Source organism: Cydia pomonella, chromosome 1, assembly GCF_033807575.1.
Source record: "Cydia pomonella isolate Wapato2018A chromosome 1, ilCydPomo1, whole genome shotgun sequence".
NCBI lineage: Eukaryota > Metazoa > Arthropoda > Insecta > Lepidoptera > Tortricidae > Cydia > Cydia pomonella.
In genome coordinates, this window is record NC_084703.1 from 48,461,528 (window position 1) to 49,614,960 (window position 1,153,433).

The window sequence follows — 1,153,433 nt, forward strand, 5'->3', positions numbered from 1 at the left end:
ACCGTATTTTGAATATAGCACTAAAATAGTATAAGAATGTAATTGATTTCAGTAATATAATTACTACCACAATGGTATCTAGTTGGCATCATGTGCGAGTGAGACACAGGGCTACATCTCAAGTGGACCGTTTTCTCTAGTCTGGTACAAACACCTTTCTGTCTCTGTGATAAGGTTCAATTTGGTATGGCAAAAAAAGTCATTGCGCTCTCTACTTTACGTAAACCTTCATGGTAGGTCGGCTTTTCATCCGGCAGCGGGTACGGCGGGTACAACCAATCAGTGGCTTTTGCAGATATCGCTTTCGTGTTTTAACGAATCACCTTATTCGACTAATCTTGTTTACGCACTCTGGTTTAAAAGTTTAAAGACGCCTTTAGGCGGTTTGTTTCGTACTTTTATTTTTATATACATTGTAATCATTCTTTATCATTCTATATAGGACCCCGAAACGAACACTTGTTTTACGTATGAAGTATCATTCATTGCATGGCAGTGTGTGCGGAATAACGTTATTTAAAGATGTTACGTGAAGATCTGGAAATAGCACTAATGCCAGCAGGCTGTGCAATAGCTTTTCCTAAAAGATATGAAAGGCACAACAAAGTTTTGGAGAACGAACACAATTCAGATATTACACTAGGTATCGATGCACTACAAGCCTGCTCTTCAGGTTGGGATGTCGCTCTCAACGGACTGCCTAAGAGTAAGGTAAGCACTGAGCCAGAATCTCTTCCGTCATTGCGGTGTAGAAAACGTAACAAAAGGCCCAGTTTAGTACTGGAGAATGGTGACGAGGATCCATATAAGAAAAAGAAATATGATGATTCTGTCACTTCTGTGGAATTTAATCAGGACTCCCGGGTATTCAGAAACAGCGGAATGAAAAAGATTAAGAAAAATAAACTGGCAAAACATGATGAAATGGGTGACTTCATCATGGGTACTGCCAGGGAAAAAGGGACATTGAAGCGAAAGGCAGAAAAATGTAGCCCACATGAAGAACTCATGGACAAGGCTGATGTTCAAAATGATGATAAGAAAGTCAACAGTCCATCTAAAAAGCGTCGCTTAAGGAGGTCCAGAAAGAATAAAGAGAAGAAATCCCGTAAGGAAAGATCCTTGGAAGATGAGTTGATGTCTGAGTTGAAAAACTTTCACATCGGATCAAATCCAAACGTTTTATCTGAGGCACTCCCGGCTGCTCCAAAAAATCTAAAGCGAAAGCACACAGATGTGAATAAGAACACTTTTAACTTAAAAAAGCTGGTTAAGTGGACAAAGAGGCGCTGGAACAAGGATCAGAAGGGCGCAACGCTAGCTAGCAGCCTGGACTCCTCGGTTGAGGTCCACAACATGCCAGCGATCATGAGTTCAGTGTTCCAGGAGCTGCTTTTCAAAGTATTTGAGAAGTACGGGCAGATCACACGCATTGGGTAAGTTTTTTCAATGACTATGAGAAGTATACAACATGTTTTTTTTTCCGTTAACTTCAGGGTATGGGTAAGTATGTTTAAGGAAGGAAACTAAATGGCATAGTTAATATTCAGTTAGACAAGATCTGGAAAGATCGAGGTATATTAAAACAGATGAAGATTAGACTTGTGTGTTCTCTGGTGTTTCCAATCTTTCTCTATGGTTATGGACTAAACGAGCAGATTTGATCAAGCATATGATGAGATGTGGTGTTGGCGCCGGCTTTTACGGATACCTTGGACAGCTATCCATACTAATAACGCAATCCGTTTTAGACAACAGAGTGGTGTCAGTGGTCACTGCCACGCTTGCCGCGCCACGTTACGTTTATCCCGTCCGTGGCCTATCCAATGATATTAAATAACTATAGATAGCATAATCTATTCTATCATAAAATTCAAAAATTCAAATTCAAAATTCAAAAATTTATTCTGCAAGTAGCCCAAGTAGGCCTCAAGGGCTCTTTTACAAGTCAATACAACATTTATAGTAACATCATATAGTGACATGAAAAATACATAACAACATTTATAAATACAACAGCCAATACCCGGGTAAACATTACATTATAATAATCTTAAAATAAATAATTACTACAATACAATAGAGATGTATAGTCTCTATGGTTAAAAACACATTAAATCTGGAGATGTAAAAGGTCCCCAATGTCAGAGTACTAATACTAATAAAATTTGGAGGTGTAAAGTCTCTCCAAGTGTAAAAATAAAATGTATACTAAATAAATAAACCGCGTCTGGACTGTTAAACTAGCAGTCTCATAAACTAATGCTACAGAATACATAACTAGTATGTACCAAGTCAAATATATTATACAGTATGACAGAGACGTATAGTCTCCACGGTTAATATATCAAGTTTGGAGATGTATAAGGTACAATACATACAATCAGTACTCTTACACAATTGAGTAGAAAAGTGCAAGCCTTTGAAGAGCAGAGGCGAGTGGAACTCGACGCGAAGCGTGGCGAGTTAAAGGTCCGACCACTTGCGGTCATAAACTACAATTTTGTGAGGGGTGCTGACTTGTGAGTGTGGTACATTTACTGCGAAAATAGGCTGTCAGCTACCTGAGAGCTCATGATCGTCGCTCTCACTAGCCAGTACAAAATCAGTCGTTGAGGCCGAAACCGGCCAGGACGGGATGATGATGATAATACCACGATGATACTCATACATAAGGAGCACGAAAAATACTTCCATGTTTATTTCTATACCTATGAAGAAAGCCGTTATTTTTGATTAATTTTTACATTCCATTCATCTCATACTCATTGTTAAAGACAAGCTTGTCTCTTTCGGTGAGCGGAAGCTATTAGCACGTGCATAATTCTCGCTTGCCCAGGTGCGTATAAAGGCAACTTGAACAATTTGTCACAAAGTGCTTCAATTCGGAAGCCTATAACCTATCTTGAGTTATTAATCATTGGGCCTATCACGCTGCAGCCTATCATGAACTCATCCTACCCAGTAGATTAAAAATGAAAAGTCATCCAAAATAGTCGCGGTTTTTTATAAGCATTTATTTTTGCCATAGGCCTGCTAAAATTCACCACTCTACGGAAAGCGACTGCACCTTCAGCACCACCATCTACTTTGAGATGGAATCTGCGGCTATTAAGGTAAGATTTTTTATTACAATCGGCTTAGCTGGTTCAGGAATGGTACAGATTATAAAATAAAATAGCCTTTATTTACAGAACAAAGAACACTTGCACATTATCAAAATTCAAAAATTTATTCTGCAAGTAGGCCTCAAGGGCTCTTTTACAAGTCAATACAAAATTATAGTAACATCATATAGTGACATGAAAACAACATTTATAAATAGAACTGCCAATACCTGGGTAAACATTACATTGTAATAATCTTAAAATAAATTTTATTTATTTAATCGTATGGCTACAATACTGGTCGCTTACTAACAAAATATTTGTGGAAATATAGATAGTAATTAAGAGCTATCATTTAAGATCTAGCTTCTTCACCCAACGGGCTGCGTTCACATCAGGGAATCTCCAGTGGTCTCCATCCAATCTCTTAAAATAAATAATTACTACAATACAATAGAGATGTATAGTCTCTATGGTTAGAAATACATTAAATCTGGAGATCTAAAAGGTCCCCAATGTCAGAGTATTAATACTAATAAGATTTGGAGGTGTAAAGTCTCTCCAAGTCTCAAAATAAAATTTATACTAAATAAATAAATCGCGTCTGGACTGTTAAACTAGCAGTCTCATAAACGAATGCTACAGAATACATAACTAGTATGTACCAAGTCAAGAATATTATACAATCTATCTCTCTATTATCTCCCCTTCTTCCTCGCGTTGTCCCGGCATTTTGCCACGGCTCATGGGAGCCTGGGGTCCGCTTGACAACTAATCCCAAGATTTGGCGTAGGCACTAATTTTTACGAAAGCGACTGCCATCTGCCCTTCCAACCCAGAGGGTAAACTAGGCCTTGTTGGGATTAGTCCGGTTTCCTCACGATGTTTCCTTCACCGAAAAGCGGCTGGTAAATATCAAATGATATTTCGTACATAAGTTCCGAAAAACTCATTGGTACGAGCCGGGGTTTGAACCCGCGACCTCCGGATTGCAAGTCGCACCCTCTTACCGCTAGGCCACCAGCGCTCCCTATTATCTCCCATCTTTTGTATTCTTTGTCTGCTTGCCCTTCGGCAAAGGCCTCCTCCAACCTTCTCCACTCTCTGCGTTCTATTGCCACTCTGCTCCAGGTACGGCCAGCTACCTGCGCGATGTCATCATCCCATCTCATTAGAGGTCTCTTCGCCCCTCTCTCTCCCTCTCTTGGGTACCATTGGGTGACTCGCTATTCTTATGCTAAAACACCCAACTATAATACGGCTGTAACCTTTAACAGGCTCTCCAAGAAGACCACACGCTTTTCGGCGGCTCCGAGATCCGAGTGCTCCGCCCTCCCACCGCCGGCTGTTGCAACGACGTGCCCGTGAATTACCACCAGTTCTGTGTCCCAGAGCCAGAGTGCCGCGGCAGTACGGGTGAGGCTTTTCATGTTATACTTCTACGTCGACATTTATTCAGCAAATAGGCCACAAAGGCACTTTTTGTTTTTTTTTCTTTATCGGGGAAAAAAACAGATACAGGCCAGTAATATACACGGATAAGATTCTAAAATAATAAATTTAGCCTACATCCTAACACAATTCCCACTGGGAGTTCAGACAATAATTTTACGACAGCGTTATAATCGGAACTTAAAACAGACATCCTTACTTATACTAACACTAAACAATTACAATATTTATCACATCCTATGTACATAAAAACAAAAATAGGATTATCACTTTTACACTTCAACATGGAATTTGCGTTCAAAAAAAAAAGGACACCAACAATTATTATATACTTAACTGAAAATATCAATGCAAACTAAAGTATTATTATTATTTAGAGATGTATAAAGTCTCTTAATGTCGAATTAGAAAAAAACTAAACTTAAAAAAAAACACATATAACTAAAATTATTTAGAAGTGTAAATGTCTCTAAGTGTCATACATTTCCATGTTCAGTCGCCATCAGATATATCGGAGCGGCCTAGGTGCTCCCAAATATCTGAACACGCCTCATTTGTCAAGGCGCTAGCGTGTGTGTTCAGATATTTTTGAGCACCTCGCCCGCTCCGATATATACTGTCGCACAATACACACGCAAAAAATTTGTCCCATAAGGGTCAACGCGAAATTGTAGTTTTTATATTGAATTGTTGAACGTTTTCGCAACGGCATAATGCTTTAAAAAAATCACACGGAAGACTAGATATATTCGTGATTATTTTTTATAGACATACTTAACCGTTTAACGTTTCGGTTGGTGTCAGCCCTTGCAAATATAGTGCTGTTTCCGTGTGATGTTTTTAAGTTATTTGTCCTTGATTAAAGCGACCAAAAAATCAATATAGAAACCGCAATTTTGCGTTAAGCCCGTGCTCCCGAGCGGTAACATATATATTAATATACCGCAAGATACCGACCGATACCTTATAGTATAGCTAAGCACCACACACGCCATGATTTGTATGTAGCGTAGACAGGCGGGAATACAATCGCAAAACATAAGAATACCGCAATTTTGCGTTAAGCCCGTCACAGACGGGGCGATAATATATATTAATATACCGACAGACAGTAGCTAAGCACCACACATGCCAACGATACCAATATCCACCGTGTTTTTATTGAATTCCGTTAACTTCGGGGTATTGGTAAGTACGTTTAAGGAAACTACATGACATAGTTATTTTCCAAAAAAAATCTTTTCAATATTTTTTTTTAATATATTTTTGTTATAAAAAGTAATTAAATGTTGCATATAGCGTTGTTGTAACACGGGCATTACATTTATCTCAATCAAACAATTGAAAACTGTGACATGTCAATGTCATTTCGAACATCGATCGTCCGAGATAGTACTTATGTTTAGTAGCAAATGTATAAACTCATACAAAACACTAATCAATATGTGAACGGGCCCTAAGGTAAGTGTACACACTCGTAAGGGCTTTATCAGATAAAAATGAAATATTGATTATCTCCAAAATGGAGTTAATTAGAATACCGGTGTCTTTGAGAAAGTTACTTAATTTAAGCTCAGGAATGCACCCTTGAAATTAACGCAAATAAAAAAAAAACACGGTGTATGTATATCACTGTTTGTCTAGCACCCACATTGTGAGAAAGAGGAAATATACCAAAATATATCGTAATATACCGAGCTATACACCGTGTTTTTTTTTAATGTCCGTTAATTTCAAGGGTGCATTCTAGAGCTTAAATTAAGTAACATTTTCAAAGACACCGGTATTCTAATTAACTCCATTTAGGAGATAATCAATAATACGTTTTTATCTTACAAGGTCATTAGGAGCGTATACACTTGCCTTAGGGCCTGTTTACATATTTATTAGTGTTCACTTGTTCAGGATGAGTGTATACATTTGCTAATAAACATAAGTACTATCTCATGTCATCTCATTGATATGTCACAGTTTTCAATTGTATGTACATATGTATATACTTTATTGTACATAGAAGTAAAAACACGAAAAACACAGTTACAGAGTAAATTAAATACAACAAAGGCGAACTTATCCCTGTATGGGATCTCTTCCAGTTAACCTTTGAGGAAATTAGTAGAACAGAAGTAACGGTGAATGAATTACAAACACAAACAAAAGTGTACAATTAATTGAAATTAATGCAATGCACGTTTTGAATACACATTGATACAATCAATTGTTCAATTGTTTGGTTGAATTAAATGTAATGCCCTATACAACAACGCTATATGGAATATTTAAAAACTTTTTATAATAATAGATAAAATTAAAAAAAATTTTTTTTTGAAAATTTATTATGTCATTTATAGGGCCTTTAGTTTGCTTATTTTTTACCCATACCTAAACCCATAATTAAACGTACTTACCCATACCCCGGAGTTAACGGAATTAAATAAAAACACGGTGTATATGGCAATGTATCTTAAGATGTCTTGCTATAAGATATCGTATAGCTTCGTGTGTGGACTCTGTCAAATGGTACGTAAAATATATCGTAAGATACCTTGCTATAAGATATCGTATAGCTTCGTGTGTGGACTCTGTCAAATGGTACGTAAAATATATCGTAAGATATCTTGCTATAAGATATTGTATAGCTTCGTGTGTGGGCTCTGTCAAATGGTACGTAAAATATATCGTAATATACCTTGCTATAAGATATCGTATAGCTTCGTGAGTGGACTCTGTCAAATGGTACGTAACATATATCGTAAGATACCTTGCTATGAGATATCGTATAGCTTCGTGTGTGGACTCTGTCAAATGGTACGTAACATATATCGTAAGATACCTTGCTATGAGATATCGTATAGCTTCGTGTGTGGACTCTGTCAAATGGTACGTAAAATATATCGTAATATACCTTGCTATAAGATATCGTATAGCTTCGTGTGTGGACTCTGTCAAATGGTACGTAAAATATATCGTAAGATACCTTGCTATGAGATATCGTATAGCTTCGTGTGTGGACTCTGTCAAATGGTACGTAACATATATCGTAAGATACCTTGCTATAAGATATCTTTTGGTGTATTATCGCTTCGTCTGTCACGGGCATATTTGTTTTTAAAATCTGTATAGGCCCAGTAATATCAACCCGGCAGGTACGCAAGCTGATAATTCTAGCTATTTATAGCTATAAAAGCTTCATTCCAGTATTGATTTTACACGACCCCGTATTTCTAGGAATTTTAAATGAGACGAAGTGGGTTGATCTCGTGTGCGTCATCAGCAATAGCGTTGCATAGGCGGGCAAAAATATACCTTCATTCTCGATAGATCCAACCAGTAGATCCAAGATGGCTCTAGTGAGAATTTTTTTATTCGTTAGATCCAACTTCGGGCCGATGTTATATCAGTATAATATATTTATTTATTTATATAAACATTATTGCACAAAATATATACAACAATGTACAAATGGCGGACTTATTGCCAAATGGTATTTTCTACTAGTCAACCAAGGGTCAAACAGAGGTACCTAGAATTAGTGCAAAGAAAGAAATATATTGAATGAAAAAAAAGCAAACCATACTTATAAACTACATAAATAAATAATAACAATATATAAACTAACACATATTTATGAAATACATACTATAAATATAATAATGATGGATATTATTCGAACTCTTGTTTTAGCAAATGCTTACGTAACATCCGCTTAAAAAAAACTTACTTGGAGCTTGTCTGATGTTTAGAGCGAATGAATTTCAATGACTAGCCTGCAGTGGCGGGGTAAGACCAAAATTTTATGCGGGCAAGGTACATTTTGCGAGGCCCTCTGGTGGCACTGGCATTTTTACCCTACCCAGATATAGGTACTTATTTGAGGCGCGAGGCCCCTTGTACCGCGAGGCCGTAGGCGGGGGCCCACGTCGCCCACGCCTAAGGCCGCCTCTGCTAGCCTGGACAGCGAAAGAGTTAGTCATAAAAACACATACACTTAGGAGCAAAATTGTCCCTATAGTAGCATCTTAGTAGAATGTGGAGAAGTTGATGTCGATCAAGGGGAGGGGCACATGGTTAATACATAAAACTGCTCCTTGAAATTTCGAATCGAAAAGTAGAAACAACTACATTTTAATATTTTCCAATATTTTTATTTCGTCCTATGGAAACTCCACATAAGGAAACATATATAATTAATAAATTCTGCCACTATAAAATCATCATGAAATTGTTTTAATGGCGCATATTTTTGAAGTTCCTTTTAGGTGACTTATAGTTCGGTGCAAAAGTGTACCATTAAAAACAGCCATAGAAAGTGTCTGTTAGTTCAATGTTAAAGACGACTGTTATTCTGCCTTAACTAGAAAACTATGTTCACGATTTAAACATCATTTTAGAGTTTCTATTTGGAGTTTTCATAGGAGGAACTAGAAATATTGGAAAAAATAAAAATGTGTTTTCTTTCTACTTTTCGATTCGAAATCACAAAATAACCGTAAATGCCAAGTACATCACATGGTAGGCCGAGTTTTAGAAAATTCCAAGGAGTACTGTTATGTATTAACCATGTGCCCCTCCCCTTGATCGACATCAACTTTTCCACATTTTACTAATATGCTACTATTGGGATAGTTTTGCTCCTAAGTGTATTTAACTTTATACACGTCCATATTTAGATCTATACTATAACAAACGTGTGATAATTTATATATAATTGTAAATATAATAATATTTACAATTATATATAAATATAATTATAAATATATTATTATTGAGCTTACTGTGGGACTTAGTCAATTTGTGTAATAATGTCCTATAATATTTATTTATTTATTTATAATCGTATAGCTATTTGATCCTGACTGTACAATGGTCGCAAACAAGCATGTTCATTCATACTAACTTGAAGACAAAAGTAGACTTAGGCCCCATTTTCTTCTCTAGATATTAACATTTTAGCATACATATACCATACCTAGTTGGTTACTAAGTTCTGTTACTCGATTTGCAACCTCTTTATTTCCGTTAAAACAAATGCTACCGTGTTAATAAAAAATGTCATAATGTGGGGGATTTGTGAGCTATAATTATATACCACACATAACGCTTATCTCGTCGTATCTATAGTGAATTGGGGCCTAAAAGAGAATTGTATCGCAGTAATTGCGTTGCACAAATGTGGGCACCCGCCAAACATGATTTTGAAGTTGCTTGAAAACCTAAAAATCTACAAACAATTTGTTTATCGCACAATTAATAGATACAATAGTACTCAGAGCTTCGATGACCGCAAGAGGTCTGGAAGACCACGCAACGTTCGGACCCCAGCTCTAATAAAGGCAGTGAAGGCGAGAATTGCAAGAAACCCCGTCCGGAAGGAAAAGTTGTTGGCAATACCTGTTGGGTAGATAAAGATTATTGCAGTAACAGAATTTAGTAACCAACTAGGTACTACCACAGCTGCACAGCTATGCCCCTTCGTTTTTTTGTACGTTGTAATATATTATTATATGAGATAAAAAAATCTGTGAAATTTTATTTTTCCTAACTTTTATAATAATAATATATATCGATTCCGGTGGAACGAAGCGGCATAGCTATGATCAATATACATCAAAATGAGAGAGGAAAATGGGGAAAACTTTTGTATGGAGAAGCGATCGTCCCCTTTCCTCTTAATAGATCTTTTAAAATTTATACCTAACACGATGCTTATTTTGCGCGGCAGATGGATAAAGGTAAGATTATATTAATTATATTTTGTTATTTAGATTGTAGTGTGCGAGCTACCCTTACACTCACACTACCCCCCCCCCCCCCCTAAAGTCACAAATGATAGTCAAAGACTGACAGTACCACTTTACTGACGAAACCCTCCCAACAAAATGGCAATACACCGTGACGTCACGATGGAACGTCACTATTGCTTTGATGCCGTTTCGATGAATGGAAAACAAATAAATTGCAATTATGTACGTGAAATAGTGCTTTGATGTGTATTGGGAGCGTGCACGATGGCAGCGCCGCTTAGCGTTCGCAACTATTTTTTTTTATACTACGTCGGTGGCAAACAAGCATACGGCCCGCCTGATGGTAAGCAGCCTCCGTAGCCTATGTACGCCTGCAACTCCAGAGGAGTTACATGCGCGTTGCCGACCCTAAACCCGCCCCCCCTCATTGAGCTCTGGCAACCTTACTCACCGGCAGGAACACAACACTATGAGTAGGGTCTAGTGTTATTTGGCTGCTGTTTTCTGTAAGGTGGAGGTACTTCTCCAGTTGGGCTCTGCTCTAGATCTGGAATGACATCCACTGGCTGTGCCCTACCACACAAAGCGAGATGTCATTCACAATGCCCATACCTCTCTTTTGGACGTAGTTTAAGGACGTACCCGGGTCCAAAGCTACTGGCGAGCTGTCCAATAATGAGCTCAACACAATAAAGATTATTCCTTAAAAATGTTTACTATAATACGTTAGCAATGTGCGGAATCTTTTCGTTTTTAATGTTAAACACACTTGACTTTTGCTTTACTGAAAATAGTCATAATTATCTGTGTATTTTATATTATTCGGTTAATTTTCTTCGTCGTTGTTTCGTTACAAATCTAATGAAAAAAATATGTTTAATTATGTTTTGATAGCCAACTTCGTCAACGTAGCCATCCTCTTCCTGGGGATATGTATGATGCTTTCAAGTATAAAAGTTTTGCCCTTCTTCACAGGTTTTAATCAACTCATTTTATGTTAAAACATATGTTCTTTCGCTTATCACGTTTGTTGTGACAGACGACAGACAACTCTGCGTGCCAAAAGTATGTTTCCGACGGGCTTTCAGTAATTGTCATTATAACTAATATTACAATTACCTAATGTTGGTACACTGTATTAGCCATACTATTTTATTAACATCCAAGCAAAACTCTGCGTTGATATAGACTAGATAAAATGTTTAGCCGTTACGTTGGTAAGCCTGGAATAATACTATATGATATAAAAGCCTAATTATAATATATAATAGTAACCCAAACATATTGGTGTGTAATTTTTTTATTTTCTTTGTATTAATTATGGAAAATTCCCAATATAAAGAGGGGGCAAAATTTCAAAGTCTAGATACTGGGTCAAGTGGGGTATCATTTGAAAGAGCTTAAATTGAACATTACAAAACAATTTTTTATCTTTTTTTCATAGTGAAAAAAAAATTGACTTATGAAGGAAAATGTGAAAAAAAAATCCATTCCCCCTCCCCTATCTCCGAACTTTACGTATGAAAAATTATGATTTTTTTACAAAATAATAACTTTATTATAAAGATTACAGGAAAAATTATCCCAGAAAAACCAACATACATACAGATCGTTTCAACAATTCGCGCTGTACACAATTATACTAATAATAGTATACTTCTGGTCAAAAGTCTTTCATGAGAAAATTGAAAGTTTGTACGGAACCCTCGGTGCGCGAGGTAAACGAACTCGCACTTGACCGGTGTTTTTTATTTCCGTTAATTTCAAGGGTGCATTCTTGAGCTTAAATTAAGTAACTTTCTCAAAGACACTGGTATTCTAATTAATCCCATTTCGGAGATAGTCAATAGTTTATTTTTATCTTATAAGGCCCTCACGTGTTTATACACTTGCCTTAAGGCCTGTTTACAAATTGATTAGTGTTTAGTACACACAGTGTGTACATTTGCTACTAAACGTAAATACTATCTCGGACGATTGATGTTCGAAATGACAATGATATGTCACAGGTTTCAATTGTTTCGTTGAATTAAATGTAATGCCCGTGTTACAACAACGCTATATGCAACATTTAATTACTTTTTAAAATAATATAAATAATAAATAAATAAATATTATAGGACATTATTACACAAATTGACTAAGTCCCACAGTAAGCTCAATAAGGCTTGTGTTGAAGGTACTTAGACAACGATATATATAATATATAAATATTTATAAATACTTAAATACATAGAAAACACCCATGACTCAGGAACAAATATCCATGCTCATCACACGAATAAATGCCCTTACCAGGATTTGAACCCGGGACCATCAGCTTCGTAGGCAGGATCACTACCCACTAGGCCAAACCGGTCGTCAAATATAAAAATAAATACTTTTTTTTGTAAATTAACTATACCATTTAGTTTCCTTAAGCGTATTTACCCATACCCCGGAGTTAACGGAATTCAATAAAAACACTGTGTATAAATAAATGTTTATATTTAAATAAAATAAAATTAACTATTTCACAACACCAACTGGTAAAGGCCCTCTTGATTGTCCAAAAACGAATAATCAGTTGCAGATTTTGAGTTGTCTCCTTATGTATACAGTGGGTCCCTAGCCATTGGACAAAGCCGAAATGTACATATGCATTAGGGTATTTACAACCAGTGTACAAAGTATCATAACAGCCGGTGTAGCGGTTTCGAAGAAATTAACAAATTACCATATTTATTTTGGAGCAGCCTGTATGTGTTAGTAGCTCCTAAGGTATATAAGAATAGTATGGAACCTTCTTCAACCTTTTTGATTATTATTTTTATTTACGACACTAATAAGCTTCTGACTTGAAAAATGTCATCATTATCAAATATTACGAACAAATTGTCAAAAACACTGCCAAAGATTAACACAGTGTGTTTCTTTTTGTTGTCGATTATTGCAAATAACTTTTGTTCCAAAAATGTATTTTTTTTATCTTTTGTTCTAATTAAAAAAATATTAACGTCAGAGCATTCCTGAGAAGTAACCCTACGTGGGATTGCAGGGTTTGTCCCATTGGCTAAGGTCACCCAGTATGGTCGAATTGACTATTGTTTACGACTATGTGTTTACGTTGGAAAGTGAGATTCAAAAATCCAAAGCAAATAAGACATTTGAACGCCGATTATTTAATACTGAATCTATTTATTTATTTTATACTGACATATCTTATTATAATTTTAATTTTATTTATGATGATAATATTGACATTAATTCTAAATTTGACAAATTATTTAATATATTGACATATTATATAGATTTGCATTTCCCTGTTAAACAGTTAAGGCCCAAAAAGAAATTACCTGTTCCGTGGGCAACTGACGAGCTGTTTGGATATATGCAAAAACACCGCGACCTTCACGAGATACGACGTCAATATCCTAACAACCCGATCATATCGGACTGCATAGATCATTACTCGAAACTCATCAAGTCAGAGACGCTCCGTGCGCGTCAAAATCACATTGAAACCAGACTGGCAGAAACCGTAAATCCTTCAAAAGAATTGTGGAGGATCATAAATGAGGAGATAGGTAAAAAATCAAACTCCCAGAAGGTCTGCATTAAAAAACAAAATGATAATGCGTATATGTCTCATGAAGAGGTTCCGAATGCATTCAACTCACACTTTTTGAACATCGCTAAAAAACATGCAATAAACAGTGATGAAGAACTGTCCAAACAGTACGTCAGTAGGCACTTGGGCAGCGCTGATATACCGTCATTCACATTTCCTGTTGTTACTCGTGAGCTTTTGGATAAAACTATAAAGTCAATGTTAAAGACCAGTACGACTGTAGATGTATATGACATATCTTTAAATATCATAATAAGTATATGGCCTATTCTATCTGACATATTAATAGTTTTAGTTAATGACATGTTTAAAATTGGAATATATCCGAATGTCCTTAAAAATACACGCGTATGCCCGGTGTATAAAGGAAAGGGTGATAAGAGTGATGTAAACAATTACAGGCCCATAACTATAGTACTTACCGTCTCAAAACTTGTGGAGTCCATTTTATCATCTTCCCTGATGACCTACTTAGAACAGAACGCTTTACTCACCGACAACCAGTACGCCTACAGACAAAAACGCTCCACTACTACGGCAGCACACAGAATCGTTGACTGCATTTTGACTGGTCTAGATGACAGGTACAAGATGGCCGCCATACTGTGCGATTTGTCTAAGGCTTTTGACATCATTAGCCATAATTTGCTATTAAATAAATTAAGCCTCTATGGCATAAATGGTTCAGCACACAAATTGTTTGCATCATTCTTGACTGACCGTCAACAAGTAGTGAAAATGTTACTTAGTGGCAAAAAATACGTTTCAGACACTGGTTATGTTGATTTGGGCATTCCTCAGGGGTCAGCAGCCGGTAATACACTGTTTTTATTATTTGTGAATGACCTACCCTCTGCCATCACAAATGGGCTATCTGTGTTATTTGCAGACGACACAACCGTTGTCCTGAGGGCAAAAACACATGCGCAGTTGGCCGAGGGAATACATGAGGCTTGTGACCAATTACAAACATGGTTTTCATCGAATGGCCTACTGTTAAATATAACGAAATCCAATGTGATGATATTCTCGGGTCGCAGCACCACAGTGCCTCCATGTATTAGTAACGGTCCAATGCCACTATGTAATGAAACAAAATTTCTGGGTTTCATGCTTGACTCGAATCTTAACTGGAAGTGCCATGTCGATCTGCTTTGTAACAGGTTGAGTAGTTCTATCTTTGCATTAAAAAAATTACAACCTCTGATATCAAGGAAGTCACTTAAAGCCGTATATTTCTCGCACTTTCACTCCTTGATGTCATACGGTACACTGCTTTGGGGAAATTCCACAGATGCAAAGAGAGTATTAATTCTCCAAAAACGTGCGATCCGTTTACTAGCTGGAGTTAAACCAATGCACCATTGTAAGGAACTTTTTAAAAATAATGGTATAATGACGCATTATTCGTTATACATGTTTCAAGTTCTGATGTTCGTGAGAAAAAACTTCTCTATGTTCAAACGTGTCGAAGTCATGGGCAAACAAATCAGATCGACGGGAAGACTGCGAACAGTGCCGCGTCGCATGGCACTTTCATGTAAGAATCCGCGAGTAATAGGCCCAACTTATTACGAACGTCTACCCGCCGAATTAAGAACTGAAATATCTGACGAAGCATTTGAACGTCAATTGAGGAATTTTTTATTGGAAAACCCATTATATTCAGTGAATGAATACATGGAATTAAAATTATAATAACTGTTTAACATTATAGTTTATGTAAAATTGATTTAAGATGACATTTGTTCTAGAATATTATTATTACTGCTCTTAGTTTTAATGACGATCATTATGTGATATCTACTAAATATTTAGTTTGACATGTATTCCATTATTTCTTTTTAGTTTTCCTGTTTCTTTTGTTTCGTAGTTTTTAATTTGACGGTAATTTCGAATTTGTTTTTTTTTTTTTTTTTTTTTTTTATAATTATTATTGACGTTTTATAATTATATGTTTGCATGCCAAATCATTGACGATCATAATGTAAATTCATATAGATTAACATAAGAATAATTTATACTGTAATTTATCATTATGAAAATAAATAAATCTAAATCTAAATCTATTAAATGATGAGTGTGAATTATAATTCTTATATGAAATACCGCGAGCGACATTTTATTCCACAATTTAGCTGTGCGAGGCAGAAGTTTCTGGAGAAACGAACGAAGAAAAGGTATAACATAATGGACTACAGCTTACATAAACAATGGAACGGAAAAATATCTAAAAATAGAAATGAGAAAATAACAATAGACGGGGCAAACAAGAATTAAGCACTTATTTTATAATCTTATACTAAATAGAAACAAAGAAAGCGAAGTGGGTGTGTCTGGGGGTGTATACCCCATTTCATTTACCATGGCGGGATCCTTGAAATTGCACAAAGAGAACCAATTGTCAATTGTATTACGAGCTATGCTCTTCAAAGCCTTTAGACGACCGGTCTGGCCTCGTGGGTAATGACCCTGCCTATGAAGCCGATGGTCCCGGGTTCAAATCCTGGTAAGGGCATTTATTCGTGTGATGAGCATGGATATTTGTTCCTGAGGCATGGGTGTTTTCTATGTATTTAAGTATTTATAATTATTTATATATTATATATAACGTTGTCTAAGTACCCTCGACACAAGCCATATTGAGCTTACTGTGGGACTTAGTCAATTTGTGTAATAATGTCCTATAATATTTATTATAGCTTTTCGGTGAAGGATAACATCGTGAGGAAACCTGCATACATCTGCGAAGAAATTCAAAGGTGTATGTGAAGTCCCCAATTGGGCTAGCGTGGGGACTATAGCCCGAGCCCTCTCGCACATGAGAGGAGGCCTGTGCCCAGCAGTGGGACGTTTATAGGCTGAATTATATTATTATTATATAATATTTATTTATTTATATATATTTAAAGCCAGTGTGTGGTCAAGTAATAACACAAAAAGATCAAGACAAGATAGTTACATGTAAGACACGACGCCACAAAAAACGTTTGACATGCATGTCTTGTTGTCACAAACAACAATACAAATGTTTACGCCTAATGACCGTCTCGTCGTTTTATTTTTATTTTATTTTTCTTTTCCTTTTGTACAGTCAGCATCAATAGTTGCGGATGAAACAACGCGTCAAAAGTATCTGATATTCCGTTATAACTTTTCCAAATATAGATAAATCTCTAAAATTTACGTTCAACAGTCTTTTACCGTCTTAATTATTCTACATATAGAAGCATCACTTTTTATTAGCTTTTACAGAATGGTAGATACTTTTGAAACCTTGTTTGATCCGCTACTTTTGATGCTGACTGTATAATATTTGTATGATTTGATATGACATATATATTTTTTATCAAATTTCTATAAAGAAAGGTAGCTACTGTATGTAATTGCATGACTTCTATAGTAATCTAAATTGTATTTTTTTTCTTATTTAATGCATGTTAATTAAAAGATGTGTCCCGCCGAGTTTCTTGCCGGTCCTTATTGGGATACCCTTCTCCAATTGAGGGGGGATTTAAATCTTCTCGGGTCAGAGGTGTAGGGTTAGAGCCGGTGTAGCTTTATTTGACGTTCATAAGCGCATTGTAATATGCCTACTTGAATAATAAAATATCTTTTACAGTACATATGGGGCTACTTTATAGCACTAGTGCGAGAAGTAGTATATTATGTTACTGTGTCGAACATTTAAAGGGCCATATGTACTGTAAAACGTTGTACGATACATGTGCGAATAGGTAATTCGCAACTCGTGTCGATTTAAAACACTCCCTTCGGTCGTGTTTTAATTTATCGCCACTCGTTTCGAATTTCCTATTTTTCGCACTTGTATCGTAATGTACTATATCAAGTGTAATCCTGCCATGGTAAGTGAAATGGGGTATAAGTACGTGTAGGTGTAGGATTGTTATGCTTATTTATTTATTTGCTCTCAGAAAGTTCTGGATATTCCTGTAACAAGGCTTAGAGCCTTTAAATTTAATTGTTGCCTGAGTATTTTACCAAAGGATTTTTTTTTTTCATAATTTGTTGAAGAAAGGGACCGAATTGTTTTGCGTACGGCCATGGTTATACAATATGGGCAATAAAAAATTATGTTCAAACTTTTTACATTAATATCGTGTTGTTGAAAATGTTCATTGAACAAATATTATATAATATTTTTCAACGGACAAGCTAGTAAAAGCTCTAGAGATTCTTCGGAAACTGGTGAGAAAATTGCAGTGTATAATATTGAGTGGCAAATTAATTTGATGCAAATTTCGAGTTGTTTCCTCATGTTCGATGGTGGAATTTACATTTAGTGATGATTTTGAATTATACAAAATTTTAGTGTTTCACTTTTTGAACCATGAAACCCTCGCAGCGCTCAAGATTCCATGTTTCGAACCACTCTCTACGCTCGCGGTTTCCCCTATTAGGTTCGAAAGAGTGATCATAACTAGAAATAACAGAACAAAATCCCAAACCTAAAAAAAGTGTATAGTGTATAGTCATGATATTAAATATCAACACGAAAAAAAGTGCCAAAAGTATGAATACACGACCTTATTGCCTATACCTACATTAAAGTAGTGTGTACATATTTTTGGCACCTTGACTGTACAAGTTTTAAATATTATCTAAAATGACCTAGCAACGCCCGGCCCCATTTTTCCACTGTGCGTTGCGCACTGAAATCAGATTGTTATCCTGTTGGACACGGCCTTCAGTGCATCGATCAATAATGCATAAATACTGTAAATTCTAGGATTTGTTACCGGTCCGCGTACCGCGAACGTATTCAAATACTTATATCTTCTTCTCTATCGCTCGTGCTTAATGCGAATGACAAGGACGCGTGATTTTTGAATTTCGATTCCCGGTGGCTCAGACATGCGCCGATTGAGCTTTCCGTCGGGACGCGGGTGACAGTTTCTTTCGTGACATTCATAATGCAACAAGTTTCCCAAGTTGCCGGTATCCATTTAAACCACTTGCTACTTATCAACGTGCGGGGAATAACCGTCAAACTTTGAATCTGGAACCGCGCTTAGATTGAGGCGTTTTTCTGAGGTCAGTTTTTCTTTCAATTTTACGCCTACGTAGGTACTTAATCGATTTTATTGTATTAATTAGTTTACATTTTGAAATAAATACAGAGTGTTTATTTAGTCAACTGCAATAATTTACGGGGTGAATGTACTGAGCAATTTTTACTATGGGGCAAACCCAGGTACGTGAAAAAAAAATTGGCTGTTTCGTGCATTTTGAATGCTTTGAAAAGTTGCTCAGTATATAAGCTCGTAAATTATTGCAGTTGACTAAATACACACCCTGTAAACCAATTTTGTTCGTAGTATAAGGAGGCAAATTTAAAATAAAATCGGCCAAGAGCATGTCGGGCCATGCTCAGTATAGGGTTTCGTAGTTACCATTCTGTAAGAACAGGCCAATGGGGGGGGGGGGGGGGGGGCTATTAATTAGTACATAATTGTCATGTATTTACATTAGAAACATAATCCTAATACCTTCGCAGCGCTTTGTACGTCTTTTTAACCGATTTAAAGATTTCAAAAGGAGGAGGTTCTCAATTCGGTTTTTTTTTAAATGTTTGTTACTTCATAACTCCGTCATTTCTGAACCGATTTTGATTTTTTATTTTTATTGAATTTATATATATACAGATTGGTTCCGTTTTTGTTAAACTCACTTCTGATGATGGGATCTATGAGGAATCGAGGGAACTCTTCAAATGTGAAACGCATACATATAGTGATTTGTGTATTTTCATCAACAAATCAAGCATTTACACTTAAAAAAGTGGCAAGTTTATTGTAGAAAATTTTATTTTAACTGTTTATGTATAATTTTTTATACATACCTTTCGCCTGATCTATTATATGGCGCTATTTTTTGATATTTAACAAATTGAACACATATCAGTGAAAGAATAAGGATCAAAGTCGAATGGCGTTCTAAGTTTTAACCATGTGTAAAAAGATGGCAGTAAATTTATTTTCTATTTCAAATTATCTTTGTTATAACAGAAGAATGGTTATAAAAAAAAGGTAAACAAAATCTACCCTCAAATGGCTCCTTAAGGCAGCTGCGGGTAGATGAAAACATTACATGATCAAATAATGTAGGTTTAAAGTCAGGTCGTTCAATGACAGATCCAGGCGGTTTTGTATTTGGTTGGTTAACCAATAAATATTAAAACTACCCGAAAATGTACAAATTGTTTGTTTACCTTTTTTTAAATACCTAAAGATACAGACTATAGTCAGTCTAAGTATAATTTTCTTCCGCAGCGACTCAGACGATTGTCGGGCAGGGCGGGCCGCCGGCCACGCAGTGCGCTGGGGCCGAGTCCGAGTTGCCCGCGATCGCCGAAGTCAACTGCGAACCTTCACCGGTCAGTAAGTTACGAAAAAGAAACATAACAGCTGGAAAACCTTGAATCCAACGCACCTCCAGGTTTTTAATTTAATATTTAAGTATCCGTAAGATGTGTGCCATTTTGCTTAGGGTCGTCTTTGGTGTTAGGAATACCGATGTCGAATTTTTTATTTTCCTTCGTGTTGTAGTTGTTAGAAAAATGATTAGGTTTAAAGGGATTTTCAATGCCAGACTCATTCAAGACGATTCTTAGGCTTTAGTTTTTTACCTACCTCATTAATTTTAAGTGTGTAGTAATTTTGTGAGTGTATGCATTGATGTGTACGCATATTAACTGAGATCATAATGCTATCTCCTTAACCCTTGTTAAGACCAACCAAGAGTGAAAGAGATGGCATTATGACCTGATCGGCCAGATAGTTTTGCAGATAGTATAGGCAACCTATTTGCAACGTGTCAATGTGAAAATTATCTATCATTTATTTCTTATCACAAATAAATAAGTAACCGATGAGGGTAGTTACTCTTTATAACTTATCTTAGAACATTTTTAAATTATACACGTTGTAACACGTGGAACCCGAAAGATATTAACATGGTATTAAGTAACGACTAACTTACATCTATTTTTTCTAGAATTTTCTTAGTTTCAGAGTCCAATTAAAAACATCTTTTTATTGTTACTTAGTGCAAAATGCCGGTTGTAGATGCAATTATGGGGCGTAGTCTAAATAACCTTAGTGATAGATGTCAAAAAGTAACAAGTTACACTTGCAAAAACTAGGTTTTACGAAAAAAGAAATAAAACTTCATTTTAAGTGTCAATTTTACCAATAACATTAACTTTTTATATACAAATATATTCAATAAATTGAAATAAAACATTTTTTAAGCGTTTTACACTTACTATTATTTTATTCCTATGGCCTCAGAAATGCGTGGTTAAATTATTTCGGGTTTCTCGTGTTACACCATGTATGTATGTGCATTTAATAGAGCATGGAAAGGGATTATTACTGGACTGTAATAATAATATGTATATGTTTACGTTTATTTTTGTTATTACGCATGATACACATTAATAATAAAAATGTTATGCACCGTTGGATTTAAGGGTAATGGAAACTAGAGAATAAAAGATTGAAAATGTGATGTGATGCTAGTTATGATGAGATGCAAATGAACAATAATGAGGTTCTATAAACCAATGTGACGTTCCACGGGAAAAGGTACCTTATTGCGGTCGGCGCTAAGCTGTCATTCACGACGCTCATTTACTGCGTATAAGTAATGTAAGTATTGGAGCCTTTACTCGTGGGACGTCACAAATGTCTATGGTAGGTTCTATTGATATTGTATTAAATGTTAATTGTATTAATGTAAGTATATCGTATGGGTGTTCTCTGTGCCATATTCTGATCTTAACGATCTATAGATGTTGTGTGGTGTGAATTTTTTGAGATGATTTTTGCTGCTTTGTATTATTTGGAACGGAAAACGTTTAAAAAGCAATTCTATCATCATATTTATATGGTTCAAATTCATGTAATAGCTTATTCCTTACCAGAGCCCGTACATTTCATGCCGTTGACAGAAAAATGACGTCACGCCACATAGAGTATGATTCCAATTAGTATTTTCGTAATAATTAATCATTTGTCAACCTCTTTAGGTAACTGATACATATACTTGACAATCAGTATAGAAACGTCTAACTGACTTTCATTTTATTGTCACACAAATAAATAATAGATTATTAATTTATGAAATAATTCATATTTTAAGTTTTTAACAGCGTAACAAGCTTTTATTCCCCTTCGGCCGCGTACGCAACCAGAGCTTCGTAACCAGATGCGATCGAAAACTATTTCTGCCTTGTACGAAACCGGTTGCGATCAAAAACTAATTTCGTCTTACCCGTAACCAGTTACGATCGAACACTTCTCGTTCTTATACGAAACCAATGTCTGGGCCATCTAGCTATAGGTTTCTTTTTCAAATATTTTGTCATGATACTCATGATAATTTCTTATCCTGAATATCAGTGCTCCATGTCTCTTAAGCCAGTGTCTTTTAAGGAACAATGTTACATTGTATTTGCCAACAAAGTATTTGAATATTATCAACTGGTACATTTTTGTTCTGATTTTTGACTGATGATATAACGTGTACAGTACTTATACTGTATAACAAGGTGTATAAATATAATCTTAGCTGACTTTATCAACGGTCGAAAGGTTTCGTACAACAAAGAAAAGTTTTCGATCGTAACTGATAACTAGTAAGACGGAATTAGTTTTTGATCGCAACCGGTTTCGTACAAAGCAGAAATAGTTTTCGATCGCATCTGGTTACGAAGCTCTGGTTGCGTACGCGGCCGAAGGGTTTTATTCACGTAACAAGTATTTATTATGATACCCATCAATAATTAAGTTATCTAAATTTGTAGTAACTCCCTGTATGTTAAATCACGTCATTTTTGCGTCAACGGCATGAAAAGTACGGGCCCCGTTCCTGACATACCAGCGACAGGCAACCGATCGTCCTACATTACCAAACTCGTTATCTCAAAATGAGCTGTTACACAAATTTGAACTATTAGACTATCACGATAGATTCTTTTTAAACGGCATTCTTGCTGCACGCACCGAAGACGGCTCTGCATAAGAGAAACAAAGCCTTTGTTTAACACATTAGGGCCCGAGCCGGAGAAATCATCTCAGAAAATTCATACTATAATTGGGCCTTTTTATTTGAAGTGGTACACTACACTATCTTTGAGATTTTTATTTCCACTCCGTTACCATTTTTCATAGATTTTGTATGACGGTAACGGAATGGACGAAATGACAAAAGGTATGGAAAATTTGTGACACTTATTTTCTCCTATTACGATCGAAAAACCTGTTGATTCTGAGTAGTAGTAACGTCAAAATAAAATGGCCTATTTTCAAATTTTCGTACAAATACTGGTCTCAAACTATTAGTTTTTTGTGCAAGTTTGAAAAAACGGAATAGCAAGAACTTGCGTACAATTTACGATACAATACCGACTACTAAGGTAAATTGCATTCAAAAGTTAGATCCGATACCGCAATGTAATGAAAATTGCATGCAAGTTCTTGCTAATCTAAACCTCGCTTTACAACAGAGACTTCCTTTATATCAATCAATGATTAAATATGGCGGAATGACGTCCGTAGACTGTGAACGAACATTTCCGACTCATAAATGGGTCCTAAATTATGGTTATGTTTTCAAAATGTCCGTATAATTATTATTTTATTTATTTAAGTGTATGGGAATCTAAATTACTAAGTTTAAGTATAAAATTTTGGAAATCACTATCCCCCTTATTCATGAACGTGTACTAAAGTTACGATGCCGCTGATCATCGTTGGTCCCTTTCCGACGTATTGGTATGATGGAAAGGGACAAACGATTAACAGCGGCATCGTTACTTTAGTATACGTTTACGAATAAGGGGGTATATGTCTACGTTTAAGACTTGGTCCAAAGGGAACAGGGTTCTAAATTCAATATATACTACTGTTGATGTATTCTCCCTAGATTATAATCAATTATTCGAAATATCAAGACTATGTTATATTATATGGTAACTGGTTCTATAGCTACGTAGTAGACAGTTAAGATTGTCTTAAATTTATACAAAAAAAAAACTTATTTACCAGGTTATTATTTAGTAACAATTGAAGTCTGATTATATTACAAAGCCGTGTACCAGGGTTTGACTACAGGTTTTTTATTATTTTATTTTGCCAGAATGATAATTTATACCCTGGCAAACCCACTTTGTCAGTAGAAAAAGGTGCAATAATTCAAATTGTCTATGGGAGAACAACCATTCCCGCCTACATTTTTAATCATTTCAAATCATTCATTTTTAGTTCAAAGTCTGAACATCGGCTAAGTTTAAGCTTAAGTTCCTACATTCTCAATAGTCAATTGTTTATTACTCTTTATACATGTTTAGCACGTTTGCAAATGGTGAAGAGCACATGAAACGGACGACGAAAGATCGAATTTACGTATTTTACGCAAAGCGAACAAATTGGTGCAATGGAAATGTATCCTTCCTCGTCTGTGATTAACTTTATATATGTCTACAAATAACCAAAAATATAGAAACTATATGTGATAATTATGATTGAATTAAGACATTAGCTTTAAACAAGTAGCTATTATCTATAGGGTCAAGGCGGGAATATTGGCTCAATGCAAACAGTGGCTCAGTCGCCCAAATATCGCCATACACTGTCATAGCACCCTTACGTGTTGGAATAACCATTGTTCATCCATCTGAATTTGTTCGAGTACTGAAATTTTCTACTGTGGGAAGCAAATGGGTGAATCAACTTTTTTTGTTTTGTTATCCTGTCCCGTTGTCCAAGGGACAACAGTGGCCCATTATTTATAGTCTTAAAGACGAATACGGGACTTAATCGCGTAAACTTACGTTTATTATATGGTCTGACGTTTCGAACGTGACGTTACGCTCGTGGTCACAGGCAGACTGGCGAGGAATTCTATCAACATCTTGCTGCGCGGGTTTTGCGAACTACCCGCACTTGATCTTATTAAGTCCGGTATTCGTTTTAAAACTATGAACGAAAATCGTGTTTAAATCGATATATAGCAAATAGTCTGTCTCATGTTGAAATTAGGTTGAGTGAGCCACTGTACCTATTTTTTCTGAGTCACTGTACCCTCCTTGACCCTACTTTAGTGAGATGCTACGTCGTATTTGATAATTAGTCTGGCTAACTTACTGGCTCTAGAAAAAACGTAAGAATTAAAAAAAAAACGTGTGAAAGTTTACATTCTATTTTATTAATTTTTCGCCTTTTCTTAGTGGCAAATGATGGCCAGACTAGCATCTCACATCCATCGAGCTTGCCAAAATTATTTGCCATACTATTATTATTATAATTATGGATGTTAACATAAGACTTAAGATGTGTAGTACTTCTGTGTTAATCAGATTAGAAGAAATAATATAAATCTCAGAAAAAAAACGATGTTAAATAGATATGTTGTTGTAGTGATGTTCTCTATACCTCGTCTTTAAAGCATGTTATATGAAATGTTATTTTATATATTGTTTAAATTTTGTTATACATTTTTAAAATGGGTATCTATTATATTTAAAGATTAATAATTCCTCTATTTTATATGATAGAAGAATTTTATATTTACTTTTTTTGTTTTTGTTTAATACCAAACAGGGCATGCATTTAAAAATAAATGGAATATTGATGTAAACCCACTGTTATTTAATTTATTTACTTGCCTAACTTCTAGTTCCCCAATATTCGTACTAATGGGAACAATACTAGATTGTTAACCGAGGGATGAAATGCACTCATTTCTCAATAGTCCAAGACTGAAATGGTGCCTTTCAACCAAGTTAAACAATCATTTTTCATTTCAAATACGAGGAAAGTAAAACATGACTAAATACATACTTTTATAGAATTGCTCAAGAATACATTACGATACAAGTGCGAAAAATAGGGAATTCGAAACGAGTGGCGATAAATTAAAACACGACCGAAAGGAGTGTTTTAAATCGACACGATTTGGGAATTACTTATTGGCACATGTATCGTACAACGATTTACAGTACATATGGCCCTTGAAATGTTCGATACAGTAACGTAATGTGCTAATTTTCGCACTAGTTCGGTAAAGTAGCACCATATGTACTGTAAATCTTTTTATTTATAATTTAGGTTGAGCTTTTTAGAACGATAATGACCAACTTCCAGAGCAGCATGTGAAATGATAAAGGGTTACGAAAATATCCCCACTAGTTACCACAAAGTTCTTACGAGTGGTAGCAACTGGGATTTTTTGTCACTTATCCCCAGTAGTAACTACTGAGAAAAATACAATCACCAAAATTTATAATTTTCGATACTTACAAAAATACCTACATAAAGTACGTAATTATACTTCGTATCCAAATCCAAGACAACAAATATAATTTACTAGCAGCAGTACACGTTATCGTGCAGTCCAAGTCACACATTTTAGAGATTATAGTATTTAAAAAACAAGTTCGCGCTGTCCCTCTCACTCGCTACGCTGCGTTCCTGCTTCGACATCGCTCCTCCAGTACTCATTACATGTTTTTGTGTTAGTCCGAGTCACACGTATTTTCGCCAAAATAGTGTTCCTCTAAATATGTGTACCTAATTGTGTTTCGATTAATGTTTATTGTGCGCTGAATAAGAAGTATAGAATCAAAACATTATTTGAACTGCCGACCGCCGTACCCTCGAACGAAAAATTGATGTTTATTCAGCTCGGCAAGTCTAGTCTCGTTTGCCATACTTGGCATGGCAGTTAAACTTTCAATTTGAAATTGTAGGTATATTCGTTTAGCGTAATAAACTTATTACCTAAGAAATCAAGTAAGTAATTTTTACGTTCATACGAAATCACTTACTACAACTACCTTCTTTTTTGAATAAATAAATTACGGAAAAAATAAGTATGGGGCTACAAATAGATTACAATTTGAACTTTAAATAATTGTAATACGTACTATTATAGTATTATTTACTAATATAATATTATTTAGATTTCATTTTATGATTGCATAAAATGCAATGTTCACTCACAATTTTTTTTTTACGAGATTCTTTCGCGTACAGATTTAAATATAAAAACCATATCTGAATAAAGTTAATATATACTTGGTAATCGTTTCACGAAAGCGGCTTTTACCATGTCCGATCTACCCTACCATACAATAAAACAGATAACAATGGTAATCCTTGCCGATTGGTAATAAGTGCCTATGAATGATAACAAAACGCGTCTTTATGCAAATGTACATACACAGTACCAACAAGTTTTATGAGCGTCTTATGAGGATACCTATAGGTATAAATATACAGGAGTAATTTCAATCAATACACAATCTATAAGACATTGGAAGACTATTTAGTCTGACTGACAGTTTAAAGTGTTTAATGCCATTAATCGACGTATACAAACGGGACGTGCTATGCGTGCTCCGATACCGTGCGCCCCATGCCCCATATGAGGGCCATAGTGAATCTATCGTATGGATCATGACGGATTAGGTAGTAGGCTTTAATCGGACATCGCGGTATCGTCGAGTCTTGGGTCCAATCGATGTGGTCGCCTCCTAAATTTGATCATCAGTTAGTTACCCGCTTTGTTATTATTAGACAGCTTTGATTAACATAATATAATATAATTTTAAAATGTAATATATTATGGAAAGATATACTTGATTTGTGTAATATTGTGGATTCCGTCTAATAATAATTCTCCTTTCCGTGAGTACTTAGAAGCTTAGGTTTACTGTGCAACAAGATATTCATCAAACAGAAAATCGGTATTAACTGTGTTGATTAAAGTTTTAATGTAATTTTATTATGCACATTAATTAATAGTTCAAAATTAAAACACATATTAATTATAAATATTTTCTTATAAATGAGATGTCGACATGGTACTATATTTGCCCCACTTTAATAGTGAAGAGGCTATCATTACTCCACAACCATTGTGTCGAGGGCTCCGCTTTCACAGCGTCGGAGCTATATTTGCCCCACTTTAATAGTGATGAGGCTATCATTACTCCACAACCATTGTGTCGAGGGCTCCGCTTTAACAGCGTCGAAGCTATATTTGCCCCACTTTAATAGTGAAGAGGCTATCATTTCTCCACAATCATTGTGTCGAGGGCTCCGCTTTAACAGCGTTGAAGCTATATTTGCCCCACTTTAATAGTGATGAGGCTATCATTACTCCACAACCATTGTGTCGAGGGCTCCGCTTTAACAGCGTCGAAGCTATATTTGCCCCACTTTAATAGTGATGAGGCTATCATTACTCCACAATCACTGTGTCGAGGGCTCCGCTTTAACAGCGTTGAAGCTATATTTGCCCCACTTTAATAGTGATGAGGCTATCATTACTCCACAACCATTGTGTCGAGTGCTCCGCTTTCACAGCGTCGAAGCTATATTTGCCCCACTTTAATAGTGAAGAGGCTATCATTACTCCACAGTCATTGTGTCGAGGGCTCCGCTTTCACAGCGTTGAATCCATATTTGCCCCACTTTAATAGTGAAGAGGCTATCATTACTCCACAACCATTGTGTCGAGTGCTCCGCTTTCACAGCGTCGAAGCTATATTTGCCCCACTTTAATAGTGAAGAGGCTATCATTACTCCACAGTCATTGTGTCGAGGGCTCCGCTTTCACAGCGTTGAAGCCATATTTGCCCCACTTTAATAGTGAGGAGGCTATCATTACTCCACAATCATTGTGTCGAGGGCTCTGCTGTCGTAGTGTTGAGGCTAAGTTTGCCCCACGTCATAGTGAGGATGCTATCATTACTCCACAATAATTGTGTCAAGGGGTCCGCTGTCGCAGCTGTCGCAGTGACGAAGATATATGCCGCGCTTTAAGTTATATGTACTATACAATTCCACAATAATCGTATCGAGGCCTCCATTTCCGCAGCGTCGAGGCTATATGTGCTTCATTTTAAGTGTCGAGGTTATAATGCTTCGGTCATTTGGTTCTTCGGTTGCTTTGCTCCTTTTGGTCGCTTCGCTCTTCGGTCGCTTCGCACTTCGGTCGCTACGCTCTTCGGTCACTTCGCTCTTCGGTCTACAGTCGGTCATTATACATATCTCAAAATGATATCGTCAAAGATATATAACGTTGCTCTACTATAACAGTGTTGATGCCAATGTAATGATTGAAGACTTTAATAGTATTGGAAGTAGCTTTACGCATGTGGACTAAAGAGCAAAAATATTTAAGGTTGAGCTAAAGTTTACAGGACTTGTAAAAATAATGAAATATAAAGGAGGTTCTTGTTACGCTGAGGTAATTTAATAGGTGTTAATGCGGCCTAAAATACCTTAAACAAAATGTACGCAATGTCATTGCCCTTACAGACAAAGAAATGCTGTATGTAAACAACATATAGGAAAAAAAAAAAAACTGTAAACCCTTTAACCCAAATTTATGATTCGTACTCATATCACGCTGTTATATACTCCTAATAACTTCAAACGTCAGCTTTGATATGCTGTCAAGAATATACCATATCAACGAGCCTAATGTAATAAATCCGGTACAATTTACTTACGGATTCTCAGCTCCAAACTTCAGGGGAACATCGCCGCATCAAACAAGAGGTGAACCGCCGTTGATGCACTATCCCGCGACGCGAAATAAGTGCTGTAAATTGTGCAACCATGCAACTAGAGTTATGCTGCCACGTGTTGCAGTCGCTTGCGCTAAGTAGCTAGATTAATAATCGCAATAAAGGGTTGAAATCCCTTAACAATAACATTATTATTGTCTGAAATGTAAATGCTCGGGTTGTCATATTGTCTTGCTGTAAAAGAAAGCTTAAATAGTTTTCATTTTTCGTCGCAATGCACACTGTACAGTTTTATTGTAGGTAACGTTAAAAAATGTTACTCCTTAAAATGAATTACAAGTTACAAGTCATGCCAGATATTTTGTTCACAAATATATCATAACTCAACACATAATCTACCTAAGTTCCTTGCCACTTGTTAGCGTAGTAGCCATCATCGTTCAGATACGCATAAGCAGATGAGATTAACTATTTATAGTTTGTCAAAGGGCTATCTCATTTCAAACATAGACAGAGGGAGTCATACTATCTTTGTCTTACACTAGTACTAGCATCCAAAAGAAAAGGATGAGTATAGTTTTTATTGTTCTTATTTACTGACAAATTGGTTTGACCAACTATAGTTATAAATAATATCATATTACTATTTCTTGATCTGTGGTAATAACTAAAATTAGTCCATCTATATTTTCAAAGTGATAAGTTTCAAATACTTAATACCTACAGGATACTCTACTAGTAATTGTCCAGACTTAGTTTTAAAGTACTTACATATAGCCTTGATATTTATGGTAGCTTTACAATGAAGAAAATTCTCCTTTATCTACCTCACTCAAAGGCTATTTACCGAGGAAAGTATTGATTGCTGTATTCAAAATTAACTTTAAAGTGTCGTAACATAAAATTAGATTATATTTTAGGGTCAGTAACGCGCATGTAATATACCTCTGCAGTAGCGGGCATTCATAGGCTACGGTGATTGTTTACCATCAAGCAGGCCGTATGCTTGTTTGTCTCCGTTGTAATTACATCCAGAGAATGGTTGGTAAATTCTAAATTATACAAAATGGTTTGTTTATATGGTTACAGACAGAAAATGCCCATCTAAAACTTATTTAGAGCCAACTAAAGCTTGAAAACACATTTACACTTAATGGCGTCCTGGCTTGTAAATGACATAAAAATAGTTGTACCTTGTGAATATTAAGATATATACAACTTTATCAATATACTACAGTGAAATCAAAGAAAGTTTTATACTTTTTTAATATTAACGAAATGAAATACCAATAGCAATTTCACTCCTTAATTTTATTATGCTATACATACATTTTACATTTATACTATGTGGATACATAAATAATTATTTAAATTGGATATAAATTAATAACTTCTAGGTGGTACGTTGTTCTCTTTAGTCAAAATCAATAATATCAGTATGTTCGTAACATACTAATTTGATATCGATATTTTATTTTATTTTCGCATTCAGGATTTGAATTTAAATACAAAGCTCTGAACATCTGCTAGTAAATTATATTTGTTGTCTTGGATTTGGATACGAAGTATAATTAATAATCAAACGAACTTACCCGTGAAGTTTGATTACAATTATGCGAGTATCCAAATCCAAGACAACAAAGACCCGCCCCCCATCCCCAAAAATGAAAATAAAATAGTCTCTGTTAATAACACAAAAATAACTCTGAAATAATGAGTACTGGAGGAGCGATGTCGAAGCAGGAACGCAGCGTAGCGAGTGAGAGGGACAGCGCGAACTTGTTTTTTAAATACTATAATCTCTAAAATGTGTGACTTGGACTGCACGATAACGTGTACTGCTGCTAGTAAATTATATTTGTTGTCTTGGATTTGGATACTCGCATAATTGTAATCAAACTTCACGGGTAAGTTCGTTTGATTATTAATTATAGTGGGAATTCCATCGTGAACCGATTCAGTAAAATGCTCTAAAACTAAAAAGCTGCCAAGGCTTTCTCTGCCTAAACACCTTGACAGACGAGATTACAATTCCAAAATACGGGTCCCACGGATGTTGCTTACATAATGCCAATGTGTTTCGACAGGAATTAGCCTTGGCAGACTTATATATTCCTGAAATGAGGGTCATACGTACCGCCTGGAATTGGTTTCATGGTGGTATCAGATAGGTATATTTAGGGGTACCGATGCGATAGTGACCAGGTTTTCAGCAAATCTCGTCTGTCAAGGTGTTTCGGCAGGAAAAGCCTTGGCAAACTTATATATTCCTGAAATGAGGGTCATACTCGTACCTACTACCTACCGTCTGGAACTGGTTTCGTGGTGGTATCAGATGGGAATATTTAGGGGTACCGATGGTCACCTTTGAGAGCGTCTGCCAAGAACTTCCTGCAAAAAAACTACTGACAGATTTCGCTTTTCTGTATCTACCAGTAAATTTCTAACTGCTGCCATAACTGTTATTTCGGTATCAGGTGGGTTAAATCAAAATCAGCCCCCTTTTTCGCACCGGAAGTGGCCTTTTTTGTACTTTCGCCAAGTTTCGTGACATACTATCAAATTCGCACTTGGCATCGCATGGGAATCCATTATGAATTTCATCGCGGTTTCAGGTCTGTACGAAAGTTTGCAGTGGGTTCTTCTACCATAAGCATACCATAAACCATAACATGTCAATCAATTCGTGTTGTGGCTCCACCAAGGTTGATGATTCTGCCAATGTCAATGTTTTTGTAAAATCTAACCCTTAAGAGGCTGTCAATACCTAAAGCGCGCACACTGTCTATTTGTATCGGAGTAAATGAGATAGCACTGTCGCATGTTACTGGGCCTGGGCAAGGGAATAATAAGAAAATTATTTAAATAAAAAAAAGTGGATTATTAGTGTAATATTTTACACAATAGCGGTTTAGATATAAATGTTTTGAAATTGTGATTTTAATTGCAGACCCATAAGTCAAAACAATAAAGACATAAAACCGTTTAATTGTGATTTTAAGACCAAGCTTTGCAATTATTTTCTATCGAGCCGATTTCGTTCAATCATGTATCGAATCGAGTACAACCACGGTCTTTGAAATATAATTAATATGAACATATATTTTTCTTACTTGACTAAAACAAATAGTCTTTCTTAAAAAACTGTTTAAATAACATCAATTTCAAGGACATTGGGTGTTGACAGCCCCTTAACATCATGACATTACGATTCAAGGCACGCGTCGTCGTGCTTGTCACGATCTATATCACAACCTTATTTTAAGTGTCACAACATGATAGTCTATAATATATCAATTATTGGCTGGTACTCTTAGAGCAACACCGGGAAGGGAGACTACATTCATACTATTTCCCCTCTGCCGAAGCATAGGTAAAGCACGACCAGAAATATATGATCATTGTCAAGAGGGCGCTGTTATTCTCATGTATAGGGAGCGTGCATGAACTATAGGAGGCAGCACAGGAGCCGTCAGATTTTTGGCGCGAGGCGTAAATGTGATGTTTTTTGTTCCGATGTAGCCCACAAGACGGCAGAACCTACTATGCACAAGAAAACACTTGACGTGTAAATGTGCCTGTTTATGGTTCCGATTCAGACCACAAGATGGCAGACCCTCCAACGCGCACGGTCCCTATAGGGTGACAGTACAGTTTATTCTGAAAAATTTAGTTCCAATGAAATTCCGCAATATGGCGCGTGATCATATATTACTGGTCAGAGGGCCTACCGCGAACCACGTTCGACGTGTTGCCTCCCTGTCACGCTTACGTACGAATTTACAAGTGCGACACAGAGGCAACACGTCGAACGTGGTTCGCGGTAGGCCCTCAGAGGCTTACAACTGTGCCTAAGGCGGTGCATGTTGTGACTCGTCCGTACACAAAAATAGATCGAGGTGTACAAGATTTGTCTTTGACGTTTGTCATCTTCTATGTATTTGTGTCGTCATTACAGAGGGGCTACCGCGAACCACATTCGACGTGTTGCCTCCCTGTCACACTTACGTACGAATTTATGAGTGCGACAGATTGGATTTTGTATGTAGTGAGTGAGAAGTGCGACTGTGTGCACGTTGCCTGCCGCAAAAAATGGCAGAACGATTTGTTCGGTAAGATATCGCTTAGGCTCATCCCTTCCGACGTGGCGGAAGCCGGTGTTGCCCGAAGCTGGGGTATAACCGCGAAAATCGAAGTTCGTCAATTGCGGGATTTTTTCTCTAATACTCTAATTACGTCTTAGTGAGAGTAAAAGAGAAAGATCCCCGCAATTTGCGAATTTCGGTGTTCGCGGTATGCCCCCTGTATTTGTTAAGCTTGTCTTCTGATACGATGGTGATATTGGTGATGTATGCAAATGAGACAAATCATTGATTGAATAGATTTATTAACCTACAACTTTATATTAATAATCTAACTATCTACAACAGAAGCAAGGATGCTTAAACAGCTAAATGAGTTGATGTTAGGTGGTATAAAATGAAAAAAGCTGTAGACCAAGCTAAGTTGGCAGCGATTTTAATACCCCGACTGTGCAATTCTTATTTTCAACGTCAAACTTATATGACATTATGACGTTTTACAAAAACAACACTTACGCAGTCTGTGCTATCAAAATCGCTGCCAACTTAGCTTGGTCTAACTATTCGTTCCTGTTCCTACTAATTTTATAGTCTAAAAACTCCACGTAATGTGATACATTGGTTTAAATTTGATTTTTTATTCATGCTGTTCTAGATTAGTCTCCAATGTAGTCCAACTTTTTTAATTTTTTCATTGTTGACGATTGAACAATAAAGTAATAAGTGAAATTATGTTTCTGTTTGACTTCTTTTTCAACCCTTTGTTGGTAACAACCCCCTTGGCACAAAACATATTACACAACCGCCCTTGTAATGAAACCCCACTTTCTGTTTGTAACCTGTATTGTTTTTTATTTTTTATTAACCTTTTAAAATTCACATAATAGCCGCGGTAAAAAGTGCACAAAAAGTCAGTCACATAAACGACTGGCCTTACGGGCAATAAGAATGGGGCCAGAGGGCGTACCGCGAACCAGGTTCGACGTGTTACCTCTCTGTCGCACTTGTAAATTCGCACATAAGTGTGACAGGGAGGCAACACGTCGAACGTGGTTCGCGGTAGGCCCTCAGTACAGCGGTGTCACGCACACGAATTCGAGCCAATCGTGCAGTCTAACGCCGCAATGCGATTGGTTGACTAGCTCGCATCACGCGCGCTATTGGTCGCAACTAGTTGCGCTAGACTGCACGATTGGCTCGAATTCGTGAGTGACACCACTGTACTGGCACCATTCTTTGTGCCCCGTCCTTAGATACTTATACCTGTCAATAGTTAAAGCTACGTTATGTATAACTTACATTGCGAATAATAATAGGTTGAAGTCCTTAACAAGTACCTTATAGAGGCTTCACTAACTGTGATCTTAGTGATATGATATTATCGTGGTATAAACTGATTCTAGTATAAGTTGCATATGATGAAGAAATTATCATCAGCAGACCCCGCAAGTCCCGCAACGGAGCTGGCTAAACCGTGGCACATGACAGTTGTATGTCAGGGTTGGCGATTATGATGAACAATTGAGCTAAAATTTAATTGTGTAGGATTTTTAAAATTTAACGAGAACCTTATTGGAACTCTTCTCATATAAACCCGATTTAATTTGCTGTCTAAGAAAATAAATTAACATGGCAATTTCACTATTAAATAAGTTTCAATTTAAAGTGTTTCTCATTTTGTATATGAAACTCCATGGTCGCCCCAATACCGCCTTTTCATACAAACATAGTTCTCATTTTACTCTCTGCATATTCACATTATTAAAAATATTTGGACACAGTTTGTTGTATATGAAACACAACTATGCCCCTATGTTAGATTTTTCAAATCTTAAATTATTATAAAAGTTAGAATTCAAAAATTTGCATTAAACCTGTTTTTCGCTCCTATTTACACAAGTAAAAAAATCAAACATAGCTATGGACATCAAAATATAGAAAAACATTTTCCAGAGGAAAATGGGGACTACGTTTGTATGGCGAAGCAGCCGTGGACTATCCTCTATAACTGCCACAGATTTGCCGGCTCGGCTCGGTTGCGGGATATGGTCAGAAAATAAAAAAATAAACAGAAGGTCCGTTCTCGCCGTTCTTGAAAATACGTACCTAAACTTGCCCGACTCACTAGGGTTGCTTCTGTATTAATATCGAATTTTAAAAAGGAGTAGGTAATATAAGTTTACAGACATACATACATCGATTCGTTTACACATACATCTTATCATGTTTACATTCCTTAGAGACTGCATTTTGACGTACATGACAGTAGGTACCTACGTAGCGGCGGGGACGTTAAGTGAGCAACGCGCGCACAGTCCGACTAAGCTCTGCCCGAGAGTGCCCGAGAACGCCTGTAAATGTAACGTCTGTGTGCGTAAATGTAACGTCTGTGTGCGTAAATGTCACGTCTGTGTGCCTGCGGCGAAAATGCCACTTTGTACTGAGCGGACTCTCTGCTCCGGCGCGCGCCGCCGCTATTTACTTTGTGGTATGGTTATCTCTATCAGCTTTACACCAATGCATCATTGCTATGCCTGATACTAAAGTATGTAGCTATAAACTTTCTTCCATCTAAACCTTAATGTGTGTCTCCTGTATTTCTTTGGACTTGTGGGTGCCATCGCAGAATGGCCGGTTCTTCGTCTGCTTGCAGTTGCATAGCCAGTAGTCTTTTGTCTTCTCAACTGTGAACCTTATTGGTCTGGAATAGAGAATGTTTTTGTGATTACTTGATAATATAAAAGGTCGAATTTAAACTGTTGTGAGACATACTAACATTACGGTTTACGGGTTACGCAACATGTTTCGGAGATCCTAGGGCTCCTTTCTCACACTAACAGTGCAAGCAGCGTTCATGACGGCCGTCGCCGCGTGGCACGCTGAGAGAACTGGTTGCGCTGTCGTAGTAGATGGGCATAGTGGTGTGTGGTTTGGGTTTAGGACACCTAACACTTGTAGCGACAAACACCACACTACTATGCCCACCTACTATGACAGTGCAAGCTAGTGCTTGAGGAAGGAGACCTCTCTCCGAAAGATGTCGCGCGAGTGACTAAAAACACATGAGTGTAATGTAAACCGTAAAATTAGTTTAACATAAATGATAATTTATTTATAAAATGAAATTATATTCTGCAAACCTAGTGGTTCGAAATCCAGGTTATATAATGCTCATTGTCTCAAAATATTAATGGTTATGGCAACTCGGCTGGATAAAGGGTATATTTCAAACAGCATTTTTTTACAATGCATAAAAAGGTCAGTGAAATACAGATGTAATTCTTTACTTCATTCTACTTTTACCATAGTTTTTACTTCAGTTTATTTGTGGTGCGCATGCTGCATCGACCGCTGGACACCATCTCAAACGCAGATTTCAGGCCGAAGGGTGACCTACCAAATCCTATCCCGGATCAGACAATGCAACGGATCCAAACAGTTACGTCATTGCCCAAATCAGTGTTGATTTATGTATTTTCATGTGTTTTGTAGTTTCGCAGTGCATTGTTAGTAATATTGGAATGCTAGTAAATAATTTGATATTTTGCCAGGTTAAGCTGTGTGACATGAATATACACTCTACAAAGTGGAACTACATATTAAACCGGGATAATTCTACTGATCTGTAATATAGGGCTAGTTTGACTTTTGTGAATCAGAATTTGGTTATTTGAGAATACCTTTGTGTGATCTTCAGATACACGTCCTTGTGGGTGCCGTCGCACAGCGGCTGCGACTTGGAGCGCCCGCAAAGGCACCAGTGGTACGTCTTGCCCTCTTGCAGCGTAAGCTTAAATGGCTTTCTATCGTAAACAATGCCATTACTTTTCTGCGCCGAAGCCGAATACACTTCGGTCAATGGGTTGTTAGGGATCTCAGGCTTGGGTGCCTTTGTGACATAATAAGCCTAAAATGAACATTAAATTAGGTTATGAAAAGCCAAAAATATAACCTACTTATTTCTTTACAATTCGGACTCACTTTGCAGGCTTGCGTGTACAACCTTAAAGGCAGTTTTCTGAAAATCATTCTGTATGGTATTAGATATTAAATTAGGGTGCCAATAACATTCACTAGCTACTTTCGCCAAATCTAGAGATCTACGACGTACTTTTTCGACTTTAACCGAGTTGATTTTTTTATGAATGAACTGATTAATAGGTTATATGACCGTTTGACAGCAAATGACAGGAATTCAGAAGATTGACAGCGAATTTTTCATTGCACGCAGTACAGATAAATATTTTAACTTAAAAAAAATCATTAAAAAATAAGGAAATAATATCGTCGTTTGATTTGTAGGTAGAAAAAGTAGAAACGTTGGCATTATTTCAATATTTCCCGTCACACCAAACGTCAATCAGTGGGCCTATCGCGAACCACGTTCGACGTGTTGCCTCCCTGTCACACTTACGTACGAACTAACAAGTGGGACAGTGTGGAAATCGTCGAACGTGATTCGCGATAGGCCTTCAGTTTTCTAAGTTTTCTTATTCATCAATCTGTCATGTTAGGGTATTTATACTACATATTAATAAATCTACGCACGTTTCAAATTTGTTTCCTTGTTCTACTGTAACGTAATATTAGTTACTCTTTTCATTAAAATAAATTCTTCTAAATCAAAGCAGGGTACTACGTTCCCATATACTTACTTTTTGAATAGACCTCAATGTATTTAATTCCACACTATTACAACACTCCCTGTATATTAATGATTCATCTCCATATATATTTAAATCATTGTATTCATTTATTTCACGTCATAACATTAAACTTTAAATTATTTTAACTAACCTTTTCCTGATCCTGTTCCGAAATTCCGTCCTACCCGTTTTAATGTAATCCTTTAATTCCGTTTCCCCATTTTACTCGTCTGGCTGAATGCACCAGGAGCGCGAAGACATTAAAAAAAAAATGTAGAGTCAAAAGTAGACTGTAGAGAGAGAAAAGAAATAGTAGAGTAGAAAGCCACCGCGGCTTAGCCATCGCCGTCGCGACGGCTATTAATGATTTTAATTTATTTAGTTTAAGTTTATGCTTTTTATTTACATGAACCTTAGTTTTTATTTTTAACTGCCTACGTAATAAGTTACAGCAGTTACCGTATTATGTCTAGAATTAGGGTAATCGAAGCCAAAGTGAAAAAAGAAATTTTGCATTCAGCCAAAAATATAAATGGACCAGACACAACCTGCGAAAAAGATGACGTGGAGAGTAAGCAATTTTTGTGTTTTCTAGAAGTTAAACCACGTCGCGACCTAGATTCGATGCATCTAAATTCATCGGAATACGTTCATGTAAATTTTTGTTTTTTGAGGTTATATGGCTTTTTGTTTTTGTGTTGGTTCTGAGTTGCTTCGCAGCGTCGAATGTTTGTTTTGTGGATTGCCAGGCGGTAGACAGGCGCGCGAGTGCTCGGCCACAGTAGTTTATATGAATACCGTGTGGGTAGATGTGATTTTTGTTCTATTTTCCGCTTTGATGTACTACTGCTGGTCTTTTCTTGGTCTGAGGAGCTCCCCGCCCTCTGAGCGTCCGGAAGAGCCGCCTCCAATGTCGTGCACCGTAATGCGCCCGCCGAAACCTAACCAGTCCAGTAACTATAACATTTATCTTATTATATGTGTGACTGGTGTTCTAACCTCAAAGCAATGCCACTTCTTTTTAGATTTCGTAGCAAAAACTCAGATAAAATGTATTTGTTTTAAATTTTGCATAGCATCCAATATTTATAAGTAATTTTATATGAGTGCCTCTTTTTTGCTAGCTATTTAAATTCAATGAGTGACATGTGTATACTTGTGAAGCAACAGTTTATTACTATACTAATTTTAAAACTAGCGCTAGCTAGGACACTGTCTACGGATCTGAGCCAGTTATAACGAGATTTTTGAATAACAACATAATCTACTAGTACTGAATTTGTCTTCTGATGTTTATGATAAGCAAACAACACATAATTTCTAGTCAAATTGACTTATTCTGGTGGCGACCATCTATCAGGTATGACCGTCTACAAGCTCTTTTGTTGCTTCTAACTCTTGCATGTGTACCCATACTCCATTTGCAGGAGGTTGGTCGAGCAGAAGGAGCGAAGCTCTTCCTTTCCGGCTGTCTGAGCTAATTACGTATACACCTGGCCTTGCCTTAGAGGATTTAACAACTGGATTCGCCTTTAAGAGCTTATCCCTCTGTCAAAAACCTCTGCCAATGGTCATATGTATTGTATGGACTAACATTGTTAGCTATGTACAAATAGCCATAAATTTGACGTGCCCCTCCCCCGCGAAAATCGGCAGACAAATTGTAATAAATGCAATTGTATCCTCCTACGACAGTCTTCTCAAACAAATATTTTATATGCCAATCTTGCCTACATTGACCTTAAACTTTTTTTATGCTAAATTAGAGTTAGGGCTCATTTAGACGGCGCGCGAACGTGCATGTGATTTGAGTTGCATTATGAACTATTCAGGTTACATCCAATTTGCTGACCAATCAAATACAGCAATGTAATGAAACTTGCATGTTCTTGCGCAATCGAAATGATTCTTTAGGTATTTTATTTGTATGTCGGTGCTGGTTTACTGTCAATAATTTGCTAACTGCTGCGTTGTATTCCCATCTGTTCCCACCAGGGACAGTTTTATTCCCACAGCCTTGATTGTGTATTATTCAATCAAGAGTTTTGATACTTGACTGGTTATGGTAATCTGATATAGGATTTCTTTTAGTTTTTAATATTTAATAAGCACACAGGCAGTTATGACAACTGATATGGCCTGTATCCAGTAACCACAATGATAGTTATCATATAATAGTAGATAATATGCTTGTCTAATTTATTTTCGGTGGTTAAGATTTTGTGCTGAAACCATGTCTTCTGGGAGTTTATTCCAAGCCCTCACTACTCAGTTGCTCAGAAAGTGTTTGTAAGGGATACTGTGAGACCTATGCGTTTCTAGCTTTAAGTGATGACCTCTCGGATGATTGTTGTTGCGCTTGAACATCTCTTGATAATCCTTGGCCAGATAGTATTTTGTACAGCTCTATTAGGTCTCCACGTTCTCTGGATTGTAAGGTGAATTAATTAAGTGTGATTAACTTCATAATCATAGCCCAGGGAAGGAAATAGGGCAGTTTTTTATTATCATCATCATTATCAGTCTACCAAAACGAAGTTGCGGACAGAAGCTAGTGTGAAGCGGAGAGGAGGCTTTATTATATGCATTAATTTATGTACATTCAAGATACAAAATATCGACAAGGCCAGGTGCCAAAAATATGTACACACTACTTTAATGTATGGGCGATAAGGTCGTGTATACATATTTTAGGAACTTTGTCCGTGTCGATATTTAATACCTTGACTGTACTTATATGGGCATATGTACAGTCATCATCAATAGTAGCGGATGAAACAACGCGCCAAAAGTATCTGATATTCCAGATAACTTTTCCAAATATAGATAAATCTCTCAAGTTTACGTTCAAAAGTATATTATTTATAGTCTTAATTGTTCTACATATAGAACTATCACTTTTTGTGAAGCTGTTTCAGAATGATAGATACTTTTGAAACCTTGTTTGATCCGCTACTTTTGATGCTGACTGTACTTTGACATACATCTAAGGACGAGCCTTTCTAGAGTTGTGCCCTCTCGGTCTTTAAAAAGAGCGCTCCGATCTCGGTCAATCGGTCAAACGAACTAGTTCGCTCCTTTAGTTCCTTTAGTTCAGGAGCAAATCTCGAGATCTGAATGAGGATGACTAGGTATGTGTCTTGCTCTCGCTCGCAAATAAACAGAGTGAGAGCGTGAGAGACCGACTTTCTTGACCTTGACTCATTCCGATCATTCGCTCCCGACCGATTTGTTACTAGGTACCGACGTACCGACTACTGAACTAAAGGACCGAGACCGATTAAGAGCGCTTAAGATGAACTAGTTCCTTTCGGTCCGTGGTGGGATTTCATTCCTTTTAGTTCTTCGGTCCTGACCGACTCAAGCCTAAGCCTTTCGAGTCAATCGTGCAGTCTTAACGCCACGACGCGATTGGTTGATGAGTTCGCATCACGCGCGCAATTGGTCGCAACTAGTTGCGTTAGACTGCACGATTGGCTGGAATTCGTGAGTGACACCGCTGAACTAACTTAGCACCGTTCTTAGTGCCCATAGTGTCCGTCCATAGATATATGTCGGAACTTGGAACTTGTTTTATTTTGATATCGAAGTAGGCCATGAAACGTGTAAAAAATCATGTTACATTAAACATGAATGCTTGGCGAAAGTGCATGAATTTTAAAATCAGTTCAGGGGGCCTACTTAAGGTGACAATCATACATCGACAAACCCAAAACGAAAGAAACGTAGTCGGACTCGCGCACGAGGGGTTCCGTACCATTACGTAAAAAACGGCAAAAGAATCACATTTGTTGTATCGGAGTCGCACTTTAATATTTATTTTATTCTGTTTTTAGTATTTGCTGTTATAGCAGCAACAGAAAGACATCATCTCCGAAAATTTGAAATCCATGATAGCTATGGTCCCGTAACATAATAGGGTCCCGTTTTTACCCTTTGGGTACGGGACCCTAAAAATGTGTTGGGGTGACAGATGCTTAAAAGAGTTACGTGACTATTTACATTATTTAATTTTTAAGTGGGGTTATCTATCAACGATTGTGATCTTGGCTAGACCTCCTAGTAACACAAGTGACGCTCGCGCATATACTATCCTTCCTTTTCCCCCTTTTCTGATTAATACAGTTGGAAAGAGAAGGATTGAGTTAAGGTTATCCTTACTTGGCTTTTCTTTAATTACGGTAGCTCCTTATACATGTGTTTTTTTTACAAGCTATCTTACTTTTATCTATCTTGCAATGTACCTAAAAGTATGTATGTAACTATGTATGTTTGTAGGGGTCAAATTTTGCATGATAAATTTGACCCACTTCCCAAATCCCACTGTCAAATTAGATTTGTGATTCATCTCAAAATACAATGGTATTTGAAAAAAAAAAATGTTCAGCTAAATGAAAATTGGGCAAATTAAATATTATAGAAAAAAAAACAGTTTGCGATAGGTGACCATTCCACAATCAATAACACTTGTACAGTTGTTATCAGATATATTGGTGTGGCCTAGGTTATTACCAGCAGATATATCTAAACACGCCTCTATTGTCAAGGCGTTAGTGTGTGTTCAGATATTTTTGAGCACCTCAGCCGCTCTGATATATCTGGTGACGCCTGTATCAATTTCTTAGGCGCTCATCCTTCAAGTCTTTATCTACAGAGGATCAGGTGACGGCGCTGCTGGCGAAAATACCCATTCTGGCGAAGACCTTCGATATCCACCGGAAGATCGGCGAGGGCACCTTCAGCTCGGTCTACCTTGGCTCCATAAAGCAGGATGCGAGCGTGGCCGATGGAGACAAGAGGTTGGTCCTCCTTAGACTGCTATACGTTGGCTAAAATATTGGCGAAGGCCTTCGAGATCCACCGGAAGATCGGCGAGGGCACCTTCAGCTCGGTCTACCTTGGCTCCATAAAGCAGGATGCGAGCGTGGCCGATGGAGATAAGAGGTTGGTCCTCCTTAGACTGCTATATGTTGGCTAAAATATTGGCGAAGGCCTTCGAGATCCACCGGAAGATCGACGAGGGCACCTTCAGCTCGGTCTACCTTGGCTCCATGAGGCAGGATGCGAGCGTAGCCGATGGAGGCAAGAGGTTAGTCCTCCTTAGACTGCTATACGTTGGCTAAAATATTGGCGAAGGCCTTCGAGATCCACCGGAAGATCGGCGAGGGCACCTTCAGCTCGGTCTACCTTGGCTCCATAAAGCAGGATGCGAGCGTGGCCGATGGAGACAAGAGGTTGGTCCTCCTTAGACTCAAGACTGCTATACGTTGGCTAAAATATTGGCGAAGGCCTTCGAGATCCACCGGAAGATCGGCGAGGGCACCTTCAGCTCTGTCTACCTTGGCTCCATGAGGCAGGATGCGAGCGTAGCCGATGGAGGCAAGAGGTTAGTCCTCCTTAGACTGCTATACATTGGCTAAAATACTGAGTGCTGTGAGTTACAGCTATGGGAGAAGAAGAAAGCAACTCCATCTATAGCAAGACATTAACGTATTATATATCTTCTTCTTCCTCCTGCCCTTATCCCACGTTATGTGGGGTCGGCACAACATGTTCTTCTCTTCCATTCTCCTCTATCTTTCGTCACCTCAGCACACTCCTTTCTTTCTCATATTGTCTTTCACATTTAACATATTGTATATAGGATATATATTCTGATTTTTGTTTTTTACATCCGAAATTTAATAATTTTAATATTGACATATTCATGAGATATTTAATGACATCTAATGCATTAGAAGTAAGATATTGTACGCCAAATAAATAAATAAATATTATAGGACATTATTACACAAATTGACTAAGTCCCACAGTAAGCTCAATAAGGCTTGTGTTGAGGGTACTTAGACAACGATATATATAATATGTAAATATTTATAAATACTTAAATACATAGAAAACACCCATGACTCAGGAACACATCCATGCTCATCACACGAATAAATGTCCTTACCAGGATTTGAACCCGGGACCATCGGCTTCATAGGCAGGGTCACTACCCACTAGGCCAGAACGGTCGTCAACATACTGTCTGATTGTGACGCACTTTATGTAACAGCATCATTTCTTTCGTTCTCGTACAATAAATTATTTGTATTTGTATTCACAAATAAATGTCCTTACCCCTTACCAGGATTTGAACCCGGACCTCCTACTTCGTAGACTAGACTAGGAAGCCTAAACAAAAAATAAATGATTGATTATTATTTTAGATGGTTCGCCATCAAACATCTAGTGCCGACCACGCATCCCACAAGGGTGGCGCATGAGCTGCGCTGTCTAAGGGACATCGGGTAAGTGCATACAGTTATTATTTTATTATCCATTATTAGTTTATAACCGACGTAAAGGTTATTTTCGATTGTCAGCTTTTGCGAACTGACTGGCCGATATCGTCCGGCGGACTGGTAATCAGTGGGTCTATTAAGGGATAAATTGCGTGATAATAACTATCCTGTCTCTTACGGGCTCAATCTGTGATACCAACTTTCATCTAAACTGGTTCAACTTTAACGGTTTAAGAGTGAAGACGTAACCGACAGACAAAGTTTCATCCATTTATGATATGAGTAGGGAACTAGGAAAGTATTCTAGGGATTTTTCAATAAACCCTTTGTTTAATTTAACAAAATTAAAATTTTGTCTGTGACATATACTCGTATAGCTAAAAATGTTCAAAAATACCTCAGCTATCACCCCTTTTATATAAAACTATAAAACACTGTGATTTATTTATTTATTCATACTTTATTGCATGATAATTTATTTATTGTAATATGCCTACTTGAATAATAAACTATCTTTATCTGTGATATTAAATTGTACAAATGGCGGACTTAATGCCTTAAGGCATTTCTCTACCACTCAACCAATAATAGTGTAATAATTACAAACAGTGGAAAATTTTCTGTATATTGAATTAATTTCAAAAAAGCCTAGCGTATTCCCGTAGTAATTTATAGCGTATTTCACACTTTGTTCACATAATATGTGAACAAAGCGATAACCTTAGGAGAGTCCTATTAGTTCAGTATTATTTCACTACCTCTGAGTTCCTATAATTGGCTTCCTGTATCCTCTTTAATGTTTATGTTAACGTCACAGCCGTTGGATCAAAACATTACTGGGACCACAAAGAACAAGCCGCCTCGTGAGGAAATTGCCGCGCGAAGCAGCTCGGTCTGTGTTGACGTGCCTCGTCCGCATTGCTTTGGACGAGGCACGTCTCCAACGACCGAGCTGCTTCGCGCGGCGATTTCCTCGCGAGGCGGCTCACTGTGTGGACGCGCCTATTCGAGTGATTGTTTCAGCGGTAAGAACAATGTGATCGGAGTGGAGCTGTGCCTTCGAAACCTGGATCACGTCGTCTTCATTATGCCCTACATACCGCATCAGAAGTTTTCGGTGAGTATAGCGTGGGAATAGCACAGAATAAATAATACGAGTAGTACTATAGTGGTTCGATTTGAAGCTGGCCCGAAGCGGCTAATCTTTCTATTGTCTATTGTTAACTAAAACCGCGCGTGCCACTACCTGCAAAAAAAGGGTTATATACAGTGCAGGGCAGGGCCATGCCTTTGACGCAAAAATGACGTAATTTAACATACAGAGTTTTTTTTAACATAACAAATAGATAACTTACCTATTGACGCGTAGAAAATAAATATTTTTTACGTAAAATGCATCGTTGAAAATGATAAATATGTATATCATGTATTATTTAGTTCAGTAACAATAAAATGAAAGTCAGTTAGACGTTTTCTGTACTGATGGTCAGGGTAACAAATTATTAATTATTATGAAAAGACCTTGACATGTACGGGCCCTTCTTATATATAAATGTATGAAAAAATAAGTATTTTTTGTAACAGGAATACGTTGGCGATATGGAGGCCGACGAGCTGCGACAATACATGCGCGCACTCTTAACCGCACTGCGACACGTGCACACGTTCGGCGTCATACATCGAGACGTGAAGCCGAGCAACTTCCTATACGACCGCGAGCGGCGGCGGTGAGTGGCACTGTGTTCTATAGACGCGCGCAGTCTTACCCGCATTATGACACGTGCGTCATACACGGGGCGTGGAGCCGAGCAACTGCCTGTACGTCCACGAGCGGCGGCGGTGAGTGTCACTCTGTTCTATAGACACGCGCACTCTTACCCGTACACATGTTCGTCATACATGGGGCGTGGAGCTGAGCAATTTTCTGTACGACGGCTAGCGGCGGCGGTGAGTGTCACTACTTGTATACACGCGCGCACTCTTACCCGCGCTACGACATGTCCGTCATACACGGGGCGTGGCGCCGAGCAACTTCCTGTACAACCTCAAGCTGCGGCGGTGAGTGCCACTCTGTTCTATAGATGCGCGCACTCTTACCCGCACACATGTTTGTCATACATGGGGCGTGGAGCACAGAAACTTCCTGTACGACCACGAGCGGCGGCGGTGAGTGTCACTGTGTTCTATACACGCGCCCACTCTTACTCGCGCTACGACATATCCGTCATACCCGGGTCGTGGAGCCGAGCAACTTTCTGTACGACGGCAAGCGGCGGCGGTGAGTGTCACTACTTGTATACACGCGCACACTCTTACCCGCACTCAGACACCTCCGTTATACACGGGACGTACACAATATTAGATCTTTTATAGAATTGCTTTTGGAATAACTGCCGTAGGAAACGTATTTACTTTTTCGATATTCTCCCTATCACTTAGGTCGATTCACGAAAGCTGACGCAAATGAACGAAATTGTATGACTGATGTTTTATTCGTTTATTTGTTACACACACATAGATATTTCAATTCACTCGCCCATTCCATTTGCGCCAGCTTTTGTGATACGACCTTTACGCTGTGATATCGTTAGCGCGATCTATCTCGGACGTGGCGCCATCTCTGACCAGCTCCCTGTACTACGTGTGTATGTGATGCAGCTACGCGCTGGTGGACTTCGGCCTGGCGCAGCACACGGCGGTGCCCGCGCAGCCGCCGCTCGCGCAGCCGCCGCCCGCGCATCAACACCTGAAGCGGACGCGGGACGACGTCAGTACATTATACTCATACTCATTTACTCATAAAGTCAATTTATATGTCAAAATAAAATTACTACTAAATTAAAGTTTAAATCTAGCTTATTAATTAAAATAAACAACAAAGCCAGTTTACATGTCTTAAATAAAAAATAGAATTACAGTTATAATTAATTAAAATTGAGATCACAAATTAGAATCCCTTATACATTAAAATAAAATTAACAATTGAGATCATTATCATTGTCTGAATTAACATCATATTTTTTTTTTTTTTATTATTTATTTAGAAACTATAATTCTATCCGTAAGGAACTGTCCGAAACCGATTGGGCATGTTTATTAAATATGGATGTTGAGGAATCGGTTTCTTATTTTTATTCTGTTTTAAAAAGACTTATTTTAAGTTATATTCCTCATAAATGTGTTAACTCGAATAATGGGTACCCGCCTTGGTTTTCTTGTGCACTTATCAAGCTTCGTAAACAAAAATTATCAGTACATAAACGGTGGAAAAGGTATAGAAATCCCCTTGATAGGGCGGAGTTCGTACTCTTAAGATCCAGGGAGCATAAGATGGCTACTGAGTGTTATAAAACATATATTTCACTAACTGAAGATAAAATATATAGTAATCCATCATATTTTTGGTCTTTTATGAAATCTAAATTTCCAACTAATCATGTACCCGATCAAATGTCATACCTAAACGATACATCCAACGATGGTCTTACTATAAGTAATTACTTCAATGACTTTTTCAACTCGGTTTTTGTGCCTGATCTTTCTGTCGCTCCTGCCTGTCTACCTGTACCTGAGGACTCACTTATAGATCTTAGTTGCATTGATGTTACAGAGGATTGTGTTTATGGATTTTTGAAGAGAGTAAACGCTGGGAAGGGTAGTGGTACCGACATGATCCATCCTTATTTCATTATTATGTGTGCCCAAGAGTTAGCTGCACCCCTAACTCTAATTTATAAAAAATCATTGTCAGGTGGTTATTTCCCTGTGGTATGGAAAAGAGCCCTGATTACGCCTATTTATAAGAGCGGGGATGCTCACCTGGTTACAAACTATAGGCCAATTAGTAAATTAAATATTTTCGCAAAAATTTTAGAAAAAATAGTTTATAACAAAATTACAGCTGCTTTTTGTCATCATATCGCGCCCAGTCAACATGGTTTTTGCCAAGGTAGAAGTGTTGACACGAATCTACTTACCTTTTCTGATTTTATTATTAATAGGTTAGCCTCTGGGGGCCAGGTGGATGCCGTGTATACCGATTTTTCGAAGTGTTTCGATAAAATTAACCATAATAATTTGATCAAGAAACTTCTCGACCTCGGTATACACGGTGACCTCCTGAGGTGGATTAAATCTTACCTCTCTAATCGTAGTCAAGCTGTGGCCTTGAAAGGGTACACATCTCGTTTTCTCCCCATCCCCTCTGGAGTACCTCAGGGGTCACACCTTGGTCCTTTATTTTTTATCCTGTATATAAATGATATGGCGGCTTGCTTCCGTAGCTCTGAACACCTTATATATGCTGATGACACAAAGATTTATAAAGCCGTGTCTTCGGAGGCAGACTGCCTATTATTGCAAAAAGATTTAGATAATTTTATCCTATATTGCTCTAATAATCATTTGTTTTTAAACACAGAAAAATGTTTTGTTATCAGCTTTAATCGGAAACACAACCCGATAATTTATAATTATAATTTGTCTGGTAATAACATAGCACGAGTATCTTCCATTAAGGACTTAGGTATCACTATGGACTCGCAACTAAACTATAATGAGCATATTGATAATTTATGTAAACGTGCATATAAAAGGTTAGGAATGATTCTTCGTGTAGGACAGCCCTTCAAACGGCCAAATACTTATAAATTATTATTTTATTCTTTAGTTAGGAGTATCCTCGAATTCGGGAGTGTAATTTGGACACCACAATACCAAGTCCATATTGACCGTTTGGAGAGAATTCAAAACATTTTCTTAAAATCTCTAAGTTATAGAACAGGTACTTATTTTGTAAATTCAACGTTGGCGGCGAAACATTTTGGTGTACCTTCTCTTTTTAACCGTAGGATATACTTAGACGTTATGTTTTTGTTTAAAATTCTAAAAAATATTATTAATTGTCCTAATCTACTAAGATTAGTTCCTTTCAGTTGTCCGCATCACCCCTTACGCCCTTAATGCAAATTTTTGAATCTGATAGAAAAAATAACTGATATCTGTACTTATATATTAAAACAACTTACTTTTAACTATATCTTTTAGACTAGCCAACGAATTTTGAAAACAATCTACTTCGAATAGATTTTGATTATAGTAACTAGGAACTCGTCTGAAAAAGGTATGCCTGGAATAGTTTTTGACCGAAAAACGAATATGAAACAGCGACCGAGGGCGTAAGGGGTGATGCGGACAACTGAAAGGAACTAATCTTAGTAGATTAGGACAATTAATAATATTTTTTAGAATTTTAAACAAAAACATAACGTCTAAGTATATCCTACGGTTAAAAAGAGAAGGTACACCAAAATGTTTCGCCGCCAACGTTGAATTTACAAAATAAGTACCTGTTCTATAACTTAAAGATTTTAAGAAAATGTTTTGAATTCTCTCCAAACGGTCAATATGGACTTGGTATTGTGGTGTCCAAATTACACTCCCGAATTCGAGGATACTCCTAACTAAAGAATAAAATAATAATTTATAAGTATTTGGCCGTTTGAAGGCCTGTCCTACAAAATCCTGTCCTAAAATTAAAACTAAGCCTATTTATATGTCAAAATTAAATTAGAATTACAGTTATACATATTAGAGATGCCACGAATAATGGTTTTAAACCGAATATTCGGCCTCATTCTCGGCCAAAGCGCCGAATATTCGGCCTAAGGGCTCATTTAGACGGTGCGCGAACTCGCATGCGATTTTACTTACATAGCGAACTATTGAGGTTACATACAATTCAGCCGGCCGATCAATTACCGCAATGTAATGAAACTTGCATGCAAGTTCTCGAATCGTCTAAATAAGCCTTAATTCTCGGCCAAAGCGCCGAATATTTGGTAAAATACGTGAACTATTTTAAGTCACATTATGAAAACTGGTCTACAAAAACAATGTTTGCTAAGATTTTTCATCGCCATTAATTCATCGCTAACAAACTGTTTTACGGTTTGGCGAAACTTAACTATAGGAACTTTGTGCATTGTTTTGTAAAATAAATAAAAAATAGTGTTGCAACACCTGTGTTGTTGGTGGGTAATTAGTAAGGTCCGACCGAGAATGCTTTTTTGTCTTGGCCGAGAATGATACCGAGATCTCGCCTCGATTTTTGGCCGACTACGCCCCGTAAGGGCACCATTCGCCATCAAAAAGATGTTTTGCACTAAGTTACAATAAGATGTTTTTTTTTATTGGTAATTACTCTGAAACTAGGCGAAATCCAGAAAAGTTTATACGACGTTTTAGTCTCTAAATGTGATCAGGAATATACTGACCTGCAGCGAATGTGGTCGCACATTCGCTGCTAAGATTGGCTACGTCAGTCACCTGAGAGCGCAGAAAGCAGTTGCTGTGGCCGAAAACGGCTAGGAGACGATGATGATGAGCTTATCTTAATGTTTTTATCTTCTTCTTCTTCAGTCGGTCCCTCAATGCTGAGGATCGTGACATCATGTCCTTCTGTTGAAGACCAGATTCCTCCATTAGCTTCTATTCCTCGCCAAGCGCATGGTCTCGTGCAGTTGTTTTTATAGAATAGAATAGTTTATTCATTATAAAAACACAATATAAATTTGTACCTCAAACTGAAACTTATACGTATTTTAAATAATTATCGTCAAACATTCTAACTTTTACATTAAATATTACAAAAAAATGTACATTCTTTCATTTGATTTATATTGTTTTTCATTTATTATATCAACGTTAAATTCAGAGTAGTCATTAGTGAGGTATTCTTTAACGCTATACAGTAGCAGCGTTTTCAGGCGTTTACGGAAAGAATTCTCACTTTCAATATTCTTCATATGGTAAGGTAGTTTATTGTAAAGTTCACAGCCCATTGCATTCGGTATTGTATCAAGAGATCGTTTGGTATGGCGAGGGTTGCATTGAGACCGTATCTTGAATTCGTGGATGTTCTTTTTCATATACATGATTACCTCCATTATGTAAACTGAGATAGATGTTAAAACACTACCGTAAAACCACCCAACTATAGTCCAATACTGCAACTATGGTCCACAAGTTCAAAAGGAAATTGAGTATCTATACCAATGTTCCTTGTGGTTTACTCCTAGTTTTACCTTCCATTTATAAACATACTTTGCCTTAGAACTACAAAAATATAGTAAAAAACACACCTGAACGAGAAAAATTGAGTTTATTTGTGGACCATAGTTGGAAGCTTTGGACTATAGTTGGGTGGTTTTACGGTACATTTTTTAAAGTGTTGTTTACAATAATCTCTAAACTTTGCACCAACAAGTACTCTGATTGTTCGTTATTGCATCTTCAGGATGCGTTCACTATCAGAAGAGCTCCCCCACAGAATTATTCCATATGATATTATTGAGTGAACGTAAGCATAGTACCTAGGTCTCTTTTAAGCTATCATCCGATACCAAAGTTTTCAACTGTCGCAATGCATAAACACCCTTTGCCATTTTATTATACACCATTTCTATGTGTTTATTCCACTTTAGTTCAGAGTCTAATTGAAAACCCCGTAATTTAACTTCATTTACTGTCTGCAGGAGTCTATTTTTTCCTAGAGTAACTTTAATTGATGATGTTGGTCTTCTGGGCTGGAATACCATTACGTTCGTTTTATCGGAGTTCAGCTTTAGGCCATTTGCAGTAAACCAATCTTCACACAGATATATGGCTTTAGCGATCTTAATTTCTAGTTGTTCAAATGTTTCAGCACTCACTATGATCGATGTGTCATCAGCATATAACATCATCTTACCATCAATATTCAAAGCTGATAAATCATAGACGAATATGAGGAATAGCGTATTTCCCAATGCGGATCCCTGTGGTACGCAAATCGCAATATCCTTAGCGGAAGATCTTCTTCGCATTCCATTTATTTTTAGTTCAACTGACTGTTCTATTTGATAAGAAGGATTTAATTAATTCTCTGCGGTGATCCCTGACACCGTATATTTCCAACTTTTTTAGAATTAATGCGTGGTCTACGGTGTCGAAGGCCTTTGTCAAACCGAGAAATATCCCTGCAACTTTCAGTTTACTATCCGAGCACATAGAAACGTGTTTTGTAAATTCATGTGTCGCAGTCGTGGTTGTTTGGCCTTGTCGGTAAGCGAATTCCTATAGCTCTTTACTATTTAATCGCTGGATGGACATGCTGGTACCATGGTGGTGGTAATATACACATGGTTGACTCTGACGTTGCTTGCAGGACTCCGTCCTGCCGGGCGCCAAGCGCATGGCGCTGGACCTGTGCGTGCGGCGCGCGGCCCACTCGCCCGCACCCGCACCCGCACCCGCTCCCGTACTCGCGCCCACGCACGGCTGCGCGTGCGCCGGCGCGGGCGGCGTGTGCGGCGAGTGCGCCGTGTGGACGCCGCCGCGCGCCAACCGCGCCGGCACGCAGGGCTTCCGACCGCCCGAGGTACTATACAGCCATGTATATATTTATTCACCACACCAACTGGTAAAGGCCCTCTTGATTGTTCAGGAACTAATGAGAAAATTGCGTTTTATCCACATGTGGGGCAAAGTAATCAGATGCAAATTTTGAATCATTTCCTTATGTTAGCTGGTAGTAGAATTGACTTTTAAATGATGATTTTGGATGATAAATATTTAATTACGTTCATTTGGATTTGATTTGTTTTTTTTTTAAATGGTATTTCATAGTTATTATTTTCCTCGCGTTGGTGTGGTGAAAAATGTGTGTTTCACTCGAAGGCTAAGTTTGTTTAACCCTCGTGCCTTGAAACCCTCTCAATGCTCAAGATTCCACTTCTCGAACCACTCGCTACGCTTGTGGTTCAATTTTGGAATCTTTCGCTTGCTCGGGTATCAATATTAGCACGAGCGGTTAAACAACAACTTTGCCCCCCTTGTAAAACAAATAACTATTTCACCACACCAACTGGTAAAGGCTCTCTTGATTGTTTAAAGACTTAACGATAAAGTTGCGTTTTATCCACATGGGGGCAAATTATACAGATACAAATGTTGAATTCCTTACTTATGTTCGTTTAAAGATTCCGTATTCTCATAAGCAGGGCCCGTACCTTACATGCCGTTGACAGAAAAATGACGTCACGCTACATAGAGTATGATTCCAATTAGTATTTTCGTAATAATTAATCATTTATCAACCTCTTTAGGTAAGTTATACATATACTTGACAATCAGTACAGAAACGTCTAACTGACTTTCATCTTATTGTCACTCAAATAAATAATAGATTATTAATTTATTAAATAATAAATATTTTTTTATTTTTAACAGCGTAACAAGCTTTTATTCTCGTAACAAGTATTTATTTTGATACCCGTCAATAAGTAAGTTATCTAATTTTGTAGTATTGTAAAACAACTCCCTGTATGTTAAATTACGTCATTTTTGCGTCAACGGCATGAAAAGTACGGGCCTTGCTCATAAGAATTTGTACAATTCACTTGAAATGAGAACTTAAATATATACATTAGCTTTTCACGTGATAGCTGGTAGAATTGAATTTTGAATGATTAATTTATTACGAATGCGCGTCAGACGTTTGCCGCGCGCCAGTGTAGACGTGTTTGTTTATGGTGCGCGTGGTAAAAAAATAATAGCAATGAACCAATAGCGAAGCCGGATAGAGATACGCGGCCAGCAACCCCGTTTTTTTCTGAGATATGTATAGTGCTTTTCTCAAACTTGCAATTAAAACAAAAATTCTAGTTAATTTGTTTCGTGGCGACCTACTCGGCTCGCCACTCTACCAGCGGTGCCTTGCGTGTAGTCCGCGCGCATGCGCGATGCGCCGTCGCCGTTGCTTAGCAACGAATATGCACAACAACGGTGATTTGCTGTGCATAATCGTTGCTAAGCAACGGTATCGTACCTATATTTGTTGAATGCCAAGATGTTGTGTCACAATGTGACGTTAAAAAACAAAAGTAGGTTGCTTTACAGTCCTAGGTGTGTAAGGCTGTATGAAATTCCTTTACATATCATCTTCACTCATCGCACCTGATATGTAGTATTTCCGGACCTGATTTGACGTAAGTCATGTCATCATTTCATAGCAAGTTTGAGAAGAAGTAAATTTCAAATCAGATTTCAACAGGATGTTAAGAGGCTGTCAATACCTAAAGCGCGCACACTGTCTATTTGTATCGGAGTAAATGAGATAGCACTGTCGCATGTTACTGGGCCTGGGCAAGGGAATAATAAGAAAAATATTTAAATAAAAAAAAGTGGATTATTAGTGTAATATTTTACTCAACAGCGGTTTAGATATAAATGTTTTGGAATTGTGATTTTAATTGCAGACCCATAAGTCAAAACAATAAAGACATAGAACCGTTTAATTGTGATTTTTAGACCAATCTTTGCAATTATTTTCTATCGAGCCGATTTCGTTCAATCATGTATCCAACATCGAGTACAACCACGGTCTTTGAAATATAGTTTTAAATATATTTTTCTTACTTGACTAAAACAAATAGTCTTTCTTAAAAAACTGTTTAAGTAATCATCAATTTCAAGGACATTGGGTGTTGACAGCCTCTTAACCTCTTGAACGCCAGACAGCGAAGGAATTTGCCGTGCCCCGGACGCAGGCGATCACGATTATTTAAACGAAATTGAACTTTACGGAGTCGCGCGTTAGTCCCTATTGCATTGGCGAAACTGTCGGCTGTAGGCGTCCTTGGCAAGTATTTCAGATGTCGGCCATAGCCGCAGGGATCGGAAACCGGTATTTTTTGTATGGGAACGAAAACGGTATTTTTTCGTTCTTTGTTAATTACTTCATTTCTAATTAGGCAATCTAATAATACGAAGTCGTTATCTGAAAACACAACTGAGTCCTACATTTAGAGTATAAAATAAACCGAAATATATGGTTATTGCGATCTCTTCTTCCTCCTGCCCTTATCCCACGTTATGTGGGGTCGGCACAACATGTTCTTCTCTTCCATTCTCCTCTATCTTTCGTCACCTCAGCACTCACTCCTTTCTTTCTCATATCCTCTTTCACACAATCCATCCATCGTTTTTTGGGTCTACCATCCGCTCTCCGTCCATCAATATTCATTCCTAACATTCTTTTTCCTATATGGCATTCATCCCTCCTCATTAAATGCCCATACCACGCTAACCTACCACTCCTTATCTTCTCCACTACCGGTGCTACTTTCAAACTTCCCCTTATATACTCATTCTTAATTCGATCCTTTCTCGTCACTCCACACATCCATCTCAACATTCTCATTTCCGCTGCGTGCACTCTTCTTTCATCCGTCACTTTCCTCGCCCAGCATTCTGATCCATACATTACAACAGGTCTCACGATCGTCCTGTAGATTTTCCCCTTAAGTTTAAGGGGCATTCGTGGATCGCAAGTTGTTCCAGAGACCTGTCGCCATTTCATCCATCCCGCATTTATTCTATTTTTCACGTCACGGTCGATGTTGCCGTCACTTTGGATCAATGACCCAAGGTACCGGAAATCGGAGCAGACTGGTAGGGTTCCGATCCCTGCATAGCCGACGGTGGCGGTCTAAAGGTTAAGTGACGAGACGCTCGCAGGTGTTCTTCAAGTACCCGTACCAGAGCACGGCGGTGGACATGTGGGCGGCGGGCGTCATCCTGGCCAGCGCCCTGTCCGGCCGGTACCCCTTCTTCCGCGCCACCGACGACCTGACCGCCCTGGCGGAGATCACGGAGCTGCTGGGCACAGAGGCGCTGCAGCGGACCGCAAGGGCGCTAGGTAACTAAAATCACTATGCTTAAGTTTTTCTATGTACATTCAAATTTATTTAATTTATTATTATTCCAGGGCCCGTACTTTTCATGCCGTTGACGCAAAAATGACGTAATTTAACATACAGGGAGTTGTTTTACAATACTACAAATTTAGATAACTTACTTATTGACGGGTATCAAAATAAATACTTGTTACAAGAATAAAAGCTTGGAAGAGATCGCTGTTTAGCGATAAGTCCGCCTGTTGTTACCTACATATTTATACCTTTACATACTTTGTACCATATTTTTTTTGTAGTGTGCAATAAAGCATTTTATTATTATTATTAAAAGCTGTTAAAAATAAAAAAAATATGTATTATTTAAAAAATTAATAATCTATTATTTATTTGTGTGACAATGCAACATTTAATAAGAATAAATTGATGTCAAATAAACAGTCACCAAAAATGATTTCTCATTAATAAAATATATCTAAATAATATATCTCACTCCTCATGCTTTGAAGACACGCTAAACGGTTACAAGAATATAGACAACGTGTGAACCGGAGCATAACTCTGCGGAGACCGCAGCCCGGGCCACTTTGTTGCGGCTTCTGCGGGCCCGAGCCAATATGACATCTGTCAATTCGTAAAAATGTTTATTTATAATTTATATGAAAATTGTGTGTGATATACCGATTCAAGAAACATTTGCAAAGTGCTACTTAACTTCTTCTTTCTTCTACTGAATTAGTGTCAGCAAAAGTGTTCGCTGAAGTCGTGTTACTACGTGACTCTCCCGTATTTGTTTTAATATTCTATTAATTTCTCGTTTCGTAAGTAGTTTTAGTTTATTTAAGCATCTATTCGTTTGTAATTCTACGTACGGGTTTAGCTCTTTGTTTTGATACTTAGTTTTTTTTGATATGTTTTCTTTCTAATCTATGTCATCTCAACCCTGTTTTAACCCGCCGGAGTTGCTGTGTTGCCCCATTTGTGGAGATAATAAGCAATATAAAGGTCGGCGGGGGCTGGCGATCCATACAGCTTATAAGCATGGCACCCGTATGGCTGTCGAACCTCCACTGCCCAGCGCTTCTCAACCTGCGCCATCATCGCCAGCCCGGGGCTACACATCATCTTCACAAACAGGCGAAATACCTCTAGCGAATAGGCTAGGGTTTTTAAAAACGAATGTTCCAGTTATAAAGAGAATACCCCGCGGTGCGCGCTTGTGTGTTGCACGCTGCCTCACTGAGTGCGTAGCCAAGGTTGTTGACGAGAATTCTACCCAAGCATGGGAGCGTCTTCTTACCTTCTCTTACATAGTCCTGCACGCAGACAAATCCAGCAAAGCCTCACTTACCTCTCAAATTAAAAATAATACATCATTTACCTCTTATCCACCAGCTACCTACCAATCTCGTGAAAATTATACTAGAACTCTTCATAATTCACTTAATAACAAAATAAGATCAATCGAAAACAAATTTTCGGAAGGAGACGTGAGTGGAGCTGCCCGTCTTTTATTCTCCCGCGACGACATAGCTGCGCACTCTGCTGAGAACTACGCCGCCTTGACTGAAAAACACCCTGCCCCTGCCGCCTCCTCGACGCTGCCAGTTCCGCCCGCCTCAGACGAACCAACGATACATGTATGCGAAGACGCAGTGTTGCAAGCCATAGCCTCGTTTCCTAACGGATCTGCTGGTGGAATAGATGGTTTGTGTCCACAGCACCTAAAGGACCTGACTACGAAGTCTGTAGGCGAAGCGAGATCAGATCTGTTAAAGAAACTTACAGCTTTAATAAACCTAATGTTATCGGGTCGCGTACACCCTGAGATAGTCCCTCTGTTGTACGGTGCTAATCTTGTGGCCCTAGCAAAGAAAGATGGCGGGATTCGTCCAATCGCCGTGGGATGCACTTTAAGAAGATTGGCCTCAAAGCTCTGCTGCAGTAAAATCAACAAACAGCTGACAAACGTCTTTAAACCGCGGCAGCTAGGTTTTGGCATCAAGGGCGGCTGCGAGGCAGCAGTGCACGCTGCGCGCACGTTTTTGAATCGTCCGGATTATGAAGTTTTTGTAAAATTAGATGTTAAAAATGCCTTTAATTCGATTGACCGCGGTGCTCTGTTAGCAGAAGTGAAAAAAGAATTGCCAATCCTTAATAATTATTTATGGCAATGCTACGGAGCACCATCTAAATTATTCTTTGGAGACAAAACTATTTTATCGAGCATGGGCTGTCAACAAGGAGACCCGCTTGGGCCCGCCATTTTCAGTTTAGTCATTCATCCAATTATCACTAAACTAAATTCAAAATTCAACCTCTGGTATTTAGATGACGGATCCCTTGGCGGCGATGCCCTAAACGTTTTACAGGATATTCAATATATCATAAACCAATTTTCCAAAATTGGACTATCTTTAAACTTCACCAAATGTGAGATATTTATGCCAGATCACCTTCCATCCGAAAAAAAAATCGATATTTTAACAAAATTTAATGGGGTCCTGCCAAATATTTCTGTTCACTCTAAATCATCCCTCACTCTTTTAGGCTCCCCAGTTTTCGATGAATCTGTTAACCCTATAATTAACTGCAAACTAAATTTATTCAATAGTACTTCTGATCTTCTGTTTAAAATAAATCCCCATATAGCGTTTTTCATCATTCGTTTCTGTCTGTTCACCCCAAAATTTATGTATTTACTCCGTAGTTGCTCAATTTGGAAATTCCCATCAATCCTTTCATCAATTGACTCCTCCCTTCAGGAAACTTTATCAAAAATTCTAAACATTCATTTTGAAATTAGACCCTGGATCCAAGCGGTTCTCCCAATAAGATTTGGGGGACTAGGTGTTCGCACATCCTCTAGCGTGGCTCTACCTGCTTTCCTGTCCTCTGTGTATGGTTCGCTGTCTCTCGTCGGTATTATTTTAAACCGCTCTACGATACCTGTCGATGAGATAGCGAACCTGAAGGAGGCCAGGGAGGCCTGGTGTGAGTCGTGCCCGGGAGCTGACATCCCAGTTGCCCGTCATTGTCAGCGGGATTGGGACTCTCCACGCTTAAAGTTAGTCCATGCCTCACTTCTCGAAGACAGCCCAGACGATTATGAACGTGCGCGCATCCTGGCGGTTTCGGCCCCCGAGTCGGGACACTGGTTGAATGCTTACCCTGCTAAACAGATCGGCACTGTTCTGGACCCAAATAGCTTAAGAATAGCAATATGCTTGAGGTTAGGGTCCAGAATATGTGTACCTCACACGTGCACCTGCGGCAAAAATGTGGACCAGCTGGGCCGCCATGGCCTCTCTTGCTTAAGAAGCGCCGGTCGAATATATCGCCACGGTACTATAAACGATTTGATCCGTCGCGCGCTTGCCACCGTGTCTGTGCCTGCGGTTTTAGAACCCGTGGGCATGGCGAGAGACGACGGCAAGCGTCCCGACGGAGCTACCTTAGTGCCGTGGAAACTAGGAAGGGCCCTGGTGTGGGACGCAACGTGTGTCGACACCTTTGCACAGTCCCACATTGGATCAACCCGCATTCAGGCCGGCGCTGCGGCTGACCAGGCCCAGATCCTCAAGCGACGCAAATACTCAGCCTTACTCAACGACTATGAGTTTGCGGCGCTCGCGGTTGAGACTTTGGGTCCCTGGTCAGCCGACATGAAAGCATTCATGAGGGCATTGTCGGCGCGGCTGGTCGACACAACAGGGGACCCCAGGACTGGCGCGTACCTCTCTCAACGCATCTCCCTTGCGATACAGAGAGGTAACGCCGCCAGTGTCATGGGGTCTATGCCGCAGGCCGACTTATTGGACGGGGTGTTCTCTATGTAATTGGGTTTATTATTATTTTGTAGGTAAGTATATTTTTATTTTTCCTTTGTTATTTTTAGGTTTAACTAGTTTTCATTTCATAATAGTATTATTTAATTTAGTTAGTTTTATTTAATTTTATTGCAATAAATAAACTGATTTACATTTAATTACTTTTTAATATTTAAAAAAATTTTTTTTTGGAAAATTAACTGTCATGTAGTTTCCTTAAACGTACTTACCAATACCCCGAAGTTCTTCTCTTCTTCCTCGCGTTGTCCCGGCATTTTGCCACGGCTCATAGGAGCCTGGGGTCCGCTTGACAACTAATCCCAAGATTTGGCGTAGGCACTAGTTTTTACGAAAGCGACTGCCATCTGACCTTCCAACCCAGAGGATAAACTAGGCCTTGTTGGGATTAGTCCGGTTTCCTCACGATGTTTTCCTTCACCGAAAAGCGACTGGTAAATATCAAATGATATTTCGTACATAAGTTCCGAAAAACTCATTGGTACGAGCCGGGGTTTGAACCCGCGACCTCCGGATTGCAAGTCGCACGCATTGCAAGACCGAATACCCCGAAGTTAACGGAATTCAATAAAAACACGGTGTATATTACATAGCTTAAAAAAATCGCACTTTTCTATTAAAATATAAGCTTGTTTCTATACTTTTGGCCCGGAGTGTATATAAGTATTTATATCAACATACGTATATATTTTTTGACGACCGGTTTGGCCTAGTGGGTAGTGACCCTGCCTACGAAGCTGATGGTCCCGGGTTCAAATCCTGGTAAGGGCATTTATTCGTGTAATGAGTACGGATATTTGTTCCTGAGTCATGGGTGTTTTCTATGTATTTATAAATATTTATATATTATATATATCGTTGTCTAAGTACCCTCAACACAAGCCTTATTGAGCTTACTGTGGGACTTAGTCAATTTGTGTAATAATGTCCTATAATATTTATTTATTTATTTATTTATTTATATATGGTCGCCTAGTTCCCATAGTACAAGTTCGGGCCAAGGTTTAAGATCTGTCCCAAATTTTTATTTTTATACCATAAAATTCGAATTTCAACTTCTCTTTTTAAAAGTACAGTCAGCGAGAAAAGCTTGTACCAAAGATATATTTTTCTACAAAATCTAATATCATATCTATTTTTTTTTCAATTGTACATCGAAATTTAAAATTAGGAAACTAGTCTATAACGAAATCAATGTGTAGCTATTAGTTAAGTTGCACATATGTTTATTTTAAGGCTGTTTTCTCAATAAATAAATAAAAAGCTGTCGTAGGCTGCCGCCTGGTGACGTCGACGCACCGCCACGGGCTCTGCCTGCGCAAGCTGTCGGCGCGGCTGCGCGGCGCGCGGCCCGGGCCCGGGCCCGCCGCGCCCGCCTGCGCCAAGTGCAGGCGGCGCAACGCGGGCTGCGTCTGCCGAGACGACACGCCGGTAACACTACTCACACTACTAAGATACTTTTTTTTTTATACAGGAGGCAAACGAGCAGACGGAGACGGGTAAGGGCTTGTGCACAAATCACGCGACGTTTTTTCGGCAATTTTTTTGACTCTCCAACGTGGTATGATGGAAAGGGACAAACGATTATTAGCGGCTTGTCAACTTTAGTAGACGTTTATGTTTTTTTTTTTCTATTATTATTTAGGGATTTACAATCAATATTAATATTATAGTCTTAAATCTACTTAAATAGTGTAACACAAATAAATAAACTTGTTTGGCCTCAACTGATGTAGGCTCAGCCAAAATAAACTGGAATTCACCCATATCTAACCTATATTTATTAGGAGAACAAACAAACAAAAGTAAAATGTACATAAGGTTCTATTAAAACTAATTACACGTAAAACATTCATTTTCCTCCACGACAGTCCTCACCGAGATACACAGTCCAGTTCAGTTTACTTATTCTAATTACGATATGCATATCTTATACCTTTAAACGAGCAATTCTTGTATATATATAAATATATATATTTCCGGGATCTCGGAAACGGCTCTAACGATTTTGCTGAAATTTGGTATATGGGGGTTTTTGGGGGTAAACAATCGATCTAGATTAGTCTTATGTTTGGGAAAACGCGTGTTTTCGAGTTTTCGTGAGTTTTTCTTTCGACGCAGAATATGGTCGCTAATTTCGTGTTGCCGGCCACTGTCCGTCTGGTCCAGCGGGTTAAGACGCGGACTGCTAATCGAGTGTTACGGGTTCGAATCTCGCCCGGTGACTAACTCTTGTTTTTTTTTTTTTATATGTTCAAGTTTATGTATAATTTTTTAATTTTTATTGTTTTAGACAAGTTTAATTTAGTAAAAAAATGTAGTTAAGATTATCACCTATACACCACCATATTACAATAAATAGTTATAACCGATCGCCCAGGTACTCTATTTTCTATTGGCACAAACTATTGCATGTTAGTAAACGAAAATGTTGGTACCAGGCGTACACGCACGACCCGCTGCGGTCCGTGTGCGGGTTCCCCGACGCAGCGTTTGCGTTGGCGGCGCGGCTGCTGGAGCCCGACCCGCGCGCGCGCATCACCGCCGCCGAGGCGCTGCGGCACCCCTTCCTGGCGGAGCCCCTATAGCCAGCCCGGTGAGTATTAAATTTCATTTAATTTATTCAACATTAAAAGTCATGTGCATTACAGAAGATGTTAGTTGGATGTAATCAGTACATGACACCCGGATAGGGCGCATAATGTTAGTACTTGTGAGGTACCTAATTACCTACTTATACACCGTGTTTTTTTTTGATTTGCGTTAATTTCGAGGGTGCATTCCTGAGCTGGAATTAAGTAACTTTCTCAAAGACACCGATATTCTAATTAACTCCATTTCGGAGATAATCAATCATTAATTTTTATCTTATAAGGCCCTTACGAGCGTGTATGCCTTAGGGCCTGTTTACATATTGATTAGTGTTTAGTGCGAGTTCATACATTTGCTACTAAACGTAAGTAATATCTCGGACGATCGACGTTCGAAATGACATTGATATGTCACAGTTTTCAATTGTTTGGTTGAGTTAAATGTAATGCCCGTGTTACAACAACGCTATATGCAACATTGTTACTTTTTATAAAAATAGTAAAAAAAAAAAAAAAATTTTTGAAATTCCGCAATATTGCGCGTGATCATATATTACTGTTCAGGCATCAATTATATTTTAATAGAATATAATATATCACCTTTGTGTGTTTTTGTATGAACGTGTATAGAGTAAACAATATAGGTTAGTTTGTAGATTGCATATTTTACTAGTCATTTTATAAAAATATATGATGAATACTGCAATGAAATACTGTGAATTACAATAGGAGACTTAGCATATTACTAGAAAGCTATATTAAAAAAAAATAAGTTGACCATACATCAAAATAAGAACCCTCTATGAAAAAAAAGTTATACCGTAAAAACATGGTGATATATTATTGGCCGGTACTGTATTCCGAAATACACCTTCACGCATTACAATAAGGCTCGCTTTTCCTTGTTACAGATACGTCGGCAAACCCGGTAGCCCGACGAGGACGTCCATAGGAAAATAATATAAAGGTGAAATAGATTAGTTAGTTAATAATATATAAGGTATTCTTTGATATGGCAAAGTATGGGAAAGCCACCTTACATTGAATGTGTATGTATTGACATTTTCCTGATTTTAAAATCCCGCCCATGATGCCGGCGTGCGCGATAGAGATAGTAATAGGTGTGAGAGTCAGGATGGCGGGTGTACCTAAATAAAAATAAACAAAAAGCATACCATATTTTTGTATCAAATTTTTTATTAAATTTAGTACCTCATTTAAAAAGAATTACCTCCAGGTTATTACCAAACAACAGTACTATTAGTACATTTCACTCATTAGTACTTTACTTATTCCTGACGTTATATACATGATTGAAAAAGGGTTTTCTTAGGAAGAATCTCTCGACACGGGGCCTGGCTTTTTTAAAGATATGATTTACTGAGTTAATTAAACTAACCAAATTAAACGTATATTAATTCCTGACGTTAAAAATAATTATACCAAAGCATTTTTCCTTAAAAATGAAATCGGTAAGGTGTAGCAATGTGAAAAGTTAAACTTGAAAACCACAAATATAATGCCTCAATTTATTTTTAAATCTATAATTGATGAAGATACAAAATTGGTACACAAATATGTTTTTTATAGAATTTACCAATAATAGCGGGATCATTGCGTATGAATGAATGAATGAAATACTTTATTGCGATAAAATACACCCGCCGTTCTCACTGTCAGAATGGCGGGTGTATTGTTTTTCGGTAATAACTGGAAGTACCGAGAGGTACTATTTTTAAGTAAGTAAATATTCTTTATTGTGCACCATACATTTAAAAATAGTCAGGAAATGAAAAAACACGTAAAAGTTAGGTAACAACAGGCGGTCTTATCGCTAAGAAGCGATCTCTTCCAGACAACCTTTGGGTAGCAGGAAACTATGGACTTACAACATTGAACGGGTAGTGCCGATATACATATAATATATCATCATATATCATATATATATCTTCATATTTTTATGAAGGATATATGCTTTTTATTTATTTTTATTTAGATACACCCACCATCCTTACTCTCACGAACCGGCGGGTCACTGTACGAAATTCATCTTCGTATATTATACAACATTAATTCAAAAAAATTATCCCACTATTGTATAGTGGTACTGACCCCCTGCCCAAAAGTTAAAAAAGTTGAACCATCTAAATAAGATGTAAAAAGCTTAGCTGGGTCCAATTATGTGGGGTGTCGTTTTTGCGACATTGACCTCATTAAGTATATATTATAAGTCCCTAAGAAAAAGACGTGACCGATAAGGCGATACACACACTGCCATGGGTGAGCTGAGCGACAAAATCGCCCCGCGCTGACGCGTCCTCAATGTGTTTCAGTGTTTAGTTCATACATTTGTTACTTGCTACTTGTCTTTGTGGCAAATGTATGTATTCGCAATAAACATTAATCATAGTGTAAACAGGCCCCAATGTGAAGGCTAGCCACGGTTACACTTCAGCCTGCCTTTGACCTTAGGGGTCATCCATAATAGTACATTACGATACAAGTGCAAAAAATAGGAAATTCGAAACGAGTGGCGATAACTTAAAACACGACCGAAGGGAGTGTTTTAAATCGACACGAGTTGCGAATTACCTATTCGCACATGTATTGTACAACGTTTTACAGTACATATGGCCCTTTAAATGTTCGATACAGTAACGTAATATGCTAATTTTCACACTAGTGCGGTAAAGTAGCACCATATGTACTGTAAATTACATTACACGAATGCTGTTTTTTTTTTAACTATTTATTCAGCTGAACTAATACAAAACTTTTCTTAGTGTTTTTCGGAATAAAATATTTTTTTTCTGTAAATTATGTTAACGTAATTAATTTCATCGTGTTTGAAAACTACACAACTACATGTAAGAGGACCTTTAGCTTAAGTGTTTTTCTAACACTTGCACACTTTGATACCTTGTCGCTCCGCTTGCCTAGATAGACCGGCGGTGTCAGTGTGTGTACAACCTATCTAGTGTTATTTTATGTTCATTAAAAGATGGCTGTTTTTGTAATAATGTAATTATTTATTTTCAAAAATAAGATTATGTATGTACAAAGGTGTCCTTATATATATTTAATAGCATATTCATTAATAATTACGTATTGATTAATTCCCTCAAAAAGTAGGCCTTGTACCTGCATGAGAAGTATTGAAATTGAAAAAAAATACGATTAAAATTTAAATTATATACTGCAACTGATTTTTAAGACAATGCGACGTTCCACGGGTAAAGTTACTTGGCGCTCGGCACTAACGCGTTATCGACGACGCTCCAATACTGATGCGGTTCTACGCCAGGTACCTTCACCGGGGGAACGTCACATATTAACACGACCAAAATAACAGAACGCTTACGCATGCACTTTAGTTATTAGGTTTAGTTCATGTGTCGTTCTCATATAAAAGGGGCCTTTGCGGCAGGCAGGCAGAATAAAAAAAAAAAACAGACAAGTGCTAGTCGGACTTGGAAATTTGACTTTTAACTTAGAAGCTTGATTTACACAGCTTCAAGGGACTTTAGACCTAATATATGGTTTTAATTTCAACTCAATACTTCCACGCGTTTCTCTAGTAGTCTAGAATTTTTTTTTTTAATCCCTCGATAAAGAGCGGTAATCGGAACTATGGGAGTAAAACTTTAACAAAACTGCGGACATAAAATACTGCATACAGCACTAAAAATATTATATTATTATTATTATTTAAACTTTATTGCACAAGTACAAGTATGACGTACAATAGGCGGACTTAATGCCTTGAGGCATTCTCTACCAGTCAACCACTGGGCCAAACAGAAATTTGCTAAGGTGGGTGCAGTGTGAAAAAAATATTCCAAAATTAAATACTAAGTCTAATACTACTAAGCCAGTATACAAACTAATAGGTAATATATATAATACTTTTATAAACTACACAAATTATCATTATAAATTCATATATAAATTAATATAATAATAATTAATATTCATGTCTATAGGGATAGGAATAGTATAGTACTTACAGCCATAAAAATATTTACATTCATAGATATTCGAATATGTTTAAGGCTATAAGCACTCTTTTTACGTCCGCTTGATAAGTTTTGTTAAAGTTTTACTCCCATAGTTCCGATCACTGATAGAGTCTTGACAGAGAGACAAGTAATACTGCTAGGGTTCCGTTTTTTCCTTTTTTGGGTAGGGAACCCTAAAATGCCGCCTGTGACGGTCCATTTTCCATATGAGAACGTCACATGATTACTATAAGTAGAATTTTAGTTGTATTTGTTGGTTAGTTTTAACCATGGTTTAACGTAGATCTCAAGCGGTGTCACCCGCGCTACTTGACAGTGTTTTTGACACCAACCGACGTTCAGATCTATCTTGAACAAGGTTTGAGATTCCAAATGGTTCTTGATTATTCATAATTCTGACATTTTTGATTGAAATATTTTTGACGAAAGCTTGAACTCTGAATCAATATATTATTATTATATACTTGTTTTTTGTTAAAATTAAGTTAAGTTTGTTAGAAGTGGCCAATGACTATAGCAGTCACCCTATCTGGGGCGCGCACGGCCGTCCGCTCAGTGCTCAGCGAACTGACTACATCTTTAGAAAATATCAACCCAATTGACGCAACAAGGAAACATTAACCCCCTTATTCGTAACATGTACTAAAGTTACGATGCCGCTAGTAATCGTTTGTCCCTTTCCATCATACCAATACGTCGGAAAGGGACAAACGATGATCAGCGGCATCGTAACTTTAGTACACGTTTATGAATAAGGGGGTTAATGATGTAGTTTTAGCAAGTATTTTTTATACTTAAGTATAAAAATAGTTATATCGCTAAAATACAATACGTAAACGAGATTTAGATAGAGTGAAACCATGATAAATTGGCTTCGATTTTGATAGCGCAGACAGTGCAAGTGTTATTCTAAACGTCTATAAAATTATGACGTTTACTTAACTAAGGTCCTGGCAGAATATCAGCGATGTGGCTTGCCGCGTCATCATGCTGAGCCAGCGCCTATTCTCTGCCACGACACATGGTTTTGCATTCAAGAATTGTAAACTAGTTTTAAGAATAATTCTAAGCTGCATGTTCTTCTTATTGTCTATACCTACCTACCATGTATGTTGTGGAAACGAATAAAGTTTTTATCTATCTATCTATCTATCTAACACTTGCACAGGCTATCAAAATCGCTGCCAAGCTTGGCCGGACTCTAGGTCCTTGTCGTCAATCAGGCGCGATATGTAATGTGATGAACAGACATACGGCGGGAAATTTGCCATTAACTATATGGATTGTTGTCCCTACCGGGAAACATACTTTGTACAGTCAGCGTCAAATACTTTGTAGCAACCAAAGTAGCCAAATAGTTCGGTACACCATATATTTAGTATGGTGTACCGAACTATTTGGCCACTTTGAGTGCTACGAAGTATTTGACGCTGACTGTACCATCACGTGGGGCTTACCGATATCAAACAGAATTTGAAATAAAGGTGGAAGAGGTATTGTCAAAGAAAACTTTGTAGCCACAGTAAATTTACTGCCATATTTCGACATGATTAAAACTTTTAGAATGCCATTTGACTTTGATTCTTATTCTATCACTGATATGTGTTAAATTTGTTAAAAATCAAAAAGTGGCGCCATCTTATCGGACATAACCAAAGGTTGTGGCGCCATCGCTCGAAACGTTGCCGCCAGACCTTTGGCCTTTGATCTATTAGATGGCACCACTTTTTGATATTTAACAAATTTAACACATATCAGTGAAAGAATAAGGATCAAAGTCAAATGTCGTCAAGTTTTAATCACGTGTCGAAAGATGGCGGTAAATTTACTGTTGCTAAGTTTTCTTTGACAATCCGCCTCTATTTCAAATTCTCATTGCCGATATATTATGATAACCAACATCAATAAAGTGCCTTTAAAAAGAGTACACCAAATATCTTTACATATACTATACATATACTTTTTGTCGGCAAACAGGCCTATTCTAACGTACACTGGTATGAGAGAATGACATTTACTGATGTCACTCAGTTATCATCGCTCGTATTTTCTATGCATATACCTATTGGTGCGAGCGAGACGCACAATAACATGATTCAAATACCATTCTCTTGCAGTGTACATTCGAATTGGCCGGAAATATTAATCTTCACCAGGTAACTTACGATTTATAGGTACTGTTTCAGACTTCAAGATGAATACCGATATTTTATAACCGCTTTTATTACAGAGGGATTTAGGCGAAAATAAATAATTAAATTAAGTGATTCTGAGAGTAAAAGTACAAAACAATGTATAATAATTATTATGTATGTCGCCCTAATATGTTTGACATGAAATTTAGAAATATAAATTAACAGGACTTGAAATGATTACCTGAACAAAGGTTAAATAAAAAAACACAGCATAATATTCAGGTAAACCTTATTAAAAACGAATACTAGTTGAATTATAAAACGAATGAAAATTAGATAAAATGATCGCTCAATCGTAAAATCATGCATATACTCGCAATATTAGAAATTTAGTTTGGGTACATTTCTATTATGTATCTATAGTTAATGGCCCGTACGAATATTTTTTTCCCTCAAACCCCGAGCTGTTAAACAAGAGGTATTGTTTACTACTGTACTATACATATATGGGCCATTAAGTAATTTTGTAAATATACGTAAATAGACAAGTCTCGTTCCAATGTTCGACACCCTCATAATGAAGTTTCCGTTACGGTGCTGTGTCGAGCACTGGAACTATTTCGTTCTGGTCATGGTGCTAACCAGGCTTCCTAAACTTATAAGATCAATATATTCCTGTGATTCTAAATAATAAACAAAAAGAGACGCGGTCGAACGATAGAAAGAGCACGTTGTATGTTATTTTTAGAACCTCTTTTAAGGTCTCTTTCTATCGTATAGCCGCGTTTCTTATGACAGACCTGAGTGAGGTGCCTTATGTTTTGTTCAGCCGAAATGTTGTTACCGTTTTGTAATCAATTAAAGGAATGTTTTGATTTCAATGTGCAGTTTTATTTTTAATCTATTATTTATTTTTACCTGGCCATCGATCGTTACCGGTGTTGCAGCTTCGTCTGCCTGGAATGATGATTGATTCGTCTTTAGACTATCCTATGTCCGTTTCCGGGGCTTAAATTAAGTTCATGCCAATTATATCTTAATCGGTTCAGTTATGAAGACATTTGACATATATCTAAGGACTGGCCTTACGGACAAAAGCCACCTACCATTTATGACGTATTAAAAAAAACTACTTACTAGATCTCGTCCAAACCATAGAGAAATAAGAAGTAATAGAGTGATCACTACATACATCAGTTTTGTTTGCCGCGATATCTATTGTCGAGTAGCAGTACTGAGAGTTCCGCTACTCCATGCTAGATGTCGACTGCGTATATATTAAGCATTTTGGTACCAAAACTGATGTATGGAGTGAGCACTCTATTACTTCTTATTTCTCTATGTTCAAACCAAATTTCGGTGGAAGATTGCATGGTACACATATTTTTTTTTATTTTATCATTCTCTTATTTTAGAGGTTACTGGAGGGGGGGGGGGGGGGGGGACGACACACAATTTACCACTTTGGAAGTGTCTCTCGCGCAAACTATTTAGTATATTAGAAACCTCAATATCATTTTTGAAGACCTATCCATAGTTACCACACACGTATGGGTTTGATGATTAAAAAAAAATTTAGTTTCAGTTTGGGGAACCGTCAAGATTTAATGTTTTTTTTTTATATTTTTGTGTGAAACTCTTAATGCGGTTCACATAATACATCTACTTACCAAGTTTCAACAGTATAGTTCTTATACACTCGCGTGCAAAAGTATTGCATCACTTTGCATTTTTTCAACTGCACCCAATATCTTTGTAATTCTAGAGCCGATTCTGAAAATTTTGGTGTCAACTGAAAGCTTATAATCTAACGCATTACAAAATTGGGAAATTAAATGAAATTTCAAATCTAAAGACTGAAAAAAATCAGAAACTGAAAGTAGCGACATAATGGTCGAGAAATAAATTTAGGACAGTTAAGAATAAAAGTCATTTCCTGGTGTTGCCACCCCTAGCCCTCCTCACACAAATCAAGCGGTTTTCATAGACCTAATTAATTTTCTAATGAAATCTTGTGGAATAGCGTCCCACTCCTCCAGCAAGGCTCCCTTCAGCTCCTCAACATTGGCCGGGGCAGGATCCCGCTTCCGAATCCTCCTTTTCAGGTAGTCCCACACGTGTTCAATGGGGTTAAGGTCCGGGCTCATCGCTGGCCAGTCCATGGTGTCGATGCCCACTTCGAGAAGGTAGGCTGCGGTGGCCCTAGCGGTATGACACGGGGCATTATCCTGCATTAGGATGAACCCCTCATCAAAAATACCGGCATAAGGAACAACATGTTCCTCCAGGAAGTCAGTAATGTATTTTGCAGCGGTCAATCCACCGCCACGGCCCCCGCCAGGCACGAAAACCAGCTCTGTTCGCGCGTCGTAGGAAACGCCGCCCCAGAACATCACGGATCCACCGCCATAGGCGACACTTTCGGAGAAGCAACATTGGGCGAACCGTTCTTCTGGCCTTCTGTAGACTCTTCCTCTTCGGTCACATCCATTCAAACATATTCTGCACTCGTCCGAGAAGAGAACTGGGGTCCATTGCTCAATGGTCCAGTCCATATGATTTTCTGCAAACTCTCTTCGGGCTGTACGGTGTCGCGCCAGCAATCTGGGCCCCGTTGCAGGCCTCCTGGGTGTCAAGTTCGCTATCTTGAGTCTTCTCCTTATTGTCCACTCACTGGCAGCCACTCCTCGTATCTCACGCAGACGTTGCTGGATGGCAACGCTTGTCAGGTGTCGATCTCGGAGAGATGTTGTGACACTGAAGCGGTCGGCCCTCTCTGATGTACACTTTTTGCGGCCGCTTCTTGGTCTTGAAGTAAAGGATCCAGTCCGTTGGAACCTCTGGTAAACTCTGCAAACTGTAGATTAACTTAATTCAGCGTGGCAGCTACTGAACGTTGGCTACGCCCCTCTTGCAGGAGCTGGACGACTTGGCGGACTTCAGCTTCAGTGGTTTCCATTTTTTACAGGTCTTCTTCACGGGAAAATATGCGGAGATGTGTACCGGTCAACTTTTGATAAGTGACTGATAACAACCCCTCCCCTACCCCCCGTTTTATAGGGGTCAAGGGTAGCGCAACTCGTGCGCGTGATAACGCGAAACCGCTCACAAATCGGGAAAATGCCGATAATTTGAAAAATACTCGGCCGTTTTCCATGTTTTTTAACTTTTCGTAAAGCTAAAACTTCAAGGGACATGATCCCATTAAAATAATTAATCGAAAATAACCGGTTTACAAAATTATTGGGTATAGTTGAAAAAATGCAAAGTGATGCAATACTTTTGCACGCGAGTGTAGTTTCGGAAAAAAGTGGCTGTGACGGACGGACAGACAGTTTTTTGCCATTTGGCTACGGAACCCTAAAAATGCTTCATACAATAATTTATTTTCTTCCCCAGTTGAATTTGTTATGGTTTTGAACTGGTTTTAATAATAAAAAAATATTAATAACAAAACGGTTTATTTTCCTTCTCTTCAATAAAAAAAAACATAATATTCAGTACCAATCATCATTTTATCAAAGGGTGTATATAGCCGGGTAAGCATCTGCCGTTAGCGAAAAAAAAATCCTTTTACTGGATTATTAACCCCCTATATATGTAGTGCTTTAACCAAAAATTAAGCCTTAAATGATTCTGGATTTAATAAAAAAAGCAAGAAAAAAATAATAATATTTTATTACAGCCGAAGTACTAATCCGATTTCTTTGTAATTTGTGTATGTTGTACATACAATTAATCATTTTCTGAAAAAAAAAAATTATCTCTTAAAAATAGTAAAACATTAAAATAAAAAAATTCAGAAAATTAAAAAAAATACGTGCGAGTTTGCGACAGTTATCAAATTTACATATTTCATGTAGAATTTAATGTTTAAATATATTTTTTTCAAAAATTAAAATTGCAAAAACATATGTTAAATTAAATTATTATTATTATTAATTAAATTGTATTATTAAATTCTAAATCAAATATATAAATTTGATAACTGTCGCAATCTCGCACGTAATATTTTAATTTTTCTGAAAAATTTCAACTCAATTTTTTACTATTTTTTCAAGAGATAATTCAATATATATTTTTTCAGAAAACGACCTTAATTGTATATACAACATACCCAAATTACAAAGAAATCGGATTATATAGATAATCGTATTTTGGCTGTAATAAACTAAAAATGCAACGAATATTCGGCCACAATTACACTATTCGGCCGAATACCGAATAGTATGTTAACACGTAGATAACCGTAAACGAGAGGTGAAAAAGTAACAAACTACAAGTAATCAATTATTAAAATCAGTATAATCCTTCAGACTACCTTTATATTCATAGATAGAACAAAAACATGAGAAAAATAATACAATATAATTCGGCGGCCGAATATTTGGCTATTCGGCCGATGGCTCCGCCGGATATTCGTTATTCGGCCAAGCCACTATTCGCTGCATCTCTAATTAAAACCAGAATCATTTAAGGTTTAATTTTTGGTTCAAGCACAACATATATATATATGGGTTAATAATCCAGTAAAAGGAAATTAAATTTTTCGTTAAGGGCAGTTTGGCTATGCTTACCCGGCTATACTCTTTACCTTGCCATGGTAAAACTACATGTTTGTATTGTTTTACAACTTTTCTGTGTGTCATCATATTAATACCTTTAATATTAAAGAAACTGGTAGAAACTATCTACCAGTTTTTGGTTACAAAATAAAGATATTAATATGACGACAGACAGAAAAGTTGTAAAATAATACAAAAAAGTAGTTTTTACCATTATTATTATTATTATTAAAGCCTTTATTATACGAACTGTTGGCAGTCTATTTAACAATTCCTTATTATATTAACAATTCCTATGAACATGTTCGTAAGGTCTTTTGACCTAGGCCTCTTCCGAATCGCCTTTTTCTATTATATTTAGGTATTTGTCCAGCATTTTCTTCCATTTTTGTCTATCTATTGCCATTTCTTTCCAGTTTTTTCCTACTGTTTCTATGAGGTCTTTTTCCCATCTTGTTTTTGGTTTGCCCTTTTTTCTTTTGCCAACTTTTGGATTCCAATTCGTAGCTATTTTTGTCCATCTGTTATTTTTCATTCTGGCTATGTGCCCTGCCCAATTGTATTTTTGCTTTAAAATATGTACTGCCGCGTCTCTAAATTTAGTTCGCCTTCTTATCTCTATGTTTCTAACTCTGTTAGTTAATTTTATGTTAAGGACACTTCTCTCTATTGACCGTTGACATACTTGAATTTGTTTGATGAGATCTCCTGTGAGTGACCATGTTTGACTGCCATATGTAAGACAGGGTAGTATGCATGAATCAAAGGCTAGTTTTTTGAGTTTCATTGGTATTTTATTCTTGAATATATCCTTCATAGACCAATATTTCTTCCATGTCTGTCCAATTCTTCTTGCTATTTCTTTATTTGTGAAAGATACTTGTTTGTTAGTTTTTACCATGGCAAAGTAAATTTATAGGAATTTATACCAATCTATTAATAAATATATAAAAAAATAAGAATCAGGCACAAGCGTGGTCTTTACACCTACACAACCTGTACACGAGTGCTGTGTTTCTCATCTGAACCAGTTTGGATGGCTATATCTTTCTTCTTTTTGCGCGACGGTGCAAAAAGAAGAAAGATACAAGCACGAAGAAAGATAGATAGAAGCACGTGAATCTGGTCTTCTTTTTTTCGAATGGCAAATCTTTATTTTTGGCTTCCGCGGACGACACGGACACATAATTCTAGCATGATCAACACATGTTGTCTTCTACACTTGTTTCGTTTTCTTCTTCCATAGAAGCGGTGATTTCCTTTCCATCTTCAAGTTTATTTGCACCTGCAAATATACAACATAAAGTCAAACCATGTTAGAAGAAAATAACTTATGCTGGGTCCTTACGTATAATAATACTTAAGAATAAAATAACACTTATCTATCATACATTTATAAGCGTTACATAAAATGTCTCCACACAGCTTTACAGGAGGACAGGAAGAGATCATTATTAGAAATAAACAGTTTTAAAATGTTGTCTAGTAGTTCATGTTTTTATAATAGAATCAACACATGAGAGGGTTGTTGTTGAGATTCAAGATGGCGAAGACGTCTCGAGAATAGCCAGATCCACACAGAGCAAGCATACGCGCGCGGCAATTTCCTCACGCACAAAATGGGCAGTGCAGATGTGCCTCGGCCGACGCGGCGCGTGCGTGCATGTAGTTTATAGTGTAACAATAGCTTATTATGCAGTGAACTATCGTGGAAGTGTGCTGTTAATGAAAAACTAATCTTGAAACGCGTTTAACCATGATTTAATCAACACCCGGCAATCCATCGTGGCTTTTAGTGAAGTCCAGCTATCTCTTAACTAAAAGCAACTACCGATCAATGTCATGCTCTACAAACACACTTAAAACTTACAACGTAACTTGACATTGGCAAAATCATAGATTTGATGGAAACCATATTTTAAAAGAAGGAGAAGAACACATGAGAGAATCATGTGTTGATTTTTATTTGATGGGGATGCGGTAGTTGACTATTTATTTAGCGTGTTGACTAAGGCCCCTGACTAAAGTATAAGAACAACGAAGAAATTGTCTTGATTATTATTATGAATATGGCGATACACACGTAGTACATAAGTAAAAAAGTATCAAAATGATTTTAGGGTTGTTGCATCAGTGTGTCTCTCTTCATAGATCCATATAATAACTTCAATAAATTTTCCCAGTGTGAATTGTATGTGTAATCAGTAAATACGACTTCATTTCTTTTAAAGACTATGGCTTCAGTCCAGTGGGACTATTTCGCCAATATCAAGGTATTGGGAGCTTTGTACGGTTAATACAAGACAGTGTACGGTGATTTTATTATCTTCATTTTCTGCTCCTTTTATACTACTACTGGCCTTAGCGTCTATTTCAGACGATCTATGGTGCAATGTCTAGAGACATTACACCGCCTGGGACGGAGTTAAGGAAAACGCAGGGATGCCCAGCACCTGCGCCACCCTCTCGACGTCACTGGCCGGACCCACAGGAAAGGCAAGCCAATACGTGTGGAGCTTATCTAGGAGAAGGAAAACTCCAAAATCAAACCCGGGACGGAGTCCCCGTTAGGCGTGAGTAGGGTCCTTTTATAATTCGTCAGTATCAAGGTATTATGTGCTTCAGATTTCAGATACGACTAAAATTGTACGGTTAGTACAAGTAGTGTAAGGTGATTAATCAGCATTTGTAAAGCGATAGCCGGACTTTACAAGTAGCACGTGGACTGCCGGCCGTTCACTCCAAAATGGTGTTTGAACGCGTTTCAAGATTAATTCTTCATTGACTGCACACTACCACATTAGTTTACTGTATAATAACTATAATAAGCTATCGATATTACACTTTAAACAATATCATTGAGCAAAAAACAAAGTAATTAATCACGAGGCGCGACCATCAAAATGGCGCTCGAACCGGAAGACCAGTACTTAAATGCGAACCAAGTTTTAAAGTTCTTGACCTAAAGATAATCTTTTGATCACACTTACTTGTCATAGCTTCAAATGATTGATAATGCAGGACTTGTTTGATGTTTCTCTGTGCCCGGACATACCGGACATATTACCGCCGCCAGACCCTCGTGTTTCTCTAATCTCCACAAGCTCCAAATCTTTAATGCAAAGAGCATAATCACTATCAATCAATTTTTCGTGTTATGGCTCCATCAAGGTGTTGATGATTCTGCCAATGTCGACTTGTCGAGGTTGGATAAGACACGGCTAGTATATGAATCTTATCATATTACGGTCATAGGTCACTACGTTTTCTTTTTTTTTTCTTTTTTCTTTTTTTTTTTTTTTAATATGGCTTACTGTTGATTGCCAGTGTCATGTCGATTTATTTCTGATAAACTTATTTCGGGGGCGCGAATTTTTATCAGACATAAGGTTGCTAATCCAAATGAGAATGTAGGAACGACAGTAAATTTAGATGTAAAGAAAAATCAAAACATTAGTACAATATATAAGTAACTAGGAATAAATGAGCCAATTGAAATTAAATCTTTAATTTGTTAAGATTACAGAAAGAGACTAGGGCCACCAAAGTGTCCCTATCCTTAATTTGCAACAACTCGAAAATGTGAGTAGGAAAAGAAACTTTTAAACTTAAGAGATCCGCATAAAAATCATCATGTTTATATAAAGGACAAGCAAAGAAAATGTGATTTAAGTCACCTTCGTCTACTCCACATTCACACAGAGAGGAGTCTCGAACATGGATTTTTTTTTAAGTGGGCGGGAGTGCAGCAATGGCCCAGTCTCATTCTTATAACTGTGGAGCAGAACTGTTTTTGAATAAAAATCTTGGAGAACCAAGGTTTTCTGGGAACGTCAGGTTGTACGAGGTAATAAGGCTTGGTTCGGAACCGATTGGCGGCAGCCCAATTGGACGACCAAACCTGGAAGAGCCACCTAGCCGCCAGAGGGACTAAATCAAAACAATAGTTCCTAAAAGGAGTCTTATCACCACATACCACAGCTTCCTTAGCAACCCGATCGACTCGTTCGTTCCCTGCGACCCCTGAGTGACCTGGAACCCAGATCAAGGCAACCTCAAACCCCCTTTTTTTACAAATTAAAAGGTTCTCCTTAATTTGGAAAATAATAGGGTTGTGGAATTTGGTCGAAAAAGGGTTAGATAGAAGAGCTTGTAGGCAGCTACGAGAATCCGAGAAGATGATAGTCTTCCTAAGTTTGAAAAGAAGAATAAACTTTACACTTTCCAAAATGCCAATACACTCTCCAGTATATACAGACGTTTCAGGAGGGCATTTAATTTTTTGCACTATGTCATATTGAGAATGGAAAACACCTACTCCCACACAACCAGATGGCGACAATTTAGACGCATCACAGTATATGGAGTTCCAGTCATGCCATTCACGCGAAAGAATCTGACGTAGGTACTCATCTGCATGAGGATCATTATGACAAATATCAAAATTTAAAATAACACGAGGTTGATAAATTATAACAGCGTAGTTAAATTCATATAAAGGAAGGCGTCGAGAATGGAAAACTGGATCTTTGAGAGATTGAAATTTTCTAAGGCTATTCACAAGACAGGGTTGGTCAAGACGATTCAAGGCAGACGATGCTTTAAGTTCATATAAACGGTGAATGATTGGATGGTATGAAAATTGTAGCGATCGGAAAAAATAACTATCCGCTAGGAATTGGCGGCGCAAAACAAGAGGAGGTTCGACACACTCTACCTGCATGGCCACGATTGGACTAGACCTCATTGCACCTAAGATAATTCGTAACGCTTTAGATTGGATTAAATCAAGTTTTTTCAGTCCAGATTTATTCCCTGGAACCAATAGATGAGAGCCATAATCTAATATGCTTCGTACTGTAGCATTATAAATTAATCTAAGGGAAGTAGGATGAGCACCCCACCAAACTCCCGCAAGGCACCTGAGAGTGTTAAGCCCACGTTCACATTTTTTAACTAAATACTCAAAGTGTAAGTCTCCGTTCAGTTTAGAATCAAGAATAATCCCTAAGAATTTATAGGAGGCACGAAAAGGAATACTAGATAAGTTGATGGATACATTCAAGTTAGGTAAAGCTTTTTTACGAGTAAAAACGACAGCACAACATTTAGAAGGGGAGAGAGACAAACCATTATTAGAAAGCCAGTTATTTAAAGACTGGAGGGAGTTGTTGATAGACGCACATGCAGAAACCAGGTTTTTATTTGTGGAGTAAATTAAGAGATCATCTGCATATTGAAGAATTTGGCAGCCAGAAACAGACCCTTCCAAATCGTGTGTATATAAATTGTAAAGTAAGGGGCTCAGGACAGATCCCTGAGGTAATCCGCGCCATACTAGTCTTGATGGGTTAATGAGAGGGTCTTTACCCCGGAAAGAAATTTGTCTTTCTGAAAGGAGGTTACCCATAAGACAGGCCAACCTCACCGGAATTCTCAGACTACGGAATTTTTCTCGGAGAATGGGGAGTTGAACATTGTCGTAAGCAGCCTCGACGTCCAGGAATACAGCAAGAACCGAGGCACGATTTGAAAAGGCTAGCCTTATATCAGTAGTGAAAATGGCCAGGCTATCAATTGTACTTTTTCCCTTTCGAAACCCATATTGGGATTTTCCTAAAAGTTCATGACTTTCAAGAAACCATTCCAATCTATTCTTGATGAGATGCTCTAAAATCTTGGTTAGAACAGAGGATAAGGCTATAGGTCGGTACGATTGTGGGTCATTAGGGTCCTTTCCCGGCTTAAGAATGGGCATTACCAGTTGAGATTTCCAGGACCGAGGCGGCCGGCCCGAAAGCAAAATAAAGTTTAATAGGCTAAGGAAATATTTAAGGAATCTATCACCAGCTTTAGAAATAAAAGAATAGGGGATTCCATCATGCCCTGGGGCGGAGTCTTTTACCGCTCCCAGCACATTCTTGAGCTCCAGGAGAGAGAACAATTGATCTAAGGGATCAGATGAATGATTATCTAGCAAGCCTATAGGGGAGTCCAGAACTCCTGGAACATATGGAGGAGCGATTTTAGCTAGAAAGGATTCAGCCCATTGTAAAGAATTAGGGTGAGGACATTTACAAGGGTTATAAGATCTTCTAAATTTTCTAATATTATTCCAGACAATTGAATTAGGAGTAGAGGGACTTAGAGACGAACAGAAACATTTCCACCCTTCAGACTTCTTATTGTTAAGCAAGGTTTTGGTATCCGCCATAATTTTTCCCAGGGCTTCGAAATTCTCAGATGACATATTTGCGGCATACTCCCGCTCTGCCTTCTTTCTAACCTTGACAGCTTTAGTGCAATCATTATCCCACCAAGGGGGAGAAGCCAGCTTGCCCACAACTGTATTTTTAAGAGGGAAGGTCTTATCAGCAGAAATCTTAATAGCTGCAACTAGAGCATCAGAGCACACCTCTAAAGAAAGTGGAGTAATAGGAGGAAGATGTAACGTTTCGTAATCCAAAAAATTTCTGTATCTATCCCAATCTGCGCCGTTGATATTATAAACTAATAAGGGACAGCTTATTGTAGGCCTTTTACAGGAAACAAAAGGAAGGCCAAGTAAAATTGGGAAGTGATCGCTTCCATAAGTGCTGTCCAGGACTTCCCAGGTAATTCGAGATGCAAGAGAAGGAGAGCAAAGGGATAAATCCACTGCACTAGCTGATTGATTCGGTAGAGAGCGCCGGGTGGGAGTACCTGAGTTTAGTAGACATAAGTTGCATTTGTCCAATATATCTAATAGAAACTGTTCTCCTAGAGCATCATCATTTTTCTCACAACCCCACAAGACATGGTGGATATTAAAATCCCCGAGTACAATAATAGGCTGGGGGAGTGGTTCTATTAACTTTCTAAGTGATTTAAGAATGTTAGAAGAAGGATCAGGAATATAAAGAGATAAAAAGGTAATGCCTTCTACACGAGCACAAGTTGCGTGAAATTTAGGGCTATTATTAGGTAAAGGAATAGGTAAGAAGGAGATATGGTCTCTTATGAAAAGGGCACACCCAGCACGTCCATCAGCCCGACAGTCCAATATAGAACAGTAACTGGGAATTTTGAAGTTAGAACTTTCCTTTAGCCATATCTCTGATATGGCTAAAATAGATGGATTGTGTTTATTGATAAGGTGGAGTAACTCTTGTTTTTTATTGGTTACACTGCGACTATTCCACTGTAGAATTACTTGATCCATTATGACTTAGCAAAGATGAAATAAAAGGCGCTATGTGGGAAAGCAAAGAAGGGTTAGCCAAAGGGCTGGCGGGGGAAAACATTTTAACAAATCCTGAAATCAATTTTATTATTTCTGAAACTATGAATTGTTCATTAGGTGAATGCTGATTAAGGAAGACTGGTCTGGATTCAACTACCGGGTCCCTTGTTAAAGCCTCATGAGCTCTTTTATCATACCCTTTTTCGAGGAGAGGGGGAGTGCGAGGTTGACGGAAAATAGTTTTTTTATAAGAATGTGGTTGAGAAGAGGAAGAGCAAGAAGACACTACATTGGCATAAGATTTATGGGTGACTTTAGCGTGACGATTTAAGGCCTCAATGTACGAAATATTCTCTACCCCCATGGTTTTTTTTAATATTAATCTGCCGAGTATATTCGGGGCAAGATTTGCTGTTGGCTGTGTGACCTGCCCCTAATCCCTGAGGGCAAACACAGCAGAACGGTTGGGGTTCACCATCGCCATTACAATTGCCTCCCTGATGAGCGCCACCGCAACGGAAGCATCTAGGAAGAGATCTGCATTTTTCTTTGGTATGTCCATATCGACAGCAGTTGAAGCATTGAATAGTTGGAAGTTGATACTGCTCAACCAATAAGGAGTTCAAACATAAAAATACCCTCTTAGGTAGGGTTTGGCCGTCAAAAGTGATAATTACCGTTTCTGATGGAAGCCATGAATGTGAGCCGTCTTGATTCGTTTTTTTAAAATTGAGGCGTCTAATTTTGATAGGGACAGGGCCTCCTGAGTTTAAGGGAGCCTTGAGGTTGTCGAGAATCTCCTCAGGAGACCAGTCGGCAGGAATACCTCGAACCAGTCCCAGCCTTGTGACATTAAAAGTAGGCACAAATGCCTTGTAGTTATTGTGAGTTAGGGTGGTAGATTCCAGAAACAGGTTGGCATCTTCAGCGGAGTGGAAACTGATCGACACTCGATTTCGCCCGATTCTTTTTACTGACCCCTCGACAATATTGGGGAATTCTCGTTTACGGTTTTGTAAGAACCGCCCGAAGGCCACAGGGTGGAGAGTTACTCCTGAATCTAGAGCCGTTTCAATTTTTTGGACGTAAACCAAAAAGGGACCCTGATCATTGGTTGTATATTTTATGCGCCCAATGGGCGTAAGGGGAGAAGAAGGAGTCTGAGAGGGAGTATTATTTTCCTGTGGGTCTATTAGATGAGCCGGTGGAGTTGCGGCATGAGACTGGGCTAACGCGTGACTGGGCGATTGCTGACCTGGCGGGATTTGACTTTCCTCCGAACTGCAATGAGGCTGACTAGAATCCATATTTGAGACGTCCGACCATCTGTCGGGAGGGCTGGAGGACCTGGATCGGGCCCCCCTTACCTTTATTCGGCATTTTTTCGTTGCGTTCCTTCAATTCCTTACGTTTCTCCCTTTCACGCCGATATATTTGATCCATTACGGGAATGGAAGACTTAGAAGAATGCGTATTTTCGAATTTCTCATGGTGGGCTAAACTAAACGTTAAAGAGCTTCTAAGTTTTCCATCTCCCGGACGGTTCAAAGTAACGTCCTCGTTCATGAGGAGTCACTAAGGTTGCCATGGGCAACCCCCTACAAACTAAAAAAAAAAAAATCACTACTATTTACGTGATTATTATTACTTCTTACCACAATAATTGGATTAGCAACGTAAATTTAGTTAAGTTTTGAGATAATTTTACCAGTTGCAAATGGAGTTGACGCCAAAAACCTAAAATATTTTAAAAATTTTCGACCATCCGCCATCGACACTCAACTGACCTCATTCAACCTACGTTTTCTTTAATGGATTTCTCTCATTCTCTCATAGACATACAATATTTCTCTGAACTACATAGACATACAATATAACCTGAACTATGATTCAACAATGTTGCCATGCGCAAAAATCATCATCATCAGTCCAGACGAGAACAAGTTTTCGTCAATCTGATTAAATTGTCCGATAAATGAGACGAAGTTTTATTAAAATGACAGAGAAGTGCCTGCAATCTGCGAACTTAGATTTTCGCGTTTAGGTACAGTACAGCCCTGGTGGTGTGGAAGTGATCTACCGATTATGACCAATATTATTGATGAAGCGCCAATTACATCCACACTTCGATATTTTCACGAAATCAGTCCCGATTTCGGGCCAGATAAGCGTTTTCTTTTCACGGAATATCAGCTCATCGTTAACAATATTTGAAATGTAAAAAATACTTTTCTTTAATTGCCAAAAATGTTTGCAAATGAACCATATTTTTACATTTCAAATATTATTTTTTAATTAAGTTTCATTTCTCCACTACCGAAAGGTTGTCTGGAAGAGATCGCTCTGTAGCGATAAGGCCGCCTGTTGTTTACCTCTATCTTCATGTATTATATGTGTTTACATGTACATTAATTGTATTGTATTGATAAGTCCGTGATTGTATATTGTAAACGATGTGCTTATATTTGATGAAACGGAAAAATATTATTTCTCGGGCCCGAAATCGGGTCTGATATCAGGCCTGATAAGGTGTGGACGTAGTTGGCACTTGATATAAACTTCACTTCCCGATTTCGGGCCCGAAATCAGTTCCGATTTCGGGCCTGATAATCGTTTTCGTTTCAAGGAATATTAGCACATCGTTAACGATATTTGAAATGTAAAAATACTTTGGTCTCTAATTGCGAAAATTGATCAATGTTTCACATTGACGTATTAAAAGAAGAGAACGCCTAATGCGAAAGAAATATGTCAATATATATATATATGGAGCAAACTGACATTAGGCAATGCGCTCTGGTAAATGCCAGTGTTGACCGTAATTGTTAATTCCAATTAACCATTAACCAATTGCATTAACCATTAATTCCGCAATTAGTCAATTGCATTAAGCATTAATTGAATTAAGGTTAATTAGAATTAAATTTTTGATATGTTAATTAAAGTTAAATTAATTACAATTACTCTCAATTGCATTAACGTTTAATGGAATACAATAATTTCGTAAATCATTAATGTTACTATTATTTGAAAGCATTCAATGAATTATAAGATCGTGATTTTTTTAAATGAAACTCATCAAAATGACCCTGAACCCTGGCAGTACGTAGTGGAGCTCAGATTTGGAGCAACATAGACACACGCCGATTTTGGTTACCCGACACGTCTTGAAGAGCAATTGGGAGAGCAGTACCCAAGATAGAGCTGATGATGAACCCTGGCAGTACCTTGGAACTCAGGTTTGGTGCAACATACGCACACGCTGTTTTGGTCATCCGACTCGTCCTGATGAGCACTTGGAAGAGCAGTACCCGTACATACATAGGTACATTGCAAGTTAATAAAAAGCTTGTAATATTCGGGTTGGGTTCTCACAGTTTACGGGGGATACAATTAATAAAATAACCATATACATATAACCAAAGAAAATGGCGTTTTATTTAAGCCGAGGCAATGTCAGGGCGCGACAAAAAGTCGACAAAAATTTCAAATAACACCTACTTACGAATACTATACATTTAAGAATAAAAATACTTAGTTCGAAACCGGACTTTGTACAGTAGTAAAATCAATATACAAACGGTAGACGAACGGACGACACAAACAATATTATAATAATTAATAACATTTAATAATCAAAATAATTATTACACAAAACTGACCTGTAACAACTCCGGTTTCGTTTAAAAACTGCCAAACGAAAATTAAATATAATTTACATTAATTATATGGCATTTACAGCTAAATAATAAATATGTAGGATTGTACATCAAGGGGAAGCGAGACAGGCGCGACGTAGAGACCGCTCTCTTCGAACAACATCGAAATACAAAGTTTCGTCTATTCGCCTCTTTATCGCTCGGATACGCGATAGTGAAAGAGGCAAATAGACGAACGGATAAACGAAGTAAATCGCCGGTAGTCCTATAGTTATGCAATTTGCGGTGTGATAATGCCATTATTAATATCAGATGTCTATGAAATATGACCTTGACTGGCCGATATTACTACCAAGACCAAGATAACTCTGCTGCGATTTTTATCAAGGCTAGGAACTGGTTTTAGAAATACCGGTAAATACCGGTTTATTTTAGTTTTACTCCGAACTTTCATAACACGAACATTTTAACAATGTTATTGTAACCTAAATAAACTGGTTCTTTCGACGGCCGGCCTGGGCGGCTACCGGGAAAATTGAAATTCGTCAATTGCGGCCATTTTTCTCTGTCACTCTAATTACGTTTTAGTGAGAGTAAAAGAGAAAGATCCCCGCAATTTGCGAATTTCGGTTTTCGCGGTAGGCCCCCTGGTGGTGAGCCGCGTAAACAAAGACACCGACATAGGAAGAAATCGGTTTTTATTATTCTAAACCGGTTGAACTGACAAGAACTTTATGGAAATGTTCTCCTTAAAACCGGTTTAATAATAACGGTTTCACAAACGGAACCGAAATTAAAAGGTTTTGCGTCAAGTACATGACGGTTTGGAAATATAACCGGTTTCCGAGCCTTGATTTTTATAGCACACACGTGTATCTATTATTTAAACGTCATAATTTCAATAGAAGTTTCTGGGCTATAAAAATCGCTGCAGAGTTATCTTGGTCTCCAGTAACGTGTTTAACAATATTAGGAACACAAAAAAAGTGTGAATGAAAAATAAATAACACAAATCGGTTGTAACATACAAGGTTACTATATCCTAAAGAGTTGCTTCTACGCCGTGTCTTTAGTTTGATACAATAGTATACAGTGCACACAACCTCTGTTCTCTCTGTCATCATTTCAATCTCAGCGTAAATACATTCAGCGGGCACCATATTTCGTTCCAGATAAAATTACACTCCAAAGGATTACAGAACTAGAAATTACAAACCTTTTCTCTGTAGTTGTACGACAAACAACTTCAATGATACGTGAACGAATACAAATTAAAGTAACTTGTAGAAAGTGTTAGTAATGAGACCAGGGCTATAACCGCGAACATCGGAGTTCGTCAACTGCGGGCATTTTTCTCTGTCACTCCAATTACGTCTTAGTGAGAGTAAAAGAGAAAGATCCCCGCAATTTGCGAATTTTGGTTTGACGCGGTAGGCCCCCAGCACCTTTCGCGTCGAATGATGATTCTATGACTTTTAATTGGAGTTATGACGTACAATATTTGTAGACATATTTCGGAAGTTCTGTACATTAATTTATTTAGGAATGTAACCTTTGAGTAATAAAAATACGGTAAAAACATATTTCTACATTTTTTTTTAATTTGCTCAAGAAAATTTCGTGTATACGAAGAAATTGTTATAGGAACTATCATTCGACGCGATATATGACGATCGACATAAGATTTTCAAATTTTTTTTTTCACCAATTTAGGGGATTAAGACAAACTTTCAATGAACGCTACTTTAACCCCCTTGGGGAATTGGTTTCTAAGAACGCCGAAATCACTTTTCTTATTTCCTAGATAGAATACCTGACCTGATAGAAGACGCCAATCTAAATTTAAATAATATTGGAAATGATCACATGACCCTTCATATAGTTTAGCATTAGACAGAAGGCAAGCGATTATGACGTGTCTTTTATTGGAAAACACTTTTAAGAAATAAGTCACGGCAAATATGTGACAATTACAAATAACATTTACATTATTTTGCTTTCAAAAGCAATAATTACTAATAAAAAAGCGTTTTTCTATAAAAAGACATGTCAAGATTGTTTACCTTTTTCCTAATGTTAAAAATAAAAACCAATTATAGTATCTGTCATCACATTTATCTTTTCAATCGGCGTTTCTCGATGTACTTGTCACACCCTTATATATTTACAGCAACAATACATGCAAGATGCGTAAAATCTATGACAATTTCGTGCTTCGAATTTGACAGGTAAACGTATGGCGCAGCCATCTGTTTTGGATGCCAAACTAAGGGGCACGTATTTTCCTTATACTGCACTCTATTACAATAAATTCTCTTTGATTTACAGTAAGGTTTACTGATTGTCGGTTAACTGTATGGAGTAAGAACATATTTAAGATAGTGGACTCTTCTCCATTCATACGTAGTGCCCATTTTCCTCATTAATCTTTTCGCCGCCACGTCAAAAATCGCACGTATACAAACCTCACCGAAACAACGACTTGATATAAAGTGGCGTGCGGGGCAGGTCAAGTACCGACTTAATATCAAGTCAATGGCGGCGAAAAGGTTAAAAACTAAAAACATCAAAATTAATAACTAAAAAAAATGTCCTTTGTTTGATTTTTTTATATACATGAAATTGCTGTTGCTAATATACATGAAATGGCGTAAATTATATTGTAAATGGCGAATAACAAGAGACCAAATTGGGAACTACATTTTGAAGAGCGGTCACGTGACTTCATCCCTTTTCCTCTTAACGAAATGATGAAACTCAAATACCGACTTTATAACGACGAACCTAATGTCATTTCACTTAAAAAACTATTTCAAAATTAAACTCTATAATTCAGACTGTAAGGTTATAATTTCACTGTCAATATCCCTACGCCCCTGCGAGCGTGTTATGGTCGCACTTATAGCGTCGAAGTAAGAACGTGAGAGATATCAGCGCTCAATCTTGTCTCTATCGAAGCGATAAGCGTGACCATTATATGCCCCTGTATTTGTATGGATCCCGCTATAATACACAATCTCGTATTAAATACTGTATCGCTTACATACAATAATACGCTTATAGATACGCGAATATAATGACAATAAATAGACAACTAGCCGATTGTTTCTCACAGCTCTTAATTGTATAGAAAATAGGAAAAATGCGGGTAGATGTAACATGGAAATAAAAATTTACCTCATTTTAACAAAAATCTATTTTTTTATAATTATTTTAAATAAGTTAATTCAAGATTAAACGCCCTATTGGCAAGTAGTTTGTTTAAAAATATATAGTATTATTTTTCATACAACATTATATATTTCTAATACGTTATTGCGTAAGGCAGGCCTGGTTTTGCAAAATTACAATTTAAGTTTGTGCGAGCGAGACAGCGCTATGCATATAGCTATCCTGCTCGCACACCGGATGACAAGTCAAATTGTAACTAGCTTCACAAATGGAGCCCTAAAAGTTAGGGGTTGTTAAAAATACAGGGGGGTGGGTTAAATCTACCTGCCTTTTTCAAGTCTGCCAGGCAAGTGCGCTGCTAGCTCGTAGATTACCTCCCGTAGATGGATTTTGCATTTAGACTCACCGCATAAAGTCACTCTTAGGGTGCGTTTCCACCGGAGGTTTTGGTTTGTTAAGAGTTAAGAACCAATATAATCGGCAATTTTCCATTAGTTCTTAACAAATACATCGCTACGCATCCTCGCACATCTATGGTAGAAACGCAGCCTCAACCATAGATTAATCAACTTCTTATAAAAGTTCGGATTTAAACCGAAATAAACTGGTATTTACCGCTATTTTTAAAATCGGTTCCGAGCATTGGCAAGAATATTTATTTACATTTAATACAATAAAAAAATTACATCATCCTTTAATAAACAACGTTTCGAAAAGATTTCCGGAGCGTTTTTAAATTTTATATATGTCATTAATATACGTGTTACACCAGCCACTGAAAGTAAAAGTTGCTCAGTATGATCTATACAACGTGTACCCACTCCATTTTCAGTGACTGGTGTAACACGTTGTATATCGGGGTTGTCGGGCTTTCCCACAGTTGAGGGGATATAATACAATCCATGAAATAAACGTACGACATAAGTCATAAGTGCTTGTGCGGTGAGAGCACAGATGTGAACAATCCTTAACCATCGTATTCTACATTTTGTACTGAGTCTGACTGAAATAGCACAACACGTACGTGCGTTTCCGTGAAAATACGACGGTAAAGGATTATCCACTACATGTAGTCTAATGCCACATCTACTAGGTAATCTACGGTTCAGCCGATACATAGCTACGGGACTAGGGTTGTTGCCGATTTCAGTAACACCCGATTAGTTACACACATTTCCTCGTTCGTATATACATTATAATCAAAATAATTGGATCTACTATTAAAAAGTTCACGGACGTGACACTCAAATCAATCATAAAATTGGTTATTTGATCTCGTAAAGTGAGCACTAACCCCATTATTCATAAACGTCTACTAAAGTTGCCAAGCCGCTGATAATCGTTTGTCCCTTTCCATCATATCAATACGTCGGAAAGGGACAAACGATTATTAGCGGCTTGTCAACTTTAGTAGACGTTTATGAATAAGGGGGCAAATAGATAGCCACGGCCAGGGTTAGAAGTTATCCAGATACTTATAGTCTTTAATAATTATCGCGATAAATATCGGATAATTATCACAGGAATGGATTTTGCTATATTTGAAGCAACTATCCACGTTCCAATTCACGCGCGATTTGTTTTTAAACATACCACATTTTATAAATTTCAGATTATTATCAAACCGATAATTATCAGTCATAACAATCACGATAATTATCATTTCGAACTGTGGTGACGGCCAAAGTGACCAAATATATCGAGACGCGCTCCTATTTCTATGGTAAGGACGCTGAGCACTGAGAATTTCGTCTGTATTGCACATAATACAATGTATTTTTGTCCCGCCGATGATGCCGGCGGTCAATGCCAGTAAATATAGACAGCAACCAGCAAAAACACATTCGGTCAGAGTGTTTAAACTGCAAAAGCGAGCCATACGCGTATTGGCAGGTGTGAACTCGAGGCACTCGTGCAAAGACCTTTTTAAAGACCGCTTTATACTCAGCAAGTAATAATTTTTGACATTATTTATATTTTCGACATAGATGGGTAATTGTTTTTTATTATTTATTTTTTCAATATTTAATTAATTATTATTATCTTGTACAGAGATGAGAGAAATAAATTAATCTATCTATCTATCAGCAATATTACGCGCGTGCGACAGACAGAATGGCGTGTCAATGTACGAAATTCTTCGTGTTTAGCACGCGGTGGCGGTGAACTCTTCGCTTGGCGTTTTGAAAGGAAGACCATATGGGGGTGGTGCCTTGATGTGGAAAAAAGGTGTTTTCTCGGCGGTAAAGGTGATACAGTGTAGTAGTGTACGGTTGGCTGCGATCAGTGTAAACGCAGGAGGGCGCTCGGTTCTAATATTCTCTGTGTATATGCCGACGGATGACATAACCAATTTACCCGAGTTTACGGAATGCCTTAGTGAGGTGTGCGCAATCATTGAAACTCAAAGTGCTGATTGTGTTTTTGTACTTGGCGATTTCAATGCCCATCCGGGGGAACTTTTCTTTAATGAGATGTGTGACTTTTGTGTGGAACACTCCTGGCGATGTGCTGACATTGAGTGGCTAGGCAGTGGTTCGGGGACATATACTTTCATAAGCGACGCTAATGGAAGTAGTAGGTGGCTGGACCACTGTTTGGTCGCTGAGTCAGCTTGGTTGACCGTCGTGGATGTAGAAGTTAAATATGATACCTATTGGTCGGATCACTTTCCAGTTATTTATAAATGTAATGTTAATTGTAATAAATAAAAATCGAATATTTCCAATAATAATTTTCAGGGAGCTTTTGGTCTCCCACGGTGAAGCGAAGAGGCAACCAGGGCCGGCCTGTTTGATCTGCCGGCTGGCCCGAGGAGGACGCTCCAAGTGGACTTGATAAGCCCGCTTGTGACGCGTTGGAGGTGGACCGTCGAGGAAGAGGAGTGTCGGTATTGCGATGAGCCGTTCTCCCTATCCTCGACGGCCGAGGTGGGATCGCAGGGGAAGAGGCGTGATGGTATCACGATGCGCCACTCTCCCTATCCCCTGCGACCTTGGCGGGGCCGTTCCGCTGTAGCGGCGTTGGTGGGGCTGCAGAGGAAGAGGAGTGTCGGTGTTACGGTGTGCCGTTCTCCATGTCCTCTGCAGCCGAGTTGTGGTTTGCGGCAGAACCATGGACTTCATCTGCCGCCGGGCGCTGGGGAGTTTTCTGGCGCCCGTGGCCTCCTTGTGGCGGGCTCGGGGGGGTCCGCTACACTGCAGGACGGAGGCCGAGGAGGAAGGCGCGTCGAACCATCTGGCGCGCCTCGCGTGAAGGGCTTTCGGGCATTCGCGAAGGAGCCGCTCGCGGGCAGCTGCCGCCGGTGGGGTCGCGGATGAGTACGCAAGCATTCCTGTAACCCCACCAATAAGGCGGCGAGGTGGCATATGGGGGGTTTTTAGTGGGTATACCGTGGGCCTCATTAGCCTAGACGGGAGTCCCACATAACCACACGGGTCACCCCCCGCACCCGGGTGGTATGCGGAATGCATTTTCCCCCATAGAAAAAAAAATAGATGAAATGATCGCTAGGCTCAGCAGCACGGGTATCGGATGTTCAATTGGCGGCACCATTGTTAACAACATCAGTTATGCAGATGATATGGTGCTGCTGTCTGGCGATCAGCGCTCTTGTCAAACTGTTAAAGATCTGTGAGGAGTATGCGGTGACCCATGGCCTGATGTACAACACTAAATAGAGCGAATTACTGGTTTTTAAGGCAGACAAAAAAGAGTATACGTCAGTTCCTGCCGTTTATTTGTGTGGTAAATGCTGTCACGTAGGTTCGCACGGTGTGACGGGGATGTCAAAAAGACCCTTTTTAAGGCTTTTTGTCAGTCCTTTTACGCGCCTTCTTTCTGTTCAATACAATGACGGATTCCGCATGCTGATGGGACTGCCACGTTACTGTAGCGCCTCGGGGATGTTTGCGGGGGCTAGAGTGGTCGCGTTCAGTGCGATAATCCGCAAACATACCGCCTCCCTCATGCGCCGGGTATGTGACAGTTCCAACAGCCTGCTTCAGCTCCTCCCTGGAAATCCGTCAGGTACATTTTGGAGGCACTGGAATGACGTACATATGAGTTCTAGAGCCACAGTGTACAATATTATGTAAAGTGCGTAATTGTTTAGACAGAAATAGTTTTTGTCAGTCCTTTTACGCACATTCTTTCTGGTCAATACAATAACGGATTCCGCATGCTGATAGGACTGCCACGTTACTGTAGCGCCTCGGGGATGTTTGCGGAGGCTACAGTGGTCGCGTTCAGTGCGATAATCCGAAAACGTACCGCCTCCCTCATGCGCCGGGTATGTGACAGTTCCAACAGCCTGCTTCAGCTCCTCCCTGGAAATCCGTCAGGTACATTTTGGAGGCACTGGAATGACGTACATATGAGTTCTAGCGGTACAGTGTACAATATTATATAAAGTGTGTAATTGTTTAGACAGAAATAGTTTTTGTCAGTCCTTTTACGCACATTCTTTCTGGTCAATACGATAACGGATTCCGCATGCTGATAGGACTGCCACGTTACTGTAGCGCCTCGGGGATGTTTGCGGAGGCTACAGTGGTCGCGTTCAGTGCGATAATCCGCAAACGTACCGCCTCCCTCATGCGCCGGGTATGTGACAGTTCCAACAGCCTGCTTCAGCTTCTCCCTGGAAATCCGTCAGGTACATTTTGGAGGCACTGGAATGACGTACATATGAGTTCTAGCGGTACAGTGTACAATATTATGTAAAGTGCGTAATTGTTTAGACAGAAATAGTTTTTGTCAGTCCTTTTACGCACATTCTTTCTGGTCAATACGATAACGGATTCCGCATGCTGATAGGACTGCCACGTTACTGTAGCGCTTCGGGGATGTTTGCGGAGGCTAGAGTGGTCGCGTTCAGTGCGATAATCCACAAACGTACCGCCTCCCTCATGCGCCGGGTATGTGACAGTTCCAACAGCCTGCTTCAGCTCCTCCCTGGAAATTCGTCAGGTACATTTTGGAGGCACTGGAATGACGTACATATGAGTTCTAGAGCCACAGTGTACAATATTATGTAAAGTGCGTAATTGTTTAGACAGAAATAGTTTTTGTCAGTCCTTTTACGCACATTCTTTCTGGTCAATACAATAACGGATTCCGCATGCTGATAGGACTGCCACGTTACTGTAGCGCCTCGGGGATGTTTGCGGAGGCTACAGTGGTCGCGTTCAGTGCGATAATCCGAAAACGTACCGCCTCCCTCATGCGCCGGGTATGTGACAGTTCCAACAGCCTGCTTCAGCTCCTCCCTGGAAATCCGTCAGGTACATTTTGGAGGCACTGGAATGACGTACATATGAGTTCTAGAGCCACAGTGTACAATATTATGTAAAGTGCGTAATTGTTTAGACAGAAATAGTTTTTGTCAGTCCTTTTACGCACATTCTTTCTGGTCAATACGATAACGGATTCCGCATGCTGATAGGACTGCCACGTTACTGTAGCGCCTCGGGGATGTTTGCGGAGGCTAGAGTGGTCGCGTTCAGTGCGATAATCCGCAAACGTACCGCCTCCCTCATGCGCCGGGTATGTGACAGTTCAAACAGCCTGCTTCAGCTCCTCCCTGGAAATCCGTCAGGTACATTTTGGAGGCACTGGAATGACGTACATATGAGTTCTAGCGGTACAGTGTACAATATTATGTAAAGTGTGTAATTGTTTAGACAGAAATAGTTTTTGTCAGTCCTTTTACGCACATTCTTTCTGGTCAATACGATAACGGATTCCGCATGCTGATAGGACTGCCACGTTACTGTAGCGCCTCGGGGATGTTTGCGGAGGCTACAGTGGTCGCGTTCAGTGCGATAATCCGCAAACGTACCGCCTCCCTCATGCGCCGGGTATGTGACAGTTCCAACAGCCTGCTTCAGCTTCTCCCTGGAAATCCGTCAGGTACATTTTGGAGGCACTGGAATGACGTACATATGAGTTCTAGCGGTACAGTGTACAATATTATGTAAAGTGCGTAATTGTTTAGACAGAAATAGTTTTTGTCAGTCCTTTTACGCACATTCTTTCTGGTCAATACGATAACGGATTCCGCATGCTGATAGGACTGCCACGTTACTGTAGCGCTTCGGGGATGTTTGCGGAGGCTAGAGTGGTCGCGTTCAGTGCGATAATCCACAAACGTACCGCCTCCCTCATGCGCCGGGTATGTGACAGTTCCAACAGCCTGCTTCAGCTCCTCCCTGGAAATCCGTCAGGTACATTTTGGAGGCACTGGAATGACGTACATATGAGTTCTAGAGCCACAGTGTACAATATTATGTAAAGTGCGTAATTGTTTAGACAGAAATAGTTTTTGTCAGTCCTTTTACGCACATTCTTTCTGGTCAATACGATAACGGATTCCGCATGCTGATAGGACTGCCACGTTACTGTAGCGCCTCGGGGATGTTTGCGGAGGCTACAGTGGTCGCGTTCAGTGCGATAATCCGAAAACGTACCGCCTCCCTCATGCGCCGGGTATGTGACAGTTCCAACAGCCTGCTTCAGCTCCTCCCTGGAAATCCGTCAGGTACATTTTGGAGGCACTGGAATGACGTACATATGAGTTCTAGCGGTACAGTGTACAATATTATGTAAAGTGTGTAATTGTTTAGACAGAAATAGTTTTTGTCAGTCCTTTTACGCACATTCTTTCTGGTCAATACGATAACGGATTCCGCATGCTGATAGGACTGCCACGTTACTGTAGCGCCTCGGGGATGTTTGCGGAGGCTACAGTGGTCGCGTTCAGTGCGATAATCCGCAAACGTACCGCCTCCCTCATGCGCCGGGTATGTGACAGTTCCAACAGCCTGCTTCAGCTTCTCCCTGGAAATCCGTCAGGTACATTTTGGAGGCACTGGAATGACGTACATATGAGTTCTAGCGGTACAGTGTACAATATTATGTAAAGTGCGTAATTGTTTAGACAGAAATAGTTTTTGTCAGTCCTTTTACGCACATTCTTTCTGGTCAATACGATAACGGATTCCGCATGCTGATAGGACTGCCACGTTACTGTAGCGCTTCGGGGATGTTTGCGGAGGCTAGAGTGGTCGCGTTCAGTGCGATAATCCACAAACGTACCGCCTCCCTCATGCGCCGGGTATGTGACAGTTCCAACAGCCTGCTTCAGCTCCTCCCTGGAAATCCGTCAGGTACATTTTGGAGGCACTGGAATGACGTACATATGAGTTCTAGAGCCACAGTGTACAATATTATGTAAAGTGCGTAATTGTTTAGACAGAAATAGTTTTTGTCAGTCCTTTTACGCACATTCTTTCTGGTCAATACAATAACGGATTCCGCATGCTGATAGGACTGCCACGTTACTGTAGCGCCTCGGGGATGTTTGCGGAGGCTACAGTGGTCGCGTTCAGTGCGATAATCCGAAAACGTACCGCCTCCCTCATGCGCCGGGTATGTGACAGTTCCAACAGCCTGCTTCAGCTCCTCCCTGGAAATCCGTCAGGTACATTTTGGAGGCACTGGAATGACGTACATATGAGTTCTAGCGGTACAGTGTACAATATTATGTAAAGTGTGTAATTGTTTAGACAGAAATAGTTTTTGTCAGTCCTTTTACGCACATTCTTTCTGGTCAATACGATAACGGATTCCGCATGCTGATAGGACTGCCACGTTACTGTAGCGCCTCGGGGATGTTTGCGGAGGCTAGAGTGGTCGCGTTCAGTGCGATAATCCGCAAACGTACCGCCTCCCTCATGCGCCGGGTATGTGACAGTTCAAACAGCCTGCTTCAGCTCCTCCCTGGAAATCCGTCAGGTACATTTTGGAGGCACTGGAATGACGTACATATGAGTTCTAGCGGTACAGTGTACAATATTATGTAAAGTGTGTAATTGTTTAGACAGAAATAGTTTTTGTCAGTCCTTTTACGCACATTCTTTCTGGTCAATACGATAACGGATTCCGCATGCTGATAGGACTGCCACGTTACTGTAGCGCCTCGGGGATGTTTGCGGAGGCTACAGTGGTCGCGTTCAGTGCGATAATCCGCAAACGTACCGCCTCCCTCATGCGCCGGGTATGTGACAGTTCCAACAGCCTGCTTCAGCTTCTCCCTGGAAATCCGTCAGGTACATTTTGGAGGCACTGGAATGACGTACATATGAGTTCTAGCGGTACAGTGTACAATATTATGTAAAGTGCGTAATTGTTTAGACAGAAATAGTTTTTGTCAGTCCTTTTACGCACATTCTTTCTGGTCAATACGATAACGGATTCCGCATGCTGATAGGACTGCCACGTTACTGTAGCGCCTCGGGGATGTTTGCGGGGGCTAGAGTGGTCGCGTTCAGTGCGATAATCGGCAAACGTACCGCCTCCCTCATGCGCCGGGTATGTGACAGTTCTAACAGCCTGCTTCAGCTCCTCCCTGGAAATCCGTCAGGTACATTTTGGAGGCACTAGAATGACGTACATATGAGTTCTAGAGCCACAGTGTACAATATTATGTAAAGTGCGTAATTGTTTAGACAGAAATAGTTTTTGTCAGTCCTTTTACGCACATTCTTTCTGGTCAATACGATAACGGATTCCGCATGCTGATAGGACTGCCACGTTACTGTAGCGCCTCGGGGATGTTTGCGGAGGCTACAGTGGTCGCGTTCAGTGCGATAATCCGCAAACGTACCGCCTCCCTCATGCGCCGGGTATGTGACAGTTCCAACAGCCTGCTTCAGCTTCTCCCTGGAAATCCGTCAGGTACATTTTGGAGGCACTGGAATGACGTACATATGAGTTCTAGCGGCACAGTGTACCTACAATATTATGTAAAGTGTGTAATTGTTTAGACAGAAATAGTAATTGTAATTTTAATGTTATGTATTGTAATTTTAATCTATTATGTTATGTATTTCTTTTTTTGACATAGTGTGTAATTTTATTGTATTGTATTTTTTATTTCATTTTTTTTTTTTTGAATATGTTATCATTTTCTGTGATTATTTATGGGCATTAGTCTAAAATATTTTTTTGAATTGAATTGAATTAGCGTTCCTACTTTAATAAAGGCATGTTCCGACATATTTGGCTACGTCGACCGTCACTATTTATTTGACTCTGACTGTACTCAGGGTCAATAAACTTTTTAGTGATGTTATGGTATTTAAACCATGATTTTTTGTGGTAGTTACCTTTTTCCAAAATGGGTCATCTATTACGCATGTTATAGTCAGACCAAGACAAGTCTGCAACAAATTTGATAGCACACGGTGCAAGTGTTATTTATACGTCATAAATAGAAATTTGACGTTTAAAATAACACTTGCACTGCGTGTGCTATTAAAATCGTTGCAGACTTGTCTTGGTCTGACTCTATATTCTGTATCTTGAGGTATTTAAAAAATAGTAAACAAAGAGCCATTTGAGGGTAGATGAAAATATTACATGATCAAATAATGTAGGTTAAAGTCAGGCCGTTCAGTCACAGATCCAGGCGATTTTGAATTTGGTTGGTTAAATAATAAATGTTAGAATTACCCGAAAATTTACAAATTATTTGTTTACTTTTATTTAAATACCTAAAGATACAGAGTATGGTAACGGAGACAGCATTTGTTCTAACAAACTGCTATTATTCTTCCCTGGACATCTGGACAGCATAACGACACAAAAAGTTCCATCCATAATGGTAGTTTTGGTATGGGTAACTGCCGACCCAACTTGTATATCCTCCCGTGGCTAAATAACATTTATTTTAAATAAAATCACTAACGTCTCAAAATTGGAAGCATTTGTCGAAATGATTGATCTAAAGACAACCCTTAAAAAATGCAATACAGAGACATCGAGGAACAACATATATATATTACAGTCGGTTTCACATAGATTAGAGTGATTATCAAATTCATTGTAGATAATGTCCTTCAGAATATGTCATTAACAATAAGGTACAGTCGCCATCAGATATATCGGAGCGGCCGAGGCGCTCACAAATATCGGAACAGGCCTGTATTGTCAAGGCGGGAGTGCGTGTTCAGATATGTTTGAGAACCTCGGCCGCTCTGATATATCTGATGGCGACTACTTAAGTGTCGCTGCTCTTCACATTAGGACTGTTACACATTGTGTTTTACACATTGATTGGTATTTGCTTATAGCCACAGAATAAGTAAAAGTACTACCGTACAGAAAATAAACTTCCTACAAAACCGAAGTTTGACGCCGATTCAAGGACGGATTCGACGAATACGAACATTTAGGGTTGTCAAAATTCAAGTCATAGATCTTATCTGTGGTCGTGCACGTCAAGTTGTGCCAACCCTAATAATTGTTCGGAGCAATGCCGAGCCGAGCGGAGTCGAGAATGCCCGAAAGGGACTATTCCCCCCCCCCCCCCCCCCCCCACCCCTCATGGTATAGTGGCAATGTATGAACATAGAATAAATACTAACCCCCTTATTCATAAACGTCTACTAAAGTTGCCAAGCCGCTAATAATCGTTTGTCCGTTTCCATGATACCAATACGTCGAAAAGGGACAAACGATTAATAGAGGCTTGTCAACTTTAGTAGACGTTTATGAATAAGGGGTTTAATGTGTAAAACAGCCCTTGCTTGACCTTACCTATTTTTCTATACTACTGAACATGGGTGTCGCCAAGGAGGGGGCAGAGAGAACAAAACTTCAAACTTTATTTATATGCATCTGTTTCAATATAATTTTATACAAATCTCACGTATTTTTTAAATTAAATATTGTTTTTTTCGGCTATTACGCAAGTATCACTAGGGGGTCATCCCTTAATTACGTAACACGAATTTCTAGGTTATTATGACCAGCGAACGAAAAAAACATAGAAGACTAACGTCAAACAAAATATCAGCGTAAAAGTGGCCCCACTATTAAAACATGGAATACTAATAACGGACCAATTGCAACTCGTCAAAGTTCAGGTCTTGTTTTCTTCGACGAAACTTCATTTGACCATGATTAGTCCATTTAAAACACCCGAACTACGATTGGTCTATTATAAAATGAGGCGCTGTGATTGGCTGCAGCGTTGTCACTTGAAAATACATGTCAATGGAAACCAACTCTAGGTAGACGGTTTCATGCAATATAGACTAGTTTTAAATGCAATATTTTTGTATGATAATTTATTATTTTATTTTAATAGTACATTAATATAGAGGACGGGAAACGAAGGGTTGCAGGCCAAGTACATATAGACGACCGAGGGTAGCGAGGTCGGATAGGGATACGCGGCCGGCAACCCCGTTTCTCGCCGAGATTTGTATAGTGCGTTTCTCAAACTTGCAATAAAATAATTAAAAAAATATATATGATGATGATTGCGTGGGGTATTGAAGGGGAACAAAAATGTAATTATTTTGGCGCTACGACGCACGCCATTACGCGTTTTTTCTTTTCTTTTTCTTTCTTGTTTTTCTTTTTTGTGTTTTTTTTTATTACTACTTTAGGGTTATTGAAAGGGGAACGAAAATTTGATTATTTTTACGATACGACGCACGGTTTAGGAGATACAGCCCCATAAAGATTTCGGCATAACTGACAAAAAAAAACTTTATGCGGCTGTATCTCCTAAGCCGTGCGTCGTAGCGCAAAAATAATAAAATTTTTGTTCCCCTTTGAATCCCCGAAGTAGAGAAGATTCTTATAGGTTTTTATGGTTGAATGCCAAGACATAATTTGACATTTAAAAACAAAAGAAGGTTGCCTTACAGGCAGGTATGTAAGGCTGTATGAAATTCCTTTACATATCATCTTCACTCATCGCATCTGATATTGTAACGTTATACGTTACATGAAAGTACTATTATTTAAATAAACTACATAAATAAATGAAAATACCACTTAAAACTAATTTTACAAACTAATGTTTTCAATTTTAAACATAAAAATGCAACAAGTATTCGTCGGCGCCGTTTTAGCGCTCTTCGAAAGATTTCGTAAGCAACATTTTAGCGCTCACGGTAACGAGTTCTTTTGTTTGTCGAATATACTTATGGGGAGTTGCATTAGCGGATCGCTCCCACCATTCCCGAACTGCACTCGAGATAGAACACACGTCACACGGATCATCGGTCTCTGATACGTACCTAATTTTGGAAAATGTAACCGATTTGTTATAATTAATATTCGTGTTGTCATCTCTTAACGTTCCTCAAAGTGTTTAGCGTCGTAAATACGTTAAATGTTATAACGCGAGTGTGAATAAACCCCAAATTGGGTAAGTGGTCAATTTATTGACGCAAATGTAGTTCTACTTGCTAAATGGGAGAATAAACTTTTTAGCGTCACTCGTTGCCATGGTTACGATTAGTTGTCCAGGGGACAAAAGTTCATTGAAATACTGATTTTATGGTACTTAAATGTATTAAACTTGCGTTTTTGTGGTCGTTATAACCAATGTCCATAATGGGCCCCCTACTAAGCATGTTAATAGAACGGCATACAACGTCTCTTCAAACAAACTGTGCCACTGTTGTCCCTTGGACAACGGGACAGGATAACAAAACAAAAAAAGTTATTAAGATAATTCTAGTGTTTTTACTTTGCATCATCAAATCATTTCACGTTCAATTCATTAGTTTAAATATGATTTTGCCCGATCATGCTGCTGTAACCTTTTCAGAACAGTGTATGTGACACTGCTGAAATGCTCTACCGTCTATCAATAGTTTTGCACTTATCGCCTAACCTAATGTCTCCCGAAATCATTACAGACTTCAAATCAAATGGGTTTGGCGACAGGCGCGGAAGAGGCGGGCGGGGAGGCCGCGGGGGACGCGGTGGGCGGGGCGGCCGCGGCGGCGGCGGCAGCTGGGAGTCCCACGACCGAGACAATGAAGATAATAATGGTGGCAAGTTCTAAATTTCAGTGTCTGCCATAAACTGTGATTGTTGAAATTCATTCTTCTCAATTTCTGTCGATTTTACATATTATGTTTTTCTCGGTTATGGCCAAGGCCTAATTTTAAAGTCATAAATTACATACGAGGTACTTCCCCAGTTGGGCTCTGCTCTAGATCTGGAATGACATCCGCTGTGCTGTGCCCTACCACACAAAGCGAGATGACATTCACAATGCCCATACCTCTCTTTTGGAAAACGTTCGGGCTGCTATTTTGGGTGGAGGATCCACCGCAGCCACACCTACCACCAAAGCTACTCTCGCCAGTAGAAGGGCGAGCACTTCATCAAGCCCCGGCAGCCGAGTACAGTCGTCCACAGTTGCGGCGCCCGCGTACACCACCGACGGCACAACCCAGGCGAGAGTACCTAACCGCAAAATGCGATAGGATCTTTGTGTGAATTTATAAAACCAAACCTGCGACCCATTTTTGTTAAGTGGCCCCCGCGTATTCCGGATCGTTGTTTTTTAATTTTTTAATTTTAAATTAAATGTTTTTTATTTTGCACGAATCTAGTCTACTCATTTCTCCCTTTTAGTTAGTAAACTAGATAGTAACCGTGACAATATGTAGTATTTCCGGACCTAATTTGAAGTAAGTCATGGTAACATTTCATTACAAGTTTGAGAAAAGGCATTATTATTTGTTCGTTTATCGCACGTGTTTAAAGACTTTAAAGGCAATTAAGCCTTCGAACCAATTAATACATTGTGTCGTTCATCTTATACCTACGACGTTTAGTTAGGTGGCACAGAAATATGTCAGATGTAAATTAATGTAAATTTGATAGGTCAAAATTGGAAAAATACAGCTGGCATTTGGGATTTTGGGTTTTGCTCTGATCAAGATGAAAACCGATATTTGAGGATCCGAGAGGCAATTTATTATGAATTTGAGATCAAAATTTAGAAAAAAATGCCGCGGGTTGAATTTTAGAATTTTTCATCCGGTCAAGGTGAAAATCGATATCTGAGGATCCGAGCGGCCCTTCATTATGATTCTGAACTCATATTTGGTAAAAGCGCCCTCCATCTTAAATGAAGCGCCCTCCATCTTGAATGAAACGCCCGACATCTTGAATATCTCTATTATTGCTCTTATCATGATCATCATTCACCAATTCATCATATAAAAGCAAACACGGATAAGATGTTTTGGCGTAAGATGGCGTTTTTCCAAATTTGACCTCAAAATCATAATGAAGGGTCGCTCGGATCCTTAGATAACGATTTTCATCTCGATCAGAGCCAACATGCAGAAATCCAAGATGGCGGGCGTTTGTTTCATTTTTGACCTCATATTAATTATCAAGGTCCTCTAGGCTCCTCAGATATCGATTTTCATCTTGATCAGAGCAAACATGCAGAAATTCGTATTGATCACGTCGTCATAGAAACAATTTGTATGGGAAAACATCATTATTGTTTTTACTATTTTCCTCGCATTCTTTCCATATTTTTTCACCGTTCAAACCGTCCCTGGACCTAGAAATATTACAATACCAAATATAGCCAAATTGGCTCAGCCGTCCGAAAAGTTATAAATAGCAGCGAGATACCGGGACAAAGTAAGAAAGTACACATAAAAAACCTCCACCTACAGCGGAGATTCGAATTTACTATCACAAATTTAAATTATTAAAACAACAACCTGAACAAATTAAAAATGAAAGTTTCTTAATATCAATGGTTGTTTAAAATGCATAACATCATCCCCATATAAAGCCGGTTGTGATCAAGAGAAATCAAAATAATATGATCCTAGCTAAACTATACGTGAAAAGTAGTCCCATATTGTTTCCAGTGTTTGTTGGAACGACTAGCACATCATTTATCCGCACAATAAGGCATATTTCTTTTGTTAAAGATATAATTTGAATACTTACTATGACTGTGACAACGGGCTGCCATTTGCGAACTAAATAGCTCCGCGGCACAAAGTTGACGCCCCGCCCGCTTCGGCACAATGTGTGTGGGGTCATTTTGCAGAGCTAGTTCTTCATCTATGTTTATTATCAATCGCTGATTATGACCCCTCCCCTCTCCTTGTCACACTTGGTCAAGTTTGGCACCCCCACATTTTTCTCAATTTTGTTTTCAACGAAATCAGCTAATCGAATCAGGTATTATTAACATTTTATCACAACATTTTTAATACAATAATTATTAGATTATTAATTTTATAACCCGAAACTGTTAAGGAAGGGAAATTAAACGAATAAAACCGATTATCGTTCCTCAACATAATATTTACCAGTAAGAAAAAATATTAAATAAAAAGTGACACCAAAAACTTTTGTGGCTCCCTCCCCCTTGTCCCCTCCCTACCCCTAAACGTGTGATGTAATTAATGGACGACCCCTAGCTAGATTGAGTCTTTTTTTGCCGCGAAAATTCCGGGTTTTGACTATAATAGTCTAAAACAGTATGACATTTATCTGGTCCGGACTTAATCATACAACGAATCGGGTAATAACCCGTTTGATATTAAGGAAGTGTTCGTAACAGTCAACTTCGCGTATTCGTCAAACACAATGTCTTATAATAGAAGCTAGTAAATCACCTGTTTAACCTTTTGACCGCCAAAGACGTCATATGACGCGCGCGGCTACAGCCCAATATCAACCTTCATGCGTACCGACAAGGTTCACGATTACGCGCCGCGTACGATAGGCGTGGCGTTCAAAAGGTTAATATTTAACCTATTTAGCCCCAACGGATTGTTTAGAACAATAACGAGTCTTAGGAGTATTATTTGCGTTTATCTGCTTTTTTTTTATCTTAACAGTTTTCAATTTAGGATAATGAGAGTATGCCATTTTTTTTTTAAATATTCTAGGTTATGTAGCGCCACCTATTTAAGGCTTTTTTGTCGGACACTTTTTGGTACATACTATGGATGAGGTCTTGGTGGTTCAAATGGCAGAGCGCTGGAGTATCGATTCAGATGCCATGAGTTCAAGTCTCACCCAAGACAGTAATTTTTACGCTTTTAAATTTATTCTAAGCTTAATAGCATCGTTCGCAGACGTTTCTGCTGGTTAAAAATTAGTTTTAAACTTTCCGTACGAATTTGTGTAGCATTATTTTCATGCCATTTATGGATATTTGATCAAATGTCCAAGCAACTTGAAGAAAAACATTTGTTTTATGGAAGGTAGAGGTAAGGAAGGAAATCTCCATGTACCAAAAAGTGTCCGACAAAAAGCCTTAAATAGGTGGCGCTACAATACCTAGAATATTCGAAAAAAAAAAAATGGCATACTCTGTCAGTTGTGTTTTTAATCCTTTAAGTCCGTATAGAAATTCAAATTCACTTCTAAATTCATATCTTTTAAGCCGTTTTTTGGCTCCTAGGGGTTAACGCTTGGCGCTAAATGGTTAAACATGTATAGACATAAAAAAACGAATGATAATTATATACGATACCCGAATAAAATTAGTAAAATTGAACACAAGCCGTATGGAAGTGATATCTATTGCGTAGGAAGTGTCGAGGTCGGCCGAGTGTCCCCGTGGGAGTCTGTTGCGAGTTGTCGGGTGTGGTCGGGTGTCGGGTGTCGGGCGTCGGGTCAGACCCGCGGCGGGCCGAGACCCACGTCGGCGTACACTCAGGCCGTAGGCTACCTGTCGAGAGATATAAAAAAAATATTACAACACTCATAGCTTTATTCATGTACCTGGTTTACCATAGAGCAAGGACGAAAATTAACCATAGTTTCGACGCAAAAGTTTGGTAACTCCTGAATAATATTTTTGAAGTGAAAACTTCTTTAGCGGCGCTGTGTACTTTTTGTGATGGGGAAAAAATGTTAAAATCGCGTCAGGGGTCACGTGACCGTCCGATTGAAAATTCGTAAGACGGACACGTGACGTCATGGTGACGTGAAAATTGAATGTCATCGAAGCCTGGTTACTTGTGAAAAATCGTATCTAATTCAAGTGTGACATTTTATTTTCTTCATAATCAAAGTGCTGTCATAACGGTTAAAGAGGTTTAATCTTTGTTAATTGTATTGTATTGTATCTTTGTGTTGTTGGGTGTCCATGATTGTAGATACTCAAATTTTTCCTTACCAAAAAGTTAAATAACAGAAAAGAAGCGTGATTGTTTTAGTCACTATGATGGTGTACGATTTATTAACATTTACTGATTGTGTAGGCTGTAGTCCTGCTCACGTCTCATGAATTACTCGGTATATGTTATATATTACATAACACTAAAATTCGCATTTCCAAATATCTTCCACACTCAAATTTATTTACGTAGGTATAATAGAGAATTATCTCTCTTTATAAAACTGCTACTCGATTTCTCCAAAATATCAAAAATGCACAACGTTAATATTCAAGTTTTCACTTCTGCCGGCACTCCCGGAGTGCAACCCGTTTTTTTTTTACTTAGTGTCTCACGTCGCTAGCAGCCGTGCGATCCGGGCTTAGTAGTCGTTCCTCCTAGTCAAAGATTCTCGAAAACGGATCGAAACATGTCGAGTCGTGTTTATTCGACTCGTAAGTGAGAAATTCATTTAAAATAATTTAAATACGTTTGAGTGTCACGGGAAATTATAATTGGAATTATCAATTATCATCGATATGCAACGAAGGGAATTAGGAATTAATGTGGAGATATAGAGACGAAGGATGTATGAGGAAACCGTGAAAAACCACATCCAGTCCATACCGCTGTGTCGTCATGTCATCGTTCAATTGCTTTTCCACGTGAAAAAGGTGGAAAAGGAAAAAATAAAGCAAGTGAACGATGACATGACGACAGAGCGGTATGGAAGCAAAACAAATTACTTGAGTGAGCGAGTCGTAGGCGTTGGCATATTATTGTATCGATTAACGTATTAATTTTACTAATAAGTTTTGTTTCTTTGTTCAGTATATAATATAATAAGTATTAATATTTAAAAATATTAGTGGTAACACGTTGTAAAAAAAAAAAAAAAAAATCTAGTGCTAACCACCAATTATCTGTTAACCTGTTGCTACCGGTGGGAACCTATAATTGGCTCTTGTTATTTATATATAACTATTGTGCAATTTATAGCTGTTGGTTCTCCGAACAATAAATAAATAAATAAATAAAAGGCATGGTGTGCCGACGCCAAGTGAATGGTGATTATTAATATTATGATCCAGCGAAAACCCTGCACGGGGCGGCGTTTTGCTTAATCCTTCGTGTCTAAGCACCGATCAGTGCGAATGAGTTTAAATCCATTGTTTAAGTCCCTTGGACGCAACGTTGAAAGAGCTGTTTGCTCGCCACCGATACCACTAATAATCCCTTGAGTATGATTCTAAGCTGCGCCAAGTGGTTCCGCTGTCTTATGTGTGCACGTTCATGTAAAATGTAAAATTTGTAGCACAAGTCCGCGACAGTCTGCGTTGTTTATATTGTGTTTCCAATAGGCGTTCACCCGCTTCATGCGCGGGGCAAGCGAAGGCAGTAGGCACTAAAAAGTAGAAAGGCTCAAGTATGTTTAATGTTTAACTTTTTGACCGCCAAAGACGTCATATGACGCGCGCGGCTACAGCCCAATCTCAACCTTTATGCGTACCGACAAGGTTCACGATTACGCGCCGCGTGCGATAGGCGTGGCGCGTAGATCAGTTGCACCAACCGAAGCTGTTGGACTGACTAACGTCCCGCAGCAGAGAACTATGAAAGTTCCCATACAATAAGATTTAGCTAAGGGGCTCCCTAGCGCCAATGACCTTCGGTCTGAATCCCTTCGTTTTCTAATGTTTTTTGTAGCTTATCATATTAACAGCAACGGCTTTAATAAAAACAATATTAGTAACCCATATTTACTTCAACTATCACTGTCTTCGAGATATTTGGCATCAAAGTTGAACAATTTTAGGCCAAAAAACTAATCTTCTGGCCATAACTTTTGTGTTAATTAGTTTAAAATTCAAACTTCTGACCAGTTTTTAGAGACGTCAAAGATGAACCCAAATGTGTAGATTTCGTACACATCGTACATGTAAAATCCTTCACAGCAATCGTGTAACTAAATAAGTGTTTTTGAACGCCACGCCTATCGTACGCGGCGCGTAATCGTGAACTTTGTCGGTACGCATCAAGGTTGATATTGGGCTGTAGGCGCGCGCGTCATATGACGTCTATGGCGGTCAAAATGAAAAATAAAAAGTGTTCATTTCTTTCAAAATCCGGCAGACCATAATGGAGATAAAAGATTGTAGAACCGATAGCCGTTTGTCTTTTAATTCTATCTATAGTGCGAATCAAAACTTGTTAAAAATCGATAAAAACCGCGGGAGTTCCTTAACGGTGACGGTTTGGTGCTACCGACCCTTAAGGGTTACTGATAAACAGTCCGCCGGTTAAAATTAAAAGTTGACAGTTCCGAAGTGACAGGCCGGTACTATCCGGCGGACTGGTAATCAGTGGGCCCCTTAGTGAGGCACTCGCCTGCGCTCGTGCGGGTGTATGACGACGCGCTGGTAGTCGGGCCGCCGCTCCGTGCGCTGCCGCGAGCCCAGCTCCGCGGTGCCGTCGCGCGCTATGAACAGCTGCAGCCCGGACGCTGGAACACACACGTATTCATATATAATATGATAGACCCGTTTAGACACGATGGTAGTTGGAGGATTCGGAAAAATGTCGAAATCGAAGAACTCATAGCCGAACCGAATAGCATCGGTGAGACCAAAGCACGTCCCCGTTGGCTGGGCCACCTCGAGAGAGTGGGTGAAGATCGTGCTGTAAAGAGGGCGTATATTTGGGCCGACCGACTGGACGCCGTCCTGTAGGTCATCCTAAGTATCGGTGGGCGGATAGAGTGCAGGTAGATCTCCGTGAGCTCGGCGTCAATGAAAACTGACGTGAAGCCGCGCAGGACCGGGTAAAATGGCGTACTCTTAATGCAATCTGATGTTTTGTTTTTTTTCGGAGTGCGAGTGAATGATGAAGAATGAAAATATCCCACAGTGTTGGATCGTTTCACCAATGAATACATTCTTCATTTTTGGTTCACTCTGTATTCAGACGTGTAAAAATGAACACAGTCTGATTTCACCTGTACTCACTCTCCGAGTCATCGACGGTGTGACGGCGACTTGGGCTCGGTAGTGGTAAGACTGACGCGTCAAGAACTTTATTGGGAAGACATAAGGTTGCTATTAGCAGTCGCTCTTTACGGAGAGTCGACGCCTTAAGGTCGGTTTATCGTTAGCTACTGGTACAAAGGATTGTGAACCTTACGGTAAGTATACAAGATCGTTACTCACTCACCGCGACGTCATGGTCCAAGCACCGGGAAGGCTGACGCGTCGTGAACCTTACTACATGAACATACGGTTGCTAACAGTACTCACCTACGGCGTGCTTGAGCTCGGTCTGCGCGAGCAGCTCGTCAACCAGCGAGTCCAGGTCACGCTGACGGATTGTGAACCATATCGGAAGGAAGTAAGGTTGCTAACAGTACTCACTCTCGGCGGACTCGTCCACGGCGTGCTCGAGGATGGTTTTCTCATCGACCAGCGAGTCCGGGTCACGATGACGGATTGTGAACCATATCGGAAGGAAGTAAGGTTGCTAACAGTACTCACTCTCCGCGGACTCGTCCACGGCGTGCTCGAGGATGGTCTTCTCGTCGACCAGCGAGTCCGGGTCATGCTGACGGGTTGTGAACCATATCGGAAGGAAGTAAGGTTGCTAACAGTACTCACTCTCCGCGGACTCGTCCACGGCGTGCTCGAGGATGGTCTTCTCGTCGACCAGCGAGTCCGGGTCACGCTGACGGGTTGTGAACCATATCGGAAGGAAGTAAGGTTGCTAACAGTACTCACTCTCCGCGGACTCGTCCACGGCGTGCTCGAGGATGGTCTTCTCGTCGACCAGCGAGTCCGGGTCACGCTGACGGGTTGTGAACCATATCGGAAGGACGTAAGGTTGCTAACAGTACTCACTCTCCGCAGACTCGTCCACGGCGTGCTTGAGATCGGTCTGCGCGAGCAGCTCGTCGATCAGCGAGTCAGGATTCACGCGCGTGTTCTCCACTCGACAGGACACCATGTGCTGGAAATAATTCACTATAATTATATATTAATAGTTTAAGCTTTTATCGCCGACTGTACTTTTATTTCCACAGACTACTAACTCACCGAGACAATTCTGTTTTATCACAGAGTTCCTGTGGCGATGGAGATCATAATATTGCATTGTCATCCGATCTACAAATGTACTTATGCAAAATTTCAGCCCAATCGAAAATCGGGAAGTGGGTCATATTTGACATCCAAGATGTGACCCACATTAACATACATAATATGTATAAAAAGTTGATTCACCCATTTAAAGTTGAATTAATAAGACATCAAATGTATATAATGAATAAAATAGAATGAAATAAAAATACAGTTGAAAAGAGAGAGCCGACCTGGTCGTCGGCCGGCGCGGCCTGCGGCTGCTGAGGCGCGCGCTTGCGGCGCGAGTACGCGGCGCGCGCGCGGTCCAGCGAGCCGCTCTCGGACGCGGACGCGGTCAGCGACCCGGACGACGGGTTCCTGTACCATTCATATGTCATGTACCTTTGTATGTGTATATAATTGGAAACATGCACGGTCGAGCGACGCCATACTTTTGGTTGGACGTGAGATTTTTCGACGATTACTTTTTACTGTCGTTACAAAAATCTAGTTAGTAAAACTAATGGAATATATTCAGGGCTATATCTCCAAAATTTTACGATTCTATAAAAAGTTATCATCGAAAAACTCGATTCACATGTCCGATGTGTATGGCGTCGTTCAGCAGTGACATGGAACGCCTAACGCTTGCTAAGCCAACATACTGTAATAAACGAGGCCTTCTGATTCCAACCCAGGATCTAAAACTTACCGGCCAACAATATATCACCTCCATGTCTTTATGGTATAACATTTTTCTTATACATATTTGTGAATGACTCCGACCTAACTATTTTAGGTAGTCTAGTACGAGTAGTATACCTTTGTGGAAGCGATCAGAAAAATTGTTTTCACGTAATGGTTTTTTCATAGATGTATGTACACTTAATTTTTTATTAGATAATTTTTAATAATATGCTGAGTCTCCTATTGTAATTCGCAGTATTTCATTGCAGTATTCATCGTATATTTGTATAAAATGACTAGTAAAATATGTAATTTACAAAATAACTTATATTGCTTACTTACACACAAAGGTGATATATTATTACTGTATATTCGACCATATACACACGATGATATAGGAGGTAAATGAAAAGAATAATCGTCTGATAGTAAGCAATCACTGTAGCCCATAGACACCAGCAACATCAGATGAATTAAAAGTTTTGCTGGCCTTACGGATGGCAGTACGCCTTTGAAAGTATGGCACTAAGGTCTCGGATGCGAAGTTGGTATTTTTTTATTTTTTTTATTTAAGGGCCGATACAGACCTACTGCAATGTGTATGGGTATAAAAAAAGCTTTTCTTCTTTCGGACAAGATATCCATATACAAAATACAAAACAACAAACAATCAAAATATTTACAATCATTTACATTACATTGCAGTTCATCTGTACCGGCCCTACGAGCTTAATTGTCCAAAAATAGGTGTAATCTTTAGAACTAGGCTTTGCAAACGTATGGCATTGAAAATATTATAATAAATATTATTTGCACTAAAAAATGTATAAGCTTACAAGATAAACTAACTTGTAAAAAATTATAATAGACACCCAATTATAAAAGTAACCAGTAATTTTGATACGTAACTTAATAATAATTTACTGTAACACACAATATCACTCCACACGACTCGTACAAACACACAAACGGACGACATTTCATTATTACGACTATGTATTAATATTAATTAGTAAAATGTTGTAACTACCAATTTAATGCATAGAAAAATTGCTGACATGCTTAAAAAATGGTATTATATATTTAATAAGGTACATTTCCGACGACCAGATAACATGAATCAATTTCATTTATAATGAAAATCCGATACTATCGGCCTCCACAATTTTCTTTAATCATTTTTTAAATATGTTACAACGGGTCACTCACGTATTTTAAGTCGAAAACGAGTCAACGGGCGCGGAGGGCTGCGGCCCGCAGTCTGCGCCGGTCCGTCCACGCAAGCTCCTGACGACACTTCTCGGTACGGAGTGAAACATTTCGAGCGTTTTCGACTTAAAATACGTGAATGACCCGTTGTAATATATTTAATATGTCTGTGTCTCACGGAAGTTTTGTTATTTAAATCTTTTTTTTTTAATTTGTTTTGTAATCGGAGGAAAAGTACCTCAAGCATTAATAATTTATTATAATAAAATTCACACCCCACTAGAAAGCTACATAGATATGTATATACAATCAACATATTATGTCCACTATACTTATTTTACAGGTTTTTTTACGTTTTAATTATATACTGTTTAGGGACCTAAAATTGGTACTAATGTCATAAATAGGTACAGTCAACCGGGGGTGAATAGGGACAAAACTTAAAATGAGATTTACCCGATAATTTCTTAATATCTATGAATCTTGAATAATACAGTTTGTGTGGGTAGATATTAGGTAATTGTTAAGTAAATCTCATTTTACGTTTTGTCCCTATTCGCCCCCGCCGTCCCTATTCGCCCCGGTTGACGGTATGTATCGGTCAGCGAATACATTGAACAATTAAGAATAATTATCCCGAAAAAAAAAAATAACTGTTTTCTTTTATAGTAGTTTATATTAGCATAATGTATTGCGTAGTTACATACACCGCTTTATCTACACGCATATCATACGCTCTGACCGCATGTTACACCCGCCATTGCGGCATTTCATCACACACTTTATAAAACGTAGGAGGTCATAACAAATTTAATTTATTTATTTTTCAACATGTCCGAAATTTTAAAATTAGTTTTAATCTATATCAACGTAATTGATTTAATTATTATGCAATAAAAACAAGAAATATATTGTAACAAAATGGTTTACCTTTATGCTGGCCGAAATTTGCGATTATTGAAGGCATCACATAGGGTACCAGTTAAACTTATAAATGTTTTTATATATATTTTTATTTATTTATAGTTTTTAGATTTTTCCCTGTACATGTAGTGTAAGACGATATTACTTGCCAAATTTCATAGTTCTAGGTCAACGAGAAGTACCCTATACGTTTTGATTCCCTTGAGAGTGTCGAAATATACGTTATTCGCAACATAAACGGCTGTATCTTTTTTTTCGTAACTTAGTTTTTTTTTCACAGCTTCAAGGGAATATAGACCTGAGTATATGGTTTTAATTTCAACTCGATATCTCTACGCGTTCCCGAGATAAAGGGTCTTGAAAGACCAACAGACGGACATCAAGGTGATACTATAAGGGTTCCGTTTTTTCCTTTTGAGGTACGGAACCCTAAAAATCGCAATAAAGACACATTATAGAGTCGCAAGCCAATTTGTTACATTCCCGTCTTCAGAAGTAATGTAACGAAACGTATGCCAGTTCACGCTTCATTTTGATGGATTTTTATTTACAAACTTTTGAGATATCACGAAGTGTCAATTTTTTTTCAACTGATATTTTTGATTAGAAATAAACTAAATTTCCAAACCCCATTTAATGCTTATCGTATAATGGCAGTAAAACTAGTAAAAGCGTGTTTATAATAAATTTAATTGTATATAAAGCGCGTTTGCAATCAATAAGCAATATTATAGAAATAAAGTTAAGAAATCATGCATAATAGAAAAGTTGAAAACCCTCAAGCGGAAGTTTTAACAAGGTGTAAAACATCTATTTTAAAATTACTGACAATATTATTGATTTATATTGTTGCTTTCATGTTTCACTGTAGGACCAATGTGTACCTTAGCTTTACCCCGAGCTTGGCACTGACATGACAATGACATTCGCTAGCGTGTACGTAACTCACTTTCTATCAAAGAGAATTTGAAATAGAAAATTGTGTAGCCACAGTTTTACTGCTATCTTTCTACACATGATTAAAACTTTTAGAACGCCATTTGGCTTTGATCCTTATTCTTTCACTGATATGTGTTAAATTTGTTAAATATCAAAGTGGCGCCATCTTAACAAATTTAACACATATCACTGAAAGAATAAGGATCAAAGTCAAATGGCGTTCTAAAAGTTTTAATCATGTCTCGAATAATGGCAGTAAATTTACTGTGGTTCCAATTTTTTCTTTGACTATCTACCTGTATTTCAAATTCTCTTTGCTTTCAATGCATCTCGCTCGTACTGGCATATTAGTGCGAGCGAGACATATAGAAAGTAAGTTAAATACGCAGACGTTAGCAAAGGTGTCAATGTAAAAGCCGATCTTGTATCTTACAAAAGAAAACATGTAAGATTAACGTCGCTATGTTTATTTATTAAAAAAAAATTGCACAAATACAAGTAAAACGTACAATAGGAGGACTTGAGGCGTTCTCTGCCAGTCATGTTATGAATTATATAAAAAACATTTCAGCAAGTCGTTTCCAATGAGCCCAAACTGATTGGCATGTCCTTTAATCTATGTATATCAACAGCTTAATGATGCCCTCACCGCAACCAAAGTTAATTAAACAAATATTTTGACTAATCCTGAGTTTTTTAAATATATTTTTCACTTGTATACAGTACAAGTGTTATATTTATATCTGATATATTTTTATAGATTATACGAAGCGGTACGAACGAAAACAATCACACTTATACAGCTATAGACTCCTGATACCCAGAAGCAATTGTTTTGTTTTTGAATTTGGAACCCTTAGTTACATAATAAAAGTTCAAAATAGATTTTGGAATATGTACAAAAATTTGGACTCAGGGTCTTAGGAGGATAATCATAAATGACATTTAAATTTATCACTGGACGCCATTTTACGAAACTGCAGTCAAACTGAACTTTTTTATAAAATTAACTAATAGGTATATTTCTTTCTTTCATTAAATTATAAAAATGAATGCGTCTACAACACTTTGTAATATTTAGTGCAACCCCATCTTAAGTAAGGACGCCGGGCACGACACATTGCGTACATTGACCCGCCTGTTATCTCTTTCGCACACATAGTCCGCGGCACGTAAGTAAAATTAATTTGGCCACAGGTTAAGTAAAAAAGTGTTAGACCCTTAATACCCTTATAATTTTTTTGCCTTACGAAATTTGAACAGGTAGGTATTTATTTAGGTAATAATGAAACAAGTATCTAATTTCAAATATATTTAAACATTTCCTACTCCCGTACTTTTATTTGTCATTTAAAGGGTCTTGCTCACATCTTTAAAACCCTACCTCATAGTTGTCAAGACAAGTCTTTAGTCTATTCCCCAAAAACGCATTTGTGCATACGCGCAGTGTCTTTTTGGCACTTTTCGATACTTTGTGTAATGACCACTTAAAGAATATTGTATGAAATACATTGTTGCCAACATTATTTTAAATGTCATCTTTGACAAATAAGTGAACCATAGACAAGTTTTTTTAAATTCATTCATTCATTTTCCCGCCCGTTTCTTGAGGTGGTTAACTGGTTATTGTGGTTGTCGAATAAATACTTAACTTATGTGTTAAATAACAGTGTGTCTTTCAAGTTAAAATGGATGAAGACAAATACTTAGTCTCTACGCCTGAAGAAATACAATCCCAAGAAGGCCCAAGAAGTCACAAATAATTTTCTGCCTTCAAAATCGGGAGAGATGAAATGAAAAATATTTGCTTAATTTACAATTTTATTTCAAAGTGCTTGTGGTCGTAGAAAAAAAATTGTATGCAAAGTTGTTTAACTGAGTCAAAAAATACTTGTGGCGTCTCTATTAACAATTTTCGGCTTCGCCTCAAATTGTTACTCAAGCCACTCGCCTTTTTTGACCTCTCTTAAACAACGGTTGCATACAATACTATAAACTTTTGCGCAAATTTTACTTACGTGCCGCGGATAATGCTACTGATGCCAATGGACAGCAATATACACGGTGTAACACGAGGAACCCGAAAGATTTTAACAACGCATTTCTGGGGCCAAAATAAGGAAAAATGTTTTATAAGTTTATGTGAATTATGCCTTTTTTGTTTTTATTTGAATGTATTTGTATCTGGCAGTTTATATTAAATTTGCAATTTTTTTTTCGTAAAACCTATTTATTAACCTATTTTTTGCAAAGTGTGTTACTTGTCACTTTTTGACATCTATCAATAAGGTTATTTATTTACTGACTACGCTCCATAATGGCATCATCGCCATCAAAAAGGCATTTTGCACCAATTAAAATATGGAAGATTTTTTATTTAATTGGTATTAACTCTGAAACTAGTCGAATCCCAGAAAAAAAAGACATTCAAGTCTTTAAATGTGATTTTTCTGTTAAAATCTTTCGGGTTCCTTGTATTACACGGTGTAGTTATGCGCGTGCGATAGAGATAGAAACAGGCGAGTCGATGTACGAAACTCTCTTGCTTGGCATGCTTAATTTAGTTTACCTGTCAAAAACATACGCCATTTTTGCGTCTTTCCCTGTAACTTCGTATATTTCGTATCATGGCGCCCTAACAGCAAAAGCAGTAACTAACTACATAATATCAACACGCACGACATCTACCACCCGCACACATAAACACAAGATTAAGGCTCCGACAGGGCTCGATCCAACTGGAAATTTATAAGGAAATATCTGAAAGACTATGATAAGCCATTACAGAAAAGTGTCTAATATATGTTTTTTAACACTTCTTATAAAGTTAAGAAGCTGATATTTGGCATGATAATTAGAAATAAAATTTATTAGTGATAACGTGGGTGGGGGGCTGGCAACATTAGTTGTACGTAAAAACAATGCGCTGATTGACTAGCACATTATTATCAAGTCCCTGTTTCGCGGTAGCAAAAATGCACTTCTGCTAGTGCTTAATTAAATATCGACTCTTTTATCGACATCCAGACGAAGCAACTATGGAATGATCGTCATTATAAATCTCTTCTTGCCCAGATGAAGCGGCGACTTATATTAAAACGGTGTTGATAAAGAAAATGAGATAATTGAACGTCAATTTGTATTCGATTCTTGATCAATTTAACGATATCTCGCCAATCAATGAAAAGTACCTATACACCGTGTTATTTTCGATTTCCGTTAATTTTAAGGATGCATCTCTGAGCTTAAATTAACTAACTTACTCAAAGACACCGGTATTCTAATTAACTCCATTTCGGAGATAATCAATAATTTATTTTTATTTTATAAGGCCCCTACGAGCGTGTACACTTGCCTTTTTTTTAATATTATAGGACATAATTACACAAATTGACTAAGTCCTACAGTAAGCTCAATAAGGCTTGTGTTGAGGGTACTTAGACAACGATATATATAATATATAAATATTTATAAATACTTAAATACATAGAAAACACCCATGACTCAGGAACAAATATCCATGCTCATCACACGAATAAATGCCCTTACCAGGATTTGAACCCGGGACCATCGGCTTCATAGGCAGGGTCACTACCCACGAGGCCAGACCGGTCGTCGTTTGAAATGTCATTGATATGTCATAATTTTCAATGATTTGGTCGAGTTGAATGTCCGTGTTACAACAACGCTATATGCAACATTATAAAAAAAAATCCAAGCCATTTAGTTTCCTTAAACGTACTTACTCATGCCCCTAAGTTAACGGAATTCAATTATCTAACTTTATAATTACGGTCATTCAAAAATTGCTTCACATGGATGTCGATAGAAGAGTCGATATTTAATTAAGCACTAGCAGAAGTGCATTTTTGCTACCGCGATAACGGGGTTTGGTTATCATTTCGCGGACGAGCAAAGAGAGCCATTGCGCATAATAACGGCGGATAACTTAACTTTAAATTCAAAGATATAAATACAGATATCTGCAATCCATTAAGGTAGCTGCCATACGGGTTTCAACCCCGACAAAATAGAGCCTTTTAGAGCGCATGATAATTCCAATTCTTTCAGTTGGATCCGAGTTGCAAACATTAATCTTACGTCATGTGCACAGGATTAAACTGCGCCAGTACGACGAGATGTGCTACCTTACACTTCACGATAAAATATCTTGTCTATTTGGTTGGTTTATTATGTAAAACGGGGTGACTTCAGGAGGTAATAGCTTATTAGGTTGCCGTAATTATTGGCCACTTTTAACAATAAGACATATTAAAATTGAACTCCGTTTTATTCGGCAGGCGTCAGGTTTTTTATCCCACAGCTATTTAGTCCATCGCTTTCACCCAATAGCCCAGTTCATGTTAGATTCAATCAACTCTCAAATAGTCCTTACACCCTGGCGGGTGCTGCCTCTGCGTGCGTCCCATGACACGGGCAAAGGCAGCATCCGCTCGGTGTACCCCTTTCATTAAAGTGTCACAAGGGGATCTACGTGTTGGCGTCGGCTCCGCGCACGCCTCCCAAAGATCCGGAACACCATTGTTCCGTGATGGGACTTATTAATATATTGTATATTGTCGGTAGCAGTGGCCAATTACTATAGCAGTCACCCGAATAATGCTATTAGCTCCTGAAATCCATAATGATATAGGAAATATAATTAATTTTGTTTTGTTTTAAAAATGAACGTATCATAATCAAATATAAAAGGCGAAAGGATGACTGCTATAGTTATTGGCTCCTCCATAGTAATTGGCCACTTTTAACAATAAGACTTATATTGCCATGTTGCTTTCTGATTTGTAGAGCCAATAACTATAACAGTCACCCTTTCTCCTTTTACATTTGATATAGTTACGTTCATTTTTAAAACATTTCCTATATCATTATAGACTTTTTTTTTTTACGGCAGAGCCTTAGGAGGTCATAACTTTTCTACCGTAAAATTCACGATACGAGTATTTATAGTCACCCCATTTTAAAAACGTATTCATCGATACGAGTAATTAAAGTCACCCCATTTTAAAAACGTATTCAGCGACACGAGTAGTTAAAGTCAACCTGTTTTAAAGATGTATTCGGTACCGTCCATATCAAATGCCATATAGTTTCGAGGCATTTCTATTTTAAATTGAAAAATTGTGATTCTTGCAGATAATGTTATAGATAAATTGTAAATATTTCATAATGGGAAGAAGCGTTTTTTTTTTTAAACAATAGTGTAAAGTAGCACACTTAATGCCACATGCCATCATGTCAAAATAATAAATTTCAAAATGGCATAGCACGTGGTTTGGTGCGGGCGAATCCTTGGGCTGTTCTTTGATCCTTCACGAATGAGTGTTTAAGCTCGATATTATACCGAAATCAAAACGAAATACCGGTGTACTTAACCGGTATTATGAAAACCGTTTTTTTAATGAATCTAACTTGAATATTTTTTTCTGTTAACTAAAATAAAAATACTTTCGTCAATATAATAGTTATTCTCAGTAACTACTTTTAATGTTTTACTTATTGATATTAAATACTAAAAAAACGCATAGTGCGACCGCGATTTTCACGCAATTTTTTTTTCTTTAAATTATTGGACAGGGTTAATTTTGTAATACAAGAACGCCCTCGTATCCGCCCCCACCGGCCGCGTGCGTGGGTACTGACAGCGCGGAGCTCGGGCGGCGCGGCAGCGAATCGCGAAGCGCCGCGCACGCGCTGCACTCGCCGTCGCCGCGTCTGGACACATACGTCTTCTTACACTTACGGCAACAGTCTTAACACATGTCGTCGCAATAAGGTTTACTTGTAAGAATTGTCAGCCTTGTGGGCGATGGTAAAGTCGCCATCAGATATATAGGAGCGGCGAAGGCACTCACAAATATCTGATATCTGAAATCTCACGCCTCTATTGTCAAGTCTTCGTGACGTGTAAAGATGAAAGATCAGAGGTGATTTTTTCGGCTTGGACCTCTGTTCAACAAAAGGCATTGTTTCTTTTATGCAGCGCGGTTCGGGCCAGTTCGGTAGCTATGGTATGCAAACCGGTTTTTAATTGTATGGGAAAACCGGTTAATACCCGAAATTTCATACAAATAAAAACCGGTTTGCATTCCCTAGAGCGACACCGTTTAAAAAGCAATTTTATCATACTAATTATATGGTTCAAATTCAAGCAACAAGTTATATCAAAATATTTTTACCTGAATGTGGGCGGTCGATCGTCCTACATTACAAAAACGTATTATATCCGAATGAGCTGTTACTTGAATTTAAACCATATAAATAGGATGATAAAATTGCTTTGAAATTGGGCTCGCACTGCACAAAAGAAACAATGCCTTTTTTTAATTTAACACATGAAGGGTCTAGCCGAAAAAATCATAGAAAATATCAACTATACAGGGTTTGCTGACGTATAACTACCAAATGATTCGTATCACAAATGCTTTTACGATTGTTATAATTATAACACAAATTTAACCTAATAAACCACATATAAACATTGTTTATATATTCCAAATACAAAGCTGACAGTCCGATTGACCAAATTCGTCGGTTCAATTCAAAATTGGTACAAAATCAGGATGAGTAGATAGGCCAATATTGTCATGTTAGTATCTGTTATATAAAGACACATCTTGTACGATGATATATTTAAAAAAAAAAACGCAGATTGAAACATGATATAATAGGCCAATATGGGAAATCAATTAACCCAAACCAAAGAGAATTTGAAATAGAGGTGGATTGTCCAAGAAAATTTTGTAGCCATAGTAAATTTACTGCCATCTTTCGACAGATGATTATGACTTTGATCCTTATTATTTCACATAGGCATAGGCTAAAGGTTGTGGCGCTATCGCCAGAAATATATCTTTGGCCTTTGATCTATTAGATTTCTTTGACAATCCACCTCTATTTCAAATGCTCTTTGGCCAAACGAAGTGATACCCTCCTTGTAGGTAAACTCAGGTCATATACACAATGACAAGAAATTCTAGATATTTACTGAGGCCCAACACATGATGCGAATATCCATACATCTATCTCCATCTACCGCATTAGTGCGTCCTTTACCTTTGTTGTTTGACATTTGACGTTTGCCGTTGATATATATAATGGATATTTTCAAGTTTACAACAGATAAATTAGACCAAAATACTTAGTTATTCAACAATAATTATATAAAGTTATGTTTTCAGATATACTTACCCATCATTTTAGCAGATGATTCATAAACATATTTAACACATTCACTGCCGGGAACCCACCTGGTGGGCGCTCGTGAACTTTGTTCAGATGCCGGACAACCCGCTGGGCGGGTTGTTTTGTACGCAGCTATAGACCACCGGTTTCTGGGGTAGTGCGCCGTTTTGTCTGACAGTGAATGTGTTAAACCAGATCACAGTCTATCAACTTGAAATTTTGGCTAGCCGCCTTTAAAACACATTAAAAATAAAATAAGTTTTTGGCAATAATTTAATTTTTGGTACAAGCTTTTATCGCTGACTGTACTTTTCTTTCCACAAGTAACTAATACTCATCGAGACACTTCTAAAAACCCCAAACACAATTAGGTTACGTTGTTTTATCACAGAGTTCCTATGGCCACCTCCTGTCTCCATCATCAGATCATCTCGATGGTACCATAATATTGCATTGTCACCCGACTTACATAAGTATGCAAATTTTCAGCTTCATCGGAAACCGGGAAGATGGTCAAATTTAACTTGCAAGATTTGATTACAAACAGACAACGGTCAGGTGAAAGTAAATAAAAGCTTGTAAAAAACATACGAGTATTTTAGAGCTCCGTGCAAAACTTTGTTGACGGAGCTCTTATGGGATTAAAATATGTTTACAAATATGTGATTGTTGTGTCAAGTCAACTTGGGTTGCCATTATACTAATAGTTTTTAGTTCAATTTTATTTCAGTTCTAGAATTTCTTGTAGCACTGTGGGTATAAAGTTAAGCTAAATAATTCATACCCTTATCAAGGCAGATTTACCCCCTTATTCATAAACGTGTACTTAAGTTACGATGCCGCTAATAATCGTTTGTCCCTTTCCGACGTATTGGTATGATGGAAAGGGACAAACAATTATTAACGGCATCGTATACGTTTATGGATACGGGAGTAAGTGTCCACACGCGTGGCACGCGTCGCTTCTAACTTGTGTTTTATCCTCCTAAGGCTCAGCCATACAAATCAAAAAACCAAAATTTGCCATTGAAATTTGACACTATTCTGTAGGAAATAGAGTTGATTTTGCGTTGTTTGACAATTGAACGAAGCAATGCGAAAGCGACTCTGTTCTAATTGAATATGGTTTAAATTTCATTAAACTGAAGAAGTACTATAGATAGGCCCTTGGGCCTTAGGAGGATATATTTCAAGGGTAAGACTCATTAGATCGTCATTTATTATCTTCTCGCCACGATAAGGGTTAGTATTAAAATAATAATTTAAGTTTTATATAATAGGTACTTCAATGAAATGACAATTTAAACTCGGTCGTGGCCAGAGCTTAGAGTTTATCATTTCATGACATCATCGATTGACCACATCAGGGAAAGGTCGAACCTGATCCAACCATATCGTGACGTGATCAATTCGAAAATTAAATCTATGATCTAGCCACGATAGGTGCACAACTGTTTAGCCAGTTTAACGCTTTAGCTTTATTGTAACTCTGTATATAACTAACAATCTATGGACAAACTGGCCTGAAAGAAAGAATTTAATTATTATTTACTGATGAAACCGGTTATACCTCGTCCCACCATACAAAACTTCCTATATTTTATTTGGCTTATGAGTGGTTTTAATTAAGATCGAAACAAAATGTACATTATAATGCACATTGGGCTTTACGAGGTTAACAGATATACCGGTACGCGGCACAATACCCGCTGCTATGCTCTTCGGAAAGACGCACGTCCTTGTCTCTCCGTCTTAATTTATGCAATTGGTATGAAAATACAAAAAATAATACGCATTCGTGAATTAAACTTCACCTACCAAAAACATACGATGTTTGTTATTAGTCCTGGTTAAAAGATTTATTCACAATAATTATTTCTTACACCGACCTTAAAAACAAACAAATCTTAAAACAGCACCCCTTCAAAAAAAAAACAAGTAAAAAAGAGACAGAATAAAAACCAAAACGCAAGAGAAAGAGAAGCAGATAGTCCCGCTCGTGCCCTCAACCTTGTTAGTACGCTCAGACGTTACAGGAATGGAGGGAGGAATGGTCTTGGTGGCCCCGTCGAGGTCTGTTAACTAACATTGTTTTTTTAATTTAAAAAAAACGCATTTAACCGATTTCCAAAACCGAAGCGACTCAATAAGTGCTCCGTGAACAAACGTACGGAGCACTAAAAATACAAAATGTCGTACTAGAGATAAATTAAATTTGAACAACACCCATATAGCTAGCCACAACCATAAGAAAGAAATATAATTATAAGTAACGCAATTTGTTTTAATTTACCATTTTTATAGTTTAATACATACTAAAATATCCTATTATACATATCCGTTTTTTGTATAAGTAAAATATATTTCGCTGTAAACCGGTTTCCTTCTTAGTTATACCGGAGTCTCGTTTTTTCAGATATAACTGCGATTAAGCAATTCATCACTGTTATATCTGCATCCGAATAAGATTAGACGTAAACTTGGGACGATAGCGGACCAACATTAAAATGATGCCTCGCCAAACGGACATACACGAACAGACAAGCGACCGGACCACCCGACCACACTCGGGATCAAAGCAAGCCACACAGGACGCACTAACCTCGGGTCCGTGTAGCTGTGTCTCAGCACCTCCCCGCGCCGGCGCTCCGAGGCGTAGTGACACCTCTGTATCACAGCAACCCTCTCTTTCGGCGTCGACGTGACAACCTTATCTATATTCTTGTTAGACAGACTCTTGAAACGATTCCGTACGTCGACGGACACCCCGTCAGTCTCCTGGTCAGATGTGATGCTGTAGAACTCGTCCTCTATACATCCTGATAGTCTGTTAGCGTCGGATATTAGTGAGCTCTTTCTGTGCGCTAAAGGTGTTAGAAATGGGAAGTTGGTGAAGAGCTCCTCGTTGCGCTTGTTTTTCTCTATCAGAGCCGGGATCGTGTTTAGAGATTTCTGCTTGAATATTTGGAAGTTCGTTAAAGGTTGGACTGCGTTGCTTATCATTGTTGCCGCGGCCTTCTTTTTCTTATCAAAGTAAGTGGGCATAGCGAAATGTTGATTATTTTCATTGGTTAGTGTCGTGTCTGGTGTTTTGTAGTCTTCTGTCGCGGGGGACTGTATGGCGTGCCTTATGACGTCCGGCGGTCCGGTGAGGGTCGTGTTGGGCGTCAGATACACGTCCGAGTTGTCGGACGAGACTGATTTCTCGAGCAGCAGCTTCGTTAGCGTTTGTGCTCGCCCTGTGTGCTTGCACAAGCGACTGCGGGTGAGGGGACGAGAGAGAAACATACAAAATATAAATTAATTAAGCTCACAATCGTCGGTTAGTTACTCGTGTCGGAGAGCGGGCACGGAGCGCTAGTGCGAGCACATTTAGCGGGGACACAGCGCACGGAATGACTTCGTGGGTTACATTTTTATATAAGGACGTTAAGCACGCTTTCCTTCTCTATCGCACGCGCCTAATTATATTGCTGTCCCGTACGCACGGCGGCATTGACCGCCGGCATCATCGGCGGGACATCAATATAATTATGCGCGTGCGATAAAGACACATTGCGTGCGATTGACAGGCGGGTCAATGTCCGAAATTCTAGCGTAGCGTATGAAACGCAATATATTCATATAAACGTATAAATCATCTTTTATCGTATATTTTTAACTTACATGTTCTCATGCTGACGACATCACATTTCGTTCGCTGTGTGTCCTCACAATTTTAGATCCTCGGCCGATATTATAAGTGTATCATTCTTCGGTTTTTGATCATATATGAGCAAAGACTGAATAACACTACACCCGTAAAAAGTTAATTAAAAGCATCGGCCACAGGATTTTTTTTAAATATTCACAATAAAAAAACATGAGTAGCAAACTAAAAATTAAAAATAATAGAAATAAAACAATGAAGAGTAAAAACAATAAAAAAAACCCACCCCAAAACAAGTACCACGCTTCACGTCCTCATATCCAGTTCCAGCCAGTTAAGAATAGAAAAAAAAATAACTTGTCTTCCCAAATTAAGCAAAACGGTTAGCATGTTTTTTATACAGCAGTTACATAAACCTGTACATAATGTAATATTTTTGCCTGATTACAATCACACGACAAATTACTTGAAACCCTTGACGCCAATACCCAATCATAAAAAAAAATGTGACTACGAGTTAGCGTACCACTTTTTTATTCAAATTAATTTTTTTTGTTACTGCCACGATTCCCACGCGTTTTTAGATCGTGTCATTCACGAAGACGCGTGCCTGACTCGTATTGCCATGTTTTTAAAGGCTACATTTGACAATCTGCGCGTCATCGTGGATGACACGAACTGTAATTACCTAACCCTTCACGAAATTAAATTATATTTTGCTGCAGAAACTTGTAAGTAAAATAAGTATTTGGCAAACATTTCATTTTTGGTACAAGCTTTTATCGCTGACTCTACTTTTCTTTCCACAGGCAACTAATACTCATCGAGCAAATTCTAAAAACCCCAAACACAATTAGGTTGCGTTGTTTTATCACAGAGTTCCTATGTCCACCTCTTGTCTCCATCATCAAATCAGCTCGATGGTACCATAATATTGCATTGTCACCCGACTTACATATGTATGCAAATTTTCAGCTCAATCGGAAACCGGGAAATGGATCAAATTTAACTTGCAAGATTTGATTACAAACAGACGACGGTCAGGTGAAACCTAAATAAATATAATACATTTATCGTCTTAAAAACCGGTTACATTATAAAACCGGTTAACTAAGACAATTAGGGCTACTTGCACCATCTCACTAACCCGGGATTAACCGGTAACCCAGTGTGAAATTGTACTGGTAACCATGGTCAATCCAGGTTTAACTGGTTAACCGCGGGTTAGTGATTGGTGCAAGTAGCCCTTAGTAAGTTTATGTGACTGCTACATAATAAAAGGCATTAAAATACACGAGTGTTTTAATGCCTAATTATGTACAGTTATATACACATTTTATCTACACACATATTATAAACTTTCTCTGATATATTCACTAACCCAAATTACAGCCAACGTTGGGGCATCGTTGCTCTCTTGGCGGAACTAGCGAAATTGTGGTGGCGTCACCGAAATATTTTTGTCACTCACTTTACACGAAAATTTTGCTGTAGTTACTTAAAAACAACATAACATATTAATTTTATACTTAAAACGAATTAAAAGATAAACTGTACGTCAAATGGCGGTAAATGAAAACTTTTTTCACGCATGTCAAGAATTAATATTTCTTTTTAATTCAGAGCCAAACTAGAGTTGGGGGCCTATTTCCGTATCATTCGATACAAACTAACATGCGAGATATGGCAAAATTGTATGCAATTAACATTGCATGCCGAACAAAAAGGCAAAATAGAGGTCAAATCGAATTACTTTTTTTTCAGAGATGTTCGAAATTTGGATGTCAGCGCCAAATAATAATAATAATATTTTTTTTGATATGAAGCAATTTGTTGATAAGAAATTTGTTGTATAAAACAGTTTATCGTAATGTTGGCCATTATTTACGGATTTTGAAGTCATCATAGAGGGTTTATGATATGAGTGTAGATAAACACTTAAATGCATCCGATACCCATTATTACCTATACCGGTATCATGCAACCGTCTCCTTAACACTTAAAATACATATCTAACTTGAATGAACGCTTACCTATGAAAAATCAACCAGATTATTCATTATTGTACGGTCTAGTTCAGAAACATCTATACAAGTCAACGTTTAAAAATATATGTACACGACCTTATTGTCAGTCTTAGGCGCTTAGCACACTGCTTCCGATTCGCTCGTCGCTCCGATGTTCGAGCGGGACAACGCTATGCGCGCATGATAGCGACATCCCGCTCGCTCGGTCGCTCGGAGCGACGTGCGAATCGAATCCATTGTGCTAGGCTAGTAGATAATAGATCGTGTCATTCAAGAAGACGCGTGCCTTGTCACGTAATTAAAGGTTAGATTTGACAATTCCGCGCGTCATCGTGGGTGACACGAACTATATTTTCGGGACGTTGGCTAGTAAAGATGTTTGTGAAGTCGACTATATTTCTACATTTCTCAAAGCATAGTGGAACAACATCAGAATCGATGTTGTATTAAGATCCGTGCAAACCTGAGGGCCTACCGCGAACACCGAAATTTGCAAATATCGGGCTTTCTCTTTTACTCCAATTAAGGCGTAGTTAGAGTGACAGAGACAATTTGCGAACTTCGGTGTTCGCGGTACGCTCTCTGACTACTTTCATTGACTTGATATGCACTGAGCACATTCGCCAGGTCTGGACGCACCTTCGTCTTTATGGCCAAGTAGGGTAATACCTCTTAATATAGTCCTAACATACAGTCAATAGCAATGAAAACGGGCACAATATATATAAAAATTACACCAACTGCACCTAGTTTCATCGCTTTGAGTGTATCTCTGTACGACAAAACTCTGCGTTTAAGTTAAGCCTGTATAAAACGGCTAAGAGATTCCGCTCACAATGAAAACCGCACTGTGCAACGACGCCATATTTGCTTGAGAATTTTCTGTTTTTAAATGACAACTTTTTATGATGTTGACAAACTGGCCAATTCGAACCACTGACATTAGCATGATATTGATATCATATCAGTTAGTTGTCATTCGTGGGGGCATCTCGCTCGCACTAATACTTGTGCGGACAAGTCTGAGCGAAATGAACGCGCGAATTGGGCGGGTCCGGACAGAGCGAGCAAACGCTTGAGGCAACTTCCTCGCGCACAAAACGGCCAGTGTAGACGTGCCTCGCCCGAGCGCGTATGCTCGCTCTGTGTGGACCCGCCTTAACAGCTAACTGATATCATTCCAACGTCATTCTAATATCAGTGAGAGTTCGAATTTGCCTACAAGAATAGTAAAATTTGGGATGGATTGAAAAGATTCCCAAAATCGGTACAGCCTAACCAGAAATATATAATCACGCGCCATACTGTGGAATTTCATTGGAACTAAATTTTTCATTCTAAACCGAACTGTCACCCTATACATGAGAACAGCGCCCTCTTGACAATGATCATATATTTCTGATCAGGCAGACAAAAATCAGAAAACTCTCATGTCCAAACACAAGTAATATCGACACGGACAATATGCCAAAAATACTCACGCCCATACATTAAGGCAGTGTATACATATTTTGGGCACTTTGTCCGTATATATATTTAATGCCCCGAGTACAGTGGTCTCGTATTCTGTACACCGCGGGCTCGCGCATACCTGTTGTGGTGGGGGCGCGCGTCCGCGGAGTCGCCCTCGGAGCTTTGTCGGGAGTGCGCGGACGCGGCGGATACGGAGCTGCCGTAACCTGACGCCTGTAACGTTACGGTATTTTTACATTACAATGGGTGAAATGGCATTGTTGACACAAGTTGTTAAATAGATATAGTCCGTTTCTTTAGCATGAGAAAGAAGGTAAGCGATTTTGACGTGTTATTTTATCATATACGATCATTTATTCGTTTCCTTTCATAGCAGTTACTGATTTTATCTACACACATATCATAAACCCTCTATGATGCCTTCAAAATACGTAAATAATGGCCAACATTACGATAAACTGTTTTGTTACAACATATTTCTTATATCTACATCAAAATCGATTTGTTTTTCAGTGATGTTCCAAATTTGAAGTCATAACCATGGTTCAAAAAAGCAATTCCTTTTGACCTCTATTCTAATATCAGTCGAGATGCCTTGTTGTTCGAAATGAAATGTTAATTGCATACAATGTCAATTCTCGCATGTTAGTTTGTATCGAATGATACGATAATAGCTCCCCGACTCCAGTTTATCTCTGAATAAAATAAAATAAAACTACGAACGCGTGACATGCGGCGTGAAAAAAGTTTTGCCGCCATTTCATACACAGTTTATAGCTAAATTAGTTTTAAGTATAATATGTTATGTTGTTTTTAAAGTAACTATAGCAAAAGTTTCGTGTAAAATGAGCGATAAAAATATTTCGGTGACGCCACCACATATCCGCGAGTTCCGCCAAGAGAGCAACGATGCCCTGTGATTTGGGTTACTGAATATATCACAGAAAGTTTATAATATGTGTGTAGATAAAATAGTGTATGTATCTGTACATAATTAGGCATTAAAACACTCGTGTGATCCTATTAAAAAACTCACTTTGTTCGTTTCTTAAACCCACACTCGTGTATATTAATGCCTTTTATTATGTAGCAGTCACATAAACTACTATTTAAAAAGAGTTTTCAATAAAGACATGTCAAGATTGTTTACCTTTTTTCTACTAAAGAAACGAACTTATATAAAATGAGCAATTTATCACAATAAATTGGAAACTTAATAAATATATGGGAATGATGAAAAAAATACAATACCTCAGTTTTAAAACAAATCATGGTACCATTCAATTCCATAGACTAAATAAAATAAAAATATCGCATAGAAACTATACACATAAATGCAATATTTCACCTGTAATATTGCAATTTCTTTATTTTCCATACATCTTCCATACAACGGCTTCTAAGCAATCGTGACGTTACATCGTGACGTCACGATGTATTGCCATTTTGTTAGGAGCGTTTTGTCGGTAAAATGATATCGTCAGACTTTAACTATCATTTGTGACTTTTGTGTTGCTTTAACTCAATGGGCCCCATATAGACATTGGATCCTCAAAACAAACCTGATCGATAGATACCATTAATAAAAAATTGACAACTAGCCTATTAATTAGTGGTGGTCGTTGATTCAACGAACCAGTTGATAAAACGTTCTTCGTTCGTCAACGAACGAAACGTTTTGTGTAACAGACTCAACTAGTTGACGACTTTAACGTACAAACGTAATCGGAATGGAACGCTAAGCTAATGGCATGGCAGTATAGTTGAAATCAACATTCCTTTTATTCATTGATTCAACTCAACCCGATTCCTTTGACGCCAGTGCGAGCGAGAAGCAAAGACGCAACAGCAAGGGCTCGAAAACGAGATGGAATTAGTCGACGTTGATTGAAAGATACTTCGTTGATCGACAATTCAACTGACTAGATTCCGTTGACGCGAATGCCTTTTTATCTTCAGTTAAAGCAAAAACCTAGTTGACGAAATCAACTAGTTTTTCAACTAGTTGACGTTTTCTAAGTTAACGTTTCGTTTCGTTGAAGCAAAAACCGTCAACGACCCACCACTACTATTAATGTCGTAATAATTACAAAGGCATATCGTGGCCGTGGCACTCAAAAACATCTGAACATGCACTGTAGCGACAATAGAGGCGTGTTCATATATTTGTGGGCACCTTTGGTCGCCCCGATAAATCTGATGCGAGCATTTAACATTTAACAATTGGAGACGCATTGTCTGTAATTTTCTGTACAAAACAGTCTGCCGACTTGCGGGCCGGGGCGCGTCAAATGTGTGACTATTTGTACGTAATGTACAAGTAGCCATGTCAGATAAACGTCAGTCTATACAATACATATGAGCATTGACCAAGGTTTTCGACAGAGGTGTTAGCTCCAGTTGTTAAATCCTCCAAGGATATAAGGTAGGTTTAAAGTCCGCTATGTCTAGGCTTTGGCTGTAAAGATTCGCCTCTGCTGTATATAATACAGGACTCTATGTCCTAGTCGGTAAGGCTCACTTTGCTGCTCGTGTCCCCGGTGATATTCGAGCAGTTCATGACGGTTAGCCCGCTCCAAGGAGTGAAAGAGATCCGACCTTTCACTCCCGCAAATTACAAAATATTAAGCACAATGACGCATGGCAACTCGCCGCCCGCGGACACTGTAAATAGGACTCTATGTTCTACACTGTAAGTGTCACTTTGCTGCTCGTGTCCGCGGTGGTATTTGAGGAGTTGCAAGGAAGGCAGTTCACTTACGACGGTTACCCCGCTCCAACGAGTAAAGAGATCCGACCTTTCACTCTCACTAATGACGAAATATTTAGCAGTGACGCATGGCAGCTCGCCGCTCGCGGACACTGTAAATAGGACTATGTTCTACGCTGTAAGACTCACTTTGCTGCTCGTGTCCCCGGAGGTGTTCGAGGAGTTGCGCGAATGTGTGTGTTGCTGGAGGCAGCTCGCGCACGACGCGGCGGTTAGCGTTCCCGTTCCTGGAATCATATGACCATAGAACGTTTACACCAATAAAATATTTTGGGTTAATCTTACACAAATAAACGTAGTCCCACAGTAAGCTCAATAAGGCTTGTGTTGTGGGTATGCGACAATATATGTAATAAATAAATAATAAATATTATAGGACATTATTACACAAATTGACTAAGTCCCACAGTAAGCTCAATAAGGCTTGTATTGTATGTACCTAGACAACGATATATATAATATATAATTATAAATACTTAAATACATAGAAAACACCCATGACTCAGAAACAAATATCCGTGTTCATCACACAAATATATGCTCTTACCAGGATTTGAACCCGGGACCATCAGCTTCATAGGCAGGGTCACTACCCACTAGGCCAGACCGGTCGTCAACGCCATATGTGAACGCCAGAACGGCCAGCAGAACGTCCCACTTTATCGCTTGCCATAAGAACGCCTTGACAGGTTATTCGTATTGTTGGTGACCCCGACTCACAGTCGGTTTGGAACCTCTCAGTCTTCGGAGAGACGTTGGCTCTCTGTGCCTGTTCTACCGTCTGTACAATGGGGAATGTTCTGAAGAACTTTTTGAATTGGTGTCACCGTCGCGTTTTTATCACCGCACCTCCCGCCAAAGAAACAAAGTTCATCCTCACTTTCTCGACACGTGGCAAACCAAGAACAAGCTGGCATCTCGCTCGTTTTTGCCCAGAACGTGCAAGTTGTGGAATGAGGTACCTTCTGAGGTGTTTCCCTTGCGCTATGACATGGGGTTCTTCAAGAAGCAGGTATTTAGGGTTCTCAAAGGTTGGCAACGCATAAGTGGCTCCTCCGATGTTGCTTATGTCCATGGGCGACGATGACCGCTTCCCATCATATTTAATTAAAAAAAAGGATACAAGGAAATCTCGTCCTGATGGCAAGCGACAATGTGGGACAATTTGGTGGCCGCTGTCACATATATAACATGTAGTTATAGATAAATACTTAAATACATAGGAAACATCCACAACTCTGAAACAAGGTTTTCCCGAGGGTATACAGTATGGGGTTCTTCAAAAAAGTAGTGTACAGGTTTTTAAAAGGTCGGCAACGCGCATGTAACACCTCTGGCGTCCATAGGCTACGGTGACTGCTTACCATCAAGCTGGCCGTATGCTTGTTTGCCACCGGCGTGGTATTAAAAAAAACATATCTGTGGTAAACACACAAACAAATGTCCTTACCAGGAATGCAACCAGAGACCTCCTGCTTCGAAGGTAGTCACTACTGGCAATACTAGCTAGGTCGTTAAGAATAAATAATCAACGAATGAAATTTATGCTTAAGGCCCCATAGCTTTGTGTTTATCTCACTGAGCATAAGCGTGAATAAGATGCATGTGCGTGCAAAGGACCGCGAATATCATGTTTTGCAATTTTAATTTGTCGATATCATAACACTAGACCCTACTCTTAGTGTTGTGTTCCTGCCGGTGAGTAAGGTTGCCAGAGCTCAACGAGGGGAGGGTGGGTTGTTAGGGTCGGCGACGCGCATGTAACTCCTCTGGAGTTGCAGGCGTACATAGGCTGCGGAGGCTGCTTACCATCAGGCGGTCCGTATGCTTGTTTGCCACCGATATAGTATAAAAAAAATTATGTTTTTGAATTTTAATTAGTTGTAAGTTTTAAAAGAAGTACTCGATGAGTTCGCTCAAAAATAAAATTGCATATTTAAAAAAAAAACATTCTTAGCTTTTGAGCATACAAATTTTAAGTGCGTTTTAGACCTAAATATGTTCGTGTTTTTTTTTTTATATTGAGCGGAAGTCAAAAAAATCAGGATCCTAATTGATGAAGTCACTACAGAAAATCCTCAAGAATGCTAATTGAATAATTAGCAACCATATTGTGATCTAAAAAAGCGGTAAGATTTTTCAAAAACTCAGCTCTCTGGACCTACGGCAACTTAACAACCAAGCCTATAAAATGATTTGATAACATTTTCATTACAATAATGTTGCTATACGGTTTAACCTCGTGGTGTAGCTGGATGGTGCCTCGTGGTGTAGCTGGATGGTCACTTATTTTACAAAAACTCTTAAATAAGGCCATAGTGGATGGTTATATTATAACATTTTGGTTGAGAAGACTGACATAGCAGGTTAGGTAGGTTTCCATATAGATTTCCGTTGATTGACCCACCTGTTTCTATCTCTATTGCACTCGTATTATTACAGTGCTGTCATGATGCCGGTTATCAGTGTCATTGTGCGAGTTTGACAGCAATATAATTATTCGCGTGCAATACAGACAGCAACAGGCGAGTCAATGTACGGAAATCTATCTGGAAAGCGTCTCTTCTTAAGACGGTCTTTTCCATGACCTTACTTAATAGTTTTTGAATGAGGTAGACTGTATGAAGGGTCCACTGAGTACCAGTTCGCCGGACGATATCGGCCTGTCAGTTACTCGCGATTGTCGGCCGATATCGTCCGGCGAACTGGTAATCAGTGGGCCATTTAAGAAATAAAAAAATCGCTCGCTTAATTTAGGTACCTATATTGTACTTAATTTATATGACATTACATAAGTATCTAAGAACGAGGCTGCAAATGATTCGAGATAAGAAATGATAACTGAAATTGAAATATAGTAAACAAATTTAAAAATATATTCGCACAGCAGTTTTTATAACAAGACATATTCTGACAAACATCTTTAAGAGAACAACGAACATACAAAAGTAATCCCCATTTTCCTCTCCGGATCTTGACATTATACAGGGTGCTCGCGAGGAACCCATATAACTTTACCACCATGTTCTTGACCATCTTTAGAAAATAAAATGTCATATAAAGTAAACTGGATTCGGCTTAGTTTGCGAGTAATTAATATTTTTTATTTAAGAAAAAATCCAGTATAATGCACCTTTAGGATAGCGACGTTGCAAGACCGCATCACATTATCTGTCTGACGTAAATTGCAGAAGCTCGTTCCTGTCACTATCATCGACATGTGTCATTGAAAATAAATACGTAGAATCTTAAAATTCTATCACTTAATCCAAAGTATGATCAATGATCATTGCTTTTGTTAAGTCCACGACTAAAACAATGGTATTAGTGAAGTATTGATAAACAAAATTACTTAACGCCCAAGAATTGATAAATTTAACCGTCTTAGTTTTATTTTGAAGTGACACGTATTTATTCATAAGAATGCATATTTCTTAATGATCGATTGATTTCTTATGATGGCAGAACAACGAAGCTAAGTTTTTGCTACTTCGGGTAAAAATTGGACACCTATTCAGTTTAAATCGTGAAAACTACACATGAAACTAAATAAACAGTTCGAAGTGTTTTTATTACCTATACCATTATTGTTTGATTCTATTAAAGAAATAAAGTAACACAAATTTTAATAAGATTATTTATTTATTACCCTACAAACAAAAAAGTATGATCACTGTCAGGAATTGCAATAGGTATAGGTACCCTTCTCATTCTACCAGCTTGTTCGTCTACGTGCACTTCGTAGAATCCGTGAATCCGTAACCACTCAACTAGATACTGCTTCAGTATTAGTACTCGCAGTATTTTCTATTACAGCATCCTTAATACGTTTTTCACTGAGCAGCACTAAAAAACCAATTTACTCTCCTTTCCACTGATTAAAAAGTCTGCCGTCTAAGTTAAACCGCACGATTTGTCCAATTATTAGGAAAATTATTATTCGTCGCACTGTTTAAATAAATGTTATAAACGTGAGACATCATATTGATATTAGAATCAATACCAACAATGTCACCCATCGTTCATGTGACTGATGTCATTATTTAAAGTACTTATAAAACACACTCGAAGGAAATTTCCAAGTGGCCAGTATGTATCATAATCCATGAAGATTGATAAAATATTACTAAAATTATTTACGTATCGACAATAATAGACTGGTAATAATTTTAATGCGTACTTAAAACATTTATTTTCACAGTGCGATATTTTTAACTTTTGGATCCATGCAATAGGTACTTAGTTCTAGTGATATGTATCTACTGACAACACTGCCAGATATTGACTTACAGATTGAAAATATGTTTACACTTTTGAACCTAAATACAAAGAAATAAGGTGAAAAATTGTAAACATATTTTTGACGTCGACTGTACAACTACGATTTAAATCGCCGGTGGTTGATCATAATATTCATAATTATCATAATCCTGCGGGCGGAAATACTAGTGTGTGGCAAGCCTTAAATAAGTAAATCATACATAGGTAAAGAGATCCGATTGCACATTATGTACATTCTGGTTTGAAATAATTTGTTTGACAAGAAATGTCTATGTGACTTACTTGCCGTTCTAGTGAAAAGAGATAGAGACAATAACAAACGTTGCCAGCTCGTCCTAAGGCATTGTGTTACTGGTGAACCAAAAATAATTTATTTAATTTGTATGAAAAGTTAAAAAAGTTAAAAATCTAATTTCGACCTATGTTTATATAATGTTTTTTAATTATTACGACCTCAGCTATATGCTGGTAAAGTTATATGGGTTCCTCGCGAGCACCCTGTATATTAATATATTATACGTCATTATTACACAAATTGACTAAGTCCCACAGTAAGCTCAAAAAGGCTTGTGTTGAGGGTACTTAGACAACGATATATATAATATATAAATATTTATAAATACTTAAATACATAGAAAACACCCATGACTCAGGAACAAATATCCATGCTCATCACACGAATAAATGCCCTTACCAGGATTTGAACCCGGGACCATCAGCTTCGTAGGCAGGGTCACTACCCACTAGGCCAAACCGGTCGTCATGGAAAATGTTTTTTATATAATCTGTTGTATATTAACCATATGCTACGTTTGACTTGTTTCGAATATATTGTTGTACGAATGTTTCATATATAGAAATGTCCATCTTCATTTAACTTTTTTGCGAGATTCTTCTGAAGCTCTGAATCTAAGTTAGGTCATGTGTATTCGAAATATTGCAAGTTCGCATGGTCTGCCAATTCATTAATTTCGCAATTTTCGCATATGTTCGCAAAGGCATTTAACTTAGACTTAGTAGTCGTCAAAGAAAAAATTGGTGTTCAAAAATCAGACTTTAGGCTTGAGATACACTTGTAAGTTTTACTTACGTAAGTAAGGACAAAGCTATTTGTTAGAATGAGATAGTAATATTCATCTCTCACTCTGTAGTATAGCTATGTCCCTACTTACGCAAGTAAAACTTACAAGTGTACCTCAGGCCTTAATGTACAATTCACATCAACTTAACCTCTTTAGTCCCGGTGTCTTTTTAAAAGGACGATTTAAAATCGAATTTCGAACTATGTATATGGGACTAAAAGGTTCCATTTTCTAAACGGCAAAAACAACTTTGGGACAAGAAGGCTAAAGGCGTGGCGCATTCTATGAGTCAAACGAATTCAATGCTCCCACAGTAAAATAGTACGTTCCATATTTAAATGGATGCGTAAACTGTGAGTCGCAAGCGCCCTCCCATTTAATTATGGAACGTAACGTAACTTCAGTACTGTACAAGTTTAAAATTCCTTTTTCTGCCCTCCGGGCAACTCAACTTTGCTCCCGCTGCGCTAAACGAAGTTGTCGCTTTACGCCTCCGTCGAGCAGAAAAATAGTATGCGCACCACGGGAGGAATCGTAGGACATTTCATCCCGCGTGCTTGCCACCTTCGCCTCGGGTGACAATTTTACACGCGGCACGCAATGTCCTACTCCCTAGGGACACAAATAACTATAACTACCTAGTAAAATCCGCACCGGTTAATCCCAATTGTGGATAGTATTTTCGAACGTAATTTGTATAGTTCGTATGTTCGAGTAAGCATCAGCATAGTTTGACTACAACGAACTTTGGAGCTTCAACACGTTCACATTAATCAGCTTAGATAAAGTAGTCAAAATACGATAAACTTATTTATTGACCAAACGAGCGCGCAGCGCGTGCGAAGTTTTCCTCTGCATGATGCATTTCTCAACCGATTCTCATGAAGTTATGTGTAGTTATATGGAGTTATATGTAGCCAGATCTATGACCTATCACAGATCCACTAACTTACAGTATGAACACACATTCTGTAAATAGAAAAAAACGAGAGACACAAAAATATAAAGGCGGTGACACTTTTTTGAACAGCTTTTGTCTTTTTTATGGTTGACTAGACTATGTACAATACAATATAAATAAAAATATGAGTCATAGTAAATTATAGAAGCTGGCGCGTCAGTACCGTCAAATGGGGTAACTGGGGACAGATGGAATAACTATAGACAATATTTTAGTCGAAAAATTGACCCCAACACGGTAAATTCTGATTCAAAGATTTTAAAAAGTACACTGCTGTCAGACACGTTCATATAATTGTGGGATGTTTCCTTAGTGTAAGGCCTGAGTGGCCGCTCGCACGGCGGGGCGTGCAGCGTGGTGTCGGGCTCGCAATTGATGTGAGCAGCGTGCACTAAGGCCGCCCCTATACGTTTGCATTTGTTCCCCCTACGTGTACTCTATACGTGCTTAACTCCAGCGTCCACTCCGGCCTTACACTGGTCTACTGTTACCCCTCCCGTCCTCAGTTACCCTTGACGGTGGACAAAACAACAGATGTACTAACCAGGATGGTCGGTGACGTCGTCCGGCTCCGGCGACGGCATCTCGCACGACGGCAGCGACGACAGCGGCAGCGAGTGGCTGCCCTCTGTGAACGAGTTCAATGACTTTGAAAATGCACAAAAACTACAAAAAGTAGTTATAGATCGTGTCATTCACGACGACGTGTGCCTTGACTCGTATTGTCATGTTATTAAGGCTTATAATTGACAAATCTGAGCGTCATCGTCGATGACACGAACTATAGAGGTGTGCGCCGATGGATAAACAATTATAAATTCAATAAAGGCTGGAGGCAGCGGCGTAATTAGCGTGATCGGATTACTGCATAAAACGGTTTCGTACCCAATATCGAGGTGCAGTCAGGGACGGGTGTTGATGTCCGATTCGATGATGGTGTGGCACCGTCGAGCCTTGAGGGCCTACCGCGAACCACGTTCGACGTGCTGCCTCCCTGTCACACTTACGTACAAATTTACAAGTGCGACAGATAGGCAACACGTCGAACGTGGTTCGCGGTAGGCCTTCTGAAATCCTTGCCAGCATGCTATAAATGAACCGTGACCTGTAAAAGAAACGTGAGGCTGCCGAAGCCGCTGCTGGGCATGCTGAACGTGCTGCCGTCCTCGGGCCCACCGGCCGCGCTCGGAGCCGGCCACGTGCTGCGTGTGACGTCACTCACCATAGTTGGACCGTTTGGTGAGGCTGCCGTAACCGCTGCTGGGCGTGCTGAACGTGCTGCCGTCCTCGGGCCCACCGGCCGCGCTCAGAGCCGGCCGCGTGCTGCGTGTGACGTCACTCACCGTAGTTGGACCGTTTGGTGAGGCTGCCGAAGCCGCTGCTGGGCGTGCTGAACGTGCTGCCGTCCTCGGGCCCACCGGCCGCGCTCGGAGCCGGCCACGTGCTGCGTGTGACGTCACTCACCATAGTTGGACCGTTTGGTGAGGCTGCCGAAACCGCTGCTGGGCGTGCTCGACGTGCAGTCCTCCTCGGGCCCGCCGGCAGCGCTCTCGGAGCCGCTGTCCGCCTTGCCGTCCACGTCCTGTTTGCGCTCGGGCCTGTACAGAAACATTCATATATTCACACATTGTGTATTTTCCCAATCTTATATCCTTACTCTATCTCTATATCACGCGCATATTTTTGTACTTCTCATTGATAAGTAAAAAATCAAATAGTCAAAATGATAATAGAACATTTTAAAAATAAATAATACATATTCTAGTTACAATAATTGCCAGTTCTACATTTTGTAAGGTAATTCAATTGAGGTTGTTTTTAATCTTTTGGGGTTGCGTAATGTACGTGAACATAAGTTATTAAAGAAAAAAACGCTGTTTCCATATTTGTGGCCTGGGGTTTATATCATACGACCACTCAAACATCTTCTTACTAACGATTATTATCCGCCCCAAAAAACCGAGAACGCTTTAAAATCGATAAATAATTACCGCCGGGTTTCAGAAGACACTCGAGTATCATTAAGGGTAGATTATCGCCTCTCCTCATTGATTTACTATCAGCGTTCATCGTTTTATCCAACAAGCTCGCATCTCATACAATGGAAAAGCGAACGTTTTCAGTGCACATAAAGTTTAAAGTCGAGATAAGGGTGGTGAGACTGGTTACTCTTAGAAGCGATTTGATCTTAATGGTGCAATTATTAGATCCCCGGCGTAACCTAGTTAGGTTAGGTGTTTTCAGCAGCGAACTAGAATAACTATAAAGTTTGACTCAAACATGACCCCACGTGTATTGTGCCGCGAGCGCGCATCCTGACAACGTCAAATATTGTTATGCTGCGCAAGATGTTTATTTTCAGCATTCAAGTACCTGTCTACTTTTCCTCGTCTCAAGAAACATGTGAGTTATCGAGTCGTCGTGCCTTTCAAGCACGCTACGATTCCACGCCTCGTGTTGCATGTGATATACTCACACTTTGAAGAGCGGGTCGCCGGAGATCATGTTCATCTTGATCCGCACCCGCAGCACGGAGTTGTCGAGCCGCCGCCGCGGGTCGTAGCCCTCGAGCAGCCGCCGGCGTGTGCTCTCGCCAGCACCGGCCAGCTCCGCCAAGTTCACGTCGCAGAAGCCGAGCTTCTGGTATGAACGTCCGCCTGGAATACGAAAGATCTTGGTTAAATATAGTTAATGGTAGTATAGATAAAGATAGTTTATTTTTAAAGTAGGCATTATGGAAGGTGGAGGTGGAGGCAAGGAATACAATCTCCATAAGCAGAACTGTTGCTAAAGTGTCCGGCTGTCAGCTATAAATAATAGCTCCAAATCTCTCCAGAATAGCGCTATATAAGCTAAGAACCTCGGCGTTATTGACAGAGTGAAGTGCGCTGTCTGATTTGATTTTTTTTAATTCAAATATTCTAGGTATTGTAGCGCCACCTATTAACGGTTTTTTGACGGACACTTTTTGGTACATGGAGATTGTTTTCCTTACCTCCACTTTCCATAGTAGGCATATTACAATGCACTTAAGAACGTCAAAAAAGCTACCCCGGCTCTAAACCTACACTTTTGCTCGAGAAGATTTAAGTCCCTCCTCAATTGGAAGAGGGTATCCCTATATGGGACCGGCAAGAAACACGGCGGGATACAACTTTTTAAAATAATTACATCTTACAATTAGCATGCATCAAAAGAACAATTTACGTAATTTACCTGAACTGAATTTAATTGATACTCAATTTTGTTAGTTTCTGGTTATCCATGTTTGTCTATCAGATATAGTCCTCGACTATGCTTTCAACATGAAAGACTTTTTCAAGTAATCTTAAAGGATCGTCAGGTAACTTGTTATAAAACTAAATGCATTGCCCAACGAATGACTTTTTTAATATGTAGTTTATTAAAATATAGCAAGTATGAAAGACCTGAATACTAGTAGATACCTTATCGTACGCCAAAGCCAGGCTCGAGTACCATATGACATTTACACGAAGGTAGATAAACATATTCCCTTATGATTTTCACAACCATTAACCTAGTTTTGCGGTTTAACTCACGTGTTTTTACCATAAACTTAGCTTAATTATAGTATGTCTCACGGCAGTCTGAATTCAATTTTCACTAACATTTCTTAAGTTTGCCATCCACTGAGCTAAATTCCTTACACGGCGCAAAGTTGAGCGGAATGTCTTTTCAAAGTTGGCAGTGGAACTCATGAATTGCGATCCGGTTGGCAGTGTTGGCAGTTTGAATGGAGACTTCGCCCATCGCGACAGTCAAATACTCGTATAACCGACTAACTTCACTAACTGGCCGTGACCGAAGCCGTGCCGTTGAATAGGAATAATTGGCGTACAGATGGACCACTACATGACAATGATGATTTGACAGGTAATAATAAATAATAAATATATAGGACATTATTATACAAATTGACTAAGTCCCACAGTAAGCTCAATGAGGCTTGTGTTGAGGGAATTTATAAATACTTAAATACACAGAAAACACCCATGACTCAGGAACAAATATCCATGCTCATCACACGAATAAATGCCTTTACCAGGATTTGAACCCGGGACCATCAGCTTCGTAGGCAGGGTCAGTACCCACTAGGCCAAACCAGTCGTCAAAACGTAAGTAGCTACTAGCGAATGATGCTTTTCCTCCCTAGTGCACTTGAGTTTGCTATGGTTGACGACATAAAGGCAAACTCTTAAAAATGAATTCGTTCCTGTGCCGACAGCTGTACTACATATATCTAGAGATTAGAGAGAAGTTTTCACTTATAAAACAGTAATAAATTCTTTAAAAAAAAAACACATACAAGTTCATCAGTCCAAAATAAAAAGAAGAAAAAGCCCATTCGTACATATCGAATAATTCACTGAACTCGTGTCTTGCGCTAGAAGTATGAATTAATTTATTGTGCTTCTACATATTATAACTTATGACTAAGAAACGAGTATCATGAAGGCTAAATAGAGTGAAAAAGTTATAAATCAGTGAGGGACGTATTCGGCCCTGTTGTCCTTTCCAGTCAGGCGAGACTACTATCCAGTAGCTGGTTCAGTTTGTTTGTAATACTTATAAAAATATGTTTTATATTTATATGTTTTATATTCATGGACATGTGCATACTCCCAGTTCTAACCTACGGGGCACAGACTTGGTCTTTGACTAAAGCTCAGAAGTCTAAACTCGGAGTTTGCCAACGAGCCATGGAGCGTAGCATATTAGGTGTCAAATTGGTGGATCGAGTCCGGAACACCACGCTGCGCTCCAAGACACAAATAATCTCTCGAATAGACTGAGTTCTGCAGCTTTTGCAGTGAGCAAGATCCGTCAGTTAACAGACGTGAAAACAGCTCGATTAGTTTACTTTAGTTACTTTCATAGCATTATGTCATATGGTATTTTACTATGGGGTAGTGCTTCAGAGATAAATACCATTTTTGTTCTGCAGAAGAGGGCTATTCGTGCAATATATAAAATGTACCATAGAGACACACTTAGAGATAAGTTTAAGGACATTAACATAATGACAGTGCACTGTCAATATATTTATGAGAATATTCTGTATGTACATAAAAACATTGCCAGTTTTAAGAAAAACTGTGAAATACATAATATTAATACTAGAAATAAGCATAAGCTCGCAGTGCCCTTCACTAGGCTCCATAAAATTAAGAAATCATTCATGGGTAATTGTGTAAGATTTTACAATAAACTTCCTAATATTATAACTGAATTGTCTGTTAGTAAATTTAAAAATTATGTAAAACGTAAGCTTATCTCTAAAGCCTATTATAGCACACAAGACTACATGAATGATGAAACACCGTGGGATTAAGTGTGATTGTAAAGAATGAATTATTTATTGTTATATTATAGACTAGTATTTTTATACAATTTTGATGTTTGACGATCTTTTTGTGAAATTCTTATTATTAAGTTTACCATATCTATAATAGTTCAATGTTTTTTTTAGAACAATAATAACTGCATCAATAAATTGCTCTGATATTTAGATTAAGATGATATTTGTAAAATTTGACGATTTAAAAGTGCTTGTTGCTAGGCCTATTTGAATAAAGAATATTTTGACTTGACTTGACTTGATGTAGCTCGGAAAGCGGCCAAGCTAAAATGGGATTGGGCTGGTCACGTCTGCCGAATGCCGAATGAGTTGTGGGGCAAAGAAACTACAGAGTGGGAGCCCGAAAACTCGAATCGGGGATCTGGCAGACCTCACCGGCGATGGCGAGATGAACTGGACTCCTTCTTAAAGGAGTGGCCAGACATAGCACTGGAAACAGATCAGTGGAGAGATTGGGGGGAGGCCTTTGCCCAGCAGTGGGACACGACAGGCTCCAAAAAAAAAAAAAATTATACGACACTTAATATCAACTTGGTCACATGGTTTGTAAATACCATCAATTGATGCGACTGATTCATCTTTCGGAGCATAAGCAATAGGCCCAGCGTACGCATATACGCATATATTGTAAGCATATATCTAACGTGGACAGCCTATTGATGGAATCTGATCCCGTTTCCACAAGTCAGGTCACGTATTTTTGAACTCCGCAGTTATTTCGATCAGTGTCATCTCGAATATAAGTCAGAGACAATCGTGAATAGTCAACCACCGAGACACTCAAGCCGAATATCACCCAATATCAATTTGGGCTCAGGAACGCTTCGGCCCCAGTTTCATTTCGTCATCTCCATAAATCGTCCGCATTGTTATGTCGTCACCCTACAATTCCTAATTCGTAACCTTCCTAACTCGTCCACTTTCTTATATCGTCAATACCCCATTTTGTCTAAATTCCTATTTTGACCATAGTGCCAACTCGTCCAATATCTGATATCGTCAATATACCATTTTTGTCTACGTTCCTATTTCGACCAAAGTGCCAACTCGTCCGCGTTCTTTTATCGACCTAGGATAAACGGTAAGGTAAAGTCTAAAGGCAGTCTTTGACGACTCCGTCGATTCTAAAACCATAGCCAGCATCCAAAAGTCCCAAGCCTAACTATTACTATGCTATGTAGTTGACGAGTTGGCACTGTGGTCTAAATAGGAATGTAGACGAGTAAGCACTATGGACGAATTAGGAGTGTTGACGAATCGGCACTGTAGTCTAATTAGGAATATAACCAAGTTACTACAGTGGCCCACGTAAGAAAGCGGGCGAGATAAGAAAGTGACGATATAGGAATGCTGGCGAATCGGAACAGTAGACCAAATGCGAATGAGAACTACTTAAGAAGTTGACGAAATGAAACTGAGGCCGAAGCGGTCCTGAGCCTCAATTTGGTCTCGGCAAATGTCACGTAACTTTTACATATGTTTTATTTATAGAAACATGTTTTAATTGCAAATATTAAATTAAAATATGTTTCTATACCTATATCGAAATATGACACAACCCTCCAAATACTACTATGTACAACATCAACACAGCACACTATGTACATTTTCAACATCGTAAAGTTCGTACGATCCAACATTGACACATTTCCCCGCAGGACGGGTAACCTAAGATGTTTAAGGAATAGGGATAGAGGCATACTCGAAACATCCAGATTCAGACTAACCAAATCTACCAAAACGACCTATGCTATGGACCCAAAAAATCTATAATGTCATTCCTGAACAAATAGCCACTACATTAAATGATAATTCATTTTATAATCAATTTAAAATATGCCTAATTGACAATGCCTTTTATGACATTGATGAAATATTGGAAATGTAGAACATACTAAAATATTATAGTTTTTAATTTGTAATTTTATTGAACACATTATGTGAATAATTTTTATATTATTATTTAGATGTTGGTATTAATTAAAATCCGCTTAATGATCATTTCACTAATTGTAATTTTGATATGTAATGTATGTGTAAATATTTATTTATTTTATTTTGATTACATGCAAATTGTGTTTTCTTTTTTAAATCAATCTAACACATTTATACTCTAAATACAAATTTTGAAAGACTAGGGGTGGGGGAGGATCTCTTACTTACACCATAGACTGCCCCCCCCCCCCCCCCCAAGAATTCAACTCGATCGCAAAATCAATGAATACGCGGTCTTATAATCATGAGAGGTAGTATTTTCGTACGATATTCTATTAATTTAATACCTTCTAAATAGCTTTCATTGCGCTGTTTGAGTCGGGGTATATACGAGTAGGTCAGGTCTTTTATGTAAGGATTGAATAGGATCCTGGTATTCTACAAATGCGATTGCTTTCTTCGGCTTATTATTGTCCCTTGTGCCATATGTGGAATTTGTTATACATTTTTTTCTGTTCACTCGGCTTTCCCGTGCAAAACTCATAAAGCCTATTACTATAGGCTCTAGAACTCCCGTGTTTGCGTTCGTGCACATATTGCACACTAACCTGTCCCATTCTAACGGTACAACACGCGGGTGTTATCTAAACTAACCTTTGCATTCCTTCGTCACGGAGACGGAGATGCGCATCGGGGCCGGCTCTAGAATTTCGGTGTTCGCATTCGCGCACATTTTGCACACAAACTGCCCTATTATACCGCGTGTCATTTTCACCAGCTCACCTTTACACTCCTTCCTCACGGAGACGCGCATCAGGACCGGCTCTAGAACACCCGTGTTCACGTTCGCGCACACTTTGCACACAAACTGCCCTATTATACCGCGTGTAATTTTCGACCAGCTCACCTTTGAACTCCTTCCGGATGGAGACCCGCATCAGGGCCGGCTCTAGAACACCCGTGTTCGCGTTGACACACAAACTGTCCGCATGTTACCTACTAACTCACCTTTACACTCCTTCCTCACGGAGACGCGCATCAGGGCCGGCTCTAGAACACCCGTGTTCGCGTTCGCGCACATTTTGCACACGAACGAGAACTGCGCGTTCCAGCGCACCGCGTGGTTGCGGACCTCCTCGCTGCAACAAAAAAATAAGTCTATTAGTCAATTATTAAATTACATTTTAGGATCACTTTGGCCTTAAAAATGCGTTTTTTTTATGGATAACAGAATCCAAACGGACTACCGATTTTTACTATCGTATTTTCACGGAAACTCACGCGGTGCCATTGTAGGTAAAATCCGTCGCACGCGTTCGCGTCAGTTAGCACTATTCACACTACCTATTTTTCGTCAACCTGTTCCCCGCTCCGTGCAACCGCGCCAGCTAGCGGATGCCCTTAAACATTTTTTACTCACAACAATATTGGAGCATCCACTTGACCGCACACGGCCTCCACCGTATCTGTTAAATGCTAAAAGATCGTAATAACACCCGATTTAAAGCGATTTATGCCTATTTAAGTAAGTCAGCAATGAGGCCTTGTGAGATTTCCCCGTCTGCAATTATCGCGCACGCTTTCCATTGACGATGATTCAATGCTGGTTTAAACGTTTATTTTTCATCACACTTGCTCGTAAACGGTGTTATTGTATGCCAGCATACTGAGATGGAATTAGGTATATTATGTCCCACAGGCGTAATAGTTTTGCTCGTGAAACCAGGGATCGGAAACCGGTATTTTTTGTATGGGAACGAAAACGGTATTTTTTCGTTCTTTGTTAATTATTTCATTTCTAATTGGGCAATCTAATATTACGAAGTCGTTATCTAAAAACACAACCGAGTCCTATATTTGGAGTATAAAATAAACCGAAATATATGTTTATTTCAAAGTTTTTCCAAAAAACCGGTTCCGATCCCTGCGTGAAACTACTGCCACTCTTAACGGTAGTTATGAAATGATTTTGAGAACCGTTGTCAATCATACAGCGCAGAGAGTGTGTTTTCCCGTACTTGTCTACCGCGGTCACCTTGGCGGTAGCTAACATTGCTGTCGTTAATTCGCGTGCGACATTTGCTTGTAAACAATTATATGACACCTGTGCATTATTCGTAGCATTTGCTACCGAGGCAGTCGCAGAGAAAGATGAGTCCCAATGCGCGGGCGAATCCATGTTAGCGGGCGAGTCCATATTCATGGCCATCTCGGCACTCGGGGGGGGCAGAGAGGGCGCAGGGAGCGCGCCGCCGCTGTGCATCGTGGACGTCGTGCCACATTGACAAACTGTGCGACCTCTGATCACTACATCACCTTGTGTCACAGCCAACGAAGGGACAGCTACCTCAGTTGTGGTTAGCGATGTCGACAGATTTTCAACGAAGTGTAACAACGAATGGTGCGAATTAGCATTACAGCTATCGCATACTTGATTCGAACGGCAATTCCCACTCTTATGTTTGTGGCTAAGGCACCTTACACACGCACCGTATTTTTTAATTGCATTGTAACGTTCACGCGGGTTCAACCTTTTAAACTCTTTGCATTGATAAAAATGATCGTGTTTTTCGTTGCACAATTCGCATGCAGCTGAGTTTTCCACAGTTGTTACAAATGACAGGGCGCTTCGCGTTCGCGATCGACTGTTTACCCTGTAGCCTTCCCGTACGCTGGGTCGTATTCGCACCTGCTAAATTAGAGGTGGAACTAGGGTCCCTGCGCCGTTCCAATATTTTGGCTTGCTCCTTAATAAAAGTAAGAAAGCTAGATTTTCTTTAAGGCTAAGTATAAGAATATAAATTATTTCTTGTCCGATATTTCCAGTTTATCGAAGGCCGCGGCAGAGGTATCAAAACAATCAACAAAGTCGTTCAACCCTTTCGCGGACGGTGAGTCCAACTGTTTAAAGTTAAATAATTCGTCCAAATAGGAAGTACCTAACAACCTTATATCTTCATATTTGTCGACCAGCGTGTCGTAAATTAATTTATAATTTTCACCACATGGAATAATTCCGGCTATTGTGGCCAACGCCTTACCCGAAAGTTGAGCACAGATAAAACACTCTTTCCGCATCCGTAAGGGCCGAATTACGATGCACCGTACTATTAAAACATTCGATAAATGCAGCGAATTTCTTTTGCTCGCCATCAAACGTCTGAAGAACAATAGGAGGGAGCTTTAAATTCGGTTTAAGATGCGCCGGCGCGGCTGCCGGCACCGGCGCCCCGTCGGACTTGCCGGGCGTCAATTGTTTTATGACATGTTGAATGTGCGAAAACATTTCCTCAAAAGCTTCCCATGTTTGGAACGACGGCACGTACTCTTCATCAGCTTGCATACGGGCAGCATTGAGCTGTTCTACCAGCTTATTAAATTCCGAACGTAGCGTATCAACGGTCGCCGATTGCGACATAAACCGTTGTTGGGACTTGGCCGTCCCGACGTGTAACGACAAGTCATAGACACCTTGTATTCTACCGAAATACGCCTGAATTTGAGCTTCTAATAATTTAATTTTAGGCCCTAATTTTTCTTCGGTATTTTTACCTGTCGGCGACATTTTGCTCCAGCACACAAAAATAGTATATAAGTAGACTATATGTATATAGTTATGGCGTGAGACGATATTCAGTTTTGATCTATAATTATTTTGAATAGGTAGGTACGCCTGTCAAAACGGATACTTAACTACGCGACTCGTCAATCTATAAGTACCTACCGACAATCAACGACAGCTGGCCGCGCAATAATTATACCGGCCAGCGGTCAATACTTTGTTTGAATGTATATATATATATACAGATTGGTCCCGTTTTTGTCAAAACTCAGTTCTGATGATGGGATCCATGAGGAATCGAGGGAACTCTTCAAATGTGAAAGGCATACATATAGTGATTTTTGTATTTTCTGTAACAAATCAAGCATTTACATTTTAAAAAGTGACATTTGATGAAGTGGAACTGCTGATGATGATCAGAATGGAACTCTTCAACGACGCATAGTACACGTTTGGCGATTTCTCCTCTTCGCTGTGTTTGTTAAGTAAATTAGATTTTAAAGACAAATTTTTGTCAGGTTCGACTCCTGACGATGGGGTCCATGAGGAATAGAGTGAACTCTTCAAATATGAAAGGCATGCATATAGTGATTTTTGTATTTTCTTTAACAAATCAAGCATTTACATTTTAAAAAGTGACATTTGATGAAGTGGAACTGCTGATGATAATCAGAATAAATAAATAAATATTATAGGACATTTTTACACAAATTGACTAAGTCCCACAGTAAGCTCAATAAGGCTTGTGTTGAGGGTACTTAGACAACGATATATATAATATATAAATATTTATAAATACTTAAATACATAGAAAACACCCATGACTCAGGAACAAATATCCATGCTCTTCACACGAATAAATGCCCTTACCAGGATTTGAACCCGGGACCATCGGCTTCGCAGGCAGGGTCACTACCCACTAGGCCAGACCGGTCGTCAAAGAATGGTACTCTTCAACGACTCATGGTACACGTTTGGCGATTTGTCCTCTTCGCTGTGTTTGTTAAGCAAATTAGATTTTCAAGACAAATTTTTGTCAAGTTCGAGTTCTGACGATAGGGTACATGAGGACTCGAGGGAACTTCTCAAATGTTAAAGGCATATATATAGTGATTAGTATTTTCATTAACAAATCAAGTATTAACATTTGTAGAAGTGACATTTGATGAAGTGGAATTGCTGATGATGAACAGAACGGAACTCTTCAATGATGCATAGTTCACGTTTGGCAATTTGTTCTCTTTGCCAAGCAGTGAGGTTTTCAAGGCACATTTTTATATTTCTATCCTATTTAGTTTTTTTAAATAATTATTTGGTGCTTTATTTCATGCATAGTTTGAAATAATTTATCTTAAATACAGTCGAATACCCTATTGCGGGTATCTTACCAGTCAACCATAGGGCAAATCTGAAATGTGTCAAGGTGAGTGCAGTGGCAAAAAAAAAACATGTTACCTCCTTTTCTACATAATTAGGCGTAGGACGCTGTCTTTTTAATTTCATTGTATGAAATCTCAAATCAACAATAATCGTTCTTTCACCGGTCTCCCTCAATGAAGTCGGTTTTTTTTTCTTAAAAATTATATAGGCATAAGTACGTCGTATAAGGCACGTATAGTACGTCCGATACTTAACTAAACAGTTTATAGGTTAGTTTGGTATGGAAAAAATATCGTAGTGTATTTAAAAACACTGAACTGATAATCCAAGGGCGAAGGACCAAATAAATGAGTGAGCCACGGGCTCTTGAAACTACTGCCACTCTTGGTCTCACGGAATTTTAATGTAGAAAAGATATTGGTGTATTATCAATTAGATTTATTAAAAAGTAATTAAATGTCGGGCACAATAAAAATAAACTAACTTATCTATTAAATAAAACTAAATTAAAACTAAAAACAGATACTAAATAAAATTAAAATATGTCTAAAAAATTTGGCCCCTTTGGCATGGTGCCCAGGATGCTGGCAGCATTTCCCCGCTGTATAGCGATGCTAATACGTTGTGAAGAGTTTTTTTTTTTCAAAAAAAAAATTTACAATGGCGGGATGTGAAAGGCGGGGCGGGTTTGCGAATACTTTCGCCGGTCACAAAAACTTGAGAAGCGACTTAGCCTTAATCTAGGGGCTTACTTGGTGGGTCCTCGTTCTTCGCTCAGGCTTGATCTGCAGAAATCGGGTCCTTTTTTGATAGGCGCACCTCGTGGCCCGCTGGATGCCAAAAACACTGTTGCTTCTCGATTTTGATCACAAATCCGACGTAGTCCATATGATTGACAACCCCGGGGCGAAATATAACACATAAAAAACACTAAATAACTAATAAGGGCGGTGCTACGGCGGCGATGCAATAATATGCTTCCAAACGTAGGAGTTTCAAGCGAAAACTGATTTTAGTAATGGCCGCGGGCGTTCACGCCGTGTTGCCCCTAGGTGGCGCTGTCGTACTCAGTTTTTAATAGGCGAGTATCGCATTGGCTCAAACAATTTTCATTATGTCCATGGGCATATATAGATAGATAGATTTTTTTTTGGTATTAAGCATGTCAGCAAGCTGTCATTTACTTAATGACATATTGTGCATAATGTTTTAAGTAAGAATTAATGAATTTCAATTTTAAAAGACTGACGTTTAAACATTATTAAATTTCGTGTTTGTTTATAATATATTAATTTTATTTATTTAATAGCCGTTTAGAGTATTTTTACACAATTTTCAATCGTGGCTGAATACCTGATAGGTTTGTGCCTTCGATGCCTAACCTGTCAAAAATGTCAATATGGCGGACGAATGTGTGAAAACTCAATGTATTTAAGGATTATTTCGATAAAATTTTTGTTCTTTCCTCACAAGTGTGATGAAAAACATTGTGTGTGCCACGGGCGGTACAAGAATTAAGAACTCGTTTTAATTAAACCCTCGTGTCCCTATCGGCCATTTTGAAATTTCTGTTTGTTAGAAAGACACAAAATGCTACAGGTTGCTGGGTTTTATGAATAAAGGGTTAGTAGAAATACATATAGTAACCGTACTACCCAAAGATGATGAATTGTGATAGAAAATAAAAAGAGAAAAAGACTATTATCATGTAAAGTGGATTTTATAATAAAATATCAGGTACAAGTGTAAAAATATGGGTGTACACATCTTACTCAAAAATATGTCCCATAGCATCATATTCCAGTGTAATAAGAGCGTAGTACCATATTTATGAGACGATTCTTTCGATACATATTTTTGCACTTGACTGTACATAAGAGATTTTGAAGGCAAATAAAGTTTTAAAGTCCCGCCGGCTTACGAACATTAAGTCCTGTAAAGGCAGAATACAGTATTACCTGAGCTGAGCTAAGTAAGGGAACACAAAGCACATGGAGCCTTTGTCAATTATTTATTATTATCTACATAAAACCAGACATTACTAGTTAATGGCCTAGTGGGTAGTGACCCTGCCTACGAAGCTGATGGTCCCGGGTTCAAATCCTGGTAAGGGCATTTATTCGTGTGATGAGCATGGATATTTGTTCCCGAGTCATGGGTGTTTTCTATGTATTTAAGTATTTATAAATATTTATATATTATATATATCGTTGTCTAAGTACCCTCAACACAAGCCTTATTGAGCTTACTGTGGGACTTATATAGTTAATTTGTGTAATAATGTCCTATAATATTTATTTAATGGAACGAAGACATCGCAATATTACCAAAGATACATTAATTGAGTAAGATGCTTTAAATAGAGGACAATTCCGTGCTTCGAATTTGACAGGTAAACGAGATGGCGCTGTACAGCTCCATACATTTTGCGGTATCTTTGGCACTATGCCCCAGGGGCCCTCTTTAAATATAGATTTTTAGTTTTTAATTAGTTTAAGTTTGTATTGTACCTATATTTACATTTTACTCTAACAATTATTTTGTTTATTGAAAACGTAATAAAAAGAATCAATAATAAATAAATATTATAGGACATTATTACACAAATTGACTAAGTCCCACAGTAAGATCAATAAGGCTTGTGTTGAGGGTACTTAGACAACGATATATATAATATATAAATATTTATAAATACATAGAAAACATCCATGACTCAGGAACAAATATCCATGCTCATCACACGAATAAATGCCCTTACCAGGATTTGAACCCGGGACCAACGGCTTCATAGGCAGGGTCACTAGCCACTAGGCCAGTCCGGTCGTCAAGAAGGTTAGGTTAGGTTAGGTAAGAATAAAGATGGAACGAAGAAATCTCAATATTACCAAAGATGCCATGATTGAGTTCGAATTTGACAAGTATACGAGATGGCGCTGTAAAGCTCCATATATTATGCGGTAACTCTGTTTGTCAAAAGTTGACGTTTGTCAATTCAGTGACCGCAAAACATGACGCAGTACAGCGCCATCTGTTTTCAGTGTCAAACTAAGGGCCACGCTTTGTTCTTAGACTTTACTACTCTATTACAATTATCTTTGATATTACTAACTAAGGTCAATTATTAAACTAGTTGATTCGTTGCCAATCCTTTATTCTGTTACATGACATTGTCTGATATTTTATAGGCTCTATTAAAAACGAACGTTACGTAGTTTGCGCCGAGAACAGCGACATCTTTGAGCTAATTTGAACAACAACCTAAATACACTCAATATTGGCATATAACATTGTTGATTGGGGATCGTGCCATTCATGAAGACGCGTGCCTTGACTCGTAACGTCATGTTATTAAAGGTTAGATTTGACAAATCTCCGCGTAATCGTGGATGAAACGAACTATATTTGTATACGTACTTCAATGTAACAGTCAGAAACTTCCTTTCTGACTTTTACATTGAAGTAGCTTCTCTCTTTCTGCTCTACCGACCTTCCCAACAACCGAAAACTCACGAAATTTCACGAAACTTGTTTGAAAAAATGCAAAGGAGAACAATAGCCGCTAAACATATGTAAGCATTATTTTATTACCTAAGGGGTCATGTACTGATTATGTCACACGAATTTCTAGGTTTTGTGACCCCTCCCCCCTCCTTGTCACACTTGGCAAACCCCTGCCACGTGTGACGTCACTTTTGTGTTTGCGGCAATGTTGTTTTCAACAATTTTATCAAAACATTTTTGATATATGCATTAATAATTTAAAACCCAAAAGTGATTGGGAAAGAAAAACAACGAATAAAATATATTACTGTTTCAAAACTTTGTACTTTGTTATTGTGTTTGTGTGTTGTACAGCGAATTTAAAAAAAATCGGTTACTGATTAAGTTAAAGTGACGACACAAAGTTTGTGACTCCCCCCTCCCCCGTGTCACATTTTCTTGACCCCCTCCCTCCCTAAACGTGTGATGTAACTTATGGGTGACCCCTAAGCTATGATAGGTCACTTTCGTTTGTCATGTGTAGGAAAGAGATGCAACTCGAACGTCCAGGCGAGTTGTTTCGTGTTATGGCATTAGAGATGAAGTCATGTAAACAGAATGTGAGCTCACACCGTTAATTGTGGCTAATGGCTGATATCAGCGCCCGGTTCGCAATGACTCCTATGACTTCACAACCTGTTAAAAAGTGTATTAAACGATGTCAAGGGACTCTCGGGCCAATTCGAACGCACATTGCTGACATCAGAATGATATTTGAATCATGTTATTTACTATTAGTGTTAGTAGTAGTAAACACTTTATTGCACAAAAAAATCATGACAGAGCACGTTGGGGGAGTATAAGAAAACCTCACGTGTATTTTTCTATGGTGAACGAAACCAAGAAACAGTATCTAGCACATACTTTTTCTCGGTTTTGTTAAACATAAATGACCAAGTCCACCAAGAACCATACCAAATATCACCAAGGGGGAGGGGGGGTCAAAAAGTAGCCGAAAAAACATCGCGTGATTTGTGCACAGGCCCTTTCCTGTTTCCGATGAAGCTGAAAATTTGCAAATAATGTAAGTCGGGTGACAATGCAATATTATGGAACCATCGAGCAGATCTGACGTTTCGAGAAAGGAGGTGGCCATTAGGAACTATGTGATAAAACAACGCAACCTAATTGTGTTTGGGGTTTCTAGAATTTTCTTGATGTGGAAACGAAAGTACAGTCAGCGATAAAAGCTCGTACGAAAAATAATTTTTTTGCCAAAAACTTATTAATCTCCATTCCATTTCCATTTATCATAGAGTTTTTATGACGGTAACGAAATGGAAGTAACGAAAAATGCACGGAAACACTGGAACACTATTCTTCTCCTATTAAGATCGAACAAAGGCTGTTGGATATCTAACTTTAAATAAAACAGTTAATTCCACGAAAAAGTTACGTGTAACCCAACACGCATGGATGTAAAGTATACATTCGCAAAAACAACTGTGTGAAACCCCATACGAACGACCTCGCCAACGAATGGTTAGGTACAATAGAATCTACCTCATAATAATCTTAGAAGCGTGCCTCGCTATACAAACAAAATTTTAATAACTATTGGAAATAATACGTAGTCGAGCGTTAAACATATCGGGAATGTGGGGGAATATCAAGAAACTGGGATAGTTAAATTCGTTCCTATGAATGTTGGAGAAGAAATCCTATATAAGTATGATTCTATGAGCCCTTCTTTCTATGAGATCTTCCGAACCCGCCATTTTGAAAGTTCAAAAACTGAATCTACAAAAAATAACTATTTAATCATAGAATATGGTCACAGAATTTCACGCGAATCGGTGTAGAGAACATCCGGACATACGAAAGCAGATTGCCCGAGTCAAAACGTAGATCTTCGCTACGCTTCGGTCAATACATTGTGTAAGATATTTTCTTTTGAAATGTGGACCTATCGTAGAATGCTTAAGATAAAATGGACCGACAAAGTTAGTAACGAAAGAGTCGTGTTATTAATGAAGAAAAAGGTGGAAGTCGTAACAACTATTAAAGAAAGGAAAGCTACATATTTCGGACAATGATATAGAAACTCAAAATATGACTTATTAAAACTAATTATTGAAGGGAAGATTGAAGGGAAACGAGGACGTGGGAGAAGGAGAATATCATGGACAAGGAACATAAGACTGGTTGGACGTGGGCAGTACAGAGAAACTAATTCGCATGACTTCAGATAGAATGGCATATAGACATAAGGTCGGGATGGAGAAGGCACTTAAAGAAGAAGAAGATATTTTATATAATGTCAATATCCAAAGAGAAAATTACGTTTGTATGGTGAAGTGGTCGTCCACTATCGCCTTAACAACAAAAAAGAGTAAGTAATAATCGAATGTTATTCGGTCTTCTTCTTCCTCGCGTTGTCCCGGCATATTGCCACGGCTCATGGGAGTCCGCTTGACAACTAATCCTAAGATTTGGCGTAGGCACTAGTTTTTACGAAAGCGACTGCCATCTGACCTTCCAACCCAGAGGGTAAACTAGGCCTGGTTGGGATTAGTCCGGTTTCCTCACGATGTTTTCCTTCACCGAAAAGCGACTGGTAAAAATCAAATGATATTTCGTACATAAGTTCCAAAAAACTCATTGGTACGAGCCCGGGTTTGAACCCGCGACCTCCGGATTGCAAGTCGCACGCTCTTACCGCTAAGCCATCAGCGCTTTTTCGATCGCTCAATCGAATGTTATTCGGTAATTATAATTAATAATTACAAGCTTAGTTACTTCTGCCGGTATGTGTGTTAGTAAACAACCGTCGCTGGCTCCCGACCAACACGGGATTCCTGCGCTGCCGCTCTAATTGTATTGCGACTATTTCAAAACACTTGTAGTTTGTAGTGGACATGTCCGGTTTCCGATCGCACTTCCCGTGTCGGGCGTGACCTTGACGGGAGTTCGTGGGAGTCAAATGGCTATTAAGACCCATTCAGGTCAGAGGGCCATTTTATTCCAGAGCGAATGGGAGGCGATCGGGCGGTAAAAAGGGCGAAACTGTTCTTTCGGGCATTGTCGGCTCCGATCGGCTCAGAAATCTCAGCATTACTCTGAGCAATTATAAGGGTTGGCACAAGTTTACGTCTCTTTGCGTGTACGACCACAGATAAGATAATGACTTGAATTTTGACAACCCTAAATAGCCGAAAGGGATAGTGCCATACATAAGAAAAGGACAGCATGATTCATCCCTGAATCGCTGTCAATCTTCTGTTTCCTCCCGTGGTGCGCATACTATTTTTCTGCTCGACGGAGGCGGAAAGCGGCAACTAGGTGTAGGTTTAGCGCAGCGGGAGCAAAGTCGGATTTCGCGAACTAGTGCTTTTTACTTTTCCACTTGTTCCAATTCATGAATACTTATTGATGAGTGTTAATGTTAGTTACTACTAACATAAAAACACATTATAACACGTATATTTTTTAATATTTAAAAACCGTTCTTAATAAGTTGTCTGACTGGAACGGAATAGCTGGCCAAATGCCTGTAATTTTTTTTTACAATCATGGCCGAAACGCCTGTCAAAGCAGAGGCGTTTTTTCTTACTGCAAGAATGTTTTAAGTTTCTAAAGGCCACATTCGATATTGTTTTCATACGATTTAAATATACGATATACAAATAATCGTAAATAACGATACTTAGGTAATAATAATATAATATTTTATATTTACAATTGTTTTAGTCTTATAGAACATGCATAAAAAAGTACTTCTTGTTTTTCTTATTTTTCCGCAACTGTATTAATTCAAAATTCAAAAATTCAAAATTCAAAATTTTATTCTGCAAGTAGGCCTCAAGGGCTCTTTTACAAGTCAATATAACATTTACAGTAACATCATATAGTGACATGAAAAATACATAACAACATTTTATAAATACAACAGCCAATACCTGGGTAAACATTACATTATAATAATCTTAAAATAAATAATTACTACAATACAATAGAGATGTATAGTCTCTATGGTTAAAAACACATTAAATCTGGAGATGTAAAAGGTCCCCAATGTCAGAGTACTAATATTAATAAAATTTGGAGGTGTAAAGTCTCTCCAAGTGTCAAAATAAAATTTATACTAAATAAATAAACCGCGTCTGGACTGTTAAACTAGCAGTCTCATAAACTAATGCTACATTCTGTACATAACTAGTATGTACCAAGTCAAGTATATTATACAATATGACAGAGACGTATAGTCTCCACGGTTAATACATTAAGTTTGGAGATGTATAAGGTCCCCACGGTCTGAGAAAAATAATAATACACAATAATAAGATTTGGAGGTGTAAAGGTTCTCCAAATGTCAAAGAATAAAAAAAATAAAAAATTGTATGAAATACATATTTCACGTCAAGAGACTGTTAAGCTAACAATCTTAAAACTAGTTCTACAGAATACATAACTACTATGTATTTAATATGTCAATGTCATCATCAAAATAACTAAAACATAACAAACATTAATACATAAGGTTGAACAGCTAGAAACAACAGCGCCATATGCCTCTCCGGGACACTGCACGCAAAACTATTACAGCTTTTGAGACTGGATACTTGGCCATGATTCCGTGTCTCCCAAGTAGTCATCTATTTTATAGTATCCCTTTTTGAGAAGTGCATTTTTGACGTATTGCTTGAATGAAGTATAGGGCAGGTTCCATGCCTCTAAGGGTACTTTGTTATAAAATGTTACACAGTTTCCCATGAACGATTTTTTTAACTTTCTGTAGACGAAACTTGGAGACTACTAACTTATGTTTATTTCGCGTATTATAACTATGGATATTAGACAGTTTCTTAAAGGACTTTATATTCTTATGCGTATACATTATCACATCTAGTATGTATTGTGAAGCTACTGTGAGAATATCTATTTCCTTGAATCGTTCTCTCAGTGAGTCACGAGAAGCCATGTTATAAATGGATCTGATTGCCCTCTTCTGAAGAACGAAGATGGTTTCTATGTCAGCTGCTTTGCCCCACACCAGTATGCCATAAGACATAATACTGTGAAAGTAACTGAAGTAAACTAGGCGAGCTGTCTCCACGTCAGTAAACTGCCTGATTCTTCTTACTGCATACGCGGCAGAGCTCAACCTTTTCGCCAGGGCAGATATGTGAGGGGCCCATTGCAGTTTACTATCTAAAGTAAGGCCCAGAAAAACCGTATTCTCGACAAGGTCCAGCGTTTCGCCATTTAATGTGATGATAGTTTCAGATTTTCTTACATTCGGCAGCGAAAATTTGACACATTTCGTCTTTTTCGCATTAAGAAGTAAGTTATTTGCTGTGAACCATTCTAGTACCTTTTCCAAAGTTTCATTGACTTGGCTATAATCGCTCAGTTTCCTGTCAACTTTGAAAATTAGTGAGGTGTCATCAGCAAATAAGACTATCTCACATTTATGTTTTACAAGGTTCGGCAGATCATTTATATATACAAGGAAGAGAAAAGGACCCCAAAATTGACCCCTGTGGAACTCCGAGCTTTACAGTCATTCCAGTAGACTCCGTTCCATTTACAACCACTTTCTGGGTTCTTTGGTTTAAGTAAGACTTAACAAGGCTTAGAGCTTCCGTTGACAGACCGTAGTGCTTCAGCTTGTGTAGAAGTGTGTCATGCTCCACGCAATCAAATGCTTTGGACAGATCGCAGAAGACACCTATAGCATCTAGCGAGTGTTCCCAGGCGTCGTATATGTGCTTGATTAGTACAGAGGCGGCATCAGTCGTCGAATTTAAAAAACGTTGTTGGATGCTAGTGCGGAAAGTATGTCATTACTTCACCAGTACCGAGATATCTTGCCACGAGCCGTATAGGCGAGTAGAAAAATAAGTCACAGCAAATACATGTATGTATCAAACAATTATAAATCATAGGCGATTATTTACATTCATTTGCTTTCTTATGTAATATAAACCAATTTTCAAAAAGATTTTTTCAATAATTTTCAATAAAAATACACGTCAAGATTGTTTACCTTTTTTTTTAATGCAAAAACTAAACGAACTAAAACTAAGTCAGAATTGGCCTCCAGCGAAAACGCAACCAATTTCACTGATAACGTTTCAAGGTGTTATTTACACTGGTAAGTCCAGCATCCGTCTCGCTTATACTCACTAAGGTATTGGGGACGCATGGACAGCCCGGTCTAAAAAGACCAGCACACGGGAACGGACGTACGTATATACGTGCACCCAACAAGAGGCCACGTAACCTGTATCAAATCGGTAAAATTCACACTGGTTATGCCCATCATTCGTCTCGTGTATGCTCAGTAAGGTATTGGGAGCACGCGGTCTAAATAGGCCAGCGCGCGGGAACGGACGTGCAACGCGCACGCGACAATAGACTACCTAACATTCCATCTGGGGCATGGTGGAGGTCTAATTTAAATAGAGGTCCTCTAATATTGTCTTTTGCCTTCTCTAGAACTTCAAGGTTGGTGCGCTTTTCTGTCCAGCTGATTTTAAGCATCCTTCGCCAACACCACATTTCAAATAAAATCATACTGGAGGGCAGAATTGAGGAAAAAGAGGAAGACCGAGAATAAAGAATGGTGCTGTAGCCACTCATATCGAGAAGTAAAAAGAATAGGCTGGAATGGAAAATGCTGCAGCGAGTGAGGGCCAAGCCCTCTTAATATTGATTGATTGACCATACCATGAACATATTAAATGGAATTATTTATTTATGACACCGGAAAATATATTTAAAACAAACAAATATTCATTTTAGAATGAGTCAAAACATTCAAACACTTAACGGCCTCGCCTAGCCTAGTCGCCAATAACCCTGCCTACGAAGCGAAGGTCCCGCGGTTTCCAATCCTGGTAAGGGCATTTATTTGTGTATTTATCACAGATGCTTGTCCCTGATTTATCGATATTTTCTATCCATTAAAGGTATTATCTTTAGCGCCGAAATGTTGAAACTTTTTGATGTTGAAACTCTAGGTCCATGGGGTCCCAGCGCGCACAAGTTTATTGCAGAAATCGCGAAGCGTCTGGTTGACGTAACTGGTGACCAAAGAGCTGTCGGCTTCCTCGCCTAACGTATCAGTATACAACGAGGAAATGCCGCCAGCATCCTTGGTACAATGCCTATTTTAGATTTAAGGTAATTACAGTCATCCTCTGTATATATCCATTATGTATATTGTTATTGTAAATAAAAAAACATTTTTATATTTATCTATCTAATATATATCGTCTTGTACCCACATCGCAAGCCTTATTGAGATTACTGTTTTATATAATTACTAACGCCCTTATTCATAAACGTGTGCTAACCGCTAACAATCGTTTGTCCCTTTCCGACGTATTGGTATGATGGAAAGGGACAAACTATTGTTACCGGCTTGTCAACTTTAAGGGGGTTTAGTATTTTCGAGATTGATGGTGACTGTTCATACTTATTCTAAAGATTCACCAACTTTGGCGATACAGCAGTTAATTACGGCTAAAAATCCCCATTATACTCATACAAAAAGATCTCATTGGCAGAGCAATAATCTCGAAGGTTCAATCATTGTTCGCCTCGCGTCATACAAATGTCGTCACATTAACCAGAGGGGCCGGTTCTACTTGATTCAGTGACAGGTAGTGACATCTAACCACTTTTTGCGAAACTTCCTGAAAATGTCTACAAACATTTTACTTGACATCTACTCCATATTAGTACATTGTGCAACGAGGGGGGTAAGTGAAATATTGCACGAGAGTATATCTATTCACGACAGCCGCAGGCTGGAGTGAATTAAAGACTCGAGTAATAATATAATTCTTATCCTTATAAGTTATAATATTCTTACCCCCGCCGGAGTTACACACAATGTTTTTCACACTCATAGAGAAAAAACTAAATATTAAGTGAAATAATTCTTAAATACGATGACATTTCAATTTCAAACAATCGTCCGCCATATTGTCATTCTTTGACAGGTGAGGCATCGAAGGCACAGACCTATCCGACGACGTTCAGCCACAATTGATAATTGTGTAAAAATATTAAAAACCACTATTAAATAAATCAAATTTAATATACTAAATTATGAACGTTAATATTTTAAAAATAAAACACTTTTATACCTATTTAATTTGTATGAATTAGTAACAAAATAACTCCCTAACACTCCCCAGAGTCCTAGCTTTTTTCACAATCCATACCTTCAGCGGGAACAATATAGGCCTTTGTCCTTCAGTACACCTGTATGAAATAAGATCTTCATCGAGCAAGTGTGATGAAAAAAAAAATTAACTGTCCTAGGGACCATCACCCGACGCGAGAGATCTGGCGATGTCACGATTAGCAACGTTCGGCGGAATCGCGCTTCTGTTCAATAGGTAATAGTTGGCATTATATTTATTTTAAAAAGGTAAATGAGTCACTTGCGTTAGCTGCTATTTTCGTTGGCAAGTCACTTTGGGGACGTTACGGACTTATGCATCATAGTGACACATGACGTAATCCAAATCTGACCAAAAATACCATCCAAGAACATTGTAAACGGGTCCAACGGGGAAATTCCTCTTGGGTGTAAGTACAAGGTGCCCGTGAGCATTGCGAGACATTTTAACTAAGCATTCCTGGTAATATTTAGAAACTAAAATGTCATATAAAATTTTCTGGATTAGGCCTAGTTTCGAGATAATTAAATGTTTTTCGAAATCATTCTTTCGCCATAAGTCGGTATAAAACACATTTCTGACTGCGGTATTGCCACTTTGAGGTCTAGTATGGACATACCTATTGATTGACATCGAAACATTAAAAAACTGTATTCGAGAGGCTAACCCCAAATAAAAAAAAAACTTTTTAGTTAATTTTAGGTTATGTCTTTATCAATAAAAATTACGTTTTATGTACAGGAGTGTTCAAAAAAAGGGGAAAAAAACAAAAATATGTTTTTTGTCGAATTTCACAAAAAGGCATATAAAATTTTTTGCTTCTCTTGCCATCAGTTGCACAGTTAAAATCACTCGCAATGCTCACGGGCACCTTGTATATGAGACGTGATAGTTTTTATACCACGTGCGAGGTAAACAAGCACACGACCCGTTATGAAAAAGGCTAACCCAAATTACCCAGGGGCATTGAATTTTGATTTATTTATCCACCATGGAAAATTCTCTTCAAGACTCGAGTAAAAAGATATCTATATAGGTAAGCTCCACCGTAGACCTCATCATGACTTACCATCAGGTGAGATCGTGGTCAAACGCCTGCCTACCCTCCCTAAAAAAAGTCCAATATGGAGGGGGCAAAATTTCAGTCAAGTTACTAGGTAAAATAGGGTAATATTAGAAAGATTTTGAGTTGTAGATTCCAAAACAATTATTTGACGAACACTATATAAGTCTTCTTCTTCTTCTTCGCGTTGTCCCGGCATTTTGCCACGGCTCATGGGAGCCTGAGGTCCGCTTGACAACTAATCCCATGATTTGGCGTAGGCACTAGTTTTTACGAAAGCGACTGCCATCTGACCTTCCAACCCAGAGGGTAAACTAGGCCTTTTTGGGATTAGTCCGGTTTCCTCACGTTGTTTTTCGTCACCGAAAAGCAACTGGTAAGTATCAAATGATGATATTTCGTACATAAGTTCCGAAAAACTCATTGGTACGAGCCGGGGGTTGAACCTGCGACCTCCGGATTGCAAGTCGCATGCTCTTACCGCTAGGCCACCAGCGCTTCTTATATAAGCAAGTACTGGAATCGACATATCGTTGGAGAATACCTAGATTCATATTACATTATAATTATGATACGTCTTCAAATTAAAGTTTGGGGGCGTAAAGTGCATTCGTGCTTGCGTGCATCATTCACTGAACATTTTACATTATTTAATTTTTAAGAAATCGAAAAATAATTAAGGATATTTTAATATTTTTACTATAGCTGAATAATTATGTATCTCTGTATGTGTATAAATGTCTAAATCTTTGCCACAGCCTACATCCATCCTACACCGTCTGATCGAATACAATGTCCGAGTATAAGGTAGGTACGAGCATCATTAGGATGGTCTTTGTTTTTGCACAAAAGCTATTAACATGAAAATTGCTTTTAAAAATATGTTCTGTTATTTTTGATGAAATAGCTATATTTAGGTTTATTATATACATATGTACGTTTATGTATGTCTATTTGTATTTCTTATATGTGTATGTTTATTCACTGTAATTGTGTGTTAATGTAGGCTTCATAACGTTTTAGAAACACCTACTTTTTCGATTAACTTCTCTCTTTCCGCTACCCAAAGGTTGTCTGGAAGAGATCGCTCTTTAGCGATAAAGCCGCCTGTTGTCTGCCTCTACACTTAATCAATTGTTTCTTTTCTTTTCTCGTATCCTTTTGTTCAGGTGTGCCAATAAAGAGTATTATATCTAACTATCTATTCTGTTCTTTAAGGCATACTCTACAGCAAATAAATCCAATCCAAGCGTTAGGTATTTTGCTTGTCAAAGCCCCTTTTGCTACATTGTTTGTCCCTCAGGACTAAGAAGTTTTTATATCCGTAATAAAAGTAAATATAATAAAGTGCGGGTTGTCTGTGAGTTGAAGGAACGAACAGGGGTGACGACCTTGACGCGACATTCGCATCGATTTGAGGTTGACGCACCGGCAGGATGTACAGAATAGCCACCTTAACTACAAGATGGAGCGTGTAAGGCCGCGGACAGGACGCAAGCGGCGCGCGGTGCGGCGACTAATCATAGTCGGTACATTTGGTCGAGCACAATGATCGACTTTGATTTGCCGCTCGCCGCGGCGCAAGCCCCTTGCGTCCAGTCACATAGAAGCTCCAATACTAATTTTATGTATACAACGTACTGAAAACTTACCTTAGAGACCTCGGTCTTATAGTTAAGAGAGACCCCACACTAGCGTCTTTTGAGCATCGACGTCTACTCAGCGCTGTGCAAAATTGGCACTGCGCGGTTGCGCCAACGTTGCGTCGAGCAGCGGCCATAGATTTGAGTAGACGCCGACGCTTGGGAGTGTAGACATCGCGTCGCTCGTCGTCCTTGAGTCGTTACTCATTATCACAGCGTACTCGCAATGGTCTTAAGTGCCATAGACATTAATGGCACTTAAGCGGCTTAAGTCCTTTATGCCAATGTCCACCGTTTTGAACATTTCCCAAAAAAAAAAACTAAACGACGGAAAAAATATATTTAACTACTGAACCTGCTTAAAGAAAATCTCGAGAATCGGTTGAAAATTGCATCCTGTAGAGGAGAACATCCGGAAAAACGGAGATCTAACGCTTCCTGCACTCGCACTCGAAGACGAAAAATGTTACATACAAGCTGACGTTTTCTTTGCCATTGTCATTAGTCAGTCAGTACTGTCAGTAACATATTAAAATTATATGATAATGCACAAAATATGCTTTTCAAATATACAAAATAGGTTAATCTTTGCAATGCAATGCGCTCGTTGGTTATGCACCGCATACATTCCTAGACTCATGAATATAAATGGGAGCGGTTGCCGCCGCTTCGCCGGCAGTGTAGCGAAGGCTTTACTGGCTTTAGTTTCATCGGCTTAAGGAAAGCCACGTTCGTGTAGATACTTACGAGGAAACTTGCCTTAAGGACACGAGGAAGTAGATTGTGTCACAAGGGAGCAAAATGGTTCATTTACGGCGTGGGCGTACATTGAAACTAGAACAAGTTCAACTTCAACTCCAACACTTATTCAGCAAATAGGCCACAAGGGCGCAATACACGTCAACGTGGAATTTCAACAATTATAAAATACAATTAACTGAAAGTACTATTATTACTTGCAGATGTATAGTCTCTTAATGTCGAATTAAAATATATAAAAAAAAAAACAGATACAAAAAAAAACTAAAATTATTTATAGGTGAAAATGTCTCTAAGTGTCAGAACTAAAAGATTATATCGGTTATCAAATTATCATTACAGATGTACATGGTCTCCAAGAGACCCAAGAGTCTAAATCCTATATAATTAAAACATCCATTATGATAGAAGAAAGATGAACCGAATGAGGTGTCTCACTGTAATTATACTCAAAAATAAAGTTACTAAATATAATAGCCCATGTTAGCTCGAACAGACCAGTCTCCACATCGCACCTGAGGCGAAGGATTCTAAAATATAATTCTTACGGTCCTCTATCAGTGACGTTGGTTTGCTCCGTAGTGAACGCGTCACCCTGCACGAATCTCTCATCCGTATGACATCGCTGACGTATCTATTTATATTGTTAATCCGTGCGTCCGTGTACACAGTGGACTTGTGTGTGCAGTGCCACGGCCAGAGCTTGAGGAACTCAGCCGTGACCATACGATTGAACGGATCCTTATAATAAAGCCCCATTTAGGCGGATCATGAATTTGCGATTTATGTATATCGGTTCGATGTGATTATCGTATCGTGACAATCACACTGAACCGATTTAGCACAAATTTGGTATAGATAGTTTAGTCCCGAGGAAAAACATAGGGCCGTTTTTAACCCAGATGTCACCCGGAGGCGTGGAAAAAGAGAGATGAAAGGATGTAAAGAAAATCAATAATTCCTTTAAAAACGGACTATTAGGCTTTTATTATTTAACTTTTTGTATGAAATAAATAATGTTTATACAGACGGCAGTTTGTTTGTATTTATTAAAAACCAGATTGGATTAAAAGAAGCTACCCAAATTACTCATTCCACGGAGACGATGTCGCGGACAAAAGCTATTGGAACATATTTTTACACAATTTGATGTTTATTTACCCTTTGTTTCCAAAAATTTTTATGGAATTTGTTATTCCTTCCCAACTCTTATAACAATTAAAAATAAATTGAACCTTGAATTTTTGAGGAAAATTGGGACTATGTATGTAGAAGCAGTTGTCCACTATCCTCTTAAAAATTTGCGTAGTAGATAAAAAAATTACGATTCTCGATGTTCAGTCCACGTTAAAGATGTCTACATTTTTGCACCTTACTTCTTTGGAATAAGGCGAAAAATGTAAACATATTTGACGTCGACTGTTCGCAATGTATATGTCTACCAAGTTGGAATAGTGCATTTCAGACCACCATACCCACACATCTCCCTAAGCGATGCGTTCAACTTCAATGTGGAATCCAACATGGAGGACGCTTTGATGGCGTCAGATCGATACGTTATTGCGCCTAGTCTGGAGTCAAGGGCATCGGGACTTTACTTGTGTCTGGACGCGTGTTTAGCGGGAATGCGTATTAACCGTAAAAAATGTAGTTGCAGGGATAATGGAAATCGTATTAAGTATACAAAAATTGCAGCTACAAAATAATGCTGTAACATAACTATAAGTATATTTGTATTATATTAGCAACTCCTGCGTGGAATGATGATGATGATTGACAAAAACTACCCTATGTCCTTCCCCGGGCCTCAAGCTATCTCCATACCAAGATTCATCTAAATCCGTCCAGCAGTTTTAGCATGAAGAGGTAACAGACAGACAGATATAAATATTAGTATGAACAGTCAGGCAAGGCGAATTTGTCAGTAGCAAAAGGCGGGAACTTTAGGGCTTAGCGTATTCTGAGCCGCAAGCGACGCAGTTCCACGCAGCGCAGGGCAGAACACCGAAACTTCCGAAAACAGAACCACCACGGTTTTGTCAGATTTTGTAGAGTATGGAACGTCGTTGCGCCGCACCGTGCGTAGCTAAAGCTCCAAAAACTAGAAATTTTTGGTGACGTAATTAACGGATGACGTGACGCCTAAGGATCGATGTCCATTATGAACATTTTATTTCGCGCCTTTTTCTACTAAATTATTTAATAAAAAAAGTACAATAGTCAGATACCGTAGTAGATAAAGTAAGCGCGTATCGCCTAGTGTGGAACGATGAGTCATGTGACGAGAAAGATATTAGGAATGAATGTGGAGGAAAAGGTGAATGGATTGTGTGAGAGATGATATGAATCGAACGCAAGTGAATGATGAGATGACGGGCGACGAAGTATGGATGAAAAACCGACCCAAGTGAATGAAGACCTGATTGTTATGTGGTCACGTGTTGTCTTGGTGGATATTTTTAGTGATTCGTCCCGCTAGATGTAGCGGATAGATTCGTGCGAGTTTAACACAGTCGAAACGTGAACGTGACTCGGGTAATCCGCGCAAGGTCGAGCGGTTCAACTCAATGCTGTCATTGTTGTCGATTTGTTTTTATAGCCATCGAATTCACATCGCACAGTCATTACTTGGATGTTAGTTTAAGCCTGAAATCAAGCAAAAACACTAGTTAGGCTGACTTTTAGGCTGCGTTCCCAGAGATTTACGTCAGATGATAAAATTTGGCAAGTTTGAAGAGAAATTTCTGGGAGAAATAAACAGAAAATCACAATACGGAACAAATATGTATGTTATTTCTAGGCTTCATATAAATGAAATAAAAAATAAAATGACTGGTAGAAATATCTTTTTACCGTATTTATATTACTTAAGTTAATGTTAAATTACTTAACGAATTAATGTGGTAAACTTCCAAAAAAATTCTACAAACATTTTACATAAAAGCTATTCCATATAAAAATGAACTGTCATAGGGACCCTAATTTTACGAATGAGATATAATAGATTAACATAGGCGTTTTTACGATATACGAGTAGATTTTCCGTACCGCTAAGCTTTATAACGTACTCCTAATCTTCTGGTACTGTTGTTTGGGCGAATCAACTTTTTGACCAACACTTTTGAGTGTCTCTTGCGTTACTCAAAATGTAACTCCAGGTTACCAAGATATCGGTCTTCTAGTGGACATAGTTTCTGTTTAAAAGGTTTAACAGTGACTGCTGCTACTGCTACATTTTTATCACTTGTCACCATGCCTGTCACGCTCTAACAAGTATGTAAGTGCGAAAGTGACAGGCATAATGACAAACGATAGAAATGCGACCGTGCTACAGCCGCTGAAACAGAAAAGCCACTATTTAAAATTGATTTAAAAATTTTTGAACAGTTTTCATCGGTCAAAAAGTTGACATGGGCCTAGGCAGGGGGACCCCTAGAGCTCAAATTTTACATACAATGTATGCCCCTTTGCGGCGTCTGCTCCCCCCCCCCCCCCCCTCTCCCAGGCCTCCGTCGATATCAACTTGCCCCTCCTAGTTCACAGGCTGGCTACGCCCTTGAAAGTTGATGTGCCCATCTACTCTGTGTCCTAATGTATCGAATGTGCGTCCAGTCTACGTCACGAGTAAGAGGATTACTGCGCTAACACCCCTAGAAGGACGGTCGTTACTCGTGCGTTTGGTGGCGTAATTTGCATAACTATTGTGCGTTCCGGAAGCGTCAGTTTTCCTTGGCCCTCTTCCGGGGATCCTGGCTGAGGCCCCATTAAATACTAACACTAGTTATTACTGATATTAGGTACTCAGCCAAGATGAAGTAACAAAATCTATACTAAAAATCTGAAATAATAATTTTTAAAGTCCCATTTAGACGGTTCAAAAACTTGCATGGAATATTCCTTATATCCTTTTTTTAATACTACGTCGGTGGCAAACAAGCATACGGCCCGCCTGATGGTAAGTAGTCTCCGTAGCCTATGTACGCCTGCAACTCCAGAGGAGTTGCATGCCCGTTGCCGACCCTAACACTCCGCACCCTCATTGAGCTCTGGCAACCTTAATAACCGGCAGGAACACAACACTATGAGTAGGGACTAGTGTTATTTGGCTGCGGTTTTCTGTAAGGTGGAGGACTTCCCCCGTTGGGCTCTGCTCTAGATTAAGCTCATTCAGATTCAGATAAAAAAAAATTACGCGAAAACTGTATAGAGGGTTGGCCGACTTGGGCGACCTGTCACCTGCCTCAGGGTTTTTTTTGCGTGTATAGGTAATGTACACCCCCTCTGGTGGTGTTGCAGGTGTCGATGGGCGACGGTAATCGCTTACCATCAGGTGATCCGTCAGCTCGTTTGCCTCCTCTATCATTTAAAAAAAATCTTCTTCTATTTTTTCCGTATCACGATACCGAGTATGCTCTTAACCTTTTGAACGCTTTCTCTCTCCAATTTAAACCTTATCTGTCAACAGTAAAATTCACTTTGACAGCATCTGCCATGACCACTTTAGTGGCTCTTGGCGTTCAAAGATCCCCACTATTTTTGTTACAACTGTCAGTTCACAACTGTCAAAATAGACTTCTTACCGACCGGAGTCAGGAGTCTATACATTTGACTGTTTAAAGTAACAATCGTTTTAACCCGTTTGGATCCGGGTACATCCTTAAACTACGTCCAAAAGAGAGGTATGGGCATTGTCAATGTCATCTCGCTTTGTGTGGTAGGGCACAGAACATCGGATGTCATTCCAGATCTAGAGCAGAGCCCAACTGGGGAACCTACCTCCACCTTACAGAAAACCGCAGCCAAATAACTCTAGACCCCACTCATATTAGTGTTGTGTTCTTGCCGGTGAGTAAGGTTGCCAAAGCTCAACGAGGATGCGGAGTGTTAGGGTCGGCAATTTTTATTTTTTTTATTTTTATTTATTTAGGATTACCAACAGATAATACATCTTACATGCTCTTAAATCTATATGACAATCAGGACTGATGCTTATCTAATTATAGGTAACCACATCTTATATAAGTGTCTTCTACCAGTGAACATGCAGTAATCTTACGGTTAAATTAATTAGTACCAGTACATTACATTAACTAATGCTATTCGTACAACTAGGATGATGGTAAATAGTTGATAACAATTATTAACTACTTATATACAAATATTTTATATAAATATTTTATTAAGTATTTTTAAGTCATCTGTGAATCTGTGGCGAATTATTTGTGATATCCAGTGAGCCAACATATTTCATCACCTTTCTTTTAAACTGTTCTGGTCTATCGTTGAATATGTCAACTCCCGCAGAGCCAGGGATATGATTGTATAATTTTGCCATTCTTAAAAGGGCAGAGTTACGACCTAAATTTGTTTTCCCAAATGGAATTCTAAACAGCTTATACAAACCAGGACGAGGTAGCTTAGCAGGAATAGTTATTTTAATTTTACTTAACAATTCTGGACAATCCAGCCCCGTACTATTAACCAATTTATAAAGGAACATTAAATCTAGCACTTTTCTCCTGTTACTTAGTGACATAAATCGAAAGAATTTCAGTCGTTTACTATATGATGTGAGTTTACGGCTTTTGGAAGAAGAATATCCTAAATGTGTTAAAAAGCGTCTCTGTACCTTCTCAATTCGATTCTTATGTACCTCGTAATAAGGTGTCCAAACCTGGGAGCAGTACTCTAGGTTACTTCTGACTAATGTATTATATAGCAATACTTTAGTACGAGCACACCTAAACTGTCCAGCGTTTCTTAATAGAAAACCTAACATACGAGACGCTTTTTTAATGATGTTTGTGTAATGGGCATTGAAATTCAATTTACTATCTATTGTTACTCCCAGGTCACGGATTGTATCAACCTTTTCAAGTTGCGTGCCTCCGATAGTGTAACAAGTGGGCACAATATTTTTATTGCGAGTAAAAGAGACGTAAAAGCATTTCTTGGCATTCAGCGTCATTTTATTCAGGGAGCACCAATTACTTAACCTATCCAAGTCGTCTTGAAGCAGACTACTATCAGTAGAATTTTTAATAGGTCTGAAAATTTTAAGGTCATCGGCGTAGAGATAAGGTTCGGAATTAACGCAACAGGTCACTATGCTGTTAATAAAAATTAAAAATAATAATGGACCTAGGTGTGATCCCTGTGGGACACCTGAGGTTGCAAAAAATTGCTTGGATTGTTCACCATTAATTGCTACATACTGCGTGCGATTGGCCAGATAGGACCCGAACCAGGACAACAGTGACCCTGAAACGCCATAATCTCCCAATTTACTTATCAAAATGGTATGATCGACTTTATCGAAAGCCTTACTGAAGTCCGTATACACAGCATCTACCTGCACACGCTTGTCTATATTTTTCGTAAGACTTTCGACAAAGGCCACCAAGTTTGAGCCAGTAGATCTACACTGCACGAATCCGTGTTGTCGATCTGTAAGTTGTTGAGCAAAGTGGGTATATAAGAAAGGATAGACCAATGATTCGAAAATTTTAGGCATAACAGATAAAATAGAAATAGGCCTGTAATTTTTTATGTCAGATTTCGAGCCATCCTTAAATATCGGGACTATTTTTGTCTCCTTCCATGTTTGAGGAAAAATGCCAGTTTCCAAAGATTTGTTAAATATAAATTTTAGCGGTTGTATCAGGCCTTCCGCACACCTAGAAATGAATATCGGTGGTAGACAATCTGGACCAGGTCCCTTATTTAGATCCAAAGCTTTAATTTTTTTTAAGATCATATTTTCATCAAAAATTATTTTGTGTAATGAATTGGTCAACACGGATTGTTCATGTATGAGGTTTGTGTTGTCAGAATTATCAACATTTGATTCGTAAATTGAAGAGAAGTTTCTCGCAAATAATTCACAGATACTTTTGCAGTCATAGGCCTGTTCGTTACCAAGTTTCATATTAGATGGTATGGATGATTTGTTTTTCCTTTTATGTTTGATGAATGACCAGAATTTTTTTGGGTTTTGCGCTATATTCATTTCAAGTTTTCTGCAGTATTGATTGTAACAGTTTAAGGTTTGATCGGTACATCGTTTCTTAAGCAAATCGAGAGAAACTTTATCTAATGGATTTTTATATTTTTTATAACGTTTTCGAATTTTTTCTTTTTCATGTAACATCCGAATTAGATTTTTTGTAAACCAGACTGGGTATTTAGTTCCTTTAGGTCTAGTTAATGGAACAAACTTTTTTATAGCGACTTGTAATGTCTGATATAGTTTATGCACCATTTCATCAACATCCTGACGTGCCTCTAACAGTAAACACCAATCAATATTGTTTAAATATTTAATTATTTCATCATAATTTGCTTTATAAAAATTTAATTTTGGACGTAATGTAGGAGAAAGGGTAATCTCAAGTTTTAAATCTAAGTACATTTCCAACGGTGGGTGAAAAGAGTCAACAATGCTCAGCGGGTTTTTACTTCGATCTAGAGAGACTGTATTTGTTGAAAACACAAGATCAAGTAACCTGTTATTGATGTTCATAACATTATTATACTGCTTTAGATCACAAAAGGCCATGAATTCAATAAGTGCTTGGTATACGTTACAAGAATTATTTACAGGTAACATAGATGTATCGGAATTGCTTGCAATCCAATCAACGGAAGACAAATTGAAATCTCCTAATATTAACGCTTCAGTAAAACCAATAACATTTGCAGAAGCCTTATCAAAGAACAGCTCCAGATCATTAAATTTTACTGGTGGGGGTTGATATACACAGCATAAGCATATTTTTGTTACACAACCTCTAGATCTGTTCTCTACAGCTATCCACAAGTCTTCTAATTGTGTTTCAAATTCATACATTCTGTAAGACACTAATTTCTTATTTACAGCAACCATAACACCTCCACCTGTTTTTTTAGCTGATGGACTATCAATATTTCGTCCACGCCTGTACACATTATATCTGTCATCGAACAACTCACCATCACTTATATTATCCTGTAGCCACGTTTCAGTGATACAAATGATATCGTATTGATTAACAGAAACATTGCATAAAAATTCTATGGTTTTAGTATTCAACCCTCTAGAATTTTGATAGTACACAGTTAAGTTATTCACGGTAAAAATAATAATTTAAAATTCATGCACTACAATTAAAAAAGTAAACAATAAACTAAAGACGCCACTTATAAGAGTCGACTAATTGAAGACAGGTCTTTCAGAACAATGGCTTGCGACGTTTCGTCTTTGCGAATAAAGATTCGCCCGCCTCGGACCCAAACAAATTTATAATTCTTATCTTTTGCTGCTTTTCTTGCCGCCTTATGCAATTCTCTATTGTACGGCGAAAGGTGCTCTGCTACATATATAGGGACCTTATCGCCACCAAGGCCAAGAAGACTAGAGTTGAGCTTGTCATCCTTGTGGGTTTTATTGAATTTGATTACTGACGCAAGTAGTCTGTCGCGAGTTATGGGACTTTTCATCTGTACTACCACTGAGCGCGGCCGCGAGCTAGCTGCATCTAATTTAGCTGTTCTAGTGCAGTGATGGATATCATCTTCCTTTATATCGCAGGACACTGTTTTTGCTAACTGCATAATAACAGTCACTAAGTTTTCAGATCGGTGTTCAGGCAAACATTGAATTTCAATGTTGCAGGCACGTGAATGTTGTTCTATTTGAGTAATGCGTTGATTTAGTTCTCTGTTTGTAGCTTGTAGGACTTCTACCTCTTTTGTCAGACGCTTGCAATGCAATGACAATAACACTATATGAGTTTATAGGCAATGCGCATGTAACTCCTCGGGGGGGGGGGGGTTCTAGGCGTTCATAGGCTACGGAGACTGCTTACCATTAGGCGGGCCGTATGCTTGTTTGCCACCGACGTAGTATAAAAAAGTTGTTAATATAAAAAGTTTTGGAACATCTTCGCCTTAAAGTTGATGGTCTGATGGTATAATTAGGTTGCGAAAGTAACTTCGACATATAGTTATTGTCCGGAATTACCTTTGGCAATATGCTTTCAAATGTTGGCTCATGCGTGGCTTGTTAGACTGCGATTGTCTTGCTTATTACTGGCTACTATTAGATAAGGTTTGCTTTCAAAAGAAACGTGTAAGTAAAGTAGAGTCAGACCAACATAAGTTGGCAGCGATTTTCATATTTAGCCTAGACGGTGCGAGTGCGAGTGTCAAGTAAACGTGGCGGTGGCTTAAATTGAATTCTCCTTTTTCTGCTGCCATGCCCTAGCGGGCGTCGGCGGCCTCCTTTGCAAAGTCTTTTCTATGCTTGGCCATTCTTGGTAGCATGGCCGCGTCCTTGATGTTTGTCCATTTTTTGATGTTGTCGAGCCAGTTCATCCTCCTTCTTCCCCTTCCCCGTTTACCCTCTATTTTTCCTTCTATTATAACTTTCAGGTGCATACACCTGCCGCGTGTGTGGACGTGGGATCCTCTCTCGCATAGGGCTATACAGCCACGAACGCAAGTGTCGTTACCAGGATGCTGCTTAAAACATCTCACACAGATGAAAAGGCCTATTATTATTATAACTTTCAACAGTTTATACTTTTCATGTCTATGTAGATGTCCAAAATATGTAATCTTTCTTCGCTTAACTGTGGCTAGTACTTCCTAGGCTATTGAATTGAAATCATTTTATTTCGAGCTATAAACTCATATAGTGTTAGTACATTAAAGTGCGGCCAAGAATTAAAACACAGCAAATACGCCAACCTCGAACAAGGTGTACGATTTTGTCCCGGTTGACGTCGAGACGGCGGGCCCTTGGTGTGCCGAGGCCAAAGCCTTTGCCAAGAGCGTAGGGCGACGGCTGAATGAAAGGGGCTGCGACCCTCGCTCTGGTTCTTCCCTGGTCCAACAGATATCACTGGCCATTCAGCGAGGCAATGCCGCCAGTATTTTTGGCACTGTTGGTTCGGGTGAAAATCAGAGCGGGGGTTTTTTTTATTATATGTATATACTAGGTAGGCCGTTGACGAAACGTGTTGTGGATGTGTTTTTTAGGATAGGTGCATAAGGGCCTACACTAGCTGACGCGGACGCCCGCCGCGTGCGCACGCACGCGGGTGATATTTGTAGGTGAAATCCGCCGCACGCGTCCGCTTCAGTTAGCGTCGCTCATACTATTTTTCGTTAACCCGCTCGTCCGCTCCGTGCACCCGCGTCAGCTAGCGTAGGCCCTAATACGTCGATGACGAAGCGTGTTGTGGATGTTTTTTGCTTGTTTACGTATGTGTATTGACTAAGGCTGCGTCGTGGATCTTGCCTTTGTCTTGAGATGATGTTAAATTGTGTTTTTAAGAAATGGTTTATGTGTAGGTAGTAAACGTCATCATTTCATACAAGTTTGACGTTTAAAATACCGTGCATCGTCTATCAAAATACCGTGCATCGTCTATCTAAATCGCTGCCAACTTATCTTTGTTTGACTTTACCTTCATGAAGGGTAAGAAGCCCCATCATTATTTTTACTTTTGTTTTTTTTTTTGAGTTCTGTTAGGCCTAGTGGGAAGTGACCCTGCGTATGAAGCTGATGGTCCTGGGTTCGAATCCCGGTAAGGGCATTTATTTGTGTGATGAGCACCGATATTTGTTCCTGAATCATGGGTGTTTTCTATGTATTTAAGTATTTATATATTATATTTATCGTCGTCTGAGTACCCACAACACAAGCCTTCTTGAGCTTACTATGGGACTTAATAGTCAATTTGTGTAAGAATGTTCAATATTGATTTATTTATTTTTTTCTTATGTTTAATATGAACTTGCAATTTGTCTATATGAAAAGTATTGTGTGTGCCACGGGCGGTACAGGAATTACGAACTCGTGTTAATTAAGCCCTCACCTACGGCTTCGAGCTTCAATTCACACTCGTTCGTAAATTCTTATTTAATACACAATGTACTATTAATAAAAAATAAAAAAAATCCTAGCCTGTTTTAGTGTCCCACTGGTGGGCAAAGGTATCCCCCCGTGATCTCCACGACTCCCGATCTAGTGCGTCTTCTGGCCAGTTCTTGAGGAAGGTATCTAGGTCGTCCCGCCATCTCCGCCTGGGCCTACCGCGTCCGCGCCCATCTTCAGGCATCCACCTGGTATGGCTGCATGCGGCAGACATGACCGGCCCAGTCCCATTTCATCCTAGCAGTCTTCTCGCCAAAGCATTCAGAAATGCAAGTTCTTGAGCGCAGTGTGGTGTTCCGGATACGATCGGCCCTCTTGACAAACCTTCAATTTGGACATCTGACACTGTGAGGGACCATGTGTACTGTGCCTAATATTTGTGTCAAATAATGACCACTCTAAATGATGGAATTAAAGTAATACTGGATATAAAACGGGGAGCAACGACCTAGCCGCTCGCCGAACCTATTCTATTAAATATTTGACGAGTTCACCATACTACGGACCAGAGCCGAGTCAGCAATAGAGACTAATAATTATGACGTGAAATATGGGACAACAAACCTTACTTATAGTTGACTTGTTGTTTTGTTGTTAACGTAGGGAAGAGCGGTGCCTCACAAGACAGGCAATTCTTTGGTTACCGGGCGCACACTCTAAATCATGGCCATGTGTATTTTAAGGACATAAAGAATTTTGTAATTTGTATTTGTAAACCGACCTTGCTCCACAGTAACCTCAAGAAGGCATGTGTTCTGGGTACTAGACGACGATATATATAATAGATAGATATAAATAGATATAGATAGATATAAATAAATACTTACATACATATAAAACATCCATAACTACAGACCAATCTCCCTTGGAACGGTAGTGGGCAAGATATTTGAGCGGTTGCTGCAGCCCAGACTGCTTCAGACGTTAAGAATAGACGACGCGCAATTTGGTTTCCGTCCCGGTCTCTCGACCGATTCCGCTATAGTAAGCCTGAAACATGCTGTGGACCATTACGTGAGTAATAATACATCGGTCTACGCATGCTTTCTCGACCTTAGCCGTGCGTTTGACCTTGTGAATTATGAAATTCTGTGGGGTAAAATGCGCGGCGCGGGTGTACCTGAAGACCTGGTACGCGTCTTCGAGTACTGGTACGGAAACCAATCCAACTGTGTGAAATGGGGCGACGCGACATCTAATAGTTACATATTAGAATGCGGGGTACGCCAGGGTGGACTTACTTCTCCGGACCTCTTCAACCTTTACGTCAATGACTTGATGGGGAGGCTGAGGGGCACTGGGATCGGTTGTCACGTGGGTGACGTCTGTGTAAACAGTCTCAGCTACGCTGACGACATGGTGCTGCTCAGCCCCTCCATCAAGGGTCTGAGAAAGCTGGTATCAGTCTGTGAAAATTATGTATGTTCTCACGGGCTGATTTACAACGTAGCTAAGACAGAACTGATGGTTTTTAGGGCTGGAAGGGGTCCGGATAACATACCGGAAGTCAAACTGAATGGAGAGAATTTGCGTATTGTGCAACGGTTCAAATATCTTGGCCATATAATGACGGATGACATGAGAGACGATAGTGACATGGAACGAGAGAGAAGGGCTCTGGCTGTCCGTGGCAACATGATAGCCCGCAGGTTTGCCAGGTGTAGCAGGGGGGTCAAATGTACATTATTTAATGCATATTGTCTCTCCTTCTACACTTGTCAGCTGTGGGTTAGGTACAGCAGGAAATCGTACAGCGCCATCCGTGTGCAGTATAATAATATATTCCGGACACTGATGGGGCTGCCGCGTTCCTGCAGTGCCTCCACCATGTTCGCAGAAGCCAGAATCCCTGACTTCTTCACGGTGGTACGCGCGCGCATTGCTTCCTTCTGGGAGGGGATGCCCCGCTCGCAAAACACCATCCTCATGTCGGTTTATCGCAACATTACCTGTAATATGTTTAGGCACTGGCTTTCCGTGCACCAAAACGGGAACAAAAAATAGCGTGATACTATTTTAATTGTTCAACTTTTAGTTTATTTTATTATTAAGTATTCTTTTGGCATTGTAATTTGTAAATGTATTCTGATATGGGTGTACAACTGTACGTGTTGCCTGAAATAAAACTTTATTTATTTATTATTTATTTATTTATTTATTATAACTCAGGAAGAAATATCAAGTGATCGACTGAAGTTCGGCTTCGGCATAAAAAATGTGAATGCGTTGAAAATTTGGAATAGCTGTAAAATTTGTCCTTATTAAATACATTACTAGTCTCTACTCCAAAAGTTACATTGAAACTGAAACTCGCTTACTAGAAAAACGCATTAACCAATGGGCCCCATACCAACTTGTGTCATTTTGGAGCTGCACAGTCCCTACACCAGAGACCAGACCCAGTGACCCCATTCCGTGGCTTCAAGCCGTCTAACACGCGACGGTGGACGTAGGGTTGCCAACTATTTTTTGGTGGAATATAGTATTTTCTAGAATAAAGCATTAAAAATATAGTACATTTCAAAAAATATAGTACTTTTAGATAAAATGCTTAACATAAGTGTAATAAACGTTTAATCATACTTACTAGCACTCTGTTAAGATTAGTTATGGTAACGATTTTAGAGCAAAAATGTAAAATTGATAGATTTAGTCGTTGATATTGTACTCCTTTTGTTACGTAATATCTAAATAACATGTATTGGTTTCTATTAGCACGTCTTCTCATCTTGCCTTTTAATAATGAGGTCGCAAGCGTGCGTGCCCGGTAATATGTGACGAGAAGGGACAGTTTTTAAAAATTCATCAAAAAACTATGGTAGTAAGTTATACAAAATGATGTATAAGAACAGTTTTAGCAAATGTTGTAGATTGTTTAAGCAATCATATATCAAAATTACGTTGAAATTAAGTCGATTTTCAGAGAAATTGTCACTTGTTTTGAAGTTAGTTCTGGAGAAAATTGATTACGTCTAACTTTCATTCAAATAACTAAATTCAAATTTATATAAAGTTGAAGTACAGGATATGTGTAATATTAAATTACCATTTTTAAGAGTCCAAACTTTACGAAATTTACAAATAAGATCAACAAAATCAGTGCTTTACGCGCGTTTACCTAAACGTCCATCAGAAAAACAATCATTACTAATTAAATGAAATCTATTTAAAAAAAATGAAAGATAACAAGACGCGGTAATAGAAACCAGTACTTGTTATTTCTAATAGTTAACAGAAGTTGTACAATTTCATCGACTAAATCTATGAATTGGACATTGTTGCAACTAAAATCGAACGGCCTCTTAACTATTCCTTTTGTGTAGACCACTCTCTGTTGTCAAAATCATCCTATTCCTAGACTCCAGCTATCATGCCATCAGTTAGTCATATATGTAAAACTGTTCACTCGTCATCTCATACGCCCAGTTATAATAAAGAGTAAAAAAAATCTTTTTAATAACATTATTTATTTAAAGTTTATATTTATATTTTTTATTGAGCTTTGTGCACTTTTTAGTAATGTCTCATTTTTAATAAAATGAGACAACGATTCAGTACATTCATACTGAATATTTATGACAATTTAATAGCTCACTTTTTATCAAATTTATGTCAGCCCTGTTGCATTCCTCACGCCATTTTGTCTTCATACTTGAAATAATTTTATTTGATTAGAATTAAATTGATAATCGATCTTGAACAAATTAGAAGGATGTCGGAAATATAGTATTTTAGCGTACTATATATTTTTTCAACAGTATATAGTACAGAGAGCCAAAATATAGTACAATACTATATAATATAGTACGGTTGGGAACCCTAGGTGGACGTGATATTGAATATTAGTTACAGTGTTGCCAGGTGTACGATAATTATCGTACATATACGATAATTTGGGCTCCGGTACGATGTAAGTTCCAAAGAGCATTGTTGTACGCAAAAGTACGATAATTTCAGCCCTTGGTCGATGCCACCCAAAAAGTCTAGTATTTGAGGCAAAAAATTATACTTTCCCTCAGAAAGGGACAAAAATTTGCACAATTTGACAAATTTTTGGTATTTGGCTCCTTGGTGTAAGTCAAAATTGTCGAATTTTCTGTAAGCAGTTTGGATCTGTACAATAATAAAACTTATTTTTCAGCAATTTAACGAAAATTGTGTTTTCGTTGATTATATGTTGGACATATAAGCTTGTTTTGCTAGCAATTTTTGGGGTACTGTCTTATTGACAGACGTACGACAATTTTTTCAACGGTTCTTCTATTATGACACTCAAATTTATTATTTTTAGAATACGATAATTCTCTTCCGCGCACTTGGCAACACTGATTAAGGTGACGTAGATTAAGGTGGTTGGCTCATGGCTGGAATCGATATTTATAAATAGTGTCCGAATGTAGTACGGTGCAATGTCCCTAGTAATAAGAGTAGTCTCATTTTTAGGGGTAGCCCAAAATAGCTTTAAGGTCGATATGGAGATAGTCATATATCAAGGAAGACACTCATATTCTATAGTAATCTAAATTGCATTTTTCCTTATTTAGTGCATGTTAATTATACGATGTAATGTTTTAATAAGATGTGTCCCGCCGAGTTTCTTGCCGTTCCATATTGGGATACCCTTCTACAATTGAGGGGGGATTTAAATGTTCTCGGGTCAGAGGTGTAGGGTTAGAGCCGGTGTAGCTTTACTTGACGTTCATAAGCGCATTGATGCCTTGAATAATAAACTATCTTTACCTTATCTCACGATGGACAGGCCCCGTACCCGGGCCGAGGCGTCCGATACGTCATTTTCTATGACGGCTGATCGGTGATCACGTGGTGCTTTCCATGGAAAACGAAGCGCCGGAAGCTCCGTCCCGGCCCCGGCCCGGTCGAGCGTGTGTCATCTTTAAAATGTATTGCTGGGAAACCCGTCATTATGGTCAAGCTCTTTCTTTCCAGGTGTGTTATCTAAGGTATATTTATACCGCAACTATTTGTAATATCATTTTGTGTAGATTTTACTAAGCTTTAATGTTGTCAGATATTTTTTTCACAGAATGCGTATATTCGGAGTAAAAGTAAAGTATCTCCAGGAAGAAAAAAGTCCAAGACAATGGCCGTTCCTCATCATGCTCGCACGTCAAATGATCTGGATTTGGAATGGGATAAACTAATTCCTAGTAGGTATATAAATGCGTAATATGTAACTCTGTCTGTCTGTCTGTCAATTCTTCGCGGTTAAAGGCGTGTGCACGCCGTATGCGTGTGCGTGCGTGACGTGCAGGTGCGCTTTGTAATATACAGATCATTATGAGAGACGACACACCTTGCGTGCACTGCTTTTACCTTTTAGTGCACGTGCACGCAGCCGGTGTGCACTCGCCTTACACCGCTGAACCGATTGTTTTTTTTTCCGTATGGCTTTTTGTATTACCTTAAAAACTCCGATTTGTTGACTGGTAGAGAATGCCTAAGGCATTAAGTCCGACATTTGTACCTTCATGTATTGTGCAATTAAGATTAATCAAATAATAAATTAAGACGAACTTTGGCGTGGAGATAGTTTGAGGCCCGGGGAAGGACATAGGGTAGTTTTATCAACCATCACTATTCCGCGCAGACGCAGTCGCGGGCAGAAGCTAAGCTCTGTATCTTTAGGTATTTAGATACAAAACCGACTGGATCTGTCACTGAACGAGCTGACTTTAACCTACATTATTTGATCATGTAATGGATTAAGGAGCCATTTGAGGGTAGATTTTGTTTACTTTTATTTAAATACCTAAAAATACAGAGATGGTACCCGTATAGAGCAACGCGCGGTTATCGTTTGCATCATCCAGGTAACGGAAGGAAGTTTCCTAACAGCCATAACGTAGCGCGCCGTCCGTCTGTTGTACTCCGATCAACGACTATTAAATATTTACATATTGCCCAGTCATCTAAATCCCAAAAAGAGTTCAACCTCGGAATGAGCGGCGTTTTAAAGGTTCTCTTAAAAACCTAAGCATACATCGTGTGCGCGTCGAAAGTTATGCAAGGTGTAATGTAAAAAAACATCGGCTTTTGCGGATATTAATGTATTTATAACTCCAATGTTGTTTACATCTAGGTAGGAATTGACGAGCATAAAATATGCGACAAGTTATGCTCCAAACATTTTTTCATACGATTATCCGTTTTTAAGATAGAGGGCGCAGAACGCACAGCGATCAGTCATCGTACTGTAAGGCAAGGTCAAGGTGTAACTAGAGACAATCGCCGATCAATTTTTTAATTAAAAAAATTAAAAAAAATTAAAAAATTGTCGATATCGATACCCAGCATTAATAAACCGCGGTATCTTTATGTACCGCACCCATTACCTCGAGGTGTGATTATTAGTGACGTTATCTATGAAAAGAGACCTTATTGTCGATGGCGCTTCCGCCGTCATAAACGATGCTCCGATACAAATACAACGCTGCGCGACGCAGTGCGGCGTAAGCGCCATCGACAATATAGGCCCCTTTTCCTAGATAATGCCACATTTAAGTATGTTACCTATCCAGTTCAGTAGACCTCCAACCAGTGTTTCCCGCAACTTACCTGTGAACAAAACAAAAGTTATTAGTAAGCGTAATAGTTATTTGTGGAACAAGAGAGTAAAGTTCGTTTTTGTTGCGAGGGACTCAAAAACACGAGATGAAAAATAACTTTGCTCTCGTGTGTCACATACAACTTTTCACCTCAGTAGTGACAACATATCAAAGGTTAAAAAAATCAGTATCAAGTAAAGTTAACCACATTTATTTACATTCATGAATGAAAGCCATCATCATTATGACGAAAGCTTCTAGAAATATTCCTGTATTCATGTACTATGTCTCACTCCCTGGAGTGACTAAAGTCGCAATTTCGTCACTCCCTAGGCTTGTTCGAGCTGCAGAGGTGAAAATTATTTCTATAATGTCAAAACCCAGGGAGAAAAATGTGGACTACATCTGTAGACCTGCATATCCAGAATACCCCGTTGACCGGGGCTCAGCGCCATACGCGGCCAACATTAATTTGCCTGAATGGGTCCGCTGGAAGCGCCGCAGGATGCACGCGTCGCGTTAATGAAAATAGATAACATTTACACATATAGTTAATGGGTATTTTCATACTTTCAATCTTTTGTTTAAAGGGGTCCACTGATTACCAGTTCGCCGGACGATATCGGCCTGTCAGTTATTCGCGAATGTCAGCTTTTGAGAATAACTGACAGGCCGATATCGTCCGGCGAACTGGTAATGAGAGGACCCCTTTAATCATGTCTTACTGTCATTCTCTTGACAAAATGTAAAGGGTTTGACATTGACCGTCAGTTTTGTAAAGATACGGAAAGACATCACAACACCCTTCTGTCTGACTGTATGTCAATATGTTCGCGATATACTCAAAGAGTACTGAACGGATTTTCATGCGGTTTTCACTTATGGATAGTGATTCTGGTTTTGTACAAATTAGTTGAAGTATGATGATGTTTGCTAATGAGCGACGTCGGAAAATGTCACGCTTTAAAAAAATAAATATATACAATTGTTGATGTTCGCCTCGCTTACATAAATTTCCACGAAACACGCTTTATACTCGTAGAAGTCGGCTGTCAGCAGCACTCAACGGCCGACAATCTAATTAGCTAAACAACATTATTGAATTAATATCGAGGCGAACATTCGTGCGCGAAGGTAACTTTAATTTCTTAAGAACTTGGGTAGATGCATTGACATATCATATACTCGTATATCTAAGGACGGGCCTTACGGGCACTAAGAATCGCGCTAGTTCAGTGGTGTCACTCTCGAATTCGTGCCAACCGTGCAGTCTAAGGGACGCAGCTATGCGGTGAAATGTGATAGAAATATCAATTACTCTAACGCATAAATGTGTCTCTTGGACTGGCCTGCGCTGGGCCATCGTGTACAGGAGCCATAACGGAACTAGTGGCGACCAATTGCGCGCGTGGTGCGAACTCATCAACCAATCGCGTTGCGGCCTTAGACTGGACGATTGGCTCGAATTCGTGTGCTGTACTGGCCCTATTCTTATTGTCCGTAAAGCCAGTCCTTAGATATATTTATGTCAATGGGTAGATGTTGAACTTGGATCTGCAGTACAGTCAAATTCGTACCATTCGTATTCAGTACCATTTCGTACCTTTTCCAGTGACAATCAAAGTATGAAGGTCGTTAGAGACGTCATACTAATGTCACTGTGACAGGTAAGAAATGGTACTTAAATTAAATTCCTTGACGGTACAAGGTCAGAAGGTTTGCAAATGCTTTAATCACAATAACTCGGAAAATAAAATTCTGTTTAAAATTTACTTAATTTAATTTAGTATTCCATCGGTAATATTACTAGCTATTTTATCGTTACCAGTATTATACAATTGATAATAAAATTAAAATTTGACATGTCTTCGTGATTTTTTTCTATGATACTAACTTTAATATTTTAATGTTTTGGTTAGGGTTATGAGCCTTTGCAAATAAAGTTTATTTTCCGTGTTTTTTCATTACATTTACCCTTGATTAAAATGAGTAAAAATTAAATATAAAAAAGTACAATTTTGTATTAGCCCCCTCTCAATGAAGGAGTAATTTCAAACATGGATGTCGCTAGTGACGTGCGACGTCATTACCGATACGAAGGACGAACGGTCATCTGTAAAAACGTCCCGCTTGGCGCGCTGTTTCTAAATCGCATACAAAATGAGAAATAACGCAAACGCGGACGTCACGTTACGCTATTGAATAAATTTACACTAAGGGTACTGTTTGCGGGATACTGCACGCATACTACAGAAGACTGGATCCTGCAGGAAACCGTACCCGCAAAAAACTGGATGTAACTGGGAGAGAGCTCTGACATACATTAAAGTTTACAAACTACTCGTAGTATAGGGACCGTGCGCGTTGGAGGGTCTGCCATCTTGTGGCCTGAATCGGAACCATAAACATGTACATTTGCACGTCACGTGTTTTCTTGTGCATAGTAAGTGCTGCCATCTTGTGGGCTACATCGGAACAATAAACATCACATTTACGCCTCGCGCCAAAAATCTGACGGCTCCTGTGCTGCCTCCTACAGTTTATGCACGCTCCCTATAATTGGTAAACAAATATAAACTGACAGGGACTGTGGCTCCTCAAAACAGCCGCAACCAGTTTCTACAAATTTCACACATTAACGTAATATTTCACTAATTATACATTTTATTTCGAATACTTGGTGCGCACCAATCAGTACGACAGAGAGGCCTGAAGATACGATTCATGATTAAAACGTTAAGAATATATTAATTAAGAGGAGGCCTCTATTTTTCTTGATATCCCTCGAAATAATAAAGTCGCCATTATAGAGTTGAAAGACCGGCGCCGCCGGAACGGCAGCCATGATGGCCGCCGGAAGCGGCCGAATCGTAACGGACGATATGAATGCCCGTTTGAATCTTTGAATAAGGAACGCTTGAACATTGGGACAGTTATGGGAGTGTGCCGTTATACTACGACTTGTTACTAGTGTTACTACGAACAAACACCACTTAGAGTCGGACCAAGATAACTCTGCATGCCATTTACAATGATAAATAGGCCAATTCAAACGTATACTGACATCAGAATGATGTTATTTAGATATCATGCGTCTCGCTCGCGCCAATAGATACATGTACGGACAAGTACGAGCGAAATGCACCCCTATATCCAAAGTCGCAGGGAGCCTAAGGTCGCCAAAGGACGTTATTCCTTTTCAGTCTCCTGGCGTTTTTTGTACCAATTAATTTCTGTATACGTGCATTAATTAGTCATTATTCTTTATCAATCCCACGCTTAACATACAGTTTGAGAACGGCGCCGACGGGGATGCGTATGAAGGCTGTATTACGATTCGATCAGGTGCTCCAGAACGGTCGGGTTTGAGGGATCTCAGTGGTGTTAGGCTACTCTTCCTATACGACATGGCGAATTGAGAGTATAGGTCGCATGCAGGATGTGGGACTTATAGCTTTTCTGTCTTCCTCGCACGCGTTGCGGAGACTAGTTGCGCGCATTTTGTCCCTCAGGTTGATATTCGCATGCCTTTTGTAGACGTCGCATTGGATGAGTAGTCTGTTTGCCGATCTACCGGCAAGCGGACTTACGACCTTGGGGCTCAGAGATCCTGGGACGACGATTATGCCGTCAGGTGTACGAAGAGATGCTGGAAGGCAGGGATAGAGCTGCCTCGGTTAATAGCGGTATTTCCGTCCGAATCTACGGCCTGGCTGTACGCCTTGCCGTCGTCGCACTTGGGGACGTTGTTAGATAACGACTCCCTAAGGATTGGATCCGCATTAAGGCGTCTGTGGGGTGATGGTGGAGGCGAACGGGCCCCATGGACTGATTTGTGCGCGGTGGTAGGTTTCCTCAACATCATGCGATTAATATCGTTCGCAGAGGGATGGTGTCGGCTAGCCTGCCGTGCGTGTAAGAACCCCAGGGTCTCAGTCTAACGGAGAACGCGGCAAGACAAAATCATGCCAAGATCTTAAACTAGGAACCCATTCACGACTTTGTCTGTCTTGCTGTTGGTCGAGTCGCCTGTGTTCCGAGGCAAAGGATTTTTTTTTGGGAGGGACCTGGGTAAACTCTTGCGGGATAGGGGTTGCGATCCTAGGTCTGGTCAGGTACGTACCAGAACCAAAACGAAAGCTCCGAATAATCAAAATAATTATATTTAATAAGTGGTCAACGGTGTTAGTCACACAAAAAGTTGCACAAATCACTAACACGCCTTCAAGACAATTCTAAATCCGTCTCTTCTTGAATATACTCCAGCGTACTACGATACAAAATGGGGGCACGAAAAAGCGTATAAAACAGTAATTAAAACGTTTACGAGGCTATCCCAGTGGGGTAATTAAATTAGTTCACGGGCTAGGGTTACCACTACCGCTATCCTGATGCATTGTTGAAAAGTTCTGAATATATAATTCGTTTTTTTTAGCATTAGAAAGAAGATAAAGGAGGCTGGCGTGTCTTTTTATTAAATACACTTTTGAAAAATAAGTCTCGGCAAATATGTAACGATTATAAATCATATACGATTATTTACATAATCTTTTCCCTTAACCCTTCCCCCCCCCCCCCTCCTTGTCCCATTTGGCAACCCCCTGCCCCCTGGTGTGATGTCATATATTTGGAAATTTCGTTTTCAACAAATGTAGCAATTCGAAGGAGGTATTATTTTTTTAATAAAAAGTATTTTGAATAATAGCAAGATTAGATATTTTTTGACCCGAAACCGATTAGGAATTAAAATTTCACGCATAAGAACAACATCATTGCAAAAACTAGTTTGTTGTCTGTATAGCAAATACAAAAAAAATCTACAGTTATAAGGTGAAGTAAAAGTTACTCCCCCTTGTCACACCATGTCACATTTTCTTGAACCTCCCCGTCAGGCGTCAACGTGTGGCGGATGGAATGGATGACCGAATTTGAAAACACTATAAATCTTCGCATATATATGCCAGTCAGTAAACCCTGTGCTAAGCGAATAGTCTGTACACAAATCCAGACATTTCCGCGTTACTATCTTATTCTTCCCAATCATCGAAAAAATCCTCATGTGTCAAGAACCATACTCCTGGCAACCCTCACTGAAGTACACAGTCTACGAGGTGCGAGTGAAACGGGGTCAACGTATTTTCTCATGTTGTGGATTACTCTTGCAATATGATTGACAGGATTGTGGCCGATCGCTTCTCAATACAAAAGTAGTTCTCATTTTCCTTTGAATATTTTCAACCTATTTAGCTAATATCGTTTACCTTCGTTTGATTTTTTCGTTTATTAATTTTATTATAAGAGGATCGAAAAACAAATTCGTTACAATTTTTAACAGAACGCATACGAAAGGCCATTCATTTCCCTGAGTTGGTTACGGCATAAATAAAGAAAAACTGATTTTTCATGATTCTTTTGCATTCGTTTTGGGGCAGCCGACATGTGACGAAACAGGGCGTGCGCTTTTTGTATAGGGAGGTGCGCCACGCGGATATTTTTGCAACTTGGAAGTTTATGAGTTACACAGATAACAGGTTTATTAGAAACAATTGAATCTCACGGGAAGTAGAATCGATTGACATCCTTCAAAAAATTAATGCATGAAGCTCATTGTCTACGTGCCTATGTGTTGATTATGTTACACATACATGGGAAGTAGTGAGGGATGCAGGCAGAGACGTAGCGTGGCCACGTTACTCGTCATGCTCCTCGTCATGCCCATCGCTCCCTATTTTTACGGGTTTTTGACGCGATTCAGAGGACCGGCAATATGAAGTTATGGAGCGGTTAATCGCGCGAGTAGGGCAGTGTGTGCCCGGAGAGGGGCGAGGAGCAAAGTGTGGCCGTAGTATTTATTACTCGTACATGCACCCCGATTAGCAAACATGAATTGTTGTATTGTACAAATCGTGTGTGACATGACCGTGACGTCACTGGTCGCGCCGGTCCGTTAATTGGCAATAAATTAACCGGCTCTAGTTAATGAGCCCGTCTGATTCCTGCACTGTGCAGGTGAAACACTACACTAGACTACCCGTTCGCTTCAATTTGGCCGTCGGCGACCGTTACGTGATTAGCATAAGGGCGGGATTCTTCACAGCTACAATGACTAATACTGTCTACAAAAAATCATTTCGGTCTTTATTTTTTATAGAAAAAAATAGAATAGAAAAACGTTTATTGCAAAACCATCTACAAACAGCACCACATTAGAAAACAAAAAAAGTAAGAAAGAAGATCTAATACACTAAACAGTTATAACTACTTGTAACTTATACTAACATGCAAAAGTTACAGTGATGATGCTGTAATAGAGGCTACAATTGGACACCACTCAGCATATGCTCTAACATATATATGCTACAGCGCTGGTCTTCCGTGGAGCCCAGGGCAAGAAGATAGCTCGGAACAGTAAAGGCAGTGTCAGACAGTGATTTAGCAAGTATTAATATTTAACACAAGTTAGAAACTAATGCACGGAAAAATTTCAAAGCGGAAGTGAGTGGGTTGGGAATATCTAAAAATATATAAAAATATAAACAGGTAAAGTCAGACATGTATTTAGTTTAATATATAGTAGAGCATATATACATAAAAAGGCAACTCGTTAAAAATAGATAAATAATTCAATTTATAACATAAAATAATTATAATCTAACTAAGGTGCATGGAACGCGAAGAACACGGCAGTTGGAAGCTGAAAAGATATTGTTTAAATTTAAGGGCCTACTAAAGCCGTGAATACCGGTTCGTAAGCCACGCCCGCTAGCTTCCTCACTCCCCGCTAGCACGCACACATGGAAGCGCTCCGCGGAGTCCGCTGCGCACGTGAAGGTGAAAGCTCCATCTAGCGTTACAAAAGTTAACTACGATTATACGCGGTCGGCCAGAAACTTAATTCTTAGAAAATAAAAAAGATGGCGTTATTACTTGCTACTAGAAAATAAAAAAAATATATTGTTGTAAATTGTAATAAATCTGAGACTACAATATAGCCAATTTTTATTGTTGATTTTTGGAAGATGTTAATAGTATAGTTAATTGTAAGTATTAACACTACCTATCTTTTTAAATTCGGTGTGATAACTAACAATGTAAGATTACATTGTTAGTTATCATATTTTATTTAGTAATATATTGTTGAGGCAGGAAATACAGGGTGCCGTTTTCCGACGACCAATTTTTCGGATGATAGTGAATCACAGTTGTCAGTGGTAACTACCTACATATAAAAAAGTAAGTAATATGGTAACAACGAAAACTACCAAAAAAAGTGAAGTAAGTATTTTTATTACGCTGAAATATGTAATATTCAACTAATAACTTTTAAACAATTACTCAAACAATCAGGGTGATTCTTAAATTGTGTCCAGAAAAATATTTTTTCATAAAAGATTTTTATTTTTCACATATTGTTACGTATTAAAAGCATTTTTTGATGCATATGGTCAAGCTTAATACCCTCAGGAAAGGTAAATAAAATGAGTACATAATCACGGTTGTCACAAAGTGTCCCTCAGTCGTGACGTTTCGGCATTTTGGCGGCCAACTCCGCTATTTTGAATTATACAATATTTTTAATATAGCCTAAGTTACTCCCATGACTACGACACATCGAATGACAGCTCATACGTTGAAATTCGTCAAACTAGCGCTGTAGAGCGTGACAAAGAATCGGATACACATCATACATCCACATACACGCGGAAACCATTTTTCTGCTTTGGCAGTTGGGCAATAATATTAAATGAACGTAGCTAATAAAATCCATTTCTAAAGAGTGACTATGCCTCTAAATTAATCAAACGAATTGAGAATGTCACGACCACGTGTCTATATGACACGAACGTGGATTCAATAGTCCGTGGCGGGGACAGAATTTTGAGGCCACTGTCGTGACAATTTGAAACATGTTCGGTATTACGTAAAAATTACCTTTGACTTTGCAAATATTAAATAATTAGCTCAATCTCGAATGTATTAGGTATATCTTATGTTACAAACAATAACGTGAAATGAGTACTGACTTTTAAAACTCAAACACGGCGGTGACGCGTTAAGGTTGACCTTTTTTTTAATGAACACAAATAAATAATTTTTGGTAAAACTTCTCCCTTCAGCCATTTGCAAATCTGACAACAACACAGTATTGCTGTTCTAAAAAAAGCGTTAAAAAGGCTGCCAGACGTAAAGGTAACTTTCTACCGAGTACTGCATGTTTATATTACCACACGCGTCGGTGACACGAAAACTGATCACAAGATGTATGTTATTAAAATTGTTATAAAGTCGTTATATATCCATACAATTTTTAAACCGTATTGTGGAATAAGTGTAAGTGTTAACATTTGATATAAAATTCTTCCAAAAACACTTTCAAAGAAAAATAAAATATCATAAAATCCGAGGAAGTCACACTACACGTTCCGTGACATTTAGAACTTCTTAATATGTTTCTAATAAATGCTCTTAGGATATTAGGTTGACATAAAACTAGAGGTAAATTACTAAGTATATTAATATTTAGTTTACTTATTTTCTTAAAAATATATGCTATTCTTACAGGTAACACAAAATTGACGTATGTATTTATGATTGTTATTTTGACTGTTTTTAATTTAAGTTAATTTGTATTGTATTTTCGATTGTTTGTGATGTAATTATGGGTCTTTCACCTGAAATAAACGATTTCATAATATCGTTCCCCTGGCTTTGGTTCACTGTGATTTTCATTCCCGTGTGTTTTGATATAAAATGTATTCTTCATGGGCATGTACAATGTTAAATCATATGTCAAGTAAATGATTATTTACTTTCATGGATTAAGTAAAAATTATCGTAATCATAACAGTTGATCAAAGACATACTTATTTCTTTTCCCCTGGTTCTCATTCCATGCCTTTGGACTGGGGTTTCAACTAAAATCAACGTTTGGTACTTCGTTCTATAGATCTTAAAAATAACATTAAGTTGCTAAGGGCGTTCTATGATTCAGTGTATTATTTTGGAACTAATTGTTCCGAATTTCATTGTCATTATGTCATTCCTTGTCATTCCCTTATCGGTTTTTTTTCATTTCCTCGTCGCTTTTACATTCTTTTTATCGATTTTATTATTCCCCTGATAGGTAATAAATTGACCAAAATGTATGCCTATTCGATTGATGGGCTTATATTGAAATTATATTTAATAATCTGATTTCAAAGAACGACCCTTCAATGCCCGCCATAAGCTAATTGGTTGGCTAATGGTTTCAAGAGCACGGACAAATAAAGTATAGACTAACATTATCAACACAGAATCGCGTTACTCTGAAATGAAAAGTTTGATCGGGATATCCATAATTGCACAACGCCGTCTATTAGGAACTACTTTAATTATCAGACAGTTAGACAAGAGGTTGAAGCACCGAACCAAGTGTAATGAACTGTTACTGCTGTTAAATGGCTATAGCAGTTGCCTAAACTTACAGGAAAGCGATTTTGAAAAGACATTGTTAGTAAGCGATTTTGCTAAGTATAAAACTTTAATCGTCTTTGTCAAGACTAAGATATGTTATTAAGGTATAAAAGTAGAGCTGTATAATTTTAAAATCTGAAAAAAAAAAAAAAATTAAAAACAGTTTTAGTTCTAAGATGTACATTATCAAAAACCATCCTGTATATGTTACCATTTTATAGTATTTTTCAAACTCGATGGGTAGGGTGACAGGTGTTATCTCTATATAATTTTTAACCTGAAAAAGGCCAAATCTCGCAAAATCGTATTGAAACGACAGCTGTCAGCGTACCCATATAAAAAAACTATAGATAGCACCACACACGAGCTGAAGAGTTACATGCGCGTTGCCGACCCTAAACTCCCCCCCCCCCCCCCTCTGAGCTCTGGCAACCTTACTCACCGGCAGGAACACAATACTATGAGTAGGGTCTAGTGTCTCATTGAATGGCAATTTTAAGAAAGGGACGATTAGGTACGTTTTTCTTATTGCTCCTTGTCAAGTAAAATCAAACAGAAAAGCATACTTTACTTTACTCTTTGCTGAAAAGTCATATTAGTCATTGACGTTTTGACAGTATCCTGTTAAATAAATTATGTGAATTATTCTTAAGGCATGCGGATTACAAATCAGAGGTCGCTGGTTCAAACCCCGGCCCGTGCAAACGAGTTTTTTTTTCTAATAAACGTGTTGAATTTTTTAGTTTTTTTTATATAATAAGTATATTTGTTTTACATAAAGATTACCTAGGCTATACAAAAATTGGTATGAATAAAATAAAATTATTCGTGTCATTAAAATATGCTTTTAATACACATATTTAAAAGAATAACTTTATTTCTGTATAAGACAGACAAGATTTACTTTTACAATAAAATAGAAAATAAGCAATATAGATATTATATAGGAACAAAAAAGAAAACAAAAAGTTACGATTAGATTCGATGGGTCTATAGATGTCTCGCATTTTTTCTTTGGTGTCTACACGACCACACAGCTACCGATACATTACAGAAGCTGTCGAAATTTCCTTACCCGTTGTAATTGTTCAAAGAGTATTAGACTTTGACGTAGCTAAGCAAACACGCACACATGCGTAACGTATAGGCCTGTAAAGATAGCTCCATTCGTAGTAGACCTCCGATTCCGTTACTAGTTAATAGAGCTACGACTCAACGTTTATTGGATATGTCGATTTTACGTAATTTGAAGCGCTGCGCGATTTGACATAGGTCTTACCTCTTTGAGGCACCACGGCCATCTAACATTACTGGCATAAAGGACGCATTTATGACTTTGACGCATGACAGAAAGAGAAACCGAACTGCGTAAAATGGGCGTTTTCTGTTGAATTCATAAAATCAAAAACGAGAATAAATCCGTTTGTATAAGATAATAAGTTAATATTTAGTTGAATGATGTTTAAGACGAGATGAAAACCTTTACTTTAAAGTGGATTATGCTGGATGAAGATGTGTTTTCTAGTTGCACTGAGGTAAACACTAAACATGTAGATGTAACTTTGGATTTATATTCTATCGAGAAAATTATAAGCCTTTTTGTTTCGACTAGTATCATACCTCTTATCATATAGTCAAGATACATATATCCGAAAATCACGCCAGTTTGTTTCCGGGGCTAGCCCCTGCCACGCTTCAAAGATCCCGTTATTTTTCGATGCAGGGCCTTAAGTTTAAAAGTGAGTAATGTTTTAGAGTTACGTATTGGAGGGGGTATGTTGTTCCAGCATTTCGTAGCAGAGTAGCGAAAACTGCCACGATTATGATTGTTTTGTATATCCGGAGCTTCGTGTTCCTGGTCATTAGCTTGGACACTAACACTTTGTGCAGGGCAGCCGCACAGCGTAGAGCGTTTTGGATCCGGACTTGTATCACGTCCTTACTCTGGTTGGTATCCGTGACTATGCAACTTATATACTTGAACCTCTCCACAACCTTTATATGAGGTATCTCCCGCTGTGAGTTCCTCCCTACGAATTCTCGCGTTTTTGTATCTCTTCATATGAAGGTACTCAGTTTTGTCGTTATTAATTCGTAGGCCAACCTTCACAGCTTCCCCTTCTAGATTCTGGACTGCTCTGCGGACATCCCCTTCACTTTCTCCTCGAAGGGCCAGGTCGTCTGCATACCCAACAAACCGGTGTCAGCTATTCAACTCCACTCGTGAAATCGAATGAATTCTTCAATTTAAAGTTCCGGGGGCATCAACAGTATTCATAGAAATATTTTTATACGTAAACACAAACAAAATCCATATTTGCTGGCGACTTCCAGCGCTGATCTTCCGATGAGACCATCAAGTAAGTAACAAGGCCAAATGGGGACTGCTCCGTAGCCCCTTGACTCAAAGTACCTGCGACACAGCAACGCAAACCATGGCACATCCACTGGCGTGCCCCGCATGCCCGTATCACCGCTCGGAGCTGGTTCTGAGGAACGTGACAGCCAGGGCTGTCAACACCGCTGCCGCACGAAAGGAAGAAGTAAGAAATAATCAGCATTATGTTCTGCTTCATAAATATCTGGTGTCGTATTAAAATATATGCTTATTTTAAGATAAAATACGTAATTTAAACTATCACCAGTACATGCGTAGTATCTTGTTTGTTTCGCGCAGTATTATTTAACGTTATAGCTAAGTAAATTAGACATTTTAAATTACACGAAGTCTTCGAGGCGTAACACAATAATCAAGTTCATAACCGAGCGTTACGAATGCAAATGTAACATAATGTATTATAACAATGTCAAGGGAAATATGTTCAAGTATATTATAAATAAAAACATAGTTTTGTAAGCATTATCCATATTATCATATAAAAGACATGTCAAAGTTACTCCAGTTAAGAGGATGCACTTCTTCATTCCAACGTAGTCCACATTTTCCTCCTTGGATATAAATATTAATATGGAAAATAATTTTACACAAGTAATTGTATATCAAGTATATGTAGCTTTGCCCCTTTGTTTCACTTTTTTTTTGTATTATAATATATTTTTTGTATTACTCTTATAATAATTAAGAATCTAAATAATACTAACAGAGAGTCATAGCTGTATTTAATTAATATTCATAGAATTGGGTAAAACTATTTTCTATGAGTAATGTTAATACCCAGAGATGAAAATTAAACTCCACAATTTTTTAATAAATACATAAATGCCAACCGATTTTTATCGTAACTAAGAACGCAGCACATGTAAAACTCCTTGACCCGCGACCCGGTTTCTGCTCACAGAATAAACACAGCACCGCGAGTTCATTTGTATTAAATAGGTTATTTTTTTAAACTGTGCAAGTGTGAACAACCCTATTCGACTTATTAGGCCCAGCGCCCACTATCGGCAAGGCACGGCACGGCTCGGTAGCTTCGGCATGCTTAAAGACGCTTTGGCAGCCGCTGGTAATAAGGCGTGTCTAAGAACGTCGAGGTAGTCTTTGGGAAGCTTCGGCGGTCCTTGGATTGCTTCGGCAGCTTTCGAGAAGCTTTGGTAGTCTTTGAGCTGCTTCGGCTCGGTAGTCTCGGCATGACTAAGGTCGCCTTGGCAGTCTTTGGATTGCTACGGCAGCCTTCGAGAAGCTTTGGTAGTCTTTGGGCTGCTCCGGCTCGGTAGCCTCGGCATGCCTAAGAACGCCTTGGCAGTCTTTGAATTGCTTCGGCAGCCTTCGAGAAGCTTTGGTAGTCTTTGGGCTGCTCCGGTTCGGTAGCCTCGGCATGCCTAAAAACGCCTTGGCAGTCTTTGAATTGCTTCGGCAGCCTTCGAGAAGCTTTGGTAGTCTTTGAGCTGCTTCGGCTCGGTAGCCTCGGCATGATTAAGGTCGCCTTGGCAGTCTTTGGATTGCTTCGGCAGCCTTCGAGAAGCTTTGGTAGTCTTTGGGCTGCTCCGGATCGGTAGCCTCGGCATGCCTAAGAACGCCTTGGCAGTGTTTGGATTGCTTCGGCAGCCTTCGAGAAGCTTTGGTAGTCTTTGGGCTGCTCCGGATCGGTAGCCTCGGCATGCCTAAGAACGCCTTGGCAGTGTTTGGATTGCTTCGGCAGCCTTCGAGAAGCTTTGGTAGTCTTTGGGCTGCTCCGGCTCGGTAGCCTCGGCAAGCCTAAGAACGCCTTGGCAGTGTTTGGATTGCTTCGGCAGCCTTCGAGAAGCTTTGGTAGTCTTTGGGCTGCTCCGGCTCGGTAGCCTCGGCAAGCCTAAGAACGCCTTGGCAGTGTTTGGATTGCTTCGGCAGCCTTCGAGAAGCTTTGGTAGTCTTTGGGCTGCTCCGGCTCGGTAGCCTCGGCATGCCTAAGAACGCCTTGGCAGTCTTCCGGTTGCTACGGCAGCGTCAGGCGTACCTAAAGACGCCGAGGCAGCCTTGGGGAAGCTTTGGTAGTATTTGAGCTGCTTTGCCAGTGCATGGCGTACCTATAAAGATGCCAAGGCAGTCTTCGAGAAGCTTCGGCAATCTACGGGAAACCGGGCAAATCTGAGAGTCATCGATTCTTCTGTATTTTGCGCATGTCACGGTTTGCGCCTATGGTCCTCAAATCTTTCGACGTACACATCCATGTCGTAACGTGGCGCTCCTCTGCCCCTTCTACTTTAGGGGAAGTCATTTAGGGCTCTCTTAGTCATGGATAGTCTTAGTCTGTTAGTCAGGATGTCTTATATTATTTATTTAAGGTCCACCGATACTAAGAACGTTGAGCAGATATAGCGCGGTTTAATCACTGTTCAGGATTAATTGCAAGTTGCAACGCATCGGTTTCAGTTGACCTATTTTGCTTGATCGGCTGCGCGGCCTTCGGTTATGGAATTAAGCAATATCCATTAATTTAAACTTTTGGATGGAGACCTAAAGACTTTGCCAGGTTTCGTGGAGGAGCTAGGGTGGTTAGAGTAGCGCTATCTCGTATTTCATGCAAAATAGTATGGTATCTTTTAACATTTTCTTCTCACCTCACATCTTCAACATTCTTTACATAAAAAACGCCCCGTCTACAATTTATTATCTTGAAGGAAAAATTCACCTCCGGCAAAACTCAAACTTTCGACCGGTTCAATCGCCTCCTTCCTTTAATATAAATAAATTTAATATCGCTCCCAGACATTTCTATTTGATAAAATTTCATCCCGTCTAATTAAAACCTCCTTAAAAATTTTGAAGTCGACTTATACTAAAGTTTGATGAAAATAGCATATTCTTTATTCCATACAGACGGCTCATACCGTGGCACTAAAATAAAAATAGGACTTAAGAACTCGTATCAAATATTGTTTGATCTCAGACTGCCGGTTCGCTTCGGACGTAATTTGTGAGACGAATGTTCGAATCTTCTGTTAGTTTTAATTGGGAAACGTCTGGGTTGGAAGTTTATTACTTTTCTTATATATACTCGTAGATCTTACCGAATGACGGTTGCCATGGGAATTGCTTATTTAAGTAAGATGTAAATTTTGTAGACTTAGGCTAAATGAAGGTCGCAGGTTCCAACTTCAGCGCTTGTATTGGTATAAAAGCCTATTTTTATTTTATTTGTATAATATTTGACTGGTTTGAAGAGCTTCTCATTCTAAACAGGATAATGCGAAATCACATTTTTTATTGTACGATTGTCTTCTTGTCTGGGTCCCTAATAGAATATTAGCTACCATGCAGACATAGCCTAACCTGTCTATGAGCAATAAAATGACATACATACATAGAGTACAAAGCATTGCGAAGGTGTACTTACATGATACTAACTAGTTTAGCCTATTCTGACAGAATGTTAAGTACGGTACCCTAGTCCCTAGCATAGCCCGACTTGCTCTTGGCCGATTTTTGCATTTTTTTTTCTAATTGTCAATAAGTAGTATAATAATCCATCACATTAAAATCGGTTTTATATTGTTATATAAGTTATGTTTCATACTTTTGGCCTGGGTTGTTTATCAGCCCTCTTCACTCTGTTCGTGCCGTTCAATAGAATTGCCTTTTTTTTTAACATTGTCATTTGTTAGCTCGCTTACCCTACAGACCGTCTTTAAATATATAAATATCTAATCTAACGCAATATATGTATTAAATTCTACGAAATACCGAACTAATATAACGTGTTGACGGATATATTCATCTAAAATATTTAAATCTCAGCTGCCGTATCCTCTTAATGCTGGATATGTTCTAGTTTGTGATTATAAAAATATAGTTATTGCTATTGTCTTTATTCTCTGGTTTTAAAATACAAATTTCTCATTACTTTAAGCCAACCCGTTATTAACATAGTTGTACGGTCACAGACTCTAATTGCTGATCCATTTAGGTAGGTATGATATGTCCAATGTAAAGTAAACCATACACGGCTCAACAATTAATGTCCGTGGCTGTACAGTCACGTCTGAAAATATCGACACGAGAAATGTGCCAAAAATATGTACACACTACCTTAATATATGGACAATAAAGTCGTGTATACATATTTTTGGCACTTTTTTAGTGTCGATATTTTCAGACGTGACCGTACCCACAGCTCCGTGCCTATCGTTTTAATACAGGACTATTTGTATTTACGAACTAAATACTACATGAACGCTGTACAAGGAACATTCGTCTTTGTCTCGTGGGGCGAGAGTTCATTTCGTAAACTCCTGCCTGTGTCAAAGGTTTGAATATCGGATTTTCTAGACAGCCGGGGATTTTCGACAAATATTCCTTTTATCCTCGGATAACATTACGTCCGATATTTCGACAGGTAAAATTTTGCTCTATTTGTGCATGTTGTAAGTACTTACTTACCTACCTAATGGCAAAGGAAATTGATGGCAATAGAGAGGTAAAGTCTAAGAAAAAAAGCGGCCAAGTGCGAGTCGGACTCGCGCATGAAGGGTTCCGTACAATTTAAGACGTATTAAAAAAAATCTTCTTACTAGATCTTGTTCAACATTTTACCACTTTGGACACACATTTTACCACTTTGGAAGTGTCTCTCGCGCAAACTATTCAGTTTAGAAAAAAATGATATTAGGAACCTAAATATCATTTTTGAAGACCTATCCATAGATAGCCCACACCGTATATGTTTGATGAAAAAAAAATTTAAATTTTTTATGACGTATTAAAAAAAACTACTCACTAGATCTCGTTCAATCCAATTTTCAGTGGAAGTTTGCATGGTAATGTATATCATATATTTTTTTTAGATTTTTCATTCTGTTATTTTAGAAGTTACAGGGGGGGGGGGGGCACACACACTTTTTTTTCACTTTGGAAGGTTCTCTCGCGCAAACTATTCAGTTTAGAAAAAAAATATATTAGAAACCTTAATATCATTTTTGAAGACCTATCCATAGATACCCCACACGTATGGGTATGATGAAAAAAGATTTTTTGAGTTTCAGTTCTAAGTATGGGGAACCCCCAAAATGTATTGTTTTTTTTTTTTCTATTTTTGTGTGAAAATCTTAATGCGGTTCATAGAATACATCCACTTACTAAGTTTGAACAGTACAGCTCTTATAGTTTCGGAAAAAAGTGGCTGTGACAGAATCGGACAGACAGACGGACATGACGAATCTATAAGGGTTCCGTTTTTTGCCATTTGGCTACGGAACCCTAAAAACGTGCCTCTTAGTATGACATCCAAAACGAATTGTCAAGGGTCAACTTTAGACAATCAGGGTTACCGCAAAATGTCTGGAGCTGTACAGCGTCATCTCGTTTACCTGTCAAATTTGAAGCACGAAATTGTCTTAGATTACACACATCTTAATTAATGATGAAAATCTATTTTTGATAATGGGAAAGCAATTTACCTTTACCCACTCGTTATAATTACGAATCACGCATTATTCTTAAGAAGACAGTGAAGGTTTATAATATGAAATATAACGTAAGGTTTAAAGCAATAAAGTTTTTTTTTAATAGCGGTGGTTGCCGTGTGGATATGACGTCTGACTTTCAATTCGGAGGCCGCGGGTTCAAATCCTGGCTCGTACCAATGAGTTTTTCAGAACTTATGTACGAAATATCATTTGATATTTACCAATAGTTTTTCGGTGAAGGAAAACATCGTGAGGAAACCTGCATACATCTGCGAAGAAATTCAAAGGTGTATGTGAAGTCCTCAATCCGCATTGGGCTAGCGTGGGGACTATAGCCCGAGCCCTCTCGCGCATGAGAGGAGGCCTGTGCCCAGCAGTGGGACGTATATAGGCAGTTTTTTTTTTATTATTGAACGGAATCTCCATACAAACGTAATCCCCATTTCGATGAGACCATCGAGTGAGAAACATCACGAAAGGTAACAGACAAGAAGGAAAAAGACATAAAATAATATAGAGTGAACAAATTGAAAAATAGATAAAAGTTAACGACTAAATTAAGTAAATATTATTTTTATATCAAGCATCGTAAACATAACACTGTATCGGTCCGGTTATTATTTTGTGATAGCAGGTACGCGAAATGTTCTGACACGTATGAAAAATCAAGTCGATTTTTCCGTAAAACCTGGCAGAGTTTTGCGAGTTATGAAAAATGGAAAACAAACTAGCGAAAAATTTATTCGGGACGTCGAGACTGGTCGATAGTTTTATTTCCACGAGCGGTAGAAACAGGTTGGATATTTCGGTGAAAAAAGAAGCTTAATATAGCTAAACTGAGGCTCGGGTCAGTGAAATGTTTTATTAACCGGAACTCTATTTTCAACTCCTGTTTGAAATATTAGTTGTAAATTGTTGAGCACTTGCGACACTTGAGACATCTAGTGTCATGTAGCAGTACTGATAGTTCCGCTACTCGATGCTAGATGTCGACTACACAAATAACAAGCGTTTTGGTAACGAAACTTATTTATGGAGTGAGTACTCATTGATTTAATTACTTATTTCTCTATGATTGAGACATACGAGTATCTGAGGGCCTACCGCGAACCACGTTCGACGTGTTGCCTCCCTGTCACACTTACGAACGAACTAACAAGTGCGACAGAGTGGCAGCACGTCGAACGTGGTTCGCGGTAGGCCCTCTGGTCCTTAATTTTTAACACGCAGAAACGTCTGCTAACGATGCTATTAAGCTTAGAATAAATTCAAAAGTGGAAAAATTACTGTCTTGGGTGAGACTTGACCCCTAGACCCATATGGTGGAAAAATTTGCTGCCTATGGATGAGGTCTTGGTGGCTCAGATGGTAGAGCGCTGGGGTATCTATCCAGAGGCCGTGAGTTCAAGTCTCACCCAAGACAGTAATTTTTCCACTTTTAAATTAATTCTAAGCTTATCCGGTCCTTGTTTAAAAAAAAAAATAACTGTATATTTTGACCTAAAAATACGACATTATCTATCTAGAAATCAGTGGCGGATCGTTCAAAGAACTCGATTCCCACCGGCTTGTCTAATTTCAGCCCGTTGAGTACTTTCACGATCGGTTTATGAAGAAAAGGAAAGCAAAATTAGCTCCGGGTTCCCTACGAATATTTGTGACGCACCGCCACTGCTAGAATTTAGATATTATTATATACTGAAATATGTGTTTGTTTAATGTATTCGAATATACAGTAACAAACATATGAATATGAGACACCTGCTCCAATTTTCCTTTATTTGTCCAAACCTTTTGTTCCCTACGCTATTATGCGAGTGTCTACCCTCAGTGCCGTCTACTAGAGACTGGAATGAAAAGCCGTATACAAAGCAATGGAAATAAATTAAAAAGGATTTTTCGTTGTTAAATTAAAAGCCTTTAGTCGCCGATTGCTAGTTTATATAGCGGGCCCGTTGTGAAATTATTTTGTTGCCTTTATTTCGGAAGTTTTGACTCAGGTCTCACGTGATCGCGGATAACTGATGTCCCAGCAAAATGTTAAAACAGGGATTTATGTAACTCCGACGAAGTCTATGAAAAAAGCGACCAAGTGCGAGTCGGACTCGCACCATTCCGGTTCCGTACCATTTATAACGTATTAAAAAAAACTACTTACTAGATCTCGTTCAAACCAATTTTCGGTGGAAGTTTGCATGGTAATGTATATCATATATTTTTTTAGTTTTATCATTTTAGAAGTTACAGGGGGGGGGGGGGACACATTTTACCACTTTGGGATTGTCTCTCGCGCAAACTATTCCGTTTAGAAAAAAATGATATTAGAAACCTTAATATCATTTTTGAAGACCTATCCATAGATACCCTACACGTATAGGTTTGATGAAAAAAAAAATTGAGTTTCAGTTCTAAGTATGGGGAGCCCCCAAAATTTCTACCAGAGATTTCACTCCTTTTAATTCCACACTCCACAAGCAGAAGCTTTATTCGCTGACTGCACTTTTCTAACACTCAAAATATCTCCACTAGAAATTTCATCTGGATCGGTTCAGCGGTTCAAGCTTGATGAGGTAACAGACAGACAGTTTCTACGAGTTTAGCATTTATAATATTAGGCATCTAGGGGCGGCTGGGTACACGTCAGGAGCACACGTTCAGCGTTCTAGGAAGAATTTGTTTACACAAACCCGACTCCTGTTCAGCTGTTCGGTACGGACACACGGACGGATCGAACGGGCAACAAAAACCGGGGTATTGTGTATTCCTATTTGTCCCCGCCCTAGGTGACCAACGCCATACATGAGGTGTAGACGAATGGGGATGATTTATATAAAAGCATCCATTCTTATCTGTGACTGATTCGTATCATACAATGTGAAAAACGGGCGTCGAGCTTGTGATAGTCAGATTAAGGAAATGTCTATAAATAATTGTCCGATTAAGTTATAGAAAAACGAAAGCATTCACTTGGACCAAATCCATATTCGTAACGATTGTTTTAACCCTACAGGCCTCCACCAACCCCTAAAATTTAAAATATCGCTTTGCTGCTCGCTAGAAAAGAAAACTTTATACAACCTTTTTCCTTCCTATCAGCTTTCGATTCCTATATGTCTCTACGACGCTCGAGTAACTACACATTTAGCTTCGACGGCTCCGGCTACGGGGTAGAACATAGGTAGGGTTGCCATAATTATTCTGAAGAGATACGGGACAATGGGGTAGTAATGGCGTTACGGGGGGAGGGGGGAGGGCGTTGCAAATACATATTCCCATAACTTTAACTCGCATATGTATAGGAACAATGTCGTTAAACAGAGATTATTGTAACCATTTCTATACGTATTCTGCAGTGGTATTAATATACGGGACATAAACGGGACGGGTAATTCGAGACGCGATATTCAAATACGGTGACAATACCGACAATATACGATGATGATGATTGATAAAACTACCCTATGTCACCAGGGTAGTTTTATCAATCATTCCACGCAGTCGCGGGAAGAACCTACTATTTGTATAAACATGAGCGGAAACTGTTAGATCCATTTTGGATCTATACACTGGATCTATCGAGAATGAAGGAGGCTTTGGAGCCGTGTGTAGCAATACGGAAGAGCCGCAAATAGTACGAAAGCGAAACAATGAACCGCACCAGAACTCAGATCGGACACACTAACAAGCAGTAATATACGGCTAAAGGGGCCCGCTGACTAACAGTCCGCTGGACGGGATCGGCCTGTCAGTTGTTCGGATATGGATAGGACATACTATTCGAAGAGGGGAAACGAATAATGCTACCATAGCTTTCGCGTGGAAACCGCCGGACGGAAGCCGTGGCTCCGGGCGTACTGTACACTCTTGGCAACGGTCCGTCGTAAGAGAGCTACGAGCGGTCGGGTTGAGCTGGAGCGAGGCCAGAAGGCGAGCTGAAGATAGGAAGGCGTGGCGCGAGCTTGTGAAGGCCCTTTGCACCTCTGGGGTGCTTTAGGACAACAATAACAACAGATGTTCGGAACTGTCCACTTTTTGTTCTAACTGACAGGCCGATACCGTCCGGCGGACTGTTAGTCAGTGGGCCCCTTTAGGACGACGTAGGACCAGTAAGTACTGGAATGTTGTATAGGGACTGTGCGCGTTGGGGGGTCTGCCATCTTGTGGACTGAATCGAAAACATAAACTGCACATTGACACATCACGCCTAAGCAAGGGCTGCCCTCCACAGTTCACGTACTTTTTCTTATGCATTGTAGGTTCTGCCATCTTGTGGGCTATATTCGAAGTTTAAACTTGACATTTACATTTCGCGCCAATAAACAGGGGGCACCTGTGCTGCCCCCTACAGTTCATGCACGTAACCTATGGGGCGACCGGGGACGTAACCTATGAACGTAACAATTTTAATTTTTACAAGCTTTTATTTAACTTGCAACGTTTCTATGTATGTATGCAAGCTAGACCTTCACTCTCACGTCTTGACAAAAGAGGCGTGTTCAGATATTTGTGTACACCTCGGCCGCTCCGATATATCTGAAGGCGATTGTAAAGGGGCCAATTGAGTAAAAGCTGATATAAAGATTGCTGACAGCGATAAGCCGACGCCAGTTCCGCGAACTCAGGGTCAGGACCATGGCGTTTGGCGCCGAGCCATGGTGGCGACCTTCCGTACGCCGCACTGCGGTCCCTTCTTAAACTTGCACCTCTCGCGTCGAATGGATGACGTTAATTAAAAAAAAATTAAAGGAATATATTTTTATCGTATTTTATTACTTACGTGACAGCTACTTCATATAAAAATGATCTATAATATGGACCATCATTCGACGCGAGAGGTATGCTGATAACATAAACCTTGTTCTACGACGACGCAATAGCTTAAAATTATAGCTGTACCGGGCCGTGAATACGGCTTTAGCAATTGACTTTTTTCTTAGTGGAAACACGTTTTCCTGTGTCATCCAACCCATTGCTATCGCTAAACGTAGTATGTGGTTGCATCAATTCGGCTTCGGCCGGCTGCACCGAGCGTCAATTATCTATCAATGCTATTGTAAACAGCGTGAGCGACGCGGCTGCCTGGCTATTGTACCAGGCAGACTTCGGATGTCCAGTATGAGTCAGGACTCTGTCAGTGGCCATAGATAATATGCCTTGACAGATATTCCGAAGCTTAAATTCAACCAGGGTGCGCTTTACTCTGGTTAGCTCGAGATCTTCACCACACTCGCTCTAACATAACGACTACTGACTGCTCAATCCGCGCGCATACTAGCCACTTACACCAAAAGCCCGCGACTAACTGGCTGTTGTAGCAGGCAGACTTCGGGCGTCCAGTATGAGTGCATCACACATAGCTAGTTTACTTTATCAAGTGAAGCTGGCCATACAACTGCACAGGCATACCCTAGTGCGTATGGCCAGCTTATACTGGTTTGCCCGATACCGACTCGCTTGAACATCATGAGTACGCTGACTGCTCAATTCGCGCGCATACCAGCCACTAACCACTAACCGTCGGCATCCTGCGGGCGAACTGGGCTATTGTGCAGCTTCTCCATATGAACAACGGCAAGCGAATTATAGATGGCTTTTGCCACATGATCAAATGTCACTTTTTGACACCAGGCGATAGAAAGAGACGGACACATTATCGCGATGTCACGAGGAAAAATACGATCGTGTGGGTTTTTTTGTATATGATCTCCAATTTAGGCGACTGGTTAAAGTGCGGAACGGCTGAGGATCTCAAAGGGTTTTATTTAACTCGCAGATGGCGCACTAAATTTTTCTCTAATTTTAAATTTATTATGCTCTAAACACAGCCCGTTTATTTCCTTCGCTTAACAAATCGTTAAACAAGTACATTTGAAACCACAAAAAAAAAACCGATAGTGTAACAGCATCAACTCGTTAAGGAACCTAAAAAATCATTAAAAATGAAAAATTGTGCAAGGAGCTTAAGCGTGATTTTAACAGCGCTATAAAATGATACCCCAATCAAAGTAGTAAGTACATCTATTTTTTTTTTATTCAGTTCCTCGCCAACTCACGATACAGCTATAGTTGTGCTTATTTGCACTTGAGCCAGGAACTAAGCAATGAAACAGTAAAAGGACACTGTTTCCACGTTCGCGTCGCCGACAAACGAGCGTCGTTGATTTATTGATCCATTAGCTGCGCGGGCGACGGTCGGCCGCACGCGATAATTGCGCGTGGAAAGTGAAACTTCACTCGAGAGACTTGACGAAACGTCAACTGTAACACTATTATTTTTAACTTTGTGAACCGCGATACAGATAAAGAATTTAATTTCACACACACACAGTCACAGTGACAATCAATACGAGAGACGTTAGGGACCTCATAATATTGTCACTGCGACAAGGTACGAATGGTACTGAAATTAAATTGCTTGACCGTACACTAAATAAGTATGGTACTTAATAAAATCAGAGGGCCTACCGCGAACCACGTTCGACGTGTTGCCTCTCCGTTGCACTTGTAAATTCGTTCGTAAGTGTGACAGGGAGGCAACAAGTCGAACGTGGTTCGCGGTAGGCCCTCAGTTCTGACAAGACTTGAATACAACGTTTTTTTGCCCGTCCACCGTCAGTTTGAGCATAAAGGCTTTAGGTTGGTACGTGTGTCCGGCTGTTCTAGAAGCAGACCAAGATAAGTTGGCAGCGATTTTGATAGCCCAGACAGTGCCAGTGTTACTTTAAACGTCAAACATCTGTGAAATTATGACGTTTACTTAACAGGTCTGACTCTACGCGTCACTAATCTCAACCGAATCGCGAATCTTGAGTAATTTTACGAGCAGGTTCGATAACTATAATATGTCGTTATTAGTTTATTCATTTTTTTTCCCCCGACGCAAAAAAGAGGCGTGTTAAATGTTTGACACCAACATCTGTCTGTGGCATCGTAGCTCTCAAACGGATTGACCGATTTCGATCCTGTTAACAAATAACAATCTGAAGATAAAAATAAACATAATACATCACACAGCGCCACCTCATTTTTTTTACGTTAAAGAGAATTTTCTAGCTGGCGGTGGCTCTTATCTAGTTATGTTTGATTTAAATCGATGCAGCAGTTTGAAAAGTATCAGCACTTTTTCAAAATGATGTGTATTTTTGGTATAAAATGGATTTCTTTGACATAATGCGTAGGGGGTTTATAATACTTTTAATTTAATAGTTATAGGTTACTGGTTACGCGGGCTTGGTTTCCGCAACACGACGTCATAAGATAGGCGCACTATTTTGCGTAGTAAGTTGTCGGAACTAGTCTTGCCAACGCAACTCAACCAAGAAGCCTAGCAGACCCTTGATTTTGCGACAGACGACTTCTGGGAGAGACTCCGGCAAACCTAGGTGTTGTGCCTAATTTGATAGTTATGGATTGTTTTCAAAATGGCGGACGTGTACTCGCGAGTTCTACAAATGTATTCAATAAACAATATAGACAGCCTCGGTGCAGTTTCACTCGTCAACTGTCGGCACCCAATCGTCACTGGTAGATGTACGCCAATTGTTGCGTCTCGTGAAACAACGGAACGTCACGACCACACAAGTCAATCTATTAGCACAAAGCTCGAACTCTCTATAACAGTCTAGAAATTTGGTATGTACAGAATTGTGTAGAATGTATGTATAGAAAAGCTCCTAACACTCATAAAATCACAAAAATTTAAAGAACAAACGAAGGGGCATAACTGCATACATTGACTACGTTCATGTGAAAATGCGGTTTCGAGCGGTTGTCTTTTTAATACTTTAGCCTCTGATCTGACGGCGTCCGTACAGACGACCTTAGACCGCAAATCCTCTACCCCACCTTGTTACGTGCAAGGAATGCCCACATTGATCAGACTGGCACGGCGCCATTTCATCTATGACGCGCGCTCACGCCCTGACGCGGGCCAGGTGACACGCTGACGTCACGACACACACTACGCTCGACCGGTCATATCTGTTGATTTTAGAATGTGAAATTTTTCGACTTTCATACTAATGTACTTGCAAATCATCGCGACCTCTGAATGAGGTAATAGGAAGCTAATTTTTGGCATATATTTATAAACAATGGAACGAGAGAAGAATTAAAGAAGAATGCAATTTTTTTTTTCATACATAGGTGGACCACCCTAACCCGCGTTCGTAGTTAAGGTGCAGTGCGGTCAACCAGTAGTTTTTAGGGTTCCGTACCCAAAGGGTAAGTCAAGCGAGACCCTATTACTGAGGCTCCGCTGTCCATCCGTCTGTCACCAGGCTGTATCTCATGAACCGCTATACAGTTGAAATTTTCACAAATAATGTATTTCTGTTGCCGATATAAGAACAAATACTAAATGTACGGAACCCTCGGTGGGCGAGTCCGACTCGCACTCGTTTGAAAAATGGTAGCGCTTTATTAGATCACAATACGGTTGCCAAAAACCGAATCATCATCATCATAAAAAAAAAATGTTTTTTTTTTTTTTTTTTAATATCTTCAAATCGAGACCTGATTAAACAAATTCCAATAACAAACCGCGTAGTGAATTGGCTCAATAAGAAAAGGTACAGAAATATCAATTACGAAAACAAAAGGTTCGTCCTTATAATAATTTATTTTGGATTCAAACCCGCTACCGTCCGTTTCATAAATAAACTACAAACTTTCCTAAAACCTGTCAAAATTATAAAATCTCCAATCAAAATCCAATCGCCATCACCGTCAAAAATAGCATATAAAAATAAATACTACACGAATCCAGCTATGATATTTTGGCGTCGCCGCTTGCTTATTATTAGACGCATATTTACGTCGCCGTGTTTACACGTCGGGCGTCACTGTCACGGACTTCGTTTCCGTCGGTGTTTATCGGGTGTCGTGCGGTGACGTAGGCGACAGCGAAAGGGGATTCTTCGTTGTACGAGTGGCATCTAATAAGTTAAGAGCAATTCCTAGCTGAGCAACTTTTCAAATCTCGAAATTTTGAAGCTATGTTTCTGTCGCGCTGCGGTGGGCGGGAGCCGGAGCTATCTAAGTGTGAGTGCGCGCACACAGACGCGAGACTCGTGCGCTCGCTCATTGCGCGCCGTTCCGTCGACATCGTCCGCGAGCCAGACGGAATTTATTCTGCGCTGCCCGACGCAAGTTGTTTTTGTTGTTACCACGTAATATTGTTTTTCATTTTTACATTATACTGTATCTATTACAACCTAATACCAAACACCCTATCACCTGTACTAAATGTATTTTACACCTATGATGACGAAATAATAAATGATTGATTGATTGATTGATATTAATTACCATATAGGTAAAAACTGCAAAAAAGAATGATGTCTCAGCTTCGGTTGTCGTCGTACAGTCAAGTGCATATGTATCGAAAGAATCGTCTCATAAATATGGTACTACGCTCTTATTACACTGGAATAAGATGCTATGGGACATATTTTTGAGTAAGATGTGTACACCCATATTTTTACACTTAACTGTACCTATCCGTATCAGTAAGTTGGGAGTGATCATGGTGTGTTGTGAAATTTTGTAAGTAGGTATAATACCTATGGTTAAACTACAATCTATTTAACTTGTAGTACGATGGGGCTAAACTTGGGCCGCCTTATTGAAGAACGTATCGCAATGACAATCTGGGTAAAGTATGTTGGGATAATGCCGGACAATTTTGGGACCAATTGAGAGGTCTCGTGAAAAAATGTTTTTTCGAGATCTCAACACGTGACAGATTCTTGAAGTACGTAGCGAATCGTTAAATAATAACCGTAGATTCGACCTGAATTTTGGTAATCTGCAATATAGAACGGTTTTAGTTTTGTACCTGTGTAAAGATGAGACATACTTTTTTTTTAGGGTAACGAGTGTTTTGCCATCAAGGGAGAACATTGGATGGTGAAAAAAAGTTGCTTCTAATGGAAAGAGAATAAGGTATCACAAAGAAATAGGTCCGGTGTCTACCCTTTTGTATCCGATCTTAACCCGGATACTAAAATTGGTAAAATTGTGGCTCTCAAACTTTGATACCTATGTCATAAGACAATTTGATAAGTAAACAATGTGCTAAGAAACCTCTTATTGTAAGGTTTACCCGAAGTAATAAAAAAAAACCACTAAAATAATAGATACGTTGCGTAGTTTTGACAATTTAAGATTTCGTGAACTGTACAGGTTTAGGGAAAGTGTAAATGTATTGTTTATTGAATGGAATGTACTGGAAGATATGAAGTACTTAAGTAGGAGGGACAAAAATCAAAATAAAAAATAATCGTGCCCAGTCATTTTTAATGAAGGTCGCCAAAAAAATAAGAATCAAACTTAGAAATAAAAAAGACTAGTAGTTCTTTAAAAAGGTCAAGGTCACTGAGAGCCCATCTTGAAGTATGGAAAATAATTAAAATTGCGATTTTGTTGGTTTAATTTTACAATATATAGTTGATATACAATCTTTTTTTTTTGATAAAATGTAAGGATCGTATGTAAAGAGTAAAGTAAATAATTAAATATATAGGAAAAGAGAGCCCTCTTGAAGCATTTTAAGGAAACTAATTTCGAAGCCCTATCTCTATTTTTTATCCGAAACTAGCAATGTATGTATGCGTGCACATCTACATATGCATCCGTATGTGTAGGTACATTATTGCGAAAAATTGCTCATTTGCTATCTATTTTACTCGATTTTGTTATAAATTTCAACATGTATCATCATCCCTATACAATATAAATACTCTTTATTGCACACCTCAATAAAAGAAAACAATACAAAAGAAAACATACACGTAAGCACAGGTAAACAACATGCGGTCTTATCGCTAAAAGGCAACCTTTGGGTTGCGGAAATTAAAAAAATTACATTGTCAGTAACCGTCGCGCTAGTAGTGGTACTGGATAAAAATAATGGTACGAAAGTGTGATCAAGAAAACAATAAATGTGATAATTAAGGTCAGTAGGTAAATTGAAGAAAATTTAAAGTTTGATAATCACTGCTGTTTTTTAAATAGGTAAAGATCTGATTGTTTCTGGTCCGATCTTTACCTGGAAGGGTCAAGATCGGATATCGGTCTACAGCAGTGCTAGGTCTGTTAACACAATTACAAAAACAAACACAGTTTCATCACAATACGCAAAATAAATTACAGAGCGAAGATCGGATAGAAGGAAGAATTCGCGAAATTTACCTTGCTCTCTGTGATTGCACATAGCACAAGCCCGACTCCCTGAGCGACGCGGGGACACTGACAGTCGAGGCGCAATGAAATGGCGTCTTACACAATGTTGCCAACATTAAAAAATAAAGCCAAATTAGGGGGAAATGAATGTCCTACGTTCTTCACCCGCATCCGGTATTTACCCAACATACCTTAATCGTTGAACCGCCGCATTTCAAAATGGCCCTTATTTTGATATCGGCTAGCCGTAATGTAATACGGCGGATTATACAATACGACTGCGATACTTATATATAAATCCCCTCGTCAATGTAATTTCATTAAATTTGCTATCTAGTGGCAAACATCAAAGTAGTTATCTTTTACTTGTGACGCACAAGTGTGAGCAATGTAAAATACTATATTTCTAAAAAAAATTGCCTACTACGTAATAAAAGAAAATGTGATTATTAAATTATAATACGAAAGGTGGTCAAATCGCAAAATGCTGTCGTTTTATTTAAAATAATGAAATAATTAGACCAGTTCCGAAAGTACCGGGAAATCCCGGTTCTTTAAAACAGTACCGGTTCTGCAATCCCTAATAAGGATGTTATGCCCATCACTATTCCTTCTGTGTACGTATATTTAGAAACTGTCTCCGCCTCCAATTCGTGCGATAAGGACAACTGCAGCTCGGACCGAAATTCACTCGCAAAAAACTCAAAAATCGAGGTTTCGCTCTCGACTGTTTCCTCCTCCAAAACGCAACTAATCATTATGAAATTTTGGAAATTGCAAGAGGAAGAAATATTCTATGCCGCTATGTTTTGATTTTTTGGATATTTTCTGTCATATTTGTATACTGTGCCTTTTTTTACAGCCAATTCAATTTAGCCGTTTTTGCGATTTTCGAGGCGCTGTATCTTTCTTCAAAATAAAATAATCCAAAAAAGCAAAACATAGCGGCACAGATATTGATGATATTGATCTTATTTGAAAAAATCACTGCTCTAGGTTAAAAATCCAGGGAGGAATCAGTCGAGAGCGTTTGTATGGAAAAATCGCAACTAGGAATTCTTCTTAATAACACAAGCGACTCGGTCTCGAACTCAAGAACCTTAAGGTGGAGCGTGCTTAAACTGTGGGCTTATAGGAGACAACCCAGGCTAAAAGTATACTAATAAGTTGTTGTCTTTAATTATTCTGCCTACCTATATTGGTAACCAAAAACTTACATTAGGCAGACCAAGAGGTTAAAAATACGCCCTAAGTATGAAAACATTCTAATATAAAAACGCGTGCGGAGGTATTTACCTACATTACCTACAATTGTATTTAACCCGCGCGAGCTAGCGGACGCTCTAAGGCCGTGGACTGGACGCACGCGGCGCGGAGAGCGGGGCGGCGGGCGGCGCGGCAAGCGTCCAAAACAGATTCATTCAAGTCTATACATTTTGATCGTGCCTCACGGAGCCGGGAGCGTCATATAACCTTTACTATTTTGTTTTATAATTGGTACAGATGTTGTGATTAATACTTCCCCATCGTATTTTCTCGGGATCGTTCGTATTTGTCATGCTACTTCAGTCAACCTCCACGTTCCACGTTCGTACATTTCCGTATAAAAACGATGGGTAAGGATTATTCACTACATCTGTATAAAAAACCATCGCATAAATCATAAATATTGTCATATAAACTTGCTACTCGTAGCATACTTTTGGCCTGGGTTGTATGTCTGGTCACGCCTGAAAATATAGATACGGACAAAGTGCTAAAAACATGTATACACTAACTTAATATATGGGCAATAAGGTAGAAGGTAGTATCGATATTTTCAGATGTGACTGTACCTAGTTCTAGTAAACAAAACGGACAAGATAACCTAATCACGAAGGAATTAACTAGTTAATTACTGGCCTGGGTCGTTAGAGATAAGGACGGGCATCGTTAACGTTAAACCCGAATGTTGGAATAAATGCTATAACAATTGTCTATGGAACGTTCGAGAAGTTTCAACATTCATTCATTTCAATTGCAAGGCTAAAGTAGGTTCATCGTTTTTTTATTTTATAATAAGAACAAGCAATTTTTGTCAATATAGAAGCGGAGCGTGAACCTCGCGACAAACGCGTAAGCGCCATGAATTTTACGGTGCTTACGACGTTCTGGTCGCGTGGTACAAGTTTCGATTGCAACAATGTCATTGTTTGGTATGAATTTTCAATCATAAGTCAATAATGGCTATAGCTAAAATGGACGCAAAATTAGAACTCATTCACACTTATAAGCTTAACAACGGGGCTCTTTCTTCTTTTCGTTATCTCTGAATTTATACTTCTACTAGGTACAATCGCCATATCGCCATAAGATATATCGGAGCTGCCGAGATGCTCAAACAGTTGACAATAGATGCGTGTTCAGATATTTGTGAGCACATTGGCCGCTCCGATATATCTGATAGCACTAAGTACAATGATTTAGTCTTTGCTGACGTCGACTTATTACCCGACTTGGTGGTTACAATTTTAGCAGTCTATATTTAACACTAAAAAGGGTCAGGCGAGAGTCGATCTTAGGTAAAAAAAAAAAAAAATTGTGACTACTTGACTAGGTACAGAGCGCGCGAGTCCGCACAAGGCCTTTTTTAATGCCCACTAGGTACTAAATACATAGTTCCGTTGGGCCTCCGCACACGTTACAAGCGTTCGCAACGACGGCTCGTTAATATTCATACAACACGGGCTTCCTGCTCGGAACCGCGTCCTCATCGGCAATTAACATAGCGACGCAAGCGACGGGGCACCCTGCGGTAACGACACGGTGACGACACGCTTGTGTTCCGCGCCTGCGCCGTATTGCCGCGGTCTGGGGGCCTAGTCAAGTTGACAATCGTATATCGACAAACGAATAGAAAAAAATGTATCGGGGTGACAGATACTACGAAGAGTCACATGACTAATGCCTTATTATACATTATTTAAGTTCGATTGGGATTTTCCATCAACTATTGTCATCTTGGCTAGGCCCCCCGAAGCTAGTTCTTGGGATTAGATTACCTAAACACAGTTAAAATAAATTATAACATTGCAAATACCGTGTTTTTTACTCCATTAACTGCGCGTAATTTAAGTTCCTAATTGACTATTTAACAATAATTTAGCCATGGGGGGTGTAACTGGGCTATTATAGTATAAAATGGTGTCAAATAAAACTCTGTTGTGCTACATAAATCATAGCATTTTACAATTAAATATGCACCTATATGGTGTGAACTAGTGATCTTTGTAAACGCTTCATAATGCCACAGGTTAATCAATAGTTACTACGTAACAGATACATCATTCCCATACAAAAGCAAAAATACCTACGCTATAATAGCCTACAAAATCTTAACAATAATACCTGCTGCTCAGGGTAAGAAGAAATGTACCATAAGTACGCCCACAAAGAGTCGAGACTGTGTTGCCCGCCGTGCGAGTCACGTGCCAACGCGTCAACATAAGAATGCGCTAGGGTTGTAAGTACCTATAATGATTATTGTAATAAAACGAATGTTGCGAATCAAACTTATTTTTTATTAGTCAATCAAATATGTTTTAGTTTTATATAATGATTTTTTTTTCCCTTCTCGGAATTCTGTTATTAAATTTTATGGTTGAAAATATCCTTAATCGAGTAAATAATTTTAATAATACGGAAAACAGGAGCAAAGCGGCGGAAAATCAACGGCTTTTAAAAGTTGTAATACGGTGTTACAAGGCCGATTCATTATGACTTGTCAAAAATATTTAAAAATACATTTTCTAACGCTTCAACAAAATTATTAAACGTTTCAGGTGGGACAAACGGTAATTTTTCATTTGTTTTTAGACTTTTACACACATCTACTGCACAATAATTACGTGGTTTCGGCATTTCGAAGCGTAAGCGCGGGAAACGTCCGGCGCAATGCGGTGCGAGCGCTCAGGCGGACGTTCGGCGGCCCTCTGTCGGTTGTATCGTCGACGATACGCCGAGCGGTAGGCATATAGCGCGTGGCCTTGAGCGAGTGACGGAGGCCTGATAATGCGGTGTCTGTGCAGTCTGTGACTTAGCCAAACCCCGAGGTTAGCGGAAAACAAAAAAAAAAAAACATTCAGTAGATATCGAACCGGTGTGTCAGATGAACCCGTGTTTCAAGGAGATAAATGCATGACATTCGACCGTCAAGGTGAACTGTGTAGTCTAGACTTATGATTTAATTCATACTTGCTTGTTATAAGTATCGCCAGGAGAGTTGAAGTGAATGATTACACACACAGCTACACAGAGTACTAATCGCAAAAACAGTAATGAATGAACGAATGTGACTTAAGAGGCTGTCAATACCTAAAGCGCGCACACTGTCTATTTGTATCGGAGTAAATGAGAAAGCACTGTCGCATTCGCATGTTACTGGGCCTGGGCAAGGGAATAATAAGAAACTTATATAAATAAAAAAAAGTGGATTATTAGTGTAATATTTTACTCATTAGCGGTTTAAATTGCAGACCCATAAGTCAAAACAATAAAGACATAGAACCGTACACAGACCCCCGAAATAAATCAAACCGCTTCGTTCCAAAACACCCTACGAGTCTTCATTCGTAATAATTAATTAATGAAATAAAAGTTTAAAATGTAATAAAAACACCATATTTTATGTATTTTATTATACAATCAAAACAATGAACTTATACAAATTGACGCAATTGTTACGCAGTAAATAATTCTACTTAACTGCTTTTAACGATCTCTACTATAGTTGACAAATGGTAGTACCCGCAATCCGGACCGGATCTTACAAAGTTTTTTTTTTACAAAAAAAAAGTTGTCGATTGAAATGTCAATTGATAATCGTATATTTCTTTCGTTTTGTTTTATTGCGGTAATTAAACTTAATTGTTAGAACACCTTCAGAAAACATGAGTGAAATATTGATGAAGACGGATTACATTTTTTTGTTTGTATTTTTAATGGCTGACTGACGTGAAAATTATTGTGTACTACTTACACGAGATCAAAGTTATTTACATCTCGTGCGCTTTTGAGTCCCTTACACGCCGAGTGAATCTATTATAGAATCTTTCGCTTGCACGGGACTCAAAACAAGCACTCGAAGAAATATCAAACTTTGCTCTCTTGTTGTACAAATAATGAAATAACTATTGTTCCCTTCTAATTTACGCCCCCTCTTCAAGGCTCAGGCAGACAGACCGAGAACTCGCATGCGAGTTTTAGTATATCTATTGCCGAATTTGCCGGCTTCTGACCACCAATTCAACCGAATGATCAGATACCGCAATTTAACGAAATTCGCTCGCTCGCAAGTCCTCGAACCGAACAAAGTCCCCGAAAACTTATAGTTTTTCTCTTACGCCATTATTGCTTGGTGCAGCTGATCAATACCTATTATCGAAAGTACTGCACCAAAGAACCCCATCTTTTTTTCATATGTTTAATATGAACTTGCAGTTTTGTCTATAGTACTAGCGAACATGGACGCAAAATTTGAACCCATTCACACAAGGTGTGGCCTGTGAAAACTTATAGGTAACGCTTACCGGCTGGAATGGTCCTGGAAATTCCCTCCATCGAGCAGCCGCACCTTCGCGAAGAGCACCGCCGACACGAACGGGACCTCGGTGAGCTCCTCGAGGCAGCACTGAACACCGAACTTGTACCGTTTCTTCTTGGTCATGAACGCCATTACTGCGTGGATCGTTTGCCGGGCGGTCACATGTGTTTACGTGCTTGGCATCGCGGAGATCTGGAGAAGAAGGGGTTGAGTTATTCAAGGTTCATATGCGATCCGAAACTGACAATGAGTTAAACTTTAAACTGGCGTTCTCATCTTAGGCCTTGTTCGCCGGTTGATGCCCTAAGTATTCTTCTGCTATGTCGAATCCTCATGTCTGAGGGTTGTGACAACCATGAGTCGCTCTATGTTGTACCGGTTTCCGTACTGTCCGATTTTTGCCTTCCATTATGGTTATATGTACATAATTACAACAGCAGTTATCTTCTACACAAAGTCAGCGTCAACAAGAATTGTTAGATGGACCGAGATTTTAGTCAACTTTAATCTTAAGCTGGTACTGCTACCAGCTTATTTACGGCCTACATCAGCATTGTATGTCAACTGGACGGTATCCTGAGACATTGAGTTGTTTTATAGCAACGTTTAGAAGCCTTAAGCAGACACACATTAAAAGACAAGAGTCAAACCTTGATTTTGATTTTTTCATTTACTTTTTATGATATGGGAGGCGAACGAGCAGACTAATCGCCTGACGGCAAACAGTTACTGTCGCCAATGGACACCCGCAACACAAGAGGGGTTGGAATGGAAGTACATTGCCGGTCTTTAAGATGGGAGTGCGCTTATAATTAAACACCTATTTCTTGAACAGAAATTGGTCATAACACATTGCGTGTTTCTTACTTAATTCGTGGCAATCGTGGCATATCGTTTAAGTCGGATGTTTCATAAATAAATTGGAATAGGTAGGAAACATAAGGCGCATATATCAGTGTCAATCTTATATTTGCCTACGGAGGAGCTATATGTAGAAGATTGTGTCCTATGCATTCTGGATTCCAAGACATGTAGGTCAAACCGCAGGCTCGCTACAAGCTATACAAACTTTCAAGGTCACGTGCTATACGTGTGCATTTCGCTCGTACTGGTACGTGCATGCATTGGCGCGGGCGAGACGCACGATAACTAAATAACATGATTCAAATGCCATTCAGTACCCCTAGTGTAAATTTATTCGATAGCGAAACGTGACGTACGCGTTTGCGTTAAGTCTCATTTTGTATGGGATTTCTGAGTTTCCATAACGTCCCGTTTGGCGCGCTATTTCTAAATCCCATACAAAATAGAACTTAACGCAGACGCGTACGTCACATCGCGCTATCGAATAAATTTACACCAGGGGTACTGATGTTAGTGTACGTAGTTTTTTCTTGGCAAGTGTGATGTAAAACATTGTGTGTAACTCCGGGGGTAAGAATATTGCAAACTCGAACCTTTAATCACCTAAAGACTAAAGTCATCTAGAGACATCGTTTTCAAAATTTCACCTATCCGCCTCGTTGCACAATGTACTATTTCATTACCTACTGGCAGACAACGTAGGTATTTTTCTCGACTGCACGAGACAAAGTAATTACATTACAATGAATTAATCCGCACTCGTATGTCTTCATGCAATTTCAGATGCATGATGCATTGCAAAGCGAACAAAGCAGTGCATCCCACACATAAAAATGTGGAGCAGAGGTTGAGTTGGGGAAATCGCAGTTGAGATCTCGAAGGGGGAATTTAAATTCACAGTTGTTCCTATTCCTGCTAGGATTTTATCGTTCGATGTTTTGCGAACCGTTTTAAATGAAATTTGGTATGAAGATTATTTAAATCACGGGGAAAGACAGCTCCAACAGAACAAAACCCAATTGGGGAAGTACGTCCACCTTACATAAAACCGCAGCCAAATAACACTAGACCCTAATCATAGTGTTGTGTTCCTGCCGGTAAGTAAGGTTACCAGAGCACAACGTGGGTGCGAAGTGTTAGTGTCGGCAACGCGCATGTAACTCCTCTGAGTTGCAGGCGTACATAGGCTACAGAGACTGCTTACCATCAGGCAGGCCATATGCTTGCTTGCCAAAAAAGGACATAAGGTAGTTTTTATCGTGAAAATCACCATTACTCGCAGACGAAGTCGCCGGCAAGATGGTTTACCATAAACACATACGCAACGACGACGTCGTAATGTTATTCGTAATGCGAACGCTTTAACGGTGACGGACGGATTGATGCAACCGACCCATAGGCTGTGACTTGTTACCAATAGAATCATTAGACCACGCTGAGCTAAATAACGTGATTCTATTAGTTCTTAACAAACCGCATCTTTTCACACCTCTGGTAGCACCGCAGCCTTACCAAGCCCTGGACTAAGCTAAATGTTACAACCACTGGTATATATCAGATAGCAAACGCGTAATAATTAATTCTTTTATAGGAATAAACCAGAGGCCCTAGCTCCAAGGTGAGAGTTCTGGCAGTGGGCCAACATTCCTAAACTCCACGTCTGTTTTCGCTGATAGGCTGATATGGGATGGTTATAGATGTCTGGTCCGTCAAGGCTGGCGGGTATCGTAACAGTAAACTATGGTGTGATAACAACAATGCGCGCTGTAGGACAAAATTTTAGCTTTAACAACATTAAATTTATAGGGACCGTGCGCGTTGGAGGGTCTGCCATCTTGTGGCCTGAATCGGAACCATAAACATGCACATGTACACGTCACGTGTTTTCTTGTGCATAGTAGGTTCTGCCATCTTGTGGGTTACATCGGAACAAAAAACATCACATTTACGCCTCGCGCCAAAAATCTGACGGCTCCAGTGCTGCCTCCTACAGTTCATGCACGCTTCCTATAGTCATCATCATTCGCTTGCCCTTATCCCATTCATTTGGGGTCGGCGCAGCATGTCTTTTTCTTCCATATCTTTCTGTCACCCGTCATCTCATCATTCACTCGCGTTCGTTTCATGTCATCTCTCACACAATCCATCCACCTTTTTCTAGGTTTTCCTCTCCCGTTCCATCCCTCCACATTCATTCGTAATACCTTTCTCGTCACATGACTTTCATTCCTATAGTACCATCAGTTTTTAGAGTTTTACATCCATTTGGTATCTGTTTTCGCCGATAAGCTGATATGGGATGGTATTAGATGACTGGTCAGTCAAGGCTGGTGGGTATCGTAACAGTAAACTGTGGTGTGTAAACAACAATGTGCGCTTCTCGAATGTTAAGAATGCTAGGACCAAATATTTGGCATTGACAAGATTTAATTGTGTCATCAGCGTAAGTTTTAGATTCATTACCTCTGATTACCAGTTCACCGGACGATATCGGCCTGTCAGTTATTCGCAAAAGCTGACAATCACAAATAACTGAAAGGCCGCGTCCGGCGAACTGGTAAGTTCAGTGGGCTCGATCAGTGGGCTCCTTAGGTATCTGATCAGACTAGTGAATGCAGTTTACCTTAGTAGTCGGTAATGTAAGGTAAATTTCATGCAAGTTCTTGCTAGTCCAAGCCTCGCTATAGGCTGATATGGGATGGTTATAGATGTCGGGTCGGGCCAGTCAGGTGAAATGTTACGCCGACGGGCAGTGAGGCGACACTCCACCTTTCTAAGTAAATAATATTATTCCGAAATTGAAGATTGACTTGTAGAGAATGCGTTAGAGCACGTATAGCATTAAATCTGCCTTTTGTGCAATAATAATAAAAATATGTTGTATAATAAATTAAATACATGAAGGAAAGAAAATAAGATCCATCTTACCGAATTAACTAGAGATTTGAGATAAATATTTCATGCGTAATTACTATTTCTATCACCCAATGTACTTCTTGAATTAGCCAAGTATTCTTCTGACCAGACCAGTTTTGTTATCACAAGCTTCATATGAAAATTATCTATAATATTATCACAAGCTTCATATGTATCTATAATATATATTGGTTGACGTAACTGGTGACCGAAGAGCTGGCGGCTTCCTCGCACAACGTATCAGTATTGCGATACAACGAGGAAATGCCGCCAGCATCCTTGGTACAATGCCTCAAGGGCCTATTATAGATATAAGCTAGTTATAGTAATCATCTGTACATATCCATTATGTATATTGTTATCTCAATAAAGTAAGTAAGTAAGTAAGTGAAATTCATGAAAGTTGCGGATCCGGGTATTCTGATATTCCTAAAAATGTACTTGTTTGTTTTAAATCTTGTAAATGTTAGTGGAATGCATCGCGCAATGAATCCAGTGGCACTATTCCAAATTGCCGACGATTATGCAACCCCCCCACCTCCCTCTAAATGGCAAGGGTCGCGCGCACGGGGCCTTGAAAGAAATTTCAAACCCGGTTTTTGGCAGTTTTCTCTTTTTACCCGACTACATCAGGAGAGTACTTAATGTTTTTTCAAATTCTATGTATGGTACAGTCACGGCTGAAAATATCGGTACGAAAAATGTGCCAAAAATATGTATACACTACCTTAATATATGGGCAATAAAATCGTGTATACACCGTCTGAGGCGTTTGAGGTCGACTCACATGAATCACAGACTGACAGAGAATCCGACACAGAGGACCTCACTTTGACATGCAAATCTGCCTCTTAATGACCTCAATAGCGTCTGATAGTGATTGATGGCTAGATGCTTTACAAATATATATATTTCCAGTATATTTGCAGAATAAGCGCAATTTCTATAAGACTGCCTACAGCGAGAAATAAGTTGCAATTTGCACAGCGCATGCACGCGCGCGTTCGAATTTACTTCATTTTAGGTAAAACTTCTTGCCGATTATTCGGCGGTCTGTGATTTTACCCTTTTTTTTTCTTTTTTTTTTATACTACGTCGGTGGCAAACAAGCATACGGCCTGCCTGATGGTAAGCAGTCTCCGTAGCCTATGTACACCTGCAACTCTAGAGGAGTTACATGCGCGTTGCCGACCCTAACCCCACCCCCCTCGTTGAGCTCTGGCAACCTTACTCACCGGCAGGAACACAATACTGAGTAGGGTCAAGTGTTATTTGGCTGCGGTTTTCTGTAAGGTGGAGGTACTTCCCCAGTTGGGCTCTGCTCTAGATCTGGAATGACATCTGCTGTGCTGTGCCCTACCACACAAGGCGAGATGACATTCACATTGCCCATACCTCTCTTTTGGACGTAGTTTAAGGACATACCCGGGTCCTCCCTATTATGGACCGGTTGCATCAAACAGTGAACGTCATCGTTGTTAGTCAAAATGTTGTATCTCAGAAGGCCTAGCCAAGGTTACAATCGTAGACAAAACACGCCAATCGCAACTTTGATAACGTATGGAAATAGTCACATGCCTTTTCGTAGCATTATTTATTTATTTATTGTTATGTTAATAATGATGAAATTGATAATTCAATGTATAAGTATAGACCGATTTTTTGTCATTTTTTTCTAGAAAGTTTCTCTAGCATTTTTATACAATTTTGGTGTTTGACGATCCTTTTGTGAAATTATTATTAAATTTGACATATCTATAATAATTCAATGTTTTTTGAGAACAATAATAACTGCATCAATAAATTGCTCTGATATTTAGATTAAGATGATATTTGTAAAATTAGACGATTTAAAAGTGCTTGTTGCCAGGCCTATTTGAATAAAGAATATATTGACTTTGACATTGTCTTAGAGATAATTTTTTTCTATTCGTTTGGCTTGGCGTTTGTCGATGTGCGATCGTCATCTTGGCTAGGCCCCCAGTTATGTATGGTCTATAAAGGATCATTCATTAATTACGTTAGCATCCCGAAAGGTTTCTTTTTTCATCTCTAAAGTGTTCGTAATTTGTCGATAATTGAACGTTTATTTTAAATTATTTAATAATAAACAGTAATCAGGCCTCTGTCTAGTATATGGACGTTATCAAAGGTTGACGCATACACGCGTACTCCATTCAGTAAAATTCGCAAAGGATGGGGGCGTACTCTTATAGGGTTGGCACTTACAAGCAAATGGATCATACACATTTTGTTGCATGCTCAATCCGTTCGCGTCTTCCCTGTGGACATCGCAAAGGGAAGAGAATCAAAAGCTAATTTTTATACAGAGCTCAACGAGGGGGGGCGGGTTTAGGGTCGGCAACGCGCATGTAACTCCTCTGGAGTTGCAGGCATACGTAGGCTACGGAGACTGCTTACCATCAGGCGGGCCGTATGCTTGTTTGCCACCTTCTTCTTCCTCGCGTTGTCCCGGCATTTTGCCACGGCTCATGGGAGCCTGGGGTCCGCTTGACAACTAATCCCATGATTTGGCGTAGGCACTAGTTTTTACGAAAGCGACTGCCATCTGACCTTCCAACCCAGAGGGGTAAACTAGGCCTTGTTGGGATTAGTCCGGTTTCCTCACGATGTTCTTCTTCACCGAAAAGCAAATGGTAAATATCAAATGATATTTCGTACGTAAGTTCCGAAAAACTCATTGGTACGAGCCAGGGTTTGAACCCGCGACCTCTGGATTGCAAGTCGCACGCTCTTACCGCTAGGCCACCAGCGCTTTGCTTGTTTGCCACCGACGTAGTATAAAATATATATATATCTACAAATATATATACAGCTACACAACACAACTATAATCATCCAGTGGCAATGTGGATGGGAGACGACTGCCAACCCTGGCAGCAGTGTGAGTCAAGCTTGAACGCCGCCATGTGGGCCATGATCAGACAATATTCATCCATGCCAGTGAAAATGAGTAAATTCATACATTAACTACCTAGTTGGTTACTAAGTTCTGTTACTCGATTTGGAACCTCTTTCTCTCTGGATTAATGGCAGGTTTTTTTTTTTTACGGAGGATAGGCAGGCGTTTGACCACGATCACACCTGATGGTAAGTGATGATGCGGTCTACGGTGGAACACGCTTACCTATGAGATACCTATTTACTCTAGCCTTGAAGAGATTCAGATTGTACTCATATGGAAACACAGACTCGGGCAGGGCATTCCACTCCTTGGCAGTTCGCATAAGGAATGTTGAAGCGAAACGCTTCGTGCGTATTTGTGGAATACCTACCATGAAGCGGTGCCGGAGTGCCGATTGTCTGGTAGTCCGATGGTGAAATGGGGACGGAGGAATAAGGTTGTGCAATTCCTCAGCACACTCTCCGAAATGTATTGAGGAGAAAGCCTGTGCCCCACCAAACCCCACACAAATCTCGACTCCCTCAAGCGGGCCATAGTTAAGACAGTGACGGAATTAGACATGATAATCGTGCGTGCCGCTATTGATGACTGGCCTCGTCGTTTGAGGGCCTGTGTCAAAGCCAGAGGAGGTAATTTTGAATGATATTGTCATATGTAATTCCTGATTTTGTGTACTTCATTTTATTATACAGTTTATTCAACTTTCGTTCGTATATTTTATGTAGATAAATATTATTGCAGTAACACAATTTAGTAACCAACTAGGTACCTATACTATCGCTATTAAGACGAGTAAAAACTAGACTTTAACTTAGTTTTGGCTTAGACAATCTTTAATAGACAATTTAAGAGCAGTCTAACATAACCTACCAGCAAACTAAGAGGAAATTACAAGCACCTTAACACTCAAAATAAAAAATATTTACAGTACATATGGGGCTACTTTATAGCACTAGTGCGAGAAGTAGCATATTACGTTACTGTGTCGAACATTAAAAGGGCCATATGTACTGTAAAACGTTGTACGATACATGTGCGAATAGGTAATTCGCAACTCGTGTCGATTTAAAACACTCCCTTCGGTCGTGTTTTAATTTATCGCCACTCGTTTCGAATTTCCTATTTTTCGCACTTGTATCGTAATGTACTATTTCCTTTCAAAACGTACGAGGTGAAATCGAATTTGAAAGATAAAGATAGTTTATTATTCAAGCAGACATATTGCAATGCGCTTATGAACGTCAAATAAAGCAACACCGGCTCTAACCCTACACCTCAATTGGAGGCGGGTATCCCAATATCCGTGGTGAATGTCATCATCGATCCCAGTGCGCCCTCATGAACGGCAAAGAGGGTGAAACGCCGGAGTGGGTTTAGTGGGTAGGGCTAAATTCTCCCCCCCTCTTCCCTGGAGAGGGGAAAGGAGTGGCGAGTCCCACACACCGTGCGTAAATGCATTCCCACCCCGTCAAAAAAAAAAAAAAAGGGTATCCCAATATGGACCGGCAAGAAAAAATCTCTAAAGCATTTTTGTTTCTTTTAAAAAATAAAAGAATATTTCCTTCGAGTCAAAACTCAGTTTTAAGGGACTTTCCCTCCAGATCCGGGGTCCATTAGTTTTTCCAACCTGTAGCTTTCCATCAGAGAAAGGTCCTTACGCTTCATGTTCATAAGGTCGGAATCGGAAGCCACATATCAGTGTGTCACAGGTGATTGTCGCCGCTACACGAGGTCAAAGTCGATAACGTTTCGCGAATAGACATAGACACCCGCGGGTGACGTAACGACGACGCCAACCAAACGGACATTGAGACGCAGACGAAGGCAAGACAATGTCAATGTTATTTAACATGTTCGTGGGGTCAACGCGCCGGGTGACGTCTGAACTGCAGGGCGTCCGGACGAGTCTCAATCCGATATTTGCCCTCAGATTCAGATTTTTATTCATAAAACATAGTATTTGTTAAAATTAGGTTGGTACATAAAACAATTTCTTTACAGAAAATTAGGCACATATGTTAAATAGGCGTTTAACAGGTACATACATATTATTTTTAATGTCTGCAAGTATTATTTTCTAAGTATTAGTTACAAAAAAAAAAACAGGTTTAGTTTAAAATTTATAATTTCGGGTCGCTACACGTCTCGACAAATTCGTCAATAGTATAGCAAGCAAGATTTGTTAATAACGTTTTTAGACGATTTGACGACTTTGCGAATCTGCAACGCGGCACGGTTAAAAAATTACTTCGACGGGTACTGGAGTGAGTGGTGTATGTGTTCAGGTTGTGCCTCAGTACCTGATCGAATACTGATATTGAATATGACCGCCAAATATCTTATATCGAAAATGGTATTTTTAATGTTTTCTTACCCAAGTATACAATTAAACCCTCAATACAAGCCTTATTGAGCTTACTGTGGGACTTAGTCAATTTGTGTAGTAATGTCCTATAATGTCCTTGGTACAATGCCTCAAGGGCCTATTTTAGATTTAAGCTAGCTATAGTAACCGTTTGTGTATATCCATTATGTATATTGTTATTGTAAATAAATAAAACACTAAACAATTTAACAACATACGAGTACGACCGGTCCGGCCTAGTGGGTAGTGACCCTGCCCATAAAGCCGATGGTCCCGGGTTTGAATTCCGGTAAGGGCATTTATTTGTGTGATTAACACAGATATTTGTTCCTGATCCTGAGTAATGAGTGTTTTCTATGTATATATATTATCTATATACGTATGTATATCGTCGTCTAGTACACATAGCTTAGCATTGCTTAGTTTGGGACTAGGTCGATCTATGTAAGATTGTCCTCAAATATTTATTTATTTATTTACATTGACATATATATCTAAGGACGGGCCTTACGGGCACTAAGAATAGCGCTAGTTCAGTGGTGTCACTCTCGAATTCGAGCCAATCGCGCAGTCTAACGCAACTAGTTGCAGCCAATCGCGCGCGTGATGCGAACTCATCAACCAATCGCGTTGCGGCGTTATACTGCACGATTAGCTCGAATTCGTGTGCGTGACACCGCTGTACTGGCCCCATTCTTATTGCCCGTAAGGCGCGTCCTTCGATATATATATTGTCAATGTTTATTTAATGCATGCATAGACTGATGTAACAACAGCAATAGCAGATAAATTCAAAATTCAAAAATGTATTCCGCAAGTAGGCCTCAAGGGCTCTTTTACAAGTCAATACAACATTTATAGTAACATCATATAGTGTCATGAAAAATACATAACAACATTAATATATACAACAGCCAATACCTGGGTAAACATTACATTATAATAATCTTAAACATTTATACATTTTCATACTTGATTACGAGTAAAAGTACAAAAGCGAACTTATCCCTCTGAGGGATCTTTTCCAGCTAACCTCAAAAAGTAAATATATCGTGTATGTCCGGCCTGTGCGAGCATATATGCCAGGGAGCCAACAGTCAAGTCGCGGGATCGCCGTGATCGTGAAGACGGGCGACAGTAGCTAATTGAACCAAGCAAGTTTTTTGCGTCGCCGCCACGGTTATTGGTGGGACACAGATCACTTACTATCAGTGTTGGCTAAAAGTTAATTTGAATTGAAAATATGGACCAATAACCATTACAATTTATTTTTTATTTATACTACGTCGGTGGCAAACAATCATACGGCCCGCCTGATGGTAAGCAGTATCCGTAGCCTGTGTACGCCTGCAACTCCAGAGGAGTTACATGCGCGTTGCCGACCCTAACTCCCGCCCGTCGTTGAGATCTGGCAACCTTACTCACCGGCAGGAACACAACACTATGAGTAAGGTCTAGTGTTATTTGGCTGCGATTTTCTGTAATGTGGAGGTACTTCCCCTGTTGGGCTCTGCTCTAGATCTGGAATGACATCCGCTGTGCTGTGCCCTACCACATATAGCGAGATGACATTCACAATGCCATACCTCTCTTGTGGACGTAGTTTAAGGACGTACCCGGGTACCAATTGAACCGTAACGGACGGTTACAGTTTACGGTTCTATTTGTAATGGTTAATTTTCAATATTTTCAATTCTAATTAACGTTCGGCCAACACTGCTTACTATGTTGTTTACAGTAGGTCAGTAGTAATTAACATTACATTAGTATGTTTTTATCACTCGGAACAATGGTGTCCCGGACATTTGGGAGTCGTGCGCGGAGTTAAGTCGAGACGTAGAGACAGTTTTACCACTATAATTAGGGTTGCCATAATTATTCGGATCTGATACGGGACAATGTCATGGGACGCACGAAGAGGCAGCACTTTCTATGGTGTAAGGACGTGGTATGAAGCTGAAAGGAAGGTCTGTCTTTTTTCTTTACTATGTATTTTTCAATTATTATAAACCTAAATTAATGTTTTTTTCCTTTCAGTTGGGTAGTAAAACTACTCGCAATGATAACAAATGGCGAGTAATTTTACAGCATTGCCCATTTCACTTTCCTATCTGCATTTTCCTCGAAGTTTCTGCTTATTTAACGTAATTACATAGAGGGTTTGGTAAGGGTAAATAAGTAACAACTGTAGGCCTAGCAAAGGAGCGGCGTTTCAGTATCTCGCCCGCGAGATAGACTACTCCTCCCTTTCTATAACTAATACTGTTAGAAAAATAAGTATAGTCTTAGTACTCTTAGCGCCACTTGCACCATCCCACTAACCCAGAGTTAAACCGTTAACCCAGTGTGAAATTGTACTGGTAACCATGGGAACTCCAGGTTAACCGGTTAACCCCGGGTTAGTGCAAATGGCGCTAAGAAGTCTATCTCGCAGGCGAGATACTACCGTGCCGCACCTGTGCTGGGCCTACTTTTGTAGTATAACAAGTGGTTGTACACAAATGGTGCCTGAGTCTTCGTGAACACATTGCGTTGTCTATGTGTGACGGTCTACGGTTCAAGAGAAAACTGCTTGGTCTGTTCAAGGTTTCTTTTTATAAGTACACTACTTGTCGGGGGACAAATCTTACACAACCTCATCACGACGAGGTTTATTTTGTTTTCAAACATTTTGAAAATCCCTCCGGCCGGGAATTGAACCCCAAAATATCTGTAAAATATTTCGGGAACATGTTTTTCTTTTATAGAGTACCGTAGCCGCAAAAGTGCATGGCCACTTTGAACGAATTCCATCCATTTTGCTGTACCTGGGGGTTTTCAGAAAAATGTGTACCACTTCCTTTTTTTCCCATTTCGAATTTTTATTATTATTATTATTTAGTTTAGAACCAATAAAAGTGTCCCCAAACTATTATACAAATTATATTGGTCTCAGTTTTTTGACGGACCAAACAAAATGGAAAACCGCGTCAGAAAACTGTTATTTTTAGGGTTTAAGATATATTTTATTAGGTGATAGTTCAAAGGTCTATGGGCCAACAGTTATCGAAAATAAAGTTTTATCATTTAGGCTGAGTCGGAGAATGAGTGGTCGAGAAATGGTTTGCAAACTTTGAAGAAAACTAAAATCATTTCAAATTAAATAAAAGCTTGTAAAAATCGGCCCCAGCAGTAGGGGAGCGCGGGGCTAGATGTAACAGTTTTTGGCAAAAGCCCTACGATTGTGAGTAAGAGGGTTGGTGAAGCATATATCTCGGCACTAATTCAAATTAGGAAATAATTTAAAATCTTTACCCATAAAAAAAGCGCTGGTGGCCCAGCGGTAATAGCGTGCGACTTGCAATCCGGAGGTCGCGGGTTCAAACCCCTGCTCGTACCAATGAGTTTTTCGGAACTTATGTACGAAATATCATTTGATATTTACCAGTCGCTTTTCGGTGAAGGAAAACATCGTGAGGAAACCGGACTAATCCCAACAAGGCCTAGTTTACCCTCTGGGTTGGAAGGTCAGATGGCAGTCGCTTTCGTAAAAACTAGTGCCTACGCCAACTCTTGGGATTAGTTGTCAAGCGGACCCCAGGCTCCCATGAGCCGTGGCAAAAATGCCGGGACAACGCGAGGAAGAAGAAGAAGATAAAATCTTTACCCATCTTTTACGCCAAACGCTTTTTACCCCATGTCCCAGTAATAGCGTTATTTATCAACAATGCGAGATGCACTTACGGCCTCAGTTTCATTTCGTCAACTTCTTAAGTAGTTCTCATTCGCATTTGGTCTACTGTTCCGATTCGCCAGCATTCCTATATCGTCACTTTCTTATCTCGCCCGCTTTCTTACGTGGGCCACTGTAGTAACTTGGTTATATTCCTAATTAGACTACAGTGCCGATTCGTCAACACTCCTAATTCGTCCATAGTGCTTACTCGTCAACATTCCTATTTAGACCACAGTGCCAACTCGTCAACTACATAGCATAGTAATAGTTAGGCTTGGGACTTTTGGATGCTCGCTATGGTTTTAGAATCGACGGAGTCGTCAAAGTCAGTCAAATATTTTTTTCGAAGTCAAAATGAAAGTGTGAAAATAAAACATAAAATAAAACACTTTGGTCGAAATAGGAACGTAGACAAAAATTGTATATTGACGATATCAGATATTGGACGAGTTGGCACTATGGTCAAAATAGGAATTTAGACAAAATGGGGTATTGACGATATAAGAAAGTGGACGAGTTAGGAAGGTTACGAATTAGGAATTGTAGGGTGACGACATAACACTGCGGACGATTTATGGAGATGACGAAATGAAACTGGGGCCGAAGCGTTCCTGAGCCAAATTTTGAAACAACACAATAATAATTTACATTAATAACACTAACTTTTGGAGGCCCGGTCTGGTTTTATAGGTAGTGGCCCTGCCTGGGTTCAAATCCCTGTAAGGTCATTTATTTGTGTGTTGAACACAGATATTTGTCCCTGAGTCATGGGTATTTTCTATGTATTTAAGTATTTGTATACATATTATATATCGTGTTTTCACAGACAAACGTCAACTTTTGACAGAGTTACCGCAAAATATATGGAGCTTTAAAGCGCCATCTCGTTTACTTGTCAAATTCGAACTCAATCAATGCATCTTTGGTAATATTGAGATTTCTTTGTTCCATCTTTATTCTTACCTAACCTAACCTAACCTTCTTGACGACCGGTCTGGCCTAGTGGCTAGTGACCCTGCCTATGAAGCCGATGGCTCCGGGTTCAAATCCTGGTAAGGGCATTTATTCGTGTGATGAGCATGGATATTTGTTCTTGAGTCATGGATGTTTTCTGTGTATTTAAGTATTTATAAATATTTATATATTATATATATCGTTGTCTAAGTACCCTCAACACAAGCCTTATTGAGCTTGCTGTGGGGCTTAGTCAATTTGTGTAAGGGTGATCTATAATTATTTATTTAACTCTAACATGTTGAGTTAAACGATCTGTATATTAAAATTGTCAACCGTCGCCTAAGGTCATATAAATAAAACCAAGGCACGTGCGCGAACCGTGTAAGCGCAAGAATAAGGATATTAGCAGTCCATTCGGACCCGAATAGGTGAGTCTAGGACGTCACGTAGCAAGGAAAATAGCCTGGCATTCTTACTGTACCCCTAGTGTAAATTTGATCGACATCATAACGTGACGAACGCGTTTGCGTTAAGTCTCATTTTGTATAGGATTTTGAGTTTCCAAAACGTCCCGCTTGGCGCGCTCTTTCTAAATCCAATACAAAATGAGACTAAACGCAAACGCGTACGTCACGTTTCGAAATCGAATTTATTTACACTAGGTGTACAGATCACCGGTGGAGCCAATGCCATAAAAAAAGTGTTACTCCTAAATTCCAAATTATAAATTATTATGGATACAGTATGTCCCTAGCTATTGGACAAAGCCGAAATGTACAGTCAACCAATTTGATTCCTAGGCTACTATAGAACCATGCCATAATGACTTCTACGACAGTGCTTATTGAGTGATGCGTGTCAAGTATCTGGTAGTTAAAGCGACAAGGTTCTATAGTGGCCTAGTATTCTAATTGGTTGACTGTATATATGCATTAGGGTATTTAGAATCAGTGTACAAAGTATCATAACAACTGGTGTAGCGGTTTCGAAGAAATTAACAAATTACCATTTTTTACTTTGGAGCAGCCTGTATGTGTTAGTAGCTCCTAAGGTAATATCCTAAAAAAATAGTATGGAACCTTCTTCGACCTTTTTGATTATCTTTTTTATTTATGACACTAATAAGCTTCTGACTTTTGAAAAATGTCATCATTATCAAATATTTCGAACAAATTGTCAAAAACACTGCCAAAGATTAACACAGTGTGTTTCTTTTTGTTGCCGATTATTGCAAATAACTTTTGCCCGATTTTTTTTATTTTATGTTTTGTTCTAATTTAAAAAATATTAACGTCAGAGCATTCCTGATCAGTAACCCTACGTGGGATTTCAGGGTTTGTCCAATGGCTAAGGTCACCCTGTATACAGAGGATTACTATAACTAGCTTAAATCTAAAATATGCTCTTGAGGCATTTGTACAGTCGCCATCAGATATATCGGAGCGGCCGAGGTGCTCAAAAATATCTGAACACGCACTCTAGACAATAGAGGCGTGTTCAGATATTTGTGAACGTCTCGGCCGCTCAGATTTATCTGATGGCGACTGTACTAAGGATGCTCTGGCGACATTCCCATGGTTGTATCGTAATAGTGATACTTTGTGCGAGGAACCCGCCAGCTCTTCACCAGTTCACGTCAACCAGAAGCTTCCCGATCTCTGCATATTAAGGGCCTACTAAAGCCGCGAATACCGGTTCGTAAGCCACGCCCGCTAGCTTCCTCACTCCCCGCTAGCACGCACACATGGAAGCGCTCCGCGGAGTTCGCGGCGCACGTGAAGGTGAAAGCTCCATCTAGCGTTACAAAAGTTAACTACGATTATACGCGGTCAGCCAGAAACTTAATTCTTAGAAAATAAAAAAGATGGCGTTATTACTTGCTACTAGAAAATAAAAAAATATATTGTTGTAAATTGTAATAAATCTGAAACTACAATATAGCCAATTTTTATTGTTGATTTTTGGAAGATGTTAATAGTATAGTTAATTGTAAGTATAATTTGTTAGTTAGTTACATTGTTAGTTATCATTATATATTTTATTTAGTAATATATTGTTAAGGCAGGAAATACAGGGTGCCGTTTTCCGACGACCAATTTTTCGGATGATAGTGAATCACAGTTGTCAGTGGTAACTACCTACATATAAAAAAGAAAAAAGTAAGTATATGTTATTATTCACTATAAGTAATATGGTAACAACGAAAACTACCAAAAAAAAGTGAAGTAAGTATTTTTATTACGCTGAAATATGTAATATTCAACTTATAACTTTTAAACAATTACTCAAACAATCAGGGTGATTCTTAAATTGTGTCCAGAAAAATATTTTTTCATAAAAGCTTTTTATTTTTCACATATTGTTACGTATAAAAAGCATTTTTTGATGCATATGGTCAAGCTTAATACCCTCAGGAAAGGTAAATATAATGAGTACATAATCACGGCTGTCACAAAGTGACCCTCAGTCGTGACGTTTCGGCATTTTGGCGGCCAACTCCACTATTTTGAATTATACAATATATTAATTAGCTCAATCTCGAATGTATTAGGTATATCTTATGTTACAAACAATAACGTGAAATGAGTACAGACTTTTAAAACTCAAACACGGCGGTGACGCGTTAAGGTTGACCTTTTTTTTTTTAATTAACACAAATAAATAATTTTCGACAACACTTCTCCCTTCAGCCATTTGCAAATATGACACCAACACAGTATTGCTGTTCTAAAAAAATAGCGTTAAAAAGGCTGCCAGACGTAAAGGTAACTTTCTACCGAGTACTGCATGTTTATGTTACCACGCGCGGCGGTGACACGAAAACTGATCACAAGATGTATGTTATTAAAATTGTTATAAAGTCGTTATATATCCATACAATTTATAAACCGTATTGTGGAATAGGTGTAAGTGTTAACATTTAATATAAAATTCTTCCAAAATCACTTTCAAAGAAAAATAAAATATCATAAAATCCGAGGAAGTCACACTACACGTTCCGTGACATTTCGAACTTCTTAATATGTTTCTAATAAATGCCCTTAGGATATTAGGTTGACATAAAACTAGAGGTAAATTACTAAGTATATTGATATTCAGTTTACTTATTTTCTTAAAAATATATGCTATTCTTACAGGTAACACAAAATTGACGTATGTATTTATGATTGTTATTTTGACTGTTTTTAATTTAAGTTAATTTGTATTGTATTTTCGTTTGTTTGTGAAGTAATTATGGGTCTTTCACCTGAAATAAACGATTTCATAATATCGTTCCCCTGGCTTTGGTTCACTGTGATTTTCATTCCCGTGTGTTTTGAAATAAAATGTATTCTTCATGGGCATGTACAATGTTAAATCATATGTCAAGTAAATGATTATTTACTTTCATGGATTAAGTAAAAATGATCGTAATCATAACAGTTGATCAAATACATACTTATTTCTTTTCCCCTGGTTCTCATTCCATGCCTTTGGACTGGGGTTTCAACTAAAATCAACGTTTGGCACTTCGTTTTATAGATCTTAAAAATAACATTAAGTTGCTAAGAGCGTTCTATGATTCAGTGTATTATTTTGGAACTAATTGTTCCGAAATTCATTATCATTATGTCATTCCTTGTCATTCCCTTATCGGTTTTTTTCATTCCCTCGTCGCTTTTACTTTCTTTTTATCGATTTTATTATTCCCCTGATATATTGAACTTATATTTAATAATCTGATTTCAAAGAACGACCCTTCAATGCCCGCCATAAGCTAATTGGTTGGCTACTTGTTTCAAGAGCATGGACAAATAAAGTATAGACTAACATTATCAACACAGAATCGCGTTCCTCTGAAATGAAAAGTTTGATCGGGATATCCATAATTGCACAACGCCGTCTATTAGGAACTACTTTAATTATCAGACAGTTAGACAAGAGGTTGAAGCACCGAACCAAGTGTAATGAAGTGATTGCCTACCGCGAAACACGTTCGGCGTGTTGCCTCCCTGTCGCACTTACGTACGAATTTACAAGTGCGACAGAGAGGCAACCCGTCGAACGTGGTTCGCGGTAGGCCCTCTGATACTGCTGTTAAATGGTGGTATCTGCTATAGCAATTGCCTAAACTTACAGGAAAGCGATTTTGTAAAGACATTGTTAGTAAGCGAAAACTAAGTATAAAACTTTAATAGTCTTTGTCAAGACTAAGATATATTAAATTATTAAGGTATAAAAGTAGAGCGGTATAATTTTAAAATATGAAAAAAAAAAGAAATTAAAAACAGTTTAAGTTCTAAGATGTACATTATCAAAAACCACCTGTATATGTTAACATTTATAGTATTTTTCAAACTCGATGGGGAGGGTGACAGGTGTTATCTCTATGTAATTTTTAACCTAAAAACGCCAAATCTCGCAAAATCGTATTGAAACGACAGCTGTCAGCGTACCCATATAAAAAAACCGGCCAAGAGCATGTCGGGCCACGCTCAGTATAGGGTTCCGTAGTTACTCTTCCGTCACAATAAGCTAAACTGGAGCTAAAAGTATAGTAAATTGTTAACCAAGGGATGAAACGGTACCTTTCACCCGAGTTAAACAAATAGGCAAATTTGCATAATCAGTACCCAATTAAAGTAAGTCTTTTTACTATGAAGGGAAAACTTTTTGCGATAACTCAAAAACAGCTAAACTGATCATGTCCGCTATAGTTTTCATTAAATGTCTTTCTAAAGCTCTACTTCCATGATTTTTGTCATATTTTTTGGACCTATGGTTCAAAAGTTAGAGGGGGGGGGGACACATTTTTTTTTTCTTTCGGAGCGATTATCTCCGAATATATTTACTTTATCAAAAAATGTTTCTTGAAAACCCCTATTAGCTTTGAAAGACCTTTCCAACGATACCCCACACTCCAGGGTTGAAGCGAAAAAAAAATTCACCTCCACTTTACGTGTAGGGGAGGTACCCTAAAAAAAATTAAATTTTTAGATTTTATTGTACGACTTTGTCGGCTTTATTGATTTATATATCCATGCCAAATTTCAGCTTTCTAGCACTAACGACCACGGAGCAAAGCCTCGGACAGACAGACAGACAGACGGACATGCCGAAACTATAAGGGTTCCTAGTTGACTACGGAACCCTAAAAACTATAGATAGCACCACACACGAGCTGAATTTTCTTTGAATGGCAATTTTAAGAAAGGGTCGATTCGGTACGTTTTTCTTATTGCTCCTTGTCAAGTAAAATCAAACTGAAAAGCATACTTACTTTACTCTTTGCTGAAAAGTCATATTAGTCATTGACGTTTTGACAGTATCCTGTTAAATAAATTATGTGAATTGTTCTTAAGGCATGCGGATTACAAATCAGAGGTTGCTGGTTCAAACCCCGGCCCGTGCAAACGAGTTTTTTTTTCTAATAAACGTGTTGATATTTTTCGTTTTTTTTTTATATAATAAGTAAGTATATTTGTTTTACATAAAGATTACCTAGGCTATACAAAAATTGGTATGAATAAAATAAAATTATTCGTGTCATTAAAATATGTTTTTAATACACATATTTAAAAGAATAACTTTATTTCTGTATAAGACCGACAAGATTTACTTTTACAATAAAATAGAAAATAAGGAATAAAGATATTATATAGGAACAAAAAAAGAAAACAAAAAATTACGATTAGATTCGATGGGTCTATAGATGTCTCGCATTTTTTCTTTGATGTCTACACGACCACACAGCTACCGATACATTACAGAAGCTGTCGAAATTTCCTTACCCGTTGTAATTGTTCAAAGAGTATTAGACTTTGACGTAGCTAGGCAAACACGCACACATGCGTAAGGTATAGGCCTGTAAAGATAGCTCCATTCGTAATAGACCTCCGATTCCGTTACTAGTTAATAGAGCTACGACTCAACGTTTATTGGATATGTCGATTTTACGTAATTTGGAGCGCTGCGCGATTTGACATAGATCTTACCTCTTTGAGGCACCACGGCCATCTAACATTACTGGCATAAAGGACGCATTTATGACTTTGACGCATGACAGAAAGAGAAGCCGAACTGCGTAAAATGGGCGTTTTCTGTTGAATTCATAAAATCAAAAACGAGAATAAATCCGTTTGTATAAAATAATAAGTTAATATTTAGTTGAATGATGTTTAAGACGAGATGAAAACCTTTACTTTAATGTGGATTATGCTGGATGAAGATGTGTTTTCTAGTTGCACTGAGGTAAACACTAAAAATGTAGATGTAACTTTGGATTTATATTCTATCGAGGAAATTTTAAGCCTTTTTGTTTCGACTAGTATCATACCTCTTATCATATAGTCAAGATACATATATCCGAAAAACACGTCTGTTTGTTTCCGGGGCTAGCCCCTGCCACGCTTCAAAGATCCCGTTATTTTTCGATGCAGGGCCTTAACTTGTGCGCGCTAGGACCCCATGGACCTAGAGTTTCAACGCCAAATGGTACAAAATGGTACTCTCTACCGAGGGTCTTAAATTTATGCTTACAAGGTCAATACGGGTTCAGAATCACGATCCCTTTCGTTTCTAATAGGCGAAAACAAGTGTAACAATTTCCATTTCAATGCCATTTTTCATACTTTGTATGACGATAACGGAATAGAAAGATCGCAAAATGTATGAAAATTGTGGGACATTTTTCTCCTATTAGAATCGGAGTACACATAACACGTAGGTAATTCCCAAATTAAAAAAAAAGTGAATTGTACAGCTTTAAACAAAATGGCTCCGATGAGGCGGTTAGTCTGCCAAAAAGAAAAAAAAAAGCTTTACTGGGATTTTTATGGTGTTAAAAAATCGTATTTATACAAGAAAATGTTATCCAAGCTTGCTGTCATTCCGTTCAACATTTTCCTCTTGAAAAACGTAGGGTCGACCTTGCCGCCCTTGCCGGCCCTCGGTTCCGGGACCGTACGGCCTTGAGTTGGTAGACGAGTTTCGGCGACGTGACTAATAGCACAACCAAATAAGATAATACTAGAGCTATTATCAGGTGATATCTACGGCTTGGTCTGGCGGAGCGAAAAAAGTCAACCTTATATTAGCTCAACAATACTACATATACATACATATTTATTTAGAAATTTTATTTCGCTCAAATGTTACTGTTTTTTTGTTTATTTCTCACTGCACCCATTTTGACGCTTTTCTGTTTTGCCGCCTGTTGTATTTTTTTATGTGTAATAAAGTTTTAAAATAAAATAACTAAATATATAGTCAAGTGCAGAAATGTGTATCGAAAGAATCGTCTCAAAAATATGGTACTACGCTCTTATTACACTGGAATGGGACATATTTTTGAGTAAGATGTGTACACCCATATTTTTACACTTGACTGTACTATGTGCAGGAAACCAATTCAAATTTACATTTTGATGTCAAAACGTTATCTAAATGTGACGTTACACAAAATAGATAGATAGATTCATGTGCACATCTGCCCGATGCAGACATCGTCCATGGCGTCTTTGGTATTCTATACGAACGTCAGTAACTCATTCGCTTGAGTGGTTGTGAACCCATTGCGAAAAATACGGGGCAGCGACGTGACGCGCCCGATCGCGAAAAAAATGTTATTCAAAATTATGCAGAGCGTCCGATTCCAAGCGCGCATCACAGTGCAATGCCACTACGGTGCAAAACACAAACGGTGGCAAATAAAGCTGGGACATTAAAAGTAAACAGCCTATATGGACACTTGCAAATCCAGCGGAGTCACAAACACGTCCCTAATTTAGTATTTGATTTACCTACGGTCGAGACAGATATCATTACAAATCTCGAGAACCAAGACGGTCAACTCGGCCGTTTCTCGACACATCACGTGTCAGTCGCCACGCCGGTTGTTTCATTGTATTAATTTACATAACAATTGCTATTTATCGTGTCACGAAACAGCTCGTAGTTTATCGACGACACTAAAGGTTGCCGCTGTGACGGAAGCGTTCATTGCGAGCGATAACTCTTAGTACTTCTAAATATTCTAGGATGCTGGTTTTTTTATAGCCTATATTGTATCCCACTGGGAATAGGCACCACTGGGTATAGGGATCACCCAAGGCAGAGGCAAGCCAAAAAGAGGATGGCGAAACGACCTGAACTCATTTTCTAGCGACTGGCGGGAGCATGCACGAAGTCGTGACGACTGGCGGAAGACAGGAGAGGCCTGTGTTCAGCAATAGGACATTACGAGTATAATAGTGTGTAGTAAGTATACAAAATTTGGCTTTCGCAATGCAAAAGGCATGTTATAAATAAGTCATTCTAAACGTAAAGGATGAATTAAACAAAAATACCGTCGTTCCACTTGTAAATTCTAACATGTGCTCGATTTTTGAAAACCGAAATCATACCCTGCAAACTATTACACAAGGTTTTCTTTTCTGAAAATTTGACGGATCACACGGCGGAATTTACCACAGCAACGACGATAAATAAATATACGTAACCGTCAAACATCCGATGCCAAAGCCTGCAGCAGACAGTATCGAAGTTTCGCAAGTAAAGTTATCGTCTGAATTTGAGTGTTTGCCAAGCGAGGTGGACGCGCACGGAACGAGTCGGGAAAATAAGTTGAAGCACAATTTTATAAACACGAACTGAAAATCTTAAGATACTCTGTATCGCTCCGCAAACTAAAGCATCGGAAGTCTTTGTTTACGATGGTACTTATATTTTATGCTATTCAAACTTAAGAACTTATATCAGTGGAATGGGTAACGATGATAGCCGGGTATACGCCTCATATGCACGCACACACAAAAAATAAGAGTTTCAAGAAATATTATTTCTTTCAAGATCTTTTTCAATCTCAATATAAGGAAACTCGAAAATGTCTTTGTCCGAAAAACAATCTTGTATTATAGACATTGGGCCAAGAACTAGTATCTCGCAATTCTAGCATAAAATACAAATTAAAGGTGTTTTAATTGAATGTGTATATCTTGACCCAAGTGGTAAAATTCTCGTCACAAGTCTTGAATTTTGAGAATTTAACATCCTTGAACCGTTAGTAACCGTGATCCAAGGTATATCAGTTGAGACATATCTGGTTCTTGTTTCAAAACAAAAGATATTTTTCTGTGCAAGACACTAAACATCACACAAGAGGCAGGGAGATGAGGATTTGAGCTTTAGCCCCCAAGGCCCACGCAGATTGACGACTGCACACTTGAAAATACTAATTGATAGTACATCCCAGTCGTATTGTAAGTCCCGAGAAACTTATTACTACTAAGAAGGTCCTTGTGACTATAGTTGCCAGTACCCCACAAGATCAACAAAAATGGTTAACAGTTTTTATGGAAATTCTACATAGTTTCATTGCGTTTCAGTGTATTTTAAAAGCAACTTCGTTATCGATACTGCACTTGACTTTATCACGGCTGTGTGCCATCGAGCGTGTGATAACAAATGCAATCGAATGGAATTGAAGTGGGTTGTTGTAAAATACCAGCAGTTTTTCTGTGTACACGTGGATTGTTTTCCTTGGAAAAGTAAGAGTATGTTACAATTGTAACTTGAGTAAATTATTTGTAGACTGATTATAACTTACATGAGAAAAAAAAACTTGATCTCATAAGCTACACTCCGAACTAAACTACATCTCATAAGCTACACACATTTCTGGAGACCAAAAACAAGACAACGACACAGTTTTTGAGGACAAAGAACAAAATAACGAAAATAATTTGACCCATTTAAGTGGTTAACGTATAGGAAACAAACGTTTTGTACGAATTCTCGCGAATTGCCTGTCTTCAGGGTTACACTTCAACAAAGGTAACATGTACAATGGGAAGCCTCATTGTCCAAGTGGTTTTGGACAGACGTCGTGCTAATTGTAAATTATTGTTTCGCGATCTTTACGCTCAATGCCGGTAACTTCGGACACGCGGAAGTCGTTTAAAACCAGAGATCTGTGATCACGGTAAGAATCGAGTAAATAACTTGGTAAAAAATTTAATTAAAGTACTATGCGGATAGTGTACACTCGGTCCAAAAGATTAAACTAGGTACTTGTTAAAGTGCCTAACTTTTCAAGTAATCTCTTTCACCAAGTTACCTTTTCCCGTTCTCATAAAGTGTATGTTTTGATTATTTTGAGTGTAGAAAAATTTTTCGAGTCTCTTGTCTTTTGACCCGTTATTTTCATAGTTCCTAGGAAACGATTTACTTTAGCTGGTAATGTTGAAGCGTTTTCAAATGGTTTATTGGAATGATACAGAGGAAATATGCGCACATTCGGCCGAATATTCGTATTCGGTAAGCTTCGTATTCGGTCTATCTCTGTTCATGTACACAGCCTCATATGAACGGTAGACTATAATACGGCCTTTGCATAGCAGCACGGTATGAGTTGTCCATAGACGGAATTGAAGTCGGGGTCATCTGCTTTAGTTGTGAATAGTTGTGAATCAGTTAAATAACCAGCATCCGCGAAAAGTGTTAAATGTGACCTATCCTCGGGGTTAGTGCAATACCGCGTAACTAACAAATGCAGTAAGGGATATGGACAGTGATTACCTTTTGTATTGTTTTTGAGCTCCCGATATTTGACCAACAAGTGTGGACGCGACCAGTGGTAACGTTGAAAGAGAACGCAGCCGACGCGCACGAATGAGGGTAGACCTAGCGCGGTCTACACAACTTTGACACCCACCTGCTATCTCCAGTTACCCGTGAACAAGCTGCATGTAACAGCGTCGAAATATCGCGCGCTCAAAAACAATACAAAAGGTCCATATCCCGGTCGATTACTAGTCAAACTAACCGTGAATCATTAATAAGGTCCGACTTCCTCGTACGTTGTTTGAATTTCGAACTCTTTCGACTTTGTTCTCTTCCGTCGTGACTCCGCTTGCAAATTTTTCTTATGGTATCTCTCCACTTCTCCCTGTCGGTTGCTTTGTGGAAAGCATTGCTTAGTGTGGTGTCCATCTGGGCGGATATTTGGTCACACCATCTCGTTGGACTTGGTCCTTCTAGGCCGTCTGCCGTCCACCTTTCCCATCACCACAAGTCTCTCCGAGGGACTGCGTAAATTACGCGGTATTGTACTATCCCCGATTCAATAAAATGCCCAACAGTTTAATGTCGAAGAGTGAATGAGTATGAAAGCGAACTATATGGGCGATGTTATGGACTCCACTTTAGATAATTCAGCTCTAGACCAGGGCATGAATACCGCAATTCTGGAATCCCGAAATACCGGAATACAGGCCCTTTTTTTACAGATATTGCAATACCGGAATTGAAGAAGATCAATAATTCGGTATATGTATCAGTGTTGTTTTTTTAGGTAGTTTTATAAATTATAAAAAAATAGAAATTACGACTAACACTGTGATTATTATGATTAAGTATTTCAACACAAATCATTTATTACATATTCTTATTCAAAATAAATATAAAAAAATACATTTCGTGTTTTTTATGAAAAGCAAATTTCAAGTACCGGGTTTAATTCCGGTATTAAGGGCCAATATCGAAATCGAATGTCAATATCGGTATTGAAAACAGTCTGATATTGGATGCCCTAGTAGTGACGCGTGTTTATAAAACTCGGTGACTATCGGCTCGTCTAATTTTCAGCCAGAACTAGTACTTACATGTATTTTAAACCCGTTCTTAGTATCGCAAAAACGAATAAGTGATATAACCGCTGTCAATGTAGCGTAATTCTCCATATTTAACATCGTCGTTGTTATAATGCTTAAAAAAACGAAGTATTAGTAACATCAACACTGACCATCGACCGACCTTATGTATTCGTAATAAGGTTTAAGATAGGTATGTCAGTTAAAAGTGTGTAACATACAGTTCCTTCAAGTCTCTTTAAGATTAGGCTTAATTTAAAAAAAAAAGTAATTTTGTTTTACCGTGTCACAATGTCACATTTCTAAATAAATTAATGTGCAAAACATCCAAAAATAGTCTCCAAACATTTTGCGCGATATCTACTCCATATAAATATGAACTGCCATAGAGACCATCATTCGACACAAGAGGTATAAGTAATTCACATTACGACGGTGCGGTATCCCTTAATTGACTTTCTCGTCGGCCTTTTAACGCGTCCTTGTACCAATTTATGTACAGTTCATGCTTGACGCACTAGAACGCTTCAGTCGATTCGCGATAACGCTCGAGTGCAGGTATTGATAACGACAAAACGACTATGAAGTACTAGCCCACGCCTAATAGGTTTTTCTGGTGCTTGTGAAATGCTTTATTATTATTTACCCAGTGGATAGCTCCACAGAAACAAGAACATCCTTTTAGATTTTGAAGTCGGTTAAAACAAGAATTTGATGGTCGAATTTGTCTACGTTTTCATACATAGTTTCATACATCGCGCGGTATTAAAAAGCGACATTTGCTTTGTCATAAGCATAACTCCTTTCATCATACACTCACAAGTCATCAAAGTCTGTATCCACAGATACCCAGGGATCAATTAATAAGTAAATTAAGCAGTTGCTTAGGACACCACGTCTAAGGAGCATCAAAATATTAGAAATCAATCGATGGATGACTCCGGAACGAACAGGACAACTGCATACAGCCAACTGCACCCATAAAACTTGGTCTAATCCAGTGGTTATATATATTAGGGTGGCTTGGAGAATCGCAATTGAAACTCCACAGTGCCGCATACAGCTCGCGAGCCGCGGTTTTACCCCAGGCTTATCCGTCTCCGATGTATGCACAATATTTCATCATAAAAAGTATATCAGCGTTCGTTTCCACAACCCCCGTGTTTACACACAAGACAATGATGTTTAGCAGTTTGCTCAAGTGCCGGCCGAACAATTGGTAATCGCATCGGCGACTATTGTCGATGGCGGCTGGCGACGCGCCGATAAACAAATAATCGGTTACTATTCGCCCGCATGTTGCTCGTCTGCTCGGTTGCAGACATTTTTAAAACTGTTGACTGTGTTAAGCGAGACATGTTAGCATTTGAAATCGACCACCATGCCTGGGAAACTTACCTGAAGACCATGATGGATAGCGCAACCGTGTTGTGGAGGGGGGAAGGCTATGCGGCCAAGCCTGGTTTAATGCGTTAGATAGCAGAAGGTGTCGCAGAAAGCAAATCGGGATTGGAGCCTCAGGTGGCATGAGCTTTCTCTGTCAAAAATGTGGGAGGTCGTGCCACTCACGCATCGGCCTCCAGAGTCACCAAACCCATTGTCTAAACAGCAATGCTTAAATCGTATGCAATAGACGCAAAGGCCTGTAATGAACCATCATCACCAGACTGTGGCAATAATATGACGTTCCTAGCAACTTTCATACTGATTGTCACTGTAACAAGGTGCGAAATGATATATAAATTAAATTCTTAAACCGAACAGTCGCCATCAGATATATCGAAGCGACCAAGATGCTCAATAATATCTTGGTAATAGATACTTAGCTCAGATATTTGTGAACACCTTAGCCGCTTCGGTACATCTGGGTGCGTAGATAAGACGCCAATCGTTCACGCTCCGTAGCGTAGCGTAGTTATCTCTCTCTATCACTCTTCCATATTAATGTGACAGAGACAGTTGCGTTTCGTTCGCTACGGAGCGTTAAAGATTGGCATCTTGTCTACGCACCCTGGTGGAGACCGCACCATCAGAAGCCACTGCCCCCGCCGTATTGCTCAAGAGAAAAGTAGACATCCGCTTCTCCATGTAAGCGTAGTCCGCATGCATTCCCTATGTTAACCTCGTTATGGAAAATATTTTTACTCGATTTTATGTATATGAACCTTTGAACTAATATTACTACGTATAGAACCGGCACAGAGACCCAGTATTTTGCGCCATGAGTTGTTTTGACAAAACATAGAAGCGGAGCATGATTCTCGCGACAAACGCGTAAGCGACATGACTTACGACGTTTTGGTCGCGTGGTACAGGTTACGATACTTACGATTGCAACAATTTCATTGTTTGCTATGACTTCTCTATAGTAATAATAACTCAATAATATGAAGCATAAAAGCTCCAATCCCATCATAATAAATAAATATTAGTAATAATAGTTTCTACGGGAAAATAAATTTGTCCCGTAGAAACGCGAATATTCTAGGTAGTTCTATACCCATCTGGATTTTTACTGTCACGATGAATGTGAAAAATGCTCAGTAAAATAATCATCGACTTGAAACGTATACAAAATGTAGGTAATATACGAAATAAAATACATTTATACAGAACAGCTCCTGGAATGTTCCAGAAGGGGCATACCCTTCATTTGACTTTGAATATTAAGGAGTAGCGAAAATAGCATCGCAAACATATTTTTTGGAATCTGGTAGTGGAGTGCTTAAGTTGTTAAATGGGTAGATAATCTAGGTAAATATTAGAATAGAATATCTGTGAAAATCTCGAATAACTTCTTTATCTACTTATATCTTTGTTTATTCTATCTCGTATTTCATTTCATTTTAAATTGAAATGGGACGAGGCCGTGTCTTCATTAGTTTTACCTTAGCTGTTCTGATCCGGTATTTTCTAGTAGTTCTAATGAACGAATACGACGTCGTATCGTGGGTATGTGTTTTGGCCCCGCGATACAACGCCGTAACGTTGCACGACGCCGCAACGTGAGACGACGTCGTATCATCGGTATGTGTGTTGGCCCCACGATACAACGCCGTAACGTTGCACGACGCCGCAACGTGAGACGAAGTCGTATCGTGGGTATGTGCTTTGGCCCCGCGATACTACGCCGTAACGTTGCACGATGCCGCAACGTGAGACGACGTCGTATGTTGGGTATGTGTTTTTGCCCGTAGTCAGAGTCTAAGAACTATTTTGTTTAACAGCGCATACACGAATTAGCAATGGGAAAACCACAATGGCTCATCTCAATAAAATGTATAGAGAGCGCGTCAGCGAACTGATCTAATAATTTCCTGTTTAAACCGAATCAGTACACTTATTGTACGAACATGATCTAAGACCGGTGTAGAATTCAATTCAAAGTAAACAGGGCAGAATTTTCTTTGTCTGACCGCTAACCGCATCGCATATTGGAACGATACCGTCATCAATATTTCTGAAATATAAAATCATGTTTCGGTCGAAGGTTTGGTTTCAGCCATAAAACTGCCGAACATTTCGGCCGCTACTAGAATGTGTTTTCAGTGGTGTCCGCCTGTCCGGGCGAAGTTTCAGTTTCGGCACGCTTCGGCTAAAAATCATGTTTCAGCCGAAGGTCCGGTTTCGGAGTAGAGTAAAACTTTACCTTCGGTTTCGGCAAAAAACTCCGGTTTCGGTCGGACACTAATGTTTTACACATTCAGTAAAGTTGGTGCGAACTTATAGAATGGTAGGTATGAATAATATGCCCATTCCTTGTCTTGTCTAATTTTCGGACAGTTCTACAAGTCCTAATTGTGCATGTTGCCATTGTTGCCTGCATGTAGAAAATAATATTAGATTACGAGTAGTGCGAGGTACTCTTTCTAAAGGGGTCCACTGATTACCAGTTCGCCGGACGATATCGGCCTGTCAGTTATTCGCAAAAGCCGACAATCGCGAATAACTGACAGGCCGGTATCGTCCGGCGAACTGGTAATCAGTGGGCCCCTTAACAACTTGTGGTCATTTTAAAATATTAAACCGGTTTTTATAACTTAATTGTACAACATAGGAAAGGATTTATATTACTTCCTTGTACATACAATAAAAGTCATTACTGAGCTGCTTTTATTACTATTAATTTAAGGACAAAATCACGATAACTATATTTTAAACAGGAAATATTAATAATGCTAAACTTAATGATATGCTAATAAGTTCTGGTATTAATCCAATAGGGAAATACACTTTGTTGAAAAAAACGCGATAAGTGACCTAGTGATAAGAAGTTATCTTTTTAATTTTTATCCAATTATGGGAAGGATTAAATATGCTTATGATTTTAGCTGTTTATGTTTAGTTCGTTTTTTTACCGACTTCAAGATTTCAAAAGGAGGTTTTCAATATATTTTTTTTTTAAATTTTATTGTACGAAATCCAAAATCAATAATAATCTTTTTTTCACCGGTCTCCTTCATTGAAGTCGGCTTTTTTTTCTTAATGGCGTGAATATCTCGTGAATATCTTTGAACACTACTTCCCGTACTATGTATAAGATAATATAAGATACTTCATTAATTCATTGGAAAATATCAAAAAATTAAGACAATCATAAAACGCTTAAATAGTACTATACTACGTATGTACTATATATAGTACGCTTAATTAATCTTGGGACGCGTTTAACTATTCTGTAGTTAACACCCGGCAGTGCACGTGGCTGTTTGTAAAGTCCAGCTACCGCTGCGGTTCCTAGCCTGGGGGTAATTGCCCCCTTAGGGGTAAAATTGGTATTTTAAAGAGGTAATAAGCTCAATTAAAGATAACAAAAATTAGACCTGTAAGAAAGAATATCGATAATTATTGGGAGGGGTAAAATCAGGTTCCCTAGTTAGTCATAGGGGGTCGCAGAACTGAAAAGATTGGAATTAGCTACCGCTTTACTGAGAGAGAGCTAATCACCGTAAAATCACCTCTAAGAACACACTTTAGATAATTGCAAAATCGTCATATAATTTTGCCCTCCCTACTTCGATACTGGCTAAATTGTCCTTAGGACAGAATACAAGCCATTTTTTTTTTTTCAAACTAATCTACAATACAATACAAATATACTTTATTGCACACCTCAATACAGAAACAGTACAAATAATACAACACATAAAGAAGAGGTAAACAACAGGCGGTCTTATCGCTAAAAAGCGATCTCTTCCAGACAACCTTTAGGTAGCGGAATTAAAAAATATATATATATATATATATATATATATGTTATGTCAGTAGGTGTGTATGTGTGGTGTTACATTATATTATCTAGAGAAAAAACTATAATTTTATTCATGTTACGGTTAATTTCCATACACTTCAATATCGCATACCATAAAAGCCGCTTAAAACAGAAGTCCTTAAAGAACCATCTTAGTACCCATTTAAAAGTAAACCTTAACGCAAAGAGACAAGGTCTATAAACGGTATATCAATTCTCTCAACACGCCAGCGGCCTTGAAGCGTAGTTGGGCGACCAGCGGCCCGACCGGTTGGCGGAGTCGATGACAGATGCACACCGAACTATAGGCTAGTAGTTTCTACTGACCTCTACGACCTGCCCAATTTACTGAGAGTCCAGTATCCTAAGGCCAGGACATACAACATAAAGAACGAAAAAATTTGAACCTATAACGTAGAAAATAGAGTTGATGTCCGCTTGGCAACGAATACCAACGCTCAACGAGGGTGGGAGGGGGTTAGGGTCGGCAACGCGCATGTAACTCCTCTGGAGTTGCAGGCGTACATAGGCTACGGATACTGCTTACCATCAGGCAGGCCGTATGCTTGTTTGCCACCGACGTAGTATAAAAAAAAAAATCGGCGTAGGCACTAGTTTTTACGAAAGCGACTGCCATCTGACCTTCCAACCCAGACGGCAACTAGGCCTTATTGGGATTAGTCCGGTTTCCTCACGGTGTGTTCCTTCACCGAAAAGCGACTGGTAAATATCGAATGATATTTCGTACATCAATTCCGAAAAACTCATTGGTACGATCCGGGTTTGAACCCGCGACCTCCGGTTTGCAAGTCGCACGCTCTTACCGCCAGGCCACCAGCGCTTCCCTTATACACATGGAGCATTAACGACCCTTTTCTAATGTTTCAAAAGGTCGGCATCGCGCATATTAGATTAAATGTGACTGTGACTGTACACAAACCAAATATTATAAAAACTCGACTGTTTTTTACAATATTTAGCCTTTACCTTTAGTAATTAGGTAAGCGAATATTCGTCCTTGATCCTCGGTCCCTAAACACAAATACCATTTAAGCCGGTGTACGCCGGGGCGATATTTTCGTCCGCCGCGGTCATGCGATCCGACTCAATTTGATCCAATTGTAAATAATTAAAATATGGCCGATTCCGTTACGAGCACTTGGGGCCCTATCACAGGCGAGGCGAGGCCAGAGAACAGCGAGTTCGCCGCGAGCGCGCAAGAACTCGCGGGGAACTCGTTGCGTACTCGCGGCGAACTCGCTCGCATATCGCTATTCGCTTACTTACGTGATAGGGCCCGTAGTGTGGATGGGTGTTAATACAATACAGAATACAACAACATTATTATACATGTTTTATAGACATAAAATAAGTTAACTGTGGACACAAATGATAAAGCGAAAAATCAAGAACCCCCTACGCTTTTATACCATTTTATGCTAATAAAAATGCCTAACATCGTTTTGAAAAAGAGCTGATAGTCTTCAAACTGCTGGATCGATTTTTATCAAACATAGCTAAGAAGCACTGCAAGGAAACTCAAGGAAAAGAACGCATCAAAATCGGTCCATCAGTTCGAGAGGTACGATGCCACAGACGGACACACAGCCAGACAGACATTGGCGTCAAACATATAACACCCCTCTTTTTACGTCGGGGGATGGATGGATGTCATTCGATACCTCCATGTAAGGGACGAAGCCGTCTAGACAGAGCAATCGTGCGGGGTGCGAGGGCCGAGGGTCGGGTCGCGCGCACCCGAGCTGCATACATCGCTATTGCTAGTAGCTCGGTACTACTTACAGGACTGCCCATATTGTAATAGCTGTCCTTTTGGGCAGTTGTGTAAGTCTGTGACAACGACAACCTCACTGTGTACATAACCAAACCTTCTTGTACGGTGTCGGCATTTAGGTACGCAAACATCAAAGACGTCGGTCCAATGTTATTTTTTACTGTCAAACTTGTCAAGGTATTTATAGATGGCGCCAACATTGGTTTGCCCTGATTCACGTTGTGTTCTACAGGATTTGGCGCGTTATATGAGCGTTAGGTAGAATGGGCGGGCGTACGGAGCGGGGTCGCTAAACTAGACGTATGTTCATACGGAGGTCAGTTTAGATGTTCTAATGGACTTGCTTTTAGCTTCTAGCTTCTTACAACTGACAGTAACATACACTCCATTAGTTGATACCCAAATGCATTACGAGATGAGGACAATCTTTGAACTTCGCGTAACTTCGCTCTGGAGCGCAAGGGGTTTACATCGTGCTTGAGTGGAAATACTTAGAAAATTTCCTGTTAGGAATTTTAGCGAACAATGGAATTTTATACAACACTGCTGGCCTTGGCCTGGGTTTCTCGGGATAACACTGTACATAAATATCGGCAGGAACTTTAATTACCGGCCTCGCATTACTAAAGGGTGGCCTCGCTTGCGCTACACACATTTCATACTCGGTCGGCAATTTTTTGCAACAGGGCTAAAGCAGAAAGCGCTCATTGCTATCACACGTCAGCTGTAGAATGTAGACCTCCATGGATGGCTAAACCATTTAGAAAAAAAAATCGATAAATTAAAATCACTGAACATGCCTACAAAATTTGACGAAAACCGGTTGAGAATTGCGACCTGTAGATAGGGTTATCAGATACAAATTTAGAATTGCCTGACAAAATTCATGACTTGTTAAGAGCAATTCCTAGCTGAGCAACTTTTCAAATCTCCAATTTTAGAAGCTATGTTTCTGTCGCACTGCGGTGGGCGTGCGTGCGATAAGGACAACTGCAGCTCGGACTAAAATTCCCACGCAAAAAACCCCAAAATCGAGGTTTCGCTCTCGACTGTTTCCTTCTCCAAAACGCAACCAATCATTATGAAATTTTCGAAACTGCAAGAGGAAGAAATAATCTATGCCGCTATAATTTTATTTTTAAAATATTTGTTGTCATATTTGTATACTGCTCCTTTTTTTGCAGCCAATTCAATTGAGCCGTTTATGCGATTTTCGAGGCGCTGTAAGTTTTTTCAAAATAAAATAATTAAATAAAGCAAAAAACAGCGCCACAGATATTGATCTTATTTGAAAAAATAATTGCTCTAGGTTTAAAATCCATGGAGGAAACAGTCGAGAGCGTTTGTATGGAAATATCGCAACTAGGAATTCCTCTTAATTTTTTCCCTGACAGGTCATATCGGTGACGGAAGGTTGTACATTATAAAAAAAAAATATGCCAATGCGGAGTACTGAAACTTGCTCGCTCGAAACAAATAACTATAAACACATAAGAATATGTTATAATGTATATAGTTGTTATCTATTTTTAAGACTATAAATTGTACGCTCGAAACGAGAAACTGTTGATACATCCTTTATATTTTACACCTTTATGTACACAGTTTACAATAAATAAATTACTTACTTACTTAATTACTTACTACTTACATAACCGACGACCGGTTTGACGACCGGTCTGGCCTCGTGGGTAGTGACCCTGCCTATGAAGCCGATGGTCCCGGGTTCAAATCCTGGTAAGGGCATTTATTCTTGTGATGAGCATGGATATTTGTTCCTGAGTCATGGGTGTTTTCTATGTATTAAAGTATTTATAAAATATTTATATATTATATATATCTTTGTCTAAGTATCCTCAACACAAGCCTTATTGAGCTTACTGTGGGACTTAGTCAATTTGTGTAATAATGTCCTATAATATTTATTTATTATAACCGAAGGACGCTGGGAATCGTAAGGTCGTTGTTTTATCGTTTTACAATAAGTGACTAGTTTTTATCGGCACGGGAAGTGATATCGCCATGACGTGGCGCTCGCAGTTATAACACGACGCTGTGGTTGTTGACAATGATTTTTATTTTTATTTTTATTTTTGGGTAGTATAGTATATAATTATATAGTACTCCATGTCGTGTCCGACAACGGGGACCTTTACATTTCCTCAGATGATCACGTATATGGCTCGCTGTTTCTTTTTACGACCGCGTCATAGAGAAATCAGAAGTAATATTGGGGAGCGACCCGCCACAGCCGAAAGGCGGAAGCTGCCACTCATACCTCCCGTTAGGGAGGTATCGAATGACATTCATCTTACAAAACAGAATGCGTCGATAACAGGTAAAGTCCGGCACCTGACTGATAGTGATAACGTCAAGGCAAATCCGGATTATTGACGGTCGTGGTCGCGAGGCCATCAAAAATTTAACTGGCTGTAAATAAACTTTATTGCAATGAGATAAAGTATATCAATGGTTAATGTGTTGGTACATAATTTTACTGCAATTGATAGCGATAAAAATTGTTTTCGATATGTGAAGTGTCCAGAAGATCATGATCAGAAAAAACCGGACTAGTGCAAGTCGGGCTCGCCCACCGAGGGTTCCGTACAAATTTAACGTGTTTTTTACAAATTTATAGATTTTATATTTTTCCCTGTACTTGTAAGACGATATTACTTGAAATATGTCATGTTATTTAGTTATCGTGCGTCTCACCCGCACATATACAAGCATGGAGATGTGCGAGCGAAATGCACGATAACTGAGTGACATCAGTTAGACGTCATTTTAATATCAGTGTACGTTCGAATTGGCTATCGCTTAGAATCCGAACCCCCCTAGATCGGATGCCCCACGATTAAGGCCACAAAAAACCCGGTCTAGACTAGAGATGCCACGAATAGTGGTTTCGGTCGAATACCGAATATTCGGCCACTCTCCCGGCCGAAGCGCCGAATATTCGGCGAGTTCGGCGACCGAACATTCGGCATAACTTGCGAACATTTTGAGTCAAACCTGTTCGCTAACAAAGCAGAATGTTTTATAAGATTTAACAATTTTTGCTTAGAACTAATGAATTTAGTTAGTTAATCAAATCAGACCCATGATAAAAAGTAAATTGTTTGACTCAAAATTCTTTTCGTTGTCTTGTTTTTTGTCCCCAAACAATGTGATGGAGTCGAGCTTTGTTATTCATGTATGTGGTGAAAATCATTCGTATTAAATTTTTCTCGTGTTAAAAATTATCTACAGCTAGAAAGGCATGCAATAGCACTCGACTTTATTTATTTATTTCATTAATGTCAAAAATACAATCGTGACCGACTGGTCAGAAACAACACAACGAAAATAATTTGGACCCAAGTACAGTCCGTTTTTAACATTAGAAAGAAGGTAAGCCATTTTGAATTCATTCATTTATTCTAAAAACAACGAACTATGTATAAAAAGTGCTCAAAAAAAGGATCTTCGTATTTAATAACTTTCTAATAACACATTTTAAATATTATTAAATAATGGTACGCGGTTATTTTTATTGCGTTTTTAGATAGGTGCATCAGCTATTCGATATTCGACCGAATAGTACGTAAAATTCGACCGAATACCGAATATTCGGAGTGGCCGATTAAGCCGAATACCGAATTTTCGTGGCATCTCTAGTCTAGACTCGAGCGAGGTCAGCGACCGGCGCGTGCGACGTCGCGACTCATCTGCGCTTGTTTGTGCGCAAAATGCTGACGAGTCCGAAAATTATGTCGGCTCTGTGGGCCTAGTCAAGATGACAATCTTATAAATAAATAAGTTCTTGGTATAAATTTAATTTTTGACTGTACTTTTCTTTCCATAGGCAACTATTACTCATCGAGACAATTCCAATAACGCCAAACACAATTAGGTTGCGTTGTTTCATCGCAGAGTTCATATGGCCATCTCCTGTCTCCATCATCAGCTCGATGGTACGATAATATTGCATTGTCACCAGCAGGGATCGGAAACCGGTATTTTTTGTATGGGAACGAAAACGGTATTTTTTCGTTCTTTGTTAATTATTTCATTTCTAATTGGGCAATCTAATAATACGAAGTCGTTATCTAAAAACACAACCAAGTCCTATATTTGGAGTATAAAATAAACCGAAATATATGTTTATTTCAAAGTTTTTCCAAAAAACCGGTTCCGATCCCTGGTCACCAGACTTACACATGTACTTACGCAAATTTTCAACTCAATCGGAAACCGGGAAGTGGGTCAAATAAAATGTAGCTTCCGAGATTTGACCCACACGAACAGACATACTGATAGGGCGTTAAGCGTTAAACGACAAGTCACGTGATCATTTTCATACAATATTTCACTTTCGAGGGTCAATCTTGGAACTTGGAAGCTAAATTTGACCCACTTCCCGATTTCCGATTGATCTAAAAAATTTGTATACATATGTAAGTCGGGTGACAATGCAATATTATGGTACTATGGAGCTGATCTGATGATGGAGACAGGAGGTGGCCGCACTATATATATATACATATATATTATTAGATGACATCGTGCATGGGTACCAACGTCCAGAAATGACACTTCCTACACAACCTAAGTTTGACAGCGATTTAGGGACGGATCATGCTGTCCCGTTCTAATGTATGGTACTATTCCTTTCGGCTTTTAAAGCTTGTCAAAATTCAAGTCTTTATATTTTCTGTGGTTGTGCATGCATATGGACGTCAAGTTGTGCCGACCCTAATAATTGCTCGGAGCAAGGCTGAGCCGAATGGAGCCGAGAATACCCGAAAGGAGGAGTACCCCACTGGTATTACCTACTTAATAAAATGTATCCAGCGCTCTCTTCACTGCCATTAATTGGACAACGGACGAGCGAAGTAACTTGCCAGAGACAGATTCGCTTATTAAACTCAAGTAGAAACGCGATGGTCATTTTATTTTAAAAACCGGACCCCTGAAGAAACTAGTTGGTGATCCTTGGGTTAAAATGTCCATGACACTCGCGGACATCTGCGCGTGCGCGCGACCGGTCGCAGTGAAAGTGTGGAAGAGATCCGCGTCTGCGACCGCCGCTTTTCCAGGAAACGCGCGTTTCTAGATCGAGTTCTGTTTGATGATGCAGGAAGGTCGCTCAGGGTCACTACCCTTGGTAGTTACCAGCGGTGGCAGCATGGTTGCATTTCTATCACTTGTCACTATGTCTGTCACTTTCGCACTTACGAGAGCGTGTTTAGCCCGCAGGTGTAGCTAAGATGACGATCGTTTGCACAGAAACGAAACGCTATCTGTCTCTATCAGTGGCGGGGAATTCCCACGGGCTTGCCTACAATGTTTATACCAGTGGTGAGGTTTCTTCATGGAGGGCCAGAAAATTTAAAAACAATCTGAGGATGGCCGGAACTGCAGAATAAATGCATTTTGATTTGAAACCGTTGTCCCGAGTCGTATACTAATTATTTCGAAGGACCGGCGGCGGGCCGGATGAAACCCTTGCGCGGGCCGGAGTTGGCCCGCGGGTCCGTACTTTGCCCACCTCTGGTCTAAATCAATATTATAGTCATCATTAAAATTAAAAATATATCCTTAACGTAAACACTAAGTAGTACCTTGCAATTGATAACAGCTTCTGGCGCTTCGTTTTCTATGGATAGCACCACGTGATCACCGATCAGCCGTCATAGAAAATGACGTGTCGGACGCCCCGGCCCGGGCCATATGACGTCAATGATAACTGCAACGGTTCAAGTTCAAGGACACATCTAGCGCACTCTTTATATCTTTGCTTATCAAAATAAGAAAAACAAGATCATATCGGGCCATGCTCAGTGTAGGGTTCCGTAGTCACTCTTCCGTCACAATAAGCGAAACTGGAGCTTAAAGTATAGTAGATTATTAACCAAGGGATGAACTGTGGATAGTACGTTTTACTATGAAGGGGAAACTTTTTGCGATAACTCAATAACAGCTAAACTGATCATCTCCGCTATAGTTTTCATTTAATGTCTTTCTTAAGCTCTACTTCCACGATTTTTTTCATATTTTTTTGACCTATGGTTCAAAAGTTAGAGGGGGGGGGGGCTTTTTTTTCTTTCGGAGCTATTATCTCCGAATATATTCACTTTATCAAAACATGTTTGTTGAAGACCCATTTTTAGGGTTCCGTAGTCAACTAGGAACCCTTATAGTTTCGCCATGTCCGTCCGTCTGTCTGTCTGTCTGTCTGTCCGAGGCTTTGCTCCGTGGTCGTTAGTGCCAGAAAGCTGAAATTTGGCATGGATATATAAATCAATAAAGCCGACAAAGTCGTAGAATAAAACCGGGTAGCGTATCGCAGTAGCGACATCTATACTGCAATAGCTGTAAATGTAATAACCCGCGGCCATGACTCTCAGATCGTTATTTTTTCTTTTTTTGCCTGCCAAAGACAATTCGCGCCGGTGCAATGTTTTTTGCTCGTTATCATTTAGGATACCAACGCTCGGTTGAACAGCCAACACTGATTGCCGGCTTTAAATGTAATATAATGTTGGTAGAATCTCAACTAAGAGAAGATCTGTTATTGAGAAAAATATCATAATATAATGTGTGTTATTTGAACCGCTATTAGAGTGGTTCGGAATTGTTGTAAAAAAAAATCATTTTTAGGTTTCCGTACCCTAATGGTAAAAACGGGACCATATTACTAAGACTCCACTGTCCGTCTGACGGTCTGTCACCAGGCTGTATCTCATAAACCGTCATATCTAGACAGTTGAAACACAGTATTCACAGATGATGTATTTCTGTTGCCGCTTTAACAAATAGATACTAACAGAATAAAATAAATATTTAAGTGGGGCTCCCATACAACAAACGTGATCTTATTACCGGTTTTTGCGTAAAGGCTTTTTCTTGTTTCTGTTCTCCGTTGTATATTAAAAAAAATCTTCTCAGAAACTCCTTAGAAACTCTTTAGAACTACATATTTGGGCACTATTTTTATATTTTTGTCGATTTTAGTCTTTTATTAGAAGATTTTGATAACGGTAGGTTTGAAGAGCTCCTTATTCTGGTCGAATACAAACATGAAATCCCATTTTGGCACAAATAAAAATATGTAAATATCCGTTGAGTCCATGGAGGATTTTGTAGAATATATGCATTGATTGTTATATTTGCGCGCTGTACAGAGGGCCTACCGCGAACCACGTTCTACGTGTTGCCTCTTTGTCGCACTTGTAATTTCGTACGTAAGTGTGACAGAGAACGTTGAACGTGTTTCGCGGTAGGCCCTCAGAATAGAACAACTACATGTATCCATTGACCAATTTTTTTCAATATCTAACAAAAATTAAAAAACGACAACAAAATAAAATCGGCGCAAATCATAGGTTTGATTGATGGTGACGTTTAACTAGTAAAATCTATTCCGGTGGGTACTTTAATATATAATTTGACGTACTGAAACTGAGTTTCTCCCACCGAAATAAGCCGATATTGAGTGCGTAGGAGTCTTTGTTCCGAATCACGTGCTATCTGTACTCGTCATTCATTGTTTTAGAGCTTTATATAACTTGTTTATTATTTATACGTTTAAAACGTTTGTTTTGTAGCTGTCGTGTACCGATTTATACAGTAGTAGGGGAATAGCTATGGTTAACATACATCAAATTATGTAAAAATATTTTCCATAATATCAATATCCAGAGAGGAAAATGGGGACTACGTTTGTAAGGAAATGCGGTCGTCCGCTATCGCCTTACGGACGGTTGCGACTACACAGACATCACTAAAAACCTCTTCTCTTATTTCTCTAAGAACACCGTTGGTACAGTCGCCATCAGATATATCGGAGCGGCCGAGGTGCCCAAAAATATCTCAACACGTACTTTAACGTCGTGACAATAGAGGCGTGTTCAGATATATGTGAGCACCTCGGCCGCTCCGTTATGTCTAATGGCGACTGTACATCAGGGATCGGAAACCGGTATTTTTTCTATGGGAACGAAAACGGTATTTTTTCGTTCTTTGTTAATTATTTCATATCTAATTGGGCAATCTAATAATACGAAGTCGTTATCTAAAAACACAACCGAGTCCCATATTTGGAGTATAAAATAAACCGAAATATATGTTTATTTCAAAGTTTTTCCAAAAAACCGGTTCCGATCCCTGCTGTACATACAGTCAAATTCGTCTGTAGGGACCTCATACTAGTGTCACTGCGACAAGGTACGAATTGGTAGTGAAATTAAATTCCTTGACCGTACCATCGTCCACAATCAGCTATTTTATAAAACTTACAGCAATGACGGTCCTGTGTAAAAAAAAACCTCGCATTTAGCAAAAAACGGTTTTTAATAAACACATGATAAGTAATAGAATAAACAATGCTAAATATTAATAATAATACAAGAATTATTCATACAATGCATCGTCTCGATCTGATATGGTGACGTCAGAGCGACTGACTCACATATGGCATGCATACATATACATGCGTAGGAAAATATAGCAAACTGTAGACTGATAACGAAGTAGGTGTGTTGATATATTATTGAGTAATACCCCGGGGAAAATGATGACAGTCCATTTTACGACATGAGATATTATACGGAAAATATTTTATGTAAAGTCCCTATTGTATGTAATAGTGAAGTATAGTTAAGTATAATCTTCGAAGCGCGGAGGCCGACATGGGGAGAATTCTCATTTTTGCATTAGAAAGAACGAGGAAAGAAAATACATTTATTTAACTCCACATTTGGAAAAAAGAACATACAGAGAAAGAAAAACATTGGACGCTAAAATAGGATCCCCACTCAGCATAATGCGGCGGCAATCCGTGGCGCTGGTTTTCAGTGGGGACCTGACTCAAAACTATGATAGTGGCGGCACACACGTCAACGCAACAGAAAACAGAAAAAAAAAACAGACAACAAGGAACCCAAATAAATATATACACTGTGGGCTGGTAAAACCCGACAGATTTTAGCCACGCATTCCTGAGGTCATGAGGAGCAAAAAATTTTATATAAGTTTTGGGAAAATTCGACAAAAAAAAATTTATTAGACAAATAAAATTTTTTTTGCTTTCTCTTCATACGACACGTTATTTATTCTTACATCTTGGCGAAAAAAACGAATTAGTTACAACGAATAACTAAAGTTTTTTTTATTTACACTGAAAATTGAGAGTTTCTTATAAAACTTTTATGTCTGCCAACAGGTATATCTAAACCAAGTCACATAGTGGCAGCGTCGCAGCCTAAAATACGTTTTTCACTAAGTTATTACAGAAACAATTTTTTACAAAAATTGACATTATCTCTAAAACAAGACCGATTTCAGGAAACTTTGTATCACATTTTAGTCTCTAAATGCGGTCAAGAATACACCTTTAAAATCTGTCGGGTTTTATCAGCCCACGGTGTATATACCACTAAAAACATTTTTGCTACTGTACATTACTAAGATTGAAATTGAAAACAATTATATTATTATAAAAATTTGATACGTAAGAAAAAAATGTAACATAACAAAAAAAAAATACTACATACAAAACAATTTTTGTATTTATATTAAATCCGTCCGTCGATAATGAAGGTTAAAAAAGTACTCAAATGCACCAACCCAAGGAATTGTACAAAACAAAGCGTTATTTTACCATCAAATTGGAAATGCTTGAGTGTGTTACTTATATTAGAAAATAGGTAAACAATGTTGACGTGTCTTTTTATTGGAAATTATTGCAAAACGCTTTTTAATAATTCTTGTATATATTTCTGTGATCTCGGAAACGGCTCTAACGATTTCGCTGAAATTTGGTATATGGGGGTATACAATCGATCTAGATTAGTCTTATGTTTGGGAAAACGCGTGTTTTCGAGTTTTCATGCGTTTTTCTTTCGACGCAGAATATGGTCGCTAATTTCGTATTGCCGGCCACTGTCCGTCTGGTCCAGCGGGTTAAGACGCGGACGCCTAGAAGCGAGTGTTACGGGTTCGAATCTCACCCGGTGACTATTTTTTTTTTTTATATGTTGTAGTTTATATATAATTTTTTAATTTTTATTGTTTTAGACAAGTTTAATTTAGTAAAAAAATGTAGTTAAGATTACCACCTATACACCACCATATTACAATAAATAGTTATAACCGAGCTTTTCGGCCAGGTACTATTACTAATGAAAGCAAAAAAAATGTAAAATCTGCTACGTATTTGGTGTCACTTATTTTTCAAAAGTGTTTTAATAAAAGACACGTGAAGATCGCGTACCTTACCTTCTTTCCAATACTAAAAAACCGGTCAAGTGCGAGTTGGTTTTACTCGCGCACCGAGGGTTCCGTACAAACTTTGTATTATCTCGTGTAGTTATAAAGACGAAAGACTTTTGAACAGAAGTACCTATAATTATGTACAGCGCCATCTATCGGCAAAATGTCTAACTAATTTGCGCGATGTAATGCACGTATGTTGGTTTTTCGAGGATATTTCTCTATCATGTGAACCGATTTCAAAATTTGATCTTTTATTTTAAAAAAGCTGTATTTAATGTAATCTCATAGAAATTTCAGGTGTAGTTCACTTTAACTAACTTTATGTAACCTACACACATAAAGTTGGTTAAAGTGCAAACTGAAATCGGAAAGGTATTTTGTTAATTTAAAAAAAAGTTACCAAAATAGAGGTCTGATTATATTTTTCCTGTAAAATCTATAAATATTATGTAAAAAATTCATAATTTTTCGTCGGTAAACTTTGGAGATAAGGGGAGGGGTTTTTTTTGCATTTTCCTTCATGAAAATATAGAAAAAAATTAATGTATAAAAAAAAATATTTTTTTGGAATGTACAATTTGAGCTCTTTCAAATGATACCCCACTTGACCTAGTCACTAGACTTTGAAATTTTGCCCCCTCTTCATGTTGGGCATTTTACATAGTTAATAAAAATTAAACAAAGAAATAATACTTTCAATGTATCTGGGTTAGCGTTGTTCATAACTATTATAAATTTCAAATCGATAGCTTAAGTGGTTCTCGAGATATTTAGCGATGTGACAGACAGACGGACGGACAGAGTCGCACCATAAGAGTTCTTTTTGTACCTTTTGGTACAGAACCCTAAAAAACGAACTATAAGTACGAGTATGTATATTATAATAAAATCGATGACTAAATAGACCTCACATCACAACAAAATATGTCTCTCATTTGTAACACATTCCACTTAGTTTTTAAAAATGTTGATATACAAATTAGGAAACAAATTAAATATGTGCCTTAAGCTGTTGCATCAAAGATTCATATGTAAATCACAAGGTTGCATAAAAAAGCAGATGTTGCAGTGCATTGAACTAATATCGTATTGCAATGCTAGTCACGATAAATATTTTACTGTATTTGATAAATATTCATATTATGTTACGAAATATGGCTTGATAGTAAACATAAACAATGACGAATTAGAATTAGGTATATGGATCGTGTCATTCATTGCAGAAGCGCTGGTGGCCTAGCGGTAAGAGCGTGCGACTTTCAATCCGGAGTTCGCGTGTTCAAACCCCGGCTCGTACCAATGAGTTTGTCGGAACTTACATACGAAATATCATTTATTATTTACCAGTCGCTTTTCGGTGAAGGGAAACATCGTGAGGAAACCGGACTAATCCCAATAAGACCTAGTTTATCCTCTGGGTTGGAAGTCAGATGGCAGTCGCTTGCGTAAAAACTAGGGACTAGTTGCGACGACTGCGACGCCAATTGTAGGGATTTGTTGCCAAGCGGACCCCAAGCTCCCATGATGGGCCGTGGCAAAAATACCGGGACAACGCGATGAAAAAGAGATCGTGTCATTCACGAAGACGCATGCCTTGACTCGTATTGCCAAGTCATTAAAGGTAAAGTTAGGTCATCGTGGATGACACGTACTCTATAGCTTTAGTTTTTAAGCTGTGCTAGTTCTATTCTATTCAATGTTATATTTATTAGAAATCACAAACTGGAGGCACCATAAAAACAAACTGCATGCTATTTGGTTGATTAGAAACCTAAGACACCCACATATCTACAGCAACTCAGACAGCCAGGTTGCTTTGCTGGCACTAGAATCCCTGGAGTCTAACTTTAAACTAGTCCAGAACTGTAAAACAAACCTAAATGCACTGGCCAACTCCAACAGGGTCATACTTAGATGGGTATTAGGGCACTCCGACACTAACGGAAACGAAGAAGCGGACGAACTTGCTAGAAAGGGCGCAGTCACAGCCCTGGTCGGCCCAGAACCGTTCTGTGAAATCACAAAACTGGATGCATATTCTCTGCTCAGCAACGTAGAAAAAACAAGACCAACCGATTAGTGGAAGTTCGTCAAAGGACAAGAACACTCGAAAGCTCTAATCGAAAGGTTCAACAGCAAACTCGCTAAGGAGCTTTTAGGGCTCAAAAGACACAAAACCTGCATGATGACTAGAATATTGACTGGCTCTGTAAGTTGAACAAACACATGTTTCAAATTGGAAAGAAACAAGATGCGACATTCAGGTTCTGCCAGGAGTCCAAGGAGACTGCAATGCACATTCTCTGTTCCTGTGGGCCACTAATGTCAAAAAGACGTACCAACTTAGGGCGGCATGTTGCAACCCTATGAGGTACAGAACATTACGGCCCAAAGAATCTGGAACTTCTTGGATTCCACGGGCATTAGTAATGAATTTTAAAGGGCCATCACAATAGATCACTGCTTGGTCGACGTGGCACTCAAAGGCCCGCAACAGCCCAATAATAATATTTGGTTGAATCTAAATTAACAATGTCCATGATATATATCCATACTAAGAAAAATATTAGTATCCTTTAATAGATAGCAATTACTTTATGAACAGTTAATTTTAATTCATTAATTAACTTATTTTTTCTCATAATGGCACTTCAAACATGCAAATGTCCTTCCCCTGGCCTGTCCCTTTCCAGTTTTTACAATGATCAGTTATTTTATCCATGTCCAAGTCCCTTAATTTTGATACATTTCTTTTTTTTTTAATTTATATTTTTTCCAATTCATGACTACTTATTGATGAGTGTTAATGTTAGTTTCCTTTATAAGTCGTAATCAGCTGGAAAGGACCCCAAGTCACGAGAAACTGCTATCATGTTGGCTCATTAGTCTTGTTTTGCAATCATAATTAATCTCTAGAGGCAGATCAAGCCACATGGCATTTGCTCAGTTTTATAAAGAAGGTACAGTTGACATCAGATATATCGTAGCGACCAAGGTGCTCACAAATATCTGGACACGAACTTTAATGCCTCAACAAGAGAGGCATGTTCAGATATTTGTGAGCATCTCGCCCGCTCTATTATATCTGATAGCAACTGTACATGATTTCACAGAAATTACGTCCCGTACATTAAATTAACTCAATTACTTATCAGCGCTGTACAAAGCTGGCAAAAAGGCACATCTTAAGTTGTGTTGAGTTGAGCACCAAAAAAACAGGCCAAATGTGAGTCGCATTTGCGCACAAAACATTTTTGTTGTAAGAGAGTCCAACTTAAATATTTGTGTATCTGTATCTTATAGCAGCAACATATAATACATCATCTGTCAAAATTTCAACTGTCTAGCTATCACGGTTCATGAGATACAGGCTGGTGACAGACAGACAGAGTGGATTCTTAGTAAGAGGGTCCCGTTTTTACCCCCAGAACCCTAAAAATGAATAACAGGTAGTGCTTAGTAAGGCTAGTCAGGTAGAAATTGGCTTAGATCATTCATTTTAGTCAATGCTACTTAGCACCCGGTTAAACCCGGAGTAACCATGGTTACCAGTTCAATTTGACACTGGGTTAACTATTTAACTGGTAAACTCCGGGTTAGTAGGATGGTGCAAGTGGCACTTAGTGATATTAATACAACCCAGAGTTACTTAATTACTATTTTGAAGCAACATATAATAAAAAAATAAACAGGATAAGGGATTGCACTTTGCATTCAAGTGTTTTCACATTTGTTGTGTAACATCAAGTATAAAGAAGCTTCAAATGTATTTCATCAGAATACCTTGTAATCTAGTTTACATTTTACTATATTATTTTACTTTCGAGATGTTACGCCTTTCTCAAACATTTCATAACTGGTGAACAAGTAATGCAATAGCAAAAGAACTATATCGATCTAATAAGTGTTGTAAAGAAAAAGGCCACCCGACGTATTTATGTCTAAAAACGTTTTCAGGGCAAGAAGCAATTGTAACTTTACAAGTTACTGTCTTTTTAAGCGTTTTGCTCAGGTTAACTTCACGTAAAACAGAACTGGTTGCAGCGTAAAGTTGCATGGTAACCGAACACAGTACGTAAACAACTCTTTCGAGGTACCTGTTTGTTGAAAGAACCAGTTGGCAATGGCATTTGCTACCACAATTCGCGTATGCGCTCAGCACGCTCACAAAAATCAACGTATATGAGCAAACACAACATAATCTGATAGCGAAGACAGGTATGCAAACTTACCACTAACAAATTTAAAGTTTCACAAGGTCCAATCACAGAAATAAAGTTGCTACACCGTTTGCACACTGAAATTCACACCACACAGTTTACTTTGGAAGTAGAGGAACTGTTATAAGTTAAAACGCGTAGTACCTTCGCGATAATTTACGGACCGAGACTGCAAGCATCACATCTGACCATCGGCCATTGATTTGCGAATGCGAGCGCAGAGGAGCGCTTGCGATCGACGTACGAACAAAACGTTACGGCGAGTCGACGAGTCCGACGACGAACTTCCGCCGTGACGCCGTCATCTTTTTCTACCACTCCATAGTAGAGTTGCAAGCAGTAAAAATATTTTTCTACCAATTAAGAATCACAAGCCCGCCACCAAAAATACGCTCTCATACAATCGAAACAACACCAGTGGGTCAACACTCCTCCTTTCGGTTTTTCTATAAGATAATGACTTGAATTTTGCCAAACCTGAGAGGAGAGGTTGAGAGGAGAGCCAAGAGAATCATTAATGATGACGATCTGACGAATGCTCGACTCCAAAGTCTGGAGCATCGTCGCAAGGTTGCCAGCTTAACGATCTTTTACAGGATACATTTCGGAGAGTGTGCCGAGGAACTGCACAACCTTATTCCTCCGTCCCCATTTCACCATCGGACTACCAGACAATCGGCACTCCGGCACCGCTTCATGGTAGGTATTCCACAAATACGCACGAAGCGTTTTGCTTCAACATTTCTTATGCGAACTGCCAAGGAGTGGAATGCCCTGCCCGAGTCTGTGTTTCCGCATGAGTACAATCTGGGTCTCTTCAAGGCTAGGGTAAATAGGTATCTCATAGGTAAGCGTGCTCCACCGTAGACTGCATCATCACTTACCATCAGGTGAGATCGTGGTCAAACGCTTGCCTATCGTTATAAAAAAAAAAAAAAAAAACCTAAATGACTGAAAGGGATAGTGCAATACATCAAAGAGGGACAGCATAATTCGTCCCTGAGTCGCTGTCATTTTGGTTTGTAATTTCTGTACGGTAGTGCTATTATTTATTCTATAGTAACACGTTCAAAGTTATATTTTTTACCTACCTTTAGCAGTATAAATGTTAATAATTACAGAGGTGTACGGCCTAACTAAAACATACAGGACAATGGCGCAACTTTTGATGTAGACTATTATTCTAAGGCGACTGACTTTCGCTGATGAAGTGATGAATCCTCACTATCGAAAGACTTTTGCTATATATTCACTTCATGTATTTTCGCCATTAAATCTACAGAAACTATTCTTGTATCAAGCAAACTCGACTGCAAGAGATAGTAGAGTTAAAGCAAGATAACTCTGCAATGTTTTTGGCGATACGTCATAATTCCATAGAGGTTTGACAGAACTTTGAGAACAAATCAAATTTTTATCAAAAAATTTGATTTTAAAGTAGTCACACATCCGTTTAAGGCCATACTCAGTATCGTGTCCGGATTAGGAAAAAGTAGAAAAAAATATTTTGACCCATAAAAATGTCCTTCAAACGGATCTCCACTATTTTTGTTATTTCCTGTATAAACTATCTGTTGGCCACGACTTCGTCCGCATGGATTTACTTGGCGAAATACAATATAAACCCATTTTAACCTTATATGTAACAGTTATGGGCTGAATTTTCAAAAGCGCAAAAATTATTTTTGGTTCTTTCTTATATTTTGTCTACCTTCTAATTTCAAGACCCTACTCAAATCCTTCCCTTTTACAAACTTTCAACCCCTTTCTTACCACATAAGGGGATGAATATTCAAAAACGCTGCGATTACTTTTCTCGTATTTAATGAAAATATCTTATTACGAAGTTTCAAGTTCCTAACTTAATATACAACAGTACAACTTTCTCAAACTGTCATCCCTTTTTCAATCTATTTAGTCTCTCTTTCAAAAATGCAAAAATATTTTTTCTTCTATCTCAATGTAATATTTTCTCACGAGGTTTCAAGTTCCTAACTTATATTATAGAATAAAACTTGAACGCCATACAAATATTCGTCCCCTTTTAAATGCAACGTGGTGTGCAAATTTAAACTTTATAGCTTTTGTGGTTTCGGCTCTGCGTTGATGAATCAGCCAGTCTTTTTTTTTTTATTATGCGTTTAAAATTTTGGGTCCAGTCCCCGCGAAGTGTACGGGCGGCTGGATCCGTAAGGTCTGTGTGATGTTTTATATCTCTAATGAATTAATTATGTGACACTGGGATGATGTTGTGTTGTTATGAAAGGTGATGGTGGTAATGAATGTTAAGATATGAAGATGGATGGTGTAGATGAGTTGTTATGTGTTGTTGAACTTTTTTAAACTGTTGATTATGGTCCTGGATAGATTGCAAAATGAGGTCAATGTACTTTCTCTGCTAATGAGGTCTGGGAGGCTGTAAGGTTGAATTTGGAGATTATGACAGATGATTTCATGATTGAATCTTGCTATGCTGAATTTTGGGCATGATCGTAGAAGGTGGTCTATTGTTTGTGGGGTGTTTCCGTCACAGGGGCAGAGATCGTCGGTGATAATTTTCATTCTTTTTAGGTATTTCTTGTGGTAGCCGTGTCCGGTGAGAATTTGGGTTAGATGGAAGGAAATGGTGGTCTTGTTCCGGAGCTCTTTGATGTGGTTAAGAGTTGGTAGCCAGTTCTTTAGGTGCATTCCGGTGGTAGAGGTGAGGTAGTCATTGCAGTGCGCTTTTTGTGTTTCAGTTTTACAGAGGTGCTTAATGTAGGAGATGGGAAAGTGGTCAAAGTCGGGTGCACGGTGGAGAGTGGCGGCGTTTTTGGCTTCCTGGTCCGCTTCCTCATTTCCAAGCAGTCCTGCATGGGCCTTGATCCAACAGAACTGTATTGTGCCTCCTTGTGTGATTTGGTGGATTTTCCGATGAATGCTGTTGACTATGCGGTTAGTGCTGTTTCTATTGGCGATTTCCTGTAATGCTGACAAGGAGTCGGAAAACACGGTGCAATGGGTTATTTGGAGGTGGATACATGTTTCGCAGGCAGTGTCTATGGCTACGCATTCGGCTTGGAATACGGAACAGAATTTATGTAGCTTTTTGCGTTTGATTGTGTGTCGGCCATCAGGGTGGTGTATTATGACTGCTGCTCCGACCCCTCCGTCATGTTTGCTCCCGTCGGTGTAGATTCGGTGCATGTCTATTGTATTGTATGGTTCGAGATCAGCCAGTCAGGACACGCATGTATATAGAAAAACTGAAATATATGTTAAAGGAAAAAATCACAACTTAAGCCACCTTTAGATACACAGTCAACAAACTGTAAAAATAATCAATTTATAAATTGGAATCCCTCCACTCAATCCAGGGAATGATACATACAAAGTACCTTTTTAATTTAGTGAAGGCCATTAATACAGGAATTAAAACTTTACTTGATGTTGAATTTCTTGAACCATTAATATGTTCTCACTACTGAGGTGAAAATTTGTATGTGTCACACGAGAGCAAAGTTATTTTACATCTCGTGTTTTTGAGTCCCTTGCTACGCTCAAGATTCTAACTTCGCGTCGCTCGTGACTCAATGAACCTTTCGCTTACTCAGGACTCAAAATCAAAACTCGCAAGAAAAACTAACTTTCCTCTCTTGTTGCACAAATAACTATTTCAATCTCACTAGTTTACCAACATAGCTGTGCAATGTACTTAATAAGATTAGTTTTAAGTATAAGTCCTTATTGTATAAGATTAAATTGGTGTGCCCTTACATTACAGGGTCTGTATTCAATGTAATATATGAGCAATAAAGATGTTATGAGTTATACCCAATTATTTATTTAAAAACTACTAAATTGGTATAATTTGTGTGATCAAGGCAACATTATTAAATTATTTTGTTTACTAGCAACACTCTTAAAAAGGCGTTTTTTAAATTGGAAACCTGAGCCACCCAAAATGTTGCTTATAATTTTATTTTTATGGTTAAACATTTCTGATCCTGAAATGTATTGTATAAAATAAGGTATTTAGATTTGATAAGTTATGAAACTTTAAATAAAATTTTACTAAATTCCACTTTGAATTACAAAAGTAATCACAAGCACTTGCCACTTGCACGTTTTGTGTATATCGAAAAACGCCTTTACCTCGTTTTGTTATGAAAATTTTACTTAATTTTTTGTAATAGTTGGTTTGGTTATAAAAATCTTAAATAATTATATGATGGACAATGGTCAAGTTTCGTGATGCAGCCGCTGCTTACAAGTTCTTGAACGGAGTGATTTGTGTCTACAAACCGCCATGTGTGCCCGTGAAACAAGTCCAACACACCATTATAACCAATCTGTGTAGAGGTTAGATTTTTAATTATGGTTTTAAATAAAACTACAGAGCCCTCATCACAATCTACGTATTAGATCTCTTAGTATTACTTGGCAGTCTTATATTTACACCTAATATCCAACTTCCAAGCCTATGGACTGTAATCCCTAGTTTGGGCTTAAAATTATTTATTATTTTTTCTTATTTGATTTACTAGCAGCTTTTGGAGCTGATGCGTATATATCGCAGCATTTATGTTTATTTTGCAGTTTTTTAAGTTTTTAAATGTGTATCGAGTCTATTTGTGATAGAATTCACCGACAGTGAACTAACAAAAGTTTCTGGAAGAGTTCCACACATTTAGTAAACATTGACATGATTACGACACATTTACGGCACGATTTGACAGATGCTAAATTTCACTGTCCACAGTAAGGTGCTAAACTTAGAATCCCTTCAGAGGACAGATACCTACTTAGCCTACTTCATGTGCCATAAAGAACTTGTAAATTTTTCATTCATTTCAAAAGTATGTAGAATAAAATTTCTTATTAAATGCATCCCTCCCCTTGGCCATATCAACTTTAGTTCTCCTAGTCAGGGCAGAGGAGATTCAAACAGGTTTCAGCTGGCTGAATGTAGTTCATCCACGTTCCAATGTCGGCTTCCATTCCTCCGCTCTGGTTTTCTATACTGCCCTGATAGCAAAAGCTAGCCACTTGCTCAATCTGGTTTCCCTTGATCAGCATTAGAGTTGAATCGGTAGTTTTCTTAAAAAACACTTTGAAAAGTTAAAGTTATGATGTTTAAAATTCCAGATTTAAATGCCCTGCCAGGCCGTCCCATCGAGCAGAGAGTAGAGATCGTAGGAGCCACCAATGAGCCGATGCTTGTAAAAATGGTCCCTAACTATGCAGATGACCCATTGGCCTGCGGGCCTAGATACACTCATGAGGACTTCAGGTGCTCCTGGGCGACGCATTTAGGGCTGTTCAGCAGTGGTGTTCTGTGTAAGTTGGTTATAACTAGATTTTTTTCTGCTAGCCTCCTAAGGCCCAAGATCCTATCTATAGTACTTCTTCAGTTCAATGCATTAAATCATACTCAAATGTAACAGTGGCTTTTCCATTGTTTCTTTCGATATTCAAACAATGTATAACCAACTCTGTTTCCTACACAATAGGTTCACATTTCAGAGAATAAAAAATGGATTTATCATATGTATGGCTAGAATAAAGATAAAAATATCTTTTTTACTTCTCATGTTCTCAAAGTTGGTGTTTAAGTCGCGGCATAAAGTTGATTTTTATGCTCTAGTGCATAAAGTCACAAATTGCCACTGCTGCAGCTAGCGGCCCGCGCATCCCCTTCTCTTCACGGCCTTATTATAGCTTAAAGAAAGAGCTCCACTTTCACTCTAGACTATAATATGCTTTTTGGTCTGTTTAAGAAAACACTGCCTATTATATTTAGTAACTTTATTTTTGAGTATAATTACAGTTAGACACCTCATTAGGTAATCATATGTTTCTTTTATCCTATTCAATGTTTTAATAGAATTTTGGCTCTTGGAGACCCTATACATCTCTAAGGATAATTTGATAAACTATATAATCTTTTCGTTCTGACGAGATATTTACACCTCTAAATAATTTTAAATTACTTTTTTGTATCTAAATGTGTTTTTTTTTATACATCTCTAATAATAATAATACTTTAGTGTGCATTGATATTTTCTGTTAATGGTATTTTATAATTTGTAGATGTGTTTTTTTTGTTTGTATGTAAATTCCATGTTGATGTGTAAAAGTGCCCTCGTGGCCTATTTGCTGAATAAATGTTGAAGCTGAAGAAGTTTTGATCTTTTCAAGTGCTCGGCATAAACGACGGCACCCGTCTCACGTACAAGCTGCACACCGCCCGGCTGACCCGGGGCTTCAAGGTCCACGGTCAGCTTGGCAAGGCCACGGACACCCACTTTTGGAACGGAAAGACGGTCGAGCGCGCCACACACGGACACGTCACCCGCGAGAAGATAGACCGGGTGGTAGCGCACATGCAGAGCGCGCATCAGGGGACTATTTATGAGTGAGTTGCAATCGTTATTTGTGCAACAAGAGAGGAAAGTTGGTTTTTCTTGCGAGTGTTGATTTTGATCTAAAAAAGCTTTGCTCTCGTGTCACATATTAAAGGTTAAAAAAATTCAAAATCAAGTATAGTTAACCACATTTATTTACATTCATGAATGATAGGCATCGTCATTATGAAGAAAGCTTCCAGAAATATTCCTGTATTCATGGCGGTCACTAAATTAAAAAGCTACTTTGTCTCACTCCCTGGAGTGACGAAAGTAGGCTTGTTCGAGCTGCTGAGGTGAAAAGGTTTAATTATCAAAAGTCGTTTTTGTACCAAAAGCGCTACTGCTCCAAATAAAAATTGAGAGCCAACAATGTTGTCTGTCATTTTTGCGGCTGCAATATTTTGAACTACTTGAAGTGTCTTAATTAAGACAAAACTGGATGACCATCCTGAAACCGTCTTTTCATACAAATGTAGGCCCTATACTGACTTTACTGAAAATACTTTGACACAATTAGATGTATATCAACCACAGTGATGCCCCAGCGTTTAATTTTTTGGAATTTAAAATTATTATAAGAGTTAAAAGCATTTAAAAATTTGTATGGCATTTGTTTTTCGCTCCTAATTCTTATAATAATAAAAAAAAATTAAACATAGGGGCACTGCTTCGAACGATATACAGTCAGCATTAAAAGTAACGGATGAAACAACGCGCCAAAAGTATCTGATATTCCGGATAACTTTTCCAGATATAGATAAATTTCTAAAATTCACGCTTAAAAGTATATCTTGTACAGTCTTTGTTGCTCTATATTAAAGACATCACTTTTTGTTAAGCTGTTACAGAATGGTAGATACTTATGAAACCTTATTTGATCCGGTACTTTTGATGCTGACTGTACATCAATTGTGTAAACATTGTTTTAATAATTTTCAATAAAGTAAAGTAAACAAGACATTTATTCCAGTAGGATTTTACAATCTCTTTTGAATCGTCAAAAGCACATTATAAATAATATATTAATTAAAAATAAATAACAGATTACAAAATAGAAAATTCAACAATTATAATTTACTACCATATAAAACGGGGACTACCTTTTTATGGAGAAGTGGTCGACCCCTTTCCTCTTAATAATGTCTGGTCCGGTTTCAAAACACCACCACGCTTTTAACTGGCATTAGGTAATCCTTATTTATATATAATCATCATCATCATCATCATTTAAGAGCATGGCTCTTGTCGGTGGAGTAGACGCCAGTTTTCGCGGTCCTCGGCCAAGTTCTTTAGGTCCCTGTAAGACACGACATTTACTTTTCCTTTTAGTTGCTGCGTGTAACTTGCTCGTGGTTTTCCTCTTCCTCTTCTACCTTCGATCTTGCCTTCCAAAATAGTTTTAAAGAAAGTGTCGTGTCTTATCAAGTGACCTATCATTTTTCCTCGTCTATTCTCTATGGTCCTCAGTAGGTTTCTCCTCTATAAGATCCATATTTTAAGAGTATTGTTACTCTGCGCTGAGCTCAGCTTCACTCCGTAACGCAAATGGCACTGCAATCGTTTATAAAAACATTGTGATTAGGCGGGTCGACACAGATCGAGCCGCCTCGTGAGGAATTTGCCGCGCGAGGCAACTCCATTGCTGGCTGCCATTAACTCGGGCAAGCCACGTCCCCATCGACCGAGCTGCTTCGGGCGGAAATTTCCTCAAGAGGCGGCTCGTTCTGTGTGAACCCGCCTATTGGATATTCCAAATCCGGGAAAAACTTAACGGACTTTTGCTTACGGGCGGTGTGTGTCATCCTGTACGTATTTATTCTTGTTTCAGGATGACAGGCCTCCACCGCGACTCTCAGACCCTATACGACTTGGCCTCGCAGGGCCCCATCAGGCCTAGCGACAGCAAGCTTCCAGTGCTATATGGTATTAAATGTGTGCACTTCAAACCACCGGACTTCACTTTAGGTACGTAAAACACACCTCTCGCGTCGAACGTCTACAGTTTCTTCAAGTTTTAGTTGAGCTTATTATTCAAAATTATTGAATAAATATGTTTTTACTGTTTTGTTATTAATTCATACATTTCTATATAAAATAAATAAATAAATATAAATAAATAAATATTATAGGACATTATCACACAAATTGACTAAGTCCCACAGTAAGCTCAATAGGGCTTGTGTTGAGGGTACTTAGACAACGATATATATAATATATAAATATTTATAAATACTTAAATAAAAAGAAATAAACACCCATGACTCAGGAACAAATATCCATGCTCATCACACGAATAAATGCCCTTACCAGGATTTGAACCCGGGACCATCAGCTTCGTAGTCAGGGTCACTACCTAGGCCAGATCGGTCGTCATATAAAATAATGGATCTATATAAAATAATGTGTTAACTCCCAAAAAACGTCTACAAACATTTCACGTGACAGCTACTCCATATAAAACAAACCGTTTTATGGACCAACATACGACGCGAGAGTTATAAAGCCTGTGTCAGATGATAGTATAGATGCTATTTTACATTTAAATAAAAACCGTCAGCCGGTTGTATCGCGGTGGAAAGACATGTAAAAAATAAGCGCATGACAAAAGATTTTTTACGTGTTTCGGTGTCTGCCATTCCTCGACCCACCAACGGAGCGGCAGCTGACGTTTATAAGGAATCATCATACATAGCTGTTCAGTAGGCGATTGGTGATGGCAATCCGTTCCTTGGTCGCGGTCTATCATGTATACTTAATCAAATAAATTGTCATAGTCCAAGATCCCAGAGCCGCCAGACCTTACTTATTTTCTCATAACTAAAATGTATGTTTTTTTTTTTTTACTAACAACTGTTTACACTAGCACAGAAGGGAAATAATACATACAAGCACTTTTAATGATATTCTAAGTGCAACAATCACTTAAAGGTAGTCATCACCATTTTCAAAACATTGTTTATTGGAATGCTAATTCAATTATTGTTTTTTTTTTTTCTTATTATTTGGGACAAAAAACAGTAACACACAGGTTTAGACACGAAAATAAAATACAAAGAATAATAAAGTGTGAGACCAACAACATCGTCCACAGATTACTAGATTACCTACTGATAACCATCGTCGCACAATGTACTATTACATACTGTTATGTGTAGTATAATCAATTTGAATATAATATATATTCCAGAAATCCAATCGGTGAACGAGTACGACAAATACTTCTGGACGCTGGTGCATGACCTGGGGGTCCAACTGAAGACTTCTGCGCATTGCACGGGCGTGCAGTGCATTAGGTGGGTACTGCGACTAGATCTAGATACAGATCTAGGTCTTACCGAACATTGATTGAGTAATTTGTGCTAAGATAAGATAAAGATAGTTTATTATTCAAGTAGGCATATTACAATGCGTTTATGAACGTTGAATACAGCTACACCGGCTCTAACCCTACACCTCTGACCCGAGAAGATTTAAATCTCCCTCAATTGGAGGAGGGTATTCCAATATGGACCGGCAAGAAACTCGGCGTGACACATCTTTTCAAAACATTACATCTTATAATTAACATGCATTATTGTATACTAAGTCTAAAACACTTTCGGGTCAAACACATTTTAGATAAAGGTCACTTCTGTGGACAACACAATTAAAGATTTTGAGTCTCAAGCACTGAAAGAATGTCTTCCCTCCCTCCTTTAAGGGTGCAGCGTAAAAATTAGCTTTAGATCCCATTTATTTTGCGATGTCTATAGGAAAGACGAGAACGAGTTTACCATACTTGCGTTACTTTCATGGGTATCCTGCCTTTTCGCCGAAAATTGTATTGTCCAATTTCACTTGCTAACCAACTTTTCGCAGACATTTCATTTGGCAGAATAACTTTTCCCAAATATTTTTTTCGCAACCATGAATATTGCGTACTAAGTTGGGTTAGGTTAGGTTGGATTATGTAAAGTTGGGAAATGAAATTCGCCATAAATGAAATTTCTGCGAAAAGTTGGTTGGCAAGTGAAATTCGACAATACAATTTTCGGTGAAAAGGCAGAGAACCCCTTTCGTGCTTTGAATTTGATAGCTAAACTAAACGAGATGGCGCTGTACGGCTTCATATATACAGTATCTATGATTGACAAAAGTTGACGGTTGACAATTCAGTGACAACAAATCATAGCGTACCGTCATCTGTTTGTTTCGGCTGTCAAACTAGGCGGCAAGATTACTTTACCTCTCTATTACTATCAAAAACTCTTTCCTATGATTAGTTCGCACTTAGAAACGTTCGTACGTATTCGCACAAGTAATATTCGTACGTATTCGCACAAGTAATATTCGTACGAGCATGCAATACGATAGGACTAACTTATTCCTATCCCTCACAGGCAAGGTAAGTTCGACTTGACCAACGCGTTGCTCCGCAAGCACTGGACGCTAGAACACATCGCCAGCAACATGGACGAGTGCAGACTACTCTTGGAGGAGTTCGTAGGCCTCGCGGCGCCGGACTCCGCGAGGCTCACGGGATAGCCTTCGGCCTCGAGAATACTTTGAGACAATGTACATATTGGATAAGCTTTAAATAGACAATAAAGATAATTATTGAGTAGATTGCTAGTTTTTTGTAAACCAATCGTACTCATTTAAAATATCATACTTTTTCTTTGTATTCTGGGAATGTTATGTCAATTTCTAATCAAAATCCACAGATCTAAAATGTTACTAACATTCTAGATCTGTGTGAAAATGAGCATTTCGACCTGGGTTCCGTCTACCCGTGACCCGAAACGCATCTGGTATAACATTTGGCAGAACTATTTTTCGACGAATGTTAAATTTGCAGCGGGCTGCTTAAGCTGTTTAGACACTTTAGACCAGCTGCGTTTTAGATCACTTGCTACTTAGACCAGTTGTGTTTTAGACCACTGGCTAATAAGACCATCTGTGCTTTAGACCAGTTCCTACTTAGACCAGCTGCTTTTTAGACCAGTTGCTACGTAGACCAGCTGCTTTTTAGACGAAACGATACTAACCCAATATCATAACCACAATTTGAGTAATTTACTTTTAAAATGTTTAACTATTATAATTTACCATTTTGTTTCTAATGAGTAGTATATATCACATCGCTTAAAAAATCACACTTTTCTATTAAAATATAAGCTTATTTCCACTTTGGCCTTGTATAAGGATCATTTACTTCAAATATTAAGTGCAGTAGTAAAGCATCATTTAAGCTAAACACTCGTTTCTACTCAACTCCGTTCCGTCGTTTTTCGTTACTTGATTGCTATGAAGGATCTTACATATATGAAATCCACATTTTTAGTTTCGTCTTTGACGTCTCTAAAAACTGGTCTGAGATTTTAATTTTAAACTAATTAACACAAAAGTTATGGCCAGAAAATCAGTTTCTTGGCCTAAAATTGTTCAACTTTGATGCCAAATATCTCGAAGACAATGAACATTGAAGTAAATATGGGATACTATATGGGCACGCACGCACGCACGCACGCACGCACGCACGCACGCACGCACGCACGCACGCACGCACGCACGCACGCACACACACACACACACACACACGCTCAACTGAATTCGCTACATTTTAGTAAGCTTAAACAATAGTATATAAAATATTTGACTTTATAGCATGACAGGTTAGATCAATTTATTTGTAAATTATTTAAATAAGTCTCTTTTCAATAATTATTGACTAAAATAATCTATAAAGTGTCTGATTGTGTTAACTATGCGCGCGTCATGCCGTTTGAATACTCGTAACTGTGTTGGCTACCTACAGGACAGGCTCTGCCTAGTGTAGGAACCATGTAGAATTTAGTCCTTGTTTATGTTATTCGAGTACCTGCTTATCTCTTATGCCTAATATTTATGCCCATTATGAATCCATGTACTGAAATAAATAAATTTGAAGACAAGTAACATTTCCTTAAAGTGCAATTTAATTTGAACCTTAAATCGGAACGCTAACGTTGAAATTCTAATGGCGCGTATGTGGTCGATAAATCGTACTATGCCTGCAACGGTATCATGGTCGTGTTTTTGTCACTTGTCATATCATGCGTCACTTTCGTACTTACGTATTTGTTAGAGCGTGACAGGTACGGTGACGAATGATAGACAGCCGTCCATCTTAGCCCTGCTGGAAAAGGGTCAAATACGTTGCTGTTGATATGATAAGCTATAAAGAACGTTAGAAAAGTAACGGATTCAGATCGAAGGTCATTGGCGCCAGGGAGCCGTTTAACACACCAAAACATCACGTGAATAAAACATACAAATGTTCAAAAAATGTTTATATTTACACTTGTTCATTATTGCACAGCGTTTGTTCTAACAAGTCCAGATACTCCACACACCGGTTTCTATAAAACGTATTGTTATATAACACAACGCTCCCGAAGAACTCGCCGACATTGGTCAGTTGCACTGGCAAAAAGTTCCACACGTCCTGCGTCCCTGTCCCACACTCCCTCCCACTCACACGCTCACTTTCGACGTCTTCTAGAATCTGCAGGCCTTCCTTACTGGACATATTGCTTAGTATAATAGCATCAGACGAAAATCCGGTCTTTTCGAAGCATTTCTTGCTTAAAACGTATAAGACGCTTATGTTGAAGTGAGTTAACGTTCCAAAGTTTGATAATATCAAAGACTCTCCGAGAGACAAGTTTCTTAGAGCGACTAGTAATATTAAAAAGCAGCGTTTCTCATAGTCATTATAGCTCTCTCCGTTCTCTAAATCCGGCAGTATGAGCTTTTCACCCATCACATCTAACGGTATAGTATCCTTCGATGTGCCTTGGATCACATTCACAAATTCTTCTTCCGCTAATATCTGCTGATACAACTTGAATATTGGAACGAATATGAATTTGGAACTGTTGACTCTCTGCAACGGCAACCCGTAAGTGAACACCGTATCAATTTCCACATCTTTATCGTAGAAGCTCTTCCATCTTATGGTTTCTTTAATAAATATGAGTAAATTTAAAATATCCGTTCGTAGGAAGCGGCTTAAACTCATACATTTCTCTTTTAAAGTCATTTTTGCATACAACTGTCTCTCTGTATAAGATCCTCTATGGTATCTAGGGTTAGTATTAACTTTATTTTCTTCATGAAGCACTCCTTTAAGAACTTCTTGCTCATAATCGAGCGGTCTCAAATCATATTGTCTTATAAACTCAGCCGCTACAACCGATCTTAGTTTCTTCACATCTATTGCAAACGGTATGCTATTCTGCATCAAATAAGCCTGTAAATTATTATTGATGACTTGACATTGGAGGCTGCTGAAGTAAAAGGCACACTCCTCGACCTGTTTAATAAAAGTCTCCGGGATGTTCTCGAGACTGAAAAGTGATTTGTCGCTGTACAAATGTGTTCCATAGGCGGACTCAAGCTTCGGTAAGTATTCCTTGAGCTGATCGCTTCCCTTGTACTGGAGACAGATGGCGTAGACCTCGGAGTTGCCCTGGCGGGAGGTGACGGGCTTGTAGATGTTGACTTGGCCGAAGAGGTGGTTGAGGAGGTAGAGCAGCCCCACGGTCGAGTGCTCGAATGTGGTGAACAGTTTGAACACGAATGTGCCTCCTGTGAAATAGAACATTACTATAGAGGCCGGGAAACGAAGGGTTGCAGGCCAAGTAGATATAGACGGCCGTGCGTAGCGAAGTCGGCTAGAGATACGCGGCCGGCAACCCCGTTTCTCGCCGAGATTTGTATAGTGCTTTTCTCAAACTTGCAATAAATAAATATTATAGGACATTATTACACAAATTGACTAAGTCCCACAGTAAGCTCAATAAGGCTTGTGTTGAGGGTACTTAGGCAACGATATATATAATATATAGATAGAAAACACCCATGACTCAGGAACAAATATCCATGTTCATCACACAAATACATGCCCTTACCAGGATTTGAACCCGGGACCATTAGCTTCGTAGGCAGGGTCACTACCCACTAGGCCAAACCGGTCGTCAAACATGGCAATGAAATAATAATAATAAAAGGATGATGATGATTGTTTCATGTCCTAATGTGATAGGTTATTCAGTGCGTGGGGTATAGGGAGCGTGCATGAACTGTAGGAGGCAGCACAGGAGCTGTCAGATTTTTGGCGCGAGGCGTAAATGTGATGTTTATTGTTCCGATGTAGCCCACAAGATGGCAGAACCTACTATGCACAAGAAAACACGTGACGTGTACATGTACATATTTATGGTTCCGATTCAGGCCACAAGATGGCAGACCCTCCAACGCGCACGGTCCCTATTGAAGGGGAACAAAAATGTGATTATTTTGGCGCTACGACGTACGCCGTTACGCTTTAACAAACACAAAAAAGAAAAAAAAATTAAAACAAGTGCGAGTCGGACTCGCCCACCGAGGGTTCCGTACTTTTTAGTATTTTCAGAAATATATCATTTGTGAATATTTCAACTATCACGGTTATGACAGACGGACGGACAGCGGAGTTTTAGTAATAGGGTCCCGTTTTACCCTTTGGGTACGGAACCCTAAAAGAGAACAAAGTGGCATAATTGTAGAATTTTGCTTAAAGGTTTTATATGGTTGAATGCCAAGACGTGTCACAATTTGACGTTTAAAAACAAACGAAGCACAGTGGATCGAAATGGCTAAAAAATCTACTCTTGATAATGCGTTGTCTGTGGTAAGGTGAGAACCAAGTGGGCATACCCGGGCTGAGAGCCTGCAGGGCGGTGACGGTCTCGCAGTAGTGCAGCGGCGACGTGGCCTCCTCCTGCGCGTCGGGCTTCTGCACGCAGTCGATGGAGCCGTCGGCCGTCGCCAGGAGCACCTGCCCACAAGCAGTACCCGTAAGCTGAGAGAATTTTGAAATACATACATACATACATGTCCGATTCTTTCTCTATTCAGGCAGCTCGCCTTTGGAATAGTCTCCCTGTCAAAATTAGACAGTGTCCGAACAGGTTTGCTTTAAAAAAATCCTTAAGTGAGCACTTTGCTGGCAGTACTGGAAAATCTTAAACTTTCTGCTTTGTAAGTTCATCTGATTTCATATATATATCAAATCAAATCAAATTCAAATATTATAGGACATTATTACACAAATTGACTAAGTCTCACAGTAAGCTCAATAAGGCTTGTGTTGAGGGTACTTAGACAACGATATATATAATATATAAATATGTATTAATAAATACTTAAATACATAGAAAACACCCATGACTCAGGAACAAATATCCATGCTCATCACACGAATAAATGCCCTTACCAGGATTTGAACCCGGGACCATCGGCTTGATAGGCAGGGTCACTACCCACTAGGCCAGACCGGTCGTCAAAATATATATATTTATGTATGTATATGTATCAATATTATTCATATATATGTATGTTTATGTTTGTGTATTTCTTATGACTGTATTGTGTTCGTAGATGTATCAATTGTATCATCTATACCTCATGTTTTTGCACCGCCTACAACTTATCTGCTTTGCCTAAAGGTTGACTGGTAGAGAATGCCTTAGGCATTAAGTTCGTCTATTGTACAGTGTGTTTTCTTATGTGCATTAAAGATTAAATAAATAAATAAATAATAAATACATATAATCACGCCTATTTCCCGAAGGGGTAGGCAGAGACCACGGATTTCCACTTGCTACGATCCTGACATACCTTCGCTTCCTTCACTTTCATGACATTCCTCATACACGCTCGTCGGTTTAGGGTGCTCTTGACCTGGCCTTTCTTCAGGATTTCCCCGATTTGATCAGAGAAAGTCCGCCGAGGTCTACCCCTTCCAGCTCCCTCTTCTACTTAATTTTGTAATATAGGTTGTATATGTAATATTGTCAAAGAAAACTTTTTAGCGACGTTAATTTACTGATCTTTCGACATATAATTAACATTTTTAGAACGCCATTTTTCTTTAATCCTTATCACGTCACTGATATGTGTTCAATTTGTTAAATATCAAAAAGTATATATAAAGCATTGCATACATATATAAGGCATTGGCTTATACATACAAAACTGCGTCGCTCTGCGCCTTCGGCTTTATGAGGAACTCAGCTTTTATTTTTTGCATAGCCTTCAAGTCTTTCCCCGTCGAAATTGAATTTCCCCTTCATGGCGCCTCGCCGGAGCAACCGAACCCAACTTATGCATGTTGTACATGGTGGCGTTGTATTGCATCTTGCTTTGATTTTCGAGAGCTGAAGTTCCCACTCAGCCATTTCGCGCGTTTTTGCGCGTCCGCGCCAATAGAAACTTTATTTTTCTAAAAAAAATTGACATCAAAAATTTCCATTTTGCCCGTCTACCATTTGGCGCCTAAGGCGGCCGCTCCACTCCTTCTACCTCTGGGCCGGGATCGTAGCTTGCTTCAGATGTGTGAAGGACAAACTGTCCAGACATAAGCTGGCCATCTCAAGAAACCAGACATAGACACGTTTTACAATATGTCGAGGAGTTTCACGATCGGCCGCCATTGACATAGACAGACTTTCATTTATTACAAATACTTTGCCCAGCTTGTTGGCATCTGCATGGCATAACCCTGCTGATGCCATGCGAGTTGAAGAGATCAGACAGGCAGACACCTTGCCTAGATTATTGGCGTCTTCGACCATAGCCCGGCTGTTGTTCCAATCCACCAGGTCCCCGGTGCTTTGCCGAAATGCCACTGCTGCAAGGTGTAGACCAGGAAGCGCTCGTCTCTGATCATGTTGCGTGGTGAGTTGAAGAAATCAGACAGACAGACACCTTGCCTAGATTATTGGCGTCTTCGACCATAGCCCGGCTGTTGTTCCAATCCATCAGGTCCCCGGTGCTTTGCCGAAATGCCAGTGCTGCAAGGTGTATACCATGAAGCGGTCATCACTGATCATGTTTCCTGGCGAGTTAAAGAAAATAGACGGACGACATACCTTGCCCAGCTTGTTGGCATCTGCGACTATAACCCCGCTGTTGCCATGCGAGTTGAAGAGAACAGACAGACAACATACCTTGCCCAGCTTATTGGCGTCTTCGACTATAGCCTGGCTGTTGTTCCAATCCATCAGGTCCCCGGTGCTGTCGGTACCAAAATGCCAGTGCTGCAAGGTGTAGACCAGGAAGCGCTCGTCTCTGATCATGTTGCGTGGCGAATTGAAGAGATCAGACAGACAGACACCTTGCCTAGATTATTGGCGTCTTCGACCATAGCCCGGCTGTTGTTCCAATCCACCAGGTCCCCGGTGCTTTGCCGAAATGCCAGTGCTGCAAGGAGTATACCAGGAAGCGGTCGTCACTGATCATGTTTCCCGGCGAGTTAAAGAAAATAGACAGACGACATAGCTTGCCCAGCTTGTTGGCATCTGCGACTATAACCCCGCTGTTGCCATGCGAGTTGAAGAGAACAGACAGACAACATACCTTGCCCAGCTTATTGGCATCTTCGACTATAGCCCGGCTGTTGTTCCAATCCATCAGGTCCCCGGTGCTGTCAGTACCAAAATACCTGCAAGGTGTATACCAGGAAGCGCTCGTCTCTGATCATTTAGCGTGGTGAGTTGAAGAAATCAGACAGACAGACACCTTGCCTAGATTATTGGCGTCTTCGACCATAGCCCGGCTGTTGTTCCAATCCATCAGGTCCCCGGTGCTTTGCCAAAATGCCAGTGCTGCAAGGTGTATACCATGAAGCGGCCGTCACTGATCATGTTTCCCGGCGAGTTAAAGAAAATAGACAGACGACATACCTTGCCCAGCTTATTGGCATCTGCGACTATAACCCCGCTGTTGCCATGCGAGTTGAAGAGAACAGACAGACAACATACCTTGCCCAGCTTATTGGCATCTTCGACTATAGCCCGGATGTTGTTCCAATCCATCAGGTCCCCGGTGCTGTCGGTACCAAAATGCCAGTGCTGCAAGGTGTAGACCAGGAAGCGCTCGTCTCTGATCATGTTGCGTGGCGAGTTGAAGAAATCAGACAGACAGACACCTTGCCTAGATTATTGGCGTCTTCGACCATAGCCCGGCTGTTGTTCCAATCCACCAGGTCCCCGGTGCTTTGCCGAAATGCCAGTGCTGCAAGGAGTATACCAGGAAGCGGTCGTCACTCATGTTTCCCGGCGAGTTAAAGAAAATAGACAGACGACATACCTTGCCCAGCTTGTTGGCATCTGCGACTATAACCCCGCTGTTGCCATGCGAGTTGAAGAGAACAGACAGACGACATACCTTGCCCAGCTTATTGGCGTCTTCGACTATAGCCCGGCTGTTAGTCCAATCCATCAGGTTGCCCGTGTTGTCGGTACCGAAGTGCCAGTGCTGCAGAGTGTGCAGCATGAAGCGGTCATCGCTGATCATGTTGCTCGGCGAGTTGCCCTCATAGTACGGGTTCAGGGTGTTAGCTAGCCATTTCCACTGCAAAAGGCCGGAAGGAATACTTGTTACTGTCCTGTGTGTTGATCGTGTCGTTACAAGTAGCTACATATGGCAATAATGTGCGTACATGACGTGTAGTCAAATAAAATGACATGTCAATAGGCGGGTCTACACAGACGTAGTGTAGATGTGCCTCAGGCAAGGCGGCACGCTCGGGCGAGGAAAACGCGCGCGCCGTCTCGGCCGAGTGTAGACGTGACACTGGCCAATCACTGGCCGTCTACAATGGTCATTTGTGCGTGCGGAAATTGCCTCGCGCGTATGCTCGCTCGGTGTGGACCCGGCTAATGACTTATTTTAAAACTTCATCCTTTAATTTTTTTTTTACACGCAGAAACAGCCAGATAAGAGTAAATTTTTTTTTTTATACTACGTCGGTGGCAAACAAGCATACGGCCCGCCTGATGGTAAGCAGTCTCCGTAGCCTATGTACGCCTGCAACTACAGAGGAGTTACATGCGCGTTGCCGACCCTAAACCTGCCCCCCCTCGTTGAGCTCTGGCAACCTTACTTACCGGCAGGAACACAACACTATGAGTAGGGTCTAGTGTTATTTGGCTGCTGTTTTCTGTAAGGTGGAGGTACTTCCCCAGTTGGGCTCTGCTCTAGATCTGGAATGACATCCACTGGCTGTGCCCTACCACACAAAGCGAGATGACATTCACAATGCCCATACCTCTCTTTTGGACGTAGTTTAAGGACGTACCCGGGTCCAAATTTAAAAGTGGAAACATTTACTGCCTTGTCTGCGTTAGGCATCGGCCTTTTAGTGATGTAAATGTTTTACTGTATTGAAAATATTTTTTCTTGCATCTTAACAAGGTTTTTAGGATTTTTGTGGTAAAATCATTTATAATTGCGAAATATATTCTTCTTGTTTACATGTGATACTGGATGATGTTCAATGCCTGTAGTTAAAGCCTCTCTTTGCCAGTAAAACGAATTAGTACAGTCAGCAATTCCATTCGCTTAGCACCTTTGAATGGAAACTTCTATGCCGTGGGGATACCTTTTCTCTGCAGCAGACTTTACCACTGAAAATCTGCAATATTGCGGAGGCCAAACAAAATGTTGTCAGTGAATATGTACCTATTTTAAACAAATGAGGAATCTTCATTGTGCTTGTACAGTAGCAAACAAGTGGTGACTATTTCTTGTGGACCTTGCAACTTCAGGGGTGTTACATGCGCGTTGATGGCCCTTTGACGACTTGTATTCGACTTGTATCTTAGTTTATGAGACTGCTAGTTTAACAGTCCAGACGCGGTTTATTTATTTAGTATAAATTTTATTTTGACACTTGGAGAGACTTTACACCTCCAAATTTTATTAGTATTAGTACTCTGACATTGGGGACCTTTTACATCTCCAGATTTAATGTGTTTTTAACCATAGAGACTATACATCTCTATTGTATTGTAGTAATTATTTATTTTAAGGTTATTATAATGTAATGTTTATCCAGGTATTGGCTGTTGTATTTATAAAATGTTGTTATGTATTTTTCATGTCACTATATGATGTTACTATAAATGTTGTATTGACTTGTAAAAGAGCCCTTGAGGCCTACTTGCAGAATAAATTTTTGAATTTTGTATTTTGAATTTGAATTTTGAATTTTGTAAATTTATAAAAGTACCCCTCACTGTAGTCTCTCAAGAATACCTTTTTCACCACTATTCCGACTTTATAATATAATCATTGAAATTATGAAAGAAATGTTTTTTTTTATTATTGAGAGCCCGTTGTGTCCCACCGCTGGTCAAAGCTCCCCCCCCCCCGGTTTTTGCCATTATTTCCATTCCTCCCGGTTTTGAGCAGTCTTTACAATCTAGCTCGTCTCGTCATCGCTGACATGGTCTGCCAAATCCCCGTTTTGAGCTGGGCTGTCACTCTGTGGTAATCTTGGCCCACATCTCACTCGGCCTACCACAGACATGGCCAGCCCAATCCCACTTCAGCTTAGCCACTTTCCGAGTTACATCGATGACTTGTGTTCTGGAGCGCAGTGTGGTGTTCGAAATACGAAAGTATTTATTATTGTTTAATAAGCAAGCAGGTAGTAATAATTATAATAGCTGTATCCACTATATCCAGCATTCTTCAGTAAATATCATTGTTATGTTGAATATAGGCACCTAAAATGACTACAAAGGACTAATCTTCCACTATATTCTGTATCTTTAGGTATTTAAATGAAAGTAAACAAACAATTTGACATTTTCGGGTACTTGTAACATTTATTGGTTAACCAACTAAATACAAAACCGCCTGGATCTGCCACTGAACGACCTGAATTTAACCTACATTATTTGATCATGTAATCTTTTCATCTACCCTCAACTGGCTTAAGGAGCCATTTGAGGGTAGATTTTGTTTACTTTTATTTAAATACATAAAGATAGAGAGAAATAAAGAAAAATGTTCAATGTTTACCTCAATTTCTTCATAATTCTGCTTCAAATAATGATTGAGTGAAGTTATGAATGCCCCCGGAGCCTCACAGAGATGCAGGGACACCATCTCGCGGGATATCACAGCTTCGGGCGGAATGATCCGGTAGGAGCACGCACACTCATAGAACTTTGTCCAAGCTTGTGTCAGGAATTCTGGGTTCACCAGGCACCTGGTAACAATAATAGGACACCCCTTATTGACTTAGCCACACATCGCGACCAAATTCGCTCAGCCCTTGATGTGATGCTCCACGGTGCCCTGCATTCGGCGACAGACAGAAATAGGTGGCGGCAAATTGTCAAAGAGAAGCTGTTCCATAGAAGTGGCCACAACCCTCAATAGGCGGGTCCACACACGACTGGCGGTGCGGCCAGCGGAGCGACGGGCGGTGACTGCTAGCTGTGTGTGCCCATTCCGCGGCCTTAGAGCTCACTTCACATACAAAATAAAATAGAGGGCCTTTGAGTGCCATGTCGGCCAGGCGGTGATCTATTGTGACAGCCCTCTAAAGTTCATTACTAATGCCTGTTGAATCCAAGAAATTCCAGATTCTTTGGGCCGTAATGTTCTGTACCTCATAGGGTTGCAATATGTGCCTCCCTAAGTGGGTACTTCTTTTTGACTTTAGTGGTCCACAAGAGAAGAAAATGTGCATTGCAGTCTCCTCTAACTCCTGGCAGAACCTGCATGTCGCAAATAGAGGGATTTGAGTAACTTAACTGAACTGGACTGTTTTACTGTGCGTTTTGAGTTACCTGATCTTCCAACACACCTCACCGGAGGGGTTCCGCCGCCGAGTATGACTGCTCCACTCCTCGATATCAAAGTCGTTCAACTGACTCTTGTGGAAATTCAGGCGGCTCTTTAGCGTCTCCAGCTCCTTCACCTTCCACGGCGGCGCCGAGAACCAAGCGTCAGCAGGCGGTAGCTTCCAATCCGAGTCGAAACGAAAACGAAACTTTTTATTGAACAAAGTATTCAGTTCCTCGTCAAATTCTTCGTTCTGATGCCGCTTGTGATGTTTATGACGCGATTGTAAGAAGCCATAGTCGTTCTTATGCATTTTTAGGCATTTGGAGCGGGCTCACTGATACTATAAAATTATAAAAAATATAAAAGTGGTTAGGTCAATACAACACATATTGATATTGACATTTTTACGATATATCAAACCATTAACCACAAAGACCCCAACTGTCAAACATGCCGCCACGCTTTTTATTGATTTTTGCTTCAACTTCCACGTGCAGAAATTCATAAGAGTAACAGAGATAAAAGTTTTTACTTTTTACAAAGAAGCTTTAAAATGCATCACCATCGTTCACCATAAAAACGAATACCCAACATTACTTACGTATTTCAGTTTACAGCTTAATTTTAAACAAACATTTTAATTTAGGTAAAGAAATGCCAATTATTTAATAATTTCAATTAATATTACATTGTTTGTACTCGTCTAAAATTAAATTATTTTCGGGCAGTGGATGAATTCATGATGGATTCTAATGGCAAAAAATATTTCATTCGAACATTCCCAAAAGATGTATTCAATTTGTCTCTGGTAGTGGTACAGGTAGTACTTTGATTTGTTTGATTGCTACGAGAATATTACAGGATTTGTCTATTTGGGAAAATAAATATAAAACTTAATGGATATGACTAAATAACTGGAAGAGACGCATTTTACTTAAAATACTACGAAAATGAAAACTACTGAAGACATTCATTTCAGAATTGACCTATTATGAATAGTATTTACTGAAGACGTTTACTGAATTGAACTTACTGAAAAGAAAAATTCCTACTTATGACAAGGCATGGCAAGGCAGTATGGCTTAGAGCTTTAGCCTGTCCAATGGACGAAGAAAAAAAAATTGACTTGACATTGACATTTCAATTTCACACGCCGTAATCCGACGAAAACGTGCGTTTGTTTTCATGATCTCATCCATATATACGCGTTAAAAATGGTGCGAAAACTAAAATTTCACGAGCAGAAATTGCTCAAGAAAGTAGATTTTATATCATGGAAAGTGGACAATAACTTGAACGAGGTGAAAGTGATGAAGAAATACTATGTTCAGAAACGAGAAGATTACACAAAGTAAGTGTGGGTTTCCAGCTTAATTATTTGATATACAGTATATAAAACGATTAAGCTGTAGGTTTTTTACCTATTTATCATTCATCACTCAGGTATAACAAGCTTTCTCGTGAAATCCGCGAGTTAGCAAACAAAATTAAGGACCTGGACGCAACGACGGAGTTTCGCACAGAGGCGAGCGCGCAGTTACTAGAGAAGCTGTACCAGATGGGGCTGATTCCGACGCGCTGGGACCTAGCGCTCGCGATCAACGTGTCCGCGAGCTCCTTCTGCCGGCGACGGCTGCCTGTCGTCATGTGTAGAAGTATGAATCATATATATTTGTTCTTTGAGAATATATTTCAGACGTTTTATGCGATGCCATAAGTGATTTCAAGCAACTTAGAAAACATTATATGATTCCATGTATTGCTATGAACTTATTCATGCTCCTCCTGCTCCTGTTCCTGCTACATTGTCTGGAAGAGATCACTTATAGCAATAAGTCCACCTTTTGCTACCTTTATTTAGTTAGGTCGTAAGTTCTGTCAGAAAGGTTTTTTTATACTGGTCAAAACTGAATATAATTAGTTTAAAATTTAGATTGCATCTTTATTTTCTACTTGTTTACTTTGGGATTGTTGTTAGACACAAATATGCGGCTGGATTGGAAAAAATTATACTTTACAAAAGGGAGTGAAAATCAGTGTCACATTAATAAAATAGGTACAATCCTTTAATTGTATGAACCAGGGATCAGAACCGGTTTTTTGGAAAAACTTTGAAATAAACATATAATTTGGTTTATTTTATACTCCAAATATAGGACTCGGTTGTGTTTTAGATAACGACTTTGTATTATTAGATTGCCCAATTAGAAATGAAATAATTAACAAAGAACGAATAAATACCGTTTTCGTTCCCATAGAAAAAATACCGGTTTCCGATCCCTGGTATGAACCTACTTAATGAGAACGTTATTTTATTACCAGCATTTAGTTCTCCGAAAAGTCTGTACTTCAGCTAATACCCTTCAAACTTAGGGTACTTTTCAGTGACATGCCAATTTTTGACTGCCATCCAATGAGTAGGTTTGGTAGGTTTAATAAAAGACAGAGTTGCAATTTTGGCAATAACAATTCACATAAATATTTTAAGAAAGATACAAGATTCAGCTTTTGTTTAATATATGAATAATAAGGGATCTATACTTATAGCTTTATTACCTTTTTGACAGAACTTATGACCTGACTAAGTATTTGCATGTTACATACTCCGTTTTGGGTGTGGGAATGATTTGGTGTATTTATCTCCTTTAACGGTCAGACGAATATCAGAAATTACGAAAAATTGAACCCTGTCATTTTGGAATGAAGTTTAAAATCATTGTTATAACCCTATAACATACTGGTCTTTTTTGCCATATAAAATCGAAGTTTGCCCGTTAAACGGTCAAAACTTTGTTGTAAAATACTTACCAAACTATGAATTAAAACTAGGTAGTAAGCTCCAAATGTTCTTTTAGAAATAATAAAATACAGTGTTAACTACCATATAACGTCACTAGTATAACATTTCACTCTCTATAACAGTGGTGAGCAAACTTTTTTGGCCAAAATGGGGGGCCAAAAACTTTAAGAAATTTAAGAGAAGGTCCAGAATTGCAGCATAACTTTACTTTAATTAAAATAATTGTGGGCCAATGCCATATACTAATGATTTCAAAGGACCGGTGGGCTGCATAAAAGCCTTTCACAGGCCAGAACTGGCGCGCGGGCCGTACTTTGCCCACCACTGCCCTATAACTTTGATGTTTTTTGCTGAAGTTGCTTTACTTTCATATGAATTTCACTCTATATAACGAAAACGTCCCTTGAGTGTCATATAGAGTTTACTTTTATTTTACCTCTTTATTAGTTTAAAACATTCCCACAGCTAAATCCCCAGGGTATGGTCATATCATAAGTCTCTTTACAAATTAGTTTTTCATTTGTAGTTCAATAAACATTTATTTACTAATTTTGATACCTAGGTAAAATGTCACAAAACCTGAAAGAGGCCACAAAGCTGATCGAGCAGGGGCATGTGCGTGTAGGCCCTGAGGTAGTGAAGGACCCCGCATTCCTGGTCAACCGGTCGCTGGAGGACTTTGTCACATGGGTTGACGGCTCGGCTATCAAGCGGCATGTTATGGAGTATAATGAAATGGTGAGTATAGTTTTAATATCTTGCTAAGTTTATAAATTTCTCAGCCTACAAAAAACGAGAAACGTAGACATCCGCATGAAAATTAAATTGACAGATGCCCTTGAATTTAGTTTAAAACAGAAGTGGAACTGGGCCGGGCACTTGTCAAGATACGAAGACAGGAGATGGACTTACCAAATAACTAAATGGCCAGGCCCAACAGGCAAAAGAAAATGGGGAAGACAAAAGAAAAGATGGGCCGATGATATAATAACCACAGCAGGAAAATGTTGGATGTATATGGCAAAGGACAGAGGAAGGTGGAAAGGAATGGAGGAGGCTTTTACCCTCAGAGGGGCCACATAACAAAGATGGAAGAAATAGTTGTAAATTAGAAATACATTGCCAAACTTGTTAAGTGGAAAAAAAGCTTTAATAATAATAAAGTTTATAAATGATGCCTGGGTATAGTGCAACTTATGTACGAAATATCGTTTGATATTTACCAGTCGCTTTTCGGTGAAGGAAAACACCGTGAGGAAACCGGACTAATCCCAATAATGCCTAGGTTACCCTCTGGGTTGGAAGGTCAGATGGCAGTCGCTTTGTGAAACTAGTGTCTACGCCAATTATGGGGATTAGTTTTAGTAGTGACGCTGCCAAGAACCAGGAGGTTCAGGGTTCAAATCCTGCTAAAGGCATTGTGTGTTCATAAACGATATTTGTTCCTAAGCTATGGATGTTTACTATGTCTTTAAACATTTATCTATCTATTATAGGGACCATGCGCGTTGGAGGGTCTGCCATCTTGTGATCTGAATCGTAACCATAAACAGGCACATTTACACGTCAAGTGTTTTCTTGTGCATAGTAGGTTCTGCCATCTCGTGGGCTACATCGGAACAATAAACATCACATTTACGCTTCACGCCAAAAATCTGACAGCTCCTGTGCTGCCTCCTACAGTTCATGCACGCTCCCTATATATATTGTCGTTTACTACCCTCAACTTAAAGGTTGATTTTGACAGAGACTGTTTTGAGACGCCTAAATTACGGCGCCAGTGTCTACCGACAGCACATCTTCAGGCCGTTTAGACAATAACTATTTTCGGCCGCCTAAATCTCGCCGCACTAGTCGTTTACATGGTGCCTTTTCAGTACCAATCATTAGCACAAATAGCACATCGCCACAGCCGAGTTTCGGCGCCATTTTACCCGAAGAAGGTACACCCTATTATCCCTAATTTACTTTACGGCACGGAGGCGTGCTAGCGACTGGCAGCACTGTTTACACGAGTACGAAAAATAGGCGCGTGTTCTATTCTGTGCCAGCGCTGGCATGCCGCGAAAAAATGGCACTGTAAGTGTTTATACGGTGCCTTTTTTTGGCGCCGTAATTTAGGCGGCTGAAAATAGTCTTCGTCTAAATCAACTTTTTTTTGTTACTAATTCATACGAATTAACTGGGTATAAATAAGTTTTACTTTTAAAATATTGACGTTTATAAGTATTTTTGTTCATATTTAAAAATATTTCATTTGATTAATTTAAAAGCCGTTTCAAGTATTTTTACACAATTTTCAATTGTGGCTGAACGGATAGGTCTGTGCCTTTGATGCCTAACCTGTCAAAGAATGACAATATGGCGGACGAATGTTTGAAATGTCACCGTATTTAATCATTATTTCGCTTAAAATTTATTTTTTTCTTCTCAAGTGTGATGATAAATATCGTGTGTAACTCCAGGGGAGAATATTGTTACTCAAGTACTATTTCACTTACCCCCCTCGTTGCACAATGTACTATTAACTCCCTGTCGGGTTTTACTTAAAGGAAAGTTTTTACCAGGACTGCTACTGGGTGTTTAGACATAATCGTGGTAGGACTTATTCAGTTATTTTGTTGCAGCGGGATGACTTCGATCTACTCTGAGGATACTACAAGCGAGGACAAGATATTCTTAGGATATAATGAATTATTACTAATATAGCTATTAGATACATGAACAATATATAGGCTGGAATTCCTTAATGGGTCAGTGAGAGTAGCTACCAGATCCCGTGCTACGCGAAAACGGTCTTAGAAGACCTTCCCTCGATTTCAAATGAATGAAGATTTTATTTTTATTTATTTACCAACTTACATTTACAGTTAAACCAGACATGCAAGTTACGGAAGATTGTCAATATAGATTTTGGCAAAAACGTACAGGTTGCGAGAAAAAGGTCATTTTGACTAACTTTTTTTTTATGTCAATAGATCCCATTCCTATGCAGGATCAAAAGCTTGTATGGGACCAAAAAAAATAAACGGCTAGAAAAACCACAAATGTAGGAAATTTTCTCATACAATTTGTTAGAGAATGAGTACTTTTATTTTTAACGAGCTATTTTTTTATGCCAATCGATTCCATTCCTATCCAGTATCAACAGTTTCCTAGGGGTCAACTTAAGGTAATGTACTAAAAAGCCACAAATGAAATAAAACTTGTTTCATACATTTACTATGGAGAAAACGTGAAGTTTTATTCACATTTTTCCTGTCCAATCAGTCCTGTTACATTTAAGGACCACAATACTGTATGAAGACATTACAGTAACAACATTCAAAATATCAAAAAATGGGGGAAAAAGTTTAAGTTGACCCCTAGGAAACTATTCATACTGGAGAGGAATATAATCGATTGGCATAAAACATAGCTTGTGAAAAATAAGTTTTCATTTCCATACAACTTGTACGGGAAAAGTTTTCCTCGATTTGTGGCTTTCCTAGCAGTTTATATTTTTTTGGTCCTATACAAGCTTTTGATCCTGGATAGGAATGGGATCGATTGGCATCAAAAAAAAGTATGTCAAAATTGACCTTTTTCTCGCATCCTGTGTTTTTCCAAAATTGTAAACGCCAATTTTCATTAATTTGAAATCGAGGGAATGCAATACCCATTATGAAATTACACCCTGTATAGATATATTTTAAGGTATTGTGTGAATGTGAATGAAAAGGTTTAGGTCATACCTTCATGGTATATGTTGACAATATTGATATCTAAGAATTTGAATTTATCAAAAATAATATAATGACGAAAAAACTATTTTCATTTCTTATACCATTTAAGTTGGCCGTTGTTGTCCTAAAAAGTGTGCAGAAAATTATACGTTTCTGGTCTAGAGCACTATGCTCTATAAGAACGTTATTTTTATAAGCAATTAAAATTTTGCTTTTAAATATATTTACAGTACATATGGTGCTACTTTACCGCACTAGTGCAAAAATAAGCATATTACGATACTGTGTCGAACATTTAAAGGGCCATATGTACTGTAAAACGTTGTACGATACATGTGCGAATAGGTAATTCGCAACTTGTGTCGATCTAAAACCCTCCCTTCGGTCGTGTTTTAATATATCGCCACTCGTTTCGAATTTCCTATTTTTCGCACTTGTATCGTAATGTACTATTGTTGTACAAATTCCATTCTGATAACTCCCCATTCCATAAATAACGATATTTTAACCTAAATCTTCATTAGAAGTACCCTCAAGAAATACGATGTACTTACTACTTTATTATACTTAGCCGTGTTTTTTTAATGCACATGTATTTTACTTTCCTCGTATCCAAAATGAAAAGTAGAGTTAACTCAGGTGAAAGAAACCATTTCAGTCTCGGACTATTGACGCTCTCACTGCTTCCGAGCCAAACTACCACGGAAAATGGTGTCTTTCACGCCTTAGTTAACAATCTACTATTAATACTTCTAATCAATAAAGTATTACTTTCGGGAAATACTATAGGATATCCTTCAGAGTTGAGATTAAATAAAATTCCGGAGAAAAACGTTTTTTTTTTTCGGGAATTTTACCAAATTTCCTTTTTTTAAGTTCTTTCCTGTTTTATTCAGAAAAATTGAACACGTCATACACAATGCCACTGATAAGTGACGACAGTGTCTTCTTCTTCACTGGCTCAGTGACCCAAACAGGATCTTGGCCTCTGACACAAGAGAGCGCCACTCTGCCCTATCCTGCGCCACGTCACGCCAGTTGGGTGTTCCGAGGGCGAACAGGTCTTTTAGGACAGGGAAAATGCCAGAAACTAACACATTAGACGTGCAACCTTCCTGTTTAAATTCCCAATTAAATTCATATGGAAAAATACAGAAGTTTTAAAAAACTTGTTTTTTTTCGGCTTAACTGAAATCTGCATTGTTTTTTTCGAAAGAAACTTGAACAAAAAAGGAGTCGTTTGGAAATAATCCCGTATATTTCCGGGTTTTCGAAGTTTTACCTCTAGCGTCCCGCAGTCCCAGTACAGTCGCCATCAGATATATCGGAACGGCCAAGGCGCTCACAAATATCTGAACACGCCTCTATTGTCACGGCGTTAGAGTGCGTGTTCAGACATTTTTGAGCACCTCGGCCGCTCCGATATATCTGATGCCGACTGTACAAATAATCTACAATTAAATTTAGATATTATTACATGAACCAGGGTTGTTTTTGATTTGTATACACGGGGTCACATGAGGAATCCAAAATATTTTAACCACGCACCGAGTCCAAAAGAAGAAAAAATGTTATACAGTCAGCATCAATAGTAGCGGATGAAACAACGCGCCAAAAGTACCTGACATCCCAGATAACTTTTCCAAATATAGATTAATTTCCAAAATTCACGTTAAAAAGTATATCTTTTACAGTCCTAGTTGTTCTATATTAAAGACATCACTTTTTGTTAAGCTGTTACAGAATGGAAGATACTTATGAAGCGTTATTTGATACGTTACTTTTGATGCTGACTGTACTTATGAGTAAGTAAATATAGACAATTTTTTTTTTTTTTTTCAAATTTTTGAATGTATTTATAAACTGACTCTTATAAAGAGATGTTCTTATGATGACCTATACCTATAACCTTAATAGAGAATGCAAATAAAAAAATTAAAAACGAAATTAGTTTTATTTAACTAAAACTTAAAATATAATATTGACCCACCTTAAGATTACGATCGCCCCTTTTCCTAAATACTCGGATTTTGTCCTACAACGGGGCGACACTCCTTTCGGCTCCCCGGCTCCGTTCGGCTCGGCATTGCTCCGAGCAATTATTAGTGTTGGCACAACTTGACGTCCCCATACGTGCACGACCACAGATAAAGTAATGACTTGAACTTAGACAACCCTAAATAGCCGAAATGGATAGTGAGATACATTAGAAAGGGACAGCATGATTCGTCCCTGAATCGCTGTCAAACTTCAGTTTTGTGTTTTAGGAAGTGTCATTTCTGTAAGGTAGTACTATTATTTATTCTGTGGTCACACTTTGCAATTTAGTACAAAACAAATACTATGTAAAGTCTGGGGGGCCTACCACAAAAATCGAAGTTCGTCAATTTGGTCCTAGTGAGAGTAAAAGAGAAAGATCCCGCAATTTACGAATTTCGGTTTTCGCGGTAGGCCCCCTGACCAGTTGGATGAAACATTTATATACCTCTATGGTTTGGGTCTACAAGCGAAATGTAGCGCATCTCTCCAGCTAGAGATAATACGCAAGGTATCTGCGCAAAAGACCCGATTCTTGTGCTTGGCTACTAAGGAAGGTAGAGACAAGGAACATAATCTCCTTAGGCAGAACTATGGAGTGTGGAATTAAGAGGAGTGGCATCTCTCATGGTAGAACTGTTGCAAAAGTGTCCAGCTGTCAGCTATAAATAATAGTTCCAAATCTCTCCAGAGTAGCGCTAGAGTAGCTAAGAACCTAGGCGTTATTGACGGAGTGAAGTGCGCTATCTATGATTTGATTTTTTTGTTCAAGTACTCTAGGTATTGTAGCGCCACCTATTTAAGGTTTTTTGATGACACTTTTTGGTACATAGAGATTTATTTCCTTACCTCTACCTTCCGTAGGCAGAACTGTTGTAAAAGTGTCCAGCTGTCAGCTATAAATAATAGTTCCAAATCTTTCAGAGTAGCTCTAGAGTAGCTAGGAACCCAGGCGTTATTGACGGAGTGAAGTGCGCTGTCTATGATTTGATTATTTTCTCAAGTATTCTAGGTATTGTAACGCCATCTATTTATGGTTTTTTGTCGGACACTTTTTGGTATATGGAGATTCTGTTCCTTGCCTCTACCTTCCATACTTTGGTTGTGCCAGTATCCATGGGCGATAGTAATCGCTTACCGTCAGGCGTTCCTGCTCCCTTGCCTCTTATTTTAAGAGGCTGTCAACACCCAATGTCCTTGAAATTGATGTTACTTAAACAGTTTTTTAAGAAAGACTATTTGTTTTAGTCAAGTAAGAAAAATATATGTTCATATTAATTATATTTCAAAGACCGTGGTTGTACTCGATACACGATTGAACGAAATCGGCTCGATAGAAAATAATTGCAAAGATCGGTCTTAAAATCACAATTAAACGGTTCTATGTCGTTATTGTTTTGACTTATGGGTCTGCAATTAAAATCACAATTTCAAAACATTTATATCTTAACCGTGGTTGAGTAAAATATTACACTAATAATCCACTTTTTTTTATTTGCGACAGTGCTATTTACTCCGATAGAAATAGACAGTGTACGCGCTTTAGGTATTGACAGCCTCTTAAAGGTTTTTCAGACATAACATAACACTTACATATGTTCACGCCGCTGAGGCACGACTAGTTACGCCTTCAGTCGTTCTTGGCGTTCAAAAAGTTAATTTGTTTTTGGAAAAAACAATTTTACCGAATCATAATACACGCAATTCAATTCAAAAAATTTATTTCAGACTAATGCCCATAAATAATCACAGAAAATAATAACATATTCAAATAATAAAAAAAATAAAAAATAAATCAAAATACAATACAATAAAATTACACACTATGTCAAAGCAAAAAAATTAAAAAGAAATACATAACATAATAGATTAAAATTACAATTACTATTTCTGTCTCAACAATTACACACTTTACATAATATTCATTCCGTCATTCCAGTGCCTCCAAAATGTACCTGACGGATTTCCAGGTAGGAGCTGAAGCAGGCTGTTGGAACTGTCACATACCCGGCGCATGAGGGAGGCGGTACGTTTGCGGATTATCGCACTGAACGCGACCACTCTAGCCTCCGCAAACATCCCCGAGGCGCTACAGTAACGTGGCTCCCATCAGCGTGTGGAATCATTTATCGTATTGACCAGAAAGAAGGACTGACAAAAACTATTTCCGTCTAAACAATTACACACTTTACATAATATTGTACACTGTGCCTCTAGAACTCATATGTACGTCATTCCAGTGCCTCCAAAATGTATCTGACGGATTTCCAGGGAGGAGCTGAAGCAGGCTGTTGGAACTGTCACATACCCGGTGCATGAGGGAGGCGGTACGTTTGCGGATTATCGCACTGAACGCGACGCTCCACTCTAGCCTCCCAGCATGCGGAATCCGTTATTGTATTGAACAGAAGGAAGGCTGCACGCGTAAAAGGACTGACAAAAAGCCTTAATAAAAACCGGCCAAGAGCATGTCGGGCCTTGCTCAGAGTAGGGTTCCGTAGTTACTCTTCCGTCATAATAAGCTAAACTGGAGCTTAAAGTATGGTAGATTGTTAACCAAGGGATGAACTGTGGGTGTACGTCTTTTTACTATGAAGGGGAAACTTTTTGCGATAACTCAAAAACAGCTAAACTGATCATATCCGCTATAGTTTTCATTTAATGTCTTTCTTAAGCTCTACTTCCACGATTTTTTTCATATTTTTTGGACCTATGGTTCAAAAGTTAGAGGGGGGGGGGACACATTTTTTTTCTTTCGGAGCGATTATCTCCGAAAATATTCACTTTATCAAAAAATGTTTGTTAAAGACCCCTATTAGTTTTGAAAGACCTTTCCAACGATACCCTACACTGTAGGGTTGAAGCAAAAAAAAAGTTGACACCCACTTTACGTGTAGGGGAGATACCATAAAAAAAAAAAAAATTTTTTGATTTTATTGTACGACTTTGACGGCTTTATTGATTTATACATCCATGCTAAATTTCAGCTTCCTAGCACTAACGGCCACGGAGCAAAGCCTCGGACAGACAGACAGACAGACGGACATGGCGAAACTATAAGGGTTCCTAGTTTACTACGGAACCCTAAAAAGGGTCTTTTTGACATCCCCGTCACACCGTGCGAACCTACGTGACAGCATGTTACATCTTACTGCCAGTGCCCAGCGCTCCCTTTCTATGTCAGCTTCATCTTGGAGGTCCTCGGTGACCCAATGCCCAAGGTACTTCGCGATACTCTATTTAGATGAGAAGGTATAGAGGGAAATGCTTAGAACACAATTTTTTACCCGGTAACCTTGTTTAGCCTTTTGAACGCCACGCCTATCGTACGCGGCGCGTAATCGTGAACCTTGTCGGTACGCATGAAGGTTGATATTGGGCTGTAGCCGCGCACGTCATATGACGTCTTTGGCGGTCAAAAGGTTAGACTAGTTAGGAGGTAAACATATCAAAAGTTCCCGGCCGTAGCCCTTGAGACGGGGGTTTGAATGTCCCATTTTTCGTTTTTTAGATTACATCTCGGAAACTGTGTCTTAGCGACATGATTACTGGATAATACGAAAGCTGATTAAATATGCTACAAGTTTGATTTAGTCGGCTTTTTCGATATCTCGAATAGTTTTTCGAGATATGAAGCGCTGGTGGCATAGCGGTAAGATCGTGCGACTTGCAATCCGGAGGTCGCGGGTTCAAACCCCGGCTCGTTTCGTTTTTTTTTCGGAACTTATGTAGGAAATATCATTTGATATTTACCAGTCGCTTTTCGGTGAAGGAAAACATCGTGAGGAAACCGGACTAATCCCAACAAGGCTTAGTTTTACCCTCTGGGTTGGAAGGTCAGATGGCAGTCGCTTTCGTAAAAACTAGTGCCTACGCCAAATCTTGGGATTAGTTGTCAAAGCGGACCCCAGGCTCCCTTGAGCCGTGGCAATATGCCGGGACAACGCTAGGTAGAAAAAAAAGAATAGTTTTCGAGATATCTCTTGAAAGTTTGGGGCTCTAAATTTTTATCTCGATATCTACATCAGTGAAGCTGCTAGGCCGTATTTGGTATCGTTTTGGAAAAAATGTGGGGTGCTGAATTCAGTTATGGTATCACATTGAGTTCCAAGTAGAGATGCAACGAATAGTGGCTTGGCCGAATACCGAATATTCGGCGGAGCCATCGGCCGAATAGCCGAATATTCGGCTAGTAGGTTAACCAAAAATTAAGTAAATTCGAACGTGCGCTGTGCAAGTTGCAACTTGTTTCTCGCTGTAGGCAGTCTTTGATAGAAATTGCGCTTAGTATTCTGCAAGCAGTGCGTACTACAGTGTAGGGTATCGTTGGAAAGGTCTTTCAAAACTAATAGGGGTCTTTAACAAACATTTTTTGATAAAGTGAATATTTTCGGAGATAATCGCTCCGAAAGAAAAAAAATGTGTCCCCCCCTCTAAAACTTTTGAACCATAGGTCCAAAAAATATGAAAAAAATCGTGGAAGTAGAGCTTAAGAAAGACATTAAATGAAAACTATAGCGGATATGATCAGTTTAGCTGTTTTAGAGTTATCGCAAAAAGTTTCCCCTTCATAGTAAAAAGACGTACACCCACAGTTCATCCCTTGGTTAATGATCTACCATACTTTAAGCTCCAGTTTAGCTTATTGTGACGGAAGAGTAACTACGGAACCCTACTATGAGCATGGCCCGACATGCTCTTGGCCGGTTTATTTACCCCTCATTTACCGTTATCTACTTGTTATCGTATTATTCGGTATTCGGCCGAATATTATGCCACTATTCGGTATTCGGCTGAATAGTGAATATGTGGCCGAATATTCGTTGCATCTCTAGTTCCAAGCATTTCCCTCTATACCCTTTTTTTGAGCATTCGTTGCCTGACCTAGAGTATAGATATAACATAGTCAGAGGACTCCAAGTATGTTATTAGCCTGGTGTTTTAGCATGCTGTCGAGAGTGACCGCTATCCTGGCCACGGCGTCCGCCTGCTTTGACGCCGCCTCTGCAAGTGCTCTTAACGCCTCCGCCTGTATTATCGTACGAAAGATAATAAATAATTAATATAAATAAATAAATATTAAAGGACTTTATTAAACAAATTGACTATAGTCTGTTCTTTTATTTCGTAGACTAAAATGACAACCACAAACGTCAAACGCTGAAATAATGTGACCAGCTTAAAACAAATAGTGCTGATCTTTGATTTCGGTTTGTGAATAACCGATAAATATTAAATTAATTTTAGATTCAAAATAAACAATTAATGAAATCTACTCACTACATGATAGGAAGTAAACAATAAATAAAATCTACTCAATACTAATCCACTCAAACATTTAAAAATTGCATTATGAGCTACGAGGTGACTGTTAATCTTACAAATCTTGCAATAAAATCGCTGTTAAATATTAGAAATATTGTATTTAGACCTGGATACAAACTTTCTAAATGTCTCAAAATGGTGTTACATGCCTATATAACTCCCAATAGTTTATTTTCGGTTAGTACCGGTTGTAGCACATCACTATTTATAAGACGTAAAAAATCAGCAACACATGGAACGTCATTTTAGTCTACGGGATAAAAATATAGACTATAAGTCCCATAGTAAGCTCAGTAAGGCTTGTATGGAGGGTACTTAGACAACGATATATATAATATATAAATACATAGAAAACACTCATGACTCAAAATATACTGAAATAGATGGCATACAAGGTGTAACAAAAATAGTGGGTTTCCGCGAAAAAATTTAAGCCTTCGTATGATCTTAGGCGACCCCATAGGATAAACAATTTCTTTTCGCGCCAATTTTTTTTCTTTTTTTCTGATCAGACCGAATATGCTCTTAAGAGGCAACAGGAGTGGCCATTTCTCCATACAAACGTACTCGACTGTTTCCTCCGTGGTCTTTGAAGCTAGATCAATGATTTTTCGACACAGATTATTATTATTAATATCCGTGTCGGACTGTTTTGCTTTTTTTTGTTATTTTTTGTTTCTTAAGGCGCTAGTGCACTTCAAATATTCGCAAAAACGGCCTAATTTACTAGGTCGCAAAGAGAAGCTTGTTATTCAAAGCTGATATCAATTAGTCTAAAAAGCAAAACAGACAGATAATTTCAACACCATTTTGATCTGAAAATTTCGTTAAGTTTGATTGAGTTTTGGAGGAGGAAACAGACGAGTACGAAACATCGTATTTGAGAATTTTTAAGCAGGATTTTTCGCCTAACCTGGCGTTCTTCTTATCGCACTAGTTTTAGGAGCTGCTTCCGTTAGCAAGATAGATTCACCTAAAATATTTTACAGTACATATGGTGCTACTTTACCGTACTAGTGCGAAAATTAGCATATTACGTTACTGTGTCGAATATTTAAAGGGCCATATGTACCGTAAAACGTTGTAAGATACATGTACGAATAGGTAATTCGCAACTCGTGTCGATTTAAAACACTCCCGTCGGTCGTGTTTTAATTTATCGCCACTCGTTTCGAATTTCCTATTTTTCGCACTTGTATCGTAATGTACTATAAATCTCAGCTCCCGTAGGTATCGTCTTAAACGGATCGCCACTATTTTTGTTACACTTTGTATAGTGTGACAAAACCTTAGAACCTAAAAGGTCGCGTACTGTGCGGTTCAAGAGGAATTTCCTCCCGCGGACGCTCCGGCTGTGGAATGAGCTCCCTTCCGAGGTTTTCCCGAGGGTCTACATTATGGGGTTCTTCAAAAAAGGAGTGTACAGGTTTTTAAAGGGTCGGCAACGCGCATTTCACAATCTTCAAATAAGCTTAACTAGCTTAAAGCTACATTTTGTAGGAAGTTTTATCTGGCGGTTAATTTATTTGGTAAGCTAACTAACACTTGGACATTTTGAAACAGGACCTTATCGGTGCAAATTACATTTTGTCAACTACACGTTGTTTATTTAGTGACCTGCAATAATTTACGGGGTGAATATATCGGACCAACCCCGAAATTGGCTGTTTCATACATTTTGGCTGTCTGACCTTAACATGTTCTATGGGAGAGTAAATTTTTTTTTCGTGGTCAGGGTCAAATTTTGGGACTGACATTCCTAAAACTGACATACTGAGCACAACTTTTACTATAAGACCGATAGGTAGAAGTTGCTTAGTATGTCAGTTTTAGGAATGTCAGAGTCCAAAAGTTGATTTAACTGGTCTAGTTAATTCTAAACTTGTCTAACCTAAAGTACGATTTCCACCGAACGGGCGGAGCCGGAGCGCATTTCACATTTGTATGGCAAGCCGGTCGGCTGCTCGCGGACGCGGACGGCTCCGTACGGATTCCATCGCTTCTGCCATATATAATGTATATGATTCCAGCCGGTCGGTGGGAATCGTACGTGTTTATTGTTCGGGTGGTTTAGACCCCTGAGGGCCTACCGCGAATCACGTTCGACGTGTTGCCTCCCTATCACACTTATGTACGAATGAAAAGAGCGACAGTGACGCAACACATCGAACGTGGTTCGCGGTAGTCCCTCTGATCTAGGATACCTGCATGGTGGCCGCCTGCGCCGCGGACGCCGCGACGCGCGCTCGGCTCTCTTCGGCCCTCGCTCGGGAGAGCTCGGCCTCGGCGCGTTTCTGTTCGACCTCGATTAGCCACTTTGGGTACAGTGCTGCAAAGGAGCACGACTATATATACCCTGTTTTTATTGAATTCCGTTAACTTCGGCGTAAGTACGTTTAAGGAAATTAAATGGCACAATTAATTAAAAAAAAAACTTCTTCCTCGCGTTGTCCCGGCATTTTGCCACGGCTCGTGGAGCCTGGGGTCCGCTTGACAACTAATCCGAAGATTTGGCGTAGGCACTAGTTTTTACGAAAGCGAGTGCCATCTGACCTTCCAACCCAGAGGGTAAACTAGGCCTTGTTGGGATTAGTCCGGTTTCCTCACGATGTTTTTCCTTCACCGAAAAGCGACTGGTAAATATGAAATGATATTTCGTACATAAGTTCCGAAAAACTTATTGGTACGAGCAGGGGTTTGAACCCGCGACCTCCGGATTGCAAGTCGCGCGCTCGTACCGCTAGGCCCCCAGCGCTTTTTTTTATATAAAAGTAATTAAATGTTGCATATAGCGTTGTTGTAACACGGGCTTTACATTTAATTAAACCAAACAATTGAAAACTGTGACATATCATTGTCATTTCGAACATCAATCGTCCGAGATAGTATTTACGTTTAGTACCAAATGTAGGTACACACTCTGCACTCGTACTAAACACTAATCAATATGTAAAGGCTCTAAAGCAAGTGCATGCACTCGTAAAGGCCTTATAAGATAAAAATTAATTAGAGTTAATGAGAATACTGGAGACTGGTGAGAGGTGTCTTTGAGATAGCGCCACTTTTTGATATTTAACATATATCAGTAAAAGAATAAAGATCAAAGTCAAATGGCGTTCTAAAAGTTATAATCATGTGTCGAAAGATGGCAGTAAGTTTACTGTGGCTACAAAGTTTTCTTTGACAATCCACCTCTATTTCAAATTCTCTTTGTTAATATTAAGGGTTTTAAAATAAGATCATTTAATTTTTTTAATTTCACAATAAAGTTAAAAATGGATTGCACTTACAGCTCATGAGGGGCTCCGCATTCTCCTCGGAGTCCTCGTAGTCCGATGGATTGTCCTCTTCGCTTTCCCGGTCTGAAAAACAATAGACCTAGCAATGTCTGGATCGCACCTAAACCTCAGTTAAATAAATAAAATAAATAAATATTATAGGACATTATTACACAAATTGACTAAGTCCCACAGTAAGCTCAATAAGGCTTGTGTTGAGGGTACTTAGACAACGATATATATGTATTTATAAATACTTAAATACATAGAAAACACCCATGACTCAGGAACAAATATCCAAGCTCATCACACAAATACATGCCCTTACCAGGATTTGAACCCGGGACCATCAGCTTCGTAGGCAGGGTCACTACCCACTATGCCAAACTGGTCGTCGTTATTCCCACTAGTTACCACCAAGTTGTTACCGGTGGTAACTACTGTGATTTTTCCCCACCTTTTACCACTAGTAAATACTGAGAAAAAAATCCTACTAGTTACCACCGACTCGGTTTTGGTCCCGAAAAAAAAAACCCAAGTTTTACCAGTGGTAACCACTGGGGAAAAAAAACCCAGGTTTTACCAGTGGTAACCACTGGGGGAAAAAACCCAGGTTTTACCAGTGGTAACCACTGGGGGAAAAAACCCAGGTTTTACCAGTGGTAACCACTGGGAAAAATGCCAGGTTTTACCAGTGGTAACCACTGGGAACAAATCCCAGGTTTTACCAGTGGTAACCACTGGGAAAAAAATCCAGTAGTTAATACCACCAAACCAAGGCTGAGACAGCTGAAGAGGCCACAGCTCCGGCTATTGACTGGGGCCATAACCGGCCACGCCCCACTAAACAAACACCTACTAACCCTACGTGTTACAGATAGCCCCCTCTGCAGAGCGTGCGTGGAGGCAGAGGAGACAGCCGCCCACGTCATTCTTGAATGCCCAGGGTTGGCAGAGTACCGGGCACAATACCTCGGTTCTCCGGGGACTCTCCCAGAAGTCGTCGTCAACATCAAGGGTCTGCTAGGCTTCTTGGTAGAGTTGGGTTGGCAAGAGTAGTGCCGATAACCCACCACGCAAAATAGGCGCGAAATAGGACGTTGAGTTGCGGAAACCAAGCCCGTGAATACCTATAACCTACCACCAAACCAAGTGGGATTTTTTTTCTCGATATTTACCAAGTAGTTACCACTGGTAACAACTTGGTGGTAACTAGTAGGAATAACCCAACCTCTCGCGTCGAATGATGTCCCTATGACAATTATTTTTTATATGGACTAGTTGTCACGTCAAAATGTTTGTACACATTTTTTTTTAATTTTGTGCAATTTATTGAGGCGTTTTCTAAAATAAATATTGGAAAACCTGATTCTTACTAATCTGGAGTTTCTTGGGCTCATTCTACACGAAATCGTTGGCATTTTCCATCCCACCATTAAAAAAAATGTCCGTTCCATTACATTTACGAGTAGGAATTTTATTTTCACTTGCATGACGTAGAGGAATCTAAAATTTCCATACAAATTTTTGGGACATTTTTTTATGCTAGTGAATCCGAGTTGAAAAAACCCAAAACACCAGGATATGTGGGAATCAGGTATTCAATATTTTTGCTAGAAAAAGTTCATTTAGTAATAAACCGCATACGGTAAAAAAATATTTCTTCAAAATTCAAAAATTTACCCTGCAAGTAGACCTCAAGGGCTCTTTTACAAGTCAATACAACATATATAGTGACATGAAAAATACAAAAAATTACCTCCGATGTTTCGAACACGGCATTGTTTTTTTAAAAGTAGACATCAACATCTATCTGCGCATTTTTTTTTAACTACATTGTTTATACTTATACTACTTACATTACATTAACTATATACTACATAAGTTAAGCGTTGTCCAACGGGCGCTAGAGAGAAAACTGGTTGGGGTCACATTGAGAGACCGTAAAACGAATGAGTGGCTGAGACAGAAGAGCAAGATCACCGATGTTGTAAAACGCGTAGCCAGACTGAAGTGGGAATGGGCCGGTCATATAGCACAAAAAACCGATTCGTGGAGCAAACGTCTACTGGAGTGGCGACCATGGGGGGAGGAACGTCCTCAAAGTAGACCCCAGATGCGTTGGGACGACGACATCAAAAGGACTGCGGGGAAGAAGTGGCTCCAGGTCGCACAGAACCGTGACGAGTGGCAAAAAATGAAGGAGGCCTACACCCAAAGGGTAGAGAAGGGCTAAAGAAGAAGCAGATTGTTTATCAACTTGTACGATTTGATATATGGCGGCAAACTTGCACATTGTCGATCCGTGTTACCATACCTGTCGAAATGTGTATCCGTGGTGAGAGGGCTATGTGCGCGTCTAGCGGCGATATTTCGATGCGGCCGTTGGATCGGTCGGCGGGGTCATCTATACTCTCGATTTTAACCTCGGCTGTCACTTTGGGTAGCTTTTGTATCTGTAAATTAAGTAGTGAGTAAAGTAGCACTCTTGGATTTTTTATGGCAAAATTGTTTTTTATTTTTATTTGGGTGAATTGAAAAAAATTGTACAGTCACGTCTGAAAATATCGGTACGGAAAATGTGCCAAAATTATGTATATACCTTAATATATGGGCAGTAAAGACGTGTATACATATTTTAGATACTTTTTTCGTATCCTAGCTCCTAGCCAGTGTGATTTTTTCCGACAACATCGTTATATTTCAACCAATTTACACAAAACCTTAACAAGTTATATACCTAAACCTTCCTCAACAATCACTCTATTGATGGATGAAAGTCGTATGAAAATCCGTACAGTAGTGAATTGACGTTTTCCCCTAGATTTGCGGCTAGGTTGAGTCGTGCACATAGTGAATAGGTATACGAATTAAATACAATAAATACAATCCAATACAATTAACATACTTAATTTCTGAAACACAATTGGATCAATTTTAATATATTTATTTAATAAATAGATATTTTAGGATATTATTACACAAATTGACTGACAAAGAAAGGTACCCAACTGTCCGGTTCCGATTTGATTTATTATTTATATATGTTATAGAGTAGTCTGAAATAACGGGCACGTATTTTTTTTACTGCCCAAACTGAACCTATTGAGAGAAGTTGTCCTCCAAAGTATTAAAAAATTACTAAATCTTATAACTTCTATAGAAAGTGATGCTTGCAAGTTAATAGCCGGGTCCACACAGCGAGCATACGTGCCTCGGCCGAGGCACGTCTACGTCGCCGGTTTGTGCGTGAGGAAATTGCCTCGCTCGCTCGCTCTGTGTGGACCCGCCTAATGGCTTGTTTGAGTATATGTTTGAGAGCAGGAAAAAATAATGAACACGTGTTTTGTTATATCTGCTTAAATTCAAGTTTGGGCCAACCGGGAGACGAACTTCTCGAAGCATGGCCCCAGGATCACGACGGCTCTCTTCTCCAGTTTGGTGAGCCTGATACCCTTGTCGGTGGAGGCGAGACGCCTTCCGTTTGTTGATTATACGTATTTTGTTCTTTAATAATACTCACCACACTCTCATCCTGATGGTCTTCCTGCGCCAACCGGGAGACTTTCTTCTCGAAGCAGGGCCCCAGGATCACGACGGCTCTCTTCTCCAGTTTGGTGAGTGGCCGGATACCCTTGTCGGTGGAGCCGAGACGCTTCCGTTTGTTTATTATCCGGACTTTGTTCTTTAGTTTGTTCTTGAAGTCGCTCCAGTACTGGAAGTATTTTTTTTTATCATGCTGACAATAAAGAGTAGTTAAGATATTTATTTTCAGCACACACAGTACATTTTCAGCTCGTAAAGGCTCTCTTTATTCTCCAAATACTGAAGAGAAAGTTGCATTTTATCCACAAGAGTGAAAATGTTTAGAAAATAATTTCGCCTGGCATTAACGTTCAAACTTTTTTTTTTTTTAATTTATTTGAATCAAAAGAAGATTACAAAAAGCCTTAAACTACTAATCTGCCAAACTGCAGTACAGTTTGTTGGCAGAAAAAAAAAACTATATCTACCCTCCATCAACTAAAACTGAACTGATCTTAAAAAACTGTGCGATTTCGAAACAGTGGACTGTAAATTTTGGGGGGATTCAATCTAAATTAAATATTACAAGAATGCAATTCTACAAAATAATGCTTTAATTGCCTTGAAATTCAGATTTTAGGCACTAACCTGAGTTTAGAGGGGTCGTGAGCTCCTCTTTCAGGCGGCGAGGGCCCCGGAGACCAGCTCGTGCACTCACCAGACCTCTAAGGTTACCTGCACGCCTGAATATACCGCAACTCCAGCGTCCCTCCGTCCGATCTCAAGGCACAAAACTTAATTTTCAACAATTTTAAGCACGATTACTCCGATTTACCGAGATAACTAACGAAAGCCAGCAAATAGGCAGCTTTTGGTGCGAAACTTATAGAGAGCGAATGTGACACGACGGTTTCCAAAAAGCGAATGTACGATAGGCTTGAGTCGGTCAGGACCGAAGAATTAAAAGGAATGAAATCCCACCACAGACCGAAAGGAACTAGTTCATCTTAAGCGCTCTTAATCGGTCGCGGTCCTTTAGTTCAGTAGTCGGTACGTCAGTACGTTATATTGTGTCTATGGTCAGTACCAAGTAACAAATCGGTCGGGAGCGAATGATCGGAATGAGTCAAGGTCAAGAAAGTCGCTCTCTCACGCTCTCGCTCTGTTTATTTGCGAGCGAGAGCAAGATATAACCTAGTAGAATAGAATAGAATAGAATATTTTTTTATTCGTAGACACAAACAAGACACATTAAATTACATGATATAACAAAAACAAAGGAAGTATAAAGTGCCACGAAATGGCCTCATCTCAGCATGTTGCTGGTGGCTTCCAGCGCTGATCTTCCGATGAGACCATCAAGTGAGAAAAATCACGAAAGGTAACAGACAAGAAGGAAAAAGACAAAATAATATAGAGTGAACAAATTGAAAAATAGATAAAAGATAACGACTAAATTAATCAATCATTCAGATTCGAGATTTGCTCCTGAACTAAAGGAACTAAAGGACCTAAAAGAGCGAACTAGATCGGAGCGCTCTTTTTAAAGAGCGAGCGGGCACAACTCTATTAAATGTACGAAATAGTGTTGCCACAACGATAGTCTTTTTTTTTTTTAATCTTAACAAACTGTTTACTTAGTAAGCTAATTTTGAGAATAAGTTAATTTGAGCTTGTAGTACGGTCACGTCTGAAAATTTTGAGACGGACAAAGTGCCACATATATGTATACAACTATACACTACCCCAATATATGGGCCATAATGTCGTGTATACATATTTTTGGCACTTCGATCGTATCAATGTTTTCAGACGTGACTGTACCTAAGAATCATCATCAAGTACACAGCCATCGGAACGCCGACACGGCCCACACTCACGCGTCGTTCCCCAATAAAACCCACCCCAGTAGCCAGCTGGCCCTCACCAGATCGCACAGTCGTCTCCAATAGGACGGCGAATGACCGTCCCACACGGTGGGGCGCAAATGGACCGTCTCCACAGTAGGGATACGGAAGAGATGTCACCCATGGAAGGATGTCGAATGAAACCCACACACGCCCGGCATTCAGTCCACCGCGGCCATCCATGACGGACGGAGCTCTCATAGGTACTACCGCGGCACCCGCGACAGTACATACTCAGGCAACCTACCACGGCCATCCGTGTGGACGCCTCGACCCAAAGGCATTATAAGTTTAACTTGTGATTAATTCATAAAATAAATATTTTCTTTCTCCTTCATTGTTGTCTCATTACATGGTACCTGCCATACGCATCACTTCCCCAACAAAGTATGTCTTTATCCTTACACACCCGACTCCACCCATCCATGGTCTTCCTCGTGCCCCGGCAGCTATTCAGGATCTGTGTGAGCTCGCTCCACAGCCTCTTGGAGACGTGGCGGGCCTCCAGCGAGCGCAGCTGGCCCGTGGCGAAGTCCACATGCTGCCCCATGAAGTCCAGCATCAGCTTCACTTGCTCATAGGCGACGTGCCGGGACGGATTGTCGGACATGCTGGAAAATTTGATTTTATTTTAATTACGTATGATTTAACCCTTTAACGGTCAAAATCAGAAAACGGAAAATAGAAGCCTGCCATTTTGAAATGAAGTTTAAAATCATTGTTATAAGGATGTCTTTTTGACATAGAAAATCGATTTTTGCCTGTTAAAGGGTATCTTAAACATTGTTCAGTTCGTAATTAAGTATATTTGATCGCTCTCAACTCAGTTAACGCAACGCTCTTGTAAAATACAGAAAAAAGTACTGGTTTGGTACTAATGGTAAACCAATTATGGCCAGTAGCGGATTTGCAGCCTTGGCCGCCCCCCCAGGCTGCTTATTAAATACTAGCTATCTTTCCGCACGCAGCAGCACTTTTATATGAGTTTAACTAAATTTTGCCAAAAAAAATTTTTTTTGGGTTTTATTATTTAAATATTTTAATGTACTGCAGAGAGAAGTTGCATACAATCAGTCTATGCAGGGGGGCGCACCTCTCTTTGTATCTGACTGTACATACAAAGTTAATTTTATGGTAAAACTGATGCTTAAAATGAATTCTTACGATTTTTTTTTGTAAAACCTAGTTTTGCCACTTTTTTACATCTATTAATAAGGATACGACTACGCCCCATAAAAGCATCATTACCATCAAAAAGGCGTTTTCCACTAAGTTACAATAAGATGTTTTTTTTAATCAGTATTAACTCTGAAACTAGGCGGAATCCAGAAAAGTTTATATGACATTTAAGTCTCTCTCTAAACGTGATCAGGAATACATAATAGTTAAAATCATTCGGTTTCCTCATGTTACACCATGTATAGACTGCCAGTACTGCCACTGGGCCTACTCGACCCTTAGGACAAATCTGCCACTGTTTATGGCAATTATGGCAAAATCTCTTTTTTTTTTATTATAGTCTTTTTGTCGTGGGAAAAGCTCTTAGGGCGTCATAAATAAATAAATGGGTAGCTTTGGGCAGAGTTGGTGAGTTAACTTATCCATACTAATATTATAAGTGCAAAAGTGTGTCTATCTCTTGTCTCTTCAAGCTTAAACTGTTCAACCGGATCTCAAACGGACACAAAGAAATAGATATGGTATAGGGATAGTTTGAGTACCGGGGAAGGAATTTTTGATCTGTTAGCTATTTCCCTTTAGGGGGTGAACAGGGAAACAAAGTTTGTATAGGAACAAAAAGCAGATGGGATAGAAAATAAGTTACCCAAATTACTAATTTTAAGCAGACAAAGTTGTGGGCAAAAACTAGTATATTTCTAAGGAAGAGCAAATCGCGCTAAGCACATGTCGACCCACAGGTATGTGCGAAGAAAGGACACGGCAAACATGTCAAGCATACAACAGAAGTACGATTTATATCGAACAGGCGGAATCGAAGCACATTTCACATTTACATGGCTGCAAGCTGGTCGGCTCCTCGCGGACGCGGACCGCTCCGGACGGACTCCATCGCGTCTACCATACATAACGTATAGGCACATTTAAAATGCGCTCCGGCGAGGCCCGACTCCAGCCGGTCGGTGGGAATCGTATATTACATGTTATGTATTGATAAAAAATATTAACGTTGCACGTATGTTAGTAGCGATACGGCAGTGATTTTGTAACGTGTGTAAGTATAATCAGCAAAGGCTGACGGTGGCTACAACCATCAAATACGATTAATATTGACGACAAAAGTTCCAATTAGAAATCGCTCTTAAAACATATTTGTTTCATACGTTAACTACATTTACAGGTATTCAACGGCAATAATACTCAATTTTCTTTGACAGAATATACTTACATTAATCGTTTACGTGCCCGTAGAGTACAATCTAATTTAATTGTAATAACTACTAAATTATAAATAAACAAATATTCATCAACATCTCCATTTTTTTTTTTTTTTTTTTTTTTTTTTTAATATGGCTTACTGTTGATTGCCAGTGTCATGTCGATTTATTTCTGATAAACTTATTTCGGGGGCGCGAATTTTTATCAGACATAAGGTTGCTAATCCAAATGAGAATGTAGGAACGACAGTAAATTTAGATGTAAAGAAAAATCAAAACATTAGTACAATATATAAGTAACTAGGAATAAATGAGCCAATTGAAATTAAATCTTTAATTTGTTAAGATTACAGAAAGAGACTAGGGCCACCAAAGTGTCCCTATCCTTAATCTGTCCTGTCCATCTCCATTTTACAGGCATAGACATGGTAGAATTTGACAGCTGGCTGAGCAGTTCAGAGGGCCTACCGCGAACCACGTTCGACGTGTTGCCTCCCTATCACACTTACGTACGAATTCACAAGTGCTACAGAGAGGCAACACGTCGAACGTGGTTCAACGGTAGGCCCTCTGGGGCCTGAAACCGAAGTTCGTAAATTGCGGGGATCTTTCTCTTTTACTCTGAATAAGACGCAATCAGAGTGAGTCTAAGTAGTTGCTAAGTAGGAACAACGAATTCAATCGATCGATCAAATGACGCAATGTATTGAAAATCGCATGCGATAATGGTATACAACTTTTCTATTATGTCGTTAAATTCGAACGCTCCCCGTGTCTACATTTTTTTCGTCATCCAAAACGTCAAAGTCAAAAATTGACAGACTAGGCTGTCAAAAGCACGCGTCCATATCGCGAATCTCAGTATTCCTATTCCACGTAATTTTAGCCCCAGAAAACTATTTTATTCGGATTTACACGCTTAAAATAAATCAGGATTCTTACAGCTTTCATTCAAACAGTATTTCAAGTCAGCGTCACCAGTAAATCGTCCAAATGGCGCGTGGGAAAGACAAAAAGAAGTAAGTGTAACACGTGTTGTTTATAATAGTCCTTAGTTTCTCCCGATATTATAAATGCCTGAGTATATTAAGGCCTTCGCATTGTTTACAGTGTAGTAAATTGAAATAGCTGATATATATTTAGTGCATTATAACGACTAGGTTCAGTATTCCGTAATTTCCGACTTGAAAATAATGTCAAAAGAAATTCGTTTATGATATTTTAACAACTATAGGATCGCTAAGGAACCATACTTTGCTCTGTAACTGAGTATAAATGGTCCGAAAAACGAAAAATGGTGGTTTTGATATGAACGGTAATGCCTAACAATGTAAACAAATCTAATTTAGACTTTAGAGGTATAGGCTTATGGTTATAATTTACTTTTGCAAGTATAACACGCTTATTTTTATATTATATATAATACGCGTGAGGAAATTGCCTCGCGCGTATGCTCGCTCTGTGTGGATCCACCTTATCAATATTAATTTTCAGATACAACAAATAATCAGATAGTTAGGTTCAGCTATTTCTTTTGATAATATTTTATTATTAGCCTACACTCCCGAATTCCTTGGTGTTACAACTACACTTTAAAACCCAAAAATGTATTAAAAGAAACAGCGAGAGAACAATTTTTCTTAATCACTAACGTCAAATCTGATTTTCTCTCATCCACCCTCATTTGACTTTTATTAATAAAAACGGGAAGTCAGTAAATGTTGCTAGTTGAATGAATGGCACCAGATTTGAATATTTTTTCATTAAACACTTGGAGTTGTATATACTGAAGACCCTAGAGTCCAACTGTCCCTAGAGAACACTGCTATTTCTAGAGATCTATTAAAAGGCACTTATCAAAGTTCCATTTGGATTTGGCAAGATTTGATTTTTATCTGGCTAGAAGATATGTATTGTATATGGAATACAGTATGTCCCACTGCTGGGCACATAGGCCTCACCTTGGAATTCATTCAGAAATCATGTCACACTTTATCACATGTAATGACACCCCAGGCAAAAAGTAGGAGAACCAATATTGTTCCATTATCATTGTTACCATTTCCTTTTTAATGAGGTATAAAAATTCATAACATCAAGATCGCAGGTTTTTATTGACATACTGAGATTGCGTGTTGGAGGTTCTGCCTTCTTGTGACATGCTTCTAATCAGGTGCTCCCTGCCCTCCACGCTAAACGCTGGCTCTGCCATCTAGTGGCTTAAATCTAAATAAGTTTTGGCAAAAAATATTTTCTGGTACAAGCTTTTATCGCTGACTGTACTTTTCTTTCCACAAACAACTCACTCATCAAGCCAATTCTAAAAACCCCATACACAATTAGGCTACGTTGTTTTATCACAGAGTTCCGTCTCCTCCTGTCTTCATCATCAGATCAGCTTGATGGTACCATAGTATAGTGTATGCAAATTTTCAGCTTCATCGGAAACCGGGAAGTGGGTCAAATTTGCCTTGCAAGATTTGACCTGTACAAACATACATAGTTACATTGCAATTTAAAAAAAGTAGAAATATGACATAATTCTTCACGCTAATGAATAGACAGCTTCTGTACTGCACTGTTCATTAACACTCCCTATAAGCTTGTTTCCATACTATTAGCCTGGGGTGTATGTCACAAAGTGGGCCAAATATGTTCACATAACTTGTAAAATGGTATTTTAATTTAATTTAATTTAAAAAAAAGAATTATCATGTCTTAAATTGACATAAGTATGTTTTTAGTACTAGATAATAAAATGAGTTTCTAGATTTGTCTTTTCTGAATACCAAATCGAATGTTCACACCATAACCCTCTATTAAGGTATGTGGTAAAATATTCTTAATTTTTTCTGTTTCTATTCCCAGACGTAAGCTGGAGAAGAAACAGGAAGGTGATGATGTGCCGAAGAAGGTGCCGCACACCCTGGAGTCTCTCCGTGAGAAGGATGAGACAATGCTGGTGCACGCGGAGGCTGAGGAACAGGAGGAGGTATGGGGCTGCAGGTTTTATAATACTGTAAAATGTCTATTTTGCTTCCCACTGGGCACATTTTACTGTATTTAATAGGGAATATTACGTGAAACTCTGCGTAGGTGGCGCCATTACCACAATCCGAGGGCCTACCGCGAAACAAGATGTACAACAACATTAAAAAAACGAAAAATCTATCCAAAATAATTTTGATTATTTGAATTGGCCTAAACTCATATAATTTTCCTTCCCTTCCTTCTTTTGGCCTCAGAAATGCGTGGTAAGTTATAAATACCATGTTTCCAGGCTCAAAAGGACATGGAGCTTGATGAGCTGTCCTCCTACTACCAGAACTCGTACGAGCCGAAGGTCCTCATCACGTACTCCGACAACCCGCACACCAAGACGCGCATCTTCGGCCGCGAGCTGGTGCGCATCATACCCAACTCCGTGTCCCGGTACAGACAGAGGTAACAACCAACATCATTGATAAGCCGGGTCCACACAGAGCGAGCATAAGCGCGAGGCAATTTCCTCGCGCACAAAACGGCCAGTGTAGACGTGCCTCGGGCGAGGAAAACGCACGCTCGCTCTGTGTGAACTATACAAAACAAGAAACTGATTCTTAATTTGGCACACTTTTTTTGCTCACTGTACTTCTTTTATATTATTTTACTTTAATAGGTACACTAAACAGATATCGTACATTATCATGAAAAACATACAATTTGCATATTATGGCTTAAAAGGCTTTCACCCAGCAGATGGGATCTGCAGTTAGCCCCAAAACAAAGTTAAAGAAATAAAAAATAAAAATAACTACAATCCGACTGTAGAACAAATAAAGCTTTAATAATAATTATGGCTTAAAAACTAGCACGAGATCCAATACAAGTGTACACAGCATGCTTTACAAGTAAGCGTAAATGTTACAATAGCTACTGTGAAATTTATCAGAGAACAAATAAGAGAGAGAGGAGAAGAAAAGGGTGTTCTCTCGTTCTAAGCATTTCTTAAATGAAGAAACGATATTAAATCATGTTTGTGTTATTCAATCGAGCTCCTTTGACTACTTACCGATTGCATGATCAGGGCGGCTACCGGGAAAATCGAAATTCGTCAATTGCGGGCATTTTTCTCTGTCACTCTAATTACGTGTTAGTGAGAGTAAAAGAGAAAGATCCCCGCAATTTGCGAATTTCGGTTTTCGCGGTAAGCCCCCAGATGAGCTCTAATGTATTATTACATTGTCATCGGAATGACGGAAGCACTCTAAACATTTTCTAAATGTCGACGTTCACTGCGACTCCTAAATAGGCGGGCCTCGCGAGGAAATTTCCTCGGCGGCAAACGCCCGGCCACGCGCGGCATGCTGGTGTAACTTATGCCTCAGCACGTCTGCCTCAGCCAATTTGCTCGGCAAGATGGCGTCACTCGGTCAGCGGTTCAAAATGGCGCCGCACGTAATGACTGCAGTGGCTTGCGTGTCTTTTATTTTGCTATTTAAAGCCATTCAAAATAAAAGATTTTGGCTGCGGCAACTATAACATAAGCAACAGCTTATATGTATAATAGAGTGGTATACATGTGTGAGGGTAAGACGTAGCTCACACTACAAACTCTTGGCTATGAACAACCATTATAACTGTACAGAAATGATATTTTCATCACACTTGCTCGAAAATGATGTTATTTTATGCAGGTGTACTTAAGGACAAAGGGCTATTAAGTTCTCGCGGGAGTTATGGAGTGTGAAAAAAAGCTATAACACCCTGTGGATGCATGGTGTGAAAAATGTATCTTAAATACAGTTGAATACCCTTTTGCGGGTATCTTACCAGTCAACCATAGGGTAGCAAATCTGAAATGTGTCAAGGTGGGTGCAGTGGCAAAAAAAAACATGTTACCTCCTTTTCTACATAATTAGGCGTAGGACGCTGCCTTTTTAATTTCATTGTATGAAATCCAAAATCAACAATAATCGTTCTTTCACCGGTCCCCCTCATTGAAGTCGTTTTTTTTTTCTTAAAAATTATTGATTAAATACTTTGTTTCAGTTACCCAAAGGTTGTCTGGAAGAGATCGCTCTTCAGCAATAAGACAACCTGTAGTCTGCTGTCCTTTAATTAATTGTTTTTTTTTAAGCTGTATCTTTTACTATGGTGTGCAAAAAGTAGTATTCTATCGTACATCTTCTAAATATGCCATTATGTCTGATTTACTATTTCTTTCTATTCCTAGGTCTTCAATAAAAAGGATAGTCCAATCAGCGATACGCGAAGACGTCACGGACGTGATCATAGTGAATGAGAATCAGAAACAGCCGAACGGATTCCTCCTCATCCACCTCCCCGACGGACCGACCGCCCACTTCAGGCTGTCCAGCTGTAAAATCACACCGGAGCTAAGGAAGGACTATAAAGAGATTACAACACATCGGCCAGAGGTGAGTCTGATCAACAGCCCAATGACTTCCTCGTCCACCTCTCCGACGGACCGACCGCCCACTTCAGGCTGTCCAGCTGTAAGATCACACCGGAGCTAAGGAAGGACTATAAAGAGATTACAACACATCGGCCAGAGGTGAGTCTGATCAACAGCCCAATGACTTCCTCGTCCACCTCTCCGACGGACCGACCGCCCACTTCAGGCTGTCCAGCTGTAAGATCACACCGGAGCTAAGGAAGGACTATAAAGAGATTACAACACATCGGCCAGAGGTGAGTCTGATCAACAGCCCAACGGGTTCCTCGTCCACCTCCCCGACGGTCCGACCGCCCACTTCAGGCTGTCCAGCTGTAAGATCACACCGGAGCTAAGGAAGGACTATAAAGAGATTACAACACATCGGCCAGAGGTGAGTCTGATCAACAGCCCAACGGGTTCCTCGTCCACCTCCCCGACGGACCGACCGCCCACTTCAGGCTGTCCAGCTGTAAGACCCCGCAGCTCAGAAAGGACTATAAGGAGATCACCACACATCGGTCAGAGGTGAGTGAATAGAGTGGAGACTCGATTATCCGAACTTAGTTTATCCAAAACCTCAAATCATCCGAAACCCTCAATCTAATAGATCAAAGGCCAAACGAATGGCAGCATCGTCTTTCGATTCGAGAGATGGCGCCATAACCTCTAGGTAGCGCCCGGTAAGATGGCGCCACTTTTTGATATGTAGCAAATTGCTTACAAGTCTTACAACCCCTCTGGTGTTGCAGGTGTCCATGGGCGGCGGTAATCGCTTACCATCAGGTGATCCGTCTGCTCGTTTGCCTCCTCTACAATAAAAAAATAATTGGACATATTTCAGTGAAAGAACGATCAAAGGCAAATGGCGTTCTAAAAGTTTTAATCATGTGTCGAAAGATGGCAGTAAAACGTGGCTACAAAATTTTCATCTTGTCTGTCGTATTTGCTTGTAGTAAACTTCATCTGTCTCTGGCAGGTGATCCTGAACAACTTCAGCACGCGGCTCGGCCTGACCGTGGGCCGCATGCTGGGCGCGCTGTTCCACCACGAGCCGCAGTTCCGTGGCCGCCGTGCCGTCACCTTTCACAACCAGCGCGACTACATATTCTTCAGGCACCACAGGTGAGGAGGAACAGTACTTTCCGGGTAAGGGGTTGCCGGCCGAGTACATATAGGTTCATACGAAATAGCCGTATTGCAGTGCAGTGTTCTGCCGCCAGAGTGCAGCACTAGCACGTATCTTAAACCATAGAGTAACTTATACATACTGTGCCTTAAACTGTTTTTGACAAGTTTTCATCAATGTCACATTTTATTGTGACATTGATGCATCAAAGCGCTTGTTTGCGCGGAAATCGAAATTTAGCTATATGCCTCTTTATCGCTCGAATATGCAAGAGTGATAGAGAGGTTAGATAAAGAATTATTCTTATCGCGGTAGTCCCTCAGATTTTGATGGATTTTGGTAGTGGCGCCCCCTACGCAGAGTTTCGCGTAATATTCCCTATTGGAGGAGTAGGCTTGCAAGGCAACCGTCTTTTGTTTCAATGCAATGCTCATTGCATGCGTGCTCATGCGTCATTCATTTTTATTTTATATTTGTTTCTAATGGTGAGATGGTTAATGGACTAAGATATCCACGGTATACGGTAAAATTTACGGACGAGCTGAAATTATACAGTATCTGAATCTCTTTTTGACTACACTAAATAAATAAAAAGCTTTTTAATTCCTAAAAAAAAATTGAATACATAGTTTTGCATGCAATAAATGGTTACTTTCACTTCACTACAAATAAATTATCACTTAAATAATTTTTCAATCCAATTAAATATTTATTATCATTTGATTCATTGTGATTATTTGTTTAAGTTTTGTGTTTATTAGTATGGTGGAGTTACCACATTGTCTTTTTAGTTTTAATTTAAGCTAATAACGGTAACCCCTTCATTTACAAATGAAGTTAAAAAACATTGTTATAGGGAGCGTGCATGAACTGTAGGAGGCAGCACAGGAGCTGTCAGATTTTTGGCGCGAGGCGTAAATGTGATGTTTTTTGTTCCGATGTAGCCCACAAGATGGCAGAACCTACTATGCACAAGAAAACACGTGACGTGTACATGTGCATGTTTATTGTTCCGATTCAGGCCACAAGATGGCAGACCCTCCAAGGCGCACGGTCCCTATAGCGTGGTCTTTAGCCGGTGTATCAATTGGTACTCGTGCAAGGATTCTAATGGCACGTTTTTCCAGGTGAAAGACCCTTCCACTCAGCACAGTGACCCCAGAGTTCAGCCCCATATTGCAACTTTTAACTTTTACGATCAACGAGCGTGATTGTATATTGTAGGCAACTTGACTTTGCCGAAGTTCATGCACAAGCTTATTCAATATATTGGTATTTAATGGTGACAGCAGAAATTTCTCTTAAAACTAGGATTCAGAATGTAAACATGATGGCTGTCATTCACTATGGCACGCGATTTTTTTTATTATTTTTTTTATTATTAAAAACTGATCGGCGATTGGCTCTAGTCACACCTGATGGAAAGTGAAGACAGGGCCTAAGATGGAGCTCACCGGTTCAGTAGTAGCCTATTCACTCTTGCTTTAAAGAGACCGAGGTCATAAATTTGAATTATTCAGTGTTGCTAACCAGCGATTTTTCAAATTTGCCGCCTTCTGCTACTGACAAGATTTACTTGACCAAGTATATTTCGGTTATGTAGTTTTATGGACTAAAACTTAGTTATTAATTCTAGGTACGAATTCACAAAAGACGGTAAGCGAGCGCGCCTCTGCGAGCTCGGGCCCCGCTTCACGCTGCGCCTCATATCGCTGCAGCAGGGCACCTTCGACTCAAAGAAGGGGGACTACGAGTGGATGATCGCCGGCCGGAGACACCAGCTCGAGACCTCCAGAAGGAGGTTCTTCCTTTAGAGTTAGATAAGTGTGTAGGTGTGAAAAGTTAAGAGGAATCAAATGGGGGAGTACAGCGGGCTTATTTTTTAATTTCGAGAGCTCGATTTCGTCACTCGAAAATCAGGAAAACGGCAAAATGCTATTTTTGAATAACTCGTTTTCAATTCTATTATAGTCTATTTTTTTATCCCGTAGACTAAAATGACATTTCATGTGTTGCTAGTTTTTTACGTCTTATAAATAGTGATGTGCTACAACCGGTACTAACCGAAAATAAACTATTGGGAGTTACTTATATAAGCATGTAACACCATTTTGAGGCATTTAGAAAGGTTGTTTCCAGGTCTATACACAATATTTCTAATACAATAAAGCGATTTTTTTGTAAGATTAACAGTCACCTCGAAGCTCATAATGCAATTTTTAAATGTTTGAGTGGATTAGTAGTGAGTAGATTTTATTTATTGTTTACTTACTATCATGTAGTGAGTAGATTTTATTTATTGTTTACTTACTATCATGTAGTGAGTAGATTTTATTTATTATTTACTTACTATCATGTAGTGAGTAGATTTTTTTTATTGTTTACTTACTATCATGTAGTGAGTAGATTTTATTTATTGTTTACTTACTAGAATTCATTAATTGTTTATTTTGAATCTAAAATTAATTTAAATTTTATCGGTTATTCACAAATCGAAATCAAAAATCAGCACTATTTGTTTTAAGCTGGTCACATTATTTCTATGTTTAGTCTACGGAATAAAAAAACAGACTCTAATAGAATTTAAATGCCTAGTATGAAGGGAGCCACACGAAATCGAGCGCTCGAAATTCAAAAATGGTCGCGGACTGGACGCAAGCGGAGCGCGGCGAGCGTCAAAACAAAGCCGTTTATACATTTGGTCGAGTGTGATGTAAGAAAGGCCTTGATTTGTTGCGCCGCTTGCGTCCAGTCGCGGCCTCACTCAGAGCGAGCCGCCTCGCAAGGATGCCTCGCCTCGGAAGGAAAGTACGATAATTAGACTTACAAAGATTTCCACGCGAAGTAGACTCTGAGTAGACGTGACATGTAACGCGACACGAATAACCTTAGCGACGGAAAGTGAAAAGAGAAAGCAGATACACAGAAATACTAAGACGAGTAAAGTACCGTAAAATGTTATTCACCAGTGGGTAATTGTGCTCAAACAGTTTTTACAGTACATATGGTACTACTTTACATCACTGGTGCGATAATTAGCACATTACGTAACTATGTGGCAAATTTAAAGTACTGTTAAATGTTGTACGATACATGTGGGAATAGGAAGTGTTACAACATGACAGTAATAATGGTGTATTCACTTTTACACTGCAACGTACGGTACCATATCCAACTGGCTATTAGGTCACTACTTCCTACCTACGTCTTCGTATGTCTTCGTATTTTTTGTTAACCTGACAATATTCTATTTGGCCTTGAGATAGTGTCCATACAAGCAGCTTACATCAGGCAATAATGTGCGTACGGTATAGTCAAATGTGCGTACGTCATGTATAGTGAAATAAAATGTCCGCACTGGTCATTTCAACGACTACCTTTGGCCGTTTATTGTTGTAGGTAATTGTTTTATTGTAATACAGTTTTTTGCGAAATATTTTCTTTTGATTTAAATCAGTGATATTCGATGGCTTTCAACGTCGGTGGTCAAAGAGAATCCATGCCAGGAAGGCCGTGGACTAGACGCACACGGCGCACTCGGCTTCGAGCGGCACGATCAAAATGTATAGACTTGAATGAATCTGTTTTGGACGACAGCGGCGGGCGCTTACCGCGCCGCTTGCGTCCAGTCCGCGCCCTAAAATAAATTAGTACCACAAAAAATCCGCAACATGGCGAAGGCCAAATAAAATCTCGTCAGGGTATACATTATTTTAAATACAATAGAACAGACTTTTGTATCAAATATTGATTGCTGTTAGGATGCCATTCTATTGGTGGTTTCAAATTGTTGTACAAGAGATGTTATGTACCTAGCTTATTTAAGGTTATTTTGAATATACGGAAATTAATGATAACAGAATTTTATTTAGATTTTATAACCCTTAAACCCGCTACATACTACAAGGATTTATACCCTACATTTTTATCATAGTACAGAGGGGCAGTAGGTTATCTTCCCACAAACGTACCGCGCGCGGCTTGTATGTGTGCGCCATAGTATCTATACGTCGCCGCACGCACACTCAAACAAAAGCCCCGACTGGCGCACTGAGAAACGGGTCGACATTTTGTTTGAGTGTGCGTGCGGCGACGCATAGATACTATGGCGCACACATACAAGCCGCGCGCGGTGCGTTTGTATAAAGATAACCTACTTCCCCACTCTTTGTACTATGGTTATACCGAACTTGTGTACGGCAATATAGAACATTTGTACAGTCGCCATCAGATATATCGGAGCGGCCGAGGTGCTCAGAAATATCTGAACACGCACTCTAACGTCTTGACTATAGAGGCGTGTTCAGATATTTGTGAGCGCCTTAGTTGCTCCGATATATCTGATGGCGACTGTACTTTGCTCCCGACTGGGTAATTGTGCTCCAACACATTAAAACTATCACAACCTCTAACCCCCTTATTCATAAACGTCTACTAAAGTTGACAAGCCGCTAATAATCGTTTGTCCCTTTCCGACGTATTGGTATGATGGAAAGGGACAAACGATTATTAGCTGCTTGTCAACTTTAAGACGTTTATGAATAAGGGGGTACGTATTACAACATGGTAGCGTGGTCTGGTTTAAATTGGCATATATAGTTCGTGTCATTCACGATGACGCGCAGATTTGTCAAATCTAACCTTTGATAACATGACAATACGAATCAAGGCACGCGTCTTCGTGAATGACACGATCTATACTGTAATCAACATACCTTCGCCCACACTGTAAACTGTCCATCGGTGGACCTTATTACAAAAGGCATAAGGTCCACCAATGGACAGCTAACGAGTGTTCAGTACCACAATTAAATATAATAATTTTATATTAAACCTATTGTAATAAACAATGGATTTAGATTCATGTGCACTGATCAGTGCTTAGACATACGAAGGATTAAATTTCGATTTTTAGAGAAAAGTAGGCAGAGACTGATTTCGGTTACGGTATAACGGTATGGTAGCGGTATAAAATTACGATACCGATACATTATACCGGTTATGCCGCGCGGCTCGATATAAAGGTATCGCTACTGTTTTAAAATAACGGTACCGGTATTTTTTCCGGTATATACCTTAGCCGTTATAGGCAAAGTAACAGTATTAAATAAAATCAATAGGGCTTACGGGCTTACACTTACATAGACAGCTTCATCCAATAGGAACCGCAAGACCCGGGCGGCTTGACAGCGACGCCTGAGCTGATAGGGTACCTTTATGTAAGCGTTTAAGGTACCTGAAAAAAAAACGGTTCCGTTATTTACCGGTAGCGAAATAAATTTATTCGGCTACATAAATGGTTCGGATTAATCCGGTATGACGTCATACCGTTATATATAGGTATCGTTATTTTTCGGTTATGCAGGCCCTGAAAGAAGGCACAATTTACGGTAGGTATTTCAGTGAAAACAAAAGGAAGGCAAAGAAGTAGGAAAAATGATAGGGCCTCCCAGGTAATTCGAGATGCAACAGGAGGAGAGCGAGATAAATCAACTGCACCAGCTAGCTGATTGATTTGGGAGAGAGCGCAGGGTGGGAGCCCCTGGTGAGCAGGCCCCTCTTTCCCACTGGGCACTCTGGGCACGTGCCCGGGGCCCCCAACCTCACGGCCCCCATTTTTTTTTAACACATTCACTGCTAGACAAAATGGCGCACTACCCCAGAAACCGGTGGTCTATAGCTGCGTACAAAACAACCCGCCCAGCGGGTTGTCCGGCATCTGAACAAAGCTCACGAGCGCCCACCAGGTGGGTAGGGATTGCAATCCGGTCCGGCGGATCCGGTAATCCGGCCGGATCCGGCACTTTTCAGGACCTACCGGATCCGGTAAAAATCACCGGATCCGGACCGGATCCGGTCAAATAAAAAAAATGCCTAAATACAGCACGCACTGTGCGGTTTAGATGAGGAAAAGGCGACGGATGAGAGGTATGAACTTGAACAGAGCATAAAACGAATGAAAAAGTTTAAATTTAGTTAAATAAAAATATATTTATTATGACGATGACTGGGAACAGAAGTTGCCTTTCATGTTGGTGGCACGATACGACGATTACATAAATACTGTAATAGAAGGAAAAATTAAACGATGGAGATGCCATGGAAGGCATTTGTAATTTATGCTAAAGAGAAGAAAAGAGTGTCATAATGTTGTGATAGGAGATTAAAAGTAAACAAATGAGCAGGATTAAGTCGGCGGTACTCAACCGACTAGAGCTGGGCTAATCAATATGTGTTACATGTGTGAATGAATATAAGATTGAAAGTTTGTATTGAAAATTAATGTATGAAATGAAATGATAACATTGATAATCTTTAGTTTACTTCGATTTTATATATATATGATAAAATAATGTTTATTTTCTATTCAAATTTGAGAGAGAATCTTTTGTATTTACAATTTCATCCAATCTTATGCAATTTCCTTAATGGTACATGCTACTCTACGTCTAGCCAATTCTATATTTGATCCATGTAACTTTTCTTAAGGAGTCCCTTTCCGCGATGGATTTCAATCCTACACTCTATTATTTTTCGCATGAGATCGTCGTGTCGTGTTCCATTCCCTATAATTTACCAATATACTTTTCTGTAAATAAAAAAAGGTAATTTTTTAAAATCATACAGACTACTACTTTCTTGGGCAAAAAATGAGGGAAAATTTATTATCATTTTGGTTAATTGTAAAATATCTTATTTTCTTACTAGAATGGATGTCAACGTTACAAAGAATTCAATCAAGGAACAGTTACGAAAACACTGTCATTTCAAGGAGTTCCAATTCCCACCCCACATCCCATTACCGGGCCTTGGAAACTAATCAAATTTATAATTGTAAACGAAAATTTGAGCACTTGTGAATGGTTATATATAATAAATGACCGATTTCATATTTGGGTTTTTAAGTGATATTGACAAGGTCACACTTTTTACTACTAAGCGTTATTTTATTGCTAAGAAGTTATTTATTAACTTCAAATTATAGATTTAGGAATAAGTATTACGCAAAAAACTAGAAAAATATGTTATTTAATTAATTTTGATATCCCTATACCAAACCGGATCCGGTCCGGCCGGATCCGGCCGGGTTATGGCCAAAATCCGGCCGGATTGAAAATCAATCCGGTTTGCAATCCCTACAGGTGGGTTCCCGGCAGTGAATGTGTTAAAGGGTCCTCGTTTTTTAGTGCTCTGGGGCCCCCTATTCCTGAGTGCCCAAGGCCCTCGTGTAAAAAGACTGCCTTGCTGGTGAGTTACTAACCTCACTGAACATATGTAGCATTTTTCCAATATCTCTAATATTTCATCTAGAGCGCCGTCCTTTTTATCACAACCCCACAAAACATGGTGAACATTAAGATTCCCAAGTACAATAAATAAATATTATAGGGACATTCTTACATAAATTGACGTCCCACGGTAAGCCAGGCTTGTGTTGTGGGTGCTCAGATAACGATATATATAATATACAAATCCTTAAATACATAGAAAACATATGGATGTTTTCCCGGTAAGGGCATTTATTTGTGTGATGAGCACAGATATTTGTTCCTGAGTCATGGGACTCAGGAACAAATATCTGCGGGCGTGGAGGGGGCTCGTGCTGGGCGACACAACCCAAATGGTCTGCCCGTTTACATACGTCGGGTGTAGCGGGGGATAATATATTTGGCTTGACACTGAATACAAACGTATCAGGAAATCGTATGGTATTTAGCCAATTACCTATTTTATTTAACCAATTATTTTTTGTTTAAACGTTCCTGTGTTTTTTGAAGGCATCTATTTTTTTTTTATTTTTTCGCTTTTGTAATAAGACGACTGTGTGGAAAATTCTCCCCGAATGTAGCCTCGCTTCAATTTTCTGGACTTTATGTCCAATAAACCATGTTCGTGTATTTTATACGTCCTATAGGCGTAAGGGGAGACGAAGGAGTTTGCGAGAGTGATTTATTTTCTTGCAAATCTAGAATAAAATGAGCCGGCGGAGTCGCGTGACCCAGCTGGGTCAGTCATTACTCATCACTGACCGCTTGACCAGGTGGAATATGTCCTCCGAACTACACTGAGGCTAATTAAAATCCACATTCGAGACGTCCCACCATCTGTCGATGGGACTGAAAGACCTAGACCGCGGGCCCCCTTCTCTTTATTGGACATCTTGTCGTTACGATCAGTTCGCGAGATTCCTTGCATTTCTGCATATAGCGACTATTTATTCGTTCCATTACGGAAGCGGAAAACTCAGAAAAGTGTGCCTTTTCAAAACCCTCATGTTGAGCTAAGCTAAGCTAACTTGAAAGGTCTGTTTTTCATCTCCTGAACCTGAAGTTGATATGGTTGCCACCAATGTTTCCTCGGGCAACCCTCTTGAAGTTAAATTTAGCGTTTACATTTTCAGAACTACATAATATTGACGGCAATAACTACAAAACCTAAAATATCTTAAAACTAACGAAATATCGACACTTTTCTGACCTCATATCGATTAAATACATTACAAAAATGGCGCGTAATCCATGAAACAAAATAAGTTACCAGCCTACAAAATGTTGTACTAGAAACTGTGTCAACAATTGGGGTCAACACGAGTCGACGCAGATTTAAAACTTCAATCGCCTATCGATACAATTAAAAAGGCGCCTTATTACCTTCACTTAAGGTGCACTTCAGCTGAACGGCACGAACTGCAGAAAATAAATCAATTATTTACAACAGCAACACGCCCCACCCTAATGAGAAAATTATTTTTGTGTGACTCTGTCTTGTGACGTCGGCGCGACTTCGGGCGGATAGAATAATAATTCCGCGCTCGTCTACAAAATGTGAATCAGTGAAGGTCGCGGAGCCCGTTGCCAATTACTTCGCTAGCTGCGTGCCACATATTGTTTACGGCTGTGCACTCGGCCGCATTTACGTAACCTATCGATCCGAGGGGGCTCGCCTCTCAGCTGTTAGCGATGTTGAATTTGTGTTCGAAGGTGAAGAGCGCGAGGCCGCTGGAGCGATGCTTCGCAAGCGTGGTGGAGCTACCGAAGCTGCAGGACTTCGGCGTGCAGAACGAGCCCGTGTTGGAGTATCGCGCCGGGAGCAAGGAGCGTGCGGCGCTGGAGGATGAATTAAAGAAGACGGCGGCCGTCACCGAAGACGTCCCCATCGTGATCGGCAACGAAAACATCAAGGATGGCGAGCCGCGCTATCAGGTGATGCCGCATAACCACGGTAAAAAGCTCGCTAAATTCTACTACGCATCAGAGAAGACTATCCAAAAGGCTATCGGGGTGAGCGTGGAGGCGCAGGCGCGATGGGACCGCACGCCGTACGAGGAGCGCGTGCGAATCTGGGAGCGCGCGTCGGAGCTTATGGCCGGCGCGCACCGCCAGCGTCTCAATGCTGCCACCATGCTCGGCCAGTCCAAGTCCGTCGTGCAGGCCGAGATCGACGCGGCCGCCGAACTCATCGACTTCTTCCGTTTCAACGTCTTCTTCCTGAAGGAAAATGCGAAATATCAACCCATCTCTGAAAATCCTAAAGTAACCAGGAACTCTATGAGGTTCCGTGGAATCGATGGGTTCATTGCTGCCATAAGCCCATTCAACTTCACGGCTATTGGTGGTAATCTCGCTTACACTCCGGCTCTAATGGGCAATGGAGTTGTCTGGAAGCCATCTGACACCGCTGTCCTTTCCAATTGGAGAATCTTCAACATCATGCGGGAAGCGGGCTTGCCTCCAGGTGTAGTTAACTTTGTGCCTGCTGATGGACCTACCTTTGGCAAGACAATTACTTCATCCCCGCATCTTGCTGGTGTCAACTTCACCGGTTCTGTGCCCACTTTCAACTGGATTTGGGGAGCGGTAGCTAAGAACTTGGACCGCTTCCGTAACTATCCCAGGCTCATCGGTGAATGTGGGGGCAAGAACTATCACTTCATTCACCCAACTGCTGATGTTAAGTCTGTTGTGACATCCACCATCCGCTCAGCCTTTGAATATTGTGGCCAGAAATGCTCCGCTTGCTCCCGGATGTATGTCCCCAGGTCTCTATATGAACCCATCAAGGCAGGCCTGTTAGAGGAGCGTGCTAAACTGAAAGTTGGAGATGTCAATGACTTCAGCATCTTTATGGGGGCAGTTATTGATGACAAGGCATTTGCTAGGATTACAGGTTACATCAAGAATGCCAAGAACAACCCCAAGAACAAGATACTGGGTGGTGGAGAGTTTGACGACAGCAAAGGTTACTTCGTACAGCCAACGATCATCGAGACGAGCGACCCACATGACAAGCTCATGGTGGAGGAGATATTCGGTCCTGTGCTCACCATGTACGTGTATGAGGATAAGGATCTCATGCAGGCACTGTCTCTCGTGGGATCCTCAACTAGGTTCGCTTTGACGGGTGCCGTGTTTGCCGCCGACCAGGACTTCCTGCATCTGGCTCTGGAGGAGCTGAAGCCGACCGCTGGTAACTTCTACATAAATGACAAATCTACAGGATCCGTGGTGGGCCAGCAGCCGTTCGGCGGCGGCCGCATGTCAGGCACGAACGACAAGGCGGGCGGACCCACTTATGTCATGCGCTGGACCTCCCCGCAGTCCATCAAGGAGACCTTCGTGCCGCTGCGGGATATTGATTACCCATACATGCGGGACTAAGCTAGCAAGCGGTTAACAACATGATACTTGAACAATAATTAGGATAAAGCTATGTAGCTATGTTCGGAGATGTTGTTTCATGCCAGTGGCGGCTACAGTACTGGCCAATCATATAGGAGATCCTATATGTCTAACAAACCTCATATATTACCCTCTTATCTCTTCCTTAATGTTATAAAAAGCTACATGGTTCCTGTTGTAATATGAAAAATATATCATTAAAAAAAAACATATTTTTGGCCGGTACTGTATCTTAGGTAATATTTGGACTTCTAAAATTACAGCATGTATAGCGATGCAACTAATAAAATGTTAAACAACTGTGCTTTTTAGCAACGTTTACAAGTTACTCTGACTTGTCCCAATAAGGCCTAGTTTCCCCTCTGAGATTGTCAGATGGAATTTCGGAATAACTAGTGCCTAAATTCTTTCAATTTACCCAGGCATATTTTAAAGTGCTAGAGAATGTCTAATACTGATATATATGCTTATAGGTTTGGCCAACAAGTTACTTTACGAGTTAAAAGAACCATATGCTCTTCACTTTGCGAGTACCATCTCCATAAAAAGAATAGTATAATGTTTTATCTGCTCTACAGCCAACACAAATTCACCAGACTACTCTAGTTGCGTCTCTATAACGGAGATCAAGTCCGCCACTGTCTCATATCATATAAGTCAAAATTACTAGCAGTAGATAAAAGTAATTGAAATTAAATAGATGTTAATATTTACCTATTAGGTATTGCACATGAAGTATTGGAAAAATGCTGTGATGTATTATTTATTTACTTATTTATGTGGTTCGCTTCACAGTCGGAGACGGACTGCCTCTTATCAGTTGCTATCTGGATGTGCGTCTGTCTGCATTTATACGGTTGATAACCGACATATTTGTAGAGAGTATTAACACTATTGTTATTACCTTTTTAAGTTTAATTTCGAAGCTTGCGTTCCTGTGTTATTTTATAATTATTATAGTCATTGATATTCCAAATAAATTGTGGAAGTTGAATGTTGTTTTTTTTGTGACCTTCAATCTATAAGTAGATAGCCTTTCGTATGCGCCTGTCAACAATTTGCGATTTATTTAGCAATCATGACATCTTCATGTTTAACATGAATTTGGTTAAATATATATGGAGCAGATCTGCTCCTAAGCATTCCAAAGGATAGAATGGACGGATGGCATTATAATCTTGGGAACCCGTGTCCTTTGAGTCTAAATTTAAAGAAACAGGTCTCGTTTTTAAGAGGCTTTGCGCTCAAAAAACTTCCCGAGTTTTAAATCCCCAGTCGAGTCTTTTATTGAGTATTTTTTAAGCGTACCTCAAAAGAAAATCGAGCCTCCGAATAAAGACTCCGTCAACATTTTATAGGTTTTATCTTTATCTAAATAACAGTCGCTACTGTATGATTTATATGAAGACAAACAAATGCATATTGAATTTTATTGTCAATAAATTGAGAGTTACATATAAGGACTCGAGTCTATACAGAAGACTTAAGGCGCAGGGTAGGGCAAGGCATTCTCCATACAAACCTTGTGCAAGTTTTATTCGTTAGTTTAGGCACTATAGCATTTAATTTCATTTTTTGCTTGTATATATTGGATATACGCAGAACTTGATGTAGAAATTTTTCTTTATTAAAAAAAAATTCAATAATTTTAAAAAATACATCTAGCCCTAACTAACAGAAAAATAAGCATATTTACCAAAAATAATAACTGTAGCGCAAACACAAACGAAGAAAAAGGCGCACAAAGTTTGTATGGAAAGAGCTTGCCCTACCCTTCGCCTTAATTAGGTATAAGAATCTGAAAAACGGATTTCTCACAAATAAGTAATGACAGATATAGACAAACTATTAATAGAGGCTTGCAGCGCGTTTGTGAATAAGAACCAGGAATTAGCACACAAATAATGGTTACAATGTTTTTGTTTTCCTTAATCAATAGAGGACTAGTTCAACATTTTCCTCAAAAGCAACCATGTAGAATCTGTGTAATGTGTAAGGACAAATTAGGTGATAGTCAGACCAACCAAAGTTGGCAGCGATTTTGATGTGATTTACACGCGATTCTCGCCATCAGATATATCGAAGCGGCCGAGGTGCTCAAAAATATCTAATAGGCACATGCATTCAGGCGTGTTCAGGTATTAGTGAGTACATTGTCCGCAGCGATATACAGGGTGTTTGTTAAGTCATCCGCAATAATTTACGAACTGAATATATGTATAGGTCATATTGAGTTACTTTTACTATGAACCAATCGCGAAAAAGAAATTTACTTTCCCATAGAAAATGTCAAGGTTAGATTAGACAGGCAAATTGTATGAAAAAACTCGAAATCTCTTGGACAGTCCTGAAATTTGGTATGTATGTAAATGAAAGGCCCCTTTTTCATGTCCACACCATTTGACATTTGGGGACCTCGAAGAATCGCAACCATTTTGAAGAATGTGCACTATCCTGTAGAAATTCGCGTTTTACTCAAAATCTACGTTCTCTATTAAAATATGGTGTAAGACAACAATAAAGCTTATTAAATTCTAGACAAAAAGGTCCCCGATATTTTTGCGGAAAAAATACATCTTGTTATAGAAAATACTCGCTGAACCTAGATTTAGTGCTTATACTAAACACTCCCATGGGACGTTCTCTTAATAGGAAACTCTGAGGAATATGAAATCCACTTTTATATACAGTGTGTCCCTAGCCATTGGTATTTAGGGTTTTTAATTTCTTCGAAACCGCTACACCGGCTGTTATGATACTTTGTACACTGGTTCTAAATACCCTAATGCATATGTACATTTCGGCTTTGTCCAATGGCTAGGGACACACTGTATACATTTGTACATGACCTAGTATATTAAGTACCTATTCTATGGTAGACAAGCATTGAACGCGAATATTCTCACCATGAATATATTACATTATTACGACAATGGAAGAGAATGCACAGTAAAAACAGCATACAGTATTCGTAGTTATTATTACATACACTTACTTATTACCTACTATAGGTTTCTTGAAAAACGTAATGCGGTACTTAAGAGGAAAGGGAACGGCGGCTTCTCCTTACAAACATAGTGCCTATTAAGTTCCTCGCTGGTCTACCCTGCCTATTGGCCGAAGCCGATGGTCCTAGGTCCAAATCCATGGCATTTATTTGTGTGATGAGCTCATGAGCATTGGTTCCGGAGTCATAATCATCTCTTTCGGCTGTGCAGTAGTCGGGTAAATAAGGGAGGGTCGCGCGCCGTGAAAAGGGGTCACGCGGCCAGTTGGCAAAGAAAACACGGGAGTTTACGTAAACATTATATAAGTATTGTTAGCATCCAAACCTAGTCCGTATTTACCATCGTTACGTCTGTACAGAGACTTAAGAGGCTCCCCGCGGTTTTCATCGATTTTTGACTAGTTTTGAGTCGTTACTCCTACATTTGCACTACAGATAGAATTATAAGACAAACGGCTATCGGTTCTTCAATCTTTTATCTCCAATATAGTCTCCATTCTAGTCTGCCGGATTTCGAAAGAAATTAATATTTTGTTTTTTAAGGTTTTTTTTTTAAACTTAAGAATAAGAATTTATTTATTGCCACATATTACAGGTTCACTATAAAACAAAAAATAAAATAAAACATTACATACCTAATAAAGAAGTAGAAAAAGAATTATAATAATTTATACATATGAATAACGCAGAAATATTGGGCAAATGGTTCCAGTCTCAGCGTGTGCTGGGCCGAGATGCCCGGCGCTGGTTTTCTCTAAAAACACTTTTTTCGTTAGGTACTAGATTGCTGTGAAGGATTTTACATGTACGTAATCTTCACATTTGGGTTTGTCTTTGACGTCTCTAAAAACTAGTCGGAGATTTTAATTTTAAACGAATTAACACCATAGGTATGGCCAGAAAACCAGGTTTTTGGCCTAAAATTGTTCAATTTTGATGCCAAATATCTCGAAGACAATGAACTTTGAAGTAAATATGGGATAAGGATGGGGATGGGGTCTGATAAGCAGACAGCAGTTTTTGTGGCAAAATAAAGTGTTTGACAAAATGAAATACTTATCGACATGTCTGCTATCGATCTTACCTTAACGTTACCTATATACCTATATTTTATGAAGTGAAGATAGCTACCGCAAAATACACAATACGTTTAATATCTTCTTTAATATATTGATCGTTTTCTATTGTTATAGCACTTTGTACTACGGTTTACGGTTTTACGACCGGTCTGGCCTAGTGGGTAGTGACCCTGCCTATGAAGCCGATGGTCCCGGGTTCAAATCCTGGTAAGGGCATTTATTCGTGTGATGAGCATGGATATTTGCTCCTGAGTCATGGGTGTTTTCTATGTATTTAAGTATTTATCAATATTTATATATTATATGTATCGTTGTCTAAGTACCCTCAACACAAGCCTTATTGAGCTTACTGTGGGACTTAGTCAATTTGTGTAATAATGTCCTATAATATTTATTTATGTTTTTATTTTTAAATACATAATAAATGTAATACTAATAAAGAAATGATGTAAAGATTTGGAATTTATTTTCATTCTTGAAATTTCTCGGTTATTAACAGCATGTAGAATTTACATCTCTTATAATTACTAATCTATGACTGACTTATCGATAACAGATTTACCGATGTTTAATTTTTTCAAACACTCGTTTTTGGCACAAAAACTTCTATATCTGATGATAAGCTACAAAAAAAAAAACATTAGAAAAAAAAACTAAGGGATTCAGATCGAAGGTCACTGGTCCCAAGGAGTCCCTTAAGTCTCTTTGTTTACGCGATTATAGAATGTACGGTTCAGGGACGTATTTACCCCAGGGTCAAGGGGCCACGGCCCGGGGCGGCAGGATGCGAAGGACGGCGTACGCCCCACGATTCCAGAAGCCAAAAAAATGCATTTGTGCTTATTATATGGTGCGGTCCAGTACGCCAAACATTAAAATACACCTGTGTGCGGGGTGGGGGAGGGGGGGGGGGGCTTATTCCTACTAGTTATACGCTATATAGTACATAATGCCTAGCCTGCTAAGGCCCAGCCATACAAATAAAAAATCCAAAATTTGTCACTGAAATTTGAAAATGATTGCAGAGAATAGAGTCGATTTTGTTATTTTTTTTAAATTAAACGATATCTAAAAATGCAACTTTATTCCGTTTGATTATGACTTAAATTTCATCGAAATTAATAAGTACTATAACAAAGAGAATTTTAAATAGAGGTATTGATCGGTCCGGACACCATATCTAGTTTAGTTTTATTTGTTATTTTTTTGAGACATTTCATTTCTATACCGTAAAATGGAACACATTAATTAGCGACAGTAGGTAGGGTACTTGTTCGAATATTTTTTGACGTTTATAAAAGCCAGTGGAAGGTAGGTAGATTTCGATGGCTGCTCATGGCCGTATACGCAAGCTCGTGCGTCGTGAAAAATAAGAAATACCTAAAAACTGTCGATTTGTGTGCTCGAAACCCTCACCGGAGCCACTACAGCATCAGCTCGCCAATGAAGAGTGTCGGTACCGACAAAGCGATTCGTCGTGCAGAGACCGGGTGAGTTGGCTTTCGAGCTATTTGCTTTCACTGGCATAGATTGTTAAATTTCTTGTTGCCTAAAACAATTTCCCTATAGGGAGCGTGCATGAACTGTAGGAGGCAGCACAGGAGCCGTCAGATTTTTGGCGCGAGGCGTAAATGTGATGTTTACTGTTCCGATGTAGCCCACAAGATGGCAGAACCTACTATGCACAAGAAAACACGTGACGTGTGAATGTACATGTTTATTGTTCCGATTCAGGCCACAAGATGGCAGATCCTCCAACACGCACGGTCCCTATTCGAGGGCGATTGTACAGGTATATTGTCAAAGAAAACTTTGTAGCCACGAAAATTTACTGCCATCTTTCGACACATGATTAAAACTTTTACAACGCCATTTGACTTCCTTATTCTTTTACCGATATGTGTTAAATTTGTACAAAGTTTTCTTTGACAATACAATTCCATTTCAAATTCCTTGGTTCTTAGGAGGCTAGCCTAGACGAATTAATCGACATTCATGCCAATATATTGAACAGTCGCCATCAGATATAACGGAGCGGCCAAGGCGCTCACAAATATCTGAACACGCCTCTATTGTCAACGCGTTAGGGTGCGTGTTCAGATATTATTGAGCTCCTAGGCCGCTCCGATATATCTGATGGCGGCTGAATCATTAATCATTATTGCAGGGATCGGAAACCGGTATTTTTTGTATGGGAACGAAAACGGTATTTTTTCGTTCTTTGTTAATTACTTCATTTCTAATTAGGCAATCTAATAATACGAAGTCGTTATCTGAAAACACAACTGAGTCCTACATTTAGAGTATAAAATAAACCGAAATATATGGTTATTTCGATGTTTTTGCAAAAAACCGGTTCCGATCCCTGTATTATATCGACTCAAAGTCGATCAATAAATTTTTATAGCTGCCTAAATACCCAGGCACAAATATCACGAAGTTTCGAATAGAATTATGCTTTTATTTAATAACATCTCTAAAATTAGCACAGTTTCCGCCAAGCGACTATTGCTCTTATATCATTGAGTTTAAGACGTCGTCAATCATCCATATCTGAAGGTGTCACCTGAAGGCCTACCGCGAACCACGTTCGACGTGTTGCCTCTCTGTCGCACTTGTAAATTCGTACGTAAGTGTGACATGGAGGCAACACGTCGAACGTGGTTCGCGGTAGGCCCTCTGAAGGTCGAACTATTCGATGCGGTCGTAAGGCCCCGTAGGTTCGCGTTCTCTCAATCAGAATAAGCGAGAGAGCGAGATGACGTGTGCGTGGTAGGGACTGCGGATATCATGTTTTTGAATTTTAATTTGTTGTAAGTTTTAACAAAAAAGTAATCAATTTCAATTCAATTTATTTTCAGAACACGTGTACGTTCCATAGCATGGTTAGTACTGGGTTAGTAACATACTCGTAAACTGAATCACTTCACATGTTTAGCTTTTTCGCTAACTAACTTTTCTAATTTTCTCGGAGAGGCTAACTTAGGTGTAGTTCAGGATAACTTACAGGAATAGTTATTTTCACCACACCAACTGGTAAAGGCCCTCTGGATTGTACAAAAACTAATGAGAGAAGTTTCATTTTATCCACATGTGGGACAAAGTAATCAGTTGCAATTCTTGAGTTGTTTCTTATATTAGCTGATAGACTACACCTACTGGTAAAGGCCCCTCTGGATTGTTCAAAAACGAATGAAAAAAGTTTCATTTTATCCACATGTGGGGCAAAGTATCAGATGCAAATTTTGAGTTGTTTAGCTGATAGTATTGACTTTTAAATGATGATTTTGAACGATTAGTCGATTATTTTTCATTTTGCAAAGAAGCATACGGCCCGCCTGATGGTATGCAGTCACCGTAGCCTATGGACCCTTTAAAAACCTGTACACTCCTTTTTTGAAGTACCCCATACTGTATACCCTCAGGAAAACCTCGGCAGGTAGCTCATTCCACAGCCGGAGCGTCCACGACAGGAAATTCATGATTTCATCTTCCGAACCACTCGCTACGCTCGTGTATTCCCATTTCTTCCCGCCCCGTTCATCGCCGCCATACACGAGGCGGGGACAAATCGGAATAATTTATATGAAAACACGTATTCCTAAATGGGAAAATAAGCCCGGCGAGGACATAAATAAGAATACATTGCTACGCTCGTGGTTCAATTTTAGAATCTTTCGCTAGCTCGGGTATCAGAAGTATCACGAGGGGCTCTTGAGTAGTTGACGGATCTGTTCTAAGGGGGTAATTGCATAAAAAATCCAAATGGGTCGAAGTCTGCAAGGACCCCCGAAATTATATGATAAGACCACTAGTGCTTGTAAAACGAATAAATATGTACAGTACCGTAAAACCACCCAACTATAGTCCAATACTGCAACTATAGTCCACAAATTCAAAAGGAAATTAAGTATCTATACCAATGTTCCTTTTGGTTTACTCCTAGTTTTACCTTCCATTTATAAACATACTTTGCCTTAGAACTACAAAAATATAGTAAAATACACACCTGAACGAGAAAAATTGAGTTTATTTGTGGACCATAGTTGGGAGCTTTGGACTATAGTTGGGTGGTTTTACGTAAAAGATTACGCAATTATGTTGGAAAGTTTTTATATTGAAATGCTTATAAAATCACACGCGCTAAAAATTATCAGCTAAAATTTCCTCGGTCCGAGTTGATAAATTTAATTTGATCGGTTGCTTATGTTGCTATGAGGCCAAATAGATATTTCGACGTATACCGGTACGTACCTCGCTCGGACGGTTATATATTAGCCGTGAGAGCCAAATATGTAAAACTTGCAATAACCTTGGCAGAACCTTCGCCTTGCGAAAGAGTGGTCCGACGATGCTGTAGTGTAGTTGAATTATATAAATAAAAGTCGGTATTTAGCATAATCTATGGTTATATTTAGAGGCGCTTATTTTCTGTTTACCAGTCTGTGTTTGTCACCGTGGTATGTACGCTGTATACAGGATCATATCATATGGTATGGTACAGCTAGACCGCAAACTAGCCTACTGTGTGGTGGTGAACTGGTGAAAATAATAGCTATTACTCGACTAGGTATCGCGCTTCGCGCTCAACGTAGATAATGTTAGTTTATGTTAGCACCTATATTATCATATATGTTTAGGTTCCAATTGCAGCTAGAACGTAGTGATTATATGCTCTTTGATTGCAGCTGCAATGAAGTGTCAGTGTCTCTGGTATAAAGACAGTTATATACTAGCGCATAAACAGATAATGCAAATTTATAGTTAGGCCAGAGACCCAGAGACGGTCTTATGGTCTAATTTCAAACATAGACAGATAGAATAATACTATCTCTGTCTTACGCTAGTAGTAGCACCTAAAAGAAAGGGATACGTATAGTTTTCCTTGTTCTTATTTACTGACAAATTTGGTTTGCCAGACTATATACTTTATAAATAGAAATATAGTCTGTCAAGCTATTTCCGTCAGTAGAAAAAATGCAAATTTTAAAAATTAAGCGCGAGGTGTTATTGTCCCATAGAAAATTAATTCTATGCCTTTTCTATAGATACATACTAACAATATAAATATCAACTAAAAAAAATATAAATTTAGAATGCGAATGACTTAGGACTTTTGATATTTTGTTGTTCTAAAACAAATTGTCTAGAAACAAAACGCAGAATCTAGAATTTTGACAGAAGCCCAGTCTAGCTAAGCTAGTGTATCCTTACCCTAAAATATTGTATATACAATACACGGCGGCGACTGCTTGCTAGTTCTAGAAAGTACAAGAAAGATATAGTTTATTTATATTTCGCCGAAGAATAACCTAAAATTTAAATCAAATTAAATTACAATGGCTAATGTGTTTGGATTAATAGTGTCTGGCCGTTTGGTAAGTAAATAATACGTTGTGCGTTCTGAAAATGCAACTGCATGTAAAACTGACATTCAAATTCTTTAAAAGTTCATTGATCTTATGCTCATTGTAGTTTTAGAGAGAATTTAATGCTTTTAATTACTTAATACTCCAATAAACAGCTAATCTTATGGAGCATTCATGAGAACAAGTGACTTATGATATTATTTATTTACATTAGTTATTTTTGTTGTCATAGTTAGGTTAGGTCCGGCGCACCGACTTAAACAAAACAAAGTGTGGAGTGACATCATTATAAACGTCGTATTTCACAGAAATGTGTCATTAACGACGACATTACCTGAATGTTTCTTAAAAAAATGCCAGTTTCATTAATTTTGTGTTATTTCTACTTAGAATCACGAGCTTTTTCAATGCTGAAGGGATAAAAAAATGTCCCAGTTTCTTCCTATTGTGTTATCATTTCCCCATATACTTTGTATGGCGGTAACAAAAAGGAAAGTTTGAAAAATGTATGGAAATTTTGTGACACAATTTTCTCTTCTTCTTACTCGCGTTGTCCCAGCATTTTGCCACGGCTCATGGGAGCCTGGGGTCCACTAGGCAACTAATCCCGAGAATTGGCGTAGGCACTAGATTTTTACGAAAGCGACTGCCATCTCACCTTCCAACCCAGAGGGTAAACTAGGCGTTATTGGGATTAGTCCGGTTTCCTCATGATGTTTTCCTTCACCGAAAAGCGACTGGTAAATATCTAATGATATCGCAAGTCCGGTCCGGACACATCCCTACAAACAAGTTTCTATTTAAGAAGGGTGTTAAACCGTCACCACTGTGTGTAGACTGTCAGAAGCCTGATGACTTGTCTCACGTATCGTTGGACTGCGACCGGAATTCGGACTTCAGAAAAAGAATTTTTGGTAGTTTAGGCTCCATGCATAATGGACAGATCAATAAAATTGTTGGTTGGCAGAGCCTTTATCAGACACGGCAATCAGTGTATACCACTTTATTGATCTCTCCCTTGCGTAGGGAACTATGAAAGCACCCTTGAGGCTGACATGTTCACCTAGAGTGTCCAAAGCCTCAATAAAAATCAGATAAGAAAAAAAAAGATTTGACGCTAACAAAATATACATGCTAACAGGGCAAGTTCAATAAAAGCTTGTAATTAGAGTTCATCTAACCTTAGTTTGCACTGACTTTATAAAACAAAGTGAGAAAGTGTCATAATACATTAATGAGGACATTGACACACTTTACCACTGCAAATGTCATGTAGAGTTAACTTGGTCCGACTCTAGTATCATATGTGGCTTTCCATCAGAGAAGGGTCATCATGCGCAATAAGGACCTTTCTATCAGAATTTCTGTTGGAATTTCAGATAAAAAAGACCTTATTGCATTTTGCCTTATTCATAAAGATGGCACCTAAATAAATTCCAGGTTCAAACTGACTTCACGCCAGTCTCAGACACGCAGTTCCTCATCACAATACCTGAGGCGGACTCCATAAACTACCTAGTTGTGTTCCTCACCGGCGTGACTCCGCTGCCTGAGGGCGCCTGCGGCATGGTCTACTGGAGCTGGCCGGACCCCTCGGCACCACCCAACTGGCAGCTGCTAGGACACATATCCAACTCCAAGCCTTCGGCTATATTTAAGATTTCAAATCTAAAGAAGTTGCATGAACTGTCTAGTAAGTATGCTGGTTTCAATAATCGGTGTTATTTCTCCCTGCTTCACGTGCCTTCTGGTATCCTGAGGGATGTGACGGCTGGGGACACTTCACCAGTGCTCTTCAAACTGCTCTATTGGGCCCGGTGACTAGCCTGTAATGTGGCTCTTGTCTCTGACGTGATTCTGTCCACCGAACGCATGACTATACATACGTCCATCCCTACGCTTCCTTGCCTATCGTCTAGCTTTTCTAGGCTATCTGGACCTCTCGTGCTCAGATGGCCGAAGAAACCAAGTACACGTTGGGTGCAAACAGTGGAGAGCCTCGTTTTAATGATATACGGCAATGGGTGGGTCCACACTGAGCGAGCTAGCATGCACTGGGCCCAAGCGGCTTGGAGAGCACTTGATAAGAGTCGTCACATCCCTCAGCCATGAGGATACCACAAAGAAAAATATAGAAATATTTTGTAACAGTTGTATACCTACTAACACTTATGGGCTTTATTTCCTTAAATAAATCGTTTTATTCTCTCTTCCTCACGTTGTTCCGGCATTTTGCCACGGCTCATGGAAGCCTGGGGTCCGCTTGGCAACTGATCCCGAGAATTGGCGTAGGCATTAGTTTTTATGTAAGCGCCTGCCATCCTTCCAACCCAGGGGGTAAACTAGGCCTTGTTGGGATTAGTCCGGTTTCCTCACGATGTTTTCTTTCACCGAAAAGCGACTGGTAAATATCAAAGGATATTTCGTACATTAGTACTGAAAGACTCATTGGTACAGCCGGGGTTTGAACCCGGAACCTCGCATGCTCTTACCGCTAGGCCTCCAGCACTCAAATAGATGGTTTTATTATTATTTTATATAGCTTAAATTTCAAGCATTTTGAAAGCCATTGCCGAGAGATGGGACAACCCTATCTTATTTTTCTGGGTGAGAAAATACACGCAGTCGAGTTTTATCACCCGGAAAATATTGTTATAGGATTATTTTTGTTTATTAATTTATTCAAAGTCATCATTGTTTACTAACCATTTTTCTACATGTGTAACTACTAACAAAAAATATGGATTTGAAAAAGTCTGAAAAAATTTTTTTTCATTAAATTTGCCATAGTAACCTTTTACGGATGTTCGTCAGGCGACAACCAGTTCGGCACCGCGTTCGGCGCGCCCAAGATCTGCCACAACGCGCAGATAGGCGTGGCCATCGAGCCAGAGGCCAACGTGTCGCTGCTGGCCTCCTCCGTTGTGAGTACTCAAACATTTATTTATTTATCGGTATTCAGTATAAAAAAATATAAAGAGGCAGTTTTAGAGTGAGATTCAAGAAAAACTTACCGAAAATCGACTTCGATGGTATGGCCACGTCATGAGGCGACCACCAGACCACATGACAAGAAAGGTACTGGAGATGAGTGAAGAAGCCTAGGGGACGCGGCAGACCCCAGACAACATGGATAGGGCTTGTCCAAAAGAAGCGCAACTAACACCCCAGACGACCCAGGACAGGTACGCCTGGCGACGCCATATAAGGAGAGCTGACCCCAAGTAAATGGGATAGAGCTAGGAAGAAGAAGATTGAGTATAAAAAAATATCGTTGGTCAAAATTGGATGAAAATAGCTCAAGATATGAGTGGAAAACTCTGGAGGAGATCTTCATCTGCGAAGACGGGGTTCTTGCTATATATTAAAATTCACTTAAAAATATTTTTAGAATTAACATTAAAAAACTATAATTGAACTTAAGACTAATTCTAAACAACAATGTTAAAATTAGCAAGAAATAAAAGGCTATTTTATATTTTTATTTTATATTCAGTATAACAACAGCCGTAACAGCTGCCCGAGTCTGTGTTTCCGTATGAGTACAATCTGAATCTCTTCAAGGCTAGGGTAAATAGGTATCTCATAGGTAAGCGTGCTCCACCGTAGACCGCATCATCACTTACCATCAGGTGTGATCGTGGTCAAACGCCTGCCTATCCTCCATAAAAAAAAAAAAAAAATATATATAACTAAATATATAAATGCTTACATAAAATAAGGCCAAATGATGATTTATTCACCAAATAGTCCACTGGGGCACTTGTACAATTGATGTCAAGTTAATTTACAAGCAATAAAAATATCATTAATTACAAAAAAACAAATCGCAAAATTCGAATCAATGATACACTAGATCATTAGGGTTCCGTAGCCAAATGGCAAAAAACTGAACCCTTATAGATTCGTCATGTCCGTCTGTCTGTCCGATTATGTCACAGCCACTTTTTTTATTTAGGAGGAAAGGGGACGACCGATTCTCCATACAAATATTCGGCCTAATACGAACATATAGAAAACTAGCCGAATACCAAATAATTACCGAATGTTTGGCCCACATCTAGACTAAATTTCACCTCAGAATAAATAATAGTACGGTCACGTCTGAAAATATCAATACAAAAAAATGCCAAAAATATGTATACACGACTTTATTGCCCATATATTAAGGTGTAAGTATACATGTTTTTGGCACTTTTTATGTATCGATATCTTCAGACGTGACTGTACTACCGTACAGGTGGGATATAAGAATACCCTAAAACTACCCAACTATAGTCCAATACTGCAACTATGGTCCACAAGTTCAAAAGGAAATTAAGTATCTATACCAATGTTCCTTTTGGTTTACTCCTAGTTTTACCTTCCATTTATAAACATACTTTGCCTTAGAACTACAAAAATATAGTAAAATACACACCTGAACGAGAAAAATTATGTTTATTTGTGGACCATAGTTGGGAGCTTTGGACTATAGTTGGGTGGTTTAACGGTATAGATTATGACCCAAACTACATATACTTAGGGAAAAAAGTTTCATTCAGCAAAGAAAATGAAGTAATAAGAAGAACAAACAACATGGAGACGATTCTGGTCACTACAGGAGGTTCTGAAGGGCAAATATGCTGAGGCGAGCCCATTTCGTGGTAAACCATTTCAATATGTTTTAATCTTATTTTTTTCGTAATATATATACTACTGTATGTAAATTAAGTTTTACCACGAAATAAATGATTTATGATAATGAAATATAGTCTACATATGAAGAAAGTTGTCATGGACACCTGTCTCTTGTCATGCCTGCTTTGTGGCTGCCAAACATGTGCATACACAAAAACAATACAACTTAGAATCATAAGAACTCCAAGAGCCATGGGAAGAAGCATTCTAAAAATAAGGAAGATACAAAAAATAAACAGTATAAAAATTAGGCAAAAGACCAGAGTAGTTGACGCTCTCACACAAGCTCTGTCCCCAAAAAGACTGGGCTGACCACATAACACGCCATACTGACAAAAGTTCACCATTGACACAACGAAATGGTGAGGATCACCAGGGGAGCGCCGTCTGGCCGGCCGCAGCAACTTTGGGCTGACGACCAACCCAGGCTGTGATCCGATCCAATAGCTTTGAACAGAAAGCAAATGGATTGAGATGGAGAAGGCCTTCACCCAAAGAAGGGTTCACCAAAAGAAATAAATGTAAACATAGAAATGCCTTATTTATTTATTAGTTTTATTACTCCCGTACAGAAATGACACTTCCTGCAAAACCGAAGTTTGACAGCGATTCAGGGACGAATCATGCTTTCCCTTTCTAATGTATGGCACTTTCCCATTCGGCTATTTAGGGTTATCAAAATTCAAGCCATTATCTGTGGTCGTGCACGTATAGGGACGTCAAGTTGTGCCAACACTAATAATCGCTCGGAGCAATGCTGAGCCCGACTAGTGCTGGTAGGAACTCTTTGAGTCTTAATTAAAGATATCGACTTGTTTTTACGAGACTCAGAGCTTAAAAAACTTCTGAGTCTTTTAAGTCCCGAGTTGAGTCTTTTTTGAGCGCTACTCAAAAGAACTCGAGTCTCCGAATAAAGACTCAGTCAAAAGAAATAGCAGTTATAGTATGATTTATGTTATTTATCCATGAATTTTACATAAAGACTATTTCAAAGTTATTTGTAAAAAAATTACAAGTTCTCCGAAAAGACTCGAGTCTCTAATAAGTTGAAAAGAACTCGAGTTTCGTCTTAATTATGAAAGTCTGAAAAACTGAGTCGAGTCTTAAAGCAGAGGACTCAAAGGACTCGAGTCTTAACCAACACTAAGCCGGACGGAGCCTGCTTTCACTGTCACATGACCCTCTGTTATTCCCCAGGCACAACAAAACTCCTACGTAACCTTCGCCCAGAAGATGCTGGAGAACCTGATCAACTTCGTGGGCTCGTTCGCCGTTACCCAGGAGCAGATGAGCCCCACCCCGGGCGTGTCATACATCCCCCTGAGCACGCTGCAGACCTGGTACCAAAACTTTGAGAGGCGGCTGCAGCAGAACCCCAACTTTTGGAAGAACTAGTCCTCCTGGTAAAGCTGCGTCCCTAGTTACTGAAATACGAATATTATGTTAACTTAGGTGAACGATACTACATAGGTCATTAGATAAGTTTTAGAATAGACAAATATGAAACAACGAGGCCTATCACATAAACTTTTTAAAACTATATTTCCATAGACAATGATTAACTGGAAAAAAAAATACTTTCTTTTTAAATTTCCTTATTAAAAAATCTTAAATATATGAAATGAAAATGTATAAAATATGCGTAAATCGCCCTTAGCCCACGCCGACGTTTTCTAAGTTAAAATCTATTTTTTAATAAGTAAATTTAAAAATAACGTAAATGTTTTACGCCGAAACATTGTCTATGGAAATATAGTTTTATAAAATATATACGACAACCTCATTGTTTCATATTTGTCTATTGCAAAACTTATCTAGGGACCTATGTATTTTTCAAACATGAAAGGTATGGTGTATTCCCATCTGTGCCCGCCCACAAGCGATACAAGATGGCACAGATGGGAATTATTTGTACGTAGCGCCTGTTCCCACCGGGCACAGATGGGAATACACCAAAGGTACGGTGACAGGTGTCATCTCAATACAATTTTGAGAGATTTGGCGTTTTGAGAGGAAAGGGGACGGCCGCTTGTCCATACAAACATTTCGCACAGTGCCTCCGCTTTCGTCTCAAGGTTATATATTGTATAATTATGTAGATGGCACCTTTCACCGTACCCTTCGTGTTTGAATAATACTATAGGCCAATTTAATTAGTTGAACAAAACTTTTTTTTCTAATTTGGGCATAGGGAGTATTACGGCAATGTTCTGCCGCCAGAGTGCAGCACTAGCGTTTACCTATATTTATACTTCGTTTGTTAGAATTAGAAAAAAGGTAAACAATCTTGACGTAATGAAAATTATTAAAAAAAAAATTTTTTGAAAATTTATTATTATTACTTATGAACGCAAAAGAATGTAAATAATTGTATATGATTTGTAATTATTTGATATGACATCTGTTTTTTATTAAAAATACACATCAAGACCTTCTTTCTAATGCTATAAAAAAGAAATTACAGGATCGAAAGAGCTCGTGAGTTTGATTAAAAATAATATTAAAAAAAAAAGTTTAGTGTACAAAATGGCCACTAAGGGCCGTTACAATTGACAGACTGGCCAACGGCAATTAGTATAGAACTACGAAATTTCCCCTACAATAAAATTGAGGGAACGTTTTTAACGATGACCGTGTGTATAGATTATATCAAAGGGAATTTGAAATAGAGGTGTATTGTCGAAGAAAACTTTGTAGCGAAATAAATTTACTGCCATCTTTCGGCACATAATTAAAACTTTTAGAACGCCATTTGACTTTGATCCTTATTCTTTCACTGATATGTGTTCAATTTGTTAAATATCAAAAAGTGGCGCCATCTTACCGGGCACTACATAAAGGTTATCGTCGGTTAAGAGTGTAATTTTCAAAAATGGATTTGGCAGGTTTATACGTCCAACGTTACGGCTATGGAAGGTAGAGGCAAGGAACAGAAACTCCTTAGGCAGAATTGTTGCAAGTGTCCAGCTGTCAGCTATAAATAATAGTTCCAAATCTCTCCAGAGTAGCGCTAGAGTAGCTAAGAACCTGGGCGTTTTTGACGGAGTGAAGTGCGCTGTCTATGATTAGATTTTTTTCTCAAGTATTCTAGGTATTGTACCGCCACCTATCTATGGTTTTTTGTCGGACACTTTTTGGTATATGGAGATTTTGTTCCTTGCCTCTACTTTCCATAGTTATGGCGCCATCGCTCGACACGATGTTGTCATACCTTTGGCCTTTGATCTATTAGATGGCGCCACTTTATGATATTTAACACATATCAGTAAAGGAATAAGGATTAAAGTCAAATGGCGTTCTAAAAGTTTCAATCATGTGTCGAAAGATGGCAGTAAATGTACTAAGGCTACAAAATTTTCTTGGACAATCCACCTCTATTTCAAATAACAAGAAATAATGTCCATATGAAATTTAACTAGGCAACCTATTTCCAATGTGTCAGTGTGAATATTATCTATCAATTATTTATTATCACAAATAAATAACAGTAGGGCTAAGATGGTCGGCTCTTTATCATTTGTCACCATGCCTGTCACGTTCTAACAAGTATGTAAGCGCAAGTGACGGGCATAGTGACAGGTGATAAATGGGACCATGCTGCCACCGCAGATGTGGCTATACGTACGGCGCCATCTGCTGAGGCTAATACTTTTGCTGCTACAATATTGGTCAAATTTACGTGTCTTAATATTTCCTCGTCTATGTTTTCATTGGTCGACTGCATTAGGTTAAGTAATAATTGTTAGAGTTAAGATTGTCATTAAAGAGAATTGATTGTAAAGTCGAAGTAAAAAACGTGCCTCTTAGTATGACATCCAAAACAGATGGCGCTATACTGCTACATGTGTTTCGCGGTCACTGAATTGTCAAACGTCAACTTTTGACAGAGTTACCGCAAAATGTATGGAGTGTGGAATTAAGAGGAGTGGCATCTCTTATGGTAGAACTGTTGCAAAAGTGTCCAGCTGTCAGCTATAAGTAATAGTTCCAAATCTCTCCAGAGTAGCGCTAGAGTAGCTAAGAACCTAGGCGCTATTGACGGAGTGAAGTGCGCTGTCTATGATTTGATTTTTTTGTTCAAGTACTCTAGGTATTGTAGCGCCACCTATTTAAGGTTTTTTGATGACACTTTTTGGTACATGGAGATTTCATTCCTTACCTCCACCTTCCTTACGCAAAATGTATGGAGCTGTACAGCGCCATCTCGTTTACCTGTCAAACTCGAAGCACGAAATTATTTTAGATTATACACATCTTAATCAATGTGTTTGTTTTAATGTATTGACGAACGCTGTAAATTGATTTTTTTAAATAATAAACAATCATATGTTAAGTACTAAATGGTTTTATAGGAAGGTTTAATAATAAACAATCATATGTTAATGGTTTAATAATAAACAATCATATGGTAAGTACTAAATGGTTTTATAGGAAGGACCAAAAATCGTTGACAAAATATAGGATTTCTTTTCTCACACGTAAGGTACAAGATGTAATTAAAAGTTAAAACTGCAATGATTTAATAGTATTACTGCAATGTTCTGCCGCCAGCACCTACCGTAAACCATAGAGTAACTTATACATACTGTGCTTTAAACTGTTTTTTATTGACATGTTTTCACAGATAATAAAATATGACATTGATGCATCAAGGCGGTTTGTTTACAAAGGGCGTGCCGGTTATCTGCCTCTTCATCGCTCGAATACGCAAGAGTGATAGAGAGGTTAGACAACGAAATTTGGATTTTCTTGTTTCGCGGTAGACCCTGTTTTTTTTTTAATACTACGTCGGTGGCAAACAAGCATACGGCCCGCCTGATGGTAAGCAGTCTCCGTAGCCTATGGGAGAATCAACTTTTTAGCGTCACTCGTTGCCATGGTTACGATTAGTTGTCCAGGGGACAAAAGTTCATTGAAATACTGATTTTATGGTACTTAAATGTATTAAACTTGCGTTTTTGTGGTCGTTATAACCAATGTCCATACTAAGCATGTTAATAGAACGGCATACAACGTCTCTTCAAACAAACTGTGCCACTGTTGTCCCTTGGACAACGGGACAGGATAACAAAACAAAAAAAGTTGATTCACCCATTGTACGCCTGCAACTCCAGAGGAGTTACAAGCGCGTTTCATCGAAGTTTCGTCGAAGAAAACAAGACCTCAACATTGACGAGTTGCAATTGGTCCGTTATGAGTACTGCGTGTTTTAATAGGGAGCGTGCATGAACTGTAGGAGGCAGCACAGGAGCCGTCAGATTTTTGGCGCGAGGCGTAAATGTGATGTTTATTGTTCCGATATAGCCCACAAGATGGCAGGACCTACTATGCACAAGAAAACACATGACGTGTAAATGTACATGTTTATGGTTCCGATTCAAGCCACAAGATGGCAGACCCTCCAACGCGCGCGGTCCCTATAGTGGGGCCACTTTTACGCTGATATTTATTTTGCGTGTGATGGATTGTGGTAGTGGCGCCCCCTACGCAGAGTTGTGCGTAATATTCCCTATTGAAAAAATAAAAACACGTATTATCTTTGCAAACCTTTTTTTTAACTATCATGTTGAGTGAAAAATCTTCGTCTTTTTTTGAGCCACCTTGTACAGTCGCCGTCAGATATACTTCTCTAGCTTCGCTGTATCAAACGGGATCTTAAAACTAAAATAAAACAAGACAGGTACAGTTTGCTACAGAAAGATAATTTATTTGTAATGAGTAGCACGGACGGTAACTACGCAGGTACAGTCGTACTATTGTCCCAACCTCTTACGATATCCGTCGCGACTGTACGGTTAAGGAATTTAATTTCAGTACCATTTCGTACCTTGCCACAGTTACAAACTAAATAATTACTACGTATAGAAGGTTCACTCTCTAACAAAACGCGTCTATAACGACAGATATGACCGCAAGGTGCGTGCAGGCGTCCTTTACGTGCGCGGCAACTACTACTGCAAGACACCTGGAGGCCTACCGCGAACCATTTCGACGTGTTGCGGTTGTTGTCTGTCGCACTTGTAAATTCGTACATAAGCGGTATTTCCGGACCGATACGACCTTCAAACCTTCAAGAAAAGAGCGTACTCCCATCTTAAAGGCCGGCAACGCACTAACAACCCCTCTGGTGTTGCAGGTGTCCATGGGCGGCGGTAATCGCTTACCATCAGGTGATCCGCCTGCTCGTTTGGCTCCTCTACCATAAACAAAAAAAAAAAAAATAAGCGTGATAGGGAGGTAACACGTCGAACGTGGTTCGCGGTAGGCCCTCTGGGCTATAACCGCGAAAATCGAAGTTCGTCAATTGCGGGCACTTTTCTCTGGCACTCTAATTACATCTTAGTGAGAGTAAAAGAGAAAGATCCCCGCAATTTGCAAATTTCGGTTTTCGCGGTAGGCCCCCTGATCTGGGCCGCATGTAGAGTCACCATCAGGGCTATAACCGCGAAAATCGAGGTTAGTCAATGGGGTTGGCCGGTCGAAGTATTAAACAGATGGCGCCATCATAGCTTGCCCTGTCAATCCCTAGAATTGTGTCAAATTCTTGTTTTTTTTTTGGAATTTTGTGACCTGGATTCCAGTACTTTAAGCCAAATCTCATAGAACAAAACTAGAGACAGGGGCAAGCTATGATGGCGCCATCTATGCAAACCTTTGACAGTTGCCAACCCCATTGCGGGCATTTTTCTCTTTCACCCTAATTACGTCTTAGTGAGAGTAAAAGGGAAGATCCCCGCAATTTGCTTATTTCGATTTTCGCGGTAGGCCCCCAGATATATCGGAGCGGCCGAGGTGCCCACAAATATCTGAACACGCCTATATTGTCAAGGCGTTAGAGTGCGTGTTCAGATATTTGTGAATACCTTGGCCGCTCCGATATATCTGATGGCGACTGTACTTGTAGCGACGCGACGAAATCGTGGAGTGAGCCGCGCCTGTCACAGTGACAACGTTATGAGGTCCGTAGCTGTCATATTTATTGTCACCGTGACAAAATACGAAATGGTACTGACATTAAATTATTTCACTGTACATTCAATGACAGTTACAATTACAGTTCGAATTACAGTCCATGCGATAATTATTGTTTACAACATTTATTATTATAAGGATGTTGACTGCAGTTATGATAAATTATTTCACATTATGCGCCAAACGAAACAGTAGAAAGTAATAACTTCTAATGAGTACACCCGTCGAGCAACACCGGGAAGGGAGTCTGCATTCGCACTATTTCCCGTCTGCCGAAGCACATGCCCAACTGGGCATAGCGCGGCGCGTGTTGAGACTCGTCCGTACACAAAGACAACTAGGTGTGCATTATTTGTCTTTGACGTGTGTCATTTTCTATGTATTTGTGTCGTTATTACAGATTGGATTTTGTATGTAGTGAGTGCGTCTGTGTGCACTTTTCTCTCCGCAAAAAATGGCAGAACGATGTGTACGGTAAGATATCGCTTGGGCTCATCCCGACGTGTCGGTAGCCGGTGTTGCTCGAAAAATACACCAGAAAGAACTACAACAAATAGGTAGATATGACAAGTGACGTCACTGGTCTGCATTTAAAAACGAAGCCGATATGCCTCGTCAGTCAACATCCTTATTGTGTAGGTATTTAGTACAGTCGACGAACAAACTCTACACACCGATAAATGTATCTACTTATTTTGGCGTCGACTACGCTACCTTTGTATATGTATGTATATAGGTACTTATTTTCTAACATAATTTCAGATTTAATAACTGGTGCTCCTGACTACGGGATAGTAAAAAGTTTGAGTTATAAATTGTAGATATAATATATATTTATATGCAGGATGGAACTTGAAAGGGACATTTTTTGCATGTTCTCTTACTACAAAAGGTATGTCCAAGATGTCCTTTGCTATAAAGTGAGGATTAATAAAAAAAAATCAAAACTAGTGTTTTTTTAAATACAGTTGATTCTTATTTAATAAAAAAAAGTCTGCACCATGCATAATATAAACGTACTTAAACATGACATGGGACAGACAATATCAAATTAAACGAGACAAGATGATAAAAACCCTCTGGTGTGGAAATACCTTAATGGATTAACATTGTGAACGTAGATTTGACTGTAAAAGTATAAAAATTGTACATAAAACAAGTTAATCATAGAATACCTAGCTTATATAAACGTTACAAAAACATATAATTCACCAAATTTCTATTCGACGAGCACACATTATATGTAATTAAGTACCTCTACCGTAGATGAATAAAAACAATAGTTTTTTTTTTGCATTAGAAAAAAGATAAACAATCTTGACGTGTTTTTTATAGAAAATTATTGAGAAACGCTTTTAAAATTAGTTTATATTATGAATGAAAGAAAAAGAATGTAAATAATCATATATGACTTATAACTTTTTACATATATGCCGCAACTTATTATTCAAAAATATTACTTGATAAAAAGACACGTCAAGATTGTTTGCCTTCTTTTTAATGCTAAAGAAATGAACACACGTAAAGTAATGCAAAATATATCAGCAGCTGTTTGACAATCCTGTTACCACAAATTGGCATCGTTCAGCTGTTAAGATGGAATCTACAATATTTTGTACTACTTGCGTCATAGTTATTAGTCGTAAAAGTCATGCATGACGAATAGAAATCTAGCTCTATTTAAACCTAAATTATATTAAACTATACTCAGGCACACAACGCAGTCAATCATAAAATACACAACACGTCTATACATTAAGCGGCTTCACACAGACCGAGCTGCCTCGCGAGGAAATTGCCGTGTGGATGTGCTTCGTCCGAGGCGCCGGCAGTGAGTGCGTTTGTTTCGACCGAGCCACGTCTACGTCTATCCAGACCGGGCTACTTCGTGAATTTCCTCGCGAGGCGGCTCGCGTGATTCCGCCTATTCACTTTAGTACCTTAAAATTAATATAATCGACATGTAAAATATCACACGAAATACATCTTTATTAAATACTGTAATTATTTTCCATTAACTTATAGTAATATCCTAACAGTTCCTATCACTCGTGATATGAGTTATAATACGGACCAGTACTCGCCAGTAGTCGAATAGGCCCTCTGATTTCAACCTATCTAACATAAAATGAGGCATTTGCGTAATAATTTCAACTATAAGTTATCATTGCCGTAAATATCTAAACATAGTGTAACAGTGCAAGCGCCATCAAAAACATCAGTACTATACAGGTGCTCGAAATATCTGAAAACGATTCTTTACTTCCCCGACAATGCTCGTGTATTCATAAGCACAGCTCGCTCCGATATCTAATGGGGACAACAGATACTGCGGGCCTACCGCGATCCACGTTCGACGGGTTGCCTTCCTGTCACACTTACGTAGGAATTTACAAGTGCGACAGAGAGGCAACACGTCGAACGTGGTTCGGCGGTAGGTCCACCGTTGGGCCGAGGCGGCCGGTAAGTTATTGTGTCAGCTAGGGACTGGTTGAAGACTTGGTTGATCAAGCTGATTTGTATAGTGTTAAGTGGGTGAATATGTAATACCAACTATAGTTCGTTTTTTTTTGCATTAAAGAGAAGGTAAGTGATGTTGATGAGTATTTTTATTGAAAAACACTTTTGAAAGGAAGTCAGAAGATAGTGGCAGAATTTCTTAATTATATATGGTTCCCTATTTGTTTGAGTTTCCATAGGAGGAAATAAAAATACTGGAAAAAATAAAAATGTGTTTTTTTCTACTTTTCGATTCGAAATTACACAATAACTGTAAATGCCAAGTACATCATATGTTAGGCGGATTTGTATAAAATTTCAAGGAGTACTGTTATATATTAACCACGTGCCCCTCCCCTTGATCGACATCAACTTATCCACATTCTACTAAGATGCTACTATTGGGACAGTTTTGCTCCTAAGTGTAAATCGTATGCGATCATTTACATTCATTTCTTAAAAGCATTTTTCAATTAAAAGACATATCTAGATTGTATACCTTTTATCTAATGCTAAAAAAACAGACTATACTACAAACTTAACGCACAACTTCTTTACCAACCGCCTGAGATAAGTGGTAGTTTGTAAACATATATTTGTCCTTGTCTGTTACTTTGACATTTGTGACCGTAAGAAAGAGACAACACTGGCTTGTAGCTGGCCACTAAATGGAATGAATGACGTCGAGCAACACGCATAACACGCATCACTTAAATTATGAATAAGAATTTCGCGGCAAACTCCGATAGTGTTCTTAAATTTAATTTAAATCTAAGCTTTCCCGCTTTTCGTCCGTTCCAATGGAATGTTTGTTTGGAATGTGCTGCACCGAGGTCGTTACGTCTTCGTGTAACACTTACTTTTTAATATTTAGCACAGACAAAGAAATATTAAAGCGATATTCAGAAAAAAATAGCAGTTAAAGTTTTTTTGCGTATATATTTACGAGAAACTAGAAATATGAATATAAAAATAACTTCTACTATTGAAATAGTATTAAATCCATATGATAACGAGGAAATATAGGTAATAGTAAAATAAAATAAACGCAAAGAAAACCGAATTAGATGGCGAGGTGAAAGGAGGAGGCGACCGAACGAGATGGTCTTATGGAACTTTCAGAAGGAGTAGCAGAGCAAGCTCTATTATTGTTTGTTTTTCTAGTAGTCTCACTTTTCATTTCTGCCTATTTCTATGTGCCACGTTAAAATAGTAGGCGCATTGCTGTTTCCCACCAAAGCTTGGTGGGCAACGATGAACCCGACTAAATTGCGTAGGTTGTTTTTGGTATGTTACCAGGAAGGTTGAAACGTGTTTTTTATTTCGTGCGCACCCAAGCGTCAACTCACGCCTCAGCGTCAGCGGATACTTGTTTTAGCTCTATTTAGTACTATTTACCGCATAATGTGCACAATCAGCTGTTAAGGTTGCGCACATAATTTTGCACAAGTCGCCTTAGTATTCCTTTGCCTATGATAACTAATCTAAGTATAAATATAACTAATCTAAGTATAAAATGATAATAATATCAATCTTTCAGAAACAGTCGCTGAGATATACTCTACTCGCAATATTAGTACATTAAGCAGCACAGATTAATATACAGATGTCTTTAAAATAAAAAACAATGATGTTGACATATGAGCTACAATAAATAAATAAAAATAAATATTATAGGGACATTCTTACACAAATTGACTAAGTCCCACGGTAAGCCAAGAAGGCTTGTGTTGTGGGTACTCAGACAACGGTATATATAATATACAAATACTTAAACACATAGAAAACAACCATGACCCAGGAACAAATATCTGTGCTCATCACACAAATAAATGCCCTTACCGGGATTCGAACCCAGGACCATCGGCTTCATAAGTAGGATAACTAATACCCACTAAGCCAGACCGGTCGTCAACACAATAATATTTAAATGTTACCTTTTTTCTAATTTTCTTAGTGTATAAAAAAAAAGTTAATGCTTCTTGCTGTTTTTTTTTGTATAGATTTTAAAGACATTCTGTATAGTACTTATAAGTAAATACCTCATTAGTCCATTTAAATAAATCTACTACAGTAATAAAGCTCTCCACACGGATGGAAATTCGTTACACTTTAGAAAATGTCCCCACCCCCTTATTCATAAACGTCTACTAAAGTTGACAAGCCGTTAATAATCGTTTGTCACTCTCCGACGTATTGGTATGATGGAAAGGGACAAACGATTATTAGCGGCTTGTCAACTTTAGTAGACGTTTATGAATAAGGGGGTAGAATATAATTTCAGTATCATTTTGTACCTTGTTAATATGAAGTCCTTAAAGACCTCATACTATATCGTCACTGCGACAAGGCACAAAATGGTACTGGCATTCAATTCCTTCGTACTTTTAGTAATACAGATGACAAGCAGTCAAAATTTATTGTCATTCATAACTTCAAGCAAAATAAAAAAACAATTTTCCTATAAAAACAACCACTATGTCACTTTTTTACCCCACGGCAAAGAAAAACACATTATTTTCGATTTTCGAATTGATTATTTTTAAAAGTATTTACTTTATTAATAAACCTTAACCAATGATGTGTCACATGTTGATATTTACTTAACATAATTTTTAATTTAATTTACATGTACGGAGACTATGTCCCCCTCATTCATAAACGTCTACTAAAATTGACCAGCCGCTAATAATCGTTTGTCACTTTCCATGCCAATACGTCGGAAAGGGACAAACGATTATTTGCGCCTTGTCAACTTTAGTAGACGTTTATGAATAAGGGGATGTATCTTTATGTATTTAAATAAAAGTAAACAAACAATTCGTACATTTTCGGGTAGTTATAACATTTATTGGTTAACCAACCGAATACAAAGCCGCCTGGATCTGTCACTGAACGACCTGAATTTAACCTACATTATTTGATCATGTAATGTTTTCATCTACCCTCAACTGGCTTAAGGAGCCATTTGAGGGTAGATTTTGTTTACTTTTATTTAAATACCTAAAGATACATAGTAGCGGCTAATAAAATATATAAATTTAATTCAAATATATCTTATAGTATTTGAGATAAAATGGTGTTATATACGAACAGAAAACGGACGTTTTAATGATCTCAGCGCCATATGATCAAGGACTGCGCGTTCATATTCATGTTAATAAATTAGGAATCATTTTCCAAGGAATCTTTAACCGAAATATGCAAAAATCCGTAGTTGGGTTACAGTTTAGAAACATTTATCTTGACATAATGGTTGTATTCAGCGTACCAATAATCGTAACACTTATATAAATATCTTATTACTTAGCTATTTTCTAGTAAAGTAAATTTTGCATAAATATTTTATCTACTCTGATGTAGTCACTACGTACATAACTGGTTATATTAAAGAATAGGGTTTTGTATCGTTACACAACGGAACAACGGTAAAAAAAAACTATTTCTAATAATAGAAACGAATGTAATCCAAAAGTGAAAGGCAATTTTGCACCACCTATGAAGTGTCAAAGTATGGGAATGTCACTACGTACGTCATATTTTCAAAAGATTTTCACGTTCAAGGTGGCGCGACCATTGAATGATTAATTTAATAAACTTAAGTAGAAACGGACCGCGTTTATAATTTTATTTTAAAAATTAGATCCCTGATATTAATTGGTGACCCCTGGTATAAGATAGGTACCTCTCGCGTTGAATGACAGTTCCTCCAAGTCTCTACTGGGCGGGTTTAATTTGAAAACAATTATTTTTCAAAGTTATTGTTTTTACCGTATATTATTAATTAGGGACCGGCCCTTAATTTGTTAACTTCCAAAAAATTCTACTATACGTGTCGCGGCCAAAGATACTTGTGACAGTTCATTTTTGTATGGTACTGTCAATGTCAAAAGATTTTGACTTCTTTTGGTACTTTAAAACATTTTTTTTTATTTAAATTTTTTATTAAGTAATAAAAATACGGTAGAGTCAGTCCAAGACAAATCTGCAACGATTTTCATAGCGCACGCAGTGTAAGTGTTGTTTTAGACGTCTATTGTGTAACTTTACATTTCCACTGTGAAACGATACAATACCCCAAAGATATAGCGCCTAACAAATACATTGTCTATAAAAGCTTACATCGATATAGAAAAGTCAATATAAAGTAAAAGATAAAAAGCGTTTTTATAGTAAGTACATTTTATTAAGTGTACAGTCAGCATTAAAAATATACGAGTGAACTAGGGCTGTGATGAAAATGAACTATTTTCACAATCCGTTTACTCAATGTATTAGATGTACAAAGTTCACGAGAAATAGGGGGTATTACGCAAAACTCTGCACAGAGGGCGCCTCTAGCACATACTGAGGGTCTACAGCGAAACACGGAAATCGTAGTTTCATTATTTGCGTCTCTATCACTCTTACCTATTCGAACGATAGAGACAGATAACGAAATTTCGATTTTCGCGTTTTAGGCCTCTGCAAACAAACCGCCTTGGTAGCTTGGTACATTAATGTCATAGTAAAAACTTGATAAAAAACATTGAAGTAGTAATAAGAATACAACTGAAACAAATAGGGGTGACTTCAAGATTTTTTTTCTTCACTTATTGAAATTACAATGCATTTCCAGAAAAACCATATCATTGCTCATATCTTGTAGATTGTTATATATTTTTTTCTGCTCACAAAATATCATATTTAATATATAAAAAATGGTTCGGGAGGAGGAACCTCAAGGCAATAGTATAAGTCTATGGTTTACAGTTTACACTATATGATAGTGCTGCTCTCTGGCAGCAATTCTCCCTATTCGTGATAATGCACGGGGTTTGACTATAATCACAATTCAAGATGAACTATTCGCTTGAATATTTTTGTTGCTGACTGTGCACTGCCCCGTCCGGGTAAGGCACCGGCGGCCGTGGCGCGCGCACTATGCTCTAAACAAAAATTTGAAACACTACGTAATACCGGCCAATGATATCAGTAATACCACCTTTAAGCTGCAGTAAGTTCAAGTCCTTCTCAGGTCAGGTCGCTGAGCACTGAGCGGACGGCCGTGCGTGCCCGGGATTGCGGAATGCGGATATCTTTGTTCGTTCGAAAATAATATTACGCATTTTTAGAAGCAAATTTCATGTTAATGCAAATACAGTTAAAAAAAGATCGTAAGTTTAGGTTTTTTTTACTTGTTGGAAGTTGTTTAATCAGATTTTGAGTCGATGAAATTACTAGAAAAAAGCTTCAAGAGTGCCATACATATTTTTTGGCAACCGTGGTCTATAAAAACGTTACGAATTTTCAAAAAATCTGTTGTCTGAATCCACTTCATCTTAAAGTTTTGTATCTAATCAATAAAAAAACCATTACTTGTTATCTCGACATTAGGGTCCGTTTCGCGACAAATGATGATCCCTATGACAGCTCATTTTTAGGGTTCCGTAGCCAAATGGCAAAAAACGGAACCCTTATAGATTCGTCATGTCCGTCTGTCTGTCCGATTATGTTTATATGGAGTAGCGTTCACTTAAAATGGTTGTAGACATACTTTGGAAGTTTAGCATATTAATTTAGAAATCTAACATGTAAATAATAAAAAAACGGTAAAACATATTCCTTCAATTATGTTTTAAATTAAGCCTAAGCAGTAGACTTGAAGGAAGCGTTATAGGGGCCATCATTCGACGCGAGAAGTATAGGAAGCTGCAGGGATAATTGACCCACTCTGAGTACAAAGTTTATGCAGGGGGGTCAACTATATCTGCAGCTGATTGTACAACACAACCAACCAAGCCTGCAGTAATTTTGAAGACTCACACATTATAACAATAGGTTAACATGATTTCGCTTTTGCGTATAATTTAGAAGAAATCGCTTAGCCACCAAGCATTTATTTACTTATATATTTAAATGTCAAACATTTCTACTTATCAACATTTTGTTATTCGTAAATATATATTTATGTAGTTAGATATATTTTTTGATAATTAAGCTCAATAAAGAGTGGACGGAGTTTCAAAGCATAGATATATGTAAATACAGTCGTCATCAGTTCTATATATCGGGTCGGCCAGTGTGAATAATACTGTAAGCATAGCATAGTTGTGAACTATTAACGAAGCAATATGAACTAGAATCTACTGAACTACCAGCATAGCGCGTCGCGCTCCTTCGGCGCCGTCACATCTTAAATTATTTTAGAATCTGTTACGCTCTTACCTTCTTAATATTAATTCAAGTATTCATCTCTGCCGTATCACACGAGTCACAAATCCATGCTGACTTATTAACTAACACAGATATATTTACAAACCCCGGTTTGACGGGAGCTAAAATACGCTGCTAATGTTTACTTCAATATCGAGTATTCTATCGACCGTATGAAGCCATTTTTGATTCGTAATCTTATTCCTTTTAAACGAGCAATTCTTGTATATTTATATATTGTGGGGATCTCGGCAACGGCTCTAAGGATTTTTATGAAATTTGCTTTATTTGGGTCGTCGTTCTGGCTAAGCCTTATCTCTGGGAAAACGCGTATTTTTTTAGTTTTTGTATGTTTTCCGTCTCCCAGATATTATAAAAGAAGAGCGTTAATTCTATATGGTACAGTCAAGTGCTAAAATATGGTTGCATACAACTTACTCAACAATATGTGCCATAGTTCTTAATTCGCCGACATCAGAGCTATGGGACATATTTTTGAGTAAGATGAGATGTTTCTATTACTTGCAAACCTCTTTCATTCTTATATATATATAATAATAATTCGGGGATCTCGAAAACGGCTCCAACGATTTCGTTGAAATATGCTATACGGGGGTTTTCGGGGGCGAAAAATCGATCTAGCTAGGTCGTATCTCTGGGAAAATACGCATTTTTGAGTTTAAATATGTTTTCCGAACAAAGCTCGGTCTCCCAGATATTGTAAATAGTCCGAAGAATTGATCAACAAATAATAATAAATAAATATTATAGGACTTTATTACACAAATTGCCTAAGTCCCACAGTAAGCTCAATAAGGCTTGTGTTGAGGGTACTTAACTACAAGGAAATAAGGAACGAATAATATTTCACAGACATAGATTGACGTTAATATGTCTCATTTTCTTTATCAACGCTATTTCAATAGAGGCGGCCATTTATTAGGGCGTGAAGAGTTTTATAATTTCGATAGTTCAAAAATTTATATAGATGTCGTTAGAAGAGTTGATATTTAATTAAGCTAGCAGAAGTCCATTTATGCTCCCGTCAAACCGGGGATTGCTTATTTATATTAACCAGAAGGAGAGTTCGCAATTCATCACATTTCGATTCACTACTAAATATAAACTAATTTGAAATAACAGTCATTCGATAAAACTTTTCTTGGACGCACACCGTTACAAATTTAGAATTTACCTTAAGTACATTCGTTTATAAAAATAGTTTAAGATGATTGTCATTGTATAAAATATGATCAGCGTTTTTAAAACTTGAGTCATAAATTTGATAATATACGAATACATCATTTTGACGCCCCAAATAGCGTGTAAATAAGTTGCACGATACACACTAAACCATAAATTCAAATATATCGTCCGAAATTGATATGGTCAATCTTATATGACTAAAAATATTAATTATATGGAATGTCAGATTCAATAAGTACAAAAAGTTTCACTAAGTCGATACTTTATGTTAACGATATAGTTTCAACACGTTTAAGGATGGTAAACTTGTCAAATTTCTTGGCTCAATGTGTGTTTGCATCTCACATTTTGCTTAATGAAAGAGTGAGACTCAATGCACATTGGACAAAGATTGGGCAGGTGGAATACCATCGTAAGGGTCGGTTGCACCAAACCGCCTTTCACCGCAATTTTTTTATTGTATGGAAAGTTTCGATAGTTCTCTGCTGTGTTGATCTGTCTGATACGTGTGGTACAACTGACCCTAAGTAGTTCATTTTATTTAACATGACGTGTGGTGCAACTGACCCTAAGTAGTTCATTTTATTAACATGACGTGTGTTGCAACTGACCCTAAGTAGTTCATTTTATTAACATGACGTGTGTTGCAACTGACCCTAAGTAGTTCATTTTATTAACATGACGTGTGTTGCAACTGACCCTAAGTAGTTCATTTTATTAACATGACGTGTGTTGCAACTGACCCTAAGTAGTTCATTTTAGTAACATGACGTGTGGTGCAGCTGACCCTAAGTAGTTCATTTTATTAACATGACGTGTGTTGCAACTGACCCTAAGTAGTTCATTTTAGTAACATGACGTGTGGTGCAACTGACCCTAAGTAGTTCATTTTATTAACATGACGTGTGTTGCAACTGACCCTAAGTAGTTCATTTTAGTTAACATGACGTGTCACAACACTGGTTCTTAACTATCATTTTAAGGGTATAAGGTCCTTTTCAACGCCAGCTTAAAGGGCCGATTTTTATTTAAATCTCTTTTTTTTTGTCGTTTCGATACAATTTGGTGGATACATAGTCCCCTATTCTGCACATAATAAGTGCAATATATGTTCAAAATAATCTTCCACTGCGTTACGAAAATGTATGGTATTTTGAAATTCGTCCCTATTTGGGATTTCGAACATATTTCACAGAAAATGAGGACCTCTTCAAACCAGCCAAACATTATCTAAATCTACGACAAACGGTCAAGAAAAAAAAATTTGCCCCTAATATAAAACGATATCAACTATTGAACATATAATTGATATATTTCTAAGTATACTATCGAAACCTTACATTGAAAGTTCTACTAAAAATAGTAAAATAAAAGCTCAAATGTACGTACAGTCAGCATCAAAAGTAGCGGATCAAATAACGCTTCATAAGTATCTACCATTCTGTAACAGCTTAACAAAAAATTATGTCTTTAATATAGAACAACTAAGACTGTAAAAAATATACTTTTGAACTGGAATTTTAGAAATTCATCTATATTTGGAAAAGTTATCCGGAATATCAGATACTTTTGGCGCGTTGTTTCATCCGCTACTTTTGATGGTGACTGTACCTCTTGCTCTGTCACATCTTTAAACACACTTTTTTTTTTCGCACCGTTTTTAGTAATTTATATCTCTATCTATAATATAATTTAAAATACAGGTATCATTTCTCATATTTAAACGGTAATGTCATTCAGATATCTGAATTATGATAAAAATCTGAAAATAGTTCGGCTATACTAATCATAGTCTCTTTAGTAATACAATTTAAGAATATGTACAAAAATCCGAACCTGATTTTGATTACCTAATATCGACAACAATACATTAAACATGCATGATTAAGTCAAATATGATATGATAGAGTAAATACTGAGTAAAGTTTGGTCAGGGGGCGATGCCGGGCCGTGGAGTACCGCCCGCAGGTACTTGGCGTGGCCGAGCGCCGCTCGGGCTCGGACCTGGAACAATTATTGACCTGAGACAACCGCTTAGGACCTCACACTGGCGTCTTTTAACCTTTTTCCTACTCCTCTACTGTTATCTGTCATTTATGCATTCATTAACACGAATATAAGAACATACATAAAAGATTTCAAGAAAAGTCTATATTGTCTATTCATCATAAAAGCTCTTGTGCTTTTATAAGCTATAACGTTACTGCGATTAATGGCTACCAACCTAACAAAACCAAAACGAATACAGTTTTAAACTAAGTGCATTGCTGCTAACTTACAAAATATTCATTGGGTTGCATAGTAAAAATAATTACTTCATAAGTCAGAAACACGCATGTGACACCCGTAATATAGCAACCCCATAGACTACGAAGACCGCTTAGCGTTGCTTGTTAGTCTCCGTAGGCTACGGTGGCCAAAATTGAGAAAAAACTGTCCAAAAAATTAATTTAGCAAGTAGCAAGTACCAGGGCCTCATGAGTTACGAGGAGGTGTCGCCGACCGGCCGGCCGCGGCCCGGGGCGGGCCGGGCGCGTAACAAGGTATGCTCGCGCGTCTTGGCTATATACTTTTGCTGTAATTTGTTTACCTAAATTAAGATTTATTTTTGTTGACTCGTAGGAAAAATATTGTATGCAACGTTGTATAAGTAGGTCAAAAAATTCTCGTGGCGTATTCCTTTACAATGTTCGCCTACGCCTTCGGCTCCGGCTCACATGGTAACTCACGCCACTCGCCTTTTTTGACCCTTCTTATACAACTGTTGCATAAAATACTATAAATGCATAGTTATGTATGCAGCGTAGACAACAAAAAACAGCCAAGTTCGAGTCGGACTCGCCCATGAAGGGTTCCGTACCATTTATGACGTGTTAAAAAAACGACTTACTAGATCTCATTCAAACCAATTTTTCGGTGGAAGTTTGCATGGTAATGTATGTCATATATTTGTTTAGTTTCATCATTCTCTTATTTTAGAAGTTACAGGGGTTGGGGGGGGGGACACATTTTACCACTTTGATAGTACATAGTAAGATTTTTCATATATCTCTTACTGAAAATTATATATTTACATAAATATGATTTGATCCATGTAAATTCTAACACTGATTCGGCAGTGAAAATCCATGTTTTCATTTTATTTTTTATTTTTCCCAGAATCAGTAAACAATGATGTACGAGTAACACATATTAATTTCAGGCAATAAGAAAAAATCATGTATTTAAGCGTCGGTGTCTCTGTGCTATAGGGAGTGTATATAAACTGTAGGGGGCAGCACAGGATGTGAACTATTTAATGTGAACGTGCCAAAAATATGTATACACGACTTTGGTGCCCATATATACATATTTATTTTATTAAATTTTTTAGTATTTGTTGTTATAGCGGCAACAGATTTTTTTTTATACTCCTTCGATGGCAAACAAGCATACGGCCCGCCTGGTGGTAAGCAGTCTCGACGAGCAGACAGCGAAGTCTTAGTATAGTCTCGTTTTACCCATTGCGTACGGAACCCTAAAAGGAGGAGGCAGACCTTTTGAATATATACCTTTAAATGAGGCGCTCCTCCGGAGGCGGTTTGAGAGCGTGGTGCATCATCTCGGCCCTGGGGTTGCAGTACTCCTGGCCCGACGGGCTGTAGGTGCCGCGCGTGGCGCGCTTGCGGCGCGCCTGCGCGCACAGCGCGCCCAGCGCCAGCGCGCCCAGCGCCGCGGCCAGCAGCGCGCAGCCCACCGCGATCAGCACTGTGGACGACGTCGAGTCGCTGCCTTCTGATTCTGATGCGACGCTCTGGAATACCAATGTCGAACTGAGGGCTAACGCGCTTAAAGCTGGCCATACACACTGGAGTATGCCGGCGCAGTTTTGCGTGTACAGTTCAACTGCACAGGTTAAGCTGTATAGTATGGAAGGTAGAGTTAAGGAACGCAATCTCCATAGGCAGAACTTATGCAAAAGTGTCCAGTGATCAGCTATAAATAATAGTTCCAAATCTCTCTAGAGTAGCGCTAGAGTAGCTAAGAACCTATGCGTTATTGACGGAGTGAAGTGCGCTGTCTATGATTTGATCCTTTTTCCTAGTATTCTAGGTATTGTAGCGCCACCTATTTAAGGTTTTTTGATGACACTTTTTGGTATATGGAGATTCCATTCCTTATCTCCACCTTCCGTAAGTAATAACTTTCCCGTCCGCTAAAACACGACAATAAGGGTTTGAATTTTTTTTTATTTGTGTTTGACCATAACGAAGAACTTCCCGTACTATTCTTGCTTCTTCTTCTTCTCGTGTCGATGGTTTCGGACTTTCAAACTGTGCGGGACCAAAAGGTAGCGACATTTATCGCCCTGTCCGTTGTATTTTTGCTACAATAAGGTGAACATTTCCGAGTAATTGAAGACACATTGAAGACAGGCGTGGGACGTACCTGCTGCGAGCAGTTCTTGCCGGCCCAGCCGTCGATGCACTGGCAGGAGTAGTCGACGACGTCGCTGCAGCGCTGCGTGCAGGCGCCGCCGTGCTCGCACGGGCCCGTGCCGTTGCCGGCCGGGTAGCACGGGTCGGCCAGGGCGCACTCGTGCCCGCATTTGCCGCGCTCGCATTGACATCTGGTCGACATTACAATACAAATACAAAATCTACAGTACATATGGTGCTACTTTACCGCACTAGTGCGAAAATTAGCATATTACGTTACTGTGTCGAACATTTAAAGGGCCATATGTACTGTAAAACGTTGTACATGTGCGAATAGGTAATTCGCAACTCGTGTCGAATTTATCGCCACTAGTTTCGAATTTCCTATTTTTCGCACTTGTATCGTAATGTACTATTATTTCATTACCAGGCATAGGTCAAATATAGGATATAACACGAGTAGGTTTCATTTACAAATATTACAATTTGAATTAGGAGTAGCCCTCACACCAGGTTAAGCCTGTGTCGTGAGGACTCTAGGAAATACCAGGAGATTTATCAATAAGAATGATGCGAAAAATACAGATAAAATAAGAGTTTACAAATATGTATTAATGAGCTTATCTAAATTAAACTACTTTTGAAAACTAACAAACAATCGCACTTATTATTTTAAACTCATGGTACAAGCTGTGCGAGCGTGAGAGTGTACGTGTGTGTGTGTGTGTGTGTGTGTATATATGTGTATATGTGTATATGTGTGTGTGTGTGTATGTGTATGTGTGTGTGTGTGTGTGTGTGTGTATGTGTGTGTGTGTATGTGTGTGTCTGTCTGTGCGTGTGTGTGCGTGTGTGTGCGTGTGTGTGTGTATGTGTGCGTGTGTGTGTGTGTGTGTATATATGTTTGTGTGCAAAAGAGATGTGGTGTTTACTGCAAAGGTTTCAATGTATCTTCTGTTGCCTGGTACGAGGGAGAGATTAACCACCCACGGGCAATGGTCTGAAATTCTTTGACTGTCATATCTTGCACATTGAAGAGTTTTGATATGTGGTTATAAATAAACGGATGGAGGAATTGTGGGGAGTCTTGTTTTGATCTTGGGACGCGGAAGATCCTTTTACTACTACTACCTAATACAACTACTGTCACGCGACAGTATCTCGTGGCGAGATAGACTACCCGTATTTTTCTAACTATACGACTATAGACATATATACTGTAAAAAACCGGGCAAGTGCGAGTCGGACTCGCGCACGAGGGGTTCCGTACCATTATTTATAAATACGGCAAAAACATTATGTTTGTTGTATGGGAGCCCAACTTAAATATTTAATTTATTCTGTTTTTAGTATTTGTTGTTATAGAAGCAACAGAAATACATCATCTGTAGAAATTTCAACTGGATAACTATCACGGTTCATGAGATACAGCCTGGTGACAGACGGACGGACGGACATCGAAGTCTCAGTAATAGGGTCCCGTTTGACCCTTTGGGTACGGGACCGTAAAAACGATAAAAATAATAATTCGGAACATCATTACAAGATTTTGTTGTTCCAGTGCCTACACAGTTAGTAATAGAGCCGAAGGTCAATGATGACTCACATGTAGGAGCCGGGGAGGTTGACGCAAGTGCCAGTGGGGCCGCAGCTCACGCTGTCCTTGTCGCACTCGTTCACGTCGGCCTCGCAGTGGAGGCCCGTCCAGGCTGCAAGACAATAATAATTCTTAATAACACTTCCAGCGACCGGCGCCATATTGCCTAAAGTATTGCTAATGTTTTACCGCAGCTAATTTTTGTTCGAAAAGTTATCATGATGCAGAGACCTAAAATTATATTTGCTTATCTCACGTTCAGGTGCCGCGGGTTCAGCAGTTTTCGAAAAAATCGTAGCGCATTTTCAGATCATAATACGTTTCAGGACGCGCTGGTGGGGTTCAAACCCCGGCCCGTACCAATGAGTGTTTCGGGACTTATGTACGTAATATCATTTGATATTTACCAGTCGCTTTTCGGTGAAGGAAAACATCGTGAGGAAACCGGACTAATCCCAACCAGGCCTTGTTTGCCCTCTGGGTTGGAAGGTCAGATGGCAGTCGCTTTCGCAAAGCTAGTGTCTACGCCAATTCTAGGGATTAAACCCGGATGTTTTAACAACTTAAACTCGATAGAAAAAAATCACGATCTAAACGCACCATTAAAATTTCGTAACTATTTTTGCACAAAAACTATTAACATGTCTCGAAACATTCGTAATGTTATTTTAGGTTGACAACTTTTTATTTTATAAGCGTACTACGTATCATTGCTGGGCAATAGTTATTTGTGCAACAAGAAAGGAAAGTTAGTTTTTCTTGCGAGTGTTGTGAAAAGTTGTATGTGTCGCTACGCTCAAGATTCTAACTTAGAATTTTGTATTCAATTATAGAATCTTTCGCTTACTCGGGACTCAAAATCACGAGATGTTAAATAACTTTGCTCTCGTGTGACACATACAACTTTTCACCTCAGTAGTGAGAGCATATTAAAGGTTTAAAAAAATCAACATCAAGTAAAGTTTTTATTACTGTATTCATGGCCTTCACTAAATTAAAAAGCTACTTTGTCTCACTCCCTGGAGTGACGAAAGTAGGCTTGTTCGAGCTGCTGAGGTGAAATAGTTATTTACGAGACAAGTGCAGAAAATAGGAAATTCGCAACGAGTTGTGATAAATTAAAATACGACCGAAGAAAGTGTTTTAAATCGACACAAGTCGCGAATTTCCTATTCGCACGTGTATCGTACAACGTTTTATAGTACATATGGCTCTTTAAAGTTTCGACATATGCACGGAAAGTGCTCATTCCCGCACGCGTGCAGGAAAGTAGCACCATATGTACTGTAAAGGTATTTTCCCCTATTCTTCTAAGAAAGGTATGGGTATTGAGTAAGAGAGGTATGGGCACTGTGAATGTCATCTCGCTTTGTGTGGTAGGGCACAGCACAGCGGATGTCATTCCAGATCTAGAGCAGAGCCCAACTGGGGAAGTACCTCCACCATACAGAAAACCGCAGCCAAATAACACTAGACCCTACTCATAGTGTTGTGTTCCTGTCGGTGAGTAAGGTTGCTAGATCTCAACGAGGGTGCGGAGTGTTAGGGTCGGCAACGCACATGTAACTCCTCTGGAGTTGCAGGCGTACATGGGCTACGGAGACTGCTTACCATCAGGTAGTTTGCCACCGACGTAGTATAAAAAAAACTTAATAGTCCCGTTCAAACCCCCTTTGTTTTCAGGAAAAAGTCTACCATTTACTGTATTCGAAAAAGTAACAACTTTCGGGTTATTTCGACTCGGAAATACGAAGACGCATGATTGATACAAATAAAAAAGTGTCCGCAGTTTTTCATACAAATTTTGTGACGGTTCATACAAAATGTATGTGAAAAAGCATCACAAAAAGGTATTTTTCCTCGCACACTATTTTTCTTTTTAATTCATAATGTTTATTGCATATCACATTACACATTATTAGGTGGAGCTTATAAATAGGTGGGTTTATATGTGACACCCCGCAAGGGCACAGCAATATACTTTAAATTAACATGCTTATTAATCAAATTTATCATTAAAAAATTCATGTACATTATAATAACATTTGCTGACTAATTCGATACCCAATAGTTGATAGTTTTTCGAAAAAAGTAAATGGTACACTTTTAACTGAAAACTTAGACTGGAACTAAATTCGCTTTAATTATAAATACCAGCTAAGAAATTAGCAATCTCCTGCTTGGTAGTCATGCGACTTAACGTCTTTTTTTTTTAGAAATGGGCTCGCCTAATGCTTACCCGAAAGTCAGCGCTGATCTTTCGGCGAGGCCGTTTGTGAGCCCCGAACGCAACTGTACGGCACGGCCTCGTAAAAACTAAACACTTTCGACAGCTACTAATTTTACAAAGATCGATCTAAAAACGCCCTTGAAATTTTAAAATTAGATTCGAACTTTGAATCTCTACAGACTCCAAGTCGCTTCTGTGACTCGAAGCGATAGAAAGCTGAGAAAGGTCTAAATTTTGACGACCTAGTGGGGGACTCTGCCTATGAGCCGATGGTCTCGGGCTCAAGTCCCGGTAAAGGCATATATTTGTGCGATGAACACAGATATTTGTTCCTGAGTCATGGGTGTTTTCTATGTATATAAGTATGTACATTGTCGCCTAGTACCCATAGTACAAGCTTTGCTTAGTTTGGGTCTCGGTCTGTGTAAGATTGTCCCAAATATTTATATTATAAGAACATTTATTTACAATAACAATATATATAATGGATATATACAGATGATTACAATAACTAGCTTATATCTAAAATAGGCCCTCGAGGCACTGTACCAAGGATGCTGGCGGCATTTCCTCGTTGTATCGCAAAACTGATACGTTGTGCGAGGAAGCCGCCAGCTCTTCGGTCACCAGTTAAATTTATAATTATATTTAATTGTAAAGATTTCTTACTATACCTATAAGACCCGCCACTAGTACAATCTGCCACATATTATTCGAATTTCATCGCGATTCAATCCCACGAGATAAGATACAGATCGTCACTACACAAACACACAGACACACACGGTTCGTTCTATTTAGTTAATATCCACGTCCTTATTTTTTCTCGAAACACCATATTTATATTTTTATAAAAAAAAAATCAATAATGTCATAAAAATTATCACTTTAACATTTCACAAAATTTATATTTAATAATTTAAAAAACAAAACACCACTCTCATTTCAAAGCAAAGTCAGGCGTGACTAAGAATTGGTCATACAAAAGTAATACTGACATAATACTGGTTCACTACTGCACAATAGAGTCCATAACAAAACAATATTATACTGTCAACAATTGTATTACACTCAATTAAATATAAATCATTATATTTTATATAACTTTGAATTTTGTTGAATTTTGCTCTGAAATTGAACGTGATTGATTCTTCTTGCTAGTGCCACTATTCTGTGCTAGTGGAATTGTAATAAATTCTGTGTAACTCGGATCGTACGCTGTTTCTCAAACTGTTTCAGGCACTAGTGATGTGCTTGAATATAGTTTCAGTATTTAATTCTTAGTAGCCGAACCCAATATTATCGGCGAAACAAAATGCCACAGACTTCGCTGGTTCGGCCATATACTGAGGATCGGTGAGGATCGGGGTGTGAAGAGAGTTTATTTGGGACGACCGACTGATCGCCGTCCAGAGGGCCCAGATACCGCAGGAGCGACAGTGTACAGGCGGATCTGTGCCAACACAAAGCCGATAACTGGCAGGAAGTGGCACAGGATCGGGACAGGCGGCGTTCTCTCGTTTTGGAGGCCAAGACCCTCTTTGGATCACCGTGCCACAATAGTTAGTTAGTTAGTTTTATTTATTCAATTCAATTCAAATATACTTTATTCATGTAGGCCTAGCAACAAGCACTTATGAATAGTAAGACAGTATTACATATAATTATCTTAAGCTAATTATCAGAGCAATTTATTAATGTTGTAAATACTATTCCATATATAATACTAATGAATATAATTCATAGATCAAATTTAATACTAAAAAAATCACAAAATATAGTCATACAAAAAAAAAATGTATAAAAAATACTAGTCTAGATTGTTTCTAGAATAAAAAAAAATGGTGTAAATTGACAGTTCCGCGGTAAAAAAATGTGTAGTATGCAAGAATTGAGAAAAATGTTTTGGTCCCTTTCTGTGAATCTGCGAAGATATCTCACAATTTTAAAGTGTCAAGTTTATGACAATTTATGTGCTTGGTATGACGTAAGTACATGGTAATGACAAATTATCATATTTACCATATAAATAATTAAGTGACAAAAACGGAAAATGGCGTTATTAATATTTTTTACAAGCCTTTATTTAACTTGCCCTGTTAGTATGTATGGGACAAATATTGCAAGTTAAATTTGACCCACTTCCCGGTTTCCGATGAAGCTGAAAATTTGCATACATATGTAAGTCGGGTGACAATGCAATACCTTACTTACCATCAGGCGGGCCGTATGCTTGTTTGTCACCGACGTAGTATAAAAAAAAATAGTTACATAGTTGAAATCGATTGAGCACATCCCTAAGGAAACCGCACGTAATCTGTTGCGTCGCACAAGCGACGCGTCAAACACGTCGTGGATATATAGCGGCACGTTAAGAGGAAAATGACTAATTAAGGATAATGATTAATGTGTCATGACGCATTGGACGTTTTGGCGTCTTGAGCGACTCCACGAAATCTATGCTAGGTATAGATTTAAAAAATTTTTTTGGAAAAAATTTTTTCTTAGCGGCTCTACTTTCTTCCCACATTAGTTTTACGTATCTGTATTTTGGTGAAATTAGGATCCCATACAATAATAATTCATTCTATATACGTCCCACTGCTGGGCACAGGCCTCCTATCATGCGCGAGAGGGCTCGGGCTATAGTCCCCACGCTAGCCCAATGCGGATTAGGGGCCTTGACATACACCTTTGAATTTCTTCGCAGATGCATGCAGGTTTCCTCATCGAAAAGCTAGTGGTAAATTTCAAATGATATTTTGTACATTCGTTCCGAAAAAACTTAGTGGTACGAGCCAGGATTTGAAGATTTGAACCCGCGACCTCCGGATTGAAAGTCGGACGTGATATAAAATCATTAAATAAATAAATATTATAGGACAGTATTACACAAATTGACTAAGTCCCACAGTAAGCTCAATGAGGCTTGTGTTGAGGGTACTTAGACAACGATATATATAATTATTTATAAATACTTAAATACATAGAAAACACCCATGACTCAGGAACAAATATCCATGCTCATCACACGAATAAATGCCCTTACCAGGGTTATCCACTCGGCCACCACCGCTTCCCATACAATTTCATGGAAATATTTAGTTTCCGTGGTGTTATAGTGTTATTAAATAGCTACAAATTATTAAAATATTATTAACCCGCCTATTTTGATTATTTTGGAACTCGTGTATTGCTCCATGAAACCACCATTTCATAAAGCGGAACTGCTGATTTGGGTTATAAAATTATACATTAATGACCAAAATATTATAAATTAAAACTGTCGTGCGACGGTTTTTTTTTGGTTAGAAATATTTCTTCGACACGTTACTAATGTTTCAAAGCTGGTTTTATCAGCGGTGACAGTTTGAGCGCCACCGGCCCGTTATCACCGTTATCAGTTATCAACACGGCAGATCGCGCGCGATAAGATCCCAACAGCTGTCCGAGCGTGGGGCGGAACCTCATAAATCCTACACCAGTGGCGTTTAGTCTATGGTTTTTTATTTATTTATCGTATATGTACATAACATTGTGACATCACTTTATTCCTCGCCAAACTGCGATCGCAGTTTGTTGGTGAAATAGCGCTCATTTAAGAGGCCGTTATAGGGACCGTGCGCGTTGGAGGGTCTGCCATCTTGTGGCCTGAATCGGAACAATAAACATGTACATTCACACGTCACGTGTTTTCTTGTGCATAGTAGGTTCTGCCATCTTGTGGGCTACATCACATTTACGCCACGCGCCAAAAATCTGACGGCTCCTGTTCATGCACGCTCCCTATCGATTTTAGTCCCAAATTTCTAATTGATAGATTTAGTCGATGACATTGTACACCTTTAGTTAACTATTAGGAATACGTATTGTTATCTTGCATTTTAATAAATCTATTTTTTTAAACATAGTCAATTAATAAGTAACGGTTTTTTTCTGATGGATGTTGAGGTAAACGCGCGTAAAGCACTGATTTTAAAGCTTTCGTAAAGTTAGGACAGCTAAAAATGGTAATTTTGTATTCCACATATCCTGCACTTCAACTTTAATAAACTGCACTTTTGTTATTATAAATTTGAAGTAGTGTAAATGAAAGACGAAATCAATTTTCTCCAGAAATTATTTCAAAACAAGAGATAATTTCTCTGAAAATCGAGTTAATTTCAACGTAATTTTTGATACTTAAACAATCTACAACATTTGCTGAAACTGTTGTTATACATCATTTTATTATTTTATTGACCACCATAATTTTTTGATGAATTAAAAAAAAAAACTGTCCCTTCTCGTCACATATTACCGGGCACGCACGCTTGCGACCTCATTATTAAAAAGCAAGATGACAAGACGTGCTAATAGAATCCAATACTTGTTATTTAGATATTACGTAACAAAAGGTGTACAATTTCAACGACTAAATCTACCAATTTTACATTTTTCTCTAAAATCGTTACCGCGCTCTTAAGGTGGACTGGATTCAGCCAGCAGTATTTGAAACATTGTAGCGTTTTTTGTCTCTTACTTCATCGATGCGAAAACTGGATAAACAAGTTTCACTCGATATAGAAATAATTTTCAATCTGTGATAAGATAATATTAGCGAGAATAGTATTTTATGCATCAGTTGTATAAGAAGGGTCAAAAAAGGCGAGTGGCGTGAGTTACAATGTGAGCCGGAGCCGAAGGCGTAGGCGAACATTGTAAAGGAATACGCCACGAGAATTTTTTGACCTACTTATACAACGTTGCATACAATATTTTTCCTACGAGTCAACAAAAATAAATCTTAATTTAGGTAAACAAATTACAGCAAAAGTATATAGCCAAGACGCGCGAGCATACCTTGTTACGCGCCCGGCCCGCCCCGGGCCGCGGCCGGCCGGTCGGCAACACCTCCTCGTAACTCATGAGGCCCTGGTACTTGCTACTTGCTAAATTAATTTTTTGGACAGTTTTTTCTCAATTTTGGCCACCGTAGCCTACGGAGACTAACAAGCAACGCTAAGCGGTCTTCGTAGTCTATGGGTGTTGCTATATTACGGGTGTCACATGCGTGTTTCTGACTTATGACGTAATTATTTTTACTATGCAACCAAATGAATATTTTGTAAGTTGGCATCAATGCACTTAGTTTAAAACTGTATTCGTTTTGGTTTTGTTAGGTTGATAGCCATTAATCGCAGTAACATTATAGCTTATAAAAGCACAAGAGCTTTTATGAGGAATAGACAATATAGACTTTTCTTGAAATCTTTTATGTATGTTCTTATATTCGTGTTAATGAATGCATAAATCACAGATAACAGTAGAGGAGTAGGAAATAGTATTTTATGCATCAGTTGTATAAGAAGGGTCAAAAAAGGCGAGTGGCGTGAGTTACAATGTGATCCGGAGCCGAAGGCGTAGGCGAACATTGTAAAGGAATACGCCACGAGAATTTTTTGACCTACTTATACAACGTTGCATACAATATTTTTCCTACGAGTCAACAAAAATAAATCTTAATTTAGGTAAACAAATTACAGCAAAAGTATATAGCCAAGACGCGCGAGCATACCTTGTTACGCGCCCGGCCCGCCCCGGGCCGCGGCCGGCCGGTCGGCGACACCTCCTCGTAACTCATGAGGCCCTGGTACTTGCTACTTACTAAATTAATTTTTTGGACAGTTTTTTCTCAATTTTGGCCACCGTAGCCTACGGAGACTAACAAGCAACGCTAAGCGGTCTTCGTAGTCTATGGGTGTTGCTATATTACGGGTGTCACATGCGTGTTTCTGACTTATGAAGTAATTATTTTTACTATGCAACCAAATGAATATTTTGTAAGTTGGCATCAATGCACTTAGTTTAAAACCGTATTCGTTTTGGTTTTGTTAGGTTGGTAGCCATTAATCGCAGTAACGTTATAGCGTATAAAAACACAAGAGCTGTTATGAGGAATAGACAATATAGACTTTTCTTGAAATCTTTTATGTATGTTCTTATATTCGTGTTAATGAATGCATAAATGACAGATAACAGTTGAGGAGTAGGAAAAATATTTTGTACTTTTACTTTTTTTATGTACTATTACTTATTATTTGACACTAACACAGGTTACTGACGAATGGCAACCTTGTTACATCATGATAAGGTTTACTTTTAATGTATCAGTTGAGGTTCAAGTCTCGGCCTCGAAAGATAAGAGAACAGGGACGCTCCGTGGGAATAAACTCGACCTACAATAAGAAGTGGCCACGAATGTAACTCGCTAATAAACTCGACCTAAAATAAGAATTGGCCACGAAGGTAACTCACCAATTAGGTGGGTGATACGGAAGTTGAAAAAAAGGACGAATTGATAACATCCTATATAAATCTTGTAAATGCCTAAAGCAACCTACCATAACCAGCATAACTTTGGGAACAAATAATAGTATTATATGCAACAGTATAAGAAGGGTCAAAAAAGGCGAGTGGCGTGAGTTACAATGAGCCGAAGGCGTAGGCGAACATTGTAAAGCAATACGCCACGAGAATGGCTACCAACCTAACAAAATCAAAACGAATGCAGTTTCAAACTAAGTGCATTGCTGCCAAATTAAAAAATGTTCATTTGGTTGCATAGTAGGAACAATTGCTTCATAAGTCAGAAACACGCATGTGACATCCGTAATATAACAACACCCATAGACTACGAAGACCGCTTAGCGTTGCTTGTTAGTCTCCATAGGCTAATGTGGCCAAAATCGAGAAAAAACTGTCCAAAAATTTAATTTAGCAAAGAGTAAGTACCAGGGCCTCATGAGTTACAAGAAGGTGTCGCCGACCGGCCGGCCGCGGCGCGTAACAAGGTATGCTCGCGTATCTTAGCTATATACTTTTGCTTTGTTTACCTAAATTAAGATTTATTTTTGTTGACTCGTAGGAAAAGTATTGTATGCAACGTATAAGTGGGTCAAAAAAGGCGAGTGGCGTGAGTTATAAACGAATACATCACGAGCTTCTTATACAACTTCGTCTACTTGTGGCCTACTTTATTCTCATTTAGATATCGTTTGTATGTCGTATAATTGACAAGCAGCTCGATTCGGGCAACCAATGTCACTTTCACGTTAGAAATATCGCAGATAGACCTGGGATCACAGCGGAATCGAAATAAACGTCAATTTTGTCATGTCGTTTAGTTATCGATCTTTTAAATATCTTTCCAAGATTTTAGTGTCTAAATGATTCTTAGAATCGGGCCGTAAGTCATGTCAACATTTTATTAAAAGTTTGAGAAAAAAAAAATTAATGGATATTATGAAGGACTCACCTAAAAAAGCGCTGGTGGCCTAGCGGTAAGAGCGTGCGACTTGCAATCCGGAGGTCGCGGATTCAAACCCCGGCTCGTACCAATGAGTTTTTCGGAACTTAAGTACGAAATATCATTTGATATTTACCAGTCGCTTTTCGGTGAAGGAAAACATCGTGAGGAAACCGGACTAATCCTAACAAGGCCTAGTTTACCCTCTGGGTTGGAAGGTCAGATGGCAGTCGCTTTCGTAAAAATTAGTGCCTACGCCAAATCTTGGGATTAGTTGTCAAGCGGACCCCAGGCTCCCATGAGCCGTGGCAAAATGCCGGGACAACGCGAGGAAGAAGAATGAAGGACTCACCTGGCGGGCACACGCACAGGAACCCGCCGCGCGTGTGGCGGCACGTGCCGCCGTGCAGGCAGCGCTGCGCGCCGCCCTCCGCGCACTCGTCCTTCTCTGTCTCGCAGTGCACGCCGGTGAACCCGGGCTCGCACGCGCACATCGGCACCTAGGCGGCGAAATTATAATAATAACTGTAATTTTTTTTTTTGAGTAAAGAATATTCTATTTATTGACAATAACAATATACATAATGGATATATACAGATGATTACTATAACTAGCTTATATCTAAAATAGGCCCTTGAGGCATTGTACCAAGGATGCTGGCGGCAAATGATTGTATTAATATAACGTATACCTTTTTGGTGTTTCATGGTCATTATTTTCCATTTTGGAATCTTTCGCTTGCTCAAGTATCAATATTAGCACGAGCGGTTAAACAATAACTTTGCCCCCTTTTGAAACAAATAACTATTTTTTAACCAATTATTAGGTTTCAAATGTTAGTTCGAAGAGGTTTTATTACACAAAACATATTTTTTTTATTTTTTTTTATTATAGGACATTATTACATTAATTGACTAAGTCCCACAGTAAGCTCAATAAGGCTTGTGTTGAGAGTACTTAGACAACGACATATATAATATATAAATATTTATAAATACTTAAATACATAGAAAACACCCATGACTCAGGAACAAATATCCATGCTCATCACACGAATACATGCCCTTACCAGGATTTGAACCCGGGACCATCAGCTTCGTAGGCAGGGCCACTGCCCACTAGGCCAAGCTGGTCGTCGTTATTAACCATGTGCCCCTCCCCTTGATCGACATCAACTTCTCCACATTCTACTAATAGGCACATCTAATGTGGAGAAGTTGATGTCGATTCGTTGGAAATCAGTTTTGCTCCTAAGTTGTGTATTATGTACTGGTGCAGTACACGCACCTCCCCGTCGGCGTCGCAGGCGCCGTGCTCGCAGGGCTGCAGCTCGCAGAAGGCGCGCTCGCAGTGCACGCCCACCCACCCGCTGGAGCACGTGCACGTGTAGTTGTTGCCTCGCGGCGCGTCTGCAACATACAAACGTGCTTACATCGTAGTATCTAATGTATGTGTAAGCTCTATCCCCCTTATTCATAAACGTGTACTAATAATAATCGTTTGTCCCTTTCCGACGTATTGGTATGATGGAAAGGGACAAACACCACGTACACGTTTATGAGTAAGGGGGTATATGTTTTGTCGTTATTTATGTATATATTATAAGTAGTTTAAGTATGTATATTTATATGTATGTTTGTATGTATGGTATGTTATTGTATAATATTTGGTTGTTGTTGTTAAAGTAGCACCGCCCATAATCTTTCTGCTTTGCCTAAAGGTTGACTGGTAGAGAATGCCGCATGGCATTTAGTCCGCCTTTTGTACTATAAGGTTTTCTTTTGAGCAATAAAGATTAAATAAATAAATATCTCGTAAAGCCCATGCAATGTACATTTGTACAGTCGCCATTTTTTTTATTGATTCGAAAAAAATTGGCAAAAAGAAGTACCCACTTAGGGCGTCGTATTGCAACCCTATGAGGTACAGAACATTACGGCCCAAAGAATCTGGAATTTCCTAATCATCAGTAATGAACTTTAAAGAGCTGTAACAATAGATCATTACCTGGTCGACGTGGCACTCAAAGGCCCACAAACCCCAATAATAATAATACCGCCGGTAACAACTCGGTGGTACCTAGTGGGAATAACCCCTATCTGTATTTAACTTGACGTCACAAGTCATCGGCATTAAAGTTTCGCTCTCTGATTATAATACTGGCACGTCCCTATATTGCATAGTGCGCCTATCTTAAACGAGCAATTCTTGTATATATATTTATATATATATTTCTGTGATCTCGGAAACGGCTCTAACGATTTCGCTGAAATTTGGTACATGGGGGTTTTTGGGGGTATAAAATCTATCTAGATTAGTCTTATATTTGGGAAAAAGCGTGTTTACGAGTTTTCATGCGTTTTTTTTTCGACGCAGAATATGGTCGCTAATTTCGTATTGCCCGCCACTGTCGGTCTGGTCCAGCGGGTTAAGACGCGGACTGCTAAACGAGTGTTACGGGTTCGAATCTCGCCCGGTGACTAACTTTTGTTTTTTTTTTATATGTTCAAGTTTATATATAATTTTTTAATTTTTATTGTTTTAGACAAGTTTAATTTAGTAAAAAAATGTAGTTAAGATTATCACCTATATACCACCATATTACAATAAATAGTTATAACCGAGCAAAGCTCACTTACTACTTACTGAGTTATATAAGTATGTACCGTACTTACTAATTAATTAACTAGGCAATAAGCTAACCCATCTGTATTTCAGGGAGTTCCATCTGTCTTGTCTGTTTTAATTTTTTGTCTTTTAATTATTTATATAAGAATTCAAGCCTTGGCGACCCTCTACATCTCTAAGGATAATTTAATATCTTTTTTTATATTTTATCTCTGACACTTAGAGACTTATACATCTCTAAAGAATTTTAGTATTTTATGTTTTTTTTTTTTTTATCATAGTTTTTTTGTGTAATTTGACATTTAGAGACAGTATACATCTCTAATAAAGTATTTATTATTTCATCGATTCCATATTTGTAATTTTTTTTATTAATTTTCATTGTTTGTAAAAATGGACATGCAAAAAGTGCCCCTGTGGCCTATTTGCTGAATAAATGTTTGATTTTGATTTCTTGCAGTTTGGCGGAAGAAAACAAAATTGTGAAAGCAGGGTTTTTTACCAGAATAAATGATTTTTTATTTGATTTAAGACGGTCGGACCAGTGGACACCCATAATGTCGCGGAGGCATCTCAGATGGAAGCTGTCTAACACAACACACGATTAGGAAACCTGTAATTTATGTTAACCTAGTTTTAGTTTACTTAAGCTGTTGGTTTTCCGAATAAAATAAAATAAAATAAAAATACCTGGCACGTCCCTGCAGACGGCGCCGTGCTGGCACGGCTGGTGCGCGCACGTGCGCTCGCGCGGCGTCTCGCAGCGGCCGCCGCGCCACTCGCTCGCGCACGTGCACACGAAGCCGCCCGGCGTGTCCGTGCACGTGCCGCCGTGCGCGCACGGCGTGGACGCGCACTCGTCAATATCTGTTTCGCAACTGTGGAATATGAAATAGAAGTCAGTGAAATTGCTGTCTGGTATTTTTTTCTGTTGGTTAAATTGTTCGTTTGCGTAATTTTATTGTCTTTTTAACCCCGTTTCACTCATGAGGGATTTCGGGAGAATGTAGTGTGCGTTCAACGCCACACTCACACTCTCTTATTACCTTATATACCGGGTGTGGTCTGTAACACGAGCAAAAAATTAAACTATATACTTTACTCCTCAAACTGACCAACATTTGTTCAGCGACTTTTAAAAACTATTTTAAATTTTAATTTTTATCATCTCTTCTTCCTCGCGTTGTCCCGGCATATTGCCGCGTCTCATGGGAGCCTGGGGTCCGCTTGACAACTAATTCCAAGATTTGGCGTAGGCACTAGTTTTTACGAAAGTCTGACCTTCCTTCCTTCTACCATCTGACCTTCCAACCCAGAGGGTAAACTAGGCCTTGTGGGGATTAGTCCGGTTTCCTCACGATACCTTCACCGAAAAGCGACTGGTAAATATCAAATGATATTTCGTACATAAGTTCCGAAAAACTCATTGGTACAAGCCGGGTTTTGAACCCGCAACCTTCGGATTGCAAGTCGCACGCTCTTACCGCTAGGCCACCAGCGCTTCCTATTTTTCATACAAATTAAATATTATCTTCAAAATTCGCAATACATTGCGTCTTAGAATAAACTTTAAAGTGTTCTAAAAATCAAAATACAAGTTATTTTTAAAAGTCGCTGAACAAATCTTGGTCAGTTTGAGGAGTATAGCCTACGGTTTAATTTTTGCTCGTGTTACAGGCCACACCCGGTATAATCTCAATGACCCCCCCCCCCCCCCCCCCCTTGTGGGGCGTGAAAGGAGAACTATCTGCTATTGAGTATACGTTTATCATAAATAACAAGTACATGCCATTATATACTAAGTTCTACGAAGGTGCTGAGTGTTAGGGTCGGTAACGCGCATGTGACTCCTCTGGAGTCGCAGGCGTCCATAGGCTACGGAGACTGTTTATCAGGCGGACCGTACGCTTGTTTGCCACCGACGTAGTATATAATACAGTGGGTAAGGCATAGTACACACACTACAAAAAAAGTACATAATTTATATTCTTGTACTCGCATCGAATGAAGGAGACCTTTTTAGATTTTAGTTCTAGAAAATGTACAAAAATGTACTTACAATTGTCCGGTAAATCCTTCAGGGCATTCGCAGGTGTAGTTGGCCACGAGATCACGACATGTTGCTCCATTCTGGCAGTTGTTATGCAAGCACTCGTTTATATCAGTCTGAAATTAATATATAAATATTATAGGACATTATTACACAAATTGACTAGGTCCCACAGTAAGCTCAATAAGGCTTGTGTTGAGGGTACTTAGACAACGATATATATAATATATAAATATTTATAAATACTTAAATATGTACATAGAAAACACCCATGACGCAGGAACAAATATCCATGCTCATCACACGAATAAATGCCCTTACCAGGTTTTGAACCCGGGACCATTGGCTTCATAGGCAGGGTCACTGCCCACTAGGCCAGACAGGTCGTCGAATATAATAATATGTGTTTCGATAAATTATACTCTAACAATTATGTAATTAAACTAAAAATATCTATTACAAATCCACCGCGCGCTCACTGACATGTCATTGAAATTAATGATGAGCAGTACACCGGATGCGTTTGCGTATCGCGCGTTGTAATATACAGATCTTTATCATACACGGCACACCGCTTGCGTGACGTGTGCGTTCACGCGACGCATGCTCTAAATATATTAAAACAGAGTTTCCCATGAGTCCTGTTGCAGGCACGTCCTCGCAGCGGCCGCCTCGGGCACAGTCCTGCTCGAGGCACAGCACGCAGCCTATGGTGGTGCCGTCCTGCTGCAGGCACAGGGTCCTGGACTCACCTCGCAGTAATCACCGGAGTAACCTGCGGGACACGCGCACGCGTACGAGGAGCGGACGTCCTCGCAGCGGCCGCCTCGAGCGCAGTCCTGCTCGAGGCACAGCACGCAGCCTATGGTGGTGCCGCCGTCGGCGGTGCCCCAGGGCCTGCCGCTTCTGTACACGACAAATACATACCTCCTTATTCATAAACGTGTACTAAAGTTACGATGCCGCTGATCATCGTTTGTCCCGACGTATTGGTATGATGGAAAGGGACAAACGATGATCAGCTGCATCGTAACTTTCGTACACGTTTATGACTAAGGGGGATACTGTTTAAACTATTTTTTATCAAGCAACCGACCAATCAACTACGGAGGCTTAACAAAAGAGTGCGAATAATGCCAATGCCTTAACAGGCACCAGCGGAGTCTCAAGTTATATTAAGAATTCCCCAGAGAAACAGATTACGCTCTCTATACTCTGTATCGTTAGGTATTTAAATAAAAGTAAACAAAATCTACCCTCAAATGGCTCCTTAAGCCAGTTGAGGGTAACATTTTCTTTTATTGGTTTTAATTCTGAAACTATAAATCCAGAAAAGTTTATATGACATTTTAGTCTCTAAATGTGATCAGGAATACACTGTTAAAATCTATTAAACAGTGTAGAAGAGATAGTTAAACTGAAATGAATTTTCGAGCTTATTCAGACCGAGCGGCCCCCACCATCCTATCAGTTAAAGAATAAGGATCAAAGTCAAATGGCGTTTTAATCATGCATCGAAAGATAGCAGTAAATTTACGTAACTTCGTCTTCTTTGACAATTTCAATTCAATTTCAATTTTAATTATTTCGTCATCACAGGTAACAGTTAGGTGACAGTAAATTAATATGAATTATGTACATCAGCCATGATGAGCCGTTTAGGCTTAAGAAATTTAAATTGCAATTATATATACAAAGCAGATACTTAATATAATAATTACAATACACCTCTATTTCAAATTCTCTTTCGCATAACGGTCAGTCAATAATGACCCTGCGCAGGAGGTCCCGTTTAACATTCATCATAGAGATCCGATATCGGTATACTCACATCAGTTCGTAGTGGGGCTGAGCGTCGATTTTGGCGGCCGCCTCGCCGACGTACAGCTCCTTGTCAGGGAAGAATGGCAACAACATGGAACCCACGTACACAGCGCCCATGCAGCCCTAAATAGTTCAGTACAGTTCAGTTCAGTTCTAATATACTTTATTCATGTAGGCCTAGCAACAAGCACTTATGAATAGTCAAGGTGCGACCAGACCGCAGCTTAAAAACCCTAAAAACGGTCACGATACGGAATCGCAGTGACGCGTCGTATGCGTACCGTTTTTGACGCATGCTCCCCACACCGCTGCTTAAAAAACGGTGGCGGTACGGAATCGCAGTGACGTGCTTCACGCGAATCTTTTTTGTTTACAAAACAGTTGCGTCTTTTACGTCACCGGTGTGGTGTCTGCCATAAGATCTCCGTGTAACATTCTTTGCGATTTTTACGCAGATCAATTTACGGTGCGTCAGCGTATTTTAAGCAGCGGTGTGGGGAGCATGCGTCAAAAACGGTACGCATACGACGCGTCACTGCGAATCCGTATCGTGACCGTTTTTTAAGCTGCGGTCTGGTCGTACCTTAAGACAGTATTAACGGCACTAATCATGGGACATTTAAGAGAAAATTTGAAGTATTTTGATATTTCACCGACACCTGTTAAATTTCTACTGCTTTACGATTTAAAAGTTGAATGTTCAATTCGTCCTTTATGTTTTCTGTGTATTTAATGAAAGCTACTGCAATTAGTTTCAATATTATTAACCAATTAAAACTGTGGTTTTTTGCTCCAGTCATGGGATATATGGCGCCATTCATTTTCAAGCTAAGAAAATATCAATGAAAAATTAAACTTAAGAGGCTGTCAACACCCAATGTCCTTGAAATTGATGTTACTTAAACAGTTTTTTAAGAAAGACTATTTGTTTTAGTAAAGTAAGAAAAATATATGTTCATATTAATTATATTTCAAAGACCGTGGTCGTACTCGATATACGATTGAACGAAATCGGCTCGATAGAAAATAATTGCAAAGATTGGTCTAAAAATCACAATTAAACGGTTTTATGTCTTTATTGTTTTGACTTATGGGTCTGCAATTAAAATCACAATATCTAAACCTTGGTCGAGTTAAATATTACACTAATAATCCACTTTTTTTTATTTAAATATTTTTCTTATTATTCCCTTGCCCAGGCCCAGTAACATGCGACAGTGCTATCTCATTTACTCCGATACAAATAGACAGTGTGCGCGCTTTAGGTATTGACAGCCTCTTAAGCAGCTCTTTGGCTCTTGTTTGTGGTAAAATGTTGCCAGCGATTACTGATGGTGAATACGTGTTTCACAGGATTTGTCTATACCATCCCATTACTGGTGCCTGTTCCATTATAGGGGTGTTTACTATATTATATATAATTATCTTAAGTTAATTATCAGAGCATTTTCTTGATGTAAATATTATTCTATAATACTTTTGAATTATAAAATATAATACAGATCAAATTGAATACTAACAATTTCACAAAATAAAAAAACAAATGTATAAAAAATACTAGTCTAGAATGTTTCTAGAATAAATTCTAAATGTCTACCAAAAAAAAAAGAAGCAGAAAGGACGCACATGCATTGGAATATCCATTTCATAATCATTATTCAAATATAATAAATAATTAATCACCCACCAGAGAGGTATGGGCACAAGAGAGGTATGGGCATTGTGAATTTCATCTCGATTAGTGTGATAGGGCACAGCACAGCGGATGTCATTCCAGATCTAGAGCAGAGCCCAACTGGGGAAGTACCTCCACCTTACAGAAAACCGCAGCCAAATAACACTAGACCCTACTCATAGTGTTGTGTTCCTGCCGGTTGCCAGAGCTCAACGAGGAGGGTCAGGGTCGACAACGCGCATGTAACTCCTCTGGAGTTGCAGGCGTACATAAGCTACGGAGACTGCTTACCATGGCTACCAGCGCTACCGTTGTATTTTTTTATTTTAAAAATTTTTTTTTTTTACTTCTGGGGCGGCTAAACTTATTGGGCCGGGCGTCAAATTTTAAAATACGCCCCTGGGAAGTCGCAAAACTGTTGGAGCTGATGAAATATTTACTATACGTTAAAACGAAAGGGGATGACCGCCCCGAAACCGCCTTTACATACAAACGTAGTCCCCGTTCTCCTCTCTCGATATTAACATTATTGAAAATATTTTTACAGTACATATGGTGCTATTTTTCCGCACTCGTGCGTAAATTAGCATATTACGTTACTGTGTCGAACATTTAAAGGACCATATGTATTGTAAAACGTTGTACGATACATGTGCGAATAGGTAATTCGCAACTCGTGTCGATTTAAAACACTCCCTTCGGTCGTGTTTTAATTTATCGCCACTCGTTTCGAATTTCCTATTTTTCGCACTTGTATCGTATGCTTTGATGTGTTTTAATGATAGCTATGCCAGACCGTTAAATTTTTTCAATATTATAAGAGTCAGGGGCATTTAATAATTTGTATGAGACTTGATTTCGCTTTGTTATATATAACTATTATACTAGACTAATTAATATATATATACAATTCTGTAAAACTATTTTCCATACTGTCTACATCCAGGGAGGAAAATGAGGACTACATTCGTATGGAGAATTGATCATCCTCTTAAACGTTTTGCCGTTAAACGTTCAAAAATTTTGCTTCCTTTATATTGATATTATAAGAATAGGTCAAACTCGCGCACCGAGGGTTCCGTACAAACTTTGAATTATCTGTGTATAGTCGTTAGATTTGTAGCTGGCCCTCAACGGCTTATAGATAAGATAAGATAAGTTTATTCATTGTCTATTGTTAACTAAAACGGCACGTGCCACTACCTGCAAACAAAATAAGAGCCCGGTCACTTTAACCGGTTATTTAATTACAACTCCTATGGTAATTGAAATAAGATTCAAAATGAACAAATGGAATAATAATTTGCGAGTTCTTGTGTGGTATACGGTTACTGAGTGTCGGCGAGTCGAACGCTACCGAACCAGCCTAAAATGTGTCCTCGATATGCGTAACAAAGGCGCGTTATCGGAGAGCACACCTACACTGGTTTTTTGAGCGTTAGACTAGCCCGCGCTCAGACACCAATTAGAATTATACGACCCTTTTTTTGCAGGTAGGTAAGCGCTGATGGCTTAGCGGTAAGAGCGTGCGACTTGCAATCCGGAGGTCGCGGGTTCAAACCCGGGCTCGTACCAATGAGTTTTTCGGAACTTATGTACGAAATATCATTTGATATTTACCAGTCGTTTTTCGGTGAAGGAAAACATCGTGAGGAAACCGGACTAATCCCAACCAGGCCTAGTTTACCCTCTGGGTTGGAAGGTCAGATGGCAGTCGCTTTCGTAAAAACTAGTGCCTACGCCAAATCTTGGGATTAGTTGTCAAGCGGACCCCAGGCTCCTATGAGCCGTGGCAATATGCCGGGACAACGCGAGGAAGAAGAGAGTGGCACGCGCCGTTTTACTCGTAGTTAACAATAGACAATGGATAAGCCGTTGAGGGCTACAAATCTAACGACTGTACTTAGGTTATACTGAAAGCTGCTGGATTCTTAAATAAATAAATGAATTATTCACGGATGCTTGCTAAACAGATAAGTGACTATGGACATACGGACCACAGATACATGCAGTCATACCTTAAAGCTTTTTCCGTCCCAATAGTGGCTATACTGTATACAGTAACAAATAATAGTACATTACGATGCAAGTGCGAAAAATAGGAAATTCAAAACGAATGATGATAAATTAAAACATGACCGAAGGGAGTGTTTTAAATCGACACGAGTTGCGAATTACCTATTCGCACATGTATCGTACAATGTTTTACAGTACATATGGCCCTTTCAATGTTCGACACAGTAACGTAATATGCTCATTTTCGTTAGTGCTATAAAGTAGCACCATATGTACTGTAAACACTTATTACAGTACATATGGTGCTACTTTCCCGCACGCGTGCGGGAATTAGCACTTTCCGTGCACATGTCGAACCTTTAAAGAGCCATATGTACTGTATAACGTACGATACGCGTGCGAATAGGTAATTCGTAACTCGTGTCGATTCAAAACACTCCCGGTCGTGTTTTAATTTATCACCACTCGTTGCGAATTTCCTATTTTCTGCACTTGTATCGTAAATAACTATTACAGTACATATGGTGCTACTTTCCCGCACGCGTGCGGGAATGTGCACTTTCCGTGCCATATGTACTGTATAACGTTGTACGATACGCGTGCGAATAGGTAATTCGCAACTCGTGTCGATTTAAAACACGACCGAAGGGAGTGTAAAGTTAAAATTGCGAATTTGAATGTAAAGTTAAAATTACGATGTACAGTCAGCGTCAAATAATTCGTAGCAGTCAAAGTGGCCAAATAGTTCGGTACACCATACTAAATATATGGTGTACCGAACTATTTGGCTACTTTGACTGCTACGAAGTATTTGACGCTGACTGTACCTACAGATACAGGTGTATTAATATGGGCCGTTAGTTTATAGTTTCTGAATATATTAAAGGGATGTTATATAAATATGTCTCATGAAAGTTTAATTTGGATTAAATTGTCTTCAATACACTATTTAATGAATAAATAACCGGCCAAGAGCATGTCGGGCCACGCTCAGTGTAGGGTTCCGTAGTTACTCTTCCGTCACAATAAGCTAAACTGGAGCTTAAAGTATAGTAAATTGTTAACCAAGGGATGAAACGGTACCTTTCACCCGAGTTAAACAAATAGGCAAATTTGCATAATCAGTACCTAATTAAAGTAAGTCTTTTTACTATGAAGGGAAAACTTTTTGCGATAACTCAAAAACAGCTAAACTGATCATGTCTGCTATAGTTTTCATTTAATGTCTTTCTTAAGCTCTACTTCCATGATTTTTTTCATATTTTTTGGACCTATGGTTCAAAAGTTAGAGGGGGGGGGACACATTTTTTTTTTCTTTCGGAGCGATTATCTCCGAATATATTCACTTTATCAAAAAATGTTTCTTGAAAACCCGTATTAGTTTTGAAAAACCTTTCCAACGATACCCCACACTCTAGGGTTGAAGCGAAAAAAAAATTTCACCCCCACTTTACGTGTAGGGGAGGTATCCTAAAAAAAATTAAATTTTTAGATTTTATTATACGACTTTGTCGGCTTTATTGATTTACATATCCATGCCAAATTTCAGCTTTCTAGCACTAACGACCACGGAGCAAAGCCTCGGACAGACAGACAGACAGACAGACAGACAGACAGACAGACAGACAGACAGACAGACAGACGGACATGGCGAAACTATAAGGGTTCCGTTTTATGCCATTTGGCTACGGAACCCTAAAAAAACAGAACGGGTTGCACTCCGGGAGTGCCGGCAGAAGTGAAAACTTGAATATTAACGTTGTGCATTTTTGATATTTTGGAACGGTTAGGGAATAATTTTGCACGAATTGCTTTAATTATCGGTATAAAAGTACTATCATTTATGTGGTAAAATACAATATTCATTTGCGCTATCGTCCACAAACATGACAATTCATATTACATTAAAAATTGAACACTTCAGAACTATTACAATTATTTAACATCGGTCTACTGGTTTCAATGACATTGTAACAGTTTTTCGATCAGGTCACGTGTCCGTCTTACGAATTTTCAATCTGACGAATCTCTCGGTCACGTGACCTGTCGCGAGTTTAACATTTTTTCCCCATCACAAAAAGTGCACAGCGCCGCTAAAGAAGTTTTCACTTCAATAAACAACTTTCGACCAACGATTAATCCGTCATACCTTGTAGCTTGCGCCATTCCAGTAAGTGCGAGGCTGGGGTAACAATTAAATCGTTTTTAACTTACGTTCCTTAGTTTAACTTCATGCGTATTACAGTATTAAATATCCTGACAAAATTTTATTCGGCCTTCACCATGTTGCGGATTTTCAGTGGTAATAATTTATTTTAATGGCAAGGAAACTCATTGACAACAGACGTTGAAAGTCATTGATAATCACTGGTGTAAACGAAAAGTAAAGATTTCGCTTTTACCACAAGAATGCCGAAAAGATGGTCAATAGACGGGTCCACACAGAGCGAGCATAGACGCGAGCGCCGCCACGGCCGAGGCACATCTACACTGGCCGTTTTGCGCGCGAGGAAATTGCCTCGCGCGTATGCTCGCTCTGTGTGGACCCGTCTAATGATGCAAGAAAAAATATTATAAATACGTTTTGACATTTTAATTGACTATACATGACGTACGCATAATTTTGATAGCAAGCTAGCCAACAAGACATTATATCAGCGCCAAATAGAATCTTGTCGTGTATGTATAACTAGTTAAAAAACTTAGCTCAATCCCCTCTGTGCAGTTATGTTTGTGATTAATGTGCAGAGACCGGAATTATTGTGGCATTTTTGAACTGACATAGGGAGTTCTCATTTATTGCCTTCCGATACACATATATCGATACAATGAAGACCGCAAAATATTTAAAAATTAAAATAGTTAGTGGATTCGACTGTAAAAGAAGTAATTTAAACATATCTGTTAAATATGGAAAAAGATAACTAAGTATTTATTTTATAAAGAAACTAATGGAATATTTGTTAGCACTAAAACTGACTATGAACGTGAATTTGAAAAAAAAAGTAATTATTACGTTTTCATTGTTTTTATTGCGCATTTTCAACTACTAAAAAGTTATCTGGATGACACCGCTCTTTGGCGATAAGACCGGTTACTTATCTCTACTTTTAATATGATGTATTTTACATTGTATCGATATAGATATATCGAATGTCGATAAATGAGCAGTCACTAATGACAATTCAAACTGCCACGATAATTCCGGTCTCTGTTAATGTGTCTTGGATGTGTTTAGTATTATAAGTTCTTTAACTTGTATTTTAACTTTGTATTTTCTGCGTATATGGACGGGTGTGTCTGAAATAAACGAATTGAATTGAATGTATAAGTACCTTAAAGTATTTGCCGGCCTCGTTGTCCGTTGTGAACCCGTCTCCCTCCGTGTACTCAAACACGTTTTGTTCCGTCGACGTTTCAACCTGACGATATAACAAAAGGGTTAATGTCTGACGAACATAAAAACAAGTATGGGTGTCACAAATATTCGCAATATTTTAAACATTCGCATCAACGTTCGCATTGGCATCAGATGAAGCGAATGCGAATGTGCGCAGGTCGTGTCCTGTCTCATCGACTCGCGTAAGTTTTCAAGTAATGCATTTTGACCAGTACACAGCATTTCTCAACACTTTATAACAAAGGTTGCATATGTTTTATGTACTAACAGATCTATTTCTAATTAGATATAAAACAACTACATATTCCCTGAAATTTGTATTCGCATTCGGACACTCGCATCTTGGACATTCGGATTCGCATTTGCGTTCGCGAATGTGGAGAATGTGATATTCGTGACATCCGTGGAGACAAGTTTTCTTAAAAGTGAAAAACACATTTTTTTTGTTGTTAAATAAAGTATAACATACCGCAGGCTGCAGCGTGTGTTCCTGCGGCGCCGAGCCGCCGAGATAGATCCGTCCGTCGGTCAGCAGCAGCTGCCAGGCCGCTTGGTCTATCGGCGACGTTGTGGTGATCTCTTCGTGCCCGGTGTTGTCTACGAATGCCGCTGAACAGAAAAAAGTTTGAATTGTTATTAAGAAGATAGTGGATGATTGCTGCTCCTTAGGAAAATATTCCCCATTTCCCTTCCATGGAAAATATTTTTACACAATTAGGCGGGTCGACACGGAGCGAGCATACGCGCGAGGCAATTTCCTCGCGCACAAAACGACCGAGGCACTGGCCGAGGCAGAGCGCACGTTTTCCTCGGGCGAACGCCACCTTGGCCGAGCCGGGACGTGTTTAAGGTGCGCGTGGTTATTTTGTTTCGTACATCAAATTGGAAAAAAATGAAAAGACCATTATTGCAAATTAATATTCTGATATGGGATGCTAAAGATCCCAACTATACTAATAGGGGAATTAGTAAATTTAATAAATAGACGGAGACTGGCGTACGAGTCTTCTATCGCTTGACTCCAATTTCTAACCTCAGAAGAGCAGATTTCCGTATCGTGATTGATATTTATAGATTTGTTGCACCCAAAATCTCCTGCAGATAGTTCGTTTTCGTTTTTTTTTGGATTGCTTTGAAAAGCAAAATAAAATATTCACGAGCCACGGCAGTGAATATGTGCAGCACCATTTTGAACAGCTGAATGAGGGACGCCATCTTGCCGAGCAAATTGGCTCAGCTGAGGCAAAAGTTACACGAGCACGCCGCGCGAGGAAATTTCCTGGAGTGGCTGTTCGCTCCGTGAGGACCCGCCTATTTATTATAACCATAGCTATCCTCCTTCGTTTGAAAAACAAATACCTACCATACAAAAATTACAGAAGCTCTTAACTAATTAAATTAAAATAATTAAAAACTCTAACAAAGTCAAACGAAAGTAAAAGTTATTTACTTTCACGATACAAGTGCGGAAAATAGGAAGAAGTCACGACTGAAGGGAGTCTTTTAAATCGACACGAGTTGCGAATTACCCATTCGCACATGTGTTATTCGTTTTGTACGTACATATACTCGCTACTTTGCTACTCGCATCTTAGTTTAGTATTACATAGTTTACTTACATATTCATTATTTAGTTTATACTTTGTAGCCATCATAGTTTTGCTTTTAGCTTCTAGGTAATCACTAAGGAAGAGCGGTGTTCCTTAACACAGATATATCTATACTTAAATAGGGACACCAACCTGTATTTTGTTAAATATGCTTGTGAGAGAATAAATCATTTTTCATTTTTTCATTTTTCATATAGCCCTTTATATTTTCGACATAGGCACGGAAAAGTTCCCGCAATAGTGCAGGAATAAGCACTTTCCGCATCATATGTATTGTAAATCATTATTTAAGATACAAATGCGGATGTGTACATGTATTTTTTTTTTTTTTTTTTTTAATACTACGTCGGCGGCAAACAAGCATACGGCCTGCCTGATGGTAAGCAGTCTCCGTAGCCTATGTACACCTGCAACTCCAGAGGAGTTACATGCGCGTTGCCGACCCTAACCCCACCCCCCTCGTTGAGTTGCAGGCGTACATAGGCTACGGAGACTGCTTACTATCAGGCGGGCCGTATACTTATTACCGACGAAGTATAAAAAAAGTAGGAAATTCGCAACGAGCGGTGATAAACTAAAACACGACTGTTGTGTTTTAAATCGACGAGAATGAAATACAACAAATAAAATAAGATAATACATACCAGTAAGCATATCTCTCGCCACAGCTATCTTGAGCATGCTCCACTGCGAGTGCGTCTGCAGGGAGCGCCGTATGGACCTGTTCCAAACGAATATTCCAAAACATTTTCTTATTTTCTCAAACGAAAATTTGAAGCAATATGTGAAACAACCTTACCTAAACCGAACATGCTTACCTAAAAGATGTCTATTCACTCTCGATTTAAAAAGATCCAAATTATAGTGGACTGGGAATAGATTTGCAGGAAGTGAATTCCACTTCTTAGCTGTTCGCATGATAAATTAAATACCATTTATTTTCAGGCAACTATGGCCTTACTACCTTACAGACTAACATACATACAATAATACAAATCTTAAAATATAAATATCAAAGCATATAATGTACCGGGTGTTTCCTGTAACAGGAGCAATAAATTAAACTGTAGGCTGTACTCCTCAAACTGACCAACATTTGTTCAGCGACTTTGAAAAATAACTTGTGTTTTGATTTTTATTACACATTGAAGTTAATTCTAAGACGCAATGTATTGCGAATTTTGTTATGTTTAAAGCGTGGCAAGCAACGTCAAACACACTGATGTCAGCGTATATTGAAAATAATATTAAATTTGTATGAAAAAGTTAAAATGTACAGATTTCATAATTTTTAAAAGTTGTTAACCAAAAGTTATATCGTTTTAGGAGTACAATATACGGTTTAATTATTTGCTCGTGTTACAGGAAACACCCGGTATAATTTATACATAGCTTTATATAATATATAAAGCTGGAAGCGTAGCGTTTAGTGCGAATCAGTGGTAACGCTCAGTTTAAAAACCGGCCAAGTGCGAGTCGGACTCGCGCACGAAGGGTTCCGTACCATTATTTATAAAAACGGCAAGAAAATTATGTTTGTTGTATGGGATGCCCCTTAAATATTTATTTTACTCTGTTATTAGTATTTGTTGTTATAGCGGCAACAGATATACATGATCTGTCGAAATTTCAACTGGCTAACTATCACGATTCATGAGATACAGCCTGGTGACAGACAGACGGACGGACGGACGGAGAAGACGGACAGCGGAGTCTCAGTAATAGGGTCCCGTTTGACCCTTTGGGTACGGAACCCTAAAAACTAGTAATTATTACGTTTTCATTGTTTTGGCGATAAGACCGGTTACTTATCTCTACTTTTAATATTTTGTATTTTACATTGTATCGATATAGATATATCGAATGTCGATAAATGAGAAGTCACTAATGACAATTCAAACTGCTACGAGAATTCCGGCCTCTGTTAATGTGACGTTTGGCCCTTTGGGTACGGAACCCTGGTAAGTAAGTAAGTAAGTAATATTTTATTTGTGAAACACAGGTTATAATACAGATGACAGTGAAATGATATAGTACTCTGTGATCTACCATATAGGTGTACAAATATTTAGTCTTATAGCTAACTTATTATCTAGATAGTTTGGAACCTATTATATTATTTGACGACCGGTCTGGCCTAGTGGGTAGTGACCCTGCCTATGAAGCCGAAGGTCCCGGGTTCAAATCCTGGTAAGGGCATTTATTCGTGTGATGAGCATGGATATTTGTTCCTGAGTCATGGGTGTTTTCTATGTATTTAAGTATTTATAAATATTTATATATTATATATATCGTTGTCTAAGTACCCTCAACACAAGCCTTATTGAGCTTACTGTGGGACTTAGTCAATTTGTAACCATGTCCTATAATATTTATTTATTATTTATTTATTTATTTACATTATAGCACATTTATTTTACATTCGGATACATTGAAATTATGTCACATAAAATAAATTAATAGAAGGGATACTTTTGGTCACGGGCAAAGTTTTTGTCAGATGAAAATTCATTGATGGTATAGTATGTTCCTTTGATGAGCTCAGTCTTTAATATGTTTTTAAACTTTTATATGTTTTTAATATGTTTTATTAAAAATTAAAAGGTATTAAAGCTTAAAGTATTACAGACCTCTTCTCCGGCCAGGCTCCACCGAGGCGCCACTCCATAGACGCCTGCTCCTTGTACACGCCGACAGTGAACCAGGCGTCTGGGCCCGTGATACTCTCCGCCCTGAAGAGGGTGCCGCCGAGTTTCGTCCTGGGGATAAAAAAAAAATAAAAAAAAAATATTATAGGACATTATTACACAAATTGACTAAGTCCCACAGTAAGCTCAATAAGGCTTGTGTTGAGGGTACTTATTAGACAACGATATATATAATATATAAATATTTATAAATACTTAAATACATAGAAAACACCCATGACTCAGGAACAAATATCCATGCTCATCACACGAATAAATGCCCTTACCAGGATTTGAACCCGGAACCATCAGCTTCGTAGGCAGGGTCACTACCCACTAGGCCAAGCCGGTCGTCAACAGCAAACATTTTTTTCTAAAACTTGAAATGTTGGCATGACTTACTTCAAATTAGGTCCGGAAATACGACATACATACCTTACATACCTTTGTCTCAATGTAATGGAATGATTTAATGAATTGACATTATTATTATTTAGCTAATTACACGCTAGTTATTATTAGAAATTAGTGTTAGTAAGACTCGCGACATTTTAAATTCGATTATTATTATTATATGTTTATTGACATCCCTGCATATATTTTTTTATATATTTTAATCCATATTATTATTATTAGTATAGTTATTTACATTGAATAACCGCTATTAAAACGAATGATTGTAATATATTTTAAATTATTTTCGGAATTGTTATACGTAGACTACTAAATTTAGATATTAGGCAATTGGTAATAATAATAATATGTTTTTTAAGGTAATTTTAAGTATTTAGTTAATAAGTTTAACTTGCAATACCCTACTCAGGGTCCATGTTGTGACAATTTAATTTAAGATAACATCTGTATGTACCATGGAATGCAATTAATAAATGAAATGAAATGACATATCTGGGGGCCTACCGCGAAAATCTAAATTCGCAAATTGCGGGGATTTTTCTCTTTTACTCTCACTAAGACGTAATTAGTGTGATGGAGACGAACTTCGATTTTCGCGGTAACAGTCCAGGTGCGATGAGTGAAGATGATATGTAAAGGAATTTCATACAGCCTTACACACCTAGGCCTGTAAGGCAACCTTCTTTTGTTTTTAAACGTCAAATTATAGCTGTGCACGTTGGCCGACCGGTGGGACTCACCGTGGCTGAAGCACTGGGTGCAGCTACATGCCCCTTTATGTAGGAATTTGTAGTAATATCTTGTCATACTAACCCTAGATTTAAGTATTTGGGAGAATCAACTTTTTAGCGTCACTCGTTGCCATGGTTACGATTAGTTGTCCAGGGGACAAAAGTTCATTGAAATACTGATTTTATGGTACTTAAATGTATTAAACTTGCGTTTTTGTGGTCGTTATAACCAATGTCCATAATGGGTCCCCTACTAAGCATGTTAATAGAACGGCATACAACGTCTCCTCAAACAAACTGTGCCACTGTTGTCCCTTGGACAACGGGACAGGAGAACAAAACAAAAAAAGTTGATTCACCCATTTGTATGTTACTAACACAATATGGACATTGTTCGAAATAAATTCTTATTGATTGATTGATTGATTGATAGCACGTCTTGGCATTCAACCTTAGAAAACCTATAAGCAAAATTCGGCCATTATGTTTTTTTTTGTCTTTTTTGTGTTTGTTAACACGGGGCTTCAAAGGGGAACGAAAATTTGATTATTTTTGCGCTACGACGCACGGTTTAGGAGATACAGCCCTATAAAGTTTTTTTTTTCAGTCATGCAGAAATCTTTAAACCGTGCGTGGTAGCGCAAAAATAATCAAATTTTCGTTCCCCTTTGGAACCGGACGCACTGAATAATCTATCACATTAAGACATGAGACAATCATCATCATCATTCTATTATTATTATTTCATTGCAAGTTTGAGGAAAGCACTATACAAATCTCGGCGAGAAACGGGGTTGCCGGCCGCTCATCCACAACCGATCTCGCTACGCTCGACCGTCTATATCTACTTGGCCTGCAACCCTTCGTTTCTCGTCCTCTGTAGTAATGTACTATTTATAACATACTCCGAAATGTATGCATTAATGTCACGAAATGAAGACATGAAGTTGCTCATTTATGGCTTCTTACATTACTCCTTGTACTAGGCCAAGAAGTAATGTAGGGAGTTAGTATGAAACGCACATTTTTGTCAGCTGTTCTAACTTTTTAAATTTGCTCAGTAAGATTAGACTGACAAAGGAAATATTACATACAGCCAACGACCACTCTCTCTGTAAGTATACTTGCGATATTAAAATGAGAAAAAAAATATGGTACTATATTTATAAGCCGTTAAACATGGTGCTCGGATACCTTTTTCAAATGTCAAGTTCAATAAATAAAAAGTGGCTGTGACATAATCTGACAGACAGACGGACATGACGAATCTATAAGGGTTCCGTTTTTTGCCATTTGGCTACGGAACCCTAAAAATTTACATTTTACTTGATTGAGAAAAGCACTATACAATCCTTGGCCTTATTCCAAGAATGCTTATTCTATTTCTAAAAATACTATTCTTTTCGTAGTCTACATCTAGCGTCAAGTTGCTGAACTCTTAGAACTGCTAGTCGACAATAGATGTAGAACCAGAGTAACCGGTAGTCTATTTTCAACTCCTACATTTACTCTAGTATTATTAGAAAATCGTTGAGCGTTAGACTTTTTGTTTGCCGCGACATCTATTGTCGAGTAGCAGTACTGAGAGTTCCGCTACTTGACGCTAGATGTAGACTACGAAAATAATAGTATTTTTGCTAACAAAACCGTTGTATGGAGTGAGCACTCTTGGTATAGAGGCGCATTTTCAAAGTAAATTTAGTTTTCTTCCTCGCGTTGTTCTGGCATTTTGCCACGACTCATGGGAGCCTGAGGTCCGCTTGACAACTAATCCCCACAACTGGCGTAAGCACTAGTTCTTACGAAAGCGACTGCCATCTCACCGTGATCTGACCTCACAACCCAGAGGGTAAGCTAGGCTGCTGATGTGCCGAAGGAAACTTTCCAAAATTGCGAAATTTTCAACGTTGGAAAGTTTCGGAAACTTCTCATTATTTTGTATGGGGATTGAAAGTTTCCGAAACATAAAAGGGCAATTTGTTATAATTCTGTGAAATTTTCAAGAAATTTCCGAGAAAGTTTCCTATTTTTTGGAAACTTTCCGCAACTTGCACATCTGTAAGCTACGCATTAGGATTAGTCCGATTTCCTCGCGATGTTTTCTTTCACCGAAAAGCGATTGATTAACTAAAAAACTAATGTATTTTTTTGCTAATTGACATGTAAAATATTATTTTTTACCAATAAATGCTATCTATCTATCTATCTATTATTATGAATAGTCAGTAAACCTGTATGTAATGTTGATGGAGGTGGGCGGCTGGACGGCTTGCAGCGAGCGCGGCCGCCGCAGACGGTAGCCCAGCGTCGTGTTCACGCCGTCGAACGTGGCGTTGGATATGCATTCATATCTGGATATATAACACAAATAAAAAATGTTGAACCATCATTCGCTTTCCCTTAACCTATTGACCGCCACAGTCGGCTCTGGCCGACATCGGAAAGTCTTGCCAAGGACGCCAACGTCGGCTACAGCCGACAGTTTCGCCAATTGAACAGGAAATTTCGCGGAAATCCATAAAGTTCAGTTTCGCTTAAATAATCGCGTGTGCCTGGCGTCCGGGGCGCGGCATATTCCTTCGCCGTCTGGCGTTCAAGAGGTTAAGGTCTTAGGACACTATTACAACTCAACAGCCACTCGACTCAAAATTAAATATTGAAATTAAAGCCTTATCTTGTATGTCCTACAGTACAATGTTTAACATTTAGGTAACTCGGGTGGTCTACGCGTCGTCTACGCTGAACCAAAAGTGAGTTGGGTTGGTGTGGAATTGATATAGTGTGCGAAGACCTATATCCCATTCATTTGGGGTGGGCGCAACATGTCTTTTTCTTCCATATCTTTCTGTCACCCGTGACCATGAGATGATCATGATTCACTCAACAAATAAACAAGACTCAACAACGACATAAACGAGAGCTCAACGAGGGGGGGCGGGTTTAGGGTCGGCAACGCGCATGTAATTCCTCTGGAGTTGCAGGCGTACATAGGCTACGGAGACTGCTTACCATCAGGCGGGCCGTATTATTGTTTGCCACCGACGTAGTATAAAAAAAAATAAAAAATAAACAATGTTGAACATAAAAACAAAATAAAAAATTCTTTTTGAAAAAACCCACGACGGTTTAAACGTAGTTGAAAAAGGATGCACAAATAAATGTTTATTGCAGCGTCCTCTGGTGAATTGTGACCGTAACAGCTATCTAAGAACATGCACCAATCAAACCCGAACCCATCACTGAAAACCGTATCAAAATCGGACTAGTAGTTTTTAAGAAAAATGGCAACATGGGTTTGCACAAACATCCTCTCACCCCAAATACATATACCGTCTCCGTCGTGGGTAAAAAGGTGAACATGCAAAAAAAACAACGGGTTGCACTCCGGGAGTGCCGGCAGGAGTGAAAACTTGAATATGAACGTTGTGCATTTTTGATATTTTGGAGAAATTGAGTAGCAGTTTTATAATAAGTTTTTGGCATAAATATTTGGTACAAGTGCGAAAAATAGGAAATTCGAAACGAGTGGCGATAAATTAACTAAAATCGACACGCGTTGCGAATGACCTATTCGCACATGTATCGTAGAACGTTTTACAGTACATATGACCCTTTACAATTTCGACATAGTTACATAATGTGCTAATTTACGCACTAGTGCGGGAAAGTAGCACCATATGTACTGTAAAACATTTTACAGTACATATGGTATATAGGTGCTACTTTACCGCACTAGTGCGCAAATTAGCATATTACGTTACTGTGTCAAACATTTAAAGGGCCATATGTACTGTAAAACGTTGTACGATACATGTGCGAATAGATAATTCGCAACTCGTGTCGATTTAAAACACTCCCTTCGGTCGTGTTTTAATTTATCGCCACTCGTTTCAAATTTCCTATTTTTCGCACTTGTATCCTAATGTACTATTACAGTACATATGGTGCTACTTTACCGCACTAGTGCGAAAATTAGCATATTACGTTACTGTGTCGAACATTTAAAGGGCCATATGTACTGTAAAACGTTGTACGACACAAGTGCGAAAAAATAGGAAATTCGAAACGAGTGGCGATAAATTAAAACACGACCGAAGGGAGTGTTTTAAATCGACACGAGTAATGTACTATTACAGTACATATGACGCTCGTTTCATAAAACAACACTTGTGTTTTAAGGCCTCTCATTATGTATCAGATGCATAAACTACTATTTCTATAATGTTCTTACCCAGATAAGAAAATGGGGACTACGTTTACACACATAGAAAAGCGGTGACGTGACTTCGTCCCCAGTCCTCTTTGACAAAGATTAGCTAAGGTGACTAGAAGCTACAATGACAGTTATTGGCGACCAGAGGGCCTACTGCGACGTTCGACGTGTTGCCTCTCTGTCGCACTTGTAGATTCGTACGTAAGTGTGACAGGGAGGCAACATGTCGAAGTTGTACTCACCCCTCGTCGAGATTGCGGCAGTGCGAGTTGAGCGGGCACGCCTGCAGCTGGCAGAACTCCACCTCGGCACACTGCTTACCCTTGTAGCCCCGCGGGCACGAGCACCTACAATGATATGATTACTAGCAACTACTGAAACTGGCGACGAATCAATAAAGCCAGGGGTTAGAAAGACTATGGGGCAAGAGAGATGCTACAAAACTGTAGGGAGAATAAACTTGGGTGTACACCTAAGGTCAAAAGTATGGAAACAAGCTTATATTTAAATAATAAATAAAAAAGTGTGATTTTTTAAGCGATGTTACATATACTACTCATTAGAAACAAAATGGTAAATATAGTAATAGAACATTTTAAAAGTAAGTAAGTTGTGTCAACATTTAAACATTATGTATATTTCAACATTTTTCAAAGGAATTAAATGGGTATAATTATGTTACTTTTTCCTAATTAATTTTTTTATGTTTTTGATAATATTTTGAAATTTAGCGAGTATTTTTATCCTTTTTTTGGTTGATTCATGTAAATTTTAGGTTACAATTATATAAAAAAAGACAGAAACATGAGATATTAATGAAAACAACCTGGATTCCATACTTTTGGCCATACATTTAGTTACAAATTCATTCTCTAGGGGGCGGAGGGGGGCGCTGCCCCCTGTGTTCCCCCTGACGACGCCCTTGGTCGTACGCGGTTGCACGGAGCGGGTGAGCGGGTTAACAAAAAATAGTATGAGCGTTGCTAACTGGCGCGGACGCGTGCAACGGATTCTATCTACAATGGCACTCGCGTGCAGCCGCCCGTTAGTTGCATCCGCCCACGCTAGCGGACGCCCATAGAGATACTTAATGATAATGATATTAAAACTTATACTTAGATTAAAAATAAAACCAGTGACTAAAAATTGTATGCTGAACGCGTCGTAGAAAACCTCGCCGGGTCGAGGCTCGCGTGAGGGACGGCGGCATACACCCGTCTCTGTCTTACGTATAGCAGTTCCACGTGACGCTGCAAGTGGCGTTGTGCAGGCACGCTCTGGAAGGACACCTCGCCGGGTGAGGCTCGCGTGAGGGACGGCGGTATACACCCGTCTCTGTCTTACGTATAGCAGTTCCACGTGACGTTGCAAGTTGCGTTGTGCAGGCACGTTCCGGACGGACACCTCGCCGGGTGAGGCTCGCGTGAGGGACGGCAGCATACACCCGTCTCTGTCTTACGTATAGCAGTTCCACGTGACGCTGCAAGTGGCGTTGTGCAGGCACGCTCTGGAAGGACACCTCGCCGGGTGAGGCTCGCGTTAGGGACGGCGGTATACACCCGTCTCTGTCTTACGTATAGCAGTTCCACGAGACGTTGCAAGTTGCGTTGTGCAGGCACGTTCCGGACGGACACCTCGCCGGGTGAGGCTCGCGTGAGGGACGGCAGCATACACCCGTCTCTGTCTTACGTATAGCAGTTCCACGTGACGCTGCAAGTGGCGTTGTGCAGGCACGCTCTAGAAGGACACCTCGCCGGGTGAGGCTCGCGTGAGGGACGGCGGTATACACCCGTCTCTGTCTTACGTATAGCAGTTCCACGTGACGTTGCAAGTTGCGTTGTGCAGGTACGTTCCGGACGGACACCTCGCCGGGTGAGGCTCGCGTGAGGGACGGCAGCATACACCCGTCTCTGTCTTACGTATAGCAGTTCCACGTGACGCTGCAAGTGACGTTGTGCGGGCACGCTCTGGAAGGACACCTCGCCGGGTGAGGCTCGCGTGAGGGACGGCGGTATACACCCGTCTCTGTCTTACGTATAGCAGTTCCACGTGACGTTGCAAGTTGCGTTGTGCAGGCACGTTCCGGACGGACACCTCGCCGGGTGAGGCTCGCGTGAGGGACGGCGGCATACACCCGTCTCTGTCTTACGTATAGCAGTTCCACGTGACGCTGCAAGTGACGTTGTGCGGGCACGCTCTGGAAGGACACCTCGCCGGGTGAGGCTCGCGTGAGGGACGGCGGTATACACCCGTCTCTGTCTTACGTATAGCAGTTCCACGTGACGTTGCAAGTTGCGTTGTGCAGGCACGTTCCGGACGGACACCTCGCCGGGTGAGGCTCGCGTGAGGGACGGCAGCATACACCCGTCTCTGTCTTACGTATAGCAGTTCCACGTGACGCTGCAAGTGGCGTTGTGCAGGCACGCTCTGGAAGGACACCTCGCCGGGTGAGGCTCGCGTTAGGGACGGCGGTATACACCCGTCTCTGTCTTACGTATAGCAGTTCCACGAGACGTTGCAAGTTGCGTTGTGCAGGCACGTTCCGGACGGACACCTCGCCGGGTGAGGCTCGCGTGAGGGACGGCAGCATACACCCGTCTCTGTCTTACGTATAGCAGTTCCACGTGACGCTGCAAGTGGCGTTGTGCAGGCACGCTCTAGAAGGACACCTCGCCGGGTGAGGCTCGCGTGAGGGACGGCGGTATACACCCGTCTCTGTCTTACGTATAGCAGTTCCACGTGACGTTGCAAGTTGCGTTGTGCAGGTACGTTCCGGACGGACACCTCGCCGGGTGAGGCTCGCGTGAGGGACGGCAGCATACACCCGTCTCTGTCTTACGTATAGCAGTTCCACGTGACGCTGCAAGTGACGTTGTGCGGGCACGCTCTGGAAGGACACCTCGCCGGGTGAGGCTCGCGTGAGGGACGGCGGTATACACCCGTCTCTGTCTTACGTATAGCAGTTCCACGTGACGTTGCAAGTTGCGTTGTGCAGGCACGTTCCGGACGGACACCTCGCCGGGTGAGGCTCGCGTGAGGGACGGCGGCATACACCCGTCTCTGTCTTACGTATAGCAGTTCCACGTGACGCTGCAAGTGACGTTGTGCAGGCACGCTCTGGAAGGACACCTCGCCGGGTGAGGCTCGCGTGAGGGACGGCGGTATACACCCGTCTCTGTCTTACGTATAGCAGTTCCACGTGACGTTGCAAGTTGCGTTGTGCAGGCACGTTCCGGACGGACACCTCGCCGGGTGAGGCTCGCGTGAGGGACGGCGGCATACACCCGTCTCTGTCTTACGTATAGCAGTTCCACGTGACGCTGCAAGTGGCGTTGTGCAGGCACGTTCCGGATGGACACCTCGCCGATCCAGGCTCGCGTGAGCGACGGCGGCATACACCTGTCTATCTTACGTGTAGTCGTTCCACGTGACGCTGCAGGTGGCGTTGTTCAGGCACGGGCTGGACGCGCAGGCGTCGTCGGACACCTCGCCGGGCAGCACGCCGGCCGGGTCGAGCGTCACGTCGCCGAAGGACAGCGGCAGGCGGAGCCCGGACACGCGGAGCGGGAAGAACTCCACTATGGTCACGTTCACGCCGTTCGAGATCTGGGGGATTTTTTTTTTGCAATTTATACTGTAAAGTCAAATTAATATTGAGCTAATTTAACGGATTAACGTATGTATTTTTAATTACTTACGCGACATGTCTAGGAAAGCCTAGGTTTAATTTTAAAACACTAACAGTGCATGTCGGTGGCAAACAAACATACCCGCCTGATGGTAAGCGGTAAACTTTCACGCGAGTGGCTAAATATACGCGAGTTATTAAAAATACAAATTCATATAATTAGGTCGACATCAATTGAATGACAATTCATTAAAAAAATAATCATTAATCAAAGTAAAATAGAATAAAACAATATATAAATAATCGAAGCAAACCAAAAACGTTAAATTAGTTTAAATTTCGAAGTGAATGTTGTCTGTGGTAGATAGATGCGTTCAGATTTAAATGCAAGTAATATAAAACTCTATTTGTAATATCTAAACGGATCTCAAAATTGTAAAATTATGATGAATACATTTGGTGACGGTTAAGGCACAAGGCAGTTGGGACAGTTTGTACAGATCCGTTTGTACTCCTCTTTTTAGGGTTCCGTACCAAAAAGGTACAAAAGGAACCCTTATGGTGCGAATCTGTCCGTCCGTCCGTCTGTCACATTGCTAAATATCTCGAGAAGTACTTAAGCTATCGATTTGAAATTTGGAATAGTAGTGAAAAACGCTAACCCAAACATACTGGATGTGTAATTTTTTTTATTTTATTTGTATTAATTATGGAAAATTCCCAATATAAAGAGGGGGCAAAATTTCAAAGTCTAGTTACTAGGTCAAGTGGGGTATCATTTGAAAGAGCTCAAATTGAACATTACAAAACAATTTTTAATTTTTTTCATAGTGAAAAAAAATTGTCTTATGAAGGAAAATGTGAAAAAAATACCATTCTCCCCCCTTATCTCCGAAGTTTACGTTTACGTAAATTGCAACATGTTTTTTGTTAATTATTTATTCTTTTTCCTGTAATCTTTATGATAATGTTATTATTATGTACAAAATTATGAGATGTTTACATAATAATAACATTATTATAAAGATTACAGGAAAAACAATAAATAATTAACAAAAAACATGTTGTAATTTAATTTGCAATTTAATCCCGTTTGCGGTTGTTTATTATAGTTGAAATTCCTATGAGATTACACTAAAGGCATTCTCTTTCACATAAAATAAAAATTATTGAAATCGGTTCACACGATAAAGAATTATCCCTGAAAAACCAACATACATACAGATCCCACAAATTAGTTAGCCAATTCGCCCATAGATGGCGCTGTACACAATTATACTAATAGTATACTTCTACCCCAAACCTACCTCAAATTGACCTGTAAAACATTGACTTTTATCAATAAATTTCTTGTATCTTGGTCAAAAGTGTTTCACAAGAAAATTTAAAGTTTGTACGGAACCCTCGGTGCGCGAGGTAAACGAACTCGCACATGACCGGTTCTTTTAATTTCCATTCCTCTAAAATTTGTGGCACAGGAGCATCATGACAATCAGTTATAAAAAGGTAAGCAACATTTTTTTATTTTTTGTGATTTATTATTATTATTCCAGGGTTACCTAAAGGGGAACAATAACTTGATTATTTTTGCGCTACGACGCACGGTTTGGGAGATACAGCCCAATAAAGTTTTTTTTCAGTCATGCAATAGTACATTACGATACAAGTGCGAAAAATAGGAAATTCGAAACGAGTGGCGATAAATTAAAACACGACCGAAGGGAGTGTTTTAAATCGACACGAGTTGCGAATTACCTATTCGCACATGTATCGTACAACGTTTTACAGTACATATGGCCCTTTAAATGTTCGACACAGTAACGTAATATGCTACTTCTCGCACTAGTGCTATAAAGTAGCCCCATATGTACTGTAAAAATCTTTATAGGGCTGTCTCTCCTAAATCTTGTGTCATAGAGCAAAAATAATCAACTTTTCGGTCCATTTTAGGTAATCCTGGAAAAATAATAATAACACACAAAAAAGAAAAAAAACGTAATGGCGTGCGTCGTAGCGCCAAACTAATCAAATTTTTGTTCCCCTTCAATACCCCACGCACTGAATAACCTATCACATTAGGACATGAAACAATCATCATTATCATCCTATTTTTATTATTAATTCAGTGCATGTTTGAGAAAAGCACTATGCATACCTCGTCGGGAAATATGGGGTTGCCCGTCTCACACCTATCCGTCTATATGTCTTCGGCCGGCAATTTTTATTATTATTTCAATGCATGTTTGAGAAAAGCACTATGCATACCTCGTCGGGAAATATGGGGTTGCCCGCCTCACACCTATCCGTCTATATGTCTTCGGCCGGCAATCCCATTCGTCCTGGCCTCTGTAGTAATGTACTATTATTCGATTTGAACTGACCTGAACGTCCTGTATGACGCCTTTAAAGTAATCGGCATCGGTGGGCACCCGCGGGGGCGCCGGCGTGGAGAGGGGGTCGGCGGCGGGCGCGGGGGTGGGGGCGGGGGCGGGCGCGGGTGAGGGCGCGGGCGAGCTGGCCTCGGGCGGGGGCGGGGGCGGCCCGCCCAGGTACAGCACCTGTGGGGACAAATATTTTTTCACCACACCACCTGATAAAGGCCCTCTTGATTTTACAAAAACTAATGAGAAAGTTGCATTTTATCCACATGTGGGCAAAGTAATCACATACAAATTTTGAGTTGTTTCCTTATGTTAGCTAGTATAGGGAGCGTGCATGAACTGTAGGAGGCAGCACAGGAGCCGTCAGATTTTTGGCGCGAAGCGTAAATGTGATGTTTATTGTTCCGATGTAGCCCACAAGATGGCAGAACCTACTATGCACAAGAAAACACTTGACGTGTAAATGTGCCCGTTTATGGTTCCGATTCAGACCACAAGATGGCAGACCCTCCAACGCGCACGGTCCCTATAATTGACTTTTAAATGATGATTTTGATTGATTATTTTTTTATTACATTCATTTGGATTTAATTTAATTTGAATATTTTGGTGTTTTATAGTCAATAGTTTCCTCGCGTTGGTGTGGTGAAAAATTTTGTGTTTACTCGGAGGCAATGTTTGTTTAACCCTCGTGCCAACGTTTGTTTAACTCGCTACGTTCGTGGTTCAATTTTGGTATCTTTCGCTTGCTCGGGTATCAATATTAGCATGAGCGGTCAAACAACAACTTTGCCCCCTTGTAAAACAAATAACTATTTATGCAGAGTGTTTATTTAGACACCTGCAATAATTTACGGGCCGAATATATAGGACACATAATTTTGTGATCGTACTGATCGTTCAGTACACCTTTATTCAAGGAATCCATTTTAGTGGGTATTCGGCCGAGGAGACCAGGTTCGTGGAAATAAAAGTTGTTCCGAATAGCTTCTCAAACGTATAATCGAATTCAGTATTATTCAGTAGTACAGTCAAGTGTAAAAATATGGGTGTACACATCTTACTCAAAAATATGTCCCATAGCATCTTATTCCAGTGTAATAAGAGCGTAGTACCATATTTATGAGGCGATTCTCTCGATACATATTTTTGCAGCCGACTGTATTAAAAAAAAAACTGACATCTACATTTTATAAATTGACATCTTCATGTGCTATACACCGCGTTTTATTTTATTTCCGTTAATTTCAAGGGTGCATTCCTGAGCTTAAATTAAGTTACTTTCTCAAAGATACCGGTATCCTAATTAACTCCATTTCGGAGATAATCATAATTTATTTATATCTGATAAGGCTACTATCGTGTACACTTGCCTTAGGGCCTATTTACATATTGATTAGTGTTTAATACGAGTTTATACATTTGCTGCTAAACGTAAAGTACTATCTCGGACGATCGATGTTCGAAATGTCTGATATGTCATGTTTGTTTGAGTTAAATATTATACCTGTGTTACAACAATGCTATATGCAACATATTTATAAAAAAGAAAAAATAAATCATTTTTTTATGAACTAAGCCATCTATTTTCTCTTAACTTACATATACCCCGAAATTAACGGAATTCAATGAACACACGGTGTATTTAATCATTATTTAAGATCTGTTCTAATAAAGCTCTTGAACAATCTATATTGACTAACTAAACAAAAATATAATATTACAAAATTAAAACTAAAATTAAACCTAGAAATAAATCATCTACTATAAAATATACTTACCTACAAAGAAAAAAAAAAACCAATTACAAAGAGCTGTACAATACTAATTTTTTTTTGTATTTAAAATTTAATTTTTGCATCACAATATATTGTTGTGCAGATCTGTATTGCCAGATTATAAATAATCTACAGTACAAATTATACAATTCCTGCAAATAAAACCATAGCTATAACAAATGATAATGTGGCCCTAGTGAAAAAGGGTACAAGTCTCTGGCAGCGCAGGTGTAAAGGGGTGTAAGTTCCACGTGACACTTATGCCCTTATACACCTAAACTGCCAGAGACTTGTACCCTTTTTCACCAGGGCCACAGGATTATTACCTGAGCATCCAGCTGTTTCGCAGCCGAAATGGATTTCCTAAAGTATTCCGTCCCGTTCAGTTTCACTTGCACCAAGGTTGAGTTTCTTACAACCTGCGAAGTATACCAATATTTAAATAGATGCTTATTCAGATCTAACGTATGAATAGACTTGGCGTTAGGTAATATGGGTGTACATATTATACACATTAAGTTTCCTTCTATTATTGGGGTAATAATAATAAAATAAATAACAGAATATTGTAGCCAATAAGCCTGACATCGTGATAATAGATCGATCGCAACGCCGGGCCGTGCTCGTCGACATCACCATCCCCCATGATGAGAATCTCGTGAAAGCCGAGAAGGACAAGTCCAGTAAGTACCTAGACTTGGCTTTAGAGATAACCGCCATGTGGGATGTTGATTCGACGATCATTGTCCCGATAGTCGTTTCAGCGAACGGTCTCATAGCGAAGAGTCTCGAACAACACCTAGAGAGACTCTCGCTAGGTGGTTGGATCAAGGGTCAGATGCAGAAGGCAGTAATTTTGGACACGGCGCGGATAGTCCGGCGGTTCCTCTCCCTGCGGCCCTGACCACCGGCAGCTTGGGCCCTGCCCCGCTGCTGGCGGCACCCTAGGTTAGGTTTTTTATAATGTGTTTATATCTTTTGTATTGTTTTGTAAGTGTTTTTATATTTTACTTTTATATTCATATTATAAATAACCTAGCCTAAGACCAAAAATAAATAAATAAATACTATATAACATTATTACACAAATTGACTAAGTCCCACAGTAAGCTCAATAAGGCTTGTGTTGAGGGTACTTAGACAACGATATATATAAATAATAATAATAATTCAGCCTATATACGTCCCACTGCTGTCCACAGGCCTCCTCTCATGTGCGAGAGGGCTCGGGCTATAGTCCCCACGCTAGCCCGATGGGGATTGGGGACTTCACATACACCTTTGAATTTCTTCGCAGATGTATTGGGTACGATATATATAATTATATAATATATAAATATTTATAAATACTTACATACATAGAAAACACCCATGACTCAGGAACAAATATCCATGCTCATCACACGAATAAATGCCCTTACCAGGATTTGAACCCGGGACCATCAGCTTCGCAGGCAGGGTCACTACCGACTAGGCCAAATCGGTCGTCAATTTGGTCGGTGGGGTATTGTGGGCCTTTGAGTGCCACGTCGACCAGGCAGTGATCTATTGTCACGGCCCTTTAAAGTTCATTACTAATGCCCCTGGAATCCAGGAAGTTCTAGATTCTTTGGGCCGTAATATTCTGTACCTCATAGGGTTGCTACATGCCGCCCTAAGTAGGTACTTCTATTTGACATTAGTGGCCCACAGGAACAGAGAATGTGCATTGCAGTCTCCTCGGACTCCTGGCAGAACCTGCATGTCGCATCTAGTTTCTTTCCAATTTGAAACGTGTTTGTTCAACTTACAGAGTCCAGTCAATATTCTGGTCACCGCGCAGGTTTTGTGTCTTTTGAGCCCTAGAAGCACCTTAGCAGTTATGCTGTTGAACCCTTTGATTAGAGCTTTCGAGTGTACTTGTCCTTTGACGAACTTCCAACAATCGATTGCTCTAGTTTTTTCTAAGTTTCCTTATATATTTAGCACAATCGGATTAAGACCAACAGTCATGAAATTTAGTATGTATATAAATTAAAGGCCCCTTTTTCATGCCCACACCATTTGACATTTGGGGACCTCGAGTAATCGCAGCCATCTTGGAAAATGTGTACCATCCAGCAGAAATTAGCGTTTTACTCTAAATCTACATTCTTTATGAACATATAGTGTAAGGCAACATTAAAGCTTATTAAATTCTACACAAAAAAGTCCTGGATATCAATGCGGAAAAAATACATATTGTTATAGAAAATACTTGCTGAATCTAAGTTTAACGCTACTACATAGTCACCAATAACCACAACAATAGACAGTACCTACGAAACAAAGAGCAACCGGCCGCCCGTAATTCTAGTGAGGGCCGATTGACTCACACCAATGACTCTACAAACGAAAAAAAAAAGAAAAGTTTAACGCTTATACACTTCCAGGGGACATTCTCTAAAAAGGAAACTCGGAGGAATATGAATTCCACTTTTAACTATACATTTGTACGTGATCTACCCCAATATTATGGGTAATATTTTACTCGACTGCGACTTAACCAGAAAGAAGGGTTATGGGTTTAAGTAGTATTGCTTAAAAGCCGTTTCGATGTATGGGAAACAAGAAAATTGCGATTTTGCAGGTGAAATAATGCGTACTCGCCGAATGCCTGGGCGGGTCGCCAGTAGCCAGTATTGAAATTCGGTGAGTGTCGGTACCTGTATAAGATGCAGGTTCCCGTTGTCGAGCCTGGTGCCCCCCACCGTGTAGTCCTCCGGGGTCTGGTTGAAGCGCAGGTGGACCAGCAGTTCGCCGCCTTTAAGCGACGCGCCCACCAACGTCTCCTCGGTTTGGCCGTACCTTCGTAATTATAATTTATTTTATTTTTATTTATTTGGAGATCCAACAGCTGTGACATTAACATAGAAAAATATAGTAGACACAGGAAGCCAATTATAGGAACTCACAGGTAGTGACATAATACTAAACTAAGATTACGCACTATTGCGACCACATATGTGAACAAATACGGAAAGAGAGACCTAAGCCCTCCTACGTGTACACGTTCAACGCAGCTGGCCAACTTTATTGTCACGCGTGCAATAAAGTATTTAAGAGCAAGTTCGGCCTGGCCAGCCACATTAGGGCTCATGCTAGACAACGTCCATAATGTGTTTATTTGGGGTCGCCGTCATCGAAAACGATGAGGAGGACTATATATATGTGAACAAAGCCAATACAAATCTTATACCTTTAAACGAGCAATTCTTGTATATATATATGTATATATATTTCCGGGATCTCGGAAACGGCTCTAACGATTTCGCTGAAATTTGGTATATGGGGGTTTTTGGGGGTATACAATCGATCTAGATTAGTCTTATGTTTGGGAAAACGCGTGTTTTCGAGTTTTCATGCGTTTCTCTTTCGACGCAGAATATGGTCGCTAATTTCGTATAGCCGGACACTGTCCGTCTGGTCCAGCGGGTTAAGACGCGGACTGCTAAACGAGTGTTACGGGTTCGAATCTCGCCCAGTGACTAACTTTTTTTAATATGTTCATGTTACATATAATTTTTTAATTTTTATTGTTTTAGACAAGTTTAATTTAGTAAAAAAATGTAGTTAAGATTATCACCTATACACCACCATAGTACAATAAATAGTTATAACCGAGCTAAGCTCGGTCGCCCAGGTACTGATACCTAATAAGGATAATGTGGAAGTTCAAAATACTAATTAACTTAGTAACATAATGAGGTCTAAGGTAAAAGTATGAATAATAAATAAGTAATAGGTATTCAAGAAGGCGACAACACGCTCACTCAAAAGACTCAAAGTATTTCTGCAGTAAATTACGTCTCACGCTAGGAATGCCACAGTTGAATATATCAATATCCAGTTTTTTTAGATAGCTCATTTAGGTTACGACTGGCGCGTGGTAATAAACTATTCTGTCTGTATTTGGAAGATGCATTGTTGATTGCTATTGGGGGATGATACTTTTTAGAACGAATGGGGGTTTTGAAACATTTACTTAGCAATGCAGAGCAATCGATTACACCATTGGTAATACTTAGGAGATATGTAATATCGGCAATTTTACGGCGTTTTTGGAAAGGGACAAGGTGATGGTGCTTACATATTTTAAGATAATGATTACTAGCAGGGCCCGTACTTTTCATGCCGTTGACGCAAAAATGACGTAATTCAACATACGGGGAGTTGTTTTACAATACTACAAATTTAGATAACTTACTTATTGACGGGTATCAAAATAAATACTTGTTACGAGAATAAAAGCTTGTTACGCTGTTAAAAATAAAAAATATGTATTATTTAATAAATTAGTAATCTATTATTTATTTGAGGGACAATAAGATGAATGTCAATTAGACGTTTCTGTACTGATTGTCAAGTATATGTATAAGTTGTATAACTTACCTAAAGAGGTTGATAAGTGATTAATTATTACGAAAATACTAATTGGAATCATACTCTATGTAGCGTGACGTCATTTTTCTGTCAACGGCATGAAAGGTACGGGCCCTGATTATTAGTTTCGATTTGATAAAGTAGATAGATAAGAAGAGTGAAGAATATCTAGTACTATATCTGTTCATTTGTGTATTTTCTAATCGCAACAAAAAACATAAATGTGAAATGAGAGCTAAGTTCAATATTAATAATGTGTCGTTGTTGACTCGCCGACAATATAATTGAGATCTATTAATTACGAATATGTGATTGTTTTTTGTCTAATTATCAATAATTTTTAGGTTATCCGATTTTTTCCTCTATATACACTTAATATGATCCCAAATTTCAAGTTTGTAGGTCATCTGGAAGTGGGTTAAGTTTTTGATCTATAAGTCAGTTGGTCACAAAAATGCCGTTTTTAAACGTTAAGAGGAATTCCTAGTAGCGAGTTTTCCATGCAAACCTATAGCCTCGAAAATCGCGAAAACGGCTCAATTGAATTGGCTGCAAAAAAAGGCGCAGTACACAAATTTGACAACAAATATCCAAAAAAATCAAAACATATCAGTATTATTTCTTCCTCTTGCAGTTTCCAAAATTTCATAATGATTGGTTCCGTTTTGGAGGAGGAAACAGTCGAGAGCGAAACCTCGATTTTTGAGTTTTCTGCGTGGGAATTTTAGCCCGAGCTGCAGTTGTACTTCCAGCTACCGCAGCGAGATATCAAATATCAAACATTTATTCAGCAAATAGGCCACAGGGGCACATTTACATGTCCATTTTTACAAACAATAAATTAAAAAAAAAACAGTTACAAATATCGAATTTATGAAATAATAAATACTTTATTAGAGATGTATACTGTCTCTAAATGTCAAATTACACAAAAAAAAAACTATGATAAAAAAATAAAACCATAAAATACTAAAATTCTTTAGAGATGTATAAGTCTCTAAGTGTCAGAGATAAAATATAAAAAAGAGAGAGAAACAAAGCTTCAAAAGTTCTAAAAAATTGAGATACCTCGGCACGGAGCCCAGGTAGAATATCTGTCCGGTGGGCTTGCGTGTGCGTACGAACATGGATATGTCGAGCGCGGCGTGCACGGCGCGGCGCGCGCCCTCGCGCACGGCCACCGTCACCACCGAGTGCGGCGTGGCCGACTCTTGGCCGAACGTCGCGGCCGTGTAATCTGAAATTAATATTGTCATATAAATAAACTGTAAAAAATGAACTTTAATTAAAAAAAAACAATTTATTGACAATAACAATATACATAATGGATATATACAGATGATTACTATAACTAGCTTATATCTAAAATAGGCCCTTGAGGCATTGTTCCAAGGATGCTGGCGGCATTTCCTCGTTGTATCGCAATACTGATACGTTGTGCGAGGAAGCCGCCAGCTCTTCGGTCACCAGTTACGTCAACCAGACGTTTCGCGATTTCTCCAAAAAACTTGTGCGCGCTGGGACCCCATGGACCTAGAGTTTCAACGCCAAATAAATATTATAGGACATTATTACACAAATTTATTTATTTATTTAATCTTTATTGCACAAAAGAAAACCTTATAGTTGTTAAACTAAAAGTTCTTTTAAAAACTATGACATTATTGATTTTTGTTACTATAGAAACACTCTTCATAATACCTTCGAAATGTAACGTGCTCCCATTTCAGCTGGAATAAATCTTTATTTTCCTAGTACATCTTTTAACTATAAATACCTACAGTCCACTCAGCTCCACCTGATCATGGCTCCGCCAATAGTACAAAAGGCGGACTTAATGCCATGAGGCATTCTCTACCAGTCAACCTTTAGGCAAAGCAGAGAGATTGTGGGCGGTGCTACTTTAACAACAACAACCAAATATAATACAATAACATACCATACATACATAAATATACATACTTATATTTCTTATAATATATACATAAATAACGACAAAACATATAGAGCTTACCCCTTACATTATTATTTTAATTGACTAAGTCCCACAGTAAGCTCAATAAGGCTTGTGTTGAGGGTACTTAGACAACGATATATATAATATATAAATATTTATAAATACTTAAATACATAGAAAATACACATGACTCAGGAACAAATATCCATGCTCATCACACGAATAAATGCCCTTACCAGGATTTTAACCCGGGACCATCAGCTTCGTAGGCAGGGTCACTACCCACTAGGCCAAACCGGTCGTCAAACAGTACATATTACACGTACAATTGGGTAATATTATAACAAACTAATAAGGAGTAATAAGGGTAAGGAGGTAATAGTTATTTACGATACAAGTGCGAAAAATAGGAAATAGATAACGAGTGGCGATAAATTAAAACACGACCGAAGGGAGAGTTTTAAATCGACACGATGTTGATATTTTTGTCAACCGTAATATGACCTAAAAAAAGCGCTACCCATGGCATCTTAAGAGTCTGAGACACTCACTGTACTGGCACGTGTCGCCGAGGTGCGGCCTTGGGCACGTGCACACGAACGAGCTCCAGGCGTCCTCGCAGGCGCCGGTGCGGCACGGGTTCGGCGAGCACTGCTCCCGGCGCGGGCACGACGCCAGCACGCCGTGCAGCTGCGCGCGCACCACCGTGTCCGGCTCCTCCGGCTCCGGCTCCGAGGCCGTGGCGTTCGAGTCTTCCGGGAGCACCTGGGTGGAACGACTCACTCAATTGGGAATATTACAAGAAACTCTGCGTAGGGGGCGCCCCTACCACAATCCAACATAATCTGAGGTCTACCGTCAAACAAGAAAATACAAATTTCGTTATATTACCTCTCTATCACTCTTGCATATTCGAGCGATGAAGAGCGAGATAACTAAATTTAGATTTTCTCGCTTCCCGGTAGGCCCTTTGTAAACAAACCGCCTTGATGCATCAATGTCATATTTTATTATCTGTGAGAACATGTCAAAAAACAGTTTAAGGCACAGTATGTATAAGTTACTCTATGGTTTATGAAAGGTCCCAGTGCTGCACTCTAGCGGCAGAATAATGCAGTAATACTCCTGATTGGGAACATAAGTATTCGCTTTTTTAGATCTTGAACAGTCGAATTCACGTGCAAGATTTTGTTTAAAATTCAAATTCGAAATTATTTATTCAAATCAAATGTTATTACAACATTTACGTAACTAAAAGAACGAAGGATTGCGTAGCATTCCAATAAACGTTTTAAAAGGAGTCGTTTACATGACCAGTACTAACATTTGATTCCGTCTGCTCGTACCATAAAAAAAATGCTACACATGACGTATGCACATTATTATCATATACAAGCTGCTTGTAGCGCCACTGTCTCACCCAAATAGCATCTTTTGAGGCTTCAGTATAGTAATAGGAACGAGGGGTGGATTCGTGGTTTTCATTTCGACTGGTATGTTCCTAGCGACTCACCCATTGGTTGTTGACGACGACGTCCTGGAAGCATCCCCCGAAGAAGTTCGGTCCGTGCGTCACAGTGGCGTACGAGGACCCAGCGGTACCGAGACGTGTGGTAAGGAAAGTGACTGAAGAGTTGGAGGTTTCATTGTGACTGGTATGTTCCTAGCGACTCACCCATTGGTTGTTGACGACGACGTCCTGGAAGCAGCCCACGAAGAAGTTCGGTCCGTGCGTCACAGTGGCGTACGAGGACCCGGCGGTACCGAGACGTGTGGTAAGGAAAGTGACTGAAGAGTTGGAGGTTTCATTGTGACTGGTATGTTCCTAGCGACTCACCCATTGGTTGTTGACGACGACGTCCTGGAAGCAGCCCACGAAGAAGTTCGGTCCGTGCGTCACAGTGGCGTACGAGGACCCGGCGGTACCGAGACGGGTGGTAAGGAAAGTGACTGAAGAGTTGGAGGTTTCATTGTGACTGGTATGTTCCTAGCGACTCACCCATTGGTTGTTGACGACGACGTCCTGGAAGCAGCCCACGAAGAAGTTCGGTCCGTGCGTCACAGTGGCGTACGAGGACCCGGCGGCACCGAGACGGGTGGTAAGGAAAGTGACTGAAGAGTTGGAGGTTTCATTGTGACTGGTATGTTCCTAGCGACTCACCCATTGGTTGTTGACGACGACGTCCTGGAAGCAGCCCACGAAGAAGTTCGGTCCGTGCATCACAGTGGCGTACGAGGACCCGGCGGTACCGAGACGGGCGGTAAGGAAAGTGACTGAAGAGTTGGAGGTTTCACTGTGACTGGTATGTTCCTAGCGACTCACCCATTGGTTGTTGACGACGACGTCCTGGAAGCAGCCCACGAAGAAGTTCGGTCCGTGCGTCACAGTGGCGTACGAGGACCCGGCGGTACCGAGACGGGTGGTAAGGAAAGTGACTGAAGAGTTGGAGGTTTCATTGTGACTGGTATGTTCCTAGCGACTCATTCATTGGTTGTTGACGACGACGTCCTGGAAGCAGCCCACGAAGAAGTTCGGTCCGTGCGTCACAGTGGCGTACGAGGACCCGGCGGTACCGAGACGGGCGGTAAGGAAAGTGACTGAAGAGTTGGAGGTTTCATTGTGACTGGTATGTTCCTAGCGACTCACCCATTGGTTGTTGACGACGACGTCCTGGAAGCAGCCCACGAAGAAGTTCGGTCCGTGCATTACAGTGGCGTACGAGGACCCGGCGGTACCGAGACGGGCGGTAAGGAAAGTGACTGAAGAGTTGGAGGTTTCACTGTGACTGGTATGTTCCTAGCGACTCACCCATTGGTTGTTGACGACTACGTCCTGGAAGCAGCCCACGAAGAAGTTCGGTCCGTGCGTCACAGTGGCGTACGAGGACCCGGCGGTACCGAGACGGGTGGTAAGGAAAGTGACTGAAGAGTTGGAGGTTTCATTGTGACTGGTATGTTCCTAGCGACTCATTCATTGGTTGTTGACGACGACGTCCTGGAAGCAGCCCACGAAGAAGTTCGGTCCGTGCGTCACAGTGGCGTACGAGGACCCGGTGGTACCGAGGCGGGCGGTAAGGAAAGTGACTGAAGAGTTGGAGGTTTCATTGTGACTGGTATGTTCCTAGCGACTCATTCATTGGTTGTTGACGACGACGTCCTGGAAGCAGCCCACGAAGAAGTTCGGTCCGTGCGTCACAGTGGCGTACGAGGACCCGGCGGTACCGAGACGTGTGATAAGGAAAGTGACTGAAGAGTTGGAGGTTTCATTGTGACTGGTATGTTCCTAGCGACTCACCCATTGGTTGTTGACGACGACGTCCTGGAAGCAGCCCACGAAGAAGTTCGGTCCGTGCGTCACAGTGGCGTACGAGGACCCGGCGGTACCGAGACGTGTGATAAGGAAAGTGACTGAAGAGTTGGAGGTTTCATTGTGACTGGTATGTTCCTAGCGACTCACCCATTGGTTGTTGACGACGACGTCCTGGAAGCAGCCCACGAAGAAGTTCGGTCCGTGCGTCACAGTGGCGTACGAGGACCCGGCGGTACCGAGGCGGGTGGTCGGGAACGATGTCACTGAGGAGTTGTAGGCTTCGTTCTGGCTGATAGGGTAGATGGTCTGCTCCTCGTTGGCGGCGAGCACGAGGTGCGAGGAGTTGATTGTGACGAACACCTGTGTAAGGAATTTAGCACAATTTTTACTCGGAATTGTGGATTAAATAGATTAAGAGAATACTTCATCCTGCATAAAATGACCACGTGTACTATTTAGAGACCGTTTGCGAAAGAGATCTCGGAAGTATCTAGGAGACCGTTTCCTTAAATAGTCTTGAAGGTCCCTCACGTGTGTTTATTCCGGTATATCTTTTCTAAATACCATGTTATAAAAAAGGTAATGTAGACCAGATATTTCAAGCCGAAAACACCAACCTTCTGCCTTGCTGTCATTCAGGTTGGAGCCTATAAATACCCCCTTCCACCTGTTGAGCAGCGACGAGTGCAGGTTCAGCCTCCCGTTGGACAGCTCCAGGAAGAAGTACGTGAGCAGCCCCATGGCCAGCAGACCGTTGCCTTGAGTGGTCTTGAACAGGAAACCGTTTCCTACAATGGTCTTGAAGATTCCTCAGGTTTTCTAAGTTCTAAGGATTATGTTGTGGTCCACCTGTGATCTAAAAAGGTAATTTTGACTAGATATTTCAAGCTGAAAACACCAACCTTCTGCCAGTTGCTATCGTTCAGGTTGGAGCCTATAAAGACCCCCTCCCACTTGTTGAGCAGCGAGGAGTGCAGATTCAGCCTGCCGTTGGACAGCTCCAGGAAGAAGTACGTGAGCCCCCGCCCCATGGCCAGCAGACCGTTGCCTAGAGTCGTCTTGAAGCGGAAGGAGATATCGTAGCCTTCTTCGCGGGTCGTGTTGATTTCGGCGTAGCTCCGTTTTTCCAGGGACATAGTCGTAATCTAAAAAAAGGCAAGAATAATTTAATTAAAGCGTTTGGTATTAGTAAATTTCAGAACTAAAATATTTTGGGGAGTCCTGTCGCATCGCTATGAATCTTTACTTACAGTTACATTATCAAAGAAATTGTCTTTCGATCCATAGAATACTATATTATGCTGAGTACGGCGTCTAACAGAGACCAAATACTAATGGAAAGATGCGTATCTCGAAGAATATAGGTAGCCACAACGCTACTTATATCTACCTGGTGCATTGCAGTTGAACCGATGTTCTGTATTCTAACGTAACCATGGTCACAATGGTCATGGTCAGATCACCGAAAGCCGACTTACATAGTATGGCCACATAATGAGATATCCGAAGATCACGTGGTCAGGAAGGCGCTGACATTACCATGCACCAGAAAAGGCAGTGGGAGACCCAAAACCTTGAGACTGAGCTACTATAACCCGCGACTAGGGCTGCATAATATTTTTTTTTTACATGTAGTTTTAATGTGCTTCCTTACATGAAAAGTGTCCGGGTTTTCTACTACGGGGGTGCAACTAGGACAAATCCGGGAAAACCCGGACGGATGGCAGCCCTACCCGCGACTTAGAGATGCGAAAAGACCGTCCTGGCACCTTAGAACGAGGAGAGCCGACCCCGAATAATGGAAAGTGGCAAGGAAGAAGAAGAGTAACCATGGTAAGTAGCAGTTGACGATTAGTAAGTGTTTCTGCAGACGTACGGTACATATACCAGGTCGTTACCTTCTCGCAGGTACGTCCGTGATGGCCCGGGGTGCAGCTGCAGTTGAAGCGGTGTTCAGTCTCGTAACGTAACCATGGTCAGTTCCGGAAAGCAGACTTAGATGGTATGGCCACATAATGAGACGTTCCGAAGATCAGGAGGGCGCTGACAATACCATGCACCAGAAACGGCAGTGGAAGACCCAAAACCATGAGGCTGGACTATGATAACCCGCGACTTGGAGCGAGCCCAACTTACAGATGCGAAAACCCAGGACAGACCGTCCTGGCGCCTTAGAACGAGGAAAGCAGACCCCAAATAATGGAAAGAGGCAATGAAGAAGAAGAGTAACCATGGTAAGTAGCTGTTGACGGCTGAAGTGCCATTGTAAACTGACCATTAGTGAATGTTACTGCAGACATAAGGTATACACCAGGTCGTTACCTTCTCGCAGGTGCGTCCGTGATGGCCCGGGGTGCAGCGATGTTCAGTCTCGTAACGTAACCATGGTCAGATCACGGAAAGCCGACTTAGATGGTATGGCCACATAATGAGACGTTCCGAAGATCACGTGGTCAGGAAGGCGCTGACAATACCATGCACCAGAAAAGGCAGTGGGAGACCCAAAACCATGAGGCTGAACTATGATAACCCGCGACTTGGAGCAAACCCAACTTACAGATGCGAAAACCCAGGACAGACCGTCCTGGCGCCTTAGAACGAGGAGAGCAGACCCCAAATAATGGAAAGTGGCAAGGAAGAAGAAGAGTAACCATGGTAAGTAGCTGTTGACGATTAGTAAGTGTTTCTGCAGACGTAAGGTACATATACCAGGTCGTTACCTTCTCGCAGGTGCGTCCGTGATGGCCCGGGGTGCAGCTGCAGTTGAAGCGGTGTTCAGTCTCGTGCCGCAGCCACGGCAAGCAGGTGCCATTGTTGCGGCACGGTTGTTGGCGGCAACCTGCGCGGAAACAGATACTATGTAACCTTATATTTGACGACCGGTTTGGCTTAGTGGGTAGTGACCCTGCCTACGAAGCTGATGGTCCCGGGTTCAAATACTGGTAAGGGCATTTATTCGTGTGATGAGCATGGATATTTGTTCCTGAGTCATGGGCGTTTTCTATGTATTTAAGTATTTATAAATATTTATATATTATATACAATGAGCGGAATTCTTCATAGCAAAAATCAAACTGTCAGAGGGATTGACCTAACTGTTTTATCGACTTATCGATAAATATTAGTCACTTAACGAAACAAAGTTAAAGTAATGAAATCAGGCTTTTGGATATACATACAAATAAATTAACGGTGACCCTAATTAGCTGACCGCCACTGTATTTTAGAAAAATACTAAAGAATAAAACAGAAAAAACTTTTATTTTAAATTTTCTATATGAAACTTATCATGAAAAATTAAAAATAAATATTACTAAGAGTAGGTAACTAATCTTCATTCAAAATAACAGAGTCGAAATCTAAATTGTACTAAACATGTTTTCTTCATCATCCCTGTAGTAAAAGAAAATTGACATTATTTCTTCAACATTGTCACTTTTCAAATTACTCCTTTTTTCATTGTAGATCCATTTATAAGATGAAAACGAGCGTTCTACCTCAGTTGAAGTAACAGGAGCATATTTGTAGTACTCACATAAAATGCCATAACTTTCTTTTATGTACAACAGATCATTTCTCAAATTATTGTGCTTAAGTACTCTTTTTGCTTCTCTTATTACAACCGACTCTTTTGAATTTAAGTTTGATATTACTTCTGCAATACATTCCAAATTTTCTGCATAATATATAGCTGCATTAAGCCATGTGCCCCACCTAGTTATAATAGGTTTTGGAGGCAATGGTACGGATGGACAAATTTGTTTGAATATTCGGACTCTATACTTTAATATTTACTTTAATATGGAGATGCAAGTTGCTTATCAAAGAGGTCAAATGTTACAGTCGTCGGGTCGCCACTTTCCCGAATGAAGGTTGAGGGAGGCGATGGCTGAGATACACGTCATACTCGTGAACGGGTGCTGTTTGTGGAGACCGGTCTGTTTAAGCTTACACGGGGTACAGGTTATGTTAAAGTATGTAACTTTACTTTTGAGTGACATTAACGTGAGACACTTCATTCGGTTCTTGTCTGTTTTAATTTTTTTTGTCTTTTAATTATTTATATAAAAATTCAAGCCTTGGCGACCCTCTACATCTCTAAGGATAATTTAATATATTTTTTATATTTTATCTCTGACACTTAGAGACTTATACATCTCTAAAGAATTTTAGTATTTTATGGTTTTATTTTTTTATCATAGTTTTTTTTTGTGTAATTTGACATTTAGAGACAGTATACATCTCTAATAAAGTATTAATTATTTCATAGATTCGATATTTGTAATTGTTTTTTTTTTTTAATTTATTGTTTGTAAAAATGGACATGTAAAAGTGCCCCTGTGGCCTATTTGCTGAATAAATGTTTGATATTTGATATTTGACAGAATAATCTTTTAAGTTGATAATATGATAATGCGATATTATTCCGTAACATCGATAAGTCGATAAAACAGTTAGGTCAATCCCTCTGATAGTTTGATTTTTGCTATGAAGAATTCCGCTCATTGATTATATATATCGTTGTCTAAGTACCCTCAACAAAAGCCTTATTGAGCTTAATGTGGGACTTAGTCAATTTGTGTAATAATGTCCTATAATATTTATTTATAATATTTATTTTATATATAGGGCGTGTATTTAGTCACCTGCAATAATTTAGGGGGTGAATATATATGTCAAATTTTTTTATTGTTTCATACATTTTGGCTGTCTGACCTTGACATTGACATTTCCTATGGGGGAGTATTAATGAACGGGCATCGATTAAGTTATTAATAAATTATGAATGGAATAAGTTTCGCCTGCCGTTCAACGACGCTTACGAGTACATGTTTGGTGATCGACTATTTTCTCGTATGTGTAGATATCGAAAGCTTGTGAATAAAAGAGATAAATCTTTTTTTTTTAATACTACGCCAGTTGCAACTAAGCATACGGCCGCCTGATGGTAAGCAGTCCCCGTATCCTACATACTACAACTAACATTTACATGCGCGTTGCCGACCCTAACTGACCCTCGTTGAGCTCTGACAACCTTACTCACCGGCAGAATACACTATGAGTAGGGTCTAGTGTTATTTTGCTGCGGATGGAGGTGGAGGTACTTCCCCAGTTGGGCTCTAATTAAACTAAAATTTCTTGATTTCAAGACAGTTAATTAACTCAAGCTACAGTACCTTGGTCATATCATGCGAAACCAGAAGTATGAACTCCTTCAATTAATTGTCTAAGGGAAATAATCAAACGGACAAAAATATTCGAACATGGTTTAAAAAAAGCAAATACAACATATCCGATAATTAGTGACACAGAATGTGTCAAACCTGCTTACTGTATTACTACTTATAGGGAGCGTGCATGAACTGTAGGAGGCAGCACAGGAGCCGTCAGATTTTTGGCGCGAAGCGTAAATGTGATGTTTATTGTTCCGATGTAGCCCACAAGATGGCAGAATCTACTATGCACAAGAAAACACTTGACGTGTAAATGTGCCTGTTTATGGTTCCGATTCAGACCACAAGATGGCAGACCCTCCAACGCGCACGGTCGCTATTGTATTTTTTTTCCTCGGAAGACTAGTAAATAAAATTTAAGTATGGCTCTTGATTTCATTTTCTTTATGCTGTTAGTATGTATGTTAACATTATGTACTTAATAATGAACCTCCAGGTCTATGATTCTTAAGTATGTTAAGTACTCTACATTGTACTTCAAATCCATTTGTATATGTGACTGTATGTGTTCTAAATAAATTAAAAAAAAATATGTTCATTCCGCGTGGCTGTGTCCAAAGTCCGCAAAGTCCTCATGATAGCCGACCTCCGGTAGATGGCGCTGGAAGATTGCCGTTACCTTCTAGAACAACTGAGCAGTTGCGTCCGCCCCAGCCGGGGTCGCAGGCGCAGTAGTAGGTCGCCCGGCCGTCGTAGCAGCGCCCGTGGATGCCGCAAGGGTCGTATCTGACAGAAATTACATCAATTTAATTTTCATCAAACTGGCTTAAAAAAGATTTAATATATTTAATATTTGTATATTGTTGTATACAATAATGTTGTTTGTACCGTATTTAAAAAAAAATATGTCCCATAGCATCTTATTCCAGTGTAATAAGAGCGTAGTACCATATTTATGAGACGATTCTCTCGATACGTATTTTTGCAGCCGACTGTAACCCAAAAAAAAAAACTGACATCTACATTTTATAAATTGACATCTTCATGTGCTATACGCAGTGTTTTATTTTATTACCGTTAATATCAAGGGTGCATTCCTGAGCTTAAATTAAGTAACTTTCTCAAAGACATCGGTATTCTAATTAACTCCATTTCGGAGATAATCAATAATTAATTTTTATCTTATAAGGCCCTTAAGCATATACATTTGCCTTACGGCCTATTTAGATATTTATTAGTGTTTAATACTAGTGTATACATTTGCTACTAAACGTAAGTACTATCTCGGACGATTGATGTAAAGTCCCGGATAGACGTGCGAGTAAGTTCGCGAACTTACAGCTCAACGACCTTTTTCGCTCGTGTGTCAGCCTAAGTACGCGTACTTTACAAGCGAAAAAAGTCATCGAGCCATAAGTTCGCGAACTTACTCGCCCGTCTATCAGCCACTTTAGAAATGACATTGATATGTCACAGTTTTAAATCGTTTGGTTGAATAAAAATATTATTATTATTTAATTAACTATGCCAGTTAATTTTCTTAAACATACTTACTCATGCCCCGGAGTTAACGAAATTAAATAAAAACACGGTGTACATATATATTTTGTGTAATAAAATTCGAATAAATAAATAATCAATTTCATACGCGATCGCGAGCTGTATAAATGGTTGTAATAAAAAGCGTGTCTCACATGTTGCACTCGTTGATGTCGACCTCGCAGTGCTCGCCCTCGTAGCCGGGCAGGCACTCGCACGTGTACGCGCCCACGCCGTCCACGCACTTGCCGTGCCGGCACGGGCTCGCCGCGCACTCGTCGATGTTCACCTCGCAGCGGGACCCCGTCGTGCCGAACACGCATATGCATTCGTACCTGCAATAGTACATTACGATACAAGTGCGAAAAATAGGAAATTCGAAACGAGTGGCGATAAATTAAAACACGACCGAAGGGAGTGTTTTAAATCGACACGAGTTGCGAATTACCTATTCGCACATGTATCGTACAACGTTTTACAGTACATATGGCCCTTTAAATGTTCGACACAGTAACGTAATATGCTACTTCTCGCACTAGTGCTATAAAGTAGCCCCATATGTACTGTAAATATATATTTTTTTTATTACAAGCTTTTTTTTTATACTACGTCGGTGGCACACAAGCATACGGCCTGCCTGATGGTAAGCAGTATCCGTAGTCTATGTACGCCTGCAACTCCAGAGGAGTTACATGCGCGTTGCCGACCCTAACCCCCCCCCCCTCCTCGTTGAGCTCTGGCAACCTTACTCACCGGCTGGAACACAACACTATGAGTAGGGTCTAGTGTTATTTGGCTGTGGTTTTCTGTAAGGTGGAGGTACTTCCCCAGTTGGGCTCTGCTCTAGATCTGGAATGACATCCGCTGTGCTGTGCCCTACCACACAGAGCGAGATGACATTCACAATGCCCATACCTCTCTTTTGGACGTAGTTTAAGGACATAACCGGGTCGGGCTTTTATTTACTTTCACCTGACCGTTGTCTGTTTGTAATCAAATCTTGCAAGTTAAATTTGACACACTTTCCGGTTTCCGATGAAGCTGAAAATTTGCATACATATGTAAGTCGGGTGACAATGCAATATTATGGTACCATCGCGATGATCTGATGATGGAGACAGGAGGTGGCCATAGGAACTCTGTGATAAAACAACGTAACCTGATTGTGTTTGGGGTTTTAGAATTGTCTCGATGAGTATTAGTTACTTGTGGAAAGAAAAGTACAGTCAGCGATAAAAGCTTGTACCAAAAATGAAATTTTTGCCAAAAACTTATTAATTAGGTACAGTCAAGTGTAAAAATATGGGTGTACACAGCTTACTCAAAAATATGTCCCATAGCATCTTATTCCAGTGTAATAAGAGCGTAGTACCATATTTATGAGACGATTCTTTCGATGCATATTTTTGCACTTGACTGTACTGAATGACTCTTGACGACTGGTTTGGCCTAGTGGGTAGTGACCCTGCTTACGAAGCTGATGGTCCCGGGTTCAAATCCCGGTAAGGGCATTTATTCGTGTGATGAGCATGGATATTTGTTCCTGAGTCATGGGTGTTTTCTATGTATTTAAGTATTTATAAATATTTATATATTATATATATCGTTGTCTAAGTACCTTCAACACAAGCCTTATTGAGCTTACTGTGGGACTTAGTCAATTTGTGTAATAATGTCCTACAATATTTATTTATTTATATTATGTACCCCCTTATTCATAAACGTGTACTAAAGTTACGATGCCGCTAATAATCGTTTGTCCCTTTCCGACGTATTGGTATGATGGACAGGGACAAACGATTATTAGCGGCATCGTAACTTTAGTATACGTTTATGAATAAGGGGGGTAGAGTCTAATAAAAAAATATAGAGTTATTTCTCATTAAAACGATCACGTGGACCAAATTAACCAAATCAACAATCTCCTTAATGATTTTTGAACTGCCTCGGCTAAAAGTGCTTAAGGTAGATCTCCAAGGATAGCAAGATATCTTTCACTCATATCTTAATCTGACACGCTCGAGTAACTTCGATTAATCCCCTCTTGGGCTCTTCTACTACACAATATGTAGGTCCGACCCTAGTTGTGCCCGCCCCTGGTATTACCAACCTCCACGTATATCCTGTCGACCACCGTGTATCCGTGTACCTGGGTACACGTGTACTCACCCATGAGCGTTTTCAGGCGAGAATGGTCTGTAGAACACATCCGGTAGCACCATGTGCGGTTGCGGGCCGAGTTGTACAGGGGGCCCGTCTGCCGGCTGGTAAAGACTGGTGTTGCTGTGCTCCACGCATATGCCGTCGTACTTGCACGGGTTGCTTGCACATTCTTGGATGTCCACGTCACAGTTTTTACCTGCGATAAATAATAGTACTTAATATTAGTGTAATGTTTTTTTACTGTGTGGCTCTGTAAATACACGGTACAGTAGAAAAATGATCGATGTTGACATATTACCCGTGTACCCACCGGTGTACCCCTGGTGGCACTCGCATATCTGCATTCATTCAAACATACCTTATAGTTGTTGAGAAAACATGATTGTGATATACAGACAACAGACTATAAAACCTGTAGGGTAGTACAGTAAGGTAATTCTCGTACGGCTGCGGCACGTGTTGCAGCTGTCCCAGGTGTGTGTGTCTGGGAGGGTTATATACGCACCGGTGTACCCCTGGTGGCACTCGCAGCGGTAGTCGGAGACCAGGTCGCGGCAGGTGGCGCCGTTCTCGCACGGCTGCGAGGCGCACTCGTCGATGTTGACCGCGCAGTGGACGCCGGCGTACCCGGTGTTACTGCAGTCGCAGGTGTATGTGTTTAGGCCGTCGATGCAGCGGCCGCCATGCTGACAGGGTTGGGACTGGAAAGGGTTTCAGTTATCATTTGACGAATAACTAATTGATACAGACGACTCTCGTTAATTCGAAACTCGAAGGACTTTTTTCACATGGTTCGAAATTTTTGAGAGAAATAAGATTTTGGCAAAAATTTCATTTTTGGTACAAGCTTTTATCGCTGACTGTACTTTTTTCCACAGGCAACTAAGGCCAGGTAGGGGAAGTGCGCCATGCCGTCTAAGTGCGCCTACTTTGAATATATCGAAAACTGCTTATCTTATACCTTTAAACGAGCAATTCTTGTATATATATAAATATATATATTTCTGTGATCTCGGAAATGGCTCTAACGATTTCGCTGAAATTTGGTATATGGGGGTTTTTGGGGGTATACAATCTATCTAGATTAGTCTTATGTTTGGGAAAACGCGTGTTTTCAAGTTTTCATGCGTTTTTCTTTCGACGCAGAATATGGTCGCTAATTTCGTGTTGCCGGTCACTGTCCGTCTGGTCCAGCGGGTTAAGACGCGGACTGCTAAACGAGTGTTACGAGTTCAAATCTCGCCCGGTGACTATCTTTTGTTTTTTTTTATATGTTCAAGTTTATATATAATTTTTTAATTTTTATTGTTTTAGACAAGTTTAATTTAGTAAAAAAATGTAGTTAAGATTATCACCTATAGACCACCATATTACAATAAATAGTTATAACCGAGCAAAGCTCGGTCGCCCAGGTACTATACTACTAATATTACTAGTATTCTACAACACTCATAGAGTCTAAGTGTTGTAGAATACTAGTAATATTAGTAGTATATAAGCAGTTTTCGATATATTCAAGGTAGGCGCACTTAGACGGCATGGCGCACTTCCCCTGCCTCACCTTAATACTCATCGAGACAATTCTAAAAATCCCAAACACAATTAGGTTGCGTTTTTTTAACACAGAATTCCTATGGCCACCTCCTGTCTCCATCATCAGATCAGGTTGATGGTACCATAATATTGCATTGTCACCCGACTTACATATGTATGCAAATTTTCAGCTTCATCGGAAACCGGGAAGTGGGTCAAATTTAACTTGCAAGATTTGTCCCGTACATACTAACAGGGCAAGTTAAATAAAAGCTTGTAAATATATGAAAGTTCGAATTAGAGTAATAATCGATTATTATTTATTACAATATCAAAAGGTTAGAGTTACATACATGTACGTACATAATGTGCAACGATGATAAAAGTTTTAAATTGTCTCAAAATGTAGGGTACTTACCTCTGCAATCTGATAACTTTGAACTGTCGAGTGTTTGACACCTATGAGTTCGAATTAACGCGTCGTTTTGGTACCTATGTGACCCGGGTACGTCCTTAAACTATGTCCAAAAGAGAGGTATGGGCATTGTGAATGTCATCTCGCTTTGTGTGGTAGGGCACAGCATAGCGGATGTCATTTTAGATCCTTACCTTACAGAAAACAGCAGCCAAATAACAATAGACCCTACTCATAGTGTTGTGTTCCTGCCGGTGAGTAAGGTTGCCAGAGCTCAACGAGGGGGGGGGGGGGGGGATTAGGGTCGGCAACGCGCATGTAACTCCTCTGGAGTTGCAGGCGTACATAAGCTACGGAGACTGCTTACCATCAGGCGGGCCGTATGTTTGTTTGCCACCGACGTAGTATAAAAAAAATATATATATGACGATATTTTTTTTGTTCGAATTACCAACTGCTTTAAAAATTGTTTTTTCGAAATATCAAGGGATGTTCTAGGGAAGTCGTGATAACTTCGAATTATGGAGTAGTTCGAATTATCGCTGGCCTGAATTAACGGGAGTCGATTATAGTCGACACTGGAAATTTTCTGAGGAACTGGACTTACTTCGCAGTCATCAATGTTCACGTCGCAAGTCGGCCCAGTGAGACCATCTTGGCATACGCAGGAATAGCTCGCTACGCCATCCACGCAAGTGGAGCCTTCTGCGCAAGGCGAGGAGTCGCACTCGTTGATATCTGTTGAGCAGTCTTTGCCTGCAGAGGAAAAAATAAGAACATATAGAATACATAAATAAGTTATTTTGTTAAGGTTATCACCCTACCAGATTTCTGTTCATTATTGTGTACTATTTATAATTATAATTAAGTGAATAATTACAAATTAATTAATATGGTCCTATTCTGCCTGAAACACAGGAACTCCTAGTTCAGGCATTTGTTAACTTTTCCTTATCCTTAATCCTTAGTCTTTAAGTGCTAACACTGTACTTATACTGTTTTCAATAAAATTATTTTTATTGTATTTGTATTTAGCGAAAGGAAATTGATGTATATTATTTTAGTATCCGATTGCGATAATTTGCTCATTAGCTATCTATTTTACTAGATTTTTTTATAAGATTCAACTTGTGACATCATCCCTATAGTAGACTTATTGGTAATACAAAGTTATTTTTGCAATTTTACACAAAAAAGCGTAATATTTAGAGGTACTAAAACGTGCTTTATCTTGCATATTTAATGTTAAATAATCTAAAAAAAATCTTTTTCTCAAACTTGCTATGAAATGATGACATAACCAGAGATCGGACAAATTAGCGTCATTGCTCGCAATAATGTGGATATGACTCAAAAGTGATTAAAAAATTAATCATTTAATTATCAGAAAATTTAGAAAAATTACTGATTATTTTCTTTTATAAATCTACATTATAAGAAATCTTTGTATTACTTATTGACTAGAAAAGAAAGAATCAAAATTAAATCTTAGGTAAGAAATTAAATAAACGCTGCCAGCCTTCTGGGTACCATAATGCACGAAGGTGACCTGGGGAGCATTTTTTATTTATAAGTTTATTTTAAGTTCTATTATATTTTAGTTTTAATATTAATAATTAGTTTATTTATTTTGTTCGTTTTTTTAGTTATATACTATGTTACTTGATTAATAAATACATCCATTAAATGTACAGAAATAAACATAAAACAGTTCGAATTGAAAAAAAAAATGATTATTTTTTTAATCAATTTTGGAGTTATGTCCACATTATTGCGAGCAATGACGCTAATTTGTCCGATCTCTGGACATAACTTAAGTCAAATTAGGTCCGGAAATACTACATATCAGGTGCGATGAGTGAAGATGATATGTAAAGGAATTTCATACTGCCTTACACACCTAGGACTGTAAAGCAACCTTCTTTTGTTTTTTAACGTCAAATTGTGACACAACGTCTTGGCATCCAACCATCAACTAGCTTCAGTTAGCTTGGTACGGTGATTTGTTGTGCATATTCGTTGCTAAGTATACATATGCTGTTAAGTATACTGCTATACATATCTCGGCGAGAAACGGGGTTGCTGGCCGCGTATTTCTATCCGGTATATATCTACTTGGCCTGCAACCCTACGTTTCCCGGCCTCTATAGTAATGTACTATTACACAAGCCGTTTTCTGATCTTCATTGTACAAGTTTTGTTTATGTTGTTTATATCTCAGTAGTTACACCCAGTGTACATTATTACCACTCATTAATTATGATACCAATTTGCAATACAATGATAGTCTGGCGCCATCGTAACTACCGATAACGCAATAAAAATATTTTCTGAGAAAATTACCGATACATATCTACTTAAATGGCGCCCGTAGCAATTAACGATTGAATAGTTGCATACCGAATTGAACCTTAACAACATCAGACTGCACAGACACCGCATTATGAAGCGTTCAACAAGAACACGAGGTCACACATAGGTGTAGTTTTACTTAGAAAATGCTTAGACTTGAGCACCACAACTATAGGGAGCGTGCATGAACTGTAGGAGGCAGCACAGGAGCTGTCAGATTTTTGCCGGGAAGCGTAAATGTGATGTTTATTGTTCCGATGTAGCCCACAAGATGGCAGAACCTACTATGCACAAGAAAACACGTGACGTGTGAATGTACATGCTTATGGTTCCGATTCAGGCCACAAGATGGCAGACCCTCCAACGCGCACGGTCCCTATAGTACATTATGCAACGAGGGGGGTAAGTGAAATTTTGGATACGAGGGTGGTTATTCCCGACAGCCGCAGGCTGGAGGGGATTAAAGACCCGAGTTTGCAATATTCTTACCCCCGGAGTTACACACAATGTTTTTCATCACACTTGTGAAGAAAAAACTAAATTTTAAACGAAATAATTCTTAAATACGGTGACATGTCAAACATTCGTCCGCCATTTTGTAATTTCTTAACAGGTTAGCATCGAGGGCACAGACCTATTCGGCATTCAGCCACCATTGAAAATTATGTAAAATATATTAAACGGCTGTTAAATTAATCAATTATTTACTTTTAAACATAAACAAAAATATTAAATTATAGTATTTTAAAAGTAAAACTCATTTATGCTACTTGGTTTGTATGAATAAGTGACATAATAAAAAAACAAAAGCTATAACTCCCTAGGGAGTTATAGCTATTTTTTTTACAATCCATAACTCTCGCGGGAACAAAATAGGCCTTTGTCCATCAGTACACCTGCATGAAATAAGAACTTATTCGAGCAAGTGTGATGTAAAGTTCTTTTCTACTAAAACAGCCCGGTTCACCCCTGAACTTATTTTTTCGAACTTGCAATGAAATGTTGACATGACTCACTTCAAATTAGGTCTGGTAATACTACTTATCCGTATGCAATGAGCGAAGATGATATGTAAAGGAACTAACTAGGCTTATAAGGCAACCTTCTTTTATTTATTTCAAGAGAAAACTTAAGTGGTAGGTATTCATATTTTTTCACCAAACTGTCCACAGTTTGTTGGCGAATAGTGCGCTCCAAAATAAGGCTAACAATGTTGTGTCATACCTACTCATACATTTTGTTTTTAAGCGTCGAATTGTGACACAACGTGTTGGCATTCAACCATCAAATTAGTAGTAAAATTTTTAACTGCATGTTTGAGAAAAGCACTATAAAAATCTCGGCGAGAAACTGGGTTGCCGGCCGTGTATCCCTATCCGTCGTCTATATCTACTTAGCCTGCAATCCTTCGTTTTCCGGCCTCTATATTAATGTACTATTAATTTACATGACTACATGTGTGTGGTGTGACAAGAATGGATAGGATAAGGAATGAGTATATAAGAGGAAGCCTGAAAGTTGCACCCATAATAGATAAAGTAAGAGCGAATCGCCTAGCGTGGTATGGGCATGTGATGCGGAGGGATGAAAGTCATGTGACGAGAAAGGTTTTACGAATGAATGTGGAGGGATGGAACGGGAGAGGAAAACCTAGGAAAAGGTGGATGGATTGTGTGAGAGATGACATGAAACGAACGCGAGTGAATGATGAGATGACGGGTGACAGAAAGATATGGAAGAAAAAGACATGCTGCGCCGACCCCAAATGAATGGGATAAGGGCAAACGAATGATGAATGATGATGAATTTACATGACTACTGGTCGTAAAGCTAGGAGGCCACTGAAAATCCGCAACATGGCGAAGGTCAAATGAAATCTTATCGGTATAGTCTGTGAAACACTACTCGCAAAACCGGCTAAAGCTTATCAGGGATTATTAAAGAGTGTAGCCGCCGTGCAGGTCAGGATGTCGACGACTTAAATAAAACTTCGATGTATAATGAAGTGAAGTATAATCTTCCCAAAGGTACTGGTTTACAAGGGTTCTTGCCAAAACGGTTCAATGTAGAAAATAGGTGTTGAAAGTATGGAGGATGATGCAAGAGGCATTTGCAATATTTGACTTGATCAGTACAAAAGGTTTAGATTTAAATGCTTCCAATTGGCCGCGATACAGATTATGTGGAGCGCTCCTATTGGTGCTTTTAAAAAGCCTCCGAATAATAGCCGAGCCCGACGGCTGCGTTTAGCTATTGCATTGATTTTTATATAATATTAAGTTGCAGTCGCAACAAAGAGATTACCTTTGTAGCCCTCCTTGCACGTGCACTCGAAGTTATTCTCGAGGTCGTGGCACACGCCTCCGTTCTTACAAGGCGCGGAGAGGCACTCATTAATATCTTGCTCGCAGCTTTCACCAGTATACCCTGTGGGCGATATTCAATATTTTTACAGATGTTAGATGCCACTTTAAGTTGTACACACTTTAACCTTTTCGCCGCCAATGACTTGATATAAAGTCAGCACATGACCTACCCCGCACGCCACTTCATATCAAGTCATGGTTTTGATCAGGTTTGTATTACGTCCAATTTTTGACGTGGCGTTGATGATACTTTATCACTTCATTGACGAGGCGGCGAAAAGGTTAATTTCAATATTGGTATTCTTTACTATCGCGATAGAAGTAGTAGAAGTTTGTCAATTGCGGGCATTTTTCTCTGTCATTCTAATTACGTCTCAGTGAGAGTAAAAGAGAATGATTCCCGCAATTTGCGATTTTCGGTTATCGCGGTAGTCCCCCAGGACCGGTAAGACCGTCAACTCAGAATCGATACAGTCAAGATATTCATAAACGTGTACTAAAGTTACGATGCCGATAATCATGGTTTGTCCCTTGCCGACGTATTGGTATGATAAAAAGGTACAAACGATGATTAGAGGCATCGTAACTTTAGTACACGCGTATGAATAAGGGGGATAATGATTAGCGCATTAGTAGCAATGCTCAATTAATACAGTCGCGCGTTTGCATCGATGCAGAAATTAAACATCGCGACAGTCGCGCGTTGCAAATGTTAACAAAACGTGCTACTGAATCGAACCAAAAATTCGCCGTGTGCTAACTCTGAATCAAAATTATTTGTTTAATTTTTAACTTTAATACCTGCCAATAGAGTTGCATTTTATAACTGCCATATATGGCTTCGTATGAACTATACTTGCCGCAAAACTAACTGGCCACTGAGATCATAATGCTATGTCCTTTACCCTTGTTAAGACCAACCAAGAGTGAAAGAGATGGCATTATGACCTGACCAGCCAGATAGTTTTGCGGATAGTATAGAGGTTTAAGGAGCTCACCTGGCCTGCAATAGCACTGGTAGGAACCAGGCGAGTTGACGCACACCCCGTTGTTGCATATCTTCGGCTTGACCGCGCATTCGTCGATGTCCACATCGCAGAACTTGCCTGCCGAACAAAAACCATACCTATTGAGGCCTTTGTTCGATTTGTGATTTCATTGCACGGTGAAAAAATATAATTATAGAAACAACAATATACATAATGGATATATACAGAGGATTATTATAACTAGCTTAAATCTAAAATAGTCCCTTCAGGCATTGTACCAAGCATGCTGGCTGGATTTCCTCGTTGTATCGCAATGCTGATACGTTGTGGGAGGAAGCCGCCAGCTCTTCGGTCACCAGTTACGTCAACCAGACGTTTCGCGATTTCTGCAAAAAACTTGTGCGCACTGGGACCTCATGGACTTAGAGTTTTAACGCCAAATGGTACTCTCTACCGAGGCTCTTATGTTTATTATAGAAACTACTTTTACAGTACATATGGTGCTACTTTACCGCACTAGTCCGATAACTAGCATATTACGTAACTATGTAAAAAATTAAAGGGTCATATGTACTGTAAAACATTGTAGGATACATGTGAGAAATTCCTATTTTTCGCACTTATATCGTAATGTACTAATATTTTTTAAAGAGGGCGGTACATCTATAAAAACTAGTATAAGGGGGCGTGCGTAGAGTGCAACAGCTTATATCGACTGGTTTTAAAATTTGCTCTGGTGCAGTTAACTATCAGGACTCCCGCGCACCCCGCTCTCCCCGTGCAGGGGACGCACACACAAAGGGCTTGTGCACAAATCACGCGAGGTTTTTTCGGCTACTTTTTTGACCTCCCCTCCCCCTTGGTGACATTTGGTGAGGTTCTTGGCTAACCCCCCCTCCCCGACATAACCTCACGTGTATTTTTATTTTATTTTTTCATTCGACCTAACATACTTCAAACCGTGATGAGTGGCGGAAAAAAGGGGAGGCCTTTGCCCAGCAGTGGGACACAAAATAGGCTATAAAAAAAAAATCGACCTAAATCTAAGATAAGTAGTATTGTATAGAGCAAATCTTGTTTATACTCGCTATTTTGAAGTGCCAAGTGAAGATTTATGTTTAACGAAACCGAGAAAAAGTATGTAGTAGATATTTTTTCTTACTTTCGTTCACTAAAGAAAAATACATTTTGTACTGAGACTGACTGAAATAGCATGACACGTTCGTACGTTTCCGTAAATAACGATGAGAAAGGATTACTCACTACATCTGTACATTTAAATTTGAATCTGATTGCGTCGCTCACGGCCATAATAAAGCCTGACCAGTAATATATGATCACGCGCCATATTGCGGAATTTCATTGAAACTATTTTTTTCATACTAAACTGAACTGTCACCCTATACATGAGAACAACAGCGCCCTCTTGACAATGATCATATATTTCTGGTCGGGCTTTAATGTTGCACGCTACATTTTATTTTCAAATTTGGATTTTTTTATGTTAATACTCAGATTGGAGCTCTTTCGATCCCGAATGGAGGACAAAACATAAAAATGATATATTTCCTATTAACACCGATTGAGACGTCTATATTCAATGTCATAGTTGTCAATTGTTTCGTTCAACGACTATGTGTCAATCAACTCATTTATTGACATTATTTCTAGTAGATGCCGTGGCGATGTACGTATAATTCACTGAAGAACGCGATCTCCGCTGTTCATTACTGATGTATTTACAGCGTAATTAGTACCAGTTTGAAACAATACTGCCACAGTATGTATATATTTAAATATCGAGAATATCGAGATATACAATTACTAAAAAAATAAAAGTCTTCAAAGTTTATTGAAAGTTCGGGATGTGGATATTATTTTCGCACACGAAAGCTGTTCCTCCTCGCGTTGTGCCGGCAATTTGCCACGGCTCATGGGAGCCTGGGGTCCGCTTGACAACTAATACCAAGATTTGGCGTAGGCACTAGTTTTTACGAAAGCGACTGCCACCTGACCTTCCAACCCAGAGGGTAAACTAGGCCTTGGGATTAGTCCGGTTTCCTCACGAAGTTTTCCTTCACCGAAAAGCGACTGGTAAATATGAAATGATACAATTTCGTACATAAGTTCCGAAAAACTTATTGGTACGAGTCGGGGTTATAACCCGCGACGCACACAAAAGCATTATAAAAAAAAAAACTAAGACAATATACTGATGAGTTATTAGTACATTACGATATAAGTGCGAAAAATAGGAACTTCGAAACGAGTGGCGATAAATTAAAACACGACCGAAGGGAGTGTTTTAAATCGACACGAGTTGCGAATTACCTATTCGCACATGTATCGTGCAACGTTTTACAGTACATATGGCCCTTTAAATGTTCGACATAGTAACGTACTATGCTTATTTTCGCACTAGTGCGGTAAAGTAGCACCATATGTACTGTAATAGTACATTACGATACAAGTGCGAAAAATAGGAAATTCGAACAGAGTGGCGATAAATTAAAACACGACCGAAGGGAGTGTTTTAAATCGACACGAGCCGCTAATTACCTATTCGCACATGTATCGTACAAAGTTTTACAGTACATATGGCCCTTTAAATGTTCGACACAGTAACGTAATATGCTAATTTTCGCACTAGTGCGGTAAAGTAGCACCATATGTACTGTAATAGTACATTACGATACCAGGGCGAAAAATAGGAAATTCGAACAGAGTGGCGATAAAATCGACATGAGTCGCGAATTACCTATTCGCACATGTATCGTGCAACGTTTTACAGTACATATGGCCCTTTAAATGTTCGACACAGTAACGTAATATGCTAATTTTCGCACTAGTGCCGTAAAGTAGCGCCATATGTACTGTAAAGAATATTTATTGCATTTATAGCCTCAGACATTAATGAACGGACATCATTTTTTGAACTCTAATAAACTGTTTTTTTTTTTTTTTTTATCATGACTATACCCTTATACAATTTTCTTTTAAATACATTTCTTAATATAAATACACAAAAAAATCTACTTAATTTTGAATAAACTGGCGAGCAAAACACGATCATAAGGTCAAACATTCAAGTGGCATTCAGGTATAAAACAATAGCTCGTTACCACATTCACGATCACGTCAACACGCAACTAAAACATCAATTGTTTCCTTCTTAAAGTTGGTTAAAAATCAGAACCAGTATGCTAAAAAATATTAGTTATTAAAAAAAAAAACTTTTAATTACCTTCAAAACAAATTAAAATTAATAGCACAACTTTAAAACTGACCATTTGAATAATTTAACGCAACATAAATAGCACAAAAACTGTATTAACCCAATTGTTGTAGTACAAACTCAGAGTTAGTCACATTTTAAACACAGCTGCTTTACACAAGTGTACGTCGTTCTCTTACAATACGCGCGAGTAAATTAAAAAAAAAACAATAGACACGGTGTGTAACGATCGGTGCGGTACGCGCGATTCGATTAAATATCGATTATGAATCAGCTGACTGGTTCGTTCGTTGGTAGGAACCGGTTTGGTCGCATCACTAGTGACGCACCTGATATGGTCACGGCGGGTAAAAGCATACAAATGTGCCAAGTGACGTGTTTTGAATTTTGAATAGGAACCAGTTTTAAATAGTTGATGAGTAGAATTTTTAATATGAATATTACTTATTCTATTCTGTTTCCAATAACAATATACATAATGGATATATACAGATGATTACTATAACTAGCTTATATCTAAAATAGGCCCTTGAGGCATTGTACCAAGGATGCTGGCGGCATTTCCTCGTTGTATCGGAATACGAGTTGTGCGAGGAAGCCGCCAGCTCTTCGGTCACCAATTACGTCAATCAGACGTTTCGCGATATCTCCAAAAAACTTGTGCGCGCTGGGAGCCCACGGACCTAGAGTTTCAACTCCAAATGGTTCTTAAATTTATTACGTTTCAAAATTTCGGCGCTTTCCGCCGCTGCGCCCGCTTTTACATTAGTCCATTGGAGGTGGGACGCCAGTGTGTCTACGTAGGTAACATCCCACACTAACATCCGTCCCAAGCTCCAAGGAACCAAGGACACATCAGGCCTCTTGCCATCATCCCTGATAATGGCAGTCGACTCAAGAAAAGCAGGCACATTGATGGTGGCAAGAGATCGACGGATTATGTCATTAAGCGACGCATGTCTTGAAAAACGACCCGCAAATATGATTTATATATGAAGATTTACCTCGACTGCAAACTTAGCATCACTCCTTATAGCTCATACATTAAGACGATCGACGAAATGTGTGGTTTTAAGAGGACAGGCGACAACCGCTTCTTAATACAAACGTGGCCCGCATTATCTCTGGACATTATGGAAAATAATTTTAAATAATTTGATGTATTGACTTTTTTCGATTTTTAGGGTTCCGTACCTCAAAAGGAAAGAACGGAACCTTTATAGGATCACTTTGTTGTCCGGCCGTCCGTCTGTCTGTCAAGACCCTTTATACTTAAAAAAAAAAACTTTATCTCGGGAACGCGTGGAGGTATCGACACGGGTGAAGGCACTCTTCTCAGGGTGTTGGTCGAGCCCCTCGACTTGGCAATTGGGAGAACTAAATAGAGCAACATAATAACATATATAATAGCATGGCAACCTGTGCTGCTCTTCTCATAATGGCCACACATCTCCCAAATACCTAGTTTTACCTCTTAGTTTTTTTTTCGTCATTAGTTTTTATTTTATTTTTAATTCGTTTTTTTTCTATAGTAGGTGAACATAGCTTTTAAGTTCATAATAACATCGTTATGGCTCAATAATCTGAATTAAACGGTTTTATATGGTATAAAAAAACGCAGCCAACCAAAATATATTTTGCGATGTAACTTCAAAAGAGAAATAAAAAACTATTTTATTTATCATTTTTCATTTCAAAAATCGTATATTTGACACTCTCAAGAGAATCAAAATTTATAGGGTACTTCCCATTGACCTATATTACATTTAACAAGTAATATGGTCTTATATTACAAGTACAAGGAAAAATCTGAAAACAATAAACATGAAAAAAATAATCTTTTTTACGGAACCCTCGGTAAGCGAGTACTACTCACACTTGTCCAGGTTTTTGATTATTACAAGAATTAGAAGCAAAAAACAAATGCCTACAATTTGATATAACTCTAATAATAATTTAAAATTCGAAAGAAATCGAATGCAGGAGCATAGCCGTGGTAGATATTGGGACCGTGCGAAGTGCATGGCGGGGGTAAGTAAAGCGATCCCAGCGCATAAGGTGGTAAAAATTAGAACTAACTGCGGATAGCGTCTTTAACATTTCGTACAATTATATGGCTCGAAATGAAACTTTGATTTACGATTACTCCTGAAATATTCATTTAAATTGTATGGTTTAAGGGACTATTGTAATCTGTATGAAATGCTTCATATAACTAACGTATTTAATTTGATAATTGTGAATAACGTCTCCGTGTGAATAGCTTTGCAAATGCCACATATTACGTGATCTTTTTCTAGAAGTTAAGAATTCGTATAGTAAGTTATCCTTAAAAGATAGACATTTAACGTCGTCGGAGTTTTTTGTAGACCTATGAATGAGAAACAACCCCACCATACATTGTGTTGTTATAGCTCAAACGGATTAGGCAGCGTTTTCGATTACAGCTCCTAGCCAGCGTGATTTTTTCCGACAACATCGTTATATTTCAACCAATTTATATAAAACCTTAACAAGTTATATACTTAATCCTACCTCAAGAATCACTCTATTGATAGATGAAAGTCGTATGAAAATCCGTTCAGTAGTTTTTAGTTTTGGAGTAGTTTTATAAGATGTAGTGCATTGACGTTTTCCCCTAGACTTGCGGACGCTAGGTTGCGTGACAGTCGTGCACATAGCGAATACATGAAATTGTGTCATATAATTTTAATATCCATAGAGGAAACGTTTTGTTTCAAAAGGCTCGGTCGTCCACTTTAGTATTAAGTTTAATGGAAAACTGCAGTGAGTTGGCGTCCCGTACACACGATGAATTGCTCAAATGACACCTTGTCACAGGCGAATAGTTCTGTTTACATTTCTAATGTACCCCACTTTACAGATCACGAGTTCATAGTATAATGTATGTATTTGTGATTCATTGTATGCTGGTATTGTTATTTGCACACAAGGCTACGCCTATTTTTACCGGACTTCAAAAAAGGAGGTTCTCAATTCGACTGATTTTTTTTTTGTATGTATGTTACTCGATATCTCCGAGAATCGTGAACCGATTTTATTTTTTTTTTAATCGAACGGGTATAACCCCGAGATGGTCCCGTTGGCACCAAGTCGGGGTCTGATGATGGGATCTTGGAGAAATCGAGGGAACTCTTCAAATGTTATAGGTACATGTATGGCGCTTTTGGTAATTATTGAAGTCGGTTTTATTTTTTGTTAAAAAGTTTTACAAGGTTTTATTTAACTTGCAATGTACCTATGTAAGTCACTATGTATGTACGGGTCAAATCTTGCATGTCAATTTGACCCACTTTACGGTTTCCGAATGATAATTTGAAATTTGCATACATGTGTAAGTCGGGTGACAATGCAATATTATGGTACCATCGAGATGATCTAGATGGAGACAGGAGGTAGCTATAGGAACTCTGTGAGAAAACAACGCAACCTAATTGCGTTTGAGGTTTTTAGAATTGTCTCGATGAGTATTAGTTGTCTGAGAAAGAGAAGTACAGTTAGCAATAAAAGCTTGTACCAAAAAAGAAATTTTTGACAAATTTATTTGTCAAAAGTATAGTTAGCAATAAAAGCTTGTACCAAAAATGAAATTGTTGTCAAAAATGAATTTTTTGACAAAAATCAACCGTTATTACCAGACATAGAAGCTTTTGTTGCAAAAACGAGTGTTTGAGAAAATGAAACATCGACAAATATACCTTTTGCTTGCTGTAAATTAACGAGAAATTTCAAGAATGCAAATCAATTACAAATCTGATAATAATTTCTTTATTACACATATTTAGTAGGTAAAAATAAAAACGTAAATTGTAGAACACGTTGTCAAAAGAATTGAAAACTACCAATGGGTATATCAAAGAAGATATCTAATGTGTTGTGTATTTAGCGGTAGATACCTTCTTATACAATTAAAAAAATATCTATAACGTTAAGGTATCGATAGCAGACGTGTCGATATTTGATGTTGTCACCCACTTTATTTTCCCACAAAAACTTCTATATCTGGTCATTATCTTGGACCTCTAGACACACGACGCCGCAGTGCCAATGGCACGCAGGTACCGTTGTTGCACGGGTGAGGGGTGCACGCTGATTGGTCCACAGGTGTGATGCGACACACTCACCATTGATGCCGGCGCCGCACTGACACACGAAGCCACCGCCGTCCAATGGCACGCAGGTACCGTTGTTGCACGGGTGAGGGGTGCACGCTGATTGGTCCACAGGTGTGATGCGACACTCACCATTGATGCCGGCGCCGCACTGACACACGAAGCCACCGCCGTCCAATGGCACGCAGGTACCGTTGTTGCACGGGTGAGGGGTGCACGCTGATTGGTCCACAGGTGTGATGCGACACACTCACCATTGATGCCGGCGCCGCACTGACACTTGAAGCCACCGCCGTCCAATGGCACGCAGGTACCGTTGTTGCACGGGTGAGGGGTGCACGCTGATTGGTCCACAGGTGTGATGCGACACTCACCATTGATGCCGGCGCCGCACTGACACACGAAGCCACCGCCGTCCAATGGCACGCAGGTACCGTTGTTGCACGGGTGAGGGGTGCACGCTGATTGGTCCACAGGTGTGATGCGACACTCACCATTGATGCCGGCGCCGCACTGACACTTGAAGCCACCGCCGTCCAATGGCACGCAGGTACCGTTGTTGCACGGGTGAGGGGTGCACGCTGATTGGTCCACAGGTGTGATGCGACACTCACCATTGATGCCGGCGCCGCACTGACACACGAAGCCACCGCCGTCCAATGGCACGCAGGTACCGTTGTAGCACGGGTGAGGGGTGCACGCTGATTGGTCCACAGGTGTGATGCGACACACTCACCATTGATGCCGGCGCCGCACTGACACACGAAGCCACCGCCGTCCAATGGCACGCAGGTACCGTTGTAGCACGGGTGAGGGGTGCACGCTGATTGGTCCACAGGTGTGATGCGACACACTCACCATTGATGCCGGCGCCGCACTGACACACGAAGCCACCGCCGTCCAATGGCACGCAGGTACCGTTGTTGCACGGGTGAGGGGTGCACGCTGATTGGTCCACTGGCGTGATACAACGCCACGTGCCGTTTTGTTCAACGCATTCCTGTGAAATAATAATAATACGTTAATATTCTGAAAGAGTAATTTAATTAATTAAGTGCATTTATTAGATTTTCTTTACCATGCTCAACAAAAAAAACTATTGACCGCCACTGTTACATAATTGGTATAGGCAAAAAAACATTGTTTTGAAATCACAAGGGTCAGTGGGGTTCAAAATAGCACTATCAACTTTAGCAGAGACAAACAGACAAACACCAATGCATATTGGGAGTGGATGAAATCAAAATAGGCTGGTTGACATATTTTTACTAATCGTTTCAGTCGATCAGGTTCGTTTTGAGGATCGAATTGAGTGGCATTAACGTGAGACACTTCATTCGGTTCTTGTCGGTTTTAATTATTTTATTTTTTGTCTTTTAATTATTTATATAAGAATACAAGCCTTGGCGACCCTCTACATTACTAAGGATAATTTAATATCTTTTTTTATAATTTATCTCTGACACTTGGAGACTTATACATCTTTAAAGAATTTTAGTATTTTATGGTCTTATTTTTTTATCATAGTTTTTTTTGTGTAATTTGACATTTAGAGACAGTATACATCTCTAATAAAGTATTTCTTATTTCATCGATTCCATATTTATAGTTTTTTTTTTTTTAATTTTTATTGTTTGTAAAAATGGACATGTAAAAGTGCCCCTGTGGCCTATTTGCTGAATAAATGTTTGATATTTGATATTTGAATGTCTATATGGGACCCACTGCTTTAAGAGGCTCCCTGCGGTATTTATCGATTTTCGACAAGTTTTGAGTCGTTACTCCTACATTTGCACTACCGATAAAATTATAAGTGTTTCGGCTATCGGTTCTTCAATCTTTTATCTCCATTCTGGTCTACCGGATTTTGAGAGAAATGGACACTTATTTTTTTATTATTTTTTTAAACATTGTCTAAAAAAACACTTATTTCGTTACTCGATTGCTGTATATAATTTTACATGTACGAAATCTACGTATTTAGGTTCGACTTTAACGTCTCTAAAAACCGGTCTAAGATTTTAATTTTAAACTAATTAACACAAAAGTTATGGTCAGAAAACCAATTTTTTGGCCTAAAATTGTTCAACTTTGATGCCAAATATCTCGAACACATTGAATTTTGAAGTAAATATGGGATACTATATTTCTTAAAGCCGTTGCTGTTAATATGATAAGCTACAAAAAAACATTAGAACACTAAGGGATTCAGATCGAAGGTCATTGGAGTTAGGGAGCCCCTTAAAGCAACACTAAAGTCACAAATGATAGTCAAAGTCTGACAATCTCACTTTACTGATGAAACACTCCTAAAAAAATGGCAATACATCAAGGTGATAAATATCGATACGGACAAAGTGACAAAATATCTACACTCTACTTTAATATGTAGGCAATAAGGTCGTGTATACATATTTCTGGCACTTTGTCCGTATCGATATTTAATACCTTGACTGTACCGTCACTATTGCTTAGAAGCAGTTCCGCTTTCGATGTATGAAAAATAAGGAAATTGCGATTTTGTCAGGGCGTTTATGTATATAGTTGATATACAATATATTGTTTAATAAAATTTTAGAAATCAAATGGTGCCATTATTTTTTTGAAACTTTGAGATCTTATATTTTTTATTATTATTCCCATATATTTTTTTTAGTTTTTTTTTCATTTCATTTAATCCATTGTTTTATCATGTTCATCAGTACATAAAGATCTTATTTTTAGACTTAGTAGGTACATGATACCCTGTTAGGGCATACAATATGGGACATGTTACTTAATCCTAAATAAAAATTACAATAATAAAATTATCATGCAACACTTGGTTTAAACTAAATTTAAACTTGAGAGCAATTACTAAGTTAGTTTATAATTATAACAAGTCGTGCATGTCAACATAATTACGTATATGCCAATGTTTTACATTAGAGAAAATATGTAGATAAATTCAATTCATTCTCAGTAAATATAAAATTAAATGTTTTATGTCATGTTCGCTAAAGATTGATCCTTGAAAAATTCGTCTATGGTATAATAACATTTCTCAATAAGTATCCTCCTTAATTTATTTTTAAATAACTTAATGTCGCTGAATTGTTTAACAGTATCGGGAATTTTTTGCATTATTTGGACACATCGATAGAAGGGACCATTTTTAACCATGACAAACTTGCTAGGCGGTAAGATAATTTGATTTTTCCGTCTACTCTCGGGTTTGAATACTTCCGTTCCGTTAAATAAGTGGGGGTGGCTCCTGACAAATACTGCTGCCTCCATAATATACATAGAGGGTAGTGTTAATATTTTAAGGTCTCTAAAATGTTGTTGACAACTATTTGGAATACGTGTATTGGTTAGAATGCGAACACACTTTTTTTGCATAACAAATAGTTGGTGAGCATCGGTGCTCGCACCCCACAGGACTACGCCGTAACTCAGCCAGGCGTGCGCGTACGCGTAATAAGCCGTCATAGCAGATTCCAAATTGGTATTTATTTTTAAAACACTAAGTGCATATACAAACTTTGCAAGTTTTGATTTAATATTTTGGATGTGCGATTTCCAGTTTATGCCGGAGTCTAATTTTATGCCTAGTAATTTAAACTCACCAACTTCTTCAATTGGACTATCGTTGATATCTAAGTGTAGTTGCAACGGTTTCTTCTGCGTGGGTTTAAATTGAATGACTTTTGTTTTTGTTAAGTTAATGTCTAAATTGTGTTCATGTAGCCAGGTGGTGACCGTGCCAATAGTTTCTAGTAGGCGCGTATTACATTCCGCACTATCAGTACAACTCAGTAATATTGAAACGTCGTAGTTTTCAATCGTTTGTGATAATTTGCTCATTTTCTATCTATTTAACTAGATTTAGTAAAGTTATACAATTCGACATGTGTCAACAACCCTATTGTACTAGTCTATCGAGTAAAAGCGATGAACTAAAATTCAGTGGTGGGCAAAGTACGGCCCGCGGGCTAACTCCGGCCCGCCCAAGGGTTTCATCCGGCCCGCCGCCGGTCCTTCGAAATATATAGTATATTGCTCGGGACATAACGGTTTCAAATCAAAATGCATTTATTCCGCAAATTAAAGCAAGAAATATTACTTTGCTAATCCGCGAGAAAGTAACGTGTTAGTCAAACAGTGCTAACCCGTTATACTTACTTGCGTATTTTTTACATGCAATTAATGTTCCCAAATAAATATAACAACCCACCACCAAAAGTACAAAACTCGACACGTGTTTCGCCTCTCTAAGAGGCATCCTCAGATGCTGGAGATGTTGACGGTCTGACACCCGACAACTGACTGAGCTGTCTAGAACGGTCGGCCATATTTATACCTTGACCAGTCCCCCTCAGTATTTTCTCGCGGATTAGCAAAGTAATGTTTCTTGCTTTAATTAGCATGGATTTCCGCAACGCCAACGCTAACGCCTGATTCTATTAATTATTTATTCCGCAGTTCCGGCCCTCGGATTTTTAAAATTTTCTGGCCCCCCATGAAGCAAGTTTGCCTACCACTGCACTAACTGGGCTGTGGAAAAAAGAATCGGACGTTTGTCAAATAAAGCGTTATCCAATTTTATTTCCGGCAGATGGCGGTTCGCCCTCACAAGACACTCGTAGGTTCGCACTAAAAGCGACATCTAAATTAGTTCAAAGGTCAATGTAGTGAAGACCGTCTATAAGGGAAGACCGTCTACAAGCTCTTCCGTCGTTTTTAATGAGTTCGTACATATACTCCACTTGCATAACCAGCTCGATAGAGCAAGCGAAGCTCTTCCGTTCTGTCTGAGCATACGTATACAAATACTGCCCCGTGACGGTCTTACCCGCATTTTATGTGCCAGTCTTCGCCACATTGACCTTATATGGATATTGGTATGATTATTGGAGCAGGATTGATCAAAAAGCTACATCGTACGACAATAATTAAAATAAGTATCATTAAATCATCATTTGATTACAGACAGACAGACAACGGGATAGACTAAATAAAAGCTTGTAAAAACCCCTACGCTATATCCCCAAAATATCAATTTTATACCAAAAATGACTTACATTATTATGAAAAACTACTCCAAGCTGCTGGATCGATATAGCTAAGAACTACAGCAAGAGAACTCGCTTTTACGCTATCGCATCAAAATCGGTCCATCCGTTGGAGAGCTACTATGCCACAGACAGACATTGGCGACAAACATACAGTATGTATCTGAACGTAAAGTAATTACTTAAACCCGTTAATGTTAGCCGTAGAGCAACTTTTACTATGAGACCATCCCTGTACCCGCGAAAAAAAATTAACATAGGAATTTTCAACATCAGACCAAAAAAATATATGAAACAGCCAATTTTTTTTTCGATTTCGGGGTTGGTCCCATAATAAAAGTGGCTCAGTATGACCTAAACATTATCGGTTTTGAGTAACTGATTTACGTTCACATACCTAATAACTCCCCTCTTTTTGTGTAGGGGGTTGAAAATATAGAAATGTATATCAAAAAGAATATATTAACAACATTAAAAGCGAGGCTCGGAAACCGGTAATATTTCCAAACCGTTATCATGAACTTGGAATAAAACCTGTTTATTTCACGTTTCGCTCGAAAAACCGTTATTTTTAAACCAGTTTTTATGAGAACAGCTTTTGTAAAATTAACCGGTTTAGGACAATTAAAACCGGTTTCTTCCTATGTCGGTGTCAATGTTTACGTGGCACACCACCAGGCCGGCCGGCCGTTTTGTCGCTCGTCGAATAAACCGGTTTTTTAGGTTATAATAAAGTTCTTAAAACGTTCGCGTTCTCATAAAAGTTCGTACGAAAACCAAACAAACCGGTATTTTCCGGTATTTTAAAAACCGGTTCCGAGCCTACATTACAAGTATAGCTTTACATAGACTAGAGCCTAGAAATACGTCATACCTGTATGAATACTCCCTGTTGTTGAAAGAAAACAGACTTGCTTCAGTATTGTCAACTATTTTCATAGTAATAAAATAAATGATTCGGGACAATCTTTCACAGATCGACCTAGCCATGCTACTACTATGGGTACTACTGAGGGCCTACAGCGAACCACGTTCGACGTGTTGCATCCCTATCTCACTTACGTACGAATTTACAAGAGCGACAGAGGCAACACGTCGAATGTGGTTGGCGGTAGGTACTCTGGTACCAGGCGACGATATACAACGTGTCTCTACCTATCTCTACGATTAAAGACTATGCTACGCTAGAGAGAAGTCGCGTGCTATTGAATCGGTACGCACAAAATAGCCACCGAAAAATACTATTTACAGATGAAAAAATGTTTACAATTGAAGAATGTTGTAACCGCCAGAATGAAAGAGTGTATGCAAAAAACAGTCAAGAGGCGAGTGCGGCTATTCCGAGAGTGCAACGAGGCCATCATCCCTCTTATGTGATGATTTAGCTGGGTGTGTCATACTCAGGCCTAACACCAGTTCCAGGGCTGCCAGGACATAAATCTTGATTATACAGTCGAACGTCAATTTTTTTTATTTTTTATTAAAAACTGATCGGCGATTGGCTCTAGTCACACCTGATGGAAAGTGAAGACAGGGCCTAAGATGGAGCTCACCGGTTCAGTAGTAGCCTATTCATTCTTGCTTTAAAGAGACCGAGGTCATATTTATCAGGGAATACAGATGGCGGGAGCGCATTCCATTCTTTAGCCGTCCGTAACAAAAAAGAGGAGGCAAACCGTTTAGTGCGAACAAATGGAATGTTTACCACGAACGGGTGCATTCGCTCCCCACGCCTGGATGTCCGATGATGGAAAGGGGAAGGTGGGATCAGATCGTGCAGTTCCTGTGCGCACTCCCCGAAATGTATCCGATAGAACACCAATAGGCTAGCGACTCGACGCTAATATATATAAATAATAATAAATAAATAAATAATAAATAGTATAGGACATTATTACACAAATTGACTAAGTCCCACAGTAAGCTCATTAAGGCTTGTGTTGAGGATACTTAGACAACGATATATTTAATATATAAATATTTATAAGTACTTAAATACATAGAAAACACCCATGACTCGGGAACAAATATCCATGCTCATCACACGAATAAATGCCCTTACCAGGATTTGAACCCGGGACCATCAGCTTCGTAGGCAGGGTCACTACCCACTAGGCCGAACCGGTCGTCATAATATATATATATGAAATTCGATTGCATTATACGAAAACGATTATATCCGACTTTTTTAATACTTACTTCAAAAACCGACTTGTATTTAGTAAGTAGTAACCAAAATCACAGCACAAAAAAGTAAATCACGTCTCACATATTAACAAACACCCATCATATAGAACACCAAACCGATCAAATGGTGAGTCTAAAGAGAAAACCCACTCAAACCGTCACCGTATCGTACTATCAAGTTGGCAATCCTTCTCTGTTAATCCCGTGCTGAAATAGAAAATGTGAAATAACCATTCGTGTTCTTTCGTATCCAATTATACCGAACGACTACCTATACATGATAGATACGGTCCGATTATACGAAATTCGTATCGAATTATACGATCTGGCAGCCCTGACAGGTTCATTTCTTTTTATCATGGAAATCAGAGTCAACAGGACAGATCCGGTCTTATTTCTCGTTACCCTAGGAGCAGTTGGAAGGCCGATGCACGTTACGTTATAAGGGTCTGTAGAAAAATCTTAATAGCGTGAAGTAGCCACGTCGAACAGTGCCATCTACTGAGTAATTGGGTAACTACCTGTTGGTGTGGACAGCCCGCCGCTCGACAGTCGGGCAGCTCGCACGCGGCGCCCTCGTACCCGACGCGGCACGTGCACGCCCCGTCCTCGCAGACGCCGCCGTTCAGGCACGGTGGGGAGCACGTGTCGGGCACGTCGCAGCGCACGCCCGACCAGCCCTGGAGGCAGGAGCAGCGGAATCCCATCGGCTGGACACAAAAAATAAAGCGTCACGAATTGTTTACAATACATAAGGGTTACTTAGTCTTGAAAATGATTAGGAGTCAACCGCTCAAAAGCATCACACACAATTCGTATTACATAAAATAAACTTGATGTAACGGCGTCAACTGACATGCTCAGTTACAGTGTAATGTCAACTTTCGTGTATTCCGGTAAGGATTACTGCAGCGGCAAATAATTTTGATATAAGTTTTTCTTTTGTATTGTATTGAATCCAGTGACATATGCCATACGAGATTTTATTGGTAATTTGTCAAAAACATGTTCGTCCGAGTTTTCGCGGTAGCCCGGTGGGTATTAAATTGTAAATTAAAGATTTTTTTAATTTTCAAACCAGATTCTAACATCGATCCATCTAGGTTTTATTGTTGGTAAGATTCGCCTTTGAGTGTTTTTAAATAAGTAATTCAATATGAATAACACAGTATATATATAAATATATATATGGCCGTTATGATGATACAATCATTGTTTATATGATATAAAGTCTAATTTCACGAATTTTCGAATGAATGCCTAGACAAAATAAATAAATATTAAAACCAAAATAGCAATAAAATAGAATGTATGCCACTACTGTATATAACAGGCGTTCAAAGTGTTAAAGCTGTTATTAAATAAACATACAAGTTAACTGAGATATCCTATATATGTGTCTCACCGTGTCCTGGCACGAGTCAGCGTGAGCGCAAGGTTGGGCCGAGCACCGCTCCGGCGCCGCCTTCAGGTCCGAGAGAGCCTTCGCAGCGGCCAGCTCGCAATAGGCCCCTGGGTCGGCACGGCACACAAACAATGTTAACATAAAACATTACAAACGACTACGAATGTAAAGACGTAAAACACAATTAAGCGAGTACACGTAAAACGAGACGAAGGCGCGAAGCAGCTTGGTTTTTAAATACGTGCCTCACGAGGCATTGTAGCCACAATGCCTCGTAAGGTTTGCCTCGGGCCAGGTACTCTAAGCACTATGACCTAGCTGCTCCGCTAGCAGTTCTTCTGTGTGAGGCAAGTTAATGATGATATTCTGTCGTTATTCTTAAAGTTTTTTAACCTTTATATCCTGGGGCGCAGGTGCAGTTGAAATGGTCGGTGCCGAGGCTGCAGGTGGCGCCGTTTTGGCACACCCCTGACTCGCAGGCTAGTTCGAGGGTCGTGCAGTTCGGTGACAACCCTGGAGCGCCTGTACAAAAAACATTGTTTTTGTAGGTTTTATAATATTTTATTTAATAGTACGTATGCATGTCCAGATCAAATATTGCAAGCTAAATTAGACCTACCTTCTTCACATTATTCGACTGAGCTGAAACTTCACATACATATGTAAATTGGATAAAAATGCTATATTGTGGTACCATCGAGCTGATCTGATTATGGACACAGCAGGTGGTCCTAGGAACTCTGTCATAAAAACACACAACCTAATTGTTTGAGATTATTAGAATTGCCTCGATGAGTATTAGTTGCCTCTCAAAGAAAAGTACAGTCTGCAATAAAAGCTTGCATCAAAAATGAAACAGGATCCTTTCAGGTTTTACCTGATGAAGTGTTCTACTGAAGGTATAGGAAAAAGGTGCTTAACATTCAACATACCGTAGTATCCTAAATCGCAAACGCACATCACTTGCTTCTGGATCATTACGCCGGTAACCATCGCTGGCACACCTGTGAAACAACAGCATACTATAATTATAATCTTTAACGTTTTGAACGCCAAGAACACCTAACGTCGTCACTTGTCCCACAGCGCCAAGGACAATTACTTCTATTTTTATCACTTGTCACTATGCCCGTCACTTTCGCGCTTAAATACTTGTTAGAACGTGACAAGCATGGTGACAAATGATAAAGAGCCTACCATCGTACCTACAGGTTTGGTTATAGGAATTATGACCAGTGCGACGCCAATTTTGTTAACTGGCGAGAGGTTCAAGAATTATTTAGCCCTGAATGTACGTGTGAAATGTAAGTATATATCTAAATATTAAGAAAAAACTTCGTCATTCAGAGGAATATTTTGTTGTGTTGTTTTATTTTTAATTTTAATTTTTATCTTAATTTATATTGTATTTTAATGTATGGAATTTATTTTCTGAATTAAAATTATTGAATTGAATTGATTGATTGATATACACGCGGTATAATATTTTTTTGTTTGAATTACATTAGATTAGAATTAGTCATTACTCAATAAAAAATGTTACTCGTATCGTTTTTTAACGTTTACATTATTTTTTGTGTAAATTACCAAGCATTTTTATGAATAAACAATATATATATATATTATCATTATTAAGAATCATTGAAGTGTTACAATGCTGTTTTAAAAAAAAACATCCTGTATGCGACTTAACGTCATAATGACGTCACCAGCACCAAAGTTTCGCTCTCTGGTTACGATCCCGCTAATAATCGATTGTCCCTTTCCGACGTATTGGTATGATGGAAAGGGACAAACGATTATCGGCTTGTTAACTTTAGTAGGCGTTTATGAATAAGGGGGTAAGTTTATTTTTTGTGACTCACGAAAAGATACTTAGAGTCAAACCAAGAGTTGGCAGCGATGTTGATAGCTCAGACGGTGCACGGTTTATTTAAACGTCAAATCTATGAAATTAAGACGTTTACTTGACATTTATTTTATTTTTTTTATTTTTATTTTATTTATTTAACACAGTGCAAGCTTACAGTACTACACCAATTCGCTTACACACTAGAAAAAATAGATGTCAGGAAAATAAAAACATACAAACAGATAACATGTCAAGAAAAATAAAATTTACATAGTCAGTCAATTAATTACAATATTTAGCATATATAAAATGTCAAGGAAGATCAAATTTACAAATTCAGCCAATTAATTACAATAATTCAAATTCAAAAAGTGTCTAGCAATATTACATAGGTACGCTAAACTATTGGCAAACATGTCGGCATCTGCGTACTGAGCGAGCATTGAATGCAGACTCGATAGAGCCGTACTTGTACCGTACTTACTTACTCCTCTGGCGCAGCGACCCAAAGTGTGTTTTGGCCTCCAACTGAACTGTGTCATAGCAACGATCAACTGGATTTACATCTAATGAAACCTGCTATAATTAAAAACCTCATGGCATCTAGCTTCTTTGCTCCCCTGCCTGCAGAAGATTAGCATAGGTTTAATTTTAATTTACTGATTTAAATAAGAAACAAATTACTTCTTTCTTTTCTCATAGCACGTTTTGGCGTTTGTTTTTGTGCTAACCTGTAATATGACTACCTTTGTATCCTGTCTGTGGAAACCTGTAATTGGCTTCCCTGATACATATTTATGTTAACCTAGTTTTAGTTTACTTAAGCTGTTGGTTTTCCGAACAAAATAAAATAACACGAATGCTCGCTACTTATGGTCATGTGCAGTTTCCCGCCAGTCTTCCACCTGAAGCTTGTGCAGATCCGTGTCCACCACATCCGCCCATCGATACCTACGTCGACCGGCCGGGCGGCGTGCTGTCGGTTTTCACCCAAACGCTCTTTTCACCGCCCGATCGGCTCCCATTCGCTCTAGATTTATTTATTTATTGAACCAACTTATAACATTACAGCTTACGCCAAAGCGTTACGTAGATTCATAACTTAAAAACTATTTATTTCTTGCATCCTTTCAAGCATCCCCTTCCACTCAGATATCAGTTTTCCTATCCCTGTCGCAAACAGATCACACTCTGATAGTGCCGTGAGTAAGGAGTTAGCGAGCGCAGTTGCACGCAGTACGGGGGAGTGCAGGCGCAGACGAGTACGCGTGCGCACTATGGCCAGTAGGGGCGGTCGCCTCCGTCTACTACAGTACGCATCAGGTAGTTTTAGAAACCTTTCTAGGAGGCCAATTCTATCTATCTTACACCTCAAAACCGAGACCGAGCCACCGCAGCTTTTGCGCCTTTGTGACACCCATCTACCATCCACGCCTTGTACCGTCTGGGCTTTTAAAATCGCTGCCAACATTGTTTTTTTTTTTTTAATACTACGTCGGTGGCAAACAAGCATACGGCCCGCCTGATGGTAAGCAGTCTCCGTAGCCTATGTACGCCTGCAACTCCAGAGGAGTTACATGCGCGTTGCCGACCCTAAACCCGCCCCCCCCCCCTCTCGTTGAGCTCTGGCAACCTTACTCACCGGCAGGAACACAACACTGAGTAGTCTAGTGTTATTTGGCTGCGGTTTTCTGTAAGGTGGAGGTACTTCCCCAGTTGGGCTCTGCTCTAGATCTGGAATGACATCTAATGGCTGTGCCCTACCACACCACACCTACTCTCTTTTGGACGTAGTTTTTTTTTTTTTTTTTTATGCGTAAAATTTTTTGGGTCCAGTCCCCGCGAAGTGTACGGGCGGCTGGATCCGTAAGGTCTGTGTGATGTTTAATATCTCTAATGAATTAATTATGTGACACTGGGATGATGTTGTGTTGTTATGAAAGGTGATGGTGGTAATGAATGTTAAGATATGAAGATGGATGGTGTAGATGAGTTGTTGTGTTGTTGAACTTTTTTAAACTGACTGACTTTTTTTTTTATACTGTTGGACGTAGTTTAAGGACGTACCCGGGTACATGGAGATTTCATATCCTTACCTCCACCTTCCGTACCTGTGTCCTTGCAGTGCGAGCGCGGCGGACACGTGACGTCGCAGCTGGCCGGCAGCGGGGTGGCGCAGAGCGGCGGCGCCCAGCCGCGGCGGCACTTGCAGTGGAAGTCCAGGGGGCCGTCCTCGATGCACTCGCCGCCGGCGCCGCAAGGGTTGGACGTGCATGGCGACGGGGCCATCTGGGGGGGGGGGGGGATATTTATTTATTTTAAACTTTATTGCACAAGTATAAATGGCGTTCTCTACCAGTCAACGATAGGGCAAAACAGTTCTCGAATGTGGGTGAGAAAAATAATCCAAAAGAAATGACGACTATAAAAGTAATTTTAAAAAACTATTTACAATTTTGGACATTAGTAACATTATTTACAATGTTACACAAATTATATTAGGTACTACATAAATAAATAAATATTATATCACATTATTACACAAGTTGACTAAGTCCCACAGTAAGCTCAATAAGGCTTGTGTTGAGGGTACTTAGAAAACGATATATATAATATATAAATATTTATAAATACTTAAATACACAGAAAACACCCATGACTCAGGAACAAATATCCATGCTCATCACACGAATAAATGCCCTTACCAGGATTTGTCACTGTAACGTACCCTGTGGCAGCGCTCGCCCGTGTACCCCGGCTGGCAGACGCACACGAACCCGCCGTACGTGTCGTAACACAGCCCGTTGTGGCTGCACGTGTTCGTATCACTAGACCCGTGTAACGTACCCTGTGGCAGCGCTCGCCCGTGTACCCCGGCTGGCAGACGCACACGAACCCGCCGTACGTGTCGTAACACAGCCCGTTGTGGCTGCACGTGTTTGTATCACTAGACCCGTGTAACGTACCCTGTGGCAGCGCTCGCCCGTGTACCTCGGCTGGCAGACGCACACGAACCCGCCGTACGTGTCGTAACACAGCCCGTTGTGGCTGCACGTGTTTGTATCACTAGACCCATGTAACGTACCCTGTGGCAGCGCTCGCCCGTGTACCTCGGCTGGCAGACGCACACGAACCCGCCGTACGTGTCGTAACACAGCCCGTTGTGGCTGCACGTGTTTGTATCACTAGACCCGTGTAACGTACCCTGTGGCAGCGCTCGCCCGTGTACCCCGGCTGGCAGACGCACACGAACCCGCCGTACGTGTCGTAACACAGCCCGTTGTGGCCGCATATGTCCCGCTCCTCCAGGCACTCGTTCACGTTGGACTCGCAACGAGGCCCCGTGTAACCTGCAATATCAATATGTTGGTAATAGAGCAAAGTTTATAATCACACATAATTTGAGATTCAATCTTAAGGTTTTTTTTTCTCACGCAAAACTTGAACTTGAATCACAGTTTTAAAAGTATTAAATTTTGAAATTATGCAACGTCCTCCTTTGGCGCAGGTACCATACAATAAAAATCTGTCGGAAAAGACGTAAGTTGACAATGGGCCCATTCCATTAGAGAAGGTGTCTACCGACTCGACACAGGGAGCGAGAAAAGGACCGAGCGACAAGGGAGCGTGAAAAAGGTTGGAGTCTTTTTGGCCCAGTCTAAGGCAGTCGCTGTAGGCCAGAAACGAATAGGCTAAATTGATACTAAGTTAAAGACTCATTTAGAAAATCTTCATCATCATCATCAGCCAAAAGACGTCCACAGGCGTCCCCCAAGGGTCTCTACAACGTCCAGTCCTGCTCTATCCGCGTCCAGCGGTTTTCGGCGACCTTAACCAGATCGTTGGTCCACCTTGCGGGAGGCCTGCCCACGCTGCGTCCTCCGGTACGCGGTCGCTAAGAACGTTTCTGCCCCAGTGGCCGTCAGTTCTTCGAACAATGTGCCCCGCCTACTGCCATTTTTACTTCGGAATGAAGTATCGAGACAAACCTTACTGGTTTAATCATACTTAGTAAATAAGTTTAGATTTCGTAATCACAATAAATTGGCTACTTGACTGTTTTTTGTAAATAATGTCAAACTATCTTGATTTTCCTGAGGATCAAATGTCTATATAGGACTCATGGCATTTAAGCAACACAAAGGTCAGAAATGAGAGTTAAAGTCTGACGCTCGCACTCGACGATTGAAACGCCTCTAACAAAATGATAAGGTGATGTGACGTCACATCATATAAGTCTGTCCTAAATGTATGGAAGATCAAGGAAATTGCCATTTTGACCCTGAAATATTGCGTTTATGTGTATAGTTGTCATACAATTTATTTTTCAATAAAATGTAAGGAACCGAATGGTACTATTTTCTTTTCTATTTTTGAAAGACAATTTTTTTTTGAGATTTCGGAGCCTTGTATTTTTTTATAATCTCAATAAAAAAAATTAAATTTCACTTTTTTATAATGGATGGCTCATTTTCTATCCATTTAACTAAATTTTGTTATAATATTCAACATGTGTCAAGTACCCATTTTATGTGTGGAGATTCTGAATTTCCGATTCGACCCACAGGGAGCCGGACCCGGTTTATAAAATACCGGTAAATTCTGGTTTATTTGGGTTTTCCTCCGAACCTTTATAAGAACGCGAACGTTTTAAGAACTGAATTGTAACCTAATAAAACCGGTTTATTCGACGAGCGACGAAACGGCCGGCCGTGAGACTCCGACATAGGAACACAAACCGGTTTTTATTGCTCTAAACCGGTTAATTTGACTGTTCTCATAAAAAGCGATTTAAAATAACGGTTTTTCGAGCGAAACCGAAATTAAAAGGTTTTGCCCCAAGTACAAAATAACGTTTTGAAAATTTAACCGGTTTTCGAGCCTTGCCATGTCTGACTTTGAGCCTTCTTATGAGGCCCATAGCGTGTGATATACAAAGAGATAGAAAAACATGCGCAAGTGTAAAGTTGTTGACGCGTCAAAGCAAGTTCCGTTAAGGCAGGCCACGCTAGTGGTCGATACACACTCGTGTCACTCGTCTAGTAATACGTACCGGTACCAGAGCAGTCGCAGGTAAAGTTGTTGACCGCGTCGACGCAGCGGCCTCCGTTGAGGCAGGCCACGCTAGCGGTCGATACACACTCGTCACACTCGTGTCACTCGTCTAGTCATACGTACCGGTACCAGAGCAGTCGCAAGTAAAGTTGTTGACCGCGTCGACGCAGCGGCCTCCGTTGAGGCAGGCCACGCTAGCGGTCGATACACACTCGTCACACTCGTGTCACTCGTCTAGTCATACGTACCGGTACCAGAGCAGTCGCAAGTAAAGTTGTTGACCGCGTCGACGCAGCGGCCTCCGTTGAGGCAGGCCACGCTAGCGGTCGATACACACTCGTCACACTCGTGTCACTCGTCTAGTCATACGTACCGGTACCAGAGCAGTCGCAAGTAAAGTTGTTGACCGCGTCGACGCAGCGGCCTCCGTTGAGGCAGGCCACGCTAGCGGTCGATACACACTCGTCACACTCGTGTCACTCGTCTAGTCATACGTACCGGTACCAGAGCAGTCGCAAGTAAAGTTGTTGACCGCGTCGACGCAGCGGCCTCCGTTGAGGCAGGCCACGCTGGCGCCCGAGGAGGCGCACTCGTCGACATCAGTCTCGCAGTTTCGGCCGGTGTATCCTGTAATATTCATATCTAATTTAAAATTTATTTAAAAACATGTAAAATTGACAAACATTGAACAGTTACACACATGTTTTTCTAACATTATATTAAAAGCTGAAACCCGAGTGTATCATAAATTATGTGACGTCACAGGCCGTCCCAAAATGTATGAAAATAATCATGAAAAGCAAAGTTTTCGTTATATTAGTCATATAAAAGTGTTAAAATACATTTAGGTAATAAGAAAAATACATTTTTAAGTTAAAACATTTTTATAAAAATGTTACATAAAACACTTGTGTATTTCAAATTTTCCATTAATTTGGTTTTGTGAAGTGTTTAACCTCATAACTACCAGGACAATATTTGCGCTTTTGACTTTGGAACTTTCTTTTATTTCTAAAGGAGTTCAAAACTTGAATGTAATTTGTACTTGTACAAGTGTCCTTGCGAGAATATGTTTAAAGCAAGTTTTTTTATTACCAGGGGGGCAGGAGCAGACGTAGGTGTCGGCGGTGGGCGGCACGCTGCAGCTGCCGTTGTTGCGACACGGCCCGGCCACGCACAGCGGGTCCTCGGACACCTCCAGCTCGCAATGCACTCCTGGTCACAGAGGAAGGCATATTAGCACAGAATCATCATCATTACGTCTCACTCGGAGAGCCCGAGGTGGCTAACCCCTTCAATAGGCTAGTTGACATTTTTAGGGTAGTCAACTAGGAACCCTTATAGTTTCGCCATGTCCGTCAGTCTGTCTGTCTGTCCGAGGCTTTGCTCCGTGGTCGTTAGTGCTAGAAAGCTTAAATTTGGCATGGATATATAAATCAATAAAGCCGACAAAGTCGTAGAATAAAATCTAAATTTTTTTTTGGGTACCTCCCCTACTCGTAAAGTGGGGGTAATTTTTTTTTGCTCCAAACCTACAGTTTGGGATATCGTTTGAAAGGTTTTTCAAAACGAATAGGGGTCTTCAACAAACATTCTTTGATATAGTGAATATATTCGGAGATAATCGCTCCAAAAGAAAAAATGTCTCCCCCCCTCTAACTATTTTTTTGACCTATGGTTCAAAACATAGGTCAAAAACATATGAAAAAAATCGTGGAAGCTTAAGAAAGACATTAAATGAAAACCATAGCGGACATGATCAGTTTAGTTGTTTTTGAGTTATCGCAATAAGTTTCTCCTTCATAGTAAAAAGACGTACTATAATTAGGTACTGATTATGCAAATTTGCCTATTTGTTTAACTCGGGTGAAAGGTACCATTTACTACACTTTAAGCTCCAGTTTAGCTTATTGTGACGGAAGAGTAACTACGGAACCCTACTCTGAGCATGGCCCGATATGCTCTTGGCCGATTTTTTATTAATAATATCAATCGATTAGGTTTGTTCTGAGGATTAAAAGTCTATTTTATTAAGTTAATACTATTGACACATACACTAGCCTAATTAGTGTGCTGGGACTGACCATGGTACCGCGGGTCGCAGACGCACTGGTAGTCGCCGCGCGCGTCCTCGACGCACCGGCCCGCGTGCTGGCAGGGGCCGGAGGCGCACGGGTCCCCCGTGTCCACTTCGCAGTTCTTGCCGGTGTACCGCGCTGAGCAGATGCACTCGTAGCTGTGGAGACCAAGGAACATTTATAAGATTTCAATTAAATTGTCAACCCATTTATTCACGTCACAAAATTGATTTATTCGCTGATGATTCCAGGAAATAAAGAACATGACTTGAATGTTTTGGAGAAAAATTTAAGCTCACTTTATAGGTCCATGGGGTCCCAGCGCGCACAAGTTTTTTGGAGAAATCGCGAAACGTCTGGTTGACGTAACTGGTGACCGAAGAGCTGGCGGCTTCCTCGCACAACATCACTATTGCGATACAACGAGGAAATGCCGCCAGCATCCTTGGTACAATGCCTCAAGGGCCTATTTTAGATATAAGCTAGTTATAGTAATCATCTGTATATATCCATTATGTATATTGTTATTGTCAATAAATAGCTCACTTGAATGTTAAACATTGAACGCATTATTTCAAATGTGTGGAGTATAATTTTCCAATATATATATTATACGACATTATTACAGAAATTGCCTAAGTTCCACAATAAGCTCATAAATCATAATGCTAGTATTATTGGTGCTTAAATAACGATAAATGTAATATATAAATATATATAAATGCTTCAATACATAGAAATTTCCGTGCTCATCACACAAATAAATGCCCTGGCCAGGATTTGAACCCGGGAACATCGGCTTCATAGGCAGGCTGCCCACTAGTCCAGACAGGTCGTAAAGTCTTGTTTTCTATAAATTATTCACTTAACGCTTCATCGGTGAGCAGAATAGATATAACAAACGTTTAACTATGCTTAATTATGAGTTGGATTTTTGTCGGAATTCGTGAGGCAACATCTTGGATGGTTGGTCCATTCCTACTTCACGCAAAAAAATGGGCGAACGGATTTTAATAACAAAACTTCCAAAGATACAGCCATATTAAATATACTTATATTTAAACGGGCCACTAACGTATTTTAACAAATAATATGCGCTAGCAACCGATATGTCTGAAGACGGTTACAGAAAAAATATTTCATCATTTCGCAACGCAAAAACATGGCATATTTTAATAATGCTGCAGTCGCAATAGTACAAGGACCTTGACAAGGTACTAAATGGTACTGAAATTAAATATTTTGACTGTACTTACGTTGCAATTTTAATTTTAATTCGCAAATTGCATTACTCGAATCTTTTCAGACAATGACATAATTTCATAAAGTATCGAATAGGCGGGTCCACACAGAACGAGCCGCCTCGTGAGGAAATTGCAGCTCGAAGCAGCTTGGTCTGTGTAGACGTGGCCGCATCTCGGGCGAGGCACGTCTTCACTGACCGAGCTGCTTCTCGCGGCAATTTCCTCGCGAGGCGGCCCGTCTTGTGTGGACCCACCTAATGAAGACCAGCAATTCATACGGACTGATTAGCTGAATAATATAAAACAGCCTTATTTTTGGCGTAAGGTCAACCAAGGTTAATGCAACTAAGTATGATATTACTGCGTCTACTCGAGTTCCTTTTTAGAGTTACGTACTCAAAGGGAAAAAACGAGACCCTATTACTAAGACTGTCCGTCTGTCTGTCTGTCTGTCACCAGGCTGTATATCATGAACCGTGATATATTTGTTGTAGCTTCAACAGAAATACATCATCTGTGAAAGTTTTCACAGATGATGTATTTCTGTTGCCGCTATAACAACAAATAATAAAAACAGAATAAAATATAAGTAAATATTTAAGTGGCGCTTCCATACAACAAGCGAGATTTTTTGCCGTTTTCGCGTAAGGGGGCGTCCACAAATTACGTAACGCAAATTGGAGGGAGGGGGGGGGGGGGGGGGGTCAGGCCAAGTGTTACGGTCCTGTTACGTTGGGGAGGGGGGGGGGGTCAGGCCAAGTGTTACGGTCCTGTTACGTTGGGGAGGGGGGGGGGTCAAGGTTTGCGTTACGTCACGCACGATTTTATAATAATACTTACATAAAAAAAAATTGATTTCACATCCCTAATTTGCGGTATTTCTATGAGAAAATATTGGCAGCACCGAGCGCGCGAATCGACAATGACAGACAGACACAGATACTATTAGACAGTATAGAATGTATTAAGAAATGGAACCAAAACCCATTCATAGATGATTAAATTTCTTGATTCCTTGAAACCACAGTTTAATGATTTATTAAAACAGACAGATTTTTGATTAAAAAGTATCTATACTACCACCTGTCTTTCTTTTCTGAATATTAACCAAAAGATTTTTACAAAGCACTTGTTACGTAACGGAATTGAAGGGGGGGGGGGGGGTCCTAGATAAGCGTGACGGTCCTGTTACATGAGGGGGGGGGGGGGTCAAAAAATTAGGAATTTTGCGTTACGTAATTTGTGGACGCCCAAATGGCTTTTCTTGCGCGAGTCGACTCGCACTTGGCCGTTATTTTTAAAACAACGTGAATCACAAGATTCTAGTGATAAGTCGCTACTTAGAGAATAAAAAGCAACATAGAGGGCGTTCCGACCAATCGTACTCGAGAATAATTAAATAGACTTTAACCCGGTTGACCTCATGCTTTAGCCGCCCACACATTGAAACCTGCCAAGTTTGCCAAAAGCAATTATGATTTGTCAAAGTTAAAATTTCAAATTAGAATTGGATGAGAGACCTTTTCATAGGCATGGGCTGCTAGTTTAGATAAGATAAAAGGCATTTATTCGTGACAATCGCAAAACATGTACAGACAACAATAGCAGAGAAACAGAAGGCATAAGGCTGCCAGGTATTATAAAAAATTGAACCCAATACTCAATACATTTATTGCACATAATGGTAAAATACAGGTGGTAATCTTAATTCTATGTTCTCACATTATGTACCCTGTTGGGCGCAGCAAATATGGAGAAAGGCACTATGTAATCTAATATTATTTTATGTACATTAACTATATTTTTAAAACTTATCATTTAAAAAATCATTTAAGGAGTAGTAATTTTTAGAAATCAGTAGCTCTTTTAGTTTTCTAATAAAGGTAGTCTCAGATTTTTCGTCTTTCAAACTTTCTGGTAATGAATTATAATTTGTTATGGACATTACAAGAGGTCCAGCCGAGTGCAGCTTAAGCCGTGAGGATGGCAATTGTAATTTATTTTTGTACCGCATGTTACGATTTTTTACCGCATCTTCCAGTTTGGTGTAAAATTCAGGATATTTACGGACAAACTTACACATTTCCAAGATGTAGATGCATGGAAGTGTAAGTGTCTGATGAGTTTCTTTTGCGCTATGAATAGGCTCGGTGCGTCTGTGCTATTAGCCCATAATAAAGAAGAACCCTTTGAAATAAAGTTCAAATTAAGGTGGGAGATATATTCCCTGCTATATACAGGCTTAAGCATGCATCACGAGATGGACCAAACTCAGCATAATAAACAGACAACACATAAAAGTACATTAACACATTACTGAAATAAATATTTACGAAAGAAAAGAAATAAAAAAAGTCATACAAAGGCACATGGAGAAAAACATGTTTGTTTTGTGTTTACATTTACACAAAACACCGTGAGGAAACCGGACTAATCCCAACCAGGCCTAGTTTACCCTCTGGGTTGGAAGGTCATATGGCAGTCGCTTTCGTAAAAACTAGTGCCTACGCCAAATCTTGGGATTAGCTGTCAAGCGGACCCCAGGCTCCCATGAGCCGTGCCAATATGCCGGGACAACGCGAGGAAGAAGAGAAGATTTACACAAAACAACTGTATATAAATCTGGTTTTCCATGAACGCGACCATATCATCTGTCAACGCTTGCTGCAGCTAGCGGCAGTTTATATATCTTACTTGTCAAGTCTGGAGATGCAGGTCCCATGCCGCATGCAAGGCTCGTTGTAGCAGCGGTCCCGGGGCAAGTGCTGTTGCACGTCTTCTTGTCGCACGGTGCCTGCGACAAAATTAACGATTAAGGATGACTCACGCTAGACCAGGCCGGGGCTTCCGGCGCTTCGTTTTCCATGGAAAGCACCACGTGAACACCGTTCAGCCGTCATAGAAAATGACGTGTCGGACGCCTCGGCCCGGGCCCGGGCCGGTCTAGCGCGATTCATCTTTTAAAAGGGTCACGATACGCACGCTTTCAGCGTCCACGTTGAACGCTGACGCCGACATAAACACGTACACAGAAAGAAAATCTTCAATCAAGAACCAGTTAGCGGAGCGACCACGTTGCTCACAAATAAATATCTGGACACGCTTCTATTTTCGAGGCATTAGTGTGTTCAGATATTTTTGAGCACCTCGGCCGCTTCGATATAATCTGATGGTGAATGTAACTTCCAATATATATATTCACTGTAAATATGGTTAATAGAATAGCTACCAGCATATGAAAATAGATTTCTACTGGGTAAGTATATTAATATTTTATTAAAATGCAGCAGGCATTCAAAGCACCCTATTCTACATTTCAGCTACACGGAATTTGTACATTTTAAAAACCATTGTTGCTTTGCTGTCACTAAAGAACAGGCTTTTGAGGAGTTGAATAATTAATTTTGTTCAGCAAGTGACGCTCTAAATATATGCCTCGGAAATAAATGCCTCGACCTCACTGTCCAAGGCCCTAGATCGCGCTGCCGCGGTAGGCCTAAGAAGCGCTGGCTGGACGTAGTGTTAGCGGACATGGGAGAGAACAACCTCACACCTGAGGATGCCGAAGACCGGGCGAAGTGTAGAAGATGGAGTAGGAAAGCGGACCCTGACGCTAGGCCGGGAAAACCGCCACTGTTTCAGTCAAATTCTTTAATGAAACGAGTGATGGAATAAACGTTTTTGAAATCAGAACGTCACCATTAAAGTATTCAAAAATGTTTTACTATTAGTAACCTATTATGAAACCAAAACTTCAGCGTAGGATGTAATTCAAATTAGTATTGTTTCCAATCTGACTCCACAACACAGGCATAGCCTAGTGTGGCAGTCATAGGTTAAGGAAATCTTGTAAAATTTTTGGTAAATAAACTATTTTTATTTTTATATTCGATAATTAATAAATTAGGCTTGTATATGTCGTGGCCAGATCTTAGATTACATAATTTCATGATGTGGCAATCATTTCATGAAATGATCCGTTGGACACATGATGAAAAAGTCAAACCTAACCTAAATACATCATGAAGTAATTAATTCTGAAATAGCATACATGTATAATTCTTTAATCTTGTTGTTTAATCGCTTACCTGAGAAATGTTTTTAGCACATATTAGTTGAATAAGAGAAAACATAATAGAAGTTACTTACAATTAGGAGAAACCATAAACATCTAAATCCACAGCGCAGGCTTCGTCAAAAGCATAGGTACTAAACATAATCCGCAACAAACTTCGTCCAATCTACATAAGTGATAATCCGCCACAAACTTCGTCCAATCTACATAAGTGATAATCCGCAATAAACTTCGTCCAATCTACATAAGTGATAATCCGCAACAAACTTCGTCCAATCTACACAAGTGATAATCCGCAACAAACTTCGTCCAATCTACATAAGTGATAATCCGCAACAAACTTCGTCCAATCTACATAAGTGATAATCCGCAACAAACTTCGTCCAATCTACATAAGTGATAATCCGCAATAAACTTCGTCCAATCTACATAAGTGATAATCCGCCACAGACTTGGTCATAAATGTAGGTACAACGTAACATGTATAATTAACAATGACATGTACTCACAGTTGTTCGTGAGGGGGCATTCCCCAAACTCCACGTTCCTCAGCTGGGCGCTGGCGTGGAACTCCAGCTGCGGGCCCTCGTGAATGCAACCGACGAACACGTTGCCGACCAGCACCTCGGCGCCGTCCGCCTGCAGGTTGCCGGGGGACAGCAGCGACGGGTTCAACGTGCGGTTAGATATCACCTGGAAGGAACATACTTGTTGAGAGGCCAATGGTCAATTTTAGTTTTTATATTGAATTAAAATTCGTTTTGATCACACTAGAATCACACGGAAATAAGACTATATTTAAGGGCAGACTCCAAAGAAAATCATAAAAGGTCATGTAAATAACATTCTTACGCAATTTGACTAAGCCCCACAGTAAGCTCAATATGGCTTATGTTGTGGGTAAACAGACGATAAATACAGAATGGGCAAATAAGTGATACACTTTGTTTTTAAATTTTAATTCCATTAAGTGAACATTTTATTAAATATTCTTTCATAAATATATTCTTCATGGTTGGCAATTGTATACGGAAGATATTTCTGTCAATTGTCTACATCTAGAAGCTAGCATTTTTTTCTCAAATGTTTGTGTTGTTTATAACACCATGTTTGCTTGATTAATTTCGAGAAACAGTGACAATGGTTGGCACCAAAATTCCTCAATTTTGCAGCTCCTGACTTATTTCTATCTAAAATTACGTATCTGTACTAACAAGCTCATGAATATTAAGCAGTTGAAACACACAATTTTACTAAAATAAAGCCGAAAATTTGCGAAAGTATGTTGATAATTGCGATATTAGCTAGACACTGGAATAATCTGCATGTAATTAATTAATAGGCAGAATTTTAACCATTATTAATATGTATTTTGTGATTATACGTAACGCTAAAATGTACCTTTTGTATAGGATTTAAATTTAATTTTAATATTTTAATCATTTTTTTTAATTTACGTTATTTTAATCATTTTATTGTAATATGGATCATTTGTTATCTGTAATAAAGAATTGAATTGAATTAAGGGCTTACAGTTTTACATTTACTTGCTGTTAGAGGTGGACATATGTCAGACATTATGTTCCGCATGTATTTGACCCTAAATAATATGTTTTAAAAATAATACTCAATAATCTTTGAACTTAATATAGTTCAAATTTAAAAACAAAATACTTCTAATTTTCCCAACCTGTATAATATATAAATACCTAAATACATAGAAAACACCAATGACACGGAAATAAATATCTGTGCTCATTACACTAATAAATGCCTAAGGGCATTCAAACCCAGAACCATCGGCTTCATAGGCAGGGGTTTAAAGTTGGCTCGATCACGAAAACATATCTCATTTTCATGTATTTTCGGTTGTACGAGTATATCGTTACATTCGTTACCCTGCATATCATAACAGTATAATGTTAATATAAAATAACTAATGTTATAGTCGAGGGATCGACAAGCAAAATTTTAAACAGAAGTATATTTTCAGAGTTATTGAAATAAAAGGTAAAACTCCGTAAAGGCAATATCTGGCAGCCGTATTATGGATGGTTTTATCCACTGATAAAATAACCGTCACTTTTTAACATCGCGGAATTGAAAGCGAAGGACACCGTTTTATCACGCTGTCACGTAGACAATAACGACCATATGAACGACGATACTGCACAGACGTATAATAAGTAGTTTAATTTCATTAGTATTAACAATTTCACACAACTCGGAATACTTTCGTTTTGCTATTTGTTAAAAAGTTTTTATTTAGATTTATTTTTTCTCAAGCGGATACGCCTGCGAGCGATAATAGAAGTTGATTAACAAAGAAAAAAAAAGCGGCCAAGTGCGAGTCGGACTCGCGCATGAAGGGTTCCGTACCATTTAAGACGTATTAAAAAAAAATCTACTTGCTAGATCTTGTTCAACATTTTACCACTTTGGACACACATTTTACCACTTTGGAACTGTCTCTCGCGCAAACTATTCAGTTTAGAAAAAAATGATGTTAGGAACCTAAATATCATTTTTGAAGACCTATCCATAGATACCCCACACGTATGGGTTTGATGAAAAAAAATTTTTTTTAATTTATTGACGTATTAAAAAAAAACTATTCACTAGATCTCGTTCAAACCAATTTTCGGTGGAAGTTTGCATGGTAATGTATATCATATATTTTTTTTAGATTTTTCATTCTGTTATTTTAGAAGTTACAGGGGGGGGGGACACACATTTTTTCACTTTGGAAGTGTCTCTCGCGCAAACTATTCAGTTTAGAAAAAAATTATATTAGAAACCTAAATATCATTTTTGAAGACCTATCCATAGATACCCCACACGTATGGGTTTGATGAAAAAAAATTTTTTTTCAAATTTTTATGACGTATTAAAAAAAACTACTTACTAGATCTCGTTCGAACCAATTTTCGGTGGAAGTTTGCATGGCAATGTATATCATATATTTTTTTTAGATTTTTCATTCTGTTATTTTAGAAGTTACAGGGGGGGGGACACACATTTTTTCACTTTGGAAGTGTCTCTCGCGCAAACTATTCAGTTTAGAAAAAAATTATATTAGAAACCTAAATATCATTTTTGAAGACCTATCCATAGATACCCCACACGTATGGGTTTGATGAAAAAATTTTTTTTTTTAAATTTTTATGACGTATTAAAAAAAAACTACTTACTAGATCTCGTTCGAACCAATTTTCGGTGGAAGTTTGCATGGCAATGTATATCATATATTTTTTTTAGATTTTTCATTCTGTTATTTTAGAAGTTACGGGGGGGGGGACACACTTTTTACCACTTTGGAAGTGTCTCTCGCGCAAACTTTTCAGTTTAGAAAAAAATGATATTAGAAACCTCAATATCATTTTTAAAGACCTATCCATAGATACCCCACACGTATGAGTTTGATGAAAAAAGATTTTTTGAGTTTCAGTTCTAAGTATGGGGAACCCCCAAAATTTATTGTTTTTTTTTCTATTTTTGTGTGAACATCATAATGCGGTTCATAGAATACATCTACTTACCAAGTTTGAACAGTATAGCTTTTATAGTTTCGGAAAAAAGTGGCTGTGACAGAATCGGACAGACAGACGGACATGACGAATCTATAAGGGTTCCGTTTTTTGCCATTTGGCTACGGAACCCTAAAAATGGAAAAATTCACCGCCTCCGGTCCGACCACCAGTCCGATAGCTCTTACACAACTGAGTTATGGAAGCTTACAAGAAATTTTCTTTCTTTATTTTCCATTCCCTTCTTCCTTTTAACGCATTATGGAATTATTAATAGAATCACGGATTAGCAAAATAATATTTTTGTTATAATTTATCGGCCTTGGGAGGCGCATAACGACCTTTACCTAAAACGTCTATTTTAAAAATCGCAAGTTCGAGTGTGGCCGTAGGCGGTAAAATTTTCCATTTTGCCTGTTATATAAAATGATTAGTTTCTTTACGATTTTTTGCATCAAATAAGCTTTAAAGCTCCATTGAGACAGTTCAAGAACTTGCATCCAATATTCGATATCATTACAGAGTACAATGAATAGCATACAAGTTCGTTGGACCGTCTAAAATGTCTAAATAGGGCTTTACGCATCTGACTTTATCACTTTAGACATGGTTACCTGCGAGACAGATTGTTATCAACTCTGGGGAAACCGAAGTTCGCAAATTGCGGGGATCTTTCTCATTTACTCTCACTAAAGCTTAATTAGAGTAACAGAGAAAAATGCCCGCAAATTGACGAGGCGCGTGACGCGGCGAGCGGGACCCGGGCGGCAAGCGTCCGCCGCTGTCGTCCACAAGATTCATCGTCCACAAGTCTACATTTTGACCGCACCGCCCGCCATCCCGCTCGCCGCGCTGCGCGCCGTCTGCGTCCGCGGCCAGACTGAACTTTGACCATAAGAATTGTGTCGAGTTGGGAAACTGTGGTCCCGGGTTGCTTTGAAATCTGAATCCACCGTTTTCCGAAAACTCCAAACCTCTTGTGTCGAAGGATGGTCCATATGACAGTTCATTTTTATATGAACTATAAGGTAAAAAACTTAAGTAAGTCACCTGTTGTATGTAGTTGTGACGTGTTCGAATAGACAATACATGTTTAAAAGACACACACAAACAAAACAAATGTCTATTCGTACAATATAATGTGACGTCACAATATTTTGTTAGAGGCGTTTCAATCGTCGAGTGCGACCGTCAGACTTTAACTCTCATTTCTGACCTTTGTGTTGCTTAAATGCCATGAGTCCTAGACATTTGATCCTCAGGAAAATCAAGATCGATTGACATTATTTACAAATAAAAAACCGGCCAAGAGCATGTCGGGCCACGCTCAGTGTAGGGTTCCGTAGTTACTCTTCCGTCATAATAAGCTAAACTGGAGCTTAAAGTATAGTAAATTGTTAACCAAGGGATGAAACGGTACCTTTCACCCGAGTTAAACAAATAGGCAAATTTCCATAATCAGTACCTAATTAAAGTAAGTCTTTTTACTATGAAGGGGAAACTTTTTGCGATAACTCAAAAACAGCTAAACTTATCATGTCCTCTATAGTTTTCATTTAATGTATTTCTTAAGCTCTACTTCCACGATTTTTTTCATATTTTTTGGATGTATGGTTCAAAAGTTACAGGGGGGGGGACACTTTTTTTTTTCTTTCGGAGCGATTATCTCCGAATATATTCACTTTATCAAAAAATGTTTGTTGAAGACCCCTATTAGTTTTGAAAGACCTTTCTAACGATACGCCATACTTAGGGTTGAAGCGAAAAAAACATTTCACCCCCAATTTACGTGTAGGGGGGGTACCCTAAAAAAAAATTTTAGATTTTATTGTACGTCTTTGTCGGCTTTATTGATTTATATATCCATGCCAAATTTCAGATTTCTAGCACTAACGACCACGGAGCAAAGCCTCGGACAGACAGACAGACAGACAGACAGACAGACAGACAGACAGACAGACAGACAACAGACAGACGGACATGGCGAAACTATAAGGGTTCCTAGTTGACTACGGAACCCTAAAAACTGTCAAGTAGCCAATTAAGTACTTCATATTGAGGTCTCTTTGTGCTTGCTGGTTTTTACATAGGTTATTTAAATGGTAAAAATATTGCGTAAGGCGTTACGAAATTGGTACCTAGTAAGTTTTTTTTAAATATCCGTCATGTGCACAAAAATTAAAGACGTAGGAACTTAATTTTGTGCATTTAAATGTGAAATATGTTAAAGAACGTATACAAGAATATTTTGGTAATAAGTCAATCAGTATAAGCGAAACGATACGGTCCCTTTCTACATCTCTTCATATAAATATGTACAACAAAATATGAAAGAACACTCAGGCAGAAAAGTAAAATTCAAAATGCAATGGCTAAAACCCTTTGTTATGAGAATATTGAGAACATTAATTTGACGTAACTTGTGACCGAAGAGCCAGCTCAGCGGCGTCCTCGCACAACGCGCATTGCGATACAACGAGAAAATGCCGCCAGCATGCTTGGTACAATGCCTCAGGGGCCTATTTTTAATCCTTTGTATATATTGACGACCGGTCTGGCCTAGTGGGTAGTGACCCTGCCTATGAAGCCGATGGTCCCGGGTTCAAATCCTGGTAAGGGCATTTATTCGTGTGATGAGCATGGATATTTGTTCCTGAGTCATGGGTGTTTTCTATGTATTTAAGTACCTATTTATAAATATTTATATATTATATATATCGTTGTCTAAGTACCCTCAACACAAGCCTTATTGAGCTTACTGTGGGACTTAGTCAATTTGTGTAATAATGTGCTATAATATTTATTTATTATTTATTTATTTATATCCATTATGATTGTATACTGTTATTGTAAATAATAAAATTTAAAATTTATTGCACGATGAAAGTACAAATAGCGGACTTAATGCCTCAAAGCATTCTATACCAGTCCACCATAGGGCACAGAAATTGTCTAACGTGGGTGCAGTGGAAAATACATATCGACAACACAACAACAATTAGCAATTTAGAATATTTCGTATTTTCAGAGTAAGTAAATAAAAATACACGAATACTTACACACCTACACGTACTTACACCCCCACACACCCAATTAGCTTTCTTTAGGCTAAGATTATATAATAAGTGCTTCAATAAATAATATTTACCTAATATATTCATATTTTTAGTTTATGTAATCATAAATGTTATTCTATTCCATTGTTTATGTAACCTTGAGACTATTATTTTTGAGACTTGAGACTATTATCTATCTATCTATTATGTAATTTCGCGCATAGCTAATTTATATTTTATTTTTCACCACACCAACTGGTAAATGCCCTCTTGATTGTTCGAAAACTAATGAGAAAGTTGCACTTTATCCACATGTGGGGCAAAGTAATCAGATACATATTTTGAGTTGTTTCCTTATGACAGCTGGTAGAAATGACTTAAATGATGACTTTGAATGATATTTTTTTTATTACATTCATTTGGATTATATGTGACATTATGAAAAGGGACCTTATTGTCGGTAGCGCCTACGCCATTATCAACGATGCTCCCATATAATGAACTACCGCGCTACGCAGTGCGGCGTAAGCGCCATCGACAATAAGGTCCCTTTTCATAGATAATGTCACATATTTGGTTTGATTTTTTTGGTATTTCATAGTTAGTATTTTCCTCGTGTTGGTGTGGTGAAAATATTTTTTTAATTCCCTACGAGACAGGCAAAATTATGATAATGTGGAGGACCGCGCAAAATCTCTACTATCTTCAGTTTCCTCTCTGGATATGAACATTATGTTAACAATATGTTAACACAGTTTGATGTATTTCAACCACAGCCATTCGTTCGATTTTTTTCATTTATACATTTGTATGTAATAAAAAAATAAAAAAAGTGTGAAACTAAATATACATCATAATGTAAAAATATTTTCCAAAAAGCGCTGGTGGCCTAGCGGTAAGAGCGTGCGACTTGCAATCCGGAGGTCGCGGGTTCAAACCCCGGCTCGTACCAATGAGTTTTTCGGAACTTATGTACGAAATATCATTTGATATTTACCAGTCGCTTTTCGGTGAAGGAAAACATCGTGAGGAAACCGGACTAATCCCAACAAGGCCTAGTTTACCCTCTGGGTTGGAAGGGCAGATGGCAGTCGCTTTCGTAAAAACTAGTGCCTACGCCAAATCTTGGGATTAGTTGTCAAGCGGATCCCAGGCTCCCATGAGCCGTGGCAAAATGCCGGGACAACGCGAGGAAGAAGACTGTAAAAATATTTTCCAAAATGTAAATATCCGGAGAACAAAATGGGGAGTAAGTTTACAGCAGTGGATTTTTCGATTTATTCCTTAATTTTAAGCATTGTAATTAATTGCGTAACTATATTTGTGATGTTATTTATGAAAAGGGACTTTATTGTCGGTCGCGCTTATGCCATTATCAACGATGCTCCCAGTGCAGCGTAAGCGCCATCGACAATATGGTACCCTTTTCATAGATAATGTCACATTTTTTTACAGTGAAGCACCTTAACCTTTGACTATGTCGCCCTTGAGATGCTGCGACGCCGGGTTGGCCTGTTGTCCAGGGTGCTCCGGTTCATGCTCTGCTGCTGTCCAGGCCGGACCTAGGACACCACGGCCTTACTTGTGACTGACCTTGGACTCCCTGTCAACCTCGAGATGCAGCGACGGTGGGTTGGCCTGTTGTCCAGGGTGCTCCGGTTCATGCTCTGCTGCTGTCCAGGCCAAACCTAGGACACCATGGCCTTACTTGTGACTGACCTTGGACTCCCTGTCGACCTCGAGATGCAGCGAAGGCGGGTTGGCCTGGTAGTTGAGAGCGACCCAGTGCCACTTGTTGTCTAGAGTGCTCCTGTTCATAGCCTGCTCGCGCTGCTGCTGTCCTGGCCTAACCCAGGACACCACGACCTGCTTCAGGAGCGCGGTCACGTGGAGAGTGTAGCCGGCGAAACGTTGGGAGAACAGCTCTCCTCCTGTGAAACAAGGAAATATATTAACAATTTTAATCGAAGAAGACTTTGACAATAGCTTGAGGATTACTAAATAACTTTTTGTGTAAGTGAATATTTTCGCAAACTAGTAAGATATAAATAGGTATTATTATGAAAATTATATTTTTAGCATTTTTAATTATTTGACAAAGTCAAGCAACTCTACTTAATAAAGCGAAACATGGAATATGTGTCATTGTCATTATCTATGAAAAGGGACCTAATTGTCGATGGCGCTTACGCCGCACTGCGTAGCGCGGCGTAGTTTATAATATGGGAGCATAATGTCACATATTCCAGCCTTTAGAATAATAATACATGAAATGAACATAAATAACAATGTGTCCAATTAATATAAATACTATCGTGAAAGGCGTGGAAGTATTTTGGCAAAATCGGCTTTAGAGATCATCGTACTTTTGTTTTATTCTTTAGATTATATTTGAATCTCTTGGCTGAATGAGTCAGTCGTTTTCAAAAACCTGACATTCAATACACCAAGTTGTTAAACGTTGAGTGAATCTAGTTCATTAACTAACGGCCTAGGCTACAAACTCGATGACGGCGTTTAATGAAATGGCCACTAATTAGCTGGCAAATTTAACCAGATAGCTGTAATATATATACCAATATGGAATACACACATTACACGCATTCCATTTCGTTTTGATTCTGCGTAAACCTACCTGACTGCGCCAGTGACCTGAACAGCAGGAAATTCAAATGAACGCGAATTATTCGCGATTGGTAGTGGAATTAGCACATCGATGCCAATCACACGCCCGCGCCGATAATTCCATCCAAGTATGGAATTTCAGTTTGCGAAGCCATTCTTGGGAACTAGGGTAATCGTATTTCCGTTTAAAGATATTATTTCTCAAAAAAGAATAACAATTATTAATATTAATATTATTAGTGTGTTGCCATAACTCATGCTATTTACAGTAAAAAAAAAAGTTCAACGAATCAATAAATAGAAGACTTCATTTGTTTTCCTCGCTCAGCGCGTTTTAGGTCTCCCTCTGTGTAAAGGAGCCCACTGATTACCAGTTCGCCGGACGATATCGGCCAAGACAATACAAGCTAAGGCACGCGTCGTCGTGAATGACACGATTGTATATAATGTTTACCCAGTAGAGCTCTGATGATCGGCTCTTTATCATTTGTCACCATGTCTGTCACGTATGTAAGTGCGAAAGTGACGGGCATAGTGACAAGTGATAAAAATGGCACTGCAGGTATTGAATAGAATAGAATAGAATTATATTTATTCAGACAACACATCAATTATTACAAAGAAGATAATACATTAACAACAACAAGAATAAAAAAAACAGTGGAAGTTGAATAGTACAGAACAGATAAGGATGTGAGGCTGAAATGGTCTCCACTCAGCATTGCGGTTGGCACGACTAAACGTTGTCAACGGCGCTGGTTTTCTGTGGAGCCTGTGAGGTGAGAGGAACGGTATACTGCGCGACTTGTGTGACAGATAATAATAAATAATCAGTTATCAATAGGCAATATCAAATAAAAATACTTATAAATAACAGCTATTAAGGTACACATATTATATTGGCCGTTGTTTTTACAATTATTGCTATGTTTTTTCATGTCACTCTAAATGTTTTATTGACTTGTAAAAGAGCCCTTGAGGCCTATTTAGCAGTTTTTACAAGCTTTTATTTGGTTTCACCTGTCCCGTTGTCTGACTGTCGGTCTGTAATCAAATTTTGCAAGTTAAATTTGACCCACTTCCCGGTTTCCAATGAAGCTGAAAATTTGCATACATATGTAAGTCGGGTGACAGTGTAATATTATGGTACCATTGAGCTGATCTGATGATGGAGACAGGAGGTAGCCACAGGAACTCTGTGATAAAACAACGCAACCTAATTTGTGTTTAGGGTTTTTAGAATTGTCTCGATGAGTATTAGTTGCCTGTGGAAAGAAAGGTTCAGTCAGCGATAAAAGCTTGTACCAAAAATGTTCTTTTTTTACTAATTTTTTTTTTCCGAGTGGTATCCGTGAGATTTGTAAATGCTTGCCCGTGGCGAGCCCCTGTATTTCTGCTCTCCAGCCTATACCTACGTCCCGCTTTGCTATTCAAACTTCAAAGACGTTTAATCCTTGAGCAGCAAGCCTAAGCCTTTTGTGCGTCGGGATTTGTAACGCGTTGCCTCCGAACCGAACACACAATGGAAACCAGTGCTGTTATTTCTGAGTATTCGTGTATTGTACCGTTGGTTCTTTTGAAGTGAAAACTTCTTTAGCGGCGCTGTGCACTTTTTGTGATGGGGAAAAAATGTTAAACTCGCGTCAGGGGTCACGTGACCGTCCGATTGAAAATCCGTAAGACGGACGGAAAATTCGTAAGACGGACGGAAAATTCGTGACGTGCAAATTGAATGTAATCGAGGTCTGGTTAATTTTGAAAGATCGTATCTCATTCAAGTGTGATATTTTATTTTATTCATAATCAAAATGCTGTCATAACTTCATAACGGTTAAAAAGGTTTAATCTTTGTTAATTGTGTTGTATGGTATCTTTGTGTTGTTGGGTGTCCATGATTGTAGATACTCAAATTTTTCCTTACCAAAAAGTTAAATAACAGAAAAGAAGCGTGATTGTTTTACTTAATACGAGTATGATGGTGAACGATTCATTAACATTTACTGATTGTGTAGGCTGTAGTCCTGCTCACGTCTCATGAATTACTCTGTATATGTTATATAAATATTATAAATAAATAAATAAATATTATAGAACATTATTACACAAATTGACTAAGTCCCACAGTAAGCTCAATAAGGCTTTTTTATTAACACTAAAATTCGCATTTCAAAATATCTCTCACACTAAAAGTTATTTACGTAGGTATAATAGAGAATTATGTCTTTTTTATAAAACTGCTACTCAATTTCTCCAAAATATCAAAAATGCACAACGTTACTCGTAATCTTCAAGTTTTCACTTCTGCCGGCAATCCCGGAGTGCAACTCGATTTTTTTTTTGCTTAGTTGGTCGCCGTGGAGCGCTAATACTATGTACGAACTATGTCCAATAAATGTGCCCCTGAGGCGCAGAACATACGCAATGCAACAAAATTAAAAACACGTTTTAACATTCCTGACAATATACCAGAAACAACCTACGTAATTTGGTCGGATCCATTGTTACCCACCATAAAAACGGTGGGCAACGAAAAACGTCTACATCACTTAGGACTTTTTATAAGTCGGCAGGAAGGAACAGTGACTATATGACAAGGACAAACAATAATAGCGCTTTCTCTACTACTCCTACTGAAAGTTCCATAAGAGCATCTCGTTCGGTCATTTTATTTGTTTTCTAGTTGTACGAGTATACCGCAATCCAGCAAGGAATTCGTATAGGAGGTGTAGACACTTACTGCTCGCTCTACAGAGTTCGTCAAAGGCGCCTAGCCTTTCAGAGATTGCATATACTCGTACTTGAGAATTTGCCGTGGCCCGATGGTCTAGTGGTCAGGCCGTTAGCCGCACGCTGAAGACGCCAGCACGATGCCGGCCTCGGCCACCGGAGGGCCTCGTCCTTTTTTCTTTACTTTTTCTTAAATATATAATAATCTATTTCAGTTTACAATGCTCCGTCCAGTTAGTGATATGTGTGTGGTAAAAAATACTAGTAAGTATTAGCTGTAATCTGTAGAGTCCGACCGAAGAATCGGTTTCGGCCAGTTTCGGCCAAAAACTCATGTGTTGGCCGTAGTTTCGGTTTCGGCCGGGCCGAGATTTACGAAATGGTACTTCTTACTATGAAACTAAACTATGTGACAAAGACCAAAAGTTGGGGAAGAAGTAGGACAACAATAATAGTATACTGATTTATGTCTACAGATATTAATTGGTTTATTGAAAAACATAATTCCCTTAATGAGGCACGCCAGTGGCGTCGCCACTGGACAGTCAACCCAGTCTTAATATGTGTATAAGAGAGGTTTTTTGTCATTTGCTCAACGATTTTAACATGTCTACAAAAAGAACTGCCTCGCTAGTGAATAGGATGCGGAGCAGCTCTAACGGCATCCTGAAAATGTTTGTAGGAAAGCCTGATTCTCCCATGCACAAACATATTAATAAATTAATGATCATGGGTAGTTTAATTGCGTGAAATTTAATTTTGAATTTTAATTTAATTTAGTTATTTTATTGTGAATTTTAAGTTAATTTACTTATAATATTGAGAATTTCAATTTAATTAATTTATTTATTTTTAAATATTAACAATAGATTTTATGTCACTATGTACCTAACCCCAATGGATCCAAGTTAGTTATCTAAATTAAGAAAATTTATTAAAAAGTTCGGTTGGCAGGAATGACACTCATGGACAAAGTACCGAACCGTTACATCAGAGGCTCGTTCAAAATAAGACCCATACAGGACAAGCTAACAGAAACACGACTCCGATGGTATGGGCATGTCATGAGAAGGCCGGAGGACCACATGACTAGAAAGGTGCTCGAATGTATGAAAGAACCGAAAAAGAGTGGACGACCCCGACTTACATGGATTTCCGTAGTTAAGAAAGACCTAGAGAATAAGAATATAGACCCAACGACGACCCGGAACAGATATAACTGGAGAAAATTGATTAGGAGAGCCGACCCCAAATAAAAATGGGATAAGGCCAGAAGAAGAAGAAGAAGATTAAAAAGTTTCGGTTGTCGCCCTAAACTAGAGCCAAAGCCGAACCTTCGGTTTCGGTTTCGACAAAAAACCATCGGTCGAACACTAGTCTGGTAATCTGATTGCACAAAAGGCCACGTGCGACTGTGTGATACGAGTTAGTGGGCGTATACTTCGAGCCTTAGTCATTGCAGCGCTGTCGGTACGAATGTATGCATTGTATATACAGTAGTTGACCATGAATTCCATTTTACTTGCCTGATGTAAAAAAAATTGGCATATAAAATATTTTTTCTATCCGTGAGACACCGGGGCGGGTCGTTGGTATGCTATGCTATTACTACGAGTATGTCATCATTCGCTTGCCCTTATCCCATTCATTTGGGGTCGGCGCAGCATGTCTTTTCCTTCCTTATCCTATCTTTCTGTAACCCGTCATCTCATCGTTCACTCGCGTTCGTTTCATGTCATCTCTCACACAATCCATCCACCGTTTCCTAGGTTTTCCTCTGCCGTTCCATCCCTCCACATTCATTCGTAATACCTTTCTCGTCACAAGACTTTCATCCCTCCGCATCACATGCCCATACCACGCTAGGCGATTCGCTCTTACTTTATCTATTATGGGTGCAACTTTCAGGCTTCCTCTTATATACTCATTCCTTATCCTATCCATTCTTATAACACCACACATCCATCTTAACATTCTCATTTCCGCTACGTGCAATCTCTTTTCATCCGTCACTTTTAGGGCCCAACACTCTGATCCATACATGCTATTACTATGTAACGATACAAATGCCCAAAATAGGAAATTCGAAACGAGTGACGATAAATTAAAACACGGCGGAAGCGAGTGTTTTAAATCGGCACTAGTTGCAAATTACCTATTCGCACCTGTATTATACAACGTTTTACAGAACCTACATATAGCCCTTTAAATTGTCGACATAGTTACGTAATGTGTTCATTATCGCACTAGTGCGGTAATGTCACCATATCTTACTGTAAATAATTGTTACATAATAATATTTGCTGTGACTTATTTTTCAAGTGTTTTTCTAAAAAGACAACGATGTAAGCTTTATAATACGTCTTACCGATTTCGATTAAAAATTAAAAATCTTGAGCTATCAAAACACCACATATTGCTATATTATGTAGGGTCAAGGCGGAAACAGTGGCTCGACCACACAAATATCGCTCTATACTGTAGCACCCTCGCTTGTAAGAATAGCCATTGTTGGATTACTCAATGTTTGTGCTGTACTATATAGCAGGGAAGCCACCGCTCACGGGAGCCCGGGGTCCGCTTGGCAAATAATCCCAAAAATTTGCAGTTTTTACGAAAGCTAGTGCCATCTGACCTTCCAACCCAGAGGGTAAACTAGGCCTTATTGGGATTAGTCCGGTTTCCTCAAGTTTTCCTTCACCGGAAAGCGACTGGTAAATATCAAATGATATTTCGTACATATGATCCGAAAATATCATTGGTACAGTCACGTCTGAAAATATCAATACGAAAAAAGTGTATACATATTTTTGTCACTTTTTTCGACTTACGAGCCGGGGTTCGAACCCGCGACCTCCGGAGTCCGGATTGCAAGTCGCACGCTCTTACCGCTAGGCCACCAGTGTTTCATAAACTAAATATTATAGTATATTTAATCTTTTTTTTTGATACCCCATACATGTATGTGCAATGCATAGGTATATTCAGTATTCAGGTTTTTGGGTAGGTAGTTTGATATTATTACGCAACCAACTGGTTAGGATTTTGCTGACCTAAACTATCATGCGTCTATGTCTCTTTACTTGCTCTTTTCGTATCAATGTGTGTGTAATTGGCTGAGGAAAGCCAGTTTATGGAGGGTATAGGTATGGAGAACATCAAAAAACCTTAAATAGGTAGCGCCACAATACATCGCGAACAAATTTTAGACTTAGGTAAAAAAATACAAATCACCGACAGCGCACTTCACTCCGTCAATAACGTCTAAGTCATGTCCTTGTGCTACCCATGCGCTACCGGAGAGATTATGAACTGTTATTTACAGCTGTAGTAGCAAGTTTAGCGAAAATTCTTCCATAAGAGATTGTTCTCCTTACCTCTACCGTGCAATTCACTCCGTCAATAACGTCTTAGTTCATGTCATGGTCTTGTGCTACCCTAGCGCTACGGGAGAGATTATGAACTGTTATTTACAGCTGTAGTAGTAAGTTCAGCAAGAATTCTTCCATAAGAGATTTTTCTCCTTACCTCTACAGCGCACTTCACTCCGTCAATAACGTCTAAGTTCATGTCATGTCTTTGTGCTACCCTAGCGCTACGGGAGAGATTATGAACTGTTATTTACAGCTGTAGTAGCAAGTTTAACAAGAATTCTTCCATAGGAGATTTTTCTCCTTACCTCTACAGCGCACTTCACTCCGTCAATAACGTCTAAGTTCATGTCATGTCTTTGTGCTACCCTAGCGCTACCGGAGAGATTATGAACTGTTATTTACAGCTGTAGTAGCAAGTTTAGCAAGAATTCTTCCATAGGAGATTGTTCTCCTTACCTCTACAGCGCACTTCACTTCGTCAATAACGTCTAAGTTCATGTCATGTCTTTGTGCTACCCTAGCGCTACCGGAGAGATTATGAACTGTTATTTACAGCTGTAGTAGCAAGTTTAACAAGAATTCTTCCATAAGAGATTGTTCTCCTTACCTCTACAGCGCACTTCACTCCATCAATAACGTCTTAGTTCATGTCATGGTCTTGTGCTACCCTAGCGCTACGGGAGAGATTATGAACTGTTATTTACAGCTGTAGTAGTAAGTTCAGCAAGAATTCTTCCATAAGAGATTTTTCTCCTTACCTCTACAGCGCACTTCACTCCGTCAATAACGTCTAAGTTCATGTCATGTCTTTGTGCTACCCTAGCGCTACGGGAGAGATTATGAACTGTTATTTACAGCTGTAGTAGCAAGTTTAGCAAGAATTCTTCCATAAGAGATTGTTTCTCTATAAGTCACTCGGTGTGTATGAAAATATTTTGACGTAACCATGGCAAAGAGCAGACGAACAATTATAATGTCGGAGTGACAGACTGGAAGGATCCACTCCACTGATCATCGACGTAAAAGGTAAAAAGATAGCTGTAGCCCCTCTTGCATGTAGTTGTGTACAGTTGACAAACACGCGGTAAATAGATCACTGATAGTCCAAGATCCCAGAGCCGCCAGACCTTAATTATTTTCTCATGAATAAAATGTATGGGATAATATACTGTTAGTATGTACTTTTCCCCCTTATTCATAAACGTGTACTAAAGTTACGATGCCGCTGATCATCGTTTGTCCCTTTCCATCATACCAATACGTCGGAAAGGGACAAACGATGATCAGCGGCATCGTAACTTTAGTACACGTTTATGAATAAGGGGGTTAACGTCTGCATACTTGCTATATTGGCCCGGTTTGTCCGGTACAAGGTGCTAAAGGTTGGTAGAAATATTACTAAATTTTCTTAATATTCTCATGGCTGATGGCTATGTATGTTTTTGGAAATATTGTTAAAAATTGATAGTCAACATTGCCAGACCATTTCCTCCGGCGTTAACTTATACCAGAAGTTTTACAACTATCGAAAAGATATTGTGATGCTCAGGGAACTATTACATTTTGTAAGTAGCCAGACCAATTGAAGGAGCGTCCCTCTTTAACTAACATCGTTAGAAAAAGACGGGTAGTCTATCTCGCCGCGAGGTACTGTCGCGCCAGTCATGTGCTAGTCACACATTAACTTTACACTTCTTAGTCAAGTAAATAATGAATTTGCAAACTATACGTAATATTAAAAAATTCTAATATGGAACTTCTATTAATACACATTACTCACACAAGCAAAATGGCTTTATCCAATTTTTTTTACTTTATTACACATATAACTCACACGTCTCGCATTTAAAAAACGTGTTGAAGGACTCTGAGCACGATTACTTTCCACGAACTTCGCAGTAACAGTACATACACACAACAATAAGCTCCATACTTGATGTACTGAAGAAACTACAATGGCACTAAAGAGAATGGTTCCTGAGGAGACGCTCCCTGCCAGTGTGGATGAGGAGGATTTCGCACTGTCAGGACTCAGTGTGGTACCGCCTAGCCAGCTCAATCCGACTTCAAGCTACACCGAGTAGGGCGCCGTATGTGTCGCGTTTACATTATACCCCCACCACAGTATAAGCACCGTGCGCGTTGGAGGCTCTGCCATCTTGTGGTCGGAATCGGAATTGTATACATGTACATTTACACGTCACGTGTTTTGCCATCTTGTGGGCTACATCGGAACAATAAAAATCACATTTACGCTTCGCGCCAAAAATCTGACGGCTCCTGTGCTGCCTCCTACAGTTCATGCATGCTTCCTTATAGGAATAAGGAAGCTGTCTTTTTAGACCCAGTAGTCCAACTCCGAACATTTTATGATTCTCGTACGAAATTAAAAATCTCGGACTCAGGGCTGTGCCATGGCATTTCATTTATTTTTAAATTCCATGATTATTTTACCGGTACCAACATAGAATGATAAGTATTATATATGTATGTAGTAGGTACCTATGATCATTATACAAGGTGTTACAAAAATACTGACCATATATTTGAGAGCATAATTACATAGCATCATATTATGACAAGGAAAAAGTTAAAAGATTTTTAGCGTCAATTCAAAAACCCGACTGAAGCGCCACCTGTTATAAATCGGTGTACACTGCCGCCAGGGCTGCTGAAATGGTGGAGCACACCAGAAGGCCGGTTACACGCTGAAGGTGTTCCAGCTTCGATCGCGCCACTACGTGCACTTCAACTCTCTTGTGGTGCATGTGCAGCGACCGTTACAGGGGACCATCGAGTGCGCCGACTTGTGGCCGAAGGCACAGTCTATAAAATACACCGCCACGGCTGCTGAAGTGGTGGAGTATGCACACCAGAAGGCCGGTTACACGCTGAAGGTGTTCCAGCTTCGATCGCGCCACTACGTGCACTTCAACTTTCTTGTGGTGCGTGTGCAGCGACCGCTACAGGGGACCATCGAGTGCGCCGACTTGTGGCCGAAGGCACAGTCTATAAAACACACCGCCACGGCTGCTGAAGTGGTGGAGTATGCACACCAGAAGGCCGGTTACACGCTGAAGGTGTTCCAGCTTCGATCGCGCCACTACGTGCACTTAAACTCTCTTGTGGTGCGTGTGCAGCGACCGCTACAGGGGACCATCGAGTGCGCCGACTTGTGGCCGAAGGTAGTCTATAAAACACACCGCCACGGCTGCTGAAGTGGTGGAGTATGCACACCAGAAGGCCGGTTACACGCTGAAGGTGTTCCTGTTCGCTGTATATAATAATATTTAGTTATAGTACCTAGCTAATAAGAAAAAAATGCATGCTTCTTCTAGTAAAGCGTACGCATTTCAAATTACTGTCCACCTATGTTCATCACGACATTTTTGCAAACAAATATATCTTTATCTATACCGCTAGCTGGCGCGGGTGCCATTTCGATTTCAATTTATTTATTTATGCGTACATACACAGTTGTCATGGTTACATCATATCTCACAGCCTCGTCTGCTCAACATACCTCACAGCCTTTTTTGTAAAATTAAAACAGATTTTATTATAGGGATAAATCCGCACGTGGAGGGGATAGTTAAATAGCGTTACTCAGACTATTTTCGTTAACCCGCTCCATGCCCCCCGCACCCGCAGAGGACGCCCTTAAGGACAGAAAAATAAAATTTAAAAAGGAGATGCTAGCTTCACTAATCGGCTTTCAGCATCTCAAAAGATTCTATTCCTAGAAAACATTCCATTCGGTTTGTAATATTTAATAATTCTAAGCCGTAACGATTTATACAATATGCTTCAGCGTTTAAAGGACGAGGCAAGTCAAATAGGCTTAAATACTAATACTTGTAGCTCTGTGAGCTGTATACCTCGATAAGCTTAAAAAAAATATTTATTTGTTTTACAAGGGGGCAAAGTTGTTATTTGACCGCTCGTGCTAATATTGATACCCGAGCAAGCGAAACATTACAAAATTGAACCGCGAACGTAGCGAGTACTTAAGAAGTGGATAGATATAAGGGGAATATAGGGATTACATTCTCATAGAAAAGCAGTGATACTGCTCGCAATCCGACCAGTATGCCTACCACGAGTTTGATTGATACTGATATATTCGCTTATATGCCAGTACGAGCGAGATGCAAAGATGGTGTCAGTGTCAGAACTGTGTCAAGTTGTCATGGTAAGGCTACAGTTAACAATTACGAGCACGCAGGTGACTTTCAATGAGAACTTCCATACAGTCACAATCAGATATATCGGAGCGATCAAGGTGCTCTCAAATATTTATTTTTATTTTATTTTATTTTATTCGGAAACCAACAGCTTAAGTAAACTAAAACTAGGTTAACATAAATATGTATCAGGGAAGCCAATTACAGGTTTCCACAGACAGGATACAAAGGTAGTCATATTACAGGTTAGCACAAAATTAAAGACTTTACAAACGCCAAAACATGCTATGAGAAAAGAAAGAAGTAATTTGTTTCTTATTTAAATCAATAAATTAATAAATTATCATATCTGAACACGCCTCTATTATCGAGGCGTTAGAGTGCGTGTACAGATATTTTTCATGTCGGCCGCTCCGATATACGTGTTGCCTGTAACAGGAGCAAATAATTTAACTAAGGCTAAGAAGGCTATACTCTTCAAACTGACCAACATTTGTTCAGCAACTTTTCAAAATAACTTTAATTTTAATTTTTAGAACACTTTAAAGTGTATTCTAAGACGCAATGTATTGCATTTTGTTATGTTTAAAGGGTGCCAATCAACGTCAATTACACTAATAAATAAAAAAAAGAACTAATGACAGCGTACATTGAAGGTAACATTTAAATTGTATGAAAAATAGGAAATCTAAAGAATTCATAATTTAAAAAAATCGCTGAACAAATTTTGGTAAGTTTGAGGAGTACAGACCACACCCGGTATGAACTTACTGCCAAAACCTGTACAGTCAGCATCAAAAGTAGCGGATCAAACAAGGTTTCAAAAGTATCTACCGTTCTGTAACAGCTTAACAAAATGTGATGGTCCTATATGTGGAACCATTAAGACGGTATAAGATATACTTGTGAACGTACATTTTAAAGATTTATCTATATTTGGAAAAGTTATTCGGAATATCAGATACTTTTGGCGCGTTGTTTCATCCGCTACCATTGATGCTGACTGTACATGTGTAACTTGTGGAGCAACTTCACCAAAAAAACCCTTAGTGCTCTGCGTGTCCAGTACAACAACGCCTTCAGGGGTTTGGTAGCGCAGCCCTGGTGCTGCAGCGCGTCAGGAATGTTCGCCGAGCGGAGCACTGACTTCCACGCTGTGCTGCGAAAGAGGGTGTCGTCCCTGTGGGACCGCACCAACGCACTCCTAAAGGTGGTTGCGGATAAGGTAGATAGCCCTCTTATCACTCATTGCATGTCTCTGCATGTACGATCCAATGATCACTATTTTATTTAATCGTATGGCATAACATAATACAGAAGCATATAATAACCAATTTTTTTTAAATGTTAACACAAAGTATATGTTTGCATGCCAAATCATTGACGATCATAATGTAAATTCATATAGATTAACATAAGAATAATTTATACTGTAATTTATCGTTATGAAAATAAATAAATCTAAATCTTAGATCTAAAGACCAGTCAGCCATTTGATGACTTCGTCGCACAGGGAGATCAGGTCTTCTGGAGGACCGGCAGTATAGCGCAATATGGGGCAGTCTTCAATTATGTGCCGGATAGCCTGGGTTTCAGCAACGCGCTTGCGAGCGCTGCTGAGCGAGCTGCGAGCTCCGCGCTAAGCAGGAGAGTCCACCCATCCACAGCGGTGTTTATATTGAGCGCAACGTCCGTTGCCGGTACGAAGCCTGTTGAGTTTGCAATGGGGGACAACGGTTACTCGCGTCCGCAGGATTTACCTTAGATGCCCTGCCCGTGTCCCCTGGGTGGTGCTAAAGAGTAATCAACTTTGGCCGCTGCACTGCACTTTGTACTAAGAGCCTCGCAGCAAGTTAACAGAAGCGAATACTATAAAGAGATACACTATCACAATGAGCACTATACGTTTCACTAACAGGTATACATTTATATCATATTGTTACTAACATAATGTTGTAAACAAACATTTAGATACTTGGTGTCTGAAATATATTCATTTTCATTTTCACATCAGATGGCGAGTGTGCAAAGTGACGCATTTCTCTTGAACACAAACAGAGCCCGCGGAATTACAAAACACGGCTGCATTCTGATTCTATGAGCTGGGGCCGCGACAATAGTGATTAGGCGGGGACATCGGCCGAATAGCCGAATATTCGCCTATAGATTAGGCTTCTCGTCTTTGATAGAAATTGAGTTTATTCTGCACGCAGTACGTATTGAATTGCGGACATTGCGGTGTGATAGTTTCAGTCGTCATGTGTGTAAAAAAATATGTTGTAATATTTTTCTCATGTTTTTGTACCTACTATCTATGAATATAAAGGTAGTCTGAAAAATTATACTGATCTTAATAATTGATTACCTACTTGTAGTTTGTTACTTTTTTTACCGTTATCTACGGGTTAACGTACTATTCGGTATCCGGCCGGATACTATAACCACTATTCGGTATTCGGCCGAATAGCGAAATTGTGGCCGAATAGGCCGGATACAGAATAGTGGCCGAATATTCGTTGCATCTCTAATAGTGATTCATGTTCAGAGCATGCAGCTCGCCTCGCGCGGACTACACACGGACTGACAATCCGTGTATAATATTACTTTATCTGCATCCATACCATAACTTGCTTAAAGTGTGTTCAGAAACTAATAGCCTATATTAAAAAAACCTGTGTTTGTGGTTGCATCGTAATTTTTAGGGTTCCGTAGTCAACTAGGAACCCTTATAGTTTCGCCATGTCCGTCTGTCTGTCTGTCCGAGGCTTTGCTCCGTGGATATATAAAAAAAATAAAGCCGACAAAGTCGTACAATAAAATCTAAAAATTTAATTTTTTTGAGGGTACCTCCCATACACGTAAAGTGGGGGTGAATTTTTTTTTTGCTTCAACCCTACAGTGTGGGGTATCGTTGGAAAGGTCTTTCAAAACTAATAGGGGCCTCGAACAAACATTTTTTGATAAAGTGAATATGTTCGGAGATAATCGCTCCGAAACAAAAAAAAATGTGTCTCCCCCCTCTAACTTTTGAACCATAGGTCCAAAAAATCGTGAAAGTAGAGCTTAAGAAAGACATTAAATGAAAACTATAGCGGACATGATCAGTTCAGCTGTTTTTGAGTTATCGCAAAAAGTTTCCCCTTCATAGTAAAAAGACTTACTTTAATTAGGTACTGATTATGCAAATTTGCCTATTTGTTTAACTCGCGTGAAAGGTACCGTTTCATCCCTTGGTTAACAATTTACTATACTTTAAGCTCCAGTTTAGCTTATTGTGACGGAAGAGTAACTACGGAACCCTACACTGAGCGTGGCCCGACATGCTCTTGGCCGGTTTTTATTACTTTAAGGTATCGATAACATACTTTTTCATCAGACTTGCTCGAAAAAGATCTTATTTCATGCAGGTGTACTGAAGTTCTCCCTAGGGAGAACATCGATGACGTTACGGCGTTGTATCGCGGGGCCAACACACATACCCACCACGATACGACGTCGTCTCACGTTGCGGCGTCGTGCAACGTTACGGCGTTGTATCGCGGGGCCAACACACATACCCACGATACGACGTCGTATCCGCGATACGATCGAGATGAGGGCGACTTTCGGGACGCAAGCAAGCGCCGCATTTTTAGATTTTATTGTTTAAACAACAAAGTTGTTTCAGAAACCAGTGTGTGTTGTGTCGTTAACGATGCGTCACCTTAAGAGCCCATCAACGTGCTTAGTATGTTAGATATTTAAAAAAGGGGGCCGCTAGGTACTGTATTTTGTATTTAAGTACCTTTTGAATGCATCATAACAGTTTTTACGTTGCTGGATTCGTCAATCTAGGCGTCCAAAGTTAATACGGCCGTTTTTGTTTTGAGCAACATAAAAACTATTATGATGTATTCAAAAGGTACTTAAATACAAAATACAGTACCTAGCGGCCCCCTTTTTAAATATCTATCGTTAAATTTAAATAATCACAATTATTTAGCAGTGGCGCTAGTGAGCACGTTGATGGGCTCTTAATAAACAGTTGTATAAAAAATACTAGTCTAGACGTCTACCTATCCTACATGAAAAAAGCGGCCAAGTGCGAGTCGGACTCGCGCATGAAGGGTTCCGTACCATTTAAGACGTATTAAAAAAAAATCTACTTGCTAGATCTTGTTCAACATTTTACCACTTTGGACACACATTTTACCACTTTGGGACTGTCTCTCGCGCAAACTATTCAGTTTAGAAAAAAATGATGTTAGAAACCTAAATATCATTTTTGAAGACCTATCCATAGATACCCCACACGTATGGGTTTGATGAAAAAATTTTTTTTTTAATTTATTGACGTATTAAAAAAAAACTATTCACTAGATCTCGTTCAAACCAATTTTCGGTGGAAGTTTGCATGGTAATGTATATCATATATTTTTTTTAGATTTTTCATTCTGTTATTTTAGAAGTTACAGGGGGGGGGACACACATTTTTTCACTTTGGAAGTGTCTCTCGCGCAAACTATTCAGTTTAGAAAAAAATGATATTAGAAACCTAAATATCATTTTTGAAGACCTATCCATAGATACCCCACACGTATGGGTTTGATGAAATTTTTTTTTTTTTTTAATTTTTATGACGTATTAAAAAAAAACTACTTACTAGATCTCGTTCGAACCAATTTTCGGTGGAAGTTTGCATGGCAATGTATATCATATATTTTTTTTAGATTTTTCATTCTGTTATTTTAGAAGTTACAGGGGGGGGGACACACATTTTTTCACTTTGGAAGTGTCTCTCGCGCAAACTATTCAGTTTAGAAAAAAATGATATTAGAAACCTAAATATCATTTTTGAAGACCTATCCATAGATACCCCACACGTATGGGTTTGATGAAAATTTTTTTTTTTTTTTTAATTTTTATGACGTATTAAAAAAAAACTACTTACTAGATCTCGTTCGAACCAATTTTCGGTGGAAGTTTGCATGGCAATGTATATCATATATTTTTTTTAGATTTTTCATTCTGTTATTTTAGAAGTTACGGGGGGGGGGGGACACACTTTTTACCACTTTGGAAGTGTCTCTCGCGCAAACTTTTCAGTTTAGAAAAAAATGATATTAGAAACCTCAATATCATTTTTAAAGACCTATCCATAGATACCCCACACGTATGAGTTTGATGAAAAAAGATTTTTTGAGTTTCAGTTCTAAGTATGGGGAACCCCAAAATTTATTGTTTTTTTTCTATTTTTGTGTGAACATCATAATGCGGTTCATAGAATACATCTACTTACCAAGTTTGAACAGTATAGCTTTTATAGTTTCGGAAAAAAGTGGCTGTGACAGAATCGGACAGACAGACGGACATGACGAATCTATAAGGGTTCCGTTTTTTGCCATTTGGCTACGGAACCCTAAAAAAGGAAAAACATGTTAAACTTCACATCCGACCTCATAAAATTAACTTAGACCGTTCAGTCTCGTATAGACTAGTTAGTTACGCGCAATATTTTGTAAACTTTCATCGGAGCGTATAATTTAGTCCACGGTTACGTTACGACTAAACGGGTGTGTTCAACGAATTTTTTTTATACTACGTCGGTGGCAATGAAGCATACGGCCCACCTGATAGTAAGCAGTCTCTGTAGCCTATGTACGCCTGCAACTCCAGAGGAGTTACATGCGCGTTGCCGACCATAACACTCCGCACCCTCGTTGAGCTCTGGCTTACTCACCGGCAGAAACACAACACTGAATTTGCGCGTTAAGAGGAAAGAGGACGGCCGTTTCTGCATACAAACGTAGTCCCCTTCTTTCTCTCTGGATATTGACGATATTGACGTGCGTGTGTGACCATTGCTATGTTTGACTGTTTTCGATTTTTAGATTATAAAAATTAGGAGCAAAAGATTTAGTACAAATTTTTAAACGGTCCTAACTCAAATAATAATCAATATTTCGAAAAAAAACAATGTAGTGGCATAGCTGTGATTGATATCCAACAAATTGTGTCAAAATATTTTCAATAATGTTAATACCCAGAGGAAAACGAGGACTACGTATGTTGATAAAGCGATTTCGCTCGAGTCCTCCATTTTCGTCTTAGGGGCCCACTGATTACAGTTCGCCGGACGATATCGGCCTGTCAGTTCGCAAAAGCAGACGATCGCGGCTGACAGGCCGACATCGTCCGGCGAACTGGTAATCAGTGGGTCCCAACTTCGTGTTCTTCTCTCACTCTCACTGAGCATAAGAGTGAGGGAGACGGAAGTGCGACGACCGGGAGCGTGGATAAAATGTTTTTTAATTTAAATTTTTTGTGTGTATTAAAAATTTAAAAAAAGAAATGTCTGATATTTCTAAAGCATAATAAGGCTCATTTAAAAAATATTTTTCTACTGGTCGACTGTAATGGTTGAATTAAGATTTCGTATACCAAACTATAATTGCGTACTTTTCATATATACAATTTCTTGAATCAGAATTTCTAATGGAAAGGAAAGGTACTTATGCACATGATGCGTAACTTGCGTAAGTATTATAACATATGTCCAAGGTTCTTGAAGGAGCGGTTTGCACTCAGTTGACTAACTACGTAGAACAAAATAATATGCTACCGAGCGTACAGTCCGGGTTCCGTAGCGGCCACAGTACGGCCACCGCGTTAGCTCAAGTTACAGATAATATAATATCAGCTACTGACGATGGCAAGTGCACTATATTAGTATTACTGGATTTTTCACGAGCTTTTGACTGTATCAGCAAGGAATTGTTAATAGCAAAAATGGCTTACTACGGATTGTCAGTATCAGCACGTAAATGGTTTATGTCGTATTTGACAGATCGTAAGCAGTATGTTCTTACAGAGGATGGTCAGGGACAGGAGATTCGGTCGACAGTAAAACTAGTTAAAAGAGGCACACCACAGGGCTCGATTCTCAGTCCGTTGCTTTTTATTCTGTTTACTGCTGACCTCGGCAAACTACTCAAGCACTGTAGTGTTCATTTATATGCCGACGATACGCAGGTATATTTTTCATTCGACCCAAAAGACACAAAATGTGCTATAGAGCAAATAAATGAGGATCTGGATGCAATATACAAATGGGCGTATAATAATAACCTAGTTATAAACCCCTCAAAAACAAAGTACCTTATATTTGGATCTAAATTACAGCGTAATCGGATAATTAATTCTGATCCTAGATTGGTGATTAATGGTAAAAGGATTGAGAGAGTGGATGCAGCCAAAAATTTGGGATTGATTATAGATAGTGATATACGCTACATTGATCATATTAATACAAAAATAAGAAACGCATTTTATAGGCTAAAAATTTTGTATGGTATCCGAAATTACCTAACAGAAGAGGTGAGGCTGGTTTTGATTGAGTCGCTAGTGTTATCACAGTTTAATTATTGCGATATCGTATATGGACCACGCCTGCTGGCCAAAACCGCACAGGCAATTCAAAGAGTTCAAAATGCTTGTACTAGGTTTTGTTTCTCGGTGCCAAAGCGAGCCCATATCACACCGTTTCTAAACGAGAGAAAAATTCTGAAGATGGCAGCACGTAGAACCTTGCATATGGCCAGTATGGTTAAAAATATAGTCTCTAGTCATAAACCAGAATATCTTTATAATAAGTTTCGATGGATGAAAGACGTTCACGGTCGGAATACTCGCAGTAAGTTTCTAAATAAAATGAGTGCCCCGAAACATAAAACAGCAGGTTATCGTGGTAGCTTCAAATACTCTGCATCTAAGATCTGGAACGACCTACCACCGCCATTGCGAGCTAAAATGTCCCTTCCAACCTTTAAAGGCAAATTGAGCTTACTTTTATTAAATTACCAAATTTCCTCAGAGGATATAATTATTTAATGGTGTTGTGCTATATTTTGGACACTTACTATTCCTGTTGTTTATAAGTTTGTATTTTTATTTTATTTTATTTATAAGTATTCTCTCATACAAAAAGTACTATTACTTATCGCTGTACGTTTCAATGAACGAAACTTATGACTATGGCATTGTTTGTACCTATTCAGTAAAATACTTGAGTTATAAATGTAACCAGTTGTCAATATCAAGTAAATACCAAATTAAAATATTAAATTTTCACTTGTAATAAAAATTTCTTTATTTTTTTCGTACTATAATTGTATACACTAGCTATCTCTGGTAATAAAACAAAAAATCCATTAACCCGCATGTCATATCAATGTGGTTCAGTGAAGGGGACGGACTGAAAATCAGCGCTGCGCAATCAATTTGTAATAAAATGGCTGACGCAGCGTACGCTGAGTCCGTTCCTTTTGCCGCGCATGCCTATTATTATTATTTTTAAGTGAAACATTGTATTTTGTGTGGCAATAAATGGTTTCTTATTCTTATTCTTATTCTTATTCTTATTCTTATATTTTTCTTCGCAAGTATTATAAAAAAACTAGACTGTGACAAAGTACAAAATGGTACTGAAATTAAATTCCTTAACAGTCACGGACATTAATTGTTATGTTAGTCATTTAGGGTTCAAGCTAATTTGGTGGTCAACACTAAGCCCCACTTGCACCATCCCACTAACCCTTAACCGGTTAATCCGTCAAACCAGTGTCAAATTGTACCGGTACCCATGGTAACACCAGGTTTAACCGGTCAACCCCGTGTTAGTGGGATGGTGCAAGTGGCCCTAACGGTGTCAAACGGTGTAAACTCCAATGTAGAGTAAACACTAAAACCCATTATATTCAATAAGTGAATTTCTTCACATAACTGTATAAAATATTTTAGCATATTTGACAATGTTATTGTTTCTTATTGTTTTTATTTCATTATTGCTTTTCTATAAATTCTGGCTTGACGATCCTTTTCAGGTGAAAATTTCCATTTTATAATTGTTGCTATCTGGATTATGGTGTTATTTTTGGTCATTATTAGAATTTATTTTTGACGATCACATGATCACATGACCATCAAATCACATTGAGATGAATGTAATATGTAAAACAATCGTATATTGTGTAATAAAAATAAATAAATCTGAATCTTAATGGCTCAGCAATCAAAGTCCGTGACTGTACAGTCAAGTGTAAAAATTATACATAGCATCTTATTCCAGTGCAATAAGAGCGTAGTACCATATTTATGAGACGATTCTCCCGATACATATTTTTGCAGCTGACTGTACTACATGGCCCCAATGACAGTCCACATTGTACCCAGCTTCCAAAAATCCTTCTAAACAAACAAACGTGCTAATCTTAAGCCGAGCCGAATGATTTATGAATTACCCTTCGCAGGGTCACCATCTTGCTCGCCTATGACTCATTACGCTGAGTCACTTGAGTCATATCGATACTATCGGGTGTCAATTCAATACTCGAATATACACAGCCTAATAAGGATTGTGTTTATTGTTCTTGCACATAAGTCTCATAACCAACATACTTATAGATCTGCACACACACGAAGTCTAGTGGAAAAATTATAAGTCTATTCCATCCATCCATTTCAATGTCAACTGCACATTCTCTTGTATTCTGCTTCGGTTCTGTACCCCTAGTGTAAATTTGATCGACATCATAACGTGACGAACGCGTTTGCGTTAAGTCTCATTTTGTATAGGATTTTGAGTTTCCAAAACGTCCCGCTTGGCGCGCTCTTTCTAAATCCAATACAAAATGAGACTAAACGCAAATGCGTACGTCACGTTTCGAAATCGAATTTATTTACACTAGGGGTACAGTTTGATGGTACGAGTATTTGTTTCAATTATTTACCATATTGAAACATTCCTATGAAGGAACTCTACTCGGGATCTCGGTCAATGTCCAGAGAGTAGAGACACGTTGTATTTCTAATTCAATCCAAAATTACATTTGATTATTTTAATATTAGTTGCATGTTCCTAGTTTTATATAATTTACCTAATATCATTCCAAACATAATGCATTTTTTTTATGAATGAATGAATAAATAAATACTAATAAATAAAAACCCACTTATTAAAAGGAGGCCTAAAGTTGAGCCCGCCGAGTTGTTTTAACGATATTGGCCTCATGAGCCGTACGTAAACCGCTGCTTTTGAATAGCCTCCAGCCTCTCGGAGGAGCCGAGCGGACTCAGGTATGCTACTTTAAAGTACTACAAGACAGGCTAAGCGGGACTTTTATTCACCCATTGGCCACGGAACCTTAAAATGGCAAGAAAAAATGTCCACTCACCGACACAAGTCCGAAAGTTGAGGCCGACGAGTTGCTTGAGCGATATAGGCCTCGAGAGCCGTATGTAGGAGCTGCCGTTGAAATAGGCCTCGGGTCTCTCGGAGGGGCCGAGCGGGGTCGCGGCCTGAACTCCGACCCATAGCAGGAGGCTGAATCCTGTAACAAATAATTAATTGTAACATTTACGTTTAGAAGGAGAATTATAATAAATTTCAGATAAAACCCTTAAGTTAAATAAGCAGGTAAGTATCAAGGCCCCGTAGGTTACTGTTCTTTTCTCACTCTCACAGAGCGTAAGCGAGAGCGAGATGGATGTGCGTGTGGACCGCGGATATCATGTTTTTGAATTTTATTTTATTTTTGTTTTTTAAAAATCGCAGATTTCCATCGAACATAATATTGCTCATTTTACCAAATATGTTTCAATATTCAATCTATATCCCTTTTGTTTTGCTGCGACGCACACAACGTTTTCTATATGTTTGGAACAGTATTTCAATGTATTTTTTTCTTTCTACTTCTATTTTGTATTTCCTGTGTGTATTGCGGCAAACAAATAAACGGATTATCTATCTATCTATAAATTGTATATATGACAATATCAATTACAATGAAATAAAAAAAATATATGTAGTTTTTGTGCATACATTATTATAATTAGACCTATGGTATTGTATGGCATGGCGGTGTTTTTTTATTCCCGTTAATTTCAAGGGTGCATTCTTGTGCTTAAATTAAGTAACTTGCTCAAAGACACCGGTATTCTAAATAACTCCATTTCGGAGATAATCAATACTTTATTTTTTATCTTATAAGGCCCTCACGAGCGTATACACTTGACTTAGGCCGTTTACATATTGATTAGTGTTTAGTACGAGTGTCTACATTTGCTACAAAACTTAAATACTATCTCGGACGATTGATGTTCGAAATGACATTGATGGGCCGGGCGTTGATTTAAGAGAGTCAGTCAGTCAGGACTTTTACGTTTATATATAACAGAATGTGGTTGTGGAGAAGAATGGAGAGAATAAGTTGGACTGAGAAAAAAACGAACGAGGAAGTGCTGGGAATTGTTGGAGAGAGGAGAAACCTACTGAGGACCATAGAGAATAGACGAGGAAAAATGATAGGTCACTTGATAAGACACGACACTTTCTTTAAAACTATTTTGGAAGGCAAGATCGAAGGTAGAGGAAAACCACGAGCAAGTTACACGCAGCAACTAAAAGGAAAAGTAAATGTCGTGTCTTACAGGGATCTAAAGAACTTGGCCGAGGACCGCGAAAACTGGCGTCTACTCCACCGACAAGAGCCATGCTCTTAAATGATGATGATGATAACAGAATGATTTCTGGGTCGTGATCCAGAACCACTTTTTCTGAATCTATAAATGATTTACATTATCATACGGTAGTATTTGATTGAAAGATAATTAGTTTGATTTTTACTATTTTTCAAGTAAAATTAATCTTATACGAAGTAATCATGGTCACCCTATGACTTTTGACATACGCTGTATGGAAAGCGACAAGACGTCACATTGAGTAGGGTGACCAAACTGTATGCAAACATGTTTTTTTCTACTTGTCATCTGAAAAATAATCATAATTATTGGTGATAATAAATAATGAGCAACATCATTAGACTCAACTTTGAATTCTGTGTGATGTCTTGTTCTCTTGCTCCACGACCCCGAAATCACCCTGTATAGATATTAGTAATTTTATACCACAAAACCGAATAGGAAAGAAAATTACAATACAATACAAATACTCTTTATTGCACACCTCAATTAAAATTACACCAACAAAAACGATTATCATTCCAAAAACTGGTTATATTTAGCTTATAAAAAAATATAAATTAACTTTTGTTTACTGATATAGTTAAAGTGACGTCACAAAGTTTGTGTTTCCCCCTCCCCTTGTCACAACATATCAATTTTTCTTGACCCCCCACCCCCCAATGGCCCTAAACGGGTGACGTAATTACTGTATCACGAATTGAGATGATTTTTCTTTCAACGGGGGCTTAACGGGGATTAATAAGGGATGGTATTTATAAAATTATAATGGTACTAATCGGATTGCTATATTTATAAATCCATTTTATTTATATTCTTCTACAGCGTATATTTTTATATTATTTATTCCAAGGAGTCAAGAGCCCGGTAACGATTTTTGATCAAAAATGTTAAATTGATATATTTAGTCGTTGAAATTGTACACCTTTTGTTACGTAATATCTATAAATAAATATAAATAAATAAATATTATAGGACATTATTACACAAATTGACTAAGTCCCACAGCAAGCTCAATAAGGCTTGTGTTGAGGGTACTTAGACAACGATATATAATATATAAATATTTATAAATACTTAAATACATAGAAAACACCCATGACTCAGGAACAAATATCCATTGCTCATCACACGAATAAATGCCCTTACCAGGATTTGAACCCGGGACCATCAGCTTCGTAGGCAGGGTCACTACCCAATAGGCCAAACCGGTCGTCAAATATCTATATAACAAGTATTGGTTTCTATTAGTCTTCTCATCTTGCCTTTTAATAGTGAGGTCGCAAGCGTGCGTCCCCGGTAACATGTGACGAGAAGAAACAGAAATTTGATTTCGTAGAACTTTCATTTACACTACTTTATAAATTTATAATAAAGAAAATGTAGTTTATTAAAGTTGAAGTACATGATATGTGTAATACAAAATTACCATTTTTAGCAGTCGAAACTTTACGAAATTTACAAATAAGAGCTTTATGCGCGTTTAACTAAACGTCCATCAGAAAAAAACATAACTAATTAAGTGACTCTGTTTCCAATAAAATCATTTATACCAAGTTTTTGTCAAAAAATATATTTTTGGTACAACCTTTTTCGCTGGCTGTACTTTTTTCCACAGGCAACTAATACTCATCGAGACAATTCTAAAAACCCCAAACACAATTAGGTTGCGTTGTTTTATCACAGAGTTCCTATGGCAATCTCCTGTCTCCAATGCCGAATTTAGAGGTCTGGAGGCCTCGGGCAATAAAGGAGTGGAGGCCCCCTGGCCCCAAATTTTTTCCAAATAAAATGGTAAATTTTCCGAATTCTCTATTGTGGGGGCCACTCTTTTGTGGAGGCCCGGGGCAGTAGCCCCGGTTGCCCTCCCCTAAATCCGGCCCTGCCTGTCTCCATCATCAGATCAGCTTGATGGTACCATAATATTGCATTGTCACCCGAGAATACATGTGTATGCAAAGTTTCAGCTTCATCGGAAACCGGGAAGTGGGTCAAATTTAACTTGCAAGATTTGTCCCATACATACTAACTGGACAAGTTAAATAAAAGCTTGTAAAAATGAAAGATAACAAGACGTGCTAAAAGAAACCAGTATACTTTTTATTTCTAATAGAAAAGGTGTACAATTTCATCGACTAAATCAATTAGACATTTTTGCGACTAAAATCGATAACGGCCTCTTAAGGAGTCCTTGATTACCAGTTCGCCGGACGATATCGGCCTGTCAGTTACTCGCGATTGTCAGCTTTTGCGAACAACTGCAGGCCGATATCGTCCGGCGAACTGGTGATCAGTGGACCCCTTTAAACTAGTTAGTATACGCCCTAATAAACTAACTTCCACAAGTTTTATTAAGTACGACCACATTTAATTTTCCGTACAATAAAATTCAACAAGCAATTTGTCAGTCAGTTACGAGGTCAGTGACAACCTGACACTGACATATTCGCTAACGTCTGCGTAACTTGCTTTCTATACATGGTGTAATCGTTAAGTGTAGGCAGGCGATAATTCCGCAAATATAACAGATATCAGCAAACTTCGAATTGATATCGAAAGTGCGTTACCCAATGATTAAATACATTAATAATTTTAAAAAGAGTTATGAGTTATTAAGTTAGTGTAATTTATTATTTGAGATAAGATTTATTATTTTATAAACGGTAGTTTTATTATTTTATTACAGTTTGTTTGTGCAAATAATGAATCTTAAGAGGCTGTCAATACCTAAAGCACGCACACTGTCTATTTGTATCGGAGTAAATGAGATAGCACTGTCGCATGTTATTGGGCCTGGGCAAGGGAATAATAAGAAAAATATTTAAATAAAAAAAGTGGATTATTAGTGTAATATTTGACTCAACAGCGGTTTAGATATAAATGTTTTGAAATTGTGATTTTAATTGCAGACCCATAAGTCAAAACAATAAAGACTTTAAACCTTGAATTTAAAGACTTAAATTGTGATTTTAAGACCAATCTTTGCAATTATTTTCTATCGAGCCGATTTCGTTCAATCATGTATCGAGTACAACCACGGTCTTTGAAATACAATTAATATGAACATATATTTTTATTACTTGACTAAAACAAATAGTCTTTCTTAAAAAACTGTTTAAGTAACATCAATTTCAAGGACATTGGGTGTTGACAGCCTCTTAAGTAGTTTTATCTCTTACGTCACCGACGTTCTTTGAGGGGTGAATCGTCATACTAAATGTATAATAGCATTTACACTTAATATTTTTAATATTTCTGCTTTTACTTTAAAAAGTTATTAATGTAATTTTCCTCATTGGGTAACGCACTTACGATATCAATGTAAAGTATTCTGATATCTGTTATATTTACGGAATTATCGCCTGCCATCCGTCCGGGTTTTCCCCGGATTTATCCTAGTTTGGAGGCCGTCCGGGGTCTGTCCGGGGGGGAGGGGGGTGTCAAGAAGTGTCCTTTTCATGTACGGAAGCACATTCAAACTACATGTAAAATTAAAGGTCTTGTTTTTTTAAAATATTATTTTCGGACTCGTCCGGGGAAAAAATGCGATTTACGCCAAATGTCCGGGTTTTTTAAATCTTTGTCCGCGTTTGGCGAAATTCGAGATGGCAGCCCTAACTACGAGTAATATGCCAATACGAGCGAGAAGCATAGAAAGTAAGTTATGCATACACGCTAGCGGATATCTCAGTGTGAAACTGGTGGTAGCCGTACAGTCCGGTTCCGAATGTAAATATAGCTATTGGTAGACAGGTGCCAGATCGGCAGGTGATCTCAAGGCCGGACTGTGGCCTTTTCCTGTGAGTTTTACAGTTATAATAGCACACTTAAAAACTGTTCGATCATTTTTTTCTCTGCGAGGTTGAGGGCGAGGTGGAAGCTTTTTAGACTATTTCCTAGTGTTGTGTTCCTGCCGGTAAGGTTGCTTGAGTTCAACGAGGGTGTTAGGGTCGGCAACGCATGTAACACCTCTGAAGTTGCAGGCGTCCATAGGCTACGGTAACCGTTTACCATCAGGGCCGTACGCTTGTTTGCCATTGAAGTAGGAAAAAAATCGTTACACTGGCACACTGGCAGTCGTCGCATTTATCCATACGCAGCAATTAGGTTCACTTCTTTCCTATAGAAGTATGGATATACTCGAAGAAATCCTTCATTCTCGATAGATCCAGTCTATATGTAGATCCAAAATAACGCTATAAATAGTATTTTATATAATCGTGTTATAATAGAGAGCTTTTCAGTCGAGTACAGTGTTGCGGCGACGAAGCTTGCTGAGTTGCCAAAGTGAGGTACGAGATTGAAAAGCTTGATTATATCACTATTGTATACAATACTTTTTCTACGAGTCAATAAAAATAATACATTAAACTAATAAAATCATACAGGTAAACAAGCCAAAAGTATACAGCTATTTAAGATATGCGAGCAGCCGCGATACCTTTATACTTGTGCGCGCCCCGGCGTATGTTTTTTCTCAACTACTTTAAAAAGTTTCAAAGTTTTATGGTACCATACACTACTGCACTTGGTTAATGTACCATTATCTGCCCATTTACCTGTCGCACATTTAAAAAATAATAATCATTCGATAGCTTATGAATTAGGGCATAAATTTCAAGCATAAATGTGTGAGAATTTTCCACAATTACTCGAGAATTAATAACAAAACTTACAGAAAACCGCAGCCAAATAACACTAGACCCTACTCATAGTGTTGTGTTCCTGCCGGTGAGTAAGGTTGCCAGAGCTCTACGAGGGGGAGGGGGGTTTAGGGTCGGCAACGCGCATGTAGCTCCTCTGGAGTTGCAGGCGTACATAGGCTACGGAAACTGCTTACCATCAGGCGGGCCATATGCTTGTTTGCCATCGACGTAATATAAAAAAAAAACAAAGATAAAAATTGTCTTCAAAAATTTACTTTTTTTTACATTTTATCTTTTTTTTTCGAGAATAAGGTCGTTGACCTGTACTTTTTTTATAAATGAAAGTACAGGATATCAGCTAAAAGTTGACATCATAATGATAGCCCTATTTAAAACATACACAAGTTACTCGAGTCCAAACAAGAACTTTTGGTATACCCTCCTAAGCTCCAAGGTCCTAAATCGATGGAATAAAAGAAGGTTCCAAATTCAAAATTGCGAAAATGACTCTGAACCTCTTGAAGGTTAAATTACAATACCTTGGTTACAAATGTTACAATAGTTTGTCAGGGAAATCAACCGAGTAATCCGTTATTAGTTTTCAAGGTTCCGTGCCTCGAAAGGAAAAAACGGAACCTTATAGGATCACTTTGTTGTCCGTCCGTCCGTCTGTCTGTCTGTCTGTCTGTCAAGAACCTTTTTCTCAGGAACGCGTGGAGGTATCAAGCTGGAATTTATATCAAATACTCAGGTCTACTGTCCCTTGCAGCTGTGAAAAAATCAAACTTCTAAGCCAACGCAATCAAAAGATACAGCCGTTTATGCCGCAAATTTCCGCAAATCTTCGAAACTCGCAAGGGAATCAAATCCTACAGGATACTTCCAGTAAACTCAGTATCTTGAAATTTGGTGCGAAGCAACGTCTTATAGCACAGATAAAGGAAAAATTGCGAAAACAGTTAATTTTCGTTACATCATATAATAAAAATATTTTTAATAATTGATATGACCCGATTGTCGTGATGGGTTAACTTTTACTTATATACCTACTGGTTTGTACGGAACCCTCGGTGCACTTGTTTAACGTTCACGCTAAACCGCGCCGGGCCCGGGCCGAGGCGTCCGACACGTCATTTCCTATAACGGCTGACCGGTGATCACGTGGTATTTTACATAGAAAACGAAGCGCCGGAATCTCCGGCCCGGCCCTGGCCCGGTCTAGCGTGTGTCATCCTTGTCAACATGTTCATCAAAATACATTACCCACATCACAGTTTTCTCAAAGGTTAGCTGGAAGAGATGCCTTTTAGGAATAAGTTCGCCTTTGTACATAACGTTTGTTTTTTTGTTTAGTTTTGTATGTTTTATGTTAACCTGTTATGTGCAGTAAAGTGGCATAAATACATAAATACACAGTGAAACTAGTCTACTCATTTCGCCTCAAGTCGTTACGCCAAATCGTGGAGGCATTGCATGTAGTAACAGTAACAAGAACTGACTACTGGTAATCCTTATGTGGTGGTAATAAGGTTCCCAATTGGTCAATAACAGTCGCTGGTGCTGTGACCGGGTCACTGCGGTTGTAGACACTGCTGGTATTAGGGTTGCCAAGGGAAGTGAATTATCGTACCGATTATAGTATTTTATGCAACAGTTGTATAAGAAGGGTCAAAAAAGGCGAGTGGCGTGAGTTACAATGTGAGCCGGAGCCGAAGGCGTAGGCGAACATTGTAAAGGAATACGCCATGAGTATTTTTTGACCTACTTATACAACGTTGCATACAATACTTTTCCTACGAGTCAACAAAAATAAATCTTAATTTAGGCAAACAAAGCAAAAGTAGACGCACGAGCGTACCTTGTTATGCGGGCCGCGGCCGGCCGGTCAGCGACACCTTCTTACTTGCTAAATTAAATTTTTGGACAGTTTTTTCTCGATTTTGGCCACCGTAGCCTACGGAGTCTAACAGGCAACGCTAAGCGGTCTTCGTAGTCTATGGGTGTTGCCTTATTACGAGTGTTACATGCGGGTTTCTGACTTATGAAGTGATTGTTTTTACTATGCAACCAAATGAATATTTTGTAAGTTGGCAGCAATGCACTTAGTTTAAAACTGTATTCGTTTTGATTTTGTTAGGTTGGTAGCCATTAATCTCAGTAACGTTATAGCGATTAAAAGCACAAGAGCTGTTATGAGGAATAGACAATATAGACTTTTCTTGAAACCTTTTATGTAGGTTCTTATATTCGTGTTAATGAATGCATAAATGACAGATAACAGTAGAGGAGTAGGAAAAAATATTAACGTACGCTACGTACTTTCCTTAAATTACCTGCATTATAAGGTTATAGGCCCAATATCTGGGGTCACGGTAGTACCCCCGCCAAGTCGAGCAAAGCAAATCGAAGCACGAGGGCAATATACCTACCTTTTCTCTAAGCGCTTCGTCGTTTTTTTGAACCCTCACAACTTGGGTTTGAATTGCCCCAGATAAACATTCGGGATATAATGTCAATTGTGGACTTTTAAGCATAAAAAATTTCAATTGCATAGCTCTCATATTTTAAATTTTATTCATATCTTAAAAACCTCGATTTCATCACTGACTCACTCACTGATGATTATCAAAACCCTTAGGGTACTTCCTGGAGTCCTAAGAAGCTAATATTTGGTATGTAGGATAGTATTAGTACACAAACAACAGAAAAATTAAAAAACTTGAAATTTTTAGCCCCTAAGGAGGTGTAAAAGGGGTGGAATGTTGTATGAAGAATCAATAACCGCTGAACCGATTTGGTTGAAATATGGTATGTAGATATTTTTGTTATGGGGAAGGATAGTTGTCAACCCCTAAATAACCCCGTAAGAGTAAAAAGGGGAGGATATGGGGTTCAAGCCTGTATGGGGAATTATCAAAAAAAGCAGACAGAAACGTCTGCGAACGATGCTATTAAGCTTAGAATAAATTTAAAAGTGGAAATATTACTGCCTTGGGTGAGACGAACTCCAGAGGCCGTGAGTTCAAGTCTCACCCAAGACAGTAATTTTTCCACTTTTAAATGTATTAAATATGCCCCTAGATACGTATTTCAGGAATTTTAATAGTACCTCAACCCTTAGGGGATGGGAGATTGTCATAAGCAACTTAAGAATTTCACTCCCATCAAAAAAATTTGCATGTAAAATGTTGCCAAGACGAAACAAGCTCTGTCAAAAAATTCTCAGATTTCTTGTAGAGCCAAGCTTCTAACTCTACATCTACGATGTACGATATTTTTTGTCGTACGCCTGGCAACCCTAGCTGTTATATTGCGTACAGCAGTACAGCACGCTAACCACACCGGTGGGTTAGAGTTTAACCTCCTTTTTTGAATGTCGGTTGGAAATTAGTGTTGCGTTACTTGGCCACTTGATATATTATGACAAATACATATTCACACGAGCGGGAGTAGCGTAGTTCTTAGATGTGGAAAGCAGCTGGTTAGGGGCACATCCACATAGGTTTTTTTTTATACTACGTCGGTAGCAAGCATACGGCCCGCCTGTTGGTAAGCATTCTATGGCCGCCTGCAATTCCAGAAGAATTACATGCTCGTTGCTGACCTTAATACTCCGCACCCTCATTATTAAGCTCTGAAAACTTTACTCACCGGCAGGAACACAGCACTGAGTAGGGTCTAGTGTTATTTGGCCGCTGTCTCTGTAAGGCGGAGGTACTTCCCCAGTTGGGCTCTGCTCTAGATCTGGAATGACATCCGCTGTGCTGTGCCCTACCACATAACGCGAGATGACATTCACAGTGCCCATACCTCTCTTTTGGACGTAGTTTAAGGACATACCAGGGTCCAAGAAGTATAAAATAGATAGTGATATAGATCTGTCAAGCAACATTTTAAACAGAAGTATATTTTCAGAGTAATTGGGTTAAAAGGTAAAAATCCGCTCGATGGTCATATTTTCCGTCGCTAGTTTCGCGCGGCGTGCCATATCTTTTGTAACTCTGGTTTTACTAATATGAGTCCGCCTGTTCGCGAGGATCAATTATTTTTTTCTTTTCGTTCTCTAGAGACTGCAGCGATCCGAACCCTGATTTTTTGACTTTCGCTTGATAAAAACACAAATATAGGTCTAAAATGCACTTTAAAGAATTATAATAGATGCACAAAAACTAAACATATGAATATGCCGTATCTTTTGTTTCATTTTAATTCTTCAGCTTTACGCGCCGCCCCCTCGTAAGAGTATTGCCAGACACTACATATTATAACACAAGGTCCCCCTCCGCGTCTGTCTGTCTGTGTGTTCGCGATAAACTCAAAAACTACTGAACGGATACACTTATCAGTAGAGTGATTCTTAAGAAAGGAGGTGTATAATTTTTTAAGGCTTTGTGTAACCCGTGCGAACGCCTCCTGTCCACACTGTGGTAGGGAGGAAAGTAGTTTCCATCTACTAGCAGAATTTATCATGTACGCGGCACTGCGATATAAAACCTTCGGCAGAGACTAAGGGAAAACGAACTAAAGGACTTCGAACTTAAAGATGTCCTTCTCTTCTGCAGGAAAACAAGATTTGAGACCAGCAGACACCAGGACAGTAACCTGCAGCTCCTACTTCAGGGAATTGGGCTGAATGAACGCATCACGCGATCGACAGCCCGCCTGTTTCCGGCCGGACGTCCCTACACTACATCTACATTCTACATCCGTGCGAAGCCGGGGCCGGCCGCTGCTGTCGCATCAATAGTAGCGGATGAAACAACCAGCCAAAAGTATCTGATATACCCGTACATAACTTTTCCAAATACAGATAAATCTCTATTTATATTCAAAAGTACGATATATCTTTTACAGTCTTAAATGTTCTACATATACAATCACCACATTTTGTTAAGCTGTTACAGAATAGTAGATACTTTTGAAACCTTGATTGATTCTGACTGTACTATAATATTCTACACTTCATGCCTCGGGCATCGGTTAGCCGAGAGGTTTAGTGTTTCATTGTATCGTGTATATTGGCTTATCGCTGACGTACTAGAACTACTAGACGAGAAACAAGGGCACTACGTGCCTCTTAGACGACCAATATCTTGATAAGTTGGTATAAAAACATTAAAAACCTATATCGTCTTGACCCCATGGTTAGGGTTGCCATCTCTAAAATTTGGAAACCAGGACAAGACGCGTGAAAACCCCGGATTTTAGAGTCCAGAACCCGGACATGTCCACAGGTTTTCTAAAACAGGTTGTGCATGTGTCGCGGGCGGCCTAAGGCTTTAAATTTTTAAACCCGGACTACAAATGAAGTCCTCCCCGAACGCTCCCCGGACGCCCTCTAAACTAGGACAAATCCGGGGAAACCCGGACGGATGGCAACCCTACCCATGGTCGAATGTACCAAAACGTTTTATTATATTTACATCACATAGTACATATAAATATATGCTAGTAGCCAAAAATCTCATCCAATATCACCAAGGGGGAGGGGAGGAAAAAAACCTGCATGATTCATGCACAAGCACTAGAATACAAAAAAAAGTATTATTCTTCGTTAAAGTACCTACACTCATCTGCAAATATCGATACAGACAAAATGCCAATAATATGTGCACACGACTTTATTGCCCATGTATTAAGGTTCTGTATACATATTATTAGCACTTTGTCCGTAGCTATATTTTCAGACGTGACTGTACACTTACAGACCAATTATAGTTTTAGTTATTAAATCTGTTTCCAATATGATACTGATCTGACAGTGTCAAAAGTGACATTTTTGGTAGAAGAATGACAGATCAGTATCATATTGGGAACAAATCTAATAATTAAAACTAGAATTGGCCTGATAAGCGTCTAGCGTCTACGTTAGCCCTTTGGACACAGAGTAAATAAAACTTTAATTTAATAATCGACCGTGCTTCGTACGCTGCAAGAAGGCAGCCGTCCCACCGCAGACTATAGCGACAACGAGTTTTTATTTTTTATTTATTACATACACACAACCATGGTTACACGCTATCCTAATTCGAGAGCATGGAATTTGACACACAAAAGAAAATTAAAAACATAAGTATATAGTACATAGATTATTATAAATTACAGTAACACAATACATATAGTAGTACCTTCTGAATTCGCTTAAAGATCAAAGAAACCTAACTCAACCGATCCTCGGTTGGGTGTCCGAATTGCGCTCGTAAAAGAGGCCTGGCGAAGGAATTGCGTTCGAGCGCGCGGCTCGGCCAGCAGGCTCGGCCGCCGCCGCCACACATACCAAATTTTTTTATATAACTCTTGGTATTCTTTGGCGATTGTGAATATGCCTGTTTTCAAAAAGCACGCTAAATGCACGCGTGCATGTCTTGGGTACGATCATGCTAACGCTTTACGAGTAGCAAAAGAAACGTTATAAGTTTAAATATACCTTTAAGCGGTTTAAACACGGTGTATGTAATTTTTTTACTTTATAAACATTTTGCACTTATTCTATAAATTTCTTTTTACACGGTTTTCCATGTACCTATTTTCTGTGTTTCTATTTTCGATACAATATGAAGACTATGTACAGCGAATAAATATCCTCGCCCTCGTCAGCGGTATGACATCCGCCTTAATAGGCTCTTACGTCGGTTTTCAACTCGGATTAATCCAATTAGCTAGGTATCGATTTGACGCGCCGTGTCAGCTCGTCAGGCAACGATGTTAACAAGTAAAACGTCATTCATTAATTATTAACCGTGATGGTCAATATTTAATATTTATAATATGTTTCTAGAGAGAAGAAATATGCACGCACTCATAGGCGGTGTAACAGCTGCCGTAGGCTCTTGCGTCGGTTCCCGACCAATCCAATTAGTCAGGTATCGATTGGACGCGCCGTGTCAGCCCGTCAGGTAACGATGTTAACGAGTAAAACGTCATTCACTAACCGTGATGGTCAATATTTAATATTTATACTTTATAGTATGTTTCTAGAGAGAAGATATACGCTCGCATTCGTCGGCGGTGTAGCACCTGCCATAGACTCCTGCGTTGGTTCTCGACTCGACTCGGGTAAACCCCTTCCTATAATGTAAAAACTATAGGATTGTTATAAAATTGTTAATAATATTATATGATCTCATTCCCATAATTAAACTGGTCAAAGGTAGTTACACCATAATTGTGGTATTATATCTGGTAAAGTACTTACTTTATTCGATGGCTATTATAAGGCGCCATTAATTTATTACGTGAGACGATTTTTGCCAATTTGTGATCCCTTCCCAACCCTGTGTAAGACAGAGAATAAGGCGACCCCCTCCCCCCTTTTTAATATATATTATGTCAAAATCTAAAGGACAAAATGACGTTTAGTTATATATATTTTTTTTAATTTTTTTAAGACAATTTTTAGGAATGTTACTATTATTATGAGGAATTGATTTAATAATAATAAGATTTTACGATCATTGTTCCGATAGTCGTGTCAGCGAACGGTCTCATAGCGGAGAGTCGACCAACACCTAGAGAGACTCGCTGGGTGGCTGGATCGAGGGTCAGATGCAGAAGGCGGTAATCTTGGACATGGCGCGTATAGTACGTCGGTTCCTCTCTCTGCGGCCCTGACCACCGGCAGCTTGGGCCCTGCCCCGCTGCTGGCGGCACCCTAGGTTAGATTTTTATAATGTGTTTATATGTAGGTATTTGGTATGTGTTTTTATATTTTAATTTTTTATTCATCTTATAAAAAACCTAATCTAAGATGTTCGATGAATAAAGAAGATTTTAATCAGTCTGCGCTTTATCAAAGTATAGTCATAACTACGCATTTCTGTGAAGCTCGTAAAAACCAAATATGGGGAAATGTAACGCGCGTATAAGCTCGTAACGCCGAAACGACCGTATACGCGCGTAAAAATACGCTAGCCTAAACCGCCATAAAACTACAACACTACTGAGTATGTAAAGCCTGACCATCAGGAATATATGATCACGCGCCATATTACGGAATTTGATTGGAACTACATTTTTCATACTAAACTGAACTGTCACCCTATACATGAGAATAACAGCGCCCTCTTGACGATGATCATATATTTCTGAAGAAAAACTGGACATGGACGATGTAACTTTTTCCGTCACAAATGGGGATGGACCGACTCCGCGCTGTGTGATTGTGGCATCGAAGACCAAACCATGGAGCACATCATTCGGAGATGTCCTCTCCGCGCCTACCCGGGGAAACCAGATGATCTCATCAACCTGACGCCCGAAACTGTGCAGTGGCTGCTTAACCTGGATGTTGCCTTATAATCTTTTATGTATCTTTGCCTATTTGACAATATCGCCATACGATTAAATAAATATATTTCTGGTCGAGCTTTACATGCAATGAATTCAGTCGATCGACCAAATGCCGGGATGTAACGAAAACCGCATGCAAGTTCTTAAACCGTCTAAATGGGTCTGTAAGCTAGATATAGGCGAAGTTAGTGTGTCGTTTCGTAGCGCGTCGACCTGCCTAGTGCCCAACCTAACGGTCGGCCACGGACTTTCTAAAGCGTTTGTCTGACAAAGACTGCGGCTACAAATGGACCAGTAAACTGGGGTTTTACTATTCAGAAATACTAGACTAAAAGGTAGATAGCTGATTATACTTGTACTTTTCTTTCAACAGCTAATCATCCCAGCAAGGGTTTCGTTGTTTTATCACCAATGAGCGGAATTCTTCATAGCAAAAATCAAACTGTCAGAGGGATTGACCTAACTGTTTTATCGACTTATCGATGTTACGGAATAATATCGCATTAGGTATCCATAATCAACTTAAAAGATTATTCTGTAACATTTGACCTCTTTGATAAGCAATTTGCATCTCCGTATTAAAGTAAATCATGTCAGCGTCACATATGTCATTTATGTCACTTGAGTTTTCATGAGTGATTTCCGTGCCGTGTTACTAAAATGGTTAATCCTAAAAGAAAACAATAAAAAAATGGATACAGAAAGATTCTTATTTCAGTTTCAAAGAAGATTCTTCCACAATATATTGCTCTAAATGTTACGTTCATTTACATCATAAAAGTATTTTCTGTTTTATTCTTTAATTAGGGACACCTGTGTTTCGTTAAGTGACAAATATTTATCGATAAGTCGATAAAACAGTTAGGTCAATCCCTCTGACAGTTTGATTTTTGCTATGAAGAATTCCGCTCATTGTTTATCACAGAGTACCTATAGCCAGAAACTACTTGTGAGAGAAAACACCTACAAGGCAGTGTCTTAAAAAGTTTAAATATCTCGGGTGCACTCCCATTGATACCCATACAAGAGAGAACGAAACTAATATTCGTATTCAAAACACTTTACGCTGTAGTGCTGCGCTCCAGAAGGTGTTGGTGTCCAAGCTTCATAGTAGACAGACTAAGCTACGGATCTATAAGACCGTGATCCGCCCCATCCTGATGTATGGGTGTGAGGCTTGGAAAGTAACACTCAAGGAGGAGAACAGCCTTCTAGTCAAACGTAAGGTGTTAAGAAAGATTCTGGGACCCGTTAAAAGAGACGATGGCAGTTGGAAGATTCGCAAAAATGTCGAAATCGAAGAACTCATAGCCGAACCGAAAATAATAGGTGAGACCAAAACACGTCTACGTTGGCTGGGCGACCTCGAAAGAATGGGTGAAGATCGTACTGTAAAGAGGGCATTAATGGGTCGATCGACTGGACGCCCGATTTCTGCAAAAAACTTGTGCGCACTGGGATCCCATGGACCCCGTGTCAACCCCAATACATTTGTTATAATACATTTCTGAACTTAGTTCGCAATTTAACTGCCTATGCGTGTGTTTATTATTCTTGAAAGTTCTTTATGATGATGCTATTAACATATATTTTATTAATAAATATCAGTTGACATGATAAATAAAATAAATATCCCTGAAAAATCAACATACTCTAGATTGTGTAGGCACTGTGCCGATTTGCCGATAGGGGATGCGGCTGTACAATCACGTACAGGACAAAGCGCCAAAAACATGTATACACGACCTTATTGTCCATATATTAAGGTAGTGCATACATTTTTTCGGCACTTTGTCCGTATCGATATTTTCAGACGTACACAAGCTAGGTATAGGTATGTACTTCTGGTCAAAAAATCTTTCGTGTATATAGTTGCATTGAGAGTTTTAACGGAACCGTCGGTGCGCGGGTGAAATGAACTCTCACTAGGCCGTTTTCTTTAGTAAAATAATACCCGTGAATATTTAATTATATAATTACCCGATACAATTACACAGGCGGCAATGTTCGCTCATTTCATAGACCAATTAATCATACATTAATTACTTATAATGATTATTTATTACGTTTCATGAGCCTGTCAGTTGCAATCGAAAATGGCCGAGTAGCTCTTCCTCTGTTATGTTTATTAATAATTCCGTTACCGTTGGCATTAATGAAATTAAATATAAAATGAAAGCATTTCGTTTATCATATTTCGCTGGATAAAGGCCAATTATGAGGACTTAACAGATTTTACTCCCACGTAGCTCCCAATAATCAATATTCGATTCGTTCTTTATAAAACTTATTCACTAATTTACCTTCATAAAATAGGTAACATACTGTTACACACTGACCTATCACACATAGACAGTTAGTCCTCTTAAGGCTAATCTGCCAAAAGTGAAGCCGAAACACGATCGATGTGTGCGTGCGACGCTCGTGTCTTACGCTCAGCGACACACACATATATACAAAAACGGGTTGCCAGAGTTCATTTATTCCCCTTAAAGTAGATGGATTTTAACCACATCCTTATACTTGGCTATCAATCATTTGGGAGTGTGTATGTAGATATTAAATTTATAGCAAAAGCTTTCAAGGTTTCTTTTAAGGACTTTGCATTTCTGTACTTTGTGAAATAATGTTTAAATAAAAAACGTTTATTTTTTTATTTTACAAATGTGCACAAATAATAGCTGGTAGAATTGACTTTGGAATAATGATTTTAAATGATAAATATTTAATGACGATCATTTGGATTCGATTTGGTTTGATTTTATTTGATATCTTACATTTAATATTTTCTTCGGGTTGGTATGGTGAAAAGTTTTGTGTTTCACTTGGGGCAAAATTTGTTTAACTCTCGTAACTTGAAACCCTCGCAACGCTCAAGATTCCATTTTTAGAAATTTTGGGATCTTTATCTACTTAGCTCGATAATATTGCTAATTAGCACGAGCGGTTAAACAACAACATTCCCTCTTGTAAAACAAATAACTATTTATCGTCAGTACTAGTAATTGTACCTGCCGGCCTAGCCAAGGTTGCAATCGCTATTGCTTCGACAACGAAACGCTTTGTGTCTCTCTATCAGTCTTCCATATAAGTGCGACAGTGACAGTTGCGTTTCGTTTTTACAGACCTTAACTGTAACACCTGTGTTCCACAAATAAAAATTACTTTACTTGCTCATCAAAATGGCGAGAGCATATTCGACTATGTTTAGTCGGTTTCCATATTGCATCGTTCCTATTTAATCTAATTTTTTCCATCCATCTCGCAGACAGAAGCGGATCAGTCGGAAATCTAAAACGAATATCACACAAAATAAAAATATGAATTTAAACTGTAATTTTATAAAAGACAAAACATAATTTGAAATAAAACAATGAAAAACTAAAAAAGAATATTTTCTTTAGTCATACAAGGAACTTAAAGTAAGCATATTAATTTTATCAATGTAATCGTCATGCCTCATTTGGAGGAAAAAAGATTCATATCACCTGGCAACATTTATAAGTAATGGCGGCTGACGAAAATTTGGATTTTTGTATTTACAATTACGTAAAAATATCACATTAAACTGGATACTTACGCGTGAAATGTTATATCAGGCGGTTTGTTTTTATTCACTGATGTGTTGTGACACCAATTCACCGCACAAACAACCATCTTTCTTGTATTTTTTAATTTATAACCGGGAGGTGTACACAAACCAACTCGACCTTGAGTACTGCGAGGGCCGTTCGGATACGATGACACGAGGGCGACATAATGTCGCCCTCGAAATGGCTTCACTAGGGATGTACAGACTAGGCATCTAGGCTAGTTATAAATCTATGCTGTTACATATGTGTGCGTGAATCTGCGTCCACACGCGGTTTTACTCGCTCCTATCCCGTATTTATCACATTCAGATAAGAATTATAAAAATATATCCTCCTATGTTGCCTCTCTGTCACACTTACATACGAATTTACAAGTGCGACAGAAAGGCAACACGTCGAACTGAGTCGATTCCGTGAGGTGACGCTGACGTACGGGTTTGCGTGCGCGCCAAGTGGAACGTTTTGGAAACTCAAAATCCCATACAAAATGAGACTTAACGCAAACGCGTACGTCGCGTTACGCCATCGAATAAATTTACATTAGGGGTACTGATTTTAACTTTGAGATACGTCAGATATTTGCTTAAGATACGATATGGATTACATATGTCAGTGTGACAATACGGGAAAAAAGTTACGTTTTATAAATAAAATAAATAAAAATAAATATTATAGGACATTATTACACAAATTGACTAAGTCCCACAGTAAGCTCAATAAGGCTTGTATTGAGGGTACTTAGACAACGATATATATAATATATAAATATTTATAAATACTTAAATACATAGAAAACACCCATGACTCAGGAACAAATATCCATGCTCATCACACGAATAAATGCCCTTACCAGGATTTGAACCCGGGACCATCAGCTTCGTAGGCAGGGTCACTAGTCACTACCCACTAGGCCAAACCGGTCGTCGGTTTTATGAAACAAAAACGTCATTTCTGACACTGGCATATCCAATCCATATCGTATCTTTAGGAAATTTTTGACGTATCTTAAATTTCGAATGGCTTTTTATTTATTTATTTTAGTATGAGATAAAATTTAGTTTTAATATTTCTCATGGTAAACGTAATCTGCAGTTAAATAGATATGCATATAGCACTTGTCTTTTTTATAAAATACAGAAATACAAGCGCAATGACAATAGGGGTGTTGTACAGATATTTGTGAACACCTCAGCCGCTCCGATATATCTGATGGCGCCTGAGCAACAGTCGTCACGAGGCAAAACATCAGCAAAACGTGTCTCACGTTCATATACTGCCATTAAGGTGCGACCAGACCGCAGCTTAAAAAACGGTCACGATACGGAATCGCAGTGACGCGTCGTATGCGTACCGTTTTTGACGCATGCTCCCCACATCGTTTTCGATAACTGCGACCCTAAATAAACATTACGGGCGTTGGCAGCATGGGCCGTATGCTTGTTTGCCACCGACGTAGTATAAAAAATGAGCCCTAATGTGGCTGGCCAGGCCGAACTTGCTCTTAAATACTCTATTGCACGCGTGACAATAAAGTTGGCCAGCTGCGTTGAACGTGTACACGTAGGAGGGCTTAGGTCTCTCTTTCCCTAACTGGCGTTTTATGTCTAGGCTAGTGAGGCGGTTATCTTAAAAATTTGACACCGTTATGGATGGTAGAACGCCAAGACCTCCGTCCAGCAAGCTCCTCCCAATGCTCAGGGTCGATGGACACAGGAATAAAACTCTTTGACATTTGGCTATTTGACCCATGTTCTTACACTGATTTCAAATATCAAACGGTGACGCCGACTCAATGATTAGGCCAAAGGTACATCGCCATCTATTCGAGCATACATTTTTTTTTCGAGACACGTTTTAAGGCACGAGGTATATCTGTATATATATATATATATATATATATATATATATCTTTGTTACTACTTACAAATTGCGCGCACAAGTTCTTTGAAGAATACGCGAAGCGTCGGGTTGACGTAACTGGTGACCGAAGAGCTGACAGTTTCGACCTAGGGATAAGCCGTGGTTACCTTTTATATTATTTTTGAGCACGGTTTATTTAAGATACCGATCGATTTAAGTCTAGTGACGTCACATTACAATAGCATTTTGGTTAGAGGCGTTTCAATCGTCTAGTGCGAGCGTCAGACTTTAACTCTCATTTCTGACCTTTGTGTTGCTTAAATGCCACGAGTCCCATATAGACATTTGATCCTCAGGAAAATCAAGATCGATTGACATTGGACAAATAACTGTCAAGTAGCCGATAGCGTCAGACTTTAACTCTCATTTCTGACCTTTGTGTTGCTTAAATTCCACGAGTCCCATATAGACATTTGATCCTCAGGCAAATCAAGATCGATTGACATTATTAACAAATAACTGTCAAGTAGCCGATAGCGTCAGACTTTAACTCTCATTTCTGACCTTTGTGTTGCTTAAATTCCACGAGTCCCATATAGACATTTGATCCTCAAGCAAATCAAGATCGATTGACATTATTAACAAATAACTGTCAAGTAGCCGATAGCGTCAGACTTTAACTCTCATTTCTGACCTTTGTGTTGCTTAAATGCCACGAGTCCCATATAGACATTTGATCCTCAGGAAAATCAAGATCGATTGACATTATTTACAAATAACTGTCAAGTAGCCGATAGCGTCAGACTTTAACTCTCATTTCTGACCTTTGTGTTGCTTAAATGCCACGAGTCCCATATAGACATTTGATCCTCAGGAAAATCAAGATCGATTGACATTATTAACAAATAACTGTCAAGTAGCCGATTCATAACAACTATGCGTTATCTCGTTAGGAATACCTGAGTCGTTTCTGACGCATCGTATCCTTGTCTCGTTTCCTAGTATCGGAGAAAGCCCCCATGACTCATGGAGAATAAAGAATTTGAAACAAGTTTTAAACGATTTTCGACTCTATATCATTGGAGTGAAGCTTCTTATTCCAACGGCTGTTGAAACAGGACCTGTGGTGTTATTGTAATATTTTCCGAGTCGAACATTCGAGCCAACCAATACACACATGTGCCCTTTTACCCCCTTATTCATAAACGTGTGCTAAAGTCGACAAGCCGGTAACAATCGTTTGTCCCTTTCCATTGCTAGCGGCTTGTCAACTTTAGCACACGTTTATGAATAAGGGGGTTAGACTACACTATCCGCAAAACATTCTTGGTCATGACAAGAGTGACAGAGACGGTGATATGACCTTGGTCGTCAGTTTGGTTTGCGGATTATATATTGGGAGCGTGCACGACTGTCACGCAACCTAGTGTCCGCAATTCTAGGGGAAAACGTCAATTCACTACATCTTATAAAACTACTCCAAAACTAAAAACTACTGAACGGATTTTCATACGACTTTCATTTATCAATAGAGTGATTCTTGAGGAAGGCTTAAGTATGTAACTTGTTAAGGTTTTGTGTAAATTGTTTGAAATATAACGATGTTGTCGGAAAAAATCACGCTGGCTAGGAGCTTTAATCGAAAACGCTGCCTAATCCGTTTGAGCTATAACAACACAATGTATGGTGGGGTTGTTTCTCATTCATAGGTCTACAAAAAAGTCCGCGATGTGAAATGTCTATCTTCTTAACTTCTAGAAAAAGATCACGTAATATGTGGCATTTGCAAAGCTATTTACATGGATACATTATTAACAATTATCAAAATAACTACGTCAGTTATATTAAGCATTTCATACAGATTACAATTACAATGGTCCCTTACACCATACAATTTAAATGAATATTTCAGGAGTAATCGTAAATCAAAGTTTCATTTCGAGCCATATAATTGTACGAAATGTTAAAGACGATATCCGCAGTTAGTTCAAATTTTTACCACCTTATGCGCTGGGATCGCTTTACTTACCCCCACCACGCACTTCGCACGGTCCCAATACTAGTACAAATATTTACGATCAACGAGCGTGACTGTATATTGTAGGCACCTTGACTTAGCTTAAGTTCATGCACAAGCTTATTTAATATATTGGTATTTAATGGTGACAGCAGAAATTTCTCTTGAAATAGCCACGATTCAGAATGTAAACAAACATGATGGCTGTCATTCACTATCCACATTCCACAGATAAAACACAGATGACACGCGATATTGGAATTATACGAAAACAGTGTTGTTAAGGTGGTTCGATTAGGTTACCCAAAGCTTAAACCTCACTAGATGGCGCCACAATTGCAAATTTTGAGTTTTAATTGCGTGTGTTTATTATTCTTGAAAGTTCTTTATGATGATGCTATTAACATATATTTTATTAATAAATATCAGTTGACATGATAAATAAAATAAATATCCCTGAAAAATCAACATACTCTAGATTGTGTAGGCACTGTGCCGATTTGCCGATAGGGGATGCGGCTGTACAATCACGTACAGGACAAAGCGCCAAAAACATGTATACACGACCTTATTGTCCATATATTAAGGTAGTGCATACATTTTTTCGGCACTTTGTCCGTATCGATATTTTCAGACGTACACAAGCTAGGTATAGGTATGTACTTCTGGTCAAAAAATCTTTCGTGTATATAGTTGCATTGAGAGTTTTAACGGAACCGTCGGTGCGCGGGTGAAATGAACTCTCACTAGGCCGTTTTCTTTAGTAAAATAATACCCGTGAATATTTAATTATATAATTACCCGATACAATTACACAGGCGGCAATGTTCGCTCATTTCATAGACCAATTAATCATACATTAATTACTTATAATGATTATTTATTACGTTTCATGAGCCTGTCAGTTGCAATCGAAAATGGCCGAGTAGCTCTTCCTCTGTTATGTTTATTAATAATTCCGTTACCGTTGGCATTAATGAAATTAAATATAAAATGAAAGCATTTCGTTTATCATATTTCGCTGGATAAAGGCCAATTATGAGGACTTAACAGATTTTACTCCCACGTAGCTCCCAATAATCAATATTCGATTCGTTCTTTATAAAACTTATTCACTAATTTACCTTCATAAAATAGGTAACATACTGTTACACACTGACCTATCACACATAGACAGTTAGTCCTCTTAAGGCTAATCTGCCAAAAGTGAAGCCGAAACACGATCGATGTGTGCGTGCGACGCTCGTGTCTTACGCTCAGCGACACACACATATATACAAAAACGGGTTGCCAGAGTTCATTTATTCCCCTTAAAGTAGATGGATTTTAACCACATCCTTATACTTGGCTATCAATCATTTGGGAGTGTGTATGTAGATATTAAATTTATAGCAAAAGCTTTCAAGGTTTCTTTTAAGGACTTTGCATTTCTGTACTTTGTGAAATAATGTTTAAATAAAAAACGTTTATTTTTTTATTTTACAAATGTGCACAAATAATAGCTGGTAGAATTGACTTTGGAATAATGATTTTAAATGATAAATATTTAATGACGATCATTTGGATTCGATTTGGTTTGATTTTATTTGATATCTTACATTTAATATTTTCTTCGGGTTGGTATGGTGAAAAGTTTTGTGTTTCACTTGGGGCAAAATTTGTTTAACTCTCGTAACTTGAAACCCTCGCAACGCTCAAGATTCCATTTTTAGAAATTTTGGGATCTTTATCTACTTAGCTCGATAATATTGCTAATTAGCACGAGCGGTTAAACAACAACATTCCCTCTTGTAAAACAAATAACTATTTATCGTCAGTACTAGTAATTGTACCTGCCGGCCTAGCCAAGGTTGCAATCGCTATTGCTTCGACAACGAAACGCTTTGTGTCTCTCTATCAGTCTTCCATATAAGTGCGACAGTGACAGTTGCGTTTCGTTTTTACAGACCTTAACTGTAACACCTGTGTTCCACAAATAAAAATTACTTTACTTGCTCATCAAAATGGCGAGAGCATATTCGACTATGTTTAGTCGGTTTCCATATTGCATCGTTCCTATTTAATCTAATTTTTTCCATCCATCTCGCAGACAGAAGCGGATCAGTCGGAAATCTAAAACGAATATCACACAAAATAAAAATATGAATTTAAACTGTAATTTTATAAAAGACAAAACATAATTTGAAATAAAACAATGAAAAACTAAAAAAGAATATTTTCTTTAGTCATACAAGGAACTTAAAGTAAGCATATTAATTTTATCAATGTAATCGTCATGCCTCATTTGGAGGAAAAAAGATTCATATCACCTGGCAACATTTATAAGTAATGGCGGCTGACGAAAATTTGGATTTTTGTATTTACAATTACGTAAAAATATCACATTAAACTGGATACTTACGCGTGAAATGTTATATCAGGCGGTTTGTTTTTATTCACTGATGTGTTGTGACACCAATTCACCGCACAAACAACCATCTTTCTTGTATTTTTTAATTTATAACCGGGAGGTGTACACAAACCAACTCGACCTTGAGTACTGCGAGGGCCGTTCGGATACGATGACACGAGGGCGACATAATGTCGCCCTCGAAATGGCTTCACTAGGGATGTACAGACTAGGCATCTAGGCTAGTTATAAATCTATGCTGTTACATATGTGTGCGTGAATCTGCGTCCACACGCGGTTTTACTCGCTCCTATCCCGTATTTATCACATTCAGATAAGAATTATAAAAATATATCCTCCTATGTTGCCTCTCTGTCACACTTACATACGAATTTACAAGTGCGACAGAAAGGCAACACGTCGAACTGAGTCGATTCCGTGAGGTGACGCTGACGTACGGGTTTGCGTGCGCGCCAAGTGGAACGTTTTGGAAACTCAAAATCCCATACAAAATGAGACTTAACGCAAACGCGTACGTCGCGTTACGCCATCGAATAAATTTACATTAGGGGTACTGATTTTAACTTTGAGATACGTCAGATATTTGCTTAAGATACGATATGGATTACATATGTCAGTGTGACAATACGGGAAAAAAGTTACGTTTTATAAATAAAATAAATAAAAATAAATATTATAGGACATTATTACACAAATTGACTAAGTCCCACAGTAAGCTCAATAAGGCTTGTATTGAGGGTACTTAGACAACGATATATATAATATATAAATATTTATAAATACTTAAATACATAGAAAACACCCATGACTCAGGAACAAATATCCATGCTCATCACACGAATAAATGCCCTTACCAGGATTTGAACCCGGGACCATCAGCTTCGTAGGCAGGGTCACTAGTCACTACCCACTAGGCCAAACCGGTCGTCGGTTTTATGAAACAAAAACGTCATTTCTGACACTGGCATATCCAATCCATATCGTATCTTTAGGAAATTTTTGACGTATCTTAAATTTCGAATGGCTTTTTATTTATTTATTTTAGTATGAGATAAAATTTAGTTTTAATATTTCTCATGGTAAACGTAATCTGCAGTTAAATAGATATGCATATAGCACTTGTCTTTTTTATAAAATACAGAAATACAAGCGCAATGACAATAGGGGTGTTGTACAGATATTTGTGAACACCTCAGCCGCTCCGATATATCTGATGGCGCCTGAGCAACAGTCGTCACGAGGCAAAACATCAGCAAAACGTGTCTCACGTTCATATACTGCCATTAAGGTGCGACCAGACCGCAGCTTAAAAAACGGTCACGATACGGAATCGCAGTGACGCGTCGTATGCGTACCGTTTTTGACGCATGCTCCCCACATCGTTTTCGATAACTGCGACCCTAAATAAACATTACGGGCGTTGGCAGCATGGGCCGTATGCTTGTTTGCCACCGACGTAGTATAAAAAATGAGCCCTAATGTGGCTGGCCAGGCCGAACTTGCTCTTAAATACTCTATTGCACGCGTGACAATAAAGTTGGCCAGCTGCGTTGAACGTGTACACGTAGGAGGGCTTAGGTCTCTCTTTCCCTAACTGGCGTTTTATGTCTAGGCTAGTGAGGCGGTTATCTTAAAAATTTGACACCGTTATGGATGGTAGAACGCCAAGACCTCCGTCCAGCAAGCTCCTCCCAATGCTCAGGGTCGATGGACACAGGAATAAAACTCTTTGACATTTGGCTATTTGACCCATGTTCTTACACTGATTTCAAATATCAAACGGTGACGCCGACTCAATGATTAGGCCAAAGGTACATCGCCATCTATTCGAGCATACATTTTTTTTTCGAGACACGTTTTAAGGCACGAGGTATATCTGTATATATATATATATATATATATATATATATATCTTTGTTACTACTTACAAATTGCGCGCACAAGTTCTTTGAAGAATACGCGAAGCGTCGGGTTGACGTAACTGGTGACCGAAGAGCTGACAGTTTCGACCTAGGGATAAGCCGTGGTTACCTTTTATATTATTTTTGAGCACGGTTTATTTAAGATACCGATCGATTTAAGTCTAGTGACGTCACATTACAATAGCATTTTGGTTAGAGGCGTTTCAATCGTCTAGTGCGAGCGTCAGACTTTAACTCTCATTTCTGACCTTTGTGTTGCTTAAATGCCACGAGTCCCATATAGACATTTGATCCTCAGGAAAATCAAGATCGATTGACATTGGACAAATAACTGTCAAGTAGCCGATAGCGTCAGACTTTAACTCTCATTTCTGACCTTTGTGTTGCTTAAATTCCACGAGTCCCATATAGACATTTGATCCTCAGGCAAATCAAGATCGATTGACATTATTAACAAATAACTGTCAAGTAGCCGATAGCGTCAGACTTTAACTCTCATTTCTGACCTTTGTGTTGCTTAAATTCCACGAGTCCCATATAGACATTTGATCCTCAAGCAAATCAAGATCGATTGACATTATTAACAAATAACTGTCAAGTAGCCGATAGCGTCAGACTTTAACTCTCATTTCTGACCTTTGTGTTGCTTAAATGCCACGAGTCCCATATAGACATTTGATCCTCAGGAAAATCAAGATCGATTGACATTATTTACAAATAACTGTCAAGTAGCCGATAGCGTCAGACTTTAACTCTCATTTCTGACCTTTGTGTTGCTTAAATGCCACGAGTCCCATATAGACATTTGATCCTCAGGAAAATCAAGATCGATTGACATTATTAACAAATAACTGTCAAGTAGCCGATTCATAACAACTATGCGTTATCTCGTTAGGAATACCTGAGTCGTTTCTGACGCATCGTATCCTTGTCTCGTTTCCTAGTATCGGAGAAAGCCCCCATGACTCATGGAGAATAAAGAATTTGAAACAAGTTTTAAACGATTTTCGACTCTATATCATTGGAGTGAAGCTTCTTATTCCAACGGCTGTTGAAACAGGACCTGTGGTGTTATTGTAATATTTTCCGAGTCGAACATTCGAGCCAACCAATACACACATGTGCCCTTTTACCCCCTTATTCATAAACGTGTGCTAAAGTCGACAAGCCGGTAACAATCGTTTGTCCCTTTCCATTGCTAGCGGCTTGTCAACTTTAGCACACGTTTATGAATAAGGGGGTTAGACTACACTATCCGCAAAACATTCTTGGTCATGACAAGAGTGACAGAGACGGTGATATGACCTTGGTCGTCAGTTTGGTTTGCGGATTATATATTGGGAGCGTGCACGACTGTCACGCAACCTAGTGTCCGCAATTCTAGGGGAAAACGTCAATTCACTACATCTTATAAAACTACTCCAAAACTAAAAACTACTGAACGGATTTTCATACGACTTTCATTTATCAATAGAGTGATTCTTGAGGAAGGCTTAAGTATGTAACTTGTTAAGGTTTTGTGTAAATTGTTTGAAATATAACGATGTTGTCGGAAAAAATCACGCTGGCTAGGAGCTTTAATCGAAAACGCTGCCTAATCCGTTTGAGCTATAACAACACAATGTATGGTGGGGTTGTTTCTCATTCATAGGTCTACAAAAAAGTCCGCGATGTGAAATGTCTATCTTCTTAACTTCTAGAAAAAGATCACGTAATATGTGGCATTTGCAAAGCTATTTACATGGATACATTATTAACAATTATCAAAATAACTACGTCAGTTATATTAAGCATTTCATACAGATTACAATTACAATGGTCCCTTACACCATACAATTTAAATGAATATTTCAGGAGTAATCGTAAATCAAAGTTTCATTTCGAGCCATATAATTGTACGAAATGTTAAAGACGATATCCGCAGTTAGTTCAAATTTTTACCACCTTATGCGCTGGGATCGCTTTACTTACCCCCACCACGCACTTCGCACGGTCCCAATACTAGTACAAATATTTACGATCAACGAGCGTGACTGTATATTGTAGGCACCTTGACTTAGCTTAAGTTCATGCACAAGCTTATTTAATATATTGGTATTTAATGGTGACAGCAGAAATTTCTCTTGAAATAGCCACGATTCAGAATGTAAACAAACATGATGGCTGTCATTCACTATCCACATTCCACAGATAAAACACAGATGACACGCGATATTGGAATTATACGAAAACAGTGTTGTTAAGGTGGTTCGATTAGGTTACCCAAAGCTTAAACCTCACTAGATGGCGCCACAATTGCAAATTTTGAGTTTTAATTTTTTTGTGGAGTAGTCTTGGTATTTCTATACTGTAAATTATGTTTAGCGCACTCATTAAATAAATATTGAACTATTACAACAAACATTGAACACTTCATTGTACAAAAACTACCCCTTAATGTCGACAGAATGTTTCTTGACTCTATTTCTAAGTATCACTCACACATTCAAACAGTCTTACTGGGATCCTTGTAGTAGACAGTTTGGCACAACGTGAGTAGGCTTCAATAGCGTTGCGGTATGTACGTGGAATTACATGCAAGAGGATGTGGGTTCGAGACTCATTTTTTTTTTTGTTATCAGTATTATCAAGTAGGTACCTATTATTAATAAATTATTTTATGAGAAATATGAGCGTTTTCCATAAAAATATTAAAAATCTGATTCTCACACATCATGATATTTTTGGGTTCTTCCAACTCAGAATCACTAGCATAATCAATCCTCGTGTTAAAAAAACCCGAAAATTTGTATTGAGATTTTAGTTTTACATTGAAATTTCTTTCACACTAAAATGTGACGTAATGGTATGGATATTTTAGGATATCTTTTTTTAATGCTAGGGTGGAGAAGAGTCTAAGTAGAATGAACCTAAGAAAGTCCAAATTTGTAAGTCAGATATTCCGGTATTTTTTTCAAAAAAAAAAACGCTGTTTTGTTCCAAAATTAAAGCAATCCCTTACTGCCCAGCCTTTAAAAAAGTAGGTACTATTTTACAGTAGAATTAAAACATTTTTTTTACGATACATTTAATTAAATTACAGTGAGTTACAAAATCGCATGGCCTTCTATTTATAACCATTAAAAAAAGAAATGAGATATTTACCATGTTTGTTTATATTATTGATTTCCCGATATTTTGACACAACTAGAAGTTTCACACAATGCCTAGAGATAGAAAATTATTTATTTATTTTATTTATTGTTAATTTCATTCAACGGATCACATCATATCCAATTTATGTGTATATGTATTGCATTGTTTTCTACCTAGTTGGTTATTAAATTCTGTTACTTCAATAATCTTTATCTACATAAAATAAACCAACGAAAGTTTAATAAAGTATATATTAAAATGAAGTACACAAAATCAGGAATTAGATATGACAATATCATTCAAAATCGCCTCCTCTGGCTTTGACACAGGCCCTCAAACGACGAGGCCAGTCATCAATAGCGGCACGCACGATTGTCATGTCTAATTCCGTCACTGTCTTAACTATGGCCGGCTTGAGGGAGTTAAGATTTGTGTGGGGTTTAGCACAGGCTTTCTCCTCAATAACCTGCTATATGGCATAATCCAGGGGGTTAAGGTCCGGGCTGGAGGACGGCCAGTCTTCGTGGGCAATAAAGTCAATTTTGTTCCTTCGAAACCAGGCTTGAGTTGTTTTTGCCTTATGTGCAGGAGCTGAGTCTTGTTCAAAGATCCATGGCTGGTTTTGAAATAGGGTGTGGCTTAAGGGCTTCACTATTGGATCGAGAACGGTTTCCAGTTTCCGGTTTTCACACCTTTTTCACAGAAATGAATCTGTGTTAGCCCTGAGTATGACACACCCAAAATCATGTTTGGCGGGTGCCCAGATTTGTGCAACGCAATAGGGTTGTTTCCATCTACAAATCTTAGGGCATAATTGTATCCCAAAAAATTTTTTGGATTATAAGAACATGTTAAACTACTTTTAGGGGACCTGTAATGACCATATTTTTGTAAATATTGAATTTAAAATATCTTTTGGCACACGTCACGTGACCAAACTCGAAACGTCATTGAAGATTCTGATGACGTCACAACTCTCGGATTGACACTGTTGACAGTTAGGTGATTAACAACAAATGACAAATATCAGTTGACAGTTCGTATCTTCTACGTGTGTATGTAGTTATGTGTCAAACCATAAACTGTGACGTCACACAATTTTCAAAGAGCGTTTTGGGCGCGAAAGCATCTTTCAAAATATATTTTGTTAATTTAACATATTTAAAGCCGTTTTTAGTATAAAAGCTGAATGTTAAGGCAACTTTTAGTTAATATAGAAAGTAATACAAGCGTTTCAAAAAATTGGAATACGATTCTCTTTTAGGCCCCAATTCATTATAGATACGACGAGATAAGCGTTATGTGTGGTATATAATTATAGCTCACAAATCCACCACATTATGTCATTTTTTATTTTTTCGGTAGCATTTGTTTTAACGGAAATAAAGATGTTGCAAATCGAGTAACAGAACTTCAGAACAGATATCATTTGATATTTACCAGTCGCTTTTCGGTGAAGGAAAACATCGTGAGGAAACTGGACAAATCCCAACAAGGCTTAGTTTTACCCTCTGGGTTGGAAGGTCAGATGGCAGTGGCTTTCGTAAAAACTAGTGCCTACGCCAAATCTTGGGATTAGTTGTCAAAGCGGACCCCAAGCTCCATTGAGCCGTGGCAATATGCTGGGACAACGCTAGGAAGAAAGAAAGAAATCGAGTAACAGAACTTAGTAACCAACTAGGTATAATAGTTATGATGTAAATGTCCATATCATGTTGGAGTCATACGGTATTAGCCAACTAATTATTCAAGATCAATACACTTAGCTCCCTTAGGTATTCGCCTAAGTACAATCTCGGGCAAAATTGAGTTTTATAAAAGTGAACTAGTTTCTAGGTCATATTTTCTATGAATTGGTCATTTTTGTAGACTCCAATTACAGTTACACTTTTCTTGGTTTTTCGCGGACCAGAATATCGATGATTTTTGTAACTTGATTTAGACGTTGCTATCATTTTCAATCCAAAAACACATAAAATCACAATTCAGAACATGCGGCAGCTTTGTTTTCTATCAAGTACCTCAAGCACCAGGGCGGCTACCGGGAAAATCGAAATTCGTCAATTTCGGGCATTTTTCTCTGTCACTCTAATTACGTCTTAGTGAGAGTAAAAGAGAAAGATCCCCACAATTTGCGAATTTAGGTTTTCGCGGTAGGCCCCCAGGTCCTGTCAAGTTTCAGCAGTGTTGCCAGGTGAGCGGAAGAGAATTATCGTACTTGAGTGTCAATATTATTGTACCGTTGAAAATAATATCGTACGCCAATCAAAAAGGCAGCCCCTAAAAATGTCTTGCAAAATAAGCTTAAACTTCCAATTAATAATAAAAAAAAGACAATTTTCTTCTAAATTGCGCAAAAAATCTGTTTATGTTTGTGTATTTTTGGGATAGACTCAAACGGTATACAGGAAATTGTGACATTTTAAACTTTAAACTTACACCAAGGAGCCGAACACCCAAAAGATACTAATTTTAGCCTATTTCTGAGAGAAAGTGTCATATTTTGCTTCAAATTACTAGACTTTTAAGGTGGCATCGTCCAAGGGCTGAAATTATAGTACTTTAGTGTACGATAATGCTCTTTGGAACATTACGTCATACCGGGGCCCAAATTATCGTACATGTACGACAATTATCGTACGCCTGGTCACACTGAGTGTCAGTGTCGACAGAGTCAGCTAAAAACGCGTCAAACATCGCAACGTCGCGCCGATGCATGGAGTGGCAACGCCGCAATGTATTTGTACACGACATTTGTCACACACACATGAGTAAAATTTATAAAAATATAACGTTGATTATTGCATGATTTCTGTATGAAACAAAGTTTTTCTATTAATTTAGCGCAAATGAATATTCGAAAGTAGATAGATACGCAACTATTTATTTAATAATATTGTGTAATTAATTAATAAATAGCGATTGTTTTTTGTATGAAAATCGAACCACCTTAACCCGCAATTTTTCAAATTTGCCGCCTTTTGCTACTGACAGCATTTGCTTGACTAAGTATAATTGCTCTGTGAGCTGTACGAGTAGACCTCGAGATAAGCTTCATAAGATTAAAAATATATAAAATAAGTCTATTTAATTAATTAATATCAACACCCAGGACTGCCAAATTTACCAGTCTACCAGTTTGACACTGACATATTCGCTAGCGTGTGCGTAACTTACTTTCTATGCTTCTCGCTCGTACGAGCGAGATGTTTAGAAAGTAAATATGACACTGCTTAAGGGTACTGGTCATTTTCTTGTCCAGGGATGGGTCGATTTGTATTTATCTGTTAAATATTTATTTTTATTTATTGATATTTAGGACAACAACAGCCGTAAATAAAAGTTTTACATATGAGTGATTACTTAACAGATGGCCAATGACAGTTATCCACTAATTACATTTTACTTAGAATAACGTAAGTCGTATCTAGGTATTATCATAATAAACAGTTTAAAAAAGACAGTGTGCTCATCACAAAATGCTCATCATTAATTATGAGTTTATGATTCTATACAAATACATAAATTTTAGCCAAGACGGATACGTCAACGAGTTCGTAGACGTAATTAATATATTTTGTCGTAATTTTCGATAAATTTTGGTGGATAACAGAACTACCTATTCTGTACAATATAGACGCAATTTCACCCTATGTCCTAAAAAATCATCCGCCGATTCACGAAAAAGTATTTTATTTACACGTATTTTCGTAACTCTACAGTTAATTACATATTTTTTTTCGGGACAAGTTGTGATGTCGTATTTATCCCGCCCTATCTTTTTAAACCAGCCAAGTTTTACACAAATCTAACAAAATAAATCTACAACAATTGATCGTAGTTGTCAAGAATCCCAAGTTCACAGTAACGCTGGTCGACCTCACAGCAGCGAGAACGCAAGGTATTACCTGTGTCGGTTACCGAACCCTGCGGTGACGTCACCATGCGCGCGCGCACACGCGACAATGGCTCGTGGAGCCTTGGCATTAAGTCGCTTGTTCCGTGCGTACAGACGGGTTAATAATAAGTCGGTGGCCACGAGGTTCGTAGGCTGTAGAAATATGTCGGATGTTGTTTATTGTCATCATATTCGCCTTTTCTGCCTTGGAGGAAACACTCGGCCCGATTCGAAGAATGATTAAGACACGTTTAAGATCTTTAAAAGATCGATAACTAAACGACATGTCAAAATTGACGTTTATTTCGATTCCGCTGTGATCCCAATAAGATCTATTTACGATATTTCTAACGTTATATGACATACAAACGATATCTAAATGAGAACTTATCTAAACCAGAACTTATCGTTATCGTATCTCATTCTTCGAAACGGGCCGAAAATCGGTATTTACGAACTTAATCCCAACAAGGCCTAGTTTATCCTCTGGGTTGGAAGGTCAGATAGCAGTTGCTTTCGTAAAAACTAGTGCCAACGCCAAATCTTGGGATTAGTTGTCAATCGGACCCCAGGCTCCCATGAGCCGTGGCAAAATGCCGGGACAACGCGAGGAAGAAGAGGAGACAAGCGATGATGGTTTGGCTCATTCATTCATAAACATTCTGGACATTGCACCATAGATCGTCTGACATAGACGCTAAGGCCAGTAGTAGTATTCATAAAAAGACATTGCGAGGCGAGGACCTATAAATGTCGAGGAAACAATAATATCGTGATGACAACCAAAACCCACTAATTAATACATTAACAAAAAACATAATTCCAAAACATATATGTATATTTATTAATACATTATTACCACAACTCCCAAGCCATTGAACAGGGGCAGTACCATAACAATGATTTCTGTTTAGTTTTTTTTTTTGTCATTAGTGAGTTGAAAAGTGAGTTTGTTACCTGACAATTCAGTATTAAAAACAGACAAACAGCTATTCAGCGTCCGTATTGTTTCTTAAAGTGCATTAAAAAAACAAATGCAATCGCACGGCGCGGGCGGCATCGTTGATTACCCCATTGTTCTATCTGATGTATTGGGAGCGTGCAAAGCGGGTGGTGGGGGAAGCCGGAACGATCACAGCGCTTGATGTGGCCAAATATGGCAAAAATGCTACGTGTGTTTCTGTCAATTTCTATACTATTCCGTTATTTTGTTCACGTTTTTTGCTTTAACATCATATTTACGATAAAAATAGGTCACGATAGCTGATAAATGGTAAACTGCAATAACCTCTTAAGGCCCAGCCATAGAAATGAAAAATCCAAAATTTGCCACTGGAATTTGAACCTATAGTGCACGGAATACAGTAGATTTTATTTTGTTTGAAAATTGCACGAAACAAAACAAATGCAACTCTGTCCTAATTGAATATGATTTAAATTTCATCGAACTGAATAAGTCCTATAGGTAGGACCTTGGGCCTTACGAGGATAATACTGGACGAAACACTAATAGTAAACTTTATGTATTTCCAACATCGAGCTTGAAATTAAGCTTTTATATCATGTAGTATTATTCCAGGCTTACCAACGTAACGGCTAAACATTTTATCTAGTCTATGTCAACGCAGAGTTTTGCTTGGATGTTAATAAAATAGTATGGCTAATACAGGGTACCAACATTAGGTACTTAATTGTAATATTAGTTATATAATGTGTAATAACAGTTACTGAAAGCCCGTCAGAAACATACTTTTGGCACGCAGAGTTGTCTGTCGTCTGTCACAACAAACGTGATAAGCAAAAGAACATATGTTTTAACATAAAAGGAGTTGATTAAAACCTGTAAAGAAGGGCAAAACTTTTATACTTTAAAGCATCATACGTATCCCCAGGAAGGGGATCACGAAGTGGGCCATCAAAACATAATTAAACATATACTTTTTATTGGATTTGTAACGAAACAACGACGAAGAAAATTAACCGAATAATATAAAATACACAGATAATTCTGACTATTTTCAGTAAAGCAAATGTCAAGTGTGTTTAACATTGAAAACGAAAAGATTCCGCACATTGGTAACTGTATTATAGTAAACATTTTTAAGGAATAATCTTTATTTTGTTGAGTTCATTATTTGACAGCTCCCCAGTAGTTGCGAACGCTAAGCGGCGCTGCCATGTGCACACTCCCAATAGGCTATAGGCATGTCCGGAATAACTGTGGACTAATGTCAGCCCTTCACAGTTTGAAATGTTTTACTCTCCCAGAAAATGTCAAGGTCAGACAGCCAAAATGTACGAAACAGCCCATTTCTTTTCGCGTTTTCGGGGTTGGTCCCATAGTAAAAGTTGTTCAGTATGACCTATGCGAAACGAAAAGTATGAACTCCTTCAACTAATTATCCAAGGAAAGATCCAAGGGAAAAGATCATCCGGACGAAGACGTAACTCATGGCTCAAAAATCTTCAAACATGGTTCAAACAGAGCACACGTTCATTATTCCGCGCGGCTGTGTCTAAAGTCCATTTAGCCCTCATGATAGCCAACCTCCGGTAGGAGATGGCACTGGAAGAAGAAGTATGACCTATATATTCACCGTAAATTATTGCAGGTGACTAAATAAACATATTTTTGTGGAATTTCTTTCTAAGGAAACTATAAGGTATCCAATTTTACTATTTTGACTATGAAACCCTAAAAACCGAACAAGTGCGAGTCGGACTCGCCCACCGAGGGTTCCGTACTTTTTAGTATTTGTTGTTACAGCGGCAACAGAAATACATCTCATCTGTGAAAATTTCAACTGTCAGCCCGGTGACAGACGGACAGCGGAGTCTTAATAATAGGGTTATCCTTTGGGTACGGAACCCTAACCATGCGGCAAGTGTCAGGTAGCAGGTCGCGGAAACGCGTTTCCTTTCGGCCAACATTTATTCATTGTTAAGTCTTCTTTTGACCTCGAATAATAAGCAACAGGAAAAAAATAGACTTCTATTTCGACTATAATTAATACTTTGTGCGATTTGTGTCGGTGATGTGAGGCTTTGAGGAATAAAGAAAAATATAGTAGTCGACCAAAGTAACCGATACCACGGTCTAGGAATTTAATTCCAGTACCGTCGCGGACATAAATTGATGAGCCAGTCAGGACTTACATTGGACATTTCATACTGTTCGTATTAAAAATCAAATTATCTAGAATCGTAAATGGCCCAACAATTTAAGTCCGTGGTCCGTTACTAGACCATTTCGTAGCTTTACAGCTACCACTAGGGGCTCATTTCTCGAACGGTATTAGACTAGAGGTCATTGTGCAACGAGGGGGGTAAGTGAAATTTTGGACACGAGGGTGGTAATTCCCGCAGCCGCAGGCTGGAGGGTATTAAAGACCCGAGTTTGCAATATTCTTACCCTCGGAGTGACACATATTTTCATCACACTTGCGAAGAAAAAACTAAATTTTAAGCGAAATAACTCTTAAATACGGTGACATGTCAAATTTACGTCCGCCATTTTGTAATTTCTTGACAGTTAGGCTTCGAAGGCACATGCTAGAGTTCCTATGATATATTGCGGTATAATATGTAAACAACACTACTTATAATTCAGTGCAAAGTTACTCCGATTTAATTTTGGAGGAACAGAGTCTGACCAAGCTAACTTGGCAACGATTATGATAGCCCAGACGGTGCAAGTGTTATTTTAAACGTCAAACTTCTATGAAATTATGACCTTTACTTAACATCTTGCACCGTCTGGGCTATTACAACCAACATGCTGACCCCGGGCCCATTTCTCGAACGGTATCAGTCTAATATTATTCATGTGTCGCCATGGAAACCCATACGACTTTACAGTTCGTAGAAATAATAATACTTATTTTAATACTCTAGAACCGTTCGAGAAATGGGCCTGAGGTGGGCTTGAGGTATAACTTTGGTTTGTATCGTCGTAATAAAATTTAAAAGGTTAGGCATTGTCAAGAATCCAAAAGTGGCACTTTAATTTACTACTTATTAGACGCGTCGTACCTACATAACGGTTACTACCTAACCACCACAACTGTTATGGGCTTGTGCACAAATTACGCGAGGTTCGTTAGGGGGGGTCACGAAAAAAATCACTACAGATCACGTTGGGGGAGGGGGGTATAAGGAGTTATAAGGAGTTATACCCCCCTCCCCCAACGTGATCTGTAGTGATTTTTTTCGTGACCCCCCCTAACGAACCTCGCGTAATTTGTGCACAAGCCCATAACAATTGTGGTGGTTAGGAGGTCTCCACCTCACGTGTATTTTTTTTATAGTGGACGAAACTAAGATAAAATATCTACTACATACTTTTTCTCGGTTTCGTTAAACATAAATCTTCACTTAGCATTTCAAAATAGCGAGTATAAACAGGATTTGCTCTATACAATACTATTTATCTTAAAATTAGGTCGAATGAAAAAATAAATTAAAAATATACGTGAGGTTATGTGGGGGAGGGGGGGTTAGCCAAGAATCTCACCAAATATCAAGGGGGGGGGGGGGGGGTAAAAAAAGTAGCCGAAAAAACCTCGCGTGATTTGTGCACAAACCCTATGAAATAACTAGAAAAATTAGGGGTATGAATGTTAAGTTTTAACCACACGATAGCACAACGAAAATGAGGGCAATGTGTTTTTCAAGTGTTTATCCAATTTGGGCACTCCAGAGACCAAAAGAGTTTTTGATGACCTAACGGTTTCTTGCCTGACTAAAAGTTGGAGAATTTTATGGTTTTATTATCTTTTTGGTGGTGTAAATATTTTCTTTTTGCTGACATTTTTCATCGTGAGGGCGTCCGCTAGCTGGCGCGCGCTGGTGCCATTGGAGCTAAAATCCGCCGCACGTGTTTGCGTCAATTCGCGTTGCTCATAATACCTCATACTATTAATGTTTACCCGCTGACAGACAGACAGTCAGACAGACAGGCAGTCAGTCAGACAGACAGACAGACAGACAGACAGACAGACAGACAGACAGACAGACAGACAGACAGACAGACAGACAGACAGACAGACGGACAGACCGACAGTGATGTCTTAGTAATAGTGTCCCCTTTTTACCTTTGGGTACTGAACCCTAAAAAGTAACATTCGTCGCGGCCGTAACGGTCTCACACTTTTGTATTCGCGGTCCAGCTATCACCGGCTCATTACAGTTACCACAATTACAGACGGCCATAACGCACTAACGGTGCGAAAACTTTTCGTGTTGGATACTCTTTGTGTCGTTCAAATACAAATATAATCTATGAAAAAAACGTCTCTAGAGGCCCAATCGCCCCTATCGAAAATGCGTTAGCTCTCTATCGTAATAATTTAGCTACATACATTTAGCATCATTTTTTTGTATTAAGTAGCTTATCAAACTTAAAGAAAAAAAGCTTTTATTAAAAAAAAATACATTTATTATATTTTTCACTTTTTAGTTATTTTGAGTTACTCTCAACAATCCTTTTCATTTGATACCCATATTGTAGAAGTGCATTAAAAATAACTATTCCGCCATCTTGAATGGTCCGCCATGTTGGATTTAGAATGACGTCACATAATTTATCATGCATTGTCATCCAAACTAAACGTGTATACAACATTTCAGCTCAATCGGCTGAAGATATCTGCTTCAAAATTGAGTTGCAAGATTCCACCCAAACAAACATACATACATACATTGCAAGTTAAATAAAAGCTTTTAAAAAGCGTTGGCAGTCTAGCGGTAAGAGCGACTTTCAATCCGGAGGTCGCGGGTTCAAATTCAAATCCCGGCTCGTACCAATGAATTTTTCGGAACTTATATACGGTATATCTTTTGATATTTATCAGTCGCTTTTCGGTGAACGCAAACATCGTGAAGAAACGGGACTAATCCCAGTAAAGGGGTCCACTGACTAACAGTCTGCCGGACGGTATCTGCTTGTCAGTTCGGAACTGTCAACTTTTTGTTCTAACTGACATTTAAGGCCTAGTTTCGCCTCTAGGTTGGAAGGTCAGATGGCAGTCGCTTTCGTAAAAACTAGTCCCCCAGGAGCCGTGTCAAGAAGCCGGGACAAACGCTAGGAAGAAGTTGTATTTTATATAATCTGACGACCGGTCTGGCCTAGTGGGTAGTGACCCTGCCTACGAAGCTGATGGTCCCGGGTTCAAATCCTGGTAAGGGCATGTATTCGTGTGATGAGCATGGATATTTGTTCCTGAGTCATGGGTGTTTTCTGTTGTATTTATAAATATTTATATATTATATTAATAGATGTCTCACTAAAATACTGAATTAGTTTACAATAGTTTATTTATCTTTGAGTTTTTACAATTAAAACAATACAAATCCTTCCTTCAATCGCTCAAGTTTTTTCCTCCCAGTCCTAATCTAACTGTCAATGTCACATTTTACCAAAACCGCGGCAAAACTATCTGTCACTTGTCAAACACTTGACAGAATAAACCTAAAAGATCGTTCGAGATATCCTTAATATCTAATATTCGGCCAACCTGATAATCTAGAAGTTTGTCCTCAAACTCAATCTAGCAGGTACTGAACAGTATAAAACCTTATTTTTCAATGAACCACACGAGTATACATAAGTTCATACATTAGTCTCTAAATGTGCCATCATGAATTTGTTTAATTAACCTTATTTACGCAAAATTTTGTAACATTTCACCCTTCAATACACTGGTCTCTAATATGCGGCCGTGTATATCCCCTTTGTCAATCCAAAACTTTAACAATATCCACCTGAGATGGCATTTCACTCAACACCACACCAGTCACTAATGCGGCTGTATGAACCTGATCACTCAGTCTAAAACATCAACAATATTCATCTGAGGTGACATTTTCCATTTCACTCCGCACCACTCTAGTCACTAGAGTAGCCGTGTGAACCTGGTCACTCAGTCTAAAACATCAACAATATTCATCTGAGGTGACATTTCCATTTCACTCCGCACCACACTAGTCACTAGTGCAGCCGTGTGAACCTGATCACTCAATCTAAAACATCAACAATATTCATCTGAGGTGACATTTCCATTTCACTCCGCACAACACTAGTCGCTAGTGCAGTCGTGTGAACCTGGTCACTCAGTCTAAAACATCAACAATATTCACCTAATGTGACATTTCGTTCTAAACCACATTAGTCTCTACCGTAACCATGAGCCTGGTCACCCAGTCTACAACATTAACAATATTCACCTGGTGTGACATTTCACTCTAAACCACATTAGTCTCTAGTGTAGCCGTGGACTTGGTCACTCAGTCTGCAACATTAACAATATTCACCTGCTGCGACATTTTATTCTAAACCACAGTAATCTCTAGTGCAGCCGTGACCCTGGTCACTCAGTCTACAACATTCACAATATTCACCTGGTGCGACATTTTATTCTAAACCACAGTAATCTCTAGTGTAGCCGTGACCCTGGTCACTCAGTCTACAACATTAACAATATTCACCTGGTGCGACATTTTATTCTAAGCCACAGTAATCTCTAGAGTAGCCGTGAACCTGGTCACTCAGCCTACAACATTAACGATATTCTCTTGATGTGACATTTAACTCCAAACCGCACCAGTCTTTAGTGTGACGGGTGAACCGGTTCACTCAGTCTATCCATATTTACCAACAAATAACAGCAAAAAAGGCAACACTAAATCTTTTCATACTTAAATGTCTTTTGACAACAATAAACATGACGTTTTCATAAACTAAAATCATTTTCTTTGACTTTCATTTTCTTTACTAAATACATCAAGTTTCTTAGGTTAGGTGGAATGGCCTTCTTTTCAGGCATACAATTATATTTTCACTAACTATTCTCACTATCGGTTACTTTGTTCAGATCAATCAACATATCATATTGTATCATCTAAAAGTCAAAAAATATTTTGAATAATCTGCTAAACCTGAATCATCAACATATCAATCATCATAATGCTATACTTTAAATATGCATGACTGTATACAATCTATAACCTGGACATTTTTGCATTTTCCTTGTGTCGGTCTTATGCCCTATTATTTTGTTAACTGCCCTATTTCCATCTGTAATTCTATAAATATCTGAATTTTGTGTACCTACTTTATACATTTATTTATTTCATTTTCAATACAAACTTACAGTGTACACCAAATCGCTTATATGAGAACAATTACATAAAAAAAAGTCAAAGTATGTTACAGGTTTAAACATATCTATAAACATAGCTATATACATTCTACATATATTTCCATAAGTCATGAGGTTCAGTAAATAGGGCAAATGCAGCATCTGCTTCAATAGTGCAGTCATCAACACATCATTAAGTTACGGATCGACCTAATATATATATAACAGGAAACAGGTCTACCTTAGGCACATAATCTACCATATCACGACGTTGGCAATGGCGGCAATGCTCATCTCACAGTTATGGTCACGCCAGTAGTGATCTGACCATCTGCGACATCGAACATAGGACTGCGCTCGAGCAATCCCCACAATCGGTTATCAGTTCAGCCTTCAGAAGAAAAGCCCTCGCCCCCGAATGTCAGCAAGCAGCACCGCAGAACCTCTGCGCCTCGTGCGCCTTCCAAAACGCATCAGGGGTCTCGTGACGTAGCCGATTTATGCTCAGCGGCTCCAATTGCTCCGACGGCCGTGCACCGCTCCGGCGTCCAGTCTCGCACAGCCGTTTAGCGGTACAGACTCATACCGCCATTCAGACGTGTAGCCTCGCGTTAGAAGTCCAGACTCGCACTGTCGCTCAGACGTGCAGACTCTTGCCAGTACATTCTGCAATCATAACTCAGGACAATATCTGTGTTCGGCATAAAATGCATGTTTCATTCAACATTTGAAATTACGGTTGAACTATCTTTTCTTACTAAATATTTTCTAATAATTTATCAAAATATTTTTTACTAAATGTTTGATCAAAACGAATTACTTAAATATGAACTGAGGAGGCCTGTGCCCAGCAGTGGGACATTATCTTGTAAAAATGATAATGGCTTCAATTTCATTGACATGCATCAAAATGCAAACTTACAAAACAAGACACAAACTCTCATATTAAAATAGGTCTTATATTAGTTAAATAATGTCAATAAACATATGATCAAAATTTTGACTTAAGTTGTAGATCCAATACTGTATGAGCTATAGCAAGCTATCTTAGTCACAATAGTAATTACCGGCAATGTAACCCATTTCTCCATTGTAAAAATGATAATGGCTTCAATTTCATTGACTGCATTAAAATGCAAACTTACAAGACAAGTCACAAACTCTCATATTAAAAATAGGTCTTGTATTAATTAAATAATGTCAATAAACATATGATCAAAATTTTGACTTAAGTTGTAGATCCAATACTGTATGAGCTATAGCAAGCTATCTTAGTTACAATAGTAATTATCGGCAATGTAACCCATTTCTCCATTAAGTCATTGTACTAGAGTCGGCATCTCTAACAAAATGTTTCCACACCTCAATGAAGTGTCGGCACTTCATTAGGTTTAGTAGGACTCCGACTACAGGCGTGATGCACGCATGTGACAAAAAAAAGTTAATTTTTTTTTTTTTTAAATAAACTGAAAATGCCTTTGTGCGTTATGAAAATGCATTCTAATAATATCAAGAAACGTAATTAAAGCCATATAATAAAGATTCAATGCGAAAAGCTCTTGTTTTAAGCTCATTTAGATTATTTTCAAACGTCACTTTAAACACTCACGGTGGTACGCCATTTTCTGTGGCGCATAGATTACATCTCGCAGATGTAATACATAGGTACTAATGATTACTTACCTTATTCTTTGCAAAATAATAATTATATACCTACACAATAATGATATATTACTCTTTATCTCGTAAATTTTTTTGTAGTTTCTTCTCTTCTCATATTTAAAGAGTATATTATGCTATAAGTGCGATTTGATCAAAATTGCTACGAGTACGAGAGTCAAATAGAAAGTTCAAAGCTTTATGACTATTTTTATAAATTTTAATGTCGTCCGTATCACATACGTAAAACAATTTCAATACACTTGTAAGGAAATACAATACATTTTATCTAGATTCTTTACAATGCATATGTAGACAGAAAATGAACAGTTGTCCTAACATTTTCGCCTCTGGCTAGCTACACAGCCATCCTTATTCTTTAGCTTAGTGACAGATGTCAAACGCCGAAAATGGCGGACACAATTTGTTCTCGATAGCCTGTCTAGTATATTTATGTCAATGCATTTCTCACAAACAAAAAAAAAGATGATTATGATCTTTTAATGTTAATTCTCCATACAGAATGTTATATACCAATAATTTATTTTATTTTATCTCTTGTAATTAAAAATATGTCTTGTACCACTTATTATTATAAGTATTTTATTTATACACTAGCAGTTTTTGAAGCGGATGCATGTATATCACAGCACTTGTGTTTATCTAGTGCCAATAATTTATTACCATTTCATGACATTGTGAGATTTCAACAAATTTGCTTGCATGAAACTTTCAAATACTTCAACTTGTTGAAACAAGGAACATGTGTGGAGTATACTTAACTTTTGTTATAGCAGCAAATACAGCATCCCCTTAACTTTTGACATAATACCTGCAGTCATCTCTCACCGCAGATTGCTTTTACTGTAAAGAATCCCTTGCACCATCCAGTTCGGGGAGGACACCCATCACGCACTTGCAGTACCCATTTGTGAAGACATTTGGAGATTCTAACAACACACAACATGTTACATCTCACTCCACATTATCACTCGTCATGTAGATAAATACAGTGGAATCCATTTATTAGTTAACCGCTTACTATGACATAATTATTGTGTGAAAGTTTGAATATAAAATTCCTTGTAACAAAATCGCATAAGATGACTTGGCTTAAAGTGACAATTCGCTTAGTATGACCTATTTATCCTATTTTTATCAAATCATGGCTGACACATTCACTGGTTTTTATGGCAGTCCCCACACTTTCTACGCGAGGATGCTTGGTGCATGCTTGGCGTCTAAGTTGTTTAGTTTTAAATCCAAGTGACAAGTTGATAATTGGTACAAAATTAATAAAAGTCATCTCTCATAAAGGAATTTGAGATTAATTAAGACAACATAAACAAGAACTAGGTTTTATATGACATCCACTTAGTATGACATATTTGTCACGATCGATTGATGTCATTATATGCAGATTCTACTGTAAAATTATTGCACTGTAAGTTAACTCTGTAATATGAATCTTGAAATATTATTCTTCTTGTAGCAAGGCATTCAGTAACATTCTTTGGTTGCACTCAAGTAATTAGTATGAGTAAGTAGGTCTTCATGACTAACCAAGACTTAGTCGATATCTCTTAATATCGACACAATTTGCATTCCACAACAAAATATTATTATGTATAATAATTCTATATGCATAGATATATAAATATGTGTGTCCTGATTGACTGATTCATTAACACAGAGCCGAAACAACTAAAACTAATAATTAATAAATGGCCACTTTTACAAGTATCATAACTAAGAATTAGACAACAGGCCTAATTCTTATTTACTCATCACTGAATTAACTACCTCTGATAATACAGTCAACATCAAGAATTCATGTGTAAAAGAATTTCATACTTTTTTCTTTTTACTGCACATGTTACTACAACCATACCATTTGGACAACACAGGCCTTTAGTGGCTATGCTGGCTTGATATATTTCATTTGAAACATGTTAACAAATATTAATTATTCAGTTAACATAACAATTTTGATCTGTCGGAAACATACCTCAAAGCGACTAATCTTTTGTATTAGTCAATTTTATATCTGGCAGTAATACTCACATGTCATTATTTAAACCAATACTTACTTGTAAATTATGTGAATGCCAATGAAACATTCTATAATTTGACCTTACCTCACTTCATCTTGTGATTATATATTTTTATACCTCCAAACCTTTTACACACGGCCATAGTGCATATTTGAGTGCAATAATTCTTCAACAATTAGGCCTTTGTGGGTATGCCAACCCCCATCTTGTTCACCCTGCAATTTCATCTTAGAATTCTAACATGAAGCTTTACTCAATATTAAATAACCAAACTTTCGTATCTTTCTTTGCATGTTTTAAGGTTAGCATATGAGCATTGTTGTTCACATGGGTATATGCCATTATAGCTATGATTTCATACTGTAAAATGTTTTCATATATGTAATACTCAGGATTCAAGATTTGTTAGACACTATAGCACTCAGTTTGCTCTGTCAACATGAACTCTGAACATGATGGCCTGTCCCAGTTTTCCTTTTTTTTTGTTCTTTGATATTTCTTCAATGTTCATCCCACTTCTGATAATAGATGTCTCACTAAAATACTGAATTAGTTTACAATAGTTTATTTATCTTTGAGTTTTTACAATTAAAACAATACAAATCCTTCCTTCAATCGCTCAAGTTTTTTCCTCCCAGTCCTAATCTAACTGTCAATGTCACATTTTACCAAAACCGCGGCAAAACTATCTGTCACTTGTCAAACACTTGACAGAATAAACCTAAAAGATCGTTCGAGATATCCTTAATATCTAATATTATATATCGTTGTCTAAGTACCCTCAACACAAGCCTTCTTCGTCAGAAGAACTTAAATAAGGTTCACCATCATGTATATGTACATAATTATATGTATTAGTCTATCTTTTATACATTATATAAGTAGTAGTATTTAACTATTTATATATTTTTGATATTATTTGACTTCACGTTTAATTTTTTCCTTATTATTTGTTATTATTTTTTCCTGCACCAACATACACAAATGTCTCTGTTTGACCCAATGGTTGACTGGTAGAGAATGCCTTTTGGCATTAAGTTCGCCATTTGTACATTTTTCTTTATGTGTGCAATAAAGTTTAAAAAAAAAAAAAAGCCTTATTGAGCTTACTGTGGGACTTAGTCAATTTGTGTAATAAAGTCCTATAATATTTATTTATAGTCCTATAATATTTATAATCAGGCAGCATGAGTCAAAATATTATTAAAGACCAGACAAATTCTCTATTGTTTAAAGTTATCCCAACAGATTAACAACCGCACAGTTAAACAGTAATTAACGAACGCGCGGTCAATGTTAATGCCCAATTAAAGATTTGTTTACAAGGCCGACTTTGAACAAACGGAAACGGTCCTTAACTTAAAGAAATTAAGTCCATTTTTATATAGCAGAGCCGACGTTTTACCTTTTTGCATAACCAATCGTAATGAGATGGTGTCTAGTTTCCAAAAATCGGAACATGTCTTGGTAATGTTTGCCTAAACTGTCTAAGAATAACACAATGTACTATTTATGTGTAGCCTGTTGGGTGTATTTGCAATGACATAGTGTGGAAATTGCATTTGCAATGACAGTGTGGCAATGTCATCATCAGGCATCGGAGTTTTTATCGCACGGTAAGACTATAGCGAGCTATGGAGTCGACATTAGCAATAAAATTCAACTCATATTCATACTCATACTCATTCATTTATTTAATTAGTGATTTTAATTTTTCAAGGAAGGGAATGTTTATAAACGATAATTTAATTTTGTCTTTCAGGAAATAAATAGTACAAATAAGAATAATGACCCTTTTTTGTATTGATTAATTTATATTCATATTATTTTAACTTTTAAGGAAACCCAAAGGGTAAAACGGGACCCTATTACTAAGACTCCGCTGTCCGTCCGTCCGTCTGTCACCAGGCTGTATCTCATGAACCGTGATAGCTAGACAGTTGAAATTTTCACAGATGATGTATTTCTGTTGCCGCTATAACAACAAATACTAAAAAGTACGGAACCCTCGGTGGGCGAGTCCGACTCGCACTTGTCCGGTTTTTTTAATGTACATACTGTATATATTTTATCAAATTTCGTAATAAAATCAATAAAAAAAATGGTATTTATTCTTATTTGTAATATCAAACGACAAAATTAAGGGATAGTATATAACTCGTCAAAGTTCTCTAACTCTTTATTATAAAATTAATATCACTTAATAAATAGATGAATGAATATGAGTTGAATTTTATTGCTAATGTCGACTCCATTCCATAGCTCGCCGTTAGTCTTAGCGTACGAAAAAAACTCCAATGCCTGCATCATTGATGTCAAAATATGAAAATATGACGTTTGTAATGACATCTCACTTTGGTCTGTTCAAGTAGTTAGCTAAGACTCTAAGTCGCATGACAATGTGTAATTAAACTAATTACATTAATTAAATATTCAGTGAAAGTGTTTTAATTATGCTTTGAGATAGTTCAGGTACAGCTAACACAATACGGTTACCAAACACCGCTGGATGCTGGTTTCAAGGCTCTAAAACCGGTTATATTTCCAAACCGTTATCATGTACTTGGCGAAAAACCTTTTAATTTTTGAAACCGGTTTTTATGAGAACAGTTCCTGTCAAAATGGTCACCTACTCAGAATGGGGGAGGATCGGGCAGTCAAGGAAGCGTGCTTGGGGCGACCAACCGGCCGTCGACCGATCGGGCGCTCCAGGTATAATAGGTATTATATAGTTTCTATTTTCCTCCGTGAGCTTCTACGGATTATCGTCTTATCTATTGTTTAAAAACCACAAAGGCGCGTGCCACTATGAAAAAATGGTTAGGCCGCATAGGTAGCGTTTATTGAATTACTACTCTATTGAGCACGGAATAAGATTCATTATGAACTAATACAGAATTCTAACAGAATAGCTGTCTGATCTCTATTGGTGCGTCTAAGGTAGGCGACTAAACGCTCTCAAACCAGCTTAACTTGTGACACTGCGATCCGAAACAAAGATACGTATTCGAAGACCTCGCTTGCACTGGTAATGCGAGCGCACGGCTAGCTAGCGCAAAGGAAGCAATGTTATGTTTCTCGAGGAGCAGGTAAAAAACAGGGCCGGATTTTCACACAAATATATTTGGGTGGTTTTACGTTGTTTAATTTAAAGAGATAAAACATAACACTATTTAAGTAGTAGGTACACATCTAACAGAATGGGTTTGTGTAATTACAATAATAACGAGATATACTCATTTTTATAATCAACTGTTTAAACAGTTGTTTGCTAATTTTAAACTTTAAACAGGCTAATTTTAAATAAACAATAAAACAATGGTAAAATAGTAATAAATATGTATATCCATTTAACAATCCCGTACTACTAATGTTAAAATAGACCTATATGTTATAATTATGTACACTAAAATAAAGATATTATTTACAATAGAGTACACATTTAGTAAAACATTTATACAAATTTATATTATGAGTCAACAAAAAAATAAGTAACATATACATAATAGTGTATGCATAAAATAAATAAATATAAAACAAAATATGCATATCGTTTAGAGTCAAATCACGCTAACTCTTTCAAGCAAACCATACAAACAGTGTCAGTTTGTTAGAAGTCTGAAGAGTTAGCGTTATTCGACTGTAGGTAAAATCACAGAAAATAATGTTAAAATAGTTTTAAATATATACCTATATATTATAATAGATTAAAATAAAGATATAATTTTATAATAGACTACAACATTTAGTAAAACATTTAGTTATACAAATTTATATTATTATTATTATTTTTAACACTGTACTAACAAAATAAGATCATTGTTATCTTGAATGAATAAATTAACATTATTATTAGTCAACAAAAAATAAAGTTATATATAGCTACACAATATTGTACGTATGAAATAAATAAATATAAAACAAAATATGTATACCGTTTAGAATCAAATCACGCTAAATCTTCCAAGCAAACCATACAATCAGTGTCAGTCTGTTAGAAGTCTGAAGAGTTAGCGTTATTCGATGTTTTATATTTATTTATTTTATGCATACACTATTATGTATATGTTACTTATTATTTTGTTGACTCATAATATAAATTTGTATAAATGTTTTACTAAATGTGTACTCTATTGTAAATAATATCTTTATTTTAGTGTACATAATTATAACATATAGGTCTATTTTAACAGTAGTAGTACGGGATTGTTAAATGGATATACATATTTATTACTATTTTACCATTGTTTTATTGTTTATTTAAAATTAGCCTGTTTAAAGTTTAAAATTAGCAAACAACTGTTTAAACAGTTGATTATAAAAATGAGTATATCTCGTTATTATTGTAATTACACAAACCCATTCTGTTAGATGTGTACCTACTATTTAAATAGTGTTATGTTTTATCTCTTTAAATTAAACAACGTAAAACCACCCAAATATATTTGTGTGAAAATCCGGCCCTGTTTTTTACCTGCTCCTCGAGAAACATAACATTGCTTCCTGTTTCTGAACGCAACCATGTATACGACCGAATGATTTTATTACTGTATCCATTCGCCGACTCACTCACTCTCTTCTTTCTCAACAACTCCACGGTTAACATCGCTCTGTATTTAATATCCGTTTTTTAGTGAAAATACACAGTTTTCATCGATAAAAAGTGACTTTTAATTATCCACCAACATAATGGTGCCGAAACAAGTGTAGTTCGAGTAAAAGTTGCAATATTTCAAGAAACTTGACGCCGCGTGTGAAGTGCCGTTCGGACTTAAAATCTCTCATCGTGCGGATATATCACCGAAATATTAACGCCAAGTCGCGCCTCACAGCAAACGAGAAAGTTTTTAGTGATATTTCAAAGCCGCCACATCAAATTGAGCAAAATTTTATTTTCACGCGACCAAGCCCATTCTCGGAATTTGGTGAATTCAAGGACAAACCGAAAAGGGGCAGAATGAACAATTTTGGAGCGAAGATCAGACCATTCACTCAAACATCGTGAAACGTCATTCGAATCTGACATCCGCCGTCAATGTCATAATTGACACTTCATTCTCTACTCCCTTGTTTACAATTGAACATCAAAATGAAAAATAATACCAAATCCAACGAAATAAAGAAAATAAAGGCACAGATCGCGTGGTGTAAAGGATATACAACCAAAATAGAAAAACTTTTAGACGAACCGGACAAGCCTTTAGACTCTGAAACAGCACAAATTAGATTGGAGCAAACAGAAGCCAATCTCAAAAAATACAACGACTTAGCGCTGGAGCTAGCCATCTTGACTGAAAAGGATTCATCTGAAGATTTTGAAGAAGAGGATGAACACGAGGAGCGAACAATAATCGTCATCTCGAGATTACGGAAACTAACCTCAACAGTATCGAAAACAACTACGTCTTCGTCATCGTCGGAAACAACAGTGGATACCACGGGCGTGACTAGTTACCATGGTGGAGTGCGGTTACCGGAAATCGACATTCCTGCGTACGACGGGAAGGATTACACTAAATACGTCGCATTCATCGAGCTCTTCGACGCGATAATAGACTCCAGTGACAAGTTGAAACCAGTGCAAAAACTTTTCTATTTGAAAAAATACCTAAAAGGTGAAGCTTTAGCCTTAATAGAAGGACTTCCCTTAACCAGTGAATCATATGGTAAAGCCAGAGAACTAATTAAATTGCGTTATGATAACAAATTTTTAGTAATAACAAATCACATTCAAGCTATAATAGATAGCACACCCATTGCAAAAGGTACTGCCAGCAACCTGAGGGAACTTGTTGCCAATACTCGTCAGCATCTAGGTGCTCTTAAAGCCTTAGGTCAGCCAATAGAACAATGGGACTTAATTGTACTAACTATTATCTTAAAAAAGGTGGATCAGTTTTCGTGCAGAGCCTATCATCAGGAACGGGACAGTGACAAGATGCCAAATCTTGAAGATTTCTTGTCATTTGTGGAGAGGAGAGCCAGCAGCTTTGAAGAAAGCCAGCAAAGTGAAGGTAAGTCACATACATATCAAACTAAAAGTGCTAAAGTGTGTAATGTGGCCAATGTATCAGTACCTTCATGCTTATGTTGCCAAGCAACAACACATAAATTGTTTTGTTGCCCAATTTTTGCAGCACAATCCCCCAATGAAAGACGGGAGCTTGCTACCAAACACAAATTATGTAACATATGTTTAGGTATGCACAAAAATAAATGTCAATTTCATTTCAAATGCTCCACATGTCAAAGTAAAGCTCACAACACATTGTTACATGTTGAATCTGAGCCAAAAGTTACCAGTTGCCATGTAAACTCAACAAATGCTGATGTTACTGATCTATTGCCCACCATTAAGGTCAAAGTCTTAGGGCCAGATGGAAAGTCATATATTACAGCAAGAGGTTTGATTGATTGTGGCAGCCAAGTTTCTTTCATGACAAATAAGCTTGCCAAAGCCTTGAATTTGCAGCCAATAAATAAAAATCTCAACATTTCAGCCCTACAGTGTCAATCTAATCTTACATCAAAGGCTGTAAATGCCAAATTTGAGTCGCTGCATTCAGATTACAGCTTGCAAGTAACATGTTCACTTGTGGACAAAATCACAACACAATTGCCAGAAAACCAAATAGATACAAGTAAATTCACAATACCAAATTCTGTTGTACTAGCAGACAATGATTGGTCAATTCCAGGTGATATTTCATTCTTGTTTTCTGCTAGCATATTTTGCAAAATATTATTGCCCAGCAAAACCAAAATCTCAAATACTGAACTTTATCTCATCGGTACAGAATTTGGTACAGTAATATCTGGAGACACTCCATGTCATAATGGAGCAACAACCTGCCATCATGTTTCATTGCATGTGGCCACCCATGAGGCCAATGATAATATTGAGCACCTCCTAACAAAGTTTTGGGAAACAGAAATTGTTCCTGAAATGAAATCGGAGGTTACAGTAAAGCAGAACTCCTGTGAGGCCGAGTTTCAACGCTCGGTACAATTAATTGATAACAAGTTTCAGGTGTCTCTTCCACTTGCTCAGCCCATGGATCAACTTAATCTTGGCAATACCTTTCCAATTGCTTTCAAAACCCTTAATTGTATAGAAAAACGATTCAAAAAGGACCAAAAATTGCACGAAAGGTACAAAGAATTTATAAATAAATATATAGAGCTTGGTCATGCTAAGGTGCTGCCGCTAACAAACTCAAATAAGCAACAATTGTATTTCATGCAACATTTACCTGTCATTAGAGAGGACAGGAAAACAAATAAGGTTAGAGTAGTTTTCAATGGAAATACTAAGGCAGGCAAAGAGTACAACAGTCTTAATGATGTGTTACTAAATGGCCCTAAAGTTCAAAAAGACCTGTTTGATATATTGATATCATTCAGAGTTCACAAGTATGTCATGATGGCTGACATCCAAAATATGTACAGAGCTATAAGAATAGACCCCAAGTTTCATCACTTGCAAAATATCTTATGGCACAATAACAACAATGAATTAATTATCATTCAATTACAGACTGTGACCTATGGACAAAAAAGTTCGAGTTTCCTGGCAACAAGATGCTTAGAGGAGCTGGCAGTAAGGTATGAGGCAGAGCTTCCTAAAGCAGCAGAGGTGATCCGCACTGCCATGTATGTGGATGATGCCCTCTTCGGAGCAGACTCCATTAAGGATGCATTGGAGGTAAGAGACCAATTTACTAACTTGCTGTCTCATGCAGATTTCCATCTGCACAAGTGGGCAGCCAATGATCCCAAACTGCTGACTGGTATCTCTCCCGAATCTTGCTATGCTGATGATCACCAGCTCTCCATGAAAACTGATCTCAAAGCCTTAGGCATGGTATTCAATCCCAATCAAGATGTTTTCAAAATTAATTATCCCAACAAAGAAATACAACATTGGGACAAGCGCTCAATCCTTAGCTTCATTGGATCCTTTTTTGATCCTTTAGGGCTGGCAGGGCCTATAGTTGTCAGGGCCAAGCAATTTCTACAAGATCTTTGGAGGCAAAACTTGGACTGGACCTCTCCAATACCAGAGGAATTCTTAAGTAAATGGATTAAATTTCACAAAGAAATATTGGAGATGCCAACTATACAAATACAAAGGCATGTAATGCCTACCAAGGATCAAGTAGAAATCATAGGGTTTTGTGATGCCTCATCCAAATCTTATGGAGCATGTATATATGTAAGAACCTTTCAAAATGGAAAGGCTACAATGAACCTGCTATGCAGCAAATCAAAAATAGCCCCGATGAAAAATGAACTTACAATTCCAAAATTAGAATTAAATGCTGCAGTGTTGCTAGCAAAATTATTTGATAAGGTAAAACAAATTTTGGCAAATGTAAAAATAACTGCAAAATATTTACTATCCGACTCAAAGGTTACTTTGTGCTGGATCAAGTCAAATAAAGAATCACTACCTGTTTATGTAAAAAACAGAATACAGATAATAAATAATGTAACTAGTGATTGCATTTGGAGCCATATTGATGGAGCAACCAACCCGGCTGATGTCTTATCTAGAGGTTGTAGTGCACTCGTCCTCGCCAAAAATGACTTGTGGTGGCATGGTCCCCATGACTTTCTGGACCCTAACTACCATCCCCAGCCATTCACAGTCACCAACAGCTCAGAAAATACTAATGATACTTTCAGCAGCCACCTAGCCTGTTTGATTGCTACACCAAATGAGCCAGAATTACTTAAAAAATACTCATCATGGATAAAGTTGCAAAGAGTACATGCTTGGATTTTAAGATTCTATAATAATTGTAAAAATTCAAATAATAAAAATAATGGTAATCTCTCTGTAAGTGAAATCCAACAATCTAAATACAAAATTGTATCACTCTTGCAACATGAGTATTTTAAAGAAGAAATACACTGTATAAATAATAAATTACCAATTAAAAGTAATTTAAAAAGCTTAGTTCCATTTTTGGATGCAAACAATGTATTAAGAGTAACAGGAAGATTGCATAATGCAAATATCCCATATGCACAAAAGCATCCAATGATTTTGCCCAAAAAATGTTTTGTGACTAGTTTAATAATCCAATATGAGCACAAGTCCTTATTACATGGTGGTTTAAAAGATACAATTAGCAGCCTAGCTCAGACATACTGGATTATTAACTGCAATAAAGAAGTCTCTAAAATAATTGGAAAATGTATCACTTGCTATAGATTTAAAGCTCAAGCTGCCTCACAGCTAATGGGGTCTTTGCCCTTCGATAGAGTAAATGAGGCCAAAGTATTTGATGTTATTGGTATAGATTATTGTGGGCCTTTTAGCATCAAACAGTCTTCACTGCGAAGAAGCATTGTCACAAAAAGTTATGTCTGTGTATTTGTGTGCTTTGCCACTAAAGCTATCCACTTAGAACTAGTCTCGGACATGACCACCCCAGCCTTCATTGCTGCATTAAAAAGGTTTACAGCCAGGCGTGGTTATCCATCCAAAATCTTTTGTGACAACGCTAAAACGTTTATTGGAGCTGACAATTCTCTTAAAGAGCTTTCAAATTTAAGCTCTAAAGAGCATCAAGATTATGTCACAGATTATGCAGTTTCAAAAAATATAGACTTTAAATATATTCCTAGCTATTCACCTACATTTGGAGGCCTCTGGGAGGCAGCCGTGAAAAGCTCAAAAAAGCATTTTAAGCGGGTCATAGGTAACAGCTTATTTACTTATGAAGAATTTAATAGTATCATAGTGATGACAGAAGGGATCCTTAACTCAAGACCCATAACGCAAATGTCTAGAGATCCTACAGACTTTACATACCTGACCCCAGGTCACTTCTTAATTCAAAGACCAATAAATAGCATTCCTGAGCCTGACATAACATCCATACCTCAAAATAGGTTGCGATTATGGCGCCGTTGCGCACAAATACATCAAAGTTTCTGGAAGGCTTGGCACAAACAATATTTAAGTCTATTGAATAACCGGCCTAAATGGCACAAAATTCAACCTAATGTTGTACTAGATAACCTAGTGCTTCTTAGAGATATCAGATGCAGTCCGTTGCAGTGGCCAGTAGGCAGAATCATCAAGATTCATTATGGCGCTGACCAAAAAGCAAGGGTGGTAGACTTAAAGCTGCCTAATGGTAATATTACTAGGAGGGCCATAAACAAAATTAGTGTTTTGCCCATTGAAATGTAAATCTATGAATGTTGATGATAGCTTAGTAATAATAATATATGTATGATACATATATGTCTTTCAAACTTAAATGTATGTGTTTATTGTAAGAAACTTACTAATCTGCATATAAAAGAAAATATATATATCTTGTAATGTTTACAAAAATAGTCTAAAAAGTTCAATTTTGTTAGTCAAAAGTAGTTATGCTTAAACCTTTAACAAATGTTATTTTGTTATGAATATCTCATAATAATAATAATTGATCTCTATGTAAAACTTGATCTCAAAAACTTATTTAAGGTAAATGTAACAATAACCAGCCTGGTAAATGCTACTGTAACTAACACTTTATTATTGTTTAAAAGCATTTTTTCACTTAGTTTATTTGTAAATCTGCATCAGCATTATTCCACTTAAATTTAAAAAGAAAAAAACTGTACAAAATGGTCAAACCCTCCCCCGGGATTATGTTTCTGAACGCAACCATGTATACGACCGAATGATTTTATTACTGTATCCATTCGCCGACTCACTCACTCTCTTCTTTCTCAACAACTCCACGGTTAACATCGCTCTGTATTTAATATCCGTTTTTTAGTGAAAATACACAGTTTTCATCGATAAAAAGTGACTTTTAATTATCCACCAACACTTCCTTTGCGCTAGCTAGCCGTGCGCTCGCATTACCAGTGCAAGCGAGGTCTTCGAATACGTATCTTTGTTTCGGATCGCAGTGTCACAAGTTAAGCTGGTTTGAGAGCGTTTAGTCGCCTACCTTAGACGCACCAATAGAGATCAGACGGCTATTCTGTTAGAATTCTGTATTAGTTCATAATGAATCTTATTCCTTGCTCAATAGAGTAGTAATTCAATAAACGCTACCTATGCGGCCTGCCCATTTTTTCATAGTGGCACGCGCCTTTGCGGTTTTTAAACAATAGATAAGACGATAACCCGTAGAAGCTCACGGAGAAAAATACAAACTATACCGCTGGTGTGATGTCGTGGAGGCGGACCTGCGTCAGCTGAATGCCAATTCATGGCAGGAAACCGCGCTGGATCGGGACAGGTGGCGTTCTCTCGTTTCGGAGGCCAATATTTTTGGATCGCTGAGGCAAAGCAGTTAGTTTTTTTAGTTAGTTCATATCAATGTCGGTGTCTATGTTTACGTGGCACACCAACAGGCCCGTCTGCCGTTTCGTCACTCGTCAAATAAACCGTTTTTTAGGTTACAATAAAGTTCTTAAACCGTTCGCGTTCTTATAAAAGTTTGGAGCACAACAGAAATAAACCGGTATTTACCGATATTGCAAAAACCGGTTTTGAGCTTGGCTGGTTTGGCCAGTTTGGCGTTATGGTATTAGGATTTTCAAATGCGGCCTGTTTTGATCTTTTGTCATTATTGACCTGGTTCAAACACATTTTAGAATAAATCGGCTACGAGCATGTCGGGCCATGCTCAGTGTAGGGTTTCGTAGTTACCATTCTGTCAGAACAGGCCAAACGGGGCCTATTAATTAGTAAGTATCATTACAAACATAACTTTTTTATGTTTTCACTCAGAAGAGAAGATTTTTCGCAATAACTCAAAAACCGATCATGTCCGCTATAGTTTGCATTGAAAGTATTTACTAAGCTTTACAAGTATTTATATATTTTTTGGACCCATGGTTCAAAAGTTACAGGAGGGACGTATATATTTTTTCTTTCGGAGCGATTATTTCCGAAAATATTAACTTTATCAAAACATATTTTTGCATACCCTTATTCGTTTTGAAAGACCTATCCAACACGTAATTTTTGAGGACTTGAGACTCCAATAAGAAACACAGGATATATAAATGTCCACAGAAGTGACCTTTTTCTAAAATGTATGGACCGGGTACGTCCTTAATAAACTACGTCCAAAAGAGAGGTATGGGGATTGGGAATGTCATCTCGCTTTGTGTGGTAGGGCACAGCACAGCGGATGTTATTCCTGATCTAGAGCAGAGCCCAACTGGGGAAGTACCTCCACCTCACAGAAAACCGCAGCCAAATAACACTTGACCCTACTCATAGTATTGTGTTCCTGCCGGTGATTAAGGTTGCCAGAGCTCAACGATGGGGAGGGGGGTTTAGGGTCGGCAACGCGCATGCAGCTCCTCTGGAGTTGCAGGCTTACATAGGCTACGGAAACTGCTCACCATCAGGTGGGCCGTATGCTTATTTGCCACCGACGTAGTATTAAAAAAAAATGTGTTTAACCCATACCACGTTTTTCTTATTCGTGTCACAAGTAGAGTCCATTAGAAATAGCAAATAATATAAACAAACCAATTTACCTACAATACTTCGTAATCACACACTGTTTGACGACAATCATGGTATTCATGATCTTATCAACAATTTATATACATACTAAAATACTTTATTTGTATATATTTTTTTGTAAAAAATATATGTTAATTTATAAAAAAATTGTGCGCGAGTCCCTCCGCGCGGAAAAAGTGAAACTACGTAATGTGGGGATGAAAATAATGCTCTAAAATACATATGGTTTATATTACAGTTTCACTTAATATTTTAAATTAAGATTTATAAAATAGATTTAATAATACATATATTTAAATATGTATATTCTAAAATTCCTAAATAATAGAAAATATAAAAAGAAAAAATACAAAAAGTCAGGTTCCACCGAGATTTGAACTCGGATCGCTGGATTCAGAGTCCAGAGTGCTAACCATTACACCATGGAACCGGCTGAGCTAATCAACGAATTTACTCATCACAAACTCTTACCACTTTATGTTACGTTTTTAGCTGCTGAGGTGAAAATATAATTATGTTACTTATATGTTCATGTTTGATGTAATTACAAGCTTTTATTTAGTTTCGCCTGTCCTGTTGTCTGTGTGTGCGTGTGTAACAAAATTTCGCAACTTTTTGACACACTTCCTTCCCGGTTTCCAATAGAACTGAAATTTTGCATACATACCTATGTAAGTCATGTACGAATATATTATGGTACCATCGAGCTAATCTGATGATGGAGACAGGAGGTTGCCATAGGAACTCTGATAAAACAAATTAGGGGTTTTTAGAATTGTCTCGATGAGTATTAGTTGTTTGTGGAAACAAAAGTATAGTCAGCGATAAAAGATTGCAGCTAACTTGAAATTTAAGCCAAATTTTTGCGATGTCAACCACAAAAGCTGTCATAGAAGTGTCAAAACTGAAATTGAACTTAATGCATATGCACGTTGGCGGAGCCATGGTCAGGTGGAGCTGAGTGGACTGTAGGTATTTAAAGTTAAAAGATGTGCTAGCAAAAATAAAATTTATTCCAGCAGAAATGGGAGCACGTTACATTTCGAAGGTATTATGAAGAGTGTTTCTATAGTAACAAAAATCAATGATGTCATAGTTTTTAAATAAAGAACTTTTAGTTTATTTTTAATGTTGCTAACATTATTGCGCCTCATAAGACAGCCTCGTAGGTCTATGTTGTCTGTGACGGATTAATCCGTCCTCGGCGTTGGACTTACGGTGCGGATATATCCGTAATTGCCGTCAAAAACGTTAAGTGTTGTTTTAAAATGAGAGCGTGAACTCTGTGAGAATGGCTCCTTGGAATCGCCTCGTCCGCGGCGAAGCGTAACTAAAGTAGTTTTTAGGGTTCCGTACCCAAAGGGTAAAAACGGGACCCTATTACCAATACTCCACTGTCCGCCTGTCTGTCTCATGAACCGTGATAGTAGACAGTTGAAATTTTCACAGATGATGTATTGTTGAATGTAATATTCGTCCTTTTATGTTCTAGATGTATTTAATGAAAGATAGGTACCGCAATTGCTTCCAATATGATTCACAAATTAAAAATATTTTTTTTCTGCCCAGTCATGGGCAGTACGGCCACAAATCCAGAAATCAAACTTAAGCATCCCTCTCTTGTTTATGGTAAAATGTTGCCAGTGTTTAAAAACTGACGATAAATAATAAATAAATAATATATTTTTTTTAATATTATAGGACTTTATTACACAAATTGACTAAGTCCCACAGTACGCCCAATAAGGCTTGTGTTGAGGGTACTCAGACAACGATATATATAATATATAAATATTTATAAATACTTAAATACATAGAAAACAACCATGACTCAGAAACAAATATCCAAAGTTCATCACACGAATAAATGCCCTTACCAGGATTTGAACCCGGGACCTACTAGGCCAGATCGGTCGTCAATAACACTGTGTGAACGGGACAGTAGTATATTATGATAGGAACAGGCGGGTCAATGTACGGAATTCCTCGTGGTAGGCGTCCTTTCTTTAGTAAAAGTTGTAAAACCTGGGGGTCACGTTAGTCTGGTTATTGTAACCAATCAGAATTCAGGGACAATACACGGGGTCGAGCCGTAACGAAACACACATTTCACGCTTTCCAATGGATATCGATAACGGATATAACAGCAATTATACGTTTTATATATCGTGGCCAAATTGTAATAGCTCATTAGGGCTTGTGCACAAATCACGCGAGGTTCGATATGAAAAAATCACCATTGATCCCGTTGGGTTTGGGGGAGGGGGATAAGAAAACCTCACGTGTATTTTTCTATTGTGTACGAAATTAAGAAAAAATATCTAAACACATACTTTTTCTCGGTTTTGTTAAACATAAATCTTCACTTGGCACTTCAAAATAGCGAGTCTAAACAAGATTTACTCTATATAATACTATTTATCTTAAAATTTGGTCGAACGAAAAACAATTATAAAAATACACGTGAAGTTATGTGGGGGGGGGGGGGGGGGTCCGCCAAGAACCTCACCAAATATCACCAAAAACCTCGCGTGATTTGTGCACGAGCCCTTACATGTATTGTACTTGACGACCTGCCCGGCCTAGTGGGCAGTGAGCCTGCCTATGAAGCCGATGGTCCTGGGTTCGAATCCCGGGAAGGGCATTTATTTGTGTGATTAACATAGATATTTGCTCCTGGGTCATGCGTGTCGCAGCTCTTAATACCTATGCAGCGCGAAGTAATATTTTTAAGGAACGATATATTCAATGGGGAATATTAAGCGAAACTCTACGTAGGGGGCGCCACTACATCAATCCATCGCAATCTGAGGGTCTATCGCGAAATAAGAAAATCGAAATTTCGTTATCTAACCTCTCTTCACTCTTGCATATATTCGAATTTCGCGTTTCCCGGCAGGCCATTTGTAAACAAACCGCCTTGTTGCATCAATGTCATATTTTACAGTCTGCGAAAACTTGTCAAAAAACTGTTTGAGGCTAGGGTTGCCATCCGTCCGGGTTTCCCCGAATTTGTCCTAGTTTAGAGGGCGTCCGGGGAGCGTCCGGGGGGACTTCCTTTGTAGTCAGGGTTTAAATTTCTTAGGCCGCCCGCGACACACGCACAACCTGTTGACGTGTCCGGGTTCTGGACTCTAAAATCCGGGGTTTTCACGCGTCTTGTCCTGGTTTCCAAATTCTAGAGATGGCAACCCTATTTGAGGCACAGTATGTATAAGTTACTCTATGGTATACGAAAGGTGCTAGTGCTGCACTCTGGCGGCAGAACATTGCAGTAATACTCCCAATTAGAACTCTAACCCCCTTATTCATAAACGTGTACTAAACTTACGATGCCGTTAATAATCGTTTGTCCTTGTCCCTTTCCATCATACCAATACGTCGGAAAGGTACAAACGATTATTAGCGGCATCGTAACTTTAGTACACGTTTATGTATAAGGGGGCGTCCATAAATTACGTGAGGCGTTCAAGGGGGGGAGGGGGTTAAGCTTAATCTTACCAAATCTCACTCGGGGGGGAGGGGCGTTTTAGCAAATATCACGTAATTTTTTTCTTAGTGGAAAAAAGTGTAAAAGAGATGAATCGGAATAAAAAAATTTTTTAGAAAAAAATAGCAAATTTCACAAAATAGTGTTTGCCGTATCTGCCGGGACCCCGCAGAGCAGCACAGTAGCCCTTCGATTGTTTAACAGTTATCGACCAGCCGTATCGACACGTGTGACAAACGACGCAGCGTAAAGAGCCGAGTAATAGCGATGCTCGTACAAGTTTTGACCTGCTTCGTTTACCCGAGTAAATATTTCACTTAATAACCATTCTAGAGACGTTTTTAATGATTCAGAATGAACTTCCGAGAATATTATAATGCTTACGTTACAAGACACGTCTACAGGACAAAAATATGCTGTCAAGAAGAAATGGTAAAATTATGGAATACAGCAAAACAAAAGTTCCCGATGAAGAGGATTTGGTTAAACTTGTTCAACATGAGGTTAATCAGCTTCTTAGAGAAGCAGAGGAAAGAAAGGCCCGAAATACTATGGCGTTCCTCTTTGAAGTAGGTTTAATATCTTCATAAATTTATATTATAAATTTGATTCTATGTGCAAAACATTTCAAGATCGCGGTGCAGAAAAATAAACTCAAGCACTTTCAATAGATGTGTAAGTTTTTTATAAATTTCATCTCCAGAAATTGTCACAAAAAAAAAGAAATGTAGGCCTGAAAGTGAAATTTTTAATTTAGATATGCTAAAAATACAGATTAAACGTATTAATGCACCTTTATTTATTATTATTATCAATTCATTATTTTTTTTATAATTATTATTATTTATTAGTATTTTATTATTATAATTATTTAATTTTATCGCATCGATTTTCAACTACCGCAATACTCTGAAATCTCAATTACTAGTCTTTGCTAGTCTTGAATAAAAGTAATAATATGAATTAAAGTTTTGTTTATTTTTTTATAATCCATCGCGATTACAGCCTGTACACAAATATAAAAAATCTCACGTGAGATTAGGAGGGGGGGGGGGGGCTTAAGAAAAAAATGACGAAATCTCACCATGGGGGGTGGGTGGGTCAAAAAATTCTCAAAAAAGCCTCACGTAATTTATGGACGCCCCCTAAGGGGGTACGTTTACAGACAGATAAGGAATAAACAGTCATCAAAGTGCAGAAACGACATCAAGTTATTTAATACAGTTTCGGTACAGTGGACAATTTTGTGGATGTAGTTATAGATTCGTCTCAGTTGTGGTATGTATATGTATATAATTTCACATAAAATGCACCAGAGAAAGATCTTAAGATCATTCATATTTATTGCCGCAAGGCCCGTACTTTTCATGCCGTTGACGCAAAAATGACGTAATTTGACATACAGGGAGCTTTTTTACAACACTACCAATTTAGATAACTTACTTATTGACGGGTATCAAAATAATTACTTGTTCCGTGAATAAAAGCTTAAACGCTGTTAAAAATCAAAAAATATGTATTATTTACTAAATTGATAATCTATCATTTATTTGAGTGACAATAAGATGAAAGTCAGTTAGACGTTTCAGTACTGATTGTCAAGTATATATCTATCATTAGCTAAATAGGTTGACAAATGATTAATTATTGCGAAAATAGTAATTGGAATCATATTCTACGTAGCGTGACGTCAATTTTCTGTCAACGGCATGAAATGTACGGGCCCTATATAATAAATTATTGGCCATGCTCCGTATTACGACATGAAAAATCGGCCAAGAGCAAGTTGGCTCAGTGTAGGATTCCGTAGTTACCATTCTGTAGAATAGGCTAAACGGGGGCTATTAGCCTTCTCAGCGCTTTGTACGTCTTTTTGGGTGAATCAACTTTTTTTTTTTGTTATCCTGTCCCGTTGTCCAAGGGACAACAGTGGCACAGTTTGTTTGAAGAGACGTTGTATGCCGTTCTATTAACATGCTTAGTAGGGGGCCCATTATGGACATTGGTTATAACGACCACAAAAACGCAAGTTTAATTCATTTAAGTACCATAAAATCAGTATTTCAATGAACTTTTGTCCCCTGGACAACTAATCGTAACCATGGCAACGAGTGACGCTAAAAAGTTGATTCTCCCTTTTACTAAGAAGAGAAGACAATGGCACTTTTTTCGTATCGATATTTTCAGACGTGACCGTACATCCATGAAGTTTACATAAAGACAACGCATTTCGAAGTTATTTTGTAATAAAATTACAAGTTCTCCGAAAAGGACTCGAGTCTCTACAAACGACTCGGGACTCTAATAAGTCGAAAAGAATTCGAGTTTCGTCTTAATTATAAGAGTCTGAAAAACTGAGTCGAGTCTTAAAGCAGACGACTCAAAGCACTCGAGTCTTAACCAACACTATATGAACCCGCTAACTTACTGGTGATGTAACATCACGAGGGCCCATACAAGGCAAGTGCATTAATATGTATCCATTGTCGTTAAAGACAAAGGAGCGCGCGTCCGGTATCCGACCAAAGTAAGGTCGCCAACACGACAGACAGACAAATAGACTGTCAATATTACAATGATTACATATTACATACTTCAAGAACAGTTTTGAACGATTCACAGTTAAGTTTTACTAGACAACGACCGGGATATAAACCGTGATTATCTTTTATATTGTTTATGAGCTCCAGATATTTCAACGCAGTTACATGCATCTTGTTCACGGGTAACTGCAGATAGCGGGTGGGTGTCAAAGTTGTGTAGACCGCGCTCGGTCTGCCCTCGTTCGTGCGCGTCGGCTGCGCTCGCTTTCAACGCTGGTCGCGTCCACACTTGTTGTTCTATCCAAGCACACTACACTCAGTGTCACTACGTAATCACGGTAAAGGTAATTACGGTTCATATCCCGGTCGTTTTTAGTCTAATTACTTTCTTCGTCAATGTATCATGTGTAGTCCCCATCAGATATATCGGAGCGACCACGTTGTTCACAAATATTAGAACAAACCCTCTATTATCAAGTGCATGCTCAGATATTTATGAATATTGGTAGACCTAACTATGGACCAGATCCAAATTATTTTATTGAATGTTTTGATTTGATCTATAAATATAAAAATAAGAAAAATATTGCAGGACTATTATGTTTTTTTAGTATGTATATATTTTTTGTGTGTTTCTTTTTATGTCTGTTTTTTTTCTGTTTTCTGTTGCGTTGACGTATGTGCCGCCACTATCATAGTTTTTAATGGTCCCCACTGAAAACCAGCGCCACGGATTGCCGCGGCATTATGCTGAGTGGGGATCCTATTTTAGCGTCCAATGTTTTTCTTTCTCTGTATGTTCTTCTTTTTTCCAAATGTAATGTGTTGTGGCGTTAAATAAATGTATTTTCTTTCTTTCTTTCATTCACAATCATAAATCATTTTATTTCGTGATAAACTGATAAGGTTAACATTACTACACGTACAATAGTAAAGGGGCCCACTGAATACCAGTTCGCCGGACGATATCGGCCTGTCAGTTATTCGCAAAGGCTGACAATCGCGAATAACTGGCAGGCCGATATCGTCCGGCGAACTGGTAATCGGAATTGACCATCGATCCAATATGAGTGTGTGGTTTTTTTGTAAGCAATTTTATGACGATTGTTTACGTATTTGAACATTTTTGCTATGGCCCACCGTTTAAGAGTTATTTACGAAAAACTAAAAGCGACCTTTTTTAAAATGAAGACTATCCAAAAGCGACTTGGAGGAACTGCCATAGGGATCAACATTCAACAGTTAGATCTGTACTGTAATTCTCAGAATAGTATTTAACGGTTTCCACGAACAAACGAAACGACAAGACACATTATCTAGAGCCGCCAATCTACAAGCGAGCAAGGTATGATGTACGATTAAACTATCATTTCAAAAAAGTATTTTAATCCTTAAGCACCACTGTCAAATTTTTACTTCTAATTCCGCCATCATAAAATCCACTTTTCAATCACACCAATCTGCATTTAAGCCAACAATAGACAAATACCAATCAATTTAGTCAAGTTCAAAATTAGACCTTAAGTTGACAATGACAAAGTTGAGTTTCGCAAGAACATTGCCAGCGTAGTGGACTCGGTAGTGCGTGACGAACCGTGTTACGGTGACACGGTGTTGTGGAAATGTGACAGTTAGAACTGTCAACGAGAGGTTTGAGTCTCCTATCTACCTACATAATGCCATGCCCACATGTGAGCTGTATTAGGTATGTAATGGGGTTGGAAACTGTCAAGGTTTGCATAGTTGACGCCGTCATAGCTTTCCCCTGTCTCTAGTTTTGTTCTATGAGATTTGGCTTAAAGGGCCGTCATCTAGGACAATATTTAAAAAAATGTAACAAGAATTTGACACAATTTTAGGAGTTGATGCCGCCTCAGCTATGCTGGTGGCATCTGTAAACTATTTCGCTCGGCCAACTCCATTAAGAGGCCTAATGATTACCAGTTCGCCGGACGATATCGTCCTGTCAGTTATTCGCGATTGTCAACTTTTGCGAATAACTGAAAGGCCGATATCGTCCGGCGAACTGGTAATCAGTAGGCCCCTTTAGAATGAGAGTGTTGATATTGGTAGTTTCTTTGAAGACTTTGACTCTGAAGTCTTTTTTTTTAATAAGCGATGATCACACAAGAGGTCAACAAACCTTTTGTTTTGATCCGACGGCCACGGCGTATATAAGTAGTTCAAAAGTAAGGGTACGCTACGAATAAGATTGTGTTAGGTAAAAAGGTGGTAATGGTGGGTAAAATAAGAAAAATAAGTACTTATATCTTATACACATATTTAGTTTATATTTATATTTAAGTTCTGATATATTTAGGTTTAGTTTTTAATTAGATATATTTTAGTATGTATCTTCTTTGTTTTTGTTATATTATGGGATGTTTATATCTTATAATAATAATATCTAAGTAGGTATATCATAACTTCTTCAAGCTATGTGTTGATGGGTACTAGGGAAATGCAATGCAATTTGTTATAGGTTTTTTTTAAAGGAGGTTCTTTCTAAATGTTAAATTTTTTATTTCTTACTAATTCTACCATTAATAAAACTTCAGTTCAAATATTTATTTAGATATATTTTGTGAAATTCTTGTTGATGTCTGACTTGTAACTAATACAAATTTTATGGTCTTTTGCCAAGAGTAAATTAAACTCTATTATTAATTAAGTACATATTTTACGACCGGTATATTTGTGTGTAGTATATTGTACATTTTCGTTGTTTTAAATCTTTTTGTTATTTTACATATTGCAATTTAATGGATGACTGTCATTGGCCTTCTGTTATGTAGGCATTTATGTTCAGTTATATTTACGGCTGTTGTTATCCTGAATACCAATAAATAAATAAAAAAGATGTGTGCCTTGTGGAGAAGACAGGCTCTGGACCAGAGACGCGTGGAGCAATACGGGAGAGACCTGTGCCAAGGGCAATCAGACAAAACCTCCGCGGAGAAAGGCTAGCAGTAAGTAACGCAAAACAGTTTTTATATTGATTTTTTACACGTTTTAATCAAGGGCAGTGGGAGCTGTACGAGCCCAGTTTCAAAGAAAAACCGCAAATCGATGTACAGTACCCCTAGTGTAAGTTTGATCGACATCATAACGTGACGAACGCGTTTGCGTTAAGTCTCATTTTGTATAGGATTTTGAGTTTCCAAAACGTCCCGCTTGGCGCGCTCTTTCTAAATCCAATACAAAATGAGACTAAACGCAAACGCGTACGTCACGTTTCGAAATCGAATTTATTTACACTAGGGGTACTGATTAGCCATTTGGCACACGCATACTAGAGGTCAAAACAATATCCATATCGTATCTGGAGGAGCCCAATCTCGCTGTTTTCAAAATTAATTTTGTTTTAATATTTAAAAAAAATACGGAAACGTAATAATGTGGGATATTTCTAGAATCGTCTCAGAAAGCCCTTTCATATGATTTCACACACGATAGGTTTCTGAAAAAAACATTTTTTTTTTCATACAAAAAAAATAATGACTCGGCACTCCCCTCCCCTCCCAAGGGATTTTTTTTTAGGAAATGCGGGCCAAAAATGTTGTTTTATATGCGTGTGCCAAATGGCTAAACTGTACATCGAGTTATGTTTTTTTATGCATACACCTTACACTGTGCCACAGGCGGTACAGAAATTACGAACTCGTGTTAATTAAGCCCTCGCTTTCGGCTTCGGGTTTCAACTCACAGTCGTTCGTAAATTCTTGTAAGAGCCCTTGAGCCTTGCAGAATAAATTTTTGAATTTTTATTTTTGAATCTTGTTTACCACCCTTAATACAGTATGTCTAATTTCGTATGAATTTCTTATAAAACGTATTATCCTCGCCTAACGCATTTTATTTCAAAACATTTGCCGTAAAAAAGTAAAAGCTGACACCTAACCGTATGAAATAAAATAACCATGCATAGCAATGTAGGTGTAAACCCATTGCCTCGTGGTATTTAAAAAGTAATTAACCATAGACAATCAGCTGTAGATTACCCATGAATGGCGAGAATGACTCAATAGGTGAAGTGAAATGTGACATTATCTATGAAAAGGGATCTTATTGTCGGTGGCGCGTACGCCATTATCAACGATGCTCCCATATTATAAACTACGCCGCGCTACGCAGTGCGGCGTAAGCGCCATCGACAATAAGGTCCCTTTTCATAGATAATGACACAAATATGATTTTTACGTTACCTATTAAACTTTTTTAAGGTCAGTTTTTTATTCAATAAAATTTATGTCTAAAATACTAGCTTTGCTCGTGTTATAGTTTGTTACGTAGGTCTTATAAAAAATGCCAAATTTTATCAACATCGGTTCAGTCAGACAATCGCATACATTGTGAGTATGGATTTTTAACTACATGTACTTGACGGGTATATCGAATTTCGTTATGTTTGTCCTAAAATTGCCATAGCAACATGCGCCGAAAGCCTAAACAAAGCCTGGTGATTTACGCAATTACTGCTCTTTCAAAATAATGTTTTCGCAGTACAGGACGACATGGTCGTGAGAACACAACGGTATGCTGCCACTTATAAAATGCACATTGTATTCAACTATAAAAAACTTTTTAACGCTCGCTTGTTATCTCTTTCGCGCAAGCACACATCGCCACAAGTGCGCGAGAAACGAAAATACAGTGTTGAAATATTAACTTTTTCTAACACAAAAAAGGGTCTTTTAACGTGCAACCAAATGTACTTAAGATTATTTAAACCTGAAGTGTTTACTAATAGCCAATTGTAACGTTCGCACAGCGTGTAAAAGTTTTCTGCCATAAATAACTTGGTGAAAACGTAAGCGTTGCCTTTCACGTCACCCGTTTGCCAACTGAAACTTTCTATCGACACTTTTATATTAAATTTCATACTTAAAACAAAGAATGCGATGCAATGGCGCTATGTAACATACCTGCGAGGCTGCCGAGCAGGCTGCGGCCGCGACGCCTACCAACTCCCGTGTCCAACTTCATGATAAATAACAAACAAAACACAAAGTAACTTAAACACTACGCCAATCCGGACACATCTGATCTACTAAAACATGATGAAGTTAACAAACACAACTCAACTTTTACTTGGTAACACGAAAAAGTACGTGAACCACAATTATTTTCGTAAGTTTTGTCCGGCAGCACTACATCACCCTCCGACGTTCATTGTGGACTGTCGTATTGTCGAGTCGAGCGACGGAGCGAGTCGGATTATTCGGATCAGTGTTGCTAGGTGCGCGGAAGAGAATTAACGTATTTGAGTGTGAAAATTATAGTACCGTTGAAAAAATTATCGCACGCCTATCAAAAGGGCAGTACTCCAAAAATGTCTTGCAAAATAAGCTTAAATTTCCAATATATAATCGAAGGAAATATAATGTACGTCTAAATTGCGCAAAAATCAGTTCTATATTTGTGCATTTTTGTGACAGCGCCAAACGGTTTATAGGAAATTTGCTAATTTTAGCCTATTTCTGGGGGAAAGTGTCATATTTTGTTTCAAATACTAGATTTTTTGGGTGACATCGTCCAAGGGCTGAAATTATCGTACTTTTGGGTACGATAATGCTCTTTGGAACGTACATCGTACCGGAACCCAAATTATGGTACATGTACGATAATTATAATACGCCTGGCAACACTGATTCGGATACTCGGATAGGTAGGAGCGAAGCGAACGCGAACTCCAAAAGTTTGTTCGAGATCGAGACGCGTGACGTGGGTAGATGGTAGATTATGCACGCCTACTATAACCAGTTTTCTACCAATTTTGGTAGAATTAAGTAACACGACCGATATTTAAATTAATATTAATAGATTAATTAAGGGTGCTAACCTTTAAGTCATGTGTTAATATTCTCATAACTTGCTTATATTTTATATTACTGCTTGGAATGTACTTATAGTTAGAAAGCTTTAAAGCAGTAGTAATGTTCCTGCACAACATAAATAATGTATACGTAAGTAATAATTAGAAATTTACACTCTAGTTAACAGTATAACACCAAAGCACTTATGTGGTATTTGGTATTCTATACATATAATTAGAATAATTATATTCTAAATATTTACCCTTATGATAATAACTGACACAAAATGTGTGACAAGCCATCGTCAAGCACTGCTTGACATGAAAACATTTTATTTCTTACTTTTTACATTTCAGTGGCCAGGTCAGATTAGGTTTCAAAAAATAACAAATAAGGTTCTCATTTATCACATGCATAGTATGGAAGGTAGAGCAAGGAACAAAATCTCCATATACCAAAAAGTGTCAAACAAAAAACCATAAATAGGTGGCGCTACAACACCTAGAATACTTGAGAAAAAAATCTAATCATAGACAGCGCACTTCACTCCGTCAATAACGCCTAGGTTTTTAGTTACTCTAGCGCTACTCTGGAGAGATTTGGAACTATTATTTATAGCTGACAGCTGGACACTTTTGCAACAATTCTGCCTAAGGAGTTTCTGTTCCTTGCCTCTACCTTCCATAATGCATAGTATTAAAGAGTAAAGAGTTATTGATAATAAGAGTATTGATCACGTAATCAACTAATCAATTACTAAGTCGTCGCTTCGATATAATAGTGTAGTGTGACATGAAAAAGGCTTAGGATTTTGTATTAATTGATCTTACTATAGTATTTTTCAAACAGCTCGGGTAGGGTGACAGCTATCATTTTCACACACTATAACCATAAAACGCAAATCTCGCAAAATTGAGTTGAGATGACATCTGTCACCCTACCCACCGTATTGTATCTACTGAATAACACAATTTTATAGTTATACATTGATTTGTACGTAGTTTACATTTGTAAGAGTAGGACTAGGAACAAATCAAAACCCTGCTATACATACACCTATATGTTTATATCTATAGAAAGAATCGCAAAAACATGTCTGGCTCTCGAGTCTGCAGCTGCACGGCAAGTCGTATCACAAAAACACGTGGGAATTTCAGTAAAAGGCGCATCTGGCAATAAAATTACAGTGAAATTAAATGACAGCTTATTTAATAGGCAAAAACTTGACTTATTAAAATAAATAAAAAACAGTTTTTGACACGACTCGTTGGTCTGACCAAAGAGTAAAAGTATGTATAGTCAGACTCTAATTTTTAGTTTATTTTTATTAGAATTTCAGAAGTATAATTTCAGAATTATTTCTGTAAAACAGATTATCTTTATCTTTAAGCGTTTAAATCCGTGCGATGGCCATATCTCCCGCCATAAGTTTCCCTTGGCGCGCTATATCTTCTTCCCTTCAAGTTCCTGGCTTTACGCCCCATTAAAAAATAAGATTCCAATGAATTGAAACCTCCTCCTTATTTAAAGTCGGTTAAAAGTAAATGTTTACCAAATAGACCAATGCAAGTTATGCTTATCATTAATGTAGATTATTCTTACCAAATGGTAGTAAATTTGCTACTGGCAACACCATTTTTTTTTTAATAACGGAACTTTATAAAATGGGCTATTATATTGTGTGTTATACCGCCAAACGCAATGAAGATGTATGATTTAAAGTAAAATATCATTAACCAAAGCTTAAGAAACAAGTTATTTACTTTGCTTTTGAAATATATTGCTTAACTTAAGTGGAGCAATGTCTTAGTGAATTCATATTACTATTGTTTTTATATAATGTGTATATTAATTATTTAAAAGAAAATTTTATTTATTTATTTATTTCTATTGCTTGTGAAAATATTTTAATGTATCCTCATTATTCCGTTCTAAAACAACATCACTGCGCTTATTGTTGTTCATTTTGTCAATATAAACGGAACGTATCGAAAATGCGAAAACGAAACGCTATTGATATTTTTCTTAAAAAATGGCAGCCTTTATGTCGTAAGCTTTTCTTTTCTATTAATGAAAAGTTTTTATTAACAATCTACAGACAGTTTATGATGCAAATAGAAGCAATTCAGATGAGCAATCGATTTTACAAGGAAGACATATAGATATTACTAATCGGAGTAACAATGAGCAGTATATATGTAGTGAGTATAATTACGTGGTTATGTTCTTTTCGCGACCATAGCCTTCGCTGGGTTGAGTCGGCCGAGGCGCCGGCGTGGGCTTGCGCTGCGGCGCAATTCAACCGCGACGTTAACGTTTATCGTGTTTTCAGGAGGCGTAGACATTACGGCATTTATGCAAATGTTGATCGGTTCCGCCGAAGAAAAGGCGAGTGGTTCCGTACGAGCTTTAGAAGAAAAAGTGGAGATGAGTGACAGCGCCGGTGCCGGAGCGGGCAGCGAGCCACGCGGGGGCTCCGCGGGCATGGAGCGCGAGCTGGAGAATACGCGGCGGCTACTGTGGGGCGAACAGGTCAAGGAGGAGGTGTTCCGGCGCTGGGCGCAGGGCTTCACGTTCAGCGCCGACGAGCCCAGCGCGCTCACGCAGCAGGAAGGGGGGCCTTGCGCCGCCATCGCGCCCGTGCAAGGCTTCCTCCTTAAAATACTCCTGTCGGAGACGCCCGGCCACAGTCTACGTGACCTTACTTCGGAGAAGTGCAACTCCCTCCTCGTCCGGGCCGTGTGTACAATACTAAGCCAGTGTCTAGCGCCTAAGTATAATGTGGCGGTGTATCAACGAAAAAACGAAACAGAAGCTGAATCCAGCTCGGCCAGTGCCACGGAAGAGACAGAAACCCTGGAACAGTTTCATCGGCGGATTGAAATTCACTCCTTCCAAGGATTGTCAGAGGTTGAAGCGTTCTACACTAGAAACATTCGTGTTTTGAAGGACAAGTATGGAGTGCTACTACTGTTGTATAGTGTGATTCTCAGCAAGGGAGTAGGGGTTGTGGAAGCAGAGCTGTCAGAGTTGTCAGATCCACTCATACACTCCACATATGGATATGGGTCACAGGGACTGATAAACTTGATGCTGACAGGCCGGGCTGTGGCTCATGTGTGGGACCATGACCAGGTGGTTGGGGGCCTTCGGCTGCGTGGCATTGAGCGGCAAAATGATATTGGTTTTCTCACCATAATGGAGCACATGCAGTATTGCACTGTGGGGTCGTTCTACAAAAATCCAAAGCATCCTGTATGGGTACTAGCATCCGAGACGCACTTAACGGTGCTGTTCTCGTTCGAGCGGCGGTTAGCGGCGCCGGAGACGGCGGGAGAGTCGGCTGAGCGGATCTTCCGCTCCTTCGATCCAGAGGGTAACAATTTCATCCCATCGGCAGCATTGCAGGACGTGCTCTGCGCTGCCGAGCTTGTTTCGGAGCCGGAGTACGTGGAGCTCATGCGGCGCAAGCTTGACGCGGAGAACCTGGGGATTATCCTGCTGAGCGCATTCATGGAGGAGTTTTTCCCATCTTGTGAGCGAGGCTGTCCCGACACGTTCACACTGCACCATTACAATGGGCTAGCGCGGAGCAACCCGGGCGGCCGTGTAGCGTACCGCGCCGGGCGCGCGGCGCTGCTCGAGTGCCACATGCGCGCCGCCTCGGCCGACCCCATGCTCACCTGCCTGCAGACCAAGTGGCCCAGCATCGACCTGGTCTGGGACGAGGGCAGCTCACCCTCCCTTAACTGAGCAGCTACATTCTAAAGGACTGTGTCGTGAGTGAACTGTGCAGACCATAATTTATTTGTAAAATATAATTTTACAAGCTTCCCTTCGTTCCAGCAGTTTTAATTTTAGGCTGTCACAGCTAGGAATTGACACCAGACATAGACTTATTTACACTATGGTAACAGTTTAGACTAAATATTTTTTTAATAACGCTGAGGGGTTGTTGTCAATGTTGTGCTGCATATGATTTGTATCAGTTTGCTTATACCATAGTTTAGAGACATGCTCCTAATGATATACACTATAATGAAATATAAATAAATTTAATTTAGCCCCGCATAGAATTAGGTTGTATATAAATGTAATAGTGACATAGTAATAATGGGACATGTTGAAATTTTATTATGATGACATTGGTGATGTGCTTCGTGATGGGGCGAATGCGAGGGCGGGCAGCGGCTCACACTGTGGCCAACTATTTCCACTTCGGTGTCGCTTGTACTATTTGCATTCTGCTTGTACATTCAGGCGTTGGGTGTAGGTAGCGCTGCTGGCCGCCCGGAATGTTTTGCTGTGCGAATTTCTGCTGACTGCGACACGCGTTGCGAGGAACGAGTGTGGAACTGTATTGATCTTTGAGATGCTCACAAGAGACATTATTTTACTCTGTATTTTTAAATTAGGGTCAGCTTTGTATAAGCAAGTTATTGTAATTTTTTTGCAAGAATGATTGCCATTTGACCTTTATAGTCGATCAGAAACTTTTTACTATAGAATTATGTAAATTCAGAATGTTTGTTTTTAAAGGCTTCTCTTCCAATCTATTGTGAAATTCGTTACATAAACTTACTAAGTGGCAAAACGCCTTAGAGAAGTATTAGGTCATTACCTATGAAATTGGTGTTTTATATTATTATTATTATTATTTAATAAGCAGGCAGGCAGTTTGACAACTGATATGACCTGTATCCAATATTCATAAAGATATGAGATTTTGTATGGAGAACTTTAACGAAATTCGATTTTTCATACAATGAATTTTGCGGATTATTTTGTGATGGCATTTTCAAACCAAACACATTTTTGCCAGTAATCTGAGACATTTTTAAGGCACATTTTCTATCTCATTTTTTTTTTAATCTGTCCCGTCAGAAAAATATAAGTCATTTAAATACTCGAGCCGGCAGCACATGAAAAGAGCTGTTTTCAGGGCGGTATTCTGAATACATAAAACAATAAAAGTAGCAAATAATTGTATGTAAAATCGTTGTTATGTAGCGCACTAATGACATTAAAAAATACTTCATAGTAACTACTAAAATAAATAAACTATGACATGACTAATACTTATGAACAAAAACGCCAATCATAGGTAAATGACCCGATATTTCGTGGCGCGTGGGAGTAATCCTCCTTGCCCCCTAGACGATAAATTTCTGTAAATAGCTAAGCTTTCATTCCGCTTCAGCAGATCAGCCTTGAATAGGTAGCATGAATAATCCCTAATTTGCTGACTAGATTTTAATAATGAAAAATTTGATTATGACTTGTTCATATTTTTAATTATGTATGCCCAAAAACGAGGAAGGAAAACAAACGAGGCGCTGTAGCAACACCTAAAGCTGATCTCGTATGCACTCCCACCAGGCTGACGAGATCAGCTTTAGAACTGCGGGCGAGCGACAGGCCCGCAGCTTCCCGCGCGCCGCCCAGGTGTCATTCCACCGCCAACCTGGCTCGTAAAAACACCCCGACCGAGTGAAAACTGCCTAAAGCATAGTTCATATAGAATTGGTACGCACTAGAAGATTGTTATTTTTTTAAGTTAATGAAATGCGGTGGTGGCCGAGTGGATATGACGTCCGACTTTCAATCCGGAGGTCGTGGGTTCAAATCCTGGCTCGTACCAATGAGTTTTTCGGAACTTATGTACGAAATATCATTTGATATTTACCACTTGCTTTTCGGTGAAGGAAAACATCGTGAGGAAACCTGCATGCATCTGCGAAGAAATTCAAAGGTGTATGTGAAGTCCCCAATCCGCATTGGGCTAGCGTGGGGACTATAGCCCGAGCCCTCTCGCGCATGAGAGGAGGCCTGTGCCCAGCAGTGGGACGTATATAGGCTAAATTATTATATTATTATTATTATTATTTTTTAATGCTTTTTTTATTGGGTGACTGAACTTTGTAGTGTAGCTGGTTGCCATGGTTTTATGGTATTTAAATTTACCAAACATGCATGTTGTTAGGGTGACCAGATCTGATTTCCGGTTTTACGGGACAACTGCATCGAAAATACGGGATTCAAGGTTAAAATACGGGACAGGTAGTATATTTAAAATCAACATTCATATTTTATTACAAAAATTTGGCATAATGCATAATCAAATAACCTGTACAATAGCTAAATTTCTTAATGAAAGACTTTAAAAAACAATAATAAATATTATAAAACATAACAATTTTTATATTGTCTGGAAAGGAAAATCTGAAATAAATAATCTGATGAATAACCTATACATATACATTTTGATTTCTTTATGAATTACCCTTTAAATAATCATAATTCAACAATTTGTTAATTATTCGGATAAGAATATGTGGATTAATCTAACATTATTTACAAACTTATTCTGACTTTCCCACCGAACAATAAGAAATAAACAAACAATTAATAAACACCCTAATTTCTAAATGATTGGAAAATGTGGAATGACAACTAAATAACCGCTGTGTGCAAATAGGTATTTTTATCATTAAATTCCATTTAATTATAAATTTACGGGACAATTTACTGTCCCGTATTGGTTTCGACAAATTACGGGACAATGATAAATTTGTGCGTGAAATACGGGATAACCCGTAAAATACGGGACATCCCGTAAATACGGGATAACCCGTAAAATACTGAACATCGGTAAAATACGGGACATCCCGTAAATACGGCCAACCCGTAAAACACGGGACATCCCGTAAATACGGCCAACCTGTAAAACACGGGACATCCGGTCACCCTAATTGTTGTGGTATTTATGGCTATTAAGCCATTTTCATTATAGGTTATCTACTGTGTATTACAGTAAATAGCAATGCAAAATTTCAAACAAACGATTAATATTGTTACATTGTCCCCAGGGTAATGGCACAGAATAGCAACACAAAAGAGTTGATTCACTTGCATCGGATCGAATCGACCCGATGCCGCAGCGAACGTGTTAAGAGCATTGATATATGTTAAGTACGGGCCTTACGAGCACTATGAATGGTGCTAGATCTGCGGTGTCACTCATAAATTCCAGCCAATCTTGCAGTCGCTGGTTGCGAACTCATCAACCAATCGCTTGGCTGCGTTAGACTGCACGATTGGCTCGAATTCGTGTGCGTGACGCTGTACTGGCCCCATTCTTATTGCCCGTAAGGACCGTCCTTAGATATGTCAATGGTTAAGAGTATTTCTTTTTGGCTGGTTCCTTTTTTTGTAATTTTAATAAGTGCGGTCATTTGATTTCTGTACCATTTCTTATCTGGTCACGGTGATGAGGTCCCTTGCGGTCAGGGCTCGGAACCGGTTTATTTTTAAATCCCGAAATAGCCCAATATTTTTAATTATTTTATACTCTTTACGTAGGACTGGATCATGTATTTAGGTAACAACTTCGCATGATTAGATAGTCCCATTAAAAATTTTATAATAAACCAAAGAACGAAAAATAACGTAATAAAACTGGTATTTTTTGTATGAAGAAAAAACCGGTTCCGAGCCTTGCTTGCGGTATTCATATTGCCTGTAACTGTGAAAAAAAAAAAAAAAATAATTATTTGAAACAACACATAAATCTTAAAATTAACATTTGACTTTAGTAAAATTTGTTGTCCCAAAGAGATTTTCAGTGGACCTAAATCTTAAAATAGAAATAAAATACGTTGCAACATAAGAATAGTAAAAACAATGTACGAAATATTACATAAGGGTGAATCAACTTTTTCACTTAGTGGATGGACCTGTATGAAACTGATGTTCAAATCCTGGTAAAGGCATTTATTTGTGTGATGTCTGTTCCTAGTCATGGGTGTTTTATGTTATATACACCGTGGGCCAATTAAACCCGACATATTTTAACCACGCATTCCTGAGGTCATAAGGAGCAAAAAATGTTATATGAGTTTTGGCCAAATTCGCCAAAAAACAATTATTTTTTGCCGAAAAAAAAAATTCCTTTTGCGTTTTCTGCACACGACACGTTATTTATTTTTACACCTTGGTGAAAAAAAATCATTACAACGAATAAGTATAGTTTTTTTTTTATTTACAGACGATAATTGCGAGTTTACTTTAAAACTTTAATATCTGTCAGTAGGTATGTCTAAACCAAGTCACATAGTGGCAGCGTCACAGCTAAAAAGGCGTTTTTGACTAAGTTATAAAAGAAACAAATTTTCACAGAAATTGTCATTATCTCTAAAACAAGACCGATTACAGAAAACATTGTATGACATTTTAGTCTCTAAATGCGGTCAAGAATACACCTTTGAAATATGTCTGGTTTAATTGGCCCACGGTGTATATCGTTGTCTAAGTACATCAACTTAGTCAATTGGTGTAAAATGTCCTATAATATTTTTTTATTATTTACGTATTGCCATAGGTATGGTTTTATGTTATTTAAAAACTAACATACATTTTCATGGCAGTTAATAGCCCTTTTCCTAACAGTTTATCTACTATAGTACAGTCAGCGTCAAATACTTCGTAGCAGTCAAAGTGGCCAAATAGTTCGGTACCATATATTTAGTATGGTGTACCGAATTATTTGGCCACTTTGACTGCTACGAAGTATTTGACGCTGACTGTACATTGTGCATTGAGGGCGTAAGTGAAATAGACCCGCGTTTGCAATATGCTTATCCCCCACACTTAGGCCGGTTGTAGATGTCCGGTGTTTTCGCCGGAAACCGGACCGTGTTACGCGACTACGTCCGGTTTTGTACATGGCTACCGACAGCTACACCCAAGAAAACCAGACATCGTCGCCTAACCCGGACAATTGTCCGGCGAAAACACCGGACATCTACCTACAACCGGCCTTACACAATGTTTTTCATCACACTTGCGAAGAAAAAACAAAATTTTAAGCTAAATAATTCTTAAATACGTTGACATTACAAACATTATTCCGCCATATTGTCCTCTGAGTCGTTAGGCATCGAAGGCTCAGACCTGGCATTCAGCCACAATTAATCAATCAATCAATATTGCTTACTTTTACATAGCAAAATAGTTTAGGTACATATAGATCTATATATTTATACTGATGTGCACGCCACGATTGAAAATTGTGTAAAAATATTTTAAACGGGTATTAAATCAATGAAATTAAATCTTTTTAAACAAATTTATTTATTAATTTAAAATTATTAATTATTTTATTAATTTAAAAGTGAACCTACATGGTTCGTATGAATTCGTGACAGAGTAAAAATTAAAAAAGCCATAACTCCCTAGAGAGTTACAGCTTTTTTCACAATCCATTACTCCCGCGGGAACAGTATAGGCCTTAGTACACCTGCATGAAATAAGATCTTTTTCGAGGAAGTGTTTTGAAAAGTGTATTAGTAGAAAATCCGAGTATCTTCTAGCAATCTGCTAAAATCGACTGAATGACAAGACAGAATAATAGGAAATAAGTTGGTTCACCCTCAAATCATTTTCCTTACTGTACGGTCACGTCTGAAAACATCGATACGAAAAAAGTGTCAAAAATATGTATACACGACTTTATTGCCCATGTATTAAGGTAGTGTATACATATTTTTGGCACTTTTTTCGTACCGATATTTTCAGACGTGACTGTACCCAGAAAAACTCTTGTTGGCATCTTATCTTATTGTGTCTGAAAATTGTACTAAATTGTAAAAATTGGAGTAGTTTTAACTTTCCCCTCGCAACGCCAACGCCGGTATATGTTTATTTGTTATATCTACACGACGCGGTATAATTGTTTTATTATATATTCATATTATTGTCATACGTGTTAAAATAGGGCCATTTTAGTGTGACAAAGATTATACTTATTGAAAGATATTTTCAGTTAGTTATAAAAGTGTAACATGCTTTCTTTGATTATATTTGGCTGGTTTTATTTTTATTTACCCGTTTTTGAAGCATGCCCTGTTAGGGTATAACAGGGGCCCCTTTCTCGAACGGTATTAGAAAAAAATCAAAGAGAATTAGAAAAGGAGGTGTATTGTCAAAGAAAACTTTGTAGCGATGTAAATTTACTGCCATCTTTCGACACATCATTGAAACTTTTAGATCGCCATTTGACTTTGATCCTTATTCTTTCACTGATATGGCGCTATCTAATAGATCAAACGCCAAAGGTATAGCAGTTTCGTTTCGAGCTATGCCCGGTACCTTTTTGATATTTAACAAATGGAACACATCAGTGAAAAAATAAGGATTAAAGTCAAATGGCGTTCTAAAAGTTTAAATTATATGTCGGAAGATGGCAGTAAATTTAAGTAGCTACAAAATTTTATTTATTTATTTATTTATACAACATACCTCACTTTGACAATACACCTCTATTTCAAATCTCTTTGGTCTAATATTATTTGTGTGTTGCCATAGTAACCCATACGACTCGACTGTTTGTGGACTAATAGTATTATTCTAATACCGTTCTAGAAATAAACCCCTATTCAGTGCCCATTTCTCGAACGGTATTAGAATATATAGAATAATATTATTAGTCCACGAACTGTCACGTCGTATATTTCCATGGCAACACCCTAATAATATATGACTAATACCGTTCGAGAATGGGCCCCAGCTGTGTGCAAGCCACTTCACTCTGGCTGGGGTTCGTCAAGGGTGTATACTATCACTATCAGCCTTGCTATTTAACATACATCCTGAGGATAGCGCTTGAAGGTTGGGCGGATGGTATACCAATAGGCGGGAAACATATTCCCAATCTGCGTTACGCTGGTGACACCACACTCCTAGCAACAAGCGAACATCTATTAGAACAAATTTCAAGTAGAAACACTATAAATTATAAACTGAAATAAATGTCATATACTAAGAAAAAGTGACCAAGGCTTCCAGTGCCCCAGGCTGGAATCGAACCTGCGTCCCCTGCTATCGCGGCAGGCACCTGGGACATCTTATAGCAGCACACGGTTTGAAGATAAACTGACTGAAAACCAATATGATTGTCGTGAACCGTAACAACGTGAATGAACCAAAAGCTATTGGAAACTGAAGTTTTGTATATACTTGGGGTCATTGGTCTTGGACCGCGGAGGCTCCGAAGATGAAATCAAGCGACGCATCGCCATTACTAGGTCTGCGATCGAGAAGCTCTCTAAGATCTGGAGAGATTGCAACATCATAAAGGCAACGAAGTCTCTCGTAAGATCTCGGTTTCCCATGCTTTATGGTACTGAAACGTGGACACAGAGAGAGAGTGAACGGAAACGCATGCGTGCTGGAGAATGCTGCGGATAACGTGGACTCAGGGTCGCACTAATATATCAAGTCTCCAGGAGCTCAAGGTTACACGATCGGATATCGTACTCTCTCGCATTCTTAGCTAGTTGGGCCACGTTAGGCGCAGGGAAGATGACGCCATGGAGAGGCTGGTTGTTCAGGGCAGAGTGGACCCAGATAGCAGTCCTCAATGTGATGGAATGACCAAGTAAAAGCTCTGACCGGGTCACCTTTAAATCTGTGCGTGAAGGTACACAGAGAAGCATGGAGACAAACAAAGAAAAATGCCGTGCAATTACCGCAATGACCACGACTATTCTGAGAACAGTATACGACTGAGAAGTAGAAGTGTGCAATATAATTGCAGCAATGAGGAAATTAAAATTAAGAGAAATGGGAAAAACCGTTCTCCATACAAGCGTAGTCCATTATGTCTGGATATTGACATTATGGCAAATATTTCTATAAAATTAGATGTTTATTGACTATATAGCGGAAAAAACCAGTCAAGTGAGAGTTCGTGTTACTCGCGTACCAAGGGTTCCGTACAAACTGAATTATCTCGTGTAACTAAAAAGGCGAAAGACTTGATCAGGAAGTACAGTCAGCGTCAAATACTTTGTAGCAACCAAAGTGGCCAAATAGTTCGGTACACCATATATTTAGTATGGTGTACCGAACTATTTGGCCACTTTGACTGCTACGAAGTATTTGACGCTGACTGTACAACCTATACTAAGTATAATTGTGTACAGCGCCATCTATCGGCAAATTGTCTAACTACTTTGCGTGATGTAATTTACGTATTCGTTACAATTGTTCGTTACTTCATTGTAACGAACAATCCAAAAATGTTTGCAGATGTAAGCATAATAAACCAGCTTAATTTTAATACTGATCACCGTATGGTGCGTGGAAAGATAAAAAGTCACAAATTAAAACAATCTCGTAAACATATTAAAAACAACATAAAAGAAATACAGATGCCTTTGCCGCAAACAACGCTAAACTACTTAGAAAAAAATCTACAACGAAACATACAAAACAAAAAAGATATTCAAGAGAAATACAACATTCTAGAAAAAGGGCTTCAGAACATCGAAAATACTTTAAACGCAACCACAACCAAAAAAGATAAGCTAGGAGAGACCAGCAGAAAGCTACTAACGGAAAGACAAGCACTACAGAAACAAAAACCAAAGAATAGAAAACAAATTGCATGTATAAGCAAGAAAATTAACATAAGTATAAGAAAACACAGAGAAAGAACGCGAGCTGAAAGGTTTATACATCACATTGAATCTACAGGAGGAGTTAAAAAAGCATGGAAAGAATTACAGGAAAATACGGAGTGGATTCCAAAAATGAAGAATAATAAAAACAACAAAACTAAAACCAAGCGGACAGATATACTAAAAGAAGCTACCGATTTCTACAGACAATTATATAATGATACAAATTCTTATACGTCACCGAATTTTGAGAAACAAAATGAAGAAGAACCTGTCCCTCCTATAATAAAATCAGAAATATCAAAAGCCATGGATACATTGAAAAACAGAAAATCGCCAGGAGAAGACGGCATTTCGAATGAAGTTCTAAAGGGCACTTTCGAAACCATTTTAGAAACCTTAATAGATATATTTAATGACATCTTACAAAGAGAAATAATACCATCCCAATGGTCATCATCAACTATAATCTTACTTCACAAAAAAGGAAATAGGGACAACATTAATAATTACAGGCCTATAAGTCTTATGTCATCTTTGTACAAGGTGTTCTCAAAGATTCTGCTAGGTCGTCTCACGAAAGTACTAGATGAGAACCAGCCTAAGGAACAGGCAGGGTTTCGAAGTGGTTGTTCCACGATTGACCACATACACACAATAAAGCAATTGATCGAAAAGTGCAACGAATACCAAATGCCCTATTATTTGGCATTCGTAGATTACAATAAAGCATTCGATTCATTATATCATGCAAAAATCTGGGAGTCCTTGTTGAACCAAGGCATACATACAAAGTATATAAGGCTCATACGGAACCTCTACAAGGACATGACAGCGACAATAAAGACTGAACGGCAAGGTAATAGGTTTAAGATCAAGAAGGGCGTCAGGCAAGGAGACCCCTTATCGCCAAAGTTATTTTCCGCAGTCTTAGAGGAAGTATTTAGGAAAATGGATTGGAGCGAATATGGCATCAAAGTAAACGGTGCTTTATTAAACCACCTTAGATTCGCAGATGATCTTATAGTTATCTCTGACGACGCGAACCACCTACGCATTATGCTGGAACAACTAGTAGTAGAAAGCGAAAAAGTAGGACTACAAATAAATACGTCAAAAACAAAGCTATTGACCAATCGGTCCAAAATTCCCATACAAATTAGTAACTTCAAGATAGAGTATGTCACGGAATACACTTACCTGGGCCAAATAATATCTACTTCAGAGATAACGTCAAAAGAAATACAATGTCGCATTAACTCGTCATGGAACAGGTACTGGTCACTAAAAGAAATAACGAAGAACCCATCAATACCACTTAAGTTAAAAAGCCGCATTTTCAACTCTTGTATCCTGCCTTGCATGACATATGGCTGCCAGACATGGGCATTAACAAACGAACACATGCGAAAATTAGAAACATCACAACATAACATCGAAAGAAGTATGCTGAACATAAGGAGAATAGATCGTGTAAACTTAAAGACCATACGTAGAAGAACACGTGTTAAAGATGTTTCATATACTATCAAAAAAAACAAATGGAAGTGGGCAGGTCACATACTTAGATGCAAGGATGACAAATGGGCCAAAGAAGTGACTGATTGGTATCCTAGGGAAGGTGGCAGAAAAAATCATAGACCTCTACGAAGATGGGAGGACGACTTCAAAGCTCTTGCTGGTGCCACTTGGCGGAGAAAAGCCCATGATCGGGAACTTTGGAGAAACTTGGGGGAGGCCTATGCTGGAAAGCAAGACAATCTCGGCTCCGATGTCTGAAACTGAGCATCGATATATAGTAATAGTTTTAAAGTATAAGATAAGTGAAACTAGGAAATAAGATGTTTATTATATTTTGTAAACTAGAATAAGATTGTTAAATAAAGGCTTATTGAATTGAATTGAATTGAATTTACGTATGTTGGTTTTTCGAGTGTGAACCGATTTCAAATTTTTTTATTTTTGAAGCTCAGAGTCATCAACTCATCAGTGTTATTTATTATTTTTATCTGTTCCATATCCATATTATATATAATCCATAAAGGATTTCTTTCCTGCAATCGATTAATATTAGAAATATACTTGGTACCGGTATCGATTATAGGAATCCTTACGTCGTTACGTCATGACTATGGCTGCTGTCACTGTCAGGTCAGTGACATTGACATTTATTTGACGTTTGCCTGGCAAACTTTGCCACAAGGAAAAGTAAAGCGAAGTCAATCTTTGTTTACTCTTTTATTTTTAATTTGTAATACCGAGTAATAATTTGTTAAACGCAATGTCTCATCAAGAAGACAAGTTCCAGCGATATGCTACAGAGTACGATCCAGTCAAAATAGGTTCAATCGATGGTAAGTTTTGGTAATATCAGATACCATAAAATAATTAACGTTAGTAAGTTCGTTTTACGTAGTTCCAACAATATCTTCTTCTTCTCAGCATATATGCGTCCACTGCTTAACATATGCTTCTTTCATGGATTTCCATGTTTTTCTGTATGCGGCGGTTCTATGCCAGGTCGGCCCTGCCGTCTTTCTGATATCCAAGAATATATTAAACTGTTATTAGAATATATTCCTTTACGAATGATATTAGAGTCAAGAATTGATCGTTGGAATCATTTACAATAATTGTAGGTGATTTTATGACTGAGGGCCTTCCATGAACCACGTTTGCCTTGTTGCCTCCCAGTAAATTGATTAAAGAATGTTGTTTCATCAGGCAGGGACAATGTCACCCCATAAAGAGATCTACAGAATTACTTACACTGCTACATTGTTTTTAACCTCTTAAGACCCTGAGTACAAATTTTTGTACATATTCCTAAATTTATTTTGAACTTTTATTATGTATTTAAAGGTTCCAAATTAAAAAAGAAAACAATTGCTTCTGGGTCTCAGGAGGATTTAGATTGCACATCATCATGGCCTCGTCTGATAGTGGGGATGCCAGGGTGATGTTACAAATGCCTATGTTAATAGACTTGTAAAATGTCACATCACTCCTCACCGCCTCGTTGTGGACACGTTCCATCTAAACATGGTGGACATCTTCTACTTTTTACACTCTGCAGTTTGGTGACGCACTTAGGTGACATATATAATACTTAAAGATATTAAAAACTGAATTAAATGATACTAGTAAAACAGAAGCGAGTTCATAAATAAAATTAACTTAAAAATACTTGTGTAGAAGGACTTCCCTTGTACAGTGTCTCTTACCCTAACCACTTACATGCTTTTGGTAACTGTAGTACCTAACCAGCTAACACTAAACACTAGAAAAACACGCTTTTTTATGGTGTAGGTTGCATGTTTGTTATAACCTTGAAACCTGATCGTGTTCAAAGTCCATTATGTGACCTTTCTCACAAGTGCAAACATGAGTATGATACAATATCCCATCATGGAATGCCTATCTTCCGGCTTCATCATCAGACCTTGAAAACTAATCATGGTCAAAGTTCATTACAAGATTTTTCTAACAAATCCAAACACAGCTATGATACGATGTTCCATCATGAAGTTCCTGTTCATATCTCCCGGCTCCATCATCAGATCAGTTTGACAGTACCATATTATTGTATTGTCATCAGAACTACATACAGCTGCCAATTTCCATGACGCTACGATCCTTGGAAGATGGTTAAATTAGTTACCTTAGATTCCATTACATAGTTACATACAGATCGACCTAATAAGTGTGTTAAAAATAAAGTATGTTTCCCTAACACCACCTGCCCTTATTAGAATGTTTTAATACTTAGAGTTTTAACCTTTTTTGGGGTTGCCTAACGTAAGGTTTTTGCTACCAATATACAATAATAGTAGTAGAAACTAATACCTACAATGAATAAAAGAGATAAAAGTAGAAACATGAGAATATGATATTATGAAAACAACATTGTTTCCATACTTTTAGACCCGGGTATGTCCTTAAACTACATCCTAAAGAGAGGTATGGGCACTGTGAATGTCATCTCGCTTTGTGTGGTAGGGCACAGCACAGCGGATGTCATTCCAGATCTAGAGCAGAGCCCAAATGGGGAAGTACCTTACAGAAAACAGCAGTCAAATAATACTAGACCCTTCTCATGGTATTGTGTTCCTGTCGGTGAGTAAGGTTGCCAGTGCTCAACGAGGGTGCGGAATGCTAGGGTCGGCAACGCGCATGTAACTCCTCTAGAGTTGCAGGCGTCCATATGCTACGGAGACTGCTTACCATCAGGCGGGCCGTATGCTTGTTTTCCACCGACGTAGTGTAAAAAGAAAAAAAAAACTATCTGTAGGTATTATATTTCACGTCACTCACGTCCTCCAGCCATGAGGATACGACAAGGAAGAGATTATATTTCGTTTTTATGTGCTATAAGAAATGTTTCTTATTTATTATACATATGCGATGGCTGAGATACACGTCATACTCGTGAACGGGTGCTGTTTGTGGAGACCGGTCTGTTTAAGCTTACACGGGGTACAGGTTATGTTAAAGTATGTAACTTTACTTTTGAGTGACATTAACGTGAGACACTTCATTCGGTTCTTGTCTGTTTTAATTTTTTTGTCTTTTAATTATTTATATAAGAATTCAAGCCTTGGCGACCCTCTACATCTCTAAGGATAATTTAATATATATTTTTATATTTTATCTCTGACACTTAGAGACTTATACATCTCTAAAGAATTTTAGTATTTTATGGTTTTATTTTTTTTATCATAGTTTTTTTTTTGTGTAATTTGACATTTAGAGACAGTATACATCTCTAATAAAGTATTTATTATTTCATAGATTCGATATTTGTAATTTTTTTTTTTTAATTTATTGTTTGTAAAAATGGACATGTAAAAGTGCCCCTGTGGCCTATTTGCTGAATAAATGTTTGATATTTGATATGTTAAGTATATATACATATGTTAAGGTACGGATACAACACCGCACGACCGCGCCATCCTTCGCGCGCTACATTCAGAATACGCGCCCAACAAATCTGTGCGAGGGGACCCGCGGCACACCGTGTTCGTGGCACGGCTGCATCCCAGAACGACCCAGGTATACATTCTAATTCTCATCGGCTTCATAGGCACAAACACAAACATAGGTCTAAAATACACTTTAAAAATTTGTAACAAATTATGTACAAAAGCTAAAAATATGAAAATTGGTTCATATTTTTACACACAACCCAGATCGATCTTTATGGTGATTACTTCTTATTTTATTTAAACTTACAAAAAAATAAAATTAAAAAACATGATAGCCGCGCCGCGCTCCCGGGTACGCACTCATCTGACCTTCGAGGAACGCCGGGAAGGGAGACGGCATTCGTACTATTTCCCCTCTGCTGAAGCATAGGCAAGGGCGTAGCCAGCCAGTGAACTAGGGGGGGGCAAGTTGATGTCGCCGGAGGCCCAGGGGGGGGGGGCAGAGGGGCATACATTGTATGTAAAATTTGAGCCCCGGGGGGGGGGGGGGGGGGCACTGCTGCTGCCCCGGGCCTCCACAAAAGAGGGGCCCCACAATAGAGAATTCGGTAAATTTACCATTTTATTTGGAAAAAAATTGGGGCCAGGGGGCCTCCACACCTTTATTGCCTCCAGACCTCTAAATCCGGCATTGGGCTCCTCCCTTCCGACGTGTCGGAAGCCGGTGTTGCTCGAAGCATCTGACTCATCGTACGCTTACGCTCAGTAAGAGTGAGAGAACAAAAATTTACTTAAATTCGTATTTCTTATGGTAAAAACTATATAAATAACATACTTTCATAATTTAGTTCCTTAAACCAAAGCTGATCTAGCTAGTGTTGGTTAAGACTCAAGTCCTTTGAGTCCTCTGCTTTAAGACTCGACTCAGTTTTTCAGACTCTCATAATTAAGATGGAACTCTAGTTCTTTTCAACTTATTAGAGACTAGTCTTTTGTAGCGACTTGAGTCCTTTTCTTAGAACTTGTATTTTTTTTACAAATAACTTCGAAATGCGTTGTCTTTATGTGAAATAGGGACCGTGCGCGTTGGAGAGTCTGCCATCTTGTGGCCTGAATAGGAACCATAAACATACACATGTACACGTCACGTGTTTTCTTGTGCATAGTAGGTTGTGAAGTACTATACTACCAGGAGGACACCTGTTATTGCTTGTTTTTTGGACTTGTCCAAGGCTTTTGACCTGGTTTCCTACAAAATACTGTGGAAAAAACTTGAGGACACAGGTCTTCCACCAGAAACTGTAAATATCCTTAAGTATTGGTATGGGAACCAGGTCAACAGTGTTCGATGGGCAAACGCAATGTCTGACGAATATAGGTTGGAGTGTGGAGTGAGACAGGGGGGTTTGAGCTCACCGACACTGTTCAACCTATATATTAACGGGTTAATTGAGATGCTCAGCAATACGCATGTCGGATGTCATATAGATGGGGTATGTGTCAACAACTTGAGTTATGCAGACGATATGGTGTTGTTGAGCGCGTCAGTGTGTGGGATCAGGCGAATGCTGAAAATTTGTGAAGCGTATGCAACTGACCACGGCCTCAAATATAATGGGAGCAAGAGTCAGTATATGGTTTTTGAGACTGACCGCAAAAATACAATCGAGCTTCCATCTATATACCTTAATGACGCTCTTTTGGAAAGAGTTGATTCCTTTAAGTACTTGGGGCATATAGTTGCGGTCGATCTCAGAGACGATATGGACTTGGAGAGAGAGCGAAGGGCCCTGTCGGTCCGGGCGAATATGATCGCTCGAAGGTTTGCAGGATGCTCTATAGAGGTGAAAGCAACATTATTCAGAGCTTTCTGCACTTCCCTCTATACCTGCTGCCTGTGGGCGCAGTATACGCAACGGGCTTATGGGGCCCTCCGTGTACAATACAATAACGCATTCAGGGTGTTGATGGGACTGCCCCGTTTCTGTAGCGCGTCAGGTATGTTCGCTGCGGCGCGCGTAAATTGCTTTCACACGGTAATGCGCGGGCGCACCGCATCCCTGATGCGTCGGGTGCGGAGCAGTCCCAACATCATTCTGAAGATGATAGCCGAGAGGGTGGATTGTGTATATTTATCACACTGTGGAAGATTACACTCTCCCACTAGTACTGTCAAATGGTGAAGCCCTTTAATAAATTAAGATTTTTAAAATTTAGAAATTTAGATTTTTAGTTAGCTTTAGTTAGTTTAAGAAGATATGTGTCTCTTGTTACACGAAATAAAAGATTTTTATTTTATTTTATTTTATTTTATCTGCCATCTTGTGGGCTAAATCGGAACAAAAACATCACATTTACGTCTCGCTCCAAAAATCTGACGGCTCCTGTGCTGCCTCCTACAGTTCATGCACGCTCCCTATTCATGGATGTAAATAACATAAATCATACAATAACGCTTATTTACTTTACTGTTGTTTAGGTAAAACCTATAAAATTGTTTACTGAGTCTGTATCCGGAGACTCGAGTCCTTTTGAGTAGCGCTCAAAAAATACTCAATAAAGGACTCGACTCGGGACTTAAAAAACTCAGAATGAGTCTCGGAAACAGGGCCGGATTTAGGGGAGGGCAACCGGGGCTACAGCCCCGGGGCCTCCACAAAAGAGGGCCCCCCATAATAGACATAGGAAACTATTTTGGGGCCAGGGGGCCTCCACTCCTTTATTGCCCGAGGCCTCCAGACCTCTAAATCCGGCATTGCTCGGAAAAACAAGTCGAGTTCTTCAATTTAGACTCAAAAGACTCGAGTTGCTACCAACTTTAGATCTAGCCCGTAGCCACGAGATCGTGCCGAGGCTACTAGCCCCCAAAAAGAGGAGGGAAAGGATCTGTGCTATATTTCTGCCTGCTGTTAGCAACTAGATAAAATAATATATCATTTTTGTATAATTATAGGACGAGAATTCATTTTTGAAATAATTGTTTTATAAATTTTAAAATTCTATTATCGTTTTCCAGGATACTCTCCTATCGGAATTCTCCGACTGCGGTAAAATCCTACGCTGTCGTCTCGTCAAGGACATAGTGACCGGGAAATCCAAGCAGTACGCCCTCATAGAGTTCGAACGGAGCTCCGACGTCGACACCGCTCTCCAGAAACATAAAGAATACATCGATAACACAGAAGTTATCGTGGAAAGGGAGGTGGGAAGAGTTATGAAAGGTTGGAAGCCTAGGAGACTAGGGGGAGGGTTTGGAGGGAATAAGAACTCTGGACAGCTCAGGTTTGGATGTAGGGATAGGCCTTTTAAGAGGCCTATTAAGGTTGGAGAGGAGAGGAGAGATTGAAGAGGATTAAGGCCGAAGAACAAGTGGACCTCTCGCTCGTTTCTTCCCAGAACCTACAGAATATGGAATGAATAGGGAGTTCTTTAAGACGCGGGTATTCAAGAGTTCTCGAGGGTTGGTAACGCATAAGTGGCTCCTCCGATGTTGTTTGTGTTCATGAGCGGACGGCTCGCCTACTCGGTTGCTGGCTACGTACAAAAATAGGGCTTTCCAGAGAGTTACGACTTGGATGTTTGCTTTCGTCTTTCAGGCCTAACTACACTACTAAAATGATACCGTGAGCACAGAGCCCCATTGTCCCCGTTCGGTGAATAAAGCACGGATCTCAGTTGCGTTACCGTACGGCTTTTCTTACTAAGTACAAAAGAACTACTCAAAATAAAGAACTTGCTTTTAAGGTACCATCGGTACTGAACGCGACACCTTGTATAATATCTTTGCAATAACTGTATGGTTCGTAATAAACGATTCTAATTTCAAGGATTTTTTACTATCTACCGTAAAATCAGCAAGACTTTAGTCCAAGATAGGAGCTCCAACTATGGCTAGGCGTCTGCGGAGGCAGATTTTGTAAAGTGTGGAATGTCCTTTAGTTGCGCACACTGCGGCGCAAGGACGTTGCATACTTTACAAAATTTTCTCCGCTCTGCGCTGTGTGGAACTACGTCGCCTGCGTCTCAGCATATGAGCAGCAGAATAAAATAATTACTTAAAAGCAAAATTAAACGACCTAATTTAAGGTTGTTAAATTTACTTTTTTAATACTATTTTACAGAAAATAAAGCCGACCACTGACTAACAGGCCACCGGACGATATCGGCCTGTCAGTTAGACTTGGAACAAAAATTTGAAAGTTCCGAAAAAGTGACCGGCCGATAGAGGGAGCGTGCATGAACTGTAGGAGGCAGCACAGGAGCCGTCAGATTTTGGCGCGAAGCGTAAATGTGATATTTTTTGTTCCGATGTAGCCCACAAGATGGCAGAACCTACTATGCACAAGAAAACACGTGACGTGTACATGTGCATGTTTATGGTTCCGATTCAGGCCACAAGATGGCAGACCCTCCAACGCGCGCGGTCCCTATCGTCCGGCGGCCGTTAGTCAGTGGTCGGCTTAAGAGGTCTGTCGTTTGTACAAACAGCTAGAGTTCCAGTTTGTTATCAGGGAGGTCATACTTTGCAAGTATCACACTCGGGAGGCTCGGGAGACTCCCTCGGACTCTGTGCATCAGGGAGGCAACACGTTTCCGCAGTATTGTTTCAAAGCCATCCGCGTTAGCCTCTAGAAACACACGACCACTCACGTTCGATTACGAGCCCTCGAATCTCGAAAATTGGCCCCCTGTAATAAGTTAATTTGTTTTACAAGGGGGCAAAACTACTAATTATGAAAAACTGAAAAAATCAAAATGAACGTAATAAAAAATGTATCATTCAAAATTATTATTTAAAAGTCAATTCTACCAGCTAACATATGGAAACGACTCAAAATCTGCATTGATTACTTTGCCCCACATGTGGATAAAATGCAACTTTCGCATTAGTTTTTGAACAATCAAAAGGTCCTTTACCAGTTGGTGTGGTGAAAATAACTATGATGCCGCTGTCTATCTACGACTATTCACTCTATCGATTATTATTTTCTACTCATTTCCAAACCAAACGGGAGTAATAAGGTTTATACCTTGACTATCCAGTCGGCCGCGTATTTTATAAAATGTAAAATGCCAAACGGATGCCAGAAATGTTGGGAAGAATTCAAAGGATGGCTAAAGGCCTTTACGCCCGTAGAAACCTTTTTGACTATACTAGAAGCTTTACTGTTAGTGATACTCATAGTGTTTATAATATTTTTAATTCTTCATTTTCTTTCGTGTCGCGGGGAACTTGAGAGTCAGGCTTCAACCTCGACCGCGGCCACGGCCTTTCATATATCAACGGTGACTCCTAGGTATTCGACAAGGAGACTGACTGCGATTAGTAGGGACACTACTGGGAGGAAAACTCGGCCAACCTGCACTTATACTAAGGAGCAAAACAGTACACTAGCTACGCCGTCTACGAACGAAATTACCGCCAGTTCAAGGTGAGTATTTTTTTCACACTGGGTTATTATTAATACCACATTATCCATACCACAGCGGGGAAATATTTATTAAATTTTATTTATTTTATTTATTTATTAAAGATTTACCCATTGTTACTAACATATTTAATTTTAATTTTTATCTTAATTTATATTGTATTTTAATGTATTGGTATATGGAATTTATTTTCTGAATTAAAATTATTGAATTGAATTAAATAACGGAAAGGGTTTACTCGTAGCTAGGCGCCTTATAGATACAACTGGTGAACAGAATGCTGGCCAGTATTTCACTCAATGTGTAAAGCATTTCCATTCAACGGGGCAATTACGGCTAGCACTATGGACACACTTCTCATGATTTGGAGGACGTTTTCTATTTATAAGACCCTTATTTTAAGTATACAGTATGTAAATTAACTAAAACCATTTACTCAAACCCGTTAATAGACCCTATATTTAAATCAACATTAACACGAGGGAAATATGTACCCTTGCGAAACAAAGAACTATTTCTATATCGTCCAATGTTCTATTTAAGGAGCCTACTGATTAACAGTCCGGCGGACGGTATCGGCTTGTCAGTTAAAACAAACAGGCGACAGTTCCGAACAACGGACACGCCGATACCGTCCGTCGGACTGTTAATCAGTGGGCTTCTCTACTCAGTCCATACACAACCGACGTACCAACCTACGAGACGCCGACCCACCCCGACCAGATCGTCCCGATCCAGTCGGACGGCGAGCTCGCCGTCGAGGACGAGAGACGTCACGTGATGGCCTTAGTGAAGATCAAGCCGAGCGGTGTGACGTTCGGGTGCATCCTGACGGTGGTGGCGGAGCGGTGGGTGGTCACCGCTGCTAGCTGCTTGGATTCTATTGAAGAGGTAACTGACGAAGCCTGTTGCAAATTTTACCGCTGTATTGTATTGTGACGACGCCTGGAGCTGATTATGATTTGTGTTCACCTGACGAAGGATATGAAATTATGGTCCTTGAATAGATTATTCTTTGGATTAAATGGCGGCTATGTGAGTTATTTATAAATTATAAACCCCTTGAAATCCGAATCCTAATCTGAATCGACAAAAAACCTGTATATATTTTATTATGGAAAAAAATTTTTTTTTTTTTTAAAGAAACTGCATTCAATGATTTTTTTTTATTCACTTATTGAGCCCGGCTAAAAAAAACACTCTTTATTACAAGCTTTTATTTAACTTCACGTGTATGTAGGGTTGCCATCCATCCGGGTTTCCCTGGATTTGTCTTAGTTTAGAGGGTGTCCGGGGAGCGTCTGGGGAGAACTTAATTGGAGTCCGGGTTTAAAAATTTAAAGCCTGTTTTAAAAAACCTGTGGACATGTCCGGGTTCTGGACTCTAAAATCCGGGGTTTTCACGCGTCTTGTCCTGGTTTCCAAATTTTAGAGATGGCAACCCTACATGTATGTATCTTTTTTACTTGCTTTGTATGTATGTTCTGGAATCTTGCAAGTTAAATTTGACCCACTTCCCGGTTTCCGATTAAGCTGAAAATTTGCATACATATGTAAGTCGGGTGACAATGCAATATTATGGTGTCATCAAGCTGATCTGATGATGGAGACAGGAGGTAGCCATAGGAACTCTGTGATAAAACAACGCAACCTAATTGTGTTTGGGGTTTTTAGAATTGTCACGATGAGTATTAGTTGCCTGTGGAAAAAAGTACGTCGGCGATAAAAGCTTGTACCAAAAAAGATATTTTTGCCAAAAACATATTTTATTTATTCCACTAATCGATACAGTTAATATTTCTCCAAGAAACATTAAGGGCCAGTTGCACCAACTAAAATTAGCGGACTGATCAACATCAATCCGTAGTGAACTATGAAATTTCTCATACAAGAACATTTAGCGAACGATTTAACAGTGACATACCGTTTGGTGCAACCCACCCTTAGTCTTACACTCGTCTGTCGTACAAAATATTCACAAAATCGAACATTTAGTATTTTTTTTAAATTTTTAACCGTTTGATAACCCCGGCGAGACAAGCGAATTAAAAAACTTAGTCCCTGGGAAAAACCATACTTCCAAATTAATGTAAATAAAAGTTACGGCCGCTTATGCCGCCAAAAACGTGTAGGTAATTCGACGTGATTTCGACACTCAGGGGAATCGACATTTATAGGGTAGGTACTTCCCGTTGACCGTAAGTATCTAGAAATACGAAATTTGGCAAGTAGGTAATATCGACTTACACTATAAGTACAGGGGAAAATCTGGAAAATATAAACTAGTAAAAAAAATTATAGGTTAAATAGAAAATAAAATGAAATGAAAAATCTTTATTTTCAGGCAACTATGGGCCCATAGATAAATACCTTAAAACTAGCATACATATTATTAAATATATCTTAAAACTAAAACACACACTATGGCTGCGATGCATTTCGCAACCCCGCTGTGTTAGGGAGCCGGCCGCGGAACAGCCGAACTTGCCGCCCTTCGGTGGTCCCTCAAAACTCCTTTGTGAAGGTCGCTAGATGTTCAGTCGGAACGCTCACCACAAAAGTTCCTGTAATAGGGTTACGTTTCACAAAACCGCGAATATCGAAGTTGACCTTACATAATAATATATTTATTAATACAGGTCGACTCGCTGGATAACTTCGTCATAATGGACAACTACGATGCCTTAAACAAGGGTCTATCTCACGCCGTGTCCGACGTGCGCGTACATCCTCTCTACGAAGGCGGCAACAAGTCGTACGATCTGGCGCTGCTGCAGAGCGAGGACGGGCTGGGTAGACCACCGGTCAAGATGGCGTCGCTTTTGGATTACTTCAAGCTGCCTATGGGGGAGGCGGTGAATATATTGGGCTTTGGGAGGTTTAGGTGAGTACTTTACGACCGGTAGCGAAGAGCTGAGAAGAGCAAACACCAGCAGCACACTTCGTCCTCAAAGACTTCAATTGACACAGTCACATACTTGCTACAGTGATACGTGAGTTAAATCAAGAACCAAATTTATTCTACCGTAGTTCCACCGCAAGCACACGATTTAGGGTCGTAGGGGTACGTTTAGGGCGGTACCTACTGATTTGCGAAGTCAGTTCCTTCACGCAAGTACTCCCCTGAAGCTGCCCGAGCCACTGCGTGTCATGCGTGTGGGGAGACGGACGAGCTGAGGGACGTCGGCTAGGGCCGCTCTAGAACTGCTGGAACTGGTCTGCCTAGCCGTAACTAGGCTCCCCAAAGCACGGAATTTAAGTACCGTAAAACCACCCAACTATAGTCCAAAGCTCCCAACTATGGTCCACAAATAAACTCAATTTTTCTCGTTCAGGTGTGTATTCTACTATATTTTTGTAGTTCTAAGGCAAGGATGTTTATAAATGGAAGGTAAAACTAGGAGTAAACCAAAAGGAACATTGGTATAGATACTAAATTTCCTTTCGAACTTGTGGACCATAGTTGCAGTATTGGACTATAGTTGTGTAGTTTTACGGTACTTAATTAATACTGAACAACTAAGAGAAATTAATATTCGTTTTTAAAACCCGCCGGCTACGTATAAAGTCGCTCGCGCGGAGGCTATGCGAACGTGCGCCGGCGTCGAGAGCTAAGATCTGTCCCCACATTCGTGCCACAGCCGAAAGGCGGAAGCGGCCTCTCATACCTCCCTTCCAGCGAGGTATCGACTGACATCCAGTCAGGTGAGTACCACTACCATGGCGGCAGCGCGTGAGGTTAGACTTTAGAACGCACTGTGATTAATTTCTTGCGGTTTCAGAACCGCAAAAACAGTAACGCATACGGCATGCTTCATAAGCGCACGCACTTGCAGGACTGAAAATGCAAGGAATCAATCGCAGTGCGTTCTATTCTAAGCCTTGCAGCCGACGCGATTGCAGCGGGTCGCTGCAGTGTGACGTTACTTAACATTGTGGCGTTTCTAAAGATTTCAAGTTTGATTTGAAGTCACTACCGCGGAACACAATTAAGTACATACATACCTTATAAATTCAGTTTTACTTGTGAATTTCTATGCGAGCAGCAATTTAAGTAGCTACAAAATTTTTAAGTATGTAGTTATACCTCAATAGATGGGCAATAAGGTTGTATACACATATTTTTAAGACTTTGTTCGTATCGATACTTTTGGACGTGATTGTACGCCTTACACTAGGAGTAAGATATTAGATATAACGGTAGAGTTCACAAGTTCAGCTCATGATCACGTGGAGAAATATTTAGATATAACACACCCCTAAAGAAGCTTTCTATCATATTCTGTCCATGGGGTCGAAGCTTAAAGAAATCAGTTCCACTTTACGTGTAGGGAATGTGCCTATTTAAAACCCATTTTGTTTCCAATAATTAATTTTACCACAAGCGTACCCATGGCGTATTAATTCCACATAAGTGGGCAAAATGCAACGGACCCAAGAGGGGTCCCAATCTGACCGAGAGGCCGTGAGCACAGGCGTCCATTCGGGCTATTTGATGAATTTACCACGGTCCTTAGTTGATATAGTCACGCTACTGGCTAAGGAATAGCTAGAACAAAAATTACGCGCATGTTTTGAACCTTAATTTTCTTTCAGAACAATAGACCAGAGCGTACCACAGCAAGTCCACTTCGCCGTCGTCCACATCCTCCCCTCCACGCACTGCCTCCCCCCGGACTCCCTGGAGCGCCACCTGATCCCCCTGGAGCCCGTAGCCCACGGGCGCTGTGGGCTGGCGCCGCTGTGTATCGGCGTGCTGCACGCGCGCGGCTCGCCGTGCAACTACTGCGCGGGCGCGCCGCTGCTGCGCGCGGGCACGCTGCTCGGCATCATGGCCGACAACGAGCAGTGCGGTGCGGCGTGCGAGCCGGCGCTCTACGCCAACGTGGCCGCGCAGCAACAATGGATCCACACTAGTGCTAGTTAGCTGTTTATGTATCTAAGTTAGATACGATATCAATAAAACACATTTCAATTACTGTCTGTCAATATCTATAGAGCTCTAGTCGTATCTGCAGTCTGTATATATCGCGCGGTGTAAGATACTTTAAGTGTCTGATCCTTTAAGTATATCACGTTTCTGTGAACTGCTGCGTCCATCCTGCTGCTGCGTACATGTTAAATAGGCCTGCGACGCCCTCGTCAGAAAGTGTCGGGCGAAGCTGTGTCGTTCGGAGCCACTTCGGGGCCTTTGAGGAGAGATGTGATAAACAAATACAGAATAAACACTTTTTTAAACTATTAAGGTATTGTTCCTAAACCTCAACACGACGGATTCTCTATTTAAATATCCTTGTTATGTAATACCCAGTACCATAATCATGATAGTTAATTTTTAATTAAATCTTAGATGTTACAATATTATTTATTTGATTAACATATAACGGAAATCAACTCGAACAATTTGCAACGCGTCAAGGACAACATTTAAACAATACGTTACAAGTAGACCCACAGATTCAACAGCAGTAAGTTTCGAAATGAATGAAATGGTCAAAAAATGTCCAAACGCTTTTGTTGTTGCAAGAGATACGTCCGGATCCGGCGAACATTGCCTGCACAATCTATCACGATTAAATTGAACGCATCATCACAATTAACTTAGGTTATTGTCTAACTACATAGATAGCACCTTTCCAACTTAGCTACAATCGTAACACCTGGTCTGTTTGCTGTAAAGGAAGCGAAGGTATCCATTCTTCCAGAAATGCTTGCGTTTTATTCATATAAGACGGATTCATATCAAGCAACCAGTTGGCGGTGTAGGTTAAGCCTCCAGTGAAAAGCAGCAACCATAATATTGCAATTCTGCTATTCATTTTAGTTCCTTAACGAATAGCCCTTGTATATAATTCCGATAATTATAAATCAAACATAAATAAATTGCAAATTGGATAATTCCAAGGCAGGCCTTTCCGAGCTCGATTTTAGGGTCGAAGTGAGAGGGTTTGTCCCTCTGTGGTATCGGGGGCAAGATGGATTCCCCTATTCCTCAAGTCTCGTGTATTTATTTTGGGTATCTAGTTTTATTAACATCACAGTGTAGGAAATCCACAGTACTCGTGGAAGCCAGTGATCGGGCTAGACTGATCAAGTGAGTAGAATTGGCAGGAAACATTGGTGTGTCTTCAGTTAAAACTTGAATTTTACTAATTTGTGTCGAGATTACAATTTTGAAATAACCGTGACGTTTGCCCTTCAAAAGTGATGTCTTATGTATTACACGTCAATCAGATGTATAGAGTATGGAGGGTAGAGGTAAGGAGAACAATCTACGTGTATGAAAAGTGTCCGTCAAAAATTCTTATTTAGGTGGCGCCAGGGTACATCGCGAACACATTTTTGACTTTGATAATAAAATTCAAAAAAAAAAAAAACAAAATTCAAAAATTTATTCTGCAAGTAGGCCTCAAGGGCTCTTTTACATTCAATTGACTGACACTCCGTCAATAACGTCTAAGCTCATGTCATGTCCTTGTGCTACCCTAGCGCCACCGGCGAGATTTGGAACTATTATTTACAGCTGCCAGCTGGACACTTTAGCAACAGTTCTCCCTAGGATAGAGTACCTATTATATATGGAAGGTAGAGGCAAGGAACAGAATCTCCATGGGCAGAACTGTTGCAAAAGTGTCTACCTGTCAGCTATTAATAATAGTTTCAAATCTCTCCAGAGCAGCGCTAGTGTAGCTAAGAACCTAGGCGTTTTTGACGGAGTGAAGTGCGCTGTCTATGATTAGATTTTTTTTCTCAAGTATTCTAGGTATTGTAGCGCCACCTATTTATGATTTTTTGTCGGACACTTTTTGGTATATGGAGATTCTGTTCCTTGCCTCTACCTTCCATAATGTCACTAGCAAGTGTTTTGACTTGGTGAATGAATGTTTTCTAAGTATATAAATAAAAATAATAAAAATAGAATTTTCGTATTTTTTATTATTATATATTATTCAAGAACTCCGTGAACAGATGAAGGCGCCCTTACCTATTGGGTTACCTTCCTACAATTTAGGAGGGATTTAAATCTCGGGGCAGAAGTGTAGGGTTAGAGCCGGTGTAGCTTTATTCGACGTTCATAAGCGCATTATAATAAATTACACGAGACTTGAAGAGTAGGGGAATCCATCTTGCCCCCGATACCACAGAGGGACAAACCCTCTCACTTCGACCCTAAAATCGAACTCGGAAAGGCCTGCTTTGGAATTATCCAATTTGCAATTTATTTATGTTTGATTTATAATATGCCTACTTGGAAAATAAACTAGCTTTATCTTTCTATCTGTCATATGAACCCAAACTAAAATCCTTGGTACAATGCCTCAAGGGCCTATTTTAGATATAAGCTAGTTATAGTAATCATCTGTATATATCCATTATGTATATTGTTATTGTCAATAAATAGAATTATTAAGCTAAGCAAATTAAAAAAAAAAAAATCAACTTTAGAGGTTAACCTTTTGAAGGAGAAGGAATAAATATTAGAATACCATTTGATTTAAATCTGTTTAATATATATTTGATCTGTATTTAAGTATGCGACATTTGAACAGACTCCTTCCGAACTAAACGTAAGTACAGTGCAGGAGAAAAATAAATATAAAAGTATAATTATTACATCCTGTTATTATTAATTATTTACTTATTTAACTGTCATTAATTATTAATAATTGGCAGTGCTAAGAACAACTTCCGAAGCGATCTAGGGACGATTTTCCGAGCTCTTGTGGTACAGACACCACCACCATCACATATATGCGGGCAAGATGCTCACAAATATCTGAACACGCCTTTATTATCAAAGCGTTACAATGCGAGTTCGACACAGCACCTCGGTAGCCCCGATATATCTGCTGGCGACTACAGTCGGCTTCAAAAATCGCTGGCTAAGATCCATTGACAATCATGAACAGTCCCTAACAGACATGTGGGTGCGGGCAAGGTGCTCGAGAACGACATGCTCTCTGACAACCCCACATTGCGTTATGGCATTTTTATTATTTAAGGATCTAGTACACAATTGGTACTTAGTTACTATTAACTTGAAAAAAAAAACTATAGCTGTTTAGTGTGGAGTATAATGTATTGGTAGGTAGATAGGTAGGTAGGTATTGAACTATACTATACTTACTAATTTGAGAATAAAATTGTAAGTACTAATTTTTCCAGTTTCGCTATCTCTAGTTTGGTGGAATTTGGGGTTGCTGGAGAGATACTCTACAGCAACCCCAATTTCATTTTCCTTTTACTCTCAAACTGAAGTGCTACATTTTTTTTCTATTAAGTAGAAATTAAGTAATACTCATTGACCTCATTGTTGACTAAAAATCCCCATATAGTAAAAAAATGCCAAAATGTAATGTGGGGTTGCCAGAGATCATGACGTCGAAAACATGTATGTATGTTCAAATATTTGTGAGCAATTTATTCCTACTGTCGCATCAAGCTGTAATTATACTGATTGGTATTGTAGAAAACACTGTGTTTAAAACACTAACCTATAACGGTCCAGAGATACTCGCCGAGAGACGAACAGACGGACGGACACCGAAGGCAGTACAGCTTAGTGTTCAGCGACTGTTTAAGGCCGACCGATGGACTTTAATTGCTTACCGTAAAATATGTCTACTTTGCTCCAAACTTCGAACTTTAATTTAACTTTCAAATTATTATATTAGTAGGTATGTTGATATAGTGCTTACCCACTTTATGAATGAATTTCTTTCATAATGCGTTCACACAATTTTGCAGCTTGCTGTACAGTCAGCATCAAAAGTAGCGGATCAAACAAGGTGTCAAAAGTATCTGCCATTCAGTAAAAGCTTAACATAAAGTGATGGTTCTATATGCAGAACAATTAAGACCGTAAAAGATATACTTAGGAACGTTAATTTTAGTGATTTATCTGTATTTAGAAATGTTATCCGGAATATCAGATACTTTTGGCGCGTTGTTTCATCCGCTACTATTGATGCTGACTGTACATTGTACAGTTAGACGTGATTCAGATATATGCCGATTTTATGTAGACATGATAGTAGTTATCATTTCGTAACATTAAAAAAAAACTGTTGAAGAACAATTACCCAGTGGCAAGCAAAGTACACATTTTACGGTACTCATTTGGGGTTAATTCGGTTGTTCAATACTTATAGTAACAAATCAATGTACCTAACCTAACCCGAATAGGTCAACGATTCAAGTTCTTAACTATTATTTATATTAAACAAAATTCCCGAAATGCTGTCCATACATATACTCTGTATCTATAGGTATTTAAATAAAAGTAAACAAAATCTACCCTCATCTGATGAAAACATTACATGATCAAATAATGTAGGTTAAAGTCAGGTCGTTCAGTGACTGATCCGGGCGGTTTTGTATTTAGATGGTTAATCAATAAATGTTATAACTACCCTGCACTGTTGAGGGAAGCAGAAAAAATCAGATGCTGCCCCACGCTCCCACTTCACCCAGAGTTTACCAACCCACCTGCAGCGAGACTCAAGTCCCGACGGCCAGTCTATGCAGCGGCTGCAAAACTTTCTAAGGAGACCTTTGACACCGATCAGCTATGGAAACAAGATTGGATGAACCAAGCTGAAACTTCGGCCGTGAATATTGACCCAACGACCAAGTATAAGGGAATAGACCTCCCTAGGAAGCAATGGTGCCGACTGAATCGCCTAAGAACTGGACACGGACGATGTAACTTTTTCCGCCACAAATGGGGATGGACCGACTCCGCGCTGTGTGATTGTGGCATCGAAGACCAAACCATGGAGCACATCATTCGGAGATGTCCTCTCCGCGCCTACCAGATGATCTCATCAACCTGACGCCCGAAACTGTGCAGTGGCTGCATAACCTGGATGTTGCCTTATAATCTTTGCCTATTTGACAATATCGCCATACGATTAAATTAAATAATAAATAAATCACTACCCGAAAATTTACAAATTGTTTGTTTACTCTTATTTAAATACCTAAAGATACAGAGTTATAGTAGCCTACACTTTTTGTTACCACATGTTCTGAAACATTTCTTTCGTTGGCTGTCATTTTGGTATTTAATACAGACTGCTTCGTTTAACCCTTTAATTCGCAATGTAGGATAACCTACGTATATAAATATGAACATAAAATACTTTTAACCCTCTTTTTGCATTTTTCCCCAACCATAATCATTAGGACAATCGAGCATCAAGGAGGCTAGAACCCCCAATACCTCGGTATTTTTTTGCACCTTAAAGGGTTAAACAATAATTCGCGCATTATTTTAACAAAATGGAGCTTTTTGCGTAAAGAATGTAAAATTAAGAAAGAATCCTTTTATTTCTCCTGACGTTTTGAACACCCTTAATAAAAAAGTAGTCTTATTTTGGTAATATATAGCGGTATGGTGCGTCAGACCGTTCATTTCAAGATTTTTGGAACTACAAGAGTTGGCAAAGCTTGGATTCAAATCTAATCTATGGCTATTCATGTTTACAAGCTTTTTACATTACCCTTTAGTCTAATAAAGTCAAACGCAATAAAAACAGGTGTTTTAGACAAGCTTCAGCCTGTTTTTATTGCTTTCAAGTGTAGTTTCTATATTGATGTTATTTGGACTTTTTGGCACATTCTATATTCTTTGGTTTGGATGGTTATCAAGCGTATGCTGTATATATAATTGATTGAAATACTATTCTACGTTAATATATTTGAACAATTACTAATGAACGGATACCCAGTAAACCCCATGTTATACCTAAATCCAACTAATCACCTAACTATGGTCTAAAGGGGATTCCACTAGCATCGCTTATGAGTCGCTTACGCGTCGCTTACGCGTCGCTAACGCGTCGCTTACACTTCGCGTTTAATTTGACTAAGAACTTTAAGGAGCAGGGATTTGGTTTGCTTTTTTATTTTTAGTAGCTGAAAATCTTTTCCGTTCCGAGTTCCGTTCGTAAGCGACACTCGGGTGGAATGCTCTTTAAATTGATTATTTTTTATTGTCTAATCCCTAATATTTCAAAAAGTCCAAAGCAGCACCATAAACTGTATTTTTTTTTTGTCTTTTGCTCCATTTTCGTCCAGGACGTCAAATCTAATGTTCTTACAGCGAGACAAAATCCCGTCAATCTATGAATTAGGACTTTGGGTTCAACTACAAAGTTCTCTTTTTAGTAATTTCCTTTGCGTTTGAGTGTTTGAGGATTAATTGTATGGATTAATTGTATCTTTATTGTCTAATGAATATAGGCACCAGCTTTATAAATGCCACATTATAGTGGCCTGCTTGAGTACCTAGCTTTAGCGCACTGGAATTTCACCTTTACCGTTATTTTCTTCCACAGATCTAATAAAAAATTGTTTCTCTAAATCATTCAGTTTAGAGTTGGTCATAAAGTCTTTCAAGCCACACCAAATACCCAAAAACATAATTACTATAATTTAGAATCGATAGAAACATTCGGCTTTGCCGCACAATAGAGGAAATCGCGGCATGCCGTGTACACACTGGACTTTGCCTCGTTGTAAACTAATTCACTTTAATTATCCGAACTATAACTACATATTGGATCCTTTAATTATGGCTTTTTATTGGTCTGTAAAGAAGCTTGAAAAGTGCTTAAGAGTAGCTACAATACAAAAAAGCTTAGTTAAAGGTCCCTTTACTAAAACACAGCTATCTTTATGTACAAGACTTCCATAGATAGAGTAATGGCTTTGGCCATGTTTTAAAATTAAGTAGCTGCCTTTTAGTAACGAATGATGACAGTGCCATGGTCCGTGCGGAAAGGACTCCGCGAGGTCTGCTTATGAAAATGTTGATTTAGAACCTGAACCTATTCAGATACAAACTAGAAGTTTATCATGACAGGCCTAAAGCGTTCAACGTTTTCACCCAGACTCAAAAATACTACACCAATCACGTTAAACGAGCTGCCAACACGAACTAACACTTCCCGCGTCTTTCTCACACGTATAAAACTGTCCTTGTCACTCCTACGGCACGCTCGTGGTAGAGTGTTGAGTCGGCAATATTGAGGATCCACTAAAGGGATCCGACTACGATTAAATCATATTGTCGGTTCACTACTAAGTACGACAGCGAATGATCCGAAGACGGTAAGCTATAGGGTCCTAGTCTCTACACTATTAGGCCAGTACCGTGAGATCACTTTCACTTTGCACTTCAAAGTCAGTTTATACAGGGGGCTCCATGTCCCGCTGTAGCGACGTTAGTCAGGTGTGGAAAACCCACCCTGGTATCGGCGGTCACGCGTCAGGAACCCCATGGATATGATGCTGATAGTTGTGGTTTAGCTTGTTAGCAAACTCGTGCATGATATCCCTGAAAATCACAGAGTCCAAGTTCTCTCCAAGGATGTACAGTAGATACCAGTCTCCCATCTTGGATCTGCGGACGATAGTGTCGACGTTGTCCCGCCTGACGAGCCTGAAGCGCATGCGCATCATGTAGACCCTCATGCGCGGAGAGAAGATGATGACAAGGCGGTAGAGGAGTGTGATGAAGGTGAGGATGCCGAGGATCACGAACCAGAACCAGAGGAAGACGTAGATCTTCTCGTTGACGACGTTGAGGGGCAGGATGCAGAGAGCGTCGTGCCTCTCCACCTCGCCCGAGGAGCCGAACTTGTTGAACAGCGTGCACTTTACCATCCTGGAAATAAAGGTCGGTTTTGAATGTTGGGATTATTGTACTTTTTTTTTTTTTTTTTTTTATAGGCGATAGGCGCTTTTTAGATTCCATTCGATAAGAGAGATGTATTAACTTAGGGAACACGTAGATATACAGGGCTCACAACGTTCTGGTCGGACTACGTACGAAATGTATACCTCATAAGATTTACCTCACCTCGGGAACACATACCTAGATCATGGGGTCTACGCGGTCCTCCTGTTCGGACTCCATGTACTCGATGACGTTGGGGCCGAACGTCATGAACTATACTGTCATATACTCCATAAGATTGACCTTACCTTGAGAAAACACAGATCATGGGGTCCACGCGGTCATCCTGGTTGGACTCCATATACTCGATGACGTTGAGGCCGAACGCCATGAACTATACTGTCGTTATACTCCATAAGACCGATCTTACCTTGGGAACACATAGATCATGGGGTCCACGCGGTCCTCCTGGTCGGACTCCATGTACTCGATGACGTTGAGGCCGAACGCCATGAACTCGCCATCGAAGAAGCGGTTCATCAGGAACATTTGCCCTGAAACAAGATGATTAAATATTATCATTTTTATATCATAATTCATAAGCAAAGGTCATAAAAAAGATTTTGTTACTTAAGAGGGACGAATAGCTTTGCGGTAAATACCGGTACTTCTTCAATGAAATTCAATTTCGGGAGAAAACGTTTTCCACTAACTAAATCTAAATTAGTATTAAATTTGTAAATAGTAGGTAGTGATATCGGTTAATTATTCTCAAGTACAAAGCCTGAACCTAACAAACGTCCCTTTTTGACCCAGTGGTTGACTGGTAGAGAATGCCTTAAGACATTAAGTCCACCATTTGTACTCAATATTTAATGTGCAATAAAGTATAAATTAAATAAATAAATCTTAATAAATCACTTTGATTATGATGTCGACCGCTTCAGCATATATTCTAGGTATAATTATGTTTGTTTTTTTTTTGGCTTGAAAATTTTGTATAAAAAGAAAACTTATATCTATACCTAGTTTTTCATTGTCAATAACACACAAAAAAAATCATGGATTATAGAAAATATATAGAAGTGAAAAAACGTTTTCTCTTTCGTGTACGTACGGTCACGTGGTATATATCCCTCTTAATGTAAAATTAATAAAAAAAATTACGGACATATATAATTGACCAGCGAAAACAATATTAATAACAAACAACATTCGGTTGCGCTGAAAATGCATCAATATTCTGCATTTCCCAAAATCCGCGACTGGGCGAAAAGCCCACATTCGACTTGTCAACAGAGCAGTGCTGACACTAACGCGGTCGCTGATTGGTATTCGTGTCGGCTCCCGTTTCCAATAACAACACAACAGATACGCTGAGGAGGCGCTTCGGTAGGCCACGAAACGAGCGGATTTAATATTATAAAAACTTATTATAACAAAACTTTTTTTGGGTGTTCTTATTCTTTCGATTTAGGCTACGTGTGTGCGTTAAAGTCTTCTTCAAAATATGAATGTACCTAGAGTTCTTACGCTGCTAATATTTATTATACAAATAAAAATATTGATGAAAAAGCAGTGGTCAGTGGTTTTAAGTTAATTTTCTATCGAAGTTAAAACCAGAGAAATCGTTTTAAAGGATGACTCGCACTAGACGTGGCGTCCTACACGTCATTTTCTATGACGGCTGATCGGTGATCACGTGGAAAACTAAACGCCGGAAGCTCCGGCCTGGCCCCGGCCCAGTCTAGCGTGAGTCAACATTAAAATGTTTAGAAAGAGAATTGTTAGAGCGTTTTCACATTGTCTGATCCGATATTGGTTGTCGGATTATACATTCGGGTCGAAGGTAATCGGGCTGGGGAGTGCGCCGCCTTCAGCGGCCAAGCACACTACAACAAACATTATGCCTATTATATTATGGTTAGACAGCTGACGGAAGGGGCGGGAAAGCAGAAACTGTCGGAAGTGCCAATCCGATATCGGATGTCGGATGGACCCTATGAAGTGGCATGAAATCCGCTTTTTTTGCGTTAACGTTGTTTTTAGGAATAATGATTTCTTAAATTAATACAGAAAACATGAATGTTATACGAAAGCCAACTCCATCAAGCGGTGAGGTTTACGTGAGATCGAGACCGATGGAGACAAATCACTGGAGCTGTAAAACCAAGTGGACACGGTGCTCAGTAATGAGGGATCGACAAAGAAGTATGTTATAAATTTTAGTACTATCTGATACCGTTTCGAGGCATGTGAAAACGCTATAAGGGTCAATTGATTACCAGTTCGCCGGACGATATCGGCTTGTCAGTTGTTCGGAACTCTCAACTTTTTGTTTTAACTGACAGGCCGATATCGTCCGGCGGACTGTTAGTTAGTGGGCTCTTCAGCTTTTGCGTATAACTGACAGGCCGATATCGTCCGGCGAACTGTTAGTGGGCCCCTTCAGCTTTTGCGTACAACTGACAGGCCGATATCGTCCGGCGAACTGTTAGTCAGTGGGCCCCTTCAGCTTTTGCGAATAACTGACAGGCCGATATCATCCGGCGAACTGTTAGTGGGCCCCTTCAGCTTTTGCGAATAACTGACAGGCCGATATCGTCCGGCGAACTGTTAGTGGGCCCTTTCAGCTTTTGCGAATAACTGACAGGTCGATATCGTCCGGCGAACTGTTAGTGGGCCCCTTCGGCTTTTGCGAATAACTGACAGGCCGATATCGTCCGGCGAACTGTGGGCCCCTAGTGTACATTATTTAAGACGAAAGTGGAGGACCCTCCCGAAATCGCCTTTTCATACAAACTTAGTCCTCATTTTCCTCTCTGGATATTAACATTATTGAAAATATTTTGAAACAATTTGTTTTATATGAATCACACCTATGCCCCTACATTTGATTTTCTTGGAAATTTCAATTATTATAAGAGTTAGGAGAATTTATAAATTTGTATAAAATAATAATTAATTAAGAATTTAAGAAAAAAATTTTCCTAATTTTTAGAATAATCAAAAAATTGATAAAAGTCAAACGTAAGGGCAGCTATTTTTTAAATATACTACGTCGGTGGCAAACAGGCATACGGCCCGCCTGATGGTAAGCAGTCTCCGTAGCCTATCTACGCCTGCAACTCCAGAGGGGTTACATGCGCGTTGCCGACCCTAAACCCCCACCCCCCTCGTTGAGCTCTGGTTAATATACATCAAATTATGTAAAAATATATTCCATAATATCAATATCCAGAGGGGAAAATGGGGACTACGTTTGTACGGAGAAACGGCCGCCCTCTTTCCTCCTAATCAAAACATAAATCCAACTACCATACGTTTGCGTTTTCGTAACTCAATGGAAGATTTTTTAGGACATGTGTTGTAATGGGGCTTATATTGTACAGAATAAAGAACTTTTTAACACCAAATTTAATCAAAATCTGATGAAAAAAAAGCAATAGCACAAATATCTGTACATATATTCATAATATATGTACATACTTATATACAGAGGTGTCGGCTACGCGTGTCGTGAGTTCAATGTTTTCTTCCCATGTCAAAAAATGCCCAACGTGCCTAAAGAAATTTTCACTTCAAACAAGTAACCGTCAAAAATATTTTTGACACACACTTTTATTGCCGACTGAACTTCCTTTGGCTACTTTCTGACTGCATCATCAGATCAGCTCCATGTTAGCATAATATTGCATTGTCATCAAAAATAAGGAAGTATACCAAATTTCAGCTCAAACAGACACCAGGAAGTAGTTCAAGTTTAAGTTACAAGATTTGAAGCACACATATATATATATATATGTAGATTTATACAAAGATACGCGTCGCAGCTAAATAAAAGTGTGTAAAAAGTGTGTAAAAAAGTGTGTAAAAAGTGTATAAAAACGGCTAGTATGCGAGTTATCTCTTCACGATTAGGTATACTTAGAGTCATATTAAATCTAGAGAATCAACATTTTGTCCGCGAAGTTTACTGGCCTCGCGTTGGGAGCCCCTGCCAGATGTCGCAGGCCGCACGCGAGCCACCCCGGATTGTAAATCATATGTATTGAATTAAAATTATAACGACGAGGAAGTGACCTGCCGATACAGGAGTTGCAGGCGTACATAGGCTACGGAGACTGCTTACCATCAGGCGGGCTGTATGCTTGTTTGCCACCGACGTAGTATAAAAAAAATGGTCACCTGCCTCCATCATATTGCATTGTCATCCGATTTACATTTGTATGCAAAATTTCAACTCACTCGGGAATCGGGAAGTGGGTCGAATTTAGCTTCCAAAATTTGACTCACAATAACAAAATAACAAGCCAACAAATAACAAGCATACTAAATTCAGCCTTGACGATCCATTTCACGTGGAAATGTCCATTTTATAAATTATTATTTTTTAATAAGCTGAAATGTCTCCAGAGGCCGTGAGTTCAAGTCTCAACCAAGGCAGTAATTTTTCCACATTTAAATTTATGTCCATTTTATATTTATTGCTATCTGTATTATGATGTTATTTTTAGTCAAAATTAGAATTTATTTTTGACGATCACAATATAGATTCATATAAATGGATATGAATGTAATTTGTAATGCAATAATATGTTGTGTAATAAATCTGAATCGAACGGTCTGATGCAAACTTTAATATACGTCAAAAATTAGCTCTAGATACGATATGGATCGGTTAACTTATGTCAGTGTCAAAAGTGACGTTTTTGTTAAATAAAAGCTTGTAAAACTACATAGAGTTTCGGCGAAATTGGGTAGTGAGAAAAAATTTCAAACAATATATTTGGTATCTACCGCACCATGCCGCAGGGGGATTTTTTTTTAGTATTTTATTTTAAGTTTAGTATTATTTATTTTTAGATTTAGGATTCAGTTTTATAGTTTAGTTATACAACCTGTCTGTCTCGCCTAGTGAGTAGTGAACCTGCCTATGAAGCCTATGGTCCCGGATTAAAATCCTGGTAAGGGTATTCATTCGTGTTATGTGCATGGATATTTGTTCCTGAGTCATGGATGTTTTCTAAATATGTACTTAAGTACTTATATATTATGTATATCGTTGTCTAAGTACCCACAACACAAGCCTTATTGAGCTTACCGTGAGGCGAGTAGTAAATGTGTGTAATAATGTCTTATAATATTTTTTTTTATAAATAACACCATATTTCACCAAGATACCGAAGAAACTCAAAAACATGCTCTATGAAGAAAGACTGCACTTCCTGAAGCTCACAATCTTGAAAGAGCGCAGAGAACGTGGAGACCTGATTGAGACATACAAAATACTAACCCAACACCATGACCTCAAAGATTTTCATAAGACGCTAGAGCGCAATAACAACGACCGTCCGAGAGGTCATCAGTATAAGCTGGTGTCTCGCAGGTCCTACAACGATCCTCATAGACACTTTAGAGTGGTCAAAGCTTGGAACAAACTCAGTATCGGCCCAAAGTGTCAATGAGTTTAAGAATAAATTAGACGCGCACAATGCAAATTCTACTCAACACTGAAAACTTTATTGATGACTCTGATACATGCATTATCAGTTTTTTCAACTGCCTGCCTGCTTTACAAATAATAATAATAATATGTGCTCGTCGATATCACCATCCCCCATGATGAGAATCTCGTGAAAGCCGAGAAGGACAAGTCCAGAAAGTACCTAGACTTGGCTCACGAGATAACCGCCATGTGGGATGTTGATTCGACGATCATTGTCCCAATAGTCGTTTCAGCGAACGGTCTCATAGCGAAGAGTCTCGACCAACACCTTGAGAGACTCTCGCTAGGTGGTTGGATCAAGGGTCAGATGCAGAAGGCGGTGATCTTGGACACGGCGCGGATAGTCAGGCGGTTCCTCTCTCTGCAGCCCTGACCACCGGCAGCCCTGCCCCGCTGCTGGCGGCACACTAGGTTAAATTTTTTACAATGTGTTTATATGTGTTTTGTATAGTATTTTTTTATGTATTTATATATTTTACTTTTATATCCATATTGTAAAAAACATAATCTTAAGAAGAAAGAGAAATAAAGGAATAATAATATTTTTGTAAATGAAAAAATGTCTACGAATTAGACTGATATAGTTTTATACAAATATAGGTAACTAGGTAAGTATATCTATTTAAGACGAAATAAGTGCAAAGGTATCTTGCATGAAAATAAAATGGAACTCAGAATTGTCTCCTTGATTTCACGAAAATAACAAAAAATACGACTGATACTTTTCATGGTATCGCTTGAAGATACCTGCTAGTTTGGGACTCTATACACGCTTAATTTTCTTCGATCGAAAAAAAAAATAATTAGGCCTAATTTGGAATTCGCATTAAGTACCGTTCAGCCGAATATATTAGCCCAAAATACCTGTTACAAAAACAGCGGGGTTCTGTTTAAGGGCCTTTTTATTAATACTACGTCGGTGGCAAACAAGCATACGGCCAGCCTGATGGTAAGCAGTCTCCGTAGCCTATGTACGTTTGGAACTCCAGAGGAGTTACAAGCGCGTTGCCGACCCTAACACTCCGCACCCTCGTTAAGCTCTGGCAACCTTCCTCACCGGCAGGAACACAGCACTATGATATGCATCGGTATTGTGTTCTATTAAGAAAAAGTATTTTTTTTATGCGAAATACTGTTGGCCTTTGTATGGACGATAAAAGTATTTCGCTTCAAACCTACAATGTTACCTACCTATAACATTGACAAGAGCGAGTCCCTCGCACAGGTAGTACCGGTAGGCCCACCAGTTGTGATACCGCAGGTTCTCCCACAGGTAGTCCAGGATGAGCTTCTTCTTGGTCTTCTTCTCGATCTCGGTGCACACACCCACGTCCAGGTCCATCATGAGGGCGCGGATCTTGCCACCCTCCCAGGACTTCCACAGCCAGCGGGGGGCGTAGAACAGCATGGCCTGGGGACAAAGGTTCCATTTCAATTGAAGTCGAAACGAATTTATAAAAACTATAATGATGATTTTTGAGGAGTTACGTTTAGTTCGGAGGGAGTCTGTTCAAATGTCGTATACTTAAATGTATTTACCGATAAAGTATATACACCGTGTTTTTTTGATTTCCGTTAATTTCAAGGGTGCATTCCTGAGCTTAAATTAAGTAACTTTCTCAGACACAGGTATTCTAATTAACTCCATTTCGGATATAATCAATAATTTATTTTTATCTTATAAGACCCTCATGAGCGTATACACTTGCCTTAGGGCCTGTTTACATATTGATTAGTGTTTAGTACGAGTGTGTACATTTGCTACTAAACGTAAATACTATCTCGGACGATTGATGTTCGAAATGACATTGATATGTCGTAGTGTTGAATTGTTTGGTTGAATTAAATGTAATGCTCGTATTACGACAACGCTAATTAATAAAAAAACGCTACATTTAATTACTTTTTATAAAAAAAATATATAAAAAAAAATATTCTTTTTTGAAAATTAACTATGCCATTTAGTTTCCTTAAACGTACTTGCCCATACCCCGGAGTTAATGGAATTCAATAGAAACACGGTGTATTAAACAGATTTAAATCAAATGGTATTATATTTTTTCCCTTTTTCTTCAAAGACCAACCTCTAAAGCCAAAATTTAGGCTCATTTGGCGACCGGACTTGCCTAGTGGGTAGTGACCCTGCCTATGTAGGTCCCGGGTTCAAATCCTGGTAAGGGCATTTATTCTTGCGATAAGCACGGATAAATGTTCCTGAGTCATTGATGTTTTCTATGCAAGTAACATTTAAATATTTATATATTAATCATATCACAATCATAATCGTTTATGGTATAATCGTTTTTGTCTAAGTACCCAGAACACATTGAGCTTAATGTGGGACTTAGTAAATTTGTGTAATAATATTTATTGATTATTTATTATAATAATGAAGATGTGACCTTCCGGAATTTGCTCATTTGGCAAACTTTCTAGAGTCCGTCTACCGACCGAAAAAGGGCAAAAAATAAATAAATGAAGGCGTGTGAAAAATTCTGTTTTACATTCAGGAGGAAAGTTGTTATTTAATTCTTTAATTAAGAGAATTTGAAATAGATGTGGATTGTCAAAGAAAGCTTTGTAGCCACAGTATTTGTTAAATATCAAAAAGTGGCGCCATCTAATAGACCAAAGGTATGGCGGCACGTTTAGGCGATGCCCAGTAAGATGGCGCCAGTTTTTGATATTTAACAAATTTAACACATCACTGAAAGAATAAGGATCAGAGTCAAAGTCAAAATTTGATTTCTAATGTTTTACAGTTAGTATTTTTCTCGCGTTGATGAGGTACGTACGGGTACGTCCGGGTACGTCCTTAAACTACGTCCATAAGAGAGGTATGGGCATTGTGAATGTCATCTCGCTTTGTGTGGTAGGGCACAGCCAGTGGATATCATTCCAGATCTAGAGCAGAGCCCAACTGGGGAAGTACCTCCACCTTACAGAAAACAGCAGCCAAATAACACTAGACCCTACTCATAGTGTTGTGTTCCTGCCGGTGAGTAAGGTTGCCAGAGCTCAACGAGGGGCGGGGGGGGGTTAGGGTCGGCAACGCGCATGTAACTCCTCTCGAGTTGCAGGCGTACATAGGCTACGGAGACTGCTTACCATCAGGCGGGCCGTATGCTTGTTTGCCACCGACGTAGTATAAAAAAAAAGGTGAAAAATCTTGTGTTTCACTCGGGGGCAAAGTTTATTTAACCCGACAGGCCGATCCCAATAAGATCTATCTACGATATTTCTAACGTCAAAGTGGCATGGGTTGCCCGAATCGAGCTGCTTCTGTCAATTATACGACATACAAACGATATCTAAATGAGAACTTACCTAAACCAGAACTTATTGTTAACGTATTTCATTCTACGAATCGGGCTGATATTTGAGTTCTTAGTTAGTTAGTTAGTTAGTGCTTCTGGGCATTTTCCGCAAATCGACAACCATTGTGCCTATTTTGCGTGAAACGAGGTAGCGCTACTCTAACCACCCCAGCTCCTCCACGAAGCCTAGCAAAGTTTTCAGGTTGCTAAATGCCTCTCCTAGTGTGCACGGAGTCCCTAGGTATTTGTTCCTGTATACTTCTACCTGTTTGCAGTCTAGGAGAATATGTTTTGTTGTTTCTTCTTCTTCCATGCACGCTCTGCACATGGGGCTGTCTGTTTTACCCATATTGTGTAGGTGTTTGTTAAGTGTGTTATGTCCCGTAATTAATCCTACTATTTTACGTAGTTGATGTCTAGGTGTTTTCAGTAGTCTTTTGGTGAGTTTGTGGTTCAGTTCCGGTAGAAAATCCTTGGTCTGCCTGCATGTGTCCATTTCCTTCCATTGAGTTCTTAGAGCAGATGATAGTGCAGTATAGTATAGTATAGAATTTCCCAGTTAGGACCTCTGCTACGAGCTTTCATAACACGTTAACTTGACCCGCGTTTATAAACAAACACCGCTCCTGACCGCGTTCTACACGAAAACTCCGCACTAGCAACTTTCGTACGGGATTTAACGATGGATTGCATTCATGAATTCAAGGTAAAAATCATAAGTCAATATATTCTTTATTCAAATAAGCCTAGCAACAAGCACTTTTAAATCGTCAAATTTTACAAATATCATCTTAATCTAAATATATACATTGAATTATCAATTTCATCATTATTAACATAACAATAAATAATTCATTACATTGAGTTATCATCTTATCAATTTTATCATTATTAACATAATAATAAATAATTAATTATTTTCAGTCACACTTAATCCCACGGTGTTTTATCATTCATGTAGTCTTGTGTGCTATAATAGGCTTTAGAGATAAGCTTACGTTTTACATATTCTTTAAATTTATAATATTAGGAAGTTTATTGTAAAATCTTACACAATTACCCATGAATAAAGACTTTACAATAAACTTCCAAAAATCATCCTTGAATTGTCTGTTAATAAATTAAAAATTATGTAAAACGTAAGCTTATTATAGCACACAAGACTACATGAATGATGAAACACCGTGGGATTAAGTGTGACTGAAAATAATTATTTATTTATTATTATGTTAATAATGATAAAATTGATAAGATGATAACTCAATGTATACATATATTAGGTAATCCGAATTTTATTACATTTACATTTTATTCTATAAAGTTTCTAAGCTAGTATATATATAAAAAAAAATCGACAACAAAATAAAAACGGCCTTAATACCATTAGTGGTTTAATTTGGGTTAAACAGTATTTTTTGGCATCCGTCCAATGATTGGCAAGTTCATTCGTCTTGAACTGGTTTTGAGATGTCTTGCTCTATTTGTGTATTGAAGATTTTTTCGACTTAGGTACATTTCAATGCAATTGTATAAGTACGATATGAGTAATGACTTAATGAGTAAGTCTTCAAAGTAACAAACAAAAAACTGATAGTGCAGGGGCAGCGAATTTGCTAGTATGAGCGAGATACATAGAAAGTAATTTACGCATAGAGTTCTGTACCCCTAGTGTAAATATTTTCGACAGCGAAACGTGACGTATGCGTTTGCGTTAAGTGTCATTTTGTATGAGATTTTTGACTTTCCAAAACGTCCCGCTTGGCGCGCTGTTCAACAACCCATACAAAATGAGACTTAACGCAAAGGCGTACGTCACGTTTCGCTATCGACTAAATTTACACTAGGGGTACTCATTCAATAAGTAAATCAGTTTTTTTACCAAATCGTTTATTATTTTCGTAGTCGACATCTAGCGTCAAATAGCGGAATTATTGCCGCTACTGGACATCAGATGTTACGAGTGTCACGACTGACGAATAGTGTAATTTGACGAATAGTGTAATTTGACGAATAGTGTAATTTGACGAATAGTGTAGTTTGACGAATAGTGTAATTTGACGAATAGTGTAATTTGCTCAACAATTTACAACTAATATTAGAAGCAGAACGAGTTCCGAGCGGCCCGATTCGAAGAATGAAATACGATAACGATAAGTTCTGGTTTAGATAAGTTCTCATTTAGATATCGTTTGTATGTCGTATAATTGACCGAAGCAGCTCGATTCGGGCAATTAATGTCACGTTGACGTTAGAAATATCGTAGATTGATCTTATTGGGATCACAGTGGAATCGAAATAAACGTCAATTTTGACATGCCGTTTAGTTATCGATCTTTTAAAGATCTTTCCAAGATCTTAAACGTGTCTTAATCATTCTTAGAATCGAGCCGAAAGGATCTTGATAGATAGACGTACGTAGAACAAAGTGATACTTTTTTTTCCTTTTTAGGTACAAAACCCTAAAAATACATTTTGCTTGAAAACAACACGATAACAACCTAGTATGCTGCGGATATAAGCCGAATGCAGTAGTTCAACTAGTTCCCCTTCATCAATATCTTGTAACGCTGCATTTGAATTTACATCCAGGTTAACGTGCTGCGAACTTCGTCACAGCACAGAAATAACGCGAGAAAGGTAACAACTTTAATGAACTAACACTAACTGTTTTATTTTTATTTTTATGGGATCGTACACTGTCCTACGCTGAGCGCTTGGAATGCCCCATGACAAAACGCTGGGTGGATAAAGATAGATTATTTTCCAAGTAGGCATATTACAATGCGCTTATGAACGTCAAATAAAGCTACGCCGGCTATAACCCTACACCTCTGACCCGAGATGTAAATCCCTCTTAAATTGTAGGAGCGTATACAAATATGGACCGGCAAAAAATGCGCTTATGAACGTCAAATAAAGCTACACCGGCTATAACCCTACACCTCTGACCCGAGATGTAAATCCCTCTTAAATTGTAGGAGAGCGTATACAAATATGGACCGGCAAGAAATTCGGCGGGACACATCTTTTCAAAACATTACATCTTATAACTGTATGGATGCTATATTTTTACCTAGTGCTGTTAATAATAATGCGTAATTTGTATAATAATTAATTAATAAATGAATATAATAATCATGTTTGTAGCGTAGTAATTGTGTTTCACTATCAAAATACTTACTTTATTAAATTTTTAATATTTTGAATATATTTTTTTAATTATCATTATCTCTAAAACAAGATTGGTTTCAGGAAACTTTGTATGACATTTTTGTCTCTTAATGCGGTTTCGAATTCACCATTAAAATCTGTCGGGTTTAATTGGCCCACGGTGTATAGAAGTTAATCTGTTTTGACCTACGATGAATTCAAACTTTAAGCATTTTATTTACCATGTATAAAATGACGTATATTCTTCTTCTTCCTCGCGTTGATCCGGAATTTTTGCCACGGCTCATGGGAGCCTGGGGTCCGCTTGGCAACTAATCCTTAGAATTGGCGTAGACTCTAGTTTTTACCAATGCGACTGCCATCTGCCCTTCCAACCCAGAAGGTAAACTAGGCCTTGTTGGGATTAGTCCGGTTTCCTCACGATGTTTTCCTTCACCGAAAAGCGGCTGGTAAATATCAAATGATATTTCGTACTTAAGTTCCGAAAAACTCATTGGCACGAGCCGGGGTTTGAACCCGCGACCTCCGGAATCTTCTTCTTTTCGTGTCGACGTTCCTTTTTTTTGGTGGTTCGATGGTTCCACCAGACCTCCGGATTAAAAGTCGCACGCTCTCGAAGCTAGGCCACCAGCGGCCACCAGATTAAAATACCTTATAGTCGTATATGTAATTACAAAGTACTGGTCATATTTCTTCGGTTGCCTTGAATATAATAATATATTAACTATATAACTGCGCCACTTATTAGTAACTGCGCGCATTTAGTTTTGCGATCCATGCCAAAGCATGCCCGACAAATAAATCCTCAAGTTATTCGTCATTCTACACTAATTTAACACTAGAATTATGAAAACTACCAGCTCCATCCCACGACATTCGTTGAGCATGACTTTCATCTGCGTAGAAAACCAAAGAAAACACGCACGAGGAATTCCATAGATTTTTTCGCTTGTTGTTCCTATTTTTTTATATACTACGGTAGTGGCAAACAAGCATACGGTCCGCCTGATGGTAAGTAGTCTCCCTGATCCTGATGGTAAGTCCATGACTCTAGATCAAATATCTGTGCTCATCACATAAATAAATGTCCTTACCGGGATTCGAAACCAGGACCATCGGCTTCATAGGCAGGGTCACTATCCACTAGGCCAGACCGGTCGAACCCTCAATGATGATAGTTCCAACAAGTGTCTTTTGGTTGGGCATAACTAAAAAATAATTGAGGTTTTCAATCAAATTGTTGCACATTGTTGAGATAAATACTTACCTACTCTTTGTACCTGAGAAGGACTACTTACCTACCTAGCCTTTATACCTAAGAACTGCCGTAAAAAGTAATGAAATAAACTTATTTGTATTTTATTGGTAGGTTACATATCTAAATAAATTAATGTGTTAAACTACCAAAAAATGTCTACAATATGTCTTAATAAAAATAAATTTTAAGAAAAAGTAAACCGACTTCAATGAGGGAGGCCGATGAAAAAATATTACATTGTGCAACGAGGGGGGTAAGTGAAATTTTGGACCCGAGTTTGCAATATTCTTACCCCCGGAGTTACACACAATGTTTTTTATCACACTTGCGAAGAAAAAACTAAATTTTAAGCAAAATTATTCTTAAATACGGTGACATATCAAACATTCGTCCGCCATTTTGTAATTTCTTGGCAGGTGAGGCATCGAAGGCACAGACCTATTCGGCATTCAGCAACGATTGAATAAATATTTTAAACGGCTGTTAAATTAATCAAATTAAATAATGTTAAACATAAACAACAATATTAAATTATACACGTCAGTATTTTAAAAGTAAAACTCATTTATGCTACTTGGTTTGTATGAATAATTGACATAATTAAAGGAAAAAGATAGAACTCCCTAGGGAGTTATAGCTTTTTTTTTCACAATCCATAACTCCCGCGGGAACAAAATAGGCGTTTGTCCTTCAGCACACCTGCATGAAATAAGATCTTTTTCGAGCAAGATTATTGTTGATTTTGGATATCATACAATGAGATTTAAAAAAAATGTGTTGAATTTCTAATTTGGTCAACTAACACAGCGAAGAAGACAAATCGCGAAACTTGAACTATGCGTCGTTGAAGAGTTCAATTCTGATCATCATCAGCAGTTCCACTTCGTCAAATGTCACTTTTTTAAATGTAAATGCTTGATTTGTGAAAGAAAATACAAAAATCAGTATTGCGATACAACGAGGAAATGCCGCCAGCATCCTTGGTACAATGCCTCAAGGGCCTATTTTAGATATAAGCTAGTTATAGTAATCATCTGTATATATCCATTATGTATATTGTTATTGTCAATAAATAAATGTTAAAAAAAAAAAAAAAATTTGACTAACGAATTTAGCGAAGACGACAAATCGCCAAGCGGTAAAAAAAACATACAACTGAATTAAGAACCTCCTTTTGAAACCTTGAAGTCGGTTAATGACCTGTCATAGGTATCATTCATCATCGCAAGAGTACATTTTAATTGTATGGGTAGTTTCATTGGTGCATTAATGCGTGGATACCAAATTACCCATTTCAGCTTTTTGTTGAACATTGAACCAATGTTTGATTCCTTTACGTCTCTTGTTCCAATTTTCGCTCGTCTGTACCACCCTGTATTATCTACCCCGCGCTCAGGCCAAATGTAGGCTATTCTTGGTATTTTTACGAGCGAGAAACGCAAGCTCAGCGTCAACAGGTCTATCTATGCAGCCGGCCGAGCGTGAAGATACGCCGCTCGGAAGAACGAGGCTTCTAAGGAATATGGTTGAGCTTCTATTTTATTCGACTGAACTAAGAGAGCGATGTTTTGATTTTACCCTCATATGCATAAGAAAAAAGGATGAAACAAAACAAGTGCATGCTAACCACATTCTCTAGTAATAATATATTAATGTATATTTACAATAACAATATACATAATGGATATATACAGAGGATTACTAACTAGCTTAAACCTCAAATAGGCCCTTTACGCATTGTACGAAGGATGCTGGCGGCATTTCCTCGTTGTATCGCAATGCTGATACGTTGTGCCAGGAAGCCGATAGCTCTTCGATCACCAGTTACGTAAACTAAATGCTTCGCGATTTCAGCAAAAAACTTGTGCGCGTTGGGACCCCATGGGCCTAGATTTTTAACGCCAAATGGTACAAAATGGTACTCTTTACCGAGGCTCTTATATATATTACGTTTTAAAATTTCGGCGCTTTCCGCCCCTGCGCCCGCGTTTACATTAGTCCGTTGGAGGTGGGATGGTGCCAGTGTGTCTACGCGGTAGCATCCCATACTAACATCCGTCCCAAGCTCCAAGGAACCAAGGACACATCAGGCCTCTAGCCATCATCCCTGATAATGCCAGTCGGCTCAAGAAGAGCAGGCACATTGATGGTGGCAAGAGATCGACGGATTATGTCATTAAGCGATGCATTGTGTTGAAAACAGTGTTGCCAGGGTGAGCGGAAGAGAATATCGTACGCCTATCAAAAAGGCACTATTCCCAAAATTTCTGGAAAAATAAGCTTACATGTCCAATGTATTATCAAACAAAAACGCAATTTTCATCTAAATTGCGCAAAAAACAGTTATATTTGTGTATTGTTGTGATAGATCCAAACGGTTTACAGGAAATTTCGATATTTTTGACGTAAACCAAAGAGCCGAACATATAAAAGGTGCTAATTGTATCCTATTTCGCAAGGAAAGTGTCATACTTTGCTTCAAAAACTAGACTTTTTGGTGTCATTGTCTAAGGGCTGAAATTATCGTACTTTTGCGTACGATAATGCTCTTTGGAACGTACAACGTACCGGAGCCCAAATTATCGTACGTGTACGTCAATTATATCATAACACTGGTTGAAAAACGACCTGCACTTTTTCGACAAGATAATTAAAACTTTTGTTATGACGATATATATATGATATCATTTATAGTGAAATAGTTTACTATTATTTTTGAAGTGTCATTTTGTAAAAGAACCCAGACCAGCTCAGCATTGTGAACTATTTTTCCAACAATTCGGTGCAGCGGAAATACTTTTAATAATAAAAGTATTTATGCTTTCATCAAGCAATTTGTCTCCCGCATAAACCTAACCTATTTGGCGATAATCGCAAAGTGAACGCCCCACAGCATCGCGCCAAAAATACGTCAATGCCTACATACCCATAATACATGAGCACTAGTAGGATTAGAGCGCGTCCCCAGGGTGGCGGCGGAATTGGGGCCCACAATGCCGCTTATCTGATTGACTGTGAATTATACTCCTGACCTGAGAGAGCATTCCTAAACCATGAAACGATGTATGTTAGGATATCAGTACCCCTAGTGTAAATATTTTCGACAGCGAAACGTGACGTACGCGTTTGCGTTAAGTGTCATTTTGTATGAGATTTTTGACTTTCCAAAACGTCCCTTTTCGCTATCGACTAAATTTACACTAGGGGTACTGTTAGAGGTTTAGTTTATGTCAAGTAGTATAAACCTTCTTACTGTAATCCTGGCCGACGGTGTATGACATGACAATGTGTTTGATATTGTTGTTGACTTTCGATTCTTGTTTCTTATGCTAATAAACTCTGCTATATATTTCGTTATAAAATATGTGTTTAAATTAACCCATACAATAATATCCCTTATTTTACGATTTTGAGAAATTAATAACGCATACCCCCTAAATAGGTTTGTATTACCCCAAAACACTCAGAATATAAACAGGTCATTCCTATTACTGTAACCCGTGGAGACTTTCATGCGATTCTACCATGAAATGTATTTAAAAGTAACCACTTTTTTTCTTTTACTAATTTTTTAAATACCTATTACTTTACAAAAAAATGTGGTTGCGAATGGAAAACTAATAAAAAAATATCAACTTACTGTCTGCGTAATTTTTTCATACTCGTAGTTATTTGTATAGGAATTTCGGACGCATGTTTCGGGTTTCTGTTACAAAAATGGCCTGTTTTTTTATTGTGTGTGTGTTTTTTTTTATTTATATAGAAACCAATACAAAAGAAAATAGAACAAAAAGACCTATAGGGCTAACATATTTGGCCTTTATCATTTGTCACCATGTCTGTCACTTTCTAACAAGTATGTAAGCGCGAAAGTGACGGGTATAGTGACAAGTGATAAAGAACCATGCTGCCACCGAGGTTCATAATTATAACGGGTTTTGAGGTAATGTCAATGTATTCGTTTTTAATATTTAAAATCGCAAAATATACATACATTACGGTGTCCCTGTGTATGTATACGTAGTTTTCTGATTATTAACTAATTTGTAGGGTCCCGTAGTCGACTACGAATAAATTTATTTGCAATAAGATTAATCAAAGAGGTCTGCAAATAGAAATAAAGGAACTAACACTCGTAATTGTTTACTTCACGTATGAGTCACTTTATTATCGATTAGAAATTGCTTGATATCGACATCAGTAACAATTTATAAGTCGATATTTCATTAATCACTATTACTGGAAGATTTTTGCCCCCGAAAAATCGGGCTCTGTTCATAAAGGGGCGGAATAGCACTTACAAACTAACATAAACATAAAAACATGTAAAAAGAGACAGCAGACACAAACCAGTGCATTGCACCCCATCGGTCAAGCCGACGCGATCCGGAGATAAGTCGGCAGATCCATCTGCAGATAAAGGATGTGTCCGATAAATCTTGCATTCGCACTCGATCATTAATATCTGGGTGCAACGAACGGCTGCATTTAGCACGATACTTTCTGGATGATATAAAACGCGCGGTTTTAATAACGCAGCCAACTTTTGTTTGCTTGAAAACGCGCGATTTTTAAAACGCAGCATCTTTTTGTTTGCAAAAGTTTAAGTAGAAGCTATTATTGGATATAAAGATGTCAAGAGTTAATAGATTTCTATCATTTTGAATACAATATTAATATTTGTCGTAATATTTGTTTTAGTCAGGTATGAAAACCTTCTTTCGTTAACTTGTAATTTAAATACATAGGCCAACAGGTTAGTTTGTTGAATTTCATAAGAATTTATAAGAAAACATTGTTTACCAAAAAGGTCTTCTTTTTCACAATCCAGTCAATGATCAAGCCACCATTTAATTTTGTTGCTTGTATTACAGAGCTCACTTTATATAAAATGGTTTAAATATAAGTACCTATTTGCAGATAAAAGGATGTTTGCACTTGATTATTAATATATGGGTGCACGGAACGGCATTTAATACAATGAGCCAGATGGCGGTACTTGTGGGGTTTTTTAAATGCAAAATAACACATAGACTCATAGACCCGACAATAAAAGAACTCTGTATTGTATACCTCAAATAATAACAATGATGTTGGTTATCGCTAATTTTTAAGATTATTATAATGTAATGTTTACCCAGGTATTGGCTGTTGTATTTATAAATGTTGTTATGTGTTTTTCATGTCACTATATGATGTTACTATAAAATCTATAAATATTGTATTGACTTGTAAAAGAGCCCTTGAGGCCTACTTGCAGACTAAATTTTTGAATTTTGAATATTTGAATTTGCTAAAAAGTCATACCTTCCAGAAAACCATTGGTTAAGACAGTTGAGAATTACATATTGAAGAAAACTACATATTGTTGTATAAGCGATTGCTTTTAAAATTACGAGACCCATAAATATAATCAGTATCTAAGTAAGTAATTAAACATTTTATTGCACAGAACAAGTAGGTAGCAGTGGTGGAATGTCGATAGAAAACTATTTCCACCAGATTGCCTTATTTAAGCTTTCCTACACAATAAGTTAACTACAAAATAACAATAATTAAGTAAAATGTTTAACTCAATTTCCTACGCCTTAATTTTGAAGCAGGGCCACTAATATTATAACTTAAGATAGATTATAAGCGTTCAAAAATTGATGCGCTTACATCGTACAAATTGTACTTGCGTACAATTGCTCTTTAATCGCGCCTAAGCAAGTGAGAGATGTACTTGTGCTTGCTAACGAGTTCCTGCACGCCAAACGAGAAAGTCACAAGCTTATGTTGAGTGTAACAAAAATGAATAACAGAGAAAATGTTATGCCAAACATAATCAACAAAAGACATTGAAAAAAATTCAAGTGTTTTTTTAGTATAACCTATCTATAGTTATGTAGTATCATTCTACGTATATGACCTGCAAAACTAAACGCCGCGTTTAATCGCAGCGCGCGGTCTGATCCCGCAACCCGTCGCTAATAAAGTTTGTTCCGGGAACTGCGGCCGATCGCAGTATTAACAGTTTATTGATCCGTAAAGACGAGCATCCGGCAGCCAACGGGTAAGCGGTTAGCAGGTTCGAATCCAGGAACGGACGCGCAACAAATAATTGGATCATGCACAAAAAAGTTCCGATAAATTGAGAACTATTTTTACAGTTAGAGTCCGTAGTTACATTTGCACTAACTTTAAGGCTGAATTAACACTTGTAAGTTTTTGTAAATTCCAGCCGCTGAGATAGGCGGGTCACGTGGAAAGGATGCCCGAAATGAGAGCTCCAAAAATTACGACTAGGTGGACGCCATAACAGAAAATGCCTAGTGGTAAGCCTAAGAAAAGGTGGCTGGACTGTGTGGAGGAAGATCTTCGGAAGATGAGAAAGGACACCAACTGGAGGAAGGTTGCCAAGGATCGCGACAACTGGAGGAATATAGTGGAGGAGGCCAAGACCCACAAAGGGTTGTAGCGCCATCGGAAATAAGAAGTAAGTAAGTAAGTTTTATTTATTCACGTAAGTAACTTACGCGAGTATCTTATGGTGAATAAGCAAATGTAAACACCCTCGTAAGTCGTTTATGACTATATTTTTCTAGTTATGGTAGTTTTCAAAATTACAACTACATCTTTGCTGTGAAATTGTTGGTATCACTTTTTTTTATACTACGTCGGTGGCAAACAAGCATACGGCCCGCCTGATGGTAAGCAGTATCCTATGTACGCCTGCAACTCCAGAGGAGTTACATGCGCGTTGCCGACCCAAACCCCCCTCGTTGAGTTCTGACAGCCTTACTCACCGACAGGAACACAACACTATGAGTAGGGTCTAGTGTTATTTGGCTGCGGTTTTCTGTAAGGTGGAGGTACTTCCCCAGTTGGGCTCTGCTCTAGATCTGGAATGACATCCACTGGCTGTGCCCTACCACACAAAGCGAGATGACATTCACAATGCCCGTACCTCTCTTTTGGACGTAGTTTAAGGATGTACCCGGGTCCAATACATAATTCCCGGGTGGAATACATTATTTTTGTAGCGGTACAGGTATAAAGCAGCCATTTTATTCGCGATTTCGGGGTTGGTCCAATACTAAAAGTTGCTCAGTATGACCCAATATTCACCCCGTAAATTATTGCAAACCCCGTAAAACTGTTGGAACACAATTACCCAGTCGGGAGCAAAGTAGGCACATTAGATAATTTAGGCACGCCTATGGAATGGGCCACGTGTAGGTTCGTACGCACCATAACTGGCCTACCTTTGATGTGCGGACGAAAAACCGGCACCGTGGCCATCCCATCACCGTCCCGTCGCGCCATAAGCTATCCGACATCACTACCCTCTCCTCTCAACACGCTGGCCCATCTTAGTGGGCCGGTATGATGGCCCATCGTGTAGTGGAGCCATTACGGTACCATATACGTCAAATAACTATAAAAAGATGTTATATTGAATGAAAGATTCTTAATGTATTTATTTATTAGCTTCATATGTTTCGTCTTTTTATTTATATATATGTATGTGTGTATTATGTTTGTATGTATATGTTATTTTATGTATTTTTGTTTGATTTGTTTTGCTATTGTAATTGTAGCACCGCTCTCAATCTCTCTGCTTAGCCTTAAGGTTGACTGGTAGAGAATGCCTCGTGGCATTAAGTCCGCCTTTTGTACTATAAGATTAATTTTCTTTTGTGCAATAAAGATTAAATAAATAATATTGTGACATTTCCACTTTGACACGTCAAATTAGTAGCTAACTTTGACTTTGTGTACGCGGCCTAACAGTCTGAAGGAGGCCTAATTCGCTCAACGATGTGTACACAGCCTAACAAAGATAGCTGACTCATTATGTATGGCCACGCGCTCTCGTAAACCGTAACCAAGTGTTAATCAGGGCTAAGGGGGAAATACTAGATTAGGTTAAGAACTACTGGGCCTAGGTATTGCACCCTAGAGCCCGAGTGCACTAGGCTACTTAAGTCATAAAAAGTTTATTTTACAGAACAAGTAGACAGATACGTAGAGAGATTTAAGGCAAACTTATCTCTATGAAGGATATCTCCCAGCCCATAAAATAGCTTGAATCTATGCTTAAATTATCCTTCAAATTATAAAATATAGATGAACACATACATATATTATACCAACTTAATATCCCGTGATTTGTCTTACCAACCTACTATGGTTATGCCCACTTCATATACCGCAAAGGCATATTACTTTGGGGCAGCAGCAGGGTAGTAGAAACCTTTATTATTAAAGAGTTATAAAAAGTCAATTGTTAAAATAAGTAAACAGAAAATAAGGTAACTTTGTAAATATAAAAACTTTTATCGTCTACACTTCTTGAAATGATGCCCCTCTAAAAATGATACTCGAGATTCTAAAGAAGACTCGAGTCTCTACTCGTACAGCTGTATTGAATAATCCTTTCCCATCGTACTTTCTCGGAATCGTTCGTATTTGTCATATTACTTCAATCAACTTCAGTACTTTTTGTATCGAGACTGACTGAAATAGCACGACACGTTCGTGCGTTTCCGTGAAAATACGACGCGAAAAGATTATTCACTAACATCTGTAAATAGATGGTAAATAGTCTGTCTAGTTTCAAAGTGGCTAGCTTAAAAACCTTATTATTCATGAAGACGCATATATTTAGATTTAGATTTATTTATTTCACAACATATGATTACAGTACAAATTACATCAATGTCAATTTATAAGAATCTATATTGTGATCGTCAGAAATAAACTTAAATACTGGACACTGATAGCTGGACACTTTTGCAACAGTTCTACCTATGGAGTGTGGTATTAAGAGGAGAGACATCTCTTATGGTAGAATTGTTGCAAAAGTGTCCAGCTGTCAGCTATAAATAATAGTTCCAAATCTCTCCAGAGTAGCGCTAGAGTAGCTAAGAACCTAGGCGCTATTGACGGAGTGAAGTGCGCTGTCTATGATTTGACTTTTTGTTCAAGTATTCTAGGTATTGTAGCGCCACCTATTTAAGGTTTTTTGATGACACTTTTTGGTACATGGAGATTTATTTCCTTACCTCCACCTTCCGTAGTTCTACCATAAGAGATGTCACTCCTCTTAATTCCACACTCCATAGTTAGATTTGACAACTCTGCGCGTCATCGTGGATGACACGAACTACTTATAATGTATATAATGTATGTTATCGTAACGTACTGTAAGGTCTAGACTATTGAAGCGATTAAGTAAGGTGCCAACGAATTAGTTTGTAAAACTAATGTAACGTAACATAAGTAACCCATATTCAGGACCAGGGGTCGGACAAAAAGTGCGGATGACGTAAAAATGACGTAATCTTGCACACAGGATGATGTTTGAGTTTGTATTTAAACTTCCGTGTGACATGTAGTAACAAAGTAGTATTAATGAAGTAACAAAATAAACGTAAATAAATCCATGGAATTAATAATACAGGTGGTAGGGTGATGTAGTGAATAAAATAAATTTCACGAAACTTGTTACCATAAGGTATAATTATTTGAAATTAGTTAGAACAAGTCTGTGGGATCCTCAGATAAATAGGTTTAATAGTCAAAAGTGGGAACAGTAGGTAAGATTATCAGTATACGTGTTTGTCACGTACCTCCAAAAACGGAAAATTGCCACAATATTCGAGTAAAGATGACATGACATTTTAGAGCGTTTTCTTATACATTAGTAAATATAAATTTTAGCTAAATATAATCGTGAAGATACAATAGCTAAACAGTAACGAAGTCAATTTATTGTTCATCTGATTGACAATGTGTCAGTCAAAAACGTACTTACTCATTTCAAGTGGCGATATCGTTTAATAAAGAGGTTGATAAATGATAAGTGATAATTGTTTATGAAAATCAAAAATACTATGTATTTGAAATCATCCTATAAGTGGTTTGACGTCATGCGCACTTTTTGTCCGACCCCTGTTCAGGACAATAGGAGGTTCTTTCCAAAAAATATCATGATCAAATTTAAAGCTAAAACCGAAACACATCAAGATTTCCACAGATAAAAGAGCTGCATTAAAACCTTTAACTTTTAAAAATGGCGCTGTTCATTGTAGCACAAATGTCCGCTGGCTCCCGCTATCCTACACTCCAAGAAAAAGCCAGAAATGCGTATAGTTTCCAATGAGACTTAGGACTTTTTGTAACGAGTTGGTTCGGCTAATTTTGGCAGCAGCGTTGTTTACGAGGTGGCTGAATTCAAGTGGAATCTATGCAAATACTTAGGATGCTAATGTGGGTGTAGAGCGGGGTTCCTTTGGAACGATTCCTATTTTGAAATACACGAAAATGACGAGACTGATGCTTAAGAAGTTAAGACGGTATTGATTTTTTCATAGGGGAGCTATTAGCCCCTTTATAAAATTTAAATTGTATCTATCTACTCGTACTGTGAGTAATACTTAGGATGCTAATGTTAATGAGTACCTCCTTTGCAACGAATCATCTTTGAAAACACAAAAACGATGTAACGAATATCTTAGAAAGTATTGATTTTTTTGGCATTAGACCTTATGAGACCGCTTTTATGATAAAAATTATAGTTATGTATTATAACCCTCAATAAAATGTGTGTACATGAACACCCCTCTAAATTAATCAATTTTAAAATGAATAATAAAACAGGGTGTTGATTTAGTGACCTGCAATAATTTTCGGGGTGTATATATAGGTCGTACAGAACAACTTTTACTGTGAGACCAACCCCTAAAAAAAGCATTTATTTCGGACAATATCCACATAAAAAACACAAAACAATTAAAATATTTTCTTATAAATTAAATTAAAATATATATAAATAAATCCCGATTCCGGGCCTGATAATCGTTTTCCTTTTCCCAGACTATCAGCACATCTTTAACAATATATGAAATGTAAAAAATACTTCGTCTCAAATTGCCAAAAAATATTTTTGCATATGAACCATTTTTTTACATTTCAAATATTGTAAATGATGTGTTGATATTTGGTGTAATGCAAAAATACTCTTGCTCGGGTCCGAAATCGGGTCTGATATCAGGCCTGATAAAGTGTGGATGTAATTGGCACTTCTCCCATACATTTTGGCTGGCTGATGTTGATATTTTGTATGGGAAAGTCATTTATTTTTCGTGATTTCGGGGTTAGTTCCATAGTAAAAGTTGCTCAGTATGACCTATACATTCATATTCAGGGGATCCTCGTACCAATGGGACACAAGAGGGGTATTCGTCCCAATACTCAAGGATTTTTTTGGTATTTTCGTTCCAGTGCCCTATTGCACGTACGACGGGTACGTCCAAAAGAGAGGTATGGGCATTGTGAATGTCATCTCGCTTTGTGTGGTAGGGCACAGCACAGCGGATGTCATTCCAGATCTAGAGCAGAGCCCAACTGGGGAAGTACCTCCACCTTACAGAAAACCGCAGCCAAATAACACTAGACCCTACTCATAGTGTTGTGTTCCTGCCGGTGATTAAGGTTGCCAGAGCTCAACGAGGGGGGGAGGGTTTAGGATTGGCAACGCGCATGTCTCCTCTGGAGTTGCAGGCGTACATAGGCTACGGAGCCTGCTTACCATCAGGCGGGCCGTGTGCTTGTTTGCCACCGACGTAGTATAAAAAAAAGGGAACGATATGAAAATAAAACCATCTCCTTTTGATATCTAGTAATTAGCTAAATGCAGCTGGCCGCTATACAATGGACAATTTTAACATAATAATTTACATTTTTTTTGGCTTTTTGTACAAACGATATGAAATAAAACCATCGTGGTACCAATATAACGTGACCCACCGGTGACCCAAGGGATCGTTTAAAAAAATCACAGTTTTCTGCGAGAGACCCTTACGGATAAAAGACAAAAATAAAACCATCTTTTGTTAATATCGAGTGATTAACATCGAATCTGAATGCGGCCGCCGTGACCCAATTTGCACACTTGCTCTTTAACCAGTGCTTCAGCGCCTTAAGATTATACATAATACCTATACAGGATGGCTTATCCTAATGGGCAGGGGATTTTTTTGTGAAAGTTTTGGTAGGTGGCTGATTTGGAAATAAGAAAGTATGTATTCAAAATTTTCGACTCAGATAAAACCCTTGTAACTAATCTAATAATCACCAACTCTACAAATCATATTAGGCCCTCTATCCTCTTTTTTTTTAATATTATACGACATTATTACACAAATTGACTAAGTCCCACAGTAACCTCAATAAGGCTTGTGTTGAGGGTACTTAGACAACGATATATATAATAAATCAATATTTATAAATACTTAAATACATAGAAAACACCCATGACTCAGGAACAAATATCCATGCTCATCACACAAATAAATGCCCTTACCAGGATTTGAACCCGGGACCATCGGCTTCATAGGCAGGGTCACTACCCACGAGGCCAGACCGGTCGTCAGATTATAGTTTGGTATACGAAATCTTAGTTTTTTTTTTTTTTTTTTTTTTTTTTTTTTTTTTTTTTTTTTTTTTTTTTTTTTTTTTTTTCTTGTTTATCTAATTAAATTCTTTATTTAAAATAACAATATACATGATAAACATAAAACTAATTAAAAACTAAACCTAAATAAATCAGAACTTAAATATAAATATAAACTAAATATGTATAAAAAAAACTACCAACCTATTGGCTACCGGGCCGTCCCCGATGCAAAGGTGCCCATCACGCTCGCTGCATTGCCGCGTTGGATTGCGATGGATAGCCTTTGCATCAGGAAAAACCCAGAGCGGGGGTCAAGGCCCCTTTCTAGCAGGCGACGACCCAGATCCCGGAGGAAGGACTTACCCTCAGCGCACCAGCACCCCGAAGTCTCCACAGCGAGAGGAACGAATAAATAACCGCTCAGCGCCGAGTATTTATCTTTTTTAAGGGACGCCGCGTGCTCAGCAGCCGCTCCTGCCGACCGCATAGTGCGGCTAAGATGCGAGGCGGCAAAAGTACTGACGCATGTGGCGTCCCATAGTAAGCACTTACCCTTTTCCCACGGCACCAGGGTCAAGCCGTCAGGCCTTTTGCCGTCCGATCGGCTGAGGCCCGGCGGCTCCAGCATGCAAGGGACATTTGCTGATATTAAGGCCCTCCTAATGATATCATTGAGAGCATGGTGCCGTGGAAACCTTCCCGCGCAGCGGCAGCAGCTCAAGGCATGGTGGCCGTTGCTCTCCACATTGGAACCGCAGATGCATTGGTGGGGTTGGCATACATCAGAACCCAGGCGGAGAGCAGCGGCCACCCGCATCGAGTCGTTGTCTAGTAAGGTGCCTAAGTTTGGGGAGGGAAGAGCGTGTAGCCAGGCCCCAGATTCAGGCTTGGAGGCAGCGATTAGCCTGGCTCTGTCAGCACCAGAAGCGGCATTTATAAGAGTATCGAATAGCCTCCTTACCACGACGTCGTCCCATAAACGCTGGCGGCAAGGTTTTTCGGGTACAGGCGGATCAGAGTTAAAAGCCTTCCAAGCCGACAAAGCATCGGCGGCATAGGGTATTGTGACCTTGGCACCATCTAAAGGTAAAATTTTAGTGACAAGATCCACAACCCCAGCCGCCGACGCAAGGAAGGCAGGAAGGCTCACGTCTCGTGAGCGCCGTATACCCAATCCGCCATTGCGTATTGGTAAAGAGGCCTGGTCCCACTGGTCCGAATTGAGGGACACATTTAAAAGACACTCAGTAGATTCTTTCAGCGCCAGGTCAAAGGAGTCCATGTGTGTGGGGTGAAGCCAAGTAGGCACTGTGCGTAAGAAGTAGGTGATCCTCGGAACAGCAAAGCAGGATCTTAACAAAGTCAGACCTACATGCGCCGAGAGATTACTAAGCCTTTCTCTTGCTGATAAGAGAAGTTGCTCTCTTGTCTTAAAAGCTTCAGGAACAGCATCGGGAAATATAGGGGAACCTAAGAGATTAAAGTTTTGACTAGATAGCTCTTTGAGACCAGGTAGTAGGTTGCGAAATGAAGATAACGAGGCATGAGAATTGGCGCTGCAGGGAAAGAATTCGCATTTATTTGTGTTGACTTCGAGTCCCAAATTACGGAGGAGTGGGAGAAGTGTGAGCAAGTCTTGGTGTACTTCTTCGGGCTTACCACCGAGAGTACCGTCATCTAGATACCAAACATTTAAAGGAGATTGAGGACCGGAAATTACTTTTTGGATGGCGAGGCTAAAGATCAGGGGGCCGAGCGGATCCCCCTGTTGAGCCCCAACCTGAGACTGGATGAGGGACTCATTGAAGAAAAGTTTGGACGGAGAGGAGTAAACTTGGTGTAGGAAAGGGTACAGTAGTGGTATTTTGTCTCTAACTTCGGACAGAAGTACATCCCGCTCTAAAGAATTAAACGCATTTTTTAAATCTATCTTAATGATAACACAGTCCGCATTTTTTGGGTCGAGTACGAAGGCCCGAGTGGCGTGAATAGCAGCCTCACAGCCGAGTTTCGTACCAAAACCTAATTGACAAGGCTGTAAGTATGACGACATTTCGTCACGCACAGCATGACATCCTAACTTAGCAGTCAGGCGGCGGAATACACTAACTACGTAAATATACGGGGAAACTTCAGGATTCAACTGGCCACTGAGTAGAAAATTGCAGAGTTTGGTTAAATATTCGAGCAAGCGGGGTCCGTTCTCGCCGGCAGAGCCGGAAGTGAGTTCTTTCAAGTGTGATGGGCGAATACCATCCAGGCCGGCAGCAGAGCTGTTGTTGAACGAGCCTAGAGCCTGTGAAACTTCTTCCGGCTTGACCGAGAGAGCAGGACAGGACTTGTCTGGTTCGGGAGGAAATGTCAACTGTCTAGATGGGGCCGGATGTTTGGAAACTAGGGTAGCAAGGGTTTCAGGATTTGGCGGCGCTATTCCGTCATCCGACATGAGGATCCGTACTGCCCCTCTGAGGTCACCCTCGTAAACTTTGGACTCTATAGTTCTAAGAATCGAGGGTGGTCTCAGAGCGGCCGTCTCTGCTTGCACAAAAAGGGAATCAATCCCCTCAGAACATATATTCCGCTTAACTTTGGTGGTTAAGTTGCCTGCGCTGGTAGATTCTGGCGCCTTTAAAGCAGAGTAGGCAAATGACAGCAGAGTGAACCATTCTAGTGTACCGTTGTTCTTAATACATTGGTCGATTGCCTCACACAATTTGCCTGCCGCCAAGTTGCGAGCCCCCTTAGGGATGTGACGCAACACTCGCACGGATTGCTTTAGGGTGGCAAGGTCATCAAGATTCAGACTACTATTGTTACCTGAGAGAGCTTGCTGCCGCTGCTGTGGCTGCACTGTAAGTGTAGGAGTGAAAACGATGGGTGGTCGGGTTTTGTGCAAGCGCCCTATATGAACCTTCAACCCGTGATCGGTGAAGGTGCGCGAGGAGTTAGGGCAGTGGGGGCATTGTGAATGGGTTGTAGCCTGCATAGAAAAAAGTTAAGTAGCAGTAAACTAACAAGTAAACTTAAGTAAAAAGTACAAATTCTTAAACTAAATAGAATAGAGATCTATAGAAAATTAACAGTGACGACTTACAAACAGAAACATTAGAAAAGGATATAAAAGTATTTGAGTTATTCCACCTCGAATCTTGAAGGCACTTAGCACATTTATAGTCTCTTAGTCGCGGAAATTCGGTAGTTTATTAATGAAAACAGGAACTGTTGTAGAAATTAATGTAAAAAAACCATTTTCGTTGTTGATACAACCGTACTGACAGATGTCATGTCGCCTCGAGCGCGCTGCGGCTCACTACCTAGAGTGGCCCGGGCTGCGGTCTCCGCGGAGAAATGCACGCTCACTTGTTGTCTATATTTGTGGGTCTCAAAATGGTCTTGGATTAAATATGAGACATGGGATAAAATAATTAAATATATTTTATATTTCGGAAAATACTTTTGGTGCTTGTTTACGTGTTGCTAGGAGTTTTTATAAATAAGATAATATTATTTTACTTGAATAAATTGTCCTTATTAAATCTTAATTCAACCGTTACAGTCAATGAGAGAAATAATTTTTTAATATTTGAATACTACTCCTGATTCCTGAAGTGAAATGCTAAGCAGCATGTGAAAATTACGTTTCTTTGGACAGTAGTTTTTTTATTTGTATACACCGAGTAGACATTAAAGTTTTATTTTACTTCACTTTTTAATATTTCATAATTAACAAACGGGCAAATGTTAGTTTTATTTCTTGCTCTAAGTTTTATTTCTTGGGGTTATATTTTTCTACTTCTAAAGTATTTTAGGGGCATTCTGCCAGAAAGTTCTTATCGGTATTGTGATGCGTATGGCAGCTTACCCCACAATATCTAAAAATCTGTAGAATATACATTGAACAGACAAATACCAAATATCGGAACCTTAGTTTTGTCTGAAGGATACACGGTGTTTTTTTTAAACTCCTTTAACTTTGGGGTATGGCTAAGTACATTTAAGGAAAAGGAAAATTGCATAGTGACGAGAAGAACTAAAGTGAGGATTTTCAATTCCAATGTAAAGGCCGTGTTACTGTACGGGTGCGAAACCTGGTTTGTCCGCAAAGACCTAATGACAAAACTCCAAGTGTTTGTGAACAAATTCTTAAGGCAAATTCTGCACATCTTTTGGCCTAACTGGATCACAAACGCTCACTTATGGAGAATAACCGGACAAGCACCCGTACATAAGGAGATCCAAACGCGCAAATGGCATTGGATAGGGCATATCCTCAGGAAGCCTGACACCCACCTATCCAAGGTGGCCCTGACTTGGAAGATGCCCGGAAAACGGAAACATGGTCGCCCTAAATCTACTTGGCGCCGTTCCGTGGAGCAAGAGTTGGGTGTATTGGGGATGGGGTGGGAGGAGGTTACCCAAGCTGCCCAGGACCGGAGTCAGCGGAAGAAAATGGTTCGAGCCCTACACCCCAGCAGGGGGTAACAGGATGAAAAGAAGAAAGAAGATTGCATAGTTAATTTTCGTTTTACATTTTTTTGGTAAAAAATAAAGAATAGATTCTTATAATAGGGACATTATATTTAAATCCACCAAACAATTGAAAACTACGACATATCAATGGCATTTCGAATATCGATCGTCCGAGATAGTAGTTGCGTTTAGTAGCAAATGTATAAACTCGTACTAAATACTAATCAATATGTAAATGGTATGTCGCCTAAACCCAAAAAATTAGAAGAGAACAAATGATATGGCGCTGCGCGAAACTTGAGCCGACGAAGCTTGGCTGACACGTGATTTTATAACTTTTAATTTCTCTAAAAATATACTTCCGTAAAACCACCCAACTATAGTCCAAAGCTCCCAACTATGGTCCACTAATAAACTCCATTTTTCTCGTTCAGGTGTGTATATTACTATATTTTTGTAGTTCTAAGGCAAAGTATGTTTATAAATGGAAGGTAAAACTAGGAGTAAACCACAAGGAACATTGGTATAGATACTTAATTTCCTTTTGAACTTGTGGACCTTAGTTGCAGTATTGGACTATAGTTGGGTGGTTTTTCGGTTCTGTTTTTTTACTTGCCTAATTCCAAGCCAACTTTAACCTTTGAAGTTATTGGTTGAAGTCCCCCTTTTTGTTGAAGTTTGCTCCTTTTGCTTGGCTTCTGTCCTTGAATAAAACGTGTATTAATTTGATATAAAACCGGACAAGTGCGAGTCGGACTCGCCCACCAAGGGTTCCGTACTTTTTAGTATTTGTTTTTATTTCAACTGTCTAGCTATCACAGTTCATGTGATACAGCCTCGTGACAGACCGACAGACGGACAGTGGAGTCTTAGTAATAGGGTCCCGTTTTACCCTTTGGGTACGGAACCCTAAAAAGTATAATTTGTGTTAGCTCCCTCTTATCTAATGCTTACGGTGCCTTAAGATAGGATACACGTACCTATAGTAGCCGTTTCGAGAAAATTGTATTAACAAATAATAACTTGTTTTACGAATATTTTTTTGTGGATTCTCAATGGGGTTGTATTGTATTGGGTTGGCCAAGGAACAGAAACTAATAGCTTAGACATATCCGTCTGTCATTCCGTGGCTTTATTCCGTGTAAGAAAGCTTGAAGTTTTGGCATGGATAATATATTTAATATTATTTACAGTACATATGGTGCTACTTTATAGCACTAGTGCGAAAATTAGCATATTACGTTACTGTGTCGAACATTTAAAGGGCCATATGTACTGTAAAACGTTGTACGATATATGTGCGAATAGGTAATTCGCAACTCGTGTCGATTTAAAACACTCCCTTCGGTCGTGTTTTAATTTATCGCCACTCGTTTCGAATTTCCTATTTTTCGCACTTGTATCGTAATGTACTTCGTATTTCACTAGATTAAGTGGAAAATAAACACCTTAAAAAAATCGACCCAGCTACATTCGACTCGACAACATACTTATATTGATAAATACTTAAATACATAGAAAACACCCATGACTCAGGAACAAATATTCTTGTGAATCACACAAATAAATGCCCTTACCAGGATTTGAAACCGGGACCATCGGCTTCATAGGCAGGCTCACCCACTGGGCCAGACAGGTCGTTAAATATATTATTGTGTTCTTTAATAGGATAGGTATGTCTGGCGCCGCCGCCGACCACGGCTGCTGGTGGTGCCGCGCGGGCGCACGGACCTGCTCGGTAAGGCTCCGCTGACTCGAGCATTGCGCACCCTCAATTTAATTGCCGAAAATATTGACTTGTTTTCGTGTTCGATGAATGAGTTCACAAAGTCGGCATTGTACATTATATTTTATAGGCGTAACGATATATATAATTAAGAATAGATAAAGTAAGAGCGAATCGCCTAGCGTGGTATGGGCATGTGATGCGGAGGGATGACAGTCATGTGACGAGAAAGGTATTACGAATGAATGTGGAGGGATGGAACGGGAGAGGAAAACCTAGAAAAAGGTGGATAGATTGTGTGAGAGATGACATGAAACGAACGCGAGTGAATGTTGAGATGACGGGTGACAGAAAGATATGGAAGAAAAAGACATGCTGCGCCGACCCCAAATGAATGGGATAAGGGCAAGCGAATGATGATGTTAAAATAGTTACACTATTGTATTAGGCTTAGTATCCTGTAAAAATAGTCGTAAGTGTGGTAAATAAAAAAAGTAAAAAAAAAAAAATATTCGTAACCAAAAACTTTAGGCAACCCTAAAAGATTCTTAATACACCCTTAGTGTTAGAACAAAATAATTGAAACTTTGAAAAAGTTATTTTGAATTGCTTTACGAAATGATAAACTGGAATTTACGTAACCAGAATTTGAGTTGTTTACTTTGAAAATGTTTTATAATTATATTGTACTATTTTGTTTTGTAATGTCAGCAGTATTGTATTAATTTTGTTATTACTGTTCCCTACTGGAAATAAAAATAATATGTAATTTGCATCACTATTAACGCTCCCTATAATTTTTTTGTATATATCAACTTATCTCAAGAGGCTGTCAATACCTAAAGCGCGCACACTGTCTATTTGTATCGGAGTAAATGAGAAAGCACTGTCGCATGTTGCTGAGCCTGAAGCAATAATAAGAAAATTATTTAAATTAAAAAAAGTGGATTATTAGTGTAATATTTTACTAAAGCGGTTTAGATATAAATGTTTTGAAATTGTGATTTTAATTGCAGACCCATAACTCCCATAAGTCAAAACAATAAAGACATAGAACCGTTTAATTGTGATTTTAAGACCAATCTTTGCAATTATTTTCTATCGAGCCGATTTCGTTCAATCATGTATCGAGTACAACCACGGTCTTAGAAATATAATTAATATGAACATATATTTTTCTTACTTGACTAAAACAAATAGTCTTTCTTAAAAAACTGTTTAAGTAACATCAATTTCAAGGACATTGGGTGTTGACAGCCCCTTAAGTGAAATGTAATATTTCTTTTGATATAAATAAAAATATCTTTAACCCGAATTGTCAATGAGTAGTATAAAAAATAAATCGCATAAAAATCACAGTTTCATAATGTCATAAAGATGTAGCAAAAATAGTACCGTTTAAAGACATATTCAGTATCGTGTTTCGATCAGGAAAAAGTGAAGGAAATAAATATTTGACCATAAAAAAAAATATTTTCCATGGGGCAGATCGTTCAAATCAACCAACCCTAAATACAAAGGGCAAACATTTCTCGCGGGATTTTTTTTCTTACTTTTTCCTAATCAGATATTGAATATGCTCTTAATTTTTTGCTATACCTTGTATAAGCTTGTGTATATACAAATTTTTAGCAACTCTTTTATCGTCATCTACAAAAAGACGGATGTTCTTTTAAAAACATTCTGTTTCCAAAACTAGTGAAATCCGGATTTCAGCGCAGCTTGTAAAAAAGGTGCAGTAAGCTTAACAAATGCTTGGCTTTTTTGCAAATTTATTTAGCACCCACAATGAAGTTAACAAACTGTTATTTTATACCGTTTTGAGGCAGCTATTGTGTTACACAGTTTTTAAAACCGACTCCTGTTACATATTTTACGGCGAACAAAACGATATTTTTATGAAAAGTTATATTTTGTTATGAAATTATTAAGCCTGATAGGAGTGCAGATGATGAAACACCAATGGCAGATTTGATTTGTATAGTACATTACGATACAAGTGCGAAAAATAGGAAATTCGAAACGAGTGGCGATAAATTAAAACACGACCGAAGGGAGTGTTTTAAATCGACACGAGTTGCAAATTACCTATTCGCACATATATCGTACAACGTTTTACAGTACATATGGCCCTTTAAATGTTCGACACAGTAACGTAATATGCTACTTCTCGCACTAGTGCTATAAAGTAGCCCCATATGTACTGTAAACGATATTTACAGTACTGTATGGGGCTACTTTATACTATTACTATTTTATGAATTGTTATATTTTGTTATGAAATTATTAAGCCTGATAGGAGTGCAGATGATGAAACACCAATGGCAGATTTGATTTGTAATTATTTTTAGCATTCCCAAACAACTACAGGAAGATTTAATAAAGATATCAGCATTTCTATTTATGACAATATAATTTAGTAATTTTTATTCTACGTGAAACATGTATTTCATACACTTTTTCATTTTTTTATTCTTGGACACTTGGAGAGCCTTTACACCTCCAAATCTTATTAATGTCATTATTATTGTGTATTATTACTTTCTCAGACCGTGGGGACCTTATACATGTCCAAACTTAATGAATTAACCGTGGAGACTATACGTCTCTGTAATATTGTATAATATTCTTGACTTGGTACATACTAGTTATGTATTCTGTAGCATTAGTTTATGAGACTGCTAGTTTAACAGTCCAGACGCGGTTTATTTATTTAATATACATTTTATTTTGACGCTTGGAGAGACTTTACACCTCCAAATCTTATTAGTATTAGTACTCTGACATTGGGGACCTTTTACATCTCCAGATTTAATGTATTTTTAACCATACAGACTATACATCTCTATTGTATTGAAGTAATTATTTATTTTAAGATTATTATAATGTAATGTTTACCCAGGTATTGGCTGTTGTATTTATAAATGATGTTATGTATTTTACAGTACATATGGGACTACTTTATAGCACTAGTGCGAAAAATAGCATATTACGTTACTGTGTCGAACATTTAAAGGGCCATATGTACTTTAAAACGTTGTACGATACATGTGCGAATAGGTAATTCGCAACTCGTGTCGATTTAAAACACTCCCTTCGGTCGTGTTTTAATTTATCGCCACTCGTTTCGAATTTCCTATTTTTCGCACTTGTATCGTAATGTACTATTTCATGTCACTATATGATGTTAATATAATGTTTTACTGACTTGTAAAAGAGCCCTTGAGGCCTACTTGCAGATTTTTTTTTTGAATTTTGTTAATAAGTTAATTCATTGACTTATCATATGAAACCTTATCATATATTTGAGGACGGGCCTTACGGGCAATAAGTATGGGGCCAGTACAGCGATGATATGCACACTATTTCGAGCCAATCCTGCAGTCTAAAGGGGCCCACTAATTAACAATCCGCCGGACAGTATCACCCTGTCAGTTAGAAAAAAAGTTGACAGTTCCGAACAACTGACAGGACTGTTAATCAGTGGGCCCCTTTACGCCACAACGTGATTGGTTGATGAGTTCGCGTCGCGCACGGGATTGGTCGCAACCAGTTTCGTTAGACTGCATGATTGGCTCGAATTCTTGAGGGACACAACTGGATTAGCACCATTCTTAGTGCCCGTAAGGCCCGTCCTTAGATGTATGTCGATGGACCTAATGGAATTTTTTAATTGTTTATAAATAGGCAAGCCGGATGAAATTGAGTTCCAGTACGAATTTGCCCTGCTGAATATTTGAGGCTTCAAAACATGCATTTCTACACGGATCTAGTAAAAAGCACAACGCATAGATGCAGTACATTTTGTACAAATTATAAAAGTAATGAGCAAAATGTGAACCGGCTTGGCTCCGCAGCGTAACCAATGCACGTTTCAAAACGGTGCTAAGAAAATAAAAGAAGATACTAGTACTCATTTAAGATTCTAAAGATATTGCAACACGATCTGACCCAATTCTCGAGTCTACGGGTGTTTAAAAAAATAAACTGATAAAAAACATTCAAATACCACCCATTTGGCTTCGTTTTCTCTTTTACATGTCAATTTAAATTCAAGACTAAAACGAGGCGCAAAGTAAGGTTTTTTAGTTGTGTTGCAAAATGTAATACGGAAAAACAGATAAGAATCGTGTGAATGCACAAAGACTGTAAAGGAGGTTAAATACGGTCGTTTCGGATGACAACGATTTTATACGCGATGTAGATACAACACTATAAATAAATATAATAAATAAAATCTTTATTGCTTTAAACCTTACATTACATTTCATATTGTAAAATGTATGAGTAAGACAGGTGTATTAGGTTTGTAACACATTTAGGTAGTGGGGTTGAGCCTCTGCCTCCCGAACTAGGTCTAAGCCCGTGACTCGGGAGTCAGCGATTCCTCCTAGGTGAGAGCACTTGATTCGGTACCAATGGTATCAGCAATAGAAATCCGTAGACTGGAAAAAAGGTAAATGACAAAGATTGTAACTAATTAAAGTAACTTGCATATAAAGCATATTTAAAAAAAACGTTATACGTTTTAAGATTAATTCACATCACAGTCCTGTAAAAAAAACCAAAACTAGTACCAGACATATTACGTATGTGTTATTCGGTTTTGAATTTAAAAATCTGATTATTTTTTGACTGATGATGATTTGCAGTTTTGTTCAATGTATAGATTTTCCATACAAATCGTGTCAAACGCAAACACCAGTTGCAAATCTCAATGTTAATTAGCAGAAGCATTTAAAGCGTCACAGTTATTAGAGCCGTAATTGTTATTACTTTTGGCTTCGAGATATTTCTGACTGGCCATTAATGACTTCGTGAATCAGGCTTGAAATGAATAGCCTAAAAGTTATTGTAACGAAAACGCTACATTTAGGTACAGCAAGGACATTTTATATGAGTTTTGCATAAAGCTTAAGTCACCAAGCTTTTTGCCCGTGAAAATATTCAATATGAACTAACGGTCATGATCTAAAAATAGCTATATTATGTACACTTTAGAAGGCTCGAGTGAGCATCAAAATATATTGGAGATTACGATAGTAATATCGTGACGCCAAATTTTTACAATACTCTCAAACACTTTTTTCAAAACCTTGCGCTAAGTATACATCAAGAAAGATAAATCATATTCTACATCAGCAAATATTTCTATTTTACGCTATTAAAAAGATACCTATAAATTATGTGTACTTACGTAGTTATATTAATTATTCAGGTGGTGGCTTGCGGACTCCGGCCCATGCATATCTGGAATACCACGGACTACGTTAGCGAACCGTTCTTATATCGGCCGGCGTGGTTGCAAGTCTGTATTTAACTTTCGTCTCTATTTTAAAGTTTGACCAGTAGTTTAATGTGAGGACCTATTACTGACCCCTGAGGTACACCATGGTAGTTTACTCGAAAGTGATTCTAATATACATTGTTTGTAGCGGAATTTAATTATATTATCATTAAATAAATAAATTAGCAAGTTATTACTTGAGTACAACAACATTAAAACACTTTGTATTAGAGGTGTATCAAGCATATACAAGTCAATTGCTTTAGATAAATCTAAAGGCTTGCATTGGAATTGGTAATTTCATTTGTCAGTACGAAAAGTTATGAAATTGATCAAAAGAGATATAAGAAGCTTTAAGGTCCAAAGAATGGAATAACTTTTAGAGCAATGAATTTTCAAATGATAGAACTGGATTCTGGTTTAATAAAACACAATGAATAATATACTTTTGAAAGACTTTGCAACCACGCTCCACCGCAACCATTAAAGAATTCGCTTCGCTTGAAGAAAAGAGGCAATATCGTGAGAGAGGGACAACACCAGAGGTGTAGAAAAACATTCGCATGGCGGCAGAGTCGCAAGCCACAACCTAAAATAATTTTTACAAATAAAACCAATGTGATAAAATTTTGAACATCCAATGAAGATGATCACCTGAAAAGTTTGAAGTTAGAATGATGTGAGTGGTAATATTGCGCCAACCGTCGGAATATTAGTAACATAACTTAAATTAGTAAAATTGTTTGAAATTAAAACTTTATTTCAATTTGGTCCAACGTACCCTAAAAATATTTGACCCGAGAAAGGGGTGATCCAAAACTTTCATACAATTTTCGTCCCAAGGAAAAATATAAAATACGTATATTTAATATTTTTGCTGTTCGTATTTATAAAGTTACTTATTGTGAGTTGAAAAGTCATAAAAAAACTAACATAGGAACGAGATTTTGAATACGGCCAATTTTTTATCCATTCATAGAACTAACCGATATATATATATATATACATATTTATTTATATATGTATGTGTGTATTATGTTTGTATGTATATGTTATTTTATGTATTTTTGCTTGATTTGTTTTGCTATTGTAATTGTAGCACCGCTCTCAATCTCTCTGCTTAGCCTTAAGGTTGACTGGTAGAGAATGCCTCGTGACATTAAGTCCGCCTTTTGTACTATAAGATTGTTTTCTTTTGTGCAATAAAGATTAAATAAATAAATAAATAAATAATTCGACCGTCGTAGCTTTTTTCTTTTCTTTTCTATTTTTTTTATAGGACTTTATTTCACAAATTGACTAAGTCCCACAGTAAGCTCAATAAGGCTTGTGTTGAGGGTACTAAGACAACGATATATATAATATATAAATATTTTATAAATACTTAAATACATAGAAAACACCCATGACTCAGGAACAAATGTCCATGCTCATCACACGAACAAATGCCCTTACCAGGATTTGAACCCGGGACCATCGGCTTCATAGGCAGGGTCACTACCCACGAGGCCAGACCGGTCGTCATAAGCTATTCCATGAAAACATATTTAATTTTTAGGAAAATATTACAGGACCTAAAGCTACTAATAATTTGACTAATGGCGACCGCTATCTGGCGCAGGTGGCATTGTAGGTAAAATCCGTCGCACGAGTCCGCGCCACTTTAGCGTTACTCACAAGGCTCGAAAACCAGTTAAATTTCCAAACCGTACACCTAGTGTAAATTTAGTCGATAGCGAAACGTGACGTACGCGTTTGCGTTAAGTCTCATTTTGTACGGGTTTTTGAACAGCGCGCCAAGCGGCGACGTTTTGGAAAGTCAAAAATCTCATACAAAATGACACTTAACGCAAACGCGTACGTCACGTTTCGCTGTCGAAAATATTTACACTAGGGGTATCGTTTCGCACCAAAAACCGTTATTTTTAGACCGGTTTTTATGAGAACAGTGTCTGTCTAATTAACCAGTTTAGAACAATAAAAACCGGTTTCTTCCTATGTGGCGTCTATGTTTACTTGGCACACTACCAGGCCCGTCGGTCGTTTCGTCGCTCTTCGAATAAACCGGTTTTTTATTGGTTACAATAAAGTTCTTAAAACGTTTGCGTTCTTATAACAGTTCGGAGGAAAACCGCAATAAACCGGTACCGGTAATTTATAAACCGGTTCCAAGCCTTGGTTATTCATATTATTTTCCACTAACCCGCTCACCCGCTCCGTGCAACCGCGTCAGCTAGCGGACGCCTTAGAACTGTATAATGAGTGTATATAAGTATTGTAACGCTCGTTGCCAACGTGCATCATAAAACCCGGCTTTGGTTCCAAACAAATTGTAAAACACGTTCCGTAATATTTGTAGTAACACTACTAGAGTCAGTAACACGTGTTACTAGGGACGATTACGTTCACCGAACAGCTATTGGTAAATATCAGGGGGCCTATCCAATATGACTATCGTGCATTGACAAGCGCTTAAAGATTAAGAAAAAATGTATCGGTTAGACATGGTACAAAGAGTAACGTGACTACATACTTCCAATACTTGTCTCTTCCTTAATGTGCCGCTGTGTTTTCTGTATGTATGTATATTTAGATATGTGTCTGTTCCGAATGCGACTTATTATTGTATAAAAAATTTCCTAATGCAGTAACTAAACGCAGGCGTCGGGCTCGGCAGCAATAAATAATATTTATTTATTTTGTTACATTGTTTTCTATCAACGGTTGTGTCATGTTGGGTTTGAACTTCTAACCATTCACAGAGTCTGAAAAATCAATAGACTGCTTCAAATTCATTTAGTAAAAATGTAGTCACAATAATTTTACACAATTTCGATTAACTATAATTTGATGACAACAGGGTGGGCTTCCCGCAAACTGTTTAATTTGTAAGTCAACCAACTCATCGAGGAGCTGAGCTGTACCTATGCTGGATGCCACTGACGGAGTTACCGCCAATAATTTTAGTTACGATTATGATATATGCGGAGGCACAAATTGACAGGTTTGTGGCGATAATGCGCAAGAGGTGCGTCTCACTGATGCGTCGCCTGCGCGGCCCCGACAGCATTCTGAGGGCCTACCGCGAACCACATTTTACGTGTTGCCTCTCTGTCGCACTTGTAAATTCGTACGTAAGCATGACAGGGAGGCAACACGTCGAACGTGGTTCGCGGTAGGCCCTCTGAGCGTGCTTATGGAGCGCGTAAATGGCCTCATGCTCAATGGTTGGCAGACTGCATGCAGTCACTGTTAAGTTTTTAGATCTAGTTAAGTACCGGTAAAATGGGGTGAGTAGGTTTCGCGGGGAGAGCTGGGTTATGAGTGGGGAGAGAAGGGATGAAAGGGGGGTGGGAAGGGATTTTAAGGCTACCGCTACAAAAATAATGTATTCCAATTTAAAATGGAGCTAAAAAGATCCCGGGCGCAAGGGAGCTAATACAAACCTTACTCGAAAGTGTGAAGGTTACTTTGACAGCGTCCGCCATAACACCTATAGGTGTCCTTGGTGTTGTGGGCATGACTAGCGAAGCCTTTAGGTGTTCTTGGCGTTCAAAAGGTTAAGCGATAAAAATATTAAAAAAAAAAATTGTCAGCCCCAATTCCACTGACCCACATCGACGACACAGTTCACATTGTTGATGGAATCCGTTACATTTTGATTAACGCTACGTTTACGCATGCGCGTAATAAAAAATGGCGAAACTAGTCCCCCCGTAAACTATTATTAGTGTAACTCGTACCTGTCAGGCGTGACGCGATTTTACGTTTCATAAAAGGAGGAATTTTTGGGTTAGTCAACTTTTGCTTGTGATCGTTGCCTACTTTTCTAATTTTTGGGTTTATTTATTGTAGGTTGCGCTTTTACCGTGTACGACAATGATAGTTAAGCTTTTGACACGAGGCCCTAGCCATACCTGGACTTTCACTCCTTCCGTGGGTGATTTTATCTAAATATTATGTACCACCGGTACTACGACATGGTTGAGAGCCCAAAACAGACTAAAATGGATACGAGTAAATATGTGTTAAGTAAACGTTAATATAAAAAGACGTTTTAACAGACCCAGCAGACCTGATTTGAAATGCATTTTTATGCACTTTTACTAGCTTGCCATTACTAGCGCACCCAGTATTATAATTTGGTCTTCATGACTCATGACGATTCGTCATCACTTCACTTTTTTGACTTACACTTCACTACAGCTATATCTTAATTTAACTTTCTACTTAAATATCACGCGAAATTTAGGAGTAAATGTGTTATGGTGTTAAACGGAATGTCCTAATACTTTCGATGAAACACGTTACTAAATAAAACATTTTCGAATATGTGTGTAAGTATAACACCAAAAACTGTTGAGAGTCTGTGTGTGATTGGTACATGCTAAAATGCCCTATGCCTTGTACAATTTTGAACAAGTATTTAGTATATATAATAAACGCTCTTCGTGGGGTTATTTTACTCCTTTTGCCTAGACGACCACTGTAGTCGAAATTTAAATATTTATCCAGCACCCTACCCACACGGTAATCTCCCCCTAAAAAAGAAAGCGGGAATAAAAGGCAGTGGTGCTCCCCACGCGTCAAGGCTAAGGAAGCTCATCACACTTACAAACTACAACTCACCTGAAAAAACAGACAGAAACACACCCATTGGTAGTATTTGTAAATCTTCCTGTCACTCATATCTTCCCTGCCCTTCTCCCGACTGTTGCCAATCCCAGGATACGGCACTTCCACTCCCACCTTCTTGTTGAAAAAACTCTTCAAAGTATACGTCGAATGGATCCAACAGTAGGTGTTCAAGACGTCTTCAGGTATATCCTTAGTGTGTATACAGTCTATGGGGTTACCTACGTATTGTCTCGTAGTCACAATCAAACTAAACGATATAAGTAAGATAACTGTTATAGAATAGTGTAGACGAAACACTGGGGAGTCGATATGTACATAGTTCACTTTTATGAGATTCTTTAGACCGCGAAACACGTCTAACATCTTAAATGATTAGACGAAAGTCCTATCATTATTAGCACTCTGTCTTTCTTCGTTTCATTGTCGAATCGTTGTTTTTTTATATCGGAATAGTCACTTTGTTCGAATTCGTGAGTTAATCCATTTGGTCACTTTTGGTGATTTTTTTGTCAACTCATAACACTGGCTGTTTGTAATACGTGATCTTGGAAGCTGATTGTGCTGGCTGGTAAGTAATTTAACTGCTAAAAATAACGATTGTCAAGTATGTATAATTTTTATCATATACAAAGTTGGTTAAGATGCTTAAAATTGTGAAATACCGTCGCGTCGTAAATGAATCATAATAATATTTACAGTACATATGGTGCTACATTACGGCACTAGTGCAAAAATTTGCATATTCCGTTACTGTGTCGAACATTTAAAGGGCCATATGTACTGTAAAACGTTGTACAATACATGTGCGAATAAGTAATTCGCAATTCGTGTCGATTTAAAACACTCCTTTCGGTCGTGTTTTAATTTATCGCCACTCGTTTCGAATTTCCTATTTTTCGCATTTGTATCGTAATGTACTATTTCCGCAGACTCGCGAGAAATTTTGACGTAAAGAGTACAAAAGATATGGCATGCCGCACGAAAGTTGTGGCGGTAGATATGGCCATTCCGCGGGATTTAACGTTTGACATCAACGGTAACTCTGAAAATATACTTCTGTTTAAAATTTGATTCTTGGCATTATCACTAACTATTTTATAGTAAAATCATACTGTTACAATAACAGGGTATATGCAGGGTAACGGTATACAATGAAAATTAGAAATGTTTTTTTTTCCGTTTTTTCTATCGACCCAACTTTCACCTTTTAAGGTTTTAGGTACAACCATTATAGTCCAGTTTTCGTGTGATATTTTCATAGCATTTGCTTTTGATTAAACCTTGTGAAAATTCAATTTAAAAATACAATTTTGCCTTAGACCCCTCTTAAAAATAAAAAAAACACAATAACGTCACTGAAAAAGTGGAACTGAATAGAAATTTAGTTCGATACCAAGGACGTCAAGATACCTTTTGGTTACCTTGAGATTGGTCAGTCGTGGAAAACCTTCCGAAAACACGATTGTAAACTATTAAAATAGTACATTACGATACAAGTGCGAAAAATAAGAAATTCGCAATGAGTTGCAATAAATTACACGACCGAAGGGAGTGTTTGGATCGACACGATATCATATAATGTTTTACAGTACATATGAAATTTTCGACATAGTCACGTACCTAATGTGCTAATTATTGCACTCGTGCGGTAAAGTAGCAGTATATGTACTGTAATAGTACATTACGATACAAGTGCGAAAAATAGGAAATTCGTAATGAGTGGCGATAAATTAAAACACGACCGAAGGGAGTGTTTTATATCGACACGAGTTGCGAATTACCTATTCGCACATGTGTCGTACAACGTTTTACAGTACATATGGCCCTTTAAATTTTCCACATAATTACGTTATGTGCTAATTATCGTACTAGTGCAGTAAAGTAACACCATATGCACTGTAAAACTATCTATAACCTACTACACACTAGTTTCTCTTATTTAAGCTATATTCGATACAAACGTTTGCATAAACACACTAACCCACTCACAAAAACCTATGATCTATGGCTACCGTATTTCTAATTCTTTCTTCCAGCCGGCGCGAAAATTTTGTGGCAATCAATTTAAAACAAATGACAAATAAAATTTCTTGGAACATAAAGCCGGCTTACGCTCATTTTATGTTGTCTTTGTATTTTAAATACTCGATGAATCAACTAGTATAGTTTCACGAAGAAAAGCTTTATAATTGTGTATTGTCTACATTCTGAAGCGTGTTCTATATTGTCTGACATTTATCATTAGAAAAATGGAAAATTATTTTTTATATTTTTTTCATCACACCAGCTTGTAGCGCTCACGTGATTATTCAGAACTGATGGGAAAGTTGCTTTTTATTCACATGTACTCATGTAATTTAATGAGAAGTAATTTGATGAAAATTCTTAGCTGTTTCCTTATGTTGGTTGGTAGAAATGATTTTTAAATGATAATTAAATATTTGGGCAGAGGCAGACCAAAAAAGAGATGGCGGGATGACCTCGACGCTTTTTGCAGAGACTGGCGGGAACATACTTCAAACCGTGATGAGTGGCGGAAAAAAGGGGAGGCCTTTGCCCAGCAGTGGGACACAAAATAGGCTATTAAAAAAAATAACATTTATTTGGATTTGATATGCTTTTTTTCTGTTTTATAACTTAAGTATTTTCCTCGCGTTGTTGTGGTGAAAAATTTTGGGTTTTGCTTGGTGGCAAAATGTGTTTAACCCAAAGAGGTTAAACACATTTAAGGTTAAACCGCATACCTTGAATCCCTCACAACGCCCAAAATTTCGCTTTTCATTTTGAAATCTTTCGCTTGCTCGAGTATTAATAGCAAGCACGAGCGACAAACAACAACTTTGCCCCCTTGTAAAATAATAGTACATTACGAAAGTGCGAAAAATAGGAAATTGGAAAAATCGACAGGAGTTGCGAATTACTTATTCGCACATGTATCGTATTTCGACATAATCACGTAATGTGCCAATTATCGCACTAGTGCGGTAAAGTAGCACCTTATGTAGTGTGAATAATTATAACTTACTTTATAATAACTTTTTTTAACGACGTTTAGTCGAAAATGTGCAAATACATCATAATTTGGACAGTATTGCTTACATTTACATATTTATTTGACAAAATTCATTCAAGATACCGTGACTACCGTGAGTATTGTTCCGATGTTAACTGACAAAAAATCTTATTTACAATCACATAAGATCCACTGACAAGTACTAAACTTCAATAAAAGGCTACATTTTCTTTAAACAAGTCTATAAAATAGGAATCAAAAGAGCAACATTTTAAAGTGAAATTTTGTAAATAGCAATAGTACATGAGAATTTAAAAGAATAACGAAAAATATTTCTTTTCGCCATTGTTCTTTTTATTTCATAGAGCGCTATTAAAAATATTAAATGTCGTATCTGAAATACAACTGAACTATTATCTCCGCTTTGATATAACTAATGTACCAGAGATAAAAAAATTACACGCGTGTCAACGCACGCGCAGCACCAAATTTGTCAGTTTGACAGAAATAGCGCGTGACAGCGTGTTAGGCAGATCATTTACTTTCGTCATTTACAGCTGTCATTTTACTATGATCATAGTATGTTTTATAGAATAGGGATCATTAATTAGAGCTACATTTCATGCAGGTCTACAACATTCACATCCTAGGATTAAGCGGAACGAGAGAGTTAAGTTAAACACATGTGTTAGTGGTGTTACAAATATATATTATTTTCTACTAAAAATTTTACTTTTAATATACCTCTTGACACAAGGGTATACCTGGGACGCTCAGTAGGGCGGATGCCGATCGGAGGTCTCAGGTATCGCTGGGGCGATTCTGTTGAAGCAGACTTGCGCGATATCTAAGCCGAAAACTGGAACCTATTTCTCGAACCATATTGGGCTAATATTATTAGTATGTTGTCATGGAAACTCATACGATTTGATAGTTTGTGGACTAATACCGTTCGAGAAATGGCCCCAAGTGGGTGATGGCACAGGATCAAGATTACTGGCGTGTACTCGTGTCGGAGACCAAGACTTAGTTTGGATCGCTGCGCCATTAAGTAAGTAAAGGGATCATTATCATCATCATCTCCTAGCCGTTTTTGGCCACAGTAACTGCGTTCTACCGCAAAGACCGTCGCTGGTGCGCTCTCAGGTGACTGACATAACCAATTTTTGCAGCGACTGTGCGCCACACTCTCTGCAGGTCAGCCCTCTGATATAATTGTAAGTTATGGCTACAGGTGGTCTGACCTTTAGCTTGTCGCTCTTAGCGTCCAGTTCTGTGCAGCGCCCGGTTTCAAACGGACGCACCTGCGTCTGCACAACATGCGTCCAACGCGGACGGTCACTAGCTAGATTCTCGAGTTACCAGTTCGCCGGACGATATCGGCCTGTCAGTTGTTCGCAAAAGCTGACAATCGCGAATAATTGACAGGCCGATATCGTCCGGCGAACTGATAATCAGTGGCTCCCTTTAGTCTTATACATTTGAATACACAAACGAATTTCTGTAAAGATGTCGTTTTGGGCAAAGAGTCTCCTTTAGGCAAAGTTGGCTAGTTTAACGGTATGTAATTGAGTTCATTGGCACAGCTCAAAGTGGTAAAGCAAGACCTATAGAGAGTAGCATTTCGCAACTCTCAAAATCTCGAAATATTAATGAATCTTGACAGTAAGTAAAGCGTAAATTGTCCAGTTTCCTGCCACTTGAAGGGATACATATCGTTGTTTGGGTACTCACAACACAAGCGTTATTGAGCTTACTGTAGAACTTAGTCAATTTGTGTAATAATGTCCTATAATATTTATTTATTTAAACGTGTAAGTCGAATAAACGCTCCAGATGCTCTTCAATTCCTTCAATTAACTTGAGTTGAAGTGAACGAACGTAAGAGCCTTTCTTCTGTCTACCAGTGGGCTGGGGCTAACTGCTGCCAACGGCTAATATGCTCGGTGAAATCTTCACTCGCGGGAAAACATCTTAGCGCAGTTGGATGAGGCGTATAACTATTCTTACCCGACGAAACTGGTGGACCCGAGCGAAATCTCCCTTTCATACAAACGTATTCCTCATTTTCTCTGGATATTAACATTATTGAAAATATGTTGACACAATTTGTTGGATATCAACCACATCTATGCTCCTACGTTTCATTTTTTGCCAATTTTTGATCATTATAAGACTTAGGAGCATTTAAAATTTTGTATGTAATCAGTTTTCCGCACCTAATTTTCACAATAATCGAAATCGAAAAAAGTCAAACGTATAGCTATGGTTAATATATACAGCAAATTATGTAAAAACAAATCCATAATGTCAGTATCCATAGAAGAAAATGGAGACAATGTTTGTATGGAGATGCGGCTGTCCCCTTTCCTTTTGCTTTAGGTCATCCGCTAGCTGACGCGGTTGGAGCGGGTGAGCGTGTTAACGAAAAATACGTGTAACGGATTTTACCTACAAAAGGGCGCACGCACGCGGGTGTCATTGGCATTGTAGATAATAGTTATTTACGATACAAGTGCGAAAAATAGAAAATTCGTAACGAGTGGCGATAAATTAAAACACGACGGAAGGGAGTAAAATGTTGCACGATACATGTGCGAATAGGTAATTCGCAACTCGTGTCGATTTATACAACCATGGCATGGCATGGGAGAATCTAGCTAGTGACTGTCCGCGTTGGAGGCATGTTGTGCAAACGCAGGTGCAGGAAATTCGTAACGAGTGACGATAAATTAAAACACGACCGAAGGGAGTTTTAAATCGACACGAGTTGCGAATTACCTATTTGCACATGTATCGTACAACGTTTTACAGTACATATGGCCCTTTAAATTTTTGACATAGTTACGCAATGTGCTAATTATCGCACTAGTGCTATAAAGTAGCACCATATGTACTTTAATAGTACATTACGATACAAGTGCGAAAAATAGGAAATTCGTAACGAGTGGCGATAAATTAAAACACGACCGAAGGGAGTTTTAAATCGACACGAGTTGCGAATTACCTATTTGCACATGTATCGTACAACGTTTTACAGTACATATGGCCCTTTAAATTTTTGACATAGTTACGCAATGTGCTAATTATCGCACTAGTGCTATAAAGTAGCACCATATGTACTGTAAAATCTTTTATACTATTTTTCGTTAACCCGCTCAGTGTAACCAGACGCCTTTAATATATGTAAAATTTGATCCAAAACGCAACCCGCCTAAAAAACGGAAATAGTTCCTAATTGGAACTAAAACATAAAAAATAACACAAACAACATCAAATAAATACGGCCCCACCTGGGCCGTCTTTTAGACGTGCCATATTCAAAAACGTCCTAACCCAAAGCTAAATGAACCTTTATATGAAGGAATAGGGTTGATAATCGATTGATAAGCGGATGGCGTATAGGACGGAGTTGGAAGCTTGATTGTAATCGTTTTATGCTACTAGTCGTTAAATGCGTCGTTAAACTCTTTTCATCTGCGCGGGCGCAGGGACATCTGCCGGCATCTATTCTCATCATCATCATATCAGCCTAAAGTTCAATAGAAATGGCAAACAATGTAAACAATTATGACAGATTTTGTTAGACGTACTTATAACCTAAAAGTTAAACGATGGTTTTATACAATGAAATATTAATAATGAACATAGGTATATTTTAACTAAAATGATATAAATAAAAGATTTAAGTATATAAACTGTTGATAAAATCATGGTTGTCTACATAAAGTGCGATATTACGAAGAAATTAAGGTAATTTGGGTTATATACATGCCATTTCTATTGAACACCACTTTAGTTTATTATTTGTAAATAATCACCATACAATCGACCGGTCTGGCCTAGTGGTTACCTTGCATATGAAGCCGATGGTCCCGGGTTCAAATCCTGGTATGGGCATTTATTTGTGTAATGAGCACGGATATTTGTTCCTGAATCTTGGGTGATTTCTATGTATTTAAGTATTTATATACATATTGCATATATATCGTTGTCTGAATACCCACAACACAAGCCTTCTTAAGCTTACTGTGGGGCTTAGTCAATTTGTGAATCTTAAGCTTAGTCAAAAAATCATATCGTTATAGACTCGAGATCGACAATCGTTTAGCTCAACAATCAAAGTCCGTGACTGTACCAATGTACGTAACTACGTACTTACTTTACAATGTTTTTAATAATATTGCATTAGTTTTAAAAGATAATATTGTTCACTCTCAGTAGTACTCTGCCCCTATGCTGTGTACGATAAGCTTCTTCACGATATCTATATGATAAAAAAAAAAATCAAAATAGTTTATTTGGTATCTAGTAGAATTTAAACAATATTGGTAATGGATACCTCTTGGTAAGTATAGCAATACTTGTGTTAGGAGGTACCGCTCCTTGCTGACGGAGTTTTTCGGGTTTACCTCAGTTGACATATTATTATTTTATACGGTACATTTTGATAGTTTAACTATAATCTATAGCTTATTTATATAAAGATTGCAAACTACCTAGAGTTTATTATTGTAAATATTTTATTCTAAATTATGCTACACCGATCTGGTAAAATTGTATTGAGACAAAACAACATATTATAAACCTACCTTCTTATGTAAACATACAATGTATGGCAAATAAATGAAATGAAATGAAATTTATTGTTCAAGTAGGCATATTACAATGCGCTTATGAACGTCAAATAAAGCTACACCGGCTCTAACCCTACACATCTGACCCGAGATTTAAATCCCCCCTCAATTGGAGGAGGGTATCCCAATATGAACCGGCAAGAAACTCGGCGGGACACATCTTTTCAAAACATTACATCTTATAAGTAACATGCATTAAATAAGAAAAAATACAGTTAAGAACGATTGATTTCGGTAAGTAATAAAAAGTATCGTATGTCCTCCGGAACCCAAACTATTTCCATTTCATATTTTATATAAATGGGTTCAGTCGGTTTAAACGCCAAGAGGTAACATAGACAGTCCTAACCTAGACAGAGTTACTTTCATATCTTTTTATACCTTTAAACGAGCAATTCTTGTATGATATATATATATATTAAATATTTGTGTGTATATATTTTATTTTATTTATATATTTCGGAGATCTCGGAAACGGATGTAACGATTTCCATGAAATTCGCTATATGGGGGTTTTCGGGGTCGAGAAATCGATCTAGCAAGGTCTTATCTCTGGCAAAACGCGCATTTTTTATTTTTTATATGTTTACCGAGCAAAGCTCTGTCCCGCAATATTTAATGTGATTTTTTTCATTATTTGTATTTAACTTCAAAAGCGGTTATAACACCTCTATATTGTGTACACCAAAATTTCACTCCTACGATTATCTCCCATCTCCTTCTAGTCACTAAAGTGCGAAAGAGATAAAACCCTCGTAATTTAAGACTAACGCAAAAAGCAAACAGATATGAAATTAACGCATATGTTAACTCGATTGGCCTTAAACTGGCAATTACAAATTAAACTTGATTTGAGCTTTAAACATAAGGCATTACAGTTTAAATTGAATTGACGAAAGTATGTTTTCAAGATATTATAGGCCTATTAAAAATTCTTTTGATTCAGTTTGGTATATTGCTGTATTTAGTTAAAGATATATTTATAATGATATGACTTATACGAGTAATCTTTATTTGTGTATTAATTTATGTTCTCAGAAGAAAAAAATAGCAAGTATTTGCACCATAATGGCTTCAATAAGGGCGTTTTTTTTAATAAATATTGAAAACCTGGACATTATTGGGCTCATTCTACTCAGAACCGACAGCATCCTCCATCCTACCGTTAAAAGATGTCCCAAAATGTCCGTTCCATTACGTCACGTTTTAGAGTGAAATATTTTTTTCACTTAGGTACATGTGCGTGACGTAGTGGATACTATAATTTGCATACAAATTTTGGGACTTGTTTTAGCATCAGGAGTGAATATGTGCTAGTTGATTATGAGTTGAAAAAACCCAAAAAAACTAGGCACTGTGGTCATCAGGTCTTCGATATTTTTTTAGAAAAAGCTAAATGTGCCATATTCGAGGATTTCTAACTTCAGAGGAAGCGAATGTGTAATACCAATAAAAATATTACTGCTCAATCCCTACTCCCCTACTTATATTATACTTAAATGCGAAATAACTTTGTCTGTATGTCTGTCACCTCTTCTCGCGTTGGCCCATCGTTAAACAATAAAATCTAAAAATGCGGATCTTGCTTGCTTCCCTATACTTCGCGCGTAGTGAATTTGTTTTTGCGCTAGCTTATTCTATAAGGTCTTATGAGGCTAAACGGGCTATACTGTTTAAAGTAGACAACCAAGAATTAATCGAAAATTCACAACTACATAATTGAAGTATGTGTTTACAATCTTACTCATTTTTGAACGCCTATAACCTATCTTTTTTTTTTTTTTTTTTTTTTTTTTTTTTTTTTTTTTTTTTTTTTTTTTTTTTTTTTTTTTTTTTTTTTTTTTTTCAAACGAGCAGACGGATCACCTGATGGTAAGCGATTACCGCCGCCCATGGACACCTGCAACACCAGAGGGGTTGTAAGTGCGTTGCCGGCCTTTAAGATGGGAGTACGCTCTTTTCTTGAAGGTATCTGGAGCTACGAGTGTAATATCATCGTTTGTGTGTTGAATATTATTTGAGTACCTTCCCTATTTGTTCCAGAGGTATTCTAGATTCACACTAGACGAGTCCCGATCCCATAAACTACCAAGAACACGACTTACATGACTTACAACCGAGTGCACTGTACCCCAATATATAACCCGCTATCGATATCCCACGCGCGCATACTCATAATACCGAACAATGACATTCAGTTTTGTCATGTAAATCGATGAGTCGCATAACTAAGGTTTCGTAAGAACCATCGCACGCATCCAGACTTATTCTGAGCCTTGTGTGCACGTATTAAGGTTGATCTGTGGTTAGTCGGAGTGGCGGTGTTAGTACACGGGGATAGAGTTAGGGAGGTGACAGCGTTCGGTCGCCGGATACCGATACCGGAAGCTATTAAGGAAGTTGTGTGGAGGTTGTATGTGCTGTGAAGTTAAGGGGAAGGAGTTTTGCAAAAAGGTAAAAAAGGTTGTGAATTCTCTTTGGTTTCACGAAAACTGTAAAGAGTCGTTTTTTGTTCTCATTTTGAAGATAATATTGTTCACGCCACGGGTCTAAATCTTGACTTAGCTAAGTTTATACATTGATTTTATAATGAATAATTAATTAATTCAACACTGTGATTTTAAAATCGTAATTACAAGATATAAAGTACAGAATGTACTCACTATCAAGAAAGGACTTGTAACTTTTTGTTATTAATAATATAATTTGTATTTGTATACAAACAGTCACATTTTTGGTTGAAGAAATGCCACTTTTGACACTGACAGATCAGATCTATAACTAATCCAGGTCTAATTCATAACCTGTTATGAAAGTGACAGGATGGATCATTGAGCATGGACTCGTATCTTCGGGGGTTCATCTGTCTATTGGTCACTTTCAAGCCTCTTCCACAATGTACTATTACAGTATGTAGTCAGCATCAAAAGTAGCGGATCAAACAAGGTTTCAAAAGTATCTACCATTCTGAAACAGCTTAACAAAATGAGGTGGTTCTATGTGTAGAACAGTTAAGACGGTAAAATATATGCTTTTGAATGTAAATTTTAGAGATTTATTTATATTTGGAAAATTTATCCGGAATATGAGATACTTTTGGCGCGTTGTTTCATCCGCTACTATTGATGCTGACTGTACCTACTGTGGGAAACAAGTGGGGATAAATATATAAATATGTTTTCATTTTTAGAACTAAAACATGATCTTATATATTCATACTTCTCATTTTATAAATAATGAAATACAAAGCATAATTTTTTTAAAATATATATTTAAATGCAAATATACGTAAGGCCTGGGCTTAGGCGCTGGCTAATTTATATCTAATTAAAGCAAGAGATATTACTTTGCTAATCCGCGAGAAAATATCTTGCTTTAATTAGCATGGACTTCCGCAAAGTAACGCCTGATTCTATTAATTATTTAATTTATATCTGATAAAAACGATAATTACTGCTGCATTAACAGTTTTTATTAGATTTTAAGTGGCCAGTGCTTAAGACCAGGCCATATTTCTGTAAAAAATAATAATTTAAAATCAACGTCAATTTTTTGGCCTAGTTTTCTATTCCTATTTGGGTAAGGTAAAGATAACATATCTAGTATAGGTGGGTACTTTAAACCAATTTACCTCAATTATACCTCTAGAGACAATTAATTTTGAAACAGCCTGGTTTTCCTTTTTTCCATCACTAGTGAAGAAAGGAATACTTTAAAGTGTAACTCATATTGTCTTGTTAAGAAAGGGCTTAGTAAAAACATAATCTTTAGCATTCGTGCAGGCAATACTACTGCACATTTACGGTCGTATATATCTATACAATTTTTGAGCTTAAATACATATGCTTTAGGTAAAATAATTAATATATTAATACCTTTAAACGAGTAATTCTTGGCTTAACGCTCTAATGTAGAGGGTTTTCGGGGGCGAAATATTTATCTACCCTAGAGGTTTTATCTCTGGGAAAACGCGAATTTTTGAGTTTTTATATGTTTTCTTTGCAAAGCTCGGTCTCCTAGGTACAAATTAATTAACATATATACTTATATATTTTATTATTCATTTAATATGTAGAGCAAACTTTTCACTATATCTAATTATACATTTTAATTAAAATCAGCGTTTAAAGACATAGTGTGCAACACATAAAGATACCTATTTAAATATTAAACCATTACAAAAATACACAAGAAAACAAACAAAACTAAATTGAAAGGTGTCGTCTACGCCCATGTATCACTCCTTGCAGGCGTCCATAGGCTACGGTGACCGCTTAACAGGCCCCAAGGCCGTATGCGTGTTTGCCGTAAGGATATTCATTTAATGAAAAAAAAATATATACCTATAGACAAAGTTTTTCTATGCCAATCGCTTGTCAGTCAATATTATTCAGATTATGATATGATATAAAATATCTCTCACATAAATCAAAACCGTGTATTAAACAAAAACAAAATGATCTCACAAACGATTTCCTCCATAATTTACAACGATCAAAGCAAACGGGACATTAAAAAAACAACCAGTAACGCAAGTAAAACATTCAGAGATCCATGTTCAGAAATCTAGTATCAATTTATTTTAAATTATGGCAACCCCGCTCGGGTCGGGTGATATTTCTGGTCGGCTATAAAGATGCCAGTGTTTCTATACCTTATTCGAAATAAATACGGAGTCGTTGACTCCTGAAGCGAATCTAAATACAACTACTGAACGGGAATGTAGATACCACAGATATGTGTGGGTGTAGACGCCCCATGTGTTAAAGATAAAGATCCCCGTCATCAATATCTTGTAACGCTGCATTTGAAGTTACATCCAGGTTGACGTGCTGCGAACTTCGTCACAGCACAGAAATAACGCGAGAAAGGTAATAACTTTAATGAAGTAACACTAACTGTTTTATTTTTATTTTTATGGGATTTTACACTGTCCTACGCTGAACGCTTGGAATGCCCCATGACAAAACGCTGGGTGGATAAAGATAGATTATTTTCCAAGTAGGCATATTACAATGCGCTTATGAACGTCAAATAAAGCTACGCCGTCTCTAACCCTACACATTTGACCCGAGAAGATTTAAATTCCTCCTAATTTGTAGAAGGATATCCGAATATGGGACCGGCAAGAAAGTCGCTTATTATTTACTGTATCGGCCAATTGTAACTTTGAATCGGAGAATTTACCTTTTGAATTCTTATTGGGCTGAATAGTTTTTTTATGTAATAGAGAAGATGAGCCACATGGAGCCGCAGAGAAAAGGTACTTACTCCCCGTGCATAGAAGTTTGTATACAAAGGTGCTAAGCGAACAATTTTTGACAAACTCAAAAAGAAAACAACAGTCACAGTGCTTCTTGTCACATGTATTTCTACGAGTGATTAGTTTAAAACAAAAACGTTATTAGCGTTAAGGTAGTTTTTTAAGCACCGCTGTACTCCTGCCTCACGTTCGCGCCACTAGCGATGGCTCAATCATCTTATGTTCACTTGTAATAGACATAATAAGAAAGGGACGGTAGGACAGTGCAAAAATATGTACGTGCTTTTGATGTATAAAACGAGCGAGTTCATCGCTAGCAAAATGCTCCGCAGTTTGGCAAATGTTTTTATTGTGGTACACGTATTTTATATTTTCATGTTATTATCAATAAAAAAAGAAAAAAATGTAGAAAAATATATGCTACGACAAGTCACGTGACTATTACAATAAATTATTTAAGTTTCGATTGGGGTGTCCTATCAACAATCGTCGTCTTGGCTAGGCCTCCAGATAGCGTAGTTATTATAATATTCGATTATTAACTATAAAATATGGCGGCAATCTTTCTCATTTATTCAGATTAAGGCGTAATTGGAATATTGCCCGCAATTTCCGTCTTAGTTACTAACATAATTGATAAGCTATAACTAACATATTTATGGACCATATGTTGTCTTGAATAAAGAAAATTTAATTTAATTTAGCGGTAGGTCTCCTTCTCCAGATATGTCTGTGGCAGAAGATAAGTGAAACCAGACGCACTCGGCCGCGGAACCAGGTAACCCCGCCGTGTTTATTTAGAACTGTTGCCCAATAAAAACGTACACATTGCTCACATCTCATTTATCAAGAGCCCATTCGCACAAATTCGCACAAAATCAGGGTTCCGTAGGCAAAATGGTAAAATTTATAGACACCCTTATAGTTTGGTCGTCATGTCCATAATCATCTACCACGTATTGTCCCGGCGGTGGCCTAGCGGTAAGAACGTGCGACTTGCAAACCGCAAGTCGCGTCTTCAAACCTCGGCTCGTACAGTCAGCGTCAAATACTTTGTAGCAACCAAAGTAGCCAAATAGTTCGGTACACCATATATTTAGTATGGTGTACCGAACTATTTGGCCACTTTGACAGCTACAAAGTATTTGACGCTGACTGTACCAATGAATTTTTCGGAACTTATGTACAGTCAGCGTCAAATACTTTGTAGCAACCAAAGTGGCCAAATAGTTCGGTACACCATATATTTAGTATGGTGTACCGAACTATTTGGCCACTTTGACTGCTACAAAGTATTTGACGCTGACTGTACTACATACCATTTTATATTTACCAGTCGCTTTTCGGTGAAGGAAAACATCGCGAGGAAACCGGACTAATCCCAACAAGGCCTAGTTTACCCTCTGGGTTGAAAGGTCAGATGGCAATCGCTTTCGTAAAAACTAGTGCCTACGCCAAATCTTGGGATTAGTTGTCAAGCGGACCCCAGGCTCCCATGAGCCGTGGCAAAATTCCTGAACAACGCGAGGAAGAAGAGAACTGATACTAACAAAATTCACTTGCCGTCTAGAGAGCTGATTACTAATAACCAGTGATCGGATGTCCCGGTGCAACACGGGGTGAATGACCTCAAACATTATACTAATATGAATATACCCCGGGATTCCACAACTTATATTGTTGAATAAGGTACTGGCTATATTGCATTCAGTAAATTTTAGTAACATTTTGTCGCGTAAAATAAATATTTTCGGAAAATAAGTGTATGTGTTTTGTACTTTGTAATATAATAAGCGTTAGTATTTTCTTTATTTATTTTGACGACCAGTTTGGCCTAGTGGGTAGTGACCCCGCCTACGAAGCCGATGGTTCTGGGTTCAAATCCTGGTAAGGGCATTTATTCGTGTGATGAGCATGGATATTCGTTCCTGAGTCATGGGTGTTTTCTATGTATTTAAGTATTTGTAAATATTTATATATCATATATATCGTTGTCTAAGTACCCTCAACACAAGCCTTATTGAGCTTACTGTGGGACTTAGTTAATTTGTGTAATAATGTCCTATAATATTTATATTTATATTAACTCTTAGGTATAGGTTTTTTATAATATGCATATAATAATAAAATACCAAAACATAAAAAATGCATACAATTACATTATAAAATACCTAACCTAGGATGCCGCCAGGGCGTTTATTATTATGCAATTTTGATATATTTCAACAATTACAAAAGATAGGTTGTAAAACTTTGTTTAAAACTGACCTAGGTATCAAATAGCCTTTGGGTATTAAGTAAATACAAAATTTGGGTACATAAATGAAAAATCATAGTTCATCATTAAATTCATTAAAAATATAAGTTTTTGTATTAAGGCAGAATCAGATAACACGTGGAGAAATTTCGAACGTCAAAATAAAATACATAAATAAATAAATAAATATTATAGGATATTATTACACAAATTGACTAACAGGGAAAGGTACCCAACTGTCCGGTTCCGATTTGATTTATATTTATAAATATGTTAAAGAGTAGTCTAAAATAACGGAACGTATTTTTTTTTAGCTGCCCAAACTCAACATATTGGGAGAAATTGTCCTCCAAAGTACTAAAAAGTTACTAAATCGTCTAACTCCTATAGAAAGTAATGCTCAAGCAACTTGCTAGTTAATGGCTTGTTTGAGTATATGTTTGAGAACAGGAAAAAATAATGTATACGTGTTTTGTTATATCTGCTTAAACTCAAGTTTTCCTAACCCTAACCTAACGTAATACGAGCGTTTCAAAAAATTGGAAACAACCCTATTAAACATATTTCAGTCATCCAGTCAGTTTGACAATTCACTAATATTTATTTGTTTTCTTGGCTTTGCACCATGTGGCCAGTAACATTAAGATATCGAATGATATATGTATACAACCTATTGAAGTATTGATAAACCGCGTTATATGTGACAATAATAACAAATAATATGGATATCTACTAAAAATACTGTACAGGTTTACATTAAATTAAAGTAAAGAATATTCAATGCATTGATATAGATTTAGTTTACGAGTATATTCGTAATTTGAGCTGCCTATCTAAGTATACCTATCATATCGATATAATTTTTTTCAAACGAAATCCGGGAATTTTGGTCTTATCCATATTACGTTTTCTACTTGGTATCCCATGGTGTTGCACCGGAAAATCCGACCACTGCTAATAACGCAGTGAACACGAAATTTACCGAACATTTTAAATGGTACAATCTCAACAGATTAAATTCATGATCGATTTCATCGGCTCTCCTGAGTTAATCCTTTTCGAGAGTCTTCTTGACATGAAAATACTTTTCTAAAGGCCTTCGTTGGAAATGCGCGTGAAATTAAGCGTATAAAGACTTTAAGTTCATAGCAGTACCCCTAGTGTAAATTTATTCGATAGCGAAACGTGACGTACCTACGCGTTTGCGTTAAGTCTCATTTTGTATGGGTTTTAGAAACAGCGCGCCACGCGGGAGGTTTTGGAAACTCAAAATCGCGTACGTCACGTTTCGCTATCGAATAAATGTACACTAGGGGTACAGTTTGCTGTATAATTGAGTGGACTACATAATGGGCACAGACCAGCGTGTCACTAGTGAGGTGGCACTGGACCTTTCGGGTGCTGTCTGCTCAACATTGCTACGAGCAATTTTATTAGGGTTGGCAAAACTTGACGTTCCTTTGCGTGCGCACCCATAGATAAGATAAACGGCTCGATTCGAAGAACAATTAAGACACGTTCAATAATTAAACGACATGTCAAAATTGACGTTTATTTCTACGATATTTCTAACATCAAAGTGACATTGGTTGTCCGAATCGAGCTGCTTCTGTCAATTATACTACATATAAACGATATCTAAATGAGAACTTATCTAAACCAGAACTTGTTATCGTATCTCATTCTTGGAATCGGGCTGAATGACTTGAATTTTGACAACCCAAGTGATTTTGATAGCCCCGGCGGTGGAAGTATTATTTTAAACGTCAAACTTCTACGTTGTTTAACACTTACACCATCTAGCCTATCAAAACCGCTGTTAAGTTAGCTTGGTCTGACTCTACACGACGGTACTTCATAATAAAATATACCAAGTCAAATCAGTACCCCTAGTGTAAATTTAGTCGATAGCGAAACGTGACGTACGCGTTTGCGTGAAGTCTCATTTTGTATGGGTTTTTGAACAGCGCGCCAAGCGGGACGTTTTGAAAAGTCAAAAATCTCATACAAAATGACACTTAACGCAAACGCGTACGTCACGTTTCGCTGTCGAAAATATTTACACTAGGGGTACTGTTTCTTATCTACTTACTTCTAAATTCTAAACAGCCAATACCCATTGCAAACTTCCAAATGTTTACAAATCATTTTAAAATCGAAATAAGTGGACTACGATGAGTCGGAATCGACATAAACAACTTACGATCAAAAGAATATGACGTGTGCCAACAGCTGTCCGAACGTGGATCTTATGACGTTGAAATATGAGTCACGAATGGTCAGTTAACTATATTGTAAACTTTTTATAAGTAGGAATCGACTTTCTGGTAGAACACTGTTTAAAATGTTATATCATTGTGTGGGACAACATAATAAAACACTATATATACTTACTAACATGTTGAACCTGTCACATCATGTTGTATAACATAAATACATAAATATTATAGGACATTATTACACAAATTGACTAAGTCCCACAGTAAGCTCAATAAGGCTTGTGTTGAGGGTACTTAGACAACGATATATATAATATATATATGTATAAATACTTAAATACATGGAAAACACCTATGACTCAGGAACAAATATCCATGCTCGTCACACGAATAAATGCCCTTACGGGATTAGAACCCAGGACCATCAGATTCATAGGCAGGGTCACTACCCACTAGGCCAGATCGGTCGTCAAACGTCATAACGTTACATAACAGCAAAGAGAATTTGTAATAGAGGTGGATTGTCAAAGAAAATTTCGTGACAGTTTTACTGCCATCTTTAGACACATGATTAAAACTTTTAGAGCGCCTTTTGACTTTGATCCTTATTCTTTCACTGATATGTGTTGCCCCCCCCCCCCCCCGTAACTTCTAAAATAAGAGAATGATAAAACTAAAAAAAATATATGATGTACATTACCATGCAAACTTCCACCGAAAATTGGTTTGAACGAGATCTAGTAGGTAAGTAGTTTTTTTAAATACGTCATAAATGGTACAGATACGTCAGAAGCAGCTCGATTCGGGCAACCAATGTCACTTTGACGTTAGAAATATCGTAGATAGATCTTATTGGGATTACAGCGGAATCGAATTAAACGTCAATTTTAACATGTCGTTCAGTTATCGACCTTTTAAAGATCTTAAACGTGTCTTAATCATTCTTCGAATCGGGACGTATGTGTATTAGATGCTAACAAGACAGTCTCTTGGCAGATCAGAACAATGTTATTCTTGGCCTATTTTCGAGTACACTTATAAATAAATAACGTTACTTCCTCTGTCAAACCAGACGCTCGGAGACGAGGATTTCCGGTCGGAAATGCTCACGAGACCATCGTAGTGACTCAATGGGATATTTCTGTAAAGGTGGCCGAACTGTAAATTCGCAGATTAGATAGAAAATTCGCATAAACATGCCGCTACGGGTAATATGGGTAAAGGAGATTAAGATAACGACGTCTAGGTACATATTCGTGACAGTCACAAACATGTACCAACTAGTACAGTCACGTCTGAAAACATTGACACGATCGAAGTGCCAAAAATATGTATACACGACCTTTTGGCCCATATATTAGGGTAGTGTATACATATTTTTGGCACTTTGTCCGTATCGATATTTTTAGACGTACATGCAATAAAACAGAAGAATAGAACATTAAGTGCGCATCACGAAATGGACCCAACTCAGCATAAATGCTAGCTGTGAAGCCAGCGCTGGTCTTCCGTGGGGCCCATTCGGTGATGCCACGATGTTTTCCGCTTACTGCTCCTACACTAGCTACTTTAGATACAAGTACCTGGGCGACGGAGCTTTGCTCGGTTATAACTATTTATTGTAATATGGTGGTGTATAGGTGATAATCTTAACTACATTTTTTTACTAAATTAAACTTGTCTAAACAAATAAAAATTAAAAAATTATATATAAACTTGAACATAAAAAAAACAAAAGTTAGTCACCAGGCGAGATTCGAACCCGTATCACTCGTTTAGCAGTCCGCGTCTTAACCCGCTGGACCAGACGGACAGTGGCCGGTAACACGAAATTAGCGACCATATTCTGCGTCGAAAGAAAAACGCATGAAAACTCGAAAACACGCGTTTTCCCAAAAACCCCCATATACCAAATTTCAGCAAAATCGTTAGAGCCGTTTCCGAGATCCCGGAAATATATATATATATATATATATATATATACAAGAATTGCTCGTTTAAAGGTATAAGATACATTGTAACATGACAAAGAAAAAATTAAGTAATTTAGTTTGAACATTTAGTGTGAACTTGTATGCGATTTTAGTACATTGCGGACTATTGAGGTCACATCTAATTCAGCAGACCGATCAAATACCGCAATGTAATGAAACTTCTCGCATCGTAACATGCCGCTTCTATTCACGCTGCCATTTTTCGGTCCTTGGAGCATCCAAAGAATCGAAGATGATTTCGGGTAAAGTTTTCTTACTTGAGAGTCCTCTCTATACATGAAGAATTTTGGACTTATTCCACTTACGTCAGCTTCCACTTAGAACAGAATTTTTTTTGTTCCATTTAGGTCATCTCTGACCTAATTGGATTCCAATGACCTACTATATATCACCAAATTTCGCAGTGGAATACGTGTATAATGTATGTGGCCTGCCTTATCATTAGGTATCACTGCAAGGCAGCAAATAATAAATAATAAATTTTACCTATAAACTGACGACTTTATGTACAGTCAGCCAGAAAATGTGGTCGACTACTTAAGACTCTATATGTCAAGATTGTCAAGTAATAGTCACCCGAAAGTGGTAGACCACTTTCATGGCTGACTTGCTAATTGGGGGATACGCAAATGTGATCAGATCTAGCTGTAATCAGATGTAACTGGAATAAAAAACTTCTGTCCTAACTGGACCTGACGAAATTGGGATTAAAACATTCCACTTACGTCAGCAGTTTTGATTTTCTGACCTATACGGAATTTCTCAAATTTTGTTATATGAAAAAATAAAATCTGACCTAAGTGGTATCTGACGTAAGTGGAATAAGTCGAATTTTGTACATAGGCCCGACATTCATCGCTATCGCACGTGCGTAATGATATTGCTGTCTCGCCATGATGCTGGCGGTCAATGCCACTGTGCAAGCGGTACAGCAGTATAATTAAGATAACTCACGCTAGATCAGCCCGAGCCCGGGCCGAGTCGTCCTACACGTCATTTTCTATGACGGCTGATCGGTAATCACGTGGTGCATTCCATAGGGCCCTGGCTCGGTCTAGCGTGAGTCATCCTTACGTGAGTGATACAGATAGGACAGGACCATGATTCAAAACCATGACCTTCGGTTAAAAACTGCCTGAACAACTCCAGGTGCCAAATTTCCAACTAATGGCAGTATCTCGATAAATAACAATGCTGACCGAGAATTTTGAAAGAAATGGAACGCAACGTTACGTTTGAGCTCAAAGGAATCTTTGTCAAATAAATACAATGTGGTTTACGACGGCGAGTTGAAGGTTCCCTTGTGTATGTAAAGAAGAGTCGTAAAACATGCGGATTTCACGGAAAAACTGATTCAAATTAATCTTCTTCACCTGACACTACTGCTTGGAAAATCTGTGCAAAGTTACAGCACAGCTTACGTGGGCGATGACTCGCGAATGCGACGTGGCGCGACGGCCCAACGGCATTCTTAGATCGCCCGCGTAGGACACTTCCATAGGTATCAAAGGATTGAATTTACGCGCCGCGCCGCTTCGCGTTCGCGAGTTATTCGCTCAGGTAAGACACTGCCTTGGGTACTCAAATGGGTGTATTTGGTCGTTGTCAATAGAAACAGGCATGAAATTAAAATTTTCTATGTACTTTTTTAAATTTTCGCCTTTTTCTACTGACAAAGTGGCCGTTATTGTGTGACAGATTATAGCTCGGACTGAACCAGTATCTAATATTGACTCAAGTCATTCTGACAATTTCTAAAATTACATCGAATAATACAGTTCGTTTTATTGTTACCAAGATCATAACAGTTTTAGAATTACATTTAGGTGATGTGGTACTTCATTATTTTATCGACATCGGCTTGTTAAGTTTTACTTGAGGACAAGACACATTTAAAACGTCAAACCGAAATAACCGAATTGCAGCCGACAAACCGTGGTATGATTAGATATGATCACGCGCCATATTGCGGAATTTCATTGGAACGAAATTGTTCATACTAAACTGAACTGTCACCCTATACATGAGAATAAAAGCGCCCTCTTGACAATGATCATATATTTCTGGCCGAGCTTTATTTGTCAACTTTGGCTGTCACTATCTTTTAAGCATTAGACGTGGACTGTACTACCGATTTCCTTAACATGTTAGCAAACTGCTTGAGAATTTAGTTTTATTTTAATACAAGTTACTCACGTGGAGTTTATTTACATTCAACGAGATGTCAAAGCGAATAGACTATAATAAATAATAAACACGCTCTTCTACAGCGTTTCCCAGAAGTGTGTTGTTTAAGAAAACTGTCTCGATGTTTTCGCGCCAGCTAAGTGAATGGGGCCAAGGTGGCTATTATCTCGCTAAATGTGCCGCTGAATCCCAAATGAGTCTATACGAATACTAATTTTACTTCCTAGTTAGCTTTCCGTATTACAATGCCTCTAAATTTGATGCTGATTCAGAACTTTCGTGTAATAAAATTGATTTACGACGAAAAAATAGAATGGTTTTCTTTTTTTAATACCACGTCGGTGGCAAACAATGCCAACAAGGCCCGCCTGATGGTAACCGTAGCCTATGAACGCCTGCAACACTAGAGGTATTACATGCGCGTTGCCGACCCTTTCTTAAATGTTCATTGCAACTTGTGGAAGTTTTGATATTTGTAAAAGTGGATTATGGGGGAACTTTAATGATATATCATATCATACATCGATAAATTAAATTATCTATACTTTTCCCTACACTAGTTGATCCTCCCCAGCTTCGTTTGTAACTGTTGGTATAATATTTTTTTGTACTAAGTAAAATTTCAGGATCGATTTACACAAAAGTAAAAAAAAGATGAGTGAAGTTCCGAAAACCCCTTTTTAAAATAACAACTGACTTATAAGTTTGCTTCATTATAATACTTTCAATAAAATTATTATTTTTTGGAACAAAACTTCATGACAACGGCATCGATAATTGAGTTTATCGATACTGTAACTCCCTACCTGCCATTCAATTTCCCCAAAAATCCGATGTCTGAACATGATCTTGATACTCGCAGTCCATCTCGTGCGCGCCAATCAGCGATAGCTACCGTATCAATGACAGATATTTAAAATCAGAACATCTTGAGCTGTCACGGATAGTACGGTAACAGACGTTAACGTCGACCCATCTAAGGTTCAAGATACTAACGCTACATATGCCATCTCCAAGGTAAAGTGAACCCTAGTGCCACGGGAAGCACGGGATTTACCATTTCCTGGACTTACAAGATATGTTAACTCTGGTCTACAGCATAAGGCATATTACACAGTCGCAGAGTATATTAATGACATAAATGCATGGCCTCCTATAAATAAATGAATTAATTATGAAATGTATATTGGTAGTAAATTATAATTGTTGAATTTTCTATTTTGTAAGCAGTTATTTGTTTTTAATTAATTCATTTGACGATTCAAAAGAAATTGTAAAATCCTACTTGAATAAATTACTTTTTACTTTTACTTTTACCCTAAATGGCTCAGCAATTAATGTCCGCGTCCGTACCTATAGATGATTGTTTTATTTACAGCTACTTTAAATTCAAGCTGCATCAAATTTAATTTTGCCTGATTAGGGCCTGTCTAAGCTAACACACGGACACGGGACTTGCACGGACTTGAATAGAATAAAGTGAGGATTATAAACTTTTTCATTGCAAATGCAAACTTAACTTGGTCCGACTACACTGATAGGCAAAATGTTAGCTAGTAAACATTTCTGTAACGCAATGGTTCCCAAAGTTGATTGGGCTCCGACATACCTAACAAAAACTACCAAATATGGGCCAATCTTGGCCGTCTTAAATAGGGAGCATGAAATATTATTAAAATAGTCTGTCCGTTTTTCTAAAAGCCATAATCAAGTCAAAATCAATATATTTCTTATTCACTTTCAAATTGTCAAATTTGACAAATATCATCTTAATCTAAATATCAGAGCAATTTATTGATGCAGTTATTATTGTTCTCAAAAAACATTGAATTACTATAGATATGTCAAACTTAATAAGAAGAATTTCACAAAAGGATCCTAAAACACCAAAATTGTATAAAAATACTTGTCTAGAAACTTTTTAGAGTAAAATCTAAATGTCAAAAAATACGGATTACCTAATATATACATTGAATTATCAATTTCATCATTATTAACATAACAATAAATAATTAATTATTTTTAATCCCACTTAATCCCATAGTAAATGTATGGCGAACTTGATAGAGATCGGACTGGCCATACCAGCTGTTAACTAACCCGATCGTTTTCAATTTTGCTTATAGTTTGGCGCATGCTTTAAATTTTCTTTTTAAGTGTTCAAGAGATCTCTCAAACATTTTGCAAAACCACAGTGACTCATTTCCTTCGATTCAAATTTAGTAAATCAATATTGACTCATTCGAAGTTCTTGATACTTGGCAAGCATTTCCCGTGAGTCTATCTTCCTAAAGGGTAATGGTATCCATATGTGTTTCAGCAAGTCTTGATACTTGGCACAGCAGCCTAAACGGTGTTATGTATTTCATCATGTTGGTTGTCATTAGACGTGTCTCAATCGTGAAAGTGATAAATAGTGACATGTTTACGTCAACAGTTGCTTTTTTAGCTTCCTTAAATTTAGTGTTAAGAAGTGCGACGTTTTTCTAGTTAATGGCATAAGGCAACCTGTTTGTTAGGTGAGAGAAAAATATAGTACATTGTATACGTTAGATGCAGTACGTTCCATGATTTTGTCCTTCCAAACCATACTAATATTATTCATGCAAAAGTAGCCCTGTCTGACAAAACATACAGGGTGATTCATGAGACGTGAGCAGGATTAAGCATACACAATCAGTAAATGTTAATGAATCGTTCACCATCATATTTAAGTAAAACAATCACGCTTTTTATCTGGTATTTAACTTTTTGTTAAGGACAAATTTGATTATCTACAATCATGGACACCCTACAACACTTAATTAAGAAAGATAAAACCTCTTTAACCGTTATGACAGCAGTTTGATTATGAAGAAAACAAAATGTCACACTTGCGTGAGATACGATTTTTCAAAAGTAACCAGACTCCGATGACATTCAATTTGTCACTTGTTATGGATAAAACAAAGAGGGTGACCATACATGGCGTAAATAAATCAAAACTATTTTTTTTGAACAGTAAAAAATTAAAGAACGTTAATCTCACAAATACTGGTACGAAACAGTTGCTTATAACTTACTGAATGCTCAAGCTTGATCCTGCTCACGTCTCCTGAATCACCCTGTATAATCAAATTTAAAATTTATTCTGAATGGTCTATGTCAAATATTTTCCATAATATTAGTATCCAGGGAGGGAAATGGGGACGTTTGTATGGATGCGGTTGTCCATATCTTCTTAAGGTGAAGCATCGTTAAAAAATAAAATCTAAACATGCGGTGCTTGCTTGCTTGCTCCCCCAAACCCGCGCTCATCCCGATACTTCGCGCGTAGTGTATATGCTTTCTAGCATTGAATCGGTCCCATTTGCCTGCACAATGAAAATGTTTGTTTTAAAAGAGACATTTTTGATACGATATTCTCTGCTAAAAGTGAATCAATCGTGTAACGGCAACCACAAAAATGAAGTCGATGCCATGAATTACCAGTTCATTACACAATGTTTTCATGAGTTTTATAACTGCTGAGATAAATTAAGATATCTGACGCCAAAATAATGCGTCGTGTTAAGGTAGACGTCCAAGTACTTGTAGCTGTCCCGGAACATGAAATCTTTATATTAAAAAGTCATTGTCAATAACGGTGTCATCCATTGGTCAGGTGAAGATAACTATATCTCTCGCGTCGAATAATGGTCTCCTGAAATTTAATTCTTATATAAGGATAAACGTATTTTTTTAATAGTTTAGCACATTAATTGATTAAGAAACGTAACATTAAAGTAATAAAATACTAAAACATATCTCGTCAATTGCTTCTGCTGTGCCAAGTATCAAGACTTACTGCAGCATGGACACCATTACCCTTATTTCGTCAATTACTTTTAAATTAAGCCGAACCAAAAGAGACTTGAAGGAACTGTTACATTACAGGGACCATCTTCGACGTGAGAAGTACGAGTATATACTAGCGATAGGAATCCATCATCACTTTACAAGTCCTTTTTACAATCAAAACTGTTTACACTGAGTCACCCAACCTTTAGCGTATCCGTTGTCGATTCACGAAAAATCCCGCGAACCGGTTAAGACGCCTTTCATTGGCCGCTTGTTTATTTTATCGAAAGATAATAATCGTAACAAGGTTGTGTTCATTTACTTGTATGGTTTGGATATGGGTCACCTGTAAATATCGAGGTTTGTTATTGAGATGTTTTAGCTGTGATATAATTTGTATATTATAAAATTGTATTTATTGTAAACTCTAAAAGCTATTTTTAAATAGGTTTTTAATCTTCCATATCGTGTGTGGTCGAACATTGTGGGTTCAAACTTCAGTTGTGATGTAAGGTACCTGCAGCGAAGAAGGCCCATCGTTATATTTATTATGTTTAATATGAATTTACAGTGCGTGGACACACTAGCCCCATCCCATCTTCATGGCACCTCCGTCTCACCGGGTGCAGCGGCGGATGCGGCTGAGCGAAAAAAAAGAGCTAAGTACAGCCGCATCGGCCAAGAATATAGTTGTACCCCTTTTGGTGTGGAAACACTTGGCCCGTGGGGTCCCGGTGCCCTGAAATTTTATGTGGCTTTGTCAAAGAGGCTTGTGGATGCGACTGGGGACCGTAGGGCTGGCAGCTTCCTCGCACATCGCATTAGTATTGCAATCCAGCGGGGTAATGCTGCCAGCATCTACGGCACCTTGCCGAGGGGTGAATTTTTATTTTAGTTTAGGTTTTACTAAAAAAAATTATTATGTTGTATTGTATATTGTAATTACATAAATAAATATATGATATGTAAGTAAAAAAAAAAAAATTACAGTGTTGTCTATGGTAGGTACAGTTGTATTCAATGGCTTTTTTTTATTAAAGCAACACAGATAAAAAGTTAGACCAGACCAGAGTAAAACCAGGTGGACAGGAGGAAAAAAAGCCGGTACACGGTGGTCCAGCGTTGAACAATGAAATGCGAGCTTTTTCGTAATACTATCCTCATCAATTTACATAGCTTTTTATAAGTGCTGTGATATACGGATAAATAGTCATAGTCGGTCAGAAAGAAAGGAAAGGGAACTGATTCTGTTTAATGAATTGCTTTGGTTTTCATGTAATTTTGATGAGCTTGAGTCATGTTCTCGGGCATCTCACGCGTACCAATAATTGCGAGCGACATGCATTTCGTCTGCACCGAGCGTGCGTCGCTAACGCGGGTGTTCACGGTCAAGGTTGTAGCAAAACGGTGAGAACCATATCAAATTGTTAGAGCACAATCAGCCTCCAGTAGGGCTAAGATGGTCGGCTACACGAACCTAGAGTTTAAAATTAGTTTAGAGACTTACATAAGTAACAGCGGACCTTCTTTGCCGCACGCACCTTATTGTTGATCTAATACATACTCCTAATATGACTAAGCCTTTGCAGTAGGGTTATGATGGTCGACTATATCATTTGTCATCATGCCTGTCACGTTCTAACAAGTATGTAAGCGCGAAAGTGACGGGCATAGTGACAAGTGATAAAAATGGAACCATGCTGCTAACGCTGGACGCCAATTAAAACTTGCATTTTGATATCTAAATGATGTAATTTTTCATTCGCCTCGCTATGCGTCTCGGAATAAGTACCATCGAGAAAAATGCACGCGCGAATTATAAAAACCGGGCAAGTGCGAGTCGGACTCGCGCACGAAGGGTTCCGTACCATTATTTATAAAAACGGCAAAAAAATTATGTTTGTTGTATGGGAGCCCCCCTTAAATATTTCTTTTATTCTGTTTTTAGTATTTGTTGTTATAGCGGCAACAGAAATACATCATCTGTGAAAATTTCAACTCTCTATCACGGTTCATGAGATACAGCCTGGTGACAGACGGACGGACGGACGGACGGACAGCGAAGTGTCAGTAATAGGGTCCCGTTTGACCCTTTGGGTACGGAACCCTAATTAAATAACAATAATAATAATAATTCAGCCTATATACGTCCCACTGCTGGGCACAGGCCTCCTCTCATGCGCGAGAGGGCTCGGGCTATATAATTTGAATATCATTCTGACGTCAATATTTAAGTTGGTTATGGCCTCCACTGTGTGCCGGCTTTTATTTTATAGATATAATGGAAAGTGGGAAATCTCCATATAATGTCTGCCTGTCTGTCAGTCCGTAGTACAGAATCGGCCTGTTAGGCGGCTGCATGAAAAAAAACGGTACAATGAATTAACCCAGTTGCGAGCTATTTCGGGGCTGCGTACGCGCCACTATAGGCATCTGGAGCGCTTCTCAAACTGTGGGCGCGCGATAAAAACTCTGTCATATAAGTTAAAAAAAAGTCTGTCATACAAGTACAACAACAAAAGTGGCGAAGACTACGCGGTCTACGCGTCAAAAGTATATTATTACCGTTTAAGAGATTTCATATAAAAAAAATATGCAAAAAAAAGTATACCGACTTCAAAAAGGATAAAATAAAATATCCTTTTTTTAAGTATATGCCTTACCAACTGATATGTTTGAAGTCGGTGCCAAGCCAAATTTTGACGCATACTATGATTTTGGTTCGATTTCTATAAGGATGCGGCTATATAAGTATGTACAATACGTTGTATTGCCTTAGACGACAGCAATGAATATACTTTCTGTAGATGGGTACCGTAAAACCACCCAACTATAGTCCAAAGCTCCCAACTATCGCCCACAAATAAACTCAATTTTTCTCGTTCAGGTGTGTATTTTACTATATTTTTGTAGTTCTAAGGCAAAGTATGTTTATAAATGGAAGGTAAAACTAGGAGTAAACCAAAAGGAACATTGGTATAGATACTTAATTTCCTTTCGAACTTGTGGACCATAGTTGCAGTATTGGACTATAGTTGTGTAGTTTTACGGTACCTAATAACACACGGTCAAACCTTCTTATCGCAGTCCGTACCATTTTTGTCGGTATATTAGTATAAATCCAAGATATGACTCTATATGTGGAGTACCTAATTATATTTTTGAACGCGAACTGTAGGTATAGATTTATCACTTATTGCTTAAGTAAACCAGGATAGCAGATACTTTTGATGCCTTCTTCCATCCGCTACTATTGATGCTGACTGTACCAATGATTTAATTATGCGATTAGATGTGATATTTTTATTATGTTTGTGATCAATACCTTTTTTTACTGAGTGGTGAAACACATGTTGCTATGTTTTGTTTTGTTAATTTAATAAATTAAAGTTTACTACAATTGTTTTTTTATTTTTATTTTTTTAGATCGCGGTTAAAATAAACGCCTTGTTGTAAGCACAATTCGATTAACAAATCATGTATAAAAATTAGCGTATTAATTTTGACGCTTTTACGTTGGAATTAATGATATTTCATATTTTAGGAGTCACCCCACGAAGGCAAGTTTTTTTCTTTTTTACCAAACTCAAACTGTTTTTCTCGTTTCGTTTGGCTTATAATTGTAATTGCCAATTTACCTAAATAAACCAAGTAATGTTTATATCCTATAATAATTATGTTAAACGTGCAAAATATTTTAATTATCTAACTTTATTAATGACCATATTTAGATCTAACCAATCGTAATGTTAGATAAACACAAATATTGAATAAATAAAATAAAAACAGTCTACTACTGAAATTGCAGGTCATGACGACAGTCGTTGTTTATTTTAGGAATAACATAAAAACAATAAATTACTACAAATACAATTTATATATAAAACATTTATAACGTTATTCTTCCTTATGGAATAGCGTATTAATAATGTTTATATTGTATCTTACTTATGAGAAATTGACGCACGTGGTTAAAAAATCGTACAGTTTGAGAAACTCCGCAGCGTAGTATTAAGTATTGAAAACATCTCAACAATATTAAAATAGGTTTTCTTATTACTCTAGTACATTGACGTGACTGCTTGAAAGTGGAAGTCTTGAGATGCTTTGACTTGTATTAATAAACACTTTTTTGATCAATATCGTATTAATTTTGGTAATAAAGTATTTATTATTTAATTATTAGTATAGAGAAATAACAATGTTTAGAGTGCTCTCTCCGTACATAGATAAAACCTTATTTATAATAAGTTTTAAGTGGGTATTGCGAACGGTATCCTGCCTTTTCGCCGAAAATTATATTGCCGAATTTCACTTGCCAACCAAATTTTTCGCAGACGTTTTAGTTGGCATAAATATTATTTCGCAACCATTTCATTTCCCGACCCCATAGTTGGGAAATGAAAATTGCGTACTAGGTTGGGTTAGGTTAGGTTGGATTATGTAGTCGCGGAAGCGTGCTTTGGCGTCCCTGGGGCCTCGCCCTATAGCGTGGAGGCGGCAAATAGAGGGGTTTTTAGTGGGTACACCATGGGTAGGGAGTCCCACATAACCACCGGGGCCCGTCCCAACGCCTCGGTGGTATGCGTAACGCATTTTCCCCTCTTAAAAAAAAAGGTTGGATTATGTAAAGTTGGGAAAAGAAATTCGCCCAAATGAAATTTCGGCAAAAAGTTGGTTGGCAAGTGAAATTCGGAAATATAATTTTCGGCGAAAAGGCAGAGAACCATTGCGAACACTTATTTATACCGTTTAGATGATCGGTCTGGCCTAGTAGGTCTTTGAAGCCGATGGTCTCGGGTTCAATCCCGGTAAGGGCATCTATTTGTGTGATGAACAGATATTTATTACTGAGTCATGGGTGTTTTCTGTCTATAAGCATGTAATTATCTATATACGTATGTATATTGTCGCTTAGTACCGATAGTACAAGATTTGCTTAGTTTGGGGCTAGGTTGGGTAAGATTGCCCTCAAAATTTATGCGCAATAATTAATAATTTTTAAGCGAGTTTTGTACTTATTAATAATATGTTTTACCATACTTCCAATAAAACTTGTTATTTATTAAGTAAGGAAACTGTACCCCTAGTGTAAATAAATTCGATTTCGAAACGTGACGTACGCGTTTGCGTTAAGTCTCATTTTGTATGGGTTTTTGAACAGCGCGCCAAGCGGGACGTTTTGGAAAGTCAAAAATCTCATACAAAATGACCCTTAACGCAAACGCGTACGTCACGTTTCGAAATCGAATTTATTTACACTAGGGGTACAGTTTCCTTACTTAATAAATAACAAGTTTTATTGGAAGTATGGTAAAACATATTATTAATAAGTACAAAACTCGCTTAAAAATTGTTGTTGATCTAATACATACTCCTAATATTACTAAGCCTTTGCAGTAGGGTTATGATGGTCGACTATATCATTTGTCATCATGCCTGTCACGTTCTAACAAGTATGTAAGCGCGAAAGTGACGGGCATAGTGACAAGTGATAAAAATGGAACCATGCTGCTAACGCTGGACGCCAATTAAAACTTGCATTTTGATATCTAAATGATGTAATTTTTCATTCGCCTCGCTATGCGTCTCGGAATAAGTACCATCGAGAAAAATGCACGCGCGAATTATAAAAACCGGGCAAGTGCGAGTCGGACTCGCGCACGAAGGGTTCCGTACCATTATTTATAAAAACGGCAAAAAAATTATGTTTGTTGTATGGGAGCCCCCCTTAAATATTTCTTTTATTCTGTTTTTAGTATTTGTTGTTATAGCGGCAACAGAAATACATCATCTGTGAAAATTTCAACTCTCTATCACGGTTCATGAGATACAGCCTGGTGACAGACGGACGGACGGACGGACGGACAGCGAAGTGTCAGTAATAGGGTCCCGTTTGACCCTTTGGGTACGGAACCCTAATTAAATAACAATAATAATAATAATTCAGCCTATATACGTCCCACTGCTGGGCACAGGCCTCCTCTCATGCGCGAGAGGGCTCGGGCTATATAATTTGAATATCATTCTGACGTCAATATTTAAGTTGGTTATGGCCTCCACTGTGTGCCGGCTTTTATTTTATAGATATAATGGAAAGTGGGAAATCTCCATATAATGTCTGCCTGTCTGTCAGTCCGTAGTACAGAATCGGCCTGTTAGGCGGCTGCATGAAAAAAAAACGGTACAATGAATTAACCCAGTTGCGAGCTATTTCGGGGCTGCGTACGCGCCACTATAGGCATCTGGAGCGCTTCTCAAACTGTGGGCGCGCGATAAAAACTCTGTCATATAAGTTAAAAAAAAGTCTGTCATACAAGTACAACAACAAAAGTGGCGAAGACTACGCGGTCTACGCGTCAAAAGTATATTATTACCGTTTAAGAGATTTCATATAAAAAAAATATGCAAAAAAAAGTATACCGACTTCAAAAAGGATAAAATAAAATATCCTTTTTTTAAGTATATGCCTTACCAACTGATATGTTTGAAGTCGGTGCCAAGCCAAATTTTGACGCATACTATGATTTTGGTTCGATTTCTATAAGGATGCGGCTATATAAGTATGTACAATACGTTGTATTGCCTTAGACGACAGCAATGAATATACTTTCTGTAGATGGGTACCGTAAAACCACCCAACTATAGTCCAAAGCTCCCAACTATCGCCCACAAATAAACTCAATTTTTCTCGTTCAGGTGTGTATTTTACTATATTTTTGTAGTTCTAAGGCAAAGTATGTTTATAAATGGAAGGTAAAACTAGGAGTAAACCAAAAGGAACATTGGTATAGATACTTAATTTCCTTTCGAACTTGTGGACCATAGTTGCAGTATTGGACTATAGTTGTGTAGTTTTACGGTACCTAATAACACACGGTCAAACCTTCTTATCGCAGTCCGTACCATTTTTGTCGGTATATTAGTATAAATCCAAGATATGACTCTATATGTGGAGTACCTAATTATATTTTTGAACGCGAACTGTAGGTATAGATTTATCACTTATTGCTTAAGTAAACCAGGATAGCAGATACTTTTGATGCCTTCTTCCATCCGCTACTATTGATGCTGACTGTACCAATGATTTAATTATGCGATTAGATGTGATATTTTTATTATGTTTGTGATCAATACCTTTTTTTACTGAGTGGTGAAACACATGTTGCTATGTTTTGTTTTGTTAATTTAATAAATTAAAGTTTACTACAATTGTTTTTTTATTTTTATTTTTTTAGATCGCGGTTAAAATAAACGCCTTGTTGTAAGCACAATTCGATTAACAAATCATGTATAAAAATTAGCGTATTAATTTTGACGCTTTTACGTTGGAATTAATGATATTTCATATTTTAGGAGTCACCCCACGAAGGCAAGTTTTTTTCTTTTTTACCAAACTCAAACTGTTTTTCTCGTTTCGTTTGGCTTATAATTGTAATTGCCAATTTACCTAAATAAACCAAGTAATGTTTATATCCTATAATAATTATGTTAAACGTGCAAAATATTTTAATTATCTAACTTTATTAATGACCATATTTAGATCTAACCAATCGTAATGTTAGATAAACACAAATATTGAATAAATAAAATAAAAACAGTCTACTACTGAAATTGTAGGTCATGACGACAGTCGTTGTTTATTTTTAGGAATAACATAAAAACAATAAATTACTACAAATACAATTTATATATAAAACATTTATAACGTTATTCTTCCTTATGGAATAGCGTATTAATAATGTTTATATTGTATCTTACTTATGAGAAATTGACGCACGTGGTTAAAAAATCGTACAGTTTGAGAAACTCCGCAGCGTAGTATTAAGTATTGAAAACATCTCAACAATATTAAAATAGGTTTTCTTATTACTCTAGTACATTGACGTGACTGCTTGAAAGTGGAAGTCTTGAGATGCTTTGACTTGTATTAATAAACACTTTTTTGATCAATATCGTATTAATTTTGGTAATAAAGTATTTATTATTTAATTATTAGTATAGAGAAATAACAATGTTTAGAGTGCTCTCTCCGTACATAGATAAAACCTTATTTATAATAAGTTTTAAGTGGGTATTGCGAACGGTATCCTGCCTTTTCGCCGAAAATTATATTGCCGAATTTCACTTGCCAACCAAATTTTTCGCAGACGTTTTAGTTGGCATAAATATTATTTCGCAACCATTTCATTTCCCGACCCCATAGTTGGGAAATGAAAATTGCGTACTAGGTTGGGTTAGGTTAGGTTGGATTATGTAGTCGCGGAAGCGTGCTTTGGCGTCCCTGGGGCCTCGCCCTATAGCGTGGAGGCGGCAAATAGAGGGGTTTTTAGTGGGTACACCATGGGTAGGGAGTCCCACATAACCACCGGGGCCCGTCCCAACGCCTCGGTGGTATGCGTAACGCATTTTCCCCTCTTAAAAAAAAAGGTTGGATTATGTAAAGTTGGGAAAAGAAATTCGCCCAAATGAAATTTCGGCAAAAAGTTGGTTGGCAAGTGAAATTCGGAAATATAATTTTCGGCGAAAAGGCAGAGAACCATTGCGAACACTTATTTATACCGTTTAGATGATCGGTCTGGCCTAGTAGGTCTTTGAAGCCGATGGTCTCGGGTTCAATCCCGGTAAGGGCATCTATTTGTGTGATGAACAGATATTTATTACTGAGTCATGGGTGTTTTCTGTCTATAAGCATGTAATTATCTATATACGTATGTATATTGTCGCTTAGTACCGATAGTACAAGATTTGCTTAGTTTGGGGCTAGGTTGGGTAAGATTGCCCTCAAAATTTATGCGCAATAATTAATAATTTTTAAGCGAGTTTTGTACTTATTAATAATATGTTTTACCATACTTCCAATAAAACTTGTTATTTATTAAGTAAGGAAACTGTACCCCTAGTGTAAATAAATTCGATTTCGAAACGTGACGTACGCGTTTGCGTTAAGTCTCATTTTGTATGGGTTTTTGAACAGCGCGCCAAGCGGGACGTTTTGGAAAGTCAAAAATCTCATACAAAATGACCCTTAACGCAAACGCGTACGTCACGTTTCGAAATCGAATTTATTTACACTAGGGGTACAGTTTCCTTACTTAATAAATAACAAGTTTTATTGGAAGTATGGTAAAACATATTATTAATAAGTACAAAACTCGCTTAAAAATTGTTGTTGATCTAATACATACTCCTAATATTACTAAGCCTTTGCAGTAGGGTTATGATGGTCGACTATATCATTTGTCATCATGCCTGTCACGTTCTAACAAGTATGTAAGCGCGAAAGTGACGGGCATAGTGACAAGTGATAAAAATGGAACCATGCTGCTAACGCTGGACGCCAATTAAAACTTGCATTTTGATATCTAAATGATGTAATTTTTCATTCGCCTCGCTATGCGTCTCGGAATAAGTACCATCGAGAAAAATGCACGCGCGAATTATAAAAACCGGGCAAGTGCGAGTCGGACTCGCGCACGAAGGGTTCCGTACCATTATTTATAAAAACGGCAAAAAAATTATGTTTGTTGTATGGGAGCCCCCCTTAAATATTTCTTTTATTCTGTTTTTAGTATTTGTTGTTATAGCGGCAACAGAAATACATCATCTGTGAAAATTTCAACTCTCTATCACGGTTCATGAGATACAGCCTGGTGACAGACGGACGGACGGACGGACGGACAGCGAAGTGTCAGTAATAGGGTCCCGTTTGACCCTTTGGGTACGGAACCCTAATTAAATAACAATAATAATAATAATTCAGCCTATATACGTCCCACTGCTGGGCACAGGCCTCCTCTCATGCGCGAGAGGGCTCGGGCTATATAATTTGAATATCATTCTGACGTCAATATTTAAGTTGGTTATGGCCTCCACTGTGTGCCGGCTTTTATTTTATAGATATAATGGAAAGTGGGAAATCTCCATATAATGTCTGCCTGTCTGTCAGTCCGTAGTACAGAATCGGCCTGTTAGGCGGCTGCATGAAAAAAAACGGTACAATGAATTAACCCAGTTGCGAGCTATTTCGGGGCTGCGTACGCGCCACTATAGGCATCTGGAGCGCTTCTCAAACTGTGGGCGCGCGATAAAAACTCTGTCATATAAGTTAAAAAAAAGTCTGTCATACAAGTACAACAACAAAAGTGGCGAAGACTACGCGGTCTACGCGTCAAAAGTATATTATTACCGTTTAAGAGATTTCATATAAAAAAAATATGCAAAAAAAAGTATACCGACTTCAAAAAGGATAAAATAAAATATCCTTTTTTTAAGTATATGCCTTACCAACTGATATGTTTGAAGTCGGTGCCAAGCCAAATTTTGACGCATACTATGATTTTGGTTCGATTTCTATAAGGATGCGGCTATATAAGTATGTACAATACGTTGTATTGCCTTAGACGACAGCAATGAATATACTTTCTGTAGATGGGTACCGTAAAACCACCCAACTATAGTCCAAAGCTCCCAACTATCGCCCACAAATAAACTCAATTTTTCTCGTTCAGGTGTGTATTTTACTATATTTTTGTAGTTCTAAGGCAAAGTATGTTTATAAATGGAAGGTAAAACTAGGAGTAAACCAAAAGGAACATTGGTATAGATACTTAATTTCCTTTCGAACTTGTGGACCATAGTTGCAGTATTGGACTATAGTTGTGTAGTTTTACGGTACCTAATAACACACGGTCAAACCTTCTTATCGCAGTCCGTACCATTTTTGTCGGTATATTAGTATAAATCCAAGATATGACTCTATATGTGGAGTACCTAATTATATTTTTGAACGCGAACTGTAGGTATAGATTTATCACTTATTGCTTAAGTAAACCAGGATAGCAGATACTTTTGATGCCTTCTTCCATCCGCTACTATTGATGCTGACTGTACCAATGATTTAATTATGCGATTAGATGTGATATTTTTATTATGTTTGTGATCAATACCTTTTTTTACTGAGTGGTGAAACACATGTTGCTATGTTTTGTTTTGTTAATTTAATAAATTAAAGTTTACTACAATTGTTTTTTTATTTTTATTTTTTTAGATCGCGGTTAAAATAAACGCCTTGTTGTAAGCACAATTCGATTAACAAATCATGTATAAAAATTAGCGTATTAATTTTGACGCTTTTACGTTGGAATTAATGATATTTCATATTTTAGGAGTCACCCCACGAAGGCAAGTTTTTTTCTTTTTTACCAAACTCAAACTGTTTTTCTCGTTTCGTTTGGCTTATAATTGTAATTGCCAATTTACCTAAATAAACCAAGTAATGTTTATATCCTATAATAATTATGTTAAACGTGCAAAATATTTTAATTATCTAACTTTATTAATGACCATATTTAGATCTAACCAATCGTAATGTTAGATAAACACAAATATTGAATAAATAAAATAAAAACAGTCTACTACTGAAATTGTAGGTCATGACGACAGTCGTTGTTTATTTTTAGGAATAACATAAAAACAATAAATTACTACAAATACAATTTATATATAAAACATTTATAACGTTATTCTTCCTTATGGAATAGCGTATTAATAATGTTTATATTGTATCTTACTTATGAGAAATTGACGCACGTGGTTAAAAAATCGTACAGTTTGAGAAACTCCGCAGCGTAGTATTAAGTATTGAAAACATCTCAACAATATTAAAATAGGTTTTCTTATTACTCTAGTACATTGACGTGACTGCTTGAAAGTGGAAGTCTTGAGATGCTTTGACTTGTATTAATAAACACTTTTTTGATCAATATCGTATTAATTTTGGTAATAAAGTATTTATTATTTAATTATTAGTATAGAGAAATAACAATGTTTAGAGTGCTCTCTCCGTACATAGATAAAACCTTATTTATAATAAGTTTTAAGTGGGTATTGCGAACGGTATCCTGCCTTTTCGCCGAAAATTATATTGCCGAATTTCACTTGCCAACCAAATTTTTCGCAGACGTTTTAGTTGGCATAAATATTATTTCGCAACCATTTCATTTCCCGACCCCATAGTTGGGAAATGAAAATTGCGTACTAGGTTGGGTTAGGTTAGGTTGGATTATGTAGTCGCGGAAGCGTGCTTTGGCGTCCCTGGGGCCTCGCCCTATAGCGTGGAGGCGGCAAATAGAGGGGTTTTTAGTGGGTACACCATGGGTAGGGAGTCCCACATAACCACCGGGGCCCGTCCCAACGCCTCGGTGGTATGCGTAACGCATTTTCCCCTCTTAAAAAAAAAGGTTGGATTATGTAAAGTTGGGAAAAGAAATTCGCCCAAATGAAATTTCGGCAAAAAGTTGGTTGGCAAGTGAAATTCGGAAATATAATTTTCGGCGAAAAGGCAGAGAACCATTGCGAACACTTATTTATACCGTTTAGATGATCGGTCTGGCCTAGTAGGTCTTTGAAGCCGATGGTCTCGGGTTCAATCCCGGTAAGGGCATCTATTTGTGTGATGAACAGATATTTATTACTGAGTCATGGGTGTTTTCTGTCTATAAGCATGTAATTATCTATATACGTATGTATATTGTCGCTTAGTACCGATAGTACAAGATTTGCTTAGTTTGGGGCTAGGTTGGGTAAGATTGCCCTCAAAATTTATGCGCAATAATTAATAATTTTTAAGCGAGTTTTGTACTTATTAATAATATGTTTTACCATACTTCCAATAAAACTTGTTATTTATTAAGTAAGGAAACTGTACCCCTAGTGTAAATAAATTCGATTTCGAAACGTGACGTACGCGTTTGCGTTAAGTCTCATTTTGTATGGGTTTTTGAACAGCGCGCCAAGCGGGACGTTTTGGAAAGTCAAAAATCTCATACAAAATGACCCTTAACGCAAACGCGTACGTCACGTTTCGCTGTCGAAAATATTTACACTAGGGGTACTGATGTATGGAGTGAGCGCTTTTAGCTTACGTATTTCGTTGTCTGGAAGAGATCGCTCTTTAGTGATAAGACCGCCTGTTGTCTGCCTCTATCACTAATCAATTGTTTTTATCTTTTACTGAGGTATGCCAATAAAGAGTATTCTATCTATCTATCTATTTCTCAAAAAGATGGTTCTAGTAATACATACATATTTAGATTGAATTTAGTATCGATATTAATCCAAAGGGTAAAACGGGACCCTAATACTAAGACCCCGCTATCCGTCCGTCTGTCTGTCCTTCTGACACCAGGTTGTATCTCATGAACCGTGATAGTTAGACAGTTGAATTTTTTTACAGATGATGTATTTCTGTTGCCGCTATAACAACAAATACTAAAAAGTAGGTACAGAAACCTCGGTGGGCGAGGCCGACTCGCACTTTTTTTGTCCTATTAATGCTAAAAAGCATGCTCATATTAAGCATACTAATAGCACGCTTTTTAGCATGCTAATCTAGAGCATGTGTAGCTTTACAATATTAGATATCAAATTTTAAAGCAGTGTTTGAATTTAGGATTATTTTGTAGAAAATAAGTTTGCTAAGATATGTGTATTTTTTTTATTTTTGTAAGAAATAGAAGGGTTTTTAATTTACTTATTTATTATTATTTATTTATTTATCTTTTTTTTTAAGTTAGGCTTTTTACAATATATATATAAAAGTAAAACATAAAAAAAACACTTACGAAACAATACAAAATACATATAAACACATTATAAAAAACCTAACATAGGGTGCCGCCAGCAGCGGGGCAGGGCCCAAGCTGCCGGTGGTCAGGGCCGCAGAGAGAGGAACCGGCGGACTATCCGCGCCGTGTCCAAGAACACCGCCTTCTACATCTTATTATTATTATTTATTCTGACCACTTTAACACATTTTTGACAAACAGGATCACGATCCCAAAATCACCCAATAGGGTCGGTCATCACCCATAATAACACAAAACCAAATTTAGAAAAAAATTACAAAAACGATCGTGCCCATTGCCGGCCCTAAGAGCGACTGCCGACTCGAGTGTATGTACGTCTGTGTATAGACAGGGTAACGTTCGAACGAAGATGAAAGGCATCGATACAATCAGATCAAGACTTGGCAAGCGATCTGAGGGGCCGCATCATTCACCAGCCCTGATTACTACCACTGTTTTAATACATTTATCAAACTATCAAATGGTCTTTAAAAAAAATTCTTGATATTTCGGCAATGTTTCTGATCGTTTAGGGCATCCGCGTCGCGCGGGCGCGTGCATGGAGCGGGGGCGCGTGCATGGAGCGGGGGCGCGTGCATGGAGCGGGGGCGCGTGCATGGAGCGGGGGCGAGTGCATGGAGCGGGCGCAAGCATGCGGGTGTCATTGTAGGTAAAATCCGTTAACCCTATGTCAGCAAGCGTACGTCCTGAGCGTTTTAACCGCGCGTTCTGTCTGTATTAGTATACTATGTATACATTTACAGTACATATGGTGCTACTTTTCCGCACGCGGGAATGAGCACTTTCCGTGCATATGTCGAAACTTTATAGAATTATATGTACTGTAAAACGTTGTACAGTCAAGTGTAAAAATATGGGTGTACACATCTTACTCAAAAATGTGTCCCGTAGCATCTTATTCCAGTGTAATAAGAGCGTAGTACCATATTTATGAGACGATTCTTTCGATACATATTTTTGCACTTGACTGTACGATACACGTGCGAATAGGTAATTCGCAACTCGTGTCGATTTAAATTTATCACCACTTATTGCGAATTTCTTATTTCCTGCACTTGTATCGTAAATAACTATTTTAATGTTCTAGGTAATTTTAATTATGTATATAGGTATACAAGTAAAATATAAAAGCACAAAAATATAGCGGGTCAAACATGTTTGTCAGTAGAAAAAGGCGCAAAATTCAAATCATCCACAATTTTTTAATTTGACGTTTTTTTCTACTGACGGAAATGGCTTGACAGACGACTATAATACTTTTCACGCCACTGCTCGGAAATATGGCAAGAACTATACGTCACCTTTGACAGTGACAGATCAGTATCATATTAGAATGAGATCTAATAAGGGGTTGTCGTTGAGATTCAAGATGGCGAAGACGTCTCGAGAATATTTTTTTGTGTTTTGCTCATTTATGTTGTTCAAAGTGTAGTATTGATAGCTTATTATGCAGTGAACTATCGTGGAAGTGTGCAGTTAATGAAAAACTAATCTTGAAACGCGTTTAACCATGTTTTAATCAACATCCGGCAATCCATCGTGGCTTTTAGTAAAGTCCAGCTATCTCTTTACTAAAAGCAACTACCGAACAACGTCATGCTCTACGAGCACACTTAAAACTTACAACGAAACTTGACATTGGCAAAATCATCATAGATTTGATGGAAGTCATATTTTAAAAGAAGAAGAAGATCTAATAACTAAATCTCGAATGCAAAAACGTCATTTTGACGCTAAGATATCACTATCATACCAGTATTTAAACTCGAATTGGCCTGTTTGCCATTTTTCCCGCAAAAAGCTAACGAAAATAGAATCACCCCAAAATGTTAGAGGTAAGCAAAGCACCGGACAGGAACATATGAGAGAGGATTTACTAAAGAAAAAACTGCTAACTTAGCGGCGGATGAAAACTTTGGTCTTTGGTCTTGGCAAATACTGTTTTAGACTTTAGAGCCGAGTAGTTTATCTTTTTTAAACGGGTAAGTAAGCGTGAGACGAGCTTGCTGGTAGAGGTCCAACGCTTAAAAGTAATGTAAATTTAAAAGAAATGATAACAATCATTGTCACATTACGTAAAAATTCCAGGGGGCCAATTTTGTTATTTCGAGCGCTCGATTTTGTCACTCAATATACATTAATTAAGATGCGTAAAATCTATGACAATTTCGGGCTTCGTATTTGACAGGAAAACGAGATGGCACTGGTATCTAAAGTTGACGTTTCACAATTTATTTATTTAAATATGAAACAAACGGTCATGCAAAAAATATTATTACAGTTTCTTCTCTTAATCTAGACCTACAGTTTCCATGTTTGTTAAACATATCTTTATATAGAAGCACGAAAAGTACCTATCTTCGTTTAGGTTCAGGTAAATAGTAAGAGGTTACACAGAATTTGAGAAATCAGATTTACAAGACACTCGGTGAAAAGCACAATGTAAAACACGTTCTACGTTTATAACAATTTTTGAATAAGTATGAAGTATCGACAAACATGACATAATAATACTTATTATATACGCGTTAAGATTTATATGCTACTAGTCTTGAATACTGTTTTCAATGAACTTATGGTACAATTAAATATGTCTACATTTTTTACAATGTTATGTTCATTATAGAGGGCACATCGTTTAATAAACATATTTTTAGAATAGTTAGTTCTAGTACATGGAATGGAGAATATATGTTTATTGAACAATTAAGTGACCGACCAGCATGTGGCGCAGGACAGCGTCATCTATTTTGGATGTCAAACTAAGGGGCACGTTTTTTTCCCAAGCTTTACCTCTTTATTACAATCAATTCTCTTTGCTCGTTAATCTGCGGAAAAAGCTATCTTTTGAAATACGACCGATGGAGAATAGGATTTTTTTATACTACGTCAGTGGCAAACAATCATACGGCCCGCCTGATGGTAAGCCGTCTCCGTAGCCTATGTACGCCTGCAACTCCAGAGGAATAACATGCGCGTTGCCGACCCTAACATCCCCCCCTCGTTGAGCTCTGGCAACCTTACTACATATGATTGTGATGATTTATTTATGATTGTGTGATGAGTTTGTAGTATTGACCACTGTTTTCAATTCTACTGGCAGACATTAAATGCCTAGCAATGGAGATAGTATTAAAGAGGAACACAAAATTTACTATCGAAATTTAAAAAATCGTGAAAGCCCACCTTGTGAGCCTCTTCCAGGGGATTCCAGTGATGCTTTAAGTTTAAATATGAACAAAGGTATTTCTTCTTCATAGGTTTTTAATCAGTTACTTTTACAAAGCCTCTCCCTTAGCCGAATAAAAATGAATGACAGCCAAAAAAAGAAGATGCCACAGATAACATATATCCGTTTTACGCGCCAAAAGTGATCTTTTGGGCGGCCTTAAGCGAACTGTCATATTAATATAACCTAATGTTGGTACACTGTATTGATCATACAATTTTATTAACAAATACTGGAAATGATATTAAGGCTACATTGTCAAACCTGGAATAATACAAAATGAAATGAGTACAGAAAATGTAAATGCTAACAATCGTCTGCCTGCTGCAGATTTAGCAGGACGAAATTTAGAAGGTTAAAGACAATGGAAGTCATAGCAGTAATTGGTTGAGCGAGAGAAGACAGAGAAGCGATCCAAATATATTTTAAGGTAAATACTAACCCCCTTATTCATAAACGTGTACTAAAGTTACGATGCCGCTAATCATGGTTTGTCCCTTTCCATCATACCAATACGTCGGAAAGGGACAAACGATGATTAGGGGCATCGTAACTTTAGTACACGTTTATGAAAGGGGGTACATGTTTATAAATATTCTGATAATCGACCGGATTCGAAGAATTAGATACGATAACGATAAGTTCTGGTTTAGATACGTTTGTATGTCGTATAATTGACAGAAGCAGCTAGATTCGGGCAACCAATGTCACTTTGACGTTAGAAAAATCGTAGATATATATATCTTATTCGGATCACAGCGGAATTTTGACATGTCGTTTAGTTATCGATCTTTTCAAGATCTTAAACGTGTCTTAATCATTCTTCGAATCGGGCCGAATGTGTATTGTATTTAGGTCAACAACGTTCTGGAAAATCTGCGTCATAACGATAAATACATTTATTTATTTATACATTGAAAAATACTCAGCAGTAGATTCATCTTTTTGGTTATTAGGTTACATGAAGGCAGTCTGTTTGAATCATTTTACGCAGGTCTATTTTCTTATTTTTATTTTTATTCTAGAATTTATAATTTGCTAAGTACTACAATTATCTGTAATGTACCTAATTGCTAGGAATCTAGTGTTGATACGACTTTTAATGTATGATGAGTTCAATGGATTCAATTTTTCTGTCTATTGCTTGGTAAAATTATTATCTTAATATTTTACTGAGACTTGGGCGAAGTTGGGTACCGACGGTGAAGTAAGGTTTCCCTACGGTAGATAAATTTGCTAACGCTAATTTTCAATGAATCGCAACAACGGGGTTTGGTGAGCACGCTGGATATTAGAATTTGACTGCGTTTTTCTATCCTCGGTTTGCGGTACGGACCCCTAAAACTATATCATAGATGCACTTAAAGTAGTTTACGACTTGTCGTTTTACTTTAAGTTCATGAACTTTAAGTTTTTTGTGAACGTAATGTTTTCCGTGACCTAATCAGTACGAGTGTCGCCGGCGGCAGAATGTTTGAACAGCGTATCGTCTTTATATTAAACGAGTAAAAAGGCCATTTTAATCATAAATATATTAGAAATAAAATTAGATTAAAATGTCTACCTCTTAATAATAATAATAATACGCCCCCAGGGCAGCTTGTGGCGAGCTGAATGGGAAGTGACGTCCCTTGGGTCCCATACCCCCGAGAGTCGGCCAGGTCCCTCTCTCCGGCTTGCCTTGATTGGCCGGCTGGAGTGAACACTGAGCAGGGGCCGCAGGACTCTCACCTCTGGCTTGCCTTTACCGGCCGTCCAGAGTGGGGTGTCAGAGCTATATGCTCGCAGGGTGGAAGTGAAATTTGCATAAGACGCGAGTTGGCACAGTGGCTGCTGACAGCCACTGGGTAGAAAGCGGTGCACACCTCTCCACACCCTGAGCCGCTCACGCAATGTTGTCCCCTTGTCGCTCCGTGCGAGCGGCCGTTTTCGGGGACCTATATTGTGAGCTGGCAAGTCACCACCTGCCCATTTTGTCGTGTTTTTAAAAACATATGATCAGGGCAGGTGCCATAGTATTCTCCATAGTCCCGGTTACCAGTCCACTTGCAACTCAACCCAATAGCCCGGTTTATTTTGGTACCCTTTTTTTTTACAATAGTCCTACACTAACCGGGGCTTGTCCTTGGGTGCACTGCTATAGTGTGAACAGGGATAATCGTCGGTTGGTGTCAAATTACTTTTAGAGTAAATTGTCTTATTACAAGGGGCCTCTACGTGTTGGCTTCGGCCCCACGCACGCCTTCAAAATGCCCGGGACCACATGGTCCCGAGAATTTGTAAGAGACATACAAATAATAATACCGCAGGGCAGCTTGTGGCGAGCTGTTGGGGAGTAACGACCCCACGGACCCGAGTACTCCCGAGAGTCGGTCAGGGTCTCCGTCTCCGGCGTGTCTTCGTCGGTCGGAGTGGACCCCAAGGGGACCCGCAGGACTCTCAGCTCTGGCTTGCCTTCATTGGCCGTCCAGAGAGGAGTCGTTAGAGCTAAATGCTCCAGGGGTGGAAGTGAAAACTTGCATAAGACGCGAGTTGGCACAGTGGCTGTTATCAGCCACTGGGTAGAAAGCGGCGTACACCTCTCGACACCCCTGAGCCGCTCACACCGGTGTTGCTCCTGGTCGTCTTCACGACGGCATTTTCAGGGGCCCATCTAGTGGGCGGCGAGTCACCGCCTGCCTCGATAACTAGTGGAAACATTGTTATGGCAGGTGTCCGGACGTCTTTGCAATAACCCAGTCTCATTGTCCTCCCAAACTTCAATCCATAGACCGTTATACTGTTCACTTTACTACAATAGTCCCAATGCCTGTTGCGACCGGTTCATGGGTGTCTATTGTTGCGCCCGTGAACGGGTTCCAGCAGGCGTTCTACATGACATTAAAGCTCTCCAAGAGGCCTCTACGTGTTGGATCTATATCCCCATGCAAGCCTATCAAAAGACCGGGATTTATAGGCCCGTGAAATCCAAGGAGATACAATAATAATAATTCAGCCTATATACGCCCCACTGCTGGGCACAGGCCTCCTCTCATGTGCGAGAGGGCTCGGGCTATAGTCCCCACGCTAGCCCAATGCGGATTGGGGACTTCACATACACCTTTGAATTTCTTCGCAGATGTATGCAGGTTTTCTCACGATGTTTTCCTTCACCGAAAAGCTAGTGGTAAATATCAAATGACATTTCGTACATAAGTTCCGAAAAACTCATTGGTACGAGCCAGGATTTGAACCCGCGACCTCCGGATTGAAAGTCGGACGTCTACCTCTTAAAAAGTTTAAAAACTTGACTTCTACAAAACGTTGAAACGTCCCATCCCGATATTTTTAAATGAAAAATGTATAAGAATGTAGTAAATTTTAGCGCCAGAATTTACAAAATAATAGATATTTTTTGTGTTTCCACACATTCAGTACGGAATATGGAACAATGACGTACAAACGAGCATTTTGGACGTACAAATCTTTAACACATTTGGTTCTCTGTTCTCACAAAAAAGGAATGCTAAAAAAGGAACGCTACAAAAATTTACCTTCGACGTTTCGACCGTTTTCAAGGTCCCAAAAGATGACTTGCTAAAGTTTACATCAAATTCTAGATCTTACGTCCCGTTTTGATGAATATATATCTTTATTACACGTTTTTAGCAAAATATCTTAAATAATAAGCCATTTAACTAAATAAATCATTAATAAATGAAAAATCACAAACATAGGTATAAATTTTGCACAAAAATTATTTATAAATATGAGTAATATTATGCTTAAGAAAACTCAGTGATTAAAAAAAAAAAAAACAAAACATGATATCTGTTGTCTCGAGCACGCACATCCATCTCACTCTCGCTTGCGCTCAATGAGAGTGAGAGAAGAGCATGAACCAACTGGGGCACTAATAGTGACACCATTCTTGTGGATACATCTTATAACAAATGTATATTTTCTGGACGAGCGCTTTCTGATCGCGCGTGCGAATGATTCACGAACGAGCTAGTAAATGGGGACTATTATAAAAACAATTTGTGTATTTTTGACGACTTAATCATTTCATGTGATTTATTGTGGTTTCCAAGGCCATGCGTGGAGACAAAACGAATGTATCATGAGTTAAATACGACGACCAGTTTGGCCCAGTGGGTAGTGACCCTGCCTGCGAAGCCGATGGTCCCGGGTTCAAATCCTGGTAAGGGCATTTATTTGTGTGATGAGCGATATTTGTTCCTGAGTCATGGGTGTTTTCCATGTATTTAATTATTTATAAATATTTATATATTATATATATCGTTGTCTAAATACCCTCAACACAAGCCTTATTGAGCTTACTGTGGGACTAGGTCAATTTGTGTAATAATGTTCTATAATATTTATAATATTTAAATATCATAGAAAACTGCGTTTAGCGTCTAGGGTAGGCTACATTGGGGTAACTTCAAACAAGGGTATTTTTGAAAATAACAAATATAGAAATGTGTGTGTGGAATGAACTGTCGCCTGCGGTATTTGTATCGCACAAGCCTTTTTGAGCTTACCGTAGGACTTAGTCAATCGGTTTAAGAATGTCATATAATATTTATTTATTTTATCTATTGGGTCATTACCTATGAAATTGGTGTTTTTGTTCATAGGTATTAGTCATGTCATAGTTTATTTATTTTAATAGTAACTTCGAAATATTTTTTATTTTCTATAGTGCGCTACATAACAACGATTTTAGATACAATTATTTTGTTACTTTTATTGTTTTATGTATTCAGAATACCGCCCTGAAAACAGCTCTTTTCATGTGCTGCCGGCTCGAGTATTTAAATGACTTATATTTTTCTAACCGGACAGATAAAAAAAAAAAGATAGAAAATGTGCCTTAAAAATGTCTCATATTACTGACAAAAATTTGTTTGGTTTAAAAATGCCATCACAAAATAATCCGCAAAATTGATTGTATGAAAATCGAATTTCGTTAAAGTTCCTCATACAAAACGCCAATTTCATAGGTAATGACCTAATATTTATAGCTAATAACCACCACAAGAAAACTCATTTTCATGTAATAAAAACCGCATTGAATTCGGTTTATACGTTTGACACCTACGATGCCACAGACAAGACACACAGAACAGATATCGGTGTCAAACATATACCACGGAACACCGTATTTTTTGCGCCGGGGGTAAAAACCTAATCTAAGTTCATTTGGGTTCCAATTCAGCTCTTACCCGATCAGGGCACGAGTATATTAATTCCATTCGATCCTTGTCTGGATCCAATCTTTAAAATTAATTGCTTTCTGACCGAACGAATGAGTGAATGACATTATGTGCAGTGCATTTGACAAAGCTATATGTTCTTATAAAGTATATTTTTAAATATTTCTTATATTATATATTTGACCACTTTAGCCGTCACTATTTATAGATAGGTATTTAAAAAAAACCGGCCAAGTGCGAGTCGGACTCGCGCCCGAAGGGTTCCATACCATTATTTATAAAAACGGCAAACAATCACTTTTGTTGCATGGGAGCCCCTTAAATATTTATTTCATTTAGTTTTTTAGTATTTGTACAAGTTCAAAGTTCATCTGTGTAACTATCAAGGTTCATGTTATACAGCCTGGTGACAGACGGACTAACAGACAGACAGACGGAAAGTGAAGTCTTAGTAATAGGGTCCCATTTTACCCTTTGGCTACGGAACCCTAAAAAAGAATGATGACAAGTGTCATTGCAGGTATATATGTAAATCCAAATCCAAAAAATAAATTACTTGCTTTTGATAGAGAATATTCCAATATAAAATCACCCACTGTATCTATTGAATGCAGAATGCTTTGAATGCAGCTTTTTCCAGCCCACTTACTCATGTTAACACATTCTATCGGCCGCTAGCGGCCACTACGAAGTCTCAAATGTGGCCACGATTTTTAACTTGTTGGCTGTCGCTTTCACACTCATGAAATCTTATATTCTTTTGCACACTTTAATTATCTTTAAGCGTAGACGCCATTTTAGATCTGCCTAGCCAAGTTGCCAATAGTTTAAGCCTTAGCGAACGATGCTAAATGTCCCATTGTTTGACATAATTTAATAAATAAATAATAAATATTATAGAACATTATTATTATGTCTTTCCCATCACGGAACAATGGTGCTCCGGACCTTTGGGAGGCGTGCGCGGAGCCGAAGCCAACACGTAGAGGCCCTTTTGACACTTTAATGAAATGTAAGGAGTACACCTAGCGGATGCTGCCCTTGCCCGTGTCATGGGACGCACGCAGAGGCAGCACCCGCCAGGGTGTAAGGACTATTTGAGGGTTGATGGAATCTAAAATGAACTGGGCTATTGGGTGAAAGCGATGGACTAAATACTGGGCTATGGGATAAAAAACCGGACGCCTGCCTAATAAAAGGGTATTCAATTTTATTTCCGGCAGACGGTGACTCGCCCCCACAAGATGGGCCCCCACAAAAAGCGACATCTAGGATGGCTCAAGGGCAACACCGGTGTGAGGGCTCAGGGGTGTTGAGAGGTGTACGCCGCTTTCTACCCAGTGGCTGCGAGCAGCCACTGTGCCAACTCGCGTCTTATGCAATTTTTCACTTCCACCCCTGGAGCTTATAGCTCTAACGACTCCACTTTGGCCGGCCGGCTAAGGCAAGCCAGAGGCAGAGAATCCTGTCCCACCCACCCTCCTTGCGGCTAACAGAACTCCCCAGGAGCACTCGGGTACGTGAGGTCGCTACTCCCCAACAGCTCGCCACAAGCTGCCCTGCGTTGACTGATTGCACTGGTAAAACCAGCGGGCGATGGGGTCGTCACATCCCTACGCCTTATTATTATTATTATTATTATTATTATTTATTGTTCGGAGAACCAACAGCTATAGATTGTACAATAGTTATATATATAGATAACAAAGAGCCAATTATAGGTTCCCACCGGTAGCAACAGGTTAACAGATAATTGGTGGTTAGCACTAGATTTTTTTTTTTTTTTTACAACGTGTTACCACTAATATTTTTAAATATTAATACTTATTATATTATATAATGAACAAAGAAACCAAAACTTATTAGTAATCTTAATACGTTAATCGATACAATAATATGCCAACACATACGACTCGCTCACTCAAGTAATTTGTCTGTTAGAATCCGTCTTATAGTTGTGATGTTGCTATTAAAAACGTCTATATCCCGCTCCTTCGTTAGTTCATTTAGACTTTTACCAGCTCGTAGTAGAAAGCTATTCTTTCTGTAATTACGTGATGAAAAAGGAATTGAGAGGGGAGGGAAGTATCTTTTAGACCTAGATGGAGTATTGAAGGAGAGCTTAGCGAGCAATTCAGGACAATCAATGTTACCATTTAAAATATTAAGTATATAAGTAATATCTGCAATCTGTCGACGTTTATGTAGTGGGATAAGGTGATGTTTTTTACAAATATTCTCATAATTGGATGAATTATAAGGAGTTTTCATTTTAAAGCAGAGGTATTTTACAAACTTTTTCTGTATACGTTCTATTCTGTTAATGTAAATATTATAACTGGGGTTCCAAATTTGAGACGCATATTCAAGTTTACTTCTGACATATGTACAATAAAGAACTTTTATAGTTTTAATTTGGGTAAAATGTAAAGAACTACGCATTATGAATCCCAAAGTCTTGGTAGCACCAGTTACTATATTATCTATATGAGTATCAAATAAAAGCTTTGAATCATGGGTGACTCCCAGGTCCTTCATACATGACACAGATTTAAGCACATGATCATTTAGCTTGTACGAAGTTGGAATTGAACTTTGTTGCCTAGTGAAGGTTAAAGTAAAGCATTTAGATACATTTAGATCTAATTTATTGGTCTGGCAAACACAAACTGACTAAGTCCCACAGTAAGCTCAATAAGGCTTGTGTTGAGGGTACTTAGGCAACGATATATATAATATATAAATATTTATAAATACTTAAATACATAGAAAACACCCATGACTCAGGAACAAATATCCATGCTCATCACACGAATGAATGCCCTTACCAGGATTTGAACCCGGAACCATCGGCTTCGTAGGCAGGGTCACTATCCACTAGGCCAAACTGGTCGTCAAAACATATATTTAAAAAAATATATTTATTGAAAGCCATAATGTAATGATAGCCAGATTATCATTAGTCATTATTCTGAAACCGTTAACTTTTCAGGATTTTCATAAGGTTATCTTATAGGTTAGGTTAGGTTTGTTTCATACCAATCCTGAAAAGTTACGCGTTTTTGAGAAAAACCAAATTATGACTAACGAAAATGCGGACAAACAATACATTATGACTTAAAACTTTATAGGAAACAATAGGGAAAGATTACCGTTCCGTTCGCTTCGTTAGCATCTTGGTCTCCGTGCTGTTAACTAACAAGACGCAAGACGTGCTGCGCAGACGCAAGGTCCACTGACGTTAAGATTGTACAAGTTCAATTCTTCGAGGCAGTCAATCGATCGAAATGGGAAAAACAAACGCGCGCTAGATTTACGAGCGCGAAGTTGGTGAGTATAATTGTCAAGGTGCGCGCGCGGTATTTCGAGGTGCGGCCTAATATTGTGAGTGCGCGGAATACGCAACGGAGTATAATATTGTTATAAAAGTTGTGTAAACTGTTAGCTTATGCTAACTCCGTTCGGTTAGAAGTCTCTCCCCTTTTTAGGTACTGCCAGTATACTCAGTCTATCAGTAAAATAATTGAGCATCAATGAAAAATGGATAAGCAATGGCAGTTTTTAATGTTAAGAGTTTTTTTTTAATTTAATAAAAACATAATCACTCAATGTCTTAGAAGGTGTCGCAAAAAGCACGGTCGGCTGTGCATAGAGGGGTGTTGGTGCCTACACTTATGTATGGTAGCGAAAGTTGGGTATGGCAGAAGAAACATCAGAGTCAAGAGAATGCAGTGGAAATGAGAGCGTTGAGAAGTGTGTGTGGTGTAAAATTACAAGATAGAATGGAACAGTGTGATAAGGGAAAAGTGTGGACTGAACGAAGATGTAGTGACAAAATTTGAGAAAGGTATGTTGAGATGGTTTGGACACGTGGAAAGAATGAATGAAAGAAGGTTAACAAAGAGAGTGTATAAAGGAGAAGTAGAAGAGGGAGCTGGAAGGGGTAGACCTCGGCGGACTTTCTCTGATCAAATCGGGGAAATCCTGATGAAAGGTCAGGTCAAGAGCACCTTAAACCGACGAGCGTGTACGAGGAATGTCATGAAAGTGAAGGAAGCGAAAGAGGTATGTCAGGATCGTAGCAAGTGGAAATCCGTGGTCTCTGCCTACCCCTTCGGGAAACAGGCGTGATTATATGTATGTATGTATGTCTTATGTTGTTGTTTTTGTTTTTAAAATGAAAATAAAATATAGATACCACTCGATTCCATACAAACAAAAATCACAACCTGATGTAGTTACCTACTTGCATACGTATATTGTCAAATATAGGGCTCCGCTTGGCGCGGCGGTTCGCAGTGCTAGTGTGTGCATCGCCTTGTCTACTACACAAAGTTCGCTTAATAGAGAATCGAATAGAAAATAAATATAAGTCGACCTCATTATAAGTTAATCAAAAATACTAGACAAGTGGCTTCCGCACAAAACTTATTTTTTTAATATATGTTTTATTCGTTATAACAAAAGTTTTACGTTTTCCCTTGTATTCGTAGTATAAGACGATATTATCTACCAAATTTCATATATTTAGGTCAACGGAAAATACGCTATAAATTTTGTTTCCCTTGAGAATGACGAAATATACGTTTTTGCGGCATAAACGGCCGTATCTTTTTTTTTAAGTACGTTAGCTTAAAAAAAAATCACAGTTTAAGGGACTGTAGACTTGAGTACAAGGTTTTTATTTCAACTTGATACCTTTATACGATCCCGAAATATAGAATTAGCAGACAGACCGACAGACAGACGGACAAAAAAATGATCTGATAAGAAGTCCGTTATTTCTTTTACGGGACGGAACCCCAAATAACAATACCTATAAATCAGAGTTTTTGTACGCAACAACTGCTTCCCATAAATCGATATATTTTTAACTTTAAACCTTGTTTGGATTCGACTAATTAGTAGTTTTCAACGCGTTCCTCCATCTTTAGTCGTTCTAATATTAACTTATAGTAGCAGTTCTAACATTCACTAATAGTTAAAATTAGGGGAGGGACAGATGCTAACAAGGCATTTGTCTTCACTAGACGTGGTTCGTAATAATCTATAACATCATTAAAAGTAATAAAAACATTTTAAAGTAAGATATGTGTACAGTTCCGTTTAATAAAAGTTTCTTCCATCAAAAATATCGATAATTTACTTATTTTACTGTAGAATATATCTTTAGGTATTCAAAAGAATGTAAACAAACCACAATTAAGTACTTTATTGTATACTAGAATTCTCCAATTCAACTCGATGTGCCAAAACTTACGAAGTTTTACTACGATATATTACTAACTCAACGCATAGAGAAATAAGAAGTACACAGAGTGCTCACTCCGTACATCAGTTTTGGTACCAAAGCGCTTATTATTTTTTTAGTCGACATCTAGCATCGAGTAGCGGAACTCTCAGTACTGCTACTCGACAATAGATATCGCGGCTTAAAAAAAGTCTAATGCTCAACGATTTTCAGCTAATATTATAACCAGAGTAAGCGTAGGAGTTGAAAATAGAGTTCCGGTTACTCTGCTCGGTATCAGCTGATTTGATCCAGTTAGAAGGTATGAACCATCATACCTTCTACCTGGTTACTATTCTACCTTAGGGGTGGTTAGGGGGCGCCATAAGCCTTCAGTAAGAAATGCATATACATGAAACATTCGATCAATGCTGCCGTGACCCCGGTGGCCGAGAGGCTCAGGCACCTGCCGCGATAGCAGTGGACGCTGGTTCCATTCCAGCCTGGGGCACTGGAGGACTTGGTCACTTTTTCTTAGTATATGACAGTGCAAGCGTCAGACTTTAACTCTCATTTTTGATCTTTGTGTTGCTTAAATGCCATGAGTCCTATCGGGACCGTGCGAAGTGCGTAGTGGGGGTAAGTAAAGCGATCCCAGCGCATAAGGTGGTAAAAATTTGAACTAGCGTCTTTAACATTTCGTACAATTATATGGCTCGAAATGAAACTTTGATTTACGATTACTCCTGAAATATTCATTTAAATTGTATGGTGTAAGGGACCATTGTAATCTGTATGAAATGTTTAATATAACTAACGTATTTATTTTGATAATTGTTAATAATGTATCCATGTAAATAGTTTTGCAAATGCCACATATTACGTGATCTTTTTCTAGAAGTTAAGAATGGATATAGTAAGTTATCCTTAAAAGATAGACATTTCACATCGCGGACTTTTTTGTAGACCTATGAATGAGAAACAACCCCACCATACATTGTGTTGTTATAGCTCAAACGGATTAGGCAGTGTTTTCGATTAAAGCTCCTAGCCAGCGTGATTTTTTCCGACAACATCGTTATATTTCAAACAATTTACACAAAACCTTAACAAGTTATATAATTAAGCCTTCCTCAAGAATCACTCTATTGATAGATGAAAGTCGTATGAAAATCCGTTCAGTAGTTTTTAGTTTTGGAGTAGTTTTATAAGATGTAGTGAATTGACGTTTTCCCCTAGAATTGCGGACACTAGGTTGCGTGGCAGTCGTGCACGCTCCCATGATCCTCAGGAAAATCAAGATCGTTTGACATTATTTATAAAAAACTGTCTTCTTCTTCTTCTTATTCTTTGCCATGTCCCGTTATTTGGGGTCGGCCCTCCTCGTTCGAAGGCGCCAGGTTTTTCTGTCCTGGGTTGTCTGCGTGTTGATCTACGCCCGCTCCATGTCTTTGGTAACGGTTGTCCACCACGGCCTCCTCCCTTTGCCGTTCTTTTTCTCTGGGATGGCCAAGGCCTTTTTGACTGCATATTCCTTGTCATTTACGAAAAACTGTCAAGTAGCCAGTTGTGTTCTAAGCATTCTCTATACCTTCTTATTGCTTGGCATATATAAGCAGTTTTCGATATATTTATTAAAGGCAGGCGCACCTCGACATGGAGCACTTCGCTCCCTTCACCTTACATGTTTTGACAAAACTGGTACAATTATTTCTCAAACCATACAACTCTTCTATAATAAAATAATTCTAGTTTTAACTAAGGTTCTGACTTTTAACTGCCTATATTTAAATTATCCCATTCGCGCCTAACGTGCGGTTTACACGATAAATCTATATCAGCAATGCCTGGTTAGTGTACACTATGTAGCAATTAAAACAGTAATATTGGATGCTATACAGGATGATTTTCTGGTGGAGCGGCTCGGATAATCGTTTTAATTACAGATGTAGCCACTAATTCAATGAAATCGGCGATCCTAAAGCCTTGAAACGGTCACTGTTTTTAATTATGGAGCAATTTTTTTTATACCACGACGGTGGCAAGCAAGCATACGGCCCGCCTGATGGTAAGCAGTCACCGTAGCCTATGGACGCCTGCAACTCCAGAAGTGTTACATGCGCGTTGCCGACCCTTTAAAAATCTGTACACTCCTTTTTGAAGAACCTCATACTGTAGACCCTCGGGAAAACCTCGGCAGGTAGCTCATTCCACAACCGGAGCGTGCGCGGGAGGAATTAAAATTAATTATGGAGCAATTAAGTAATTTAAGATAATTTATTTAATAAACGTGTCAATGTCACCATCCCCCATGATGAGAATCGCGTGAAATCCGAGACGGATAAGTCCAGCAAGTTCCTTTTTTTTTTTTTATACTACGTCGGTGGCAAACAAGCATACGGCCCGCCTGATGGTAAGCAGCCTCCGTAGCCTATGTACGCCTGCAACTCCAGAGGAGTTACATGCGCGTTGCCGACCTTAAACCCGTTATATAAATATTTTTTGTTATAAAAAGTAATTAAATGTTGCATATAGCGTTGTTGTAATACGGGCATTACATTTATCTCAATCAAACAATTGAAAACTGTGGCATATCAATGTCATTTCGAACATCGATCGTCCGAGATAGTACTTACGTTTAGTAGCAAATGTATATGATATGATAATACATATATGTAGATGTTGACGCATAATCAATCGCATGTGACTTTTCTTCATAACTTAACTAGCATTGAATAAGAAACTTGTAAAGTAAAACTCGTTCACCTAGTCGAAATTTCGAGACAATTACATTTAGGAGACTTTAAAGCGGGTCCAGGAATATTTGAAGAGGTGCTCTAGCCAAGGTCGCTGGAGGGCCCTCGCGTTATCTGGACCCTCGATATACTGCAGCGTATACAAATCTACAGGTCAGAGGTGTTTTAGCTACCTTTATGCGTATAACCCATTAAATATAACACATTCCATGTCTGAGGTCGAGTTATGCTTTAAGTTATACGCTTCTATTAATACAAATACAAATACAAAGACAAATACTTTATTAATAACGCCAAGTTACATGTCAGGTACATTCTATATCAAATTTAAAATTAATTGAAATAAACTCTATTGAAACTCTAGGTCCATGGGGTCCCAGCGCGCACAAGTTTTTTGGAGAAATCGCGAAACGTCTGGTTGACGTAACTGGTGACCGAAGAGCTAGCGGCTTCCTCGCACAACGTATCAGTATTGCGATACAACGAGGAAACGCCGCCAGCATCCTTGGTACAATGCCTCAAGGGCCTATTTTAGATATAAGTTAGTTATAGTAATCATCTGTATATATCCATTATGTATATTGTTATTGAAATATTATTTCATTTTAATATACACATTGAAATATTCCAGTAAAACATTCAAATACAGACTAGAGAGATTATATCATAGGGAGTTCGTAGAACTCGTTCACGGAATAAAATACATGATTAAGAAGCCACTTGCGTAATCTAGCTTTGAAGTCCACCGCAGAAGTTGCATCTTTTTTTATTGTGTCAGGTAGTCTATTATACACAGACGGGCCCGAGATGTATACCGACTTTTCTGATCTGTGTAGTTTGTGGGCGGGAGTGACGAGGAGATGGGCAAGCTTGTTGCTTGCCCATCTCCTCGTCACTCCCGCCTTAAGGAATTCATAAAGTCGAAAGATAAAAATACACCCAGAACATGAAAAACGGGTAATTTTGTATAAAAAAAGTCCATGAGCAGGAAATAAAATTGCATAACGTTTTATTAGGCAGGCGTCCGATTCTTTTATTCTATAGCCTTACTTAGTTAATCGCTTTCACTCAATAGCCTAGTTCACTTTAGTGACTTTAGATTCTATCAACTTCTAATAGCCTTTTCCTACTCCTATACTGTTATCTGTCATTTATGCATTCATTAACACGAATATAAGAACATACATAAAATATTTCAAGAAAAGTCTATATTGTCTATTCCTCATAACAGCTCTTGTGTTTTTAATCGCTATAACGTTACTGCGATTAATGGCTACCAACCTAACAAAACCAAAACGAATACGGTTTTAAACTAAGTGCATTGATGCCAACTTACAAAATATTCATTTGGTTGCATAGTAAAAATAATTACTTCATAAGTCAGAAACACGCGTGTGACACCCGTAATATAGCAACACCCATAGACTACGAAGACCGCTTAGCGTTGCTTGTTAGTCTCCGTAGGCTACGGTGGCCAAAATTGAGAAAAAACTGTCCAAAAAATTAATTTAGCAAGTAGCAAGTACCAGGGCCTCATAAGTTACGAGGAGGTGTCGCTGACCGGCCGGCCGCGGCCCGGGGCGGGCCGGGCGCGTAACAAGGTATGCTCGCGCGTCTTGGCTATATACTTTTGCTGTAATTTTAATTTGTTTACCTAAATTAAGATTTATTTTTGTTGACTCGTAGGAAAAATATTGTATACAACGTTGTATAAGTAGGTCAAAAAATTCTCGTGGCGTATTCCTTTACAATGTTCGCCTACGCCTTCGGCTCCGGCTCACATTGTAACTCACGCCACTCGCCTTTTTTGACCCTTCTTATACAACTGTTGCATAAAATACTATTACACCCTGGCGGGTGCTGTCTCTACGTGCGTCCCATGACACGGACAAGGGCAGCATCCGCTCGGTGTACCCCTTACATTTCATTAAAGTATAGAAGGGCCTCTACGTGTTGGTTTCGCCTACAAAGGTCCGGAATACCATTGTTTGGTGATGGGAAAGTTATACAAATCAATAAAGCTATAGAAGTTATGGAAAAATATCAAATAAACTACCAACATGACGGCAAATGTTAGCGTAAAATTACCAAATTAAAAGTAAATATTTCGGAAACATATATTAGGTACAAAAAAGTTTCACTTGGAGAGACTTTACACCTCTAAATGTTATTAGTACTCGGACATTAGGGACCTTTCACATTTCCAAATTTAATGTATTATATTAATGATAAGGACTATACATCTCTGTTATATTGAAGTACTTTTTTTTATTTTAAGATTATTATAAATAATGTAATGTTTACCCAGGTGTTGGCTGTTGTATTTATAAATGTTGCTATGTATTTTTCATGACACTATATGATGTTACTGTAAATGTTGTATTGATTTTTAAAAGAGCCCTTGATGCCTACTTGCAGAGTAAATTATTGAATTTTGAAATTTAAAAAGTAAATATAAAATTAAGATGGTAATTAACCAAACAATAGCCACATTTGAAATGGTAAAACAGCAAGACGAAAGCATAAAGAGCTTAAAGATAACCTAATAAAGCTATGGAGTCGGAACGAAACTCATTATCGTCGTGTTTTCGTCCCCGATTCGCCGCATAAAGAGCGGCGGGATTATGGGAATAGTGAACTACCACTTCTCCATACAAACGGAGTCCGCATTTCTTTCTGGATAACGTTACAGAAAATATTTTGTCATAATTTGATGCATATTAATCACATCTATGCCCCTTTGCTGTACCATTTTCGGAGCTGTGATGGAGGATGAGAGATGGCGAATGAGCCTAATGTTATTAAGACCATAAAGATGCGATGGGCAGGGCACGTGTTACGGATGCACGAGGCCAGAGTACCCAAACGCCTTCTAGATGGCCGACCGGAGCGCCACAGAAGTAAAGGCAGGCCCAAGCTCAAATGGTTGGACGGCGTATACCAGGATATCAGGACCTTAGGAGTGACAAGATGGGGAAGGAAAGCCACGAATAGATCGAACTGGAGAGATTTATTTGACCAAGCTAAGGCTCACCCGCGGCTGTACTGCCTCAGATGATGAAGATGATGATGAATATTGAATTTAGGAGCTTCCAAAGATTTGTTCGCGATTACTACATTTAAAATAATTGAAATATCAAACGAAGTACCACTTCTCCACACAAACGGAGTCCGCATTTCTTTCTGGATAACGTTATAGAAAATATTTTGACATTAGTTGATGCATATTAACCACATCTATGCCCCTTTGCTGTAGTATACTAAGACGCATTTTCGGAGTTGTGATGGATGAAAGGGGCATACCCCTTTGCTGTATCGTTGCTATAAGAATCAAGTACCGAGTATTTTTTCTAGCAAAAATGAGAGATTGGTAAAATGAAATAGAGGTATACGCCACAGGTGACCAGAAGGCTGGCCAGTATTTTGCTCAACGCATTAGCATTGCCATTCACGCGCATGTAACACCTCTGGAGTTGCAGGCGTCCATAGGCTACGGTGACTGCTTACCATCAGGCGGGCCGTATGCTTGCTTGCCACCGTCGTGGTATAAATTCAACGTGGCAATGCAGCCAGCCTTCTGGGCACACTGCCCATCGGCAGTGACTTGGAGGACGTGTTTTATTTATAGGACCTTTATTTTAAGTTTATTTATAGTTTTTATTATTATTTTTAAGTTGATGTATAAATTATTGTTATTGTAGAAGTATAATAATTTAAAAAAATGAAATATCCGCAGAACGGTTGTTATCTGATTCTATTTGTATGCAGGGGTGTTAAGCTAATAGTTTTGCTGACTGTACATCAAATTGTGTAAAAATCTTTTCCGTAATATCAATTTCCAAAGAGGAAAATGGGGCCTACGTTTGTATGGAGCGCGGTCGTGCCATTTCCGACGATAGCCGGGGATACTTCTTAGCCCATTCGCATGATCAGGGACCGATTTATGGCGGTATTTGGAAAAAGTTATTGGTATGCAATTGTTTCTTGGGTGCCGATTCGAACTTACATTAGGTATATCAAAATTATAGCATTTTGTTATTGACCCGTGTCTCGCTCGCGTCAATACATGTGCGAACGATACGGGTATGCACGCGCGAATGATGGAAATTTAACTTTTTTTATAATAAACACCGGTTTGCCACCGGAACTAAGCAGTCTCCGTAGCCTATGAACGCCTGGAACTCCAGAGGAGTTACATGCGCGTTGCCGACCCTAACACTCCGCACCCTCGTGGAGCTCTGGCAACCTTCCTTACCGACAGGAACACAACACTATGAGTAGGGTCTACTGTTATTTGGCTGCGGTTTTCTGTAAGTTGGAGGTAATTCCCTAGTTGGGCTTTGCTCTAGAAAAATATGGTTTTGATATCGGAATGGATAATCGAATTGGCCTGCAAATTAAAGACAGGTTATCACATTGATGCGATTTCCGAAATGCCAGTCAGTGCCTGTGATACTCGTACCGCCCAATGGTACTGAGGGCCTACCACGAACCACGTTCGACGTATTGCCTCTCTGTCGCACTTGTAAATTCGTGCGTAAGTGTGATGGGAAGGCAAGACGTCGAACGTGGTTCGCGGTGGGCCCTCTGAGCCTGATAGACTCAGATCGCAAAAAATATATTGTGAACGGACACAGACGGCAAATAAAGCATTGTAAACTTGATGGTTGTAAGAATTTTCTATAGTTATTAAATTTTAGGAAAAAATGAGTTTTAGCCGATATAACAAAACACGTGCTCATTATTTTTTGCTGCTTTCAAACATATACTCAAAGCAGCCATTACCTAGCAAGTTGCTTGAGCATCACTTTCTATAGGAGTTAGAAGATTTAGTAACTTTTTAGTACTTTGGAGGACAATTTCTCCCAATAGGTTGAGTTTGGGCAGCTAAAAAAATAATAATGCTAAATACGTGTCCGTTATTTTAGACTACTCTATAACATATATCAAAATGAATCAAATCGGAGTCGGACAGTTGGGTACCCTTCCTTGTGAGCTTTTTTTTCTATGGTAGGTACCAACAGAGAAATAACGAAATAAAATTTGGCTATTTCGTACATTTTGGCTGAAATTTTCTATGAGAAAGTCAATTTCTTTGGCCAGTTTGGGGTTGGTCCCATTATAAATAATAAATTTCTTTATCTCGGACAAACAATGTAGGTATCCATAGAGTGTTAGTACAACAAGAAAATATTTTAACCTAGTGTTAATTCATATATAGAATTAAAATTTGATGCTAAAAATCAACGGTTTTTAGTAAATGGTTTTAGTTAATAAACATACTGTCTAGTACCTAGTGTGACTACTGTGAAAACAGAAATCAAAATATTTGATAAAATAACTCGATTGCCAAAGTTGCCAAGGTCCCGTTTACATTGACCTTGAGTGTACAAGGGTTTCTAGTGTACGCAGCTCTAGAAAACGACTGTACGTTTTGGCGGCGCGGCCATCGCTCGCATGTTTACGCGACGCGCGCGCAGTAGGTCAACATTGAACAGTGTACAGGTCTGACTATATCTTTCACAAGCACACGGTTTTTAAGATACTAATGAAGATAGTAAAAAATTGGCCAAAAGCATGTCGGGGCATGCTCAGTGTAGGGTTCCGTAGTTACCATTCTGTCAAAATAGGCTAAATTAGTGAAGTATCATGTACAATCAGTTGCATGGAGAGGTGACCCCCTCTGCAAATTATTTTTTATGCAGAAGGGTCATCTCTCTCTGCAGCTGACTGTACATTACAAGCATAAGATAGTACCTTTGCAGCGCTTTGTACGTCTTTTTACCAAGAAGATTGCAATAACTCAAAACCGACCTGGACCTGGACCGATTATCTCGCAATAGTTTTCAATGAATGTATTTATTAAGCTGTTTTATCATTTTTTTTTATTTTTTTTAGACCCATGTTTAAAAAGGGAGAGGGGTACTTTGTTTTTCTAATGCAGCGGTTATTTCCAAAAATATTCACTTTGTTAAAAAAAAATGGTTGTTTTAGAACCTTATTCGTTTTGAAAGACCAGTAAGTATCTCATAACACCATTGCCTTAAAGCGAAAAAAAAAACAATGTGTATGGGAGGTTCCCTAAAAAACTTTTTTTGTATTTTTTGCTTTACCATTCTGCCGCTATGTATGATTTATGTACTCGTATCCATGCCTTCGCAGCTTCACGATCACGGAGGAATGTCGCGGACGGCAAACAGACGGACTTGGCGAAACTATGGGTTCCTAATTGACTACTGAACCCTAAAAATAATTAAATTTGTATTTTATTTTAAATGCAATAAATTGCAACTTAATATGCAAAAGCCAGAAGTTTCACGAACATAAAAAAATACATCATTTAAATAATGCTCCCACTCACGAAATCTCACGAGAATCGATTGAGAATAGTGACTTGTAGAGAAGATTAGTCATATAGTTGGACAGGCATACGAGTATGAAAGCATTATTACCCAAGCTAGAACGGAAATATTCACTTCAGTCAAAAAACATGTTTTTATTTGTTTCCAGCATCCGATCGATATTTTATGATCTTATACGACCTTGTAAATACGGAACTGCCTCAAACCGGCTCATTAGGACGCCATTACGCGTTACGACGCCGCTCGGACGACATTTCGACAAAATGGCGGCATTTAGATGCCGAATTCGCGCGTCCGTCGATGTCACTCGTTAGGACACGGTTTTACAATACTAATATTATTAATGTGAATGTAACGCTGTCTGTGTTTACTCTTAAACTCGGAATCGATTAAAGCCGGATTTAAGTTTGTCTGACGCGTCGTGTTGTGTTGTGTCGTGACGCATCAAAACGGTAGAGGATGCCTCACACTAGACCGGCCCGGGCCCGGACCGGCCATGGAAAACGAAGCGTCGGAAGCTCCGGCCCGGCCCGAGCCCGGTCCAGCGTGAGTCATCGTTAATCGGTTTTAATACATTTAATATTATGGATGTGTTCACTGTTTGTTATAGGTAAAAAACTTAGTTTTATAAGTAGTTATAATTCTTGTAACAATTTAATACATTTAATATTATGGATGTGTTCACTGTTTGTTATAGGTAAAAAACTTAGTTTTATAAGTAGTTATAATTCTTGTAACTTAAATTTAGTTTGTATATACATTATTTACGACCAGTTTGGCCTAGTGGGTAGTGACCCTGCCTACGAAGCCGATGGTCCCGGGTTCAAATCCTGGTAAGGGCATTTATTGATGTGTGTGTGTGTGTGATGAGCATGGATATTTGTTCCTGAGTCATGGGTGTTTTCTATGCATTTAAGTATTTATAAATATTTATATATTATATATATCGTTGTCTAAGTACCCGCAACACAAGCCTTATAGAGCTTACTGTGGGACTTAGTCAATTTGTGTAATAATGTCCTATAATGTTTATTAGTTTATTTTTTATTTTATTTATTTGATAATATATATTTTTTAGTATTAAAATATTATTAATACAACAAAGTGGTATGTAAAATGAAAGGGTGCAAGCCACACTAAAAACAATAGGTAATTGACACATTTTTTTTTGTCCATCTGCACTGGCTAAAGCTCTAAAGCTATATGAGGGGGGCGAAGTGCGCCATGCCAAGTGCGTCTACCTCTAATATATCGAAAACTCCTATAAGCCTATAAGCAGTTTTCGATTAATTAAAGGTAGCCGCACTTAGACGGCATGCCGCACTTCCCCTCTACAGCGTGTATTTTTGATACGAACACATAAAATAAATAAATAAATATTATAGGACATTATTACACAAATTGACTAAGTCCCACAGTAAGCTCAATAAGGCTTGTGTTGAGGGTACTTAGACAACGATATATATAATATATAAATATTTATAAATGCTTAAATACATAGAAAACTCCCATATGTCATGATTTATTTTATGTTTACATTTAAGGTTGCAGTTAAATAATAATTATACCGTGACAACATTATTACGTTACCCCGATTAATACAGGGGTAGTTGGGAAAATAACATTATACTGTTGGCAACACGGTAGTTTTAGCAAGTGGTGGGGACACGGAAAATGTTGGACGAGTTTGTTCACTTGGGTCGAGGCCGTCAAAGAGGACGCATCGTAATGAACTGGTTAGGTCAGAGTACCTGCAAGTACCTCGATTGTTGTAGTACTAATAGTTTAGAGTAACCATGCGAGAAGAACCACTACACGTCATATTTTAAGATGTAATTAACACACTTTCATAAATTTTATAAAAAGTGAACGAGTTTTAATTTTTTCATACAAAATAATTCAGCAAGCAATGTATCACTACTTTGTTTTAACTCAAAACGTCTCATTAATGACATGAAATGACAATGAAAAAATAATAATGTATGGGTAAGCTCTGTTTTGTCGTTATTTATGTATATATTATAAGAAATATAAGTATGTATATTTATGTATGTATGTATTATGTATGTATGGTATGTTATTGTATTATATTTGGTTGTTGTCGTTAAAGTAGCACCGCCCACAATCTCTCTGTTTTGCCTAAAGGTTGACTGGTAGAGAATGCCTCATGGCATTAAGTCCGCCTTTTGTACTATAAGGTTTTCTTTTGTGCAATAAAGATTAAATAAATAAATAAATGACGCGACGTCACAAGTGATCATGGTGTACGAAATACATTGCCGCTCGAAAAAGATTCAAATATAAATTATGCTCTGACAGACGGCCCGATTCGAAGAATGATTATGACACGTTTAAGATCTTGGAAAGATCTTTGAGACATCGATAACTAAACGGCATGTCAAAATTAACGTTTATTTCGATTTCGCTGTGATCCCAATAAGATCTATCTACGATATTTCTAACGTCAAAGTGACAGTGGTTGCCTGAACCGAGCTGCTTCTGTCAATTAAACGACATACAAATGATATCTAAACCAGAACTTATTGTTATCGTATCTCATTCTTCGAATCGGGCCGAGTGAAGACTAAACTAAAAAAATCTTTCAGAATTCTTTTATAGCACTAAAACCTACGTCTAGTTTAAGTTTGAGGTTATATCAAAAATACACACTGTATACTGCCTTTTCATGAGTACACATGATTAACACAACACAGTTTTTTTTTTCTTAATTTATTAAAGTTCCAATTAGTTTTAAAAAAATTCGCAGAGTTTCATGTTTACTTACTGCTAAAGTTATGAATGGCTTAATAACAGCAAGGGTTCGGACTTATTAAACTAATTTATATAACAAAGTAAATATATGTTTACAAAATATAGTCGTAATTATTTGATATGACATAATTTATAACTTTTTTAATTGATTTAGAGTTAGATAGGTATAAATCTTGTATGTGTTTCGGAAGGCTATTTATTATTTTCGTAAGTATGAAATTATTAGTTCTCGTTCCATAAACATTATTATATGATGGTAGTATGAATCTAGGTGCATTAGGGATACTTCTTAATCTATTGTTTCTGTGATATGGGCGTGGGTAGGTACCCATTTTATTTCCTCAAATCCGTAAACTATCCTGACGTGTGATAGCCGCCTAATTGCCGATCGACTCTTTCAACAGTCACTGTGTGCGACCAATTTGTCCCCCGGATTCCGCAGCGTGTATACACGTCACTGCTACGGGACATTTGTCGTTGCGAAACGGCTTTATGGGCAGACGACGTGTATACAGCGTGTATTCGAATAGACCCACATATTCTGTATTCGTGTGTTCTGGGAGACATCGATTTTAACGATAAGACCGCCTGTTTTTGTTTGCATTTGAAAAAATCTTCATGTGTCATTTTATTAAAAATTATTGCAAAACGCTTTAAATTTTTTTTATAGGACATTTTTATACAAATTGACTAAAGTCCCACAGTAAGCTCTATAAGACTTGTGTTATGGGTACTAAACTATATAAATAATATATAAATATTTATAAACACTAAAATACCCATGATTCAGGAACAAATCCGTGCTCATCATACGAATAAATGCCCTTAGCAGGATTTTAACCCGGGACCATCGGCTTAATAGGCAGGCTCACTAGCCACTAGACCATACCGGTCGGCAAAATTTTATATTACTTATGAAAGAAAAAGAATATAAATAATAGTATTTAATGATTTAAAATTGTTACACATTTGTTTTTTAATTAAAAAACACGTCAAGATCGCTTATCTTGTATAAACTGTATTTGTATTTATCTGTATTTGTATTTATTTGTATTTTCCTTCCATTATGTGGTGCACAATAAAGAATATATTATTGTTATTCGAACCTCTAGCTTTCCACGGTCCTAATTACTAGACCAAATTGTCTCCAATGAAATATGAAGCCGGTGGTCCCGGGTTCAAATCTTGGTAAGTTATTTGTGTGATGAGCATAGATGTTTGTTACTGAGTATTGTATTTAAGTATTTATAAATATTTATATATCATATTTACCGTTGTAAACCACAACACAAACCTTTTGAACCTTACCGCGGAACTTAGTCAATTTGTGTAAGAATGTCCTTTAATATTTAAATTAAAATCAGTACTAGATGGAAAAGAGTTGATATTGTTTCGTTTCGTTTTATTTTAAAACTAGGGCTAAGTTGATCTTAGTAAGATTGTCCCCAAATATTTATTTATGGGCCTCATTAACCGTTTTTAATAAAATTATACATCTAGCCTCTTTAAAATTTGCAACGACTAAAATATACGTTTATTAAATTAGCGATTTCATAAAATATACACGCTGTATATGTGGAAAGAAATGTTTAATTGGCACACGTTTGTAGTTTTGATGTATTTATGTGTATTTATGGGTATTAAATACTCTTTTCGTATACGGCGGAGGTAAATGAGCGCACGAACTGATTAATGGCTACCCCAGCCAAGCAGTTAGGTATACAAACATTTTATTTATTTTGTAGATAATTTTATGAATCGAAAACTTTTTACATCGTATAAAAGCAAACTTGGATATATATATTTTAATGATGTAGGCAAACGAGCAGACGGATCACCTGATGGTAAGCGATTACCGCCGCCCATGGACACCCGCAATACTAGAGGAGTTGTAAGTGCGTTGCCGGCATTTAATTTGGGAGTACGCTCTTTTCTTGAAAGTTTAAAGGTCATTATAGGTCCGGACTACTTACTAAGGGCCCGATTCGAAGAATGATTAAGAGATGCTTAAGATCTTGGAAAGAGATTGAAAAAATCGATAACTAAACGATATGTCAAAATTTACGTTTATTTCGATTCCGCTGTGATCCCAATAAGATCTATCTACGATATTTCTAACGTCAAAGTGACATTGGTTGCCTGAATCGTACTGCTTCTGTCAATTATACGGCATACAAACGATATCTTATTAAGAACTTATCTAATCTTTTCCGTATTTCATTCTTCGAATAGGGCCGTTAATTACTAGAATGTATCTATTGCAATGTAAAAGCCAATGGCTAAGGTGAGGTCTACGTGTAAGGTCTACGCACGTAGCGACATTGTAGACCCTCTACGAGCGTCTACGTAACATGCGCTCAGCGAACGAATTAGAGATAAAATGATATCTACATTATGTCACAATGTACGTATGAATTGGCCTCTAATTAAAAAAAAAATAAATAAATATTATAGGACAGTCTGACACAAATTGACTAAGCCCCACAGTAATCTAAAGAAGGCTTGTGTTGTGGGTACTATGACACACCCATGACTCAGGAACAAATATCTGTGCTCATCACACAAATAAATGCCCTTACCGGGATTCGAGACCAGGACCACCGGCTTCACAGGCAGGGTCACTACCCACTCGGCCAGACCAGTTGTCATTTCGCACCCTAATTTGGTATTACTTGTAGTATAATATCGGCTCAATTCGATAAATATAGAATTAATATATAGATTAATTGTTTCAATACACTTAACAAAAGAAAAAATAATTCCAAAGAAATTGTAGCATATCCAATCATTCAAAACAATTAGGTATAAAAATAAAAGATAAAAAATCATGTATTCACGATGGCAACTTATACACAACAACATACATATCGTGTACCTATTAATAACACATAATAAATAATACATAAATAAATATTATAGGACATTATTACACAAATTGACTAAGTCCCACAGTAAGCTCAATAAGGCTTGTGTTGAGGGTACTTAGACAACGATATATATAATATATAAATATTTATAAATACTTAAATACATAGAAAACACCCATGACTCAGGAACAAATATCCATGCTCATCACACGAATAAATGCCCTTACCACCGGCTTCGTAGGCAGGGTCACTACCCACTAGGCCAGACCGGTCGTCAAGATGTAGTCTTGTGTCGCCGCCATTTAATGATGCTAAGAAATTAGTTACATGTCAAATTTAATCGCAATGAAGTCACCCGATTACGAGTACACATTACGACCTAAATACAATTATATTCCCAGCCTTTGCATAAGATTTATTCTCTATAACATAAAAAAATATGTAGGCATATAATATAGATATAACTGACAAGACCAAAACCGACAGTAGTAAATTTTATGAGGTTTTTTATTGCAGCATCGAATCTGCCACCAATATGCGGAAACACTAAATAAACGGGGGTAGTCTTACAGCGATGTCTGTATCGAATATAATAACCATTTTGTTCCATTTGGCGTTGAAACTCTAGGTCCATGGGGTCCCAGCGCGCACAGGTTTTTTGCAGAAATCGCGAAGCGTCTGGCTGTCGTAACTGGTGACCGAAGAGCTGGCGGCTTCCTCGCACAACGTATCAGGATTGCGATACAACGAGTAAACGCCGCCAGCATCCTTGGTACAATGCCTCAAGGGCTTATTTTAGATATAAGCTAGTTATATCATCTGTATACACCGTGTTTTTTTTGATTTGCGTTAATTTCGAGGGTGCATTCCTGAGCTTAAATTAAGTAACTTTCTCAAAGATACCGATATTCTAACTAACTCCATTTCGGTGATAATCAATCATAAATTTTTATATTATAAGGCCCTTACGAGCGTGTGCACTTGCCTTAGGGCCTGTTTACTTATTGATTAGTATTTAGTGCGGGTTCATACATTTGCTACTAAACGTACGTACTATCTCGGACGATCGATGTTAGAAATGACATTGATATGTCACAGTTTTCAATTGTTTGGTTGAGTTAAATGTAATGCCCGTGTTACAACAACGCTATATGCAACATTTAGTTACTTTTTATAAAAATAAAAATAGTAAAAAAAGAACAAAAAAAAATTTTTTTTTGAAAATTAACTATGCCATTTAGTTTCCTTAAACGTACTTACCGAAACCCCGGAGTTAACGCAATTCAATAAAAACACGGTGTATATCCATTATGTATATTGTTATTGTAAATAGAGAAGTTTTCTATAATATGTAGGTGAATTTAAGCATAGATTCAAGCTATTTTATGAGGTCGGCTGGAAGATATCCCTGATAGGGATAAGTTCGCCTTAATGTATCTCTCTACGTATCCGTCAGCATCTTCAGATTGATGCTGGTTATTAATTCATTTTAGTATTTGTAGAGTTACTGTACAGTCAAGTGCAAAATATGCATCGAAAGAATCGTCTCATAAATATGGTACTACGCTCTTATTACACTGGAATAAGATGCTATGGGACATATTTTTGAATAAGATGTGTACACCCATATTTTTATACTTGACTGTAATACCACTGTATATATCTATTAGGTAAATAAATATAATACACGTAATAAATAAATAGATATCATAAGGGCAATCTCAGTCAAATCGACCTACACATCTAGCAACGAATGATGGTCCATCTGACAGCTCATTTTTATATGAACTAGCTCACTTAAAATGTTAGGACACATTTTTCTAAGTCTAGCACAATAATTTATTTAGAAATATAACATTTAAGTAAGTAATAAAAGTAAGGTAGACCCATATTTCTGCAATTTTTTAAAAATATAACGCTACCAAAAATATGGGAAAAGACATAGGGACCGGACATTTGACGCGAGAGGTGTAAGTCCTACAGTAAGCTCCTGTACGAAGACAAAATAAATATCATATATTTATCATATATATTTGACGACCGGTTTGGTCTAGTGGATAGTGACCCTGCCTACAAAGCTGATGGTCCCGGGTTCAAATCCTGGTAAGGGCATTTATTCGTGTGGTGAGCATGAATATTTGTTCCTGAGTCATGGGTGTTTTCTATGTATTTAAGTATTTATAAATATTTATATTTTTTTTACAAGCATACGGCCCGCCTGATGGTAAGCAGCCTCCGTAGCCTATGTACGCCTGCAACTCCAGAGGAGTTACATGCGCGTTGCCGACCCTAAACCCGCCCCCCCTCGTTGAGCTCTGGCAACCTTACTCACCGGCAGGAACACAACACTATGAGTAGGGTCTAGTGTTATTTGGCTGCTGTTTTCTGTAAGGTGGAGGTACTTCCCCAGTTGGGCTCTGCTCTAGATCTGGAATGACATCCACTGGCTGTGCCCTACCACACAAAGCGGGATGACATTCACAATGCTCATACCTCTCTTTTGGACGTAGTTTAAGGACGTATCCGGGTCCGTTTGGATTGGAGTTCTATGAACGCTTCAACTGTTAATGACTATACTGCATTTGCATGATGGCGGCGCAGCAAACATTATTATAATAGTGTTGCGAAGTATGATTCTATTTTAGTTCCATTTCATTCAAGTTCTACGTAGGTACTGTTTAAGTGTTTAATTCTGTATAATTGTAAGGAAAATTCTAATTACTGTTCTTAGTTTTACAAAAAAAAAACTGAACACAGTGTGAACACAGTCACAAAGTGTAGTAACTGTTTCGACACCGTTACGACACATGTGACATTAAGTTACTACTTTGATGATTCTGCGACCGAAATGGTTATATGGGTCGTCTTTAGGAAATTTTTGACGTATCTTAAACTTCGAATCAGGCCGTTAGTCCATCAAACCGGATTAAAGTGACTAAAGGTATGGATCATGTCAATTAATTTTATTCACGGGTGACTTTTCGAACTTTAAGATACGTCAAAAATTTCCTAAAGATTTCAAAAATTTATTCTGCATGTAGGCCTCAAGGGCTCTTTTACAAGTCAATACAACATTTATAGTCACATCATATAGTGACATGAAAAATACATAACAATATTTATAAATACAGCAGCCAATACCTGGGTAAACATTACATTATAATAATCTTAAATAATTAATTAATACAATACAATAGAGATGTATAGTCTCTATGGTTAAAAAGTAGTAACTTAATGTCAGATGTGTCGTAACGGTGTCGAAACAGTTACTACACTTTGTGACTGTGTTCACACTGTGTTCAGTTTTTTTTTAAACTAAGAACAGTAATTAGAATTTGGCTCTTTAGCCACTCAACACACACCTGACCAAGACGATCGTTAATAAAAAATGGCAATCGAAACTTCATAGCATCTGCCATCAAGATTTTTTTTTGTTTCACATTTGTCGATGTCGACTATTATACTAGTTATTAATTATTTTTCAAGTCAAGATTGATGCATTTTATTGTATTGATTGTATTTTAAGGACCGTACACACTGTGCTTCTTGTGGCTTCAGTACCCCTAGTGTAAATAAATTCGATTTCGATTTTAGTTTCGCGTTTGCGTTTAGTCTCATTTTGTATTGGATTTCGAAAGAGCGCGCCAAGCGGGACGTTTTGGAAACTCAAAATCCTATACAAAATGAGACTTAACGCAAACGCGTTCGTCACGTTATGATGTCGATCAAATTTACACTAGGGGTACTGATATAAGAATAAAAATAAGAATTGTAGTTTAAAAGAAAAAACCTTATTAACATTTAAAAGATATCCTGTGGCTGCACACTAGGGCTATATAAATGATGCATGTTCAGATATTATTTTTTCAAAAGTGTTGAATATCTTTACACAAATTAACAAAAAATAAAACCGACTTCAAATATTACCAAAAGCGCCATACGTGTACCTATAACATTTGAAGAGTTCCCTCCATTTCTCCAAGATCCCATCATCAGACCCCGACTTGGTGCACAAGGGACCATCTCGGGGTTATACCCGTTAGATTAAGAAAAAAATTTGAAAATCGGTTCACGATTCTCGGAGATATCGAACAACATACATAGAAAAAAAAACAGTCGAATTTAGAACCTCCTCCTTTTTTGACGTCGGTTAAAAATCTATGTAAAAAAGCAAATTAGGTGTTATAATTTAAAAAAATCTGTTGACACTAGTAGAGTAGAAAATTGAATTATATTTATGCACTTGAATCTTTCAGTTGTAAAATAAGAATTTGAAAAATGATGCAATAGGACCGAAATTAATCCATTGTAATCATGTAAATAAATGAAATATATAAGTGTTAGGTATCACTTGAATAACTATTTATTTGTATTAATGTACAATTGTGCATATACCTATTGTGTTAGAAAAATGTTTGCTTAAACTTTTGTGTGCAAATTGAAATAAAATCGTTAAATAGTCTTAATGTTAAAGAAAGTTATGTTATTCTGTTGAAGTATGAATAAAAAAGTTTATGCTAAGTAATAAAAGTTACCATGTATGTACCCAAAACCATTTTAAGTTATAAATTGAGATGTAACCTCAGAGTTGCTTCATATTTTATTTGAAGGCCGTTCAAACTATTTGTCTCAAATGTTGATGATGAACTCTTTAAGTTTCAGTAAACGATTTGATAATGACTATTAGGTCTACAAATATCCTAAATGTGTAACAGTTCCAGTTGAATTCCAAGTTTTCATTCATTAACCTACAAAACATGTGCGTCAAATCCCAAGAAAGTTGCACTGAAATCAAATTTCCCGGTGCAAAAAAGTTGCGACGAAACTTTTCTTTCTCTCAACCGCTCAGCGTAACGATTCGAATCACAATTATTTAAGCGTCGTCCAAACTCACGGTTCCAGCCAGCACATCCAAGCTTCTTTAACCTTGTTTTATTCTGGTTTTTATTTTTAATTTCACTGTAACACAGGCACGACCGAATGGGAGAATAGCGCGCTGCGACTGGCGGCGGAGCGCGCACCCGACTGGTTCGCAGTCCGACTAAAAATAACGCCTGCAACGTCCATCGGTCGGTTACTACTGGTTCAACTGTTTAATGTTTATATTTGGTACGAAAAAACTGATTACAACCGTTTTATGTAGTCGGTGTGGCAACCGTGTTGAAAATTGGGTTTATCATATTGTAACTGGATTAGTATGAAGTTTGGAAAATTAACTCGCTCGGGTGTCGGCGTGAACGTTGCGACAAGTAGCGGTGAAAGCGTTGTCATGAAAGCGATCATAATTATTGTCGAATTTAGCTTTTGGAACTAACAAAAGTTTGCCGATCTTATGGTTACTTTGTACAAAAACGGCCGTTAATCGTCTTAAGTCATTACGATGTAAAGTTGTAAATATTATAAGCTGTTATTGCTGCTTAAAAGTGAAAAAAAAAAGAAAAAAAAAAGTGAAATGTTTATTATCACAAGCCTATATACTATTTAGAATTTCGTGACATACTACCCAGTATGTAGGTATCTAGGTTTCATTGTAACATTTTTTTTTCCAAGCTACTAAATGCCACGGGGGCCCATTTTAGATTTAGATTTTTAGTTTTATATAGTAGTTTAGTTAATTGTATTACTTATATATATATATATATATATATATTTTTTTTCCATAAAATAAGTCAGTCACTTTTTTTTTATTAAGTTGTCTATAAAATTGTATATGTTATTCCAATAAAAACCAAGTTTAAAGCTAGTAAATAGGGGTCATATTCAAGATAAGTTTCAAGTCACTGATGATAGGTACCAGTCGGGGCTCGAACCAAGACCTTGCTCGCTGAAATTTGAAAGCTGTACCGCACGAGAGCACGCATTTCGCTTGGCTGTTAGTGCTAGAATTAAAAAAATATATATATTACCTTTGTAAGGTACCTGCGTCATAAAAGGCCCGGTACTTTAGGTTGACTACCTTCATAATTTTATACTTTTAATATAATTTTGGATGGGTTCAAACTTTGCTTATTTATTTAGTATACATTTTATTTTGAAACTTTGAGAGACTTTACACCTCCAATTTTTATTAGTATTAGTACTCTGACATTGGGGACCTTTTACATCTCCAGATTTAATGTGTTTTTAACCATAGAGACTATACATCTCTATTGTATTGTAGTAATTATTTATTTTAAGATTATTATAATGTAATGTTTACCCAGGTATTGGCTGTTGTATTTATAAATGTTGTTATGTATTTTTCATGTCACTATATGATGTTACTATAAATGTTGTATTGACTTGTAAAAGAGCCCTTGAGGCCTACTTGCAGAATAAATTTTTGAATTTTGAATTTTGCTTCTATGTTCGCTAGTACCATAACCAAAACTGCAATTAAATATACTTAATAAAAATAAAACAAACCTACCTTAATCTTTATTTACATAATAGATAGATACAGAGGTATTAATATATCTAGCTTAAATCTAAAATAGGCCCTTGAGGCATTGTCAGACGCTGGAGGCATTTCCTCGTCGTATCACAATGCTGATACGTTGTGCGAACCCGCCAGCTCTTCGGTCACCCGTTACGTCAACCAGAAGAAGAAGAAGAATTGGCCACCACATCTATAGCAGATGATTGTTGCAGCGTCGGGTAAAATCAGGTGTTGCGGGGAGGTTGATTGCAACGTCTGCGATGACTGAAGAGTCCAATACCAGAGCGGCATCTTCTGCCACAGCAATCACAAACATAACGAGAGTCCAAGGGAGGAGGTCTAGCAGCGCGGAGTCTTTTCTGCCTAAGGTTCTCTAACCAGTCCTTGTCATGCTTGTCTACACCCGCTTTGAGATCTCGACGCCACTCTGGCCTCATTTCAGCCTGAGATTCCCAATTGTGAGGATGAATATCGAAGCAGATCAAGTCCCTCTTGCAACAGTCCTTGAATCTAAGCTTAGGGCGTCCAACCGGCCTCCTAGCGTTTGCGATTTGGCCCAACATGACTTGACGTGGGAGTCTAGAAGCGTCCATTCTATGTACATGGCCAAGCCAGGTGAGCCTTCTTTGCTTTAGGGTCAACCAGACGCTTCGTGATTTCTGCAAAAAAACTTGTGCGCGATGAGACTACATGAACCTAGAGTTTAAAATTAGTTTAGAGACTTACATAAGTAACAACGGACCTTCTTTGCCGCACGCACCTTATTGTTGATCTAATACATACTCCTAAAATGACTAACCCTTTGCAGTAGGGCTATGATGGTCGACTATATCATTTGTCACCATTCCTGTCACGTTCTAACATATATAAGCGCGAAAGTGACGGACATAGTGACAAATGAAGCCATGCTGCCACTAGGGATTGCAAACCGGATTGGTTTTCAATCCGGCCGGATCCGGCCGGATTTTGGCCGTAGTCCGGCCGGATCCGGCCGGACCGGATCCGGTTTGGTATAGGGATATAAAAGTTAATTTAATGACATATTTTTCTAGTTTTTTGCGTAATACGTATTCCTAAATCTATAATTTGAAGTTAATAAATAACTTCTTAACAATAAAATAGAACTTGGTAGTAAAAAGTGTCACAATGTCAATATCATTTAGAATACAAAATTTTTAAATTGGTAATTTATTATATTTAACCATTCAAAAGTGCTCAAATTTTCGTTTACAATTATAAATTTGCTTAGTTTCCAAAGCCTGATGACCCATCATCATGTGGGGTGGGAATTGGAGCTCCTTGAAAGGACAAGTTTTCGTAACTGTTATTTGATTGAATTCTTTGTAGAGTCTGTTCGGAAAGAGAAGAGTCTTGGAATGTATTGGGCCCCATACATTCCACGACTCTTCTCTTTCCTCACAAACTCTAACGTTGACATCCATTCTAGCATAGAGAAATAAGAATTACATAGATTGCACACTCCATACATCAGTTTTGGTACCAAAACGCTTATTATTTTCGTAGTCGACATCTAGCATCGAGTAGCGGAACTCTCAGGACTGCTACTCGACAATAGATATCGCGGCAAACAAAAAGTCTAATGCTGAACGATTTTCCGCTAATATTATAACCAGAGTAACCGGAACTCTATTTTCAACTCCTACGCTTACTATTATTTATTACTTTTAACCAATTATGATATTAAATGCGCTCTAGTATTATCTTGCTCTAATTTATTTGTCCGAAAAAGTAGTAGACTGTATGACTTAAAAAAATTGTACTTTTTTTAATTTATGGAAAAGTATATTGGTCAAATTATAAGGAACAATACACGACACGACGATCTCATGCGAAAAATAATAGAATGTAGGATTGAAAACCATCGCGGAAAGGGAAAGTTACATAGATCAAATAAAGAATTGGCTGGACGTAGAGTAGCATATACCAGGAGATGAAGGAAATTGCATAAGATTAGATGAAATTGTAAAGACAAAAGATTCTCTCTTAAATTTGAATAGAAAAGAATCTATATCTTATCATATATATACATATATCGGAGAAAACTAAAGATTATCAATATTATCATATTTTCTTCATTCACACATATTGATGAGCCCAACTGTAGTCGGTTAATCTCCTATTACAACATTATGACACGACATGAACCTTCTCTTTAGCATAAATTACAAATGCCTTCCATGGCATCTCCATCCTTTCATTTTTCCTTCTATTACAGTATTTATGTAATCCTCATATCGTGCCACCAACATGAAAGAAGAAGAAATCCTCTTCTGTTCCCAGTCATCGTCATAATAAATATATTTTTATCTTAATAAATTTAAACTTTTTCATTCGTTTTGTTCTGTTCTACTTCATACCTCGTATCCGTTGCCTTTTCTTCATCTGAAACGCACAGCGCGTGCTGTATTTAGGCGTTTTTTATTATACCGGATCCGGTCCGGATCCGGTGATTTTTACCGGATCCGGTAGCTCCTGAAAAGTGCCGGATCCGGCCGGATTACCGGATCCGCCGGACCGGATTGCAATCCCTAGCTGCCACGGCTGGACTGCGTATTTTCTAAATTTTACGGTCACTTAGAAGTGGTTTGTCAAAAAGTTCCCTTTTACCACTGAATCTTTTTTGGTGTACGAGTGACGTCGCAGCTTAATCCTCAATGTAAATGAGGGGTGTTCGTATTTACGTCTAAATTATACGATTCTTTCCTTAATCGATCTGCTATGAGGAAAGTAATATTTATCGAATATCTCTAAAGGAAGTACCAAGGATGTCAAGCAGTCAAAGCAGCCGTGGCAAAAAGTTGAGATAATGCAAGGAAGATGATTGTGAACTAAAGGTCACTAATTTTTAGATCGATTTTCATATGATCACTACAGGATGGCTATTTAATATGATGATGATGTATATTTTTCTTAATTAGATACCCGTTTTTTAACAAAATATCATAAAACCACAATAATTTTACTGACACAAAGCGTATTATCGATACTCAAGAAAACTCTGGAGTTTCAGGAGTGCATAGGCTACGGAGACTGATTTCCATCAGGCGGGCCGTATGCCTATTTGCCAAGGACGTAGTATATAAAAAAAACGAAACACATATATTTAATACAAATAAAGATATCTCTGTAATACCAAATTTCATCCAAAACTCAATACTAAAATTTTTATTGCAAATTCACAAAGTGGTTGCACAGGTGGTAAACTTATAAGCTAGGTCATTGTGAACCCTGTTGAGCACTGCAATATTATTATTTACAATTCCAAGGAGAGGAGAATTTTTGTGTATCTCGGCTAAGAAACAAAATATCCAACCCTACAAGCACTTACATGGGTAAAAGTACTAGATTGACATCACATCTTCAACGTAAATGCAGGCCCGTAAATAAAAGATGTCTCTCTGCGCTACCTTTAATATATTCCCTATTTGTATTCCACCAATAGTTATGGATTGTATTCCCAATATTTAGATGAAGCATCGTTCAAATTGACGACTCTGCATATTTATTCTCACCACCTATATTCTTTTACTTAACTGATGGTTCAAAAATTACAATCAAAAGTAAGCCTTATTTATTGAGTATAGAACACATGATTGAAATGCTGCGTGTGGTCGCTAAATCGCTTCTGGGCTAAAAGATTACTTTATTCTTTGAAATCAGTGGGTAAAACTGCAAAAAAATATTTAAGTATTTTAATGTAATTATGAAAAGTGACATGTAATATGAATTATTATAAATATACGAATATGAATACATTAAGGTAAAGAATAGATAAAAGTACCCCGCAGCAAACATAGGGAAAAAGTGGTTACAGTGAAGATTCAAGTCTCCTGCCCGCGTAGCCAACGTGCCAATAGTAAACGTTCCGTAGCGTATCGTAGTAATCTCTCTCTATCACTCTTCCAAATTAGTGCGACAGTGGCAGTTGCGTTTCGTTTGCTACGGAGCGTTAACGATTGGCACGTTGGCTACAGACCTACATTATTTTAACACTGATTAACAACATACTGACGGTTCAAAAATGACAATCAAAAGTCAGTCTTATTTATTGATCATAGAATAGATGATTGAATTGCGTCGTTTGTGGTCGCTAAATCACCACTGGGTAATTCCACGAGACTGTAACGCCAGTTACCAATTCTTTCGTGTGTTCTTACCAGGGATCGGAACCGGTTTTTTGCAAAAACATCGAAATAACCATATATTTCGGTTTATTTTATACTTAAAATGTAGGACTCAGTTGGGTTGGAAAACATTTCCCGATTAGGAATGAAATAATTAACAAAGAACGAAAAAATACCGTTTTCGTTCCCATACAAAAAATACCGGTTTCCGATCCCTGGTTCTTACATTAATTAAGCAAATCTAAGTGTCTGGCGTAGCCCTACAGGTAGATATCTGGATACTTAAATTTGCTTAATTCATGTAACAACACGCGAAAGAATTGGTAACTGACGTTACAGTCTCGTGGAACTACCCCTCTAGGCTTTTTGTATTCTTTGAAATCAGTGGGTAAAACTGCATTTTACTCTTTAGGTAAAGAATAGATGAAATTTGAACGTAATGGACTTCAATAATCTTAACTTTTAAAAATTGTATAAAGAAAGAGCGTACCGCCAGGAAATTAGAGGAAAAAGATATGGCGCAACACGCGAGATTGGCGACGGAAGATATGGCCGTCGCGCGGGTTTTTCCCTTTTATTTCAATTACTTTGAAAATATTACTTTTTGTGTAAATTTAGAATTAGCGATATACAAATTTGTTACACTGCGAAGAGAATCAGCAGATACAACTGTTTTCGTTATTTTTAACGGTTTTTTGTTAGAGTTTTCCCTTGAAAATATAGTCTAGTTTCTTCTTAGTTTTAAGAGCGCTGGTGGCCTAGCGGTAAGAGCGTGCGACTTGCAAACCGCTGATCGCAGGTTCAAACCCCGGCTCGTACCAATGAGTTTTTCGGAACTTATGTACGAATCATTTGATATTTACCAGTCGCTTTTCGGTGAAGGAAAACATCGTGAGGAAACCGGATTAATCCCAACAAGGCCTAGTTTACCCTCTGGGTTGGAAGGTCAGATATTTAGATTATAGGACATTATTACACAAATTGAAGTCCCACAGTAAGCTCAATAAAGGCTTGTATTGAGGGTACTTAGACAACGATATATATAATATATAAATACTTAAATACATAGAAAACACCCATGACTCAGGAACAAATATCCATGCTCATCACACGAATAGAGGATTTGAACCCGGGACCATCAGATTCGTAGACAGGGTCACTACCCACTGGGCCAAACCGGTCGTCAAAATTTAGTTAGATAAAGATGATATTTGTAAAAATTTGACGATTTAAAAGTGCTTGTTGCTAGGCCTATTTGAATAAAGAATATATTGACTGACTGACTGAGATGGCAGTCGCTTTCGTAAAAGCTAGTGCCTAGGATTAGTTATCAAGCGGACCCCAGGCTCACATGAGCCGTGGCAAAATGCCTGGAAAACGCGAGGAAGAAGAAGCTTCTTCTTAGTTTCATGTTTGATTTAAACCGGTAAAAAATAAATATAAAAACTACACAGAAAATAAGAGCGCGTAATTTGAACATCTGTTTGGTTTCTGCAGTCAACTTTAAAATGTTGAGATTATGGTTTAATCAACACGCGAAACAGCAGGTAACATAGTATTTAACGTTTAAAAATATCTGTTATTTTTCATAATTACTAGGTTCAGGTTACGCCGCCGAGAGTGACAGGTTATGACATGCCTGACATGTTCTGACATGATTTCAGTGACGCTAAAAGCTCACAGTTGATTTTTGCAGAACGTGACGTAAGGCCAAAGAGAATTTGAAATAGAGGTGTATTGTCAAAGAAAACTTTGTAGCTTCGTAAATTTACTTCTATCGTTCGACACATATTTAAAACTTTTAGAACGTCATTTGACTTTGATCCTTATTATTTCAGTGAAATGTGTTCAATTTGTTAAATATCAAAAAGTGGCGCCATCTATAAGATCAAAGGCCAAAGGCATGACATTGTTTCGAAAGATGGCGCCATAACCTTTAGGTTGTGCCTGGTAAGACGACGCCACTTTGTATTTAACAAATTTAACACATATCAGAGAAAGAATAAGGATCAAAGTCAAATCGCGTTCTAATAGTTTTAATCATGTGTCGAAAGATGGCATTAAATCTACGTAGTTACAAAGTTTTCTTTGACAATACACCTCTATTTCATATCCTCTTTGGTAAGGCGTAACTAGTTTAGAGAATAAGATGACTTTTGAAATAAGAAAAACAATTGTAATATGTTATGGTTATTTTGCGCTTGACATAATTATGTTTTATGTTTAACTTGTCATTTTGTACTTTATTGCATTATTTGTAAACTCAATTTTATACGATTGAGCGGTGTTTTTAATTTTATTTAGATATACAGCTAATCATAGACCCCCTTTCTTGCGTTCAAATAACGCGAAGTACGGCCAGTATTATTTATTTATTTAAAACTTTACCGCACAAAAGAAAAACTTAACTAACTACTACTTCTTAACTTTACTTTTTAGCGATAAGACCGCCTGTTGTTACCTGGTTCTATTTTCCTTTAAAATTCATTTGTAGTTTTACATGTATGTAAAATGTATAATTGTTGGTGCAATAAAGAATATTTACTTACTTACTTACTTACTTAATGTACAAAAGGCGAACTACACACGCGAACAGTATAATCTACTTTAAAACATATTTGGTTTTCCGGAGTATAAGTACCTAAATCTGTATTATTTTATAATTATTTTTCACCACACTAACTCGTAAATGCTCTCTTTATGCTTCAAAAACAGATGAGAAAGTTAAATTTTATCCACTAGAGTGGCAAAGTTATCTGATGTTCCTGAGTCATGGGTGTTTTCTATGTAAGTATTTATACTCGTATTACCTGGGCGACCGAGCTTTGCTCGGTTATAATTATTTATTGTAATATGGTGGTGTATAGGTGATAATCTTAACCACATTTTTTTACTAAATTAAACTTATCTAAAACAATAAAAATCAAAAAAATTATATATAAACTTGAACATATAAAAAAAAAACAAAAGTTAGTCACCGGGCGAGATTCGAACCCGTAACACTCGTTTCTAGCCGTCCGCGTCTTAACCCGCTGGACCAGGCGGACAGTGGCCGGCAACACGAAATTAGCGACCATATTCTGCGTCGAAAGAAAAACGCATGAAAACTCGAAAACACGCGTTTTCCCAAACATAAGACTAATCTAGATTTATTTTATACCCCCAAAAACCCCCATATACCAAATTTCAGCGAAATCGTTAGAGCCGTTTCTGAGATCCCTGAAATATATATATATATATATATATATATATATATATATATATATATACAAGAATTGCTCGTCTAAAGGTAAAAGATATAATAATATAACGTTATCTAAATAAGTACTCACAACACAAGCATCATTGAGCTTACTGTGGCATAAGTCAATTTGTGTAATAATGTCCTATAATATTTATTTATTATTTATCTGATTCTCATGATGAGATTCGTAATTTTGTTTGCGTGTACATAGTCTATTATTGACTTTAAATCTATGGTAGTAGGTAAGGCGATTAACACACTGACATTGCGATCTTTAGCGGCAAGAGGTACATCAGTTTTGAAAGGAAAGGGGACCTTTTTTTTCTTAATATTAACATCTGCAACACCAGAGGGGTTGTAAGTGCGTTGACAGAATTTAAGATGAAAGTAGGTACGCTCAGGTGTGACAAATGCTTAAAAATATGCTAGGAATTGAACATCAGGACGATAAAAAATATAATATAATAATAATTCAGCCTATATACGTCCCACTGCTGGGCACAGACCTCCTCTCATGTGCGAGAGGGCTCGGGCTATAGTCCCCACGCTAGCTCAATGCGGATTGGGGACTTCAGATACACCTTTGAATTTATTCGCAGATGTATGCAGGCTTCCTCACGATGTTTTCCTTCACCGAAAAGCTAGTGGTAAATTATATCAAATGATATTTTGTACATAAGTTCCGAAAAACTCATTGGTACGAGCCAGGATTTGAACCCGCGACCTCCGGATTGTAAGTCGGACGTCATATCCACTCGGCCACCACCGCTTCTTTTTTAATATGTCCAGAAGAATTTAAATGATTATTTTTCGATTTAAAACGCTGAAACATTGTTTTCACAAACAATCATACGGCCCGTCTGATGGTAAACAATCTCCGTAGCCTACTGTAACTCCAGAGGAGTTACATGCGCGTTGCCGACTCTAACATTCCGCACCCTCGTTGAACTCTGGCAACCTTACTCACCGGCAGGAGCACAACAATATGAGTAGGGTCTAGTGTTATTTGAATAGAATAGAATAGAATAATTAGTTTCGTAGACACAAACAAGACACATTGAATTACATGATATAACAAAAACAAAGGAAGTATAAAGTGCCACGAAATGGCCTCATCTCAGCATGTTGCTGGTGGCTTCCAGCGCTGATCTTCCGATGACACGAGTGAGAAAAATCACGAATACAGTCAGGGGCAGGAGTGCCAAGTCGTGCCAGTGTGTGATTCGCCTAAGTGTGGAAATATAGCATTTTCGGCGACATCCGAGTGTCGTGGGAATGATATATGGCGCCCCTGTGTCACGAGACAGTGCAATATGCAGATAGTTATGCGCCAGTTAAGTGGAAAGGGGTAGCTGCTTCTCCGTATAAACGCAAAATAGGCACAATGGTTGTCGTTTTGCGGAAAATGCCCAGAAGCACTAACTAACTAACTAACTACGCCTTACGTCACATTCATGCCAATTTCCGCATTTTTAAAAATTCCCGCATTTTTTAAAATTTCCGCAAAATGAATAACTCGACAATAAAAATCTTTTAACCATAGTTTCTCGTCACAACATTCCACGAGAATCGGTTAAGAATTGCGACCTGTAGAGCACAACATCTGGACATACGAAAGCAAAATTCCCGAGTTAAAACGGATGCCTTCACTAATGCTTCGGACTATTTTAATAACACTCGGGAACAGGAAAGACAAATTAGAACCCAGCGAGTACTAAAACACGATAAAAATCCATCATCCGAATCATAGAGTAATATGTTTTCATAGATAATAATATAAAGCCGGCAGATCGTCGCTCCAAATGTTAAAATGTGATATATTTTGTTTGGATTTTCTCCAACGAGAATAAACGCTGGTTTAATACCTTTATTATCATTTCGGAGCATTGTATTGTATGTTTTGTGATCATTATTTACGTGTAAAATGGGTGGTTTAGCTTTTCTGCCTACGTTTTTTTTGTGCTAAGAGACAAATATATTAATATTGGACGACAATCTTATTTTACACAGATCGACTTAGCCCCAGACTAAGCAAAACTTGTACTATGGGTACTAGGCGCGGATAAACATACTTAAAATTTAATAAATAAAATAAATACATGCTTTACTTTCATATACGTAAAAAACACCCGTGACCCACGACTCGAACGCTCTTGCCGGGGTTCGTAGGTGGGTTTCAGAAAAGTACTTGACACATTCTGGAAAAGGTTTTGGTAAGTATACAACAATACTGTCTAACGCAGCGGCAGTCCTCAGACGGTTAACGATACAAATCATCCGACTTAACGCAAACGTCATGACGTCAAAGAAATAGCGCGAAAAAATGCCAACGTCTTTTACCAAGAACAACTACAATATGTACGTATTCAGAAACAATCTAAAGTTGCCATCAGATATATCGGAGCGGTGGAGGTGCTCAAAAATATCTGAACACGCACTCGTCGCCTTGACAATAGAGGCGTGTTCAGATATTTGTGAGCGCCTTGGCCTTTCCGATATATCTGATAGCGACTGTACCAAGTCAGTCTCTTAGAATCTAAAATTATGCGTTTCACGGGAAAATGAAAGGGTTATAATCAGAAATCGGATTTCAGGGTGCAAAATATGACAGGTAGGCAGTTCCTATATGGATAAATTCAATTATAGATGATTTTTATATAATTATCCCAATTATTACACAAAAGTGAAATCCATTTAGTAATATTGACAGTATAGTGGTTAGCTTGGGTACAGTGACGGCTGTCATCTTCATACAATGTAACTTTAAAACGCAAGAGTCAAATACACTTAGTAATATTCGGCCCGATTCGAAGAATGAGATACGATAACGATAAGTTCTTGTTTAGATGAGTTCTCATTTAGATATATTTTGTTTCGTATAATTAACAGAAGCAGCTCGACTCGGGCAACCAATGTCACTTTGACGTTAGAAATATCGTAGATAGATCTTATTGGGATCCCAGCGGAATCGGAATAAACGTCAATTTTGACATGTCGTTTAGTTATCGATATTTTAAAGATCTTTCCAAGATCTTAAACGTGTCTTAATCATTCTTCGAATCGGGCCGATTGACGTTATTGTATTTTTTACATAGCTTGTGTCATCTCAATAAAATTTTTCGTTTTATTTATTTTATTTATTTATTTATACTTTATTGCACAATACATGAAGAGTACAAATGGCGGACTTAATGCCAGAAGGCATTCTCTACCAGTCAACCATGAGCCAAACCGAAAGATCCTAATTGGTGCAGGGTCAGAATACAGAGTAAAATGACAAAAAAATATATCACAAAATTATATAAAATTATACGTACATAAATATGATACATAAATATAAATACATACATATATAAATATATACCCATTGTGAAACATCATGAGGACGACCTTTGAACCTTGTGAAACAGATGCTTGCGCAACATGCGCTTGAAGGAGAATTTGTTCTGGGCTTGTCTCATAGAGAGAGGAAGATCATTCCACAGCCGGATTGCCTGAATGTTGAAGGAATTCGACATGAAACCTGTACGATGTCGGGGGACAATATGTAGAAGGCTACGGGAGATTCGGAGATCGTATTAAGGTTATATGTATCGTATGGAGATGACAGCTGTCACCAAACCCCAGCTATGTGAATTATTTATAAGTTTATTTTAAGTTCTATTATATTTTAGTTTGAATTTTAATGATTAGTTTATTTATTTTGTTTTTAAGTTACATATTATGTTACTAGACAAAATAAAATTATGATTATTGCCATTTGACATATATATAAACTAAATACTTATCTGATAATCTATTTTCACTGTATATTTTTTAATGTTCAAGAATATATGATGTTATAATATTACTATAACGTCAATTTTACTAAATTTGACTTACCAAGGTGGCAGTTGATTTTTTGAGACGCAGCAAAATTTTATAATCGAACTCCGAAAATAAATCTGGTGATAACATTTTAAATATCTTCCTTGTTATCTTTTGGTATATAATTTTTAAAGCCCAAACCAGGTTTTAATGACACATTTTGTCACGCCATAATCTCTATAATGCTCCCGAGCCTACCTCATTTTTAGGGTTCCGCATTCCAAAAGGGAAAACGTAACCCTTATAGGATCGCTTTGTTTTCCGTCCGTCCGTCTCAATCAATCAATTAATTTATTTGCAATAGAATATTCTTAAATGCATGCAAATATAATAATAATAATAAGGTACACAAATAGGCGTAGGGATGTGACGACCCCATCGCCCGCTGGTTTTACCAGTGCAATCAGTCAACGCAGGGCAGCTTGTGGCGAGCTGTTGGGGAGTAGCGACCTCACGTACCCGAGTGCTCCTGGGGAGTTCTGTTAGCCGCAAGGAGGGTGGGTGGGACAGGTTTCTCTGCCTCTGGCTTGCCTTAGCCGGCCGCCTAGAGTGGAGTCGTTAGAGCTATAAGCTCCAGGGGTGGAAGTGAAAAATTGCGTAAGACGCGAGTTGGCACAGTGGCTGCTCGCAGCCACTGGGTAGAAAGCGGCGTACACCTCTCGACACCCCTGAGCCGCTCACACCGGTGTTGCCCTTGAGCCATCCTAGATGTCGCTTTTTGTGGGGGCCCATCTTGTGGGGGCGAGTCACCGTCTGCCGGAAATAAAATTGAATACCGTTTTATTAGACAGGCGTCCGGTTTTTTATCCCATAGCATAGTCCATCGCTTTCACCCAATAGCCCAGTTAATTTTAGATTCCATCAACTCTCAAATAGTCCTTACACCCTGGCGGGTGCTGCCTCTGCGTGCGTCCCATGACGCGGGCAAGGACAACATCCGCTAGGTGTACCCCTTACATTTCATTAAAGTGTCAAAAGGGGCTATTCGTGTTGGCTTCGGCTCCGCGCACGCCTCCCAAAGGTCCGGAACACCATTGTTCCATGATGGGAAAGATGTACACAATAAAATAAAAAATCACAACAATAACAATGCATTGCAGATTAAAAAATGTCAGAATGACATGTAGGCATGTAGGCGTCTGTCTGTTAAGACCCTTTATCATGGGAACGCGTGAAGATATCGGGTTGAAATTAAAATCATAACTCAGGTCTATGGTCCCTTGGAGTTGTGAATAAAATCAAACGTCTAAGTTTACGTAAAAAAAATATATGTATTTATGCCGCATTAAACGTATTATTTCGACACTCTCAAGGGAACCAAAATTAATAGGACACTTCCGTCTAAAATCGTCTTACATTGTATTGTACAGGGAAAAATCTCAAAACTATACATTTGTAACATAAAGAAATTAAAATAAAATCATAAATTAGTAAAATTTGTACGGAACCCTCAGTGGGCGAGTCCAACTCGCACTTGTCCGATTTTTTTACACTCTCACTTATAGCAGTGGCATCCCTTATGGTAGAACTGTTGCAAGTGTCCAGCTGTCAGTTATAAATAATAGTTCCAAATCTCTCCAGAGTAGCGCTAGAGTAGCTAAGAACCTAGGCGTTATTGACGGAGTGAATTGCGCTGTCTATGATTTGATTTTTTTGTTCAAGTACTCTAGGTATTGTAGCGCCACCTACTTAAAGTTTTTTGATGACACTTTTTGGTATATTTCGTTCCTTATCTCCGCCTTCCGTAGTCTCACTAGTAATCTTAAACTAGGAATGTCAACTTCGCCTGTCACTACCGTCAAAAGATGACACTCGGGCGAGAAATTACCGTGACAAGATTTTAATACTTTATGATTGACAGATGGTTTATTATTCTTGACTTTCAACCTTGTGTTAATAATAATAGTTAGGCAAGAGTCGTTTCAATGGAGTATAGGCAGAAAGAATCATACTGTACAAGTGCCGGCAAACTCCTTGAACATGTGACCTTGCCTTTAAATCCATTTAATTCTATCGTTATGTGCGCGACAGAGATGGATATACAGTTACACGGGTGTTGATACACTGTTGTACGGTATTTCCACATGCTCACATGTTCAAGAAGTTTGCTGGCACTTATCCTATGCTATGCTAGTACAGCCATGTCTAAAAATATCGAAAAGGACCAAGTACCAAAAATATGTATACACTACCTTATTTCCCATAAGTAGTACATGTACATGTACATCTTACCGGACTGTATATCTTAAGCTCAAAATAAATAAAAATATTTTTTGTAAACAAAATAGGTACATCAATGCAAAGGTAATTAAACGTGCAGTGACGTCTGAAAATATTGAAAAGGACAAAGTATGTATACCTACACTATACTTTAATTACCTACCGTGTACGCCGAAATTGTCACATCTTTCTCTCTCACTCACAATTACGCCTTAATTGGGATAAAAGAGAAAAATGCCCGCAACGTGCGAACTTCGGTGTTCGCGGTAGGCTCCCTAGTCGAATATACGTCATAGACGAGGTGCAGCCGCACTCGATCCCAATACCCGCCGCGTTTTTTTTTTATTGACAGTTGAACTGGCGCGCGACAGGTGACGATCGTAAAGCGACGGGAGTAAAACTGGTGCCTTAATGCGGGGGAGATAGCGGGACGAGTGGGTTATACCAAGGCTCAGAAACCGGTTAAATTTCCAAACCGTTATCATGTACAGTCAAAAGATTTGATTTGTGCCCCGTTTCGTACCTTGTCACAGTGACAAACAACATGAAAGTCGCTAGAGACCTCATACACTCACTGTGACAAGATACGAAATGGGGCACGAATTAAATCTTTTGACTGTACTTGGCGCAAAACGTTTTAATTTCGGTCTTCTTCGTAAAACCTTTATTATTAAACCGGTTTTAAGGAGAACATTTCCTTAAAGTTCTTGTCAGCTTAACTTAGAACAAAAAAACCGGTTTCGTCGAATAAACCGGTTTATTTAAATTACTATAAAGTTTTTAAAACGTTCGCTTTCTTATGAAAGTTCGGAGTAAAACCAAAATAAACCGGTATTTACCGGTATTTTTAAAGCCGGTTCCGAACCTTTTCCTTTCTGGATATTAACATTATAGAAAACATTTTTACAATTTGATTTTAATAAACATCCACAGCCATGAGCTTTCTTTTTTAGATTTTTAAATTAATTTAAGTTAGAGTCGTACCAAGAAAAGTCTGCGACGTTTTTGATAGCGCACGCAGTGCAAGTGTTATTTTAAACGTCACACCGTGCAAGTGTTATTTTAAACGTCAAACTTCTATGAAATTATGACGTATAAATAACACTTGCACCATGCGTGTGATATCAAAATCGTTGTAGAATTATCTTCGTCTGACTCTACGAGCTTTAAACAAAATTATATGATATGATATGATTATAATTTATTTATCTCACAATGTACAATTTCACTTAAAACTACGCGTGGTAAATTCTTAGGAATTTATATTGTGATCGTCAGTTTGTCTTACTTTATATAAATAGGAAAAACATGTGATAATTAATAATTCACTTAAAATGCCTAAAGTTTTTAAATTTCAATTGTATAAATAAATTCACCAAGCACGGGTCGTCATTAAGGTAGAAAATAAATAGTTACAGTTACAGAAATAATGTCAGCATAAGAAATAATGTCACCATTAGGGTCGTTATTAAGCTAACAAAGAAGTAAATTATAGTAAATCTTAAAATACAGATGTCGACAATATGCTTACTATTTAAATAAATCTAATTGGTAATGTCATAAAACTCTTTTATAGAATACAATGGGTTATCCAATGAAAAGTTTCTCAAACGGCTCTTAAATTTTTCATTAGAGGGCTAATCTTTCAAGTTTTAGATATAGAATAATATATTTAAAAAAAAACGAAACGGCTATCTATGGTTAATTATTGTGTAAAAATATTGAACATAATTTCAATATCGAGGAAAGGATTACGTTTATATGGAGATTGTCGTCTCCTTTCCCCTTACCCCTGAAAGACACTGGACCAATAAAACCGAGATTTATTCTTCTAAAGCGTGACCGCTCGCTTATTCACCTGGGTGCTTAGCCCACATGCTAATCGTTAACGCTCCGCAGCTTCACGCAGTCATCTCTCTCTATTACTATTCCGACTTTGTGCGACAGTAACAGTTGCGTTTCATCCAAGATCTACAACTTGGTTCCGCCTGCCATAAAGTCAGCGGAAAGTGATTCTGTGTTTACCAAGAAACTTAAAGCGCTGCTGATCGCACAGGCATGCTACAGCGTTGACGAGTTTCTTTGTGGAGTTCATAACTAACGCGTAAAAATAGTGTCATCTTAATGCTTGATTAATTATAGATATAAGATGTAATTGTAAATGTTATAATTTGTAAATATTATTAGTTATTTAATCTTATTATGTAAATATTTAATGTAATCCTGACTTGTAAAACAACGATTTTACCAATAAATAAATCAATCAATCAATTCGCTACGGAGCGTAAACGATTGGCATGTTGGCCAACCTGTTATCTCTGAGCTAACCTTATCTACCGGCTTATCGGGTTAAACAGACTAAATCCCATATAACAAAGACGCGAAAGTGTGTTTGTTTGATCGCCCTGTTATAATAATTAATAACTATGCCATATAATATTGTGCCTTCCGTGTGTAGTCAGCGATTAGAACCAGATAAGGTGACGAGCAGTATCCGTAGCCTATGTACGCCTGCAACTTCATAGGAGTTACATGCGCGATGCCGACCCTAACCCCCTCCCGCCCCTCGTTGAACTCTGGCAACCTTACTCACCGGCAGGAACACAACACTATGAGTTAGGGTCTAGTGTTATTTGGCTGCGATTTTCTGTAAGGTTTCCAGTTGGGCTCTGCTCTAGATCTGGAATGACATCCGCTGTGCTGTACCCTACCACACAGAGCGAGATGACATTCACAATGCCCATACCTCTTGTGGACGTAGTTTAAGGACGTACCCGGGTCCAAACTACGTGTTGGATTGTAATGAAACTTTGCATATACAATGACAAGAGGTATATCTATGCCTGTAATTAGTTTATGTATAGCTCCAGCTTAAAAAACAGAATATAACAAAACAAGTTTAGTATGAAAAACTTTACTTAATTTAAATTCGCTTTATTTTTTTAACTATTGTTGTGATTTTTATAATTAATAGTTATAATTAGAATCTCAGAACAATAAAATAAAAAAACATTATAAGTGAAATTATTAATTTAAGTCAAATATAAAATATTGTATTAAAATATTATGTGGTAATTCTTATTTAGGCAAGTATCAATTGAGAAGTGTTGTGATTTTGCGTGCTCCGGAGATAGCACGCCGTCGGATGACCGAGTGTTGTAATTTTTAGAATTAATAGTTATAATTAGAATAGGTGGTTGTATGTTGGGTTTAATATTGAGCGGTATCTCGCCGTCATCACAACATTATTATTATGTATTAAATGGCAGTCTAAAAAAAAGTAAGATGTGATGGCGGGGAGTTGCCGTTGGTGGGTAAGCCGTAGGCCGTTGGCGGCAGTCGGCTATCATCGGTGCTAGCGTAATCGTCTTGAGCAAAGAAAGATTAGTGATTAACTAGTGCGAATATTTGTAACCTTAATATGTTGTGATCTGAAATATAACAGTTATCCAGACGAGTTGAGGAGTTTTATTACACTATGGTATCTGAATCTACTTAAACTAATTACAGGCATAGATATACCTAATACTGTAATAAGTTTCAGATCAATCTAGCTAGTCGTTTTGAAATGAGAGCGTAAGTACTTTTGGATTGAAAACCGAGCTTGCTGCGGACTCATTTTGAACATCCCACTCGCTTAGTCATTTCAGTACCCCTAGTGTAAATTTGATCGACATCATAACGTGACGAACGCGTTTGCGTTAAGTCTCATTTTGTATAGGATTTTGAGTTTCCAAAACGTCCCGCTTGGCGCGCTCTTTCTAAATCCAATACAAAATGAGACTAAACGCAAACGCGTACGTCACGTTTCGAAATCGAATTTATTTACACTAGGGGTACAGTTGTTGGCTGTATATACGTAATCCGAGCAAATATAAATGGGGATTCGATGGCAATAGGTATGCTAAGAATTTGAAGTAAGTTAAGAATCATATCAAAATAAGTTTTTCTGGCTGTATCGCTGAAGGCCCGAAGCGTGGTCAGTGCTAAAATACAGAACAATAGGGTTGTTTCGATTTTTTTGAAACGCTTGTATTACGTTCTATATTAACTAAAAGTTGCCCTAAAATTCAACTTTTATACTAAAAACGGCTTTAAATATGTTAAATTAACAAAATATATTTAGACAGATGATTTCGCGCCCAAAACGCTCTTTGAAAATTGTGTGACGTCACAGTTTACTGTTTGACACATAACTACATACATATGTAGAAGATACGAACTGTCAACTGACATTTTTCATTTGTTGTTTATCGCCTAACTGTCAACAGTGTCAATCCGAGAGTTGTGACGTCATCAGAATCTTCAATGACGTTTCGAGTTTGGTGACGTGACGTGTGCCAAAAGATATTTTAAATTCACTATTTACAAAAATATGGTCATTACAGGTCCCCTAAAAGTAGTTTAACATGTTCTTATAATCCAAAAGAATTTATTGGGATACAATTCTGCCCTAAGATTTGTAGATGGAAACAACCCTATTGTGCAAGTGTCTAAATGCGAAGGCCGAAGGCCGTGTTCTGCACAGGGCCGGAGGCCCGAAGCGTCCAGAAGTTCAGTGCCTACACATCTAAAGACATAGAACATTTTTATTCAACATCACATGAAATGGCAGACAACATCAGATTATAGTCTGTTTTAATTATTTGCTCGTGTTACAGGTCCCACCCAGTATAGGTTTTAAGTTACAAATTTTTTTACGACATACGCGGAAATTGCACTTATATTGTACGTAATCTCTGCCTGCGGCGGTATCATGGTTCCATTTTTATCACTTGTCACTATGCCCGTCACTTTCGCGCTTACATACTTGTTAGAACGTGACAGGTATAGTGACAAATGATAAAGAGCCGACCATCTTAGCCCTACTGTTCACCAAAATTTTCTTAAATATGAAAAAAGAAATCGGCCCACATCGCTTATGAATCGGGCCCGTAGAGTTATTTCAGTGTCCACAGTACGAGACGGTGTCACGCTAACTGTAATTTCTCCTAAACTATAATTTTCTCCTGCGCGAATTGAACTGACGTTTAAGTGCCCACTAATATACTTTATTTTTAGAATTCAAGATAGTGTCGATGTCGGTGAGAGTATATGAGTCAGTACTTTAAATTGATTCCTACATTCCTACTATTATTAATACTTAAGTAGTTAGACTGTTATTTCTCCACGCTTAAACCGGTGAACTACATTTTGTATGAAGGTAGTCCCGGGAAAGGACATGATGGTTTTTATCAAACAAGTCATCATTTTACGAAGACGAGGTCATACAAGCAAGTATACTTATAAAAAAGAAATATAATACAATTTATTTGTAGGTATTATTAATCTGTCAGACTCCAATAAGGATCGTTATTAGCACGTTATAAATTTTAGGAATATACACGTATTAAATATCTATGCCGGAAACCGGTTAAATTTCCAAACCGTTCCAAATCATGTACTTGGCACAAAACCTTTTAATTTCAATTTCGTTCGTAAAACGGTTGTTTTTAAACCGATTTTTAGGAGAACATTTCCATAAAGTTCATAAGGATTAGAACAATAAATACTAAAAAAAGTAGAAAAATTAAGGTTATGTCGTTAGATTAGAAAGCTATTCTGCCCTCTTAACTAAAGAGGTTGAAAAATGATTAATTATTACAAAAAGGCTTGTTGGAATCATAGGCTACATATAGCGTAACGTCTTTTTTCCACCTAAGATATGCCATGACATGTACGGGCCTGATGAAGCCAGTATTAGAAAAATAAGGACACTTAGGTGATAATTTTAGTTACTTCATATGGCATTCGAGTCTCTCATGAGAGATATGGCCACTGAATGTCATCTCGCTTTATGTGGTAGGGCACAGCACAGTGGATGTGATTCCAGATCTAGAGCAGAGCCCAACTGGGGAAATACCTCCACCTTACAGAAAACCGCAGCCAAATAACACTAGACTAGACTGTTGTGTTCCTGCCGGTAAGTAAGGTTGCCAGAGCACAACGAGATTGCGGAGTGTTAAGGTCGGCAACGTGCATGTAACTCCTCTGGAGTACATAGGCTACGGAGGCTGCTTACCATCAGGCGGGCTGTAAGCTTGTTTGCCACCGACGTAGTATAAAAAAAAGTTTAGATATAAGCTTCAATTTAATGATTAGATTTTGAATACTTGAGTCGAGTCTAAAGACTAGAATCTTGACATCACTATTTCAAAAGATAGTGTTTTAGTGTCTCCGGGATTTATTAGTATTAGGCTTAGACACGAAATATATTTAACGGTCATCTTAGAGACATGCTCGGGTGTATGCAGTAGGAAATTGGTCGCCGCTTTAAAATAGAATTGCACTTTCATTGTAACCTGTTCTCTCAAATATCTTATAGATAAATAAATAAATGAGAACTGCCAAGGAGTGGAATGCCCTGCCCGAGTCTGTGTTTCCGCATGAGTACAATCTGGGTCTCTTCAAGGCTAGGGTAAATAGGTATCTCATAGGTAAGCGTGCTCCACCGTAGACCGCATCATCACTTACCATTAGGTGAGATCGTGGTCAAACCTGCCTATCTTTACATTAAAAAAATGTATAAGTTCGTCTTTGTATATAACTTTTCTTTTTGTTTTGTCTGTTGTATATATATATATTTTTTTTTTTTTTTTTTTTGTTTGTAACTTTATTGCACATAAACAAGTTAATATACAACAGACAAAACAAAACAAAAAAAAGATAAATACTAATGTAGATATACTTAATTACATAGAACACATCCATAACTCAGGAGCAAATATCTGTGTTGAACACAAACATTTTACTGGAACCGGTTTATAAAATACCGGTTTATTTAGGTTTTCCTCAGAACTTTTAGAAGAACGCGATCGTTTTAAGAACTTTATTGTAACCTAAAAAAAAGACGGTTTATTCGACGAGTGACGAAACGGCCGGCCGCACTGTGGGCTGAAATTCGGCTTTGCCAAAAAATCACAAATAATTCGTAGCATAACTATCTGCGAGGATATTACCGTATTTGTTGCGGTTCTTGAGATATTTTGATATTTTGTTCCGGCTCCATACATTTTTTTTGAAAAAAAATCATAACTCTACCATTTTCAACTCAAATCGTGTGAAATTTCTAACTTAGCATAAACACACTGAGCAAAACCCATTTCAATCAAAAAAATCTTAAAATGTTGAATTTGGTTTTTGTGCTTTTTCCATAGAAACAATTAATGATTTAAAAAAAAAACCGCACCCGTGGCGGATATATGTAGTATGCCAAAAAATCACAAATAATTCGTAGTATAACCACCTGCGAGGATATTACGGTTTGTTTTGCGGTTCTTGAGTAATGATGATTTCTTGTTCCTGCTCCATACATTTATTTTGAAAAAAAAAATCGTAACTCCACAATTTTCATTCCAAATCGTCTAAAATTCATAGGTTACCATAACAATGCTGGGAAAAACCACCATTTTAATCAAAAAAACGTAAAAATAACAACTTCGGTTTCTATGTCAATGAAAGCCGAATTTCAGCCCACAGTGGGCCGGTCTGGTGGCCACGGAAATGTAGACACAGGAATAAACCGGTTTCTATTGCTCTAAGCCGGTTAGTTAATTTGACAAGAACTGTTCTCATAAAAACCGGTTTAACAATAACGGTTTTTCTAGCGAAACCAAAATTAAAAGATTTTGCGCCAAGTTCATGATAACGGTTTAGAAATTTAACCGGTTTCCGTGCCTTGGCAAAGTGACGATCTCAATAAAAACTCAAAAATTTGCAAATTATCGTGTCTTTTCGTTGATATCTGTCATCCTGATATTTTTATTTATTAATTGACGTTTATCTATAAACAATTTCCCGACAAGCCAGCTTTTACTTAGCTCTTCCTAAAGTCGGTTAAAAAGCATACAAATAGGTCTGTCGTTTTAGAAGTTTAGTGGTTTATTAGAAGTCCGGAAGGCTGCCAAGCGACGTGTTACTTCCAAAACGGAATATATTAAAATTAGAAGCAACTCGAGAACCCCGGTCTCCCCTAGGGACGCTCGCGCGCCAAAACTTGAAACTTAAATAGAAACTACTTCGTTTCACATTTGGAATTAACTGTTATAGGTCAAAAATTTGTATTTTTGTTTATAATAGTATAACTTTAAAAGGACTTGGCTCATATATTGAACTACTATTACTACCTGCAGAGAAGCAATATTTTGCACCATGCGGGAATGTTGGCATGGCACGACAAGCGACGTATTGGCACTGTGAATGTCATCTCGCTGTGTGTGGTAGAGCACAGCAGCTGTCATTCCAGACCTAGAGAAGAGCCCAACTAGAGAAGTACCTCCACCTTACAGAAAACCGCCGCCAAATAACACTAGATCCTACTCATAGTGTTGTGTTCCTGCCGGCGAGTAAGTTGCCAGAGCTCAACGAGGGTGCGGGTTGTTAGAGTCGGCAACGCGCATATGTAATTCCTCTGGAGTTGCAGACGTACATAGGCTATGAAAACTGCTTACGGTTAGACGGGCCGTATGCTTGTTTGCGCCCACGTAGCAAACTTAGCAAAGTATCAACGAGCTCAACGAGGGGGGGCGGGTTTCGGGTCGGCAACGCGCATGTATAACTCCTCTGGAGTTGCAGGCGTACATAGGCTACGGAGACTGCTTACCATCAGGCGGGCCCTATGCTTGTTTGCCACCGACGTAGTATAAAAAAAAGTATAGGTGTTGTCTTAAAAAACGGAATGTGAAACAAAATATTAATTAAAAAAAAAACTATTTAAAAAAAATCTGTAACATTTTTTTGTCACCACACCAACGCTAGGAAAATACTAACTGTAAAACATTACAAAACAAAATGGATCATTGACACTTTGCCACTCGTGTGGATAAAATGCAACTTTCTCGTCCGTTTTTGAAAGATAAATAGGGTCTTTACGAGCTTGTGTGGTGAAAATAAAACTGTATCATGATGTTTATAAAATTCACAGAGAGGTCGTTATTCATTAGGCATAATTAGATATTCTCAGACTAACCTATCTGTTTTTCTACTCTTACGGCCCGATTCGAAGAATGAGATACCTACGAGAACGAGAATTTCTGGTTTAGATAAGTTCTCATTTAGATATCGTTTATATGTCGTATAATTGACAGAAGCGGCTCGATTCGGGCAACCAATGTCACTTTGACGTTAGAAATATCGTAGATAGATCTTATTGGGATCACAGCGGAATCGAAATAAACGTCAATTTTGACATGTCGTTTAGTTATCGATCTTCTTAAACGTGTCTTAATCATTCGAATCGCGCCGTTACTCAAATAATTCCCGCACCGAAAACCCCGATGTATCATCGTATCATCATATCATCATCATCATTATCACGCAGACTAAAGGGCATGTATCAAAATGTCCAAGTATTGGTTAGCTAATTAACAAATAAAATTAACTACCAGATTAAAATGCCTGCAAAACTTAGCATATTACCTACCAGTTAAGCTTATTTGAAGACTGTGAAACGCCAATTATGTATTTATTCGTCAGAAAAGTGGCAAGTAGCTTATTCAGGACTTTACTCGGACATTGTGAAACAGGCCGTAAGTTGCGAACTAAAGCGAGTGAAGAATTATAAACGTACATCGTTCTTACGCTCAGGCAGGGGAGCGACACTGATCCATTCGAACATTCTCTGCTCCGTCGGTTGACACAACTTGACGTCCCTTCGTGAGCACAAACACAGATAAGATAATGACTTGAATTTTGACAAACCTAAATAGCCGAAAGGGATAGTGCCATACATTAGAAAGGGACAGCATGATTCGTCCCTGAATCGCTGTCAAACTTCGGTGTAGGAAGTGTCATTTCTGTACGGCAGTACTATTATTCTGTGGCTTAGCTTACAAAAATATCGAATATGACCGAATTTTATGACATTTCGTGAACTAAAATTGAAACCGCGTCTGGCCCACATAAGATAACTATAAAATATTCCATCATAATTATTACCATTACTCATAAATTAATTAGTTATAGCCAATCTATAGGTAACGTGGAAAGAGAAATTGCGTAATCATTCTAAAACTGACATCATTGAGACCATATGTCGAAACCATACTAATATTATAAATGTGAGTGTGTGATTGTCTGTGACCTCTTCAAGCTTAAACTGCTGAACCGATTTAGTTGAATTTCGGTATAGAGATTGAGTCCCGGAGAAGGACATAGGATAGTTTTTATCCCGGAAATTAAGAGGGTAAAGGTCTAGTGAGTTCAGGGCCTTCTCCAAACACAGCTCGCTGAGTACTGAGCGGATGGCCGTGCGTGTCCGGGAACACGGATATTTATGTAATTATTTTTAACAAAAAGATACATTATTTTTAATAAATGTCTTCGATCAAATCTACGCAGTTTTGTAAGCAACTGTCAGGTTAATAGCTTTTGTGCAAAAATAGAAAAAAAAATTAATGCCGCATTTTAGACCTGTGTTCGTGATTTTTTGTATATCGAGCGAAAGTTGTTTAAACACGTTTCGAATCGATGAAGTAACTAGAGAACGGTCTCAAGATAGCTATTCATATTTTTGTGCCACCGCATTTTGATCTAAAAAAGGCCTTACAATTATTCAAAAACTGCTGAACCCACCTTAATGATTTATATTATTGTTTTCTTTATATTTGTATCGCTCCCGGAATTCGTTAATACAATCGCAATACGAATAGAATGGCGCATTAGTCATAATACCGCCCGTCATTATCATTAGCTGATCGCGATATCATTTAGATATATCGCCGAGCCGGCAATCACTCCAGCGGCCAATCCTAATCATCCCGACTATTGGATTAGCTGTCACGCTACGAGTAGTGGGGACGTTGTGTGTTGGCAGGCTGGGCGGTTATACCGAGTGGGTACTGCAAGGAGCTAATGTTTTGTCGGAATATCTGAACCTACTATTTGCTTAACCTATTTTAAATGTCTTCAAATTGTAAAGTGGAGGAAAAATCGGATATAAAACAATAGTAAATGGAATGATCAAACAACACAAATTTACATAAATCATTTGACTAGAAAATAAAAGACAAAAAAATTTAAGCCACGAAATAGTGAAATACGGAAATGGACAAAACTATGTAGGCTAAGCTAATATAAGCTACATAATAGATAATAGGAAACTGTTTTATGTAAAAAAAAATCGTTTAATTTTTGATCTTGATAGAGGACTCACTCCGTAATAAAAACATGTTGTAAACAAAGTGGTTCCAGCTAGAGTTAGACCAAGACAAGTCTGCAAAGATTATGATAGCACACGCAGTCTTCTTCTTCCTCGCGTTATGCCACGGCTCATGGGAGCCTGGGGTCCGCTTGACAACTAATCCCAAGATTTGGCGTAGGCACTAATTTTTACAAAAGTGACTGCCATCTGATCTTCCAACCCTGAGGGTAAACTAGGCCTTCTTGGGACTAGTCCGGTTTCCTCACGAGGTTTTTTCTTTTCTTACCGCTAGGCCACCAGCGCTTGTTTATAACTATTGCACTGCGTGTGCTATCAAAATCGATGCAGACTTAACTTGATCTATCTACGGATCTTTGGTTCGGATCCGTACCCACACTGTTATGAGATAATTACTGCATACTCGTAGATGGGTCATTTTATTTAGACAACTACGGCCGAGTTCACTAACATCTTTACATTACATTTTATTTAAAGTTCTACGACCGAGTTCACTAACATCCTTCGAGCAACACCGGATGGGAGACGGCATTCATACTATGTCCCCTCTGCCAAAGCATAGGCACAACTGTGCCTATGGTCGTGCATGTTGGGACTCGTCCGAACACAAAAAGAGATCGAGGTGTGCAAGATTTGTCTTTGACGTGTGTCATTTACTATGTATTTGTGTCGTCATTACACATTGGATTTTGTATGCAGTAAGTGAGAAGTGCGACTGTGTGCACGTTTCCCCCCGCAAAAAATGGCAGAATGATTTGTTCGGTAAGATATCGCTTAGGCTTCTCCCTTCTGACGTGTTGGAAGCCGGTGTTGCTCGAAGCTAACATCTTTACAAGCCAGTTCCGAAAATATATTAAACGACCTTTTTGTCAATGTCAGGCGGGTTAATTTAACTGAACTGAGTACACTAGACTGTACACTACGCTATTTTTCATATTTCGGATTTTTTATGTTATTTATTTATATTTAGAATCACGAGATTTTCCGAAGAAAAAAAATCGTACACCAAAAGTAACTTCTAATGTTGACTACCCTTAAACGTAGTCACGTAAATTTGAGTACAGTCATTGCTGAGCCATGCAGGGTTCAAGGTAATTTGGCTATCAATACTAACTGTATGAAATGTCCAATGTTAGTAAAGCCTAAGTGGCTTAACAATTTAAGTCCTTGACTGTACACTGTCTTATGCTTGATTAGAAGTTTCACTTTGATGTGACAAATTTGAAAGAGCCATGTTAAATGTTTTTTTTGTTATAGAAATTAGTCGTTGCTAATTATTACCACACTTTGAATGTGATTGGTTGACGACCCCACACTATCATTACTGTGTACAAAGTTAGTTTAGTCCGGCTAGTTAGGTGCTCTACTAATAAAGCCAAAATCCAAATCAGAGTCGTAATGTATTTAAAAAGACGATACAAAGCTCTGTGACATGGTGACACTATTCCAAGTTAGGTGTTGTCTGCATCAGAGACTGTAGATTATAAAGACTGTCAATCACCATACATGTATTAGTCTTGTACCGATGTTCATTCGCGGCAAAGTTGGATACGCTACACTTGTTATCATTTCAGAATAGAATATAACAATATTTATTTAGCGTACAAAAATATTGCACATAAAACAATTTACTATTAATGATAATGATTTCCTCATATGTAGGGTATGAATCCAAAATGTATGGGAAGAGCCGCGGATCCGGATCCAGATCCAAATAATTTCATAGATTTCGGATCTGGATTGCAAACCCTACTCATAAGTGATGTGAAAAGTAGTATGTGTCAACTTCCTTTCTTAACATCATTCCAACTGAGTTTTCACGACATTGGCGCATTTTTTTACATAGCTTCGTTGACACATTGAAAGCGGTCATATCAATATACAGGGTGATTCATGAGACGTGAGCTGGACTAAGACCACACAATCAGTAAATGTTAATGAATCGTTCACCATCATATTTAAGTAAAACAATCACGCTTTTTATCTGTTATTTAACTTTTTCTTAAGGACAAATTTGATTATCTACAATCATGGACACCCTACAACAATTAATTAACAAAGATAAAACCTCTTTAACCGTTATGACAGCACTTTGATTATGAAGAAAATAAAATGTCACACTTGAGTGAGATACGATTTTATAAAAGTAACCACACTCCGATGACATTCAATTTGTCACTTATTATGGATAAAACAAAGAGGGTGACCATAAATATCGTAAATAAAATAAAACTCTTTTTTTTTAACAGTAAAAATTAAATTAACGTTAATCTCACAAATACTGGTACGAAACAGTTGCTGATAATTTACCGAATATGCAGGCTTGATCCTGCTCACGTCTCCTGAATCACCCTGTATATTTTCCTGTTTAAAGTTGTAAATTGTAATTGTCAACTGTACCCAAACTATGTGAAAAATACGAAAATATAAGCTTATTACGTTTTATGAATAGTGGGCAAGGCCAATGTTTCCATGGACGAAAGAATATGCAAGCACCACGCGGCAGGACAAAACTGATTCCGTAGCACGCCGATTTCCCCGTGATTACGCACGACATGCACACATTCACTGAGACTTAAAGCTGGAATGGATCAAACCCGTTAAGTTATAATACGTATCCGCTTCTTTCCACCATCGCTGTACGCGTCAACATTTCCATATTCGCCACTTAAATTTTTAGCTGTCCTCAACTGTGCGTTTCTCCAGAAACTTCCTGCCTTGCACAGCTAAACTGTGGAATGAACTGTCGCCCGTGGTATTTCCAGACCGATACGACGGTAAAGCTTACCATCACGTGATTGTGGCACTAAAACGAGTCACCGGCGCACGAAACGGCGCACGGAATTTGCACACTGCAGTCAAGCCACTGGCGCACAAACGGCGCACAGAATTGACGCACGGATTTGGCACGGTGGCGAACGAAAATGGCGTACAGATTTGGCGAACGGGTATTGGCGCGGTGGCGCATTAAATGGCGCAAGATGTCAATGCGTGGCGCAGATCGATTGCTTCGGACCACGACTGGCGCACAACTTGCTCTGCTTGCTTGCCTATCCAAATAAACGTGTCATGAAATCGCGGTTAAGTCAGGACCTCACCCTTTTTAACTTGTTCAACACAGATAGGTGAGCAATCTGTATTCTTAACCAGTCTCTGTCGATATGTAAAGTTCAGCCTGCCTAAAAGAGAGCAGAATCAATAGCGATCGGGTAAGGGACGTTTGCATTTAGAAATCTATATGCGGGATAGCCATCGGCATGCTGCATGTACCAGTAGACTTTCTTTTTAACCCAATTTAAGAGTTTAAAAATGAAAAATTACTAATTAAATAGGTATTATTTTTGTTTGTTTTATTGGACATTAATCCTATTGTAGTTCATGATTCGTATGAGTAAAACTTTGCTATTAATTGATATAAAATTAAGTAGATTAACGGCCCGCTTCGAAGAATGCAATACGATAACGATAAGTTCTGGTTTAGATAAGTTCTCATTTAGATATCGTTTGCATGTCGTAAAATTGACAGAAGCAGCTCGATTCGGGCAACCAATGTCACTTTGACGTTAGAAATATCGTAGATAGATCTTATTGGGATCACAGCGGAATCGAAACAAACGTCAATTTTGACATATCGTTTAGTTATCGATCTTTTAACGCATTCCCTGCCAGCAACCCGACAGACGGGCGCTCAGTCCGTAGTCGCTTTTCGCTACATACGCATTTTCCCATGTTATCGGCTACGCGCCAGACGGGCGCTCAGTCCGTAGTCGCTTTTCGCTACATACGCATTTTCCCATGTTATCGGCTACTGGCTTGCTGGGTTGCTGGCAGTGAATGCGTTAAAGATCTTTTCAAGATCTTAAACGTGTTTTAATCATTCTCTAAAATTAGGCAGCGGTAAACATATACACATGTTCTTAATTTTCGTGCTCCTAATAAAATGCACCAACAGCTTGCTGGTAGATATAGCGGAGAGATGGGACTGTCCATTTTTTAGTCACTGGGTGTCTGTCCATCGTCCTGTGTACCAAGACCCCAAATGAAAAGCTGTGAGATCTAGGTTAAGATGCACTAACACTAGTTTTGTAAGTCTGTATATAACTAACAATCTATGGGCAAAGTGGCCTGAAATAAAGAAATACTAAAAAAATAATAATAATCAATTTTGAGTTACGAGGGAAGAATACCTTTGCGATAGCTATGAAATTCAATTTTGTATTTTGAAAAATTTGAAAAAACAAAAACCTACATACTACATACATATGTAGAATGTAACCCCCCCCCCCCCCCCCTCGATCACGATCTCGTGGTACATTTCCTCTTAAACTGATAATACTGCAAACGGGAATATAACCAACCCACGAGCCAATCCAAGCCAACAGCACTATAGCGAGGCAATAAATAAGCAATAAAAGGGTTACGTGTCACGCCGCACTAGCCCCGTTACCAGGCTTCACTTGCCGTCACGTCAGAGGGCTCATAGCAATTAGTTTCATGTCTCTTTTTTATACTACGTCGGTGGCAAACAAGCATACGGTCCGCCTGATGGTAAGCGTCTCTGTAGACATAGGCTAGTTACATGCGCGTTGCGACCCTAACACCCCGCACCCTCGTTGAGCTCTGGCAATCTTACTCGGCGGAACACAACACTATGAGTAGGGTCTAGTCTTATTTGGCTGCGGTTTTCTGTAAGGTACTTCCCCAGTTGGACTCTGCTCTAGATCTAGAATGACATCCGCTGTGCTGTGATCTACCACACAAAGCGTGATGACATTCACAGTGCCCATACCTCTCTTTTGGACGTAGTTTAAGGACGTACCTGGGTCCGAAATGTCTCTACCTCGCCTGTGAATATACCTAAAATTAAGGGCTCGGGTTTTCACTTTACTTATATACGGTAATAGTTCCTATTAGTCCGATACGAACTTTAAGGTACGTCAAACTTTTGCTAAAGATACGCTATGGATTAGATATATCTGTGTCAAAATTGACGCATCTTCAAACAAAAGGGTAACTTTTGACACTGACATATCCAATCCAAACCCTCATATAGGGACCGTGCGCGTTGGGGGGTCTGCCATCTTGTAGCCTGGAACGGAACCATAAACATGCACATGTACACGTCACGTGTTTTCTTGTGCATAGTAGGCTCTGCCATCTTGTGGGCTACATCGGAACAATAAACATCAAATTTACGCCTCGCGCCAAAAATCTGACGGCACCTGTGCTGCCTCCTACAGTTCATGCACGCTCTCTATAATTCTTTAGGAAATTATTGACGAAGGTATTTACAAGTTCGAATCAGGCCGTATCAATTAACTCAATTAACGATGTTTTATCAATGTTTTCCAATGTAAAAATATATGTTTATTAGTCCTAAAATACCTGTTCGTCCTCGGAATGCTCCACTGGCGTGAAGTGGCGCAGGACAGGGCAGAGTGGCGCTCTCTTGTATCAGAGGCCAAGATCCTGTTTGGGTCACTGAGCCAGTGAAGTAAGTACGGCCGTGCCCCAACTTAAGTCACCAAATAGCCATATTAGTTGTATAGAAAAGTGGATACTTATGTACAAAATATTAACTAAAATCCCTTCTTCTTTATTTTAGTCTGAGCGAAATGAACGCACGAACGACAGGTAACTGATATGATTCCAAATCCTCTATCAGGTGCACGTTAGAATTAATTGGCTTGACAGATTAAGAAAATGTCAGGGCTCAGATAGTCGGCTCTTTATCATTTGTCACCATGCCTGTCACGTTGTAACAAGTGCGAAAGTGACAGTCAATAAAATGCCTTCTATGCTACCGCCGTTTTAATTTATTTTCTGCAAATCTCTGCAGCTGCATTCTGCACCCTGCGGAGAGGCTGCCGTGAGCATCGCGTGTTTAGCCTATATGGACATTTGACCCTTAGAGCATTTAACCAACCGGAGTCGCCTTTAAGAGTCGAAGACCTCGGCCAATTGTCATACTCACGTCATGCTTATTATAAGGACTGATGTTTAACTGACATGGCTATTAATACGTTACTTACAAATAGTCATACATCTGACGTAAAAAAAACCGTAAAAATCGGCAGACTGTTTTGTACAGAAAATTACAGACGTCTCCAAAAAGACGTCCTTAATAAATAATTGTTCTATAAAAAGATCGTCCTTATTACAATGTTCTATAAAAAGGACGTTATGAATAATGAACGTCAAACAAAAAACTCGTTCTTTAACACATTCGCTGCCAACGTTTTCGTAGCGCTACGCTCGTGGCCGATCCCAGCGTTTTCCCGCTTTGTAGAGGAAAGTGACTACGAACAGAGAACCCGCCGAGCGAGTTCCCGGTACTCAGTGTGTTAAAAAGGTTGACCTATACAGGGTGATTTCTGGGTCGTGATCCAGAACTACTTTTTCTGACTCTGTAAATGATCCACATTATCATATTTGATTAAAATAGAATTAGTGATTTTTTTCTTATTTTTAAGTAAAATTAATCTCATACTAAGTAATCATGGTCACCCTATGCCTTTTGACATACACTGTGTGGAAAGCGACAAGACGTCACATTGAGTAGGGTGACCAAATTGTATGCAAAAATGTTTTTTTCTACTGGTCATCATTATTGGTGATAATAAATAATTAGCAACATCGTTAGGCTCATCTTTGAATTCTGTACGATGTATAGTTCTCTTGCTCCACGACCCCGAAATCATGTCCTGTTAAAAGGACGTTTTGTAAAAAATGCTCTGCAAAAGTACATTTTCTTTCTGTAAGCCACTAACCTGTAGAAACAAGGTGAAGGCGACCCACTGGTAGTACTTGGCGCGGCGGTGGGGCGCCGCCCCCGCGCCCTTCACCCCCGGGTACGCCTCCCCCGCGCCCCCCGCCACTGTGAACGTCGAGTGGATCCAGCAGTATGTGTTCAGCACGTCCTCCGGAATGTCCCTATAAATGGACAACTTTTTTAATAACATATAAATAAAATAAATATTATAGGACATTATTACACAAATTGACTAAATCCCACAGTAAGCTCGATAAGGCTTGTGTTGAGGGTACTTAGACAACGATATATATAATATATAAATATTTATAAATACTTCAATAAATAGAAAACACCCATGACTCAGGAACAAATATCCATGCTCATCACACGAATAAATGCCCTTACCAGGATTTGAACCCGGGACCATCAGCTTCGTAGGCAGGGTCACTACCCACTAGGCCAAACCGGTCGTCAAAAATAAAATCTTTTGACATAAATTTCATTGTTAACACAAGCTTTAATCACTAACTTTCCTTTTAATAGGCAACTAATACTGCCCTATTCGAAGAATGAGATACGATAACGATAAGTTCTGGTTTAGATAAGTTCACATTTAGATATCGTTTGTATGTCGTATAATTGACAGAAGCAGCTCGATTCGGGCTACTAATGTCACTTTGACGTTAGAAATATCGTAGATAGATCCTATTGGGATCACAGCGAAATCGAAATTAACGTCATTTTTGACATGTCGTTCAGTTATCGATCTTTTAAAGATCTTTCCAAGATCTTAAACGGCTCTTAATTATTCTTCGAATCGGGCTGTAACTTTCCTATCAATAGGTAACTAATACTCGTAAAGACAATTCTAAAAAACTCAAACAGGTTGCGTTGTTTTATCACAGAATTTGTATGACCACTTCTTGTGTCCATCATCAGATCAGCTTGATGGTACCATCATTTTGCTTTGACATCCAACTTACATATCTATGTATGTTTCTTCAGTTTAATGTAATAATGTAAAGTGGGTCTAATTAAGCTTGCAAGATTTGACCCGAACGAACATACATACAAACATTGTAAGTTAAGATAAGACTGTATCATCCAGTGGCGCCCTCATTAGGGGATTGTGTTTTTTTTATAAACCAATCATTTTTTGTACACGGGCGTTCTAATGCACGCTGCTCAGTATAATCCCAAAACCTCCTAGCAACGGGAATGCACATATTTTTTGGCTTCCTTATATATATCGTTGTCTAAGTACACTCAACACAAGCCTTATTGAGCTTACTGTGGGACTTCGTCATTTATTTTTTATTCCACGACGATGGCAAACATGCATACGGCCCGTCTGATGGTAAGCAGTCACCGTAGCCTATGGACGCCTGCAACACTAGAGGTATTACATGCGCGTTGCAGACCCTAGAATTTGTGTAATAATGTCCTATAATATTTATTTATTTATATTTATCGTGTATTTCGGTCGTACCAGTCCGTACATGTTTTGTCGTGAGACGCACGATTTATTTTTATTTTTATACTACGTCGGTGGCAAACAAGCATACGGTCTGCCTGATGGTAAGCAGTATCCGTAGCCTATAATGCTATAGCTAAATAATGTGATTCGAATATCTTTCTGATATCAGTGTCCGTTCGAATCGGCCTGATAATTCGTTCGGAGCGTTTCTTCGCCTATGGGTGGCCGAGCCTACGGTATAGCGTCGTAGAGCCCTCTACGAAACTCGCTACGCCGTAGAGGGTCTTGGCGTAGACAGTTGCGGCCCGATTCGAAGAATATAATACTATAACAGTAAGTTCTGGTTTAGATTAGTTCTCATTTAGATATCGTTTGCATGTCGTATAATTGACAGAAGCAACTCGATTTCGGCATCCAATGTCACTTTGACGTTAGAAATATCGTAGATAAATCTTATTGGAATCACAGACGAAATAAACGTCAATTTTGACATGTCGTTTAGTTATCGTAAACTACTTGAAATTCGAGAGTCAAACCAAGATAAGTTAGCAGTGATTTCGACCTCTCAGACAGTGCAAGTGTTATTTTAACCGTCAAGCTTCTATGAAATTATGACGTTTACTTAACAACTGTGGGCTAATCACGGTCCCATTTTGATCGCCTGTCACGTTCTGACAAGTATGTAAGTGCGAAAGTGACAGGTGATAAAGCAACTATGCTGCCACCGCTATCAAAACCGTTGCAAATTTATCTTGTTCTGACGATTATTATCTTTTAAAAAATGCTGTTACGTGTCAAATATAAAATACTAATTAAAACACAAGGTATTTCATAATTCATTCATACTAATACTCTGCATCAAAATCCTGATAACTTTCAAGCAACTTTAATAAGGAGACAATAGAAAATATGGCATTTTGAGACAAGGCATGGTTTTTGCAAATAAGTACAAAGTTTACGGAAGGTGGAGGTAAGGAACGAAATCTCCATGTACCAAAAAGTGTCATCAAAAAATCTTAAATAGGTGGCGCTACAATACCTAGAGTACTGGAACAAAAAAATCAAATCATAGACAGCGACATTCACTCCGTCAATAACGCCTAGGTTCTTAGCTACTCTAGTGCTACTCTGGAGAGATTTGGAACTATTATTTATAGCTGACAGCTGGACACTTTTGCAACAGTTCTACTATAAGAGATTTCACTCCTTTTAATCCAGACTCCATAACAAAGTTATTATGAAATGTAGGTGCATTGAAAATTACTTGATTAAAATCAGTATTCCGCATTATTTGCAGTTTTGAAAACAACGCCATCTATGTCTACCGGTAGATATTACTTGACGACATTGTGAGCAGACGTATCGCCTGAGTAAACAGTTTGTAGTAGGCTCGATAGGTGGCGTAGGGTAATGCTGAATTATTTTAGTGAAGCTTTTAAATTTATGGGGATGGGATATGCCAGTGTATGTTTCGGTACCTATAAATGATTAATGTCTGATTTTTCAAACATCAAATAAAATTATGTGTCAGAAAAAGTTATCACGCTCCCTTTCTTTCACAAGTAAGAAGAAAAGGAGAGTGTTATATTTATACGAGCAACGCGCATGTAACTTCTCCAGAGTTGCAGGCGTACATAGGCTACGGAGACTGCTTACCATCAAGCGGGCCGTATGCTTGTTTGCCACCGACGTAGTATAAAAAAAAACCGGCCAAGAGCATGTCGGGCCATGCTCAGAGTAGGGTTTCGTAGTTACTCTTCCGTCACAATAAGCTAAACTGGAGCTTAAAGTATGGTAGATTGTTAACCAAGGGATGAACTGTGGGTGTACGTCTTTTTACTATGAAGGGTAAACTTTTTGCGATAACTCAAAAACAGCTAAACTGATCATATCCGCTATAGTTTTCATTTAATTTCTTTCTTAAGCTCTACTTACAAGATTTTTTTCATATTTTTTGGACCTATAGTTCAAAAGTTAGAGGGGGGGGGAGAATTTTTTTTTCTTTCGGAGTAACTACCTCCGAATATATTCACTTTATCAATAAATGTTTGTTGATGACCCCTATTAGTTTTGAAAGACCTTTCCAACGATATCCCACACTGTACGGTTGAAGCAAGAAGAAGCAAAAAAAAAAATTACCCCCACTTTACGTGTAGGGAAGGTACCATAAAAAAAATATTTTTTAGATTTTATTCTACGACTTTGTCGGCTTTATTGATTTATATATCCATGCCAAATTTCAGCTTTCTAGCACTAAAGACCACGGAGCAAAGCCTCGAACAGACAGTCAGACAGACGGACATGGCGAAACTATAAGGGTTCCTAGTTGACTACGGAACCCTAAAAAAGATAATTTTATCTGATGTTTGATAAATTAGACCATAATAAAATAAAAAATAAATATACCATTGTGCTAATATATTTTCGGGCGGGTTAACAAAAAAAAAATCTGGTATCTAGACTAGGGTTGATGGGTTGGAACAGTCAGCCTTTTGACTGCCTTTAATTAGGTACAAGATATCAATGTCAATGTGAACATTACAATATTTTGAAAAAAAAATTCAATTATTTAAGAATCAGTACACAAATTGCGATAGCTTGAAGAATGTTTTGATTTGAAACTGGGTTCCAATAAGGTGAGGTATAGTTAGTACCGCGCTTGTCGCTAGTGTTGACACTCGCTAGATGCATAGATGGTGCACTACGTACTAACCTCGTGTGTATGCAATCGATAGGGTTGCCAACGAGGTGGCGCGTGGTGAGAGCCGCGCTGGCGGCCAGCAGCGCTGCCGTCGTGGCGCCGCAGTGCAGCCGGAAGGCAATCGAGTCGATCTTAGGGTTGACACCTTGCTGTTAGCGAAATATAACACGTTACTTTTTTTTATAAAAAGAAATATGATACGCGGCAGCTTGGGTTTTGCCCCGCTGCTGGCGACAACATAGGCTAGGTTTTTTTTAATAATATTAATTATTCTTTTTTGTATAGTTTGGACATGGTTTTACATTTTTCTAAAAAAAACTGTTAAATGCCTATCTTAAGATCAAAGATGAATAAGGGTGATATAAGACACATACATTATTTAGGTATATTGTTTTACATACTGACGGAACAACGTTGTGCACGTTTAAAGCGATGTCTTCATCTGATATGTGGTCTGCCTAGTGGTCTAAGATACAAAATTAGAAAGTTTAAGTTCGGTATGACAATACTGCTTAACAATGAATGATAAAATCGTTTTTTTGTAAAAACATTTGGTTTTTGATAAAAACTTTTATCGCTCACTGTATTTTTCTTTCAACGGGGGAACTAATACTCATAGAGACAATTCTAACAAACCCAAGCACAATTAGGTTGCGTTGTTTTATCACAGAGTTCCTATGGCTACCTTCTGTGTCCATCATCGAATCAGCTCGATGGTAACATAATATTACATTGTCATCCAACTTAAATATGTACGAGTATAAAAAGTATCAGCTTAATCGAATAATGGAAAACAAATGTAATTTAGCTTGCAAGATTGACTAACATACATGCATACTAACATTGCAAGTCAAATAAAAGCTTGTGAAAACCAGTCCAACATGCGACGGTCTACGAAAAAGTTGCATAATGGTACGGAATCCTCGGGCCGCGAGTGCAGTTTTGTGTGGTTGTATTACACTCGGAACATTCTAAAGCTTCCTTACACTACCGATTGGGTTCATAACGCCCCAACCGCCCCTAGGGTCATTAAACTTAATGAGCTCTCTGAAAATGAGCAATCACGCACAGTCCCGCCGCCCGCTCGCCTAAGGGCCGCAGTGGGGCCGGCCGTGTATTACACATATTTACATTTACACACACAAAAGTCAAGCTTAACAGAAAAGTAGTTATTTGTATTTTTTATACTACGTCGGTGGCAAATATGCATACGGCCTGCCTGACGGTGAACAGTCTCCTTAGCCTATGTACATCTGCAACTCCAGAGGACGTACATGCGCGTTGCCGACGCTGACACTCCGCAACCCTTGCTGAGCTCTGGCAACCTTACTCATCGGCAGGAACACAACACTAGGAGTAATACAAGAAGACATCGCTACCAGCACGGCTAGCACATGATTACACGCGGGATAACTCGCGCCGCGAGAAACAACAGTCGCGTGTCACAAATTTCTATCTCGATCTGTCAGTTTCTCGATTTTGGTAGCATAAGTTGGCAGATCGAGAAAAGAATTCCACGCGAGAGAGCCATCCCGCGCGCGACTTAGCCAGTGTGGCCATTTATACTTGGAACAAACTTTTCTTTCGTGGCAACACTGAATCGGTACTAACATAATCGGAAAAATAATGAATAGTCAGCTTTAGAAACGGAGCGTCCCTAATCACGATAACTTTGTCTCCTTCTCGCAGTATTAAGATTAAAGAAATAGCAAATATTATTTTGAAGTCGGAAATGTCAATGTGTCAATCATAATTTGATTCGCTTTGTCGTTACAAGTTGGAGTACATTATTATATCTAAAGATAATTACCTACCTAATAATTAAATACCACTCCTTACGAATGATTGGTGTTTTTTTAAGATAATTGAGATTACCCGAAAGTGTTGGCTAATAAGCTACCATCTTTACGAAGAAGACTGAAGATCTCATGATAATCCCCAACATATCTTCCTTGTGGCTGGCTAGTTGCTGCACCGCTGGCTTTGAAGATAGATTGATGACATGCACAAGTCTGTCATCAAACACGGCGCCTAAGCATGCTGCTGCTGGGCGCAGCCATCCTGCCACGGAGGACATAGAAGGGCTCAAGTTGGGAACCTACTCCATACAACGACACTCGAATGTTAAAAACAATGAGTTATTTTTGCGTGTTTTGTATTTTAGCGATCTATGGATGCAGCGTTAGTTTTTTAAGTTTTCTCATATTGCAAATACATAAAAACATTAAGTTATTTTATTTACTCTGACCTCTTTTAGATATTTAGATTTAAGTACGACTACTACGACTCCCACCGAACGGGCGGAGTCGGATCGCATTTCACATTTATGTGGCCGCAAGCCGGTCGGCTGCTCGCGGACGCGGAGACTCCTCCGGACGGATTCTATCGCTTCTGCGATATATAATATATAGGCACATTAAAAATGCGCTCCGGTGCGGCCTGACTCCAGCCAGTCGGTGGGAATCGTACATTAGGGTGGTAACTACAGAATACTCGTATTACGGCCGTGGCCTTTTGTAAGGTGGAGGTTGAGTTGGGCTGCCAGATTCATTATTTTGCATTATTTTATTATCTGCGTATAATAAAATAATGCATATAGTAACAAAAGTGTACTTAGACACCTACTTAGGGTAAGTAATAGGTACCTAAGTACCTATTACTATTTATTATTACTATTACTATTACAGGTGTAGGTTACCTTAAATACCCAATCTGAAGGCTTTCTCCAAAGTTTTAAAATACATTGCGTTTTTGTACTACTACTACTACTACTTCACTCGCTCAGTGACCCAAACAAGATCTTGGCCTCTGACGCAAGAGAGCGCCACTCTGCCCTATCCTGCGCCACTTCACGCCAGTTGGGTATTCCGAGGGCGAACAGGTCTTTTAGGACTTCGTCACTCCAGCGGTATCTGGGACGCCCAGACGGACGTTTTCCACCCGGGTGCACCACATACACTCTTCTCACAGCACAATCCTCTCCCATCCTCTCTAGGTGGTGCGTTTTTGTACACATATTATAAATCATTAGTACCCGGATATACCTATAATTAAACCCCAAGACCGCGGTTTATATCCCACAATCAATTGAAGCACGTGACGAGTTTTTGTACTTAGGTGGTGGTTTATTCAAATATTTGCGTATATATTTTTTAGGTGGTAGGTTGCATGCATTGACTGTAAAAATACGCGTGTAAGTGTAACGGGTTAGCACTGATTGACTAGCACTTAATTATTTCGTGGATTGGCGAAGTAATATTTTTGTATCAATTAATACGGATTTCCACAAAGTAGTTTCTATTAATCACCCTCCAGTCAATTCTCCATCAAACTGTTTGCTTTGTTGATGTGGTTGCACAATCTTAGGCTTTTATTTTTTCTGTCGGGTTTTCATTTAACTTAAGAGAACAAACAAGTAAATGTGAAAAAATACAATCATTTTGTTATTACCGGCATGATATAAATATAGGTATCTTAATAGGTATGTTATAAAGCAATACCACGTACCTACACCTTACCTACCTAGCTAACGGACAAATCATAAAACTCAGGATTCATATTAAAATTACACAGAAAATTGCTGTAGTATGAAATAAATACAAAATATAGAAAATTAACTTTCTTTTAGGACCAAAGTCAACAAAACTTCGACAAAATATGCTTCTCGCGACCCTCTAGCCTCGAAGACAGTTTCTCTCCTTTTGACGTTGAAACGCGGGATATTTTCTCTCCCATAGTGCACTTGTGCTACGAGTTTCGAGAGTATCTCGCGTGGAACTGTCAAACGACAAAATTATGTCGTTTTGACATTTGTCCGCGAGACAGCGGGTTGTCGCGCGCGTCTTATGCTACCGATTCGCGAGAAAGCTCTATGTCGCGGCATTTTCTCGCCTGTCGACTGTCGCGCCCGTCATGTGCTAGCCGTGCAGTAAAGCTAAAAATCTAGAGGGTGCCCTGCATTCGCATAAAATGCAAAAATATAGATTTACTACCGACTATAAGTATAATAATGGTTATTATTATTAATCGTATGGCATGCATAAAGAAGGCAATCAGAGTATAGCCTTGAGGTCGCTAAGCCAGGTAACCAGCTCAAACGTGACTGACTTCAGATCTTCAGCTGCACGGCTAGCACATGACGGGCGCGACAGTCGACAGGCGAGAAAATGCCGCGACATAGAGCTTTCTCGCGAATCGGTAGCATAAGACGCGCGCGACAACCCGCTGTCTCGCGGACAAATGTCAAAACGACATAATTTTGTCGTTTGACAGTTCCACGCGAGATACTCTCGAAACTCGTAGCACAAGTGCACTATGGGAGAGAAAATATCCCGCGTTTCAACGTCAAAAGGAGAGAAACTGTCTTCGAGGCTAGAGGGTCGCGAGAAGCATATTTTGTCGAAGTTTTGTTGACTTTGGTCCTAAAAGAAAGTTAATTTTCTATATTTTGTATTTATTTCATACTACAGCAATTTTCTGTGTAATTTTAATATGAATCCTGAGTTTTATGATTTGTCCGTTAGCTAGGTAGGTAAGGTGTAGGTACGTGGTATTGCTTTATAACATACCTATTAAGATACCTATATTTATATCATGCCGGTAATAACAAAATGATTGTATTTTTTCACATTTACTTGTTTGTTCTCTTAAGTTAAATGAAAACCCGACAGAAAAAATAAAAGCCTAAGATTGTGCAACCACATCAACAAAGCAAACAGTTTGATGGAGAATTGACTGGAGGGTGATTAATAGAAACTACTTTGTGGAAATCCGTATTAATTGATACAAAAATATTACTTCGCCAATCCACGAAATAATTAAGTGCTAGTCAATCAGTGCTAACCCGTTACACTTACACGCGTATTTTTACAGTCAATGCATGCAACCTACCACCTAAAAAATATATACGCAAATATTTGAATAAACCACCACCTAAGTACAAAAACTCGTCACGTGCTTCAATTGATTGTGGGATATAAACCGCGGTCTTGGGGTTTAATTATAGGTATATCCGGGTACTAATGATTTATAATATGTGTACAAAAACGCACCACCTAGAGAGGATGGGAGAGGATTGTGCTGTGAGAAGAGTGTATGTGGTGCACCCGGGTGGAAAACGTCCGTCTGGGCGTCCCAGATACCGCTGGAGTGACGAAGTCCTAAAAGACCTGTTCGCCCTCGGAATACCCAACTGGCGTGAAGTGGCGCAGGATAGGGCAGAGTGGCGCTCTCTTGCGTCAGAGGCCAAGATCTTGTTTGGGTCACTGAGCGAGTGAAGTAGTAGTAGTAGTAGTACAAAAACGCAATGTATTTTAAAACTTTGGAGAAAGCCTTCAGATTGGGTATTTAAGGTAACCTACACCTACTGTACTTAGGTACCTATTACTTACCCTAAGTAGGTGTCTAAGTACACTTTTGTTACTATATGCATTATTTTATTATACGCAGATAATAAAATAATGCAAAATAATGAATCTGGCAGCCCAACTCAACCTCCACCTTACAAAAGGCCACGGCCGTAATACGAGTATTCTGTAGTTACCACCCTAATGTACGATTCCCACCGACTGGCTGGAGTCAGGCCGCACCGGAGCGCATTTTTAATGTGCCTATATATTATATATCGCAGAAGCGATAGAATCCGTCCGGAGGAGTCTCCGCGTCCGCGAGCAGCCGACCGGCTTGCGGCCACATAAATGTGAAATGCGATCCGACTCCGCCCGTTCGGTGGGAGTCGTAGTAGTCGTACTTAAATCTAAATATCTAAAAGAGGTCAGAGTAAATAAAATAACTTAATGTTTTTATGTATTTGCAATATGAGAAAACTTAAAAAACTAACGCTGCATCCATAGATCGCTAAAATACAAAACACGCAAAAATAACTCATTGTTTTTAACATTCGAGTGTCGTTGTATGGAGTAGGTTCCCAACTTGAGCCCTTCTATGTCCTCCGTGGCAGGATGGCTGCGCCCAGCAGCAGCATGCTTAGGCGCCGTGTTTGATGACAGACTTGTGCATGTCATCAATCTATCTTCAAAGCCAGCGGTGCAGCAACTAGCCAGCCACAAGGAAGATATGTTGGGGATTATCATGAGATCTTCAGTCTTCTTCGTAAAGATGGTAGCTTATTAGCCAACACTTTCGGGTAATCTCAATTATCTTAAAAAAACACCAATCATTCGTAAGGAGTGGTATTTAATTATTAGGTAGGTAATTATCTTTAGATATAATAATGTACTCCAACTTGTAACGACAAAGCGAATCAAATTATGATTGACACATTGACATTTCCGACTTCAAAATAATATTTGCTATTTCTTTAATCTTAATACTGCGAGAAGGAGACAAAGTTATCGTGATTAGGGACGCTCCGTTTCTAAAGCTGACTATTCATTATTTTTCCGATTATGTTAGTACCGATTCAGTGTTGCCACGAAAGAAAAGTTTGTTCCAAGTATAAATGGCCACACTGGCTAAGTCGCGCGCGGGATGGCTCTCTCGCGTGGAATTCTTTTCTCGATCTGCCAACTTATGCTACCAAAATCGAGAAACTGACAGATCGAGATAGAAATTTGTGACACGCGACTGTTGTTTCTCGCGGCGCGAGTTATCCCGCGTGTAATCATGTGCTAGCCGTGCTGGTCCAGAATACGAGTGAAGGGGACAGCGTTGGAAAATATGGTCAGTGGTCTGGTCTTCCTCGCCGCACTCGCAGAGAGGGGAATCTTTCCAACCCCATTTATATGTTAGGGAATTACAACGGCCATGCCCAGTTCTCAGCCTATTTAAGCGACACCAAAGTTTGCGGGGGAGGTCAAACCCTTTTGGTATTTTTTTGTTGGGTCGGTGACATGGGTGGTGTGCCCTGTTGTAGCAGCAGACCACTCCGTTTTCCACCGATCTGAGATAGAGAAGTTGTTCAGAGTCTGAGCTGCAGAACAGGGTGGATTTCGGGATTTTAGTTGCTGGGGAGGTGGATGGCAGAATTCATCATGAACTGGCCAGTTCATAATAATGGTTAATTTTGTATAAACATAATATTGGTATTCGTGCCCCGATTATAAGTGCGAAAAATAATAAGAGTGTAGAATATCACAAAATATCACTGGGCATAATTTCAACTGGTTTTTCAATAGCACATCACTTAGTCCAATTTCAATAGCATCTGTCAGGAAAACTAAAGTCTTCATTAAAAAGCTGCCATTGTAGTACCTATTATGCGAGTAAATAAAACAATAAGTCAGTAAAAGTATGAATTACTTATTTCAAAAATATCATGATTTTTAAACACTTTTCATGCATGAAGTAAGAGATTGAATATAAATTGGCTGCCTTTCTAGCTTTGATAGCTCAAACCTTGCCTGTATGAATTAAAGACTTTACGATTTACTCGAAAAATACAGTTCAAAAATGGAAAATATCGCTCCATTTTGCAGTTACGGCGAGTATGATTTTTTGCTATAAATCCACAACTTACAACCAGAACGTTACAACTCCATTTCATCTACAGGCAACCTAGTGCCTATTGATAGAAATATGTAACTCAAAATGCTATAAAAAATTGTACGTAACACGTTTAGTTTTGCCCTTGAATGTGGGGCTTAAACAGCGACACCCCTTTCACATTAACAGTGCAATAACTGGCAGATGGCATTGCTAACATGCTGAGATTAAAAGTCCTTTGGATTCCTATGCGACCAACGGACGCAAGTAAACAATTCTGGGTATTATATTGTTTCAGAGCCATACACAATAATTGCCATGCCAATAAAAATAACAAAAAAAAATTGGTTTATTTTGGATCATTAAAAATCCATAACGCTTTTAGTAAAAAATCTTAATAGCTATCTTATTATCTATGTAAGTCAACTACAAACTAATCCATATATCGAACTTTTCTATAATCTCTCGAAGTGGTGTTGTAGACTTCTCTCAGGTGTAGACTGTAGACAATTATTTACTAGTTAACATGAGAGACCAGTTAAGTAATGATTTGTACTTATGTGTTGTAAGAAGTTTATTTATTTTTATTTAAACATTATTGCACAATACATGAAAATACAAATGGCGAACTTAATGCCATAAAGAATTCTCTACCAGTCAACCATGGTCTAAACAAAAAGATAGAGTTGGTGCAGGGTCAAACAATAAAATTAAAAAAGAATCTAATACGAAACCATATTATACGATATACATATAAGTTTTAAATTATTTAAGTGCAAAGCGATGACGGCTATCCCCTTGCCGGCAATAGCACGTTGGAGCTTCCATTCACCTTTAGCTTTCTGACGGATGCCAATGAAATTAAGGTAAGTTACGTATTATTGCAAATCAGAAGACATCGTAAGTGCCACTGCCATAGGGTCTCTAATGGTAAATCTGAATAGGTTTCCATGCGTAATAAAGGCACGTATACTGACTTAGGAAAATATTCAGATCCAAAGAGAATAGTGTAGTTATGCCACTAAAGCAGTTACCCTACCCTCAGCTCCAACTATAGGAGGTTGGGCAGAATGATCGCAAAAAGCGAGCGACAGTTTCCCACCGGGTCTTTAGAAATCGTCATCATCATAGGTACTCTGTACTCCGCTCGGCAGCAGAGCTTACAGACTAGGTATCATCTCCATGGGCCTACGTGGTTGGTCCCGCTTCTGGAGATATGAAGATGATAGCAGAGATTGCAGATAAGTTAGTGCCTTCGGCCTTCAGATCGATGCCACAGGATGGGAGAAGTGCTATTGCAAAACTCGATGAAGGTATATAGTGACGTACCCGACCCGACAGCAGAGCGTAGAGGCTGGGTAGCATCTCCATGATCCAACGCAGCTCCGTTTACCTATAGCGATTATGACGGACGCCAGTGAAAATAAGCTAAATGCCATGCTATTTAAAAAAAAGGGAAGGTACACAATGACGTACCCCGCCCGACAGCAGAGCGTAGAGGCTGGTTAGCATCTCCATGGGCCTGCGCGGTTGGTCCCTCTCGCGCCGCCGCCAGCCGGGCCGCGCCGCGCCGGCGCCGCGCACGCGCCCTCCCCACGCGCCTCGGCCCTCTCTGCGCACAACGTATATGTGTTAACCAAATAATTATACATCTATTTCAGTTTATAATCTATATAGTAGTTTGACTACTAGAACAGGAACAATAGAAATCCCTCGTTGTATAGATGGCAGCACTATCTGTCTCGTAATACTGTCTCCTGGCTCTTTAAATATTACATGTACCCTCAAGAAAATAATCAAATTCTAGCAAACCAGTTTTGTCTGTAAAAAAAGCGGCAGATATCAAAAATGTATACATGAAGATTCGATCTTTATTACAAAATTTGAAATTCGTACTTTTTACTGCCAAATTGGTTTGCCAGATTACAACAAGACAAATACGCGCTTATCACAATGGCGTACCTCAAGCCGCTCCCGTATTGGAGTAAGACAGCGCTATGCAAGCTTGTGTTTTAAAGGCTGATCACAAGGCTACTAAAATATCCTGGTCACGGCACCACTACTCAAAGAAAACCTACGCATTACATTTAAATTCCATTGATTTTCGTGGACCATAAACTAGAGAATAATTTTACGGTGCTTCATTATCAAGATTATCAATGCATAGTTATGAAAATAAATAGCATATAGTAATAATTAATATAAGCTTTTTATATTTTTGTAATATTATGGAAAAGCTAAAAGGCAGATATAAAAAAATTGGAAAGCACATAAATAAAGAATACTAAGAGATCTAGGTTAAATAAGAATTAAATAAGTTCGGTTACGTTAAGAGTGCAGTGTATACCTACGAGTATATTTGAAAAAAGTAACGATACGACAAGTTTTCAGTGAAATTTGAAAACTTGTTCTATACAAACCTCTCACAGACACCCCCTTTTTAACACCCGTACAGAGAAGACAGTATAAAACCATCCACGACATGGTCACCAAAAGAAAAACACTGATACAATACCCACCATAAAATAGTAACAAACATCACTCAACAACACAAACCCTAGACCTCGAGCTTCACAGACTCAACTAGAGTCCGTCTTATCTAACTTTGGCCCGAAGTGAATAAAACAAATGACAATATGACGACGACCGGTTTGGGCTAGTGGGTAGTGACCCTGCCTACGAAGCTGATGGTCCCGGGTTCAAATCCTGGTAAGGGCATTTATTCGTGTGATGAGCATGGATAATTGTTCCTGAGTCATGGGTGTTTTCTATGTATTTAAGTATTTATAAATATTTATATATTATATATATCGTTGTCCAAGTACCCTCAACACAAGCCTTATTGAGCTTACTGTGGGACTTAGTCAATTTGTGTAATAATGTCGTATAATATTTATTTATTATTTATTAATATACAAGATTAATTTAAGAATGATTTGGACTTTGTTCTTAATAAGTACATTTTGTGGTAGGAGCGTCACGTTTAATTTCGCCGATGTAGACGCTTTCTCTAGTGTAGACGGAGGTTTATTGAAATGTCAAATCCATAGTATTTTTGGGTGTCACACGCTTTTTTATCGCGAATGTTCACTCGTTATTTATTATTTGTGGTAAAACGTGTTTCTATTTTTGATTATTGGTAAACATTCGATATAAAAGAAGAAGTAGAACGCTTTATTTAAAAATATAATTCAATAAATGTTAGGGGTTTAACAAGTTTGAGAAACGGCAAATTTACACGCTAAAATTATTTTGTGTGTATTAGGACGTATTATTATGTTTTAAATGAGCAAGGCAAAATTTTGTGAGCTGTTTTTCTAGACTGCCATCTACAGCGGCGCCGACTGGTGAGCAAAAAAAACGGTATCCCTGATTATATGAGGTCTAAATTCACTTTATAAACTGCAAACAACCATGAACTTTTAATTATGAAAATTCTACGGCCAGATTTGATTGTTCAAATAGGTCAGTATAGAGTTAGAGGTTCAGTTCAAAAACATTCATAGCATAAAATCACTCCTGTTCGTGGGTAGAATAAAAACGATCACAAATTTTCACTTGCTACGACCCTGGCACATCTCTTTCACTTTCATGATAATCTCCATACACACTTTACGTTTAAGCATAATGTAGACATCATCCTAACATTTTTTTTTATACATAAGAGTTTTATTCAGAGACCATAATTTTATATCCGCAACGCAGGCTTCGTCAGGTGAACACATACTCATAATCAGTCCCAGGCGTCGTCACAAATAAATAAATAAAAAAATATTATAGGACATTATTACACAAATTGACTAAGCCCCACAGTAAGCTCAATAAGGCTTGTGTTGTAGGTACCTAAACAACGATATATATAATATGTTATAATTATAAATACTTAAATACATATAAACAAGTTCGAAATTTCCTGCTACCTAAAGGTTGTCTGGAAGAGATCGCTTTTTAGCGATAAGACCGCCTGTTGTTACCTGGTTCTATTTTCCTTTAAAATTCATTTGTAGTTTTACATGTATGTAAAATGTATAATTGTTGGTGCAATAAAGAATATTTACTTACTTACTTACTTAAACACCCATGACTCAGAAACAAATATCCGTGTTCATCACACAAATATATGCTCTTACCAGGATTTGAACCCGGGACCATCAGCTTCATAGGCAGGGTCACTACCCACTAGGCCAGACCGGTCGTCATAATACAACGGTACAAAACAATAATACAACGGTAATATCTGCAACCTGCTAACCTTTCTTGTTTTCTTCCAAGTGATTCTCAAAATTAACCAAAGAAAGTTAATCAAAGTCTTCTAAGTTCTACCAAACATCTCATTCATTTTAGTTGACACACTTTAAAAAGCATACTTCTTCAAAAATAACACATAACCAATTAATATCATTCTTTGTTTCATTGATTTCTCGGAAATGAAACTGGCCGTAAAAATTTCCGATCGGAACTGCTAATTTTAAACAACATACTGACGGCGCTGCGCGCGCGTCGCGAGTGAAGCTCTCCTTAGCCTAGGGCTTTTGCTTGGAGTAAGGCCTTGTTCACAACACGGATCTACAATGTACAAGATTGCCTGCTAAATATTTTTTTAATACTACGTCGGTGCGAAACAAGCCGCCTGATGGTAAGGAGTCTGCGGAGCATATGTACGCCTGAAACTCCAGAGGAGTTACATGCGCGTTACCGACCCTATTACTCGTTGAGCTCTGGCAATCTTACTCACCGGCATGAACACTATGAGTAGGGTCTAGTGTTATTTGGCTGCGCTTTTCTGTAAGCTTTTGTAAGGAGGATCTGGAATGATATCCGCTGTGCTGTGCCCTACCACAGCGGATGTCATTCCAGATCTAGAGCAGAGCCCAACTGGGGAAGTACTTCCACCTTACAGAAAACCGCAGCCAAATAACACTAGACCGTACTCATAGTGTTGTGTTCCTGTCGGTGAGTAAGGCTGCCAGAGCTCAACGAGGGCGGGGGGGGGGGGGTCCAGAATATCATGATCGGAATGCTGCCATGCTAAACTAATAAATTAATAGTTTAAAAAACACTAGAAAAACGCGCTTTTATAAATTCTCGTAAAAAAACCTGATCGTGTTCTAAGCCCATCACGTGACCTTTCTCACAAGTGCAAACACGACTATGATACGATATTCCATCATGGAATGCCATCAGTGCCTATCTTCCGGCTTCATCATCAGACCTTGAAACCTAATCGTGGTCAAAGTTTATTACAAGACTTTTCTAACAAATCCAAACACAGCTATGATACGATGTTCCATCATGAAGTTCTAGTTCCTATATCTTCCGGTTCCATCATCAGATCAGTTCGACAGTACTATATTATTGTATTATCATCAGAACTACATACAGCTGCCAATTTTCATGACGCTACGATCCTTGGAAGATGGTTAAATTAGTTACCTTAGATTCCATTACATAGTTACATACAGGTTTAGCTTAAATAGGTGGCGCTACAATACCTAGAACATTGAAAAAAAATTCACTCCGTCAATAACGCATAGGTTTTTTGCTACTCTAGCGCTACTCTGGAGAGATTTGGAACTACTATTTATAGCTGACAGCTGGACACTTTTGCAACAGTTCTACCATAAGAGATTTCACTCCTTTTAATTCCACACTTCATACTTTAACATCTTTAAGCGTCATTGTAGATCTGCCGTTCAGAACGAGATTGATACACTTTTTACAACTTACATTTTTTTGTTTGAAAAAAAAAGGAGCTGAAGTAAGTTGCGAAATGTAAATGATGTTCCATTTCCTAATTGGAACTTTCTTTTAACACATTAAGTTCCGGGAACCCGCTAGACGGGTGAACCGTTCGTTGTAGCTTTTCTCTATAAAGCGAGAAAACGCGGGGATCGGCTACGAGTGTGGTGCTATGATAACGTTGGCAGTGGATGTAAAAAGTATGAGATATCTTTAGAAATTTTACTATTTTTGTAAACTTCCCGCAACTTCCATGTTTGTAAGTTTAATGCTTTTATGTCAAGCAAATTTACATATTATATGTACACATATATATATGTAAAATACATACAAACATTCCAAGTTAAATTATGTACAAGCTTGTGATAACAATTGAGATACCTATAAAAAAAAACACAATATAACATAACACAAGGAACTAAAAATGCTGTAATATTTTTCGTAATACGTGTAAATAATTGTGACAATTAGCTAAACGGGCGACGTGCTCAAAATAATCTGAGCACAACTTAATCGACAATAGAAAAAGAACGTATTTAGATTATTTTGGACCATCTTATAAATAAATAAATAATTACGAGGATGTCGGATATATTAAGGTGATATAGAAAATACCGGTGCAGAAAAATATAGTAAACTAACAAAAATTCAAGCCAAGCTATAAAGTTCTACTTATTTTAGAAGCTGCCGTCTGTGTTTTATCCATGCATAAAATAAATCCTAAGAGGTTGCTTTCTTTACGAGCTACATTTCAAAAACTACATAAAATATACAAAACCGATTTCACTAAAAATGGAAAGAGAACAGTCATAATCGATTTTATGTGTTGTGCTTGGTAATACGATTATATTTTCTTGACGGAAACTCAATTCTTACGAGTCTAAATCTAAATATGTAGTTCGAAATACAGCGAATCCTCTTTTTAAAATTGTAATCGAAAGAGCTTGAGTCTATAATTATAATGTTTTCAAACGCGAGGGGTACGCTGATATACTTGGTCAAGCAAATCTTTAATTTTTTTTTTGAATCATAATCATTCTTTATTGCAACCATGGTACAGCATAGATGTTATACAATATGGTATACAATGTCTCACATGGACCCTGCAAGGGCACAGCATATAATATCTTATTATTCATAACTCATAGCATTTATCATATTATCAAAATTATCTACTTATTTAAGAAAGTCATGAAGCAATTCTTGTCAGTAGCAAGGCGGCAAATTAGAAAAATCGCGGGTTAGCAACACTGTTTTTGAATAATTCCAAAATCGCGTGTCATCTGTGTTTTATCTGTGGAATGTGGATAGTGAATGACAGCCATCATGTTTGTTTACATTTGAATCGTTGCTATTTTAAGAGGAAATTTCTGCTGTCACCAATAAATACCAATATATTAAATAAGCTTGTGTATGAATCACGCTCGTTGATCGTAAATATTTGTAAAATTTGAGGTTATGATAATAACATGTTTTGGTTCGACGTACATTGCTGCTTTTCTTAACGCAATACCAACGCAATAGTGCATTTTGAGTGTTGCCCTACTTCACTTTGCTGTACATTGCTACTGACATACTTTGTGGGACAGACTATAGATGTCATATCAATACAATTTTGTAAGATTTGGAATTTTTATGTTATAAATTGTATGGAGATGACATCTTTTAGCGTACCCTTCCCGTTTGAAAAATGCATACCTAATAAAGACTACATTGTCAATTTTAAGATGTTATCTAAACAAGAATCCTAAAAATAGTTGCTATCTCTGGCAAGCCAATTTTATCAGTAGAAAAAAAATGCAACAAATTTAATTTTTGTTGTAAAAATTTGAAATCTCTACTAAAAATTGCTACGATACGTCCCATGGTTGGCAATAAATAAACGAAACGAGATAAGTATCTACAAAAAACTCGACTTTAAAGTAATACTTGAACTTATTATGTTGGTATTCGTCTTCCTCTGACGCTGTCTTGTTAGTAAAGAAATTTTGTAAAATTGACTTCATAAACGCTCGATTTTGGAAGGTAGAGGCAAGGAACGAAATCTCCATGTACCAAAAAGTGTCATCAAAATACCTTCAATAGGTGGCGCTACAATACCTAGAATAATTGAGAAAAAAATCTAACCATAGAAAGCGCACTTCACTCCGTCAATAACGCCTAGGTTCTTAGCTACTCTAGCGTTACTCTGGAGAGATTTGAAACTATTATTTATATCTGACAGCTGGACACTTTTGTAACTACGGATGGTGGAGGTAAGGAAATAAATCTCCATGTACCAAAAAGTGTCATCAAAAAACCTTAAATAGGTGGCGCTACAATACCTAGAATACTTGAAAAAGAAATCAAATGATAGACAGCGCACTTCACTCCGTCAATAACGCCTAGCTTCTTAGCTACTCTAGCGCTACTGTGGAGAGATTTGGAACTATTATTTATAGTTGACCACTGGACACTTGCATAAGTTCTGTCTATGGAGATTGCGTTCCTTAACTCTACCTTCCATAGTGCTAGTTGCGGCAGCTGTAATGTTCAGCCAAGGTATGGTCGGACCGGATCGATACAGTACGATGCTTGAGTTTATATAACTTATTGTAATTTAGTCATTATGCTATATCTTCTTGTTGTACATGGTAACTTTTTCTTAACCAATTGTTCACTGTATGTTATTTTATGTCTATCTTCTTGTGTGTTACCTTCCGTGATTCTTCCCACTTGATTGAAGCCACTAGCAACATGCTGAGATGAGGCCATTTCGAGGCACTTCATTATTTCTATGTTTTTGTTATATTATGTAATTTGTCTAGTTTGTTTTTACTAATAATAATTATTATATTCTATTCTATTCTAAAAACTCGGTAAAATTGTAGACAGGGCTATATACAATTGAGTCTAAACACTAATAAATTCAATATACTCTGACCAAATGAAGGAGACATGCTTTTCAGGCAGGCTCTACTCAGGAAACAAACTAGGTACCTAAATACGGCACAAGGAACTGGGCACCAAGGGTCACAATCTCACAATCACATAGGCAGCGCTTATATAAAACAAAACAGCTTGTTTCCTCTAAACAGACCCTGCCTGCTAGCACAAGTGACCACGCGACTTGAGCACGAGAAATACTAAAGCCAGTCAAGCTAATATGGACGCTAAGCACGGAGAATTTCATACATTGACCTGCCATTTCCTTTCTCTGTCGCTAGCACATATATTGCATTCCCACTCGCACATTAGCATTACAAAAAATGAAAACGTGCTTAGCGTCCTTACTTTAACTCTGCGCCGACTTGGTGACAGAGTGTAAGGGGTCCACTCATTACCAGTTCGCCGGACGATATCGGCCTGTCAGTTATGCGTAAATAACTGACAATCGCGAATAACTGACAGGACGATATCGTCCGGCGAACGGGTAAATAGTCAGTGGGCCCCTTAAGTGCCAACATAATTGTCAAATTGAAATGAAAATTTGGCGTGTATAGAAGCGCTTGCCCACTTTGTCAGTACAAAGTTTATGTCGGCGCAGATTTAGCTCGGACTGTAGGTACGCATTTTTTTCTAGAAGGGTGTTGTCTGTCCCACCGGCGGCACTGTGCAACTACTCAGCAATAGTCCACAATCTCACAACGATAGCCCAAAACTAACTAGAATATCTTAGTATAGATTATTTTATTGTTTGGATTTGCCAATAAATAAATAAAATAAATACTCGGGGACAATCTTACACAGATCGACCTTGCCCCGAACTAAGCAAAGCTATGGGTATTAGGCCACGATATACATACGTATATAGATAAATACATATTTATAAAGGTACATAAAAGACACCCATGACTCAGTAACAAATAACTGTGTTCATCACACAAATAAATGCCCCCCGTGATTCGAACTCGGAACATCGGCTTCATAGGCAGTGCTACTACCCACTAGGCCAGACCGGTCGTCAAAATGTACGTATATGCCAATTCTAACACCAAATATTTTCTTAATGAAAGGATTTTTTTTTTTATTAAGTTAATTAGGTATGTGTTCTACTTGTGGACCATCGTTGTAGTAGTGGACAACATGTATTCCCGATTCCCCGGATTCTTGTTTCGCCGGATATTTTTCACCCGATTCTTGTTTCGCCGGATTTTAGTTTTGTCGGATTCTCGTTTAGTCGGATTGTGACGTACTAAAGTACTAATAAATTTGACGAATCAGGAATCCGGAAAAACAAGAATCCGGCGAATCGGGAACGAATCCATATAGTTGGGTGGTTTACGGTAAAAGTCGCGTTGTAACTTATGCCAGACCCTGAGATTAAGGACAGTATTGAACACTTAAGTTTTATGCCTCATTGAAGATAAAGTATGATTAAATATTTGAGAGAGGTATCTAAACTTTAGTGATCTAATACGGTCTTGAGAGAGCTTGACTATACTGTTTCACTTAACATAAAATTTAGATGGTTTTAGCAGAATTATGTTTACAATAAATAATTTTGAGTGGCATTGCCATAATTTATGTGTTTCGGAAATAACTTATTGATCCGATTAGTCATTATAGGTAATATATTATGAGGTACGAATGAATGAATATAATTTATTAAGTAAAAAAACCTCTGGCGTTAATGACCGATTCAGGCTCAAGAATAATTGGACACAGTTTACCTACTTTCTATGAATCCTTTGTTTTCATCAAAGGTACAATGATTAAGATATGTACAATCTAAGACAATTTTGCGGTAACACTGATAATCAAAAGTTGACGTTTGACTCAGTGCACGCAAAACTTATAGCCCAGTACAGCGCCATCTATTTTGGATGTCAAACTAAAGTGCAAGTTTTTTACTAAGACGTCCTCTCTATTTCAATCAAGTTCCTTCGATTTTCATTGATCTGGAGATTAGAAAAATTCAAGAACAAGTCACTACGTTGATAATCTGATATGTTATCATCATCGCAATGAAGAAAACTACATCCAATGAGACATATACTTAAATTATAAATTTAGATATCCTAGTCAAGCTCTCAAAACGAATCAAGCACTGTTTAAAGGAAAACAACATTCAATGACAAACCAGGATAAATTTATTCATGTAATTTTGTTAGTATTTATCCTGATGAATCCTAAAGATGCGCAAAGCCTATCATGATTGTAAATAGGTATTTTTGTAGACTAGTTGTTACCTATGGATGGTCAGTTTACGACAGTTATTAACCACTAAATAACAAAATTTTCAATTTAACCCCTTTTCGAATATGTCAAAGACAGAGGACACACAGATTAAAACCTGGTACTCAATAGTCTAGTTTTCAGTCTTGTAATATCAGGAGGTCTACGAAAATGGGAGAGTAATAAAGGTAATTACAATCTCATTCCAGCAGATCTCCCGCTCTTGCAGGCCTACAAACAGAACCATATGTGATAGGTAGATATAATATTAAAAAAAAAGATAATCTTGGTAAATTCGTCTACTGCCAGGGTCTCATCCATGTGTAACATCTAGTCAATGACCATGAACCAATAAACCATTAATTGCCAAAAAAACTTACTTCAAAAACATTTTGCTGTAACTATTTATCTAAAAGTTCTTCCATAAAAATTGTCGCATCATATTTGGTGAGGACTTCGTAGATCCTATGGTATAATGATGGCTTATACCCCATTTCATTTACCATGGCGGGATTCCACTTGAGACGGTCATTAGGCGAAAACAGTACAAGTTGTGACGACAAAGGATACCCAGCAAAGTATTTTTTGGCGTCGTGTCTTAAATGTAACTGTCCAGTGTTGATACTTTGTGTTATTATTTGACCACACGCTGGTTTTGAAGAACAGAGCTTGTAAAGCAACAATAGATCAACATTATGATTCTCTTTGTGCAGTTTCAAGTAGGATCCCGCCATGGTAAATGAAATGGGGTATACCAAAAGCGGTATTCCATCAGTGTGCGGCACAAGCATTTATGTACTGAATATGCCTAAACGGGAACAATCTAACTGATCATTAGGTAATGTACCTTAAGGGTCCCCAGCAAGCTCCGTTCTCCATACAAACCTAGTTAAGCTCTCATTTTAAAACAACACGCTAAATTGCTGTAATTACTTTATATAGCCTCAGATATCATAGTTAACAAAATTCAGCGATTTAAGGTTTTCATACAAAACTTGTTTTTGCTCTGTTCCGTTTGTTTTACTACTAATTAACTAAAACTAACTCAGTGATCCAAAAATGATCTTGGCTCCCGAAACGAGAGCGTGCCACTTGTCCCGATCCTGCGCAACTTCTTCCCAGTTACTGACGCGAAGCTGAAGCAGGACCGCCACAATGTTTTCCCAGCGTTACCTGGGCCGACTCACCGGACGGCTACCAGTCGGTCGTCCCAAGAACGACCTCTCGTTTGTGTTATAAGCAGGAGCAATATAAACTTATTTCAGCCCTCATGTCATTGTATGTGCAACATTTCATTACAATCCAACGCGTAGTTTTAAAATGAGTACGAAACTCCGTTTGTATTGGAAGGTGAAACTCGACCGAGCTTGCCGGAGACTTAGGGCCACCTGCACCATCCCACTAACCCGGTTGGTAATGGGTCTTTCCTTAGGGGGCAACTACACAAAAGATCCCTATGGATCGAAGTGTATCCGCAAGGGCCCCCGGTAATTAGAAGATAAGATAACCCGGTTAGCCGGTTAAACCGTATACCAGTGTCAAATTGTACTAGTAACCACAGTAACTCCAGGTGTAGCCAGTTAACCCCGGGATTGGTGCAAGTAACTCTTATGTATTAGCAACAAGGTATACTTGACAATTAGCTGTGTAATTTAAGGTATAGATATGTAGATAAAAATATACGTGACACATATACAAGCTAATGTTTATTTGGTTCATGGCGTTCAAGGTCCCTCGGCACCACATACCTCATATCCGAGTGCAATGATAAACATCCATGGTGTTAAACTTACAGCTGCAAGTCTTTTCGGGCGACGCTGCGCCGCAGCTCACTCCCCGGACGCTGACATCTGACGGCGAGAAACACGTTTAGAGTCGGACCCAGTTATCGGAATGAGTTTTTACATGAACCATATAGTCTGTCAAGCAAAGTATGCCAGTAGCAATGTACAGCAAAGTCAAGTAGGGCAACACTCATAAAGCAGTATTGCGTTGGTATTGCGCTAAGAAAAGCAGCAATGTACATCGAACCAAACCTCAAATTTTACAAATATTTACGATCAACGAGCGTGACTGTATATTGTAGGGTTGACTTTGCTTAAGTTCATGCACAAGCTTATTTAATATATTAGTATTTAATGGTGACAGCAGTAATTTCTCTTCAAATAGCAACGATTCAGAATGTAAACAAACAAACATGATGGCTGTCATTCACAATCCACATTCCACGGATAAAACACAGATGACACGAGGTTTTGGAATTATTCGAAAACAGTGTAGCAACCCGCGATTTTTCAAATTTGCCGCCATTTGTTACTGACAAGATTTGCTTGACCAAGTATATAAACAAAATGGTAAAATTGTTTTTTTTTCTACTCGTTGACAGTAACGGTTGTATTAAGATTGAAGATTTATACAATGTGCAAGGTTATCCCATACATTTTATTCTTGAGAAAATAAGTAAGGTCTAGCGGCTCCTGAGATCTTGGACTATTAGCTAGAACTACTAAATTATATTCTATCATACAATTTTGCCAATTCCAACTGGCGGGCACCACTGCGGACCCGTTATTTCGCTGCAGACAAAATGCCTTGCGTACGGACGTTATATTATGTCTTCTTTACTTGTAATGTAAATCTTTTGTAGTAAAAGGGAATTAACTGTCACTACACAATGCTGACTGTTCCTAAGCTAGAACAATTTAACTGTATTCTGTCATATAATGTTATCATTTCCTACTGGCCGGCACGAAAGCCGGACCCGTTATCTTGTCGTTGCAGACTCGATGCTGTGGACTTACGGACGGTGTTATGTTTTCTTTACTAGTGATTTAATGGTTTCTTCTTGTCAAAGAAGCTAGACTAATAATAATGAAATATAATAATGAAATTCTTTTACATCTTTCTCGTAGTCGGGTAGTTGCGTGAGTGCGGGAAATGACACATACCCGACCCACGTACCCGACTACGGGAAAGGTTATGATGTCCATGTATGTATATGTGTATATATACATGCATATATAGGTAAGAGTAAGTATAACATTTAAAACTTTTGCAGTTAGAACACATAAGTACCAAAAAAAAGATTTTACGGAGTCGGTCGCGAATTGATTGAAAATAAAGGTCACAAAATATATTCACGATAGACCTAACAAAATTATGATTTATTATCTAAGTACGCATATATATTAATGCGTGTGTCCTGACTGACTGGCTGATTCATCAACGCAGAGCCGAAACTATAAAACATACAACCGAATAGAGAACCTCCGTCTTTTGAAATCTTGAGTCGGTTAAAAAGATAGAAAATTTAAATTAATGTGCACAATAGGTTAATAAGAGGCGATTTTGAAAAATTAATCCCCTAATAGGGTTAAAAAGAGGTTGAAAATTTGTAACAAGAATGATTTGAGTGGGGACTTGAAATTAGTAGGAATAGAAAATATTAGATAGATATAATACTCTTTATTGGCACACCTCAGTATAATATACAGCGTACCTAAATATAAACAATTGATTAATGATAGATGCAGACAACAGGCGATCTTATTGCTAAAGAGCCATCTCTTCCAAACAACCTAATAATAATTTTAGTTCTTTTGAATATTTAGTCCCTAAATAGTGAAAGTGTGTTTGGGGAAATAAATCCACGCGGATGAAGTCGTGAGCAACAGCTATATTAGTATGTACATATCTGTATTCCATAAACTACTGTAGCGTCTTCTAAAACTCGTAAACCTACTAAAAAAACTTGGTGAATGAGGAGTTGAGGACTCAATTGGTTCGTTTTTATGAAGTAAAGGCACTCATCGAATTTAAACTATTGTGAGACATATTAACTTTAAACTAATTTTACGATTAACACTCGAGACTTGATAAACGAGACCTAGGCTCTCCGATTTTTTTTTTTTTATACTACGTCGGTGGCAAACAAGCCTACGGCCCGCCTGATGGTAAGCAGTCTCCGTAGCCTATGTACGCCTGCAACTCCAGAGGAGTTACATGCGCGTTGCCGACCCTAAACCCGCCCCCCCTCATTGAGCTCTGGCAACCTTACTCACCGGCAGGAACACAACACTATGAGTAGGGTCTAGTGTTATTTGGCTGCTGTTTTCTGTAAGGTGGAGGTACTTCTCCAGTTGGGCTCTGCTCTAGATCTGGAATGACATCCACTGGCTGTGCCTGTGCCCTACCACACAAAGCGAGATGACATTCACAATGCCCATACCTCTCTTTTGGACGTAGTTTAAGGACGTACCCGGGTCCATGATGAAAATGTCGCGCGAGTGACTAAAAACACGTGCCTAAGTGTCAACCGTAAAATTAGTTTAAAATAAGGCATTTTTATCGATTTTTCATAAGAGTTTATTATTTGTGTTCTGTGTTGTGACCGTATTTGTGTTAAAGTTGTCACTAAAATCTTGCCGTAGCAATATGCTGAGTGGGGATCTGGAGCTCATGTTTAACTCCTAGTTTTGTGTGTTTACTTAGCATTGTCTATTGATTTCCAAATTATGATGTTAAAAATGTACTTTCTTATTTTGATTCTTCTTTCTAACATTGAGTGAAATCACTGTCAGAATGAGTATAGGGCTGGGGTCGCCAATTAGTTTCTCAAGGGTCCGTTTAAAATAAAATAACCATCGCTGTCCGTTTCTACTTGATCATTTGATGACCCCTATTACGACTACCTGTTAGATATCTTACTTACACTGAAGACTTGCTGCTAAGAGCAAGGGGGAACTAACAAATAGTCTTCTCTGTCCCTCTCAGCAAAGTCCGGCGACCGGATACATGTAATAACCCTTTATCTTGCCTCAATGCCTTATGTCGCCGCATGCCGACTTCAGGCACACGCCTACTGTATGCCGCAAGACCTCGTGTCAGCACGTGCTGACTTTAGACCCATACGCTCGGTGTGAACTCCACAAACTGAATTTTTCAAACTAACGTGTCAAACGGGGGTATAAAGTATTCACGGCAGTGCACCTATGGTAAAGCTGATTTTACACTGTGCATATCGCATGCGGCTTGCGACATGCATCAAAATAATGGAAGTGTGGAAATGCCGCCAGTATCTTTAGCACTATGCCTCAGGGACCTTAGATTTAGATATTTCGTTTTTAAGTAGGTTAAGTTTAAATTTTCCGTGTGAGTTTTTAATGATATTAGCCTTTGTTGAAACATGTAAGAATGACATAAAAACCGGACAAGTACTACTCGGGCTCGCCCACCGAGGGTTACGTACAGACGTTAAGTTATTATTTTTATTTTTAACAAATTTATGGTTTTGAGATTTCGCCTGTATTATAGTGGTCAACGGGAAGTACCATTGAATTTTGGTTCCCGTGACAGTGTCAAAATATACTTTTATGCAGCATAAACGGCTATATCTTTATTTACGGTAACATAGAAGTTTGATTTTCACAGCTTCGAGGGGCTGTAGACCTGAGTATATATGGTTAATTTCAGCTCGATACCTCCACTTTTTAATTTAATGCACGCAACAAAGACTTCTAGCCACACGAAACCGCCATTTTTAGAACCAACTCCAGAGAGACGCATAACAGCCGCGACGTTTTATTTCATATTTTTCACTTCTCATGCTCGTAAACTTGATCTATAAACATCAAGTAAGCGGCATAAAGTTGTGTTTGGTGCTTTAGTGCATAAAGTCCTTTTGTTCGTTTTCATAGTATAACGGTTTTAAGCCGTTTTCATCTATTAAAACCCTTATCGACTTAGTAATAAAGTCCGCTGCCACCGCTGTAGCTGGCTGCCGGCGTAAGAGAGCACGTCACGCGGCCACCTTAAATATTTGATGTTTCTGTACATTTTCCTCACAGTCGAAATGTAGAGAGAGTATATAGCTAGGGCATAAATGCCCATTTTATCCTCGACCTATATCAGTGCACGCTTACGCTCAGACCGATTAATTGTCTCGGATAAAATGGGTTACTTTAAGCTCTTGTTGTATAATCTACTATTAAGCATCGTAATGACCCTTGTGAACAAAAAATCAAAAAGGTAATAAATAAATAAATAATGTGGCATGCCACAATGCCGCTACGCACCATCGTAGACGCATCTTAACCCATTCCCAGTCTCCCCACGTCCACCGTTGGAACCAGTCCAAATCGTCCCAGTGATAAATGTACTATTAACCACTACAAGGACCAATTCATCTAATCCAACTAATCACACACATAATAACCGTATTTTTAAAACTCATTAGCTTCGGTAAATATATTTAAATTCTGGTAAAAGATTAAAATGTCAATGTCATGTAACGGGGCCAGTGAGATGGATTGCGTGTGTTTTAATAGTTTATTTTTGGTGAGTTTATTTTTGACGGTTCACGCTTTTCGATTGGAAAGCTGGAGATTAAATTTTAAACATAAACTTTTATCTGTATTGTACTTTTTTGTACGATGTTGCAAAATTGAATTGAATTTTGAAATCGAACGAAATAAAACAAAAGCAATTCTATTAAATTTCATAATAATTTTAATTTCATTGTTAGTAATTAGTACCAGTATTAGGAGGGGGGGGGGCACTAGAGGATAAAACAAGCCTTATTGAGCTCGATTTGTGTAAGATTGTTCCGTGATAAATACATATTTCTTGACACGAATTCCATAAGGTTGGATATGAACATACGACCAAAATGACATTTTAACAGAACGGTAATAAATAAAAATAGTAAATTATATGTCTAAGAAACTGACTTTGGTTGCAAAATACAGAAAGTGCCTAAGGTCGGATTTCATGAGTCTCTTTATTTTTGTGAAGCATTATTTTCACATCCCTCTTTTTCCATACTTTTGCCTCTCACATGTTTCGATTTTGTAGTTGGCGGTAAGTGACTTGAGACTTTATGTATCTAAAATGTCGACACATTGTGAGGTGTGTATCAGTAGATACGACGTTTTGCCTATAACAGTACTAAAATACGCGTTATGGAGCTGAACTTGAGACAATATACATACTTAAAAAAATAAAAGCATTGAGTGTAAGTCAAAATACGACTATATGAAAAATCTAAAAGTCGGATCTAATAAAATTAGCATGAGGTGACTAAGGTTGCCAGAATTCAACGAGGGTGCGGAGTGTTAGGGTCGGCAACGCGCATGTAACTCCTCCGAAATTGCAGGCGTACATAGGTTAGGTTAGGAGCTTGGTTCGGGCAACCAATGTCACTTTGATGTTAGAAATATCGTAGATAGATCTTATTGGGATCACAGCGAAATCGAAACAATTAAACTCACAAATCGGATCACATTTTACCTTTTACCTTTTGGCTTTTTATCTTTTTGATATCACGTTTTTCTTATTTGAGTCTCAAGTACTGAAAAAATAATCATAAAAAAAATAAACAGGATCAAGAGCATTGTTTGAAGTTCGTCCATCGGTTACAGACAGACGGCCCGATTCGAAGAATGATTAGACACGTTTAAGATCCTGGAAAGATCTTTAAAAGATCGGTAACTAAACGACATGTCAAAATTGACGTTTTTTTTCGATTCCGCTGTGTACGATATTTCTAACGTCAAAGTGATATTGGTTGCCCGAATCGAGCTGCTTCTGTCAATTATACGACATAATGTACAAACGATATCTAAATGAGAACTTATCTAAACCAGCGCTTATCGTTATCGTATCTCATTCTTCGAATCGGGCCTAGACTCAAACAAAACGTGCGCTTTACGATGCGCGTGCCCAATGTTTGAAGTTAATTCGACAAGGCAGCGCCTTTCATGCTACTAAACGGTTGTTTTTTAAACAACGACCTCTTTTGCTTTAAACACGTTTTTAATACTCCATTTTCCAGATATTGATTATAGCAAAGATTCATTAATAATGAAAAAGTACCTGGGCGACCGAGCTTTGCTCGGTTATAACTATTTATTGTAATATGGTGGTGATATAACATATAACAAAAAAAACAAAAGTTGGTCACCGGGCGAGATTCGAACCCGTAACACTCGTTTAGCAGTCCGCGTCTTAACCCGCTGGACCAGACGGACAGTGGCCGGCACTACGAAATTAGCGACCATATTCTGCGTCGAAGAAAAACGCATGAAAACTCGAAAACACGCGTTTTCCCAAACATAAGACTAATCTAGATCGATTGTATACCCCCAAAAACCCCCATATACCAAATTTCAGCGAAATCGTTAGAGCCGTTTCCGAGATCACAGAAATATATATATATATATAGGTATATATACAAGAATTGCTCGTTTAAAGGTATAAGATATTATAAGGGTAGTATGGGATGGGAGAAGATAGTAAGATAAATTAGTTCTTAGTATTTAACAGCTGGTACAGATGGCGCTGCACGTCTCCGTAACTCTGGTCGTGGAAAGTTAACGATAGGTAGACAACTCTCTGACCACAAAACATGTAGTGAAATAAAGTGACATCTGTTTTACCAGAACAAACTGGGGGACTATTTATTCTTTCTAACCCATAATATATAACTTAAATATTCATAAAATATTTAAATACATAGGAAACATCCATGACACCGGTACAAATATCCGTATTCATCAAGTAAATAAATGCCCTTAACGGGATTTGAACCTAGGACCATTCGCTTTTTACACAGGGTCCTTTCCGCCTACGCCAGACAAGTCGTCAACATACACATATATGCATAATATGTACACAAATATTCACATATGATATAGTTACTTTATTACATGTGAATTTTCTTAGCATATCTCACCTAGATACACACACATTGAACCAAATTATTCACAATCGATTGACTAACAGAAATAAACTCAATTGATCCAAAGATGTTTACGATTCCTATTCATATTTCTGCAATTCGTGATCCGGGACGTCATATATCTATAATGTTTTCACTCGATTACAATCTTAATTGTGAGTAGGATATGGTCTAAAATTACGTGAATGTTTAAGTGGATGTAGACTGTTTTAATTCTTTTCGTAGACATTTGTAAGATTACTACAATGTAGTCGATATTATTGGTAAAAACACGTGTAAAAGTGATGTAAACCATTCCTCAATGTACTCGTATGGCTTCGAAGACGCCCTGTTGGTTTAATTTGTTTTTTGCTTTCCTTTAACTTAGCGATGTATTGTATTCGATTATTCATTCATTCATTCTTTTCAAATCATGGCTTCAGTCTAGTCTTATTTTGCCAGTAGGTATAAGGAGCTTTAAATACGACTAAAATTGTACGGTTAGTACAAGACAGTGTACGGTGATTTCATTAGCTCTTGTAAATCGATAGCTGGACTTTACAAGTAGCACGCGGACTACTGGCCGTTGACTCCAAAATGATGGTTAAATGTGTTTCAAGATTAACTGCATACTACCACATTAGTTTACTGTATAATAAGCTATCGATATTACACTATAAATAATATTAAAGAGCAAAGGAATCAATCACGAGGCTATGAAGATGGCGCTCAAACAGAGAAACCGAGGAATCTCTGTCAGAGATTCCTCGGCATACTGACCAATAAACAAAAGATTTGACAGATGTCACCGAAACAAAATGGCCGCCAGAATCCATCTGCGCCAATTGATAATCTCTTTAGTTATCATAAAAATTATAGCGACGTAGGCCAGACGACAGTGTTATAAATTCTTAGAAAAGGTGCTAATGAGAAAAAAAAAAAGAGAAGTCTATGGTTACTCGTTCCCTGTATATTTTATGATGACTGAGAATGCAATATTATTATTTACGAAAGATTAATCACGTCGAATAAGTTTTAAAATTACCAACGACGTTTGAATGACGGAATTATCCACATGATTCCGAAGAATTCTTTAACATTAAGGAGTTTCTGTACCTTGCCTCTACCTTCCATACGAAGAATACTGGCTAAAGTTGACCTCAACTCAACATCTTCTAAATGAGCGAATTTTTCGAAATAAACGCACTTGGCCTTGAAATTCAAAATTCACAATTAAAAAATTTGTTCTGCAAGTAGGCCTCAAGGGCTCTTTTACAAGCCTATACAACATTTATAGTAACATCATATAGTGACATGAAAAATACATTAAATCTGGGTCGGTAAAAGGTCCCCAATGTCAGAGTACTAATACTAATAAGATTTGAAGGCGTACAGTCTCTCCAAGTGCCAAAATGAAATTTATACTAAATAAATCAATCCCGTCTAGACTGTTAAGCAAGCAGTCTCATAAACTAATGCTACAGAATACATAACTAGTATGTACCAAGTCAAGTATATGATACAATATAACAGAGACGTATAGACTGCCCTTTTTTATGTAACTTGCTTATGAACTTGAACATTTTGCATACTGGGTGTGTTCCAGAATCGGCGATTTTGGCTTATGTGTGGATAAGATCTTAAAACCATCGTCCCGAATGAAATACGCGATTAAGCCCCGTTTACGCAAATAATAATGTGTAAACATCGCAACAGTTTAAATTGGTGTACGCATACCACATACTTTCTCACATCATTGACACGGAATCAGTAGATAACAAAACGGATGGACCGGATCAGTTTCTAAAAATACAATAAACGGTACCGTATTGAGAGCGTAGCCGTACGGCAGATGGCCGGCCCTGAAATGCTTGCAATACCGTCGCCATCAGATATATTGGAGCAGCTAAGGCGCTCAAAAATAGCTAAACACGCACTCTAACGCCTTGACAATAGAGGCGTGTTCAGATATTTATGAGCACCGTGGCCGCTCCGATATATGTTGGTGACTGTATTAGTAGTACCAGCCAGATATAGCATTTTTGGGATCAAAATTAAATGACAGGGTTGGAGTTACCTATATCGGTAAGCTCAGTTATCGATACTTTTCCCATGTACTTTTTTACACATCTTTGTCATCAGATATATGGAACGGCCAAGGTGTTCGCAAATATCTGAACAAACTTCCTATTATAAAGACGTTAAAAATCGTGTTCAGATATTTTTGGTCGCTTCGATATGTCTGATGCTGTCTGTACACATTGTAAACTATAGAAATTATTGAACTGTTCATCGGGACAAGTGAAATCTTGCAAAAGAGGGTTTTTTAACTAAGTCGAGCAAGTGTGATGAATAGTACATTACTATAGAGGACGGGAAACGAAGGGTTGCAAGCCAAGTAGATTTAGACGGCCGAGCGTAGCGTGGTCGGATAGGGATACGCGGCCGGCAACCCCGTTTCTCGCCGAGATTTGTATAGTGCTTTTCTCGAACTTGCAATGAAATAAAAATAAAAAATAGAATGATGATGATGATTGTTTCATGTCCTAATGTGATAGGTTATTCAGTGCGTGGGGTATTGAAAGGGACCAAAAATTTAATTATTTTGGCGCTACGACGCACGGTTTAGGAGATACAGCCCTATAAAGATTTCTGCATGACTGAAAAAAAAAATAGTATTAACAAACACAAAGAAAGAAAAAAAGGATAACGGCAGAATTTAGCTTATAGGTTTTTTTATGGTTGAATGACGTGCCATAATTTGACGTTTAAAAACAAAAGAAGGTTGCCTTACAGGCCTAGGTGTGTAAGGCTGTATGAAATTCCTTTACATAATCATCTTCACTCATCGCACCTGATATGTAGTATTTCCGAACCTAATTTGAAGTAAGTCATGTCAACATTTCATTACAAGTTTGAGAAAAACAGCATTATGTTCGTCATGTTTATTTTATGTTTCTTTCCTTTTTTCTGTTACCTTCCGTGACTATTTCGCACTCGATGGTCTCATCGGAAGATCAGCGCTGGAAGTCGCCAGCAACATGCTGAGATGAGGCCATTTCGTGACACTTTACTCTCACTATGTTCTCTTTTATGTCTGTCTATTACTGTTTGTGTTTATGAATAAAACAAATTCTATTCTATTTCTATTTCTATTCTATTTCATTACCTTCTATGAGCTATCCGCTGTGGTCGTGGTGGATCTCGTCCGCCAGAGGTCTTGCCCATCGGTCGAGCGTCCTCGCAGCGGTCAGCGTCTACGACAACTGAAACATAGGGAGTTTAGTCATCTAGGGGGCATAATTATAACTAAACAGGAGGTTTCGCCCATCGGTCGAGCGTTCACACAACACTCAACGTCTACCTGAAAAATAAGTTGTTTAGTACAACGCCATCTAGGGGGAATAATTATTATTAAACAGTAGATCTTGCCAGTTGGGCGAGCGTCCTGACGGACGTATAGTCGGTATCAGTGACAACTAAAATGTAGGGATTTTAATACAGCGCCACCTAGCGGGACTTAACAGTATTAGTGAACATGAGTTAGTTTAGGACAGCGCCATCTATGGGTTGTTATCGGAGTAATTTGGTACGAGGATATTTTGAGGCCCGTGGAAGGACATACGATAGCTGTATCAATAATCATCATTAGACGTAGTCGAAGACGCGGGTAGAGGATAATCTTTCAATAGTTTTTTTTTAGTTGCACCCGCGTGCGTACGTCAGCACCGTGCACCCGCGCCGGCTAGCGGACGCCCTTATTTTCTCAGAGCCTCGGTGGGTTTGTATAATTGTGTGATTTGTGTGGCAGATTGAACGATGCAATCGGCATTCCCGCAGAATTCGATTCGATTCAATTTCCGAGTTGTACTGCAACGCGCGGCTTGTTACACAGACAATATTAATAGGGAAGAATAGCGTTTCGAAACGAAATAACGGTCACTTTTCTATGAAATTCCATTTCGGGAGAAAACGTTTTCCACTAACTAAATCTTAACAAATCACTTTGTTTTTTATGGTCGATCGCTTCAGCATAATATATTCTATGTATATTCGTAATATATTCAGTTTTATAAAAACACCTGTGTCCACACATGACATATTTAGCTCGTACATCGCATCATATAGCATAGCCGTCACATTGCCCAACTCCCCCATTCCCCTCCACAACCCATGATACGGGATACTTGCAAAAATCTCCCGTTTCCGGTCGCGGACCGAACCGGGTTATCGAGAGGAAGTGCGTCCACTATTCCACGGTTGACAGCTTCAAGGGATTGACGCGAGACAGTTTGCATAACGATATCTATTGACATGCATACGACCTATTCTGAAAACTTTAAGAGGAAAGGGGATGACCGCTTGTCCGTTCAAAGGTAGTCCTCGTTTTCCTTTCTGGGTATTAGAATGATAATTCATAATTTTTTTATTGCATGAAAGTGAGTGCAAAAGGTGTTAGTATTTACAAAAGTTCATCACAAATCACAATCTTCCGAGATCGACGACTTCCGAGACCGAGGCGGGAACTATCGGGTATGCTATGCGACAGCAGAATGCCGGTACGTGTGAAGGGGAAGGTGTAAAAATCCGCAATCCGTCCGGCTCTCACCTACGGCGCTGAATGTTGGCTTCTGAAGAAGGTCCATACCACAAAACTGCACACAAAAGAAATGAAGATGTTGAGGTGGGCAGGAGGTGTCACTCTACTTGATAGGGTTAGAAACGAGCACATCCGCGGCAGCTTTAAGATCCGGCCTATAGAAGATAAGTTTCCAAATCGCGCTTAAAGTCAAACTGACGTTGGTTGCTCGAATCGAGCTGCTTCTGTCAATTGTACGACATACAAACCATATCTAAATGAGAACTTATCTAAACCAGAACTTATCTTTATCGTATTTCATTCTTCGAATCGGGCCGATACACTCTTTAACTGTGTGAATAGTTCTGGATGTTTTTACAAATTATTACAAACATAGATAGCAAAGTAAGGTTGAGTTTTTTGAACAAGGGTTTACATCATTTACATGTTCTAAGTGGTGGTGCATTGCTTATTGCTCTTATGAACTTTATAGTAAGTAGGTATACCCAAACTGATGTATATCGTCCATAGAGCAGGGTGCGCAGGATGAGAGCCAGCATCAACAGTATCCTGAAAATGACCTTGAGCAGACTAGACTGCCCGTACAAGAAGCGGTGTTGTGCAGTCTCAAATGGAAACCATCAGTGTTGATCCATGAATAGACACCAATTTAATTTAATTTAAGTTTAAGTTAGGCCATTAGCGTTTTTTAGGGTTCCGTACCAAAAAGGTACAAAAGGAACCCTTATGGTGCGACTGTCCGTCCGTCCGTCCGCCTGTCACATTGCAAAATATCTCGAGAAGTACTTAAGATGTCTCGGGTGTCGCGACTCACGGAAATTGTATATTGAGTAACATACAAACAAAAAAAATCAGTCGAATTGAGAACCTCCTCCTTTTTTGAAGTCGGTTAATAATAAGCGTTTTGGTACCAAAACGGATGTATGGAGTGAGCACTCTATGTACTTCTTTCTCTATGATACATACAGATCGTGCAAATTAGTTAGCCAATTTGCCCATAGATGGCGCTGTACACAATTATGGTAACAGTATCCTTCTGGTCAAAAGTCTTTCGTGATTATAGTTACATTAGAACATTATAAATATAAATATAATAAATATAAATATTATAGGACATTATTACACAAATTGACTAAATCCCACAGTAAGCTCAATAGGGCTTGTGTTGAGGGTACTTAGACAACGATATATATAATATATAAATATTTATAAATACTTCAATACATAGAAAACACCCATGACTCAGGAACAACTATCCAAGCTCATCACACGAATACATGCCCTTACCAGGATTTGAACCCGGGACCATCAGCTTCGTAGGCAGGATCACTACCCACTAGGCCAGACCGGTCGTCAAAATTGAAAGTTTGAACGGAACCCTCGGTGCGCGAGAACTCGCTCTTGACCGGTTTTTTGTCTTAAACAGAGTTATATATATATATATATATATATATATATATATATATATATATAAATATATATATATCTTTGGTGTATATAATAAACCGACCATTAAACACAGAAGATAAAACACCCTCGGCTAAAGTACTTCCTTGTAGGTTAGGTAAACTGCCGTAATCCACTAACGGAGGCCATACACGCCTAATTCCCTAATTAAATTTCACGATAACGACCGCGTGAAATTTGTGTGCGTCATAACTTATGAGAACTATCATGTTTGTAAACTACATAATATATAAAAATCGAATTATCATGAATGAATTGAATCGTATTGTCATGTTAGATTTGATAAATGAAATGTGTCATTTTCTGTACACTTCTTTGAACTACAACGACCCACTTTCAAAGCATGAGGAATGAAATAGTTATTTGTACAACAAGAGAGCAAAGTTTGATATTTATTCGAGTGCTTTGAGTCCCGTGCAAACGAATGATTCAAAATAATAAAAAATAATTGTTACGCAAAGTAAATAATTCTACTTTAAACGATCTCTACTATAATTTATGAAAAGTTGTATCCACAATTCGGATCGTATCTTAATTTTTTTTTTCAAATAAACGTTGTCGTTTTATTTTATTAAAATTTATTTCCTTTTGTTTTATTGCGATAATTACCTAAACTTAATTGTTAGAATACCTTAAGAGGCTGTCAACACCCAATGTCCTTGAAATTGATGTTACTTAAACAGTTTTTTAAGAAAGACTATTTGTTTTAGTCAAGTAAGAAAAATATATGTTCATATTAATTATATTTCAAAGACCGTGGTCGTACTCGATACACGATTGAACGAAATCGGCTCGATAGAAAATAATTGCAAAGATTGGTCTTAAAATCACAATTAAACGGTTTTATGTCTTTATTGTTTTGACTTATGGGTCTGCAATTAAAATCACAATTTCAAAACATTTATATCTAAACCGTGGTCGAGTTAAATATTACAATAATAATCTACTTTTTTTTATTTAAATATTTTTTTTATTATTCCCTTGCCCAGACCCAGTAACATGCGACAGTGCTATCTCATTTACTCCGATACAAATAGACAGTGTGCGCGCTTTAGGTATTGACAGCCTCTTAAGAAAACATGAGTGAAATAGTGATGAAGACGGATTACATGTTTTTAGGTTGTATTTTTATCTTCTAAATATGGTCTCAATGCTGGCGTGAAAATTTTAGTGTACTACACGTTATCAAAGTTATTTACATCTCGTGCACTTTTGAGTCCCTTACTACGCTCAATATTATAGAATCTTTCGGGACTCAAAGTAAGCACTCAAAGAAATATAAAACTTTGCTCTCTTGTTATACAATTAACCATTAATATATCATGCCTTTGTTAAGCTTTAAACTGACCTTAAAAAATCAACTATACAGGGAAATTGCAATTTTACTGGGCAATTCTACTTGCAATCTGTCAATAAGAATTATAGGACATTATAGGACTTTAATACACAAATTGACTAAGTCCCACAGTAAGCTCAATAAGGCTTGTGTTGTGGGTACTCAGACAACGATATATTTAATATGTAAATATTTATAAATACTTAAAAACATCGAAAACACCCATGACTCAGGAACATGTTCATCACACGAATAAATGCCCTTACCAAGATTTGAACCCGGGACCATCAGCTTCGTATGCAGGGTCACTACCTCACTACCCACTAGGCCAAACCGGTTGTCGGATGAATATTATCTATCATTTATTTCTTATAACAGTTTGGGGTAAATATATTCCTTATATAACGTATCTCTACTTTAGGTTTAAAACAAAATAAATTACTTCTACCAAATCGATCAATTAGCTACTGTGGTTCGAACTCATTAATTACGAAACTGCAGGTGTAATAAGTAGGTATATATCCATGAAATATTTAAAAGTTATTTGGTCAAAAGTATTACAAGCTTCTTACTTTTTCTGTGTGGGATGAAGATAATTGATTGATCGGACCTTCTACGACCATTTTCCTCTTTCGATATTGACATTAAGTCTAAGGAGAGACTTTGCCTCGTGTGTGTTCTACCGCTTGTACAATGGGCTGTGCTCTGAAGAATTGTTTGACATGATGCCAACGGCCACTTTCTATCACCGCACCGCTCGCCGTCGGCAGGGTGTTCATCCTCATACCCTAGAACCTAAATGGTCGCGTACTGTGCGGTTTAAGAGGAATTTCCTCCCGCGGACGCTCCGGCTATGGAATGAGCTCCCTGCCGAGGTTTTCCCGAGGGTATACAGTATGGGGTTCTTCAAAAAAGGAGTGTACAGGTTTTTAAAGGGTCGGCAACGCGCATGTAACACTTCTGGAGTTGCAGGCGTCCATAGGCTACGGTGACTGCTTACCATCAGGCGGGCCATATGCTTGTTTGCCACTGACGTGGTAAAAAAATATATATATATGTAAGTATATCATCCATAGCTTTGGCCCTAAGTACGACTTTTTTCGATTTTTATTTGTGTAAAAATTATAATAATTCAGCCTCTATACGTCCCACTGCTGGGCACAGGCCTCCTCTCATGTGCGAGAGGGCTCGGGCTATAGTCCCCACGCTAGCCCAATGCGGATTGGGGACTTCACATACACCTTTGAATTTCTTCACAGATGTATGCAGGTTTCCTCACGATGTTTTCCTTAACCGAAAAGCTAGTGGTAAATATCAAATGATATTTCGTACATAAGTTCCGAAAAACTCATTGGTACGAGCCAGGATTTGAACCCCCGACCTCCCGATTGAAAGTCGGACGCCATATCCACTCGGCCAGCACCGCTTTTCACCGTGTAAAAATTAGGAGCGAATAACAGATTTCATTGCTCCTAACTTTTATAATAATTAAATCTGTGGTTGATGTAAAACAAATTGTGTCAAAATATTTTTATTCATGTTAAGAGGCTGTCAATACCTAAAGCGCGCACACTGTCTATTTGTATCGGAGTAAATGAGATAGCACTGTCGCATGTTACTGGGCCTGGGCAAGGGAATAATAAGAAAAATATTTAAATAAAAAAAAGTGGATTATTAGTGTAATATTTAACTCGACCAAGGTTTAGATATAAATGTTTTGAAATTGTGATTTTAATTGCAGACCCATAAGTCAAAACAATAAAGACATAAAACCGTTTAATTGTGATTTTAGTCTCTTTTCGGTGAAGGAAAACATCGTGAGGAAACCGGACTAATCCCAATAAGGCCTAGTTTACCCTCAGGGTTGGAAGGTCAGATTGCAGTCGCTTTCGTAAAATGGGATTAGTTGCCAAGTGTATCCCAAGTTCCCAGGATCCGTGACATAAATGCCGGGACAATGCGAGGAATATAATGTGTAGGCATAAATGCTCGTTGTAGTGTGCATGACCACTGAAGACGGCTCTCCGCGCGGTCTGAGTATGCGTATGTGGGATCCTATGCGATATCGGGTCGGATAATGTGAAACGCTCTTATAATGGCATTAATAATAACGTCACTTTGACGTTAGAAATATCGTAAATAGATCTTATTGGGATCACAGCGGAATCGAAATAAACGCCAATTTTGACATGTCGTTTAGCTATCGATCTTTCCAAGATCTTAAACGTGTCTTAATCATTTTTCGAATCGGGCCGTTAAGCTATGTTAGTAGGGTACAGACCAAATAAATAATAAATAACGATAATTTTAGTCTAAATATCTGCCACCTTCTGGAACACCCGGGACTTGCGCGCGCGTTCGCACCCAGTGTCTCAGAATGGGGCAGTCCGTCTTCTCACTTACGAGACTTACGAGATTTAAGAAATAAGAATTTTGCATTTGTATTCTATGACATAACTTTTGCTGTAGCCATTACGCCAGCCAATACACGCTAATAAAAACCGAAATGTTACCCAACATTTTTATTATTCTGAACGGATTTTTTTAACAATTCCATCTCCAATAAAAACATTTAACACAGCGTACGTGCCCATAAAAACGGTTTCGGGGAGATTTTAAAATTCGCACGCTTTTTCTAACGTTATTTTATTTTTATTATGTGTATGATAGTGATGTTGTTTTTTCTGGTGAGATGCGGAACGTCGCAGTATTTTGACGAGGTATTAAGCGCCAATAACATCTACACTTCCCGATATCAGTCCCGGCTTCAAGCTTGATAATCGTTTTCCGTTTCACGGAATATCAGCACATCGTTAACAATATTTGAAATGTAAAAAATACTTTGTCAATAATTGCCAAAAATGTTCAAAGTTTGATATTTTTGCATTAGGACCACTTTTTTACGTTTCAAATATTCTTTATTCTTAAGAGGCTGTCAATACCTAAAGCGCGCATACTGTCTATTTCTATCGGAGTAAATGAGATAGCACTGTCGCATGTTACTGGGCCTGGGCAAGGGAATAATAAGAAAATATTTAAATAAAAAAAAGTGGATTATTAGTGTAATATTTTACTCAACCACGGTTTAGATATAAATGTTTTGAAATTGTGATTTTAATTGCAGACCCATAAGTCAAAACAATAAAGACATAGAACCGTTTAATTGTGATTTTAAGACCAATCTTTGCAATTATTTTCTATCGAGCCGATTTCTTTCAATCGTGTATCGAGTACAACCATTGGAGGGAAAAGTGGGAATTTCTTTTTCAGTTGTAGAAAGCCAGTGACAGTAACAATACTAGTGGTAAAAACAGAAAAAAATTTGCAAATCTCTGTTGTTACCACTGGTAACAAATTGGTGGTAACTAGTGAGAATAAGCCAAAATATCATTGAAATTTTACATAATAGATATAACTAAACTAACTAACTAACTAAACTAACTAACTAAGCAGAGGTATTTACTATTAATAACTAGCTTAAACCTAAAATAGGCCCATGAACATTGTACCCAGGATGCTGGCGGCATGTCTTCGATGTATCGGATTTTTTTTTTCACTTTATCAATCAATTTATTACAGACCACATAATGGTCCACATATAGTTAGTTTTGATCTTAATCTACATGTTAGTTTACTAACGCTAATAATAAATTAATAAAAGTCATTTGGTCCTCTGGCTCATTTTGGTAATCAAACTTATTGGTTATCATGCTTAAAATGCTGTTGCCACTCCCGCGCACCCTGTGAAGCAGCGAGACAGTTTTCGTGCGCCAGACGGCATCGAAGCCATCTGCGCGCGCCTCTGCAAATATGGAAAACGCGCTGCAGAACCGCGGGAGTCTCAACAGCGTCCTAAATGGGAGCGTGCACGACTGTCACGCAACCTAGTGTCCGCAAGTCTAGGGGAAAGCGTCAATTCACTACATCTTATAAAACTACTCCAAAACTAAAAACTACTGAACGGATTTTCATACGACTTTCATCTATCAATAGAGTGATTCTTGAGGAAGGCTTAAGTATATAACTTGTTAAGGTTTTGTGTAAATTGTTTGAAATATAACGATGTTGTCGGAAAAAATCACGCTGGCTAGGAGCTTCAATCGAAAATGCTGCCTAATCCGTTTGAGCTATAACAACACAATGTATGGTGGGGTTGTTTCTCATTCATATGTCTACAAAAAAGTCCGCGATGTTAAATGTCTATCTTTTAAGGATAACTTACTATACATATTCGTAACTTCTAGAAAAAGATCACGTAATACATGGCATTTGCAAAGTTATTTACATGGATACATTATTAACAATTATCAAAATAAATACGTTAGTTATATTAAGCATTTCATACAGCTTACAATAGTCCCTTACACTACCTATACAATTTAAATGAATATTTCAGGAGTAATCGTAAATCAAAGTTTCATTTCGAGCCATATAATTGTACGAAATGTTAAAGACGCTATCCGCAGTTAGTTCAAATATTTACCACCTTATGCGCTGGGATCGCTTTCCTTACCCCCACCATGCACTTCGCACGGTCCCAATTGGATGCGCAGGGCATTGTAAGCACGTTGAGTATATCTAACCCACAGACTTGACGTGTATGAGCAATGCTGATACTAAGTTGATAAATGATATATCAGTTCAACCCTATTAAGAGAGCATTAACTAGATATTGGAGTGGGAATATGTAAAGGAGCCCACTGATTATCAGTTCGCCGGACGATATCGGCCTGTCAGTTATTCGCGATTGTCAGCTTTTGCGAATAACTGACAGGCCGATATCGTCCGGCGAACTGGTAATTAGTGGGCACCTTAAGACACTAACAACGGTACTAACATTTTCTAAGTTACTAAGGGGCATAAACCGTGTATAAATATAATATATTTTACAGTACATAAATATAATATATGTGTAGCTTGACTGTAAGTGTTAATTTAAGGAATTAAATATAAAAAAAAAAAAAAGTACATATGGTGCTACTTTATAGCTTTTTGGACCCGGGTATGTCCTTAAACTACGTCCACAAGAGAGGTATGGGCATTGTGAATGTCATCCCGCTCTGTGTGGTAGGGCACAGCACAGCGGATGTCATTCCAGATCTAGAGCAGAGCCCAACTGGGGAAGTACCTCCACCTTACAGAAAATCGCAGCCAAATAACACTAGACCCTACTCATAGTGTTGTGTTCCTGCCGGTGAGTAAGGTTGCCAGAGCTCAACGAGGGTGGGAGGGGGTTATGGTCGGCAACGCGCATGTAACTCCTCTGGAGTTGCAGGCGTACATAGGCTACGGATACTGCTTACCATCAGGCAGGCCGTATGCTTGTTTGCCACCGACGTAGTATAAAAAAAAAAAAAAATAGCACTAGTGCGAAAATTAGCATATTACGTTACTGTGTCAAACATTTAAAGGGCCATATGTACTGTAAAACGTTGTACGATACATGTGCGAATAGGTAATTCGCAACTCGTGTCGATTTAAAACACTCCCTTCGGTCGTGTTTTAATTTATCGCCACTCGTTTCGAATTTCCTATTTTTCGCACTTGTATCGTATTGTACTATTACAGTACATATGGTGCTACTTTACCGCACTAGTGCGCAAATAAGCATATTACGTTACTGTGTCAAACATTTAAAGGGCCATATGTACTGTAAAACGTTGTACGATACATGTGCGAATATTTGTCGCACTTGTATCGTAATGTACTAATAAAATTTCGATGTTAATTTGATACGATGGTTAGTATACGACCCATTCATGTACAAATTTTTGTATGAAAAAAAATGGAGGCTGACAAATTTTATATTTTTACGCTCTACTGTATACAAAATTCAATAGCCTGCGTCATCAGGGAAAAATTAATTATAAGTCATCTAGAACCGCCTTTGTGTCTAAAAACATAATCGGTATGGCCCCACGAATATTTAATAAATTACCACTAAGCATCCTAAAACAAGAAAACATTAAAGAGTTTAAAACTGCATTGTATACATTTTTAGCATCTAAGGCATATTGTACCATTCAAGAATATCTCAATGACATACATTTGTAATAGAGTAGGTATAAGTAATTTATGCATGCGATACACATGACATTCTTGAATATTTGCATGTCTTTGTGACGAAACATGCAGTTCCTTTTTTATATGTATGACCTTTTGTACCATGTTTTAGCAAATAAAAATCTGATTCTGATTCTGATTCTGTAAAATATGATTTGAAGCACTTACTGGGTTGTGATATAGGACAGCCGTGGTTGTAGTAGATATATTTTTTACGATTGCATATTTTATACATAAATATAGGTGGATTGTCAAATAAAATTAGGAAACTATAGGTCTATAACGAAATCAATCCATAGCTATTAGCTAAGTTGCTCATATGTTTATTTTAAGACTGTTTGTTTCTCAATAAATTAAAAAAAAAAAAAATTGTAGCCACATTAAATTTACTGCCATCTTTCGACACGCGATGATTCTTTCACAGCTTACACTTATAAATTTGTTAAATATCAAAAAGTGGCGACATCTTACTGGGCTAAGACAGTGCATTGCAGTGGTGCCATCGCTCGAAACGATGCCGCCATACCTATGGCCTTAAGAGGCTATCAACACCCAATGTCCTTGAAATTGATGTTACTTAAACAGTTTTTTAAGAAAGACTATTTGTTTTAGTCAAGTAAGAAATATATATGTTCATATTAATTATATTTCAAAGACCGTGGTTGTACTCGATACATGATTGAACGAAATCGGCTAAATAGAAAATAATTGCAAAGATTGGTCTTAAAATCATAATTAAACGGTTTTATGTCTTTATTGTTTTGACTTATGGGTCTGCAATTATAATCACAATTTCAAAACATTTATATCTAAACCGCTGTTGAGTAATATATTACACTAATAATCCACTTTTTCTTATTTAAATATTTTTCTTATTATTCCCTTGCCCAGGCCCAGTGACATGCGACAGTGCTATCTCATTTACTCCGATACAAATAGACAGTGTGCGCGCTTTAGGTATTGACAGCCTCTTAAATCTATTAGATGGCGCCACTTTTTGATATAAAGAATAAGGATCAAAGTCAAATGGCGTTCTAAAAGTTTAATCATGTGTAGAAAGATAAATTTACTGTGGCTACAAAGTTTTCTCTGACAACGAATACAATGAATTAAAACAAACAGAACTCAGTCGAAACAAACTACATTTGAATAAGAATGCCCGCTGACAAAACGAAAACAATGGCGCTTTTTAAAATATATCAGTTTTTCAATGACAGCGATGTGTCATGGCGGAGTAAAGCCTGTTTCAGAATTGAATGCACAATGAAATATTATATTTGTATTGCTGTTATTCGGTACCATAGACTCATATTCGTAGACACCGCTTCACATAGCTTGTCCAATTTTGGGCAATCACTTGCTTTACTTTTTAGACTGAGGCGGTTGGGTTAGGTTAGGTTAGTTGAATTATTATGATTTTTTTGTTTCTATTTACTTGGATATTTGTAAAAATTTGGCCTCCGCTGTGAGCCGGACATGTGATTGACAATAAATAAGTAATAATAATAATTTAGTCAGTGCCGGTCCGAGTCCTTGGTCAGGGTAGAGAGAGATTGAGTTTTGGCGTCCTTGGTTGAGTAAAGGGTTACATTACATCCAAAAGAATTACGGGATAAAAATGCTTCTTTATTTTTCTAGATGTTTTTAAAATTCGCATTCCTACTACTTGGCGCCTAGAGCGACCTCTCCACTCACTCTACGCTAGGATCTGACCTGGCTTTAGTTGCAAGCGTCCAAAGAAGCGTGCACCGCAGCGTCGAGCGTCCAAGGGATATGAGCAGAGTGCGTGAGGCCACTCATATACGTTTATATTTGTTTAACATGGACGCCGTGCCGTAAGATCCGCTGGTCGCTTCGAGCGTCAAGTCAGTTTCCACTCATATGCTACTGCATGAATACATTCGAGAAATAAGAGCGCATGTTAACTAATACGTTGCTACACTACGCTTGTAACGTAGCCTATATTAGGTTTGTACATATGTAGGGAAACGCCTTAGTAAACATTGCATATCGGTCTTTAGAAAGAGAATATTAGAGACAACGAGAGAGATAGAGACATCGCTCTACGAAGCCAAATTCTGATGTGCAAATTCTGTCATTAAATTTATCGTCGGGTACTGTATAAGTTGCTGTAGTAGTTACAATAGAAATAAGCGGTTGCGCTAAAATGAATCAGTGCGTGAGCGGGGAGGTGTGATGGCAGGACTGCGAGTTGTCGTATTATGCTTTATCTATTAGACAAGTGATCTTTGATGGGTGCATTCACGCCGCAGTTTTGGCTGAAGCGTAACTTGAATTTTAAAATGTGTTTCGAAGCTACAGCAAGTATGAAAGAGCATTATACAGAGGGTTTTTGTATTACTTTATTTTAAGGAAACAAAAAAATTTCTTCGAGATTTTTTTTTAGATCGTCATATAGTTAAAAGAGTCCGCAGCAAGCTCAGTGCCCCTAGTGTAAATTTAGTCGATAGCGAAACGTGACGTACGCGTTTGCGTTAAGTCTCATTTTGTATGGGTTTTTGAACAGCGCGCCAAGCGGGACGTTTTGGAAAGTCAAAAATCTCATACAAAATGACACTTAACGCAAACGCGTACGTCACGTTTCGCTGTCGAAAATATTTACACTAGGGGTACCGTTCTCCATACAAACGTAAACTATACTCTCATTTTTAAACAACTAGCTAGATTGCTCTGAAACGTTGTACAAACGAGTTGCGAATTCCCTATTCGCACGTGTAACGTACAACGTTTTGCAGTACATATGGCCCTTTAAATTTTCGAGTACGCACGTATAGTGCTAGTTACCGCACTAGTGCGGTAAAGTAGCACCATATATACTGTAATGGTACATTACGATACTAGTGCGAAATATAGGAAATTTGCAACGAGTGGGGATAGATTAAAACACGACCGAAGGGGGTGTTTTATATCGACACGAGTAGGGAATTGCCTATTCGCACATGTATCGTACAACATTTTACAGTACACATATGGCACTTTAAATTTTCGACATAGTTACGTAATGTGCTATTATCGCACTAGTGCGGTAAAGTAGCACCATATGTACTGTAAAAATAAATCAGCTCCAAATACGCTTCATGTCAAAATACTTTCTGTTTTTAGTTTTTACCTATTTAAACATTAGTTAAACATTCCCGCCCTCAAAACCCGGAATATGATAATAATTTAAATGTGAACATTATTCCCAGCAATTCTTCAACGAAAACCGCGGTGTAGCCAAGGTCGTGGTGGAGGCTCTTCAGGACTGGAAGTTCGACGGCCAGCTGACCCTCGACCTGAAGAAGGAGAACCAGGTCCTGCTCAACAGGACCATGTCGCTGCTCATCAAGTACATCGTCAAAAGGTGCCTTATGTCGTCACTATAAGGTTTAATAATAATTAACGCAAACCGAACTGTCGACCGAAGTATATCACTATCTCTCTTACTCTTGCCATGACCAGTTAAGCGTGAATGAGAAGTTTAACGCCCCCGGTCGTCAGTTTGGTTCGCAGGCGGAGAAAGACGGATTGCGGTCACTTGATTCCAGAACAGAAGCTAAGGCGCAAAGATGAGAGAGTGGAAGAGAGAGAGAGAGAGAGAGAGAGAGAGAGGGAGAGACTTGATTCCGAAGCAGAAGCGGAGAGATTATAGCGAGAAAGAGATAGATACTAAATGAGACTAAACGCAAACGCATACGTCACGTTTCGCTATCAAATAAATGTACACTAGGGGTACTTACTGCATCCTAAATCGTAAAGGTGTAACCGCGTTTAGTATGTCTTTGATTGCACTTAGGAACAATTTATTTAAATCTAGTTTTAAAACCAGGTAGGACGACTGAATTCAAAGAAATTCCTAGCTGACCAACTTTTCAAATCTCGAATTTTTGAAGCTTTGTTTCTGTCGCGCCGCCGTGGGCGGGAGTGCGCGCGTGCGATAAGGACAACTGCAATTCCCAAGGTCTAAAATTCTCACGCAAAAAACTCAAAAATCGAGGTTCTTACTCGACTGTTTCCTCCTCCAAAATGCAACCAATCATTATGAAATTTTGGAAACTGCAAGAGGAAGAAATGATCTATATGCCGCTATGTTTTGATATATTTGTTGTCATATTTGTATACTGCGCCTTTATTGCAGTTTTTGCGATTTTCGAGGCGCTGTAAGTTCAAAATAAATTTATCCAAAAAAGAGAAGCAGATATTGATGATATTGATCTTATTTGAAAAAAAATCATTGCTGTAAGTTAAAAATTCAGGGAGGAAACAGTCGAGAGCGTTTGTATGGAAAAAATCGCAACTAGGAATTCCTCTTCAGTAAGGTTTGTGAAGCGTTTAACAGAAATACAAAATGAAAGCGTTCAGAAACCAATTCCATTTCAAATTAGGTGATCGTCGACAGTTTTTTTGTATAATCTCCGATTTGTCGAAGACTGGCCGATTGATTTGGAGCCCCGCCAGAAATCGAGGCAAGTCCTCGAATATTACACGCACACCTTGATGACATTTTAAACTGTTTCAGAGACAATTGAAGATTAAATACGTAGTATACCTTAGTTATGTTGAGTATCTTCCTCACAAATACTAATGTGAAAATGCCAGAGACATAGCGATCATCAACGGCTCCTTAGGGCATGTTTCACAATGTCCAAGTAAAGTTTTGGATAGCTAAATAACAAATAAATTAACTGCTAAATAAAGCTCCCTTAAGTCGTAAAGGTTCTATAGATCATGTCTTTCACGAGGACGCATGCCTTGGGTCGTATTGTTATGACAGTATAGGTTAGATTAGTTATAACTCCCTTTTTCAGAATCCATAACTCCCGCGGGAACAATATAGGTCTTTGTCTTTCAGTACATATGCTTGAATAAGATCTTTTTCGAGCAAGTGTGATGAAAAACATAGATTAGGTAATGATACAGTAAACTAAGGTAAACGTAACTCACTCTAGCGACTAGATGGCAGTGAAACAAATTACACAAAGATATTAAGTAGTTTCAGCTAGAATTTTAAGGATTTGTTTTTAGAAACTTACTCTGCATGTATTGAAAATGTCTGCGGCCATGAACAGTTCATTGTATGAATTGCAAAGACGGCGAGGTATTGTCAGACAACAAAATCTCGTAGAGATGAGACATTTTTGAATAAAGCCACTTTCCATAGTAGATATAGCTTAATTTCTGATGAGTGATTTATAAAGTTTGTTTGATGCAGGGAAGTGGACAACTACAGGAATCGGCGAGCAGAAGCTGTCAGCCGGAAGATCTACTCGGCACTCATCATGAAACTCATTGACATAGCCCGAGTGAGTTACTTTTTCTTAAAAATATACATTTTTTCAACCCCCGCGAGACCTCAAAATCGACTTCCATAGGAAAATTCGATAGAATCCAATGGTATCTACCCTGAAAAGAAAAAAGAAGAATAAGACAGTACGTGAAATAACGACAAAAATTTGATTCCCAAATGACTTCTGTTCCCAGGATCTACCCAAGAACCAATCGGCCACTTACCGCATAGACACAGCACACCACTACTACATGTCCGTGGAGTCGCGTGACCTTCACGATGAGATCGCCGACCGACAAGTGTTCCACGTGTGCGCGCGGCTCTACGACATCATGCTAACTGTGAGTCATTACAAGAACCAACCACTTGCCGCATACACACATCGCTACTACGTGTAGCCGACCGACAAGTGTTCCACGTGTGCGCGCGGCTCTACGACATCATGCTAACTGTGAGTCATTACAAGAACCAGCACTTGCCGCATAGACACATCGCTACTACATGTAGTCAATCGACAAGTGTTCCATGTGTGCGCGAGGCTCTACGACATCATGCTAACTGTGAGTCATTACAAGAACCAGCACTTGCCGCATAGAAACCGCACACCGCTACTACATGTAGATATATTACTTACTGTGAATCTTTATTTTTTCTAGAAGATTATACAAGAAGTCCTTAATTGTTGTGAAAAAATATCACTACTCACATAGTACATTTTTGGCAAAAAAAAATTTTTTTGACATACCGTAACCGGGTAGGGTGATGTAGTGGTCGGGACGTTAGCCGCGTAAGCTAAGCTAGTAAATCCGGCTATGGCCACCAGTGGGATTGGTGACTATATGAAATATATGATTCTGGTATATTTCAATACAATTTCTAGTATGACTACTTAAGAAAACATTACTAAATTACATTTAACATCAAACATTTTTAAATGAAAAAAAATATTTGTTCCCTAGCTGTTTAAAAACACGCTTAAGAGCCCTTAATCCTTGGAGCGTTCTCCGATTTCACGAAATAACGCTCGATAGATGGCGTTGGCGCTCGGTACGCGAGCGCCGGCAACGCGACGCGCGTTTCAATGCAGACTAGAATAATCTTGATAGTTTTCAATATAATTTCAAGCAACATTCATTTTAGTGTCATATGATATCATATGGGCACTCTTTATTTTATTGTATATGCACAGTAGTTTTTTTTTATGTACCCTACTACTAAGTGTACAGACTACAGAGTGTACTATAACCCTTGCTCTTTATTCTGTCTCTTTCACACCAATGGAAAATGAAGAAGTTAGTAAATGACTGCAGGTATAAATAAAGTATATTAGTGCGATAGAGAGACAGATAGTGTTTCGTTGTCGTATCGTAAACGATTGGCATGTTGGCCACACACTTGCTTAGTGCCTAGCCAAAATACCAATCGTTTGCGTATATTAGTGCGATAGAGAGAGAGTAGTGTTTCGTTGTCGTATCGTAAACGATTGGCATGTTGGCTACGCACCCATGATACCTAGCCAAGAAGCCAATCGATTGCGCATATTAGTGCGATAGAGAGACAGATAGTGTTTCCTTGTCGTATCGTAAACGTTTGGCATGTTGGCTACGCACCCATGCTGCCCAGCCAAGATGCCAATCGTTTGTGCATATTAGTACGAGAGAGAGACAGATAGTGTTTCGTTGTCGTATCGATTGGCATGGTGGCTACGCACCCATGCTGCCTAGTCAAGATGCCAATCGTTTGCACACATTAGTGCTATAGAGTTTCAGTGTTATTTGAAATCACGTTAGGGTTTGTATTATTATTTTTGACCCGAATGAAGTCCATCCAGGTTCTTATGATGGAGTCAGGAGTTGGTCACCAGAACTCCTAATCTACTCATTATAATTCCATCGTGCTTGGGCTCAAAAGATTTGCCCTGACGAACACCATCGATCTAGATGAGGTCCAGGGTCTCATGACGGAGTCAGGAGTTGGTCACCAGAACTCCCCAGAACTCCTAATTTACTCATCATAACTCCATCGAGTTTGGGCTCAATAGATTTACCCTGATGAGCACCATCAATCTAGATGAAGTCCAGGGTCTCATGATGGAGTCAGGAGTAGGTCACTAGAACTCCTAATCTACTCATTATAATTCCATCGTATTTCAGCTCAATAGATTTGCCCTGACGAGTACCATCGATCTAAATGAAGTCCAGGGTCTCATGATGGAGTCACGAGTTGGTCACCAGAACTCCTAATCTACTCATTATAATTCCATCGTGTTTGGGCTCAAAAGATTTGCCCTGACGAGTACCATCGATCTAGATGAAGTCCAGGGTCTCATGATGGAGTCAGGAGTTGGTCACCATAATTCCTAATCTACTCATCATAACTCCATCGTGTTTGGGCTCAATAGATTTGCCCTCACGAGCACCATCAATCTAGATGATGTTCAGGGTCTCATGATGGAGTCAGGAGTTGGTCACTAGAACTCCTAATCTACTCATTATAATTCCATCGTGTTTGGGCTCAAAAGATTTGCCCTGACGAGTACCATCGATCTAGATGAAGTCCAGGGTCTCATGATGGAGTCAGGAGTTGGTCACCAGAACTCCTAATCTACTCATTATAATTCCATCGTGTTTGGGCTCAAAAGATTTGCCCTGACGAGTATCATCGATCTAGATGAAGTCCAGGGTCTCATGATGGAGTCAGGAGTTGGTCACCATAATTCCTAATCTACTCATCATAACTCTATCGTGTTTGGGCTCAATAGATTTGCCCTCACGAGCACCATCAATCTAGATGATGTTCAGGGTCTCATGATAGAGTCAGGAGTTGGTCACTAGAACTCCTAATCTACTCATTATAATTCCATCGTGTTTGGGCTCAAAAGATTTCCCCTGACGAGTACCATCGATCTAGATGAAGTCCAGGGTCTCATGATGGAGTCAGGAGTTGGTCACCAGAACTCCTAATCTACTCATTATAATTCCATCGTGTTTGGGCTCAAAAGATTTGCCCTGACGAATACTCGTATGATGCTCGTCAGGGCAACTCTATTGAGCCCAAACACGATGGAGTTATGATGAGTAGATTAGGAGTTCTGGTGACCAACTCCTGACTCCATCATGAGACCCTGGACCTCATCTAGATCGATGGTGCTCGTCAGGGCAAATCTTTTGAGCTCAAACACGTTGGAATTATAATGAGTAGATTAGGAGTTCTAGTGACCAACTCCTGACTACATCATGAGACCCTGGACTTTATCTAGATTGATGATGCTCGTCAGGGCAAATCTATTGAGCCCAAACATGATGAGGTTATGATGAGTAGTTTAGGAGTTCTGGTGACTAACTCCTGACTCCATCATGAGACCCTGGGCCTCATCTAGATCGATGGTGTTCATCAGGGCAAATCTATTGAGCCCAAACACGATGGAGTTATGATGAGTAGATTAGGAGTTCTGGTGACCAGCTCCTGAATCCATCATGAGACCCTGGACCTCATCTAGATTGATGGTGCTCGTCAGGGCAACTCTATTGAACCCAAACACGATGGAGTTATGATGAGTAGATTAGGAGTTCTGGTGACCAGCTCCTGACTCCATCATGAGACCCTGGACCTCATCTAGATTGAAGGTGCTCGTCAGGGCAACTCTATTGAGCCCAAACACGATGAAGTTATGATGAGTAGAGTAGGAGTTCTGGTGACCAACTCCTGACTCCATCATGAGATCCTGGACCTCATCTAGATCGATGGTGCTCATCAGGGCAAATCTTTTGAGCCCAAACACGTTGGAATTATAATGAGTAGATTAGGAGTTCTAGTGACCAACTCCTGACTCCATCATGAGACCCTGGACTTTATCTAGATTGATGATGCTCGTCAGGGCAAATCTATTGAGCCCGAACACGATGAGGTTATGATGAGTAGTTTAGGAGTTCTGGTGACCAACTCCTGACTCCATCATGAGACCCTGGGCCTCATCTAGATCGATGGTGTTCATCAGGGCAAATCTATTGAGCCCAAACACGATGGAGTTATGATGAGTAGATTAGGAGTTCTGGTGACCAGCTCCTGACTCCATCATGAGACCCTGGACCTCATCTAGATTGATGGTGCTCGTCAGGGCAACTCTATTGAACCCAAACACGATGGAGTTATGATGAGTAGATTAGGAGTTCTGGTGACCAGCTCCTGACTCCATCATGAGACCCTCGACCTCATCTAGATTGAAGGTGCTCGTCAGGGCAACTCTGTTGAGCCCAAACACGATGGAATTATAATGAGTAGATTAGGAGTTCTAGTGACCAACTCCTGACTCCATCATGAGACCCTGGACCTCATCTAGATCGATGGTGTTCGTCAGGGCATATCTTTTGAGCCCAAACACGATGGGATTATAATTAGTAGATTAGGAGTTCTGGTGACCAACTCCTGACTCCATCATGAGAACTTGGACTTCATCCGGGTCAAAAATAATAATGCAAACCCTAACGTAATTTCAAGTGAAAATGAGTTTTTCAGAAAATCGCAGCCAAATAACACTAGACCTTACTCATAGTGTTGTGTTCCTGCCGGTGAGTAAGGTTGCCAGAGCTCAACGAGGGGCGGGAGGGGGTTAGGGTCGGCAACGCGCATGTAACTCCTCTGGAGTTGCAGGCGTACATATGCGGGCCGTATGCTTGTTTGCCACCGACTTAGTATTAAAAAAAAAGTAACACTGAAAATCCATCAATAAGCGAGTCTGTTAGGCATACTGTAAAAAATGAACTTTTATTAAGATTTTCTAATCGCAGTATATAGCACTTCTCGGAACTCCGTAGCTGATTACGATCGCAACGAATGCCTGACAATCGAGCACAGGTCCGTCCTCTAAGCGCGCTCCGCGCGGACTGAGAGCGGGGCGTCGCTGCTGCGTGATTTATACGTGTTTAAAAAAAATATAAATTTACGGCAATGTAGGTCCCATAGTTACGATTTTTTTTTTATAGGTTAACATAAAGTTACAGTTTGCTATAATATTATTTTTAAAGCAAAATATGCGTACAATTTGCGGAAAGAAAATATAATAAAACCCTGTTTTCGCCAAAAAAATGAAGAAAACTCGGAAGGTATTTTATCAGTTTTTTCAAATGAATCTTCGATTGTTCATCATTCCAGCCCCTCGTACGAGATATGTTGAATCAAATTGTAGTCATTCATGTACCAAATGATTCTTGATTACAGCAAAATTGAGAACCGAAACGCCACATCTCACTGCAAAATTTGGAAAAGACTCCCAAAAAAACTCATTAAAAAAGAGGTTTAAAAGAGAAAATGAAAATTTGAACTGATGGAGCCGCTAGTTTAGGAAACGATTATTTAAGTACGTTACCAATTTTTGAATAAATACTAATAGTTACGTCGTAATCTTTAATGAAAAAGGAAGAATTTTACAAAATACGCTCGTCTGTAGGAATAAGGACTCTTAATTATTGTCGACTGTACTTAATGCCCTCAACAGTTTGGACGCGTTAAAACAAATCATCTATCGTTTTTGGTTAAAGAAGAGACGCTTTCCAGACAGATTTTCGTTCATTGACCCTCCTGTTGCTATCTCTATTGCACGTGCATAATTATATTGCTGTTTGCTGTCAAGCTCGCACAGTGACGTTGGCACCGGCATCATGATAGCAGCAGGCAGGTCAATGTACCAAAATCTACCGAGTGTTTCCTGTAACAGGAGCAATAAATTAAACTGTAGGCTGTACTCCTCTAACTCACCAATATTTGTTCAGCAACTTTTAAAAATAACTTATGTTTAATTTGTATTACACATTGAAGTTAAGAGGCTGTCAATACCTAAAGCGCGCACACTGTCTATTTGTATCGGAGTAAATGAGATAGCACTGTCGCATGTTACTGGGCCTGGGCAAGGGAATAATAAGAAAAATATTTAAATAAAAAAAGTGGATTATTAGTGTAATATTTAACTCGACCAAGGTTTCGATATAAATGTTTTGAAATTGTGATTTTAATTGCAGACCCATAAGTCAAAACAATAAAGACATAAAACCGTTTAATTGTGATTTTAAGACCAATCTTTGCAATTATTTTCTATCGAGCCGATTTCGTTCAATCGTGTATCGAGTACGACCACGGTCTTTGAAATATATAATTAATATGAACATATATTTTTCTTACTAGACTAAAACAAATAGTCTTTCTTAAAAAACTGTTTAAGTAACATCAATTTCAAGGACATTGGGTGTTGACAGCCTCTTAATTCAGACGCAATGTATTGCGAATTTTGTTACTTACGTTTAAAGCGTCAACACACTGATGTCAGCGTACATTGAAAATAATATTAAATTTGTATGAAAAAGGTAAAAACTAAAGATTTTATAATTTTTAAAAGTTGTTAATCAAAAGTTATATCGTTTTATGAGTATCAATAATAATAACATACTCGTATATGGCTAATAATATATACGGTTTAATTATTTGCTTGTGTTATAGGAAACAGGTATATTGAAAGCGTCTCTGCTTTATACAAGTGACCCATTATTGACCGATATTAAACAGGTTTCACGCCAAAAAGATGTTTATTACCATTATCTCTATTTTCACTCTAATTCCCTCAAAATACTAAAATGTTATCTAAAGAACTACATGTCCCATATCACAAAACTTGAAATTCTAACAACCTCCTATACCTAAAGTTCCTGTTTTACCAAAACCTGACTTATATCGTAGCTTTAAAGTCTGTTTTTACTATTAGACCGACATAACATAGGTGTTATCGGATTACGTGTGTACGTAGGTAGGTATAAGAGTTTATGGTAGAATTTTATGGCGAACCGAATCTCATGAGTAAACTTGTGTAATAATAACGCCGGTTTTACGACTGAAATCTGAGGCTAGGCTGTCTCGAAGGAAATAGAGATTGTATATCATGAAACAGAAATAAATACAACCCTATAATATAAAATAAAATAAAATAAAACATTTATTGCAGATCAAATCCATAGGATATTAGTAACTAAGTTAGTAGGAGCAGAAAATATACAAAAAATATATATATTAGAAGTCTCATCTTATTTGGCCTTTCCGATGGCCACTTCGACCCAATATTTAATCACAGGGCAGTCAAGACTCTCTGACAATACTCTGAGACCGTTGCTGTTGCCACACACTCACCTGAGTAGTGATCCCACACGCTTGCGTCGGATTGCGAAAAGGTCGTCCGTTCGCACTTCTGCAAACATGCTGGACGCACTACGGTGCTTCGACAGCCGCAACAGCATCCTCAAAATATTGTGGTGTTGGACTCTCAGTGCATTGTATGCCGTCTGTGTAAAACCTACCCACGGATTGCAAGCTTATAGCTTTGGAGAAGTATTAGGTAAATAAGTCCGTCTCGGCGGCTCCTTAAATTAGTGAGATAACAACTGCAGCTTACGCGAAAAATCCTGAGTAAAAATCTTAGAAATCGAGGTTACGTTCTTGATATTTTTCTCCTCCGAAACTTAACCAATCGTAAAGAAATTTTGGAAACGGAATGAGGAATAAATTATCTGTGTCTAAACGTTTTGATTTTCGGGTTTATGGTTGCTGATTTTGTGTGCTAGGCGCATTTAAATCGCCGTTTTTAGCGCTTTTTGAAGTACATAATTTAGTTTTTATAAAAATAAGAATACAAAAAAGCAAAACGCAGACACAGGTACCGGGTAATATTGAACTCATCAACACCAGACCAAAATCCAGACAGGAAAATGTCTAGACCGCTTCTATGGAGAAATGATCACTTAATGTTTCCCCTTAACGTTCCAGTGCGTAGCGTCATGTCTCTCTATTCCATATTAGTGCGACAGTGGCAGTAGCGTTTCATTCGCTAACAATTGACTCGTTGGCTACTATCTATCGCTTGCATATTCGAGCGACAGAGAGGCAGTTAACTTTTTCGATTTTCGTTGTTAACGTTAGGCTCTCATGTATCTAATATTGTTCACAGGCGCCCAGAATTCTAAGCCATCTGGGAAGAATAGATCTCCTAACGCCCAGGGTTCTAGTGCGCAAGCTGCAGGACATCGAAGTCAGACCTGTGCATCTTGGAGCACTTCTTGTTATACAGGTACCTATGTATTAAGAGGGAAGAATAGCTTTCCGATCCTAACCGAACGTATGTACGGTCGCGGAAATTGATTCTTTAGCAACTTGCGGTTCAAGTAAATTTGGCTGTACATACTTACGGTAAGAGCTGTCCATTGTAATGTGACACGTTAACTGCTAAAGAATCAATTTCCTCGACTGTGCATTTTTGATGAAATTCCCATCTCGAGAAAAAACGGTTTCACTTAACTAAATATTAACAAATTACTTTAATTTTGATGTCGATCGCTTCAGCGTAATATATTCTAGGTTATTATAGCCTTCGTTTTAAAAATACATAGTTTTTAATAAAACAAACGTATAAAATGTGATTAACACCTGGTCGAATTAAGCCGTTTTAAAAACTATGTTATTTTTAAACAAAACCTATAACCCTAGAATGTATTAGGTAGAATATATATATATATATATATATATATATATATATATATATATATATATATATATATATATATAGTCCTCCACATCGATTTCGATGACGGCGACCTCAGCAATCAAGGGTTTTTCCTCTTATGAGCTCTTATGTGGCTGGCCTGGCCAAACTTGCTCTTAAACACCCTTTCACATTCACAACAGTATAGTTGACCGGCCGCGTTGTATGTATACACATAGGAGGGCTTAGGTCTATCCTTGCGTAGATGGCGTTTTACGTCTAATGTAGCGAGGCGCTTTTCCTCAAACGACTTGGTGGATTCGAAGATGGTAGATCGCCAAGATGACCGTTTCGCAGCGAATATAGAACATATAACAGTATGGAAAATATTTTGTCACATTTCGATGTAGTATATATTAACCATGGCTATGCATCTTTGTATGACTTTTTGCGAATTTTTGATTATTAATTAGGAGCGAACAACAAACTTACAATTCTTATCTTGATACCTACATCAGTACCCCTAGTGTAAATTTAGTCGATAGCGAAACGTGACGTACGCGTTTGCGTTAAGTCTCATTTTGTATGGGTTTTTGAACAGCGCGCCAAGCGGGACGTTTTGGAAAGTCAAAAATCTCATACAAAATGACACTTAACGCAAACGCGTACGTCACGTTTCGCTGTCGAAACTATTTACACTAGGGGTACAGTTAAGCTACTAGGCCAAGATTGGTATCGTTTTCGCGTAAATGCGAACTGAAACTCTATAGAGTAAATTTATTCGATAGTGAGACGTGACGTACGCGTTTGCGTTCAGTATCGTTTTGTATGGGATTTTGAGTTTCCAAGCTTGGCGCGCTGTTTCTAAATCCCATACAAGATGAAACTTAACGCAAACGCATACGTCACGTCACGCTATCCAATAAATGTACACTAGGGGTTCTGATGCCGATTCATTTAAGGTATCACATTGACACTGTTCGAAAGTAAAACCATGGGGAATCAATAACCACTGAACCGATTTAAATGAAATTTGGCCTACATCTTTGATTTTGTTGAACATGATACCAAACTTGACTTAGTACCTAAACATAAACAGTTGTCAACCTCAGACATCGTCGAGGCTGATTCCCCCCCCCCCCCCCCTTCCTAACATGCGTCAAAAATCTGGGAGGCTCCACTTTTTAAACACATCTTAGACATAATCATTTTCTTATTAATTTAAATTTTTTTTCAGTACCACCTCCGACGCACAGTCAACTACGCCATCCAAAACAACATTCTCGAGACCCTCAGCGCCGAGCCCCGCATGGTCGGCCCTAAGGTCATCGGGACCCTAAAGGACCTGGCCGCTCTTCTGTTACCGGTGGTCGAAATGCTGGATGTCCACCTGGCACATTCGAGTCCTATGTTCAAAGATACATGCCCGTCTACGTGGCTTGGCATTGTCCATAATAAATAACTCTATGTATTTTATTATCGCCTGGTACCTTGTGTGTCATTTGACATTTATTGGCTATGTGTAAGCGGCAACTGTAATGTAGCCTACGGGCGTCTACCACCACAAGGGTGTCACATGCACGTTGCCATTTAAAAACAACATAATGTTAATAATGACTCGAGTGGATACCAGGTCACGCCCTAAGATCATCGGGTCCCTAAAGACCGGGAAGGAGAAAGACTCAGGAGGGCTGATTGGGGCTTTGTTCAGATATTTGTGAAAATCTTAGCTGTTCCGATATATTTGATGACGACTGAACCATAATAAGTTTTTTATAAATTTTTTTTTATATATATCCTACGTCGGTGGCAAACAAGCATACGGCCCGCCTGATGGTAAGCAGTCTCCGTAGCCTATGTACGCCTGCAACTCCAGAGGAGTTACATGCGCGTTGCCGAACCCCCCCCCGTTGAGCTCTGACAACCTAACTCACCGGCAGGAACACAACACTATGAGTAGGGTCTAGTGTTATTTGGCTGCGGTTTTCTGTAAGGTGGAGGTACTTCCCCAGTTGGGCTCTGCTCTAGATCTGGAATGACATCCACTGGCAGTGCCCTACCACACAAAGCGAGATGAAATTCACAATGCCCATACCTCTCTTTTGGACGTAGTTTAAGGACGTACCCGGGTCCATTTCATTCTTTAATTCGTTTCATTTTTTAATACGATCTTTAATCGTTGACTCTACTTTTATTTCAACAGACAAGTTATACTCATTGAGACTATTCTATTATCAAAGCCATAATCGGTTACAATCGGTTATGGTTATTTTCGACAAAAAGTAATAAATTTACAATCAAGTAAATAAAAAATTACGTAAACAAAATACAGTAGCAGGGAATGTAAGTCTTCGTTTTTTAATAAAACACAAAATGTTGTAAAACTTAAAAAAATTACCTTGGACGTGATACAATACTCGTATTCTATCAAAATATTTCATAAATAAGGGTAGTAAATTTAGTATATTTTCGTAATTAAAGTACACGAATGCCAATAATTATAGTAACATCCGAAAAAACCAGGATTTTGTTTCAATTTTTCGAGTTTTGGATGGGGTATGTCCTTAAACTACGTCCAAAAGAGAGGTATGGGCAATGTGAATGTCATCTCGCCTTGTGTGGTAGGGCACAGCACAGCAGATGTCATTCCAGATCTAGAGCAGAGCCCAACTGGGGAAGTACCTCCACCTTACAGAATACCGCAGCCAAATAACACTTGACCCTACTCATAGTGTTGTGTTCCTGCCGGTGAGTAAGGTTGCCAGAGCTCAACGAGGGGGGTGGGGTTAGGGTCGGCAACGCGCATGTAACTCCTCTGGAGTTGCAGGTGTACATAGGCTACGGAGACTGCTTACCATCAGGCAGGCCGTATGCTTGTTTGCCACCGACGTAGTATAAAAAAAAATCGGTTACGAAATGTTGTCAAAATAATCGGTTACAACGAATTATTTAGGTTACGGTTATAACCGATTTGCATTCCCTAGCCTTGACAATAGAGGCTTGTTCAGATATTTGTGAGCACCTTGGCCGCTTCGATATATTTGATACCGGCTGTAGCACAGTTTCCGAATGCTCTTTGAATATTACAAAGCCGATTAAAGCCTCATCGATTTCCTTCGTCTCGATTTTTTCTTCGATGCACTTTGGCAGTGAGTTGAGAGCTTACTGCCAAAAATTAAAAAAGTTAACTCGGAGAAGCTTAGAACATTATGCCATTAGCGCTAAATGGTTCTTGGATATTTCATTTGGAAACAAGTCAAATTCACTATTTCGTTATTTAGAACTACTTGTGAACAGATATTTGATTTTAGGAGGCAAAATTTAGTCGGCCATTTGTAAATTTTTATATCGTGCAATAAAGTAAAAAAAAGGACACGTAGAGAGTTCCTGTATCGATAAACTTAATTATCGATGTTTTGTTTGTAAAACTACTGTTTTAGGCATTGAAAAATTTGGCAAGAGACTTAAGTTCCGACTTTTGACGACCGGTCTGGCCTAGTGGGTAGTGACCCTGCCTATGAAGCCGATGGTCCTGGGCTCGAATCCCGGTAAGGGAATTTATTTGTGTGATGAGTACAGATATTTGTTCCTGAGTCATGGGTGTTTGCTATGTATCTAAGTATTTGTATATTACATTATATCGTTGAGTACTCACAACACAAGCCTGGAGCTTACCGTGGGACTTAGTCAATCTGTGCAAGAATGTCCTATTTAAAAAATAAGGTGGAGTGGAGTAAAATGACCAAATAGGTACACAATCTACTTAACGGTTTTTACCCCCTCCCCCCTCACAACCCCTCACCAGTGGACCAACATAGATGGTTTAAAGGGGTGAAGGTAGACACCACGGCTAGCAAGATACCACTCGTATCTTAATCTTACACGCTCGAGTAACCACAAAAATCCCCTCTTGGGCTCCCCTACCTGAATTAATAAATAAAATAAATATTTGGGAACAATCTTACACAGATCAACTTAACCCAAACTAAGCAAATCCTAACTGAACATATACACACTTATTTGCCGACAGACCAGAGAGTTCCATCCTGTATACATGGGTCAAAACTATTAATTAAAATATAACGACATTTTTATACTTGTACCTATTGCTCTTTTGACATAAAATCATTATTTATGGGAATATGAATAAAAATAGTAAATTTTGACATCGTAATTATTATTCTATTCTATTTTATTTTGAATTTGACATGTTAATTTATTAATTATTTTTGTATTCATTATTTCAACTAATTTTTATTTTACTATGAATCGTGATTTCATTGTTATTATGTCAATATTATTAATTATTTATTATTCTTATTATGTTTGGATTTGATTTGATTTTAATGTACTTACTAACCCCTAGCTATAACGATGGTACTAACAATGTTTTATGGAATTCTTATGGTTCTGAAATAAAATAAAAATATTTTATTTATTTAGATAAATACATGGATACATATTTATTGAAATAAATACATCCATTACGCAGTAACAAAATATTCGTGATAAACACACAAAATAAGTGCCCTTGCCGGGATTCGAAACCGGGACCTACTGCTTCGTGAGCGGTGTCACTACCGTCTATGCTAGGAGTCCGCCAAATATTTGTATAACATTGACTCCGCACCCTGCTGATTTTTAATCCTTGTTTTACTAAATCGACTCACATAGCATATCTGTCAAAATCAATCAATCAAAAAAAAACGAAAATAATTCGACTACCTATTGATATATTTGTTGGCATAACTGGCAGGTTATTATTATAACGGATTTATAGATCGTAAAGCGAATAAAGCTGCGGTGTTTGATGTAACGTTATGGGGCCATAAAACCAGCGGACATACGCTCGTCGCGATAAGGGCGAGATAAAATCGCGTTTTCCCATGGCGGGCAACTGGTGATAAAGCCAGTGGAGACATAACAAGCTACTTAGTCAGGCCATAAGTTGTGTCACAAAGGTTTAGACTGATAAAATGTAATACAAAGCTTTTAATAAAAAAGATCAAAACGTAATATAATTAGTTTATAATTTAGACCGTGTCTTTACTTACTACTTGTTTACTTTGGGATTGTCGTAACACGCGAATACCAGGCTGGATTGTGAAAAATAATACTTTACTAAAGGGAGTAAAATTCAGTGTCACATTAATGAAATAGGTACAATTGTTTATTCTTATGAACCTACTTTTTTATTAGAAGGCTATTTTTTTTATACTACGTCGGTGGCAAACAAGCGTACGGCCCGCCTGATGGTAAGCAGTCTCCGTAGCCTATGTACGCCTGCAACTCCAGAGGAGTTACATGCGCGTTGCCGACCCTAAACCCGCCCCCTCTCGTTGAGCTCTGGCAACCTTACTCACCCGCAGGAACACAACACGTCACAGGCTACCACCACCACCACCACCACCACCATCACCAGCATTTAGTATTTCTACGAATCTGTACTTCAGCGAATACCCTTCAAACTTTGGGTATTTTTCAGTGAGATATTTTAAGAAAGCTAATAGATTCAGATTTTGTTTCATGTTAGATTCAGCCATGCAACAAAAGAAACATTAAAAAATAGGGATAGAAATCACCTTAAACATGTAGCGTTTTTGGTATGATTTTTTAAACATTTTTCCGAATAAAACATAGAATTATGCAATACTGAGACAGCGAATTATGGCGAAAGATTACATTGGTAAGACGACCTGTATACACCTGTTAAAGCAGAGACGCTTTCCAGATTAGCTATAGTGCTTCTCACTCGCGCCAATACATCTACGGACAAGTACGAGCGAAATGCATGATAACTAAATGACTTCAGATATATAAGTAATTCTCATGTCAGTGTACGTTCGAATAGGCCTGATTATTCAGATATCATTTCAATTTTTGTACAATTTTAGCACTTCTCACTCACTCTGATACCGCTAGTTGACCGATGTAACAGCGCCATCTATCGGGACATTGGGTAAACCAATTCCGATATGCGTTCGCGTACAATTTTTAGATTCGAATTTTCATGCCTCAATATAAATTTGTTTTTTTTTTTTGTTTTAAGGTACGAGATTGGAAAGCTTGATTATATCGCAATGTCAAAATTCAACAATACCAAACCAGCAGGGCTAATATGGTGGGCTCTTTATCATTAGTCAACATACCTGTCACGTTCTAACAAGTATGTAAGTGCGAAAGTGACGCATGGTATGACAGGTGATAAAAATGCGACCATGGTACCGCTGCATGTCACATTAAAATTAAATATAAATAAAATAACATTTAAACTACATCCTATAAAACTATATCTAAAATAATCCACCGTGGATCGTACCTGGCTCAAAGGTCCCCATTATTCCCGCAGCGTTTCCTCGCTGAACCGTAATTTCATTTGGCTTCCTATTCAGGAATCTCTATGCTAGCTGTTTTAGTGGCCCGACAGCTCCTGTGCGCCGGCGCACGATTTACGACGACTATTTTTACACAACTATTTGTTATATCGTAAAGCGGCTAATTTGTACGTCTCCTATCAAACGACATTGTGTAATGTACAGTCACGTCTGAAAACATCGACACGATTGAAGTGCCAAAAATATGTATACACGACCTTATGGCCAATATATTAGGGTAGTGTATACATATTTTTGGCACTTTGTCCCTATCGATATATTCAGACGTGACTGTACAGTCCAGGAGTTTTATTGCTGTGTACAGTCGCCATCAGATATATCGGAGCGGCCGAGGTTCTCAAAAATATCTGAACACGCAATCTAGCGCCGTGACAATAGAGACGTGTTCAGATATTATTGAGCACCTTGGCCGCTTCGATATATCTGATGGTGATTGTATGTACAGTCAAGGAATTAGATTTGTGTGCCACTTCGTAAGCCGCCATGTTATTTTTACTGAGACAGAGTCAAGTGGCAGAAATCAAATTCCTCCCCAAAAATAAGCGTATTATAGACATTTGTGACAAGTTTGTGAAATCGATAGAAAGATTTTATTTTTCTATCGATTAGTTACAAGGTAACCCAAAAATCTTCTTCTTCCTCGCGTTGTCTCGGCATTTTGCCACGGCTCATGGGAGCCTGGGGTCCGCTTGACAACTAATCCCAAGGTTTTGGCGTAGGTACTAGTTTTTACGAAAGCGACTGCCATCTGACCTTCCAACCCAGAGGGTAAACTAGACCTTGTTGGGATTAGTCCGGTTTCCTCACGATGTTTTCCTTCACCGAAAAGCGACTGGTAAATATCAGCTGATATTTCGTTCATTAGTTCCGAAAAACTCATTGGTACGAGCCGGGGTTTGAACCCGCGACCTCCGGATTGCAAGTCGCACGCTCTTACCGCTAGGCCACCAGCGCTTCCCCAGGTAACCCAAAAATGTTTGCTAATAAAAGTAAAAAAACAAAAACAAAAACATAATTGTTTAATCCAAATAAAAAACGCAGCCTCAATATTGACAAGTTTTAGCGGAGGAGCTTTTTCGACTGAAGATTATGATAATGATATTTTACAACTTTTTATTATTTTGTTTTATAATCGGGACGCGGGTTTGGGGATCTCATCCACGTGGAACGAATATCGACAGTCGAAAAATCGAATATCGTTAGTGTTTTGTGTCGACAGAGTAACATCCCTAGTGCGAAAAAATGTTTTTACTATGCAACCAAATGAATATTTTGTAAGTTGGCAGCGATGCACTTAGTTTAAAACTGTATTCGTTTTGATTTTGTTAGGTTGCAACCTAACAACCATTAATCGCAGTAACGTTATAGCGAATGAGGAATAGACTTTCCTTGAAACCTTTTATGTATGTTCTTATATTCGTGTTATTGAATGCATAAATGACAGATAACAGTAGAGTGTAGGAAAAAACTAAAATAGGCTTTTGTTATATCGGTTAGATTTTTAGGTATTTGTTTGTTGACGTAACTGGCGAGCGACGATCTGTACCCCTAGTGTAAATTTGATCGACATCATAACGTGACGAACGCGTTTGCGTTAAGTCTCATTTTGTATAGGATTTTGAGTTTCCAAAACGTCCCGCTTGGCGCCGCTCTTTCTAAATCCAATACAAAATGAGACTAAACGCAAACGCGTACGTCACGTTTCGAAATCGAATTTATTTACACTGGCGTCTTCCTTTTGGCGTTTACCTTCAGTTAGTTTTTACGTTTTAAGCTTTTTAATCTTATCGCGAGGTCTACAGCTGACAGCCACTAGTTTGTAAGTAGTGTGACTTACACAAATAATTTAATAACATTATTTGGTTTATTCCCCAGTTGTAGAAAATATGGATGTTTAATGTATTTACTTCACAGTGGATAACATTCTCATCAACTCTTATTACTCGTATCACAGTAGGCACAACAGATTTCTAAAATAAAGCGGGATTATACATCGGTCATTCTCAAAAAATATGTCTGCGATTCATTCATCAAAATATAACCTTCTGTACCCCTAGTGTAAATTTTATCGACATCATAACGTGACGAACGCGTTTGCGTTAAGTCTCATTTTGTATAGGATTTTGAGTTTCCAAAACGTCCCGCTTGGCGCGCTCTTTCTAAATCCAATACAAAATGAGACTAAACGCAAACGCGTACGTCACGTTTCAAAATCGAATTTATTTACACTAGGGGTACGGGATCCCAGAAGAGATGTTTTGGTTTTGAATTTGTGAACCCCATGTCTTGTTTAGTGAATGTTACAAATTATTTTTGGATTTTGTCCTTTATAAAGGCCTCTGGGAGTCAGATATGAAAATGTCGTGGCAATTAGGCGCAACCGCATACATATTCTCAGAGAATCACTCACGTAAAGCTTGGGCGAGGACACTGATGACCCGATGACGACGATAAACATTGTGTTTTACGCAATAGCTGTACAATATTTATAATAATATAAGTTTCATTAAAACTGAACATCGTACCTGTCAGTTCTAGAAACTTCTGTGGGCGAAGACAAATAAAATTCTAATGGATATGATTTTCTGTAGAAGTATTAAAATAGTCAGCCCTAATTAACATTATTCTAACAACGTCGTATCTCTTCATTCATCAATTTTAAACCTTATCTAAGTCCTATTATGATTCCTTTTTCAATAAAGACTTGTGAAGTTATAGATAAGTAAATCCGCCATTTGATTTTTACCGTAATCGAGATATATAGAAGGTTGATTTTTCTTTGTTTTGTCGCAATATATGTGCTTAGGTTGAGTAAATCTGTCGTTTTATTTTTGACCGTAATGATATGATGAAAAAAGGTATATTTTTCTCTGTGTTTCATTATAGTGTAGGTGTTTTGAGTTTACGACAGATGTTGCGATCAAAACATATTGTCTAATATCTGGGGTAACGTCAAACGTTCGTTAAAAATGAACTAGATCTGTCACGGCAGTAAATGTGTGTTTATGATGATGTCGATGGTATACTTGATATTCATTGCAGGTGGAATAGTTTCTGTAATATATCTGTAAATGATTCTGTTTTTTTTTTTGTTATGCTTTTTAGGTTGATTTCTACACAATGCAATTAAACTATGGAGGGAAGAGGTAAGGAGAACAATCTATGTGTATAAAAAGTGTCCGGCGAAACACCTTAGATAGGTAGCGTTACAATACATATAGAACAAATTTTTGATTTTGATAAAAAACATCAAATCACTGACAGCGCACTTCACTCCGTAAATAACGTCTAAGTTCATGTCATGTCCTTGTTCTACCCTAGCACTACCGGAGAGATTTTGAACTATTATTTACAGCTGTAGTAGCAAGTTTAGCAAGAATTATTCCATAAGAGATTGTTCTTCTTACCTCTACAGCGCACTTCACTCCGTCAATAACGTCTAAGTTCATGTCATGTCCTTGTGCTACCCTAGCGCCACCGGAGGGATTTCGAACTATTATTTACAGCTGTAGTAGCAAGTTTAGCAAGAATTATTCCATAAGAGATTGTTCTTCTTACCTCTACAGCGCACTTCACTCCGTCAATAACGTCTAAGTTCATGTCATGTCCTTGTGCTACCCTAGCGCCACCGCCGCGTAGTAGAGATTTCGAACTATTATTTACAACTGCCAGTTGGATACTTGAGCAACAGTTATCCCATAAGAGATTGCTCTCCTTTCCTCTACCCTCCATAATTTAAAGGTTACATTGGCATAACGCTTGGAGGATTTAACAACTGGAGACGCTCTGTAATTTTCTGTACAAAACTTCTTCTTCTTCTTCTGCCATGCCCTAGCGGCCGTCGGCGGCCACCTTTGCAAAGTCTTTTCTATGCTTGGCCATTCTTGTTAGCGTGGCCGCGTCCTTGATGTACAAAACAGTCTGCCTATTTTTGGAGAAGGGGTACATCGAATGTATGTCAGATAAACGTCAGTCCATACAATACATATGACCATTGGCGGAAGTTTTCGACAGAGGGCTAAGCTCTTTGTTGTGTATGAAAACGACGGTTGGATGACAACTGATTTTATTTAATAGTTCTACCCACAACATCTTCCCCTTTTAAAGATTACAAACTAATACTAAGATACATAACTTGTATGAAATTTGTTGACCTTACATACCCCAATAAATAGGGTTTTATTAACTTAATAAAGTGTACGCATGCCTTATATAATATATCAAACAAAATACATTTGAATGTATGTATAGAGTGATGCGGGACAAAACGTGATTACTCGGTTATTTGTCCACGTCGTTTTCTGATTGTTATCATAGGGGAATGTGACTCGACAACAGTTTCCTCAGATGACTCCGCAGACGAAAAGCGGTCCATGTCTGGTGAAAATTCCTGTTCCGCATCACCCTCATCTTTACGATCAACACTGACTTGGTCACTAACATGTGACAAGCATTTTATGAGATGTCTTCTATTTCGTCTATAAACTCCTCTTTTATTTTTCACTATATACGATCTAGGTGTATTACTTTTTGATACAATTTGCCCTCTCGTTCTGTAATTCCTGTCTAGTATAATAACATTATCACCTTTATTCAAAGTTGGTAACGCCTTACACCTCTGATCGTAGTACCGCTTACTTTTTTGTTGATTGCTAACAATCACGCCGTGCTGATCGGCTGGTACTGGTTTAGGCTGCAGCAGATCAGGATGAACTGGCAAACGACATTTCAACATACGACCCATTAGCATCTGGGCGGGGGAACTCAAGTTCTCCCGTGGTGTGTTCCGAAAACTAAGTAGATTTAAGTGAATATCGGTATTGCTTTGAATTGATTTTTTCAATATGTTTTTTATAGTTTGGACCGCTCGCTCACTTTTCCCGTTCGCCTGCGCATAATTTGGCGAAGTCGTTATATGTTCGAAGCCCCAATCAGCTGCAAACCGCTTAAAATCTCTGCTGGTATACTGCGTGCCATTATCACTTACTACTTTTTCTGGAATTCCGTGTCTAGCAAAATTTTCTTTTAAAGCCTGTATAACTGCAGAGCTAGTTAAATTATTTAATTTTGAAACTTCAACAAATCCCGAGTAGTAATCAATTATTATTAAATAATATTTTTTTAAATATTCAAAGATGTCTGTGCCAACTTGACACCATGGCAAATTTGGCACTTCAAACGGTATTAATGGCTCTCTGCTTGGCGCGTTTAAGTGATCTTGGCATATTTTGCAGCATTTTACGTACATTTCAATTTCTTTATTAATTCCAGGCCAAAACAAAACTTGTCTAGCGCGTCTTTTACACCGATCAATGCCAAGATGTCCATCGTGGATGACCTTGAGCATTTCAGCTCGCATCGAACTCGGAATTAAAATTAAACTGTTTTTAAATATTATGTCATCCACCACAAACAATTCATCCTTCATTGACCAGTAACACTTCACATTTTCAGCCACTTCGTACTTATTATTCGGCCAGCCCTTGTGTATGTAATTTAACAACGTAACCAAACTACTGTCTTTCAAGGTTTCCTCTTTAACCACTCTTAATTTATTTTTTGACATATTTACACCAGTCATTAAGAGATCTACCTGATACATTATTCCGTTGCTTACAGTTTCATCGTATTTTTCGGGTAAAGATGCACGAGACAAAGTGTCTGCTAAGTACATATATTTGCCCGGTTTATACGTGACCAATAAATCTAGGCCCTGCAAGCGTAATAACATTCGTTGCAAACGTACTGGGACGGACTCTAATGGCTTTTTAAATAAACTCTCAAGTGGTTTGTGATCTGTTTCCACAACCACGTTTCTCTTCCCATAAATGTATTGGCGAAACTTTTCGCAAGCAAATAAAATAGCCAACATCTCTTTTTCAACCTGAGCGTACCTGGTTTGTGTATCAGTGAGCATGCGCGAAGCATACTCCACGGGCCGCCCGTCTTGCAGCAAAACCGCGCCCAGCGCGATGCTGCTCGCGTCAACCGACAGCACTACCGGCTGCTGCACGTCGTATAAGGCTAAAACCGGACTTTCACTGATCAGTTTCTTTAGTTTGTCAAGCGCGTTCTGATGCACCGCGTCCCAAATCCAAGCTGTATCTTTTCTTAATAAACTAGTTAGCGGTTTAGTATGCTCTGAATAACTTGGTATAAATTTTGACAAGTAATTAGTTGCCCCCAAAAAACGTTCTAATGATTTCTTGTCCATGGGAGACGGCATTTCAATAATCGCTTTAACTTTAGTGCAGTCGGGTTTCATACCATTCTTGCTGAACACATGACCAAGATACGTCACCTCTTCAACACCTATTTTGCATTTAGATTTATTAAATTTTAAATTGATACTCCGCGCTTTTTCTAATAATGCAATCAGCCGCTCGTCGTGCTCCTCTTTTGTTCTACCCCAGCAAATAATGTCATCAATAAAAGAATCGACCCCGTCTAGATTCTCCAGCAACTGTTTCATCTTGGCGTGGAAAACTTCCGATGCACAATTAATTCCAAACGGTAATCTAGTAAACTGGAATCGTCCAAATGGTGTCCCGAATGTGCAGAGGTCAGCACTGGCGTCATCTAGTTTTATTGCCCAAAATCCCGAATTTGCGTCTAACACCGAAAAATAGCATGCTCCGTGTAATTTTGAAGTTAACTCTGTAATTGTTGGTAGTTGAAAGTGAGCACGGCGAATAGCACAGTTTAATGGACGAGGGTCTAGGCATATCCTAATATCTCCATTTTTTTTAGCCGCTAAAACGATAGAATTAACCCATAAAGTAGGATGAGTCACTTTTCTTATCACGCCCAAGTCCGTCATCCTATTCAACTCGGCAAGCAACTTATCGCGCAGCGCGAGCGGCACTTTTCGCGGCGCGCTCACTACCGGGGGTACGCTCGGGTCGATGATAATGCTATATTCACCCGGTAAACATCCAAGACCCTCAAATAAGTCACTATAATCATTCAATGTAACATCATGAACCCGTTTAATTAATCCCATTTCACGACATGCTCGTCTGCCCAGTACGCTTTCACATATAATACTCGCTATAGCAAATTTAACATAGTATTTTTTATTTTTATGCCACCAATTTAAATAACAAATACCTTTTATAGGAATTTTTTCCTCACTATAGTTAAGTAATCTCACACCATGCTTGTTTTCTATAATCGAATCACTATACCCTAAGGCAGAAAATCGCTTGTACGACAGTACGCTAATGTCCGCCCCCGAATCTAATTTAAAGCGCTCCGAACCACCGCCATCGCGGGTCAAAGTTTCATACCAAACGCGATCATCATCATCATCATCGGACCGTCCTACAAGCGAAATATTTTCTACCACGGAAACATAAAATAACTCACAATCGTCCTCGTAGCCGTCCGATTCCTCTTCATGTACTTCGATGCCGTACATTTTTTTAATACCTTGTGGCGCGTTACACTGCCTCGCATAATGACCGTAATTTTGACACACATAACACTTCACATTCATTGCGGGACACGTACCCGGCAGACACTGCATACCACAACCATGACAGCTCGCTCCCGGCTGATCCTGCCCGGCGCTGGCGCTGGCGCGAGGCTGCGCCCTTGGCTGGCGCGTGGCGGCGCCCCAGGCGCCCGCGGCTCGGCCCCGGCCGCGGCGGCCCCCGCGCGCGCCGTGCTGGCGGACGCGCACCGCGTCCACCCGCGCCGGTCCCGCCCCGCGGGACTCCAAGCACCGGCTACCGTCGGCCGACACCTCATCGGCCTCGCACATCTTAATCGCCTTATCTAAACTTAATTCCTCGACTCGCAACAGGCGGTCGCGCACGATTCCATTTTTTATGCCGCAAACTATACGATCACGAATAAGCGAATCTTCCAAAGACCCGAACTCGCATTTTTTGCTAAGTAGTTTCAGAGCCACGACATATTGGCCGATCGTTTCTCCTTGTTCCTGACTCCTTGTAAAAAAATTATATCTAGCTAATGTTAGATTTGACTTCACTCCGAAGTACTCATCAAATTTTTTAAGTACCGCGTTGACGTCTTCTCGGTCAGATTCGCTTTCGAATGAGAGTTTTTGATAAACATCAAAGCCGTCCGGCCCTATCAAATTGATGAGTAAACTGGACTGCACAGCTGATTCTTCCTTATGCACCCCAGATGCTTTTAGGAACAAAACAAACTGCGTTTTCCATTTCCGCCATGCGTCAGCCCGGCTGACGGGGCTGCCATCCAAACTGAGCTCCGACGGCGGTCTCGCGTGTTCCATGTTAACTTTACGTATGATCACTAAACAAAACACTGAATACCTAACTTTGTTGCACTTTTAGGCACCAAACGCGAACGTAAACTCGATTTAACGTAATTTAAAACACCACCGCTGCCACCATGTTGTGTATGAAAACGACGGTTGGATGACAACTGATTTTATTTAATAGTTCTACCCACAACACTCTTAAAGGTTGTTAAATCCTCCGAGGCATAACGACTGCCCTAATAGCGTTACTGCAGCAACGTGGCCATGGGCGATGTCATTACTCTCAACTTCTTTCCGTCGTACACTGCATACAGCGTCGCATTGTTTGGATGGACAGCAACATTTCTAAAAGACGTTACGCTGTATGAGAGACAACAGGGCAAGGCCTTAGCTATTAAAACATTACTCCTCAGATAGCGAGTGGCGAGGGCGCTTCGTTGACCAATAAGGGAGTGAATCGTTGCGTCATATTCAAATTGAGTTATAAAAAAAAAGTCAACAACTATTCTACAGCACGTTCTGTACGCAACGTGCAGCGAAATAGCCCACGGTCTTACAAACCATCTGAACATAAGGTACTCCTGAGATAGCGCGCGGCGAGAACAATTTGCAGTAGGTACTTACTTCTATTTGACTAGAGAGTGAAGCCTCGCGTCACATTCAATAAAAACTCATCAAATTTTCTACAGAACGATCTGCAGGTACGCAGCGTACAGCGTAAATAGCCCAAGCGCTTATAAGCTATTAGAACTGAGATAGCGTGCGGCGAGGACAATTCGCAATACATTTCTATTTGTCCAAGGAGTAAATCTTTGCGTCATGTTGAATGAAAAGTCAGCAACTATTCTACAGGACGTTCTATACGTAGCGTACGACGTAACAACCCACGGTCTTATAAGCTATTAGAACATTACTCCTGAGATAGCGTGCGGAGAGGACAATTCGCAGTACTTACTCGTAGTTAGACCGATAAGGGCGGACGCGAATGATGACGGCTGGATGTGGCTGTCAAACTAAAGGTTTTTGCACTACAACCGTTTGGAAAGAGTTTTTATTCGTTTAAATCAGTGGGCAAAATCGATGTTTACCTATTCACAAAAATTGAAAAGTAATTAGATTAAGAACTTTAAGTTATTTCTTCACCTTAGCTGGTGGGATACTTTAAGCAATAATCTTGAGTGATAACAATGATTGTGATGTGATTGATGATGTGAAGATAATTAGTTAAGACTAGATTAATATGATTGTGTATTGACAAAGGACATACTACACAATGATCATAGCCTGTGTGCTATTGAGCTGGCTACAGGACAGCTGACATTTTATTGAAAATTGAAAAATAGAATCTTGTCAAGGTATTTCTAGCAAGTTCTAAGTCGTTGGGTACTACATCAAGCCCCAGGCCGGCCGTAAGGGGCTGGCTCCATATTGATTTATACATACCACACCCGGAATGTACTACGTCTGCAGAAAACAGACGGTTTCAGCGCTCATATTATCTGTGTGGAATTTTGGAATATTATCCGTAAAAAAACTAGATAGACCATGCCATATGTGACGTTATCTATGAAAAGGGACCTTATTGTCGATGGCGCTTCCGCCGTCATAAACGATGCTCCGATACAAATACAACTCTGCGCGACGCAGTGCGGCGTAAGCGCCATCGACAATAAGGTCCCTTTTCATAGATAATGCCACATATGGCCATGAAACATTTTGATTACAGCTCGAATTCGGTTAGTTGTTCGGAACTGTCAAATTTTTGTTCTAACTGACAGGCTGATATCGTCCGGCGGCCTGTTAGTATGGAAGGTAGAGTTAAGGAACGCAATCTCCATAGGCAGAACTTATGCAAAAGTGTCCAGTGGTCAGCTATAAATAATAGTTCCAAATCTCTCCAGAGTAGCGCTAGAGTAGCTAAGGACCTAGGCGTTATTGACGGAGTGAAGTGCGCTGTCTATGATTTGATTTTTTTGTTCAAGTATTCTAGGTATTGTAGCGCCACTTATTTGACACTTTTTGGTGTATGGAGATTCCATTCCTTATCTCCACCTTCCATACCTGTTAGTCTGTGCTCGGCTTAAGAATAAAACCCACCAGTCCAGCAAATTGAACTCTTAAAATCTCTCTGTATAATCCTTTGTCCTTATCCGATATTTTGACATTTATGTTTGTTAGGAAGAGACAAAATTTAACTTTAAAATGTTTTTTATTGCTAAGTGTTACAAATAAGGTGGGGGTATAATTTGATCTATGCTGACCCAAGCTCGGTCTCCCATATATTCATGTTTATTGACCCAAAACCACAACATAAAACATACCTCAGAGCACATTAAAACATTCATAAATCGCTAAACAGCGACAAAAACGCCGCATTTAAAAACAAATTTTCGATTTGGAACTTCTTTAGCTTCAATATTCATCTAATTTTCGACCCTAACAATAGAACACAAGGTTTAGTTTTGAATGTTACGTGGTATAGTCGGGACAGCCCTATGTTGTCACTTTGACAATTAATGGCTTATGACGGGAAATGGGCCAAGACGTTTGGACTAAATAATAACTGTGAGAAATCGGAATTATTTGTATGTATACTCGTATAAGCAGTTAAAATTAGGATTGAATTAGGATTTAGTAGGAAGTATATTTAAGAGAGGTATAGACACTATATGTCAATCAATTTTTCGTGTTATGGCTCCATCAAGGTGTTGATGATTCTGCCAATGTCGAGGTTGGATAAGACACGGCTAGTATATGAATCTTATTACGGTCATAGACAGTGTTCGGTGGAGTATCCGATCTGCAAAGAAATACAAATTACGACTAACTAATAGACTACATACAACTATTAAACAATATGAACACTACACTATGTACAGAACAAACTACAGTTAAGTATTAAATCTACGAACTTATTGTACAATAATATGATACATACTACAATTTAAGATTATTTTCAGCTAGGAATTTATTCAAAATACCACTAGGCACTATATGTCATCTGGCTTTATGTGGCAGGGCACAGCACAGCGAATGTCATTCCAGATCTAGAGCAGAGCCAGTGGCGGATTAACCGAACAGCAGAAAAAGCATATGCTAAGGGCCCCGCGCCTAAGGGGGGCCCCGCGCTCCGACCCTGACCATGCGATTTCGGCATGCGGAACCGGCCAAGTTCAAGTAGAACTCGCACTCCGCGGATCCTGTACTCCCACATTTTATTTACAATGTATTTTTTTTCGTAACTCAGTAACAATATTGATCAATTATTATTATTTGTTATTATCCTGTCTATTTTTCTTTACAACGATACCAAATTTAAAGATTTTTTAGGCTTACGCAAAGACCTAGAGCAGAGTTTAGCATAAAACCGAAGGTGCAGAGTGTTGGGGAAGGTGCAAACTTTGGGCATGGCTAAGCTGCAGGAAACGGCAGAGCTCGGAAACGAACAAAAGAAAATACTGTGTTTAAAAACATATCAGTGAAAAGCAAGGAAGGATGATTTATTTACTAATTATTACTTCAAATAACAAATTGCACCTTAGGTACAGCTAATGCCTAATGATGATCAGCTTTGAGCCCGTAGGAGGCCAATGGACGCGCTCCTCTACGGCTGGCCGGGCGCCCAAAATATGCCGAGTTGCTGCAAAGCCGTGATACATATGATCTAATTGTCAAAATGTTATAAAAAGAAAACAGCGGGGCCCCTATGCTGGGCTTTCCATTCGCATAAGCCGGATGTAAAGCCCTAGATAGGGTCCGATACCCAAAGCATCCCAGCAAGTCGCACTTTCGAGCAAGAACTAAGGCCGAGCAGCAGGCGAGCCGAGATCAATTCCAAACTCTGTTCTCCTACAATTCAGTCTTTGCATGGTGGCGCGCCGTGTTTGAACGCTCCAGGCCTCCACCCTTATACGGAGCTCGGCCTACGGCTTCGTTCACACTCTGGCATTGGTTTCATTCTAGGCTCTGCTTTCCTGCAGCTTGGCCTTCAGTTTCGCACGGGAACGCTACGAAATCGGGTGGTCCGATCGGTCCGGATATTCAGCTCGTGGGGCTTGGCCTTCGGCCTTGTTTTTTGGCTCACTTAGCCATTAGTTCCCACTTCTTAGGTCCGACTCACTTTTCACCTATTTTTACAAGCTTTTATTAAACTTAATAATATTGATGTTGTTAAACAGTATCCCTACATGCTTTTATTTAACTTGTAATACTCGTAAGTTGTTTTCAAAACCTGCAAACCATCTGCAAACTATTTTTTTGACCATTTGTCAAAATTTGGCAAAATCGACCTAATCTGATGATGAAAACCGAAGGTAAGGAGGAAACCTATATAAATAACCGGCCAAGAGCATGTCGGGCCACGCTCAGTGTAGGGTTCCGTAGTTACTCTTCCGTCACAATAAGCTAAACTGGAGCTTAAAGTATAGTAAATTGTTAACCAAGGGATGAAACGGTACCTTTCACCCGAGTTAAACAAATAGGCAAATTTGCATAATCAGTACCTAATTAAAGTAAGTCTTTTTACTATGAAGGGAAACCTTTTTGCGATAACTCAAAAACAGCTAAACTGATCATGTCCGCTATAGTTTTCATTTAATGTCTTTCTTAAGCTCTACTTCCACGATTTTTTTCATATTTTTTGGACCTATGGTTCAAAGGTTAGAGGGGGGGGGACACATTTTTTTTTCTTTCAGAGCGATTATCTCCGAATATATTCACTTTATCAAAAAATGTTTCTTGAAAACCCCTATTAGTTTTGAAAGACCTTTCCAACGATACCCCACACTCTAGGGTTGAAGCGAAAAAAAAAATTCACCCCCACTTTACGTGTAGGGGAGGTACCCTAAAAAAAAAAATTTTAGATTTTATTGTACGACTTTGTCGGCTTTATTGATTTATATATCCATGCCAAACTTCAGCTTTCTAGCACTAACGACCACGGAGCAAAGCCTCGGACAGACAGACAGACAGACAGACAGACGGACATGGCGAAACTATAAGGGTTCCGTTTTATGCCATTTGGCTACGGAACCCTAAAAAAGGAACTGTGATAAAATAACACAACTTCATTAAGATTAGGCTCTTTTAAAATGGATTAGTAAAAAAATAAAAAGATCGAAATTCCTCCCTACATTTTTTTTTCGGAGCGATAATTTCCGAAAATAATAACTTTATTTAAAAAAAGGTTTATGAAGACCATTATTCGTTTTGAAAGACCTTATCCAACCATACGCCACACTACAGGGTCAAAGCAAAAAAATATCAAAGTAAAAACATTTTGTATGAGAAGTATCCTAATTTTTTTTATAGTTTTTATTTTACCCGTTCTGTCGCAATGCATGTTTATGTATCCATGCTAAAATTACAGCTATCTAGCACTAAAGATCACGGAGCAAACACTCGGACAGACGGACATGGTGAAACTACTTATATAAGAGTTTCTAGGCGACTACGAAACCCTAAAAAATATACTGCATAACATGTTAAAAACTAATAGAGAACGAGTGGACAAAAATTAAGACATCGTAAAAATGTTGTTATGGTACTCAATCCTCGGGGTGCGAGTCCGACTCGCACCTAATCATTTTTTTTTCAAACCAGGGGGCCCCGCGTGCTATTGTGCTAAGGGCCCCGCACCTTCTTAATCCGCCCCTGAGCAGAGCCCAACTGGGGACGTACCTTCCAAAAAACCGCAGCCTAACAAATGCGCCTGTGATGACAAATTCTTAGGACCTCTCTAATAATTTTTTTATCTTTACATTGGTACAAAATTGAAACCGTTGAGCCCTAAACTACGATTATTATTTAACGATTTGCACCATATTTCTGATTTGCCTGCCTGAATCTGCCTTCGATGTCTAACCTGTCAAGAATGACAAAATGGCGGACGAATGTTTGATATGTCATCGTATATAAGAATTAATTCGCTTAAAACTTAGTTTTTTTACTCACAAGTGTGATGAAAAACATTGTGTGTGCCACGGGCGGTACAAGAATTATGAACTCGTGTTAATTATACCTTGACCTTTGGCTTCGGGCTTAATTAACACTTGTTCGTAATCTGGGGGCACGGCAGTGCCCCCACCAAGTCGAGCAAAAAAGCACGGCCGTACCATCCTTTTCTCGAAGCAATTCAGACCATTTTCGACCCCCTGTAACTTCGTTGTGGATAAAACTAGAAGACTGAAATTTTCAGTAACCATGCAGGCATTGTAAAGACACGGTATATTTCAAATTTCATTCAATTTGAACCAGTATTTTAAGAATTATAACGGGTCAAATTTCTTAATTTTGTCACTCACTGACTCACCGATCATCAAAATTCTAAGGCACCCCTCTGGTGTTGCAGGTGTCCATGGGCGGCGGTAATCGCTTACCATCAGGTGATCCGTCTGCTCGTTTGCCTCCTCTACCATAAAAAAAAAAAAAAAAAAAAAAAAAAGGCACTTCTACCAGCTTCAAATTTGGAATATAAGTAGTGTTTGGTGTATGAATCAAGGAAAAACTAAAAAATCTAGAAAAGACCGCAAAGAAAATTAAGCCCATACAGCCAAGTCTTCAGTTAAATTTTTCAATATTGGCTTTATTCGTAACGATGTTTTATGTTTTATTTATACATATATACAATAAGTAGAAGGTACCGAAAAGGAAAAAAGTAGAACTGTCTACAAAATACAAAAAGAAATGAGATCCCATCAAAAACAATACTTGTCAAAAAAACCAAGTCTCGCAACTCAGTTGTTCGCATCCATTCCATCGCACTAAATAATTGAATTTACATGTGTTTTCAGGCGATTGAATTTACACGTGTTTTCAGGCGATGGCCAAGTCTCAATATATTTATATAAAACATTAAAGAATTTTAATATTGATATGCGTCACTATAAGATGCTGTTAATTATTACGTAACAACTTAATGCTTCGAGTACGGAGATTCCAGACACAATTGATTTTCAATTGTTATGGACCACGATCGTGGTCTTAGAGACTGGACGTATTAAGACAGAAAGTCACTTAAGTAGAGACTGAATAAATTAATAACCGACTTGGTATTACATGGATCTCACAACTTTTTACCGCAGAACAACTGAGTTGCGAGACTTGGTTTTTTTGACAAGTATTGTTTTTGATGGGATTTTTTATTTACCGCCCCTAATACACAATTTTTATTAATACTTCCAATGACACTTGACTTATTGCAATTTTAGTCGCACTTCTGATACCAATTTTTTTTTTAATTTAATTAATAATAAAAAAATTACACAGTATTATTTAAAATACATAATTTACGCTAAAGGCAGTCCTGTACATTGTAGATCTCTGTTTGACGGTAAACGGACATTGCAGTGGACGATGGTACATATCTGAACACGCACTTAACGTATTGACAATAGAAGCGCGTTCAGATATTTGTCGGCACCTTGGCCGCTCTAATGTATTTTTGTATCTGTTTGATTTTTTTTATATTTATTATTTTAGTTATTTTTTTGTAATTGTATTTTATACTTAATTGTTGATGTGCTTGTTTTTGTTTGTATGTTTTCATATTGACGTGTAAAAGTGCCCTTGTGACCTATTTGCTGAATAAATGTTGAAGTTGAAGTTGATGGCGACTGTACTTATCAAGCACTTGATCGTCTGCGCAGCGCTTTGTAATTATATTAGCTTATAAGATTAAATGAATTCAAACACGAACCAATGAATTCAATCCGTCGTATTGTTGTGGTTCCCGCGGAGGTTTAAATGCAGACAATGGCCGGGAACAACGCAGCACTGATTGTGCGAATAGCCGATGGCAAATGTAAATTCTATACTAAAAGCAAAGAGAATTGGAAATAGAGGTGTATTGGCAAAGAAAAATTTGTAGCCACGTAAATTAAATATATAAATAAATAAATATTATAGGACATTATTACACAAATCGACTAAGTCCCACAGTAAGCTCAATAAGGCTTGTGTTGAGGGTACTTAGACAACGATATATATAATATATAAATATTTATAAATACTTAAATACATAGAAAACACCCATGACTCAGTAACAAATATCCATGCTCATCACACGAATAAATGCCCTTACCAGGATTTGAACCCGGGACCATCAGCTTCGTAGGCAGGGTCACTACCCACTAGGCCAAACCGGTCGTCATCATAATATATAAATATTTATAAATACTTAAATACATAGAAAACACCCATGACTTAGGAACAAATATCCATGCTCATCACACGAATAAATGCCCTTACCAGGATTTGAACCCGGGACCATCAGCTTCGTAGGCAGGGTCACTACCCACTAGGCCAAACCGGTCGTCAAAACTTTTAGAACAAGAAAAAGTCCCAACTTTAAGGTTACAACTTCAGGCTATACCTACTAACGAACAAGTCGCCGCACGCCGGTTGTCCGCCGGTCGCCGTGTTGTGTAGATATGGGAAATGGGTTAATGGGTTATTAAATAAATTAATTAATATAAGGGGACATCTTATACAGCTCAACCTATTCCCAAACTAAGCAAAGCTTGTTAGTTAGTTAGTGCTTCTGGGCATTTTCCGCAAATCGACAACCTTTGTGTCTATTTTGCGTGAAACGAGGTAGCGCTTCTCTAACCACCCCAGCTCCTCCACGAAGCCTAGCAGTGTCTTCAGGTTGCTAACTGCCTCCTTCAGTGTGCACGGAGTCCCTAGGTATTTGCTCCTGTATACTTCTACCTGTTTGCAGTCTAGGAGAATATGTTTTGTTGTTTCTTCTTCTTCCAAAGCTTGTACTATGGATACTAATTGACGATATAAACTTACTTATGTAGATAAATTATTATTTATTATTTATTGTTCGGAGAACCAACAGCTATAAATTGTACAATAGTTATATATATAGATAACAAAGAGCCAATTATAGGTTCCCACCGGTAGCAACAGGTTAACAGATAATTGGTGGTTAGCACTAGATTTTTTTTTTTTTACAACGTGTTACCACTAATATTTTTAAATATTATAAATATATTATAAATACATACTTATTTACATAGAAAACTCTCATGACTCAGGAACAAATATCTGTGTTCATCGCACAAATAAATGCCCTTACCGCAACCCAGGACACTATCCACTAGCCCAGACCGGTCGTCAAACACAGTACAAATAAACACGTCAAATACATTATATGTGAGCAAGGCTCGGAAACCGGTTAAATTTCCAAACCGTTATCATGTACATACTTGGCGCAAAACCTTTTAATTTTGGTTTCGCTCGTAAACCCGTTATTTTTAAACAAGTTTTTATGAGATCAATTCTGGTCAAATTAACCGGTTAAGAGCAAAAAAACCGGTTTCTTCCTTTATCGGTGTCTGTTTACGTGGCACACCACTAGGCCGGCCGGCCGTTTCATCGTTCGTCGAATAAACCGGTTTTTTTAGCCTACAATATAGTTCTTAAAACGTTCACGTTGCTATAAAGTTCAGAAGAAAACCGAAATAAACGGTATGTACCGGTATCTTATAAACCGGTTCTAAGCCTTATAAGAGTGCTTATTTTATTATTATACCCTTGGTTGTATATTCGCCATCTTATATTTTACAAAAACAGAAAGTAATGCTACTTTCTGTTAACATTGAAAGGTAACAAATCGATACACCTCTCGAGGGAACACAATAATATATCAGATACAAGTCAAAAACTACCCGGTTGAATATCCCTTTGAATTTCGGGGAACTACTAGTTTCCACACGTTTTGCTTCGCTCAAAAGCGACCGACGCAGACACAACATAAGACTTAGAGGTCCTCCAACATGTGCTCCCGTTGAAACTACTCGGTTTGATGCGAAATAAGGTTGTGTATACATATTTATGTCACTTTGTCCGTATCGATATTTTCAGACGTGACTGTATCTGATAACCAAAATTTTAGACCCAAGTATTTTTTCAAAGTAATTAACATAAAAGGTAAAAGCTCGCGTGAGTGCCATATCTTCATCGCACGTTTCGTGCAGCGCGTCATATATTTTGTCCCCTTCTAATTTCTTGGCTTTACGCTGTTTACTGACCATCGGGGGCCTTATCTCAGTGCAATAGGGTTCACAATAGAAGCTAAAACAGTCTGGACGTTGGTTTAAAACCTAAAAGATTAACGGAGGCATTTTGAAAGACACAATTAAAGAGGGCTTTAGAGGATTACCATGCTTTTATATTCTCCGGAAGGTATAAAAGGGATAGCCTTGATTTATTTTCATTCTTACAGCCTTATTAATAGAAAAAAATATTAGATATTACTACACAAATTGACTAAGCCCCACAGTGAGCTCAAGAAGACTTGTGTTGTGGGTGCCCAGACAACAATATTTAGGTAAACCAATTTATTTTCAATTTGTGGTTTCTAAGTATTTCGTAAAGAAGAAGATTTTAGGTAAGGTTTTTTTATATATTTGTAATACATAATTGTGATTTTCATAAGAGATTACGAAATTTGATAATAGAAAATAGCCACAGAAGAATAGTACAAGGAGCTTCTTGATATATTTAACCGACATCAATTTCATAATCGGTTAAAAATATGAAACTGTCTTATATATTTAGGTATTTAAATAAAAGTAAACAAAATCTACCCTCAAATGGCTCCTTCAGATGAAGGGTAGATGAAAACATTACACGTTCAATAATGTAGGTTAAAGTCAGGTCGTTGAGTGGCAGGTCCAGGCGACTGTATTTACATATTTGGTTAACCAATAATAGTACATTGTGCAACGAAGAGGGTAAGTGAAATTTTGGATACGAGGGAATTAAAGACCCGAGTTTGCAATATTCTTACCCCCGGGGTTACACACAATGTATTTCATCACACTTGCGAAGATAAAACTAAATTTTAAACGAAATAATTCTTAAATACGGTGACATATCAAACATTCGTCCGCCATTTTGTAATTTCTTGACAGGTTAGTATCGAGGGCACAGACCTCTTCGCCATTCAGCCACGATTAATAATTATGTAAAAATATTTTAAACGGCTGTTAAATTAATCGAATTATTTAATTTTAAACATAAACAAAAATATTAAATTATAAACGTCAGTATTTTAAAAGTAAAACTCATTTATGCTACTTGGTTTGTATGAAAAAGTGACATAATAAAAAAAAATGCTGTAACTCCCTAGGGAGATATAGCTTTTTTCACAATCCATAACTCCCGCGGGAACAAAATAGGCATTTGTCCTTCATTACACCTGCATGAAATAAGAACTTTTTCGAGCAAGTGTGATGAAAATGTTATAACTACCCGAAAATTTACAAATTGTTTACTTTTATTTAAATACCTAAAGATACAGAGTATACATATTTACACTGCTGTAAGAATATTTCAATAGTAAAAGATTCCCTTCAATATTTAGATCAAATACAATACAATATTTAGGCTGTCTGGCCTAATTCTAGAGCCCAGGGTTAATCTAAGTTATTCGGTTTGATGACTTAAGCCTGCTGCCGCATAGCTTCTGACGTTAGGCTTCAACGCAATACCTAGGATATACCTATCTCTATTCATAGACTCCAGATACTGAAAGTGACTTCATAGATAAAATAAGTATTTGGCAAAAATTTCATTTTTAGGGTTCCGTAGCCAAACGGCAAAAAAACGGAACCCTTATAGATTCGTCATGTCCGTCTGTCTGGCCGATTATGTCACAGCCACTTTTTTCCGAAACTATAAGAACTATACTGTTCATACTTGGTATGTAGATATATTCTATGAACCGCATTAAGATTTTTACACAAAAATAGAAAAAAAAAAACAAATAAGCTTAGGTTTTATAGCTTTTTTTTAATACGTCATAAAATTAAAAAAAAAATTTTTTTCATCAAACCCATACTTGTGGGGTATCTATTGATAGGTCTTCAAAAATGATATTGAGGTTTCTAATATCATTTTTTCCTAAAGTGAATAGTTTGCGCGAGAGACACTTCCAAAGTGGTAAAATGTGCCCCCCCCCCCCCCCGTAACTTCTAAAATAAGAGAATGATAAAACTAAAAATTACATATATATGATGTTATGTACATGTATTACCATGCAAACTTCCACCCAAAATTGGTTTAAACGAGATTTTTTAATACGTCATAAAATTAATTTTTTTTTTATCAAACCTGAAAGAGAGCATGAAGAAATATTCTTTTTAGTGTTGAAGTACTATTATTTAATGTAATTTTATATTATACACCTACTTTGATATACCTATAAGCCGTATTAAATTTATTTAGTAATTATGTTGTATTGTATAGTATATTTTAGATGATTTTAATACAAATTATAGAAAATTTCTAATATTTATTTTATCTATTTATATTGATAAAAAATAACATTTAATAACTTTTAAAATACCCATAATAAAAATAATTAATTCCGCGCTCCCATACCCGAACCACTGTGCGCTTGAGGGCCTAGCGGTAAGAGCGTGCGCCTTTCAATCCGGAGGTCGCGGGTTCAAACTCGGGCTAGTACTAGCCTATTATGGTGTCCCACTGGGGGGCAAAGGCTTTTGGGTATTATATGTACGAAATATAATTTGATATTTACCAGTCGCTTTTTGGTAAAGGAAAAACATCGTGAGGAAACCAGACTAATCGCATTAAGGCCTAGTTTACATTCTGAGATGCAAGCCCAGATGGCAGTCGCTTTCGTAAAACCTAGTGCCTACGCCAATTTTCGGGATTAGTTGATAAGCAGACCCAAGACTCCCATGAGCCGTAGCAAAACGCCGGGGAAACGCGACGAACATGATGATGAAATAAAATATTTATAAAAATATAGTACGTTGTTAATAAGATAAATCACATAATAAATAATAAATAAATAAAAAAATATTATAGGACATTATTACACACATTGACTAAGTCCCACAGTAAGCTCAATAAGGCTTGTGTTGAGGGTACTTAGACAACGATATATATAATATATAAATATTTATAAATACATAGAAAACACCCATGATTCACATAAAATAAACTTTAGGGTAAATCCGTTTGTTTCCATTATTCGCAATTTCTTTTTTTTTTTTTAAACTCCACTTTACCTACATGACTATCGCCTAAATATTAAGTACCTACGGGGGCATAGTCATACATATTTTGTTACTTATACATAAGTATAATACATAAGTAGATTGCCAAGAAACACCAAATAATATTTTATTTGAGTTACTCTTATTTAGTATTTAGGCTACTTTCATGTCAAATACTAAATATCCATTTCCCTAACATCTTATTGATATTATCTATTCCTTCTGCCTTACCCTAACGCTGACAAATAGGTCAAAAGTTCCAAAAAAGTACCAAATCTCCTAATACAGGATGCTCCAAATATTTCTCCAGGCCAACTACAATTTACGGCAACCCTTCGCAACCCCCTCCCGACCCCTCGCAACCCCCTTTGGCCACGCACGGTCCCAATGCGACGATTAGGCGAAAACGGCGGTAGATAAAAATTTCGGGACCCTATATCAGGGAATTAGGTGATTAGGGGTTTCGCTTATTAAATACTGGAGGGTAGGTTTGCTTGCGTTGGGTTTTGGTACCGCTGTTTGATTGCTATATGTCAGAAATAATTTTACTTTTCTCTTGCTCTGAAAGTGGGTCATTGTTGTTTTATGGAGTGTGCAGAAAGTGATACGTTTCTGTACTCGAGCATTTTATATTCCAAGTACGTTTTTAACTACAAGCAATTAAAACTAAGTTTTGAAATGAATCTGTTGGACAATTTCCGTTCTGATATTATTACAAGCTTTTATTTACTTTCACCTGACCGTTGTCTGTTTGTAATCAAATCTTGCAAGTTAAATTTGACCCACTTCCCGGTATCCGATGAAGCTGAAAATTTGCATACAGATGTAAGTCGGGTGACAATGCAATATTATGGTACCATCAAGATGATCTGATGATGGAGACAGGAGGTGGCCATAGGAACTCTGTGATAAAACAACGTAACCTAATTGTGTTTGGGGTTTTTAGAATTGTCTCGATGAGTATTAGTTACTTGTGGAAAGAAAAGTACAGTCAGCGATAAAAGCTTGTACCAAAAATAATTTTTTTGCCAAAAACTTATTTATAAGTAAGTTCCTATTCCATAAATAATGATACTTTTACCTAAATTGTTAATTCAAAGTACACTTAAGAAGTGCTAGATATGTAAGTATGTACTTGATATTTTTTTTAATAAACATTTATTTTCCTTTCCTCGTATTCGAAATGAAAAGAAGAGTGTTTAACTTGGGTGAAAGGCATCATCTCTCTTTCTCTCTCGTCTCGAACTATTGGCTTAAAAAGGAACTGATGTGACTAGTAGGAGAAGCTAGCGAGTGCAGATCCACGGAGATACGGCCCGATTCGAAGAATGAGATACGATAACGATAAGTTCTGGTTTAGATAAGTTCTCATTCAGATATCGTTTGTATGCCGTATAATTGACAGAAGCAGCTCGATTCGGGCAACCAATGTCACCTTGACGTTAGAAATATCGTAGATAGATCTTATTGGGATCACAGCGGAATCGAAATAAACATCAATTTTGACATGTCGTTTAGTTATCGATCTTTTGAAGATCTCAAACATGTCTTAATCATTCTTCGAATCGGGCCGATAGTAGGCATGAGCAACGCTGACTGGCGCGGACTCGTGTGATGGATTTTACTTATAGACAGCGTGCCAGGAGCATATTTTGTCAGTCATCTCCTCCCGGATCCCGGTCAGATGATAGTTTATATGATGTTTTAAATAAAGAAAACCGTCAGCCGGTTGTATCGCGGTGGAAACACCGTCAGCTGTAAAAAGAACATGTAAAAAATACGCACCTTACCACTTTATGTCCGCAAAGTATGCGTAATGTGTAAATTGCGTAATCCGTTTCAGGCGTTTCAGGTGTTACACCTGATGAATGCAACATGAAAAGTTTCATGATTTGTTATTGCTATCATACAAAGGTAAAGCGTTTATTTTTTACATGTTCATGCGACCAGCTGTTTTTACCACCGCGATATACCGGCTGACTGATTTCTGACAAAGTATCAAACGGAAGGCGATGACAATTTTACGTGTTTCGGTGGCTGTTATTTCTCAACGCCCCAACGAAGCGGCAGCTGACGTCCACGAGGGATTATACGAGTTTGCGCCCGAGAGGCGATTGGTCATGGAAATCTGTTCCTGGCTCGCGTCCACAATGCCGCTCACGTGCGGGTCGGCTCCGTGCACCCGCGCCAGCTAGCGGACAGGACGCCCCCCTAAGAAGGTGTCAGATCTTTTGGCGCTGTTCTACGCGCTTCTTCTGGTATATAAGCTGTACAAAACAGGCCTTTGTCTGATATTAACTTAAACTAGGCATTACGAAGATAGTGTCACAGTTATCTAGTTAGATGGCGAACTAACTGAATTTTGTATTGTGCAACTTTTGTATTGTGTGGCGCTGAATAGACGGACATTGAATGCAGAATGCATTTCTAGCTTAATCATTGTCTATGGCTTTTGTTACTTTTGTTTCTAATTATAGAATTTTAAGAAATTTGACCTAAAGGCCAATTAATGCTGGCATCATTTATATGTCTAAATGTGCGTTCGAATTGGCCTCCTGCTTTAAACTTCACTCAACTACGAAGAGTTATGATTTCAGCCCGCGTAGCGAAAGTCACCGTCGCATTTTTTTTATACTACGTCGGTGGCCAACAAGCATACGGCCCGCCTGATGATAAGCAGTCTCCGTAGCCTATGTACGCCTGCAACTCCAGAGGAGTTACATGCGCGTTGGCGACCCTCGCTGAGCTCTGTCAACCTTACTCACCGGCAGGAATACAACACAGGAACACAGGAATATGGAATAGCATACGCCTCAACACGGGGTGCATGAAGCCCACCCCTGTGCACTGGCTCCCGGCTTGGCTGCGGCTCTGGCATTGGCCCTCCTCACCTCCGGCGTAAACCTGCTAAGAGAAATTGACAAAGCCCATGAACGACGGGAACTGCCTCTGAACAAAGACATGGCTACGTTCAAGTGCACACGGGTCACGGTTAAAGTCAGGAAACCCACCGGCTCTCCTTATCCACCAACCACGCTCTCAGTGGAACCTAAACGAAGCGTGGTCCGAAGAATGGTCGCAGAAAGATGTCCCATCTGATCTCTTCGAGCTTAATCCGCGGTGCCTGGGTTCTATAAATGATGCCGTGCCTAGTGCATGCTGAACTGTCTGAGAACAGGAATCGGCCACTGTGCATACCTCCGAAAAAAGTGGGGATGGAATGACCAGGAATGCTGCGAGTGCGGGTGCCCAAAAAACTGGTCGACGTGCCCACTGACAAAATACGATGGCCCAGTGAAAGATTTTAAAACGATAACATGGGCAGCCATTACCTACTTGGAAAAATGTAGATTTAGTTATAAACCTAATATGTAGTTAATCAATGTATAATGTAGTAATTTCCATACGAATAATAAATAAATTAATATGGAAGAGTTCAGAACCCCTAGTGTAAATTTATTCGATAGCGTGACTTGACGTACGCGTTTGCGTTAAGTCACATTTTGTATGGGATTTAGAAACAGCGCGCCAAGCGGGACGTTTTAGAAACTGAAAATCCCATCCCCAATCCCAATTTACACTAGGGGTACAGGATGCGAATGCCCGAATGTGAACACGAATGTTAGGGTATATGCAGTTGTTATTATCATTCCTAATTAGAACAAATCTGTTTGTACACAAAACATAATTACCTTAGAACGGGATGTTATAAAGTGGCGAAAAAAAACACCGTGTAGATTTCAAACGTTTTCGTTGTTAAGAATAAAGTAGTTTTCTTTGAAATAACTGCAGTCACTTGGCTCTAAAAGTTTTAATACGGCAATCAGAGACAGATTTGTGTGTACGAACTTTGAGAACTTCAAATTATTCAACGTTAGTTCCAATATGAACCTTACCACTCACCAATTAAGATTTATTATAGTTCAACATTATAATAGTAGATATGCGCTTTTAATAGTAACGTTAATCTTCCTCTATTCTTAAAGGCAGAGTCGTTTGTAATGCATTTTGAATCTAATGCTTGTAGAGTTACAGTCGAAAATGCATTAGCAGTGTAAGTAATAAATAATTTAATTATCATTTAGAATTCTATTGCGGTTACTGCGGTTTTATTACTGTAAACTGTTTATTTAATAATTATTATTCCATATCTAACTGTTAAAGTTTTTAAGATGCTTTTGAAAGCTTATTTGCATACATATAATAACACTAGACCCTACTCATAGTGTTGTGTTCCTGCTGGTAAGGTTGCCGGAGGTCAACGAGGGTGCGGGGTCTTAGGGTCGGCAACGCGCATGTAGCCCCTCCAGAGTTGCAGGCGTCTATAAGCTACTGTGACCGCTTACCGTCAAGTGGGCCGTATGCTTGTTTGCCACCGACGTGGTATAAAAAATACAGAATGGCCCATATGAAAATAGGTTGACAAAGAATATTATTACGTCTTCTACAAAATGTTATTAAAAAGTAAAACTACAATAATTTTACTAAAACAAATATAATATTTTCAAATATATTACCTGCCTAATTCCCGAAGCGCCCGACCGCCGTCCCGTATATCTTGACCTTTGAATTCGTAGAAGACCAAGCCTAAACTACTTATCTCTGTCCCCGTCTGAAAGCTACCCCGTATATAAAGTCCATAACTTGACATACATGCATCTTGGCGCACGAGGAAGCAGCCATTTTGTCATCTTATCTGATGGCCTGCCTAATTCCCGAAGCGCCTGACCGCCGTCCCGTATATCTTGACCTTTGAACCCGTAGAAGACCTAGCCTACGTGTATACTACTTATCTATTCTGTCCCCTGTCCCCGTCTCAATGCTATGACGTATATAAAGTCCATAACTTGGCGTAAATGCATCTAGTCGCACGAGGAAGCCGCCATTTTGTCATCTTATCTGATGGCCTGCCTAATTCCCGAAGCGCCTGACCGCCGTCCCGTATATCTTGACCTTTGAACCCGTAGAAGACCTAGCCTACGAGTATACTACTCATCTATTCTGTGCCCTGTCCCCGTCTCAAAGCTACGACGTATATAAAATCCATAACTCAGCATACATGCATCTTGCCGCACGAGGAAGCAGCCATTTTGTCACCGCCTTATCTGATGACCCGCCTAATTCCTGAAGCGTCCTACCGCATTCTATATGAAAAAGATTTCCAAAATAGCAGATACTTTAGGAGCGTTGATTCATCCGTTACTACCGATGCCGACTGGGGGGCTAGCTACCCTCATCGGCTGGTGAGTGTATTAACGAGGCCGTTTATTGCGCGCGAGTTTTTACAGCACTTGCCCAGTTCTTGTCCGTCCGTTCTCGGCGTTAATGTATCGCGCCAGAGAGAGCTGCCCTTTCAGTTTCATATAAACGCTCTTTAGGGGCAGCGGCAGGTTATGTTTGGAGGGTAAAAATAAACTAATTTATTCCGTATTAACTAGTGCTTATATTATGTATCGATCCTTCGCATTTTCTGGCAAAAAAACATTCGAAATGAAGACCTATGGAGTATATGACATACTATTCGAAGAGGGGAAACGAATAACGCTGCCATCGCTTTCGGTTGGTAACTGCTGGACGGAAGCCATGGCTCCGGGCGCCCTGTACACTCTTAGCAACAGTCCGTTATAGGTAAGCTGCGAGCGGTCGGGTTGAGCTGCAGCGAAACCAGAAGGGAAGCTGAAGATAGAAAGGCGTAGCGCGAGGTTGTGAAAGGTCCTTTTCACCTCTGGGGTGCCTTAGGATAACAACAACAACATATTATATACAGTGGTGTTATCGTAATACTACATATATGTACAGGCCAATTCCAACAATATAATGTGATACTGATCTAACATGGATCTGACATCATTTCAATATGAGATGGTTCAAATCTCCTTTAGAAGACCTTTGGCGGATTATGTCACCCTTCAATCAAAAACGTTATTGACACTGACAGATTACTATCAGATCAATATCGTATTGGAATGATATATAAGTAAAATTCGAATTGGCCTGATCACATGAGTCAATCGGTGAGGATTTACTGCTAACGGGCACACGCTTATAAAAAGAACCTAACCCTGTGATCCAGGATACAGCGTCGCCGCCGTACAAGGAGGCACGATCCCAGATAGAACGGGATTGATGAGGAAGAAGATAACCGCTGCGTTTATTTTGTTACGTATGGTCTGCGCTGTGAGCGCCGTCCGCCGCATCGTTACGAAGAACGTTAGCTTTATCAGAGGGCTGTTTTATAGTTGCCGATACTTTATAATTGACACCACACTGGTGCCACACCTTCCATGATGATGATTACTCCTCGGAACACCGCATTGAGAGCGAAGATCACTGTGAATTGACGTGTGATGATAATTCATGATTATTACAGCTTTTTGGCAGCAGCCGGGCAGAAGATGGCAAAATATAAAACGTTTCCATATATTTTCTTGTATTAAATCCATTTAAGACCTTATAGGCCCATTTAGACCCGGGTACGTCCTTAAACTACATCCAAAAGAGAGGTATGGGCACTGTGAATTTCATCTCGCTTTGTGTGGTAGGGCACAGCCAGTGGATGTCATTCCAGATCTAGAGCAGAGCCCAACTGGGGAAGTACCTCCACCTTACAGAAAACCGCAGCCAAATAACACTAGACCCTACTCATAGTGTTGTGTTCCTGCCGGTGAGTAAGATTGCCAGAGCTCAACGAGGGGGGGCGGGTTTAGGGTCGGCAACGCGCATGTAACACCTCTGGAGTTGCAGGCGTACATAGGCTACGGAGACTGCTTACCATCAGGCGGGCCGAATGCTTGTTTGCTACCGACGTAGTATAAAAAAAAAATTAGACGGTTTAAGAACTTGTATGCGATTTTCGTTACATTGCGGTATTTCGTTCGATCGACTGAATTCATTGTAGGTACAGTTAAAACATTAAATTTGTGACCCATTTCGTACCTTGTGAAAATAGTATAAGGTCCCTAGCGACTTTCATGTTAATTCTCACTGTGACAAAATACGAAATGGGTCATAAATTAAATCTTCTGAATGTACTCTGTAGTTAGAAATGTATAGAATCCCATCAAAAACATAAATGTGAAATGACAGCCAAGTTCAATATAAAATTAAGATAATGCGTCGTTGTTGTCTTCGACTACAAAAGAATTGAGATCTATATGGATGCCAAGTTCAGTGTTGAAAATCCTGAATTTTTAGTTACAAGAATATGCAACGTTCTAAAATGAGTTTATATAACAATTTCTCGTTTCTTGATACAACCACAATGTCTGCTGCTTAATAGGAAATATATATTTAATCTTAAATTTAAACCGATAATAGTACATTACGATACAAGTGCGAAAAGTACATTACGATACAAGTAGGAAATTCGAAACGAGTGGCGATAAATTAAAACACGACCGAAGGGAGTGTTTTAAATCGACACGAGTTGCGAATTACCTATTCGCACATGTATCGTACAACGTTTTACAGTACATATGGCCCTTTAAATGTTCGACACAGTAACGTAATATGCTACTTCTCGCACTAGTGCTATAAAGTAGCCCCATATGTACTGTAATTTATATTTAAGCCGTTATTTAATTTCAAGATTTGACGTGGTTTTTAGTAACAAGCGAGGTTTAGAGCTCAACTAGGGGGGGCGGGTTTAGGGTCGGCAACGGGCATGTAACTCCTCTGGAGTTGCAGGCGTATATAGGCTATGGAGACTGCTTACCATCAGGCGGGCCGTATGCTTGTTTGTCACCGACGTAGTATAAAAAAAAATAACAAACCAAACTTTAGAAAAGTAAAATAGTCTTAATATAATATAGCATGTACGTGTATAGCGTGTCTAGATTCTCGTATTGCAGTTCTTGAACAGTATAAATGGACCTTTAAACGGGGCAAGGAAACATTTTCAAAGCTAGCAATGAATTTACAATTTCCCGAAAGTATTAGACTAAAGACCTCGTTCGTTAAATTTCACTCACCCCCCTCGTTGCACAACGTACTATTTTGACGTTCAGTTTCGCCTAGTGGGTAGTGACCCTGCCTACGAAGCCGATGGTCCCGGGTTCAAATCCTGATAAGGGCATGTATTCGTGTGATGAGCATGGATATTTGTTCCTGAGTCATGGGTGTTTTCTATGTATTTATAATATTTATATATTATATATATCGTTGTCTAAGTACCCTCAACACAAGCCTTATTGAGCTTACTGTGGGACTTATTCAATTTGTGTAATAAATAATAATGTCCTATAATATTCATTTATTGGGAAATGTACACTCATTCGTAACAAAATATGTGCTTATTTTGATAATACGAATGAAGGTATATGTTTCCAACAGTGAGCGAGAATATACTAAATAAAAGCGTACATGGCCAGAAATGCACTTATATTTTCGCGCAGCGCCTTGCATTACATTAGGCCGATTGTACACGATATAGAATAATAGTACAGTACCTGGGCGACCGAGCTTTGCTCGGTTATAACTTTTTATTAATTACGATAATATAATAAAACACAAAATACACTTTTTTCCGAGGAACGATACAACTCGGGGATAACAACATAATACATATAAAACTTAAAGTCTAAATCTAAAAATAAATAAAACTAATCTTAAAATAAATAATTAAAAACTATCCCCCTGCGGCATGGTGCCGTAGATGCTGGCAGCATTTCCTCGTTGTATCGCAATACTTATTCTCTGTGCGAGGAAGCTGCCAGCTCTACGATCACCGGTAGCGTCTTCTATTTTTTTGGCTAAATCCTTAAATAGTGTAGATGCATTCGGACCCCACGGGCCAAGGGTCTCGACGCCAAAAGGTACGAAATCGTATTCGGGGCCGAGACCCCTATATTTGATCTTTTTTAATTTTTCGGCCGCCTCTGCCGCCGCGCCGGGTTTTGCAGTTGTGCCGTGGAGATGAGACGGGGCTAGAGTGTCTACACATGTGGCGTCCCACACCAGCACCCGTCCCATCTTCCACGGAATTAGTGACATTCCGTCCGGTCTCTTACCATCGTCTCTTACAATACCAGCTGGCTCAAGAAGAGCTGGCACGTTCACGCTGGCAAGAGACCGGCGGAGAATATCGTTAAGCGCGGCGTGTCTAGAGAAGCGGCCGGCGCTCCTTTGGCAGGAGAGCCCGTGGTGTCCGAGGGCGTCGACATCAGTGCCGCAGGGGCACTTATGTGGAGCACAGACCCGGACGCCGAGTCGCAGGCAGGTTGCAACGCGCAGAGTGTGCGGTTCCAAAAATGTGCCTGTGTGTACCGAAGGAAACGCGTGCAGCCAGGCGCCGGATTCCTTCGTACCCGCTGCTAAGAGTCTGGCGCGTGAGGAACCTATGCTGCGACTTAAGAGAGAGTCATAGATAATTTTACAATGGATGTCATCCCAGGTCCTTTGGGAATTTAGATTTTCGGGAAAATCCTTACCCGGGCAGGCAATGGACCAGGCGTTTTTAGACTCCGTTAAGCCAGCAATCTCATAGTTTGGAGGGCAGGCCCTTAGGATTTTGCCTATGAGAATTGCTGAGCTATGAACGGAAGATAAAAACGCCGGGGTAGAAACACTAGAAATTTTGCGGATCCCTATCCCACCGTGACGAATGGGAAGGGATGCCTGGGTCCAGGACTCTTCACTAAGCTGCAAGTTCAAAATCGATTCCAAATTATTTTTGATAATGTCGTCTAAAGGTATTAACAAATTTTGAAATTTTGAGAAAGAGCAACAGCGAAGTACATACATTAATTCTGGTACAAAGAGGCAGAATTTAATAATAGATAAAGCGAAATGCGGACTAATTTCGAGAAGACGACTTTCATAATTTTGGAATTTAGAAGTTGTGTCGGAAATGAAATTTGAATAGGATTCTTCAAAAATAGGAGACCCAAGGAGGCAAAGAGAGCTTTTGTCTATTATTTTAATGTTTGGTGTAAGGAAATCAAATTTTTGTTTTACATCCAGAAGATTTAAAGAGGCGTTATGAATAAAAAGTTCACATTTGCTATAGTTTAGGTCTAAGCCAATTGTTTCAAATTTTGATTTAATGGTCGAAAGGTCTGATAGCACGGATTCGAGGTCGCCTCCCAGGGTTCCGTCGTCTAAATACCAAACGTTAAATTTTGATTTTAAATTTTGAATAATTGGATTAATGGCCAAACTGAATATTGCCGGCCCGAGAGGATCACCTTGCTGGCAGCCGACTTCTGAAGATATCATATTATCGCGGTAAATTAATTTGGTAGGGTCAGCATAGCAATGCAAAAGGTAGTTATAAATTTCGGGTATGTTGTTCTTTATTTCTGTCAGCAAGGTATCCCTATTTACCGAGTTGAATGCGTTTCGAACATCAATTTTGACCAGCACATCACAAGATGAATTTGAGAGGTACGTGCGTAAGGCATGGACGGCTGCCTCACAACCTCCTTTTATGCCAAAACCCAGCTGTACAGGTTCAAAAAGGGGTTTTAATTTGGAGATTATATACCTGACTGCAATTTTGGAAGCGAGACGTCTTATAGTAGAGCCAACGGCAATCGGTCTAACTCCTCCGTCCTTTTTGGAGAGGGCGATGAGATTTGCCCCGTATAGGATCGGAACTATGTCCGGATTCACATTTCCTGTGTACATGACGTTAATTAATTTGGTTAGAGATTCGACGAGACGCTCACCAGCATCGCCCACGGAATGAGATGTAAGATCTTTTAAATGTTGGGGCGAGAGTCCGTCCAGACCTGCAGCAGAACCGATTTTGAATGACAAGATACCTTCCATTACGTCTCTGTTTTTTATTTGTAGGCAGGCCTGGTTTGCCGTTGGCGGGTCCAAAAAGTGTGGGATGGTGGGACCTGGGGGATGTTTTGTCTGTAAAGCCAAAAGAGTGTCGGGGGTATCCGGCGATAGCACGTCATTTGAGAAGAGGAGGCGGGCGGCACCTTTAAGGTCGCCATCGCTTATTTTATTTTCAATGTATTTAGAATGGTTGAAAGTTGTGTTTGATTTAATTTTATATGTAAATGCGGGCGTCGGAAGAATATTGGCACAATTGTTTTTAATTTTTTGTGTAAGCGATATATTTGAATCATCTTCTTGAACGTGGAGGGTATGGTAGGAGAAAAGTAAGAGACGGTGCCAGTCTTCGGTGGCGTTATTTTCGGTACATTTGTTAATGATATGAGAGAGGTGTGATGCGACAGAAATTCTGGCCCCACGGGGTATTCTTTTTACTATGGAGACATTGTTTTTTAGATGGCTGAGATGAAGGTGAAATGGAGTGGTGGGTTGGGCGGCTGTGGGGAGGGAAGGAGGCGAGTTAATTTGGCTATCATGAGATGGTAGGATATTTTGGGTAAAGCAAGTTCTATGGACTTTACCCGTATGGATATTAAGTCCTTTAATGTTCTTGAAAGCTTTTTGGCACAACTGGCATATGATTGACGTGCTATTGCCGGCGGGTTGCGTCGCGGGCTGCATTCACACTTAATATACGATACAATACAATAGATGGGGACAACTTACAGCTACAAAGCACTAAAAATAATAATTAAATAAGTAACTTACAATAATATGTAAAACGTATCAAAAATTGTAAAACTATAGCACGATTGTCCTGGGGTCGTAGGGTTATGGGATAAAGGCAGCGGGAATCCCTTGAGGTCGAGACTCATACACCTACATACAATGTGTGGCTGCAGTTTAAACGAGATAGGCACTAGCAATAGTAGCAATTCACTTTAAAATCACGAACAGCACGAATAAGCGTAATATGCTTCGGTGACGGTTATTTTTCTTGTTTGTAAATAATAGAAATTTGACAACCAGCCGTCATGTTGTAGGAGTAACGCAAGGACGCATTTCTTGTGCTCGGGCTGCGGACCCCGCACGGAGGTTGCAACGTGGGCTTGATAAAAATTGTTGAGCGAGCTCCGGAGTAAACAATACTATGGAAAATGGAAATTTTCAGGAATGTTTTACAAAACACACCGTGTTTATCCGTTGCTAGGTTTTTTTTTTTTACTTTTTATTGTAATATGGTGGTGTATACATTTTTTTACTAATTTAAACTTGTCTAAAACAATAAAAATTAAAAAATTATATATAAACTTGAACATATAAAAAAAAAGGTTAGTCACCGGGCGAGATTCGAACCCGTAACACTCGTTTAGCAGTCCGCGTCTTAACCCGTTGGACCAGACGGACAGTGGCCTGCGACACGAAATTAGCGACCATATTCTGCGTCAAAAGAAAAACGCATGAAAACTCGAAAACACGCGTTTTCCCAAACATAAGACTAATCTAGATAGATTGTATACCCCAAAAACCCCCATATACCAAATTTCAGCGAAATCGTTAGAGCCGTTTCCGAGATCACAGAAATATATACATATATACAAGAATTGCTCATTTAAAGGTATAAGATTACGATACAAGTGCGAAAAATAGGAAATTGGAAACCAGTGGCGATAAATTAAAACACGACCGAAGGGAGTGTTTTAAATCGACACGAGTTGCAAATTACCTATTCGCACATGTATCGTACAACGTTTTACAGTACATGTGGCCCTTTAAATGTTCGACACAGTAACGTAATATGCTAATTTTCGCACTAGTGCGGTAAAGTAGCACCATATGTACTGTAAAAACTTTTTTAGGAGAATCTTAGACAGATCGGCCTAGCCTCAAACGCCTCAAACTAAGCAAAGCTTATACTATGGGTACTAGGCGACGATAGTAACAGAGAATTTGAAATAGAGGTGTATTGTCAAAGAAAATTTTGTAGCCACGTAAATTTACTGCCATCATTCGACAAATACTTAAAACTTTAAAATAATATTAAAATAAATAAATAAATCTTTATTGCTTTAAACCTTACATTACAATACACATTGTAAAATTTTGTAGGTAAGACTTTGAGAACGCCATTTGACTTTGATCCTTATTCTTTCACTAATGTGTTGAATTTCAAAAAGTGGCGCCATCTTACCGGGCACTACCGAAAGGTTATGGCGTCATCGCTCTAAACGATACTGCTATACCTTTGGCCTTTGATCTATTAGATGGCGCCACTTTTTTTTATATTTAACAAATTGAACACTTATCAGTGAAAGAATAAGGATCAAAGTCAAATGGCGTTCTAAAAGTTTTAATTATGTGTCGAAAGATGGCAGTAAATATATGTCGCTACAAAGTTTTCTTTGGCAGAAGCAAGTAAGTAAATATTTTTTATTGTGCACCATAGTTACAAATAGACGGATAATGAAAAAAAAACAGTTTAAAGCTAGGTAACAACAGGCGATCTTTAAACACACAGACATACGCCCATAGATCAGGATTCGGACCCAGGCCCTCCTGCTTCGTAGGCAGGGTCACTACCCACGAGGTACCAGTCAAGGTCAAGGATATATATGCAAGTAATGTGAAAAAAATAAGTAATCATAAAAAGTTCAAAAGATGGCTTCAATGAACACATAAATATGTGTAAGGCAAATTCAAAAACTTGTATACAATCAAACTTTATGGTGGTTTTTATCAACAATAATCTTTCTTTCACCGGTGTTCCTAATTTAAGTCGGTTTTTTTTCTTAATATTTTTGTACGTTTAGATGACTACGCTTAGTCACTCTGTGGTGTATACATATTTTTGACCTTGACTGTCCCTACCTACGCTACTGCGAAAATACGTGTCAAGACGTGTGCAGTCGGCCTAACATGCAATAATTAGGTACCTAAGCATAGTGTAACCAGTTTACATTTCGCATTTCAGAACGGCGCGTATTTATCACATCTGTCAAACTGTCAAAACGAAGACATCTGTCAAAATGTCAAGGCTCGTTTATTTGCGTTCGGTAATACAATAGTTGTATACCATACACAAATGTATAGTAAGTGTACAGCAAAATATTGTGGCAGTTTTTTTTTTAGATTAGAGGGCACTACAGAGGAAGGCAGATATCCACTTTATGTTCCTTAGCGTCACTTGCGCTATTCCACTATTCCGGGGTTAACTGGTTAAACTTGGACTTACCATAGACGAACAATTTGACAGAGGCCGCGCAACTGACGACCAGCTGTGACACTGCAATGGCGGAAGGATTCAATGTGTGCGTGTCACGAATGTGTACCTAGGCGGAGTGAGTACATTTTCTCTAGTTTGGTACGAACACCTTTCTAGCTCGGGAATAAGGTTCAATTTAGTATGGCAAAAAAATGAGATCGCCCTCCACTTTAGATACAACTTCATGGATTAATATCGTATTTAACGAAAAATTCTGCCTCTTTTTTTCTTTCGATCGGTATAATTTTTGCAACATTCGACCACGCACTTAATTTTTTTTTCGAACAATTAATGCACTGACTTTTCAATTCGACTGACGGCAGATTGGTGGATGAGGCCATAGAGATAACTGTCAATGTGTGTGTGTCACGCGTAAATACTAGAAAATTGGTGGATGATGGAATCCTATTTGTGTTTTAGCGAAACTACGTCCTTAGTATTCTAGGTCCATGGGAGTTACCATGATTACCAGTACAATTTGACACTGAGTTTTAACCCGGGTAACCCCAGGTCAGTGGTATGGCGCAAGTGGCGGTGAGTTACTTATATGAGAGGTTATGTTAGCTCAGTTCCTAACGAGTGGTAAGCTCGCTAAGGGGGGCGTAAGGGAATAAAAAGGGGGCTCGGAAAGCTCGCAGACCAGTAAGGCGCCGTCGACCGCGACCGCAGCCGCCAGCCGCATCCAGCCCCGCGCCTCCCGCGCCGCGACCGCGCCTGCGCCCCGCGCGCCAAGGCCTTCCGCGCCCGCCGCGCCCGCGCCCGCTGCGCCCGCCGCGCCCGCGCCCGCTGCGCCCGCCGCGCCCGCCGCGCCCGCGCCCGCTGCGCCCGTTGCTCGCGCAGGCACGCCCCGGAACGCCGCGACCAAGCCTGTGCCAACGCCACTGCCACGTGCCCCCGCTCCCTGCGCGCCCACACCCGCGCCCCTGGGCCCTCCCCAGGTGCCCACGCCCGTGCGCGTCCTGTCGCCGTCGCGCTTCCCGCCGCCGACAAACCTCATGCCGCCATTCGCCGTAGCCAGCCCTGCTCAGAAGCGGCAGGGTGGCGCAACGCCACCGCCGCACTCACTTCCCCGGCTCGACCTGTCCCCCATGGACACGGACCCGGCGCCGGCGAAGTCACCAACTCCGCCCGCCTCATCCACCGCCGGACCAGCGCCCCCCGCCGCCCCTACCGCGAAGGGGAAGCGATACCCACCCCTCATTGTGGAGGTGATGCCTGATTGGCCAATGCATTTCCGCGAGCTGCGGAAGGTGCTGGGCCACCAGGTCAACGCACGCCCCCTGGGGAAAGGCATTATCTTCACCCCGAGGGACGAGGATGAGTACCGGGCGATCCAGCAGTACCTTCAGACCACGGGGCTACACTGGTTCTGCTACGGCCTCCCAGCAGAACGCAGCCTCAAGATCGCCATCCGCGGCCTGCCGGCGAACACCGACCCGGCAGAAATAGAAGAAGACCTGAGGGAGAAGGGCTTCTTACCCGAATTCGTCCGCCAAATCCGCGCGCGCAGCGGCCGGCCTGGATGCATATTCCACGCCCAACTGCAGCGCACCGCGGACACGACGCCGGGGATCTACGCCCTCACCGAGCTCCTGGGTATGCCAGGAGTAAAGGTCGAAGCCTGGCGAGGACGAAAGGGCCCCGCGCAGTGCTACAGGTGCCAGGGTTTTCGGCACTCGTCGGTGAACTGCCACCGCCCTCTCGCCTGCGTTCGTTGCGGCGAGCCTCACCCCGCAAACGAATGCCCACGCCCACGCGAGGAGCCAGCGACGTGCACCAACTGCAACGGTGCGCACCCCGCTAACAGCGCGCAGTGCCCGGTCTACAAGCGGGAGGCGCGCAACAAGAAGGCCGGAGTCGCAGCGCGCACTGGTGCAGCACTGCCAACCACCTCGCAGCCAGCCGTTGACACGGGCAACGCCGCGAACTCCCTCATGGCGAACGCCAACGACGGGAGACGCCCGCCCACAAGAAGACGCAAACGTGGAGGGAAGAAGACCAAGACGGGCCCGGAACCCTCCTCTGCCCCGCAGCAGCAGCAACCCACGACCGCCCCGGCTACAGCGTTGCAGCTGCGACCCCCATCAGCCCCGTTCCCCACGACGGCCGCCCCTCTCCAGGGGAAGAAGGCGAAGCCAGGAGCGGGACCCAGCGATGGCCGAGCCGAGGCCATCACCATGCTCGTGGAGATCCTGCAGGACCTCCTCGTTGCCATCCAGTCGGGACAGAGTCCTGTTCCGATTATCCTCAGAAGGCTGGCAGACCTCTATAGCGTTCGCTAGCCAACTGAGGATCCTACACTGGAATGCCGACGGGCTCTCTGCAGCCAAAGTCACCCTGCTGCGACATCTTCTGGCCGAGAAGAAGATCGACGTAGCCCTGATCTCGGAAACCCATCTTAAGGCGGGCGACCACCTTAAAATACCAGGCTACGTCGCCTACAGAAAGGAGGAAACATCTTCACTCGGACGCGCCTATCGGGGACTGGCCGTCCTTGTGAAGCGTCAGGTCATCCACCAGCCGCTGCCAGTGCCGACAACTCTCCGGTCGTCATACGCCCTAGGCGTGGAAATCTGCGTCGACCCGCCACCCTCTGCGTGTGTTTGCGTTCTACAAGCCACCCAGCTCTCGCCTTGCAGTGGCTGATGTCCACGACCTGCTGGACTCGCCGCTGCCCTCGATTGTAGCCGGTGACTTCAACTGCAAACACACTGCATGGAACTCCATGAAGACCTGCCCAGATGGGCAGCGACTCCTTGCCGATGCAGAAGCCCAAGGATACGAGGTGCTAGGACCAGAGGTCCCTACGCACTTCCCGTACACGGCAGCCCACACACCGGACGTCATCGACCTTATGGTAGTACGCGGCCTGACTTCCTGGCCCGCGCAGGACGTCCTGGATGACCATCTCCTTTCTGACCACCAGCCCGTCTTGGCAACACTGGACTTGACGCCGACTCGGACGGCTCCGCCCTCACCTCGCCGACGACAGGATTGGGATCGTTTTGCGACCTACATGAGCGAACACACTCCATCCTTCCCCGTGACTACAACGGAGGAAGTCGACCGACTCGCTGAGGAGTTCGCCTCATGCGCCACTGCCGCCCTGACAGACTCTTCCGCCGAGACCGGCGCCAGTCAGTCGCGCCGTAAGCAAAGCATCCCCGCCTTTATCCTGACCCTCATCGAGAGGAAGAGGAAACTGCGTCGACAATTCCAGCGCACACGATGTCCCACCATGAAGTCCCAGCTGAACTCTCTCGCCGAGAAGATCTCGCAAAGCCTCGCGGCTTACACCGAGGACTCTTGGCTCGAGTACATCGAGTCAGCTGGTGAGGACTGGAACGACATCCATCGTCTGTGCCGCAGAGTAACAGGAAGACCAGCACCCATCCGCCCTCTTTTCGCCAGTGACGGTACCCCACGTTACCGCGCAGAAGATCGAGCGGAGATTTTCGCTGACCACCTGGAGACGCAGTTCAGACCGAATCCGTCCGACGACACCGAGCACGAAGCAGCTGTAAAGCAGCACCTGGCGGACTACTTCGCCACGCCCATAGCTCCAGACGAAGATCCCATCATCCTCACACCGGGCCAAGTCCAGAGGATGATAAGACGCACCCCGCTGAAGAAGGCACCCGGCCCCGACCGCATACCGAACGAGGCGCTGCGCCACCTGCCCCCGCGAGCCATCGCGACGTTGGCGCGGCTCTTCACCGGAGTCCTGCGGACCGGCCACTTCCCGCGCCCCTGGAAGCAGGGTCGCGTCATCATGATTCCCAAGCCTGGGAAGAATATTCTTCGTCCTGAGAGCTATCGACCCATCACGCTGCTGCCTACTATCTCGAAAGTTTTCGAGAAGCTGCTTCTGCCTCACCTGACGCCCCACATTCAGCCACGCGACGAACAGTTCGGCTTCCGCCCGGAACACTCGACGACGCTCCAGCTTGCCCGCGTGCTGCACCTCGCTGCAGCAGCTTACAACAAGAGGGAGCACACGGTCGCTGTTCTTCTGGACATGGAGAAGGCGTTCGATCGCGTATGGCACCCCGGCCTCCTCTACAAGCTGTCCACGTCTACTACTCCGCGTCGAGTAGTCAAGACTGTGGCCACCTTCCTGGAAGACCGCCGCTTCCACGTGGCGGTAGAAGACGCCGTATCATCCGACCGCACCATCCTTGCCGGAGTGCCCCAAGGGAGCTGCCTCTCGCCCGTGTGTTATGGGCGCTACACCGATGACATCCCGGTCAGCGAGGGCGTTACGCTCGCGCTATATGCCGACGACGCTGCCTACATCACGTCATCCATCCGCCTATCACACGCAGCGCACAAAGCCCAGTGCGCCCTAGAGGCTCTCCCTCCATGGCTGAAGAAGTGGAGACTATCAGTCAACGTGTCGAAGACCCAGGCGATTGCTATATCCCGTAAGGTGCTGATGCCGCCGCGTCTCACACTCCTGGGGCAGGCCATCGAGTGGTCCCCGATGGTGAAATACCTGGGGGTGACCATAGACCGCCACCTCACCATGGCCCCTCACGTCAAGAACGTGATCGCCCAGACGCGTGCCGCTCGCATCTTACTTGCCCCGGTTCTGAAGTCCCGGCTATCGCTACGCGTGAAGCTAGGCGTGTACAAGACTTACGTCCGAACACGCCTAACATATGCAGCCCCCGCGTGGTACGCGCTAGTGGGAGAGTGCAACAGGAAGCGACTGGACGCTCAGCAGTCGCTCTCTCTACGCACCATCGTCGAAGCCCCTCGCTATGTGAGGAACGACGTTATAGCCCGGGACCTGAGAGCAGAACCGCTACGTGATTTCGTAGCTCGCCTGGCGGGTCGGATGTTCGAGCGCGCGGACCAGTCGCGCTGGAGCCACCTCCGTGGCATAGCGCCGTACCACGCGCGCCCGCCCGACCACAGGGGTCTGCCGCGCGAGCTCGCGCCTGCAACCCCTGCCACACCGGACTGACCACACCACAGACCGACACCACCCTGACACCGGTTGACGATCGCTGGCTGGGCCTCCCCCAACGGGGTCCCACCTGGCTGGCTTGATCTCGCCGGTGTGAGAAGACCCGGACACGACCACTGGGGCCTCACCCGAGGCCCCACCCCGACGACCCAGCCATATTCATGGCTGGCGGTTTGATACCGCTGCAGGGGGCCAACGCCCCGAACAGCATCCCCAATCCCCTGAGGGGGAATTGAGAAGACGTCCACTGCTGTCGCAGATTATAAAACTCGATACCCAATGATTTGCCTTTTTCGAGGCAATGTGGGCTTAGCCAAGATGGCAATCGATGATAGAAAACGCCGATCGAAACTTGAATAATGCACGGAAATAGTCTAGTGAGTTCCTGGCATTTTTCTGTCATCATGATATATTTTCACTTTTCGTTTGGCGTTTTCAAAGTACGAATGCGATCTAGGCTTGGAGGCCTAGCCAAGTTTCTAAAGTACAATTGCCATCTTGGCTACGCCTCCCAGGTATCAAGCGAAGGTGACAATCGTTTGCGCTACGGTTACGGCAACGAAAAGCTTTGTGTCTCTATCACTCCTCCATAAGTGCGATACCAGTGACAGTTGCGTTACGGTCGCTACGGAGCGTAAACGATTGGCATATTTGCTACGCACCCTGAGCACCTTCCAAGAAATATCTTAGAACACGCAAGGTTCTGAGGTTTACCCAGCACATAGGTATTTCTCGGTAGCCACTGAGATACATTTTAGGGTACCTCTTAGTTTCTTTGTTTCTTGTGTGTTTTTTATGCCATTTTTTTAGGAAAATGAAATTTTTTTATACTACGTCGGTGGCAAACAAGCATACGGCCCGCCTGATGGTAAACAGTCTCCGTTGCCTATGTACGCCTGCAACTCCAGAGGAGTTACATGCGCGTTGCCGACCCCCTCCCCCCCCCCCCTCGTTGAGCTCTGACAACCTAACTCACCGGCAGGAACACAACACTATGAGTAGGGTCTAGTGTTATTTGGCTGCTGTTTTCTGTAAGGTGGAGGTACTTCCCCAGTTGGGCTCTGCTCTAGATCTGGAATGACATCCGCTGGCTGTGCCCTACCACACAAAGCGAGATGAAATTCACAATGCCCATACCTCTCTTTTGGACGGAGTTTAAGGACGTACCCGGGTCTAAATAGGGCTATAAGGTCTTACATGGATTTAATACAAGAAAATATATGGAAACGTTTCATATTTTGCCATCTTCTGACCGGCTGCTGCCAAAAAGCTGTAATAATCATGAATTATCATCACACGTCAATTCACAGTGATCTTCGCTCTCAATGCGGTGTTCCGAGGAGTAATCATCATCATGGAAGGTGTGGCACCAGTGTGGTGTCAATTGTAAAGATGACATTCACAATGCCCATACCTCTCTTTTGGACGTAGTTTAAGGACGTACCCGGGTCCAAAATATACTTCGGCTAGAAAAGGTACCTATTGCCTGCCTTGTTACTGTAAGCCTTATGGTGTACTACATATAAGCATAAGTGAAACCTTTTAGTATAAGGTTTCACTTATGCTCGGCCGCCTAACACATAATCAGCATATTATTCCCCATTTCCTGGCCTAAGTAATACTACTATTTATAACGTTTCTTTATATAAATCAATAGTATGTCGTAAAAAGATAACATCCCGCTAAAAATAGTAAAACAAAATTGTAACCAAAAAAATACGCATTTAAATGAAACGTTAACTAGGTAACAAAACTTAAAAACAGGCCAAGAAACTTCACAAATTGAATGCCAGATAATGCCGCAAGGCATTTAGTTTTTCCGCATCTTTTACGCTTTGTTTTTCTTAGTAGTGAATATATGTACTTATAATATATATGTAGTTTAAAAGATGAAGTTAATTAATTAAGGTATACTTAGACTCGCTGAAAACCTATAAAGACAAATAGGTCATGGTAGTAATATTAGATCAGTAACAGAACTAATACAAATCTGTATAAAATAGATTAGTAGTTAAAAGTAACACTTTTGAACTCCTAAGAAACAGTTTCCTTTCAATCAATCTCTACACAAAGGATTAAGAGCGTCGCTTGAAAAAACACATTTTATATAACACAATAGCTAATCTATATCCATTATCTATACGCGAACGCACCTGTTCAGAGCGGCTGTCATCTGTCAAAATCCTTGCGCTTTCCCGCCGAAACAACTTTTTAAATTCCATCACTCACACATCAACGACAAGATTTTTTACTTTTTAAAAAGTTCCCGCGCGCGTCCGCAGAGGGCTAGGGTATTCGTAGGACTGGCCGGTTTGGGTGTCGCGTTGTGTCTTTCACGCGTTTTTCGCTTGCAATCATATGTTTCATGGGTATTCGGATTCTATTTATGATACGATACAATCGGTTGAGTGGTTCATGGTTTTGTCTTTCGTTTTCGTGTTTATTTTTAATGTTATGGCGACATTAAATATATGCGGGAGATACATTGCGTGTTCGTGTAATATCGTTTAGCGCGCTTTCATAAGTTTTTGATGTTAGTTTTTTTACGTTTGCTTTTTAGATTTAAAGAAAAATGTTTTAGGACTAAGACAGTTATTATGATTTGTATACGATGATATATATTTTAGAATATAAAATATTATATCGTCAGACCAAGCTAATCTAATTCTGCATGGTATCTGCAATGACAAAGTGTGACGACGTCATAAGTAATGTCAAATATCTATGATAAATGAAAAGTGTCTCTCTGTGTGTCTGTAACTTGTTCACGCTGAAAGTTAAAGCGAAAACGATAAAGTCTTTATTCTTGATATTTAGGCACATTCATATTACAATAGACTTAATCTTCTTCATCCTCGCGCCGGGGTCCGCTTGGCAAATCCCGAGAATCAGCGTAGGCACTTGGTTTAACGAAAGCAACTGCCATCTGACCTTGGAACTTGGAACCCAGAGGGTAAGCTAGGCCTTATTGGTATTAGTCCAGTTTCCTCACGATGTTTTCCTTCATCAAAAGGTGATTGGTAAATATCGAAAGATATTTCGTACATAAGTTCTGAATAATGAAGCCGATGGTCCCGGGATCAAATACCGGTAAGGACATTTATTTGTGTGATGAACAAAGATATTTGTTCCTGAGTCATGGGTATATTCTATATATACACTGTGTACCTAGCCATTGGACAAAGCAGAAATGTACATATGCATTAGGGTATTTAGAACCAGTGTACAAAGTATCATAACAGCCGGTGTAGCGGTTTCGAAGAAATTAACAAATTACCAATTTTTACTTTGAAGCAGCCTGTATGTGTTAGTAGCTCCTAAGGTAATATCCTCAAAGAATAGTATGGAACATTCTTCGACCTTTTTGATTTTCTTTTTTATTTATGACACTAATAAGCTTCTGACTTTTGAAAAATATCATTATTATCAAATATTTCGAACAAATTGTCAAAAACACTGCCAAAGATTAGTTTCTTTTTGTTGTCGATTATTGCAAATAACTTTTGTTCGAAAAAATTATTTTTTATCTTTTGTTCTAATCAAAAAGATATTAACGTCAGAGCATTCCTGAGAAGTAACCCTACGTGGGATTTCAGCGTTTGTCCAATGGCTAATGCCACCGTATAAGTATTTATTTATCTATATTCGTATGTGAATATCGTCGCCTAGTACCCAAACATTAAATAAAATTATATTGAGTTTTACGCATATTGATCAAAGGCAAATGTCAAGAAACATTTACACGTACACTAATAGTCTTGGTACAGTCGCCATCAGATATATCGGAGGGGCCGAGGTGCTCACAAATATCTGAACACGCACTTAACGCCTTGACAACAGAGGCATGTTCAGTTATTTATGAGCATTTGGCCGCTCCCATATATCTGATACTACAATTTAAACCTTTTACCTTTTACAATTTAAACCTTAGGTTATCCATCGCTATTCAACGTGGCAATGCGGCTAGCGTTATGGGTACCTTTGCGCCGGGGACAACTCGGGGGGGTCTTTTTGACTAGACACAAAATACAAATACTATTTAAACCTTAAAATGTTAATATTTTCTCGGTAGAAAAAAAAAAGAAAACATGTCTAATTTTCATTTTCTTCAGTTGAAGGTATATATTACTTTTAAAGTATAATTTTAGTATAAAATAGCTAATGATATAGCCGTTGATCCGACGAACAAAATATTAAACACAAGGTTATTTTCAGAGTAGTACCTATATGAGATGTATGTTTTTGGCAATTTCATTTTTGGTACAAGCTTTTATCGCTGACTGTACTTTTCATTGCACAGTTAACTAATTCTCATCAAGACAGTTCTAAAAACCACAAACACAATTAGGTTGCCTTGTTCACAGAGTTCCTATGGCTACCTCCTGTCTCCATCATCAGATCAGCTCTGTCATAATAATATTGCATATATGCATGCAAAATTTCAGCTCAATGGGAAACCGGAAAGTGGATCAAATTTTACTTGCAACATTTGATTACAGACCGACAGACAACGAGACAGGTGAAACTAAATAAAAGCTTGTAAGGCAGTGTCTTACCTGAGCGAATAAATCGCGAACGCGAAGCGGAGCGGCGCGGGTGAATTCAATCCTTTGATACCTATGGAAGTGTCCTACGTGGACGATCTCTGAATGCCGTTGGGCCGCCGCGCCGCGCCGCGTCGCATTCGCGAGTCATCGCCCACGTAAGCCGTGCGTCAAAAGGTAAAAATCTGCGCGACGGCCTATTCTTCCACCACAAGTTTCACGCGTCGCGCTATATCTTTTGTTTCCTTCTAATTTCGTGGCTTTACGCCCGCTCTTAAAGTCCTTTGATCAGAGGCACTCTGCATAGTCCAAATATACAAAGCGGATCAGTCGGGAATCAAACCTAAACCTTTGACGTCCGGTCTGGCCTAGACTACTGACCCTGCCTACGAAGCCGATGGTTCTAGGTTCGAATCCCGGTAAGGGCATTTATTTGTGTGATGAGCACAGATATTTGTTCCTGGGTCATGGTGCGAGTCTTATGGTCTACATACAATACAATACAATACAAATATACTTTATTGCACACCTCAATACAGAAACAGTACAAACCAAAACAAACTACCAACCAAACCAGCTACATACCAAATTTCAATTAAATCGGTTCAGCGGTTATTGATTCACGATACAAAATTCAACCCCCTTTTTCACCCTCTTAGGGGCAAAAAATTTCAAGTTGTGGAACTTTTTTGTTGTTTGTGTACTAATACTATCCTACATACCAAATTTCAGTTTCCTAGGACTTCAGGAAGTACTTTAAGGGTTTTGATGATCATCAGTGAGTGAGTGAGTCAGTGACGAAATCGGGGTTTTTTAGATATGAATAAAATCCAAAGTATGAGAGCTATGTAATAGATTTTTTGTATGCTTAATAAGTCCACTATTGATATTATATCCCGAGAATTTTGTTTATCTGGTATACTCCAAACCCAATTTATAAGCGTTCAAAAAAACAAGGAAGCGTTACGAGAAAAGGCAGACTTTGCGCGTCTTGGTCGTCAGATACTCACATTTTAAAAACTACAAAACACATTATGGTTGCGATGAATTCAAAGCCGGCCGCGAAACCGCCAGAACTTGACACCTCTCGGCCAAAACTCCTTGTTGAAGGTCGCTAGACGGTACTATTGTCAGCGTAATGATTGGACATGACCCGTGCCAATAAAGTACGGAATTCAATCGAATCTATACTTATACAGCCCTTAATGGGTTATAAAAGGTGTTTACTGCTGTTACGTGCCTTGGGAAGTCACTTGAGCTACATAAGCTGCTTACTGCCCTATTTTCTTATAACTCAGCCACGGCGTCGGTCCACCTAGTTGGGGGCCTTCGCACGGCTAAGGTTGGCGCTCTTTAGCGATAAGTCCGCCTACGCCTGGGGCCTATTTCTCGAAAGGTATTAGTCTAATATTATTAGTTTACGAACTGGGGCCTATTTCTCGAACGGTATTAGTCTATTATTATCAGTGTGTTGCCATGGTAACCCATACGACTTAACGGTACAGTTCGTTGACTAATAATATTAGTCTAATAACGTTCGAGAAATGGGCCCCTATCAAGTCGCATGGGTTGCCATGGAAACATACTAATAATATTAGTCTAATACCGTTCGAGAAATGGGCCCCTGTCAAGTCGCATGGGTTGCCATGGAAACATACTAATAATATTAGACTAATACCGTTCGAGAAATGGGCCCCTGTCAAGTCGCATGGGTTGCCATGGAAACATACTAATAATATTAGACTAATACCGTTCGAGAAATGGGCCCCTGTCAAGTCGCATGGGTTGCCATGGAAACATACTAATAATATTAGACTAATACCGTTCGAGAAATGGGCCCCTATCAAGTCGCATGGGTTGCCATGGAAACATACTAATAATATTAGTATAATACTGTTCGAGAAATGGGCCCCTGTCAAGTCGCATGGGTTGCCATAGAAACATACTAATAATATTAGACTAATACCGTTCGAGAAATGGGCCCCTGTCAAGTCGTATGGGTTGCCATGGAAACATACTAATAATATTAGACTAATACCGTTCGAGAAATGGGCCCCTGTCAAGTCGTATGGGTTGCCATGGAAACATACTAATAATATTAGTCTAATACCGTTCGAGAAATGGGCCCCTGTCAAGTCGCTTGGGTTGCCATGGAAACATACTAATAATATTAGACTAATACCGTTCGAGAAATGGACCCTTGTTGTCTGCCTCTATCTTTTATCAATTGTTTTTCTTTAAGTTGTGCCAATAATGAGTATTCTATCTAATTATCTATAATTATAACTACATAACTTCGCCTTAACTAGCAATAAATCATAATTCCACGATAACTTGTACATATCTAGACCATTTAGTAATTTAACTTTCTCATAATAAAATAAATTGGCGAAGTTCGGAACTGAAATTGGACATCTGTTCTTGGTTTTTATATTTAAACTAAACTATTTTTACACCACGTCGCTGGCAAACAAGCAAACAGACCGTATTAACAGTAAGCAGTTAAAGTGGCCTATGGATGCCGGTAGCTTACAATTACATCCAACGGCAATAAGGACTTTTTAGGAAATTTCCGTCCATATAAAGTGAGCCGATGTCACTGCTGAAGCGCACGCAGATCGAACCCGGGACCGCTCACTGGCCAGGCGCCGCTGACCGGAACCGTATAAAGGATTAACATGCTGACGTTACGATCCATTGGGGCGGTGACCGCAAAATCGGGATCAGTACAGTTGGCAGCGAAACGGCGGATTAGCGATGAAATTGTTTTATTGGAATTATAAAATATTGAAGGGTATATTGAGAGAAAGGCTTAATGGGATTATTATCATATGGTGGGGGTTTACGAAAAACGTGTACTCAGTTTTCAACCGCCTTTAAAAAAAGATGTTCTTAGTTTGTATGTTTGGGTGGGAGTAGGGGTGGGAGCGGGAGCAGGAGCGGGATTGGGAGCGGGAGCGGAAGAGGGAGCGGGAGAGGGAGCGGGAGAGGGAGCGGGAGCGGGAGAGGGAGCGGGAGCGGGAGCGGGAGTACTGGTAATGGAGACAAACAAACTAGTCCGGGTAAGTTATAAAACTTTACGGGCCTGATTTAGTTAAATTATGTTTTATCCCTTTCTTACAAATATTTAAGTCAAAATGACAACGCTGCACTTATTTGCATAAAAAAGAAATAGTTGACTCATTCCTCATTACTTTACTACGGTACTTTTGCGTTGGAGGAGGGGGGGGGGGGGGGGGGGGGTGACAGTGTTAGGTTTGAAGTAATTTAAGATATTTTCTTTTAAATAACTATGTGTTATGATTTATTTGTGTTTGGATATATATATATATATATATATATATATATATATATATGTTTCTTCATCTTCTTTTAATTTAAAATGTAACTTGTATTATACCTATATATAAGAAATCAAGTCTTGCCTTTATTGAAATTATCAAACCTTATTTAAATTTGCCAGACTCGACGTGTTTTGAATAAATAAATAAATATTATAGGACATTATTACACAAATTGACTAATCCTACAGTAAGCTCAATAAGGCTTTGTGTTGTAGGTACATAGACAACGATTTATATAATTATAAATACTTAAATACATAGAAAACACCCATGACTCAGAAATAAATATCCGTGTTTATCACACAAATATATGCTCTTACTAGGATTTGAACCCGGGACCATCAGCTTCATAGGCAGGGTCACTACCGACTAGGCCAGACCGGTCGTCAATATTCTATTTCAACATCATTTATATCTACACAAACATATACTTACCTAATTTTTAAGGCCGAAGGCCCGAAGAGTCCGAGGGAGGTGCTTATCGTGGGCACTGTGTTTGTTGGCTGTTGGCCCTTACTGCTCAAACACAGATTAGTAGATACAACTTTCTAAATGCAAAGGCCGAAGGCCGAGCTTTGCGTAGTGCCGAAAGCCCGGAGCGTCCGACAGGAGCATGCTTCTTGCAATTTTCACAAGTACACCTTAAGATTCTTAAAGACCCGATTCGAAGAATGATTAAGACACGTTTAAGATCTTGGAAAGATCTTTAAAAGATCGATAACTAAACGACATGTAAAAATTGACGTTTATTTCGATTCCGCTGTGATCCCAATAAGATCTATCTACGATATTTCTAACGTCAAAGTGACATTGGTTGCCCAAATCGAGCTGCTTCTGTCAATTATACGACATACAAACGATATCTAAATTAGGACTTATCTAAACCAGAACTTATCGTTACAGTATCTCATTCTTCGAATCGGGCCGTAAGTGCGAAGTGCTCGGCCTTCGCATTTAGACATTTAACTATTGTTCAGTGTTTGAGCACTTTTGTGAGAAGGTACGAAAGTTACATATACTTACTTACGGACTATTTGTCAATTTTACTGTATTTAAAGCAGACTGTACACAAATCTAGTCGAACCCTGAGTCGATAGTCGGTTATAAATAATAGCAATATAATTATAATAACGCTTGGCACACCGACCGCCGTTTGTGGCTCCTAAATATAACATACACGCACGCGGCAATGGTTACAGATTTGATTGAATTTATTTATCTGTGTGTGAAACTGTGCGAGTGGCGTGAGTTACTACGCTGGTGGCCTAGCGGTAAGAGCGTGCGACTTGCAATCCGGAGGTCGCGGGTTCAAACCCCGGCTAGTACCAATGAGTTTTTGGAACTTATGTACGAAATATCATTTGATATGTACCAGTCGCTTTTAGGTGAAGGAAAACATCGTGAGGAAACCGGACTATTCCAACAAGGCCTAGTTTACCCTCTGGGTTGGAAGGTCAGATAGCATTCGTTTTTGTAAAAACTAGTGCCTACGCCAAATCTTGGGATTAGTTTTCAAGCGCATCCCAGGCTCCCATGAGCCGTGGCAAAATGCCGGGATACCGCGAGGAAGAAGAAGTACAGTGTGTATTTTAATTTTAATTTTTAATTTAAATATAATATATAAAAAAATATAATTCACTTGTGGTCGCTAATGACCTTTGTTGTTAAATAGCGACCTTAAAAAAAGATTTATATTTATTTAGTATACTTATTATTTATAAACACAACATAATACATATAAAACTTAAAATCTAAATCTAAAAATAAATAAAACTAATCTTAAAATAAATAATTAAAAACTATCCCCCTGCGGCATGGTGTACTACGAAAAGATTTTGAAAGACATTTTAATTTAATCTTAACTGCGAGTGGCAATGTATCTATTTCAAGTAAATATTATTACTTATGATAGTTACAACAGTGACTGATAGTGAGTGTGACGTATTCAATAAAATAATACACATACACATTGTCGACAATTTTTTGTTTTTAATTAAACAAACAGTGTGTCCCTAGCCATTGGACAAAGCCGAAATGTACATATGCATTAGGATATTTAGAACCAGTGTACAAAGTATCATAACAACCGGTGTAGCGGTTTCGAAGAAATTAACAAATTACCATTTTTTACTTTGGAGCAGCCTGTATGTGCTAGTAGCTTCTAAGGTAATATCCTCAAAGAATAGTATGGAACCTTCTTCGGCCTTTTTGATTATCTTTTTTATTTATGACACTGATAAAGCTTCTGACTTTTGAAAAATGTCATCATTATCAAATATTTCGAACAAATTGTCAAAAACACTGCCAAAGATTAACACAGTGTTTCTTTTTGTTGTCGATTATTGCAAATAATTTAAGATCGAATTTTTTTTTTTATCTTTTGTTCTAATTAAAAAAATATTAACGTCAGAGCATTCCTGAAAAGTAACTCTACGTGGGATTTCAGGGTTTGTCCAATGGCTAAGGTCACCCTGTATGTTCGTAAATTAGGTATGCTATAGTTAGTATAGATATGTTATCTCGATAATATTCACATAGGTGCTTCAAAATATTTTCAGAATAAGATCCCTTTTGCGAACAAAATAATGAAAGTTAACGTCCCGGGTACATTTATATCACGTTTTTCTATTTCAATCTCAAATACCTACCTACTGAAAAAAAACCTGCAGGCGTAAGGCCCAAGTCCCAAGTAAAAAAATAGCTTTTGATTATTTCCGTTTTCTATAGGAATGAGGCACACAAGTTAACCATACAATGAAATATGTATGACCAAATGACCCAGGTACACCACAACGGTGGCGAAATTTCACTCTTGATGTGTGAGAAAGTGAAAAATGTATAACCATTCAAAAACCAGCATTACCAACGGATGTGCGTAACCGAGTCCAGATTTACGTTACATTAAAACGATCTTACGATCAACTACGCACACGGTATGTACCTACTGTGTGCGTAGGTACGTTACATTCGTAACTATAGGGACTATTAACAGAAATATGTATACGTCATATACTAAAGAAACAGGAACCATGCTCTCCGGTGGCCGAGGCCGAAATCAAACCGGAGTCTTCAGCTTGTGGCTCCTCTACACGATGACGATGGCCCAGCGCTGGACCAGCGAGATGGCCATGCGATAGTGATGGCTCCTCTACACGATGGCCCAGCGCTGGACCAGTGAGATGGAATATGGGCCACTTGTAGATGCGTAAGCACCCCATAGCCATCCCGCCGCGCCATAAGCCATCCGACACCACTACCCTCCCACGTTGGCCCATCTTAGTGGGCCAGTATGATGGCCCATCGTGTAGAGGAGCCATTATGCGGCTATCGTCCTGACTACTACACCACCAGGCCACGACCGAACCCGTCCCAATTCTCTAGCTAGTATGTTCCACAATTTTAGGTACGTGCTTTCACCTCCTACCAAAAAATATTTAATAATTTGATTAGTTCCCTAGTTGTATATATAAGTAATACCTGTTAAATAATTGAGTGTTGTAATCATAATAAAGAGCGTGCAAAAACTGTAGGGGTTAGCGATTTACTTTATTCTTTGGCTTAGCTTGAAGTGTTAATGTCAAGTTTAAGTTTTTGATTTAGGCTACAAGATGGCAGGTCTTGCAACAGCTTTATATTACAGAATAAATTATCGTTATCACTGCCCTGTGAAAGCCAAGGGCCAAGCTCGCGCAGGGTCGAAAGGCCAGAGTATCTAAACGCGACGCGTTTTCATGCGGGGTCGAAAGGCCGTAGCATCCAAGCGCGGCGCGCTTTCGTACGGGGTCGAAAGGCCGTAGCATCCAAGCGCGGCGCGCTTTCGTGCGGGGTCGAAAGGCCGTAGTATCCAAGCGCGGCGCGCTTCCGTGCGGGGTCGAAAGGCCGTAGCATCCAAGCGCGGCGCGCTTCCGTGCGGGGTCGAAAGGCCGTAGCATCCAAGCGCGGCGCGCTTCCGTGCGGGGTCGAAAGGCCGTAGCATCCAAGCGCGGCGCGCTTCCGTGCGGGGTCGAAAGGCCGTAGCATCCAAGCGCGGCGCGCTTTCGTGCGGGGTCGAAAGGCCGTAGCATCCAAGCGCGGCGCGCTTCCGTGAAAGGCCGGAGCTTGGCAAGCAACCACAGCAGCTATGTCCCTTCGTTTGAAAATCATACGATGCATCGTTTTGTTCGTTTGAGATTCACTGGGTGTGGAACACAAATCAAATTTTTGTATAACGTCATTTTTGTATTTTTGTATCAGGAAAGGAATACTGGAATATAGTGACTACCTTTGAATGGCGAAGCGTGACGTCGTCGCCTTTCTAGGGGCAGTGCAACGCCATCTACATTTCTTTCATCTTTATCCTCATTTTACGTTACAAATGGCATATGCCATTTTTCTGCAGCACTGCAGTAACCACGTGTTGCTATTATTGCCAGCACCAGGGCCAAAGCAAATCGAGGAGCATCGTGAGAGCTTAGCAGATGCACCAATCTTCGAAAATACTTCATACGAAATTCGATCTTAACAAGTTTTCTTAAAGATTAGAATCGTGATTATTCCTTTTTGGAGTTGCGTCTTTACGGTTATAAGCTGTGTTTATTCGTTGTGGCTCTAAAAGCGTAATCGTCAATGGATCTCATTCTAAATTTGACTGTAAGACCTAGTAATAAGTTTCAAATTTGTGATAATTTTGGATTGTAGTTACAACGTTATGGTATCTAATGAAGTTTGAACTGAACTGATTATAGCCCGTGGCTGTCAGTTTTATTTCTCGAAATTGCTTCGCCTTTGTAAGGTCTTAGTTGAGTTGAATTTATTTCTATTTGTGAAATGCTTTCAATTTGGAAAAATCCGAAAGTGTACCTACTAGCAAAAAAAAAATTATGTTAAGTAGTTATGTACAATTTACAAAATAAATTGTAAGTGGACAGGATTCATTAGGTGAAGAAGTTATGGTCCGATATTTGCCTCTAAATATTTGTCAAGGCGCTAGAGTGCGTGTACAGATATTTTTGAGTACCCCGACCCTTTTTCGAATAGGTGTTGTGAAAAAGTATTGCATGTTGCAAAATGTAAAAAAAAATATTGAACTCAAAAGCACACTTGTTATTTGAGACTATTGGGGTCCATTAATTACCAGTTCTTCGGACGATATCGGCCTGTCAGTTCGCAAAAGCTGACATCGCGAATGATATATGTTATCCTTGCCATCTCATTGTACCATATTTTAAGCAAATAAAGAATATTTATTATTATTATTATAAACGGCTGTTAAATTAATCAAATTAAATAATTTTAAACATAGACAAAAATATTAAATTATAAACGTCAGTATTTTAAAAGTAAAACTCATTTATGCTACTTGGTTTGTATGAATAAGTGACATAATTAAAGAAAAAGGGAGTTATAGCTTTTTTTTTTCACAATCCATAACTCCAGCGGGAACAAAATAGGCCTTTGTCCTTCAGCACACCTGCATGAAAAAAAATTACCGTCATAGATGGACTCTATCAACTTGACTGCTTACGCCGCAAACTTTTGGTTCGCAATCGGTTAAAAATGCATGCCACGTGTTATGCAACAGTCGTCAGGTACCAGGGGCTCAGGACTACTGAGGAGATTACACGCAATCTTGTAAGGACGGCTTAGAAGCCTTACTAAGGTGGGAATTGGAGTTTGTAGTTACTGCGTTTTTGGTGCGTGAGGTAAAGGCACAACTAGAAACATTTCGAAGTTACCGAGCACAATAACGTGCCAATTCGAACGTACACTGATGTCAGAATAACATCTAACTGCTGTCATTCAGTTATTGTGCATTTAGCGCGTACTTGTCGCACATGCATTGGTGCGGGCGAGACGCGCGATAACAAACGGCCCGATTTGAAGAATGATTAAGACACGTTTAATATCTTGGAAAGATCTTTAAAAGATCGATAACTAAACGTCACAGGGCCGGATTTAGGGGAGGGCAACCGGAGCTACTGCCCCGGGCCTCCACAAAAGAGCCCCCCCCCCCCCCCCCCCCCCCCCCCCCCCCCCCCACAATAGAGAATTCGGTACATTTACCATTTTATTTGGAAAAAAATTGGGGCCAGGGGGCCTCCACTCCTTTATTGCCCGAGGCCTCCAGACCTCTAAATCCGGCATTGAAACGACATGTCAAAATTGACCTTTATTTCGATTCCGCTGTGATCCCAATTATCTACGATATTTCTAACGTCAAAGTGACATTGGTTGCCCGAATCGAGCTGCTTCTGTCAATTATACGACATATAAACGATATCTAAATGAGAACTTATCTAAACCAGAAGTTACTTCATTTCATCGTATTTCAATCTTCGAATCGGGCCGTAAATAAAATGATTCAAATATCATTCGAGATCAGTATATTAGAATTAGCCTGTGAGTAAGCACTGTTAGTGTCAGACCAAGCTAAGTTGGCAGCAATTTTGATAACCCAGCCTGTGCAAATGTTATCTTGGCAGGCCAGAGACAGAGAGGACAGAGAGTCAGGACTCTATACCATTTTTTTCTTATATTTTATATTTTTCGTATACCTACGGTAGTTTAACACCTCATCCTTTGTTGCTCGAAATCCGCTTAAAACAAAGAAAAATTAATGCAAACACAACATGGATTAAACAATAGCTGTCTTCTTCGAAATGCTGATTACCATATGCAAAGTTCAACTATGATATTTTAGTAAAAGATTCATTTTCATACCCTATAACAAAAGGTCTTTAACACCTTATCTACATTAAACGAAATCCAACAGAAAAATTAAAGATTTAGGGTACAAAATGCCTTAGCACTATTTCAATGTCATACTTAAAACAATTCGAAATTCAAAATCAAACACTGCAATTGAAATACCACTTTAAGTCCATTATTATAAAGTCGAAATACAAACAAATAACAACCGCTTCATCTTAGATGAACTTCCACATCCCTTCATAACGAACTGTACCTTCATACTTGTAAATATGGTTGATTTTAGATTGTTTCGACAAACCGCAGTGATGGTCTAGTTTCCTGTAGCCCTGGTCCGATGTGCCCTTTCGCATGACGTCACGTAATGGCGATCTGACCGAAGAGTAGTTTATGTTCATGACATCCTGGTGGCCGGACGGGAATGTTTCTTGCAAGTAAATAGGGAATTTGATGTTTGTTGGAATCGCGAAAACGGTGCGTAAAATGAGGACCAAAAATACTATCAATAAGATGAAAAACTTTATCCCCGCTACGGTTTTTTCGTAAAATGCCTCTTTATCAAATGTACCCCAACGAAATACTTAGGGCCTGTTTCACAATGTCCAATTGGATAGCTAATTAACATATAACTACCAGACTCTTCAGACGCCTGCCACTGCCACACACACACACACACACACACACACACGCACACACGCACGCACACACACACACACACACACACACACACACACACACACACACACACACACACACACACACGCACACACGCACGCACACACACACACACAAAACTGCCAGATAAAAGTTTGAAGATAGTCAAACGGCAACGATGACTAGTAGCTTACTCAGGGCTTTACTTGGACATTATGAAACAGGTCTTTAGACCAGGGGTTCCCAATCTTTTTCACCATGTGGCGCAGTTACAAGTTTAGTATTTTGCAACGGCGCCCTTGTAAATTTAAAATCACGGTCGAAAAAGAGTGACACGACGCTATATTATTTACCGATGCGAGCGCTCAAATAGGTACCCGCGAATATTTGTGGTTTCGGATAATGATAGAACTCACGGCGCCCCTCTTTACTTTCTACGGCGCACCAGGGCGCCGCGGCGCACACTTTGGGAACCCCTGCTTTAGACACAAAAAATGTATGCCACTCGCGGCGTCATAAAATCGAATCGATTATCACTGAATATTTCACTTGACCTCATAGTTTTTAAATGTTACACTATCGTCAATAGTAAGTGAAATATTGTACGATAGTCTATACTCGTATATTCACGACAGCCGCAGGCTGCTGGAATTAAGAACTCGAGTTACTATATTCTTACCCAGGGGGTATTTACCCTAGGGCCAAGGGAGCCATGGCCCGGGGCGGCAGGCTACGAAGGGCGGCGCAGGCTCCACGTTTCCAGGAGATGCCGAAAAAAAAATGCATTTTTGCTTATTATATGGGGCGGCCCAGGCCCACTGACCCGGGGTGCCAAATATTAAAATATGCCCCTGTTTTTACCCCCGGAGTTACACAGTACACAATGTTTTTCATCACACTTGCAAAGAAAAAACTAAATTTTAAGCGAAATAATTATTAAATACGATGACAGAGTAGCGCTAGAGTAGCTAAGAACCTAGGCGTTATTGACGGAGTGAAGTGCGCTGTCTATGATTAGATTTTTTTTCTCAAGTATTCTAGGTATTGTAGCGCCACCTATTTATGGTTTTTTGTCGGACACTTTTTGGTATATGGAGATTTTGTTCCTTGCCTCTACCTTCTATAGCCAAAATTGAAAATTGTGTAAAAATATATCAAACAGCTATTAAATTAATCAAATTAAATGACCCGGGTACGTCCTTAAACTAAGTCCATAAGAGAGGTATGGGCATTGTGAATGTCATCTCGCTATGTGTGGTAGGGCACAGCCAGTGGATGTCATTCCAGATCTAGAGCAGAGCCCAACTGGGGAAGTACCTCCACCTTACAGAAAACAGCAGCCAAATAACACTAGACCCTACTCATAGTGTTGTGTTCCTGCCGGTGAGTAAGGTTGCCAGAGCTCAACTAGGGGGGGGCGGGTTTAGGGTCGGCAACGCGCATGTAACTCCTCTGGAGTTGCAGGCGTACATAGGCTACGGAGACTGCTTACCATCAGGCGGGCCGTATGCTTGTTCGCCACCGACGTAGTATAAAAAAAAAATATTTTAATTAGTAACAAAATTTAAAAAAAAAATTACAATTATTCCCTAGGAACTTTAGTAGGCCTTTGTCCATTAGTACACCTGCATGAAATAAGATCTTTTTCGAGTAAGTGTGATGAAAACCAAATTGCACCCGTCAAACCGGGGTAAATATGACCTACGTCTTCGAGAAGGGTTAATTCTAAACACCCATCCCAATAGCTACTGTGTACCAAAGTTGCCCTGGGCGCGCCAGGCACCGCGTGCTCCGGACCCATAAGTCAACTTCGACTTGGTAATGATAGAGGCGTGTTTAGCACGACAATGTAACGGTATAAGGTGATACAGTACGTTAACTCCGACAGGCTATGTTCAACTATGTTGACGACCGGTCTGGCCTAGTGGGTAGTGACCCTGCCTACGAAGCTGATGGTCCCGGGTTCAAATCCTGGTAAGGGCATGTATTCGTGTGATGAGCATGGATATTTGTTCCTGAGTTATGGGTGTTTTCTATGTATTTAAGTATTTATAAATATTTATATATTATATATATCGTTGTCTAAGTACCCTCAACACAAGCTTTATTGAGCTTACTGTGGGACTTAGTCAATTTGTGTAATAAAGTCCTATAATATTCATATTCATGTTGTGTTGTGAGTATTAAGGCATATTGTGTAGTACTTACGTAATTAAGGGCTTGTGCACAAATCACGCGAGGTTTTTTCATCTACTTTTTGACCCCTTCCTCTCCCTTGGTGATATTTGGTGAGGTTCTTGGCGAACCCTCCCTCCTCCACATAACCTCAAGTATATTTTCCCTCCCCCAACGTGATCTCTCGTGATTTTTTCGTGCCCCTAATTTGATCTGCGGTATGAGCATGGTTCCATTTTCATCCTTCAAACCTTCAAGAGACCATCTTAAAGGCCGGCAACGCACTTACAACCCGTCTGGTGTTGCAGGTGTCCATGGGCGGTGGTAATCGCTTACCATCAGGTGATCCGTCTGCTCGTTTGCCTCCTGTATCATAAAAAAAACTTGTCACTATGCCCGTCACTTTCGCGCTGACATACTTATTAGAACGTGACAGGCATGATGACAAATGATAAAGAGCCTACCATCTTAGCCCTATACTGGGTTTGTTATGGATGATCTGTCAGTATCAAAAGTCTTCTGTAGGGCTAAGATGATCGGCTCTTTACCATTTGTCACCATGCCTGTCACGTTCTAACAAGTATATAAGTGCGAAAGTGACGCATGACATGACAGGTGATAAAAATACGACCATGATACCGCTGCTGCGGTGGCGGCATGGTTCCATTTTTATCACTTGTCACTATGCCCGTCACTTACACGCTTACATGCTTGTTAGAACGTGACAGGCATGGTGACAAATGATAAAGAGCCGACCATCTTAGCCCTACTGCGGCGGCATCATGGTTCCACTTTTATCACTTGCCACTATGCCCGTCACTTTCGCGCTTACATACTTGTTAGAACGTGACAGGCATGGTGACAAATGATAAAGAGCCGACCATCTTAGCCCTACTGGTCGAAAAAACGATAAAAATCTATCACAATTTTTGGTTAGGAAATATTCGGACTCGAATAATATAATAAGGGTTTTCTTCGTTTTTGTAATTTACTTGTTTCACTGAATTATTTAGTCACGAAAAACACAACGAGAACATACTCGTAACATAATATTAGGTATTTCTTGGCTCGCTTTACGCTTTAACCTTTCGTATGCGCCTGTCAAAAATTTGCCATTTATTTAGCAACCATGACATCTTCATGTTTAAGTTGAATTTGGTTGAATATATATGGACCAGTACCCCTAGTGTAAATTTAATCGACATCATAACGTGACGAACGCGTTTGCGTTAAGTCTCATTTTGTATAGGATTTTGAGTTTCCAAAACGTCCCGCTTGGCGCGCTCTTTTTAAATCACATACAAAATGAGACTAAACGCAAACGCGTACGTCACGTTTCGAAATCGAATTTATTTACACTAGGGGTACTGATCTGCTCCTAAGCATACCAAATAAACTTCTCTTCCCTATTCTCCCATCTGTTATCTAAAACTTCTATCTCTCTTTCTTCTTACTTTCTTCCTACTTGGCAGTGTCGCGGCCCCTCAGGCCCCGTCCCTGACCCCACTCACACCACAAGCTGTTACTGGCCCCAGGCGCGGCCAAACAGTATAGCCATGTTAAAAAAAAAACATACCAAAGGTTAGGAGTCCCCGGAAAGCTCGGCCGAGTTTCACCTTCCCATACAAACAGAGAATCATTCTCATTTCAAAATAAAACTTAAAGTAATAAAACTTTGCACATACACATACTTTGCATGAGGTATATCTATGCCTGTAATTATATTATACAGCTCCAGCTTATAAGCTAACAAACGAAATAGAGCAACAACAAGTTTTGTATGGAAAACTTAAATTTTGGCGTATTTTTTCTATGGTATCTGATGCTATATAAACTCATTACCGGCATATAAGGTAGAAGTGTCGGTGACTAGTGCACGCTGCACTAGTCACCGACATGGGCACTTTATTTCATGGAAATATAGGTTAAATTTGAACAACGAAGATTTTTCTGTATTCGAACTTAATCCTTGTCACTTTGACATAAAGTGCCCATGTCGAGTACTAGTGCAGCGTCGAGCACTAGTACTTCTACCTTATACCTTATCCTATTGTAAGTACAAAGTTTCAGAGCAATCTAACTAACTAGTCGTTGTAAAATGAGGGTGTAACTATATTTGTATAGAGAACCGAGCTTGCTGTGGACTCCTAAAAAAAAAAAAAAATTATTTCAGGTATACCAACCCATAAGACACATTACAAAAAATACTAAAAATAGATTAAATAACAAATTTAGCAGCTACAAACATAATAAATGATTACAAAAATACCCGGGTACGTCCTTAAACTACGTCCAAAAGAGAGGTATGGGCATTGTGAAAGTAATCTCGCTTTGTGTGGTAGGGCACAGCACAGCGGATGTCATTCCAGATCTAGAGCAGAGCCCAACTGGGGAAGTTCCTCCACCTTACAGAAAACCGCAGCCAAATAACACTAGACCCTACACATAGTGTTGTGTTCCTGCCGGTGAGTAAGGTTGCCAGAGCTCGGGTTTAGGGTCGGCAACGCGCATGTAACACCTCTGGAGTTGCAGGCGTACATAGGCTACGGAAACTGTTTACCATCAGGCGGGCCGTATACTTTTTTTTTATTAATTATTAGCGGCACTAGGTAGAAATCATGACTTTGTTTGGCCAGTCATGATTTCTAAGGTAAGATACTGTACAATAAGTATATTATAACACCTACATGCGCACTCCATGAAAGTAGTACTCGTTAACACCTTCAAGTAGGTGATTGCATCGTAAAAGTCAGAGAACAGACACATATGAGCTGAAAGATTTACTTTATTTGATAAAATTTTGGTTTAAGTGCAAAAATATGATAATTAAACCCCGTATACAGTGTGTAAATGATAATTAAACCCCGTATACAGTGTGTAAATGATAATTAATCCCCGTATACAGTGTGTAAATGCTAATTAAACCCCGTATACAGTGTGTAAATGATAATTAAACCCCGTATACAGTGTGTAAATGATAATTAATCCCCGTATACAGTGTGTAAATGATAATTAAACCCCGTATACCGTGTGTAAATGATAATTACACCGAGTATACAGTGTGTAAATGATAATTAAACCCCGTATACAGTGTGTAAATGATAGTGAAAATCATTGACAATTATAAAACCTTTATGATCTGCGACATAAGAACGTTGTGCCGTAAAAAAATTGTCACGGTGGAACTCACACTACTTTTTGCTGCGATAACTTTTTTCAGCCATAGATTTAGGGCTATCTGCCATAATAACAGTTTTACAACTTAGAATAACTTATCCGGTGACATACCGTTTGCCCTTATTGGTCAAATGGGCCAATTAGCCGACCCTCCTTTAGATTCCAAGATTTGGCTCACACAAACACACACACATACTCGTATTAACAGGGCAAGTTTGTAAAAAACATGAAAATTTTATAAAATCATAAACAACTCCATATCACAATCATAAAAAAAACAACCGGCAGAAGTGAAAACTTGAATAATAACGTTGTGCATTTTTGATATTTTGGAATGGTTAGGAAATAATATTGCACGAATTGCTTTAATTATCAGTATAAAAGTACTATCATTTATGTGGTGAAATACAATATTCATTTATTGCGCTATCGTCCACAAACATGATAATTTATATAACATGAAAAATTTAACTACTGGCTTCAATGACATTGTAACAGTTTTTCGATCAGGTCACGTGTCCGTCTTACGAATTTTCAATCTGTCAAATCTGTCGGTCACGTGACCTGTCGCGAGTTTAACATTTTTTCCCCATCACAAAAACTGCACAGCGCCGCTAAAGAAGTTTTCACTTCAAAAATTATAAAACCAAAAAAGCAAGTGGAAGTTTTTGATAAGGTTTTCAAGCACTTTCGAATTCCCAATTTACACCCATTACCCTATATATAATATTCTGATGTAGATTTATTTAAAATATACGTATACAGCTTGCATTGTTATCATTACAGATACGTGTGGACAAATAAAGCTACGCCAATAATCCATTTTTACGGCGCACGTATATAAAATTACAATAAAACACAACCTTGGCCTTATTCGCGTCGGGCCGGGCTTAACCTTTGCCCCGGAGGGATTAACGGCCGCCCCGTTGTCGCCATGATTAAAACATCCTGTATAAATTTATTTTAGCCCTCATAGCTGGCACCTTATTCACATTCCCGGTTTTTTAAATTGATGGTAAAATGGAATAAGTAACCTTTTTCGATCGTCCTTCCAATTCCTTTCTTCCTTTAATTTGTGATGTCGCATGTAGACTAATTTGTATGTATGTATGTATGTATGTATGTATGTATGTATATACTTTGTTGTACATAGAAATAAAAACACGAAAAACACAGTTACAGAGTAAATTAAATACAACAAAGGCGAACTTATCCCTGTATGGGATCTCTATTTGTGATGTCGCATGTAGACTATTTTGTGATGTCGCATGTACACTAAATACAAAATTAATTAATATTTCTAACGACTTTAAAATCGTACAAATTATATTAACGGCCTTCCTTACATATACCAAAGAAAATTTGAAATATATACCTACGTAATGTATTGTCGAAGAAAACTTTGTAGCGACGTAAATTTACTGCCATCTATCGACACATAATAAAACTTTTGGAATGCCATTTGACTTTGATCCTTGTTCTTTCACTGATATAGCGAGCGTGCATGAACTGTAGGAGGCAGCACAGGAGCCGTCAGATTTTTGACGCGAGGCGTAAATGTGATGTTTTTTGTTCCGGTGTAGCCCACAAGATGGCAGAACCTACTATGCACAAGAAATCACGTGACGTGTACATGTGCATGTTTATAGTTCCGATTCAGGCCACAAGATGGCAGACCCTTCAACGCGCACGGTCCCTATGTTAAGCGACTTGTTTACATTGTTTACAGAGGGCCCACCGAGGAACGCGAAAATCTAAATTTCGATCTCTCTGTTCACATATGCAAAAGTGATAGAGTCAGGGCTATAACCGCGAAAATCGAAGTTAGTCAATTACGGGCATTTTTCTCTGTCACTCTAATTACGCCTTCGTGAGAGTAAAAGAGAAAGATCCCCGCAATTTGCGAATTTCGATTTTCGGGGTAGACCCTCTGTTCGTTCTAGTGGCGCATCACGCAGTTTTGCGCAATATTCCTTATTCTGTCGCTCGGCTCTTTTCCATGCACTTCCAACGCCATCTCTGTATAAACCAAAAAGTTAACCCGTTGGTAAGCGGAGGCTTTTGTTTCCTATACAGCGCCACCTGTGGAAAGTTTTCCAAACTATTTGAGTTTTCACTCGCCCGCTGCAGTGTTCTCCCCGCAGCTTGTTTTGTTTCTAACGTTGAAAATAAAATTAATAGATGGCGCTAATAGCGAAACATTCTTTAAAATTAAATTGCCTTTTTTGTCCATACGTTGTATTATTGTAACGCCGGTGGACTAGCGATAAGAATAAATCTTAACTATTATTCGCATCTACCAGAGCGCATTGCCTAATGTCAGTTTGCTCCATATATTTCTTTCGCATTGAGCGTCCTCTTCTTTTAACACGTCAATGATAGTAAGTGAATTAGCACTAAAATGTAACTGGTAAGTCGTAGTGATCATAGGAAACGTGCATGAACTGTAGGAGGCAGCACAGGAGCCGTCAGATTTTTGGCGCGAGGCGTAAATGTGATGTTTATTGTTCCGATGTAGCCCACAAGATGGCAGAACCTACTATGCACAAGAAAACACGTCACGTGTAAATGTACATGTATATAATTCCGATTCCGACCACAAGATGGCAGACCCTCCAACGCGCACGGTCCCTATATGCTCTTTGGTAAATATAGGATTACTTTTATATCACTGCTTCGACTGCGTACTGGACACATACCTTCTAATAAATTCAAATATCTTATGAAGTTATCAGATTCATCTAATTGCCTAGATTGCAATATGGTTGAGGATGTTGTACACGTACTGACGGAATGTGTCCGGAGCGCTGCCCAGCGACGCGATCGTGTCAGTGGTAATGGTAGTAACGTAGGATGGTGTAACAGTGCCTTGGCCTCACCATCATCAGATGATGCTAAGGAACTGCTTAAAATTTATTTTTCCTTTTTTGGATTACGGGGGTGGCTTAGCGTAAAGCTAAAACTCCCAGGTAAAATAAAGGAAAAAAAAAAGGATTACTTTTAAAATTTCAAAATCGATATTCCTAGTCCCTAAGCAGGGCTACGCGGATCAGCGACCATTTTATCTCAGACAGTGCCAGCTCCCAAAAGCACTTCCAAGGGGTCGTGCGGGGCCTGGCTTAACATACTATAGGGACCGTGCGCGTTGGAGGGTCTGCCATCTTGTGGTATGGATCGGAACCATAAACATGCACATTTACACGTCAAGTGTTTTCTTGTGCATAGTAGGTTCTGCCATCTTGTGGGCTACATCGGAACAAAAAACATCACATTTACGCTTCGCGCCATAAATCTGACAGCTCCTGTGCTGCCTCCTATAGTTCATGCACGCTCCCTATAACAGCTTAACAAAAAGTGATGGTTCTATATGTCGAACAATTAAGACTGTAAAAGATATACTTTTGAACGTGAATTTTAGAGATTTATCTATATTTGGAAAACTTATTCGAAATATCAGATACTTTTGGGGCGTTGTTTCATCCGCTACTATTGATGCTGACTGTACCTACGTAGCGGCGGGGACGTCAAGTGTGCAACGCGCGCACAACCCGACTAAGCTCTGCCCGAGAGTGCCCGAGAACGCCTGTAAATGTAACGTCTGTGTGCGTAAATGTCACGTCTGTGTGCGTGCGGCGAAAATGGCACTTTGTACTGAGCGAACTCTCTGCTCAGGCGCGCGCCGCCGCTATTTACTTTGTGGCAGGGCTACATATACGCGGATCAGCAACCATTTTAGCTCAGATAGTGCCAACTTCCAAGCACTTCCAAGGGCCCGTGCGGGGCCTAGCGTAAAATACTAATCAACGAATTCTCCTAAAAATGTACACAAACCCGCTGCGCGTGCCTGATCGACGTCACAGCGCTCGACTTGTGCCTAGGGTTGCCATCCGTCCGATTTTCCCCGGATTTGTCCTAGTTTAGAGAGCATCCGGGGAGCGTCCGTGGGGGGCTTCATTTGTAGTCCGGGTTTAAAAATTTAAAGTCTTAGGCACCCCGCATCACACGCACAACCTGTTTAAAAAAACCTGTTGACATGTCCGGGTTCTGGACTCTAAAATCCGGGGTTTTCACGTGGGGTTGTCCCGGTTTCCAAATTTTAGAGATGGCAACCCTGCTTGTGCGTAACCTTGGTGGCTGACCGTGGCGCGCATCTAAACTCCACCACCTGCATGTGTTTTCTGCATGCCGCCCTACCTGCACGCGCCTTGGCGTATTACTTTTTTTTTTCATTTATTTGCAAGAATACTTAATTGTAGTTACAGGATGTCCTTGTAGAATATTGTACAGTATTCTATCGTAATTAAACGATGCGCAAATTTTATTGTACAATAATTTTTAGTCCAACACAATGTGTTAGACTGAAAATAACTATACTATTAAATTTAATTAAATTGCATGCAATAACATTTACAATAAATAGATTAGACTATAAAAATTGCATAGCACATATCATTACATCAATTGGACTAATATCAATACAAAACATAACATTACATTAGTTGATTATCATGCTATAACACTGGTTCATTATCATTACATTACATAAGATTTATATTGGATTATTAATAATAATGTTAATTATTTGCATGATTGTGCTCAATAAACTCCTTGACACTATAGAAACAGTGTTCTAATAGAAAGCTTTACACGCTTTACGCTTTTACTCCCCTGGCTCGCTACCTCGAAGACTCCTTCTTTTCGACTGTGCGTCCCGCGCACGCCCTTCTCTTCGTCTCCGAATAATCTAGGACTTTTAGTGATTTTATTTAGGCTAGGTCTGTTAACGACGTGCCTTGTTGACTCTTTTGTACAGGCTGAAAATAAAGAAACCTACCCTTGACTTACCTTTTTATCGACGTTGCGTTGAAGCTGCGCGAACGTTGCGTCGCAGTTGTGCGGGAGCTGGCAGGACGCCGTCACTCGAAAGAAGCTAGTCTGGGGTGGCCTTAACGGGTAGGTACACCGAGCGGATACCGCCCTTACCCGTGTCATGGAACACCCCGTGTCCGGGTACAAGGACTATTGAGAGTTGATGAAACCTAAAATAAGCTAGGCTATTGGGTGAAAGCGATGGACTAAATGAACGATAATATCCAATTTTATTTCCGGCAGACTGTGACTTGCCCCAACGAGATGGGTTCCCACAAAAAGTTACATATGATCATGATTATTATGATTGTTTTTACAAAAACATTACTCTCTTTTTGTTAGGCGGGTAATGAATCATAATTATTTCGGTTAAAATACTTTATACATCTCGACACCTACTTGATATTGTAAATAGGGTTACCAACCTTAGTGCACAGATTTGCGGTACATTAGCGATCAAATTGCGGGATCTGGGTATAAAATGCGGGACTCCTTCACCCGGCTTAACTGGGTAAGGTATATTGATCGTCAACTTATTGAAAGGCATGCAAAATTAAACCAATATAACTTTCTTTTTGCACATTAAAATATAACTTTTACAACAAATATTAAAAATATATTGTTCTCGTGCATTACTCGCGACGTAATATATATTCAAGTTTTTAAAAATTACGAGCTCTCACATTACTCTAATTTACAACCGTTTAAGTACTTATAATCTGGGGGCCTACCGCGAAAACCGAAATTCGCAAATTGCGGGGGTCTTTCTCTTTTACTCTTACTGAGACGTAATAAGAGTGACAGAGAAAAATGCCCGCAATTGACGAACTTCGATTTTCGCGGTTATAGCCCTGGTCTAGCCTGAAAACGGGACAATCGGCGTCCCGCGTGGGCTATTTGCGGGACGCATAGTTTAGGGCTCCAGAAACGGGACGTCCCGCATATAGCGGGACGGTTGGCAACCCTAATTGTAAACTAGTTTAAAGCATGGCCAAGCGGAACAATAATATTCAGATTTAATTAAACTGCAATCAAATATTTTTCTGCTTTGACCAAATGCAAATGGACTAGTGTCACGCATTAACATGAATTTATCACCGAACTGTTTATGTCTAGTGATATGCGTATTGATACATGTAACCAATGAAGAAATGACAACTGGGACGGACACTCTAAACAAAGCTAAAATAACGGACACAATTAACAAAATAAATGATCCAAATTTAAAAGAAAATATTAACATTGATGAAAAAAAGGAACATCAAACAGGATCAACACAATTTGATATGAAAGATTTCAAGGTCAATAAATTGAAAAGTCACCATTTCGAGGATGAAGATACTGCAGATTGCTTAGCTAACGTGGATCCAGCGAAGATAGAAGCAGTTAAAAAGAGTATTAGAAACAACGATGGTAGAGTTGAATATGTACCTGCTGATCCTCAACACGTTAATGATGAAGATATCAAAATAATAAATTGTCTTAAAAGAGAAGTTAAAGCTCAAATCACTCAAACAACAAATAGTGAAATTAAAAAGATCAATAAAGAAGCAACAGATGCTACAGTTAAGAAAATAAATTTAAGTACTGTAGAAGAAGAAAATACACCAAATCAAAAACCAGGTAGAAGAGATACAGAATACCAATTTGAACCGCTGGACTATTATGACGATGAAATGGTATTTGACAACACAACTTGCCCTGACAAGGTGGAGGTTATAGAGCTACAACTGGGCGAAGTGAAGAATTATGACCTGGAGTGTAGTATGATCACGCATTGGACAGGTTTATCTGATGCTGATCAGATGTATCGATAGGTTGGAAATAAATATACAGTTATTGTCCTGTTTCTTAGAATTATCTCGACTTTTTATCACAGCTCGCTTACATAATATTTAATAGTCCCAATCCCTAACAACGTTTGTCCTGAAATCACGTGCCCTTACTGTTTTACCTAATAAGCATTAGACCTACCCGATGATCAATAGTCATTGATCTAAAACTCATTTATCTGATCCCACCTTCCCATTTCCATCATCGGACATCCAGGCGTGGGGAGCGAATGCACCCGTTCGTGGTAAACATTTCATTTGTTCGCACTAAACGGTTTGCCTCCTCTTTTTTGGTACGGACGGCTAAAGAATGGAATGCGCTCCCGCCATCTGTATTCCCTGATAAATATGACCTCGGTCTCTTTAAAGCAAGAGTGAATAGGCTACTACTGAACCGGTGAGCTCCATCTTAGGCCCTGTCTTCACTTTCCATCAGGTGTGACTAGAGCCAATCGCCGATCAGTTTTTTAATAAAAAGAATCATTTTTTTCAAAAGAGAGGTATGGGCATTGTGAATGTCATCTCGCCTTGTGTGGTAGGGCACAGCACAGCAGATGTCATTCCAGATCTAGAGCAGAGCCCAACTGGAGAAGTACCTCTACCGTACAGAAAACCGCAGCCAAGTAAGACTAGACCCTACTCAGTGCTGTATTCCTGCTGGTGAGTAAGGTTGCCAGAGCTACGGAGAATGCTTACCATCAGGCGGGCCGTATGCTTGTTTGCCACCGACGTAGTATAAAAAAATATAACTATCAGTGTTCAATTGGGATTCTTCATATTTCGCGCAAACCCTAACAACATTTGACTGCATATCACTTACCCTGTGTTGTTAATATAACTGCGACATTTTTTTCACAAAAAGCGAAATCTATAAACCTAGTATATATTATGCTGAAGCGATCGACATCAAAATCAAATAGATTTATTAAGATTTAGTTAGTGGAAATCGTTTTCTCCCGAAATGAAGTTTCATAGAAAAAGTACCGTTATTTCGTTAGGAACCCAAAGCTATTCTTGCCTCTTAAGTGCGGTTTTATAAAGCCCTCTAATGGCTTTGATCAAGCTGGATGTTATATATCATTATAATTATATTATGACAAATAATCCATTCATTACAAATCCCTTGAGCTCCCCCATAGTGTAGATCACAGATATTTAATGGAATAGACGATGTGCCAGATAAAATATAGCCATTCACCAATACATCATTCCCGAATAATTATTTAAATTTTTGATCGTATTCGAATTTTTTTTTTAATTATATTTTAGAAACATACAGTCGTTTACAAACAGTACTTATACAATATTGCTTTAGTTTAGACCTAGAGTTTCATTTTTTACATAAAATCACAGACTGTTTTTTTTTAAAGATTACAATTTTAAATGTTACCCAAAACTAAACATTTGAGAGCGTAAAGAAAAGAAAACATGCATTATTACCTAAAGAAAAGCACGTTTTAAAGTATTAATGGAACAAGTAAATATATCTATGTTATAGAGCTTGTCATTTTCGTTAAATAGGGTAATAGATTAAGGGTAATAATTAAAAATTTACACTATGAAACTTGGCATGATTAATCAAATAACATATAGGTATCTATATCTGCTATTAGTGTTCGTGGAAAAAATTGTTATAAAAAGAAGAAAGAAGACAAGTTCTGCATACAAAACTTCTAGTCGATTTTCTTTGTATTACAAATTCAAGCAACAAAATATAATAAGAAACATATTATGTATATGTTAGAGTTAGACCAAGCTAAGTTGGCAGTGATTTTGATAGCCTTGATATTCGCCGTCAATTTCAAGTTTGCGTGTATCCTACGTTTTTCTGTGCGCTTTGTGGCTTCGGTGCATTCCCATTAGGCGTGCTGGGTGATCTAATCAGAAATAAATGTCTGTGTGATATCCAAATTGGAGCCTTGTTTGTCGACGCAGTAATACGTGATGTATAAGTACAGCAATTTGAAGTGATTTGTAATTGGTAATTACGTATTGCTTTCAGTTTAAATGACAAATCCTAAAGTAGGAGATGCGTCATAGGTAGGGCTGCCATCCGTCTGGGTTTTCCCGGATTTGTCCTAGTTTGGAGGCCGTCCGGGGGCCGTCCAGAGGGGGGTGGCAAGAAGTGTCCGCGGAAAACACGGACACTTTTCATGTAAGGAAGCACATTAAAACTACATGTAAAATTAAAGGTCTTGTTTTTTAAAAATATTATTTTCGGACTCGTCCGGGGAAAAAATGCGATTTACGCCAAATGTCCGGGTTTATTTTGAATCTTTGTCCGGGTTTGGTGAAATTCGAGATGGCAGCCCTAGTCGTAGGTAAGTTATAAAAAATATATACCCTCGTCTGTTTTTTAAATAATTATTTGGGATTAGAAATAAATGATAGATAATATTCACATTGCAACATTGCAAATAGGTTGCCTATTGCCTACTATAAATTGCGTACAGACAAAAAAAAACTTGTTTTTGTTATTTTATCGAATGTTACTTATATCAAATACAAATTAAAACTTATTTTAAATAATAAGTTGCCTTATTAAAAAGTTGGGCCAGTCCATGGTTGCCTAGATTTTAGACAAAAAAGAACGGTCATTCTAGTACAACGACAGACCTTCACCTTTGTAATGCATTAGAGACCTCGTCTAGCCACGCTAGTAGATTTCACATACATTATAATTACTTAATTAAAATTTATTATTTATTTAAACTTTATTGCATACATAAAGAAAAATGTACAAATGGCGAACTTAATACCAAAAGGCATTCTCTACCAGTCAACCACTGGGTCAAACAGAGACATTTGTGTATGTTGGTGCAGGAAAAAAGAATAACAAATAATAAGGAAAAAATTAAAATGTATTTTAACAATAAATTGATACGGATGAAAACATGGAAGCATATAAATTAGTGATTACGAAGTATTGAAGGTAAATTGTTTTATTTACATTTGTAATTTCTAATGGACTCCACTTTAGGTACATTCAAAATACAATCTTAAATATACTTTTTTTTTTTTTTTATTCCGAAAAGGTAAGCATTTGACCACAATCTCACCTGATGGAAAGTGCCGATGAAAAGAAAAGTGCTGATGGTGAGTGATGATGTACTTATAAGTTTATAATTATGTATAATAAGTACATAGTTAAATTAACATTCATACAGCGTGTTGTTAAAAAGGGACTCGACTCAGACCATAATGTTGAGTAAATTTACCGCAACGCTGGTTTTCACTCGGAACCTCTAAAAATATTAAGAGTTTTAAACCTTATGGGTATTAAGTACTTTTATCATTATTCCTTTATTTATCTTACTTCTTAGACTGAGGTTTTTTACAATATGGATATAAAAGTAAAATATAAAAACACATTTAAAAAATTAAAACACATATAAACACATTGTAAAAAACCTAACCTAGGGTGCCGCCAGCAGCGGGGCAGGGCCCAAGCTGCCGGTCCGTGTCCAAGATCACCGCCTTCTGCATCTGACCCTTGATCCAACCACCTGACGAGGGTCTCTCAAGGTGCTGGTTAATATTATTATTATTTCAATAAAATACAGTGGATACTGTCTTAATATTAAATACAACGTCCCACAAAACTGTTTGCACAGTTTGACTGTGGGATCCGTGGGGCTATACTAGATTAGGTACATGATAATCGACATTCGCTATACAAATTACCCCATTTAGAAAAGGAATTGATACCTTTTGTTTGCAAAGTGAAACATTGAAATTTAAACCAGAGCTAAGGGCAGCAATTTGCGTTCTCATTCCAATCAGCACGGCATTAAGATTCAGAGGGCATTATGTAGATTTGTGGCATTTCGCCTCTCGGCTGCCGCTGGCGTTTGGATTCTAGACAAATGAGCGCTTTCCGCGCTGTATACATTGAGGTACTTTGTAGTGCTAGAGAAGACCACTGGAAGAAAATGCTTCCACACCTCAATGAAGTGCCGGCATTTCACTGCGTTTAGTACGTCTTCGACTACTGGCGAGATGCCACGCATCTGTCACAAATTAAAAAAAAAAAAAAAAAAACAATAAAACTTAAAAATACCATTGTGCGTTATGAAAATGTATTCTAATAATATCAAGAAACATAATAAAAGCAATATATGAACAGTCCACTGCGAAAAACTCTTGATTTAAGCTCATTTAGATTATTTTGAAACGTCACTTTAAACACTCGCGGTGGTACGCCATTTTCTTTGGCGCATAGATTAAATTTCGCAGATGTAATACGTAGGTACTAATGATTATCTTATTGTTTGCAGAATACATAATAATGATAAGTATATTACTCTTTATCTCGTAATTTTTTGTGTTTTACTCATATTCAAAGAGTATATTACCTATGCTATAAGCGCCATTTGTACAAAATTGCTACGAGTACGAAAGTCAATTGAGAAAGAGTTTCATGACTATTTTTTATAAATTTTAATGTCGTCCGTATCACATATGGAAAACAATTTCAATACACTTGTAAGGAAATAAATACATTTTATCTAGATTCTTCACAGTGTGTATGTAGGCAGAAAATAAACAGTTGTCATAGCAGTTTCGCCTCTGGCTAGCTACACAGCTATGCTTATTCTTTAGCTTAGTGACAGACGTCAAACGCCGAAAATGGCGGACACAATTTGTTCTCGATAGCCTGTCTAGTATATTTATGTCAGTGGCTGTATATATGTATATATATATATTTATACGAGATGTTGACTGTATTATTTCACACCATGCATGAAATTGGAAAGATCGATATATGGAAGGTGGAGGTAAGGAAATAAATCTCCATATACCAAAAAGTGTCATCAAAAAACCTTATATAGGTGGCGCTACAATACCTAGAGTACTTGAACAAAAAAATCAAATCATAGACAGCGCACTTCACTCCGTCAATAACGCCTAGGTTCTTAGCTACTCTAGCGCTACTCTGGAGAGATTTGGAACTATTATTTATAGCTGACAGCTGGACACTTTTGCAACAGTTCTATCATAAGAGATTTCTCTCCTCTTAAATCCACACTCCATAGATCGATAACTAAACGACTTGTAAAAATTGACGTTTATTTCGATTCCGCTGTCCGATCCCAATAAAATCTATCTGCGATATTTCTAACGTCAAAATGACATTGCCCGAATCGAGCTGCTTCTGTCAATTATACGACACACAAAAACGATATCTATATGAAAACTTTTCTAAACCAGTACCCCTAGTGTAACTTTGATCGACATCATAACGTGACGAACGCGTTTGCGTTAAGTCTCATTTTGTATAGGATTTTGAGTTTCCGAAACGTCCCGCTTGGCGCGCTCTTTCTAAATCCAATACAAAATGAGACTAAACGCAAACGCGTACGTCACGTTTCGAAGTCGAATTTATTTACACTAGGGGTACTGAACTTGAGTGAGTGAGTGATCTGTCGATACCCCCCGTCAGGGGGGTATGAGGGGCCGCTACCGCCTCACGGCTGCGGCGGCTGTCGCGGGTCGCTTCCCCACCGACTGGTGGGGTGGTCGAATGGCCGTCATTTTGGGGACGGTGTGGGTAGCTGGTGTAGGCCAGCTCTTCGCTACCGATCGTTATCCAACCCCACGGCCCCTAACCTGGTGATACCGTTTGAGCGGGGCCAGGTTATGGAGCCGCGGAGAAGGCGACCGGCAGCTTAGCTGGCGTGTGTGGCGTGTTGGATCCGAGTGTGGTGTGGTGTGCTACCAGAACTTATCGTTATCGTATCTCATTCTTCGAATCGGGGCCGTAAAGCGCTGTACGCTGCAAGGGGAGACGGGGGCAACATTACCCGCCAATCTGGCACGCCCTAACCAGCTTGTTTATTAAAGGCCCGTAATTGCGCTGTTTTGAGCGTCTCCCCAATTGCCCCTGATTAGACTTCAATGCGGGAATACAAACGTTTGTGTTATCGTCTTTTAAGTACATTTTGAAAAGGATAATTTACGACGTAATTACGACAACATTGTGTTAGAATATACACCGTGTTTTTTTTTATTTGCTTTAATTTCAAGGGTGCATTCCTGAGCTTAAATTAAGTAACTTTCTCAAAGACACCGGTATTCTAATTAATTCCATTTTGGAGATAATCAATATTTTATTTTTATTTTATAAAGCCCTTACGAATACACTTACCTTAGGGCCCGTTCACATATCGATTAGTGTTTAGTACGGGTTAATACATTTGCTACTAAACGTAAGTACTGTCTCGGACGATCGATGTTCGAAATGACATTGACATGTCACAGTTTTCAAATGTTTGATTGAGATAAATGTAATGCCCGTGTTACAACAACGCTATATGCGACAGTTAATTACTAAAAAAAAATTTTTTTTAATAAAAATATAAAAAAATTTTTTTTTTTTGAAAATTAACTATGTCATGTAGTTTCTTTTAACGTACTTACCAATACCCCGAAGTTAACGGAATTCAATAAAAACACGGTGTATATCGTTATGTACAGCAGTGGCAGCATGGATCTTTTTTTATCACTTGTCACTATGCCCGTCACTTTCGCGCTTACATATTTGTTAGAACGTGACAGAAATGGTGACAAATGATAAAGAGCCGACCATCTTAGCCCTACTAATTATGTTAGAAGCGCTGGTGGCCTAGCGGTAAGAGCGTGCGACTTGCAATCCAGAGTGCGCGGGTTAAAAAGCCCGGCTCGTACCGATGAGTTTTTCGGAACTTATGTGCGAAATATCATTTGATATTTACCAGTCGCTTTTCTGTGAAGGAAAACATCGTGAGGAAACCGGACTAATCCTAACAAGGCCTAATTTACCCCCTGGGTTGGAAGGTCAGACGGCAGCCGTTACCTATCCACTTGCGACCATAGTTGCAGTATTGGACTATAGTTGGGTGGTTTTACGGGACCCAAAAGTTTTTCGTCATTACCCAGTCGACCAGGCCGGTCGATTATATTAAAGTGGGCATTTACTGTGAGTATTTTCAAGAAAAACAGCAATTATTAAAAATCATTTTAATTCAAAATTTCTATGCCTATATCTAAGACTTTACAATGAGATCTACTTACAGTTTTCTAAAACGCTACTTATAACTAATATAATAATCTACGCTAGTGCAAAATTTACCTAAGATTGAAGGTTTAATTCTGATTCTTATTTACATTTAATAGCACTGAAAATGGGTCACATTAAGACGTAGAGATAATTAATTAATAGGGTTGTTTCCATCTACAAATCTTAGGGCAGAATTGTATCCCAATAAATTCTTTTGGATTATAAGAACATGTTAAACAACTTTTAGGTGACCATATTTTTGTAAATATTGAATTAAAAATATCTTTTGGCACACGTCACGTGACCAAACTCGAAACGTCTTTGAAGATTCTGATGACGTCACAACTCTCGGATTGACACTGTTGACAGTTAGGCGATAAACAACAAATGACAAATGTCAGTTGACAGCTCGTATATTCTATGTTTGTATGTAATTATGTGTCAAACCGTAATCTGTGACGTCACACAATTTTCAAAGAGCGTTTTGGGCGCAAAAGCATCCGTCAAATTTTGTTAATTTAACATATTTAAAGCCGTTTTTAGTATAAAAGTCGAATTTTAGGGCAACTTTTAGTTAATATAGAACTTAATACAAGCGTTTCAAAAAATTGGAAACAACCCTATTACTGAACTGAAATTATGACATTTAATAAATATTTTAAGACAAATCTCAGTTATTTCTTGAACTCTCCTTAATATGTTACAAAGTTATTGTCGCGCCAAGCGCGATGTAAGTTGGTAAGTGGTATCAACTAGGTTACTACTTTGTCATGTGGCAACACTGACTGCTCGGATGACAGTTCCGATGGCGGAAAAAGCACGATGGCGCCATTGGGAAGAACAAAATGAAGGTACGTGCATGAGGCGTGGAATGGCGCTGGGTGTGCTGAGAAATTAAGTACTCGGTGTGCCTCCACGCGGTAACGGGAGCCTGCCCTGGTGAGTGTTTATACACATATTTACGCTTATATAATCGACATCCTAGCTGCATGGGAGTGGAACAAGGGGGTTGACCAACGGTCCTTGGTTAACGTAGTTTCACTAAGGTGTAGTCCAATCTTGAGGTGTATGTACCTAGACAACAAGGACATTGGACAGGGAAGCCCGTAGCTTCATGGAGTGTGTACCGGAAGCACACAGGCAAAGCATGTAGTACGGTCGGTTATGAGTTGGAGTACAAGGGCCGGGTCTAGGGGGCAGGCTTATGGAGGACCCCGTGGGGGCATCGCCCCCACGTCCAGGTGGTGTGTAGGACACCAGGGTACTAGTCGGTAGTACCTAGTCTGGAGGCGAACCGATCGTACGGATGAGTCACTCTGGATAGGCCAGTAGACTAGACTCTCATATTGATGCGTGCGGTGCCAACTCTGAAGTAAATGTACTGTACATGTAACAGTGTGGTCGAAGGTGACCCCCTTCTCCTACTCTCATGTGGCATGGTATTATATGTATTGATGATGTGATATATATTTTGTTGCCCAAGCGAATTTATACCCGTTTGGATTCAGGCACTTGTGTTACACAAGGTGGGTATAGAAGGCGCGACAGTTATAAAATAATATAATTATTATGGTATATAAATATATGTTATTTATATTATATAAATAACAAAAGCGATTATAGTTAAAATTATAATGGCCAATATTACTTAACTCTTTTTTTTTATTAGGTATACTTTCATCTTTCCACGCACGGTAGAACTTTGGAAGATAACAAAATATTATCCATGTAATAATTATAATTACAATATACATAATTATGTCAGGTACCTACATGACTAGACTAGAGATTAAATAAAACAATAAGTTATTGCACAGCAATCTTGAAACTGAAGTTACTCTATTTTAGATTAATAATAAATAACTAGTATATACCTACGTATCATATATACCGAAACCGAAAGATTTTAACAGTATATTCCTGATCACATTAAGAGACTGAAATGACATATAAACTTTCCTGGATTTCGCCTATTTTCAGCGTTAATACCAACTTAAAAAAAAAAAAAACATTTTATTTTAGTGGAAAACGCCTTTTTGGTGGCGGTGATGCCATTATGGGGCGTAGTCTAAATATCCTTATTGACAGATGTACAAAATGGCAAGTAACCTTTGCAAAAAATAGGTTTTACGAAATAAATCGTTTAAATTCTTTCCCAGTGCCGGTTTTACCGTAACATTAACTTTTTATGTACATTTAAAAATATTGGCGATATTTACTTAAACTCCTATAACATTTATGCTTTCTTTTGGCCTCAGAATTGCGTGTGTAAAATCTTTCGGGTTCCTCGTGTTACACCGTGTATAGCAAACGTGATTGAAAATGATGAGACAACTTTCGAAATAATCATATTTGAATAAACAGGATTTCTGTAATAACCACGATGTTGGCTGTCCCAATGCATTATTTACTTGTTTTTTTTTATGGTAACTTCTATGCTACGAACATTATGCTTAAAAATGTACAATAGCATTAACAGTTTTCCTACTGACTATGAGACGTGAATTCTTATTCATCATTTTTTTTTTCAATCTTGATGCCTCTAAATCTGATTTATCTAGAATTCAACATACAATTGTATTTGAGTAAGTTCACGAAACATGATTTATGGTGTAATATGGACCACATAGAATTGTATTTGAGTAAGTTCACGAAACATGGTTTATGGTGTAATATGGACCATGATAATATTTCGTAGTTAGTCGCGGTGCGCATCGAAGCTACTCAGACGCACATATCGACAGTATTTACACGTTACATATGATGAGTATTTAAAAATTATCAATACCTATTTTAAGTTAAGTACATAAGTTGATAAATAAACATGTCTCGGTTGGTAAAGTTTCTCTCTGTAGTTTATGGTTGCAAATATTCCGAATATATGATTTTTTTTTGTTGAAATGTCACTTATGGACCCATAGTGCTCCGTAGTAGGATATCAAATATTGTCTCATGGTCCATATTACTAAAACAATATTCTATAAAATTTTACTATTTGTGGATAACGTCAAATATTTAATTGGTGAATTATTTATCTATTGCGGGCTGTACACACTCGTCGCGACACCCCGAGACACCCCGAGACAGGCCGAGAACGAGTGTGTACATCCTGCTCCCTTCTCGTCTCGTCGCGCGGTTCTCAGATTGGATCGGAGTGTCGAGAGACTCTCGACGAATGTGTATAGCAGGCATATTTAATCCAGTCTGTCTTTTGCTTTATAAAATAAACAATATGGCGTGCGTCACCTATCACTTGTAAGAAAGAAGCATACTATGTATGTTTAATATGGCCAAGCGCTTAATCTACAATCCGTCAAAGATAGGCAGACTTTGCTCTAAAAAAGGGGAGAGTTCTGCTATATACATTATATTTTCATAAAAAAAATCTATTTGTGGTGTTTCCACGGTCTGTCTCTCAAACTTCTCGGCAGAATTAGCTTGCTCCAATTTTATTTTTCTCGTGTCAAGAAACAATATATTTCTATGTATAAGTATCCCTTTTTACCCCCTGTTCTTCTTAACCCACCTCACTTATGCAGTCAAGCTCACCAGGCTAACAGAAGTTGGGAGCTCACATATGGCAGTGCATGTAGGCGGGGTAGGACGGCAGCAGCGCGCAAGCGAGAGGCAGCGAGCGGACGTCTCGCTCGCCCCCGCTGGCCGCCTGGGCACGCAGTTGCTCCAACCGGAGCTGGTTCTGGCGCTTCCATTTTGTTCTAAAATGGGAATACTGGTTTGGGTGGATTGTCAGCATTATTGTATGGAAAATTAGTGAATTATAGCATTTTTCTTGGCGAGTATGGACCTACATATGGACGCCTGCAACTGTCCAGTTTCTTTAATGAAGTAAGAGGCTGTGTACGCTTATATTTTGTTCTAAAATGGGAAAAACTTGTTTTATATATACTATACCATGCAGACAAGGATACTTACCTCTCATCCTGGTACCACGTTTTGACCTGCGTGTCGCTCAGGATGAGCGCATCAGGGAGAAAAAAGAAGAGAGGAGAGAAGAGAATGTATAACTGAGAATACAGAATAGATAAAAGGAGAATACTTTACCTTCTGTTCTGTTACCAGGTTTGCACCTGCTTCTCGCTCAAGGTCAGGGCGTCAGCGACGTCCCCGCCGTCAGTGATGCTCAGGTACTTTTGGCAACAGAACTTGCGGTCGAGATACGCACCTAGGCGTAAGAGGGAGCGAGGACAGATAAAGATACCATCAGACAGAGAAAGACAGACTCACCGCCGGTTCTGGTACCAGGTGTTGAATGAGTCTCACTTAAGCTGAGGGCGTCACCGACATCCTGCGGTCAGCAACACTCAGGTACTTTTGGCAGCAAAATCTTTCGCTCGAGGTATTCGAGTTGGGCGTTAGAGAGAGGACAGGTAAAGATACGAGGCGGAGGACTGACTCACCGCCGGTTCTGGTACCAGGTTTTGACCTGCGTCTCACTCAAGCTGAGGGCGTCAGCTACGTCCCCGCGGTCGGCGACGCTCAGGTACTTTTGGCAGCGAAATTTGCGCTCGAGATATGCAAGCTGGGCGTGGGTGAAGGCTGTGCGGCGGCGGCGGGGCTTCCGTGAGGAGCTGGCACGGGGTTGACGATCTAGGGAATATGAGGAATATTAGTATTTTTGCTGTTTTATTTCAAACCAATAGGCAATATCAGGAAAGCTACAGTCAAGTCGAGCTTTGAAAAACCTCATAAAGCATAGCAACCGCCGTAGAAGACAGCTAATTTCATATCTTGTAATTATAGGGAAATAAAAATTTTGTGTATATGTGGCGTATCTATAAAACCCATGAGACATCATCCTCGCTTGCTAACTCATGGGTTTTTTCTGAGAGCTTGCGAAATGGCAAAGTAAAGTAGGTAGGAAAACGAACCCTGGAAATTTTAGAGAATATTTTGCGTTATTTTGTGAGAGCCACGTATGATTCTCACCTGCTGACTCTTGGGTTTCCCTCTGTGATCCGCCAGCCATGACGGACGCGAAACCAGCCAAGAGTTGACTTTGGAAGGAGCTCTTCGACAAGTCCATGGATCTGCCGTAGATGCTGTCTGAGATCACAAAGCCTTCGTCCTCCTTACCTTGCTCGGGCCTGCGAAAATCATTTTTCATTTTTTACGTGTCTCTGGTTAAAGTTGATTGTTAAGCGTATTTTTTGGATGTCTCAATAGTTTCAATATCTAAAATGTTGATAGTGTTTCGTACCAAAATGGTCAATGGGTGAAGCAACTTTTAAGTGCCACTCATTTGGACAACTCTGAAAACCCTGATTTAAATTCACCAACCATACAACTTTGTGGCAGTTATAAGCCTTGTCCATAATGGATTACTAGATCGACGTTAATAAACGAATGGACGGATCTTTACGGCACTTCCAAGTTTTGAATAAAAATAGGAGTCTTTTGGTGAAAAATCAGTTATATAATACATATATTTCAATTGTGGGGCCCATATGAGTTATGAATGTACGAGTGGCTTTTTTGACGTGACAACGTCTTATAATTCGATGGAGCCGGTTGCACGCACGAAAAAACATGACTCATGCGGCGTTACCTCGCTCTGAGGCGTTCCATTTAAGGCTTGATGTGCAAGCGAGAGCGCGCAACGAGCGACAAAGAGGCACAATCGGCCTCCGCGTTCGGCAGCAATTGTATTTATGCGTACAAATAAATGTAACTTGATCAATTCAATTTACCTCCTTCTCTATATCCATACAAAATATCTATCAAACAAATAAAATTAAAATTTTCTTTTGAAAAATGAAACCATTCCATCAGTATTTTATTATGACGTTGTCACGTTCAACTATCGTCAGTAAACCGACTTTACAGACAACCGTTTTTAGGTCACCTTTTGTGCCAAAAATACTTATATGAAAGCCAGTAGATTTCTAGGTTATTTAGGCTTTGAGTTTTTATCCACCATCCTTACCTGTACATATGAAACAGGTCACCATTATACAACTTCAGACTCTCGTTCCTCTCAAACTCCTCTTTGAAATATTCCGTCCGATTAAAGTCGACAGGCGTAGACCTCGCCGTTTCGGCCTTGTCCTTGTCATACTTGGACGACGCGTCGCTGCGGTTGTCCCCAACGGAGATGTCATCGTCGTTGTCGGAGGCTTGGCTGGTGTCCTGGTCTTCTGTGACGCCATCTAGGGGAGAAATATTAAGTTAAATAATCAATAAATATTCGGGGACAATCTTAAATATATCGACCTAGCTACAAACTAAGCAATGCTTGTACCTACTATGAGTACGGTCACGTCTGAAAATATCGGTACGAAAAATGTGCCTAAAATATGTATACACTACCTTAATATATGGGCAATAGTCGTGTATACATATTTTTGCCACTTTTTTCGTATTGATATTTTCAGATGTGACCGTACTAAGTGACGATATACTTACATAATTATATAGGTTAATACATATATATTTAAATCTTCGAGCAACACAGGGAAGGGAGACGGCATTCATACTATTTCCCCTCTGCCAAAGTATAGGCACAACTGTGCCTATGGCGGTGCATGTTGTGACTCGTCCGTACACAAAAAGAAATCAAGGTGTGCAAGATTTGTCTTTGACTCGTGTCATTTTCTATGTATTTGTGTCGTCATTGTCATTACAGATTGGATTTTGTATGTAGTGAGTGAGAAATGCGACTGTGTGCACGTTCCCCCCGCAAAAAATGGCAGAAAGATATCGCATAGGCTCCTCCCATACGTCGTGTCGGAAGCCGGCGTTGCTCGAAGATTTAAATAGATAATATTAATTTATGAGGAGCAAATATTCATGATAATCCGGGACCTCCTGCTACGTTGGCAGGGTTACAAGTGTTACAACTGACTAGTCTAGTCTACGCGAGTCTTGTCTTTTTGCGGCGGTGGTTGTTGTTGTGTGGGTCTTGTCTTGTTGTCTTGTTTGTGTGTTGTCTTGTCTTGTTGTATCATGATCATATTACTTTTGGATACCTTCCCCCAAAGATCTTGACAAATAATCGTATGCATTTTGAATAGATATATTATTAACAGTGATCGGATTTTCCGGTGAAACACCGTGGGATACCAAGAAGAAAATGTAATATGGATATGACCAAAATTCCCGGATTTCGTTTGAAAAAAAAAATATCGGTATGATAGGTATACTTAGATCTTTATCAATGCATTGAACTTGCTTTTACAAACTTTCTTTTGTAATTGTTGAAAGTACATATATCGAAATTGCATAATAATAAACGCCCTGGCGGCATCCTAGGTTAGGTATTATTATATGCATATTATAAATAGCCTATACCTAAGAGTTAAAATGAATAAAGAAAATACTAACGCTTATTATATGCATAATGCACATACACTTATTTTCCGAAAATATTTATTTTACGTGACAAAATGTTACTAAAATTTACTAAATGAATAAGTTACTGGTTATTCAACAATATAAGTTGTGGAATCCCGGGGTATATCCATATTAGTATAATGTTTGAGGTCATTCGCCCCGTGTTGCAATGGGAAATCCGATCACTGATTATTAAATACAATTGTACTGTTGACGATTAATTAAACTCGTTTTCTTTTAATACTATTAAGTATTATAAGTATGTCACAAGTTAAATACATTTCATCTTACCTACTCGTTAAGAGTGTAACTTACGAATACCTACTTTAAAAATTACCTATTCTAGACAGGGTTAATTAATAAAGAGGGCAAAAAATCCCCGATGAGCTGAAATTATCCTTCTTTTCCAAGTCAGTTAAAATAAAGATGAAAGTTAAAGCACATCAATGCTACAGAAAACCTTTCGAAAAATCCACCCCTAAAAACCGTTCTTAACCCTCATTACTTACCTAAACTCAAACGTACCCGCCCTCATTCACCATCTTTACTACAGCGCCATCTCTCACAAAAGCGCGGTACCGAAAACAAAGAGCTGACACTTGAGCACAAAGGCGGGAATTTAAAAAAGGAACGACTATAGACACGGTCTCTTCTCTAATTAAGCCCGCGGGCTGCCTGAATGGTGTTTTACGCGCGAATCTTCTGTATGTCTTTTAATTTGTGTAAAAGTGTAGCACGGGCTGTGTACTGAGTAATGGTCTTTATAAATTCTTTTATGAATGCTCCCTGGGATGGCGTACCAGCATCGTTATGTGTCTATTCTGTAGGTTAAAACGGGATGCAAAATCTAATTTTTCGTGTGATAGAATGAGACGACTGATTAGTAAAACGTAGCTATGTTGTCTTTCTTCCTACGAGTGAGCGCTAAGAAACGAGATGAAGATATAAACCCTTGATATTGGGAACCATAAGATACTTAATTTGTAGCATAAGCGATCGAGGAAATAGATTCTATATTGGACAGCTCTTAGCATAAGTATGTACAATCAAATTTAAAAGAATCAATTTTAACGGCCGTACATACCTAGCCGGGACTCAGGGTAAAATTCAATGAACATTTTTTTTTTAATCAAGTAACATGACTCATACAATTTGTTAGTATACAATACAATATTGAAAAAAAAATACAATATTAGAAAAGAAATAATGCAGCAAGGAAAAATTTCATTCTGAGTAAGTTTATGTGGCAGTAGCATTAACATTCTTTTTATGACTTTTCCTGACGTTTCGAGCGTGACGTCATAGTCACTAAAACGTCGCATTCAAAACGTTAGGACGTCTCGTTAAAATAATGAACGAAAATTGTGAAATTTTAATTCTGAATAAAAGGCACGTTGTCGAAAAAAGGTCACTGATGAATATTTGAATAATTCAGACATTCAAATAAAAATGAGGGACGCATTTTGGGGTTCCGTGTAAGTATTAAGTACAGTCAGCATCAAAAGTAGCGGATCAAACAAGGTTTCAAAAGTATCTACCATTCTGTAACAGCTTAACAAAATGTGGTTCTATTTGTAGAACACTTAAGACGTTAAAAGATATACCTTTGAACGTGAATTGTATGGATTTATCAATATTTGGAAAAGTTACCCGGAATATCAGTTACTTTTGGCGCGTTGTTCCATCCGGTACTATTGATGCTGACCCTACCTACGATAGGGTCATAAGTTATTGTTAAAATCAAAAATCTTGATAAGTGCTAACACTTTCACATTGCCGACTGTACTATACTTCTTCAAAATATTTGAGTCGTCAAAACGAATCATTTTTTATTTACTAGGAATGTACTAGTAGATAAAGGAGACCCCAAAGATCAGCTTGTATGTACCAAATTATTGTACGTAGTTATTTTCATCTGAGTTACATATGTACCTACTTGCAGTTTCATATCACTATGACTACTTGAAGTTGGTCAAAATTGAATTAAAAATTTACTTACAAGAGTTTTAAAATAGTACATTGTGCAACGAGGAGGGTAAGAGAAATTCTGGATACGAGGGAATTAAAGACCCGAGTTTGCAATCTTCTTACCCCCGGAGTTACACACAATGTTTTTTATCACACTTGCGAAGAATAAACTAAATTTTAAACAAAATCATTCTAAAATACGGTGACATATCAAACATTCGTCCGCCATTTTGTAATTCTCGACAGGTTAGGCATCGAAGGCACAGACCTATTCGGCATTCAGCCACGATTGAAAATTATGTAAAAATATTTTAAACGGCTGTTAAATTAATCAAATTAATTAATTTCAAACATAAACAAAAATATTAAATAATAAACGGCAGTAATTTAAAAGTAAAACCCATTTATGCTTCTTGTTTTATATGAATAAGTGACATTTATTTCCTTACCTCCACCTTCCGTATTTCTCATGTTACTTCATATCGAACAATGTGGCAGTCGGCCCCGACTCTAGTTTGTCTCTATAGCAATTTAATGTGATTTCAATAACGATAATTGGCAAGAGACCTGATGGTATGTCAGTGATACCGTGGAGGATGGGACGAGTGTTGGTGTGGGACGCGACCTGCGTGGACACACTGGCACCGTCTCACCTTCACGGTACTACAAAGAAAGCGGGTGCGGCTGCCGAGGCTGCCGAGACCCTCAAAAGGAGGAAATACAGGGGTCTCGACGCCAATTATAACTTTGCTCCTTTCGTTGTCGAGACCCTCGGTCCGTGGGGCCCGGGAGCTCAGAGCATTTTTAATTATGTGGCCAAACGGCTGGTTGACGTTACAGGGGACAAAAGAGCTGGCAGCTTCCTCGCTCAACGAATAAGCGTTGCGATTCAGCGAGGAAATGCTGCCAGTATCTTTGGCACTATGCCCTCTTTAGATATAGATTTTTAGTTTTTAATTAGTTTAAGTTTCTATTGTACTTTTATTCACATTTTATTATCGTTTGTCTCTTAATAAAAAAACAACGGATGCTTGACATGCGTGACATGGGCGAAAAAAGTTTGCGTTTACGGTAGGTGGAGGTAAGGAAATAAATCTCCATGTACCAAAAAGTGTCATCAAAAAACCTTAAATAGGTGGCGCCACAATACCTAGAGTACTTGAACAAAAAAATCAAATCATAGACAGCGCACTTCACTCCGTCAATAGCGCCTAGGTTCTTAGCTACTCTAGCGCTACTCTGGAGAGATTTGGAACTATTATTTATAGCTAACAGCTGGACACTTTTGCAACAGTTCTACCATAAGAGATGGCATATTTGCGTTGCCGCCATTTTGACGTTTAAATAGTACGTATAAACGTAAGTTTAAAATTACTTTGCTTTGTTGAAACTAAAAACACTTAAACTACTGATTTCTGATCGGTCCGGTCCAGCCGTATTCAAGAAACAGGATCTCAACGAATAATGAGAATTTCCTTCGAAATTTTGAAGTCGGTTACAAAACCTACTTTTTTTTCAAGTTCCCCGCTAAGGGTGTATCGTTATACGTGTTTAGATAGGCGGATTAAACACAAGACGTCATTATCGTGGAGGGCTCGCGTATTGTGAGTGTGGAGACTCTCGAGGTCTCGGAATAAATACTTGGCCGAGGAGAGGCACGTTTAGACGTGAGCCGGCTTTTCTGGGCCCGATCACTTGCGGGAATAATGTGAGAAAAAATTATTTTGAGGCATATATTCAATTATTTTATTGTACTTTGTATATTTACTTTACATATAAGTATATATATTATGTAAAGTATATGAAGGATGACTGGTAGAGGATGCCTCATGGCATTAAGTCCGCCTTTTGTACTATAAGGTTCTCTTTGGTGCAATAAAGATTAAATAAATAAATATATTAATTATACTTTACATGATTAAAATATTTATCGTCTCCTAGTAAGGTAGAAGTACTAGTGCTCGACGCTGCACCAGTACTCGACATGGGCACCTTATGTCAAAGTGACAAGGATTAAGTTCGAATACAGAAATATCTTCGTTGTTCAAATTTAACCTATATTTCCATGAAATAAAGTGCCCATGTCGGTGACTAGTGCAGCGTCGAGCTCTAGTACTTCTACTTTACCCATAGTACAAACTTTGCTTAGTTTGGGGGTAGCTACGTAGGTAGATTAGTAGTAATCTGTGTAAGATTTTCCCGACATATTTATTTAAATATTTTATTTTATATGAAATGAAATGAAATGAATTTGTATTTAATTGTTGGTATACTATCTTCTATTGAAATAATAGAGTCAAATCGCCATTTATATGTAGCAAATCGTTATATTGATAAAAATAATCTTTTAAAACATAAATCCTTGGGTAGGAAAAGCGTATTTCTACCCGGCTAATGCGTTTTCGAATATCGTAAATATCGTCGGGAGAGTTCAGGTAAATGATAACACATACAGCTACATGGCATACTAATTACAAAAACTTTTTAAGGACACGATATTAAGCTAAAAAAAGACAAAAATGGTAATGATGCTATCGGTACGAAAAAAAAATACTTGCCCATAACCATAACTGAACTTTCCGAATAGGAAAAATGAAAAACTTCATCACTCCTTTTTTGTGCCAGAGGTTAAAAATGGAACGTTGTATAATTTAAAAAGAGTTAAAAACTCTCTGCGTTATAAGTAGAACTAGCACAAGAATAGTTCGTCACGAAAGAGGTCGCAAATATAAAAATCCTTTTATCCTTTTCCTTCCTTCGAGCGAAATGAGACATTCAATTTGCCGTGAATAAACTGAAATGAAACGAAACCGGGTCAAGATCTCCGTGAATAGTTTTGTATGTTTGCTTGTAATTAACATCAGGATTTTAATGAAACTTAGCACTTAATTGGATTTACGTTGTTTATCCAATGTTGATGTCACGCTCTACGATTTATTTAGCATACAGTTTTTAGGGTTCCGTACCCAAAGGGTCAAACGGGACCCTATTACTGAGCTTCGCTGTCCGTCCGTTCGTCCGTCCGTCCCTCCGTCCGTCTGTCACCAGGCTGTATCTCATGAACCATGTTTTTTTTTTTATTCGTTTAAATTACATTTGCAACTTACAGCTAACACCATAGCGTCACAAACTCAGTCACTATATATAATTACCACATTCACTCCTCTCAAACATTCTCTTACATTCATTAATTAAGCTCGACAGCTGATAGCTAGACAGTTGAAATTTTCACAGATGATGTAGGTATTTCTGTTGCCGCTATAACAACAAATACTAAAAACAGAATAAAATAAATATTTAAGGGGGGCGCCCATCGATTCCATCCGTCTAGTTGTTGTTAAAGACAGTTTACTCTCAATGATGCTGAACCCCTGGAGCCAGGGATCTGTTTGGCGACCTCCCGCGGGCCGGACCGTACGCTGTCGCGTTTGGTGTCCGCGGGCCGGATTAGAACGCCTTGCGAGCCGAATTAGATCCGCGGACCGGGGTTTGAAGACCCCTGCACTAGAATAAGTAGTTAGGTAATATAGATCGAGTCATTAACGAAGACGCATGCCACAGACGTCTGTTTACTTCAATTGCGTGAAAATAAGGCGGTTATTACACTGAATGCGACTTCACTCCTATCCGATTTGAGCGAGACAATGCTATGCGCACATTATAGCAATATCCCGCTCGCACACCGCCTAAGTGAACTGAGATTTCCACGCTATTTCTTATGAGCTATGGAAGGTGGAGGTAAGGAAAGAAATCTCCATGTACCAAAAAGTGTCATCAAAAAACCTTAAATAGGTGCGCGCTACAATCCCTAGAATACTTGAAAAAAAAAAAACAAATCATAGACAGCGCACTTTACTCCGTCAATAACGCCTAGGTTCTTAGCTACTCTAGTGCTACTCTGGAGAGATTTGGAACTATTATTTATAGCTGACAGCTAGACACTTTTGCAACAATTCTGCCTAAGGAGTTTCTGTTCCTTGCCTCTACCTTCCATATTATGAGTTATCTATGACATGACAGATGCGACATGACACATGCTGTTTGCAAATAATCAGTAATGTGGTGTCTGTCCATGAGATTTCCTTCTAACAAAACATATCTTTATTTCCCCAATCACTTAAAAACAAAGAGAGATATCTTCAAACCTTCACACACATCAATAGTACAGTAATTGCTACTGACTTATGCCTACACACCTCCACCATTTTACACAAACAACCTCCCAACTCCTTCCTCCTTTAACACAAGGTCTGTTTTCCTTTGAATTACCTGTGTAATAAAATTGGTGAATATAACAAGACACAGCAGGCCACCCTCGAATGCGCACGCGTCAGACACGCGTCCGCCATTTTGGATTTTTTAAAACGTCCGATTTTAAATCAGAAAGGATGGCTGTTGAGACGTTTTTTGAAGTATTAGTTAGATTTTGAATTGACATTGGAATCAATGGGATGCAATAACCATGAATGGATTTTAAGTTGTTTTATTTGTCGGTTATTAGTTTGTGCTTCTGATGAATAAAACTTGATTTTTAAGTCAGGAAAATGATTTGTGTTGATGAGTGGTCAGTTTAGTTTATTTATCTCTCAATACAGTCTTCATAGTTAATGTAAAAGGATACTTAGCAATTACTTATCGTATAGTGATCGTTGGATACAATGTGAAATCTAATTGTGTTGTTTAAATGTCTGTTTTATATGTGCACATATTTAAATGGAAGATTATGGTGTTTTTACAAGCTTTTTTATTTACTTTCACCTGACCGTTGTCTGTTTGTAATCAAATCTTGCAAGTTAAATTTGATCCACTTCCCGGTTTCCGATTGAGCTGAAAATTTGCATACATATGTAAGTCGGGTGACAATGCAATATTATGGTACCATCGAACTGATCTGATGATGGAGACAAGAGGTGGACATAGGAACTCTGTCGAGTCTGTCTGAGGAATTTTTGGTACAAGCTTTTATAGCTGACTGTACTTTTCTTTTCACAGGCAACTAATACTCATCGAGCAAATTCTAAAAACCCCAAACACAATTAGGTTGCGTTGTTTTATCACAGAGTTCCTATGGCCACCTCCTGTCTCCATCATCAGATCAGCTCGATGATACCATAATATTGCATTGTCACCCGACTTACAGATGTATGCCAATTTTCAGCTTAATTAGAAACCGGGAAGTGGGTCTAATTTAACTTGCAAGATTTGATTTGACAGACAACGGTCAGGTGAAAGTAAATAAAAGCTTGTAATAAAATAAAACGTCATTTTTAACCGACTTTAATTTCATAGAAGGAGGAGATGCTGTATTCGGTGGCTATTTTTTTTTTCTTTTTTTTAAGTCTCCGTTTATCCCTTTAGTTGACTTTAGGCATTAACTTTGCCATTTGTGTTTTGTGCAGTAAAGTTTAAAAAAATAAATAGGACATCAAGACATCATCAATCAACACTAAAAACCATAATCATTGATATCTCATTCACGGTGTGGGGTCACAAATATTATCCTTTCAAATTCGTTGTAATCACCCAGTAATGGGTGACCCCCGGCGCTATCATGCCGAGACCCCCGCGGTCTGAGGCGATGCAACCCGAATAATCTTGATCGTTTGTAGTAAAATTGGCTTTACAAATTGCGTATCTAACTAAACATTAAAAGTATCCCTAACAACTTAGAATAAAAAAGATGTGTCTATATATATATATATATATATATATATATATATATATATATATATATATATATATATATATTCGAACATGGAGAACCAACAGCTATAACTATGCTAATAACAAAATAACAAAATAAATAGTGACACAGATATACATATAGAACACTTCAATTGTAGCCTACTTTGGTGTCAACCCCGTCATTGTCATTTTCCCACCATATTGGATAGAATGCGTCAAAGTCGTCCCGCCATCTCCTTTTCGATCTGTCTGCACCCCGTCCTGCACCGTCTATGGTGTTCCGTGGGTCTCACTCAGTAACCATTTTGGCTCACCTTTCCGGGTGCATGTGGCAGACATGAAACATGTCCAGCCCAGTCCCACTTAAGCTTAGTAGTCTTGACGTCATTATTACACAAATTAACTGAGTCCCACAATAATCTCAATAAGTCTTGTTTTGTGGGTACTTGACCTTTTTTATTCTAATTCGAGTTTGTGACTTCCGTTTGATAAAAAAAATCCCGAAAATAGGTCCAAAATACACATTAAAAAATTATAATACATTTAACACAAAAGCTAAACGAACGAATATTATTTCTAAAAATGAGCAATATTTATGTTTGAGGGAACTCAAGGATTCCTTTTTTATTTTTAACACAAAAAAAATAAAATTAAAAAACATGTTATCCATGCTTCCGGACACGCACTCCCATCTCGCTCACTCTTACACTCAGTGAGAGTGAGAGAAGAACACGAACTTACTGCAACTTAAAAAATAGCTTCAAAATTCATATTTTGCAAAAATAAACCTAAGTCAAAAGATACATCCATGATACTCCTGTTTATGTTTTAAAAGCGACATCTAGCGATCAATTCAGTAACTAATTTACATCATGTATACTTATGCGGCAATTTTAGATCTCAACGACTTAACATAACAGCAAAACTAACAACTTGTCAGTGTAAGCAATAATAATTGGACCCGGGTACGTCCTTAAACTACGTCAACAAGAGAGGTATGGGCATTGTGAATGTCATCTCGCCTGTGTGGTAGGGTACAGCACAGCGGATGTCATTCCAGATCTAGAGCAGAGCCCAACTGGGGAAGTACCTTACAGAAAATCGCAACCAAATAACACTAGACCCTACTCATAGTGTTGTGTTCCTGCCGGTGAGTAAGGTTGCCAGAGCTCAACAAGGGGCAGGGGGTTAGGGTCGGCAACGCGCATGTAACTCCTCTGGAGTTGCAGGCGTACATAGGCTACGGATACTGCTTACTATCAGGCGGGCCGTATGCTTGTTTGCCACCGACGTAGTATAAAAAAAGCAAATATCAAGATGGCGCAGTCGCACTCGTCAAGGCGACACAGGGGCAATCATCCGCATGCAACTAAATACTACTGTAACGAGCTCTTTGTCAACTCGTTTGCTGAGGTTTCATGCCTTTGTCCGTTTTGCTTATCAATTCAGTAGGGCTAAGATGGTCGGCTCTTTATCATTTGTCACCATGCCTGTCACGTTCTAACAAGTATGTAGGCGCAAAAGTGACGGGCATAGTGACTATGACGAGTGATGAAAATGCGACCATGATATCGCCGCAGGATCTAATTGCATGTTTAAGAATGTAAGAATCCGCATATAATGACATCGAAGGGAAGTGACAAATACTTACTGCTGTGGCGCAGCGACCTGAAATGGTTCTTGGCCTCCGACACCAAAGACCGCCATGCTTGTCTGTCCAAAACCGTTCTTGTCCCGTCGACGGCACCGAGATCGCTAAGGTCTTTTAGCACTTCGTGTCTCCAGGGGTACCTAGCGCGTCCAGACGGTCTTCGGCCATTTGGAACTCCAAAGTTACAAATACGACATAGAAATCGGTTCGGATACTATGGACGTCTGCAACTACTGAGGAGTTACATGCGTGTTGCCGACCCTAACCCTCCGCACCCTCGTTGAGCTCTGAGGGCCTACCGCGAACCACGTTCGACGTGTTACCTCTCTGTCGCACATGTAAACTCGTCCGTAAGTATGACAGAGAGACAACACGTCGAACGTGGTTCGCGGTAGGTCTTCTGCTCTAGTCACCGGCAGGAACACAACAGGAAGGGTCTTAGTGTTATTTGGCTGCGGTGTTCTGCAAGGTACTTGCCCAGTCGGGATCTGCTCTAGATCTGGAATGACATCCGCACACAATACTAGCCAACGTTAGGTATGTTCCACAAGTTGAATGTAATTTTTTTTTTTTTTTTTTTTTTTTTTTTTTAATATGAAGTTGAATGTAAGAACTTCACTTCGTTTCGCTCGCACGCTCGATTATTAAAAAAAATGTTACCCTTTATAATACGTTGTCTGTTGACAGCATAATTGGAACAATTACACACCCAGACGCGTTTTTACAAAACGTCTACTTCAAACATCTCTAAAACCCAAGTTTTCCGAAGACGCCAAATTTACCCGTCGGCCATTTTTCGACTCCATAACGAGGCTAATGCCGAAGGGTCGTAAGCGCCCTGTATTCTGTATGGGCACTCGACGTTTTCAACGACCACGCTGGACGACACTCGAGTGGGTTGTTAGTTTGTAGTTTTCTAAGTTTTCGCACGTACAGACGCCATCTGATATATAGGGGCAGCCAAGGTATTCACAAATATCTGAACACGCCTCTATTGTCAATACGTTAAAGTGCATGTTCATATATTGGTGAGCACCTCGGCCGCTCTGATATATCTGATTGTATCTAATCTGTAATCTGGTGATTGTACTAACAGCATTCTTTACTGACCATCGGTGTAACTTATATGTTTGGAATAAGGTTGAATTGTTATCATGTAACAATGTAAGTTATGGTATTTTATGGTGGAGTCACTGTAAGTCACTGTTAGTTAATATGTATGTACTTCGGACCACTGACATAAATGTTTCGGGCACTTCGGACAGGCAGCCAAAGCTTAGTTTAGAGTATGCCGTTGTCGGCAGAGCAGTAAACGTCATCCAGGGGCCCATTTCTAGAACGGTATAGGGACCGTGCGCGTTGGAGGGTCTGCCATCTTGTGGCCTGAATCGGAACAATAAACATGTACATGTACACGTCACGTGTTTTCTTGTGCATAGTAGGTTCTGCCATCTTGTGGGCTACATCGGAACAAGAAACATCACATTTACGCCTCGCGCCAAAAATCTGACGGCTCCTGTGCTGCCTCCTACAGTTCATGCACGCTCCCTATTAGACTAATATTATTGGTCCACGAACTGTCAAGTCGTATGGGTTACCATGGCAACACGCTAATAATATTAGAGTAATACCGTTCGAAAAATGGGCCCCTGCTCATACATCATCATGCCTACTAAATTATTTAGTTTTTGAAGGCGATGCCAAATGAAAAAATACCGGGCAAGTGCGCATCGGACTCGCGCACGAAGGGTTCCGTACCATTATTTATAAAAACCGGGCAAGTGCGAGTCGGACTCGCGCACGAAGGGTTCCGTGATTCGATAAAAAATATGTTTGTTGTATGGGAGCCACCCCTTAAATATTTATTTAATTGTGTTTTTAGTATTTGTTGTTATAGCGGCAAAAGAAATACATTATCTGTGAAAATTTCAGCTGTCTAGCTATCACGGTTCATGAGATACAGCCTGGTGACCGACGGACGGACGGACAGCGAAGTCTCAGTAATAGGGTCCCGTTTGACCCTTTAAGTACGGAACCCTAATAATAGGGTCCCGGTTGACCCTTTTGGGTACGGAACCCTAAAAAAAACATTATTTGCTGCCAAACAGGAAAAAATACGAGTAGTTAGTATCAAGAACTAAATTAATGAGTAAACTATGTATTGTTGTATTGTATTGTATTGTATTTTTTATGCGAGTAAGTGCAGCGTTTTTCGTTGTCTAAAATTTTGTTTTTGCTGTGGGTTACTTTTTGGAAGAAATTCGCTTTATTTCGGGATAGGGACTGGACAAGGATAAGTGGGGTCTATAAAAACTATTTTGTGCTTTTTAGTGGGTTAGTTTTTTGAAGACGGTTCCCCCACGGCATGTCGACAGCGAGGCCCAAAGAACACTGCGCAGGGCCGGAGGCCAGGGGCCTATTTCTCGAACGGTATTAGCAACAGTATCAAACTGCTGTCATAACGGTTAAAGAGATTTAATCTTTGTTAATTGGCTACTTGACAGTTTTTTGTAAATAATGTCACACGATCTTGATTTTTCTGAGGATCAAATGTCTTTATAGAACTCATGGCATTTAAGCAACACAAAGGTCAGAAATGAGAGTTAAAGTCTGACGCTCGCACTCGACGATTGAAACGCCTCTAACAAAATGATAAGGTGATGTGACGTCACATCATATAAGTCGGTCCTAAATGTATGGAAGATCAAGGAAATTGCCATTTTGACCCTGAAATATTGCGTTTATGTGTATACTTATCATACAATTTATTTTTAATTAAAATGCATGGAATCTTATGGTAACATTTTTTGTCTATTTATGAAAGACAAGAAAAAAAAATTTTTTTTAGACTGTAGAGCGTTGTATTTTTTTATAATCTCAATATAATTTATTGGATTCCACTTTTTTTATAATGGATGGGTCATTTTCTATCCATTTAACTAAATTTTGTTATAATATTCAACATGTGTCAAGTACCCAATTACTTATGTGTTGCAGGGTGTATGATTGTAGATAAGTAGTGTTAGAATTATGGACATTGTATGATATAATTCATTGATGTCCAACACTGAATTGCGTACGTAAATACTATTTTAATTAAATTATGATTTATCATGAATATGGTAACGTTATAATGTTCATAATTTAGAATTAAGAAGTTAAACTGTTATGAAGATTTAAGTCCCCGCCAACACATACTGTCACAGTGGCGCCATAGTTTTATGCACCGTCCACCAACGTCGGCCGGCGGGGTTCTCACAATGAGGCAGTATGCGTTGACGTGAACCGACGTTCGATTACTAAGACAGTATCTGCAAGTTAATTGATATCCATGTACCGTTAATAGTTTTCAATGGTTGATATTAAGTGAATAAAAGTTGTTAAAGTGTCTTGAGTGTTTTACTGCAGCTCGCTGTCCTACAGTAGTCATAAAAAAAAAGTAAGATAACGTAAAAAAGCGTGATTGTTTTACTTAAATAGGACGGTGAACGATTCATTAAGATTTACTGATTGTGTAGGCTGTAGTCCTGCTCACGTCTCATGAATCACCCTGTATTGCACTGACTTGCTTCTATAGGTAAAAAACTTAAGTAAGTCACCTGTTGTATGTAGTTGTGACGTGTTCGAATAGAAATTTATTTTGTTTGTGTGTGTCTTTTAAACATGTATTGTCTATTCGAACACGTCACAACTACATACAACAGGTGACTTACCGCCTACCGCGTACCACGTTCGACGTGTTGCCTCTCTGTCACACTTGTAAATTCGTAAGTAAGTGTGACAGGGAGGCAGCACGTCGAACGTGGTTCGCGGTAGGCCCTCTGACGTGCACACGGCGTATCAACTCCCTTTTGTAACGTTCTTAAAATGCTTTTCTATTCATATACATGTAACTGAGCATATGAAAAAACTAAATAAGATTCACTGTAACTAATGAAAAATGCATGGAAACTAAAAATTAGCATGCCTGATTAAACAATTAGGTCCTTGCATGCGACAGTGTAAGGGCGACCGCACACTTGCAAATTGGCGGCTTATTAGGGCCCCTGCACACTTGAACACGTACGTGATATGCTGATGAGGGTGAAGAGCTTTTGGGAGCACATAGTTATGTTAGGTGCCGGCAGGATCGGGCAATGTTGGATATAGGAAAGCTCTTCTTCCCCGCGTTGTCCCAGCATTTGTATAGTTTACATTATTTGTATAGTTTAAATTTAATTTAATTGTGGTGTTGAAACTCTAGGTCCATGGGGTCCCAGCGCGCACAAGTTTTTTGCAGAAATAGAGAAGCGTCTGGTTGACGTAACTGGTGACCGAAGAGCTGGCGGCTTCCTCGCACAACGTATCAGCATTACGATACAACGAGAAAATGCCGTCAGCATACTTGGTACAATGCCTCAAGGACTTATTTTAGAAATAAGCTAGTTATAGTAATCATCTGTATATATCCACTATGTATATTGTTATCTCAATAAATATTAAGAATCTTAATAAATCTATTTGATTTTGATGTCGAACGCTTCAGCATAATATATATGTACTAGGTTTATAGATTTCGCTTTTTGTAAAAAAAATGTCGCAGTTATATTATATTGTCCCGGCATATTGCCACGGCTCATGGGAGCCTGGGGTCCGCTTGTCAACTAATCCCAAGATTTGGCGTAGGCACTAGTTTTTACGAAAGCGACTGCCATCTGACCTTCCGATCCAGAGGGTAATATAGGCCTTGTTGGGATTAGTAAAAGCATTGCCATATATCTAAAGAAGGGCCTAACGGGCACTAAGAATGGTGCTAGTTAAATGGTGTCAATTACGAATTCGAGCCAATCGTGCAGTCTAACGCAACTAGTCGCTTTGCGGCGTTAGACTGCACGATTGACTCGAATTCATGTGCGTAAATTCATTATTGTAAGGCTGATCTCTCCCTTCAGGACGCATATCCCAACCTATTCTTTAGGTATTTTGTGAATATAATCACCGTGATTCTTTTAAAGTCCGTTAATTTCTAGGGTGCATTCCTGAGCTTACTACTTAATTAAGTAACTTTCTTGAAGAAACCCGACCCGACGCAGCGACCCGATGGCAGCTGGAGAATCCGCAAAAACGTCGAAGTCGAACAGATAGTAACTGAGCCAAATATCATGGATGTCACAAAGGCGCAAAGGCTGCGGTGGCTCGGTCATCTAGAGCGAATGGGAGCCGATTGGGCAGTGATAAGAGCGTTTGAGGGAAAACTGACAGCACGCCGCCCGGCCGGTCGACCTAGGTATCGATGGGCGGATGTGGTGGACACGGATCTACGCGAGCTCCAGGTTGAAGACTGGCGAGAAACTGCACAGGACCGGGATCGGTGGCGAGCAGTAGTGTTGGAGGCCAAGCCACACTTTGGGTCGCTGCGCCAGAGGAGCAAGGAAGTTGTTGAAGAAACCGGTATTCTAATTAACTCAATTTTGGAGATAATCAAGGATTTATTTTTATCTAATAAGGGTTCTACGATCGTGTACCTTTAAGGCCTGTTGATTGATTAGTTTAGTACGAGTTTATACATTTGCTACTAAACGCAAGTATATACGAGGGAGCGTGCAGGAGGCAGCACAGGAGCCGTCAGATTTTTGGCGCGAGGCGTAAATGTGATGTTTTTTGTTCCGATGTAGCCCACAAGATGGCAGAACCTACTATGCACAAGAAAACACGTGACGTGTAAATGTGCATGTTTATATATGGTTCCGATTCAGAGGGCCTACCGCGAACCACGTTCGACGTGTTGCCTCCCTGTTACACTTACGTGCGAATTTACAAGTGCGACAGAGATCATTGAATTGATATGTCATAGTTTTATTTGGTGGATTTAACCGTTTAACAGTCAGATGCGTATCAGAAATTACGGAAAATTTAACCCTGTCGTTTAGAAATGAAGTTTAAAATCGTTGTTATAGGGTGGTCATTTTTAGGGTTCCGTAGCCAAATGGCAAAAAACGGAACCCTTATAGATTCGTCATGTCCGTCTGTCTGTCCGATTATGTCACAGCCACTTTTTTCCGAAACTATAAGAGCTATACTGTTCAAACTTGGTAAGTAGATGTATTTTATGAACCGCATTAAGATGTTTATACAAAAATAGAAAAAAAACAATACATTTTGGGGGTTCCCCATACTTAGAACTGAAACTCAAAAAATCTTTTTTCATCAAACCCATACGTGTGGGGTATCTATGGATAGGTCTTTAAAAATGATATTGAGGTTTCTAATATAATTTTTTTCTAAACTGAATAGTTTGCGCGAGAGACACTTCCAAAGTGGAAAAATGTGTGCCCCCCCCCCCCCCCCGTAACTTCTAAAATAACAGAATGAAAAATTAAAAAAAATATATATGATATACATTACCATGCAAACTTCCACCGAAAATTGGTTTGAACCAGATCTAGTAAGTAGTTTTTTTAATACGTCATAAATGGTACGGAACCCTTCATGGGCGAGTCCGACTCGCACTTCCCTAAGAACACCGTGTAAGTGATTTTTGTCTATTCGTTTTGAACATATTTCAAAATGGCCGAGCCATGGAGTTCTAATACCACCAGAACAGGCGGCGCAACCGAAAACTGCGTCGTCAAAATGATATTTATATTTTAAGATTTTTATTACTGTATGTATGTTAGTCTGTAAGGTATGTATATATGGGCCATAGTTGCCTGAAAATAAATGTTTTTTTTTTAATTGCATAATTTTGATTTGCTTCGTATTTATTGACTCACAACATAAAAACACTTATATTAGGTATTAAATGCCTTAATCACAGGGTATAAAATTAAAACTAAACTAGCCATAAAATAAAACTATTTAAAAATTAAACTAATATTAAATAAAACTAAAAGTAAAAGATATACTAATGAACAAATTAGTTATAAAAAGAATACCCCTTCTAAAGCCTCCGCCTGCGGCAAAGATCCCATAACGCTGGCCGCGTTACCTCTCTGTATTGCCAGGGATATACGCTGGGAGAGGTAAGCGCCAGCCCTATGGTCTCCAGTGGCGTTTTTTTTTTTAATTTAATTTAATAAATGCTGTAGGGTTACTTTTTACGAAAGCAACATCCATCTGGGCTTTCAACTTAGAAGGGAAACTAGAACTTGTTGGAATTATGCAGTAGCTACATTTGACACATCAGAAATACAAAATATAAACAGTGCATTATACCTCCGCGCCAAATGATGGTGATTACATTTTCTATGACGGCTGATCGGTAATCATATGGCGCCTTCGAGCAACACCGGCTTCCGAAACGTCGTAAGGAAGCGATATCTTACCGTCCAAATCTTTCTGCCATTTTTCGCGGGGGGAAACGTGCACACAGTCGGACTTCTCATTCACTACATACAAAATCCAATCAGTAATGATGACAAAAATACATAGAAAATGACACACGTCAAAGACAAATCTTGCACACCTCGATCTCTTTTTGTGTACGGACGAGTCACAACACAACATGCAGCGACATAGGCACAGTTGTGCCTATGCTTTGGCAGAGGGGGAATAGTATGAATGCCGTGTCCCTTCCCTGTGTTGCTCGAAGTGTGGCGCTTTCCATAGAAAAAAAGCGCGGGGCCCGGTCTAGCGTTAGTCATCATTCAATCACTTAATAGTCTAAGTTCGTTAGTAAATAACTGTCCAACCAAAGTGGATTACAGTCTACGATAAAACTTTGTATAGAAAAGGAAATTATTATTATCTTATACCTTTAAACGAGCAATTCTTATATATATATATATTTCTGTGATCTCGGAATCTGTACCCCTAGTGTAAATAAATTCGATTTTGAAACGTGACGTACGCGTTTGCGTTTAGTCTCATTTTGTATGGGTTTTTGAACAGCGCGCCAAGCGGGACGTTTTTGAAAGTCAAAAATCTCATACAAAATGACACTTAACGCAAACGCGTACGTCACGTTTCGCTGTCGAAAATATTTACACTAGGGGTACGGAACATTGATCTTGGATTGCTTAAATTTTTTGTAGGAAGCAATATAATTTGGGCAGGTTCAACGCGAATCAACGCCGTAACGCGGACATTAATAGTACATAGGTATATAACTTTCAAACAAAAAAGGAGAGTACCGTCGGTTTATCGAATCATATCAACACTTTTGTATAGGTATGTGGGAAGACGAGGGTGGGATATTCTAGTAGTTTTTTTTTTACATTATTTGTATAGTTTAAATTTAATTTAATTGTGGTGTTGAAACTCTAGGTCCATGGGGTCCCAGCGCGCACAAGTTTTTTGCAGAAATCGAGAAGCGTCTGGTTGACGTAACTGGTGACCGAAGAGCTGGCGGCTTCCTCGCACAACGTATCAGCATTGCGATACAACGAGAAAATGCCGTCAGCATCCTTGGTACAATGCCTCAATTTTCAATTTCAATTTTCAATTTTTTATTCATAAAATATTCATTTTACACGTCAAATTTATAACAAACAACATACGTAGTTAAATAGGTACATATATATATTATTAAGTCAATAAGTAGTGTAGGTACATTTTGTTCACAATCATTCAGATTACAATATTATTATTTTTTATTACCTGATTACATGTGCATTTATTATTAATTCATTGAGTACTACCAAAAAACTCATCGATCGAGTACAAAGCGTCAATTTCAAGTTTTGCTTTTATCTTATTAAGGACTTTATTAAGGACTTATTTTAGATTCTTCTTCCTCGCGTTGTCCCGGCATATTGCCACGGCTCATGGGAGCCTGGGGTCCGCTTGACAACTAATCCCAAGATTTGGCGTAGGCACTAGTTTTTACGAAAGCGACTGCCATCTGACCTTCCAACCCAGAGGGTAAACTAGGCCTTGTTGGGATTAGTCCGGTTTCCTCACGATGTTTTCCTTCACCGAAAAGCGACTGGTAAATATCAAATGATATTTCGTACATAAGTTCCGAAAAACTCATTGGTACGAGCCGGGGTTTGAACGCGCGACATTGCAAGTCGCATGCTCTTACCGCTAGGCCACCAGCGCTTCAGATTAAAGCTTATTCATTTAGTTTAGTATTTGTACAGCTAATGTAATCTCTGTGAATATATCTATTATCAAAATAAAAATATTATTGTGGTTTAGTCGTCATTATATTTTCTAATTTAAGCAAAAAGTACGTTGCTAATAGTTTATCAATGAAAAAGTATGATTATTCCGCCATTTGTCGTTTTATTGACGCGATGTAGGCCTGCGGCGGTATCATGGTCGCCTTTTTATCACTTGTCATGTCTTGTGTCACTTTCGCACTAACATACTTGTTAGAACGTGACAGACATGATGACAGATGATAAAACACCGACCATATTAGCCCTACTGAGGCTCTCTCATCACTTATCATATATCCACGGTTGAAAATAGTATACATATTGAAACGTAATAAATATAAGAGCCTCGGTAGAGAGTACCATTTTGTACCTTTTGGCGTTGAAACTCTGGGTCCATGGGGTCCCAGCGCGCACAAGTTTTTTGGAGAAATCGCGAAACGTCTGGTTGACGTAACTGGTGACCGAAGAGCTGGCGGCTTCCTCGCACAACGTATCAGTATTGCGATACAACGAGGAAATGCCGCCAGCATCCTTGGTACAATGCCTCAAGGGCCTATTTTAGATATAAGCTAGTTATAGTAATCATCTGTATATATCCATTATGTATATTGTTATTGTCAATAAATACATTTTCAATCTGTATACATATTTCAAACAAATGTTACGGTTTTATTCTCTTTTTGCCGGTAAACCCAGGAAATAAGCGATGTTACATTACATGTTACAAAATAAATGATTTTAGGGTCCCGTATCTGAATGCCGACGGGAGAGAATTTGTCAATAATTTCCTTTTCGATACAAAGTTTTATCGTGTAAATCCGCTTTGGTTGGACCTCCCAGAACCGATTTTAGATATATATAAAAGGGGCCCTTTCTATAGAGCAATACAAATATAGGTATAACAAGCTACCGAACCAGATAAAAAGTAGGTACCTATCGAAAAAACTCCTCTATTTACAAATAAACTAAAAGCTTTTCTATGAGAAAAAGCATATTACACTATTGATGACGACCGATCTGGCCTAGTGGGTAGTGACCCTGCCTATGAAGCCGATGGTCCCGGGTTCAAATCCTACCCAAATATTTGTTCCTGAGTCATGGATGTTTTCTATGTATTTAAGTATTTATAAATATGTATATAATATATATATATCGTTGTCTAAGTACCCGCAACACAAGCCTTATTGAGCTTATGGGACTTAATCAATCAAAGCTGAAATTATTGGAATTAATTTCAGCTTTGATGATTCATTTGAAGACAAGTCACATTTTCCAAAAGTGCAATCTAATTTGAACCTGAAATCGGATGGCTAATGTTGAAATTCTATTGGCGCGTATGTGGTAGATAAATCGTACTATGCCTGGAAAAAGGGTTAATTGCCAAATTTCGTAGTTCTAAGTCAACGGGAAGAACCCTATACATTTTGATTCCCTTGAGAGTGTGAAAGTAAACGTTTTTTGCGGTATAAACGGCCATATCTTTTTTTTACGTTAACTTAGAAGTTTGATTTTTTTCACAGCTTCAAAGAGCTGTAGACCTGAGTATATGTTGTTAAATTCAATTCGATACCTCCATCCGTTTCCAAGATAAAGGGTCTTAACAGACAGACGGACGGACGGACAGCCAACAAAATGATCCTGGCTCCGTTTTTACGATTTGAGGTACGGAATCCCAAAAGAGGGGAAACATATGCTTAACTTCAAAGTTCAACCAAAAAATGGTATGTAGTTAAAGAACACAAATTCATAAATTGATTGGTACAGGTATTTTTATTTGTCAGTTTGAATTCGCTGCGCTGCAGAATTAGACTATACTTAGCTATAGGTAAATATATTCAATATAAATGAGTAAACGATACAAATATAAACAATTATTAGTACAAAAATAAAGATATTTATACAAGAGGTACCGTTAAAAAAATACAATTCACTTTCAAAATTCGAAAAGTGGAATCTTGATCGTTATAAGTACTTCAAGGCACGAGGGTAAAACAAACTTTGCTAACAACAAGTCTTCGAGTGAAACAACATTTTTCACTACATGCACCAACGCGAGGAAAATTCTATATGGAAAACATTACAAATCTAATAAAAAAGAACGCAATTAAATATTTATCATTCAAAAATTATCACTTAAAAGTCAATTCCACCATGAGGAAACAACATTAAATTATTTTGCCAATCTAGTGGATAAAATGCAACTTTTTCTATCACTTTAGTTACTGTATAATATTTTACTTGTACCTCTTCACTGAGATTGAAATGCATTGAAATTGAATTCACTAAAAGTTGTACAGCAAATAATTAAAAATAAACTCACCCGACACCGGCCGAAGAACATCTCCCAACAAATCTTTGATCAGAAACGATTTGTGGCTGTCCTGCATTCTGCTCAATCGAAAACTTATTAAAAAACTAAATTACATTGTCTTACTCATATCTTCAACACTCAAATATCTCTTGTATTTGATTAATGCAGTACTTATTTTTTAAAATGTCTTTTAAGTTTATTTGTAAAAATTGCAAATTCGCAGAATGCAGCGCGCGGCCTCCCCGCGTACCCCGTCAAACTGTCGGCCATATCCAAAACGCAACCGACGCGAAAATTCTTTTCATTTAGCAACGCCCCTAACCGTCGTTACATACATTTTCTTGCGGTTTTGGGCCAAAACACCGCTTAAACGGGCCTTAAAGCGTGTTTAGCATGCGCGGGGCCCACGGGCGGGGCCTCGAACTCCACCCTTCGCGCCGCCACCAATAGGATCCCTCCAAAGTTTTGCGCTTGAGAGATTCTTAAGCATGCATTCAGCTATATCGAGTTGGTTAAAAGCTGTTCGAATATAAATCGAAAAGTTAGGGACCTGTACCAATTAAATTTATAGTGAGGGTCGACTTTTGTGGAATAAAATATGAGTTTTAAATTGTCTATGATTGGGAGTGAGTTTTTAAGAGCGTTCGAGTGCTCGGGGCTTAATGCGAATGTTAGAACAAAGTGATGTTTTGCTTTTTGCTTGGTCTGCGTAGATTAGGGAGATGTATGCGTGTACCACGATTGTTTCTAGAAAAGTCAAGAGGGAAGAATAGCTTTTCGAATCTAACGAAATAACGGTAACGTTTCTATGAAATTCCATTTCGGGAGAAAACGGTTTTCACTAACTAAATCTTAACAAATCACTTTGATTTTATTGTCGCTCGCTTTAGGATAATATATTCTAGGTTTATAAGTTTTGCTTTTTTGAAAAAATAAAGTAGGAAGCTCATTCCACAGCCGAAGCGTTCGCGGGAGGAAATTCCTCTTAAACCGCACAGTACGCGACCATTTAGGTTCTAGGGTATGAGGATGGACACCCTGCCGACGGCGAGCGGTGCGGTGATAGAAAGCGGCCGTTGGCATCATGTCAAACAATTCTTCAGAGCACAGCCCATTGTACAAGCGGTAGAACACACACAAGGAGGTGACTGTACCTTATTCATAGGGTAGGGTAGAGCAACAAGTAAATAAGTATCTTAAGGATGATGACAAATTGTTTCAATTTATTTTATAATTATGGAGTTAGGTAAATATATGTTAATGTAAAAGCCCGACGTACGGTAAAACCTAGGATTTACCGGTATAACCTTGATTTTACCGATGCCGGTCGGTAAAAGCCCGAAATGTTAAATAATTATTGTTCACTTCGGGCTTTTACCGACATTTATTTGGTAAATCCTAGGTTTTACCACGGCGACCGGTAAAGGTTGAATCATGCACTGGTTCTTGTCATTATTATATGAAAATCTTGTACCAGGTGTAAGGGACGTTACATGTAGCCCCATTTAGAGTGATGCGTCGTATTGTTTCGGCTATTTTACTAGTCATCTAGATCTAAGTCTCCCGGTTCTGCTGAAGGTGAGAATGAACTCTACTCACTGCTAATTCGAATACCGTGAGCAGGTACGTAAGTCTTGGGAGCAGAGTAATGTACAGTGTGTCACATACCCTCTGTAGGCAATATGCCCAGTTGGTGAGAATTCTCGGGCTGTAGCTACTGGTCATTTGTTGTGCAAGCATATAAATACCATTCGAGATCTCAAACTTGTAGACAAAAACAGACTATTTAGAACCCACCCAGGCAGTCTTTATTTTTGAAGTTCCAAAGTATGGTATGGTTTCAAAATAAGTATTTAGCTTTTTACCTTTTTAGGGTTTCGTAGTCACCTAGAAACCCTTATAGTTTCGCCATGTCCGTCTGTCCGTCCTTCCTCGGCTTTGCTACGTGATCGTTAGTGCTAGAAGTTAATATTTTCGGAAAGAATCGCTCCGAAAGAAATAGCCGCTCGAAGGAATTAATATTTTTAATTATTCTTTTTTTTATTTTTGTAAGTGGCCAGTGTTCATTATAAACAAACACGTTTCTCTAAAAAGTTTTTAATCGATTAGTTGTAACGAGTGGGTAAAGAAAATGTATAGTGATGTATTCTATTAAAAAAATCGGCCAAGTGCGAGTCGGACTTGCACAGGAAGGGTTCCGTACCATTCCGGTCATCCATCCAAGTACTGACCCCGCCCGACGTTGCTTAATTTGAGTGATTGGATGAGAACCTCGAGATTGTAAACTAATATTTATTTTATTCTGTTTTTAGTATTTGTTGTTATGGCGGCAACAGAAATACATAATCTGAAGTAATTTCAACTGGCTAACTATCACAGTTCATGAGATACAGCCTGGTGACAGACGGACGGACAGCGGTCTCAGTTATAGGGTCCCGTTCCTTTGGGTACGAAACCCTAAAAAACACCCTGTTACTGGTAACACCACAGGTAAAATTAAGTAAATACATTAATTTTATAGCTTATTAAAGAGGCTAGCTTTGGTAAATAAGTTGGAAAAAATAATTTTTAAGTTTTTATTTTTTTGTATGGCAATGTGTCCTATAATTGATGTCGTATAATTGCCTTTACTATATGCACAATATATGTGACGCACGTCAAAATCGGCTAGCTAGAAAAAAAAATTGAAGAAAGATCTTTTTTTTTTACCCAAAATATACATTTGGGGGGCTGACATTTTGCATACTTGCTACTAATATAAAGCCACATCATCAAAAAAAAACAAGTCAAAACTCGCTGAGGGCAGATTCACTTAGCTTATCCTGGCATGGTCTTAACCTTTTTAATTTTTGACTAACGGCTCATGGGAGCCTGGGGTCCGCTTGACAACTAATTCCAAGATTTGGCGTAGGCACTAATTTTTACGAAAGCGACAGCCATCTGCCCTTCCAACCCAGAGGGTAAACTAGGCCTTGTTGGGATTAGTCCGGTTTCCTCACGATGTTTTCCTTCACCGAAAAGCGACTGGTAAATATCAAATGATATTTCGTACATAAGTTCCGAAAAACTCATTGGTACGAGCCGGGGTTTGAACCCGCGACCTCCGGATTGCAAGTCACACGATCTTACCGCTAGGCCACCAGCGCTTACTAACATTGCATTTTTGACTAACCATAAACTACGAACTTCACAACCTATTTTTTAATTTTAACCGGTAAAGTCGATTTTGCGTCCATTTGTCAGAAAATATAATTTATACGCTCACTAAGGGTATAGGTATAGTCACTCTCAGTAGTTCTTCAATATTACTTAGTCATATTAAACATTCTCCTTCATAAACACAAACAATTAACACCGTTATAAAGCTCATCTTGCTAATTAAAATAAAAAAGGAGCCCCAGTTTTCCAAACTTTGGAAATCAGAAGAGTAATTTCTGTCTCTAAATTAGCAGTTGTTAAAAATTCGAGCGTTAATTGGACGTAGTTACGCGAAAACGTTCCAACCCACAACGACCCCATTTTGAGATAAACGCAATTTTGTGTTTTAGCGGTACACTTTTTCCCTGTAATTATTTCAGGCAAATACTATTGGTTTTACTGTGGAATGCCAAACTGGTTATTGAATGATACGCATATTTTTTGTAAATACATAATACAAGGGGCATATAAATAGGTAAAACGAGTTTGAAACGTTTTTGCTAAATTTAATTTTGTATGAATCTTGTTAAATAGCAATTATGCATAAACGTTCCAAAACGAATTTAAGTGTATTATTTTTATAAATATATCTTAAATAAATTTAATATGTAAAATAATAAATAACAATGAAGACCATACAATAACAACAAAAAAAATTTTGAAAATGTATTACAAAAAAAATAGGACGTGATCTTTTGAGCTAAGAACCTATGCCAAAAATTAGCTGATATGGTTCCAAAAGTTATCAAAAACTTATATTAAACATTCAACCATCATCGTATTCTATGATCTCGAAGTCCGGAACCCCACCAAACCCATCAACATCATCAGTAGCTTCTTCAGAACTTTGAAGCGTTCTATAAAATTGAAGGCAATTAATTCTCAGGTATGTAGTGGTACATGGATTGTAAGTCCACTAATTTCGCTGGAGCAATCGGTTTGCCATTAGGCCACAATAAACAAAAATCAGATTCTTTTATGTATTGCAGTTCTCGCTTTATTCTTTTATCAATTTTCAACTCATTGTAATCGTCTTCCATCGTAGACCGCATAAAAATAGAAAACATTTTATCTTTATCCAACTTAATTTCTTTTGTATGTAGCCAACTAACTTTAGATGAGTCTGTAAACTTCTTCCTATTGATAATCTTCTTTTCCAGTTTAGTTGTACTAAAAAAAAACAGTCTTTGTCATTTTGTAAACTTGAAGAGGTTTAACTTTTTACAGGTTTTAATAATATTGATGTATTCTTCAGGTGTATATACGCGTTGATGGTGGTCGAGTGCGATTTCAGAAATCTTTGTCATTTGGTAAGAAAGTATGGCCAGACTCAAGGAATCGGAATGATATGGTTTTCAGGGTTGGATGAGAGCTTAAGATGGCTTTCATCATTAGGACGATTTTGATGTTTCTATTCTGACCACCACAGCAATCACTCCATAGGATTAAATGTTCGGCCGTGGGTTTTAGTTTTTGATTTATATATTTTATTAGGCACGAACCTACTTCCTGTGCACCTCTTCCTGCCTCTCCTTCTACCCATACATAACAATGCCCAGTATCATTAGATGCACTATGGATACCACTATTGTAAAACCACAACTGCCTTTTGTAAAATGCAATATTCGTCGGAATGCGGGGTAAAGGCAATGTTTTCTCCAAATCAAAGGTTAAGCATTCCACTGAGGGTGAATTTTGTGCTTGCTCAAAATCTCTCTTCATTTGCTGTCTCAAATTTTCAGCCACGCTTAAATGTTGTATTTTTTCTTCCTCTACTTTTTCTTTTTCGTCGGCACTTTTGGCATCACGAATTCTCATTTGAAATTTATCGCACTTGTTACATGTGTCTTTTTTTAACGATTTGCATCTTAGATTAAATTTGGTAAGAAATACCTTTTTTAGATATTCGAAAGAAACACATTTGTGCTCATCGTTATATTTAAGTGTAAATTCCTGTTTATACCTATATATCATAAATTTTTGCGACTGTCATTCCTGGTTGAAGGTATAGAGCGTCGTTATTTTTATCTCTCCTATAATGAGATTCATATTTAGGAAGTTTGTTAATAATCTCTACAATGAAATCATTATGCTCATCCGATACTTTATTATAGCCACCTGTATCCTGGATCAAGTATATGTGGATCGTTTATAGCAAAAAATTAGAAAATAATATATTTAAAAAAAACGTTCCAATTAATTTAGAACAGTCTTCGCAGTTTAAAAAAACAGTATGGATTAATCTAAAAGGTTTCAAATTACATGGAACATTTTTGAAGAAATAAAAAATGTATAAAGCTTTTGCAAAAACGTTCCAACCCACATGGATCATTTAAGAAACAATTAAATGTGCGTTTTATGAATTTAGTATAATGTTCCAAGACAAGTGGAACATTATAACGATATGTTATTCTATTAAGAGTTTTTAACAATATGTTTCAGTATGCATGTAATGTTGTTACTTTATTTTGAGTACACGTCCTTGGCATAATGGTGGGTTGGAACATTTGGGTCAAACTTTATTGATGAAACTAACCTAAAAATACTAGCATCTTTGTGTGCACATGATGTAATATGTCAAAAACAGTACCCTGGTTATGGTAACTCATTTTCGAGTGACTTGTGGGTTGGAACGTTTTCGCGTAACTACGTCCAATTAATGTAACCACGCCATCAACTTTTAACTTTCCGTTTTATTGCCAAGTTCTCTTAAGTACCTAACTTTATTACGAGTTGAATTCTTTTTATTTTCGGTACTGTGTAAAGAGGCTCACTGATTACCAGTTCGCCGGACGATATCGGCCTGTGAGTTTTTTTTTTTTTATTATTGTGAAACAAACAGCGAAAAATAATACATATGTTTAAACAAATATAGAATACACACAAGCCATAACAGTTTACATTTATAGAATAATAACATTATTTGCTGCTCAAACCAGACTTCTACAATTTGGTTTAACTTCTATGAATTTGTATAGTAGGTTCAGGTAAGATTAATAAACTTTAACAACAGAAAAGAAAGACGCTATACCTTGCTTATACGTAATTTACAAGCAGATCATTATCTTACAGAAGACAATCATTAGATTTAATATTTACTACTTTTTTTTATTACTGTTATTTATTTATTTATGTTCTTAATTGCAGAAACAAACTTAGGTACCTAAGGCCGAATTAAATATATTCGCAAAAGCTAATCGCGAATAATTGTCAGGCCGATATCGTCCGGCGAACTGGTAATCAGTGGACCCCTTTATGCATGCGACCGGTTCTCCATCCAGTCAAGTGCTAAAATATGGGTGCATACTAACCCCAATCCCCCGATTCAATAAATATTTTCCCCACACCAGCTCAAAAAGGCTCTCTCTGTACCTATTTCATAAACTGATAAGAAAGTTGCATTTTATCCACATACCGGGTGTGGCCTGTACCACAAGCAATAGATTTAACTGTAGGCTGTAGGGTAGACCGGGGACAATAGAAACACGTCATGATTGAAACAAGTCAAATTTCTCGAAAACTATAATACCTACGCGTCTGACGTAACACTCGGAACACGCGGTCGGCCATGTTTGAATCCTTGGCCAGTAGCGCTCGAGCGCCGGTACGAGACGGGAGTGTCCACGAGCCAAACCAGTTTTTCGCGGTAAAAAGTAAGTATTTGTGCTCTCGTATATTTTCTTATAACTTCTTTTACTCTTGTATTTTGACAAATCAAATTATTTTGGTGTTATAGTTAGGAATAAACGAATGTTTTTAATGGTCGTTGATCAGCGTTCGAGTCTTTTTTATACATAATATTTGACCTTGAAGTGAAAAACGTGGTGTGGGGACGATAGAAACAACTTGCTTGTGGACGATTGAAACGTTTCAATCGTCCTCGTGTTTTAATCGTCCCCAAAAGTAACCGACTTCAAAATATAAGGTTCTGTATTCGATGCACATGTTTATTCTATTAATGTTGACATTTATTTGAAGATATACGAAGATACACGAAGTTTTTTTTTAATCTGCAGTTTTTTTATTCGAGACACAACAAACATTGTAAACATTTTTTTGTAAACATTCGTTTTTAACCGACTTCGTAAAAAAGGAGGTTCTCAGTTTGACCCGTATGTTTGTATGTATGTTTGTCCACGATTATCTCGCGTTCATCTTAACCGATTTTGATGCGGTTTTCAGAAAAGTTTTTGTCATATTCTGGAGAAAATTTTTGTGTATAGACCAAATGATTATTAACAGGTTTAAAAAAAAGAAGGATCTCTGTTTGACCCGTATGTTTGTAGGTATACAATTTAGTGAAAAAAAATTTTTGTGATTGTGACGATAAGCTGATGATAAAAGCAAAAGATTAAATTTTTTAACTAAAAAAAGAATGAAACTTAGATAAAATCAAAAATAAATGAACGGGTTCATGTAGATACAGATTACATTTGAATCACCTTTTAAAGTCGGTGACAAACCTTACGTAATTTTTTTTATCCAACAAGCACCGCGATCTAAATTAAACTAAAATATTGCAAATAATGCTAATTCAAAATATAATACTATACTACTACATCCTATTTCTGTACAATACATTTATTTAACTGTTTTTTTTAGATGCCCCGAAAACGGAAGCATGTTACGGACAGAACCTCAAAAAGCATGTTTGCCTATCAACAGGCTCATGAGGAAGTGATCTCTGGAAAGTTTTTTGATAGGCATATCGCCATGTTTTTGTTTACGTAATAAAACAATTTATACTGATTATTTTATTGCGTCTATTATTTCATTTTACATCCCGATGTCTGCAACTCTCGTTGTCACAGAGTGTGTGGGAATGGTTATGATTGAAACATTGTTATAGTTGAAACAAGCACTTTTGTATGAAACATAATTATGCTTGTTTTCTGCGATTCTATATCGTTATATCTTATAATTGCATTGAAACTACTTTGGTTAAGGTAAATTTAAAAGGTAGCAGCGACAAAGACAACTAAAAGTCGTATTTTCTTTTTTTTTCTCAAGTTTTTTAGTCGAGATGTTCAGATGCTCATAAATTGAGAAATTTTTATGTTATGCTTGCGGACTTTTGATGAGCTCATTGTATGCCGAGGTAGTGATGAAAAAAATTAAAACGGATATAAGTACTTTCATTGTGCCGAAGATATTTGAGTGTTTCAATTGACCTCACATAGTGTTTCAATTGACACTCATGTGAGGTCAATTGAACCATACTGCCCCATTCTCTTTATTACATTATTGTCAAAAAACTATGGATTATAGACCATCCAAATACATTTTATTTAGGAACCAGATAACTAACCTTGAAATATTTTGAGCGTAGATCTTTCAACTCATCAAAATATAACGATCACAGGCGGTTAAAGGCAAATTGTTTCAATTGTCCCCGGTCTACCCTACTCCTCAAACTTACCAACATCTGTTCAGCGATTTTTGAAAATTATGAATTCTTTAGACTTCCTATTTTTATACAAATTAAATATTACCTTCAATGTACGCTGTCATCAGTGTAATTGACGCATGCCTACATGGCGTCTTTACAATTTCTAACCGGCTACGATCGTAACTCTATTAGACCGTAAGGCCATTCTGACTGTCAGGATGGCGGGTACGTGTACTGTTTTTAGGGTTCCGTAGCCAAATGGCAAAAAACGGAACCCTTATAGATTCGTCATGTCCGTCTGTCTGTCCGATTCTGTCACAGCCACTTTTTTCCGAAACTATAAGAGCTGTACTGTTCAAACTTAGTAAGTGGATGTATTCTACGAACCGCATTAAGATTTTCACACAAAAATAGAAAAAAAACAATAAATTTTGGGGGTTCCCCATACTTAGAACTGAAACTCAAAAAATCTTTTTTCATCAAACCCAACGTGTGGGGTATCTATGGATAGGTCTTCAAAAATGATATTGAGGTTTCTAATATCATTTTTTTCTAAAATGAATAGTTTGCGCGAGAGACACTTCCAAAGTGGTAAAATTTGTGTCCCCCCCCCCCCCCCCGTAACTTCTAAAATAACAGAATGAAAAATCTAAAAAAAATATATGATATACATTGCCATGTAAACTTCCACCGAAAATTGGTTTGAACGAGATCTAGTAAGTAGTTTTTTTTTTAATACGTCATGAAATTAAAAAAAAAATTTTTTTTTCATCATACCCATACGTGTGGGGTATCTATGGATAGGTCTTCAAAAATGATATTAAGGTTTCTAATATAATTTTTTTCTAAACTAAATAGTTTGCGCGAGAGAACCTTCCAAAGTGAAAAAAGTGTGTCCCCCCCCCTGTAACTTCTAAAATAACAGAATGAAAAATCTAAAAAAAATATATGATATACATTGCCATGTAAACTTCCACCGAAAATTGGTTTGAACGAGATCTAGTAAGTAGTTTTTTTTTAATACGTCATGAAATTAAAAAAAAAAAATTATTTCATCATACCCATACGTGTGGGGTATCTATGGATAGGTCTTCAAAAATGATATTAAGGTTTCTAATATCATTTTTTTCTAAACTGAATAGTTTGCGCGAGAGAACCTTCCAAAGTGAAAAAAAGTGTGTCCCCCCCCCCCTGTAACTTCTAAAATAACAGAATGAAAAATCTAAAAAAAATATATAATATACATTACCATGCAAACTTCCACCGAAAATTGGTTTGAACGAGATCTAGTAAGTAGTTTTTTTTTAATACGTCACAAAATTTAAAAAAAAATTTTTTCATTAAACATATACGTGTGGGGTATCTATGAATAGGTCTTCAAAAATGATATTTAGGTTCCTCATATCATTTTTTTCTAAACTGAATAGTTTGCGCGAGAGACACTTCCAAAGTGGTAAAATGTGTGTCCAAAGTGGGAAAATGTTGAACAAGATCTAATAAGAAGATTTTTTTTTAATACGTCTTAAATTGTACGGAACCCTTCATACGCGAGTCCGACTCGCACTTGGCCGCTTTTTTGATGATAACTTTATGTACCGTAAGGTACTTACAATTTTTTTTAACGGAGGTACTAAATAGTACAAATTAGGTACAGAAATATGGTATGCTTTTTATTTATTTTTATTTAGGTACACCCGCCATTCTGACTCTCACAAAGAATAAGGATCAAAATCAAATGGCGGTCTAAGTTTTAATTATGTGTCGAAAGATGGCAGTAAATTTACGTCGCTACAAAGCTTTCTTTGACAACACACCTCTATTTGCTGAAACTTACCGACGGCGGTACGGGAACGCCTACATGCCATTCCCACTAAAGAAACACTACGATAAAAATTATAAAGTAGATAGATGTCGTATACTAACGAAAAAAAAATATAGATATGTCGGAGAACGACAGAATCGTGCCATCTACCGCCTTTAAGAGGCGTTTCAGTACGCCATATTTGACAAACAAAGCAAGCTAGGGTGTTACGTTACGTCTGAGTGGCGTTCGACGCAGTTCCGCCAAGGCGTCATAGAGTGCGCTGTTATAACATTTGAAATCGAGAACAATTGAAGTTATGCTGGCAATCAATCTCCAGACGAGAACGGGAGAAGATGAGGTCGCTGGCGGTTCTGGTTCAAACCCACTGGCTTGCTTACGATAAGAAATGTTCTATTTGTAATCAGTTTTGTCCAGTAAAGACTGAGTTAACCATCTTGTTTCATTGAAAGCCCTCGTCATCAACTATTGAAGGTTCTGATGCTATCCCTAGTATGATACGCCCACAATTCCAGACTGTTTCTCCTTTCGTTAGTATCCTCTGATCTTAACCCATATCCAAAATTCAGCTACGTAATTCTTTTAAAAACGCCTTCAGAGAATACCACCTGAGCCCCTTTTCAAATTTGAGAAGTATAGGACGAGGGCAGCCTGGAGCTTTAGCGAGAAATCCTGCGTAAAAATCTCAGGTATCGAGGTTTTGATCTCGACATGTTCTACAGCATAACGAAATTTCGGGAACGGAATGAGAAAGAAATTATCTGTGACCGTTTTGAGTATAGGGACCGTGCGCGTTGGAGGGTCCGCCATCTTGTGGCCTGAATCGGAACCATAAACTATGTACATTTACACGTCACGTGTTTTCTTGTGCATAGTAGGTTCTGCCATCTTTTGGACTACATCGGAACAATAAACATCACCTTTACACCACGCGCCAAAAATCTGACGGCTCCTGTGCTGTCTCCTACAGTTCATGCACGCTCCGTATATTGTTGCCGGTTGTGTATGCTAGGCGTCTGTTTATGGCGCATTTATTTGGCCGTTTTTAGCGCTTTTTGAAGTAGGTAACCTAGTTCTTATAAAACAAGAATATTAAAAAAAAAAACGTACAGACATTGGTAATATTTATTATATATAAAAAAAACATCTAGGGCCAAAACCCAGATAGGGAAAATGTTTAGAAAAAAAGTAAGTAGGTAAGTATATATTCTTTTCACATCAGCAGCTCGAACAAGACTACTTTTGTCACTCCAGGGAGTGAGACAAGCTTTCGTCATAATGATGATGCTTTTCATTCATGAATGTAAATAAATGTGGTTAACTATACTTGATGTTGAATTTATACCTTTAATATGTCCTCACTACTGAGGTGAAAAGTTGTTTGTGTCACACGAGAGCAAAGTTATTTTACATATCGTGTTTTTGAGTCAAAATCAATACTCGCAAGAAAAACCAACTTTCCTCACTACTGAGGTGAAAAGTTGTTTGTGTCACACGAGAGCAAAGTTATTTTACATATCGTGTTTTTGAGTCAAAATCAATACTCGCAAGAAAAACCAACTTTCCTCTCTTATCACAAATACTATTATTTTTATTTTTTTATTTTTATTTTATTCATTGCACCAATAATTATACATTTTACATACATGTAAAACTACAAATAAATTTTAAAGGAGAATAGAACCAGGTAACAACAGGCGGTCTTATCGCTAAAAAGCGATATCTTCCAACCTTTAGGTAGTAGGAAAAATTCATACAAAAGTCAACGTTTAGACAGGTTTAATATGATATTAGTGAGTCAAGTTCCAGAGCAGTGGATAGATTTGTTTCACGGGCACACACGCACGCCGGGGTCGGCGCGCATGCGCGGGATGCGCGCGAGCGGCACGCGGTGCGCGCGCATGAGGTGCAGCTTGCGCTTCCAGCTGTCAGCGAACGAGCGCGCGCACGCCGGGCACTGGTAGGGCCGCGCGCCGGTGTGGGAGCGCACGTGCCGAGTCTGCAATCATTTTTTTTATACCCATGACAAACAAGCACACGGCCCGTCTGATGGTAAGCGGCGAAGCCTATGGACCAGGGCCCGTACTTTTCATGCCGTTGACAGAAAAATGACGTCACGCTACATAGAGCAGGGATCGGAAACCGGTATTTTTTGTATGGGAACGAAAACGGTATTTTTTCGTTTTTTGTTAATTATATCATTCCTAATCTAATAATACGAAGTCGTTATCTAAAAACACAACTGAGTCCTACATTTTGAGTATAAAATAAACCGAAATATATGGTTATTTCGATGTTTTTGCAAAAAACCGGTTCCGATCCCAGACATAGAGTATGATTCCAATTAGTATTTTCGTAATAATTAATCATTTATCAACCTCTTTAGGTAAGTTATACATATACTTGACAATCAGTACAGAAACTTCTAACTGACTTTCATCTTATTGTCACATAAATAAATAATAGATTATTAATTTATTAAATAATACATATATTTTGATTATTAACAGCGAGCGTAACAAGCTTTTATTCTCGTAACAAGTATTTATTTTGATAACCTGACGGGTAAAATAAGTAAATTATCTAAATTTGTAGTATTGTAAAACAACTACCTGTATATTAAATTACGTCATTTTTGGGTCAACGGCATGAAAAGTACGGGCCCTATGGACGCTTGCAAGTCCAGAGGTGTAAAAAAGACAGATGTAGCGAATTCTTTAATATCGTATTTTCACGGAAAAACACGCACGTGTTATGATTTCAGTCAATCTCAGTAAAGATACATCGATTGAGTAAGATGCGTAAAATCTAAGACAACTTCGTGCTTCGAATTTGACAGGTAAACGAGATGGCGCTGTACAGCTCCGTACATTTTGCGGTAACTCTGTCAAAAGTTGAAGTTCGACAATAGGCTTGTGTCAACTAACAATGAAACCAATGGATGAATGTTTCTAGGCGTAAATTGTAATATTTAATCAAGGAAAACCGAAATAATTCCTCATAAAAAAATAAGATTATTGTTATTTTTACAAATTAAAATCAAAAAAATACCCCCCTGGCCCCTCCGCCGTGAACGCCAATTAGAACGTATTACGTCACATGGTGATATGCGCCATTGTTGTTGTTGACGTTTGGTTATGATTTTCATACAACAGCACAAGTCACTTCGTTTTTTTTCTATTATTATCATTTTTCGACAAGTTGAGAGTGTTATTTCCACCCATATCGGATAATACTAGCATAAACTGCCATGGAACCTGGATTTATCAAAGCGAACAGCAATAATTTACCCAAAATTGACGCTGTTATGCTAGGCCGATTTTTCGCGTCGAACACTGACTTTTGTTCATCAGAATTTCGTAATGTTAAAACTTCTATGTAAGTATAAACAATACTAAAATACTGCTTATTATCATTTTCACGTATATTTCACTTTAGCACACAGTCAATTATTATTTGAAGGAATGTATACCAATTGCAAATTAATTGATTTTGAGGTTAGAATTACAATGTAAATATAGAGAGATGATCAGTGATCGGTTTTTTGGATTCGACATGGGGTGAATGACCTCAATCATTATGTTAGTATGGATATGCCCCGGGAATCCGGGCTTTATGTTGTTAGAAAAGGCAAAAAAAATACAATGTGTTTATTTTATTACACTTTAAAACATCTAAGTAGCTGATAGACGAGTACTTACTCACCGTTCTTTTGTCTAAATCGAACAAATGAGCACAAGTGTTTACACTGACAGCTCATTTGCTGCCTCCAAAGCGGCACATTTTGTACCGTTTGGATAAAAGTTCGGCGAGTAAGTACGCGTGTCTATCAGCTAATATATGGTTACTACGGGTTAATTGTTTGAATAAATGAGTTCGTTATCAAAAAGTGAATTACACTTCTTTCAACTGAGAGGTAGTTTTAGAAAAACAATGTCCACAATGTCAAATGGTTTTATTGCTCACCAAAAATAATTAGAACTGAAATCCAGAGAAAATAATGAAATGTCAATGTCAAGATTTTGAATTATTTTTTCCATCATGACAGATATATAAGCTAATACTTTGTGGAGGTTTTAATATATTCTGCTTTAAATAAAATGTTGAGATTACGAAAAGAATAGAAGTTTTTGTCTCAACTGGTTGCCATGTAAGAGTAAAAAAATTCCTTAGAGATAATTTAAATTGTTTTATTTTTGTACGGTTTTTTCGGTATCGCGGGAAACTGTCGTATCTATATTAACTTTTCTGCTTGATATCCCGCGAGGGAGAATCCAAATAACCGATCACTGGAGATGATATTGTAAAGACACTACTTTGTCTTAGTGTCTTAAGCCCTATCGCAAGTTTGTGGAATAGTGGGTTTCTAATTGCCTATTTCGAAAGTAAGAATTAGAAAATAATTGTTTGTTTGCTCCCAGGGCAACAAATTAAAAATATTAAGTAAATAGCGAATAACAAATTATATTTCAGGTCTTCACGAGCTTCAATACAAATATGAGACATTCTAACCTCAAACCAAATGTTGCATTGTTATTTTAAAACAAAAAAAGCTTTGGTTTTTCTTAAGATTTACGAGTTGAATATGTAGTCACTACTTTTTTTAATAATACTTACATCGAAATGATCTTCACAAAAATAAATTCTCGATGTTGTTGATAAACAATGAGCATCTTTCCTCCTTGCCAGTTTTAACCACTTTCTTCGCATTTTTTCCTTGACCGGAACACGTATGAATAATTTAGTCGGAGTTTTTATACTAGTTTGTATTTATACACTGGGGCACTATACAGTTTTTAAAATACGAAGTTTCCATTTTTATTTAAACAAAACAAACTTTCGCCGTAAGTGAACACAATCGCTTGCAACAATGTGACGTCATTCACGACGCCATGACACTTTCTTGTGTTTTTACGTCAGTTTAAAAATATTTTTTTCAAACTTAAAATATGTGTTTTAAATATAATTTTTATCATGAAATATTATTTTTTTGGGGTAATACAGGTATTAAACTATAGAAATAAGCCATTTTTGAAATTTACGACACAGGCCTATTCAGTGACTGCGAAACATATAGCGCAGTACAGCGCCATCTGTTTTATTTTTTAATACTGAGGTTGATTGAAGTTGGATGGTAAATACGATCGTTTCCGAGAGAATACGATGGCAAAGGATTGTTCAATATCTGTACACTCCTTTTATGAAGGCACGTCCGGCAAGTCTTTGGCAAAAAAGGTCCCGCGACCTATCTGATGGAATTTAAAAAAAAATCTAGGTTTTTTTATTATTTCCTTAATCAATTTCCTCTATTGTATAACTATACCAAAATCCAGCACGGAAGCTCTATTAAAAATGCCCTAAAATTATGATGAGTAATGAGTGAGTCAGTGACCAGAGCGCCTGGCTTTAGCATAGCCCAGTCGCTATAGTATTTTTCAAACTGGAAGGGTACACTGACAGCTTTCATCTCCATACAATTTATAACCTAAAAATGCCAAATGTCGCTAAGTTATAACCAACCAAATACAATACCGCCTGGATATGTCACTGAACGACCTGACTTTAACCTACATTATTTGATATGAACTGGCTTAACGACCCATTTGAGGGTAGATTTTGTTTACTTTTATTTAAATACCTAAAGATACAGACTATAGTTATAAGACCTAATTGTTGTGTGTTAGTTAGAGTTAGTGCTTCTGGGAATTTTCCGCAAATCGACAACCATTGTGCCTATTTTGCGTGAAACGAGGTAGCGCTACTCTAACCACCCCAGCTCCTCCACGAAGCCTAGCAGTGTCTTCAGGTTGCTAACTGCCTCCTTTAGTGTGCACGGAGTCCCTAGGTATTTGTTCCTGTATACTTCTACCTGTTTGCAGTCTAGGAGAATATGTTTTGTTGTTTCCTCTTCTTCCATGCACGCTCTGCACATGAGGCTGTCTGTTTTACCCATATTGTGTATGTGTTTGTTTAGTGTGTTATGTCCTGTAATTAACTACCTACTATTTTACGTAGTTGGTGTCTAGTGTTCAGTAGTATTTTGGTCAGTTCCGGTAAAATATCCTTGGTCTGCCTGCATGTGTCCATTTCATTCCAGTATTTATTGTGTAGTTGTCTGTCATATAGGTCTAGCTGGTTGTGTATACACCGTGTTTTTCGTTAACTTCGGGGTATCGGTAAGTACGTTTAAGGAAACTAAATGGCATAGTTATATTTAAATTTTTTTTTTTTTTTTTACTATTTTTATAAAAAGTAACTAAATGTTGCATATAGCATTGTTGTAACACGGGCATTACATTTAACTCAACCAAACAATTGAAAACTGTGATATATCAATGACATTTCGAACGTCGATCGTCCGAGATAGTACTTACGTTTAGTAGCAAATGTATGAACTCGCACTAAATACTAATCAATAAGTAAACAGACCCTGAGGCAAGTGTACACGCTCGTAAGGGCCTTATAAGATAAAAATTAATGATTGATTATCTCCGAAATGGAGTTAATTAGAATATCGGTGTCTTTGAGAAAGTTACTTAATTTAAGCTCAGGAATGCACCCCCGAAATTAACGCAAATCAAAAAAAAACGGTGTATATGTGTTATGGATAAACTAATTGTAAACCCACATAAGCAATAAATAACTGAATTATAATGTCCTATAATATTTCTTTATTTATAACTTACGAGAGCAGTGTTGTCATAAAAGCGCTTATCACACGCGCGGCAGCGGAGCGCGCGCGCGCGGTGGCGCGCCTCGTGGCGGCGCAGGCTGGACGCGCACGCCGCGCGGAAGCCGCACGCGCACGCGTGGGGCTTGGCGCCCGAGTGCGTCCGCATGTGCACGGCGAGGTTGCCCGCTGTACGCAAGTGGTTGCAATGTACACCTTATCTCGTAGTAATAACGTTTACAAATTGTCGGTTAAGAAAGTGGACGACTGGTTGTCCATATAAACGTAGTCCCCATTTTCATCGCTGGATATTGACATTCATCATAGCTCTCTAGTTTTTGTTGCGGGTATGTTTTACACTAGCCAAAAAATAGATTAAAACTGTAAAAAAAACTATACTATTTCAACAATACGAAGCACTTTTGGAGATTACTACCTATTTACAACAAAAACCATTTATTAAAATCACAGTTGAAATAAAAGACAGATGCCAGATCCACGACGCAGGCTTCGTCAAATATACGTAAACAAGCAATAAAATATCCACAACACGCTTCGTCACCGTAATATGCACCTATCCTACAAAATATACATATATATCCACAACCAGTTACGTCAACGGCCTACCTAGTATCTATATAAAAGAAAAAAAAAACCTGATTTTCACCCGGACCAAAAGTGCCAAAAATACTGGCGGCATTGCCTCGCTGAATGGCCAACCTTTGCCAAAGTTTGATAAATGTTATAAATACATGAAATCATTCCCGCACCAAACACCAATTAAAAAATAATATAAAAAATCCAACAGACATTTAGACATTGTTAAAAAAAAAGTGGTCATTTATTTCAAAATCCGGCAGACCAGAATGAAGATATAATTTTTTTTTTTTTAACTGATAGCCGTTTGTCTTATAATTCTATTTATAGAGCAAATGTAGGGGAAAGACTCAAAACTATACAAAAATCGGTGAAAACCGCGGGGAGACCCTTAAATCGACCGGGATATAATCCGTGGTTACCTTTTATATTGATTTTGGGCTCCCGATATTTCGTCGCAGTTACATGCATCTTGTTCACGGGTAACCACGGTTTATATCCCGTTCAATTTAAGTCTAGTGAAACTAACCGTGAATCATTCAAAACTTCTTCTTAATTATAGAAGAATAGAATAGAAAAACGTTTATTGCAAAACCATCTACAAACACATACACTAATACACTAAACAGTTATAACTACTTGTAACTTATACTAACATGCAATAGTTATAGTGATGATGCTGTAATAGAGGCTACAATTGGACACCACTCAGCATATGCTCTAACATATATATGCTACAGCGCTGGTCTTCCGTGGAGCCCAGGGCAAGGGGATAGCTCGGAATAGTAAAGGCAGTGTCAGACAGTGATTTAGCAAGTATTAATATTTAACACAAGTTAGAAACTAATGCACGGAAAAATTTCAAAGCGGAAGTGAGTGGGTTGGGAATATCTAAAAATATATAAAAATATAAACAGTAAATTACATACGAGTATACTATTTGCAATAGAAATTGACGTGCCTTGTTTAAAACTCCAGCCGCAGATGTAGCAGAGATGGGGCTTGTCCGGTTTGTGCACCACTAGATGGCTCTTCAACACACTCTTCAACTTGAAACTGGAATAAAAACAAACATTTTAAACCACAGGTCTTTTTGGCACAATATTTAATCCAAATATCACACATCGCAATAAATAAATTCATACATATGGTTTCATTAGTGAGTGCGTGCATGTTGTGCCAGCTCCTTGCGCCGCTTGTAGCGTTTGCCGCAAGAACACGCGTAGCGCCGCTCCGACGAGTACGTCACGGCGTGCACAGACAGCTGGGGTGGACGCTGGAATGATCCAGTTGACACAGTGACCCACACATGACAAGCGGTACCTCATGTTGCAGTGGTCGCATTGGTAGGGGCGCGCCGCCGCGTGAGTGCGTGCATGTTGCGCAAGCTCCTTGCGCCGCTTGTAGCGTTTGCCGCAAGAACACGCGTAGCGCCGCTCCGACGAGTGCGTCACCGCGTGCACGGACAGCTGGGATGGACGCTCGAAAGCTGGAGGGTTTGAAATGAGTACATTGCTTTGGTATTGTGGTTAAATTAAACACTCAAGAGGTGAAAGCCGTGAAAGCATCCAAGATGACAGATGTTTTGAAGTAAGTGGTACAATGGTACAGCCGCCAAAAGTTTAAAGACCTAAATCCCCTGTACTAACATTACACAAACTAAACAAACTAGCTTTACAGCGTTATGCGTAGGAGTTTGATAAACCTATAAGCCTCAGTTAGATAAACTACCACCTACCTTTTCCTTCTGTGTTAAAACTGTGAATGATGCTATTAATTATAAAAATATAGTAAAAGCGGAAAATATTACTGTCTTGGGTGAGACTTGGGCTCACAACCATTGGGCACAGGACCGCTCCGTCCACAATCCTATTTCGTCACCTTCTGCCATCGCCACTTTCCGTATCTGGTCCACATTCCTACATGGTCCACAGTGCTGGCATTGGTGGAGATCAAATGACAGGCTAACAAAAATTTTCAGTTGAAAAAAAGCAATTTAAAAGTCAATGAAAAGTGCCGATGGTGTCTTATTTATCAGTAGATGGCAGTCAGGATAATGGGTGGTACAATAATGATGATGAGCTGGCTGTGGCCAAAACACATTCCGTAAACGATTTGGGATTGTAGTCAAAATAGTAATGTGGATGAGTTAGGAAGGTGACGATTTAGGAAATTGTATTCTGACGACATGGCATTATGGACGATTTAAAAAGGTGAAGTATTAAAAAAAATGACCGCTAGCCGAGTTCTCTACCATCCGAGCTTCCAAGACCTCACCAAACACAGCAAAATTTTATTTTATTTTATTAAAAACTGATCAGCGATTGGCTCTAGTCACACTTCACACCTGATGGAAAGTGAAGACAGGGCCTAAGATGGAGCTCACCGGTTCAGCATATGGTGCTTATATGGAGCATAGAGAATTTGAAACAGAGGTGAAAGAAAATTTTGTAGCCACAGTAAATTTACTGCCATCTTTCAACACATGATTAAAACATTTAGAACACCATTTTGATCCTGTGTCGAAAGATGGCAGTAAATTTACTATGGCTACAAAGTTTTCTTTGACAATCCACCTCTATTTCAAATTCTCTTTGTAGGGAGGCACCATAGCGACATCTACCGTAAGACCATTAAACTTCTTAAGTTACTTACTCTTAGGGCATTGTGGACAGCTGTAGACTTTCCCATTATGCTGGTTCCTCATATGCTTCTCAAACCAAACTTTAGACAGAAACATCTTCTTACACACAGTACAGACATGTTTCTGATTCGCCGTCTCTTTCTTTACCTGTGTTTTTACTAATTTTTCTGTCGTGTTACTAATAGGTTCATCGGTTATTGTGTCTTCAGGTTCAAATGTGGAAACATCAACGTCCGGTTCATCTTTCTGTTCTGAACGCTTTATAGGTTCCACGATGACTGTCCGTTGAGTCAGGAGGTTTGTGAGAGTCTCATTGACATGTTGAGCTTCTTTTATAAATGTGTATGATGATTCTATTTTTATTGTGCAATCGTAGCAGAATTGCCTTGGTAGTATGTCATTTTCTGGTATCTGTAATATGTTAATGACAGTGTTTTTGATATATCACTGACACCTGTAAAATTTCTACCGCTTTACACTTCAAAAGTTGAATGTCCAATTCATCCTTTATGTTTTCTATGTATTTAATGAAAGCTACTGCAATTGGTTTCAATATTATTAACCAATTAAAACTGGTTTTTTGCTCCAGTCATGGAATGTGTGGCGCCATTCATTTTCAAAATAACAAATATCAATGAAAAATTAAACTTAAGCATAAGCAGCTCTTTGGCTGTTTTCTTGTAGTAAAATGTTGCCAGCGATTAAAAACTGATGGTAAATACTTGTTTTACAGGATTTGTCTATACCATTCCATTACTAGTGCCTGTTCCATTATAGGGGTGTTTACTATAGACAATTATATAAATTATGTACAAACAGTACAATTATTATGTCTTTCCCATCACGGAACAATGGTGTTCCGGACTTGCTTTTGGGTGAAAGCGATGGACTAAATACTGGGCTATGGTATAAAAAACCGGACAACAATTATTATTATTATTAAACAGTATTTAATGTTTTCTTTTACACCTTTTATTATGTGCATTGTAATTTTTTTTTTGCGTTTCTTGCCTGCCAAATAATAGTACATTACGATACAAGTGCGAAAAATAGGAAATTCGAAACGAGTGGCGATAAATTAAAACACGACCGAAGGGAGTGTTTTAAATCGACACGAGTTGCGAATTACCTATTCGCACATGTATCGTACAACGTTTTACAGTACATATGGCCCTTTAAATGTTCGACACAGTAACATAATATGCTACTTCTCGCACTAGTGCTATAAAGTAGCCCCATATGTACTGTAAAGAATTTATTATTATTATTATTTATTATATTAACTCTCTCTTTTGCAACATTTCGTTATTTTTCCGAGATCTAGATTCACACGTTACAGGCTGAGCTGAATATGGGGATCACTGTGTTGTCTCTCTTCAAATATTAACTTGAAATAAATATTGTTAACTTCATAAAACGTCACTTGATATAACGATTCACTTCCTATAATGTCGACATTAGTTGGCTGTAGTTGGTTCATGTTAGTATTGGCTCTATACACTGTGTTTTTATTGAATTTATAGCGGGTGTAGGAAATAAGTAACAAAGAACGGCACTGAAGTTAGAAAAAAGTTTATTTTAATAAATGAACACCGTACTATAAAAACACAAAAAGTGATTACAAAATCGATCGGTCGTGGGGTCGAGTACGCGCACACGTTTATCCCCATCGGCACCTGCTACCGGACTAACTGCGCGCAGCGTTGTTGGCGTCCGCGCAATACTAAAACATGTGTTCGCGCAAACGACCAGCACAAATTGACCTGCGGCTTAACCTGTCAGGAACCGAGCCGGAGGTCGACCTCGATTAGTTCTATTGGGAAGGCGCAAAGTTGGAGTGCCAACTACTTCCAACGAACGCGTAGGCGTGTCGTCTCTGTCACACGCTATAAATTCCGTTTATTTCGGGGTAATGATTATAATTTATCCTAACGTATTGGAACGGGGCGTAGTGTTATTTTATTGTTAATTTAATTATTATTATTTTTTCTCGATGTTTACAATGATTTTAATTTTATGTATTTCTGACATAAGTACCTATTGTATATATGAATGTAAATTATGACAATGTATGATCAATACCAATAAATAATATGAATATGAATATCGGCAAGTACGTCAAGGGACACTAAATGGCATAGTCAATTAAAAATATATATATTTTTATACTAATTAATTAAATGTTGCATATAGCGATGTTGTAACACGGGCATTACATTTAACTCAATCAAACAATTGAAAACTATGACATATCAATGTCATTTCGAACATCAATCGTCCGTATCCAATCATACTAAACACTAATCAATATGTAACAGGCCCTAAGGCAAGTGTACACGCACGTAAGGGCCTTATAAGATAAAAATTAAATATTGATTATCTCCGAAATGGGAGTTAATTAGAATACCGGTATCTTTGAGAAAGTTACTTAATTTAAGCTCAGGGATCCACCACCCTTGAAATTAACAGAAATAAAAAAACACAGTGTATAACAATAACTCTCTATAATACTCTATAGTGTCAAAAAAGTCTGGTCCCTTGAGTGTTGCTATATAGAGTTCTCACTGTATGTTTTTGATTTGATTTTGAGTTGACATTAAAGAATTTATCGCTATATTGCTTGTTTTAAGTTACTTATTCAGTTTTCTTTTTGTTTAATAAATAAATAAAAATAAAATAAAAATCATTTATTTCAGACCTTGGTCCATACAGTGTTAGTACGACTTACTCTAAAAATTATATAAAATTATATTAAATTATATTTATTTATGCCTGCACGTACTACTGTTTCTGTTTAGCCTGATGGTTGACTGGTAGAGAATGCCTTTAGGCATTAAGTTCGCCATTTGTACTTTATTTGTTATATTGTGCAATAAAGTTTAAATAAATAAATAAAGAATAATTTAGTCAAACACTTAAATGCATAAAGTACATTCATTAAGGGTAAGGACATTTATTTGTGTGAAGAACACAGATATTTGTTCCCCAGTCATGGATGTTTTCTATGTATATAACTATATATGTATGTATATTGTCGCCTAATACCCATAGTATAAGCTTTGCTTAGTTTGGGGCTAGGTTAGGTTTTTCGGATTGTCCCCAAATATTTATTTATTTACATAACATTCGATCATCTACACCACAAAAGATCACTAGGTACATATAAGTTAACTTTTGTAATACATATCACAATTTCACTTTTATTTTTGCACTGCAAAGATCGGACTAGCATTGTAATGTTCACAAACATAGACCGATTTGAGCAGAAGCATCTAGAACAGCTGATGTTAATCAACATATATGCAAGACGCAAACTCATGAGATGCAAGGTATATTAACCTAAGTCCTCCTACATGTATGAATGCAACTTGATTAGACAACTCTACTACACATTGTGTGTCCGCCATACTTTGGAGTTTTTGGTGCGATTGTTTAACACTAGCCAAAAAATTTGAAAAAACTGTATAAACTGATACTATTACTACATTTCTAAGCAAATTTAGACATTCATAGTTTGGTAATTGTTTTACAATAAACAAGATAAGTAGATAAGAATCCTTTATTTCAGACAGTAAAGTAAATTTAAGTTTTTTCTACATTTCTTGCATATTTTATTCCTGTCTGTGTGCCATTTATTGGCAAAAGGCCTCCTCCAACCTTCTCCATTCATCTCTATCCTTGGCAACTCTCGTCCATGTGTACAATAAACAAAGTTATAAATAAATGAAATTATGGCAAGCTATGGCCAAGGTAAATAGGTATCAGAAGGTGGAATGGCGCCGGGACAGTAACCTGCAGCTCCACTCTATGAAACTGAGTGAGCACAATGAGCAATCGACAGCCCGCCTGCTTCCGGTCGGGTGTCCCTGCACTACATCTACATCAGAAGGTGCACAAAATCATTCCTGCACTAAAAACCCTGATGTATGTTGACCACTTCTTTAGAATAATTTTGTGTGTCACATTAGAGTGTTTCTTAATGCAGACAAGAATTGCTGATGGAGTCGCCATTGGCGGGTAATAAATAAAATAAGTAATAATAAATAAAAAGCCTTTTATTTCTGGATAACAATATGAAGTATTTGTACATAATCTAATATAAATTTATAGCCGAAGATTCCAGTCGGATCTTGTTGATCTCATACGATCCTAATTCGGGCATCTTCGGGCCTGGCCGGAGGTGTTGGCCAAATTGTAAATAGAAGCTTAGCGAAAGCTTTGATACTCGAACACTGAAACAAACGCGCGTACCCAGTAGCGTAGTTGGTCATGTTAAACTCATCAAGGGTGGCTGTTAAAATAATAGAATTTTATTTTCGTGGCGCCAAAACGATGTCGTGTATCTGAGCCCCGTATATAGATGAAATAAATGAAGTACTTACCTGAATGTTTGTGCAGTGTGTGAACATATCGACGGCCCGTTGGTCAAAATTCTCAATCTCCCACGACGCCACTTCCTTCATACAGCTCCGACAGAAACGAGATGTATCCATTTTGTTAGTTTAAATATTGTAATAAGGAGATTAAATATCGTGTTATTATTTGCTTGTTATTGTGTATTTTGGTGACATTAAAACGTAAACTCCTCCCCAATCTAGAACGTAGTTATATGCGTGGTTATATGCTCTTTGCCCCAATCAATGGCGCTTTATTGTGATTATATTCTCTTTGGTTGGGCGCTTTACATTCGAATGCGACCAGCGAGCCGAGCCGAGCCACGAGCCACGAGCCGCGAATGTAAGCCGCGGTCAAACGTCACCGATAATCGCATGCGATTTTAAATTTAAATACATTGATGCATTTGAACGAACGATCAAATTCGTTTCTCGTACTTAGCCAGCAATTATCTAAAATTGCATACCAATTGTTACTGTAGCAAGGTCTGTAGAAGCCATAATTATTGTGTATTTAAAATTAAAAATATCGACTTTATTTTATTTCTTTAGAGCATTATAGTAAATACAGTGCTAGTATAATATGAGTAAATAGTGGTAAATAGTGGAAACAGCAAAAATGCCGAACGGGCTTCCGGTGGCCTACCGCGCAAACCGAAATTGGCCTATTGCGGGGATCTTTCTCTTTTACTCTCACTTAGACGTATTTAGACTGACAGAGAAAAATGCCCCCAAACTTCGATTTTGCGGTGTTCGTGGTAGGCCCGCCGATCAGATGCGTTCAGAATCCAAAAACTACTCATTACGCTTTTGTGTCAAAAATTACAATCTTAAGCATATTGTATTCTTTGATCTTAAAGACCTCAAGCATTATTACAACCTAACTGTCACTAATATATTTACGTGTGCTCAATAATTAAACTAAAAAATCAATGTAAGAGTCTTGCCTAAAAATGTATAAGTAGGTATCTCAATATTACTTTATTGTGTAACTTAGTTCAATGATTTTAACTTTACTGGTTCCCCGCGATATAGGCGTACCCTAGTGCGGAGACCCCTGACATATTCTGTAGTGTTTTATTGATAGTAATATTTATTCTCATTCTTATTATTCTTATAGGTATATGCATTTCCTGACAAGGACATGACTATTTTATTTTATTTCGCCTTTCGTGACCTAGCCACATGTTTAGAAACGGCCACTTCAAGCAACAAGTCATAATTCTTTCAAGAAAAATTACACTGTTAATAGAATGTAAGAGTCAATGTAGCAAATTCTCGTTTTAATATTTCCATTCCAAGCTCTAAAAACTCATATGATTGTACGAAGGACCCTTCGGTACCTATGGTTGGGAGCCGTTACGTACTATGTGCAAAAACTAGTTTTACAACGCGTTGTACTCCCAATACATGCGCAGCTATCAAAGCTAATTTAGTTCCGATTGAGCCACTAATTGGAACTAACAATAAAACAAAGTTCCGCCTCAAAAAAAAGAAAAAGAGAAATATAATGAGTTGCTGTTGCTGCTGTAGCTGCTTTTTGCTGTGCCTGCTTTTGATAGCGTCTATATTTGTCGCTGTTGTCTGGTATTTTGAAGAACGAGCACCACTTCCGAGTGAATTCCTCGAAAACTGGAAGTTGCGAATAACTACTGTTACTCCAAAAATTATAAACAATCAATCCTTCCCTCTTGATATACTCAGCAATATGCTAAACTCTACCTTGGGCAAAAGCAACGAAGCTTTAATAGCTGAATTTGAAAAGACAGCACAGATAGCAATAGAATCCATTGTGCCTAAACTTAAACTGGACATCTCTCAAAATATAAACACACTATTAACCCAAAAAGAAACATTTGGAGGTGAAGTCAGAGAAAACAACACAAAAATGGAAGAGCTGGAAAACATAAACAAACATCTAAGAGCCCAAATACGTAAGTTACAAGAACAGCTCCAGACACAAAGAAATTCTGAAGAATCACTGGAGAAAATTGATATGGTAGAAAATGAAAAAAATGACTTAGAATATGGTTTCGGAATAATCCCAGAAGACAAAGGGAATGCTCAAAACTACACACTAGATATAAAAACATTAATGAAACACCAACAAACCCTGTTAAATGAACTTAAAGAGACCAACTTAAAAGTAGAACAGTTAGAGAATCAAAACCAAGAGTTACAGACTCAACTACAGGAGATACAAAACCAAAACAAATTTCAGATCAGAGAGGAAAGCCCAACTATTCAGAAAATTCGTGGCAACCGCGAAATAGATGGGAGTGACCTGGATGACTCTTCACCAGGTTTAGTATTGATCCAGGCTGACAACCGAGGATTCTTAAAATATGAAGCTAAAACCCTAATTTTTATTTAAATCTGATTTTTTCCGTGCTTGTATCTGTGGTTATTTTTCTTACAATGATTTATATGGTAAAGTAATATATGGTTACCCCAACCTCACTGCCCCATGTTCGTGCGAGTGGCGAAGTAAAGCCGAATAGTGAAGGCAAATGTGAGTAAATCGTAAAACAAAAACTCGCCGTCATAGAATAAGTAATAGTATTATCCGCCGTGTTCTTGCTCCTACTCTATTCGACTTGTCGTCGATCATCTTTACACTTATATCATAACTAACTAGAAGTTAGACCAAGCTAAGTAGGCAGCAATCTTGATAGCCCAAACTGTGCCAGGGTTATTTTAAACGTCAAACTATTATCAAATTATTACGTTCAAATAACACTCACAGTCCGGGCTATCAAAATCGCTGCCAACTTAGCTTGGTCTAACTCTAACTACAAGAATATGCGAGGTTGGATATTGTTGGATATACTGGTTATAATCAAGTTAATCAACCTACTTCGATAACTTCTGCTAGTTGTACCTCTTCGTACCTATTGCCACTCGTAACATTCTTGTCAAACTCGAGAATAAACAGAATAAACTGTCGTTATTTGTCATATTTTCCATTCGGCTCATTATTAATTGCTGGAATAATGTTAATCATTATTTCATTACTGCAACGTTAAGCGAAACGTGTGACAATTCCGAACCGTGTTTCACAATATAAGTAGTTTCTATGTGGTTTTTTTAAAATAAAACTTACTAAGTTTTCCCTTGGACGTTAAATACAAAGTACTTAAATTTATCCTCGAACATCTAAATCAAACGTATAGTTGTGCTATCGTCTTGGGTAATAAAATACCTAGAAACGAACTAATTGTGCATTGTGACTAAGATTGAATTACTATCAGCTTTAAGAACCGCTCCACCTGCCAAACTGCATAAAAAACAAATATGAAATTCAAGTATAAATTTCTTATGCTTTTGGCTTCTATCGCGATTCTAGTAATGATTGTGCATTGGTGTCTCGAAGATCCCACTATAGTGAATAAAACCTTCATATACGTCACAGAAAAGACCCGTAACTTTTTAGCCAGTGTTCAATCCAGGCAGCTAATACCAATCATTCATGATAATAATGAACCAAAACAAGCAAACCCAGAAGTTGCAGTTGCACAAAATGCGAATGATCCAGGTAAACCTACTGATCTAGAAGATTTTGGTAAAATGCTGGATTCTCAATTGGCTCGTAAAAAGATGTTAGCAGAAATGAATTAATGTGAGTGTTGGCGGTGCTATTCTGTACTTCTTGTAAAAGTTGAGATTTTTTTTACAGGGTTCTAAAGAAATAATTAAAATCATGACACGAATATTTGTATAATTTAGTAAATTGTATTGTTTTATTTTGTATTAAATGCTTTATTTTATCAGTTTTTATTGTTATTTATCAGTGTTATTGTATTCAATTCGAAAAGGGTATACAACAGAATCCGAATCAAATCCGAATGTAATGACTAACCGACTTTAGAAACTAAAATGAAGACTTGAGTTCGGAAGCATGTGGGAAGCATACATAAAAATATTAAAAATGTACTAATGTCTGATGTACCAATTTATTTACTCCGTAGGTATAGTTAAGTACTGGACTAATATAATTGATTCTTTTGTCCAATAAAGATTAAATAAATAAATAAATAATTGAAAATTAGTGAAAATTGAAATTGGTAACACAAGGATGAATGAATACATAAATGAAGATAAAATACCCATGAGCCCATGACAAATAAAGTTAAGAAATGAACAGCAGTATTTTAGTCTTCAGTCCCTGAGCCAAGCAGAGGATTAACACACATGCTGTGAAAATAAATAATAGTAATTTCGGAACCCAAGAAATAATTTCATATTACTGATGGATTCGATGGATCGTTTTTAATTATCGATTTTCTGTATGCGTGCCATTCATCGTAAATATGGCAACCCTTTAGACTCCAACGGTTTAAAAAAAGTTTAAAAAGTTCAACTCTTATCTGTGCCCAGTGCAGTGTTGCCAGGCGTACTATAATTATATTATTTATACGGTTCGGGTACGATGTACGTTCCAAAGAGCATTATCGTACCCAAAAGTACGATAATTTCAGCCCTTGGACGAGGTCACCCAAAAAGTCTAGTATTTGAAGCAAAATATGACACTTTCCCCCAGAAATAGGCTAAAATTAGCAAATTTCCTATAAACCGTTTGGCACTGTCACAAAAATGCACAAATATAGAACTGATTTTTGCGCAATTTAGACGAACATTATGTTTCCTTTGATTATATATTGGAAATTTAAACTTATTTCAAAACATTTTTGGAGTACTGCCCTTTTGATAGGCGTACGATAATTTTTTCAACGGTACGATAATTTTCACACTCAAATACGTTAATTCTCTTCCGCGCACCTAGCAACACTGGCCCAGTGTGCCCTGTGGGTGGGCCTGTCAAAGACAACATTCAATTTCAAACCAAGCTTTTTTTCCGATGATTATTGTAAATATTCATGAAATATTCCAATAAAATAAGTGTAATGAAAGAGTAGCCTTAATTGAAAAAATCATAAATTGAGTACCAATCCAACAAAATGGACATCAACGAAGGTAAGTTTCGTGCCGAACATAACCTGTATCTGTTTGGCGGTATTTCATTAATTCGATATAATACTCGATATCTTTCCGAATTTTAACATTATACTGCATATTTACCGTTTACTACTTACAAATTGCATTGCTGCTATGCATTTGAGTATGTACTTTTATACATTTTTAATTAAACATGGCCGTGTTGAGGTTATTTCTTAGCATAATTTTTCACGTTGTTTTATTACATTTTGATGTAGGTATTTGGGTTTTTTCCGTGCACATTGTCTCGTTTATTCCCGTTTTTTCGTTAGCACTGACCTTCTTACGGGCCAATTAATGCCGTTCAGTTAGAGTTAGTCAGTTCAGTTAGTATTTTCTCTCTTCAAGCTTGCTCCCTTAATGAGCTTGTTGGACGATCCTAATTAGGGTAGCTTTTTTAGATAATTGATTAGGTTAACTTCCTTCGTGAGGTCACTAACACAATGAAGGTGAATATTTTTTTTTTATTATATCCTATACATATTGTTGAAACCATAGCTATATTTATTTTAATATAATTTTCTCTGCTTTTTGTTACTATGCAAATATTGTTGATCCAGCCAGCGCTTCTTAGGCCTACGGCGGCCGCACAATCTAGGGCCTTGGACAGTGAGGTTGAGGCATCTATTTCCGACATAATGTACTGGTCTGCGACTTATATGGCCATACCATCGGAGGAGACTTTCCTGTATATAAATTTATTATGGAAATTACTACAAAAACTACATTTTGAATTCAATATTTCAGTAATATATAAGTCAGTAGTACACTACACTGTTTATGCACTTACACTATACTGTACACTTCTACCCTAACATGCTTTAATTTTTTTTTTCTTTTTTTTTTTTTATAGCCTCTTTGTCATGACACCCAAATGCTGTTATTTGTTTCTTCACTGATGTGTTGTTACACATCAGAGGTGTTGTTAAATGTATTGGGTGCCCTCTTGCCAGTCGGCATAGGCCAGGAACATACATAGTTTTTTGTTATTATTTAGTAACTATATATTGGTTATCTTAGTACATCTGTTTCCAGTAGAATTTTTGGATTTCTTCTTCATTAGCAGCGCGACGCAATTTCCTCACGCGCAATACGGCCGTATTGTGCGTGAGGAAATTGCCTCGCGTGTATGCTCGCTCTGTTTGAACCCGGCTATTTGCTGTTTCGGTGGAATCATACACTTAAATTATAAATAAGAAGTTTTTCAAATAAGCCAATTTCTATGTTTTGTTTCATGTGTTTTTTAAGGAAACCTACTCTAAACTCGTCTGGTGTTTCCCCTCTCGTCTCCTCACCTCTGCTAATCCTATAATATCATGTTTACTTGTTTCCACTGCGTTTTTCAACTCCATTAACCTTTCATGACTGGATAGTGTCCTTATGTTGTGTAGACTTTGTGTTTGATTTCTTGATTTTGCTTTGATGGTTGCATTTAAGGTTGTCATCAACTGGAAGGTTACTTAATCGCTTGGGGATTGCCTAAGAGGATTTTGGAAATATTAGGTATTGAGTAATACAATAAGTAATCTGACAGCCGCGCCTAGTCGGAAGTGACTCTGCCTATGAAGCTGGAGGTCCCATTTATTACAAGATTTTATTTATTTTGCCCTGTTAGTATGCATGTATGTTAGTGTTACATCTCGTGTGGGTCAAATCTTGGAGTATATATTTGACCTACTTCCCGATTCCCAATTGAGCTGAAAATTTGCAAGCATTTATAAGTCGGGTGATAATGCAATATTATGGTAACATCGTACTAGGTAGTTATGAATGTTTGGGGTTTTTAGAATTGTCTCTATGAGTATTAGTTGCCTGTGGAAAAAAAGTACAGTCAGCGATAAAAGCTTGTACCAAAAATGAAATTTTTGCCAAAAACATATTTGTTCCCGAGTTATGGTTGTTTTCTATCTTCTTCTTCCTCGCGTTGTCCCGGCATTTTGCCACGGCTGATGGGAGCCTGGGGTCCGCTTGACAACTAATCCCAAGATTTGGCGTAGACACTAGTTTTTGCGAAAGCGACTGCCATCTGACCTTCCAACCCAGAGGGTAAACTAGGCCTTGTTGGGATTAGTCCGGTTTCCTCACGATGTTTTCCTTCACCGAAAAGCGACTGGTAAATATCGAATGATATTTCGTACATAAGTTCCGAAAAACTCATTGGTACGAGCTGGGGTTTGAACCCGCGATCTCCGGATTGCAAGTCGCACGCTCTTACCGCTAGGCCACCAGCGCTTGTTTTCTATGTATATAAGTTTATATATGATTATATTGTCCTCGTACCCATAACCCACAACACAAGCCTCACTGAGCTTACTGAGGGACCAGGTTGATTGTTGTAAAAAAAAAAAAAAAATTTTATTCATATATTATGTGTGTTGTTCCTAACAGTATATTTTCTAGAGCTCCGAAGGACAAACTCTGTTGGAAGTGTCCTTAGTAAAAAGAATAAGAGAGTATGAGTAATTTTGAATACCTCACCCACATGCTAGATTTTAACCATGCTTTGTGTATTATAGTAAGTACTACAGAAGACTTATGGACCCCATACAAGGAGCTTGCAGCGGTCGTGGACAGTTACTTGACGAGTGACGGTGGCAGCGCGCCCTACGCCGTGCACACTTTCGAGGCGGTGCTGCGGCGGCAGGCGCAGGCCTTCCGCGCGCTGCCACATAACCCAGTAAGTTGTGATGCCATTGAATTGGCTACTTGACAGTTTTTTGTAAATAATGTCAATCAATCTTGATTTTCCTGAGGATCAAATGTCTATATAGGACTCATGGCATTTAAGCAACACAAAGGTCGGAAATGAGAGTTAAATTCTGACGCTCGCACTCGACGGTTGAAACGCCTCTAACAAAATGATATTGTAATGTGACGTCATATTACATTAGTCTGTCCTAAATTAATGAAATATCATGAAAATTGCTATTACTATTACCCTTAAATATTGCGTTTATGTATGTAGTTGTCATACAATTTATTTTTCAACAAAATGTAAAATATCTTCTTTCTTTTCAAAAGTTAAAAAATAGTTTCTGAAATTTTGGAGCCTTGCATTTTTTTATAATCTCAATATGTCTTTTTAAATTCCACTTTTTTATAATGGATGGCTCATTTTCTAACCATTTTGCTAAATTTTGTTGTAATATTCAAGAACATGCGTCAAGTATCCAATTGTAGCCTGCAGGAGTAGCAAAGGGCAATGCGTTCTAAATAAAAATTGCGTGCTCCACTGAGCGGCCTTACCCATGTAGTAATACGCGTTCATAATTAAGTACTTTTGGTGTCTCATTTTCTTCAATAATTTTGGAGTTTTATGCAAGATATTATTGAAAAAAGAAAACCTACATAATGTTTTTGAAATATTGGATACGGATCTTAAGTGTGCAAAACTGCAGTAACTATAGTATTTGCTAATTGTGTCATAAAATATGAAATATTACAAATACAGTCAGCTTACAGTTAAACAAAAATTGCAATGAAAATAAAGGTGATAAGATAAGATTCGAAACGCGGGCGGACATTGAGCATCAAGTGACGTCACGTTACAGAAAATGATCACCGGAAATTTTGATTATGTAAATTTTTCTCAGCCAAAGAACCCGACGAGTCGCGAGGAGATCAAACGCGGCGTGACAGAAGGTGTGACGCTGCCCAGCCTGGGCAAGACCATGCTCTCCAAGGAGCTGGTGGACGAGGCCATCATCATATCAGGTCAGTTCTGATTCCGGCACCAGCCGTGAAGGTTACATGTCACGGAAGGCGTGATGTTGCCCAGCCTGGGCAAGACCACGCTCTCCAAGGAGCTGGTGGACGAGGCTATCATCATATCAGGTCAGTTATGACTCCGACACCAGACGCGAAGGTCACACGTCACAGAAGGTGTGACGCTGCTCAGCCTGGGCAAGATCATGCTCTCCAAGGAGGTGGTGGACGAGGCCATCATCATATCAGGTCAGTTCTGACTCCGACACCAGACGCGAAGGTCACACGTCACAGAAGGTGTGACGCTGCTCAGCCTGGGCAAGATCAAGCTCTCCAAGGAGGTGGTGGACGAGGCCATCATCATATCAGGTCAATTCTGACTCTGGCACCAGCCGCGAAGGTCAGACGTCACGGAAGGCGTGATGCTGCCCAGGCTGAGCAAGACCATGCTCTCCAAGGAGCTGGTGGGCAAGGCCATCGTCATAGCAGGTCTTTCTTCTTCTTCTCGCGTTGTCCCGTCATTTTGCCACGGCTCATGGGAGCTTTGGGTCCGCTTGGCAACTAATCCCCATAATTGGCATAGGCACTATTTTTTACATCATATCAGGTCATTAAGAAAATTAATTAACCTAACAATCGCGCTAAATAAGTTTCTCAAATTCAATTTTGAATATACTTATGGGCTGGTCACTCACACTTGACACTAGCCACCAGATATATTGGAATTGAAATGATTATCTAAGCGTGCGACTAGAAACGACTGCCTCTTACCGCAATCTTAGCATAAGCAATATGAGTAGGGAGCCATTTACACATTATTTCTGTCCAATTTTAAAGGTTTCTCGCAGCTAATTTTATACGGCGTGTTTTTCCGCACAGACATGTTCAACGTGAACGAGTACCTAGCGCTCGAGCTGCTCCACACCGCGCAGAGACAGGGCCCGCGGCACCCCGGGCTGGCGCGGGGGCTGCTCGCCGTGCTGCTGTACTACGACGGGCGCCGCGCGCTGCTGCAGGCCCTCAAGGACACGCTCACCGCCCGGGACGGAGTCTGCTGGTGAGTAGACCGTGGAGCCGCTCGAGCTGCTCCACACCGCGCAGAGACAGGGCCCGCGGCACCCCGGGCTGGCACGGGGGCTGCTCGCCGTGCTGCTGTACTACGACGGGCGCCGCGCGCTGCTGCAGGCCCTCAAGGACACGCTCACCGCCCGGGACGGAGTCTGCTGGTGAGTAGACCGTGGAGCCGCTCGAGCTGCTCCACACCGCGCAGAGACAGGGCCCGCGGCACCCCGGGCTGGCGCGGGGGCTGCTCGCCGTGCTGCTGTACTACGACGGGCGCCGCGCGCTGCTGCAGGCCCTCAAGGACACGCTCACCGCCCGGGACGGAGTCTGCTGGTGAGTAGACCGTGGAGCCGCTCGAGCTGCTCCACACCGCGCAGAGACAGGGCCCGCGGCACCCCGGGCTGGCGCGGGGGCTGCTCGCCGTGCTGCTGTACTACGACGGGCGCCGCGCGCTGCTGCAGGCCCTCAAGGACACGCTCACCGCCCGGGACGGAGTCTGCTGGTGAGTAGACCGTGGAGCCGCTCGAGCTGCTCCACACCGCGCAGAGACAGGGCCCGCGGCACCCCGGGCTGGCGCGGGGGCTGCTCGCCGTGCTGCTGTACTACGACGGGCGCCGCGCGCTGCTGCAGGCCCTCAAGGACACGCTCACCGCCCGGGACGGAGTCTGCTGGTGAGTAGACCGTGGAGCCGCTCGAGCTGCTCCACACCGCGCAGAGACAGGGCCCGCGGCACCCCGGGCTGGCACGGGGGCTGCTCGCCGTGCTGCTGTACTACGACGGGCGCCGCGCGCTGCTGCAGGCCCTCAAGGACACGCTCACCGCCCGGGACGGAGTCTGCTGGTGAGTAGACCGTGGAGCCGCTCGAGCTGCTCCACACCGCGCAGAGACAGGGCCCGCGGCACCCCGGGCTGGCGCGGGGGCTGCTCGCCGTGCTGCTGTACTACGACGGGCGCCGCGCGCTGCTGCAGGCCCTCAAGGACACGCTCACCGCCCGGGACGGAGTCTGCTGGTGAGTAGACCGTGGAGCCGCTCGAGCTGCTCCACACCGCGCAGAGACAGGGCCCGCGGCACCCCGGGCTGGCGCGGGGGCTGCTCGCCGTGCTGCTGTACTACGACGGGCGCCGCGCGCTGCTGCAGGCCCTCAAGGACACGCTCACCGCCCGGGACGGAGTCTGCTGGTGAGTAGACCGTGGAGCCGCTCGAGCTGCTCCACACCGCGCAGAGACAGGGCCCGCGGCACCCCGGGCTGGCGCGGGGGCTGCTCGCCGTGCTGCTGTACTACGACGGGCGCCGCGCGCTGCTGCAGGCCCTCAAGGACACGCTCACCGCCCGGGACGGAGTCTGCTGGTGAGTAGACCGTGGAGCCGCTCGAGCTGCTCCACACCGCGCAGAGACAGGGCCCGCGGCACCCCAGGCTGGCGCGGGGGCTGCTCGCCGTGCTGCTGTACTACGACGGGCGCCGCGCGCTGCTGCAGGCCCTCAAGGACACGCTCACCGCCCGGGACGGAGTCTGCTGGTGAGTAGACCGTGGAGCCGCTCGAGCTGCTCCACACCGCGCAGAGACAGGGCCCGCGGCACCCCGGGCTGGCGCGGGGGCTGCTCGCCGTGCTGCTGTACTACGACGGGCGCCGCGCGCTGCTGCAGGCCCTCAAGGACACGCTCACCGCCCGGGACGGAGTCTGCTGGTGAGTAGACCGTGGAGCCGCTCGAGCTGCTCCACACCGCGCAGAGACAGGGCCCGCGGCACCCCGGGCTGTGTGTGTGTTCTAATAATGTTCTAATAGTCTAATTATCTCATTGAATAATTATTTCATTTCATTTATTTAACATTGGGTCTTGACGTCACCTTGAAACTGTTAATAATGATCCTTTCCTCCTCAGGTCAATAAATGCGCGCGAGGATATAGTGAAATACGTGACCCGCTACGTGGACCAGCTGATCCGTGATGGACTGCTGGGCGGCGTGCTGGACTCGCTGCGCGGGTTCACGCTTGGCGGGCAACTAGAGCTCTTGCAGCAACACAGGTACAGTGACTTGACCAAGTAGACTAGCTGGTCCGTGATGGACTACTGGGCGACATGCTGGACTCACTGCGCGGGTTCACGCTGGGCGGTCAACTAGAGCTCTTGCAGCAACACAGGTACAGTGACATGACCAAGTAGACCAGCTGGTCCGTAATGGATTACAGGGCGACATGCTGGACTCACTGCGCGGGTTCACGCTGGGCGGGCAACTTGAGCTCTTGCAGCAACACAGTACACAGTACACTTGACCACGTAAACTCGTGGGTGCCTGTTAGACTGCTGGGCTGTGTGTTGGACTCACTGCGCGGGTTCACGCTGGGCGGGCAACTAGAGCTCTTGCAGCAACACAGGTACAGTGACATGACCAAGTAGACCAGCTGGTCCGTGATGGATTACAGGGCGACATGCTGGACTCACTGCGCGGGTTCACGCTGGGCGGGCAACTTGAGCTCTTGCAGCAACACAGTACACAGTACACTTGACCACGTAAACTCGTGGGTGCCTGTTAGACTGCTGGGCTGTGTGTTGGACTCACTGCGCGGGTTCACGCTGGGCGGGCAACTAGAGCTCTTGCAGCAACACAGGTACAGTGACATGACCAAGTAGACCAGCTGGTCCGTGATGGATTACAGGGCGACATGCTGGACTCACTGCGCGGGTTCACGCTGGGCGGGCTACTTGAGCTCTTGCAGCAACACAGTACACAGTACACTTGACCACGTAAACTCGTGGGTGCCTGTTAGACTGCTGGGCTGTGTGTTGGACTCACTGCGCGGGTTCACGCTGGGCGGGCAACTAGAGCTCTTGCAGCAACACAGGTACAGTGACATGACCAAGTAGACCAGCTGGTCCGTGATGGATTACAGGGCGACATGCTGGACCCACTGCGCGGGTTCACGCTGGGCGGGCAACTTGAGCTCTTGCAGCAACACAGTACACAGTACACTTGACCACGTAAACTCGTGGGTGCCTGTTAGACTGCTGGGCTGTGTGTTGGACTCACTGCGCAGGTTCACGCTGGGCGGTCAGCTAGAGCTCTTGCAGCAACGCAGGTACAATGCACTTGACCAAGTAGACTAGCTGGTCCATGATGGACTGCTGGGCGGCATGCTGGACTCTCTGCGCGGGTAACTGGGCTTCCTGCAGCAGCACAGGTACAAACAGTAATTGTACAGGGGCCGGATCGTTCCTAGGCCCTCCTTCTTCCTTTTCGCGGGCTAAAGGTGGGGGCTTGCGGGCCGTGACCTGGATACCCCTGACATAGATAATGGAGCACTGAGAACTCTGCGATATTCGAATAGTTTAACTTATCTGTACGAAACAGTTCATTTAATTTTCATTTTATTTCAAAGGGAATTTGAAATAGAGGTGTGTTATCAAAGAAAAATGTGTAGCGACTTAAATTTAATGCCATCTTACGACACATAATTAAAACCTTTTAGAACGCCATTTGAATTTGATTCTTATTTTTTTTTACTGATATATGTACAATTTGTTAAATATCAAAAATTGGCGTGGCAAATTAAACTCGACTATAAATGCGATACTTTATTTTTTGATAATGAAATGTTTAATTATAAATATATTTTTATAAATTCATTAAATATAATTATACAATTTTCACAGGGCACTGCCGCCGCGCGAGCACCACGCCAAGCTCGCGAGATCCATAGAGGGCACCAGGTAAGTGTTTTTATTTTATTTTATTTTATTAGTGAAAAACTTGCAGGCTTACAGGTGATCCCAAAACGCTCACAAGATAATACAATACAATGTCAATGTAAATAAATTAAATAACACAATTATACAATGTAAAATTAAATAACGTTAAATTACAATTAGATAAATATGAAGTTCAATTTTTTTTTAACCTACTTGTGTCAAGTTACAATTAAATCTAATTATGTCAAATTAGGGTTAGGTAATATTAAGAGTCCTTATTCCTACAGACGAGCGTATTTTGTAAAATGCTTCCTTTTTCATTCAAGATTACGACGTAACTATTAGTATTTATTCAAAAACTGGTAACGTACTTAAATAATCGTTTCCTAAACTAGCGGCTCCAACAGTTCAAATTTTCATTTTCTCTTTTAAACCTCTTTTTTAATGAGTTTTTTTGGGAGTCTTTTCCAAAATTTGCAGTGAGATGTGGCGTTTCGGTTCTCAATTTTGCTGTAAACAAGAATCATTTGGTACATGAATGACTACAGTTTGATTCAACATATCTCGTACGAGGGGCTGGAATGATTAACAATCGAAGATTCATTTGAAAAATCTGATAAAATACCTTCCGAGTTTTCTTCATTTTTTTGGCGAAAACAGGGTTTTATTATATTTTTTTCCGCAAATTGTACGCATATTTTGCTTTAAAAATAATATTATAGCAAACTGTAACTTTATGTTAACCTAAAAAAAAAAAAATCGTAACTATGGGACCTACATTGCCGTAAATTTATATTTTTTTAAAACACGTATAAATCACGCAGCAGCGACGCCCCGCTCTCAGTCCGCGCGGAGCGCGCTTAGACGACGGACCTGTGCTCGATTGTCAGGCATTCGTTGCGATCGTAATCAGCTACGGAGTTCCGAGAAGTGCTATATACTGCGATTAGAAAATCTTAATAAAAGTTCATTTTTTACACTATGCTTAACAGACTCTCGCTTATTGATGGATTTTCAGTGGTCCTTTTTTTTATACTACGTCGGTGGCAAACAAGCTTACGGCCCGCCTGATGGTAAGCAGTATCCGTAGCCTATGTACGCCTGCAACTCCAGAGGAGTTACATGCGCGTTGCCGACTCTAACCCCCTCCCGCCCCTCGTTGAGCTCTGGCAACCTTACTCACCGGCAGGAACACAACACTATGAGTAGGGTCTAGTGTTATTTGGCTGCGATTTTCTGAAAAACGCATTTTTACTTGAAATTACGTTAGGGTTTGCATTTGCATTATTATTTTTGACCCGGATGAAGTCCAAGTTCTCATGATGGAGTCAGGAGTTGGTCACCAGAACTCCTAATCTACTCATTATAATCCCATCGTGTTTGGGCTCAAAAGATTTGCCCTGACGAACACCATCGATCTAGATGAGGTCCAGGGTCTCATGATGGAGTCAGGAGTTGGTCACCAGGACTCTTTATCTACTTATCATAACGCCATCGTGTTTGGGCTCAATAGATTTGCCCTGACGAGCACCATCAATCTAGATAAAGTCCAGGGTCTCATGATGGAGTCAGGAGTTGGTCACTAGAACTCCTAATCTACTCATTATAATTCCATCGTGTTTTGGCTCAAAAGATTTGCCCTGACGAGCACCATAGATCTAGATGAGGCCCAGGGTCTCATGATGGAGTCAGGAGTTGGTCACCAGAACTCCTAATCTACTCATCATAACTCCATCGTGTTTGGGCTCAATAGATTTGCCCTGACGAACACCATCGACCTAGATGAGGTCCAGGGTCTCATGATGGAGTCAGGAGTTGGTCACCAGAACTCCTAATCTACTGATCATAACTCCATCGTGTTTGGGCTCAATAGATTTGCCCTGATGAACACCATCGATCTAGATGAGGTCCAGGGTCTCATGATGGAGTCAGGAGTTGGTCACCAGAACTCCTAAACTACTCATCATAACCTCATCGTGTTTGGGCTCAATAGATTTGCCCTGACGAGCATCATCAATCTAGATAAAGTCCAGGGTCTCATGATGGAGTCAGGAGTTGGTCACTAGAACTCCTAATCTACTCATTATAATTCCAACGTGTTTGGGCTCATGAGATTTGCCATGACGAGCACCATCGACCTAGATGAGGTCCAGGGTCTCATGATGGAGTCAGGAGTTGGTCACCAGAACTCCTAATCTACTCATCATAACTCCATCGTGTTTGGGCTCAATAGAGTTGCCCTGACGAGCACCATCAATCTAGATCAGGTCCAGGGTCTCATGATGGACTCAGGAGTTGGTCACCAGAACTCCTAGTCTATTCATCATAACTCCATCGTGTTTGGGCTCAAAAGATTTGCCCTGACGAGTACAATCGATCTAGATTAAGTCGAGGGTCTCATGATGGACTCAGGAGTTGGTCACCAGAACTCCTAATCTATTCATCATAATGGTAATTTGATGGTGCTTGTCGGGGTAAATCTATTGAGCCCAAACACCATGGAGTTATGATAAATAGATTACGAGTTCTGGTGACCAACTCCTGACTCCATCATGAGACCCTGGACTTCATCTAGATCGATGGTACTCGTCAGGGCAAATCTTTTGAGCCCAAACACGATGGAATTATAATGAGTAGATTAGGAGTTCTAGTGACCAACTCCTGACTCCATCATGAGACCCTGAACATCATCTAGATTGATGGTGCTCGTGAGGGCAAATCTATTGAACCCAAACACGATGGAATTATAATGAGTAGATTAGGAGTTCTGGTGACCAACTTCTGACTCCATCATGAGACCCTGGACTTCATCTAGATCGATGGTACTCGTCAGGGCAAATCTTTTGAGCCCAAACACGATGGAATTATAATGAGTAGATTAGGAGTTCTAGTGACCTACTCCTGACTCCATCATGAGACCCTGGACTTCATCTAGATTGATGGTGCTCATCAGGGTAAATCTATTGAGCCCAAACTCGATGGAGTTATGATGAGTAGATTAGGAGTTCTGGGGAGTTCTGGTGACCAACTCCTGACTCCGTCATGAGACCCTGGACCTCATCTAGATCGATGGTGTTCGTCAGGGCAAATCTTTTGAGCCCAAGCACGATGGAATTATAATGAGTAGATTAGGAGTTCTGGTGACCAACTCCTGACTCCATCATAAGAACCTGGATGGACTTCATTCGGGTCATAAATAATAATACAAACCCTAACGTGATTTCAAATAACACTGAAACTCTATAGCACTAATGTGCGCAAACGATTGGCATCTTGACTAGGCAGCATGGGTGCGTAGCCACCATGCCAATCGATACGACAACGAAACACTATCTGTCTCTCTCTCGTACTAATATGCACAAACGATTGGCATCTTGGCTGGGCAGCATGGGTGCGTAGCCAACATGCCAAACGTTTACGATACGACAAGGAAACACTATCTGTCTCTCTATCGCACTAATATGCGCAATCGATTGGCTTCTTGGCTAGGTATCATGGGTGCGTAGCCAACATGCCAATCGTTTACGATACGACAACGAAACACTACTGTCTCTCTATCGCACTAATATACGCAAACGATTGGTATTTTGGCTAGGCACCAAGCAAGTGTGTGGCCAACATGCCAATCGTTTACGATACGACAACGAAACACTATCTGTCTCTCTATCGCACTAATATACTTTATTTATACCTGCAGTCATTTACTAACTTCTTCATTTTCCATTGGTGTGAAAGAGACAGAATAAAGAGCAAGGGTTATAGTACACTCTGTAGTCTGTACACTTAGTAGTAGTGTACATAAAAAAAACTACTGTGCATATAAAATAAAATAAAGAGTGCCCATATGATATCATATAACACTAAAATTAATGTTGCTTGAAATTATATTGAAAACTATCAAGATTATTCTAGTCTGCATTGAAACGCGCGTCGCGTTGCCGGCGCTCGCGTACCGAGCGCCAACGCCATCTATCGAGCGTTATTTCGTGAAATCGGAGAACGCTCCAAGGATTAAGGGCTCTTAACACTAAATTACAAATAAGTTAAAAAGTGTTGGTCACTGGGCAAAATTATTAGCTTAACAATCCTGCATACATGTTTGCTGGGACGTTAAGTTATGACGACCGGTCTGGCCTAGTGGATAGTGACCTTGCCTATGAAGCCGGTGGTCCTGGTTTCGAGTCCCGGTAAGGGAATTTGTTTGATGAGCACAGATATTTGTTCCCGAGTCATGATTTCTATGTATTTAAGTATTTGTATATTATATATCGTGGTCTGAGTACCCACAACACAAGCCTTCTTGGCTTACCGTGGGACTTAGTCAATTTGTGTAAGAATATCCCTGTAATATACGTCTTTTCTCAGATTCGCGAAAATATTGTCTTCCCGAGGGCTTACCGACATTTTTTTTTCTCGAAAAACGATCAACTATTGGGTTGTTTCTACTCATAATCCCGAGAACAAGCGAATTAAAAAAATATATATGGACCGTCATCCGTCATCGAAATTACTTTTCCAAAAAAGTATATTGGTACACATTTTTTTGAGAAATTATTTTTTTAGGGTTCCGTACCTCGAATGGAAAAAACGGAACCCTTATAGGATCACTTTGTTGCCCGTCCGTCCATCTGTCTGTCTGTCTGTCAAGACCCTCTTTCTCAGGAACGCGTGGAGGTATCAAGCTGGAATTTATATCAAATACTCAGGTCTACTGTCCCTTGGAGCTGTGAAAAAATCAATTTTCTAAGCCAACGCAATCAAAAGATACAGCCGTTTATGCCGCAAATTTCCGCAAATGTTCGACACTCGCAAGGGAATCAAAACCTACAGGGTACTTCCAGTGAACTCAGAATCTTGAAATTTGGTACGAAGCAACGTCTTGTACAGTCAAGTGTAAAAACATGGGTGTACACATCTTACTCAAAAATATGTCCCATAGCATCTTATTCCAATGTAATAAGAGCGTAGTACCATATTTATGAGACGATTCTCTCAATACATATTTTTGCAGCTGACTGTAGCACACATAAAGGAAAAATTGCGAAGACCGTGAATTTTTAGTGACATATAATAATATATACCTACACGTACAGAACCCTCGGTACGCGAGTCCGAATCGCACTTGGCCGGTTTTTTTTTATCTTATAGTATTTAATATTGTTCGAGATCTAATATATAGTGTGTTATACAGAAAACTGCTCGCCGGAGTGGTATTCGCCGCCTCGGCTCAGCGCGGGCTCGAACGAGAGACGCTACTGCGGCTGATCAACGAGGTACGTGACACTGTCCAACTTCTACGTAGAATTACCAATTGGCTACTTGACAGCTTTTTAGGGTTCCGTAGCCAAATGGCAAAAAACGGAACCCTTATAGATTCGTCATGTCCGTCTGTCTGTCCGTTTATGTCACAGCCACTTTTTTCAGAAATTATAAGAGCTATACTGTTCAAACTTGGCAAGAAGATGTATTCTATGAACCGCATTAAGATTTTTACATAAAAATAGAAAAAATAACAATAAATTTTGGGGGTTCCCCATACTTAGAACTGAAACTCAAAAAAATCTTTTTTCATCAAACCCATACGTGTGGGGTATCTGGGTAGGTCTTCAAAAATGATATTGAGGTTTCTAATATTTTTTTTTTCTAAACTGAATAGTTTGCGCGAGAGACACTTCCAAAGTGGTAAAATGTGTGTCCCGTCCCCCCTGTAACTTCTAAAGTAACAGAATGAAAAAAAAAAAAAAAAAAAGATATACTCGTACAATACCATGCAAACTTTCACCGAAAATTGGTTTGCACCAGATCTAGTAAGTAGTTTTTTTTAATACGTCATAAATGGCAAGGAACCCTTCATGGGCGAGTCCGACTCGCACTTGGCCGCTTTTTGTAAATAATGTCAATCGATCTTGATTTTCCTGAGGATCAAATGTCTATATGAGACTCATGGCATTTAAGCAACACAAAGGTCAGAAATGAGAGTTAAAGTCTGACGCTCGCACTCGACGATTTAAACGCCTCTAACAAAATGATATTGTAATGTGAAGTCACATTACATTAGCCTGTGCTATATGTATGCTATATTGCGTTTATGTATAAAAAGTGCCCGTGAGCATTGCGAGACATTTTAACTAAGCATTCCTGGTAATATTTAGAAAATAAATGTCATATAAAATTTTCTGGATTAGGCCTAGTTTCAGAGATAATTAAATGTTTTTCGAAATCATTCTTTCGCCATAAGTCGGTACAAAACACATTTTTGACTGCGGTATTGCCACTTTGAGGTCTAGTCTGGACATACCTATTGATTGACATCGAAAAATTTAAAAAATGTCTTCGAGAGCCTAACTTTTTAGTTAATTTTAGGTTATGTGTTTATCAATAAAAATTACGTTGTATGTACAGGTTGTTCAAAAAAAGTGAAAAAAAAAACAAAGTTTTTTTTTTGTTGAATTTCACAAAAAGTCATATAATATTTTTTGCTTCTGTTGCCATCAGGAATGCATCGTTAAAATCTCTCGCAATGCTCACGGGCACCTTGTATAGTTAATTTATTTTTCAATATAAATAAAAATAGATTTAAAAATAAAATTTTAATTAATTTTAGTAAATAGATTTTAAGTATGGCTCATGATTTCATTTTCTTTATGCTGTTAGTATGTATGTTAACATTACGTACTTAATAATGAACCTCCAGGTCTATGATTCTTAAGTATGTTAAGTACTCTACACTGTACTTCAAATTCATTTGTATATGTGACTGTTTGTGTTCTAAATAAATAAAAAAAAAAATGTTTTTTTCTACTTTTCGATTCGAAATAACAAAATAATCGTAAATGCCAAGTACATCATATGTTAGGCGGATTTGTATACAAATACAAATAATTTTATTGAAACCAGTATAAGTACAGTGTTAGCACTTAAAGACTAAGGATTAAGGATAAGGAAAAGTTTACAAATGCCTGAACTAGGAGTTCCTGTGTTTCAGGCAGAATAGGACCATATTAATTAATTTGTAATTAATACAATTTCAAGTAGTACTGTTATGTATTAACCACGTGCCCCTCCCCTTGATCGACATCAACTTCTCCACATTCTACTAAGATGCTACTATTGGGACAGTTTTGCTCCTAAGTGTATACTCATATAATTTTTTCCTTCTTTTAGCCCCAGGAATGCGTGGTTAAATTCTTTCGGGTTAAATTGTGTATATAATGCTAAATTATTTTGCGATCTACGCTTGGCAATCAAAGAGCTGATAAATTGTATTTTAGAAGGAATGGGGTATTTATTTACAATAACAATATACATAATGGATATATACAGATGATTACTATAGCTAGCTTATATCTAAAATAGGCCCTTGAGGCATTGTGCCAAGGATGCTGGCGGCATTTCCTCGTTGTATCGCAATACTGATACGTTGTGCGAGGAAGCCGCCAGCTCTTCGGTCACCAGTTAAATTTATATTTAATTGTAAAGATTTCTACCTATATGACTAGCCACTAGTACAATCTGCCACATATTATTCGAATTTCATCGCGATGCAATCCCACGAGATAAGATACAGATCGTCACTACACAAACACACAGACACACACGGTTCGTTCTATTTAATTAACATCCACGTCCTTATTTTTTCTCGAAACAACTTGTGCGCGCTGGGACCCCATGGAGCTAGAGTTTCAAAGGAATTAGTAAAATATAAACTTCGAACTTTGAGACCTCAATGAGGGCGCTAATGAACTAAGTGTTTCCGAACCTTAGGGTCTATTTTAATGGCTTCTATGTATTTTCATTTTCAATTGTGTTTTTGTTTTTTTCTCACTTTGTACGCATGTGCGTCAGTGTTAGCATTTTTTTTATATACTTTGTAATTACTTGTGAGTTCCTGTAATTGGCTCTCTGTATTAATCTTGTTGTCCTATTGTAAGTTTAAAGCGGTTAGTTCTCCTGAACATAAATAAATAAATAAATAAATATACGTTGTGACATATTTTAGCAAACGACGTCGCCGTCCCAAGGGCCGACGGGCGCGCTGGACGAAGTATCGCTCGCGCTGCAGATGGCGCTGCTGTACGCCTTGGATCTCTCTGTTCTACACAGGTGAGATATATTGTAACAATCTACCCACTGGAGGCGTAGATGGCGCTGCTGTTTTTTTTTCTAGTTCATTTTGTACAGGAATAACTTATCAAAATTTTTGTTTTTCACAAAACAGGGCATATAGCATACACAAATTATTCTTAGTACTCGTAGTTACCATTTTTATTCCTGTTGCGTACGAGTATAAAATTACTGTAATAGAGAGGTAAAGTCTAAGAAAAAAAACGTGCCACTTATTTCGACATCCAAAACAGATGGCGCTGTACTGCGCCATATGTTTTGCGGTCAAACGTCAATATTTTTTTTTTATAAATATATAAATTATAGGAAATTATTACACGAATTGACTAAGTCCCACAGTAAGCTCAATAAGGCTTGTGTTGAGGGTACTTAGACAAAGATATATATAATATATAAATATTTATAAATACTTAAATACATAGAAAACACCCATGACTCAGGAACAAATATCCATGCTCATCACACGAATACATGCCCTTACCAGGATTTGAACCCGGGACCATCAGCTTAGTAGGCAGGGTCACTACCCACTAGGCCAAACCGGTCGTCGAAATGACAATTAGAGTTACCGCAAAATGTATGGAGCTGTACAGCGCCATCTGGTTTACCTGTCATATTCGAAGCACGAAATTGTCTTAGATTTTACGCATCTTACTCAACCAATATATCTTTGAAGAAGTGTAAACGCATTGTAATAAGAGTTTCATTAAATAAATGATTGCATCTAGACGCGAAGACGGCGAGGAGCTGGCGAAGAAGCTGCCCCTCATCCAGGATCCGGAGCTGATCGGCATCCTCATAGACGAGCTGCTGCCCAGCCGGCCGCCCAGCAAGGAGCACAAGTCCAAAGCAGGTCAGCACCTTTCAGACTGTTATTATACAATTAGCTGGCGAAGAAGCTCCCCCTCATCCAGGACCAACTTCAACATTTATTCAGAAAATAAGCCACAAGGGCACTTTTATACGTTAACATGGAATTTACATATAAACAAAAACATCAATAATAGGGTTGTTTCCATCTACAAATCTTAGGGCAGAATTGTATCCCAATAAATTCTTTTGGATTATAAGAACATGTTAAACTACTTTTAGGGGACCTGTAATGACCATATTTTTGTAAATATTGAATTTAAAATATCTTTTGGCACACGTCACGTGACCAAACTCGAAACGTCATTGAAGATTGTGATGACGTCACAACTCTCGGATTGACACTGTTGACAGTTAGGCGATAAACAACAAATGACAAATGTCAGTTGACAGTTCGTATCTTCTACTTATGTATGTAGTTATGTGTGAAACCGTAAACTGTGACGTCACACAATTTTCAAAGAGCGTTTTGGGCGCGAAAGCATCTGTCAAAATATATTTTGTTAATTTAACATATTTAAAGCCGTTTTTAGTATAAAAGTTGAATTTTAGGGCAACTTTTAGTTAATATAGAACGTAATACAAGCGTTTCAAAAAATTGGAAACAACCCTATTATAAAATATATGAATAATACTACTGGATCTATTCTACATGACATTAAATCTCTCCAAGGGGCCTCTACGTGTTGGATCTATATCCCCACGCAAGCCTATCAAAAGACCGGGATTTATAGGCCCGTGAAATCCAAGGAGATACTACTGGAAATATTAATGCAAACTATAAATTTTGGACACGAGGGTGATAATTCGATTGAATTGAATTAAAGACCCGAGTTGGCAATATTCTTACCACCGGAGTTACACACAATGTTTTTCATCACACTTGCGAAGAAAAAAACTAAATTTTAAACGAAATAATTCTTAAATACGGTGACATATCAAATATTCGTCTGCCATTTTGTAATTTCTTCACAGGTTAGCATCGAGGGCACAGACCTTTTCGGCATTCAGCCACCATTGAAAATTATGTAAATAGTATTTTATGCAACAGTTGTATAAGAAGGGTCAAAAAAGGCGAGTGGCGTGAGTTACTACGCTGGTGGCCTAGCGGTAAGAGCGTGCGACTTGCAATCCGGAGGTCGCGGGTTCAAACCCCGGCTAGTACCAATGAGTTTTTGGAACTTATGTACGAAACATCATTTGATATTTACCAGTCGCTTTTCGGTGAAGGAAAACATCGTGAGGAAACCGGACTAATCCCAACAAGGCCTAGTTTACCCTCTGGGTTGGAAGGTCAGATGGCAGACACTTTCAAAATTCAAAAATTTATTCTGCAAGTAGGCCTCAAGGGCTCTTTTACAAGTCAATACAACATTTATAGTAACATCATATAGTGACATGAAAAATACATAACAACATTTACATACAACAGCCAATACCTGGGTAAACATTACATTATAATAATCTTAAAATAAATAATTACTACAATACCATAGAGATGTATAGTCTCTATGGTTAAAAACTCATTAAATCTGGAGATGTAAAAGGTCCCCAATGTCAGAGTACGAATACTAATAAAATTAAAACAAACTTTCGTAAAACAAGTGCCTACTCTAAATCTTGGGAGTAGTTATCAAGCGGACCCCAGGCTCCGATGAGCCGTGGCAAAATGCCTGGACAACGCGAGGAAGACGAAGAGTACAAATACTTTAAAAAAATTTTTTTTTGCTATATTTACTTAAATTCTTTTAACGTTTTTTACTTCTTTTGGCCTCAGAAAAAATCTTTCGGTTTTCTCATGATACGCCGTGTATAGGTTATAAAAAAAAAAAAAAAATTGTTTATTTCAGACATGTGTCCATATAAGTATTAGTAAAACTTAAACTTACTGAGCAACGTTTACTATAGGACCAAGCACGAAAACGCAAAAAAAATTGTCTGTTTCATACATTTTGTCTGTCTGACCTTGACATTTTCTATTACAAAATTTTTTTGGAGTAGTCAAGCGGACCCCAGGCTCCGATGAGCCGTGGCAAAATGCCGGGACAACAAGAAGACCTAAAAATACATAGTATAGTTGAGGCGGTGTGTGGCAGTGTCGTAACTGAATTCGTGTCCAGGGCAAGGCGCCCGCGCGCTGTGCCAGCTGTCCTTGGGGCTGGCGCTGGCCGCGCTGCGCCGCGCGCCGCAGTCGCTCTCCCTCTCGCGCGACCAGTCGCACCGGGACGAGGAGCTAGTCGACGCCGCCACTGACAATAAGGTAACTTTCCATTTTAATATAAATAATAAATAAATATTATAGGACATTATTACACAAATTGACTAAGTCCCACAGTAAGCTCAATAAGGCTTGTGTTGAGGGTACTTAGACAACGTTATATATAATATATAAATATTTATAAATACTTAGCTTCAAAGTTGCGGTATGGTATTATCTTTTGGGGAAATTCCACAAATAGAGAATTAATTTTTAAGGCACAAAAGATGTGCATTAGAGCAATGTGTGGCCTCAAAACACTCGACAGTTGCGTACCATATTTCAAAGACTTAAGAATTTTGACGGTGCCCTCGCTTTTCATTTTTGAAGTGATAATATTTGTAAAAAACAATACAGGCTTGTTCAAAAAGCATCTTGATATTTCTCACAGAAATCTGCGACCTAAGCATATACACTATCTTTGCACAATTCCTGCAAAAACATCATTGTTGCGAAAAAGTGTGTATTACTTGGCCAGTAAAATATACACCGTGTTTTTATTGAATTTCGTTAACTTCGGGGTTTCGGTAAGTACGTTTAAGGAAACTAAATGGCATAGTTAATTTTTATTTTTATAAAAAGTAACTAAATGTTGCATATAGCGTTGTTGTAAACACAGGCATTACATTTAACTCAACCAAACAATTGAAAACTGTGACATATCAATGTCATTTCGAACGTCGATCGTCCGAGATAGTACTTACGTTTAGTAGCAAATGTATGAACTCGCACTAAACACTAATCAATAAGTAAACAGGCCCTAAGGCAAGTGTACACGCTCGTAAGGGCCTTATAAGATAAAAATTAATGATTGATTATCTCCGAAATGGAGTTAATTAGAATATCGGTGTCTTTGAGAAAGTTACTTAATTTAAGCTCAGGAATGCACCCTCGAAATTAACGCAAATCAAAAAAAACACGGTGTATAATAAATTGCCGATTACCTTTAAGTCACTAAATATATTAGAATTAAAAACGAAGCTAATGACATTATTAATTCATAAATGTTATTATTCCATTGCTGATTATTTGAATGATGACTTAGAATGATATGTATACAACAATTTGTTTTTATTTATTTATTATTTAATAGACATCTAATGGACATAATATTTATGAATTATATGTAATGATACAAATTTATATTTTATATTTGGACAATTTCAATTCTTATAAACTACCTATGTACCTGATATTCATTATTGAATTGTCATAGCTGTAAGTAGGATTTCATAATTACTCGTACTCTGTGAGCATGATAGCTTTGTTTCTAGTATTAAGTTTAATGTTTTTGTACGCCGTTTGGCAAAATATAGTGAAACTGTACATATATAAACTGACCACCAATGTAACTCTACCTATATTTACAAATAAAACACTTACTTACTTACTTAAATACATAGAAAACACCCATGACTCAGGAACAAATACCCATGCTCATCACACGAATAAATGCTCTTACCAGGATTTGAACCCGGGACCATCAGCTTCGTAGGCAGGGTCACTACCCACTAGGCCAAACCGGTCGTCTACTATGCGAATATACTATGCGATACTATTTGTTATTGATGCTAGGGTATTTTTTATGCAATAGTATTTTATACAAACTTGATAAAATATAGGGTTTTTCAGTCGACTAACGTGCTTAGCGAAGCCTGCTGAGCTGCCTAAGTAAGGTACGAAATTGATTTTTTTTATTATAGCACTATTCTATACAATACATTTTCTACGAGTCCTCTAAAATAATTCTTGATTTAGTATAAACTCTAGAGAATTTATGAAAATTGATAAAATGTAGTACAAAAGACGATTTAGTCCCGCCCCGCGCCCTCTTAGTCTTTTCTATGGGAGCGCGGCGGCACGTGATTGGTGAATTTTTTAAAAAATAACTAAAGTGTATCGAAATGAATATTAGAGTTGAGTGGGCACATACATGAAAAGTACGCAATTATGGTTTGGCTTATGAAATCTTAATTCAACCAGTACAGCCTATGAGATAAGTACAAAATTATTTTTTTAGGTTTTACTCAGTTTTAGTCACTATGTGTGTCGGTTTATCCTTCCTATGTGTATGTTATATTATATGTATAGTTTAAGTTTACATATAAATTATATACACCGTGTTTTTTTCCCGTTAATTTCAAGGGTTCCTGGGCTTAAATTAAGTACTTAAATTAACTGCTTTCTCAAAGACACCGGTATTCTAATTGCATAACTCCATTTCGGAGATAATCAAAATTTTATTTTTATCCGTTGAGGCCCTTACGAGCGTGTACACTTTCCTTACGGCCTTGTTACATATTGATTAGTGTTTAGTACGACTTGATACATTTGCTACTAAACGTACATACTATCTCGGACGATCGATGTTCGAAATGACATTGATATGTCACAGTTTTCATTTGTTCGGTTAAATGTAATGCCTGTGTAACAACAATAGAAACGAATAGAATAGAAAGTTCTTTATTATTTATCATTTTTGTTACATATAAATATGTCCGCAAAAAGGCGGCGTGTCCTTAATGTAATATGTCTTTTAAGATCTATACATTTAGTTTATGTCGTGTAGCCAATTTATGGCTCACAGGCAACCTACGTTAGTAATGTTATTACGCTTTTTTTTTGTTTCATTATTTGTTATTCGAATTTTTATTTTAAAACATGTTCCCCTGAGGGTAGACTCCTTTTACTCACGTATTACAACAACGCTATATGCAACATTTAATTACTTTTTGTATTAAAAAAAATTAACTATGCCACGTAATTTCGTTAAACTTACCAATACCTCGAAGTTAACGGAATTCAATAAAACACGGTGTATATATTTTTTGTATTTATATTTTTACATGACTTTTTACCTCCATTGTGGAACACTAAGCAATTTTACAATGTTTTTTTTTAATACTACGTCAGTGGCAAACAAGCATACGGCCCGCCTGATGGTAAGCAGTATCCGTAGCCTATGTACGCCTGCAACTCCAGAGGAGTTACATGCGCGTTGCCGACCCTAACCCCCTCCCACCCTCGTTGAGCTCTGGCAACCTTACTCACCGGCAGGAACACAACACTATGAGTAGAGTCTAGTGTTATTTGGCTGAGATTTTCTGTAAGGTGGAGGTACTTCCCCAGTTGGGCTCTGCTCTAGATCTGGAATGACATCCGCTGTGCTGTGCCCTACCACCAGAGCGAGATGACATTCACAATGCCCATACCTCTCTTGTGGACGTAGTTTAAGGACATACCCGGGTCCATGTATAAACAATTCGCAAAAGGTTAAACTCCATCACATCGAATATACTGTTTCCCAGGTTTTCGAGTATCTGGACGAGGCCATACTGTCCACGGATCTCGTGATGAAAGAGGAGTACTATCAGCGCAGAATACACGTTCTCATCACCGACTTCATCGTGCTGATGCACTCCAAGCTGGTCGAGATGAGGGTCAAGTAAGTGTCTTATTTTTCTCACTTTATGTATGTATGTAAATAATAAATAAATAAATAAATTATAGGACATTATTACACAAATTGACTAAGTCCCACGGTAAGCTCAATAAGGCTTGTGTTGAGGGTACTTAGACAATGATATATATAATATATAAATATTTATAAATACTTAAATACATAGAAAACATCCATGACTCAGGAACAAATATTCGTGCTCAACACACGAATAAATGCCCTTACCAGGATTTGAACCCGGGACCTTCAGCTTCGTAGGCAGGGTCACTACCCACTAGGCCATACTGGTCGTCAAAATGTATGTATGTATGTATATACTTTATTTTACATAGAAATAAAAACACGAAAAACACAGTTACAGAGTAAATTAAATACAACAAAGGCGAACTTATCCCTGTATGGGATCTCTTCCAGTTAACCTTTGAGGAAATGAGTGAAACAGAAGTAACGGTGAATGAATGACAAACACAAACAAAAGTGTACAATCACTGAAATTAATGATATGCACGTTTTGAATACACATTGATACAAATATACATAGATAGAAAAATAACCATAAAATAATGCATACATATATATATGTACATATAAAAAAATAAAAAAAATAAAAATTGTTATTGTAGCGAAAATGAAAAGGGGTCTCCATTCTTGAATTCAATTCTTTATTTGTTCATCAAAGGTACATAAAGCCCGACCAGAAATATATGATCATTGTCAGGAGGGCGCTGTTATTCTCATGTATAGATTGACAGTTCAGTTTAGTGTGAAAAATTTAGTTCCAATGAAATTCCGCAATATGGCGCGTGATCATATATTGCTGGTCAGGCTTTAAATAGATGTAACTAAGTATTCTAAGGAACAGCTATGATGAGCTACGAAACAACTTCTAATTATCTAACTATACTAGTAGCTCTGTGAGCTGTAGACCTCGCGAGCATAGCTGATGGCTCCTCTACACGATGGCCCAGCGTAGGCAAGTCCTAGGGGCGCATTTATGCGTTAGAGCAGCGGTTCCTAACTTGGGGGTAATTACCCCCGTAGTGGTAAATCTGGTCTTTTACGGAGGTAATAAGCTCAATTAAATATAACAGAAATTAGACCTGTAAGAAAGAATATTGATATTTATTGGGAGTAGGGGTAAAATCGGGTTCCCTAGTTAGTCATAGGGGTGGTAGAACTGACAAGGTTAGGAACCACTGCGTTAGAGGGAGCAAGTGATATTGCTATCTCATTTCACCGCATAGCTGTGTCCCTTAGATTGGCCTACGCTGGGCCATCGTGTAGAGGAGCCTTTAAAACTGAATAAATGTATGGCTCCGCTGTTTAGAAGAATTTATAAAAACTAAATTGACAAAAAAACATAATTATCGAATAGGATGGTCCAACTTTGTATGTATAAAAAAGTTGAAAGGATTTTTATAGAACAGTAATCTATGTGCCAAATATGAACTCATTTGCGAATGATTAGGTGGTCGCTATGATTTAGTAATTTGCAATATCCTCATACAAATAAAAAAATGCAAAGTTACCTAAAACAAAAAAAAAAAAACGATCGCCATTTTTTTAGCATACTTATAAATAATAAATAAAACGAATAAAGAGCCCTTAAAGACATTTCCAAAGCAGAATTATTGATGGGTCAATTTATTTTCATACTATTTTGTATAGCAGTATTGTTTCATTTATAGCGACCTCTAAATAATGTTAATTGCTCTTAATTTTTTATAGATACTTTTTCGTATATCAGAATTTAAAGAGTACGCACGGAAAAGGAATTTTCATTAATTATTAACTAAGAAAATTTTGTAGACACGTAAATTTACTGCCATCTTTGGACACATGATTAAAACTTTTGGAACGTTATGGTGCCATTGCTCGAAACGATGCTGTCAAACATTTGGCCTTTTATCTATTAGATGGCGCCACTTTTAGGTCTTTAACAATTTTATCATATATTAGTAAACGAATAAGGATCAAAAAGATCATCAAGGAAAGGAAAGTCAAATGGCTTTCTACAATTTTTATCATGTGTCGAAAGATATAGCAGCAATTTTACTGTAGCATCAAAATTTTGTTTGACGGTCCAACTCCATTTCAAATTCTCTTTGCCAACGCCTACAAAATGGAAAGGAAAGAGAAAATACTCCCTTTCCCGTTTCCAAACGCCCACAGTTAGTCGGTCATCCCCTGAATGGTAAAAGTAGAACCACCTCCATCTTCGTCGTCAGAAGAAGGGCCATCAGAGCTTCACTCTGTAGTGTTTTATCTCTATAGGATTTGACAATTTAATCCGCTAAAACATCATTTTGCTACATCGAATACCTTGACTAAAATATCAACAGAAGATTTATAATAAATCTTCGGAACACTGTGTTCCTGCAAATTTGTGCCCTGAATTTTTGTAGACAAGATTATAGCAAGCATCGCTGGCTCTTAGTAATCTATATGCACCAAAATTTTCTAAAAGAATGCCACGAACCGTACCGAAACTTTCTGCGGCGACTGCACGCAGGAAATAGGTTAGAAAACCGTTTCCCTCTTTGAGCTATGATATATAATTTTCTTTTATTAAAGCAATAAAACATACATTTACGTTTAAACTTCTAGTCCTAATATAATATCAATATTCAAATCTACAACTACGTCTCTATAGCAAAGCCAAAGTTGATAAATTAATCTTAATGCAAAAACTGCTCAGATTTTTTTTTAAAGAACCCGTTTTCGCCTGGGCAACTGTCTGTGTCCTTGAACTTTAACGGCTGTAAAAAAAAGTTCAGACAATAAAACTGAAACGAATAAGCTTTGCTCGCGCTTCGTGCTCGCTTGATCAACAATACGAAATTTAAATACAAAAAAATACAAAATGTTACAATTCAGGGAATAGATCCAGGGTCCTCTTCTCTCTCCCTCTTACAAAGCTTAGTCAATAAAAAATAGGAAATTAAAGTGCAAAAAAAAAACAAAAAAGATTTCATTGTTCGGGATTTGAGCCCGGAACCTCATGATTGTAAAGCTAGTGTATTCCAATTGCGCCACGAATGGATATATGTGACACGGTGAAATTAGGCTACATATTCTCGAGTAAAACCTAAATATCTAAATACCCCCTAAACCAGCGTTCTAAAATATCTGAATTTTTCGCAAATCACTCTGTAACCATGTCTCACAAGGAGGAAACTCTTATGATATCGATACGGCTATTTGTTTAGGCGCGACGTACCATGACTCCGCCATTTTGAAAAAATTCCAAAAACTGGATCGACAAAAAAATTCTATTTGATCATAGAATATGGTCACAAAATTTCACGCGAATCGGTTGAGAATTGCGACCTGTAGAGGAGAACATCCGGACATACGAAAGCAGATTGCGCGAGTCAAAACGTAGACCTACGCTACGCTTCGGTCAATAATATTATAATTTACATTATTTACATGGGTAATGAGATAATAAATAATTTAATAAGTCAATTCATATAAAATAAATATCAAATGCTATTTATAGTTTCATGTCTCCACTACCTAAAGTTTGTCTGGAAGAGATATCTCTGCAGCGATAAGATCGCCTGTTGTTTACCTCTATCTTCATGTATTATATGTGTTTCCATGTACATTTATTCTGAGGTTGTGCAATAAAGAGGATATTATGCTAGGAAATAAATTATGTTAATTAATTACAATTACAATTAATTACATTTGGCATATGTCAATATCATTAAAATAATCAGTTACACCATAATAACACGTAACTAGTAATAAATTAAACAATAAGGACTGAAATTTTTGTATTGGTGCCGTTTGTCATGATTCTGGTAACTTATTTTTTTTTATACCACGTCGGTGGCAAACAAGCTTACGGCCCGCCTGATGGTAAGCAGTCACCGTAGCCTATGGACGCCTGCAAATATCCTTGGTGCCATCACTGGTACGCTTTTTTTCAATCAAAGCTGTTGTAGTCCTACTCACTAATAGCGCTGGCTTTGTTGGGCGAAGGCAAGTTCGCTTTTGGACTTTTAACGGTTTTTTTTTTTCATTTCTTTTAGCAAAAACGCAGCACTCGAAAATATAGAGAAATAAATGTCAGTAACTTAAGCGAAAGAGGCATACTACTTTGCTGAGGGTGTAGTCCACAGAGAGCCCGTACGTATCGTTTTTGTGCCCTAAACAAAGACTGTCGATATGTAGAGTTTCCCCAGAAAACCAACCCATAACGTGGAGTTGATGAGACCAATCCATGATAGGCAGTTAGTACGGTGCTGTAAGGCTAAGATGGTCGGCTCTTTATCATTTGTCACCATGCCTGTCACGTTCTAACAAGCATGTAAGCGCGGAAGTGACGGGCATAGTGACAAGTGATAACAAGTTTGAACAGTATAGCTCTTATAGTTTCGGAAAAAACTGGCTGTGACATAATCGGACAGACAGACGGACATGACGAATCTATAAGGGTTCCGTTTTACGGCTACGGAATTCTAAAAATGGAACCATGCTGCCACCGCTGGTGTGCACTATTATATTACAAACTTGTTGGATGAAAATCAAGGATCATATACAAAAAGTCAGTCTTAACAAAGATGGGTATGGAACCATATTTACCTGCCCCAGGAGGAGCTAATTATGGAAGGTAGAGGCAAGGAACAAAATCTCCATATACAAAAAAGTGTCCGACAAAAAACTATAAATAGGTGGCGCTACAAAAATAAGAATAAGAAACCATTTATTGCACTATTTAAAGCTTACTGCCAGTCATTATATACATGCAGCCTATGGGTTAACTATACGCAGAAGGCATACAGCGACCTGCGAGTACAATACAACAACGCGTACAGAGCGTTGTTGCGGCTGCCGCGCTACTGCAGTGCTTCTGCGATGTTCGCAGAGTCGCGCACGGCGGGTTTCGCCGCCATTATGCGCGCGCGCTGCGCCTCCACGATGCGGCGCACACGCGACAGCCGCAACACGCTCCTGTGCGCTGTTGTTGATCGCTGGGACTCGCCAGTGTTGAAGAGGTGGATTGGGCTCCATGCTCTTACATAACATTATTTTTATTTCTATGTTATACACTAACACTAGTTTCTATGGTTTTTTTTTTATGTTTTTATGTAATTACTAACAAAATATGGATCCTTGGTCTGAATTAAAGATTATAATAAAATAATAATAATAATAAATTGCCACACAAAATACAATGCTTAACTTAAAAACTAAAAAAAAAAATTGGCATGCGCGGCAAAAGGAACGGGCTCAGCTTACGCTGTTTCAGCCATTTCATTACAAATTGACTGCGCAGCGCTGATTTTCAGTCCGTCCCCTTCACTGAACCACATTGATATGACATGCGGGTTAATGGATTTTTTGTTTTATTACCAGAGATAGCTTGTGTATACAATTATAGTACAAAAAAAAATACACAAAACAGACAGCGCACTTCACTCCGTCAATAACGCCCAGGGGGCCTACCGCGAAAACCGAAATTCGCAATTTGCGGGGATCTTTCTCTTTTACTCTCACTAACACGTAATTAGAGTGACAGATAAAAATACCCGCAATTGACGAATTTCGATTTTCCCGGTAGCCGCCCTGGTTCTTAGCTACTCTAGCGCTACTCTGGAGAGATTTGGAACTATTTTTATTGCTGACAGCTAGACACTTGCAACAGTTCTGCCTATGGAGATTTTGTTCCTTGGCTTTACCTTCCATAGAGCCAATATTCACTTGCGCCGCTAGGCACTATGGTAATGATTTTATTTTTTACTTTCTCCGCTGGCATTGAGACTATTTCTTTTTGTCCATGCCTCGATCACTTGAGACGGGGACAGATAGAAAACTCCTTGTTGTTTTCTAGAGCCGACGAAGCAGCCCGCGCGATCCAAGTGTACGTGTCCGAGGGCCTGACGCCTCCGGCCGGCGCCGGCCAGAGCCGGACGCGGCTGGACGCGCTGCTGCGCTGCGTGGAGCGGCTGTACGCGCGCGACCCGCTGGGGCTCCGCCACGAGTACTGGCAGGCCGAGCAGCACCCGCCCAGCAGGCAAGTGTCCTAGCACCGATGCTTCTCTAGACTTGACGAGGCACCGGGATTCTTTAACATATTGTTTTTCTCTAGTCTCGCGAGAATAAAGTTGTATTTGTTTTAATTTGTTAAATTTTCACCCAAATCAACTTTGTTTCCTGCATTAAAAGTTAAAATCCCACTGGCAAATTTGAATTTGTATTGTGTAGGAGACTAGGGCATAGACTAGACCCTCGCTTCCCATCGACGCGAAATCTAATTGGTAAAGAATTTTCGAAGGGCAAGTTTACTACAAGTAGGTACTTTTTAAAATGATAATTTTGAATTTATTTGGTTCGATGTTGTCTGATATTGTACAGTTCTTATTTTCCTCGCGATGGTGTGGTAAAAAAAAATTGTTGTACCTTCGCAATGCTCAAGATTCCACTTCTCGAACCACTCGCTACGCTCGTGGTTTAATTTTGGACTCTCGCTTGCTTGAGTATCAATATTAGCACGAGCGGTTAAACTTCAATTTTGCCCCCTTGGGAAACAAATAGGCAGAGGTCCACACAGAAAACAAACAAAATTAGTGCTTCGCGCGTATGCTCGCTCTGTGTGGACCCGCCTATCAACTATTTATATGTTACGTTTTTGATGGGATACATAATTATAAATGCATTCATATGTATCAGAATACATAACTAGTATGTATTCTGAAGCATTCGTTAATGAGACTGCTAGCTTAACAGCCCAGATGCGATTGATTTATTTAGTATAAATTTCATTTTGACACTTGGAGAGACTTTACACCTCCAAATCTTATTAGTATTAGTACTCTGACATTGGGGACCTTTTACATCCCCAGATTTAATGTATTTTGAACCTTAGAGATTTTTGTAGTAATAATTTATTTCAAGATTATTATAATGTAATGTTTTTATCCAGGCATTGGCAGTTGTATTTATACATGTTTTTATGTATTTTTCACTTATATAATGTTACTATAAATGTTGTACTGACTTGTTATTGAGGCCTACTTGCAGAGTAAATTTTTGAATATTGTATCTCTGTAGGTCGGCAGCGGGCGGGCGCGCCACCATCCTGTACAAATTCGTCCGGCTGTCCGGCGAGCTGGTCTGCCCAGCCCTGCTGCCCGGCTACCTGCGGGCGCTGGCCTCGGTGGCCGTGCCCAAGCACACGTGGACGCTGCTGTCGCGCCGCGACGCGCTGTCCGCCCACCACCTGCTGTCGGCTCTCCGGCGGTACCACTGGTGAGTCACTAGTCCAGCCCTGCTGCCCACCACCTGCTGTCGGCTCTCCGGCGGTACCACTGGTGAGTCACTAGTCCAGCCCTGCTGCCCACCACCTGCTGTCGGCTCTCCGGCGGTACCACTGGTGAGTCACTAGTCCAGCCCTGCTGCCCGGCTACCTGCGGGCGCTGGCCTCGGTGGCCGTGCCCAAGCACACGTGGACGCTGCTGTCGCGCCGCGACGCGCTGTCCGCCCACCACCTGCTGTCGGCTCTCCGGCGGTACCACTGGTGAGTCACTAGTCCAGCCCTGCTGCCCACCACCTGCTGTCGGCTCTCCGGCGGTACCACTGGTGAGTCACTAGTCCAGCCCTGCTGCCCACCACCTGCTGTCGGCTCTCCGGCGGTACCACTGGTGAGTCACTAGTCCAGCCCTGCTGCCCACCACCTGCTGTCGGCTCTCCGGCGGTACCACTGGTGAGTCACTAGTCCAGCCCTGCTGCCCACCACCTGCTGTCGGCTCTCCGGCGGTACCACTGGTGAGTCACTAGTCCAGCCCTGCTGCCCACCACCTGCTGTCGGCTCTCCGGCGGTACCACTGGTGAGTCACTAGTCCAGCCCTGCTGCCCACCACCTGCTGTCGGCTCTCCGGCGGTACCACTGGTGAGTCACTAGTCCAGCCCTGCTGCCCACCACCTGCTGTCGGCTCTCCGGCGGTACCACTGGTGAGTCACTAGTCCAGCCCTGCTGCCCACCACCTGCTGTCGGCTCTCCGGCGGTACCACTGGTGAGTCACTAGTCCAGCCCTGCTGCCCGGCTACCTGCGGGCGCTGGCCTCGGTGGCCGTGCCCAAGCACACGTGGACGCTGCTGTCGCGCCGCGACGCGCTGTCCGCCCACCACCTGCTGTCGGCTCTCCGGCGGTACCACTGGTGAGTCACTAGTCCAGCCCTGCTGCCCACCACCTGCTGTCGGCTCTCCGGCGGTACCACTGGTGAGTCACTAGTCCAGCCCTGCTGCCCACCACCTGCTGTCGGCTCTCCGGCGGTACCACTGGTGAGTCACTAGTCCAGCCCTGCTGCCCACCACCTGCTGTCGGCTCTCCGGCGGTACCACTGGTGAGTCACTAGTCCAGCCCTGCTGCCCACCACCTGCTGTCGGCTCTCCGGCGGTACCACTGGTGAGTCACTAGTCCAGCCCTGCTGCCCACCACCTGCTGTCGGCTCTCCGGCGGTACCACTGGTGAGTCACTAGTCCAGCCCTGCTGCCCACCACCTGCTGTCGGCTCTCCGGCGGTACCACTGGTGAGTCACTAGTCCAGCCCTGCTGCCCACCACCTGCTGTCGGCTCTCCGGCGGTACCACTGGTGAGTAATTCTACATAATTAGGCATTAAACACTCGTGTGATCCTTTTATGAATAAGAGGGTAAATGTTCAACTTGACATTAACATGCGCTGATCAGAGGGCGCTCCTGGGCTGCCCTCAGTTGACGTAGGTCCCCTAATGTCATTTGTGTTGCAGCCACCTCCGCACGGACCTGGCGCCGTTCTCGGAGACGATGCACGCGGCGTCGCTCGGCGGCTCGGCCGTGCTCACGCCCGCGGCGCGCCCCGGCAAGATGCTCGTGAGGCAGGAGGAGGTGAGTACACCAGTGGTACCGTTTTCCCGAGGGTCTACAGTATGGGGTTCTTCAAAAAAGGAGTGTACAGGTTTTTAAAGGGTCGGCAACGCGCATGTAACACCTCTGGAGTTGCAGGCGTCTATAGGCTGCGGTGACTGCTTACCATCAGGCGGGCCGTATGCTTGTTTACCTCCGTCGTGGTATAAAAAAAAAAAACATACCACGTGTGCTGCAGCCACCTCCGCACGGACCTGGCGCCGTTTTCGGAGACGATGCACGCGGCGTCGCTCGGCGGCTCGGCCGTGCTCACGTTTATGGTTGTAACTCAGGCAGTCAAAAGTTTTACAATTCAGTTACCACAATATTATCAAAAATACTGCGTCATGTTCCTCAACTGTCAAGTCTCCAAATCCGATTTTGCTTAGATTTCATCTTATGATCTTTATTAGGCGGGTCCACACAGAGCGAGCAGCTTCGTGGTGAAATTTCCTCGCGCGGCAAACGCCCGGCCTGTTAGTGTAACTTTTGCCTCAGCATGGTTGCCTCACCCGAGCCAATTTGCTCGGCAAGATGGCGTCACTCAGTCAGCTGTTCAAAATGGCGCCGCACGTAATAACTGCAATGGCTTGCGTTTCTTTTATTTAGCTATTTAAAGCAATTAAAAAGAAAATAAGGAAGAAACTCGTGAACGGGTGCTGTTTGTGGAGACCGGTCTGTTTAAGCTTACACGGGGTACAGGTTATGTTAAAGTATGTAACTTTACTTTTGAGTGACATTAACGTGAGACACTTCATTCGGTTCTGGTCTGTTTTAATTTTTTTGTCTTTTAATTATTTATATAAAAATTCAAGCCTTGGCGACCCTCTACATCTCTAAGGATAATTAAATAATTATATTTTTTATATTTTATCTCTGACACTTAGGGACTTATACATCTCTAAAGAATTTTAGTATTTTATGGTTTAATTTTTTTATCATAGTTTTTTTTGTGTAATTTGACATTTAGAGACAGTATACATCTCTAATAAAGTATTTATTATTTCATTGATTCGATATTTGTAATTGTTTTTTTTTATTTTTTATTTTTTTATTGTTTGTAAAAATGGACATGTAAAAGTGCCCCTGTGGCCTATTTGCTGAATAAATGTTTGATATTTGATATTTGAAAAGAAGGACACAACAATTTGCGACACTCGTTATAATTTCTTTTTTCCAACCTTGTCATATCTTGACAATTTTTAACATAAGTACTAACAAAATAACCACGCGCACTATAAGCAAACACGCCTACACTGGCGCGCGGCAAACGTCTGAGGCGCATTTGCGCATGCCGGAAAACCGAAACCGAGCGGCTCTGCCGAGGCACGTCTACACTGGCCGTTTTGTGCGAGAGGAAATTGCCTTACTTTTAGCCATGCTTTACTTTGTTACTTTTAATACTTTAAAAATAACAATTACAACTTATTGTGCTACTGACCAGGTGGAAGCAATGATAGCAGCACTAAAGTTGATAGCAGCTGTAGCTCGGGAAGATGCCGCCGCGAGCGCCGCCATTTGTGAGACATTGCAGTGGGACGCCACCAACACCATGTTCGGTGAGTAAAATAGTTGTTCTGGCCTAATGGGTACCCTGTCTATGAAGCCAATGGTCCCGGGTTCGAATCCCGGTAAGGGCATTTATTTGTGTGATGAATACAGATATTTGGTCCTGGGTCATGGGTGTTTTCTATGTATGTATGTGTTTAGTTTGTTTTCCCAATTTCCTGATAGATGGCGCTGTTCCAGACGCAAACTAAGTAATGCTAGTTTATCATATAATCTATATAAGAAACTGTCTCATTTCAAAATAAATGATTTGTAACGTAGCAACTTATTCAAAGAGTATGTATTTAACTATATACGTATGTAGATTAGTACCCATAGTAGAAGGTTTGCTTAGTCTGGGTCGATTTGTGTAATACTGGCCCCAAATATTTGTTATTTTAAACCTTTCCCGACGGTTATTTCATCGGCCAAAGGCCAATAGATGCGAGTTGAAAATAAAATTTCGTTAATTGCCTCGTTGTGTTGCCTCGTGGCATTAAGTCCGCCTTTTGTACTGTAAGGTTTTTTTCTTTTGTGAAATGAAGATTAAAAAAAAAAATCGGTTTAATAAATTTATTTCTCGTACAATTTTTTTTACAATTCACTTACATGAGAATTAGACATTGTACGGGTGAGCGTATGCATGCGTATTTACATTCACACAATACAAACAAGTACCATAAATTAACTAAAAATACACCTACACATCTTAAAGGCCGGCAACGCACTTACTACCCCTCTGGTGTTGCAGGTGTCCATGGGCGACGGTAATCGCTTACCATCAGGTGATCCGTCTGCTCGTTTGCTTCCTCTACCATAAAAAAAGTTATGGACGAAATAATACAGTCACGTCTGAAAACATTGACACGATCGAAGTGCCAAAAATATGTATATACGACCTTATAGCCCATATATTTATTTATTAAATCGTTATTGCACAAAAGAAAAACAATCTTATAGTACAAAAGGCGGACTTAATGCCACGAGGCATTCTCTACCAGTCTCTACCATACCAGCTATATTCGAGTAGTGTATACATATTATTGACACTTTGTACGTATCGATATTTTCAGACGTGACCGTACAGTTTAAGAATTGACATGAGTATATACTCTTGTCAATTCTTAAACTGTACGGTCTGTAAATTATTATATAATAATCTTTGTGACAGGGCTAATGTGCTGCCAGATCCCGATCCAGCTGAAAGCGGCCCTGTGTGACACGCTGAGCGCGCTGGGCGGCGCGTGTGGGCCCGCGGGCCGCGTGTGGGCGGCCCTGGAGGCCGCGCAGCTGGTCGGCGGCGCGCGCGGCCTGCAGGCCGACCTCAACGAGGTACCTTTACACATATAAAATAAGTTATTGACAAAAATTTCATTTTAGGTACTAGCTTTTATTGCTGACTGTACTTTTCTTTCCACAGGCAACTAATACTCATCGAGCAAATTCTAAAAACCCCAAACACAATTAGGTTGCGTTGTTTTATCACAGAGTTCCTATGTCCACCTCTTGTCTCCATCATTAGATCAGCTCGATGGTACAATAATATTGCATTGTCACCCGACTTACATATGTATGCAAATTTTCAGCTCAATCGGAAACCGGGAAGTGGATCAAATTTAACTTGCAAGATTTGATTACAAACATACAATGGTCCGGTGAAAGTAAATAAAAGCTTGTATAAATATGAAATTATACTTAACATATACATTACAGCTTGTGTACAGTCAGCATCAAAAGTAGCGAATCAAACAAGGTTTCAAAAGTATCTACCATTCTGTAACAGCTTAACAAAAGTTGATGGTTCTATATGTAGAACAATTCAGACTGTAAAAGATATACTTTTGAAAGTAAAATTTAGAGAATTATCTTTATTTGGAAAAGTTATCCGGAATATCAGACACTTTTGGCGCGTTGTTTCATCCGCTACTATTGATGCTGACTGTACAATCATTAAATTGCTATATTTTAGAATATAATAAAGACCGGTCAAGTGCGAGTTCGTTTAACTCGCGCACCGAGGGTTGCGTACAAACTTTGAATTATCTCGTGTAGCTATAAAGGCGAAAGACTTGATCAAAATACTAAGTATAATTGTGTACAGCGCCATCTATCGGCAAATTGTCTGACTAATTTGCGTGATATAATGCACGTATATTGGTTTTTCGACAATAATACTGTATTATTATTATTATTTATAAATGCACAGGCAGCTTATAGCTGATATGTGCACATCAATGTCCTGCACTTGTGTTTTGTCCATTAATAAAATGTTTGTCGAGTCTATTTTTAAAAGAATTCACTGAGGGTGCACTGATTACGGATTCGGGCATTATGTGAACCGATTTCAAAAATTGATCTTTTATTAAAAAAAAAGGTGTCTGTAATGTAAACTCATAGAAATTTGTGATGTGAAAAGTGTAATTTTTTTTATATTCGGTAAACCAACAACTTAAGTAAACTAAAACTAGGTTAACATAAATATGTATCAGAGAAGCCAATTACAGGTTTCCAGGTAATAAACACGGTTAGCGTTTTTCATAACTATTCCAAATTTCAAATCGATAGCTTAAGTTGTTCTCGAGATATTTAGCGATGTGACAGACAGACAGACGGACGGACAGACAGACAGACGGATGGACAGAGTCGCACCATAAGGGTTCCTGTACCTTTTTGTTACGATACCCTAAAACTGAACCTTTTAATTCATCATGCAGATCGAGACCCGAATGGAAGAATACCCACTAACCGTCTCGTTCCTGAAGCTCCTCATATCTCTCTGCTCCGCGGCTCCTCTGCCGCGCTCGCTGGGCGCCGGGACCCGCGTGCCGGGGCTGGACCCTTACGTGGACTACGTCACGCGCGTGGCCCTATCCGCCACGCACAGGCCCTATAAGAAGCCTGCACAGCGCCACCAGGTATACCCTACACCGTTTTACACTACCTCCCCCAGGAAGGCCAATACCATTAATCTGTGCGGAATGAGAAGTCTTAGAATGTTCCGCACAGACTTTACTTTAATGTAATTTAAACTATTTTTAATAGGTTTACGTGAAACTCTGCGTAGGGGGCGCCATTACCAGAATCCATCACCGTCTGACGGTCTATCACGAAACCAGAAAATCGAAATTTCCTGCATATTCGAGCGATGAAGAGGCAAATAGCTAAATTTCGATTTTCGCGTTTCCCGCTAGGCCCTTTGTAAACAAACCGTCTTGATGCATTAATTTGAGTGCAAAAGAAGTTTGTAAGAGCAATTGAATATCGCACTGGAAATAAATACATAGATTACACTACCGCTATGAAAAGACATAATATTTTACCCTTGAGCTTGCGTCGCGAACGCACTGATATTATAATTCTCTATAAAGTCATTAACAACATCATCGACGCCCCTGAGTTATTAAAATCTGTTTCATTTAGAGTACCCCGTCGTTGTGAGCGAGCATGTAGAAAGAAGAACCTCTTTTATATTCCTCGTAGTCGAACCGCATATGCGAGAAACGGTTTCATTGGAAGAGCATGCAGGATGTATGATGATAAGTTTCAAAATGTAGATATTTTCAGTGAAAAGTTCGGTAGTTTCAAACAACTTACATTGAAATGTATTAATGGACTTAAATTAGATAGTTAACTTTAATTACAATTATTGTTTGTTATTAGTGTTATTGCAATGTACTTCATCTTTGCTTTTATTTTTGTTAGGATGTACGAGCATTATTTGTAACTTCAATTTGGCAACTTAGAATTTCAGGTTTAGTTTAGTAATTATATATATTTAGGTTATATGGTTTTCATACTATATTTAAGGAAACTGTAGGTCTATAAGTCTATTACCCTATATTGTAACAATTTATCAATATAAGAGACTGTTTGTTTCTAAATAAAGAAAATAAATAAATAAATAATTTTATATTTTATTATATTACGGAAGGAACGAGATAAGGAACGAAATCTCCATATACCAAAAAGTGTCATTAAAAAACTTTAAATAGGTGGCGCTACAATACCTAGAGTAATTGAACAAAAAATCAAATCATAGACAGCGCACTTCACTCCGTCAATAACGCCTAGGTTCTTAGCTACTCTAGCGCTACTCTGGAGAGATTTGGAACTATTATTTATAGCTGACAGCTGGACACTTTTGCAATAGTTCTACCATAAGAGATGCCACTCCTCTTAATTCCACACTCCATATTATTATATGTGAAAACTTGTCAATCAACAGTTTAAGGCACAGTATGTATAAGTTACTCTATGGTTTACGATAGGCGCTAGTGCTGCACTCTGGCGGCAGAACATTGCAGTAATACCCCCTATTGGAACAGAGTTTTCGTCTGATTTCAAAACAAAATAAATTAATAAAATGTAGTGGGGTTTTAGGAGGCTACAACAATCCATTAATTATTTCGCGCTCAATTATTATCTTATAAATTAGTATTAGAGTAATAATGCGTAGGGACTACAAATCGTTCTGAACCCCATTTAGGTAACCGCTCAGTGATCAAATCTAACCGTATCTGCTGTTCCAGATCCTGTCCCTCTGCTACAACCTGCTCACCATCTGGCTGGAGCAGTACGAGCCCTCCCCCTCGGACTTCCCCCCACCAGGGCATGAGCCGGCCAGCGCGCCGCCGCCCGGCTTCAGGGTGCTTTCGCAGCTGCACTCGCAGACGGACCTGCTGAAGCTGACCCTCGCCACACTCGACGAGGTGCCCGACATGGTGGACCAGCAGGAGGTGAGCACTACTCCCGGCTTCAGGGTGCTGGCGCAGCCGCACTCGCAGACGGACCTGCTGAAGCTGACCCTCGCCACACTCGACGAGGTGCCCGACATGGTGGACCAGCAGGAGGTGAGCACTACTCCCGGCTTCAGGGTGCTGGCGCAGCCGCACTCGCAGACGGACCTGCTGAAGCTGACCCTCGCCACCCTCGACGAGGTGCCCGACATGGTGGACCAGCAGGAGGTGAGCACTACTCCCGGCTTCAGGGTGCTGGCGCAGCCGCACTCGCAGACGGACCTGCTGAAGCTGACCCTCGCCACACTCGACGAGGTGCCCGACATGGTGGACCAGCAGGAGGTGAGCACTACTCCCGGCTTCAGGGTGCTGGCGCAGCCGCACTCGCAGACGGACCTGCTGAAGCTGACCCTCGCCACACTCGACGAGGTGCCCGACATGGTGGACCAGCAGGAGGTGAGCACTACTCTCGGCTTCAGGGTGCTGGCGCAGCCGCACTCGCAGACGGACCTGCTGAAGCTGACCCTCGCCACCCTCGACGAGGTGCCCGACATGGTGGACCAGCAGGAGGTGAGCACTACTCCCGGCTTCAGGGTGCTGGCGCAGCCGCACTCGCAGACGGACCTGCTGAAGCTGACCCTCGCCACACTCGACGAGGTGCCCGACATGGTGGACCAGCAGGAGGTGAGCACTACTCCCGGCTTCAGGGTGCTGGCGCAGCCGCACTCGCAGACGGACCTGCTGAAGCTGACCCTCGCCACACTCGACGAGGTGCCCGACATGGTGGACCAGCAGGAGGTGAGCACTACTCCCGGCTTCAGGGTGCTGGCGCAGCCGCACTCGCAGACGGACCTGCTGAAGCTGACCCTCGCCACACTCGACGAGGTGCCCGACATGGTGGACCAGCAGGAGGTGAGCACTACTCCCGGCTTCAGGGTGCTGGCGCAGCCGCACTCGCAGACGGACCTGCTGAAGCTGACCCTCGCCACACTCGACGAGGTGCCCGACATGGTGGACCAGCAGGAGGTGAGCACTACTCCCGGCTTCAGGGTGCTGGCGCAGCCGCACTCGCAGACGGACCTGCTGAAGCTGACCCTCGCCACACTCGACGAGGTGCCCGACATGGTGGACCAGCAGGAGGTGAGCACTACTCCCGGCTTCAGGGTGCTGGCGCAGCCGCACTCGCAGACGGACCTGCTGAAGCTGACCCTCGCCACACTCGACGAGGTGCCCGACATGGTGGACCAGCAGGAGGTGAGCACTACTCCCGGCTTCAGGGTGCTGGCGCAGCCGCACTCGCAGACGGACCTGCTGAAGCTGACCCTCGCCACACTCGACGAGGTGCCCGACATGGTGGACCAGCAGGAGGTGAGCACTACTCCCGGCTTCAGGGTGCTGGCGCAGCCGCACTCGCAGACGGACCTGCTGAAGCTGACCCTCGCCACACTCGACGAGGTGCCCGACATGGTGGACCAGCAGGAGGTGAGCACTACTCCCGGCTTCAGGGTGCTGGCGCAGCCTCTACAATAGATCTTGAACAGCTCAGGGGCACATTTTTTAAAATCTTACTCATCTTGTACCATCAATAAATCTTTGCGTTCGCTTTCTGTATGGATTAAAGCAAGAAATTATTTTTTCTCCAATATGCACGGAAATGTTCACCTTATTGTAGCAAAAATGGTACGGGAAATAGGGTTGTTTCCATCTACAAATCTTAGGGCAGAATAGTATCCCAATAAATTCTTATTGATTATAAGAACATGTTAAATTACCTTTAGTGGACCTCTAATGAGCACATTTTTGTAAATATTGAATTTAAAATATCTTTTAACACACGTCACGTGACAGAAGCCTAAACGACTGAAGATTCTGATGACGTCACAACTCACGGTTTGACACTGGGCTATAACCGCGAAAATCGTAGTTCGTCATTGCGGGCATTTTTCTCTGTCATTCTGATTACGTCTTAGTAAGAGTAAAAGAAAAAGATCCCAACAATATACGATTTTCGGTTTTTGCGGTAGGCACCCCGTTGTCTGTTCCAAAAAGTAAAGTAAGTATATAGGTCTGTTCGTGCACAAAATTTAATACTCAAGCCATTTTGGTGGTGGGCAATTAATTGAAGCTTCGATATCTGCACTAAAAATTAACATCATAGAAAAATGCTAATGGATAATAAATACTTTGTGATATATAATAACTCATTGTTACAGAAAACATATTTTATTAGCTGGTTAAACACCCACACGCACGCATACATAGCTTGCCCACCACCTAAATGGCTACGGCTTGAGTATCAAATTCTGCACTGAGAATAGACAACGGGAGGCCTCCTTGGTGTTATGTGTGTATGTACCTATATAATTACTTTACTCTTTGGTATGTACGTAGTTATGTGTCAAACCGTAAACATCACTGTGTACGGTTTGACACGTAACTACATCATACAATTTTCAAAGAGCGTTTTGGGCGCAAAAGCATGGGTCAAAATATATTTTGTTAAATTAACATATTTATAGCCGTTTTTAGGGTAAAAGTTAAATTTTAGGGCAACATTTGGTTAATATAGAACGTATTATAAGCGTTTCAAAAAATTGGAAACAACCCTATTCTTCATTCTGATCAAATTCAAATTTAAAAAATGTCGTGTTTTAACGGACGGATTGTTTTTTTTCGTTTTTAAACATCTATACACTAAGAAAAATACAAACTGCCAATTAATATAGCCGCGGACTGCGTCTACACGGCCCGATCAGCATCATTTCAAGCTATAGGATAGAGTCGTGTAAGATCGTGCGAATACTACTTAATAAATTAAATCAAACTTTTATATTATTTTCGGAAGTATACGTAGACTACTAAATTTAGATACTAGGCAATTGGTAATAATATGTTTTGTAAGGTAATTTTAAGTATTTAGTTAATAAGGTTAACTTGCAATACCCTACTGAGGGTCCATGTTGTGAAAATTTAATTTAAGATAACATCTGTATGTACCATGGAATGCAATTAATAAATAATTTTTTTTAAAGATTTCAGGCGATTTCCAGCTTATATTTCACAATTATATTGAATGACCGAATATTGAATAGTACTGAATGGCAGAACAAGTAGTGCATATAACTTTTAAAAAATAATTAAAGAGGGAAATTGTTTTCGACGTTTCTGTTGTGAAGGTTCGATTTGATTGATGAAATTATGATTATTTTACCTTATATCCTCGCATTTTATATTTATACCTCGGCAGAAACAGCAATTCGTGGATCCGTCTTCTTTATCGGACTCCCTTCGCATCGTCCGACCAAATCGAAACTCATCCATCAATTGCCCCTTCCCAGTCTACAATAATGTAATTTTTTTTTGTTTCAGCAATACTTAGAAGAATGCATCACTCACATATTGACGATACTGGAGCGGGCTTTAGCCCTAGAGCGTGCCTTAGTTCGCAGCGCGAACGAGGCCGGCCGCTCCGTGCTCGTTCTGGGGCTATCTAAATTGATTCTAGGTAAGTATTGTTTTTATAAGAGCTGTAACAAACAGAGATAGATGGAAGTCCTTGGAGGAGGCCTTCACCCGATGAGGGGTTCTTGTCCGCTACAAATAGTTAATCATTTGTTATAAAAAATAATATGTTACTTAATATCTAAAAATTGACTGAACAAATAACAATCTAAATTAAAAGAAAATTACATACCTACTTAAATTATGTAAACGCTGACTTAATATTAATGTAATGTAATGTGATCCTGGACTCGATATAAAAGGCTTTTTATTATTATTATTTTCTTTATTCATTTAATATCTTAGATTAGGATTTTTTATAATATGGATATAAAAGTAAAATATAAAAACACTTACAAAACAATACAAAAAATATAAACACATTATAAAAAAACCTAACCTAGGGTGCCGCCAGCAGCGGGGCAAGGCCCAAGCTGCCGGTGGTCAGGGCCGCAGAGAGAGGAACCGCCGCACTATCCGCGCCGTGCTCAAGATCACCGCCTTCTGCATCTGACCCTTGATCCAACCACCTAGCGAGAGTCTCTCAAGGTGTTGTTCGAGACTCTTCGCTATGAGACCGTTCGCTGAAACGACTATCGGGACAATGATCGTCGAATCAACATCCCACATGGCGGTTATCTCGTGAGCCAAGTCTAGGTACTTACTGGATTTGTCTTTCTCGGCTTTCACGAGATTCTCGTCATGGGGGATGGTGATGTCGACGAGCACGGCCCGGCGTTGCGGTCGATCTATTATCACGATGTCAGGCTTATTGGCTACAATAGTCCTGTCAGTGATAATAGATCGATCCCAATAGAGCGTGGCACGACTATTTTCGAGAACTGGCGCAGGTGAGTACTTGTAGTACGGTACTTCGCGGTCCACAAGGCCGTATAGAAGAGCAAGTTGCTGGTGAATAATCCTGGCTACGAGATTATGTCTGTGCAAGTACTCGCCGTTAGCAAGATGAGAACAACCGGAAATGATATGCCTGAGTGACTCACCGGGACGGCGGCATGCCCGACAAATGTCGACCGTACCGTCCTTCAGGATATATTTCCGATAGTTGTTCGTCATCATCACTTCGTCCGCAATTGCACAGGCAAAACCCTCGGTTTCTCCGAAGAGGTCCCCGAATCGTAACCAGTTCACCGACGCGAGCAGGTCTTATTATTATTATAGGTATTGTTTTTCTATATCTTTATGGCGGTGCACTTAATTTTATAAACAATTTTTTTTTTTTATATTGTTGATTTTATAAATGTTTGATAATTTCGGTAGGGTTTTAGTTAGACAAAATCTTGCATAATAATAATTTAAAATATTTCCGAAGTGTTGATACATTTCGGAAATATTTTAAAAGTCTAACCGTTGCTTATTAGTCTCCATAGGCTACGGTGGCCAAAATTGAGAAAAAAACTGTCTAGAAATGTAATTTAGCGCGGAGCAAGTACCAGGGCCTCATGAGTTACGAGAAGGTGTCGTTGCCCACCCCGCCGGGTCCCGGCGGCCGGGCGCGTACGAGTAAGAAGGTATCGCGGCTGCTCACGTATTTTAAATTACTGTATACATTTGATTTGTTTACCTATAAGATTTTATTAGTTTAAAGTATTATTTTTGTTGACTCATAGAAAAAGTATTGTTTACAATAGTGATATAATCAAGCTTTTCAATACGAGTATCAAGCACTCGGCAAGCTTCGTTGCCTAAACACGGTAAAATACTATATCGCGGCGCGTGTTAACGTGTTATAAGACGCTGCTTCACATTTAGCCGTATATTCCCAGAGATAAAATACTATAGGGACCGTGCGCGTTGGAAGGTCTGCCATCCTTTGGCTGAATCGGAACAATAAACATCACATTTACGCCACGCTCCAAAAAGAAGGTTCCTGTGCTGTCCTACAGTTCATGCACGCTCACTATATCGCGGCGCGTGTTAGTGTTATAAGACGCTCCTTCACATTTAGCCGTATATTCCCAGAGCCGGGCCCCAACGGCGGCGACCGGCTGACGCACTGCTGCCGCGTGCTGGCGCACAGCTCCGCGCTGCCCGCGTGCGCCGCGCGCGCCGCCGCGCTGCTGGCCCGCGCGCTGCTCGAGCCCGCCGCCGCGAGGCACCTGCAGGAGCACGCCAGCTACAGGGCCCGCGAGATACGGTACGGACAGTGACACTCCTGTATGCCCGCCCCCGACGGCGGCGACCGGCTGACGCACTGCTGCCGCGTGCTGGCGCACAGCTCCGCGCTGCCCGCGTGCGCCGCGCGCGCCGCCGCGCTGCTGGCCCGCGCGCTGCTCGAGCCCGCCGCCGCGAGGCACCTGCAGGAGCACGCCAGCTACAGGGCCCGCGAGATACGGTACGGACAGTGACACTCCTGTATGCCCGCCCCCGACGGCGGCGACCGGCTGACGCACTGCTGCCGCGTGCTGGCGCACAGCTCCGCGCTGCCCGCGTGCGCCGCGCGCGCCGCCGCGCTGCTGGCCCGCGCGCTGCTCGAGCCCGCCGCCGCGAGGCACCTGCAGGAGCACGCCAGCTACAGGGCCCGCGAGATACGGTACGGACAGTGACACTCCTGTATGCCCGCCCCCGACGGCGGCGACCGGCTGACGCACTGCTGCCGCGTGCTGGCGCACAGCTCCGCGCTGCCCGCGTGCGCCGCGCGCGCCGCCGCGCTGCTGGCCCGCGCGCTGCTCGAGCCCGCCGCCGCGAGGCACCTGCAGGAGCACGCCAGCTACAGGGCCCGCGAGATACGGTACGGACAGTGACACTCCTGTATGCCCGCCCCCGACGGCGGCGACCGGCTGACGCACTGCTGCCGCGTGCTGGCGCACAGCTCCGCGCTGCCCGCGTGCGCCGCGCGCGCCGCCGCGCTGCTGGCCCGCGCGCTGCTCGAGCCCGCCGCCGCGAGGCACCTGCAGGAGCACGCCAGCTACAGGGCCCGCGAGATACGGTACGGACAGTGACACTCCTGTATGCCCGCCCCCGACGGCGGCGACCGGCTGACGCACTGCTGCCGCGTGCTGGCGCACAGCTCCGCGCTGCCCGCGTGCGCCGCGCGCGCCGCCGCGCTGCTGGCCCGCGCGCTGCTCGAGCCCGCCGCCGCGAGGCACCTGCAGGAGCACGCCAGCTACAGGGCCCGCGAGATACGGTACGGACAGTGACACTCCTGTATGCCCGCCCCCGACGGCGGCGACCGGCTGACGCACTGCTGCCGCGTGCTGGCGCACAGCTCCGCGCTGCCCGCGTGCGCCGCGCGCGCCGCCGCGCTGCTGGCCCGCGCGCTGCTCGAGCCCGCCGCCGCGAGGCACCTGCAGGAGCACGCCAGCTACAGGGCCCGCGAGATACGGTACGGACAGTGACACTCCTGTATGCCCGCCCCCGACGGCGGCGACCGGCTGACGCACTGCTGCCGCGTGCTGGCGCACAGCTCCGCGCTGCCCGCGTGCGCCGCGCGCGCCGCCGCGCTGCTGGCCCGCGCGCTGCTCGAGCCCGCCGCCGCGAGGCACCTGCAGGAGCACGCCAGCTACAGGGCCCGCGAGATACGGTACGGACAGTGACACTCCTGTATGCCCGCCCCCGACGGCGGCGACCGGCTGACGCACTGCTGCCGCGTGCTGGCGCACAGCTCCGCGCTGCCCGCGTGCGCCGCGCGCGCCGCCGCGCTGCTGGCCCGCGCGCTGCTCGAGCCCGCCGCCGCGAGGCACCTGCAGGAGCACGCCAGCTACAGGGCCCGCGAGATACGGTACGGACAGTGACACTCCTGTATGCCCGCCCCCGACGGCGGCGACCGGCTGACGCACTGCTGCCGCGTGCTGGCGCACAGCTCCGCGCTGCCCGCGTGCGCCGCGCGCGCCGCCGCGCTGCTGGCCCGCGCGCTGCTCGAGCCCGCCGCCGCGAGGCACCTGCAGGAGCACGCCAGCTACAGGGCCCGCGAGATACGGTACGGACAGTGACACTCCTGTATGCCCGCCCCCGACGGCGGCGACCGGCTGACGCACTGCTGCCGCGTGCTGGCGCACAGCTCCGCGCTGCCCGCGTGCGCCGCGCGCGCCGCCGCGCTGCTGGCCCGCGCGCTGCTCGAGCCCGCCGCCGCGAGGCACCTGCAGGAGCACGCCAGCTACAGGGCCCGCGAGATACGGTACGGACAGTGACACTCCTGTATGCCCGCCCCCGACGGCGGCGACCGGCTGACGCACTGCTGCCGCGTGCTGGCGCACAGCTCCGCGCTGCCCGCGTGCGCCGCGCGCGCCGCCGCGCTGCTGGCCCGCGCGCTGCTCGAGCCCGCCGCCGCGAGGCACCTGCAGGAGCACGCCAGCTACAGGGCCCGCGAGATACGGTACGGACAGTGACACTCCTGTATGCCCGCCCCCGACGGCGGCGACCGGCTGACGCACTGCTGCCGCGTGCTGGCGCACAGCTCCGCGCTGCCCGCGTGCGCCGCGCGCGCCGCCGCGCTGCTGGCCCGCGCGCTGCTCGAGCCCGCCGCCGCGAGGCACCTGCAGGAGCACGCCAGCTACAGGGCCCGCGAGATACGGTACGGACAGTGACACTCCTGTATGCCCGCCCCCGACGGCGGCGACCGGCTGACGCACTGCTGCCGCGTGCTGGCGCACAGCTCCGCGCTGCCCGCGTGCGCCGCGCGCGCCGCCGCGCTGCTGGCCCGCGCGCTGCTCGAGCCCGCCGCCGCGAGGCACCTGCAGGAGCACGCCAGCTACAGGGCCCGCGAGATACGGTACGGACAGTGACACTCCTGTATGCCCGCCCCCGACGGCGGCGACCGGCTGACGCACTGCTGCCGCGTGCTGGCGCACAGCTCCGCGCTGCCCGCGTGCGCCGCGCGCGCCGCCGCGCTGCTGGCCCGCGCGCTGCTCGAGCCCGCCGCCGCGAGGCACCTGCAGGAGCACGCCAGCTACAGGGCCCGCGAGATACGGTACGGACAGTGACACTCCTGTATGCCCGCCCCCGACGGCGGCGACCGGCTGACGCACTGCTGCCGCGTGCTGGCGCACAGCTCCGCGCTGCCCGCGTGCGCCGCGCGCGCCGCCGCGCTGCTGGCCCGCGCGCTGCTCGAGCCCGCCGCCGCGAGGCACCTGCAGGAGCACGCCAGCTACAGGGCCCGCGAGATACGGTACGGACAGTGACACTCCTGTATGCCCGCCCCCGACGGCGGCGACCGGCTGACGCACTGCTGCCGCGTGCTGGCGCACAGCTCCGCGCTGCCCGCGTGCGCCGCGCGCGCCGCCGCGCTGCTGGCCCGCGCGCTGCTCGAGCCCGCCGCCGCGAGGCACCTGCAGGAGCACGCCAGCTACAGGGCCCGCGAGATACGGTACGGACAGTGACACTCCTGTATGCCCGCCCCCGACGGCGGCGACCGGCTGACGCACTGCTGCCGCGTGCTGGCGCACAGCTCCGCGCTGCCCGCGTGCGCCGCGCGCGCCGCCGCGCTGCTGGCCCGCGCGCTGCTCGAGCCCGCCGCCGCGAGGCACCTGCAGGAGCACGCCAGCTACAGGGCCCGCGAGATACGGTACGGACAGTGACACTCCTGTATGCCCGCCCCCGACGGCGGCGACCGGCTGACGCACTGCTGCCGCGTGCTGGCGCACAGCTCCGCGCTGCCCGCGTGCGCCGCGCGCGCCGCCGCGCTGCTGGCCCGCGCGCTGCTCGAGCCCGCCGCCGCGAGGCACCTGCAGGAGCACGCCAGCTACAGGGCCCGCGAGATACGGTACGGACCGTGACACTCCTGTATGCCCGCCCCCGACGGCGGCGACCGGCTGACGCACGGCTGCCGCGTGCTGGCGCACAGCTCCGCGCTGCCCGCGTGCGCCGCGCGCGCCGCCGCGCTGCTGGCCCGCGCGCTGCTCGAGCCCGCCGCCGCGAGGCACCTGCAGGAGCACGCCAGCTACAGGGCCCGCGAGATACGGTACGGACAGTGACACTCCTGTATGCCCGCCCCCGACGGCGGCGACCGGCTTACGCACTGCTGCCGCGTGCTGGCGCACAGCTCCGCGCTGCCCGCGTGCGCCGCGCGCGCCGCCGCGCTGCTGGCCCGCGCGCTGCTCGAGCCCGCCGCCGCGAGGCACCTGCAGGAGCACGCCAGCTACAGGGCCCGCGAGATACGGTACGGACAGTGACACTCCTGTATGCCCGCCCCCGACGGCGGCGACCGGCTGACGCACTGCTGCCGCGTGCTGGCGCACAGCTCCGCGCTGCCCGCGTGCGCCGCGCGCGCCGCCGTTTCAAAATTAAAGGTTTATTTTTATTTCCCTAAAGGAATAAAGTAAGGGTACCATTTAATTTCTTACATTGTAAACTACATAAATAAATGAAAATACCACTTAAAACTAATTTTACAAACGAATATTTTCAATTTTAAACATAAAAATGCAACAAGTATTCGTCGGCGACGTCTTAGCGCTCTTCGAAGGATTTCATATGCAAACATTTTAGCGCTCACGGTAACGAGTACTTATGGAGAGTTGCATTAGCGGATCGCCTTCCATCATTCCCGAACTACACTCGAGACAGAACACACGTCCCACGGATCATCGGGCTCTGATACGTAATCCTTTTGGAAAATGTAACCGATATAATTAATATATATGTCGTAAATACGTTAAATATAATAACGCGATTATGAATAAACCCCAAATTGGGTAAGTGGTAAATTTATTATTTAGTTTTATTTTTTTCAAATTTTTGAATGTACATAAAAACTTAAGTAAGTCACCTGTTGTATGTAGTTGTGACGTGTTCGAATAGACAATACATGTTTAAAAAAACACTCACAAACAAAACAAATGTCTTTTCGAACACGTCACATCTACATACAACAGGTGACTTACTTAAGTTTTTTACCTATACTGAAAATGAATTTTTACGTTTTTTTTTGTAAACACTATTTTTGGCAAACGTTATTTGTCACTTTTTGATATCTATGCATAAGGATATGACGAATGAATGATATGTCACCGTATTTAAGAATTAATCCGCTTAAAATTTAGTTTATTCTCAAGTGTGATGAACAGATGAAAAACATTGTAACCGGGGGCAAGAATATTGCAAACTCGGGTCCTTAATTCCCTCCAACCTGCGGCTATCAAGAATTACCCACCCTCGCTTCCAAAATGTCACTAACCCCCCTCACACACTGTACTAATAGGATCTAGATGTAATTTTTTTATAAATGGTATAAATCGTTCAGGTTCGTTTTTAGAATCAAATGTCTATATGGGACCCGTTGCATTCAAGCAATACAAAAGTCAGAAATGATAGTCAAAGTCCGACAGTCGTACTTCACTCCAAAAACGATCCCAACAAAACGATAAGCAAACGTGACGTCACGGTCACCGAGAGCCCATCTTGAAGTATGAAAAACATGTGATGAGCATGGATATTTGTTCCTGAGTCATGGGTGTTTTCTATATAATTAAGTATTTATAAATATTTATATATTATATATATCGTTGTCTAAGTACCCTCAACACAAGCCTTATTGAGCTTACTGTGGAATTAGTCAATTTGTGTAATAATGTCCTATACTAAAAAAAAATGTAATTTACATTTATTTAAGTACCTAAAGATACAGACTGTACACATGGCATTCCAGACACTGGTTCGTGGAATGCCTGGACGCGGACGGCTGGCCCGAGGCGGCCGGCGCGTGCGTGCGCCGCGCCAAGGAGCTGGTCGTGGGCATCCTGCAGCACACCCTGCCCAGTGCTGCCCCCAACCTGTCACACCTGCTGCTGGGATACCAGAACCAGGAGGACGTAAGTTAACTCTGAAACTCCAGACCTGTAAGGCGCAGGAAGGTGGCAACGGGAGTACAAACGTGATCCCATACAAAAAGAGAACGTTTTTCCACTTTTAAATATTTTGCATTCTCCATGATTTTTATGACCTGACCAGCAATATATTGATTTTTTGATAAAATGAATATATTCGGAGATAATCGATCCAAAGAAAAAAATGACCCCCCCCCCCCCCTCTAACTTTTGAACCATAGGTACAAAAAATATAAAAAAAAAATCGTGAAAAAGAATCGCTTAAGAAAGACATTAAATGAAAACTATAGCGGATATTATCAGTTTAGCTGTATTTGAGTTATCGCTAAAAGTTTCCCCTTCATAGTAAAAACTCGTACATCCACAGTTCATCCCTTGGTTAACAATCTACTATACTTTAAGCTCCAGTTTAACTTATTGTGACGGAAGAGTAACTACGGAACCCTACTCTGAGCATGGCCCGACATGCTTTTGGCTGATTTTTATTTTATTTATAAGACCCTCATTTTAAGTTTACTTTTATTCTGCAGATATCGCGCAGCGCCCTACACGAGCCGGGCGTGGGCGGCAGCCCGCGGACCTGTTTCCACTCCGTACTCGACATACTGGACGCTCACATCGCCGGCCAAAACAGCCATGAGAGGTAATTACACCAGTTTCTTTTTTTATATCTTTCTTTATTGTCCATAGGACCTGTTTCTTTTTTTACTCCGAAACAGCCCAATATTTTTAATTATTTTATGCTCTTTACGTGGGACTGAATCGTGTATTTAGGTAACAACTTCGTATTATTAGATTCTCCCATTAAAAATGAAATAAACAACCAAATAATTTTAAAATACCGGTATTTAATTTAAAAAAAAAATTACTTTCACCTGACCATGGTCTGTTTGTAATCAAATCTTGCAAGTTAAATTTGATCCACTTCCCGGTTTCCGATTGAGCTGAAAATTTGCATACATATGTAAGTCGGGTGACAATGCAATATTATTGTACCATTGAGCTGATCTGATGATGGAGACAGGAGGTAGACATAGGAACTCTGTGATAAAACAACGCAACCTAATTGTGTTTGGGGTTTTTAGAATTTGCGCGATGAGTATTAGTTGCCTGTGGAAAGAAAAGTACAGTCAGCGATAAAAACTTGTACCAATTTTTTTTGCCAAAAATTTTTTTGTATGAAAAAAACCGGTTCAGTGCTTTGCTGAGGCGTCATCGGAATTCGCGTCTGATGCTATAATTTTCGAACATTAGGGGATCGAATACAACGCACTTGTCTTATTTGTTGTGTTTTGTCATACATTTTGCTTCGTAAATTGTGCGTCAACGTATTTTGAGCAGCGGCGTGGTTTGTCCTTAACCTTTCGTGTGCGCCTGTCAAAAATTTGCCATTTATTTAGCAACCATGACATTTTCTTGTTTAAGTTGAATTTGTTTGAATATATATGGAGCAGATCTGCTCCTAAGCATACCAAAGAGTAAAATAAGTGTACAGGATAAGTGGACGACATTCGGAAGACTGCAGGTTACTTCTGGATGAGATTGGCTCGGGACCGGGATAAGTGGCGTACTAGAAGAGAGGCCTATGCTCAGCAGTGGGCGATAAAAGGCTGATATGATGATGATGACAGGAAAAGAGAGCCCTTTTGAAGTATTTTAAGGAAACTAATTTCGAAGCGCTAATCTCTAATTTGTATCCGTAACTAACTAGGGGTCGCCCAGAAATCATGTGATCATATTTGGCCTATTTTTGACCCCCCCTCCCCTTGATGACATTTGGTGATTTTACTCGACACTTTTTGATATTTAACAAATTGAACACATATCAGTGAAAGAATAAGGATCAAAGTCAAATGGCGTTCTAAAAGTTTTAAAGCTTCATGTCGAAAAGTCGAAAGATGGCGGTAAGTTTGCTGTGGCTACAAATTTTTCTTTGAAAATCCGCCTCTATTTCAAATTATCTTTGGTTTGCACTGCAGAGTTACATGTATCTATTCTGTACACATAACTAGAATTGTTGGACCCGTAGCAGATTTGAAGTGTACTGTTCCCATAGAATTGTTGTTGGACCCGTAGCAGATATGAAGTGTCCTGTTCCCATAGAATTGTTGTTGGACCCGTAGCAGATTTGAAGTGTCCTGTTCCCATAGAATTGTTGTTGGACCCGTAGCAGATTTGAAGTGTCCTGTTCCCATAGAATTGTTGTTGGACCCGTAGCAGATATGAAGTGTCCTGTTCCCATAGAATTGTTGTTGGACCCGTAGCAGATTTGAAGTGTCCTGTTCCCATAGAATTGTTGTTGGACCCGTAGCAGATTTGAAGTGTACTGTTCCCATAGAATTGTTGTTGGACCCGTAGCAGATATGAAGTGTACTGTTCCCATGCAGGCAAGCGGACGACCTGATAGAGAGCTGCTACAGGCTGGTGTACTGGGTGTGCGCGCGCGCCAACACGTCCGCGCCGGCGCTGCGCCTGCTGCGCGCGCGGGACCACTTCCTGTCGCGCCACGTGCGCGCCACCACCAACCTGCAGGTATACACTCCTTCCTTTTATCCCGGCATTCTGCTGAGGCTCATGGGAGCCTGCGCTCCGCTTGACAACTAATCCCAAGATTTGGCGTAGGCACTAGTTTTTACGAAAGCGACTGCCATTTGACCTTATAAATGATAAATTAGGCCCGGTTGAGATTAGTCCGGTTTCCGACTGGTAAATATTAAATGATATTTCATACATAAAACTCATTGGTACGTGTCGGGTTTGAACCCGCGATCTCCGGATTGCAAGTCGCATGCTCTTACCGCTGGGCCACCAGCCCTCGAGCGCCTGTAGGTATAAACTGTCAAATCTAAAGTTGAGTCGGACCAAGAGATAGACTTTTGACCACTGAGATAAACTTTTTAATGTTAAATAATTGTAATAGTCCCGAAGTGGTAAATTTTTAATGTAATATAAATTGTCATGTTTGTGTACGCCATTCGGAAGTTGTCAGTATTGAACCGATTGCGTTGGTCGCAGACGGCGTGCGTGGCCACGCTGTCGTCGCGCTCGTGGGTGCTGCGCGCGTGCGCCAGCGAGGTGGGCTGCGCGTGCTGCGCGCGCCAGCACGCCGCCGTCGCCGCGCTGCTGCGCGCGCTGGCCGCCACCACCCGCCCGCAGGTACGCATTCTAGGGTTATAGCGACCCAACTACTGAGACTTCACTGTCCGTCCGTCCGTCTATCACCAGGCTGTATCTCATGAACCGTGATAGCTAGACAGTTGAAATTTTCACAGATGATGTATTTCTGTTGACGCTATAACAACAAATACTAGAAACATAATAAAATAAATATTTAAGGGGGGCTCCCATACAACAAACATTTTTTTTTTTGCCATTTTTAGATATAATGGTACGGAACCCTTCGTGCACGAGTCCGACTCGCACTTGCCCGGGTTTTTTTGTTGTACCTTTTTTGTATTCATTTTAAAAAAAAGTTAATATTTATGAAGGTAAGCCTAATAACGTTTCTAATTATTTATTATCACCAATAATGATGATTATTTTTCAAATAAGTAGGAATCAATAAATAGATACAAATTTTTGGTCACCCTACTCAATGTGAAGTCTTGTCGCTTTCCATACAGCGTATGCCAAAAGTCATAGGGTGACCATGATTACTTAGTATAAGATTAGATTTATACTATTGGAAGTATAAATCTAATTTCGACTTATGGCGAAAGAATGATTTCGAAAAACATTTAACTATCTCTGAAACTAGGCCTATTCCAGAAAATTTTATATGAAATTTTAGTTTCTAACTATTACCAGGAATGCTTAGTTAAAATGTCTCGCAATGCTCACGGGCACCTTGTATAGTAGTGTTTCTACTTGAAATAAAAACAAATTAAAATATTTTGAAATACTTCCAATAGTATTGATTGGCAGCGCTAGCTCGGTATCACCTGAGTTGATCCAGTTAGAAGGTATGATCAATACTGTTCTACCTTAGAGATGGCTAGGGGGCGATTTACTTGAAAAAATAAGGAAAATTAAACTCATTATATTTAAATTAAATAATGTGGATCATATACAGAATCAGAAAAAGTGGTTCTGAATCGCGACCCAGAAATCACTTTGTATATTATATTGTTTCCTATTTGTAAACAAATATTAATTAAAACTTTAAGTATAAATGATTTCCATATGTATGTGTATCGAAATATGTAATGAGCTCGGCCGCTCCGATATATCTGACGGCGACTGTACATTGACTAAAACTCTTTTGACCAACTTCTTAATAATATAATCTTAATGGTATTTCATAGGAATGGGAAGGCGAAGGCTGCTTACTCCGGAGGTGTCTCAGCGCCCTCCCCGTGTCCGCCCCGCCGCCCCCGGAGCCGCAGTGGGAGCTGTTCAACCCCACGCTGCTGGCGCAGGCCATAGCCAGCTGTGACATATCTGCAGGTACCCAGCCTTACTCCGGAGGTGTCTCAGCGCCCTCCCCGTGTCCGCCCCGCCGCCCCCGGAGCCGCAGTGGGAGCTGTTCAACCCCACGCTGCTGGCGCAGGCCATAGCCAGCTGTGACATATCTGCAGGTACCCAGCCTTACTCCGGAGGTGTCTCAGCGCCCTCCCCGTGTCCGCCCCGCCGCCCCCGGAGCCGCAGTGGGAGCTGTTCAACCCCACGCTGCTGGCGCAGGCCATAGCCAGCTGTGACATATCTGCAGGTACCCAGCCTTACTCCGGAGGTGTCTCAGCGCCCTCCCCGTGTCCGCCCCGCCGCCCCCGGAGCCGCAGTGGGAGCTGTTCAACCCCACGCTGCTGGCGCAGGCCATAGCCAGCTGTGACATATCTGCAGGTACCCAGCCTTACTCCGGAGGTGTCTCAGCGCCCTCCCCGTGTCCGCCCCGCCGCCCCCGGAGCCGCAGTGGGAGCTGTTCAACCCCACGCTGCTGGCGCAGGCCATAGCCAGTTGACACATACATGCAGGTACCCCAGCCTTACTCCGGAGGTGTGTTACTCGGAAGTGTGAAGGTTACGTTGACAGCATCCACCATTACACCAATAATTATCTTTGGTGCGGTGGGCACGACTAGTTACGACGCCATTACGTGTTCATGGCGTTCAAAAGGTTAAATATATTCAAGTGAAATGAAACTAGCACAACGTGCCGCAGGTCCGTCGTCGAAGCGCATCTCCGTATCGCGCGTGCACGCGCTGCTGGCGCGCGACCTGGCCGCGCTGCCCGTGTCGCAGCCGCAGCGCGCGCTCGTCTCCGCCGAGATACAGAAGGTACGCCACCACCATTAACAATTTAGATTTTATTTCAATTAATCCAATTTGAAATTCAAATTACACAATCAGGTGAAAAGCTGCGCGGGAGTGCCATATGGCATGAAGTACGTCTTTTTTGGGTTATATATCGTTTTTGAGTAATAATGTTATAGTAGATGCATAAATAATACTAATACCTTTAGACCTATGCAATACAATACGAATACACTTTATTGCACACCTCAATACAGAAACAGTACAAATAATACAACACATAAAGAAGAGGTAAACAACAGGCGGTCTTATCGCTAAAAAGCGATCTCTCCAGACAACCTTTAGGTAGCGGAATTTAAAAAAATTATAGATATGTTATATATATATTGCCCTAGCTTCGTTTATCAATATTTTTGTTTTGCCTACGCGCTACTATTCTTTATACTGATATTGACATTGTTTGTTCTAACAATAGACTCATAATAAAACTGTTTGTGTTAACGTGTATAGCCTACCTATATTCCATAACTCTCTCTTCTCGTTGCCCCGGCATATTGCCACGGCTCATAGGAGCCTGGGGTCCGCTTGACAACTAATCCCAAGAAAGCGACTGCCATCTGACTTTCCAACCCAGAAGGTAAACTAGGCCTTGTTAGGATTAGTCCGGTTTCCTCACGATGTTTTCCTTCACCGAAAAGCGACTGGTAAATATCGAATGTTATTTCGTACATAAGTTCCGAAAAACTCATTGGTACGAGCCGGGGTTTGAACCCGCGACCTCCGGATTGCAAGTCGCACGCTTTTACCGCTAGGCCACCACCCAAGCAGCACATTAGTGAATTTTGCAGCTTATCTTATAGCTTTATGTTCTAAATGAGTGGTTTAACGGTGTTTGATAAAACTTATACCTTTAAACACAACTCAAAATTGTATATGAGTTTATCCTGTCACTTGTAGTTGCTTAGGAACGTTTATTGTTTCTACTTTTTTTTTTATACTACGTTGGTGGCAAACAAGCATACGGCCTGCCTGATGTTAAGCAGTCTCCGTAGCCTATGTACACCTGCAACTCCAGAGGAGTTACATGCGCGTTGCCGACCCTAACCCCACCCCCCTCGTTGAGCTCTGGCAACCTTACTCACCGGCAGGAACACAACACTATGAGTAGGGTCAAGTGTTATTTGGCTGCGGTTTTCTGTAAGGTGGAGGTACTTCCCCAGTTGGGCTTCTACTTTATTACTTATGGTTGGGTAAAGTCGATTTTGCTGCTTAAAGTTGCATGCAGGTTTTAATTGTCACTGAATAAGAAGCAATAGTGCTATATAAGGCCCTAAAGTCACTTATAAGCAACTTTTACATATAAGTGGGAACATACCCTTATTTGGAACTTTTAATTCCAAATTTATTTATTTTTTTATAACGATAGGCAAGCGTTTGACCACGATCTCACCTGATGGTAAGTGATGATGCGGTCTACGGTGGAGCACGCTTACCTATGAGATACCTATTTACTCTAGCCTTGAAGAGACCCAGATTGTACTCATGCGGAAACACAGACTCGGGCAGGGCATTGCACTCCTTGGCAGTTCGCATAAGAAATGTTGAAGCAAAACGCTTCGTGCGTATTTGTGGAATACCTACCATGAAGCGATGCCGGAGTGCCGATTGTCTGGTAGTCCGATGGTGAAATGGGGACGGAGGAATAAGGTTGTGCAGTTCCTCGGCACACTCTCCGAAATGTATCCTGTAAAAGATCGTTAGGCTGGCAACCTTGCGACGATGCTCCAGACTTTGGAGTCGAATGACTAGTATAATAGAATAGTATATCACCAATAGTGGCTCAAGAGATAACTTTACGGCCCTTTTGGAACCTAAAGTGATTGCAACTTTAAGGCCTAGAAATACTCTTATTGCCACTCCAACGCATAATTAAGTCTCAATAGGAGGTTCTTGAAAACCAAAAGCAGTTATTTTCACTTATTTCGAACCACTAACGATCTAACAGTTCCAAAATTAGGTCATATACATAATATCCTATCAAAAACATTTTCATGAAAATGTTGCCAAGACGAAACCACGAGGCTCGCACTGTCAAAAAGTTATCAGATTTCTCGTAGAGACAAGCTTCTAACTCTACAAGCCCTAACTTCAGAAACTCTACAACGTAGTCAAAATATGTGGCATGGCCGTTTCGCTACCGTCACATGGGCGTAAGGTGCAAGTTTATTCACTAAGTATACTTGTAGTAACGAAACGGCCAAGCCACATATTTTGGCTAAGGTGTAGAGTTTGTGAAGTAAGGGCTTGTAGAGTTAGAAGCTTGGCTCTATAAGAAATCTGATAACTTTTTGACAGTGCGAGCCTTATGGTAGTCTAGGCATCATTTTCCATGAAAATGTTTTTGATAGGATTTCACTTCTTTTTGTAAGTTGCTTATGACAATCTTCCATCCCCTAATATAAATGGTAAAGTAAGTAAGTCAGTAAGTAGAGTAAATACACTTTATTGCACCACAGAAGAAAAATTCAGTAACAGATTTACAATGTAAATAAAGCAACGGGCGTTCTTATTGTGAGAGATCTCTTCCAGACAACTTTAGGGTAGCAGGATATAAAGAACAAAAAGCTTTAGTGACAGGTAGTGCACGAATACAGGAATAAGAAGATTACACATTACAATGAAATACCTACCAATGGGTACAATCAAATAGTTAAATGGTTAAGGGAAATTTACTATTAAAAATCCCGAAATACGTATCTGGGGGCATCTTTTATACAATCTTCTTTTTTTACTGATCCCCCATACAAACTTTCCTCTATTCCCCCTAATGCCCTTTTCATTCCCTTTTCACCTTTACGGGTGATTTTGGGGTTGATATCTATTCTATATCCTTCACTAAATTTCAACTAAATCGGTTATTGATTCCCCATACAAAATTCCACCCCCCCTTTTCATCCCCTTAAGGGCTATAAATTTCCAATTTTTTTGCTACATACTGCTACATACCAAATTTTTGCTTCCTAGGACTTCAGGAAGGAAGTAGTCTTCATTAGATTCGAAAAGTTATTCTTCTCTTTGCAAAAGGCATTATTGACGATGTTTGATGTTATTTAAGCTCTTAAGACGACAGTAGAGGACCCGCTTCATACAAACATAGTCCTCATTTTCCTGTCTGGATATTAAGTTATTGAAAATATTTTGACGATATTTGTTGTAAATCAACCACAACTATGTCGTTGTTCGTTTGTTTTTATCTTATTTTCAATAGGGTTGTTTCCAATTTTTTGAAACGCTTGTATTACGTTCTATATTAACTAAAAGTTGCCCTAAAATTTAACTTCTATACTAAAAACGGCTTTAAATATGTTAAATTAACAAAATATATTTTGACAGATGCTTTCGCGCCCAAAACGCTCTTTGAAAATTGTGTGACGTCACAGTTTACGGTTTGACACATAACTACATACACGAGTAGAAGATACGAACTGTCAACTGACATTTGTCATTTGTTGTTTATCGCCTAACTGTCAACAGTGTCAATCCGAGAGTTGTGACGTCATCAGAATATTCAATGACGTTTCGAGTTTGGTCACGTGACGTGTGCCAAAAGATATTTTAAATTCAATATTTACAAAAATATGGTCATTACAGGTCCCCTAAAAGTAGTTTAACATGTTCTTATAATCCAATAGAATTTATTGGGATACAATTCTGCCCTAAGATTTGTAGATGGAAACAACCCTATTATCTAAAAGTTAGGAGCATTAAAAAATTTGTATGAAATCTGTTTTTTTGCACCAAAGTTTTATTATAATCAATAAATCTAAAATAGTCAAATGTAGGAGCATAGCTATGGTAGCAAATTATGATAAAATATTCTCCATCATGCTAATATCTGGAGAGAAAATTGGGGATTACGTTTGTATGGACCATGGGCGGCGGTAATCGCTTACCATTAGGTGATCCGTCTGCTCGTTTGCCTCCTGTATCATAAAAAAAATGGAGAAGCAGCCGTCCCTTTTCCTCTTAAACTTTAGACTAATTAAGACTATAATTCCAGGTCCTCGACTACGTCACAGAAGTAAACAAACAGCGTAACCTAGCGGCCACACTCACGCACTACTACGACTCCTGGCGCCAGCTCACCGAGATCATCTTCTGCGTCGTGCCACAGGACCTGCTCACCCTCGACGCCAAGAAGAACCTCCTCATCAGCATACTACAAGACCTCCTTAACAAAATACCTAATGCAGAACCACCGGTCATACCGCAACTGGGTGTTCTGGCCTCCGGAACTGTGCTATTACTCCTAGTCAATCTAAGACACTGTTACATGTTGCAAAGGAAAGAATCCAACTCGAAATCCTCAGACTTCGATACCACATTCTTCACTTCAAGCCAGATGCAAACCAAATCTCTACCCCTCAAGTTTATCCTACACAAAATCCTCTCCTGGATCATCGTATCAGGCGACCAGTCTCAAAAACTCCGCGTGAACCTGTACGGGGCGTTGCTGAATTTCCTGAATATAGTTAACATGAAGCATCAGGATGATGAGGACAGCCAGGACACGACGTATGTGAGCCGGTTGGACGCTTCGCGAGTGCGGCATAATAAGGAGGAGTCTTCGCTGAAGAGCATGGTCATCGATGATATTAAATATTACGGGGTTAATCTGTACAGTATTATAGGTTGGTATTTTTTTATTTATTTAAAAAACAAACAGCCTTTTACAAATATGTCTAAAGTAAATGAACTAAAAAAAGGCCTAAAGTTTCCTACATTACTAAGAAAACTATTACATAGAAATGTAAATTACGCAATTATAAATTACCGGTTTAATTGTGTACTACATGCAAGTAAGCATGCATGTAATTTTACAAGCTTTTACTTAGTTTCACCTGTCCTGTTGTCTGTAATCAAATCTTGCAAGTTAAATTTGACCCACTTCCCGGTTTCCAATGAAGCTGAAAAGCATACATATGTAAGTCGGGTGATAATACAATATTATGGTACCATAGAGCTGATCTGATGATGGAGACAGGAGGTAGCCATAGGAACTCTGTGATAAAACAACGCAGTCTAATTGTGTTTAGGGTTTTTTGAAATGTCTCGATGAGTATTAGTTGCCTGTGGAAAGAAAGGTACAGTCAGCGATAAAACTTTGTCGCAAAAATAATTCTTTTGCCTAAAACTTATTTTATATTTGTTTTCAATTTTTGTTTGGTCTGTTCACTGTGTTGCTGTTCAACGTTTGTTTAGGACACATCGCTTTTGAATACAGACCACCAATCATCACTTTTACAGTTTAATTGCACTAAAAAGTTGCAATTTTGTTGCAATAAAGGTTGAATAAATTAATTATTTATCACTAATATTTATTTATCTCTGCAGGTGCGGACTGCGTTCGAGCGGGGCACGACGCGTGTCGCATGGTGGCGCTGGCGTGCATAGACTCACTCATAGACATAGACCCGAGGACAGACTGGATCGACGCGCTCAGCAACCAGGGCCTGCTGCGCTCCCTGGTCGACAGCCTGCTGTCCATGGACGAGGGGCTTCGAGAGGTGAGCTTTAGTGATACACTCATAGACGTAGACCTGAGGACAGACGGGATGGAAGCCAGCAACCAGGGCCTGCTGCGCTCCCTGGTCGACAGCCTGCTGTCCATGGACGAGGGGCTTCGAGAGGTGAGCTTTAGTGATACACTCATAGACGTAGACCTGAGGACAGACGGGATGGAAGCCAGCAACCAGGGCCTGCTGCGCTCCCTGGTCGACAGCCTGCTGTCCATGGACGAGGGGCTTCGAGAGGTGAGCTTTAGTGATACACTCATAGACGTAGACCTGAGGACAGACGGGATGGAAGCCAGCAACCAGGGCCTGCTGCGCTCCCTGGTCGACAGCCTGCTGTCCATGGACGAGGGGCTTCGAGAGGTGAGCTTTAGTGATACACTCATAGACGTAGACCTGAGGACAGACGGGATGGAAGCCAGCAACCAGGGCCTGCTGCGCTCCCTGGTCGACAGCCTGCTGTCCATGGACGAGGGGCTTCGAGAGGTGAGCTTTAGTGATACACTCATAGACGTAGACCTGAGGACAGACGGGATGGAAGCCAGCAACCAGGGCCTGCTGCGCTCCTTGGTCGACAGCCTGCTGTCCATGGACGAGGGGCTTCGAGAGGTGAGCTTTAGTGATACACTCATAGACGTAGACCTGAGGACAGACGGGATGGAAGCCAGCAACCAGGGCCTGCTGCGCTCCCTGGTCGACAGCCTGCTGTCCATGGACGAGGGGCTTCGAGAGGTGAGCTTTAGTGATACACTCATAGACGTAGACCTGAGGACAGACGGGATGGAAGCCAGCAACCAGGGCCTGCTGCGCTCCCTGGTCGACAGCCTGCTGTCCATGGACGAGGGGCTTCGAGAGGTGAGCTTTAGTGATACACTCATAGACGTAGACCTGAGGACAGACGGGATGGAAGCCAGCAACCAGGGCCTGCTGCGCTCCCTGGTCGACAGCTTGCTGTCCATGGACGAGGGGCTTCGAGAGGTGAGCTTTAGTGATACACTCATAGACGTAGACCTGAGGACAGACGGGATGGAAGCCAGCAACCAGGGCCTGCTGCGCTCCTTGGTCGACAGCCTGCTGTCCATGGACGAGGGGCTTCGAGAGGTGAGCTTTAGTGTTACACTCATAGACGTAGACCCGAGAAGAGACTGGATCGACGACAAAAAATGTATAGGTTTTATTTACGGGTAACACAAAGGAAAATTGCAATTTTGTAATGATTTGTACATAACCAATGAATTTAATATAGAGACAATGAAAAAAACTTTTTTTGTACATAGTTTGAGAGTTCTCTTTAAAGGGCTCTAATCTTTTCAAAAGACTTGGGTCTCTATAAGGACTCAAATTCAATTTAATGACTAGAAAAACTGAGTTGAGTCTGATAGCAGAGGACTCAAAGGACTTCAGTCTTAGCCAACAGTAGGAATGGTCGATTGGGGCGTTTTTAGTAAATTATTGCGTTCGTTTTAAGTTCTATCCACAAAATGTCCTCCTTGCGGAATAACATCGTTTTGTCATTATATGCCATGTCTCCAAATAATCCCTTTGGCTAAAGAAAATAAATAAGGAAATGTCACTCACAGGCGGTGGAGCCCAACCCGAAGTCCCTCCGCGTGATCTACCTGTACGAGTCCAAGATGGCGCTGCTGACCCGCGTGGCGGGCTCCGCGGCCGGCGCCGGGGCCCTGCTGGCGCACGGCGCCCTGCAGGCCCTCGCCGAGCTCTCCGTGCTGCGCAGCCACCCCGACATACACGCGCCCAGCCAGCAGCAGTTCGTGCCCGACCAGGCCGACAGGTAACACTATGTCTACAACTATATTTTTCTATGTCAGAGCTGTTGGATCTCCAAATAAATAAATATAAAAATATAAATATAAAAAAAATATAAAACACTATAGGAAGGAGCATACAGCAACCAAGGGAGTAATAAAAAAAATTGTCATTCATCGTAGTTACGTTCAAACTTAACGTGAAATGAAATATCCTAAGTTATTATGATAATACAACACCTAGTCGACAATGGCTAGAGCCGCAGAGGCAAAGGTTGCAAGGCTGGTTGGACGGCGTATACCACGATATCAGGACATAGAAAACACCCATAACCTAGGAACAAATATCCGTGCTCATCACACGAATAAATGCCTTTATCAGGATTTGAACCCGGGACCATCCTTCATAGGCAGGGTCACCCACTAGGCCAGACCGGTCGTTAACGTTTAAACTGTATATACTGAACAATTTTGTAATAATGAGTTTAAAAAACCTGTTTCTAATCAAAGATTGTTCCGAAATAGAGAACTATTTTGGACAAAGATGTAGAAAATATATGGTACCTAGTTTAATGACTCACCATCAGCGTTAAAAAAAAAATTAACAAAGAAATCATTTAAAAAGAAAGTAAGCAGCGTACTACAAACTAAATTTAAAAACTCAATAAAGTAAAAGTAATTTATTAAGAGACAAGTTTAATATATATAAACAGATATAGTAATAGTAATACTTAAGTAATGACAAACAAGATAGTACACAGTGCTGTATTGTCTTGTTTGATTAGATTAGATTAGATGATTTATTTCATGAAAGACAATTACATAATAAATTTGCATTGATGTCAAAAATATAAGAATTTCTATCATGATCGTCAAAATAAAATAAAAATGAAAATAATAACAGTACTAATGAAATAAAATTATAGCTCCAATAAGGATTGTCAATACAATTAGAATAACAGTAAGTAGGTAAATACTTACAAAATCCAAAATATAAATTTGCCAGTGCTATTGCTATTAATATGAATAGTACCTGGGCGACCGAGCTTTGCTCGGTTATAACTATTTATTGTAATATGGTGGTGTATAGGTGATAATCTTAACTAAATTTTTTCACTAAATGAAACTTGTTTAAAACAATAAAAATTATAAAATTATACATAAACTTGAACATATAAAAAAAAAAACAAAAGTTAGTCACCGGGCGAGATACGAACCCGTAACACTCGTTTAGCAGTCCGTGTCTTAACCCGCTGGACCAGACGGACAGTGGCCGGCAACACGAAATTAGCGACCATATTCTGCGTCGAAAGAAAAACTCATGAAAACTCGAAAACACGCGTTTTCCCAAACATAAGACTAATCTAGATCGATTGTTTACCCCCAAAAACCCCCATATACCAAATTTCAGCAAAATCGTTAGTGCCGTTTCCGAGATCCCGGAAATATATATATTTATATATATACAAGAATTGCTCGTTTAAAGGTATAAGATTAACAGCTATATAAGACAAATAACCTTCACTTAATGTTATTTGGAGCCTCGTCTGCCAACAAACCATACTCTGGTTTGGCGGAAGTTGTGATTAGTTTTTAAGGTTTGTCTTTTGAATAAACATTTATTTATTTCATTTCATTTCATTTACATCTGAAGTTCCTTTGTTATCGCTTTACTGGAATTTGAATAGAAAGAAAATTGTAATATTTCTAGATATCGTCAAATCCTGATCCCGGCCCTGGCGCTTTGTGACGCGCTGCTGACAACCCTGGGCAGCGAGAACGAGAGCTGCGTGCACCTCATCATGCATCTCCTTTACACCAACGTGGAGTGCATGGACATGGTTCTACGGTATGCGCCGCTTTTGGGGCTGGTTTCATATTATAATAATAAATATAAATAAATAATAAATATTATAGGACATTATTACACAAATTGACTAAGTCCCACAGTAAGCTCAATAAGGCTTGTGTTGAGGGTACTTAGACAACGATATATATAATATATAAATATTTATAAATACTTAAATACATAGAAAACACCCATGACTCAGGCTCATGCTCATCACACGAATAAATGCCCTTACCAGGATTTGAACCCGGGACCATCGGCTTCGTAGGCAGGGTCACTACCCACTAGGCCAGACCGGTCGTCGATATTGCACATTATTAACCTTTTGAACGCCAAGAGCCACTAAAGTGGTCGTGTGCTGTCGTGCCTACCACGCCAACGACCACTAAAGAGGTCATGGCAGACGCTGTCAAAGCAATTTTATTGTTGACAGATAAGGTTTAAATTCGTTTCTCAATAGTTGACATATTGGCGTGTATGCCACATTTTGATGCGAGGGAGAAAGCGTTGAAAAGGTTAATATCCCGTCTGAATCCAGGCATTTATATCTATACAATATCTAGACTCAATACTGTGTAATACTGACATCATTTAGCACTGGGCATCGAGGGGTTATGATAACGCGATAGTCTTGTTAAAATGTACCATTTTTAGGGTTCCATAGCCAAATGGCAAAAAACGGAACCCTTATAGATTCGTCATGTCCGTCTGTCTGTCCGTTTATGTCACAGCCACTTTTTTCCGAAACTATAAGAGCTATACTGTTCAAACTTGGTAAGTAGATGTATTATATGAACCGCATTAAGATTTTTACACAAAAATTGAAAAAAAAAATTGGGGGGTTCCCCATACTTAGAACTGAAACTCAAAAATGGATAGGTCTTCAAAAATGATATTTAGGTTTATAACAGAATGAAAAATCTAAAAAAATATATGATATACATTACTATGCAAACTTCCACCGAAAATTGGTTTGAACGAGATCTAGTAAGTAGTTTTTTTAATACGTCATAAATGGTACGGAACCCTTCATGGGCGAGTCCGACTCGCACTTGGCCGCTTTTTTTTATATTGCAAAGCCTCGAGTCCTAGGTTTTCTGTGGCTGTAGTTATCTGAGTTTACTGAAAGTGAGGAACTGAAAATCAATGCTTCGGTATTTTTGTGTCTTTCACCTACTATGATAAATTAAAGTATGTCAAAACAATGCATTTTATTCATTTTAGACATCATGTTTCTTAGAGACATTTACAGCTTAAGACCTACACAATCGATATTTAAATAGAAAAAGTGTAAGTTTATTTTTTCAAAACAACCGGGTTCGATTCCCGAGCTGGGTACAGTTTTTTTTCAAATGTATGAATGCAGTTTTACTTTTTATCAAAATCGGTGGCATGGTTCCTAAGAACAAATCTTCGTATGTCTTATAGTTTCAGACATTCCCATACTGACCGATTTGAATGTGCCACCCTGTATATAAAATACAGACACGTCAATGCGAACTCCTCTCTATTTAAAAAAAAAAATATATAAAATTGTAACGTTTTTCCAGCGCCGCCCACCCCACCTCAGCCCCAGGGCTACTAATCGAGGTGGAGTGGCTGACGTCAGTGCTGGCGCGCTGCTCCGCCTGCCCGGCCTTCGGCACCGGCGACCTGGCCGCCGAGCGCGTCGCGCGCACCCGCCTGCTGCTGGCGGCCCTGCTGCCGAGGTTCCAGCGGGCGCCCACTGCACCAGACCTGGACCTCACTACTTACTACCGGGTATAGTACATCGCCTGCTGCTGGCGGCCCTGCTGCCGAGGTTCCAGCGGGCGCCCACTGCACCAGACCTGGACCTCACTACTTACTACCGGGTATAGTACATCGCCTGCTGCTGGCGGCCCTGCTGCCGAGGTTCCAGCGGGCGCCCACTGCACCAGACCTGGACCTCACTACTTACTACCGGGTATAGTACATCGCCTGCTGCTGGCGGCCCTGCTGCCGAGGTTCCAGCGGGCGCCCACTGCACCAGACCTGGACCTCACTACTTACTACCGGGTATAGTACATCGCCTGCTGCTGGCGGCCCTGCTGCCGAGGTTCCAGCGGGCGCCCACTGCACCAGACCTGGACCTCACTACTTACTACCGGGTATAGTACATCGCCTGCTGCTGGCGGCCCTGCTGCCGAGGTTCCAGCGGGCGCCCACTGCACCAGACCTGGACCTCACTACTTACTACCGGGTATAGTACATCGCCTGCTGCTGGCGGCCCTGCTGCCGAGGTTCCAGCGGGCGCCCACTGCACCAGACCTGGACCTCACTACTTACTACCGGGTATAGTACATCGCCTGCTGCTGGCGGCCCTGCTGCCGAGGTTCCAGCGGGCGCCCACTGCACCAGACCTGGACCTCACTACTTACTACCGGGTATAGTACATCGCCTGCTGCTGGCGGCCCTGCTGCCGAGGTTCCAGCGGGCGTCCACTGCACCAGACCTGGACCTCACTACTTACTACAGGGTATAGTACATCGCCTGTTACTAGCGGCTCTGTTAGATGTTCCAGCCTTGACTATCCACCTCAGACCTGGATATAATATACTCTATATACACCGTGGGCTGATAAAACCCGACAAATTTTAAAGGTGTATTCTTGACCGCATTTAAAGACTAAAATGTGATACAAAGTTTTCTGAAATCGGTCTTGTTTTAGAGATAATGACAATTTTTGTAAAAAATTGTTTCTGTAATAACTTAGTGAAAAACGTATTTTAGGCTGCGACGCTGCCACTATGTGACTTGGTTTAGATATACCTGTTGGCAGACATAAAAGTTTAAAAGAAACTCGCAATTTATAGTGTAAATAAAAAAAACATTAGTTATTCGTTGTAACTAATTAGTTTTTTTTTTCGACAAGATGTAAGAAGAAATAACGAGTCGTATGAAGAAAAAGCAAAAAAAATAAAAATTTTTTTTGTCTGATAAATTTTTTTTGCCGAATTTTCCCAAAACTTGTATAAAATTTTTTGCTCCTCATGACCTCAGGAATTAAAATATGTCTGGTTTTACCAGCCCACGGTGTATATCACCTGATTGGAGAAGTCGCATAATTATGTCGACCTATACTAAAGTTATATACAGGGTGTCCCAAAAAGGACACGCCATAGCGACACTGGAGGTAGACCAGCCTGAGAGGGTTCCAACCAACCTAACATGACCCTAGTAAAAGTTGCACCGTTTTCAAGTTATTGGCAATTTAACGTTTTTCGTGAATTTTGACCGTTTTCAGCATTGTTAGGCTCAGTGTGCACTTATAAAGCCCTTAAAATAAGTTTTTTTTATGAGTACGGCACCATGAATAGTTAATTAGGATAATAAAAGAGATATTTCATCGATAACCTACGTGAAATGTAAAAAAACAAGGGCTTGATCTAAAGTTTTATTCGCAGCGAAACATCAATTTCAACTTTGACCACCTGCCGTGAAAAAAAACTACTTAAAAGGTAACAAAAAAATAACGCTATAATATTAAGCATTTTATGCAGATTCTAAAATGGTATAAAACATGCACATTTCTGCCATAAAATAATGAGTTATTATCATCTTTCGAATGCCTCATAAAGCTAAGTTGGACTAGGGAATCTGCAATCCAATGACGCGTAATTCATCTTGGATTCTTGTTGGCTTTGAGTGCAAGTTCTCAAATGGTTAAAAGAGTGAGACAACATGAGATGCACTCGCTCTATCTCGCTCTTTTTATCTCAACTTTGTCACACGGTCAACTGCTACCTGGGATTTTCGTAGGGCTTATCTCTTTGAAGACAGAAGTGTAAGCTTTTGTTTGTACAATTGTGTCATCCATATCTAATAAGCATTCCGGAATGCGTAAGCTGTTATGATATCATTGCTACTAAGTAAGGATATCATGAAGTAAGAAAGGTTCAATGTAATACAGATTGAAGTTTCATTGATTTATTTATTTTTTACAACAGGTGCTCAAATTGTTTTCCACCGACTCGTATGCACGCTTGGCAGCGTCTTCTGAAATTTCTTGTTAATTTCCTTAAGTTAATTTCGGATATGTCTCGTGCTGCCAGAAATACACGTCGCCGTAGTTCGTCTTGGGACCTTATTGGCTCGGAGTAGACCTTGTCTTTTAAGCATCCTTAATAAAAAAAATCCAATGGATTTAGGTCCGGCGAACGCGGTGGCCATAATACTGGTCCTAATCGGCCGATCCATCTTCTTGGGAATGTCTGCGAGAGATGGTCGCGAACATCGCGAGCGAAATGTGCTGGGCAGCCATCTTGCTGGTACCACATCCTCTGTCTCAGTGCGAGCGGTGTGTCTTCAAGTAAAACTGGCAGATCGTTTTGCAAGAACTGCAGGTAATTTCTCCCATTTAAAATAGCTGGCAACTCGACCGGTCCTATTATTTGGCCATTAAATATTCCCGTCCACAAATTAATTTTAAATTGATGTTGGGACCGGTCTTCTCTCCCTTCGTGTGGGTTTTCAATTTGCCAGCTATGAATATTGTGGAGATTGAGATACCCATCTCTTCTACACGTGGATTCGTCGCTCCACATCACTTCATTAAAAAAGTTTTCATTTTCTTCCAGTTTTTGAAGCATTTGTCGGCAAAATTCAACGCGGGGTGCGTAATCCGTCGGAAGAAGTGTTTGCAGGCGTTGAATATGATACGCATGATATTTATGACGTTTTAAAATTCTCTGCGCTGAGGATTTATTTACGCCGATACGACGTTCAATATTTCTTAGAGAAATTTCTGGCTCTCTTTGTACCATATTTAAAACCACGTCGTCGTCAATAGTCCGGGGCCTTCCTTCAGCGTAAGCCTGTCCTGGCCTTCTGCCATTTCGATATGCATTCACAACTCTTAAAATGATTTCATGATTCGTGGCATGCCGATTGGCATACCTTTGATTGTACAATCTTGCAGCTGATCTGGCGTTGTATGAGACAATTCCTCTGTTAGAGACACGCCTAGTTTCTCCATAGATCATGTGCATGTCACTGTACTCACGATCGGTGTAGTTGTGATCTGCCATTGTGATGGAGAGGTTCCAAAAAGCAATAATCAGTGTCCGTGAGCGGTGCCAAGTTGTCGTTTCAGTCCCACAAACATACCAAGTCAAAAAGAAATCAGAGTCCAGATGAAAGCCAAGTAGATTTGTTTAGGACCACGAATACACAGCAGCAAAGATAACACAACAATTGCACGAAACACACGGTAACGAACTAATCAGGATTAGGATTCCTAAATACTTACTAGAGATAAGGATGACTAGTGGCTATCCCTCCTCCTTCTGTTTTTAAAGAGATAATCCGTAGGATAATCCCAGGTAGCAGTTGACCGTGTGACAAAGTTGAGATAAAAAGAGCGAGATAGAGCGAGTGCATTTCATGTTGTCTCACTCTCTTAACCATTTGAGAACTTGCACTCAAAGCCAATAAGAATCCAAGATGAATTAGGTACGCGTAATTGGAGGCAGCTCGAAACATATCCAAAAAGGATTGCAGATTCCCTAGGCCAACTTAGCTTTATGAGGCATTCGAAAGATGATAATAACTCATTATTTTATGGCAGAAATGTGCATGTTTTATACCATTTTAGAATCTGCATAAAATGCTTAATATTATAGCGTTATTTTTTTGTTACCTTTTAAGTAGTTTTTTTTCACGGCAGGTGGTCAAAGTTGAAATTGATGTTTCGCTGCGAATAAAACTTTAGATCAAGCCCTTGTTTTTTTACATTTCACGTAAGTTATCGATGAAATATCTCTTTTATTATCCTAATTAACTATTCATGGTGCCGTACACATAAAAAAAACTTATTTTAAGGGCTTTATAAGTGCACACTGAGCCTAACAATGCTGAAAACGGTCAAAATTCACGAAAAACGTTAAATTGCAAATAACTTGAAAACGGTGCAACTTTTACTAGGGTCATGTTAGGTTGGTTGGAACCCTCTCAGGCTGGTCTACCTCCAGTGTCGCTATGGCGCGTCCTTTTTGGGACACCCTGTATATTTATTATTTTATTTTTATTTATTTTATTTATTCATTTTAATTAACACAGTATAACAGTTAAAACTAAAGCACTGTGAAATTACATATTGAACCTAGACAATCTAGACATGTATAATTGGAAAGAGTTGACATGAAACATCAAAATACTAATTAGAATACAGGTGACACTTATAACACAGAGGAGGGACGAATATCCATCATCTCGCTGAACCTCAGACATTCATCACGCACTGACATCCATCTACTTGCAAACACATCACATTCAGGCGCTGATGCGAGGAGTGAATTCAATTATAATTATATTGTCTACAAATTAATTATCGAGCTGAATTCAGGTGATTTTTTTAGTGCACACTGTAATATCTTGAATAATACCAATGCGTTTAGTTACTACCGAAAATGTGTCACCGTACTGATTTAAAAAAATCTTAGGTAAAACCTTTGAAAAAGCGACTTCAACTCATAATAGCTATTTCGGAGTATACACCATGTGTAATTATTGTGAAATGATAATAGAAAGTTGAAATTATTTCCAGATCGTGTGCAACATTCTAACGTTCACGCGCAACACAGTGGAGTCCTGGTTCCTGAACGGCGAAGCCCCGGGTCCACTACCACCATACACAGCAGTCTTAACCCTGCTCCAGGACTCCGTGTCGCACGCCCACCACTACAACAAGGCGCTCACCACCACCCTGCATCGGCTGGGTAAGTGTTAGCCCTTCACCCCGACCAGTGGGGCGACACTCCTCCTTTCGGCTTTTCTCGGCGCCGTTCGGCTCAGCATTACTCCGAGCAATTATTAGGGTTGGCACAACTTGACTCCCTACACGAGCACAGATAAGATAATGATTAGAATTTTGACAACCCTAAATGGCCGAAAGGGATAGTGCCATACATTAGAAAGGGACAGCATAATTCGTCCCTGAATCGCTGTCAAACTTCTGTTTTGTAGGAAGTGTCATTTCTGTATGGTAATACTAGTGTTTATTCTGTGCCCCGACGGAGCGATAACTGACTACACGGAACTTCACTATGCATCTTACGTTTTAACTACGTTATTGTTCGGGAAGAACTTTGTTATAAAAATCTCTAACAGGTTGAGTTAATTATCATTTAAACCTGAAATTTCGGAACCCATGATTGGTTCATGATGAAAAGTTGGGGAATATAACGGAAATATTAGGAAAATTTCCCAAGTAATAACTAATAAAATGCATTTCCATGTGGAAAATGGGCCCGGGTATGCCTTTAAATTACGTCCAAAATAGAGGTATTTCTGTTACTGGTGGCGGCACATTGTTCCAGCATTTAGACGCAGCATTGCGAAAACTGCCTCTATTTCATGTGAACATGTGATACGCAATTATTGCTATTTTCTGACAATATAGCAGTAATTCGGTGTGTGTCGGTCTATCACAGACGTTCTGTGTTCTGATTTTCATTACAAGCTTTTATCTAACTTCCAATGTTACTATGTATGTTTGTACGGTTCAAATCTTGCAAGTAAATTTTGACCCTCTTCCCGGGTCCCTATGAGGCTGAAAATTTGCATACGTATGTAAGTCTGGTGATAATGCAATATTATGGCGCCGTCGAGCATGATCTGATGATGGAGACAGGAGGTGGCCATAGGAACTATGAGATAATACAACGCAACCTATTTGTGTTTGGGGTTTTTAGAATTGTTTCGATGAGTATTACTTTTTTTTATACACCGTGTTTTTATTGAATTGCGTTAACTCCGGGGTTTCGGTAAGTACGTTTAAGGAAACTAAATGGCACAGTTAATTTTCAAAAAAAAAAAAATTTTTTGTTTTTTTTTTACAATTTTTATATTTATAAAAAGTAACTAAATGTTGCATATAGCGTTGTTGTAACATGGGCATTACATTTAACTCAACCAAACAATTGAAAACTGTGATATATCAATGTCATTTCTAACATCGATCGTCCGAGTAGCAAACGTACGTTTAGTAGCAAATGTATGTACTCGCACTAAACACTAATCAATAAGTAAACAGGCCCTAAGGCAAGTGTACACGTTCGTAAGGGCCTTATAATATAAAAAATTATGATTGATTATCTCCGAAATGGAGTTAATTAGAATATCGGTGTCTTTGAGAAAATTACTTAATTTAAGCTCAGGAATGCACCCTCGAAATTAACGCAAATCAAAAAAAAACACGGTGTATAACTTTTTGGGAAACATATAGCACATAATAATACAATAAGGTACAAGATAAAGTTAGAACATAAGCCAAAACAGTTACCACTTTAATACAAAATGCCTTTGCTGCGAAAAAAAGTACAGTTATTGGGTATTTTTAATTTAAAGTTGAATTTAACAGTAACATTCAGTAAATAAGATAATAGGTACACGAGCACGATTAACAATTATAACAAACATACTTTCGAATTTTGAAAATAATAAGCACAATTTTTAATTTAGACTTTTCAAATAATAGGTACAATTACAGTTGCCCGTAGAAGGTACAGTCAGCGATAAAAGCTTGTAACAAAAATGAAAGGTTTTCCGAAAACTTTTGTTATTACCTACCGATGTTTTGTAGTCCCTGTACGCGTGACAGACAAGAAGATGCCTAATACGTTCCCTGTTTCGATCTGTAATTAACTATGTATTATTTTATTTTCGATGGAACTAAAGTTTGTCTGTTTGTTATCACTTAAGCTTATCTTATACCTTTAAACGAGCAATTCTTGTATATATATATGTATATATATTTCTGTGATCTCGGAAACGGCTCTAACGATTTCGCTGAAATTTGGTATATGGGGGTTTTTGGGGGTATACAATCGATCTAGATTAGTCTTATGTTTGGGAAAACGCGTGTTTTCGAGTTATTATGCGTTTTTCTTTCGACGCAGAATATGGTCGCTAATTTCGTGCTGCCTGATACTGTCCGTCTGGTCCAGCGGGTTAAGACGCGGACGGCTAGAAACGAGTGTTACGGGTTCGAATCTCGCCCGGTGACTAACTTTTGTTTTTTTTTTTTTTATATGTTCAAGTTTATATGTATTTTTTATTGTTTTAGACATGTTTAATTTAGTAAAAAAATGTATTTAAGATTATTAATTTATTACCTATATACCACCATATTACAATAAATAGTTAGAACCGAGCAAAGCGCGGTCGCCCAGGTACTATATATTAATATGTGACTGTTTGTTTCCTACATAAATAAATAAATAAAAAACTTGACAGACATGCGGGCGCTGCTGCCGTCCGGGGACTCCGGTGACTCGCCGGCGGCGCGCGCGCGGTCTCTGCGGCGGCAGCTGCAGCAGTGCGGCCACGCCGCCTGCCTCGCGCTGCACCTGCTGTGGCGGATGGCGCAGTGCTCCAAGCACCGGGCCGACGGTCAGTAGCTGTCTCGTGGCACTTTATTTTATTTTATTTATTTATTTATAAAAGAGAAATTACATCGGCTATGATCACTTATCTGCCAAACTGCATAGCAGTTTGTTGGCAGAAAACTTATTCTACCCTCCAACATTGTTAAGTAAGTTATTGCTTACTTGATTTATATTTATAGTGCGAGTGCGATTTCTTACAAACAATTGTAATAGCTTTAGATAGGCAGACTAGATAAACATTAAGCTAACATAAACATTAGTAGCAATAACAGACTAACTAGGTTTGTTTACCTATTTAGTCAGTCTGTTACTACATTGTCATGGGAACAGTAGGTATAGGTGCAGACATGCGGGCGCTGCTGCCGTCCGGGGACAGTGGCTTGTCGCCGGCGGCAGCTGTGTTTTCAACGATCATTTTTTTTAATAACTTAAAAAATAGAAATAAATTTAGTAGGTATATAAAACAATTTTTAACAAAAATCAGTTCTTAATAGAGAAAGTAATAGTTCTTAAATGTTGGTTAATTGAAATTAAATATAAAGAATAAATTATAAAGAAAATAAAGTATAAATTTTATTTTGACACTTGGAGAGACTTTACACCTCCAAATTTTATTAGTATTAGTACTCTGACATTGGGGACCTTTTACATCTCCAGATTTAATGTGTTTTTAACCATAGAGACTATACATCTCTATTGTATTGTAGTAAATATTTATTTTAAGATTATTATAATGTAATGTTTACCCAGGTATTGGCTGTTGTATTTATAAATGTTGTTATGTATTTTTCATGTCACTATATGATGTTAGCATAAATGTTGTATTGACTTGTAAAAGAGCCTTTGAGGCCTACTTGCAGAATACATTTGAATTTTGAAAGTAAGGATAATGTATCGTTCCAGCCCCCGCCCTGAACGGCACGTGGCAGGCCGCGCCGGGCGCGGTGCCGGCCGAGCTGCGCAAGGAGCTGGCCGCCGCCTTCAGCGAGCGCTTCACGCAGAGCCTGCTCGACTGCGCGGAGGTAGGTCACGCGACCGGAACGTCACTCTGGTGACGTTTAGCCTTCCGTGTGTGTGTGGTGGTCGAGAATCGTTGGTTCTAATATCATTCTTAATTAATATTTTAATTATACAGGATTTAGACTCTTGGAGACCTTATACATCTCTAAGGATATTTTTTTTTTGGTTCTGACACGCCTCTAAATATTTTTAGTTTTTTTTTGTATAGTCACGTCTGATAATATCGGTACGAAAAATGTGCCTAAAATATGTATATTTTACCTTAATGGGCAATAAATTAAAAAAAAAAAAATCGTGTATACATATTTTTGGCACTTTTTTCGTATCGATATTTTCAGACGTGACCGTATCTGTTTGTGTGTGTGTTTTTTTTAAATATTATTATTATAGTTTTATTTTATAATTCGACATTAAGAGAATATACATATCTATGTAATAAGTAATACTTAAGTTTGTATTGATATTTTTAGTTAATTATACTTTATAATTTTTGCTTGTATGTAAATTCCATATTGACGTGTATGTGTGTGAAAAGTGACCTCATGGCCTATTTGCTGAATAAATTTTAAAGTTTGAAGTTGACACCTCCGCCGTGGCTTCCTTTTTGCACACTTCATCTTTCATGTTTTTCCTATATACATAAAAAATACTAATAAAAGTATAATTCCAGACGCAGTCGACGCAGCGGTTCTTCCTGGACGTGATCGTCAAGGACATCAAGACCATGATGCAGTTCTAGCGAGGCGGTGGTCCAAACGCGAGGTTGGACTTCAATACTTCAATATCAAATAGAAACTTTGTACCTAATATAATGAAGTTATCAGAAAATCGTGTTCCGAATAAGTATGAATTGTTAGAAAGTTAGTCACTGTTAGGTTTCTGACGATAATTATGCATTGAATATGAAATGGTTTTGTTAAATTACTATGTGAAAAAAGGAAAAAAGTTGATGAAAAGTTGAATGGAATCTCCATGTACCAAAAAGTGCAATCAAAAAACCATGAATAGGTGGCGCTACAATACCTAGAATACATGACCAAAAAAACCTAATCATAGACAGCGCACTCCTTTGGAGTTGCAGGTGTACATAGGCTACGGAGACTGCTTACAAAAATTAAAAAATTCAAAATTCAAAAATTTATTCTGCAAGTAGGCCTCAAGGGCTCTTTTACAAGTCAATTTATAGTAACATCATATAGTGACATGAAAAATACATAACAACATTTATAAATACAACAGCCAATACCTGGGTAAACATTACATTATAATAATCTTAAAATAAATAATTACTACAATACAATAGAGATGTATAGTCTCTATGGTTATTTACCACCAGGCGGGCCGTATGCTTGTTTGCCACCGACGTAGTATAAAAAAAAAACTTCACTCCGTCAATAGCGCCTAGGTTCTTAGCTACTCTAGCGCTACTCTGGAGAGATTTGGAACTATTATTTATAGCTGACCACTGGACTTTTGCAACAGTTCTACCATAACAGATTTCACTATTTTTAATTCCACACTCCATAATTTAATGCTTATATAATTATCGGCATTGCAGTTATAATGGAATATTACTGCAATATTCTGCCGCCAGAGTTCAGCTAGCACCTTTAGTAAACCATAGAGTAACTTATACATACTGTGCCTTAAACTGTTTATTGACAAGTTTTCACAGATAATTAAATATGATATTGATGCATCAAGACGGATTGTTTACAAAGGGCCTACCAGCACCCCTAGTGTAAATAAATTCGATTTCGAAACGTGACGTACGCGTTTGCGTTTAATCTCATTTTGTATTGGATTTAGAAAGAGCGCGCCAAGCGGGACGTTTTGGAAACTCAAAATCCTATACAAAATGACACTTAACGCAAACGCGTTCGTCACGTTATGATGTCGATAAAATTTACACTAGGGGTACAGACAAATCTAAATTTAGTTATCTGCCTCTTCATCGCTGGAATATGAAAGAGTGATAGAGAGGTTAGATACCGAAATTTGGATTTTCTTGGTACGCGGTAGACCCTCAGATTGTGATGGATTGTGGTAGTAGCGCCCCCTACGCAGAGTTTTGCGTTATATTCCCTATTAGGTGTTATTGTCTGCTAGTAGCGGAATGTAGTAAAATATTGTAAAAGTTTCACAGTAAATAAAATATACCTTCATTTCAAAATTTATATTTTCGATTCCTATACAAACATGAGACGTTACCGAAATCTTGCCAATAGGGTTGTTTCCATGTACAGTCAGCGTCAAATACTTCGTAGCAGTCAAAGTAGCCAAATAGTTCTGTACACCATATATTTAGTATGGTGTACCGAACTATTTGGCCACTTTGACTGCTACGAAGTATTTGACGCTGACTGTACAAATCTTAGGGCAGAATTGTATCCCAATAAATTCTTTTGAATTATAAGAACATGTTAAACTACTTTTAGGGGACCTGTAATGACCATATTTTTGTAAATATTGAATTTAAAATATCTTTTGGCACACGTCACGTGACCAAACTCGAAACGTCTTTGAAGATTCTAATGACGTCACAACTCTCGGATTGACACTGTTGACAGTTAGGCGATAAACAACAAATGACAAATGTCAGTTGACAGTTCGTATCTTCTACGTGTGTATGTAGTTATGTGTCAAACCGTAAACTGTGACGTCACACAATTTTCAAAGAGCGTTTTTGGCGCGAAAGCATTTGTCAAAATATATTTTGTCAATTTAACATATTTAAAGCCGTTTTTAGTATAAAAGTTGAATTTTAGGGCTACTTTTAGTTAATATAGAACGTAATACAAGCGTTTCAAAAATTTGGAAACAACCCTATTGGAAATTTCGCAATTTTTTAAACTTTCGGGCACTTGAGTTACTAATTACATTTGATGGCGGCTATTGGGAGCCATCTTTATTACATTAGCGTCAGTTGGTCGACGAAGGTTGTTCTGTTTCTGAAATATGGATATCGACAATAGTGTTAATTATTTATACAGTCAAGGTATTAAATATGTATACGGACAAAGTGCCATAAATATGTACACACTACCTTAATGTATGGGCAATAAAGGCGTGAAAAAATACATATTTTTGGCACTTTGTCCGTGCCTATATTTAATACGTCGATTGTAAACACTTTAATATATGGTCAATAAGGTTGTGTATACATATATTTGGGGCTTTATTCGTATTGATATTTTAAGACGTGTGTGCAGTCAGTATTTAGGTTGATTTTAAACTGTCGTTATTTATATTACTTATAGCGCAATCGGAATAGAACTAACCTTGAAATCTCCGAACAGTCGTGAAATTTGGTATTTTATTTTGATAGGTACAATAACACAATGCAGGCAACAACATTTTAAAATATTCCATATATAAGTATCTTATACACTGCCCACACCACGATTACAATTGTACACAACACAACCACGGAACAATTATTAAGCTAAATACAATTTTTCACTATAAAATCTTGTTATTAAAGGCAGTAAAGAATATAGTAAAATATAACAAACTGTTAGTACGATAAGATATTTACTTACAATTTTGGGACAGCAAAACATTTTTGAACTTAGGTAAAGACACGTTCAAAATATCTAAATCAATATCTAAGTTATTATATACACGACACATTCTAAAGACAGGCGCATTATTGGATACATTGTTATTAGAAACCGTAGGCAAGGCAAACAATTCTAGATTCCGTGCTATCTTATTGTTGGCTCTAAGTGAAACCATGAGGTTACTGTCGAGACCACCATGCGCAATTTTATGAAGTGTAACCATATCAACGACATCGCGTCGGGACGATAGTGATTGTAAATTATATGCTAATAGTCTATCTGAATACTCATGAAGCGTTCGGCGTGTTTTAGTTTTAGTGGAAAGATATCGTAAAAACTTTGCCTGTATTGATTCCAATCTATAATTTTTTTTTTTTTTTTTTTTTTTTTTTTTTTTTTTTTTTTTTTTTTTTTTTTTTTTTTTTTTTTTATAGCAGCACACTTGAAAGTTTATTCTAAGACGAAATGTATTTGTGTAATAATTGTAAAATCTATCAGAGTGTGTCTTATAAATTGGTTGCCAAACCGACGAGCAGTATTCGAGCGTAGTTCGTACTAATGCGGAGTATAGAACAATTAGGCTATTTGGCCCTTTGAAAGGTTTAGTCGCTTGATGAAACCAAGCATGCGATTACATTTTGACACCATATGCTCATAGTGACAACGGAACGACAGTTCACTATCCAATAATACTCCTAGATCTCTAATAGAAGAAACCCTAACTAATTGTTTGCCGTTAATATTATACTCGTGATTAATCCAGTTGGTTTTTTTAGTGAACGTAATTGAATGACATTCATCAATATTCAAAGACATGAGGTTAGTGCTGCACCAATCAGATATCAACTCAATATCTTCCTGGAGCATAAGGCAATCATTTTCCGTATTAATGACTTTACAGATTTTTGTATCATCTGCATATGCGAGACATTGTGATTTAATCATATTTAAAAGATCATTCACGAAAAAAACAAATAATAATGGGCCCAGATTAGAGCCCTGCGGCACGCCTGATTCAGCTATAAAAGGAATTGAGTCATAACCGTACATACTAACAATTTGTGAACGTCGATAGAGATAGGATTCAAAGCAACGCAGTAAATTTCAATGGATTCCAAGATGATGCATTTTTTTCAACAGTATGGCATGGTTCACTCTGTCAAACGCCTTAGCGAAGTCTGTATAAATGGAATCGACCTGCTTTTTAGCTTGAAAGGTCAAACACAACTCCTGCACGTAAGTAAGAAGGTTAGTTGACGTTGAACGCTTCTTTACAAACCCATGTTGGCACGGGCTAAGCAAATGGACAGTGATTATATACCTGAGTGAAAACGACACCTTCAAATACCTTGGCGAAGCAGTTTAATATGCTGATAGGGCGATAATTTGACACCTTGCTTTTATCCCCACCTTAATAGATAGGAGTAATTGTCGTCAGTTTCCAGAGATCGGAAAACGAACCTTCCTCCAACGATTTTGTAATACGTATGTACTATGTAATACGTAATTTTGTATGTACGAGTATGTAAATTAAAGGCCCTTTTTTCATGTTCACTCCATTTGACATTTGGGGACCTCGAGGAATCGCAGCCATCTTGGAAAATGTGCACCACCCTGGAAAATGTCGCATTGGAAACAAACCACTCACTAGAGTTACTGAGGTTAGAGATTTAGGAGGATATTTAGACAGTGAAAATCAATTGGTTTCACATATTATTATAGATAAGATAACATCTAAGTCTTATAAAATGCTTGGTTTCATATTTAGGCAAAGTAAAGATTTCAAAAACCCCCAAAACGTTACTTCTTTTATATAATGCATATGTAAGGTCATATTTGGAATACGCATCTACGGTTTGGAGTCCTCACTTTTTGGTACACATTAATTCATTAGAAAGTATTCAAAAAAAAATTCTTAATCGTATGAAGTATAAATTCAAATGTTTTAAGCCTGAGAATTTTGAGATGTAATTTTCTTGTACAAATTATTAAATAATTTAATTGATTCGGAAGATCTTCTCAGCAAGGTGTTATTTAGATGTCCTACGTATCGTACGCGGTCCACTGCTTTGCTATCCGTTCCATTTACTCGCAAAAAATATGTAAACAACAAATTATTAGCAAGATCATGCAATATTTACAACAAGAAATATTCACACATTGATTTGTTCCAGCATAAGTGTAATAAATTTGTTTCTGTCATCAAACAAACAAAATAAAAAATAAAACTAATCAAAACAAAAAAATGGTAATTCCGTTATCTACTTCGTAGCTCGTAATAAAATTGTAATTGTACCTATTATTTAAAATTTCAAAGTCTAAATAAAAATTGTGCTTGTTATTTTTAAAATTCCAAAGTATGCTTGTTATAATTGTTAGTCGTGCTCGTGTATTTTCTTATTTACTGAATGTTACTGTTAAATTCAACTTTAAATGAAAAATAGCCAATTATTGTACTTTTTTTCGGAGCAAACGCATTTTGTATTAGCTATAAGTGGAAACTGTTTTGGCTTATGTTCTAACTTTATCTTGTACCTATTAAATAAATAAATAAATTTACTCTAAATCTACGTTATCTGGGAAAATATGATGTAAGACAACATTAAAGCTTATTAAAATCTACACAAAAAGTCCTAAATGTCTTTGCGAAAAATACATCTTTTTATAGATAATACTTGCTGAATCTAGGTTTAGCGCTTATACACTTGCAGGGGACGTTCTCTTAATAGAAAATTCGGAGGAATATGAATTCCACTTTTGACTATTCATTTGTACATGATCTACCCTAATATCAACATTATACTCGACTGCGACTTCACCAGAAAGTAGGATTATGGGTTTAAGTACTGATGATTCAGAACACCCTGTAGCTTAGGATACTGTCCGGATTTTTAAAAATGACATATTGGTAGATTCCCCTTATCCATATTGGTAGGTCACGGGAATAATTTGTGACGCCCGGATGCCCCTCCGACTGAAGGGTAAAATTTATAAAACCATTATAAGACCTGTCGTCATGTATGGATCAGAGTGTTGGGCCCTAAAAGTGACGGATGAAAAGAGATTGCACGTAGCGGAAATGAGAATGTTAAGATGGATGTGTGGTGTGACAAGAATGGATAGGATAAGGAATGAGTATATAAGAGGAAGCCTGAAAGTTGCACCCATAATAGATAAAGTAAGAGCGAATCGCCTAGCGTGGTATGGGCATGTGATGCGGAGGGATGAAAGTCATGTGACGAGAAAGGTATTACGAATGAATGTGGAGGGATGGAACGGCAGAGGAAAACCTAGGAAACGGTGGATGGATTGTGTGAGAGATGACATGAAACGAACGCGAGTGAACGATGAGATGACGGGTGACAGAAAGATATGGAAGAAAAAGACATGCTGCGCCAACCCCAAATGAATGAGATAAGGGCAAGCGAATGATGATGGTAGATTCCCCTTACCCTTTACAACCAACCAAAAATATATAATGAAATAGAATGGTTAAGAGAGGAAAAGAAATATAGCATAATAGATTTAAAGAACAAATTAAAAAAATACTTTTAGATAATTTACCTTGACCTCAGCTAACGTGTATTATTATAATTATTAGACTTGTTGTTTTGTAAAATTATGTACTCGTATAATTTAGGGTAAGCATAGAATGATATCAACTTAATCCCTTAACGTGTCATAAAAAAATATAGTTCTAAATTTGAACTTAAATAGCTGTTAATAGAGTAGATTATATCAGCCATATTACGGAAGGTGGAGGTAAGGAAATAAATCTCCATGTACCAAAAGTATCATCAAAAAATCTTAAATAGGTGGCGCTACAATACCTAGAATACTTGAACAAAAAAATCAAATCATAGACAGCGCACTTCACTCCGTCAATAACCCCTAGGTTCTTAGCTACTCTAGCGCTACTCTGGAGAGATTTGGAACTATTATTTATAGCTGACAGCTGGACACTTTTGCAACAGTTCTACCATAAGAGCTGTCACTCCTCTTAATTCCACACTCCATAAGCCATATATACTTGGTCAAGCAAATCTTGTCAGTAGCAAAAGGCGGCAAATTTATAAAATTGCGGTTTAGCAACAGTTTTCGAATAATTCCGAAATTGCGTCTCATCTGTGTTTTATCTGTGGAATATGGATAATGAATGACAGCCATCATGTTTGTTTACATTCTTAATCGTTGCTATTTCAAGAGAAATTTCTGCTGTCACACGTCTGAAAATATCTATACGAGCATAGTTCCAAAAATATGTATACACGACCTCAAATGCCCGTATGTGTATACATATATTTGGCACTTTGCCGTCCTTATGTACAGTCAGCGTCAAATACTTTGTAGCAACCAAAGTAGCCAAATAGTTCGTTACACCATATATTTAGTATGGTGTACCGAACTATTTGGCCACTTTCACTGCTACATAGTATTTGACGCTGACTGTACACAGGTACGTAATGTACGAAATAAGAATACTGATTTCACATGGTTGTCTGATCTACTCTTGTGCCGAAAGGTTGATGTTTTTGACAAACGGTATTAAGTGTTGAATATACCATTGAAAAACGGTACCGTTTCATAAAATCATTGTGCATATGACAGCAGCATTCTAAGTGCTATTGTTATTTTTTTACTGTTAAACTTGTACTGAGATGAGAGAGGAGTCAGCTCACACGCAATGTTTCAGTGAAAAATTTAAAATGATGGATTTTTCATTAAGTAATATTTAGACTGTTTAATAACATCTTTGGATTGTATAAACGTTGTTTGATTTTCTGCTGTGTTAATATAATAATAGGCAATTATACTAATTAATTAATAATAAGTTTCCTTTGTGCAAGGGAGAATTGGCGTCATGGACTATCCTGTGTGCTGTAGAAATGTATGGCTCCACCATTTTGAAAAAAAAAAATCCATGAACTGAATTGACTAAGAAATATATCCAATCATAGATTAAGACATAAAATTTCACGAGAATCGGTTGGGAATTGCGACCTGTAGAGAACATTTAAAAAAATGTTTCTAACACTAATAGAAATATATAGAAATATATTTATTTGCGTGAAATGTGGCGGCGGAAAGGCGGAAAAATTAATCGCATAAAACGATTATCGTTCTAAAAACTTTTAATTGTACAGTGATTTTTTTTTAAATAAATACTGGTGAAGTTAGTGATGTCGCAAAGTTTATGACTCCCCCTCCCCCTTGTCACAACATGTCACATTTTCTTGACCCCCTCCCTCCCCCTAAACGTGTGATTTAATGAATGGATGACCCCTTGTCAGATTAATGAAATTATCATGAAATTGTACTTTTGATGCTGGCTGTTTAATTATACACTAGGAATACTAGAAACGCCAAGAACACCTAGTCGTCGTAACTAGTCGTGCCCACCGCTATAGGTGTTATGGCGGACGCTGTCAAAGTAACCTTCACACTTTCGAGTAATGTTTACATTAGCTCGCTTGCACCCGGGACCTTGGCGTGTTAGTGCCGTTTTTGTTTATAACGTAAAGCGTGCAAAGGGTTAAGACTTAAATTTAGATAATATGATAGATTATGTTTAATTGTAAGGTTAATGTTAAGTTTTTGACTGTGCATAATCTCAGATTATGAAGTGAAAAATAGTGAATAAACTTTCATTATTTTGTACATGTTTTTTTTGCTATTCGCCCTTATCTTACCAGGCTCCATAGCCAACGTGCCAATAGTTAACGCTCCGTGGCGTAACGCAACTGTCCGTGTCGCACTAATATGGAAGACTGAGAGAGATGACTAAGATAAACGTAGCGTTAACGATTGGCATTTGGCATTTAAGCCAGCCACTGGCACAAATGACGTTGGCGTGGTTCTTTTGACTAGACCATAGAGAAATAAGAAGTACATAGAGTGCTCACTCCATACATCAGTTTTGTTACCAAAACGCTTATTATATTCGTAGTCGACATCTAGCATCGAGTAGCGGAACTCTCAGTACTGTTACTCGACAATAGATATCGCGGCAAACAAAAAGTCGTACCAGAGTAAGCGTGGAAGTTGAAAATAGAGTTCCGGTTACTCTGTTTATAATATTAGCGGAAAATCGTTGAGCGGACTTTTTGCCGCGACATCTATTGTCGAGTAGCAGTACTGAGAGTTCCGCTACTTGACGCTAGATGTAGACTACGAAAATGATAGTATTTTTGGTAACAAAACCGTTGTATGGAGTGAGCACTCTTGGTCTTCTTAATTATCTTTGGACTAGACCATCGAGCACGTAGGGCTGGAATGCCCCCTAACAAAATACATAGGTCATGTGAATGACTCCAATACCATGACTATAAACGCGGCTGCTTATGTGAGTAAAGAAAAATTTAAATTTTTTCGATATATATTCCAGGGACCGGTCCGGTATCCCTTTCGAGGGGTTTGCAAAGCCGTTGCTAAATAAAACCCTTTCATTTGGCTTTTTAAATGCTTCATGATAAGGGTGACCTGATACCCTTTCCTAAGCGCTGACCTTTTGATAGATATCGATTATAAATTATAACGCTTATGCCATTTTCAACTTTCTCTTCGTAAAAATAGAATCATATATTGCTTATTTATTTTTAAAGAACGTTTGAAGTGAAGGACTGCGTGTCAAGCGTGTTGACAGCACAGGTGTCATAATTTTTTGAATTAGGAAGGGGATATCCTTTCTTTTTAGCGGTATCTCTGTAAGGGAAACCCCTTCCGAGAGCTAAGTCAAATGAACGGGTAATTCAAAGGGAAAGCTAATCGCTGGGGTTATTCGATGAACGATTAAGCCATTTAAAGGCTTTTTTCTGGGAAGGGGTGGACGGTCCCTGATACGAGTATATGTATGTATATTTATTTGTATCAATATTATTTATATATATGTATGTTTATGTTTGTGTATTTCTTATGATGTACATGTACCCAATTGTATCATCTATACCTCATGTTTTTGCACCGCCTACAACTTATCTGCTTTGCCTATAGGTTGACTGGTAGAGAATGCCTTACGGAATGCCGTAGAAGTTCGCCTATTTTACAGTGTGTTTTCTTATGTGCAATAAAGATTAAATAAATAAATAGATAAATAAACTTATATATCTGACAGTTGACAGAAAGGTACAGTCAGCGTCAAATACTTCGTAGCAGTCAAAGTGGCCAAATAGTTCGGTACACCATATATTTAGTATGGTGTACCGAACTATTTGGCCACTTTGACTGCTACGAAGTATTTGACGCTGACTGTACATAGGAAATAGCTTGATATCGATATAGATAATATTTATTTGACGACCGGTTTGGCCCAGTGGGTAGTGACCCTGCCTACGAAGCTGATGGTCCCGGGTTCAAATCCTGGTAAGGGCATTTATTCGTGTGACGAGCATGGATATTTGTTCCTGAGTCATGGGTGTTTTCTATGTATTTAAGTATTTATAAATATTTATATATTATATATATCGTTGTCTAAGTTCCCTCAACACAAGCCTTATTGAGCTTACTGTGAGACTTAGTCAATTTGTGTAATAATGTCCTATAATATTTATTTATATTTTATTTATTTATTTATTTATTTAAACTTTATTGCACGATATAAAATTGTACAAATGGCGGACTTAATGCCTTGAGGCATTCTCTACCAGTCGACCATTGGATCAAACAGAAACTTGCAGTTAGTGCAGGATTGTACACGAGAGGAAATATGAAACAAATCACGTTATTCTAAACAAAATAATATTTTACACTTATGCATATAAGAATACTAGCACTGGTGCCTATTTGCCGCCGCTGGGGTATGATGATGTTATGAGGAGGCCTGCCGATCACATAACAAGGACAGCTGAACTTGAACTGACACCAAAGCACCGTGGAAGACCTTGAACTACATGAATATCCGTTATAAATAAAGACCTCGAAAGCTCCAATACGGATCCAGAGACGACCTTGAAAATACCACTAGTCTAAATGGGCCCGCTGATTACCAGTTCGCCGGACGATATCGGCCTGTCAGTTCGCAAAAGCTGACAATCGCGTATAACTGACAGGACGATGTCATCCGGCCCCTGTATCAATTGGCCCCTTAGGAGAGCCGACCCCAAATAAAGAAGGGGAATGAGGCCTGAAGAAGAATAGGCTAGATGATAAGTTTTTAATAATGGTATCAATGATCAGGTTAGTTTTGAGGATTAAATGTCTATATGGGACCCATTGCATTAACCCCTGGAACGCCGAACCGTCAAACATACTTGTACCCGTTAGATGCCTAGTGCCGGATTCGTCCCATCCCCCTCAAACGGCGGAAAGGCTCGCGTGTGTGCACCCGTTGACTGCCGCGACAAACTGCATTAAAATGCAAGTAATATAAAACTATTTGTAAGGGTTTAGATCTCAAAATTGTAAAAAATATGATGGAATAAATTTGGTGACTGATAAGGCACAAGGCAGTTGAAACAGTTTGTACAGATCCGGGACTAGGCATTTGACGGGTACAAAAATTGAAGACCCTCCGGCAATTGACAGGACTGGTACGGATCAGGCACTAGGCGGACGTTAAAGGAATACGAAACTCAGGAAAGTCAGACAATCGTAGGTAGGTACAGATGTAGTGCATATTTATTTTCCATCGTATTTTCACGGACACGTACGAACGTGTCTTGCAATTTCAGCCTGTCTCAGTACAAAAAGTACTGACATTGACTGAAGCAGCATTGTATGGGCTGCTAGTGCCTTTTTTTATGTAGCCGCCGGATGGGAAGCAGTCATCGCCGCCCATGGACATAAGCAACATCGGAGGAGCCACTTATGCGTTGCCAACCTTTCAGAACCCTAAATACCTGCTTCTTGAAGAACCCCATGTCATAGCGCAAGGGAAACACCTCAGAATATTATTTTATTTTTATTTTTTTATTTTATTTTATTTATTTGGAGATCCAACAGCTGTGACATTAACATAGAAAAATATAGTAGATACAGGAAGCCAATTATAGGAACTCACAGGTAGTGACATAATACTAAACTAAGATTACGCACTATTGCAACCACATATGTGAACAAAGCGAATACAAATGATACTTAATAAGGATAATGTGGGAGTTCAAAATACTAATTAACTTAGTAACATAATGAGGTCTAAGGTAAAAGTATAAATAGTAAATACGTAATTATAGGTATTCAAGAAGGCGACAACACGCTCACTCAATAGACTCAAAGTATTTCTGCACTAAATTACGTCTCAAGCTAGGAATGCCACAGTTGAATATATCCATATCCAATTCTTTAGATAGCTCATTTAGGTTACGACTGGCGCGTGGTAAAAAACTATTCTGTCTGTATTTAGAAGATGCATTGCTGATTGCTATTGGGGGATGATACCTTTTAGAACGAATGGGGGTTTTGAAACATAGTTTACTTAGCAACTCAGAGCAATCGATTACACCATTGGTTATACTTAGGAGATATGTAATATCGGCTATATCACGGCGTTTTTGTAAAGGGACAAGGTGATGGTGCTTACATATTTTAAGATAGTTGGAAGAACTGTAGGGATATTTTAATTTAAAGCAAAGGTGTTTTATGAATTTTTTCTGAATGCGTTCAATTCTGTCAATATATGTATTGTAGCAAGGGTTCCAGACCTGAGAGGCATATTCTAACTTACTTCTAACATATGAACAATATAGCACCTTAAGCGTCTTAGCCTGAGTGAAGTGAACAGAATTGCGCATTATGAAACCTAGGGCTTTATAAGCGCCACAAATAATGTTATTAATGTGATTATCAAAAATTAGTTTAGAGTCGTGAATGACCCCTAAATCTCTCATACATGATACTTTCTGCAGGGTTTGACCCTTTAAGGCATAGGTAGTATCGACTAAGTTACGTTGGCGCGAGAAGGTCATTGCAAAACATTTAGAGGGATTCAAGTCCAATCTGTATAATTGACAATAATCATCAAGGCGTACGAGGTCAGACTGTAGTAATATTGAGTCAGTAATAGATTCTATCTTTAAGAAAACTTTCATGTCATCAGCGAAACAAAGAAGCTTGGAATGCAGGAGACATTTGTCAATATCATTAATAAATATATTAAAGAGCAACGGCCCTAATAATGACCCTTGCGGTACCCCACTAGGAACAGTGACCCAGCCGGACATATAATTATTCACGACAACAGCCTGGGTTCTGTTCTCGATATATGATATAAACCATCGCAGTAAATCCCCATTTATTCCGATGTTATTCAGTTTTGATATTAGTAAGCTGTGGTCAATGCGATCGAAACATTTGCTGTAATCAGTATAAATTACATCAACTTGGGACCCACTATCCATAGCGTCAGTAACATAATCGTTCAACAGAATAAGATTAGATACTGTAGATCTACGTCGCAAAAATCCGTGTTGATTAGCATTAAAATAATTACTTAAACAATTATAAACTTGATTAAAAACAATTTTTTCAAGCACTTTTGATAAAATACATAATTTGGATATGGGCCTGTAATTTGCAATATCAGTTTTGGGCCCTTTTTTATGTACTGGGGTGATAAAAGCAGACTTCCATATTGAAGGTATAGAGCACTCTGAGAAGGAACGCCGAAAAAGCATGACTATCGGCTTTGCTAGGTTCTGCTAGGTATTATAACTTAAATAATAAAAATAATAATTACGTAGGTGAAATTGAGGACGGGTGACAAACGTGAAAGGTATGCCTAAGCATGATCCGACATGTTATTGGCCGGTGTTTATTATTGACTTCCCTCCCAAAAGATCGCGAATCTAAAGTGATTTTCCCGTATTTGCGTAAAGCGATGGAATGGCGGCCCCCGACGAACTTCCCCAAATAAATCTGAGGAATAGATCGTGTCATTCACGAAGACGCGTGCCGTGAGTCGTATTACCGTGTTATTAAAGGTTAGATTTGACAAATCTGCGCGTCATCGTGGATGACACGAACTATATCGTGTTTGTAAAGAAAACTCCATATAAAACAGTATTTATTGACGCCTTTACAATCACAAATTCTACCCTGTATTTGAAATAGAGGTGTATTGTCAAAGAAAACTTTGTAGCGACGTAAATTTACTGCCATCTTTCGGCACATAATTAAAACTTAGAACGCCATTTGACTTTGTTTCTCATTCTTTCACTGATATTTGTTTAATTTGTTAAATATCAAAAAGTGGCGCCATCTAATAGGCTAAACACATTTGAATACGTGTTAACCAATCATACCTCGCAGTTTTTAATGTTTCGTGTAGTGCACTGTTAACTTGCTGTTAACTAAAATTTGAGAAGGAATTTGAGTTTTTTTCGTGTTCTTAAGATGCAGTGGGTTCAGCCAGAAGAGTTTTTTTAAAAGCGCGCATTTTTAGATCACATTACTGTTGCCAAAAAATATGCTACATTCGGAGAAGGACCTGGCCTCGCGGCGCCTTAAACATTACCACGACTGATTGGCAACTTAAAATTAAAAAAAAAGTTACTTGCCTGACCGTCGCTCGAATAGCGTTAGAGAAGCAGATAACGATTTTCGATTTTTCGATGTTGCTGGTAGGCTCTCGGGATGTATGTATAGTCAGCATCAATAGTAGCGGATGAAACAACGGGCCAAAAGTATCTGATTTTTCGCATAAATTTTCCAAATATACATAAATCTCTAAGATTTATATTCAAATGTAATCTCTTACAGTCTTAATTGTTATAGCCTCGTAAGGCCCAAGGTCCTACCTATAGGACTTATTCAGTTCGATGAAATTTAAATCATATTCAATTGGAACAGAGTTGCATTTGGTTTGTTTCATTCAATTTTCAAACAAAATAAAATCAACTGTATTCCCTGCACTATAGGTTCAAATTCTAGTGGCAAATTTAGGATTTTCATTTCTATGGCTGGGCCTATGGCCTTAGGGGGATAGATATACAACCATCACTTGTTGCAGTAAGTAGTAGATACTTTTGACACCTTGCTTGATTCCCTACTTTTGATGCATACTGTACCTACTTACCTACCTACCACGTATATGTATATTCCGCGTTTTGACCTAAATAACAATAGGTAGGTATTTGCTTTTGTTCGCGACTTCGACCGAACTTCGTGCGAATGATGATTTCCATGATACAAAACATCTTCAGGACTCAAACTATCTTTATATCTTAGGTATGAACTTCTCCGGGACTCAAACTGTGTTCACCTATAACCAAATATTAACAAAATCGGTTCAGCGGTTTCACATTGCCCGTTCCAATATCGGATGTCGGATAAGTAAATTGTAAGACATATGTGACGTCCCACTTTTTTTTTTTATACTAAGTCGGTGGCAAACAAGCATACGGCCTGCCTGATGGTAAGCAGTCTCCGTAGCCTATGTACACCTGCAACTCCAGAGGAGTTACATGCGCGTTGCCGACCCTAACCCCACCCCCCTCGTTGAGCTCTGGCAACCTTACTCACCGGCAGGAACACAACACTATGAGTAGGGTCAAGTGTTATTTGGCTGCGGTTTTCTGTAAGGTGGAGGTACTTCCCCAGTTGGGCTCTGCTCTAGATCTGGAATGACATCTGCTGTGCTGTGCCCTACCACACAAGGCGAGATGACATTCACATTGCCCATACCTCTCTTTTGGACGTAGTTTAAGGACATACCCGGGTCCACTTTGTATATTTATTAATTTAATAAATCGTCATCAAAAAGGCGGACTTGTTGCTATATGTTCTCATTCAACTGTTACATATTCACCCAATATCGGAAATGCGTTTCCGATGATTAAACTTTTAACCTTATATATATAGTGCGACAATCGGCTACGATAAACATCGGAACTCAAAGTTACTATTAACATTTAACCCTACGCCAATATTTTCACTTCACCATTAAAACAAACTTGGACCTTGTCCTTCAACGCTTAAGGTTCATTTTAATGTAATTTGCATGCCGGGCCTCGGGACTATTCATAAGTTGAGAAGTTAAACAAATTTGAGTACGCGAAATAAATTTGTATTACAGGATGCTTTATGTTCGCTGGAGTAACAAGTTTCTTTTATCGTGTTATACAGGATGCTGAATTGTTAACCAACGAATAGTGATAAAGTACTTTTTAGGTATAAAATGAATAAATAAGCAAATCTGTTGTGTATTATTTAATATTACTTATGTTTATAACTACACCTATTATAAAGTTTGTCAGCGTACATACTTAGGTAGATAATTAATAGTTTTAGACTGAAATTAATATAATGTTAAATTGTAACGCTTACTTCGCTAATAGGTGTGTAAAGTAGTTAGGGTTCCGTACCCAAAGGGTCAAACGGGACCCTATTACTGAGACTTCGCTGTCCGTCCATCCGTCCGTCTGTCACCAGGCTGTATCTCATGAAGCGTGATAGTTATATAGATGTTGCCGCTATAACAACAAATACTAAAAACAGAATAAAATAAATATTTAAGGGGGGCTCCCATACAACAAACATTATTTTTTTGCCGTTTTTAAATAATGGTACGGAACCCTTCGTGCGTGAGTTCGACTCGCACTTGCCCGGTTTTGATATTTTCTCTCACAATAGTATTAAATTAGAGTCACAATGTTCTCAAAGCTCGAAAAAGGATCCCATTTAAGACTCAAAATACTAAATGTGCAGTCTAGTAACATTGAATCAAGATTTTGAAAACAGACTAATTCGAACATAATGAGATCAGTACCCCTAGTGTAAATAAATTCGATTTTGAAACGTGACGTACGCGTTTGCGTTTAGTCTCATTTTGTATTGGATTTAGAAAGAGCGCGCCAAGCGGGACGTTTTGGAAACTCAAAATCCTATACAAAATGAGACTTAACGCAAACGCGTTCGTCACGTTATGATGTCGATAAAATTTACACTAGGGGTACAGTATCAGCCGGCCTAGCCAAGGTGACATTACTTTTGAAACGCTTTGCTCATTGCTTTTGCATAGTGAAACGCCAATTGACGGTTGCGTTTGCGTTTCGATCGCTACGGGGAGTAAGCGATTTGCATGTTGGCTACGCGGCTAAAATTACATATAATTGGCCTGAATTACAGTCTGCGTGATCTTTAACGCTCAGTAGCATATCGTAGTCATTTCTCTTTATCACTTTTTCGCATTAGTACGACAGTAATAGTTGCGTTTCGTTCGCTACGATTAACGTTGGCTACGCGGGCTGATGTCATTCAGTTATCGTGCACATCGCTCGTACATGTCCGTACATTTATTGGTGCGGACGAGAAGCATGATAAGTATAATATGATTCAAATATCATTTTGATGTCAGTGTATGTTCAAAGTCAAAGTCAATATATTCTTTATTCAAATAGGCCTGGCAACAAGCACTTTTAAATCGTCAAATTTTACAAATATCATCTTAATCTAAATATCAGAGCAATTTATTGATGCAGTTATTATTGTTCTTAAAAAAAACATTGAATTATTATAGATATGGTAAACTTAATAATAAGAATTTCAAAAAAGGATCGTCAAACACCAAAGTTGTATAAGGGGTCATCAATTGATTACATCACACGTTTAGGGGGAGGGAGGGGGTCAAGAAAATGTGACATGTTGTGACAAGGGGGAGGGGGGAGTCACAAACTTTGTGACGACACTTTAACTTCACCAGTATTTATTAAAAAAAAGTGGCTGTGACATAATCGGACAGACAGACGGACATGACGAATCTATAAGGGTTCCGTTTTTTGCCATTTGGCTACGGAACCCTAAAAATATTCGCTGTACAGTTAAATAACGAGTTTTTAGAACGATCATCGTTTTATGCGATTTTTTTCTTTCCTAGTCGGTTTTGTGTTATAATTACTAATACTTCTTTTGTCGAAAATAGTTTGATAAAATATTAATAGTAACAAAATCAATTCGCCGATTTTGTTGATATAAAAAAATGCGAAAAATGTGACACACAAGGGGGGAGGGGTTTGCCTAAAGTGACCAAGTGTGACCAAGGGGAGTGGTCAAAAAACCTAGAAATTCGTGTGATGTAATTAATGGATGACCCTTAAAAATACTAGTCTAGAAACTTTCCAGAATAAAATCTAAATGTCAGAAAATACAGTATATACACCGTGTTTTTGTTGAATTGCGTTAACTCCGGGGTTTCGGTAAGTACGTTTAAGGAAACTAAATGGCATAGTTAATTTTCAAAAAAAAAAAATGTTTTTTTTTTTACTATTTTTATTTTTATAAAAAGTAACTAAATGTTGCATATAGCGTTGTTGTAACACGGGCATTACATTTAACTCAACCAAACAATTGAAAACTGTGATATATCAATATCATTTCTAATATCGATCGTCCGAGATAGTACGTACGTTAGTAGCAAATGTATGAACTCGCACTAAACACTAATCAATAAGTAAACAGGCCCTAAGGCATGTGTACACGCTCGTAAGGGCCTTATAATATAAAAAAATATGATTGATTATCTCCGAAATGGAGTTAATTAGAATATCGGTGTCTTTGAGAAAGTTACTTAATTAAAGCTCAGGAATGCACCCTCGAAATTAACGCAAATCAAAAAAAACACGGTGTATACATTGTTCGAATGGCCTGATGGACTAAAGTTCTTGCCAATTCTAGCTATACGCGAGCTCACCCTGTATTCGCCGTGAAAGGGTTCGCTTAAAATTAAAAAGTTGCATAATGTTTTCCCTCTCAACACTTTGATTTGATTAAGTTGTATTGGACTTTCCTTTAAAGGTCACGGTCGCGTAGAAACCCGGGTCCGTTAAAGCAAAGAGAATTTGAAATAGAAGTGGATTGACAAAAAACATATTTAGGGTCGGCAACGCGCATGTAACACCTCTGGCGTTGCAGGCGTCCATATTCTACGGTGACTGCTTACCATCAGGCGGGCCGTATGCTTGTTTGCCACGGTTGTGGTATAAAAAAAATTTAGACACATGATTAAAACTTTAATAACGCCATTTGACTTTGATCCTTATTCTTTCATAGATATGTGTTAAAGTTAAATATCAAAAAGTGGCGCCATCTTACCGGGCATAACATAAAGGACCTTTGGCCTTTGATCTATTAGATGGCGTCACTTTTTAATACTTAACAAATAAACACACAAGTGGAAGGATAAGGATCAAAGTCAAATGGCGTTCTAAAAGTTTAAATCATGTGTTGAAAAATGTTAGTAAATTTACTGTGGCTACAAAGCAAAGCTACAAAGTTTTTTGACAATGTGAAGTTATGGTAATTTTGAATACAAGTTTGATTATTGAATTAGCTTCCTCCACTTCTAGCTCAGAGAGCGGTGTGACGACATAGAATAGAATAGAATAGAATATATTTTTATTCGTAGACACAAACAAGACACATTAAATTACATGATATAACAAAAAACTAAGGAAGTATAAAGTGCCACGAAATGGCCTCATCTCAGCATGTTGCTGGTGGCTTCCAGCGCTGATCTTCCGATGAGACCATCAAGCGAGAAAAAAAAAAGATATTGAATACAACAAAAGTCAAACGGCATCGCGAAAGTAACAGTGAAAAACCGAACAAATGAAAAGCTTAGATATTTAACAATCATATCGAGATTCCAAATATCTTTGACAATCTAATTTATAATACAATTCACTTACAAAGACGCTCGGCTTTCATTTAGGAACTTTTGGGTCGTCTCGTAAAGTCGTTGGGCCTAATGCATATTGCTGCTCGATATTTTGCCGCCCTTGACATTTGGAGAGCGGTGTGACGATAAATATTGAATGCACCAAAACACAGATGTAACCTCGAAAGATCGAATAAATGAAAAGCTTAGATATTTTACAGTCATAACGAAATTCCAAATATCTTTGACAATCTAATTTGCAATACAATTCACTTACAAAGACGCTCGGCTTTCGTATAGGGACTTTTGGGTCGTCTCGTAAATTCGTTGGGCCTAATGCATATTGCTGCTCGATATTTTGCCGCCCTTGACATTTGGAGAGCGGTGTGACGATAAATATTGAATGCACCAAAACACAGATGTAACCTCGAAAGATCGAATAAATGAAAAGCTTAGATATTTTACAGTCATAACGAAATTCCAAATATCTTTGACAATCTAATTTGCAACACAATTCACTTACAAAGACGCTCGGCTTTCGTATAGGGACTTTTGGGTCGTCTCGTAAATTCGTTGGGCCTAATGCATATTGCTGCTCGATATTTAGCGGCGGCTTACGATCAAAGGTGGTTAAGTGGTACATAGCGAAACAAATACAGACGCGACAGAACTGAAAGTAAATAATATTATTATTAGGCTTGTTTTGGGTGATAGACGATGATATATTTAATATTAGTACCTATTGACATAGAATAGTAGGTAGATGACTCAGGAACAAATATTTGCTATGAACACAAATTCCAACACGATACGTATTATATCTTCTTCCTCGCGTTGTCCCGGCATTTTGCCACGGCTCATAGGAGCCTGGGGTCCGCTTGACAACTAATCCCAAGATTTGGCGTAGGCACTAGTTTTTACGAAAGCGACTGCCATCTGACCTTCCCACCCAGAGGGTAAACTAGGCCTTGTTAGGATTAGTCCGGTTTCCTCACGATGTTTTCCTTCACCGAAAAGCGACTGGTAAATATCAAATGATATTTCGTACATAAGTTCCGAAAAACTCATTGGACAAGCCGGGTTTTGAACCCGCGACCTCCGGATTGCAAGTCGCACGCTCTTACCGCTAGGCCACCAGCGCTATAAGTACCTAGTATATAGTATTTTAATATAAGTACCTATTGACATAGAATAGTAGGTAGATGACTTAGGCACAAATATTTGCTATGAACACAAATTCCAACACGATACGTATTATATAATTCACTTTAAGCTATAATTGAAGGAGGGTTGGAGAGAAAAAACTTAGTTTTGATTTGTTAATTATGCTGAAACCATTTGCAATATTTTTCATAATATAATAATAATAAATAATTCAGCCTATATACGTCCCACTGCTGGGCACAGGCCTCCTCTCATGTGCGAGAGGGCTCGGGCTGTAGTCCCCACGCTAGCCCAATGCGGATTGGGGACTTCACATACACCTTTGAATTTCTTCGCAAATGTATTGCAGGTTTCCTCACGATGTTTTCCTTCACCGAAAAGCTAGTGGTAAATATCACAATGATATTTCGTACATAAGTTCCGAAAAACTCATTGAAACGAGCCAGAATTTGAACCCGCGACCTCCGGATTGAAAGTCGGACGCCGTATCCACTCGGCCACCGCTTCATATTTTTCATATTCGAAGAATATTTAAGACATAATTTTACTATAAATGAGCAAACGGGTGGAAATTTTACAAGTGTCCTTGAAATATCAAAATATACTATATATATAGGAAGCGCTGGTGGCCTAGCGGGAAGAGCGTGCGACTTGCAATCCGGAGGTCGCGGGTTCAAACCCCGGCTCGTACCTATGAGTTTTTCGGAACTTACGTACGAAATATCATTTGATATTTACCAGTCGCTTTTCGGTGAAGGAAAACATCGTGAGGAAACCGGACTAATCCCAACAAGGCCTAGTTTACCCCTCTGGGTTGGAAGGTCAGATGGCCGCCGCTTTCGTAAAAAACTAGTGCCTACGCCAAATCTTGGGATTAGTTGTCAAGCGGACCCCAGGCTCCCATGAGCCGTGGCAAAAATGCCGGGACAACGCGAGGAAGAAAAAAAAAACTCCTCTGTTAAATGTTTAATAATTAGTGCCGTCACTTTATTTGCGAATACGGTTTTAGCGTGAATTATTTTACATAACAGTTCTTGAGCTGGATTCAAATTGAAAATATTTCTACTGATCTCAACTTATTTTGATATGACCTTGAACATCGCTCGCACTGATTGGTGCATGCGAAATCAAGTGAAAAACGTCCGTGAGATTTGCACCCATTACCAAGACGATCGTCAAAGTCGTATCAATACCACTTAAAAAAACAACCAATAATTAAATTTAGAATCGGCTTCCGTGTTTAACGTCAAGGATTTAACTTTATCTTCTGCTGTCGCGTTAGTCTTTGCATCTTCGCCTCTAGTCAAGAAAGGCAATCTGCAGGTATGTGCGTCGCTTCAGCAAGGCCTTTCTAAGTGTAAGGTTGAGTCGTAATTCGTAGGGGTCTTTTGTATGTTAATTGTTCAGCGAAAATTAATGTCTTCAGAGAAATCATCTGTATGGTGTTCGTCTTGAGCCGTTATTTTTGTAACTTAATTATTTCAAAAAAGTATTAACACATATTTGGGTTCACGTGTATTATGCCTAAAATAAGTGATAATTAAATTATAATACAATACAATACAAATACTCTTTATTGCACACCTCAATACAGAAACAGTACAAATAATACAACATATAAAGAAATACATAAAAAAATTAAATTAATATAAGTCGAACCTTACAAAATAATGGTAGGCAGACCAGACCCCTTAGCATAACTTGCATCGTCGCGCGACTGCATACTTAAATTTGGCGCACCATTAGCTGGTCAGAATCTATAGAAAGATCTATAGATATAGGTAAAGGTCTAAGTAGGAGATTTCACTTGACATTTCTGATGTCAATAATGTGTGGAATGACAATTTGCATGATTTCTCAAAAATTATAAATTATTATTTGATTTGACGACCGCTTGGGCCTAGTGGGTAGTGACCCTGCCTACGAAGCTGATGGTCCCGGGTTCAAATCCTGGTAAGGGCATTTATTCGTGTGATGAGCATGGATATTTGTTCCTGAGTCATGGGTGTTTTCTATGTATTTAAGTATTTATAAATATTTATATATTATACATATCGTTGTCTAAGTACCCTCAACACAAGCCTTATTGAGCTTACTGTGGGACTTAGTCAATTTGTGTAATAATGTCCTATAATATTTATTTATTTATTTATTTATTATTATTGACATGAGGGTCAAATTGTCAGCTCTACGAGACTATGATTTGAATTTATACGTGGAAAAATTACTGCCTTGGGTGAGACTTGAACTCACGGCTTGGTTTGCTGGCTAAGGATGTGGGCTTGGTGGCTCAGATGGCAGAGCAGTGGAGTATCGATCCAAAGGCCGTGAGTTCAAATCTCACCCATGGCAGTAATTTTTCCTCTTTTAAATTTATTCTAGACTTAATACCATCGATCGCAGACGTCACTGTTAGTTAAAAAAAAATATTTACGATTATAATACCTATTCTGAGCTGTTATCTACGGCTTTCAGTCTGTCATAACTCGTCTTTGGCATATAATTATTGAATTATCTCGGATTAGTTCCTTGTAATTAACTCAAATGGAGACGAGAAAAGCTAATTTATATAAAACGATTAACGTAGATAACTGCTTTCTACAGACTTGCTACGTTGGAACAAATACAGTGTGGATTTTTGGTATTACCACAAACTTAAACTAGACGTAGGTTTTAGTGCAGCAAAACTATTCTGAAAGATTTTTAAAATTTAGTGTTAATTATCCTTCAGCCCCTGATTACCTTCGTTCCAAATTCAAATTTGTTACTCCGCGCCCGGCACCGACCTCCGAACCTCCCGTAGCCTTCAACTTATTGTCCTTGGACATCGTACAGGTTTCATGTCGAATTCCTTCAACATTCAGGCAATCCGGCTGTGGAATGATCTTCCTCTCTCTATGAGACAAGCCCAGAACAAATTCTCCTTCAAGCGCATGTTGCGCAAGCATCTGTTTGACAAGGTTCATGGGGTTCATATAAATACATACATATATTTATATATGTATGTACTTATATTTATCTATCATATTATTTATGTAAGTACGTATAATTTTATATAATTTTGTGATATTTTTTTTTGTCATTTTACTCTGTATTCTGACCCTGCACCAATTAGAATCTTTCGGTTTGGCTCATGGTTGACTGGAAGATAATGCCTTCTGGCATTAAGTCCGCCATTTGTACTCTTCATGTATTGTGCAATAAAGTTTAAATAAATAAATAAATAAATAAAATAATTACCAGAGCACAATGAATTATTGAAAAATGTTCAAGCAGCAATGTATTTCGTACATCGTGGTCACTTGTGACAGTTGTGACGTCACGTGATTAATAATAATAATAATATATATGATTCGACGATCATTGTCCCGATAGTCGTTTCAGCGAACGGTCTCATAGCGAATAGTCTCGAACAACACCTTGAGAGACTCTCGCTAGGTGGTTGGATCAAGGGTCAGATGCAGAAGGCGGTGATCTTGAGCACGGCGCGGATAGTCCGGCGGTTCCTCTCCCTGCGGCCCTGACCACCGGCAGCTTGGGCCCTGCCCCGCTGCTGGCGGCACCCTAGGTTAGGTTTTTTATAATGTGTTTATATCTTTTGTATTGTTTTGTAAGTGTTTTTATATTTTACTTTTATATCCATATTATAAAAAATCCTAATCTAAGATTATTTAATTATTTATATAATTATTTAATTTTATATCTAAGATATTAAATGAATAAAGAGAATAATAATAAAATACTTTATTGTGCACTACAAAGAAAAATACATGTTACAAACAAAGAAAGGACATAAATGAGTAGGTAACAACAGGCGGACTTATCGCTAAAAGCGATATCTTCCAGACAACCTTCAGATAGCGGTTCAGTGGCATTAAAGTGATACATTGCTTACTGAATTATTTGCTATGGAAAAATAAAAGTCGTTCATTTTTGATAAAACCTATGAAAGAGTTTTCATTCTGGTCTAAAGTACCTGCCCTTTGATTACTTGGTGGTATCAAATATACACTTAGATGGTTGGCAGTCCTAAACTCTGCGTGTCTCCAGAAACTTCCTGCCTCGCACAGCTAAACTGTGGAATGAACTGTCGCCTGCGGTATTTCCGGACCGATACGACCTTCAAACCTTCAAGAAAAGAGCGTACTCCTATCTTAAAGGCCTCGCACTTACAACCCCTCTGGTGTTGCAGGTGTCCATGGGCGGCGGTAATCGCTTACAATCAGGTGATACGTCTGCTCGTTTGCCTCCTATATCATTAAAAAAATACACGCTGTATAAAGATAGATAAAAGATAGTTTATTTTCCAAGTAGACATATTACAATGCGCTTATGAACGTCAAATAAAGCTACACCGGCTCTAACCCTACACCTCTGACCCGAGAAGATTTAAATCTTTCCTAAATTGTAGGAAGGTATCCCAATATAGACCGCGAGCCAGGAACAGATTTCCATGACCAATCGCCTCCCGGCTGAAAACTCCTGTAGTGGTTAACGGCTAGGTATGATGATCCCTCGTGGACGTCAGCTGACGCTCCGTTGGTGGATTGAGGAATGGCAGCCATAATGGAATAAAGTGGCTAAATCGTAATTTTTTTGGTCTTCTATCTTTAAGAGTAAGATGATTTAGGCATTTAGTTCCACCGCATTTACGACCAATGCTCAAGTAAATTAATAATAATTATTTACGAAAATCGCGATTTAGGAGTGAACCTAGGCTTTACACAAATAATGAGGTGTCTGTTCAATATTCAAAAAGCATTTATGACTAACTTGTGTCGACTAAAAATAATAAAAAAATAATCGAATAATTACATTTAATCTATCATGTCAAGTCAGGCCCCATATGGAGTTCTGCTGTCACCTTTTGGCAGCATCTGGATGCCAGCTTGGTCCCTTCGACTCAGTCCAAAGGCGCGCTGTACGAATCGTCGAGGAACCCAAACTCACAAGCGGTATTAAATCTTTAAGTTTAAGGAGAGACTTTGCCTCCTAAGTGTGTTCTACCGCTTGTTCAATGGGATGTGCTCTGAAGAATTGTTTGGCATGATGCCAACGGCCACTTTCTATCACCACACCTCTCGCCGTGCGCAGGGTGTTCATCCTCATACCCTAAGAACCTAAATGGTCGCGTACTGGGCGGTTTGAGAGCTATTTCCGTGGACGCTCCGGCTGTGGAATGAGCTCCCTTCCGAGGTTTTCCCGAGGGTCTACAGTTTGGGATTCTTCAAAAAGGAGTGTACAGGTTTTTAAAGGGTCGGCAACGCGCATGTAATTCCTCTGGAGTTGCAGGCGTTCATAGGCTGCGGTGACTGCTTACCATCAGGAGGCCGTATGCTAGTTTGCCACCGTCGTGGTATAAAAAAATGTCATGTATCACATTGACAGTAAAATTAAATGTAAAACGTAATTTAAACTGCTTACATTTTGATTTTAATGACAGTATCGTTAGACGACCGGTCTGGCCTAGTGGGTAGTGACCTTGCCTATGAAGCTGATGGTCCCGGGTTCAAATCCTGGTAAGAGCATATATTTGTGTGATGAACACGGATATTTGTTTCTGAGTCATGGGTGTTTTCTATGTATTTAAGTATTTATAATTACATATTATATATATCGTTGTCTAGGTACGTAGGTAACACAAGCCTTATTGAGCTTACTGTGGGACTTAGTCAATTTGTGTAAGAATGCCCTATAATATTTATTTATTTATTTATTATCGTGTTTATAGAGGTGTTGCTGCTTTGAAGAACACGCAGCATTGGACCGAGAAATCAGAACAGAAGGTATCTCACGCCTCGCCGCGCTCAGGAACGATGCTATTCAGGTATTACGCTAACGCTGCTCGGAGCGACTCGATACGGCGGCAGTGTGTGGGGTAAAGGGGCTCTGTGCAACGTCGCTCTCTGAAATCAGAACCTGGGCCGTAGCTAAGATAACAATAGTGTATCGATAAATAAACAAAGTGAAGTAATTACATATTTTAAATGTATGAAAGATAGAAAAACGCCACAACATAGTACATAAAAAAAAGAAGCTGCATGCCATCTTAAAAAAAAACATTTGGTTGGAATCCGTGACGCTGGTTTTCCGTGGGGCCTGACTTAATCTAGAGTCTGGCGACACGTACGCCAACGACACACAAAGAAATTAACATTCAAACATTAACATTATTATTTATATAGAAAGTAAACAAAGAAAATTAAAAACCAGAATAAAAACATACATATGACCATTCCAGTATTGACTAAGTACCGACTTTTTTAATTTAATTTGAGAGGGTAGGAATAATATACATACTATAATAGGGGCAGACACAGACCAAAATAGAGATGGCGGGATGACCTCGACGCTTTTCGCAGCGAGTGGTGGAAGAAAGGGGAGGCCTTTGCCCAGCAGTGAGACACAGAATAGGCTACAAAAAAAAGGAATAATATTGGTGTTTAACGCCTTTTTAGCCGCACCAACCCAAAGTTCTTGATAGCACAACAACAAATTACAAAAAAACAAAAACAACTAAAACAAATTATTATTTTGCTGTGATAAACGTAAAAGTGTGCGAGTGATACTTTAATTTGTAATAAGTGTGCACCACATTTTGATTAGAAACCACTTAACGACTTCAGCGAACGGACTGGAGTGGACGAATTATATCGGGTTAATTTCATACATTCAAGTTTCCATAGCAGTTTTCTATAAAAACGATCATCTTGGTTAGGCCCCCTAAGTAACTCTCTTTACGCCCTGCACTAGACCCCTTGCCCAATCACTCGTCGTCAAGCACCGGTCGGGCCGAAAGCACCACGTGAAATAGCACATAGAAAATGACGAGTCGAACGTCTTGACTCGGGCGTGAGTCATCCTTTGCGCTAACGCTTACCAATTCCCGTTGATACGGCGTCATAATATGGGGTAAATGTAAAGGATTTTCGTAGGACTTAATGTGGTTTACTTTTCGTCCTGAGTTCTAGGAAAAATCCTCGACTATTTGAAAATAGACAAACGGACGGGACGCACGGACGGACGTGATGCACGCCCCGTCATTGATTGTTGTCCTTAGACTATAATGATATTTGAGTGTTGTTTTGTTTTTCTAATATTATTATAATATAAATATAAATTGGTAAGGAATTAATTAGTTAAAAAAAGGATTTGAAGTAAAGGGTTACGGAGCAAAATAAAGGTTTTGAGTTTGTACAGGAATGTGATTGACGAGTTTAACGCGGTAAATCGCAGGCAGAAGCTAAATTCAATGTAAAGCGGTGTACTTTGTTTCAAGATAAGCATTCGGGAACAGAATTAGGGGGTATTGTCTTTGTCTAAATTTTAGCTACTTATTAATGAAATACGCCGAAATTGTTTCCTTTGTCCTTCGACGCGGGAATTGTTCTTATTATTTCTTATTATTTTAAGAGAAAACAGAAAGGTTGAATGGATTTTAGTCAAAGTTATTTATTCTTCAATTTATATAGACCTTTCAGTCTCTATAGATAATACACGTACAAAGACTAGGAAAGGGACCTCGAGGAACCTTCATCTTGGGAAATCGAATCATACATAAGTGTGTGCCAAAAACAAAGTTTTGGTACAAGCTTTTGTCGCTGACTGTATTTTTTTTACCACGGGTAACTAATACTCAACGATTCTAAAAACCCCTAAACACAATTAGGTTGCGCTGTTTTATCGGAGTTCTTATGGCCACTTCCTGTCTCCACCATCAGATCAGCTTCATGTTATCATAATATTGCATTATCACCGGACGTACAAAATATATGTATGCAAAGTTTCAGCTCAATAGGTTTCTGAAGAGACATAATATCGTGCTATAGTATCCTTATAGTATAGTTTAATATATAATGTTTGTGTCGTCTGTATCTGGACTGTATCCGCGACCTTCCCGCATCCTTCCTTGCTTCTTTCCTTGTGACCGCATTTCATAATCCGGATAAGAATTGTTGATGGAGTCACCATTGCTGGATACGGCAAGGAAGGAAATGATGATGATCTGGACTGGTTCACTCACCTTTGTTTTACTTTGTTATGACAAAATGTGTAGTGCTTTTGTTTGCCATCGCCCGGTATATGTTTGTGTTGTCCTTCTCTGTTCTCAGGTGCGCATCGAATACTTGACATTGGCAAATTTGTGTCAACTTGTTTGGACCGCCATTAAAATAAAAGAAGAAGAAAAGGGGAAATTGGGAAGTGGGTCAAATTTAGCTTCCAAGATCAAAAACCACACTAACAAACTAACTAACATAGAAACACGGCAAGTTAAATAAAAGCTTGTAAAGAAAAGATGGCGGCTCAAGGTGCCCAACCGTCAGATGGTCTGGACATGAAAACGACATATGTTATTATCATACATACCAACTATGACGTTCAATCCATCACTGGGCGGCTACCGGGAAAATCGAAGTTCGTCAATTGCGGGAATTTTTCTCTGTCACTCTGATTACGTCTTACGAAGAGTAAAAGAGAAAGGTCCCCGCAATTTGTGATTTTCGGTTTTCGCGGTAGGCCCCCTGATTATATCAAGGAAACTGACAGATATAGCGGTGGCTTCGACACCGCAACAGGGCTATAACCGCGAAAATCAAAGTTCGTCAATTGCGAGCATTTTTCTCTGTTACTCTAATTACGTCTAAGTGAGAGTAAAAGAGAAAGATCCCCGCAATTTACGAATTTCGGTTTTCGCGGTAGGCCCCCAGTAATGCAGCCAAAGTTGCCAACTAAACGTCACTCTTACTGTTACGACGTTACTGTTGCGACGTTACTGCTGACACAGCGTCAGTTTTTTCCGTTTCCCAAGGCATGTACAGGCTGCGTTCAGTTTGAGGCCGATGGATATTTGATTAATTATAAATTTCAGCTGTCTTAATATTAATTATCTGTAAGCTTCAATTTGTAAATATATTCTGGTATATAAACGATTTGTTTTTGTATTAGGTACTTATTTCCATCTGCCTGAAGTTGCGTATATTCCCAGTCACCGTGAAGCGGCGTTTTATTTCTTAAAAAAGTGAATAAACGATTTGGTGCTATGTTCTGGCGTCAAAAGGCCGTGAAAAATAATGTACCGACCGCTGATCGTTCGTTCTGAATGATTTGCATTTCCTGTACTGGGGGGCTGCCGCGAAAACCGAAAATTGCGAATTGCGGGGATCTTTCTCTTTTACTCTTATTAAGACAGCAAATCTAGTAAAATAGATAGCATATGAGCAATTTATCGTAATAATGTAGTTATTAAAATAATATATGAAATGATAAAAAAATATAGGACCTGAAAGTTCTAAAATTAAAGGTTTTTTTTATTTATTTCCGAAACGGAATAAAGTAAGAGTACCATTCGATTCCTTACATATTTATATAAAAATATTGTATAGCAAATATATACATAAACGCAATATTTCATCGATAAAATCGCAACTTTAATGTTTTTCATACTTCAAGATATTTGCTTATCGTTTTGTTGGGAGCGTTTCGCGAGTGAAGTACATACGACTGTCGGACTTTGACTATCATGTCAGACTTTTGTATTGCTTTAATGCAATGGGCTCCATATACAGGGTGATTCATGAGACGTGAGCAGGACTAAGCCTACACAATCAGTAAATGTTAATGAACCGTTAATCATCATATTTAAGTAAAACAGTCTCGCTTTATTTCTGTTATTTAACTTTTTGGGAAGGACAAATTTGATAATCTACAATCATGGACACCCTACAACACTTAATTAAGAAAGATAAAACCTCTTTAACCGTTATGACAGCAGTTTGATTATGAAGAAAACAAAATATCACACTTGAGTGAGATACGATTTTTCAAAAATAACCAGTCTCCGATGACATTCAATTTGTCACTTGTTATGGATAAAACAAATAGGGTGACCATACATGGCGTAAATAAATTATAACATTTTTTTTTAACAGTAAAAAAATAAAAGAACGTTAATCTCACAAATACTGGTACGAAACAGTTTCTTATAACTTACTGAATGCTCCAGCTTGATCCTGCTCACGTCTCCTGAATCACCCTGTATACATTTGATTCTAAAACGAACTTAACGATTGATACCATTAATAAAAAAATGTCATCTAGCCTATTGACGAACTTCGATATTCGCGGTTATAGCTCTGGGCGGCTACCGGGAAAATCGAAGTTCGTCAATTGCGGGCATTTTTCTCTGTCACTCTAATTACGTCTTAGTGAGAGTAAAAGAGAAATATCCCCGCAATTTACGAATTTCGGTTTTCGCGGTAGGCCCCCTGGTTCGTCCGGCGTGTGCTTTTTGGATTGTACCGAAACTGTACCTACCCATGATACCGTCACGCAAACACAATGTGTACTGCAGCCGCATTACTGTTGCGCCATTACTGCGGCGACGGTGATGTCGTCGCTGTATTTATCCATTTGTTTGATAAAATAAGTGACGGAATGGTCGTCATAATAATAACTCCACGGCCGATTCGGCCACGGCGACTGCTATCAACTCCGTTGCTGTCTCTGGTGTGCTCGCAAGTGACTGATGTAGCCGATCTTGCTACCAAAAAAACATGATTCATTTTCTTAAGGTGATTCTGATTAATAAGGGCCAGTTAAATCCACACGTTGCAACGGGACCGACGACGGGCCCGAGCTAGAGTTGTTTTCCGTTTCACGAAATACCAGAACATGTTTAACAATATTTGACAACTAATAAATACTTTATCTCTAATTGCCAAAAATGTTAAATGTTTGCTTTGTACCAAATAATAAGAAAATTCATCACCGGATAATTACTTAGATTTTGAAGTCGGTGCCAAACCAAGATTTTAGAGAACAAAATTACCACTCCCACCAACTCTGGCTCCCGCTCCCGCTCCCACTACATACCTTCGACGAAATAAGGACCTCCATAACATACATACATACTAACATACGGGTAAAACTGAGAACTTTTGAGTGGCTTTGGCCGGTGTAGCCTTTTTTTTTTTTATACTACGTCGGTGGCAAACAAGCTTTAATTACAAGCTTTATTTTACATTCATAAGTGCATTGTAATATGCCTACTTGAATAACGGCCCGATTCGAAGAATGAGATACGATAAGGATAAGTTCTGGTTTAGATAAGTTCTCATTTAGATATCGTTTGCATGTCGTAAAATTGACAGAAGCAGCTCGATTCGGGCAACCAATGTCACTTTGACGTTAGAAATATCGTAGATAGATCTTATAGGGAGCGTGCATGAACTGTAGGAGGCAGCACAGGAGCCGTCAGATTTTTGGCGCGAGGCGTAAATATGATGTTTATTGTTCCGATGTACCCCACAAGATGGCAGAACCTACTATGCACAAGAAAACACGTGACGTGTAAATGTACATGTTTATGGTTCCGATTCAGGCCACAAGATGGCAGACCCTCCAACGCGTACGGTCCCTATTGGGATCACAGCGGAATCGTAATAAACGCCAATTTAGTTACCGATCTTTTAAAGATGTTTCCAAGATCTTAAACGTGTCCTAATCATTCTTCGAATCGGGCCGTACTTAATACACTATTATTTATATTTACCTCCTTTTTGTAGGCGGTTAAAAAGACATGCCTCTATATAAGTCGGACAATTAGTGTGGCAAATTCTTTTAGCGCGTTGTTCTATCTGTAGTACTGAAGCTATAAAGGTAGTGGCACCTGCATTGTGCTCATATCATTATGATATAACTTATTATACATATCTTTTTGTACGTATAGTCAACCAATTTGAATCCTAGGACACTATAGAACCTTGTCACTTTAACTACTCTATACATGACATGCATCACTCAATAAGCACTGTCGTAGAAGTCATTATGACATGGTTCTATAGTGGCCTAGGAATCAAATTGGTTGACCGTACATACTCTTGCTATTAATAAATGTTATTTAGTTCACGATACTATAATAAGAAACCCATCTACAAAGTTTTGGTCGTAACTCGTAACAGTTATGTAAAAGAACGTCATAAATCATGTTCATACCCCGTAATTTACCACTAACTTACCGTTTGCTTACCAAATCCTTATCCCTTCGATATAAAGTCGATTTTGATCTGACCGCGTATTATGGTGTTGTGTGGTTCATTCGCTAGTAACGCATCAAAAGTTGGGGAAACCCATTAAAGTTGGTGAACTAGTAACTGTTGCTTCCGCGCGTTCTAATACGTTTAGCTCGGCCGGCAATGTCAAAACACACGTGAAATTGTAATGATCAGCATTATAATAGCCTTAGACACGTGAAACGATCAAAGATTTAGATTAAACAGAATTAAAGACAAAAATCATCTCAAAGTTGGTGGATAAGAAAAGCCAACCGTCCTAATCAAAGTCAAACGTGAGTTATGATTTTAGCAGTCTATGTACAGTCAGCAAAACTATTAGCGTACGTCTGCGTGGAATGATAATGATGATGATTGATGATTGATAAAAATTAGGTACCCTATGTCTTCAAGCTGTTTCCACATTAAATATTATCTAAATCGGTTCAACAGTTTATTTATAGTAATGTTTCCGCATTTATAATATTCCTTTTCTAGCCTAGTTCAGGCATTTAAAAACCATTTTTCTGTAATAACAATTCTTAAGAGCTTACCACTGTACATTAGTACATTACTATAGAGGCCGGGAAACGTAGGGTTGCAGGCCAAGTAGATATATATGGCTGAGCGTAGCGAAGCCGGATAGAGATACGCGGCCGGCAACCCCGTTTCTCGCCGAGATATGTATAGTGCTTTTCTCAAACTTGCAATTAAAACAAAAAATTGTAGTCAATTTGTTTTGTGGCGACCTACTCGGCTCGCCACTGTATCAGCGGTGTACAAACTTGCGCGCGTAAGTCCGCGCGCTAGCGCGATGCGCCACCGCCGTTGCTTAGCAACGAATATGCTCAACAAATCACCCTACCAAGCTAACTGAAGCTAGTTGATGGTTGGATGCCAAGACGTTGTGTCACAATTTGACGTTAAAAAACAAAAGAAGGTTGCTTTACAGTCCTAGGAGTGTAAGGCAGTATGAAATTCGTTTACATATCATCTTCACTCATCGCACATGATATGTAGTATTTCCGGACCTAATTTGACGTAAGTCATGTCATATTTCATAGCAAGTTTGAAAAAAACTTATTAATTAAATCATTTGAATTTGTATTAAATATAGTAGTGATGTGGGTGTGTGATTATTTGCGTCGTGTTTTTCACCCTATCGGTTAAATAACTGAGCTAATTTTGGCTAATGGGGTGTCGAACATTTTAATCTTTTTTTTTAAGTCAGTTAAGAACAGTCAGAAAATAAACATTTTAAACAATTGAAATTGCATTAACATTGAATGCTTAAAACAATTCCATATGAGTCTATCAAACAAAACAGTAAATTTTACAATTTCGAAAGACAGTAAATTTTACTGTTTTGAGTAGTTAAAGTTGTTAAATGGTTACTGTTCATTTATTTTTTAGTTAACGTCACTGTTTTTCAAACATTTGTTGATATTGTATAAAGCAGTTCATTTTAATGTGTGCTCGATGCATTGTATTTCTATCAGTGAACCTTTTTAAAGGGTAGACATTTTGCCTTAGCAATAAAACTTGTGAGTTACCAGTGCGGACTGTGGTACATCAGGGTTTAATAAAATAATAGTGTGAAGTAGACATGATTTGGTCCATTATTGCGATGAGTCGACCGCTTGATCCTCTCGACGATCAATCATCCGGGATGAATGCTGCTCTTCACGCTATTCAATCGGCCGTACTCGTTAATGCCATTTTTACGGACCTAATTCAAGAGTTCAGTAGTTTTTTACCTATTGGTAAGAAATGTTTGTGTTACTTATTCATTTCAAAAATTCGATAGCAGGTAATATATCTCATTTATTTATATATATTCTCATTGTATTTTTTTTTGGATAAAATTATTTAACATTACGACAATTTATTTTAATTATAGGCAAATAATCTATACTAATATTATAAAAGCGAAACTTACGTATCTTCTTTATGCTTAAACCGCTGAACAAATTTGGATGAAATTTGATACGGAGATAGTTCCGGGAAAGATGTATTTATATCGTAAATCATCCCTTAAAAGGGTGAAAGGAGGTTGGAAGCTTGTATTGGGAACGAATACTGTTTTGAGTTCTTACTTAAAAGAAATCATTTAAGCATGGTATAGTCCTTATTGTCATTCTTAGTTTACGTCTCTCCTGTAGATAAACCCAAATTAAAGGTTTATAAAGCCTAATTTCTGATTAAACTCTTACCCGCATAGAGGGATAGTCCTGAGCTCTCCTTTATGTATAACATAGTCATATTCTTTTTCATTTTGTCTGCATTTCTCGGACTGCGTCTATTTTAGACCGATCGGCGTAATTTGTCGCGCGAGGCGACACCCGCCGACAATGGAGTCTCGTTGAACCGGATCCCCCGGGGTTCCTCAGGCCGTCAGGACCCTCCTGCAAATAGGAATTATATTGGTAGATTATATTGGTTTACATTTTCACTTTCGTTCGTAACTAGAAAGGGACATGGATGTAAATATTTGTTTGAACACAAATAGTGGGACTAGTTCCTTCCGCGTCGAAAGGTCAGGTCGCAGTATATAGCTTTCGTAAACAGGTACATTAGCTGAGGTCAAATTCGAAGCAAGAATATTATGTTACACAGTACACGTCGAATACAATCAATGACTTGTTAACGAAACCAAATACGAAAATGCAATGATCATTGTCGGAACCGCGACCCTCTCTTCCGACGTTTCAGAAATATTGTAGGTCGTACATATATATTTTTTAAATTTATATGGGACCTGTACTGTGTTGGCAGCATGGTTCCATTTTTATCAACTTGTCACTATGCCCGTCACTTTCACGCTTACATACTTGTCAGTAGGGCTAAGATGGTCGGCTCTTTATCATTTGTCACCATGGCTATCACGTTCTAACAAGCATAAATGTTTTGTACGTAGTGAAAAAAGATAAAACTATAATTTCAGCGCTTTTATCTGTACATATTTTACTTGTGCGTTAATTGCGTTGATTCATTATTTCTTTAATTTGTTGCTTCACAAGCTATTTTACGGTAGGTAGGTATAGTTTTACTTAATGCTAAATCCTCCAAGATTTAATGTCATGAAATAGTAAAAAAATATCTTTGCAGAGGGCAACAAATAGTATTTCTTTTAATTTATTCCATTTACAGAAAATGTCCTTTAATAAGGACGTGCAAGGTTAAATTAAATGGAGGCTCGTATAAAAAAAAGGCTAAGTGCGAGTCGGACCAAACACTGCCGTTTTCACAACGTTTTACACAATTTCGAAATCCTTATTTACGATACAAGTGCGAAAAATAGGAAATTCGTAACTAGTGGAGATAAATTAAAACACGACCGAAGGGAGTATTATTGACAACGGTGATACGTATTGACAACGTTTTACAGTACATATGGCTCTTTACCGTTTCGACATATGCACGGAAAGTGCTGATTCCCGAATATTTTTTACTCGAACTATGTCTGCAATCAGCCCCATGCAGTGCGGACGTCCATGCGGGGGGGTTTATGAAAAACATCTTGAAACAAAAGATTATAGATAGTGTCATTCGCTCCGGAACATGCTGAGATGCAACACCAAGGTAAAACACCAACAGTACTGGTCTAACCTAGGCACGTGCAGGCAGGCGAAGGAGGCCCTCCCGACAATCGACCCCGGTTTGTCGAGGAGGCTGAGACAGCTGAAGAGGCCACAGCTCCGGCTTGTGACTGGGGCCATAACCGGCCACGCCCCACTAAACAAACACCTACTAACCCTACGAGTTACAGATAGCCCCCTCTGCAGAGCGTGCATGGAGGAGGAGGAGACAGCCGCCCACGTCATTCTTGAATGCCCAGGGGTGGCAGAATACCGGGCACAACACCTCGGATCTCCGGGGTCTCTCCCAGAAGTCGTCGGCAACATCAAGGGTCTGCTAGGCTTCCTGGTAGAGTTGGGTTGGCAGGAGTAGTGCCGTCAACCCACCATCACGCAAAATAGGCGCGAATTGCGACGTCGAGTTGCGGAAACCCAGCCCGCGAATACGAATAACGAATAACGATAGTGTCATTCACGAAGACACTTGCCTTGACTCATATTGTCATGTTAATAAAGTTTAGATTTGATTAGACAAGTACTTTCAATGAAAACTGTAGCGAACATGATCGGACCAGCCGTTTTTGAATTATGGCAAAATGTCTTCTCTTTTTAGTACCAAGACGTACAAAGCGCTGTGAAGGTACTCCCATGCTTATAATGTACATGATACTTACTAATAGCCCTTGTTTAGCTTATTCTCATAGAATGGTAACTACGGAACCCTACACTTAGCAGAGCCCGAATTTTTAAAATTCTCTTACCGTATTTTTGTAAAAAATGATAATAAAAATGTTGTAATTGCGAGCGATAGTTCGCGGCAAACATGCCAGAACACAGACGCGAATGCCTAAACGCGTTAGGTAAACCGTAAAATAAGTTAAATCCAATAATGCCAAATTTAAATATGTATGTATATGTATGTGTACCAAAATAGCAACTAAAATAACGCTTGAGTCGAGTAGTTTTATTGAGACTAATGGCTTCTCTACACGATGGCCCAGCGTAGGCCAGTCCAAGGGACGCAGCTATGCGGTAAAGTGAGATGGCAATATCACTTGTTCCCTCTAACGCATAAATGCGTCCCTAGGACTGGCCTACGCTGGGCCATCATGTAGAGGAGCCATAAAATGGGACGAATGAATTAGGTACTCACAAAAATGGAGATAATCCTTAGTGTTTCTGCCCGCGTTACTGGTTATCACTTTTAGCAAGAATTATATAGTATTGTATATACGTATTGTAGGTATATGATTATGTAAGTAGTATCATCACAGGCCTTTGCGTCTATTGCAGACGATTTAAACATTGCTGTTTAGACAACGGGTTTGGTGACTGTGGAGGCCGATGCGTGAGCGGCACGACCTCCCACATTTTTGGCAGAGAAAGCTCATGCCACCTGAGGTTCCAGTCCCGATTTGCTTTCTGCTATCTAACGTATTAAACCAGGCTTGGCCGCATAGCCTTCTCCCCTCCACAACACGCTTGCGCCATCCATCACGGTCTTCAGCTAAGTTTCCCAGGCATGGTGGTCGATTTTAAATGCTGACATGTCTCGCTTAACACAGTCTTTAAAGCGCAGCATCGGTCATATTTGGGGAGTATTCCGAGGTAGGAAATATATTTGGTGCGTTGTTCTATTCTCTACTGTTAAAGCTGCCTTTACCACGGGAATCATCAATATACCGGGAAGAAGCTGGTTAATGATTAAATATTTGGGGACGATCTTACACAACTCAGTCTAGCCCCAAACTAAGCAAATTTTTGTACTATGGGTACTAGGTGACCATATACAAATGTATATAGAACTTTTTTTTATATAATAGGCAGCAAACGAGCAGACGAGCCGCCTGATGGGAAGCAGTCATCGCCGCCCATGGACATAAGCAACATCGGAGGAGCCACTTATGCGTTGCCAGCCTTTGAGAACCCTAAATACCTGCTTGAAGAACCCCATGTCATAGCGCAAGGGAAACACCTCAGAAGGTAGCTCATTCCACAACTTGCACGTTCTGGGAAAAAACGAGCGAGATGCCCGCTTGTTCTTGGTTTGCCACGTGTCGGGAAAGTGAGGATGAACTTTGTTTCTTTGGCGGGAGGTGCGGTGATAAAATGAAATGAAATGAAATGAAATGAAATTAAATGAAATCGTTTATTTCGGACATAATTATCCATAGTTTTGCTTAAATATAATGAATAATTTATAATCTAATAATTTACTTAATATAAATAAAATCTACATTAAAACTAATAAAAACGTACATTTAATCTATATAAAAACGTGACGGCGGCACCAATTCAAAAAGTTGTTCAAAACATTGTACAGACGGTAGAACAGGCACAGATAAATACATACTTATAGACATAGAAGACACCCATGACTCAGTAATAAATATCTATAAATGCCTTTACCAGGATTCGAATCCGGGACCATCGGCCTCACAGGCAGGGTCGTCAAAGGTCGTTAAGGTGACATATAAATTACAATTGTCTAATTGAAAGCTTAAATATTTTCTACAAACTTAATCAGCTTAAAAAGTCCGGCTTAATACCGGACGATTAATAGTATTTTATGCAACAGTTGTATAAGAAGGGTCAAAAAAGGCGAGTGGCGTGAGTTACAATGTGAGCCGGAGCCGAAGGCGTAGGCGAACATTGTAAAAGAATACGCCTCGAGCATTTTTTGACCTACTTATACAACGTTGCATACAATATTTTTCCTACGAGTCAACAAAAATAAATCCTAATTTAGGTAAACAAAGCAAAATTATATAGCCAAGACGCGCGAGCATACCTTGTTATGCGCCCGGCCCGCCCCGGGCCGCGGCCGGCCGGTCGGCGACACCTTCTCGTAACTCATGAGGCCCTGGTACTTGCTACTTGCTAAATTAAATTTTTGGACAGTTTTTTCTCAATTTTGGCCACCGTAGCCTACGGAGACTAACAAGCAACGCTAAGCGGTCTTCGTAGTCTATGGGTGTTGCTATATTACGGATGTCACATGCGTGTTTCTGACTTATGAAGTAATTATTTTACTATGCAACCAAATGAATATTTTGTAAGTTGGCAGCAATGCACTTAGTTTAAAACTGTATTCGTTTTGGTTTTGTTAGGTTGGTAGCCATTAATAGCAGTAACGTTATAGCGATTAAAAGCACAAGAGCTTTTATGAGGAATAGACAATATAGACTTTTCTTGAAACCTTTTATGTAAGTTCTTATATTCGTGTTAATGAATGCATAAATGACAGATAACAGTAGAGGAGTAGGAAAATTATCTAATATATTCTAAAAGCCGTACTATGAAGAACCTTAATGTTAAATGACAAAGCAGTGAACACAATCCAAATAAAATTTAAATTACATATTATGAGGCCTTCTTTCAAAGTAAGTGAATAGCCAAAGAAATACAAACTTAAACACGATTTATTTCTTCTTTTACAGTTTTAATGATAACTCGTATTAAACAGCGAGGCGTAGCCTTAAAGGCCCCTTCACACTGCACTATTGTTATACGATATCAGTCGATAACCGTAAGGCCACAATTAGACTATTATAGAAATGTGATCACTGATATAGAATAAGCAGGGCTGGATTTAGGAGAGGGCAACCGGGGCTACAGCCCCAGGGCCTCCACAAAAGAGGGGCCCCCACATTAGAGACTTCGGAAAATTTACCATTCTCTTTGGAAAATAACTTGGGGCCAGGGGGACTCCACTCCTTTATTGCCCGAGATCTCCAGACCTCTAAATCCGGCATTCAGAATAAGTCATTTACATATGAATAATCTCTGATGGTGTAATAACAACATAGAATCCATAATTAGTCATATGTTATGTTGTTATTACACCGTCATATATTTTTCATATTTTAAATAAGTTATTAGGCTATGATTTTTTTTATTTTATGGTAGAGGAGGCAAACGAGCAGACGGATCACCTGATGGTAAGCGATTACCGCCGCCCATGGACACCTGTAACACCAGAGGGGTTGTAAGTGCGTTGCCGGCCTTTAAGATGGGAGTACGCTCTTTTCTTGAAGGTTTGAGGAGGTTTGGTTATATTTCTATGATAATTTAATTGCGGGCTAAGGCCAATTCAACCTCACATTTTGTCTTTAAAATGATACGAGCAAAATGCACGCGCGAAAGATAACAAAACGATATCATTTTGACACCAAAATATATGTTCACATTGGCCTCCGACTCAACATAGCAACCAGTCATATACAAGTGCGTTGGAAAATTCAAGTTATGTGTTCTTAATAACATTAAAAGTACCTATGTGTTTGTTTGGTTCTAGCCACTTTATTTTTTTTTTTTTTTTGAAAAGGTAAGCATTTGACCACAATCTCACCTGATGGAAAGTGCCGATGCAGTCTAGGATGGAACATGCTTACCTAAAAGATGTCTATTCACTCTCGATTTAAAAAGGTCCAAGTTATAGTGGACTGGGAATAGATTTGCAGGAAGTGAATTCCACTCCTTAGCCGTTCGCATGATAAAGCTGGATGCGTAGCGTTTAGTGCGAATCAGTGGTAAAGTAACGACGTAAGGGTGAAACGCAAGTCCGCGTCTAGTCCCACGGTGGCAGAACGGAGATGGGGGGATAAGATTATGTAATCCCATCGCACACTCCCCGAAATGTATCCTGTAGAATACCGATAAACAGGCTACCTTTCTACGGTGTTCTAGGCTCTGCAGTCTAGCCTCTACCAATCTCGCATCCCCAATAAGCTTCCTAGCGCGTTTGTCTATAGAATCTAGGGTGGCTAGCTGATACTTGGCGGATCCATCCCAAAGGTGACTGCAATACTCCATACACGACCGGACTTGAGCTATGTAAAGCTGAAGAAGCTGCTCCGGTGTGAAGTACTGCTTGACCTTAGAAAGGACGCCTAATCGTCTAGCTGCAGATTTAGCCAGAGATTCAATATACGCCCCGAAGCTCAGGTTAGATGAGATACTTGTGCCAAGTAGCTGGAGATGGTTGGATATCGGTACGGATACATCCCGGAAAGTCGGAGTCAGGTCGAAAGGACTCGTATTCTAACTTGTTGCCTTGGTTTCGCCAAAATATTATCAAACATATATTGCCCCAATGTCTTGATCACACGTGTGTACAGTCAGCATCAAAAGTAGCGGATGAAACAACGCGCCAAAAGTATCTAATATTTCGGTTGTTTTCTCTAAATGTAGACAAATCACTAAAATTCACGTCCAAAAGTATATCTTTTACAGTCTTTTGTTCTACATATAGAACTAGCACTTCTTGTTAAGCTGTTACAGTATGGTAGATAATTTTGAAGAGTTGTTTGATCCGCTACGTTTGATGCTGACTGTACCGAGTGCAGTGGCGAGATAGTGCCCTCGGCAGAGTACTCGTCACAAAATACACGACAAACGAACCGAGTACTCGGCTTAGGGCAATATTTCGCCACTCTACTCGGTACATGTGATCAGGGCATAAGCGACAGACATACTCATTGATGCATACTTATGCAGTTATATTGGACATACACGCTGAAATGATATCTGTACCCCTAGTGTAAATTTATTCGATAGCGAGACGCGACGTACGCGTTTGCGTTAAGTCTAATTTTTTATGGGATTTTATGTTTCAAAACGTCCCGCTTGGCGCGCTGTTCCTAAATACCATACAAAATGCGACTTAACCCAAACGCGTAGTACCTACGTCACGTCACGCTATAGGGAGTGTGCATGAACTGTAGGAGGCAGCGCAGGAGCCGTCAGATTTTTTGGCGCGAGGCGTAAATGTGATGTTTATTGTTCCGATGTAGCCCACAAGATGGCAGCACTTACTATGCACAAGAAAACACGTGACGTGTAAATGTACATGTGTATGGTTACGATTCAGGCCACAAGATGGCAGACCCTCCAACGCGCACGGTCACTATTGAATAAATTTACACTGGGGGTTCTGCTCTGCGATCAAATCAGGACAATGTAAAAGCGCTCTTAAACCGCGGCGAGCGCTGAGCGCCGAGCGCGAGCCAGCGCGCGCGTCACGGCGCCACTCCGCGTAAAATAAATGTTCCCCGCGCTTTCCGGGCCCGCCATTTCGTGACGTAATTCACTTTTAAATGACACCCCATTCGCGCCAATTTGTATCTGTCGTTACAGCGAAATGCGATATTAAACGGCCGTTTTGGTGCGGGCTTTTTTGTAAATCCAGCTGGTTTCATGCATGCAAGCATAACTCGTGATTTCTACGTTGATTAATACTCGTATGGTAAGAAGCAACTCATTATGAGATAAACTCTATCGTTATTGTGAAAAGTTTGTAATATCGTAGTGCCACAGTAATATTATGTCCTGCAGTTTAGCAGAAGAGTTGTTTTGTAAATCGGGTTATATTTTTTTCTGAATAATTGATTGATTGTTTTAATCGTTTCTACTGACATTTGATGTTTATTGCGAGTATGGCATTTGTAGAAACTGAAAGCTTTATGCAGAGTTAGGTTTGGACATATGGATCTCTTACGAATTCGAATAATGATTAAGAACTTGGAAAGATCTTTTAAAGATCGATAACTAAATGACATGTCAAAATTGACGTTTATTCCGCTGTGATCCCAATAAGATCTACATATCTACGATATTTCTAACGTCAAAGTGACTTTGGCTGTCCGAATAGAGCTGCTTCTGTGAATTATACGACATACACACGATATCTAAATGAGAACTTATCTAAACCAGCGGCGGCATCATGGTTCCACTTTTATCACTTGTCACTATGTCCGTCACTTTCGCGCTTACATACTTGTTATAGAACGTGACAGGCATGGTGACAAATGATAAAGAGCCAACCATCTTAGCCCAGCAGAACTTATCGTTATCGTATCTCATTCTTCGAATCGGGCCGTCAATGGAGTCACAGAACGAGCAGAGTTTCTCTAAATCGCATTAGAAATGTATCAAAAAAAATAGGTCAAAAACTGTGTTTAGTTATAATTGTCAAGAACTTATCCGCCACGATACGCCCTCATTTAAAAACAACAAGCTGAAATAACATATTATTATTATGGTTTATTCTTTCCAAATCTAGGGACCAAGGGGTCCCAGACTTTTGGGAGGCGAGCGTGGGGCCGAAGCCAACAGCGCAGAGCCCCTTTAAGACTTGATCTAAAAGCAAGGGATAAACGTGAAGGATACTAACCCCTAGCGCACAATATGATAGATCCGGAGATAGTCCCCGCCAGATCCAGACACTATTGCAGACCAGCACTTTTGCACCAATTCGTTGTATTGTATTGTATACGGGCGATTTTCCGCAACTCGACGACTTGCGCCTATTTTGGGTGATATGTTGGGGGTAGGCTAGTCCTGCCAGCCCAGCTCCTCGAGGAATCCTATCAAACCTTTAATGTTGTGTAGGAATTCGGGGAGGTCTCTCGGAGATCCGAGATGTTTAGCCCTGTATGGAGTCACTCCGCTGCATTCCGGCACCACGTGAGAGGCTGTTTCTTCTGTCTCCATGCATCCTCGACACAGGGGACTGTCTGTGACACCTGTTGTGAAAAGATGTTTGTTAAATAGTCCATGACCTGTTATGACACTGGTTACCATACTCAGTCGGACCTTCCTTAGTTGCAGGAGCGCCCTTGTGAGCTTTCCGTTGATGCCAGGCATGGCTTCTTTTGCCTGTCTGCATCCAGTCTGGTTCAGCCAGTGTTCTGTGTGTAGTTTCCCTGTACGTGTCAGCAGCATTGAGCGCACCAATTCGTTAATTTATATTCTATCCAGCAGGAACGACGGCCTTTTTTCGGAATGTTTATTTGATCCACCACCCCCAATCGAACTGAGAGCAGCTCACGGCCGTCGTCGCAGACGTCCTGCGAAGTCGTGAACGTCCTTGGGAACATGCCGGTACTGAAGGTAATAAATTATAAATCTGTGTCTAACATCCACAGATAAGGACAGCCATTCAAGTCGGATTTGCCAGAAGGTAGACGGGGCCCTATTGTCTTAAAGCAGGGCGGCAACTATCTGTTATTGCAGGCTAGCGGTTATAATATGGAAAGTGGAGGTAAGGAATACAATCTCCATAGGCAGAACTGTTGCAAAAGTGTCCAGCTGTCAGCTATAAATAATAGTTCCAAATCTCTCCAGAGTAGCGCTATAGGAGCTAAGAACCTTGGTGTTATTGACGGGGTGAAGTGCGCTGTCTAGGATTTGATATTTTTTTCAAGTATTCTAGGTATTGTAGCGCCACCTATTTAAGGTTTTATGACGGACACTTTTTGGTAAATGGAGATTGTATTCTTTACCTCCACCTTCCATAGGTTATAATAGCACCTTCGCCGAGTTGTCAATAGGGAGTATTACTGCAAAGTTCTGACGCCAGAGAGCAGCACTATCACATCACATAAACCATTAAAAGAATATTTTCTGATTCCTCAGATCCATAGATTGTTACAGACCGATTCGAAAAATGAGATACGATAACGATAAGTTCTCGTTTAGATGTCGTATAATTGACAGAAGTAGCTCGATTCGGGCAACCAATGTCACTTTGACGCTAGAAATATCGTAGAAAGATCTTATTGGGATCACAGCGGAATCGAAATAAACGTCAATTTTGACATGTCGTTTAGTTATCGGTCTTTTAAAGATCTTGTCAAGATGAACGTGTCTTAATCATTCTTCGAATCGGGCCGTTAGTTACAAGACATTAGTTATATAAAACTACATTAGTAAATTACCTTATATTTGGGCCGTTAGTTATATAAAACTACATTAGTAAATTACCTTATATTAACAGGCTCCATAAAAATACCTTACGGTTACGTAACCTAGATAACATTCCAACGTTTGAGGTCCGAAAAACAAACAATGAATGTGGTCGAAGAGTATGGAAATGCATCGCACCGCGTATATTGAATAGATTTCCCATATGAATTAGTAAGCTCATTAGAAAACATATGCAACATTTAATTACTTTTTATTTAAAACAAAAACTATTTTTTTAACATAATTACCCCTGCCATTTAGTTTCCTTAAACGAACTTACTCATGCCCCGAAGTTAACGGAATTCAATAAAAACATGGTGTATATTTGTTGGACAAATCGTTGATGCTCATTTTCAGTTAGCCGTCGCGTAATGATGTAAATGGCGCGCTATTGGAATATGATTGATAGCCGGCGGCTGCATTAGCGGCTATAATTCAAATAATTCAATAGATAGGACTGATTAGACCTGATTGGCACGTAATGGCGGCAGAGCTCTGGGCTATACCACAAAGTAAATAGCGGCGGAGCGCGCCGGAGCAAAGAGTTCGCTCAGTACAAAGTGCCATTTTCGCCGCACGCACACAGACGTGACATTTACGCACAAAGTCGTTACATTTACAGGCGTTCTCGGGCACTCTCGGGCAGAGCTTAGCCGGGCTGTGCGCGCGTTGCTCACTTGACGTCCCCGCCGCTACGTAGGTACCTACTGTCATGTACCGTAAAACTACACAACTATAGTCCAATACTGCAACTATGGTCCACAAGTTCGAAAGGAAATTTAGTATCTATACCAATGTTCCTTTTGGTTTACTCCTAGTTTTACCTTCCATTTATAAACATCCTTGCCTTAGAACTACAAAAATATAGTAGAATACACACCTGAACGAGAAAAATTGAGTTTAATTGTGGACCATAGTTGGGAGCTTTGGACTATAGTTGGGTGGTTTTACGGTACGTCAAAATGCAGTCTCTAAGGAATGTAAACATGATAAGATGTATGTATAAACGAATCGATGTATGTATGTCTGTAAACTTATATTACCTACTCCTTTTTAAAATTCGAAATTAATACAGAAGCAACCTTAGTGAGCCGGGCAAGTCTAGGTATGTATTTTCAAGAACGGCGGGGACGGACCGTCTGTTTATTTTTTATTTTGTGGCTATACGGCCAGTCACTAGTTAGTTCTGTAGCACTGCGTCCCACTTTGTTAAGACCAAGATAAGTCTGCAACGATTTTGATAGCAGTGCACGTGCATTTGTCGAACAAGCGTGCGAAGTTCTTACATTCAACTTAGAACACACGGCTGGCTATGTTTATAAACTGAACTATCAGAGGATAGTTTGATGAACAATAACTTAAGTAAATTTGTTCCAATTTAAATGAAATTCGGTAAATGTGTAGTTGAGGTCATTATATTTTAGTCATTAAATTATGAGCAGGCTCGATCAAGGGGTTATGGAGCTAGAAGAGCCTAAAAATACAAAAACCTATTTGTGAGGGGTGTTGCTATTCTGAACATCTTATTTGCAAGAGAGTATGGTCGAGTATGGTATCAAATAGAAGTGCTCGATTCACACATTTATAATATTGTTTTTTAATTTACGATTCAAAAATAATTAACAAAATAAAAACGTAATAAAATAAACGTAATATAGGTATTTGACAATTGACAAGAAAGAGTACGGCTTACCACAGATACTATCTGTCTAGTCTATTTTAATCACTATGGTGACTTTTAAGGGCTCCACATACATTGCAATGAATCGCACTCGGTTTTCAGTCCTTTGCTGCCTTTTGGCGAACCGCGGGTTCTCAGAAGGCCTACGAATCACGTTCGACGTGTTGCCTCTCTGTCGCACTTATAAATTCATACGTAAGTGTGACAGGGAGGCAACACGTCGAACGTGGTTCGCGGTAGACCTTCAGTTCGGGGCGAACTACTAGTTTATACGTCATCATTCATAGAAGTTTGACGTTTAAAATAACACTTGCACTGCGTGTGCTATCAAAATGGTTGCAGACTTATCTTGGTCTGACTCTAGTAACGAGTCTAGTAATAAGTTTACGAGCGGTGCGAAGTGCCTGTATTTAGGAAACATTTATTGGACTTTTTAGTACAAAATGCTTTTTACTCTTTAAATAAATATTTTGACCATATTCCGCATAGTTATTAAATTTAGTATAATGTAGTATACATTAGATTAATTTTATTTATGAATATAAGATTTGTATGTTCTTTGAAATGTATTTGATAACATCCACTTGACTGTATTCTAACGAATAAATGATTTGATTGATTGATTGATTGAAGTTCGCAACATGGTCGAGCAGTTACAAATTTAAATTTAGATCGCAAGTAATCTAGCGCCACTGGGTCAAACAGAATGGAGAACTGGGTGCATACAATTTTGAGACTTCTGCGCTCACGAATACGAAGACAGTGGAGTTGACGGCGAAAGGAGGATACGTAGTCATACTTGCGAAGGCCTTAAACGATTTAATTAACCTAATACGGTTGTTCAATACTCGGTCTAGGTCCAGTAATACTTGCATAACATTAGTACAGCACACATTACAATAATCAATGACCGGTAACACCAGTAGGGCTAAGATAGTCGGCTCTTTATATTTTGTCACCATGTCTGACACGTTTTAACAAGTATGTTAGTGCGAAAGTGACAGGCGATAAAAAATTAACCATGTTGCCACCGCAGAGCTTGAATAAGGAGAATATTGGTAGAAAATGTTTACACTTATAGTGATCGCAAGATGTACGTAACTGTTCGACACACATCTGACACTTGGGGTTCCCAGGTCAGGCCACAATCAAACAGCAATCCTAAGTTTTTAACTTTGGTGGAAGAAGGGGATGACAATGGTTTCGAAGAGAATCTTGTAACATTCGTGAAATCGGATAATCGGATATTTCAAAAGTAGGTAAGTAGGTATGACCACTGTCTTAATTAGGTATGTAGTTTTAATGGAAGACGAGGGAAGTCTTCATTTCTAAGACATCAATCACCACGAAGCCCTCCGCCATAACCAACTGGTTCCACGACCGCCGTACGCCCGTAGGCTGATGTATATTCAGGCTACGAAGAATAAAGGATGACTCACGCTAAACCGGGCCGGGGCCAGGCCGGAGCTTCCGGCGCTTCGTTTTCTATGGAAAGCACCACGGATCACCGAACAGCCGTTATAGAAAATGCCGTGTCGGACGCCTCCGCCCGGGCGCCGGTCGGTCTAGCGTGAGGGTTCCTAGTCTGATTTTTTCCGAAATACTGAAACAATAAAGGTAATTTTGATCATTCATTAAAGCGAGGTAATAGAATGATCTTGAATTAAAACATTATTCAGTATCGATTGCCTCAAATAAATTCATGTAGAATAACTATAGAGTTCTATATTACATTGAACAATCAAATTGTGCAATCTTTGTAATGAACCTTTAAACGGTTCACATGTATATTGCCAATTTTCAATGCTGCCAGTATCTACGGCACCATGCCGCAGGGGGATATTTTTTAGTAATTTATTTTAAGTTTAGTATTATTTATTTTTAGATTTATGTTTTAAGTTTTATAGTGTATTCTACAATTTGTATAGTCATGTTACTCGAAATAAATAATTGTTTATTTCGATTTCAAATTGCAAAATCTCAATTTCGATCTAATTTCCCAACTTTTAATTTAGGTACATACTTATAATAAAATTAAAGAGTATTGTAATTCTAAAATCTTTTTATATAAAGCAAGTCTAAAATTTTGCTCGTAGGGAAACTACCTATCTTATTTTCTATTTTCGCAACAAATACCAAAATATGCAACATACAATTTAATAACGACTAATTCTTTGAGCGAGGAAGCTGCCAGCTCTGCGGTCACCAGTGACCTCTCTAATCCTTTTAGAAACTTCCTTAAAAAGGTTAAAGGCGCTCGGACCCCACGGACCAAGGGTCTCGACGCCAAATGGTACGAAATTATATTCGGTGCCGAGACCCCTATATTTAGTCTTTTTTAATTTTTCGGCCGCCTCTGCCGCCGCGCCAGCCTTAGCAGAAGTGCCGTGGAGATGAGACGGGGCTAGGGTGTCTACACAGGTGGCGTCCCACACCAGCACCCGTCCCAACTTCCACGGAATTAGTGTCATTCCATCCGGTCTCTTACCATCATCTCTTATAATGCCGGGGGGCTCGAGTAGAGCTGGCACATTGACGCTGGCAAGAGACCGGCGGAGAATGTCGTTGAGCGCGGCGTGTCTAGAGAAGCGGCCGGCGCTCCTTTGGCAGGAGAGTCCGTGGTGTCCGAGGACGTCGACGTCAGTGCCGCAGGGGCACCTATGTGGAGCGCAAACCCGGACGCCGAGACGCAGACAGGCAGCAACGCGCAGAGTGTGCGGTTCCAGGAAGGTTCCGGTATGTACCGACGGGAAGGCGTGCAGCCAGGCGCCGGACTCCCTGGAACCTGCTGCTAGCAGTCTGGCGCGTGCTGAACCTGTGCTGCGGCTTAAAAGAGCGTCGTAAATTATTTTACATTGAATGTCGTCCCAGGTCTTTTGTGAATTTGGATTTTCGGGAAAATCCTTACCCGGGCAGGCAATGGACCAGGGTTTTTTAGACTCCGTTAAGCCAGCAATCTCATAGTTTGGTGGGCAGGCCCTTAGGATTTTGCCTACGAGAATTGCTGAGCTATGAACGGAAGATAAAAACGCCGGGGTAGAAACACTAGAAATTTTGCGGATCCCTATCCCACCGTGACGAATGGGAAGGGATGCCTGGGTCCAGGACTCTTCACTAAGCTGCAAGTTCAAAATCGATTCCAAACTATTTTTGATAATGTTGTCTAAAGGTATTAACAAATTTTGAAATTTTGAGAAAGAGCAACAGCGAATTACATACATTAATTTTGGTACAAAGAGGCAGAATTTAATAATACATAAAGCGAAATGCGGACTAATTTCGAGAAGACGACTTTCATAATTTTGGAATTTAGAAGTTGTGTCGGAAATGAAATTTGAATAGGATTCTTCAAAAATAGGAGACCCAAGGAGGCAAAGAGAGCTTTTATCTATTATTTTAATGTTTGGTGTAAGGAAATCAAATTTTTGCTTTACATCCAGAAGATTTAAAGAGGCGTTATGAATAAAAAGTTCACATTTGCTATAGTTTAGGTCTAAGCCAATTGTTTCAAATTTTGATTTAATGATCGAAAGGTCTGATAGCACGGATTCGAGGTCGCCTCCCAGGGTTCCGTCGTCTAAATACCAAACGTTAAATTTTGATTTTAAATTTTGAATAATTGGATTAATGGCCAAACTGAATATTGCCGGTCCGAGAGGATCACCTTGCTGGCAGCCGACTTCTGAAGATAGCATATTATCGCGGTAAATCAATTTGGTAGGGTCAGCATAGCAATGCAAAAGGTAGTTATATATTTCAGGTATGTTATTCTTTATTTCTGTCAGCAAGGTGTCCCTGTTTACAGAGTTGAAAGCGTTTCGAACATCAATTTTGACCAGCACATCGCAGGATGAATTTGTGAGGTAAGTACGTAAGGCATGGACGGCTGCCTCACAACCTCCTTTTATGCCGAAACCGAGCTGTACAGGTTCAAAAAGGGGTTTTAATTTGGAGATTTGCTTCCTCGCTCAAAGAATTAGTGCTTCCTCGCTCAAAGAATTAGTCTTGCGATACAGCGAGGAAATGCTGCTAGCATCTACGGCACCATGCCGCAGGGGGATAGTTTTATTTTATTTTAAGTCTAGTTTTATTTATTTTTAGATCTAGGTTTTTAAGTTTTGTAGTTTAGTTTTTAGTATATTTACCAAATAAACGTTTTGTTGTTTTATTTAATAACAATAAAATATAACTATTACATTTTTATTACAAAACAGAAATCACGTTTACTACTTTAACTTTCAAATAAATATTAAAATGCGTAAAATAAAAAAAACGATCCAATCGTGAAATATTCAGTTTGAAAACAGTAAATAAACCTTTAAAATTTAATTGTACAAATAGCCAAAACGACTACTTCTCATAAGTTTACTTCAATCGAATTGAGTAATATTCAGTTACTAATTATAATTTGACATATTTATATTTATATTTCAAAACAGCAATTTAATTTCTGTATTTGTCATCAGATATCAAATATCAAATATCAAACATTTATTCAGCAAATAGGCCACAGGGGCACTTTTACATGTCCATTTTTACAAACAATAAATTAAAAAAAAAAACAATTACAAATATCGAATCTATGAAATAATAAATACTTTATTAGAGATGTATACTGTCTCTAAATGTCAAATTACACAAAAAAAAAAACTATGATAAAAAAATAAAACCATAAAATACTAAAATTCTTTAGAGATGTATAAGTCTCTAAGTGTCAGAGATAAAATATAAAAATATATATTAAATTATCCTTAGAGATGTAGAGGGTCGCCAAGGCTTGAATTCTTATATAAATAATTAAAAGACAAAAAAATTAAAACAGACAAGAACCGAATGAAGTGTCTCACGTTAATGTCACTCAAAAGTAAAGTTACATACTTTAACATAACCTGTACCCCGTGTAAGCTTAAACAGACCGGTCTCCACAAACAGCACCCGAGAAGGCCCAGAACAAGGCAAAGGAACAAAAAATCAACAAACATTCATTACGAAAGTATAATCTTAAAAATAAAATGCTGAGAGGAATCATTTTTGACAGTTTAATATTGCTATGTAGAGGGTAGGTATATGAATCATCGATTGCAAAATGTATTAAATGAATTGCGACAAAGAAAGTTCCTGCCTGAAGCCAGGAGCGCCAGCAGCGGTGGCGGCGCGCCGCGCTACGCCGGCCCGCAGCCGCGGCGGTACGCGGGGGCCGGCCGCTGGCTGCCGGCCGCGCCGAACTTCGACTTACTTAGTGGTAAGTACAATTATAATAAATTTAATGTGAAAATAACTATAAGGACCGTGCGCATTAGAGGCACTAACATCTCGTCTCCATAATGAATTTGAATTTATAATAGACAAATAAGAAAAATAAACCTGATGCTGCAAAGAGTGTGCAACACGCACGCACTCATGCACGCACGCACGCACGCACGCACACACATGAAAGGCTAGTGAACTACGGAACCCTCACAAAATACTAGCAACATTCAGGTTTCACACTCTTACATTTTTGTCACGATGTATATTACCTAGTGCTAGATTACAAGAGTTGTTAAAACAAGTACTTATTACGACAAACCTACTCGTATTTTGTTTCCACAGCCGCCGATATCGAAAGTGGTAGTGGCGAGCCGCAGCCCTACCCGTACCCGCAGCCTTACCGGCACCCGCACCCACAGCCGCGCCGGCACCCGTATCTGCACCCGCACCCACAGCCGCGCCGGCAGGCGGAGGACGATGAAACGTCGGAAGACTCGAATTTCAACAACACTTGTAATAAGTTAAGCACAACAAAAATAAATCTAAGGAACTTGTATCGTTCTATACATAGGCACAAAAACAAACAAATGTCAAGTTTCCACGCAGAAATCTACAACAATGACAGGTTGTTAATAATGATAACTTTTTGACTACCGGCGATGAGTATATTTTTACACGACTGGCATGTTCGCTTTAACTGACAATGCCCTGAGCTCCCTCTCCATGTCTAAATCGTCCTTTAAGTCGTCGGTCAGCAAATGTCCCAAATATTTGAAAACTGTCACTCTTTCGAGTGAAACACTTTTAAGGATGACAGATGAAATAAAAACAGGACATTTACTTCCCGCCTTAAAAACCATAATCTTAGTTTTACTTACACACCTCGATTAGCTGACGCAATGCAATGACTGAGGGGGCCGGCAGCACCATGTCATCTGCGTATCTCAGGGCTATAATATCTGGGAGACCGAGTTATGCTATTAATTAATTCTAACTGTCTATTCCGTTGATTCCCATGAGACTCGAACATATTAAAATCATTTTAAACGCGTTACTGACTTACGTATTTATTATTAAGTCGAAATCGAATCTAAACATGTCGAGCGTTCATTCAACTTATATGCGGGAAAAACATTATTGCTCGTACTGTCAAAAAGTTATCAGATCTCATGTACAGCCAAGCTTCTAACTCTGCACGCCCTATCTCTACACCTTATTTAGTCGAAATAATTATAACAGAAAAGTAATGAACAGTGAATCGTCTCTAAAAATACAGAACAAGAAAAATAACCATTAAATAGAACTACATAAAGCTACAGTGAATAATTTTTTCACCTTATGTGACGGTAGTGAAACGGACAAGGCCAAAAGTTGCTATTAGATAATCTCTTTCAGATTTCTGCTCGATGCCAGACATGGCGCAAAAAGGGGCCACTCTGGTCCGGGAGAGCGAATACCCGTGGATCGCGCGGGTGGTACATACGCGTCCCTCTAGTACGGTCATGGCGCCTCTGATCTGTACAGCGGCTGTGGTTACGTACAGGATTGTAATTACCGCTGCCAAATGTATTGCTACGTAAGTCTAGAAAGATGCCTTCTTAATATATTTGCAGTCGACAGTTTATGTTGAAGATTAAATGGAAATGCCTATAGCTTAAGAAAATTAACCCGAATATGGGCAATCAGAAGAAATAATTGGTTTAGTTTTGTAAATTGGTACAATTATAATTATACCTCGCGGTGTCCAGATGAACATACTTAGTAAAAGTATCTCGTTTATTAATTTGTGTTTTTCTAATTTGTAATAGTGATTAACCCCAGGCGCGCGTGTCCGACTTGCACTTAGCCGGTTTTTCATATTTTTCATAATATACTCGCATTTGGTAAAGTAATAAAAAATCCTTTTCTCGTCACTTACGGAAACCTAAAACATAACACTTTTAAGGAGTTTCATCATGTCCGTCTGTCCGTTATCAAAATTGGCCCATTAGGTCTCTAGAATGCTACATATAAAGATAAAAGTCGGATAACAAGTAATAACGCTTACCGGAACTTGGAAATCAGAAGTCTACTCACAATGTTGACAGCCGAGCTCCAGTAAACACCGGCACCTTCCCGATTTTTCATGGATATCCCTCTGGGCACTCGTATTCCTCCGAATACCTTACTAATACGACCTGTTGTTTCTTCCAGAGCTAAAGCCGCCTACACAACTGTACTCTATAAAGCAGGGGTTCCCAATCTTTTTCAACATGCGGCGCAGTTACAAGTTTAGTATTTTGCAACGGCGCCCTTGTAAATTTAAAATCACGGTCGAAAAAGAGTGACACGACGTTATATTATTTACCGATGCGAGCGCTCAAATAGGTACCCGCGAATATTTGTGGTTTCGGATAATGATAGAACTCACGGCGCCCCTCTTTACTTTCTACGGCGCACCAGGGCGCCGCGGCGCACACTTTGGGAACCCCTGCTATAAAGGATTTAAATTTAGCGTAAAGTCGTTTGTGTTTCCGGCGGAACCGTCGAAACAAATGTTTGATGACGTTGGGTTCATCACCACATGGTGGATAAAAGGCGATGAAAAGAGCTTCGTTAGTATCACAAGCACTTCAAGGATACGAGTCAATGACAATTCTTTTAACTTTTTTGAAGAATGGGATATAAAGAACTCCACTATCGTAGGATTCGTTGCATCGGTAAGAATTGTCACATTTGGTCTGAGGGCGTTGAATCCAAGTTAGGGCGAGGGTAAGCGTCGAGCGTGTAAGCTCGTATATACCAAATGTAGGGATGTGTGAACGCTAGTCTGAATCTGAAGCTGCCCTTAGTGAACCGGAAGCGATATAGCATCCAAATTAAAAGACTTTTAGTGAATAGAAAAAAATCGGCCAAGAGCATGTCGGGCCATGCTTAGTGTATATTAGGGTTACGTAGTTACCATTCTGTCAGAACAGGGCAAACAGCGGCTATTATTAAGTATCATATACCTATAGGGATTACCTTCGCAGCGCTTTGTACGTCCTTTTACTAAGAAGAGAAGATTTTTTTGCAATAACTCTAAAACGGCTGGAGCGTTCATGTTCGCTATAGTTTTCATTGAAAGTATTTATTAAGCTTTTATTTAACGATTTTTTTCATATTTTTTAACCATCGGTTCAAAAGTTAGTGGGAGGGCGTGGAGGGGGACACATATTATTAGGGTTTCGTAACTTGAAAAAAAAAACGGAACCCTTATAGGATGACTTTGTTGTCCGTCCGTCCGTCTGTCTGTCTGTCAAGTCTCTTTTTCTCAGGAACGCGTGGAGGTATAAAGCTGGAATTTATATCAAATACTCAAGTCTACTGTCCCTTGGCACTGAAAAAATCAAACTTCTAAGCCAACGCAATCAAAAGATACAGCCGTTTATGCCGCAAATTTTTAGCAAATTTGCGACACTCGCAAGGGAATCAAAACCTACAGGGTACTTCCCGTGAACTCAGAATCTTGAAATTTGGTACGAAGCAACGTCTTATAGCACAGATAAAGGAAACATTGTGAAAACCGTAAATTTGTAATTACATCATATAATAATATATACATACAAGTTTGTACGGAACCCTCGGTGCGCGAGTCCGACTCACACTTGGCCGGTTTTTTTCTTTCCGAGCGATTATCTCCGAAAATATTAACTTTATCAAAAAATGTTTTTTTAAGAACCTTATTCGTTTTGATAGATCTAACCAAATATAAATTTATTATTAATTATTTATTATAAATTTACACCATTAAGTAATAGTACATTACGATACAGGAAATTCGGAACGAGTGGCGATAAATTAAAACACGACCGAAGGGAGTGTTTTAAATCGACACGAGTCCTGCATTACCTATTCGCACATGTATCATACAACGTTTTACAGTACATATGGCCCTTTAAATGTTCGACACAGTAACGTAATATGCTAATTTTCGCACTAGTGCGGTAAAATAGCACCATATGTACTGAAAAAATATTATTTAGATATAAATTATTGTTTTTTACTTTTTATTTAACCGTTCTATGGCCATGCATGATTTATATATCCATGCCAAATTGTAGCTTTCGAGCACTAACGATCACTGAGCAAAGCCGCGGACGGACGGACAGACGGACATGGCGAAAAGGTGACTAAGAAACCCTAATAAAAAGAGTGTATTGTTTTCAGCGTTCGTGTTTGTATGTTACATCTTATATATATATATATATATATATATATATATATATATATATATATATATATATACACCGTGGGCCAATTAAACCCGACAGATTTCAAAGGCGTATTCTTGACCGCATTTAGAGACTAAAATGTAATACAATGTTTTCTGAAATCGGTCTTGCTTTAGAGATAATGACAATTTCTGTGAAAATTTGTTTCTTTTATAACTTAGTCAAAAACGCCTTTTTAGCTGTGACGCTGCCACTGGCATGCAGCCAGCATGGTATGTCTAAACCAAGTCACGGCCAGCATGTGACTTGGTTTAGACATACCTACTGACAGATATTAAAGTTTTAAAGTAAACTCGCAATTTTCGTCTGTAAATAAAAAAAAACTTTACTTATACGTTGTAATGATTTTTTTTCACCAAGGTGTAAAAATGAATAACGTGTCGTGTGCAGAAAACGCAAAAGGAAATATTTTTTTCGGCAAAAAAAAGAATTTTTGGCGAATTTGGCCAAAACTCATATCACATTTTTTGCTCCCTATGACCTCAGGAATGCGTGGTTAAAATCTGACGGGTTTAATTGGCTCTCGGTGTATGTATATATATTTCTGTGATCTCTGAATCGGCTCTAACGATTTCGCTGAAATTTGGTATATGGCGGTTTTTGAAACAATGAACGGAAATAAAACATGGAAGCATTCTGACCGCTCAATTATAGCCCAACGTAAACTACCCTAAGGTGGGCGGGGCTTACAAACTACTCGATTGGCAACTTCAGTTCGACCAATATGACAGTTAGTGATAGATGGCTAAATCGGTTTATAAAAACAACGTTTTTATATAATTAAAAATGTCTTCATGTGTCGTGAAGTGGTGCAGAAGTTATTCTGATAATTCCAAGGATAGTAGGATCACTTTTCACGTGTATGTAAACAGATAACTTCAGTAAAATTTGAAATAAATATGACGACATTTTTTCAATATTACCGTGCTAATTTAAAACGTAACTGCATACGACTTTCATAACAACATACGTCTTTTTAGATTACGAGGATAGTAGGGATGATGTTATGCCAAATGAAGTACATTATTTTATTAACTTATGTTTGTTTTAGATATTTTCTATATTGTAATAAAATCCTTCTTACAGATTTGTATTTTCCTTTTATCTCTCATGGGATAGAGCTATAAAAAACTACCTAGTATTTACAAATTAATAATCAAATTTGGTATTGTCATTTTACATTGTAGTATTTGTTATAATTTACAATTCGATTCGCACAAAATGGTATTCGCAGCGAACTATGGAAAATAAAGCTGTCCAACTAGAGGGACATGAAATTGATGGGATGCTCTGCAAGAGATCTAGAATATGTTTTATTGATTTCAAAGATGAATATTTCAACTTGTCAAAAAAGGCCGGGTTTACACAGCTTAATAAAACCGCTGTTCGTTCAATGGTTTGTTACGGCCGCTCTGTGACAACCAACCCGTGAGATAACCATACCCGGTCTCCTATAGGTCTGTAGTATATGTAGATATTTTTTCTGTCACTCTTTCAATGAATTTGTTTAACAAATACACACAATATCTGAAAATTTGGATCATTTGAATCCACCCTCTGCTGTCACTTAAATATGGCTAAGAGTTTTTGTCGAATCTTTCTCCCGTTGTACATTTTCACTTGCAGTTGCCTAGAAATCTTTCTTCCGTCTTGCATTTAGACAACGCACGCAGAGATCACCATTTCCAACAAAAATACTTCCGTTGGAACTGAAAGTGGGGATGAGCCTTTATTTTCGCTCAGCCTTTTCAAATATTTTTGACCCGATTCGTGTACCCATGTAAATTTTGCTGGCTGTACCTGAACATGACTACGCTCTGCCATACAGATGGATTATAAAATTTATCTAGCTATAAAAATACTTATCATAGCGGAATATGTTAACACAACAATGAATATTTACTTATGTTGGGTTAGTGTCTCATTTTATAACAACATTTTAACTACTTATCTTTTAATCTGCACAAAATTATTATAAGTAGATTATTTGACTGGTTCTTCAAACTATTATGGCATAAACCTATCCCTGTCCACGTCATATTCTAGTCAAAATATGAACCTCGAACTCTCAGCTGCCAGTACGTACAGCAGGAAGGTTATAAGCGGATTAATGTCGCTGATTGGTACCTCGTTATTGACATTATATGCATTTCATCTACACTTAGCTGTGTACATAAGTGTAATAGAGATGACTATTATTTCATTTATCAGTTTTGATTACAGGTTCTGTAAACGTATCGTCTTATTTAAATGTAGGCGTAGTTGTGTATGTGTGCTAATTGTCCCGAGAATTTGAACGGTAATGTTCTCAAATGCGGATTCCATGTTTTTCCGTTCACTGATTTGAAAAGGCTCGGTTGGTTAATAAATCAACATTCATCCCAAGAAAACAAAAAGTTATTAAGTGTTCCATTTTCAAATTTTAAATAAATTGGCACGCCCGCTGAACGAATGTGTTCTAATTATAAATAAACGCAATCTATAATGCATACTATCGATGCAGATAAGATATAATAAATGGTCTATTCAGATAAATGATTCATAATGATGACCGATTCATATTAATGAAATGAAATTATGGGCATTTCAGTCTAATACATAAAGATTGACCAGGTTTGATTCCCGGTTATGTATATGTAGGTAAAAAAGGATTGAATGTCATTATTATTAAATTTAAAATCGAAGCCATGTTTCCTAAGAACAGATGTGGCTATCTCTCATAGTTTCTGACTTCTCCATACTGACCGTTTTGGATTGATCACCTGTATACTTAGGTAAAAACGTCTTGCATGTGTGAGTGAAGTGTTCGAATAGGAAATATTACGCAATATTCTGCGGAGGGGGAGCCCATGGACCTAGAGTTTCAACGCCAAATGTTACAAAATGTACTCTCTACCGAGGCTGTTATAGTTATTTTATTACGTTTCAACATTTCGGCGCTTTCCGCCGCTGCGCCCGCTTTTACATTAGTCCGTTGGAGGTGGGACGGTGCCAGTGTGTTTTTTTTTTTTTTTTTTTTTAGTTTATTTCACAAATCACACTATACAATGTACCTATAATTAAAGTTTCGCCAAACTGTAAAACAGTTTGTTGGCGTGTGTCTACGCAGGTAGCATCTCACACTAACATCCATTCCAAGCTCCAAGGAACTAAAGATAGCCCATCAGGCCTCTAACCAACATTCCTGATAATGCCCGTCGGCTCAACAAGAGCAGGCACATTGATGGTGGTAAGAGAAATAACATGGATGGTTGAACTACATATACTTAGTCCATCCACTCAAACCCAAAGACCCTTTAACTCGTCCCGAGACGAGGAAAAAGAAATGATTAGCAGAACTCATTTAATGAAAGTAAAAGAATCATATCTATCTCTCGACGGCAGATTAGGAGCATATTAATCTTATCTCATATTTGTTCCGTAATACGTGATAATACAGTACCGAGGAGATGAATCGGCAGTAATACTCGGACACAACCAGCCCCGGCGGCCACACAATACGCTGCAGGACTGACGGAGGCGGCTGTAATGCCGGGGCCACACGGGGAACGCCGTTGATTATCGCGTTAATGGACGTTTTCATACGGCCACACTAGGATTATCGCGATATTAAACGACGTTTCCCGTTAGTGTGGCCCACGATGCTGGTTTTTATTATAATTATGATTTATATTTATTAAATTCGTTTTAGTCAGAAAATTACGTAGTAGCAGGTATCTAGTCTGCTACTAGAAAATTTACGCGCGATTTATTGATGTATTTTTTTGTTAATGGTGTCAATCGATCCTATTGCTTGTGAAGATGAAATGTCAGTAAGAACTCCCGCGCACGCTCCGGTTGTGGAATGAGCTACCTGCCGAAGTTTAATGTAATCTGTATTATGAATGAAAAAAAAAAAGAATAGTACAATTTTTTGATTAAAAGTAGGAATAAAATAAATTCGAAACTTTTAAACTTATTTTTATTTTCCCTTTGTAACACTAATGATAGACAACTCTTATTTATTTACTTATCTTTACTGGATTACGTTATAAAATTTGGATTATTTTGTATATTATTACTTATATTTGCAGACTTTTTGCGCGTCCTTACAATGATGATGATGATGACTCCTGACCGATTTCAGCCACAGCGACCGTGTGTTCTGGAGTGGACATTTTTAATTAATGTTAACGGAGTGTAGCTGTTCCATTCTCTGGTGCGCTTTTAGATGGCTCGCGTACCCAACCTTCCTACTAAATTTCCGAGCGCATTTTGGGTACGTCAACAAACCACGTACATAATTGAAGGAAATAGAGTTTGGCGGCCGAGCCTTAAGCTCATCTCGCTTTCGGTCGAGTTCGCTGCAACGTTCAGCTTCAAAATCGCCGACTCGATCATGCACAAGGCGCCGCCATTCCGGCCGCTGCGCTGCCTTCCGCTCCCAGTTAGATGGCTCTAGTTTGCATCTCTTCATATGTCTTTTCAGAACGTCCTTATATCGTAAGTACTGGCCACCGCTTTTACGCTTATCATTCTGGAGTTCTGAAAAGAGGAGGCGCTTCGCCACTCTGTCTTCTGACATCCGAGACACGTGCCTACACCACCGTAGCTGCCGCCTCATCAGATACACCTCAATACCTCCGATATTTGCGCGCCTAAGGACGTTTGTATATCTGATCCGGTCGGACCATTTGATATTTATGATGTCTCGGAGGCGTTTAAGGTGAAATCTGTCGAATGTACGGATATGCTTACGGTAAAGGACCCACGTCTCAAATGAGTAGAGCAGATTCGGCAGCACTGCTGCCCTGTATACACCAATTTTAATGGACAGCTTTAGGTCATGGGAGCGAAATACCTTGGGCCGGAGCTTCCCGAAGGAGCGTCCTTACAATACTACAACGCGTCCGTACAATATTACTTATCACTATGTTAGTATCGATAAAGCCTGACCGCGCTTGTCAATAGTGTGGCTGGCGGAGACGCCGCGCAAGCCGTAATCCCCCGCCGCGGCCGCCGGGACTCCAACTTGTGGTACTCGATTAAGGTCTGTAATTGCCTTGGCGTCATTACGGACACTCGAGTATGGAGGTCAACGAGCGTATGACGGAAATATTATAGGAATACTAGCTGTTGCCCGCGACTTCGTCCGCGTGGAATCTTTCATCTTTTCATTTTTCATCTCTTTCTTTTTTTCTTTTTCCTATAATTGTCGTAACCAAGCAATGTTGAAATTACTTTTTTTTTTGCAAATTGTATGAAGTTTTAAGTCAAGTGGATTTTGATGTTGGTTGCTGTAATTCAACATGAAAATATTTCAATGAATGCAGCAACAAATAGCAGTTGATTTAGAATTTGATGAACAAAGACTGACTTATGGAAATTAGAGAGACAATTGTCAACCTGTGGCAGAGCCACAAATCACACATATTAGATACATAATCAATAATTAGGTATTACATAAATAGCTGCAGTAGTTAGATGTCTAAATAACTCATTGTTTTGGCGACGCTTTGATGAAAAGTTTAACTTTTAGCTGGAGCTTTCCAGTAGACTTAAACTTAAATGTTGTCTACGTCTAAGGAAAACATATACGTATTTAATGTGTAAATAGTTTCATGTATAGTAAAACATCCATGGAAATAACGTCAAAGAGACGAAATATATTTTTGATAGAAGTAAGTAGGTTATATTTCACGTAAAAGTTAAGAGCAAAAGGAAGGCAGAAAACTAAGAGTGGAGGTAGGATTTGCTCTGCTTACTGACTACTCTTCCAAATGATTATTATGTCTAATGATATTCTGCCAAAGAACTTGTCTGTGAATCGTTGTCGGCGAAACGAACATCGGCGTATTTTTTCTCGGAAAATCAACATGCGACCAGATAAACAACCTAAAGGACGCCTAAAAGCAACCTGGTGGAGAAACCTTCAAAGACTGTGCGAGGAAATTCCAGCTGACCCGGGTGACAGAGTCAAACGGCGGAAGAATATTCCGAAGGCCGACCCCAAATGAACTGGGGAAAGAAACGGAGAAAGAAGATACAGTTGTCTCGCGGTAAAGAGCCGATTGTTTACTAGAGCCAAGATAAAGATAGTTTATTTTCCAAGTAGGTATATTACAATGCGCTTATATTGATTGATTATTTATTTGTCAATAGTGGGTTTACGAAGAGGTCTTAAAACTATTTACAATATGTAACTTCATATGGTCTCTAGTGCCTACAAACTGGCATACAAATATTATTTAACTAGCCTAATTACATGCAAATAATATTATAATGCATGCCATGTCGCAAAATGCACGGCGAAACACAATTAAAAAAAATCATGAGTGGTTGTTCTTACGTACACATGATTCTAAAAGAAAATACATTTTTAATATCTAATAATTAATATTAAAATAAATTAATAATAAACAAATATAAAGGCCTTTATTACTTCTACCATAATTACTAAAAAGTATTACTAATACACTTACACCTATAGTAGTTCATTATTTTTAAATATAATAGCAACTAAAATGCACGTCTGACAGACTACTCCTCAGTGGAATAATTACAAGAATCCCACCTCAGTTGCAGAGGGTTAATATTAAAATAAATTAATAATAAACAAATATAAAGGCCTTTATTACTTCTACCATAAATGTACATTTTACTATAAATAATGAACAATTATTTTACATAGGTATAACAATTAATATTAATACAAATTAACACACAATGTCCTATAATACCCAAACGTAAGATTACTACGTTTCGTGCTATCGTCCCTTACATTAATAGAACAATTTCGATCTTTATCTGATGTCTTCTTGTTAGGGACCGCTAACCCAAGAGGCATTGGCAGACCTTGTCTACTAAGTCTGTCTCGATCACTGTTGGCGCACGTCCATGTGACTATACCGATCAGTTCGTTGGTCTGTTCGTCGACAACCATGTGCCCCAGACCGAGCAGGTAGCGGCGGCAAGTCTCGCTGTTCATGTTGTGTTCTTCGGGGCCACAGGAATGGACGCAGGGCGCCCAGTAATCGTTCGAGTTCCTCACCGTTGGGTAGATCTCGTTGCAGACTCTGTTGCTCGCGTGCATATTTTCCAGCTTGTATAGCTTATGAGTCCCCGGCGACTCTTCCTAAAATAAAAAAACATACGATTATGTCGTCTCTAGAAAGCTAGATATCAATAATGCTGTAACCTGCAAAATGAAAACTTTACACCAGAGCGAAAATACTTCGGACAAATTAAAAAAAAAAATTAACGGCAGAAAGAATATTTTCTGGTATCAATACTATAATTAGTACTACACAAAGTGTTACCAGCCCATGATTTTTTGAATTTCACTCCAATAATTTGTGTACAATTTCAGTAGCCATCAGACTATGTATTTACTAAAGAGTTTTGTAATAATAAAAAGTTGAATATGATGCATGTGCAATTTACTTGTACAGATGCTATATCTATCGCTTTCGTTTGACAAACTTGGATTCCACGCCAAGACACCAAATGTTACAATCCTTACCGATGCAATGAATCCGACGATAGTGGAGTTCTTTATAGCCCATTCTTCAAAAAAGTTAAAAGAATTGTCATTGACTCGTATTCTTGAAGTGAGTGTGATATTTTTGAAGTCGTTTACATTTATAGCACTTCCATTGTGCCAGGTGATGATAAACCCAACGTCATCGAACATTTGTTTCGACGGTTCCGCTGGAAATACAAACGTCTTCACAGCTAATTTAATTGTTCTTATGAGTACAGTTGTGTAGTTTGCTTTAGCTCTGGAAGAACAACAGGTTGTATTAGTAAGATATTCGGAGAAATACGAGTGCTTAGAGGGATATCCATGAAAAATTGGTAAGGTTCCGGTCTTTGTTGGAGCTCGGCCTTCAACGTTGTGAGTAGATATCTGATTTCCAAGTTTCGGTAGGCGTTTTTACTTGCTATCAGTGTTATATCTTTATATGTGGCATTCTAGAGACCTAACGGGCCGATTTTGATGACGGACAAATGGACGTGATGAAATTCCTTAAAAGTGTTACGTTTCAGGTTCCGTAAGTGAAAAGAAACGGGTTTTTAGGGAACAAAGATATCATGAAAATATAAAAAAAATCGGCCACGTCGATAAGTTTAGTGTCCCAGTTGTTAATCACCCAAAACTGTTACAAATTAGAGCGCTGGTGGCCAAGCGGTAATAGCGTGCGACTTTCAATCCGGAGGTCGCGGGTTCAAACACCGGCTTGTACATACCAATGAGTTTTTCGGAACTTATGTACAAAATATCATTTGATATTTACCAGTCGCTTTTCGGTGAAGGAAAACATCGTGAGTGAACCGGACTAATCCCAATAAGGTCTAGTTAACCCTCTGTAGTAGGCCCTCTAGGTTGGAAGGTCAGGTGGCAGTCGCTTTCGTAATAACTAGTGCCAGTTTCCCATGAGCCATGCCAAAATTCCGGGACTGTGTAGTAGGAAGAAGATATATACCTATACTTTAAGATTCTTCTTTTCCTTTCTCGTAGATCCCGTAGAGACCTGTAATCTATAAGTAATGAACAATTTTGTGTATTTTTTCAAATTTGAAGGTTAAGTAGTTTCGGAGGCATAGGGGGGATTGAAAGTTGGACGTTATACCCACTAGGCCACCACAGTTTCTATATGTGTTGTACCAAATTTTTACTCAATCGGTCCAGTAACTTCGGAGCAAATTGGCTGTGACAGAAGGATAGACAGACTGGCGACGTCGACACGAGTGATCCTATAAGGACCTGTTTAGGTACCGTAAATTCAGAGTTCATAGCCATTTTCATAAAATCTTCAACATAAACTATCGACCGCAAACAGATTAAGAAGGCATCTTTCTGGACTTACGTAGCAATACATTTGGCGGCAGTAATTAAAATTCTGGACGAGATCACAGCCGCTGTACAGATCAGAGGCGCCATGACCGTACTAGAGGGAGGCGTATGTACCACCCGCGCGATCCACGGGTATTCGCTCTCCTGGGCCAGAGTGGCCCCTTCTTGCGCCATGCCTGGCATCGGGCAGAAATCTGAAAGAGATTATCAAACACAACTCTTGGTCTTGTCTGGTCTTGTGTGTTTGGCTCACATTGTCGTAAGGTGAAAAAAAAAACAATGGGTTGCACACTTGCACTCCGGGAGTGCCGGCAGAAGTGAAAACTTGAATATTAACGTTGTGCATTCTAAATATTTTGGAATGGTTAGGGAATCATTTTGCACGAATTACTTTAATTATCAGTATAAAAGTACTATCATTTATGTGGTAAAATACAATATTCATTTATTGCGCTATCGTTCACAAACATGACAATTTGTATTACATTAAAAATTTAACTACTGGCTTCAATGACATTGTAACAGTTTTTCGATCAGGTCACGTGTCCGTCTTACGAATTTTCAATCTGTCGAATCTGTCGATCACGTGACCTGTCGGGAGTTTATCATTTTTTCCCCATCCCAAAAAATGCGCAGCGCCGCTAAAGATGTTTTCACTCCAAAAATATGCACAGTTCATTACTTTTCTTATTATTTTGACTAAATAAGGTGTAGCGATAGGGCGTGTAGGGTTAGAAGCTTGGCTGTACATGAGATTTGATAACTTTTTGGCAGTGCGACCCATTTGGTATATGATGATTCTTTGCAATATTTTACATGATAATGTTTTACCCGCATATTAAGTCGAATGAACGCTCGACATGTTTCGATCCGATTTCGACTTAATTATAAAAACGTAAGTAGCCCGTTTAAAATCATTTAAACGTGTTCGAGTCTCATAGGAGTCATGGGAATAGAGAGTTAGAATTGATTAATAGCATATGTAGCTATAAATACAAATATTTGGGACATTTGCTGACCGACGACTTAAAGGACGATTTAGATATGGAGAGGGAGCTCAGGGTATTGCCAGTTAGAGCGAACATGCTAGCCCGCAGATTTGCTCGGTGTACAGATGAAGTCAAAATACCTTGCGCATTTAATACAATAATGCTTTTAGGATGCTGTTGAGACTGCCGCGTTTCTGCAGCGCATCGTCCATGTTCGCCGAGGCGCGCACAGACGGTTTTGATGCCGTGTGGCGCAAGAAAACGGCCTCACTGCTTGACAGAGTGCGCGGGAGTAACAACAGCATTCTAAACATCTGACGACCGGTTGGGCCTAGTGGGTAGTGAATATTAAAAAAAACATGATAGCTAATAACCCCACCCTCGAGGAATTTTAGTATGTTCATCTGGACACCACAAGGTATAACTACCAATTACCAATTTACAAAGACTACACGAATTATTTCCCTGATTATATTCGGACGTAAGATGACGTAAGAATCCTAATGTTATCATTTATCTAAATCGGTAAAGATATTCAGGAGTTATGGTGGAATAAAGAGGCGCACATACAAACATGAATCTTAAAAATAATACACTCCTTTGTTGGGCAGTCGTGTAAAAATATACTCATCGCCGGAAGTCAAAAAGTTATCGTAATCGACAACCTGTCATTGTTGTAGATTTCTGCGTGGGAACTTGACATTTGTTTGTTTTTGTGCCTATGTATAGAACGATACAAGTTCCTTAGATTTATTTTTGTTGTGCTTAACTTACAAGTGTTGTTGAAATTCGACTCTTCCGACGTTTCATCGTCCTCCGCCTGCCGTCGCGGCTGTGGGTGCGGGTGCAGGTACGGGTGCCGGCGCGGCTGTGGGTGCGGGTGCAGGTACGGATGCCGGCGCGGCTGTGGGTGCGGGTGCAGGTACGGGTGCCGGCGCGGTTGTGGGTGAAGGTACGGGTGCCGGAAAGGCTGCGGGTGCGGATGCGGGTAAGGCTGCGGGTGCTGCTCGCCGCTGCCACTTTCGACACCGGCGGCTGCGGAAACAAAATACGAGTAGCTTTGTCGTAATAAGTACTTGTTGTAACAATTTTTGTAATATAGCACGAGGTAATATACATCGTAACAAAAATGTAAGAGTGCGAAACGTGAATGTTGCTAGTATGTATTATATTAGGGTTCCGTAGTCCAGTAGGAACCCTTATAGTTTCGCCATGTCTGTCCGTCTGTCCGTCCGCGGCTTAATACCGTAATCGTTAGCGCTAGAAAGCTGCAATTTGGTATGGATCGATAAATCGTGCATGGCGACAGAACAGTAAAATAAAAACTACATGTGATATTTTTTAGAGTACGAGTACATCCCATACAAAATGGTTTTATTTTGTTTTTTTTTCTCTTGAACCCTAGGGTATCGTTGGATAGGTCTTTCAAAACGAATATGGGTCTCTATAAACCATTTTTTTATAATGAGTATTTTCGGAAATAGTCGCTCGGATAGAAAAAAATAAGTGTAACTTTATAAACCTATGGATCGAAACAATATGGAAAAATTGTAAAAAAGCTTAATAAATACTTTAAATGAAAACCATAGTGAACCATATTAGTCCAAGTAGGTACCGACGTGATTGGTCCAGCCATTTTTGAGTTATTTGACGACCAGACTGGCCTAGTGGGTAGTGACCCTGTCTATGAAGATCATGGTCCCGGGTTCAAATCCTATCATGCCTACTGTCATTCTGTCCTATCACAAGGAGTGGACTTATGGGGCTTGGCCGCTGACAGGGACAGATCGTTCCTTATACAAAAAAAAGATTTAGGAATATGGCGTGCCGCCAGCGCGCCAGTTATTTGTAGACCTCCAGATACCGACACTACCTTCTCTGTTGATTTTAGAGGTAGGTAAATGTATAAGGCAAAATCTAGATCAGTTCCATTAAAAATGGACCAGTAAACGCTTTCGGGAACAAAGGGAGCACGATCTAGAGATGCCTAAACACAGGTAAAAATTGCATTGTGTACACGTATTGGGACCGAAAATATACAACAAGATCCCAGCATGTACAAAACACCTCTAGCTATGTTGGCTTTGTCTCATAATTTAAATCATTCCTAATCCAGAAGGCATATTATTCCTTAACTGAACTCCTGACTGAATAGCTTCAAATAAACAATCTAATAACGACGACGATGTCTCTACTCGATCGACGATCTACCGATCTTCTAGAACTTCATCATAACTGTGGGCAGGGGACTGTCAGCGGTTGAAACGCTGTGAGAAACGCCCATGGAGTGAGCACTCTAAGTTTGGTTATACCTCTATGTACAGTAACAATTTTCGTGAGATTATTTTATTCAAGACATCACCCTGTCACCTAAATTCCATGGAATTATTTACGATTATTTTGTTAGTTAGTGCGACATGTCACACGGTGGTTTAAATACAAACATCATTTGTTCGAGGCCTGAATATTACTTACTCCCTTTAACGCATAAATGCGTCTCTTGGACTGGCCTACGCTGGGCCATCGTGTATAGCAGCCCTAAACGGCATATATTTTCCAAACGTGTGCCTAATTTGTATTAATCTAGTGTAATGATTATTGTGTAGCTGTAATATTTTTGACAATGTATGCTTAATACTAAATATCCCTGCTCATCACACAAATAAATGCCCTTACCAGGATTTGAACCCGGAACTATCGGCTTCATAGGCAGGGTCACTACCCACTAGACCAGGTCGTCTAAAAAGTCTTATTTGAATGGCCTAAAGGGGCCCACTAATTGCCAGTTCGCCGGACGATATCGGCCAGTCAGTTATTCGCAAAACCTGACAATCGCGAATAACTGGCAGGCCGATATCGTCCGGCGAACTGGTAATCACTGATTACTGTTCAGGCCCTTAAGTGTTGTTTATATTTTAAAATAAAATAATTAAAATATTGTATGTTTAAAAAGCGGTGGTGGCCGAGTGGATATGACGTCCGACTTTCAATCCGGAGGTCGTGGGTTCAAATCCTGGCTCGTACCAATGAGTTTTTCGGAACTTATGTACGAAATATCATCTGATATTTACCACTAGCTTTTCGGTGAAGGAAAACATCGTGAGGAAACCTGCATACATCTGCGAAGAAGTTCAAAGGTGTATGTGAAGTTCCCAATCCGCATTGGGCTAGCGTGGGGACTATAGCCCGAGCCGTCTCGCGCATGAGAGGAGGCCTGTGCCCAGCAGTGGGACGTATATAGGCTAAATTATTATTATTATTTTTTTATTATTGTATGTTTATCAAAAATCAAACACTTCTTTTTCATTCATTATTTATTACGAATATTTGTACTCGTGTGTTTCTGTACGATGCATTATGACTTTTTTCGGGGGTCTATTATAAACCGTTAATACTCCTACATGTATACGGATGTATGACATTTGAACGTTGTTATTAATTTATTTTATTTTATTTGATACACTAGCAGCTCTTGGAGCTGATGCGTGTATATCGCAGCACTTGTGTTTAATTAGCACTTTTTAATGTTCTAAAATGTGTATCTAGTCTATTTTTGAAAGAGTTCACTGACGGTGCACTAATAACAGTTTCTGGTAGAGAGTTCCACACATTTACTACACGATTTGGCAAGAAGTGATTTTCTATATCTTTTTCTGCTAACGATGTAAATGGGACACCGAATAGAATCTAAGTACAAGGCCCCACGTTGGAATGACATATTCAAATGTAAAGTCGTTTGAATGCGATTTTGTTCACTGTTTTTCAGCAGCGGAGTACCCTCGCACTACCTGCTGAAGTGAAAAATATATTAATTATTTTATTTAATGATTTGGACGACCGGTTTGGCCTAGTGGGTAGCGACCCTGCCTACGAAGCTGATGGTCCCGGGTTCAAATCCTGGTAAGGGCATTTATTCGTGTGATGAGCATGGATATTTGTTCCTGAGTCATGGGTGTTTTCTATGTATTTAAGTATTTATACATACATATTTATATATTATATATATCGTTGTCTAAGTACCCTCAACACAAGCCTTATTGAGCTTACTGTGGGACTTAGTCAATTTGTGTAATAATGTCCTATAATATTTATTTATTTATTAAATAACAATGATAGAAGAACGATCAACTAATGATTTCATTCTTGAATGCCTAACACTGCTGGCACTACTGCACCTCGCTGGCGCGCTCGCCTCCGCACGCGGCCGTGAATAAATACGGTTAAGTAACTTGAAATATTTGATATTTCGGAACATCTTTTCCCTCGCAATTGAACTGAAAAGCAGAGTATATAACTCGGGCATAAATGTTCATTTAATTCTCGACCTATATTGGCCTATAAATTGCCTCGAATAAAATGAATTAATTATGAATCCATTTTATCTGAATGTTTATGCTCTTGTATACCTAATCTAATAATGTGTGCAACATTCCTGTCGCAAAAATCGACTGCATTGTTTTTTTTTAACTTTTTGATTCTTAATGACTATCAACTATATGCACTTTGCCTTCTAATTTTAAACCGTCTAAGTGAACCTTGCGGTGGGAATACGTAGGTATTCCAACCTAGCTCTTTTTCATGACATGACATAGGTATATACTAATACATATTTAAGAAGAAAAGCAATATTATATTATTATACGTAACTGATAGAGTTTAACTACTTGAATACTTCCCAATACAAACCATAATACAACAATAAGTTTTACAGTAAATAAACGATTACTTACTTACTTACTACTGTGGCGCAGCGACCCGAAGTGGATCTTGGCCTCCGACACCAAAGACCGCCATGCTTCTCTGTCCAAAGCCGTTTCTGTCTAATCGACGGCGCCGAGTTCGCTAAGGTCTTTTTGCACTAAATAAACGATTAGTTCATCGAAATATTCTAAATAACATACACTATAATTGGAATAACGTTAAGCTATTCATTGCCGTTTATGGAGACCAGATTTTACATCCTATCATTCGCACGGTCCTTATAGTTATTTTCGCATTAAATTTATTATAATTTTACTTACCGATATCGAAGTTCGGTGCGGCCGGCAGCCAGCGGCCGGGCCGCGCGTACGGCCGCGGCTGCGGGCCGGCGTAGCGCGGTGCGCCGCCGCCGCTGCTGGCGCTCTTGGCTTCAGGCAGGAACTTGCTTTGTCGCAATTCATTAAACATATTTTGCAATCGATGATTAATATATCCTCTACATAGCAATATTAAACTGGCTAAAATAATTCCTCTCAGCATTTTCTTTTTAAGACTATAGTTTCGTAATGAAATATGTTTGTTAATTGTTTGTTTGTTATTTTGCCTTGCTCTAGTGATAAATATAGAAATTGAATTGCTGTTTTGAATTATACTTATGAGGAATAGTGGTTTTGGCTATTTGTACAATTAAAATTTAAATGTTTATTTACTGTTTTCGAACTGAATATTGCACGATTGGATCGATCGTTATTTTTAAACATTTTAATATTTATCCGAAAGTTTAAATTGAAAATATGATTGCTGTTTTGTAATAAAATATAATAGTTGAATTTTATTGTTATTGTAGTGAATGTTGCACAATTAGATTGGACATTTTTGTTATCGTTGCGAAAGTTTAAAGTAAAATAATTCCCTACGTGCGAAGTTTTATTACTTGCTTCATAAATAATATTGCAAAATTAAAATACCTATTAATTTTATCATAGGTACCTAAATTGAAAGTTGGGAAATTTGTTCGAAATTGAAATTGAAATTTTGCAATAAATAACATGTGTACAGTTGTGAGTTTCATTACAATTATTGCACAATTTCATGTTTCAATGTAACATAGAATTCTATATTAATTCTGCATGAGAGAGATTTGAGGCAATCGATACTAAACAAAGTTTCAACTCCAGATAGTTTTATTAAATACATATGTTAAAACGGGTCACTCACATATTTTAAGTCGAAAACGCTCGACATGTTTCACTCCGTTCCAAGGAGAGAGCTTCCGTTGACGGACCGGCCTGGGACCGGCACAGACAAGCCGCCGCACGCTGGTCCGCCAACGCGAGCTTTTGACGACACTCCTCGAAACGGAGTGAAATATGTCCAGCCTTTAAAATACGAAAACGACTTAAAAATCTTAAAATACGTGAGTGACTCGTTTTAACATATTTAATATGTCTGTGTCTCACGGAAGTTTAGTTATCAAGATCATTTTTAGGGTTCCGTAAACAAATGGCAAAAAACGGAACCCTTATGGATTCGGCATGTCTGTCTGTCTGTCCGTCTGTATGTCACAACCACTTTTTTCCGAAACTATAAGAACTATACTGTTGAAACTTGGTAAGTAGATGTATTCTGTGAACCGCATTAAGATTTTCACACAAAAATAGAAAAAAAAAAGAATAAATTTTGGGGGTTCCCCATACTTAGAACTGAAACTCAAAACTTTTTTTTCAACAAACCCATATGGGACTGGTATCTATGGATAGGTCTTCAACAATGATATTGAGGTTTCTAATGTCATTTTTTTCCAAACTGAATGGTTTGCGCGAGAGACACTTCCAAAGTGGTAAAATGTGTGTGTCCCTGTAACTTCTAAAATAATAGAATGAAAAATTAAAAAAAAAATAAAGATATACATTACCATGCAAACTTTCACCAAAAATTGGTTTGAAGGAGATCTAGTGAGTAGTTTTTTTAATACGTCATAAATGGTACGGAACCCTTCATGGGTGAGTCTGACTCGCACTTGGCCGCTTTTTTTACTTCGCTTTAATGAATGATCAGAATTACCTTTATTGTGTCAGTATTTCGGAAGAAATCAGACTAGGAACCCAATGACTCATGCTAGACCGGCCCGGGCGCGAGCTAGGCGTCCGACACGTCAATTTCTATGACGGCTGATCGGTGATCACGTGGTGCCATCCATAGAAAACGAAACGCCTGAAGCTCCGGCCAGGCCAAGTCTATAACTTCGAAAACCGAAGTTCGTCAATTGAGGGCATTTTTCCCTGTCACTCTAATTACGTCTTAGTGAGAGTAAAAGAACGAACGACACCTTCTCGTAACTCATGAGGCCCTGGTACTTGCTCCTTGCTAAATTCAATTTTTAGACAGTTTTTTCTCGATTTTGGCCACCGTAGCCTATGGAGACTAACGAGCAATGGTAAGCGGTTTTCGTAGTCTATGGATGTTGCTATATTAAGGGTGTCACATGTGCGTTTATGACTTATGAAGCAATTGTTTCTACTGTACAACCTAAAATAAATAATTAATTTGAGCTGTCGTTTTGTTTCGCCCTCTTGACCGCGGCGAGCTGTGATTGGTCCATTTCATTATAGTTAACTAAACCGTTTCGAAATATTATAGTTGAGTTGGGAGCTCATACATAAAAGGTACCCAATTTCAGTTTGGTATACGAAATCTTAATTCAAATCGAAACAGTCGACGAGTATAAATATATATGTATATATTTTTTATACAACATAGGTATTATATATATTTGTTATACTATTATTTCTATTTTTTATTATAATTTATTTATTTTCGCCTCATTTTATAACTTTGTTGACTTTCCTCTAGTCTATCGTACTCAGTACTATATTTGTCTATCGTTGTTCGTCAATTCTAATCTACTCAAAGATTAACTGGAAGAAATCCCTTAAGGGAATGAGTTCGCCTTTGTACTGCCTATCCTGTGCCATATGCCTAAGTACGTACTTTTGAAATTGCAATTTTTTAATTTAATTTTGTATTTATTTAATCATTAATTTTGCATCTACTTCATCTCACACTTCTCGTCATCAGTCGACATACCGCACATTGCAATCAGCGAAGTCTCGAGCTCCCAATGTGCACTGATAACATTATCAGTGTCAAGTACTGACTGAATTAAAGTATTTCGTATAGGTGACGTCATGATGTAGGTACAGTGTGGTGAAATTGGTACTAACTTTCCTCTTGTAGTGAGAGTTACTTCTGTTGTATTAGCCATAAATATTTTGATTTTAAGATTTTTCAAATATGAAATAATTGGTACGCCAGACGAAATATCTACAGCATTCTATGATGTAACTGATGATGATGCCAACGGCCACTTTCTATCACCGCACCGCTCGCCGTCGGCAGGGAGTTCATCCTCACACCTTAGAACCTAAATGGTCGCGTACTGTGCGGTTCAAGAGGAATTTCCTCCCGCGGACGCTCCAACTGTGGAATGAGCTCCCTTCCGAGGTTTTCCCGAGGGTCTACAGTATGGGGTTCTTCAAAAAAGGAGTGTACAGGTTTTTAAAGGGTCGGCAACGCGCTTTTAACACCTCTGGAGTTGCAGGCGTCCATAGGCTGCAGTGACTGCTTATCATCAGGCGGGCCGTATGCTTGTTTGCCACCGTCGTGGTTAAAAAAAAAAAACTGAAAATTGTTCTTTTAGCACTTTAGTGGAAGTATAAGTAACAGGTTTTATTCTTCAATTTAGACATATTAAAGTCACATATTTTTGTCAAAAACAATTTCGTTGAAGTATGTACTTAACTACTTAATTGTAGAAAACGTATTTTGTTTATTTTTATATCTGTGTCTAAAAATACCTACTAAGTTAGCGTTATTCATAGAAAAATTTAATTGTACCAACATTTTAACATTTATAATAAAACTCAAATATGTACACATATTTTTTTATTGCAAAACCCAATAATAAACAGTTGTGTTTGTGCTTATTTATATTTCATAATTTACATTACAAGATATAGAGCAATCAAAATTTACATTTTCAGTTTTAGTGTCCGAAGCTATTTAGCCCTTATAATTTTGTGACAATATTAGGAAACCACATATTAGTAAAATAAGATAATTTTAAAATGCACTTCGTAAAGTAATACAGTTTTATTATGGAAAATGTTGACTTACAATCGATTGTAGGAAATCATCTTTTGCAATAAACATGCCCATGTGCAAGGTATAGAGCAATCCAGTTGTGCAATATTCAGTCTACTGTCAATAAAGTTTACAACTACCTACAGTAGAACCCGTTGAAGGATGACTCACGCTAGACCGGGCTGGGGCCGGACCGGAGCGGCCAACACTTCATTTTCGTATTCGAGTACATTTCGTAATTCAATTTTCGCAAGATTAACAATATTATAAGAAAATCAGAGTTTAATTTCTTCACCATAATTAATACCAACGACATATAGAAATGTACTTTAAGGATAAAACATTTTTTAGAAGATATATATATATTTTTTTTATATTATAGGACATTATTACACAAATTGACTAAGTCCCACAGTAAGCTCAATAAGGCTTTTGAGACTCACATTGCTGATTCCTACAGATTTTTCTTACGTTATTATCTAACGTAAACGTCTGCCGATTCCAAAATAAGTTCGAAGTAAATGAAAGATCACAGACAAGCTTCCTTGGGCCTTCCTCGCATCCGCGGCGGCAAGCGGAGGGCGACCAACGGCCGAAACACTAAGTATAGACAACACTCGTAACGAACCAGTTGTAAGTATCGCCCTTCACAGGCCCCGCGAGCTGCCGACACGAGCATACAGAAACTACAGTTCAACGCTTCGGTCTGGATCTGTTCTCTTCAAATGTGACTGGCTCACGCAGGAAATAACTGTCGGTTGCTAAGAACACTTGACTACCAACAACTAAGTTAAGCGAACATGTTTGGTTTTAAAAGGCACATTTTTCGAAAATATTTTATAAAACCTGCAAAGATTTCTATAGATCTCTATGCGGCGTACGACGTCAATAACAAGAGACCAACGACTTACGAGATCGAGAGTTGTTATTTGTTAATCTCTTCCAGATTTCTGCCCGATGCCAGGAATGGAGCAAAGAGGGGCCACTCTGGTCCAAGAGAGCGCGTACCCGTGGGTCGCGCGGGTGATACACGTGCGGCACAGCTCTATTACACCGACGGCTACGGTCTGCGCGGCGGCCGGGATCCAACCGAGAGGTTATAACAGCTGCCAGGTGTATTGCCACATACGTCAAATAATAATCCTTAATTAATTAGGTATAAGCTTTAGTGTGACAGTTATAGTTATAGTTAACAGTTCAGTTCGATAGTCACTACAAATTACGATTTAGTGACCACCTGTAGGTGTTAGTGTTACGTAACTGTGGTGTTAAATTTCATATTTGTTAGCTGTTTAATAACAAACTTTTAACCTGTTCAGAATGTTAAGTTTTTATGGAAGTGAAATACTGATTGTTTATTTGTATACGAAGCTCCTTATCACGCAATCCTTTTTAGGTCTCGAAGAAGCTCTAAAAAAAAGCTTTCAGCGACAATTTTTTGAGTTGTATGATTTAATATGTGGTACTTTCATGCAGTTCTTCTGTTTTAAAAAAGTCTCAACGTAGAACCGAAACCTATCCAAGCTAGACAACATGCACGCGAGCAACTCGTTGTGTGACAAAATACTCCCATTGGTGGACAACTCTGACAATTACTGGCCCCCTGCGTCCACTTCTGCGACCCGCTGCAACACTTCAGCAACAACGCCACATGCCACCGCTACCTGTTCGGGCTGGGGCAAGTGGTGCTCGATAAAGATGACCAGCGAGTTGGTGTCGTCACGTGGACGTGTGGGAGCAGTGCTCGGGACAGGGCTAGGAGAGGCGATCTGCCGCTCCCTGTGGTGGTGGCGGCGCCCGACGCTGTTTCGCGCCAAATCTGAAACGTGCATTAATTTGCTTAGAGAAAATAATTTAAAGGAAACTTGCATTTCTTATGTCTAACCACTGAGTGACAGAACACACCGAAATAGCCTGATTTGTATTGACACCCCACGGACATACCTTTTATAGTAGGTTCTAAAGCATTCACTGACAAACCTAAAAGATTTTTGGTAATTGACATCTTTGCCTCACATATTTTATATTTCATTCAATTATTTGTAACACAAATTTAACACTGCCTTTTTATCAGCATAATGTAAAAAGTTGAATGATCTATCAACCGGACAACAAACTGATGGATCTGAGTTTGATTGATCGTGAATTGAGTATTATTATTATTCTTCTTACTTCATAGACAGGTTTTTTACAATATGGATATAAAAGTAAAATATAAAAACACATTTAAAAAAATACAAAACACATATAAACACATTGTAAAAAACCTAACCTAGGGTGCTGCCAGCAGCGGGGCAGGGCCCAAGCTGCCGGTGGTCAGGGCCGCAAAGAGAGGAACCGCCGGACTATCCGCGCCGTGTCCAAGATCACCGCCTTCTGCATCTGACCCTTGATCCAACCACCTAGCGAGAGTCTCTCAAGGTGCTGGTCGAGACTCTTCGCTATGAGACCGTTCGCTGAAACGACTATCGGGACAATGATCGTCGAATCGACATTCCACATGGCGGTTATCTCGTGAGCCAAGTCTAGGTACTTACTGGACTTGTCCTTCTCGGCTTTCACGAGATTCTCATCATGAGGGATGGTGATGTCGACGAGCACGGCCCGGCGTTGCGATCGATCTATTATCACTATGTCAGGCTTATTGGCTACAATAGTCCTATCAGTGATAATAGATCGATCCCAATAGAGCGTGGCACGACCATTTTCGAGAACTGGCGCAGGTGAGTACTTGTAGTACGGTACTTCGCGGTCCACAAGGCCGTATAGAAGAGCAAGTTGCTGGTGAATAATCCTGGCTACGAGATTATGTCTGTGCAAGTACTCGCCGTTAGCAAGATGAGAACAACCGGAAATTATGCCTGAGTGACTCTCCGGGACGGCGGCATGCCCGACAAATGTCGACCGTACCGTCCTTCAGGATATATTTCCGATAATTGTTCGTCATCATCACTTCGTCCGCAATTGCACAGGTAAAACCCTCGGTTTCTCCGAAAAGGTCTCCGAATCGTAACCAGTTCACCGACGCGAGCAGGTCCACGTCGGGTCCCGTGAGGGCCTTGTAGAACCGCCCGTGTAGCACCTTACTCTCCCATGCCGCCTTGCGATCCGCAGTACTTAGTACCACAGGTTTGCGCCAGTTCTCGTTTGCCAAGGAGAGCGGCGTAAGGTTCCTGTCTACTGTCACCACATCACGATGCATCCCACACTCGTTGTTAAGGAAATAATTCCTGAGATTGCACACCTCGCGGTTGTGGAGATCTTTGGCGTTTAGGAAGCCTCGACCTCCACACTTCCGTGGGATGTACAATCTCATAACTGACGAGCGTGGGTGTCCCCACGCAAGCCTATCAAAAGACCGGGATTTATAGGCCCGTGAAATCCAAGGAGATACAATAATATTAATTTTAACTGTAACACTTACCCGAAAACATGCAAAAGGCCCCCGCGACTGAGCGCCGCCGGGGCCTTTTGGAAAACGCGCAATGAAGTAAAAATCAACTGACTGCTTTATGTAAATGATAAATGTGGAATGACAACACAGAAATAATACGATGCTTATAAAACTAAGTTAACAATCAATAAAACTCCCAACAATAACTATAAAGATAAATATTATAGTTGAGAAATTGCGAAATAATAGAATTACACAATGCAACAAATTCAATCTTCGTACAATCAGCGGCAGAGGTACCTGACCGGGCGAGGTATTCACAATTACCTGCACGCGCTCTTATGTTCGCGATGGTAAGGTTGTATTAAGATCATTTGACCACCCCGCCCGCATATCAATTTCTACCACTGAATGTACCTTACTAAATTATTTGCAAGGCCAGTTTATTAACAGTGTTGCAATATTAAACACCGATCACTTAAAAATATTATACTTACTCGTAGTACAGTCTGTATAATAAATATGAGAAAGTAACCCTGTCTGTCTGTTATCTCTTTAGACTTGAACCAAAAAGATTATGGAGATAGTTGGAGTCATAGGATAATTTTTAACAGGAAATATATCAGTTTACGCAGACAAAGTCGCGGCAAAACGCTAAATAAGTTTATAAATACATCGCAATATATTACGTGAGATGCAGCGGTTCTCACTCCGTGGTGTGTAAAAAAAAGAACGCAATATATCTCTGGCCTTTCCATGTTTCAAGGCCTTAAGTTTAGCAAACTTGTCTCGCAAATAAAAATAAATAAAAATAATAAATAATAATAAATAAATATTATAGGACATTATTACACAAATTGACTAAGTCCCACAGGAAGCTCAATAAGGCTTGTGTTGAGGGTACTTAGACAACGATATATATAATATATAAATATTTATAAATACTTAAATACATAGAAAACACCCATGACTCAGGAACAAATATCCATGCTCATCACACGAATAAATGCCCTCACCAGGATTTGAACCCGGGACCATTGGCTTCATAGGCAGGGTCACTACCCACAAGGCCAGACCGGTCGTCAAATAAATGCATGTCTGAATTGCAGAATAGTTGCTTTGATCCTGGTGATAGGTGGTTTGGTTTGGATGGATGTGCTTTGGCTTTCGGTCTAGGCTCTAGCCATACAACTAAATCTTAAGCTTTTATTAAATAACTTATTTCCCAATAAGATTTAATCTTACCGTCAATAAATTTATTTCCTTTTCCCTGTAAAGATCAGAAAGATATAAAACTTGAAGCACAAGTGGCGATATTAAACTTGAAGAACCTGCGCCAACAATTTCTCTGCAGGACAACTTTCTTATCTTATGTCTCTACTCTGAGTTTGCAATTGTATTCTTTCCATCCACTAGCGTTTGAGCCAGATAATGTTTTAATCAGTATCTTAACTCGCTCAGAAATTGGCTTAGGAGTCGGCATTCGCACTATTTCCCCTCTGCCGAAGCATAACGCGGTGCGTGTTGTGACTCGTCCGTACACAATAGAGATCGAGGTGTGCAACATTTGTCTTTGACACGTGTCATTTTCTATGTATTTCTGTCGTCATTACAGATTGGATTTTGTATGTAGTAAGGGAGAAGTGCGACTGTGTGCACGTTTTGCCCCGTTAAAAATGGAAGAACAATTTGTACGGTAAGATATGGCTTGGGTTCCTCCTTTGCGATGTGTCGGAAGCCGGTGTTGCTCGAAGGAAATTTTAGTCAAATAATAACCAGACAGTACTTAATTGGAAAGAAATACTCACGCTAGAACGGCCAGGGTCCAGGTCGAGGCTTCCGACACTTGCCCACGGCCCAGACCGGGACCGTTCCAGTGTGAGTCATCTTAAATTTAAAACATATCTGATCTAAGAATAGTATTGACAATAGTTTGAAATTATAACAAGAAGAATACTGATGTGCCATTGAAACATTTTCAGAATTGCGAAAAAAACCCGAGGTTAACCGGTTAAATCTGGATTTTCCATGGGTACCTGTATAATTTACTATTTAATGTACCTGACAACCACTTGTCCAAGCAGTGTCTCCGCTGGCAATCGACTAGCAGTAGACGGTCAGGGCGGCCTCGTACCACATGGAGGCCATCAGTTGAGAAGGAGGCCAGGCCCAACTGGACTCGGCTGGGAAGAGCTGGAAGTAGCCGCCCAGGATCGCACCAAATGGAAAAATTGTCTGCGAACCCTATGTCCCTAATGAGGGATAACAGGATTACATCATCATCATCATCACCTGTATAATTTGACACTGGGTTAACGGTTTAACCGGTTAATCTCAGGTTAATGGAATGTCAAGTGTCGCTTAGAAACAAATTTTGGGAACTTCTCATGTATATGTTTGAAATTTCCGTTTTATAAAATGTTGTTGTTGTCCTAAAACACCCCAGAGGTGCAAAGGACCTTCACAATCTCGCGCCATGCCTTTCTATCTTCAGCTCGCCTTCTGGCCTTGCTTAATCCGACCGCTCGTAGTTCACTTGGGAGGGATCGTTGCCAAGAGTGTACAGGGCGCCCTACTTCTAAATATAATATCCATGAAAATTCCCAGTTATTACTGGAAATATTTTAATGTTTAGGATTTTTTTGCAACATACACATTAAGTAGAAACACGATGGCACGTATCTCAAAGCACTTAGGTGTTAACGAGTTTCATAGAGGGTATGGACTTAGAGAGATTCTTACAGATTTTAAGCACTGTACTTGTTTCAAAGTACTGAGTGTTACTTAAACTGTGGATAATCGAGGGAATTACTGCAGCTACTTGTTCAAATGAAAAAACTTCGAGCCCTGACTCCCGATGTTGCGCTATTACTGTCAAATTTACATTAGGTATTACTTTCAAACCCTGAATGACGGATTACTGTCAAAAGCCCGATGCGACCTTTCAAACCTTCAAGAAAAGAGCGTAATCCCATCTTAAAGGCCGGCAACGCGCTTGCGACTCCCCTGGTGTTGCGGGTGTCCATGGGTGGCGGTAGTCGCTTGCCATCAGGTGATCCGTCTGCTCGTTTGCCTCCTATATCATAAAAAAGCGAGCTCGGAAAAAAGTGGCCAAAAGCGTGTAGATTCATGCTTAGTGTAAGTTTCTGTAGCGCTAGTTCGAACAAAATCTGAAAACATTAAAAATCCATAAGCGCTATCACAGACTAACGGCCCGATTCGAATACTTTTTTGTATGGGAGCCCCCTTAAATATTTATTTTATTCTGTTTTTAGTATTTGTTGTTATAGCGGCAACAGAAATACATAATCTGTAGAAATTTCAACTGTCTAACTATCACGGTTCATGAGATACAGCCTGGTGACATACGGACGGACGGACAGCGGAGTCTCAGTAATAGGGTCCCGTTTGACCCTTTGGGTTCAGAACCCTATAAAAGAAATAAGATGATAAGTTATGTCGCTTGAGCACCCCGAGGTGTACAGTCAGCATCAAAAGTAGCGGATCAAACAACGCTTCAAACGTTTCTACCATTCTGTAACAGCTTAACATGAACTGACAAGTTCTATATTTAGACCCATTTAGGCTCTAAAATATATACTTATGGATGTGAATTTTACAGATTTACCTACATTTAGAAAAAATATTCGGAATATCAGATACTTTTGGCGCGTTGTTTCATCCGCTACTTTTGATGCTGACTCTACAGTACCGACGTAGTACTGCAGGCAAGCCTACCTTATCGAGTATCATAATTCATCATTTTTTATACATTTACGTGCTAGCAAGTGCTGAGCCAAGCCTAAAGCATTCGAAAAGCATTGGTTGCCGAAAAGCAGTATCCTGCTGCAGCTACAGTGCCGGCACGTGATCGGCTTGATAATTTATAAACAATACGACTAGACTGGCTGAATAAAAATCAATTTCTAATGTGGATAATGTATGTCAGCAAGCGATGTCCGGGTCGAGCAGCATGGCCCAGCGCGCGTACTGTTCGTGCAGCCGCGCCTCCATGACAACGGCGCGGCGCGCGGCGCACGCGTCGCCCTCCGCCAGCAGCAGCTCCGGCGAATGCGCGACGCGGACGCCGGCGCGGGCGGCAAGCACTCCTGCAACACGACCCGACAGATATAGCTTCACAATATATTACTTAGGTATTAATTATTAATTGACTTTTCTGGAAATTTTTGGCTATTTTACATTCTTTTGACTATGTTTTCTGTCATTTCTTAATAAGCGATTTCGTGTACACTGTAAGTTTGTATTAAAAATGAAATAAAGGAAAACGTACGAGGTTGCCCACTAGTAGGTATCTTAATAATTTCTTATGTTTTTCCCCCTTTATTGTTTTTTGTTTATTCATATAGCACACAAGCTTACAGTTTACATACCAAAGTGTTTACATGTTAAATAATAATATTCAAAGGTATTTAAGTAAGTAAGTAAATATTCTTTATTGCACCAACAATTATACATTTACAATATACACAAAAAGTTATACATTAAAAACTAGATACAATCACTTAAAAACATATTGAGCTGTATGAAAACGAGCTTGGTGAGTCGTAAAAGACATCGATATCAGTTGAGGTCGTTGAGGAGTGAGAGTGCCCACCCACGGCGAACAGTCTTCTCGGCGTCGCGGCGGCAAAGCTTACACGCAAGTTTTCGGCGCTGGAGCGAGCAATCCTATCCGCTTAAGAACCTTAACATTACTTTATTAAGTTCCCAATTTCACGAAGAGCATCGTTCCATTTAATTGAAGTATTATACTTTAACCCACACAGAAAGAATAAAAGACTAAAATACGATTATCATATTAACCACCCTAGTCAAACTATTCTCAATTCAAGTAGGTAGCACTATCTGCACTATTCCAAAGTTGAATCCAGTAGCCAGAATCGAAGAAATCGAGGAAACTCTTCAAATATTATACGCACACCTGGAGTGGATTGTGTATTCATAAAACCTAACCCGTGCATTTACATTAGGAAAACTACATTTGGTGAAGTGGAACTGCTGATGAATGGTCATAAAATGATGGAATGTTGTTTTGAAGTCAGCAGTCTAAGTTGTAGTTAGTCTGTTACATTGGATTGGAGATAAATGAGCACGAGAACCAAGGTTCAGTAGGAACAAGGTTGATATGGGTCAAAAGATTGTGGTGAAGCCCAGTCAAGATAGCGTTGAATGCGAAATGCTTAAAAGTGGTTGTCTTTCGGCATATGATAATGGTGGTAGCATATAACAAGGAAGATAATCATGACTTTATCGTTTCACTTACCCATAAACACATCTTCTAGACGCACGAACCGCGCGCCTGGAGCAACGCGTAGCAGCGCCGGCGCCGCGTCGCCACTCACCAAATACCCATGCCCCACTGCATACGTCGGGTACCTCGACTCAGGATACTCTTCCTTCGGGACGAAGTACTTGAACCGCTTGTCTCGCGGTGGCTTTATATCCTCCAACACTTCCCCCCAAATCGTGTTAGTTGAGTTGTGGTCTTCGATAAAGCTGAGCAGCTGTTCGATGTTAACGAACATGTCGTCATCCGTTTTGAAATAATGAGGAGCTAGCGGGCAGTAGGCCGTGAACCATTCCAGCATCGAAAGTGATTTTAGGGGTAGATTGAGGTAAGTATCTTCGAAGCGGGCTTCGATGAGGTCTTGATAGCGAGCGTCTTCGTTGAGTATTGCCTTGCGCAGGTGCGGAGGCGAGGCGCCGAGCAGGAAAGCGAGCGCGACGTGGTTGGGGCGCGCCGCTAGCGCCCAGGTGGCGCGGATGGCATCGCGCTCTGCGCGGTGCGCCGGCGCGGAAGCCACGAGGATCACGAGGCTGGTGCGCGCGCCGCGGTCAGGGCACAGCTCGCTGTGGGCTCCCGTGTATCCTGCTCTGTAGCGAGATCGCATCATCATCGCGCGAGGAACCGAGTTTGGGTCATCGAATACCTAGGGACAATAATGTGTCTTTTGAATAACAACTTTTGACTAACCAGTCAGCTTGCAAAATTGTGTAAAATATTGTATAATTGAAAAGAAAATGGCTCATTGGAAAATGTTTCTACAGTTACAAAGAATTTATTGAACAAAAAGAAATAAAATAATATGTATATACTGACTAATTTATAATAATTGAATAATATGTAAGTTGTGACCTGTAAGTTATTATTACCAATAAAGAATGTCTATGTCTATGTCTGAATTATTATTATGTATGTCTTTTGAACACAAGCCTTGTTGAGCTTACTGTGGGACTTAGTCAATTTGTGTAATAATGTCCTATAATATTTATTTATTTATTTATTTCGAACTTGACATACATAGGTAACAATGACTTATGTATTTATACAATGAATTGTTGCTAAATATTTTTCATGTCACTAACTATATGAGGTCACTGCAAAATCTACTGACTTGTAAAAGAGCCCTTGAGCCCTACTTGCAGAATATTTTTAAAATTTTGGAGTTATTAAGTTAAGTACCTACACTAGCTCCAGTAAATTAATACGAAAAAATGTTTGTAACTATCTTGTCTATTTTGTTCAAACCTGTTGAACGCAAATAAAATATATACTTCCTCAAATTCTTCCTCTTCGTTTTCCCAGACGGCCAGCATCATAAACACGAGCATCGTGACGAGTAAGAACAATACAATCGTACTATAGTAGTATTGTTTGCCTCGTTCGCGAGGCAACCACAGGGTCCGCTCGGCGTTTATGGGATGCATGAGCGAGGCAGCTAGCGTATGTTATCCTGCAAAGATGAGAGTTAGTAAGCAATGCGATTGTATACAAGCACAGCCTGCCTCGCTCACGAGACAAGCATAACGATCGCTCGGGTTTTCGCGGCTACATGCGTGAGGCAACTGTAATCCTCTAAAACACCAGATTCGGTGGGAATAGAAACGTGGTGTATTCAAGACGGTACACAAGATGGTCGGTCGCTTGTTGCTTCTGTAAAGTATACCTACTGGCCATTCTCCCCCAAGAATCTTTTCGACGACCGCTCGAGCGTCACTAGTCTTCTAAACTTGATATCTGTGCTATGATGTGACAACTAATATGAAAGCTGCTCTCATTTTATTACGGTGGTAAGAAGTGGTGAAGAAACCAATTTCCTTGACAGTATCGTTCGTGAACAGATAGGTCCACCTCGTTGGGAACATGGGGGTGTGTCCATCGTTCTATGATCATCAAGAAATATTCTGCCTCAGCGGCAATCGTTTCTCTACTAGCAGTGAAACTTAAATCTGACATCTGATTTCTAATTTGATATTGATGCGATATAGTAGAAACATTATTATATACAAAGAAATAAGAAAGCCGAGGTCTTTCTAAAATCAAGATTACACTTTAGGAAAATGTAACCGTGTGACCACAATGCAGTATCTCTAAGTATAACTATCTCTAAGTATAACGAGACGACCGGTTTGGCCTAGTGGGTAGTGACCCTGCCTACGAAGCTGATGGTCCCGGGTTCAAATCCTGGTAAGGGCATTTATTCGTGTGATGAGCATGGATATTTGTTCCTGAGTCCTGGGTGTTTTCTATGTATTTAAGTATTTATAAATATTTATATATTATATATATCATTGTCTAAGTACCCTCAACACAAGCCTTATTGAGCTTACTGTGGGACTTGGTCAATTTTTGTAATAATGTCCTATAATACTCGTATTTATTTATTTATTTATATTTATTTATTTTTATTTATAACTAATAAGTAAGTATTCCATAATTCAGTTTTCTTACCAAAACGCTTGTTATTATCGTAGTCCACATTTAGCGTCAAGTAGCAACTTTAGTACCGCTACTTAACACTAGATGTCACGAGTATTGCGACTGACGAAAAGTGTATTGCTAAACAATTTACAACTAATATTACAAGCAGAAGGAGTTGAAAATAGAGTTACAGTTAATCCAGTTATAGTATCTAGATAAGATATAATATTCTGTATTACTTGATGGCTTGGAAACGCTTCTCACTGCACCCACCTTGATTTTTTTCTGTTTGACCCTATGCTGGACTGGTTGAGAATGCCATGCGTCATGAAGTCCGCCATTTGTACCTTTTTTGTTGTGCAATAAAGATTAAAATAAATAAATATTAGCTGAAAATTGTTTTCATTCGTCGCGACATCTATTGTCAAGTAGCAGTATTAATAAATCCGCTACTTGACGCTAGATGTCGACTACGAAAATAATAAGCGTTTTGGTAAGAAAACTAGGAGTGTGCACTCTATGCTTACTTATTTCTCTAAGGTAAGTATTATTGCAGATATTGCAGAAGCGGTGATGGCCGAGTGGATACGACGTCCGACTTTCAATCCGGAGGTCGCGGGTTCAAATCCTGGCTCGTACCAATGAGTTTTTCGGAACTTATGTACGAAATGTCATTTGCTATTTACCACCAGCTTTTCGGTGAAGGAAAACATCGTGAGGAAACCTGCATACATCTGCGAAGACATTCAAAGGTGTATGTAAAGTCCTCAATCCGCATTGGGCTAGCGTGGGGACTATAGCCCGAGCCCTCTTGCACATGAGAGGAGGCCTGTGCCCAGCAGTGGGACGTATATAAGCTGAATTATATATATTATAAGTATTATTGCATAAAACTAAACGACTATGTTGAGCCTTAAGGCTCGAGCCATCATTTCGACAAGCTTCATTAAGATGTAAAGAGCCTCTTAATGGAGGATCTTAATTTAGCCTCCACGGGCTTAACCTTTAAAAGCTCTGTTCAATTCTTAATACACCTATACATGTTTCATTATTTTACTATTAGAAAGTGGTCAGTTGAATTTTGTATCTCCTTTTTACATACGATAATGAGAATTTTCTGAAAAACCGTGTATCTTTTATATTATTTCAGTACATATGGTGCTATTTTACCGCACTAGTGCGATAATTAGCAACTTTTTATTTATTTAATTACTTTTCACGATAAAAGAGTATACCTACATTTTCAGAAACGTTTGTTAGTCGTAAACCTCGAAATCAAAAAATCCTTGTAGCTTTCGCGTTTCGTCGTGATAGCGTATTTTGTTGTAGCGTGTAATATCGGTGGTATATTTTGTTACTCGCATATATTTTTAATAGATTTTTACAACAGTAGCAAATTTTAATGTAGCATGTATTATCAATAGCCTATTTACTTAAGTAGCTGCATATATTTTCAATAGATGTTTATAACAGTAGCAAATTTTGATGTAGCATGTATTATCAATAGCCTATTTAGTTAGCCGCAATTTTTTTTTGTTGCATTTTACCTGTGTCGCATATTGTTGTACTGTATTGTATTAAAAAATTGTATTTCGTTATTCATCCAGCCTACTTTACTCCATTCAATTCAATTTGCTTATACAATACAATACAGAAAAAAATACTCTCGGCCCGATTTGAAGAATGTGATACGATAACGATAAGTTCTGGTTTAGATAAATTCTCATTTAGATATCGTTTGTATATTAGGTACGTGATATTATATCACCTAATTAATTTGTATATATATGTACGTACATAGAAATATTTACCTAGAAAAGATCGTCGAATACTATAGAAATTAAAGCAATTGCCAAAAATACCTATTATAATCGTGTGAAATCAAAATGACTTATATAGTGCATAATGTACAATTATTAAGAGGCTGTCAATACCTAAAGCGCGCACACTGTCTATTTGTATCGGAGTAAATGAGATAGCACTGTCGTATGGGCCTGGGCAAGGGAATGATAAGAAAATTATTTAAATAAATAAAAGTGGATTATTAGTGTAATATTTTACTCGTTAGCGGTTTAGATATAAATGTTTTGAAATTGTGATTTTAATTGCAGACCCATAAGTCAAAACAATAAAGACATAGAACCGTTTAATTGTGATTTTAAGACCAATCTTTGAAATTATTTTCTATCGAGCCGATTTCGTTCAATCATGTATCGAGTACGACCACGGTCTTTGAAATATAATGAATATTAACATATATTTTACTTACTTTACTAAAACACATAGTCTTTCTTAAAAAACTGTTTAAGTAACATCAATTTCAAGGACATTGGGTGTTGACAGCCCCTTAAGTACGTACCTATGTACCTTTAAGTTTACCTCCGGGTCTGTTCAGAAGGCCATTTCCAACACTAATTATTGTTATTAGATAACCGAATGGACCCCGGACTCCTTGAAAGCAAACTCACCGCTAAAACGACTGAATTAAATAGTAATTTATAAAAAAATTGTTATTGCCACTGTTGTGCGTGAAGGAACAGAGAAATATTTGATATTAGATATCATTATGGTCATTCATAATTAAAGTAATCGCAACTAATGACCGACACAAATGATACTTAATTTATATTTTAAGGTAATTAATGAATTTAACATATAGGTAACAAGATAAGAGTCGAGCCAGAATCGTTGGTTTGTATCGTGGTGCTGGACGAACGTAAACGGCCGGATTCGAAGAATGATTAAGACACGTTTAAGATCTTGGAAAGATCGATAACTAAACGACATGTCCAAATTAACGTTTATTTCGATTCCGCTGTGATCCCAATAAGATCTATCTACGATAATTCTAACGTCAAAGTGACATTGGTTGCCCGAATCGAGCTGCTTCTGTCAATTATACGACATACACACGATATCTAAAATTTATTTATCGTATGGAATTTTTTTAGTTACTGGATTTAAGTTGAATATTAATTTAGAGATGAATGTTTGCACTCTTCAGATACTCGATGACCCTTTCACTAAGGTTCACGAGGTCTTCAATCCGTCCCTTGAGCACTGATTTTGTCGATCTTATTTGTAAATTTCGTACAGTTTGGACAGCTAAAATTTTTAATTTTGTATTCACATATCCTGTACTTCAACTTTAATAGACTACATTTTTGTTATTATAAATCTGAAGTAGTTTTGTTATTATAAATGAAAGTTAGACGAAATAAATTTTCTCCAGAAATTATTTCAAAACAAGTGACAATTTCTCTGAAAAACGACCTAATTTCAACGTAAATTTGATTATTAAACTATCTACAAAATTTGTTATAACTGTTCTTATACATCATTTTGTATATTTTACTACCATAATTTTTTTTATGTTTATTTTAATACTGTCCCTCCTCGTCACATATTACCGGGGACGCACGCTTGCGACCTCATTATTAAAAGGCAAGATGAGAAGACGTGCTAATAGAAACCAATACTTGTTATTTAGATATTACGTAACAAAATGTGTACAATTTCAACGACTAAATCTATGAATTTTAAATTTTTGCTCTAGAATCATTACCGGGCCCTTAAGAAATCGTGACTAGGAATAGGTATACATTGGTAGTAACACTAAAAAAAGGAATATTAATATTTTATATCAATCTATATACAACGTGTCCCAAAACTCAACGATAAGCCGGCACCAGAGGATGGAGCTGCTTATGATTAGTCGAGAAAAAATAAGGAAAAAAATATATCTCAATTATTTTAGAAATTACAGAAAAAAAATGAAATTCATCGAAAATCGACATCCCTAATGATATTTTTAACGACCATGTCACAAATATTCAAATATTACTGTTTTTTGTTTTTGTTTTTGGAAACTTAAGTAGCCCTGCTATCTAACACAGTTCTTAAAAATACCATAATACATGTAGTTTTTACACAAAAAATAATCAAAATTCATTTTGTCCCTACAATTTTGAAAGATTTTTTCTTACAGTCCACTTTCAATCATCATGGTGTAAAAAAATAGTATCGACACCACTATGGCAATTATTTTCAAAAGTTGACGCAACTAACCAAGATTCCAAAATGGTATAATACTTTAGGAAACCTAGTCACAAAAAAAAACAACGAATTTTTAAACAAGAATCGACATTATTTAATGTTGGCGGTAATCACTTTTACTGTACCCAAAAAAGGATTTTTGTTGTTGAAAAATGTTGAATAAATGCAAAGAAATGGTACATTTTTTTTCCTTTTTTTTAAATTCATTTGCTACATTATTAATACTACAGTAAATGTTCAAATTGCCTGCCACCGGCATTAATACAGACATGACATCGCCTTAGAAATGATCGTTTTATCCGTCGTGCATATCTTCTACCATTGATATGATCCGCAGCTTGTGTGATTTTTTGGCGAAGCTCGTCCAATGTTGCTATGGGTTTTGAGTAGATTTTGTCTTTAAGTCAGCCCCAGTAGAAGAAGTCCAGGGGGTTCAGGTCGGGCGAACGGGGTGGCCACAAGATAGGACCAAGTCGCCCGATCCAACGCCCTGGATACTCTTGGTTTAAGTATTCTCGCACTGCACGGGCATAGTGAGCTGGGCAACCATCATTTTGAAACCACATGTTTTGTAAATCACGTAAAGGCACGTCTTCTAATAATTCAGGCAAGTCGTTTTGTAAAAAGGTCAAATAGCCATCACCATTAAGGTTTCCTTGTAACTCAAAGGGTCCAATTACATTTCCATTTAAGATGCCCGTCCATAAGTTAACCTTGAATTGATACTGAGATTTGTCTTCTCTCATCAAGTGCGGATTTTCATTGCTCCAACTATGTAAGTTGTGTGCAGATCACCAGTCCAAAAAGCAAAGCCAAGAGTTGTTAGTATGAGAGCCACATCAATTAATACGGAACGGTGCACAGCGAACAAAGGATCAGAGTGTACTGACTTGAAAATTGTATTAACTACCCACATTTTCCATTGAAATTTTAAAACTTGCAATAACAACCCTTTTCAAAAGTGATTAATATCAACATTTAAACATGTCGGTTCTTGTTTAAAAATTCGTTGTTTTTTGTTGTGACTAGGTTTCCCAAAGTATTATACCATTTTGGAATCTTGGTTAGTTGCGTCAACTTTTGAAAATAATTGCCATAGTGGTGTCGATACTATTTTTTTACACCATGATGATTGAAAGTGGACTGTAAGAAACAATCTTTCAAAATTGTAGGGACAAAATGAATTTTGATTATTTTTTGTGTAAAAACTACATGTATTTTGGTATTTTTAAGAACTGTGTTAGATAGCAGGGCTACTGAAGTTTCCAAAAACAAAATAAAAAACAGTAATATTTGAATATTTGTAGACATGGTCGTTAAAAATACCATTAGGGATGTCGATTTTCAATGAATTTCATTTTTTTTCTGTAATTTCTAAAATAATTGAGATATATTTTTTTCCTTATTTTTTCTCGACTAATCATAAGCAGCTCCATCCTCTGGTGCCGGCTTATCGTTGAGTTTTGGGACACGTTGTATATAACCAACGTTGATAAAGTAACTCGGACTCTCTAGTTCCGGTCTGCGCGGAGCTGAGAGCCCTTGAAGCCTAACCCGTTAAGTCAAGCTTGGGTTTCGTTCCCCGACACTTAGCGACTAAATGTACTAGTCTTGTCACTGTGCTACAGTGAAATGAAAACAGTAAGACACATTGACATATATCTAAGAACGGGGCCTTACGGGCAATAAGAATGGGGCCAGTACAGCGTCACGCACATGAATTCGAGCCAATCGTGCAGTCTAACGCCACAACGCGATTGGTTGATGAGTTCGCATCGCGCGCGCGATTTGTCGCAACTAGTTGCGTTAGACTGCACGATTGGCTTGAATTCGTGAGTGACACCACTGAACTAGCATCATTCTTAATGCCCGTAAGGCCAAGCGAGCACCCTGCTCTGCTTCCCTTTAGTCGTAAGCGGCATACTAACTAGCGCATATTTTATAAGCAACACTGAACGAACCGCCCCTCGCTAATGGAATAAAATGAAATAAAACGAAGTCCAGATCATATTATTATTATTATTTGGAGCCTGTCGTGGCCCACTGCTGGGAAAAGGCCTCCACCAATCTCTCCACTGATCTCTGTCCAGTGCAGTGTCTGGCCACTCCTTCAAGGAGTCCAATTTATCCTGCCGTCACCGGTGAGGCCAGATCCCTGTTTTGAGTTTTCGGGCTCCCACTCTGTAGTGATTTTGGCCAACGACTCATTCGGTATTGCTCGAGTTGCATGGGCGTAACGTATAGAAATGGCCTCAGTGCACGCTTCTCACATCACTTGTGAGCCTGACGCCACGCTGCACGCCCCGCCGAACGCTCCGCTTACACTCAGGCCTTACACTTATACCTATAGCTTAGTCTGGTACTCGAAAATAGGGGTGCCGTTCAATTTTAATACAAACTTTTAGCATAATTTCATTTAACTACTATTGAAACTCATAATAAAAATTATGTATAAAAACAAAACATATAAAGTTGTTAGTCATACTAATTTAATGACAGAATGCTCTATAATCATAAAAACATTCTTCATAACAATCCTTAGGAATAATTTTACTTGTTATAACATACATTTCGTATAATAATTAAAATATAGTACTAAATTTTAACGAATGGTGACATAGTGTTCTATGATATAAATAAATATTATAAGACATTATTACACAAATTGACTAAGTCCCACAGTAAGCTCAATAAGGCTTGTGTTGAGGGTACTTAGACAACGATATATATAATATATAAATATTTATAAATACATAAATACATAGAAAACACCCATGACTCAGGAACAAATATCCATGCTCATCACACGAATACATGCCCTTACCAGGATTTGAACCCGGGACCATCAGCTTCGTAGGCAGGGTCACTACCCACTAGGCCAAACCGGTCGTCAAACTATACTTGGTGTCAATCAAACTATAAAATTATACAACAATCTACTTTTTCAACTCCAAAGCTGGTCGCCGTTAGGTACGACGACGAGCGAAGCGAGGAGGAGTGTTAGGTAGAACTGCGACCATATGGGCAGAACCATATGTCTCGGAAATTGTATTTTTGCTTGTTCATTTTCACTAGGCGTTTATATGAAGTTTATCTGAATCCCTTAGGAACCACAGAGGTTCCAACTCACACTGGCCGCTGCTTTGCGGTAAAATGATATATGTCGACAGACGTAAAGTACGGATGTAGGTCAGTTTGACGCTTAGAAAAATCGATTATGTTCCATGCAAATATAATGTTTAAGTTTTTTTTTTATTAATTAGTAATTCAGTGTGGTTAAACTTTCAGCAAACTCAATCAAATAAATAAAGTTTATGAACGATTTGCCGTGGTTTGATTGTGAAACCACACCTTCAATATTATGCTGTTGGTTTTCATGAATAAAAAACGTTCTGAGTATAAAATAGTATACAGAGTGAACATTATACTGGTTGCCTGTTATGCAAATACATTACTATGCTACTAAACTATAATTACTTCCGAAATTATGCAATTCGTTTTTATTGTATTTGTTTTTATACCAAATCATAATTTCTGCATATCAAAATTATGCAATTCAAATTATGAAAAATGAAATTTCGCAAATTGTTATTATTAAAAACATTACACACCCCGAAAATAGGCATCCAACGAGTAGTAGACCTCAGCTACTAGTTTATTTTTAAACGAGCAGTAGCTAGCAGCATTTCTTGTTTCGTGGGGCAATGCATTGTATATCTTGGGTTCCATCATGTATAGACATTTTCACGATTTGGCAAGCCGTGTTTGAGGACATCGCGGCTCGTCGCACCACCGACGAATGTGCCCGTACTGAAGGCGGGAAATGCACAGGATTAACTTTAATGACGGCTCAAGATAATACATTCAAGTCGCACGCCGCTGACGCCGTGAACCACAGACTACACATGCAAATGCATGCGTCCACACATGGAATACTGTTCTCATCTATGGGCAAGGGTACCCCAGTACCAGCTTCTCCCTCTGGACCGTATCCAACGAAGAGCGACTCGAATTGTCGACTGCCAGCGTATTTCGGATTGGCTTGACTCCTTGGCGCTGCGTAGAGATGTGGCCTCGCTCTGCATTTTCTATCGCATGTACAACGGGGAGTGCTCGGAGGAATTGTTCGAATTAATCCCTGCCGCTTCTTTTCGCCATCGCCCTAAGCGACAACATTTCCATCCTCACCACTTAGATGGTTGGCAGTCCTCAACTGTGCGTTTCTCCAGAAACTTAAACTGTGGAATGAACTGTTGTCGCCTGCGGTATTTCCGGACCGATACAACCTTCAAGAAAAAAGCGTACTCCTATGTTAAAGGCCGGCAACGCACAACCCCTCTGGTGGAGCAGGTGTCCATGGGCGGCGGTAATCGCTTACCATCAGGTGATCCGTCTGTTCGTTTGCCTCCTGGTATCAAAAAAAAAAAACTACGCAGACACCACATGACTGGCGTTTAGTATGACCGCGAGGTACACAGACACATAGGCTCATTTTACTCGTAAATTTTACCGCGACCCATTACTGGATTTTATCCTATATTATGTATATTATAACATTGCCTTAGATCTCAACAAACCCTACATTAAGTAGGGCCCGACATGCTCTTGGCCGGTTTTTTTAAATGAAGACGATGTAACAGAAAACACGCAGACATTAAGTACACATATTTTTATATACCGTCAAATTTTTAGCAAATGCTCTTTTAGTTTATATCTACCTACATAATTAAGACCTAAACCAACAACATAAACCTATCAAATTGTTTCCTGTCATCACAGAGACATGGTATGTTTTGACTGTGAATCGGCTAAAATATACAATTTGGAGTCCGCCCGGCGTGTACTGTCTTAAAGTGCATCCTCCCGAGCCATTAGTAGGAAACCACGAGGGCCGGTCGCCATACAAAATAATGAGAACTGTAAATGTGATGTGTAACCCAGGCAACCAGTAACACGAGGCTCACAATTTCTGTAACTGCAAGTATAAAATAAAGAAACTGACATGCAATCATTATTAAACTACAAGTTACTGAAGTTCAATGTAATGTACTTTAGCCACAATACCGCGGCACCGTCTGGCCTGGTCCTAGTCTTAACCTTGTGAAAACTTATTGTTGTAATCTTCAGATATATTTATGGAGTCTTAGTTTACATCTTCACCCACACCTAAAATACCTGTTCTATTATGTTCAATGGTTACTGAATATTCAAGCTTATCCTTATCTTAGCTTTATCCATAATTAAGTAGTTTTCGCTTTTTAGCGATAAGACCGCCTGTTGTTACCTGGTTCTATTTTCCTTTAAAATTTATTTGTAGTTTTACATGTATGTAAAATGTATAATTATTGTTGGTGCAATAAAGAATATTTACTTACTTACTTAAGCATTATTTAAAGTTGTGTAGTTGAGTTGAGCATGTAATTTAATTTTGTATAAAGCAAAACTTCTGCAAATGATACAAAACTCAAAAAGTAAATGAAAAGTGGAAAAGTTTTCATCATATGAGTGATATAGTCGAAATATGTACTGTCATCGAGTGGAGTCTCGGTAGCTCAGTTGATAGAACGATGGGCAGTGATCCAGAGTCACGAATTTAAGTCTCGATCTCACCCGAGACTGTGATTTTTTCCACTTTTACAATAAAAAAGAAAATATTTATTAGAAATATAGTTATACAAAAAATTTAAAAACATGTCAGGAGTGTCACGAAACACTTTTCATTTATTTCTAAGCTTTAAGAATGTACCTAATGATATAAATTTTTTGGTCCCAAGAATGAGTATTTAAAATATTTCGTGTTCCCCGTAGGTGTCTGTAGCATCTGGACATAGATGAATAGGACGTGTCGATTAGGGTATTTCTAACCTATGTACAAAGTCGCATCCCAAACGCCACAGTTTAACGGAGATATTAATGATTTACGATTTTTCCTACTCCTCTACTGTTATCTGTCATTTATGCATTCATTAACACGAATATAAGAACATACATAAAAGATTTCAAGAAAAGTCTATATTGTCTATTCCTCATAAAAGCTCTTGTGCTTTTATAAGCTATAACGTTACTGCGATTAATGGCTACCAACCTAACAAAACCAAAACGAATACAGTTTTAAACTAAGTGCATTGCTGCCAACTTACAAAATATTCATTTGGTTGCATAGTAAAAATAATGACTTCATAAGTCAGAATCACGCATGTGACACCCGTAATATAGCAACACCCATAGACTACGAAGACCGCTTAGCGTTGCTTGTTAATCTCCGTAGGCTACGGTGGCCAAAATTGAGAAAAAACTGTCCAAAAAATTAATTTAGCAAGTAGCAAGTACCAGGGCCTCATGAGTTACGAGGAGGTGTCGCTGACCGGCCGGCCGCGGCCCGGGGCGGGCCGGGCGCGTAACAAGGTATGCTCGCGCGTCTTGGTATTACTTTTGCTGTAATTTGTTTACCTAAATTAAGATTTATTTTTGTTGACTCGTAGGAAAAATATTGTATGCAACGTTGTATAAGTAGGTCAAAAAATTCTCGTGGCGTATTCCTTTACAATGTTCGCCTACGCCTTCGGCTCCGGCTCACATTGTAACTCACGCCACTCGCCTTTTTTGACCCTTCTTATACAACTGTTGCATAAAATACTATAATACATCGGAACAACCTGTGTGTAACCGTAAGGACACGGTAATTGAAAAGCATTTCATGTCACTAGTGTTACTTTAATCTGATAGTCATTGTGAATGTCTAATACAGTACGGTCCTATTAAAGTCGTTAAGTTTACAATTGCCTTCCGCGTGAAATTGTTACTGCAAAAAGTGCGTCAACTTTTAAAACTAGACTTCGAAATTGGCTCCTTGAGCAGACGTTCTATGACCACAAAGAGTTGTTTATAAGTAAACTTATGTCATAGCATAAGAATAAATTAAGTAATACCTACATATTGTAGTACCTATTTGACATGTAATTTTATATTATTAATAAATGATGATTATGATTATGATTATGATTAATTATTGATGATTTATTTGATTTAATAATTTTTTAAATATATATTTTTTGTTTATTTAATCATATAATTTACCATATTAGAACATTCTTGAGAAGCAACTCTCCTCGGGATCTCGGTCAATGTCCAGAGAGTAGAGACACGTTGTATTATAATTTATTATGACGACCGGTCTGGTCTAGTGGGTAGTGACCCTGCCTACGAAGCTGATGGTCCCGGGTTCAAATCCTGGTAAGGGCATTTATTTGTGGGATGAGCACGGATATTTGTTCCTGAGTCATGGGTGTTTTATATGTATTTAAGTATTTATAAATATGTATGTACTTTATATATCGCTGTCTATTTAAGTATCCACAATACAAGCCCTATTGAGCTAACTGTGGGACTTAGTCAATTTGTGTAATACTGGACAATATTATAAAAAAAAAACATTGTGTGGCAGCCTACGCCGCCGGTTTCCTATTAAGTCCGTTCGGCGCTGCAAGCCGCTTACTCCAATCCCGGCGAGGACCGCTATTGTCACGAATTCTTTGTAGGTCAAGTGCTGCCCTTAAGTGGAACGACCAATGGACCTTGACAAACTATTTTAAAGATATTACATTTTATAGAAATTCATCACATTTAAGCAAACTGTGTCAGTCTATAGGTTTTAGGTATTCGCGGGCTTGGTTTCCGCAACTCGACTATTTTGCGTGGTGGGTTGTCGGCCCTACTCTTGCCTTCCCAACTCTACCAAGAAGCCTAGCAGACCCTAGATGTTGCCGACGACTTCGGGGAGAGATCCCGGCGAGCCGAGGTATTGTGCCCGGTACTCTGCCAACCCTGAGCATTCAAGAATGACGTGGGTGGCTGTCTCGTCTGCCTCCATGCATGCTCTGCAGAGAGGGCTATCTGGGCTACTTAATAGGTGTTTGTTTAGGGGAGCGTGGCTGGTTATGGCCCCAGTCAACAGCCCGAGCTCTGGCCTCTTCAACTGTCTCAGCCTCCTTGAGAAACCGGGGTCGATTGTCGGGAGGGCTTCCTTCGCCTGCCTGCACGTGCCTAAGTTAGACCAGTTTTACCTTGGTATTGTGTCGCAGCATGTTCCGGAGCCAGGCATAAGGCAGAGGTATAATTGGCTCCGATCCTGCCACCCTCAGTTCCAAGCCTCCTCTCGCCAATAGGTATGTCTAACATCTACGGCGAAGGAATTTGATTTCTGTGCTTCGTTATGATAGCACTTTTAATAATGAGGTCGCAAGCGTGCGTCCCCGGTAATATGTGACGAGAAGGGACAGTTTTGAAAAATTCATCAAAAAATATGGTGGTAAATTATACAAAATGATGTATAAGAACAGATTCAGCAAATGTTGTAGATTGTTTAAGTATCAAAATTACATTGAAATTTTCAGAAAAAATGTCACTTGTTTCGAAGTAATTTCTGGAGAAAATTGATTTCGTCTAACTTTCATTTACACTGCTTCAAATTTATAATAACAAAAATATAGTTTATTAAAGTTGAAGTATATGTATGTGTAATACAAAAATACTATTTTTAGCAGTCTAAACTTTACGAAATTTACAAATAAGAGCTTTAAAACCAGTGCTTTATGCGCGTTTACCTAAACATCTATCAGAAAAAAAAAATTACTAATTAAGTCTGTTTTAAAAAAAAAATGATTTCTTAAAATGAAAGATAACAAGACGTGCTAATAGAAACCAGTACTAGTTATTTCTAATAGTTAACAAAAAGATGTACAATTTCATCGACTAAATCTATCAATTTGACATTTTTGCGACTAAAATCGATAACGCTGCGGACTCTTAAGAGCATACTGGATCTGAAATTTAAAAAAAAATTAATCTGTTTATTTCAGTGTTTGTTTTTCTTGAGGTACAGTCTGAACTCAGTTACAATCTCTATATTTGGAGATTATCTTAACTAAGTGTAGCCTTAACTAAGTATATAATTAGTCCTGTTGGCAGTTAGTGCTTACATGTTATTATAATACTATTTGTAACAAAATTAATTCATTTTAATCAGTGCTTTCTTAAGTGTACTCTTTATTTTATCAGGATGTTTTTCTAAAGTTTCTACTACTTGTTTGGGTAAGCTGTTCAGGATATTATTCAGGTATGTTGGCCAGAGCCTTTTCCCATATTCATTGTTACTTTTAGTTATTTTAAAGTATGGTTCATTGGTTAAGGTCCGGAGGTGGGATGGTCTCCTATACCTGTCCAGCTGCCCCAGCAAGTGTTTATATTCTAATATTACAGCAAGTTTTACTTTGTCATATACACTAAATATTCTACAGTACTTAGACAATTTGTGATAATTATTTTTATATTGAAGTTTTATTTTCAAGGGAACTATAGTTTTTAGTAATCTTATTCGAATATCATATATTTTTTTTAAGTATGTTTTATATGTTCTCCCATAGCTAGAAATACCATAGTTAATTACAGAGTCTGCAAGTGCCATGTACAATAGGCGTAGTACGGAGTATGGCATTTTATGTTTCAATATACTAAGGTTACTTAAAATTGCCCTGAGTTTGTTGCACACATGTTCAACATGTGGACCCCAGTTAAATTTGGTGTCTATTTTAAGGCCTAGGTAGGTATGTTGATCAACTACTTCTACTACTACTACTTCTCTTGACTCTCCGCCACCTTGATATCTTTATTGGCCATTATTAGACATGTGTCATCTGCAAACTGGTAGACAGAGGCGGTTCTGAATATATATATATATAAGTATTCTGTTGGGCCAATTATCGAGCCTTGTGCGGTGCCATAATTAGATTTTTTCAGATCGCTCAAGTCCCCGGCAATACTGACTGTGTTGTATCTATTATGGTGGTAATCTTTAAACCAGTTTAAAGTTGGCCCCTGTATACCATTTTGCTCAAGTTTTTTAAGTAGGGTGTCATGGTTCAAAGTGTCAAACGCCTTACTGAAATCAATCATAACCACTATAACATGATTTCTATTGTTTAAGTGTCCATTCACTTCATCTGTAAATTGAGCCAACAGCTGTGAAGTATTTTTTCCTTTTTGGAATCCAAACTGTCTTTCGTGAATTATATCCATCTCCAGATTTAATGTGTTTTTAACCATAGAGACTATACATCTCTATTGTATTGTAGTAATTATTTATTTTAAGATTATTATAATGTAATGTTTACCCAGGTATTGGCTGTTGTATTGATAAAATGTTATGTATTTTTCATGTCACTATATGATGTTTCTATAAATGTTGTATTGACTTGTAAAAGAGCCCTTGAGGCCTACTTGCAGAATAAAATTTTGAATTTTGAATTATACCATTTCTCGATAAGAATCCATTTATTTGATTACCTAAGTATTTTTCTATAATTTTGTCTAAGCTTGATTGAATTGTTATAGGTCGGTAATTGTTAGTATCAGAATAGTTACCCTTTTTTATGTATAGGTCGAATTAATCCTATTTTTAGCTTGTCTGGGTATGATGAGTAGGCTATGCATTGATTTGTCAAATGGGTGAGAACCGGGGTTATTTCCTGGGTAATACATTTTATATCTTTGGCTCTTAGGTTATCATATCCAGCACTTTTATTTTCATTAATGTTTTTAATTATTGTTGACATAGACCTTTCGCTTATTTTGTTAAGCTTTAGTGTTACATTAGGAGTGTTTATGTAGGAATTTTCATCGAGCAAGGGCACATTGTATGTGTTGAGAATATTCAATACATTATTTTCGAAGTCTCGGGCAAATTTATTGGTCATTTCACTGGTTTTCATCCTAAGTACCTAATTACCATGTCATCAACAGCTTGCAATACTCTACCAGTTAACTTGTTAATAATTAGCATTTTTTTGGGATTGGTAAAATTATTACAAATTTCTCTTTTAGTGTAGTTGTTTCTGGTTTTATTCATTAGTCTATTTAGTTTTATTTCGGTATTTTTTGTATAATAATTCCTTTTGTTTATCATTAGTGTTTTTGAGGTGTAATTGTAGTAGCTTATTTTTTGTGTGAGACATTTGTAATAATTTTTCCGTCAACCATGTACGTACATTCATGTTTATTTTTGGTAATTTTTGGTAATTTATTTAGGTGAATAAATCCGTCTCGCTAATGGAAACGGCTCCTAAAACTAGTACGATAAGGACAACGCCAGTTTAGGCGAAAAATCCTGCGTAAAAATTTCAACAAACGATGTTTCGTACTCGACTGTTTCCTCCTCCAACACTTAACCAAATCTAACGAAATTTTGAGATCTAAATGGTAATAATATTATCTGTGTTGGACTGTTTTACTTTTTAGGCTAATTGATGTGAGTTCTGAATACCATGCTTCTCTTTGCAGCCTAGTAAATTAGGCCGTTTTTGCGAATATTTGAAGTGCACTAGCGCCTCAAGAAACAAACATATCAAAGAAGCAAAACAGTGCAACACAGGTATTAATAATAATAATCTGTGTTGAAAAAATCATTGCTCTAGCTTCAAAAACCAGGGAGGAAACAGTCGAGTAGGTTTATATGGAGAATGACCACTCCTGTTGCCTCTTAATGAACAATATTAAAAAATTAGCGAATTTGTTTATTGTTAAACAAATAAAATCCCTGTGACTTTCTGTGTAAAGCTATGCCAAATTAGAAAGAAGATTTCAGAACATTTTTTTTAATTCCACGACGGTGGCGAACAAGCGCACCTGTACACTCCTTTTTTGAAGAACCCCATCATACTGTAGACCCTCGGGAAAACCTCGGAAGGGAGCTCATTCCACAGCCGGAGCGTCCGAGGGAGGAAATTCCTCTTAAACCGCACCGTACGCGACCATTTAGGTTCTAGGGTGTGAGGATGAATACCCTGCCGACGGTGGGCGGTGCGGTGATAGAAAGCGGCCGTTGGCATCATGCTAAACAATTCTTCAGAGCACAGCCCATTGTACACTCAAGTGGAAAAATATGTATCGGAAAAATCGTCTCATAAATATGGTACTACGCTCTTATTACACTAGAATATGATGCTATGGAACATATTTTTGAGTAAGATGTGTACACCCATATTTTTAGACTTGACTGTACAAGCAGTAGAACACACACAAGGAGGCAAAGTCTCTCCTTAGTCTTAAAGGTTCAATACCGCTTGTGAGTTAAGGATCGTCGACGATTTGTACAGCGTGCCTTTGGACTGAGTCGAAGGGACCAAGCTGGCATCCAGCTTTTCACGACTCTCCAGCACTACAGAACGAGGGATGTTGGCACGGCCTGTGTAATAGGCATCCCCAGTACTGTCGTCCGCATAGTAATGAATGTCGTCGATAGAGAACGTGTCATTGATGTGACGTGTGATGAACATGTCATGAAACGTGGCATGCTGCTAATGTGCGATCCAAAGTAAATAGTTTTATTTTTGCGCTTAGACGAATTAGCCAAACTGTTTCGACCCAAGCAGCGCTACTCGCTTATAATGGCTACGTTAATTCTCTCTTGCGATATGGACTAGTAGTTTGGGGAAACTGTATTGACAAAGACGCAATATTTATAACACAGAAGCGTTGTATCAGAGCCATATTTGGAATACACTATATGGGCTCATGTCGCACTTATTTTATAGAAAACAACATACTCACTTTCCCTAGTATGTATATTTTCGAAGTGTGTGTTTTCGTACACAAGTATAAATACTTGTTTGTGGAATTCCAAACCATGGGTCCCCGCGCGACAAGAACACAGTATAAGTTTACTTTACATAAACCTTCGGTTAATTTGGCACTTTCCTCGAGAAACTCGTATATTATGTGTATTCGTATTTATAATAAATTACCTGACATTTTTAAGAATAATAATTTGAATATATTTAAATCACAAGTCCAAGCTTGGCTAGTACAGAGATGTTTTTATAGTATTAATGATTTTTTAAATTATGATTTAGATAATGGAATTTGATTGTATTTGACTTCAATTTTATTTTATTTCATTTTTGTTATTGCATGATTTTTATTAATAGTAAGAGTTTATATTGTGATTTATTAGTGTATTAATGCTTCGTTTTAAGGAAATGTTTGTTTGTACACCTGTAAAGGTAGAGTCTTGGTGAGTCCATGTAAAATTGTTACAATAGTAATTACCGGCAATGTAACCCATTTCTCACAAACAATAAAGATTATGATTATGATTATGATTGATGTGCAGCAAAAACAGTGTTGGGCACGGCACAGAACCTTGCGGAACGCCAACGTTAATGTCCACGCTATCGGAGCAGCTGCCTTCTACTACGGGTCATACGCGTTTGCCGGACAAAAACCTAGCGATCCATTTGCATAGTCCCTCCGGCAATCCATAAGATGGTAACTTCGACAAGAAGACCCGATCTAGTGCATTCGCTATATCTGGGCTAAGTGCCAATGCCTCACCTTGACTCTCAATGGCCGAAGCCCAGCGGTGTGTGAGATACACTAGAAGATCACCAGTTGAGCGACCGTGGCGAAAACCCTACTGGCGGTCGCTAATCACAATCAGATCGTGTTCTTCTAGGTATCTCAGGAGCTTTGCGTAAATTATACGCTCCATGACCTTGGAGTGAAGAGAGGTTATAGCGATAGGCCTTAGAGAGGTTATTCGATGAGTCCGATCTGTCACCCTAAGCATAGGGTGCACAAGGGCCGTCTTCCACGAAGATGGAACATGCCGTTTCTTGCTAGAAAGTGTGAAAAGGCGCGCTAACATGGGACACTACTCAGGACTCCTTAAGCACAATCTCTGGTATGCCGTCTGGCCCGCTCGACTTATGAACGTCCAGGGATAGCAACTCCTGCCGAATATCTCTCTGCGGGATGGTGGCCGGCACGGCGTTACGAGTACCGTCATCGTTCAGGGTCGAGTTTGAGGCAAAAAGAATACCTAGAAGATCGGCTTTCTCCTTTGCACTGCGGGCCAGATGACCATCAGCTTTACACAGTGGTGGTAAAGACGACTGACAAAAATTTCCCTCGGCAGCTTTGGCGAGCGACCAGAACGTGCGACTCCCAGTGGGGTAGCCCGCTAGTTTCTCACGAATTCTGCCGACGAAATCGTATTTAGCTCTGGCAATGGCTTCTTTACTGGACCTCGAGGCCGCGTTTAATTTGCGTTTCACATCAAAAACGTTCGGATCCTTATTAGCTACGGCCTTGATCCAAGCCCTGTAAGCGGCTAGCTTGTGAACTGTAGCTTCTCTAGCTCTCGCAGCTATTACCGAGTTGGGAATGAAAAAATCCATTCCCGGCAGTATTGTCTCGGCAATATTGGCTGCGCAGGAGTCAGGATCTTCTGATGTGAAGCAGAGCTGCCTCCATGGTTACGAAGCGTAGAATTCACGCAGTCCGTACCAATCTGCTGACACACGCGTCGAAAGCTGGTTGGCCGTCAATTGTTGGTGCTTGAAGAGGCGGGTTGTCTCCGTGTTACCGCTATGAGACCTGTACAAGCACGCGTAGACACGAGTGTGGCCGCTGTAGTCCACCCACAGAACTGACAGGTCCCTGTCTTCAAAGGCATGGAGGCGGCGACAGCAGACCTCCTGCCGGGCATACATACATACACCAGCGTGTTTCATGAACTTGTGCTCAAATGTTTAGCCAGGATATAGTAAGTATGCAGTATCCGCCGGCAGGATATCAGCGTCTCCGTTAGAATTAGGATGGTTGGCTGCGCAGATTCCAGGTGGTAATGGACTGCGCTCAAATTTGAGTGCAGTCCCCTGATATTGCAGAAGTCCACTTGCGTGGAAGGGGATGCCACTGAGAGACGATTCCTTTCTTTACCTTTATTTGCCATGTGTTGTTGAGTGTACAAAGAGGGTTCGGGATGTCGACGGCTTAAGGGACAAGAGAGCGAAACAGATCTGCCAAAAGGATGTGTAGGGTAGTGCGGTTTACAGGCACGGCGTACGGAAGGGCCCCCAAGTGATTCTATTTGATTAACTCTATTAATTGCAAGTACTATGTAGATATTCATTAATTCTATAATCGTCGATGGGTTGCTGGTTCAACTTCTCTGCACATTTCAGGTTTGAGTCGAAGCGAGCGTCGGGCACCGCCACCCCCACAGGCAGCGGCAGATCTCCTCTCCTAGCCCTGTCCCGAGCATTGTTCCCGCACGTCCATGTGACGATGCCGACTAGCTGGTCATTGTTGTCGAGCACCAAGTGCCCCAGCCCGAACAGGTATCGGTGGCATGTGGTGCTGTTGCGCGAGTGTTGTTGTGCGTCGCAGGAGTGGACGCAGGCGGTCCAGTAGTCCTCCGAGTTGTCCTCCATCGGGAGTATTTTGTTACAGAGCGAGTTGTCCCCGTACATATCGCCAAGCTCGTACAGGTTTTGGGTCGACGGCGAGTCTTCCTATAGCAAACAAATACTTAATAATATTGACACTTAGAAAATTGCCACTAAAAATATTCTAAAAATTTCTCTAACACTTTAAGCTTGTAACAAAAAATATTTTACAGTACATATGGTGCTACTTTCCCGCACGCGTGCGGGAATGAGCACTTTCCGTGCATATATCGAAACTTTAAAGGGCCATATGTACTATACACATAATACATCGGTACGATACACGTGTGAATAGGTAATTCGCAACTCGTGTCGATTTAAAACACTCCCTTCGTTCGTGTTTTAATGTATCACCACTCCTTGCGAATTTCCTATTTTCTGCACGTGTATCGTAAATAACTATTAAGAATGTCTTTAAAGCATAATTCAGCCTATATACGTCCCCTTGCTGGGCACAGGCCTCCTTTCATACGTGAGAAGGCTCGGGCTATAGTCCCCACGCTAGCCCAATGCGGATTGGGGACTTCACATACACCTTTGAATTTCTTCGCAGATGTATGCAGGTTTCCGCACGATGTCACGAAAAGCTAGTGGTACATATCAAATGACATTTCGTACATAAGTTCCGAAAAACTCATTGGTACGAGCCAGGATTTGAACCCGCGACCTCCGGATTGAAAATCACACGTCATATCCACTCGGCCAACACCGCTTGAAAGCATAGGCACTTAAAATAATTGATTAAGATCAAAGGCTTGCGCATTAACTAGCTGTGATGACAACTAAATAATCAGTATTTAACTTCCAAAAATGTATTAATAGGTATTTAATTCTGTACCCCTAGTGTAAATTTTATCGACATCATAACGTGACGAACGCGTTTGCGTTAAGTCTCATTTTGTATAGGATTTTGAGTTTCCAAAACGTCCCGCTTGGCGCGCTCTTTCTAAATCCAATACAAAATGAGACTAAACGCAAACGCGTACGTCACGTTTCAAAATCGAATTTATTTACACTAGGGGTACTGTATCTAAGATCTGCAATCGATTCAAAATCTCCACCTGTTAAGTACCTAGTTTAAATATTTCGGTAAATGTTTAAAATGACGATGTACCGCATTGGAATGAACGAACATTGACGTGAAGAAAGCTTACCGGCGCAATGAATCCTACGATCTTGTAGGTGGCGTCCGCGGCCCAGTCCTGGAACCAGTAACGCTCGGCGGTGCGCGGGTTATGCGGGATCGGCAGGAAGTTGTCAAACGACGCGTTTCTTAAGACGCCATTGCGGTCTTTAGTCAAGAAATAAGTTACGATGATCCCAATATCGTCGAACAATTGTTTCGTCGGTGGAGATGGCGTCACAAACGTTAATGCTTGTAGTTGCGTAATCGGTCCTATAAGTACTTTTGTGTAGTAAGGTTTGGCTCTAGAATAATATAACGATTTTAAATGCGCGGGTTGGAAACTCTGTACCCCTAGTGTAACTATGATCGACATCATAACGTGACGAACGCGTTTGCGTTAAGTCTCATTTTGTATAGGATTTTGAGTTTCCAAAACGTCCCGCTTGGCGCGCTCTTTCGAAATCCAATACAAAATGAGACTAAACGCAAACGCGTACGTCACGTTTGGAAATCAAATTTATTTACACTAGGGGTACTGATGTTAGCGCGACAATTTTATGCTAGTTATAGTTATAATATATGTCACAGCTAAAATTCCGAGTAAATACATTGAATAGACTATTGATACACCCCAGACCAAGTATGGAGACAACGTTGTTTTATTTCATGTTTCTATTATTATTTGTATAACTTTCCTACTACGGAACAATGGTGTTCCGGACATATGGGAGGCGTGCGTGAAGCCGAAGCCAGCACGTAGAGTCCTTTTAACACTTTAATTAAATGTAATGGTTCACCAAGCGGATGCCGCCTGTATGCAAATATGAATTAGATCTGATCTATAACTAATTCAGATTTAATTTCGTAATGATATTAATTGCGGTAAAGTTATTGAGTTAGAAGCATAATCAGTACTTATGCCATCCATCCACGGTAATAAATAATATATTTTCAAATATTTTGTAAACGACTAGTTGTCCAGTTCAGAGGATGGACTCAAGCGTTTCAGCGGTTTAAGCGTGAAAAGTGAACAGACAGACAGACAGAACCTTTTTTCGTATTTATAATATTATGTTATATAGTTTGGATTTGGATTATATTGCCTAACTTGTGCGTCTTTTATTGTAATGAACTAATTGAAGTTATTCTTTTAGATAGGAACAGAAAAAATTAACTGACTTCCTTATTTCTATACACGGTGTAACATGAGGAAACCGAATGATTTTAAATACACTGGTATTTCTGATCAAATTTAGATACTAAAATATCGAATAAACTGTTCTGGATTTCGACTAGTTTCAGAGTTAATAACAATTAAAAAAACTTAAAAAAAAAAAAATTAAAAAAACTGGCCATGTGTGAGTTGGACTCGAGCACCTCGGGTTCCGTACAAACCTGTAGGTATGTATATATGATATAACTAAAAATTAACGGTTTTCACAACATTTTCTTTATTTGTGCTATAAGACGTTGTTTCGTACCAAATTACAAGATTCTTAGTTCAAGGGAAGTACCCTGTAGGTTTTGACTCCCTTGCGAGTGTCGAAAATTTGCGGAAATTTGCGGCATAAACGGCTGTATCTTTTGATTGCGTTGGCTTAGAAGTTTGATTTTTTCACAGCTCGAAGGGACAGTAGACCTGAGTATTTAATATAAATTCCAGCTTGGTACCTCCACGCGTTCCTGAGCAAACAGGGTCTGGACAGACAGACAGACGGACGGACGGACGAACGGACAACAAAGTGATCCTATAAGGGTTCCGTTTTTTCCTTTCGAGGTACGGAACCCAAAAAAAATCTTCTTGTTGTAATTTAGTGCAAAACGCATTTTTATAGCGATGATGCCAAGTGACAAGTAACCTTTGACAGAAACTAGGTTTTACAAAAAAAAAATCGTAAAAATTCTTTTTTAGTGCCAGTTTTACCATAACGTTAACTTTTTATGTACAAATACATTCAAAAATCTGATAAAAAAAAATTTTTTTTTGGCAAAATTGACTAAAACTCATATAACATTTTTTTTTTCTTTTGGCCTCAGAAGTGCGTGGTTAAAATCTTTCGCGTTCCTCGTGTTATATTTTCACATAACTTCTTCGATAAGACATATATTTGTGGTAGGATAACAATATCTGGCTTACGTCGCGATACATCTGGCAGCAGTTATAAATATTCTTTTTTTAATCCCGGCCGCCGTGCAGATCATGGGCGACATTGATTTAGATTCCCAACTGTTAGAAATGCAAGATAAGTTATATATTTATATTTTAATAGTTGTTAATTTTAAATAAAAATACGATCATTAGCAATTTACCACATTTTTGCATTGAGACAACGATACAAGTGCGAAAAATAGGAAATGCGAAACGAGTGGCGATAAATTAAAACACGACCGAAGGGAGTGTTTTAAATCGACACGAGTTGCGAATTACCTATTCGCACATGTATCGTACAATGTTTCACAGTACATATGGCCCTTTAAATGTTCGATACAGTAACGGAATATGTTAATTTTTGCACTAGTGCGGTAATGTAGCACCATATGTACTGTAATAGTACATTACGATACAAGTGCGAAAAATAGGAAATTCGAAACGAGTGGCGATAAATTAAAACACGACCGAAGGGAGTGTTTTAAATCGACACGAGTTGCGAATTACCTATTCGCACACGTATCGTACAACGTTTCACAGTACATATGGCCCTTTAAATGTTCGACACAGTAACGGAATATGGTCATTTTCGCACTAGTGCTATAAAGTAGCACCATATGTACTGTAAAAATAATTATAGTAAAAAAAAAAATCCCGACTGCACACTAAAAAAGAGGAAAACAAGCCCCACAAGAATATTGTTGTTGATGGTAAGTATCGCAGGCGGGGACCAACAGAGGGTTACTTATAGTCATTTTGGTTGTTGGTCCCCGCCAGCGATACTTACAGTCGAGTTCATAAATATATGAGCAAATCCAAGGCTTCAAAAATAAATGAGCATAGAAAGGTACATATGCATCTGAACAGATTTACATCTTTGGAACAGTGAGCAAGCCTGCGAGCTATCATGAGGAGTGGTTCAGAAAAAAAATAGCAGCACATTATGTGGATTTTTCATTTTATTTAGTGATAGTTTTTAAGCAGCGCATTTTTGTAGTAATCCGTACATACTATTCTTTACAATTAAATACAATCGTATTTAAAATGAAAGGGCGAATTGAAGTGTTCGTCTTTTATACTATTGTCTCCTAAGATTTTTTGAACAGCGTCTTCTGAGAGAATTTATGAGGTATTTCTCATAAACATAGTTTTTTCTTTAAGTTTGATAAGCTACTTAATACATTATTAAATTATCTTATGCTCGATATTGCACTTTTTTGATTTGACTTCACTTTGAGGTAGTTACATGGAATTTCCATTTTTGTGTATTTGCGATTTTTACAGAAATTTGTCTCCCATAGAAAAACCTCTGTCAGAGGTTAGATTGAAGAGACTTCCTGACTATCGCAGGTGAACTCCAGTTTATTGGTATAATTTACTCGTAAGATGATATTCCTAAAAGTATAAAACTAATTGTGAAAATTGAAATTCAAGTATGGCATTGTGGGAAACGGCAGGTGAAGATTGTCAAATTGTGTTGTACAAAAAGTTACGAAGTACATTGCAATAAAAATGAGAAAACTCAAACAATCTCATATTTTTTCAATATGATTGTATTGTTATTATATAGTATTTTATCTACAGATTACTGAAAAAAATAAACTGTCTCATAATTAGTAAGAAATAAAAAAATATACTAGATAATTCACCGCCACTTTTTACTGAACCACTCCTTATTAGCTCTGACGGACTACGCTCTGCGTTCGCGTTCAATATCTACGTTGTCCTTAAGGTCAGAGGTCACCATGTGTCCCAAATATTTAAATTGATCCACTATTCGTAGCGGATGGCTATTTAGTTGGACACTTGGGAACTTGGGTGTAGCTTTACCTCTGGCCTTAAAGACAACGCATTGGCTTTTGTTTACATTCTACAGCATACCATGGCTAGAAGCGTATTTCTCACATAGATCGATGAGCTTAGCCAGTCCGCAGGCCGAGGCACTCAGCAACACCATATCGTCGGCGTAGCTCAGATTATTTACGCAAACTCCATCGATATGGCAGCCGATACGAGTGTTACTGAGCTCCTCTATCAGTGCGTTAATATATAGGTTGAACAGCCTCGGTGAGGTTAACCCACCTTGGCGTATACCACATTCCAGTCCATATGGCTGAGAAAAAGATTCCGGCCATCTGATGACATTAACCTGATTGTGGTACCATGATATGTGTATTTATTTTTGACTGGTTAATCTGTTCAGATGCATATGTACTTTTTTATGCTCGTTTATTTTTGAAGCCTTGGATTTGCTCATTATATGAACTCGACTGTACCATCAACAACAATATTCTTGTGGGGCTTGTTTTCCTCTTTTTTAGTGTGCAGTTGGGGTTTTTTTTTTATTTTATTTTTATATTTAAAATTAATAATTTATAACTTTAGTTACCCTCAAAAAACATCCTATGATACTCCCGTGATCAAGACGAATCTAACGATACCTTATATACATCAAAATCCATCAATCCGTTTAGGCTACAGGAGGCCACAAAGAAACATACATACATACATACACTCGAAAAACATTACCCTCCTCCCTTTGGCAGTCGGGTAAAAATACGGCTGTGTTTCTTGTATTTGTTTGATAGAATAGTTGCCTAATTGGGTACTAGACACATGTTGAGTATTATAACAAAATTTGGTTAATTGGATTGAAAATGAGCCATCTATTATAAAAAAGTGGAATTAAAAAAATTATATTGAGATTATAAAACATACAAAGCTCCAAAGTCTAAAAAATTTTTTTTTGTTGTCTTTCAAAAATAGAAAAGAAAATGGTAAGTACGAGTACCATTCAATTCCATACATTTTATTGAAAAATAAATTGTATGCCAACTATACACATAAACGCAATATTTTAGGGTTAAAACGGCAATTTTCTTCCATACATTTAGGACAGACTTATAAAATGTGACGTCACATCACGATATCATTTTGTTAGAGGCGTTTCAATCGTCGAATGCGAGCGTCAGACTTTAACTCTCATTTCTGACCTTTGTGTTGCTTAAATGCCATGAGTCCTATATAGATATTTGATCCTCAGAAAAATCAAGATCGTTTGACATTATTTACAAAAAACTGTCAAGTAGTCAATTTTACACACCGCACGTGTAGCACCCGCGCTAGCCACGGGTACGCGTTATAGTCTTCAATCAGCCTGGCCCCTCTTTGCACCATTCCCGGCATGGGGCAGAAATCTGGAACGGTTGCACAATTAACAGAAGACATGTTCATTCACAAAGACCTTCACTGATCCTTTTTACTAACGAGGCAGGTATTATTGAAAGATAATATGTGAAGACGAAAGTAGAGGACCCCCGGTACCCGGTGACCCGTGGACCCGGGTACGTCCTTAAACTACGCCCACAAGAGTTTTCATACAAACGTAGTCCTCATTTACCTCTCTGGATGTAATATAAAAAAAAAATGATATGAATATTTACGGCTGTTGTCGTGGTTGGGATGGTCCGGCGGCTGGCGGCTGTCCTCCGCCTGCCGTCGCGGCTGCAGGAACGGCGCGGGGCCGCGGCGATCAGCCTGCCGCCACGGCTGCGGGTAAGGCGCGGGGCCGCGGCGATCAGCCTGCCGCCAGGGCTGCGGGTACGGCGCGAAGCCGCGGCGATCAGCCTGCCGCCAGGGCTGCGGGTACGGCGCGAGGCCGCGCGGCTTGCCGCTGTCGCTGTCGATACCGGCGGCTGCGGGCAGGAACCCGATCTGGCGTTTTTCTTGAAACCAATTCTGTAACCTAGAATTCATGTAGCCTTGGCACAGGTATATTAAAGCTAGAAACAATAATCCTTTCAGCATTTTATTTTTGAAAATATTATCTTGCGAGAACAAAAAAAATATGAATGCAGTCTTTGATAACCAATTGAAATGTTGAAATTTTTACTATTATTAAAATGAATAAATCACAGTTAGATTGTTTATTGCGAAAGTTAAATTAGGAAACGTGATTGCTGTTTTGCAATAAAAATATTATACCTAGTTGTGAATTTTACGAGCAGAAAATGAATATTGCTCAACTATATTGCTCCATATCTTGCAAATTTTGATGTTTGTTGCGAAAGTTTATAAGGATCAAATTACAACAACCGGTAGTAAATTTTATTTCGCAACAGTAACTTTACAAAGCTTTACTTAGAAATTAGATACGTAAATTCGATTAAAAAATAAATAGTTTTGAATTATTGGATATGTTTCACAATTTCAGTACTCCGTTCGCTAAACGCACATCTTGCGCATTTGATCGTGGAATGAGCCTCCAGAACACGGTGCTCAGGGGACTTGTGGGTGACGTCACTGAGCCGATCAGCTTTAGTCGCTGCATGACCCGGCCCGGACCTGATGACTGCTCCACCATGAGCTTCGAGCAGGTTCAAGAGTCTGACACAGAACCTCTCCCTTCCGTTCACCCCTCGACCCTGCAGCCACGTCGCAGTACACATGCGCATTGTAGATTCAATCGCATATTTATTGTGACGCGACTGGATTTCAGCTTGATTGTATGAAAGCGCCATTAAGGGTTCATCCAATAATTTATGGATCATATTTTGCGTACATTTTGAGCCCGTCCTCATCCTTGGTTGACGCTGCCGCTATGGTGCCAGCCCGAGACGCTGCGAGTCAACAAGAGGTCAGATTGAGAGCAATGTGTAGATTTGGATAACCTTCAGCGCTTTCAGAAACCACGGACTAAAAAGACTATTAACAGTTTTTGTTAATTTTATGGTAATGATTTTATTACACAATCTAGTTACCTATACAAAATGATTTATCTTCATAAAACGGGGAAAACAAATAAAAAAAATACAAGACCTCAACATTTTAAAATATTTTATTAATTTGCATTTCGAGATGAACGAAATGGTACAATTCGATTACTTACATTTTATTGAATAATAGTTTGTATGGCAACTGTATATCTGAACGCAATATTTCACGGTAAAAATAGCAATTTTCTTGCTTCTCCATAATACGCGACGGCTATTCCCCAAGCATGACGTCACGGCTGAATACCGATTAGCAAAGGACATTTCGTGCGTTAGGTACCACTGTCAGAATGATCGACAGATTCCATTATTAAAAACCACCAAGACTAAGTAAAAGTATAAAATTGGTCTATCTGGTATGAATGTATTACATGTATATAAAATATGTATGTCGGTGTTATTCAGCTCGTACTCGTACTCTCGATTGCCTGCTTTAGCTAGATATCCACGCTACCGGTCGTCCTTTTGTATCTAGACAAATGCAGACATTTTCTCTGCACAGGCCAGAATACAGCAGAGCGAGTGTCGGGGTCCGCTCTCACACGCAGCGACCTACTTTTCTCGTCCAGCCCAGACCCAAGCATTATTCCCGCACGGCCACGTAACTATGCCGACTAGCTCATCGTTGTCGAGCACCACGTGCCCCAGCCCGAACAGGTAGCGGTGGCATGTGGCGTTGTTGCTGGAGTGTTGCAGCGGGTCGCAGGAGTGGACGCAGGCGGCCTAGTAATACTCCGAATTGTCCACCATTGGGAGTATTTTGTTGCAAAGCGAATTCCTCGCGTACATGTTGTCTAACCTATACAGGGTTTTGGTCTACAGGGAATTCTTCCTGAAACAAAATAATTGCATGAAGAGTACCATAAAGTAAAACGATAAAACGGTAAAATTGTGTCCAAAATATTTTCTCTTGCCAATTTTTTGCAGACATCTAAATATCATTGTCTCAGCTTTGAATTTTGTAGAAAAACAAATATTTCAAGTAACAATATGGATTTTTTTATCCAGAAATGGCTAACATGCCAAATTTGCAATCGGTTAACTAAGTGACGACCGGTCTGGCCTAGTGGGTAGTGACCCTGCCTATGAAGCCGATGGTCCCGGGTTCAAATCCTGGTAAGGGCATTTATTCATGTGATGAGCATGGATATTTGTTCCTGAGTCATGGGTGTTTTCTATGTAATTAAGTATTTATGAATATTTATATATTATATATATCGTTGTCTAAGTACCCTCAACACAAGCCTTATTGAGCTTACTGTGGGACTTAGTCAATTTGTGTAATAATGTCCTATAATCTTTTTTTATTTTAATTTTATTTATTATTATTTGTGCTAGGCTCACTTGCTGACGTGAGAAAAGCTTACCGGCGCTCTAAGGAGGCTAAACGTAACCTGACACGCAGGCGACGCACAGCACGGCAAAAAAGGCGGACACAGGCCGCCTCCGTATGCTGCGAATCTGCGCTTAGTTCGCGTCCAATATATAATAGAGTTTTGACGAACAAAATGAGTTCAGAATGTAATTATGAAATTAACGAGTTGTTGCTACATTATAGTTTGTGAAACCGTAGAAGAAGTATTTGGCAAAGTGATTATCTATCTAAAAAATCGCTCTACTCGTGCGGAATTTGTTTTCTCGAGATATGTAGTTATCTCACGAATAACTTAAAAACGATTTTCGGTTAGATGTAACTCAATGAGTTTATGTGCACAACATTGTATTGGCATTATTCACCTAACCTTATAACTTATAACTTATAACTTATAACTTATAACTTATAACTTATAACTTATAACTTATAACTTATAACTTATAACTTATAACTTATAACTTATAACTTATAACTTATAACTTATAACTTATAACTTATAACTTATAACTTATAACTTATAACTTATAACTTATAACTTATAACTTATAACTTATAACTTATAACTTATAACTTATAACTTATAACTCATAACTCATAACTTATAACTCTTTCAATGTCTTTTTTTAATAGTCTGGACGATTTGTATCATACATACAATCTCCCAACGAAATAATTAAATTAAATGTTCTATAATTGAAACAAAACTATAAAATAATATTAAAACACGTCTCCACCTGCACTCGTTGCTCAGAAATCTGTGCCAGCACTAGTTACAATGAGGCCCAGGGCTATAACCGCGAAAATCGATGTTCGTCAATTGCGGGTATTTTTTTCTGTCACTCTAATTACGTCTTAGTGAGCGTAAAAGAGAAAGATCCCCGCAATTTGGGAATTTCGGTTTTTGCGGTAGGCCCCCTGAGTAGGACAGACGTATGTATGATGCATCGCAGTACGTGCTTGCACTGCAGTGTACGTAGCTCAAGGATGTTCCATGCTTTATAAAATCTGTTCTACCCTGAGCGCTGCGTGGAACTGCGGCGCCTGCGTCTCTGCATACCCTTAGCCTGATTCCTACGATTATTTTACTTTCATGTTAAAGTTTGTTACTTACTACTACTTAATGGCGCAGCGACCCAAAATGAGTCTTGGCCTCCGACACGAGTACACGCCAGTTGTCTCGATCCTGCGCCATCTCCCGCCAGTCATCGGCCTGGAGATCGCGCAAGTCCGCTTCAACAGCATCGCCCCAGCGATATCTGGGACGTCCGATAGGCCTTCGCCCTACCGGGCGTCCCAGGTATGCCCTTTTAGCGTCGCGATCCTCCTCCATTCTCAAAACGTGGCCAAGCCAGCGGAGACGGTGAGCTTTTGTTTCGCCGACAATATTGGGTGTAGCCACAAGATCTTCAATCTCGACGTTTTTGCGGAGTCTAAGGCTGCCATCCTCTCTTCTCACAGGGCCCAGGATCTTTCAAAGTATTCTCCTTTCTGTCACCAGGAGTTTATTTTCTTCTTTAAGTGTTAGAGTCCAAGTCTCGCATCCGTACATGAGTATGGGCCGTATGACCGTCTTATATATGCGTATTTTTATGTTCTTGCTCAGGAGTTTGGACACTAACACTTTATGAAGGGCGGCACTACATCGCAAGGGGTTCTGAACCCGAACGTTCTGAAGTTTGTTACTTACTTAAGGATATTATTTGACGTATGTGGCAATACATCAAGCAGCTGTTGTAAACACCCGGCCGGATCCCGACCGCCGCGCAGACCGTGGCCGCCGGTGCAGTAGAGCTGTGCCGCACGCGTGGCACCCGCACGACCCACGGGTACGCGCTCTCTTGGACTAGAGTGGCTTCTCCTTGCGCCATGCCTGGCATCGGGCAGATATCTGGAAGAGATAACAACTCTTGGCCTCGTAAGGACTTGGTCTCTAGATGACCGCGTACGCCGCGTAGAGCATCAGGTTCTAGTCATACCTTTCTTATTTAGTTATCATGACACTAGTAGTTACAAGCAGAATGTATTATGTACGCGGCAACGCGATATATGTAATGCATTAGGTTCAGATAAATTAGACGAAAGCGAGCTAAAGGATGTCGAACTCAAGGACCAGGAAAAAAATAAGATTCGAGGAGAGTGGTACTGGAATGAATTCAATAAAGTGATCGCTGTTGCCGATCTAGTGCCCCGCACTTTACTACATCTGTACCTTTTTTGCTTTTTGAAAGAACTGCCGTTTTAAACTAAATATAGGTATTATTAGGTGGTATTATTATTAGCCAAAGCGTTCTGAACAACAAAAAGTCGTACCTTACTGCGTGTTAACTTAACATTTGTATAGATTTAAATTTAAAGAAAAGAGAGTAGGTGATCGAAACGTTGAACTCGAGTTTCTGTATCATCATGCCGGCTGTTCATGGGACCTGTCATAGGCGATACAAGTATTTTAGAAGCTATTCTTGAGTGTCTACGTACGAGTGTTGTCTGTATTTCTGTGTTTCGGCCGTCGGTCGCCATCCGCTCGCCGCCGCGGGTACGAGTAAGGCTCAGGGTTCAGCACACGGTGCCCAAGGAGGCTTCTCAGAGCTCTTATTTTTCTTTGAAGTTATTTTTGGAACGGTAGACGTATTCGTTACATGTCAGCATTTAGATTTGAAAAGGTGCTGTAGTACCTGAAAAATATTTCTATTTTGTCTTGGCATATTGTTTTCAGTCTTTCGTAGTCACCTAGATTAGATTAGATTAGATTCATTTATTTCTTATTGGAAATGTACATTATAATTTACATGTCAAAATAAAATGCATTCACAAAAAGATCGTCACAACACAATAACAAAAATAATAATAACTACGAATCGGAATAAATAAAGAATAATAATTTTAAAATAGAAATAATAAGACCTAGAAATCCTTATAGTTTCGCCGTGTCCGTCCATCCATCCGTCCGCGGCTTTGCTCCGTGATCGTTAGTGCTAGAAAGCTGCAATTTGGCATGGATATATAAATCATGCATGGCGACAGAACGACAAAATAAAAAGTGCTAAAAAATTTTTTTTTTTGGGTATCTACCATACAAAATGATATTTTACTTTGATCCAATAGTGTGGGGTATCATTGGATAGGTCTTTAAAGACAAATAAGTCTCCAAATCGTTAAACAAATGCTTAAATAAATACTTTCAATGAATACTATAGTGAACAAGATCGGTCCAACCATTTTTGAGCTATACGAGTATCTTCTATCTTGCTCGATTCCAGAGCCGTCAGACCTTACTTATTTCCTATGACTAAAATATATGCAATAATATAGTGTTAATATGTACTTTTAATGTCTGCATACCGGCTATATTGGCCAGAAGGCCATTTGTCTGGTACAAGGTGCTAAAGGTTGGTAAAAATATTAATAACTCGTAAAAATTTATAATCAACATTGCCAGACCATTTCCGCCGGTGGTTTTACCAGACGCATTAAAACTGTCAAAAAAATATTGTAACTTTACTTACATTCTCACTCTTGATTTTTATAATAATAATATGATACTTAGGGAACTGTCACAAACCATGTTGTAAGTAGCCAGACCGAATATCCATGAGATTACATTAAAGACATCTTTTTTTCAAATAACGCTACAATTTTAGAAATCAGTTTACATGTTAGAGATTTATCCCCGAAAAACTTACATGCATCACCCAAATTATTTAGAAAATTTGCCGATAGATGGCGCGGTATACAAATATTTTTAGTATAGGTACTTCTGATCAAAATATTTCGCCTTTATAGTTACACGAGATAATTCAAGGTTTGTACGGAACCCTCGGTGCGCGAGTAAAAAGAACGCACACCTGTCCGGTTTTTTTACCTTACGGTTTTAAAATTGTAATTCTTACCTGAAAGAATCCTCTGGCATGCAAAGGCCCCAGCGACTAAGTGCCGCCAGGGCCTTTTTTAACACGCTTTTTTAAAACTTAAACTAAAATAAAATAAACAAGTGACTGCTGTCTGTAAAAGCTAACAATGAAATGAAAACCGAGAAACAATACTGCGCCGATAAAACCTATAACATTCCCAACAATAACAATAAAGATAAATATTATATTTGATAAGGAAAAAGTGTGGATTGAATGAAGATGTAGTGACAAAAATGGATATAGGTAAGTAAACCAACTCAACGATTTGGACACGTGGAAATAATAATAATAATAAAATAATAAATATTATAGGACATTATTACACAAATTGACTAAGTCCCACAGTAAGCTCAATAAGGCCTGTGTTGAGGGTACTTAGACAACGATATATATAATATATAAATATTTATAAATACTTAAATACATAGAAAACACCCATGACTCAGGAACAAATATCCATGCTCATCACACGAATAAATGCCCTTACCAGGATTTGAACCCGGGACCATCAGCTTCGTAGGCAGGGTCACTACCCACTAGGCCAAGCCGGTCGTCAATAACGAGTGAAAGAAATAATGAGTGAAAGAAGGCTAAGGGAGTACAAGGGAGAAGTAGAAGAGGGAGCTGGAAGCGGTAGACATCGGCGGACTTTCTCTGATCAAATCGGGGTAAAAAGAAAGGCCAGATCAAGAGCACCCTAAACCGGCAAGCGTATCTTGTATCTTGCATCTTGTATCTTGTATCTTGCATCTTGCATCTTGTATCTTGTATCTTGTATCTTGCATCTTGTATCTTGTATCTTGCATCTTGTATCTTGCATCTTGTATCTTGTATCTTGCATCTTGTATCTTGTATCTTGCATCTTGTATCTTGTATGAGGAAGATTATGAAAGTGAAGGAAGAGAATGTCTTGATTATACTCGTATGTACATGTATGTATGTGTATTATATTTGAGAAACTACGAAATAATTGAATTACAAAAGGCATACAAATACTATGTTCGTACAGTTAGCGGCAGATGTTCACAATGATCAGGGTGCCTAGCCAATCGCTTACGCTACGACAAGAAACGCTTTGAGTCTCGCTATCACTCGTATTGGTGCGACAGTGATATTTGCGTTTCGGTCGCTGCGGACCGTATTCTTATTATCAACTTATTCTGCTAACGATAAAGTTGCTCATGACATGTCATGCTCGCTTAAAAGTCTTTACTTACGGTGGCGTCGTTGATCGGGTCGGCACTTTCCCGAATGAAGGTTGAGGGAGGCGATGGCTGAGATACACGTCATACTCGTGAACGGGTGCTGTTTGTGGAGACCGGTCTGTTTAAGCTTACACGGGGTACAGGTTATGTTAAAGTATGTAACTTTACTTTTGAGTGACATTAACGTGAGACACTTCATTCGGTTCTTGTCTGTTTTAATTTTTTTGTCTTTTAATTATTTATATAAGAATTCAAGCCTTGGCGACCCTCTACATCTCTAAGGATAATTTAATATATATTTTTATATTTTATCTCTGACACTTAGAGACTTATACATCTCTAAAGAATTTTAGTATTTTATGGTTTTATTTTTTTATCACAGTTTTATTTTTTGTGTAATTTGACATTTAGAGACAGTATACATCTCTAATAAAGTATTTATTATTTCATAGATTCGATATTTGTAATTGTTTTTTTTTTTTTAATTTACATATTGTTTGTAAAAATGGACATGTAAAAGTGCCCCTGTGGCCTATTTGCTGAATAATTTTTTTTTTTTTTAATTTATTTAGAAACCAAACAGTCGTATAAACATATCAACAATGCAATACAAACGATGTACCACAACAAAAGGAAAATACAACAAAAAGACCTGGAGGTTCATAAATTATAAATTATGTTAACTGATATAAATATAGTTATATAGCTACTTAATGCAAATTTTTGAATCTGATAGAAAAAATAACTGATATCTGTACTTATATATTAAAACAACTTACTTTTAACTATATCTTTTAGACTAGCCAACGAATTTTGAAAACAATCTACTTCGAATAGATTTTGATTATAGTAACTAGGAACTCGTCTGAAAAAGGTATGCCTGTAATAAATGTTTGATATTTGATATTAGTTGTATTGATTAATACAACTATCTAGTAGGTGTACCTAGGGCTTATTGCATAATAAAGTTATGACCTATGTAATAGGCCCGGGCCTTGATAATATATTAGATCCCTACTCAATACTACATATTATACATGCCAATTGGAGTTTAAGCTTTACGATCTGATTCCAATCTGAAATAAATCTATTTAGTCAGTGTCAAAAAATGACATTTCATCAACCAAAAACGTCACTTTTGACACTGCTAATTATTTATTTTAAGATTATTATAATGTAATGTTTACCCAGGTATTGGCTGTTGTATTTATAAATGTTGTTATGTATTTTTCATGTCACTATATGATGTTACTATAAATGTTGTATTGACTTGTAAAAGAGCCCTTGAGGCCTACTTGCAGAACAAAATGAAATTTTTGAATTTTGACATTGAGATGGCGTGACCAAATATTGGCCCAGATGGACATCACACTAAGCAACGCTTTCCACAAAGCAACCGACAAGGAGAAGTCTCGACTTAGTCTGCTTTCGAGCTGCGAGTCACGATTCTGACCAGCAGCAGACTTAGAAGAAGAAACAAGTCTGCGAGCAAGCAAGCGAGTTGACTTTAAAGTCGATTTTGTCTTTTTTTTTTAATACTACGTCGGTGGCAAACAAGCATACGGCCCGCCTGATGTTAAGCAGTCTCCGTAGCCTATGTACGACTGCAACTCCAGAGGAGTTACATGCGCGTTGCCGACCCTAAACCCGCCCCCCCTCGTTGAGCTCTGGCAACCTTACTCACCGGCAGGAACACAACACTATGAGTAGAGTCTATAATGTTATTTGGCTGCTGTTTTCTGTAAAGTGGAGGTATTTCCCCAGTTGGGCTCTGCTCTAGATCTGGAATGACATCCACTGGCTGTGCCCTACCACACAAAGCGAAATGACATTCACAATGCCCATACCTCTCTTTTCTTCTTGGATAGGACATACTATTCGAAGAGGGGAAACGAATAATGCTACCATAGCTTTCGCGTGGAAACCGCCGGACGGAAGCCGTGGCTCCGGCCGTCCTGTACACTCTTGGCAACGGTCCGTCCAAAGAGAGTTACGAGCGGTCGGGTTGAGCTGGAGCGAGGCCAGAAGACGAGCTGAAGATAGGAAGGCGTGGCGCGAGCTTGTGAAGGCCCTTTGCACCTCTGGGGTGCTTTAGGACAACAACATACCTCTCTTTTGGAAGTAGTTTTAGAACTGTGAGTAAAAGTATTAGACCAATAGTGGGACCGGATTTTTGCCCTATAAGTTTCGATAATTCTAAAGAGTTAAAAGTGATGTTTATCTGGTATGGGACATATTTTTAAGCATATTTGTAATATATGAAGAAAATTTAGAACGAGCGTTAGATATAAATAAGGTATTTATGTATTTTTATTGATGAATTTTGGATATTGAATTAAAGTACAAAATTTAAGCATCGTCTTTTATAATATGTATGAGGCTCTATGCTATCAAATTTTTAGAAAAAAAATCAACGTGCTACTTTGTCAAACTCAAATTAGCTTATTATTTTGTCAATATTGAATTAAAGTTTGAAAAATCCACAATATCATATCTAAATTCTTAAGTTAATAGGCAAGGCAAAAAATTAGAAGAATAGGATATGTGCTTTACAATTAATATGCGTTTTTTGTCCTGTAAGATCTAATATTGAATTAAAGTCCGTAGAGATAAGTCTATTACTATAAAATAATATATGCAGCCATTTTATGGAAAGTAAGAAATATCTGTGTGTAGCTTGCATTGTAATAGTAAAATCAACTTAAAAAGGCGCGAAATTCATAACCACGCCGCGCTGGTCCGTCAACATGTCGGCTCGGCGCGCGGGAGCCTATCGTAGCCGACCTAGTGAGCGATAGATACCTCGCCCCGCCCGCGCCCCCCGCTCAGCTTCGCAAGCGCTGTTTGTCTTTTCTTTCAAATCATTCATTTGTTTGTTTATCGTGCACATAAATTAGATGCGGACATTACATGAATTTAATTATAGAATAAAAGTTATTATGACTTCAAAATGAGTGAAAAATGTTTGATATGTGTACTGTACTGACTTAGTAACAGAGAAAAAACGAGGAATTGAGCAGCTAATAACTGCGAGCAAATAATCTTTCTTGGTGATGGGAAAGTTAAATATTTCTACGGGAAGGAGGAACTACGTTTCCATAAAAAGTGTAGATTATACATTGAGTCGAAGGCTATACCGGCGTACAAAAGACTAATGGAGGTGGCATCAGAGAGCTTACCGCGAACCACGTTCGACGTGTTGCCTCCCTGTCATACTTACGTACGAATTTACAAGTGCGACAGAGAGGTAACACGTCGAACGTGGTTCGCGATATGCCCTCAAATGTACAGCCAAGTGACGATGATGAAAATTACATTTTCAAAACTTTTGTCTTTTGTTACCATAGCCGCCTGTACTTACTTTCAACATATATTAGTAGTTTATGTTACTGCTACATAATAAAAGGCATTAAAATACACGAGTGTGGGCTTAGGAAACGAACGAAGTGAGTTTCTTAAAAAGATCACACGAGTGTTTTAATGCCTAATTATCTTATACCTTTAAACGAGCAATTCTTGTATATATATATTTCCGGGATTTCGGAAACGGCTCTAACGATTTTGCTGAAATTTGGTATATGGCGGTTTTTGGGGGTAAACAATCGATCTAGATTAGTCTTATGTTTGGGAAAACGCGTGTTTTCGAGTTTTCATGCGTTTTTCTTTCGACGCAGAATATGGTCGCTAATTTCGTGTTGCCGGCCACTTTCCGTCTGGTCCAGCGGGTTAAGACGCGGACTGCTAAACGAGTGTTACGGGTTCGAATCTCGCCTGGTGACTAACTTTTGTTTTTTTTTATATGTTCAATTTTATATATAATTTTTTAATTTTTATTGTTTTAGACAAGTTTAATTTAGTAAAAGAATGTAGTTAAGATTATCACCTATACACCACCATATTACAATAAATAGTTAGTTATAACCGAGCAAAGCTCGGTCGCCCAGGTACTGTATAGTTATTGCAGGTAGTTCGCAATCACATTTTAGCACAGGCATTATAAGAGAGGTATGGGCATTGTAAATGTCATCTGGCTCTGTGTGGTAGGGCACAGCACAGCGGATGTCATTTCAGCTCTAGAGCAGAACCCAACTGGGGAAGTACCTCCACCTTACAGAAAATCGCAGCCAAATAACACTAGACCCTACTCATAGTGTTGTGTTCCTGCCGGTGAGTAAGGTTGCCAGAGCTCAACGAGGGGTGGGAGGGTGTTAAGGTCGGCAACGCGCATGTAACTCCTCTGGAGTTGCAGGCGTACATAGGCTACGGATACTGCTTACCATCAGGCAGGCCGTATGCTTGTTTGCCACCGACATAGTATAAAAAAAAATAAAAAAAACACACAATTAAAATATTTCATACGACATGTGCTAATTATTTGTCTCAGTGTAAACAAAAATATATTATAATTATGATATCAATTTTCAAATTCAAAATGGCGGACATGTTTTATAACTTATTTTAAGAAATTATGAGTATTTTAAGACTTTAAAAAGCAAGAAATTGTTTCTTGCTTCTGTTTGTATATGTATCATGTAGTATTTGATGTTTTCATTATTTTTGAAAGTCCTCAGGGTGCCGATTACGAAAATGACATCCATTATGGAACCCAAGATGGCGGACATTCATTTTTCTTAAAAATCGGTATGGGTGTCATCTCCGAGGTTCTTCGAGGTTCCGATTACGAAAATGACGTCCATTTTGCAATCCAAGATGGCGAACATTATTTTTTCTTAAAAATCGATATGGGTGTCATCTCCGAGGTTCCTCGGGGATCCGATTACGAAAATGACGTTCATTTTGAAATCCAAGATGGCGGAAATTATTTTTTCTTAAGTCGATATGGGTGTCATATCCGAGGTTCCTCGGGATTCCGATTACGAAAATGACGTCTATTTTGAAATCCAAGATGGCGGACATTAATTTTTCTTAAAAATCGATATGGGTGTCATCTCCGAGGTTCCTCGGGGATCCGATTACGAAAATGACGTTCATTTTGAAATCCAAGATGGCTGACATTAATTTTTCTTAAAAATCGATATGGGTGTCATCTCCGAGGTTCCTCGGGGATCCGATTACGAAAATGACGTTCATTTTGAAATCCAAGATGGCGGAAATTATTTTTTCTTAAAAGTCGATATGGGTGTCATATCCGAGGTTCCTCGGGATTCCGATTACGAAAATGACGTCTATTTTGAAATCCAAGATGGTGGACATTAATTTTTCTTAAAAATCGATATGGGTGTCATCTCCGAGGTTCCTCGGGGTTCCAATTACAAAAATGACGTCAATTTTGGCGGTTCTTGTTGGTGCAGATTTCAAAAATAGAGACCATTTTAGAATTAAAGGTGGTTGATATCACGGCTACACACATCGACACCCATTTCAAAAAGTAGCGTCTGCCATATTTATTTTCAAAATAGATGCCATTTTTGAAATCCACACCCCTAAAAACCCAGAAAACAACACCCATGACGACTTTTTCAAAAAAGTGACGTCCGCCATCTTTATTTCCAAAATGGACGTCATTTGTAAAATTAGTACACATACATCATACAACATGAAAACTAAAAACATTTCCATCCTCTTTTGGGCAGTTGTGTAAGTCTGTGATAACCCTAGGTAGGTACGGAGACCTTGAGCGGTGTCGGCATTTACGCAAACATCAAAGGCGTCGGCCCATTGTTACTTTTTACACTGTGCTTTTAGTGTGTAAACGAAAACGTCACATGATATATCAAAAGAAAAGTTATTTTATCTTATACCTTTAAACGAGCAATTCTTGTATATATATATATATATATATATATTTCTGTGATCTCGGAAACGGCTCTAACGATTTCGCTGAAATTTGGTATATAGGGCTTTTTGGGGGTATACAATCTATCTAGATTCTTATCTTATCTTCTAATTACCGGGGGCCCTTGCGGATACACTTCGACCCATAGGGATCTATCTAGATTAGTCTTATGTTTGGGAAAACGCGTGTTTTCGAGTTTTGTTTTTTTTTTATATGTTCAAGTTTATATATAATTTTTTAATTTTTATTGTTTTACACAAGTTTAATTTAGTAAAAAAAAAAGACCTATGTAATAAGAGAAATCGACAATAGATGGCGTTACTCTGTGACAAGTGCTGTAAGGTTAAAATCGATTGTAAATAATAATAATTGTCAGTTCACATTTTACTTTTTAAGTTTATGTAGATTATCACCACCATATTACAATAAATAGTTATAACCGAGCAAAGCTCGGTCGCCCAGGTACTATATTACTAACTGTACTAGGTTGCCTTTTTAACAAGTTGGTCCAGTCCATGGTTGCCTACATTTTATATAAAAATCGGTTAATCTAGGCAACCATTAACTGGACCAACTTTTTTAATACGGCAACTTTCAAATAAGCTTTCATTTGATATATCATACGATGAAATAACAAACAAAAAAACTATCCGTACGCAATCTTACAAGGCAACCTACTTGAAATGTATCACTGTGAATTTTGTCTTACATTTATTTCTTATCAGAAATAAATAACATGAGGGTGCATATACCTTATAACGTATCTCTATATAACTATCGGTTATCAATATTAGCATTAGCGGTTAACAACAACATTCCCCTTAAAACAAATAACTATCGCGAGGAAAATACCAAGTCCAAACATCTGAAAAAAATCGGGAAAGAAAAGCTGCAACTGGCTTTTAAAATGGTACAAGGAAGGGTGGTCATCTGTATGAGAATGTGTTTTTTTTGTCTCTATTTGACCCAATGGTTGACTGGTAGAGAATGCCTTTTGGCATTAAGTCCGCCATTTGTGTTTTTTTTTTGTTTGTGCAATAAAGTTTAAATAAATAAATAATATTCATGTAACGCGATAACGAATTCTACGTGAACGAAACCGCGGGCAATACCTATTATAGTAACAACAAAATAACAATTTTCTATTGCTATTAATTTAAAACACGCTTTAGGAAATTTTTTGATGGACCGTAAACGCAGTCAAGGGCACCCCGCTCCCCACTACCGTTGTTCGCTGCCTCCTGCAACAGCGCGCGGCGCGCGCAAACTTGCCGCGCGTTTGAAACTTAACGTATTTATATAAGCAAGGAATGCATACATATCAGTAATGAGTGTCGCCGTGATTTTATATTTCTAAATTTTTGTTTAGTAACTGAGATCATTGTTGATGATCGATTATTATTAACTCTACAAACTTTAATTCAATATTAGCTATACTGCTTAACCTGAAATCAATATCTAGACAAGCACATTGTCTACATGTCTAACTTTTTACTAGAATACTAAGTTGATCGATAATATCGTAATTTTGCAATATCAGCAACTCTAATTCTATATTTACAAAATAACTCGTGTTTTTACGTTTACCAGAAAGCAGCTGTTCCAGATTTCTAAAAACTGAAAATTGTACATAAATTGAAGTGTTATTCGATATGCTAAAGTTTTCTGTAACTTTAATTCTATATTTACTTAGTTATTAGCAAAAATTAAAATATTTAAATATAACCGAAAGCTCAACCTTAAAATTTCTAACTTTTTACCAAAGTATTATTTAACATACTCCCAATGACATATCAAAAAAGAAAAAACTTTAATATTATCGAAACCCATTTTTGTTCAACCGCTGGTCTATATATCGGGATGAAGTATGCAACGAGTGACGTGACCATTTTCATACATTATTTTAGTTTTATTTGATATTTCCTATAAAGCTGTATCTTGGCTGTCTCCATCATCCCTTAGTCTCTTGCCTCGTGTTGTGAAAGTGACAGATATGATCTGTCTCGGTAGGTGACAAATGTGTGTTTATTAGACCCTGAAATAAGTCGAGTTATTAATATAAGTGACATCGGAACATATTTATAACATCTCCTATCATTTGCTAGTTATTGGGTCATGTACATTTTTTAGCAAACTCGTTCGCGTCTTTCCTGTAGACATCGCAACCTAAAGCTAATTTTAAAGCGACACCTTTCCATGTGGGATACAATTTATCAGTAGTCAGTACTTGAGACTTTAAGTACCAGAGTCGTTATCTTTGTATTGTCCACTGAAGTGACCTATTTCTAAAATGTGTTTGACCAATTTACTACAATAATGTATTACTAAAAAAAGTAATCAGTAAATACAAATTTGGGTTCATAAAGTGAAATGAAAGATTATATTTTAAAGGAAAAATATAAAAATATAACAAATATGTTTTCTAAAGTTATACAAATTATCATTTTAAGGGTTCCGTACCCGAAGAAAAAACGGTACCCTATTTATAAGACTCCACTGTCCGTCTGTCTGACACCAGGCTGTATCTCATGAACCGTGATAGCTAGACAATTGTCATTTTTACAGATGATATATTATATTTCTGTTGCCGCTATCACAACAAATACAGAAAATAAAATAAAATAAAAATTTTGATGGGGCTCCCATACAACAAACGTGATTATTATGCCGTTTTTTGCGTAATGGTACGGAATCCTTCGTGCGCGAGTCAAACTCGCACTTTGCCGGTTTTTTAACCATTTGAGATTATCATTGGTGTCTTAATTGACGACCAGTATGGCCTAGTGGGTAGTGACCCTGCCTACGAAGCCGATGGTCCCGGGTTCAAATCCTGGTAAGGGCATTTATTCGTGTGATGAGCATGGATATTTGTTCCTGAGTCATGGGTGTTTTCTATGTATTTAAGTATTTATAAATATTTATATATTATATATATCGTTGTCTAAGTACCCTCAACACAAGCCTTATTGAGCTTACTGTGGGACTTAGTCAATTTGTGTAATAATGTCGTATAATTTTTTTTTTCTAGTACTAGATTATCTATGGTCACATAGTCGGTTTTTACATAGCTTAAACTAAATACGACCACGTCAAAAAAACTGATTCAAAATCGAAAAAAAATATTATTCTTGAACATAGCTGTTGCTACAAACCCCTCCTGTATGTTATTATTTGGTAGAAAAGTTTCAGCTATTGCCCCCCGCGGACTCTAGGATAAACTTGGGCAATAACATCTATCCTTTGTCCGCGGGGCAGCTAAGTAGGGTACATCGTTTGTTCTGGCTACCATAAAAACTGGTCACGTCTTGCGAAGTAAAGTTGAACCGCTATTTTGGCTTAGTTGTCAGTGCATGCTTAAGATGGTCCTGGATTCAATTTCCGACAAGGGCATATATTAGTGTAGAGATTGCATATATGTATTTTTTTATAGTATGTAACTTAATTAACTATGGATTTTTTTAAATAAATACAGCAATTTGGTTGCCAAAAATGCTCCCTACAATTAACGCTATTATTTTTTCTATGGACAAATATGGATATCTCTCATACTGTTTGAATTTTCTTGCCTCATTTTTGTTGGTTAGGTACTCAATATACACCGTATTAGTTTAAAAAGAAAAAAAACTGCTTTGCCTCAGCGATCCAAAAAGAATCTTGGCCTCCGAAAGGAGAGAACGCCACCTGTCCCGATCCAGCTCGGTTTCCTGCCATAAATCGGTATTCAACCGACGCAGGTCCGTCTCTACGACATCACACCAGCGGCACCTGGTACCTCAGTCGGAAGAAAAAAAAAAGAAAAAAAAAGTATTAATGACAATAGTCCGCGAAGAAATTCAAAGGTGTATGTGAAGTCCCCAACCCGCGTTGGCTCTGCGTGGGGTTTATTATTTTATTATTATACTAGTTACAAGTCGTCTGTTTAGTTAAGTAAATTAAACCTACATACACAAGGTAAGTTTAATGTTTTTTAACAGTCTTAATGATTCATTTTGCAGGGCCTTTTCATGCGTTGCAATATTTCCGATACATAATGCAAGTATACTTTTTTTAACGAGCCTATATTGAGTCCCACTGCAGGGTAAAGGCCTCCCCCTTAGACTACCAATCTTCCCGATTAAATGCAGCATCCGTCCAGTTCCTGAGAAATGCGTCCAGGTCGTCCCGCCATCTCCTCTTAAGCCGACCATGCATGCATGACGACCGGTTTGGCCTAGTGGGTAGTGACCCTGCCTACGAAGCTGATGGTCCCGGGTTCAAATCCTGGTAAGGGCATTTATTCGTGTGATGAGCATGGATATTTGTTCCTGAGTTATGGATGTTTTCTATGTATTTAAGTATTTATAAATGTTGTTACCTACATATTTATACCTTTACATACTTTGTACCATTTTTTTTTGTAGTGTGCAATAAAGCATTTTATTATTATTATTATTTTCTTTATTCATTTAATTTCTTAGATTAGGATTTTTTATAATATGGATATAAAAGTAAAATATAAAAACACTTACAAAACAATACAAAAAATATAAACACATTATAAAAAAACCTAACCTAGGGTGCCGCCAGCAGCGGGGCAAGGCCCAAGCTGCCGGTGGTCAGGGCCGCAGAGAGAGGAACCGCCGCACTATCCGCGCCGTGCTCAAGATCACCGCCTTCTGCATCTGGCCCTTGATCCAACCACCTAGCGAGAGTCTCTCAAGGTGTTGTTCGAGACTCTTCGCTATGAGACCGTTCGCTGAAACGACTATCGGGACAATGATCGTCGAATCAACATCCCACATGGCGGTTATCTCGTGAGCCAAGTCTAGGTACTTACTGGATTTGTCCTTCTCGGCTTTCACGAGATTCTCGTCATGGGGGATGGTGATGTCGACGAGCACGGCCCGGCGTTGCGGTCGATCTATTATCACGATGTCAGGCTTATTGGCTACAATAGTCCTGTCAGTGATAATAGATCGATCCCAATAGAGCGTGGCACGACCATTTTCGAGAACTGGCGCAGGTGAGTACTTGTAGTACGGTACTTCGCGGTCCACAAGGCCGTATAGAAGAGCAAGTTGCTGGTGAATAATCCTGGCTACGAGATTATGTCTGTGCAAGTACTCGCCGTTAGCAAGATGAGAACAACCGGAAATGATATGCCTGAGTGACTCACCGGGACGGCGGCATGCCCGACAAATGTCGACCGTACCGTCCTTCAGGATATATTTCCGATAGTTGTTCGTCATCATTACTTCGTCCGCAATTGCACAGGCAAAACCCTCGGTTTCTCCGAAGAGGTCCCCGAATCGTAACCAGTTCACCGACGCGAGCAGGTCCACGTCGGATCCCGTTAGGGCCTTGTAGAACCGCCCGTGTAGCACCTTACTCTCCCATGCCGCCCTGCGATCCGCAGTACTTAGTACCACAGGTTTGCGCCAGTTCTCGTTTGCCAAGGAGAGCGGCGTGAGGTTCCTGTCTACTGCCACCACATCACGATGCATCCCACACTCGTTGTTAAGGAAATAATTCCTGAGATTGCACACCTCGCGGTTGTGGAGATCTTTGGCGTTTAGGAAGCCTCGACCTCCACACTTCCGTGGGATGTACAATCTCATAATTGACGAGCGTGGGTGCAGCATACGGTGTGTGGTGAGCAGTAGTCGGACCCTCCGGTCCAGGGCGTCCAGTTCGGTCTGAGTCCACCTTAGTATGCCAAAGGAGTATGTGAGTAAGGGCATTACCCAGGCGTTGAAGGAGCGCACTTTGTTGCCTCCTGACAAAAGACTGTTAAGGACTTTTGTGAGTCGACTAAAAAAGCGTTCCTTCACCGACTGTCTAATACCCTCGTCCTCAATACCCAACGACTGTGACATACCAAGGTATTTGTAGGTTTCTGATTCAGAGATAGATCTGAAAGACATTGCCTCAGATAGTTGTAAATTTGTTGAATTTACAACCTTCCCCCGCTGTACATGCATAACCGCACATTTATCGACACCAAACTCCATGTTGATGGCACTACTGAAAACTTCGGTGGTTTTCAGTAGCTCCAACAAGTCTTGGCTATTTGGTGCAAATAATTTGAGGTCATCCATGTACAGAAGGTGAGAAATGACTTCACCCTCTCTTCGAAGCCGGCAACCTAGTCCCGAATCCTTCAGCAGGGTGCTGAGGGGATTCAGAGCTAGGCAGAACCACAGGGGACTCAGACTATCACCCTGGAATATTCCTCGCTCAATCCTTATAAAATCCTGCGGGCCAGGGCGGTCATCCCCACCTCCTGGTTGACGAAGGACTGTGGTCCACTGCCTCATACACGCGCTTAGGAAGGCTCTTAAAGCTGTATCAACTTTATACAGCTCTAAGACCCTCCCCAGCCATGAGTGAGGCACCGAATCATAGGCCTTCTTGTAGTCAATCCAAGCGGCAGAGAGGGCCCCCTTATTCCGCCGGATTTGTTGGCAAATGGTCATGTCTATGAGGAGGAGCTCTTTAGTACCACGGGACCCAACCCTACATCCATTTTGAGCGGAGGCCAAAATGTTGTTTGCGACAATGTGCGCGTTTATTTTTGATCTCAAAATGGATGTAAGGAGCTTGTAGAATGTAGGCAAGCACGTGATGGGTCTGTAGTTCTTTGCTTCCGTGGTACTACCGGACTTATAGAGCAGGAAGGTGACACCAGTTGTTAAGGAAGGTGGGAGAGAACCAAGCTCGAGGGCTTGTTGAAATTGTGCTGCTAAGCGTGAGTGCGAGCATCGGAACCATTTTAGCCAGAAGTTGTGCAATCCATCCGGCCCAGGGCTTTTCCAGTTCTGGGCCGTGCGGATGGCACAACTTACGTCATCGGGGCTGATGGTAATTGCCCCCATAGGTTCGATGGACTCGCACTCACGCTCGACAACACTCATCCAACCCCCCTCGGTGTGTCCGACAGGCACTGACCAGATGCTACGCCAGAAATCAGTCATGGCAGTAGCATCCGGCGACCGCGTGTCGGACGCACGAAGGTTGGTTTCCTCCCACTTTCGGTATACCTTCCTTTGATCACTCTGAAAAAGACGATTCTGCTGGAATCGATCCACACGCTTTCTGTAGCGGCGAATACGGTTTGCCCATGCATACACTTTCTGCTTAAGAAAGTCGATGCGCTCCGTGAGATTGGCAATATAGTCGCGGGGCTCAATACCCGTCCCCGCGAACGCCTGATTCACAAAGCGCATTACTCGGGGGCGGTGGTTGCCCCCCCTGAAGCAGATCAGCTTTGCAATGAGAGTCCTAAACGAGTTGATACGTCGCTCGATCCGTATTTGCCATGCGGGGGCGCCTCCGGCGGTCCTAGGTGCACGTTCAGCGTCCGGAAACTTGACTCGTGCAACACGGCACGCCGCGATGGCTCCGCAATACATGATCGCGTGCGTATCATCTAAATCTTTACTAGTCCGCAGATATGGCTCTAGTAAAGCGTTTAGGGCTCCCATTAGCGCTAGATTGCGTTTATTCATAGGCAAACGTGGTAATCGTGGCCTAGTGTTGGGTGTGGACCGATACTGCGTAATCACCTCTTCCAGAGTCCTCCTCAGTTGCTCATTGGCAGATGTACTCACGCTCTGATTCGCAAAGTCCCCCTCGTCGGTACTGAAATCACCCCGCGGCGCCCCCGATACCAGGTCGGGTGCGGGCATCGGATCCGGCGACATGGCGGGCAGATCTCGCACCGAGGAGGAGTCCGCGCGAGCAGAGAGAGCCTCCTGGCGAAGCCGATCAAGTGTCGCGTCATCCAACCGCTTTAGCCGCTGAATGACGCGCACCTGATCCGATAATCGTTGTTCCGATACGATGATGGTAGGTTCAAGAGCCTGAAACAGAGGAAGTATTCTTGAGCGATACGCGGATAGCTGTGTTCCCCCCTCTGTAGCCCCATAGTAGGCGCGCATGACGTTCTCATTCATGGATTGAGACCATCGCATGCGACGCACTACACCACCGGCAGCGGGAGCCGTGGGCGGGGCAGGATGTCCCGCAGGCCCCAAGCGTGCCGGCAGCGGTGGCCGCCCTCGTCGCGCAGGTGGTCGTGGCGGCGGCGGCGGCGGCCCGCACTCGTCGCTCGACTCGCTGGTGTTATATCGTTGTCTAAGTACCCTCAACACAAGCCTTATTGAGCTTACTGTGGGAATTAGTCAATTTGTGTAATAATGTCCTATAATATTTATTTATTATTTATGTATGCGTTTACGTTGTGGCACCCACTCCGTGGCTAGTTTACTAAAGTCGCAGAACATATCCTAAAGTATACTAAAGCCCAGCAAGTATTCAAAAAAAAAGCTAGTAAACGTGTCAATTCATATTAATCGTTTAAGTACTAAATATCAGTATCAGCGCGTACAAATTGCTTTTCAGAATTTTTAAATAGACGGTGAACTCCCATGACTCCGCGAAATATAATCAACATAGACTTGTCGGCTCTTATCAGCTTATATACCGAATAAAATAAATAGACAGTCTTTCTTCTTTTAGTCAACTCCGATCATAGATTACTTAATACGTCACTTTCAAAAACTAGAATGTACATTGATAACCTAGTTTTATGTTCTCCGTGTGGTGTCCGACTTAAGAATAGCACCAATCCTAAAAGAACGAGGGTGTCGTAAGAGGCGACTAAGTTCACGAAGGAAGCCGTCATCTAACCCTTCGTCACAGGGGAGATAAAGCCTCTAAGCATTGGGTTGCAACTTATCTAGGAGAAGGAAAACTCCAAAATCAAACCCGGGACGGAGTCCCCGTAAGGCGTGAGTAGGGTCCAACCTGAAATCTGCGGTAGAATCCTGCAGCCAACCTGGCTCCACACGCATTGGCTTGCCTTTCCTGTGGGTCCGGCCAGTGAGGTCGAGAGGGTGGCGCAGGTGCTGGGCATCCCTGCGTTTTCCTTAACTCCGTCCCAGGCGGTGTAATGTCTCTAGACATTAATCATCTGATTTTGACTTTGTCGTCTGAAATAGACGCTAAGGCCAGTAGTAGTATATTGGCAGATTATTCTAATGAAACTAGTTGCCATTGCAACGAGACTGATTTGTTTTTTCAATGTCACAGACAATGAAACATGTACAGTTTACATATCGTGTATAACAGATGGCGCTAGTAGTAATTAACTTAGAAAATTTAGATACTTACATATTTTAACACTTTATCAAAATAAACTAAGTGCAGTAGCCAAAAAACAAAATAACGAATCTAATTGCACTAAAGAATGTGCTAAATGCCCATTATTTGTTCGAATTTGTTCGATGGCGTAACGTGATGTACGCGTTTGCTTTGTCTCATTTTGTAAGGGATATGAGTTTCCAAAACGTTTCTAAATCCCATACTAAATGAGACTTTAACGCAAACGCGTACGTCACGTCACGAAATCGAATAAATTTACACTAGAGGCTCTGGAGTAAGCGCAAACAGGGGGTTTTACATAAAATATCCCTACAAGATTAATTAAATAAATATCGTACACCGGTTACAAAATAAAATATTTCCGATATTTTTTTTTTTTATACTACGTCGGTGGCAAACAAGCATACGGCCCGCCTGATGGTAAGCAGTCTCCGTAGCCTATGTACGCCTGCAAATCCAGAGGAGTTACATGCGCGTTGCCGACCATAACCCCGCCCCCCCTCGTTGAGCTCTGGCAACCTTACTCACCGACAGGAACACAACACTATGAGTAGGGTCTAGTGTTATTTGGCTGCTGTTTTCTGTAAGGTGGAGGTACTTCCCCAGTTGGGCTCTGCTCTAGACCTGGAAAGACATCCACTGGCTGTGCCCTACCACACAAATCGAGATGAAATTCACAATGCCCATACCTCTCTTTTGGACGTAGTTTAAGGACGTACCCGGGTCCATATAAATGGCGTATCTGTGAATGTTAAACGTAATCTTGGTCCTGGTTTTCTCGAGTGTTTCCATTTTATTTCTCGCCTCGTAAACAAAGATTTGCGGAGATTTGGGCCCTTCGGAAAGATTTTATCGACGCGCCCTTTCTCCACCTACTCTCATAAATATCTACACCATTTTGGTTCTTATTTTTATTTACATAAGCACTACATGTGTTTACTTATTTTGACGTTGACTGTACAATGGGAATGTTTCTTCAAATGCTTGACGATTATGGTTATTTACGTATTTTGCAGTTTTTATACTGTAAAATATTTCGTTTTAGGCCAAGCAATAAGAAGGTAGAGCAGAGCCCAACTGGGGAAGTCAGGGATCGGAACCGGTTTTTTGCAAAAACATCGAAATAACCATATATTTCGGTTTATTTTATACTCTAAATGTAGGACTCAGTTGTGTTTTCAGATAACGAGTTCGTATTATTAGATTGCCTAATTAGAAATGAAGTAATTAACAAAGAACGAAAAAATACCGTTTTCGTTCCCATACAAAAAATACCGGTTTCCGATCCCTGGGGGAAGTACCTCCACCTTACAGAAAACCGCAGCCAAATAACACTAGACCCTACTCATAGTGTTGTGTTCCTGCCGGTGAGTAAGGTTGCCAGAGCTCAACGAGGGGGGCGGGTTTAGGGTCGGCAACGCGCATGTAACTCCTCTGGAGTTGCAGGCGTACATAGGCTACGGAAACTGCTTACCATCAGGCGGGCCGTATGCTTGTTTGCCACCGACGTAGTATAAAAAAAAGGTATTGCTTGGACTAGTTAGGAGGTCAACATATCAAAAGTCCCCGGCCGTAGCCTTTGAGCCATTTTCGATTTTTCACTTATATATTATATTTGGTACTTTGCGTCTTAGCGATATGACTACTGACACAAAATGAAAGCTGATTAAATTTGATACAAGTTTAATTATCTAGTTTTCCGATATCTTGAATAGTTTTCGAGATAACCTCTCTTGAAAGTTTATTTGGAGCTCTCAATGTTATCTTGATACATCATTTATTTATTTATTTAAAACTTTATTGCACAAAAAAACTTAATGTACAAAAGGAAAACTTAATGCCATGAGGCATTCTCTACCAGTCAACCTTAGGGCAAAGCAGAAAAGATTGTAGGCGGTGCGTTTAAAACTAAAAGAAATTGTTATTGAAAGAATTAGAGTCCTAATACACATAAATTAATTATAAACTACTTAAATACATAAAGACACATACATATATTACATAAATAAATAACAATATATATACATAATATACATACATCATTGAAGCTACTAGGCCATGTTTGGTATCCTTGTTGTATAAATCGAGAGTACAGAATTAATTTATGGTATCACATTGACACCATTCTGTACCCCTGGTGTAAATTTATCGATAGCGAAACGTGACGTACGCGTTTGCGTTAAGTCTCATGGGACTTAGAAACCGCGCGCCAAGCGGGACGTTTTGGAGATTCAAAATCCCATACTAAATGAGACTAAACGCAAACGCGTACGTCACTTTTCACTATCGAATAAATTTACACTAGGGGCACCGAAGTAAAACCATAAACTTTAAAGAAATACGTTTTTAAACTCTTCACGCTGGACCGATTTAGTTGATATTTGATTTAACCTTTTCAACGCCAAAGACCACTAAAACGGTCATCGTCTGTCGTGCCCGCGACGCCAATGATCATTAAAAAGGCTATGGCGGACGTTGTCAAAGCGACTTTCCTACTGTCAGTTAAGCTTCATATTCGCTCTTCACCAGTTAACTTTTTGGCGTCCATGGCATGACACGTGTGGAAAAGCGTTGAAAAGGTTAATAGAGATTTTTTGTTCCCGAGACACGACATAAGGTAGTTACGAAAGTCAAGTGACAATTCCTTCACTGTCATAACATTCCTCATACACGCTCGTCGGGTTAGGGTGCTCTTGACCTGGCCTTTCTTCAGGATTTCCCCGATTTGATCAGAGAAAATCCGCCAGTCCAGCTCCGTATTTTTTTTCTTCCTCGCGTTGTCCCGGCATTTTGCCACGGCTCATGGGAGCCTGGGGTCCACTTGAGATTAGGCGTAGGCACTAGTTTTTACGAAAGCGACTGCCATCTGATCTTCCCAGAGGGTAAACTAGGCATTGTTGGGATTAATCCAGTTTCTTCACGATGTTTTCCTTCACCGAAAAGCGACTGGTAAATATCAAATGATATTTCGTACATAAGTACCGAAAAACTCATTGGTACGAGGGTATGAACCGGCAACCTCCAGATTGCAAGTTGCACGCTCTTACTGCTAGGCCACCAGCGCTCTCCAGCTCCGTCTTCTATAATACTAAAATAATATATCTTATATTTAAGGCGTGAGGTCACTACTTCCATTTAAAGCCCCAAGGTTAGTCTCTCTGTATACAGTTACATTTAATTTTCCTATCCCGTTTCTAATTTTAGAGCCGTGAGATGTTAATCTCCCATTTTATGAGCTATTTAAGTAAATAGATATGGTAATGTGCCGTTTTAGGTGAATGCTCTTAAGGTGTGTAACGTTATTGACTCTCTTTGTGCCTTATGTGGTTACAATAAGGTGCACATACTGGCAGATGGCATGAATTATACCACCTTCGGTACAGGGGGCCGATTTTTGAATTTCGAACGCTTGATTACGTGTGGCTTGCTTCAATACTATTTCTACTACTAAGCATTTAAAATCTTATAATAAAATTGAAAACTAGTGGTGAATACGGGTACTAATTAGATTCCCAATTTCTATTGCACGTTTTGTTTTGTTTTTTTTTTATTTTATTTTATTATAGGACATTTTTACACAAATTGACTAAGTCCCACAGTAAGCTCAATAAGGCTTGTGTTGAGGGTACCTAGACAACGATATACAGTAGGCGCTCGATAATCCGGCACCCGATTTTTTCCCTTTATGCCGGATTGTCGGAACTGCCGGATTATCGAATTTGTATGGAAGTAAAAGCTTGTAATTTTGTCAAAGCGACGCTGCGAAACAAGAAAAAGCAAAACAAACACGTGGCTTCACTATTAAGGTTAGGCCCGGACTGCCGAGCGAGAGAAGCTACTCGAACCCGCTCAGTAGTCCGGCGTTCAGCTGTGTAAAATGCCGGATTATAGAGCGGGCTACCTGAGTCCCAAAATGCCGGACTACTGAGCGTGCCGGATTGGCGAGCGCCGGATTATCGAGCGCCTACTGTATATAATATATAAATATTTAAATACACCACCCATGACTCAGAAACAAATATCCATGCTCATCACACGAATAAATGCCCTTACCAGGATTTGAACCCGGGACCATCAGCTTCGTAGGCAGGGTCACTACCCACTAGGCCAAACCGGTCGTCAAATTATAGTATTTCGCCGTTTTTCACAGGTTTTCGAGTGACGAAATTAAAAGCTATTTCTGAAAAAGATAAAACGATTAAACAAAGACACGCTCAAGTCTAATCATGATCAATTCAACCTAGAGTTACGAAACAGTTTTGACGCATTTAATAATAACACAAAATACTCATCCCAATATTCAAATAAAATCTCTCTTCCTCCTAGCCTTCCTTTGGGGTCGGCTTTCCTCGTCCTCAGGTACCAGGATCGCCTCTCCTGGGTCTTTGGGTACGGTTGTCCACACGTCGCTAGGGGGCGAACGTTGCTTTTTCTCTTTTCCGGGATAGCTAAAGCCTTTTTAACGGGGTACTTGCGTCCCTTCTCATCACGTGTGCGAACCAGCGCATTCGGCTCTCTGACATCTCATCTTATGGGTGCTATTTTGAAGAAGCACCTGATGTATTTTTTGCGAATCTTTCAAGTCTCGTTACTCCCTCCGACCATCGTAGCATGATCATTTCGTTCACGTG

General features: G+C 39.1%; 29 protein-coding genes, 4 long non-coding RNA genes and 1 other non-coding gene across 56 annotated transcripts; 17 read left to right on the forward strand and 17 right to left on the reverse strand.

The window, feature by feature from the left end:
- Window positions 1-484: 484 nt before the first annotated feature.
- Window positions 485-25,281, forward strand: LOC133525764 (uncharacterized). The gene is made up of 4 exons (XM_061862148.1): window positions 485-1,436; window positions 3,032-3,116; window positions 4,385-4,523; window positions 20,207-25,281. The coding sequence occupies exons 1-4, from the start codon at window positions 523-525 to the stop codon at window positions 20,353-20,355; spliced, it is 1,287 nt and encodes a 428-aa protein (XP_061718132.1). The 5' UTR covers window positions 485-522; the 3' UTR covers window positions 20,356-25,281.
- Window positions 25,282-33,848: 8,567 nt separating this feature from the next.
- Window positions 33,849-37,956, reverse strand: LOC133529144 (CDGSH iron-sulfur domain-containing protein 3, mitochondrial). Its single transcript, XM_061866785.1, has 3 exons — window positions 37,542-37,956; window positions 37,241-37,467; window positions 33,849-36,261 (listed from the first exon to the last, which is right to left on the reverse strand). Exons 1-3 carry the CDS (start codon window positions 37,587-37,589, stop codon window positions 36,132-36,134), a joined length of 405 nt encoding a protein of 134 aa, XP_061722769.1. The 5' UTR covers window positions 37,590-37,956; the 3' UTR covers window positions 33,849-36,131.
- A 490-nt stretch (window positions 37,957-38,446) lies between these two features.
- On the forward strand, window positions 38,447-43,048 carry LOC133529130 (uncharacterized). Of its 2 annotated transcripts, none has more exons than XM_061866774.1 (2): window positions 38,447-38,777; window positions 42,861-43,048. In XM_061866774.1, exons 1-2 carry the CDS (start codon window positions 38,672-38,674, stop codon window positions 43,037-43,039), a joined length of 285 nt encoding a protein of 94 aa, XP_061722758.1. In that variant the 5' UTR covers window positions 38,447-38,671; the 3' UTR covers window positions 43,040-43,048. The 2 variants fall into 2 exon arrangements, with proteins under 2 accessions (XP_061722758.1, XP_061722751.1); XM_061866767.1 differs by lacking the exon at window positions 38,447-38,777 and adding an exon at window positions 38,784-39,159.
- A 74-nt stretch (window positions 43,049-43,122) lies between these two features.
- LOC133527997 (cell division cycle 7-related protein kinase-like) lies at window positions 43,123-67,301 on the forward strand. The gene is made up of 11 exons (XM_061865597.1): window positions 43,123-43,228; window positions 43,311-43,440; window positions 44,419-44,499; window positions 45,517-45,610; window positions 46,078-46,220; window positions 47,152-47,260; window positions 52,700-52,912; window positions 56,053-56,233; window positions 61,350-61,507; window positions 62,518-62,672; window positions 63,579-67,301. Exons 1-10 carry the CDS (start codon window positions 43,123-43,125, stop codon window positions 62,662-62,664), a joined length of 1,362 nt encoding a protein of 453 aa, XP_061721581.1. The 3' UTR covers window positions 62,665-62,672; window positions 63,579-67,301.
- A 6,514-nt stretch (window positions 67,302-73,815) lies between these two features.
- Window positions 73,816-82,492, reverse strand: LOC133525774 (uncharacterized). The gene is made up of 3 exons (XR_009800630.1): window positions 82,406-82,492; window positions 76,377-76,645; window positions 73,816-74,671 (listed from the first exon to the last, which is right to left on the reverse strand). It is a non-coding gene; the product is annotated as an uncharacterized LOC133525774 (long non-coding RNA).
- A 1,526-nt stretch (window positions 82,493-84,018) lies between these two features.
- On the reverse strand, window positions 84,019-262,625 carry LOC133528814 (EEIG family member 2). Of its 4 annotated transcripts, XR_009801061.1 has the most exons (15): window positions 262,515-262,625; window positions 261,584-262,048; window positions 214,659-214,864; window positions 144,046-144,176; window positions 138,199-138,379; window positions 137,187-137,320; window positions 136,267-136,350; window positions 129,528-129,625; window positions 126,747-126,841; window positions 122,082-122,738; window positions 108,766-108,892; window positions 108,296-108,404; window positions 106,797-106,911; window positions 103,781-103,978; window positions 84,019-95,848 (listed from the first exon to the last, which is right to left on the reverse strand). XR_009801061.1 is itself a non-coding variant. In XM_061866285.1 (14 exons), exons 3-14 carry the CDS (start codon window positions 214,802-214,804, stop codon window positions 103,975-103,977), a joined length of 1,881 nt encoding a protein of 626 aa, XP_061722269.1. In that variant the 5' UTR covers window positions 214,805-214,864; window positions 261,584-262,048; window positions 262,515-262,625; the 3' UTR covers window positions 100,876-103,974. The 4 variants fall into 4 exon arrangements, 3 of the variants coding, with proteins under 3 accessions (XP_061722269.1, XP_061722292.1, XP_061722282.1); XM_061866285.1 differs by lacking the exon at window positions 84,019-95,848 and having other exon boundaries at window positions 100,876-103,978; XM_061866308.1 differs by lacking the exons at window positions 84,019-95,848; window positions 122,082-122,738 and having other exon boundaries at window positions 100,876-103,978.
- A 2,986-nt stretch (window positions 262,626-265,611) lies between these two features.
- LOC133529040 (pseudouridylate synthase TRUB2, mitochondrial) lies at window positions 265,612-272,563 on the forward strand. The gene is made up of 6 exons (XM_061866639.1): window positions 265,612-265,912; window positions 266,699-266,890; window positions 267,752-267,968; window positions 269,789-269,925; window positions 271,148-271,253; window positions 272,340-272,563. The coding sequence occupies exons 1-6, from the start codon at window positions 265,789-265,791 to the stop codon at window positions 272,482-272,484; spliced, it is 921 nt and encodes a 306-aa protein (XP_061722623.1). The 5' UTR covers window positions 265,612-265,788; the 3' UTR covers window positions 272,485-272,563.
- A 1,693-nt stretch (window positions 272,564-274,256) lies between these two features.
- Window positions 274,257-292,322, reverse strand: LOC133528765 (cap-specific mRNA (nucleoside-2'-O-)-methyltransferase 2). 4 transcript variants are annotated; one of them, XM_061866227.1, is made up of 6 exons: window positions 292,127-292,144; window positions 283,614-283,951; window positions 282,838-283,027; window positions 280,195-280,380; window positions 276,682-276,802; window positions 274,257-275,571 (listed from the first exon to the last, which is right to left on the reverse strand). In XM_061866227.1, exons 2-6 carry the CDS (start codon window positions 283,919-283,921, stop codon window positions 274,277-274,279), a joined length of 2,100 nt encoding a protein of 699 aa, XP_061722211.1. In that variant the 5' UTR covers window positions 283,922-283,951; window positions 292,127-292,144; the 3' UTR covers window positions 274,257-274,276. The 4 variants fall into 4 exon arrangements, with proteins under 4 accessions (XP_061722211.1, XP_061722219.1, XP_061722228.1 ...); XM_061866235.1 differs by lacking the exon at window positions 292,127-292,144 and adding an exon at window positions 284,213-284,229; XM_061866244.1 differs by lacking the exon at window positions 283,614-283,951 and having other exon boundaries at window positions 292,127-292,322.
- LOC133529111 (U3 small nucleolar ribonucleoprotein protein IMP3) lies at window positions 284,747-292,083 on the forward strand. Its single transcript, XM_061866745.1, has 4 exons — window positions 284,747-284,962; window positions 285,055-285,266; window positions 286,974-287,149; window positions 289,039-292,083. The coding sequence occupies exons 1-4, from the start codon at window positions 284,826-284,828 to the stop codon at window positions 289,060-289,062; spliced, it is 549 nt and encodes a 182-aa protein (XP_061722729.1). The 5' UTR covers window positions 284,747-284,825; the 3' UTR covers window positions 289,063-292,083.
- A 3,888-nt stretch (window positions 292,323-296,210) lies between the features above and the next one.
- On the reverse strand, window positions 296,211-320,404 carry LOC133529051 (uncharacterized). Of its 2 annotated transcripts, none has more exons than XM_061866665.1 (7): window positions 320,312-320,404; window positions 306,618-306,819; window positions 304,300-304,491; window positions 303,094-303,232; window positions 300,789-300,860; window positions 299,703-299,827; window positions 296,211-297,202 (listed from the first exon to the last, which is right to left on the reverse strand). In XM_061866665.1, exons 1-7 carry the CDS (start codon window positions 320,323-320,325, stop codon window positions 297,080-297,082), a joined length of 867 nt encoding a protein of 288 aa, XP_061722649.1. In that variant the 5' UTR covers window positions 320,326-320,404; the 3' UTR covers window positions 296,211-297,079. The 2 variants fall into 2 exon arrangements, with proteins under 2 accessions (XP_061722649.1, XP_061722656.1); XM_061866672.1 differs by lacking the exon at window positions 320,312-320,404 and adding an exon at window positions 308,616-308,703.
- LOC133529168 (probable ribosome production factor 1) lies at window positions 309,354-317,018 on the forward strand. The gene is made up of 6 exons (XM_061866822.1): window positions 309,354-309,623; window positions 311,473-311,596; window positions 311,885-312,048; window positions 313,820-314,024; window positions 315,021-315,166; window positions 316,807-317,018. The coding sequence occupies exons 1-6, from the start codon at window positions 309,598-309,600 to the stop codon at window positions 316,982-316,984; spliced, it is 843 nt and encodes a 280-aa protein (XP_061722806.1). The 5' UTR covers window positions 309,354-309,597; the 3' UTR covers window positions 316,985-317,018.
- Window positions 320,405-323,911: 3,507 nt separating the features above from the next.
- Window positions 323,912-326,843, forward strand: LOC133528854 (delta-1-pyrroline-5-carboxylate dehydrogenase, mitochondrial). The gene has a single exon (XM_061866343.1). It carries the CDS (start codon window positions 324,131-324,133, stop codon window positions 325,826-325,828), a length of 1,698 nt encoding a protein of 565 aa, XP_061722327.1. The 5' UTR covers window positions 323,912-324,130; the 3' UTR covers window positions 325,829-326,843.
- Window positions 326,844-335,001: 8,158 nt separating this feature from the next.
- LOC133529103 (protein OPI10 homolog) lies at window positions 335,002-344,581 on the forward strand. 2 transcript variants are annotated; one of them, XR_009801100.1, is made up of 5 exons: window positions 335,002-335,313; window positions 336,745-336,997; window positions 338,119-338,228; window positions 341,182-344,340; window positions 344,420-344,581. XR_009801100.1 is itself a non-coding variant. In XM_061866727.1 (4 exons), exons 1-4 carry the CDS (start codon window positions 335,275-335,277, stop codon window positions 341,377-341,379), a joined length of 600 nt encoding a protein of 199 aa, XP_061722711.1. In that variant the 5' UTR covers window positions 335,002-335,274; the 3' UTR covers window positions 341,380-344,581. The 2 variants fall into 2 exon arrangements, 1 of the variants encoding a protein (XP_061722711.1); XM_061866727.1 differs by having other exon boundaries at window positions 341,182-344,581.
- A 14,152-nt stretch (window positions 344,582-358,733) lies between these two features.
- LOC133529293 (protein crumbs) lies at window positions 358,734-559,077 on the reverse strand. The gene is made up of 49 exons (XM_061866993.1): window positions 558,034-559,077; window positions 489,647-489,802; window positions 468,245-468,456; window positions 460,452-460,635; window positions 458,562-458,661; window positions 454,630-454,781; window positions 453,641-453,760; window positions 453,044-453,172; window positions 450,695-450,840; window positions 449,587-449,779; window positions 446,571-446,642; window positions 446,032-446,160; window positions 445,639-445,745; window positions 444,755-444,943; window positions 437,729-437,992; window positions 437,367-437,625; window positions 437,005-437,241; window positions 429,634-429,741; window positions 428,574-428,696; window positions 424,525-424,673; window positions 422,475-422,670; window positions 421,976-422,165; window positions 419,962-420,141; window positions 418,947-419,053; window positions 415,814-415,932; window positions 413,996-414,238; window positions 413,241-413,453; window positions 410,335-410,548; window positions 408,895-409,063; window positions 406,110-406,251; window positions 403,752-403,844; window positions 401,648-401,824; window positions 399,051-399,244; window positions 395,881-395,985; window positions 393,657-393,776; window positions 390,224-390,352; window positions 388,238-388,314; window positions 386,453-386,592; window positions 385,919-386,005; window positions 378,900-379,015; window positions 377,821-377,974; window positions 377,078-377,184; window positions 375,709-375,896; window positions 373,678-373,799; window positions 372,742-372,889; window positions 362,881-362,983; window positions 361,285-361,465; window positions 360,408-360,649; window positions 358,734-358,860 (listed from the first exon to the last, which is right to left on the reverse strand). The coding sequence occupies exons 1-48, from the start codon at window positions 558,092-558,094 to the stop codon at window positions 360,410-360,412; spliced, it is 7,344 nt and encodes a 2,447-aa protein (XP_061722977.1). The 5' UTR covers window positions 558,095-559,077; the 3' UTR covers window positions 358,734-358,860; window positions 360,408-360,409.
- Window positions 484,552-580,136, forward strand: LOC133525810 (U11/U12 small nuclear ribonucleoprotein 35 kDa protein-like). 2 transcript variants are annotated; one of them, XM_061862207.1, is made up of 4 exons: window positions 484,552-484,563; window positions 573,635-573,739; window positions 576,307-576,437; window positions 579,327-580,136. In XM_061862207.1, the coding sequence occupies exons 2-4, from the start codon at window positions 573,667-573,669 to the stop codon at window positions 579,654-579,656; spliced, it is 534 nt and encodes a 177-aa protein (XP_061718191.1). In that variant the 5' UTR covers window positions 484,552-484,563; window positions 573,635-573,666; the 3' UTR covers window positions 579,657-580,136. The 2 variants fall into 2 exon arrangements, with proteins under 2 accessions (XP_061718191.1, XP_061718185.1); XM_061862201.1 differs by lacking the exon at window positions 484,552-484,563 and having other exon boundaries at window positions 573,576-573,739.
- LOC133525780 (uncharacterized) lies at window positions 539,495-545,320 on the forward strand. Of its 2 annotated transcripts, none has more exons than XM_061862168.1 (2): window positions 539,495-540,587; window positions 542,111-545,320. In XM_061862168.1, exon 2 carries the CDS (start codon window positions 542,225-542,227, stop codon window positions 544,778-544,780), a length of 2,556 nt encoding a protein of 851 aa, XP_061718152.1. In that variant the 5' UTR covers window positions 539,495-540,587; window positions 542,111-542,224; the 3' UTR covers window positions 544,781-545,320. Both variants share the same exon structure in this region, with proteins under 2 accessions (XP_061718152.1, XP_061718161.1).
- On the reverse strand, window positions 547,434-547,505 carry Trnaq-cug (transfer RNA glutamine (anticodon CUG)). Its single transcript has one exon. It is a non-coding gene; the product is annotated as a tRNA-Gln (tRNA).
- LOC133525794 (ubiquitin carboxyl-terminal hydrolase MINDY-3 homolog) lies at window positions 560,864-568,784 on the forward strand. Its single transcript, XM_061862184.1, has 2 exons — window positions 560,864-561,125; window positions 561,257-568,784. The coding sequence occupies exon 2, from the start codon at window positions 561,280-561,282 to the stop codon at window positions 562,675-562,677; it is 1,398 nt and encodes a 465-aa protein (XP_061718168.1). The 5' UTR covers window positions 560,864-561,125; window positions 561,257-561,279; the 3' UTR covers window positions 562,678-568,784.
- A 1,166-nt stretch (window positions 580,137-581,302) lies between the features above and the next one.
- Window positions 581,303-586,719, forward strand: LOC133525802 (trypsin 3A1-like). Its single transcript, XM_061862193.1, has 4 exons — window positions 581,303-581,742; window positions 582,412-582,631; window positions 584,380-584,624; window positions 586,337-586,719. Exons 1-4 carry the CDS (start codon window positions 581,381-581,383, stop codon window positions 586,665-586,667), a joined length of 1,158 nt encoding a protein of 385 aa, XP_061718177.1. The 5' UTR covers window positions 581,303-581,380; the 3' UTR covers window positions 586,668-586,719.
- Window positions 586,720-589,229: 2,510 nt separating this feature from the next.
- Window positions 589,230-741,651, reverse strand: LOC133528976 (innexin shaking-B-like). Of its 10 annotated transcripts, none has more exons than XM_061866590.1 (5): window positions 741,566-741,651; window positions 631,519-631,571; window positions 601,126-601,345; window positions 594,856-594,979; window positions 589,230-594,413 (listed from the first exon to the last, which is right to left on the reverse strand). In XM_061866590.1, the coding sequence occupies exons 3-5, from the start codon at window positions 601,340-601,342 to the stop codon at window positions 594,008-594,010; spliced, it is 747 nt and encodes a 248-aa protein (XP_061722574.1). In that variant the 5' UTR covers window positions 601,343-601,345; window positions 631,519-631,571; window positions 741,566-741,651; the 3' UTR covers window positions 589,230-594,007. The 10 variants fall into 10 exon arrangements, with proteins under 10 accessions (XP_061722574.1, XP_061722564.1, XP_061722549.1 ...); XM_061866580.1 differs by lacking the exon at window positions 741,566-741,651 and adding an exon at window positions 708,599-709,307; XM_061866565.1 differs by lacking the exons at window positions 631,519-631,571; window positions 741,566-741,651 and adding exons at window positions 636,238-636,772; window positions 708,631-709,306.
- Window positions 741,503-849,397, reverse strand: LOC133528841 (uncharacterized). Its single transcript, XM_061866722.1, has 6 exons — window positions 848,912-849,397; window positions 775,952-776,048; window positions 765,860-765,916; window positions 754,647-754,782; window positions 745,740-745,876; window positions 741,503-741,728 (listed from the first exon to the last, which is right to left on the reverse strand). The coding sequence occupies exons 2-6, from the start codon at window positions 776,008-776,010 to the stop codon at window positions 741,503-741,505; spliced, it is 615 nt and encodes a 204-aa protein (XP_061722706.1). The 5' UTR covers window positions 776,011-776,048; window positions 848,912-849,397.
- Window positions 782,539-801,539, forward strand: LOC133529775 (uncharacterized). Its single transcript, XM_061867587.1, has 6 exons — window positions 782,539-782,905; window positions 789,458-789,612; window positions 791,461-791,551; window positions 791,730-791,876; window positions 799,520-799,639; window positions 801,288-801,539. The coding sequence occupies exons 1-6, from the start codon at window positions 782,843-782,845 to the stop codon at window positions 801,510-801,512; spliced, it is 801 nt and encodes a 266-aa protein (XP_061723571.1). The 5' UTR covers window positions 782,539-782,842; the 3' UTR covers window positions 801,513-801,539.
- Window positions 842,782-843,695, forward strand: LOC133529655 (uncharacterized). The gene is made up of 2 exons (XM_061867729.1): window positions 842,782-843,495; window positions 843,594-843,695. Exons 1-2 carry the CDS (start codon window positions 842,782-842,784, stop codon window positions 843,693-843,695), a joined length of 816 nt encoding a protein of 271 aa, XP_061723713.1.
- Window positions 849,398-873,209: 23,812 nt separating the features above from the next.
- On the forward strand, window positions 873,210-874,068 carry LOC133525824 (uncharacterized). The gene has a single exon (XM_061862217.1). It carries the CDS (start codon window positions 873,294-873,296, stop codon window positions 874,023-874,025), a length of 732 nt encoding a protein of 243 aa, XP_061718201.1. The 5' UTR covers window positions 873,210-873,293; the 3' UTR covers window positions 874,026-874,068.
- Window positions 874,069-884,306: 10,238 nt separating this feature from the next.
- On the reverse strand, window positions 884,307-911,979 carry LOC133525829 (homeobox protein GBX-2-like). The gene is made up of 5 exons (XM_061862229.1): window positions 909,137-911,979; window positions 887,024-887,246; window positions 886,027-886,184; window positions 885,498-885,687; window positions 884,307-884,795 (listed from the first exon to the last, which is right to left on the reverse strand). The coding sequence occupies exons 1-5, from the start codon at window positions 909,201-909,203 to the stop codon at window positions 884,651-884,653; spliced, it is 783 nt and encodes a 260-aa protein (XP_061718213.1). The 5' UTR covers window positions 909,204-911,979; the 3' UTR covers window positions 884,307-884,650.
- A 3,808-nt stretch (window positions 911,980-915,787) lies between these two features.
- On the forward strand, window positions 915,788-917,082 carry LOC133525835 (uncharacterized). The gene is made up of 2 exons (XR_009800639.1): window positions 915,788-915,978; window positions 916,928-917,082. It is a non-coding gene; the product is annotated as an uncharacterized LOC133525835 (long non-coding RNA).
- A 4,218-nt stretch (window positions 917,083-921,300) lies between these two features.
- Window positions 921,301-934,089, reverse strand: LOC133525837 (zinc finger protein 771-like). Of its 2 annotated transcripts, none has more exons than XM_061862249.1 (6): window positions 933,830-934,089; window positions 929,459-929,858; window positions 928,127-928,292; window positions 927,765-927,859; window positions 926,223-926,395; window positions 921,301-921,535 (listed from the first exon to the last, which is right to left on the reverse strand). In XM_061862249.1, the coding sequence occupies exons 1-6, from the start codon at window positions 933,938-933,940 to the stop codon at window positions 921,365-921,367; spliced, it is 1,116 nt and encodes a 371-aa protein (XP_061718233.1). In that variant the 5' UTR covers window positions 933,941-934,089; the 3' UTR covers window positions 921,301-921,364. The 2 variants fall into 2 exon arrangements, with proteins under 2 accessions (XP_061718233.1, XP_061718237.1); XM_061862253.1 differs by lacking the exon at window positions 933,830-934,089 and adding an exon at window positions 931,070-931,145.
- Window positions 934,090-937,770: 3,681 nt separating this feature from the next.
- Window positions 937,771-1,015,501, forward strand: LOC133529160 (nuclear pore complex protein Nup205). Its single transcript, XM_061866810.1, has 36 exons — window positions 937,771-938,815; window positions 941,353-941,513; window positions 942,430-942,550; window positions 943,421-943,598; window positions 945,485-945,628; window positions 947,255-947,311; window positions 952,482-952,563; window positions 955,290-955,393; window positions 956,143-956,267; window positions 958,411-958,544; window positions 961,850-961,986; window positions 967,844-968,026; window positions 969,064-969,261; window positions 970,760-970,877; window positions 972,340-972,454; window positions 973,615-973,775; window positions 975,158-975,358; window positions 976,973-977,195; window positions 978,937-978,941; window positions 980,549-980,684; window positions 982,664-982,838; window positions 988,287-988,449; window positions 988,995-989,107; window positions 990,852-990,996; window positions 991,480-991,620; window positions 992,769-992,910; window positions 993,622-993,737; window positions 997,774-998,404; window positions 999,108-999,280; window positions 1,000,867-1,001,078; window positions 1,002,764-1,002,901; window positions 1,004,452-1,004,662; window positions 1,009,467-1,009,638; window positions 1,012,157-1,012,312; window positions 1,013,212-1,013,330; window positions 1,013,999-1,015,501. The coding sequence occupies exons 1-36, from the start codon at window positions 938,800-938,802 to the stop codon at window positions 1,014,065-1,014,067; spliced, it is 5,475 nt and encodes a 1,824-aa protein (XP_061722794.1). The 5' UTR covers window positions 937,771-938,799; the 3' UTR covers window positions 1,014,068-1,015,501.
- A 61,290-nt stretch (window positions 1,015,502-1,076,791) lies between these two features.
- Window positions 1,076,792-1,087,641, reverse strand: LOC133525852 (uncharacterized). The gene is made up of 5 exons (XM_061862260.1): window positions 1,085,047-1,087,641; window positions 1,080,800-1,081,060; window positions 1,079,050-1,079,230; window positions 1,077,702-1,077,960; window positions 1,076,792-1,077,314 (listed from the first exon to the last, which is right to left on the reverse strand). The coding sequence occupies exons 1-5, from the start codon at window positions 1,085,264-1,085,266 to the stop codon at window positions 1,076,886-1,076,888; spliced, it is 1,350 nt and encodes a 449-aa protein (XP_061718244.1). The 5' UTR covers window positions 1,085,267-1,087,641; the 3' UTR covers window positions 1,076,792-1,076,885.
- A 1,015-nt stretch (window positions 1,087,642-1,088,656) lies between these two features.
- Window positions 1,088,657-1,094,771, reverse strand: LOC133525860 (uncharacterized). The gene is made up of 2 exons (XR_009800643.1): window positions 1,092,294-1,094,771; window positions 1,088,657-1,090,688 (listed from the first exon to the last, which is right to left on the reverse strand). It is a non-coding gene; the product is annotated as an uncharacterized LOC133525860 (long non-coding RNA).
- A 1,415-nt stretch (window positions 1,094,772-1,096,186) lies between these two features.
- Window positions 1,096,187-1,102,746, reverse strand: LOC133529785 (beta-1,3-galactosyltransferase 5-like). Of its 2 annotated transcripts, none has more exons than XM_061867597.1 (4): window positions 1,102,455-1,102,746; window positions 1,098,840-1,099,018; window positions 1,097,548-1,098,214; window positions 1,096,187-1,096,372 (listed from the first exon to the last, which is right to left on the reverse strand). In XM_061867597.1, exons 2-4 carry the CDS (start codon window positions 1,098,990-1,098,992, stop codon window positions 1,096,209-1,096,211), a joined length of 984 nt encoding a protein of 327 aa, XP_061723581.1. In that variant the 5' UTR covers window positions 1,098,993-1,099,018; window positions 1,102,455-1,102,746; the 3' UTR covers window positions 1,096,187-1,096,208. The 2 variants fall into 2 exon arrangements, with proteins under 2 accessions (XP_061723581.1, XP_061723589.1); XM_061867605.1 differs by lacking the exon at window positions 1,102,455-1,102,746 and adding an exon at window positions 1,102,346-1,102,386.
- A 16,058-nt stretch (window positions 1,102,747-1,118,804) lies between these two features.
- Window positions 1,118,805-1,125,084, reverse strand: LOC133525923 (uncharacterized). The gene is made up of 2 exons (XM_061862347.1): window positions 1,120,481-1,125,084; window positions 1,118,805-1,119,392 (listed from the first exon to the last, which is right to left on the reverse strand). The coding sequence occupies exons 1-2, from the start codon at window positions 1,120,826-1,120,828 to the stop codon at window positions 1,118,982-1,118,984; spliced, it is 759 nt and encodes a 252-aa protein (XP_061718331.1). The 5' UTR covers window positions 1,120,829-1,125,084; the 3' UTR covers window positions 1,118,805-1,118,981.
- Window positions 1,125,085-1,125,502: 418 nt separating this feature from the next.
- LOC133525932 (uncharacterized) lies at window positions 1,125,503-1,127,187 on the reverse strand. Its single transcript, XM_061862361.1, has 2 exons — window positions 1,126,045-1,127,187; window positions 1,125,503-1,125,798 (listed from the first exon to the last, which is right to left on the reverse strand). Exons 1-2 carry the CDS (start codon window positions 1,126,406-1,126,408, stop codon window positions 1,125,683-1,125,685), a joined length of 480 nt encoding a protein of 159 aa, XP_061718345.1. The 5' UTR covers window positions 1,126,409-1,127,187; the 3' UTR covers window positions 1,125,503-1,125,682.
- A 235-nt stretch (window positions 1,127,188-1,127,422) lies between these two features.
- LOC133525946 (uncharacterized) lies at window positions 1,127,423-1,133,721 on the reverse strand. Its single transcript, XR_009800651.1, has 4 exons — window positions 1,132,636-1,133,721; window positions 1,131,224-1,131,420; window positions 1,130,436-1,130,636; window positions 1,127,423-1,128,205 (listed from the first exon to the last, which is right to left on the reverse strand). It is a non-coding gene; the product is annotated as an uncharacterized LOC133525946 (long non-coding RNA).
- Between the last annotated feature and the right edge of the window lie 19,712 nt (window positions 1,133,722-1,153,433).

What these genes read in the sequence shown, in the direction of transcription:
- LOC133525764 (XM_061862148.1), top strand. Translation starts at nt 523, where the DNA reads ATGTTACGTGAAGATCTGGAAATAGCACTAATGCCAGCAGGCTGTGCA. An exon ending in TGGAATCTGCGGCTATTAAG is followed by an intron (nt 3,117 to 4,384) that starts GTAAGATTTTTT and finishes AACCTTTAACAG; the next exon opens with GCTCTCCAAGAAGACCACAC. An exon ending in AGAGTGCCGCGGCAGTACGG is followed by an intron (nt 4,524 to 20,206) that starts GTGAGGCTTTTC and finishes TTTCTTCCGCAG; the next exon opens with CGACTCAGACGATTGTCGGG.
- LOC133529144 (XM_061866785.1), bottom strand. Translation starts at nt 37,589, where the DNA reads ATGATTTTCAGAAAACTGCCTTTAAGGTTGTACACGCAAGCCTGCAAA. An exon ending in TGTACACGCAAGCCTGCAAA is followed by an intron (nt 37,468 to 37,541) that starts GTGAGTCCGAAT and finishes TGTTCATTTTAG; the next exon opens with GCTTATTATGTCACAAAGGC. An exon ending in TATCTGAAGATCACACAAAG is followed by an intron (nt 36,262 to 37,240) that starts GTATTCTCAAAT and finishes TCTCTATTCCAG; the next exon opens with ACCAATAAGGTTCACAGTTG.
- LOC133529130 (XM_061866767.1), top strand. Translation starts at nt 38,886, where the DNA reads ATGGCTTTTTGTTTTTGTGTTGGTTCTGAGTTGCTTCGCAGCGTCGAA. An exon ending in GCCGAAACCTAACCAGTCCA is followed by an intron (nt 39,160 to 42,860) that starts GTAACTATAACA and finishes CTTTATCTACAG; the next exon opens with AGGATCAGGTGACGGCGCTG.
- LOC133527997 (XM_061865597.1), top strand. Translation starts at nt 43,123, where the DNA reads ATGCGAGCGTGGCCGATGGAGATAAGAGGTTGGTCCTCCTTAGACTGC. An exon ending in TGAAGCGGACGCGGGACGAC is followed by an intron (nt 47,261 to 52,699) that starts GTCAGTACATTA and finishes CGTTGCTTGCAG; the next exon opens with GACTCCGTCCTGCCGGGCGC. An exon ending in AGGGCTTCCGACCGCCCGAG is followed by an intron (nt 52,913 to 56,052) that starts GTACTATACAGC and finishes AGACGCTCGCAG; the next exon opens with GTGTTCTTCAAGTACCCGTA.
- LOC133528814 (XM_061866285.1), bottom strand. Translation starts at nt 214,804, where the DNA reads ATGGCGTTCATGACCAAGAAGAAACGGTACAAGTTCGGTGTTCAGTGC. An exon ending in CCGGGGACACGAGCAGCAAA is followed by an intron (nt 126,842 to 129,527) that starts GTGAGTCTTACA and finishes GTAACGTTACAG; the next exon opens with GCGTCAGGTTACGGCAGCTC. An exon ending in GCGCGCCCCCACCACAACAG is followed by an intron (nt 122,739 to 126,746) that starts GTATGCGCGAGC and finishes CCTCACCCGCAG; the next exon opens with TCGCTTGTGCAAGCACACAG.
- LOC133529040 (XM_061866639.1), top strand. Translation starts at nt 265,789, where the DNA reads ATGGTCAAGTTTCGTGATGCAGCCGCTGCTTACAAGTTCTTGAACGGA. An exon ending in ACCACCGGACTTCACTTTAG is followed by an intron (nt 269,926 to 271,147) that starts GTACGTAAAACA and finishes TATATATTCCAG; the next exon opens with AAATCCAATCGGTGAACGAG. An exon ending in ACGGGCGTGCAGTGCATTAG is followed by an intron (nt 271,254 to 272,339) that starts GTGGGTACTGCG and finishes TATCCCTCACAG; the next exon opens with GCAAGGTAAGTTCGACTTGA.
- LOC133528765 (XM_061866227.1), bottom strand. Translation starts at nt 283,921, where the DNA reads ATGCATAAGAACGACTATGGCTTCTTACAATCGCGTCATAAACATCAC. An exon ending in GAGGTGTGTTGGAAGATCAG is followed by an intron (nt 283,028 to 283,613) that starts GTAACTCAAAAC and finishes TATTGTTACCAG; the next exon opens with GTGCCTGGTGAACCCAGAAT. An exon ending in AGAATTATGAAGAAATTGAG is followed by an intron (nt 280,381 to 282,837) that starts GTAAACATTGAA and finishes GGCCTTTTGCAG; the next exon opens with TGGAAATGGCTAGCTAACAC.
- LOC133529111 (XM_061866745.1), top strand. Translation starts at nt 284,826, where the DNA reads ATGGTGCGAAAACTAAAATTTCACGAGCAGAAATTGCTCAAGAAAGTA. An exon ending in AAACGAGAAGATTACACAAA is followed by an intron (nt 284,963 to 285,054) that starts GTAAGTGTGGGT and finishes TTCATCACTCAG; the next exon opens with GTATAACAAGCTTTCTCGTG. An exon ending in GCCTGTCGTCATGTGTAGAA is followed by an intron (nt 285,267 to 286,973) that starts GTATGAATCATA and finishes TTTGATACCTAG; the next exon opens with GTAAAATGTCACAAAACCTG.
- LOC133529168 (XM_061866822.1), top strand. Translation starts at nt 309,598, where the DNA reads ATGGCGCGTGGGAAAGACAAAAAGAA. An exon ending in AGGCTGAGGAACAGGAGGAG is followed by an intron (nt 311,597 to 311,884) that starts GTATGGGGCTGC and finishes CCATGTTTCCAG; the next exon opens with GCTCAAAAGGACATGGAGCT. An exon ending in GTGTCCCGGTACAGACAGAG is followed by an intron (nt 312,049 to 313,819) that starts GTAACAACCAAC and finishes TTCTATTCCTAG; the next exon opens with GTCTTCAATAAAAAGGATAG.
- LOC133529051 (XM_061866665.1), bottom strand. An exon ending in CCATGGATGGGTGGAGTCGG is followed by an intron (nt 304,492 to 306,617) that starts GTGTGTAAGGAT and finishes AAATACTTCCAG; the next exon opens with TACTGGAGCGACTTCAAGAA. An exon ending in ACGGATACACATTTCGACAG is followed by an intron (nt 300,861 to 303,093) that starts GTATGGTAACAC and finishes ATTGTTTTTCAG; the next exon opens with ACCGGGAAAGCGAAGAGGAC.
- LOC133528854 (XM_061866343.1), top strand. Translation starts at nt 324,131, where the DNA reads ATGTTGAATTTGTGTTCGAAGGTGAAGAGCGCGAGGCCGCTGGAGCGA.
- LOC133529103 (XM_061866727.1), top strand. Translation starts at nt 335,275, where the DNA reads ATGGCTAATGTGTTTGGATTAATAGTGTCTGGCCGTTTG. An exon ending in GAAGTTGCATGAACTGTCTA is followed by an intron (nt 336,998 to 338,118) that starts GTAAGTATGCTG and finishes GATGTTCGTCAG; the next exon opens with GCGACAACCAGTTCGGCACC. An exon ending in CGCTGCTGGCCTCCTCCGTT is followed by an intron (nt 338,229 to 341,181) that starts GTGAGTACTCAA and finishes GTTATTCCCCAG; the next exon opens with GCACAACAAAACTCCTACGT.
- LOC133525780 (XM_061862168.1), top strand. Translation starts at nt 542,225, where the DNA reads ATGTATGTGGATGATGCCCTCTTCGGAGCAGACTCCATTAAGGATGCA.
- LOC133529293 (XM_061866993.1), bottom strand. Translation starts at nt 558,094, where the DNA reads ATGAAGTTGGACACGGGAGTTGGTAGGCGTCGCGGCCGCAGCCTGCTC. An exon ending in GACATCAACGAGTGCAACAT is followed by an intron (nt 419,054 to 419,961) that starts GTGAGACACGCT and finishes AATTTCTGTCAG; the next exon opens with ATACGACCCTTGCGGCATCC. An exon ending in ACGGACGCACCTGCGAGAAG is followed by an intron (nt 414,239 to 415,813) that starts GTAACGACCTGG and finishes GCCTTTTTTTAG; the next exon opens with ATTACGACTATGTCCCTGGA.
- LOC133525794 (XM_061862184.1), top strand. Translation starts at nt 561,280, where the DNA reads ATGCAAATGTTGATCGGTTCCGCCGAAGAAAAGGCGAGTGGTTCCGTA.
- LOC133525810 (XM_061862207.1), top strand. Translation starts at nt 573,667, where the DNA reads ATGTCTCATCAAGAAGACAAGTTCCAGCGATATGCTACAGAGTACGAT. An exon ending in CAAAATAGGTTCAATCGATG is followed by an intron (nt 573,740 to 576,306) that starts GTAAGTTTTGGT and finishes ACATATGTTAAG; the next exon opens with GTACGGATACAACACCGCAC. An exon ending in TGCATCCCAGAACGACCCAG is followed by an intron (nt 576,438 to 579,326) that starts GTATACATTCTA and finishes ATCGTTTTCCAG; the next exon opens with GATACTCTCCTATCGGAATT.
- LOC133525802 (XM_061862193.1), top strand. Translation starts at nt 581,381, where the DNA reads ATGCCAAACGGATGCCAGAAATGTTGGGAAGAATTCAAAGGATGGCTA. An exon ending in GAAATTACCGCCAGTTCAAG is followed by an intron (nt 581,743 to 582,411) that starts GTGAGTATTTTT and finishes TTCTCTACTCAG; the next exon opens with TCCATACACAACCGACGTAC. An exon ending in TTGGGCTTTGGGAGGTTTAG is followed by an intron (nt 584,625 to 586,336) that starts GTGAGTACTTTA and finishes ATTTTCTTTCAG; the next exon opens with AACAATAGACCAGAGCGTAC.
- LOC133528976 (XM_061866565.1), bottom strand. Translation starts at nt 636,609, where the DNA reads ATGTTAGACGTGTTTCGCGGTCTAAAGAATCTCATAAAAGTGAACTAT. An exon ending in GTTTCTGTCTGTTTTTTCAG is followed by an intron (nt 601,346 to 636,237) that starts GTGAGTTGTAGT and finishes CTTTGTCCCCAG; the next exon opens with GCCATGCTGTTCTACGCCCC. An exon ending in CGCTCTTGTCAATGTTATAG is followed by an intron (nt 594,980 to 601,125) that starts GTAGGTAACATT and finishes ATCTTGTTTCAG; the next exon opens with GGCAAATGTTCCTGATGAAC.
- LOC133528841 (XM_061866722.1), bottom strand. Translation starts at nt 776,010, where the DNA reads ATGGGCAAGACCTCTGGCGGACGAGATCCACCACGACCACAGCGGATA. An exon ending in ACGCTCTGCTGTCGGGCGGG is followed by an intron (nt 745,877 to 754,646) that starts GTACGTCATTGT and finishes TTTCGCTAACAG; the next exon opens with CAAGGTGTCAACCCTAAGAT. An exon ending in ATCGATTGCATACACACGAG is followed by an intron (nt 741,729 to 745,739) that starts GTTAGTACGTAG and finishes GTCCATTTATAG; the next exon opens with GGACATTCCGGAGGACGTGC.
- LOC133529775 (XM_061867587.1), top strand. Translation starts at nt 782,843, where the DNA reads ATGTGTATGATAGTGATGTTGTTTTTTCTGGTGAGATGCGGAACGTCG. An exon ending in ATCAAGTACATCGTCAAAAG is followed by an intron (nt 789,613 to 791,460) that starts GTGCCTTATGTC and finishes TGTTTGATGCAG; the next exon opens with GGAAGTGGACAACTACAGGA. An exon ending in GAGCACTTCTTGTTATACAG is followed by an intron (nt 799,640 to 801,287) that starts GTACCTATGTAT and finishes ATTTTTTTTCAG; the next exon opens with TACCACCTCCGACGCACAGT.
- LOC133529655 (XM_061867729.1), top strand. Translation starts at nt 842,782, where the DNA reads ATGCCGCCATTCGCCGTAGCCAGCCCTGCTCAGAAGCGGCAGGGTGGC. An exon ending in GCCACCGCCCTCTCGCCTGC is followed by an intron (nt 843,496 to 843,593) that starts GTTCGTTGCGGC and finishes CCCCGCTAACAG; the next exon opens with CGCGCAGTGCCCGGTCTACA.
- LOC133525824 (XM_061862217.1), top strand. Translation starts at nt 873,294, where the DNA reads ATGAATTTATCACCGAACTGTTTATGTCTAGTGATATGCGTATTGATA.
- LOC133525829 (XM_061862229.1), bottom strand. Translation starts at nt 909,203, where the DNA reads ATGCAGGACAGCCACAAATCGTTTCTGATCAAAGATTTGTTGGGAGAT. An exon ending in GACCTGTTTCATATGTACAG is followed by an intron (nt 886,185 to 887,023) that starts GTAAGGATGGTG and finishes TGATTTTCGCAG; the next exon opens with GCCCGAGCAAGGTAAGGAGG. An exon ending in GGAAACCCAAGAGTCAGCAG is followed by an intron (nt 885,688 to 886,026) that starts GTGAGAATCATA and finishes CATATTCCCTAG; the next exon opens with ATCGTCAACCCCGTGCCAGC.
- LOC133525837 (XM_061862249.1), bottom strand. Translation starts at nt 933,940, where the DNA reads ATGGATACATCTCGTTTCTGTCGGAGCTGTATGAAGGAAGTGGCGTCG. An exon ending in TGCGACCACTGCAACATGAG is followed by an intron (nt 927,860 to 928,126) that starts GTACCGCTTGTC and finishes TTTTTATTCCAG; the next exon opens with TTTCAAGTTGAAGAGTGTGT. An exon ending in TTTATGACAACACTGCTCTC is followed by an intron (nt 921,536 to 926,222) that starts GTAAGTTATAAA and finishes AAATGATTGCAG; the next exon opens with ACTCGGCACGTGCGCTCCCA.
- LOC133529160 (XM_061866810.1), top strand. An exon ending in CGAGGCCATCATCATATCAG is followed by an intron (nt 942,551 to 943,420) that starts GTCAGTTCTGAT and finishes TTTTCCGCACAG; the next exon opens with ACATGTTCAACGTGAACGAG. An exon ending in GCTCTCCGGCGGTACCACTG is followed by an intron (nt 969,262 to 970,759) that starts GTGAGTCACTAG and finishes TTTGTGTTGCAG; the next exon opens with CCACCTCCGCACGGACCTGG.
- LOC133525852 (XM_061862260.1), bottom strand. Translation starts at nt 1,085,266, where the DNA reads ATGCTGAGAGGAATTATTTTAGCCAGTTTAATATTGCTATGTAGAGGA. An exon ending in CGCACCGAACTTCGATATCG is followed by an intron (nt 1,081,061 to 1,085,046) that starts GTAAGTAAAATT and finishes TTGTTTCCGCAG; the next exon opens with CCGCCGGTGTCGAAAGTGGC. An exon ending in GTCGAATTTCAACAACACTT is followed by an intron (nt 1,079,231 to 1,080,799) that starts GTAAGTTAAGCA and finishes AATCTCTTTCAG; the next exon opens with ATTTCTGCCCGATGCCAGGC.
- LOC133529785 (XM_061867597.1), bottom strand. Translation starts at nt 1,098,992, where the DNA reads ATGCATCCCATAAACGCCGAGCGGACCCTGTGGTTGCCTCGCGAACGA. An exon ending in AAGAGGAAGAATTTGAGGAA is followed by an intron (nt 1,098,215 to 1,098,839) that starts GTATATATTTTA and finishes TATTGTCCCTAG; the next exon opens with GTATTCGATGACCCAAACTC. An exon ending in TCTAGAAGATGTGTTTATGG is followed by an intron (nt 1,096,373 to 1,097,547) that starts GTAAGTGAAACG and finishes GTCGTGTTGCAG; the next exon opens with GAGTGCTTGCCGCCCGCGCC.
- LOC133525923 (XM_061862347.1), bottom strand. Translation starts at nt 1,120,828, where the DNA reads ATGATGTCGATCATAGTTACACTAGGGGTACAGAGTTTCCAACCCGCG. An exon ending in TCGTAGGATTCATTGCGCCG is followed by an intron (nt 1,119,393 to 1,120,480) that starts GTAAGCTTTCTT and finishes TGTTTGCTATAG; the next exon opens with GAAGACTCGCCGTCGACCCA.
- LOC133525932 (XM_061862361.1), bottom strand. Translation starts at nt 1,126,408, where the DNA reads ATGCTGAAAGGATTATTGTTTCTAGCTTTAATATACCTGTGCCAAGGC. An exon ending in TCCCAACCACGACAACAGCC is followed by an intron (nt 1,125,799 to 1,126,044) that starts GTAAATATTCAT and finishes CAACCGTTCCAG; the next exon opens with ATTTCTGCCCCATGCCGGGA.